Here is a 1138781-nt window from a genome sequence, read left to right as displayed (position 1 = left end):
TGGTCTTTCCAATCAATACCAACAACCCAGATCGCACCCTAAATGTATTATAGCATTCATAACTCTAATCGGAGTCTCTGTCTCCCCCGGGGCAGAGCTTGTGTAGAACAGAATTATTTATTTTAATCATATAAGAATTTCTGGCTGAGATGTTGATTCCATTGATAGCACAGAAACACATGCAATTTCTAGGGGGGTCACTGTGAGATCAAATAACTCAATCAAAGCAAAGGTTTCTAGGAACTATCAGATAGAAAAGAAGAACTGAATTAGGTAATACTAGCAGAATATGGTAAATTAAATGATTAGGTTCATACTAAGGGGTTCTTTAAGCAGCTCATGTGGAAAACATGGATATAGTCATTGGCGGTATCCATGTTTTCCAGACAACCTTAGAGCTTTATCCAACTTCAGCAGCCCCCGCTAATCAAATGCCGAAGGATCGGGTTCGGATGAACTCGAGCATGCTCGATATTCGCTCATCTCTAGTTGCTATGGATAGTCCAGACAGTTCAGGTATCGGTATAAAAAAATGTAATTGTAATTAAGTCTCGCATCTTGATTTACTTGCCCTTACGTAGTTTCAAGTTTACCATTAGAGCACTGTTTACACAATGTTTATTTATTTTTTCCTCGGGCAACCACATTTTAATCATTCAGCTATAAATAAAGAGCATGATCAATATTCACAGCTTTAATTATTAAGGAATGGCTGTAAAAATGGAGGGAAAAAAATCATTGTGTGAACATACCCTTAAAGTATAGTATGATTTGAAATAATACCTTTTCATTAATATGTAAAATATTAAAAGAGTTTTACAGGGACCTAATTACTTTTTACAAATGTGTCTTGGTGTCGCAGAATAAAAAAAATATATTCACCTGCTACAACCCCCTGCCATTGCCATGTCAACTGTGCCCGCTCCCTGGTGCTCACGGGCGTCTTCCTGCTTCCTATTTTGTCCCGTTTGTGCAGGAAATGCCAGCTCAGCCAATCACTGACAGAGGTCAATCTCCTAGGTTCGCTTCATAGAGCCCCTGTACATTATGACATGGCGGCTTCTGCGCATAATGACGTGCCCAGACTAACTGCTTTTCATTATGAGCCGGTAGATTGTATTGCAGCAGGGGGATTTAATGGGAACCAGGGTGGGGTGGGTGGGGGGGTGGGGGGGTGTTCTTACCACAAAAATTGTAAGGGCTACAACTTTTTTTTGGCCTCCTCTTGGCTGCTGGCTGGGACTTGCAGCTACCACCATCTTGGCTCTACACTGTGCAAAGCGACTGGTGCCAGAGAGGGGACAGCACGTGGTCCACATAGACCCCAAAGAAATTGCCCAAAGTCCTCTTAGTACTCATATTTGCTGCTGCTGTACCTTGGCTTGCTGGGACCTGTAGTGCAGCTACACCTATCCTGGCTGTGCAGTGTAACGTGTGCTCTAAAACATAGAGCACCTGGTACACACAGACTGCATAGACTACACCAAAAGTCCTTCCGGTTCTCATTTTTGCCACAGCATCTTGGCTTGCTGGGACTTGTAGTGCAGCTACACCTATTCTGGATGTGCAGTGTGCAGTGTAACGGGTGCTCTAAAACAAACAGCACCTGGTACACACAGACTCCATAGACTACACCAAAAGTCCTCCCAGTTGCACCTAGTTGGGTGCTTTCCTAACATGTGCCTTGCCCATCTTGGTCTGGGTCAGCAAAATTGTATTGAGGGCCACCACCAGGCTGTTGCCCATAATTTGACGTAACGTTGCGATTATCCAGCCCCAGAGGCATCAATGCATGCTACCCCTGCTGTTTTCTGAGGTTTCCAGGTTTTCAGACAACCTTCCCTGTGCAGAGCTTTGCTCCACTGCAAAAATGCTTGAGTTTCCCATTGACTTCAATGGGGTTCGTTACTCGAAATGAGCACCCGAGTATCGGGAAATATTTGTCTTGAGTAACGAGCACCTGAGTATTTTAGTACTCGCTCATTACTAAATGGTGACAGTAAGGTCACAGTTCAGAGCAGAAACCAGGAAGTGATCAGAAAACAGTACAGGGATGTGGGCCATTGTACCTAAAACAGCACACTACTTTACATAAATATATGGTACACACCTGATTTTAACAACTTCTCTGCAAACATGAATGGGAATTGACATAAAGAACCTCCTTCCAGACCCACCTATGAAATTTAAGATGCAGTAACCATATAGGGGGGCATTTATTAAGTCCAGCGCCTTATTTGCAATGGGATCCCGACCGGAGCGTACACACATCGTATGCGCTCCGGCCGGGATCCCGTGCGGCGCCGGAAAAAACTGACATGTCAGTTTTCTGCGGCCGGAATTCAGTGAATTCAGTGTGCTATGGGAAGCCCTGATGCGGGCGCGTGCTGATGCGCCCGCATCAGAGCTCCGCGGCCGGAAAGATCACCCAGCCGGTATTATCCGGGCTGAGACCGGCCGTTCCGTGACCCAGCCGGGGTCACGGAACGGCCGGATGTTCACAGCGTGTGAACATACTGTAGCCTTATATTAATATACTTACAAAATCTGGTTGCTAAAACTTAAAGTGTACCTGTCGTTATAACTTTCAAAATCAAGTCAACAGTAGATGTGATATAAAGCAAGTTTGCAATTTACATTCATTGGTTTTTTTTTTGTTTGTTTTGTTTTTTAGTTATCATGGAAAACACGGCACTTCATGTTTTCTGACTCTTTTTTTTCTCAAAGAGTCAGAAAACAGGAAGTCCTGTTTTTCCCAGGTCATCTGAGCGCTCGCAGAGACGGCAGTAATGTGATTGATGGACACATTGGGCCGTGACTCTCTCTACTGGCCGGAATTCCCATGTTTAGTCTGTTTGTTTTTTTTTTCCAACCAGCACAAGTCTAAAAATACTCCTTCAGGAGACTGGACCTGGATTTCTGGTAAGTACAGCTTTGTTTTACAGCACGATAACAACATAAAAAATTATGAATGTAAGTTGCAAACTTGCTTTATATCACATCTACTGCTGATTTATATTTTGAAAGTTATAACGACAGGTACACTTTAATTTACCACCAGTCATTTATCTGAGCACAATACTTTCGAGTAGCGGTCATGTCTTTCCATGTATCCCTTACATACAGGATACTAATTTATGACTTGCTGAAAGATGATTAAACTACAGTTTAAGCTGCCTTCTCCTAGTTCCTTATGGAGACAGTCCACATAAAATCCTACTGATTAATTTAGTGTTCCTATCATTTAGAGAGGCTACCATGCACTAGGGGAAAACATAATACTTTATGGCCTATAATACATTTTGGACCTTTTGACTAAAGCAAAGACTGCCAGTTGGACCCAGGATGAGTTATTTTTATTTTTATTTTATTTTTTTCATTCTGGGAACTTTATATCTCTGGGATTGAAGCCAAGACCACCAGATTCAAATCACTTAGAAATTTTTAACATCACCTCATCAGAATGATTTCCATTCCCACAGGTTGCGACTGGCTTAAAACCAAGGTGCTTCAGGTTAAAGGTTCCTGTATTTAGAAAGAATTTGACATTGCACCGCTTCCTTTACTTACTTAATGATAACCGATTCTGATTACTCTATTAAAAGATTGCTCATCTCCATACATGTATCTAGTTGTACAAGACAAAAAAAATATCACAGAGTCATAAGACAGACCAATTATAAAGTATATAGCAAACATAGCAATTCTATAAAGATGTATTTATATAGCAGTGTTAAAGTAGTTGTCCCAATCTAACTATCCCTTTCCATTTGCCATATTAAAGGGGTGTCTGGGCATAAGTTTTTTTTTTTTTTTTTTTTTTGAGAAATGCCTAGAGAGGGGGTACTTGAAAATAATAAGTACACTTACCTCCATGGCTCTTATGCCGCCACCGGTATCTCAATGGTCCATCCTCACTGTGTTGCCACTTCCAGGTTCTGTGGTTATGACGTTGCAGGCCTGCCCAGCCACTCAGCAACGCATATTAGTTGGGTGGGCCTGCAATTTCATGGCCCAACATTTCTCTTTCATCTCTCTATAAATGCACACTTATAGACAAATAATTATCAATCACTTATTTGGGCCGCCCACTTGACTACTTAGCATGGAATGAGTAGAGGTTTACATGAATATATGACAAATTATCCTGGAACTTTTCCCACAACACAATATATCAATTAGCTCAGCTCCTCCTGCTCTTTAATATGATGCCTGCTTTCAGTGGTGGTCTACCTTCTGGAGTTATCCAGGTTCAGAAAAACAGTTCTATGGAAGGGACTAGAGCTCATTTGTAATACCAAACGTAACCTGAGGGTGGGGTGGTGCTGTTTTTGCAAGTAAGTAGCTATGGGTTTTTTTTAACCTTGAGAACCCCTTTAAATAGGGAGACAAGTAGCTGAAACACCTGTGGCACTTGATGGCTAAGTAGTCGGGGGTGGGGTGGGGAGGGAGCTGGAAATTCACCTGCTGCCAGGTTCGGACTGAAGCACACAGAACAGGTGAGGCCCTGCACTGGTACCCGCCCTGCTATCCCTGCCTGCTTATCACTATCTGCCATAGATGGCAGCGGGTAACTGGGTGACGGTCCCTTACCTTGATGAGTGTACCACAGAGACAAATACAGAACAGACAAACACAATAAAGTCAAAGTGATCAATCCGGATCGGTAACAATCAGTCTGTGCTGTACAAAATCAATCGTCGGGAGAACAGTCAGAAGACAAGCCAAAAATCGGGAAAACCAGGGAATAGCAATCAGGAATAATCGCTAGCTTTGTCACACTCAGAATAAGGCTCTATCACAGGCAAGAAGGATGATGAGGGGAGTTATTTTATAGAGACTGGAGTCCCAGGAACAGTACGCCATTGGGGACTACGGGGGAGATTTATCAAACATGGTGTAAAGGGAAACTGGCTCAGTTGCCCCCGGCAACCAATCAGATTCCACCTTTCATTCCTCACAGACTCTTTGGAAAATGAAAGGTGGAATCTGATTGGTTGCTAGGGGCAACTGAGCCAGTTTCACTTTACACCATGTTTGATAAATCTCCTCCTAAGACTCCGGCCCCCAGCATACTATAGAGCTGACTGGCAGTGCAGGCAGATAGTCAGCACACAATAATCCCTAACAGCTGTGCCATCCCGCCGGGAAGCGGTAAAGCCCCGACCGCAGCAAACAGTATCTATAGACGGTGCAAGCACACCCCTAGCAACTGGCCGGAACGGTTACCCCTCAGGCTGCGTGCTCCGCTGGCACTAGTGTGAGGAGCCGAGCCAGCTTGTGGCACTCGCAAAACAGTCTGTAGCCTGTGTGCACAGTGTCCTATATGGCTCTCCCTGCCTCAATGAAAAATTCCTGATATGCTACAATAACGATTGCAAGAAAATAATATTTTTGGTGAGTGCCGCACCCTTTTTTTTCTCTTTTCTTTTCACAATGGTTTGTGCTATTACGGTATATGAGTCACTTGTAGCGCAACTTTAAAGCCCGCCCCCTATTCTGACACATTGATATATAGTTGATGAGATGACGTATGTACGCCATGAAGATATATTTACTCCAAGGAACCGGAGTATTAACATTGATAAATCTGCTAATTAATTTTACATTTCCAAACACCAGCTTGATATGGATCAGGATTAAAGTTCTGGCAGAAGAGTTCGGCCTTACAAGGAACGATTGTAAGGTGATCCGGGTTTTACTATACAAATACATTCGCAGATGTTATTTTATGAACAATGTCAGCCACCCGTTACTTTGTGGCATGTTTTTTTATGAGTGCGTTTCATTTACTCTGAAGCATGTCCTGAGAAGAAGAACATATGAGGTGTAAATCCCATAAATTCACCAGAATCAGGAGGTGAAAAGTGACTATACAACGCAGTGCACTGACAGGATAAATATATATCCACATAATATGACTGGAATAAATGCTAACAAACAGCAGCCAGATGATTTTCACATGCATCGCAGGTGAAAGTGTGACATTCAGTTCAGCCAGCAGACTATCTGCAGAATGTGATCTTGCTTTGAAATTTCCCATGCAAATTACAGTGGTGACACCACTACGTATCGAGGGAACGCGAGAGATTTACCAGATTACATTACCTTCTGCTTTGAGTTATTGCATTCATTGGAAGTAACCCTAAGACTAAAACACTAGGGTGTCTCAGTCTGCAACACCTGGGTGACTTGGAAGCTATTTTATAAATCACACTTCTCAGAATGAAGAGTGCTTGGGTTCTAAAGCGCACAATTAGTTATTTATTATGCAACGGTGAAGGTTTTTAACAAAATCGACTAAAACTGCTTCCAGAAAAGCACTGGTGTGTAAAACATGAACATGTTAAAGGAGAATTCCACTTAAAAGTAGAAAAGAAAGCCTGGGTGGAAGAAGGTCATAGGTCATGCATGGGAAGATGTCAATTACCATACTTACAGTCCTTATAGACATCACGTAGGACCTTCTAGCCATTTGGCCACAGACGGGAACTGCTAAGTAATTCTACAAGGCTCAGATGGCCGAATGTTATATTTTTCCCAATGTTGATTAGGACAAAACCTTCCAGCTGATTGCCGGGGTTTTAGGACCTGGACTTTTTGTGATCAACTGATCCATGGTAGTCAGTTGTGCTCCGTTGAAAAGATTTGATAGCTGGGAATGCTGGGGCCCAAGTGAAATGACCCAGTGTCAGAGTGGTGTATCTGGGCGCACCAGAGGAAATGATTGTGGGGTACCACCAATGAAGAACCAGTGAGAAACAACATATCAGTCAATGTTAGTGCAGGTTCTAAAACTGGAGGCCCACCGATGCATTCCCCGGTCCTCTGGTGGGCCAGTATGACACTAAAATGACCACTGAAACATATATATATATATATCTAGAGGTTGTAATTACTGCCAAAGGAACTTCACTTTGTCAATATAAAGAACTGAGTGCAGAATGTTGGGAGAAAAACCCATTAAAAATTTTTTTGTAACATCAAAAGAAAGTTGTAGCTCATTTTACTCCTTGGTTCACAGCAATCTCTGTCCAGGCAGCTCTATTACAAGTTTATGTGGCCACTGGATGGAGATTTCAAAAGTCCATTCTCAGCACTCACCATATCATGTTTCAAAGTTATTTTATTGTAGAAAAGTCATCAAAATAAATATGACGGGACGTTTCGGCATCAAGCCTTCCTTAAGTCAGTTGAGGAAGGCTTGATGCCGAAATGTCTCGTCGTATGTATTTTGATGACTTTATTACAATGAAATAACTTTGAAGCATGATATGTTGAGTGCCAAGAATGGACTTTTGAAATGCTGTGAGGATTTTTTCTTGCTACGAGCACCACCCTTGACACAGACATGCTGCCTAAAAAAACTGGATGGAGATGACTTACAGTGCACAGTACAGTGCAGTGCACGGCCGCACAAAGCTCCCTGCTTGTTCACTGTGGAAGAACCCATGTAATTAGGTGTCACCGTGTTGAATGAACTTGTACCATAACTAGTCTGCACCATGCCACTGCAACATCAGAAGAATTTCTGGAGAAACTAAGGCCTCTGCTTTTATTGTTGCAATGCTTTTTGCACATAGACAAATTTTTGCACGTAGAAAGGTTTTATTTTCATCTTCTAGATACACTTAGCACTACACTAGATACAGGTGTTCTCACATAAGCATTGTGAGAACACCAAGGAATAGGTGGCACCAAGAGATGCGCCAGTTGCGTAGACCATGCAACTGCTATGGGGCCCGTGGGGCAGGGGTACTATGGTATAGCCACATGTGGCCCTTCCAGCACCAACAGCTCATCAACAGCACAAACCCATACCCCCCCCCCCCAGACAAAGACTGTGTCTCAGCATGACCTCCAGCAGCACCTCTGCTTGTACGATCCCCCAACAGTGTTCCGATCTCCAATATCGCCAGCATGCCAGTGACATCACTGTTGTGCTGGGGATCTGGAAGAATGAAACACTGCAGAACTGAGTAGGGTCTTGTGAGTATGGAAGGGGTTTTCTGTACAGGATTCATGGCGCCCCATACAGTTTCTTGCTATTTGGCCCTGAAAATCCTAGCTACACCCCTGACCATGGCTATAGATGTTCCTGTATATTTTTCAGCATGGGAAGTTTGGAATCAAGCCCAAACCCCCAGACTATGTCCTGCTGGCAAATTCTGCTCTATTTCAATTTCTAATCATTACTGAACATGTTTCCATAGACTTCATGACAAATTTGCCTTAGTCTCACGGTAAGAAAGTGAGCTGGATGGTATTTTACAGATTTAGGAAATTGCCTCATCTCATGCCTCTCCGTCAACGTCCTAGTGCCAGGGAATTACCTAGATTATTCATCAACCATGTGGTGCATTTGCATGGTATCCCCAAGTAGGTTACATCTGACCAGGAAATTCAATTTGTCTCTAAGCTTTGTAAAGTGTTCTGTAACAAACTGGGTAATGACCAATAACCATACTAATTTTAATCAGCCTTTCACCCTGAGACCGATGGGCTACTGAATCTATTGAACAATATTTGAGATTTTTTATTTCAGTTTGGCTATGTCTCATATATCTAGCTCTGGCTTAATGTGTTTGACCATTATTGACCCCCTTAAAGAAGTTGGCCACTTTATAGTAAAATTTTTCAGTTTACATTATTAGTATAATTGTACTCACTGCTCAGATGGCTGAGCATGGAGGAGCATGTGACCATGCCCCCCCACCTCTGGGCCTGTATATGTCTATGGAGGACACTGGGGGCAGGGCACAGTCACATACTCCTCTATGTTATCTTATGGACAGAATATTTTTTAGAAGCAACTATTTTTTACCCAAAAATTTGCACAATCCGGGATTTGCATCTAATTTATCATTTGCAACTTTTTAAAAAAGTAGCAAAAACTGGTGCAGGCCTACGTTTGGTCAGTACCAGATGAATTTGTTTGTGAGTTTTTTTGCAACCTTTTTACCTAGACCCTAGACCCACTTTTCCATAAATCACACCCAATATATTGGAACAAAATAAGCACCAACCCACATTATAATAGTTGCACACATTATACTCCTTAGTAAATGTTTCCATGTTTGTTTTTGGCCATATTTTCCCCTCAAAATGACGTCCGTTCAAAAAATGCAGCTGAAAAAAAATATTGTGTTATTTTGTTTCTTAGGATGTTTATACAGTCAAACGTACATACCATCTTGATTCTTCAGGTAAGTACGATACACATTTAAAAAAAAAATTAGGGCAATGCTTTAAATTTCTCTATTCTGACTTCTATACTTTCCCCCTAGGAGTTCTTTTTTGAACCAAAATCTATTTTTATGGTACCATTTTACAGTGTTCTTAGTCAGTCTGCTAAAAAAGATTAAAATATTCAAAAGGAAGGAGCTGGGGCACCTTTATAAAATCTCTACCTGTCCTGTGACCTCACAGGGTAGTAGCTATTAGAAGTAACTAATACGATGAGCTGCTGATTGGAAACAGATTTACATAAAAATTTAAACTTTTTGTCATTTTAAATATAACCCCAAAAATTAACAAACTTGTGTTTTGTTTTTTTGAAGCACAACTTGTCCCTCAAAAAAGTAAGCCCTTAAATAGCTCTGTATGTTATTGCTCTTAGAATCTGAGGAGGAAAAAGCGTAAATGAAAACTGAAAAATTGGCAGCGTCTCCTAGGGGTTAAGCAGAGGTAAACTTTTTGCCTTTTACCATTCCAACAGTCGTAACTTTTTTTTATTATTATGCAGAAATCGCTGTACGTACAGTTGACATTTATGTTCATTTCTATTATGGGAGAAGTTCAGTAACATGTTTTACATTCTTTCATTTTATAATGGGATTTTCAATACAGTTTCTGTGTGGTTATACAACCTTGGAGCGCTTAATGGACACTGGATTACCCCTGACCTTGTTTTCACCTAACTACTTTGTAAAAAAGTATGAGTGGCCCCACGTTATTGGAAAAAGCATCCAACTTTTTTATGATAACTTAATTAAAATCCAAGCATAGGCAGACAACAAATCATACACAGTGTCCCTGATGCTTTATTACCTGTTAAGCAGCCCATAGAAACTCCTATGACTAGGGGCTACCGGAGAGTTATGGACATATAGGGGATGCTGTGTATGCTTCTGTGTCTAGTCCACTTGCAGCTTGGCTTTGGAGCTGAGGTGACCTCACTAGCTGTGTATTATCTACAGTGCCAAAAAACATAAATATAGTTGAATTTGGAATTTAAATTGCAAGCTCTAATGTGGACGGAAACCAATTTAGGTGATCAAAAGATATGTAAAATACTGTGGAATAAGATTGCGCTATATAAATAAAGGCGTTCCCCTCCCCTCCAAATGAGAGACATCCATAAAGCATATATATGATAAAAAAAACTGTTCTAAAGTTTATATATATATATATATATATATATATATATATATATATATATATATATATATAAATTAGGTTCTTAGCAAATCATTCGATAAAATAGAATTTACCACCTCACCATGTTAAGGTGACCCCAAAGAAAGTTGGACTCTATACTCAGCTACTGGCCACGGATTCTGCTGCCTGTCCCCGCATGCTCCCACTTGGTGGGACATGTCCATTCTTTAGGCAGACAGGGAATCTGCCCGAGCATCTAAAGGAGGCTAAGGGATGAGCAGTAAAGGAGGAGAGAGTAAAGCGGTGGCACGCAGGGACAAGCGACGGAATCAGGCAGCAAGTTATCCAAGAGAATTCCTTAATGTACACATAGCCTAAGTCTATAAAACTGGGCATAAAGGACCAACTAAACTCCATGTAAAATACCCACAGGAGCTGGGTGGAGTGCACAGCTGAAAGGAGGTATGTTAGCCACGGCAGTGCAAACTGCATAGTGTGAACAGGTGTGAGTGAAGTGATGGCTATTCATTTGCTTTTTGGACGTCCATAAAGACGACCGTCAAACAGCCAAAATAAGACAGCGTGTGAACCTAGCCATTGAAGGTTTCTTACTGATCTTTGCTATTAGCAGAATTTTTCATTAAAGTATTGTATTGCCTCCCAATAGTCATACAAATCCCCAATATACACTTATTACAGGAAATGCTTATGAAGTGCTTTTTTCCCTGCACTTACTAGTGCATCAAGGCTTCACTTCCTGGGTAACATGGTGATGTCACTTCCTGGATAACATGGTGATGTCACTTCCTGGATAAAATGGGGATGTCACTTCCTGGATAACATGGTGATGTCACTTCCTGGATAACATGGTGATGTCACTTCCTGGATAACATGGTGATGTCACGACCCGACTCCCAGAGCTGTGCGGGCTGTGGCTGCTGGAGAGAATGATGGCAGAGGGATGATCAGTGTCCCTCCAGTGCCCTGTGTCCCTCAGTATCCCCCTGCCATCATCCTCTCCAGCAGCCACAGCCCTCACAGCTCTGGGAGTCGGGTCGTGACATCACCATGTTATCCAGGAAGTGAAGCCTTGATGCAGTAGTAAGTGCAGGGAAAAAAGCACTTTATGTGCATTTCCCGTAATAAGTGTATAATGGTGATTTGTATAACCTTGGGGGGGCAATACAATACTTTAATTTAAAAAAATTGCCGAACTCCTTTAAATTAATTATAATGTTGTAGACTGTAGTGAACTGCAGGCCCCCTTCTCCCTTTTTTGTATTATTTACATATTTACATAATTTTGAATTAAATTATTTTGTATTCTTCAAATACTATGCAAATTACAGACGTATTTTGCACAATGACTGTCATTATTTCTATAATACACCCTTTTTTTGGTGCCAAAAATTATGGCCATCCAAAAAGGAGAATAAGGACCTTGTGGGAACATAGCCTAAATGTGCAGCTTTGTACTATATTGTTCATCTGGTTATGTTGTCCATAAATTACAAAAATAACTTTCGCTATTAATATGTATTTTAATCACCTTACGTTTTTTTTTTTTATTGTATTTACATATTTACAATGTCAGGAAAGTGTCAGTAAAATAACAGACAGATCTAACTAGATGCTTGCTTAGTTATTGGTAGTTACAATGTCATTAATGTTAATGGCTTCCTTCCTGGAACCTTCCCTTGTCCTTAAAGCACCTGCACTTTTATTGTGTGAAATTATTATATTTGCTGCAATTAGATCATGTTGAAGTGCAGGTGTGAGAAGTGAAAGAGCTTCATGTTTTGAGAACTCGAAGTAGAAGAGTTTGTCTCCTTCAGGCCATTGTCGCTCATTGTTTCTTTGTTTCCTGGGACAGCATAGGCAACATTATGTCTATTTCTATGGTAACAAAAACTTCTAAAGCATAATCTTGTATACATGACAACGTGTCAGTATTACAAGACAAAACACGGTGTTTAAAAGATATTACGTTACTGTTTGGCAGAAAGGAGTAGTTTTGAAAAGCCTCCGTGCTACTCTTCCAAGTAGAACTAAGTGGCCTCTCCAGGGTTTTTTCTGAGAACCAGTAGTAAAGGTTAATTAGCGTCATATTCTTCAAAATCCCATTGCCAACAAGTCGACAGATTAACGTTTCTGGTCTCATATACATTTTATAGTACAGATCCGTATGGAACCCAGTATAAAATGGAATTCTTTGATTAATATTTTAAACAGATAATTGACTCTACTTTTAGTGTATTTTTGGGAGCAACAAGTTGGCTTCTTTGCATTTACTTGAGAGTACTTAAAGGGATCCTTCACCCCTGGACATCCCCTAAACCCCACCCTACCCCTGCATAAAGTCCCCCATACTTACCCCATCCTACTGTTGGTCCCCCTATACTTACCCAATCCTGCTGCAGTCCTGCCGCAGAGATACGGCCTCCCACTCATCTGCGAGCTCAATATGCAACTGAGCGGAGAAGTGTTCATTGTCCATAGGAAATCACTGGTGGTGTATAGCGTTTCTCCCTACAAAGTCAAATTTCTAATACCCTCTATTCAAATTAATATGTTCCCATGCCGTCTTTTTTGGCCATCCAACGGCCATTTGGGATGGACACCATTTTGAGACCAAATAACGCCCATTATTTCATAACAATGGCAGTTATTTGTACAGTTACGGCCATCGTTGAAAAATAACAGCTGTTTTTGGCAAAAAAAAGACGCTGTGTTTACATAGCCTCAATGTGCGATTAAAGATTTGTATTTAGTTACATTTTATTCTAAGTGATCTGCTGGAGAAAAAAAAAATGATCTCATTGCATAGAGCTCCACCAAGATGTTGGATATGTATGGTTGGATATGGATGGTTTTTAACAACAGCCATGACTTAATATGACTAAAACTCTAGGTTTACAGCATACAAGTTTGAACCTAAAAATAACATAATTTTAAGAATTGCAATGTACTTACAAGATTACTTAACTGTGCATTATGTGCATTAAAGGTTTTATCCAGCACTACAAAAACATGGCCACTTTCCCCGCTCTCTTGTGTCCAGATTGGATGGGGTTTCAAACTCAATTCCATTGAAGCAAATGGAGCTCAATTGCAAGCCACACCGGAACTGGAGACAAGAGAGGGAAAAAATGTGGCCATGTTTTTTTTTAAGCACTGGATAACCCCTTTAAATCAGTAGTTATGCTGTACAATGGCATTCAAAGGTGCACATACAGTTAAAAAAAAAAAATAAGTTGTAAAAAATAAATTCAAATCTGGAAAAAGTGAAGAGAAAGAACACTAGAAAGTGAATAGAGAAACGAAAGAGTAAAAACAAAACTAATTGAAAAGAGAGGGAAGGAAACGGGTGGGAGAGAAAGAAAAAGGTAAAAAGAAATAAATAAGATAGAGAGAACTAGAAATGAAAAGAGCGAGGATATTGGAAATAGAGCAGAGCAAAGAGAATATGGATAAAAGAGAGAAGAAAAAAAGAGGTGATAGGAAAATAAACATAGCAGAGAGGGAGAGAACAAAAGGACAGAAAAAGGAAAAGAAACAGGAATAAAAAAGAAAAAGATAAAAGTAAAAACTAAAAGCAAGAGAAAAAAAAACAATTGAAGGAAGAGGGAAAAGAGAAAAAGCTCTGTCCACTTTGCCTCCTGCATAACACATGAGATAGGATTCTGCTGTTGTTTATACCCAGTCATCGCAAGCAGTGCCCAGGCATCCAATCTGCTGTCTGGCAGCCAATCAGTAGCTCTGAAGCGTCAGGCCAATCACAGGCAGCCTGTCGCTCCAGAGTGACATCTGGGAGGATTTATATGGGCAGTTATGTCTCATAGCTGCCTGTGATTGTTAAGTCTGCATCACCAGTGCGTCTCAGCTTGTTTTCCTGTAACCCTGACTTGTTTCTTTGTTCTTTTATGTCCCTGAATCCTGATTTTGTATTGCTCTACTGAATGAGTATGATCCTGACTTGTCTATTGGTTCTGTCTTTGGCTCTGATTTGGTTCCTGAAATTGCTCTCTTGACCTTCGACCCCTGGCTTGTTACTAGAATTGCTCTGATTTTGTGCTTTTGACTTATCCACTCTTGGCTGTTTTTTGACCAGGACATTGAACCATTCTACCCCTAAAGGGCACAACACTTAGTCAGCTTAGGGAACATCGCCCAGTTGGGGACTTAAACTGGTTGTCGAAAGAGGCAGGGATAGTGGGCTGGGGTCAATACAGGGCTCACTGTTCCCCTACAGATGTTACGAGGAGACATATGGAAGAGAGGAGAGAGAGAGACAGGACAGAGGAGAGAGATGGAACATTGGTATATTATTAAAGGGCAACTCCAGCAAAAAAAAAAAATCTTTCAAATTAACTGGTGCCAGAATGTGCCAGGGATTTGTAATTAACTTTTATTTAAAAATCTCAAGTCTTCCAGTACTTATCAGCTGTTGTATGTCATAGACATAGATATGTAGGACATACAGCAGCTGATAAGTATTGAAAGACTTGAGTTTTTTTAATAGAACTAAATTACAAACAAACCTCTGGCACTTTCTGACACCAGTTAATTTGAAAAAAAAAAATTCGATTCAGTTGCCCTTTAATGGTATGTTGTATATGATTGTCCAGTTTCCTTGATTATGGAGAAATCTGAATACATTAAACTGTCACTGATCAAACTATGAGGGATATTTATCAAGGACTATGGAGGAGATTTATCGAACTGGTATAACGTAGAATTGTCTTAGTTGCCCCTAGCAACCAATCAGATTCCACTTTTCATTCCTCACAGATTCTTTGGAAAATGAAAGGTGGAATCTGATTGGTTGCTAGGGGCAACTAAGACAATTCTACTTTACATCGGTTTGATAAATCTCCCCCTTTGCACCTATTTTTAGGGGACTAATTAGATTTTTCACCCATTTGTGGTCTAAATTTTAAGTATTCACCCAAAGATTCGCATATTCCAGGATTTGTACCCAATTTGTAGTTTGCGATTTAAAAAAAAAAAATGGTTGCAAAAACTGGTGCAGACTTACATCAGGTAAGTACCAGGTAAATTTGTTTGCGACTTTTTTTGCGACTATGGCAGTCATTTTCTGTATTTACTTATTTAACTACTATGATCTGCTGTAACCCATCTAGTATCTACAATATAGAGTATGTTTCCATTTGTAGTGCCGTTAGCTTTTATAATACCGTCTTTCTACATAAAACCTTAACGCAACCAGATCCAATGTTTGTTCTTTAAAAATCTTTTCTTTTTACATAAAACCTTAACACAACCAGCTCCAATGTTTGTTCTTTTAAATATTTTTCATGTTTCCTCATAATCTGAAGCTTCGGTAAATAAAGCCGTATGTGGAAGTGTGACATTGAGTGCATTTATATAGGAACGACTTCTCATAACTTCAGATTTTATTAGGCAGACATAACATTTGATCCAATAGCCTTATAATACATGAGAATATAGAACTAAACCTTGGACAATCTTTTAGTACAGAACTCCTGCCAAATAATTTAGTCCATTTACAAATGGAATATATTGCAGCCTATTTAACGCAAGACACCTTAGAAAATATTGAAGTCAACAGAGTACATGTACTTTTTATTGAAAGATCTCACGTAAAGTTATAAAGCCTAAAGAAAAATACTTGAACAGGCTACAATACTAGATGTGGACCACATTACTCTGTACGAATGTGAACCTATCAATTGAAGTCATAAGCTCATAGACATTCTATGTTATGAAGCACTGTCAGCAGAACTTGCAGTTGTCTTTTATAAAAGTACTGTCAAAGATTAAAGTTATTACAGGAGACACACAATGGAGGTGAAGGCATTATTCAAAGTGAATATGAAGCAGAACATGTGTGGCATCGATACAGCAAATGTACTGAACATTTTTGGAAACACAAAGCACAACTACATAACACTTAAATGTGCCCCATTTGTGAAAACCTAAAACAGTAACAAAAATTTTTAAACAGCATCTATTACTAAGCTGGGACATAGCGTTAGACCATAAAGCAGCCGATGCTAATCTCCCTCATATTATCCCAGTAACCATAATCGCAGGGATAGTGGGAAGAGCCAAGTACCAGCTGGCGAGGACAATCAAAATTGGCAGTCTTTGTTTGGGGTGGTAACATGCTGGCATTATTAGGCAGGGGAGGGCCAATATAAAAGGCTCTTTCAACCCTGGTAAGGTCAGGCTGTTACTGCTATGCTTGTAATTGTCTGTTATGGAAAATATTTGGAAGCTTACACTTTTGTTTTCATAAATAATAAATGAATAAATAATTTTAAAGAGCCTGAGGTGCCCCTTATTTTCCATAACCACCCAGACACAAACCAAGCAGTAACAGCCTGACATTACCAAGGTGGGAAGAGCTATCTATTTAGTTCCTTCCCAGCCTAAAAATGCCAACATGTTATTTACCAATGCACAGACCACCATTTTGAAATGTCCATGCCTTCTGGTACTTGGCGCTCTCCAGTACCCTCTGTACATAGCATTCTTTTAAAATGGTTCATGGTGTAAATCGGACTTGTCTCTTTATGCATCATAACTTTGGGATGCCTTGACTTACCCAAATAATTCTGAGAATGTTTTTAAAATTTTTCGTGAATGCCTATACTTTATGTAATTGGTAAATTTTGGTCAATAGATTTAGCATTCTTTGGAAAAACACCAACATTTTGTGAAAAATTTTAACCACAGTCATGCCACATAAATTAGCTAATAATATGTTTTCTTTTGGCATGATTTGGTATATATCTTTTCATGTTTGTAGAACGTTAGTTTATAAATTTGATAGCAATGTTTTCCAAATTTTCAGGTAAAAATCAGATTTTCTAAGGGATCAGTTCAGTTTTGAAGTGGATTAAAAAGTTGTGTGTTAAAAACCCCCAAGAATCACCCAATTGTAAAAACTGCACAAAATGGAGTAAAAATTTGTAAGTCAATCCTTTTTTTCTGCATAACAGTAAGTCTTAAAAGAGACGTGCAACTCTATAGTTATTCTCATATTTGGCTTACTACCAAACCAGAGGCAGCAAACATGAAGGAGCATCTAGTTTTGGGGCCTCTTTTTTTTCTTTTTGCAGGCCCAATTCCAGGTTCTCATAGCCTTAAGGTACCAAAACATAATCAACACCCCAAAAAGACCCTATTTTGGAAACTCAACCCCTTACTGCGTGGCTCAGTGCTCTTTTCGTACCACACTCCTATTGAAGAGCCCCTCAGAAAACAATGGGGTCACTTTCAAAAACTTCTGATAGTGATATGTAACTTTTTTTTTATTAGAGGGGTCTTGGTGCTGAGACCTCTGTCAATTGCTAAAATGAAAGAGGAAAAAGTGTTCATCTGAGCACTGTGCTTATTTGTTTCTGCTCATCACCATGTAGCTCAACTTAGTAAGTGATATAGGGATTTATAGATGTCTTTAAGACATCCGAATGCCACCTTCTGACACTTTCAGAGAAAGCTCTCATCACCAAAACCCCATTGATCAAATCTTCTCACATGTCAGTAAGACATGACATTAGGAAGGATAATCAACTTTTAAAAGAAAAATTTGGGCACCTATTTTGCAGATCAAACCGCTTTAATTTTTTGTTGATTTTTTGTGAGACTAGTCGTTTTGGCATTTGTGGGTAAGTGTGATGGTGATTGCTTTTATTTAGTTCTTGTTTTGGAGGTGGTATGATGAAAATTTTCTTCCTGATTTTTCTTTATTTTTTTTTTTTTTACGGTGTTCATCATCAAGTTTTACTGACATAATAAATAACCTTATTCTGTAGGTTGATATGATTATTGCGATACCCAATTTATGTACTTTTCTGATTTATAATTTTTTTAAATAAAAATTTATAGTAAAAAAAATCAGGGATAGGCTATGTTCATATAACATTTTTTCAGCTCCGTTTAAAATGACGGTCGTCATTTTTAGTCTAAAATAATGGACGTCATTTAGCTGTCTGGCCTCCCCTGACGGCTGTAGGTACATTATTCTAGTTTGGGGGTTACTAATTGGCCTTTGGGTGTGGCTTAATTGAAAAGTCCATTGAATTTAATTACTAAACACGGAGAAAGAATGGACAAAAAAGAAAAACTGTGTGTGAACAACTAATAAACATTTTTTTTTTTTATTTTTTTATTGTTTCATCCACATAGCTGTGTGAGGGCTAAGGAGACATTTTTAATGCTACCATTTTGGGGTATATGCAACATTTTAACTACTTTTTATGACACTTTAAGGGAGGCAAGTCCATTTTTGCAATGTTAATTTGCTCTGTTGTATATTTACACTATATATATATATATATATATATATATATAGAGAGAGAGAGAGAGAGAGAGAGAGAGAGAGAGAGAGAGAGAGAGAGAGAGAATTTGTATCAGTAAAAGAGTGCCAAAAACGTTTTAACTGACAAATTTCCTCCCTGTATAATTTCCGGCCCCATATGATTACAAATTATTTATTTTGTAATTATTACAGAAATAAAAAGTAAAAAGAGGTTATGTTAAACATATAATTAAGAATGTAGCAAAAGAAAAAAAAATCTGCGGCACTCACCTAAATATGTATTTTTATTGTAGCACTCACAAACAGTGCATCACAGCAGGACACAGAGACATGCTACCTCCTACAAGCTTTCAGCAAAAACCGGTCTTGCATAAAAAATGCACAATGTTGCCACTCTGCGCGGTGCAGGGAATGATAAATCCCTCGTATAGTGTGAGCCCTACAGCAACTGCAAAAACTGTTGAGGTTATAGAATAAATTACTAAACAGTCATCATTCTTACAGTAAAATCAATAATAACAGTGATAGGTAAATTATTCATTGGTGTTTCATAATACAATTTGGCACTTGTAAGTTCTTTAAAAAGTCTACGTTTACATTACGTTTTCTCATAGACATCAGGCAAGCTCCATACTTTGATTTCGGTACCACATTTTTGTGCGCTATGGTTCATCGGTTTTCAATAAAGTTTTATTGTCTGTCAGTATTGAATGATAAATCTTATTATCGGTTCTGCCAGCAGAAAAATGAAATGTGAGAAGCCCCTTCTAAAGTTAGGTAGGGTTTAATGGAAATATTTTTGCTGTTCTAGCACAATTTTTGGAAACAGATGCTTCACGTTTGGATACTATCTGATCTGCTTCACTTTGCCTCGGGGGTAAGTGAGAATGTAAAATATTCCGACTTCAACCTCTTTCTTGTTCCAATGCAATCAAATGGTACAAGCTGTTTCAGATTTATATGCAGCGGTAATCGGGCCAAAGGCAGAGATAATACGTAATAATACCTTCACTTGCGTTTTTTATTGCTATCGGAGATTAGCAATGTATTGGAAAATAATTCAACTAAAAAGAAAAAGCTGTTACTAAATGTCTTGTTATTATTTTCACATACAGTGTAGCAAGGTGGATGAATGAATAGTCCATTATGGGATAAAGGCAGCAAAGGTGAAATACAGTTTAGCTATATGTAAAAAACACACATGTTACATGGACTGGATGAGTTCTCAGGCTGCCGCACATGTTCCTTTTTTATGTTCACATTAAAGCTTGTCTAAAAAAATTTGCGGTCTTTGGCTAACACCATATTAATAAAACCTGATTAAATGATACGCGTAGGATGCAATACCATATGGAATATCTGGATGACTGTGTGATAAGAATGTAGCCTCCGATGACCAAGCACTCATTTTCAACAAAATCTACGAACACTTCCCTTGTATTATAGGCAATTTTTTATTGTCATGAGGTCTATACTATACCTTTACATCTGCAAGAGTATACAGTATGTCACATAAGACGATGAGTCAAGCAATAGGTCAAGTTTTGGATGACAAGTTCCCCTTTTGGTTATGACAACATGAGATAGAAGTGTTGCGGATCTGTCCCTACAGGATTATGCCCCTCTTTTCTTAAGTTTCGCGAGTGACAGATCATTCAGCCAATCACTGGCCATGGTGCTGGCCCATCTCAGTCAGTGATTGGCTGAGTGGGCTGTCACTTCCTAAATTATCTTATTTCAGAAGTAACGGTGGCTACAGACAGCAGGGGACACCAACCACCGCATTGGACAACGGGGGATCGCGCAGAGGTAAGCATGTTTGTTATGTTTTCTTATATGGACACAAGATTTAAAAAAAATGTGCAAGGATCAGATAACCCCTTTAAGTCTTAAAGGGGTTAACTTTTCCTTTCATCAGAAACATGCACATCCATGTTCTCACCTGCTTTGATATACAAATCTAGATCAGTCTAAAATTGAGAGAAATTAAAGAGACTGTCAGTAGGTTTAGGCTGTCCTATCTCAGGGTAGCATAAACTAGTGACAGAGGAGCTGAACAGAATGATGTATCACTTACATTGTTCTGTGCAGCTAATCCAGAGATCCCCTCCTGAATAACATGGACAAAATTATAATGTGCATGTCCATTATGTGCATGAGCCCAGTAGTCCTGGATATTCATGAGAAACAGAAAACACCACCCACCGGCTGCTGATCGACAGTTATCTAACCATGCTGTGTATTGGCAGTTAACTGTCAATTAGCAGCTGGAGGGCAGGGGGAGGGGTGTGGCAAGAATCTCATTCTCCTGCATATTAGGAGAACGGTTGAACAGTATGATGTAAAGAGTGCTGCTGACTTATATCCAGTTTATAAAGACAAGAGAAGACAAGGGAGGCAAAAAGAGACAGAAAATATTTTGGTCAAAATGGGCTGAGTCCTTCTATAGGTATACCTAAGTTAGGTAGAATATAATTTACAGTTGTAATAGAAAAAGCATAGATCATTGCCACAGTGAAGCAAATCCTTTTTTTATGTTTTAGAAACTTAAAGAATTTGAAGAAAATAATTTTTGGGACTCTCTTTGCACCTAGATTAGATATAATTTTTAACACCCTTGAAAAAAAAAACAAAAAAAAACAAACAATAATTAGAAACACATAAAACAAAAACAAGTTAAACATGGTGTCTACTCACCATAACAACAGAACTGCCTATAAAATGTAGAGAACTATTTCTCTTAAGTATAAGCAGTGCTCGCTCTATTCTATGAATACCTTTCCAAAAGGAAAATCGTGCAATGAAGATTAATTGGGAAATTTTATTTTCTGCCTATTCCATCTAAATATGATGGTTGGATGCATAGTGGGTGGACATGCTGATTTCAGTTTATACAAGGTGTGCAGTTCCTGTTCTCAATATTTGTTTTTTCTATAGCATTTTAACAATGCATTTTATGTTGTGAAAAGTGATACTTTCCTTAAAATGTTCTATTGTTGGACCCTGGAGACATCTGTTTATATATGTGTAGGATTCTGGATAAACAGATTTGCTGAAATCTGGAATGCATTTACCATTATGCGAGCATTTGTTTTTTCCATCCAAACATTGACAAGGGTATGTACAATGAGCAATCATTACTTTTGCACTGAGACTGTCTAATAGAATGATAAAAAAGCAATGGCGGAACATCAAAATCATAATCACTGAGGTTATAGGAAGACTGCTGAACGGTGAACATGTACACGTAGACATACAGACAGATGGATGTACATCTGTCGTGAGCAGGTCTCTAACTGTTTGTATCATATTCTATTTTATTTTACTTATTTATTGTATAATGTATTATAAATATTACCTGTTTTGTACTTTTATATTTTAAAAAGTGCTGCGGAATCTATTGGGGCTATACAAATAAATATTATTATTATTATTATTATCATCATCATTATAATTATGTACAGCACATTTGTAGACACACTGATGCTAATTTAAATTTCATTCTTAAATCTTTCAAAACTTTACGCATCTGTCTAGTTCTCTTCCCTTGTTGCTCTTGCATTTCCTTGAGCTTGAACTTGAGCTTGAAGAATGACTTAAAGGGAATCTGTCAGGTCAGTACCATGTACAGAACTGTAGACACCGGCACATAGGAGATAAAACAAATGATGCCTTTGTCTTTGCTGATGTCCATTTGCAGAATTATAAAATTAAAATTTTCCTTGGAAGCTGAAGTGCCACAGAAGTGATGCTGAGCCACAGCATGCATGCCTCTTCTATCCCACAACCTGTCTGTCTTGACTCATTAATCAAGGTGTCTCTAGCCCTGTACATTAATTAGTTAAAGGGTTATTCCAGAAAAAAAATAATTTTTCCCCTAAGGAAAAGTAAGAGATCTCGGGGGGTCTGACCTCTGTAACACCCGCCGATCTCTGTTTTGGGCTCCACCGGTTCTGCTATAAATAGAGCGGCTCTATTCAGAGCTGGCAGGGCCCGATACAAAGATTCGCAGGCGATACAGAGGTTGCCCCCCCCCCCCCCCCCGCCTCCTATCTTAGGGAAAAAGTGAATATTGCCTGGAATACATTTTTAAGGAAGGGAGAGGTGGGGGAGGAGACATGCATGCTGTGGCTCAGCATCACTTCTATGGCACTTCAGCTTCCAAGTAAAATTTTGATGTTTTAACTCTGCAAAGTGATCATTTGTTTTATCTCCCTATCACATATCTGCCTGTATCTACAGTTTTGTACCTGGTACAGACCGAACTAAGACACGACTATCATCACTATCCAGATAAAATACTCTTCCATTGTAGGTCCCTAAGGATTGTGAATAAAGCAATGGTAAAGAAACAGTACCGTAATTTCAGCGGAATATTCCAGAGTATCCCATTTGTCAGTGGAAATCTCCTGCTCTAAATAAAGACCGATTGTGGTTTATACACTAAAACATATCAGCGATAATAAACAGCATGTACAATGCATACAGTTCTAAACATTTACTTGGTTTCCTATCATCCAAATACTAGAAATTAAGCCATTAAGCCCTTATTTTCTGCAATGTAACCACATTCCTCCGTTGAATAGGAAGAGAAGCCAGGCATACTATTGCTTACTGAAAAACAGGTTTAATGACCTAAATAATTGGAAACATACACTGAATTTATGTTAATGTTAAGCCTGTCCAAATTGTGACTTAAGAGGTCAATCCATTGGTAATTGTTCACATTTTTGGTAATTAGAGATGAAGCAGTCAAGGAAATGCACATTTTATTATAAGGATTTCAGATTTTTTTTTGCTTTTTTTTTTTATCTAACAACAGAGACAAGGTAATTTTTTGGCATGGTGCAAAATTATCTTTTCATTTCCTCCCGCCTAAGATCCAAAGTGAAGCTTTGATGGAACAGATACAAGCTAGCCATTCTGGAAGAAATAAATACTAAATCAAGGAATTTCTCTACTAAAAGGCTATTCCTAGGTTACTATCTGTGACCAGATTGCTGATTTACTGGTCTTTGTGTCAATACACAATCTAAAGTATTTGTATTCTTACAAAAATCTATATTTACGGACATATCTACAACTTTTAAACGCGTGAAATGGTGACTTATACCGGATAAAACAATAAAAAGAAAGTAATAATAAAAATAAATATTTGCAAGGTGGTTAACAGTCACTAAAGAGATTTGGATGCAGTTTGGAGAAACCCCTGTAATATCCTTCAGTGACTTTAAAAAGAGTACTGGCGGTTTATAAGAGGGTTTTCCCGGGCAGAGGTTTTTTTTGTTTTTTTTTAGATATATGCCTGGGTAGGAGGTGCAAGGCTCTGGAAGTGCTCCTCCTGTTCCTCCTTGCACAAAGGCGGAGGTAGCGGTCCTGCTGCTGGGTTGTTCCTCCACATCTCCTGGTGTACTGGCCTGTCTCTTGGTAGCGCCTCCAGCCTCTGGAAACTTTGCTGACAGACACAGCAAACCTCCTTGCCACAGCTTGCATTGATGTGCCATCCTGGATGAGCTGCACTACCTGAGCCACTTGTATGGGTTGTAGAGTCCGTCTCATGCTACCACGAGTGTGAAAGCACAACAAACATTCAAAAGTGACCAAAATATCAGCCAAAAAGCATAGATACTGAGAAGTGGTCTGTGCTCCCCACCTTCAGAACCCTCCTTTATTGAGTGTGTCTTGATAATTGCCAATAATTTCCACCTGTTGTCTATTCCATTTGCACAACAGCATGTAAAATTGATTATCAATCAGTGTTGCTTCCTAATGGTTCTTCTACACGGAGCGATAATTCGCCCAACTGAACGATTAACGATTTCGAAGTAACAATGTGTTTTTTTAATAACGATCAGCGTTTAGACGGAACGATATATCGTTTGGAAAAATCGTTACTACGATCGTTTTAAGATCGCTTAAGCCCATCTCACACATAGGGTGAATCGGTGAAAGACTGTTTACACAAAGCGATCAGCAAATTTTCAGTGAACGACCAATGAGGACTTAAGAACAGGTTGAAAGATCCCGAGCCAATTATCGCTCAAATGCGATCATTAACGCGAAAATTTCAACGATAATCGTTCCGTGTAAAAGGACCATCAGTGGACAGTTTGATTTCACAGAAGTTTGATTCACTTGGAGTTAATTGTGTTTTTAAAGTTTTATAAAAAAAAATTTCAGCAGTGTCTGTTCTAAGAAAACATGAATTGTGAATTTGGAGTTTTTTCAGCTGCAATTGGCTGGACTGTTCCCCACCTGTTCATCGATTCTTGACAACCCCTTTTGTCAGTTAGTGTTTTACATCTCCAGGATCCCCTTTGCAGGATATTTTATACTGTTGCATAAGAAAATGTAACAAGGTTTCCAGTTTTTTCATTCTGGCCCTGGCTAGTACCAATGACTAGGTCTCATTTAAAGTCCCTGATATTACTGTATTGTTCCATTTTAATGTGGATTCACACTGAAAGTGATCAAAGAAAACTTTCTCACTTGATTTTATGCAGCACGCTGAAATCATGTGTCAAGTTAGCATACATAGAAACTCCAATCCTAAATCCTTTTAAGGCCCCATTCACACTACGGAATCAGGGCCGAGATTCCATTCGGAAACCCCCCACAATTATTTGAGCGGAGAGGCGCTTAGAGCAGGGGTGTCAAAATCAAATAAACAGTGGGCCAAAAAAAAATTGGACAAATCGTGGGCCAACCTTGATAATTATTGAAGCTCGAATGTGGCGGTCCTGGCACTGTCAGAGCAGCGTGCGTCTCCCAGCACTGTGTACTATGATAAATGACATGATAAATTGCTATGACATGATTAAACCCCAACCCATGTAATAGCCAGCCCCCCCCCCAATATTACCCCATGTAGTAGCCAACCCAACCAAAATTTCCCCACATATTAGCCAGCCCTCTCAATAGTGCCCATATAGTAGCCAGCCCTCCTTCATAGTCTCCTATAGTAGCAAGCCCTCCCAATAGTCTCATATAGTAGCCAGCCCTCCCCCATAGTCTATTATATAGTAGCCATGGCGGGCCAGATGTAATTCAAACTCTGAATTGCCTGGCGGGCCAAAAATGATGGCCCCACGGGCCAGATTGGGCCCGCAGGCCAGAGTTTGACATGTTTGGTTTAGAGTGAAGGTGCGCAAGCCCTCCCATTCCAACACATTGAAGGCAGGATTTGTCCGAGGCCGCACAGGGGGTTTCCGCACAGAATCTCGGCGCTGATTCCGTAGTATGAACGGGGCCTCATATGGCTATTTATTGGACTACAATAACAGGGGCAAATGTAAGCCACATTGGGCCCCTGTGCAATAAAACAACACAAAACTGTCATTCTAGCCTATCTATATTCCCCCCTTATATATTTTATTTGTATAGGTATGGATCCTTTTGACAGTATAAGGCTATGTTCCCACACAGAATTTTTGCTCAGTATTTTGCAACCAAAACCTGGAGTGGATTGAAAACACAGAAAGGATCTGTTCACACACTGTTGAAATTGAGTGGATGGCCGTCATTTAATGGAAAATAACTGCTGTTCTTTTAAAACAACGGCCATTTAAAAATAAATTTAATAACGTCCATTATTTGCCATTAAATGGCGGCCATCCACTCAATTTACTATAATTTACTATTTACTATAGGAAGATTTTCAAAAAACATGCATCCTGTGCTAAGAATATTATGGTCTCCTATTGTAGCCCTTTAAATTACGCATTAGTGGCTATATAGCATGTTGACCTCTTTAAGTGATTTTTTTTCAACCATGATTCCAACACTTTATTATGTGTTTGTGATCTGCAGAAGATTAAAGGATTGGCAACTGTGTATGATCCAAAGTTTTCAATTTTTTTTTAAAGAGCTGTAACACAGATAGACTGGCCAAAGATCCCACCTTTCAGGCCTGACCATTCTCTGTCCCATTGAACCACAACATATAGACTTAAGAAAAAGTCAGCTCAGTTATACTTTTGACCCAGAAGCTATATAAATTTAATTTAAGGTCCGTAGCCCATGAGAGGAAATGCAGCTGCACAGTCCCCGCAGTGGCTAGATTGTTATTTTATTTAGTAACTTTTATTTCAGCTTGATGTGTTTTGCCATATGTCTTCATGTCCCAAAGTGAGATCGCTATACTAACACATGCAAGAGGAAGACACCATTGAAAGTATGTAGACATAGAATAAAATGGCTCACTAAGGAGATCAAAAATCGGAAGAGTTCCTATGCTCTTTAAGGATGACGAAACAAATTGTAGCATTCTTGCCATCATATTAAAGGGGTTGTTTCAAAAAGATATAGAGATTTGTAATTTACTTCTATTTAAAAATCTCAAGTCTTCCAGTATTTATCAGCTGCTGTATGTCCTGCAGGAAATGGTGTTTTCTTTTCAGTCTGACACAGTGCTCTCTGCTGACATCTCTGGCTGAGTCAGGAACTGTCCAAAGCAGTAGCAAATCCCCATAGAAAACCTCTCCTGCTCCAGACAGTTCCTGTGCACTGTGTCAGACGAAAAAGAAAATACTTCCTGCCGGGCATACAGCAGCTGATAAGTATGGGAAGACTTGAGATTTTTTAATAAAAGTAATTTACAAATCTATATAACTTTCTGAAACCAGTTGATTTGAAAGAAGAATATTTTCACTGGATAACTCCTTTAACCATGCAAAATTGTTACCACAAAATCAGTGGCCTCCTTTAAATAGAAAGTCCAGTCAGCTAGAATAGGGATAGGGATGGGGGATTGGGCATGGAGACATGCCAGCTTGCATCATTTCAGAAGCTTGGGAAAGCCTCTCTGGTACTTTGCAAAGGAAAATAAAAGCATTTTTCTAGGACATGGAAGCACAGACACGAATGCAAAAAGGTACCAAGTGTCTCCTTGCTCTTAGAGGTTCAGCAGTTTGGAACAAGCAGATGACAGATTCACTTTAAAATATTTTAAAGCTGCAAAATTTAATGTCAAGGGATTTATGAGAATAAAAAACATGGTCACTGCCCTTAAAGGGGTTATCCAGTGCTACAAAAACATGGCCACTTTCTTCCAGAGACAGCCCCACTCTTGTCTCCAGCTTGGGCGGGGTTTTGCTGCTCATTTCCATTGAAGTGAATGGAGCTTAACTGCAAACCTCACCTGAACTGGAGACAAGAGTCGTGTTGTCTCTGAAAAAAAAGTGGCCATGTTTTTGTAGCACTGGATAACCCCTTTAAGAAACATTGCTCACTTAAAGGGCTTTTCCCATAAAAATAAATTGGTCTAAACTGAAGCATTATGGGAAATTAAACATATTTCGAATGTCCAAGTATTTCTGAAAAGGCACTGTTTGACAGATATACTTATTAATCCCCCCATGGGTCTGCTTTGTTTTGATAACCTATTGCTCTTGGTTAAGTCCACCTTACGGATTCCATTAAAGTGGTCAAACAAGTTCAGTTGTGGTCTTCTGGTCTTAGTCCTGGAAGTATTGGCAATTAGTCTCCACCGAACATGATTACAAGGGGTATTTTAAGGGTATATGTGCAATATTGCGGAGCACTAAGAACAGCCACACTGGGGGAGGAGAACAGTACAGTGATGTAAAGTAGTTTACCTAAAAACTACACTTTAGTTCTCTTATGCATTATAGATGTTGTATGCATAAGATTTTACCAACTTTGCTTTAAATAGCTACAATAAAAGCTTCCCCTTATTGGCAGCATGGTGAGTATACTCGTCATGCATCATTAGGCTATGTTCACACTACGTAAAAGTACGGCCTTTGTTGCCACTGGCAACAGCGACCGTACTTTGTACGGTGTGGAACACTGCCTTTACTGCTATGATATCCCGGCGGAAAATATACACATCGTATACGCTCCGGCGGGGATCCCATACGGCGCCTCATAGAATTGACATGTCAGTTTTCTGCGGCCGCAATTCAGTGAACGGCCGGTCTCTCACGTAGTGTGCACATAGCCTTAAGGGGATAAAGGGATACTCCAGAATTTTTTTTTCTTTCAATTAAACTGGTGTCAGAAAGTACAAATTTGTAAATGATTTCTACTTAAAAATCTCAAGCCTTCTAGTACTTATCGGCTGCTGCATGTCCTGCAAGAAGTGGTGTATTCTTTCCAGTCTGACACAGTGCTCTCTGCTGCCACCTCTGTCTTTTGCAGGATTTGTCCAGAGCAGCAGCAAATCCCCATAGATAACCCCTCCTGCTTTTGAAGTTCCCGTCATGAACAGAGGTGTCAGCAGAGAGCACTGTGTCAGACTGGAAAGAATACACCACTTCCTGCAGGACATACAGCAGTTGATAAGTACTGGAAGACTTGAGATTTTTAAATAGAAGTAATTTACAAATCTATATAACTTTCTGACACCAGTTGATCTCAAAACAATTTATTTTCACCATTTTCTAATCTACTGGTCCACATGTTCATTTGTTTACTGTTAGTTAGTAAGTGGATGCAGAAACTGACTTACTACTTCTGAGAGATTAGATTTGGATACAGTCGCATACACTTTGGACAGAACACAAGTGAAGGATATAGTGTATATAGTGGCCGATGTTACTCCAACCAGCAAATACTCCGATCAACAAATATATCACAGCAAATGAAATGTTGCACACGTTGTTCCGATACAGTATCTATAGCTTCTAAAAGAGGAAAAAAATTGCAATTCAATGCGTATATAGATCTCCAGGCTCAGTAATCTGAATCTTTGCAGATTCCCTGGAAATAAGTCTCTAGTGGACTGTTACATAGGCATTAAATAACTCTGAATATTAAAGAAATATTGTAGCCAAGCATTACTATATAGATTGATTAAAGATTTACTGTTAAAAAAGAAACGCTTACACAGTCTATTAGAATCTGTAACCGATGTACTACTGAAAGAAGAGAACAAAAATGATGCCTAAATTTTGCCCTTATCCTGATCAGGTCCCTGTAACAATTTAACTAGGATGCCTTGTGGTCAGGCCTGGACAACACATTAGTCAAAGCCATGTCACACACAAGTTCTTACTATTTTCTGGTTAGCATTTATTATGGTGGACAATAGTAACTATTATATCGGGAGTTCTGTGTTGGCAAAGACTTCAGAAGAGAAGGGTTTAGGGGTAATGATTTCTGAAACTGTTAAATGAGTCACTAGTGCAACAGGTCCAAAAACGGGCTACAAAAATGGTAGAGGGTCTGACGCAAAAAACCAGACTTAAAGGACAAGTGCCATGAAAAACTTTTTCCCAGTAATTGAAGCACATTACAAAGTTATATGACTCTGTAATATGCTTCAATCACCTATCTGCCTCCCTTCCCTGTCTTTTCCCGCTCCATCCCCCACCAGGAAGTGTCTTAACTCACACAGACCTAATTACTGTCGTCACCGTCACCAGGCAGCTCCTTCTTGTGAGGATGAGTCATCAGCAGGAGGGCTGGTCTAGGTCCTGTTACACCAGCCTCCCCCTCCTTGTCAGGTGACTCAGCTTGCTCAGCTCCAATTGTCACTTGCTTATCTTCTCTAGTGACATGACTCATTCACTCACTGCAGCAGGAGAGAGTATGAGGGGAGGGGGGAGCTGCCTATGTGCCAGCAAGTGACATGTGACAAGTGATGGCTTGCAGTTGTTCAGCCAATGGGAGCTGAGCAAGCTGAGTCACCTGACAAGGCAGGGGAGGGGGGAGGCTAGTGTAGCAGGAGAAGGAGCTGAGAGAAGAGCTTGGTGATGGTGACCACAGTCATTAGGTCTGTGTGAGTTAGGACACTTCCTGGTGGGGGGGGGTGGAGGGGGGAAAAGGCAGGGAAGGGATAGGTGATTGAAGCACATTACAGAGTTATATAACTTTGTAATGTGCTTCAATTACTGGGGAAAAGTTTTTCATGGCACTTGTCTTTAAGGACTTGAATCTGATTAGCCTGGAGAAAGTAAGGGAAAGGGGGGACATGATCGAAACCTTTAAATATGTAAAAGGACTAAATAAGGTTCAGGAGGGAAGTGTTTTTAAAGAAAAACTGAACTTAGGAACAAGAGGACACAGTGAGAGGTTAGTTGGGGGAAAGATCAGAACTTAAGGCCAGGTTCACACATTGTAAGACACTGGCCGTTCTGTGACCCGGCGGTGTCACAGAACAGCTGGTGTCAGTGAAGATCATCCCGGCCAGCAGGGGCGTAGCTAATGTCCCTTGGGCCCTGGTGCAAGAGTTCAACTTGGGCCCCCCCCCCTTCCTTGACCAAGCTATGCGATAGATAGATAGATAGATAGATAGATAGATAGATAGATAGATAGATAAAGACTGATATTACCAATAATACCAGTATATAGGATGGAAATATAATCACCATACATATTACCGCCATGCTGTTACTGACCAAATCCTGTATACTGAGACCAATATTACCAAGGCGCAAATATTACCGCCACACCACAACCACTACCATCACCACCATATTGTTACTGACCAAATCCAGTATACTGAGACCAATACTGACTAATACCACCACATACTACCACCACTGCTGCTACTGACTAACACCACCACATACTGACTAATACCACCGCTGGTACTGAATAACATCCACTGTACACAGATCACTTTCACCTCATCCAGAAGAGGCAGACCCAGCTCTACACAGGTTCTGTACACCATATACATTACAGTGCACTTACATCAGGTGACTCACAGGGGACGTCTTCTTTGATCGGAGTTCTTCCCTTTTCATCATCTTCTCCATCTGGGCCATTATGAGAACTTCTTCAAACCACGAATCCACAGAATCTGCCAGACAGAGATATTAGGCTTCTCACTCTGTCACCATCCTCATCTCTATACAAACTGCACATCTGTATTGGCCCCTTTACACCCTCAGTTAGTGGGTAGGCTGACTCTTTTACCCCCCCCCTTATAGTATATGCCCCCCTCTGTGTAGAGATGGCCCCTTGTTCAGTCTTCCATATATATGACCCCCATGTGCATCTCCTTGACAGCCCCTCCCAGTGTAGTCCCCCCTTTTAGATGGTCCCCTCTGTGTTGTCCCCCTTATCTTTTCCCCCATATAGATGCCTTCCTTATGTTCCCCCCCCTTGTAGATGCCCCCACTGTGTTGTCTTCCTATACTTTCCCCCTCATGTATATGCCCCCACTGTGTTGTCTTCTTATACATTCCCCCCTATGTTACCCCCATGTATATGCCCCCACTGTGTTGTCTTCTTATACATACCCCCCTATGTTGTCTTCTTATACACCCCCCCATGTATATGCCCCCACTGTGTTGTCTTCTTATACATCCCCCCATGTATATGCCCCCACTGTGTTGTCTTCTTATACATCCCCCATGTATATGCCCCCACTGTGTTGTCTTCTTATACATACCCCCCATGTATATGCCCCCACTGTGTTGTCTTCTTATACATCCCCCCATGTATATGCCCCCACTGTGTTGTCTTCTTATAAATACCCCCCCTATGTTACCCCCCATGTATATGCCACCACTGTGTTGTCTTCTTATACATACCCGCCCTATGTTACCCCCATTTATATGCCCCCACTGTGTTGTCTTCTTATACATTCCCCCCCATGTATATGCCCCCACTGTGTTGTCTTTTTATACATTCCCCCCATGTATATGCCCCCACTGTGTTGTCTTCTTATACATTCCCCCATGTATATGCCCCCACTGTGTTGTCTTCTTATACATTCCCCCCATGTATATGCCCCCACTGTGTTGTCTTCTTATAAATATCCCCCCTATGTTACCCCCATGTATATGCCCCCACTGTGTTGTCTACTTATACATCCCCCCCATGTTACCCCCCCATGTATATGCCCCCACTATGTTGCCCCCCATGCATATGCCCCCACTGTGTTGTCTTCGTATACATCCCCCCCATGTAGATGCTCCCACCATGTTGCCCCCATGTATATGCCCCCACTGTGTTGCCCCCACTGTATATGCCCCCTTGTCAAGTAGATAAAAACAAAAGGGGGGGGGAAACAACAACAACAACTCACCTTTAACCTCGTTCCCCCGTTGCAGCTCCCTTCTCATCTGCGGTGTTGGACGGCCCCCGGCTGACGCTGGCTCCCTCCTTTCATCCCCTGTGCCCACCGCTCCGCACTCCCGAACTCCCGGCCGATGCTCCACTACCTGGCGGTGTCCCCGGGATTCCCCTGCAGCACATGCACCAGGAAGGTCAGTGTGCGCGGGGGCTTTTACTTCCGGGTCAGGGAGCGCTCCCTGACCCGGAAGTAACAGCCCCGGCGTACACAGCTCCCTGATGCGTGTGCTGCAAGGGAATCCCGGGGACACCGCCAGGTAGTGGAGCATCGGCCGGGAGTTCGGGAGTGCGGAGCGGCAGGCACAGGGGATGAAAGGAGGGAGCCAGCGTCAGCCGGGGGCCGTCCTGGAGAGCGGAGCGGTGGGCGCAGAGGATACAGGGAGAGGGGCCGCGGGCCCCTCTCCGTGGCGGGCCGGGTCGCAGCAGCGACCGCTGCGACCACGGTCGCTACGCCACTGCCGGCCAGTACTGCAGTACCGGACGGATGACCTTTATTTGTGTTGAATTGGGATGCGGGCGCACCTGTGTGTCTTGTCGAGTCCATGTCTTTATGGATCACAGCTCCTTTGGCAGTATTAGGAATACCTACACAATATTAGGCAGGTGGTTTTAAATTACTAGATCTCTGAACTCAGCTTTTCCCTCCATTACCTCAATCAGACAGAGTAACATAGAAGATCTGGCAATACCTGACAGATCCAATTTAAATTTTCATATTTTAGGTACAATTCTGAGCTAGTTATTTTTTAATACATCTCCATAGCAGTTGGAGCTTAGTTTTTTGCATAAAATATTGTTATAACCATGCCTGTTCAGATCTCAGTGCAGTCCCCTGTCCATTAAGTATGGCAGAGACTGCACCTGTGGCCATGATTCTGTGCCTGAATTGTATGAACTGTCTTATCCTTGTACTTACTGTGTGGTGGTTGACAGGTACCCATCTGGTTTCTTTTGCTAGCCTAGTGCTTGGCTGTGGATAGTTTAGACTGAGTGGTCTACTTACCTCCCTGTGTTCTTTGTGGTCTGCATGTCAGAGGGCTGGTCCAATCACTCCCTGGACCAAAAAAATTCTTTCAAATGAACTGCTCCCAGCAACTGTCAGATATTTGTCATTTCTCTGTTGGGCCGCCCGGCAGTGCAATAACGGTATATTATTCTAGTTTATGGTGCGTTTACACAGATTTATCTGACAGATCTTTGAAGACAAAGCCAGGAATAGATTTGAAAAGAGGAGAAATCTCAATTTCATTTTCATTTATGACCTGTTCCCTATTTATAGTTTGTTTCTGGCTTTGGCTTCAAAGATCTGTCAGATAAATCTGTCTGTGTAAACCCACCATTAGGTGGACTGATTGGGTGTGTCTCTAATTGAAAAGTCCATTGAATTTAATAGTAAAAATGGTCAAAGGACGGTGAAAAAAGAAAAACTGTGGGAACAACTTAAAAATAACGTCCGCTGTTTGCAAATGGCATCTCATCTTGTAAAGCCTCATGTGATACAAAGAACGTCTAAATGAATCGCATTTCACATACGTACTACCACTTTCCACCAAGTAAGAAAGTCATATTGGAGCAATAATACATAGTTTCTGCCTTTTACATAAAACCCAACCTTGTACTCAGTGGCGTAGCCACCGTGGTCGCGGGGGTCTCTGCCGCGACCGGGCCAGCCACAAAGGGGGGCCCGCGGGGCCCTCAGGGCCCCGCAAGGCCCTCCCTTTCAATCACTCTTGTGACCGCAAGCATTGTTTTGCTTGCAGTCACAAGAGTCCGACTCTGTCTTCCCCCGGCTGCTGCGCAGCTGCCGGGGATGTCGCGTCTTATCCCCGGCAGCGCACGCATCCCAGAGCTCCCTGCGCGCCTTGGGCCCTGACTTACGGTTCCGGCGCGCAGGGAGCTCTGGGATGCGCGCGCTGCCGGGGATAAGACGCGACACCCCCGGCAGCCGCGCAGCAGCCGGGACAGACCGAAGGAGTGAGGATCAACGTGGGAGCGCGTTGTCAGGTGAGTTAAGTTTTGTTTTTTATCAGCCTGTACGGTTGGGGGGAAAGAGGGGGGCATCTATGAGGGTGGGGGGGGAAAGAGGGGGGCATCTATGAGGGTGGGGGGAAAGGGGACCATCTATAAGGGAGGAGGGGGGGGTGAAGGGGACCATCTATAAGGGGGGGGTGAAGGGGACCATCTATAAGGGAGGGGGGGTGAAGGGGGCCATCTATAAGGGAGGGGGGGTGAAGGGGGCCATCTATAAGGGAGGGGGGTGAAGGGGACCATCTATAAGGGGGGGTGAAGGGTGCCATCTATAAGGGAGGGGGGGGTGAAGGGGGCCATCTATAAGGGAGGGGGGGTGAAGGGGACCATCTATAAGGGAGGGGGGGGAGAGGGGACCATCTATAAGGGAGGGGGGGGAGAGGGGACCATCTATAAGGGAGGGGGGTGAAGGGGGCCATCTATAAGGGAGGGGGGAGAGGGGGCCATCTATAAGGGAGGGGGGGTGAAGGGGACCATCTATAAGGGAGGGGGGGTGAAGGGGACCATCTATAAGGGAGGGGGGGTGAAGGGGACCATCTATAAGGGAGGGGGGGTGAAGGGGACCATCTATAAGGGAGGGGGGGGGGTGAAGGGGGCCATCTATAAGGGAGGGGGGTGAATGGGACCATCTATAAGGGAGGGGGGGTGAAGGGGGCCATCTATAAGGGAGGGGGGGTGAAGGGGGCCATCTATAAGGGAGGGGGGGTGAAGGGGGCCATCTATAAGGGGGGGGTGAAGGGGGCCATCTATAAGGGAGGGGGGTGAAGGGGGCCATCTATAAGGGAGGGGGGGGTGAAGGGGACCATCTATAAGGGAGGGGGGGAGAGGGGGCCATCTATAAGGGAGGGGGGTGAAGGGGACCATCTATAAGGGAGGGGGGGAGAGGGGGCCATCTATAAGGGAGGGGGGGTGAAGGGGACCATCTATAAGGGAGGGGGGGTGAAGGGGACCATCTATAAGGGAGGGGGGGTGAAGGGGACCATCTATAAGGGAGGGGGGGTGAAGGGGACCATCTATAAGGGAGGGGGGAAGGGGACCATCTATAAGGGAGGGGGGGTGAAGGGGACCATCTATAAGGGAGGGGGGGAAGGGGACCATCTATAAGGGAGGGGGGGAAGGGGACCATCTATAAGGGAGGGGGGAGAGGGGGCCATCTATAAGGGAGGGTGGGGGGAGAGGGGGCCATCCATAAGGGAGGGTGAGGAGAGAGGGGGCCATCTATAAGGGAGGGGGTAAAGGGGGCCATCTATATGGAGGGGGGAGAGGAGGCCATCTATAAGGGAGGGTGGGGGGAGAGGGGGCCATCTATAAGGAGGGCAACATGGGGGGAGAGGGGCCATCTATTTGGGAGGGGCAACATAGGGGGAGAGGGAATACACAGAGGGGGGCATATATTATTAGGGGGTCACATAGAGTCAGGGCTACCCACTAAAGGAGTGTGTAAAGGGGACAATACAGATGTGCAGTGTGTATATAGATGAGGATGGTGCCAGAGTGAGGAGACTAATATGTCTGTCTGGCAGATTCTGTGGATTCGTGGCTCGGAGAAGTTCTCATAACGGCCCAGGGCAAATGGAGAAGAAGATGAAAAGGGAAGAACTCCGATCAGAGAAGACGTCCCCCTGTGAGTCACCTGATATATCTGCACTGTAATGTATATGGTGTATAGAGCCTGTGTAGAGCTGGGGCCACCTCTATATGACTGGATGAGGTGATTTAGTATACTGGATTTGGTCAGTAACAATATGGTGGTGATGGTAGTGGTTGTGGTGTGGCAGTAATGTTTCCTTCCTATATACTGGTATTACTGGTAATATAGGTCTCAGTATACAGGATTTGGTCGGTAACAGTATGGCAGTAATATGTACGGTGATAATACTTTCTCTTCCAATATGCTGGTGTTAGTGGTAATATCTGTCTTGGTGTGTGTGTATATATATATATATATATATATATATACACACACCAATAGCATCACTTGGTCGTGAAAGGAGGGGGGGGGGGGCCCAAGTTGGCCTCTCGCACCAGGGCCCAGGAGACATTAGCTACGCCCCTGCTTGTACTCCATAATGTTATACCAAATATAGTTGTGAGACAGAACGGAAATAAATCAATGAAAAGCAAGTGAACGGCGCACCATACATGGGAACATCTGACACTGAATGGATTCAGTGTGAACGTCTGACAAACTAAAAAAAAAAAAATTGCCTCTAGAAAAAAAAATTGGCACAATTCTATTGGAAACAAAAATAATTGATTGCAATTTTTGAAACTACCAAACATCCCATCTCTGTGTGAATGTCTAAACACAGGATATAAGACGTTCCTCTTCATCTCTTTGGGTGGCAAACTTCCTTTTAGTCACTGGAAAATATATCTGGAGTTGCAGACGCTAATAATGGAACACACGCTGTTCATAACTACTATGCGAACCAATGCTGCAGTACAGTTATGTACTTAACCCCTTCAGCTTCTATGCCATACATGTATGGTGCAACGTGCAGATAACACAAAAATTGCTGCAGTAAACTGTAAATACCAGGATTCACCTTATATTCCCTCCAGCATACAAACAATAAAAAGCTGTTCTAGCCATGTCACAGAACAGCCAGTGTCAGTGAAGTTTATCCCGGGCCTAAGTCTACAAAACTGGGCATACAGGATCAACTAAACTCTGGAAAATACCCACAGGGGTTGGGTGGAGTTCATGGCTAAAAGGAGGTACCCCCCCCCCCCATTTGTTTGCGGGAAGATGAGTAGTTTTTATTGATGCCAAGTTTTACATATATATTACTTTTTGATCTCTTTTATGACATTTTCTAAAGTGGATTTTTGTTTGTTTTTTTTATAGTGAGTGTCATGTGATATAATTTATGATATAGTTTATGATATAGTTTGGTTTCAACCTAAAACTTTCATTGTTAAGGATTATACAATCGAAAGCTTGTGTATCATTATATAAGATAATTGATTTACTTTCTAGATCACTCTGACCTTTTCCCCCCTAATCATTGGACAGGATTAAAGGGAGTCACACGTCAGTATATTTTTAGGATTAAATTCGTAATTCACAAATTTTTATCCACAATCCGCTAAAAAATAATCAGTAGTGCATCCGTAGTGATTTTGCAAATCCACATATTCCACATAATCTGAATATTCTGCAAATGCACAAAATTAAAGTGTCACTGACGTTAATTTTTTGCGGAAATCAATAGTACAGGCGGTTTTAAGAAACTTTGTAATTGGGTTTATTAGCCGAAAAATGCATTTTTATCATGAAAAAGCAGTTTGAAGCTCTCCCCACTGTTTTCATTGTTCTCAATGAAGAGGGGAGGGGTGGAGGGAGATGAGGCACCAAAACAGGACAACAAAGAGTTAATTTACAGCTGCATCACCAGGCTCTCTCCTCTGACATCAGCACTGACCTCACTGACCTTTGGATAGGGGCTTTTAGCGGCTCCCTGCAGTGTGATCCTTTGTTCTCTGCTCTCTGCTGCCGACTAATCTCACTGCTTCCTCCTCCCCTCTCCATAGAACAGACAGGATCCGACTGATGTAAAACAGTCGAGATTTCCTGATAATGAGCAGTGGATGACAGAAAGGAAAAGAGGGGGAACCTGGGAAAAGTGCAGATAATGGCATATTTGCCTAATAAACCCAATTACAAAGTTTTTTTAAAATCGCCTGGACTATTGATTTCTGCAAAAAAAAAAAAAAAATGAGAAAGCAAAATGGGAAGGCAAAAATGAGCCTGGTGATGTCACAAAAATCCGCGGATTGCAGTTGGTTTTGCGGATTGCAATGTGCTCTCCGCAAATTTTGCACTTTCCCATAGATTTCTATTGGGGTGTCCGTACAATAATTGCAGACCACATTACAACCTGTCCTATTTTTTTTTTTTGCTTTGCAGATTGCAGATCCACAAATTTACAGGATGTATGAATAGCACCATAGAAATTAATGGGTGCTAAGGATTCAATTTTTGCTGATCAGCAAACACTGATGAAAAATGCTGAAGTGTGAATGAGGCCTAAATATATCAGTCTGATTGTCTGAGAAAACCTATTTTGTTTTAATTTAATATTTTTATTAACATAAGAAAAAATAGTGCATACAAAACTCTGCCATAAGGAATTCATTTAGAAATCTTCCTCTATTAGGAGTCAACATCCAAGCAGTCAGTATTCCTTTGCCTAAAATGTAGAACTTGACTTTGTTATTAAAAGTGTTGAAGCCAATATTATATTGATGCACCTGTGTCTGGTGAAGAAGTAGTTAATCTGCATGAATCTCTGGGAACTGCATGAGCAAGCTGTCACTCTGATAATTTTGTAATTTTTGGCAACACTTTAATAGTATAATCAGTAGACAGGAACCACTTAGAGCCTCACCCATCTGGGGAAGACTTTGCATCTGTTCTGAGAGACCCTTTTTTTTTTCAGGAAAACAGAAGGAATTTGAATCCATTTAAATGAAAATTTAGATGAATGAGTGTTAAGCAACTAAAAAAACTCTTCAATTGACTAAAACAGAGTAGATATACATAAATTAAAGGAGAAGTCCAGTATTTTGAAAATGTGCCAGCCAGCAGGAAGGAATTTGATAATGGGTTGTGATGACGACACAACTTGGGGGGGGATGGCTGTCCCGGCCGATGGACTGGCCACTCAGCCAATTAGTGACTGGAGCGCCCCCCCCCCCCCCCCAGTTATTGACTGGCTTAGTGGCCTTTCCATCAGCCAGGCCCATGTAAAACCTGATGTTATCTGTTTCTATAGACAATGCTGTTCATTTAACTGTTAAGATGCCATGATCAATAGTGTTTTAGAGGGATCTAAACAATCTGTATGTGCATCATTGGTGGTCCAGTGCACCAATTGTCATGGCAGCGTGGGGCCTCTGCTAGGCCTTAAGATCTACCATGACTTCTCTGCTGATAGAGTCTGCCTGAAGCAAAAATATCCAGTTGGTTGGTTAAGAAGGTGATTCTGGAGGCCGGTGGGGGTCCTGGAGCGGCGATCCGACACTTAAAATTTCAGGTTTCTTGGCTTTCTCTTAATAACTATAACCTTACATCAACAGGTACAGTATTTTGTTTGTAACATAAAAAGTACAGTGAACAAAATAACGCTATGTGTGATGTGTAAAACATATTTTTTCATAGTTTTTCATATAAAAAGATTGCTCTAGACATTTCCTAAGAATTAGCTCAATTTGAAAAAACAACACCAACAATAACAACAACTTATTTTATTGAGAAAAAAAAGTTTAAAAGAATTAGCCTTATATACTTATTTACTTGGCCCCCACTGGGAGGTAACACTCTCCCCTCTGTGACACGGGTCCATTCATTGTAAAGGAGCCACATCGCAGAGGGGAGGGCAGAATGTCAACACCTGGGGGAGGAGGGCATAGAGCCTCCATTCACTGTAAACCAAAATCAAACAGCAAAAAACACCATCTATACTACATTCATATGATGGCTCCTGAAAGGGAATCTGTCACCAGGGTTATGATGCCTTAAATGAATACAGCATAAATGAGTGACGGAAATATGAACAGATCGGTGTATTACTTGTATAATTCTGTTCAGCCATTCTAATATGCAGGAGAATAGGATTCTTGCCACACCCCTCCCCCCACCCTCCAGCTGCTGATTGACAGTTGCTGACTATAAACAGCATGGATAGATAACTGCCAATCAGAAGTTGGTAGATGGAGTTTTCTGCTTCTTATGAATATCAAGGACTACTGGGCTCATGCACATAATGGAGAGGACTACTTATTGTCCATGTTATTCAGGAGGATATCTCTGGATCAGCTGCACAGAACAATGTAAGTGACACATCATTCTGTTCAGCTTCTCTGTCACTAGTGTACACTACCCCTAGATAGGACAGCCTAATCCTACTGACAGAGTCTCTTTAAAACAATGGACTGTTTTCTAGGTATAAACAAGAAACAATGTCCTTTTAAAATGCAGATGCAATACTGATGAAATAGAAATCCCATATGGATGCATCCATACGTTAACATACTTTATAGGCTTGAAGGTAATGCCTAGGATATTCCATGACTTTACCATTGGTAAAGGTTGGATCCCCAGTGATTCTGAAAATATACCAGCCACAGTAATGGTTCAGTGCCTCGGCACCTTCACTTTCTTGCCTAGCACAACAGTGCCCGAGCTATATACTGTAAATGGCAACTTCATTCAAGGCAGTGGGTCTGGCTTCAGTCTACCTGTACAACCAGGTGCAATGCAGAACTGCCGTGCATTAAAAAATGATAAAGGGTATGCAGTCTCTCATGAGAAGGAAATACTCCTTCATAGTTCAAAAATGAACTTAATCTATAAGGAGAGGGAAGAGGTAATGTTTCTCCTTGAAGAAAGTATCATAAAGATTTATGGTGAATTTCTGGACATTCATGCTCCACTGAGAAACCTGGGAAGAAGAATATGCAAAGCAGTTCTCTGGCACCACCTTTTGGAGAGAGCTTTCCCTTCAAGTCAGTGTGTACGGTCCTTTAAGAAGCCTCAGAATGTGACTGGCAATTACTTCTCCTTCTGAGGAAGTTTTCTTGCTAAGGGCAGGTTTACATTGATTAGTTGCATACTTTTCAGTTTTTGTGTCAGAAACTGGCCATCAGTTGTCATTCGAAGGCATCAGTTGTCAACCGGCTTTCTACCCTTCTTTTCCAACAGTGGGCAAGCCGTACGAAAGAACACTTTTTGACAAACAGCGCGCCCGATGCTCCGCCAGCACTATTAGCATGCTGGATGATTTAAGCTGTCCCAATCAAATAACTGGCATCAGTTCAAAGATATGTTTCCTTCCAGCGCTTTTCTACTGGTCTAGAGGGAAGCGCTGACAGATTGCCGGATGAGTGTAAACCCGGTGTCAGGACGATGAGGAAGACGAGACAGTGGGCCCTAAGTCTGAATCCACCCACTTTCCCTACCTACTTGCCTCAATCGGCCCTAAGCAGCTGCGGACAACCATGAAGATGTGCCCTATACTGTGTAAGTGTAACACAGAACAAGACAGATAGACAAACACAACAAAGGAGAGTCAACAAGCCAAGTCAGAACCAAACGGGCAACGCATTACAAAATCAGGGATCAAGCGGATAGTAAAAGGTAAGGCGGGAGGTCAGGTAACGAGTCGAGCAAGCAGAGGAATTAGGAATGGGGATCGCAGGAGTAGACAGAGGGAGCTGGGATCAGGGTATGAACCTTAATAGCCAGCAATAAGAAACTGTCCACTGCTTTCATTTATGAGGATTAAGAGCCCGGTCCGGATCCCCATTGGACCGGCACTCTGATTCTCAAGGTTCCGGACAGGCAAAGGCATGTGTCAATCAAACAACACTGCTCAGCTGCAGCGATCAAGGCTAGCAATGAGCAGTGTAACTTTAGCATTGCCAGGAGGCTGAAAGGCAAGTGGGTGTGTCAGACAAAAGGTAAAAACAGACCCAGTTCACACCAGGCTGGGGCCAGAAAGCTGTTTCACATATACATTTGAAACTATAAAAACTCTCACTCTTTCTGATATGAATATATTGGAATACCCCTCTTAGAAAATTAGAAAATTTGGCCCTTGAAAACTTAAAGTGAATAAAGTGAAACTAGCCACAGGTTCTGATTAAAGTCAGAAGTTATGTTCCCAAAGTGGACAGGATGAAGGTAATTTTCCTACAATAATCCTCAGTGACGTTTTAAATATACCTTGACTTTATTCATTAGGCAAATTAGGCACTTTGGTGCACTGGGGATGAGACTGCAAATCCACTCAATTGCACCCCCTCCCAATGATTAATAGGGTGTTCCCCTGCAGTGACGTCACTCTAGCGCCAATCATTGCAGAGAGCTGCACTCTAGAGTAAATATTCATTAGGAGGGGTAGGCTAAAGGGGAAGATTTATGCAATGAGACCAGTAGTCTGGCCCCCAGTATACCTAACTTGTATACTTAAAGGAGTACTCCGGTGATCAAGGAAAAAAACTAATTTATTTATACATCTGTAGGGTGTGTCATTACATTGTCTTGTTGTTGTTGTTTTTTTTTTAAACTACCCTTTGCAGCCCCCATGTACCTACATTGATTCAATCAAAAACTTACCTTCTTCCTGTTTCATCAACATCTCCAGGCATGCGCTCAGTCTGACTCTCTATATTCCCCTCTGGTTGTCAAGACGCTCTAGGAGTCCCCTGGCCTCTCTATGGTCCCATCTGTTTCTCCTCACTGCCCTACCACATGACCAACTGCCAATCCTGTTGCTAAGCAACATACTTTGTGTGTAAGGCTACAAACACACTTGCCGGATCCGCAGCAAGTTTCTTGCTGCAAATTCACAGCAAGACTTGCTGCCGATCCCGGCCCTATAATCTCAATGGCAGACAAACTCGAGTTTGTCCGCAGCCTGCCCCGTTAACCCCCCGGCCGGCGGAGACTATTTATCACCTGATCCCGGCCCTGACTTCCTCCTGCTTGCTTCGGGGCTCCCGACATCTTCACGGCCCCCTCAGCCAATCAGTACGCTGCGGTGGGGCAGCGCACTGATTGGCCGAACAGGACGTGCCGGAAATCAGCGGAGGAAGCCGAAGCGGGGATCAGGTGACATATAGTCTCCGGCGGCCGGGGGGTTAACTGGGCAGGCTGCGGACAAACTCGCAACGTGTTTGTCTGCCATTGAGAGCATAGGGCCGGGATCCGCAGCGAGGTACTCGCTGCGGATCCGGCAAGTGTGTTTGTAGCCTAAAGATTATCCTCACAGAAAAGCAGAAACAACCCTGCTATCATGGTCATGTTGTAAATACCATGTTATACCAGTACCAATACCAGTTATACCATGCAGGAATTGTTGTGCTCACCCCCACTACCGTTCTCCCTCAGCAACCTCCCCACCCCTGCGAATCCTCAGCCCCCCCTCCCCCGTTGCGTCTTGGCGACTCTGTAGTATGGGGAGGGGTATTTCACTACTGGCCTCGCTGTCACCCCTTCTGTGACTCTCCATTTGTTGTGGATCCTGTGTATGTTGCATAGCTACAAATCCCAGTGTGACCTGGTGACATTACAAGATGGGAGTAGTAGTTATGCGACCAGAAGAGCTTCAGGTGGCAGAACTACAACTTCCACCATATACCATCACCACAAGATGAGGATGGGGCTTGTAGGTATGAAACCAGGAGGGCTCCAAGTTGCTCAACTACAACTCCCATCTTCATGTTGTGATGATACTACACGATGGCAGTTGAAGTTCTGCCACTCGGAGTTCTCCTGGTTGCATAACTACAACTACCATCATGTACCATTACCACAAGATGAGGATGGAGATTGTTGTTATGCAACCAGGAGAGCTCCAAGTTGCTCAACTACAACTCCCATCTTGTACTGTCACCACAACATGATGATGAGTCTAGTAGTTATTCAACTTGGAGTGCTCACAGTTGAAGAACTACAACTCCCATCTTGTACCGTCACCACAATATGAGGATGGGGCTTTTAGTTATGCAACCAGGAGAAATCCAAGTTGCAAAACTTCAACTCCCATTATCCTGATGTAGGGACAATAATGTATGGGAATTGTAGTTTTCCAACTTTGATCTCTCCTGGTTGCATAACTAAAAGCCCCATCCTGATCTTGTGGTGACATTACAAGATGGGAGTTGCAGTTCAGCCACCTTTTAGATCTCCTGGTTTCATAACTACAACTCCCATCATGTAAAGTCATACTGGCATACTGGGAGTTGTAGCTGTGCAATCTGAGAAGCCACACTAGATAGTCACAGAGGGGCTGACGAGGAAGCATATAATGAAATTTCCCACCCCTACAGAGCCGCCGAGATGCTGGGATTCTATCTATCTAATCTAATCTATTTTATCTAATCTATCTATCTATCTATCTCCCTGCTAAGTCATGTGCATTTGGTATTGTGAAATTCCACATGAAATATTATTATGCTTGGATACATGCAGAACTTTTCTCCTTATGCTGGGTTTACACGTAGCAATAATTGGCCCGATCGTACGATTAACGATTTCGCAAGAACAATGTGTTTTCCATAACGATCAGCGTTTAGACGGAACGATATATCGTATGGAAAAATCGTTTTGCAATCGCTTAAAGCGGCATACCAGCAGGTTCTGCCAAGAGAACCTGCTGATATGCCGCAAGAGAAGTTGATAGCAGTTAGAACTCTGCTCCTCCGCAATCTTCCGAAAATCGCTAATTGCCCCAATGCAAATTAGGAGCTGAAGACTATTTGCGGTGTTGCCTGGGTCCAGGAGCATCACTGTGTCCCGCCCAGTCCATTTGAGCCTGCATAGCCTCCTCCCGTCCCGCCCAGTCCGCCCCCTCCCCTCCAGTGTAGCTCACATAGGCAGCATCTCCCCATGCTGCTCAGCCCACCCCCTCCTGTACCGTATGTCAGCCGGTCAGGAGCCCAGGACAGTAGGGTGCTATCTGCTACATTTTGCATACAGCAGCAGTGTGATCGGGGCTGGGAGCCTGGGTTGAGCTGGATGGTAAAGCTCAACCCAGGCTCCCAGCACCGATCACACTGCTGCTATATGCATGATAAAATGTAGCAGATAGCACCCTACTGTCCTGGGCTCCTGAACGGCTGACATACGGTACAGGAGGGGGCGGGCTGAGCAGCATGGGGAGATGCTGCCTATGTGAGCTACACTGGAGGGGAGGGAGCGGGGGCACGGGACAGATGGGGGCGGACTGGGCCGGACGGGAGGAGGCTATGCAGGCTCAAATGGACTGGAGGGGGCGGAACAGGAGGGGGCGGACTGGGCGGGACAGAGTGATGCTCCTGGACCCAGACGACACCGCAAATGGTCTTCAGCCCCTAATTTGCATAGGGGCAATTAGCGATTTTCGGAAGATTGCGGAGGCGCAGAGGAGCGGTTCTAACGGCTATCAACTTCTCAGGTAAAGGGCTCTTGCGGCATATCAGCAGGTTCTCTTGGCAGAACCTGCTGATATGCCGCTATTAAAGACTGTTTACACAGAACAATCTGCGAATTTTTAGCGAATGACCTACGACGATTTGAGAACATGTTCAAAGATCAAAATGAACGATTTCTCGCTCGTTGTTTGATCGTTCGCTGTGTTTACACGTACGATTATCGTTCAAATTCGATCGTTATCGTGCAAATTCGCACGATAATCGTTCAGTGTAAACGCACCATTACACTTTTATATACAATACTGTTAAAGTCCAGATTATTGAGCCCAGATGACAGAAAGTAATATAACATTTATTTCTCATTAAGAACCAAAATATTCAGCAGAGCTGTACTCTATCACAGTCTCTATTCCCTATGGGGTCCACAATTGTCCCCTACCGTCCACACACTGACGCTGCTCACATGGCCCCCTCCTCTCCCATCCAGTGTGTGCACCATAAACAGAATCACCTCACTGCCCCCTGTCAGGAAGAAGCCGCTCACATGGCCCCCTCCTCCCAGGGGTGTAGCTAAAGGCTCATGGACACTGGTGCAAAAGTTCAACCTGGGCCCCCCTAATGAAACTTTACCACAATATGAAAGATGCGCAAGACAAGGGAGGCACACTATGGGCTATGTACAGGACAGGGGGCACACTATGGGCTATGTACAGCACAGGGAGGCACACTATGGGCTATGTACAGGACAGAGGGCACACTATGGGCTATGTACAGCACAGGGAGGCACACTATGGGCTATGTACAGGACAGGGGGCACACTATGGGCTATGTACAGGACAGGGGGCACACTATGGGCTATGTACAGGACAGGGGGCACACTATGGGCTATGTACAGGACAGGGAGGCACACTATGGGCTATGTACAGCACAGGGAGGCACACTATGGGCTATGTACAGCACAGGGAGGCACACTATGGGCTATGTACAGGACAGGGGGCACACTATGGGCTATGTACAGCACAGGGGGCACACTATGGGCTATGTACAGGACAGGGGGCACACTATGGGCTATGTACAGCACAGGGAGGCACACTATGGGCTATGTACAGGACAGGGGGCACACTATGGGCTATGTACAGGACAGGGAGGCACACTATGGGCTATGTACAGCACAGGGAGGCACACTATGGGCTATGTACAGCACAGGGAGGCACACTATGGGCTATGTACAGCACAGGGAGGCACACTATGGGCTATGTACAGGACAGGGGGCACACTATGGGCTATGTACAGGACAGGGGGCACACTATGGGCTATGTACAGGACAGGGGGCACACTATGGGCTATGTACAGGACAGGGGGCACACTATGGGCTATGTACAGGACAGGGGGCACACTATGGGCTATGTACAGGACAGGGGGCACACTATGGGCTATGTACAGGACAGGGGGCACACTATGGGCTATGTACAGGACAGGGGGCACACTATGGGCTATGTACAGCACAGGGAGGCATGAGGAACCAGGTTCTGCACATAAACATAAAATCCAGCGGATAGTTTATGCAGTGTGCAGAGTCCTTACCAGCAGCTGCAGGCCCAGCATGGCAGGTCTCAGGCCGGCTCCGGAGCACACAGAGCTGAGGGGAGGAGGGGGAGGGGCGGCTGTTCTCTGCTGTAGCTCTGTCTTTCCTCCTCCTCCTCTCCGTCCACAGACACATTGGAAATTAGGGGCTGCTGGTTAATAAGTATGTGTGCTGCTGAGGCAGATCGTGGCTCCCCTGCCCCAACTCTCCTGTCCTCCTTCTCCCCCTTACAGATGAAAATTTCCCCTGCAGGCCCCCGTTGATGACGGGCTGGGTCACAAGTGCAACCTCTATAGCTACCACTGCCTCCTCCCCCGTCCGGTGTGTGCACTGTGCAGCAAAGATCTGAATCAACGCACTGGCCCCTGTCAGCAAGCAGAGGAGAGTGTTCTGCACACTGTCACCCTGCCTTATGCTGCACACGCCGGACCGATGAGGATCACAGCAAGCAGCCGGGCCATGTGAGAGGCTGCTTTACCGGGGGACAGTGCGAACACCTCTCACATGGCCCGGCTGCTTGCTGTGATCCTCATCGGTCCGGCGTGTGCAGCATAAGGCAGGGTGACAGTGTGCAGAACACTCTCCTCTGCTTGCTGACAGGGGCCAGTGCGTTGATTCAGATCTTTGCTGCACAGTGCACACACCGGACGGGGGAGGAGGGGGCCATGTGAGCGGCTTCTTCCTGACAGGGGGCAGTGATTCTGTCTATGGTGAACACACCGGACCGGGGAGGAGGGGGCCATGTGAGTGGTGTCTTCTATACTTACCGGGGGCAGTACGGTCATGTGCAGGAGACTCTCCTCGGATTGATTACCGGGGGGCAGTTCAGTCAATCAGGGGAGAGTCTCCTGGAGACCGGAGCAGCGAGACACTCTCTAGCAATACCGGCTCCCAGCTGACACCTTTGTATGAGCAGCCGCAGTTTCTCTGAACAGAGCAGGCAGGGCGCTGATTGGCTGCAACTGCGGACCAATCAGATCGAACCAGGAAGACACGGACTGATCCGGAATGATTGGCATATTCAGGGGAGACAGAGGTTCAGTTAGTGACGCATTGTCACAAAATGGCGGTGGAAAACGGGGGTCGACAGTCAAGTGGAGGACCTCAGCTTTTCAACTTCCTGTAAGGAGGAGCTGGGACCAAAAAGAAGACCAAGCTGCAGGAATCCATTAGTTAAGTATATTGCAATGTTATATAACTTTACATAACCCTTTCATTGCAGGTTAATTTTATTTCACCGGAGTACCCCTTTAATAAAGAAAAGATTTAGCAAAAATGGTACCCGAGGATGAAGGTAAGAAAATTTCCTTCATCCTGAGCGCCCTGTGCCCTATAGGAATATAACAGCAGTTTATATTCTTCTAATCCGCTGTTGGTTTCCCCTGGTATAACCTAGATTTGTTTTTAGAACCAAGTACTGAAACACGTTTTTTTCCCCTAACTTTTTTATATTCTCTAATTCCCATTTTGTTTATTCTAAAATTTTCTTTCAAGTGGCCTGAATAAAAATGCCAAAACTTCTGGATTATTTTAAAATATAGAAAGTAAAATGGAAAATTTTAAGAAACATCACCACAATTTCTTTAACCCCTTAAATACAGAGCCAATTTCGATTTTTGCGTTTTTGTTTTTTCCTCCTTGTGCTTAAAAGGCCATAGCACTTGCTTTTTTCCACCTAGAAACGCACATGAGCCCTTATTTTTTGCGTTACTAATTGTACTTTGCAATGACAGGCTGAATTTTTGCATAAAGTACACTGCCAAACCAGAAAAAAAATAAATGTGTGGTGTAATTGAAAAAAAAAAAACGCATTTTGTTTATTTGGGGGAAATGTGTTTTTACGCCATTCGCCCTGGGGTAAAACTGACTTGTTTATGTTCCTCAAGTCATTACGATTACAACGATATATAACATGTATAACTTTTATTGTATCTGATGGCCTGTTAAAAATTTAAACCATTGTCAACAAATATATGTCACTTCAAACCGCTCCATTCCCAGGCTTATAGCGCTTTTATCCTTTGGTCTATGGGGCTGTGTCAGGTGTCATTTTTTGCGCCATGATGTTTACTTTCTATCGGTACCTTGATTGCGCATATACGACTTTTTGATCGCTTTTTATTACTATTTTTCTGGATTTGATGCAACCAAAAATGCGCAATTTTGCACTTTGGGATTTTGTTGCGCTGACGCCGTTTACCGTGCGAGATCAGGAATGTGATAAATTAATAGTTCGGGCGATTACGCACGCGGCAATAGCAAACATGTTTATTTATTTACTTTTATTTATAACCTGGGAAAAGGGGGGTGATTCTGACTTTTATTAGGGGAGGGGGCTTTTTATTGACAACCAACACTTTTTTTTTTACTTTTACACTTATACTAGAAGCCCCCCTGGGGTTAGGGTTATTCCCCCTGGGGGACTTCTAGTATAAGTGCTCTGATCTCTCATTGAGATCTCTGCAGCATACATATGCTGCAGAGATCCATGAGATAGGCACTCGTTTACTTCCGGCTGCTGCAGCCGGAAGTAAATGAGTGCCAAGCCAGGGACGGCGCCATCTTGGAGCGGTCCCCGGCCGGCTTCAGACAAGGAGATCACTCCTCCGGGATAACGTCCCGGGGGAGCGATCTCCGCCACTAGACACCAGGGATAAGCTGAATCCGGTAATCGGATGCAGCTGTCATGTTTTACAGCTGCATCTGATTACTGTATTAGCGGGCATGGCGATCGGACCGTGCCCGCTAATACCTGCGGTCCCGGGCTACAAGCGGCACCCGGGACCACCGCGGTTCAGAGCGAGGTCGCCGCGCGGCCCCGCTCTTAACGCCCTTACCGGCAATAGGGCGTAAATATACGCCCTTTGTTGTTAAGGGGTTAAAGAAAATGTTTAACATAAAAACCCGATTTAACAAATAGATTATTGTTTTGATGACACTTTCCTTTTTTTTAAAAAAAAAAATCCTTATTTATTGTATTTTTGAATTTACAAAATCGATACATGCTGCAGATTTAAAGAAGTCCGGCTATTTTGCAAAATCTGGCAGCAGAGTAGGAACTTACCTTTCCCCATGCCCGTGGTGAATGGTGGGACAGGCCTTTGGACCCTTGCCAGACTCCAGAGTCTCGGTACTGCACACGTTACTACCAGTGACGTGTGACTGGGATGTCAGTGACTGGTCCGGGACACTGCTCCAGTCACTGATTGGCTGAGCAGCTGGGACAGACATTTTCCGCCAAGTCGTGATGTCATCACAACTCCAGCTGGGGCCCCCGAAGCCGACCCCTCCACTCACCGAGGACATGGGGAGAGGTAAGTTAGTACTTGTAATCTATTTTTCCCCTGCACCTGGCGGCTGCTGGATTTTAAAAATTCAAATTTCTCTTTTAAAATGTGAAAATATTGTATTAGTTTATGTAAAAAGCCCCACAGCTTAATGACACAAACCATATCATTGCGTAATACTGAAGAAACATGCGTATCAAATTAGTGATTTATTTTCTTACTTACTAATTTGTTAAAGGCCGAAAAAGAACACAGATATTTTTCTTTTACATTTTTTTGTCTAAATTCATTTTTTTTATTTTATGAAACGAAGTTAAACTGTTTATTTTTCTTTTCAAATAGGAAATTATTTTAAACTTTGTCTCGTACATGAAATCATCCTACACTTAGGACTATTGTAAAATTTTTGATCTACAGAAAAAAATACTGTATGATCTTCCAAGAAAAAAAATCCTTGGCTCATATTTTTAACTAAGTTTTCTCTATGAATAATACCAGATGCTGCTGGATTCTTGCACACTCCAGGGTATTTCTGTCTTTCAGCAAACTCCAATTCTTTACTATCCGAGTTGGAAGAAACTGGAACTTTGTCAAAATAGAACATTACCCTTTAAAGAGTACCCATATCAACAATGATATATAGGTTCTGCTGGACAGATCATTATAATTGAGATATCCATATTGAATTCCAAGTACACTGATCAGGATATTTTGCCCCAAAATAAGGGAAATTTCAAGCAGTATATCTTCATGCACTTTACCTCCTGTCTCTCTCCCCGTACCTTATAGATTGTAAGCCCTCGCGGGCAGGGTCCTCTTCCACCAAGTCTGCCACTTGCCTTCATGTAATGTGTTTTGATCTTTATTGTTCCTGTTTGTTACCCTATCTACTGTATATCAATCTGGAATTAAGGGTGTTTTATCAATAATAATAATAATAATAATAATAATAATTTATATGTGCACTTGTATGTACTGGTATGTGTAATCTTATGGTTGTCCACCATAACCAAAAATAGAAAAAAAAAATCAAAAACAGAAATATACTGTATACCAGAATAGCCTAGAAAGGAAGGTCTCCCAAAGGAATATATATATATATTTCATGAGCCTTTGTCAAGCGTAAAACAAAGTAATACAAATTCCCATTTTATATCACAAATACCCAATCATCAAAGGACATAAATTAAAAACATCCAATCAATATCCATGGAATAAGTACTCATTATAATGTATCCTATTTTCATAACCTAATGTATCCGATCCTCCCAGCAACAGGACTGCGCGTCTGTCAGGACCAGTCACACCAAACACACAGAGACAGTGAGCCCTGAGTTTAGCCCCTCCCACTGTCCCTACCTAATTGCCGCAATCTGCCCTAAAATGGCAGCAGACAACTTGGCGGCGATCCCTGGCCTGGATACGGGAAACAATGGACAAGACAAAACGAACAAACACAATAAGAATGGTCAGCAATCCGGGTCACAACGGTCTGGCAGCAAAGGTACAAAATCAGGATCCAAAAGAGTAGTCAAATAACAGGCAATGAGGTCGGGGGCAGGCAGCAAGCAATCAAGGTCTAAAGAAACTAAGCAGGAGTCAGGAGAAACCAGAAAACAGAACACACAAGCAGGCAGAGACTAAGTCAATAACCGACGAGGCACAGGCAGAAACAGCTAACTTAAATAGGAGACCAGGAACCAAATACAGAAGATGATAGGAGGGACCAGCTGTCAATCACTGAGGCAAGGCAGGTTAACTGTTACATGACCAGAAGAAACTTAGCAGCACAGACACGGGTGAGGCAGGGAAAACAATTAGCAGACCAGAAGAAATAAGACACAGTTCAGACAGGGCAAAAACAAGGCAAACAAAAAACAGAATAAATGGAAGATTATGGCCAAAATCGCAGTCTCGGTCGTACCTTACGCACCGTGGACTGCGCCAAAGTAGCATTCATGACAGCGTCATTGTGATCTCCTGTGCTGGCTCCGGCACTCGGCTTGTAAACAACTTCATAGAGGTTGTACACATAGAACACCATAGGGCAGTGTTTCTCAACTCCAGTCCTCAAGACCCACCAACAGGTCATGTTTTGCGGATATCCCATACAACAAACAGCTGTGGCAGTTACTGGTGCACTGATTATAATTATATCACCTGTGAAATCCTCAAAACATGACCTGTTGGTGGGTCTTGAGGACTGGAGTTGAGAAACACTGCCATAGTGGGAATCCCAACATCATATAGATCACAAGGGGCTACGCTTCTCTCACAATAAACGCCCCCTCGTTGTCTTTGTAACCGGATGCAGTTCAGTCTCTCCATCAGCTTACGGGTGCCATTTTGTTCACCATGGTAATGAACTCAGCTCATCCCGAGACCTGGATTCAGCCATGTCACAGGATGCAGTAGCGGACCACGTTTCCAATTGCATTTCACTCACTCCGGAGTTTGAATTCAGCCATGCAGCTAGATATACACACCAATGTCCATTGGCCTGTCACGCAAGTCTCTCCCAGCTGCTGCATCAATATCGCAGGTAAATATTCATATTAAGGGTACGTTCACACTTACCGGATCTGCAGCGTATTTTCTGCTACGGATCCGCAGCAGATCTGCAGCGGATTTCATTTAAATAACTGAACACAGCATCAAATCTGCACCATCAAATCTGCTGCGGATCTGCGGCAGATCTGCTGCGGATCCTGTAGGTGTGAACGCACCCTAAAGAGCTACTTCGCCCTGGGGTCATTTTCAGTGTATGGCCGGGGAGGGGGTGGATCTAGAAGCCGCCGGTCACTTACCCGCCAGAACTGGGGAGGTTAGTGACCGGCGGCCTCTATTTCTACCCCTTCCTTGGCCATACCCTAAAAATAACCCCCGCCCGGAGTACCCCTTTCATGGACTTGCAGTTCCCTGCTTCACATAAACATCAGTGTGAATAAGGATAAGGATCTTCTCAAACAACAGTAGATTAGTATTCACTCAGATAATCTTCAGCAACCCTGTTAGTGTCACACTCGAGTGCCCAGGAAAAGTACAGCACTCTCGTCACTTCAGAGTATGCAGCCTGGCAGGTCTGGAACTCGGATATTCTGTATATAAAATCTCTGCAAGAATATACAAAAAAATCAAACCATTTAAAGCGATTTAAAAACAATGGGGCATAAATACATAGAGCACAGAAGGATCAGATAAAAAGAAAAGAAAAAAAAAAAGGAAAAGAAAGAATTCAAGAAAAATGGTAAAAAAGAAGAAATAGGCTAAGTTCACACAAAGTCAAAAATAGAGAAAAGGCGCCCGATTTTGATAATTAAAAAAATGGCCATTTTTGCAGCGATTTAACTGACTGCAATGGTTATACATGATCAATGAAATGAAGGACATCCAATGCACACAATGTATTGAATACTGCGGGTGTCAAAATAATGAGCATGATCATTATTTTCGGACGTCTTTTGCAAACAGCAGACTTTTTTTATTAGTTGTTCACACACAGTTTTTCTTTTGTCACCGTTCTTTCTCTGTTTTTACTATTAAATTCAATGGACTTTTCAATTAAGCCACAACCGAGGGCCAATTAGTAACCCAAACTAAAGCAGTGGCGTAGCCACCGTAGTCGCGGGGGTTGCCACCGCGACCGGGCCCGCCACAAGGGGGGCCCGCGGGGCCCCCCGATCAATCACTCTTGTGACCGCAAGCATTGTTTTGCTTGCGGTCACAAGAGTCTGGCTCCGTCTTTCCCACGGCTGCTGCGCGGCTGCCGGGGGTGTCGCGTCTTACCCCGGACAGCGCGCGCATCCCAGAACTCCCTGCGCGCCTTGGGCCCTGACTTCCGGTTTCCGGCGCGCAGGGAGCTCTGGGATGCGCGCGCTGCCGGGGATAAGACGCGACACCCCCGGCAGCCGCGCAGCAGCCGGGGACAGATCGAAGGAGTGAGGATCAACGTGGGAGCGCGTTGTCAGGTGAGTTAAGTTTTGTTTTTTTATCAGCCTGTACAGGTGGGGGGAAAGGAGGGGGGCATTTATGAGGGTGGGGGGAAAGGAGGGGGGCATCTATGAAGGTGGGTGGAAAGAGGGGGCCATCTATGAAGGAGGGGGGCATCTATGAGGGTGGGGGGGAAGGAGGGGGGCATCTATGAGGGTGGGGGGGAAGGAGGGGGGCATCTATGAGGGTGGGGGGGAAGAGGGGGGCATTTATGAGGGTGGGGGGAAAGAGGGGGGCCATCTATGAGGGTGGGGGGAAGGAGGGGGCCATATATGAGGGTGGGGGGAAAGAGGAGCCATCTGTGAGGGAGGGGGGGAAAGGGGACCATCTATAAGGGAGGGGGGGAGGGGACCATCTATAAGGGAGGGGGGGGAAGGGGACCATCTATAAGGGAGGGGGGGGAAGGGGACCATCTATAAGGGAGGGGGGGGGGACCATCTATAAGGGAGGGGGGGGAAGGGGACCATCTATAAGGGAGGGGGGGAAGGGGACCATCTATAAGGGAGGGGGGGAAGGGGACCATCTATAAGGGAGGGTGGGGGGAGAGGGGACCATCTATAAGGGAGGGTGGGGGGAGAGGGGGCCATCTATAAGGGAGGGGGGGGAGGGGACCATCTATAAGGGAGGGGGGGAAAGGGGACCATCTATAAGGGAGGGGGGGAAAGGGGACCATCTATAAGGGAGGGGGGGGGAGGGGACCATCTATAAGGGAGGGGGGGGAGGGGACCATCTATAAGGGAGGGGGGGAGGGGACCATCTATAAGGGAGGGGGGGGGAGGGGACCATCTATAAGGGAGGGGGGGGAAGGGGACCATCTATAAGGGAGGGGGGGGGGAGGGGACCATCTATAAGGGAGGGGGGGGGGAAGGGGGCCATCTATAAGGGAGGGTGGGGGGAGAGGGGACCATTTATAAGGGAGGGTGAGGAGAGAGGGGGGCCATCTATAAGGGAGGGGGTAGAGGGGGCCATCCATAAGGGAGGGGGTAGAGGGGGCCATCTATAAGGGAGGGGGTAGAGGGGGCCATCTATTTTGGGGGGGGCAACATAGGGGGAGAGGGAATACACAGAGGGGGGCATATATTATTAGGAGGTCACATAGAGTCAGGGCTACCCACTAAATGAGGGTGTAAAGGGGACAGTACAGATGTGCAGTGTGTATAGAGATAAGGATGGTGTCAGAGTGTGGAGCCTAATATGTCTGTCTGGCAGATTCTGTGGATTCGTGGCTCGGAGAAGTTCTCATAACGGCCTAGGACGGATGGAGAAGAAGATGAAAAGGAAAGAACTCCGATCAGAAAAGACGTCTCCTGTGAGTCACCTGATATAACTGCACAGTAATGTATATGGTGTATAGAGCCTGCGTAGAGCTGGGGCCACCTCTATATGACTGGATGAGGTGATTTAGTATACTGGATTTGGTCAGTAACAATATGGTGGTGATGGTAGTGGTTGTGGTGTGGCGGTAATGTTTCCTCCCTATATACTGGTATTACTGGTAATATTGGTCTCAGTATACAGGATTTGGTCAGTAACAGTATGGCGGTAACAGGTAATATCTGTCTTGGTGTGTGTGTATATATATATATATATATATATATATATATATATATACAGTGGTACCTTGGTTTAAGAGTAACTTCGTTTAAGAGCGTTTTGGTTTAAGAGCTCACAGTTTTTCAAAATTGTGACTTGGTTTAAGAGCATTGCTTTGGTTTAAGAACTTCCTGTATTGGGTGGGAGCGCGAGTGGAGAAGGGGCATGGCCTGCAAAGCGGGGTCTACAGCACTGTACTCTAAACACCTTCCAAATCATAGCAGATCCCCTTCAGGCTGGGGCTTACATCAGGGGACAGGACTGTGTGTGGGGGGGGGTAATCTCTCCATAGCTGTAACCCCTCTCTCCTCGGACAGAGAGTGCTGCATGTATGTGCCCACATCTGCCCTGCTCATTCCTTCATGCTCCCTGCAGTCTCTGTCAGCCCTTGTGTTTCCCATCCTCTCCATTACTGTACAGTACAGAATAATAAATATATTTGGGGTGTGGAACCAATTGTCTGCATTTACATGATTTCTTATAGGAAAATTTGCTTTGGTCTAAGAGTGGATTTGGATTACAAGCACGGTCCTGGAACGAATTATGCTCATAATCCAAGGCACCACTGTGTGTATATATATATATATATATATATATACACACACACACACACACACACACCAATAGCATCACTTGGTCGTGAAAGGAGGGGGGGGGGGGGCCCAAGTTGGCCTCTCGCACCAGGGCCCAAGAGACATTAGCTACGCCCCTGAACTAAAGTAATGTGTAAACACCAGTTATTGCACTAAGGGGAGGCCAGGCAACTAAATGACGTCCGTTATTTTAGACTCAAAGTAACGAACGTCATTTTAACCCGTTAAGGACGGAGCCAATTTCGAATTTTGCGTTTTTGTTTTTTCCTCCTTGTGTTTAAAAGTCCATAGCACTTACATTTTTCCACCTAGAGACCCACATGAACCCTTATTTTTTGCATCACTAATTGTTATTTGCAATGACAGGCTGAATTTTTTCATAAAGTACACTGCGAAACCAGGAAAAAAAGAAATGTGTGGTGAAATTGAAAAAAAAAAGCATTTTGTTTATTTGGGGGGTATTTGTTTTTACGCCATTCACCCTGGGGTAAAACTGACTTGTTATATATGTTCCTCAAGTCGTTATGATTAAAACGATATGTAACATGTATAACTTTTCTTCTATCTGATGGCCTGTAAAAAATTCAAACCATTGTTCACAAATATATGTTCCTTAAAATCGCTCCATTCCCAGGCTTATAGCGCTTTTATCCTTTGGTCTATGGGGCTGTGTCAGGTGTCATTTTTTGCGCCATGATGTGTTCTTTCTATTGGTACCTTGATTGCACATATGTGACTTTTTGATCGCTTTTTGTTACAATTTTTCTGGATTTGATGCAACCAAAAATGCGCAATTTTGAACTTTGGGGTTTTTCTGCGCTTACGCCGTTTACCGTGCGAGATCAGGAATGTGATTAATTAATAGTTCGGGCAATTACTTATACAGCAAAGATTAATGAGATCGGCACTCGTTTGCTTTCGGCTGCTGCAGCCGAAAACATACGAGTGCCGAGCCGGGGTCAGCGCCATCTTAGAGCGGACCCTGGCAGGTTATAGATAAGGAGATCGCTCCTCTGGGACAACGTCCCAGGGGAGCGATTTCCACCACTAGACACAAGGGAAGCATTGGATCCGGTAATCAGATGCAGCTGTCAACTTTGAGAGCTGCATCTGATTACCTTATTAGCGGACACGGCGATCGGACCGTGCCCGCTAATAGCTGCGATCCCGGGCTACAAGCGCCACCCAGGATTGTGGCGGTTCAGACCGGGGTCGCCACGCGGCCCCGTTCTGAAGCCCCTTACCAACAATAGGGTGTAAATATACGCCCTTTGTCGTTAAGGGTTTAAATGGAGCTAACAAAACGTTGTGTGAACATAGCCAAACTGGGAGCTAGTCAAATACATTAAGATTTAATTCCAAATTTATACCCCTAGGCCATATACAATATAATACACTTATCTACCGTGCCTCTTTCTGTTTAACCATTTCAAGACAGAGCCCTTTGATGCACAAAAGTCCGGGTCAAATTAATACAATGTTCCTCCCCGCCTTCTAAGAGCCAAAGCGCTTTTATTTTTCTACCTACAGGGCTGGTTGGGGTGTCTTTGTTTGCGCCATGATCTCTAGTTTTCACTTATATAATATTGGTGTAACCTAAAAATTTTGACTGCTCTTTATTAATTTTTTTTGTGATATATAATTTAATAAAATCAGCAATCCTGGTGCGTTTTTTCCCCGTTTCCGTTTACGCTGTTCACCGTGTGGGAACAATAATGTTATATTTTAATAGATCGGATAATTCCGCAGGCTACGATGTGTAATATGTTTATTTATTTATTTATATTTTTATTTTTATAATGGGCAAGGGGGTATTTTAAACTTTTATTGGGAGGGGGTTTATAAGTGGTTTTTTAACCCCTTAACGACAAAGGGCATATATTTACGCCCTGTTGTCGTTAAGGGCGTTCAGAACGGGGCCGCGCGGCGATCCCGCTCTGAACCGCTGCGCTCCCGGGTGCCGCATGTAGCCTGGGACCGCAGCTATTAGCGGGCATGGTCCGATCAAAGTTGACAGCTGCCTCCGATTACCGGAGGCATCCGTTCCCTGGTGTCTAGTAGGGGAGATCGCTCCTCCTCCAAGATGGCGCCGACCCCGACTCGGCACTCGTTTTCGGCTGCAGCAGCCGAAAGCAATCGAGTGCCGATCTCATTGATCTTTGCTGTATAACTGTACAGCAAAGATCTCAATGAGAGATCAAAGTGTATATACTAGAAGTCCCCCAGGGGGAATAACCCTAACCCCAGGGGGAATAACCCTAACCCCAGGGGGGAATAACCCCAACCCCAGGGGGGCTTCTAGTATATGTGTAAAAAATAAAAATAAAGTGTTGTTATCAATAAAAAGTCCCCTCCCCTAATAAAAGTCTGAATCACCCCCCTTTTCCCAGGTTATAAATAAAAATAAATAAATAAATAAACATGTTTGCTATCGCCGTGTGCGTAATCGCCCAAACTATTAATTAATCACATTCCTGATCTCGCATGGTAAATGGTGTAAGCGCAAAAAATCCCAAAGAGCAAAATTGCGCATTTTTGGTCACATCAAATCCAGAAAAAATGTAATAAAAAGCGATCAAAAAGTCGTATATGCGAAATCAAGGTACCGATAGAAAGTAAACATCATGGCGCAAAAAATGACTCCTCAATCAGCCCCATAGACCAAAGCATAAAAGCGCTATAAGCCTTGGAATGGAGCGATTTTAAGGAACATATATTTGTTAACAATGGTTTGAATTTTTTACCGGCCATCAGATAAAAGAAAAGTTATACATGTTATATATCATTTTAATTGTAATGACTTGAGGAACATGCATAACAAGTCAGTTTTACCCCAGGGCGAATGGCATAAAAACACAATCCCCCCCAAATAAAAGAAATGCTGTTTTTTTTTTCAATTTCACCACACTTTAAATTTTTTTCTGGTTTCGCAGTGTACTTTATGCAAAAATTGAGCCTGTCATTGCAAAGTACAATTAGTGACACAAAAAATAAGGGCTCATGTGGGTTTTTTAGGTGGAAAAATGCAAGTGCTATGGCCTTTTAAACACAAGGAGGGAAAAATGAAAATGCAAAAATCAAAATTGGCTCTGTCCTTAAGGGGTTAATACTTTTCAAAACTTTTTATTACACTTTTTTTTTCTTTTACACTTTTATTTACTGTAAAATATGCAATCATTAGATTGCATATACTGACCTATGCTATGCCATAGCATAGTATAGATCAGTATTATCGGCGATCTATGTATAGAGCCTGCCTGAGAGCAGACTCTATACATGGATCGCTGAACCGACAGGACGAAGGTAAGGAGCTTACCCCCACCTGTCGGCAAATGCGATCGGGACTTAGCATCAGTGAGCATCTTAAGCGGCACGATCGCTGTAGATCGCGGCGTTTAAGGGGTTAATGAGACTCAGCTGCATGATCGCAGCTGACTCTCATTACCTCTGGCGCTGGACACAGATGTGAGCGGCATCGCTATCCCTGCAGTGCTCCCACACACATCACAAAGCCCCCGTCAGTGTAGGAACGTATATATACATTCCTACTGCACGGGGTATGTGCAGTAGCAATGTAAATATGTACAGATTACTGACGCGAAGGGGTTAAGTAACCTCTCCCTGTCTCCTCCCCTTCTAACTGGGGGAACGCTATTAATGACTCCGAATTTAAATTGACTCACCGAATGCCCCGTCTCAATAAAATGCTTTGTCACTGGGTGCTCTACTTTTTTTTAGCCGAATAGTACTCTTATGATTATTCATCCTTACTTTTATTTCATCATAGTTTCCCAGATGTAACACAGGCCACATGGGCATTGAATCATATAAATTACATATTTGGAGATGCAAGTATATCGCTCATTAATGGCAATTAAAGTTTTACCCGTATGTAGATGTTGGAAATGATCGCCCTTAACCAAATTAGCACAGTTGCTACAATGTAGACTGAGAAAGTTACACTTAAGGACTTTGACGAGTACCTGTTGTGTATTTCTCTTATTCGTACCAATATCTGAACGCACCAAGATATCTTTGATATTTTTACTTTTCTTATAGGCCATAATCAGTGGTTGAAAGAATTCTGGTACCCTATCACCCAGACCATCCTTCAAAATGGACCAATATGAACGCAATAGCGGCAATTATTCTCGCTGTCTTCCACCTCCGTGGAGAGGGTGGATACAGCGGGAGGACCGCCTGGAAAACTGGGATACAGCCTATGGCTATGGCTGTATCCCAGTTTTCCAGGCGGTCCTCCCACTGTATCCACCCTCTCCACGGAGGTGGAAGACAGCGGGAATCATTGCCGAGAGTTTGGGTTCGTACAAACCCGAACCTCAGCAGGTTCGGACCATCCCTACTATCCAGTATCCTCCTGGGATACCCCCGCTCCTCAAATCTCTGACACATCATATTTACAATATCCTCCAAACATTAGGTTTTACTCGTTATTCTCCACACCCTCAGCAGCTGATTCCATGGGAGTGATCTCACCATGGATTGTGGATGATTACTGGTATAATGCAGAAGATTATTCCTATTGGTTTCCTTCATAAACAAATCAGTATGTAATTTATTATCAGAAACTCTTGTATTCAAAAATTGCAACTCACTCTTTGACTTTACCATGGTGAATTTCAAACTGTCATGTAAACTGTTAATGTACATCAAAAATGCCGTTAAGGACGCATCCGAGCCCTCCCAAATTGCAAATATGTCATCAATATACCGCCACCAACACAAAAAATTGCAGTTTCTCAGGAACAGATTCGCTCTGCGTTATCTGATGAGGATTTTGCGTTCTTCCAGGATAAGATGAGGAATGCACCTCAGGAAGTCGCCATCGTAACGATATATAGACTATAAAAAAGCATAAGTGCTTTAGGGATTCTGAGGACTATAGACTTGGACAAATATACCTGGTTTAATGTGCAATCTGGTGGTAATGGTAGACGTATGCAACGTCCAAGACAGGAGAATTATCATTATACAACTGCTGACTTTGATTCTATGGAAGATGTTTCACAGCCTTTTTTAGATACGGACCAGAGAAATCCAAGTGGGCTCACAAGAGAAGGAGGGGGTGGCCGCAGGAACAGAATCCAGAGGTCGGGGCAGAACACAAGGGAAACCGCGGATGAACAGATACCCGACCAAGCAGAGAACAAGGAATTAGTGGTGAACATCTCCTTATGTGAACTGACACCCTTACAGTTAAAAGTATAACAAAAAGGACTTTCTTTTAGGCCTATGATGGAAATAGATTGGTTTGGTTTAGATGTTGATATGAATGCATTTTTCAGACGCATTAGACTTAAAGGGTTTTTTTGGGACATGTCTAAAAATATTAAATTGTGTGATTAGGGGCAGAGCAGCTTGTTCCAACTTAATAAGTTTAATCTATTTACAAAGAGTACATTTCTACCTCCTAGAACAAATAATGTGATTGAAGGGTACAGTATATAGAGGTGGTGTCCAAAAAGATAGAGGAATTGAAGAAACAGAAAATCATGGGACATGGGAGGTAGCCACTGCTACCATTTTTTTCCGTTGAATGGGGGGGGGGCTACCTCTTGTTGTCTTGCACTCCACCTATGTCCCAAGGGTGCTATAAAAAGAGATCATTTGGCTCCTATCTGCCCAGTTGTAGGCTTATTCAGCCCAGGAGAGGCCATTGCTAATGTGAGAATGCTAGAGTAGGACCATGTCTCTGAGGACACCTTAACGTTGGTGACATGGTACACTCTGATCAAATAGTTTGCTAAGACCCTTATTTTTTATTATCTACAGAGCAGGTTTTTTTCCTGTTTACACTGGGGGGAGTATATACGGTAAGCGCTTGCACCTGTAGGTTGCTGTTGCACTTTGTGTTTTTTTGTCTTTACGTAAGCCATATGCAGCGTGCAACCTGCAGTGTGAACAGAGGCATAGAGGTGCTGCCATTTTTTCCTTTTTTTCTGTCAATTGTTTTCAGACGTCTTTTGCAAACAGCAGACTTTTTTTTAGTTGTTTACACAGTTTTCTTTTTTCACTGTCCTTTCACCAATCTTACTATTAAATTCAGTGGAGTTTTCAATTAAAGACACACCCAAAAGGCAATTAGTCCACCTAAACTAGAGTAATGTACCAACAGCAGTCATTTAAAGTCAAAATGACAAATTTCTTGTTAAAAAACGGAGAGGAAAAAACGTTGCGTGAACATAGCCATAGGGTGGGTTCAGAATACGAAATCCACGCGGATAAATTCCGTAGCTTGTACCTGTTCATGGTGGCGCACATATCTGCCGGCTCCATAGACACCATTCTATGGGCGGTCCGATTCCACTATCCGCCGAAAGAATTGACATGTCAATTCTTTCGGCGGAATGTGGAATCCTCCCGTGCATAGAATGGTGTCTATGGCACGGGCAGAGAGGCGCGCTGCAGTGAGCACGTTCTAGCGATGAAATCCACTGGAATTTATCCACGCAGATTCCGTAGTCTGAACCCACCCTTAGGCTGTACTAATGTTTTCCACGCAGCTCCAGGGCTTCTCAAGTCACTGCAACTTCGCAAGTCAAATGCTGAGTGTTTGGATTTGGACAAAACCAAATGTTTGGTAACTTTGCCCAACACTACTTTTGATATATCTGACATCTGACATGTCAAAAAAATTTTTAAAGTTATCCGGACACTTTAAATAATACATTCTATATTCCTAAAGCAGTCTCTAAAGCACAAAACACATGGCACTAGATCAATACTGAGTCACAGTTGGGTGCTAAACTCTGCTGAAATGGGAAAGCTGCAGGTGTGGTTTGGAGACCTTTCAAACAAAAAGAGTTGATTTCCCATCAGTATTGAAAATGAAATTGAATGATATAACATATATTTCCGCTTCCTGGGATTGCAATTACATAGCCTTAAACTTCAAAAAACATGCCATGTTCTTTTCACATATTCGGCTAATATCTCAGAAGTGCAGTCCAATAAAAATTAACGATTACAAGCAGGAATGACATTTCTGCAAACCCATGGAAGAAAGAACACGCGAAACTTGCTGAATAGGAAGTCTCTTTATCCCTGGTGTGAAGCATGGGTGGCCTAAGATGGTTGAGTTTGCAATAGATGTTAAGGTGGTACATGATGTGACAGGAAAGTGTGTGAAAAAGTTTTGTCAGCATGTTAACACTTCCAAACATGGGGAAAAACTTGTGTGATGATTAATTTTTTTTCCTCTCTCTCTAGATTTCCTACCAAACACTCGGGAAGGAAAAAATAAACTCATTTTTTTTTTGGTTCATATACACTTGGTTTGAGCAGCTGTAGTTTTGTACTTGTATGGGGTTATTGCATGCTACTTTACATGGCATGTGTACTGTAGTAGATAGCACGAAACGAAACAAACAGTTATAGAATGAATGAGACTCGGTGAGGGTGAAAACTAAAGCACGCATACATTTACATACAGGTGTACAGCCTCTGTATCTGTTTAATGGAGAAGTCCGTCCATTATTAAAATCCGGCAGCCGGCAGGGGAAGGGGGCAATTTGATAACAAGTACAAATTTACCTCTCCCTGTGATGAGCGGCGGGACCAGCCGCAGGACCCCCACCAGGCTGGTCCCACGCTCCACATCTCCTTTACATATTTATCTTGCAGATCCTGCTTCTGGCCACCTGTCGTGCAGAGAACTACAACACAGCTTATTACATTTCACTACATTGCCAGTGGATAGAAGAACCAATGTGCAGGACAAATGCTGACCTATAACAGCAACTAATATGTGATTCTAACTGTGGTTTGCTGGAGTTATCAATACACTTTCCCTTATATCAGTGTTATGAGTACTTGCAGTACTATGCGGCAGAGTCAGGCGGCGGGCGGCCTTACTTTCCGGGGGTGACTTATTTTCAGTTGGGGGTGCCTTATTTTCGGGGGGATGCCTTACTTTAGGCTAGTTGGTAGGCTATTTTAGGAGTATGTCTTATTTTTGGGGAAACTTGGTAGTTAAAACATGCCCCCTCCCCCGCCCCGCAGCGGGGAGACTGAAAAGACGCTGCAATTTAGATTTAAATAACCTCTGACTCTCAGCACATCAAAATACGCTGCCAATCAGGAACCAGGAAACCCCATGGTACCAATAAACTAGAAGGGGGCTGTAGAACAACCATAAAGCTACTGGGGGTAGTTCTTGGGCCAATAGGTAATCACAACGTAAAAGCGTCATTATCTCCCGCCAGCTATTCTGCTACGCAAAGGGACATCAGGGGCAATGTGGGTCTCAGAGGATCCCGATGACGCATGCCCACAGCTGAGGGGGTATACCAAAGACATAGGGGCGCAGGAGGAGGTGCGCCAACTGATAGACCCATAACACAGTTGAAATTGCTGTTGACGACTATCACAGATACAAGGTATATGTAATGTGTCAGGACTGTATCTTTGCGGAGCATTATGCGCCCTTCGGCTCGTGCTGTGCGGCCGAGAAGGCGCTGATTTTCTTGCCATTCTGTTTCTGTGTTTTGTTTTGTAGTGTGTGAACACTGGTTATTTGCTCACCTTGAGAGACACACCCGACTTCACCTGCTGAGTTCTGTCTGGCCATGTCTGGGTTATCTGTGTTTTGGTTCTGCTGTGACTGACAGGTCTTCCTGCCAGTGGATCTGTTTTGTTCTCAGGTGTCTGTGCTTGGAGATCAGGGGGATGGTCCAATGATGTTCTGGATCAGAACCCTGGCCTCCTATATAACTTCCTCAGTCTGGGATATCATTGCTGGTTATTGACTTAGTCTCTGCCTGCTTGAGTTCTGCTATTATCTGTCGTTTCTCAGACCCTTCTGCCTTGTGTTCTGACCATCCTTGCTAGCCGCCTGCCCCTGACCATATTGCTTGTTTTTTGACTCTGCTTATTGGATTGTGATTTTGTACTTTTGCTGCCCGATTGTTGTGACCCGGACTGTCGACTATTCTTCATTGTGTTTTGTCTGTCTGTCTTGTCTTTGTGTCCCACAAGTAGAATTCGAGCGGAATGCAAACAGAATTCAAGCCCCATTGAAATCTATAGGATTCCTCTAGCAGAATCCACCCAAAGAATTGACATGTCAGATTGACAAATAACATCCCCCGGATTCTGCCGCTCACCCCCGCATGCTCCCACTTGACTCTCTGTCCGTGCCATAGACTCCTTTTTATACTCGGGCAGATTCCACTGTCCACCCAAAGAATTGACATGTCAATATTATGGCTCTGGCAGAGAGTCAAGCGGGAGCACGCGGGGGTGAGCGGCAGAATCCGGGGGATTTATCCACACGGATTCTGCTGTATGAACAACAGATCGGGACATTACTCTGTTCATATTTTACTGCCTGAATTTCAAGTGGAAATTAAGAGCGGAAGAACTGAATTAGAACAGAAAGTAGAGGGGGGGGGGGAATAATAATATATAAGAAAAGTATAATAAAATAAGAAAGAGCTCAGATAGTATGAGGTAGTATATCCAAAATCCAAACTGGGCTAATACATTCCTATTTATGATATAACAAGCGTGGGGACTGATAACAAAAGCATCCTGGACAAGAAATGTGTCTGGCTTCTTGATGGCAACAAAGATAGAGAAAGAAAAATATACAATATACATTTCCATACATGCTCCATACAAGCCACACACATTGGAACATCCTGCACAGAAGCTCCTAACACATTGCACATGTGGCACATGGGGAGATGGAGGGCACAGAAACTTTCACTGGAGAGAAAGGAATGGAAGCCGGACATACAAATGACATATAGCAAATATAAAACTTTACTTGGTGTTTCAACTCAGGCACCAACCTAACATAACTGCATAGTCCCCTGGGCATTGTGGTCACAGCTTATCAACTGGTATTTGACATTTAGTGGTTACAAGTCTCTAGCACAGGGACCTCATGCTTGGTGGTTTCACAGCTATATATACACAAACATAAATTCATAATTGTTCTTATAGGAAGACATTCACAATCCGTTGCTCTATGTCCAAAATGCTATCTTTCACTTGCTTAGAATTTGTTCTTTTAGAGCTGCTATACCTGTGGTCATAATCCAACTATAAAGTCTCCAGAGTGCCAAGTGGGACGCTGCTCTGCTTCAGCAGTTTGGAGTATTCTCATCTTTCCTTGGCCATTTGCTCAGGTACACTCTCCTGCCACATGCTGCCCACGCTGCAGTCATCTCCATTTTGCAGCAGCCCAGAGGACATTATAGAGCAGCCATGACCCTTCTGATTGGCTCTATTAATAATTAAGCACCCACCAGTTATTTGATGGTCTTCACAGAAGCCATGCGGCGCAGACAGGAATCGGAGGTAGGTACAGGTGTAATTATGTTGTCAGCCAGATCCGCCCCCACACGTCATTGCACTTTGCCCGTGGTGAACCGCACATGGATTGGCGATTATCTTGGTTAAGGCCAATGGCCTGGGTACCTAGTATATTGTGGCAGGTACTGTACACACATAAAAGTTATTGCAAAATGTGGTAATAGTACCCCATGAGGTCCAATCACTTACATCTCAAATCCATCTGATCTTTGGCAGCTCACGTATTCAACAAATCAAACCAAAATGTGGCACCTGGTAAAGTGGGAGGTGATGCCCTAACACATCCTTAGGCCATGTTCATACTGCGTAAGAGACTGGTCATTCAGTGATCCGGCCGGGTCACGGAGCGGCCAGTCTCCGAAAAGATTATCCCTACTGCAGTACCGGCTGGATGATCTTTAGGGCCGCAGAGTTCTGATGCGGGCGCATCCGTGCTCACCTGCATCAGAACTCCCCTATGCACACTATGAAGAGTGCGGCCGGAGTGTTCACCGACAGAGCTTTCTGCGGCCGCTAGGGGTCCCGGCAGGAGTGTATACTATGTGTATACACTCCGGCCGGAATTCCATAGGCAGCAATGTTGCGTATATTTTTGTAATAAACACGGCCGTAGTTGCAATCGGCAACAACGGCCATAGTTTTACAAAAATATACATAGTGGGAACGTAGCCTTAGTTATGGACAGTCACATATCCTCTTTTTAATGTTGTATTTTGTGATGGTATACAATAAAGATATTTTTTTTATCATTTCCAATTGGAAATTACTTTTTGATTTGGGGGGGGGGTTACTAGATATTCCTTACCCATGGGATAAGCGAGTGCTGATCTGTTAGATCTGCACTCGCTTGTAGAGCCTATTAGATGGCTTGATAATCATATGGACATGGCAGCAAATACATCATTAGCGATGTCCGTGCAGCCCTTGCTTTTTCAGCCGTCGTGATTTTTAAAACATTGATAGCCAACGATCAACCAACAAATGAATATTTGCTCAATCTTAGGCTGATCGTTTTCTCTATTACATGGTGCGATATCTGCCTGATTCTGATATTAGAAGCCAGCAGAATGGAGCCAGGACCGGATGATCATCCAGGTAGAGCAGCAGGTAAGTGAGGAGGTAAGTATGCACTTGTTTATTGTGTAAACACACGGGAGGGAAAGCAGTACATAAAACCTTACATTTGGCTGGAAAAACCCTTTAATGATAGTCATGGGCAGACCTCAAACTTTGAGGGGTACAAGATATCCAATTCTAATGGAGCCACGTCACAGAGGGGAGGGATTTCGTCAGACTGGGGGAGGGCAGACCCACCTGCAGTGCTTAAAACCGGGCCGGTGCCCAGGAATAGACCGGCAACGCTTGCGGGAACTGGGCCACGGTTCAAAAAAAAGGACTGCGCCACCGGCATACCCACGCTGGCATCGGTCTATTTATATAAAAATGTGATGTACCTATTGGTACATTCACTTTAACCCCTTGCCGCAAAATGACATTCCGGCAACGTCATGTATTGCAGGTAATTAATGCATTAAGTCATTCTTTCCCTGCCTCCCCCCGCTGTCCCTAACAATGATCGTGCTCCCCTCCGGGAGTTAACCCCATAGACACCGCGGTCTGGGCGGCCGCAGTGTCTATGGAGCAGCCGGAGTGAGATCCACTCCCTCCGACCCCCCCTCCCCCTGGAGCTGCACTAGTGTTCACACGGCTCCGAGGGTTACCATAGCTACCCAGACGCTGCTTCCTGCATCTGGGCTGCTATGATTGAGTATGATCAGGCCCCTCAGGCAGGGACCTGATTATATGAATGAGCTGTCGGGTTCTGACAGCTCATTCATACTATAATACATTACAGCACAGATCATGTGCTGTAATGTATTATAGATGTACCTGTAAAAGTGAAAGCACATACACAATTACATAAATACATAAATAAATACACAAATAAAATAAATAAATAAATTTAAATGAATAAATAAATATACACATTCCCCATCCCCCTTTATAAATGATCCCCTATAAATGATATTACATATATTTGGTATCACCGCGTCCATAATGACCCCGTCTATTAACCTGTTTATGATTAACATTAATCATACCGCCCGATTAATACCGCAAAAAAAATATTAAAAAACTAATCAAAATGACAATTTTTTGTTAATCCCACCCCATAAAAAATATAGATGAAAGCTATCAAAATGTCACGTGTACCCAAAAGGTGTACAACTGAAAACGTCAGCTTATGCCGCAAAAAAAAGCCCTCACATTACTCTATTGGTGAAAAAATAAAAATATTACTGCTCTTACAATATGCAAGACACAAACAGTATTTATCGTATAAATGCCATAAACTAAAACAAAAGCTATATAAAATGGATATCGCTGTAATCGTACCGACCTGACGAAAAAAGATAACATGTCATATTTGATGTATAGTAAATGACGTAAAAAAAAAAAATAGGGAAAACACCTGCTCAATTGTGTTTTTTATTCACATCACCTCATAAAAAAAATTATAAAAAATGATCAGGGTGTCACATGTCCCCAGAATGGTACAGATGGAAACGTCAACTCATCTAACACAAATATTTTGCCACCCCAAGGCATCTGTGACATGGTATATTGGCTAAAAAAAACTGAAATTATAAAAGGCCCCAAAATTCCCCAGGTCTGTGTCATGTCTGCGGCCTGTGGTTGAGTCAGGTAACGCACTGCGGCCACACATGGGAGATTTCTAGAAACACTGGAATAAGGGAAATAAATAGTGAGTGGTATTTTTCAGTTAGTATTTGCTGTGTAATAGGAAAAAATTAATTAAAATAAAATATCTGCCAAAAAAAAGGAAATTTTAAATTTCCCCTCCAACTTTTTTAAATTTCTGTGAAACACCTAAAGGGTTAATACACTTATGAAATGTTACTTTGAATACTTTAAGGGGTGCAGTTTTTACAGTGGAAGGATTTATGTGAGTAACTAACATACAGGCCCCACAAATCCACTTCAGATCTGAACTGGTCCCTTATAAAATCAGTGCTGAAATTTTCACTAAAATTTGAAAAATCGCTGCAAAATTTCAAAGCCCTCTAACATCCTAACAAGTAAAAGGACGTTAACCAAAAGACGTCAACATAAAGCAGACATGTTGCAGATGTTGCAGTAATAATTAGTTTATGTGGCATGGCTATCTTTCTTAGGAAAAGAGAGTTTTGAATATAAAGAAATGTAAATTTTTCTAATTTTTGCGCAAATGTTGAGTGTATCAACCAAAATATACCACAAACAAAGAGGAATATGTCACAAAAAAAAAATATCAAAATATTAGTTAAAAGCCTCACAGAGTTATAACTACATAAAGATAGACAGGTCAGATTTAAAAAATAGGCCCCGGGCATTAAGGCCAAAACAGGCTGCGGAGGCAAGGGGTTAAGAACATTTGACAATGGGTTGCCCAAAAGTAGATAAACTTCCTGAATGTCTAACTACTTCTGGCAAAAAAAAAAATGGGGGGGGGGGTTTATAATGTACAAAATAATAAGATTATTTTCTTTATTTACTAAAATAATTCTAGAAAACAAAAATTCCTCCAGGATTTGCAGTGGTATTGCATTGTTGTGCTGTCCAAGCACATCCTATCTTGTCCGTGTTTGGCATCGTTGAAAGTCCAGGCTGTCATGAACCTGACAACAGCTCGTAAATCTGTGACTACCATAGGACTGTTTATTCAGCGGATAAGAAAGATAATCACATACTCTGCTAAAATCATCAGACAGTGCTTCCCCTTTCTTGTGTTTAGTGGTTAGACTCCATGGGACCTATATATCCCATTTCAATGAAAAAACATTTCAGCATCGATGCAATGAACAATGTGATTCCTCCTGACATCTTGGTGGATTGAGCTGTTCTTGGCAGCAAACGTCTTTCCTCATTTTACAACACAGGTAAAAAATGTCTTCAATTATTTCTGTGTCAAATGACCAAACGATTTCTGTTAAATATAGTCTTATTGCAGGTGCCATTGGAATGTAGGTCTTGGCAGGTATATATAGAGTCATTCTCAGAGGTATAATAAGACAGCTGTTAATCAGTGATGGTTTGGAATCTGGTCTATCGTTATATATAGAGATGAGCGAATCACTCGGAAATTCGTTTCGCGAATATTCGGGGAATCGCATACAAACCAATTTTTATTAAAACTGGCAACTTATAGTAGCTACAATAGTGGAACTATTACAGAGTAGCGATTTTTTTTTAACAGCTGTTGCTGTGGCAGTGTCAAAATTGGAAAATGTCATTTTTTTAAAATGTCGATCAGCCTGTCAATCATTCAATTTCCACCACAGACAGTAGTGGAGGTTGGTGGATCAGCGGCGTAATATCAATGTTCTCCCAGGACAGCAGTGAACATTAGTGTTCACTGTGACTCCCTATAATGCACACCCAACACCCAGTGGTATACTGGACAATGGCTTCACTGCTCCCACAGAAAACCACCCACAATCCACCCTCATCTCCTCTCTGTCCCTATCTCTCTGTATTTCTCTCCCTGCCGTAACTGCCTGCTGCAACCTGCTCTTCACTATACACAGCCGACTGGCCGCCTCCAGGAAGCCAATCGCCTTAATCGTCCACGCAGGATTATCATGTTAGTGTGTGTTTTACTTGTGTAATATGGTAATATTAGCCTCTCATTTTCGAGTGGTTGCAATCTTCTTTATCACTTCCATTGTATCATTGTGATGCTTGGCGTAAACTACTGTCCACAACGGAGCTTTAACATAGAGAATTAATTAGAGGTGCATGTTTAGACATTTGTTATACATTTAATGGACAATCTGGAAATAGTCAGGGATAGTCATCAGAACTGTGTGTTGTATTTCACAGCTATCACAAGCGTACAGGCTTTCAGGGAAAGATTGATGAGAACCCTCTATAGAGCCTGGTTGTTCAGGACACATGAGGATGGGTCCATGATAATCGTATTCAAGAATGTTGTCAATGTGTATACAAACCGCAATCCCGACCTATTATTGGCAGATAGGATAATTGAGAACAGAAACATAGTTTATGATTCAATTAATGGTGCAAACATCACGCAAACATGCATTTCCACAACAAACAAAAAAAATAATAATGAACATAAATTTGTTGTTTGTAAATTTGTAAATTGTATTCACTGACACATATAAAGACTTTCCCAGGCTTTTACAAATTCAGTTTGTGTTAATTTCATCGTTGGTGGTAAAAGAGAGAGAGATTCTTACACGTAAAGATTATCGTGCAAATTTGCGCCAATAGCGATCGAATTCGAACGATAATCGCACGTGTAAACGCAGCGAACGATCAAACCATGAACGACAAATCGTTCATTTTGATCTTACAACGTTCTCAAATCGCAGATCGTTCTGTGTAAACAGTCGTTTGCCGATTTAACCAATGTGTGAGATAGGCTTAAGCGATCGCAAAATGAATTTTCCGTACGATGTATCGTTCTGTCTAAACGCTGATCGTTATGAGAAAAAAAGACGTTACTTCGACATCGTTAATCCTACGATCGGGCCAATTATCAGGTAAATAACTGTGTTTCCAAATGTGCAAAGTTTCACACAATAGATATAGCTTACTATGAAGCTCAGATGCTTTAAAAGCTGCATTTGATGCTAGAAAACGTATTTTTATTAGAGCTGCATTCCAAGAGCCACAGCCTTTTTATTTCTTTTATTGATATCACTATAGAAGACTTTGTTTTTAACAGGGTAAGTATTATTTTTCATAAACTAAAAGCAAAAGTAAAATAGGTATAAAGTACGGCGGTATTTTTATTCTAATAATGTGCTACATTTAAGTCTATGGAAAAGCAGTAGTCTGTGCACACAAAATGTAAGAAAAATGTTTTTACAATGTGTGCAGTGGTCTTGCTGAGATATATATATATATATATATATATATCGCTGTAGTATACATATTGGTAAATATTATACAGTATATATAGACTAAAGGGGAGATTTATTAAGTTGGTGTAAAGTAGAATTGTCTTAAATGCCCCTAGCAACCAATCAGATTCCACTTTTCATTCATAATTTTCACACATAATTTTTTCACACTTTTGTGTCCCCTTAGGGGACTTTAACTTTTTTGCATTACATTACATACACTGACATTACATACACTCCTGAGCTCACTTCAAAGCACTGCCGGACTCCATGATGTACGGGTACAGCATGGGTCATTAAGGGGTTAATTTGACGTGCCCTACAGGTTTAACTATATTAGTTGGAAAGGGAATATTTAAGACATCAATAGTGCTCTTTAGCCATTTTTTGTTTAGCTTTAATTTTTTTTTTTTTTAGCAATTGTGTATTTTTATTGCATTCACCATGCAAAAGAAATCATTGAAAATTTTACATAATTATAGATTGTTTAAAACCATATCTGCTTATTTTGTATTTTTTATATTTTTATGTATGGAGTGTGGAGTGGGTTTAGCTCCGGAGCCTGCTTTATATCCTCTTTGCACCACTTGCCTTAAATGTACCATTCCTAAGTACTTGTTGCTGTTCCCAACTCTGCTTCCACTGACCCATCAACATCTAACCAGTTTGCAGGGATTTGTTGTTTTCCAGACATCAGTAACCTAGATCTAATGTAGCCAAATTTCTGCAAACTAGTTTTAAAGAAAGGAAGTTGTATAGGTTGAACATCACCAGTCTCTGTTATCTATGAACATCTGGTTTCATCTAGAGGAGCGTTACATAATTACATGCTGAATTGGACTGATTATTTTATACTGAAGACCAATTAGATAGATGAGTGATTATGTTCAGCATACTGCTGGGCTGCAGAATAGAAGAGATCTTGCCAAATTACAAAAAAAAACAAAAAAAACATTGATTTGAAATGAAGTTTTGCCTGAAATTTATTCCAACTACTGATAATTACAGAATTAGTAAATTCAAGGCTGGGTTTACACTGGGCTTTTTGGGGGAAAAAAAGAAAACTGATGCATTTGTGTGCTTCTATCTTGATCCATTTTTCCGTTCATTTCCATTATAAAAAAAAAAGTATCAAAACGCATTCCTTTTTTAAATGTACACAAAAATGTGGTCAACCGTGTTTTTGTGTACGTTAAAAAAAAAACAGATGCATTTTGGTCCTTTTTTTTAATCATGGAAGTCAATGGAAAAACAGATTAAGACGGAAGCACACAAATGCATCTGTTTTTTGCAAAGATTGCTGATCCAACAGGACATAGGTCAAGTGATCTGCTGCAGGGGTCCTGATCAGTCAGTGACAGGTGCTTATCCTGTCACTGACATTCTTAAACGCCATGATCGCTAGCATTGCGGTATCTAAGGGATTAATAACAGGCAGCTGTGTGCCCGCGGCTGTGTGTCATTACCTCTGGGGCTCCTGACATTGATGTGTGCGGGATCACTCACAATGGAGTGGCCCCACACACATTTAAAGCCCCTTCACTTCAGGAACATATATATATACATTTCTACTGCATGGGGCATGTGCAATAGGATAATATATATATATATATATATATATATATATAAATAATATATATATAATGTGATAGGTAGAAACGTGAATGTATTTTGTTGTTATGTTTATCTTTTTATGATCTGTCTGGGTATACATGGTTAGATACTAGAAAATTACACTTATAACGTGAAGAATATTTTCATATTTCAAAACTATTCTTCATAATAAACACCAGACTCTCGATATTTTCCATAACATCTCAAAATAAACCGTATTATTCTATCGTTATACTCATTACAAAATCTAATTTTTAAATAAATTCACAAAATAAACTACTTCTCCAAGCGTGTATGTATTTCATTATAAACGTTGTCCAGACATATTTGGGTAATGTCAAGTAAAGACGTTTCTGAAGACTATTAAATAATTACTGACGGGACAGTGGTGGTTGAGTGGGCTGTCATTGCCAGAAGAGTGTGTCTCAGAAGTGGAGGCCTGATCATTCAGCCGGTAGAAATGACGGAACAGCGGAAAATGTTAGGTTCTATAGAACTCGAACCTTGTCAAACCTTCCCGGAATTCCAGGCGATACCCGGGCTATCTCCTCCTTCCCCACGGAACCGGAAGGCATCGGGAGTCAAATGCTGAAGGTTCGACAAGGTTCGAGTTCTATAGAACCTAAGATTTTTTGCTGTTCGATCATCTCTATCAGCTGGGGGCCGAGGATGAGTGCAGAAAGGTAAGAATTGGCTGTTTGTTATGTACTGTGCCTGACCAACGACATATCAAAAGTTAATTCTAAGCGGAATACCCCTTTAATAGCTTATTGTGAATCTCAACAAGTTTCTAATTTACATTTTAGATAGGGATGGGCCGAACCGAGTTTAGTTCGGGTTCGTACAAACCCGAACCCTCGGTAATGATTCCCGCTGTCTGCCCGCTCCGTGGAGCAGGCGGATCCAGCGGGAGGCCCGCCTGGAAAACTGAGATACAGCCATAGCCATAGGCTGTATCCCAGTTTTCAGGGCGTTACTCCACGGAGCGGGCAGACAGCGGGAATCTGCTGCTGAGCGTTTGGGTTAATTCGCTCATCTCTAACTATAATACTTTCAACATAAGGCTATGTTCACACAATGTCAAAAATAGAGAAAAGGCGGACGATTTGATATTTTTAAAAACGTCAGCTTTTGCCGAGATTTAACTGACTGCAATAGCAATGCATTGAAGTCAATGGGAAGACGGACGTCCAATGCAAACAATGTATTGAATAACGGATGTTTTAACTGCGAACGTCAAAATAATGAGCATGATCATTATTTTCGGACGTCTTTTGCAAACAGCGGACGTTTTTTATTAGTTGTTCACACACAGTTTTTCTTTTGGCACCGTTCTTTCTCCATTTTTACTATTAAATTCAATGGACTTTTCAACTAAGCCGCATCCAAAGGGCTATTAGTAACCCCAAACTAAAATAATGTACAAACACCCGTCATTGCACTGAGGGGAGGCCAGGCTGCTAAATGACGTCCGTTATTTTAGAGACAAAATGACAGACGTCATTTTAAATGGAGCTGAAAAAACGTTGCATGAACATAGCCTAAGACTTATTCTGAGACTGGTTCCAGACCTATTTTACCTGTAAAAAGCAATGTTTTTTTATTTTTAAAATACTGAGTGTACACATAGTCATACTTGGTTCAAAACATCACAAATGTGGTTTTCTGTTGTTCATTACATATAAAAGCCGTAGTTTTAAATCATCCACTGAATCGTGTTGTTTCATGGATTACTTTAGGTTACAAAACACTATTGTAAGAGGCTCTTGCACTTTCCTGCCCCTTTTTTTTTGTTTTGAGAAGTCATAAAGACATATAAAATATTAGGTATACAGGGTGGTCCAACAGTATGTGTAATAGGGCTATGAAGGGGGAGATTATCAAACATGGTGTAAAGTGGAACTGGCTCAGTTGCCCCTAGCAACCAATCAGATTCCACCTTTCATTCCTCACAGATTCTTTGGAAAATGAAAGGTGAAATCTGATTGGTTGCTAGGGGCAGCTGAGCCAGTTTCACTTTACACCATGTTTAAGTAATCGAAACACTGTAATTGTAGCATTTTCCCTAATGATGGAATAAAGTTTTTGAACTTTTGGCGCAGGTTTTGATTTTTTTTGGCCCCAGTCCTTATTAGCACCATAAATGTAATGGTTATCGCTAACAATCCTGAAGCCAGCTTCACATCTAAGAACGACAAGCAGTTTTAGAGTGGTTACAACCTATTGTAATGAGTTGCACATTTTGTAAAGTGTTAATAATCATCGTTTTGGGGTTATGTGAGAATTATTGTTAAGTATATGAGCTTCTTAAACACATGACGAAATCAAAGACATTCACAATCTAAATTCTGTGAGCTATTGCGGAATCTTACCATCAAAGTCCAGACTAATTTACAGGATCCATTACGGGTGGTATGGTTAAACACGAGCAGAGTTTTGTAAAAATTTTGTCTAATGACGAACACTTAAATCTACCAATGTACTTTTATGTTAAAAAATTTTTTTAGATAATAATACTTATAGGGAATATAAAAATATTGGAAACACTTTGCAGATGTCCTATCTACAGGGCTCACGCAAAACCTGAAAATGTCTTGTCCAGGTCAGGTGTCCAGGTCAAACTCAAGCAATGTCCATAACGCTTTTATTTTTCCACCTACAGGACTGGTTGGGGCATAATTTTTTGTGCCATGATCTATAGTTTTTATCGGTGTCATAATGGTGTAAAAGAAAAATTTTGATAGCTTTTTATTACTTTTTTTCTGATCTATAATTTTTTTAACAAATCAGCAATCCTGGTGTGTTTTTTTTCTCTTTTCCTTTAAGCTGTTCATTGTTTGGGAAAACTATTGTTATATTTTAATAAATCGGCACTTCTGCATGCTACGATATATAACATGATTATTTTTTATATTTTTTAAATATTTTTGTGTGTATAATGGGAAAGGGGGTAGTGTAAACATTTATTGTGGCTTTATTTGATAAGGTTTTCAAAAATGTATATACAGTATATATGTTTTAAAACGTATAACTATATAAAATATATATAAACTATACATATATATATATATATATTAAACTATATATACAATACATATACTGCATATATTGCATGTACTGATCAATGCTTTGCCATTGCATAGTACTGATCAGTACTATTGGCGATCTGTACATAGAGTCTGCCTGAGAGCAGACTCTATGCACAGATCCAGAACAAAGAAAGGGGCGTGGATCAGCGTTAAATCAGGAACCAAACTTGTACTTTATTCCAAAACAATCCATAAAAACATTAGTTAGGCATCAGCTTATCCCAGGAAAGAACGCATTTCAGGTGGGTGGCCACCCTTAATCATGAATACCAATGCACAGATCAACGGTCCGACATGATAGGGGTAAGTTTTTTACCCTTTATCCTTTCACTGACTTCCTTAAACGCTGCGATTGCCACGCATCACAACGTTTAAGGGGTTAATGACAGGCAGCTGCGTGACCGCGGTTGTCTGCCATTACCTCCAGCGTCACATTATTTTTTCTTTTCAAAAACAGAGGGGAAAAAACATTGTGTGAACGTAGCCATTCAGTCTCTAACAAATCCTATCACATTGAGGGTACAAACCCACTTGACGTATTTGCTGCGTGAATCAGTCTTAAAAATAAGCAGGCAAAACGCAGGTTGGCTTTATACAATTGTTCTGCGTTAAAATACGCAATTGCGTATTTTTGAAGCATGAAGCTTGTTGTTAGCAAAGCATCAGTTGTTAACAACCTGTGCGAAAAACGCATGTAGCTTCACGCTTCAAAAATACGCAATTGCGTATTTTAACACAGAACAATCGTATAAAGCCAACCTGCGTTTTGCCTGCTTATTTTTAAGACTGATTCACGCAGCAAATACGTCAAGTGGGTTTGTACCCTGAGAGTTCATGTCCTCTGCCAGTCTATCTATCTATTTCCCATATGAGATTTAATGATAAAATGCAATAAATGAAGATAACAACAGGTATTGTTCTAAATAAACACTGTGAATGTTTTCCATATATACAGTATATACACACATATATATATATATATATATATATATATATAGTATATATATATATATATATATTTACAGCCGGATCACCCTGCCGTCTCTAGAATACTTATACAAGCCACAAACATTTTAACAGAGTGTTTATTTAAGGAAAGAAAAGTCTAAGGGATTGTGACACCAGTAAAGCTGTTTTATTTAGATCAGCCAGTCTCCATCTATAAGTCCTATATTGGTTAGCACTATCCCAGGATGCTATGACATCTGCTTATAGTTTTCATAAAAAAATTGATGATGTATATTTTTGCCCGATACTTTGTCACATCAAATATAGAACTGAAGTTTTTTTTTTGTACAGTATTTGTATTATCGTGATTTTCTTTGTACATATTATGCATAATAAACACTACACAGCAAATTCTATACATAAAACACATAACCATATAAACATACTGTATAACCATAATGACTCAGTTCTCACATTGCTTTCTCCCACAGGCTTTCTCTATTGGTCAGGGTATTCATGCGCAGCTTTTTTCATGTCAAATTTTTGGTATGTTGAATATGTCCAAAACAAATTATCTACAAAAAAATGGAAACTGTTACAAATAATTTGAGGGGGGGGGAAGCTTTGAAGAAAAAAACAATAAAAAGCAATAAAAGTCCAGAGATGTCATGGTGTATTACAATTACTGGATTATAATGATGAGGAATCCAAAGACCATAGTCAGATGAAGCAATTATTATTTTATAGGTATGAAATGCTGTAATACCAATTTGAAAAACCATGGCACAGATTTACTAAAAACAGCACATTTTTGGACAGTCTAAACTTTGACTAGACAGTCTAAGGGGGCACTTGTCTTAAAGCAAATGTACCACAACATACATCACATTTTTGCTTTTTACAGACCGGTGCCGACACGGGCCGATCTCTTGGCAGGCCGGGCATGAAGCACCAGAGGCAGGCCGGCCAGCCCCCAGTGTGACAATCTGCCCTCCCCTCTGTGATGCGGCTCCATTGATTCTGATGGAGCCGCATCACAGAGGGGAGAACAGAACAGATCGTCACACCGGGGGTCGGGGGCTGCCCCCAGTGCTTCCTGCATGGCCAGTGCTTGGTAATAGACCATGTAAAAAATAAAAAAAAAATGTTGTGGTACATGTGGTACACCTGCACACCAGTGCTTTATGCACGGCCAGTGCTTGGTAAAAGACCATGTAAAAAAATTAAAAAACAGCTGCGGTACATCCACTTTAAGGCAAATGCCCTCCTTAGACTGTCTAGTCAAAGTTTACACTGTCTAAAAATTGGTATTATAGCATTTCCTACCTATAAAATAATAATTGCTTCATCTGACTATGGTCTTTGGATTCCTCATCATTATAATCCAGTAACTGTAATACACCATGACATTTTTGGACTTTTATTGCTTTTTATTGTTTTTTTTCTTCAAAGCTTTTTTTCTCCACTCAAATTATTTGTAACAATTTCCATTTTTTTTTGTAGATAATTTGTTTTGGACATATCTAACATACCAAAAATTTGACATAAAAAACTACGCATGAATAGCCTGACCAATAGGGAAAGCCTGTGGGATAAAGCAATGTGAAAACTGAGTCATTATGGTTATATGTTGATTTTCATGTAAAAAACAAAAAAGGGATGTACTGTTTGTACATTCACTTTAAATAAAGCCTCTTCCCCATTCACCCTGCTGGATTTAAATCCAGCAGGACCTGTGGCTGCTTCATGGAGGGCTCAGAAATCTAAACCTGCTTTGGAGCAGATGTAGATTTCTGCAACGATTTCTGCCTTTTTGCAGTCGTAAACGCCTCCTCCCCAACCAAGCGTTAATTGGCTTAAATTACACCAAAATCTTGCTCCAGAATTTTGGTCCATTTTAGGCCATTAAACTTTTAACATACATAGGTCTTAGTATCTGCCTTGACTACTTTTCTGATACAAAAACACAGAAAAATGCAACAGCTCACTGCAATGGCAAGATACAGACCCACCATAGACATGAAAATAGTTAAAAACAGACCCCCCCCCTCAACTGCTAAAAGAAACTTCGACAAAAATAATGAGGTTCTTGGTTACCATTTCTGATACAGACACAAACACGGAAAAGTGCAACAGCCCGCTGCAAATGCTGAAACACGTGGTTACCATGGTGCCCATGTGCAACAACAGCCGTGATTAATACACAACCTATGTGCAGTGCAGTTAGAGGGAATCCCGGCATAGTATACACTCCGAGATCGCTAGCAGTACCACAAAAAACTGACATGTCAGTTTTCTGTGGCTGCTATTCATTGAATAGCGGCCGCAGAGAACCCATCAGCTCACACAATGGAGCGTGCGGCTCTGACCGCACGTTCCATTCTGTGCAGTGGCGAATTGGGATGGGGGCATGCACGGATGCGCCTGCATCTGAATTCAGAAGAAATGAAGATTATCCGGCTGGTACTGCAGTACCAGTCGGGATGATCTTCAGTAACACCAGCTGTTCTGTGATCCGGCCGGGTCACAGAACGGCCGGTGTTATACTTAATATGAACATGGCCTTACATTTATACAACCACCAGTACTGAAGCAATTTTTTTGCTTTGCCTGGACAATCCTTCTAATATACTATAGATGGATTTTTATGTTTTCAGCCCAGATAACTATGCATGTTAATGAAGGAACTTTTTTTTAATTACTTTTTGTCTATCACACACAGCACAAGCAATACACTGCTGAACCAACCCGAAATACAAATTCTTGATGCAGACTGCAATGCTCTTACATCAGGTTACTAGACCTATGGTTGGCCTCGGAGTCATGGCCATAATATGGGCCTTTACAATGTTTGTCCAAAACTGGCCTCATAGTACTGTATAACAAGTAGCTTTTGTTGTTGAAAGCTACTTTCATCTCAAGTTTTGACAAGTTTAGAATATTTTTTATTTTTCGTCTTTATCACCATTGTTCCATCTCTTAGCACAAAGGATTTAACGTTTCCTCATGTACATGTAACAGAAAGCTTTAGCAACATTATTAAATGCAAAATCTAATGTCAAGCATGTGTAGCAGAATATCTGGACCACCAACCCATGTCAGACAGGTCTCCTCTGAAATGCCTAGGAACAACTGGTTTGAATTCTGCTGACCTGACATAACAATTCATTAGTTCCTTATTTAAATGTCCCCATTGGACTGGAGCATAGTTAAGTATGCATAGAGATAGGGAAGTTGTTAATTTCTATACCTCCAACCTTGATATGAAACAGAGCAGTTACCTAATCTCCGAGGACACTTAACGGGCCAATAAAGTGACTGCCTAATGTTAGTTTGCATTTTCTGGTACTCTAGATGGCCGTTGTAAAAGTGTAAGCCTTTGGATGAACACTTCACAAGATTTTATTACTTGAACACTTTACACAAAGGCAATAGTGACTCATACCCCTTTTATGAGAGCATGTGTCTGCTGAATAAAGTTGTAATAATGCTGTTTGGCTTGTCCATTGCCATCAAGCCAAGAAAGTGTCAGACCATGTTCCTGTCAGTGATAGAAAATATACATTGGATAGATTTTAATTCCATCCAAAACACCATTCCAGATATCCAGATACCAATATTCTGGACCAAAGTGTGCAACTTAACAATGCGTTGGGTTCTAAGTAAGGCTTATTTACTAACCTTTAAAAAAACAACATAAAAAACCTAATGCCTATATACAGATGTAGCCAGGGTTAACTTGATCACAATGACGCATTTAACTCGACACTCCAATTGACTTAGCATAGCTCCCTGACACAATTGTTGAGTCAGGGATCATGTTAACCCTGGCTACATCTGTATATATATATATATATATATATATTTCTTTTATTATACTTGCTGTTAGTGAATGAGAACAATCCGATAGAAACTTGTGCATACCTAGTCCTGCTCTGTCCTGATAGGCAGTTACTATTGTATCTAGTTTTGTAAAGGTTCCGTAAGATAAAGATGTCATTATGAACTGCACATATAGTAATAATATTGGTGTAATCTGGGGCCAGAGCACCGTTGGGAGCACTGCCCCGCCCCCACAGCATCATCCAGCCCGCCCACTCCCTTGATAATTATTGGTGCGGGGGCGGGGCAGCGCACTTAACAGTGCTCCAGCCCCAGATTACACCGACTAACCGACGGTAGGGGGCCATCAGCAGGTTAGATTTGTCTAACCTGATGATAGTTCCCCTATAATCTTTATTTGTTTAATGCCAACATATTCCACAAAACTTTACTATACAGTGGATTCATGTACAGACTGGGAATTCTGGGGAGAAACAATATTGAAAGTAGGTCTCTCATACCATCTTGTCGTGGTTTCTTTTCTTTCAAATCAGTGGTTTCAGAAAACTACTTTGCATATCCTTTCCTCCCCGAATACCAAGCGGAACATGAATGGCCTGTTATTGTCTAAACGTCTTTATGACGCTCTTCTCAAGAAGAACTTTGGTCCCGGGATGATAAAATTGAAGGGAAACCTATTAAAGAATGTGATAGAACATCTAAAGAGATGTGGTTTTGGATACACTTAAAATTATAAATGTTCTACATACTGTATAGTACTCTGATGGTGCCAAAGAACTTGGGAAGCCCAAGTAAAGTCCTCGAGATGGGAGTGAGAGGTTTGGACTATGGAAGATGTTAGTCTTAGATCACTAGCATAATCTATTGCATAGGTAGGGTAGTAGACAAAGATGAGGGAGGAGATGGAGGGAGGTGCAGCAGTATGGAGACTTTTGTGGGTGAGTACAAGGTGTTTAAATTTTCAGTCAGCATTGTCCTGTTATGTGTTTGCTGGTGCACATATCTAGGCCTTCTTGCAGACATGTAGTACTCCCTGCAGGACTACTACTTCCATCAGCCACTGACTTGGGTTTTACTTCTGACAGACGTTTGTACAATTTGCTTGTGCAATTGCTGGTGTGTCTTACTAAGCTGCTCTACCATAAGTCCTGGGGGTATTTGAATACCAGGAGTCATTGTTGGGAGCTGAGAACGCAACTGCTAAAGGTGAAGTCTGGTCCTGCTATCTCGCAATACAGTGGAAACACTCTGCCAGAATTTTATTTACAAATTTTTCTGTCAATCCCTTTGTGTGGCTCTCTGATCTTTGAGACAGCCCCATGCATTGTGGGTACCATTGCTTCTTTACTTTTTGTTTGTATTCATTCCACACGATCCCCAGGTTTGGGAGCATCCTGTTTATGGTACCTTTGGCTTTGCAGTCCCTAATCCTTGTTGTCACCATGTCCTCACCCACTAATGACGATTTGTTATTGATATCCCGCCGTGGTCAGGGTGGTGATATGCACAAAGCCCAAGGGGCCCAAAGGTGAGCATACCAACATCTTATCCTCATTACTGTGTTCTCCCACAGTGAGACACGAAGCACCAATGTCCTCGTTTTTTTCTTTTTACTACAGTTTCTCACATCGTTTTCCTACACCTCGGAGATTCTATCGGTGTCCCCGGGCGAACATCAGTGGAAAATTGGTTTGAAAACGCAAGATAGAGTTGTGCCTATTTCTTTGCACAACTCCTCCAGGTAAATGTATGGTAATTTATACCTTATTGGATTCTCCTGTGCTGCCACGATACTGCACCAGAAGGCACCCCTCTTCATCCGCCTGTGTCAGATGTTGGTGAGTAGCCGCTTCACCCGTTCCGCTTGCCAAATCACTTACAGACTTCAGACAATATATGCTTTTATTGAAACTCCAAACTCCACCATGTATTGTGACCAGTTTTACTTGGTATGAAGAGCCAGGATCAACAAATCACTGAGTGATGGCCAAAAAGAGTCGGTGTGTGAACATAGCCTCTATGTGATCTCTTTTGTGTCACTAATTGTACTTTGCAATGACAGGCTGAATTTTTGCATAAAATATGCATAACCAGAAAAAATTATTTGCGCGGTGAAATTGAAAAAAAAAAACAAAAAAAAACGCAATTCTTTTTTTTTTGGGGGGGGGGGCTTTATTTTCATGTTCATGTTCATAACTGACATGTTATATATGTTCATCAAGTCGGTACGATTAAAACGATATGCAACATGCATAACTTTCATTTTATTTGATGACTTGTAAAAAAATTCAAACCATTGTTAACAAATATATGTTCCTTAAAATCGCTCTATTCCCAGGCTTATAGCGCTTTTATCCTTTGGTCTATGGGGCTGTGTGAGGTTTCATTTTTTGCGCCATGATGTGTTCTTTCTATCGGTACCTTTATTGTGCATTTGCGACTTTCTGATCGCTTTTTATTACAATTTTTCTGGATTTGATGTGACCAAAAATGCGCATTTTTGCACTTTGGGATTTTTTTGCGCTTGCGACGTTTACCGTGTGAGATCAGGAATGTGATTAATTAATATTTTCGGCGATTACGCACGCGCCGATACCAAACATGTTTGTTTATTTATTTTTTATAACATGGGAAAAGGGGGGTGATTCAGACTTTTATTAGGGGAGAGGATTATGTAATAATAACCAGACTCTTTTTAACTTTAACACTTATACTAGAAGTCCCCCTGGGGTTAGGGTTATTCCCCCTGTTGTTAGGGTTATTCCCCCTGGGGGACTCCTAGTATATGCACATGAAGCCATTACGGCGCAGACCCCGGCCGGCACCAGATGCGGGATCAATCCTCCGTGACAACGTCACGGGGGGCGATCTCCCCACTAGACCACCAGGTATGGGCTGCAGTAAGTCTTCAGATGCAGATGTCAACTTTGACAGCTGCATCCGAAGACTTAATTAGCGGGCACGGCGATTGGACCGTGCCCGCTAATAGGCACGGTCCTGGGCTACATGCCGCACCCGGGACCGTGGCGGTTCAGAGCGGGGTTGCCACGTGGCCCCGCTCTGAACTCCCACACCTGTGCGAGGAAGTACAGTTACACCCTCATGCGGGAATGGGTTAAAGGAGAAAATTTTTTAAATCTGATAGCTGGCAGGGACAGGAGGGAATTTGCTAACAAGTACAAAATTACCCCTCCCCAACCTCGGGACACCCGCCGGGCTCTGGGATCTCTGGCACTGCACATGTCCTAATTGATTGGCAGCTCAGCCAGTAAGTGATTGGGGCGGGACACAGCTCCACTCACTAATTGGCTGAGCAGTCAGTCCATGACAGGCATTTTCCCCTAAGTCATGATGACAGCACAACTCGGGGATAATACCTTCCAATGGGGATCCTTAGGCTGGTCCCATTGCTCACCAGGGGCACAAGGAAAGGTAAGTTCGTACTCATTATCAAATTCTCCTTTAATGCTTTGCATATGAATTTTGCTGATCTTTAGCTGTTTTGTTATGTAATGTATAATTCTTACATCATCATATTGTGTCTGTTTTTGTTTTGCTTTTTATTACTATAGAGCTTCACTTATCATTTTCTGTTTTTATCATTTATAATTTATATTTTTAGGTTTTCAATTATTCCACACGTTTCACTTTCTGGAAAAGCTGTGTAAGATGTTCGAATATAGGAAGATTGATTCATGGAAATACAGATTTATTTTAATTACAAGACTAAATTTTAGCGCTAGTGTTGAAAAGGTTCTTGTGACATAGCCCAAGGCATTGAGTGTTGGGCACGTACTTCCTGGCACGGGCACAGTAATCTTTGGCAGATATTTACAAGGTCGGTCCTCATTTATTCTTCGTGTGCATAAATATTGTGGCTAAAATCAATAAAACGGGATGATTTAATGCGCTATTAAAGGAGCAAATGACAAAAAACTGCTCGAGCTGTCATCATGAGACTAATAATTACTACTGACATTTTCACTTACTGTTTCCTCTCTGCTGAGTTTTATAACTTGCTGGTCACAGCTCATTGCTGTTGGATATGTTTGCAATCATTTCCTTGCCAGCACCTATGTTATAAAAGAGAAAAAGTGGATATATAGGAAGAGAGACTGTAAAGGACAGGAATGTGACTTAGAGGGGTGAATGGAAGCCTGGAGTAAGAGGCATATATATTTCTATTATATTATACGTATTAGTTGCTTGCTATTATTCTTCATGACCTTTTCCTGAACCCCTATACATAAAAATTACCGAATACTTAGTTTGCATTGCTAGGGAACGGCAACCGCTTTCCTCTGTGAGAGCACATGGTGATATCTTCAATCTGCTTATGTTTAATGTGGCAGCGTGCGGCGGCCATTGTTGCTGCGGCATGGGGACTGTGGGATGGTCTTGCCTAGAGGGTTAGGTCTGGCAGAAGAGGGGCAGCTTGACCACTGGGTCGCTTCCTCCTCCGCGCTCTGTTGTTTTAGCCATGGTGGTCGCCAGGCTCGGACTGGCTCACAGGGGAGCAGGGAAATTCTTTGGTGGGCTCTACCCCTAAGTGGGCCCCTGAGCAGAGGCCTCCCTGTTAAGCAGCTCCAGTATGACATATAATCCCCCAGCATTTCTGCACAAGCCTGTGAGTTATATGCTCTCATTAGTAACTCCCCCTCTTATACATAAACCGGTTGCTAACAGTGAGCTAGCATCGCTAATCACATACACAGCTTTGTCGCTATAGTAATGTGAAAGATTTGGTGCTGGTTATAACTGGTAGGATGTAGAGTGGGGCCCTAGAATCGAATTCCTTGGTGGGCTCAAGGTAGCCCAGTCCAACACTGGTGGTCACCACCTGGTGCCACACCATTTACATTACGGACCGTCATGAATCAGGAACCGTAAAACGGTCTGTGGGCTTATGCTATTTCAACACATTGTAACTAAATCGTGATGTTAGTAGTAATACTGTTGAGAAGTGGATGATCACTGTTAGCCATTTTGGATGTGCTGCCATGTCTGTTTTTTTTTTTTTCTTTTTATGGAAATCCTCTCTGAGGCGTTTTGAGGTCCTGATAAAGCTATGGCCAGTGCTTAGCAGCAGGAAAAGTTAAATACTATGCATCTTACATCTGAAGGACACCATTTATATATTAAGGTTGGGTTAACAGATGGCAGAATCGCAGCGGATTTCACATCGCGAGTTCCCTGCAAAACCAACTGCAAACTCAGCCAATCAGTAGGTGCGGCGGGACAGAGCACTGATTGGCTGAGCGGGACGTCAGGGAGCCAAGAGCCACAGACGCAGGCCGGAGCGCAGATCGGTAAAGTATTAAGAGTTTTTTTTGGGGGGGGAGTATAGGTATGCAACTGTATTTACAATATTATGTATTTAAGTGATTGGGAACCGATGGACTTATGATTCTACTATTTTTGTATTATTTTGATTAGGTAGTTGTAAACCTATTCAAACTGACAGTATGGGAATCACAGTAGATTTCACTGTGAACTTGCAGCGTGAAATGCGCTGTGTTTCTACTATGTGTAAACCCACCCTAAAAAGAAATGTCTGTTATTTTATCCTCTCCCTGAACCCTTTTTTTTTTTTTTTAAATCTCTCTTTTTATTTTATATTTCATTCTTTCCAGTCGTGTATCATTATATATTTGTGTTGGTTTTTAACCAATAAAGAATATTACGTGATTTTGTGAAAATTTAGAGGTTTAGCATTCTTTCTTTTTAGTGATATTCTGTATTGGTATTATTATCCGACTAGTTTTAGTGGTGCATATAGCTGCTTTTTTTTTTTTTTTAACAGATGATTAAGTTTTGCTATTGCAATCATATCTTTATTTTATTGCTTTGTAAGACCCATGTGATCCAAATTAGCAGGAAGCACCTGTGTACATAAGGGGAGGATCTCCTAGTATTCTCCCATTCTACCTGCAGAGGAATGGAGAGAGAGGTAAGAGCTTGTTCACACTTGTGTTGCTTGGCGTCCACTTTTTCCGCCGGTGGCGCCTGTGGGGTCTGGGGGGGCCTTTTAGGGTCTGGTCCTGTGACAATGGGGTTGCGGGCCATTCCGTGGCCCCCCTTCTCTGCTTGCGGACGTTTTGCGCGGATTGTGGACGCTGACCGGCACAGTGATGTTTTTTGGTTAGGGACTCATGTGTATCAGAAGACCTGCAAGTGGTACATGAGGCAATATGGTTTGGCCAAATTATATACTAACTTCTGATGTTGGTTTTAAATGTAGCTGAATAAGCTTTCGTGTCAGCCATGGGTGCGATGTGCAGCCATTTCTGTCTTTTTGGCTTGTGCATATCTTTATTTTATCATAGTGCAGGGACCCTCTACATTCATCATTGGACATATCCTTTTAAATATTTTATCTTTCAAAATTTTACCTTTGTTGTTTGTTTATTATGGATCAAAAAGACGTGATATTTTATATTATTGTTGTGTGCTAATTATTGGTGGCTTTGTGACTATTAGTTCTCACAAAATTTTTTGTATTATTTTGTATAGATAGATAGATAGATAGATAGATAGGAGATAGATAGGAGATAGATAGATAGATAGATAGATAGATAGATAGATAGATAATAGATAGATAGATAGATAGATAGATAGATAGGAGTTAGATAGATAGATAGATAGATAGATAGATAGATAGATAGATAGATAGGAGATAGATAGAGAGAGAGATAGATAGGAGATAGATAGATAGATAGATAGATAGATAGATAGATAGATAGATAGGAGATAGATAGATAGGAGATAGATAGATAGATAGATAATAGATAGATAGATAGGAGATAGATAGATAGATAGATAGATAGGAGATAGATAGATAGGAGATAGATAGATAGATAGATAGATAGATAGATAGATAGGAGATAGATAGATAGGAGATAGATAGATAGATAGATAATAGATAGATAGATAATAGATAGATAGATAGATAGATAGATAGATAGATAGATAGGAGATAGATAGATAGATAGATAGATAGATAGATAGATAGATAGGAGATAGATAGATAGATAGATAGATAGATAGATAGATAGATAATAGATAGATAGATAGGAGATAGATAGATAGATAGATAGGAGTTAGATAGATAGATAGATAGATAGATAGATAGATAGATAGATAAATAGTAGATTGATAATAGATAGATAGATAGATAGATAGATAGATAGATAGATAGATAGATAGATAAAAATTGCAGTGTATACTGTACACAGTGTGACCAGAACCAAATAACAAATAATAGTGTCTGTTTGCACATGGTCTTACGATGCTCTAAATAGTTTATTTCTCTAAAAGGGGAAATAAGCCAGTCTGAAAAATATATATTTATTTTCCATAGTAAATATACTAACATTTCTTCTAAATTCTTGGGGCCAATCAAAAAAAAAAAAAAAAGTTGGAAAAAAGATCATCTATCTTCTACAATGTATTTTCGTAATAGACTTCAACCAACCAAACTAAATGTAAATATAAAAGCCATAACACGCTAGTCTGACATTCTACACATCATATAAACAGCTCTCTCTATTTATTTGTTCTTTTGTATCCCCCATAGACATGTTCAGTGTTGTGCCTATTATTAACTTGTGAAAAACATTTGTTAAGGGTGTATGAGAATCACACTAGGGAAGCTTATGAAATTTATTTATTTATAGATTACAGTGTATGGCTATGTTCCCACAAGATTTTTTTCTTGTCCATTTATCAATTTTCAAAATGATGTCCGTTATTTTGTGGTTTGGCCACACATCAGTACAATGACGGCTGCTGGTACATTATTCTAGTTAGGTGGACTGATTGGCCTTTGGATGTGCCTTTAGTTGAAAAATTGTCAGGACGGGGCAGATAGGGGCAAGACACGACAGTGAGCCCTGACGCTGAACCCACCAACTGTCCCTACCTACTTGCCTCAACCGTCTCTAGGCGGCCGTGGACAACCATGATGGCGTTCCCTGTGCACACAGAACAAAACAGACAAACACAAAATGTAAAATATAATATTTGTGTCATTCTCAAAACTTTTTTCCATGACTGTACAATCAGTGTACTAAAATATGGATCAGTAGGTGATTCAGGAGAGTCTGGAGCATGTATTTGAAACTTATCACCTGTATTTAATAAGTGGAGACAGTGGAGGAGATTTATCAAACATGGTGTAAAGTGAAACTGGCTCAGTTGCCCCTAGCAACCAATCAGATTCCCCCTTTAATTTTTCAAAGAGTATGTGAGGAATGAAAAGTGGAATCTGATTGGTTGCTAGGGGCAACTGAGCCAGTTTCACTGTACACCATGTTTGATAAATCTCCCCCATTTTATATCTCTGGTGTGTGTTGGATGGAGTGTAAATTACACTTATTGTGTCACTGTCATCAAAGAAAACTTTTGACATGTCATAGACACATATAAAACGTTTTGACGGGTCCAGGTCTAAATGTGTTAGGACCCATACTGACTCGTTGAAGAGGACCGTGCTGCAGCATGGTTTTCTCCCGACTCATTCTCCCAAACGGTACTGGTCTGAATGCCCAGACCAGAACCAATCAAAACTTTTGACATGTCAAAAGTTTTGTATGATGACATTGACACTTTAGATTGCAGCCTGCATGAAAGTTGAGTACAACACAGATGGATCAAAGGCTTGTAGTCACCCTCCTCCCCCCACGGCAGATAATGGAATACTGATTAAGAAGATTAAGACCACTGACAGTTGATATGAATTGTCAACGGCACTTATCAAGGGGATCAAAAGGCAGCAAAAGTGAACCAGCCCTTGATGCCACCACTCATGACTAACTTTATGCACTCACTTTTAGGTTACAAACCCACTTGGCGGGTCTGCAGCGAGTCTCCATGCTCCGTTTTTGCAGCGAGACTCGCTGCAGATCCCGGCCCTATGCTTTTAATGGCAGACAATGGCTTTGTCTGCAGCCCACCCCATTAACCCCCCGGCCGCCGATGTCTTCAGCAAGCCGGAGCGGGGACCAGGTGAAGTATATGCTCCAGCCAGCCGCCCGCAGCCCCGGCCGCCCGCTCGCCCCCCCGCAGCCCCGGCCGCCCCCCCGCAGCCCCGGCCGCCCGATCGCGCCCCCGCAGCCCCGGCCGCCCTATCGCCCCCCCCGCAGCACCGATCGCCCCCCCGCAGCACCGATCGCTTACACGCCCCCCTGCAGGGGCTGCGGGGGGGCGATCGGGCGGCCGTGGCTGCGGGGGGGTGGCCGGGGCTGCGGGGGGGTGATCGGGCGGCCGGGGCTGCGGGGGGGCGGCCGGGCGGCCGGGGCTGCGGGGGCGCGGCCGGGGCTGCGGGGGGGCGGCCGGGCGGCCGGGGCTGCGGGGGCGCGGCCGGGGCTGCGGGGGGGCGATCGGGCGGCCGGGGCTGCGGGGGGGCGGCCGGGGCTGCGGGGGGGGGCGATAGGCTGGCTGGAGCATATACTTCACCTGGTCCCCGCTCCGGCTTGCTGAAGACATCGGGAACCGCCGGAGCCGGGATCAGGTGAAGTATCAGCTCCGGCGGCCGGGGGGGTTAATGGGGTGGGCTGCAGACAAACTCGCAGCAGGGATGTACATCCCTGCTGCGTGTTTGTCTGCCATTAAAAGCATAGGGCCGGGATCTGCAGCGAGTCTCGCTGCAAAAACGCAGCATGGAGACTCGCTGCAGACCCGCCAAGTGGGTTTGTAACCTTAGGGTGTTTTCACACGTACCGGATCCGCAGCGGATTTCACTCTGTGGGTTTGCATTTTCATTCCGCTGTGGATATGTAACCTGGCCCCATTAATCCCCGCCGCCCGCAGCCCCACATATGTGCCGCTCCGCTGAGGTGGTGAAGCAACCCCTAGCAACCCCAGCCAACACTCCAGTCCTCAAATTTAACAAATCTAACCTGCTGATAGTTCCCTATTTTGCACAGGGGCTGAGAATGAAGGTATGTCTCTTACCTTCATCCTCTGCGCTGTTCCCATGCAGTTTGTAGTGTAATCCTGTCCAGTAAAACCGTTTGGCACACTGGGAGCGGGGCTACAGCCCCCAGAGCATCGATTCGGGCTGCCTCTAGCTAGCCCGCTCCACTGAAAATCATTAGTAGGGGCGATTCAGTTCCAGTGTTCGAAACAGGCTTACCGGATACAGGATTACACTACAAACAAAGGGTGCTGAGGATGAAGGTAAGAGACTTACCTTTATCCTCAGAGCTCTGTGCGCAATAGGGAGCTATCAGCAGATTAGTTGAGTAGTTTCTCTTTAAAAATAGATGATCACTTCGCCTTTAGGTCACATACCTGATCTTCATAATAGTGAAGAGCTCTATGTATTCTTGCATGACTTTCCCTCTGCCTTTGGGTGTTGAGTGTCAGGAAGCCACATCCAATCCACTAGGTACCCGTTGGATAATTGCAGTGAAATATGCAAATTAAAATCTGATAATTAAAAAAAGAAAAAGATTTAGTATACTTATAAGATAGAAAAAAGCAACTGGAGTGTATGGTAATGCTGTGTCTCATCATAAAATAGGTGAAGGAACATTTGCAATTAGAGAAGATTGAAAAGTGCATGAGGGATTTCTGAATCTTCTGCGGATACATTCCTTTATAAATGGAAACAGCCAGTAACGGTCCCTGCTTCCTAAGCAGATACCATAAGAAGTCATCAAATTGCATCCTAAGTAGTGTAGAGTGCCTCCCCATTGGATCTGCACATTAACCTTTGGTTTAAATATGACATATTCACAATATCCTTAAAAATCTGGAGAAAAATGTAGCTTCCAGGTAAAAAGAACAAAATGAGTTTTCCCACCCTAAAACACAAGCTTTTAAGTTTTTATGACTCCTAGTGAGTGAATGGGCTGTAAAATACATTATCTTAAAATTTAGAATAAAATGTGCATCCCTGTCTTTTGCCAGAAAGAATTACAATTGCACAAGATAAAATTCTGGGTTTTAATTCTTAGCAGGTCCAATTAAATTCATATTTAACACCCATCATTTGGAAATGTGTAGAATTCCTTGTTGTGGTTCCCCACCCTTTAAAATGTCATTTGAAATGTTAAATTGCAAAGTGTCTAGACTTATCCGTTCCCATGTTGTTTCTTTAGCTTCTATGCATACCTATGTTTCTTTTCAATAATGATGTCACTGGGCTTTCCCTAGTAGAGTTTGACTAGCGGCATGTAGAGAAAATGTGACCCGCATCCTCTCTTCATGCTGGATAATACAAATCACTGGTAACAGTGATTTAATGGGCTGTTACCAGTTATCAATGATCTCTTTAGAGGACAATAGGGAACACATATAAAACATGCTCCCTGATAACCTGTACCCTCATAGTAAAGAAAATAATGTAAAAAAATAAATAAATAAAGTAAAATGTGAATAAAATTACTAAATAGGACCAGGAGAATCAAAATACAGACCAAATTGTGGAGCCAAACAATGGTCAGAAACAAGCCGAGGTAAGGTATAACAGGAGTTCAGATGTAGTAGAAATAAGGAGCGTGAAATAGCCACAGCAAGTGAAATGCTAAAGCAGCCATCATGCTTCGGAAATGGCAGAGTTTTGTGAAATTCAGAATCCCAGTCCCAGAGGTAATTGGAGCACAAAAGAAACCAGAAAGGAGGAGCAGGCTGTCAATCATTGTGCAATGCAGGGTGTTAACCTTATACATGTGAAATCTTCACAAAGAATGAATGGGAGTAATGGTGCGTTTACACAGAACGATTATCATTCGAATTTTTACGATAACGATCGCATTTGAGCGCTAATCGGCTCATGTAAACACAGCGAACGATCAAGCGACGAGCGAGAAATCGTTCATTGTGATCTTTCAACATGTTCTCAAATCGTCATTGGTCGTTCCCTGAAAATTCGCAGATTGCTTCGTGTAAACAGTCTTTCACCGATTCACCCTGTGTGAGATGGGCTTAAGCGGCTCATGTAAACACAGCGAACGATGCGAGAAATCGATGATGTAAACACAGCGAACGATGCGAGAAATCGTTCATTGTGATCTTTCAACATGTTCTCAAATCGTCATTGGTCGTTCCCTGAAAATTCGCAGATTGCTTCGTGTAAACAGTCTTTCACCGATTCACCCTGTGTGAGATGGGCTTAAGCGATCTTAAAACGATCGCAATAACGATTTTTCCAAATGATATATTGTTCCGTCTGAGCGCTGATCGTTATGAAAAACATCGTTATTTCAAAATCATTAATCGTTCGATTGGGCAAATTATCGCTTCGTGTGAACGCAGCTTAATCTAAATCAATTAGCTAAGCCAGAACACAATCAAACCACATTCACACTAGTGAAATGCACTCATTAGAACAACTAGCAAGCACGTAAATTTTACCACATCGACCATAGCTCGAAACCAAAGATTTATTAGGTACAATCATGACACATTCACATTGCATTTTCATTGCCTTACTGCATATGTGAACACATCCTCAGAAGCACAAAATCAATCACCCTTGTATCACTCAGGCTTTCCAACGTCAACTTATTTTGTGCCCTCTTTTCTTTTCCTAGTTCAGCTATATTTCCTGTTGGAGAACTTTATGGGGGGGGATTTATAATTGTGTGCCCCTGACGTACCCCAGATTTGCTACTTTTCTGTGGCATACACCCGCATTAGATTTTTGTGCAATACCTGTGCCGGGAGCAGGGCCGGCCAACTGTACTAAGAGGCGCACACCTCGCAGTAAAACCGTCTGGGGGAAAGGGGGCAGAGCTTTATTTAAGACTGGCGTACTCGTACACCAGTCCTGATAAATGTCCCCCTATATGATTATCTTTTCTATGAAAAGGCTGTTTTCTGCTTGCTTCTTTATTTTTCCTCCTACTGTGCTACCATCTTTGACTATACTTAAAGGGGAGCTATCAGAAGATTCGACTAATCTAACCTGCCGATAGCCCCCTAATGCGCACAGGTTACTGAGGAGGAAGTTATGTCTCTTACCTTCCTCCTCGGTACCGTTCCCATGCAGTTAGTAGTTAAATCTACGGAAGAGCACTGCCACAACCCCACAACCCCAACATGCCGCCGAAATGGCCTGCTCCTTCTAATGATAATCAGTGAAGCAGGTAAGCCAGGTCAGCACAATGGGGGTGGGGCAGTTCTCCTAACGGTGTGCTCCCAGCCATGGATTCAACAACGAACTGCACAGGAACGGCACAGACGGGAAAGGTAAGAGACATACCTTCCTCCTCGGCACCCCGTACACATTAGGGGGCTATCAGCAGGTTAGATTAGTCTAACCTGCTGATAGTTCCCCTTTAAGAGGAAATGTACTATGGCAGGAAGATAACTTTTCCATTGTATGGTTTCATTCTCATGCCATAGCTCAATTCATTTGGCTGTAGCTCGAGCCATTGGTTAAATGATGCCTAAACTAAACACATATGTTTACTTTCAAAATCAATCTGAAATTAATACATTATTAAGGTTGTTCCAGGCACAGTTTTCCATGGGGCTAAGTAAGTTCAAGACACACAAAAAAATCTAACATGAAAACAAAATGTTAAAATGCCATTATAATGGGATGTATGGTTCATTGGAGACACAGGCTATAAATTTCTAGCTCTTTCCATTAGCTAGCTGTACATAAGAAATGATGGAGCACATTGTAATGACCATACGAGCATTGAAGTTAAGTAACCTCTATACAGGAAGATTCCTGGAATCTGTAGCTTTGTTTAATCCCCTTGTTGTTATGGGTGATAGTTATGATGGATTTTACATTTTTAGGAAAGTTATAGAAGTTTAACATTTTAGAGCTAGTTTTAAAATACAATGTTTTATATCTGTCTCTATAATTTATCACCAGTATAGTCTATACTTTGCATTTTTTTGATGACATATTATTTTATATATATTTTACATGATAACAACAAATCTATAAAGACAGTTGGGGAGAGTTATCAACTTTATCAACTTTATTCATGGATGTGTGGAGAGGCTGACCTTGTGATTATCAGTAAGGATGATCAAACAGCGGAAAATCTTATGTTTGATCGAACTCAAACCTTGGCGAACCGTCCCCATTTGATTCCCGATGCCTTCCCGTTCCGTGGGGAAGGAGGAGAGTGCCTGGGTACCGCCTGGAATTCCGGGATACAGCTGTTACCTAGGCAATAAATACTTTTAACATATTACCCTCCGGATTGCCCGCTGTCCATGCTTGACCCTAGGCATAGTGCTTTGTGGTCTGCTTGTGGAGCTTGTGGCGGCCGGTAACTAGATCTGTTCACCTGTACCATTGTGAAGAGGGAACCACGTCTCTTCAGGGTCCTTGCAGAAACATTTTCTGGAGTCTTGTTTCCTCGCAACAGTTTCTTCATGAGGTCCCTCTGATGGGCTGCGGTGGTTATTGACTGCCTTCAGTAGAGTTGTGCCTATTATTTGCACAACTCTAATAGGTGAGTGTGTTAAGAAGCCCTGTTGGTGATTATATTGCTATACCTGCTGGTCTCAGACGCTATTGCACTAGGAAGCGCCCTTCTTTCTTTTTCTTTTGTAGCACCTATTCATCACCTGTAAGAACACTGCACATGTGTTTGATCGTTAAGGCACCTGTGCAGTTTTCAGACAAGTGATGAATAGAAAAAAAAACTGCCCAGGGGCATTCCTAATGTTGAAGAGGTCAGGGAGGAGGGATGGAGAGGCGGTGCAAGCCTGGGCACAGACACTCTAGGCCACGCCAATTTGAAACAGGGCTGCAAGTTTAAAAGTATTTTCTTAGGACTGCACAGCTGCATCACCTGTCGAATGGACCCCAGGACAGATCAAAAGCAGCTTAGCTTAAAAGCAGCTACCTGGTGGTACAAGCGGTCAGGAGGGGGCAGATTGTGGGTACAGAATCGCTTTAAGGCTATGCTCACACTGCGTATGAGACCGGCAGTTCAGTGACCCCGACCGGGTCAAGGAACGGCCGGTCTCTGGCCGGATCATCTCGGCAGGTACTTAAGTACCGGCCAGGTGATCTTTCGGCCGCAGAGCTCTGATGCGGGCGCATCAGCGTGCCCCCGCATCAGAGCTTCCCATAGCCCACAGTGAAGCAAGCGGCCGGAGCCACTTGCTTCACTGTGTGAACTGACAGGTCTTTCTGAGGCCAGAATTCACTGAATTCCGGCCGCAGAAAACTGACATGTCAGTTGTTTGCGACGGCAGATGGGATCCCGGCCAGAGCGCACAAGATGTGTGTATGCTCCGGCCGGGATCCCATAGAACAACAGGCATTGTTCCACCGCTGTAAAAGTACGGCCATTGTTGCCATCTGCAACAACGTCCGTACTTTTACGTAGTGTGAACATAGCCTTAAATGAGTCACCAGTGCAACCAGGCGGTGGGAAAAGCTAATTTTAAGCTGGGCTGTATAGCTAGAGGTATAACCAGTAAGAAGAGGGAGATTGTGATCCTGCTGTATAGAGCTCTGGTGAGGCCACATCTGGAATACTGTGTCCAGTTCTAGAGACCTCACCTAAAAAAGATATTGCTAAAATAGAACAAGTCCAAAGATGGGCCACGAAAATGGTGGAGGGTGTGAGGCATAAACCATCTCAGGAAAGACTTAAGGATTTGAATCTGTATAGTCTGGAGGAAAGAAGGGAAAGTGGGGACATGACCAAAACTTTTAAGTATGTTACAGGACTAAACAAGGTTTAGGAGGGAAGTGTTTTTATTTAAAAAACTGAACTTAAGAAGAAAGTTGGGGGAAAGTTTAGAAACAAGAAGAGAAAATATTACTTTACTGAAATAGTAGTCGATGCTTGGAACAAACTTCCAGCAACTATGTTAGGTAAATCTACAGTAACAGAATGTAAACCTGCCTGGGATAAACATATATCTATCCTACGATAATAAGAAGGGAAATGCTAAAAGGGCAGACTAGATGGACCCAGTGGTCTTTTTCTGCTGACAATCTTTTATGTTTCCATGTTTCAATCATTTAGTTACATTGATATCTGCAGCAGATCTTGTACATGTGAACAGACTTAAAGCACACAAAACTAATCACTAGGTAAAGAAAGCATGTGGCTGGGCAAGGCCAGAACTAACTAGACTTTTTCCAGTAAAGTGTTTAAAGGGGTGCTATCTTATATATTTTTTGGATTGTTGATAAAATATTAAGTGATCCTGTCAGGACGGGAGATATGAGACAAGACTAGACAGTGGGCCCTGAAGCTGAATCCACCCACTGTCCCTACCTACTTGCCTTAGTCGGCCCTTGGCGGCCGCAGACAACCACGAAGACGTGCCCTACACTTAATAAGTGTAACACATGAAAAAGACAGACAGACAAACACAACAAAGGAGAGTCGCCAAGTCAGAACAAACGCAGTACAAAATCAGGGATCAAACGGATAGTCAAAAGGTCAAGCGGTAGGTCAGGTAGCAAGTAAAGCAAACAGAGGAATTAGGAACGGGGATCGCAGGAATAGACAGGGGGAGCTGGGATGAGGGTATGAAACCTAATTGCCAGCAGGGAATGAATGGCTCTGCTTTCATTTATGAGAATCAAGAGCCCGATCTGGATCCCCCTGATCCTCAAGGTTCTTGACAGGTAGAGGCATCTGTCAATCAAAAAACACTGCTCAGCTGCAGCGATCAAGGCTAGCAGTGACCAGTGTAACTCCTGCATTGCCAGGAGGCTGAAAGGAAAGCAGGTGTGTCAGACAAAAGGTAAAAACAGGCCCAGTTCACACCAGACTCACTGCACATTCCTGACAGATCCATACTCACCTTACACGCTACACCAGAGCTTCTCCTGTGGTGTCTTTGGGATGCCTGCTGAATACTCTAGCTGTTACTTCTGAGACAGATTCATCTTGGCACAATCACTGGCTGCAGCGCTGTCCCACTTCAGTCAGTGATGAACAGACTGTTACTGCTGAGAGAACCACTTTAAGGCTATGTTCACACTACGTTAAACTACGGCCGTAGTTCTCACCGCAGAACTACGGCCGTAGTTTTGAGGGTGGAACATAGCCGTACTTTCAATGGGATCCCGGCCGGAGCGTACACACATCGTATGCGCTCCGGCTGGGATCCCATGCGGAGCTGGAAAAAACTGACATGTCAGTTTTCTGCGGCCGGAATTCAGTGAATTCCGGCCGCAGAAAGCTCTGTCATTTCACACAGTGAGGCAAGTGGCTCTGGCCGCTTGATTCACTGTGTGCTATGGGAAGCTCTGATGCGGGCGCGCGCTGATGCGCCCGCATCAGATCTCCGTGGCCGGAAAGATCACCCGGCCGGTACTTAACTACCAGAGACCGGATGTTCCGTGACCCGGCCGGGGTCACGGAACGGCCGGTCTCATACAACCTGTGAACATAGCTTAAGTCTGGACAATTTCAGTACCTGACACTTAAAGACATAAGGAACCATTATTGTTGCTATTTTCAAAGTGTTTCTCCAGTAAATATATAATTGTCAAACACAGATAAAGACACATAGAAAGCTAGCCCTGGGCATTAGCTGATGTTCATATGTAACACCTCAAACTTCAGGTTGGCCACAGCAAATCTATTGTCAATTTGACTATCCTATAATCACCTTACAGATTTCCCTATATCCTTATTTCCCTTTCATAACCGTGAAAATATATCCTAAAAAATAGTGGTTAGAAATGATTATATGATATACCTTTTACATACATATCAATTGCATTTTCTATTTTATACTTTACCATGAAATCATAGTCATCATACTGTATAAATTTGGGTGACACCTGTTTATCTGGCAGCAATGGAATATGGAGGACATACTAATATATCACCATGTCTTTCATGTACAGTATGTCATTAATCTCCCTGTAGTCCCATAAAGTTTCATTTACTTTTGACAACTTTAGCTTTTAATATTAATGGTATAAGCTGAATTGTATTATTTAAAAAAAAAAGAGTGTATGCAAGCGCTGGCTGCTTAGACCTTTCTTACCTTTCTGTGTTTTCTACTTCTTTCCAGAGATGTGTTTCAGTGATGACGCATCATAGTACAAAATCATTGTGTTTATAAAAGCTGTATATTTGTTATCGCATTTATAGATAATCCTTGTAAAAAAAAAGATTTAAAAAATCATAAAGTTTTAAAAGACTTCTGGTTGTCTGGACAGCACTCAAAGGGTAACAGATTTTTTCCCCCAGATGCGAAGAGACACTATTTAGCGATTATTAACATGATTAATGCTGGGTTTACACGGAACGATTATCGTTCAAATTTGCATGATAATTCGAATGATAATCGTACGTGTAAACGCAGTGAACGATCGAACGACGAGCAAGAAATCGTTCATTTGATCTTTTATCTTGTTCTTAAATCGTCGTTCGCAAAAAATTCGCCGATCGTTCCGTGTAAACAGTCGTCGCGCGAAAGTCCGGCCGCCCGTCGCCCGGCCCCCCGCTCGCAGCCCGGCCCCCCGCTCATCCGCAGCCCCTGCGCCGGCTCGATCGCCACCCCGGGCTGCGGGCGCTCAATCGCAAAACGATCGCAATACGATTTTTTCGTACGATATATCTTACCGTCTAAACGCTGATCATTATGAAAAAAAAATCGTTACTCCGACATCGTTAATCGTACGATCGAGCCAATTATCATTTTGTGTAAACCCAGCATAAGGGTCCATTTACACAGAAAGATTATCTGACAGATTATCTGCCAAAGATTTGAAGCCAAAGCCAGAAACAGACTATAAACAGGGATCAGGTCATAAAGGAAAGCCTGAGATTTCTCATCTTTTCAAATCCATTCCTGGCTTTGGCTTCAAATCTTTGGCAGATAATATGTCAGATAATTTTTCTGTGTAAATGGACCCTAATCCAGCAGATTTAAGGCTATGTTCACACATTGGATTTTTCATTGCAGTAAGGCAATGAAATGATTAAAGTGCATGTGTCACCCCAAAAATGTTTGGACATGTCAGAGAGACGTCATTAGAAAAGAGAAACTAACAGCATCCAAGACTTGCAAAGCGGAATCCTTCATGGTTAATTACATAATCCAGTACAGCAGAGACGTGACACAGAGATGCCTCTGTCCCTGCTCTGTGTTTATATGAGCAAGACAGCCCCATAGACTGACATTATGCGGCCATCACTTGACACAGAACCAAGAGAGTGTACTGTGTGCTGACCTCTCCCAGCTCATTTTCTTGACCTGACCCACCCAAAATTCCTATTAGAAACAGTTTAAAAACTTAACAAAAAAAAGAAACAAATCTGACTTGCTGATAGCCCAGTATTTTGCATGGGTGTGTCCCTTACGTTCCTCCTCAGCACCATTCCCGTGCTGTTAGCAGTAATTTTTGGTTCAAAGCACCGTTGAGAGCACTGCCCCCATTGCGCAATCCAGCCCACCCGCTCCATTGATTATCATTAGAAGAAGCAGGCCGGATTGGCGCTCAAGGGGCGGGAGTAGTGCTCCAGACCGAGGATTACACTACTAACAGGTCGGGAACAGTGCCGAGGAGGAAGGTATGTCCCTTGCGCAATAGGGGACTATCAGCAGGTTAGATTCATCGGTGCTCCAGACCGAGGCTTACACTACTAACAGCACGGGAACAGTGCCGAGGAGGAAGGTATGTCCCTTGCGCAATAGGGGACTATCAGCAAGTTAGATTCATCTAACCTGCTGATAGTTCTTCTGTAAATTATTCATGTATACATTTCCTAACATCAAAACCAAGCAAAATGAGCTAACAGACTTTTTGGCCAAGACCGTTTTCTACCATAATTTAAACAGATGGTACCTACTTTTTATTGTTGCCCCGTTGTTTGTTAATGGCGCATGCATTCCAATTTTAATGACCGAATTCATTGCATAAAACAAGATGATGCAGATGAACAGATTTTCCTCGGCTTTCATTAAATATAACAATCCTCTCCTTGTACTTTTTTTTCAGGACAGCTGTTGATCTCCGAAACATTGTAATCATTAATCAAACACAGCAGAGAGTTAACCTGAGTTTCGGCTCATATTCTTGGTCCTAAGTGAAATAAGTCTGTAAGTCTTAGCTTTGCCTTTTGGGAGGTACAGCATTTAGTATCCGCAAGACCAGAACACCTGAGTCTACAGACTTTGACCCCTTTTAGCACCAAGTATGGCAAATACACCGAATGTAAACATAATTGAATGGAAATTTAATTATCTCTCACCTCCAGAGACAGCGCAATCCTGCCAGGGTTGCTTATAGGGCGCTATGAAATTCTCACATTACAGATGCTGAACTTGACAAACTAAGCCAAATCTATACACTTGTTAGACGCTAAACCCGAATGTTCATATATTCACTTTATGTCTTATAAAATCACAAGATGTACAAGTATCATGCACTTATATATGAACTGCTAGTACGCCTGCACCTCAATTCAATTAAGTTTTCGTGTTTTTGGTTTCTGCGAATGGTTTCCATCTTTACATTTGTAGACATTGCTGTTTTACATCCGACCTTTACCTTCTCTCTGGACCTATTTCTTGCACTTTTCCTTCGACAGCTAATTTAGTTTCATAGAATCCCTGCTTTATATCAATTACCTCTCGATGACTAAGGGTCAATGTCTCATCATGGTTAGAGAATCCTGCAATTTTTTTGGACCTATTTATTTAAAGGGGAAGTCCATCACCGGGCCAAAAAATTATTCCGGGCTGGGAGTGGGGAAACATAGAAAAGAAGTCATATTCACCTGTCCCACCCCTGGACGCCAGCCGGCTATCTTCTTGGCTCCCCTCCAGCCACGTCACGACCCGGTTGATGGATGCAGTCACTGATTGGCAAAGTGGGCTAAATCCTACCAGCTTGTGATGTTCAACTTGCGTCATAATGTATCCAGAAACCCGGAGATAAGGACACTTGGCCAGTACAGGAGCAGCACAGGCACGGGGACAGATGAGCATATTGGGGGACATGTAGGAAAAGGTGTAAATGCCTTTTTTAGGCGCAGATGGGGCAAATCAGCTTAAAAATAATCGCAAACAGTATTTTTGCGAATATTTTTTTCACATCTGCCCCATCTTTGCCACCTTCGCAAGTAGGGCGGAGAGGGAGCGTTACGGGGGGTGCGGCAGCACGCAGAGGGGGCAAGGCCTCTGCATGCGCCGCATTTATCATTTTTCCGGTGGAAAAATTATACTGAAATCTAAGGTTTCAAAATTTTCGCAAGGACGGGCTCCATGCGAACGGGATTTATGTAGAGGCAGTGCGCCTCTACATAAATCCCCTGAGCTCTAGAGCTGCGGGGACATTTGTGAGCCCAGCGTAAAAAATGCCGGACTTCATAAATGTCCCTTGTTGTCTTTTTTTTTTTTTCCCTACCTCCTGTCCATAATGATTTTTTGATCCCCTCAAGAGATGCCCTATCAAGCAGTATATGGACTTTGCATGTGCTGGTTGAATATATAATTTCAGGACATTTTCCACCGAAAATATTGGACCTTATTTTGTGATACAAAAGGACACCAATATTACCTTTCAATGGAACTGATGGTACCAGTACGAATGCTCAGACTGTTACCCTTTCACCAACCATTAGTGGAGGCATTAGATATTTGGGTAGAGCTGGAGCAAGGGGTAGGCAAGGTGGGCATCTGCCTATGGCTTCATCACACACCCCACCCCCAAGGGTGATGTCAATGATAATCTCTAGGACCAGGGTCGAGTGGACACTACCGTTTATTTACAGTACTTACGTTGCAGCAACTATCTATTAAAAGCACTTATCTACCTACTGGGGTCATCTACATATTAGGGCCACATATCTACCTCAGGGCATGCATCTATATTCTGTACTGTCCTATGTATCTTCTGTGGGACAACTACCTACTGGAGGTACATATCTCCCTACAGGGAAAAACTTGCTTACAGGGTGACACCTATTCATCTACTGGAGGCAAATGCATACTGGGGGGCATTACTATTTGTAGATGCTGTAATAACTGAAATTGCTGTAATCGTATAGAGTAAGATGTTTGTCCTACAGACTCTGTAGACACAAGTCACGGACAAGAAAAGTCATCATGGTGGTCAGAGCCAGATGGGAAAAAAATATCTCTCATCAAAGAAGATATCCTCTCTGAGTCGGTGGATGTAACATTAATAACTTAAAGGGGCTGCGGAACTTGTGTACCGTTCCTATATACCACTATATGTCACTGTATTGAGGTGATTTTTGGTCTTTGTATTGTATGTTCTCTATAGTAACAGTATAGCGGCATTATTTAGTCACTTTGCGGAGGTAATCCATAGAGATGAGCGAACCGGGTTCGGGCTCGAGTCGATCCGAACCCGAACGTTCGGCATTTGATTAGCTGGGGCTGCTGCACTTGGATAAAGCTCTAAGGTTGTCTGGAAAACATGGATACAGCCAATAACTATATCCATGTTTTCCACATAGCCTTAGGGCTTTATCCAACTTCAGCAGCCACCGCTAATCAAATGCTGAAAGTTTGGGTTCGGATCGACATTCATCATGGTGTGGAGGTATTATATATGGTAACCTGGTAGTATTGGTAATGTTGGTCTTGGTATACTGAAATTGGTCAGTAACAGTATGATGGTAAAACATCTGTAAACATCTGTCCCTCATATAATGGTATTATTGAGTACCTCTAGGACTATTATGAACAATATATATATATATATATATATATATATATATATATATATATATATATATATATAGTATTTTTGTGGGGCGGGGGGCAATATCTGCATCCTGATGTTAGATGGAAAATGAGAAAGATATACAGTACCAAATTTATACTAGGTTTGTGCCTCTTAGTAAAGCTACTGAATCTTGTTCAGGTGCAGCTTCAGTTAATACCGGTGTGTGAGATGCCAATTTTATAAAATCCCAATAAAGTGTTTTTGAATTCCACCCCAATCATTATTCCACCTAGTAAAGGTCTTTCTTATATGGTAAAGAGATGTTAGAAGGTAAATAAAAAGCAAATACTTTTAATCTTTTGTAAACTTGGCATAACAAGTGTTGTACGTTCCCACAAAAAAAAGGATTAAAGTTTGCATCAGGTAAGGGATTTGCACACAGCAGGCACCTAAGTGTTCTTCAGGCACAAAGATCTCATGATTTATTGACAGGAAACCTGACATTCAGGCTAACCATGAACTTATTGCTACATCTGCTTTTCCATGTGTCAGATTTCAGCACATCTCTCTTATGTATTAAAAATATGTGCATTGCTGAAAGATCTGAAACGTTACACGAATAAATAAGCCTCCCATCATCCATAGCAAATATCTAAACACACAAGATTAAGTAAGAAGCAGCCCTGGTGACCTTGCGCCAGAGGAGAAGGTTGTCCAGCACACTGTTAAAGGAGAGGTCCGGCCAATTGTAAAATCAGGGGCAGAGGGAATTTGATAATGAGTAGGAACTTACCTGTCTCCACGTCCGCGGTGAAAGGCGGGACCACCCTGGGACCTCAGCGTTGCATATGTTACGACCCGGTTGATGGACTGGCCGCTCAACCAGTAAATGATTGGCTGAGCTGCCAGTCCATCAGCCGGGACAGGCATTTTCCCCCCGAGTCATGATGTCATCAAAACTCGGGGAAAATGCCTTCTGGCGGGATCCCAAGGCAAGTCCCGGCACCCACCGTAGGCACAGGAAGAGGTGAGTTCCTCCTCGCTATCAAATTTCCCCCTCCCCATGCCAGCTCCCAGATTTTAAAAATGGCTGGACTTCCCCTTTAAGGGTGAATTCACACGGGCGTCTCGCACAAGAAATCCGCAGCTAATCCGCAGCTAATCCGCAATACACATATTATTCTTATTATTATTAATATGTGTATTGCGGATTAGCTGCGGATTAGCTGCAGATTAGCTGCGGTTTAGCTGCAGATTTCTTATGCGAGACACCCATGTAAATTTACCCTAAAAGCAATACTTTATAGATTCAAAAGTTTGAAAATTATAATGCGGTCATAGTGTCCTGAATGGGGCATATATTAGATGGAGTTTCTGCCCTTTGCCTGATATCACAGTGTGGTGAACCCCTGGGGTGCTCAACCGGTCACTTGCCAGATAGTGCTGTGTGACGCCACTACTGTGGTGGTTGGTCGGAGTATAGCTCAGTCTGTTATTGTACTGTAGTGATGCCAGTGCCGGTTGAGCACACAGGTATAAAGGCACACCTGCTTTGATTTTAGGATGACTGGCTATACCCTTTTCCCTGTGGTTGGTGACCTGCTAGGCTGTCAGGGGGTCCCTTGGGCACTTATCATGGTGGACCAGAGTGGAGCTGTTACCCACCCAGACTATAAGTACCGCCACCCACAGAAAGGGGAGATAACCCAAGGATGGAATAGTGAAGGTGTAGGTGCCGGAACAATAATTAGGGAGTCCTGTTACCATAAATAAAATCTTCTTTACTGTAGAAATACTTCATAAAGCAGCAGATAATAGACGTCTGACTAGACACAATCTGCGTTAAGAGCTTTTGGAGCAGGAGAGCTGAACTGACTTGGTTGTATGCTGAGAAGTAGAGTGAGCTTAGAGTAGTAGAGAGGAGTTTGTGTTGAGAGTTCCAAGTGGTAAAGAGGAGTTTGTGCCAAGAGTCCCAACGGATGGTAGAAGTGTGCTCTGCCAGAACTTTAGAAAGAGAAGAAGTAGAATACTGAAGACTTGAGAATAGAAGACTACTTGTACACGTGTTTCGACCTTTGTTGTCGCTGTACCACCTGTTGCCCTACATTGTCGGGTGACCTGTCCTCCTAGGGTGACACAAGCCCCAGACCTTGTTACCTGAGTTGAGCAAGGTGGTAAAAATACCTGGTTACACCTGTGCTGCAAGTACGTAGGCTTTTAGCAACTTTGCTCTATCCGGATAAGTCCCTCTTGTTTCAGGATACTGTCCTGCACTTGTAGAGAGGTTCACGGCGTGGGCTGGGATGATCTCTGACTTATCCTCTCCTGAACAGTTAAGCACTGCATGATAAGGGTAAGTGTTGCTTTGGAGAACAAGAGAGTCTCAGTGCTTTCCATACGTCTGTCCACTACCACACTCTAGACTAGACTACACTGGACTGGTTGGGGACCTGGCAGAGCCAGGGCCCAACTGGACTACAGCAGGGACCATCTTGTCTTGCGTCCTCCCTCCAACAGAACTTGGATAACACTCCTCAGTGTGGGTGTGTACTTCCCCTCCCCATGTGACAACTTGATACAGGGTGTGTAATACCACCTGTGAGTGGTGGAGAAGAAAGTGCAAAGAAAAAAAGGGGAATAGTGATAGGTGGAGGAAAGAAAAAGCTCTTATTGGTGCGCAGATCACCAACAATCAATAATCCCTTGTTCACTACAGTTGTACAATATACAAGTACAGATACATATAGTAGCGACATCTAGTGGCAAAACATAGGTACAACTTCATTACCACTTTTACTTGGAGTACAGGCTTTTGCGAGGGGTGTATAGACCAGTAACTCCCATGGTGGGACACCACAACAGCAGAGCAGTGGTTCCACTTTCTAGTTCACGCTGGAGATATACTCAGCTCACCACACCCACCAAGAATCCACCCGTCCAGTGCACGGCGGTGCAAGCTCCACCAGGTATATAAACGATAAAGCCAGCAATCCTGGATTCCATCCCAAAAAATTTATTTAGGTCTTCACATGTAAAAACAGATATAACAGCTTAACTGACGCATTTCGGCCACATGGCCTTACTCATACCTAGTTATATATGAGTGCATTACTATCTATGAGTAAGGCCATCTGGCCGAAACGCGTCAGCTAAGCTGTTATATCTGTTTTTACATGTGAAGACCTAAATAAAATTTTTTGGATAGAATCCAGGATTGCTGGCTTTATCGTTTATACTTTCTAGTTCAGGTGTGACAACTGGAGGAGAGAAAAGTGGTCCAGTGGGTATATATCTATCTTAAAGCGAATCTACCACTAGGTACATTGCTTTCAACTTTTTACAAGAACAGATCGGTGCCGCCGCAGGGACGCCGGTGCCACGGTTCTTTTATTTTAAACCGCCACCTGGTTCCCTTGCACGGTGCTGGTCTATTCCCAAGCACCTGCCCCGCATGAAGCACTGGGGACGGACCCGCCAGCCTCCTGTGTGACGAAACACCCCTACACTCTGTGATGCGGCTTCATTAGAATTAATAGAGCCACGTCACAGAGCGGAGGGGAAATCGCCACACTGGGGGCCAGTGGGCTTGCCCTCAGTGCTTCATACAGGGCCGGTGCTTGGGAATAGACCGGCTCTGTGCGCAGAAACCGGGCAGCGGTTCAAAAAAAGGACAGTGACACCAGCATCCCCACACCAGCACCGGTCTGTTCATGTTTTAAAGACAAAGCGATGTATCCAGGAAATTATATAAGGGCAGACTAGGTGTTCTCTTAATCTTAATCTTCTATGTTTAACCTTTTGTCCAATGTAACACTAAACAACATGGGCTCCATATTAGTATATATTGCATTTGTCCACTGGTTATCTGGGAATTTAGAGCTGACTTTTTTCCTATTTTATCCTATTCTGCATCAGAATTTGTGAACTGTTCTATAATAAAATGGATCCGGCTTGGCCACTGTATCATATAATTGTGTTCACTTTGTCATACTTAGGCTCTGTGTAGCCACCACTTGTTTTCTATAACTTTTTTCTTCAATAAAAACATTTAACAAAAAAAAAAACCTTGTCTATAATAAGCAGAAACATACAGAGACATACATTTTTTGTTTATCTAAATGGAACACATGGACACTATTTATATTACTGATGCTGGAGGTCCTATGGGAAGCAAAAATGAGTTTCATGGATTATTTTAGAAAATAATAACTGGTGCCGGATGGGGTGAAAGAAATCTCAGACCACACTTGCGTTCCACATGTTTCACACTGTATTCTCTAAAGTGGATAAGATGTTATCTCTCAGGCTATAACTTTTATAGAAAAAAGTGCTTATTATGTCCTGCAGGATTATTTAACATTAATAAACTTCAGTAAACTTATTTAAAACCAGAATTTAAAAAAGCCATATGTGCTGTTGATTTATTTAGATAAAACATACAAAGAGAACAATTTAACATTTTGTAGCAATAAAATGGCAATGGCAAATGGCAATAAAATTCTTTATTGAGAGCGCTATCCAAGTATGCAAGTATAGGTACAGTATATGTGTATTCATAAATCATGCTGAATTTAACTTTCACAATGTATCTACTGTAATGGCTCCATGTAGAATCAGATGTTTAGAAAAAGATGTTTTAGTTCTGACTTCTTAACCTTATACAGAAGGAACAGATTACACAGAATTAAAGATGAGCGAAATCTTCAAAAATACAGTTTGCAAAATTGGCAAATTTTGGGCGTACAATTTGCAAAGTTATTAAACCAAACCTTAATGACCTGCATTACTATTACAGCTAAACAATTGCTTAGCTGTTTTGGTGCAGTTTAGCTGTTCTGTTCACTCATCAATACTTACCTGTCTACACTCTCCGGTGTCCTCCTCTGTGTCTCTGGTATCTTTAGCCGCCTCCAGCCTTTTCAGCCAACTACTCATTGAGATGGGAAAGCCTGCTTAGTCTGGAAAATGACAGCCCCCTTAGCTAATCACTGGCCCCAGTGCTAGTTCCTCTTAGTCAGTAATTGGCTGAGTGGGTTAGAAGACACTAAAGACATCAGAGACACGGGAGGACACTGGGGGAGCACAGACAGGTGAGTATATCATTCGTAGAGATTAGCGAACCGGTTCGACCTTTTTCCTGCATAGACCCAGTAATGGTGAATTTCCTGCATAGACCCTGTAATGGTGAGTTTCCTGCATAGACCCTGTAATGGTGAGTTTCCTGCATAGACCCTGTAATGGTGAGTTTCCTGCATAGACCCTGTAATGGTGAGTTTCCTGCATAGACCCTGTAATGGTGAGTTTCCTGCATAGACCCTGTAATGGTGAATATTGAAGTCTGAAAAACAAAAAATTTACTTTGAGATATCGAAAAGATAATGATGTTTCCGACATGTAGAGCCCTAAATTCAACCAAATACACTACCCCTGTATCATATAGATGCTTTAAACTATGAAATCCGAAATTCAGTCTAACCGAACATTTCGCTAAAATCTGGAAGTCCGGTAGGAACGAACTTTTGAAAAGTTCGCTCATCTCTAATCATTTGGGTTATTTTGCATGAATTTTTAAAATGAAGTTTGCAAAAATTTGCAGCTTCGCTCATCCCTACACACAATACATTCACGTATACTGAAGCTTCTTTTAAATATGACTTTGCCCATATGACATCTATAAAATCTTGAGGATGAATGTCTTTTTTGAGAAATCCTGTGAAACCTCTGGTGAACATAGTACAAAAAGGTCAACAGAAGCAAATTGATTGATAGGACCACAGAGGATTGAGAGATTGGGAGATCATAGTCTGGAATTTTCTTTTCTTTAAAAGCTGAAACTTCTGACTTAGATTCCTATGAGGTAGATGTTGAACTAGATAAAAAGAAAAAGATTAGAAACTGTTATAAAGTTGTAACATACATGGTTCTTATTTCTACATGTGGTGGAATTTTAAATGCAAATTTCAAACAGATTATTTATCAGAACACACATATGGAAAAGTGCTGACTGAGGATGACTATGCTAAGCATCTGCTATAAGGTTTTTAACCCCTTCCCGCACGAGGACGTAACTGTACGTCCTCGTGCGGGTGGGGGCGTTCAGAGCGGGGCTGCATAGCAACCCTGCTCTGAACCGCCGCAGTCCCGGGTGCCGCATGTAGCCCGGGGCCGCGACTATTAGCGGGCACGGTCCAATCGCCATGCCCGCTAATTAGGTCCTCAAATGCAGCTGTCAAAGCTGACAGCTGCATCTGAAAACTTGATTGCAACTTTTCCCTGGTGTCCAGTGGCGGAGATCGCCCCCCCCCCCCCCCCCCCCCCCCCCCGGGATGTTGTCTCAGAGGAGCGATCTCCGTGTCTGGTGCCGTAATGGCAATGATCCCGACTCGGCATTCTATTATCTCACCAATCTATATTGTATATCTATACAGCATAGATCTTAATGAGAGATCAGTGTGCTTATACTAGAAGTCCCCCAGGGGGGCTCTTAGTATATGTGTAAAAGGAAAAAAAGTGTTGTTATTAATAAAAAGCCCCCTCCCCTAATAAAAGTTTGAATCATGTTATAAATACAAATATATAAACATGTTTGGATTTTTTACAAGCCATCATATAAAATAAAAGTTATACATGTTACATATCGCTGTATTCGTACCGACTTGAGGAACATATATAACATGTCAGTTTTTCCATAGGACAACGAAAAAAGTTTTCAAATTCACCGCGCATATAATTTTTTTCTGGTTTTACAGCATATTTTATGCAAAAATTCAGCCTGTCATTGCAAAAAATAAGGGCTCTTGTGCGTCTGTAGGTGTAAAAATGCAACTGCTATGGCCTTTTAAGCACAAGGAGGGAAAAAACGAAAACGCAAAAATTAAAATTAGCCTGGTCCTGAAGGGGTTAAAGCTCATACAACAGTGAAAACAAATATACCCACAAAAATTGAATAAATCACATTTCTGAACTGGAAAATATAAAACTAGAAGTAACTTCAAATGCACCACTCATTAAAAAAAAAAATTCTTGATATGACACAGAGACATGAAAAGTTTTAATTGTTTAGGGTCTAAGAGTTTACACAGAATAAGCCAGGAAAATTACATGTTTAGCGCATTAACTGTTGCTGCCGCACCTCATTACTTTTCATATGAGATGCAACAGCGATGGGAGGAGATATCGGTGAACTGGGCCCGTCTCCAGTGCACCAGCCCTGCTAATTAGCATATACCGGAAAACTTACTTTTGACATGTCATCAGAATCTGAGATACAGCCGAGGGGAGTGTCAGCCCACATATCTCCCCGACTTTCAATTACCCTCAATGCAGTGTGTCTTCTCTTGGCTCTATCTCTTGATCGATATGGATCTGAACACTCAGACCCAGACCGATCAAAACTTTTGACATGTCTCTATTTCAACTGTACTATGAGACTATAAAAGAAGGCATTTACATAACTGCATACTATCCAAAACAACCCATGGCAGAATTTCATATCGTAATTACCCAAATGTTATTGTACTTCTCATGTTTTCCTCCTGCTTCTTGAATCATCTGTATTTCATATGTGTGTTCTCCAAAGTTATGGCCTTAGAAAGGATGTTTAAGTTCATGTAAAAGGTCAAGTAACAGTCTGCTTAGATCTTAAAAATATTGCTTCCTTTATAACATTCATGTGATGGCAATAATAAAGCATCCACTGCTTCCTAGCAAGAAGGAACATTTTAATCTATGCTGCACCATGTTTATTCTACTGGTATACAGTACATGGTATATACTTAAAGGGGCATTCCATTTTTATTCAAGTTCTTGATTTGTTAATTGGGAACCATGTAACCCACAACCGGACAAAGTAGGAGATGCACAGCAAAATATATATAGAAGGGGTGGTATGACCCCTGCATACCAAAATATAACCAATAACCCTAGCAAGTAGAGGCATATGCAAATGAGCCCTGAGCACACCACTTGAGTAAATGTACAATAATCTTTATTCACAAATATCACCAAACAAAAAAAGATAGCAAATACTGTAAAGTTAAAAACATTTAAAAACTGCCCACCACAGGCCCACGGGCCATAGCCATGGTCCCAGGAGCTACACAAAGCAAATGAGCTTCAAAGGTGCCTCAATCACATCAGTTTATAAATCAATGAACCCTGTAATAATGTACCAAACAGTCATATATTGTAAACTAGACTGAGCAGGAAATGATCAAGAGAATGAACCATCACGTGTTTCTCAATGGCAGTGAATCTAGAAACATTGCCCCCCTGGAAAATCCAATATGTAAAAATACTCTGGAGACACCATCACGTGTTTCTCAACCGCAGTGAGATAGCCAGAAGGAATAACCAGGGGGGGGGGGAGGGGGTTCCAGTCGAGAAAGCCACCTTCCAACAAGCCACAATCAAATAAATGACAGGACTTGCAAAGAACCTTATCAGTGTGGAGTAGGATCATCAGTGTGGAGTAGGATTCTGGCAAGTCCTGTAATTTTTTGACTGTGGCTTGTTGGAAGGTGGTTTCCTTGACTGGAGATCCCCCCCCTTGGCTTGGTTGTTCCTTCCTGTAGGAGTAGGAAGATCAGGCCAGTTCACTGACTTTGAGAAATGTGATGGTGCCTCTGCGGTGTAAACACTATTACAGCAAATAAGTTAAAAAGATTGAGGATAAAATGCGGTCCACAAGTGTCCCACGTGTTCTGTCCTGCACTCAGGACTTCTTTAGAGTTAATGCATTGTAGAAAGCTGTCACTTTTTATAGCAATCACGATATTCAAACAATGATTTTAAACCTTTGTCAAAAAGCAAAAAGACGTAGGGCTGGCCGGGAGAAGGAACAGGTGCAGCCAGGTAACAGCAAGATAGTCACCGCGGCTTGCATAGATTGCATGCGCTAAGCGATCTATGCACGTCAGGCTGTGATAACATCTCAGTAAAGCACTCCTGCCCTTTACTCCTGGAAAAGACATTTATTTTTAATCAGGTAAGGGCTTGGTTTAAAAAATTTGTTGACACCACCCAACTCTAATCCCACCATTGGCACTGAACAGTCTCTAGAGGTAAATATGGCTTGATGGAGTGGAGAACAATCTAAATTCTTAGGGCCCTATTACACAGAACGATAATCAGCCGAATCGACCCTATCTGGACAATTATCACCACGTGTAATAAACACAACGATCAGCCGATGACAACAATCCTCGGCTGATCTTTGATATAGGTTTGGACCTATCGCTTGGATGGATCGCTACGTGTAATAGCGTGCAATGTATACATTACCTATCCATGCTGCAGGGCTCCTCTTCCGCTCTGCTTCTCCACAGGTCCCGCACGTTCCAGCTTAGGAACGGCCTGTCAGCTGAGACAGGCCGCTCTGAAGCTGCAGCGCGGGGGACCCGGTGAGAGGCAGAGTGGAAGAGGAGCCCTGCAGCATGGATAGGTAATGTATAGAGTTTAAGCAAGGGCTGCAAGGACATCGGTAAAATGTACTTTTCCGCTATCCACAGGATAGGGGGAAAAGTAGGAGATCGGTAGGGGGTCAGACCTCTGTATCCCCTGCCAATCTCCGTATCTATCCTAGTCGGCTCTGTCATGAACAGAGGTGCGGGTACAGCATGTGGTTCTATTCATTCCTATAGAGTGACGGAAAGAGACGAGTTCGCCAGATGAGCGCTGTACTTGGCTCTTTCAGTCGTTCCATAGCAATGAATAGGGGAAAATGGATAGGGGATAGGGGAGAAGTGATTTTTTTCCTGGAATACCTGTTTAAACTAAGGGGGAGATTTATCAAACATGGTGTAAAGTGAAACTGGCTCAGTTGCCCCTAGCAACCAATCAGATTCCATCTTTCATTTTCCAAAGAGTCTGTGAGGAATGAAAAGTGGAATCTGATTGGTTGCTAGGGGCGACTGAGCCAGTTTCATTTTACACCATGTCGATAAATCTCCCCCTAAATCTTTGCCGCAGGTACAGAAGCTATGTCACAATGTTGAGTTCTATTGTTCAGAGGCAAGAATAGTCAACATAACATAGGCCCCTACAAATCATATCAGGGATTGCAATAAGTTCTAATGTCATCATTTAAGGGAAAGGCTAAACATTTGCGTAGTCATTTTCTGTAGTATTGGTCATAATATACATATCTAGAGTTATGATATATTTCCCAGCTTTATATGAAATAGATATGGAATGGTAATCTCAATAGGTTGGATAGGTGGCTAAAATGGCCGTCCTTATAAAACATATAAAGGGGAAATTCATGAGACTCATGTGAATATTTTGTAGAATTTTTGTGGCCACAACCAGCCTTATGATTGCTAATTGTTTTGCTTCTTAAAATTATTTATAATGGAAAAAAAAAAAAAAAAAATCAAACATCAGACGGCCCGTAGCTTTTTATTCTAACTATATACCATGATCTTGAAAAATAAAAAATAAAAAAGAAGCCACAAAAACCACATAAATAACTTATGTTTATTGCCTCACGTACTTTGGTTAATATGTTTGTGCTGGGAATAAATGTACAGACATTCTAATCTGATAATATAATGATCATGAGAGTTTAGTTAACGCTATGAAATTAAAATTTACTCAGCCCTTTTATTTTTCCACAGTTTTGTTTGGAAATAAAAGTGGAAAAAATTAGGGAATGTAATGAATTACATGCTGGGTCAGAACACTGCTTGTACACATCCATGTCCAAAGGGTTAAAGGGATACTTCTTTTTTTTTTCTTTTAATCAACTGATGTCAAAAAGTGAAATAGATTTAAAAATCTTAAGTTTTCCAGTACTTATCGGCTGCTGTACGTCCTACAGGTAGTGGTGGTTTCTTTCTAGTCTGACACAGTGCTCTCCGCTGCCATCTCTGCCCGTGATAGGAACTGTCCATAGCCAGAAAGAATTTCTATTGTACTGATCTGAACAGTTCCTGACATGGACAGAGGTGGCAGCAGAGAGCACTGTGTCAGACTGGAGAGAATACACCACTTCCTGCAGGACATACAGCAGCTGATAAGTGCTGGAAGGCTTGAGATTTCAAAATAAAATTACAAATTGATATAACTTTCTGACTCAGTAGATTTAAAACCATTTTTTTTCTCCTGGGTACTAGGACAAATGGCATAATACAACATTGTGGTTTTTGTCTATGTCCCTAAAAAGATTTACCGACTTACCTACCCAGCTCCTTCACAGCTCCCGCTCCAGTCCCCTGTTGCTTACTACTCATGGCTACTTCCAAGATGAGATAAGATGTCTCATCAGCAGGACCTGCCCACGCAACCAATCACGGGATGCAGCAGCTTGTCTTAGGGTCTTATTACAAGGGCCGATGATGACCCGATCAATATTGTAAACGGCCTGATAATTGTTTAAAAGGGCTGCGTGGACATTGTAACGATGTCCGTGCAGCCCTTACCCAAATACTTCATACTTTACCTGTCCATGCTCCTTTGCAGTGATTGGCTGAGCGGCCTGTCAGCTCTGACAGGCTGCTCTGAATCTGCAGTGGGCAGAGCGTAGTAAAAGACTAGGAGCGTGAACAGGTAAAAAGTATTAACTGTCTGAGCAATCGTCAGTCGTGGATCGCTATTACACGTATCGATGTGCGGTTGGCGGCCTAAAGAAACGATCAGCCGATGATCATTTTATTGACTGATCATTGCCTCTATGGCCTGATTCGGCCAATTATCGCTCCGTGTAATAGGGCCCTTAGACCTTTTCTTTTTTTTTTTTCTTTTTTTTTTTACAAAGATAACTCTGCCTTGCATTTTTGTTTTTAGAAAAAAAAGAAAAAAAATTCTCCTAATCCCCTTCAACTTCTGTATATTTTTACTTGTTTTGTAAGTTCTTATTTGTAAGATACTTTACCTACTATATAAGTTTTTATTATTATTATTGCATCCTATGACATGCAGTATGGTTCCATTATTTTTTTTATGTTTGTTCCCTTTTTTTTTTTTTGCTGTAGTGTGTTTTTCATTATTCACAACAACATTGCCGACAGTGTAAATATACACTAAAACCTCCAACCAAGTGGCTTCTGAGGCCTATTAAATGGTTTGTGAAGCACAGGAGTCTACTGTAAGACTCACCGAAATAGCCGGACGTTTGAACACATAAAAGTTTAACTTTCACTGATACCAATAAAAAACCCAGTGTGACCCTGTTGGCCATAACCGTCAATGGTGCTAAACTAGACCCTTTAATGCAAAACAGATGCAAATAGACAATGTTGCTATTTTTGACAAGTACATTTTGTAACGCTGATGGATTAAAAAAGCTATAAATGGAACTCGGGGTTTTAAAAATGACAAGTAATGAAAATGGAAGAGAAATTGCTGAAATAATGTTTCTATTTGAAACATGTGTGTGCTGAACTTTTCAACTAGTGTATGGATATGACTGTAGGAGTGTTGGGGACTAAAGAACCTATGAGGGTCGTTGATTTAGCGACAGCAAATGGCTATGTTCACACAACGTTTTTTCCTCCACGTTTAGGCTATGTTCACACTAGGTAAAACTACGGCCGTAGTTCTCGCCGCAGAACTATGGCCGTAGTTTTGAGGGGTGGAACATAGCCTTATCTTCATTGGCATCCCGGCCGGAGCGTACACACATCGTATGCGCTCCGGCTGGGATCCCATGTGGCGCCAGAAAAAAACTGACATGTCCGTTTTCTGCGGCCAGAATTCTCTAAATTCCGGCCGCAGAAAGACCTGTCAGGTCACGGAACGGCCAGATGTTCACGTAATGTGAACATAGCCTTAAAATTATGTCCATCATTTTTAGTCTTAAAATATGTCCTTCATTTTGCTGTCTGGCCGCCCGTCAGTGCAGTGATGACTGTTAGTACATTATTCTAGGACCTATTGCCCTTTGGGTGTGTCTATAATTGAAAAGTCCATTGAATTTAATAGTAAAAATAGTGAAATGATGATAAAAAAGGAAAAACTGTGTGAACAACTAAAAAACAACGTCCACTGCTGGCAAAAGACGTCCGAAAAAATTTTACACGATCATTATTTTGATGCCCATGGAGATAACATCCATGATTTTATACACTGTGTGCGTTGGACGTCCGTCATTCCATTGACTTCAGATAAATCATGGCAATAACAGACGTTATAGATAAAAGTGGACGGCTTTTCTCTTTTTTTGACGTTGTGCGAACATAGCCTTACACCAGGACACACTGAAGCACAACCTAGCATGGATCCCAACTAGAGATGTTGGGAACCAAATTTTTTTGCAAAGTTTGAAACTAATCTCATTTCGGGATGTTCGGTTAACTCATCTCTAATGTTGGGGTATGTTCACACTAAGGAATAGGCAAGGAATTTCCCGCACTAAATTTTATGTGTATTCTGCTTGAAAGTCCACCCGTAAAATATGTACAGAGCAGTGTCCGCTTTCCACCCAAAGAATTGACAATAGCAAAATCCCATAGAAGTCAATGGGGCTTTAAACTTCGACTTTCCGCTAGAATTCCATTCAAATTCCGCGTCTCTTTCGCCAGCACTGAAGAAGAGAAAATTTAAAGCAGAAAACTTCCCTCTTCAATTCCTCGCCTATTCCTCTGTGTGAACATACCCTTTAACTTAAAGCTTTAATATAGTCTCTTGGTCCTCATGTGCTCCAAACAATACATATACAGCATTTTAACCCTTTGGCAAGAGAGAATTTTTTGGTGTTGAGACTTAATAGCTATCAGCATAAAGTTATGTGCCTGGGGTATGTGAATTTTGTTGAGCAGAGGCATGACTACTGTACCACCATAGCAGCCATAGCGACGGTGGGGAATGGGCAGGCCAGTCCATAGCCTTAATGCCTTCATCCTGCAGGAACTGCTGACACACTCCAACCTCATGAGGTCTAGCATTGTCCAGCATTAGGAGGAACCCAGGGCCAACCGAACCACCATATGGTCTCAGAGGGGGATGAGGATGTAATTTCTGTACCTAATGGCAGTCAGGTTACCTCTGGCAGCACATGGAAGGCTATGTGGCCCTCCAAAGAAATACCACCCCACACCATTACTTACCCACAGCCAAACCGGTCATGCTGAAGGATGTTGCAGGCAGCAGATCTCTCTCCACGCCATCACGTTTGTCACATGTGCTCAGTGTGAACCTGCTTTCAACTGTGAAGAGCACAGGGCGCCAGTGGTGAATTTGCCAATGCTGGTGTTCTCTGGTAAATGCCAGGCGCCCTGAACGGTGTTGGGCTGTGAGCACAACCCCAATCTGTGGACATCAGGCCCTAATACCATCCTCATGGAGTTGGTTTCTAACTGTTTGTGCAGACTCATGCACATTTGTGGCCTGCTGAAGGTCATTTTGCAGGGCTCTGGCAGTGCTCCTCCTGTTCCTCCTTGCACAAAGGAGGAGGCAGCGGTCCTGCTGCTGTCCACCATGTCTCCTGGTATACTGGCTTGTCTCCTGGCAGCGCCTCCAACCTCTGGAAACTACGCTAACAGACACAGCAAATCTTCTTACCACAGCTTGCATTGATGTGCCATCCTGGATTACCTGTACTACCTGAGCCACTTGTGTGGGTTGTATGTCTCATGCTACCACGAGTGTGAAAGCACCACCAACATTCAAAAGTGACCAAAACATCAGCCAGAAAGCATAGGTACTGAGAAGTGGTCTGTGGTCCCCACCTGCAGAACCACTCCTTTATTCAGTGTGTCTTGCTAATTGCACATGAAATTGAATGTCCAGTCAGTGTTGCTTCCTATATGGACAGTTTGATTTCACAGCAGTTTGATTTACTTGGAGTTATATTGTGTTGTTTTAGTGTTCCCTTTATTATTTTGAGCAGTGTATATTATTTTATTTTTTCTGGTACTTGCTTATTGGGGCACTTGTATATTTCTGTACATGTGGGGCCATTTTTTATTGAAGCAGGAAAACAAAATAGCAAGTGCAAAAAATTTTTAGCATCAAGAAACCTGACTCTTGCCAGGGCCCAAATCAATCTAACTTTTATGACTTGTCACTTATAAGTTGATATATAGGACAACCCCATCTCAATCAGCATTATATCGGAGTATTGCCATACGTTGCACTGATTGTTGCTGATGTCATTATTTTTGTAAAGCAATCATCGACGTAGCAATACTAACTTCAATGTAAACAACGAGCAGGATCTCCAGTCTAGTATATACATACACACATGTTTTCTCATTAGTTTTTAGTGTGTTTATTTTATAATGAATTGTGACAATTACAATTTTACTCAGTCGTTTGCTGCATTTCGCATCGTAGTTCTGTATAACAGATGTGGCGTACGGCTTTATAGAAAGAAAGTGCATTCTGCTCCGTTTACAGTATCATGTCATTCTTCGAGTTTCCAACAGTTTTTTTACTTATCAATTTAAATCCTTTTTTTTATTTTTATTAAAATGTTTGGTTTAGAATATGCAGTTGGTAATTTTAATGTTTGCTGGAAATACATGCAAGGTAAAATATCTATATGTTTGATTTAGTACCGTTTCTGACATCCTAATGTATTTGTGAATATACAAAACTTATTCATACACTTGTATATCTGTGTATCTTTTGATACATATACCCACTAATAAACTTGTGTAAAACAATTGGACAGTGAATCTGACAACAGGAAAAGTACAAATTCTTGACTGCTGTGACGGGAATCTTAAGCTTTCTGGTTCAGCGATGCTTCATCCTTAGGTGATACAGCAGCTGCAAACTGCAAGTGAATGTAGGAAATGAACCTGAGACCTATAGTTGTTACTATATAATATATATGTGTCCCATTGTGTGCAGTTGGTGCCTGTGTAAAGTTATTCATATACATTAATAACATGCCTATACCCCTATTCTTCATACCTAATATGATCATAGTTATTCATGGTCGTCTTAGCATCCTGATTAGCAACTGTTCCCCATTTACTTACATGGTTTCTTCCCTTCTGATGGTACTGAAACATGGATGCCTCTATAAATCAGGGCACTTATCTTGCCCTGAATGAAACACCATGGGGAGATTATTAAAGGGGTTAACCATTGTTAGAAAAACATGGCCGCTTTCTTCCAGAGACAGCACCACTCTTGTCTCCAGCTAGGGTGCAGTTCCATTGAAGTGAATGGAGCGTAATTGCAAACCACACCTGACCTGGAAACAAGAGTCATGTTGTCTCTGGAAGAAAGTGGCCATGTTTTTGTAGCACTGGACAACCCCTTTAAGACCAGCATTTTGCAAGTCGATCTTTAAGGAGAAGTCCGACAAAATTATTTATTAAAGTATTGTATTACCCCCCAAAAGTTATACAAATCACCAATATACACTTATTACAGGAAATCCACATAAAGTTATTTTTAACTGCACTTACCACTGCATCAAAACTTCACTTCCTGGATAAAATGGTGATGTCACTTCCTGGATAACATGGTGATGTCACTTCCTGGATAACATGGTGATGTCACTTCCTGGATAACATGGTGATGTCACTTCCTGGATAACATGGTGATGTCACGACCCGACTCCCAGAGCTGTGCGGGCTGTGGCTGCTGGAGAGGATGATGGCAGAGGGATGCTCAGTGTCCCTCCAGTGCCCTGTGTCCCTCAGTGTCCCCCTGCCATCATCCTTCCCAGCAGCCACAGCCCGCACAGCTCTGGGAGTCGGGTCGTGACATCACCATTTTATCCAGGAAGTGACATCACCATGGTATCCAGGAAGTGACATCACCATGTTATCCAGGAAGTGACATCACCATGTTATCCAGGAAGTGAAGCCTTGATGCAGTAGTAAGAGCAGGGAAAAAAGCACTTTATAAGCATTTCACGTAATAGGTGTATATTGGTGATTTATATAACTTTTGGGGGGCAATACAATAATTTAATACAAATTTTCGCCGGACTTCTCCTTTAAATAAAGTGCACAAAAATGGATAAGTTTATTATTTACTTTCAACACAAAAACCTGAACATTTTTTCAGCCTGGCGTCCTCCTCCATCCTCACCGTTACCAGTCTTAAACTAGAGGGAATAGTTAGAGTTGGAAATGTTATATTAGGTAATTACTATTTACGGACTGTACATCTGCAATAGACCTGGATCCAGGATCAATGTCCTTCCTAACACAGTACAAGGTTCACACAAGTTATACTGCAGAAGAAGTATAAAAAGTCGATGGAAAACATACTTTACAGAATAGAAATAATACCTTTGTGTAAAAATAAACTATAGAGTTGTCTCACATGACAGCTCGTGACAGCTTGGGGAAGTCAAACACTGGACGAACACTATGGGGAGCAATTTAGGGAAATAAGTCATATCTTGATTAACTGAGTGACTGAAATACCCAACGTTGCTTTCTCTTTGTATAAATTACAGGATGAAATATTAGGTACAATCTCATTGGTGCCTCATAGATTTACTTTATTGATGCTGATGGTATCTTCACAAATGACTGTCATATATTTTAGTTCTTTTAAGCCGGTCCTGGGGGATCTATATATCTCTCCGTAGAATACGTCTTTTTAGCAGGCCGTAACGTGTTACATTTGTTAAACAGATTGAAATGTCGTTAACAAACACTGGGCGTACAGTGATGGTGAGGAATGATTAAATTATTATCAAAGGGGCTGCATAGTACGAAGAGAAAGAAAGATGCAATTCTGTATATTATGGCAAGTAATAAGCTATAGTAAAAGATCAAGTATAATAAAAGATCCTTTTTCACATACAATAATAGCAGTAATAGGTTTTACTGCGGAAGATGAGCGCCCCCTGCCACTATGAGTGACAATCCTGCATGGCTTAGAAGCACTCTCTCTTTTCTCTCTCTCCTCATTCTTGGCGTAGAAGCACTCTCTCTTCTCTCTCTCTGGGTGTAGAAGCACTCTCTCTTCTCTCTCTCTCTTCTCTCTCTGGGTGTAGAAGCATTCTCTCTTTTCTCTCTCTGGGTGTAGAAGCACTCTCTCTTCTGTCTCTCTCTCTTTTGTCTCCTCTCTCTCTTCTTTCTCTCCTCTCTCTTGTTGTTGAAGCACTCTCTCTTCTCCCTCTCTACTCTCTCTCTCTCTCTCTCTCTCTCTCTTCTCCCTCTCTCTTCTTTTTCTCTTCTCTCTCTTGGTGTAAAAAACACTTTCTCTTCTCTCTCTTCATTCTCTGTTTTCTCTCTTGGTGTAGAAGCACTCTTTCTTCTCTCTCTTCTCTCTCTTGGTGTAGAAGCACTCTTTCTTCTCTCTCTTCTCTCTCTTGGTGTAGAAGCACTCTTTCTTCTCTCTCTTCTCTCTCTTGGTGTAGAAGCACTCTCTTTTCTTTCTCTTCTCTCTCCACTCTCCCTCTTTTCTCTCTCTTGGTGTAGAAGCACTCTCTCTTCTCTCTCTCCTCTCTCTGGGTGTAGAAGCATTCTCTCTTTTCTCTCTCTGGGTGTAGAAGCACTCTCTCTTGTCTCTCTCTCTCTCTCTTTTGTCTCCTCTCTCTCTTCTTTCTCTCCTCTCTCTTGGTGTTGAAGCACTCTCTCTTCTCCCTCTCTACTCTCTCTCTCTCTCTTCTCCCTCTCTCTTCTTTTTCTCTTCTCTCTCTTGGTGTAGAAGCACTCTCTCTTCTCTCTCTCTTCTCTTTCTCGATGTAGAAGCACTCTCTCTTTTCTCCCTCTCTACTCTGTTCTCTCTCTCTCCTTTCTTTCTTGGTGTAAAAGCACCCCTGTCTTCAGCAACAGCCTGAGAGGCTGAATCAACATGCGCTAACTGTGACAGTCCGAACCCTAGAGTGAGCTTGCGTGCGTGATGGGTCTCTGTGGCCATCGATGAAGATAGGGGAAATGCGCCTAGCAGGATTTCAACAGGGCTGGGGGAACCCAGCTTGGTACATTGGTAGGTGAGAGTGTGGACGTTGGGAAGGAGAGAAGGGTGGCATGCACTACGGGCATCATCAGTGTCACAGACACGCTTCTGTGGCACTATAGATGGACAAATGCTTTACTTTATAAATTATAAAAGAGCAAACAAACTAAATGCACCCTGCTAAGGAATCAGACATTTGCTGCTGGGAATTTCAGTGGTTTAAAAAGTGCATCTTAGGTGACAGTTTCTCTTTAACAGACAAAAACAGTGCAACAGCAACCTGCAAGTGCTAGGACTCACCGTGTATACTTTCCCCGTCACTGACTGGCTGGGTGGGCAATCACTCAGCCAGGGTCATGACATTGTAGCTAGCACAGCTGCAGGACCCCGGCAGCAGTGTACGGGACCTGTCGGCGGCGTTACAATGCTTGGGGGCCCCGTACTATCCCGACAGGACACTGTCCACGGGGGAAAAAGGTACAACTGGCCTCCTAAACTAAAAGCAGGCGTGCCATCACACCTGTGTGCCTACTTGGCACTGGCATCGCGAATTAACACCTCGAGGTCGAGGTTGTATCTCAGCCAACCACCACCGTCACACTTCACCATCTAGCGAGTGAATCTAAAATACGTTATGTATCAAAGATTGAAAAATTATTCCGAAACATTTTTTACTGATTTCTAATGAAATATGTATAAGAAAGGTTTTCTTTTAAATGATAAAAATAAATGCAAGATTTCAACATGCCGTTCAGCGTTGTTCTTTAGCACTCACATAATCCCGACTGGCTTTGACAGATTCAGCACCAACACCTCATAGCTCTGGCTAGAAAAAGAAAGTCATTTGAACCATAAGAGTCAGTTAAAAGAAAGATGATTCATCGTTTTGGAGAAGAGATCAGTGGTCTACGCTCTCAAAAATGAAATGGAAACAATACCAGGGATAGAAGCTGCCACAACCTTACATTCCCTTGTTAGAAATGCTTCATACATGAAAGGGTTTCTTCTTCTTGATGACAAGGATGTTAAGTTCATAATGGAAAGTGTCAAGAAAGTGTCATTATTTCGCAATAATTCCTAACGGGAACCATATTGTGCGAGGGCATGTGGTTTCTATTTAAAGAATTATATATTCAAATTATTATCAATTTCCATATGTGATAGACTCATTCATATTTCTGCTAGTGTAACAAGCGTAACTTGTTTTTACTTTTTTTGGGTACTGAAGTAGCAGGTCGCCCTACTAGAGGTCATTGGCCTGATTACTGTTCTTGTATAACATTACAAAGCATAAACCACTTGACAGATGACAGTTTGTTGTCTTTGCAAATCATATTGGGGTAACATAAATACGATTAAGACTAGGTTCCCGCTATGTAAAAATGACATCTTTCATAAAAACATCCATTATTTGGAGGGGAAAAATACAGATGTTATTTGCGCAATGACAGCCGTTATTATGAAACATTTTTACACATTGTGAACCTTGCCTAAGAGTATAAATATTATTACCTTATATTTCCAAATGTCTTTAGAATATTATTACCTTATATTTCCAAATGTCTATAGAAAATTATTTTTCTATAATTGCCTCACTAGCTATGTAACCCCTTCAAGACAGAGCCCTTTGATGCACAAAAGTCCGGGTCAAATTAATGCAATGTTCCTCCCTGCCTTCTAAGAGCCATAGCGCTTTTATTTTTCCACCTACAGGGCTGGTTGGGGTGTCATTTTTTGCGCCATAATCTTTAGTTTTTATTAATATCATATTGGTGTAAGCTAAACATTTTGATTGCTTTTTATTAATTTGTTTGTGATATATAATTTAATAAAATCAGGGGATTAAAATGGGTTTTTTAATACTTTTCAAAACTTTATTACACTTTTTTTTTTTACACTTTTATTTACTATAAAATATGTAATCATTAGATTGCATATACTGATCTATGCTATGCCATAGCATAGCATAGATCAGTGTTATCCGCGATCTATGTATAGAGCCTGCCTGAGAGCATACATTATACATGGATCGCAGAACCGTCAGGACGGAGGTAAGGAGCTTATCCCCACCTGCACATGCAATCGGACCCCCGCAGCGTGGCTGCGGGGGTCCTGATAACTCGGTGACAGATGCTTGATTTGTCACTGAGCACCTTAAACGTCGCGGTTGCTGTAGATCACGGCGTTTAAGGGGTTAATGAGATTCGGCTGCGGGTTTGCAGCTGACTCTCATTACCTACGGCGCTAGACACAGATGAGAGTGGGATCGCACTCCCTGCAACAATCTCGCTCACATCCCAAAGCCCCCCTCAGTGTAGGAGCATATATATACATTCCTACTACACTGGGTATGTGCAGTAGGAACGTATATATACAGATTACTGATGCGAAGGGGTTAATTATATAGTTTCTTTGCACTCTTTCATGTCTGGTTTCCCCCACTGATCGCAGGTGTCTCCACTTCCGAGACAAACTCATCTTGGGCATGACAGCCTGCTTAGCCAATCACTGACTTAAACGGGACAGCACAGTGGCCAGTGATTGGCTGAGTGGGCTGTTACTCCCGAGACAAGTTTGTCTCTAAAGTGGAGGCAGCTGCAATCAGTGGTGAACACCAAAGAAGACTCATAGGAGTACATGGGAGGAGCGGGGAGAGGTAAACATAGGCTCTTTTTTGTTTCCCATATAATAGCAGCAGTATATTAAAAGTTGTCTGATGCTGGAAACCCCTTTACTGTTCTTTACAGAAACTTTCTGTTATGCCGGACAGTAAAAACAACAGGTTGGAAACAGAGAGACACAGACAGTGAGCCCTGTGCTTATCCCCGCCCCCTGTCCCTGCCTACTTGCCACTGAGAGCACTGGGTGGCTTCGGACAACCATGGAGACGCCCCCTTCTACGATGATAGTGACACACGAAACACAGACAGACAAAACAAACACAATCGCTCAGAGTTCACAATCTGGGTCAACAATGTTAGGTGGCAAATGTACAGAGTCGAGATCCTAAAGAATAGTCAGAGTCAGGCGGTAAGGTCAAGGCAGGCTGCAAACAGGGAGAGTCAAGGAACAAAAGCCAAAGGTCAAAATCACATAGGTAATAGCGGAGGATAAGTGCTTAGCAGAGAGATTCTCAACAGCCTGCTTTTGCTGCTCAAACTGGGGATTTACTTATAGTAGGTCAAGAGCCCGGTCCAGCACCTTATTGGTATGGCCTCCTGAATCAAAATCACATATACATGGTAAGCTTGAGGCTGACTGGCAGGAATACCTGCCAGTCAACCCCACAGCAATACAGCTCAGCTGCCGAGTCCTGTGTCTCCCGCACAGTTACCAGGGATGTTGTGGGGTATTCCTGATGTCACTCCAGCACAACCAGGCTGCCATGGCCACTTCGGAGCTGCAAAAAATGGCCCCGGACCACAGAGAGGTAAATTCTTGACACTTCCCTCACCAAGGTTTCTAAGTATTTTCTGTTAGTTATGTTCAAGTGCCAACTGTCTCCACTCAGCCTTCTTATCTTTCTTCAGCTTTTGACACAGTGGATCAATAACGTCCTATAATTGTCTCTTAGACATAGGTTATTATCTCTCGGATATAATAGCCCTGTATTATGCTGGTTTCCCTCCTACCTGTCTAGCTCTCAATTTAGTATTTGCTTCAGAGGTAGTAACCCATACTTGTGCTCTACTAGTTTAGGACTTGCATTGGCTTTGTACTGGGAAAATTCTACATCAATTCTTTATCTTGTATTTTATCTTTCTGTTGTTTCCATCATGATGTCTTCCTTTTATCTCAATCTTAACCCCTTAGTGACCACCATGCTGCCTTTTCACGGCGGCCACTAATGGGCTTTATTCCGATGCATACGCCTTTTAACGGCGGGCGCATCGGAATAAATTACCGCCCGGCGGCGGCTGCAGGACGGGTGATCAGCGGTCAGTGTGACCACTGACACCCTCCTGTAACTGCCCGGAGCGGAGGATTCTAACGGGTCCCGGTGGATCCCGGACGGCGCCGTGGGTCACTTACGTGATCTCGATGTCCTGCGGTGCCGTCCGGTCCTCCGATGTCTCCATTGTGATCCCGGGGTCCTAATGAAGGTCCCCGGGGTCACCATGGAGATGCCTGATGCTGACAGGGGTGGCTGTGGCTATTGCCTGTCAGCATGAGGCATGATACAATATATTACAGTACATCAGGTACTGCAATGTATTGTATCAGTGATCAAAGTATTTTACACTAGTGTACAGTAATGTACACTAGTGTAAAAGTTAAAAAAAAAGTGAAAAAAGTGTGCACCAACACAACACAGCCCCCCCAGCCCCCCGCCCCCCAATAATAAAGATGCATTACATTCCCCATACACAATAAAACGTGACATAAAAGTGATCAAAAACACAAATCATATACATATTTATATCATATATATTTTTGCACGACACACGCTGTAAAAAAAAAAAAAAAACAGTACCAGAATAGCTGTATTTTATCAATCCACTTTAGAAAATACGTCATAAAAAAAATCAAAAAGTCATATACATATAAAACTTGGTATCAATAGAAACTACAGATCTTCCCGCAAAAAATAAGCCCAAAACCAGCTCTGTTGCGCAAAAGATGAGAACGCTATGGATCTTGCAATGCGGCAACAGTTTTTGTGGGTTTTTGCTAGGAAGATAGTTTCTATTGCGCCAAAGCGGTAATAGTTAAAAAACCTACACAAATGTGGTATCGCCGTAACCGTAGCGACCCAGAGAATACATGTATTATGTTATTAGAGACCGCCTATACGGATTTTTACGGCGATCACTAATGGGCTCTATTCTGCTGCCATCAGCTCTTTATGGCGATGGTGCAGAATAGTGCAGCGGCGCTGGTAATGCCCGCAGCCCCCTCCTCTCAGCTATCGGAGGTAGCTGAGGGGTTGGGGTAGAATGTGGGGTCAGTCCCGGCCAGTCCCCTCACCAGCGATCACCATTATTATCAGTATAACGGCGGCCACCGGTAACAGACATTGCCAGCAAAGCTGAACGCTTTCATCTCTTCTCACCGTGAATCCACAGTGAGAGGAGATGAGAACATGTCCCCCCCTGTCCCCAGAATTAACCCTAGTGACCTGGTCACTGACCCTTCCCTCCCAGGGCGGCCATCTGATCCAAGATGGCTGCCACCATCACTGTGAACAGACTGTTCACAGTAATGGATTCCTAAAATAGATCAAAGCTTTATTCTCCCCACCACCGGAGGTGGTGGAGAGCATGAAGCAATGATCGGTGACCACCTGGTGTGGCCCCAGTACAAGTGATCAGCGGTATATACTATATACCACTGATCGCTTGTTCCAAATGGTGCTGGCACTTTTTTACGCCTGTCACCAAAGTCAAGTGCCCTGAATTACCCGTAACCACCCTGGATTACTTGTAACCACCCCAGATTACCTGTAACCACCCCAGATTGCCCGTCACCACCCCAGATTGCCCATCAACACCGCAGATTGCCTGTAACCACCCCAGATTACCTGTAACCTCCCCAGATTGCCCGTATCCACCCCAGACAGCCCATAACCATCCCAGACAGCCCATAACCATCCCAGACAGCCCATAACCACCCCAGATTGCCCATAACCACCCCAGATTGCCAGTCACCTTCCCAGATTGCCTGTCACTACCCCAGATTGCCCGTAATCTCCCCAGATTGCCCGTATCCCCCCCAGATAGCCCATAACCATTCCAGACAGCCTGTAACCACCACAGATTGCCCGTAACCACCCCAGATTGCCACAGACTGCCTGTAACTACCCCAAATTGCCTGTAACCACCCCAGATTGCTCGCAACCACCCCAGATTGCCCGTCACCATCCCAGATTTCCCGTCACCACCCCAGATTGCCCGTTGCAACCCCAGATAGTCAGTGAACACCACCAGATTGCCTGTCACCACCCCAGATAGCCAGTGAACACCCCCAGATTACCCATCACCACCCCAGATAGCCAGTAACCACCCCTAGATAGCCAGTAAACACCCCAAGATTGCCCATAACCACCCCATATAGCCAGTTAACACCCAAGATTGCCCAAAACCCCCCCCATACAGCCAGTAAACACCCCCAGATTGCACGTAACCACCCCAGATTGCCCGTGACCAGCCCGGATTGACTGTTACCACCCCAGATTGACACAGACTGCTCGTAACCACCCCAGATTGCCCATAACCCCACCATATTGCCTGTTGCCACCTCAGATAGCCAGTAAACACCCCGAGATTGTCCATTACCACCCCAGATAACCGGTAAACACCCACATATTGCCTGTAACTAAAATGACACTCCTTCCCTTCTGAGCCCTGCTGTGTGCCCATACAGTGGTTTATGCCCACATATGGGGTACCATTGTACTCAGAAGAACCTCCGTTACAAATTTTGGGGTGCTTTTTCTCCCCTGTTCCTAGTGAAATTGAGAAATTTCAAACTAAACAAACATGTTATTGGAAAAATTCTATTTTTTTTTCATTTTTACGATCTAGTTTTGAATACTTTCCTCTAATACCTGTGGGGTCAAAAAGCTCAACACACCCCAACATGAATTGGTTGAGGGGGTGTAATTTCCAAAATGGGGTGACTTTTGGGGGGGTTCTATTCTGTAGACATTACAGGGGCTCTGCAAACGCACCTGGCGCTCAGAAACTTCTTCAGAAAAATCATGCACTGAAAATGCTAATTGGCGCTCCCTTCCTTCTGAGGCCCGCTGTGTGCCCATACAGTGGTTTATGCCCACATATGGGGTACCGTTCTACTCAAGAGAACCTGTGTTACATATATTGGGGTAAGTTTTCTCCCCTGTTCCTCGTGAAATTGAGAAATTTCAAACTAAACAAACATGTTATTGGAAAAATTCTATTTTTTTCATTTTTACTGTCTTCTTTTGAATACTTTCCTCTAATACCTGTGGGATCAAAATGGTCACCACACCCCAAGATGTATTCTTTGAGGGGTGCACTTTCCTAAATGGGGTGACTTTTGGAGAGGGGTTATTCTGCTGACACTACAGGGGCACTGCAAACGCACCTGGCGCTCAGAAACTTCTTCAGCAAAATCGGAACTGGAAATGCTAATTGGCGCTCCTTCCTTTCTGAGCCCCGCTGTGTGCCCATACAGTGGTTTACGCCCACATATGGGGTACCGTTGTACTCAGGAGAACCTGCGTTACATATATTGGGGTGAGTTTTCTCCCCTGTTCCTCGTGAAATTGAGAAATATCAAACTAAACCAACATATTATTGGAAAAATTCTATTTTTTCATTTTACGGGTGGGTTTACGCCCACATATGGGGTACCATTGTACTCAGGAGAACCTGCGTTACAAAATTTGGGGTGCTCTTTCTCTCATGTTTATTATGAAAATGAGATACTTTAATCTTAGCAAATATATTATTGGAAAATTTCTATTTTCCATTTTTTCCCGGCCTAATTGTGAATACTTTCCTCCAGCCCCTGTAGGGTTAAAATGCTCATTATACCCCTAGATTAATTCTTTAAGGTGTCTAGTTTCCAAAATGGGGTCACTTATGGGGGTTTCCAGTATACAAGCCTCCTAAATCAACTTAAAAAAAGAACTGGTCCCTAAAAAAATCAGTTTTGGAAATTTCATGAAAATTTGATAATTTGTTGATACATTTCTAAGCCCCGTAACACCCTAAAACAGTGAAATATGTTTACGAAATGAAGCAAGAATAAAGAGGACATATTGATATTGTGACTTACTAACTAATTTTTGTCATGTTCCTTTTTTTTTTTTAGAAGCAAAGAATTTCAAAGTTCATAAAGTGCAAAATTTTCAAGACAGTGACCAAATTTTGCCACTAACATAAAGTACCATATGTTAGGAAAAAACAGTCTCAGAATCGCTAGCATACGTTAAAGCATCACTGAGCTATAAGCGCATAAAGTTAGACAGGTCAGATTTAAAAGAAATGAGCCTGGTCATTAAGGCCCAAACAGGCTTGGTCCCTAAGGGGTTAATATACCTAAGAAGCCACTCCTGATTTCCCAAACTGAAACAATGGTGCTGTTGCTGTATAGATGGTACTTATGTGCTCAAGAGCTGCATTTACAATTCTGCTGATTATTATTGGAAAGAGTTAGGGTGCCTGCACACTACGGAATCCGCACGGACTCTGTTGCTCGCGGCGGCACGCATCTCCATCTGTGCCATAGACTCCATTCTAGGCAGAGACGGATTCCGCCGTCCGCTGAAAAGAACTGACGGTTTTCCATGCGGATTCCGTAGTGTGCATGCACCCTAATTAAACACCTAACAGCCATATTTATCAGGTTTAATGTCTACTTTTAGATCACTGTACAGTGAAAGGGAATACAACCATTCCCAAATTCCCAAGAGCAAGCTCTGCGCCATCATTGATCCTACAAGGTATTCTGGGAGTATTCGGCTCTGAAAAATGCAGATGTATGCATATAGATGATACTGCAGATGGCAACTCAGGGCGGTATGTAAAATATAATGAGATCTTTCTTTCTATAAAACATCTATAATACTAGAAATAAACACAACGATTCCTCATAGGGCATCATTTGAATCAGAATGGTTACTGTATGACCTCTAGACAGAAATGCTCGCCTGGATGAGTTGTACCAGGAGCCAACAACCTTCAAACATGTTTAAATGAAGAGCTGCTGCCATTGCTCCATTTGGAAGGAGCAAAGGGCCCCTGGTTCATGCAGAGGTCATTCGAAAAAGAAGAACAAAATCAGATGCTGAACTCTCTGAACAAATTCAGTCGCAAAGGTCTCCATAGTAAATTCCATTCATGATCAAGGAAGCACCAGCAGCATCTACGTTTGATCTTCTTTTTCACTAGCCCTATGTTATGAAATAGTGTCAGTTCTCACTAGCGGGGTATTTATTCACCTAGATGATTCGGAGAGCTCATTGAGACCATACATCTAAAAGAATCTCTATCCCGGGGCTTTGCTGGACTCTCTCTACATTGACACCACTTACTGCAGATATGGGTTTTCCCACCACTTGCACAATGCTATAGTGGTGCTCTTGGCTGCACAACACTAGCATAGAATGAGCCCTAAGGGAGATTAGAAGAAGGAGTCAAAGACAAAGAGAGATGAAGGAAGAAGAGACCAGTGGCGAGAGAGAGTTGAGCTACAAAGATATTTTGATATTCCTTGTCTGATCCTCTTTGGCAATTCTATCTCTCACATTGTTGACCACTGCCGTTGAACTGTATCTTGAATATTGTCTTGGCCATAGTTGACAATGACTATAGTACTGGTATTGCATTGGTCCTCTATTTTGGTTGGAGTCACTTTTGAAACCGATGTTGTCTAACAGTATCTGCTGTGCCCTCTAGTAACCTCTGCTTTACCCTAAATTGCCAGGTCTTTTTTCTGGGGTTGCCTCCAGTTTCTGCTATGCGTGGCATTTTCCATATTATTGACCAATGAGTGACACGTAGCTCATAGAAACATAGACGATTGTCAGCAGAAAAAGACCACTGGGTCCATCTAGTCTGCCCTTTTAGTATTTCCCTTCTTATTATCTTAGGATATATATGTATATCCCAGGCATTTTTACATTCAGTTTTTGTAAATTTACCAACCACATCTTCTGGAAGTTTGTTCCAAGCACCTACTACTCTTTCAGTAAAGTAATTTTTCCTCAAGTTGCTTTTACTCTTTCCCCAACAAACCTCTCAATGTGTCCTCTTGTTCAGGTTCAGGTTTTTCCTTAAAACACTTTCCTCCAGAACCTTATTTAGACCTTTAACATATTTAAAGGTTTTCATAATGCCCCCCTTTCCCTTCTTTCCTCCAGACTATACAGATTTAGATCTTTAAAGGAGAAGTCAGGCAAAAAATTGTTATTAAAGTATTGTATTGCCCCCCAAAAGTTATACAAATTACCAATATACACTTATTACGGGAAATGCTTATAAAGTGCTTTTTTCCCTTCACTTACTACTGCATCAAGGCTTCACTTCCTGGATAACATGGTGATGTCACTTCCTGGATAACATGGCAATGTCACTTCCTGGATAACATGGCGATGTCACTTCCTGGATAACATGGTGATGTCACGACCCAACTCCCAGAGCTGTGCGGACTGTGGCTGCTGGAGAGGATGATGGTAGGGGGACACTGAAGGACACAGGGCACTGGAGGGACACTAAGCATCCCTCTGCCATCATCCTCTCCAGCAGCCACAGCCCGCACAGCTCTGGGAGTCAGGTCGTGACATCACCATGTTATCCAGGAAGTGACATCACCATTTTATCCAGGAAGTGACATTACCATTTTATCCAGGAAGTGAAGCCTTGATGCAGTAGTAAGTGCAGGGAAAAAAGCACTTTATGTGCATTTCCCGTAATAAGTGTATATTGGTGATTTGTATAACTTGGGGGGGGGGGGGCATACATTACTTTAAAAACATTTTTTTGCCAGACTTTAAGTCTTTCCTGATATGTTTTATGCCTCACACCCTCCACCATTTTTGTAGCTCGTCTTTGGACTTTTTCTATTTTATCAATATCCTTTTTTAGATGAGGTCTTCAGAACTGGACACAATATTCCAGATGTGGTCTTACTAGAGGTCTATACAGTGGGATCACAATCCCCCTCTTCCTACTGGGTATACCTCTAGCTATACAGCCCAGCATAAAATTTGCTTTCCCCACTACCTGGATGCACTGGGGACTCATTTTACAGCTGTCAGACATGACTACCCCTACATCCCTCTCTTCTGAAGTCTTTGCCAACACAGAACTGACAATATGATACTTGGATAGAATATCAGGTTCAGGCTCTTTCTCCTATTACCCCAGGAAAAAACATTCATCTGTTCAGCATGCATTCCTGGAGGACTTGCTTCCTACAGAACCCATACTGAGTCCTTGTCATAATATTTGTCCTACAAGTTTCTTCTAAAAATATAGTCGCTCACCATTCAGTAAGTTTTATCGATCTTATTACCATGCATGGTTATTTTTTTTTATTCAGATGTTTGATCTCTCACCATGATCTATCACCATTGTATCATGCCCCATTTTAAGGTTCATATCACACTAGAACCTATGTGGTTCTACGTAGCTCACCATAATACCGCCTAAAAAGTGTGGTCTTATTCCAACCACATGAAACAGCCCTAGAATTAAGGGGTATAGCAATTATATAGATACATGGAGACATCATTTCACTTTGCACAAGGACAAGAAGTTGGTGCTGCAATATATTTTTCAATTTTTTTAAAGAGCAGTATCGAGTACAAATTTCTAACTTTAATGAATTTTTAAAAATAGAGACTTATTCTGTATTTTCTTTACAAGGAAATATATTCCCTTGGGGGGAAAAAAGCACACATCAAAGCATTTACTGTACAAATGGTGTTTGACACATACTTGGATTTGATTATTAAAACAGATGTCTTGAGTTAAGGCTTAGGAGTGGTTGAAGCAATGCTAATAGCATCTATGATTGAACTGCAATATGTGCTTCCTACACATCATAACACTGAATAACATGTCATTCCAAAGTAGAGGAATGCGAAACACAACTATAGTACCATTTGACTCCAATGGTAATCGATGACCCATGCAAACCCAAAGGAGCAAAGAACTTGGGGAAGTTTGGTCATCTTTTGCTTTGAATATCATACTCCATACTTTATGATATATAACATCATATATGTAAGATTAACATAAGAAAGGAATCAAAATGTGCATTTAAATATCACCCAGAAATTGACAAACATATACATCTATAGCACATCATCCATGTATATAACACTTATGCAAGAAGGCTTGGTAGCATACTTTTTCGTGGACCTTAAGAGGAATATTTTTTACTTATTTTTAACTTTATTTTTAGGGTCTTTGACCTCTATGTACAGTTTACATGTAATTATAGTTTACATTCTTGTTGGGTAAAATACAAACTTATACGTACAATTTTTTTGTTAGGATGGAAGAGCCATCCATAACCCAGAGTCTGACCATGATACTGGGGGTGAAGGCCATACCTCAACACCTCTGTGTTGCTCCGTTCTGCCTCTGGTCCTCTCTCCTGGTTTGGTAGAGATTTTGGGTGGCACTGGCTACTATGATATGCTGGTGTTCTGGAATAGGAACAAGGTGTTGTCAGAGTTCCTTTTGTGTGGGTGAATTTGGCTGGAAGAACCAGCCGACGCCGATCTCTCTCTGACCTATTTACACTTCACGCTCTGCTGCCAGGGAGCCAACACCCAACTTGATGCTTTCTCCTGATTCTTCATCTCTGGTGCTCCTGGGGTTAAACTTTCAGGTCTGTTCCTGAGGATTTCTCCGTTCGGACGGGGGTAGGGCTCCCTGGCTGTTCTTGGTCTCTATTACAACTGTCAGACTCCTTGCTCCTATCAGTCACTGGGGCGGGAATACTGGCAGCATTTAAGCAGGTGGTTTACACCCAGGAGTTGCCAGCGTATGTTTGGTCTCCAGTTACACCAGCGAATCCTATTGTACTGCTAGTTATTTGGCACTTGGACTTCGAATCTGCCACATCCTTCTGTACTGTGTTACCTCTTTTGCTCAACCTTGGACTGGACTCTGTTAACCCTTTGCTTTGCTTGATTTAGATTTTGATGTTACAGCCTGTTGCCGACTCGGACTGTCTGACCTGTTAGTTATTATACCTGTCCATGTGTTCTGTCTACCGCCCTCTCTCCCCAGTTAGGCTAAGGACTGTCGCCCAGTTGCTGCCCTAGGGTTGGACTAGAAGGGCAAGTAGGTAGGTACAGGGGTTGTGGGTCAAGAGAAGGGACTGCCATCTTCCCGGACCCCAGGAAAAAACCTTTTACACCGCACTACCCCTTTAACTATATTACTATGCATGATGCTACACCAGCTGAATGATTATATGTAGTGTTGAGTGAATCCATCAAAATGTTCAAGTTCAGCATCTTTATCCGAAGCCGAACACTCTGTGTTTGATTCCCCGTGGATGTAGTAGTTGAATGCCACCTTATTCCTGCCAGGATAACAGTCACTGATTGGTGGGGGGCAGTGTAGAGTGGGTGCTGAACAGCTTCTCAGCAGGAGTGCTGGGTGTCGGCCCTTTACCGGTCAGAGACCGATTACTTATCCTGTGCATTGGCGATGGAACTGCAGGGAATTTAACGGGTGAATAACCTTGTTTTATGTATTTTATATCACTTATGGCAGTGTTTTTCATTTCTCAGACAACATATACATATATACATGTGTTCAGAATTTACTTGGCCCATCATGTGAACATTTCTTACCCCAGTATAGGAAAAGCCTTTTCCCTGTGTACTAATAAAAGTAGAAACACAAGCCACAGGGACGTTTCTATGGGAGTAACATACACAAGTTGCAGGATGAGAGCAACGAGTGTTGATGTATACTTGTCCAGAGGTTGACAAATGACGGCTCTCTAGTGGCTCCAAAATGGCTGACTATGTTAACAATTACCTAAACTCCTTACAGAAGGAATAACCGAAAGATTTTTCCTAAGCAAAATATTTTGCAAAAAAAAAAAAAAAATAAGAGGAACTTTCATGTGCATGTGTCAGATTTGGATTTTTTTTTTTTGGACTAAGATCCCTTTAAATGTAAAAGCAAAAAAACAAAAAACACATTCCGCTAATACATTACATCATTGTATGAAGCAAAGCAAAGAAAAGACAAGTTAACATATGATCTATCTTTACTACCATTCAAGAAAATATCAACACTCATGTCGCTGCTATCAGATATTCCCAAAGTAAAACATTGCAGCGCGGTGATGAGATTATAATGATCTCTTTCCTGGACATCAACCGTAAACATGAAGCGCATAAACAAAACCCAGCAACACACATCAGATTATATGCAAGATTTCAATGTATATCCAAGAGGTAAAGAACATTAATTCACCCACTGACAGCACGTCATGCTTCAGATTTCACGAAGCTTGATTCAATAGAAAACAAGTCACTCTTGTGGATTGCTTAAACTTTATCCCGAGCTATGTTCTTCGGTGGGTTACGATCCCATTTGTTTTGTTACGCTTTTGGGTTTGCATCAAAATCGACACAATAATAGAATCAAGCTCTCTCTCCAGCATTATCGGCATACCTTGCTCTTATAATGATGAACATATGTAAACTGGAAAGCTGTACGTTCCCTATAAAGAAGCAAACTCGACTATTCGCTAACTTCTACGACAAGAGTTACAATTTATCATTTTTTAATGAACGTTCTTGATCTACTTCCCAGGTACTTAATAGCACTTGTTTTAGTTACAAGTTGGCAAATCCCTGTTTATATGGGTCTCCAAAAGAGTGAGTCATCTGCGGTTATTGCGTTGCGCAGTATGTCTCACTTCATATAAAAAACCAACGATGTATAATTCTATTTGATACATGTCTGCCCTCTGTACCGGACTTGAAAGGGAACCCCAATCAAAATGATCTGACATGTCATAAATGTATGTAAAGAAGTAGATCCCACTGTCGAAGAGGGATTTCCTGAGCAAAGGTCTCTACGCAATGCTCAAATACCTTGGCACTGCTAGGAGAGTACTGTTACCAAAAACATTCTTGACAATGGGCTATTCAAATTAAGGACAGAGCACTTAAAATGTGTTGGATTTTATATGCAAAAGAGGGGTCTGTGGAGCCTCAGTTACGAGTCTCAAAACACAGGAATAGCCAGATATCCCTCCAGGGGAGGAAAGCCTATTGTCAAGGGGGTGACTCCCAGTGGGGAGATCCCCAAACCACCCTGATAGGTAGCCCCTCGATTACAGGTATTGGAACATAAATAGGGAAATAACAGGGTGGCCCCTTTTGCATCAAAGTCTAACTTTGTGGCGAGTATTGCTACATGGCAAGGGTTTACCAAGGCAGGCATCCATCCACAGACGATCGTTTCGGGGTAGTTGCCCCTCATCAGTGTGGAGTAGAATTCTGGTCAATAGACAATGGCAATGAAAAATAGACCAACAAAACACAGCAATCACTGAGCTCAGGGAGACCAGTGACAAACAATCAAATGGAGTACTCACTGAAGAATTTCCATTGATACATTGCCCCCTATAAATTTAAATACGCAAAAGAGGGGTCTGTGGAGCCTTAGTTACGAGTCTCAAAACACAGGAATAGACAGATATCCCTCCAGGGGAGGAAAGCCCTGTGTTTTGAGACTCGTAACTGAGGCTCCACAGACCCCTCTTTTGAATATTTTAATTTATAGCAATGTATCAATAGAGACTCTTCAGTGAGTATCCCATTTGATTTTTTGTCGCTGGTCTCCCAGAGCTCAACGATTGCTGTGTTGTGTTGGATTTTAGTAGCAAAAATCTATGAGTGATGCTAAAGAAAGTTAAGGTGTATGTATACTTTTTTCACTTTATTGCATCTCGAGAGTCTCACCATCTCCATTTCAGGAGCTTGAAACATAAGTGAGTTACTTGCCGTCAGTACTCACACAGGCACATCCTTTACCTTATTGCCTTGTCAATCATAGGACAGCACTTACTCTGTTTAATGCCATGACCACTGTCGGACTGGGGTACTTTGGGCTCACCCGGGAATTTGATTCTAGGGACCCATTCTACATAGACCTGATATAATCACATCACAGTTTAACATTACTATAGTGACTTTGCACAGAGTTGTGTATGTTACCAGCGATGCTAGCTCACTGCTAAAAACTTGTCAGTCACTCTATGAAAACAGCAACGTGTGCCACTTAAGTTCCTTGAAAGGAGAAGTCCCATGAAACTAACAAATCTCAGGCAGGCAGGGGAAGCGAGGACATAATGAAGAAAGTATACTTACCAGGCCCTGTGCCCCCCGTAATACTTCCTCAATTATATCCGATAGCCGTCAGCATCCTGCTGCACCCCCAGCTGTCATGATGGATCACCCTGAGTGGGCAATCCATCAGTCGGTCCATGACATGGCAGCTGGCGGAGCCGGGCCGTGACGTACACACAACCTGGTAGAAAATTACTTCCAGGGGCTGTGGGAGAGACCCGAGAGTAGCGCTAATGGGTATGGTAAGTATACTTTATTATCTTCTCGCACCTGCCCTGCCGGTCATTTCTTTGTTTCACAAGAAACTCAATTCTGTCATTCTGTATTTTTTAGCTGTTCATTGTTCGTCATATGGCAGCAATTAAATTACATATTAACCCCTTCAGGACCATTCGGATTTTCGTTTTTGCGCTTTTTTTCCCCTCCTTGCGTATAAAAGGCCATAGCACTTCCTTTTTTTCACCTACAGACCCACACGAACCCTTATTTTTTGCACCACTAATTGTACTTTGCAATGACAGACTTAATTTTTTCATTAAACCGGAAAAAAAAAAATATTTGCACAGTGAAATTGAAAATAAAACACAATTTTATAGCTTTTACAGCGTTTGCCCTATGGTAAAACTGACATGTGATCTATGTTCCTCAAGTCAGTATGATTACAATGATATGTAACTTGTATAACTTTTATTTTATTTGACAGCTTTTAAAAAATTAAAACCTTTTTAAAAATCGAAATGCTCCTTAAAATTGCTCTATGACCATGTTTATAACACTTTAATTCTTTGGTATATGGGGCTGTGTGAGGTGTCATTTTTTTGCGCCATGATGTGTACTTTCGATCGGTACCTTGATTGCATATATGCGACTTTTTGATCATTTTTTATCACAATTTTTCTGGATTTGATTGAAAGCTGCATCTGAATGGCTCATTATTTGGCGCGGAGATCAGATGGCGCCCGCTAATGGCCGCGGTCCTGGGCTATTAATAGCACCCGGGATCGCGGCGGTTCAGATGGGGGTCGCCGCGCGGCCCCGCTCTGAACTCCCCTTCCTGACCAAGGACGTACAGTTACAGTTGTCAATAAAACGATTTAAAGTATATATATTTTAATAGTCCAGACAATGCCACTTGTGGTGATACCAAATATCTTTATGGCGTGGTAGCCCCACCCCTAGTGCACCAAACCTCCTGATTTAGGCTATGTTCACAGAAAGACCTGTCAGTTCACACAATGAAGCGAGCGGCTCCGGCCGCTTGCTTCATTGTGTGCTATGAGGAGTTCTGATGCAGGCGTGCGCTGATGTGCCCGCACACAGAACCGGGAAGATCATCTGGCCGGTACTTCAGTACCGTCCGGGATGATCTTTGCAGAGACCGGCCGTTCCGTGACCCGACCGGGTCACGGATCGACCGGTCTCTTACGCCATGTGAACATAGCCTTATACATATATAGTCATTAAAGTTAAGATTAAGCAAAAATGATGCTGAGGATGAAGGTAGCAAAATTACCTACATTCTCAACATATGCACTATGGGATCATAACAGCAGGTTAGAGTCTTCTAACCTGCTGTTAGTTTCCCTTTAAAGGCGTTAATCAGCATTAGAAAAACATGGCGACTTTCTTCCAGAAACAGCAGGACTCTTGTCCCCAGTTCAGGTGTGCCTTGGAATTAAAGGGGTACTCCAGCGGGTGGGCACTTTTGTGCTGGGATCGGGAAGGAGGTGGCCGAGGGAAAAGACGTCCACTCACCTCCCCGGTTCCAGCGGCGGGTCCCGCATCGCGGCGCTCCGGTGCCTGGTTCCCGGCCGCTTGCGGGTGTCTGACGCGGGCCTGAGACGTGACTTCTCAGGTCCGCTCAGCCACTCAGTAAAGGAGGTTAGATCCATTTCAAGTCTGCTTAGATCCCGCCTCCTTCACTGAGTGGCTGAGCGGACCTGAGACGTCACGTCTCGGGCCCGCGTCAGACAACCGCAAGCGGCGGGCACCGGAGCGCCGCTATGTGGGGCCACCTCCTCACCAGTCCCAGCACAAAAGTGCCCTGCCAATGGAGTACCGCTTTAAGCTCCATTCATTTCAATACAACTGAATTAAAAACCCCACCCAAAATAGAGACAAGAGTGGTGCTGTCCCTGGAAGAAAAGAAGCCATGTTTTTCCGAGACTGGAGAACCCTTTTAAGGATGATCTTACCATGATATGGGAAAAAGTAATAAATAACAATTTATCATATGATCGGACACATAATGGGACATTAAGGAAACTGCTTCCACATGTAGATGATCTATGAACTAACTGAAGGTTTCCTTTATTACACAGGAAGAAGACTGTTATAAAAAGAAATCTTCTATCTAGTGAAAATCTGCAGATGCATCGAATTCTGATTATATATATACAGGACCAGAACTAATATAATGACACAATATCTTCAAGATGAAAAACCTAATTAGGAAATAAGAAAACTGAAATTAGTTATTGTGATTACAAAGAAAAGGAAATGACCCCATTTTCAGATACTTCAGGTCCTCAGGTCCTGTGCCAAGAAGTGAAGCATGCCCTGCAATCAATTTTCTGGATACTTTGCTTTTCTACAGAATCAGCATTGTACAGCATTGGTATATTACTATACTGTGCACATAGGACACACCAGGGGCAATGCTGGGTTATGTAACTAAGAGTTGACTGTAGTATCCATTTATCACAATAAGAGATGAGCTACATGAATCCAGCAAATCAAAATTCACTGCAAATCACGCTTTTAATTCGCTTTGTTCTGCAAAGCAAATTCACTCGTAATTGTTAAGAAAATTTGCAGGCCCCTCTGTGATGTCAGCACCTCCCCCGCAATATAAGGCGGTTCAGTAACGGAGATGGCCAGTCGGCTGTGTGTGGAGGAGAGAGCAGGATGGCAGAAGGCAGTTAGAGCAGAGCAGGGAGAGACTAACAGAGTGATATAGGGACAGAGAAGAGAGGAATGCCGGAAACTGGGTGTGTGACTGGCTGATTGACTTTTATTTAAATTGTGATTTTCTGATTTTCGATACTATTACAACAACACGCTCTAACAAATTTCGCCCTTCTGTAATAGTTCCAGTATTGTGGCTACTATAGTTTTGGTTGTTTTAATGAAATTTGTTATCAAGATTATTGCAGGTACATGAGTAGTCACAAGATTTAGGGTCAGTTTACAAAAGATAATGCTCACACATGGGTCTGTATAAAAAACCGAGACAAGTGTACAGTAACAGGGACATTTCACAAGATTGGCATACCCCTACGCCAGTTTTAAATAAAGCCACGACCCCTTTTCCCCGGAAGGATTTTCTAATAAGCGCACGCCTTTCAGTACAGCTGGCCAGCCCTGCACCGGGTGCAGGCGTTGGGCAAGAATTTACACCTGCTCTGAAAGAGGTGTTGATTTTTACCTGATTTGTGCCTGTTTCCAGGCATATCACCCGCATCACCCAGATCGGCCGGGCAGCCCCTCCCGCTGCCCCCCACAGCCCACAACCCCCACCCCCATGCCCCACCCCCTTCCCCCGCTCCTCTTCTCTTGATATCTGTGCGTGTAATAGCATGGATAGTGAGTGAGGAATTAGGACCAAGCAAGCGCTCACCTGACAGCGCTCGATTGCTCCTAAATATCAGGCCGTCTATTGTTTTGACCACTTATCTAATAACGCTAAATCATTTTCCATATTACAAATTACAGACACTGAATTACTGTGAGTTACATTGGACAGTAATTCATTCTCTTCTTTGTGTGGTCAGCCATTAATTCTTATGCAGTGTACAGGAACAGATGGGCCACTGCTGGATATCCATGTATTGTCAGTGGGCACTGAGGTATTTTCTAGAAAGTTCTTTGTACTCCCTAGCACTGCCACCCTGATATCCTCTGTATTATATGCTTAAGGATGTCTTACTACTGTTTGGTCACAAGATGCCGCCACTGAGTATTGCCTTGTTCTTTTTCAGCACATTGAAGGTAATAGGGGTTAATGCATCCGTGATACTATCTGATGTTTTACATGCACAAGAGTGTGATTGCCTGACAAGTTGCCACTCACTGGCCTATCAGGGACTAGAAAGTTTCCACCAATGGAACGTCAAGTTGCCTCACAGTTTCTCCACCAATGGGAGACCAGGTTCAGTCTCTCATATTAAAAAAAACCCTCTCCACTAGTTCTTGGGGGAGTGTAGTTTAGTAGCTGTATACTACAAGTCCTTTTGAGTCCTTTTGCCTGCAGGACCATGGCCTGCTAAAACCCTAAAGAGGGGCAACTACCATTGTAACGCCTGGAGTAGTGGATCCACTGGACCGTCACCAGCGATGGCACTAACCTCACCAGGGAGCGGAGTCTAAGGGGCCGCTGGTTTTCACCAGAGCCCGCCGCAAGGCGGGATGGACTTGCTGCGGCAGGCGACCCCCAGGTCGCTACCCCTGGCTTGGTTGCTGGTGACGCAGGCGAGGCGTGGCAGGAGCAGTAGGCAGGAGATCGCGCAGGCAGAGGACAGAAGGCATGCTCGCAGGTGGCGGACAGGACTCAGGAACAATGGGAAGGCAGCGGGCAAGGATAGGGACAAGGACTAAGGACAGGAACCAGGGACAAGGACTAAGGTCAGGAACAACAGGGAGCTGGGCCAAACGCTATGGGAAGCATGTAGAGGCTCCAACACAAGGGACAGGGCATGCTGGGATTTATAGGGGAGTGATTGGTGCAACTAACCAATTAAGGGCGGACTGGCCCTTTAAATCTGAGACAGCGGGCGCGCCCTAGGAGGCGGGGACGCGCGCGCCGGCCGGCACAGACCGAGACAGGAACGGAGGTGAGGTGAGGCGCCCCTGGGGCCGAACTAGCAGCAGCGCCGGGTCCCTACACAAGGACCCCGGCGGCTGCATGGGACAGGAGGCGGTCGCGGCGGCGACCCGGAACGCGGGAAGCCGCCGCGGCCGTGACAGTACCCCCCCCCCCCTTTGGCCTCCCCCTCTTTCTTGCCTGCAAATGGCACAGGAAGCCACAAAGTCTTTGACATCTTGGAACAAACTGGGCCACCAGTAGTGGCGGGAGATCCGTTGCCCGGTCTTTCGGACTCCAGGGTGCCCGGCCTCCAATGAGGAATGTCCCCACTTCAAAATCCCTCTTCGAAGCACAGGGTGAACATGGGTCTTTCCGGGGGGTATTCTCTGAAGAGTAGAGGTGACGACTGGTACTAGGCGATCAGGAGGTATACTGTGGCGAGGGGATGTGGGTTTGTGGATGAGATGCTTCTCGGCAGAGAAGGCATCCGCCAAGTCTTGGTCTTCTGCCGGTAGGCCGGATAGAGGCTTGGCGGGGTCAGGTGACGACACCGAGTACTTGGTCTGAGGTGACTTGAGACACTAGTTGGAACAATCCTGACCCCAACTGATAATCTCCCTGGTTCTCCAGTCCAGCTTAGGAGCATGTAATTGCAGCCAAGGGAGTCCCAGGAGGATGGTGGGGGATGAATGGGGCAGGACGTAGAAGGATATCTTTTCCTGATGTAAAGGACCCACCTGGAGGACTAGAGGTGCGGTCTGGAAATATATCTGGTCGGTAAGAATCTCGCCCGTGACCGAGGAGATAGTCAAGGGCCTGGCTAGTTGGATCACGGGTAGCCGCCATCTTTGGACCAATGTTGCCGCAATAAAACTGCCTGCTGACCCAGAATCGAGAAAGGCAGTAGTCTGGTGATTTTGTCCTGAGGGTGTCTGGATGGAAACCGGCATAGACAAACTTGGAAAGGTAGCGTTCACGCCTAGGGACACCTGTCCCACCGGACCTAGGTGCGAGCATTTCCCGGACGTTTGGGGACGTAGGGGACATCTCAGCCGAAAGTGATCCGAACCACCGCAGTAGAGGCAGAGATTCAGCTCCAGACGACGAATTCTTTCATCAGGCGTCAGGTGAGCCCGTTCCACCTGCATGGGAATCTCAGGAGAGGGCTGGGGCACCGGAAAGTCAGGATTCTGGAAAACCGGCGCCAGCTGGTGATGGCGACGGGGCAAGCCTAGTAGATGTTCATGCCGAACCTCCTCCTCCCTCTCCGAAAAACGAGTATCAACTCTGGTGGCCAGTAGGATGAGTTCGTTCAGGGAGGTGGGTAGGTCTCGGGCGGAAAGCACGTCTCTCACCCGACTAGACAGGCCCTTCTTGAAGGTGGCTATTAGAGCGGCTTCATTCCAGTCCAATTCAGCCGCCAGGGTACGGAACTGGATGGCGTAATCGCCAACAGAGGAGCTCCCTTGAGAGAGGTTGAGGAGAGCAGTTTCAGCTGAAGAAGCACGGGCAGGTTCCTCAAAGACGGAGCGAAATTCGAATAAGAAGGTTCGGAGATTGGCAGCAGCAGGGTCATCTCGGTCCCACAGCGGCGTGGCCCAGGCCAGAGCTCTACCCTCTAATAGGCTGATGATGAAAGCCACTTTAGAGCGCTCAGTGGGAAACTGATTGCTTAGAAGTTCGATATACATAGTGCACTGAGTCAGGAATCCTCTGCACAACTTGGAGTCACCAGAGTATTTGCTTGGGAGAGCCAGTAGAAGTCTCGAGGTAGCTGCAGGTGGTGATAGGCGCTGGGCTGTAGTATGCTGCTGTTGGGCGGCAGTCAATTGCTGGATTTGCTGAGCCTGTTGAGCGACCACTCTGGCGACGTCACGGAGATCAGGCACCTCGCCGGGATCCATGGTTGGAGCCTACTGTAACGCCTGGAGTAGTGGATCCACTGGACCGTCACCAGCGATGGCACTAACCTCACCAGGGAGCGGAGTCTAAGGGGCCGCTGGTTTTCACCAGAGCCCGCCGCAAGGCGGGATGGACTTGCTGCGGCAGGCGACCCCCAGGTCGCTACCCCTGGCTTGGTTGCTGGTGACGGCAGGCGAGGCGTGGCAGGAGCAGTAGGCAGGAGATCGCGCAGGCAGAGGACAGAAGGCGTGCTCGCAGGTGGCGGACAGGAACAATGGGAAGGCAGCGGGCAAGGATAGGGACAAGGACTAAGGACAGGAACCAGGGACAAGGACTAAGGTCAGGAACAACAGGGAGCTGGGCCAAACGCTATGGGAAGCATGTAGAGGCTCCAACACAAGGGACAGGGCATGCTGGGATTTATAGGGGAGTGATTGGTGCAACTAACCAATTAAGGGCGGACTGGCCCTTTAAATCTGAGACAGCCAGCGCGCGCGCGCCCTAGGAGGCGGGGACGCGCGCGCCGGCCGGCACAGACCGAGACAGGAACGGAGGAGAGGTGAGGCGCCCCAGGGGCCGAACTAGCAGCAGCGCCGGGTCCCTACACAAGGACCCCGGCGGCTGCATGGGACAGGAGGCGGTCGCGGCGGCGGCGACCCGGAACGCGGGAAGCCGCCGCGGCCGTGACAACCATTAAGAGTTTCCACTGCCTTGTCTACATCTGGGGTGACTGAATGTCTTCTACAAGTATATACTCTCAGGAAGTCCATCAACTGTCCACGACTGTCCCCAACTTGTTGGTTAAGTTGCACTTAAAGCTGAAATTCCCCGCTGATACTGCATGATCGCCCTAGGTAATCTTGAGAGATTCGCTCCACCTGGTTGTTCAAACCCGGGACCCATATTCCTGGACCTGGCACTCCGTGATCTCCTCCAGCAACAGGTGCTATTCTCCAAACCATGAGTCCAGAGGCATCTTCTATCAAGTCTCAAGTCTTAATGTCATCAAGTTCTTAACTGCCTAGACAGGTCACACTGGTAGCCCCCTTTCACCTCTACAAGGTCTCCTATCTAAAAAACCTACAGAAGAGACTGCCCCTTCTCAAGTCCAACCTATCCAAAGCTATCACTGAAGAATCGTCCATCACACTCAAGCGCAAAACCGTTTACTCACAACTTGTAAAAAGTAACCTTGCATTGTCTATTTGAGAACTGTTCAGTAAAGCATTCAAGTGGTTGGGATAACCTGGACTCTGTGGTTTATTTGCGCTACACCTACAACCCTTTTTAACAGGGCAGGATTAAGGTTGGTGGAGCCCCCAGGCGACAATTTTGTTGGAGGCCCCCCAAGCTGGGGGGGGGCAGGGAGAGAAGCTGGGGGGCAGGGGGGTCGGTCGAGGGGCTGGAGGGGCAAGCTGGCCAGGTGAGCTTCCGTGGCTGTATGTTACAGGCTGTCTGACGGAAGCTCACCTGGCCAGCTTGCCCCTCCAGCCCCTCACAGCAGCAGCCCGCGGTGCCCGGACTTCTCCCCTGCTCAGCGCGATGTCGTCACTGTGCAGGAGTCCGGGCATCACGGGCTGCTGCTGTGAGCTTCCGTGCCTGTGTGTAACAGGCTGTCTGCCGGAAGCTCACCTCACCCGGCTGACACCGCAACCCCCCCCCCCGGGCGCGGACATTACCGATGGGGGGCGGCAGAGGGGGGTTGAAAATAAAAAAATAAAAATGCCCCTTTGTGCCCCTAGTACCTATTCCTTAATCCGGCCCTGCTTTTAAAGAATGTGTGTTTGGGATCCACGGAGAGCATATACCACTTACGCCCCATAACAAGTGCTTAGCAGTACCCAAACTCCTGCCCTTACAAGATCCACCTAGCAACCCCAGGTAACCACACTTAGAGTGGTCAGTGGTTTGGGCAGCAGTTTCCCAGAACAAGATCCAGCTGTGACAAAGGGCCTGAGAAAGTCTGCATCACTGTCCCCATCGATGATTTGGGATAGCATGGTAAAATATATATTTTGTATATTGGTAGTGTCTACCATTATTTATTTAAACTAGAAATCCGGCCATTTTTTAAATCTGGCAGCCGGCAGGAGCAGGGGGGAATTTGATCAGAAGCACAAACTTACTTCTTCCCGTCCCCGCGGTGGCGGCCTAGGGACCCTTGCCAGAAGGCATTTTCCCCTTGAATTGTGATGAAATCACAACTCGAGAGGAAATGCCTGTCCTGGCTGATGGACAAGCTGCTCAGCCAATCAGTGACTGGGGTGGGACTAGGGCAGTCCATCAGCTGGGACATGACATGACAGTGCCAGAAACCGGGAGAGGTAAGCTTGTACTCCTGATCAAATTCCCCACTGCTGGCTTCCAGATTTAAAAAAATGGCCAGACTTTTCCTTTAATTGTGTTCTTTATATATAAACCTCTTAGTTAACAAAAAAAAAGTTGAAAAAAGTGTAAAACTTTTGCCCAACTGGTAACCCAGACTGAAGTCAAATAACTCTGTAGTCTGCTAATGTTTTGTTTAAAATCCTTTAATTCATTATACAGATGGTTGATAGGATCATGAGTTACAGGCTGGATGTCTTTATATCCTGAACCATTCCATTTAAGGATTCCTTGTTTTCATTACACATTTTTGGTCAAGTCCCAATTTCCAAGTCTCAGGGTATTCTTTCTACCTAACTATCTGGATTCCAGTTTCTTGAAACTTCCATCTGTTTCTTCTTTCCATAGAAATAATTAATTAGTGTCAAAATTTGATTACATCTGTTTTGTGTACATAACATTTCCTCAAATACAAGATTCCACTGAAACTTTAATAAAAACATTTCGATATATTCAAGAAAAGGGAAATACACTTGGTTTTCAGGACAATAAACCTCATGGGTATAATTGATTAAGCTGTAGCGGCATTTTATATACTGCAATTGTGAAGGAAATAAATAACATACTGTTTAAAATATTATCCTTTGTTTCACATTATATACGAATTTATCAAGGCCTGTTATATTAAAGACAATGTGCAGACTTATTCCTTTCTCTGTATTGTCTAGCAATCGCAAGTGTTGTTTTCTGCCTACAGACGTTGGGGGCATGGGTAGTATAATGGAAGTAGTGGGAAATAAGGACTATGTAAAAATAGGGAAAAGGGTGAAAAATGTGTTTAGCCTAGGTTTTGATCCTTGATCAATATTAGTTGGGGTTTTGCATTGGATGTCAGATGCCAGTGTCCACAAAAGGAAGAAATATCAGCTATTTCGGCTTTTTCAGTAACTCTCATACTGTGTTTTCCCCGAAAATAAGGCGTCCTTCTAAAATAAGACCCCCCATCTAGCCTAAAGTAAGGCATCCCCCCAAAAATAAGGCACCACCCCTGAGCGAAGGCACTCCCTGAAAGTAATGCCGCATCTCCCCGCCACTCACCCAATCACCTTGAGGATGTTGGTGCTGCAGGCATACTGGTCCATACTGTCCCGCTGCAAGCTCCTGGTTCAGCTGCTGCTGCCTCAGTGTAGGAACACTGAGGACATTGGTGAGTATTACGGGGGTGGGGGGGGGCTCTGGGGGATGCCAGGGGAGAGCTGGGGGAAGGCCGAGGTTGAGAGCTGGGGAAAGCTGGGGAAGAGTCAGGTAGAGGGCCAGGGTTGAGAGCTGGAGGGAGGCCGGGCTGAGAGCCGGGGTTGAGAGTTGGAGGGAGAGAAATAAGACATCCCCCAAAAATAAGACATAGTGCCTCTTTGGGAGCAAAAATTAATCTAAGGCACTGTCTTATTTTCGGGGAAACATGGTAGATTATAATGGAGAGCTGAGCAGATGCGGAGAGGTTTGTCCCTTATTAGTTTTCTTTCTGTCATCACCCAGCATCTTATACAGAACTGGGATGACAGGACTCTTGATGATTAGTGTTGAGTGGAGAGGCCAAACTAATTGGGTTCTTGCAACATCCTCCGAACCCAAACTCTTACCATTTGACTCCCTGCAGCCAAAGTTGGACTTCTGCGGCCACAAGAGTTGAGTATGGAGAACCTTGGTAAACCCAAACAGTTCGGCCTCTCCACTCAACTCTATTGATGAGGACTGAAATACTTAGTAGACATTTTTAGATTCCCTAAATATGTTACTATGAAACAGCAAAAAGTAGCTGTATAGTACTTTTTCTGGATAGCATGGGTGGCTCAGTGGTTGGCATTACTGATTGCCGGGCTGGGGTCCTCGGTTCAAATCACAACCAAGCGGAACATCACCATTGATTGTATTTGTTCTTCCAGTATTTAAATGGGTTTTCTATGGGTAACCAAGTTTTCTCCCAAAACTTAAAACATACTGATGAGAATTTGGAATCTAGCTTGTGAGCCCCACTTGGGGAAATGTATGATATTATTGTTATTATTATTATTATTATTATTAGTAGTAGTAGTAGTAGTAGTAGTAGTAGTAGTACTAGTATTATTATTATTTATTATTATTATTATTATTATTATTATGCATTTTGACATTTTACAATTCTGCATATATCTGTTTTTGTTTTTTTTAAAATTATGGCAGTAGTTAAAAAGTAAATAAAAAAAAAGTAGTTAAAAAGAAAATTATAGTAAGTGTCTACAGACAAGTGTTGTCTATTTTCTTAGTATACTCGTAGTTATATTAATGGGAGCTGTAGCTAGTTCCAGAATCCAATAAATGACTATTTTTCTGTCATTGAATTACTTTTGGCTTTATCACTGGAAATTGTACTCTTCCTATCATATGATAGAATCCTTTGTTTTACACAGTCCACTTAGCTGGTGTCAGGAACTGAAAATATTGGAATTCCATTAGTCTGGTATCAAAGGAGCTTATTTCTAGGTCTTTGTACTAATCTTTCTGGTTTTCCTGGCTTCACTTAATGTTTTTTTTTTTTTTCAATCTTTTCCAACTTCGTTTCCTTAAAGTGACAAAATTCATCCACTTTCCAAATTCCAAATTTGGAGATAGAAAAGAAAAACCATAACTCAAAAAGGCATGCAATGACTTTAGTTACGGAATTATACAACTCAATAAAAAAAAATAAAAACTGAATGCCCAAAATATAGATTTGTTTTACCAGTTTATGTGCAAAAAAAAGAAAACAAACATACCGTACTTTCCGAAACCGATACATTGGTATCAGATACTGGCAAAACTTTTAGTTTTGAACTTGAACGGCTAAAAACTAAGATCTGATGCTGAACTTTTCCGAAGGCAGGTTGTAAAGCAATCGTTAAATCTTCAAATGGACAAACATCAAAATTCTAAAGAAAACATTTAAATGTCAACTTTACAATTCTGAAAAACTATAAAGTTCAGGGCATGGCATGCACTTAGCTGCTAAGACTTTGACGTGCTTAGGAAAATCACTTTATCTTCTATACCCAGAACACATCATAAAGTCTTTAACTGCAATGTGATCTGCTTTACGGATTAAAAGATCAAAATACAATGAAGGCAAGTAAATCAAATGGACTAAATAGTGATATTGGTATTTCCTCACATTTATTTTTTAACTACAGTATAAGGCCAACTATGAACAGCATTACCCTTTTAGGCTTGAAATGATGTGCTGATTGATTCCATAATAATAATCTTTTTATCACCTCCATATTTTCTTATACAGAGCTCCATATTAACTGTATTGCAGTAGCAATAAAAGTGATTTCCTGCAGCCCTCCACCACCACCCTACAAATTCAAGGGGAGCTTAGGGGGCTACCGGAAACTATGGAAACTCTATAGATCCATAGTCTGAAACTATGTTTAAATTTAAACCCCTTCACAATATCCGCCATATATGTACAGTGTAGTGGATAAGTAGTTTAGTTCCCACTTGAGAGATGAGCCTATGCCATTGGGAATGGGTTTTAGCTATAACATATAGTTGACAACCTGCTATAATGACTGGGATTGGAGATACCTTTGATCCTGTTCACCCACTATAACCCATTGCATATAATCCATATTTTATAATATGTTACAGCACATAGGGAGGGTAAAAGAAAAATGCATTTTTTTTTTATTTCTTTTTTCGGTGAGGGGGGGGGGGGAGAGGTACTTTTTTCTTTCCCCACAAGGGGGCTGTCAGGAATGTGCAGTAGCCTGGTGTGAACTGGGCCTGGTTTTTATTTCTGTGTGACACACCCGATTGTTTCTCAGCTTCCGGCAATGCAAGAGTTACACTGAACTCTCCCAGCCTTGATTGCTGCAGCTGAGCAAGTCTGTTTGATTGACGTTTTTCTCTGCCTGTCTAGAACCTGGAGGATCAGAGCGCCGATCCAAAGGGAATCCGGACCGGGCTCTTGATCCTCATAAAAGAAAGCTGAGCCAGTCTCTCAGCGCTGGCTATTAAGGATTATTCCTTGATCCCATCTCCCCCTGTAATTTCGACTTTCCCTTTGTGTTTTTTCGTCTGTTTTGTTCCATGTTTACACCTATACTACTGCAGGGACCGCCTTCGTGGCTCTCCGCAGCTACTTATTGCCGTTTGAGGCAAGTAGGTGGAGACAATGGGTGGGCTCAGCATCAGGGCTCACTGTCGTGTCTTGTCCCTGCCTCCCATGCCTGACAGGGGCTTTTACAGTAATCACTAGTTCAATACTATTATACACTGCAATACTCACCTAGTGCAGTGTATTGGGCCTGTAAGCATAATGCATGTATCATACATCCATCATGCCTGGACAAACAAGGCTTTGCTTTGGTTATCCAGGCATGATGGGAATTGTAGTTTTGAAACAGCTGGAGGACCGAAGGTTCCTCATCCCTGATCTAAAATAATACAAGCTTTTACCAAAAAAAAAAGTTTGTTGCCGCTCTTCTTTGAAATATATTTTTGGAATATTTCAAACAATATAATTTATCAAGGGACCTCTAAAAGTGGATAAGAGAATAGGCAGACCTATGGAACACCAGACGATAAAAGGGGCTTTACCAGATTTTAGACCCATAATTGCAGATAAAATGCTCATTGACATCAAAGCAGTCAAGGTCACAAGCCAAGGGTAAAGAATGCCAAAAATCTGTATTCAGGAGGTGCAAAGTAAGTCTAGTAAATCATATTCATTAACTTAAACCTTCCTATACAGTTGGACACTTGAAGATAAGCAAATGAACATCCAGATGGGCCCCTGTTTATGTTAGTTATCCAATTTAAGTGAAAAGCCATTGCTTATTTACATAGACAAATGTGGGGCCGAAAAAGGAGAAATTAAAGGGGTTATCCAATGCAACAAAAACATGGCCACCTTCTTTCAGAGACAACACGACTCTTGTCTCCAGTTCAGGTGCGGTTTGCAATTAAGCTCCATTGACTTCACTGGAACTGAGCAGCAAAACCCCGCCCAAGCTGGAGACAAGAGTGGGGCTGTCTCTGGAAGAAAGTGGCCATGTTTTTGTAGTGTTGGATAACCCCTTTACATAGAAACATGCCAGCAGTGGATCAGGATAGCTGTAAAGGTCCAGCCAGGAACTTAGTCCATTCTCCCTAGTGTAAATCTAGTAAGAAATTTTCCCCAATGGCTTTAGGTCCATTACTAAGTGGAGCTCAGTTGATATGAATTTCTTACATCTCCCAATGAGTGAAGTATCTACATATTGAAAGCTACCTTGTTGTGGCTGTAGGAAAATGGTATGACTCAATGCCAAAGAGGAAATCAGACAGGCCACATTCTCACTACATAGTAGTAGAAAGGATTGCCTGTATGGTGTATAATAGAGGTGAGTAAATCTTGAGCATGCTTGTGTCCGTCTGAACCCGTATGTTCGACATTTGATTACCAGTAGCTGAAGACGGATGCAGCCCCAGGATGTCCTGCAAACTATGGATATATCCTACGGCCTATGGCTATATCCATGTTTTCCCGGCAGCCTTGGGGCTGCATTCAACTTCTTCAAGTACCAGTAATCAAATGCCGAACACAAATGCCGAATTACAGACACATGAATTGCCCTAAAAAAAAAATTATCAAATGGCTGCAAGAGCCACAAATGGCTCACCATATAATACATAATCATGCAGAGTCCTCTACCCTAAAATCCAACACCAACTTTCCACCCAGGATAATAGAGGAGTTATTCTAAGGACACTCCTCTATGGCGTCCAGAAGACTTTGTATGCCAAATACATACGAATTTAAAGTCATTTTCTGCTCATCCAAATTGTCGAATGAAATATAATATTAACATTACGGTTCAACAGCAAAATAGAGATCATACAACCCTTCCGATTAGGGTTAAACTATCCTGATAGGGAAACTTCCTTTTTAATTTATAGTCGTCTTAGCATGCAAGACAAAATGAGATGAAGGGCAAGAAAGGAAATGTGCTCATGTCAGTCTCCAGATGTTCCCCTAATGTCGTATAATCATTACCGAGACATGTGCTTGCAAACTATACGACTTTTCTTGAGAGTCCATGTGCACTCAGGTGTCACCGAGTATCATTCAACTTAATTGTACAGATAATTTACTTTGTCAAAGTAGAATGAAAGCGCTGCCTCCTTCATATAGGAGCATAATAAGGGATGTTCTAGCAGAATCGGGGGGATGTCGTAAGGGAATCTCTGGTGGAATCAAATACAACCTCTTCTGCAAGTTCACTTCAGTAGGGATTTAAGTAACTGAAGTTTCCTTTCCTTTGATTGGTAAAATTATCTTTAAGTAAGAAGGATAAACTTCCTTTTAAATGGTTACAATTTCAATAGCCGATTGGGATTACGGAGATGTCCTAAAATACCCCGTTCATCCAGAAGAATTATATAACCATCTATTATTTTACTTATGTCAAAAACTAGCACAATAGCAGAGGAACTGGGGATGGAGTACAGACCATCTAATGTTTTTTTGGGATGCTTAGTCATATTGTTAGATTCCAAGAAGAGATGCAAAACAAGAAGTTTGCAATGGACACTTAAAAGAACACCCTAGATAAAACCAATACACTGTTATGCCTAGTGCAAACGCAGACCTACCCTCCTCAAAAACACAGGTATCTCAGGCGCTGCCACTCCCAGTCCGTGAGTAGAATACTTAAAATTTATAAAAAAAAATTAGTAATCAATATACAGCACAACGCATTTCGAGGCCAGTCCAATTTCTTCCTCAGGTGCCACTTGAGGAAGAGGCTGGAGCAGCCTGGAAATGCGTTGTGCTGTACATTGATTTAGTTTCTTGTTTTAATCTAGTTTAAGTTTTCCACTTACGGACTATGTTGGAGTGGCTGCACCTGAGACACCTGAGTGGGGGTAGGCATCTGTTCATAGCCCTGGCGTGGGTACACAGGAAAGGCTGCGCATTGGTGTTTTTCCCCCAACACGTTTGGAGAGTTGTGCCTCAGTCTTGCACAACTCCATCAGGTGAGGGAATCCACTGTTAGATTCCACTGAATTCATGGATTCTCTTGATGATCCTGCACCATGGAACGCTGTCTCTGTTCTCTCTTTTTTTCCTAGTGCAAGGCCTGAAGGGGTGGTACATAACACAGGAATTCAAAGAACACTAAAGAAGAAAACTTTGCATCATGTACCTTCCTCAGGACGCTAAAGAGTCGCTGTCATTTGGAAAAACTTTTGACATGTCATAGAGACATTCTAAAAAGTATTGATCGGTCTGGGACGGTTTAAGTGTTCAGACACGTACTGATCATGAGAACAAGCTGGGAGAAGACCGCTCTAAGAGTGATCCTCTCCCGGCTCTGTGTTACGTGATTTGGGCTTCTAATGAGTCAGGCTGCAGTGCGGTCTTCTACACAATCGTTTTCATGATCAGTATGGGTCTGAATATTCAGACCCAGACCAATCAAAACTTTTGACATATCTCCATGACACCATGCACGCGTCAGCTCAGCTATACCATGCACACATCAACTCTGCTACATCATCAGCTAGTATGGAATATTTACTGAGGTGATGCAAAATCAGTGAGAAAAAACAGTCATGTGTTTACTGTGCAGTAGTAATGACAGCAGTGGGCAGGAAAGAAAGCTAAGGGGGCGAGTACGCAAAGGGACCAATCAGGGAGATGCATGATGGGAAATGTAGTTGACCTCACCGGCGCCATCTTGAATAAAGATCGGCTTTTAGAGAAGCTTGTAAGTCAGGAATGGCAGCAGCTAGAAAAACAGGAGACTGCTCAAAATACTCAGGGGGGCCTTGGTGAGTAAGATTTTGTAGCTCTTAGGTGGATAATGCCTTAAAGGCTTGCTTGCCTGTTGGACATGAGGGGGGCACAGCAAGGTGGGGAGGAGGCGTGGCCTCCTCTCACACCTGACTTATCATGATTTACAAATCCTTCAAATAGGAGTGAATCATGGAAGAAATCTACACCTGCTCCAGAACATTTTTCTGTAGTATTCATTTATACCTTGGCACATAAAATCTAACATACATGCAGTGGCGTAGCTACCATAGAGGCAGGGTAGGCAGTTGTTATGGGGCCCGTGCAGAAGGGGGGCCCCGGGATGCACAGGGAAGATAAGAGTCTCCTGTGTCCTTCTGCTTAACCCCTTATGTACTGTAGTGTGTAAGTGACCCAGTGTTCACTTACATGCTGCAACATAAAAAAGGGTTAATGTGCAGAGGCCAAGGAGATCTCTGCTTCACTCCTCTGATAACCCCTGACCTCTGTTGTCCTGCTGCTGCAATCAAGTAGTAAAATATGCCAGAGGTCAGGGGTTATCAGTGCACGAACAATGAAGCAGAGATCTCTTTGTCTTCCTTTTTAACTCTTTTTTGTGTTGCAGCATGTGAATGAGGTTTGGGTCATTTATACACAGCAGTACATAAGGGGTTAGGCAGAAGGTAATCTGCTTCTGCATCTATGTATTTAAAGGGGTTGGCCACTTCTTATACATTATTACCCTACTGATTTATTTAGAAAGGGTCAATACTTAGACCTATGCTGCCTTCAGGGATTTACTGTTTTTTACTGTGTGCACGCCTCGCTGCGCTCCTCCTCCGTCCCCCGGAAGTTCGGCCCAGGAGAGGCTTATGATCATCACGGTAGGAGGAGCGCAGCGGGGATGCGCACACTATAATGAGTGGGCGGAGGACCTTGCCTAAAGAGGAAAATCCAGGGAATCCCTGAAGGCACCATAGGTCTAAGTATTGACCCTTTCTAAATAAATCAGTAGGGTAATAATGTATAAGAAGTGGCCAATGGCTTTAACAGTAAGGGCTCCAATGGGTCCTTATAGTTAAAGTGACACTGTCACCCCCTTTGTGCATTCTGACATCTCTACACAGGTGTAAAGGGTAAATTTATTATTTCATATCTTACGTCATGGTGTTTGTTCAAATAAAAAGTGTCCTTTTATCAACTGCAGATTGTATTAAGTGGGCGTGGCCTTGCGGCATTAGCGCCACTTATCCCCGCCCCCTTGACACCCATTGGTTGGCCGACGTAAAGGGGGTAAAGGGGGTGGGGTCTAAACCTGTTCCAATGGCCGGCGAGGAGGTGGAGTCAACGGTGTCATTGTGGGCGGGGCTAAGTGGCGCTAATGCCGCGAGGCCACACCCACTTAATACAATCTGCAGTTGATAAAAGGACACTTTTCACTTGAACAAGCACCATGACGTATGATATGAAATAAGGTATGAAAAACGCTAAATTTACCCTTTACACCTGTGTAGAGATGTCAGAATGCAAAAAGGAGGTAACAGTGTCACTTTAAATACAGTGGACTAACAGAGCAAGCAGTAGCTGCTTCTGCCTCTGGTCACAAGAGATTTTAGTTTTTGGCCACATCACCGAGTATATATATATATATCTATATATATGCAGTACTTTGTGTTGTGCATAGGGGAGGGGGGGCCCATACCGTTCTTTGCTATGGGGCCCCATGAATCCTAACTACGCCTCTGCATACATGTTTGGGGTTTTCACAAGCTCATTACCATCCAATGAAAGTTTAAAGATGGAAATAAAATGCACAGGAAAAAGGGTGGTATGCTACTTATTGTGCCCATGGATTCCACACAGAAAAAGTTAGGCTTAGCCCATTGAATAATAACAGTTCAAAAACTGTATGTTTCCACAGGATAAACATCTTTTAGAGCACAGAAAGAGACTTTTTTGCCTAATAAAACCTATTACAGAGTTTCTTATAATTGCTTCAAAATTGATTTCTGCAAAAAGGTGAGGAGTAAGCAGGTGATACAGCTTGCAGCAGATCAGGCGCTTGGGAAAACCTTCTTGCACTGTAAAATTAAAGCATTTGTCTACGCTCTTTTTATAAATTGTTCATTCACCCAATTTTTCACAAACAAAGTCATTTCAAAAATATATAACTGTACATAACACAGTAATAGACAATAAAAACACATATCGAGTCAGCAAACTTCTACAGCAAGGCAAATGTCAACCAAAAGAAAAAAAAAAGGGAAAAGAAAGCATAGTTTCCCATCACTATCAGAGGGTCAATCAAGGGTGCAAACTTATGCTGCGTTTACACAGAACGATTATCGGGCGAATTTGCACGATAACGATCGAATTTGATCAAAGTGGTCAAAGTTGACAGCTGCATCTAAATACCTTTTCTCCCCATCCATGGTGGTCTAGTGGCGGGACCGCCACCCTGCAACGTGCTTACAGAGGAGCAGTCCCTGCATCCTGTCTGGCCAGGGTCTGCGCCAAAATGGTGCAGATCCCGGCTCAGTAATCTATTGCTCTCGGCTGCTGCAGCCAAGAGCAATGGAACACTGATCTCATTAATATATGCAGTATATCTATACTGCATAGATCTCAATGAGAGATCAGTGTAGTGATACTAGAAGTCCCCCAGGGGGACTTCTAGTATGTGTGTAAAAAAAAATTTTTTAAATGTATTAATAAAAAATCCCCCCCCCCCACTAAAAGTTTGAATCACCCCCCTTTTCCCATTTTATAAGTAAAAATAAGTAAATAAATAAAAAATAAAAACATCTTTGGTATCACCCCATGCATATCTGTCCTAAACTATTAGATTACCATACTTCTGAAACGACATAAGTACAAAAAAACCTCCAAAGTGCAAAATTGCGCATTTTTGGTTGCATCAAATCCAAAAAAATTGTGATAAAAAGCGATCAAAAAGTCGCATATACGCAAACAAGGTACCGACAGAAAGTACAGATCATGGCACAAAAAGTGGCACCTCACAGAGCCAAATAGACCAAAGGATAAAAGTGCATAAGCATGGGAATAGAGCAATTTTTAAGAACACATATTTTGTTTTAAAAGGTTTTAATTTTTTAAAAGCCAACAAATAAAATAAAAGTTATGTAAGTTACATATCATCGTTATCGTACTGACTTGAGGAACATATATAACATGTTGATTTTACCCTAGGGCGAATGGCGTAAAAACAAAACCTGCCCAATTACGGCATATTTTAGACAAAAATGGCATCTGCCATTGCAAAGTACAATTAGTGGCGCAAATCTGGGTCTTTAGGTGGAAAAATGCACACGCCATTGCCTTATATACACAAGAAGGAAAAAGCGAAAGCGGAAAAATGAAAATTCTAATGCAGTGCTTCTCAAACTTTTTGTTTTTGGGCCTCACCAACAAACATATACAACTATAAAAATGTAGTGCACATAATATCCCAGAGCAGCGTCAAAACAACACCAAAATGCAGAAATAAATGTTGCTTCACCTTTAGTAAACCACCAGCAGTGCAGAAAATACATACTGCTCCACCTGCAGTAACCCATTACCACATAGTGCTCCACCTGTAAACCAGCCCCACAGTGCAGCATTTCTTTCTCCATAACCCACCTGGTAGCTTACACACACACACACACACTAGCATGATTCTACTCTTAACCTCCTCTTCCTATGGTAGCTCCCTCTCCCCTCCTTACCCCATTTCTGTACATTTGGCATTCCTGTCACTGTCAGAATGATGTGCAGTGTTCCTGGCACTGTCAAAGTAGTAGGTATTCCCATAATAGCTCCTATATAGTAGTTAATACCTTCAATAGTGGCTTACAAATAGTAAATTCCCCCACTAGTGCCCCACAAACAGTTAATAATCCCACTAGTGCCCCACAAACAGTTAATAACCCCACTAGTGACCTAAAAATAGTTAATTCCCCCAATAGTGACACATCAGTGTCCCACAAATAGTTAAATCCCCTGTAGTGCACCGCAAACAGTTAAATCACCCAGATTAGGTATGTGGGTTGCCCCCTGTGCGTAAGATATCCTGCTTTTCCCTATATAGTAATAATGCCCCGACTGGGACCCTCATACAATAATAATGCCTCCTGATGTGCCTCCATATAGTAATAATGTCTCCTGCTGTGTCCCCATATAGTAATAATGCTCCCTGCTGTGCCCCCATATAGTAATAATGTCTCTTGCTGTGCCCCCATATAGTAATAATGCCCTCTACTGTGCCCCTATATAGTAATAATGTCTCTCGCTGTGTCCCCATATAGTAATAATGTCCCCTGCTGTGCCCCCATATAGTAATAATGTCTCTTGCTGTGTCCCCATATAGTAATAATGTCCCCTGCTGTGCCCCCATATAGTAATAATGTCTCTTGCTGTGTCCCCATATAGTAATAATGTCCCCTGCTGTGCCCCCATATCATGGGTCTCCAAACTGCGGCCCTCCAGCTGTTGCGAAACTACAACTCCCATCATGCCTGGACAGCTAAAGCTTTGGATTTGGCTGTCCAGGCATGATGTGAAATGTAGTTTTGCAACAGCTGGAGGGCCACAGTTTGGGGACCCATGCCCCATATAGTAATAATGCCCCCTGCTGTGCCCCCATATAATAATAATTTCCAGTGCTGTGCCCCCCTACATAGTAATAATGCCCCTGCTGTATCCACCAGTTAAGTTCCCCTCTCTGCCTGCAATCAACCTGACCCCTCTACACACAAACTACCCCCCCTGACCCCCCCACACACACACACACTCCCCCCAAATGACCCCCGACACACACACACACCACCCCACCTGACCTCCATCCCCACACACACACACTACCCCACCTGACCCCCCTACACACACACACTCCCCCACCTGACCCTCTCACCCTGGTTTCCATATGTCCCCCTCCCCGTTTTCCACACACATGTCCCCTAACCTTAGGCTGCTCAGTTGACAGGGAGGCCCAGCACACTTCCTCCATCTGCCCGCTCAGCCCCCCTCATGGCGCAGCCATTTTTTTTTTTTTTTAATCTGGTGTACTGAGGCTCCGTACGGCCTCAGCGCACCACTGCCCGCCCACCTGTCCATCACCGCCGGCGCCGCGCTCTCCCCCTGGGTTCCGAGTGACGAACAGTCACAGTAACAGGAGGATAGGAGCCGGACAGGTGCCTGCGGCTGCAAGCAAGCAACTGATCTCCGCTCCCTCCAGGTTCTGTGCTGTCCTGTCCCAACAGGATCTGCCTCTGCTTGCAGCCGCAGGCGCCCGTCCGGCTCCTATCCTCCTGTCACTGTGAGGCCCCATTCACACGTCCGTGTCAGTTTTTACTGTCAGGAAATCCTGATCAGGAGACCTCAAATGTCATCAGGAAAGTATCAGGATTTCCTGACAGTAATCTGTTTTTACCCTCAGGAAACCATCAGGAAAAGCCTTCAGGATTTCCTGATCAGAAGAAAAAATATCACATGGTGGGAGATGTAGTTCTGCAAACTGGATGGTCATAGCTTGCAGAACTACAACTCCCATCATGTCCGGCTGACAGGTTATGATGGGAGTTGTACTTCTGCAGTCTGTGGCTGTCCAGGTTGCAGGTCATGATTGGAGTTGTAATTCTGCAACCTGGATGACCACATGCTGCAGAAGTACAACTCCCATCATAACCTGTCAGCAGGACATGGTGGGAGTTTTACTTCTAAGAGGGGGAGGAGTGATCCCACCTGTCCCGCCGGTTCCTGGTCTTCTCATCTGGAGGGTGAGGATAGAGTTGTGCCGCGGGCTGCTGCTGAGTGAGGGGTCCGGGCATTGTCTGCAAATCAGAGGTCCGGGGGAAGGGGGGGCGGTGCTGCCGGGTGAGGGGTCCGCTAATCAGGTCCGGATGGGGGGGGAAGATTGTGCTGCTGTGTGAGGGGTCTGGGCGGGTGCTGCTGGGTGAGGCGGGGACCACTAAACTGAGGTCCGGGGGGGGCGCGCCATGTGTGTGTGGGGGGGAGGGGGGATTTCGAGGGAGCAGACAGGGACGGCAGAAGCAGAAGCACACAGCCTGCGGCACCAGTAAGTAGGAGGCCGGGGATCAAACGGGGCCGGCAGCAAACTGCACTCGGAACCCAGGGGGAGAGCCCGGCAGTGATTGACAGGTGGGCGGGCCAATCACGAGCAGTGGTGCGCTGAGGCCGTACGGAGCATCAGTGCACCAGATATAAAAAAAAAAAGCAAAGCTGCTAGGGAGGCTGAGCGGGCGGCTGGAGGAAGAACGCGGGGCCTCCCTGTCAGCTGAGCGGCCGCACATTAGGAACGCTGGCCACAAATCCTGGAGTCCCTGCTGTGTGCCGATGTCGGGCACAGACCGGGACCCTGCGCCTCACCAGACTGCGAGCTGCGCCTCACCAGTGAGGCGCGCCTCACAGTTTGAGAAGCGCTGTTCTAATGGTTAAAGATTTGTCTTTGTTCACCTGCGCCTAGGTATTCAATTTGCCTCCCTTGTCTTATATATAATTACCCTGACTAATGCTACATTTACACGAAACGATAATTCGCCCGATGGTACGATTAACGATGTTGGATTAACAATTTTTTTTTCATAAAGATCAGCGTTTAGACGGTACTCTATATCGTACGGAAAATTCGTTTTGCGATCGTTTTGTGATCGCTTAAGCCTATCTCACACATTGGTTAAATCGGCGAACGACTGTTCACATGGAACGATCTGCGAATTTTTTGCGAACGATTAACAACGATTTGAGAAGTTGTTGAAAGATCAAAATGAACGATTTCTCGCTCGTCGTTTGATCGTTCGCTGCGTTTACACATACAATTATCGTTCAAATTTGATCGTTATCGTGCAATAATCGTTCCGTGTAAACGCAGCATAAGGGTCCATTTACACAGCAAGATTATCTGACAGATTATCTACCAAAGATTTGAAGCCAAAAGCCGTAAAGCCATAAAGGAAAGCCTGACATTTCTCCTCTTTTCAAATTCATTGCTGGCTTTGGCTTCAAATCCTTGGCAGATAATCTGTCAGATAATCTTTCTGTGTAAATGGACCCTAAGGCAGATTGGCCTGGTGCCCCTTCCTATGTCGCCCAGCACAAAATGCACATACAACGCCAGTCCCCTAACAATACTCCTGAAGTGCTGTATATAACCACCTGATCACCAGAAGAAATTGCGAAAAACAGGTAGACCACCGGTGATATAAAGATTGTCAGTACATTGCTATACATTGGTATTTAAGCCTCAATAAGAAGTGTTTTCCAAATTCTGCTTAAAGTGCTTTAGACAAGCATAGCAGTAGGGGCTGTATTTCTGTTTGTTTTTTATTTTTATTTTCATACCGACATGCATTTTTGTGGGTAGATCTGCATTTCCTTCAACTCCTAAAACGAGAATTCGATACCGGTAATATTATCTTACAGTCTCATTGTAAAGCCAAAATTTATAAAAATGTATAAAAATATCCAATTTTTCTTTGTGCTATCCTAAAACAAAGTAGATTAGCCTCAATTTGTCGTAAGATTACAAGTTTATGGGAGTTCCCAAGTTCACATGGGATTATATGGGATAGTGCAGGAAAGGGGGACTCGAAAGCTGGGTTGGAGATATGGATTGGGTTGTATGCCAGAGGCAGTTCCAAGGACATCCAATCACAGAGGGAAGATCAAGAACTGGAAACCCCCAGTTCCTCTAGTTGTTGATCCTTCTTGGCGTAACCAGACATAGAAAGGGGACAGATCAGCAGAAAATATGCCATACCACTGGATGGAGCTGACGTTCATTGTCATCTGTAACTATTGGTTCAGAAGAAAAAGCTGTCCGACATCCGGGGAGGAGTGGAAGGAAGCGGAGCAGCACTGCCAGAGCGCAGATCAAACAAAGTGCTTCACTTCGTTTAGATGAACAATTTGCTCATCTCTAGTGGTAATACAAATTACAACATGGCAATGATTTGGCTGGTATATATGCATACTGTAACTGAGCCTTTCTTAAGCAACTGGAGAGAGACTTCTAAGTGTATGAGAAGTTCCCACTTTGTTATTTGTATTACCACAATAAAATGTATTCACTAAACACTGATGTTGAGCAAGCATACTCGCTCATATATAATACATGCTCAAGCATCGGGCTACTCGAGAGTGCTTGATGTTCGAGCGAATACCTCGAGATGCTCGAAAGCTGGTTGAAAATGCATTTCCACAGCATTAAACTCAAGGGACTGGGAATTATACTTACCACTCAGGTCTTCATGCTTCTAGCTTCTAGATCATCGCTCAACCAATCAGCAGCTGAGGTGGGGCAGCTGATTGGCTAAGCAGCAATAATAAAGGAAGAAGCAAGCTAGAAGTCCAGAGGGGTAAGTATACTTTTAACCCCTTCCCCCCAACAGAACACAGTCTGGCCCCTGAGGGGCCAACTTAACCCCATGGAGCCAGACTGTCACTTTAACTGTCTACGTTAAATATTTGAGTCTTCCAATGATTTCAATGGGGCTCGTTACTCAAGACATGAGCACTTTGAGTGTTTTAGCGCTTAACTCTACTAAAGACCTGTGCTTTCAACCAATTTTTTTATCTGTATTTTAAATAAAAATGGAAAATTACTTGGATATTGGTACAGTTCTAAGTGTTCAGCCACTGCTTCACACCAGAAATATGAGAGTGCACGCTAAGATGTCACTAAGAAATATTCTGAATACATCAAAATAAGCACTATTCCTAGTACTTGGGTAGATCTCCAAAATAAGGCCAGACAGTAAAAAAATTACAACATATAATAAACATGTACGTGTAAAATCTGAGTATAAAAACTGAGAAACAGGTATACCTAGAATATAAGGGACCTAATCATGGTTTGAAGATCTTCTCATTGAGTCCTAGTGTCCTAGCATCAGTCACAAATACCACGTTCGAAAATCCGAATTTTCATGAAAGTAATGTAAGATGACTATAGAAGTCATCTGACAACCCTGCCACTGATTTATTTGAAGAAGCTCTTAGCCTTACAACATATGGTTGCAATTATGGGCAAGCTGATGTAACAGTTTCCTTAGGTATCTAAGGAGATGACTTCAAGTTGTCAAATATTAACATCATTTCCTATAAGGGATTGATGCTAATAGAAACTACTGAACAAAGCTCATTGAAAAAAATTTTTTACTACTCGTGTTTATTATTATAATACTTCTTGGATATCCTCCCAGTGGAGTTCATCCATGACAGATGAAAAGCAACATGATGAGCTCGTAGTCTCCTGCTGTCCCTTAATCAGTGAAGCCTTAAGAGACCTTCACCAGGTTAGGACCCTATTAGCTAATGATGAACAGCAGACGATCACAGTGCGGATGACATAGAGGTTAATAGAACTGTACAGGTGACACGTAGGACATGCCTAAAACAATCTCTGTACAGCACTACAGAATATGATGGTGCTATGATAGTAATGAAGAATAAGGCATAACGTTATGGACTTTGTCTAGCTTTATTGGCAATTGAAGGCTGACAGAATTTTATAATTTACAGGGAATGTGTTGAAATCAAGTTTTTATGTTAAAAAAATAATTATAATAAACTGAAACTCTCTGTTTCGTAGAGATCGCTTTTCATCAGTGTCCTCTTTGTAACAGCACAGTGAAAGATAACACATGTATATAGATAAGGTGAGACCAGGACAATTACAATAGATGATTGTTACAGCTAGGGATGAGCGAACTTTTGAAAAGTTCGGTTCGGTTCGATCCGGCGAACTTTCGTGAAGTTCGGATTCGTACGAACCAAACCTAAAACAAACCTTGCTATTACGGCTGAATAATTGCAGCTACGATAGTAGGAGTCTGATAGGGTATAGTTTCGTTTAGTTGCAGTTGCTGTTATAGTAATATAATGTTATATAAGTGCAAAAATAGTAAAAAAAAATTATTGAACCCAGTATGGTTGAGAAGAGACTATTGGAGGAGGCGGCACCACTTGATTGCACCCAGGCCAGTATGGTTGAAAACAGACTATTTGAGGAGGAGGAGGCAGCAGTACCTGATTGCACCAAGGCCAGTAAGGTTAAGAACAGACAATTGACGGAGGAAGAGGATGTTCAGCCTTGGAGTGGGAACACGGACGAGTGGGATGATGTCGTTGATGCCAGCTTACAGAGTCGCGTCCTCAAAAGGGATCAACAATTAGCAGGAAATGTTCGAAGAAACCTCTGCACTATGAGGTTTATCACATGTGCCATACAAGGTGTATGACTCAGCCCTCCCTGCTGCACTGCAGAGACGATGTTCCTCCCATTTTGGGCTTCAACACTTCCCACTGTTAGTTGACATGGGGTCAGCCATTCATATATCTCCTTCCTGATGGTCTAGAGGAGCTCCTGCCCACTGTGGCTCCATTCACCCAAGCTCACAAAATGGAGGACAGCCTGAGAGCGCGGGGTCTGACATCGTTGGTAAGACACCCGGGCAGGTTGGACTGCAGTCAAAGCGGTGGATGGTTGCAAGGAGGTGGAGGCAGAACTGGCCCCCTAAAGCATCGGGGAGGTGACAGTGGCAAGAATTGCCTAACTTTCTGATGGTCTTCTGGGAGGATTTTGACCCAATGGGCAGTAACAGACATGTACTGCCCTTGCCCATAATTAAAGGACCAGACTTTAGCACTGGGGTGCACGGTCTTGGACACCAAGAATCCCAATAAGTCACCAACATTTTTCTACACAACTGTGCAGTGATGGGACAGCCGATGGGACTTTTTTTTTTTCTGGGACAGTGATGGGACTTTTTTACACTGTTTTTTTTTTTTAACATTTTGGGTTGCGGCTAAACAGGGTTCTCCTATAATTTTTTTGAAGCTTTATTGTAAAGATATAAACTGAGATTTTCACCTAATAAAGTAGATCAGCTTGAACACTGAAGTTACTTTCATGTGTCTTGGTTAATACTCACAGACAGCTGTCACATTACATTTTTGATTAGGCAGCACCCAGGTATATCTGAGGAGACTAAATTAAGGTCTCACCCTAACAGGGGTGACGTCACACATCTTGATATTCACAGAAAACCAGGATACAAGGGATTATAGGAGTATAATCCCTTGTATCCTGGTATATTCTGTGATTTTATTTGTTATTGTTATTTTAACCAAATTCGTTACGAATAGAGATGAGCGAACCTGGAGCATGCTCGAGTCGATCCGAACCCAAACTTTCGGCATTGGATTAGCGGTGGCTGCTGAAGTTGGATAAGCCCTAAGGCTATGTGGAAAACATGGATATAGTCATTGGCTGTATCCATGTTTTCCAGACAACCTTAGAGTTTTATCCAAGTTCAGCAGCCCCAGCTAATCAAACACCGAATGTTCGGGTTCGGATCGACTCAAACCCGAACCCGGTTCGCTCATCTCTAGTTACGAACTTTTTTCAAAGTTCGTAACTAATCTGGTTCGTTACGGTTCAGTTAACTCATCCCTAGTTACAGCTCCTCTCCATGCAGAATGACTTCTGCACAGGTCACATAGCATTCCAAGTAAACTTTAACATAGTAGTCAATAGGGTCTCTTCCAATCTATTGTAGCCAATGCCCATAGGGCCGATGCAAAGCATATGTCTAAATGCTGAGGCACAGTGGCTACACTCATATTAATGTACAAACAAATTAGAACAAAAATTTTGAAGAAAATAGTTAATTCTTCAGTATTTGACTAACTGATACATTCTCTTCAGCAGAATATTTGTGTGAAGATAGAGGATTCCAAGCTTTGTCTTTAGTGTAAACCACTAAACCAACAATAAATAAGAGCCCATTGACATCTTAGACTATAACTGGTAATTAACAGTACTGTGCAAAAGAAAGACTCAGTCTGGTGAGGCGTGCACACTTCAGTTTGGAGTTTATTGTTATTATTTGTAAAATCAACAATTCTGTCTGGGATAACATAGAAAGACAGAAGGATCAGAGCAGCCAACATCCACCGAACATATGTGCTAAGATCTCCAAGATGTATAAAAAAAAAAACAACCCTCCCTTTCAATTTCCTTCAAAAACTGAGTGTATCTATAAAAATTGATGCTGTCAGTTCACACAATGGAGTGTGCGGCTCTGGCCGCACGCTCTATTTTGTGTAGTGGGGAGTTCTGAGGCAGGCACGCACAGATGCACCCGCATCAGAACTCAGCACCGCTAAAGATCATCCGGTCACTACTGCAATACCGGCCAGGATGATCTTTTCTGAGACCGGCCGTTCCTTGACCCGGCCACCAAATGTGAACATAGCCGAATACTGTAAATCAGTAATATTCCTTCATCACTATAGACTGCTAAAGTTATTAGGTATTAATCACTAAGTCATTCAAGACACATACAAATCCTAAATATGCATAAAGCATCCTATGTAAAAAAAAAATATATATATATATATATATATATATATATATATATATATATATATACATATATATATATATATATATATATATATATATATTATAGTATATATTAAGTTGTATAATCAGTGAAGAAGGGGGGAAAGGCTCCAGAACTCAGTATAATAAAAGATTCAAGATTAAGGCAGCTTGGTGGACTTCCACCCCAGTGCACTGATCTGCCCCCAGCCAGCCTGCCCCTTTAAATGAATATCAGCAGAGTGGGCCAGCCGGTGACCGACTATTGGTAGTTTGAGTAAAAGGCCGGTGTATCGAAGGTGTAATTTATTAGTAAGTTAACAATCTCATCTGTTTTTGGAGTCCGGGCTTGTTGCTGCATGCAGAAATGTCACACAATTGCGCAGCTATGTGGATGCGCTAAATTTTGCAACTTTTCTCTGCCAAACAACCAGTCTAAAAGGTGGTCAACCCCTTGAAGTTGAAAGTATATACCGGTAAAATGAGGTTAATAATGTCTCCTTTGTGAAGGTCACAGGTGGCTGCTGTTAATCAAGCTCCAATATATCAGCTGTATGATTCAATAGCAAAGTGCAAAGGTTACAATGAAGAGGAAATTGCAATATCCTTTCGAGCAGGTGGCATGTTTTCAACCATATGTTTTCTATGTTAAAGTCAACTCAGAAGCTCACTGATGCAATAAATTGAAGGTACATTATGTTACTTTATTGATGTTGTTTTATGTCTGTCACAAAGGATCAGGAATAGGAGAAGATCTTTCAAAATTTTTCATTTTGTTACACATCTCTGGGGTCTCTGTGTAATGTATATTGTCAACTGTTCATCACTAAAGGTTAGGGTCCCGTAATGGGGGCACCACAAGGCCCGCAGAGTGACTGCAGCAGCGGTGTGAGGGTGCCACAAGGTGAGTCCATTGGTGAATGAGTGAGTGGTCCTCCCTGTGACTGAGACAGACTAAGAAACTGAGACAGAGAGAGAAAAAAGTATTAGGAGGAATTGCATTGTAGGGAAACCAGTCTCCATCCTCTTTCTCAATTTTTTTGCACCCTGGTCTCACCAGACAATCCAGGTTATTGCTGGGGCCTCGCTAATAAACACCCATTACTGTGCAGCTCCAAATACCGCTATATAGTGCACATAATATCTGAAAGTAGCGCCAAACAAGCACCACAGTCTAGCAATACTTCTCTAGCAGCAATAAACCACAGTGGGGCAATCAAAACTGCTCCACCTGTAGTAAACATAGCTCCACCCACCTTTAGGAAACCAAAACCACAATGCAGAAATACATACTGATCCACCTTTAGTAAACTAACATAGTGCAGAAATATATACTGCTCCTCTTATAGAAAACTAACACCACAGTGGAACAGTCTTGTTCCCATCCCCACCCTTCTACCCACTTGGCAGTTTTCATCCCTACCTACCCTCATCCCCATTAATACCATCAGTGATCCTCCCTCACCTTTTCCTCTGGTGACAGCTCCCCTCTCCCTTTCCTACCTAATGCACCCTCCCCCCATAACTTTTCCTATTTTCAGGCCCAGAACAGGGTTGTCTCCCTGGTAATATATTACTATGAAGGAGGGAGTTTCTTCCATTCTTCAACATATTTCCACGTTTCCCATGTTCACCTACTCTGTCCACTGGTAAAGGACCTGGAAGATCATGGGCAGGTGACATCATTGCAGGTCCTGTACCTGCTATAAGGGCCCTATTACATGGGACGATTATCGTGCAAGAAATCGTTATATCAATCAAATTTAAACGATAATCTTTCTGTGTAATTGCAGGTAACGATCGGAAAATTGTTCATATGTATATTGATTGTTGATTTGGAACTGAACCTAAAATTATTGTTAATCGTTCGCTGTAATTCCATGTTCGTTCGCTCAAGTTCCGCATTTTTTTACTAATCATTCAGTGTAATTGCACATTGTCCATTGCTTTGCTGTGATCAGAAGGAATAAACGATCATAGTAACGATCGCAATAACGATCATATTAACGATCGTAACTAACGATTATCGTTCTGTGTAATATGGTGAACGATTTCAGGTTAACGGTAAACAATCTCGTTTGCGATCGTTTATCGTTAACCGCTAAAAATCGCTCCTTCTAATAGGACCCTAAGTACAGAGCCTACACTGATAATGCACGGCTGCTGGAAACTCTGTGTAGTCTACTGTGTAGTGGTGGTGCCAGTTACTGCAGCTCAGCTCCTATTCAATTCAATAGGAACTGAGCTGCAATAACCAGCACCACCACTGCACAGTACACAGCACAGGGCTTTCGGGGTCACTCGCTGTGTATAGGTGTCAGTGCAGCAAATCTCACCAACAGTTGATTGGTAGGGGTGGCTGTACCCCTACCCCAACTGATCTGATAATGATGACCTATCCTGTTTATTCTGTCTTGGATAGAAAAGACAAAATCAGAAAAAACACAAACTAAGACGCACACCACACCAGAGCCAGGAGAGCAATGACAAAATCAAAGACATGGAGCATTACCAGAGTCAGGCCGCTGTCAACACAGGAGATCACGTAGTACCAAGTCACAAATCCAAATAAAGAAGTCAGAGGGAACAAGCCAGAGTCCAGGGTCAGGAGGGTCAGGAGCCACAGGGGCGTAACTACCGCTGTAGCAGCCATAGTGGCTGCTATGGAGCCCTCTGCATGATTTTTGTTGAAAATGGAAAAACAGGTGCATCCGTTTTGACCCGTCTTTCTTTTGACTTCCATTTTAAAAAAAAGGTTCAAGACGCATCCTTTTTTTTAACATACACAAAAACATTCTCGACCTTATTTTTGTGCACGTTAAAAAAAACGATGCGTTTTGATCCCTTTTTTTATAGTGCAAGTCAATGGAAAACCGGATCAAAAGGAATGCACACAAATGCATCTGTTTTTCCATCTGTTTTTTTTTTGCAAAAACATACGAAAAAATGGATGAAAAAAAAAACGTAGCGTGTACCCGGTCTTACAGAACAACTTGATTTAACCAATTTACTGATGCTACATTCTCTTTAAGGAATATTGTCATGCTCTCCATTCTCCATATATATATATATATATATATATATATATATATATATGATTTCTGTTTATTAAATGGGGTTTTCAGCCACTTTGTTTGAGTGACTGTGTTTACTTGTGCTCGGGCTAGTTGTGTGCGATACTCTGTCTTCTGTATGATTGTGTATACAGAGTCAGGGACTGTCAGGGCTCAGGCATTCGGTAAACACAGCCCTATGTCTACATCTGAAACATGCTTTACATTATCATTTATTTAAAACATCCAATTCTCCCATTTCATGATTGTGAAGTAATTGTGCATCGAAGGCCATTTACTTCTTCCTATGCAAACTTGGCACTGGCTTGGCTTACATTCAAAGTGTTTCCTTTACATAAATTGAGCGATAACTAAACCAAACTTAAGAATTGATGTCATGTGTATTAGGGAGAGCACTTTGCGGAGATTGCTCCTAATGCTGTATTCATTATAAGCCAGGACGCATATACCCCCCCCCCCTCCGGACGCCCCCACCCCACCCCACCTTCTTCTATATGTCAGAGACTTGAACATTATTTCACAATGACTATTATAAGATTACGGGAATCTGTGACAAAGACTTGTGCAACATCTTTATCTCATAAGTTCTTTCGAAACGGAGCATTTTTTTAGCCAGAAATCATGAAAGGAACAGTATCATATGCACTTTATAAAGCAGAGCTATAAAACTAGGGATGCATACTAAGGAAGAGATGTAAGAATAATTGCACAACTGAGACTTGAATCGGCCTGAATTGCTATAGGGCACATACCGTTCTCACACTCTGGCCGCACTATTCTTTCTCTCCTTTCTCTGCTGTTAACAGTGCTATGTACATCGCTGTGCCGTTTCATAAGCCCTCAGACGATAAAGTTATGCATTTAAAGGCTGATTTTAGGCGTTCGGAGGAAGATGACCGCAAGCTTCTTCAAGTTTACTGAAATTTGTAAATGTACAAAAAATAACATAGAGAAACGATAAAATGATGACAAAATTTTTTGCATAGGATAATTTATTACCCATGTATCTTTTCCGATATGAACAAGATAATAAGCTGATTGCAAGGTGTCCGGCTGCTGGGAACAGCTGTAGTCTTTTGGGGAAAGCAGCAGCTGTTCAATAGTTATACAGCGCCACCACTGGAGGAATAAAACATTACGCAACGCCTTTAAGCATGCTGAGTCCTCCAGAGAGACGCTATTTGTAGCCGTTCTCCATCATGGCTAACCATTGATGGTTATAAATGAGACGCTCCTCTCTTCAGACTCAGAATTGGTTTTGATGTTTTATCCCTTTCCTTCCTTTCCTATCCAGAATTCTCACACAGTTTCCACCAAAACCTGGTAAACAAATGATGCACTACACCTATTATATGATGTGGTCCAAAAAATTGGTGCAAGGTAAAAACGTCTAACAGACCCCCTTATCTAATTTTATGTTAGGGTACAAACACATGTACTGGATCCGCTGCCTCTGGATCTCTTGCCTGTTAGTTTCTACGAGAATACATACTCGCAGCGGGATTGACATCCCGCTGCAAGTTTGTAATTGATAGCCCCGTTAACCGCCCCGCCAGCCGAAGCATACTGTACTTGCTTCACGATAAAGCTTGCTTCAGGGGTTCCGGGATGAAGGTCTCGCTCAGCCAATCAGTGTACTGCCCTGCTGCAGGGCAATGATTGGTTGAGCGGGTTATCCAGATGCCGGGAGCCCCCGAAGCAAGCCGGAACGTGGAGCAGTATGCTCCGGCCAGTGGGGGGTTAACGGGGCTGTCAATTACATACTCGCAGCGGGGTGAAAATTCACAAGAGATTTGCAGCGGATTTTTCTGCAAATTCGCAGCAAGAAATCCTCTGCTGAACCAGTACGTGTGTTTGTAGAACTTTAAGAACAAATTTAAAAATCCAGGGTGAGCAGGGGGTGAAGGGAACATAATAAAGAAGCTATGCTTACCCATCCCCGTGCCCACAGTCTCCTGTTTCTCTCGGCTTCCTGCACCTTCATGTCCTGGCGGGAAGTACAGGGACGTCACCAAACCGGGAGCTGCAGTAGGCCAGCAGGGGTCTGTGAGTGGTGATGCTGCTCTGTGGGGGCACAGGAATGGGTAAGTATCACTTCTTTATTATGTTATTATGTTCCTCCCACCTCCTGACCCCCAGGATTTTTTTTATTTGGCCAGAGATCTCCTATCTATTGGTCAAATAAAGAAACAATCATCTCTATCTGAGTCACAGAACGGCCGGTCTCTGAAAAGATCATCCCGACCGATACTGCAGTACCCGCCGGATGATCTTTCAGGCTGCAGAGTTCTGATGCGGGCGCATCCATGCACGCCTGCATGAAAGCTCCCCACAGCACACAACAGAGCGTGCAGCCAGAGCATTGTGTGAACTGACAGGGTTTTCTGCTACCGCTGAATTGCGGCCGCAGAAAACTGACATGTCAGTTTTCTACGGTGCCCCATGGGATCCCAGAGTGTATACCAAGTGTATACACTCCGGCCAGGATTCCCTCAGGCTGCAGCACTACAAAAGTGCTGCGGAAATCACGGCCATTGTAACAACGGCCATAATTTCCGCGGCACTTACGTAGTGTGAACATAGTCTTAAAACGGTACTTTGGCACTTTATATACAGTATACTGTTGCCCTTATATACACCATTCCCCTGATGTCCTCCTGTGGTGTCCTAGGGTCCCCTGTTGATTGCTGCCACTGCCACTTCCAAGATTAACCCATCTCGACAATGGCAGCCTGCTCAGCCAATCATTCACTGAGACGAGACAGCTCCGCAGTCAGTGATTGGTTGAACAAGCTGCCACTGCCGAAATGAGTTTGTCTCAGAAGTGGACCCAGAGACACTGCAGGAGGACACCAGCGGAGTGTGGCGAGGTAAGAATAAGATGTGTATTATGTTTTATATCATGCAGCATTTTATAAAAAGTTCTAGAGTGCCGGAGTCCCCCTTTAACTGAAGGTACCTGCACTATAAATTTGTCCATACCATAAAACCCTTTCCATCTCATCTATCCACTGAATTGTGCATTGTTTCAATTGACCTCTATGGCAAAACCCTACATTATCCACATGAACCTAACCAGTCAATGTATTCCGACACATTGGAAACCAATGACAACCAAACACAAAATGAAAGCAGGGATTACTCCTTGTAGTGTGCAGCGTCTGTGAGAGAGCCTTGCGAAAGACAAAATGATGCTCGCGCCTCAGAAAAAATAAACACATCCGAGAAGGAAACAAATAGCATTTTAGGCGATTGTATTTTTATTTCTTAACATAAATCCTAGTGATTGTTTATTGTCTAAGCTAAATGGCCGCCGTGACCTTCTAAAGAAAGACAGATGTGACAGAGAGGAAACTATTCACAACAACATGGAGTATTAAAGAAATCATTGATATACTTTTGTTGTGAATTGTGAATTTATTGAGTGATTGTAAAGTGTGTTGCCTATAGCAACCAATCACAGCCAAGCTTTAATAGATACATGAGCTCCAGTAAAATGAAAGCTGAGCTGTGATTGGTTGCTATGGGCAACAAAGAACATTCCTAATGTAATACAGCTTGGTAAGTCTCCCCTATGTCTTATGTTGCATTAAAGGGGTTATCCAGCGCTATAACAACATGGCTACTTTCTTCCATAGACAGCCCCACTCTTGTCTCCAGGTTTTGCTGCCCAGTTACATTGAAGTAAATGGAGCTTAATTGCAAACCGCACCTGAACTGGAGACAAGAGTCGTGTTGTCTCTGGAAGAAAGTTGCCATGTTTTTGTAGCACTGGATAACCCCTTTAAACCCCATTCAAGACCAGCCTAATTTTTGCCTTAAAGTGATATTGTCACCCCAGTTTTCCTGTACGCTGTTATCGGCACCAAAAATTACAGATAGTGTCACTAAGGCGGGGCTTAGTATCTGTTGAATCCCCTCTTCCTGCCTCTGTCCAGTGCTGTAGTCCACACTCCCCCTGTGATGAGGCAGAAAAAGGGGGTTCTACAGACACTAAGCCTTAGTGACACTGTCTCCAACTGATGGTCCAATGACAGCACATAGTAAAAATGAGGTGACAGTATCACTTTGAAAGTAATCTGTCACTAGGTTTATGTTTCCTTAAATGAGGGCAGCAACTAGTGATATAAATGCTGAACAGATCGGTGTATTACTTACATCATTCTGTTCAGCTGTTCTCCTAATATGCAGGAGAATAGGATTCTTGCCACACCCCTCCACCACCACTTGCTGATTGACAGTTGACTGCCCATACACAGCATGGATAGATAACTGTCAATCAGCGGCTGGTGGGTGGTTTTATGCTTCTCATGAATATCCAGGACTACTGAGCTCATGCACATAGTGGAGAGGACTACTTATTGTCCATGTTATTCAGGAGGATATCTCTGCATCAGCTGCACAGAACAATGTAAGTGATACATCATTTTGTTCAGCTTCTCTGTCACTAGTTTATGCTACCCTGAGATAGGATAGCAGAAACCTACTAACAGTCTCTTTAATGACAAGACATATTTTGCAAATCTGACCTGTCTCACTTTATTTTGTTAAAATGTGAAGATGCTTGAACTTATCCAAGTGATTCTGAGATTCAGTTTTTTCCTGACATATTGTACTTTATGACAGAAGGATATTTCGGTCGATGCATTTAACCTTTTCAAACATAGACTGGTGCTAGAAGCCTCTGGCTGGCTAGAGTCCTCTGTTCTGTGTCCCTCCCTCTGGTCCTGTTCTTCTCCCAGTCAAACATCCAGTACAGATTGAACAGCCTTGTTCTGGACAATGCCATTTATGTGGTCACCCACAAAATAAATACGCTACTGGCGTTCCACTGTATTATCTGCCAGGATAGATAGTGCAGTGATGTAATTGAGCACTATTGTACTGTACTTGGATTGTACAGTTGTATGTCACTGCCCAAACGGGTTTCAAGGTCGTCCTTGACCCCTTCCTCAGTGCCTAATTTGTGCATATGGTGACTGCCCTGTAACATGGTCCTTCTTATACAAAAGAGGAGTACTTGTTTTAGGTTCATGGGAAATAGTGGTATGTACTTTGAAATTCGATGGAGCTTTAGTGCAAACTGTCCAACATTTAACCTTTTATTGTGAAAAAAAAAATCGAAATATTCATGACAAACTGCTTGTAAAAAAAAAAAAAAGTTACGTCACACACATTTTTGAAAAATTTACACTTACAATTTGTCTACTTTACGTTGGCATTATACGATAAACATTTTTTTACTTTTGTAGGAGGTCAGAAGACGTTAAAGTTTAGGAGCACATATCAAATTTTCATTAACATTTTTAAAATCAATTTCTTTAAGGACCAATTCTGTTCTGAAATGAATATGGACGAGCTGTGTGTTAGAAACTTCCATAAATCACCCCATTTAGACATTTGTTAATTCTTTAGTTGAGTCACATAAATAAATGCAAGGTGGAGCTAAAATTTAAAAGTTGCAATTTTTCAATTATAATCCATTTTTTCTATAACCCAGCAGGTCATAACTGAAAGATTCAACTTAATATTTATTACCCCATTCATGTCATTTTTAGAAATATCCCGTTGTTGCCCTAGTGCATTATTGATGCTATCTGAGGTTTTAGTTTTTGCAAGAAGAGTCAATGTTTTCATTGGTGAAATTTTTGGGGTATCTGTCACATTCTGATGGTTTTTTTATTTCATTTTTCTGCAAGGTGGTATGAATAAAAAGCACCAATTCTTTTTTTTTTATTTTTTTTTTTTATAGTGTTCCCGATGCAGTCTACATGACATGATACTTTTATTCTGCAGGCCGGTAACGGCGACACGCAATTTATGTACTTTTATAAATGGTTTACTACTTTTATGTAATAAAAAACATTTCTTTAAAAATATTGTTAAAAAATCAAGTTTGCATACTGCCATTTTATTTTAAGGCTGAGTTCACACTACGTATATTTCAGTCAGTATTGTGGTCCTTATATTGCAACCAAAACCAGGAGTGGATTAAAAACACAGAAAGGCTCTGTTCACACAATGTTGAAATTGAGTGGATGGCCGCCATTTAATGGCAAATATTTGCTGTTATTTTAAAACAACGGCTGTTGTATTGAAATAATGGCCGTTATTTACTGTTATATGGCGGCCATCCACTCAATTTTACCATTGTGTGGACAGAGCCTTTCTGTGTTTTTAATCCACTCCTGGTTTTGGTTGCAATATGAGGACCACAATACTGACTGAAATATACGTAGTGTGAACCCAGTAGCTGTAATTTTTTTTATTTTATATTTTTTTTTACTGCCAGAGCTGTGTGAGGACTCATTTTTTGAATCATTAGGTGGAATTTTTATGCAACATTTTGGTCACGCTTTATGTCGGGAGGCATAATTAACAAGATACTTAAGTTTGTTTTTTTAATTGTTTTTGTTTAGGATCATTATGTACGTAGTGATACCAAATATGTGTACTTTGTTTTTATTTTGTTTTTATCCTAAATTGACCATTTATATTGTGGACTGGACATCTGTCTCTACAGTATTGATAACTTACCCTCCAGGGGTCAATATGCTACTAGAAAGACCTTGTGGTCTCAAAGGGGTAGAGTGGTGAAGAATAATATGACTTATACAAATATTAAAATACTGGGAAAGATTTATTAAACATGGTGTAAAGTGAAACTGGCTCAGTTGCCCCTAGCAACCAATCAGATTCCACCTTTCATTTTCCAAAGAGTCTGTGAGGAATGAAAGGTGGAATCTGATTGGTTGCTAGGGGCAACTGAGCCAGTTTCACTTTACATCATGTTTGATAAATCTCCCCCATAGTGTATATGTAAATTAAATAGAATATTATGTTTGATTCTTAGATACAAGTATCACTTATATTCTATCGCATTTCTTACGGCCTCATTTTCCATTACTAATTTTTGCCTGTTAATGTCATATTTTTTTTTTCCTTCTGTGGGTGGTTTTGCACTGGCCTTGTGTGTAACTCTTCATGGCATGGATAGGAGATTGATGCACTGACCCCAGGGAGGATGCTCAGAGATCTTTGTGTCCAATTTCAACCTCTAGAATACATGTCACATAAATCACTGATCTGTCATCGGACCACAGAAAAAAGTAACTACAGACCCCTTTAAGATGTTCCAGATGTTTCTTTGCCATAAGTAAACACGATGGTCGCTAATTCCAAAAAGGGAAACACAGAAGCGATGCTAGTATTAGTAAATGGTAAGCAAAGCCTCCCGGATGTACTAATGTACTAATTCCAGAGATTGGCAAATGAGACTTTTCTCCACTATGTTTACACACCGTAAAATAAAGGAAAAATACAGCCGTAATTTTAAGGTAAAAATATGGCTGTATTTTCAATGAAATAATGTGCTCCACTAAAGTCGATGAGACATTAGACAGCATTGCACACACATTATGAACCTAGCCAAGTATTTTAGACACTTTAGGGACATTTTTCTGCAGGGGTGTATTGCCGCAACAAAAGGGTGAGTGGCCTAAGTTGCGACACACTGTCTGGCTCAAAACAGTTGGTAAAAATTTAGAGCATATAATCTTTAGATGTAACAGATTTATAAACAGTCTGCAAAAAGCCTGCACCACATTGCTAAAGCCCCTATTACACGGGGTGACTGTGAGGAGCTGACAGTGCTCGCTGCCGATGTGTGTGATAGCGCCGACAGCGAGCAGGGAAGGAGGGAATGTGAGTACAGGGGGGGCCATGGGAAGGTGCAGGGGGGCTGCCCGGGTGATCACTAGATCGTCCGGGCAGCCCATATAGGATAGTGGTGCTCACTGTTATCATAGTTGCTGTCGTTGAAAAACAAACGACGATCGGCCGTCATCATTCATGTCAGCTGATCGTTGCCTTCCATTACACGGGACAATTATCTGCCGTAAGGGCCAATAATTGTTCTGTGTAATAGGGTCTTAAATCTTGTGCATTTGAAAAATCTGGGGCATTCACACGTTCTCCGCAATCTGACGGTGTCCTGCAGAGTGGACCTCGGAGCTCCCTGCATCATGATCAGTTATGATGTTGGGAGCGTCAATACTGTTTAAGGCCATATTCAGACATTGTATAACACCTGCCGTTCTGTTACTAAACATCATTCCTGCAGTACCGGCCGGATGATCCTTATTTCTGCTGAATTTGGACGTGCATCCTGCGTGCACACGCATCCGGATTCACAACTGGACACAATTGGGCGTGTGGCCAGAGCCGCACGCTCCATTGTGTGAACTGACAGGTTCACACGTGTATACACTCCGGCCGAGATTGCATTCATTCACATACAACATCTGGTTTGTATAAATCATGTCCAATCATGTCCATTGTTGCACATTGATTTATATAAAACATATGTTGTGTGAACATAGCCTAAATATTCATACTGGTGTACTGGCACAGCCGCAAAGCACACCCACCTGCTGGCTTTCCAGCAAAGTAAATAGGAGTCCAATTTATCCTGTACTGGCAGTGAATTTTGTAAGAAGGGTCACTTTGTAGTGGACTACTAGATGTTGGGTGCTTGGTAGCCTGGGGGTTTAACTAAATAAAGTGTGCATGACCTAGTTAACACCCATGCATTTTCTGAAACGATTTCTCCCAGCACCTAAATAGTTAACTCCTTTCCATGCTGGAGGACAACCCTCTCCTCCTGTCTAGTTCTTGTATGGTTTATTTTAAAACTCAGTCACTCACTATACTTGCTGTAGCGTATACTCAGTGTGCCTATACTTTCTTCCTACCCTGTGATTTGGTATACTGATCTATTGGTGTCCTGACCTTGTCTTGTGTCCCTGACTACATGTTTGTCTCCTGACTTGGTCTGTATTTTTGTCCCCTGTTTTTTGTTTTTTTTACTCTGGTTTGCCTTATTGACTTTATTGCCCCGTGACTTTGTACTTGTATCTGATTTGACCTTAGCTTGCTGACCAGCAGCCATCGTGTATATTTGTCCTTGTCTCGTAATTGTCTCAAGTTTGCCTCTGTGAAAGTACAGAGCCCGCTTACTGTCTGGTTTATGTTAAAGGGAAACAAACAAACTTACTCATATGTACCTGTAGCGGCAGAGCTGTACATTCCAGCGCAGGTCCTCTTCTTTCCCTCTGTGGCACAGTCAACATGTAAATGACTCTGTTTGGTGCACTGGAGCATAAGCAGCCATGTCTCTCTCCTATGCATAAGTAGGAGAAGGAAGTAGGATGCGGCAATAGCAGTTGTCAAGAGGTGATATATATTTGGTAACAAAAGAACAGTCAGTTCTTAAAGTGACTCTGTACCCACAATCTGACACCCCCCCCCCCAAACCACTTGTACCTTCGGATAGCTGCTTTTAATCCAAGATCTGTCCTGGGGTCCGTTTGGCAGGTGATGCAGTTATTGTCCTAAAAAAACAACTTTCAACCTGGCAGCCTGTGTCTAAAGGCCGGGGCTTAGATTGCTTATGCATTAGGCTGGCACAACCTCTCTGTTCCTCCTCCCCGGCCTCCTCATCATTAGGAATGCTCCAGGCAGATTGTCTCCTATTCATCAGCTGTGTGAATACTGAACATGGGCTGAATCGTTAAGGCACCTGTGCAATGTTCAGACAGGAAAAAATGTTTCAGTGGCATTCCTAATGATGAAGAGGGTGGGGAGGAGGGACAGATTGGTGGTGCAAAGTTAGGGCACAGATATTCTAAGCCCCGGCCATTGTTTTTTAGGACAATAACTGCATCACCTGCCGAACGGACCCCAGGATAGATCTTGGATTAAAAGCAGCTATCCGAAGGTACAAGTGGTTTGGGGGGGGGGGGTCAGATTGTTGGTACAGAGTCACTTTAAAGGTGATGAGATGGAAGCAGGGAACGCAGACAAGTATAAGGATCTGAGTGATTTGACAGTTGCCAAACTATGATACCTAGATGACTAGCCACCCAAAAAATGGGAAACAAAATGATAAATAAATTGTATGCACCCCAAAATTAGTACAACTAAAAAATAAATCTTATTAAAATGTACTAAAAGTAATAAAACCATTAAAAAATATATATTTGATAGTCATCATCAAACTGATCCAGAGAATAAATTCAACATGTCATTTTTCTCACATGGAGATGTAATACATAACATGGTTCTTTAGGCTATGTTCACACTGCGTATGAATCCGTCCGTAGATCGTACGCCGCCGTACATGTGCCGCTGAAACTACAGTTATGCTTCCCTAGCTTGTTTCAAAGTGATCTGAGGCAGGTCATTTACTTGGAAATCTTCGTCCAGCCCAATAAAACTCACAGAACCTTTTGGATGGAAAAATCAAGTTCAATTTGGCTGAAATAAGTACTTCGTACGGGAGCGCATGGAAATCCACGGCCGTGAGTTTCAACATTTCCGTCCTCAAACAATGGTCTTGTTCATTTTTCATGGCGCCGTATACGATCCGTCCGTAAGCTCATACGTAGTGTGCACTGTGCGGGCGTATATCGTATACTTTCAAGCGAACACATCAACCTCAAAACTACGTGCGTATATTCGTGGTTCGCACTATGGACGGATTCATACGCAGTGTGAACATAGCCTCAAACAGCGGCATTAAAAGACACAACTAGTCCTGTAACAAAAATATACTGTAGCTACATCAGCAAAAAAAAAAAAAAAAAAGTTAAAAAAAAAGGGATCTTTGAACGTGGAAATGAAAACGCTAAAAAGTCTGTGCCTAAACTTGCTGCAGTGCCGAGGGGTTAATGTTATGGCTGATCGGCGACAGACATACATGCTGAGCTTTATTTACATTGTGTTTAGTTAAAGGAATTTTTTGTAAACTGAAATCGAAACCTCATGAATTGCATCAAGCGTAATACCCATGTAGTTTGTGCAGTGATGCATCGCCACCTTGTGGTACATCATATAGGATAACACTACACTTGAAAGCTCATAAACGACAAACGATTATAAATTCATTCTGCATGTCCACAGTTATTTGCTTAAATTATTACTATAACTTATGGTCCTTTTACACGGAACGATTTATCGTTTGAATTTGCACGATAACGATCGCATTCGAACGATAATCATACGTGTAAACGCAGCGAACGATCAAGCAACGAGCGAGAAATCGTTCATTTTGATCTTTCAACATGTTCTCAAGTCATCATTGATCGTTCCCAAAAAATTTGCAGATCGTTCAGTGTAAACAGTCTTTCAGCGATTTCACCTATGTGTGAGATAGGCTTAAACGATCGCAAAACGATTTTTCCGTATGATGTATCGTTCCGTCTAAACGCTATAAAAATCGTAATTAAAAAAAACATTGTTCATTCAAAATTGTTAATCGTGCGATCGGGGGAATTATCGCTCTGTGTAAAACCACCATTATACATACACAACCAGCTTGTAGATTTGTGCAAAGCATTCACTGCAAAGAACATGTACCTATTGCTAATGTTTCTGGGCTGGTAAGCAATGGGCTTCTATCAGGCTCAGATGTCCTCGGCTGCGGACACCATGCACCATTATTATATCTGAGAATCCTGTTTTCTAATTGGCCAGTGTAATCCTAATGAATGTATCTGCCATATATTGAATGAAAACCTGTAAAAGCCTTGGCCTTTCTCTTGCTTCTTGAGGCTGCGTTCACACTACGTATATTTCAGTCAGTATATGTATATTTCAGTCAGTATTGCAACCAAAACCAGGAGTGGATTAAAAACAGTTATTTTAGAACAATGGCTGTTATATTGAAATAATGGCCGTTATTTACCGTTATATGACGGCCATCCACTCAATTTCAACATTGTGTGAACAGATCCTTTTTGTGTTTTTAATCCACTCCTGGTTTTGGTTGCAATACTGACTGAAATATACTGACTGAAATATGCGTAGTGTGAACGCAGCCTAAAGGTTTTATCCATCCTAATAAAAACGGATGGTCTATCCAGTAGCAGATTATAATAAGTCTGTTTCTGGCGGTAGCCCGGGGCCCTGAGCTCCTGGGGGGCCCACGGCTGCCCAAACAGACTTATACTTTCCGTGGTGTATTGTCTCCTGGTACAGTTCTCCCTTGATTTGCTTTTTTACCCCTTCATGGCATTATTTATCCTGTACTATGAACATTACGCTAGTGCTGCCAATGTTACAGTGGGGCGGGGGGCCCAGGCTTGATGAACAGTCTGGGGCCTGTGGTAAAGTTAAAGTCACTCTGTACCCACAATCTGCCCCCCACCCCCAAACCGCTTGTACCGCGGATAGCTGCTTTTAATCCAAGATTCTTAAAATAAACTTTTAAACTTGCAGCCTTGTGTCAAATTGCCATGAGCTAGAGTACCCATGCCCTAGTATTGCAACACCCCTCTGTCCCTCCTCCCCGCCCTCTTCATCATTAGGAATGCCCCTAGAACAATTTCTCCTATTCATTACGAACACTGCACCTGTGCTGGATTGTTAAGGCACCTGTGCAGTGTTCAGGTGAGGAATAGGAAAAATCCTGCCTAGGGGCGTTCCTAGTTATGAGGAGGGACGGAGGGGTGTTGCAATCCTAGGGCACAGACACTTTAGGCCACGCCAATTTGACACAGGACTGCAGGTTTAAAAGTTGTTTTTTAAGACAATCACTGCATCACCTACAGTACGGACCCCAGGACAGATCGTGGATTAAAAGTAGCTATCTGAAGGTACAAGCGGTTTCGGGAGGTACAGAGTCACTTTAATCGGCCACTGGGTCTATCCTCAGACTTCAGGCAAAGTAAGCGAACAATCAATTCATTTTCGTAATAGGGGGCTTATTTGCACATTTATCCGACAATAACAAAAAGAAGGGAACAAGTAAATAAGGGGGGGGGGGATAAAGGACCTCAGCGGAGATGGTACAATCTCATAATTAGACGGGGTCAACACCTTTCAAAGAAGAATAGGAAACACAAGTTCCACGTGAGAACGTGCCAAGGTCTTTCCACAATGACGCTCCATATATTTATTTTATATTGTATGAGGAATGGTACGAGAAGCCACAGGTCCTCTTTAAGCCGTGCTTTTATTACTAACCCCTTTTTTTTTACCTTAGATTATAATATTAATGAGTTTACGATGCAGGAGAAATTTATTGTCCATGATAAAACGAACCTGCGGCAATGTCACCTGTTGATACAAGGAACAGTACAGTAGATCCTGTTGGGAGTCTGTGACACAGTGCTCTACTATAAGATCCTATATACTCACATTATCTAAAATAAACTTTGCTCTTTCTGTAATACATTAACCAATTCAAAGATCCTGCATTCCCCTTAGAGTGGTACCAGGGACAGCATCATCTCAGAGTCAAAGTTCACTGGTATTAGCGGCTGTGACATATAGCGCGTTACTGAAGAGGCAGGTGGAGGGCTAAGGTAAGCGAGCACACATCATAGCTTTTATTAAGAGAAGATGGGATATTTATATATATTTATCGTGCAGTTACTTACATAATGAGGCTGGGTTCACACTATGTAAAAAACACGGCCATATTTCATAACAACAGCCGTTGTTATGAAATACGGCTGCATTTTTTACCTAGTGTGAACATGGCCTGATAGTGTTTTTGTGTATGTATTTGTGTAAAATTGTATGCTAATCTACCATTAGTAATCCCTTTATTAGAATATTGTGCCATTCAATGACACATTATTACGTTGAATTTTTTTTTTTTTCCCATGAATATAGTAGCTGTATCTACACTATGTGGTATTCTGCTATGTTCAGGCATATTTTTTTAATGCAGGCTTTTACTATTCTCAGTTGGTGGTGTAAATATATCAGTGTAAACGGAAACTAAAAGAAAAAAGAGGTGCGACACTGACTCCAGTGAAAACTTCCAAACTTTATTACATCTTTTTATGAAAAATAAAAATAAAAATTACATGCAGGTAAACACAACAGAGAATAGTCAATAACCATTTTGCAGATTGATTTCCCACTTTCTCAAGCTTTTCATATAAATATATTAGTGTATGAAACATATGAATGGGAAATGGACTGATTGTTCAGATAGTCTTTCTTCCAATAGACTGGAATGATGGGGAAATGAACCATTGACACTTCTGGTTGTCGATCACCACGTCTGGCTAAAACCTATATCTTCCAATTCACACCTCTACGTATTTATTTGGCTCGGCTATGCGTACATGTATTCCCAATAGGCACGAAGCATAGCAATGATCAGTATATGCAATCTAATAAACGCTTACATGGTATATTAAAAAATAATAATAATAAAATGGTTTTTAAAAGTTTAAAAAAAAACAATTAAAGTTTAAATCACCCCCTTTCCCCGTTATACAAATATGAATATGTAAAATAAATAAATAAATAAAACAATCATAGCTGATATCGTAGTGCGAGGAATTTTCTGATCTATTAAAAGAGAACAATATTGTTCCCGCACAGTGAACAGGTTTTTTTTTATTATCATAAACGAGGAGGAACATTGCTTTAGCCTGACCTGGACATCCATGCATTAACCCCTTCACATCAGCAATCTGCATATATACGTTCCTGCAGTGAAGGGGCTTATAATGTGTGTGGGGCCGCTCCAATGTGAGCTGACACGCACACGTCAGTGCCGCTGGCACCAGAGGTAATGACAGACAGCCCTGGTCACGCAGATGCCTGTCATTAACCCCTTAAAGGCTGTGATGCATAGCGCTTACAGGCAGGGGTAAGACACCTCCGCTCTGTCGGATCGGCGATCTGTGCATAGAGCCGATAGTACTGTTCAATGCTATGCTGTGTCAGTATATGCAATCTGAGCATTGCATATATAAGTCCCCTAAGGGAATGTGTATAAAAAAAAAATTGCAAAACATTTTTTTTTTTTTTTAAAACCCTTATTAAAAAAAAACAAAAAACAGTGAACATTTAAATTCCCTCCGTTCCCATGATACAAAGAAAAATATAAAAAATATATACATATGATATATCGTAGCATGTGACATTTTCAATCTATAACAATAAACAAAAAGAGAAAAGATTTAAAAAAATAAATAAATTATATATCGGAAGAAAAATTAATAAAAAGCGACCAAAATTTTTCTATACACCAATACGATACAAATAAAAACCCCGACCAGCCCTGTAGGAGGAAAAATAAAAGCGTTACGGAAAGCGGGGAGGAACATTGCTTCAATCTGACCCAGACATTTGTGCATCAATAATCTCGGTCATGAAGGGGTTAAAGATATCACAAAATGTCCATGATTTTTCTTGGAAAGTCACCACATTTGGTTGTTTTCACCGTTATACAATAATAAAATCCCATCCACATGTCCTTAGGCCGTTTCCTTGTATAATGTCACACAGCTACTTCTCCCGATACTTGGCCGGCGGCCTGATCACCGCTAGGTATTCATTAGATACGACACCTTCCCATAAGTCTGGAGGGAGCTCATATTAATGCCGTCCAATTATTACTAATTTTTTTTTGTAGTTTTTTGACAGAGAATAAATGGATGATAACAATGAGATCACCATTAATCTCCTTCTCCTGGGAAGGACACAATGCGGTAAAAGTTCTCTCGGAAACAGCCTGCTGGGAAGTTACGAATTTGAAAGTCGGATTTTCCCACAATCTGTGACTAAGGAGTGCCGACTCCGCAGAATACGAATACCCGAATTTGCTCGTCGGAGGGGGAAGGAGCTGGGCCTTAGCCTGCAGGTGCTGGACACACCTGGCATTCCTCATAGCAGCCTGAACCAGGATGAGGTGAAGAGGAGAGTGAGAAAAGCCCTCTCCGAGCACTTTCCAGAGGGGTTACATATGGCTCTACTTGTCCTAAGGGCTGACATACCGTATTGTGAAGAAGATAACCAGCACACTGTCAAATTAACAGAGGTAATTCCTGTAATAAGATGAGTAATTTCTAGCACTTGCTAAAGATGAGCCATCATCTCCCCATCTGTTTTATGTGCATGTCTTCCTCAATTTTGGTGATAAGAAGAAGAAAAAGATAAATGATGATGTTTCGAGGGGAGATTTCCAGGGCCTCCAGAGCTGGAGTTCTATCTGTAATCCCTTATCGGGAGATCAGCCTTGTCCGTTCTTCCAAAAAACATGAATGAAATTGTTAATTGCTGCCATATGAAAAGAGCCTAAACCAAGCTTACCTTCCTTATTCCTCGCAAGGCCAGGCCAGGTTACGCTATTCACACACATTCTGTCAAGAGGTATTAGGGTCCAACAAGAGAGAAAGTGTTGGATTTATGTTAGACCAATTTGGTGACCTTTACCGTTGTAATGGATTTATTGGCAAAGGATTTCCTGAAAAGAAGGTTTCCTTGTGCTTAGGAGCAAAACTTGCCAAAAGGCATTACAGAATAAAAATATAATTTTTTCTAAAGTAATATATATATATATATATATATATATATATATATATATTTATATTTATTATACATATAAAATATATATTAAATTTTTTTGTATAGATTTTGCATATATAATAGTGATCTGATAAAAAAACAATAATTATTATTAGAAAAATGTAGTGGTTAATAAGGTTGAAAGAAGACAAGAGTCCATCAGGTTCGGCCTTGATCCAGAAGAAGGCAAAAAAACCTCTTTGAGGCAGATGATAATTGCCCCATCACAGGAAGTAAGGAGGAGGAAGGAGAAAATTCCAATCCCCGGATCAAAAAATCAATTGCCGGATCAATGTAGACATATTGGGGGAGATTTATCAAACGTGGTGTAACGTGAAACTGGCTCAGTTGCCCCTAGCAACCAATCAGATTCCACCTTTTATTTTACAAAGAGTCTGTGAGGAATGAAAGGTGGAATCTGATTGGTTGCTAGGGGCAACTGAGCCAGTTTCACATTACACCACGTTTGATAAATCTCCCCCAATATGTTTGTAAGGAAGCCATCTTTGATATATACTAACTACATGATATATTATACTACAATACCGAAAAGACAAAAGGTAGAACTGTTACTCATTACAAACAAGTATGTTGCTGCTTTCATTTACTAAAGGCTCTTAGAATCTTAGAAAATCAAGAACTAAGATCCCCCTTACCTTGCATTAGTGTTAATAACCTGTCACCTTCATCTTTGTGCTTCCTCAAACTCTAATTTGCCCAATTTGCTATGTAAGCAAGTGGCGATCTGCTAGATTTGCGCTCGCTAAGGGTATGTTCACACTGAGCAAAAGCGGCGGAATTCCATGTCAATTTTTTGCGCGGACATCGTCTGGAGCGGAGACGCGCGAGCCCTTCAATAGAGACACTGTGAGACACTGAGGCAGGCGGAATTCCGGAAATCCGCAGCTTTTGCTCAGTGTAATCATACCCTTACAGAGCCTAATATACGGCTCAGTAATTGTAAAGTAAGGGCTACACGGACATCGCCAGTGATGTCTGTGCAGTCCTTGCTAGTATTCTGACATATAGAAAATATAAATAGTTATACTCCAGGCTCCCTCAGTTTTCTCTGATCACTGCAACGGACACTGCCGAACCCATATCAGCAGTGTCAGGCAGCTCAGCCAATCACTGGCCGAGACAGGAAAAAGGTGGCTGCGGAGTGTGCAACAGGCAGGAGGCTACCAGGGGAGTCTGGACAAGTAAGTTTAACTTCAATTTTTTTATACTCTTTCATCAGCCTCTGTGATACGCTGTCAGCATCCAATGATCTTTAAACTTGCAGAAAGTAAACAATCAGCCGATGACCGACTCCTCGGCTGATCATTGTTTTTTATTACACATGGAGATATCGGCACAATTCTGCCTAATTGGGCAAATAATTGTCCAATGTCATAGGCCCTAAGATCAGCTACCTTATAACATCATCACCCCGTATATTTTATCATTCTACTATAAGATTCTCTCCTACTACCATTGTCTCCCTTAATAAGTGCCCTCTCATTTTTTAGATGAATTAAAGCCTAACTGTCCTTTCAGGGTCATTTTGCTGAAAACAATAAATATCAACAGTACAAGCGATTTTAAGAAACTCTGTAATAGGTTTTATTTAGCAAAAGATTTTCCTTCTATACTGAAAAAGCTGTTATTCTAGCTCCCCCCTCAGGATTTCTGTGTCCATTATGCTCTATGGAGAGGGGAGGGGCTGTGAGTGAGCACGGAGGAGATGTGCACAGCACCCTACATTATTCTCTCAACAAGTTCCTAGATAAGCACTGACCTTTCTGACCCCTGAATCCAGCGTTTTAGGTGCCCAACCAGCTGACCTTCATGTCTCTTCTCCCTGCTCACTCATCTCCATCAGCCCCTCCCCCCTCCATAGGATATAATGGACACAGCAGACCCAGTCTTCCCTTGATTCTCTGTAATGAAGACGAATTTGCCTGATATAATTGCTTATACTACTGATGACAGTTACACTTTACAGGGGTTATCCAGCGCCACAAAAACATGTCCACTTTTCTCCACAGACAGCACCGCTCTTGTCTCCAGTTTGGGTGCAGGTTTTGCAATTCAGTTACATTGAAGTGAATAGAGCTTAATTGCAAACCACACCTGACCTGGAGACAAGAGTGGTGCTGTCTCTGGAAGAAAGTGGCCATGTTCTTGTGGTGCTGGATAACCCCTTTAAGTTAGACCGTCCATGCACGTAATCTAGGGGGCCAAGTATAAGTGAGCAGAACTGCCACCATAGCCATTACATTCTTGATCAACACAATAGGAATTACACAATTGGCTCTAAAACCTCTCCCCACTCCAGGAATGGAAATCCATGTAAGTGAAACCTTAGGAAAACTAAGATTTTATTTTTTGCATTACCATAATTCACCAACTTTTCAGATGTCAACTGCAGATTCCAGTAAAAAAAAAAAAAAAAATGCTGACAATTACCCTGTAGCCCGTATCATCTTGGTCTAGGGAACACAGACCCCTCTTAAAATATTCAGAAAGTTTCCACTCTAGAGCATTATCTAATCTTTTTCCATACATGTGAATGGTTTTGTATGTTATTTTTTTTTTCTTCAAAAATATGGGATCGATTTCTGCAGGAAATCTGCCAGGTATGACCATGCCCTGACATTCTCAGGTTACACCGTGCTGAACTCATAGTGTCAAACTCGCTCACAGCATATTGTGCAGTTATTGAAGAAGACTTGCCTTCGTGGAAGCATTAGCACAGTAAAAGGTGTAGTCAGCAGGACAGGAAAAAAAGTCATCAAAGATTTACACAGTAATCTGAAATATGGAATTTCCCTCTATAATTATGCTCTTTGCATGATGTAATAGTTGTTTTTCACACTATAGCTAGAACTATCGCTCCAGATGTAGACTCCCATAGAGGTCTATCAATAGAGAAGAAGATGATGTCATTTTGTAAAGGAACATAAATCATGCACTTTATGACATTGAGCCTTTGCTTTTTTTTTGTCTAAAATTATTTGGAATTATGTACACAAATTGTTTAGAAAAATCATTTGTAGCTTCCAAAATTGGTCTAAATGGAAAAAACCCGTGTATAACACAAAGGTTACACCTGGAGGCAACGTTTATTACAGGGACGTGGAATAGAGATGAGTGAATCGCTCATCTAAACCAAGCAAAGCTTTTAGTTTGATCGATCCGCTCATCAATAGGCCTGCCTTTTATTGATGCTCCGCTCCCTGCTGCTTTACCCCTACTGCTGGGGAAAAGCTGGATCTAATCCTGGGGAACTTCTCCCAGTTTCCCAGGATTGGATCCAACTTTTCCCAAGGAGTGGCAGGGAGCGGAGCATCGACGTAAGGCAGGCGGCTTGATGAGCGGATTGCTGATCAAACAAAGCACTTTGCTTCATTTGGATGAGCGATTGGCTCTTCTCTAGTGGGGAACCTTTGGCCCTTCAGCTGTTGCAAAACTATAATTCCCATAATGCCTGGGCAGCCAAAGCTAAAGCCAACACCTCCAAACCTCTGTGCAGAGCAGATGACAGTCTCCCAGTGTTGATAGTTAATCCATCATATTACTTCGGACTTCAGCCACAAAAACTAATCTTAGTTTCTACAAACCTGCATGAATACAAAGCGATGTGGTCTTGCAAGCGACAGCCTTTCAGTTCTGGATCCTTCTATGTTTATCTTACCTCCTTTTTCATGTCTGGCCCGGCCTGGCTCTGCACCTGTCTCTGTACCTGTCTCGTGCTCCATTGTCAGAGCTGGGACTCATACCCAGCTATGATGATGATGGAGAGCAAGACAGATGCACAGCCAGGCTGGGCATAAAACGGGAGTACCCAGCTCTGATGACAGAGTGCAAGACAGGCGAAGAGCCAGGTAGGGCTGGACAGGGAAGGATCGCGTCACCTGAGAGGGATAGATATCCATGCACTGGGGGCGCTTAGGTCTACCTCCAGCGCACCAAGTGACCTAATTTACATGTATTTATAAAACAGCAAAAGATATGAAAAAGGGACCAGAGCAGAGGTCATATCAAGGTTGTATGAAAAGCTTAACATATTAATTGAGCTAGTATATTCACTTTAAGCCTAGAGTCTGCCACAGGGCTTCCCAGCAAGCCCCTGCATCTACAACCCCAGCAGCACGGTGTACAAGAACAAGAATTCCCCAATGCCATCTTGCCATCCACATGGTTAGCCACCTTGCAGAAATCACAAATCTTTATAAATAAAACAGGCAAACAAACATGAAATACACACAATAACAAGGTTAAAGGGTTAAAGGCGAATTCGACTCAAGAACTAAAAAAGTTAAATGCTTGCAAACTTAGCTGGTTACAAGTTTTTCTAAAAGCCAGTCTATATCCAAGATGGCGCTGGCTGGGAAACTACATTTCCCAGTATGCATCGCACCTCAGAGCCATCTGGCAAGTATCCGCTTTATCTTGTAGTATCTGCCCATCACTAGCTCAATCTGCTTCTGCTTTACACTGTACACAAAATATCTATCATCTATCTATTTCTCCATCTACATAGATAGATTAGAAAGAGAGAAACAGATAACACAACTGTGTTTCCTTTCCCATATGCTGCTCAGGAGAGGCTGTCAATGTTCTTTTGAACAGGGTTTATATCTTTCTAAAGTGGAGTGTCCCTTTAAACTCTGCCCTCTCTTCACTCCAGGAAAGAAAACAGCATGACTATGTACAGTACATATCACAGTTCGCAAAGGGCACAATAGATCTACATTATTCACAGTTACCCCAGACAGACTTTACAAGCACAAGCTAAAATAACACTGACCATTTAAAGGAGGAAGCCACAGGTATAATAATAAAAGGTATTCAGTTAGTTTTGTTTTATTTCTTTCTACAGGAAAGAAATAACAGATTATACCTGGAATGATGTAATAACAGAAAAACTCAAAACTTTTCCTAGAATGCATTCCCTAACATATGTTGATGCTTCGAAACCTGTAACATTCAGTACCAGAAATGGTGGCGTATAAGGTTTCATCATTTCTACAATTTGTTTAAAAATGAAAACATTCTTGAAGATATTGAAACACGAGTCGTGTTTCGTCTTTCTGGATACAATCATTTAATTACGCGATAAAAGCGGTGACTGAGGGTCCACACAAACCTGTGGCCATTTCCTTTAATGGGAACATTTATGCATTACTTGATATGGAGACTTGCAAACTTCATAATATCTATACTTAAATACAATATGATTTTAAATACGTTTATAAAGCATTTGGAAGAAAAGCATGTTTGTCCTGTCTACTGTCTCCAATGGAAAAGACTGGGTTGGTTATAGTGCACAGCTAATTTCCATATGGGCTCAATGCAGCCAATGGAAGATAGCTAATACAATAAGCAGTTCTGTAGACATAACAATAGAAACCAAAGAGCAATTGCTACTTGAAATTTTGACTTATCCTCAGAAAAATATCTCTGCTAATATACTTGCAGGCTAGAACTGTAGAAGTTTTTACATTCTTAAAAGTTCTTTAAAGTGAATATGTGAAACTTCCTGACCACCTAACAACTTAGTGACACCGCTGGATAGATATTAAAGGGAATCTGTCACAAGGTTTATGACAACTTAAATGAGGGCAGCATAAGCTAGTGATGGAAATGCTGAACATATCGGTGTATTACTTACATCATTCTGTTTAGGCGTTCTTCTAATATGCAGGAGAATAGGATTCTTGCCACACCCCTACCTCCAGCTGCTGATTGATGGATAAATAACTGACAAATAGCAGCTGGTGGGTGGAGCTTTCTGCTTCTCATGAACATCCAGGACTACTGGGCTCATGTACATAATGGAGAGGACTACTTATTGTCCATGTTATTCAGTAGGGTATAGCCAAATCAGCTGCACAAGTGATACATCATTCTGTTCAGCTTCTCTGTCCCTAGATAATGCTACCCTGAGATAGGACGGCATAGTGACAGAGTCTCTTTAATAAAAGCATTCAGAGCATAAAGAATGCAGTTATTTGGGCAATGAATAGTGTCAAGGACTACTAGAAGCGAACAGCCAATAGAAACAAGACCGCCCACAAAAAAGAGGAGAGATCAGGCAAAGGGGACAGATTGTGTCCCAGCCAAATTGAAAGCTCGCCCAGTGCTGACGAAATGCACGGACATAGTAACAAAAAATGGCGCCGGCATCAAAATAATGGAGACAACAGTACAGACGACAGAACATTCAGCAGCTTGCGAGTGCAAAAGTGTCGGAATAGACCAGGAACAGTAAATCAAATATATTACACACATATTAGTTTGCATCAGGGTGTTAAAAAAATACATAAATTCTTTGCACCGGAGTACCCCTTTAAGATCACAATATACAGTACAACTGTGGGGGTGGCCTGTCAGGAGTCATCACAGAGGGAGGCAGTGCAACTGGTGACATTTCCCCCTGCTCTATTTTCTTGAATTACTGTAATAGGTTTTTTATTATGGCTGACAGTTATGTATTTGACCGTTTAGTAATATTATATGTAGTTTTGTGTTTGTATTTGGATATTTTACAAAAGGGAAAAATGAAGGAGCTAGAACAACTACTTTACTTTACCATCGAAACTGTTTCTCCATCTCCTTGTAATGTTTTTTTTTTCTTTTTTTTTGGCAATAGGGAGGAAATTTTAGGTCCTTTTGATATGCATTAGGTTTTAATTTTTTTTTATTTTCTCTTTTTTCAAGTTCTTCCTGTTCCTGACATTTGGCATTGGCCAATCTCATCCATCACAGTCAGTTCTCATAATGTGAAGAGCCGACTTAATACTAAGAAGAGGCAAAAAAAAAAAAAAAGCAAACAAAACAGTCATACAATTTTTCTTTTTTTCCCACTGACTGGAAACTCGCTACTGTTTATATAATCTTGGAAAGACGGGAGGGTCTGTGATCTTGCAGAAGAGGAGAAGGGCGCTTGACTATTGCTAAAGGCCATTTTGGTTCCCAAGTGATTATATTGAGTTCTGTTTCTAGCAGTAAAAATTGCAATGTAGCATCCCCTAGAGGGACTAAATAATAATAATGTTAAAGGAGAAGTCCGGCAAAAATTTTTATTAAAGTAATGTATTGCCCCCAAAAAGTTGTACAAATCACCAATATACACTTATTACGGGAATTGCACATAAAGGGCTTTTTTCCTGCACTTACTACTGCATCAATGCTTCACTTCCTGGATAAAATGGTGATGTCACGACCCGACTCCCAGAGCTGTGTGGGCTGTGACTGCTGGAGAGAATGATAGCAGAGGGATGCTCAGTGTCCCTTCAGTGCCCTGTGTCCCTCAGTGTCCCCCTGCCATCATCCTCTCCAGCAGCCACAGCCCAGACAGCTCTGGAAGTCGGGTTGTGACATCACCATTTTATCCAGGAAGTGACATCACCATGTTATCCAGGAAATGAAGCCTTGGTGCAGTAGTAAGTGCAGGGAAAAAAGTACTTTATAAGCATTTCCTGTAATAAGTGTATATCGGGGATTTGTTTAACTTTTTGGGGGCATTACTATACTTTAATAAAAAATTTCGCCGGACTTCTCCTTTAAGGGTAAAGTCTGGCACGGGCCAAAAAAATTATTCCGGGCTGGAGAAACAAAAAAAGTCATCCTCACCTGTCCCGATGCCCGCGCAGGGCCGCGTCCTGCTCCTGGACCCAAGGTGGCTGTCGTCTTAGCTCTCCTCCGGCTATGTTACAACCTGGTTGAGGGATTCCCCGCTCAGCCACTCAGTGAGCAGGGCAGGACACCGCTGCAGTCACTGATTGTGACGTTCAACCCGGGCTGTGATGTACCCGGAAACAGGGAAGAAAGGACACCCGGGGTACACGAGCGCAATGATGCCACGCAGTGCGGGCACAGGGACAGGTGAGCATATTGTCTTTTTCAATTACCCACCCCCAGCCCATAAGGATTTTTGCCCTCTACAGCTATGCTGATGGAAAAGATGACTCAGAATGCAGCAACACTAAAATCAATTTTCCACCTTAAAAAAAAAAAAACCTATACATATTTGGTATTATACAAATTAGGATGCATAAGTATTATTATAAAACAAGTTTTAAGTCACTCTAAGGGTCCTATTCCACGCGGGTCAGTAGGGCCCGATCAACTATGTAAACGAGCGCCGATCTAGTAGACGTTTACTGGGCCTATTCCATGGCCCCGATGATCGTTAAGCGAGGGCTGCAGGGACATCGTCACCAATGTCCTTGCAGCCCTTGTTTCATATATTACCTGTCCGGGCTGCAGGTCTCCTTCTTCCTCCCAGTCCCGCACCGCAGCAGCTTCGGAGCGGCCTGTCTGAACTGACAGACCGCTCAGCCAATCACTGGCTGCGGCGGTTCCGGCTAGTGATTGGTTAAATGGTCTATCAGTTCAGACAGCCCTGCTCCGAAGCTGCTGTGGTGCGGGACCAGGAGAAAGAAGAAGACCTGCAGCCCGGACAGGTAATGTATGATGCTGCTGAAATCGTCAGTCACCACTGCGCACCGCTATTCTACCGTAGCGATGCGCTGGTGGCGAACATGCGCTGGTGGTCTGAACCTAAATGAACAATCAGCCGATGACACGATCATCGGCTGATCGCTCTCTCTATTCCACGGAGCGATTCAGCCGATTATCGCTCCGTGGAATAGGCCCCTTTGTGTATGTTCAATTGGGGGAAAAAAACATGTTAAAATCAGCAAGGAATTTGTTTGGACAGTGTTGTTTTAGGTGCTGATTTTGACAAACTCACCCTTGGTTTCAATGTAAGTGGAACCGCTCTGAAAAGTGACATTTCTTTTTTTTTGTATTTTTTTTTTTTTTTTTTTTTTAACAGAAAAGTATAGTGCAGCAGTTTAACCATTTAAGTCTTCAGAGGGCAACACCAATCTGAGAAAATCTCAGCCACTGAGCGGACATTTCCAGTCGGCACAGCACATCAGTGCAAGACGTTACTAAGAGGGCAGCAGAAGAGTCTTGGCGCTTAGAAAACTGCCAGTAGCAGAGGAAAGGGCTGGGCAAGTACACAGCTTTGGTAGTTTCAATGAGGTACAGGCCACATAGTATGGGAAGTTGATAACTGTGGTCATTGGGCAAAAAAAGGTTGGTAAACCTTGACGGCTGCAGCATAGCGGACACTGTATATTGCAGATAAGTAATGTGACTGCTGAGGATTTTATGCTGCTAAATAAACTACTATCAAACAAAAAATTATATCATTACAATGTTTTCACCACTATTTCATGGTCCTTAGTAGAACAAAGGCAACCTAGGGCACAGCACACACTTCTGGTTTGTTCTCATTTTTGACTCGTCAAGTTTTTGTGACAGTGCCCTTTTAACACGTGTGTTGGGCTGCCTTGTGGACAAGCTTAAAGAGACTGTCAGTAGGTTTATTGTGTCCTATCTCAGGGTAGCATAAACTAGTGACAGAGAAGTTGAACAGAATGATGTATCACTTACATTTTTCTGTGCAGCTGATCCAGAGATATCCTACTGAATAACATGGACAGTAAGTAGTCCTCTCCATTATATGTGAGCTGAGTAGTCCAGGATATTCATGAGCATCAGCAAACTCCACCCACTACCTGCTAATTGGCAGTTATCTATCCATGCTGTGTATATGCAGTCAACTGTCAATCAGCAGCTGGAGGGCGGGGGGAGGAGTGTGGCAAAAATCCTATTCTCCTGCATATTAGGAGAACGGCTGAACAGAATGTTGTAAGTAATATATTGTGCTGTTCAGCATTTCTGTCACTAGTGCATGCTCCTCTCATTTAAAGCGTAACTGTCATATTTTTTTTATTGCAGAAATCAGTAGTATAAGCGATTTTAAGAAACTTTGTAATAGGTTTTATCAGCCAAAAAAGCCTCCTTCTGTACTCAAGAAGCAATCTCCCAGCCTCCCCCCCCCCTGACTTCTTATTTGTGCATTTTCAGGCAAACACGTCTTCATTACAGAGAAGCCAGTGAAGATGGGCTCTGCTCTCTCCATTCTATCCTTATGGAGAGGGGAGGGGCTGGGGGAGATAAGGGAGCAGGAAGAGGTGACATGAAGGTCAGCTGTTTGTAGACTCTCTGGGCACCTAAACCGCAGGATTCTGGGGTCAGAAAGGTCAGTGCTTATCTATGAACTTACTGAGAGAAGATTGCAGGGTGTTGTGCTTTGCAAGACTGCTCCGTGCTCAAGTCACTCCTAACAGCCCCTCCCCTCTCCATAGCCACATAATGGAGACAGAAATCCTGCTGCTTCTGAAGTGAGGGGGGAGGCTGGGAGATTGCTTTTTCAGCACAGAAGGAAACTCTTTTGGTTTATAAAACCTATTACAAAGTTTCTTAAAATCGCTTGAACTGTTGATATTTAATGTTTTCAAAAAAATGGCCCTGAAATGACAGTTACGCTTCAAGGCAGCATAAAGTAATACAACATCATGATATTGTTTACACGAATAGGTTATTTTGTGCAGATTATCTGTCCACCTTATTATAATATACATATCTTCTTTACAGGATCTTCTAGGCCCCAACTGGAAGTATTTCACCGCTGTCATATTCACACATGCAGAAAAAATAGAAGACATGAGGATGACAGAAGAGACATTCATAAGTTTGGCCCCAAAAGGTCTTTCTACTCTTCTGCAGAAAGTACATGATCGATGTATCTTTAAGGAGCAGCCACAAGGAACGCCACACGAGGAAAGAGGAGTACTGGCCAATCAAATCCTGCATTTCGTCAGGCAGAACAGTTACCAGACCTTAAAGCCTATGTAACACTCACCGGGAGCTGAAACAGCTTGTTATTGGCTTATAAAACAGGTTGATACCAGTTTACTGTAGGATATTTGTACAGATGAAATTAAGAGGTGTACATACTGATTTACATACTGAAACATTTAGCTGTATTCACCGTACTTTTTAACCCCGAAAAATCCGCTCAGAAGACTGGGGTCGTCTTATACGCCGGGTATGGTCACCGCATATTAGTGGGAGAGCTCAAAAACGTCCGCATCCCCGACGTATGCGGCGACCACTAACGAAAAAAACAACAAACCAACTTACCTGTCACCTGTACCCGGCAGCCGTGCGTCTCCTCTGTCAAGTTCCCAGTGTGGGCAGTGGCAGAATATGACATAGGAGTTGCGGCTGCTGGGAGAGAGGAGCTGCCGGGAAGGGTGACAGGTGAGTCAATGTTTTTTGTTTGTTTTTTTCATTGGAAGCACTGCAGCTGGACGGTGTGTGGGGGGGGGGGGGGGGGCGCAGGGGACTACAAAGCAGTCTCTCCTGAAACCCCCAGCACCGCCGCCTCCTGCTTGGATTAACCCCTGCCTGATTTCAGCAGGGCTCCCCAGCTGCAGTTAGTCAGCCACTTCTAAATTATAGTCAGGGGTTAACATTTTCCAGCGTATAAGATGACTTTTGAACCCCTGAAAATCTTATACGCCGATAAATACTGTAATAAATTTCATACGGTAATAAATTTAAATTTCAGGTTTTCAATTCATCTCCATTCACTTTAATAAAACTGAGCTGCAGAACCCACATCCAAACTAGAAGAAAGCAGCCATGTTTTCCATGTTTCATGGGTGCCAAAGGATGTATCTGGTAGAGTGGAGATTCTGTAGCCAAGCACATATTGGAGACTGTCTATCCTGGCTGAGATACAAGCCCTCTGAAGTGCACTTTTCGGTGACAGCTGCATCTACCTGATTATATGTGCAATTTATTACAAAATATTCTATACAGGATCTTTTATCCCCTAACTGGAAGTATTTTACCAATGTGACATACATGCAGTTGTCAATTCCCACCTTGACTCCAAGGGGCTCTATACCAGGGTACTACAGGGCTGAAAGGGGTACTACAGAGAGTAATTGTATTGTTTTTTTTATAGAACATTGCTACTAATAAAGTTATATTTACCCATATTTAACCATACTTAGGGTAGGTTCCCACGTACCGTATCGCAGCAGACTTGATCTAAAAACTGAACACAATCAAATCTGCTGTGGATCTGCTGCAGTTCCTGTATATGTGAACCCAGCCTTATACTGTATTTTTGTTCATTTATCAACTTTTGTTGAGTAGCAGCAGTAAGGTGCGACGTAGACCCCTCTGCTGCGTGTCGACTGATCATGGTCTTTCAACAAAAATCACAATCACGATAGTGGCGGTCTGCGGCACATCGCTCTCTGTAATAGGAGCGGTGGCGGCATCACACCGCTGCTGACTACAATGGGCCACCTGGACGATCTAAGGATCATTCGGACAGTCGGTCCCGCAGCTCCCTGTGATCTCTGTTTCGGCATTTTTGCTACAACAATCTCTTGTTCATCTGGATGACTTGCTAAGTCACGATCATCGTGTCCCTGGAATATCGGAGACATTTTGCAGCTATTTTCCATCGTGTGAGGACATAGATTCACCCGTGGGTGATGATCAGGACTTAGCCCCACCCCGATATATATGGAGAGCTATCTCAGGAAGTGAGTGCCGGGGAGCAGAAGGCTTAAGTGGTCTTCTGCTCTCCAGACAACCCCTTTAAAGTTTCCTGTATATCTATATTTAAATAAGGATGTAAACACCAGAAAGAAGACACATCAACAAATTATTGGCCTTTATTGTTCTAGGTCTGTGAAAGGTTCTCATCAACAGCCTTACTGTTATATGTTTTCTAATATATATATATATATATATATATATATATATATATATATATTACTTAATGCCGCTTCGGGACATGGTTTGGGCTTTGCATACACCTTTTCCATTGACTTCAAATGGTACTCCTTTATATGTAGCCACACAGTCATCATTGGTGAGAAGATCTGGCTGGATCTGCTCCCACGTCTTCTTCTTAGGATTCAGCTCTTTATCAGGTTCACCTGTAAGAATGAGGAAAGAGGCCACAGAATGACAATATTATCCGCAGAACAACATGTCTCATAAGCTGAGGCAAAAATATTACATATTATCGTCTTTAAGAGACACAAGTTGACCCTGCACTTGAGGATGAAACAAAACCTTTATTCTAGAGTCCAGTGGGGGGGGGCACAAAATCTGAGTGTGAAACCCCCATAATACAAGATCAGTTTCCAATTTTTGGATATCCAGCAGCACAGGGCAGAACTACAAAGCTGATTTCAATACTAACCCATTACTGAGCCACAAGAGATTGACCTTTGTTTCAGATAGGACTTCGTTACTACGCAATTTTTTTTGTTTTAAATAAACTGGTGTCAAAAAATTATACAGATTTGTAAATTACTTCTAGTTAAAAAATTCCAGTCTTCCAGTACTTATCAGCTGCCATATGCCCTGCAGGAAGTGGTGTATTCTTTTCAGTCTGACACAGTGCTCTCTGCTGCCATCTGTGTCCGTGTCAGGAACTGTCCAGAGCAGTAGTAAATCCCCACAGAAAAACTCTCCTGATCTGGACAGTTCCTGTCCCAGACAGAGGTGGCAGCAGAAAGCACTGTCACACAGGAAAGAAGACAACACTTCTGCAGAACATACAGCTGCTGATAAGTAAGGGAAAACTTGAGATTTTTAAATAGATGTAAATGACATATGTATATAACTTGATGAAACCAGATAATTTATATAAAAAAAAGATTTTCGACAGAGTACACCGTTAAAGGAGTTGGCCACTTTACAGCAAAATTTAGCAGCTTCCTGCATCAGTAACTTTATGCCTGTTAAGCACTTACACTAACCACTAACTGCATGAGAACGGCGCAGAGGTAAGACATACCTTCCTCCTCAGCGCATTAGGGTTTAGGATGGTCTAACCTGCTGATGGTTCCCTTTGAAATTCAAAAAGGGAATTGCAATTTTTTCGTCATTCCCCCTCCCTTCCCCTACCAGAAAAGCTTGATAAAAATTCACAAACCCTCATTAACCTCCTCCCGCCACTGCACAGTAAATTAACGTTGCTGCAACCTGTGCCTGATGCTGCAGCGACGCTAATTTACGATCGAGGATAACACAGGCACAGAAGCTGCGCCTGTGTCATCCGAGGCGGGTCCCGGCTATCAGTGATAGCCGGGGACAAGCCGCAACTCTCAGCACTGGAGACACGCTGAGAGTTAACTCTATAGATACTGTGGTCAGCCCGACCGTAGCATCTATAGGGCTCCAGACAGAGAATTCTCCCTCTACAGAGGGAGAATTCTCTGTTTGGTGTCCATCGGGGCTCTGCGAAGTGATCGCAGAGCCCCGTTGGTAGCCATGGAAACCGGAATCCTCAGGCTTCCGGTTTTACTGGCTACAGAGGCCGGCAGGGGGAGAGAGGGAAGGAGGGCGCGTGTCGGTCGTGTGGCCATGCGCTCTGCCCCCTTCCCTCTCTCCCCTGCCGCTGTCACAAGATTGTAACAGCGGCAGGGGACAGAGGAGAGGGGACAGACTTAAAGGCATCAGCTAGATGGGATCATTATGATCCCATAAGCGGATGTCCAAAAACGACCTGGGCATTGATGCATCAATGACCCCAGGTCGTGAAAGGGTTAAGCTAGTTCAATGGGAGACTGAATGCAGTGATGCACTAAGCTTTAGTCCTCAAGAGGTTAAACAAGCAGTGTATTGTGTTGTGTTTCTTTCTTCAATTGACAATCACCAGGTACTACTACACCTTCAGATGTTACATTACACTAGCAGACAGGGCCTGGACGGCGAGGATGAACTACGTGAACTCAAGAGGTTTTTTTTTCAGCCATATGAGGCAAAGCTCGCGCAGTCCATGACACAGGCTTATGTTTTTGAAGTGCCTGCAATCTGGATTATTAGCTAATAAGGTCTTGTTCAGCACCTCATTAATCGCACCATTCTGTATCCTGGATCACAAAGGGCGCTGGAAATGTTTTACGACTGAAGAACCCTCCATCCTCACATTGCAACAATATGAAAAACAGACAGACAGATCTTTAGTTGTTGCAACAAAAAAATGGAAATACAATATCTGTGCCAATTATTTTACATACAGATAAGAAGAAAAAGGCAGCTGTGGAGAACATATGGGAAGGCACTGCAACTCATGGAGCTTACTAAACACTCCACCAAACTACCAGCTGCAGAGAAACATAGAAGACTGTCTGCACAAAAAGACCACTCCATCCATCTACTCAGCCCTTATATTATTTCCCTTTCTTATTATCTTAGGATAGATATTTGTTCATCCCAGACAGGTTTAGATTCAGATAGTGTAGCTTTATCAACCACATCTGCTGGAAGATTGTTCCAGGTATCTACTACTCTTTCAGTAAAGTAATATTTTCTTACGTTTCTTCTGATCTTTCCCCCCAACAAACCTCTCACTGTGTCCTCTTGTTCTTGTGTTCAGTTTCTTATAAAAAAAAACTTTCCTCCTAAGCTGTGTTTAACCCTTTAACATATTCTCGCCGGCAGAGAACAAAGGATTACACAGTAAGACCTGTGTGAAAGCCGGTATTCAGAGGTCAGAGAGGTCAGTGCTGACTTCAGAGGAGATAGTCCAGTGATGTAACTGTAAAAATAAAACTTTGTTGTCCTGTTTTGGTGCCTCATCTCCCATCACCCCTATCCTCTCCCTAGAAAACCATGAAGACAGGGGGGAGAGGTTTAAACTGCTTTTTCATTATAAAAATGCATTTTTCAGCTAATAAACACAGTTACAAAGTTTCTTAAAATCTCCTGTACTATTGATTTCTGCAAAAAAAATAAAAATAAATAATAATAATAATAAATAAACGACAGTGACACTTTGAGTGTTATGCCTAAGCCCTTGATACCTGGGGGGCCGTAAAGGTTCGGAACGCGGGCCGCAAATGGCCCTCCGGACGGACTTTGGACATGCCTGAACTATAGGATCCACCTACTCTAACCAGTAATAAATGGGACAATCTACAATCTGATAATAATGCGTTAAACTAATGTCACAGCCACGTTAACCCCTTGGCTGACACCCACCCGCAGCTAATGCTGATCTCAGTTGTCCAACCCCTCAAACCTAACTCCACTAGAGGGGACGCATTAGAGTAGATTATTGGAATTTGCGCCTATTTTTTTTCGGCAAGCAGTTTTTGTTTTATTATCTATACCCAGTTATCTTGTCTAGTCTATGTTCACACATAGGGGGAGATTTATTAGTGTAAAGTGAAACTGGCTCAGTTGCACCTAGCAACCAATCAGATTCCACCTTTCATTTTCCAAAGAGTCTGTGAGGAATGAAAGGTGGAATCTGATTGGTTGCTAGGGGCAACTGAGCCAGTTTCACTTTACACCATGTTAGATGAATCTCCCCCATAGTGTTTTCATCAGTCTTTTTTCAGGAGTGGGTTAAAAAACACAGAAACTGGGCAAATCTTTACATTATAATTGTGCCCTGACCAAATGTCCGAAATACTATATGTGAACAAAGCCCTAAGCCGCTTTTAACAGCATTAAGATATTTGCTTTTAAGCAGTCACATAGAGCACAGGAACCTGTGAGCAGGAGATGATTCATTTGTCTCTGTGACCTGTGACCGTAGGGAGGGGAACTGTGATGGCCAACTACCATGAATGCCGTGTCCTGTGTTACCTATATAGAAGTATTGCCAGCCATTGTAACCCCATATGTGATGGAAATCTTCACAGAACAGTAAGGGCCATATTACACCAACAGATTATCTGACAGATTTATTTCAAGCTAAAGCCAGGAATGGATTTGAAAAGAGGAGAAATCTCAGTCTTTCCTTTATTACCTGTTCTCTGTTTATAGTTATATGTTGCCGGCTTCGGTTTAAAAAAAAAAAGGCAGATAATCTGTTGGTGTAATAGGGCCCTAAGTGTTAGTTTATTACTAGCTTAGCTTTAGTTGTTGAGAGTGAAAACTGAATGATTTCAGATTTTTTTTTTTTTTTTTTTTTAAAGATAACAGAACAAGAGAATAGGTAATAAGTAGAGATGAGCGAACCTGGAGCATGCTTGAGTCGATCTGAACCCGAACTTTTAGCATTTGATTAGCGGTGGCTGCTGAACTTGGATAAAGCCCTAAGGCTATGTGGAAAACATGGATATAGTCATTGGCTGTATCCATGTTTTCCCAACAACCTTAGAGCTTTATCCAAGTTCAGCAGCCTCAGCTAATCAAATGCCGAAAGTTCGGGTTCGGATCGACTCAAACCCGAACCCGGTTCGCTCATCTCTAGTAATAAGGTAATACGTATCTGATGACTGGTGGCACCTCCAAATCGATCATAAGAACATTGATCCTGTATCCTCCATTTTAATGGCGAATCAGTTGGGTAACTACTTTTTTATGTGGGGAAAAACCTCCCTTTAACACTCAACATAATTAACCAGATTAATGAAGAATAGTGTGAGACAAAAAAAGGTGTACAGGAAATTTTTTATTTTTTTTTACTTTTGTTTCAACTGCAGAAAGATCCCATCTAGCTCCACAGTCCCAGTCACGTGTATATAGGATGTGAGCCGTGTGACTCAATGTACTTAACTGGACGCAGTTAATCAATGAATCAATAAGCTCTGCCTTTTAATGACGATGGAAAAAAGGTTCAATTCTTCTATTGACTTTTTTTTTTACAGTGTGACATCCTTAAAGGGAAACCAACAGCAGGTTAAAAGACTATCGCTGGTTTTACACGGAACGATAATTCGCCCAATCCAACGATAAACGATTTTGAAGCAACGATATTTGGTTTTCATAACGATCAGCATTTAGACGGAGAAAAATTGTAAGAAGATTCGTAAGAAAAATCGTTATTGCGATTGTTTTTAAGATCGGTTAAGCCCATCTTTCACATAGGGTGAATCTTTGAAAGACTGTTTACACAAAGCGATCTGCGAATTTTTAGCGAACGACGAACAACGATTTGAGAACATGTTCAAAGATCAAAATGACCGATTATTCGCTCATCGCTTAATCGTTTGCTGTGTTTACACGGAACGATTATCGCTCAAATGCGATTGTTATAGCGAAAATTCGAACAATAATCGTTCCGTGCAAACCCAGCATATCTCGTTGCCATTGGGCAGTTTGGTGCATTGGAGACTACAGCGACCCACCCTGCTGCCTTGCCCTTTCTATTGAATATTCATCCAGCATTATCCTTTTTTTGGCGTATCAAGGGTCTAAGGCTGCCTTTACACAGAGAGATTTTTGAAGCCAAAGCCAGGAACAAAATATAAATAGGGAACAGGTCATAAAGAAAACATTGAGATTTCTCCTATTCTCAAATCCATTTCTGGCTTTGGCTTAAAAAATCTGTCAGATAAATCTCTCTGTGTTAAGGCAGCCTTAGGGCCCTATTCCACCGGACGATTATCGTTCGCATAATCGTTAACGATTAACTATCTCAAACGACCGCTAATGTGAAAGACCTTAAAACGTTCACTTATTTCCATGGAACGATAATCGTTACTTATGATCGTATTTGCGAGTCTTTTCTTCGCTATTGCGTTCGTATTTACTGCGAACGACGTCTTATTCAATGCGAATGATTTGCGAATGTTTTGTGAACGAGCAACGATAAAAATAGGTCCAGGTCTTTTAAGGCGATCAACGATTTCTCGTTCGGTCGTTAATTGTTAACTGCATTTCAACCGAACGATTATTGTTTAGATTCGAACGATTTAACGATAATCGTCCCTGGAATAGGGCCCTTAGTTTATCCCATATATATTTAAATTCAGTTACTGTAGATTTAGCTACCAGATCTGCTGGAAGTTTGGGCCAAGTGTCTACTACTCTTTCAGTAAAGAAATATTTTCTCATGTTGCCTGAAGCTTCTGCACTTAGCATGGACTCTCACTGGTACAATAGCGACAGGTCTTTACCAAACATGCTTTCCAACTTGATTGCCAACTGGAGAACAGAGGTCAGGGGTTATCAGAGCAGCGAAGCAGAGATCTCTGTCTTCTGCTTGTTAACCTTTTTTTTGTGTTGCAGAATGTAAGTAAACATTGGGTCACTTACACATTGCAGTACATAAGGGGTTAAGCAGAAGGGCACACTCTTACCTTCTCCCCCGGGCCCCCATCCTGCATAGCAACCGTCTACATGCCTCTATGGTAGCTACGCCACTGCTACAGGGTGAAACGTCACTGTTGTACCATGGATGTGCAATAAAATCTTTGGATTTTTGCTTCAAAACTAGGAGCTGTTGGATTTCATCACTTCTCAATGACATGTTAAGGGTGCGTTCACACCTACCGGATCCGCAGCAGATTTTTCATGCTGCGAGTTTGCAGCGAAATCAGCTGAGGATCCTGTACTGTGAAGCTCAATGGGTCCCATACACGCAGCGGATCCGCTGCCTGCATGGGACCCGGCCCCTTTAACCCCTGCGGCGCCGCCGGCCACCCGCAGCTTACAGCCCCGGCTCCCTTGAACCCCCGCACGCCAGATCGCCGCCCCGGCCCCGAGCATACATCACCTGCTCAGGCCGTGGCTGTGTGATGCTCCCGACTCCCCTGCACGGCAGCACTGATGCTGATAGGCAGTGAGGGGAGCATCACACAGCCACAGCCTGAGCAGGTGATGTATGCTCGGGGGCGGGGATCGGGCGGGCGTTGCGGGGGTTTAAGGGGGCCGGGGCTGAAACCTGCGAGCGGCCAGCTGCCGCGCAGGGGTTAAAGGGGCCGGGTCCCATGCAGGCAGCGGATCGCTGCATGTATGGAACCCATTGAGCTTCACAGTACAGGATCCGCAGTTGATTTCTCTGCAAACTCGCAGCATGAAAATCCGCTGGGGATCCGGTAGGTGTGAACACACCCTGAAGGTTATATTGAAATGTTAGAAACAGTGTAAGTGCAAGCCATAGCATTCCACAGTGAATTAGGGCTTTTCTATGTAAAGTTTTCTGATGTTTGTGTAAGAACGGTAAGTAGTCTATTTCCAGCACAAGGAATCAAAGTTTACCTGGGAATCCTTGAAAGGTAATTCTATCTCCAGGAACTGCTCCACTGGGGGGATCCAATATTTCCACCTTCTCTGGAGAGCTGGCACACATGACCATGGCTTGGGATACTATTCCTCTCATTTTGGCGGGTTTCAAGTTACACAGCAGCACTGCCATACGATTCTGCATCTATAAAATTAAGACAAGGCTGGTTGACATCTAGTATCTTTTTATACAAGCAGATGGTAGACAATGAAAAACAGAGACGCTGCCTTAAAATCCACAAATAGACTTCTTAGACAGTGCTTTTAAAAAGATGGTTCACAAGACTTTTAATGCCTAAAGGCGGCGCTGTAACATACTGTATATAATCCTATTAATGAATATTCATATATTAGGTAACAAGTAACTATTTAAAGGGGGACTCTGGTGATTTTTGTTTCCTTTAAAAAAAACGGTGTCAGAAGTTAATTACAAATATATAAAATTTTCTAATTAAAAATCTTTCAGTACTTATCATCTGTTGCATGTCCTGCAAAAAGTGGTGTATTATTTCCAGTCTGGCATAGTGCTCTCTGCTGCCACCTCTGGAACTGTCCAAAAGAGAAGAGGTTTTCTCCTGGGAATTTGCTACTGCTCTCTACAGTTCCTGACATGGACAGAGGTGGCAGCAGAGAGCACTGTGTCAGACTGGAAGTAATACACCCTTACATGCAGGATATACAGCAGCTGATAAGTATTGGAAGACTAGATTTTTAAATAGAATTAAATTACAAATCTATATAACTTTCTGATACCAGTTGATTTGAAAAAAAAAAAAAATCGCAGGAGTTGCCCTTTAAAGCTAATCCTATATTGAAATGATACTGCAGTAAAACACATTTATCATCTGCACACTGACTAGATGATAAATCGCCGTTCAATGGGGAGATTTATCTGACTAATGGTGCGTTTACACAGAGAGATTTATCTGACAGATTTTTGAAGCCAAAGCCAGGAACAGACTCTGAACAGAGAACAGCTCATAAAAGGAAAGACTGAGATTTCTCCTCTTCTCAAATCCATTCCTGGCTTTGGCTTACAAAATATGTCAGATAAATCTCTCAGTGTAAACGCACCATAACTGTGAGGACTAGAGATGATCGAACAGAGTCGAGGATCAGGTTCGTACGCACCCAAACCATCGCATTTGACTCCCGCAGTCTACCCGTTCCGTGGGGAAGGTGGAGACAGCCCGAGTACCACCTGGAAAACAGGAATACAACCTATTACCTAGGCTGTATCCCTGTTTTCCAGGCAGTACTCCGGCTGTCTCCACCTTCCCCACGGAACGGGAAGGCAGCGGGAGTCAAATGCCGATGGTTGGGGTTCGTACCTGAACCTCGGCCGTGTTCGATCATCTCTAGTGAGAACAAGGGCTACCAGTCCCAAAACCCACACCAATAAGGCAACAGACAAACACTCGCTCTCTTCAAACTCTATAGGAGTGACAAGAAGCCAAGCATAGGGGCCACAGCTCCAATGAACGTCCTACCCAAGCTGTTATAGTAACAGACACATACAGTTCACTTAAGGATACTCTAGAAGTACATAAAATACGGTAACATAACACGTCATGTATTTCTAAATTTATTATAAAGGCACAGAGGTTTTTATTATTCCTACATAGCTGAGGTTCATAAAAAGTTATTTGGGAAGGCCTAGTCTATGGGATAAAGCTTTACCATACTCAGGATGGGGGCTAAGCACATAATCCATCTTACATACATAAAAAAAAGTGTCAACAAATTGAAAACACAAAATCCTGGCTATGCCCAAATCCAATCACCGTAACAACGTTAAATTTTTCAGCACATGTTCAAAGACAACGGAAAAGGCCAAAATACACAAAAAAACAGGTTTGGGGTCGTATTGATCCAGCAAGTCGCTGTACTTTCAGGCTTTTCCTGCCAGAAATAAGATATAGCTGCGTTTTATTATACAGACGAAAGAAAACTTCCAAAACATCTGAACGAAAATGAGTCCTTCCCTTACGCGTAACCCAATCCAAAGTTTACGATGGCTCACAGCAAGAATATTTCCCTTGAAGTTATTTTCGGAAGGAAAACTAATTTGCAGCATTTACCTACTCCTCTCCCCCAAGACGTTAGAATATCCTAATAGAAGTGAAAATGAGCGGTAGCAGAGACCTAAAGGAGACCTACCAGAAGAGTGAAAAGGGCCATTAAAAAAACACAAAAATATGAAAATTTTTTTATTAGTTCCTTACATATGCACTGAAACGTGAAAGGCTTGAGGTTCCAGGCTCAAAGCCCAAGCTACAAACCAGCCAGGGACCGGTCACAACATTTCCTTCCCCGATGTTTATCCCATGTAATGTTGTCCTGGAGACCCTGTGTGGATCCACATCACCAAATACATAAATAATTGTCACCGTTCAAGACAGGTAGGTATTCATGAATCAAGTAACTTGGATCACTATGGGTCTCCATGCCAATACAAGGCACCTGATAGAAGGGTCACCTACTCATCCAAAACTTCCCACAACACATGTGCACTTACAACTTATACATGGCTGCAGATTTGCAGCGTATTACAGTACTAGTGATGTAAGATTTCAGACGTGTTCTTCTCTTTACAGCATGTTTAAACCAGCATCAGCACTGACTTTTAATAGTATATATAACTAGCGATACTTGGTATATGGAATTTAGATGGAAAAAAAAATCTCTAAAGGACAATATACACAAAACAGCAATGTAACATGCATCCCTATAGATGAGCGAACCTGGAGCATGCTCGAGTCCATCCGAACCCGAACTTTCGGCATTTGATTAGCGGTGGCTGCTGAAGTTGGATAAAGCCCTAAGGTTATGTGGAAATCATGGATATAGTCATTGGCTGTATCCATGTTTTCCAGACAACCTTAGAGCTTTATCCAAGTTCAGCAGCCTCAGCTAATCAAATACCGAGCGTTCGGGTTCGGATGGACTCGAACCTGAACCCGGTTCGCTCATCTCTATGCATCCCCCATTCCATTCTCAGAGTGCAGGGCTTAAAGGGAATCTTCCACTAGGTTTATGCTGCCTTAAATGAGGGCAGCATAAACTAGTGACAAAAATTCTGAACAGATCAGTGTATTACTTACATAATTCTGTTCAGCCATTCTCCTAATATGCAGGAGAATAGGATTCTTGCCACACCCCTTCCCCCAGATGCTTATTGAAAGTTAACTGCCTATACACATCATGGATAGATAACTGCCAATCAGTAGCTGGTGGGTGGAGTTTTCTGCTTCTCATGAATATCCAGGACTACTGGGCTCATGCACATAATGTAGAGGACTACTTATTGTCCATGTTATTCAGGAAAATATCTCTGGATCAGCTGCACAGAAGTGATACATCATTCTGTTCAGCTTCTCTGTCACTATTTTAAGCTACCCTGAGACAGGACACCATAAACCTACTGACAGAGTCTCTTTAAGCAGCAACTTGAGTACCAGACTAAAGTTCTTATCATGCGTTGCTGACATCTACTCCAGGCTGCTCTCCTTCCCAGTAAAGCCTCTCACATTACCTCCTATGTCCTGTGTCCAGATGTTTCATAGACAAACAATTTAATCTCCTATAATTTTCAGCGTTGTAACTGAGCGAGATCAACCAAAAAAAACGAAGCTGAAGTCATAACCCTAGGCAACAAGCTATCATGTCTTTTAGGGCCAGTGAGTAATGAGGGTTTTGTGGGAAACTAAAAAAAACTGAACTACTTTGGATTTATGAGTTTAATTTTGTATAGCAAAATACAGTCAGGTTTTGTATACCAGAATACCCCTTTCTGGTCAAGAGTGAACTGTTTGACTGAATCAACTAAGGGTACTATTACATGAAGCGATTATCAACCGTACTTAGCCGATTATCGGACGTTCTGACCAATAATCGTTTCGTAATAGGTCATGTCTTAAATCAACGATCAGCCGACATACATGACGTTGGCTGATCGTTGATTTAAGGTAAGACCTAAAATCCCGATAAAGATAGCAACGTTCCGCTGGCCAATGCTCTGTGTAATAGGAACAGTGGCGGCAGACTGCCGCTATCTCCTATGGACTACCCGGGGAGAGCCCCTCCAAACAATCCATGCAATAGCGCCCTAAGCAAGGGACCTAGAAATTATTGTAAGAGGCTCAGCAGTGGAGAAGGCTTGTATGCAATTTTTAAGTGCTTTTTTTTAAAAACAAAATTCTGAGCCAATAAGATCTTTCCATTTGCTGCTCCGGTCTTACAATCCAGGTGTTGGCTTTCCGCTTCAATGCAGTGTCCGTGAACGGCGTAGTGATAGTAGGCAAATAGAAGAGTTATGGCACTCAACAAAGACTTTATGCAAAAACGTGTAATTTCTGCACTATGTATATTTATCAAACATGGTGTAAAGTGAAACTGGCTCAGTTGCCCCTAGCAACCAATCAGATTCCACCTTTCAATCCTCACAGACTCTTTGGAAAATGAAAGGTGTAATCTGATTGGTTGCTAGGAGCAACTGAGCCAGTTTCACTTTACACCATGTTTGATAAATCTCCCCCATTATGTGAATAAGCTACTGTGTGCTGCAAGACTTTGGTGAGTGCCAGAACTATCCTATTTACCTACTGTCACCCACAGACTGCAGCTACACACCCCTATTATCCATTGCGTAGAATGATATTAATGGTGACTGAGGAGGTTTCTTAATGTTTCCTACAGACAGGGAGAGGGAAACTACAGGCTATATAGATTTGTAATAAATCTTCTCATATTTATCAGCTGCTGTATGTCCTGCATGAAATTATCTTTTAGTTCCAGTCTGACGTGGTGCTCTCTGCTGCCACCTCTGTCCAGGTAAGGAACTGTCCAGAGCAGGAGAGGTTTCCTATGGGGATTTTCTGTTGCTCTGAACAGTTCTTGTCTCGTACAGAGGTGGCAGCAGAGAGCACTGTGTCAGACTGAAAAGAAAACACAATTTCCTGCAAAACATACAGCGGCTGATAAGTATGGGAAGACTTGAGATTTTTTGAATAGAAGTAAATTACAAATCTATATAACTTTCCAAAACCAGTTGATTTAAAAGAAAAGGGGATGTTAGTGAGCTACATAAAAAATTAAAAAAAAAAGAAAGAAAAAACAAACAAAAGGTAAATAAAACAAAAAACAGCATCCCAAACATTTCAAGGAAACCTGACTATATTTTCATCTGCGGGAACTATACGGGTGGTCACTACCGTTTCCATACATTAATTTTCTTCATTCTGGAATTTCGCTTTGGAATTGAAATTCCATGGCAATCCTGCCATTATAACATTGGCCATCTGGAGATTGACTTTGGCGGCCATCTTGCTCTCTAAGAAATTGTTTTCCCTGGTGTCTCTCTCAGGTTTGCAAGCTGAGCAGTTCCCCTCCAGGAAGCTCGTGGTTAAAGGGAATGTTAAAAACCAGGGAGAAAATTGACTTCTTTAAGCCCTACCACTTCGGTCAGCATTTGGACTGTATATACCAGCAATAAAATGCTCCATTTTCTCCATGGCTGGAAAATTATTTTTCTCGATAGATACCTTACGTATATAGTATTTATAGCAACGATGAAGATATACGACTATAAAATGTAATTGACCAGATGTTTTATTTTTCTATTGTTGCTTTATATCTGTACTTAGGACCACATGACTCACATTGAGTGCCGTTTTTTCTTCTTATTTCCCAGGTGCTTATTTATGCATGTATTTATTGTACGGCTCAAGCAAGCATCAGAGACAATTATCTAATTACTTGAATGACTTGGCAGCACAGCGATCCTCCCCGCTACACTCGGAGGAATAGTGATCAGCAGTTTGTAAGCGTTCCCAAGGTTAGCATTAATCTTGGCACTAAGGATGTAGTCATAAAAGGGCTGCTCCCCACGGAAAAAAAATGAAAAAGAGAAAATAGCCTTCAAATTAGATCCTATTCTTTCCCCATTCAAAGGTTCATAAAACAGGGATAAAGAACATGCAAGCCTACAAAGGATACACTCTGATTTCATAGAGGAAAAATAAAGTGAACATATTACTTTTTGGAAAAATAAGGCTTTAAAATATTAGTAGAAGGGGGATAGATGGTTTTTATGGGGCACAAATAAGGGCTCATCTCCGCAGCTGGAAACGGGACAGAAAAAGGGACCATGAGAAGCTGCAATCACTAGACAGAAAGGAATATCAATCATTGTATATGGAAACAAGCATCACGGCATATATAAAGTCACTGGTTAATAACCAAGTACAATGTATGGCTATGTTCACACAACCTAAGTACCGTGGGAATCACGGCTGTTGTTACAACTGATCCCTAGATATAGCTGGAAGAGGCATAGATGTGCACCTCAATCCATGGCTTGCCTTAACATTCGACTTGTTGGGCTCCAAAGACTTAAGCCCCAAGGGTCGTCTAGAGGAGCAAACGAGCGCTCGTTTGCTCCTCGTTCCCCTCTCGCTGCCGCTGCTATTCAACGCCGCGGCAGCAGCGAGCGGGTAAGTGCGGGAGGGGCAGCTGATCGTCCGGGCAGCCCATAGGATAAAGCAGTGTTTGCTGCCGATGCTCCTATTCAACGGAACGACGGCAGCTATATCAGTCGCTTGTTTTTCAACATGTTGAAAAACAAGCGACTGCAACGATCAGCCGACATGAAGGATGTCGGCTGATCATTGCACTCTATTCCACGGGACGATTATCGTTCGTAGCGGCCGATAATGGCCGAATACGGACGATATTCGCTCCGTGGAATAGGGCCTTTACAGAGGAGCCGCTCTCCTGTAATAAGTCGGATTGAGCAGTGAGCTGGGGTGTGGGGCGAAGTGCACAGCATTGCGCTTTTCCTGGCTATATCTATCGATCTGTGGGGGATTTACAACCACTATTCTATATAAAGAAAGTAATATAATATCATATACCTGATCTATAGGAATATGCTTCACAAGGCCACTGACAACCGTCCTTGGAGATGCTTCTCCTACATCTACTTCTTCTACATACAGGGAATCAGCATCTGGATGTTTCTTGGCAGAGATGATGCAGCCAACGCGCAGGTCCAATCGAGATACATCGACAGGTCTTGTATCGTCTTCTGTGGCGGCTGACTTCTTTTCCTTCTTCTCTCCTTAACATAAGAGCAAAACAATACAGTGTGAGGCTGGGTTCACACTACGTATATTTGAGGCTGTATATTTGAGGCTGTATAGCAACCAAAACCAGGAGTGGATTAAAAACACAGAAAGGCTCTGTTCACATAATGTTGTAATTGAGTGCATGGCCGCCATTTAATGGCAAATATTTGCTGTTTTTTTAAAACAACGGCTGTTATATTGAAATAATGGCCGTTATTTACTGTTATATGTCGGCCATCCACTCAATTTCAACATTGTGTGGACAGAGCCTTTCTGTGTTTTTAATCCACTCCTGGTTTTGGTTGCTATGAGGACCTGACATGAGGACCAAATACTGACTGAAATATACATAGTGTGAACCCAGCCTTAGAATGTAATACACACCAAATGACACAGCCATCCCGCCAGCAGCCTACAACAGGCTTTAAATAATGTTCCTCTGGCCGATAATTCAGTATCGGCCAGAGGAACACATTAAACAGCGGCCGTTATTTGAAACAGCAAACAATGGCCACTGTTTTACAGTGTCTAAACATAGTCTAACATAGCCTCGAAGCAAGACGAAGCGGGGACCAGGTGACGTGTAGGCTCCGGCGGCCGGGGGGTTAACGGGGCGGGCTGCGGACAAACTCGCAGCAGGATGTGCATCCTGCTGCGAGTTTGTCTGCCCATAGGGGGTACAGGGCAGGGATCCGCAGCGAGGAACTCGCTGCGGGTCCACCCAGTGAGTTTGTACCCTCAGGCTACATTTACTGGTTCCATGCATAGTCCATAATTATGGATGATGTGAAATCCATTCTATAGTACACCATCTGTATATACAGACCGTGAGAATATGAAACATGAGAATAAGGCCTAATACTACATACATGCCAAACAGTAAGGGTTGCAAAAAGGTGGAATATGTCCATAAGGTTATCAATAGGAAAGGTCTGACGTAATTACTCCCTGATTTTCCAGAAATACAGTTGAAGACATGCCAGAACTACTAGTGCCTACCCTCTGCTTTTTCTACATGCTGTTCAATTGTAAATGATTCTAAAGCTATGACATGTCCATTCTCCAGCACAGAGAGAGGAGGCGCGTGAGCCTCCCATAGACTACCAGTATGTCACGTAGGCTGGAGGAGAATTCTGCCAGTTTTACTCCGTGTGAACGGAGCCTTAGAAGGAGGCAGAGTAATCACAGCAACATATTAGCATCAGCAGAACCCCAAGTGATAGGAAATACAAAAACTGATTATTCTTAGCAAAACTGGCCATACACACTAGATGGTGGTTGGCCTCCTGTTTCCCTTAAATATACTGTATGGGGGAGATTTATCAAACATGGTGTAAAGTGAAACTCTTAGTTGCCCCTAGCAACCAATCAGATTCCACCTTTTATTCCTCACAGACTCTTTGGAAAATGTAAGGTGGAATCTGATTGGTTGCTAGGGGCAACTGAGCCAGTTTCACTTTACACCATGTTTGATAAATCTCCCCCTATATCCTTCTTGAAATGCTGTCCTACAATCAGAAGCATCTGTATACTGTATAGATATACAGGCACCACAATACAAAGTACAGCACTTCCTATTAGCGCCAGAGTATGTGTCTGAAAGCCGTATCGGACCACAACACTAATACCATGAAGCAGCTTTGTATAGAAGTAACTCTTTGAGGTAAATGTATAGGAAATCCTATAAATTCTCTTTAACACGCATGCATGGAAAAGGTAAATTGCAGAACGTAGCCAACGACAAGCAACGGCTTCAGACTTTCCAGTTCCGCCTCCCCCTTGCTGTGTACTGTGCTTGCATCCAACGCGAGCGTCAAATATAATTACAGCGGAATAAAGAAAACTGATAAAAGAACAAAGCTTAGCTGGTTGGGATCCAGTATCTGAATACAAAACTTCATACCCTTGAGGTAAAACCTCTGCTTTTATGAGTCAGACACTAACTGCCTCCAGAACGTATTAAAACTAAAAAAATTGATGTGAATGTAATATGAAAAAAACAAAAAACAAAGAATAGATGGCAAAAAGAACTGGTCAGTCTATTCAGTCTCCCCATCTACTGTTTCTGTATGGTATTAATGGTATTAATGGCATACCCAAGTATTTAGCTCTGAAGAACACGAGTCCCACTCACACCACCTCTGCTTCTTTCTTTTCAATCAAATGTTTATTAAAGAAAAAAAACAACAAATAAAACCCCAAAAGTTTTCAGCATGGGAAATGCCCCCCCCCCCAGCCCATAACTATAAATGAGATATACAAGCAAAACAATAGAAAAGAATGCATAGCAATATAATGTAGAATAGAAAACTACACTAAGGGTCCTATTCCGAGAATAACTGTAAACGAGCGCCAATCTGCTAGATAGGCGCTCGTTTACTGGGCCTATTACACAGTTACCGATGTCCTTGCAGCCCTTGCTAAACTCTACACATTACCTATCCATGGTCCAGGGCTTTTCTTGCGCGCTACTTCTCCCCGGATCCAACACGCTGCAGCTTCAGAGCGGCCTGTCTCAGCGGCGGTCCCGGACAGTGATTGGCTGAGCGGCCTGTCTTAGCTGAAGCTGCAGCACGTGGGACCCAGGGAGGAGCAGAGCGCAGGAGGAGCACTGGACCATGAATAGATAATGTATTTACTTTGCAAATTGTCAGCCACCGGCCGCGCACCACTATTACACATAGCGGTGCGCGGTTGGTGCCTGACAATTATAGGTCCATACCTATATCAACGATCAGCCGATGATCGTTGTCATTGGCTGATCGTTGTGTTTATTACACTGAACATTAACTGTCCAGATAGGGGCAATTCAGCCGTTTATCGTTCCGTGTAATAGTACCCTTACAGTTGGGAGAAACAAAACAAAATTTTAGCATAGGAGATGTCTTTATTAAAACCTAATTGGAAGATCAGTAATTCCCTGGAGGCAAGGCCGGAGTGGTCAATCTACATCCCCCAAAGTTTTTCAAACTTCCATAGGGGGTTATGTTCTCGAATAAAAAAACCTTTCTTCATATTCACTAGCCAAATAATTTTAGCAATAGAAGGGGGGACTGCGGAAATCAAGCCAATGTAAATAAATCGACTTCCAAGCCATTCACAACTTTTACACAGCGAGTGTCAGATCATTAACATAAACCAACAGGGAGACAGCAGCCCCCCACACCATACACATCAGAGAAAATATGAGTAACATGGGACCATAAGTTTTTCAGATAAGTGCAGGACCACATGATATAGATAAGATCAGCGTTGAGGAGGTGACATTGGGGGCAATTAGGGCGAGTAGCCCTGTCTGGTCCCCCGATATACATGAAAGGATTCAGAGAGATAATTATTAACTTATAGCCTAGCAATCGGGCCAGGGTAACGCAGCTTTATACCAGAGAGGAACACAGTTCCAAAGCCAATGGGCTTCCACTTGACACCATTGGTCAAATTATCCGCGGGGAGCTGAAGATGAAGATACAATCTCCGAATATTAATAGTCATGGAACGGTGTGGCATAAACCCAGATTGGATGAGAATACTTCTGAGAGGCCTAGAGTCAAGAACATGGCTAGACTTTTTATATTCATGGGAAGAAGAGAGATCGCAAAGTAGAAAGCAATAGAAAGGTTTATAGAATAACTATGTAGGAACCAGATCTCGCTCCTGGGCATCCCTGAAGACCTTCAGCAACTGAGGCAGGAGGATATCCCCCATTCTCTTGCAGATTTCGATGGGCAGGCCATCTGGCACCACCTCTGTATGCTCTCCAGCCTGTGTTGGAATGCCTAAACCTTCTGTCCTTGGTCTCCCCATACTTTTCCAAGTCTACCTATGGTTTTGGTCGGTACATTTATTATTTGTAAACTGGCAATATTCAGCTCTACCTCTTTGGTCTACCTTACTATACCTTACAATACCTTTGATCTTCATCTGAGCTGCTCAGCTCATCCATTCCCCTTCTGCCGCCGCACCATCTCTACCTTCTGCTGGTAGGCCCAGTTGACACTGAGCAAATACGGCGGAATTCCGCCATGCTCAGTGTCCTGCAGTGAGTGAATGGGAGGGTGCACGCGCGCCCTCCTGTTATTTCTTTATACACTTTATACTTCCTTCTTTGTACCTACTATATTTATCTGCAATTGCTTGCAACAGGCGGGCACATTCACTAGAATCTTCCATCATTAAATGAAAACTCACTAACCCCGCATTATTCATCAAAGCCAGACTCAAGAACAAGTCTAAAACTAGCAGTAATGATACTTCGCTGGAACCACAGGGCACGCATGGCTCTCATCCATCACTACGGGAACATTGGTTATTTGATAACTTCCAAAATAGATGGTTACTGGACAATGTACCGATCAGCTCACCAACACAGGGTAAAGGCAAACTTCATTTTAGAAACAGCAATGCACTTTGTGACTAGGTTTTAGTTATCGCTCCAATAAGAAGAAAAAGGTAAAAGAGTGACTGGCTCACAATACTGAAACGCTATTGGTTATTATGGTACAATACTTGCTTATGCCCTGCGTGACAAATTTTTTTGTTCACCCTGATTGTCACTCAGGGAAAAATACTAATAAAAATAAAAAAAATGAAAAAAATAAATAAATGAATGAAAACAGCAATACACTGAATTTCTTGCCATTTTAAAGCTCTAACATCTTTTTTTTTTTTATGTAAAAAAAGAATAAAAAAAAAAAAAAAAATACAACTCCTCTTATTTGCAACCAGAGACTGTACAGACCAAATATGCAGAGCCTCCTACAAACACTAGTTATTCAAATTAGCCAATGTCAGCGGGACTGGTCTACAGTCCATTATGCATGAGGGCCCCTGATTCTGGCTCCTCTTACACGGGCCGATCAATACTGTAAGCGAGCGCCGATCTGCTAGAACGGTGTTCGTTTACTGGCCCTATTACACTTACTGGCCCATTATCGTTAGCGATGTCCGTGCAGCCTTTGCCTAAACATTATTTTAATTACCTATCCACATTTCCAGTCTCCTCCTGCGCTCTGAATGCTTCCTCTCAGTCTCGCATGCTGCAGCTTCAGAGCAGCCCGTCAGTCTATCACTGGCCGGGACCGCCGCAGCCAGTGATTGGCTGAGCAGCCTGTCAGCTGAGACAGGTCGCGCTAAAGCTGCAGCGCACTGGAATGAGGAGGAAGCATGCAGAGCGCAGGAGGAGACCGGAACATTAATAGGTAATGTAAAAACTGTCTGTTGAATTGTCAGCTGGCAGCCGTGCATAGCTATTACATGTAGAGATGTGCGGTTGGCACCCCATGATTTTTGGTTAGGGCCTAAAGAAACAATCAGCCGATGATTGTTTCATCGGCTCATTGTTGTCTCTATTACACTGAGCGATAATCGGAGGAATCGGGCCAATTAACGATCTGTGTAATAGGACCCTTTCCCCTGACAGATCATTTCCAGGAGGAGAAGGATTATGGGTGTTGAATTTAATTGTCTGCACCTCATTTTCCCTAGCGATGAGCAACTACCAGAGATGTCTGGCCGTGCCATGCAAGTGTATGGGGGAACTGTGAAGAACAGCTGTTGGCCAAATAAGCATTAAGCAGACTTCTATTGAAGGTTTATGGACACCCCTAGAGGACTGTAATGGAGAATAGTTTATGTATATCAGAACCTTGCTTCCCTTCACAGCACTGGGGGTATGTTTGCCAGAATTCCTGAACATTAGACGTTTGTGGAGTCTTGGATACGTCTGACTCCACAATGCTGGTAACATTTAAAGGGGTTGTCCAGAGAAATCTTTTTCTTTCAAATCAACTGGTATCAGAAAGTTATATAGGTTTGTAATTTAATTCAATTCAATTAAATAATCTCAAGTCTTTCCATACTTATTATCTCCTGTATGTCCTGCAGGAAATGTTGTTTTATTTCCAGTCTGACACAGTGCTCTCTGCTGACATCTCTGGCCAAGACAGGAACTATCCAGAGCAGGAGAGGTTTTTTTTATGGGGATTCATAGAAAACTGAGACAGAGTTTCTGTCTTGGCCAGAGGTGGCAGCAGAGAGCACTGTGAAAATAAAACACCACTTCCTACAGGACATACAGCAGCTAATAAGTATGGGATTTGAGATTTTTTAATAGAAGTAAATTACAAATCTATATAAAACTTTCTTACCCCAGTTGATTTGAAAAAAAAAAAAAAAAAAGATTTTCGCTGGACAACCCCTTAAAGCAGCTATGTTCCTTTGTTGCATTGGGCACTGCTGGGTGTCATCATTTCTTCCGCTGTAATACAAAAGCGAGCAGTGGGCATCCATTTATTTTTTTCCTTCCACTTAATTTTCAAACAAGAATTTAATCTTTGAAGAAAGGCCAGCCTGGCAAAGGAGGCGGATAAGAGACGGTAATGAGGATTTCCTCTTGGGAGGCTGTTGTGTTGCTCTCACAGCGCTTGTGTTTATCTCGCCCACAAATCAGATTCCTTCCTCTCATTTCTGCCATTTCTCGTGTCATTTCATTAAAAAGCGTGAAATGGAAAGTCCCCTGCCGCGAGCACAGAGGAGAAGCGCGGCACAGCTCGCCTTTTTTGGAGACAACAAATCAGTAAACCTTAAAAACAAGTTGAGTTTCATAATTGGCTTATTGGATTACAATCAATGAGAGAAACGTTATAATTAGGACATATGTATTCCAGATGGGAGTTGGTTTTTCTTTCCAGAAGAAATCAGCTCTTCCAAGTATGAATTAGCTTGATGAAATTGTAATGTGTATCACTCCGGCCGGAGGAATCAGCCCGTTCTTGGATCTCCTGGATAATATGCTGTATCTTACTGTGCTGCTGTGAATATAGGAACTTCCCTGAGGGAGTGGTAGGAAATGTACGTTGGGGTGAGATGGAGGCACAGTGGATGTGAGTCAGTCATATTAGGCTATTAGGGCCAGTTCACACTGAGGAAAATTTTTGCTCAGTATGAACTGGCCCTAAGGGTGTCTTCACACTGAGGAAAAGCGGAATCCCCACCACGGACTCTGCTGGGAATTCCGCCTGCCTCGTTGTCTAGTTATCCAGTAAAAATCTTTTTCTTTCAAATCAAGGGGTTTCAGAAACTTATGTAAATTTGTCATTTACTTCTACTTAAAAATCTCAAGTCTTCCCATACTTATCAACTACTGTATGTCCTGCCGGAAATGTTTTCTTTTCAGTCTGACACACTGCTCTCTGCTGCCACCTCTGTCCGAGACAGGAACTGTCCAGAGCAGGAGAGGTTTTCTATGGGGATTTGCTGCCGCTCTGGACTGCTCCTGACATGAAAAGAGGTGTTAGTAGAGAGCACTGTGTCAGACTGGAAAGAAAACACCACTTCCTGCAGGACATACAGCAGCTCATAAGTACTTGAAGACTGGAGATTTTTTTTAATAGGAAGGTAATTTAGAAATCTGTTTAACTTTCCGACACCAACTGATTTTTATTTTTTTTAGAAAGAGTTGGCAGGAGCCGCAGTTAGCTCTGCAATCCGCGGCTGGGGATGTGAACTGCAGTGTAGGGGCATCGGCGGCGGTGATGGGGATAGCCCTGGTACTACGCCCCCATTATCTGCTCATACTATGAGCAGATAATGGGAGGAGTAGTACAGAGCATATGTGGCAGCGAGGGTGGGGGGAGGGGGGGGGGTGGCGCTTTGGTGATGGGGATGGCCCTGGTACTACTCCCCCATCATCTGCTCATACTATAAGCAGATGATGGGAGGAGTTAGTACAGTGTATGTGTGCCCCACAGCACCGAGCAGGGAGGGAGGGGGGAGGTAGTTAGATGCACAGGCACCTCTTTCCCTCTCTCCTCGGTGCCCTCCAAATGTATTAATTGAATACATTTATGTAATACCTTGGGAAGCAAGGACACTTGCTCCCCAAAGTATTCCATAAATGTATTCAATCAATAAAGCAAAGGTTACATAATTACATACACTTCTATAGGCACAATACAGTGCCATAGACTTCTACATATAGTGCACCCCCTGCTGGGCACTCCATTGGAATTACAACTGATTTGTGATGTCACGTTTTTTGTTTTTTTTTTAGAGAATTTGAAGCCTTCCTGGTCTACTAAATTAGGGGGAAATAGCCCTATATGTGCATTTCCCATAATTAATGTACATTAGGGATTTGTAGGAGGAAGTAATAACATATTAAAAAATAATTTTGGTCCAACTTCTCCTTTAACTTCTCAAAATAATAGAAAATAAATTCACTTTTTATTTTGTGAACTGTTTTTTTTTTTAAATAAACCATTATCTGATTAATCTGGATTCTGAAAAACTGTAAAGGAAAAATTAATATTGTCTGCTGACAGAGCGACTGACCAGAAGTCAGGAAGAGAGGAAATGGGATTTATAGTATAGCTTCAAATGAACCTTCACAAACAGTGAGAGTTAGTATTACATAGGGACCCCTGCCCTCAGGTCACCTTGTCACATAGTATCAAAAATGTCATTTCCAAGTGAAAGGCAATACTTCCTGTGGAAGCAAATTCCAGAAACTGATCATTGTCTAGATAAAAAAAACAAAACAAGCGGAAACTGTCACTAATCAACATCTTATAGAGATTGGGTCTTAGATGAAGCAGATTGCAATTACATTCCGTATGGGCCTTCCTTTACACAGATTTGGCAGTAGCTACACCTCCTCAATGACCTCTTTCAGAAACAGTACAAGACTACGTAAAAAACTGGATGTATGGCTGTATACCCAAGTGAACGGCCAAGGTTTAATTGGTAAAATACTCCAATGGAAGAAAGGACCCTATAGATTAAGGCTATGTTTCCACACAGTATTTTTGCTTTGGTGTTTTGCTCAGTATTTTCCTACAAAACCCAGGAGTGGACTGAAAACACAGAAAGTCTATGATCACACACTGTTGAAACTGGCCGTCATTTAATAGCAAATAATTACCGTTATTTCAAAACAAAGGCTGTTGTTTCAAAATAATGGCAATTATTTGCTATTAAAGAGGTACTCCGGGCTGGGGTTATTTTCAGTGTACCGCTAGGGAGGGGGTGGATATAGAAGCTGACGGTCACTTACCTCCCCGATACCAGCGTCTGGTTCCGGACCCCCCCACCCCGTTCTACCGTCCGGCTGCTGCTTCCTGGTCTGAGCTGCGGTTTGAGATGTAGCGTTTCAAGGCAGCTCAGCCATTTATTGGCTGTGGTGGGACTCCGCTACGACGGCTGAATGGCTGAGCTGCCTTGAGACATCACATCTCAAGCCGCAGCTCAGACCAGGAAGCAGCAGCCGGATGGGAGAACGGGGCAGGGCGGTCCGGAACCAGACGCTGGTATCGGGGAGGTAAGTGACCTTCAGCTTCTGTATCCACCCCCTCCCCGGCGGTACACTGAAAATGACCCCAGCCCAGAGTACCCCTTTAAATGGCAGCCATTAACTCAATTATGAAGTGCTTTTTTCCCTGCACTTACTACTGCATCAAGGCTTCACTTCCTGGATAACATGGTGATGTCACTTCCTGTATAACATGGTGATGTCACTTCCTGGATAAAATGGTGATGTCATGACTTGACTCCCAGAGCTGTGCGGGCAGTGTCCCTCCAGTGCCCTGTGTCCCTCCAGGAAGTGACATCACCATGTTATCCAGGAAGTGAAGCCTTGATGCAGTAGTAAGTGCAGGGAAAAAAAGCACTTTATAAGCATCTCCCATAAGTGTATACTGGGGATTTTTATAACTTTTGGGGGGCAAAACAATACTTTTTTTCCAATTCTTTTTGAAAGACTTTAAACTAGGTATGCAAAATTGCATTTCCTCCATTCTTGTTTAAGTCAGTCACCATGTACCCGTGTTTACAGGCGATACCTTTTTTTTCTGGCTTCTCCTTCTTCTTCTTCTCTTCCGCTGCTTTCGGTGCTGGAGCAGAGGGTTTTTCAGGTGCAGGTTGAGCAGCAGGTAGTGAGGTAGCTGAGCTGGAGGCAGCCGGTGTCGTCACAGAAACACCAATCTGTTTCACTAAAGCATAAAACACAATGCAAACAGGGATTTTTCAAAACTGATATACTGACAACAGTGCACCCCATCACTCATAGAATACAGCATGTACATGGATTAGCAATATCATTAACACCACTGATAGAAGAGCTCTGACTCACTGAGGCATTAACTACACAGGAGCTCTTATGGTTTCTGCCACTGAAATGTTTGGAGGGTAGCAGGGTGCACGATCCTGCTGCAGAAAAGGAGTCATTAATGTGAAGGGGGGTGCTCAGTCTGCAACACTCTTTACATAGCTGGTACCTATAAAGGGAACATTCACACGATTACCAGAACCTGAGATTTCCCATCAGAATATTGTCCAGAGCATCACACCAGTATAGACTTGCCTACCCTCCATATTGCATGTGCACCCAGCCATCCACATAACGCAAAAGTCCAGACCTGACCTTTCTTCCCATTCTGCTGCTCACATGCCCATTGTATAAGCTTTCACATGAGTTTAGAAGTCAGCATGGGCACTCCGACACGTGTTTACGGTACAGCTTTGTTCTGTATATCTTTCTATCATGACAAGCGTTACTTTTGACTACAATGGCTCTTTTGTGGAATCGGACCTGGTAGTCTAACCTTTGCTCTTTTGGACTCCTGCGACCCTGTTTCTAGTTTACCAGTCACCTCTTCTTGAACCACTTTTAGTACGTACTACTCAATGTTGGAGATTCTATCCCATTCCTTTACAGGTGTCACTGTCAATAGATGTCCAACATTATTTACTTCACCTGTTAGTAATTTTAGGTTGGGTTCCCACTATACGTTTCTGTTGCGTGACATGGTTTGTGAATTTCCATGTATGTCAATGTGAGTTTCTCAACCCCCCAAAAAAAAAAAAAAATAAAAAAAATAAAATAAAATATATATATATATATATATATATATATATATATATATATATAAACAACAGAGATGCACAGTGCCACTGCCACCTATACTAACTCTTATAGCTGTCTTCTGAGAATACTAAACTGAACGAAGTAAAAAAAATAAAAATAAATACAGCAAGAGGTTTTTCACAAAGCAACACATCTCCAGAAAGCTCCTTAGCATTACAACTAAAGTTTGTACGCTGTTTCATAAAACTCTATGGGAATTAAAGGGGGTTTCTGGCGCTCACACTATAGTGATCAGGCTGGGAAGCAGTAAAGCTTTGTTCACTGTTTTGCAGCAGAGACATGTGACTGAAAGCGACTCTGTACCCACAATCTGACCCCCCCCCCCCCCCCCCAAACCACTTGTACCTTCAGATAGCTGCTTTTAATCCAAGATCTGTCCTGCGGTACGTTCGGCAGGTGATGCAGTTACTGTCCTAAAAAAATACTTTAAAACTTGCAGCCCGTGCCAAACGGGAGTATCTGTGCACTTTGCACAACCCCTCAGTCCCTCTTTCCCACCCTCTTCATCCTTAGGAATGCTCCAGGCAGATTGTCTCCTATTCCCCACATGTGGCAGCCCGACACATGGGCTGGATCGTTAAGGCACCTGTGCAATGTTCAGCATGGAGAAAATGTTTCAGTGGCATTCCTAATGATGAAGAGGGTGGTGAGGAGGGACGGAGAGGTTGTGCAAAGTTAGGGCACAGATACTCCCGTTTGGCAAAGGCTTCAAGTTTAAAAGTATTTTTTTAAGACAATAACTGCATCACCTGCCAAACGGACCGCAAGACAGATCTTGGATTAAAAGCAGCTATCCAAAGGTACAAGCGGTTTGGGGGGGTCTGATTGTGGGTACAGAGTCACTTGAAGCTCAGCTCCCTTTCAAGTAAATGGCAGCTGAACTGCAGTAACTAGGTCCGGCCACTGGACACTGAATAGAGCTAACCCATCCCACTTCACTGCATAGTGTAGGCGCTAAACAGTCAATCAGCATGGGTGCCGGCATGCCACCCCTTTAAGTAAATCTTTGAGTATTACTTAATGTGTCTCACTATGTGTGTTTCATGTCTGATGTCCATTCCATACAGTAGGTTAGCCAATGTCATACCAGTAATGTATAGAATTGAATAATTGGATAGTGAATTCTGACCAGATATATTAAAGGCCAAAAATGTGTCTGTAAAGTGTGGTTGCTTGTAGCATTTTGTCAAGTTGCTGTGGCACAACTTTGAGAAGTGGCCTACAGGTCCTGAAATATGCCCCATGTTCACTTATGGGCTGCCTCTGAATTGGACGCAGGATGAAACAAATCCTGTATTCCTATCTGCTGGGCCGGCGTCAGCACTGGGCTTTCCAGGCTGGTGCGCACAGCACCTATAGGGGCCCAGGGAGTGCAAGGGGCCCGGTGTTCTAATATTCAGCCTGCTCACTGTAATAGAGGGTGAGCACCGAACATCACAAGACCCAGGAGACGGAGCAGGACCTGCACAGAGAGAGAAAAAGGTGAAGGACCTGATCACGTCTCCAAGGTCCTCAACCTTACAGTGTGGAGAGCAGCCGGACAGAGAGGAAGAAGGAGAAGGCTGAGCTGTAAGTGCTGCGGGTCAGTGTCTGTGTGTGACAGTCAGTCAGTGAGCGTCAGTCAGTCAGTGTCTATGTCAATAATGTGTGTTTGTGTATGTTAGTAATGATTGTGGCGATTGTGCATAGTGTGTGGATGAAAAAGGCAGAGTGGATGAATGAGGGGCTCGGCCGATGACCAGCAAAAACCTGGAGCCAGCCCTGCCTATCTGGACCAGCTATGGACTGATGAACATAGATAAACCTTGCCTAAATTCCTGCTGGAGAAATAGAGTGCAGAGGTATATCATGAACCTTACCTCCATTATTTATCTCGGTTTTAATAAGCTGTTCTTTCAGGACATCGATCTCCTTCTTCAGTTTTGCATTTTCGACACGTAGCTTCTTCTCCTCCCGTAGAGACGCTTGTAAAACTAAAGTCAACAAATTGCAATGAACGTTTAGAGAGGAATTATAGCCAACCGAGGCCTATCTATCCTAGGAACTCAGATAGGGGTAATAAAACGATTCCATTGAAAACAATAGGTTGTTCCTTCTGGAAATGTATGGAGTTACTAACTGGGGCTTACTCTGCTTACAGGGGGGTCAGGAATAACAAAGGAATGGCACTAAGCTAAGATTTTATGTTATTTTATGGGAATATGAGAATGTACAAAACAGACACATCGGTAGGGGTCCGGCACTCACCAGATTATACTTGCTAATTTATTGAGGTGCAAAAAGCATCAGGTACAAAGAGGATATGTTTCGGCCAAGCATGGCCTTCATCAGCTAAGAGTGTACACTCCTAGCTGATGAAGGCCATGCTTGGCCGAAACGTGTCCTCTTTGTGCCTGATGCTTTTTGCACCTCAATAAATTAGCAAGTATAATCTGGTGAGTGCCGGGTCCTTTCTACTATTTTACTTGGATACCCACTGCCTCGAGCACCACCGCTACAGAAGTGCAGTCCTCAACACATCCTTCCACATCGGTAGGGGTGGCAGCTACTTTTAAAGTAGAAGTCTAAAGGATTGTAAAATCTGTCAGCCGATAGGGGGAAAATAGATTACATGTACTAACTTACCTCTCCCCGTACCCGCTGTGAACGGCAGGACCCCCACCAGGCTCTGGAATCTCCGGACCTGACACGTCACAACCCGCCTGATGGACTGGCCACTCAGCTAATCAATGACTGCAGCGGTGTCTTGTCCCAGTCACTGACTGACTGAGCGGCCAGTCCATTAGGCGGGTTGTGACGTGTCAGGTCCGGAGATTTCAGAGCCTGGTGGGGGTCCTGCTGCTCACTGCGGGCACGGGGAGAGGTAAGTTAGTACTTGTAATCAATTTCCCCCCTGCTGGTTTTTATAATCCGCTGACTTCTCCTTTAATGCTTCACACAATAATCCCGTTATATAAGATTATAGGTTCTTTATAAATGAGACAATATTTCATACTTGCTTTCTCTTTCAGAAGAGCGACTTGCTGTTTGAGGTATTCAATCACTTGATCGGCTTCAGAGGCCCTTTGCTCTAGCTTGTTCAAGACTGGGTTGCTAGCAGCCATCTTGGTAAGGGACCTGACAAAAAACCTACAATTGCAAAAAAAAAAAAAAATAAAATTATATATAAATATATTGTTGGGGAGATATGGAAAAAAAACACTGTAGACATTTCAGAATCTAACTTGACTTAGACCACAAACTACCAAATCTTTGAAACCTCTTACTGAGTGTTCAGACTCCCACTGGTCTGCAGAATGAGCCAAGAGAAGCACGCAGCTGTGTTCTTCACTCCCAGGCTCCCTACGATCTCTGTCTTGCTGCACAAGGTGAACTCCATTATAAGTCTATGGGTGCTTGTCCTGTGCAGCAAGACAGAGATTGCAGAGAGAAGAGCTTAGCTGTGTGTGAAATTTCTCAAAGTCAAGGGCATCTTCTACACCTAGATCAACTGTCCAGCTTCCATTTTTATAAAAATTTCTTTCCCATTGATCCCTATGGAAGATGTGTAACATCATTTTCCACTGAGAAAATTACTGGAGCAGAATAAACAGTATCATAAACCTTACCATCCCCATACACCTTTAGGCTATGTTCACACTGCGTATGAATCCGTCCGTAGAGCGAACCGTGAATATACGCACGTAGTTTTGAGGTTGATGCGTTCGCTTGAAAGTATACGATATACGCCCGCACAGTGCACACTACGTATGAGCTTACGGCCGGATCGTATACAGCGCCGTGAAAAATGAACAAGACCATTGTTTGAAGACGGAAATGTTGAAACTCACGGAGGTGGATTTCCATGCAGTCCTGTACAAAGTACTTATTTCAGCCAAATTGAACTTGATTTTTCGATCCAAAAGGTTCTGTGTGGTTTACGGGGCTGGGCGAAGATTTCCAAGTAAATGACTTGTTTCAGATCGCTACTAAAAAAGCTAGGGAAGCATAACTGTACTACGGGCGTATGTTCACGGGGCGTACGCATCCGGCGCATGTCGCTTTTTCCCACGCCCGTAGTTTCAGCCGCACATGTACGGCAGCGTAAGACCTGCGGACGGATTCATACGCAGTGTGAACATAGCCTTAATAACAGATGGCCGAATAATCATTCAGCTGTCAGTTCTCTCTCCTGCCAGCTGCCCATACACAAGAATGTTCAGCATGACCGAGCATCCCGATGTTCTCTATGGGGAGGGCAAGAAAGCTCTGACTGCGGCTTATCTCTCCTAAAACAAACGAGTTGAGCGATGATTTTGCATGGGTGTGGGTTTCGCAGCTCAGTTCCATTAAAAATCAACGGAGCTTAATAGAAAAACCGTACACAACCTGATGACAGGGGTGGCGCTGTTCTTTTTCTAATCCTGGATAACCGCTTTAACCTTACTCTGTGCTAAAGTAGCAGCCGAGCACATAGTCCACATTCCTAGGCGCTGGTAATAAAGCGTGTCGGAATGTTATCTGCCTGTTCTGAGGAGGATACAACATGTAAACTCCTGGATATAGAATAACTAGATGCACAAGGCTAACATAGAAAGCTAAATAGTAGTTTATATATAATAGAATATATATTCTGTACAGAAGCAATCCCAGTGGGTGTAAGGTATATACACACCAGAAAAGTGCACTAAAGTTACAATACTATTCCCCTTCCCCAAAGTAAATCTGAAAATATATATACACCAAGTGGAGAGTCCCATACATTGTGTACGTAGCTCAGGTTGTAGGAGAAATGCCATTACAAGTGGCACTAATAGTGAATAGGTGCAAGACTAGAAGTGGCACAAGCGTTACACTGGCAAGGCTCAACCACAGCAAACACATATAGCCAGAATAAGACGTCACAACATAGGTATCCACCCAGCCCACGGAATAAGCCCAAGTCATATTAAATTAGTTTACATTCACCATAAGCCAACATTAGCAAGCAGATAGCCGCTTACAAACAAGATCTGTACATTACCTTCCCTCTCGCTGTGCGGTTATACACAGACAAGAGGAGAAGCCGGACTGAGTCCACCCGGGGTGAGAAGCATCTGCCTCCTGTCACTCATGGAGGGACATTCCTTACTGAGCTCCCAGAAGCCCCGGAGCCATTACCACTTGTGCTACAGGCCTAGTGTGTGTGAAACACTTTAGTGTAATACTATGCCAACTAAAAAATAATAGCATTTATTAGCCTGTCTAGTTTCTTAATACGCCCTCCCGTTCCCGAGCTGTGTAGGTTTATAGTTTGCATGATAATTCAATTAATAGTCAAACGGGTGTGAACAAACGTTTATCAATGGGAGTGAATATCAGATGATCACCAAAAATTCTTTAACTTGAATGGCTGAGCAGTTGAATGGCTGAGCAGGCCTGCCACATCATGTCCTAAGTCTCATCTCAAGACCAGGAAGCAACCGGAGGGGCGGTATGCAGGTGGCAGCACTGGAGCCAGGGTGGTAAGTGAATGTCATTTTTTTTTTAATTTTTTACGTCTAGGAGAGAGGTTCCGCTAAACATTTAAAGGCAGTTATCGGTGTCGTGAGTGTGCCAGGTAAGGCAATGTGGATGAGACATGAAAATCACATAACATTGTTATTTCTATCTAAAAAACAAACAAACAAAAAAACACTAAAAATGGCTTGTAAAAAAAAAAACAAAAAAAAAAAAACTGGAAAATCTGCAGTAAGTCTTATTCAGGCAGGATTTCTGGAAGGACTTCAGAGTAAGAAAGGTTGGGTCGATTGGCATTTAGAAGTGCCAACACTTGTGTATCACAAAATAGCCCGGGCCCAGGAGGACAGCTGCAGATGAGGCCGAAGGGGGCAAAGTAATCCAATGTGTCTGGTCATTTTACTTGGACTCCGGCCAAATTTGACAAGTCATTGTCCCAAAATAGCCGAGTGGCTGAGCGCTAGGAACAGTTGTAAGACGACTTGGGAACCAAACCTTACAAACTAAATACTCTAATTTATACATTTTGTAGAAGGGTCACGTGTTCCACAGCAATATACAGAAAAATCCAGACATTGCATTCGCTAAACGCCCTGCGTGGTACTAATAATGAAAACAAGGGATCTGAAAACCGTATGAAACTTATGCTGCGTTTACACAAAACGATAATTGGCCCGACCGTACGATTAACGATGTCGGAGTAACGATTTTTTTTTTCATAACGATCAGTGTTTAGACGGTACAATATATCGTACGGAAATTCATTTTGCGATCGCTTAAGCCTATCTCACACATTGGTTAAATCAGTGAACGACTGTTTACACCAGGGGTGGTGAACCTTTTCCATGTTGAGGGCCGGTCGGGCATTAATAAAATCATTCGAGGGCCGCATACCGTGCGCGGCAGTTAGTAGCGGGGGTTTGCAGCACCCAGGGCAAGGCAAAGTATTGTTCCCCTAGTTCCCCTGCTATTGTAGTTAACCCCCAGTGATGCCCCTGCTATTGTAGTTAACCCCCCAGTGATGCCCCTTGTAGTCTAGTTAACCCCCAAGTCATGTCCCTGGTAGCCTAGTTAACCCCCCCAGTGATGCCTCTGGTAGGCCTAGTTAACCCCCATCAGTCATGTCCCAGGTGGCCTAGTTAACCCCCATCAGGCATGTCCCTGGTGGCCTAGTTAACCCCCATCAGTCATGTCCCAGGTGGCCTAGTTAACCCCCATCAGGCATGTCCCTGGTGGCCTAGTTAACCCCCATCAGGCATGTCCCAGGTGGCCTAGTTAACCCCCATCAGTCATGTCCCAGGTGGCCTAGTTAACCCCCATCAGGCATGTCCCTGGTGGCCTAGTTAACCCCCATCAGGCATGTCCCTGGTGGCCTAGTTAACCCCCATCAGGCATGTCCCTGGTGGCCTAGTTAACCCCCATCAGGCATGTCCCTGTTGGCCTAGTTAACCCCCATCAGGCATGTCCCTGGTGGCCTAGTTAACCCCCATCAGGCATGTCCCTGGTGGCCTAGTTAACCCCCAAATAAAAAAAATAAACATCCCACTCACCTTACCTCCGCTCCCACGCCGCCCATGTCCTCTTCTGTCCCAGGTCCTCTGTGACGGTCTTTCTCCTGCAGGTGGCGCGCGATGAAATGACGTCATCGCGCGCGGCCCGCAGGAGACTGAAGACACGCGCCGCTCTGCTGGGGAAGAAGCCGGCATAGACAGCATCCTCCTGTGTCCGGCAGCTGTCACAGACACCGGAGGATGCTGCGTATGCCGGCTCCTTCCTCCTCCAGAGCGGCGCGCATCACAGGGGAGCTGCAGGCTGCGGGCCCCATCGGGAGGTCTCAGGGGCCGGATGCGGCCCGCGGGCCGGAGGTTCCCCACCCCTGGTTTACACGGAACGATCTGCAAATTGTTTGCGAACGACGATTTTAGAACATGTTGTAAGATCAAAATGAACAATTTCTCGTTTGTCGTTCACAGCGTTTACACGTACGATTATCGCACGATAATCGTTCTGTGTAAACGCAGCATTATACTGCACAATATATTCATGGAGGTATTGTTGGGATGGGGTTTGCCTGACTTAAACTCACTGGACACTACAATAACTGTGTAAAAGAACCTTGAACACCATCTGCTAAGTACTTTCCAACACTGGTTGCTAGGGATAAACATTCGGACAACTTTAATCTTTTCAGATCTCAGGCAGTATGACCCTAGCAACTGGTCCTAGGTTCTAGTCTTCACTGTAAGGTAGAAGGACTTATGCTGCGTTTACACGGAGTGATAATTCGTCCAATCGATTGTTTAACGATTTTGAAGTAACGATTTGGTCTTTAGAACGATCAGCGTTTAGACTAAGTGAAAAATCGTTATTGTGATGGTTTTAAGATCGCTTAAGCCCATCTCACACATAGGATGAATCTTTGAAAGACTGATTACACGAAGCGATCTGCAAATTTTTAGTGAACGACCAACGACGATTTGAGAACGTGTTGAAAGATCAAAATGAACGATTTCTCGCTCGTCGCTTGATTGTTCGCTGTGTTTACACAAGCCGATTGTTGCTCAAATGCGATAGTTGTCGAGAAAATACGACCGATAATCGCTCCGTGTAAACACAGCATTATCCAGGCTTATGAAAACATGTCCACTTCCAGGAACAGCACCTCTCCCGTCATTCGCTTTGGGTGTGGGTTTTGCAGCTTAGTTCCATTAAAGTGAATGGGCTTGAATTGTAATTCCACACACAACCTGAGTACAGGGGTGGTGCTGGGGTTTTTTTGCGGAAAGTTGCTGTGTTTTTCTAATTCTGTAAACCCCTTTAAGTTGGCACCAAAAAGGAAAGGAAGTAGGTAGAGCAAAAACCACACATATTGCCAGTAGAACGCAGATAGAGAACCTCTTAAAAATACCAAAGCATTTCAGGCCTCATTCAGATGTATTTTAGTCTACATATTACAGACACCATATAGTCGCCATGATACAGGTCATGGTTCAGGTTATTAGATCCTTGTTCAGACCGGGACTTGTCGCCATGATAAGGACAATTTGAGCATATAGAAGAGGAGAGTGATGCAGCGAACTGGACCATAATAAAGAACAAGTTTGGGAAGTTCGTTTTGGAGTAAAACTTTGAGCTAAAGGAAACGCTTGTCAGCCAAAACATGGTTTATATCATATTAATAATCCCGAAGAGATGTTCTTCAGCAAAATCCTGAACGAACGTTTAATGATAAAAAAAATGACAGAATAAGCTGCAGAGATATACACTGTAAGATCCGAGCAGGACCACAAAGAAACAAATTTAAGTCGATTCACTGAACAATAAATTTTATTTGGTACACCTGATTTTCCAGAAATCCTTTCCAAGAAACGTTCCCACATCTGCACTTGTTATGGACCAAAGTCACCGAGCGTAATAAAAGCCATACATCAAGCGTTTGCCCTACACTGTATGAGTTTATGAGTTACGGCTCACGTGGACGGGTTCTGAAACCTGAAGAAGTTCTCTCATAGAAATAAGAGCACATGATGATGGTTGGATGGCGGATGACAGAACAGGAGGTTTCTCTATGTTCCATCTATGAACAGGGACCTGCAATGCAAAGGATGTAAAACTGGGAATTTATCCCATTCGTGTGCAATTCGGGGCAGAATGGTGCCAATTAAAGGGGTTGTCCAGCGAAAATCTTTTTCTGTCAAATCAACTGGTGTCAGAAAGGTATATACATTTGTAATTTACTTCTATTTAAAAATCTCAAGTCTTCTTATACTTATCAGCTGCTGGATGTCCTGAAGGAAGTGGTATATTCTTCCCAGTCTGACACAGTGCTCTCTGCTCCCCATAGAAAACCTCTCCTGCTTTGGACAGTTCCTGTCTAAGAGCCCTTGCACACTACGGAAATCGCGCAGATAAGCTCTGGTGGATTTTGTGCGCTAACCCCCCACACTCCTGCTTAAAGTTCTGTCCGTCCCATAGGCTCAATTCTATTGAAGCAGATTCCGCCGTCAATTCTTTGGACTGACGGAGGAACGAATCTGCCGGAACCTAAAATGGAGCCTGTGGGACAGCCAGAACTTCAAGCAGGAGCGCGCAAAGAATACGCCAGAGCTTATCCGCAGCAGCTGATAAGTGTGGGAAGACCTAAAGTGTCACTGTCGTAGATATATATATATATATATATATATATATATACAGTGGTACCTCGGTTTTCGAACATAATTGATTCTGGAAGGCTGTTCCATAACCGAGCAGTTCGAAAACCGAGCTGTAAGTTCCCATAGGGAACAATGTAAATGTGATTAATTGGTTTTTACACTCCGTGGGTCAGGTGCAGAGCACCCGGCCCACAGAGTGCAAAAACACTCCACATCCCCCGCAACAGTGAGAGGCAGGAGCGGGCGGCTATTTAAACTTGCCGCCGTGCTCCTGCTCCAATCAGCTGCGGGGGACACCCTGTAAAGAAGTGGGGAATCCCATCATAATGATGGGATTCCCCACTTCTTTACACGGTGTCCCCGGCAGCTGAGAGGAGCAGGAGCACGGCGGCAAGTTTAAATAGCCGCCCGCTCCTGCCTCTCACTGTGGGGACAGGCTGTAAAGAAGCCGTCTCCCAGCGCTGTCCTCCTGTCTCTCCCCACCAGCCCCCGCCGTCCCGGGGTGCTTCCGATAAACTTACCCAGCCTGTACACCCCTATAGACTGCGGCGCGCCCGCAGCCCCGCTCACCAGCTTCTTGCTTCGCTGCTCCCCGCCGCCTCTGCAGGGTAAGAGAGAGTCTGCAGAGGCGGCGGGGAGCAGCGGGAGCAAGAAGCTGGTGAGCGGGGCTGCGGGCGCGCCGCAGTCTATAGGGGTGTACAGCGCTCCGGGCCGGCGGGGGGGCGGAGGGGCTGGTGGGGAGAGACAGGAGGACAGCGCTGGGAGCCGGCTTCTTTACAGCCTGTCCCCGCAGTGAGAGGCAGGAGCGGGCGGCTATTTAAACTTGCCGCCGTGCTCCTGCTCCTCTCAGCTGCCGGGGACACCCTGTAAAGAAGTGGGGAATCCCATCATTATGATGGGATTCCCCACTTCTTTACAGGGTGTCCCCCGCAGCTGATTGGAGCAGGAGCACGGCGGCAAGTTTAAATAGCCGCCCGCTCCTGCCTCTCAGTGTTCCGAACACCTCTAACTGTCAGCTGAACATCAGTTCAGCTGACAGTTATCCCCCTGGTTTTGTTCGAATACCGAGTTATGTTCGGATACCGAGCAAAACTTCAGGGGGAAATTTAGTTCGAAAACCGAATTGTTCGAACTCCGAGGTGTTCGGAAACCAAGGTTTTACTGTGTATATATATATTTATTTATTTTTATTTTTTTGCAGAAATCAATAGTCCAGGCAATTTTAAGAAACTTTGTATTTGGGTTTATTAGGCAAATATGCCATTATCTGCATTCAAAAAGACTTTCCCCAGGTCCCCCCCTCCCTCCTCTCTTCAATCCGCTGCTCATTATCAGGAAATCATATCTTGTTGCATCAGACATGCCCCTGTCTGTTCTATGGAGGGGGTAGGAGGAAGGAGGGAGTTTAGTCAGCAGCAGAGAACAAAGGATTACACAGCGGGGCCTGGGTGAAAGCCTCTATTTAGAGGTCAGAGAGGTCAGTGCTGACTTAAGAGGAGATAGCCCGGTGATGTAGCTGTAAATTAACTCTCGTTTCCTGTTTTGGTGCCTCATCTCCCTCCACTACTCCCCTCTCCATAGAGAACAATTAAGACTGGGGGGAGAGCTTCAAACTTTTTTCTCATGATAAAAATGCATTTTTTGGCTAATAAACCCAATTACAAAGTTTCTTAAAATCGCCCGTATTATTGATTTCTAAAAATAAAAATAAAAATTAGATGTTACACTTTTTTAGAAGCAAGCTACAAAGCTACAGCATGAATAACCCACAGTCAGTGTCTGTGTAATGTGCACGCTCACCATGTCCCTACAGTAAGCAGCCACCATGTTATAGTAGGTGGTAAGAAGCACGAGGTTACATGCCGGCTCAGGCCATGCCTAGACATTTAATCTAGAAAGAATTAACGAAAAAATAAATCCTCGGCTAACATGTCCCCGAGATGCCAGCCTGGAAAGTCCATCAGTGTCTGTGATCCTGAAACAGCTGGAAAGACCCAGGAGAGAATTACATGGGAATGAGGCAAAACTGGAACAAAACTAATCTACAAAACAGAGCCTTTCCAAAGTGAAATAAAACCTCATTTAATCGCTTATTTCTTTTCCACAGTTACAGGAACGTCCACACCCAAAGTCACCGGCCATCTCTGACAGCTTGTCCAACAATAATAAGCCATGTGCCGGGGATCTGCCACTCTACACCTCACACCAAAGGCCGGATTTACAGGCCGCGTGTACACAGTCCCTGTCAAGTGTTACACTCTCATTGCATGAAAATATTGAGCATGCTCAAGACTAATCTATCGACATACAGCCCTAGGGAGTCCGGAAAAACACGGATACAGCCTATGGCAGCAGTGTCAAACTCACTGACAGATTTTTGAAGCCAAAGTGAGGAATCTGAAAAGAGGAGAAATCTCAGTCTTTCCTTCATAAGGGTATGTGCACACTGCGAAAAATAGATGGGAAATTAGTCGCGGAATCTGCCTCTGGCACGCACCTCCGCCCGTGTCATAGACTCCATTCTATGCACGGACGGATTCTGTCGTCCCTGTTTATTCTTTGGAAGAAAGACGGAATCCACCCGTGCATAGAATGTCCGTGACACTTTTCTGTCTATTTTCGGAAGTGTGCACATACCCTTACTTGTTCTCTGTTTATAGTCTGTTCCTGGCTTTGGCTTCAAACATCTGTCAGATATCTGTGTGTGTAAAAGGATAAATTTTTACAGACTGGGTAACTACTTCAAGGTCCTAAGACGAGGTCACTAAGTTGCCTATTTTCCTATATTACTATACTACACCACCACACATTTTTCATGTTACTCTCCTTAGGGCCCTATCACACCAAACGATTACCAGCCGTATTTGGCTGACTATTGGCCGTTACAGACGATAATTGCTTGGCATAATAGGTAATGTTAAAAGGCAACAATCAGCCAACATGCACAATGTCGGCTGATCATTGTCTTTCAACATGTCGAAAGACAATGATCCCGCTAGTAACGGTCTGCTGGCCATCATTCCGTGTAATAGGAGCAGTGGCAGCAGACCGCCACTATCTCCTATAGACTTCTCGTTGCTCCCTGGCTGTCTGCGCTATTACACGCAGACAATCAGTGGGTGAGTGCGAGGGGACCGCAGGATGCTGTGGGAGTGGCTGCCCGGGCGATCTTTAGATCGTCCGGGCAGCCACAACAGCAGCTCCCTGCGGTCCCCTCCCACTCACCCACTCAATGTCTGTGCGCGTAATAGCGCAGACATCGAGTTGGGAACAAGAAGCAAGCAATGACCTAACAGGTCAGCGCTTGCTGGCTCCTCATATCGGGGAGTGTAATAGGGGCTTTAGTATCTTATTGTTTATATCATAAAGGAATTGACCAGACACAGAAAGCATGTGTTAGCATGGACAGAAGAGGTTAATCCACTTTGTTCCTGTAGAAATCTCTTTTTTTCAGGAAATTTTTGTGGCTTTTTAATCAGCTCCTACCTGAACCTGATAAGAAAATACGGACCACAAAGCCAAGATTTCTTCTAATCAGAGTAAAGAAAGACGAGCGTTCCCAATATGACCATATCGCCGAATACACAGCGTGTCAGGAACACCGCCAAAGCACAAGGATCATCAGGCTGGCAACTACACAGAGAGCCCCGGGCCCAGGCTATAGACCATGTCACAACCTCACATTATACACACATTCATCAGGAGACGCTTATATACATAGCGGGAATAGAAATGGTCATATAACCGATGCACAACTAGGGAGACACATAACACGCAGACTCCTTCATGTCCAAGACACTGCAATGGGTAGAGCCAAGGACGTAGCTAGAAATGGCTGGGCCCCATAGAAAACTTTTGATTCCAACCCCCCCCCCCCCTTATCCACATAGATAAGCCAATTTCCCATGCATAATAACACCATATAATTAAATACATTAGTCATTCAGCTACCAAGTAACCAGTATATAAAGAGAAAATTTTGTAACCATACATGTTACTGGCCGCCATACTGTTAATGACCAAAACCTGTATAATGAGACCAATAACACCAGTATACAAGGAGCGGATATTATCACCACACAATGACCACTACTATTACCACCATACTGTCCTGACCAAATCCAGCATACTAAGACCAATAATACCAACAGAGAGACAAAAACATAAATATTACCACAAGATAAGTACTAATACTACCACATACTGACTAATGACCACTACTGCATAAAATCCACTGTATAAAGACCAATATCACCTTAAACAATGCAGTTACATCCAGTAACTTATAGGGGAGGTTTTCTCAGAATGACTCATGGGGGCGTCTTCTCTGATTCGAGTCGCTCACATTTCCTTTTCATCTCAATCAAGAGGTCTTCCCCCAGTCACAAGCATTTTAGGCTCCTCACTTATGCACCATCATCATCATCCTCCAAATTTGTATTCCCCCCTCTGCGCCTCCATATAGTGGTTAGGTCCCTTTGTCTCCATAGAGTAGTTAGGCCCTTTAGTGTTCCCTATATAGTAGTTAGGCCACTCTGTCTCTCCATAAACGTTAGTCCTCTCTCTGCCCCAATATAGTAGTTAACCCTTTCTGTGCATATATAGTAGTTATGTCTGATGTAAAGGTAGGCCCCCAAGTAGGTAGTATCCCCCATTCCATATGGAAGAGTATGTAGTTTAATGTAGTGTAATGTAAACTACCCTTTATTGATGGACTTTGTTTATGGAATGGCCGTAGCGGCATGTAACGGGTTCTGGTGGCCGTCGCGGGTATACTCACGTGATTGGCTGATCCCCTGCTCTGCTGCTGCATTCTGATACATACGCCGTTAAAAGGCGTATATGTATCGGTATAAGGCCCATTAGTTAAACCACATAGGCGGTCACTAAGGGGTTAAAGGGCACAAACCTGAACACTACATTACTCCATCTGTGGCTGAAATGGAATTATACACTGTGGGGGAGATTTATGAAAGCCTGTGCAGCAGGTGCCCATAGAAACCAATCAGATTGCTTCTTTCATTTCTAAAAAGGCCTCTAAAAATGGAATGTAGAAGGTGACTGGTTGCTATGTGCAAAAAAAAAAAAAAACATGTTTATTCCCACCGCAATGCACATTTATTGTTCGTATCCATTACAGGCCACGCCTCCTTCTGCTAAGCCCCTCCCACTCCCTATGTTCTGCCTTTCACTAAGATAATACACAGGGCGGCAGTTATGATGACATCACAGAGCACATGACATCACCACTGACACTGAATGTAAACTGCTCCAATACGGAGACTGGAGTCACTGGAGCCTGACAGCTTGTAGAGGACGAGTCCAGGTATGCAGCTCTTCCCTCCTGAGACCATATCACACATTGTGTAGCCACGAATCATCCCTCCTGTGGTTAAGGATTCTCTATCAGTCAGCTGTTATTGGAGTGGGGGCGCGGCTGCCTCTTCAGGACACATGTGGTATTACAGGGCTCCCTTGGGAATGACTGGCTATGTAATTCACAGGCTGATGCTCGCAGCTCCTCATATATAAGGATCACAGCTGCCCTCTCTCTATGACATCTATCAGGCTCCATTGTTGGGGAGTTTGTACCATTATGTATTGTTAGCATTGTGTAAATAAATCTAATAACAAAACGGCTATAATTCTCTGTTATCAGCCCTTTCTGGTCCTGTCGGATTAGGGGGGTGACTGGGGACTTAGGGGCCTATTCCACAGGAGCGATAATCATCCGAATCGGCCCCATTCAGCCAATTTTCGCTCCGTGGAATAGAGAGAACGATCAGCAGAACCATACATTACCTGTCCGAGCCGCAGGTGGTCTTCTCCTGATCCCGCGTGGCAGCATCGGCTTCGGAGCATGGCTGTCTGAACTGACAGACCGCTAAGCCAATCACTGGCTGGGACCGCCGCGGCCAGTGATTGGCTGAGCGGTCTGTCAGTTCAGACAGCCCCGCTCTGAAGCTGCTGCGACTCGCGGGACCAGGAGAAGAAGATCTGGCCCTGACAGGTAATGTATGAAGCAAGGGCTGCAAGGACATCAGTAGGGCTGGGCGGTATACCGTGAAAATACCGATACCGTCCCTGGCGTCGGTTAACCGACCTCAACTTCGCCAGGACGGTATCTGCGGTATTTTCACCCGCCCGCCCCAGGACACTGACAGGTCAGGCTCCCCTCCCGGCCGCTCTCACACGGAGCTTCTCAGTCTCTCAGCAACTTCTATATAACGGCATGCAGTGCTGGGGGTCCCGGGCCGCTCTCCCTTGCCTCCATCCTGTCACAGCGGGTCAGCTTTGTCGCCCCGCCCCGCCCGTATCTTTGCCGCTTTAGCCGTCCGGTCCCCACTTCTAATAGTCAGAACACTCCTAGTGGGGTGACGTCACGGAGCGGGGACCGCAAGCGGCCTATTAACGCAGATCATCTACCAATGTGACCTCACCATAGAAGCTGTAAGTGTCCTATAGAGCGTAGGTGCCGGGTCCTTCCGTAGGGTCTTAGGTGTCAGGCCCTCCTATAGGACATAGGTGCTGGGTCCTCCTGTAGGACATAGGTGCTGGGTACTACTGATGGGGTCAGGCTCCACAAGAGAGGAGAATGTGAGGTTAGGAAGGATATTACTAGTCATAGGCGCTGCTCTGGGGCTATCATAGTCATATATCATACAGTTGTATATATTGCACAGTTCTCTATATATGGTATTATATCATACAGTCTATATATTACAGTTGTATAGAGTGTATAATATGGTAGTTGTATATATTGTACAGTTTTTTACATATATATATATTTATATATATATATATATATATATATATATATATATATATATAGTATTATATCATACAGATACTGTGTATATAACAGTTGTATATAGTGTATAATATGGTACAGTTGTATATATTGTACAGTTTTTTACATATATATATATATTTATATATTATTAGTATTATATCATACAGATACTGTGTATATATATTACAGTTGTATATAGTGTATTATATGGTACATTTGGATATAGTGTATTATATGGTACAGTTGTGTATATATTGTACAGTTATCTAGTGTATTATGTCATAGTAATATGTATAGTACATTTGTATATAGTACAGTTGGATATAGTGTATTATATGGTAGTTAGTTATGGTATGTACACACTACAGGATGTGTATATAGAGTTATACAGCTATGTACACACTACAGGACATGTATATAGAGGTATACAGCTATGTACACACTACAGGATGTGTATGTAGTGTGTACATAGCTGTATACCTGTATATACACATCCTGTAGTGTGTACATAGCTGTATACCTCTATATACATGTCCTGTAGTGTGTACATAGCTGTATACCTGTGTATACACGTCCTGTAGTGTGTACATAGCTGTATACCTGGTTATACACGTCCAGGTCTCTTCTGAGACCCCCTAATAATGACAAATAATAATAACAACTATAGAGTAAATGGGCCAGCCTTGTGTTGCTGCTCAGTGATTTAAAAAAATATTATTGAAACAAAATCGCCAGTTTGACATGGCAAAGTGGGTGTGGCTTGCCAAAGGGGTGTGGCTTGAAAACAAGGCGTGTCATAATTATCGTTCAATTATCGTTACCGCATCTACATCAACGATAAACCGCGATATTGATTTAGGCCAATATCGCCCAGCCCTAGACATCAGTAACGATGTCCCTGCAGCCCTTGTTTCACGATCATCGGGGCCGTGGAATAGGCCCAGTAAACGTGCACCGATCTAGCAGATCGGCGCTCGTTTATGTTGTTGTTGTTTATGTTGTTTATGTCGTCCGGTGGAAAAGGACCCTTAGGGACCATTGCTGATGTTGTCTTATAGTAAGATCCTTCTTGTTGCCCATAGCAACCATTCCCAGCTCAGCAATAATAATGGCCTCTGGTTGCTATGAGCAACAAAGGAAGTTGCTATGATAACACTGCTAGACAGAGTATACCACATGACATCATAAGGCGTATGACACATAGACACTATATGACGTCACAATTGTTGCAGAAAGTAGAAACGTCTAAAACTGAACCTTCTTTTCTTACTTGACAGATTGAAGAGGATGAGTCCAGACATGGAGCTGTATGAGGAGCAGGACATCGGTTGGGTATTAGATTGTAAGCTCTTTGGAGCTTCTCATGGGAGATTTATCAAACATGGTGTAAAATAAAACTGGCTCAGTTGCCCCTAGCAACCAATCAGATTCCACTTCTCATTCCTCACAGACTCTTTGGAAAATGAAAGGTGGAATCTGATTGGTTGCTAGGGGAAACTGAGCCGGTTCTACTTTACACCATGTTTGATAAATCTCCACCATTGAGTGTACGGTGCGGCTAGTGCGTGTGGTGAGAATGTTGGCGGTGTGTCGGCCCTGGTGGGAATATGGCCGCAGGAGCCCCGCGTCTGGCTGTCCATAGAGTGTTCGCTGTCATTAGCAGTGCGCCTCCTGTTTAATGGCAGAGCGCCTGTGGTTGGTTAGACTGTACGTGTCCACGAGCGGTGCACCTGAGGTACATAGAGCACAAGCTCTATGTATATTGTATATTAGAGTGTAAGCTCTTAGGAGCAGGGCATGTATTGTATATCTTGTATATGTTTATTTCATGTATTTTTCTCCCTCTACACAGCAACATGCAGCAGGCCAGAAGGATCCAGGGACATATCCGATCGCCACTTGTGGGGTCAGGAAGGAATTTTCCCCCCCCTGAGGTATAACTGTCCGGGGGGGTTGTTTCGCCTTCCTTTGGATCTTTAGGTTCGGTGGCTCTTACTTCAGGACAATGGTGGACGGCTGTGAATGACCACCACAAGTTCTGTGGTCCCCACCAGGTCTGACCTGAGAGTCCCTGTGACCATGTTTAGTGCAATGAAGGCCGGTAATGTTTCATTACAATGTTGCAATAAAAAAATTCAAAAACTTATGTTGTGTTTGGTGTATTTTATCTGAATTTTATCTGAAATTCTCCTTATTGGTGATGGGTGCCGCTCAAAGCGGCATAGACTTCACTTTTATGTCTAACAAACAAATAATATGTCAAACAAGACACCATGGTATATGGTGGGATTTCTTTTTGATGATGTTCCGACGTATAGCAATGGTGTGCAGCCATAATGTGCCCTCTTATATATTGCACGACATCAGTATTATATGAATGTACTGTCAGGGGGATATGTTCTCATGGGTAACTTGGCAGGATGCAGAGCACCGCAGCCCAAGATGGCAGACACAACTGGTTAAAAAGGAAGAAGGAACAATTACTCAACCTATGTCATTACCTTCAGCGTTGGTTTGGTTGCTCACCCACTATGAGCCCAAGAAGATTCAGGAATCTGTCTGGTAGGTCAGATGCTTAGTCTAGGCCTAGACAGAAGCTACAGTATACATAGTCACATCCACACTGATCAAACACTGATGGCTCGCCTAGTCTGATATATTGTAGCAAACCTTCAAGTGTCACTGCCGTTTACATTTTTTTGCAGAAATCAATAGTACAGGTGATTTTAAGAAACTTTGTAATTGGGTTTATTAGCCGAAAAATGCTATTTTATCATAAAAAAGCAGTTTGAAGCTCTCCCCCCTGTCTTCATTGTTCTCTATGGAGAGGGGAGGGGTGGTGGGAGATGAGGCTCCAAAACAGGACAACAAAGAGTTAATTTACAACTACATCACCAGGCTATCTCCTCTGAGGTCAGCACTGACCTCTCTGACCTCTGAATACTGGCTATCACACAGGTCCCGCTTTGTAATCCTTTGTTCTCTGCTGGTGACTAATCTCCCTCCTCCCCCCTCCTTTCTCCATAGGTTACACAGGGCTCGACTGATGTAAAAGAGTCGAGATTTCCTGGTAATGAGCAGTGAATGAGAGAGGGGGGGGGGGACCTAGGGAAAGTCTTTTTGAATGCAGATAATGGCATACGTTTCAAAGATTTTTATTGAAAGGATTTTTTCACACAGAAAATTTTGTACACAAACAATAAAGATATAAGAGTACATAGGTATAGGTAGAAGTGGGAACCACCATATCATAAATTGGTAAGTAAGGTCCAGGGACCAGCAGAGTCCATGGGTCAACGCCCCCCCCTGATGGGGATAGAGTATCGCCTTTGCTTGTAATCCATACGGTATTGCAGATCAGGGCGATAATGGCTTCCTTGTAGGTGGTCCCGCTAGGTACCAACAGCAATCAAATAGAAGAGGTAACTATAACTTTGTAAACAAGGCGACCTGTCATCAGGTCAAACAAATCAACCAAACAGATAGTAAGGCAGGGCAGCGTCTCCAGGCATGTAGGGTAGGTATTGTACACAGTCAGGGGGGGTTAGGTCAGGTAGCTAGTACTTCGTAGATTAGTTGCACCCGTACATGAGGTTATCAACAAAGGGCGTTGGCGTAGGAGGGGGGGGGGATGGGTATGTCTCCATGTGAGGTCAGGGGTAGTGTGGTGTTTACTGTTAGTCCACACCTCCCATTGCGCAGAAAAGGAATTAACAGTCCCTTTGCCTTGAGCTATATACAATTCCATGGCGTATATCATTCTGGTTTCTGCTATGACATCCATAGCTAGGGGAGGGACTCTAGACTTCCATTTTCTGGTGATTAATAGACGTGCTATAGTCAGGATTTTGCAAAATATAGGTTTGTGTCGGGCCGGGATCTGGGGCAATCGTAAGGATAGTAGTACCTGTTCCGGAGAAAGGGCGAGTTGTGTCCCAAACAGTGAATTCAACAAGTCTGACACCTGGCTCCAGAACAAGCAGAGAACTGGGCACTCCCATAGTACATGTATCAATGAACCTGTTTGACCGCAGCGTCTCCAGCAAAGTGGATCCGACGATGGGTATATTAAATTGAGTCTTTGCGGTGTGTAGTACCAGCTCAGGCGGCACTTAACCACATTCTCCCTTTGTGGGATGCTTAACACAGACTTAAGGGACCAGCGGAACGCCTGTGTTCATTCTTGTGGTGAAAATGAGGACTTTAGCGCTGTTTCCCATTTAAGAATATATGGATCCTTGCTGAAGACACTGAGGTCCCCCACGTATTCATAGAGTGGCCGTAGGCCTTTCTGTTTACGATTTAGTAATAGGGGTAAATATGGATCCCATAGTATTTTTACCTTAGCCTTAGTACCCAAGAAGTGGCGTATTTGCAGATATATGTAAAAGTCATGGACTGGCAACTGGAGCAGATAATGGCATAGTTGCCTAATAAACCCAATAACAAAGTTTCGTCTGTACTATTGATTTCTGCAAAAAAATAAATAAATAAATTAACCGACAGTGACACCTTCAGGTCGCTTCAGGTCCCCAACCCATGCAGTAACATGTCTGGTGAGATTCATACATCAAAATTCAGCAAAAATAGAACGCAGCAAGACAAAAGGGTGCAGTAAAAGAGTATATTAGAGTGTTCTCATTTACTGGCTACAATATTGTTATATACCGCCAGAGTAATGGTGCGTTTACAGATTTATCTGACAGATTTTTTACGCCAAAGCCGGGAACAGACCATAAACAGGGAACAGGTCATAAAGGAAAGAAACTGAGATTTCTCCTCTTTTTAAATCCATTTCTGGCTTTGGCTTCAAAAATAATCTGTCTGTGTAAACACACCATAAGGGTCCCTACAAAAAGAAAGAAAGCTGCAAATGAGCGCCGATCAGCACTCGTTGGCAGTGCATTTACACGGCACAAATAACCGAGATTGGCTCCCGAACGGGCCCTGTATTGTTTGTGCGGCCATGGAAACTGCCAGCACAGATATGTATATGTAAAAGGCTCTTCTGCCTAATCAATGTGTACAGACACGCTACTGCGGACTGAGTGGTACCATCATCCAGATGACCACACAACGCCCTACAAGGATCCAAACAAAATCAGGAGTGGAACCGAGAAAAATGGTAATGGAAAGAATTGCAGGTTATGTGTTTTCAACCCACTTCTGGTTTTGGTTGAAAAAATACTGATGAAATACTATGTGTGAACATAGCCCTGTAGTACTTTTTAGCCTCCATTAGTGATAATACTGTTACATTTATAGGCTATGTTCCCACACAGTATTTTTGCAACCAAAAACCAGGAGTGGATTGAGAACACAGAAAGGATATGTTCCCACACTGTTGAAATTAAGTGGATGGTCGTCATTTAATGGCAAATACCGGCCGCTGTTTTGAAATAATAGACGTTATTTGCTATTGAATGACGGCCATCCACTAAATTTCAACAGTGTGGGAACATATCCTTTCTGTGTTTTCAATCCACTCCTGGTTTTGGTTGCAAAATACTGAGCAAAAATTCTGTGTGGGAACATAGCCATAAAGCTCAATTCACATTGGTGTTAGAAGCTCCTTTGCAAATGCTGTCAGATTATTTCTGACAAAAGACACGAAAGTCCTTACCAGCCTAACAGAAAGACCTGAAAATAATATAAGTGAGACCATCATAAAGACCTGGAAGTAAACAGGCACTTACATGTATGGACAGTAACCTGATGGCCAAGGGATTTCCCCCCACACAAGCTGGATATCTACAAGTAGACAGAAAGGTTTCACTTTTGGGTTTTGTTCCTTCTGTCTCCTTCCCCCAGTTCTAAGCTGCTGCTTCCTGCTAAAGAGACAGAAAACTGTGTATAAGCTGTTCTCTCCATCTCCTCTCTCTTTCTCTCTTCCAAGACGGCTCATGTTAACAGTTCTCCTGTCCCGCAGTTTCTGCACTGTGTAATGGGGGAAGAGTTTATCTAAGGTTATTGTGATTAACCTTCCCAGCCTCACAGAGTACAAAAACATCCAGCCAGGGACACAGTTTACATGAGCTGTCTCAGAAGGGATATGAAGAGAACAGCTCATACACAATTTTCTGTGTCTTCAGCAGAAAGCAGCAGCTCAGAACTGGGGGAAGGAGACAGAAAAGGTAATGACATGTATGGAATGGATTGTTAAAGGGGAACTATCAGCAGGTTAGACACTAGCTCCCTAGTGGGCATGGGGCACTGAGGATGAAGGCATGTCTCTTACCTTCATCCTTGCCGCTGTTCTCGTGCCCAGTAAGCCATAAGTGTCCTCCACTGATAATCATTAGAAGAGGTGGGCTGGCGGGGGCTATACCTCCGCCCCCCCCCCCCCCCAAATAAATATCAACTTAGTGGGCAGGATAAATCAGTGCTCGGGGGTGGTAGCCCCATCTCCAATGTGCATAACAGCACAGGAATGGTGCAAAGGATGAAGGTAAGAGGCATACCTTCATCCTCAGCGCCCCATGTGCACAATAGGGGGTTACCAGCAGGTTAGATTCATGTAACCTGCTGATAATTCCCCTTTAATCTCTGGGGGGGGGATTATTTAACATGTATTTTAATTGAGTGGAATACCCTTTTAAAGGGAACCTGTCACCAAGACAATGTTATCTAATCTGTCACCATCATGTTATAGAGCAGGAAGAGCTGAGTGGATTGATATATATCTTAGTGGGACAAGATTCAGTATAACATGTAGATTGAAATCCCTGCTCATTCTGTGGTAGTGGGCGGAGTCACTCAATGGACTGGACTCTTGGAATGGCATGGAAACGTCAGGGATTTTACATTTAATAAATGACAAATTAGAAAGTATCTTTTCCCATAGAGATATATATCAATCCTCTCAGCTCCTCCTGCTCTATACCATGATACCGATAGCTTAGGGAGCATTTTCATGGTGACGGATCCCTTTAAATGGTTATCCAGCAAAAATCTCTCTCTGAAATCAACCGGTTTCAGAAAGTTATATAGACTTGTAATTAACTTCTATTTAATAATCTTAAATTTTCACTACTTATTAGCTGCTGTATGTCCTGCAGGAAGTGGTGTATTTTTTCCAGTCTGACACAGTGCTCTCTGCTGCCACCTCTGTCCATGTCAGGAACTGTCCAGAGCAGGAGAGGTTTTCTATGGGGATTTGCTACTACTCAGGACAGTTCCTGACATGGACAGAGGTGGCAGCAGAGAGCAGTGTGTCAGACTGAAAAGAAAACACCACTTCCTGCAGGACGTACAGAAGCTGATAAGTATGGGAAGACTTGAGATTTTTAAATAGAAGTACATTAAAAATCTATATAACTTGCGAGTTTGATTTTCACTGAATAACCCTTTTAAGTGCACAGATTTTTTTTTTTTCTTTCATCTTTTCACATCTCAGAACATCTCGCAGATGACAATAGGCATTTTTTGGCTAAAGCCCTCTCTAAAAGCAGTAGAAAAAAACACTATACTGCTAGCAATATGGCTAGAACTTTTTTTTGGTAAAATATGGAGTGAGTGTGAGAACAAGGCCTAAGGGTACTATTACATGGGCCGATGGAGGACCGATAATAACTGTAAATGAGCGCTGATCTGCTGGATGGGCACTTGTTTACTGGGCTTATTACACGGCCCGATAATTGTTTAAAGGCAATGTACCGTGAGGCCCTGGGCTGAAACACTGGAGGCGGGCCGACCCACCCCCAGTGAGAGGAAACAGCCACCCCTCTATGACAGGGCTCCATTAGAATCAATGGAACCATATCATAGAGGGGCAGGGGTTTCCTCCTACTGGGGGTGGGTCGGCCCGCCTCCAGTGCTTCAGCCCGGGGCTCATGGTACATTGCCTTTGACAAGGGCTGCATGGACAGGCAGCCCTAGCTAAACTGGCATACATTACATATCCATGGTCCACGGTTCCTCTTTCGGTCCGCTTCTCCCCGAGTCCCACACGCTGCAGCTTCAGAGCCTGTCTTAACTGAAAGGCCGCTCAGCCAATCACTGGCCGCAGCGGTCCCGGCCTGCGATTGGCTGAACGGCCTGTCTTAGCTCAGCTCAGCTAAGACAGGCCGCTCTGAAGCTGCAGCGCGGGAAGAAGCGGACCGCAAGAGGAGCCCTGGACCATGGATAGGTAATGTATTTACTTTGCAAATTGTCAGTCGCACACTGCTATTTCACGTAGCGATGCGCGGTCGGTGCCCAACAATTATAGGTCCAAACCTATATCAACGTGTTTATTACAGGGAACGATAATCAGCCGGATAGAGCCGATTCCGACGATTATCGTTCCGTGTAACAGTACCCTAAAGATGCTTTCCACATTACTTGGAACTAGACCAAGGCGACCAATTCTATCAGAATCCATCAACTCTTCCTCAACAAGAAGGATCAGCAACATTGGCTGGTAACATGCCTGATCCTCCCACAAGGTGGGGCAGAGGCAGCTGTCAGCCAGCCCTTCACCTAACACATCTCTATGGCCGCCCTGTCAGCTGTTACAGCACTTTGTACCCTCTGGCACATACAGGACCATGCTGGCACTGCCTACCTGGGGGAATGGCTGAATGTATCCCATGTCCAGCACTGCTAGGGGTGTTATGTATGTATATATAATATCTATACCAGGAGTAGGGAACCTTGGCTCTCCAGCTGTTGCAAAACAACAACTCCCATCATGCCTGGACAGCCAAAGCTTTAGCTGTCCAGGCATGATGGGAGTTGTAGTTTTGCAGCAGCTGGAGGGTGAGCAGTGTGTAGGTGCGGCACTTCTCTATAGCGCTTACACGTGTTGTGAGCCGCCCCTCCCCCCCGGCCGGCATGCCGCACCGCCGCTCAGTCACAGCTGACCCCACACTCCGCCCACTGCCTCCTCAGCTGGGCCCCGGATAACACTGGTGACACCCCCAACACCCGCTCCCGGCTCACCCCACCGCCCGGGTACCGAGCTCCCCATATACAGCCCAGCTTACCTCTTCCTGAGGGCTTTTCCAGCGAGGCCGGCGCAAGGAGGTGACGTCAGAGATCACATGACATGGCCGGAGCCGCTGGTCCTGTGGGCGGAGCTGTCCATTTAGGGAATTGCCAAAAAGCATGGGGAACATTCGGCCCTCCAGCTGTTGCAAAACTACAATTCCCATCATGCCTGGACAGCCAAAGCGAAGCTTTGGCTGTCCAGGCATGATGGGAATTGTAGTTTTGCAACAGCTGAAGGTTCCTCATTCCTTCAATACACTGTACTACGACTACAACTCCCATCATACACTGTTATAGTAGAAGACAGATGCTGCTAACGCCGAAGGCACTGTGCCATAGCTGTCCCAGTGGTTACTTAGTACTGGGAGGAGGTATTGGGGTGGTAGTACTAGGCAGTAAGAGGGAATGGCAGTGCCACCTCACTTATTTCAGCATTGTACAGTGTATGGCAGTCTGTCCTGTGCAGCATCCACCCTCTCAGCACTATACAGTGTATGGCAGTCTGTACTGTGCAGCATCCACCCTCTCAGCACTATACAGTATATGGCAGTCTGTACTGTGCAGCATCCACCCTCTCAGCACTATACAGTATATGGCAGTCTGTACTGTGCAGCATCCACCCTCTCAGCACTATACAGTATATGGCAGTCTGTACTGTGCAGCATCCACCCTCTCAGCACTATACAGTGTATGGCAGTCTGTACTGTGCAGCATCCACCCTCTCAGCACTATACAGTATATGGCAGTCTGTCCTGTGCAGCATCCACCCTCTCAGCACTATACAGTATATGGCAGTCTGTACTGTGCAGCATCCACCCTCTCAGCACTATACAGAATATGGCAGTCTGTACTGTGCAGCATCCACCCTCTCAGCACTATACAGAATATGGCAGTCTGTACTGTGCAGCATCCACCCTCTCAGCACTATACAGTATATGGCAGTCTGTACTGTGCAGCATCCACCCTCTCAGCACTATACAGTATATGGCAGTCTGTACTGTGCAGCATCCACCCTCTCAGCACTATACAGAATATGGCAGTCTGTACTGTGCAGCATCCACCCTCTCAGCACTATACAGTATATGGCAGTCTGTACTGTGCAGCATCCACCCTCTCAGCACTATACAGTATATGGCAGTCTGTACTGTGCAGCATCCACCCTCTCAGCACTATACAGTATATGGCAGTCTGTACTGTGCAGCATCCACCCTCTCAGCACTATACAGTATATGGCAGTCTGTACTGTGCAGCATCCACCCTCTCAGCACTATACAGTATATGGCAGTCTGTACTGTGCAGCATCCACCCTCTCAGCACTATACAGTATATGGCAGTCTGTACTGTGCAGCATCCACCCTCTCAGCACTATACAGTATATGGCAGTCTGTACTGTGCAGCATCCACCCTCTCAGCACTATACAGTGTATGGCAGGGCCAGGGAACCTTGACTCTCAGGATGTTGCAAAACTACAACTCCCATCATGCCTGGACAGCCAAAGCTAAAGCTTTGGCTATCCATGCATGATGGGAGTTGTAGTTGTGCAACGGCCGGAGAGCCAAGGTTCCCTACCCCTAGTGTATGGCATTCTGTGGAGGGGCCACTAGTGGGTTTGCCCTGTAGGTTTCTCCGGTAAGACGACAACACAACAGGGGAGGGCTGAGAAATGTAAAAATATCTGAGCACTTTAATCACTGGTCAGTGTTCACACTCAGGATTGTGACCTGAGCGGCCGTGTACCAAGATCCTTCATATAAAAGTGGCCGTCCGGGCTTTATTCTCTTTACACTTTTGTTAATTCTGACGGTGGTCATAGGACTACAAAATGATCTAATATAGCAAAATTTGTGGCTGAAACATTATACAGTTGATAGGGATACCTCTCTACCATCACTACCTACCCTGCTCCCCACTGTGTCCCTGTATAGTGAGCTGATCCCCCAGGTTTGGGAATTTTCTGGAAGAATATAGAAAATCTCAACAGGGGCTAAAAAGAGGTTCTCCAGGTGAAAAAAAAAAATCACTTTTTCCCTATGCACAGGATAGAGGAAAAGTAGGAGATCGCAGGGGTCCGACCTCTGTACCCCCCCTCGCCTATCTCCATATTGGGCCCTGCCGGCTGTTATGAATAGAGGCGCGGTACGGCATGTGATCCGCGGCTCTATTCATCCCTATGCAGCTGACGGAAAGAGCCAAGTACATCGCTCTTCCAGCGTACTTGACTTTTTCTGTCGCTCCATAGGAATGAATAGAGCCATGGGTCACATGCCGCACCTCTTTTCATAACAGCCGGTAGGGCCCAATATGGAGATAGGCGGGGGTTAAGAGGTTGGACCCCCGCGATCTCCTACTTTTCCCCTATCCTGTGCATAGGGGAAAAGTGATTTTTCCTGGACAACCTCTTCAAAATGAATGTACCACTTTGCTCAATGTAATGGCGCGGTTAATTTAATTTGATTTTTTACAGTAAGTGAAATGGTACATTCAATTTAAAGGGGTTATCCAGCGCTACAAAAACATGGCCACTTTTTCCCCTACTGTTGTCTCCAGTTCAGGTGCGGTTTGCAATTAAAGAGTCACTGTCGTATTTTTTTTTTTTTTTTTGCAGAAATCAATAGTCCAGGCGATTTTAAGAAACTTTGTAATTGGGTTTATTAGCCAAATCTGCCATTATCTGCATGTAAAAAGCCTTTTCCCAGGTCCCCCCCTCCTTCCTCTTTTTCATCCACTCCAAAAAATCTGAAAATTGTGACTTGTTGCAGGAGACGTCCCCTGTCTGCTCTAGGGAGAGGGGAGGGGGGAGGAGGAAGGAGGGAGTTAGCCGGCAGCAGAAAGCAGATAACAGAGGATTACAGGCACGGAGCTGGGTGACAGCTGTAATCTGAGCTCAGACAGGTCACTGGTGATGGTCAGTAGAGATATCCCGTGAGGGATTTGTAGATTAACTCTTTGTTGGCCTGTTTTGGTCTTTTCTTTAGCTCTCTCCATAGGAGAACAATGAAGACAGGGGGGAGAGCTTCAGACTGCTTTTTCATGATAAAAATGCATTTTTCGGATAATAAACCCAACTACAAAGTTTCTTAAAATCGCCTGGACTATTGATTTCTGCAAAAAAAATTTCACGACAGTGACACTTTAAGCTCCATTTACTTCAATGGAACAGAGTTTCAAAACCCCACCCAATCTGGAGACAACAGTAGGGGGGAAAGTGGCCATGTTGACATTAAATGGCGAAACAAACATCACTCTGTAACATGACACCAGGGTGATGAGACCCCTAACACCTCCGGAAAGGCTTCTCTTACTAAAAGCATGGAAGGATACTTCTAGGATTGATGCCTGATGGTTGTGATATTATAAGGCAGGGATGGGAATTGTAGTTTTGCAACAGCTGGAGGGCTGAAGGTTCCCCATCCTGCCGTTATAGTATCACAACACAGAGAACTTATATAGTGCTCCTGTGTTTTGGCTCCTTTCTTAGGGTACGTGCACACTACGGAATGGTGACGGATAACCCGTTGCGCATTTAGCAGCTTGTACCCGCATTCATTCTTTGGACGGACGATGGAATCCGCCCGTGCATGGAATGGAGTCTATGACATGGGCGGACGTGGGCTGCGGGCAGGTACGAGCTGCGGAATGCGCAACGGGTTATCTGTCGTCATTCCGTAGTGTGCACGTATACTAAACTTGATAAAATTACTGAGCAGTATTCCCTAATTTGTGGAACTACAACTCCCATCATGCCAACACAGAGATCAAGCGCAGTCCTGTGGCTTGAAGGCTAACACAGCAGATATAAGAAGGCAGATGTCAGTCCAGTGCTGCCCAGCTAGGAGCGGCTGTCAGCTGTAGCATCTTGTCCAGGAGGCGATAGGGGGGCAGTACATGGGCCAAGGTGACAGCTGGCTCCATCACACGTCATCACTGTGCGCAGGTCAGCCATCTCCCCGCTGTCACCTGGAGCCAGATCACATGGAAAGGGCTAGTTAGTATACCGGCGCCTGCTGATGATGTCACGGTCACATGACAGCGCCTCTGTCAATGGAGTGTGTAGTGTATGTGTAGTATAGGGATGTGTGGACGCTGAGCTGCCGGGAGGGAGAAGCGGCGCCTGTCAGCAGGAGGACACCGGGTGAGACCTCACAACTATCCAGTAGACTTCTCCCGTATAACCTGCATGGAAATAGAGAAGCAGACAAGGGGCTGACATAACAATGGCTTACACAGTGCTATATGGGGAACAAGTACATGAAAGTGACTCAGTAACTTCTATCACATATGTGTTAGTCAGTGTGCACACCTCCTGTATATGGGGAAGCCTCTAAAGTATAAGAGAGTCCTGCTTATCTGGGTGCTGTCTGCCTGTATACAGTGAGCCGCCATAACAACATACATGATACACAGTCTAACCTTGTGACCACTGTATGGTGGATATGCCCGGTGTATGTCACTGTCGGTGGATATGCCCGGTGTATGTCACTGTCTGTGGATATGCCTGGTGTATGTCACTGTCTGTGGATATGCCCGGTGTATGTCACTGTCGGTGGATATGCCCGGTGTATGTCACTGTCTGTGGATATGCCCGGTGTATGTCACTGTCTGTGGATATGCCCGGTGTATGTCACTGTCTGTGGATATGCCCGGTGTATGTCACTGTCTGTGGATATGCCCGGTGTATGTCACTGTCGGTGGATATGCCCGGTGTATGTCACTGTCTGTGGATATGCCCGGTGTATGTCACTGTCTGTGGATATGCCCGGTGTATGTCACTGTCTGTGGATATGCCCGGTGTATGTCACTGTCGGTGGATATGCCTGGTGTATGTCACTGTCTGTGGATATGCCCGGTGTATGTCACTGTCGGTGGATATGCCCGGTGTATGTCACTGTCTGTGGATATGCCCGGTGTATGTCACTGTCTGTGGATATGCCCGGTGTATGTCACTGTCTGTGGATATGCCCGGTGTATGTCACTGTCTGTGGATATGCCCGGTGTATGTCACTGTCGGTGGATATGCCCGGTGTATGTCACTGTCGGTGGATATGCCCGGTGTATGTCACTGTCGGTGGATATGCCCGGTGTATGTCACTGTCTGTGGATATGCCCGGTGTATGTCACTGTCTGTGGATATGCCCGGTGTATGTCACTGTCTGTGGATATGCCCGGTGTATGTCACTGTCTGTGGATATGCCCGGTGTATGTCACTGTCTGTGGATATGCCCGGTGTATGTCACTGTCTGTGGATATGCCCGGTGTATGTCACTGTCTGTGGATATGCCCGGTGTATGTCACTGTCGGTGGATATGCCCGGTGTATGTCACTGTCGGTGGATATGCCCGGTGTATGTCACTGTCGGTGGATATGCCCGGTGTATGTCACTGTCGGTGGATATGCCCGGTGTATGTCACTGTCTGTGGATATGCCCGGTGTATGTCACTGTCTGTGGATATGCCCGGTGTATGTCACTGTCTGTGGATATGCCCGGTGTATGTCACTGTCTGTGGATATGCCCGGTGTATGTCACTGTCGGTGGATATGCCCGGTGTATGTCACTGTCGGTGGATATGCCCGGTGTATGTCACTGTCGGTGGATATGCCCGGTGTATGTCACTGTCGGTGGATATGCCCGGTGTATGTCACTGTCTGTGGATATGCCCGGTGTATGTCACTGTCGGTGGATATGCCCGGTGTATGTCACTGTCGGTGGATATGCCTGGTGTATGTCACTGTCGGTGGATATGCCCGGTGTATGTCACTTTTTATTTTGGTGAGGCTGGCTATACCCTTTCCCCTGTGGTCAGTAACCTGCCGGACTGTTTGGGGGGTCCCTTAGGTGCTTATCACGGTGATCCAGAGTGGAGTTGTGACCCACCCGGACTAGTTGTGCCGCCACCCACACAAAGGGGAGATGACCCGAGGAAGTTGTAATGGCTGTGTAGGTGCTTAGATAAGGATCACAGAGTCCAGTTAAAATAAATAAACTCTTCTTTACCACCAGAATACTTGATATAGTGATACACAGTAAGTTTCAGCTTGATAAGTTACTTTAGACCTTAGTGACAGGATCTGTGCTGAGAGCTGAGAAGGATTACAGCAGTGCTGACTGAGTTGCGCGCTGAGAGGTAGAAGAAGTTCAGATAAGTAGAGAGGAGGATGTCGAGAGAGTCCCAACCCAAAGTAGTACTGTGCTCTGCCGGAACTTGAGAAGTAGAATACTTGAGAGTATAGAGAGTTCTTGTGCCCATGCTTTGACTCTTTTGGTCTTTGCTCCATCTATTGCCCACCAGTGTCAGATGACCCGTCCTAGAGGGTGACACAAGCCCCAGACCGTGTTACCTGGGATGAGCAGAGTGGCCAAGGTTTCCTGGTTACACTCGCGGAGCAAGAAGCCTATGTACTCTATGTGGATCAGTTCCTATTTTTTCAGGATACTGTCCTGCACCTTTAAACTTGTTCACGGCGCGGGCTGGGATGATCCCTGACTTGCCCTCTCTAAACGTGCGTTCAGCACTGCATAGTGTGTAGAAGTGCTGCTTTCAAGGAACGGGTGTCTGTCCCCATGTGCGTCCGTCCACCTTAGACTAGACTACACTGGGCTAGTTGTGTGAGTCCCGTAACAGGGGACCTGGCATAGGCCAGGGCCCAGCTTGACCGCTGTAGGGAGCACTCTTGTGTGCGTCCGTCCTCTACAGAATCCAAAGTTAGACTCCCTAAGGTGTGGCTACACTTCCTCTCCCCATGTGACAATTTCCTACAGCATCTGTAATGCGTGCTGTGAGTGGGTGAGAAGAGAGTGCAAAAAAAAGAGAAGGATAGAGATAGGTAGAAAAGAGAAAATGCTCTCATTGGTGCACAGATCACAGAGACAATAACCCTTTAGACATTACAGCTGTGCAATACTAGCGACATCTAGTGGCAAACTTAAGTAATACCTCATCACTACTGATACTCTAAAGTACAGGGTTTTGCGAGAGGTGTAAGAACAAGCAACACATGTGGTGAGTAGAGATGTGCGAACTTGCTGGATTTCTGCTTCGTATGAACCAGAAATCTCGGCGTCTGACTCCCGCTGTCTGCCGACTCCGTGCAGTGGGTGGATACAGCGTAAGGAACGCCTAGAAAACTGGGATACAGCCATTGGCATAGGCTGTATCCCAGTTTTCTAGGCGTTCCTTACGCTGTATCCACCCACTGCATGGAGCCGGCAGACAGCGGGAGTCAGACGCCGAGATTTCTGGTTCCTACGAACCAGAAACCCAGCAAGTTCGCTCATCTCTAGTGGTGGGACACCACATATATGACTTGTATATGTCACTGTCGGTGGATATTCCTGGTGTATATCTCTGTCGGTGTATATTCAGAATATAGATGGTACACAAGTAATAACACGTCCTTTAGAGGTGAATTCACACACTGCAGATTAGTTCTGCGACTGTCCCATTTTTCAGAATACCATGTGCTTGTTGCAGGAAGTTTCCCATTCAGAACAATAGAACAAATTATTAAAAATTTCAGTATAAAATCTGCAGCCTGTTCTAATACTGATCATTAGCCAGGGTTCACACATAAAGGGAAACTAACCTAACCTGTCTCTATAGCGCATGGGGAGCTTTGCAGGATCTGCGCTTAATGGCAGTAAATGATGGCATTGTAAACCCATACAGACCTAGTTCTGAGTCTGCTCGGATTGTATCCAGCCTGGACAGTCCTCCTTGAGGGTGAATACATTGGGGGAGATTTATCAAACATGGTGTAAAGTAAAACTGGCTCAGTTGCCCCTAGCAACCAATCAGATTCCACCTTTCATTCCTCACAGACTCTTTGGAAAATGAAAGGTGGAATCTGATTGGTTGCTAGGGGCAACTGAGCCAGTTTCACTTTACACCATGTTTGATAAATCTCCCCCTATGTATCTATGTGCATGTAGCACTGAATGCTTTTACCAATATACCTCCTATCTTGTGTTTGCAATTCCTCTCTCCTACAGCCGCCCATCATGGCTCCCCTAAAGGACGCAGGACTCGGAGCGTTCACGTTCTTCGCCTCAGCTCTCCCTCACGATGTATGCGGAAGTAATGGTCTTCCTCTGACTCCAAACTCTATCAAAATCCTGGGACGATTCCAAATTCTCAAGACAATTGTCCACCCCCGACTCTGTCAATATGTGGATATCACCCGTGGCAAACATGGTAAGGAGAACCAGTCCTAGATTGTGCCAGTGTCTATAAGTGTATAGAAAATAGCAACTTTCAAGTAGTCCGTCTGCTTAGTAATGCACCCCCAAATAATCATTGATGTGATGCATGCCCTGTGGGCTCTGTACCTCCAATGTAAGGTGCTGGTGGGGAGCCGTAACAAGAAACATTGCCTTCTCCAGGCTAGGGAGTTGAACTAGATGTTTTTCCCACAAGAAGGACAATGGGGTTGTTCGCACCTCTCTTGAGCTAGTTCCTCTCTTGGGCTCCATATGCTGGAGTCTGCCAGTGCTTCCACATTTACAGGAATGATGTGGTATCACATGGATCATGTAACATATAGGGGCCTATTCCACGGAGCGATAATCGTCTGAATCGTCCCAATTCGACCAATTATCGCTCTGTGGAATAGAGACAATGATCAGCCGATGATCGTGTCATCGGCTGATCGTTTATTTAGGTTCAAACCTAAAATCATCGGGCACCGACCGTGCATCCGCTGCATGGAATAGAGATGCGCGGTGGGCGACCGACGATCTTACATGCACCATACGTTACCTACACGTTGCAGGGCTTCTCCTGTGCTCCTTTTTCCTCCTGTTCCTGCTCGCAGCAACAGCTTCGGTGCGGCCTGCCTTAGCTTACAGACCGCTCAGCCAATCACTGGCCATGACAGCTAAACGATTATCGGGCCATGGAATAGGCCCAGTAAACGAGCGCCGATCTAGCAGATCGGCACTCGTTTATATTATCGATCAGGCCCCCATCGGCCCGTGGAATAGGACCCATAGTCCAACAGAATGAGAGCCACACTTTAAATCCAGCACTACAAAAATGTGGCCACTTTTCTACTCTCTTGTCTTGGGTGGGGTGGGGTTTCAAACTTAGCTACATTGAAGTAAGTGGAGCTTAATTGCAAACCGCACCTGACCTGGAGACAAGAGGGGGGAAAGTGGCCATGTTCTTGTAGCGCTGGATAACCCCTATAACTGTTCTCTGCCTGACTTATACATGGGGTTCCTGAGCATAGACTGATATGGACAAGAGTGAACTCATGCAAGCCTGAACTTTTGGCAAGTTCTCTCATCTCTATAAATTAGGCCTTTTTCTTTGCCATATGTTGGTGCACAGGTCTCAATAAGTCTGGCACATCTGTGGAAACCTATGTGGTAGCCTTAGAAACGAGCTGGCATAGATTTCCACTATAATTATTTTTCAATATTCTAACATACAAAAAAATCATGCAACATTTACACATTTACACATCTCATACCAACTGCATAAAATATGGATTGACTCTTACTAGGAACATTACTAGCTTTCCCACTAACATACAAATTATCGTCAATGCAGAGTGGCAAAATGGCTCAAATACTGTGCATATGCCCTATATTTGTGCACAAAAATTGGGAACACACACCTACATGGACATCGCAAATGATAAATGGCTCCAATGTCTTTTTTGTTTTGTCCCCTGACTTCTCAGTACATTTTACTATCTCTTTATTTGTGAGAGTTAAATGAGTTGAGTGCCCCCCATGGGTGATTAAAGTGTCATGTTGGGATTATGACAACTATTGAGTCTAAAAGACCACTAAGCAAGAAACACAAAGACCAAGGAGCCTACGAACAGATCAGAGAAGGACATTGTGAAGAAGTATAGATCAGGGTTGGGTTATAAAATGTCCCATCCCACTAGAAATCCATTGTAATAAACTGGAAAGAATACGGTATAACTACAATGCTGAGAAGAGACGCCTCCCACTAAAACTCAATGCTAACAATAAGGGTGCTCCACAGATCTATGGTGGAGATGGAAGTATCTGCTCACAGGATCACTATAAGCTGTACGCTCCACAGAGTGGGACTGGAGTGCAGGAAAAAAGACAATGGGGACATTTATCAAGGGTTTTGCATATATTTTTTAGTTAATGAGTGTTGGTTGCTCACATCTTTGGTCTAAGTGGTACAGTGGTACCTCGGCTCTCAAACTTAATTGGTTCCGGAAGGCCGTTTGAGAACAGAGCAGCGTTTTCCCATGGGAAATAATTTAAATGGGTTTAATTGGTTCCAACACCCACCAATAATTTCCTACAATACTCATTTATTACATTGAAAAGTGCGCAGTATAATCACTACAGTACAGTACAGAACAGCGCTATATACTGTACAGGACATTATACACAAGCAACATTCAACAAAACCAGCAATTATAGTACAGTAGTCACCAACTCTCCACCCATCTCTTATTGTATAGTGCCCCCCCCCCCCCCCCCGGAACTGTAAAGGATGGGTGATGGTGGTGCACTCACTGTACTACTACTGTACTGTATATGCACTCCAGCAGTCTTATACAGTACAGGATGGGAGATGGTGGTGCACTGACTTTACTACTACTGTACTGTATATGCACTCCAGCAATCTTATACTGTACAGGATGGGAGATGGTGGTGCACTGAATGTACTACTACTTTGCTGTATATGCACTCCAGCAGTCTTATACAGTACAGGATGGGAGATGGTGGTGCACTCACTGTACTACTACTGTACTGTATATGCACTCCAGCAGTCTTATACAGTACAGGATGGGAGATGGTGGTGCACTGACTGTACTACTACTGTACTGTATATGCACTCCAGCAGTCTTATACAGTACATGATGGGAGATGGTGCACTGACTGTACTACTACTGTACTGTATATGCACTCCAGCAGTCTTATACAGTACAGGATGGGAGATGGTGGTGCACTGACTGTACTACTACTGTACTGTATATGCACTCCAGCAGTCTTATACAGTACAGGATGGGAGATGGTGGTGCACTAACTCTACTACTGTACTGTATATGCACTCCAGTACTGTACTGTATGTGTAGCCTCACCAGTGCTAAACTCACCAGGTGCAACCCACCATCCACATTCTGCAGGTGGTAACCACAGACCATTTCTCTACTCTCATCCCTTTTGGCTGTTTTTTTGGTCACATTTGCATTTTGTCATTGCTCTCACCCATAGAGGTAACATGAGGCGGTGTCTACAACCCACAGAAGGTGCTTAGGTAGTGCAGCTCATCCAGGATGGCACATCAATGCGAGCTGTGGCAAGAAGTTTTGCAGACACTCTGTGCTCTTCACGGATGAGAGCAGATTCACACTGAGCACATGTGACAGATGTAACAGTCTGGAGACGCTGTGTAGAATGTTTTGCTACCTGCGACATCCTTCAGCATGACCGGTTTGGCAGTGGGTCAGTAATGTTGTGGGGTGGTATTACTTTGGCAGGCCGCACAGCCTTCCATGTGCTCGCCAGGGGTAGCATGACTGCTATTAGGTACCGAGATGAGATCCTCAGATGCCTTGTGAGACCATATGCTGGTGCAGTTGTCCCTGGGTCCTCCTAATGCAGGACATTGCTAGACCTCATGTGGCTGGAGTGTGTCAGCAATTCCTGGAAGAGGAAGGCATTGAGGCAATGGACTGGCCGCCCTTTCCCCAGACCTGAATCCTATTGAGCACATCTCAACAACCACCACCACATCCACCAACGTCATGTTGCACCACAGATTGTCCAGGAGTTGGCGCCACCCTACATGTCCAGGTGTTGAAGGGAGGCCAACCAGGCACATGGAGGCCACACACAATACTCAGCCCCATTTTGACTTGTTTTAAGGACATTACAGCAAAGTTGGATCAGGCTGGCTCCTCAGATGCTCCTGGATTTATATACAGAAGTGCACCTCTACATAAATCCAACTTGTATGCACGTTGAAAGGGGATCAGTTTGGTTCATGTCATCTATTAGTCACGTTCCCAGTTGTGAGCCCTCTCTGTACCCTCTTCAGTCGGCATGACGGGTTACCCTGTGGGTACACTGAAATGATTTGGAGTGGTCTGGTCCACGCCCCGACTTCAATCCAAGAGTCTTTGGCATAATTGCCGTATACAGTACCAACCCAACTAAGAAGTCCCAGAGCCTAGAGGTACCAAGCGGAAAGAGACAGAAACTAAAAGATGGGCATCTGTAAATGCTGCAGAAGGTGGCTCCACAAAGTATTGACTTTCCTGGTGTGAATTGTGCGGCCTTAGTAAGAAGTATGTGGTGTAAATGACATAGTACAAATGCCTAGTACATCTATTCCCATGTTGTAGTGCAACAAAGCAGAAGAACCTTCCACAAGGCGTCTTGGCTCAATGTTGTCTCTCATCGTCAGTAATATTATTACTGCCCGTATTTGCCCGTACATTTGGGCCACTTTATTTCCACAAAGGTCCCTCTGACCCCATAGCAGCAAGTGCCGTCATTCTGCCATAGGTGCTGACTTGTTTTCCTCTGTTTTGCGTGTTGCGAGGGATACATTTACACCCTTCTCTTCATTACCTTGGAGAGCAGAACAGGCCTGTAACTGAGGACTAGGAATCTGCTAGAACACAACGACTTTCTAATTTCTTCTCCAGATGCGCGGCTTCTCATCACCTCCACAACACGGCTGACATGAAATGGTCACTGACAATTGTCTTTATTACCGGCTCAGTCTCTTCCATACTCATTGCGGCTTGGAAAGCTTACAGTGGATTACATGAGCTGAGGAAAGGGCCTGACAGGGATTGAGGTTGCTATATGGCCTTTTATTCTGTATAATACATTTGCCTTTAAATGCCTTAATGCGCCTATACAGTACCTTAAGTGTAAATGCAGGAATACATATACCTGAGCTATTGTGCATACTTTTATGGATTGAAGCATTTTTTACTATGATTATGGACATGCTGCATTCATTTCATTGTATAACATGGATTTTTATGTAGTTTTTAATTTAATGGGAAATATCCACAACTAACTAGCGACCTTTCTGCATTGTAAGTTGACATGCTACATACATACAATACTTACAATACATGTAGCTTTTCTAATGCATTATTTTTTTTTTTACTGTATTTGTGGTAATTTTCATGTGCTATTGACTCTTTATTGCATGTACATACATTAAAGGAGAAGTCCAGCCTCAGGTTTTTTTTTTTAAATTGCATGGGGGAAAACATCAAACAGCACTAACTTAGCTCTCCCCATGCCCCCTTTTAGCCATCTGACCCTCCTGAGACCCCTGTCGGGCTCCAGGATCTCCAGTGCTGCTGACGTCATGACCTGGCTGATGGACTGACTCCACTCCAGTCACTCCACTACTACAATCAGAAGTTATATAACTTCTTAATATACAGTTATTACAGATACAGCCTTCTTTTTGGGCCTTCTCTTGCTGATGGAAGTAGTGTAGTTCCATCAAAAAGCATTCTGTCACGTCCTGCAGTCTTTCACCATTTTGAGTCATGACAATGCTGAAATGCTTCACGACTATAGGTGTTTCTTAGGGCCCTATTACACGGGACGATTATCGTGTGAAAAATCGTTAAATCGTTTGAATTTAAACGATAATCATTCTGTGTAATTGCAGGCAACAATCGAAAAATCGTTCGTATGTCGTTGATCGTTGATATAGATCTGAACCTAAAATTATCGTTAATCGTTCGCTGTAATTCCACGTTCGTTCGCTCAAGTTCCACATTTTTTCACTAATCGTTCAGTGTAATTGCACATTGTTCATTGTTTTCTGGGATCAGAAGGAGTAAACGATCGCAATAACGATCATAGTAACGATCATAGTAACGATTGTAACTAACGATTATCGCTCTGTGTAATATGGTGAACGATTTCAGGTGAATGATAAACAATCTAATTTGCGATCGTTTATCGTTAAAAATCGCTCAGTGTAATAGGACCCTTAAGCGTGACTGCTACACTACCTTTACTGGTGTGGACCTTTTTTTGGGGGTCAGAAACTCCCTTGTCACTGCCCAGCTCTCGCTAACGCCTCATTCAGGGATGTCAGACCCGATTAAAAGGTGTTCCAGGCAGTCTGTATACATGCTATTATACGTCATGTAACAAAGAGAAGAAGGGCGGTAAAATTGAGTGAGCTGGGCGCTGTGAAGAAGCGAGAAGACACTAGATGTTACAGACGGTCTCTGAACAGAACAAGAGGATGCTGGGACATGTAGGCTTTGAGCTGCCTGCACATGCAGCCTAGACCAGAAGTCATTGGAGAATAGCATATGATGAAAACAGGTGATATGGGGGTCGAAGAGCGGCAATTCCGGCCTCAAACGTTTGCTACAGACAAGGTGTACAAGATCCCTTCTTGAGTTTGCTTTTTTTTCTGACCTGGTCTTATAGTTGTCCTTTAGGGTACTCCAGGCGGGAGGGCTTTTTTCACAATGGCCAAGGAGGGGGTAGATGAAAGCAACGGCATCCACTTACCTTCCTGATTCCATTGCTAGGGTCCTGCATCGGGCTGCTCCAGTCTCCAGTCCCGGAAGCTTCTTGGTCTATTACATGGCTTGAGACGTAATGTTTCAAGCCCGCTCAGCCATTCAGCGGCTGTAGTGAAGTCCTGTCTTTACCACTGAATGGCTGAGCGAGCTTTAAACATCACGCTTCAAGCAACATCATAGACCAGGAAGCGTCCGGGGACCAGAGACTGGACCAGCATGATGCAGGATCCAACGCTGGAAACTGAGAGGTAAGTGGACGTCAATGCTTTCATCCACCCCCTCCCTGGCCATAGTGAAAGAAGCCCTCCTGCCCGGAGTACCCCTTTAAGGTGCGGTATAGCATTCCTGTAAGGTTGACGGTAATAGACAAGGGTAAGGGACAGTAATACATTGGAGTCCCGGTGTTCAGCCCTGAAAAAATCACCGTCTTACCACACACCATTTACCTTTTTCCTTTCAAGAGCTTAAAGTTATGAACTGTTTAAAAGTAATAATAGGAAGAAGGGATTGTTCCAATATCCCAGCTATAAATACTGTTTAGTGCACATGGCCGGTACTTGCCGAGCTCCACAATTGCCCTGCTCTGATGTAAATCTGCACTTCACATACAATGAGTGTAAAAGGGGCGAGAGCAGAACAAGATGTACAGCGTGTTCCATAGCAGCCAAGACATTATTGCTGCATGTACTCATGTGCGCTGCACTCCGGCTATATCTGTCCTTTATAGATTACTATTGTAATAATAGCTATTCAGGTCCCATTTCTGGCTTCAGGCATTTCTTTCATCACTGTCTTGTAACATCCTACAAATATCTCTTTTTATTAGAAATTGCATTTGGAAGCATTTATAACTTCGTTCTGTCCAAATAATAAAACTTGCATGTGTTCCTGAGTGTTTCAGTTCTCTTGGATGTGCAGAATATCACTTGTTACAGCAGCAGTCTGTGCTCCAGAGCCCCTTCTACTGTAACCTGCAGGTTCATATTAGAATCAGCCATGTTATAGACCCTCCCTGTATGTTCTTCACTATCTTCTAAACGTATTGGGACTCGTCAATCAAAGTTTCATCCCTGGCAAATGCCACGGACACGGCAGAGATTGTTACTTTTTCCGTGGCGTATTCCATTCGTAACTCCTGCTCGCCTAATGGGGGTGGGGGTAAGTATGGCAAGACGGGAGTTGGTGTTGTCTCCTCCTGTGCCAAAATGATTATGGTTTACACCTTTAAGCAGGCGTAAACTGTGCAGAAATGTACACCTGCTCCGGAGTAGGTGTAGATTTGTATGCAAGTCCAATGACATGTCCGACGGGCTTTACTAAGAGGTAAATTTGTCGTGGCTGGTGTACGAGCACCATCATATTAAAGGGGTATACCAGGAAAATGAAACTTTTCCTCTTTCCACAGTATAGGGGAAAAGTAGGAGACCGAGGGGGGATTGACCTCTGTACCCCCCGCTGAACTCCGTAACAGGCTCTGGTTTCTGTATTCTTAATAGAGCTGCGGGTATTGCATGTGACCCGCGGCTCTGTTCATTCCTATAGAGCGACGGAAAGACATGAGTACTCCGAATGAGCGCTATACATGGCTCTTTCCATTGCTCCATAGGAATAAATAGAGTCGCGAGTAATGTGCAATACCCGCGGCTCTATTCATAATACAGAGGCCCAATACAGAGACAGATCTCCTACTTTTACCCTATCCTGTGGACAGGAGAAAAGTTCATTTTTTTTTTCCTCGAAAACCTCTTCAAGACTTACAGTCTTGGTAAATGTCCCGTTATCTTTCAATCATTATGTCATGTATTATTGTCAGCTATCACTGAGGCAACCAGCAGAATAGTAAGTGACTCTTAGAAAAAAAACAAAACAAAACTTGTATCACGTAATCCTATATTATTTTTTCATAGTGCCCGGGAAGCTGGGCATGAAGGTAATTTTTTTTTACCTTTTATCCTTGTTAAAACACCATCAGGCTGCGTTCACACTACGTATATATTTCAGTCAGTATTGTGGTCCTCATATTGCAACCAAAACCAGGAGTGGATTAAAAACACAGAATAGCTCTGTTCACATAATGGTGAAATTGAGTTGATGGCCGCCATATAACAGTAAATAACGGCCATTATTTCAATATAACAGCCGTTGTTTTAAAATAACAGCAACTATTTGCCATTAAATGGCGGCCATCCACTCAATTTCAACATTGTGTGAACAGAGCCTTTATGTGTTTTTAATCCACTCCTGGTTTTGGTTGCAATATGAGGACCACAATACTGACTGAAATATACGTAGTGTGAACCCAGCCTCAATATGTAAATAAGGTGGTTTGTTGCCCTCAGTGCAGCAAGCCACCCCTCTCGTGAATATTCAGTGACGTCACCTCAATATTCATGAGCAGGGGTGGGCCAGTGGGGTGGACTGACCCATCCTTTTCTATAGAGATCAATTCTTACTATATTATCATCACAGGCAGGATTGCATTGAATGTTAAAGTGTCACTGACATATCATTGAGACATATCAAAATTTTTGATCGGTTCGGGTCTGAGTGCTCAGACCTGTACCAATGAGGAAAACAAGTATGGAGAAGATGTGCTGCAGCGCATCCACTATACGCTCTGAGTTAGAAAAAGAGAAAGAGAAATTCAAACGCAGATTGCCACCGGTTGGATGGTAAGTAAATTTTCTGTGTATGTCTGTGCTTTGTTTTTTCGGTGGGGCGCCACACTACCCCTTTAATTATAAAAAGAAACTTGGGGAGATTTATCAAACATGGTGTAAAGTGAAACTGGCCCAGTTGCCCCTAGCAACCAATCAGATTCCACCTTTCATTCCTCACAGGCTCTTTGGAAAATGAAAGGTGGAATCTGATTGGTTGCTAGGGGCAACTGAGCCAGTTTCACTTTACACCATGTTTAATAAATCTCCCCCAATGTGTACTGAATTTGTTTTGAGAAGATGTATATGATATTTGTACGGCTATCCTTAGACCAGCTAGCGAGTTGTATCTGTGCTTTCATGACTCTTATTTGCTGCCAATAGGTATTATATATTTCCCGGCAGACCAGGATGTGTAATGGCTGTATATAGTGTGTTCCGAGCTCTCTGATGCTTATTTTACATGACATCATTAGTTTAGAAAATCCAAGAAAAAGACGTTCTTAATAGAAGCCCTGGAGATGATGTCATCCTCCTGTAATAGCTGTCACTATCTGTGCCCTGATGAAACTAACACATACGAGTTATAGACTCCGCACTGAATGTCCCCCCGGTGTTTTGTAAGGCTGGGGGGACCCGTTAAAGTGGGATGTGTCAGGGCTGTGACGGAGCCATGTACAGAGAGGGAAGAACACCGCGTCCAGTGCTGATGTGAGCTCCTTCTCTCTGGGAATGAAATCCAGTAAATCACCTGTAGTAAAAAGTTTCATTGGAACATAGATTTTCCAGATTTTGGTGCAGGCACAATGCCGGATGTTTGGATCGCCTGTGTCGCTTATAATACTTTTCTTACAAGTTCTTCTATGGTTTAGGGAATTTTCCTTTTCTGAGATAGCAGAGGATGTCTGGTTCTCCTATTGTTTATTTCCTGGGTAGTTAGAATATATTTATAGTGGACGCCGTATATACCTTTTAAAGGGTGAAGGCAGGAAGTACATGATATTAAAGTGGTAAAATCTTTTTCTTTTAAATAAACTGGTGTCAGAAAAGTTTATAGATGTTTAATTAATTCGATTAAAAATCTCAAGTCTTCCCATACTTATTAGCTGCTGTATGTCCTGCAGGAAATAGTGTTTTCTTTTCAGTCTGACACAGTGCTCTTTGCTGCCACCTCTGTCCGAGACAGGAACCGTCCAGAGCAGGAGAGGTTTTCCATAGAAAACCGAGACAGAGTTCCTGTCTGGGACAGAGATGTCAGCAGAGAGCACTGTGCCAGACTGAAAATAAAACATTTCCTGCAGGACAAACAGCAGCTGATAAGTATGGGAAGACTTGAGATTTTTTTTTCTGACTTTCTGACACCAGTTGATTTGAAAGAAAAAGATTTTCACTGAACAACCCCTTTAAAAGGGTTATCCAGCGCTCCAAAAACATGGCCACTTTTCCCCCTCTCTTGTCTCCAGATAGGGTGGGGTTTGGAACTCAGTTCCATTGAAGTAAATGGAGCTTAATTGTAAAGTACACCTGAACTGGAGACAAGAGTGGGGCTGTCTCTGGAAGCAAATGGCCATCTTTTTATAGCGCTGGATAACCCCTTTAAAGATTATGTGTATCACTGGGAGATGGTGATGTAGGCTGGAGGGACTGGTCAGAGGTGGCGACATCAGTCAGAGAGTCTGGCTTGATCTCAGTGTCGGTCCCCTGTCGACTGCAAAGCGTCTACTTCCGAGACAAATTCTTAGCCAATCACCGACTGAGACGAGACAGCCCCACAGCCAGTCATTGGCTGAGCGGGCTGTCACTCCCCAGACAAGTTCATATCAGAAGTGAAGGCACTGTAGTCCACGGTGGACACAGGTGACACCAGAGGAGGACACCGAGGGAGTGCGAACAGGTAAGGATAACGGAGGATTTATCAAACATGGTGTAAAGTGAGACTGGCTCAGTTGCCCCTAGCAACCAATCAGATTCCACCTTTCATTTTCCATAGAGTCTGTGAGGAATGAAAAGTGGAATCTGATTTGTTGCTAGGGGCAACTGAGCCAGTCTCACTTTACACCATGTTTGATAAATCTCAACCAACATGTTTATTGTTTTACATGGGGCAGCAGTATATTTAAAAAAGGCCGACCACTGCACAACCACTTTATCCTCAACAGGTAAGTCAAAATCTGCAGCATTTCAGTCCTTAGTGAATATCTCCTAACACATAACCATTATTTGGGGGTCAGTCATCGCTAACTGCAACATCATGTGAATACCTTGATACAACCGCTATATATGAGTACACCCTCTGGGCTTCATATTACATATTTGGAATCCTATCTCGGTTATTGGAGTTCCTGGAAATAATTTGGGAATACTTTGGATGGATTCCAGGCATACGTGACTTTTAGACATGACTTTTTTTTTTTTTTTTTTTTACCCCTCTTCTGTATATGACTTTTAGACAGACTAATTCCTTCTCTTGTTAGTAAGAACCACACCATATATTCCTATGATAATGTGATAATAACATAATTACTTGGAATTACATAGATACAGCCATAGGCTGCATCCACTTTTTCCTGGCAGCCCTAGGGCGCAATCAAACTTCTGCAGCCACAGGCAATCAAATGCCAAGCGTTCGAGTTTGGAGAACGTCGCCGAACCCGAACGAATGGAATTTCCACAACAATGTTTTTGTGCAATGGAAAGGGGGGGGACGGGAAGGAGAAGGGTAGAGGAAGGAAAGGAGGGGGAAGAGGAGAGGGAGGGGGAGGGGGGGGTCAGGTGTAACAAACAGGAGCATACACAAGGGGGGGGGAGCAGGAAGGAGAAGGAATGCATAAACAAGAGATAGCATAACTGTAGTGAAACAATCCAAAATGAGGATAGCAGGGGTAATGACATTATAACAGTAGCAATAAAATATCTGTACTTAGGCGCAAAACTAGTAGCTCTCACACAGCATTAGATGTAAACAGGAGCAACAAAATGTTATGAAACATACAAAACAAATACGACGGCGATCGCACAACGTCCTCTCGTATGCAGTAAAGTTTGACAAATGTCCACAGAGTGTAAGAGGGTGGAGATGCAAATGTAGATGGGTCTACTTAGAACAGAAATCACCACTATGGAGCGCCATAGACCACAGTGGACACAGGGACCGCAAATGAACATAAGTCAATAGAGATTGACCCATGGTTGCGCTCTGGGTGTGGGGCACACAGTCCAGTTCAGTCCAGCTGAGGAGGAAGGAAAATATGCAACCGGCAAGGTCCATTATACAGCATGTTAGTTGTTGCCTATAACACGGGAAACCGCATTGAGGTGATGCTCAAACAGGAGCAGGGCATGAAGGAGGTGGTGTAGATGTTGAGAGTGACCTAGTGGAGGACGGGGGAGATCCCAAGACTGTAGCTGCTGTAACACAGTCTGAGCCTTTAGTAGCAATGAGGCCAGAGGAGCCTCTCCAGCCGTATGGGATTCCGTGAGCTTGTAATGCGGCTGTTACCGGGGCAAATGTTCTTCCAAAGTGCAAAGTAGCCGCAGATAAGTCCGGAAAGACAGCCACTTTCGTGTAAGGAGCAGGCATCGATGTGCGCTGTCGGGTTGCAGCAAGGAACGCCGATTTGACATAGAGATGTCTGATGCGCACCAAAGCATCCCTCGGGGTGTCCGGAGGCAAGTGGGCCGGCCGCAGCAGGTGGCGCGCCCAATCCACAGCAAGATCGTTCAGGTAGAAGTCAGGCAGCATCGCTTTCATGAACTCACGGGTATAAGTGGCCAGATCAGCAGTAAAAATAGATTCAGGGACTCCCCTCAATTTCAGGTTATGGGCATGAGACCTATCATCTACCGCGGTCAAAGTCTCACGTAGCTGAGCCACCTCCTCGTTGAGTTGCCAGTGAGAGTCTATCAGGACATTATAATCGCGTACTGTTTCGGCAATCTTGTCCTCCGCATCTTGTACGTGCTGCTCAACCTTTAATACAGAGTCACGGAGAGCCTCAATTGCATGGTCCAGTCTGATTTGTATAGAGTCTCGGAAGGCCAGCAGCATCTCCCTAAGCAAGGTGGTAGTAAGTTGGGAATCAGGGATGCGGAGGTTATCAAAGGGGTCATTCAAAAGCAGTCTTGTAGCTGAAGCTGAAGATTGTGTAAACGTTGGGGTATGTAGACTCTCATGTGGTGTAGCTATAGAGGGAGCCGAGCCCCGCTGCACACATAAACCATCCGCTCTCTGAAGGTGAGGGGGAGTCCTGAGGGGGATTGACGCCGCGGCAGGGGTCCGTGGGAGCCGGCATGTACAGGCTGACCCCTCCGGTTGTTACCTCCTCGTGGTGAATGAGCAGTGCGGGCTGCGGCAGGCTCTCGTGGTGTCCCGAATGCGGCAGTATGTGACGGAGTTGTCTGCCACACCGCTCCGTCACCAGCACACAGGCACGAAGGAGGAAGGGCTGCCGGGACCCCGGCGCCATGTTGCTTTGCTGGCGCTGAGGGTAGAGAGCCTTCAAGCTTCCCCCGTGCTGCAGCCGCCGCTCTTCTAGATGTTTGTCTCATCTCTTTTAGAAGTAGACAGGCAGGGAAAGCTCCAGGTCTAAAATAAAGAGTGTCCGTGCTGTAGAACCGCTGTAAAGTCGTAGTTGTAGCGGCCTGGAAGTCATTAAACACGGTGACTTTTGATTTTCCGTTTTTCTATGAAGACTCAAGCGAATCTCAAACACGTTCTGGATCGTCTTAAATTGAACTCTCTGCATTTGATTACCAGTGGCTGAAGAAGAAAACATGGATACAGAGATTTATCAAACATGCTGTAAAGTGAAACTGGCTCTGTTGCCCCTAGCAACCAATCAGATTCCACCTTTCATTTTCCAAAGAGTCTGGGAGGAATGAAAGGTGGAATCTGATTGGTTGCTAGGGGCGACTGAGCCAGTTTCACTTTACACCATGTTTGATAAATCTCCCCCTGTGGCCGTATCCATATTTTCAGGCAGCCTTAGGGCAGCATCCATCTTCTTCAGCCACCGGTAATTAAATGCAGAGAGTTCGGGTTCGGACGATCTAGAACGTGCTCGAGATTCACCCATCTCTAATTAGTTTTCTGTGTAACCGTTTCATCAGGTTCACAGTATTGCATAGTTGTACATGATATTCCGCCTGTAGCAGTGCTTGTTTTCCTTCTGTCGGCTTTTAGGAACTCATTGTAGAAATTTCAGTTCATTTTAACGTTTGATTTATTCTCTGGTTTTCTTACCTCCTCAGAGAGACTGGTGGTTGTAGCTGAACACTATGAAAGAAGTCTTGAAGATTTGCTACGGGGCAGGAAGCCTGTGAGGTAACGTCTCCATCCAGGACATCCTTATTTGTAAAAATTGTCAAACAAAAACAGATGGGTAGATGGCAACATAACGTGGAATGGGAACAGATTCAGAGTACTTTACAATCTAGATGTGCAAAACTACATAAACTCTTAGAGGCGTTGTACACTTACCAGAATATTTATATATTGTTTACTATTTCTGAGATATGTTAGGTAGTATATAGAGAATACACTCTACAGTGCTACTAAATTGCCATAATCCTTAGTCAACACTAATAAAAATTACACGATCTAGACTCCGGGGCGCATCAACAGCTGCTGCTGCCCTAGGCACTAAACCTGAAGACGCCTCTATCTTGGGGAGCCTGGTTTCGGCCACATGTATTTCTCTACATGTAGAAACATTGTCTGAATTGCGTCTTTCATGGTTTTTAACGGCTTATAACATAAACAAATTTCCATGTTGAATCAATGGTTAGAGCAGTCTGCATATTGTCTGAGGGAATTCTCACCACAGGATTGGTAGATTGGTAGGTAATAGCTCCAAGCGTCATATTTACCACCGCCACACCAGACCTGACCAATACCGCCATACTGTGTCTGGATAACACCGCCATACCAGACCTGACCAATACTGTGACTAAATAACAACACCACCATACTGTGAATGAATAACACCACTACACCAGACCTGACCTATACCGCCGTACTGTGAATGGATAACACCACTATACCAGACCTGACCGATGCCGCCATACTGTGACTGGATAACACCACCACACCAGACCTGACCGATGCCGCCATACTGTGACTGGATAACACCGCCACACCAGACCTGACCGTTGCCGCCATACTGTGACTGGATAACACCACCACACCAGACCTGGCCAATACCTCCATACTGTGACTGGATAACACCACTACACCAGACCTTACCAATACCACCATATTGTGACTGGATAACACCACCACACCAGACCTGACTAATACCGCCATACTGTGACTGGATAACACCACCACACCAGACCTGACTAATACCACCATACTGTGACTGTATAACACCTCCATACCAGACCTGAACAATACTGCCATACTATGACTGGATAACACCTTCATACCAGACCTGACCAATACTGCCATACTGTGACTGGGTAACACTGCCACACCAGACCTAACCAATACTTTCATACTGTGACTGGATAACACCGCCACACCAGACCTGACCAATACCACCATACTGTGACTGGATAACACCACCATACCAGACCTGAGCAATACCGCCACACTGTGACTGGATAAGACCACCATACGAGACCTGAACAACACCGCCATACTGTGACTGGGAACAATATCACCATACTGTGACTGGATAACACCACCAGACCTGAGCAATACCGCCATACCAGACCTTAACAATACCGCCATACTGTGTCTGGATAACACCGCCATACTGTGTTCACACTATGACCGGGGTTTGTGGTCGTCTTTTTGGACGGCTGTCATTTTGACGGCAGAAGACATGCGTCTTGATAATTTTGCCATCAAAACAACAGAGTGTGAACATAGCCTTGGAAGAGTCGATTATTTGTGGTGTTACAGATACTAAACTCATCTATGTGTGGACATATACTCCTGTTTTTACCAGAGTCCACCACGTTTCCATCAAGGTGTCTGCTCTCCAGAATGTTTGGTAGAACCTGGTGATGGCAGCTCCTGAGAGAACCTTCATTACAGATGGGAACTAGGCTTTATTATGTAATTACCATGTAAAACTGTTTAGAGTCAAGTTGGGGAAGAACTCTTTATAATATTTTTATATGGCAGGAGTCTAGCAGAGTTTGTGTTCACACCTGGACATTAATCTTAGGAGGCACAAACATTCTCTCCAGTATTAGGGTAGCTTCTACGGCTCCAGTCATTCTCTATGGGCATCAGACTCATCTCTGGTAATTTGAATACAGCGCACTCACCTTCTGGCGCCGATATCTCCGCCCAGGTCCAGGAGCGGGACTTGCAGGAAAGGTTAAGTATCCGGGGCTCCACCAGGGGTTCGGACGGGCTCTGCGCCGCAATGCCAGGTGACAGGTTCCCTTTAATGGCAAATAACGGCCATTGTATGAAAATAACAGTAATTATATGCCATTAAATGGCGGCTATCCACTAAATGTCAACAGGGTGTGACATAGCCTATGTTCACACAATGTATGAGCAACGTCTGTTATTTGGCACTCAAAACAACGGCCATTGTTTAGAATAAAAATTGCGTTGAAGTCTATGGACGACAGCCGGAAATTGACATGATTATTATTTTAACGGCCATTGTTGAATACATTGTGTGAAACAACGGACATTGTTTGCATAAAAAGTACATTGTGTGAGTGTAGCCTTAGGGTAGATTTACATGTACTGGATCCGCAGCAGATTTCACGCTGTGATTTGCAGCGAAATCCGCTGCGGATCCTGGTATAGTAAAGTTCTATGGGGTCCCATACTAGAGATGAGCGAACTTTTCAAAAGTTCGGTCCGACCGGACTTTCGGATTTTTTCGTAAGGTTCGGTTCGACAGAATTTTGTATTTCTTCTGATTTGATAGTTTAAAGCATCAATATGATACGGGGGTAGTGTATTTGGTTGAATTTAGGGCTCTACATGTCAGTTACATAATTATCTTTTCGATATCTCAAAGTTATTTTTTTTTTTAGACTTCAATATTCACCATTACAGGGTCTATGCAGAAAAATCACCATTACAAGGTCTATGCAGGAAACTCACCATTACAGGGTCTATGCAGGAAAAAGGTCACAAATGCAGTGAAGGAGCAGCAGTAGTCATTAAAGGCCAGTGGAGGTCCAGCAATAGTCATTTGAGGCCAGTACAGGATCAGCAGTAGCCAACATGGAGGCCAGGCAGGATCAGCAGTAGCCAACATGGAGGCCAGGCAGGATCAGCAGTAGCCAACATGGAGGCCAGGCAGGATCAGCAGTAGCCAACATGGAGGCCAGGCAGGATCAGCAGTAGCCAACATGGAGGCCAGGCAGGAGCAACAGTAGTCAACATGGAGGGCAGGCAGGATCAGCAGTAGCCAACATGCAGGCCAGGCAGGAGCAGCAGTAGCCAACATGGAGGCCAGGCAGGAGCAACAGTAGTCAACATGGATGCCAGTTAAGTCCCAGCAGTAGTCAACATGGAGGCCAATTAAGGCCCAGCAGTAGCCAACAAGGAGGCAAGGGCAGGCACACCAGTAGTCAACCTAGATGCCAGTTAAGGCCCAGCAGTAGCCAACATGGAGGCAAGAGCAGGCACAGCAGTAGTCAGCATGGATGCCAGTTTAAGGCCCAGCAGTAGCCAACATGGAGCTAAGGGCAGGAGCAACAGTAGCCAACATGGAGGCCAGGCAGGAGCAGCAGTAGCCAACATGGAGGCCAGTACAGGAGCAGCAGTAGCCAACATGAAGGCAAGGGCAGGCACAGCAGTAGTCAACATGGATGCAAGTTAAGGCCCAGCAGTAGCCAACATGGAGCCAAGGGCAGGAGCAATAGTAGTCAACATGGAGACCAGGCAGGAGCAGCAGTAGCCAACATGGAGGCCAGTACAGGCACAGCAGTAGTCAACATGGAGGCCAGTGAAGGCCCAGCAGTAGCCAATATGGAGGCCAGTGAAGGCCCAGCAGTAGCCAATATGGAGGCCAGTGAAGGCCCAGCAGTAGCCAAGATGGAGACAAGTGAAGGCCCAGCAGTTGCCAAGATGGAGGCCAGGGCAGGAGTAGCAGTTGTAATGGGGTGGCATGAGCAGCAGAAGCAGAATAATGAGGTCCATGGACAGGCGAGAGGTAGCAGGGCGGCAGGAATGGTGGAATGACCAGTAAGGTCTAGTTCACATATAGGCCATAATAGATGCAGAAAAGGTCCTACATCTTGGTGACAACAGGACTAAATCCTACTCTGTGGTATCAGGAGCAGGTGTCACAAAGTCCTTATCTATCCATGTGGCGTTCATTTTGATGAAAGTCAGACGTTGCACACTATCACAGGACAATCTGGTTCTCTTGGGACTGACAATATGACCTGCTGCACTGAAAACTCGCTCGGATGACACACTGCTGGCCGGACAGGAGAGTATGTCCAAAGCAAATTCAGTGAGTTGTGGTCAGACATCTAATTTTCCCACCCAGAAGTTCAGGGGTTCAGGGATCTTGGGTGGCAACGTAGAGTCCAAAAACACCTGGACTTGCTGTTTGAGGTGTGCCGCCATGTCCTGCTGCTGTGCGGGTGCCCCTGTTACCCTGGCCTGTGGCTGCATGAAAGCGTGCATCATGGACCTCAGGCTCAGACTGGTGTCGCTGCTCATGCCACCCAAGCTGCTAGAGGAGGATGTGGGGGAGGCAGCGCTGCTGGTGTGGCCCTGGTGGGAATGGCGTGAATGAGAGCGCCGTGTTCCAAAGGCTGCCACTACCTGTGCACCCAGCTCCTCTCTATAATATTTAATTTTTATCCTCCCATTGGGAAGGGTGAATGAATTCACACAGCTTTTTGCGATACCGTGGGTCCAGTAGTGTGGCCAGCCAAAACTCATCCCGTTGACGAATCCTTTGCAAGTGTGGGTCAGCCCGAAAGCATATCAACATGCTCTTAGCCATTTGCACCAGGGAGTGGGAAGGAGTCCCCGCCTCCGTCTCCACAGCATACAGCCAATGGGTACTTTCTCCATCCTCCTCATCCCCCTCATAGCCCTGCATATCCTCCTTTGGCCCCCCTCTGGTATGGCAGGAAGGCTCATCTCCTTCTCCTCCACCCGTCTCCCCTAAGAGTTCCTGTGCGTTCTGGTCCTCCTCCTCCTCCTCAACTTCCTCTCCCTCCTCTTCCGCCAAGCCTTCCTCCAGCGACCCAGGCTGCAACAGTGGCAAGACCTCTTCCCCTTCGCCACTGAGTCGCATCAGCATCAGCTCCAGTACATGAAGCATGGGTATGATGGTGCTCAGTCCTGTGTCTTGCCCACTGACCAGAAAGGTGGTCTCCTCCAAGGGTCGTAGCAAGCGGCAGGTGTCACACATGAGCTGCCACTGGCCGAGCTCCAGGTAACACAGGGGAGTCGCCGTGTCCGCCTGCATCAAGAGGAAATCAGTCAAGGCCTTCCTCTTCTCATAGCGTGGCTACATCGCAAATGAGACGATGGTTGGGAAGACCATTCCTCTGCTGCAGGTCGAGGAGGATGTGGTGAGAGCGACTTGAATGGCTAAAATGGTTACATAGCTTTCGAGCCATTGACAGCACAGTCTGTAAATGGGATGAAGACTTTAGAAAGTGTGTAACTATTAGGTTTAAAACATGTGCCACACGTGCGTGCCTCATATCTCCTCGACGCAGCGCAGAGAGAATGTTGCTCCCATTGTCACTCACCACCGTCCCAACTTTAAGATGGCGTGGAGTCAGCCACGAGAGGATTTCTGTCTCGAGCAGGCGGCGCAGCTCTTCCCCGTGTGTCTCCTTTCACCCAGGCAGGCTAGATGCAGCACAACGTGATACCTCTGTGCTACACCCAAGTGGTAAAAGGGAGGAACACTGGCGGTTAAGGAGGTTTTGGACCTACTGGAGGAGGTGGAGGAGGACCGCGACACAGGAACAGGTGGTGTCATCACCCTTCCTTGGCAAAGTTGCTGGGGGTCCGCCCGCCATACTCCATTTACCCACTGAGCAGTAATGGACATATACTGCCCTTGCCCATAATTCGAGCTCCAGATGTCTGTGGTTAAATGTACATGTCTGCTCACTGAATGGCTCAGCGAGTCAGCAACCTTTTGGCAAACATAGCTATACATGGCCGGGATAGCTGTGTTGGAAAAGTAGTGTCGACTCAGCACCTTCCACCGTGGCTCCGCACACGACATCAGTTCACGGAAAGGTGCCAAGTCGACGACTTTAAACGGCAGAGCCTGGAGCACCAGCAACTTGGCAAGGGGGGGTTCAGCTTGACTGCTGCGGGATTGCTGGGTGCATATGTCTGCCTCTGGTATAGGGACTCCATGACAGGCTACCTACTGCTAGCAACACAGGGGCCACCAGCCGAAGAAGGGAGTGAAGCCACACTCCCTTCCACAGAAGAGGTCTGACTCTGTGAAAGGCCCCCCTGACTACTGCTGCTTCCTGCTGCTGTTGAGCGCGGCTCTGCCTGGGCCTGCTGTGACCCACTATCACCCCGTTTCTCCCAGGCGGAAAGGTGGTGGCGCTTCATATGGGCAGCCATGGCGCTGGTGCCAGGATGGCAACTCTTGCCTCTTTTAATGCGCCTGTCGCCCTTTAACCCCCGTACGCCCGCCGCCCCGGCCCGAAGCGTACATTAGCGTACATCAGCCAATCAGTGCTGCCATGCACTGATTGGCTGATGAGGAGTGAGGGGAGCCGAGAGCTTCACAAAGCCGCGGTGCCGAGCAGGTAATGTATGCTCCAGGCCGGGAAATCAGTGCACTGCGGCGGGGAAGCACACTGATTGGCTGACCGCCGGGAGATGCTGGGAGGCCCTGAAGCAAGCAGGAGCCTGGAGCAGGTGATGTATGCTTCAGGCCATACATTAAAATTCTGCTGCAGATATGTAACCCCATAGACCTTTACAGTACCAGGATCCGCAAACTCGCAGCGTGAAATCCGCTGTGGATCCAGTACATGTGAAGCTACCCTTAAAGTGTAACTGTCTTTTTAAACAAGTTTTGCAGAAATCAATGGTAAAAGCAAATATAAGAAACTCCATAATAGCTTCCTTCTGTACCCACAAGAGTTTTTATTACCCCCCTTCACTTCCTATCTGTTCATTATCAAGAAAAAGCAATCTATATCACACAGAAGCAGAATGAAGACTGGTTTATAGTCTATTGAGGGTCCGAGGGGGATGAGTGAGCAGGAAGAGGAAATAAACAGCCTGTGCAATGTGGGAGCTGGGAGCCGCACTTTACATTGTGTGCACAGGCTTTGTTGTGCGGCCACTATTCACTGAATAGCAGCCGCACAAAACAGACCTGTCATTTATTTTGTGCGGTCGAAGTGAACACCAGCCGTAGTGCATACACTATGGATGTTGTTCCATACAAACTAATAACAACGGCAACAACGGCCGTTGTTTATTGCAAAAATACAGTTTGTGAATGTGGCCTAAGTGCTAGGATACATTTGCATGCTTTAGCTGAATGTTCTATAAATACATGGGGGAAGAGTAACATTGTAGAAGTGCCTGACTAAAGGGATCCTTCCCTGGCCTATAGGCCATTGCTGATACTGATACGATTACATTGTCATGTTGCCATGATGTCTCCATTCCCCATTATGCTGGTATTCTATCACTCACTGTCGCTGCTTAGTGAACCATGTAAGAGGTTACACAGTCTCTCACAAAGATTTCCTTTCTGCTGAGTTGCCAAATCGATTCTCCACTCAGCAAATTGGCAAATACTTTTTGAGGGACATGTTATTTCAATTTTTAAATGTTTATTCAATTTAGGGGACCATAAAGTTGAGACTCATCTGCTTCTCAGATCAGTCCTGCCAGCAAGCGCCAGGAGCCTAAAGAGAACAAAAAGGCCTTATGCACCTGTAGTCGGCATCAGTTCAGACCCAGCAGGGAACGTCCTCTAAGCATCGGCTCCAAGTAGCATGTGCAGACAGAGAAATTACTGTGCTCGCAGCGAAAATACCATGTAAGCATATGTGCTCAGGGATGTTTAAGTCTTATATTCTAAGTCATTCATACATAATCCTAATACAGTCGTAAACACAGCTTGTCCCATTTTTAAATATAACATTGCTCTGTTACATCAGACAAGACATATTTTTCAATTGGAATAATAAAATAGCAAATGTGACTAGATATTGCTGTTATATACCGTATTTTCCGGCGTATAAGACGACCCCTGACTTTCAAGAAGATTGTCAGGGGTTCGCCTTATACACTGGAAGACGTTAACCCCTGCCTGACCACAGCCCTGCTGCGGTCAGGCAGGGGTTAACTGCAGCTAAATAGAAAAAAAAACAAAACTGTTAACTCACCTGAAGGGCCCGTTCCCGGCGCAAGCAGGGGTACGTATACAGACTACGGCAGGGATCCCTGAAGCTCAGCCGAGCGTCTCGTCAGAGAAGTTCAGAGACGCTCGGCTGCTGAGAGAGCTTCAGAAGACGGTACTTGTTATGGTGCCCAGGGCCGGCATCAGCACGTGGCTTACCTAGGCAAGTGCCGGGGCCCACAGTGCCTCTAGGGGCCAAGAGAGGGAGAGGGGCCCAATGCTGTAGTTTTCAGTCTGTTCACTGTAGTGCAGGGTGAGCGGACTGAACATCAGAAGGCAGAGAAGTCGCTGGATCTGTAAGCATCCTGGAGAGAGAGAGAGAGAGAGGGGGGGGGGGTGAAGGACCTGATCACATGACCCGCAGGTCCTCAACCTTACAGTGTGGAGATCAGCCTGACAGAGAGGAAGAGGGAAAAGACTGAGCTGTAAGTGCTGTGTGTCAGTAAGTGTCTGTCTGTGTGGTGATGTGTGTTAGTGTATGTTAGTGGTTCTCAAATGATTGTGCAAAGTGTGTGGCTGATGGGTCCCTGACGCTTCCCCCTGTTCTTTTAATTCTCTCTTAGAAAGTCCACCTATTGTGTGCAGTGAGGGTGAGATATCTGCTTCTACTGCCATAATTCCTTCATTCCAATTGGCTGGCCTGTACAATAGCTGAAATCACTCTGCTTCCTTTGTACTCAATAATTCAGACCATGTGGCTAGGCTACTGAGCATGTGCGACCACTGGCACTGGACAAAGTAGGGGAAAGTTCTGGGAGCAAGAGAGAAACACAAAATCTAGAGATACACAAACTGGGCCGAGGTTCGGGTTTGTAGGAATCTGTCTGTCTTACCGTTCCATAGCGAAGGTGGAGACAGCCCAAGTCCTGCCTGGAAAACAATAATACAGCTTAGGTCATAGGCTGTATCCCTGTTTTCCAGGCGGGACTTGGGCCGTCTCCACCTTCACCATGGAACGGGGAGGCAGCGGGAGTCAAATGCCGATAGTTCAGGTTCATACTACAAACTCCACCCTCGGCCCAATTTGCTCATCTCAAAAAAAATATATTTATATATTAGAAAGTCGTAGAACTTTTTTCTAATACAGTCGTTTAATCTCATTTACATAAAACGAGAAATCTTATATTTTTCTTCCTTTCCAGTACAAGAATAATAGTCGTGTATATTAAACTGATTGAAGGGCTAGCTATGTTCTATGGAATAGTCCTAGCCAAGCCAAGAACACATGTCTATGAGAACAATCTTTTTTTCAGCATGGCGGGGTCTTTCGAATGGAAACTAATTCCTCCTTGTTGAATGGTTGCTGATGTAGATCCAAGCTCTCTATTACTCAGTGTGTCCACTTCAAAGACCATGTTCATTCGATATTCCCGACGCTCCAAAAAATGCAGTATGAAAGACAGACACCTGGCATGGACCAGACATTAGAAAAGTGCCAGGCTTGACTGTTGACATGGAGCAAGTCTGATAAATTTTTTCATCAAGTTAGTCATTGGCGCTGAGCTCCACCCATGTGACCTCTGCTAACACTAATAAATACATCGTCCATATATTGCATATGCATATGTTCTGCGTGGGCTTCTGGCTAACGTCTCTGTTGTTATCATTAGGCCGCCTGATTTTCCGACATCATTTTATTTTCGAGCCAATGACTCACATGACATTTTATTAGGTACGAGACAAATTTTCCCACCCAGAAATTCAGTAAAAGTGCATTGCTCGCCGTTTATTATGTGTTGTGGTCTCGTCTCCCCTTGAGGATCACATTGAGCAGATGATCTGTATTGTCCACATTGTATTTTCATACTTCCTGATAAACCACATAAAGTTTTCTTCACTACTATTCTGGAATCTTTATTAAACTTCCTGGAAGCCTGAGATAATCTAGCAATGGCCTCCAGGACAATTGGAGCAATCATGGGTGGAATGTATGCGCAATATGGCTTTCACCTTTATGATTCCAGGGGAGAGCAGGTGTCATCTATTAAAACCTGATGTACTGGAACAACCCCAGCAAGCGGATTGCTATTTAGATTGAAATTAGAGGAAAATAAACCTTTACTGGGCCAGATAGAATGTCCAGTCTCAGTGCCACTGATGTTCTGGCCTGACAATCTGCTTTGAGCAATTTTTCCATCCATGATTTTTTCCCAAAGAACAGTATAGATATATTGTAAGGCTATGTTCACACAACGTATTAATTTCAATACTTTTCAGTGAAAAGAACGTCCGTTGGTTTTTAAACTAATAAGTTTGCATTGATTTCAATGCAAAAACAGTCGTAGTGCATACACAGTATACACCACGGCCGTTGTTAAACTGCGGCCGCAGAAAATAATGAACATATCTATTTTCTATGGGCGTAGTTCGGCAAAAAAAAACGGCCATAGAAAATAGTTGTGCAAACAATGTAAAGTACGGCTGCCGACCGTACTTTACTTTGCGTTCATTGCTTAATTGGATTGCGGGCACACCCACCCACAGGTGCTCGCAATCTAAATGGGAAAAAGATCATGTTCCTGCAGCCGATATGGCAGTGTCTGCCACATGAACTTGTAATACAGCGCCGTGGCCAGGGATTGGCTGAGCAAACTGTCACTCTTATCTCAGGAGTGACAGCCCACTCAGTTAATCACTGGCCACGGTGCTGTCCTTTCTCAGTCAGTCCGTGTTATATATAGTCATCTATGTATAGGATAGGTGTTTATTATCTAATCAGTAGGGGTCCCAAGGTGGTAACCACACAGATCCACTGGTGTCAGAAAGTTATACAGAATTGTATTTATTTTATACAGAATTTCTATTACTTATATTTAAAATACTCATTCCTTCTAGTAGTCATCAACTCAGCTGCTGTATGCCTTGCAGGAAGTTGTGTATTCTTTTCAGTCTGACACTGCGCTCTCTGCTGCCACCTCTGTCTATAACAGAAACTGTCCAGAGCAGCAGCAAATCCCCATAGAAAACCTCTCCCGTTTTGGGAAGTTCCTTTGATGGACAGAGGTGGCAACAGAGAGCACTGTGTGAAACTGGAAAAAATACACCACTTCCTGTAGGATATACAGCAGCTGATAAGTACTGAAAGACTTGAGAATAATGGAAGTCATTGGAAAAACGTATCCAAACGGATGACACACAATTGCATCCGTTTTTGCATCAGTTTTTCCATAAGACGTATACGTTAAATGGATTGCAAAAACGCAGTGTGAACTCAGCCTAACCATCATGGTCTGGAACTAAGTTTTCTTCCAACAGTTGGCTGAAAAATCCTTTGTTCAGTAAGGAATGATTCCAGATTTTTTTTAATTTTTTTGCCCATTGTCACTGATCATATATTGCCATTTAACTTATGGTTAATATGACTACAAGACGTATTCTTGCTTTGGCAAAACCATTGGTCATCAATTGGTCATCCTATATTAGTTACAACAGTCGGCACATGATTTATAAAGCCGCCATGAGAACCCTCCACCTTTTGGAGGAATTGCACTGTAAAGTAAGGCGGTAACATGTATCAATATAACTGAAAAGAATAATTTCTGGATAATGTGTAAAACTGGCAGTTCTGTTCCTATGTAAACAACACTAAAATAACAATGTTGCTCTCGAAATGATGTGAAATGCTGATAGTAGGTAATGGTATATGCTTGAAGTGTTCCCCTCTCCCTTCTGCACCATTTTAGAAATTTATTTTTTCCATCTTAAATTTCTGCATTTTGCTTCTTAATCTATTTTGTACAGCGCCGTCAGGTTTTTAAGGAGTTTGTTTGCAAAAAAAAAAAAAAAAGTATCAATCTCTCTTTTTTGAAGTCTTGAATTATGAGGACCACCCATTGTAAATGGCCCGATTTCTGTGCGGCACGAAAAGTCGTGTAATTGTTGTGGCTTTGTCTCTTCTCCAAAAGTCAGTATAAGTAAAGTGACCTTAGAGTGAAGAGTAACCAGTAACCATTTCCTTGGGAGGCAGTCAAGGTACTTAAGTAAGGACACCGACTTTTTACCAAAAAGAAAAAAAAAAAATCTCTGACTTTTGTGAGTCTTAGATTTCAGCAAGTTTCTATGTTGCTGTGGGCCTGGCATCAGTTTATAGTAAAATGCAACTAAATATTCTTGAAATAAATGTATGACATGTTTCTATGTCTCACTGCTATTCTACTATATATATTGTAACCAAAATACTGTCACCACGTGGTTGGATGACCACATGGATTGCTAAGGCATATACATATGTGTACCAATAGAGAGGGACTTAACACCTACTGACTATAAGAAAACATCTTGTGTGTCTGTTTTTAGGGCCAGTTCACACAGACCAAAATTGGCGGAATTCCGTCTGGTTCAGTGTGACACTGTTTCTCTATGGGAGGGCTTGCACGCCTCCGCTCAATGAATTGACATGTCAATTCTTTTAGCGGAAAAGCAACTGAAGCGGAGAAGCACGAGCCATCCCATAGAGAAACAGTGTCACACTGAACCAGGTGGAATTCTGCCGCTTTTGCTCTGTGTGAACTGACCCTTATAGTCCACAGCCAGGTCAGCCTGACAGTATCAGACTGCCCTGACTGCTTTCCAAGTAATGCAGACCTTTGCATCCCTAGGGTATGTTCACACTATGGAACACATGAGAAAATTTCAAGCGGAGGCTCCTCTCCTTCTCTTCCTTCTCCTCCTGGGAGAAACAGGAGAGGAAGCTGGATGCAATGTGCACATCATATCCAGCTTACTACAACTACAGAAGGACCCTCAGCAATAACACACCCAGTCAGGAGACTCGGGGAGAGAAGATGTGCTTAGCCAAGCATGCTGATGGCAACAGGTGAAAAAAAAGGGTCCTGTGCGTGTGTGTGTGTCTGTATGTGTAGTATAGCTATGTATGTTTGCTGGTATAGCAGAGTTGTATGTGTGTATTTGTTTATCAGAAGTGTGTATTTATTAGTCATAAGTGAACCCAAGCATATGGCATTTGATTACTGGTGACTGAATAAGTTGGTTGTAGCGCTAAGGCTGCCTGGAAAACATGGATACAGCCATAGGCCATAGGCTGTATCTATGTATACAAGGACTCCCTAGGGCTGCATCCAACTTCTTTAACAATTAGTAATCACATGCGGCAAGCTCAGGTTGTATGAAAGGATATATGAAAGGCCTCATGTGTCTCCTTGCTCTAACATTTTCAGCAGTTTAGAAGCTGAATAGCAGCTGACAGATTCCCTTTAAAGTGTCACTGTTGTTTCAATAGTCCAGGCGATTTTAAGAAACTTTGTAATTGGGTTTATTAGGCAAATATGCCATTATCTGCATTCAAAAAGACTTTCCCCAGGTCCCCCCTCCACTCCCTCCTCTCTCATTCACTGCTCATTATCAGGAAATCTCGACTCTTTTACATCAGTCGAGCCCTGTGTAATCTATGGAGAGGGGAGGAGGGAGATTAGTCGCCAGCAGAGAACAAAGGATTACACAGTGGGACCTGACCGGTATTCAGAGGTCAGAGAGGTCAGTGCTGACTTCAGAGGAGATAGCCCGATGATGTAGCTGTAAATTAACTCTTTGTTGTCCTGTTTTGGTGCCTCATCTCCCTCCACCCCTCCCCTCTCCATAAGAGAACAATGAAGACAGGGGGGGAGAGCTTCAATCTGCTTTTTCATGATAAAAATCTATTTATCGGCTAATAAACCCAATTACAAAGTTTCTTAAAATCTCCTGTACTATTGATTTCTGGAAAAAAGTAAAACGACAGTGACCCTTTAAAGAGGACCTGTCACCCCCCGTACCGGGGTGACAGGCTCCCAACCCCCAGTTAGATCCCCTTATACGTACTTCATCCCGCCGAGTCCCGCTGCCAGAGCTGGTCCCGGGACAGAGATATCCCAGTCAGAAGCCGGCGCGGCTCCATTCATTCTGTATGGGCGCCGGACCTCTCTCCAGAGCGCGCGCGCCGGCTTCTGACCGGGATATCTCCGTCCCGGGATCGGCTCAGGCAGCGGGACTCGGCGGGTTGAGGTACGTATAAGGGGATCTAGCTGGGGTCGGGAGCCTGTCACCCCGGCACGGGGGGCGACAGGTCTCCTTTAAGTTACACATGTTTAGTTTAATTAAAATTTCGTTGTTTTGTTTAATGATAGTTGATGATAATTTTTGAAGCATACATACCTATCTATAGGTGTTTGTTTATCTACTTATTTTTATTTACTGTATTTTTCTTTCACCTTTCCATGTTACCCCGGGGACTGGAGCCGTCTTAATGTCTCTTGTTCCAGGAAAAAAACAGTCCTGACAAGTGACATTATTGTGCCGATCTAGTCACACCAAGACACTGCGTCTTATGACAGCTGTTCTGGTGATTATTGGGAGCTGAGGAGGCAGCAGCAGCGCTGGTACTGAGTGCTGTATATACAATGGAAGACAAGGCGGAAGCATTCTATCTTCTCTAGTTAGTAAATTATCATGCAGCTATACCGGAATACAGCATAAAGCCCCTGTAAGGCCTTATCCCATGAAAAACATCTGGTTGATAGATGTATGATTGAGGAACCCCTGTTGGGACCACCACTGATGGCTATAACCTAAGCACCCCCTGCCACAGCATCCACCACAGTGTAATGCATGGTCTCTGCCACTCCATTCCTGAAACAGTCGTCTGTTTTCAGTCAGCCCGATAGAGATTGACTGGAGCAGCAGGAGCTTGGAACCCCTCTTATCATAATCAATGGTGGGGCCTCCAGCAATCCAACAACAATCCAATAACTTGGATAGGTGGTAAATGGTTTTTTTTTACATTTTACTGAGCTAATAAAATTAGAGGGGTAGTTCACAAAAAAAAATTCTTACAAATCAACTGGTCCCAACCAGTGTCAGACATTTGAAATTTACTTCTTTTAAGAAATGTCAAGTCTTTCAGTACTTATCACCTGCTGTATGTCCATTCTGACACAGTGCTCTCTGCTGCCACCTCTGTCCATGTCAGAAACTGTCCAGACCTGTAGCAAATCCCCTTAGAAAACCTCTCCTGCTGTCCAGACTGGAAGGAATACCACTTTCTGCAGGACATACGGCAGCTAAATGCAGGAAGATTTGAGATTTTTTTTAAATCAAAGTAAATTACAAATCTCTGGCACTTTCTGGCACCACTTGATTTAAAAGATTTTTTTGGTGAAGTAACCCTTTAAATATAATAATTAAAAAAAAAATCACTATCACCGTTGTCAATAACATATTGTTAATATTTGAGTACAAATATTTTAAGTAACCTTAAAAGTTTCAAGCTGTTTATCCAGCACATTCAGGAAATTGCCTAAAAGTCTCCGGTTATGAGGTTTAATAACATAATGTATTATTATTGTTTTTTAAGTAGAATCAAAGACAGACAGGGGTTTCTGATAGAACATACAGGCTGAAAGTGAGGACAGTGAGCTATAAACTATAGAGCTGGAAGAAGAAAGATGATGGAGAGGTTTTCGCATGAAGGCAAAATATTATCATTCAAGATAGAGAACACCTGGCGAGCACCAAGGAGTAGACATGAGAAAAGTCCAATGATAAATGTCCAAATAAAAGCTATAAACTCTATGCAGGTGAACCAGTATGGCTTCACAAACTAGTATGTTGTACTCTGTTACCTAATGGATCACATTTATTGTCACTTTTCAGGAATCAATAAATATGAATAGTACAAGCGATTTTAAGAAACTCTGTAATAGGTTTTATTAAGCAAAACAGTTTTCTTCTGTACTCCAAAAAGCTGTTTTCCTACCTCCCCTCCACTTCAGAAGAAGCAGGATTTCTTTGTGGAGGGGGAGGGAACAAGGGGGTGAGTGAGCACGGAGAGGAGAAAAGTCATTCCTGCACGAAACACTACATCCTGCAATCTTCTCTCACCAAGCTCCTAGATAACACTGACCTTTCTGACCTGTGAATACAGCATTTTTTTGTGCCCAGTCAGTCTCCAAACTGCAGGTGTGCTTCTCTGCTCTTCCTGCTCACACATCCCTTTCGGCCCCTCCCCCCTACATAGGTTATAATGGACTCAGCAATCCCATCTTCACTTTGCTCCTCTGTAATGAAGACGGCTTTGCCTGAAAATGCACAGATACGAAATGAGGGGGGGGGGGGGGGGGGAGGTAGGAAAACAGCTTTTTGAGTACAGAAAGTGGAGTTTCTTAAAATCGCTTGTACTATTGATTTCTGCAGAAAAATAAATTGACAGTTACACTTTAAAGAGGACGTACCATCAGGTAATCTGACCCAGGGATAGAACGGGGCCGGCCCGCCCCCAATGGGAGAAATCTCCCGCCCCTGTATGATGCAGCTCCATTGATTCTAATGAAGCCGCGTCATAGAGGGGAGGGAATTCCCTCCCACTGAAGGCGGGCCGTCCAGCCTCCTGTGCTACAGCTCCGGCCCGGGACCTGTTGATAGAACGTTCTATCCCTGGGTCAGATTAAAGAGGATGTACCTGATGGTACATCCACTTTAAGTTATATTTCTTTGTAATATAACTTCATTAAAAAAAAGTATATTATTTTTTTTGTTTCCAATACTTACCTTCCATTGAGTTGCAGCATTAAGGGGTCACACAGGCCCCAATGCTGGTGTCAGGAACTGCAGGGCTATTGGGGAAGTATTCGTTGACTTAAACCTGTTCTGTATGAGTGGTCCAGGAACTGACTGGCAGCAGTAAAGAGCAACATGGCCCGTTCTGCTGCCAGTCAATGGAAGTATATGCTGGATCTAAGTTAAAAAGTATATATTTATTTTAATGAAGTTATATTACAAAGTAATAGATAAATTCAGTATAATGTAATAAAAAAAAAAAATAAGTAAATAAATCTCTGGAGTACTCCTTTTCAGAGGCTGTACCCTGACAACCTCCTTCACCTCTTGTCTTCTGTTACCATTCTGCCCATGTAGCTCGGAGCTGAAAAGTTGTTATGTTGTTGAGTCAGTTAGTAGAAATGTAAGGGGAAAATTTAGCTTCAATAGGTTTGTAGTGTAGAGCTGTGAGTTCATGGTGAAAATGTGGCCTGAATTAGCTATGACCTTCTGTGCCCTTAACACTTTTTCTGCTACCACTTTACCTGCAGATGTAGCAGATTCTAACACCTAACTTACCGTGATGCTGGGGACTTTAAAATGACATTTTCAATAGCATTCAATGAGTTACATGTCAGTATAAAGCTATGTTACCACTAGGTAAAAATGACGGCTATTTGAGCGTCAAATGACGACCATGTATCAGTAATGATGGCTGCAAATAATGTTCATGTGTGCTATACACTTAGCAGGACATTTATCATCAGGCTAAAATGTCTTCTTATGGCGCAGATGGGCCCAATGTACATAAATGTATTCACAAAGACTGGTTTTGCGAATATTTTATCCGCATTGGGTCCCTCTGCGTCGCCTGAGCCAGAGGGTCGGAGAGGAGGCAGAACTGGGGAGCGGCCACATGCAGAGGGGGAGCGGCCTCTTAAAAAGGGTGCAAGATAAAACAACGCACCTTCATCCTCAGCGTCCTGTGTGCTTTAGGGACATGCTTCTAACCTCCCCCACAATTTTGTGCTAGAGGTCTGGCATGGTTTTTGGCAAACTGTCACATAATTCACACCCCTTTTACTGTATCACACCTCTCTATTCTGGTACATTTGCAATAGTAAATGTGCCCATCTGTCTTGGACAGGTTACAAACATCCATCGGTTTACCTGTTTAGGATTTAAATCATGTTTTCCTGTCCAGTCACATCAAAAATAAAAGTAAGATTTGATTACTCATTGGTATATATGAATGTACATATGTGCAGTTTGTTTAAGCACCTCCCCCTTCACATGTATGCAAGTCGTCTTCGAGTATTAGCCAAAATGACATCTTAAAGTGAATGCGAACAGTAACAGTTTGGCTACTCAAATCAATAGACTTGCGTCACAGAGGGGAGGGGATATTGCCAAACTGGGGGGCTGCAGGCACCCCTCCAATGCATAGAGTCATTTAAAGGGCATTTAAAGGACAACTCCCATGAAAAACTTTTTCCCAGTAATTGAAGCACATTACAAAGTTATATAACTTTGTAATGTGCTTCAATCACCTATCTGCCTCCCTTCCCTGTCTTTTGCCCCCTCCACCCCCCACCAGGAAGTGTAGGAAACTCACACAGAGCTAATTACTGTCGTCATTGTCACCGGGCTCTTCTCTCAGCTTCTTGTGATGATCAGCAGGAGGGCTGGGCTACCTCCTGTTACACCAGCCTCCCCCTCCCCTGCCTTGTCAGGTGACTCAGCTTGCTCAGCTCCCATTGGCTGAGCAACTGCAAGCCATCTGAGTACAGTATAGCCATCAGCAGTTCCATCCTGTATTTACAAACTGCTCCTGTTTCTCAGGTTTATGCACATAGTATACATTATACACCACATGCTGATGGCTATACTGTACAGTAATTTATATTATCACATATTCAGCTGTTTCTCATTGTTTGTTTCATCTGTTCTACATGTTATTCAGAATTTAAAAAAAATATTCTTTTGGGGTGTGGAACCAATTATCTGCATATCAGTGATTTCTTATGAGGAAAATTTGCTTTGGTTTAAGAGATTTGGATTACAAGCACGGTCCCGCAACGAATTATGCTCTTAATCTAAGGCACCACTATATATATATATATATATATATATATATATATATATATATATATATATATATATATACACATACACACCACTTAGGGTCACTGGTAAACCCTGCGTGTAATAGTTTTGACGTTAGGTAACGGCCAATAATCAAAGCCGCTATTAACCGATGTCGCCAAGCTTCAGCACTGTATCAGAACTGTAAGAATGACAGTAATCTAGGAAGACGTCCCACAAGATGGAAACCTCAGGATTCATGCGTTCAGGTATCTTTTATGTCCGCAGAAAGCTCATTTTGGACATTTGGGCCGTTTTTGTAAGTAATTTACTGTTGTCAGATTCATAACTCTTCTTCACCGTAGGAAGATAGGAGGATTTATTAGTTCGTGGACCGGCAATGATTCATGGTTGTATTAAACATTGTACTTGATTTGTTTAACACAATCTAACTACCCCCAGGGACGGCTGGAAAGGCAATCGTTGCCAGAAGGAGAGGGGGTAATAAAAATGACTTCTATAGAGGCTTTATAGATCTGTGCTGCTATTTGGTTTTAACCCACTATATTTTAAGGGGTTTTCCAAGTTGAAATCTGGATGACATATGAGGATGTAATAATTATGGCAAAAGGAGGTCATATGTCATCCATATCTCTCAGAGGAGATCCAGCCATGTGCAGGCAGTCTCAGGTGTGCTACACTCTCCACGGCCTAGTGACTGTGCTCGATTCCTATAAGAACGAGTATGTTATCATATATCTAGGAGAAGACATTGAGTCACAGTCTTATAATTCTGCTAACTTACATGGCTGAGTGGGCTGTGTCCCTCCAAGCTGTAAGTGTCCAGTTATTGCTGCTACCTCTGCATTTATAGTAATGGCGCTGAGTGGCATTCTGTTACAGGGTCAGGGCTGCTGGGTCCTTCTACACTCACATGAGTTCTGCTGATGGATATTGCTAAAGTCTCTGTTGTGTCCAAGTGATGACTGGGAAGCGGAGGCATGACTTTCCTACAGCTGTTTCAGTTCTCAATACAGTGGTACCTCGGTTCTCGAACATAATCGCTTCTGAAAGGCTGGTCCAGAACCGAGCAGTCCGAGAACCGAGCTGTCAGATCCCATTGGAAACAACATAAATCTGATTAATTGGATTTTGCACTCTATGGGTCAGGAGCAGAGCACCCGGCCCACAGAGCATCTTGCACCACTACTTACTGTAAAGAGCGGGGATTCCCATCATTACGTTCTCCGTAAGAGAGAGGAAGGCAGGAGCGGGCAGCTATTTAACCTTCCCGCCCTGCTCCTGCTTCTGTCAGCTGCAGGGGAAACCCTATAAAGATGCGGGGATTTCCCTCATTATGATGGGAATCCCCACTTCTTTACAAGGGTCCCCCAAATCTAAGAGAAGCAGGAGCAGGGTGGAAAGTTTAACTAGCTGCCGCTCCTGTCTTTCTCTCTCTGGGGAACCCCTTGTAAATAAGGGGGATTCCCATCACTGCCTACCTGCACTGCTCCCTTCCATCTTCCCCTGGCTCCCTGTCAGCACTGACCTTTTTCCCCACATCCCCCCCCCTCGACCCCACCCCCCAGGCCTGGAACACCTCCTGCACGCTTCCCCAGCCCGCCGGCACCTGTGGTGTTCCGTCGTCGGTCCCGCTCACCAACTCATTAACCGATTGCTCCTGCTGCTCCCCACCGCCTCTGCAGACTCTCCATTACCCCGCATAGGCGACTATTTAAACTTGCCGCCCTGCTCCTCTGCTTCTCTCAGCTGTTCCACGAAAAAGATAATAAAATTATTTGGTCCAAAATGAAACAAGGTTTGACCTCAATGTTGTTATATACATAAGTGGTCACTACAGCCGGTATAGGGTCCTATTTCACTGCCATAGAGGCTGATTGTTATAGTAAGCAAAATCTAGCAATCCGCTCTGCAGGAATTCTGGGTGTAGTAATACCATTATGGTTTGAACATTCCCATTAACGTTTCTCGGAATAGATTGTTGCAGATTTCTTTCTATTAGTATACAATCCTCCACAATAAAAGAGAGCTGTTTGGACATGTTTAACGTATTAGTATGCGCTTTTCTATTACTGGCACTCAAAATGAAATAAATGTTAATCTAAGCAAATATGGTGCACATGTGTTTAGAATTGACTCTATAGATTATCCCGACTGCATTTGTGATAGATCGCCCTTGGAGGCCACCTGTGAAAAATATGGTCCGGGAAATGAGTCCGGCTTTGATTGGCTCCCTACCAGCATCACCTGGATAGTTAACATTGTATTTCAGGTCTTTCATGGAATGTTTTTGGGCTTGGTGGTCCAGCGGCCACCATCAGACTTTACTATGAAATCCTGATTCTGGTTATTGAAGCGTGAAGCTTGGAACGATCATAGCATTACATGAAATGAATCCAGTATTTTCTAATATTTTATGAAGTTACCCAACTTTTGGAACACTGTGAAGTTCGTTTTATGATGCATTCGGTATGATGTATAATGTGCTTTATTTATAGTACATAGACCATGTTGTCTTTTCACTATGAGAGGCAGTAAAACAGGGTTCCTAAGACTGTAGTTCTGGGAGAATATCACAATGAACTAGTTATTACTGTACCATGCCTATAAATGGTAGAGCAAAAACTGGTGTATTATGGAGTACCTGGTATAGAGCTACGTCCTGGAATGCAAATCACCATTGCCAGCTTTATGCAGCCCCAGTGCCAGCAGGGATCCTTTTGCATGCACTTACCAGAATCTTACTCCACACTGATGAGGGGCAAATACCCCGAAACAGCTGTTGGTGGATGGATACTTTGCTTGGGTGGTTTCCTTGACTGGAGACATTCCTTGGCTTTGTTGTTCCTTCCCGGAGGAAGGTCTGGCTAGCTCCCTGACGTTGAGACATGTGATGGTGTCTCTGCAGTGTTTTTTTGCATATTTGATTTCCCAGGGGGCAATGTCCTAGAATACACTGACGTCGAGACACGTGATGGTGTCTCTGCAGTGTTTTGGTTGATCTCCCTGAGTTTAACCAGTGTCCTTTTGGCATAGAGCTACGTCCTAGAATGCAAATCACCATCACTTTATGCAGCCAGCAGGGATCGCTTGGAAACATCGGCACTGAGGCCCTCACACACACCTGTTTTTCCTGGTGTTATTTTTGCTTATAAAAACTATGGGGGAGATTTATCATAGGGATGTAAAGTAGAATTCGCTCAGTTGCCCCTAGCAGCCAATCAGATTCTACCTTTCATTTTTCATTGAATCTTTGAGCATTAAAAAGTGGAATCTGATTGGTTGCTAGGGGCAACTGAGCTAATTCTACTTTACATCCCTATGATAAATCATGAGTCTAATGGTGCATTTACACAGGCAGATTTATCTGACAGATTTTTGAAGCCAAAGCCAGGAGCAGGCCATAAACAGGGAATGGGTCATTAAAGAAAGACTGAGATTTCTCCTCTTTTCAAATCCATTCCTGGCTTTGGCTTCCAAAATCTGTCAGATAAATCTGCCTGTGTAAACGCACCATAAGGGTACTATTACACTGGCCAATGGCTGTAAAGGAGCGCCAATCTGCTAGATCGTCGTTCGTTTACTGGGCCTATTACACGCCCTGATAATCGTTTAGCAAGGGCTGCACAGGCATCGTTAGTGATTTCCGTGCAGCCTTTGTCTCTGCTCATGTGCAGCCCTTGCTAAACGATTATCGGGCCGTGTAATAGGCCCAGTATACGAGCGCCAATCTAGCAGATTAGTGCTCAATTACAGTATTGATCAGGCTGCCATCGGCCAGTGACCAAATCGAGCCGATTATCGCTCGGTGTAAACACTATACCTGGAGCATGGTGAGGCCAATAGCCGCCTCCACAATGTGAAAGAAAAACACAACACATTGGGGGAGATTTATCAAACATGGTGTAAAGTGATACTGACTCAGTTGCCCCTAGCAACCAATTAGATTCCACCTTATTTTCCAAAGAAACTGGCTCAGTTGCCCCTAGCAACCAATCAGATTCCACCTTTCATTTTCCAAAGAGTCTGCGAGGAATGAGAGGTGGAATCTGATTGGTTGCTAGGGGCAACTGGGCCAGTTTCACTTTACACCATGTTTGATAATTCTCCCCCGTTGTTTGTAGTGAGTTTCCTATATCAGGATAGACTGTCATGACTAAAATCCTACCTATACTCTGAAGCAGCTGCTCACAGCCCAGATGACTAGTTGGCGGCTCTCCCCCTGCCTCGTGTCTGGTACTAAAATGTATTTTTACAGCACATTAAGCCCACAGAGCCCAGATCCCCCGACACCACTGGAGAGACGGCTGCCAAGTGCGCACAACCGTTCTGGGGGACCAATCAGCACAAATGTGCTGATTGGATCCCTTTAAGGGAAGCAGCGGTAACACGGACAGACATCAGAGGAATCCCGGAAGCGTCTGATCACTGGCAGAGTTGATCAGGAAACAGTAGGGGAGATTTATCAAACTGGTGTAAATCTGAATTGTCTTAGTTGCACCTAGCAACCAATCAGATTCCACCTTTCATTCCTCACAGATTCTTTGGAAAATTAAAGGTGGAATCTGATTGGTTGCTAGGGGCAACCAAGACAATTCTACCTTACACCAGTTTGCAACAGATGCAAATACGGATGATTTTCCATTGATGACAGAGAAAAAAATAGCAGAAGGTTTTGCGGCCCAGAAAGATCGCTGAACCTGTGAATGAGGCCTGTTACCTGTAATCCAAGGTTTTGCGGTATATCCTTTGCCTGTCTTCTATTTTGGTTTATTGACTGTCTTCCTGGCTCCTGACTCTGACCCTTGCCTTGGTCATGTTCCTGGATGATGCTTCTGTCGTATCCTTTGGACTTGTGTCCTAGTTCCTGTGGATTTATATCTGGTATTGATTCTTGGCTTCTGTCCTGACTAGAGCTCCTTCTCACCCTCTAGGTTATTGCATATCGACTGTTCTACTGATAGCTCCTGGCTGTGTCCCTTACTTTTATACAGGCTTCTTATAACATCATGCCTAATTGGTGACTTCCCTGGGGACCATGATCTGGTATTCTACGTCGCTCTGTGTAGTAGTGTACACTATTTACTATATGTATATATAGTGTGTGTGTGTGTATGTGTGTGTATGTGTGTATATATATATATATATATATATATATATATATATATATATATATATATACCTACACCTCGATTCTACTGGAGATTAAAAAGAAAGATTGGATGAGCGTTCAGTGTAAAGAATATTTAGAATATTTGAACTTCTTTTCCTCCTTCCCTCCTACCCTCTTTTATTACTTCCTTTCTTTCCCTCCCTACCTTCCTTCCTTCCTTTTTCTCCTTCCTTCCTTCTTTATTACTTCCTTCCTTTCCTACCTTCCTTTATTCCTCCCTCCTTCCTCACCCTCCATTCCATACTTCCTTCTTTACTTCAATCCTTCCTTTCCCTTTCTACCTTACTATAGTACTTCCTCTCTCCCCCCCTTCCTACTTTTCTTTATTTCTCTCTCCTCCCTTCCCTTCCTTCCTCCCTTCCCCTTTCTTCCTTCCTTCCTCCCCCTTCCCCCCTTCCCTTTCTCTCTTCCCGCTCCCCTCTCCTCTCCTCTCTTTCCCCTCCCTTCCCTCCTTCCTTCCCCCTCCCTTCTTCTCTTTCCCCTTCCCCCTCCCTTCCTTCCCTTTCTCTCTTCCCCCTCCCCTCCTCTCTTCCCCCTCCCCTCCTCTCTTCCCCCTCCCCTCCTCTTCCCCCTCCCCTCCTCTCTTCCCCCTCCCCTCCTCTCTCCCCTCCTCTCTTTCCCCTCCCCTCCTCTCTTCCACCTCCCCTCCTCTCTCCCCTCCTCTCTTCCCCCTCCCCTCCTCTCTTCTCCCTCCCCTCCTCTCTCTCCTCCTCTCTTCCCACTCCCCTCCTCTCTCCCCTCCTCTCTTCCCCCTCCCCTCCCCCTCCCCTCCTCTCTCCCCTCCCCCTCCCCTCCTCTCTCCCCTCCTCTCTTCCCCCCCCCCTCCCCCTCCCCCCCCCTCTCCCCTCCCCTCTTCCCCCCCCCCTCCCCCCCCTCCCCACCCCCTCCCCTCCCCCTCCCCTCCTCTCTCCCCGCCCCCTCCCCTCCTCTCTCCCCTCCTCTCTTCCCCCTCCCCTCCCCTCCCCCTCCCCTCCTCTCTCCCCTCCTCTCTTCCCACTCCCCTCCTCTCTCCCTCCCTTGCTTCCTACTTCCCCTTCCTACCTACCTTTATAGTAGGAAGTGACTCCTTTTATTGCTGTACTTTGAGATTTCTCCAGGTACATTCAGAAGGATTCTGCTGGTAAATATATCTTAGGGAATTGGAGGTACATGTGGTTATTGGAGGTGATCTCTGATAAGCAGACACAGTTTGGACCTCTGACATCATGTAGAAAAGGGAACACAATAAGATTACTATCTCATCTATGACTGAATGAGATTTCGGTAATTTCTATATATTAATATCGGAGGTGTCTAATAGATTTGTATGTAAGTACATGGCAGTACTTTATGCAGTGCTTTATCTGCTGTCGCTGAATAGAAAACCAGAACATGTACTGTTTTCATGGCTATTTCTGTTCAGTAAATGGCTCTTATAACTCCTAGCAGGAAACATTAATTTTACAAATATTGTCTACAATGCGGTGCCAACACAAGTTACTTGAGACATAACAGAGAAAGTTCCGGAGGTTAAACAGCCAGGTCTTATATAGGATGTTCAGTCTCATATTCGGCATTAAACTAAGAAATTGTAGCTGGTGGTTCTGAAGTCGGGAAAATAGGTGCTCTGCTGCCACCAAGAGGCCACTTATATAAATGACACGTGTTAGACTAGGATTGGGCTACATTAAGACTTCTATAGAACTATTGTGTGACGGCTGCAGCTTGGTGTATTGCTTTGGATCACAAGTGTAGCCTGTGGTTCTTCATAAAACCTAGATAGATAGACATAGATAGATAATAGCAGACAGTTAAATAGATAGATAGATAAATATGGAGAGAGCGAGAGTAACCATCACCTGATGGAAATGGTGAAGCAACCCTGCATTAACTGTTTCAGGCTTGGGGGAGCCCCTCCTTTATGTCCCTAAGCCCTAATTTAGTGTGTACACAATGTTTGTCTATATGTGAGAACTTCTTTAAAGTGTCACTGTCACATTTGTTTTCTTTTTTTTTTTTTTTTTTGCAGAAATCAATAGTACAGGCGATTTTAAGAAACTTTGTAATTGGGTTTATTAGGCAAATATGCCATTATCTGCATTCAAAAAGCCTTTCCCCAGGTCCGCCTCCATCAGTCGGGCCCTGTCTAACCTATAGAGAGGGAAGGGGGGAGGGGGGAGATTAGTCGCCAGCAGAGAGCAGAGAACTAAGGATTACACAGCGGTACCTGTGTGAAAGCCGGTATTCAGAGGTCAGAGCGGTCAGTGCTGACTTCAGAAGAGATAGTCCAGTGATGTAGCTCTAAATTAACTCTTTGTTGTCCTGTTTTGGTGCCTCATCTCAATCAACCCCTCCCCTCTCCATAGAGAACCATGAAGACAGGGGGGAGAGCTTCAAACTGCTTTTCCATGATAAAAATAAATTTTTCGGCTTAGGCTGGGTTCACACTGCGTTTTCAGCATACGTTTAACGGATCCGTTTTTTTTTAACGGACAAAAAAAATAGTGTCAGCAACTTTTTGTGTCCGTCAAAAAAACTGATCCGTTTTTGATCTGTTTTTTTAATAATGGAAGTCGGTGGAAAAATGGATCACAACGGATGCACACAAATGCATCCGTTTTTTGCAATCCGTTTTTCATCCTTTTTTTTTTGCAAAAAAACAGATTGCAATGACGGATTGCAAAAACGCAGTGTGAACCCAGCCTAATAAACCCAATTACAAAGGTTCGTAAAATCGCCTGTACTATCGATTTCTGTAAAGAAAATTTAAATAACAGTGACACTTTAAAAATTTTAACACACAAATGTGAACCGTGGGACCTACCATCTTACCAGCACATTTTCAGGAACCTTTATTAAATGAAGTTTCTCAATGTCATATCATGACATGTAGGATTTTATTGAGACACCACTGCCAGGCCTTCTCTTATCACTACAGATACAGCAGGAAATCTCCGCTTAGTTTTAGCCCCAGTGGTGAGAATGGAAACTGCAAAATCTCAGGATTATTTTATAATATAGATAGGAAAATTAGAACAAATTCTTAAAAAATATGTTTTAAGGGGTAGTGCGGCACTAAACAATTACTCACAAAATAACACACATTACAAAGTTATACAACTTTGTAATGTATGTTATGTATGTGAAAGGCCCCCTTCCCGTGTTTCCCCCCCACCCACGCTAGACCCGGAAGTGTGGTTCATTATACTCACCGCATCTCGTGTTGACCCCCGTCCGCCATCTTGTGACAATGATGTAGTCTTCGGGAGGCCGTCCGAACTGCTCCATCTGTCCCTTATGCCGGCCCCCCTCTGCTGCGTCATAACTGTGCTCAGCCGCGATTGGCTGAGCACAGTTATGCTCAGCCAATCGTGGCTAAGCTGCTGATGACGCAGGCCAGGGGGGCCTGCATAAGGGACAGATGGAGCAGTTCGGACGGCCTCCCGAAGACTACGTCATTGTCACAAGATGGCGGACGGGGGTCGACGCGAGATGCGGTGAGTATAATGCACCACACTGCCGGGTCTGGTGTGGGTGGGGGGAAGGGGGTCATTCACATACATTACAAAGTTGCATAACTTTGTAATGTGTGTTATTTTGTGAATAATTGTTTAGCACCGCACTACCCCTTTAACACAAAAACAATAAGTCATTTTCTGGTGACTCATTCCCAGGCAATGTCGCAGCCCCTTTAAAAATGTACAGTATCCGACTGTAATCAGTAAAAGGAAATTTAGGGGACACATTCCCTTTAAAATCCTATCAACTTTTCGGCTATTATAAAAGCTGTGGACTGCTGCATATACACCATGTTGATTGTGATTATCGGCCATTGATCTCTGAAAGAAGAACAAAGGATCAGCTGATGAACAAGCAAATGTTTCTCAACAGATCTCTTCGTCTTGTTGGCCACTTAGGGCCCTGTTACACTGAGCGATTATCGGCTCAATTCGGGCCGATAATCGAAATAATAGAGACAACGATCAGCTGATGACAGGGATCATCCTCATTACCTGTTCACGTTCCCGGTCTTCTCCTGCGCTTTGCATGCGTCCCTGCACCACCACTGCAGCTTCAGAGCAGTCTGTCTGAGCCGACAACCCCCTTAGCCAATCACTGGCCGCACCAGGAAGCGTGCAGAGCGCAGGAGAAGACCCAGAGCGTGGACAGGTAATGTATTAACTGTTTGGGCACAGGCTGCATGGACATCACTAACGATGTTCGTGCAGCCCTTGCTTAACAATTATCGGGCCGTGTAATAGGCCCAGTAAACAGATCTAGCAGATCGGCGCAGGTTTACAATATTGATTGTGCCTTCATCAGCCTGTGTAATAGGACCCTTACTGTACCCCCCTGCGTGATAGAGGAGGTGGAGCCAATGAATGATGGAAGCAAAGGACCAGAGGAACAATCCAGGAATCTTTCATGTGGCCCTCCCAGCACAATGGAAGGCCTTATAATAGGCCTATCTATGAGATTGGTGCTGGCATCAGCGCATGTAATAGGACCAGACTCCACACTGTAAACCTAATAGTGACACACTAGGTCCATACTGCTGTACTCTACAGAGGCTGTCACTATTATCATGTCATGAGTCCATGTAATACATTGTGCTGCCATGTCCTGTAGAGCAGGAGCTGGCCTGGAATCCTGAGAATGGATGGGGCGACCAGTTCATATGACTATATGCTATATGAGTGTCAGATACATTACAGCACTAATATCATCCAGTGTCGGACTGGGGTATCTGGGGCCCTCCAGAGGAAATGATCCTGGGGGCCCACCAATGAACAACCAGTGAGAAACAACATGTCAGTCAATGTTAGTGCAGGTTCTAAAGCTGGAGGCCCACCGGTGGATTCTCCGGTCCTCCGGTGGGCACTGATCTCTTTCCTAAATTTGCTATGAAGCAAAATGAAAAAAGTCTATATTTCCTGATGGTAGTGCCAGAAAATACGCTGTTGCAATGGCCTCTTCTTTATGCGTATCGGATGTATATGTGGTGCGGAGAGCCTCCAGGGACAGTTTCATACATAGGAGTGAATGATAGCGTCGGCTCTTTCTACGAGATGTGCCGTTCCTGCTTTTTAGCCTTACTGTTCTTTTATAGCGCATTGAAAATTCAATTCATAAACATTTTTGTTAGTGTTTTTTTTCAAAGCCAACCCCCGCTCTCCCTTTCTTTCATCCATCAGCCCTTTGAAGATTTTGCACATTGCTTTTGAAGCCCTTCAGGGATTGGAATATTTGAACTGTCATCGTATTGTCCACCGGGCACTGTCTCCGCACAATATCCTGCAGGATGGAGAGGTAAGAATCATGGGATCTATCTTTTTGTTGTATTTCCTCTACCGCCTGGCAGAACGCTTTACCATGAATATTTGATTATTAAATTCCATATGGGATTAATCATTCAGTATTATATATGTGCTTTAGCCGTACAGTGTAAACCTACCGAGTAGGACGTGGGCTAATAAATCTCTTTCACAGGATTTCATCTCATAACCACATCAGTGTAAAGTGTACCTATCGCAAATTTTAGAATTTTTTTTTTTTTGCCATAAACCAACAGGGGTTGTGGTCATAGTCGCTTTAATTTTTTTTTTTTTTAGTTTTCTACATTTAAATTAGTGTTATACATATGGCCAAACTGTGGATCATGCTGCCATTTTTTTTTTTTAAGAAAAAAAAAAATGAACCGAACAAAGGAAATACCAGTCTTTTGCGCGCTCTTAGACCTGGCTTGGTATTGATTGACAGCCATTCCTGAGCGGGACAAGTCTTCACTGTGCATGTGTATGGCTGTGTGCATCCACATTTAGTAGCAGAGACTATTGGGAGTACTCGCATTGGATGGTCGGCTCTCCTGTCACCCAGCACCAAAACCTCTGTAGCCACACAGTGACGACATACTGCCTGAATTGTTGCATAACAAAGAGCATAGTCTCCTGTTAAGCTGCAGAGTTGATAATATAATGGGCAAAAGTAAAATCAATGTTGTACATATGGCCAAACTGTGGTCCATGCTTCCCCTGTGGCAATATTTGGTCTTTTTCACTGATCAAAAAAAAAGAGACCAAACACAGGAGGTCCCAGTCCTTTGTGCGCTCACACAAGGTAAGACACCTGTTCATCATGCAGGTTGTATATCAACTGAGGGCAATAACGTAGGCTAATTATATTATCAACTTTTGTTAATGATATTAGCTTTGCAGCTTACCAGGAGACAATGCTCTTTGTTATGCAACAATTCAGTCAGTATAATGTCACTGGGCGGTTACAGAGGTTTTAGTGCTGTGTGACAGGAGAGCTGACCATACAATGCAAGCACTGCCAGGATTCTCTGCTATTGAATGTGGACACACTGCAGCTGTACACTTGCACAGTGAAGACTTGTCCCACTCAGGAATGGCTGTCAATCAATACCAAGCCTTGTCTGTGAGCACGCAAAAGACTGGGACTTCCTGTGTTTGGTCACTTTTTTGAACAGAGAAAAGACTAAATAGCAGCACGGAGGGAACACAATTTGAGAGGAAGGGAGACACCTAGTGGCCATATGTGTAATGTTGATTTAAACATAGATAACTAAAATAAAGTATATTGCAAAACTGCTTGCGACCCCTGTTGATTTTTTTTTTTTTTTGCAACAGTGCCTCTGGAAGGGGTTTTCTTCTTTTTATATTATACTTAAAGGGGTTGGCCACTTTATAGTAAAATAGTTTATTGTACAGTATTAGTGAGTGGACTGATTGTATATACTGACAACAGCTCCCTGTGTACCTCATAGAGCTAAAATCAGACTCCCCTCCTCCAGGCTGTGCTGCCGAGCTCTGTTTTTGTTTCTGTCCATAAAATGGCCGACACGGAGGAGCATGTGACCATGCCCCCGCCCCCCAGTTTCCTCCATAGACATATAAAGGCTCAGTGATGGACACTGGGGGGGCGGGGCACAGTCACATGCTTTTCCATGTCGGCCATTTTATGGACAGAATCACCACAGAGCAGGGCAGCACAGCCTGGAGAAGGGGAGTCTGAATTCAGCTCTATGGGGTATACAGGAAGCTGCTGTCAGTATATACAGTGAGTACAGTTACTAATACTGTACGCTGAACTATTTTACTATAAAGTGGCCAACCCCTTTAAGGAGGTATACCTATCACCTAAACCTTTGTTAGATGATGGGAAATGCAAAAGAAAGCAACATTGCATATTTTTCGGTTTATTAATCTGTCGAGACAAATATTAGACAGATAGCAACCAGTCACAACTCATTCTGGGAAATGGCCTGGTATTAAAGTGGACCTGTCAGCAGTTTTGAGCTATCAGAACTGCTGATGTGGCCTATACAGGTTGAAGGAAAGGGTGTCCAACCATACTCGATGTCTCAGACATACAGCTTACATGATCCTGATAAACAGTGTTGAAGCCCCCGCCTGCTGCTGCACCACAAGTGCCCGGGAGGCCGGATCTTCTTGTTAGGTGCCCGGGAGGCCGGATCTTCTTGTTAGGCGCCCGGGAGGCCCGATCTTCTTGTTAGGCGCCCGGGAGGCCGGATCTTCTTGTTAGGTGCCCGGGAGGCCGGATCTTCTTGTTAGGCGCCCGGGAGGCCGGATCTTCTTGTTAGGCGCCCGGGAGGCCGGATCTTCTTGTTAGGCGCCCGGGAGGCCGGATCTTCTTGTTAGGCGCCCGGGAGGCCGGATCTTCTTGTTAGGCGCCCGGGAGGCCGGATCTTCTTGTTAGGCGCCCGGGAGGCCGGATCTTCTTGTTAGGCGCCCGGGAGGCCGGATCTTCTTGTTAGGCGCCCGGGAGGCCGGATCTTCTTGTTAGGCGCCCGGGAGGCCGGATCTTCTTGTTAGGCGCCCGGGAGGCCGGATCTTCTTGTTAGGCGCCCGGGAGGCCGGATCTTCTTGTTAGGCGCCCGGGAGGCCGGATCTTCTTGTTAGGCGCCCGGGAGGCCGGATCTTCTTGTTAGGCGACCGGGAGGCCGGATCTTCTTGTTAGGCGCCCGGGAGGCTCGATCTTCTTGTTAGGTGCCCAGATCAGAGAGGGGTCAGGAATGCTACAATACAGAGCGTTCTGGGCACCTAACAAGTAGTGGCAGCCGCAAAGTTTAACAGTGTTTCTTGTTTTTATTTTTATGCTGTACAAAGTTAGTATTACTCTTAGCCTAGTAACATAAGGCATCCCCTGGCTCTGTGTAGGTCTATCAGCTCAATATAATACTGAGAGACTTCACCTCGTGCCACTGTTTAGGGATGGAGTGACATACCCTACCCACTGACATAAACATACATAAGCATCTACTCTACATTCTTTCACTGTAGCCGCCTGAATGGGGGTAGAGGCCTTATAGATTCATGCCCAGAGCCTCTGTCTGCAGTGCAGCATGTCTATGATTCCATTTGCCATTTCACATCTGTATCATTCTGCATTGTCGATATATATATGTGTGTTTGTTTTTTTTCAAATTCTCCTTTTTTCCAGGGTCATGTTAAGATGGCTAAGTTTGGCCTTTATCACATAACAGATCATGGAGCGGATGTAGATTTTCCGATTGGGTAAGTCTATTAGTATGTGCTGTAATATAATGCAGCACTAGATGGCAGTATAGTCACAGGGCAGAGTAAATACTATACATTGGAAAGTCACTATAAGATTTCACATGCTGCATAGTATGTATGTTTCCCTACAGAATATCTCCACAGTATGTTGTAATATATAGTACCCAGGAGGAGCCTGGCTGACACAATGGCTGTGTTCGGCAGCCTCTGCACAGCGAGCTGTCACTGCTATTACCGCTCACTGAGCTAGAAGTAGAAAGCAGCCTCTGCCCGTTACTGTATATAAGAAGATACAGTACACGGGGGGAAGGGGGGTGGCAAATGGGACCCTGCTCTGTATAGCACTGTGCAACAGTGCTAGAGCAAAGCAGTGGATCGGGAACTGCAGGGCTTAGGTAGCTCTGCAGTTCCCGACACAAATGTAAGTGGTAGCAGATGGGGCTGTGTCACCCATTACTGCTGCTGCTCAATAGAAGTATATATGGAACTGTATTTATTGATTATTTTTATATAGTTATATAACAAAGTAATATAACTTTATTAAGGCTATGTATTAGAAGTACATTTTTAGTACCGGAGTACCCCTTTAAGGTGAACATGAGCTAAGAAGATAGAGGATAACTATTCCTTGCCCCAGTTACACACGTAAGCCTAAATACTTTATAGTGTTGGTGACAAACAGGTATTTCCTAAGCTAACCTGGAGATTTACTTTTGAAGTTGTCCGGGAAGGGATTTATCAGTATTATAAAGTATACTTCTAGGGCTGTGGATAGACACCCTAGCCTTCGATCTATTTCTCAGCTACAAAATCCATATTGGTGCCGATTGCTTGTAAATATTTGTCTTCCTTGATGGATCCAGTCTTATCCTTCATTTCCAGCTCCAAATGCTCCTATTCTTATACATTGCTCCATAATCACCTGCATAAACGTAGGTTAAAGGAGAAGTCAGGCGAAAATTTAAAGTATTGTTTTGCCCTCCAAAAGATATACAAATCCCCAATATACACTTATTACGGGAAATGCTTATAAAGTGCTTTCCTCCCGGCACTTACTACTGCATCAAGGCTTCACTTCCTGGATAACATGGTGATGTCACTTCCTGGATAACATGGTGATGTCACTTCCTGGATAACATGGTGATGTCACTTCCTGGATAACATGGTGATGTCAAGATCTGACTCCCAGAGCTGTGCGGGCTGTGGCTGCTGGAGAGGATGATGGCAGAGGGATGCTCAGTGTCCCTCCAGTGCCCTGTGTCCCTCAGTGTCCTCCTGCCACCATCCTCTCCAGCAGCCACAGCCCGCACAGCTCTGGGTGTCAGATCTTGACATCACCATGTTATCCAGGAAGTGACATCACCATGTTATCCAGGAAGTGACATCACAATGTTATCCATGTGTACAGTGAAGCCTTGATGCAGTAGTAAGTGCAAAAAAAAGCACTTTATAAGCATTTCCCATAATAAGTGTATATTGGTGATTTGTATAACGTTTGGGGGGAAATACAATACTTTAATAAAAATTTTCATCAGACTTCTCCTTTAAAAGACAATAGTAACAGCCTGCAACAGCTGCTAAAGGAGCTCAGGAGGTTACTGCATAATATTGCTTTTACTGGTTAGGCCCCCTTCATATATACCAGGTGGTCAGACACCGTTTCCTCTTTGCTACTGCCTCGGACGGAAGATCACATCTTGAAGAGTTTTTCCTCCATCCATTGTGTCCAACTACTGATGGTTAATGAAAATAAAAGAAATAGTACGTCTGACGACAACTGATACATTTTTGCCGTCATTTGTGGCATCAGTTGCCATTGGTTTCAATGAAAAGAGGTAGCCGGACTGTCTGATGTATGTGAACCTGGCCTAACACTATGCACTAAGCTGTCTCTGCTGGTTGCTGTGGGAAGACAGCTTTTTTAAAGGGATATTCCTATCTTAGCCATTTATAGCAAATGCGGTGGATATGCTGTTAAAGGAGAACTCTGGATTGGGGTGATTTTTGGCAGAGTGCTGGGGAGGATGAAAGAAGTAACATGCTCTCACCTACTCCGCTCCAGCACTGGTGGCAGTATCCCACAGCTCCGGTCCAAGCCGCTTCTAGGTCAGATTGAGGACCAAGGATGTGACACGCTCATCTAGTCAGCCGCTGAGGTAGGACCCCTCTACGGCCACTGACTATCTGAGAGGGCCTAACACGTCATGTCACAGGACCCCACTCAGACCCTAAAGCGGCCAGGATCGGAGCTGTGGGATGCCAGTGCTGGAGCCGGGGAGGTGAGAGCATATTACTTTTTTTTTGCAGAAATCAATAGTACAGGTGATTTTAAGAAACTTTGTAATTGGGTTTATTAGTTGAAAAATGCATTTTTATCATCAAGAAGCAGTTTGAAGCGCCCCCCCCTCCTCCACCACCACCACCGTCTTAATGGTTCTCTATGGAGAGTGGAGGGGTGGAGGGAGATGAGGCACCAAAACAGGACAACAAAGAGTTAATTTACAGCTACATCACGGGCTATCTCCTCTGAAGTCAGCACTGACCTCTCTGACCTCTGAATACCGGCTTTCATACAGCTCCCACTGTGTAATCCTTTGTTCTCTGCTCTCTGCTGGCGACTAATCTCCCTCCTCCCCCCTCCCCTCCCCATAGGTTACACAGGGCACGACTGATGTAAAAGAGTCAAGATTTCCTGATAATGAGCAGTGAATGAGAGAGAGGAGAGGAGGAGGTAGGGGGGACCTGGGGAAAGTCTTTTTGAATGCAGATAATGGCATATTTGCCTAATAAACCCAATTACAAAGTTTCTTAAAGTCGCCTGGACTATTGATTTCTGCAAATAAAAATAAAAAAACACGTCAGTGACACTTTAATGTCTTATGGCTTTTTCAGTTGTTTCCATGACTCCCATACAGTATGTAAATGCATAGCCCCCTCTCCAATAATTCATCCCCTAGATATGGCAGCCACCTCACCCGGATGAATGGATGTCTGCTGACCCATACCTCACACATCTATGGCATCTCCTGTGAATAGTGTATTGGGACCAGTATTATTGATGTGTCCTGAAGAGTCTGATCTGTGACATCTCCTTTTTCTCCCTCTTAGATATCCGTCATATTTGGCACCAGAAGTAATTGCCCTGGGAATTGTAAAAACGAAAGATCCTACCCAGTATGAGAGACCTCTGCCCTCGGGACCTAAATCAGATGTGTGGTCATTAGGGGTCATCTTGTTAGAACTTTGCATGGTATGTAAATGGTAAAAATACATATTTTCTCTATTATCTTTTATATAGTTTTTGTTATGTGTTACTATCAAACAATAAAAATCCTTTTTTGTGCTGTTTACATACAAAATTACATAATAATAAAGTTTCTATAGCGCTGACAAATTCTGAAGATACAATTAGACATTACAGAATTAGGGTCCTTTTACATGTAACAATTTGTCGGCCTATGGCGGCCGCAGCAGATGTCCAAAGGCTTAAAAACACTTAAAGCATATACAGTGGTACCTTGTTTTAAGAGTAACTTGGATCAAGAGCGTTTTGCAAGAAGAGCTCACAGATTTTCAAAATTGTAACTTGGTTTAAGAGCTCCCGGTACTGGGTGGGAGGGCGAGTGGGGGAGGGGCATGGCCTGAACAGGGTGGTCTACAGCGCTGTACTCTGACCCAAGAAGTCTCCCTCACCTTCCAAATCATGGCAGATCCACTTCAGGTTGGGGCTTACATCAGGGGACAGGACTGTGGGGGTAATCTCTCCATAGCTGTGACCTCTCTCTGCCTGAGTGCTGCTATACTGTGCTCACCTTATACCCTGCTTATTCCTTCATGCACCCTACAGTCTCTGGCAACCCTTGTGTTTCCCATCCTCTCCATTCCTGCTATAATGTGCCTGTACTCACACTCAGCCATACGCACTGCTGCTATAATGTGCCTGCAATTACACTCAGCTATACACACTGCTTCTATAATGTGCCTGCACTCACACTCAGCTATACACATTCCTGCTATAATGTGCCTGCACTTACACTCAGCCATTCACACTGCTGTATAGAGAATTTTCTGTCACTGTCCTCCTGCACAGCTCTGTGATTCTCACTTCCTGATTGGTCCGTGCTGAACACACCCCCTTCCCCATTGCTGTCATGTGACCTCACAGACCTCTGACAGCAGCCCTGCTTCTCTATTCTAGCCTCTGCAGCTCCATCCTGTATCTATAAACTGCTGCTGTTTTTCAGGTTTATGCACTTACTATACATTATACACCACATGCTGATTGCTATACTGTACAGTAACTTATAGTATCACATATTCAGCTGTTTATAAATGTTTGTTTCATTAGTTTTACATGTTTTTCAGAATAAAAAAAATCATTATTTTTGGGGTGTGCAACCAATTGTCTGCATATCAGTGATTTCTTATGAGAAAATTTGCTTTGGTTTAAGAGTGATTTGGATTACAAACGCCGTCCCAGAACAGATTATGCTCGTAATCCAAGGCACCACTGTACCAAAAACTCCACTCCTGGCAGGGAGCACAGTGTGTCACCACTCACCCCTACTGGTACAAAGGAGAACACATAGCACGTGCACGTTATCTGTCATTTGATGCACTTTAGGCTTGACTATGTAGTTTATTTTTTTTTTGTATATGGGTATGTATTTACAGATATATGTAATTTTTGGCAGACATGTGCAATAATGATACTGCTTTGTGTTCCCCTATGCACCAGTAGGGGTTGAGCGGTGACAAACTGTGCTGTATTTGAGCCAGGAGTGAAGTTTTTGGTATACTGTATGTTTTAAGTATTTTTTTGATTTTGGAGGTTTTTTTTCTAATTTTCTGATATTTTTACATTATTGTGGTTGTGCAGTTCATATATACCTGCTTCCCTTTTTCTTTTGGTTGTTTGCTATTGTTTGTAGCAGGTGGACTAAATCAGAAAGTACCCACATCAGCACCATAGGCCCGCCCCCTCTGTGACGTCATCTGTGTATAGGCCCTGCCCCCTCTGCAGACTTTGGAATGGGCCGACCTAGAGGCCTAGCGCCCGCCCCTCTAAGTCGGCCCATTCCAATCGCTACGAAGGGGGAGGGGCCTAGATGGCAATATGGACGGAGATATGGGGCAATCTGACTGTTAAGCTCCACCCTTATGGCACTTACGGCAATTTAGATTTACCATGTGATAATAACAGTTTGGCATTCTTTTCCCAGGGAAGAAAATTATTTCAAAGCCTGGACATATCAGAGAAACTGAAAGTAATACTTGAGTTGGGTACGTAGCAATTCTCAACGCTGACATAATAGATTGGCAATAACCCATAAAACGTCCAAAATTCTGTGCTGCTGAATTCTTTAACCCTTATCTTTGTAAGGGCTTGAAAGTCTTGTAGATCGCTTGCTTCTCTTCACCAAGGTTGGGTTCACACTACGTTTTTGCAATTCGTTTTTTTGCAAAAAAAAAAAAAATGCATTTGTGTGCATCCGTTTTGATCAGTTTTTCCATTGACTTCCATTGTAAAAAAAAAAAAAATGGATCGAAATGGATCCGTTTTTTTTTTTTTTTTTTTAACGGACACAGAAATAAGGTTGACTACGTTTTTGTGTACGTTAAAAAAAAAAAACGATCCGTTTTGTTACTTTTTTTTTTATAATGGAAGTTAATGGGAAAAACGGATTCACACATTTGCATCCGTTTAAAAAAAAAAAAAAAAAAAAAAAAAGAAATGGATTAAAAAAAGGATTGCAAAAAGGTAGTGTGAACCCAGCCTAAGCGAGAAGAGGGACCTATAAGCCCAGTTGTATACAGAATTATAAAGTAAAATGGGAGGCGCATCAATCCATTTCCAGTTAAGCTCAAAATCCTATTTGGAGGTCAAATAAAATAGTTCTGTCACTTTAATTTGCCTTCCTCTTAGCAGGTGTTTATTATAATGAATACAGTTAGGCTGGGTTCACACTGCGTTTTTAGCATACGTTTAACGTTTTTGTGTCCGTCAAAAAAAAACGGATCCGTTTTGATCCGTTTTTTTATAATGGAAGTCAATGGAAAAACGGATCAAAACGGATGCACACAAATGCATCCGTTTTTGCAATCCGTTTTACATCAAAAACGCAGTGTGAACCCAGCCTTATATGAGTGTACAGTATTCATGGGATGTGCCCACATGTATTTTTTTTTTTTTAAACTATTTTCTTATCAAATTTAAGTTACAATGCTACTTAAAGTGATTGTGACATAAAGCAGGCCTTTATGGGGCTAATGCAATGAAACATCCAAGTAGGTGTAAATCGGTACCTGTCCTTTAAGTGTCCCTGAGGCTGTCCCTTCTTGTTGGGTGCATGCAGCTTTCTGTATTAAGAGGCCCCGTCCCTCAGCTATGATAGTCACCTCTAGCGTCTCTCGGCACGCTGCATTACTAAGACCCTAGGTATAATTTCACTGCCCCCTTGACATCTTTCTGGAGCTGTCAGCAGTTTTCACGCTTCCTGCTACTACTAACAGACTCACCTTAAAGGGGTTGTTCAGCAAAAAAAAATTCTTTTAAATCAACTGGTATCAGAAAGTTATATAGATTTGTAATTTACTTCTATTTAAAAATCTTGTGTCTTCCCATACTTATCAGCTGCTGTATGTCCTGCAGTAAATGTTGTTTTCTTTCCAGTCTGACTCAGTGCTCTCTGCTGCCACCTCTGTCCATGTCAGGAACTGTCCAGAGCAGCAGCAAATCCCCATACAAAACCTCTCCTGCTCAGGACAGTTCCTGTCTCAGCCAGAGATGTCAGCAGAGAGCACTGTGTCTGAATGTCAATAAAACAACACTTCCTGCAGTACATACGGCAGCTGATAAGTATGGGAAAACTGGAGATTTTTAAATAGAAGTAAATAACAAATCTATATAATTTTCTGACCGCAGTTGATTTGAAAGATTTTTTTTCCTGCTGGATAACCCCTTTAATGAATGAACACAAAGCAGAACCATATAGTGGCTTCCTCCATCACCTTTTTTGAGAATCCATTATCTGCTGTATGTGCTTTAGATGTTATCAAAAGGTGCCAAGGTGGTCTAGTTCTGTCAGCCAAGTCGGATGCGCATCTTTCCGTCTGCCCTTGGCTAAAGCACGTTTTTTTGATAATTTTTTGACAGCTTGTCTTAAAGAGTCACTGTCATATTTTCTTTTTTTTTTTGCAGAAATCAATACTCCAGGTGATTTTAAGAAACTTTGTAATTGGGTTTATTAGGCAAATATGCCATTATCTGCATTCAAAAATACTTTCCCAGGTCCCCCGCCCCCCTCCTCTCTTTCATTCACTGCTCATTATCAGGAAATCGTGCCCTTTGTACATCAGTCAGGCCCTATGTAACCTATGGAGAGGGGAGATTAGTCGCCAGCCGAGAACAAAGGACTACACAGCGGGACCTGTGTGCAAGCATATTCAGAGGTCAGAGAGGTCAGTGCTGACTTCAGAGGAGATAGCCCGGTGATCTAGCTGTAAATTAACTCTTTGTTGTCCTGTTTTGGTGCCTCATCTCCCTCCACCCCTCCCCTCTCCATAGAGAACAATGAAGACAGGGGGGGAGAGCTTCAAACTGCTTTCTCATGATAAAAATGCATTTTTCGGCTAATAAACCCGAATACAAAGTTTCTTAAAATTGCCTGTACTATTGATTTCTGCAAAAAATAATAATAATAATAATAATAATAATAATAATAATTGAGGGTGACACTTTAAAGTTTTCAATAGAGTTTAGTGAGAGTCAGGTTAATACGCCATGATCCCTTCTTCTGCGTTCACTGTGAGAGTACCCGGCTACAGATGGTGCCATGTCTGCAGGATACATTGATATGCATTTAATCATATACTTGTTTTGCTTCTTGTAGATTCCTATTCCGGCAGTATTTAGCTTTCCAGCCCCCACCATGTAATTCCCAGCTTGCTATTTTAAGGCGGTTTCAAGTGGCTGTGTGTACGGCACAGGCCTCATTTTCTTGTTATTTTCCTCCCTCAGGCTGCGTTGATGACATTGTGACCGTGCTCGCTGAAGAACATGGATGTGTGGAAGTGATAAAGGTGTGTGAAGCGCTTTGCAATTCCCAGGAAATTGCTGCTAAAGCTAGTGACATGCATTTTTAAGAGGTGATTGTTAGCGATATTCCCTGTAGGTGGCGCTGTGGAGCAGGTGAGAGTCCCAGCTCATCAATTCTAGCAGGTAGCATTTCAAATCAGCTGTAACGAGAGCCGAATTGGATTTATCCCTTCTCCGTGGCTGTCATCACTGTGTGTAAATGGCTGTTACATTGCCTGGCGCTAGCGCATAGCCTTGTAATGATGCTGCCCAAATTAATACCCGGAAAATTCCAAGTAATGCCGGATTGTAGCGCGGCGTAAGCAGAATATGAGCTATAGTTTATAAAACTCAAATTATACGTGATGCTGCATGGATATCACACAGGACACGATTCTTCAGTGATAGGATTAAGTTTGCTATCTCCACAATATAAGTATCTGTGCAAATGTGTCTAGACAGGTGATGTAAGACCAGGTCCTTGTTTGATGCTGGACTGCCCACGTTAACCTCTTAGGGACGCATAATGTACCCGTACGTCATGGGCCCGTAAGAGGTGTTCAGAGCGGGGCCGCGCGGCGACCCCGCTCTGAACCGCCGCGGTCCCGGGTGCCGCTTGTAGCCCGGGACCGTGGGTATTAGCGGGCACGGTCCGATCGCCGTGCCCGCTAATACAGTAATCAGATGCAGCTGTCAAACATGACAGCTGCATCCGATTACCAGATACAGCACTTCCCTGGTGTCTAGTGGAGGAGATCGCTCCTCCGTTACTGCTGCCGGCCGGGGACTGCTCCAAGATGGCGCCGTCCCCGGCTCGGCACTCGTTTGTTTTTGGCTGCAGCAGCCGAAAGCAAACGAGTGCCGATCTCATTGATCTTTGCTGTATAACTATACAGCAAAGATCTCAATGAGAGATCAAAGTGTATATACTAGAAGTCCCCCAGGGGGAATAACCCTAACCCCAGGGGGAATAACCCTAACCCCAGGGGGGGAATACCCCAAACCCCAGGGGGCTTCTAGTATATGTGTAAAAAAAAATAAAGTGTTGTTATCAATAAAAAGCCCCCTCCCCTAATAAAAGTCTGAATCACCCCCCTTTTCCCAGGTTTTAAATAAAATTAAATAAATAAACATATTTGCTATCGCCACGTGCGTGATGGCCCGAACTATTAATCACATTCCTGATCTCGCACGGTAAACTGCGTCAGCGCCCAAAAAAAATCCCAAAGTGCAAAATTGCGCATTTTTTGTTGCATCAAATCCTGAAAAAATATAATAAAAAGCGATCAAAAAGTCACATATGCGCAATCAAGGTACCGATAGAAAGAACACATCATGGCGCAAAAACTGACACCTGACACAGCCCCATAGACCAAAGGATAAAAGCGCTATAAGCCTGGGAATGGAGCGGTTTTAAGGAACGTATATTTGTTAACAATGGTTTGAATTTTTTACAGGCCATCAGATACAATATAAGTTATACATGTTATGTATCGTTTTAATTGTAACGACTTGAGGAACATGCATAACAAGTCAGTTTTACCCCAGGGCGAAAGGCGTAAATACACCATCCCCCCAAATAAAAGAAATGCGTTTTGTTTTGTTTTTTTCCAATTTCACCACACTTTGAATTTTTTCTGGTTTCGCAGTGTACTTTATGCAAAAATTCAGCCTGTCATTGCAAAGTACAATTAGTGATGCAAAAAATAAGGGCTCATGTGGGTCGCTAGGTGGAAAAATGCAAGTGCCATGGCCTTTTAAACACAAGATGGAAAAAACGAAAACGCAAAAAGGAAAATTGGCCCGTCCTTAAGGGGTTAAAGGGGTACTCTGGCAAAAATATTTTTCTTTGAAATCAACTGGTTTCAGAAAGTTATATAGATTTGTAATTAACTTCTTTTTAAAAATCTTAAGTCTTCCCATACTTATCAGCTGCTGTATGTTCTGCAGGATGTGGTGTATTCTTCCTAGTCTGACACAGTGCTCTCTGCTGCCACCTCTGTCCATGTCAGGAACTGTCCTGAGCAGGAGTGGGTTTTCTATGGGGATTTGCTACTCTGGGCTGTTCCTGACATGGACAGAGGTGGCAGCAGAGAGTTAGACTGGAAAGAATACACCACTTTCTACAGGGCATACAGCAGCTGAAAACTACTGGAAGACTGGAGATTTTTAAATAGAAGTAAATTACAAATTTATATAACTTTCTTAAACCAGTTGAATTGAAAGAAAAATATTTTCACCAAAGTTATATAGATTTGTAATTTACTTCTATTTAAAAATATCATGTCTTCCCATACTTATCAGCTGCTGTATGTCCTGCAGGAAGTGATGTATCCTTTCCAGTGTGACACAGTGCTCTCTGCTGCCATTTTTGTCCATGTCAGGAACTGTCCAGAGCAGCAGCAAATCCCCATAGAAAACCTCTTCTGCTCTGGACAGTTCCTGACTTGGACAGGGGTGGCAGCAGAGAGCCTTGTGTCAGACAAGGAAGAATACACCACATCCTGCAGGACATACAGCAGCTGAGAAGTATGGGAAGACTTGAGATTTTTAAATAGAAGTAAATAACAAATCTATATAACTTTATGAAACCAGTTGATTTGAAAGAAAAGGAATTTCGCTGGATAACCCCTTTAACGGCATTATTTTATTTTGTATTGTTCTTAAAAGTTTTTATTTCTTTTTCTTCACTTTAAGAGTCTTCCAGGAAATGTCCTAACTTTATTGAGGAAATGCCTCACTTATCATCCCTCAAAAAGGTGAGTGCTAGCTAGCTAAACCTGCCCGTAGTAAAGTACAATAGCATGAAGTTTGTCTTTCACCAACCAGGGGCGCTAGTAGCACCAGAGATTTTACACCATTACTAGAACTTGGATTAGAGCCAAACGGTTTCATTGGCCATGTCTTTTGTCATATGTATATATATATATATATATATATATATATATATATATGGATATATAATTTTTTTTAAACTTTAGCCTTTTTCAGTAACTGCTATCTTTCATCTGTGATGTTCTCTGTCTCTCAAGCTACAAAACGTTGCTAAAAAAAGAGTCAATATTTGAATTGTTTCCCTAGTAGTATGTAAGAAGAAGGACCTTCTAGGCTTACAGGGGAACTACAGCAAAAACTACTGGAAAGTTGTATTGATTTGTAATTTATTTCTATTTAAAAATCTCAAGTCTTCTAGTACTTATCAACCGCTGTATGTCCTGCAGGAAGTGGGAGTATTCTTTCCAGTCTGACACAGTGCTCTCTGCTGACATCTCAGGAACTGTCCAGAGCAGCAGCAAATCCCCATAGAAAACCTCTCCTGCTCTGGACAGCTCCTGACACAGACAGAGGTGGCAGCAGAGAGTACTGTCAGACTGGAAAGAAAGAATACACCACTTTCTGCAGGACATACAGCAGCTGATAAGTACTGAAAGACCTGAGATATTTAAATAGAAGTAATTTATAAGGCTGGGTTCACACTATGTATATTTGAGGCTGTATTTGGTCCTCATGTCAGGTCCTCATAGCAACCAAAACCAGGAGTGGATTGAAAACACAGAAAGGATCTGTTCACACAATGTTGAAATTGAGTGGATGGCCGCCATATAACAGTAAATAACGGCCATTATTTCAATACCACAGCCGTTGTTTTAAAATAACAGCAAATATTTGCCATTAAATGACGGCCATCCACTCAATTACAACATTATGTGAACAGAGCCTTTCTGTGTTTTCAATCCACTCCTGGTTTTGGTTGCTATACAGCCTCACAAATACAGCCTCAAATATACATAGTGTGAACCCAGCCTAAATCTGTATTGCTCTCCTAACAAATATGTATTTATAAAGTTAATGGGAAAAAAATTGTTCAGTATGTGCTATAAACAGAGAAAAGGAAATATACTAAAAATGTAACAAAAAAATGCTGAGTGTCGCTATAGAAATACATATTATTACATTACAGCAGGCTTATGGCCACAAATAACAGAGGTCGACATTACCCCTAGACCACCAGGGTAGTCTATTATATTTATTAGTCTTATTTGTGACTTCTTATTGCTATACTTCTACCTTCCCTGGTTATCTTTATAGATGGGGTTAGTCTGAATCTTCATCTACAATACTACTTACACTGCTTACAGGACTGTACTTACAATGCTTGTCATCCTTATAGGCCCACAGCTGCAAAGTTACTTTCTGATGGGGTGTTCAGTGACATCTCACCTACATACACGCCCTTCCGCCAACCCGCCAGCCTCTTCTCCTCTGCTCTGCGATGTGCTGATCTTTCCCTGCCCGAGGACATCAGTCTCCTATGTAAAGGTACTAGGACTGCTTTAAAAAATTCAGGTTGGATCATAATGGACTGTTTTGCTGTAAAATACATACGTATTCAATATGTATCATTATTGTAGATGAAGGTGACTTTCTGTCGGAGAGATCCATTGAGGAAGTGTATCACCTCTGGTGCTTGGCCGGGGGAGACTTGGAGAAGGAATTGGTCAGTAAAGGAATTATAAGGTCCAAACCCCCGGTGTGCACATTACCAAAGTAAGTGGAAGTACTCGTTGTAATGACTTAATCTCCAGCAAAACCCACAGCAAATTATAAAGTTACATCTAAGGATTCAGATTATCGTTAAATTGTTCGAATCTAAACGATAATCGTTCGTTTGAATAGCGGTTAACGACTAACGACCGAACGAGAAATTGTTGATCGTTTAATAAGACCTGGACCTATTTTTATTGTTGCTCGTTCCAAAATCGTTTGCGTTGAATAAGATGTCGTTCGCAGTAGTGACGAACGCAATAGCGAGTACAAGACAACCGCACGAACGATCATCAGTAACGATTATCTTTCCATGTAAAGGGGCGAGTGATTTCAGGTCTTTTGTAATAGCAGTCGTTTGGATCGTTTATCGTTAACGATTATGCGAACGATAATCGTCCGGTGGAATAGGGCCCTAAGGTTCCTTTCACACGTCCATGGCCTTTTGTACTGTCAGGAAACACTGATCAGGAAGCCTAATGGTGGTATTACATGGGACGATTTTTCGGCGATAAACGATCTGATATGACAATCAGTCTTAAAAGTTTAACTTATTACACAGGACGATGATCGTTACTTACGGTTGTTCTTGCACGCGTCCTTTCCTGGCTGATAGACCAGGGAACAACCGAACGACGTGTCATGTTCAGACGATTTGTGAACGATCAACAATGAAAATAGGTCCAGATTTTATCAAACGATCAACGATTTCTCGTTGGTCGTGTAATCATCGCCTGCTATTACACAAGACGTTTAAATCCTAACGATTTTTTGAACAATAATCGCCCCCTGTAATACAGCCCTTACAGGAACCTTCAGGAAATCATCAGTTTTTTTCTGACTGTAAAAATGGAGGAGAAAAATAAAAAAACTCTCCTGCTTCAGCGTTGCTTCCCTCTGGCTTCTCACTCTGTCTTCTGGCTTTGCAAGAGTGACATCACTCATTCATCATGACGCCTCTAGCCAGAAGAGTGGTTTACAGGACCAGGAGCAAATTGCTCACAGCCCTGTCAAACAGATTTAACTATATGCGTGTACAGGGTGCTGGCCCTGGCAGTTTTCAGAGCTGCCTGGAATTCCAGATGGCCCCATGAGGTCCTATGGGGTATCCGTGCCGGTATTCCGGATGATAATAGGACATTTCCTATAATCTCTGGGCATATCTTCTGGCACGGACACCCTTCAGGAAAAATCCTAAAGGGTGTCTGTGCCCAGTAGAACCCCATGGGTGAGGAAATCTATCAGTTTTTTCTCTGGATTGATTTTCCTGGATTGAAGGAACCTAAGTAGTGATCAGAAAGTATTAGTGCGGCTAAAATTTTTGTTCTCACAGTAAAAAGGTTTTACGTTTTAGAAAACAAATGGGAAGGTGGGTGAACACTGAACACAGATTTTGAATTATAACTACAGTGATGTAAAAAAAATAAGGACTGTCGGCAATAACTGCATGAAGGTTCTTCCTATACTATCATCAAAGTATTATTCTGACAGATGTCATGTCAGAAGTTTTATTCCTAGGGGATCTGGCTGCTGAGACTCCTACTGATTAAAGGGGCAGAAGTACTCGGCTGAGCTGACCTGGGCTTCCCTCAAAGAATGGAGTGAGTGGTGAAAGAGTTCAGAGAGAGTCTAGGAGACTTTCCATAAATCTGTATACCACATGCTCGTCTTTCCCAGGACAGTCAAGCAGAACAGGTTCAGCATTCAGCTAAGGGCGTAAGCCTTGTCTATTTTAGTGTTTGTGGGTGTCAGACTCACAGTCACTGTAAATTTGTCAGAAGTTTGTTGAAGAATACTGTATGTACTCCTTAACTTACTGCATTAAGTAAAATCTCTATTCCTGTCAGCAGGTACGTTGCTGCCACCATTTGGTGAACGCTAAAAATATATCTGTGGCTAGAAAGAAAAACAGATATAAAAGTGTATTGCACCAGTTACTTAAACAGCACACAGCTCTTAAAGGAGAAGTCCGGCAAAAATTTTTATTATAGTATTGTATTGCCTCCCAAAAGTTATACAAATCACCAATATAGACTTATTACGGGAGATGCTTATAAAGTGCTTTTTTTCCCTGCACTTACTACTGCATCAAGGCTTCACTTCCTGGATAGAATGGTGATGTCACTTCCTGGATAACATGGTGATGTCACGACTCGACTCCCAGAGCTGTGTGGGCTGTGGCTGCTGAAGAGGATGATGGCAGAGGGATGCTCAGTGTCCCTCCAGTGCCCTGTGTCCCTCGTGATGTCGGGTCGTGACATCACCATTTAATCAAGGAAGTGACATCACCATGTTATCCAGGAAGTGACATCACCATGTTATCCAGGAAGTGACATCACCATGTTATCCAGGAAGTGAAGCCTTGATGCAGTAGTAAGTGCAGGGAAAAAAGCACTTTATAAGCATTTCCCGTATTAAGTGTATATTGGGGATTTGTATGACTTTTTGGGAGCAATACAATTATTTAATAAAAAATTTTGCTGGACTTCTCCTTTAATAAATCAGACACACACATAGACTTGTGCCAAATGTGCACCGTTTTGTGACCGTGGTTCACATAAATGTGCCTCAAAAGTTATAGAGTGAGATTTATCAAACTGGTGTAAAGTAGAATTGCTCCTAGTAACCAATCACATTTCATCTTTTATTATCCTAGGAATCTGTGAAGAATGAAAAGTGGAATCTGATTGGTTTCTAGGGACAACTGAGCCAATTCTATTTTACACCAGTTTGATAAATCTCCCCCATAGTCCCCAGACCCTCTGGGTAGATTACACCCACTCTTTTAGCTATCACTAGCAGGGTGCGAAGTGTGCAATGTGCCATTTCAGCGTGTGCAGTTATTTATGACTACATGATCTTCTACATTGATCAATTGCCTCCATTGCTTTTGGACAAGTTATTCCCCTGCTTTAGCCATGTCCACCTCCTCATTCATATAGGAGGTCATAGAAATCCAGAGAGTTCAGAAATCTGGCACAGTGTATCCAGACCAGTTTCCCAACATTTTTACTGTTTTTTTTTGTTTTTTTACACCATAGCCTCTTATCAGAAGATGGAGAAAGCTTTGACCGCGGAAGAGACCGTAGCTCCCTACTGGACGACACAACAGTGACTTTATCTCTGTGCCAACTTCAAAATGTGAGAATGTATTTTAATATTTGTGTTGCCTTTTATCTTTACACAACATGTATGTTACATTGTTTCACTGTAGAAAAAAAAAAAACAACAACAACATTTCTGCTGCATTTAAAGGAGAAGTCCGGACATTTTTAAAATCTGGCAGCCGGCAGGGGGGAAATTGATTACAAGTGCGGACTTACCTCTCCCTGTGCCCCCGGTAAGCTGCACAAACAGCCTCGGGACCCCCGCCAGAAGGCATTTTCCCCCCGGTTGTGATGACGTCACGACTCCCGGGGGCAGGGGAAGGCCTGTCCTGGCTGATGGACTGGCCACTCAGCCTATCAGTGACTGGAGCGGCATCCCGTGACTGGCTGAGCGGCCAATCCATCAGCCGGGTTGTGATGTGTCAGTGCTGGAGATCAGTTTAATCAGTGGTGGAAATCAGTTTCCGTCTGCCGGATTTTAAAAACGTCCGGACTTCTCCTTTAATAAAGTACAAGAACCCAGCATTCATTGTACATTTCCCTGTAATGTGCTGATGTGTCAGGCGGATCGAGCTCCTTATCTTCACCCGACATTACACTGCTATTATAGCTGTACATAACACATGGCCAAGGTTGAGAGTGGTAACACAGAGATTACGAGCTGGGTTCACAATGTGTTTTTGCTGTCCATTTAACATATCTGTTTTATGCGCTGATCACTGAAAAAAGCATCTCACTGTCACTGCATGTCATTTAGTCTGTCATCTACAAGTGCTATCAGATCGTATGCCAGCATGAAAATGTATGAGACATGCAAATTATTAGCCGTTTGAAGCCTAACCTTACTGCTTGTTATACTGATGTCGGCCAAACCTGCCACTCATAGCAGGTTGTCTCCCGAGACTTCACCAACAGATAATGTCAGTGGAGATAGGGGTCAGACGTGATGGAATTTCACTGCCCTTCTTTTTTACTTTGTTCTCTGAGAGATAAGCCACCACCAGAGCTGACTGGCAGTGGCTAACGCCTCCCCATAGAGAACCTTGATGTGTATGGAGAGGACGGGAGAGATAACCGTCGGCTGACAGTTATTGAGGTTTTATGCCCACCTTATCCTGGTAGATGACTGCAGTTTGATCTCAAAGACCGCCCTATTACACGGGAAGATTATTGTGCAAAAAAACGTTATATCGCTCGAATTTAAACAATATTCGTTCTGTGTAATTGCAGGCGACGATCGAAAAGTCATCCGTATGCCGTTGTTTGTTGATTTAGATCTAAAATTAACGTTAATTGTTTGCTGTAATACCACATTCGTTCACTCAAGTTCCGCATTTGTTCCCTTATGGTTCAGTGTAATTGCACATTGTTCATTGTTTTGCTGTGATCAGATGGAATAAACGATCATAGTAACGATCGTAACTACTAACCATCGTTCTGTGTAATATGGTGAACAATTTTAGGTTAACGATAAACAATCTCGTTTTTGGGTTGTCCGGGATAATTTCTTAATTGGTCGTGCTGCAGTGGATAGAGCATAGAGTCTATGCCAGGGATGAGGAACCTTCGGCACTCCAGCGGTTGTAAAACTACAATTCCCATCATGCTTGTAGTTTTGTAACAGCTAGAGAGCCAAGGTTTCCCATCCCTGGTTGGTGCTGACTGGCCATTTCCTGTGGGATAGCCAAGTCATCGGATGCGCCCGAAACACTGCCAGCGGCACAGAACATATGAACCCAGGAACCGGCAGCTGTGTCGGAGCGGGACAGATAAGTAGACATTACTGTCATGTCTCCTGCAGCCTTGGCAGCGTGGCTAACTAATAAATTATCCCAGACAACCCCATTAAGCACTGTGGCACCTTTAGTCAGGGGATGGGTGGGATGTAGGTCTTATTCTCACATCCCGTAAATTACCGATGCTACAGACAAGGAAGCCCTGTAATTGAATGTATATATCATGCCGGGAGCGGGGAAACTGTTTGAATCTCTGCGGCTCTGTAGTGACACAGCCACACAACTCTGTCATTACAGTGCCGCGGAGATTGAAAGAGTTTCCCCACTCCCGGCATGATATTGATACATCATGCCGCACGGGGAAACAATGCACTGGCTCCCCTGTCTGTCGGGCCCGTAATTCACAAGACATGGGAATAAGCCCATAGGGTATTGAAACCCCACCAATGGGGATATTGATGACCTATCCTAAGGATAACCCATCTATATAACTTTAATGGCAAAATGCAGCTTGAGGCTATGTTCACACAACATATTTTTTGATTTAATCATGGCCGTTTTTGCAAATTGCAACAACGAACGTGATTAATTCAAAAGATACGTTCTTTGGATGAATGAAATCCTGGCCGGAATGTATACACATACAATATGCTCCGGCCGGGATTGAATTGCGGCCGCACAGAATGGACAGCTCACACAATGGAGAGTGCGGCTCCGGCCGCACTCTCCATTGTGTGCTATGGTGAATTGGAATACGGACGCACACAGATCCCATTTCAGCACGAATTAAGTTCATCTGGCTGGTACTGCAGTACCAGCCGGGAGGATCTTCACTGACACTGGCCGTTCTGTGACACGGCTGGTGTTTTAGAGTGTGTGAACCCAGCCTGAAATTGTTGGTGGATCACCTCATTTCCTATATAAATATATTGGTTACTGTATAAGGCTGTGAATTTTTCTTGGTATGGGTTATATATATATATCTGTATGTATCTAATAATTATGCAGATTTTCCATCCTCTACTTATTTATTTATATTTTTTTACCATTAGAGACTGAAAGATGTGCCTGGGGAAGCCTATTATCCTCTCTTAGGGGAAGAGTGAGTATAATGTTCCTTCCTGTAACTGCAGCCGATAAATCCCATGTAAATGGAGTATTTATTCCATTCGCATCATTCAGCTTAAATTTATTTTTTTTACACTAGCGCCGATCCCTTGGGTGCCCTATAAGCGCACGGCTCATCACTTGAGCGCTATGTTTATCGCACCTGGCGTACGTGGCGATGCTTTGACTGTATGTAAATAACTGGCAGCGCAGAATGTTAACAGTGACATTGTAATATCACGCTGATCATCCTTATTTATTAATGATTCATGAACGACTCCCTGGAGAGTGAGACGGCACCGACACGGCCAGGGCATGGCAGAGACTGCTGTTCTGCGGCAGCGAGACACAAGCTGTCAGTGGCAGATGGGGCACGCGTGTATATAACAAGGCTGTAATTTGTTCTTGTCTCTCTAATCACTTTTCAGCCAGTCAAACGTCCCTCATTCGGGTAGTAACAGCGAGCTCTCTACATCCACCCTGCCTCTGATTATCAGAGAACGAGACACCGAATATCAGCTCAACCGGATTGTCTTATTTGATAGGCTACTTAAAGTAAGTCCTTTTTTATATTGTTGAATTAGTCTGAACAGACGTCTCTCACAGACCTTTAGATCTCAGCTTGATGTGTGAAAGCACGCTTAAATCCAAAGAGCGCCTTATCTACATTTACTGTTCTCTCTGAATGCAACCTATTGTTCCCGGTTATCAGCTAAAGAGCGGCCAACCGTAGGGATTTGCTTTCCGACAGGAAGTCCAAAACTATGTGCTCACCTTATGATCACTACCTTAGCTTACAAATCTGCAGTTCTAAAAAGCTAAAAATATTTATGCATGTGGATATGTAGTGTGAGAGAATATGAATGCAGCACTCCTATTGGTGGAGGGCACAGTTTGAAAATGGCTCCAATGAGGAGCTGAAACGTTGCTATTGCCTGGGAGAAATAAACCTCACTTTACTTTTGAATTATTCATATATATATATATATATATATATATATATATATATATATATATATATATATATATATATACATATATATTGTTCCCTGGAGCATTGTATAAAGTTCCTGCAGCAGAAACTTTATATGGCAGAAAAAGAAATGTTATTACCCAGGCGTGCGGCAGGCAGAGGTGGGGAGGTAGTCATCTGGGCAGCTCCCCGCCTGTGTGTAGTCATGGCTCTCTGCTGCCTGTTAGTGAACTCAGCGGGATGATTGACAGGGAGAGAGGCCACTGACAGAAATGGGCCACTCTGCCTGTCAATCATCCCCTCCGAGCACGCTGACATGCAGAGGGTGGTGACTACACACCCAGACAGGGAGCTGCCCAGATGACTACCTCCCCGCTCTGCCTGACGCGCACCCGGGTAATAAAATTTCTTCTGTACAGGCCGCAAGCTGCACAGCAGCTTTATACATTGTTCCTGGGAACCATATCACCCCAATTGGGCTGATTGGTTCCCTTTAAGCTGTGCTTCCATTTTCTACTTCAGTGTGTATATTTCAGATACATTTCCAACATACAGTAAGTGAATTACAGTACAACCTTGGATTACAAGTAACTTGGTTTGGGAACGTTTTGCAAGACAAGCTAATAATTTTAAAAAATTGTCGGTAAACGAGCAAGATTTCAAGCCCCCCTGTGTCCCATCCTAATACTGTACTGGGTAGAGAGCTCTCTCATTTTACCCCACCGCTACTCTGGCGGTGATTGGACACCATCTGGCTCTCCTCAGGTGCCCGTCCACATCACTGCTGCTTCCCTCTGACCCCTTAATTAACCCGTTCTCCGATTGCTGCTCCAGGCAGCCGGCTTTAGTACCAGCACCAGCAGGTTTGCAGCCACCTGGGGAGTTGTGTGTAGAGGAAGAGTTAAGTGAATAACCCCTTCTTTACTGACTGTGTACTTTATTGATACAGAACATGTTACCTATCGTATTTTCCGGCGTATAAGACTTTTTAACCCCGAAAAATCTTTATAGAAGTCGGGGGTCGTCTTATACGCCGGGTACGGTCGCCCCATATGGTGGTGGTGGGGGGGAGGTGGGCTCAAAAATGGCCCCATCCCCACCGTTTGCGGTGACCACTATAAAAAAACCTGGGGCCCGTTTCCGGCATTGGTGCGCCTCCCGTTGTGGTATACACTACCTGTGTCGAGGACGGAGATCGCCGAACCTCTCCCGGGCAGCAGCCGAGCGTCTCATCAGAGACGCTCTGCTGCCGGGAGAGCTTCGGGAGAATGAGAGAGGCGGCGGAAGTTCCCGAAGCCTCTCTCATTCTCCCGATGCTCTTCCGGCAACCAAGCTTCTCCGAGCCTCTCCGATGAGACGCTCGGCTGCCCGGGAGAGGTTCGGCGATCTCCGTCTCCAGCGCAGGTAGTTGTCTGCGCCGGGAACAGTACGGGAGGCGCACCAATGCCAGGAACGGGCCCCAGGCGAGTTAAAGGTTTTTTGATTTTCTTTTAATTTAGCTGCAGTTAGCAGGGCTGCGGTCAGGCAGGGGTTAACATTTTACGGCATATAAGGTGAACCCCTGACAATCTGCTTAAGGCTGGGTTCACACTACGTATATTTTAGTCAGTATTCTGGTCCTCATATTGCAACCAAAACCAGGAGTGGATTGAAAACACAGAAAGGCTCTGTTCACACAATGTTGAAATTGAGTGGATGGCCGCCATTTAATGGCAAATATTTGCTGTTATTTTAGAACAACGGCTGTTATATTGAAATAATGGCCGTTATTTACTGTTATATGGCGGACATCCACTCAATTTCAACATTGTGTGGACAGAGCCTTTCTGTGTTTTTAATCCACTGGTTTTGGTTGCAATATGAGGACCACAATACTGACTGAAATATACGTAGTGTGAACCCAGCCTCAAAGTCGCCTTATACGCCGTAAAATACGGTACCCTATTTTTTGTTTCTGAAACTAATCGTCTGCATTTTTAGTTATTTTTTATGGAAAAACTTGCTTTGAGTGCGAGTGATATGGATTATAAACATGATCCCCGGACAAATTATGCTCATAATCCAAGGTTTCTCTGTATAGGTTTGCTGGCTACCTACAATGTTTGTGTATCTGTCTGTATATATCTGTGATGGGCCACATAAGTGCCATGGTAGTAATGTGGACCACTCTTACTAGCATAGCCTACCAATGCACTGGCACAAATAAAGGTTAGGTTTGTCCTTTCTTTGTTTTGTCTGGAATATGATTTACTTAAACTCTTTAAGTATTTCTGCATTTCTTCATGTTTTCAAGGCTTATCCATACAAGAAGAATCTGATCTGGAAGGAGGCTAGAGTGGACATTCCTCCGCTATTGCGAGGATTAACCTGGGCAGCACTTCTGGGTGTAGAAGTGAGTATCATGCTCAATGAGTATCATATTTGATAAAAATCTAGACAGATTATATCTCCTCCATCATAGAGGAGGTGCTGATACGTCTGTAGACAACAAGAAGCCTTTTGTAACTTTTTATCCTCATTTCACACTTGCAGTCACGTCTGGTATTTGTGTCCGTTTAGAGAGTGGAGGTATCATTGACCTATTTATTTATACAGGGCCATCAACTTCTTTAAAGTGTAACTGTCTTTTTCTTTTTTTGCAGAAATCAGTATAAGCGATTTTAAGAAACTCTATAATAGGTTTTATTAGGCAAAAAATCCTCTTTCTGCACTCAAAAAGCTATTTCCCAGCCTCCCCCCCTGACTTCTTATCTGTGCATTATCAGGCAAACCCGTCTTCATTACAGAGAAGCCAGTGAAGGCGGGTTCTGCTGTGTCCATTATATCCTACGGAGGGGGGAGGGGCCGAGGAAGATGAGTGAGCAGGAAGAATAGACATGAAGGTCAGCTGTTTGTAGACTTTCTGGGCACCTAAATTGCTGGATTCAGGGGTCAGAAAGGTCAGTGGTTATCTAGGAACTTGCTGAGAGAAGATTGCAGGGTGTTGTGCTGTGCAGGACTGCTCCGTACTCACTCACTCCTCTCAGCCCCTCCCCTCTCCATAGAGCATAATGGACACAGAAATCCTGCTTCTTCAGAAGTCAGGGGGGGAGCTAGAAAAACAGCTTTTTCAGGAAACTCTTTTGATAAATAAAACCTATTACAGAGTTTCTTAAAATCGCTTGTACTATAGATATTGTTTTCAGAAAAATTACCCTGAAATGACTCTTTAAAGGGAGACTTTTTTCTCTTATTAAATGATAATTATTTAGTCGGTCTAAACTTTTTTTTTAAATATTGCCTTTTTAAAGGGTGCAATACAAGAAAAGTATGACTCTACAGACAAAGACACACCGATTCCGACTGACCGTCAGGTAAGCATTACAGGGAGCATGTTGCCTAGATTTTTTTTTTTTTTTTTATCGATGAGAGACAGATACACGTGTTCTTTTTTTAACATCTATTTCCTGATTAAAAAATTTTTTCCTGTTGATTCATTTTTCCTGCATTTTCATGAGGGCTGCCATCTTGCCAGAGCTGTTTAGTGATAAGCTTTATAGCAAGCCCCATGGACATAGGCAACAATAGACAGGAGCTGTCCCATGGACACGAATGGGACTGGTGTGTGGGTATGCTGTGTGGTCTTTGAAGAGGTCATCCCACAGGGACGGGGTAGCTGAGCTTTGAGCTTCATCTATTGTCTACTCTATTTCCTGGTGTCACCTTTCATTGTAATGCTGTCCAGGTTACTTTACAGCAGTCTCTCTATTATCACAGACAGCACATAGAGGGAGAATTATCAAACATGGTGTAAAGTGAAACTGGCTCAGTTGCCCTTAGCAACCAATCAGATTCCATCTTTCATTTTCCAAAGAGTCTGTGAGGAATGAAAGGTGGAATCTGATTGGTTGCTAGGGGCAACTGAGCCAGTCTCACTTTACACCATGTTTGATAAATCTCCCCCATAGAGTCTCATCTTAATAATGAGAATGGAAAATGCAAGGTTTTAGGATTATTTTATAAACTTCTGACATCTGTGCAGTTTTCTGAAACATTAGTTACCTGTTAGGTCGAAAATACTCCTGGAAAACCCAGTCCTTTGGTTAACCCTTTGGCTTTCATACCTAAAACTGGCCATACACTTTCAATAACCGCTACCTCTCCCGTCGCCCTCCTGTCCTCCCCACACACCGGACCGTTCTGCACGTCTGAGCATTCCTGGGTTCTCTTTGGGGAGGGGTAAGGGCTTATCTCTCCGAGAAGGCCTGAGCCCTATCTCCATTGACGACATCTGTGGGTGGCGTCTCTGGATGCCACCCACATATAAGTGTATGGGGACCCGAAGTGCTGTCTGGGTAGAAGAAGAATACACATTATTTGTTTTTTTTGTCACCCTCGCATGTGAATTTTCTGCTCACTTTTTTTCAGATTGAGGTAGATATCCCAAGATGTCATCAGTATGATGAGCTCCTGTCATCACCTGAAGGACATGCAAAATTTCGAAGGGTCTTGAAAGCTTGGGTGGTGTCGCATCCGAACCTCGTATATTGGCAAGGTAATGTGTGCTGACCAAAGTGTCATTACATGAATCCCCAAGTTTGTGTATGTAAACATAGCTGGAGCAAGTAAGTTTCCTTCCACAACCAAGAACACACTGAATTATTCCAACTCTATTAGTGTGTACATACAGTATGTATTCAGGACATAGAGACAATACACTATAAGCTCCTACTGAATTAAATGGGAACTGAGCTGCAGTAATCCGGCACAGCAACTACTCAATGTTTGGAGTCGAAGTTTCTAGTTACATACGCTGTGGTTATATATGGGCGCCGTTGTTTGCCCGATTTATTGTTTTTGATTCGCTGTTGATGGTGTATCTTTAGGATAAGTCATAAGTTTTGATGGGTAAATGGGAGAAGTTCGGTGTTGGACATTTATTTTTTTCGGAATATGTGGCTGAACATAACAACATACACCTACTGTACCTCCCTGACTCCAGCGCTGCGGTCCACTGTCACCCCCACTATGGTTCCCGATCAGGGGTGATTCTAGCCTCTCTGCTGCCCGAGGCGAACTATAGAATGACGCCCCCCCCCCCCCCCCCGTCAATCCGCCCACATTATAATCCACTACTGCCCCCCCCCCCCCACTGCTGTCCCCAATAAACATAATGTTTGGTCCCTTGCTGCACAGAGGATGTCAGGAGAGGAGGGGGCTGACTTTATAGGAGAGGTCCCAGCAGCACAGAGGATGTCACGAGAGGAGGGGGCTAATCCTATAGGAGAGGTCCCAGCAGCACAGAGGATGTCAGGAGATGAGGGTGCTAATCCTATAGGAGAGGTCCCAGCAGCACAGAGGATGTCAGGAGAGGAGGGTGCTAATCCTATAGGAGAAGTCCCAGCAGCACAGAGGATGTCAGGAGAGGAGGGTGCTGATCTTTTAGGAGATGGTCCCCCTCTTCCCCCCTTATAGATGGTCCCCCTCTTCCCCCCTTATAGATGGTCCCCCTCTTCCCCCCCTTATAGATGGTCCCCTCTCCCTTATAGATGGTCCCCCTCTCCCCCCCTTATAGATGGTCCCCCTCTCCCCCCTCCCTTATCGATGGTCCCCCTCTCCCCCCTCCCTTATAGATGGTCCCCCTCTTTTCCCTCCCTTATAGATGGTCCCCCTCTTCCCCCCTTATAGATGGTCCCCCTCTTCCCCCCCCCTTATAGTTGGTCCCCCTCTTCCCTCTCTCCCCCCCTTATAGATGGTCCCCCTCTCCCCCCCCCTTATAGATGGTCCCCCTCTTTCCCCCCCCTTATAGATGGTCCCCCTCTTCCCTCTCTCCCCCTCCCTTATAGATGGTCCCCTTTCCCTTATAGATGGCCCCCTCCCCCCCTTATACATGGTCCCCCTCTCCCCCCTCCCTTATAGATGCCCCCTTATAGATGGTCCCCCTCTTTCCCCCTCCCTTATAGATGGTCCCCCTCTCCCCCTTATACATGGTCCCCCTCTTCCCCCCCCTTATAGACGGTCCCCCTCCCGCCCCTCCCTTATAGATGGTCCCCCCCTTATAGATGGTCCCCCTCTTTCCCCCCTCCCTTATAGATGGTCCCCCTCTTCCCTCTCCCCCTCCCTTATAGATGGCCCCCCCCTATAGATGGTCCCCCTCTTCCCTCTCCCCCTCCCTTATAGATGGTCCCCCCCCCTTATAGATCGTCCCCCTCTTTCCCCCCTCCCTTATAGATCGTCCCCCTCTTTCCCCCCTCCCTTATAGATGGCCCCCTTCCCCCCCCTACCTTATAGATGGTCCCCCTCTCCCCCCCCCCCCTGCACAGCAGATAAAACAAAAACAAAAAACAGCACACAACTCACCTGCCATCCGTTCCCCCGTCGAGCCTCTCTGGTCTGGTCCCGGCTGATGTGCGGCTGCCCGGGGTGTCCCGTCCTGTCCCCGGCAGCGCGCGCATCACAGAGCTCACCGTGCGCCTGTGCCTGTGACTTCCGGCGCACGGGGAGCTCTCTGATGCGCGCGCTGCCGGGGACAGGACGGGACACCCCGGGCAGCCGCACATCAGCGGGGGACTAAGGCTGCATTCCCACGTTCCGTGATCCTGACGGATCACGGACGTGGAATGCATGTACTGGAGCCCCCCCGCCCCCGGGAAGTATCTGTAATGAGATGCTGTGAGCGGGGGGGACTGTATTCATAAGCGCCGCGCTGTAGTATCAGCACCGCGCGGCTGATTTAGTACAGCGCGGCGCTTATGAATACAGTCTCCCCCGCTCACAGCATCTCATTACAGATACTGCCCGGGGGCGGGGGGGCTCCAGTACATGGTACAGTCAGGGCCGTTTTAATACATTGGTGGGCCCAGTGCACAGCCCTCAAGAGTGGGCCCCCCCTTACCTTTCTGCACATTGTATAATGTACTGAATTTGCCCCCACACTGTATCAAGAGCCCCAGTACATACAGTAGTTACCTTATAACACTATTTCCACCATACAGTGATTACATATTACATAAAAACTGCACTAAACAAAACAGAAAGATATCACCATTGATACCATTACATAATACCGCCACACCATGACCCCTATCAGTACAAGCCTATAACAGAGTGAAGTTACATCCAGTGACTCACCGGAGGCGTCTTCTCCGATCAGAGTCTGTCACCTTTTCTTTTTCTCTCCATCCAGCCTGGGCCACCTTGAAGTCTTCTCCTGGCTGTGAATCTTCTCTCCAGAATCTGCCAGACAAATATTTTAGGCTCCAACACATACAGTAGTTAGGTCCCTTGTACCCCTATATAGTAGTTACACCCCTCTGTACCCCTACATAGTTACACCCCTCTGTGCCTCCATAGTTTTAAGGTGTCCCTGTAGTATATAGACCCTCATGTGCTCCTCCAGTTATATACAGCCCTCCTGTGCGCTCCCCCATTAGTATATAGCCCCCCTGTGCACTCTCCCCAGTAGTATATAGCCCCCCCTATGCTCTCCCACAATAGTATATAGCCCCCCTGTGCTCTCCCACAATAGTATATAGCCCCCCTGTGCTCACCCACAATAGTATATAGCCCCCCTGTGCTCTCCCCCAATAGTATATAGCCCCCCTATGCTCTCCCACAATAGTATATAGCCCCCCTGTGCTCTCCCACAATAGTATATAGCCCCCCTGTGCTCTCCCACAATAGTATATAGCCCCCTGTGCTCTCCCCCATAGTATATAGCTCCCCTGTGCTCCCCAATAGTATATAGCCCCCTGTGCTTCCCAATAGTATATAGCTCCCCTGTGCTCCCCAATAGTATATAGCTCCCCTGTGCTCCCCCATAGTGTATAGCCCCCTGTGCTCCCCCATAGTATATAGCTCCCCTGTGCTCCCCCATAGTATATAGCCCCCTGTGCTCCCCCATAGTATATAGCCCCCTGTGCTCCCCAATAGTATATAGCCCCCGTTCTCCCCCATAGTGTATAGCCCCCTGTGCTCCCCCATAGTATATAGCTCCCCTGTGCTCCCCCATAGTATATAGCCCCCTGTGCTCCCCCATAGTATATAGCCCCCTGTGCTCCCCCATAGTATATAGCTCCCCTGTGCTCCCCCATAGTATATAGCTCCCCTGTGCTCCCCCATAGTATATAGCCCCCTGTGCTCCCCCAAAGTATATAGCTCCCCTGTGCTCCCCCATAGTATATAGCCCCCTGTGCTCCCCCAAAGTATATAGCTCCCCTGTGCTCCCCCATAGTATATAGCTCCCCTGTGCTCCCCAATAGTATATAGCCCCCTGTGCTTCCCAATAGTATATAGCTCCCCTGTGCTCCCCAATAGTATATAGCTCCCCTGTGCTCCCCCATAGTGTATAGCCCCCTGTGCTCCCCCATAGTATATAGCCCCCTGTGCTCCCCCATAGTATATAGCCCCCTGTGCTCCCCCATAGTATATAGCCCCCTGTGCTCCCCCATAGTATATAGCCCCCGTTCTCCCCCATAGTATATAGCCCCCTGTGCTCCCCAATAGTATATAGCCCCCGTTCTCCCCCATAGTATATAGCCCCCCTGTGCTCCCTGATAGTATATAGCTCCCCCATAGTATATAGCTCCCCTGTGCTCCCCCATAGTATATAGCCCCCCTTTGCTCCCCAATAGTATATAGCCCCCGTTCTCCCCCATAGTATATAGCCCCCCTGTGCTCCCCAATAGTATATAACCCCCGTTCTCCCCCATAGTATATAGCCCCCTGTTCTCCCCCATAGTATATAGCCCCCTGTGCCCCCCCCCATAGTATATAGCTCCCCCTGCGCCCCCCCCCCCCCCCCCCCATAGTATATAGCTCCCCCTGCTATATAACATTGAAAAAAACAAACACTGTTACTCACCTAGGTCCACGCGTTCCTCTTCTCTTCCCTCCTGTGGCCGCACTTCCTCCGGTCACAAGAGGCTGCACTCCCCTTACCCTCGCGCCGACGCTCCAGTGACGTCGGCCGCTAGAGGGAGAGTGCGGCCTCTTGTGACCGCAGGAAGTGCGGCCACAAGAGTGAGTGACTGACAGGGAGGGAGCCAATGGCTCTCTCTCTGTCAGTGTCGCTGCTGCTGCAGCGCTGAAGCGCCGCAGCAGCAGCGGACGGGGGCAGCGGCGGACGGGGGGGCCCTGCAGGGGGCGCCATGGAGTGGTAAGTAGATTACCCATCCATGGCGCTCCCCCATGACAGGCTGGTGGCCGGAGCCCTGTGCGACCGCATTGGTCGCACATAGCAACGGCCGGCCTGCTCGGGGGGGGCCCCTTTAACCAGTGGGCCCGGTGCACGTGCACCATGTGCCCTCTGGTTAAAGCGGCCCTGGGTACAGTCAGTGGCGGATTATAATGTGGGCGGCCGCCCGAACCGCTCATATTATAATCTGCCACTGAATGCCGCCCCCATGGTGACAGCTGGTGGCGCCGCCTGAGGCAGACGATTCAGGTCGCCTCATCATTGCGGCGCCCCTGTTCCCGATCCCCTGGCCACTTCCTAGTCTGGGGGAAGCCACTTCCTCACCTGCTCTTTTTTAAAAAAAAATGTCTAACATCAAACTTTCCCATAAAGGGATGGCAGATAGAGAAGAGTAACAAATAAGTAAATAATCAGACTGCGCATAAGGTTTGTTTTCAGTTTATGGAGGCAGTTGGATTTGTCTTTGCTAAAGTGAATGGGGGAGATTTATCAAACATGGTGTAAAGTGAAACTGGCTCAGTTGCCCCTAGCAACCAATCAGATTCCACCTTTCATTCCTCGCAGACTCTTTGGAAAATGAAAGGTGGAATCTGATTGGTTGCTAGGGGCAACTGAGCCAGCTTCACTTTACATCATGTTTGATAAATCTCTCCCAATATGTCTTTTAAATATAAGTAAAGGAGGAGTTCCACAAACAGTAAAAATAGCACTTATAGCAAGTTAACTCGCCCGTTCATGGTGTCTCATAGCACCGCTGCAGGTCCTTTTAACATCAGCTTGGGTCCTGCAGCTTGGCTAGCTGCAACGTCACGACCCCAGCTGAGTGATTGCCTGCCCAGCCAATCAGTGACTGGGGTGGAACACCGCTGAACAGGCAATGACTCAGCCAGGCTGGGACGTTACTGCTGCAGGAGCCGGGTAGATGACGTCCTCGGTTTCCTGCAGTAGATGACAGCTGGTGGCTATGAACAGGACTCCAGAGTGGCGCAACAGAGGCACGGGGACGGGTGATTTTACTTTTTTTTTTCTCCTCACCCACCCCGCCTGTTTGCCGTTTTTACTGTTGGTGGGAATTCTTCTTCTTTAAATGTAATTTTTTGCCACATCTGGATTCAGAATCATACAACCGCTGCACTACTATCACTTCAGTCCAGATTTACCGAAAGTGCACAAGGCTTCCTGTCCCCAGGTTGTCAGAGGAGAATCGGAGGATTGTGTGCTGTCTTTTTTTACATTTGTTCTTTAGAGTTTGGGAACAGTTGGTCAAATCCCCAGGAAACATGCTTCCAACACAGCTTTTTTGTCTTTGTGTGCTGCTCTTTTTCGTTTAAAATGTTCTCTGTGGAGCCGATCTAAAAAGCTTCGGCTTTACTGTAATGTAGCGGTTTATATTTCCCTGCAATGATTTACAACAAGCTACCTCAGCATCAATAGAAGAGCTGTGCTTGCAGCAGTGACTGTGAAAGATCTATTCCTTATTAAACTTTTTTCTTCGGTTTTTGGACAATCAGTGTTCATACTACCATAAGAGTAGAGAGCAGAACAGAGATGAGCGAACCTCGAGAACGTTTGAATTTGTCCAAACCTGAACGTCCGGCATTCGATTACCAGTGTCTACAGAAGTTGGATGCAGACCTAGGGAGTCCTAGAAAACCTAGATACAGCCTAGGACTATGTTCACACAACGTTTATATTCGTATAACTACTGCCGTTGTTGCACATTGATTATTCCGAAAATATACGTTACCTTGCTGTCTATGGGAACCCTGGCCAGAGCGTATACGTGTGGTATATGCTCCGGCCGGGATCCCTAGCGGCATCGCAAACAACTGACATGTCAGTTTTCTGACCCTGTCAGTGCACATTGTGGAGCGAGTGGCTCAGGACGCTCGCTCCATAGTGTGCAGTGGAGAGTTCTGATGCGGGCGTGCACCGCAGTACCGGCCGGGATGATCTTTTCAGAGACCGGCCGTTCCATGACCTGGCCAGGTCACGGAACAGCTGGTCTCATACCTAGTATGAACATGGCCTATGGCTGTATCCGTGTTTTCCAGGCAGCCTAAGGGCTGCATTTAACTCTTTCAGCCACCAGTATTCAAATGTTTCACGCTCAGATTTAGATGAACCCAAACACACTCAAGGTTCATTCGTCTCTAGTAGAGAACCTTAAAGGGAATCTGTCACTAGGTTTATTCCACCTTAAATGAGAGCAGCATAAAAATGCTGACTAGGGCGGTGTATTACTTACATAATTTTGTTCAGCCGTTCTCCTAATATGCAGGAGAATAGGATTCTTGTCACACACCCCCCCCCCCCCCCCGCCCTCCAGCTGCTGACTGACAGGTGACTGCCTATACACAGCATGGATAGATAACTGCCAATCAGCAACTGGTGGGCGGAGTTTTCTGCTTCTCATGAATATCCAGGACTACTGGGCTCATGCACATAATGGAGAGGACTAATTATTGTCCATGTTATTCAGGAGGAGATCTCTGGATCAGCTGCACAGAACAATGTAAGTGATACATCATTCTGTTCAGCTTCTCTGTCACTAGTTAATACTACTCTGATATAGGACAGCCTAAACCTGCTGACAGAGTCTCTTTAAGGAAGACAGCCCAATAACAGGAGTCTTTTAATAGGTTATCACTAGTCAGTCTTTGATGTTGAGGTAGAGATTTATTTCTGTGTTTGAGATTGTTTCTTTCTTATATTGTCAGGTTTGGATTCCTTGTGTGCACCATTTCTCTATTTGAATTTTAACAATGAAGGTAAGTTCCTGGTTTTTGACATTAATCTGTGACACCCCCCCACCCCCCCATCTTAAACATCTTTTCAAGTGTTGACTCCATATTCTGCATCTACTATATTAAGAAAAGGTATAGTCCATATCACCAAAACAGGTAGATGCTTCGAGGTATGGATAACACTATGGGGGACATTTATCAAGACTGTGGTACTCGCACGCCAGTCTTAAAGTGACACTGCACCCCCCTTTTTGCATTCTGACTTCTCTACACAGGTGTAATAGGTAAATTTTGCAGTTTTCATACCTTATTTTATATCATACGTCATGGTGCTTGTTCAAGTAAAAAGTCATTTTTTATCAACTGCAGATTGTGCAATGTGGGTGAGGCTTCACACAGTAGCAGCACTTAGCCCCGCCCACAGCACCACAGTTGGCCCCGCCCTCTGTGACGTCATCTGCACATAGGCCCTTGCACATGGGACCTAGACCTTTAGGCCAGCCTGTTCGAATGGTTGGCAAGGGGGTGGGGCCTGTGTGCCGATGACATTACAAAGGGGTGGGGCCAAAGGTGGCACTGTGGGCGGGGCTAAGTGGCGCTACTGCCTACCCCGCCTACTTAGCACAATCTGCAGTTGATAAAAGATGACTTTTTACTTGAACAAGCACCATGACGTATGATATAAATTAAGGTATGAAAACTGCTAAATTTACCCATTACACCTGTGTAGAGAAGTCAGAATGCAAAAAGGGGGGTGCAGTGTCACTTTAAATAAAGCCCTGTCCCCATTTACCAGTCAGATTTACCTAGAGGGGCACAGCTCTTAGTAAAGCCGGCAGAACCCTACACAGAAATCTACACTTACTCCTGAGCAGGAGTAGATCTCTGCATGGTCAACGCCTGTTTGATAAATGTGCCCCCATGTGATAGAGCAGCAAGAGATTCCAGCATTCCAGCATAACCTGAAGATGACATCATTGTCTCAAGATGGCGGACGGGGGTCGACGCGGATCAGGTGAGTATAGAGCACTACACTTCCGGGGGTGGCGTGGGTGGGGGGAAACATGGGGAAGGGGGCGATTTACTAACATAACATACATTACAAAGTTGTATAACTTTGTAATGTGTGTTATTTAGTGAATAATTGCTTACTGCCGCACTACCCCTTTAATACAACTACAGCTACTAACCAGTACTGTCCTCAGGTTGTGTATGGAATTACAATTTAGTCCCATTCACTTTAATGGAACTCGGCTTCAAAACCACATCCAAACTGAGGAAATGAGAGGCATTGTCTCTGAAAGAAAGCAGACATGTTTTTCTAAGGGTCCTATTACACGGAGCGATTTTTAACGATAAACAATCTCAGACCAGGATGTTTAGCGTTATCCTGAAATCATTCACCATATTACACGGAACGATAATCGTTTGTTACGATCGTTATTGCGATCATTACTACGATAGTTTACTCCATCTGATCCCAGCAAAACAATGAACAATGTGCAATCACACTGAACGATTTGTGAAAAAATGTGGAACTTGAACGAACGAACGTGGAATTACTGCGAACGATTAGCGAACGCTTAACAATAATTTTAGGTTCAGATCTAAGGGCCCTATTCCTATTGAAGTGATAATTGTTCGGTTGAATAGCAGTTAACGATTAAACGACGAACGAGAAATTGTTGATCACGTAAGACCTGGACCTATTTTTATTGTTGCTCGTTGGCGTGGAATAAGACATCATTCGCAGTAGCAACGAACGCAATAGCGACGACAAGAGGACCGCAAGAACGATCATTGTTTCGTGTAAATGGGTGAACAATTTCAGGTCTTTCGCAATAGCGGTCGTTTGAGATCGTTTATCGTTAACGATTATGCGAACAATAATTGTCCCGTGGAATAGGGCCCTAAATCAACGACATACAAACTATTTTTCGATCGTTGCCTGCAATTACACAGAACGATTATCGTTTAAATTCAAACAATTTAACGATTTTTCACACGATAATCGTCTTGTGTAATAGGGCCCTAAGCCTGGACCACCCCTTTAGAGCTTTATGTCTGGTAACATCACTACACCCACAGCTAAATCCCTTCTCTCACATAATAGTTGTTATTGGAGAAAACAATAGTTAGCATTTTTTTAACTCTTTTTTTTTTTTTAACACTTTCTATGAGAACATGAGATCCCTCTATCTCCTATCTGAGTCTCCTCCTCCTCAATTACCTACAGTGATATATTAGCTTTATTATGAATGAGACAGCGCCAGGTCCCATAGCATTGTTATGTTATAACCTCAGATGGCAGAGATAAAGATGGAGTCTTGTTTTTACAGCACCATTACTCCTCAGCTGCAACTCCCCCCCCCCCCCCCCCCCCCTCACAGATTCCTATTACCGGACCACCCAAGCAGCCCCTTCACCTCTATCAATTACATTAATGGTGCAGCTCCAGTTATACCTGTAAAAAAAAAACAATAAAACTAATTACCATTACATAGACGTTTGATGGTTGAATTCACAGGTTTTATTTAGTATTGTACTTTGTTGATGGATCTCACTTTATGCGTCTGTCCCTTATAATAAGGTTTTCAGTAGTATCTAGTACTGTATAGAATAATGCAGTAATGACTCCAGGTTAAACTAGAATGATGAAAGACTTAATAGTATTCAGCCACCCACTGGTTTGTCTAATTCTGTCATTTACCTCTCACAACAATTTGTCATTCTGGGCTTATTATCCTTCCTATAGGCGGTTTCTTTAAGTTCTGAACTTGAATGCATGTGTCAGAGATTTGTAATTTACTTCTAATAAGTACGGGAACACTTGAGTTTTTTTTATCAGCTGCTGTATGTCCTGCAGGAAGTGGTGTATTCTTTCCAGTCTGGAGAACAGGTTTTCCATGGGGATTTGCTGCTGCTCTGGAAAGTTCCTGTTATGGACAGAGGTGGCAGCAGAGAGCGCAGTTTCAGACTGGAGAGAATACACCACTTCCTGCAGGACATACAGCAGCTGAAGACTTGATATTTTTTATTACAAATTTCTGGCACTTTATGAATGCAGTTGCTTTGAAAGATATATATATATATATATATATATATATATATATATATATATATATATATATATATATAAAAATAATAATTTTTTTTTATTTTTTTTTTAAAACAACCCCTTTAAATACATATTTAACCATTTTTGTAGACTGAGTTTATTTTAGGAGGCCAAAAATGTGAACGTTTAAAATGTTTCTATAAGAAATTTTTTAAAGCTGCGCAGTCTGCCTAATAAACCTGCTGATATGCTGCAGACGTTCTTTACCTGATGACTGCAGTAATGTTAATGAATCCTCTCTTCTCCTCCGCTTTCTTTAGGTATTAGATAATTGTCCCTATGCTAATGAGGGGCTTAAGAGCATTTGGGGCGTCACCCATCGGGCGGAGCACCAGCTAGGTCCGCCCCCTTATGTGCCGCTCGCTATGCTTATATGAATGTGCATAGTGGGTGGCCCTAAGCAGCCCCCTCCCATGCTGCCCAGCACTGGAGCGGGTTGCTCAGGACGGCCCAGTATGCATATTCATATATGCATAGTGAGCGGCACGGAAGGGGGAGGACCTAGCTGGTGCTCCGCCCGATGGGTGACGCCCCAAATGCTCTTCAGCCCCTTCAGGTAAATAACGTCTGTGGCACTATCAGCAGGTTCATTGGGCAGAACTGCTGATAGTACCGCTTTTTAGTCTATTCAGTTTTTTGAACAGATATATATATTAGGAAGATCTAAAGTGCATTTTATGTCTTCTGAAGAGCGTTTTAGTTTTTTATGCTGTAATAGTTCTAATGTAACCCCCATTGTTGAAAATTTATATTTTCTTTTTCTTTTCCTCTAGCACTGGCCTATGCATGTATGTCTGCATTCATACCCAAATACCTGTACAATTTCTTTTTAAAAGATAACTCTCATGTAATTCAAGGTAGGTTGATTAAAATGTTAATTGCACAATGCTTTTTTTTTTTTTTTTTATCTATGTGCTATGTTCACACTGTAAAAAAAAACAAACCCTCAGGGCACCTGGATTACCTTTCCCATTTAGAGACTTTGGGATATCTCTTCATATAATTATTATTATTATTTTTTTTTTTATGAGTTTTGATAAGCGATTGTTCAGATGAACGATTTGCTCATCTCGACTGGCAGCACTAGTGTGGTGTTCACAATATGGGATACATAATGTCATATTTACTGTGTACCTGGAATGTTTTTATGAAGAATGATTATCAGGCAGCTCTGGGCTTCATCAGCATTTTTTTTAAAGTACTTTCAATTTTCCCATTTAAAATTTGGTCCCTAAGTACTTTAACAGAGGCGCCGCTGTCTCCGCTCCCTGCTGTCTGTACCTGTGGAGGCGCCGTTGTCTCCGCTCCCTGCTGTCTGTACCTGTGGAGGCGCCGTTGTCTCCGCTCCCTGCTGTCTGTACCTGTGGAGGCGCCGTTGTCTCCGCTCCCTGCTGTCTGTACCTGTGGAGGCGCCGTTGTCTCGAAGCTTCCTGATCTATCTCCAGTGTGACACCCAGTGTAATCTGATTCTATGGTGCTGTCTCCTAATGCACAGGTACGCTCAGCAGTAGAGTTGATCGAACTTTGGGAAATCCAAGGTTCGATCGAACTCGAAAATTCACGAGCCTGACGCATTAGATTGCTGATGCCTGCCTGGTCCGTGAGGATGGAGGAGACTACCCGGGTACCTATTACCTAGGCTGACTCCCAGAATTCCAGTCAGTACCCAGGCACTCTCCTCCTTCCCCACGGACCAGTAAGGCATCAGCAATCTAATGCGGCAGGTTCGTAATTTTTCGAGTTTGTTCGAACCTAGGATTTCCCTAGGTTGGATCAACTCCACTCAGCAGTGGAGACAACAGCAGTAATACCTCCAGTATGGTATGCCATCACCTCCAGTAAGGTATTCCGCCACCTCCAGTACGGTATGGCTTCACTAAATTCAAAATAGAAATAATTTAGAAAAATGACTCTTGTATCATGGTCGCTCTATATAAAGATACATGTGCTTTATAGATTGGCGTAGGGAACCTTGGCTCCCCGGCTGTTGCAAAACTACAACTCCCATCATACATGGACAGTCAAAGCTAAAACTTTGGCTGTCCAGGCATGATGGGAGTTGTAGTTCTGCAACAGCTGGAGAGTCAAGGTTCCCTACCCCTGCAGCTAGTAGGTGAGGTTTATATAAATGTGATATATATTTGGAGAGGGCAGTTATTATAGGGGTTAGGTATAGAATAGTGTACAACCAGACCAGACCCCTAAATAGACACTGGACACTCTCTTGTGTGTCTCCCCCCATTCCAGACTGGTGTCACCCTGTATCCCCCTGTCCTTCTCCTCACTCCAGGCTGGGCACCCTTCACCCTCCTCCCCACCCTGGGCACCCTTCACCCTCCTCCCCACGCTGGGCACCCTTCACCCTCCTCCCCACGCTGGGCACCCTTCACCCCCCTCTCCAGACTGTGCATCCCTGATTGTCCTCCCCTTCCCCTCACTTCAGATGAAGCAGGATTTCTCTGTCCATTATGTGGCTATGGAGAGGGTAGGGGCTGAGAGGAGTGAGTAAGCATGGAGCAGTCCTGCACAGCACAACACCCTGCAATCTTCTCTCAGCAAGTTCCTAGATAAGCACTGACCTTTCTGACCCCTGAATCCAGAGTTTTAAGTGCCCAGACAGTCTACAAACAGCTGACCTTCATGTCTCTTCTCACTGCTCACTCATCTCCCTTAGCCCCTCCCCCCTCCATAGGATATAATGGACACAGCAGAATGTTGAAACACAAACAACTTAAATAGCAGTGATATGCTGCTGTCGCTCCGCGGAATAGGACTATGCAGCAGACTATGGGCTTCCCGGACGATCAAGTGACTGTGGCTCAGTATCACTTTTGTGGCACTACAGCTATTTTATAACTCTGTAAATGCCATCAGCAAAGACAAAGCCATCATTTGTTTTATCTCCCTATCACCTATCTGCTCTGAATCTGGTACAGACCTGACAGATTCCCTTTAAACTAAAGCTATGCCATTGGAATAATTCCATAAAATCCTGACAATAAGTTGTTTTCATCTAGGAAAGTTTGTTCTGTTTCTGGAGCCCCGGTCACATATATGAAGAAGATTTTCCGTATAGAAATCTGTAAACTGTTACATAGAGGTTCTAATTGCTTAATGTCGCTATGTGAGACGGTAGCAGAGTAGTTCTTCACATCTCTGATCACTCCAATCTGTGGTTCTGCTCTCATTTCAGAGTACCTGACTGTTTTTTCCCAGATGATTGCATTTCATGACCCAGAACTGAGTAACCACCTCAATGAAATTGGCTTCATTCCAGACGTAAGTACTAAAGGCATATGCACTGTGCTGTGAAAGCAGCGGGTCTGTCCTTCTATCTATCTGCCATATTTGTGCAAATGGTAATGTGATATTACTGTTGGATACAGTTATTGAAACTGTATTGAAAAATAAAGTATAAAATATTGCAATTGAAATTCAGCTTAAAGTACTTAAAGGGATTATCTGGCGTTATATAGATTTGTAATTTACTTCTATTTAAAAATCTCAAGTCTTCCAATACTTATCAGCTGCCTTATGTCCTGCAGGAAGTGGTGTATTCTTTCCAGTCTGGCACAGTGCTCTCTGCTGCCACCTCTGTCTGAGACAAGAACTGTCCAGAGTAGTAGCAAATCCCCATAGAAATAATCCGATAGGCCGATTAGTCAGATTATCGCTCCGTGTAAGAGTCCATTTACACAGAAAGATTATCTGACAGATTATCTGCCAAAGATTTGAAGCCAAAGCCAGGAATGGATTTGAAAAGAGGAGAAATCTCAGTCTGGCCACTGGCCACCTATCGAATTGGCACCACCATTTCATTAGATATTAATAAAATCATAATAGTGTTTCTTGTGTCTGTGTTTTTTGGGGCTGTGAATAGTGTCCAGGAGGCAGGGGCCTAGGATCTCATGGTCCCTAGCACCATTACGCCTCCCTGTGCTATATGCCCACCCCGTTGCATAAGCAGCAGCATTCAGCATAGTGAGTCGTGGTGGGGCTTGGGGCTCAGGGAACCCTAGGCTCCCACATCTTTGATGCTATTCAAGGCCCAAATAAAAGAATGTTTTTAATTAAATTAAATATATGAACAAGGTGGATCAGTGCACTGAGGTCGGTGGCTCCACCCCCAGTGCACCCAAACACCTCATTAGCATATTGAATAAACTGCTAATATCCCGAAAATGGGGACTAGGGTGAAGGTAAGAAAACCCACCTTCATCCTCAGCGCCCTGTGCTCTTTATTGACATTTCAGTAGGTTAGATGCTTTTAACCTGCTGATAATTTCCCTTTAATATTATGGTTGTTCAGGGTATATATATCCTAAAAGTGCTTATAAAAATATACTGCATTTACGTTATCTAGAGGATTAGTCTACCTTATCTAGAGGATTAGTCTACCTTTCTGATATCTATCTATCTCCTATCAAATCAAATCAGCTTTATTGGCAGGTCTAAATAACATATTAGCATTGCCAAAGCAAACAGGAGATTTTTGGGGGATGAGTAGAGAAGATGGGTAGAGATGGAAGGTAGGGACAGAAGTCTGTGGTATAATATAGGGGGTCGGGGTATTGGAGTCCATGGCATATCACGCTCCTCTCAGTCTATAGCAGGCAGTGACATATTGTGCCGCTATAGTTGCTGTGTTCTCTTCTTCCACCAGCAGGATGGGGAATCTCTCTTCCTCTTCCAAGGTGGAGAAACCTGGGAAGAGATTGGAGAGTCTCCTATAGTGTGTGTCCCTCACTGCTGAGTATTTGAAACAGTGTAGCAGAAAGTGGGCCTCATCCTCCACAGCCTCCTGGTCGCACTGCTGGCTCAGTCTGCTCTCCCTGGGCTTGTATGTCTGTTGGTGACGCCCAGTTTCAATGGCCAGGTTGTGGGCACTCAGCCTGAAGCGGCTCAGGGTTTTCCAGTCTCTTGGGTTGGATAGTTTCTTCAGATATGGGGCCAGTCTGTAATCCCTCTGTAGTCTCTGGTATATGGTCAGTTTCTGGGATTCTCTGATGTCGTTCCTCCAGACACTGATGTAATCCTCTTTGCCCTTGTCTATTGTTTTCTGGATTTGGCTTTTCGTAATGATGTGCTGGTTGGCGGCTTGGTCAGGTTGGGTTTGGGTGACTTGTTCCTGGGGGCTTTGTTTTCCTGTTTTTTTTTTGGTGCAGGAAGGCTTTGTGGTGGTAGGAGCTGGGACTGCTTCTTTGTAGGTGGGCCCTAAATGATAGCGCCTTCTTGTGGACAGAAAAGTATAGCGGGAACCTGCCCAGCTCTGTTCTGCTCGCTGTTTGAAATGCTCCGATGGACCCGAAGAAGATATTTACAGAATTCCAGGTGGAAGACTTCTGTGGGTCAAGAGTCCCACTTTGACCAGTCTGGGTATATATCGGGGGCCAAGACTTCACTGCTGTACAGAAGGATTGGGGCAATGATGGTGTCAAATATTCTCAGCCACACGGTCACTGGTGGTCTAAGATGGTAGAAGCGCCTTCTTATGGCATAGAAGGTTCGGCAGGCTTTGTCCTTCAGGATTTCTGTGGCTTGTTTGAAGCTCCCCAATTGGCTGATTTGCAGGCCCAGGTAAGTGTACCGGTCTGTTTCTGCGAGTGGGCGGTTGTGCAGCAGGAAGGTAAGAGGCCCGGTTGGTTTCTGGAACACCATGACGTTGGTTTTCTTTGGGTTGATTGGCAGAACCCACGCAGTGCTGAATTTCTCCAGGATGAGCAGCTGGTCCAGAGACCTTTCTCTGTTGGTGATAGTAGGAGAAGGTCATCTGCATACAAGAGAAATTTGACCTGGGTGTCATGGAGGGTGAGGCCTGGTGCCAAGGAGGACTCAAGGGCTGCTGCCAGCTCATTGATGTAGATGTTAAAGAGAGTAGGACTGAGGCTGCAGCCCTGTCTGACTCCTCGTCTCTGCCGGAAATACGCTGTTCTTTCTATTCACCCTCACGCTGCATCTGTTCTTGGTGTACGAGCTTCTGATGACATCGTATGTCTTCCCTCCTATTCCACTCTCCAGAAGTTTCAGGAATAGGCCCAGGTGCCACACTGAGTCAAAGGCCTTTTTGAAGTATACAAATCAGGCATAGATCTTTCCGTGCTTTGTATCATGGACGTGGCTCTTGATGAGTTGCTGCAGGGTGAAGATGTGGTCGGTGGTGCAGTGATTTGGCATGAACCCTGCTTGGCTCTTGCTGAGAACGTCGTGCTCGTTGAGGAAGCTGAGGATCCTCTTATTTAGGACACTATTAAAGAGTTTTCCCAGGATACTATTAAAGAATTTTATATGCTGCTGATGCATATACCTCTGTAGTTGGCCGGGTCGTACCTGTCTCCACTCTTGTGTATTGGAGTTATTAGGTCGTCGTTCCAGCTTTGGGGGAAGAAGCTGGCACTCATCACAATGTTAAAGAGCTTGGATATGGCTGTCTGGATTACTGGCGGTCTGTATTTTATCATATCTATCTATCTATCTATAGAAAGAAAGTGAGCAGCACAGCAATGTAGGTATGGGTGCCGGCGGTCAGGGTCCTGGCTTCAGACCGTTTTTCACATATAAGCAGAGAATCCGCAGCACACCGAGGTCGTAAAGCTTTGTGGTTTATTTAAATCATAGGTGCAGCAATCCAACAGACGCAACGTTTCGGTGATGACATATCACCATTTTCACCATATCTATCTATCTATCTATCTATCTATCTATCTATCTATCTGTCTCCTATCTATCTATATATCTCCGATTTATCTATCTATCTATGTACAGATATTCTGCAGCACGCCAGCATACGTGAAAAAAAAATGTGGTTTATTTACACAAGGGTACAAAAAATAGAGATGCGACGTTTCGACCCTCTCACAGGGTCATTATAAAGCATAGTGGGAGTGTCTCAGTGATGTCATTATATAGCTAACACATTAGCATAATAAGTGATGTCATACAGTCATTTACATATAAAAACAAGTGAGTAAAATATGATATAAAATAAAGTGCTAGAAACAAATAAGGCATATACATGCTCATATAGATCTGTAAAGTGTAGAGAGCATAGTGTCTAGTGGCGATGTGCTGTATAAAGTGCACAGTGCTCATAAGCTCGATAATGGAAGGAGCATATAATAGTCCATAGTAAGTAGTGTGGAGGTCAGGGGGCACTCACCACAGGTGAATCAGCATAAAGGGTAATTGTAATGGAGGCATATGAAGCACATTGACTAAACATCAGCGTCCTTGTTCGGCGTGGGGCAGATGACAATGCGCATGCGTCCGCATACTACCGCCCCCGGGGCCGGCAGATCGCTGATGACTTAGGAGGCTGTACTGTTTACCATCACCAAGGTAACAGTGATGGTCAAGAAGCTGTATGAAGCTAAATGAATGCCGGGTCTGGAAGCTGCAGGTAGGTAAGGGATTCCACACTGGTGCACGGACCTGGAGTGCCACCCGAAGCTGCAGAGCCCTGATGTCACTCACTATCTATCTATCTATCTATCCATCCATCCATCCATCCATCCATCCATCCATCCATCTATCCATCCATCCATCCATCCGTCCATCCATCCATCCAATCCCATACAGGACTAGTATCTTGAGCGTTCTTCTCATGTGAAATTGAATGAGGCGTTTTAAACCAGATTACAGTCACAGGACCCCGTTCAGCCAGAAAGGGTCTCGGTGTGTTGGAGCTGTACATTGCTCTCTGCTTTTACTGATTGCCGTAAAATGGCTGTAATTTTGTCAAGGCCATAATTTTTCTTAATCTTTTTTTCTAGATACTAAACAGCTATAATTTCTGCCATAATTCTCCCTTGAAGTGTTGCTGAGTGCAATCAGTTGTGCTGATGTAATCAGATGTCAGGGTTATGTTCTAGACCGATCCCTAATCATTAAGCAGAAGTATTATTGATTTTACCTTTTTTTTTCTGGAATGACGGAATCGGCCTGTTTCCTGTCATCATAGCTGCACTGAATTCTATTCAATTCAATTCTATTATCTTGTTCTAGCAAATTGTGCTTTGAAAGCAAATACTATTGTGGACAAGTGCCATGTAGGGGGTTCTAATTTTCACATAAACCCTTAACTTGTCAGGGTATTTTTGACTTTCTTTTCATTCTAGAGAGTTGGCCACTAGCTTTTGATTGTATTCTTCTTGGTAGCAAAATGGCAATGTATCTATGTAAAACAACATCAGAAAGGGAAACCTAACCTGCTGAGATCTCCCTTAGGCTGGGTTCACACTACGTTTTTGCAATCAGTTTTTTGCAAAAAATGTGTGCATCTGTTTTTCCATTGACTTCCATTATAAAAAAAGAAAAAAACCGCATCCGGTTTTTACGTGGCTACATGAAAAGGAAGCTCCGCTACGCCCCCAACAACCAGCTGGGCTGGTCGTCAGGGACCTCATCGGCACGCTCCCTGCCGGCCAGGCTGTTTGCCAAGGACGCTGCCAGAGTTGCCAGGGGAACGGCCACTGCTTGCTCCGGCAGTGCTGGGGGCCGGCCACTGACAGGCACATGGCAAGTGGTTCCCCTTATTTATTCTTTATTTAATGTTAGAGCAAATAACTCATAGGACATTGCATATATACTATAGTACAACATAGTATCAATCCACCCTCCTTTAGCTGTGGATGGGGTGGGGGAAGGGATGGGGGGGTCCTCAGAAATTGTAGCATTATCCTTCTTTTTTTATGTTGTACCCATATATGACAATAACATCTTAATTTAATACCTTTCTGAAATATTTAATGACCATTTATACAAGGATGGAATATTGCTATCACCCTCTATAACTATAACTCAAGGAGTCATAAAAATGAGGATTGTTAATTTTACTATATCAGCATCCATCTCACTTAGGTGGGGCCTTGTCTTTTCCATTAATAGATGGTTGTTACAATGCGCATCCAATAGTTACTATTAAGCCCCCATTCCTGCTCTAAATCAGCATTATCTTGAAAACATTAATCACACCTAGCAGATTTTCTCCCGCCCCCCCAGATTATACAGCCTAAGAATAAATAAAACAAAAAATATTTATACCAATTGTTTTTATGTATATAAATCACAGTATTTTTTACTCATTTTAAGCCTGAAGATTTGTTAAATATACAGCAATCTTTAAGTTATGCAATAGTATTTGATTCACAACCTATAAACCTAAAGCCTTCCCATTGCTTTTAATCTGTGGGGTATCCCTGGGGCATACCCATATTGACATCACAATATAAATTTTTATACTCACTAAAGAACTCCCCGACCCCTGCCTACTCCTCTCTCTGAGTTGGAAAAAAAGAGCTGGAGTTCTAAAGGTGAGCCTTCAATCAGTGTCGCCTTATTGCCTTACCGTGGTCCTGAGCATACTACCCGATCAGGCGCTCTGCCTGTTTTTTTGTTTTTGTCTGTGTTAGTACTTATAGTGGATCTCTGTGGAGCCTGACTCTTTTTTTTCTAAGGGACCTATTCCACGGAGCGACAATCATCCGAATCGGCCCGATTCGGACGTTTATCGCTCTATGGAATAAAGACAAAGATGATCGTGTCATCGGCTGATCGTTTATTTAGGTTCCACCCTAAAATCATTGGGCACCGACCGCGCGTCACTGCGTGGAATAGCGGTGTGGGACCGACGGTTTCAGAAGCCGCATACATTACCTAGCATGTTGCAGGGCTTTTCCTGCGCTCCTTCTTCCTCCCGGTCCCGCGCGCAGCAGCAGCTTTGGTGCAGCCTGTCTTAGCTGACAGACCGCTCAGCCAATCACTGGCCAGGACCGCCGCGGCCAGTGATTGGCTGAGTGGTCTGTCAGCTCAGACAGGCCGCACCGAAGCTGCTGCTGCGCGCAGGACCACGAGGAAGAAGGAGCGCCGGAGAAGACCTGCAACATGCTAGGTAATGTATGATGTCCCTGCAGCCCTCGCTAAACAATTATCGGGCCGTGTAATAGGCCCAGGAAACGAGCACCGATCTAGCAGATCGGTGCTCGTTTACATTATTGATCGGCCCCCAATCGGTCCGTGGAATAGGACCCTAACTCTAATGGTGCGTTTACACAGAGAGATTTATCTGACAGATCTTTGAAGCCAAAGCCAGGAATGGACTATAAACAGGGAACAGGTCAGCGAACGAACGTGGAATTACAGCGAACGATTAGCAATAATTTTAGGTTCAGATCTACGATCAACGGCATACGTACGATTTTTCGTTGCCTGCAATTACACAGAACAATTATCGTTTAAATTCGAACGATATAACAATTTTTCGCACGATAATCGTCCCGTGTAGTAGGGCCCTTAAAGTACTCACCAGACAGCCAGGCAGCGATGTGTTAAGGGGGCGGGGCTTTACATACTCTCAGCAGAAAGAAAAATTTGCTGCAAGTATGCAGGGCACAGGATCGCAGTGCATTTCGCTGCAGAACTAGCAGCATGAAATCTTCTGCAACCCTGTTTTCTCATGAAAATACAGGCAACAAAGTTATGTTCTGCATGCTTTAATTGATATCTATCCAATGGTGCCACCAGCATTGTAAGTGGTTAGGGGGTTACAGTTTTGCTTTAAAACCCTTAAAAATTGGGGCCTTGATTAGAGATGAGCCAATCGTTAATCTAAATGAATCAAAGCACTTCGTTTGGTCTGCGCTCCGCTCATCAAGCCGCTGACCTTGCCCTACCCCGCTCCCTGCCACTCCTCCCAGTTTCCCAGGATTGGATCCAGATTTTCCTTGGCACCCGGGGTGGAGCGCCAGGGATCGGAACAGCGATGTAAGGCCGGCGCCTTGATGAGCGGAGCGCATTTCAAACTAATCGATTCACTCATCTTCCAGTGGTCAGATCTCCAACATTTAGCTTTATAATAATATACAATATAAAATGCACTTATAAAGAACAATTTTTCTTTATAATCTATAATGTTGATAGCAATTAATGCATAAAATAATTGATTTTATTTAGAATTTCATCTAAAATGTGAAAACAAAACAAATTCATCTTTTTTTTTTTTTTTTTTTTGTGGTCTAAATATGACTCTAACATTCAAAACATTCTTTGGCGGATTTGCCGGTGACTGGGGTGCTGCTATGTAGGTGTGATGTGAAACCTTATTCCCTACTTTGCAGTGTATTTCTAGAATTAAGGCAAGGGGGGCATCATCCCCGCATCGTAGTAATGTGATCACACATACGTTATTGCAATTCAGCTTTTCAGGGTTCTTGTGCAACCTGCTGCTGCAGAAAATGCGCTAATATAAAGAAGATTGTTTTCTACTCAAACAAGATGGTCTGTGTCTGGTCATGGTAACCTATCAGCAAGCCGATAATAGGGCCTGAACTTGATTTTCGTGCTTGAGCTGTAATCCGGTATCAGTAAAACCTGATTAATCTTTCATCACCCTAACGCAGTGTCTCACTGCAGGAAGGATTGCGTTTCCTGGCAACCTTACACTTGCTCGGGGTCAGTAAGAAGCTCTCGGAATACAGAATGTGTCTACAGCTGCAAACCTCCTCCGTGCCGTATGCTGACCTGCCTGTGTGCTAGAAAACCAGTATCTTATTATACTTGTACAGTAGTGCCTTGGATTAAGAGCATAATTTGTTCTGGGACGGTGCTTGTAATCCAAATCGCTCTTAAATCAAAGCAAATTTTCCCATAAGAAATCATTGAAATGCAGAAAATTGGTTCCATACCCCAAACCAAAAATATATATTTTCTTATTCTGAATAACATCTAAAATAAATGAAACAAACATTCAGAAATGGCTGAATATGTGATATTATGTTACTGTACAGTATAGCAATCAGCATGTAAAGTATAATGTATAGTAAGGGCATAAACGTAAAAAATAGAAGCAAAGCAGCAGTTTGCAGATTCAGGATGGAACTGCAAATTCCCATAATGCAGAAGCATAGTACAACAGGCTAGAATAGAGAAGCAGGGCTGCTGTCAGAGATCTGTGTGGTCACATGACAGCAATGAAGAAGGGGAGGAGTCTGTGTTCAGCATGGACCAATCAGAAAGGGAGAATCACAAAGCTGTGCAGAAGGACTGTGACAGAATTTTTTCTAAACAGCAGTGTGAATGGCTGAGTGTAAGTGCAGGCAGATTATAGCCACAGTCCTGTCCCCTGATGCAAGCCCCAGCCTGAAGTGGATTTACTATGATTTGGAAGGTAAGAGAGACTTCCTGGGTCCGAGTACAGTGCTGTAGACCCCGCTGTGCAGACCATGCCCCTCCCCTGCCCCACCCAGTACAGGGGGCTCTTAAACCAAAGCTATGCTCTTAAACCAAGTTACAATTTTAAAAAACTGTGAGCTCTTCTTGAAAAACGCTTTCAATCCAAGTTACTCTTAAACCGAGGTACCACTGTATATAATTATGATATGTAATGCTAATTTATTTTTTTATATATTATTATTCATTTAATATTATATATGCTACAATGAGCGCACTCTCTTCCAGTATAAATTTACTGCACAATGTACCTTACTCACATGTGTGATGGAGTAGTGCTACTTTATAGATTTACCCAATAAGACATACTTCCGTGGTTCCAGACAACAAAATGTAATGTAAAAGACTAAATGGATCCAACACTACCAAACTAGGAGTTATAGAGTTGTGACCCCTTGGTGCTTCACTGTGTAGCAATGCAAGTAATCCAGTAAGTAAAGATCATCATCTGCACTCACCATGCGGTAAAACTTGAGTCTTTATTAATAAACAAATCCAATTACATGGCAGACAATAACAAAGCAGGAGTGTCCCAATGAAGGGACACTCCTGCCTTTACTAGGTTGGAGAAAGCATGCAGGTGCGAAACTGCCTTCTCAAACCTAATGACACTAGGCTTGAGAAAGCGCGAAACAGCCCATTGCCTTCAGTGGGACACTCTTGCTTTGTGTATTGTCTGCCATGTAGACCCAAGTTTTACCGCACGGTGAGTGCTGCTGATCATCTTTATCTACTTACTGGAATACCTCCATGGTAGTTGGTGTTATGCGTTCTTGACAGTGCCGCTTTCTTCATAGATTGGTCTTTAGATATTACCCTTGTTTAAATAATTATCAGATCTTTGTGAATAGGTTACAAATACCAATAATAATAATCTTTAAGAGGTCCCCCCACCAATGAACAATGTCTGCCATTTACATGCTGTTAACAAATGATCCAGTGACTCATCTTCACCCTTTGCTTAGATAGAATAGTGCCACCTGGTGTTCAAACTATATAATAATGTGCACATCCACCTACTGAGGTGAGTGCTGATAGACACAATTAGCTTCAGCATTGCCATTCTTCTTATTTTAGGTGTTTTGGTTGTTTATGTATGGGATATGGCCACTGTATGGGATATGTATAAGATTATATATCTGACACTCTAATGCATCCCGCTGTTAATGTACAGTAACTGTTCTGCCGTTTACTGCTAACAAGTTGAAGTCCTGATCCCAACTTTGTTATAATTTCTTCTTATAGCTCTCTATATACGAGGCTCTAGTGTCCCAGAGTACAAATTTTGTGGCTGGGCCTAGAATGGCACCTGTCCACTAACAATGTGTTACTGTAAGTCATTCTATGTACACCTACACTTAAAGGAGTTCTCCAGCAAAAATATTTTTCTTTCAAATCAACTGGTTTCAGAAATTCGTATAGATTTGTAATTTACTTCTATTTAAAAATCTAAAGTCTTCCAGTATTTATTAGCTGCTGTATATCCTGCAGGAAATGGTGTTTTCTTTTCAGGGTAACACAGTGCTCTCTGCCTCCACCTCTGTCCAAAACAGGAACTGTGCAGAGCAGCAGCAAATCCCCATAGAAAACCTCTCCTACTCTGGACAGAGGTGGCAGCAGAGAGCACTGTGTCAGACTGGGAAGAAAACACCACTTCCTGCAGGACAAACAGCAGCTGATACGTTTGGGAAGACTTGAGAAGTAAAATTTCAAATCTCTATAACTTTCTAAGACCAGTTAATCTGAAAGAAAAATCACCGGTGTACCCCTTTAATTTTTCTTTGTCCATTTCCACCACCTTGTCTTACCATTTGCAGGATTAAGGTTTCCATTCTCTGTTGTAGACATTCTCTATTATTATTTCCAGCCATTGTCTGCTGCTTTTTTCCTATCAATAAGAGCTGTAACGAACATCCGTAACATGTTTTTTTGTAACAGAATAGATTAAGCTTACAGTGGATGGGAAAAAAGCATCAAAACCTGGTTTGATGTAGGGTATTGGCTGCATGCTCCTCATTCCAGCTGCCGAGCCTTTAGATGCATCCAATTTACACCCTGTTATAGGTCAGCGAGCACAGATACAGAAAGAGCATAAGGAAGTACGTGTCCGACACCAGCTGAGACCAGTGCTGATCTGTATCACTGTCCGGCTGATGAGGACCACAATGCTTTTCAGTTTCCTTGACTGTTTGTTAGACTAAAATAATTTTGATAGATAGATAGATAGATGGATAGATAGATAGATAGATAGATAGATAGATAGATAGATAGATAGATAGATAGATAATAGGAGATAGATAGATAGATAGATAGATAGATAGATAGATAGATAGATAGATAGGAGATAGATAGATAGATTATAGGAGATAGATAGATAGATGATAATAATAGATAGATAGATAGATAGATAGATAGATAGATAGATAGATAGATAATAGGAGATAGATAGATAGATGATAGATAGATAGATAGATAGATAGATAGATAGATAGATAGATAATAGGAGATAGATAGATAGATAATAGGAGATAGATAGATAGATAGATAGATAGATAGATAGATGATATGGGAGAGATAGATGAGAGAGAAATAGAGCCATATCTATTTATTTATTTATTTATTTATTTATTTATTTATTTATGTATCTATCTATCTATCTATTTTCCTCCTAGATAGATAGATGATATGGGAGAGAGATAGATAGATAGATAGATAGATAGATAGATAGAAGATGATAATAATAGATAGATAGATAGATAGATAGAAGATGGATAGATAGATGATATGGGAGAGATAGATGAGAGAGAAATAGAGCCATATCTATTTATTTATGTATCTATCTATCTATCTATCTATCTTCCTCCTAGATAGATAGATATATGATATGGGAGAGAGAAATAGATAGATCATATGACATAGATAAAAGATAGACAGATAGATAGACGATATGGGAGAGATAGATAGATAGATAGGAAATAGATAGATACACTCACCGGCCACTTTATTAGGTACACCTGTCCAACTGCACGTTACCACTTAATTTCTAATCAGCCAATCACATGGCGGCAACTCAGTGCACTTTTTCTTGACCATGTCTACATGCCTATCTCCTGCAGTTCAAACCGAGCATCAGTATGGGGAAGAAAGGTGATTTGAGTGCCTTTGAACGTGGCATGGTTGTTGGTGCCAGAAGGGCTGGTCTGAGTATTTCAGAAACTGCTGATCTACTGGGATTTTCACGCACAACCATCTCTAGGGTTTACAGAGAATGGTCCGAAAAAGAAAAAACATCCAGTGAGCGGCAGTTCTGTGGGCGGAAATGCCTTGTTGATGCCAGAGGTCAGAGGAGAATGGGCAGACTGGTTCGAGCTGATAGAAAGGCAACAGTGACTCAAATAGCCAACCGTTACAACCAAGGTAGGCAGAAGAGCATCTCTGAACGCACAGTACGTCCAACTTTGAGGCAGATGGGCTACAGCAGCAGAAGACCACACCGGGTGCCACTCCTTTCAGCTAAGAACAGGAAACTGAGGCTACAATTTGCACAAGCTCATCGAAATTGGACAGTAGAAGATTGGAAAAACGTTGCCTGTTCTGATGAGTCTCTATTTCTGCTGCGACATTCGGATGGTAGGGTCAGAATTTGGCGCCAACAACATGAAAGCATGGATCCATCCTGCCTTGTATCAACGGTTCAGGCTGGTGGTGGTGGTGTCATGGTGTGGGGAATATTTTCTTGGCACTCTTTGGGCCCCTTGGTACCAATTGAGCATCGTTGCAACACCACAGCCTACCTGAGTATTGTTGCTGACCATGTCCATCCCTTTATGACCACAATGTACCCAACATCTGATGGCTACTTTCAGCAGGATAATGCGCCATGTCATAAAGCTAGAATCATCTCAGACTGGTTTCTTGAACATGACAATGAGTTCACTGTACTCAAATGGCCTCCACAGTCACCAGATCTCAATCCAATAGAGCATCTTTGGGATGTGGTGGAACGGGAGATTCGCATCATGGATGTGCAGCCGACAAATCTGCGGCAACTGTGTGATGCCATCATGTCAATATGGACCAAAATCTCTGAGGAAGCTTCCAGCACCTTGTTGTATCTATGCCACGAAGAATTGAGGCAGTTCTGAAGGCAAAAGGGGGTCCAACCCGTTACTAGCATGGTGTACCTAATAAAGTGGCCGGTGAGTGTAGATAGATAGATGATATGGGAGAGATAGATGAGAGAGAAATAGAGCCATATCTATTTATTTATTTATTTATGTATCTATGTATCTATCTATGTATCTATCTATCTATTTTCCTCATAGATAGATAGATAGATAGATAGATGGATGGATGATATGGGAGAGAGAAATAGATAGATCATATGACATAGATAAAAGATAGACAGATAGATAGACGATATGGGAGAGATAGATAGATAGATAGATAGATAGGAGATAGATAGATAGATAGATAGATAGGAAGGAGATGGATAGATAGATGTTATGAGATAGATTGGTAGATGAAAGAGAAATAGAGCCATGTATGTATATCTATCTATCTTCTATCTATCTATCTATCTATCTATCTATCTCCTATCTATCTATCTATCTATCTATCTATCTATCTCCTATCTATCTATCTATCTCCTATCTATCTATCTATCTATCTTCTATCTATCTATCTATCTATCTATCTATCTCCTATCTATCTATCTATCTATCTATCTATCTATCTATCTAGATGATATTAAATAAATAGATAGATAGATAGATAGAAGATAGATATATAGATGATAGGAGATAGATGATATTAAATAGATAGATAGATAGATAGATAGATACATACATAAATACATCCAACATACATACACAGGTGATATGGGATGGATAGATACATAGACATAGAATACAAAATAGGAAGGATATATATATATATATATATATATATCTCCTTTCTCATATATGACAGATATATACCCAAGACGTGCCAATGCCATGGACAAGACAGAAGTGAACGTTTCCCCTCCCCCATCCTCCAGACCTCAATGTTCTAACAAAAGAAGCCATAATAAAAATATTAGAGGACTGCACCATGATCTATTTTTATTTTTTTTAGTAACAACTGTTAGACACAGTAGAGGAGCCTCTTTGTATATAGTACAGCTAGGTGTAGTGCATTGTGTGAGGTCTCAGGATTGTATATGCCAGAGAGACATTAGGAAAATTGTTTCTGAAGTGGTGTTTTACCCTCCTTTGCTGCTAGGGGGCACTGTGTGACAATAAAACTAGCTGGCATTTTTGTGTTTCTTTTTTTTTTTTATTGTGGAAAATAAAAAGGAAATCTTTTTAAAGAGACCCATGCCACAGTCACGTTTTCAATCACTTTAGATTTTTCTTAACATTATAGTCGATCTTCAGTAGTAAGTCAGAAAAAAAAAAAAATTGGGGGGGAGGGGGGTTGTTGGACGACCAGTTCGCGTTTTGCAGTATATTCTATTTCAAATAAGTAAGCAATAATCGTTTCACTTTATTAAGCTGTATGTTCCGTATAGCCGCCGTATATGAGGCACAATTGTCAGGGTGTTACGATTCAATTGTTACATTGTGTTTATATATATTTTATTACGTTTGTTTTTGTTTTTAGTAGACATCAGCACCATATTGCCATTGTGATTGAGAGATGCCAGTTTGAAGGTGCCCAAGCCCATACATATCTGCTCAGCCTAGTGTTATATTAGTAGAAAGGAAACATGTGACTGTCCGATACCTTTTAGTACTGTCTACCAAGGGGGAGATAAAATAGGATGAAACAATTAAAATTAAATCTGTTCAATCTTTGTATGAAAGATGTGACATGGGATTAAGTTCCGCTTTCATGAAACTGAAAGCAAAAAACAAACAATTAAAGGAGAAGTCCAGCAAAAAATTTTTATTAAAGTATTGTATTGCCCCCCAAAAGTTATACAAATCCCCAATATACACTTATTACAGGAAATGTTTATAAAGTGCTTTTTTCCCGGCACTTACTACTACATCAAGGCTTCACTTCCTGGATAACATGGTGATGTCACTTCCTGGATAAACATGGTGATGTCACTTCCTGTATAACACAGTGATGTCACTTCCTGGATAAAATGGTGATGTCACGCCCCGACTCCCAGAGCTGTGCGGGCTGTGGTTGCTGGAGAGGATGATGGCAGGGGGACACAGGGCACTGGAGGGACACTGAGCATCCCCCTGCCATCATCCTCTCCAGCAGCCACAGCCCGTACAGCTCTGGGAGTCGGGTCGTGACATCACCATTTTATCCAGGAAGTGACATCACCATGTTATTCACGAAGTGACATCACCATGTTTTCCAGGAAGCGAAGCCTTGATGTAGTACTAAGTGCCGGGAAAAAAAGCACTTTATAAGCATTTCCCGTAATAAGTATATATTGGTGATTTGTATAACTTTTGGGGGGCAATACAATACTTTAATAAACATTTTCGCTGGACTTCTCCTTTATTATGACAATAACTATGTGTATCTAAAATTCCGATCATTTACAGTTACAAATGGCCTCATATAGCAGCAAAATGACAACTAAACCCCCTTACACACAGGTTGATTATCCGAAAGGATCATTGCTAGAAATGTTCCTTTGGACGATACTCAGCCCACCTTAGGCTATCTTCCCACACAGTATTTTTGCTCAGTATTTTGCAAATAAAACAAGGAGTGGATTGAAAACACAGAAAGGCTATGTTCCCACACTGTTGAAATTGAGTGGATGGCCGTCATTTAATGACAAATAATTACCGTTATTTTAAAGCAATGGCCGTTATTTGCCAATAAATGGTGGACATCCCCTAAATTTTAACAGTGTGGGAACAAAGCCTTTCTCTGTTTTCAATTCACTTCTGGTTTTGGTTTAAAAATACTGAGCAAATATACTGTGTGGGAACAGAGCCTAAAAGTGGAGTGGATCAGGCAAGGATCTGGCAACCTCATTGGCCGATCGCATTTTTCGTGTAGCTTCCAAATTTATCACTGTCAGCCACACATCTCCCTGTGTAACAATAGTAATATAGCAAACAAGCTGGTGAGGTTCAGGCCATGAGAAGTGAGAAGTACTTTTATTACCCCTTATATACTCTCTTGGCACTATCTTTAAAGCGACTCTGTACTCACAATCCGCCCCCCCCCCCCAAAACCACTTGTACCTTCAGATAGCTGCTTTTAATCCAAGATCTGTCCTGAGGTCCATTCGGCAGGTGGTGCAGTTATTGTCATAAAAAACAACTTTGGTCAAATTTGTAGAAAAGAAACTGTGGCACTCACTATGCGCTTTAAAAACTTTTTCTTTATTCCAGTATAGTGGTCGTAATATGGAGGAATGTGGGCTATGTCCGTTTCACACATGCACTCCCACGCCTGACAAAGTGTAGGAGTGTACGTGGGAAAAAGCCATAGCCCATATTCCTCCATATCACGATCACTATACTGGAATAAAGAAAGTTTTTTAAGCGCATGGTGAGTGCCACAGTTTTTTTTTCTACAAATTACACTCTTACCTTATTCTAGCCATTATAAATCCAGGTTTGCAGTGTTTAAAGCGACTCTGTACCCACAATCTGACTCCCCCAAACCACTTGTACCTTCGGATAGCTGCTTTTAATCCAAGATCTGTCCTGCGGTCCATTCGGCAGGTGATGCAGTTATTGTCCTAAAAAATTACTTTACAGCTGGGTTCACACTACGTATATTTCAGTCAGTATTGTGGTCCTCATATTGCAACCAAAACCAGGAGTGGATTGAAAGCACAGAAAGGCTCTGTTTACACAATGTTGTAATTGAGTGGATGGCTGCCATTTAATGGCAAATATTTGCTGTTATTTTAAAACAACGGCTGTTATATTGAAATTATGGCCGTTATTTACTGTTATATGGCGGCCATCCACTCAGTTTCATCATTCACAGAGCCTTTCTGTGTTTTTAATCCACTCCTGGTTTTGGTTGCAATATGAGGACCACAATACTGACTGAAATATACGTAGTGTGAACCCAGCCTTAAAATTGCAGCCCCGTGCCCAATGGCCGGGGCTTAGAATATCTGTGCCCTAACTTTGCATCACCCCTCCATCCCTCCTCCCCACCCTCTTCATCATTAGGAATGCTCCAGGCAGATTGCTTATTATTCACCACCTGTGTTACTACGGCACATGGGCTGGATCATTAAGACACCTGTACAATGTTCAAACAGAAGTAAATGTTCCAGTGGCATTCCTAATGCTGAAGAGGGTGGGGAGGAGGGGGTGGTGCAAAGTTAGGGCAGAGATATGCCCGTATTGCATGGGGCTGCAATTTTAAAATTAATTTTTTATGACAATAACTGCATCACCTGCCAAACGGACCACAGGACAGATCTTGGATTAAAAGCAGCTATCCGAAGGTTCAAGTGGTTTAGGGGGGTCAGATTGTGGGTACAGAGTCACTTTAAAAACAAGGACTAGGACTTTACTCATTTTTGCACTTTATTGTTCATGATAATTTAATGTCACAGCTGTTATGTAATATATAAAAAGCAGCCTGTGCTTTGCTTTAAAGGGAACCATTCACCCCGTGGCCCCCGGCAGAAACTGACATACATTGCTTACCACATCGCTCCCGGTCCCGTCCCGGATCCCGTTGTTGACACGGAGAAATCGCTGATTCTTCTTCTCCCGCCCATTATGGTAATGAGCTGAGATGAGTCCAACGTCCATAGAAAACGACGGACGAGTCCAACTCATTCATGAGGTCCTCTTCTCGTCGCCGCCCATCCACGCCTCCTGGAACTTGATTGACGTCTTCAGTCTTCTGACGAATTCCCGCGCAGGCGCCGTTGCGATGGTCTCGTCACCTCTTCTGCGCCTGCGCGGTAAACATGATACTTGTTCGAGACAATCGGCGCACGCGCAGTAAACAGTGAAGCTGCGGAGCGGCTTCAATTGTGAACTGCGCATGCGCCGAAAACAACTGTCACGGTGCCTGCGCGGGATCCGGCGAGACCATAATGGGCGCGAGAAGAAGAATCTGCGATTTCTCCGTGTCAACAACGGTATCCGGGACGGAAACGGGAGCGATGTGGTAAGTATATTGACCTTTATGTCACTGTATGTCAGTTTCTGCCGGGGCCACGGAGTGAATGGTTCCCTTTAAAGTGTTTTTTGCTTAGAATCATCATATCTTATTTGATGTAGTTTGCAATGGAGTGATAAACCATATTTGCATTTTCTTTATTGGAGTGCTGGAGTCCTTTTGGTCATATATTGTGAAGTGTGATCGAAGAATAAAGATCTCCAGCTGCTGGCACCCATGACACAGTGGTTCCTTGGTTTAAGAGTAACTTGGATTAAGAGCGTTTTGCAAGAAGAGCTCACAGTTTTTCAAAATTGTCACTTAGTTTAAGAGCATTGCTTCGGTGTAAGAGCTCCCTGTACTGGGTGGGAGGGGGTGGGGTAGGGGCATGGTCTGCATAGCGGGGTCTACAGCACCTTCCAAATCATGGCAGATCCACTTCAGGCTGGGGCTTGCATCAGGGGACAGGACTGTGGAGGTAATCTCTTTATAGCTGTAACCCCTCTTTTCCTGGACAGAGAGTGCTGCATGTATGTGCCCACATAAGCCCTGCTCATTCCTTCATGCTCCCTGTAGTCTCTGTCAGCCCTTGTGTTTCCCATCCTTTCCATCCCTGCTATAATACACTGCTGCTATAATGTGCCTGCACTCACACTCAGCTATACATACTGTTGCTATAATGTGTCTGCACTTACACTCAGCCATTAAAAGTGCTGTATATACAGTTTCTGTCTCTGTCCTTCTGCACAGCTGTGATTGTCCCCATTGCTGTCATGTGACCACACAGACCTCTGACAGCAGCCCTGCTTCTCTATTCTAGCCTGTTGTACTTCGCTACTGCATTATGGGGATCTGCAGTTCCATTATGTATCTACAAACTGTTTTTTCAGGTTTATGCACTTACTTTACATTATAAGCCACATGCTGATTGCTGTACTGTACAGTAACTTATAGTATCACATATTCAGCTGTTTCTCATTGTTTGTTTTATGTGTTCTACATGTAAGAATATAAAATCATTATTTTTGGGGTGTGGAACCAATTGTCTGCATATCAGTGATTTTTCATGGGAAAATTTGCTTTGGTTTAAGAGTGGATTTGGATTACAAGCACGGTCCCGGAACGAATTATGCTCCTAATCCAAGGCACCACTATGTGTGTGTATATGTATATGTATATATATATATATATATATATATATATATATAATATGAATTAGGATATAGAATTACTTATATTGGTGTATACTTTTGAAGAGAGGCTTGACTCTCCGGCTGTTGCAAAACTATATCTCCTATCATACCTGGTCAGCCAAAGCTCAAAACTACTTTGGCTGTCCAGGCATGAATGGAGTTGTAGTTTTTCAGCAGCTAGAGAGCCAAGGTTCCCTACCCCGGTCTAGTATATGGTGAGCGTGATATTGAGATTGGTTAAAATATTTAATACCACTTTAAGGCTATGTTCACACTACGTAAAAGTACGGCCGTTGTTGCCATTGGCAACAACGGCCGTACTTTGTACGGGTGAACAATGCCTATTGTTCTATGGGATCCCGGCCGGAGCGTATGCACATCATATGCTCCCCGGCTGGGATCCTGCATGGGGCCGCAAATAACTAACATGTCAGTTTTCTGCGGCCGCAATTCAGTGAATTGCGGCTGTAGGAAATCCTGTCAGTTCACACAGTGAAGCGGGCGGCTCTGGCCTCTGGCTTTACTGTGTGCATCAGAACCCTGTGGCCGAAAGATCATCCGGCCGGTACTTAAATATGATCCGGGATGATCCGGGCAGAGACTGGCCGTTCCGTGACCCGGTCGGTCTCTATACGTAACAGTACGACTATGTTCTATATTTAATACACCCGTTCATAACTATGCCTACATTCTTTAAGAGTAAGGGTACTTACATGGCCCCATGGGGCCCGGTGACAACTGTAAACAAGCGGCGCTTGTTTACTGGGCCTATTACACGGCCCGATAATCGTTTAACTAATCGTCTTAGCTGACAGGCTGCTCAGCCAATCACTGGCTGCGGTGGTCCCGGCCAGTGATTGTCTGAGTGGCCTGTCAGCTAAGACAGGCCGCTCCAAAGCTGCAGCGCACGGGACCCGTGGAGGAGCAAAGCGCAAGAGTAGCCCTGGACCATGGATAGGTAATGTATGCACTTTGTATATCGTCAGCCACCGGTCGCTCACCGCTAATACACGTAGCGATGCGCAGTCGGTGCCCGACAATTATCGGTTCAAACCTATATCAATGTTCAGCCGATGATCGTTGTGTTTACTACACGAAACGATAATCAGCTGGGTAGGGCCGATTATCGTTCTGTGTAATAATGCGGCAATTCCATATACCGCTCCCTTTAGCAACAGGTTATAAAGTTACCAGGAGTTCTCAGTTATATCCTTCAGCCTCTGAGCCTCAGCAGTACGATACTTGCTCAGCAGTTTTCTATTTAGTTAAAAAGATCAAAAGAAAAAGCTGAGCTAAACCGTATCCGCTACCTGTGTGTTAGTTTATGTAAGCAGATTATATTTTTTTCCTGTACATATGAATTGTTTTTTTGTTTCCTAAGTAGCTATATATGGTTCAAGGCTTCCATTCCTTTTCACTTTTCTTATCGATGCGCCCACAAGTAGTCTCCAAAACTCTTGTCCGCTGTTATCTCTTGTGGATAGTCACAGTCTGTGACCTAATTGCATGTTACATCCACTCTCTTAGGGTATCTGTGGTGGAGCCACCAAGTACTTCGCTCTCTTTCACTACACTGTTCACTGAGCTGTGTTTCCTCTTGACTGCATAGTTGGTGGGTGATTCGGTGACATAATTTTTTATTTAATTTTTTTACTTTTTTATTCTTTCAATGAATTGCCTGCAGTAAACTAATGCAGATGAATACAAGACTCTGTAATGTTATCGGAATTTTTTTTTTCCTCTACTTTCCAGGCGATATGCCTCCCTTTACCTTCTAAACTCATGATTCACACTTAAAAACTGTACACAAAATCTGTCTTGAGAGAACAGACAGCTGACTTGTGTTATGTGCTGCCCGCTGCAGCATGTGGGGGTAGGGGGATTAGCTGTAGAGTGAGACAAAGGCAGGTGGAGATCCACAAGGAAGCTGCTAAAAATCCCCCAGTGCTTAAAGGGGTAGTCCACCCAAAAAAAATTTCTTTCAAATCAACTGGTGCCATAAAGTGCCAGAGATTTGTAATTCACTTCTATTAAAAAATCTTAAGTCTTCCAGTACTTATCAGCTGCTGTATGCCCAACAGGAAGTTGTATTATTTCCAGTCTGGAGAGCAGGGGAGGTTTTCTATGGGGATTTGCTGCTGCTTTGGACAGTTCCTGACATGGACAGAGGAGGCAACAAAGAGCACTGGGTCAGACAGGAAAGAAAACACCACTTCCTGCTGGACACACAGCAGCTGATAAGTACTGGAAGACGTAAGATTTTTAATAGAAGTGAATTACAAATCTCTGGCACTTTATGGCACCAGTTGATTTGAAAGAAATTTTTTTTTGTGGACTACCCCTTTAATTCACAGCTTACGTTTAGTACTGCCCTATAATGTCCTCCATGCTGCTGCTGCTGCATTTGAAGGTATGATAGTCAGATAAAGGGAAACGGGATCTTCTTTTCTGTATGCACAGTATATAGGAGGCATCACAGCAGCTAGTCTCCACAATTTAGGATTACGTGGATCCTGCAGAGCAGATATCTGATATAAATGCCATACACAACTTATATGTTGAGCAGAAATTGAGCTATCCCTCATGTACACACACAGAAAGTTAAATTTCAAGGGCTAATCCAAGGGAAGAAATCTTTAAAATCAACTGGTGTGAAAAAGTTATACAGCTTTGTAATTTATTTCTATTTTAAAAACTCAAGACATTCAGTACTTATCAGCTTCTGTATGTCCTGAAAGAAATGGTATATTCTTTCCAGTCTGACACAGTGCTCTCTGTTGCTGCCACCTCTGTCCATATCAGGAACTGTCCAGAGCAGGAGAGGTTTTCTATGGGGATTTGCTACTGGTCTGGACAGTTCCTGACATGGACAGAGGTGGCAGCAGAAAGTACTGGAAAGAATATACCACTACATGCAGGGCATACAGCAGCGTATACCTTCAGAGAGACTTTAGATTTTAAAAAGATGTAATTTACAAATCTATATGTGTTTCTGACACCAGTTGAAAAGAAAATATTTTTCACTAAAGTACCCCTTTAAAGAGAGATCTGTGTTCCCTCACCCTATTGGGATTCTGTATACATTAATATGGAGAAAATGTATTTATCATTGGGCCAAAGGTAAGGTAGAGAATGGCTGCGCAATGGACCCTTCTCCATGTAAATTGGAAAAATCACTGGCAGTTTTGGTGATACCAACTTTTTGTTTCTTAAAGGGTAATTCCAGTGTGGGACATTTTCTTCAAAAGAGCTGGAGAGGAGGTGGCTGAACATAACAACATGCACCTGCTTCCCCAGCTCCATCGCTGGGGTCCGCTGTCCCCCACTCCGGTTCCCAGTGCCCCAGTCACTTCCTGGACTGAGCGGGGTCCTGTCTCAGCCACTGACTGGCTGAGCGGGCCTAACACGTCACAACCCGGTTCCCCCGCTCAGACCAGGAAGCGGGCGGGGGACCCCAGCACTGGAGACGGGGAGGTAGTTGCATGTTGAAATGTTCAAACACCTCCTCCCCGACTTCCCCTTTAAATGTATGTATGGCATGCCCAAGGTCTTAGGACACCATGATGTTACTTTGGCTTAAGGCATTTTCCTTGAGAAAAGGGTTACACTTATTTTTATTATCATATTATTTATGGACATATTATTGTTCTATGTGCGAGAATGTCACAACTCAATGCAGAAGACTTGTGTTTCTATCGAGAACAGATTGTTCCCACATTGATCGCATCTTCTTTGTCTTCCAGCTCTACGCCATTCCATGGTTCCTTACAATGTTCACACGTAAGTCCCAGCTTTTCTGTTCTCTTTTTATTGCTTTGCGTCACTTTTTTTTTTTTGTTCTCGTCGTCAGGCATTCTTGACATTTGTATTGCATTATGCTTCGATGTGTTGTGTTTGCCGATCACAGATATTAAATGTCAGCAGCCACCCAGTTGCTGCCAGTTCTGGCACACCTTGCGCGGATGCAAAGGGGTTAAAAGACTGCAGACAGATGGAAGCGGATATGTCATTGAAACTGAGAGGTAGATTGTTGTGGAAAATGAATACGCCGAGTCTCTGTGGAATGAGAAGACTCTGGAGTAATAGGAGTTCAATCAAGGTGGAAGATTAAAACCTCCAAGGCCAAATTCATGCCTGCTGATGTGGCTGTTTCTCCGAGAAGGTTTCTCGTCTTATAACTCTACTGGTTTCTCATGGCGAGAGCAGCTCGAGTGAAGAATTCTTGTCGGCTTTGATTAAACAATTAATGCTTCGATGCGAGAATGGCTTGCATCATCCAAGCAGGAGCGGAATCTGCAAGTAAATCATGCTGCTTTTGACAGCGCCAGAACAAGGAGAGGATCTTCTCATTTAACACTGGCCAAAACTCACTTTAGAAAGCAATTTGCACTTTTCTAAAATACACTCGAAATGAAAAGCCTTCTTTAATAGGTTAAATAAAAAAAAATCAAGACAAATGCTTCCCGGTTGTAATTACCAGTCTTTTGGAAGCGAATACTTTTCTTCCGCCTTGAAGAGGATACTGGTGCTGTACTAATCTATTTAAGATGTTGGCATATCTTGTTATGTAAAGTGGCCTGCTACAGCAAGAGGGGCTTAACACTTCCTTAAGTCCACTTAACAGGCCGCATGAATTAGCTGTACAAGTATCCACCGCCATTGATGGTTATACCGATCGCTGGAATGTAAAATAGATTTTTCATTATAGGTATGTCATGGGGGGGGGGGGGGGTTCCGGCTCGGACGTGAAGGAAAGGGTCATGGAGTTTATTTGCTTGACTAGGTGACTGCACATGACCGGTCAGTGTCATTTAAACGAATGGCTTTTCTGTCTTTAGGATATTCATCCGTAACAATATACATACACTAATGATGTGCTACACCCGGGTCAACTTTTCACTATCCATGATGGGAAAATTCAGAAAATTGCTGATAAATTATAGTAATAATAATCAGTATTATTGTTAGAGAAGTATTATTTTTGTATTTCACTATTGATTTGAACAGGCTGAAGCGATCAGTTGTCATAGTGTCTGAGACACCGATCAAATAGTGACAACCCATATGTCTGTACTTACTGCTGTCTCATTGGAAACAGTAGTTGCAAGAACCAAAAATTTATCATTAAAGGGGAACTATTATAGAGGGACAAATCTAACCTGTTGATATGTCCCTTTTGATGCCGAGGAGGAAGATGTGTCTCTTAACGTCCCCCTTAGCGACGTTCCGGTGCATTTAGTTGTTTGCGCCATGGTTCAATAAGAGCGCTAGGAGCCCTAAGGGAACCCGTTAGGAACACTGCTCACCCCAGCTCGCCCCCCTGCCGGCCAGCTCCATTCATTATCATTAAAAAGGGGCAGGCTGCACAACCCTATTATTTAGAGCACATATAACCTCAGTCTGTGGTCTTATCACAGGGGTTCCCACTGAAAAATTAGCTACATTGTGGTCATTGGTTGGATATTGGGGGTAAGGGGGGTGGCTTATAGAGGGACAGTTTCCATAGACTATAGGAGGAAAATTTGAAACGGAAAATAACAGTCTAGATGTGAGGGGATCTTCTTAAAGGGTTGGTCTTAGGAGGTTTCACTACATTTTGTTGTTAGAAACATGTCAAATGTTGAGGATCCTTGTCTCTTAGAGCCGTATTACATAGCCAGATGACTTGACGTAAGTGAGTGCCAATGTAGCAGAGCCCTTATACTCGATAATCGTGCAGCAAGGGCTGCATGGAGAATGTTAGCAATGTCCGTGCAGCAGTTGCCTGATAGTTGTAAATAATAAACTTATACATATCTCTACGCACTGCCTGATGTCCTGCTAGCTGCGGGGAGCGGGAAGAAGCTAGCAGGACATCAGGGAGCGTAGAGAGGTAAGTATAAGTTTTGTCATTGTTATTACACATAGTGATGCACAGCCGACAGCCGATGATTTTAGGTCAGGAGTCAGGACCAAAAGACACGACCAGCCAATGATCATTGTAATGTAAGTGAAGTCCAACAGCATCCACGGATATTCTTCCAAAACTTTTATTGGTGTCCAAGTCTACATAAATACGACATTTCGACCTCCATTGAGGTCTTTGTCGAGTACTTGATAAAGACCTCAGTGTGGGTCGAAACATCGTATTTATGTAGACTTGGACACCAATAAATGTTTTGGAAGAATATCCGTGGATGCTGCTGGACTTCACTTACGTTATCACGATGCGTCCACCTGGGGATTGTGGGTCTCCCAGCCGGCATCCAGAGAGGACTAAGGACAGAGATTAAAGGGAGGCCATAGAACTGTCCTGCAACCCCAATGTCACAGGACCAATCCCTAAGGCCCCCCCCCCTTCCTCCCCAAACCCAGCAGATGCCCCTGGCGGAGAAAGCGGCCACCTGCAACACAAGTGTGATCAAGAGACTCGTGGGCCAGGGGACCTGCACGTGGTACATGAGGCAATATGGTTTGATTAAATTATATACCAACATCCTTGCGTTGGTTTTTAAATGTAGCCGAGAGTCATTAGTGTCAGCCACAGGTGTGAGGTGCAGCAGCTCCTTTTTCTCTCCATGTCCGTACAGATTTTTGTGTTTCAGCAGCTCAGAACTGGGGGAAGGAGACAGAGATAATACCAAGTATGAAATTGTTAGTCTCACCATGGGCAGCAGCATATTAAAAGTTATGTTTGAATGGAATCCCCCTTTAATGGTATTGGGGGGGGGGAGAGATTTGTCCAGCATAAACCTGGCAAAAGGTGCATATATTGCATAAACATAGCAGTTGCACAATGTTTGATGCCTTTTTGCTTCTGACCTTGGCATGTGAGGAGAGCGGGTAGGGGAACGCAGCATGATGCCAAGGGGTGCGTACCCTCCCACTGCGCCAAATTCATTACAGTGTACATCTATATACAGCTCTGAGTTGGTTTAGGCCGCTGCAGCTTCTATGCTGAAGCCTCAGATACTCTGTATTTATTAAGCAGTACATGCCTCTCAATAAATCCGGTGGGGGTGAGAGAGGGGCCACTTTAGTTAAATTCTCCAATCTTGCTAAATTCCCTAAATTGTCTTTGTTTCCGTTGCTTCTTCATTTGGAGTTGTGCTTGTGTGTTAATTGTACATAACTATCGATACTAAATCACCTTCTGTTTGGTAACGTGAAGTGTCATCTGCTAATTTTGGCTGTCACTCAGATAATTGTAACTTGGCTGCGCACGTCTTTCTACGCAGCTGTCTCAAACTAGCTGGAAATTGTCAATTTTGTTACTGAATTGACAGAGCACCAGAATTGTAATTATCACCTCTATTGATTTAATAATAGATTGCGACATCGGCCTTGTTATTAAATAGGCCGTCAATCTATGTGCTTTACCTCATAGTCATTGAATTATCTTCATTAATCGGAGTTTGATTAATATAGACATTTCTATAGAACAGTGTTAATGAAGTAGGTAGATAGGCAGACGCGCACACACACACACACACACACACACACACCCCCCCCCCCCCCCCCGATCAGTCATAACATTAAAATAAGTGATGAAATTAATAATATTACTTATCTAATTGACAATAAGGCCTGTCAAGAGGAGAGAAATCTTAGGGTGTTTTCAGACTGCGGAATCCGCGCGAAGAACATCCAGCTGATTCCGTAACTCGTCCCCGTATGCTCCCGCTCGCATCTCCACCCATACCATAGACTCCACTCTATGCTAAGGCGGATCCCGCCATCCAATTGACATGTCAATTCTTTGGGCGGACAGCGGAATTTGCCTGGCCATAGAATCGAGTCTATGGCATAGGCGGATGGGCGAGCTGCGGAATCAGCTTGATGTTCTCCACGCGAGGGCGGAAATGAAAGCAGGTGGGGGGTTTGGGGGCTATGGTATCCGTGGAGTGTTTGGAGTGTGTGAACGCATCCTTAGGCAGCAAGTCAACACCAGCTCTTGGTTGGAGTTGATGTGTTATAAAAAATCTGAGCAAATTTCACAGGTCCAAATTTGGGTATTTCCAAATAACGGGTGGGGTGTTTGGTTAATACCAAATGTGGTCCAAAGATGGGCAGCTGCTGAACCAGTGGACAGGGTCATGGGCATCCAAGGCTAATTGATGCGTCACAACTAGAGATGAGTGAACCGGGTTCAGGTTCGAGTCCACCCGAACGATCGGCATTTGATTAGCTGGGGCTGCTGAACTTAGATTAAGCTTTAAGGTTGTCTGGAAAACATGGATACAGCCAATGACTATATCCATGTTTCCACATAGCCTTAGGGCTTTATCCAACTTCAGCAGCCACCGCTAATCAAATGCCGAAAGTTCGGGTTCGGCTGGACTCTAGCATCCTCCAGGTTCGCTCATCTCTAGTCACAACGTATTGCCTATGAGGCTGTATAGCCCGGTCCTATGTGCCCATGTTGACTCTGTCCAATTCTCAAGGGGGGACAGTGCACCTCTGATGGTCCTCATGACTATGAAGCCACTACTGCTTCCAACCACACTTGGCTACCCATTCTAACTTATAGTTTACTGTATAAAGGGGTTATTCCTTAATTAAAACAGATGGGGATAACTTGTAATCATGGGGGTCCCATTGGTAGGACTCCTACTGAGCAACAAGTATAAAGGTAAAATGCCCCCCAGTAAGCAAAGCACTTCAATCAAAGATCGACTGCTCTCTCTATATGTTATACACAAATAGCTGTCAATCACTGATAAGGACCGCCTTCTTGACCACTTTTCCCACAATCAGTGGACGTTTACACAGACAAACGACAAGTTACCCTGAAACTTTGACCTCCAAACAATCTTTATCCTGAAAAGTGGACTTGTTGAAGCAAGGCAGATTTACAATGCAGACCACACGAAGAGGAGAATTTCGTGTTCTATTTAATTTCCCAGAGCACATCCTTGTTTTTAAGATGTGGAAATGGTGAGGAAAGCTGAATTCCCTTCAAGGAATCTTCTACATTAATGATTGAACACAAACATAATGATTGAACTCTTGTCCTTCCTATTTTCTCGCACCGCAAGAAAAATTAATTTCTGTCGTTGTAAGGGCAGCTCCATTGTATACCGACAGTGAACTCTCACCCCTCTGTTCATTTGTGCGCGGCGTAGAAGCAGGGATGTGATGAGCAGCATTAATAAGAGGAGATAAAAGATGCTCTGGCCTTTGAGTCTGGTGAGATGCGGCAGCATGTGTAGCAGGAAGGCGCTGATTGCTCTTGAGGTTACAACAGGGCAGCAAGTGGAAGCTTCGGAATATCAATTGTGAAAATCACGTTATGCTCTTGAGCTTCGAATGAAATGCACTGCCTTGAATTTACACGCATTACATTTCTCTTTTGAAGATCTTAAAAGAGCAAACCTTCTGAATTGTTTTTTATTATTATTGAATTTTTGCCGGATAGGGATTATATTCATCTTTTTTACATGCATGAAAATTTAGAAGTTCTGTCATTCCTAACAAGGAAACTGCTTTGGAGCCCTTGAGAAGGAAGGGTCCGGCACAGGTTAGTCATGCCCTAAAATTTCTGTGGCCTATATGAACCTACTACTACTAGTACTAGTACGGCATTTCCTGGGTCAGTGGTGCTCGAGGGGGTAATATCCAGAAAAATAGTAGAGAAGACTCGGCACTCACCAAGTAGTTTTTCTCATTTATTGTAGTGCAATAAGCATAAGGTACAATAGGACGCGCTTCAGCCAAGCCTGGCCTTCATTGTCGTAAAGCGACTCTGTACCCACAATCTGCCCCCCCCCCCCCCAAACTACTTGTACCTTCGGATACCTGCTTTTAATCCAAGATCTGTCCTGGGGTCCGTTCGGCAGGTGATGCAGTTATTGTTCTAAAAAACAACTTTTAAACTGGCAGCCCTGTGTCAAACGGGAGTATCTGTGCCCTAACTTTGCACCACCTCTCCGTCCCTCCTCCCCTCCTTTCCATCATTAGGAATGCCACTGGAACATTTTCTCCATGCTGAACATTGCACAGATGCTTAACGATCCAGCCCATGTGGCAGGCTGCCACAGGTGGGGAATAGGAGGCAATCTGACTGGAGCATTCCTAATGATAAAGAGGGTGGGGAGGAGGGACGGAGGGGTGGTGCAAAGTTAGGGCACAGATACTCCCGTTTGACACGGGCTGCAAGTTTAAAAGTCGTTTATTAGGACAATGACTGAGTTACCTGTCAAACGGACCGCAGGACACATCTTGGATTAAAAGCAGCTATCCGAAGGTACAAGTGGTTTGGGGGGGGGGGTCAGATTTTGGGTAGAGAGTCGCTTTAAAGCTGATGAAGGCCATGCTAGGCCGAAATGCATCCTTATTGTACCTAATTCTTATTGCACTATAATAATTGAGCAAAACTACTTGGTGAGTGCCGGGTCTACTATTTTTCTGTTAGAACAATTTGTGTGTTTTTTTTTCTTTTGTTGTTTTTCTTTTTTTTTATTATCAAAGGGAACTTAGGGTGGTATTACACGGAACGATTATCGTTCAAAAAATTGTTAAACCGTTCAGATTTGAACGATAATCGTATAATAGTGTAATAGCAGACAACGATTAAACTACCAAAAAGAAATTGTGGGTCGCTTAGTAGAATTTGGACTTATTTTTATCATTGATCATTCGCAAATCGTTCGCGTGTAATAGAACGTCGTTTGGTCGTTCGCAGTAGCGACGAGAGGACAAACATAATAACGATCATAAGTAACGATCATCGTTCCGTGGAATTGGGTGAACAATTTCAACTCTTTTGAGTTTGTTTATTGTTGATCGTCAAAAAATCGCTTCGTGTAATAGTACCCTTACCCTCAGAAAAGAGGAATTTTTTGTCCAGTCTTTTATATAACCAAGTTTTTACAAGTAGTCACAATAAACAATTTTTTCTACCTTTCTGATTGTCATCTTTTCTGTATATATGAACACATGATGAGGCGGACAATCTCAAGGAAATTTTTATACGGCCCGTCATGGGGCACTGCAAGGATGCAAATAAGCACTGTTTAGCGAGATCTGTACTTATTTGCAGTGCCTTTACAGGGCACAACAAATCCAGCACCTGGGCTGCACGAACGATCCTTATATCATTTGTGCAGGCATGAAAATTGATAGCACAGATATGCATATACAGTAACTATGCTGTCAGTTTCCAGATCACAAAAGCAGCAGTGTATACTTACCATCTGCGCTGGATCCTGCTCTCTGTCCGCTGCCACCCCCACCCCCTCCGGCTGTCAATCATTCTGGAAGAGACGACAGCCTGAAAATACAGTAGTGGCTTTTGAGGCCTACAAAGCTTCCTACTTAGCTCATCCTAGTCTGCTATGTCAAAGTGCTCTCAGGCAGCCCGTGCCAGAACTTCCCAGAATGCCTTCTCTATCAAAGTGCAGAGACTCCTCAGTAGGCAGTGTTACCTCTGACTGAACCGCCCCTCATGAGTTATGAGTCTCTTGTACTATACAGATTTCACTAAGCAAACTAATGACCTGGGCTCAAGTGTCTCTGATAATATAGGACGAGTTAATTGATGTTGATGTTGCAACATCCTTATCTAAAGGAAGATAATTCCTGCCTCAACAAGCCTAAAAAATGATCTTAGCAACTTAAAGGGATACTCCAGAGTAAAACTTTTTTCTTCAAATCAGCTGCTGTCCGAAAGCTATATAGATTTGTAATTTACTTCTAAAAATCTTTGTATGTGACAGGAACTGTCCAGGGCAGGGGAGATTTCTATGGGGATTTGCTGCTGCTCTGGACAGTTCCTGTCACAGACAGCGGTGACAGCAGAGAGCACTGTGTCAGACTGGAAAGAATGCTCCACTTCATACAGCAGCTGCTAAGTACTGGAGGACTTGAGATTTTTAAATAGAAGTAATTTATAAATCTGTAAGTTTCAGAAACCAGTTTATTTAAAAACAATTTTTTTCAGTGGAGTACCTCTTTAAAGGGGAACTATCAGAAGGTTAGACGAATCTAACTCCCCCAATTGCGTACGGGGTGCTGAGGAGAAAGGTACGTCTCTTACGTCCCTTCTTGGCGCCTTCCCGTGCTGTTAGTGTTGTAATCCTTAGTACGGAGCACTGCCCTGTCCCTATCATGCAAGCCAGCTCTCAGGATGGGGGCGGAGCAGTGCTCCTAACGGTGCTCCGAACTGAGGACTACACTGCTAACAGCACGGGAACGACGCAGTGGAGGAAGGTAAGAGACATACCTTCCGCCTCTGCACCCCGTGCACGTTAGGGGGCTATCAGCTGGTTAGATTCGTCTAACCGACTGATAGTTCCCCTTTAAGTTACAACATTATGAGAACTACTTACACCATACAAATATTTACTTACTGGCCTGCCGTGGACAGCTGTGAAAGTGACTGAACAAAATCTCTTTCAAGCTATTGTACCTCAAGGTTACCCAAATCGACCAAATACATAGTGCCCTAGGCAGGATCAGGAGCCCTGATATCTACAAGATGTCATGTTATATTGGTTTGCGCTATCCAGAGAATCGGGCTCAGTGTTTAATGGCAGGCAGAGACTTATGCAACCTCCAGAAATTAATAATTCATTCCAACTCTTCATTGACCTTGTACCAGTTACCATTACCCACAACTGCACCTTAGGGGCCTATTCCACGGAGCGATAATCAGCTGAAACGGCCCGATTCGTCCGATTATCGCTCTGTGTAATAAATACAACGATCAGTCGATGACAGCGATCATCGGCTGATCGTTGATATAGGTTTGAACCTATAATTGTTGGGCGCCGGCCGCGCATTGCTACGTGTAATAGTGGTGCATGGCCGGGGGCTGACGATTTACATTACCTATCCAGGCTGCAGGGCTCCTCTTGCTGTCTTCTCCCCAGGTCCCGCGCTCCAGCTTCAGAGCGGCCTGTCTCAGCTGACAGGTCCCAGTGATTGGCTGAGCAGCCTGTCAGCTGAGACAGGCCGCTCTGAAGCTGGAGCGCGGGACCTGGGCAGAAGAAAACCGCAAAAGGAGCCCTTCAGCCTGGATAGGTAATGTATAAAGTTTAAGCAAGGGCTGCAAGGACATTGGTAATGATGTCCATGCAGCCCTTGTTAAACGATAATCGGGCCATGGAATAGGCCCAGTAAACTAGCGCCGATCTAGCAGGCCCATAATCATGGCACTTCAAAGAACACCAAAAGAACTCATCATTACCCTTTATTTTTGTATCCCTTCTTCTTTATCTTCTCCTACTCTCCTCCACACTTTTTCTACTACCTAAGAAGATGTAAATACTATTAAGGTCTGGGCTTTGGTGCTATTTCTGTTAAAAAAAAAAAACAATTCTGAGTTTGCACATTCTTTTATACCTTATTATTAGTTCTTTTTTTTCTGTACTTTTTTGGATTATATACAGTAATTTAAAGAGAAACAAAAAATGTAAAGTTAGAAGACTAAGGGGGAGATTTATCAAACATGGTGTAAAGTGAAACTGGCTCAGTTGCCCCTAGCAACCAATCAGATTCCACCTTTCATTCCTCTCAGACTCTTTGGAAAATGAAAGGTGGAATCTAATTGGTTGCTAGGGGCAACTGAGCCAGTATCACTTTACACCATGTTTGATAAATCTCCCCCTAAAACTCTAAACTCTGTTTTAATAATATGTCACTGGGATGGGACTACAGCCCTTGGTGCAGCTCTTGCCTCTCTTCATGAATATTCGTCAGGCACTCTATAGTGATGAGTGGGCAGAATGACGTTACTGCAGAGCGCTGCCTTCATATACATGAAGAGAGGCAGGTGGACCTGTGCACCAAGTACTGTCCTATTGCCCCCATGACTGCATGAAAACAGTGCTGAGGATGAGGCTAATAAAATACCTTCCTCCTCAGCGTCTACGTCCTTTGAGAACATAATAGCAGGGTACATTCTTCTTACCTGCTGTTAGTTTAAAAGGGGTAGTTCACAAAAAAATATTCTTTCACATCAACTGGTACCAGAAAGTGCCACAGATTTATAAATTACTTCTGTTAAAAAAACTCAAGTCTTCCAGTACTTATCAGCTGCCGAATGTCCTGCAGGAGGTGGTGTATTCTTTCCAGTCTGACACTGTGCTCTCTGCCGCCACCTCTGTCCATGTTAGGAACTCTCCAGAGCAGAGCAAACCCCATAGAAAACCTCTTCTGCTCTCAAGACTGGAAAGAATATGTCTTCCTGCAGGATATACAGCAGCTGATAAGTACTTGAAGTTTGAGATTTTTTTATAGAAGTAAATTACAAATGTCTAGAACTTTCTGGCACCAGTTGATTTGAAATTTTTTTTTTTTGGTGAACTGACTAGAGATGAGCGAACTTCATCCAAGTCCATCCGAACCCGAACGTTCGGCATTTGATTAGCGGTGGCTGCTGAAGTTGGATAAAGCCCTAAGGCTATGTGGAAATCATGGATATAGTCATTGGCTGTATCCATGTTTTCCAGACAACCTTAGAGCTTTATCCAAGTTCAGCAGCCCCCGCTAATCAAATGCCGATCGTTCGGGTTCGGATCGTCTCGAACCCGAACCCGGTTCGCTGATCTGTAGAACTGACCCTTTCTAGCCTCATGATCTTTATCCTGGGACATTGCTTATTTACCTATAGCTACATTTTGGGTCACTGCTGATGAAACTTGGCTTTTACTATAGTCACCATGTGCAAAGTATTATCCCATAATGTCAGGGTTTCAATTAGCCAGAAAAGAGAGAGAGAACTTTTTTTACAGTGACAAATTAAAGGCAGACATCATATGCATGCAATAATCACTTTATAAAGAAGTTCTTTAGTGAATATTTTCATAAATATCATTTGAATTACTACCATTCCACTTTCCGAAATAGGTGGGGTCTCATCTTCATCAGAAATTTGCTACCTCTTTGCAATTGCAAAGTCATACAGAACCGCTATGATATTTTTCTAAGTCATATACAAGACTTTCATATTTGTGTCATTAACCTCTTCCCACCGCTGCACAGTAAATCAACCTCGCTGCAGCCTATGCCTGAGGCTGTGACGACGTTAATTTACAATCGAGGATAACACAGACGCAGAAGGGTCTATCAGTGATAGCTGGGGACCCACCGCAACTCTTAGCACCGGAGCTGCGCCGTGCTGAGAGTTAATCCTATAGATACTGCGATCAGCAGGACTGCAGCATCTATAGGGCTCCAGACAGAGAATTCTCCCTCTATAGACTGAGAATTCTGTTTGGTGTCCACCAGGGCTCTTCGAAGTGATCGCAGAGCCCCAATGGTAGCCTGGCTACGGAGACCGGGGTGGGGAGAGGGAGGAAGGGAAGGCTGGGCGCGCGGCCAAGAGCTCTGCCCCCTCCCCTCTCACCCCTGCCGCTGTCACAAGATTGTGACAGCGGCAGGGGACAGCGGAGAGGGGGCAGACATAGGGACATCAGCTTATGGGATCATTGTGATCCCATAAGCTGATGTCCAAAAACGACCTGGGCATTGATGTATCAATGACCCCAGGTCGTAAAAGGGTTAACAACTATGCTCCTAATGACAACCTAGCCTTCTGCTTCCTACATTTATGGCTCCGTGCACACGGAGCAAAAGTGGCGGAATTCCGCGGTGGAGATGCCGCCAGCCTCTCTGTCATAATGATAGTCTATGGGAGGCTCGCCTACTCTCTCCGCGCTGAAGAATGGCCCGTTCACCCTACGGAATTGGTGCTGAGATTCTGCTCAGAACCCCCACCCCCACCTGCTGTCTCTTTCAATGGGAGGCCCCATGCGCCTCTGCTCTCTGCACCTCTCCGCTCAAAGAATCGACATGTCAATTGTTGGAGAGCGGAGGCGCGCAAGGCCTCCCACTGAAAAGTGATAGCAGGTGGGATGCAGCGCGTAGGTTCCGGGCTGAATCTCTGCGCCGATTCCATAGTTTGAACGGGCCCTTAATCTACCTACAAGGTGTAAAACCTCAGGAACCATCATTCCCACTCTATTACGTAGAGCAGTTCATCTTGATGGACCATACCACGTAAAAATATTCCCAACCTCCCTTGATCCCTTTTGCACATCCATTATGTGCCATCTACTGTTATTCATACTCTGTAATGTAACTATGTATATTGTCTTTTTTTTGCTTTTTTTACTCTGTGTATTTTTCATTTATCCTTGTGGCGTGTAGTATATCACATGCTGTTTGACATTTGTGCATTGCATTTTTACATTTCTTCTTTTATTCTCTTCCTATTCTTTTCTTGTCTTACAGATGTGTTTCCTCTGCACAAGATATTCCATTTGTGGGACACGCTGCTCTTAGGCAATGCTTCTTTTCCTTTCTGTATCGGGGTGGCTATTTTGCAGCAGTTGAGAGTCCGGCTTCTTGCTAATGGATTTAATGAGTGCATTCTCCTGTTTTCAGACTTACCAGGTAAGAGTCAGCTATGTCTCCAGATCGATGAGACTTGAAAAATGTATTGGTCTGTTGTATGTTGTCATTTAAATTCATGGGGTCTGACATAGCAGATATATTTATCACTGTATTTTTCCAAAGATGGGACCTACCTGTCTTCATTTTGAAGGTTTTTTTGGAGTAGGCTTGTAATATAAGCCCTACTCCAAAAATAAGTCCTAGTTATAGTCAGCTGATCAGATCCCTGACACTGGGTGGCTAAGCATCAGCCAATCAGTGCCAGACTTGTTATGCTCCGCCCCAACCTACACAACCCAAGCTGCTGGAAAGGCAGGAATGGTAAGAAGATGCATAGTAGGGACATTGAATTTTGGGGGGGACAGAGGGTTATGGTGGCCAACTACAGAGGTGGGAAGGAGGTATACAGTATAGGGGAAACTTACTGTACAGAGGGGGATGTATACAGTATGGGTGGGCTTACTGCAGAGAGGGGGATGTATTCAGTATGGGAGGGTTTACTGCAGAGAGCGGGGTGTATACAGTATGGGAGGGGCTTATTGCAGAGAGGGGGATTTATACAGTATAGGAGGGTTTACTTCAGCGAGGGGGGTGTATACAGTGTGGGAGGGGCTTACTGCAGAGAGTGGGATGTATAAAGTATGGGAGGGGGATGTATACAGTGTGGGAGGGGCTTACTGCAGAGAGTGGGATGTATAAAGTATGGGAGGGGCTTACTGCAGGGAGGGGGCTGTATACAGTATGGGAGGGGCTTATTGCAGAGAGGGGGATATATACAGTATTGGAGGGGCTTACTGCAGTGAGGGGATGTATACAGTGTGGGAGGGGCTTACTGCTGATAGGTTTACAGTATGGGAGGGGCTTACTGCAGAGAGGAAGATGTATACAGTATTGGAGGAGCTTACTGCAGAGAGAGGGATGTATACAGTATGGGAGGGGCTTACTGCAGAGAGGGGGATGTATACAGTATGGGAGGGGCTTACTGCAGAGAGGGGGGGTGTACAATATGGGAGGGGCTTACTGCAGAGGAGGATGTATACAGTATGGGAGGGGCTTACTGCAGAGGAGAGATGTATACAGTATGGGGGAGGTATACAGTATGGAGGCCTAACTACAGGGGATCTTACATTTTAGGAGCCTAACAACAGTGGACATACAGTATGGAAGCTAACTATTATATAGCTACAGTGTAGGGGCATTCTGTGTGTTTTTGTTTCCAAAAATAAGAACTTACCTGAAAATAAGCCCTGCCTTAATGTTGGAGGAACACAGAAGTGTGTAAAAAGAGAAATGTGTGTTCTTTTTTTTAGGCATATTTGCATATTTGTGTTTATTTTGGTTAAATTAGGGACAGGCAGAATGTTAGGCCCATGTACCACAAACGTACATGGGCCTAGTTAGAACATTGCAGGTTGCTTCATGTACTAGCTTTTTTTTTAAATATTGCTGTACTGTGGAAGATGGAACATATTTACCTGTACCATGTATTCTTATGATCCTGAAAATTAAAGTGTACCTGTCATTATACCTTTCAAAATCTAAATCAACAGTAGATGTGATATAAAGCAAGTTTTCCATATACATTCATTATTTTTGTTGTTATCATGCTGTAAAACAAAGCTAAACTTACCATTAACCCCTTCCCCCAATATGACGTCCAGGGACGTCATGAAAAGCAGTGGCAGAATGCATCATGACGTCCCTGGACGTCATGCTTTCCCTGCCTCCCCCCTCTGTCCCTGGGTGAGATCGGGCAGCGGGAGGAGGCTGTGTCACACAGCATCCTCCTGCTGCCACTGCCCGGAGGGGAGCCGCGCTCCCCCCCGGGCAGTTAACCCCATAAACGCCGCGGTCAATGCGACCGCAGCGTCTATGGGGAGATTCAGTGTCCCCCGCCGATCGGGCGGCGGGGGGAGGCTGCAGAACGCTGCCTCCCCCCACCGCCACTAACAGTGTGTCCCCCGGCCCCCTCCCCTCGTCCTCCGATACCGGCGGATCGCCGCTACTACCTCTTTAGCGGCGATCCGCCGGTACCGGGCATTACCGGTGCCGCCGATAGTTTTCATCTCCCCCCACCGTGAATCCACGGTGGGGGGAGATGAAAAATGTCCCCTCAGACCCCAGATCAGCCCCCCGATCACCCTCCCCCGGCGGCCATCAGATCCAAGATGGCCGCCCCCATCCCTGCTAACAAACGATGTTTGTTCGCAGGGATGGAAATGAATAAGTAATCAAAGCCCCATGCTCTCCGCCACCGGAGGTAGCGGAGAGCATGGGGCAGTGATCGGGGACCCCCCCGTGTGGTCCCGGAGCAGGCGATCGGCGGTATATACTATATACCGCCGATCGCCTGTTCCCAGTGCTGATCAGCACTTTTTATCCCCTGTCACCATAAATCATTGGTGACAGGGGATAAAAAGTGTCACCGTGCCCCCCCCCAAGTCGCCCCCCACCCCCCCAGTCACCCCCGTCCCCCAGTCACCCCCCCTTCCCCACATACGTTACCTGATCCACGGAGCTCCGTCCTCCTCGACGTTCAGGCTGATTCTGAAGTGCGCATGCGCTCCAGAATCAGTTAGCTCTGAAAATTTAAAGTGACAGAGACCAATTTGGTCTCTGTCACTGAACTATGATTACTGTGATAGAAAATATCACAGTAATCATAGTAATACAGTGAAAATTAATGTATAAAGTACAAAAAGTGACAAACATACAAAAAAATAAAACACACACTTTTTATTATAGTAATAATTGCAGTTTACTCCCAGATTACCCCTAGCCCCCCCAAATTACCCGTAACCACCGCAGGTTGCCCATATCCGCCCCAGATTGCCCGTATCCACCCCAAATTGCCCGTAATCACCGCACGTTGCCTATAACCACCGCACGTTGCCCATAACCACCGCACGCTGCCCATAACCACCGCACGTTGCCACTAACCACCGCACGTTGCCACTAACCACCGCACGTTGCCACTAACCACCGCACGTTGCCTATAACCACCGGACATTGCCTATAAACACCGCATGTTGCCTATAACCACCGCACGTTGCCCATAACCACCGCACGTTGCCACTAACCACCGCACGTTGCCACTAACCACCGCACGTTGCCCATAACCACCGCACGCTGCCCATAACCACCGCACGCTGCCCATAACCACCGCACGTTGCCACTAACCACCGCACGTTGCCCATAACCACTGCACGTTGCCACTAACCACCGCACGTTGCCACTAACCACTGCACGTTGCCTATAACCACCGCATGTTGCCTATAACCACCGGACATTGCCTATAACCACCGCATGTTGCCTATAACCACCGCATGTTGCCTATAACCACCGCATGTTGCCTATAACCACCGCATGTTGCCTATAACCACCGCATGTTGCCCATAACCACCGCACGTTGCCCATAACCACCGCACGTTGCCTGTAACCACCCCAAATTGCCAGTGAGCCCCTCCAGATGGTCCGTAATCAGCCCCGATTGCCCGTAACCCCGCATATTGCACGTAACCACCGCACGTTGCCTCTAACCACTGCACGTTGCCTCTAACTCACACACGTTGCCAGTGACCCCCTCCAGATTGCCGTAACCACCCAAAATTACATGTACCCACCCCTGATTACCTATAAGCACTTCCGTTTATCCGTAACCACCCCAGATTGTCTGTAACCCCCCCAGGTTGCCCCTAATCACATGTAATTCCCCCCAGATTGCCTCTGACCACCGCACGTTGCCTCTGACCACCGCACGTTGCCTCTGACCACCGCACGTTGCCTCTGACCACCGCACGTTGCCTCTGACCACCGCACGTTGCCTCTGACCACCGCACGTTGCCCCCGACCACCGCACGTTGCCCCCGACCACCGCACGTTGCCCCCGACCACCGCACGTTGCCCCCGACCACCGCACGTTGCCCCCGACCACCGCACGTTGCCCCCGACCACCGCACGTTGCCCCCGACCACCGCACGTTGCCCCCGACCACCGCACGTTGCCCCCGACCACCGCACGTTGCCCCAGACCACCGCACGTTGCCTCCGACCACCGCACGTTGCCTCCGACCACCGCACGTTGCCCCCGACCACCGCACGTTGCCCCCGACCACCGCACGTTGCCCCCGACCACCGCACGTTACAGGTTCCCATCCCAGATTACCTATAAGCACTTCAGTTTATCCGTAACCACCCCAGGTTGCCCGTTACCACCCCACGTTGCCCGTTACCACCCCTCGTTGCCCGTAACCACCGCAGGTTGCCCGTAACCACCACAGATTATCCGTTACCACCCCACATTACCTGTAATCTCATTTTTTTTTTGTATTTTAGTAACTGCGCTATTCTAATAACCATTACTAGCTGCGGTTTTGCTCCAGCAAATTGGCGCTCCCTTCCTTCTGAGCCCTGCTGTGTGCCCATACAGTGGTTTATGCCCACATATGGGGTACCGTTGTACTCAGGAGAACCTGCGTTACAGATTTTGGGGTACATTTTTTCTCCTGTTCCTTGTGAAATTGAGAAATTTTAAACTAAACCAACATATTATTGGAAAAATTCGAGTTTTTCATTTTTACTGTCTTATTTTGAATACTTTCCTCTAATACCTGTGGGGTCAAACCGCTCACTGCACCCCAAGATGAATTCTTTGAGGGGTGTACTTTCCTAAATGGGGTGACTTTTGGGGGGGGGTTCTCTTCTGCTGACACTACAGGGGCACTGCAAACGCACCTGGCACTCAGAAACTTCTTCGGAAAAATCTGCACTGAAAATGCTAATTGGCGCTCCTTCCCTTCTGAGCCCGGCTGGGTGCCCATACAGTGGTTTATGCCCACATATGGGGTACCGTTCTACTCAGGGGAACCTGCGTTACAGATTTGGGCATGCAGCTTCTCTCCTGTTCCTCGTGAAATTGAGAAATTTCAAACTAAACAAACATATTATTGGAAAAATTCAAGTTTTTCAATTTTACTGTCTTATTTTGAATACTTTCCTCTAATACCTGTGGGGTCAAATGGTCACCACACCCCAAGATGAATTCTTTGAGGGGTGCACTTTCCAAAATGGGGTGACTTATGGGGGGGTTCTCTTCTGCGGACACTACAGGGGCTCTGCAAACGCACCTGGGGCTCAGAAACTTCTTCAGCAAAATCTGAACTGAAAATGCTAATTGGCGCTCCCTTCCTTCTGAGCCCTCCTGTGTGCCCATACAGTGGTTTATGCCCCCATATGGGGTACCATTGTACTCAGGAGAACCTGCGTTACAAATTTTGGGGTGCGGATTCTCTCATGTTCCTTGTGAAATTGAGAAATTTTAAACTAAACGAACATATTATTGGAAAAATTCGAGTTTTTCATTTTTACTGTCTAATTTTAAATACTTTCCTCTAATACCTGTGGGGTCAAAATGGTCACCACACCCCAAGATGAATTCTTTGAGGGGTGTACTTTCCAAAATGGGGTGACTTTTGGGGGGGTTCTCTTCTACGGGCACTACAGGGGCGCTGCAAACGCACCTGGCGCTCAGAAACTTCTTCAGCAAAATCTGCACTGAAAATGCTAATTGGCGCTCCTTCCCTTCTGAGCCCCGCTGTGTGCCCATACAGTGGTTTACGCCCACATATGGGGTACCGTTGTACTCAAGAGAACCTGTGTTACAAATTGTGGGGTGCAGATTCTCTCTTGTTCCTTTTGGAAAGGAGAAACTTTAATCTAAACATATATATTATTGGAAAATTAAAATTTTCGATTTCTTTAAGGCCTAATTGTGAATACTTTCCTCCAGCCCCTGTAGGGTTAAAATGCTCATTATACCCCTAGATTAATTCTTTAAGGTGTCTAGTTTCCAAAATGGGGTCACTTATGGGGTTTTACAGCATACAAGCCTCCTAAATCAACTTAAAAAAAGAACTGGTCCCTAAAAAAAAATCAGTTTTGGAAACTTTCACAAAATGTGATAATTTGCTAATAAATTTCTAAGCCCCATAACAGCCTAAAAAAGTAAAATATGTTTCCCAAATTATGCCAGAATAAAGAGGACATATTGGTAATGTGATTTAGTAACTAATTTATGTGCTATGACTTCCTTTTTTAGAAGCAGAGAATTTCAGAAGTTCATAAAATGCAAAATTTTAAAATTTTTCATGATATTTTGATGTTTTTCACAAAAAACACACAAAGTAGTGACCAAATTTTGCCACTAATATAAAGTGCCATATGTGACAAAAAAACAATCTCAGAATCGATAGCATACGTTAAAGCATCACTGAGCTATAAGCGCATAAAGTGAGACAGGTCAGATTTTGAAAAATGAGCCTGGTCATTAAGGCCAAAACAGGCTGCGGAGGCAAGGGGTTAATCCAGGTCCAGTCTCCTGAAGGCAGATTTTTAGACTTGTGCTGGTTGAAAAAAAACAGACTTAACACAGGAATTCCCATTTAATGAGTGTCCCGGCTCAATATGTCCATCCGTCACCTGACTGCCTTCTCTGTGAGCGCTCAGATGGCCTGGGAAATACACATGACTTCCTGTTTTCTGACTCTGAGAAAAAAAAGAGTAAAAAAACAGGAAGTGCCGTGTTTTCTATGATAACGAAAAACAAAATAATGAATGTAAATTGCAAACTTGCTTTATATCACATCAACTGTTGATTTTAGATTTTGTAAGTTGAAACAACAGTGACACTTTAAGTGTTGCAAGGGACTTTTATGAAAAATAAGGACTGTGCCCAATTTTATGAAAAATAAGGACTGTGCCCAATTTTATGAAAAATAAGGTCATTTTGAATTTAGATGTAAAACATTACAGTGGGTCCAGCTAGGAGGGGGAAGCATGTTAGGGTCTAATCTGAGTTATATCTAATTAAACTGAATTTTCTTTTATATTGAACATGTCAATCATTGATGCCCCTGACAGTACCATCAATTTCCATTGACACATCTGTTTAGCAGTGATACTGCTGCTGCTCTGGTTAAGGTGTGTTGCCTGCAGCGTGTCAGGAAGGATAGCAGTCAGCTGTGGACTAGCTCTGCTATTCTACCCCCAGGACACATTCCTCAAGAACTACAATGTCCCAACTTGATTCCTTTGTCCTGCTCAGAAAGGAAATGAAAACATATTGTTCAGGTACAACAGGTATATTGTGTTATGATTTGGTCGGGGGGGAAGAAAGAGATGAATATTTCTCGAAGCATATCTTGTTTATACAATTATACGACTTATCCTGCTAATTTCCGACATTCCCGCTCCAGAATGTGAACCTTACCAACAGCTAGGTATTGACATTTGTCCAGAATGCCGCGATTGACTCCTGTGAAATACTGTTTACTGTGCACATATCTTGAAGTTTATTTAAAGTGTCACTGTCTTTTAAACATTTTTTGCAGAAATCAATAGTACAGGCGATTTCAACAACCTTTGTAATTGGGTTTATTAGCCGAAAAATGCATTTTTATCATGAAAAAGCAGTTTGAAGCTCTCCCCCATCTTCATGGTTCTCTTATGGAGAGGGAAGGGGTGGAGGGAGATGAGGCACCAAAACAGGACAAAAAGAGTTAATTTACAGCTACATCAACGGGCTATCTACTCTGAAGTCAGCACTGATCTCTCTGACCTCTGAATACTGGCTTTCACACATGTCCCGTTGTGTAATCCTTTGTTCTCTGCTGCCGACTAATCTCCCTCCTCCCCCCTTCCCCTCTCCTCTCCATAGCAGAGACAGGGCCCAACTGATGTAAAAGAGTTGAGATTTCCTGATAATGAGCAGTGAATGAGAGAGAGCAGGGAGTGGGGGGGGATCTGGGAAAAGTCTTTTTGAATGCAGATAATGGCATATTTGCCTAATAAACCCAATTACAAAGTTGCTTAAAATCGCCTGGGCTATTGATTTCTGCAAGAAAAAAAAGAAATATGACAGTGACACTTCAAGGAGTTATCCAGCACTTAAAAACTTTTATATACTGATGCCCTTATATGAAACATAATAAACATCTTACACTGCTATTTTGCAGTCTGTTTAGCATATTAGTTTTATGGCAGGGGGGGTGGCGTTACCTGTCTGCTCCAGTTCTGAAACCACCAAAAATCCAATAGTTTTTCTGCTCTGTGGTTTCTTTTGGCCCCGCTTCACACTACCGTGTCAGTTTTTACTTTCTGGAAGTCTTGATCTGGAGGCCTCAAAAAGCTTTAGAAAGCCATCAGGATTTCCTGACAGTAACCAGTATTTACCTTCAGGAAACCATCACAAATTTCCTCCAGGATTTTATAATACAAACCAACATTACCAACCCACACACATACCCCTGGCATGTAGGGATGCCCTTCCTTCCTCTTCTTCAGTAACCTGTTGTATGGCTGTACATGGCTGGGACTGGTTTGCGTGCTGGCACCTCCAGTCATCAGTGGCAGCTTTGTCCCATGTGCCCCCATAGTGTCAGTACTTGCATAGAAGCGGATGAGGCAGACTATTTCGGGCTCCATGCCCTCCTCTTGCACTCAGCACAGGTTACTAATGCCCAGCCCAAAATACGTTCTGTACTAGCAGCGGGTCTAGTCAACGGCTGCTCTGTGGGGTTCCACGTACAGGTCACCACGGGGCTGTACCATGATCAGCGGCAGGGCAGGGACCGTGACAATGTTTGCAGGTGGCAGCTCAGTTCTTAGTTCTACCATGGAGCATGTGATCTTGCAGTGGAAGAGCTCCAGTCCCAGAGCAGAGCTCAGGAGGTCCCCTGGGGGCATGCCGTTCAGCTCCTCCATGTCCCTGCAGTTGTCGGTGCCCAGGCAGTTCAGTTTATATGGAGTGCCCATCCAGGTGCTGAAGACTGAAAACTCTCTGCTGCTGTTGCCCTGTGGAGCACTTTCAGAGCCACCTTGCAACTAATCTGGAATTCTGCACCCTTTCCTGATGTGTATCAGGAAAGCGTCTGTAATTCCGGCGCTTCCATAGATTTGGGCCGGAAATGTTAACGAAAATCGGACAGAATCTAAAAAAATCCTGATATTTTCCGGAATGGACACCCGGAGTGTCCGGGACTTATAAAAGCCTATGGGTCTGGAAATTTTCCGGCCATACTATGTCAGGGGTGGAGAGAGAGAGACAAGAGTACAGTAGAATTGAAAAGATCAAATGAGAAAATCTGAGATAAAGCAGGAGACATCCCAAGAAACAGATTAGATAAAGGGAGATGTGGACCAGAGGGAAATTATAAGGAATTAAGAAAGACCTGGCAGTGGTCACCCGGGACACCCTCTCAAATAAGGGAAGAAGTGGTTGTAATTACTTAATATGATGTTTGTCGAACGTTGGGCAAACCAAGAGATTTGTGCTGTGTTTTGAGATGTGCATGGCATATGGATGTTTTTTATTAGGTAAATGAATAAATAAAGTAAGTATAAAAAAAAGAGGGACAAAGCAATAAGGGAGCTGCTCTGGTTGGGCCACACAAAGACATTCACAGAGTTGTCCCTAAACTACTTGGATATTGTCTGGGCTGTGTGCTTCAGGTCATTGTCTTGTTGAAGGTGACCCTTCAGTCCACTCTTTTGTCCAGAGCCTGCCTGAGCAACTAAAAAACACCCCAACAGCATGATTCCTCTGCCACCACCATGCTCCACTGTAGGGTATTATGTAGGTGATGAACAGTGCTTGGTTTCTTCTAGACATGGCACTAAGGCGTCATCCGCACGTCCGTAGAGCTGTTTGTAGCCTCCGACTCGTAGTCCATGCATCCGGAGTCATCCACCATGCACAGATTTATGTATTGTTGAATGGTGATCAATGCTGCAATTGCGGTCCTTACTTGACCCTGTCAAGTTTTTTCTGCGACACAGATTATGGCCCTGTTACACGTACAGACCTTATGCAGACAGGGTTGTGTCTTTCCAAATACTATCCAATCAACTGAATTAATCACCGGTGACTCCAGTCAAGGTGTAGACAAAGATGATCGAGAGAAATGGGAGGCCTCCAATGCTAAATTCTTGAAGCCAGTACTATTGGTTATAACACTATATTAGAAAGTTACATATCTTAGGCTGATTAAATTGTTATATACTTCGGGGTGATTTAATTTAAATACAATTTTCTGATACCCAAGTTCCCCTTTAATGCTTCTATCCATGCAAAATGTTAGATTTTTCCTTTGTGGGTAAGAGTCGGAGGGGGGTGCTGGGGGCTTCCCAGGCAATCATCAGATAGGAGACAGCGGCGGTCTACTGCCGCCGCTCCTATTACATAATGCGACGGCTGCAGATCATTGCCAGGCTGAGCGTTGTCTTCTATTACACAAAGCGATTATCGGATGCAACGGCCGATAATACCTTCGTGTAATAGGCCCTTAAAGTGTCACTGTCGTTTCATTTTTTTTTATTTTGCAGAAATCAACAGTACAGGTGATTTTAAGAAACTTTGTAATTGGGTTTATTAGCAGAAAAATGAATTTTTATCATGAAAAAGCAGTTTGAAGCCCCCCCCCTATTTTCATGGTTGTCTATGGAGAGGAGAGGGGTGGAGGGAGATGAGGCACCAAAACAGGCCAACCAAGAGTTAATTTACAGCTACATCACTGGGCTGTCTCCTCTGAAGTCAGCACTGACCTCTCTGACCTCTGAATACCGGCTTTCACACGGGTCTCACTGTGTAAACCTTTGTTCTCTACTTTCTGCTGCCGATTAATCTCCCTCCTCCCCCCTCCCCTCTCCATAGGTTACACAGGCCTCTACTGCTATAAAAGAGTCAAGATTTCCTGACAATGAGCAGTGGATGAGAGAGGAGGGGGGGACCTGGGGAAAGTCTTTTTGAATGCAGATAATGGCATATTTGCCTAATAAACCCAAAATTTCTTAAAATCGCCTGCACTATTGATTTCTGTAAAAAAAAAAAAAATGAAACGTCAGTGACACTTTAACAATGTGCATGCTTTGAGCATAATAGGATTAACTGATCCAGTTTGGGTTCCTCCAGAAAATTATTTTCTAAATGTTTGGAATCTCAGATGGACAAGAAGGTTATAAGTTGTTCTGATGAAATATAAAGTAATACAAATTTACTATACAAACTCTCATCTGTAATTTTGGGCGTTTAGTTCTTGTTTAATCACTTCTTTAATGGTAATCTTTAATTATAGCTGTATGGCAGCAGCAGCAGACATGCCGAAGCCCTTGGTGAATATTGCATTCTGTGCATGGTTTTTCCGTCTGACATTAATTTTAATGAGCTGGTTACTCTGTAAAATGCTGTTTTCTCTCTGCATTGTGGATCTACAGCAGTGGTGGTTTCCCTTTGTGCTAGGAAAGCCTTGAGGCACTGACCTGGTGGAATTACAAATTACCATCATTATTATTTTTCAAAAGAGGAGATAATGCTTATTCTGCGCTGAACTCCCACAGAGCCGTGCCGAGTTTTGCCGTATTAATTAATTCCTTGGAAGACGTTCGTAGACTGTTTGCAGTACTTCAGCTGGCTCTCCCTGATATATATTTTTTATTTCACTACATAATGTTATATACGGTGTATATGGCAGGCCTGTTTGCAGGACAATGTGCTGTAGCATATGGGGCTATTATCTCTGAATTAAAGCAAAACTCAAGTTAAGGTTGTATTCAGATATATACTGTGTGTGTGTGTTCATATATATATTTTCATGGGTAATACCTACCTGCTACCTAGTGTTCCTTAGGGCCGATTATCGTTTAATCGTTAGATCATTCCGAATTAAACGATAATCTTTTCGCGTAATAGCAGGCAACAATTAAACGACCAACAAGAAACCTATTTTCATCGTTCGTTCACAAATCGTTCGAACACCGTTCGGTGTAATAACGCGTCGTTCGGTCGTTCCCTGGTCTATCAGCCAGGAAAGGACGAGCGCAAGAACGACCATAAGTAACGATCATCATCCTGTGTAATAGGGAACGTTGTAAGATCGTTTGAGATCGTTTATCGTTAATTGACGAAAAATCATCCGGTGTAATACCACCCTTAGTGTGGGCTGTTCCATAAATGTGCTGACAGGGGGGGTCTCCAGTTTGGTACCAGTCATCACTTTCTGCCTTCCATCTCCTCTCAACTTACTAGTTGGGGGGCTGAGAAAGGGAGGCACAGGTTTAGAGTACCCAAGTAAGGGTCCTATTATACGGCCTGGTCAATAATGTAAACGAGCATCGATCTGCTAGATCGGTGCTCGTTTACTGAGCCTATTACACTGCTCGATGATCGCTTAGCAAAGGCTGCACGGACATCATTAGCGACGTCTCAGCTTACAGGCTGCTCAGCCAATCACTGGCCTGCGCCGGAAGTGAAAGCAGAGGGCGGGAGAAGACCAGGAGCGTGGAAAGGTAATGTATAACAGTTTATTCAGTCATTAGCTGTCGACCACGCATCGCTATTACACGTAGCAACGCACGGTCAGCAAACAATGATTTTAGGTCCAGACCTCACATCTCATGGAAGATGGAAGATTCGACCCTCAGTTACTGGCCAGCTTTATCTGTAACAGAGAATCGCCTTTATGTTCGGGATATGTTTACAGCAAAAAACTACTGTATGTGAACCAACTACACTGGACCTGTAAAAATTTTTAATCAGTCATTTATCACTTATCCAATGAGTAGTAAATATTAGACTGGATTATGGTGACCAGGGGTCCTCCACTATACCTATACACTATACCTACCTGAGGTAGAGAAAAATATTCACATTACATTAGACCACTGCATACACAGTACAACATACATACAGTACCACCCAAAATTGTACTGAAAAGTAGCCTAAAAATGGCAATTAGAGGGAATATGGTCTGGATAAAGGATGGTGTTAAAGAAGCAGTTCACAAAAAAATTATTATTGCGTAAGTAAATACATAATAGTATAAGTTACTATTCAAGTTTAAAGTAGTCTGAAACGCACCACCTTTCTTATGGGCCTTTTACACGGGCTGATTATCCTCCAGGAGCGTTGCTAGAAACGGTCCTGTGGCCGATAATCAGCCTATCTAAAAATGACAGCGATCAGCTAAGGAATGGGCAGACACCCGATCCTTGGCTGATCTTGTTTTTTGAGCAATCTTTAAAAATTATTTTTTATCAGCCACATATCTTCCTGTGTAAAACAGGGTAATGTGCGACCGATAACGATAAATTGAAACTGACAGCATGGATATGTGCTGTCACTTTCCAGATCACAAGCAATGTATACTTACCATCCGCATTGTTTGTGATCCGGCATGTCTCTCCATTCCTCAGGCCGCCGGCTGTATCTACAGGCTCCGCCTCCTCCAGAATGATTGAAAATCTGAGTAGACGGGCCTGAAGATACGGCTGGATAGCAGGACTGGAAAGCCGGATAGTATGTATACACTGCTGGTGATCTGGAAACTGACAGTAGGGATGGTCCGAACCTGCCAAGGTTCGGGTTCGTACAAACCTGAACTCTCGGCAATGATTCCCGCTGTCTGCCCGCTCTGTGCAGCAGGTGGATACAGCCGGAGGACCGCCTGGAAAACTGGGATACAGCCATAGCCATAGGCTGTATCCCAGTTTTCCAGGCGGTCCTCCGGCTGTATCCACCCTCTCTACGGAGCGGGCAGACAGCGGAAATCATTGCCGAGAGTTCAAGTTTGTACGAACCCGAACCTCGGCAGGTTCGGACCATCCCTAACTGACAGCATGGATGTATACAAAACTGTGCTGTCCGTTTTCAGGGCTGCACGAACGATACGAGGATTGTTTGTGCACCCCCGGCAGCTTACTTTGTCTTGCCCTGTGAAGACATTGCAGACGAGTGCAGATCGCTATGATTGGTGCTCCTTTGCACCCCTTGCATCCAAGAAATCTTTTAGTCAAAAAAGACAATTAGGCCTTTGATTGGCTTAGGCTGGCGCCCAGTATCTTCCTTATTTGCCAATAATTTATTTGTGAACCATCTCTAAACAATCCTGTTCACATTTTCTTAAATCCTTTATTTTTGTGAAGGAGTATTTGCACTATGCCAAGTCTAGTAGATGCTAGTGTACATTTTAACTGAGCGCTCTCTTCTCAGATAGACTGATAAGTATAATAAGCACAAACCCAACAGGACGTCCGTTCTTGGAGAGCTGATTTTCAGGGCCAAAAATTAATATACACTGCAAGCAACAAAAAATATTATCAGGATACTGCCACACATATACCGAGCCCCATGAGACTTTCTTAGATGGATCCTAGAATTCTGCCTGAAGCATGGCTGATAATAAATATGCCAGTCTGACTGAGGTTATTATGGAAGTCATATACTCCTGTGTAATGAAGGTCTGGCTCCTCGTCTGTTTGGGCCCTTATGCAAAAACATCCCGTGGGCCTTTTGCTTACTTCCTGCTCTTTCATCCGGTTTACTGTTTATAATTGATTTTTCCACCTTGCATAGAGCAATGGAGAAAGCTCATAGAAAGTTCATAGCTCATATACATGTCAAGCAAACTTAGACAAGTCAACCAAACTTATACTTCAGAACCCTATTAAATCACTTTTATGCTGCCCAGGCCATCAGGGCAGTCATCGGGGCAGTCCCCAGGGGCTCCTTTTCACCGCACTGGCTTAGATTGATAGATTTCTACCTTTTTGGTATAAAGAGAGGTAAAATCTGCAGCGATCCTGTATGTGTTTGTATGAATTGTAAAATACTAATACAGAGAGCGATTATCTGACCAAATAAGACAGATATTTCAACGATCAGCCGATGAACAAGAAAACGCTTACTCGTTGACCAATTGCTTATTTTAAGGCTATTTTAACTCTACATATTGGGGGAGATTTATCAAACTTGGTGTAAAGTGAAACTGACTGAGTTGCCCCTAGCAACCAATCAGATTCCACCAGATTTTCCAAAGAGTCTGTGAGGAATGAAAGGTGGAATCTGATTGGTTGCTAGGGGCAACTCAGTCAGTTTCACTTTACACCAAGTTTGATCTCCCCTATTGCTTTTATGATAAGAAAAACCATTGTTGCCGATTGAAATCAACTGAAACAACGGCCGTTGCTTACACAGTGTTTTGAACCCTGAGGGACACAGGGCACTGGAGGGACACTGATCATCCCTCTGCCATCATCCTCTCCAGCAGCCACAGCCCACACAGCTCTGGGAGTCGGGTCGTGACATCACCATGTTATCCAGGAAGTGACATCACCAAGTTATCCAGCAAGTGACATCACCATGTTATCCAGGAAGTGACATCACCATGTTATCCAGGAAGTGACATCACCATGTTATCCAGGAAGTGACATCACCGTGTTATCCAGGAAGTGACATCACCATGTTATCCAGGAAGTGACATCACCATGTTATCCAGGAAGTGAAGCCTTGATGCAGTATTAAGTGCAGGGAAAAAAGCACTTTATGTGTATTTCCCGTAATAAGTGTATATTGGTAATTTGTATAATTTTGGGGGGCAATACAATACTTTAATAAATCTTTTCCCTGGACTTAAAAATAAAATAAAAATTTAAATCACCCAACTTTCCCATTTTATAAATAAAACTTATATAAATAAACATATTATATACCGTAACATGCAGAATTGTCCGATCTATTAAAATAAAACTATATTGTTTCCACACTGTGAACGGCGCAGATAAAAAGCAGTAAAAAAAACGCTAGGATTGATGATTTTCTAAATTTAATTTCATCGGCTGATCGTTGTCTCTATTACACAGCACGATAATCTGCCATATTGGCCTGATTTGGCTGATTTTCGATCCATGTAATAGGGCCCTAAGTCTTCTGTCGAGTTTTGCTACACGGCACCCAGACTTCTAAGGGCTCATTCACACGATCCGTGCCACAATCCAGAGGAGAATCGTGTCACAGATCCCCTAGCCAGAGCCCCCCGGCACGGATCCCCCCCCGGCTGCAGAGATTACAGGAGAGCATGATGTGATTTCCTGTCATCGCATCTACTACTCACCTATTCCCATGTGAAGACCAGCTACAAGCGCTCCCCGGAAGTGGCCTGGACTACGCTGCTGGGAGAAGGCAGCGTAGTCACAACCACTTCTGGTGAACATGTACGCCGGTCAGCATGGGTGAATAGGTGAGTAGTAGATGCGATGACAGGAGCGCACGTCATGCTCTCCTGTAATCTCTGCGGGGGGATGATCCGTGCCGTGATCCACACTAGGACTTTTTTTCGCAGTGCGGCTCACGGCATGGATCATATGAATGGCTGCATTCACTTTAACGGTCCCTAAAATTGTCCGCGACCACTGACAATTTGTCGGGACGTGTGAATGTCCCATGGAATAGAAGGCAACGATGAGCCAACATCGTTCATGTCGGCTGATCGTTGCAGTCGTTTTTCTTTTAAGCATGTTGAAAAACAAATGACTGTGATAGCAGTGATCTCCTATTCCACAGGGCGACGGCAGCGGACAGCCACTATCCTCTATAGGCTGCCCGGACGATCTAGCGCACTCACCGCAGCCCCTCCCGCACTCATCCGCTCGCTGCTGTCGTGTGTAATAGCTTTGGCAGCAAGCTTGGAAAGAGGAGCAAATGAGCGCTGATAGTTCCCTTTTGCTCCTCACTGTCGGTCCATGGAATAGGGGCTTTACTTACAAACGGACTCCAAACGTCCACCTTTTCAGTCCCTATTTGCTGTTTGTAGTCACATTCTTTAACTTTGACTTCACATTCTTCTTTTGCAGCCTGGTTGTTTTGTGTTCTTTGTTGCCCAGATACACTCTTCCTGACGGCCTTTTGGTTAATTTTAGTATAATGGGGTTGAATTAGGTTTATTTGATTAGCCTGCGTCTTGAATACCTTTTATTGTATCGTGTGTTTGCAGACATTTCTGCCATGAATAGACGTGATGATCACTAAAGTCTATATTAACCTCTTGCTGTGTACATGAATTTATTTAACTAGTAAAAACATTTAACTAGTGGAAAAAAAACGACAAAAAAAACCTATTTAATACACTGGCGTAAAGACGGGAAAGGGTGTTAATCCTTGTCGGAGACTGTTCGGAGCGGTTACCACGGAGATCTTTGTCATGCAGCCCTGATGAAATGACGCAGATTATTAGATGATTGTGACTGCAGCTTGGGAAATGCGCCGAGGCAGGCCATTTATTCATGCTGTCAGCTTTTTCCTACCTTGACCATGGACAATAACTGATTTATTGATGGCAAAAGGTGACTCAGGGACAGATTAAAGGAACAGACTTCAGCTGAAATAATAAATCTCTGCCGGGTGTGGACGCCAGCACATCCTTTTCAACCTTCATTTAACCGAACGGAGATTAAACATTTACTTTTCTGCATTGTTATCATTGAAGTGAAATATACTGGGAATTGTGTGCAATGTGCATTTGTGGTATATTGTATGTTCTGTATTGTTTTTTGATTGGTTAATTGACATTATACTTTTCATATTACCGTATTTCCCGGCGTATAAGACGATTTTAACCCCGAAAAATCTTCTTCGAAGTCGGGTCATCTTATACGCTGGATATGGCTGCCCCATATGGTGGGGGAGCTAAAACATGGCCCCATCCCCACCGTTTGGTAGGACCACTATATAAAAAAAAGAAAAACCTTTAACTCACCTGGGCCCGTTCCCGCCATTGGCGTGCCTCCCATACCGTTCCCGGCGCAGGCAGTGTGACGGGCACTGCCTGCGCTGGAGATCGCTGAACCTCTCCTGGGCAGCCGAGCATCTGCCCCACCCCCACAGTGTCACCTGCTTGGCCCGCTCCATTGATAGTGAGTAGAACGGGTGGGCCTGATGACGCTGTGTCGGTGGTGCTCCCGGACAAGGATTGTGCCGACTCACAGCACTCGATTGGCGCGGAGGAAGAAGGTAAGAGACATACCATCCTCCTCAGCGTCTCAAGTGGTGTCAGCAGGTTAGATTGGTCTAACTTGCTGATAGTTCCCCTTTAAGGCTGCGTTCACACTACGTATATTTCAGTCAGTATATGTATATTTCAGTCAGTATATTTCAGTCAGTATTGCAACCAAAACCAGGAGTGGATTGAAAACACAGAAAGGATCTGTTCACACAATGTTGAAATTGAGTGGATGGCCGCCATTTAATGGCAAATATTTGCTGTTATTTTAAAACAACAGCTGTTATATTGAAATAATGGCCGTTATTTACTGTTATATGGCGGCCATCCACTCAGTTTCAACATTGTGTGAACAGATCCTTTCTGTGTTTTTAATCCACTCCTGGTTTTGGTTGCAATACTGACTGAAATATACTGACTGAAATATATGTAGTGTGAACGCAGCCTAAGGTTGGGGGGACATACTGATAGGGTTAACCTGGATGATTCTAATTTCTTGGATATTTCTTCATCCTTGAATACATGGACACAACAAGAAGTGTTTCCTTCATGAACTGTTTCTCAGAGACTATTTATCAGTTGGTACACAGGGTTCTGGGAAGGGAGGAAGGAGGAAGAGACATTGTTATATAAACAATATATGGTAAACAACACGTTGTACCAGCCTGACTGCACAGGACAGGAAACTGCTGACCATTTATAGATTGACCTATCAGAGTGTGATATGTATGTCTTGTGACTTGAAACCCCACCTGTATTGAAAGTTTATATATTTCATGTAAATACACTGCACATGAGTAATACCACCCCATATTCTGTCTATAAAAGTTAACTCAAAACAATAAAGGGGACACTTCCCCAACTTATGTTACTGATATGTACATTAGCTGTCTGTGATTTTAAGTTGTAAGCAGAACTGCAGCTGCTAACACTCAGGGTGCTAACACACACGACCGATGTGCAGCATATCTGCAGCAGATTTGATGCTGTGTTCAGTTATTTACATCAAATCTGCTGCCTTTCTGCTACGTATCCGCAGTAGAAAATTCACTGCGATACGGTGTGTGTGAAGCTACCCTCAATCAGGAACCATCCTATCCTGGGGATTGTCTGGCTTCATAAAATCAGGCAAAACAAAAGATAAACTTATCAATACCAAAACATACTAACATGCAGTATTTTGCCGATACTGCAGATGGGTATATACAGTACTAGAAGTGGTTACACTTAGTATCAAAGCCAATCTAAGATACAGAAATTTCCATGCTTGCCACCTCTTTCACTTTAGTAGAGAATCTGAGTATATGTGCAGCCAGTTATCCAGCAGGTTAGCTGCCGGACAGGGACTACATGTGTATTAATGGATTCACAGCCACTTCTTATCCAGAGTATGGACAGGTATCAGAAACTTTACTCTGGATCAGTGCAACCCCCAATTATTATTAGATTCTCACTGATATACTGTAGTCAGATAATGAAATTCTTTAATGGGAAACCTTCTTGAGCAACAGTCGGCTGAAAATGCGTCATGCCAAACAATGGCGATAATCATGATGCGACATTCTCCCGCTCCCATCCCCTGTGTGTTCTTAGTTGCCATGGTGTGCTCAGGCTGTCAGCTTTAATGAATGAATCGGCCAGTTTTTGTTTAATTAGTAAAGTACGTGATTCATTGTATTGTGTAGAGTATTTGCAGAACCTTAAAGACACTGCTGGGAGTGCGTTGAAAATTCAATGGAATTTTCTGGGGTAATTTAATATAAACGAGCACAGAGTTATTATCGGTACCAGAAAATTAGTTGTCATTGACCATGGTTCTTTCTTGGGGTACAAAACACCGACAAGTATGCTATAATGAAAAGATGTCGATAATGAGATTATACTTAAAGGGGTACTCCAGCAATAAATCTTTTTTTTTTTTTTTTTTTTTTTTCAAACCAACTGGTTTCAGAAAGTTATATGGATTTGTAATTTACTTCTATTTAAAAATTTCAAGTCTTCCCATACTTATCAGCTGCTGTATGTCCTGCAGGAAGTGGTGTATTCTTTTTAGTCTGATACAGAGCTCTCTGCTGCCACCTCTGTCCGACACAGGAACTGTCCAAAGCAGGAGAGGTTTCTATGGTGATTTGCTCCTGTTCTGGACAGTTCCTGTCTCTGACAGAGGTGGCAGCAGAGAGCACAGTATCAGACTAAAAAGAAAACAATTTCATGCAGGACATACAGCAGCTGATAAGTAGGGGAAGACAAATCTATATAAAATATTTTTTTTTCCCTCTGGATAACTCCTTTTAATAGACTGTAGGATACTTCAACAAAAACTGCTGGATAATATGCAGAACTAATTTGATGCATATGTGCAATAAAAAAGTTAAATCAAATGTTTTTGTTTAGAGGCCGATTTGAACTACTAACTGACCAGAGGGCAAACGTTGGAGCACGTCCCACACTTTCTCTACTCAAATATTTCCAGTAACAACATACTTTTCCTTTTGATGGTGCTGTCCAATCTGTTAATGCAAGTGGCACAGTATTGGAACATATGTATTTTCCTATTGAAAACCGTAACGCTACTAGAGGTTGATTTGCCAGATAATAACCAAACATTTGATAGACTTCCATGATGGCTTTTCCAAAGAAAAGGTTAATGGGGAGTAAAACCAACATCTGTTTGGAATTCCTAGGAAAGTCTTTAAACAGACTATGAAAATAGCCACCGAGGCCTAGTAGGGGCATTGGGCCGCTGTAACAACTTTTTAAATGCAATGGCCGCTATTGATCACAGTATTTAAACAGTTAAATGACCGGCATCAGAGTGATCTCAGATGTCAGAGGAGATATGCTGCGGAGATATGGAGGATCAGTATTTCCTTTTCTGTGTTCCTTATTAATTCTGGGGGTGAGGTTGAAGTTGCAAACACGCAAAAACACAGAAAAATGCAACAGCTCATGGCAAGATACAGACCCATTATAGACATGAAAATAGTTAAAAGCAGCCCCCCCCCCCCCCCCAACTGCAAAAAAAACTTTCACAAAAATAATGAGGCTCTTGGTTACCACTTGAAAATGGTGTAAACTGCCCCACCACGTTACGGTGGCCTCATACCGGGGCAGTCCTACACTGTACTATGGCCTCTCAATGGCATGAAATACGCCTATGCTCTGGGCATGCAAGATCCTTCTAATACCGGCAAAAGTAATTACACCACCTGGGTGGCATAGGTGGAGCGCACGACCAAGTAGAGGCTGAACAGCAGATGTACCCTTTAAAGGGGTACAAAAACATGGCCAATTTCTCCCAGAGACAGTACCATTATTGTCTCCAGTTTAGGTATGGTTTGCAATTAAGCTCTATTCACTTCAATGGAGTTACAAAACCTGCACCCTAACTGGAGACAAGAGCCGTGCTGTCTCTAGAAGAAGGTGGCTATGTTTTTGTAGCGCTGGATAACCCCTTTAAATAACAAACATGTCATTTTCAAGGGGGTTCTGTAATATATTTTAGTTCCCTTGATGCAGATATAATATTACAGGGTAACTATCAGCAGGTTAGAAGAACCTAAGCTGCTGATATCTTGCTGTAGCACACTTGGCGCCGAGGAGGAAGGTAAGTTTCTTAGCTACATCCTCTGTGCTGTTTCCGTGCTATTAGATGTTTAATGCATCTGCTAATTAGGCATTTTCTGCACTGGGGGTGGGGCTACAGGTTGAAGAGCACCAATCTGCCCACCCTTTCTAGTGAATATCAGCAGACTGGCCTGACAAAGGGGCGTGTCAGTTCACTGAGGGTGCTAACCCCGCCCCCAGTGCACCTAAATGTCTAATTATCGTATGAATTAAACTTCTAGTAGTGTGGAAACTTAACTTAGGTGCTTCTAACTTGCTGACTTTCTCTTTAAACATAGAATGTTACAAGATTGAAACTGAATGTATGAATTTCTTTGCAGCAGAAGGTTTATACATTTTGAACTTTTTGGCTATAAATTTTAATTTCAGCATTTTTAGTAATGTTTTTAGAAAAAAAATTGAGGTTAAAAAAAAATAATTCTAACAAAGATCTGGTTTATATACTCCTTATATATTGTCAGAAGTTATGTACTGTTTTTCTTTGGTAGATTAATGGGATCACATTGTAATTTCTTAGAAAAAGTATGCTGATTTAGTATTTCATTAAAAAGGTCAATCGGCTGGAACTATGTTTAAAACAGCTCCAAATTGTAATTGAAATGTCTCTACATAATTTGTCTTATTAGGTGCCACAATTTCTACGAGTTAATTAAGGTTAATCCGGCCGACAAATCAGTGAAGAATTTTATGAAGTTTTTTTTCCCCTTTAAACAAAAGAGAATTATTAATTATGATCTTAACCCTCTCAAACACCTAATAGAGCAGTAATACAATATGAAAAACAATATTCTACTACATACTGTACATTGATCAACTATAAACTTTCAGAAGGTTAAAGACATAAAATTCTATGTATGTTGAATTATATCCCAGCTCCTCTGAATCATGGGCTGTGTGAAACACTATAAGGGTATGTCCGCACTACAGAATCCTGACGGATCACCCGCCGTGGATTCCGCAGCTCGCCCCCGCTCGTGGGGGCGAGCACATCTCCGCTGATGAACATGCTCATTCTTTGGGCGGACGGCAGAATCTGGCAAACCATAGAGTTAAGCCAATGGGACCAGCAGAGATGCGCGCGGCTGCTATCTGCGGAATCAGCGGCAGGGGATCCGCTGGGATGCCATAGTGTGGACATACCCTAAATGAAAAAACAAGGCTACAAGCTCACCGGACTGTAGGTAACAGAGGGCTCCGATAACCGGGCTTAATACCAGGTAGGCGATCCAATAATGTCAATCTGTGAGTCATCTGGCTCTTTACATGATTCTCACAGGAATCCAATATTCATTAATCCAAGAAATCAACATTTGTCTAGGGAATTTTACCCATATATTTCGGTCACCACAACCTTCATCAGCTTGGTATGTGACTGTTAACCCCAATATCAATCGGGAAAGAGGGTTAAGTGGCTGAACATTGAACATTATGGGGGACGTTTATGAAGACCGACATATAAGTACACCGTTCTTAAATAAAGCCCGTCCACTTTTCCCAGACAGATTTACTAAGAGGCGCATGCCTTTTCTTCAAGCACATGTAGATTTGCATCAGGGTTTACGATAGACATAATTTATGATAAATGAAAGGGCACACCTAGCCGCACCCTTAAAGCCCTGATATAGCAGGCATACGCCAGGAAGAGAAGGCGAATCTGGGCCTTCTCTCTGACCAAGGAGCTTGGTGTGCTATTAAATTCTAAAATATTGATTGGGCGTAACCAGCCAACATTAAAGCACCCAACATAAACACCACCTGGTCCTTCTGGAATCAACTTTGAAGCATATTTTAGGGAAAAAAAAACCCTGTCATCTGTACTCCAATGATGCATGCATGTTCGGTGTACCTTTGGGCAGGAACAGGGTCCAAGGTATTGTTCACGAGTCTTAATTTACAGATCTTTACTGGTATGCAAATAGGGAGACATCTTTCAATCGAGGCCAACCCAATGACTCACAACCCGGTTACCCGCCATGGTTATCCTGGAACATCCCAGCCATTTGGAGTATTATGCACATTGTAGTGATATGGGAGTCTGCCTGTGATTCATGCTGCCCAGAGTTCAGACTAGTATAAGTTTACATTTAAAAGTGGACAGAAGATCAGATTTTGAATTTCCATGTTTTCCAAAGTTTTCCATAAAAAACTTTCAGTGGCAACATAATTTCCTTTCAGCCATAGGGGCAGTGTGGCACCTTATTCTATATGTGTTTGTGCTTGTCTTGCAAAGTAAACAAACATGGACGCCATGGGCACACCATTTCAAAAAGGAGGGCTAGTTTCCCCCCATAAGGAATAGTTGTCTTAGATATGAAACCTAAAGCTGCAGAATAGAATGTGTACTGTATGCCAGGACCATCCAGAATATGAGACTATATGCCTAAAATTAAGAAAAGCCAAAGTAATGACATGTATTACTATTTATTATTAGTAAGGTGGAATCAGAGTTTCACATGGAAAAAACGCAGATATAGGCAATATGTGAACAGAACTAGGCAACGGGCAATCGGAGAATCAAAGAATTCCGGGATCAGTCATGCAGGAATGTACAACCACAACTGGTAGCGGGTCAGAACAAGGCCATGGTTAGTTACTAGGATCACATCCCAGAAATTGCAGGGAACATATGTTGATGGTTTGAACATGGCAAACAGTGTTGCCTTTTACATAAAGGGTTTGACGGAAACAAACGAATGTTTCCTAAGCTGCCAATGATCTGAGCCTACAAAGTATTGTTCACGTAAGAATCATCAGACGTTCTTTTATGCATCACCTTTGGTCTAGCAGTAGCTATTGTTTAAGGTGATTTCCTTTTGCTATTCTAATACCGTATTTTTCGGACTATAAGGCGCTCTTACAATTTCTTAGAAAATCATAGTATTTTAAGTGCGCCTTATATGTGGACCGGGACAGCTCCGGCCTCCATGGCGCAGATAGGCTGCTAAGCTCACATCTTCCTGCCACACAGCGCAGCGCTCCCTCACCTGGACTCCATGGCCATGGCTCCACAGGCCTGTCCTGCTGTCCCGCTCTCCCGCTGTAGCTCTGTACCGCTCTCCCTGCTCTCCGCAGCCCGGATACAGGCTCAGGCATAGGCTTCAGGCATAGACTTTCATTCAATAGCGCCATCTAGTGGCCGGAGGTTATAGAGCAACACTGTACTGTACTGAGGCTCCTAACTATGGTGGCCACAATGCTCCATGCAGAATTCTACCAACGGGACTCGCTGGCAGAATTTTGCCTATCCTGCATGGTGCATTACGGCCACCATAGTTAGGAGCCTCAGTACTGTAACATAGTAAGGAGCTTCAGTAAATACAGTACTGTGATGAGCAGGTGACATAGTAAAGAGCCTCAGTAAGTACTGTGATCAGCAGGTGACATAGTAAGGAGCCTCAGTAAGTACTGTGATCAGCAGGTGACTTACGTTTTTCGTTCGGTCAAACTTATACACTGTAATGCAGTGCGCCTTATAGTCTGGTGCGCCTTATATATGAACCAAGATGGCTTAGCAGGCTAAAATTGAAGGTGCGCCTTATAGTCCGAAAAATATGGTAAGTTGAACAGACTACATAACGTTCCGTTCCATGCATTTAATGCATGGTTGAACCAATAGATAGAGTAGCATTAAAAGTAATGTATAGGAAATAGACTAGCTTTCTATATAACATACCTTATGTTGTCTTGTTATTTGTTATCTGCAGAAATTGACATAGAGCGATGTGTGCGGGAGTCAATCAACCTCTTCTGCTGGACGCCAAAAAGTGCTACCTACAGGCAGCATGCCCAGTCAGCCAAGCAAGCTAGTGACAGCAATGGCATCAGCAGATCTCCAGCAAGCTTCACCACTGAATACCAGGACTCTTCAAAGACTGATTTGGTAGGTCAAAGTTAAACCTATCTTAAAAAAAAACATTTTTTTTGTTTTATCATATATTCTCATTGTAATAAAAAGGAGAACACCCCACCCGCCGAAAATCCGCAGCTCCTGTTACAGGGACTTCCAGCTGCTCGTTTCTCCGCTCTGCTTCTGAGACAAGGCGTCAGAGCAGGTCCTGTTCAACCAATCACTGGCTGTAGTGGTGTTTCGTCTCAGCCAGTGTGAAAAGACTAGAACCTGATGTCCCCGTAACAGAAGCTGTGCAGAACTAGGGTAGGGTAAGTATGACTATTTTTTGGTAAAATGACCACTAAAATATAAACAAATTTATTTTACCAAAATAATTATTTTCTTATAGGAAGTCCAGTACAATATTGACCACACTATCTTCATTATTTTACAAATGTAAAGTTGCTTTAAAGAGCAGTGTGATCTACCTGGTGTTTATGTTATGTTCTAAAACCAGTTTAAGGCCACAACCAGACAATGCCTTTTTTTTTGGCCTTTTAAAGGCCATTTGTTTGTTGTTGTTTTTTTGGACTGCCGACATTTTGCGCTCAAATAACGACTTATTTCAAAACAGTGTCTGTTATTCCACAAATAACACCCATTTTTTGGGGTGTGATATTATCTTCATCCAAAAAAAAGCCTTCAAACGGCCAAAAAAAGATGTGTGGTCGTGACCTATCAAAGTACTTACTATAAGCCGCTCTTAACTTTGGATAGACTTCCACCTAGCGGAGAGTCTTGCACCTTGCGTCTACTCTGCATATAGTATGTCAGACATACAGTCATAACCTATGTAAGTGTTTAAAAGTAGCTTTCACTTTTCAGGAACTCAGAAGATTTGTGGTTAAAGGGGTTGCCCAGCAAAAATCTCTTTCTTTTATTTTCAGTCTGACACAGTGCTCTCTGCTGACATCTCTGGCCGAGACAGGAACTCTGTCTAGGTTTTATATGAATCCCCATAGACAACCTCTCCTGCTCAGGACAGTTCCTGTCTCAGCCAGAGATGTCAGCAGAGAGGACTGTGTCAGACTGAAAATAAAACACTTTCTTCAGGACGTACAGCAGTTAATAAGTATGGGAAGACTTGAGATTTTTTAATTGAAGTAAATTACAAATCTATATAACTTTCTGTCACCAGTTGATTTGAAAGAAAAAGATTTTCGCTGGACAATCCCTTTAATAAAATGAGTGGTCTCTTTAATTCTTCTATGATCTGTGACTACTTTTAATATAGGTTCTGCACCATTAAATTACAATTCCAAGTGTCATTGACAATAGTTTTTAAAATATTAGACCCACTGTGATGTCATTAAAAAAAATTGTACATACCTATTAAGGTTATCATAGAACTTGAGTGCTGGTATGGAATGTGTTCAGTTGAGTTACCCGAGTTACCTTGTATTAGACGGATCGGACATCATCTTGCACCACACAACTGGCGGTAGATGAAATAACTAGCACCTTTTATAATGACCTGGAATGCATTCACAAAGCCGCACAATTATATTGTATTATGCAAACACTGAAGAGGAATTGGAAACGGTTCTAAGGCCGAGTGTGCTAAACACCTGTGGAATGTTAGACATTTGCACTTGTGCCGATAAGATGGAATTCTAGGATATTTATGGCCGTGCTTATCAATCTGCCTCTTCTTATAGGCTGTGTGTCTTAGGATATCTTACTTCAAGACCAGATTAAACACAGTGTTCCTTTTAAATCATAAAATATATAGCGATCCCACATGTTATCTGAGTTTTCGATAACATTAGGTGTTTACCAGTGATGAACTATATTGGCCTGTGGGTTGGGTCAATGTATATTAGAGTAAGGACACATAAAGTAATCAAATAACGATATATTTAGATCAATAGTAAAAAATTAAAAACATACACTACATAGTGTTATATATAAATCATGATAGATACAATATAGAAAATAGCGGTATTAAAAAAGAAAAATGTAAAAAAAAAAAATATATAAAAGACGAAAAAATACCAATAAAAAATCTCCTGTGGATAAAAAGAAAGTCTTAGTTCATATATGTAGTTAATCACATCCAAATGATCCCTCTTAATAGTAACGATCCTTAATTGGTTGAAATGATAGACTAATTAGTATAGTGCCAGTTAGTACATGTTTATAGATATAGTAAACAACGTAGAATAATGTCGTGATTGAGCCGTAATTGCTGTATTGCTGGAATGCCTTAACAGTCTTATTTTAAAGCTCAGTTTAGGGTGCTGTTTTGCCGGATCGATTCAGTACCGTTTATACACAATTCACGGTGGTTAGTTGAACTGTTTTACTGATTGGACTCATTGGTATACGTTAATTAGATGCATAGTTATAATATATTGCATACTTTAGTTGGTATCCATAAAGTATGCAATATATTATAACTATGCATCTAATTAACGTATACCAATGAGTCCAATCAGTAAAACAGTTCAACTAACCACCGTGAATTGTGTATAAACGGTACTGAATCGATCCGGCAAAACAGCACCCTAAACTGAGCTTTAAAATAAGACTGTTAAGGCATTCCAGCAATACAGCAATTACGGCTCAATCACGACATTATTCTACGTTGTTTACTATATCTATAAACATGTACTAACTGGCACTATACTAATTAGTCTATCATTTCAACCAATTAAGGATCGTTACTATTAAGAGGGATCATTTGGATGTGATTAACTACATATATGAACTAAGACTTTCTTTTTATCCACAGGAGATTTTTTATTGGTATTTTTTCGTCTTTTATATATTTTTTTTTTACATTTTTCTTTTTTAATACCGCTATTTTCTATATTGTATCTATCATGATTTATATATAACACTATGTAGTGTATGTTTTTAATTTTTTACTATTGATCTAAATATATCGTTATTTGATTACTTTATGTGTCCTTACTCTAATATACATTGACCCAACCCACAGGCCAATATAGTTCATCACTGGTAAACACCTGAGGACCCCATCACCAATTTCAATTCTTTGCATACTTCTTTTCCCTCTGGTATAAGGGTAGGGGGTTAACCTCGGCAAAAACCAGTTGCAGTCGATCTCGTACTATTGCCTCATTCACTCTTTCGATAACATTAGTTTATTGGTTTCCATAGCATTAGGCAAGGGTTTCCTAAGGCCGGGTTTACACTTATCTGACGATCCGGCGACATTTCCCTCTGGTGCGGTAGAAAAGCATCGGAAGAAAATGGCTCTTTGAACTGATCCCATTTATTTTAATGAGACAGTTTAAAGCATCCGGCGTGTTAATTGTGCCGCTGGATCTCCGGACGCGTCATACGTCAGAACGCTGCTCGCTGCATTCTGCCCTCCGGCCTTCATGTTTAATGTAAAAAAAGATAGGACAACTGATGCATTTCTGCCATCAGTTGTCACAAAAGAAGGATGCCGGATATATGTAAACCCAGCCTAAAAGTCATAAAACTGCATGGTATATTATCTTTCTATCTATGCACAAGCCTAAAGATCAAGAAAATGGAGATCAAGAAACCTTTCACACATGTTTGATACTAAAGCTTGTTCAGCTGCATTAAAAACCAACATCAGAAGTTAGTATATCATTTGATCAAACCATATTGCCTCATGTACCACATGCAGGTCTTATGATATACATGAGTTCCTACTCTAACAGTGGTGCAGTGTCAGTCAGCAACCACCACCACCAGCCAGCACCCATGGGGGGGGGGGGTTGCAGCCCAGTGCCCCTGCAACCCCAATGCCATGGGACCAAGTCCCCAGGCCAGGGTCGCACTGCCCCACAGACACAGCAAGCAGAGGCAACAGCTGCCAACCAACACCATTAACAGGTCTAGAAGCTCATGCCATGTGCTCCCAGCTAGACTAAGAGAAAGAGGGGTAACTACCATGTAGACCACCTCCTGCTAATTGGTAACTTACTGGCTGGTACATGAGGCAATATGGTTTCATCAAATCATATACCAACTTCTGATGTTGGTTTTTAATGTAGCTGAGAAGCTTTAGTATGTGAGAGGTGCAGCCATTTTCTTGTTCTCCAGACTTGTGCATTTATGTACTCTGTCCCCTCTTTTTGTGGTTTTGCACTCCGCCCAGTAAGACCCATATGTTACCAATTAGCGTGAGGCGTCTACATGGTAAGTACCTCCTCTTTCTCTCAGTCTATCTGGAAGCACATGGCGTGAGTTTCTAGACCTGTTCACACTAGTGTTGATTGGAGGCTGTCGCCTCTGCTTGCTGTGTCTGCAGGGTGGTGCGACCCTGGCCCTAGTCCCCCGGAGCTCTGAAATGTTTATGCTACTGTACTGTACTTCATTCCATAGCACACCGTCCATATTTACGGACCGTCAAATTGCCCTATTATTGTGTTTTGTTCTTTCTTGCAGCATTTGTTTTCTATACATTTTTGGAACTTTTTATCCAAAAACCAAAAATTATTGTCTGTTCAGAGGAGTGTGCTCAGACTTGTGACCGATTGAGGAGTTGGGAATAGGGAGTAGGGAATGCCTGTGCTTGGAATCTTATTATTTTCGTTTTTTTTTAAGTTAAATGAATGCTCCACGTCAAATGTTTTCATTAATCTTCTGCCAAGCTCCCCTAGCCTCCTCCTACAGTTCTGGGCTACTAGTTTTAGTTAATTTATTTATTTTTCTTTAGAACATCAAAGATTGACTGTGCTTCCACAAGCAATTATATCTGCCAGGAAACAAAGCGGAGTGATGATTACATTTCTAAGGGGGAGTCCCAGCTCAACCTTGGCAATCTATACGCTATTAATATGAGATTCCATAACCATGATTTTTTTTTTTTTTATATCTAATATACAATTTAATAATTGTTTTAGACAAGCTACTCGCTGCCTTGACTTTTATGGTATATTCAAACATAAGCAGTAGTTATGTAGCAGTAAATAATTGTGGTTTTGCTAAAGTTTTATGAAACCTATCGGTCTGGTTAGACTTGGAGGTTTTCCATTTTTTTCCCATTGAAGTCAATTAGTCTGCCTTTAAATTTTCTTTGGTCATAATTAAATTTCATGGCTCCTTTTCTAAATAGAGAGAGATAAGCAATGGATCTTCATAGAGAGAGTGTGATATACTTTATGAGCAGAGTATGTGGAGTCCACTTTGGTGTATTTAGATATTCTGCAAAGGTTTTCTACAGGATTTTGTATTGTGTCTATAGAAGTGCACCCTCGAAAGGGTTTTCTGGCCACAAACTGTTGCTGACCTATTAATCGGATAGAAAAACACAACGGAGGGCCGCTTCCTAGTGCAATATAGTAGTATTCCAGAGAATGTCTAATAGAATGCACTCACCTGGACGAGTTGTGCTAATGATAGGCACAACTCTATAGCAGACATGTAGAGGTGTACGTCGCAGCTGTTCCTAGGGGTTGCACTACAGGAGGTGGGAGGAAATCATGTAGTAGTGTGATGCAACAAGATCACTGACCCGAGAAGAGCTTTTCTCAAGCAACTGATGCTTGAGAAAGGCTTGTGTTATACGTGTCAGGCCGAAACGCACTGCCAATAAAAAAAACTCCCATTTTCTACTATTGATGATCCTTGGCTATCAATATATCCTGTTACCATGGTACATCTGCGCTGATCCACTTTTATGGGTCTCTTCTCGGTCCAGTGATCTTGCTGGATCACACTGCTACATATTCATAGGATAGGCCATCAGTAGTTTACACCCAGCACCCCTACTGATCAACTGAAACAATATGTGAGAGCTGGAAGCCTTGGCTCTGTACATTGTAGTCGATCACTATAGCACAACTCCCGTAGGCTTCAATTGAAGCTTTTCTGCAGTAATCTAGTGCCACCAATGCAAACAATTTCTAGAGCCAAGGCTTCCGGCTCCTGTACATAGCTTCTTTTTCCCTGGTGCCACAGCTGTGCCGGTCAGCTGATTGGTTGGGTTACCAGACTAATCTGTATCCACCCCGGCACCCTACCCAAACCGCCAGTACCATTCCGTAGCCTTCCCCAATACTTGTCTGGTCCTGGGCCCCTTTGTCTCCTGGTCCCGTTATTTCAGGAAAAAATCATCTCTTTTTCCAACAATGTAGGGTCAAGAAAGCAGAGCCCTAAGCATCTGTGCCTTTGGCCTGTTGAGGATGAAAATCCAGCCAAGTGATGTACCTACAAAGATGAAAGGTCTACATTAAAGATGCGGGCCTACATTAACTAGGCCCCTTCTCTTTGACCCTGCAACCACTGGAATAAAATATGTTTTTTTTTACCAGAATAACTGCATCAGGAGAAAAACAGACCCTGGGACATGGCATACATTGGGTAAAGCTATGGAACAGTACCAGTGGTTTGGAGGGGGTGAGGGTACAGATTCACTTTAACCATTCGAGACCATCGAGCACTTCTGTAGATACAGTAAATAGTCCAGGAGAGCAACAGTCAGAAAAAGAAACAATGGAAGAGGGTGTAGCCAGGTCTCAGATCCTTGGTCCACAAAAATACAATGAAAAATACAGCAACACTCTGTATTTTTTTTTTTTTTGGCCTGTGATAGAACTGAAATGTTGCTACTTTCACATGGATAAGTGCCTCTGTTTTATGGAGTGCTTCTATATTTTGTATGAGATATATACCTAGATAAAAGGCATTGTTTACATCAGTATAAATCTAAGAGACAGACAAGGGTTAAATATTTTTACCTTCTAAAATTAATAAAGGTAACGAGAGAGGCAACGGAAGTGTGAAATCACTTGTAGAATGTATAATTTATATGCTATTACAGGGGTAACAATTAGATGCTGAAGGTCACGGAGGGTCAATGGAACTGTGATCTGTTCGTAACCTCCAAATGCAAGTTCAAAGGATCAAGATATATCACAGAGCCTGCTCATCAATTTAGTTGTTCAGGACCATGAAGGCCATTTCCATTACTGAAGCATAAATTTTCAGCTTAGTGCAGCTCAGTGCTGTCCGCCGTGTAGGATGTATAACCTGTGGATTTTATAGCATGGGTTGTTATAGCTGTAGTGATACCACTAGTATGTATTTTTTTCCGTAGTAATAAATACTTGCCTTAGGGAAGGGTTGAATTTTTCTTATTAGGTTTTAATATGTTTGGTGTTTTTTTTCTACATTTCCATTTGTCTGTTCTTGATTATATTATACCCTGATGTCTATTACTGTTTACCGGGTTACCGGTACGGGACCATTTGAGGTCATGCACCCGGAGTTACTCCTGCTATGTGATCTAATAACATTTAAAAGGTGCATTAGACAACAGTGGTTTATGCTTGATAAAGGCCAATTTGCACTATATGACTGAAAAGCGTTGCAAATAAATACACTGTTTGGATGCTACTTTGTATCTGGCTCTCCGATCATCGTGAACTATAACAGTTACCAGTCAATTGGGTTATGTACCTTTACTTACCTTGACACTTGCGCTGATCCATTTGTGGGATTCTTCTGGTCCATCAGTCCTCTGTCAATCGTCTCTGCTGTATACCCATCAGTGATGACCAACATCAGAGATCAGTCTAATGCCAGTCATTTAACTGTCCTCATACAGCTCTATCAGTGAAAAAGTAAAAAATGTTATAATGTTATGGGTCTTAAAAGATGAGGCAGAAGAAAATGTATGCCAAAAATCAGAATTTTAGGGATCAGAAAGACTTGCACATGGCATACCTGGGGTCTTTGTTAGCCCCCGATTGCTATGACAACTTTTTGGAACCAGGGGCTTAACTAGAAATGGCTAGGCCCCTTAGCAAACTTTTTATTGGGCCCCCTCCCAATTGACTACGAATGTGTCAAGTGTAGTCATAACATTAAACTGCAAGTTTTCGTCAGTCATTCAAGGATGCTTGAGAAAGGCTTTATCATACGCAAGAGCCAAAACGAGTTGTGACAAATAAATAGTTTACATTGCATTACATTAATAGTTTTTATTTAGCACCTTGACTGCATTTGGTTACGTATTTGTGAACCGTGGTCTGGCAAATATATACCTACCTGCGCTTGACATTCGTGGATATTGTTCGATGGTTCGACCAGTCTGGGCCGAGCACGCTTCATTGTATCGTCATGGCAGAACACTCAACTGTTCATAACCTCATTGATAGCATGCCAAGGAGTGTAAGTGCATGTATTTTTGCATGTGGCACTTATACGCAATACTAAATAAATTGCAGTGTTTTGACAGCAATTGTTGTTCATTTGTGCAGCCCTTTAGTTAAAGCAAATGTACCATTAGTACATTTGCTTTAAGCATTTTACCCATGTGTAGAGCGGCGCCAGTGCTGTTGTCCTTTTTTGAACCGTGGCCCAGTTCCAGTGTACAGCGCCGTTCTATTTCGGCACCGGCCAGGGGTAAAGCACTGGAGGTTGGCCAGCCCGGCCCCAGTGGGAGGAAGCCACCGCCTCTCTATGACGCTGCTCCATTGATTACACGGCATGACCAAACTAGCGGCCAACAATCAGTGCATCCTTCGTGCGGCCAATAACATTCATTGTTTTTGGACGCACATCTGGTAACACAAAAAGATGTGTGGCCAATAAAGATCAATTTTACTGCCGTACAGAATATCCAATCAGCCGACAGCAGGTGTTTTCCCACTCGTTTGCTGATACTGGTACCTTTACACAGGCCGGTGATCAGCTGAATGAGCATTCCTAGGACGAGCTCTGCGCAAATATCAAAACCACTTGACTATGTAGTAGTCAAGAGTTAATAGTGATGTGTTAAGAATGGGCTAGTGACAAGTAAGAAAATATAGAGGAGAAGCAGTTACTGGATTAGTGTGTGTCACAGTGTGTCAGTACACTATCACAAACATTTAGACTATGTTCCCACACAGTATTTTTGGTCAGTATTTTTCAACCAAAACAAGGAGTGGATAGAAAACACAGAAAGGCTATGTTTACACACTATTGAAATTGAGTGGATATCCACCATTCAATAGCAAATAATTGCCGTTATTTTTAAACAACGGCCATTGTTTTGAACTAACAGCCATTATTTGCCACTAAATTAAATGACAGCCAGGCACTCAATTGCTACAGTGTGTGAACATAGCCTTTCTGTGTTTTCAAACCTGGTTTTGGTTGCAAAATACTGAGATTCACACGTTACGGATCCCAGCGGATTTTACGCTGCAAAATTCGCTGCGGATCCCTTGCCTGTAGTTTCTATGGGAAGACATAGGGGCTTCCGGCATCTGGACGTCCCACTTAACCAATCAGTGTGCTGCGGCGGGGCAATGCACTGATTGAGTGAGCGGGACATCCAGCTGGAAACTCCCGAAGCAAACTGGAGAGCGGAGCAGTACAGTATGCTCCGGCCAGCTGGGGGTTAACGGGGCTGTCAGTTACATACTCACAGCAGGAAGCTAATCCCGCACAACTATTTATTCTCATAAAAACCAACAGGAAGGCATCCGCAGCGGATTTTGCTGCGAATTTGCTGGGAGAAATCCGCTGCGGATCTGGCCTGTGTGAAGCTACCCTTAAAGTGTCATTGTTCGTTTTTGTTTTTTTGGGTTTTTGTTTTCAGAAATCAATAGTACAGGCCATTTTAAGAAACTTTGTAATTGGGTTTATTAGCCGAAAAATGCATTTTTATAATGAAAAAGCAGTTTGAAGCTCTCCCCTCTGTCTTCATGGTTTTCTATGGAGAGGGGAGGGGTGGAGGGAGATGAGGCAGCAAAACAGGACAACAAAGAGTTAATTTACAGCTACATCACCGGGCTCCTCATCTCCTCTGACAGTCAGCTCTGACCTCTGAATACAGGCTTTCACACAGCTCCCACTGTGTACTCCTTTGTTCTCTGCTCTCTGCTGGTGACTAATCTCCCCCCTCCCCTCTCCATAAGTTACACAGGGCTCGACTGATGTAAACTAGTCAAGATTTTCTGATAATGAGCAGTGAATGAGAGAGGGGGGGGGGTGCTGGGGAAAGGCTTTTTGAATGCAGATAATGGCATATTTGCCTAATAAACCCAATTACAAAGTTTCTTAAAATTGCCTTTACTATTGATTTCTGCAAAAAAAAAGAAAGAAAGAAACGAGAGTGACACTCTTAAACTGTTTTGAAGCTCCCAGCTAGAGATGAGCGAACCTTTCAGACTTTTGGTCCGAAAGCAGTTTGCTCGATCGTGATGCCTGAGATCCCGGGTGCATACTTGCGATCCTGGGAATATGCGGCCAGGATATTCCAGTGAATGGATATATTCCCGGGATTGCAACTATGCACCCGGGATCGCAGGCATCACGAAAGGCAGTCCGAAAGGTTCGCTCATTTCTACTCCCAGCATCATAATGAATCATGATGCCGGAAGTTCTGTGATTCTGGCCCATAGCACATCTTCTATACACGGACCATAATCACAGGACATCTGAATACCCCCTTACTCTGAAATGCGAAAAAAAGACATTGAAGACTAGAATGCCCAAGAGAGCGGACAGCAGCCACGAGTAGGTGCCCTTTCAGAACGTGGTTTTATTCATTCTAGCATATTGTTGCTTGTGTCAGTATTTATGTAAGACGTCATGTAAGCTATAGATAGAAGAACACAGGAGAAAGTGCTGTATTCCTCCTCCCGCCGTTCCAGCCTGGTGTTTACGCAGTGTGAAACGAGAGCTCTTAAATCCTAATATGGCAATGATGTTGCTGTGTTAAGCACGCAGCAATTTATTGAAGTCCTAGGCTATGTCATCACTTTAATTGTTCTATAATTAGGCCCTGCTAGCCGTAATTACACGCCCTTCATCTTCTAAACCTAATTGAATACGGAACGATTTAATGCGCTGTCCCCATTGAACTTCTCTCCTCGCGTATTTTCCCAGGTTAATTATTCTGACTCAGTCTGGTCTCGGTGCCTCGGTTTGTCTTATTTTGCTGTTCATCATTAGAAAAATATAGGGTTTGTGCAGAGCCTACATGGCACAAACACCGAGTTTCTTTCCCAGCTCTTTCTTCTACGAGCTAATTGCCAGTTCTGAACAAATGAACTGAAGGAAAGCACATCTGCCTCGCGGGGAGGAACTTTCTCCATCGCTATAAGTCTACCAGGACGTGTGGAAGTAATAGACGCTCTACACGTGGGATATCTGGAAGCGTCGTACGGATTCTAGAATTATTGTCACGCGTTGATTTTCTTTCTGAAACATCATATTATCTTCTTAAGTAGAAATCAACTAAATGTACTGTAAGGGTATTGACGTAGAATTAACCAGCTGTACAAGCCCTAAGGGGGGATGCAGAATGAAACAATTACCCAGTGAAATCCATGCATTTTGTGTTGAGCCACTTCCTTGAAGTTTTTTTTTTTTTTTTATAGTCACGCTTCTTTGGGAACGCAGGGTATTGTCTTAATACTTATCATTTAAAAAGTTATTATGTTTTCTGCAAATAAATGTTATTTTTAGTATAATGGAAATTTAAACGTTTCCAGTACAGGATCTGTATTCTTCACACGGTTCAGTATCTCGGATTCTGGAGAAATCTTAATTGTTTGCTGGTCTGTTCCGGTCATATGATGGACACACAGATGCATGGCCCGTTAAGGCGCTCTTATGGGCCTATTCCACGGGAGCGATAATCGGCCCGATTCGGTGGAATATAGAAAACGATCAGCAGATGATTGTGTCATCGGCTGATCGTTTATTTAGGGCCAGACCTAAAATCATCGGTCCCCCATTGCGCATCGCTACGGTGGAATAGCGGTGCGCGGCAGGCGACCGACAATTTGAGAAGCACCATACATTACCTGGCAGGACTTTTCCTCTGCTCCGTCTTCCTCCCCAGGTCCCGCGGCACAGCATCAGCAGCTCCGGAGCGGCCTGACTGATCTGTCAGACCACTCAGCCAATCACAGGCCAGGAGTTAGTGCTGCGCCGCGGGACTCGAGGAGGAAGACGGAGCGGAGAAGTCCTGCCAGGTAATGTATTGTGCAAGGGTTGCAGCCCTCGCTCAACGTTCATCGGGCCGTGGAATAGGCCCAGTAAACGAGCGCCGATCTAGCAGATCGGCGCTCGTTTACATCGTTGATCGGGCCCTGCTCGGCCCGTGGAATAGGACCCTTAGACGCAGCGGTAATAACATTGATCATTGCAAAATGAAGTCCAGGCACCACCGTTTCTTAGGCTATAGTCACATATAGTCCATAACTGCCTGCAATTGCACATCCCCATTCATAGGTGATCCGCGTCTCTAATATGGGCCATATAATGGTTTGCCAGTAACTGTTTTTCCCAGGAGGGATCACAGCCCTTTTATGAATCTGCAGCAACTATGAGGGTATGTGCACACTATGGAACCCAGGCGGATCCCCCGCCGCGGATTCCGGAGCTTGCCCCCTTTCTCATCTCCGCCAGTGTCATAGACTCCATTCTATGGTCAAGCTGATTCCGCCGTCTGCCTGAAAAATGAACGAGTTCATTCTTCAGGTGGACGGCGGAATCTGTCTGTGCATAGAATGGAGTCTATGGCACAGGCGGAGATGCGAGCGGGGGCAAGCTCCGGAATCCGCGGCGGGGGATCCGCCTGGGTTCCATAGTGTGCACATACCCTCGATGTATAAAAAAGATGTACTATACTTTTCGCACTTATATTAAAAAAAAGAAACTGCCAGGAATCAATAAAGTATACTTGAAACTTTAATAGCTTTTTATTGTACAGTGATATTTATTGCTTATTTATGATGATAGTTTACACTTATTATATAGTAGAAGGTTTACCTGAAGTCCTATGCTAAACCCAGGTAGAGTACATGGTAATTTCATCTTGAATTGAGCCTCATGACCATCTTATAGCTCCCCGCATTACCAGACTTCTTACTGATTGGTAAACTTCCTTGTTATGCAATTCAAGGAGATTATACTATATAAAATCATAGGGCTCAGACACATGCGTTTTCCTGCATACAATAGTATACCAATGTGGTCACTCATCATGGTGCAGTACTGCACTGCAAAACCATGACGAAGGACGATAAAACATGTGTTCACAGGGTAATAGGCCACACAACACTTTAGCTATGTGAGTACCCAGAACTGGCTTGACGTAACACTTGGCCTATTCCCATTACAGACCTTTCCATCTAGACATTGTGTAAAAAATCCCACTAATACAGTAGTGTCAAGCAGTGTGGTCCGTAATGAGGTTTATCCCCTTGTAGCCGATGGAATGTGGACGGTTAATTCCTTCTAATGAGCACTCACTGATAATTGTCTTCTGTGTGACTAACCGGTGATGACAGTAATGACTGGTCGTTACCATGTCTTAGCCTGGGCCACTACTGATTGGCAGTTTCTATATACAGTGAAACCTATCCAAAAGACCATCTCTTTAGAAGACCACTATATTTTTGTGTTATGGGTTTTCTCTTCCGCCATATAGTGTGCATACTGGAGAGATGGGAGGGGGTGTGATTGAAGAGAACCAGAAGTTAAAGGGGAACTCCAAATTATTGTCTAATCTAATGGACCTTCAAACTTATAGACATGCCTTTATATAATGAGTGCCGACCAGGAAGGGGTGAAAACTGGCGCCAATGGAATCCACTTTACTCCTGCCCCTTCCACTTTAAAGAGGTTATCCAGTGACTCTGGTTCTTTTTTTGTCTACTTTTTCTTCCAAGTTTCACTTTAAGATCTTTTGATATGTGAAACCCATCCGGGATGAAATGGTGACCATTTCTACTTGCCAAAAACTGCCAGAAAACGAGAATACTAAATTCAGATTTCTATATATATTACCAGGGCATCACAAGTAGAGATGACCGAAAAGCGCTAATGTTCAGGTTCGGATGAACTCGAACCATTGGTATCTGACTCCCGCGGTCTTCCCATTCAGTAGGAAAGGTGGAGACAGCCCGAGTCCCACCTGGAAAACAATTCAACCTATGGGCTCTTTCACACGTCCCGTAAAATTGTCTGTGGTTGCGGATCTGCAACCACGGACAATTTTAGGGCCCATTAAAGTGAAGGTGGGCATTCACATGGTCCGTGCCGCGACCCACATTGGACATGGGACATGTAAAAATAGGACATGTCGTAGTGCGGATCGCGGCACGGATACCCCCCGCCACCCAGCCGCTGAGATGACAGGAGAGCATGATGTGCTCTCCTGTCATCTTATCTACTACTCACCTACTCTCCGCGCTGAACGGCTTCAACTTCACAAGAAGTGGCCGGGACTACGGTACCTTCTCCCGGCAGCGAAGTCCCGGCCACTTCAAGGGAGCGCGTGTAGCCGGTCAGCGCGGGGAGTAGGTGAGTAGTAGATGAGATGACAGGAGAGCACATCCTGCTCTCCTGTCATCTCTGTGGATGGGTGGCAGGGGGGATCCGTGCACGGATAGTGTGAAAGAGACCTAAGGGTCAGGCTGTATTCTTGTTTTCCAGGCGGGACTCGGGCTGTCTCCACCTTCCCCACAGAACGGGAAGACTGCCGGAGTCAAATACCAATGGTTCGAGTTTGTACGAACCTGAACATCAGCGCTGTTCGATCATCTCTAATCACAAGGACTCATAAAATCTTTTCGTTACTGAGATTGATTTCCAGCTGCGACCATCCCATGTAAGATTAGTCATCTATACCTTGTAAGTTGGTTGCGACTTGGAACAACCACACCAAGTCAATGGTTATACATATGTGAGTCTCACTCATTGTACAGAATGCGTCACCCTATGAGGTGCTCTGCCTCTTTGTTTTTTGTTTTGTTTTTTTGTCCACTTTTTTTCTTTTTCTTCCAAGGTTCACTTTAACACCATATGATATGTTAAACCCATTTGGAATAAAAAAAAAAAATGGTGACCATATATATATATATATATATATATATATATATATATATATAATTTTTTTCCTGCTCTTCATATTTTGTTCTGCATATTAGTTGTCAGTCAACTTTCTCAGTAACGGAAAGATTTTCTGAGTACTTGTGATGCCCTAGTAATATATATAGATCTGAATTTAGTATTCTCGTTTTCCGCCAGTTCTCGGCAACTTGAATGAATCAGACTACAGAGAGTCTTATTCTTATTCAGATGCTTTGCTGACTTCTCCGAGCTTCTGCATCGACTTAACTCCGGGCTGACCTGTCATTGAGACATGTTATGTCACTAATGGTAATCACTTTTTGCCCCATCATATATAATTTGTGCTCATTTTTTTTTCTCAGCCGTCAAGTCACAATGGCCCTTTGTATCAGTCACCATGACAAATGTCTTAAGAGCATTCTCACTCCCAAAGACTTCGCGTCCCGGAGAAAATAAGGATTATAACGTAAAATTGAGCGGAATTAGTAAAAAGGAATGTTGCAGAGGGGGATTGGGAGCCGCCATTTACAGCTATGTTCTTTCGCGTTCAGAAAATTGAAATTGCCTGCGTGTCATGTCCTGTTAGGAATATGATTGCTTACGAATGACAAACCTTTATTTGGCTCCGTTTGGGTGCAAAGTTTAGGTAAATGTTTTTATTACAAATGTATTGAAGCAAAACTGAACATTGTGTTTATGCCAGGAGGCAGGAGAGTTCATATTAAGGCGGCATTCTTCAATGTTACTCTCCCAGTGAGACAAAACCGGCTCCCAATCTTTGCTATCTGAAGTGAAAAGAGATGACATTTCTGAATTCATTTCACCCTGCATATTACATTGTATGAGAGACCGCAAAAATGACTGTGCTTTGCCTAATGGGACCAACTATAGATGATCTTTCCTCCCCTACCTCCAATATCAGCCCTGATCTCCAGGTGTTTGATGCTAATGAAATATGCCTGTAAGATTATACCATTCAAGTAGGTCTCCATGTCCCAGTACTTGCTTGCCGCTGAAATTTAGTACTTACCAAAATTTCTTCAATACTATATGTATTCTATAAGGATGTGTGCACACTACGGAATCTGGGCGGATTCCGCCGCTCACCCTCGACAGTGCCTGCGCGCATCTCTGCCTGTGCCATAGACTCCATTCTATGCAAAGGCGGATTCCGCCATCCGCCTAAAGAATTGACAAGTCGGAATTTACAAGACGGCAGAATCCGCCTGTGCATAGAATGGAGTCTGTGGCAATGGTGGAGATGCGAGCGGCGGGTTATCCCTAAGGGTATGTGCACACTGAGGAATTGAAGAGGAAAGTTTTCTGCTTGAAATTCCTCGCCTATTCTGCTCTGGAATTGAAGAAGAATTTAAGCCCCATTGACTTCTATAGGATTCCTTTAGCGGAATCCACCCAAAGAATTGACATGTCAATTCTTCTGGCGGAATGCGTATCCGTGACGGGATTTCCGGACGGAAAATTCTACCGTGTGCACTAATGCATGAAAAGCCAAACCTATGGGAGCCAAGGCTGCTCATTTTTTACGGGCAGAATTTTGATCGGATTCCGCATGCATTTTGACGAGGTTCCGCGAGAATTGCTCACACATAGTAGTTCTGTCAGTCTTTTTTTTTAACCAAAACCAGGAGTGGGTTGAAAACACAGAAACCATGCAAATCTTTCCAGCATATTTTGTCCTGTCAATTCCACTCCTGATTTTGGCTGAAAAAAAAGACAGAAATACTAAGTGTGAACATAGCCTTATAATGCTGGTTACAGCGTTTCAGTTTTTCTTAGATTAGGTTCACAACAGCGTTTTGCCCTCTGCCTCAATTCAGTTTCTCTTTTCTGTTTTGCTAACAGAGAAATGTAAGCGAGCAGATCCGTTAAGCTCAGGTTTTATCAAATGCATCAGTGTTAAAGCGAATGTACCATCAGGTACATTCACTTTAAGTGTTGCACATGAATAGAGCAGCGCAGGTGCCGCGGTCCCTTTTTCTAACCATGGCCCGGTTCCCACGCACAGCGCCAGTCTATTCTATGCTCAGGTAGATTCCGCCATCCGCCCAAAGAATGGACATGTCCATTCTTTGGGCGGACGGCTAAATCTGCCTAACCATAGAATGGAGACTATAGGACAGGCGGAGATGCGACCGATGGAATCCACAGGGACTAATCCGCACGGATTCCTCAGTGTGAACGCACCCTTACCTTCTGCCCCTACTGGCTGGGAAATTTTTTAAATAGCTGGACTTCTCCATAAAACCATAAAAAGTGATAACTTTGCAATCAGTTTTCTCATCTGTTTGTGCTCATCCATTCATTTAATATGGACGGATACATTCGTAAACGGAGACAGAGGTGTGAACCCACTTTTTTATTTTTCCATAAACATATTCAACTATTTTTTTTTGTCTAATTACAAATGCTGGAGAGTGTGAACATTAAGTAACATATGGATTTTTGCTCAACGAACCAGATATTACAGCTGTGTTCACATAGGTCGGATCCAATAACAACCTATCTACATAGTCAGTGACTGGGGTTTCCTTAATGTACAGTAGAAATCGTCACCTATATAGAGAGAACAAAGGGTAAAGCCACGCACAGCACGGTTCCAGCCAATGAACATCTCCAGTGGTCGTGGCTGTTGTAAATCATATATCTGAATACAGCTAGAGCTAATAACTCAATTGATCCACATTAAGGCCCTGTTTACACTGAGCAAAAATGGCAGCTTTCTGTGGCGGAGCCTCGCCCTGCTTAGTGTCCTGCAGTGAGTGAATGGGAGGGTACACTGGCGTCCGCTCCCGTCCCACTCTGCGCTCAAAGAAATGACAGATATGAGAGCTCCGCCGCGGAATTCCGTCGTTTTTGTTCAGTGTGAACTGGGCCTATAAGCTTACTGAAAGCAAGTTTGTAAGTATGGTCATGTGACGTGAGTTTTTGGGACCGTTTTGAATGGCAGCTACCATTGCAGTTTTAATAAGCTGCAAATTGCCATTTGTGTAAAAATTTGCAAAAAAACATAAAAAGCCATATAAATGCAATGATAAATCCTCCCCTCCCCCCATTTATACATAATGCCATTCTCTGGTTTCTTCTCATAACAATCATCAGTCATACAATAAATCTGTGAAGAACATAAGACGTATGGAAAGTGTGAACAATTTGTTATGGCCGTTATTAGTGGCTGTAATGTAAAGCATATACCCTATGTTAAGGTCAGAGGTCAGCATATTTGGGTAAAGTTGTTATTTTGGCGGTAACCAGAAACCATGAGAATTCCTATCACCTGTCCTAGCATGGAGGATTCTCTTTGTATAGTCGGCGTATTGTCTGTAGACAGGTGGCCCAAGAACAAGATCCCTATACAGATGTATATAATCAATACCAATGGGGTATTTTTAGAGTGTTTGTTCAGACTGTATTTAAAGTACTAAAGCACATACTGTATGTCTCCTTATATGTTATGACAACGTTTAATGCCAAGATACGGCTACAGAAAGTTTGTATTTAATTATAGATTATTTGTTTTTACTTATTAGAGGCCGATACGGAAATATGTCTTGTTCTATTCTCGGTATTCATGTATTTTAACCCCTTTAGGACCAGGCCAATTTTTGCTTTTTTGCTTTAGGTTTTTTTTTTCCTCCTCGTGTCCTTATCGCTTTCTTTTTGTCACCTACAGACCCACACGAACCCTAGTATGCACAATAGGGCCAATTTAGTAATCTCCCTCATTCTGTATTAGGCAATAAGGATAAAACCTTTTTCCTTTTAGCAAGAACATAGTACAAATACAACATAAAAAAAATTCCATATAGATAAAATTCACCCAAGTGTGCTAAGTCTGTAATCCCACATCTCGCATGTCATGTGGTCTCCTGGTATTCCTACATCTTTTTTGGGGATTCTGTATATTAGAGGTCTGTCCTCCTGGGCACCATCATGGAGGTGGATAATAAGTGACTTTTCACACTCGGATGAATTTTGTCTCTATGGGATTTTCTTTATGTGAAATACATTTTAATAAGAAAATTGCAAAGGAACTAAGATTTGTTATGCATTTACTTTGATTGTGAAACAAGAGATAGCAGGCCTGGATACTTACACCTTTAAAAAATGTAATATTTGATAGAATTTATGGGCATCGGTGTATTTTTAGGGCATATGGATGTAGTAAAAGAGGTTCCACCGCTATGATTAATAGTAGAGAGCTTATTCCCAGCACCCAGCCCATACGTTCATGTGAAATTTAAATTGTTAGGTATATATTGGTAGGAACTAGGTAGACGTAACATATATAAATTTATTTGGGCAAATGTATTTACTGTATAAGCTTAGAAGGGACATTTAAAACGACTCTGTACCCACAATCTGCCCCCCCCCCCCCCCCAAAACCACTTGTACCTTCAGATAGCTGCTTAATTCAAGATCTGTCCTGGGGTCCGTTCGGCAGGTGATGCAGTTATTGTCCTATAAAAACAACTTTTAAACTTGCAGCCCTGTGTCAAATTGGCGTGGCCTACAGTGTCTGTGCCCTAGGCCTACAACGCCTCCCCATCCTCTTCACCATTAGGAATGCCCCTGGGCAAGATTTCTCCTAATCATCCCTTATCTAAACAATGCACATGGGCCTTAACGATCCAGCACCTGTGCAGTGTTCAGGCAAGTGATGAATAGGAGAAATCCTGCCCAGGAGCATTCCTAATGGTAAAGAGGGTGGGGAGGAGGGACAGAGAGGCAGTGCAGGCCTAGGGCACAGACACTCCAGGCCACACCAATTTGACACAGGGCTGCAAGTTTAAAAGTTGTTTTTTAGGACGATAACTGCATCACCTGCCGAACAGACCCCAGGATAGATCTTGAATTAAAAGCAGCTATCTGCTGGTACAAGCGGTTTGGGGGGGGGGGGGGGGAGTTTAGGGGTACAGATTTGCTTTAAGAAACAAAGCGGGATAGAGGGATTTAGGTCAAAAGTAGGGAATGTGACCCCAAAAGAGGCTTACTTGTAAAGTGTCATATTAACCTGCTGTCATCAACCATTGGCTAGTCATACAGGGACCCCATTAGCAAAGAGACTAAATTAGCATTAATAGCAACCACTAATGTCAAACCTTTAACACATTGTTACAATATCTTCCTCAAAAACACACAGAGGGACTCCTGCTGAGTCAGTTAAAGCCAAGAACCCTCTGATCCGGCCGATGCTTTTCACACTCTACTGTTCATAATGTTCATAAACCTTGACTTTCTACAAAATAATGTCAAAGGCCACAGGATATAAAAGACAGGTTGAGAAAGGTTTGACTGTACATGAAAGACCTAATGAAATGCCAGCAAGAGATTATGAAATGATGGAAAATGAAATGGCCGTCTCTAATTGTGCGTGCCTGCCGCCAAATGATGCTGAGAACTCTTTAATCTTGCAGGAGCTTAGCTTTTAATTTCAGAATGCCTTGGTGGCTTTGATTACTAATATTAAAATAAGAGGCTTATGTGGGTTTGTGAGTCCGTGCCGGTACTGGGGGAGAAATACTGATCTTATGCTTGACCACAGATCCTCCTTACAGTTTAGATGTCATGTAAAATATCACATCAAGGAAGATATATATAATAATTGGATTCATTTTTTAGGTAACCTTTGATTCATTAATAAAAAGTGGTTTATTTAGCCCAAAAAACACAACTTTTCAATCCCAACATGGGATCTTTTTTTAAAAAGAGGATGGGTGTTGGGAGGGTACAGAAAAAGAAGCATACTTACCTAGCTCTGGTATCCTATTAGTCTCCCACAGCTCCGTTCTTCTCCTTCTGGTCCCCCATTTTTCTCTCGTCTTCCTACTTCAAAGGCAAGGGTACAGGGTAGGAACTGTAGCCTTAAAGGGGTAGTGCGGCGCTAAACAATTATCCTCCCTGGACGATCCTTGGATCATCTCTCAGCTCTTCATGCCGCCCCCCACCCGCTTTCGGTCGGCACTGGTAATAGCGCCACTGGGGAACGAGGAGCAAGCGAGCGCTGATCTGACAGGTCGACACTAGATTGTTTCTCCTGATCGGCCCGTGTAATAAAGCCTTTAGTCTATCACAAGCCACAGTGGTGTCCCATCTTGGTCAGTGATTGGCTGAGGTGGTAATTTCTGCAACGAGCAGTCATCTTGGAAAGAAGGAGAAGAGACAAGTTCGAAGAACCAGCAGGAGAAAAACTTGGGTTGCGGGAGACCAGTAGGGGAGCGGGCTAGGTATGTTTTTTTTTTGTAAGCATGGATGTATGTAGATAAGGATCAGCTCACCCGATAGAGATGGTTGTGCAGCTCCAAGTGAATAAACAAGATGGGTGGGGTGCACGAGTCCTGGCGTGTGCTAGACGCTGGATTCAAGGAATAGTAGATAGGCTGTGAGTAGGTCAGCACTCCCCGAACATGAAGATAAGATTAAAACATAACTTTTAATTTATAAAAATTCATTAAAACCAACGCGTTTCGCGCTGCCGCGCTTAATCATGGTTTTTTTTAACCTATTAGATCCTTTACAAATTGAACTCACATTTATTTATTTATGAAGATATTGGTCCAGATTTATGAAAGTCAGAAAAACTGGTGTAAAACTGCCGATAACAACCAATCACAGCTCATTCAGCTCTGGTAAAATGAAAGCTGAGCTGTGATTGGCTGCTTTGGGCAGTATACAGCAGTTTCTATTTTACACCCTTTGATAAATCTAGGCCATAAGCTTTATTATACTAAACAATTAGGGTGTCTTTATACAGAGAGGTTTATCTGACAGATTTCTGAAGCCAAAGCCAGGAACAGACTATAAACAACAGGTCATAAAGGAAAGACTGAGATTTCTCCTCTTATCAAATCCCTTCCTGGCTTTGGCTTAAAGGAGAAGTCCAGTGAAAATTTTTATTAAAGTATGGTATTGCCCCCCCAAAAGTTATACAAATTACCAATATACACTTATTACGGGAAATGCACAAAATGTGCTTTTTCCCCTGCACTTACTACTGCATCAAGGCTTCACTTCCTGGATAACATGGTGATGTCACTTCCTGGATAACATGGTGATGTCACTTCCTGGATAAAATGGTGATGTCACTTCCTGGATAACATGGTGATGTCACGACCCGACTCCCAGAGCTGTGCGGGCTGTGGCTGCTGGAGAGGATGATGGCAGATGGATGCTCAGTGTCCCTCCAGTGCCCTGTGTCCCTCAGTGTCCCCCTGCCATCATCCTCTCCAGCAGCCACAGCCCGCACAGCTCTGGGAGTCGGGTCGTGACATCACCATGTTATCAAGGAAGTGACATCACCATGTTATCCAGAAAGTGACATCACCATGTTATCCAGGAAGTGACATCACCATGTTATCCAGGAAGTGAAGCCTTGATGCAGTAGTAAGTGCAGGCCAAAAAGCACTTTATGTGTATTTCCCGTAATAAGTGTATATTGGCGATTTGTATAACTTTTGGGGGGCAATACAATACTTTAATAAAATTTTTCGCTGAACTTCTCCTTTAAAAAATCTGTCAGAAAAATCTGTGTAAAGGCGCCCTTAAACCAATTATGTTCCTTGCTATATGTCTCATTGTTATATTTAGAAAATTTATATAATGCATATTGTTTAAGGGTGAACCAAAAAGGAGAGCACTGTTGTGTTCTGAAATGTTGTTTGCACAGAACATGTGCCCAGGCTATAAATATGAACATGATCTGTGGGTAATTGTGAGGAATGTAATGCATCTTGAGGAAGTATTCATCTTTGGAGAAAAGGGAAATCTGGGATCATGCGGCTATTTCAGCCTAAGTACAAGAAACTTTCGGTATTTTTGGTAAACAAGGTCGACCTTCATAGTATTCTGCCATTCCATTTTAGTGTATGTCTATCATTTTCATGGCTCCTTGGTAGGTGAAGAGATTTCTAAAGTGCCTGTCATTGCAGCTGTTCTGCGCTATATACACCGGGTAATGATGACTGGGGGGGCTCACTGTGTGCTTTTTCTTTACGTGTTACACATACATAGAGTATGTTTGTATGTCATTTTTTTTTAAAACATTCTTTATTTAAAGTTTTATATTTCATAGGTGTCCATAAACAAATAAACAATGAGTACAAAGCACAAAATGGCATTATGTTTGTATGTCATTTCATATATATATATATATATATATATATATATATATAGTCTGTCCCAAGTGAAAACAGCGGTGCTCCCGTGTAGACGCACAGTCCTCCACTAGGTTGGCTCGTACCCAGTACTTCATCCACAAAGAAAATAGCAATTGAAGACAGTGTCTCTTAAGGTATCAAAAAGGTTTCTTCTTTTTTTTTGCTATATGCGTACAAAAAATTAGACAACGTTTCGGCCCTTTAAAACATACTGAGCCTTTCTCAAGTATACCACAACAATGTGCAAACAGGATTTTTATATACAGAGTGACCAATCACCATCGATATACAATTAAAAGACGTGCCAATCATGAGATCTTAGGGGCGGGGACATCCATCAGTAAAACAATCTTCATAATTATATCCATAACAATAAACATTAGATATACAGTGTCCCCTCCGGGAACTAACCCGTTACATCCTCCGTACTCAGGCTCACGCGATCACAAATCCTCTCCGGGAGAACGGTCATCCGGCAAGCGGCTCCACTCCTCCCGGCCTGGCTTGTAAACAAAGGGAAGGCGGCTGCGCACAATCAGGACGGCAATAGGTGTAGATGTTGTCATGGTTACGATGCTTGTATTTCCATTAGTCCAGAGTTGGCAGCTTGGCGTATTCGCCGCCCACAGTCTCGGGCCGCATCTTCATAGAATCTTGGAGATTTCACGTAGTTTAGTATAACCAGCTGGGATTATCACACACATAGGCTTAACCCTTTCTCTGCCCAATGTCCACTTAGGGATGGCACTCATGGTTGTCATAGATAGCACTCCAGAAAGTCCCTTACAGACCGGTCATGTACGGATCTCGCCTAGCAGAGTCCTACGTAGCAGGCCGACTCCACAGCAAACTTTTATACTCCTCCTGGCAGGATCCTGTATCACGGTCCTCAAAGACAACATGAACATCCCACTCTTCTCCTAAAAAGGAACCGCATCCCCCAGTCTGAACAGTGCGCAACTCACGTCCCCTAATGTCACAAGACCATGCACAGGATTCTGCGGAGTCTCATCCGAACGGCCGGTCTTTCCTTCCATAGGATTCCAACCCTGCCGCCCAAATTACCGGTAGGTCCCTAAAATATAGACAAACAAATATAAAAATGGTGACACTTATTAAAAACAAACATGAGCACTAAAATAAGATAGTGAGTAGAATCCATATTTCACTATGTAAACACACCCAAATTATATAAAAAAATGCTGAAACAGAAGGAGATGCGATGGATACACACCCTTGATTGTGTCTGGCCAAGGGGTATGAACCTGGAATATAAGGTTAAATTTAAGGTTAAAAGGTCGTCTTATACACCGGAAAATACGGTAAGTATTGGGACACCAATACTTTACACCTACAAGAGCCTTTAGGGCATCCTACTCTAAGTACAAAGGAATTAATATAGTGTCGGCACTAGTGATGAGCAAACATGTTACTCGCATTTATATCCCAGCGGCTGGAGAAGATGAATGCAGCCCATGTTTTTCTGAACTCTCTAGAGCTGCATCCAATTTCTCCAACCGCCAGGGGTTCATGTTCGGAAGAACCCAAATGTTCAACAAGTTTGCTCATCACTAGTTGATACTGATGTGATGTAGCAGGAGCTGCGGGAGATCAGTGGCTGTCTGAAAATGGATGCTGCGCTGCAAGGGCACGGGGACAGGTGAGTATAGGTTCTTTATTTTGTTCCCCCCACCCTCCGTCTGCACTGGTTTTTAGATTTGTCAGGTTTTGTCCTTTAATGACTGTTGGGTTTTATGCTTCCAAGTCTGAAGCATTGAGATATTGATATTTTTTTCTTTGTATGCCCTATGGTAGCCCTCAAAGAGGTATTTCCATGCAGAAGGCTTGGTTCACACTATGCAAAAAAAATTACTTCCGTTCTACATGACATCGGCCGCTATTTCACAATTAACCTCTGTTATTTGCACAGTGTAGGCCGTTATTATGAAAGACGGCCGTCGTTTTCACCTAGTGGGAACCTAGCCATAAAGTTATGCCATATCACTAGAATATTCAAATGTAAGGAATGAAAACGGAAAGCACTCACCCAAAAATTACTGCAAAATCTGCATTTATTTTCAACACATCCCAAGGTAGGAGGGAAGGATCAGTGTACGTGCTCACCTGATATTACAAGAGGTGCACGCCTGCAGTGATGCCTCCCTCCTTCCCTTCAGTCCCTGCGATGTGTTGAAAATAAATGTCAATTTTGCAGTAATTTATGTGTGAGTGCTTCCGTTTTTATTTCTTACACTTGGAATGCTGCATTCTCTTTGGATTCAGCACCCCTTAGCTGCTAGGCAATAATCCGTTTCCTTGCATATTGCCCCAATGAATGTACAGAGTATGGCCAGTTACCATTGTCATGTTGTTTTCTCTTTATTTACAGGGAAGAGAACCCATTAAGCTGAGTGAACTAAAATCAGAGGTTTCCCCTCGAATATCGGCGGAGGATCTGATTGACCTGTGTGAATTGACTGTGCCGAGTCATGCAAAGGGTCCTACCAAAAAGAACAAATCCAGTAAGCCAAAGTTACTCGTGGTTGACATTCGCAACAGTGAAGAGTATCCTTTTTGCTGAAAACTGTATAAGTATAAGGCTGGGTTCACACTGTGTTTTTGCATTTATGTGCATCCGTTTTGATCCGTTTTTCCATTTTAAAAAAAGGAATCAAAAAACTTTCAAAAATGTTTTTTTTAATATACACAAAAATGTGTCCGTTCCTGTTTTTGTAAACGCTAAAAAAAAGGATGCATTTTAATCTTTTTTTTAATATGTTCTTTCAAAGACAGCACCACCTTTGTATTCTTTCCAGTCTGACACAGTTCTCTCTGCTGCCACCTCTGTCCATGTCAGGAACTGTCCAGAGCAGCAGCAAATCCCCATAGAAAACCTCTCCAGCTCTCCAGACTGGAAATAATACACCACATCCTGCAGGACATACAGCAGTTGATAAGTACTGTAAGACTTGAGATTTTTTTAATAGAAGTAAATTACAAATGTCTGGCCCTTTCTGGCACCAGTAGATTTGAAAGAAAGAAAAAATTGGTGAACTCCCCCTTTAAATATCTGTACAGTGTAATCGTCTGCTTCATAGTGTCTTTCTAGAGGAGATTTGGTGTAAGCGCGCAGTCTCCTTGCTTGGCATTGCAATGACTTAGCTTTTTTTAATTATATCCTTACAAACCAGTAAAATATATTGTTTTTTTTATTGTTTGCGTATTCCCCTTTAAGTAATTCCAGATAGCTAATCTGAACATGATTTTACATGGGCTCGGTATTAAGTTATTGGAATACATACATTGGAGAAATGAGACAAAGACTTTTCTGTTTAGACCAGGCGTATTTGCCTGCAATTAAGGAAGCAATTATTTCATTGTAATATCTGGAATAAGGTCAAATATTCACTATAAATTAAAAGAGTATGTAGCGGCGACAAATTTGTTTCTTATGTTCTGTGGAAGTGGCTAGAATAGGCTGGACTGTACATACGAAGTGCATCATTTTGAGAGCCACAAATGGGGTAGTTGCTGGGGCAATTGTGCTCTAAAAAGCCGTGACTAGTCTCTTTCCCTCGACTAGTCACGGCTCCCAGGCTGTAATAATTCCCCTCTGTGTTGTAACCCCACCTCTTTGGGTGTGATTTACAGGCCAGGACCTGCTACATCATTCTAAGGCAGGGTTATAGCATGGAGGGGAGTTATTAAAGCCCGGGAGCCGTGACTAGTCGAGGGAGAGACACCGCCTACGTGACTAGTTAGTGCTGATTTGCATACATTGCAAGGAGGAATAAAACTAAATTTTCGGGAAGAAGGAGGCAACAGCAAGCAAGCAGTTTATATGGTAGGAAAGGCTGCAGCATGCTTCATCACATCGTTGTTGGAGCTTGGAACCCTAAACCCCCTTGATTGGTTTCCTTTAAAAGCCATCACACTGAAAATGACATTCAATTGTCAGGCATTATGTCATAAAGCAGGAGGAGCTATGCAGATCGATCTATGGGAACTGATCAGAGTTTAACTCTTAATTTATTCATGTGAATCTCTTTCTGAGCTAAGTAGTCATGTGGGCAGTCCTACTGGGAAACTGACAGCTATCACTGAGTCTAGCTGTCCACTTGTCACATTCTGGGCTAAACAGTCAAGTGGGTGGTCCTGCTCAGTGATTGATACTTTCATAACTGTCAGTCTCTGTGTGGGACCGCCCACATGACTACTTAGCCCAGAATGAGTAGAGAAATGATGAGTTCTCCTCAGATCTGTTCCCGTAATTTGCGCAGTGTCTCCTGCTCTATGATGTCTGCACATTGAACAGAATTGAACTCACTTAAAGGAGACAGCCGGTGAAAATTTTTAATAAAGTATTGTATTGCCCCCCAAAAGTTATACAAATCAGCAATATACACTTATTACGGGATATGCTTATAAAGTGTTTTTTTCCCTGCACTTACTACTGCATCAAGGCTTCACTTCCTGGATAACATGGTGATGTCACTTCCTGGATAACATGGTGATGTCACTTCCTGGATAACATGGTGATGTCACGACCCGACTCCCAGAGCTGTGCGGCTGTGGCTGCTGGAGAGGATGATGACAGGGGGACACTGAGGGACACAGGGCACTGGAGGGACACTAAGCATCTCCCTGACATCATCCTCTCCAGCAGCCGCACAGCTCTGGGAGTCGGGTCGTGACATCACTATTTTATCCAGGAAGTGAAGCCTTGATGCAGTAGTAAGTGCAGGGAAAAAAGCACTTTATAAGCATTTCCCTTAATAATTGTATATTGCTGATTTGTATAACTTTTGGGGGGCAATACAATACTTAAATAAAAAATTTTTGCCGGACTTCTCCTTTAAATAAGGTAAACAGACGCTAAACGCTGGCACAATTTGGCTGATATACTAATGTGTTGAAGCATTTTTGTACACTTTGGCACATCTTATTTTAGGCCCCGTTCCCACTGAGCAAAGCTAGCGGAATTCCGCGACGGAATTGTCCGCCGCGGAATGCCGTTAGCCTCCCGCTCATAATGGGACTCTATGGGAGGCGCGCGCTGCTGCTCTATACGCGCTGAAGAATGAACATGTTCATTCTTCAGCGCGGACAGGGCAGGAGCGCGCGCCTCCCATAGAGTCCCATTATGAGCGGGAGGCTAACGGCATTCCGCGGCGGACAATTCCGTCGCGGAATTCCGCTAGCTTTGCTCAGTGGGAACGGGGCCTTAGACATATTTATAATGGGTTACAATTATGTGTAATGTACCAGGTAATTCTGCTTTACCAGCCTCCCAATACAAGCAACGTTACAGCATATGATCTCTAGTGCCACAAACACCAACAACTTTAAACATGTGAACAAAGTTATAATTAAAAACAATAAAAAAAAATTGTTTTATTTATTGAAAATATTCCCTAGCCTTATACTTAAGAAAACCCATTATACAGTATATTGTATATTCCATATTAAATAATAGGAAGCCTGTTTTTCCCTTTAAGGGTGGTGACAGCTCTCGGCCTGTCAGTGTGTCAGGTGAAGTATCATATTAAAAGTACCTGCAATCTGTATTTCTATCACACCTAAGGAGAAGAGGCACTAGACATGGATTGCAGTTGCAAGATTTATCTATACCTCTTCCCAGAAATTCAGGCCCCAGCTTGCGAGCTGCATTAGAGACATTTTATAGGACACCTATGTAATTTTGTGTAAAGCTGAAGACGCACACTCACTCACTCACAGTACATCTTGCAAATTGCTCTCACCAGCCCAGACTTGTCAAAGGCAAAAACCCATTTATCGGTTTCCTGAAGAGACTATAAAACACAGTTAGTAAGCCGGCCCAAGGGTTACATGTGTGTACGTCACTAGCATCGTGCTCAGCTGTAGGCAACAGCAGCATTTGGCAGATACTAGAAACAAGCATTTCTCCAGGCAACATTGTGCAATCTTCAGCAGAGATGAAAAGATGCATAAGAACGATAAATTAAAATGACATCACTTACTCTGCACTTTATTACTGGTATTCAAGTATTAGAACTGCTAAGATATATAGAGAAAAATCTGAAAGTCCATTTATGTTTTGTAGGTAAAATGGATGTGGCACTCACCAAAATGGATTTTGCATAATGATTCAGGGCAGCATGCATTAATATTACAGTAAGGACGCGTTTCGGCCCTGCATCGCCTTCATCAGCTTCTGACAAGGTGATAAAGGCTATGCTGGGCCGAAGCGCGTCCTTACTGTGATATTGGTGCATGCTGCACCTGAAAAAATAAGCAAAATCCGTTTTGGTGAGTGCCGAATCCTTTTATCTACCTGCTACTGGATTACTCCACCTTGTGCACCACCCTGTCCACCTACTAGTACTAGTTCATATTTTATGTCTACGTTTTACCATACATTTCTATATGAATTAGGCTATTACACATTCTCACCATTATAAATACTGGACAGAAAAGTTTCCTAGAAACATCCCAGGACCTATCAGCTGCTGTATGTCCTGCAGGAAGTGGTGTATTCTCTCCAGTCTGACACAGTGCTCTCTGCTGCCACCTCTGTCCATGTCAGGAACTGTCCAGAATAGTGGCAAATCCCCATAGTAAAACCTCTCCTGCTCTCTAGACTGGAAAGAATACAAAAGTTCCTGCAGGACATAAAGCAGTACTGGAAGACTTGAGATTTTTTTTAATATAAATTAATTACAAATCTCTGACACCAACTGATTTGAAAGATTTGTTGCTGAACTACCCCTTTAATGTTGGGAAATCCTAACATTTAACTTCAATGGAAAACTAAAATGTAATGGCAGGCGTAACCGTCATTAGGAGAGTGGGATCTGACTGGGTAGAAAGCGTACACTGCGTACATTCACAATGCTCATAAAAGTCATAGCATGTGCAAAATAAGCTTTAGTTATATGCTACTATCTAAAAAAGGAAGAGAAAGCATCAGGTAACTAAAAGTCAATGGGACTATTCTTTAATAGTACCGCGCAATTATAACAAGTTGGCTTCTGCAGATAAATCCACACTCATCCGGAAACTTTGATGGGGTGACAAGTGAGATAAGGCACTTCCTTTTCAATGTAACAGCAGATGTATTGGCTTTCACCCAGCTGTGGTCCCATTTAAGGTCAATCCACACCTCCAGTACTAGCGAAAAGATAGGTAAGGGACAATGGAACAGTCAGTGTTAGAGAGGCAGTGATCTCATATGATAGAATCCGCTTTTATTTCCTGCTTCTCCATACTACACAATTAAGATAGCGAGACCTTGTTATATGCCGAAGTATGAGTCACTCTCTTCACTCTGCAGAATATATTCGGGAAGTTAGCGTTGTGCCGTTAAGTTCCATGGTCTTTGATGGCAGATTTCTGTAGTTATAAGGGTTAATGCTTCTTTATATATTGTTTGCATTTTAAGTGAAGTTCTACTTTCGGAACCACTTCATTACTGATATAGAGGACTGCATAACTGGTATTTAAATATCCTTCCTGTAACAAGCAGTTGAGCTGCCGTAGCTATAAGGGTATGTGCACACTACGGATTCCGATGTGCGTCCTCGCTTGAAGTTCCGCCCGTCCCCTAGGCTCCATTTTATGCTCAGGTAGATTTCCCCATCTGCCCAAAGAAATGTATTCTGATAAAAAAAAAAAACTGCCTCAAAATAATGTCAGGGAATTTGGTGATGGAAGAAGGAGCTATAATTTATACCTCGGATGTAATTTGAAGGGTTGCATAGGTAACGGCAACACCCAGAGTGCAGGGTGTGGGGCCCAGGAGTTTCCAGTTATGACACTATGCTTAAAGGGGTACTCCGGGCTGAGGTTATTTTTAGGGTATGGCCAGGGAAGGGGTGGAAATAGAAGCCACCGGTCACTAACCTCCCCGGTTCCAGCACCGGGTCCCGGATTGCGCTGCCCCGTTCTCCCGTCCGGCCGCCGCTTCCGAGCTGTGGCATGAGATGAGATGTCTCAAGGCAGCTCATCCATTCAGCGACTGAGTCGGGACCCTTCTACGACCGCTGAATGGCTGCACTGCCTTGAGACGTCACGTCACATGCCGCAGCTTAGACCAGGAAGCTGCAAATATTCCATTATCTGCATTCAAAAAGACTTTCCCCGGGTCCCCCCTCCTCTCTCTCATTTACTGCTCATTATCAGGAAATCTCGACTCTTGTACATCAGGGGGGAGGAGGGAGATTAGTCGCCAACAGAGAGCAAAGGATTACACAGGGGGACCTGTATGAAAGCCGCTATTCAGAGGTCAGAGAGGTCAGTGCTGACTTCAGAGAAGATAGCCCGGTGATGTAGCTGTAAATTAACTCTTTGTTGTCCTGTTTTGCTGCCTTTTCTCCCCCCCCCCCCCACCACCACCCCTCTCCATAGAAAACCATGAAGACGGGAGAGAGCTTCAAACTGCTTTTTCATGATAAAAATGCATTTTTCGGCTAATAAACCCAATTACACGTTTCTTAAAATCGCCTGGACTATTGATTTCTGCAAAAATAATTTAAATGACATTGACACTTTAAAGTTTACCTGTCGTTATAAAAATGTTTTCATGTGTCAAAAGTTTTATTCGTTCCAGGTCTGAGTGCTCAGATCTGTAGCAATCAGGAGATAAAGCAGGGAGAAGACCGCAGCTGCAAAACGTCCACTCCCTGCTCTGAGTTTTTAAAAAAAGGCTCCATAGAAGTCTATTATAAGTCTGACCTTTTTTTTTTTTTAAATTATCTCCCGATCGATGCAGATCTGAACACTCAGACCTGGACCGATCAAATCTTTTGACATGTCAAAAGTTTTTTTATAACAACGGGTACACTTTAACCTTAACCATGTGAGACAAAGAAAATTAATCATACAGTGAAAACACTTTAACCTTAACCATGTGAGACAAAGAAAATTAATCATACAGTGAAAAATGTTTGTTATACGTTAAAGGGAACCTGCCACCATGAAAATGCTACCTAAGCTATCAACATTATTTTATAGAGCAGAAGGAGCTGAACGGATTCATATATATCTTTATGGGAAAAGATTTAGTATAACTTTTAAATTATTAATTGAAATCTCTGATGTTTCCATCATAAAGAGTCCAGTCCATTGAGTGACACCGCCCACTGGACTCCTTAACTTAGAATGATCAGGAATTTTAATCAACAAGTTACAAGTTCTATTAAATCTTTTCCCAGAAACATCTATATCAATTTGCTCAGTTCTTTCTGCTCTATAACATGATGTCGATAGATTAGATAGCATTGTCTTGTTGACAGTTTCCCTTTAAATACTATGACCCCTGTCCAGCTTTACTTTCAAACCACCTCTAATTTTACTTGTTCTATAAACATTTTCAAGACCCATCTTTTCCTATGTACCTTAATAACCTTGTCTCAGCTTTAATCGTGGACATATACCTGGTAGCATCAATATGCCGTATGGCTCGTCATTCACTGCGGATGGAGAGCTGCTGCCGGGTAGTGCCAGTGCCACCCTTCAGAGTTTCAAAGGCAAAGTCATTGTGACTGTTGGACATGTGTCAACGAATGCAGCATCGGTAAGTCTGACTGTATCATCAACTGCTTGTACTATGGTTAAAATTATATTTTGTATTAAATTGACATGTATAGGTGTATATGTTTCTCCATCACATTTAATTTGAATAACAGATATAGGCAGCCCTGGTGTTCATATTATTACAGTTGTTAGCATATTAGGGCATAGACCCTAACTAAAAACCCATTGCACCATGGGACACACCATGCTAGTGCAAAAACCTGGGCTCCAGTTAGAACCCTCTTTCATGAGGCAATTATTGCCAAATGGGCTACTATATAGCCCTGTGTAATAGTGCCAGCTGATGAGTATTAGTATGTCTCTACAGATCGTTCACTTCCAGTGCGTACTGGCACTAGACATAAAGAATAGTGGTCCAGGGTAGCAGAAACTAAGACACGTGTGAAATGGTATTAAAGGAGAAGTCCGTCCATCTTTAAAAGTCGGCAACCGATAGGAGTAGAGATGAGCGAACCTGGAGCATGCTCGAGTCGATCCGAACCCAAACTTTCGGCATTTCATTAGCGGTGGCTGCTGAACTTGGATAAAGCCCTAAGGCTATGTGGAAAACATGGATATAATCATTGGCTGTATCCATGTTTTCTAGACAACCTTAGAGCTTTATCCAAGTTCAGCAGCCCCAGCTAATCAAATACCGAACGTTCGGGTTTGGATCGACTCAAACCCGAACCCGGTTCGCTCATCTCTAGATAGGAGCAATAGGGATTTGATTGCAAGTATAAGCGGCGGGACCGGACTCGGGAACCACCACCGATCCCCCCAACCCCCCTGGAAGGCAATTTCTCCTGAGTTGTGATGACGTCACGACTCAGGGGGGTGGAGGCCTGTCCCGGCTGATGGACTGGCCGCTGAGCCAATCAGTGAATAGAGTGGCGTCCCGCCCCAGTGACTGACCGGCTAAACGGCAAGTCCATCAGCCGGGTCATGAGGTGCCAGCGCCAGAGATCCCAGAGTACGCCGGGAGTCCCGAGGCCACTAACTGCGGGCATGGGTAGAGGTAAGTTAATACCTGTAATCAAATTCGCCCCTGCCCCTGCTGGCTGCCAATTTTTTTTTTTAAATGGCCAGACTACTCCTCTAAGCATATACATTTTGACACTGTTAAAATCTTAATGTATGAAAATTCTTAATAAACTAGAAGTCAGAAAAAAAAATCTTAATGTATTCGCTATATTTAAAAAAAAAATAAAAAATGCCTGCTCGTTGTAAAATGCACAATGCTCTTAACCACCTGCACTTTCCAAATCAATGTGTATGAAGTGGTTGTGGTTTTTTTTTAGCCCTGAGTGTTTCTACAGAGCTGTCATTCATTCCCAGCCTTGCACATCCATTACCAGACATCAGTATACACAATACACTGTAACCCCCCACCTTCCTGTGTTATGACAGGATAATTACATATAACATAGGATGTGTTATGGGAAGCCCGGCTGTACCAAACCAAGGACAGCATCCGGTCTGCACGGTACAGCCCCGCATCACCCTAAATGCCTTATTCTCAGTCAATGGCTGACAGAGACTAATGTGATTTAATTTCGGGTGATGTCAGCGTGAAGGAATTCTACACAGACCCTTCAGGTATTCAGCATGTATTCATAACATATAGTTAGGTATTAGGGTTCTAATCCTTTACTTTGCCATGATTCTGGAATATTTTACTGTCATACCTCAATGGCCAATAGACAGCTGTGCAAATTGTGTTAGCAAGCTACCCAGAGTATCCGTTCCATAGGTATTTAAGTACCCCATACTTAGTATGCATTTATTTATGGCACCTACTCTGTTATGGATTTGAGAAGAAATAATATATTATTTAAATTGCATATGTAAGAAATAAATGATTTTTACCAACCTTAAAGAGGTTTTCCAGGAAAAAAAAAAAAAAACTTTTCCCGTATCCACAAGATAGGGGAAAAGTAGAAGATCACAAGGGGGATGGGGTCCGACCTATCTTCTCCCTGCCGATCTCCATATCCGGCCCCGACTTCTGTATTATGAATGGAGCCACGGGTACAGCACATGAGTACACAGGAAAAGCGCTGTACTCGGCTCTCTCTGTCGGCTCCATAGGAATGAATAGACCCGATATGGCGTATGGCGTGGGGTACAGATGTCGGACCCTTCGCGATCTCCTACTTTTTTTTTGCTCCTGGAATACCTCTTTAAAGTCAGGCCACATTTTAAAATCCCTTTAAATAAGGAGTCCGGCAAATCAGTGCAGCAGGGGTGTGCGGGATCACAAGAAAAGAAGTTCTGCTTACCTCTGTCCTTGCCTCTGCATTGCTGCTGTACCTATTACCGAACCCCTTCGGGCACCTGGATCTCCTGCTCCTGGGACGTCACAACCCCACATACAAATCCCCCCTTTGCCAGTCAGTGATTGAAGCAAGACAGCTGCAGTCACTGAGTGGCTGAACATTTCCTTCCCGCCAGGTTGTGACGACACCGGAACGAGGGAGAAACTGGAGCTGGGACGGCAGTGGAGCCTCTTTATTATGTTCCCGCACCCTCCTGCTGCTCCAATTTTTTATTTTGCCTACAGTTGCCTTTTAAGTACTAGAGCACCACATTATATGCCAAGCCCTATTATATCATCATTCATGCTATATACCGGTCCTCTGAATAAGTTGTTTTACCGTGAAACATGTTGTAAAGATATTGATTTAAATGTATTAATTTGATGTTAAAAGGGTTATCCAGTGCTACAAAAACATGGCCACTTTCCCCCTCTTGTCTCCAGATCGAGTGGGGTTTGAAACTCAGTTCCATTAAAGTAAATGGAGCTTAAAGGGGTTATCCAGCGCTACAAAAACATGGCCACTTTTCCCCCTCTCTTGTCTCCAGATTGGGTGACGTTTGGAACTCAGTTCCATTAAATTAAATAGAGCTTAATTGCAAACCGCACCTGAACTGGAGACAAGAGAGGGGGAAAAGTGGCCATGTTTTTGTAGCGCTGGATAACCCTTTTAATTGCAAACCACACCTGAACTAGAGACAAGAGTGGGGCAAAGTGTATGTAGCGCTGGATAACCATTTTAACAATAATATAGTAGTGCATGTACAGTATAGCACATAATAGCTATATGTGAATCAACTACAGCTCAGCCATTTTCCTTTAAATCACCTCTTTTTTGTGTTACCTTATCCGTGATTCATTTTCAGAATAACTAATAAAGCATCCATTTTATTAGAGCACCCTTCTTAGGAAAAGTTGGGTTATTATAGGGGTCCAATGACCTTTTTGGTGCATTACTATTGTTTGTATTCAGATTCATAATATGCTTGCTTAGTGGAACCATTTGGGGCACACTTAGGGTACTATTACACGGAACGATTATCGTTCTGTGTAATAAAGACAACGATCAGCCAATGATCGTTGTCATCGGCTGATCGTTGATATAGGTGCTTACCTATAATTGTGGGGCACCGACCGCGCACCGCTACGTTTAATAGCAGTGCGCGGCCGGCGTCTGACGATATGTTATACATTACCTATCCAGGCTGCAGGGCTCCTCTTCCTTTGTGCTTCTCCTCGGGTCCTGCGCGCTCCAGCTTCAGAGTGGCCTGTCTCAGCTGACAGGCCGCTCAGCCAATCACTGGCCGGAACCGCCGCGGCCAGTGATTGGCTGAGCGGCCTGCCAACTGAGACAGGCCACTCTAAAGCTGGAGCGAGCGGTTCCGGGGAGAAGCACAGAGGAAGAGGAGCCCTGCAACCTGGACAGGTAATGTATAACATTTAAGCAAGGGCTGCAGGGACATCGGTAACAATATCCCTGCAGCCCTTGTTAAACGATAATCGGGCCATGTAATAGGCCCAGTAAACGAGCTCTGATCTAGAAGATCGGCGCTCGTTTACATTTATTATCGGGCCCTCATCTAATACCACCCTTACATTGTATGACTTGCCCAGGCAATGAAAAATCAGAATGTGGAACGTCACCACACTCTTTAAAGGGGTTATCCAGGTAGCAAAAACAATATTCTAAACAATTTCCCTTCCCAATACGACCCTATGTCAAACCTATGTATAGCCTATCTTGCACCCTTTCCTTGTTTTTTAGCTCTGGATATCTAAAATAATCTTCTCTGTGTCCTTTCTGACAACGCTCTCCTTCTTCCTCCCTCCCTTTGTAGACACAGGACATGTGATCTCCTCTCTGGGGGCCGGGTTAGCTGTCTAGTATAGAATACATATTGGGATGATGTGATGCAAAATCAATGAAAAAAAACAGTCCTGTGTTTACTGTGCAATAGTAATGACAGCCGTGGGCAGGGAAGAAAGCTAAGGGGGCGAGTACTCAAACGGACCAATCAAGGAGATGCATGATGGGAAATGTAGTTTATCAGGCATGGCAGCAGCTAGAAAGACAGGAGATGGCTCAAAATACTAAGGGAGACTTGGTGAGTAAGACCAGCTAGGTTTGGGAGCATTTAATTTTTTTAGCTCTTAGGTGGATAATCCCTTTAATGTAATCTCCCCAAGTATACTTGAATGAGAGATACATCAAGGCTGTCTCTCACCAATTTGTCATTCATCGGTAGTGGAACATTACATTTTTAGTCATGGAAAAACTTACAGAAATCCAATTTTTTTTTCCCCTTTAATGCATAACACTTCAACTTTCCAGCCTATCCCCACATACAGTATAGTTACACTGATTTTTATGGGTTGTTAACATTGTTTGCTGTATTTTACCCTTGTCGTGGCACCATATCCCCAATGATTGGATGATTGAGGGATAGGGGATGATGAATTTAAATCCTTATTGGCATCAACATGTTCTTAGCTTTGTTGAACATTGTTTTGTTAAATAACTTTGGCAGGTTTCCTTCTGTTTGTCTTATTTTACACCTCCCTTGTAGAACAATGTATTGTGTCATTAGATCATCCCAAGCATTTAAGTAGCTTGTGGTTAGAGCCAGCAAACCCTGACTGTGCAGCCCGTAGCATGTGAGCCAGGGGATGTGTATCTAACAGATTCTATTCTATATGATCAGCTGTAACAGTGTTATAGAGAATTGCCTGGAATACAGGGCCCTGATATAGTAACCAAAGCGAATTTGTGGTATGCGGAGATCTGCTAAATGTGGTAAGAGATGGCTTACAGTATGTAGAGGGTGGTTTGCTCATATACTACTTTGTCATTCTGTATTATATTGTACAATTGGACATATGATACATATCTTGCTATATATATATATATATATATATAGTTGTGCCTTGGATTACGAGCATGAATTGTTCCGGGACTGTGCTTTTAATCCAAATTACTCTTAAACCAAAACAAATTTTCCCAAAGGAAATCACTTAAATGCAGACAATTGGTTCCACACCCCAAAAATAATGATTTTTTTTTAAATTCTAAATAACATGTAAAACAAATGAAACAAACATTCAGAATCAGCTGAATATGTTATAATATAAATTACTGTACAGTATAGTAATCAGCATGTGGAGTATAATGTATAGTAAGTGCACAAACCTGGAAAAACAGCAGCAGTTTGTAGATACAGGATGGAACTGCAGATCCCCATAATGCAGTAGTGTAAAACAACAGGCTAGAATAGAGAAGCAGGACCAATAGGGAAGAGATAATCACAGAGTTGTGCAGGAGGACAGTGACAGAAACTTTTCTATACAGCAACTTGTATAGCTGAGTGTAAGTGCAGGCACATTATAGCAACAGTGTGAATGGCTTAGTGTAAGTGCACGCACATTATAGCAGGAATAAAGAGGATGGGAAACACAAGGGCTGACAGAGACTGCAGGGAGCATGAAGGAATGAGCAGGGCAGGTGTGGGCACAGTATAGCAGCAGTCTGTCCAGGGAGAGAGGGGTTACAGCTATGGAGAAATTACCTCCACAGTCCTGTCCTCTGATACAAGCTCCAGCCTGAAGTGGATCTGCCATGATTTGGAAGGTGAGGGAGACTTCCTTAGGTCAGAGTACAGTGCTGCAGACCCCGCTATGCCGACCATGCCCCCCCCCCCCCCCTCCACCCAGTACCATGAGCTCTTAAACCAAGTTACAATTTTGAAAAACTACAAGCTCTTCTTGCAAAATGCTCTCAATCCATATAAAGTGGTACAAAAGTTGGTGGACAGTATGTGTAATAGGGTTATAAATTTGGAGGAGATTTATCAAGCATGGTGTAAAGTGAAACTGGCTCAGTTGCCCCTAGCAACCAATCAGATTCCACCTTTCATTCCTCACAGACTCTTTGGAAAATGAAAGGTGGAATCTGATTGGTTGCTAGGGGCAACTGAGCCAGTTTCACTTTACACCATGCTTGATAAATCTCCTCCGAATTCATAACCCTATTACACATACTGTCCACCTACTTTTGGATATCTTATCTTCAGCTGGAAACCGGGTACGTACCCAGCTTCTCCAGCTGAAATGTCACGACCCAGCTGAACGATTGTCCACTAAGCCAATCAGTGATTGGGGTGGTATCCCGCCTCAGTCACTGATTGGCTGATTGGAGCCATCACTCAGCTGAGGCTGTGACGATGCATCTAGCAGGGCTGCAAGTCACCTGCTGATGTGAACGGGACCCGGGAGCGGCACATCGGAGGCACGGGGACAGGTTAGTTCTGTTGCTTATTGTTTTCCGGCCCTTATCAGTCTGCCTGCAGCTTTTGTACTTCCGTAGGACTTTTTAGAAAATTGTGTTTTGTTTTGGCATGGACATGAAGAACAATACAAATGTTCGTTGTTTTTTTTTTAATCAAATTCAGTAAAAGTTCAAAACTCCACAATTGATCTGATTCTAGGAGAGTTAACCTACTATGGTGGTGGTCATCCTCTAACTTCACTCTGGCAAATTGTAATCAGTTTTTCATGAATGTCAACATCTCCGATTATGTTGGACGGCTCCCAGCCCCCATAGGCCCCACACAAACATTCAAAGTTTCAAGATTACAGTTTGGAGGTAGTGCATGTCCAATCGAAAACATGAAATGTTCCTGTAAACACAACGGAACTGATAAGCAGCTGACTGTGTTATCAGATGCCAAGCCCAAGCTCTTCCCAAAAACAGCAATCAGTCAGCGAACAAATGACATTTAACAAAACGAAATCCAAATCTGTATCCCATTAGCGGTATGAAGAATCACCAGCACGTGCTGCCTAGTTCCAGGCTTAGGAATGTACTCCCATCTACAGACATCTACAGGTTAAAGAATAGAAGTAGTATACAGTGCTACCTCGGTTTAAGAGTAACTTGGATTAAGAGCTTTTTGCAAGAAAAGCTCAGTTTTTCATAATTGTGGCTTGGTTTAAGAGCTCCCTGTACTGGTTGGGAGCAGGAGTAGGGGAGGGGGGTGGTCTGCATAGCGGGGTCTACAGCACTGTACTCTTCCCAGGAAGTCTCTCTCACCTTCTAAATCATGGCAGATCCACTTCAGGCTGGGGCTTGTATCAAGGGACAGGACTGTGGAGGTAATCTCTCCATAGCTGTAACCCCTCTTTCCCGGACAGAGAGTGCTGCATGTATGTGCCCACATCTGTCCTGCTCATTCCTTCATGCTCCCTGTAGTCTCTGTCAGCCCTTGTGTTTCTCATACACTCCATTCCTGCCATAATCTGCCTGCACTTACACCCAGCTATACAAACTGCTGCTATAATGTGCCTGCACTTACACTCAGCCAATTACAATGCTGTGTAGATAAGTTTCTGTCACTGTCCTCCTGCACAGCTCTGTGATTCTCCCTTCTCTCCAGGCTGAACACACCTCCCTTCCCCTATGCAGTCATGTGACCACACAGACCTCTGACAGCAGCCCTGCTTCTTTATTCTAGCCTGTTGTACTACGCTCCTGCATTATGGGGATCTGCAGTTCCATCCTGTATCTACAAACTGCTGCTGTGTAATCAGGGTTATGCACTTACTATACATTATACTCCACATGCTGATTGCTATACTGTACAGTAACTTATAATATCACATATTCAGCTGTTTCTAAATGTTTGTTTCATTTGTTTTACACGTTTTTTAGAATAAAACATGATTATTTTTGAGGTGTGGAACCAATTGTCTGCATTTACATAATTTCCTATGGGAAAATTTGCTTTGGTTTAAGAGTGGATTTGGATTACAAGCACGGTCCTGGAACGAATTATGCTCGTAATCCAAGGCATCACTGTGTGTGTGTGTGTGTATATATATATATATATAATCTTATTCTGCCAAAATTCAAAGTTTTTTTTAAATTTCACAATTAATTTCTAGGACCTAGCGCTGGTGATTCCACTCTGTGTGACATGCTTGTCTGTGTTCTAACGGTTCTATGATATATTATTACAAGGTTGCCATCTTGTCTGAGCTGTTTCAAACACCATTTAGTGATATGCTTTTCAGCAAGCCCCATGGACATAGAGGACAATAGACAGGAATGTGATACATTACTGAATGTGATACATTACTGAGCGTAATCTGTGACCTTTGCAGAAGTCCTTTCACAGGTTACTGCCACTGGCTTGGGCCATGTTCTACTAAGTACTAACAACGACCTTTCTTTAGTGAACGGCCATTGTTAAGCGCTAAACCACGGCCTTTGTTGTAAAACTACTTCCGGAATAAGTGATCATGAAGGACATGGCAGGATTTGGCGCCGATTCTGTAGTGTGAACGTGCCCATACTCCATGGTCTTTAAATGTTGTTGTTGTCCCCGTGAAAAGTACATTAAAGAAGACCTTTCAGCAGGAATGGTAGACGTTAGATTTCTTACCTTCATCCTCAGTGCTGTGTTCTATTGCTATGTAAATTAGGTGATTTGGTGCACTGGAGGCGGGACTACAGCCCGTACTTCTTCATGGATTGTTAGGTGGCGCTATGCAATGATGTCACTCCGGCCGCTCATCATGTATATATGATGTGTGTATATGTAATGTATGTTCTGTTCTGCACATTATAGAAACTTGATGTATGTCTTTTCTCTTTGCTACTTGTGGAAGCAAAAAGGGATTATTTGTTTTTTGCTTTATATTCTTTTATCAAATGCGTCTTGGAAGTAAACTTTATTTACATACCCTTTTCACAGGAGACATTGAGGGAAATTTATCAAGGGCTTTGCGCTTATTTCTAGGTGAATAATTGGATTTTTCACCCATGTCAGGTGGGTGCCAGGTGAATTTGTTTGCAACTTTTTACTTAGATGCATTTACTATGACTTTTACATAAATCACACACAATATATTAGAACAAAATAATCACCAACGCACATTAGCATAGTCACACGCATTAGACTCCCTAGTAAATGTCCCCCATTGTCTGTGCTCTTTGCATCAACTGGAACTCTCCCTGAGTGCAAACCTTCCCCCTCAAACCCCTATCAAGAGGGTTAAAAGCCTTATGTATGGAAATAAGCAGTGTGTTTCCTTATGTGAGGCTAGCCAAGAGGAATCTGGCTCTTGTTTTCTTCACACGGCTTGGTTTCGCGGTCACTGACTCCGTGACCTATCTGCTGTTGACAATCTCCAGTGCTTTCTGTTCCTTCATGAAAACTAACTGGCGAAAGTCATTACAATGTTCCCTTCCAGGTTATGTTTTACAGGACCACTACCCAGTTACACAAAATTTAGATTGGTTCTTTTGGCTTTCTGCTGATTATATAATACACTTATGAGAAAATTTAGTTAGAATGTGATTAGATCTGCGCAGAATAACAGTTTGGATATGTAGCGTTGTCTACTGGTTAGCTTTATACGCAGCTAATTCAACTGTAAGTTAATTTACCATACTAATGACATGTAAACCAGGGCTTGAGACTCGACTTCACCGAGATTTTATATTGCATAGAGCGGTCATTAGCAAAAATGGGTCTATAGTAATTACTATAAAATCTTGATTAACCGACCAGCCCTCCAGTCTCTCAAGCAAAACGTTCCTTGGCAGCGTATGTGACAAAGCTGGGTAGCTTAAATTTAAGAAGCAGAAAACTTCTTAAGTCCAGTCTGAATTCAGAAAATAGTCAACATGTTGTAGACGTTGTTTAGTCAATGTTAACGCAATGGTTATTGCTCCAAACTAGAGGTGCCTATTCCAGCCCCGTAGTTTGGTAGGCTGTTCCTGTAGCCTCCCTTTACGTCCTGACCCTTGGCAATTGTCCTGACCTGGTCAGGTGTAGAACTTACAGTGAGTACGGCCCTATACAATTGTTGATTTCCATATAAATTTCCTTATTGTCAAGGGCCACGTAAATAGGAGTTTTACATCTGCAGTCAATTCCCTTTCACCAAGCATTCAGGTGAATGCCGATAGAATTTATGACACAGAGAATTGCCGGCACCAAATTTGCAGCAGTAAAGAAATTTTATTGTATGTCCAAAGGCACAGCATGATAACCGGACGAGTTTTGGTATTTTTCTCAACCGTCCTGATAATGATTCTCACAATGATATAATGTCCATGATTATTCCATTACCAGATCAGTATTCAGTAGTACCAATATTTTTATATATCATAAATGAAGAAAAGTAGAAAAATTCTCTCCAGCTCCCAGGTATAATTTCAATGCTTTATTTTAATTCATACAAACACCGGACCCCACCTGGTCCTTAGTCATGTTTTTCTGTATATAAGTTGATGCACTGGCATGGAGCGGCAGTATAGTATCTATATTAGCATCCTGTTCGGGGAATCCATCCGACGCCGGGCATAGCCACATGCATCCAGGCATCTCTTACCTGCTCCATTTCAAGGCAATCCAGCCAAGAGACATGAATGGTCTATCACAGGGCTGAGTGCTTACCTACCAAATCACAGTGTTGCTTTTTCCTATATAATACATGCATGGTTTTTGGCTTTGTCATAGGCATGTGTTCATTCTCTGGGTGTACATGATCCCACCTTGACCTCTAGCATTGCATTCCCCCCAGGGATGAGGATACACACCAGGTACGGAGGTTATACAGTATGTGCTCTCGTACATCCTTGCAGCTGGGTTCATACAACTGTTGCCGTATAGAGATGTGGTAATGTACTGTTGTTCATCATTGAAAAGTCAATTTTCTATATTTTTGGAACCAGTGCACTAGAAGATATGCTCTAATGGATTTGTCCTTTCCAGGACCTGGCATTTATCCATTAGCAAAGATCTAAGCCTTGATAAGAGTTCTCATGGGATCTGCATGCTTGCTCGTCTCCTTGTGAACCTTTAAGAGGCCTGACCAACACAGTATGCAAGTGTCCTTTAACATTAGAGAATGGAAACTTCCTGTACACTATGCAGCAAGATTTCTAATACACTTATAGTCCATCTTTCTTATTCCCCTGTCACAGCAGCAGCAGCAGCCCCTCCAATTTCCCAAGTAGTCACAACAGCCCCCCCCCCCCCATCTCCCCCATTAGGGTCCTATTACACAAGCCGACTACGGCCCGATCAATTTAGTGCACAATCGCTGATCTGCTAGATTGGCGCTCATCTACTGGACCTATTTGATGGCCCAATAATGGGGCAGTAAGGGATGTATGGACATTGTTAGAGATGTCCTTGCAGCCCTTTCCCCAAACACCTGATTCCTTACCTCTTCCCGCTCCCGTTTTTCTCTCAGCCAATCTCAGCCAATCACGGGGACAGTGCCGTGGACAGTGATTGGCTTTAGGCACTACCAGGAGCGCGCCGAAGCTGGCAGGACTTCAGGCAGCACGGAGAGGTATGTATAGTTTTTTTGTTTGTTTTTTTACACATTCATCAGCCATCGGCAGTGCATCGCTATTATACGTGAGCAATACGCGCCCGGTGGGCTATGATTTTAGGTCAGGACCAAAAGACAAGTTTAGTCGATAATTGTCGTCACCAGCTGATTGTTGTCTTTATTACATGTAGTGATAATCTGCCAAATCTACCTGATTCAGCAGATTATCGCTCCACGTAATAGGGTCCTTATGTTAATAATACATTTTACCTTTTAAAAAACTTTTTAAGTATTTCTAAAATTCAGATTGATGAAGACAATTTTTTTTTTTTTTTAACACAAAGCCGCACACTAAAAAAAATGAAAACGTGAAAGACAATAAAATGTAAAAATGTAAAAAAAAGGTCTACATAGGACACCATACTTGTGTTACCTTGCTATATGGGCTGTGATCGAGCACAATCTCATTGTCATGTATGGGATTTATCACACAGTATCTCTCTTTTTCTGTTTTCCTTTAAATTTGTCAAAAACAAAAAATCTTATCAGATATACTGTACGACTATAATATGTCCAAAAAAACTGGCCTTAAGTCCGGTCTTTTGTGAAGGAATAGTCTTATTCTCGTTTCCTGTTTATTTTCGTTGAGGTTTATAGTTTTTCCAAAAGTCTTTGCCAGCAGTAGAATTCAAAGACATCAAATCCTAGCTTGTGTTATTGCAGTGTTGATCCTCTGACATTTCTAGCCAAGGTGCAATGCCTAGAAATTACATAGAAAGGTGGGCCACATCACATCTATTAGGACATAGAACCTCTCTTTTTTGCTGAGCTAATGTTAATCTACAGTACAGGGCTATTCACATTTGCATGTTTTAAAATCCACTTGTGCTGCTTTCTTCTGGTTTGTGCCTGGAACTGATCCTTACACTGACAGATGGTGGTATAATACTTACCTCCCTACTGTCGGATTAGCAATCTTCTCATAGAGTCTGCCTCAGACAGCTGGTGTTTTATTTTTGCCCACGTAGCAGTATGAGGACTTGTTTTTTTGCGGGACAACTTTTACTTTCTATTGATGCCATTTTTGAATGAACGAAACCTGTTGATTCATTTTATTAACCCCTTTTTTCTAAGAATTTATATGATTTATATTAAGCTAATGCTATAATTATATAGTTTTATAGCTTGGGTCATTACGGGTTGATAACAAATGTATGTATTTTTTATTAATAATATTTACTTGTATAGCGTCAACAGATTAAGCAGCACACTTTTAAATTTATATGTACAATACCGGTTATATTTTATATTACATTATACAATAAATAAATTAAAATAAAAACGATACAAACAGAGTTCGAGACCTGCTCACGAGAGCTTACAGACTAGGATGACACAAGAGGCAGTAAGTGCTTTATTTGCCAATGTTCCAGTCATTGTACATAGTTGTAAAGTGATTGGGCAAGCTAGTCAAACACCATTGTCTGGGTTCAGGTAGAAAGTACATGGCACCAAGGAGGTTATAGAGTGGGTGGAGAAGGGGTAGCAGAGAGGAAGACGAGATAAGGGAATGTTATAAGCGAGCCTGAAGAGATGAGTCTTCAGGACACGCTTGAAACTGTGAGTGTTGAAGATAAGTCGGAGGTCTTTTGGTAAAGCATTCCAGAGAACTGATGCAGCACGAGAGAAGTCCTGGAGGCGGGAGTGTGAGGTTCTGATTATGGAAGATGTCAGTGTAGAGCACAGGAAGGATGGTTGTTGTGGAGAGCTTTATGGGTGAGGGTGAGGAGTTTAAACTGCACAGTGACTGGCACGGGGGGAGGCAGTATAACGGCTGGAGAGGAAGATGAGTCTGGGGCTGCTGCGTTCAGGATAGACTGTAGAGGGGAGAGCTTAGAGAAAGGAAGACCGGTTAGTAGGGAGTTACAGTAGTCAAGACTGGAATGGATCAGGGCGACAGTCAGAGTCTGAGCTGTGTCAGTGGTGAGAAATGGGCGGATTCTGGAGATGTTTTTGAGATGATGACAGGAGTGTGTAAGAGCTTTAATATAGGGAGTGAAGGATAGATCAGAGTCTAGCATAACCCCCAGACATCGAGCTTGATGCACAGGAATGATGCTAGTACCATCAACTGAGAGTGAGATGTCGGGTTTAGGTTTGTTAGAGGGAGGAAATACAAGAAGTTCAGTTTTAGAGACATTAACTTTAAGAAATAGAGAGGTTATAGTGTTAGAGAAAGCAGATTGACAGTTACTGGTATTTTGTAGGAATGCAGGGGTGATGTCACGGGAAGAGGTATATAGCTGGGTTTCATCGGCGTAGAGATGGTATTGAAGGCCAAACCTGCTGATGGTCTGTCCGATGGGGGCTGTATGGAGGGAGAAGAGGAGGAGACCCAGAAGAGAAAGCGAGAAGAAGAAGAGCCAGAGAAGGATACACTGAAGGAGCAGTCAGAGAGGTAGGAAGAAAACCAGGAAAGAACAGAGTCCTTAAAGCGACTCTGTACCCACTGATGTACAAACAGAGGGGACAAACATACCAGGAGACAGCACTTCAGATAAGCTACAAGCAGGTATAAGTAGTTGGGGGGGGGGGGGATCAGTGGGCACAGAGTCGCTTTAAGACCAAGAGAGCTGAGCATTTTTATGTAACAATTTATTTTGTATGGAGAATAAACAACATTTTATTATTTGGAGGTAGGATAGGGGGACTTTTTACAATTATGTTTTATTGCTTTTTTGTGTGTGTTTTTTTTTTACTTTTACAATAGTATACATACAATACACTGCACTAGCAATGTAGTGCAGGATATTGTATATTCCAGCACTATGCTGACAGGCATTCTACACAGCCATACCTCTTTAGGGGCTTATCCATGGCAGGCCCAGGGGCCTTCAGAAGAACCCCAGGACTTCCATGGAAACGTATCAGAAACCAGAGCATGCCACTGGACTTACAATAGGTAAGTATAACACCACCGGAACCCCTTACATGCAGCTGTCATGATTCAACAGCGGCATGTAACAGGTTAAACTAACTGGTGTGCTTAATTCTCTGAGTTCTTACAGCATGAGATCAGCTGTAATACTGACAACTGACCACCTGCGATTCCAGTGCAGGAGTGCGGCATACACTTATTTTAATAGATTGGACAATTCCAGACACTACATACCAAATATGCTTTTTAAAAAAAAAAAATTTTTTCAAACCGTGACGTGAAAAAATGTATTGTTTGGAATTAGGCCCATTAGTGACCACCATAAAAAAGTGTACAGGTAGTTTATTGGGTTAAAAAAAAACAAAAAAAAAACCCTCTCCAAATAAAACTTTAAATTACCCCCTTTCCCATTATTCAAAAAAAATTTTTTAAGTATATTTGTTATCATATTGTCCGGAATTGTCCAATCTATTAAAATATTACAATTTATTTTGTGCACAGTAAACGGCGTAAAGGAAAAGAGGAAAAAAACACCAATATGGTATGGTATGAACCCCTAACCAGCTAATTCATCACTATAGAGCCTGTCATTATTTACTGTACGGAAATACTGATGAATTTCCATCAGTAATTAGAGATGAGCGAACTGGATTCGGGTTCGAGTCCATCTGAACCCGAACGTTCGGCATTTGATTAGCTGGGGCTGCTGAACTTGGATAAAGCTCTAAGGTTGTCTGGAAAACATGGATACAGCCAATGACTATATCCATGATTTCCACATAGCCTTAGGGCTTTATCCAACTTCAGCAGCCACCGCCAATCAAATGCCGAACGTTCGGGTTCGAATGGACTTGAGCATGCTCCAGGTTCGCTCATCTCTATCAGTAATACATCTTTACTTTGGGTCATTATTATTATAGCCATATGCTACTAAGAAGCACACATATGTACTTATCACGCAGCCTTTTCTTGGATGCAAAATCACTTATGAGACCAATGAAACCACTTGACCTTTAATTTGTCTTTGACCTTTTTAATAATGCATCGGAGTACATTTCAAGAAAGCAAAGAGAAAAGAAGCAAAAAAAAAAAAAAAAGTTTGAAAAGTTTTCTATTCCCAGAATTTTCTATTCCCATGGCTTAAATAACTGGTCAGCCTATTCAGGGTCGGTGTACAAGGAGCACAGACGTTCTCAAAGCTCAGTCAGTGGTAATAGTGGAACCCCGGGGTTTATTTGAAGTTCCATGATGTGGGAATTAGTAAGATGTAGGGAATGCATAGATCAAAAAACCCTGACCGACTCCTGGTCTATTTCTGTGCTGCCATGATAAAAGAAAAAGCTTTTGTTATGGCTTTGCCACTTCTGTGCCAAGCAGGCATTCTCCAACTGGTATAGGGAAAATTTCAAGCCGTTCAGGGAATGTAAATAATGTGAGATGGAAACCACAACTCCATTCCATGTTAGCTTGACTTTTCCATTTCAAAGGCTTCGCTTAAGCAATGGTAATACAAGTTACAGCCCCATTTGTTCTTTTCCCTAATTATACTGGCTGGACTTCTCTGCTTGCCTGCATACAAATCCCACTAATGTTCCCGTCGTGTCTTTTATCTATTGTAATATTAACCTTTTTATTATTTGTTAAGTACTATTTGTAGGAGGTTTTCTCATTGCCTATGACATATTGGTCAAGATAGACAAATATTGCTTTAAATAGATGTGTCTTTGTGACATCTGTAGCCCGTAATCATTTAGATGCTGAAAGAGTAGTAGATGCTTGGAACAAACTTCCAGCAGATGTGCTTGGTAAATTTACAATAACTGAATTTAAACCTTCCTGGGATATACCTATATCTATCCTAAGATAATAATGAAGGAAATACTACGAGGGCAGGCTAGATGGACCAAGTGGTTTCTGCTGACAGTCTTCTGTGTTTCTATGTGTAAATTGAATATGCAAAGAAGAGCCCTTGGAGCCTCATTTAAGAGTCTTAGAACACAGGACTAGACAGATGTCCCTCCGGCCAAGGGGTGGAAACCACCCCAACCACCATATTAAGTGGCCCTGTAAGTCAATGTAATCACAAGGGAAAAACCAAGGCCAGGTATCCATCCACATACAGCTGTTTCGGGGTGTTGCCCCTCATCAGTGTAGAACAGGGTTCTGGCTAGGTGGGAGCAATGCCTAGTAGAGCCATACAGGAAACAGATCACTGATCTCACGGAGACCAGCCAAACGATAACACTGTTGGCCGTCTATGTGTAAATTGTGCCCAGTGTATGAAAATGGAGTACATGGTATGTTAAACTTATAATAACTTAGAAGGGATAAAGGTATAAAATAATTCTCTTCTCTATACCCCACATATGCAAAAGAGTCAGCGGAGCCGCAGCAAAGAGTCTCAAAACATGGCACTAGCCAGATATCCCTTCAAGTAAGGACATAGCTAAGGGATGGTACCAGTAAGGAGACCAACAGAAACACTATATTAAGTGGCCCTTTTAGTCAATTTCAAACTCTATTATGACTCTAAGTATATGACAAGGGAAATACCAAAGCCGGGTATACATCCACAGACAGCTGTTTGGGGCTGTTGCCCCCTCATCAGTGTGTAGTAGGAGTGCCTAGTAGACCACTACGGTAAAATGATCACTGATCTCAGGGAGACCAGCTAAAGAAGACACTGAAGTCTGTTATTTAAAGGGATCAACACATTGAAAACCTAGGTGTGATTAGGAAACAGAAGAGGCAACAGCTGTTTCACACGGTACAGCGTGCTTCTTCACTTTTGAGAAGATTTTCCTGGGTTAAAAAGTAGTTTTATACGCAGGAAAATGCAGTACCAAAAATATGTACCTGATTAAGAAATTACGCAAAAGAAGAACCTGTGGAGCCTCATTTTAAGAGTCTCAAAACACAGGACTAGCCAGATATCCCTCCGGATTCATGTTTTCCAGGGAGCAATGCACCTAGGTTTTCACTACATTGAGCGCTTTCACAAGCAGCCGGCAGTGTTATCGTTTGGCTGGTCTCCCTGAGATCAGTGATCTGTTTCTCTTATGATTCAGAAATTGATCATTTTCTATAATATAGGAGTGATTTAAGGAAAGGATAAACTCTAGTGTGAGAGATAAACTCGCCCGAGGCTACTCCTCCTACCCTTATGTAATGTCTACAAAATCACATTACCTGATTACACTTGCTGTCCCGTATGAGCAACCCACTCACAAACATGAACCATCACTGTAAGCAAAAATAAGGATTATTACACATATCCAGTAAAAGCCAAGGTTTTATTAAAGACTTATGTTAAATCAATACAGATCCATAAAAGCAGGTCCTATAAACACACTGACGCATTTCAACCGTAAAGGTCCTTAATATTTATAAGGACAATTTAGGGCTTGGGATGAGTGTGACTGTTTATGGGACCTGCTTTTATGGATCTGTATTGACTTTTATTGCTTGAGTTTTCAATGAACCTTGGATTTTACTGGATAATCCATAATAATCAGATTTTTCCTACATTTTGTGCTCAAGTCAATCATCCCTTCCATGCAGTATATGAATTAACACACAGACAGGACTTTTCAGTTCACACAGTGAACATCTTCTTATTGGCTTACCAAGAATGATGATTTCCCATATGGATTATATGCTAAAGTTGTGTGTTATAAGATGCCGCCTTGTATAGTCAGGGCTGCTTGGATCACCCAGTTTTCCTGTCTGAAGTAAGTTTGGCCATTCAACAAAGTATCAACTAGTTACTCCTTTCTACTAATGATATGACTCCTGGTTTCCCATGGGATCCATTCACCTAATACACAATGGATAGCTCCCATCCCTCCTACTTGTTAGAGCTCCAGAAATCTTCTGGATTCATTTATATTAAAGTAGCCATATTTGTTTGTTCATGTCCGTGTAGATTGTGTAACCTGGGCTGCTGTATCCACAAAATAAGAACACACTAAGGTGTTGAGGGTTGGAAGACAAGTCTTTGAGTCATACCCTTCTATTACACTATTACACGGAACGATTATCGTTTAAAAATTTGCTAAAACGATCAAAATGAACGTTTATCTTTCCGCGTAATAACACCCAACAATGAAACGGCGAATGAAAAATTGTTCATTTTGGTCTTTCAACATGTTGAAAAATTATCGTTGGTAGTTCGCTGATCGTTCGCATTTTTGTTCGTATAATAAGTCGTTCGCCGATAAAACATGTTGTGTGGGTCGTCCTGAGTAACGATTAGCGACCATATAACGACGTAAAAGTGATCGTTCATAACAGTAATCTGTGAATGTAATAACCTCAGAATCGTTCGCTAAAAATCGCTAGTTATCGCTAGCAAACAATCGTTATAGCGAATCTTTGACCGATAATCGCTACGTGTAATACGGCCTTTAGGTTTTAAAAGGGGAACTAACAAATCTAACCTGCTGATATGTCCCTAGTGCACAGGAGACGCAGAGGAGGAAGGTATGTCTCTAAGGGCCCTATTACACTGACAGATTATCTGACAGATTTTTTCAAGCCAAAGCCAGGAATGGTTTTGAAAAGAGGAGAAATCTCAGTCTTCTTTTATTACTTGTTCTCTGTTTATAGTGCGTTTCTGGCTTTGGCTCAAAAAAATCTGTCAGAATATCTGTAAAAAAAAACTGTACGTTTTTGTAATCTCATCCGTTTTTCCATTGACTTTCGTTATAAAAAAAAAACAATCAAAACGCATCTGTTTTGGAAGTCAATAGAAAAACTGATCAAAACTTATGCACCCAATTGCATCCGTTTTTTGCAAAAAGGAATGGAAAAAAAAAAAAAACAGATTGAAAAAACATAGTGTGAACCCAGTCTCACCCTCATCCTTAACACCATTCCGGTGCAGTTAGTTGTTTGTACCACGATCCAGTAAAACTGAAAGGAGCACTGTCTGCCCCCATAGTGCTGATCTGCCCCCGGCTGGCCCGCACCTTCTAATGATAATTAATGGAGCCAGCTGGGGGTGGGCCGGATCATTGATAGGAGCACTGTCCCACCCCCCATAACGGTCTTACGGGACTGTGGAGCGAATGACTAAATGCATCATAACTGGGCCGAGGATGAAGATAAAAGACATACCTTCATCCTCAGTGTCTCCTGCACTATAGGGGGCATATCAGCAGATTAAAGATTCCTCTTTAAAAGTTCTCCTAATCCAGTAGCCATAAAAGGCCCAACAGGGTGGTCATATAGCTATAATAAAGGGACTATTACTTTTAGACAATCCCTACTTATTAGAATGGTCCCTTGGTATCAGCTGTAATCCAAGAGGAAACCTGGCATTAGGGGTTCAGTTTTGCTGCTGGACAAGAGAGTTCCTGTAGAAGTGAAGGATGCTCATTGTAAGTGTTCTCCACCATGACTAAGAAGAGTGAATGGCTCCCCTCTATTAAAGGGGTTATCCAGCGCTATGAAAACACGGCCACTTTCTTCAAGAGGCGGACCCTCACTTGTCTCCAGTTTGCGTGCAGGTTTTGTAACTCGGTTCCATTGAAGTGAATGGAGCATAATTGCAAACCACACCTGACCTGGAGACAAGAGTGGTGGTGTCTCTGGAAGTGGCCATGTTTTTGTAGGGCTGGATAACCCCTTTACCTTAGAATTCTGTAATGGAGGATATGAATATGGGTTTTCTGAACTAGACAACGTCCTGAAGTTCTAAAAGATTTCCAGCTGCACATAGCTATACATGAATACATCCCCATACATATGTATTGTCTATAGAAACGCTATGTATCCTACTGTATCTGTTGAATACTGGCGGCCCCCATAAATCCATTGTGGTTGTGGAATGTATATACAGTATATCTAGTGCTGAAGTATACAGTGTTTACAGTGCTGATCGTAAATACCTATAGAAAGTGCAGACAGCAGTAAAAGTAATGGGAATATTTTGGCCAGTAAAAAGTGACACAGGATCCAGGCTTGGCCAGCTGTCAGGCCCTTCACACTAAATCTCATATTAAGCCCACCCGGGGAGTATACGCCACAGTCCTAGAATGATCGTAGCTTTACAGCTCCAATATAACATTGCATCACTACATGTAGGAGTCGGGGAGGCAAAGGTTAAGTAAGTGACTGGAAAAAATTGTCTGAAGACATATGGAGAAGGCAGAAAAGCCAAGCATCGACATAATGTTACATATGTTGTTGTTATTATTAACACTGCCACTTTCCTGGGTGTTTACAATGGGCAGAAATATTAAAGAAATAAGTAAATATTCAAGAAGAAAAAAATAACTAAGTGTCACTGTTGTTTCATTTTTTTATTTTTATTTTTTGCAGAAATCAATAGTCCAGGCGATTTTAAGAAAATTTTGTAATTGGGTTTATTAGCGAAAAATGCATTTTTATCATGAAAAAGTAGTTTGAAGCTCTTCCCCCCCCCCCCCCCCCGTCTTCATTGTTTTCTATTGAGAGGGGAGGGGTGGAGGGAGATGAGGCACTAAAACAGGACAACAAAGAGTTAATTTACAGCTACATCACTGGGTTATCTCCTCTGACAGTCAGCACTGATCTGTCTGATTTCTGAATACCAGTTTTCACACAGGTCCCGCTGTGTAGTCCTTTGTTCTCTGCTCTCTGCTGGCGACTAATCTCCCTGGGGAAATTATTAGCAAAATAAAGGCAGAAAGAATAACAAAGAAAAAGCCTAAGGGCCCTATTAAATGGAGCGATAATCGGCCGAATCGGGCCAATTATTGATCCGTGTTATAGAGACAACGATCAGCCAGTGACAATGATCATCAGTTTTAGGTTTGGACCTAAAATCGTCGGATGCAGATCATGCATCGCTACGTTTAATAGCAATGCGCGGCTGACACCTAGCGACTCCCCAAACACCTGACATCTTACCTCTTCCCGTTTCCAGTCTTCTCTCGTGTTCCGCAGCTTTCCGGTTCCAGCAGCTGCAGCATCTGAGCGGCCTGTCTGCTGTTTGGGCAAGGGATGCATGGACATCGCTAACGATGTCCATGCAGCCCTTACTACCCAATTATCGGTCCGTCTAAAAAGTCCAGATCTAGCAGATCGGCGCTCGTTTACTAAAATTATTGGGCCGTAGTCAGCCCCTGTAATAGCACCCTTAGTGATATAGAAATGGGAAAAAAAACTTGTGTTAGAAAAAGTAATTATAATATATACAAGTGGTTACTGTAAGCAGCTGGCAGGCACGGAAAATACCTTCAAGGGAAGATTTACCTGGAACATCTTCTAATATGCCACCCAGAAGATGCCAATAGTTTGTGCACTGGTAACGCTGTTAAATCAGGGAGACACCTGGTACCTTTCTTATATCCATCTGTGCTTCCAGAAAATGCTTTTATTGTATAAGAGGAAGAGTCAAAGAGGCCTTACCAAGCTCCTGAATTGCAGCAGTCTGTAACACCTCCTTACTCTCCCCCCCCCCCCCCCCCCCCCCTATGAGCCCAGTAGTCTTCGTTATTTAAGAGAAGCAGAAAGCTCCGCCCACCAGCTGCTGATTGGCAGTTATCTATCCATGCAGTGTTTAGGCAGTCAGCTGTCAATCAGCAGCAGGAGAGTGGGGGCGGGGGGAGGTGCTGGAAGCATCTTATTCGCCTGCATATTAGGAGAACGGCTGAACAGAATAATGTAAGTAATACACCGATCTGTTTAGCATTTCTGTCACTAGTTTATGCTGCCCTCATTTAAGGCACCATATACTGTACCTAATGTCAGATTCCCTTTAAGAGGATCACCACGGCCATTCTTTCAATGTAACCTTGGGTAGTCATCTCTAAGAGATTTCACTGTTGATGATGTGCGTTCATGTAAACATATGTGTTATTATATATTTATTATTATCTATATAATGATATCTCACATGGAGTGTTGGCTCTGGATATTTCTACTAATGTTTTCTCTTCTAGTTTGCAGCACATCTGGTGAAGTTGGAGTACCCACGAGTTTGTATTCTGGATGGTGGAATGAACAAGATGAAGCCGACAGGTTTACTGACTGTACCATCTCCACAAATATGAGCCGGAAACTTCCGACCATTGCACTGGCGGAACTGAACTGGACCAATCTATATATTAAGGTGTCATCCTCGGAATCATGAGCCTTGGCAGATGGCAACAGCATGAAAAAGGATTTTATTCTCATTTATTTAATTTCCTTTTCTGAATCATGGTTCCAGAAAAACGTGTAACGATTACAGATTACACTCCCTTATATGGAGGCTTAAGGCTCACGGAGGCGGTAAATTAAAAAATAAAAAAAACATGTTTACTTTCGTGGCGCACACACACACGGTTGCCTGATAGGCAGCACTTACGATTATGATGTCATAGGCCACTTTAGCCAATCAGTGGCTGAGGTGGGACACTGCTGCAACCACTGATTGGATAGACAGACCTATGACATCATAACCCCTTTAAGGGTTGGAGTCCAAGTAAAAGGATGATCATGTCAAGAATGTACAGGTCACAGCACTGCCCACTATCTGAAACAGTAGCTTAGAAGGAGTGGTGAAGTGCTGGCTGAGCATATGGGGTCATCTTGCCATTAAACTTGGATCAGGTATGTTGATCAGTTGTCCACATCACATCATTGTTTCTGCTTTTGGACTTGTCCGAGAAGCCACGACAACCGGTATTAAGAATACCACGAAATATAAACCAACACAATCCGATGAAATAATCTACTTATTCTGGATGGACAATAATAATAATAATGCATTGTGCAGGCACTGTGGATATGGCATATACATTATGGAATGGAAGAACGGGACAAGCAGTGATTAATATTGTAAGTCATAATGTGTGATAATGTTACATGTAAGAATAGAATGCGGAAATGAATAAAGCCGCATAGTATCACATGGAACTGTGATTTTCTCAATAAATAAAAATCATACGGTAGTATTTTAATTGAAATGTTAAATATTGGAAGCATCGTCATTCTGGTGGCATCTTCTAAATTTTCAGGCTATGTTCACGAGTTGCAACAATGGGCATGATTACTACAGTACTTACGCAGTGCTGCATCTGAGGGAATCCTGGACGGAGTGTATACACAGTGGGATCCCTAGCGGCGCCGCAAAAAAATGACGTCAGTTTTTGCGGCCGCTATTGACTGAATAGCGGCCGCAGAAAATCCTGTCCGTTCAGACAGTGGAGCGTGCGGCTCCGGGCGCACACTCCATTGTGTGCAGCGGGGAATTCGGATGTGGACGCACACCGATGCGCCTGCATCTGAATTCATCGTCCGTGAAGATCATCTGGCCGGTACTGCAGTACCGGCCGGGATGATTTTCTCTAACACCGGCCGTTCTGTGACCCGGCCAGGTCACTGAACGGCCGGTGTCTTACTATGTGTGAACATACCCTCACAGTGTAACTATGGAGAACCCCAGCCGCAAGTGCGTTTTTTATACGGGCTGAACAAGTGACTCTTAAAGAGTTATTCAGGAAAAATGAACTTTTCCCCTAACCTGTGGAGATCACAGGTGGTCCGACCTCTGTACCCCCCTGCTGATCTCTGCATTCTGTATTATGAATATGCAAAGGAAAATAAAGAAGCTCAACGATTTTTCTATGGATCCTAAGGACAGTACACAGGACTGCTGTGTGGCAATGCAGCCATTCAGGATACAGGAAAAGATGGATGTCCAGTGCCAGTCCAAGTTTCCAATCCAAATCTCTTTATTAATGTAAAACGAACACTCCATAGTCCAACAAACCAACATGTTTAGGGCTGTAAGCCCTCAGATGTGGCCTGTCATGCAATGTCTAAGGGCTTGCAGCCAGAAACATGTCGTGCATTGGAACCTTGGACTGGCACTGGACATCCATCTTTTCTGAAGTATTATCAATATAGCCGGGGGTACAGCACGTTACCTGCTGCTCTATTCATTTCTAAGGAGCGACTGAAAGAGCCGAGTACGCCGGAAGAGAGTTTGTACTCTGCCCCTTCCGTCAACTCCATAGGAATGAATAGAGCCGCGGGTCACGTGCCACCCCCGCCACTCTATTCATAATACAGAAGCCGGGGTCTGATACGTACATGACAATTCTTGAAGTGGAATTCAAATCCTCTATGGCAAGTTCTGCTTAAACAGTACTATCTGCCCATATGGTTGCAGATTTATCAGTGATATCACTGCAGCTTGGATTCCATGCTGATTTCATACAGATTTTTAGGCAGAATTTCTTACAGGTTTCTTAGACAAAAACAATAGATTTTTTTTCTCCCTGCACAACCCCTGTAATGTTATACCCTAACCCAGACAATGGCGGCCTAAAGCAAGTGTACCCTCAGTCTATTTGCTTTAAGTTTTGCATGTGGATAGAACGCCACTGCCGTGGTTCTTTTTTTTTAACCCGTGGCCTGGTTCCCGTGTATGGAGCCGTTCTATTCCCGGCACTGGTTGGGGGTTAAGCATTGATTCTAATGGAGCTGCGTCATAGAGGGACAGGGGTTTCCTCCTACTGGGGACAGGCCAACCCACCTCTAGTGCTTTACCCCTGGCCAGTGCCCGGGAATAGAATAGCACCGTTTACGGGAATCGGGTAACGGTTCAAAAAAAGGACTGTGGCACCGGCTTCCCCGTGCCGACGTTATTCTATCCATGTGAAAACCTAAAGCGAATGTACTGCACAGTAAATTAACGTTGCTGCAGCCTATGCCTGATGCTTCAGCAGCTGCGCCTGTGTCATCTGCAGCAGGTCCCGGCTATCAGTGATAGCCGGGGACCCGCCGCAACTTTAGCGCGACCGCAGCATCTATAGGGCTCCTGACAGAGAATTCTCTCTCTACAGAGGGAGAATTCTCTGTCCGATGTCTATTGGGGCTCTGCAAAGGGATCTCAGAGCCTCGATGGTAGCCATGGAAATCGGAAGCCTCAGACTTCCGGTTTCCTGGCTACGGAGGCCGGCTGGGGGAGGGAGGGAAGCAGGGCGCGCGCCCGTGAGCTCTGCCCCTCCCCTCTTTCCCCTGCCGTGGTCACAAGATTGTGACAGCGCCAGGGGACAGAGGAAAGAGGGAAGACATAGGGACATCAGCTTATGGGATCAAGCTGATGTCCAAACACAACCTGGGCATTGATGCATCAATGACCCCAGGTCGTGAAAAGGTTAATGGTGATCCTCCTTCGGAATTCTAAGCTAAGTTGCTTTCTGTCCCAGGTAAATCTCTGCTCTCCTTAAATGTATCGTATTACACGTCTTTAATGCTCCGTATAAATGTATTTCCTAACTGTGATGTTCCATGTGTAGCAGCGGCTCTCCCGGTTCACTTTACCATTATTATGAGCAACTTTTTAAAATGTAATGGGAATTTTTACAGCCATCACTTGCACATCTTCTTCTTCAATAAAGATCTCCTTAATTTTTTTTTTTTTAATTGTGTGACAGTGTTCCTTCTATGTCTAACAATAATGAAATGTAATGGTCATGAGTGTGGGCTGTACTGTATGACTTCATAACGCCCTGGGAATTATAAAGGGTAGATGGAAACATTCAGTAGAATACTGTGCAATACATACAGATGTCAGGGGTCACAGATGTCAGGGAGTTTACATGTGCTGCCCCATGTTTAGTTTACACGTCCAGATAGAGAAAGGAGAATGGCCTCTGTCTGGTGCCAGTTATAGAGATGTTAAAGGGGTTATCCAGCGCTACAAAAACATGGCCACTTTCTTCCAGAGACAGCCCCACCGTTGTCTCCAGCTTGGGCGGGGTTTTGCTGCTCCGCTCCATTGAAGTGAATGAAGCTTAATTGCAAACCGCACCTGAACTGGAGACAAGACTGGGGCTGTCTCTGAAAGAAAGTGGCCATGTTTCTGTAACACTGGATAACCCCTTTAATACATTGCTGGTATCATAATTTCAATTTATTTATGTGTTTGTTTTTTTTCTTTCTTAGTACAATTTGACTCTTTATAGTCAGTTCCTCCTTGTATTGCATTGTTGCTGTATCTCTTCAGTGCAGTCCAGGCTAGTTTTTGCCGTATCCTTTGGTGCTGTATTCGACTTTCTAATCCTTACAGGGCTAAATGACTACCAGACTTTAGACTGTATTACACGGAGTGATAATCGGCTGAATTGACCTGATTTGGCCGATTATCACTCCATGTTATAGAGACAATGATCAGCCGTTGAAACCAGCATCAGCTGAACATTTCTTTAGGTCCAGACTTAAAAACATTGGCCGCCGACTTCACATTACTACTTGTAATAGCAATGCGCGGCTGACGATTGAAAAAAAAAAAAACAGCTAATACATTACCTCTCCATGCTCTCAGTCTTCTCCTGCACTCTGTATGTGTCCCAGCACCACTGCTGCCGCTTCAGATTGGCTGGTCTGTGCTGATAGGCTGCTCAACCAATCACTGCCACGCCGGAAGCATGGAAAGGTTTTAACTGATTGGGCAAGGACTGCACGGACATCACTAATGATGTCCGTGCAGCTCTTGCAAAATGATTATCGGGCTGTGTAATACAGTAGGCCCAGTATACGAGCGCCGATCTAGCAGATTGGTGCTCATTTACAATATTGATCGGGCCTGTGTTATAAGACCCTTACATTGTTATCAGCAGTCCTTTACTCACCCATGCTTTTCTACCATGGTTCCCCCAACTTGCTAAGATAATCAGTTACCATAATATAATATATCCTATGAGAATGCTGGAGGCCTTATCCTTTGATATCAGTTATAGATACATGGATATACAATATACGAAGAAATTTAACCCTTTCAAGCAAAAGTCAGTACATTTACTGACCTGCTTCAGATGCTCGCTGTTTAGAAAAACAGTGACCGGAAGCTGCAACTAAACTTTCAGCTGATAGCTGACAGTTTAGTGTAACTGCCACTGGACCCCCAAAGGGGATCCAGCATCGGCAATTGCTGGCTTTGGTGGATCAGTAACGGTAATTGGTTTTGTAAAAAACACATAGGATTACATTGGAATCTCTGGAAAGAAAATGCAAATTTTAACTTTTCACTCTTACTTTGCAGTTATTCCTGTGAAATGCAGAAAGGGTTAAATAACTGAATGAATGTAAATTTAAATACTTGAAAGAGTGAAGATTTCAAAATGGGTTGAATTGTGGGGGGTTTTAGTATACAGGCCTCTAAAATATACTCCAAAACTGAACTGGTGCCTAAAGAATTTCTGAGTTTGAAATTTTCACAAACATTTTGAAAATTGCTACTAAACATTTACGGCCTCTAACATCCTAAATAAGTAAAAGCATGTTCACCAAATGCTTTTAAAATAAAGTAGACATGTTCTAGATATGAATTAATAAATAATGAATGTAGTATTACTATTTTCCTTATTGGCAGAGACTTTCAAATGTAGAGAATGCGCTTTTTTTTTTACATTTTTAACAACATTTTGGAGTTATTCACAAAAAAATTCTAAAACTATCAACTCAAATTTACCACTAACATAAAGTAGAATATGTAACAAAAAAACAATCTTGGAATCAGAAGGATTGGTAAAAGCATTCCCAAGTTATTGATGAATAAAGTGACACAGGTCATATTCATAAAATTTGCCTTGGTCCTGAAAGGGTTAAGGGAGAAGTCCAAAAGTTATACAAATGGCCAATATACACTTATTACAGGAGATGCTTATAAAGTGTTTTTTTCCCTTCACTTACTACTGCATCACTGCCTTCACTTCCTGGATAACATGGTGATGTCACTTCCTGTATAACATGGTGATGTCACGACCCGACTCCCAGAGCTGTGCGGGCTGTGGCTGCTGGAGAGGATGATGGCAGGGGGACACTGAGGGACACAGGGCACTGGAGGGACACTGAGCATCCCTCTCCAGCAGCCACAGCCCGCACAGCTCTGGGAGTCGGGTCGTGACATCACCATATTATCCAGGAAGTGACATCACCATTTTATCCAGGAAGTGACATCACTATGTTATCCAGGAAGTGACATCACCATGTTATCCTGGAAGTGACATCACCATGTTATCCAGGAAGTGACATCACCATGTTATCCAGGAAGTGAAGCCTTGATGCAGTAGTAAGTGCAGGGAAAAAAGCACTTTATGTGCATCTCCCATAATAAGTGTATATTGGTGATTTGTATAACTTTTGGGGGGCAACACAATACTTTAATAAACATTTGCGCCGGACTTCTCCTTTAACATTTAGAAAAATATCTAGATATCCTGGCGCATCATGCTGCAGAGTGAAAGTTTCTCTCATATATCCTCTATGATATAAAATTCAGAAAAGTGCAGTAGTATTTCTTTGTGTGTGGTTTATCAAAGAAACCCTCTAAGTCCCAGGAGCTAAGGAGGAAAACATCCGAGTGAGTGTTTTATCATACTGGTTACTATTGGGGATTGGTCAGATTTCAGGCGCCACAGAACAAAGCCTGTATTATTCCTATAGTCTTCCTCTGCTACTTTCTATCAATCTTACATCTTATGCTTTGTTTTTTTTCTTATGTTTTTTTTTTCTAATGTTTCCAGAACCCAATAATTATATTTAGTGTTTAATTGTTGCACTGGATTTAAGCCCTACTGTATCCTTTTAGGAAGCTTAGAACAGCAGTAGTCAGGATTAAGCCCTGTTATTGTAGTATCTATGGAGTGTTATTCAGATATACAGTACAATGTTCTGATTCATTTGCAATGTTCCTGCATTATCATCATGGCAAAACTGGAATAGCAAAGCCGTCATTTTCATATCCGTACAGAACGCCTTTTGTCTGCTTCTCATGGCGACACTAAATGCACACGTCGTCTTCTTCTTCTTCTTCTCCTCACAACATAAGATTAGAACAGGAAAATATTGTTTTCAGATTGGAATGTGCCGAGCTCTTTCATTTAGAATAAATGACTCCAGATTTAGAGTATAGTCTGGATACACTGTGGGGTATAGAGCAGACACATAGTAGGGTGTTACAATTGGACTGGCACCATGTTACATCATATTGGGGTGAGTGCAAGCCCTAACAATCCAAAATACGAACATCCAAAGCAAAAAAAGGGATTGAAAAAGGAATAGACTGCACCTCACAAATAACCCGGAATCAAATACAATTTATTTCACATAAATGCAGGGGACAAAAAGACAATTAAAAACACTTAAAATACAAACACTCCACTGGCCACAATACGGCTCAGTGGAACCAAACCCACCAATACTAAATCTTAAGTGGCGACCATATTCAATATCCTGGAGAATGCATAATAAATAAATAAATTTCATATACACAAAAGGATATATAAATATAGTACTCAAAAAGGTATGTGTATATGTATACAAGTACAAAGTGCTAATAAATATACCTCCAAAAATATAATACCAATGCAAAAGTTAATGTGCAAGTGTAAGAAAAAAAGTGCATTCAGAATAAATCAACACAATACAACCAGTATGGCCGTCACATGGTGGGTTGGGATAGAATATAGTAGGGTGGGCAGATCATTCACAATGAAATACAATGTAACGCAATGAGGTGATGTTCATCCAGCCAGTCCTGCAGTAGCAGCCGGGCTGAACTACAAGAACAGCGGCCATTATATGACACGGCCGTGTTACAGAGCGGCCGCTGTCTTACACTGTGAACATGACCTTAGTCATAAAACTAAACTGGACATTTTCACTATGGATGTGCTGTCTCCTGCATCTTCTTCCTGGACTGAATTACCAACCTTGGGCCTGTTGGTGAGACGAGCACCCACCTACATATTTACTCCAAACTGTGCTGTTGTGTTTTTTCTTTTTTGCATGATCTTAGTTTGTTTTAGTATGTTTTATGCTTAAAGGGGTAGTGCGGCGCTAAGAAATTATTCACAGAATAACACACATTACAAAGTTATACAACTTTGTAATGTATGTTATGTCTGTGAATCGCCCCCTTCCCGTGTCCCACCCCCCCCCCCCACCCGTGTACCCGGAAGTGTTGGTGCATTATACATTACCTGATCCGTGTCGCGCATGTCCGCCATCTTGTGCCAGGACGTCATCTTCGGACGGACGGCCGAACTGCTCCGACCGTCCCTAGTGCCGGCCGCCTTCTGCAGCGTCATCAGATGCTCAGCCAATCGCGTAATCAGGAAATGTATAATGCACCACACTTCCGGGTACACGTGCGGGGGTGGTGGGACACGGGAAGGGGGCCATTCACAGACATAACATACATTACAAAGTTGTATAACTTTGTAATGTGTGTTATTCTGTGAATAATTGTTTACCGCCGCACTACCCCTTTAAGACCTTACTTTATGCTACTATAAATTGTCATGAAGGATAATTGACAGTGGTTGAGGCTTATATGAGCTCTGGCATGGGGGAATGGTAGTCGTAGTCAAATGGGCGTGAACCTAATTTTAATAATGGGATTAAATATCAGGTGATGGGTCTGATTACACAGTCAGGGTATTGAGGGGCATGTATGTGTAATATACACCCCCTGATTGTCTAATCACACCCATCACCTGATATTCTAAATGGAGTTCAAACCCTTCTGACTAAACTAAATTATAACAGAAAATATAATCCCCTTACATCTCAGAAACAGAAGGACCAAGTACACAAAAGGTGTGTGATCAGGGCACTATATGCTATGTAATGATAGTCCCCGTAAATGGAAGAGTGAGTTTCTAAACGGCCAAAGCTGATGAATGGGTTTGGGGAATTCGTGCAACACGGACTAAGCACAGTCATGTGAGTTCCTAATGAAAAATAAAAGGTAAATTAATATATACATTATGTATATATATGCACGTGAGCCCTACAACAAAGATGTGGTTTCATGTCTAAAACTCTAACATATACAGTATAGTAAGAACAACACAAAACCAGAAACATGGGAAATCCACATATAAAGGGAGAGGGGTTTTATTTATATGCTACAATGTGTTTCTGTGTCTCCACATTTTTTGGGTAATAAATAAATGAGAAGAATAATCATAGAGGAGCAAAACTAAGGGAATACATGTGGTTTTTATTGACAACATGTGACAGAAAATCTATTTGTGTGGTTAGGCAGTGAGTCAAGATGGCATGGGTCAGCCTGCCATTGTTATATAACAGACCATTATGAACATAATAACATCTTTCCACAAAACAATTATTTTTTTCTTATACTATGTATACAGTTAGTGGCAGTATATATAATTACTCCTGCACCAGGAGCAAATAGTATTCGATTGCTTTCTAATATTCGAACGATAATGCAGTAAACATTTGATACTGTGAGTGCGGGATAATAGCTGATAGCTTGCTACCACTGATTTGCGCATTCTGCGTCCTGTAAAGGCGTTGACCAGCTCTTTAATTTTATTATTTTAAAAAACAATTATGTATACTGTACATAATACCTGTTATCTTGCTACTACTGATTTGTAGTTTTCGTTATTACGTATTTTACCCTGCACCTGACCTGATACGTATGCAAGTGCGTACTGCTAGACTGAAACGTACGCTTCTACTTTACGTTAATAATTTGTTCGTGAATCTTCGGCTTACACTTGGGAAAATACGGATGTTCGCTCATCACTAGTGTTAGATGCGGCCATGCATGCTTCCCCTGTTGTCCCATATGCATCCAGAGGTGTTGACATCATTTCCTGAGGTGTCATTGTGCACTTGGTGACCTCCTAGTGGTCAAATATTGATTGCCAGGTCCCAAGTATTTTTCTTCCATAGACTATAATGGGATTCGATATTCGTTCAAATATACGAATATCGGAAGCTATTCTAATCGAATTTCGAATTATCGAATATTTCACTATTCGCTCATCTCTATTCTTTAGTTGATTGTAATGGAAACTTTGTAATAGTCGTAGAAGGCGCAATGAAGTAAATCACCGCAATCTAACAGAATTACTTAGTGCGCCTGTATCTCTCTACTGCGGAATGGGAGCAGAACAATAGCCTAACAAGTCCATAACGGCTTCTGACAGTGATGATGTCTACGGCTAATCCTTTCTTCTACTACCGCATCTCATTCAGCTTCCAGGTCACGGGGAACTTAAATGATTAAAATAAAAATAAAAAACCTATGTATTGGCGCCAGTGTATTTTTCATTCTGCTCCTTTTATCCGAAAATTCCGTATTGAGAAGTGACGCCTCGTACTTGGAGGTTTCCAATGCCCTTTAACAATAGTCTCCTGGCTCCAAAAGTGCCTTTTAACCGGCAAATAAATACCATCTAGTTTTACAAGGAACATTTAATCATTCCACAATTGGTCCCTTTTTGGGAAACAAAATGCCCCCATTTGTAATGTCCTTTCCTTAGTTTTCCCTCTCACTGCCGTAATGTGTAGCATGTGAATAATCAGGCCCATTCGGAGGAAGAGTAATGCCGCATCCATCCATCCAATCAGATTAGCCGATTCTCATTACCGCAATCCTTAACTCCTTTAATAATGATGATGAATCTCTCGGCGCGGTGCGAGCCCGGCTCCATTTTTCATGCACACCATGTGCGATTAGAACATTACATTTTTTAATTTTCCAAATGGTCATCTGTTTTGGTGCTAAGCCACATCCAATTTCCTATAATTCAGCGCTGATGAACGTGTGTGAATGAATCCCTGGCTGTTTAATGAGGCTTTTAATTAGACAATAACGATGTCTGGGAATAGAGAAATTTGCATTTAAACAAGAGCTGTGGCTTTGCATGTAATTGAGCTATTTAGCTGTGTCATTTTGCTGCGTGCAGAAGACGGCGTCTCAGGCTTCCTGCGCCTCCAAACACTCAGGGAGCGCACGCCAGATCGACTCTGCCGCTCCAAATTAAGAGGAAGGAAATGAGGCGGGAGCGTCGCTTTGAAGACCCCAGAAGTTTAAATGTGGCATTGCTTAAGGGGCATGAAGAGGACGGTGCCATGTATTCAGTATCTGGATTCACAAGGGTTAAATGAGAGAGAGTTCTGCGGGATTCATTATACAATCTCCTCAGAGGGCAGAGTTCTTATTAATTAATCTCCAGTATGGAGAGAAGCACTTCTGCTATGGGGACCTATCATGTGCGAGCTCATGAACCTCAGGGCAGCTTTAGATGAGATTAAAGTCTATGCTACCTGAGACGGGTACGAGTAATGAGTACATGGTGCGCGACAGAGCGCAGGGAGATGAAGGTGTGCGCCAGGATGATGGCTGATCCTGCATTTATACTGACTGATGACTGATCCTGCAGTTATACTAACTGATGGCTGATCCTGCAGATAAACTGACTGATGATGGATCCTACAGTTATACTGATGACGGATTCTGTAGTTATATCAACTGATGACTGACCCTGCAGGTATACTTACTGATGACTGATCCTGCAGTTACTGTATACTGACTGATGACTGACCTGCCTTTATACTGACTGATCCTGCAGTTACTGTATACTGACTGATGACTGATTCTGCATTTATAGTCCCTGATGACTGATCCTGCAGTTACTGTATACTGACTGATGACTGATCCTGCCTTTATACTGACTGATCCTGCAGTTACTGTATACTGACTGATGACTGATTCTGCATTTATAGTCCCTGATGACTGATCCTGCAGTTATACTTACTGATGACTGATCCTGCAGATATACTGACTGATGACTAATCCTTACATTAAACTGACTGATCCTGCAGTTAAACTCACTAATGACTGATCCTCGGTAATCCCTCCCCTCACTAGACAGAATCCCCATGTAAGTAACCCCCCAGTAATGAGCAGCTTCTCCCCGTCGCAGTTAGTAGGATATGTCCCTCTGTAATTTTAATTGACTGTATAGAGTTCCATGACAAAACTTAATTCACTCTAACTCCGCCAGAAATAAAGACAGACAACAAAGTTTCTTTGCTGGGTGATGGTCGGCCACAGCTTTTATTTAACCATATTAAACCGTTAGGTAACCACGGCACAGGAGTGCCAATACCCAATGGGGTAGCCTCGGGGTGCCACCGGCGGACTCCCACCGTACACGTACGACCGCTATTCCCCAGCACTGCAAATCAGGTTTTTTCCCCGCAGCTGTGACTTGTCCAACCAATAACTGAGTATTACTTGTATATATAATTTTTTTTTTTTAAACTTGCACACTCAAAACAACTATAACCAGGGAGGGCGGGTGGGAAACCGCTCCAGAGAGGCAGGTCAGTGACAAAGCGCTGGCAGGCTGCATGTTTTATAGGGGGAGAGATGACATGCCTACGTCCCCTCTCTGATAGGCCCAGAAACCCGGGAACCACAGATATTGGCCCTATGCTAATCTAAATGAAAAAGGGGGGAGGAGGTCAGAGAGCTCACTTGGCAAATGTTAACCCCTTCCTGGAGACCCATGCAAACCTAGCTAAGGAGCACATGGAGGAAGCCCTCCTACAGTCAGGCATCACCCATTCTTATGCAGACGGGTGCTGTTAAAAAAAAACAACAACAACACAATACTAACCAATTCCCGTGCAGCCCTCCACTGTCTGTTCTTGCTCTCTGCTATTGACTTATGCATCGGAGCTCAGGGGATGAGAGTAGCCTCTTCTGACCACAGGCATAATGCTGCCTCCAGCCACAAGAGTGACTGACAGGGTGGTGAGCTAATGGCTCCTTGCTCTGTCAGTGTGCCACATTCAACTGTGTGCTTATAGTTAAAGGGGTAGCCGCACCCAGCAGCTAAGGGAGCTCCCCAGGAGCAGAAGGCCCTGCTGCTTCTTTCATTAGACCCAGCCCTTTGGACTTGCAAGGGGGGCCCACACTAGCTCAGGGCCCATGACTGGGCCAGTCCAAGCGGCAGCATACAGTTTTATATTTTAACTATTAAACGGGGTGACTGAGAGGCGCCAACGAACGCTGTTGCTCCTCATTCCCACACGTAATAGTGGTGGCAGTGAGCGGGTGAGAGCCAGGGGGGCCGCGGGGGGCTGCAGGGGAGCTGCCCAGGTGATCGCTAAATTGTCCGGCCAGATCATAGCAGATAGCAGCGGTCTGCTGGCACCGATCCTATTCCACGAAGCAACATCAGCGGATCGCTGCTATATTAGTCGCTTGTCTTTCAACATGTTGAAAGACAAACGCCTGCAATGATCAGCTGACATCGCTCATGTCGGCTGATCGTTGCCTTCTATTACACAAGACAATTATCGGCCGATAATCATTTCGTGTAATAGGGCCTTAACAAAGTTATATGTGTAGGACTTAGTCAAGAGAAATATCTTTGCACGTACAATCATTTAACAAACTTGTCTCTTTCTCCTGATATACCGCTCTTTTCCTATGATAATTAACAGCTTGTTATCTAGGTTACCAACTACCACTGTACAGTATACACTCACCGGCCACTTCATTAGGTACACCTGTCCAACTGCACGTTACCACTTAATTTCTAATCAGCCAATCACATGGCGGCAACTCAGTCCATTTAGGCATGTAGACATGGTCAAGACAATCTCCTGCAGTTCAAACCGAGCATCAGTATGGGGAAGAAAGGTGATTTGAGTGTCTTTGAACGTGGCATGGTTGTTGGTGCCAGAAGGGCTGGTCTGAGTATTTCAGAAACTGCTGATCTACTGGGATTTCCACCACAACCATCTCTAGGGTTTACAGAGAATGGTCCGAAAAAGAAAAAACATCCAGTGAGCGGCAGTTCTGTGGGCGGAAATGCCTTGTTGATGCCAGAGGTCAGAGGAGAATGGGCAGACTGGTTCGAGCTGATAGAAAGGCAACAGTGACTCAAATAGCCAACCGTTACAACCAAGGTAGGTAGAAGAGCATCTCTGAACGCACAGTACGACCAACTTTGAGGCAGATGGGCTACAGCAGCAGAAGACCACACCGGGTGCCACTCCTTTCAGCTAAGAACAGGAAACTGAGGCTACAATTTGCACAAGCTCATCAAAATTGGACAGTAGAAGATTGGAAAAACGTTGCCTGGTCTGATGAGTCTCGATTTCTGCTGCGACATTCGGATGGTAGGGTCAGAATTTGGCGTCAACAACATGAAAGCATGGATCCATCCTGCCTTGTATCAACGGTTCAGGCTGGTGGTGGTGGTGTCATGGTGTGGGGAATATTTTCTTGGCACTCTTTGGGCCCCTTGGTAGCAATTGAGCATCGTTGCAATGCCACAGCCTACCTGAGTATTGTTGCTGACCATGTCCATCCCTTTATGACCACATTGTACCCAACATCTGATGGCTACTTTCAGCAGGATAATGCGCCATGTCATAAAGCTAGAATCATCTCAGACTGGTTTCTTGAACATGACAATGAGTTCACTGTACTCCAATGGCCTCCACAGTCACCAGATCTCAATCCAATAGAGCATCTTTGGGATGTGGTGGAACGGGAGATTCGCATCATGGATGTGCAGCCGACAAATCTGCGGCAACTGTGTGATGCCATCATGTCAATATGGACCAAAATCTCTGAGGAAGCTTCCAGCACCTTGTTGTATCTATGCCACCAAGAATTGAGGCAGTTCTGAAGGCAAAAGGGGGTCCAACCCGTTACTAGCATGGTGTACCTAATAAAGTGGCCGGTGAGTGTATATACTGTTGTATTTCTACATTATAGTTATATACACATCAGCCAGACCACAGCTTTTAGAGCAGAGTGGTGGTCTGTAACCTAGACAAGGAACTGTCAACAATGGGAGGGAAAAGCAGCATATCAGGAGAAGGCGACAGGTTTGCTATATGACTGTATTTGCAAAATTATTTCTCTTGACTAATGGTGGTTTTAGACGGAATGATTTATCGTTCGAATTTGCACGATAACGATCTTATTAGGCTACTATTAGGCTATGTTCACACAACGTATTTTTTCGTATTTATATGGTCGTTGTTGCAATTTGCAACAACGACCGTATAAATACGAAAAAATAAGTTGGCCGGCTGTCTATGGGATCCCGGCCGGAGCATATACAGATAGTATACGGCTCTAGCGGCGCCACAAACAACTGACGTCAGTTTTCTGCAGCCGCTATTCAGTGAATAGCGGCCATAGAAAACCATGTCAATGCACACGGCTAATGCTGCGGCCGCTTGCTTCATAGTGTGCTATGGGTAGTTCCGATGCGAACGCAAGCTGATGCGCCCGCATCAGAACTCTGCGGCAGGAACGATCATCCGGCCTGTACTGCAGTCACAGAATGGCCGGTCTCTTTCGCCATGTGAACATGACCTAACAGTGTATGCATTTACTGTTCTAACATCTGATAAACACGGCCGGAAAAAGAAAGCAAACATGTTAGTGTATTTTAGTGTAAAGGCAATCTAAACAGAGCATAGTCCATTAGTAGAGATGGAATAGAGATATGTAGACATGAATAATTTTATAAAGAACTTACTGCCTCACTACTTACTACAGTGACCAAATATGTGCAAGTTCCTCATCTGGCCATAAAGACGACAGAAGTGTAAAGTGTATGGAGACCTATAGATGGAAATGCACAGTCTAAACATAGATCTGCTGCCTTCAGTTTCTCTATCTATCTTATATTTGTCTGTTTCATAGCTAATATTAAAGGGGTACTCTGGCAAAAATCTTTTCTTTTCACATCAACTGGTGTCAGAAAGTTATATAGATTTGTAATTTACTCCTATTTAAAATTCTCAAGTCTTCCCATACTTATCAGCTGCTGTATGTCCATCAGAAAGTGGTGTATTTTTTCAGTATGACAAAATGCTCTCTACTGCCATCTCTGTCTGAGACAGGAACTGTCCAGAGGAGCAGCAAATCCTCATAGAAAACCTTTCCTGCTCTGGACAGTTCCTGTCTCAGACAGAGGTGGCAGCAGACAGCACTGTGTCAGACTGAAAAGAACCTGTAGGACATACAGCAGCTGATAAGTATGGGAAGACATGCGATTTTTAACTAGAAGTAAATTACAAATCTATACAACTTTCTAAAACCAGTTCGTGGTGACCCCTGGGATGTTATGTTGGAGGTGTGGCCGGTCACTTGCTAGATGTTGAAGTGTGACGCCAGATCTATGGTGGTTGGCCGAGATACAGCCGGGCCCAGTGACGTTGTGTTTTGATGCCAGAGCCGGTTCGGCACACAGGTATGGTGGCACACCTGCTCTTAGTTTAAAGGGCCGGTTGTACCTTGTTCCCCTGTTGACAGTGTCCTGCCGGGCTGCTACGGGGTCCCTTGGGATGATATCACGGTGGGCCAGAGCGGTGTAGTGACCCACCCATACTACTAGAACTGCCATTCACAGAAAAGGGAAATGTCCCAAGGATGTAGTGTACACTGTGTCGGTGTGGGGTGAAGAATCACAGAGTCTCTTTATCATAAATAATCTCGTTTTACTGTGAAAGTCCTTGTGTGCAGCAGGTAATACAGCTTTTCCTTAATAGGGTATGTTTCTCTTGAGAAAGCACTTACTAATACACTCGGTAGTACACTTGATAATACAGCAACCAGATCTGTGATAGGGATACAGTGAAGAGTACGGTCGTGCTGACTGAGTAGCGTGCTGAGAGATACAAAGAATCAGAGTAGCAGAGAGGAGGATGTTGTGAGCGTCCCAACCCAAGTAGTACTGTGCTCTGCCGGGATGTTGGAGAATGAGGTAAAAGAATACTTAGAAGACGAAGAGAATACTTGTGCCTGTGTTTTGACCTTTGGGTCTTCGCACCACCTAATGCCCTACCAGTGTCGGGGGACCTGTCCTAGAGGGTGACACAAGGCCCAGACCCTGTTACCTGGGATGAGCGGAATGCTGAGGATTTCCTGCTGGCAACCTCACTGCGAGATAGAGTTCCTAGGCTCATAGCAACTCTTGGCTCTATCGGATCAGTTCCTAGCCTCTGTCTGTGGATGCTGTCCTGCACTGTGACTCTTCTAGTCCACGGCGTGAGTTGAGGTTATCTCTGACTTGTCCTCTTCTGTAGGAGTTTAGCACTGCATAGTGTTGTGTAGAGTAAACGGAGGAGAAACTGTTAGCTGTGTCTTGTCTTGCTTCCTACCCATACAGGGACCTGACTAAGACTGGCAGAGGACCAGGGCCCAAGAGGACCACTGTGGGGAGCTGTCTAGCCTGCGTCCTTCCCCTTCAAGGTCCAACACAAAAAAAAAGGTACACTTCCTCTACCCATGTGATTTCCTCCCTCACAGCGCACCTTAGAAACGGTGGGGAAGGAAGAGTGCATTAGAAGAAGTAAAGAAAGAGATAATAGGATAGAAGAAAACATTCCCATAGGCTCACAGATCCATGTCACACACAAATAAACAATAACCCTTTCTATACCTACATATCTATAACAGCGACATCTAGTGGCGAAACTTTATCACTACTTTCATCACCACTGACTCACAATAAGTACAGGCTTTTGCGAAGGGTGCAACCAATAGAAACACCCGTGGTGGGACACCTAAAGTTGATTTGAAAGAAAAAGATTTTCTCTGGATAATCCCGTTAATCTCAGAACAAGGAGGCTCCTTACAGCTAGAAGCCAGTGGCCTCCAGAGCTGACATCTACTCCTCTGAGCCAGACTCCTCTATACATCCTGTGGAATGTGCCACAGTTTCAATTTTACCCTCTTGGTTGATGCAGGAGTTTTAGTCCTACAATGCTTTGCATTACATGGTGGGCTCTATTACAAGCATATCAGACCACTGTGTTGCAGCAGGACTAGTTTATAGACAGACGGTGCAGTCAAATCCTTCTTTACTGCTAATCCATGAGGTTGCCTAGACCATACGAGTATATCTGCTCACAGCCAGACAATGAGCCACTGTGCTGGTGACATCACATACTACTACAACCGGCGCAGTCGTATGACAGAATGTCACTTTTTCTGACAGACCTTCATCTCATGTCACTCAGAGTGAAGCCTTGAGGCGCTGTGCATAGACTATATAATGATGCTGCAGCTGAGTGATCCTGGTGTCACAGATATCACAGACAACACTACTACTGCAGGTCCACAATAAGGACCTGCTGAGCCTACTGCATGCCGCCTCTCATCTCAGCTGCTGTGTTAAACACAAATGTGAATATATATATATATATATATATATATATATATATATATATATATATATATATATATATATAATCAAGGTCCAGTCCTGCCAACAACCTTATTGTACGTGTCTAGTAGCACTTTGCACATAATATAACAGTTTGGCATTGACAAGTTTAACATATTCTAATACAAAGATGGAATAGTATGAAGTATGAAACAAAAAAATGTCTAGTATGAGAAGTGCTTTGGGTTCCAAACAAAAACATTTCAGAGAACATTCACGTCTCTGGTCATAAAATGTGTATGTGCAAAAGATGAAATGTTCACAGACAAAGAATGTTCCGGACAATCCCCGTCTTGGAGCGTTTTCTAGTCCAGTATTTGCTAAGGCTGTACATGTCCCCTTACATTGTGCTCTATGTGGTGGAAGCCGTCTCACACGTCACTCCTTGTAATCCGCTCACACTTCACACAGGAACTGTTTGGAAATCCAAATAATTTCAATGAGGAATAGTAATGCTGCTGTATGAAGTCATGACTAGAGATGATCGAACATCGGAAAATCTTAGGTTTTATAGAACTCGAACCTTGTCGAACCTTACGTATTTGATTCCCTATGTCTTCCCGGTCTGTGGGGAAGGAGAAGACAGTACCGCCTGGAGTGTAACATATTAGTATAAGGTCAGATTAAAACAATGACAAATGCTGTGGTCAAAACCGCTTTAATTGTCTTGAAAATATATATTTTTAAGGTTGATGTCTACACCGATCTGCCATAACATTAAAACCAGTAATGGGCGAAGTGGTTCTCTCTTGACAATGGGCCAGCATAACGATCTGAAAGACTAAAGACTGGGCCAGACCGTCTCCAAACAGCAGGTTTTATAGGGTGTCAGTACATACCAACTTCAAGGGTCAGCAACCAGCAACTTCAAGGGTCAGCAACCAGTAGCAGGGTCATGAACATTCAAGCCTCACTCAAGACTTTCCTATAAGGTCATATTGCACAGAAGGGCTACTGTAGCTTACATAACTGGAAACATTATTGCTGGCTATAACAGAAAGGTGTAAGTACATACAGTACAGTGCATTACTACTGTGGAGCCACAGACCGGTCCAAACTTCCATGGTGATTCCCAGCCACTACTGAACGTGCCTCGAACTGCATCAGAACTGGACCATGGAAGAGTGCCACGAACTATGTGTCGGTTAAGCATTGGTTACATGGAGAATAGATGGTTTCAGGATGCCTTGTGAAGAAATCAAGCAAGTGGGGCACTGGGCAACATTCTAGTTTGAAAGGTGAGTCCTGGCTTTTATGTGGTCATTTTGTTTTGTGGCTTACCATCTAAATAGTAATGCACAAGTACCACCCCTAATGCCATAATGGCAGTGACTAGAGATGAGCGAACCGGGTTCGGGTTCGAGTCGATCTGAACCCGAACGCTCGGTATTTGATTAGCGGGGGAAGCTGAACTTGGATAAAGCTCTAAGGTTGTCTGGAAAACATGGATACAGCCAATGACTATATCCATGTTTTCCACATAGCCTTAGGGCTTTATCCAAGTTCAGCAGCCACCGCTAATCAAATTCCGAAGGTTCGGGTTCGGATGGACTCGAGCATGCTCCAGGTTCGCTCATCTCTAGCAGTGACCTCTTTAGTAGGGCAATTATGTGACACTGCTACAATTCTCTCAAGGTGTTGATTTGGTCTTTCCCAAAGGCCCCAGATATCCTATTAAGCATCTGTGGGAGGTGCTGGACAAATACATCCAATCCATAAATGCCTCACCTTACAGTTTATAGAACTTAAAGGAAAAGTCCCACCATTTTTAAAATCTGGCAGCCAGCAGGGGCAAAATTGATTACAAGTACAAACTCCGGGATCTCTGGCCGTGGCATGTCATGACCCAGCCCGACTTAACCAGTCAGTCACTGGGGTGGGACGCCGCTCCAGTCACTGATTGGCTTAGTGGCCAGTCCATAAGCCGGGACCTTTTCCCTCAAGTCACGACGTCATCACAACTCGGGGAAAAATGCCTCCAGCAGGGGTCCAGAGGCCGCTCCAGCCGCTCACCGCGGGCATGGGGGAGGCAAGTTCATAATTGTAATCAATTTCCCCCCCTGCTGGCTGCCGAATTTTAAAAATGACTTATCCTTTAAAGGATCTGTTAACGGATCTGGCGCCAAATACCAAAGAACCAAAGAAGTATTCCAGTGTTTCTTAAAAATAATGTGCTGCAGAGTCTGGGGGGAAATACCTACCTAGCTCCAGTGGCCTGCTGGTCCCCTCTGCAGCTTCCCTTCTTCTCCTTCTGGTCCCCGCAATCTTTTCTCTTCGTCCTGCTTCAGAATTTAGTGATAGGTGCAGGACCTTCCTTCTCAGCCAATCACTGGTCGCTGCGGGGGAAACCAGCAGGAAGTGGACTAGATTTTTTTTAATACCTGCAGTATATTATCTTAAAAAAACCCACTAATGTCTCTAATGTCGTGACTGATCAGTGTACGTTGCGACCACAAACTCTTAATAACATAAGCAGATATTTTCCATATACAATGGGGTTCAACATCGTCTTTCTTGCATGGAAAAATCTGTCTCTGAAGTGACGGTAGTAGAAAAAATGACAACACTGATTATTATACATGATACAAAAATATCATTTCAACACTTTTTGTAGGTAAGAATGTACATATATCATGCCAAAAAAAACATTAATATATTTACTCATTTAAACTTCCAACTGTTTTATGTGGCCAAGAAAGCCGCCTAACAAGCACCATGTAAGTGTTCTTTACAAAGACTCGGGACGTGACGAGGTGTCTGACCTTAAGAGCTATTCAACATAATTAAATAAGATGCTATATCCATTATAAAAAAAAAAGTTGTGGAGTTCAAATCTTCTGATAAATACATAGGTACACAATAGGCATTTACAAAGCTTTCAGCTCCACTAGTTCTAGAGTCTGACTTGGCAACAGTTATTGAACGTCAGAGTTTTCTCAACTCCCTGAAGCTCGAGCACATGTATTTCAAGAAGTAACGCTGCACCAGACCAGACATGTTTCTCTTGAGTTTCATCAAGTCATTTCCTCAGGTAAAGTTCTTTGGTAGTGAGTAAAAAGCAAAGAAATAGTGTCTGGAGACATATATCTGGGAGAAAGTTCTTGTGCTCGTTGTCATCGTATGAGGAGACAATGCAGGAGTCCTCGACTCTTCTTTTTTTTTTGTGAATTTGTTGACTTGAAGTCCCGTAAGTTTTCCTGCCCATCTGGCACGATGGGTCGTCACACAAAGCTACAACTATGATGATTGTTAAGCCTTGGCACAGTGTCCTCTCTTCAAGCTGACGTCATCAAGACCAACATTTCCTGATCGAACTTTCCCTCGTTCTGCTTTAAAGACAATCTGCAAAAGAATTAAAAGCAGACAGTTGGTTAGTACTGGCCTCTCTGCCTGTCAGTCATCCCCGCCGAGCGCGCTGACAGGCAGAGAATGGTGACTACACACGGGCAGGGAGCCACCCACATGACTACCTCCCCGCCTCTGCCTGCCTGCTGCACAGGAACTTTATACAGTGATGCAGGGAACCACATCAGCCCATTTGGGTTGATCGGTTCCCTTTACAACATGAACAGTTGGTGGGCCATGAGGACTGGAATTGAGAAGCATATAAGTGATTCTGTAAATTTTTCACTTTTTCAGACTTCTAAGTAGTGATGAGCGAACAACCTAATGTTCGGTTCAGATCCCGAACATAAATAAAAACATCGTGATCGGTTCATGTTTATCAAACAATCACGAACAAATAACGAACATACAGTAGAAGCATACTATTCGTTCTACGCACATGCGTACAGATTATCAGGTACAAAGCATAAATCACACAGCATATGTTCGTAAGTTCGAATATTTTTGAAAATGATCGGTATAACCATTCAGAACATTGAACAAATTATCATCATTGAACAATTAGCATCATGTTCGTATGAACATAGGAACATTTACGAACATGTTCTCTCCCCACTACTTCTAAGTCCATTATATAGGTAAATTACCAACTTTTTGTATCCTTCTAAGGATATGTGCACACTACAAAATATGCAAGGAATTTTTAAGCGGATTCCGCTTGAAGTTCCACATGTCCCATTGATTCAAAGGCAATTCTTTGTCAATTCTTTGGGCGGATTGCGCTTGAGGAATCCAATTGAATCAATGGGACATGCGGAACGTCAAGCGGAATCCGCTTAAAAATTCCTTGCCCATTCCATAGTGTGCACAAACCCTTAAATAGGGTTTATGCAGGCAGCAAAAGATGGCTCAAGTCTTCTCTCCGGCACCCACTTTTTGCATTTTCACCTCTCATAAGTATACATTCTGACGTATAGAGTTACATATTACAAATGTCATGGCGACATAGTGCAGCTATTGGTCATCGCGTGTGCTCGTGGTTTTGCCCGCACATGATGATCAGGATCTACACCCGCCTTCTTTCATCTCGAAGAATATAGTGTACTTCTAAGATGTGGAAATACAAGAAGTGTGTGTCGAGGAGCAGACTGCTTCATCCATCTTCTGCTCCCTGCACAACCCCGTTTTTTAAATGAACCTTTATCATGTTTCATTATGTTTATGGAGACGGATAAATATTTAACTGCGCTAGTAACAAATTGCTTTTACATGTCTATTATAAAATGTAAACTGTAAGGAATATAAAACACAGACAAAAGCAGCAATAATGAGGCTGGTCTACTTACACTTCTGACCCCTTTGCCCGGCAGAGTGATGTGTGTTTCGCCCCATTCTTGGCTGCTTCCATTTCTTGCCCACACAGCGGGGCCATGAATGCCGGATCTTCTTACAAAGACTTGGAGTTTACCAGCTTTCTCTCCAGAGACTAAGTGTCTGAATGACAAGCAGAGGTCTCCAGAGTAGGAAAGGTGACCGAGAGGAAGGACCAGCCGTGCTACCTTTCCAGAGGTTGCTTTGGGTTCCATGAGGGTCAAATATTTTCCCCCTAAATAGAGCAATGATTTGTGAGTGACATACAGTGACTTTAACCCACCAAGGAGAACAGTAAATTAGAGTTGTTTATTGAAGTCACTTTAAGCTATACATTTTATTTCATTATCACTTTTCTGTCTTTTACTGGGATTGTATGTTTCACCACCTCTGATGCATCACAGCGACACCTGCTCCTCCAATCACTGGCTAAGGCAGAGCAACATTACAAGCAGTGATTGGCTGAACAGGCAGCCATTCCAGTTGAGACAAAGCAGCATCATCAGGGGGATTATTGCCTGGGCCCATACACAGAAAATCTGCAGCACTGGACTATCCCATCACTCTGCTCCTCTCGCAACTTTCTTCCCATTACTATCACAGATCTATGTGCTGTAGGCCTGGCTACTTATTTTAAACCAAAAACTGGCAACATCCAGACTGAGATTATCTCCCGGCCCTCAAGTATCATATTCCTCCTTCATTCCTCATGTTCTCGCTCAGAATTTAATACATCCTGAATGGAGAGTAGGGATGGTCCGAACCCGCCGAGGTTCGGGTTCGTAGGAACCCGAACGCTCGGCATCGGATTACCGCTGTCTGCCCACTCCGTGCAGCGGGCGGATACAGTGGGAGGACCGCCTGGAAAGCTGGGATACAGCCATAGCCATAGGCTGTATCCCAGTTTTCCAGGCGTTCCTCCCGCTGGATCCGCCCGCTGCACGGAGCGGGCAGACAGCGGTGATCATTGCGGATTGGTTCGGGTTCGTACGAACTCGGTTCGGACCATCCCTAATGGAGACCATCAATACCACCTTATTAAAGGGAACCTGTCACCCCCGTGCCGGGGTGACAGGCTCCCGACCCCCCGTTAGAGCCCCCTATACTTACCTAATCCCGCCGGGTCCCGCTTCTGGAGATGGTCGGGTGATGAAGATCTCAGCCGCTGCAGCCCGGCGCGCGCGCTGAGAGATGAGTCCAACACTCATAGAGAATGACGGAGCGCTGGACTCTCCTGTCATTCTCTATGGGCGTTGGACTCATCTCTCAGCGCGCGCGCCGGGCTGCAGCGGCTGAGATCTTCATCACCCGACCACCTCCAGAAGCGGGACCCGGCGGGATTAGGTAAGTATAGGGGGCTTTAACGGGGGGTCGGGAGCCTGTCACCCCGGCACGGGGGGTGACAGGTTCCCTTTAAGTGGCCCCTTCAGTCAATATCCAACTTATTTACTCAGTCTGAAAATTCATCCGGCCAGTACTGCAGTACCGGCCGGGATGATCTTTGCAGAGACCGGGCGTTCCGTGACCCGGCCAGGTCACGGAACGGCCGGTCTTTCACGTAGTGTGAACATAGCCTATATCTGTACTTGCTGATGAAGCTTCGGTACAGTATATACTGTATATTTATAAATCTTTAGGCAAGTTGACTAGATAATTGTACAGAGCAAGCCCTCCCTGCTCTTCTTTGCATACTGTGTTATATATATATATATATATATATATATATATATATATATATATATATATATACATACATATACCCTCTTCATTGTAAAGAGCTGCAGAATATGTTAGCGTTACATGCAGAAAATATTGTTAGTAGTATGTACTATATGCCACATTTCAGAAAAGCATCCTGATGATAAACAAAGACTACTGGGAATTAACAAATGAATCCGTCAGCAACAAAAGATTTTTTTTTAAAAGAACACACAATACCCACAGGTCACTCATTTTCATGCAGAAGCCAAATGAGTCGGTGACTTCTGCTAGCTTTTCCATTAACAATGCACAAGTCTTTATTAAGTTTATTAACTCCAGTGTTATCTGGAATGAAGTGTGCTGCTTCAAATATAATAAAATGAAAATTGGGAACTTGTCATAAATAATTTCAGCATAATATGATTAGTATATAATTTATGGGGCGGCAGGACACAATACCTTTGCGGAGAGGGAATGGCAGAGGACAACACTAAATGTCTTTACAATGTATAACGGGATTCTCGAACGTTAGGCTAAATACTGCTGTTGTAGAACTGTCACATATGAGACACAACATATCTACACTGGACCATCACCACAAAGCCTTCATAGCTGCTTCTTAAAGTGATATTGTCACCCCAGTTTTGTGCGCTGTGCGCTGTTATTGGCACCATCAGTTACAGACAGTGTCACTAAGGCGGGGCTTAGCGTCCTCTCCTTGCCAAGGTCCAGTGCTGTTATCTACGCTCCACCTGTGATGAGGCAGCAGGAAGATCAACAGATGCTAAGCCCCGCCTTAGTGACACTATATCTGATGGTGCCAATAACAGCACACAGGAAAAGTGGGGTGACAGTATCACTTTAACTCTTACAAGATAATTTTCTTAAGATTTTTTTTCTTTTTACTTCTTATTTACATATAGAGAAAACAGCCATAACCTAATATTGTGCAGGTTACCCATTAAAATAGCTCTTACTCACTAAGGCACTGACTACAAGATTTATGTAGGTGTCCTGCTTTTTTTCACATCAGGATAGACTTAAAGGGGGCATTAATCATGACCAACTTACAAGTACGTTGGCTAACATAAAGTTCCACCCTTATGCCCCATGCAGGGTTTACTGAGAGGTCCATGCATGCGGTTGCTATGGGTTAAGCCACATTCTGCAATCTAGCGTTACTAGATATGTGGTCAAAACAATGGAAACTGCAGTTTATTGTTTCCAAAAGCAAAATAATGCACTTGGGGAAGAGGAATCCTCTATCTGAGTATCATATTGGCAGTTTTGTGCTGGCAAAGACTTCAGAAGAGAAGGGTTTAGGGGTAGTAAATTCTGACAGCCTTAAAATGAGTCACCAGTGCAACCAGGCGTTTTCCTTTCTGCATAATGAACAGGCTGTCTGACTGACGGATATTAACTCTGTTCACCTGATAAAGTAAATGCATGACAGTACATCCAGGGACATAATGTTACCTGAATCATCTCTGACCAGTTCCCAGTGCAAATCGTTGTCTCTGTCTCTTATCCAGCCGCACAGTCCATAGTCAAAATTACAGCTATGGACCAAAACTCCTGTTAAAAAGCAAGATTACATTGTTAATATTGTGTTCAATGGCTTGGAGCTTGGTAAGGTTATCTGGGGAGTAGAAGACAGCTAAAGCCCTCTGTTTCCTGGCGCTCCATTCCTGTGAGTCAGCGTCACATATCCCGACCACTGTGTGTGGACGATACCATGGCCGCAAGCAATGTCCAAAAGATGCACAGCGTTGCGAAAAAATGCTGCTTTGAGCTGACATACATATCAAAATGGGCGTTCAGATGTGCCAGGATTTATGTAGAGGTGTGCGCATTTACTTAAAGTGATATTGTATTCACCAACCCCAAACCGCTAGTACTGTCAGTTTAATATGACTAATGCTGCGTTTACACGGAACGATTATCGTTCGAATTTGCACGATAACAATCGAATTCGAACGATAATCGTACGTGTAAACGCAGCGAACAATCAAACGACGAGCAAGAAATCGTTCATTTTGATCTTACAACATGTTCTTAATTCGTCGTTCGCAAAAATTTCACAGATCGTTCCGTGTAAACAGTCGTTCACCAATTTAACCTATGTGCAAGATAGGCTTAAGCAATCGCAAAACGATTTTTCAGTATGATATATCGTTCCGTCTAAACGCTGATCGCTATGAAAAAAATTTGTTACTTCGAAATTGTTGAATTGAATTATCGCTACGTGTAAACCCAGCATAAGTCTTTCCTGGCCATGTCTTTTAAAATGCTCCCGATGTCTTGGTTAGGGTAAAAAATGATCTTTTAATTTGCAGCAGCTGAGTCAATGTGGTGTAGCCTCTCCTTTCTTCCTCCCTGCTCTCCTCATCATTAGGAACGCACCTGGCCAGGATCTCTCCTATTCATCACATGTCTAAACACTGGGCATGCGCCCCAATGATCCGAAGCGGCACACTTTAGACAAGTGATAGGAGAATAGGAGAAATCTTGACAGGACTGTTCCTAATGATGAGGAGGGAGGGGAGGAAAAAAGGAGAGGCATCGCAGGACTAGGGCACAGACGCTCTAGGCCCCGCCACATTGACTCGGCTGCTGATTAAAAGATCATTTTTTAACCTAACCAAGGCACCGGACACATTTTATTAGTCACGACCGGAAAGAACTTAAATCTCATCAAATGGACGTTACCAGCAGTGGTGTATACAGTATCACTTTAAAATGATCGAGTCCTATTACATGGGCTGATGGGCGCTCGATGAATACTGTAAACGAGCGCCAATCTGGTAGATCGACACTCGTTTACTGGGCCTATTACAAAGCCTGGTAATCGTTTTGCAAGGGCTGCATGGACATCGTTACCGTTAGTATAAATAACCTATTCACACTCCATGGCTTCTCCAGCGGTCTGCTCCTTTCCGGGCCCCGCACACTGCAGCTTCACAGCGGCCTATCTGAGCTCAGATGCCACTACCAGTGATTGGCTGAGCGGCCTAAAAGCTCAGACAGACCCCTTTGAAGATGCAGCGCATGGGACCCGGGAAGAAGCAGACTGCAGGAGGAGCCCTGGAGCGTGGATAGGTAATGTCTACTGTTTGCAGAATCGTCACATTACACATAGCGATGAGTGGTCGGCGGACAATGATTTTAGGTTCGGGCCTAAAGCAATGATCAGCCAATGATCGTTTCATCAGCTGATCGTTGTCTCTATTACACTGAGCGTGCCTATTAGACCAATTATCGCTCAGTGTAATAGGGCCATAAGACGCTGTAGCTCTGGCAGCATAATAGATAATCAGATCACCCACATTTATGAATATTGCGCCGCCACAGTGTATATGCAATTTCTATTTTAAGTTCAGGAATCTCCTCATACTATAGGTTTTGCATGATTTTGCACAAACAACAAATAATTCTGTACTAGTGATGTCCAATCTTTCTGTAAAGAGTCTTCTGGTTATAGGCTTATGAGCTGGACATAAAAAAAAGCAAGTCTCTCAGCTAAACATCTGACACTATTAGATAGCACAGCAAGGAGACACATGGTACATGGTAATATATCTGTCTGTGCTTCTATGACATAGAAAAATGCTTTTATTCTCTGATACAAAAATACATTTCCAAGCCAACATCTCTTTAGAGCCAGTTCACATGGAGTAAAAGTGGTGGAATTTTACGGTGGAGAATCCCGCCAGCCTCTGTGTCATACAGGCAGTCTATGGGAGGGCTTGCGCCTCCTCTCTCTGCACGGAAAAATTGACATGTCAATTCTTCCGAGCGCAGGAGCGCGGAGTGAGGAGGCGCGTGAGCCCTCCCATAGACTGCCTGTATGACATGGAGGCTGGCGGAATTCCGCTAGTTTTACTCTGTGTGAACTCGCCCTTACTCTCCTCTTATTCTTGTTTGACTAACAGCTAAAAGCTGAGCCCCGTCTGCAAATCTCACACCTGCACACTATTCAGAAGCAAGAACAAGCCCTGACTTTCAAGCAGGGACAGGGATGGGAGGAGGGATTCCAGTCCTTAGCACTTAAAGTGTCACTGTCGTTTGTTTTTTTTCAGAAATCAATAGCCCAGGCGATTTTAGGAAACTTTGTAATTGTGTTTATTAGACAAATATGCCATTATCTGCATTCAAAAAGTATTTCCCTAGGCCCCCCCCTCCTCTCTCTTATGCTGTGTTTACACAGCCAGATTTATCTAACAGATATCTGAAGCCAAAAGCAGGAACAGACCATAAACGGAGAATGGGTTGTAAAGGAAAGATTGAAATTTGTCCTCTTTTCAAATCCATTCCTGGCTTTGGCTTCCAAAATCTGTCAGAGAAATCTGCCTGTGTAAACGCACCATTATTCACTGCTCATTATCAGAAAATCTCAACTAGTTTACATCACTCGAGCCCCGTGTAATCTATGGAGAGGGGAGGGGGGAGATTAGTCCGCAGCAGAGAACAGAGAACAAAGGATTACACAGCAGGACCTGTGTGAAAGCTGGTATTCGGAGTTCAGAGAGGTCAGTACTTACTTTAGAGGAGATAGCCTGGTGATGTAGCTGTAAATTAACTCTTTAAACTCTTTAAATTAACTCTTAAACTGCTTTTTCATGATAAAAATGCATTTTTCAGCTAATAAACCCAATTACAAAGTTTCTTAAAATCACCTGCACTATTGATTTCTGCAAAATAAATTTAAACGACAGTGACACTTTAAGCAACTTAGGAAAGGCTCTTTGACTCTTTGCCCCAGAGAATAAAAGCCATTTTCTATATTTTGTAAGCACAGATAGCTATATGAAAGGTACCATGTGCCTCCTTCTCCAGCTATTTGACAATGTCAGCAGTTTGAAAACAGAATTGCAGCTGACATGTTAACTTTAAAGGGGTTATCCAGCACTACAAAAACATGGCCACTTTCCCCCTACTGTTGTCTCCAGTTTGGGTGGGGTTTTGAAACTCTGTTTCATTGAAGTAAATGGAGCTTAATTGCAAACCGTACCTGAACTGGAGACAACAGTAGGGGGGAAAGTGGCCATGTTTTTGTAGCGCTGGATAACCCCTCTAAGAAGATTTGTAGAGTTTGAGACCACAAGGAAGATACAAAGGCCTTCATCCTTCTGATACAGGACAAGTAACCAACAACTACCAGTAGATACATACATTACATGACTAACACATACATATATTTTAACATTCTTACCTGGATCATCATTTTCTTCAAAATCATCAGCACTCAGCCCCCTCTCAACATCAAAGTTGAAAAATAAAATATTTTCATGTTTTGGAACTGTAATATAAAGAGAGAGTTTAGAGTTTAGAGTTCAGAAGATACAGTACTCCACCATCTAGCTCTAAAGAGGCAATAAAACTTTTTTTTTTTTTAATCAACAGGGGTGACTGCGAGCAGTTTTGTACTATACTTTTTTTTTTTTTTAAATAAACGTTATAAATATGGCCACTAGGTGTCTCCCTTCACAGTGCATATGTACAGCTACTGCTCGTTCACATCCTGGGAGTGCTCGCATTGTATGGTCAGCTCTCCTGTCACACAGCACCAGTGATATTATACTGACTGAATTATTGCATAACAAAGAACAAAGCTGCATATATGATGATATAATTATTAAAAGTTAATATAATAATTAGCCTAAGCTTAATGTGCTCAGTTGATATAAAACCTGCATGATAAACAGGTGTCTTTCCATGTGTGAGCGCACAAAGGACCGGGACTTCCTGTTTTTGGTCTATTTTTGAACAGAGAAAAGACTAAATATCGAAATGAAGGGAGCATGGGTCACAGATTGGCCATATTTATAATGTTGATTTAAAAGTATATCGCAGAACTGCTTGCCATCACAACTTCTGTTGATTTCTTTAATACAGACCTTTCCGTGACAGGTACACTTTAAAAAAAAACAAAAAAAAAACACATTTTCACAGGTCAAAGCGTTTCTGTTTAATGTACTATGTGGCCACAATAAAGAAACCCCAGCTTTACAATGGCTGCTGGTGTTCAGCCCATCCGAAATAACAAATATGAGAAGAGAAATGAACAAGTGACAGCAGCTGTATGAGAGGGCCGGATGGGAATTTTCTCACTAAAGAGAACATTAGACCCGAAAAAGTAATAAATAAGGAAATAATGTTCTCATTATTCCTCTAACAATAGAAAGTGAGAACGCTTGCAAGGTTGTTACCAGAGTCCAATAAGAAGCTAAACTATGCAAATAATTTCCATTGTGTTGTGTTCGCGGTTACTTAATCTTGGACCTCTTATTTCACTATACATAGCACGTAATCCTATGAGAAGACTCCTCATTCCACGGACACTGTATTCTAAAGAAAAAAATTCTAAAAATCAGACATTCTAGATGTGTTCTGTTTAATCTGGGAGGTCTTCATGTCAGCGCCATGCTATACTCCCTACCTGCAGGTGCATGGACGGACAGGCTTCCAGGGCCAGAACACCAAGGATTGCCACAATATGCAATCACACTAATCCCCACTACATAGCTTACACATACAGGTGGAGAGGTGACAAGTCTTTTTGTTGATTTTAGGGTGCGTTCACACCTACAGGATCCGCCCAGGCAGCATGGGAGTTGTAGTTTTGCAACAGCCTGAGAGCCAAGGTTCCCTACCCCTGATCTACAGGATTCTGCGCTGCGGAATCTGTTGGCGCTATACAAACAAATATTATTAGCCATGTAAAATGTAACAGGCCCCATATGGCCAAGTGTTTTACAGTAATGGGGGGAATTATCCAGCCGTGATTCATGCCAGACAACTGAAATCCACACTAGTTTGTAGCTGACACAGAATGTGGCATACGGACAGTCAAAGGTAGGCAAAATGTGTTAGCAGCACTTTACTGCACAGTCATCAACAAGCAAACTGCTTGCAGCTCAAGGTGATCTGAAGTTAAGTTTAACTTAACTAAAATGACAGCAGCCAGGGCCCCTCTCAGTCCGAGGGTAGCTGCTTACCTATCCCGACATCCTGCCGCCCACGCTCACCGCCATCTGCACGTACCGCCTGGCTCTGTCTCTGACGTCACCCGGCAACCTTCAAGCAATCAGCTGGCACCAGGACGTCGGGATAGGTGAGCAGCTACCCTCGGACTGAGAGGGGCCCTGGCTGCTGTCATTTTAGTTAAGTTAAACTTAACTAAAATGACAGCGTTGGGGAAGATTATGCCAAAGTGCAGGAGGAGGTGGGTGATGAGAGTGCAGCTCTGCAGCGGATGGCCATGGTGCACGCTGCTCAGCAGCTCAGCTTTACCGACAGCAGAAAGCCTGGAAACGTCCCTGCCCATGGTCATATATATATAGAGAGGATCAGTGAAAGAAGCACATTAAAGGGGTACTCCAGAAAATAAATATTATATATATATATATAGTTTTCAAATGAACTGGTACCAGTAAGTTATACAGATTTGTAAATCACTTCTATTTAAAACTCTAAGGCCTTCTATTATTCATCAACTGCTGTATGTCCTGCAGGAAGTGGTGTATTCTTCACAATCTGACAAGTTGTTCTCTGCTGCCACCTCTGTCCATGTCAGGAACTGTCCAGAGTAGCAGCAAATCCCAATAGAAAACCTCTCCTGCTCTGGACAGTTCCTGACATGGACAGAGGTGGCAGCAGAGAGCACTGTGTCACACTGGAAAGAATACACCACTTCCTGCAGGACATACAGCAGCTGATAATGTGGTGCTGTCACCAGTCCTCTGTATATATGACAGTGGGAGCAGTCCGAAAGGAAATGGGCAGTTCCTGACACACTTAGATGGCAGCACAGAACAACTTGTACTGGAAGGCTTGAGATTTTTAAATCGTAATTTACAGCTCTGTACAACTTTCTGACACCAGTAGATTTGAACACTTTTTTTTTTTTAACTGGAGCAGCCCTTTAAGCAAAAGTTTAAGTCCAGGTGGTTTATTTCAAAGCAAATGTGCAACATTTCAGTTGTATTCCTGAGCTTTTATTAAGCATACATATACCTAAAGGGGTATTCTGCTGAAACATAACTTTTCATATGTTGCTGCCCATGGTGAGACTAACAATTCCTTCAATACTTGTTATTATCTATTCAGTCTCCTTCCCCAGGTTCTCAGCTGCTGCTTTCTGCTGAAGACACAAAAAAAACTGTGTGTGAGCCTTTCTCTCCATCTCCCCCTCCACCCCCTTCCTTCTGAGACAGCTGATGTAAACAAGTCCCTATGTGCAACTTTGTAACAACCTTAGAGGAGGGGTATTGATCATGTAACCTCAGAATAACCCTCCCAGCAAAACAAAGAAGCTACAAAGTTGTAGATAAAGCCTGCCAGGGAACTTATTTGCATCAGCTGCCTCGGAACAGAGGGGTGAGGAGACAGAGAGAAAGGCTTATACACAGATTTTTGTATCTTCAACAAAAAGCAGCAGTTTAAAACTGGGGGAAGGAAAATGAATAGATAATAACAAGTATGGAAGGAATTGTTAGTCTTATCAGCAACATATGAAACCTAGTACAAGCAATTTTAATAAACACTAACAGATTTTATTAGGAAAAAGAGTTTCATTCTGTACTGAAAAAGCAGTTTTACAGCCCCCTTCCCTATTATCTGTTGCATTCTCTGTGTCCATTATGGTCTATGTAGGGAAGGGGGGCAGGGAGAGGAGAGAAACAGCCTGTGTGTAGGAGCCAGAACAGCACAACATCCTGTAATCTTCACCAAGTTCCCAGACCAGCACTGAGCAGTCTGACCTGTGAATCCAGAGGTTTTTTATGCCTAAAAACTACAAGCTACAATGTTGCAGATACAGCCTGCCAGGGATTTGTTTACATCAGCCGTCTCAGAAGGGAGGAAGGAGGAGAGGAAGACAGAGTCAGAGGCTTACACACAGGTTTTGTGTCTTCAGCAGAAACCAGCAGCTGAAAACTGGGGGAAGGAGACTGACTAGATAACAACAAGTGTGAAAGGAATTGTTAGTCTCACCATGGGCAAGTTATGTCTAAGTGGAATACCCCTTTAAATGATGTCCCAGATTCAGTTACAGAAGTATGAGATTTATTTCTAGAGCTAAATGCTAGAAAAACCTGTTGTACGATGTGATCTGGAACACGGTGTGCACGGAGACTAGCTCTGCTGATCTCCAGATTTTGCCAATGTCAAGAATCCAGATTGCACAATTGTTGCCGAGTACACAAACACATAACACGTTCCTTGGAATCACTGAGCAATCAACATTTTTCAGCCTCTTATGATCTTATTTCTGAGAATATCTTCTGTGTGAAAAGCTGCACACACAAAGCTGTGTAATGATACCACTGCACACATGATCACCTAGACCGCATTACATCTAAGGCTTCTAAACAGCAGCGTAGCTACCATAGAGGCAGGGTAAGCAGTTGCTATGGGGCCCGTGCAGGAGGGGCCCAGGGGAGAAGGTAAGAGCATGTGTCCTTCTGCTTATCCCCTTATGTACTGCAGTGTGTAGGTGACCCAATGTTTTCTTACATGCTGCAACACAAAAAAGGGTTAACAAGCAGAAGACAGAGATCTCTGCTTCACTGCACTGATAACCTCTGACCTCTGTTCTCCAGCTGGCAATCAAGTAGGAAAGGAATTTGAGCAGAGACCCATGCAGAGGTCAGGGGTTATCAGTGCCTGAACAGTAAAGTATATATATATATATATATATATATATATATATATATGCAGTGCTTTGTGTTGTGCGTAGGGGAGGGGGGGCCCCTTACAAATTTTTGCTATGGGGCCCCGTTAATCCGAGCTACGCCCATGTATTAATTCCTTTTCTCAATGGAAACAACACCTAAGAAATAAGGATGCCGATTCAGAACTGCTCTGAAATCCCTGAAGCCATCCTTCACGTCGCTGGCAAATCTGGTGACGCGACATTAAGAACAAATGTGGGAACAGAGAATTACTCATTCTACCAGCATGAAATATTACACTCGCAGACAAGGAATCAATGTTCCCCTGTGCTGTCCAAATACCAAACACATTGATTTAGATCAGCCTTGAACCTATAACAGGAAAACATGAAGCTGCTGATAACTATGCCCTTTACTACAGCACATTGAGGTTTACCACACAACAGGTCTTTAAAAAAAATAATAATTAAAGGGGAACGCCGGTTAAAAAAAAAAATACAACTCAATTGGTGTCAGAAAGTTATATAGATTTGTAATTTTAATTTAATTTAAAAATATCACGTCTTCCAGTACTTATCAGCTGCTGTATGTCCTGCAGGAAGTGGTGTATTCTTTTCACTCTGACACAGTGCTCTCTGCTGCCACCTCTGTCCATGTCAGGAACCACTGTCCAGAGCAGTAGCAAATCCCCATAGAAAACCTGTCCTGTCTCGGACAGAGATGGCAGCAGAGAGCACCGTGTCAGACTGAAAAGAAAACATTTCCTGTAGGACATACAGCAGCTGATAAGTACTGGAAGACTGGAGATTTATGAATAGAAATAAAGTACCAATCTATATAACTTACTGAAAACAGTTGATTTGAAAGAAAAAGATTTTCGCTGGAGTACCCATTGATTTATGCATGTTGGGAGCGTTTCATCAGAAAATGACCTAAAATGGAAAATTTGGAGTCTGGGGGGGGGGGACAAATTCTTAAAAAATATGCTTAAACAGTACCTGTCATCACAAAAACTTTTGATATGTCAGAGAGAGATGTCAAAAGTTTTGATTGGCCTGGTGCTGAGTGAGAAGTGACGCTCTGCATGATCCTCTCCCAGCTCTGTGTCACATGATAAGACAGCCTCATAAGACTCAGCTTATCAGCTGCTGTATGTCCTGCAGGAAATGTTGTTTTATTTTCAGTCTGACACTGTGCTCTCTGCTGCCATCTCTGGCCGAGACAGGAACTGTCCACAGCAGCAGAGGTTTTCTATGGGGATTCAGAGAAAACCTGTCACAGTTCCTGTCTTGGTCAGAGATGTCAGCAGAGAGCACTGTGTCAGATTGAAAATAAAACATTTCCTGCAGGACATACAGCAGCTGATAAGTATGGGAAGATATTATTTTAATAGAAGTAAATTACAAATCTAAATAACTTTCTGACACTAGTTGATTTAAAAGAAAAAGATTTTTGCTGGAAAACCTCTTTAACAAAGTGTGTAAAAAGAAACTGGTATAACCTGCATGTAACAACCAATCACAGCTCAGCTTTCAATCTGGGCCCTGATGTTTTTATATTAAACATATTTTTTTTAAGTTGTTTTTTTTTCTTTCTATATATATTTTAAAACGATTCTGACCACTAAGCCTAAAACTAAGCTGAGACTTCCTCTTATATAGAAATCACTTTCCAGCGTCTCCTCCTTATCATCACAGACAGGAGGACAGTGAACTGTGACACCAGTATATAGATAAGACAATAGGTCACAGTTCAGCCTCCCCTTCCCTGTAGGAATGAACTCTACACAGGACACCAAGCACGCCTAGAAAGTCTTTGTTCTGGCAAGATGGTTGTTCTCATAATAATCTACAAAAATTAAATATTTTTTTTTTTTATAAATTATAAAAATAAAAACAACGTGATTCAGTGTCTGACTCTAATCAGAAATAAAATCTAGGTGACACAATCCCTTCAAATCAGGTAAGTTATAAGGACGAGCATGTAATCATTACATTTCCAGCTAGTCTTTCATGAGCGTGTATTGCTTTTATTCTTTTATGTCCTGACAATAGAGAGAACATTGTAACTGCTGATAATTGCCTTTCTTTATCACTGCTGACAATGTAACGTCTGACACATCAATAGCGGAGCGCTCTCTGTACAGTGCTGTATACTATAATACTCAGCAGATAAAGGACGGCCTCAAATCTATAGACAATTATAAAATGGCAAAAAATGCAAACCATTGCGCAGCTGAATACTTTTACCCCTGCCAACTGGCCGTCTTACTAGAATACAACCACAATGGACAGAGTAAGGGGCCTATTAGACCAGCAGATGGCGGCCCGATCAATAGTGCCAATCTGCTTGCTTACATGGTCTATTATCCTTGTTTACTGGGTCTATTATCCCAGTAATCGTTTAGCAAGGGCTGCACGGACATCTTTAGCGATGTCTGTGCCGACTTTGCCCAAACAGTTTACATTATCTATCCACGTTTCTGTTGTCCTCCTGCGCTCTTCTTCCTCCCCGGTCCCATACGCTGCAGCTTCAGAACGGCCTGCCTGAGCTGACAGGCCAGTCAGCGAATCATTGGCCGCGGGGGTCCAGGACAGTGACTCAGACAGGCTGCTCTGAAGCTGCAGCGCGCAGGATCGGGGAGGGTGGGGAGCGCAGGAGGAGAACGGGAACCTGGATAGGTAACATAAACTGTTTGTTGAATCATCAGGCCGGTCGCTATTACACGTAGCGATGCATGGTTGGCACCCCATGATTTTAGGTCAGGGCCTAAAAGTGTCACTGTCATTAAAAAATTTTTTTGCAGAAACCAATAGTACAGGTGATTTTAAGAAACTTTGTAATTGGGTTTATTAGCCAAAAAATGCATTTTTATCATGAAAAAGCAGTTTGAAGCTCTCCCCCCCTGTCTTCATTGTTCTCTATAGAGAGGGGAGGGGTGGAGGGAGATGAGGCACCAAAACAGGACAACAAAGAGTTAATTTACAGCTACATCACCGGGCTATCTCCTCTGAAGTCAGCACTGACCTCTCTGACCTCTGAATACCGGCTTTCACACAGTTCCTTCTGTGTAATCCTTTGTTCTCTGCTCTCTGCTGGCAACTAATCTCCCTCCTCCCTCTCCATAGTTTACACAGGGCCTGACTGATGTAAAAGAGTCGTGATTTCCTGATAATGAGCAGTGAATGGGAGAGAGGAGGGGGGGGGAGTCTTTTTGAATGCAGATAATGGCATATTTGCCTAATAAACCCAATCACAAAGTTTCTTAAAATCGCCTGGACTATTGATTTCTGCCAAAAAAATTAAACGACAGTGACACTTTAAGAATCGATTAGCCGATGATTGTTTCATTGGCTGATCATTGTCTCTATTACAAGGATCCATTATTGGCCGGATTGGCCGATTATCACTCTATGTAATAGGGCCCTACAGTACACCATAGACCTTACTGAACAAGCCAATTTAATTAGAGGGCTAGCTAGAATGACTTGAAGAGGGGCGCATGACCTCCCATTTATTTTAGAAGAGAGGAAAACGCTATGTGCAGATGAGGAGCTGTATACGGTTAGGTGTCATGGTGCAAAGTGCAACCAAAGGCAGAACTACAGTGATAAATTCTTATAAATGGAAGAAGCGTTCTCTTTAACTGTATGGACTTTCATCCTCAGGCCACGTTCACACAACCTATCTTCTGTATACGTTGATTAATACAAAAGATACTTTGCATAGTCAGAGGGAATCACGGCCTATACACATAGTATACACTCCGGCCGCACTTTCCATTGTGTGTAATGGTGAATTGGTATGCAGGCACACACGTGTGCGGCCAATCAATAGAAATGAAGTTTATCCGGCTGTACTGCAGTACCGGCTAGAGTAAACTTCACTGACACTGGCCGTTCTGTGATACGGCTGGGTCAAAGAACGACCAGTGTCTCACATTGTGTGAACCTGGCCTCAAGGTGCAAGAATAATGTTCTCCCAAAAATCCATGTATATACACCACGCTGATCAGTTATAAATCCATGTATATACACCACGCTGATCACTGTTATAAATCCATGCATACTGTATACACCGCGCTGATCATTGTTATAAATCCATGCATATACACCGCACTGATCATTGTTATAAATCCATGTATATACACCACGCTGATCAGTAATAAATCCCTGCATATACACCACGCTGATCACTGTTATAAATCCATGTATATATACCGCGCTGATCATTGTTATAAATCCATGCATATACACCGCGCTGATTGTTGTTATAAATCCATGAATATACACCGCGCTGATCATTGTTATAAATCCATGTATATACACCACGCTGATCACTGTTATAAATCCATGTATATACACCACGCTGATCACTGTTATAAATCCATGTATATACACCACGCTGATCACTGTTATAAATCCATGTATATACACCACGCTGATCACTGTTATAAATCCATGTATATATACCGCGCTGATCATTGTTATAAATCCATGCATATACACCGCGCTGATTGTTGTTATAAATCCATGAATATACACCGCGCTGATCAGTTATAAATCCATGTATATACACCACGCTGATCACTGTTATAAATCCATGTATATACACCACGCTGATCACTGTTATAAATCCATGAATATACACCACGCTGATCAGTTATAAATCCATGTATATACACCACGCTGATCACTGTTATAAATCCATGTATATACACCACGCTGATCAGTTATAAATCCATGTATATACACCACGCTGATCACTGTTATAAATCCATGAATATACACCGCGCTGATCAGTTATAAATCCATGTATATACACCACGCTGATCACTGTTATAAATCCATGTATATACACCACGCTGATCATTGTTATAAATCCATGTATATACACCACGCTGATCATTGTTATAAATCCATGTATATACACCGCGCTGATCATTGTTATAAATCCATGCATACTGTATACACCGCGCTGATCATTGTTATAAATCCATGTATATACACCGCACTGATCATTGTTATAAATCCATGCATACTGTATACACCGCGCTGATCATTGTTATAAATCCATGTATATACACCGCACTGATCAGTTATAAATCCATGCATATACACTGCACTGATCATTGTTATAAATCCATGTATATACACCACGCTGATCAGTTATAAATCCCTGCATATACACCGCGCTGATCGTTGTTATAAATCCATGTATATACACCACGCTGATCAGTTATAAATCCATGCATATACACCGTGCTGATCGTTGTTATAAATCCATGCATATACACCGCGCTGATCATTGTTATAAATCCATGCATATACACAGCGCTGATCGTTGTTATAAATCCATGTATATACACCGCGCTGATCGTTGTTATAAATCCATGTATATACACCACGCTGATCAGTTATAAATCCATGCATATACACCGTGCTGATCGTTGTTATAAATCCATGCATACTGTATACACGGCGCTGATCATTGTTATAAATCCATGCATACTGTATACACCGCGCTGATCGTTGTTATAAATCCATGTATATACACTGCACTGATCATTGTTATAAATCCATGTATATACACCACGCTGATCAGTTATAAATCCATGTATATACACCGTGCTGATCGTTGTTATAAATCCATGCATATTGTATACACCGCGCTGATCATTGTTATAAATCCATGTATATACACTGCACTGATCATTGTTATAAATCCATGTATATACACCACGCTGATCAGTTATAAATCCATGTATATACACCGTGCTGATCGTTGTTATAAATCCATGTATATACACCGCGCTGATCAGTTATAAATCCCTGCATATACACCGCGCTGATCGTTGTTATAAATCCATGTATATACACCGCGCTGATCATTGTTATTCGGGCTATACATTTTCCTTAGAGCGCTTCTGGTCACGGTCTACTGAAGTTTACTCTGCAATGTTATCCAATCGAAAGAGATTCTTGCTACTGTATCCAGCAATAATAATTAATAAAAGGAGATTGAATGACCTGTGAAGCAATCTAGCTCAAGGCTGAATGAGTATGGCATCCCTGGTATGTACCAATTGAAACTGGCAACCTACCAGAGAAACCTCTATTAATGACCTATTTAAAATTGGCTTTTCCTGATGCTCTAAATATCTTTCCTATCAGATTGCATTCAACTCGGTTTAAATTAAAGGATTGTATTTCTTCCACATATACGGGAGCCTTGCATCACAGCAGTGTTTCATATCATGTCATATAACAATATCATTTACACTATTTTCTGTTTGTATATATATATATCTTTTTTTTTCCTTTTATGCATACAATAGCAAAAAAAAAAAAATACATGAAATGTCACAGCCGCACGCTCCATTGTGTGCACTGACAGGGTTTTGTGCACCGCAACAGTTTCTCGCGGCGCCACTAGGGATCCTGGCCGGAGTGTATACACTCCAGACGGGATTCCTCAGAAGGCAGCACTACGTAAGTGTCATAGAAATCACGGCTGTTGTTACAACGGCCGTGATTACTACGGAACTTACGTAGTGTGAACATAGCCTTAGGCTGTTTGCTCAGATGCTCAACGTGTTTCTTGTTATCTACAGTCATTAGGAGCCCTAGGGTGCTAGTAAGAATACGTCTCTGCAGTGCCTCCGCTAATGGTCACCCAATCGTCTCCTGTATCTTGGATCCCCACAATGTTATACTGGTCCCCTATCCTGTGGATAGGGGACAAGTAAAAATATCTCTGACAACCCCTTTAATAAAGTCATATTATATTACATTTTGTGTGATTATGTCAATTTGATTCATGGGCTACATGTAGGTGTTATACTTTTTGTACTCTTTATCATTATCCTTAATATTTTTTTTATTATATACTGACATATGAGTGATGGGTACAGTTCTATATGGGAAGCTTATTAGGAACTTTACCTCAAAATATTTCTATTCATTTTTTGTGGTTTTAAAACATTTTTTAGCATGTTTACTTGCTGTTTTGTATGTAGTTTGTTTCCCCATACTTTTGTATTTGAAGTCTGGGCACACTGACTTTGCAGGCCTCCCTTTTCTTTTTTTAGATTATCGAACACTTCCAGGCATGTGGTCTGTGTGGCACTAGTGTTATTCTGCTTATGATTTATTGGCAGTGCCTAATTCTTATTGTAGATTAGATTTTTCTGGCCCTTAAACAATAAAAAACCGACAGGAAAGAAATAAAGAGTGAGCCAACATCTGACTTTTTTTTTTTAATAAGTAAGACTATCCATATATGTTTTAGCTTTAAATCCTTTAAAATAATGTATGCCTTTATACATACAAAATATATATTTTGAATTAATCGATTAATTGAAAATATACATGGCATTGAAGTTTATGAAATCCCGGCTGGAGTGTATGCACTCTGTATGTCCTCAGGCTGGGATTCCTTGCGGCTGCACGAAAAACTGACTTGTCAGTTTTGTGCGGCCACTATTCATTGAATAGCAGCCGCACAAGACTGACAGAGAAGACAAGGTAAAGTGTGGCTTCTGTGTCACAGAACAGCCAATGTCTTACGTTGTGTGAACCCAGCATAAATGCAACAATAATCACAAGAAAAGAGTGTGGAGTGCCGTGCCCTGAAATCTCAGAGGTAAGCTGAATGTGTTCCCATTAAAAGCAAAATGGGAGACTTTGTTCTCACTACGGGAACATTACTGTTCATGAACATTATTTGTCCGCTAAAATATATCAGTATAATTCAAAGGGACATGGTACTCGCAAAGTGCCCATTCTTTCTAATAATTTGTGGGCATCCCAGCTTATAGATCCCCACTAATGCAATGGTTTGTCTCAATGTTTCCTCAGAAGATGCCATGAGATGCACATAATAGGCTTTTAATGGATTTATACTTTAAAATACTATTTAAAAAAAACCCACTTACTGAACACATCTCCTCGTTGCTTTCCTTGGTCCTCAATCCTATTATTGTCTGGTACCCTTGTAGATGGCCGAGGGGGTGCTGTTGTGGGTGGTTTGAGTGTTGGTGGCTTTGTTGGTGGTTGAGGTGGTCTTGTGACTGGTGGAGGAGGTCTTGTGACTGGTGGAGGCGGTCTTGTGACTGGTGGAGGTGGTCTTGTGACTGGTGGAGGCGGTCTTGTAGCTGGCTGCGGCGGTCTTGTTGCTGGCTGTGGTGGTCTAGTTGCTGGCTGCGGCGGTCTGGTTGCTGGCTGTGGTGGCCTGGTCGCTGGCTGTGGTGGCCTGGTCGCTGGCTGTGGTGGCCTGGTCGCTGGCTGTGGCGGCCTAGTTACTGGTTTTGGTGCTGGCCGTGTTACAGGAGGAGCTGGCCTGGTTGTAGGCTTGGGTGTCTTTGGATGTGGTTTTGCTGTAATAGAGGGTGAGGGAGGCCACTTAGGATGTCTGGAGCCAAAGTCTGGGATCCTGTTGCTGCTTCCTTCACTACCACTTAATGTGCTGCCATTTCCTTTAATTACGTTTCTTATATTATCTTTACCTGGTAGAAAATTATGTGGGCCTAGTGGATCAATCATCACCCGGGGGATTGCTGAAAGAAAAAAACATAGCGTTTTCAACCATCACTATATTTGCGGGAAAAAGGTTATGATACCCACAATAGACAATGGTAAAAATAGATAATTGAAATGATCACTGAAGCGGCAATTAATGAAAAGTGAGCCCGATTCCTGGCTACTTAGATGTCTAGTGTTCCATATGAACATTGTACTGAAATCTATGGTCCTTTTTCGGGGGGCGATTATCGGCAGGAAGAAACTCTCATTACTTATAATTGGCCCATGAAAATAAAAATGTGCAGGTAACTATAATTAAGTTAATTGGCTGCATGAACAATACAGCAATCATTAGTGCACTGGGGGCGTTCTTTAGCCCCCTAGAGCACTGTTTGGCCTGTCTGCTGGCTCAGATGCTCATGCTTAATTATGTATCTGCATCAGGCTGCAATATGCATCAGGAGGTATACGCATCGGAACAAGTGGGCAGGCTGAACGGTGCTCTGGGGGGCAAGGACACCTCCAGTGCTCCTTACAAGTTCATTTGCATATTTTTGTAGGATCAAATTTCACCAAAACTGGGAGACTTTCAAGCTTCAGAAGACCACCGCTTGTAAGAGGAAATAAACGGCTATCAGTAGGTTCGTATACAGTTTTCCTTTAGGCTATGTTCCCACAATGTACTACAGATCACACATCAGTACATCGTGAAAAGTCGGACATTATTTTCAAAACAGCCGCGGAGGAGGTGCCTGAACATGCACATGTACCTACCTCCCTGGCTTCTGTGCTGGAGTCCGCTGTCCCCCGCTGCTGTACCAGTCCCCTGGCAACTTCATGTTCTAAGCTGGGACTCTGGCCTTGATGTGTCAGCCCCGCGCCGAGGCAGGACCCTGCTTTGGACGCTGACTGGCTGACCGGGGCTGATACATTACGACCCGGGTCCCCGCTCAGACCAGGAACTGGAGTGGAGGACAGCAGACCCCATTGCTGGAGCCGGAGAGGTAAGTGCAAGTTGTTATGTTCAGCCACCTCCTCTCCGGCTCTTTTGAAAAAATTGTTCAACACCGGACTTGACCTTTTTTTATTTTATCCTATTTGGTCACATTAAAAGAGAAGTTAAAATAGTAGGGAAGGTCGGATTCCCCATCCCCTGAGATATCTCAAAGGAAGGATTCATGTTTTCATGCTGCAGGCAATGACAACAAGGCACAGTAAATGAAAAATTAGCTGCAGAATGACATACATAATGTAACAATATCCCACCACACAATTCCTATGCTCCTTTTCATTCACTTCTGTAAAATTCAATAAACACTGATCTAACCAAAAAACTTTTGTGGTGAGGAAGAAGTGCAGCTTGCTGCAGTATCACCATTACTGGCACATTCAGTAAAACAAAAGCAGTATTAGGTGTAAGTACTCTGAATTACTATAATGAGTGACTGTATGCTCTTTGTATGCCGGTGGTTGTTTGTATGCCGGTGGTTGTTTGTATGCCGGTGGCTATCATTATGGTAGCAATGAGGCTGTCAACATGAGGCTTTGATTTGGAAATTGCTCCCTGAAGTAATTCCTGAAAAGCAGACAAAGTGATGACATATCAGAGGTCCCCAACCTTTTGTAGGTAGTAACCCACTTTCAGATAGACCAGATGGTATCGAGCTTCGCTGAATATAAAAAAGGCACAAGCCTTGTATACAGTAGCGTAGATACCATAGAGGCAGGGTAGGCAGTTGCTAAAGGGCCCGTGCAGGAGGGGGGCCTGGGGGAGAAGGTAAGAGCGTGTATCCTTCTGCCTAACCCCTTATGAACTGCAGTGTGTAAGTGTCCCAATGTTTACTTACATGCTGCAACACAAAAAAGGGTTAACAAGCAGAAGAAAATGATCCCCCCCTTCACTGCACTGATAACCTCTAACCTCTTTTCTCCAGCTGCACAATCAAGTAGAAAGGGAAAATGTGCAGAGCTCCGTGCAGAGGTCAGAGGTTATCAGTGCACCAGCAGTAAAGCATATATATAGCAGTGATTTGTGCTGTGCTTAGGGGGGGCTTCTTAAAATTTTTTGCTATGGGGCCCCATGAATCCTAGCTGTGCCCCTGCTTGTATACATTTATCTATGTGATAGGACTATTACCCTATTTACTTCTAGTGATATGGCTTTGAGCCTTGCACCAAGTAATGCTATAACCTCCCTGGTACCATTAGTGCACAAGTGTAATTGCAGCTGTCACTAGGATAGGACCTGAATGGTCGTGGACAGTGCCATATATGATAGTGTGTTTACTTGAATATTCTCTGCAATAGTGCACTGTCCACATCGGCCTATACTGCTAATCTGCCTGTAATCATTAAAGGGGTACTCTGGTGAAAATCTTTTTCTTTCAAAGTTATATAAAATTGTAATTTACTTCTATTTAAAAAGCTCAAGTCTTCCAATACTTATCAGCAGCTGTATGTCCTGCAGGAAGTGGTGTATTCTTTCCAGTCTGACACGATGCTCTCTGCTGCCACCTCTGTCCGAGACAGGAACTGTCCAGAGCAGTAGCAAATCCCCATAGAAAACCTCTCCTGCTATGGACAGAGGTGGCAGCAGAGGGCACTGTGTCAGACTGGAAAGAATGCACCACTTCCTGCAGTGCATGCAGCAGCTGATAAGTACTGAAAAACTTGAGATTTATAAATAGAAGTAAATTACAAATCTATAGAACTTTCTGAAACCAGTTGATCTGAAAGAAAAGGATCTTCGCCGGAGTACCCCTTTAAACAATACATCTAAATAAACTGCTTACAGCGAAATGCATATCTACATAAAAGCGTTATTATATTGAATAAAACATACGTGCGCAGTCAGCTCCATTGCCCCGGTAGCCTTCATTGCACTTGCACTTGTAGGATCCTTGTGTATTGTAACATCTTGCATTGTTACTGCATTGATAATCCCCGGTGTAACACTCATCTATATCTATCCATGGAGAGAGAAGACAAGTATAAGGATCACACATACTGTAAGTGTAACACAATAGCTATTTCATATATCACATCTACACCCAACTTTCAAGATCCTGTATTCCTCAATAACCAAATACGACTGACCATACTTACCGAAGCACTGGTATTTCCCATGAGCATGGATTAGGTCATATCCAGGATAGCACTTGCAGATGTAGCTTCCAAACGTGTTCACACACTTCCGAAATCTCGGACATACGGCCTTCCCTGTTGCACACTCATCGACATCTAACAAGGAGACATCATTGGAAAGTGGGCTTCAGTGAGTTATTCTTACATACAGGAATGAAATATCAGGTAGTTAATGCGCCAAAACTACAACTGTTCTGCATGCATACCTGCAAACACTGCTTAAAGTGCTTAAAGGCGATTTTAAGAAACTTTTTAATTGGGTTTATTAGCCAAAAAAATCTATTTTTATCACGAGAAAGCAGTTTGAAGCTCTCCCCCCTGTCTTCATTGTTTTCTATGGAGAGGGGAGGGGTGGAGGGAGATGAGGCACCAAAACAGGACAACAAAGAGTTAATTTACAGCTACATCACCGGCCTCTCTACTCTGAAGTCAGCACTAACCTTTCTGACCTCTGAATACTGGCTTTCACACAGCTCCCACTGTCCCTCCTCCCCCCTCCCCTCTCCATAGAACAGACAGGGGCGCGTCTGATGTAACAAGAGGAGATTTCTTGATAATGAGCAGTGGATGACAGAAAGGAGAGGAGGGGCGGACCTGGGGAAAGTCTTTTTGAATGCAGATAATGGCATATTTGTCTAATAAACCCAATAACAAAGTTTCTTAAAATCGCCTGGACTATTGATTTCTGTAAAAAAAAAAAAAATACAACAGTGAGGCCACATTCACACACCCGTAGTGCAGTGCATGGCAGCATACCGCACTACCGAATGTGCATCCGTAGTGTTCCGTAGTACCCCAGCGATCCATGCCGCAAGAAAACGGCTGCATTACAACATGTCCGTTTTTTTGCGGCATGGATCGCGGCCCCGTATACACGTATGGACGTGTGAATGGGGCCATAGCTTAACACTGGTTTCATGTTCTGTCCGCAATTGCGGACAGAACAACGGATGTGTTAATTAGGCCTGACACTTTAAGGAAAGCACAGTGGTGGCAGCATCATGCTGCGGGGGTGTTTATCAGGAAATGATGAATGGAGCAAAGCAGAGAGATATTCTTAATGAAAACCTGACCCAGAGCGCTCTGGACCATAGCCTAGGCAAAGACAATGATGCTAGGCACACAGCCAACACAACACAGGAGTGGCTTAGGGACAGCTATGTGACTGTCCTTGAGTGGCCCCAGCCTGTGCCCTGACTTGAACCCAATTGTACACCTCTGGAGAGACCTGTCTAATGGCTGTCCTCTATCCTCGGTAGGACTTATTCAGATTTATTTTTTTTTCACATACACATGGTGAAAACAATGTCAAAAAAGTCAGTCAACCAATCTGTATATTTTTGTAGGTGGAAACAATAGTATATAAAGGAAACCCACACAAAATGGGAAGAACACTACAGTGCTGCAAGCTTATAGCGGGAGATTTATCAAACATGGTGTAAAGTGAAACTGGCTCAGTTGCCCCTAGCAACCAATCAGATTCCACCTTTCATTTTCCAAAGAATCTGTGAGGAATGAAAGGTGGAATCTGATTGGTTGCTAGGGGCAACTGAGCCAGTTTCATTTTACACCATGTTTGATAAATTTCCCCCAATTTGTTATGGCCGGAAGGATGGCGGAAGCTCTGAAACTGCGTTACTGTACTGACATGCAGTGAATAAATGATGATGCCAGGAACTCCGAATTCTGTTCTGTAGCACATCATCCGTATTTACACACAGTGCACGTGGGAGTGCCCCGTTATCTTTTGCACCTCACAAAAAAACCATAGGGCTGCTCTTGCACAATGCAGCTTAGTTGCAGTTTTTTTACTTTATGACTTATATGATATAACTGCCCTCTGTAAGATTATGATGCAATTTTACTGCTTTAGTGTATGTTCACACTGAGTAAATCAAGCGGAATTCCGCGTCGGAACACGATCTGTCCGCTCAAAAAACTTACATGTCACTTCCACGAGTGGAAAGCGGCAGCAGCGGAGGAATGTGCACTCTCCCATAGACTGGCTATGACACGTCGAGACAGGCGGGATTCCGCGGCAGAGAGTTCCAACGCAGAATTCCGCCTGATTTACTCAGTGTGGACATACCCTTATCTATTCTTTTCGGAAATCTCATTACAAAACTTGCAAACTGTATCTTGAATAGAGTCAGATAAAATGGTATGAGAGTTATTGGTATTGTCTCAAAAACACTATGGGGGAGATTCATCAAACATGGGGGGAGATTCATCAAACATGGTGTAAAATGAAACTGGCTCAGTTGCCCCCAGCAGCCAATCAGATTCCACCTGTCCAGAGAGTCTGTGAGGAATGAAAGGTGGAATCTGATCGGTTGCTAGGGACAACTTGCCCCTAGCAACCAATCAGATTCCACCTGTCCAGAGAGTCTGTGAGGAATGAAAGGTAGAATCTGATTGGTTGCTAGGGGCAACTGAGCCAGTTTCACTTTACACCATGTTTGATAAATCTCCCCCATTGTCTGTCATTAGGGAACGTGTAAATGCCACCTCAATGTACATTTAAAGGAGAAGTCCAGGAAAAGTGAATTTTTTAACAAGTGCTGGAGGGGAAGCATAAAAGAAATACGATGTTCTTACTTCCCCCCGCTCCACCACTGGTGGCTGCATACTACCGCTCTGGGCCCCGGCCGCTCCCTGGTCTAAGCGGGGACCTGAGTGTTGACATGTGCAGTCTGCTCAGCCAGTCAGCGGCCATATCGGGGTCCCACCTTGGCCGCTGACTGGCTGAGGGGGCCTCACATGTCACGACGGGTCCGGCTTAGATCTCAAAGCATTCGGGGACCAGAGCGGGGAGGTAAGAACACTTTATATACCTTTTATCTTGTCCCTCCCCGGCACTTGTTAAAAAAATTGATTTGCCCGGAGTTCTTCTTTAAAGATAATATTGTCAATTTAGTCTAATCACTATAATGATTTATATAGCGCTATTATTTATTTTACAGCTATGACAGTACATGAATTAACCAATCATAACCAGTTCACTTGCTAATATATTGGTTTTTCTTTTTCACATATCATGAGATCAGAGAAATAAATCTCAATGTAAAGAGCCTTGCACTAACTAAAGAATTGAATGCAGGTGTCACTTACCCACGCATGTTCTACCATCTGTTCCCAACTGCAAACCAGGAGAAGGACAGCGACATCGGACCTCTCCTTTTACAACATCACATCCATATTGGCAATTTGCCATGGAACAGGTATGTGCATCTGTAGAAGAATTCAGATAATCTATATAATTTGTTGTATTTATCATAAGGTCAAGGCACAGAAACCTCATAAACTATTGAATGCGTGCACATAGCCCAAATATAACATTCTAATGCTACGTTTATACGGAACGATAATTCGCCCGATCGTATGATTAACGGTCAGAGTAACAAATTTTTTTTTATAACGATCAGCGTTTAGACGGTATGCTATATTGTACGGAAAATTTGTTTTGCGATCGTTTTGCGATCGCTTAAGCCTATCTCACACATTGGTTAAATCGGCAAATGACTGTTCACACGGATTGATCTGCGAATTTTTTGTGAACGATCAACAACGATTTGAGAAGTTGTTGAAAGATCAAAATGAACGATTTCTCGCTCGTCGTTTGATCGTTCGCAGCGTTTACACGTACAATTATTGTTCTAATTTGATCGTTATCGTGCGAATTTGCACGATAATCATTCCGTGTAAACGCAGCATTAGATTGTTACTTAGTTCACGCTACGTCTTTGCAATCCGTTTTCTTTTATCCGTTTTTGCAAAAACGGGTGCATTTCTGTGCATCTGCTTTGATCTGTTTTTCCATTGACTTCCATTATATAAAAGGATCAAAAAGCATCATTTTTTTAACGTACACAAGAGTAAGGTCAATTACGTTTTTGTGTACCTTAAAAAAATGGGTGCGTTTTTCTTTGTTTTTATAATGGAAGTCAATGGAAAAATGGATTGCTAAAACGTATGAAAAAACGGATTGCAAAAATGTAGTGTGAACCCAGCCTTAGCCTACGGCCATTACTAGACCTGTCCGTGTAAGCAGGCAATAGGGTTTATGATCATTTTATCTCCAAACTGGTAGAATTGGGGTTGTCAGTGGTTCCCATACTGGGTGATCTCATAGAAATTAGCTATTCTGCCCATAAAGTGTTCTCACCAATTGTAGGGACATTATTGCTAACATTTTCTTGGATACAGGCATAGACTAAAGTGACATAACGTGAGCAGTAGACAAAACAAACCCACTTGCAGAGTTTAAAAAAAATGGAAACAAGAAGAACGGAGATCAGTGCCAACAGTCCTGGATCTCAAAAGATCAGCGGCCACTAATGAGGGAAGGAGAAGCAGGCGGTGGAGTTGCAGTAAATGACATACTTGAACAAGTTCCATCCGGCATCATCATGTATCCATTCAGACAGTAGCACTTGTAGCTCCCATACGTATTCATGCAGCGGTACTTGCATGGTCGAGGCTTTAGTCCACATTCATTTAGATCTATATGAAGTTAAGGAAATTATTAATTTCTGGAATAGTTCAGCATGTTTTACCGAAGCAGCTATGTGTGATTCTAGCAAAAGAACATTTCACATTTCATTACATATTGCTGTTGGTAAACATAAACATGTTATACTTACCTCTCCGTGTTCCCCAGGTGTCCTGATGTGGCCTCTCCAGTGTCCTCCGCTGACTGCAGCTCCGCTACTTCTAAGAGGAACTTGTCTTGGGCGTGACGACCTGCTCAGCCAATCACTGGCCACAGGGATTGGCTGAGCGGGCAGTCACTTCCGAACAATTTGTCTCTGAAGTAGCCAGGCTGCAGTCAGCGGGGCACATTAATGAGGCCGCACTGAAACACTGAGGGAGCACACAGAGGTAAGCATAACATTTATAATGTTTTCCAACAGGACAGCAATAGAGGGCAAAACAAATTTAAACGCTGGATAACCCCTTTGACTAACAGTATGAATCATTACAGTTTCACAAAATCATGGTTACTAGGGGTTCTTTTACATGGGCCGATAGCTGTCCGACTACGTGCAGCCAAAAGGGTCAGAAAGAGGTATAATACAGCAGAATCAGACTGCACAAGGTTTGGTTGTAGTCTGTAACCATGGAAACCCACAGGTCTGCATAGGAGTTGCAGACAAAAATAAATAAATCAATTTTTAAGTTCAAAACTGTTTGCTTATTTTTTGAAATATTAATACAATAAATATAAGGATGAAGCCAGTAATATACAATAACTGAAGACAAAATAAAATATTACTGATTTAACAGTCATCCAAGTGTCACACCCAAAGAAATGCATTAATGCCCACCCATTGCATCAAGCAAATCTTGTCAATATCCACCATTTTTATGTGATGTAAAAAAAAAAAATGTTAAAAAAAAGACATTTGTCACCCGAGATGGGCATCAGATGTTTTATTTTTTCCCACCTTATAAATATCAAGACTGTTTAACAAAGCCCGACATTCAGGGGGCAAATGGGGAAAACTGACATTGGCAGACTGATAGTTTGGTGGACAATCATCCTGCACATACGCCAGCGTTAGATATAGAACTTACTAGGATAACCGGCTTGTCATAAATATCTCATTTTAGACAAAACCAGGAAGCCTAACCAGAGACAAATGCAAAGTGGAGCTTTGACGGAACAGTTGTAGGATTGCACAGGCTTATTATTTCATTTCCCCGGAGCATCTGTTTACAAGTAAGACAGAAGGAATCGTGACATTTGACAAAATGCGGAACTGAGATTTACCCAAAACTAATTGATAATTAGGAAATGTCAGGTATGTCAACATACTGTAGATTTCTCACTGGAACAGATTATCATGCTGCACATGGGAAATGCAGAGAAAACAGCTTGGAGAGACAAGTTTCTTCAACAAGGCTTGGTGCTCAGCCAGAAGTGTAAAAGAGGTGCTTTAGGTGAAGACAGATGGAAAGCACAGGCACATACAAGAACGAGGAGAGGCTAAGGGCAGACATATAACTATATTAAGGCTACCGATTTTACTATTGTGATACATTAAAATACATCTAAATAAGGGTGGGCCAGATCCCACCCTACAGGCAAGTGGACAGCCCTTAAAAACTAAAATAAATAAATTAAAAGTTTAAAAAATCAACAAGACAGTTGGGCAATATAACATGAAGGTCATGGTTTCCCATTAGTAATAGGGTCCTCTTTATGGAAAGACTGAAAGATTGCCCAAAAGGATTCTGCAAACTGCAGCTGAATATCATTGGCTGATTGTTTATTTTGGTCCAAATAATCGCCCACCTACCATGCATAGCTATGTGTAATAGCGATTAGCGGCCCACGGCCGGCTGACAAGTGAACAGTTAATACATTACCTGTCCATGCTCTTGGTCTTCTCCTGCAGCTGCAGCTTCACAGCGGCCTGTCAGCCAATCACTGGCCGCAGCAGTCCTGGACAGTGATTGGCCGAGCGGCCTCTCAGCTCAGAGAAGCTGCAGTGTGCGGTACCAGGAAGCACGCAGACGATGCATTGCAAACGATGTGCGTGCAAGCCCTTGTTAAACGATTATGATGCCGTGTACTAGGCCCAGTAAACAAGCACTGATCTAGCAGATGGTTGCTTGTTTACAATATTGATCGGGCCAAAAATCGGCCCAAGTAATAGGACCCTATGGCTGGGTTCACATGTCTAGTAAATAACTCTATTTCCCACAATACAACATCAAGAATGTTGACAAGCGGTATTAAGTGGTTTGTCTGTTGTATTACACGTAGCATAATCCCCTAGAAGCAATACTGCGGGGCACCATATGGTAGGATATAACAGTAGACTGCTTGTGCATACAGCTTTGTTGTTTGCATGAGTTTGAGTATTTTATACTGCATACCTGAAAGATACAATATTAAAGGGGTTATCCGGTGCCACAAAAACATGGCCACTTACTTTCAGAGAAAACACGACTCTTGTCTCTAGTTCAGGTGCGGTTTGCAAAATAAGCTCCATTCACTTCAATGGAACTGAACAGCAAAATCCCGCCCAAGCTGGAGACAAGAGTGGGGCTGTCTCTGGAGGAAAGTGGCCATGTTTTTGTAGCGCTGGATAACCCTTTTAATAAACCCACTTGGCTACCAGAAAGCTGTTCCCTATTTGTGCGGCTGTAAAGAAGACACAATGCCATAGATATAGATAGAATAGATATAAAGAATAGGTATCATTCTCAGAAGAGGGAAGTTCTTGCATTCCATATTTTATCGGCATGCCTTTAAAAGCCTGGTCTTCAGGTCAAAGCCATCAGTCCAACAATACAAGGGCCAGCCTTCCGCTCAAGAGTCGGCTCATTCTCCTACAGCCAAGCTCTAACAAGGAGTGCACGGGCGCAGCAGACAATAGATATTCTCACCCCCGGGAGGGAACTCTGTAGTTGGATAATCCACGGGATAATAAACAGGCACGTCATGGTACCAGTCAGGCTGGATGGTCAACAGACGCTCATCTTCATACGAAGGAGGAAGATAGGGTCAACAATTCTTTTGTATGGATTGTGGTGTACATAAGAAAACCAACAGAATATGGCAGAGTATGGCTGGTTTACATGTACTGTATATTAAATCATTTCTGTATATACAATTCTCTGAATGACAGTTCCTTGTAAACCCAGCATCTTAAAGAGAATCTGTCACTAGGTTTATTCCGATTTAAATGAGGGCAGTATAAACTAGTGACAGAAATGCGGAACAGATCGGTGTATTACTTACATCGTTCAGTTCAGCCGTTCTCCAAATATGCAGGAGAATAGGATTCTTGCCACACCCCTCCCCCCGCTCTCCAGCTGCTGATTGACAGGTGACTGCCTATACACAGCATGGATAAATAACTGCCAATCAGCAGCTGGTGGGCGGAGTTTTCTGCTTCTCATGAATATCCAGGACTACTGGGCTCATGCACATAATGGAGAGGATTACTTATTGTCCATGTTATCCAGGAGGATATCTCTAAATCAGCTGCAGAAAACAATGTAAGTGATACATCATTCTTTTCAGCTTCTCTTCTAGTTTATTCTACTGTGAGATATGGCACCTAAACCTACTGACAGAGTCTCTTTAAAGTAACATTAGCACACGACATGCTCCCAAATCTTTATCCATATCTCAGGGATTTCTCATAAGCGAGCATCCTGTAGTGTTTCGGGCTGTAGATTACTTGTTTTCTCTGCTTGTGTAACACCAGATTTATCAGTGTATAAACTGCATAACAAAATGATGACCCTGTTAGGCTAGGTTATAAACATCTGTGTAAACAAGACCTTTACGTCAGGCGATGGCTGAGGGACAAGCTGATGAAATAACATTCCGAAAGGTCCTAGTTTGTGGGTGGAAAAAGCAAAAGTCAAGTTTGTGATGTTACCATTAACAGTAGCTCTTGCTTACATAGCTGCTGCTACCGAAAGGCAGGAATGGGGCTGTTTACTGAGTTTATTATATCATTATGATGCCGTATGTTCCCTGATTCCAACAGTGTTTTTATTTTATTGCTTTACTTTTCACCGAGATTGACTGTCTACCTGCCCCCCCCCCGTACCACTGGATATCCGAATTTAATCCACGATCTGTCCTGGGGTCCTTTCGGCAGGTGATGCAGTTATTGTCCAAAAAAACAACTTTTAAACTTGCAGCCCTGTTTCAAATTGGTGTGGCCTACAGTGTGTGTGCCCTAGGCCTGCACCGACTCTCCTCCCTGCCCTCTTCATCATTAGGAATGCCCCTGGGCAGGATTTCTCCTATTCATCACTTGTCTGAACACTGCACATTTGATGGATTGTTAAGATACATGTGCAGTGTTCAGGCCAGTGATGATTAGGGGAAGAAATTCTGCCTGGGGCATTCCTAATGGTGAAAAGGCGGGGGAGGAGGGATAGAGGGGTGTTGCAGGCCTAGGGAACAGACACTCTAGGCCACGCCAATTTGACACAGAGCTGCAAAAGTTGTTTTTTAGGACAATAACTGCATCACCTGCCGAACAAACCCCAGGACAGATCATGGATTAAAAGCAGCTATCCGACAGTACAAGCGGTTGGGGGGGGGGGGGGCAGATTGTGGATACAGAGTCGCTTGAATAGATGGGTAGGAACATCATTGCAAAATGGGGTGTGAATGTTCAGCTAAGGTCAAGGGGGTGTGATTAGAAGCTTCATAAGTCACATTCCCCAGTCTTATCCCCCCTGCCTCCTAATCGCAACCCCTTAACCTGCCCCTAAAACCCCAAGTCCCTGCCCATCTGAAAATCCAGTGACATATACAGATAGAGGCATTGTCACAGAATGGAGGCAGAAGGGGTATTATTACAAACTAGAGGCACGAGGGGGAGTATCAATGAATGGAGGCACAGGGGGGTATTATTACTGAATGAGAACACAGGGGGTCATTAATGCTATATGTAGGAACAGAGGTACATTATAACTGAATCGAGGCACATGGGGATATGAAGGCACATTATTACTATATGGGGCACAGGGGGATACTACTATATGGAGGGGGTGCATATTTGGAAGGGGGTGCAAAACACATTTTGGGTTCAGTTGGATCAGGGATGGGGAACCTTTAGCCCTCCAGCTGTTGCAAAACTACAACTCCCATCATGCCTGGACAGCCAAATGGGAGTTGTAGTTTTGCAACAGCTAGAGGGCCAAAAGGTCCCCATCCCTGATTTAGATCCTAGCAATGCCCCTAACAAAGCACAAGAAATACAACTCAGATGTGGGAAGACAGGCATTCTGACTAGTTATTGCAATCCAAACCGCAGAGGAGGTTGTCACCACCACCCATAATTACAGTTATTGGACACGGATTATGAATAATAATAATAATCTATTATTTTACCAATATGTAAACTTAAAATGTCTGATTACAAATAAAAAGATCAAAAGCAAAGTATACATTCACATACTACAAACATGTCCTCATAGGGCACAGACTTCACTGTGTTTAGCACTGTAGCTTGCAGTTCTCTAATGTGTCAATAGTAGGGATGGTCCGAAACTGCCAAGGTTTGGGTTCGTATGAACCCGAAGGCTTGGCAATGATTCCCGCTGTCTGCCCGCTCCGTGCAGTGGGTGGAAACAGCGGGAGGACTGCCTGGAAACTGGGATACAGCCTATGGCTATGGCTGTATCCCAGTTTTCCAAGCGGTCCTAACACTGTATCCACCCTCTCCACGGAGAGGGCAGACAGTGGGAATCATTGCCGTACGAACCCGAACCAAACTCGGTTCGGACCATCCCTAGTCAATAGACAAAACTATTATATGCAATGTGAACGTAATAATAAAAGTGCCCACGTACCTTGATTGCAGGTTTTTCCAGTGTATCCAGGGTGACATTTACACTTATTGGGGCCTATACACTCCCCATGTTTACATCCTGGTTGGCAAATGGCTACAGAAATAAAGAGAGAAAAGATTAAAACTGACCAGTCACCGACTCAAACATACTATATGTCTTTTATGGGTCAGAAGATATAGTAACGTCATGCAGTGCAAAGTCCTGGATAACAGGCAGGACCCCTTACATTATCACTTAGAATTGTAGACACTTTAAAGTGTCACTGTCGTGATTTTTTTTTTTTTGCAGAAATCAATAGTGCAGGCGATTTTAACAAACTTTATAATTTGGTTTATTAGGCAAAAAATGCATTTTTATCATGAAAAAGCAGTTTGAAGCTCTCCCCTCTTGTCTTCATTGTTCTTCTATGGAGAGACAACAAAGCAGGACAACAAAGAGTTAATCTACAAATACCTCACCCTTTATCTCCTCTGACAGTCAGCACTGACCTCTCTGAGCTCTGATTACAGCTGTCACCCAGCTCAGTGCCTGTAATCCTCTGTTATCTGTTTTCTGCTGTCGCTAACTCCCTCCTTCCTCCTCCCCCCTCCCTAGAACAGACTGGGTACGTCTAATGCAACAAGTCACAATTTCCTGATTTTTTGCAGTGGATGGGAAAGAGGAGGGAGGGGGAAACCTAGGAAAAGGCTTTTTAAATGTAAATAATTTGGCATATTTGGCTAATGAACCCAATTACAAAGTTTCTTAAAATCACCTGTACTATTGATTTCTGCAAAAAAAAGAAAAAAAAAACAAAAAACCGACAGTGACTCTTTAAGGGGGAGATTTATCAAACATGGTGTAAAGTGAAACTGGCTCAGTTGCCCCTAGCAACCAATCAGATTCCACCTTTCATTCCTCACAGACTCTTTGGAAAATGAAAGGTGGAATCTGATTGGTTGCTAGGGGCAACTGAGCCAGTTTCACTTTACACCATGTTTGATTAATCTCCCCTTATGTGTATTGGGCGACCGTCATTCTATTGACTTCACTGCATTTCATTGACTTCACTTATAATTCGGTAATTACAGACAGTATTTAATAAAATAAATTTAAAAAAGCGGATGGCTTTTCTCCTTGTCTTCTGTAGGCTTAGGGACTTGTAAAGAGCTGTAATAACGGCCTATGTATGAGGCTTATAGTTTAGTTCATGTTTCACAATTATGGGATTTTATTTTAATTTTTTTTGCATTGCAACAAAATGTTCATATTTTTAAGCGCAATAGATTTTGCCGATTATTAATGTCACATAAAATTATATTTTTTTGGTGCAGATATTGCATGCAATTATTTATTTTACATTTTTAATCCAAAACATTGTATTCTTGCCTCAGTTTCGAATTCCAACGATAATCGTACGTGTAAACGCAGCGAACGATCAAACGACGAGCGAGAAATCGTTCATTTTGATCTTACAACATGTTCTTAAATCGTCGTTCGCAAAAAATTTGCAGATCGTTCCGTGTAAACAGTCGTTCACCTATTTAATCTATGTGCGAGATCGGGTGAATTATCGCTCCATGTAGATTATTAATCTATGTGCGCGATCGGGTGAATTATCGCTCCATGTAAACGCAGCATTTAGCTTCTATATCATGGCCTCAAGTCCCAGCCCGTTCACAGTTTTTTATAAATTGTAAATAATTGTAGGCATTGATCATAATGAAGATTCTAAAGTGCAGCGGAATTATGGCCCAATTCAGATAAGCACACTGCAATATATATCCCCTGTATACTGCATATACCCATTTTTAGCGTTATATTTGGTTTAGTATTAATAGATCTATATTTTCATGTTCTTTAAAGGGGTTGGCCACTTTTACAGTAAAATTGTTTTGTTTGTAGCATAAGTAATTGTATTCACAGCCCTTACTGACAGCAGCTCTTTGGGTACCCTATAGAGCTAAAATTAGACTCCCCTTCTCCAGGCTGTGCTGTCCTGCTCTGTGGTGAGTCTGTCCATAAGATGGCTGACATGGAGGAGCATGTGACCATGCACCCCCCCCCAGTATCCACCATAGACATATACAGGCTCAGTGGTGGACACTTGGAGGCGGGGCATGGTCACATGCTCCTCCATGTCAGACATCTTAAGGACAGACTCACCACAGAGCAGGACAGCACAGCCTGGAGGAGGGGAGTCTGATGTTAGCTCTATGAGGTACACAGGGAGCTGCTGTCACTATATACAGTGAGTACACTTACTAATACTATACACTGAACAATTTTACTATAAAATGGCCAACCCCTTTAACAATTATGATGCCTAATGGAAAAATCTTTCACACGCTGAGAGGAGCAAGTGTTTATCTGTAAAGAACACCCAAAAATCCTGGTCTAAGCCCGTTCCCTTCTGTCCTTGTATAAGTTATTGTTACAGCTAAAAGCAAACATTATCTTTTCTGTTAATGGAAACATTTCCCAACACTCATAGATCTTATGACTCAGAAGGGCTTACTGGCACTTGTTCAGATCTGATTTAGCTGCTCACTAGCTGCAAGTGTTGTATCCTGAGTGTTAGTGCCGCCTCACCAGAGTGTGCAGAGCTCCCCAGACTACCAGTAGACGACATCTAGCGCATAACGTCAGCTCTTTAGATAAGCTGTCACACTCTCTTGTGTGTAATGGTGCCAAGGACAGGGAAGACAGTGTAGCGAATCAGCAGACATGAAGTCTACGGAGTTTTGTATTTCTTTACTACAAGGTGACACAAGACTACGAAATGCAAAAGCCAAGATCAAGTAGGTATCACAATCCACAGAAGTGTGTATAAAAGATTCTAAAATCACAAGATAAGGCGGGGTTCACACTACGTATTTCCTATCCATTTTTTTTGTGTGCATCCGTTTTGATTTGTTTTTTCCATAGACTTCTATTATTTAAAAATATAAAAAATGGATCCTTTTTTTTTTTTATGGACACAAAAATGAGATCAACTGTGTTTTTGTGTATGTTAAAAAATTATCCATTTTTTTAAAATGGAAGTCAGTAGAAAAACAGATGCACACAAATGCATGCTTTTTTTCATCAGTTTTTTGGGGGAAAAAAAGGATGAAAAAAACAGATAGGAAAAACATAGTGTAAACCCAGCCTAAGTCGTGAATGTTAAGGTGGCCACATACATTCAATAACTGACGGCCGCCAATTACAGTATATCTCCTGCCCGCTCCTGTCCTCCCCATGTACAGGAATGTTTGGCGATGTTGAGTGCTCCGGTGTTGTCCGCAGTGAGTGCTCTTGCTGCAGCTTATCTCTCTCTGAAAGGGATCGGCTGTGATTTTCCTTCATAGACGACCCCTGTCACTTAGATTAGATACCAGAATGAAGTACTCCAGACCCCTTTTCTTGTTCATTGGGACGGGCATGGTGAAATGAAATTGTATGGAGCAGCAGCTGAGCATGCAGATTGGAAGACTGGCAAGTGTTTTCCATTTTTTTAAAATTAATTTATTTATGTGTAGTGTTTCTATAGAGCAGATGGTAGGCATCCTTCTTAAAGCCTCTATTACACAGGGCGACGTTCCCCACTCGCAGAGGGTAATTGCAAGGGAGGCCGCGGCGAGCTGCGGGGGGGGCTGCCCGGGTGATTGCTAGATCGTCCGGGCAGCCCAAAGAGGATAGCGGCAGTCTGCATATCGCTGCTATCACAGTCGTTTGTCTTTCAACATCTTGAAAGTCAAATGTCTATAACGATAAGCCGACATCGTTTATGTTGGCTGATTGTTGCCTTCTATTACACGGGACGATTATCGGCCAATAATTGTTCCGTGTAATAGGGCCTTAAGTAAGGGTCTTAAAAGGAACGTGTCATTAGAAAATGGCCTATAGTTTAAAGGACAACTCAGGTGCCAAAAAACAAATTAATAAAAAATCCCCACCAAATACAATTTTCATACTTACCCTCACTGAAATCTGTCACAGCCCGAAATCATACCGTCCCTAGGCCCCGCCATGCGCCAATCACAATCTTCTGCACTTCCCGGTTTGACCATTCAAAACTCGTGCCCCTCCATTCATTTGATCAAATGGCTTACATCTTGCTCAGCCAATTGGAGCTGAGCAAGCTGTGAGTCTATATGGGAAGTGTGAGAACTAAGGGACGTTAGTTAGGCAAGCCTTCTCCTGTGAAAGACGGCGACAGGTAAGTAAGTATGCATTTTAATACTTCCGGGAGGATAGGGTGCCAGTCTGTCAAATAAAACACAAGCTTACAGGTTGCTCAGCCAATTGGAGCTGAGCAAGCTGTGAGTCTCTATGGGAAGTGTGAGAACTAAGGGACGTTAGTTAGGCAAGCCTTCTCCTGTGAAAGACGGCGACAGGTAAGTATGCATTTTAATACTTCCGGGAAGATAGGGTGCCAGACACATAATGCTACGTTTACAGGGAGTGATAATTCGGCCAATTGATCGTTTAACGATTTTGAAGCAATGATTTGGTTTTTATAACGATCAGCTAAATAAATAAATCGTTAGAAAAATTGTTATTGCAATCATTTTTAAGATCGCTTAAGCCCATCTCACACATAGGGTAAATCGGTGAAAGACTGTTTACACGTAGCAATCTACAATATTTTTGCGAAGGACCAATGACGATTTAAGAACATGTTGAAAGATCACAATGAATGATTTCTCGCTCGACGCTTAATCGTTCGCTGTGTTTACATGAGCCGATTATCGCTCAAATGTGATTGTTATTGCGAAAATTCTAACAATAATCGTTCCATGTAAATGCACCATTACAAAGTTATATAACATTATAATGTGTTTTAATTGCTAAAAAAACATATTTTTGTCAGAGTTGTCCCCAAAATCAAGTTTTTATGTTAAACATATTTTTAAGCAGGGCACCCAATACTATTTCATGTGATTTTTTTTTTTTTTTTTTTTTTGGGGGGGGGGGGGGGTACAGATCATCTTTAAACAATATTAACATTTTACACCTACAATACCTACTACGTGTACCAAGACTGTACTGTCAGAGTACCTATACAATGAATCATACTGTGAGCTAAGAAGCTACTTAGTTACTCAGGACCTAAACTATATATTTTTTTAATAATGTTTACTTTCCATGGTGAGCGGGCCATAAAACCGAAGCTATAAAATGTACTGCATTTATTTGCATTTTTAAGGAAAGTTTACGAGGCATGACGCATGAGGCGTGCTAAGTGTCACAATGGAAATGAGCTAATAGTGATCCCCCATAAGACGTTAAAACATAAGGTACAGTATATGAAATATATTTGGATAGATCTCTATTCACACTACGGTTTCCTTGTTCAATGCAGAATTTTTAGTAACTAGATATAATCCATTATCCTTGGGGTTTAATGTAAACAAAAAGGAGAAATAATGTAGAGGCCAGTCCAGAAAAATTATTGTTTCTGGGATAGTAAATTTTCAATGGTTCTTTACTGAACAGAGGTCATTCCCATGTATACTCATTCATGTCATAGAATTTTCAAGGTAAAAGCCGTTTCACTGGGAAACTGAGAAGGTGAAGGTCTTTTCATTGTTGACCAGTGAGTAAGACCTCAAAATCTGAGGGTTAAGTATTGCTAGGCAAATAGGTTAATAAAAAAGTATCATCTAAATTTATAACTAATTAACCCAGATACATAATCTTTTAGCAGTTTTTTTTTCCTGATTGTAGATTTTATACTTTTTTGTGGTAGCCATCTTAGGCTACATTCACACGTACAGTGTTTTCAGCTGAATTTTTTGGGACTTTTACCGCTTGTTTTTAGGCTTCAACAGGCAAAACATAAAGCCAGGGAGAAGGTGGCTGAACATAACAGGTACTTACCTCCCTGGCTCCAGCACTGAGGTCCGCTGTCATCTGCTCCAGTCACAGTTTGAGTGGGGACCCAGGACATGCTTTCGTTCTTGGCGCCACATGCGTAATAGGGGCCTATCAGCATGTTAGATCAGTCTAACTTGCTGATAATTCTCCTTTAAGGCTTAGTGGCCATATTGAAAACTGTAAAATTAATGGAGTGGAAAAAATTCTGAAAACACTGCTTCACATAAAAACATTTAAACAATGGGCAATTTTCTGATGACACATCCCCTTTAAAAAGGACATGTAGTAAAAAAAATTAGATGCTACGATCATCAAATCGCTGAAGTAAATCAGTAAATAGATGGCCGTAAACGTAATTTTTATAAACAGGTGAATACTCTCGGTAGCAAACTGGCGCCACCTGCCCTTATCTTATGTGGGCAGGGCACACCTCCTTAAAATGATAGAGTTCCCACGTCTTCTCTATATCCTACATTCCCTCCCAGTATTCCTTCGCCCCGGGGACGAAAAGAAAATCAACTACTTGTATCGCTCTTTCATTTGGAAGGGGGGACGCCCCAGAATACCTTTTCACCTTCTGAAACAACCCAAACTTAATGGGGGCTTGAATTTCCCGGATATCCGGGCATACAACATTGCGCATCGCCATGGACTGGCTCTTTCATACCAATCACTTCACTGACACGAAGAGAGATCAACAATTCCTCCCTCGCCTTTCCTTGACCAACTTCTTACACCAGCCCTTCCACTCTATCCCGGAGCCTTGTAGGCTTAACCCCTTACTAATGGCCACTTGGAGGGCATGGCGTAAGATGAGACTACTTAAGGGACTGCACCCTCGCTACTCACCATTTCTCTCTCTTATTCACAACCCTGACTTTCAGAACGGTTCCCCTCACAGAGATTTTTTTCACTGGCAGAGAGAAGGGCTTAATTCTGTATCGCAGTTTCTGAAGCCAGATTCCCAGGCCATCCTCTCCTTCCCTGAGCTTAGAGAGAAGTTCCCACATTTAGATATTCACGTCTTTCCATATTTACAGGCCCACAGCTACATATCCAAGGTTACTGCAGAAATACACACACTAGACTGGTCCCCGTATGTTAGAAAAGCCTTGCTACACTCCCCCACCATGTGAGGCCACACCTCCTTCTACTACAAATTCATTCACTCTCCACTGGACTTGGGAAATTCCTCGGCCCCACTGAATAAATGGTCACAGGATATACCAGGTTTGGCCACTCCCACTCTCCTTCGTGCCCACGCGAGAGCCCTTAAATATTTACCCCCCAGCCGTTATCTGGAGATGCAACTGCAGCTGCTCCATAGATCATATATAACCCCGCTTAGAGGATGCAAGATGGGTATCTACCAATCGAGTGCTTGTTTCAGATGCCGGGAGGAGGGAGCGGATATCTATCATTGCCTGTGGGGATGTCCGGTGATTCGCTCGTTCTGGGAGAAAATCAGGTCGTTCTCTACCACCCACCTGGTCAACTATATTCCCTTGAACCCACTCTGGGCCATATTCGGTTATATAGACGCAGACGACTTTCCCTGCTCGGTGGGTGGCAGAAAACTTTTATACATGCTTTTCCTTGTTACTTCCTTGCTCGTATATTTTTTCCTTTTACAATGGCAAGCTATGTCCTTGTTGCCCTTCTCGGTTTGTGTTAAGGAGTCCAGTGGGTGGTGTCACTCAAGGGACTGGACTCTTTAGCATGGAAACAACAGAGATTTCAATGACTAAATTAAAAGTTATACTGAATCTTTTCCCATAACGATATATATATATATCAATTTGCTCAGCTCCTTCTGCTCTATAACATAATGTTGATAGCTTCAGTAGCATTTTGATGGTGATAGGTTCCCTTTATGTTCACGCCCATCTGACTATTAACTAAAATGTCAACAAACTATAAACCCACAATGGAAGAGCATATCAAGAAACTCTAAAGGCCCTATTACATGGGTCGATCTGGTGAAACAAGTCAGATCAGCGCTCGCTTGCTCCTTGCCCCTCCCCCCCATTACATACACCAAGATCGGGGGGCGGGGGTAATGTGCTCCCATAGGAGATAGCGGCAGTCTGCTGCTGTCACTTCTATTAAGAGAGCGATGGCCAGCAGACCGTCGCTATCAGGCATGGTAACTCCATAAGTGTAGATTGGGCACTAAATGCTCATGTAACTGTTTGCACAGTGTGCTTTGGTAGTCTGAGACACTTCCCCCAGCTCTTGGATGGACAGCGCCAACAGCAGGAGGTAATATCGTAGACTACACTGTACATAAAGTTGTCTTCGAACCTCGCGTCTATATTACATACATGGCTTTAACTATGCCATGTCATAAAACAACCTCAACGCCGTAACTGTTTTTATGAAACAGTTCGGAGAGAATACATAAAAGCTAATTTCCCTCAAAATGCACAATATTCTAACTATAGCTCAACATGGCCCGAATCCAGTCTTCAAAACAACAGGCATAAACCGAATCTTCTGGCACCCTGCTCTCTGTAACATCAAAGAACATGCCAGTCATAGACTTAATACTAGAGTGGCTGGGTAAGGTTTATCGTAGCCGTCACTAGGAATGAAACTTTAAAGTGAGTGATCACTCTTGAACACCTTTTAATCTTGTTTTGTTTTTTAGCTTTTATATAAAAATTCCCAAAATCTAAATTAATTTGATGCTATAGGTTGCAGTTCTGTTTTATGGATACAGTTTCCTAAATCCCCTGCAAAGCTATAGCGCTCAATAAAATTGCAGAAACAATTCAGGAGTTAACGGCACAATCGATAAAGCGGCGTGCAATAGGCTCCCCCTAGTTTTGACTCCAGGCAGACATCATTTTATCATCTAACTTTATGTTAGTGGGAAGTGAAACGGGGGATTTAGAGCTTGATACCAGCAAAACAGGGCTCTATGCCTTATAAAAGGTACCTGACAATGGAATGGTGATATAAAGCAGAGATTCACTTTAAGGAAGGGGAAGAATAATGAAAGAAAAGTGGATTTGTTTTGTGTTTTTATTTAAGTAGCCCGATGTTACTTTGAAATCCTACAGAACAATATGAAATGCACCAAATACAATGATTTTTTGTTTGTAATGTTTTTTAGATCTAGGATTTTTTTCCATAATACTCAAAATACTATATGAACATTATTTATCTATAGGCTCTCTTGAAAAACATAGGTGCATAATGGCAACCACCATCAAAATACCAAAAAAACATGTCAGGCTACATTGCGTATTTTTGTCTGTAATTGCGTATCTACATTTCCGGACAAAACTACAGAATGTGTGACTGTGGCCTAACATGTTTTGGTAGCATTTTGGTGGTGGTTGGTATTTAGGGCCCATTGATTTAAAGCGACTGTATACCTACAATCTGACAACCCCCCCCCCCCCTCCCCCCCGAAACCGCTTGTACCGTCGGATAGCCACTTTTAATCCAAGATCTGACCTGGGGTCCGTTCAGCAGGTGATGCAGTTATTGTCCTAAAAAACAACTTTTAAGCTTGTAGCCCTGTGTGAAATTGGCGTGGCCTAGAGTGTCTGTGCCTATATACTTTTTCATATTTTACCTTTTTTTTTTTTTTTTTTTTTTATGGGCGTTTTTCCCAAAATAGAGGGTTTCAGCTTTTGAGTTTTGGTTTTTTTAAGTGATGTTTTTTTCATTACAAATCATGGGATTCTTTGATCATACGATTAAAGGATGTCTTTTGAAGAATGTAAAAAAAAAGCCACAAATATTTACTGTAAAGATGCAACACACATTTATTCTTTAAAGGGTAACTATCTCTTTCAAGCCCTTCTGATCAGTAAGTATTCATTCAGCACACAGACCTGCACAAATCAAAATGTCTGATATGTTGTTAGGATCAGTCAGAACCCCCCTCCCCTCAACAAAACTTAAGAGACTGATACCCTTTAACCCCTTCAGCCATATATACGTTCCTGCTGCCAATGCCCGTGCAGTAAGAATGTGAGTGTGTGTGTATGTATATATATATATATATTCCTGGTGTGAAGGGGTTTTAATGTGTGCAGGGCTGCTTCAGTTTGAGCAGCCCTGCACACATAAATGTGCCAGGAGACGAGGATAATGACAGGCAGTGGTGATCACGGAGCCAACTGCCAACTCCTTTAACGCCATGACTGCTACAGATTGCTACGTTTAGCTTGGATGCCACCCTAGGAAGTGCTAGAAAACATGGATACACCCATAGACTAGATACATGTTTTTCTGCCAATCCTACTTTATCGAGCGGCATCCAACTTCTCCACCCACCGGGAGTCAAATGCTGTTCGTTTGAGTTCGGAGAACGTGGCTGAACCCAAACAGTGCGGCAAGTCCGCTCAGCACTAGTCAGGTATCATCCACCCCCTGCTATATACATTTGCATAAAATAAATAACTATAGTTCTACCCAAAGCCGTATTAACAGCTGCTGCTGCCCTGGGCACTAGACCTGAAGATGCCCCATCTAGGGCAGCATGGGGCAGAGTGGTTTCGGAATAGCTTTTTTCATTGTTGCTTGATGTGCCATCCTAGGATATCTGGGACAGATAGTACAGGGTCACTTGTTTCCATTTGTGGCGTAAAAATACAGAGTCGTAGTCAGCTGTCATCAGTCCGGTTCCGCTGGCAGCAATACAAAGAAACGAAGACAAAGAGGAATCTAAAGAACTATTTTTGTGCTGGAACAGATGTTTTCTCTGTGATGTAGAATGAGATTTGATAAGGTGGATTATACAGATCATAAACAGACTGATGGACGAGGATTAGCACTTTTGCACTTTTTTTTTTATCTGTAGGGGTTATGTCTTTCATCATGGATTCTGCATGACTGGCCGCAGAACATGAGCGCAGCGGTCTGCAAAGTCGTTCTATGCTTTCTAGTGTATTTATGGGCACTGTACATGTTACAAGTAATGTTGTTGGCCCGACCTGACTTTCTTCCTTCACTCCAAGCACAGTATGATCTGGTCGCAAACACATGCATTACACAATAGCATAGTGAAAACTAGACCGTAATAATTGCATGGATAATTACATGGGCATTAGATGTCCAATTGTAGGATGCATTATTTTCCTATAAGGCTATGTTCACATAGTATTTTCGGAAGTATTTTTTTACCAAAACCAGAAGTGGGTTAAAAACACAAAAAATGTGCAAAAGTTTTACTTATATTTTTTCTCTGTTGGTTCGACTCCTGATTTTGGCAACAAATACTGACCAAAATACCGTGTGTGAGCATAGTCAAATAATTATAGGGCTTGTCTTAGGGTATGTTCACATTAAGTAAAAGCGTCAGAATTCCACTCGCCCACCTTAGTGTCCCACAATGTCCCTATGGGAGGGCGCGCGCTCCTTCGCTTTCGTCTCTCTCCGCTTGAAGAATTGACACATCAGTTCTTTGAGCGGAGAGCGACGGAAGCGAAGGCACGCAAGCCCTCCCAAAGAGACACTGTGTGACACTGAGACAGGTGGGATTCCATTGAGGAGAGTTCCGCCACGGAATTCCACCGCTTTTCCTTAGTGTGAACATACCCCAAAGTAGGAAACTATGGCCTAGGTTTACTATTAAAAATGGGCCAGAATTCTGCTGTGCATCACATTTGGTATGCTGCATCTAACAAAATTTCTGCCACAGTTTAGGCCAGCTAATAGTTGGTCTAAACTAAAGGTCCCCATACAGTGTCCCCTTACCCACCGCTTGCAGCAGGTTCCCCCATCAATATGAGGCATATGGAACTCTCCCCAATGACCAAAGACAGATGATGTTGGTGGAGATGGAGAGCTTTGGTTGTGGCTTATCTCTCCCCTGACTGTGGCCTATGCCTAACTCCCCATAGAGAACACAAGAACACTCGGCCGGTGCTTGGGGTTCACAACAAAGACCGCAGCACCTGCATCGTTCTATTCATGTAAAACAAACATGTAAAAAAACACAAAGTTATGTACCTAGTGGTACATTCACTTTAAGGCCACATTCACACAACATATAATTTCATTAAACAGCAGTCGTTGTTGCAGGTTTGCAAGAATGGCCTTTGTTTAATGAAGTGGCCGATTGCTTTAATTACTATGGAATCTCAGACGCAGTGTATACACACTGCATACACAAAAAACAGACATGTCAATTTTGTGCGGCCGCTATTCATTGAATAGCAACCGCACAAAATTTACTGAACAGACAATGTAAAGCGTGGCCCCGGCCTTACTTTGAATTGTCTGCTATGGTTATTGGAATATGGGCACACGCTAATGTGCCCGCATTCTAATTTAAAAAAAAAAGTCATGTTCATCTGCAGTACCGGCTGGGATGAACTTTACAGACAGCGGCCATTCTGTGACATGGCCGTGTCACAGAACGGCCGCTGTTATACAGCATGTGAACCCAGCGTTGATCTGTTTCTGTTTCACTTGAAACACTGACATGATTCTTTTACACTGTGTTATATAAAAGAGTAGCAATAAAATGATGGCAGTGTGCATGAAGAGTTAATCTGTTTGTAGATAACAGTAATAAACTTAGTTGAAGACCTTAAGAACTGTACTCTCACTTTTAGTGCTTAGGCCAGCTCTGTGACTCGGGAACACAATTGACATGCTGGAATTCCAGCTATTCTGTGTGCTGGGTGTATTATACAGTACCCTTAGGGCACAATAAACACAGTTTACCTCCTCGGAGACACAGGCAATATGATCAGACACTTGCATGCACATATAGAATAAAACATGCTAAATTTCTAAAATAATAAACACTAAAAAAAAGACAATGCAAGGCTTAGGTCATACAAACACGCAGCATGCAATGACCCATTTTCAGCCACCATTTGGTCTGCAGGTGAATTTTCGGACTAATCTGAGTGCTTTTTACCTGATGATCTTTGTGCATGGAACATAAACCATGTTGGTGATCTTCACAGTGTAAAGAAATTATACTGGTCAGTGAAAAGCAATAAAAATAAAAGTTGATAAAGTCTTATATCTCGAGTCTGTGCTCCACAGACACACACTGTATTCTGCCAAAATGATTTGTAAGAAATATGTTTAGCTAACCTTGTGTACGGCACCTTACGCTGGCTATTCTCTGCCTTAAGACGTAGTAGAAAGCTGCAAAACAAATGTCCAAAAAAGGAATTGTAGATCTTTATTTTTATTTTTTTATTTTTTTTTTGTTCCTTTTGGGTAGGCTGGACTTGGGTCCTAATCAACATGCTACATTCCGGCAGCCTCAAACACATTCAACTTTCAGAGAAAGTCTGCAAGAAGAAAAAAAAATCTGGGACAGGTTTAAAATTAAAAGTAATAGCACAAAATAAGAAGGTTATTGTAAATGCACAATGCATGCTGAAAGGAAAACCAAGTTAGTAGTATGGTACTGTACATGGCATAGCACTGCTGCTACATGGCAGGAGCGTCTCTCAGTGTCTCATGGCTGCAAACAACGTGAACTTGATTTTCATACTCACCCAGTAGATGTATAGTGATATATTAAACAATTGGACAATTTTTTTTTCATGACTTCTTTTATGCTTGTAGTATTATTAGGCCAACAGAAGCTGATACAGGTCTTCCCATGCTTGAAACCGCCTATTACCTAGCTGGTGGCCCTAGGCTGGACAACTAGAGAAGAGCATGTTTGGGTCTATTCAAACCCAATCGTGTCACATTTGACAACCGGTGGCTTAAGAAGTTGGATGCAGCCCTAGGGAGTCCTGCAAAACATGGATATGGTCCATGGCTGTATCCATGTTTTCCAGGCTGCCTTAAAACAAATGTACCAGAAGGAACATCGCTTTAAGATTTTTACATCAATAGACCAGCGCCAGCGTAGAGATGCCACTGCCATGGTGCTTTTTTTTAAACCGTGCATGGCGTTGGGCTATTTCCGATCACCGGCCCAGGCTGGAGCACTGGTTCTGCCCTCCCCTCTGTGACGCAGCTCCATGAGAATCAATACAACAACATCACAGAGGGAAGGGGTTTTGTCACACTGGGGGTGGGCAGCCTCCCTTAAGTGTTTTAGGACTGGCCGGCGAACTGGGCTGTGTTTCAAAAAACGGACCGTAGCACGGCATCCCCGCACCAGTGGCGGTCTATTCATGTAAAAATCTTAAAGCGATGTACCAGCTGGTACATTCACTTTAAGGCCCTACTACTCAGGCCGATCAGGAGGAGCCAGCAAGCCGCAACCTGTCAGATCATTGCTCGCTTGCTCCTTGTTTCCCGCTCGCTGCTGGCGCTATTAAACGCGCTGACAAGAAGTGGGTGGGCCGTAGGGAGCTGCAGGACCATCATTATCATTGACAATTTTTTCAACTCGTTGAAAGACAAGGATGCACGACGTCGGCTGATCGTGCCATTTAAAATTAGTTAATACACCAAGTGATTATCAGCCATAATGGCCGATAATTGGCCAAATGCGACTGATAATCACATGGTGTCATAGGGCCTTTAGGGCTGCATCGTACTTCTGCAGCCACCGCTAATCAAATGTCACACGCTGGGGTTCGGACAGACCCGGGCATGCTTAAGTCGCGCTCCTCTCATCAGACAACAGTTGTCTACTAAATCATTGGGTACCCACAATGCTTACTGATTCACAATGCTTACTGGTTACACAGTACTTTCCCTTGGTTATGTCCACTGGATTACCTGTGTAATTTCACTTTTTCACCACCATTGAACCCACTTTTACCAATGTGCGCAATTCCTGCATAAAGAGCTGGCATAAGTGCACTGAAAGTTATCTTCCAAGCTTGTTCCTTTGCGTGACTGGAGAAAGGATATCTCCGAGCTTCGACTGAGGAGACAGACTTTCAATGGGTAAAGCAGAGGCCAAGTATTGTTCACACTAACATAGTTCCATGATGTCAAGTTTATGAAGACTTGCTTAGTTTGTTATGCTATTCTAGACAATAATAATAATAAAAACATATATATATATATATATATATATTATATACACACATACATATAGGGGGAGATTTATCAAACATGGTGTAAAGTGAAACTGGAATCAGATTCCACTTTTCATTCCTCACAGACTCTTTGGAAAATGAAAGGTGGAATCTGATTGGTTGCTAGGGGCAACTGAGCCAGTTTCACTTTACACCGTGTTTCATAAATCTCCACCATATAGTATATATATTGTTATAAAATTGTTATATTCAGCGTAATAGAACCCATTTGAGTGTGAACAGAGTTATGATGATTACAATTACAGTCAACACTGAACCTGCTCCATAACATTAGCAGTGTGTGGGAGATGGCCCATAGCAATGGCCCATAGCAACCGTAGCAACCAATCACAGCTCAGCTTTCAAGTATTCATAAGCCCTGATAAAATAAAAGCTGAGCTCTGATTGGTTGCTTTGGCCCATCGCTACAGTAACAAGGCCTGGTAAATCTCCCTGTAGATTGCTCCCTTCATTGCCAATCCATTAACATAAAAACATGCAATTACTTTTTATAAGTTCATAAAAGCCATTAAAGCCAATTTGTCATTAAAACAAAACATCTACCATGTAGAAGCTTTACAAGTCTCTGAGTATATAAAGTATATAAAAAATAAAACCACGAATGCACATTACACAGCAAAAGTTAACACCAATTTAAAGTGAATTTAACCACGATACATGGGAAATCTCAGAAGAAAACGTCTTATAATGTAAGGCTATGTTCACACACTTTTTACAACCAAACCAGGAGCGGGTTGAAAACACAGAATCTGGGCAAATCTTCCCATTATAATTTTTCCCTGTCACTTCCACTTCCGATTTAAACTTGAAAAAAGACTGACAGAAATACTATGTGTGAACATAGCCTATAAGTCAGACTGACACCAATTCTACTTGTTGGTACCTTGTATATTATTGTGCGAGGGCCATGGAAGTCAATGGATCTTTCTATGCATCATACTATAATGCTTCTTACATTGCCGGGGTTTGTAGACATCCATATAACCCCAGTGAGAGGGTTGAAGCAGATTTATACTATATTCTTATGGGACGTTACATGAGGTATCATTTATTTTTGTACTTTACAATGTTCCCATGTACAGTGACAACATAAGCAGCCATGGCAATATACATCATCATTCAGACAGTGAATAATTCAGCAGACAATGATGGAAGCTAATGCAGACATCTTTTTGGAGTAGATTATAATAGTTCCATTTAGCATAGTAGACATACACTGGCTCTTATTGACACCTAGATATCGGGAATTCGGATGTTCAGACTGGTTTACCGATCAAAGATCCAAGACAGAAGGAAAATGGATCTCTTGAATAGTAGCTTGAACACAAAATCTCAGCACTGACCTTGGAGCCAAGAGTTGGAGGTCACTACTGCTCCAGTTCTCATCATGCAGAACACATGAATGCTTAGGCAAGCCAAACCTTTACATGTGTGGGGAGATCAGGAGAAATAACGAATGTCCATTGGCTGGCAGCTATTGTACGTACGTGGATACCTCTAGCGTGCATTAATTCATTTGTATGTTGATCACTTTGTAAGAATGTCGTCAATATATCGGCCCATATGGTTGCATGTATGAGCACAAACAGTGGTGTCCTCCTTCTATAGTCCCGGATCAGTGCTGAACACAGTTTAACAAAAATTTATGCACAGATTATTCATATATATATATATACACAAATATTTTATGTGTTTATTACATGTATCAATATGCTAATAAATGCAGTATACAACATGATTCTGGTATATGTAAAATCTGGTCCATGAAAACAAGTGAACTCACATTCTCCGGCCTGGGCAGAACATTCATGGGAAACCATCCATTTTGCAGAATGAAACAGAATGCCCCACACTGACCTGGGAATGTACTATACACTTCATATATTCTTTATTCTCACATAGTCATCTTTGGTAAACCCTCCGAACCCTCTGATTTACAAATCTACAATCATCTCTAAAATAAAGCACAGGGTGTCCAAACACGAGACACAGGCCTTTCACTGTGAGCCCATCAATTACAGCTCGCCGGTAGACAAGTCATGGGATAAGAGCAGAGCAGCAATTCTAAGCACAGTACTGAGTCCATTGTACTGACAGAACGAGCAGAGCTGCAAGCAGTGCTATGCCATTGGATTTAGTAAAGTACCACTGAGAGTGAAGGTGTGAGACTGCCTGTGAATAAATAGGTGCATGGTATGTAGAATGCATTTCAATACAGCAGCACAAGCATTGTAATAAGATTACATGGAGAAGCAGTTGTGAGAAGCCAGGAGCGACATGCAGCAATCCGGGCCCCCCGTAAGAGGCCCACACACCTTCTTTATTACCAGGATGCCTTGGCCTATACTGTACAACATATACCTGAGCTTTCAGCAGGCTTACACGGGTGGTGCCCCTAAATAACCTACAGCATGCCCATACCAATCATATGTGTTGCATCATTCTTTGCATGCACTTGTGTCTAAAAGTAAAAATACTAATTGCTAGAAAGAGAAGAGGATGCTTAAAGGGAACCCGTCACGTCCCTTACGCTATGTAAACCTACCCCTGTACCCTACAAGATGGGAGTCTCAAAATAATCATGGTTAAAGGAGAAGTCCGTGGTCGGCCTTTTTTTTTTTTTTTTCCAGAAGAGCCAGGGAGGAGGTGGTTGAACATAACAACATGCACATACCTCTCCAGCTTCAGCGCAGGGTTCGCCGTCCTCAGCTCTGATTCCTGGTCCTCCAGCCGCTTCTTGGTCTGAGCGGGGACCTGGGTAGTGACATGTCAGGTTGGCGGGACCCCGCTACGGCCGCTGATTGGCTGAGCGGGCCTGACAGATCAAAACCGGTCCTTACTCCAACCAGGAAGCGGCTGGCGAACTGGGAACACGAGCGGAAGACGGTGGACCCTGTGCTGAAGCGGGGGGGGGGGGGGGGGGGGAACCCCATACTTCTTCTTTAATGTTAGCTGCTATCAACAGAATGAAAGAAAAAACACACATTTAAGGTGGTAGTTTAGACTTAATGGGGTTATCCAGTGCTTTAAAAACATGGGCAACTTTCTTTCAGAGACAACACGACTCTTGTCCCCAGTTCAGGTGTGGTTTGCAATTAAGCTCCACTCTTGTCTCTGGAAGAAAGTAGCCATGTTTTTGTAGCGTTGGATAACCCATTTAAGTTGGCTAGACCCATCAACTTCGGCAGATTTTAACAACTATCCAAGGTGTAGGATTGCCTTCTAATGGTGTGTTTACACAGAGATTTATCTGACAGATCTTTGAAGCCAAAGCCAGGAACAGACTATAAACAGAGAACAGGTCATAAAGGAAAGACTGGGATCTATCCTCTTTTCAAATCAATTCCTGGCTTTAGCTTAAAAAAATCTGTCAGATAAATCTCTCTGTGTAATGCTACATTTACACGGAGAGATTATCGGGCAAATTTTCGTGATAACGATCGAATTCGAACGATAATCGTACGTGTAAATGCGGCGAACGATCGATAAATCGTTCATTTTGATCTTTTAACATGTTCTTAAATCGTCGTTCGTAAAAAAATTTGCCGATCGTTCCGTGTAAACAGTCGTTCACTGATTTTACCTATGTGTGTGAGATAAGCTTAATCAGTCGCAAAACGAATTTTCTGTACGATATATCGTTATATCGATATATCGATATATCTAAACGCTGATCGTTATAAAAAAAACCATTGCTTCAAAATCGTTAATCGTTCGATTGGGCGAATTATCGCTTCGTGTTAACGTAGCATTAAGGCACCGGATGATGGTGGAGAAAAGGGTCAGGTGTGTTGGACTTTTGCAGTCTGATCCTATTGTTCTGGCTGGAATAAGCCCACGTCAGAGGTGCATGGTGCAAGGTCTATAAGGGTAGTGCCTAATTATTACATATTGATATATGATACAGTGATTCTACGACATCTACAATAAAGTAATGTGCTATAAGTAACAGATATGCAAATTACTTCTCCAAAAGGAAGAAAACTAGTCTGTCAGGTGTCACCAATTCATGTGAATCCAATCCAAAAGGAAGAGGAGCATTTCTGTTGCTGTGGTATTGGCCGCTCTTTAGTAGCCAGCCAACAGGCACTCTTATAGTGACAGATGTAAGAACAGCTGTCTATATGTAGATCCTGGTCCCTGATTTGTCCAATAATCTCTAATCCTGTTTCAAGACTCTTTTATGGGTTGAACATTTTTTTCACTTTTTTTATCAACACAGAAAGTGGCTTTGTGTTCAGCACCACGGACAACACACTGAACACGCCAAATAGCTGTGCATCACAGGAGCGTGTTGTTGATATTGCAAATATAATTGGGGCAGTCAATTTTTGAGACAATTATGGTCTTCTTTGATATGCTACATGACCACATTCCCATTGGAAAAAAAAGGGCCAATATGACAGCTTTCAAGATGGCGGCCATAATCAGGACACAGCCTAAAACATAGGCCTCCTCACCTATTACAACTACACTGAAAAGACTGCCATCTAGGCAGGGTAACCATAACTACGAGACTGTTAGGGTCCTATTACACAGGCCGATGAAGGTACAATTAATTCTGTAAATGAGCGCTGATCTGCTAGATCGTGCTCATTTACTGGGCCTATTACACAACCCGATAATCGTTTAGCAAGGGCTGCACGGACATTGATAGTGATGTTCCATGCAGCCCTTGCCCAAACAGTTAATACCTCACCTGTCCACGCTCCCAGTCTCCTCCTATGCTCTGCTTCCTCCCCAACACCACATGCTGTAGCTTCAGAGCGGCCTATCTGCCAACCACTGGTCCCGGTCAGTGATTGGCCGAGCAGCGTGTCAGCTCACACAGACCACTCTGAGGCTATGTTCACACTACGTATATGTCTGGCCGCATATTTTCGCGGCCGGACATATATGTTTTAAACTCCGTCCGGGAATTGCGGCCGGCTACGTACGGACCGCAAACTTACGCCCATGGTCTACTTACGCTTCCCGAGCGCCCTACGTAGCGATATGACAGCAGTCTTTTACTTGGAAACCTTCGCCTAGCCCCGGACACCCCACAGAACCTTTTGGATCAGCACAAAAAGCTTGCAAAATGAAGAAATCACCACTACGTACGGGACCGCATGTTACGCTACGGGCGTAAGTTACGGCATTTTCGTCCTCAAACAATGGTCTGGTTCATTTTTTACGGCGTCGCGTACGATCCTGGCATAAGTTTGTACGTAGTGTGAACTGTGCAGCCGTACATCATATACTTTCTATTGTACGCAAACTACGTAAATCTCCGCCCGCTTATTCACGGAACGCGCTACGTCCAGAGACTTATGTAGTGTGAACATAGCCTGAAGGTGCAGTGCACGTTGCTGGGACACAAACAGAAAGCAGGAGGAGACCAGGAGCATGGACAGGCATTAACTATTTGTTGAGTCGTCAGCCTTTGGCCATGCATTGCTATTACACATAGCGATGCATGGTCGGCAGCTGTTGGTTGTAGGTCTGGGCCTAAAGAAACAATCAGCCAATGATTGTTGTCATCGGCTGATCCTTGTTTCTATTATCCAGAGCGATAATCAGCCGAATCAGGCCAATTCTCGATCTGTGTAATAAGGCCCTTAGATTTAAAACTGGTCATATACATTAGATTACCTGTGGGACTGGCCAGTTATCTAGTCTGTATGGGATCTTCTCATAGCAGACGTAAGGAAAGAAAAGGGTCAGACATGTTGGATTTGGAAGGGATAGCTATATCAAATGTGTGTGCAGCTTAAAATACTGACAGTAGAGAATGTAATATACAGTAGAAGAAGGTCCAAGGGCCCAATAAGTACAAGGCTACAACAGTGCACAGCAACACTCCGATAAGATGTGTATACAGTGTAAACCTGATCGAAGAGCCGTGCATCATAAAACTTCCTAACAAATACAAATGGACTCTCTCAGGCACGCAGGGGGTGTGAATGGATAAAGTGATAATGTACTACTGTTTATTGCACGGCCATTGCTCAATGTACAAGCGATATCACAGTGAGTGCCATATGATATACAGTGTGCTGGACTATGTACAGTCATATAACAGAGCTCCTGCATTTCCCCTTTGGATAGACTAGTCTGAAACTGCATTTGGCAAAGTAAGATCTGAGGAGTTTGGCAGAAGAAAGTGTTTTCCTTTATCTGTTATTCTTGATTATTATACAGAGTCTAGATATATGCTAGCGGCACAGCCAGGAGCGGTCTATAGCCACACTCTCCGCTCTGTCCTGCATTGTGTCTGCTGGATTCATGTTCTCCAAGCTATTTTTGGCCAAGAATGTTTGAATTTATGTTTCGGAGGCTGAATTTAGAATAAGTTAGGTAAATATTTAATTGTGACTGTGCTGATGTTTGATGGGGACTGAAGCTATAATGTAGACTTATGGCTTTGCCTTATATGTAGAAGTATTAAACCACAATTCTTTTTTTTTTTTTTAATTGCCACTGCAGTTTTTTAACCAAAGACAGAGGTGGGTCCAGCAGGAAGAAGAAGTAAGTCCTTTCTTTATATGTCCTATTCCTTTTAAATCCACTTCTAGTTTTGGCTTTAAAAACAAAACTGCAATGTGTGACTCCAGCCTAAGGCTATGTTCACACACCATATGAGACCGGCCGTTCCGTGACCCCGGCCGGGTCACGGAAAGGCCGATCTCTGCCCGGATCATCGTAGCCGGTACTTAAGTACTGGCCGGATAATCTGTCCGGCCGCAGAGCTCTGATGCGGGCGCATCAGCACGCGCCCGCATCAGAGCTTCCCCCTGCACACTAAAAAGCAAGCGGCCGGAGCCACTTGCTTCATAGTGTGAACTGACAGGGTTTCCTACGGCCGCAATTCATTGAATTGCTGGCGCAGAAAACTGACATGTCGAACTGACTGACAATGTGTATACACTCCAGCCGGGATCCCTTTGAAACTACGGCATTGTTCCACCCCGCAAAAACTACGGCTGTTGTTGCCATCGGCAACAACGGTCGTAGTTTTACGTAGTGTGAACATAGCCTAAGGATGTATTTAGTGCATTGCATTTTAAAAAAAAATTCTATAATCACTAAGTACCACTTAGATCATTAAAAAAAAAGTTTCGCCACCAGGCTCTGATATGCAGGTTCTCTATGCACTGGAGGTGAGCCTGGCATCCCCAGTGTACTGACATATCCTCCCTTTATAGAAATCAACTATAACCAATAAAGCAACAGCTGGGCACCACATAGGTACACAAATGGAGTGCTAAGCAACCTGTCTGAGAAATCATGCTGCACCTTAAAAGAGAAAAGTTACACAGGTATGTATAGACTGCACATCCTAATGTAAGGACCCTTTAACACTGAGTAAAACAAGCAGAAATTCTGAGTGGAAGCCCCGCCGCAGACTCTGCTTGGAATCCCACCTGCCTCAGAGTCTCAATGTAATGTGTTGCGCGCATCAGCTCTCCACTCGAAGAATTGACATGTCAGTTCTTTGAGCGGAGAGCAGCAAAGGCACGCAACAGATTACATTGAGACACTGAGGCAGGCGGGATTCCGAGCAGAGTCCACGGCCAGGGATTCCGCTTGGAATTTCCACCTGTTTTACTCTAAGTGAAAAATGCCAATATCTTGATTAAAAACACAATAGGCTAAAAACACTTAAAACATGATCTTTTCACAACACTGGGAAGGATATCCTCATCACCCCCATACAAGTAACAAGAGAGCAGTACAGTGTATAAGTATCACAAAATAACCAAAAGCAACAGCAGCTGACAAATCTTAGGTAAACATATCAATCAAAGTGCAACTAAGTCCTACAGAAAGCGACCATTGTCACTATCACATAGTCAGCCATAATTACTGCTCTCCGGGGTAGATGAGGGAGAAAAACTATAAAAATCAAGTCTGGCCGCGTCACAGAGGGGAAGGGGATGTCGTACACTGGGGGCACCAGGCCCGCCTCCAGCGAATAGAGCGTCACAATCTGCATATCAGAAAGCGGCACAAACAGCGACAACCTGGTTGCGGTTTAAAAAATGGACGGCGCCATCGGGATGTATGCGTCAGCTTTAGATTTGGCATGATGGGAGTTGTAGTTTTGCAACAGCTGGAGAGCCAAGGTTCCCTACCCCTGGTCTACTGTTTACCTTGGCATTGGGACTTCTAAATGGTCAATATGAAAGCAACAAGTCATATACATTGCTTCTCAAAGGACTCTCCCTTATAGGTCTGGCCAGGATTTCACACCGCCGATTAAATAAAGAGTTGATCTCATCATGAAGTGGGAATAAATAGGTCACCCACAGCGGATTTATAGTGGAGGAACAGTCCTCAGATGACTGCAATGTGTGTGTCATATTACCCATTAGGTTTTATTTTTTTTTTTTATCAGGATACAGTTATTCTGGGCAGGTATATATATATATATATATATATTTTTTTTTTTTTTTTTTTCCCTTACTAGTGGACAGACATAGTAATACAATGGCCGCCTTCTTCTCTCGATATGTACATTTTACAGGGTGGCTCTCTACTTGTAGCAGACATAATCCGGCCTATTATAAAGGCTGGCTTTGACAGCTGTTTTAGCCTTACATCTAGAGCTCTCGCTTATTTTGTTAACATCTTTGAAAGCTCAGTGGTATGTTACTCTGTGTAATGACAAATACAGCCGAAAGGGGAACGGTCCAGGGAACTAACAGGACAACAACTGCTGCTCTGGATATATAATAGATCTCAATGTCGTTGGCAAAAAGAGTGTACTAAGACCCGGCAGAGAATGCTATCATTATCCGGGATAGAAGACTAAACTTGGCCAATACAAGTACAAAAACAAAAAAACTCAATGTTTTGGTTTTCTGTAAACCATGAATTTTGGGGTATTTTTTTTAAAGTTGTACATTTAGAAATGGAAGTCCATTAGAACGCTTGAAAGTAAAAGCTGACTACATCTTGGCTGACTACATAAAGAACAATGTAGAAAGTAGTCCCCATATAGAAACTATAACTATTAGTTATTAAGAATAAAAGGATGTGGTACTCATATGTGCCATACAAATACAGTGGTCAGTTAGGAGGGTGTGATAATACACAAGGTGCTCTGTAGCTGGCATCCACCATAGAGACACATAGGCAAATAATGTACCGGTGAAGAAAAAGCAGGTTAGACGAATCTATATATAAATCTAATATCTATATAACTTTCTGAAACCAGAATGACCAGAACAACCTAGTTCCCCTCACAAGTACTTGAAGTTCTGCCTCCTAAGTACTAGGCCATGCTATTGTCTTGTTATTAGTGTATGGTTCCACAGATGCCCTTCTGTTATTATGGCTAGATATATAATTGCTCTATAGAGTCACCATAATAAGTCTGCACGTGCAGAAGCCCCCGGTATTAAGCCCTGCATGATGTATGAAAGCTATGATTAGATCGGTAGAAGCCCCTCCTAAATAGCAAAAGCCCCAGCCATGGTAATACTCACGCTGACATTGCCCCCATGACTGTCGTGCCCATCCCCAGCAGCAATCAATCCTGTTGGCATACCGGCAGAGTCCTGTAGAAGAGGCAACCTGTGTGGGCCACCTGTGTAAAGAGAAAGGCCATCATTATTATTCTGACACCTGAATGTACTCTCATCGATTCATAGCAAGTTTATGTGAATAGCGTTTATATATACTATACATCCAGCCCAGTGACAGACTGGCCCACCAGATGATCGGAGAATCCTCCGGTGGGCCCCCAGCTTTAGAATCTGCACTAACATTAACTGACATGTCACATGACATTCTCACTGGTTCTTCATTGGTCGGCCCCCAGGATAATTTCCTTTGGTGGGCTCCATATACCACAGTCTGACACTGACCAGCCTATACATACAATAAACTCTAGAGAGTCTGCAGCGTCTCCCACCATGCTGACAGTAATGTGGACTGTAATACTAGACACAGCAGCATAACTACTAATACTGGAGCAGTAAACAGAAGACGAGTAGTAGTGTCGTATAGCAGATTCCCCCGTACAAAGGAGAACCCACACACTACAGTTAGATAGATAGGCAGAAAGATTCTGCTGCACTCCACAGTTCTTCATGTAGATCAGGGGTAGGGAACCTTGGCTCTCCAGCTGCTGCAAAACGACAACTCCCATCATGCCTGGACAGCCAAAGCTTTAGCATTGGCTGTCCAGGTATGATGGGAGTTGTTGTTCTGCAACACCTGGAGAACCAAGGTTCCCTACCCCTGATGTAGAGCAGTGCCGGACTGGCCCACCAGAGGACCGGAGAATCCTCCGGTGGGCCCCCAGCTATAGAACCTGCACAAACACTGACTGACATGTCATTTCTCACTGGTTCTTCATTGGTAGTACCCCAGATTCCACAGTCCGACACGGATGTAGAGTCTACCTTCTTAGGGGGAAAAGTGAACGGGATGTGTGATCGGAAGGATTTTTTGCAACAGTAGCAAAGAAGAGAAGAGTCACATTTCTCTAGAAATCCATTAAAAGGTTTCAGGCTAGACATTAAAGCTCTCGGCAATGTGGAACTCGACTTTTCTTTTCCAAGAAATGCAATCAGTTGACTGGAATGTGTTTAACCCTTTGTCATCAAGGGGCAAAAAAAAAAAAAAAAAAAGAAAGAAAGAATTCCAAGTAGGCAGATGCTATACTGTGCGCCTTATCTTATAAACTCGTCTGGAAACTGATAATTACCCAATAGACGGGTGATTAACCTCTGGCTACAGGACTGGCACATAGAACATTCAGTTACCTCCAGCAAATAGAGATCTAATGCTTAATAACTGGTTTCTCCAGCATGGCCTGAGGATGTAACGTGTGCCGAGAGGAGAGACGGAAAACCTGCGTACACTAAAGACACCTTCATATAGAGACAAGAGGCACAAGTGTACTATCCTGTTATATGTAGAACAAGATAATGGGGAAACAAATGCAAAGCGAATGTACCGGCAAAGCGAATGTACAGTCAGGTGTTCTTGCAGTGGCCCCTGTCCCACACATGGTCGCCTGTCTGTATTGTCGGCAGTTTTGCTGTACATACACTTATCGCTGTCACGCAGACTCATTTATCATACATACATTTATCTTTGGAGCACTGAGTAGTATATGTATACAGAACAGCATAGCTTAAAGAAGAAGTCGGGCAAAAATTGAAGTATTGTATTGCCCCCCAAAAGTTATACAAATTACCAATATACACTTATTATGGGAAATGCTTATAAAGTGCTTTTTTCCCTGCACTTACTACTGCATCAAGGCTTCACTTCCTGGATAACATGGTGATGTCACTTCCTGGATAACATGGTGATGTCACTTCCTGGATAACATGGTGATGTCACTTCCTGGATAAAACGGTGATGTCACAACCCGACTCCCAGAGCTGTGCGGGCTGTGGCTGCTGGAGAGGATGATGGTAGGGGGATGCTCAGTGTCCCTCCAGTGCCCTGTGTCCCTCAGTGTCCCCCTGCCATCATTCTCGCCGGACTTCTCCTTTAACATGGTACACATCAGAATGCAGCGGAGGGGACTGTTCTACCTGTTTTCCGTAACCCCACAGCAGATACAACAACCCTTGTTTAGAAGTCTAGTAACATATTACTTTTACACTCACATCCAAATGAATCCATATCCTATTTCATCTCTTAGGGTACTATTACTCGAAGCGATTATCGCCGACAATCAGCCATTATGCACGATCCGATAGCGACAGTCTGCTGGCCATTGCTTCTCGCAATAGGAGCAGCGGCAGCAGACTGCTCCTATCTCCTATGTTCAACCCGGATGATCTAAAGGTCGTCCAGACATTCATCTCCGCCACTCCCCGTTGCCCCCTCCCCCACTCACTGTCTACGCATGTAATAGCGCCAACAGCGAGCGGGGAATGAGAAGAGAGCGGGAGCTGATCTGACAGGCCAGCACTAGCCCGCTCCTCCCGATCGGGCCGTTTAATAGGGCCCTTATACTGAGTTCACCATGATAACTTCCTCTGGCAGACAGCACCAAAGCCTCACTACTCTTACAGTAAAGAATCCTCTGCTATGTTGGTGGAAAAATACAGGATGGTGATTGTGACAGTCTGCTGGCCTCACACCCTGTAATAGGAGCGGCGGCAGCAGACTGCTGCTACCTCCTATCGGCCACCCGTACAATTTAAAGATGGTCCAGAGAGCCCCTCCCGCAGCTCCCCAGCCAGTGCCCCCCTCCACTGCTCCTCCCCGCTTGCTGTCGGCGCATGTAAAAGCGGTCGGTGGTTGTTTGCCCCTCCAGATCTGGCGGTTCAATACAGCCCTTATACTGAGTTAACCATGATAACATCCTCTGACAGTACCATAGCCTCACTGCTCTTATAGTAAAGAATCATCTGCTATATTGGTAGAAAAAAAAAGTTCTTCCTTCTACACATACAGGTTGCCTTCTTAATAAATATGACGGGGGGGGGGGGGGGGGCTTCTTTCTATGGATCTATGTTATCTTTATACATAGTTACCCCTTTCTTTCTGCGTTCTGCAGTTCATCCATTCCATTTTTTTACTCTTGTTACCAAATTCTAGAAATCTCCACCAAATTTACAAAAACTGTCCACAATATTCCCCGTGTGGTCTGACTAGTGACCTGCACAGTACGTTTGTCGTGTGCATCTCTGCCTTTTTGATCCTTGCCCCGTGATCCTATTAGCCTTGGCAGCAGCTGCCTGGCACTGGTTTCTACAGTTAATTTTATGTCAACAAAAATTCCTAAGTCCTGTTCTATATCGGCTTCATCCAGTGCTTTCCCCGTTTAGGAAGTAGTCTTGGCATTGATTTCTCCTTGGCACAAGCCTGACCTTACATGTGTTTATATAGAGATGTCAGAATGTATGCATTTCACCTCTACAGCATCGCAATATGTATGTGATCTCATAGGGCTGTAAAACATCAGTATATATTTATACATGTATTTATGGTTTGTATCCAGTAGTAACGTCCGGATGATGTATGTAAACAATAACGGAGATGGTTTGTGGCTTTTTTACTCCTAAAATACTGCACGGATCATGTGGAGGCAGCTGCTGTAACCCAATTTATAGTGGGAAAACATCTATATAGATGGAAGTACTGGCAGGACCTGCTTGTGCTTTATCAGCGAGATACAAGTATAAATGGGAGAGATTTATTAAGCAGTCCTATATAAAGATCGTACAGAGGGAGATTTATCAAACATGGTGTAAAGTGAAACTGGCCCAGTTGCCCCTAGAAACCAATCAGATTCCACCTTTCATTCCTCATAGACTCTTTGGAAAATGAAAGGTGGAATCTGATTGGTTGCTAGGGGCAACTGAGCCAATTTTACTTTACACCATGTTGATAAATCTCCCCCTGTGTGTTGTCTATAACAACTAGAGATGAGCGAATTTACAGCGGAGTTCTTCGTTCCTATCTGTATTCTGCTCATCAGGCTGTTGGACTTTGAAGTCTGCTCCGCTCCCTGCCGCTCATCCTCAGGTGCTGGGAAAAGCTGGATCCAGTCCTGCACAACTGGGAGAAGTTTCCCAGGACTGGATCCATCTTTTCCCAGCACCTGGGGAGGATCGGCAGGGAGCAAAGCAGACTTTAACGCTCAAAGCCTTTCGTTGCTACTGTAAAATTCGTTCATTTCTAATAACAACCAATCAGAGCTCAGCTTTCATTTCTCATATTTCTCTGGTAAGAAGCAACGGGTAAGAATCTTACTATAAAGAGAACATGTCACCAAAACAATACTGTTTAATCTATCACCATTATGTTATAGGGCAGGAGCTGAGCAGATTGATATATATATCTTTATGGGGAAAGATTCTGTGTAACATGTTGATTGAAATCCCTGCTCATTCTTTGTTTAGGAGTCCAGTGGGCGGTGTCACTCAAGGGACTGGACTCTTTGGCCTGGAAACATCAGAGATTTCAATCAATAAATGACAAGTTATACTGAATCTTTTCCGATATACATGATACAGTCAGTGAGCTTCGCATTTACAGGAAACCAGAAACCACATATGTAAAACTCTGGAATCTGAAGACTATTTTATTGATTCTGCTCTGTCTATGTTCTGAGTCTTGGCACAAGATTTACTCTCACATACACAACCAAACTGTGTAAGAAGTGAGGAATGCTAGGCCTTTAAATTATGCATCGATTACTTAACACACTTAAAACAATTGTCAAAATGTGATGCCGTCCAATACGAATAAGGACAGGAACAGGCACCATTAAAGGGGTACTCCAATGAAAATATTTTTTCTTTCAAATCAACTGGTTTCAGGAAGTTATATAAATTAGTAATTTACTTCTATTTAAAAATCTCAAGTCTTCCAGTACTTATCAGCTGCTGTATGTGCTTCAGGAAATGGTGTTTTCTTTCCAGTCTGACACAGTGCTCCCTGCTGCCACCTCTGTCCATGTCAGGAACTGTCCAAAGCAGGAGAAGTTTTCTAAGGAGATTTGCTGCTGCTCTGGACAGTTCCTGTCTCAGACAGAGGTGGCAACAGAGAGCACAGTGTCAGCCTGAAAAAAAATACACTGCTTCATGCAGGACATACAGCAGCTGATAAGTACTGGAAGACTTGAGATTTTTAAATAGAAGTAAATTACAAATCTATATACCTTTCTGAAACCAGTTGATTTGAAAGAAGAATATTTTTGCCGGACTACCCCTTTAATTGCAATGTCCCGAATGTTCTCATCTAGTGACTATGTTCAGGTGATTTCCTGACAGAATACATGTTTTGACACAGACTCAAAAGAGTGGTGTAGCATTCCCATTTTTGACTGTTACTATGTCAAAGCTGAATTTATTTAAAAAAAAGAAAAACATAACCATAGTCAGAGGCAGAAGGGAAAGTCTGGACCAGAACTAGAAGCAAACAAGCAACCCATGGAAGACGTCATAACGGCACAGACCTAAATAAGGCCTAATAAAGACAATTTGTGTGAACCACAGTAGTAACCATCACAGGCAACTGTGGCCTGCATAGCTATGGTGGTGTCAGACAACGTGGGATGCCAATGTCAAGCCTGCGGGGCGCTGAGGATGATGGTGTGTCTTGTCCTCCTTGGCACCGTTCCTCTGTTGATAGCAGTCTAATCCTCGGCCGGAGCAATGCCCACCCCCTATTGTGCGAGCCAACCTGCTCCTTCCAATCAATGGAGGGGAAGGAGGTTTGCGGCTCTGGGGGTGGTGCTCCTATCAGTGCTCTGGACAGCGCGTGAGCGGTGCTGATGAGGAAGGTAAGAGATATACTGTCCCAGAAATATAAAATTAAGCCACCTTCGCCTGGTGCCCAAAGGAGAAACTCATCCTGGCACAGGTAAAGAGCAGTACAGGACATGTAGTACCACACTGTACTGAAGAGAGGGGATACCAGAAACACAGCAGTACAGGACATGTAGTATCACACTGTACTGTAGAGAGGAGATACCATACACACACAGCAGTACAGGACATGTAGTATCACACTGTACTGTAGAGAGGAGATACTAGACACACAGCAGTACAGGACATGTAGTATCACATTGCACTGTAGGGAGGAGATACTATACACACACAGCAGTACAGGACATGTAGTATAACACTATAATGTACAGAGGAGATACTAGACACACACAGCAGTACAGGACACGTACTGTAGTATCACACTATACTGTAGATAAGAGATTCCAGACACACAGCAGTACAGGACATGTAGTATCACACTGTACTGTAGATAGGAGATACCAGACACACAGCAGTCCAGGACATGTAGTATCACACTATACAGTAGAGTAGATACTAGACACACACAGCAGTACAGGACATGTAGTATCACACTATACTTTAGAGAGGAAATACTAGACACACACAGCAGTACAGGACATATAGTATCACACTATACTGTAGAGAGGAGATACTAGACACACAGCAGTACAGGACATGTAGTATAACACTGTACTATAGAGAGGAGATACTAGACACACAGCAGTGCAGAAGGTGTAGTATCACACTGTACTATAGAGAGGAGATACTAGACACACAGCAGTACAGGACATGTAGTATCACACTGTACTATAGAGAGGAGATACTAGACACACACAGCAATACAGGACATGTAGTATCACACTGTACTCTAGAAAGGAGATACCAGACAGACTCAGCAGTACAGGACATGTAACATCACACTATACTGTAGGAAGGCGCCACTAGATAGCCAACCAGTGCAAGCACTTTACTGGGGTTCTGTAGCATTGCATATGAAGTCTGGTCTCAAGGTACAATGGTCCAGAAAGGACCATTGTAATTTAAAAATATTATAACCAGAGGCCATTGTAAGTTGAGGGACCACTGTACATGGAAACAATATTCCGAACAATTGTGCAATAAATCTTTCAAACTATGAAATACATTTCTAAAGATATCTCCAGCTAGTAGCAGCCTGACCCACTACATGGCCTTTGAGAATGTAAATCAATGAAGGGAGCATATGCCTCAAGTCAGGCAGGCCACCTCTGACACCTCTCAAGACTCCAATGTCATAAGAAGCCTTAGGAGGGAATCGCATGGCTCCACGTATGTCGATATGCGACCTTACAGCACCCTCACACGTGTCATTCTCCGTATCATAAAATGATCTTACGTTACCTACACTAACAGCCAATGGCCAGATGAGATCGACGTCCCTGGCTGCCACACAATCTTTACGTAAAGGCTGGAGAGCCGACAATTCCAGTGAAGAGGCGTGAATAGGGATATATCACAGCAGGACGTGCATTCCAGGCCTCCGCCATCTCTAGTCATCTCTGTTATACCTGTCCCAACACGACGGTGGTTCTTATCTTACATAGTCACTTACTTTTCAGTGGCTCTCAGCTTCACATGCATTTGTAATGTGTGGGGTATTCCATGTTATCACCTAGAATGCTCAGATGACAAGTATGTGCAGGTTCATGACCTCCAAAGGTTTCCTCTACATTTTGAAGTCTTCAAGGAAAAAAAATGAAACAGGAAGGATCCCCAAATGTTATCACTACCCTCTACCATATCTGAGTAGTACTGAATATACAAACATTTGCTTCATAGGACTAAACCATTGGCGGACCTCCCAACTGGATCTCTTGCTGGTGTAAAATACTGTTCCTGGCTTTGGTTTCAAAGATCTGTCAGATAAATCTCTCTGTGTAAACGCACCATTACACCAATCAATTATTGGGCGTCTTTGGCTGATTATCAGCCGCTACGGCCGATAATCGTTTGGTGTAATGGTGTGTTTACACGGAACGATTATTGTTAGAATTTTTTATATAATTGTTAAACGATCGATTGGGCGAATTATCGCTCAGTGTAAACGTAGCATAATAGCTACTGTTAAAAAGCAACGATCAGCTGACTTGCTTGCTTGATGTCAGCTGATCCTTGTCTTTCAACAGGTTTAAAAAAAAAAATTGAACAATAGCAACGGTTTCCCGGACGTTGCTCTGTGTACTTGAAGTGGTGGCAGAAAACTGTCGCTATCCCTTATGGGCACCCCAAATATGCCATTATCTGCATGTAAAAAGCCTTTTCCCAGGTCCCCCCCCCCTCATCCACTGCTCAGAATCAGGAAATCTCCACAGTTTTTTCATCAGTCCGATCTGTCTGGTTTATGAAGAGGGGAGGGGGAGGGGGAAGGAGTGAGATTAGTGGGCAGCTGAGAGCCGAGAACAAAGGATTGCTCAGCGGGGGAGCTATTCAGAGCCCTAATTAGAGGTCAGAGAGGTCAGTGGTGACTCTCACAGGAGAGAGCCCGGGATGTGAATGTAAATTAACTCTTTGTTTTCCTGTTTTGCTGCTTTTACTTTCTCTCTCCATAGGAAAATCATGAAGACAGGGGGGAGAGCTTCAAACTGCTTTTTCATGATAAAAATTCATTTTTCGGCTAATAAACCCAATTACAAAGTTTCTTAAAATCGCCTGATTAAATGCTTCTATATCTGCTAATATAGAGTCAGCAAGTTGACCATAATCCGAATGGTCACTGTAGTGGGAAGTATTAAAGGTTTTGTTCACACTATGAAATTCTCACAGATAACATCCCGTGGATTCCGCCCCTCGCCCCTGCTTCACTCTCTCGGGCATATTCCACTGTCTGCCCAAAGAAGAAGAACAATTCTTTGGGTGGACAGCGAGCATGAATGGAGTCTACAGCACGGGTGGTAAGTCAAGCGGGAGCAAGTGGCGGAATCCGCGGGATGTTATCCGTGAGAATTCCATAGTGTGCACATACCCTAACAGTGCAGTATTGATAAAAGAGCTGCCGAGAAGTTGTTGGCACAATTGGTGGATGGGGCACTACTGTGTAAGGAAAGACTGAAGGGGCCACAACACTCAGTCAGGACCCCTTTATTATCAGGATTGGTGCAGGCTGAATCCATTAAAGGGAACCTGTCACCCCGGCTGCCGGGGTGAAGCCCACCTGATCCCCCGGTGGAGCCCCTTATACTTACACCTTCCTCGAAGTCCCGGTCCCGGAACCCGTCACGTTGCCGAGAAATCCCTGTCGGATTTTTCGGCAAGGGGACGGGGTCCGGGACTGGGACTTCGAGGAAGGTGTAAGTATAAGGGGCTCCACCGGGGGATCGGGCGGGCTTCGCCCCGGCAGCCAGGGTGACAGGACTCCTTTAAACACACGGACAATGGAGACCACCAGATTATCCCAAATCAACCCCTATATAGATATAGCTATGCAGGAAGAGGTTCTGCCATACCGTCCACCAAATGTGTTCCTATGATCTATTTTTTGCCTTTTCAGTCATTACCTATTATTTTGCTGTCACATTTCATCCACTGGATATCCTTTCTTTTTTATTGGCCTAGTTCAAAAAAACTTAAAGCCAACTTAAACATCCAGCAAAGAGAAATGCTTTAAAACACATGTAAAAATAACTTGTAATCTAAAGTGAAGCCCAACAGAAGCCAATGGTTCCACCTTGGCTGGAAACTAGATGGTGTAGAAGCCAGGTGCAGGAAGGAAACTGGATGGGTGTGCAGAATGGTGGAGCGTAGGCCACGGCACTGGGGCTCCTTGGCTCGTTGTCAGGCTCGGTGTCCCCTGAATGAACTTGTTTCAGATGAATAACTATTACGGATGAGTCACATTATTATCATATAAAGGTGTCGGCAATACGTCATTATAAATGGTGTAAGGTTTCAGGCAATTGTTCCTCACGTTATATCTGACTCCGTCTAGAGGAGTACAGCACGGCTCCTCCATTCTGGAATATTGCAATCAGATTCTTGTTTATGGTCCTATCTTTCTTATTCCGCTCATCCAGCACAGACATACTACCGTGTTTCCACAGTGTCTTATATTATGTACAGCACAGCAGGGACAGAGTATGGTATGGCTGCTTCCGGCCACCAGGGGGAGCTTCCCATGGCACACTTGTACAGCACAGCAGGAACAGCGTACGGTATGGCGGCAGGAGACGGAATATTGGCAGGTTGTGTACAGCTTTACGTGTTGCAGAAGGGGATGATTGGGATGGCGATGGGCGTTTTAAAGTCTTTCCTGCACATTTACAAGACAGATGGTAAAGGCAGGGGATAATGGTGGCGGGCTAAAAAGAATCACAGCTGCATGCCCTGGTGTTCTGTTTGTCGGGTATGCTTCCAAACAAAAACTTACTTTTGGGGGAGGCCTTATATTTAGCAATTCAGCAAAACCTCTACTAGGTCCTATTTTCAGGTAAACAGGGTAAATGCAAGCACTAATGCCACGCTGTAACTAAAGACAGAACGGACGTGCTATCTGGTGAACATCAGTGTTCCATCATATTTAGCTAATTTCCGCTTTTCTGGCTTTACACTTGACTGACAGCAAACAATATACTGTCCTTATTACGGATGAGGTAACAATATCCTAAGCCAGGGCTAACTGAGAAGCTTATTGCTCAGACAGTGCTCCGCACCCAGAATTAAGACTTGCTAACAAATGTATCCTTTATATCTGGTGACTCCTTCGCAGGATATAGAAGTGCCACCTGCAATAACTAGCACATTATAATAGGTTCGTTGAATCGAAAAAAGACATGGGAAAAAATACACCAATGGCCAGGGCAGGGAACACGTTAAAGGGATTGTTCACCCAAAAAAAATAAAATAAAATTTTAAATCAACTGGTGTCAGAAAGTGACAAAGATTTGTAATTTACTTCTATTAAAGAAAACTCTAGTCTTCCAGTACTTATCAGCTGCTGTATGCTCTCCAGTCTGACACAGCGCTCTCTGCTGACACCTCTGTCCATGTCAGGAACTGTCCAGAGCACTAACAAATGGCCATAGAAAACCTCTCCTGCTCTCCAGACTGGGAAGAATACACGACTTCGCGCAGGACATACAGCAGCTGATAAGTACTGGAAGACTTCAGATTTTTAAATAGAAATAAATTACAAATCTCTAGCCCTTTCTGGCTTCAGTTGATTTGAAAGAAAAGTAATTGGAGAATAACCCCTTTAAGAAGGTTATTATTATACGGCACAGAAGCTCATACATCTTTAGGCTATGTTCACACAACGTAAGTACCGTAGTAATCACAGCCGTTGTTGCAATGGCTGTGACTAGTACGGAACTTACATTGTGCTGAAGGCTGAGGGAATCCCGGACGGAGTGTATACACATTGGGGGAGATTTATCAAACATGGCGTAAAGTGAAATTGGCTCAGTTGCCCCTAGCAACCAATCAGATTCCACCTTTCATTCCTCATGGACTCTTTGGAAAATGAAAGGTGGAATCTGATTGGTTGCTAGGGGCAACTGACCCAGTTTCCCTTTACACCCTGTTTGATAAATCTCCCCCATAGTATATACTCTGGCAGGTATTCCTAGCGGCTCCGCGAGAAACTGACATGTCAGTTTTCTGCGGCCGCTATTCATTGAATAGCGGCCGCAGAAAACCCTGTCAGTTCACACAATGGAGCGTGAGGCTCCAGCCGCACGCTCCATTATGTGCAGCAGGGAATTCGGATGCGGGCACACACGGATGCGCCCGCATCAAAATTCAGCGGTGGCAAAGATCATCTGGGTCACGGAACGGCCACTCTCATACAACGTGTGAACATAGCCATATATATTATCTGGCTACCAGAAAGCTACAGGTTTGGTTGGAGCTAACTACACACTTGCTTTTCTTTCTCTCTAGGTCAATTGACGGGGGATCTTCGAGAAGTTCCTTTAAGCTGCTGTACTAGCTCCTGGCTAGACAAGAAACAGCAAGTAGCCCAAATTATCTACAAGACGTTGTCCCTTCACAGTTAGAGGAGACACTACAGAGACGCCAGGAAGTCTCCATGTCATGCACTGAGATGGTTACAGTATATAAGGACTCTACAAACTCCAGTACAGATTTTAGTTTAGTGTCTCTCACGTGGAAGAATATGTTATAGTTGTTATCCCAAAATTATAAACCACAATGAAGGATGTCTGCTTGAACCCACACTGATTGCTAGAATGGTGGGGACATAAAGTATGGTGGTCCCTTCACCTTTCTGCCAATGCAATTACACCCCAAACACCTCCAGGGGCCCGGTGTTCTGATGTGCAGCCAGCTCACTGTAGTGCAGGGTGATCGCTGAACATCAGAAGACACAGGAGATGGACCTGTGAGCGTCCTGGAGAGAGAGAGGTGAAGGACCTGATCACATGACCCGTAGGTCCTCAATACTACATTGTGGAGATCAGCCTGACAGAGAGGAAGAGGGAGAAAACTGAGCTGTAATTGATGTGTGTGTGTATGTATGTGCGTGTCAGTCAGTTCTGTGCATGTGTGTGTGTGTGTGTGTCAGTCAGTAGTGTGTGTTTGTGTGTGTTAGTGGTGTCTCAAGTGATTGTGCATAGTGGACGGATGAGGGGCCCGCTAAGCTCTGTCGTCCAAGGGCAAGCAAAAACCTGTGGCTGGCCCTGTATTCAGTACACAACAACAGTGGCATACAGTACATGGTGACACTGGCATACAGTACACAGTGGCATACAGTACACAGCGGCATACAGTACATGGTGACACTGGCATACAGTACACAGCGGCATACAGTACACAGCGGCATACAGTACATGGTGACACTGGCATACAGTACACAGCGGCATACAGTACACAGCGGCATACAGTACATGGTGACACTGGCATACAGTACACAGCGGCATACAGTACACAGCGGCATACAGTACACAGTATCAGCAGCATACAGTACACAGCGGCATACAGTACACAGTGTCAGTGGCATACAGTACACAGTGTCAGCGGCATACAGTACACAGCGGCATACAGTACACAGCGGCATACAATACACAGTATCAGCGGCATACAGTACACAGTATCAGCGGCATACAGTACACAGCGGCATACAGTACACAGTGTCAGCGGCATACAGTACACAGTGTCAATGGCATACAGTACACAGCGGCATACAGTACATGGTGACAGCAGCATACAGTACACAGCGGCATACAGTACACACTGGCATACAGTACATGGTGACAGCAGCATACAGTACACACTGGCATACAATACATGGTGACACTGGCATACAGTACACAGTGGCATACAGTACACAGCGGCATACAGTACATAGTGTCAGCGGCATACAGTACACACTGGCATACAGTACACACTGGCATACAATACATGGTGACACTGGCATACAGTACATGGTGACACTGGCATACAGTACACACTGGCATACAATACATGTTGACACTGGCATACAGTACATGGTGACACTGGCATACAGTACACACTGGCATACAGTACATGGTGACAGCAGCATACAGTGCACACTGGCATACAGTACATGGTGACACTGGCATACAGTACACAGTGGCATACAGTACATGGTGACACTGGCATACAGTACACAGTGACACTGGCATACAGTACATGGTGACACTGGCATACAGTACAAAGTGCTATACAGTACATGGTGACACTGGCATACAGTACACAGTGGCATACAGTACATGGTGACACTGGCATACAGTACACACTGGCATACAGTACAGAGTGACACTGGCATACAGTACACGGCGACACTGGCATACAGTACACAGCGACACTGGCATACAGTACATGGTGACACTGGCATACAGTACACACTGGCATACAGTACATGGTGACACTGGCATACAGTACACAGTGGCATACAGTACATGGTGACACTGGCATACAGTACACAGTGGCATACAGTACATGGTGACACTGGCATACAGTACATGGTGACACTGGCATACAGTACATGGTGACACTGGCATACAGTACACACTGGCATACAGTACATGGTGACACTGGCATACAGTACACAGTGGCATACAGTACATGGTGACACTGGCATACAGTACATGGTGACACTGGCATACAGTACATGGTGACACTGGCATACAGTACACACTGGCATACAGTACATGGTGACACTGGCATACAGTACATGGTGACACTGGCATACAGTACACACTGGCATACAGTACATGGTGACACTGGCATACAGTACATGGTGACACTGGCACACAGTACATGGTGACACTGGCATACAGTACATGGTGACACTGGCATACAGTACACACTGGCATACAGTACATGGTGACACTGGCATACAGTACATGGTGACACTGGCACACAGTACACAGTGACATACAGTACACAGCGGCATACAGTACATGGTGACACTGGCATACAGTACACAGCGGCACACAGTACACAGTGACATACAGTACACAGTGACATACAGTACATGGTGACACTGGCACACAGTACACAGTGACATACAGTACATGGTGACACTGGCATACAGTACACACTGGCATACAGTACACAGTGACACTGGCATACAGTACACAGTGGCATACAGTACATGGTGACACTGGCATACAGTACATGGTGACACTGGCATACAGTACACACTGGCATACAGTACATGGTGACACTGGCACACAGTACACAGTGGCATACAGTACATGGTGACGCTGGCATACAGTACATGGTGACACTGGCATACAGTACATGGTGACACTGGCATACAGTACACAGTGGCATACAGTACACAGCGACACTGGCATACAGTACACAGCGACACTGGCATACAGTACATGGTGACACTGGCATACAGTACACACTGGCATACAGTACACAGCGACACTGGCATACACATAGACACACTCTTGTGACAATTTGCTCAGAGTATGAGAGATTATTGCAGGTGAAAGGATGGAATCGTACACGTCTGAACCCTCTGTAGTTGTGGACACTGGGTCAGGGGGTCTGAGCTCCATGGTCTCCTCTGCGGAACGTCAGGGGATCAGCGGCATAGCGAGAATTTCTCCAGTTAACCCTCACTATTCCAGCTGGGATGGAACTGTGGGGTAATGATAAGGTGCAGCTATAATCTCGGGTACACATACATAGTAACCACCACAACAACCATACATTCTCTACTTTCTAGCTGCTGCCAAACATTAGCTGGCAGCCGCTGTTACGCTTCATTGCCAGCAGTAATAGTCATCGCTGCTATGAATAGGAGGCTATAATGCTGTCAGCTAAAACCACAAGAAAAGTGGACTGGGAAGTGAAATCTGCTGGGAATCTATGGTGGAGGAGTGATGGCTGCAGCCCCCGTGCAGGTGTCCTATCTGTCATCTCATCTGCACGCCTCATTCCTCCCGCACATCTGCCAGGCTGACCCCCTTCGACACACCTATCACCCCCCCCCCCCCCGACACATCTACCACCAATGAACACCCCCCCCCCGACACACCTATCACCTATCAACCCCCCCCCCCCCCCGACACACCTATCACCCCCCCCCCGACACACCTACCACCTATCAACACCCCCCCCGACACACCTATCACCTTTCACCCCCCCCGACACACCTATCAACTATCAAACCCCCCCGACACACCTATCACCCCCTCCGACTCACCTATCAACCCCCCCCCCCCGACACTTCTATCACCTATCACCCCTCCCTACACACCTATCACCCCCACCCCCGACACGCCTATCACCTATCAACTAAGTACACAAGGGAGCCTTCGGCTGTCCAGGCATGATGGGAATTGTAGTTTTGCAACAGCTGTAGGTCTGAAGGTTCCCCATCCGATAGTATAGAGTCCAAGTATCCTGGACACCACCATATTGTCCCCATAGAGGCGTTCTCCTGCTCACCGTTACACTATGTCGGAAACAGAACAGCCGTGATCTCCAGGATAGAAGGGATTTTAGAAAACTTGCAAAGTGCACTGATATATATGATGGACTTCCCTGTACATACATTGGAGGATCACGTATCTCTGCTGGAAAGACATATTCCGATAGTAGCGGACACTGCAGGGAAGGCACTGTGATATCAACCTGCAGAGAAAGTGCTGAGGGGGGGGGGGGGGGGACTTTAGTTGCTATAGTATGTGACTGTGAAGGGTTTTATCCTAGTACAGACACGGAAAAAGAGTCAGAACAATTCAAAGTCACTGATACTTTCATAGTCCTTGCTACCATCTAGCTACTTACTATCTATTATCTATCTATATATTTATCTATCTACTATATCTCATATCTTATCTATTATGATGTGAAATCTATCTATTAACCTATGATCTATCTACCTATAATCTCTCTATTTTAGATTTATCTATCTATACATACATATGTATAGATGGATAGATAGATAGACAGATAGATAGATAGATAGATAGATAGATAGATAGATAGATAGATAGATAGAGATAGATAGATAGGAGATAGATAGATAGATAGATAGATAGATAGATAGATAGATAGATAATAGATAGATAGGAGATAGATAGATAGATAGATAGATAGATAGATAGATAGATAGATAGATAGGAGATAGATAGATAGATAGATAGATAGATAGGAGATAGATAGATAGATAGATAGATAGGAGATAGATGATAGATAGATAGATAGATAGATAGATAGATAGATAGATAGATAGATAATAGATAGATGATAGATAGATAGATAGATAGATAGATAGATGATAGATAGATAGATAGATAGATAGATGATAGATAGATAGATAATAGATAGATAGATAGATAATAGATAGATAGATAATAGATAGATAGATAATAGATAGATAGATAGATAGATAGATAATAGATAGATAGATAATAGATAGATAGATAGATGATAGATAGATAGATAGATAGATAGATAGGAGATAGATAATAGATAGATAGATAATAGATAGATAGATAGATGATAGATAGATAGATAGATAGATAGATAGATAGATAGATAGATAATAGATAGATAGATAATAGATAGATAGATAGATAGATGATAGATAGATAGATAGATAGATAGATAGATAGATAGATAGATAATAGATAGATGTGCTGCTGATTAGACACCTGAGTCCTGTAAACTTTGTCCCCGCGTTGGAGTCGCTTCCCCCGGGCACCCAGGGTCCTGTCATGTATAGCTATGGTGTGGTGTAGTATGGTGTGGTGTAGTATGGTGTGGTGTAGTATGGTGTGGTGTAGTATATTACGGCTGTGGCAGGGAGCACAGTTCTGTAGTTCTGTGCCGGTGATGGCAGCTCTTACCTCCCGTCATAGTCCCCGGCAGCCGTCACGTACAGGGAGAAGGCGACCAAGAACTTTACAGCTAGTTCCATGTCCGGTGAGGAGGCGCCCGGGCTCGGCCAGGTGTGCGGGCAGCAGGTGGAGGAGCCCGGCGTCCTGGGTGTCCTGTGGTCCCTGCAGGGAGCAGCACTCTGACACTTGGCCGCTCCGCTCCCTCCCCGGGCTGTGTGTGAGGAGGAGCCGCCTCAGCAGCGCTCCACACCCTCAGTGCCAGAGCACGTCACCTGCATCTCCCCGGCCGCCTCCTCCTCAGCCCCCGGTGCCCCCCGCACACATGTCCCCCCGCACACCGGGCTCCTGTACAGGGACTATGTCCCCCCCCCCCCCCCCCGCACACCGGGCTCCTGTACAGGGACTATGTCCCCCCCCCCACACACCGGGCTCCTGTACAGGGACTATGTCCCCCCCCCACACACCGGGCTCCTGTACAGGGACTATGTCCCCCCCCCCCCCCCCCCACACACACACCGGGCTCCTGTACAGGGAATATGTCCCCCCGCACACCGGCTCCTGTACAGGGACTATGTCCCCCCCGCACACCGGGCTCCTGTACAGGGACTATGTCCCCGCCGCACACCGGGCTCCTGTACAGGGACTATGTCCCCCCGCACACCGGGCTCCTGTACAGGGACCGTGCCCCCCCCCCCCACCGCACACCGGCTCCTGTACAGGGACTATGTCCCCCCGCACACCGGGCTCCTGTACAGGGACCGTGCCCCCCCCCCCACCGCACACCGGCTCCTGTACAGGGACTATGTCCCCCCCGCACACCGGGCTCCTGTACAGGGACTATGTCCCCCCGCACACCGGGCTCCTGTACAGGGACTATGTCCCCCCGCACACCGGGCTCCTGTACAGGGACTATGTCCCCCCCGCACACATGTCCCCCCGCACACCGGGCTCCTGTATAGGGACTATGTCCCCCCGCACACCGGCTCCTGTACAGGGACTATGTCCCCCCGCACACCGGGCTCCTGTACAGGGACTATGTCCCCCCCGCACACCGGCTCCTGTACAGGGACTATGTCCCCCCCCCCCACACCGGGCTCCTGTATAGGGACTATGTCCCCCCCCCCCCCCCCCCGCAGACCGGGCTCCTGTACAGGGACTATGTCCCCCCCCCCCCCCCGCAGACCGGGCTCCTGTATAGGGACTATGTCCCCCCGCACACCGGCTCCTGTATAGGGACTATGTCCCCCCCGCACACCGGGCTCCTGTACAGGGACTATGTCCCCCCCGCACACCGGGCTCCTATACAGGGACTATGTCCCCCCCGCACACCGGGCTCCTATACAGGGACTATGTCCCCCCCCGCACACCGGGCTCCTATACAGGGACTATGTCCCCCCCGCACACCGGGCTCCTATACAGGGACTATGTCCCCCCCGCACACCGGGCTCCTGTACAGGGACTATGTCCCCCCGCACACCGGGCTCCTGTACAGGGACTATGTCCCCCCCGCACACCGGGCTCCTGTACAGGGACCGTGCCCCCCCCCACCGCACACCGGCTCCTGTACAGGGACTATGTCCCCCCCCGCACACCGGGCTCCTATACAGGGACTATGTCCCCCCCGCACACCGGGCTCCTGTACAGGGACTATGTCCCCCCCGCACACCGGGCTCCTATACAGGGACTATGTCCCCCCCCGCACACCGGGCTCCTGTACAGGGACTATGTCCCCCCCCCGCACACCGGGCTCCTATACAGGGACTATGTCCCCCCGCACACCGGGCTCCTGTACAGGGACTATGTCCCCCCCCCCGCACACCGGGCTCCTGTACAGGGACTATGTCCCCCCCGCACACCGGCTCCTGTACAGGGACTATGTCCCCCCCCGCACACCGGGCTCCTGTACAGGGACTATGTCCCCCCCGCACACCGGGCTCCTGTACAGGGACCGTGCCCCCCCCCACCGCACACCTGGGCTCCTGTACAGGGACCGTGCCCACCATTACAGCTTATGGGACATCAGTTGGCAGAGAAGCGATTTGTTGCATGCAGCGTTCCCATCTGAGATGGCTCGGGGGTCTCCATACGTGTGCAGAAAGGGGGTTTCTGGCCTAGGCTATGTTCCCAGGACGTTTTTACCTCTCTGTTTTTGAAAAGAAAAACTGACGTCCATCATTTAGCTGTCTGGCCGTCCGTCAGTGCTGTTGGTACATTATTCCAGGTCAGGTCGACTGATTGGCCTTTGGATGGGTCTGTAATTGAATTTAATGGTAAAAATGGTGAAAAATGAAAAACTGTGGGTGAACAGCTAAAAAATAACGTCCGCTGTTTGCAAAAGACGTCCGAAAATAATTGACATGATCATTATTTTGACGCCCGCACAGACAATGTCCATTATTTTATACAATGTGTGCATTGGACGTCCGTCATTCCATTGACTTCAAGGCATTGCGTTGGCCGTCTTTTCTGTTTTTTTAAACGTTGTGTGAACATAGCCCTAATACGACTGATGGTCCAGCCTCTGGATAGACCGGCAGGTAATAGCACCTGCATACACAGTGAATGGGACCAGAAGCAGTCGGCTCACTTCACTGTGTAATAAATGGGAGCTGAGCTGCAGTATCCAGGACCGGTCACTACATAGTGAGCTGAGCCAACTATTCCCGCTCCCGGTCACTATGCAGCGCGGCACCAAACAACCAATCAGCAGAGATGGCGGATGACAGCAACTCACCGATCAGTGATTGATGGTCTATCCAGACGAAACCTCAATCATACTGGTCCCAGGGTCATAGCTATGGAGGCTGCAGAGGACACGGTCACACCTGAGCGCCTTGGTACCTGAGAAGACCTAAGGGCACCTTTACTCACAGAGATTATCTGATTCAGAAAGTTATAAATTTGTAACATATTTCAATTTAGATAATCTCAAATCTTCCAGTACTTATCAGCTGCCGTATGCTCTGCAAAAATGGTTATTTACTCCAGTCCAACACAGTGCTCTCTGCTACCACCTGTGTCCGTGTCAGGAATCATCTAAATAATTTAAAATCCCTATGATTCCTGCTCTGGACAGTTCCTGACATGGACAGAGGTGGCAGAAGAGAGCACTGTGTCAGACTGAAAATAATACACCACTTCCTGCTGGACATACAGCAGCTGATAAGTATGAGAAGACTTGAGATTTTTAAATAGAAGTAAATTACAAATCGATAGAACTTTCTGAAACCAGTTGAGTTGACAACCCCTTTAAATGGCTGATATGTATTTCTACATTTCTGTGCACAGCTTCCTCCAGTGATGGCTGGGGGAGTCATGGGTCAGGCAGCTTACCTGGATAGCTTCCTTTTTATAAGGGGGTTGTCTTGTTGATCAACTTTTTACCTTTACTTTGACCTAAATTACATATTTACATATCATAAAGAACGTAAGGAGAAATAATATATATCAGCTGAAACAAATAGATAATCACAGGCATCACAGGTTATTTTCCGTGAATATGAAAACAGAAAAAAAACATAAAATAATTGCAAGTCTGTGGTCACAGTCCAGGAAGGATCCAGCTGACTGTAAACACTGCACCCAGATGCATCAATACATCAATCCACCACATTATGTTTATTATTATTATCATTATTTATACAGATTACTATACCTTCCATAATACAATGTGGCACAAAACAAAAATATTATGATCAAAGTCCAGAGCAGGTTATTATCTGATGAGACTTGTGGAGGTGGGGGTCCTGTGTATTTAGGTTGCTGTTCTATCCATCCAGTTACCACCCATTCACATCATGTTTTAGGTTTCTGTTACCGGTGTATATCAGAATACCTCACATGTACCGGATGGCGGCAGATTTCATGCTTCCAGTTCCGGGAATCGCAGTGGATTTCGCTGCAGAACTCACAGTGTGAAATCTGCTGCGATACGGTAAGTGTGAAGCTATGCCAAGGCTTTATTTACATGTTCTGTAAAATTGTCCCTGGTCGCAGGTCCCATTAAATCCTATGTGTGCATTCATAACATCCATGCCGTGATCCTTGCAATGAAAAAATAGGACAGGTCATAGTGTGAATCGTGGCATGGATGCCTCTCCCTGCTCCTGCCTCTCCCTGCTCCTATCTCCCCTGCTCCTGCCTCTCCCTGCTCCCATCTTCCCTTCTCCTGACTCTCCCCCGCTCCTGCCTCTCCCTGCTCCTGACTCTCCCTGCTCCCATCTCACCTGCTCCTGACTCTCCCTGCTCCCATCTCCCCTGCTCTGGTCTATCCCCACTCCTGTCACCCGATCCTGTCTCCCCCTCCTCCCACCACTCCTGTCTCTCTCTGATCCATTCATCACTCCTGTCTCCACCCGCTTCTGTAACCGCTCCTGTCTCTCCCCACTCCTGTCTCTCCCCGATCCTGTCATCACTCCTCCGCAATTGCGGACAGAACAACTGACCTGTGATTATAGCTTTACTCTTAGTGTGTGCACACTGGATGGACCAGGAACTCACACAGACCTCAACTCTTCCCTCCTTGGCCTCTTAAGGGGGTCAGAACCTTGCTTTGCTGGGGTTGCATCGGAGCCAGGTATGAACCTTAGGCCTCATTCACATGTTCATTAATTTTTCTGGACCACAAAACCTCCCGCTATTTTTACTCCGTGGTCCGTATAAATTTATCCGTAATTGCATCTGTTTCTAGTTACTAGTTACTGTTACTAGTTTGCATAGATTTGATCCGTGTTTTTTGCGGACATCACAGATGTAACATCCGTCATGTCCGTAAAAAAAACACGGATCCTGTAAACTTCTATCCGTACCGCAATCACAACCTTTTTTTTTGTTGTTACAGAACAAAATTAAAATGGACTGTGTGAATAGCCCAATATAAATCAATGTGCTCTAAATTGAACCGTGATTATGGATCAGCAATTACGGACAACTTTACTGAACATATGAACAAGGCCTAAGTCCTCAATATAATTTACTGACTAGAGAAATTATGCCCCTGCTAACAGGTATAATCTTTAATTGTGTAAAATAACCAGTGATCAACCAATGAAAGAGAAAATACTCATGCAGGTATTAAAATATATATATAACAGACAATGGATCATTCATGTGTCCTGACCTGCAATTAGTTGACATGTCTGGAGACGTATCAAGGCTGCGTTCACACTACGTATATTTCAGTCAGTATTGCAACCAAAACCAGGAGTGGATTAAAAACACAGAAAGGATCTGTTCACACAATGGTGAAATTGAGTGGATGGCCGCCATATAACAGTAAATAACGGCCATTATTTCTATATAACAGCCGTTGTTTTACAATAACAGCAAATATTTGCCATTAAATAGCAGCCATCCACTCAATTTCAACATTGTGTGAGCAGATCCTTTCTGTGTTTTTAATCCACTCCTGGTTTTGGTTGCAATATGAGGACCACAATACTGACTGAAATATACTGACTGAAATATACATATACTGACTGAAATATACGTAGTGTGAACGCAGCTTAAACAAGCGCTGATCTACAAGAGACTTACAGTACTAAGCCCAAGTATGAGTTCTGACACCTTTGATACAGCTGAGGAAAATAAAGGACTGAATGATATCTCCACTTTGTTTGAAACAAACTATTTAGTTGTATTTTTCAGGTCTTTCTATTTGGGCTCCATTGTATATTCTTTGGTTATTTGGTATTTGGTCCATGATGGGCTTGGCAGACGCCAAACTGGGGCATGGAGTTTTAGGAATCCTAATTCTGATAATTCCAGAATAGCCTCTGGTGGGTGGATATGTTAATAGTAGGACAGACGGTATAACTATTTTGAAAATATGATCATAGGTGGTACTATATGCAAAGTTGTAAGGAAGAAGTGGAGCAGCAGAGATATGACAGAAAAGAAAAGACCTAAAAGAACCAGAGGAACAACTGGACCAGAAAAACCATACATTGGGAACCAAGACAAAAAAAGTCTAATATACTGCATAAAGCAATAAAAAGATAAAAATCATATAATAAGTGTATGAGTGGAATAAGTTTACATAACCAGGGTTGGTCAGAACCAGATTCTGTAAGTAATGTAAAACACCCCCATGTGGGCCAATGCTGCAGTAAGGAAAGGAGGCTACATGGCCCAAATTCATCAGGGGTCCTAAAGCTGAAAAAATTCACCAATTATAAACTTCTTGGCTAAAAACATTTCCTAGAGACCCATTAAAACTGCTCATGGTTTGGGTAATATGAAACATATATTAACCTACAGCCAACCCCCTGCTGGTGCCGTTGCGGCAGTGCCATTATGACAGATTGCTCTTCTTCTTCATTCTGGAACCCACTTTTTGAATTATCCTATAAGAAAATGTCACATGTTCTGTTCTTAAAGGTAACTGGTCAGCAGTTTTGAGGTCTCAGCACTATACAGTATGGAATAAGAGTGTTCTCATTCCTTGGATCTTGGTCATGCAGTCAGTATAACTGAGAAAACTTTTTGAATGTACTGTGTGCTTTGACAAGTGAGCAGGAGGTGGCCCTTTCATATTAAAGGAGAAGTCTGGCCACAACCATTATTTCCCAAACAGCAGGGGCCTTGGGGGAACATAATAAACTATGCTAACTCACCTCTACCCGTACCCCTCCAGCAATGGATCATGCTCTGGAACCCCCGCCGGGCTTTGGGATCTTCTCAGCCGACGTCACAACCCGGCTGATTGAAAGACCGCTCAGCCAGTCAGTGACTGGGGCGGGACGACACTGCAGTCACTGATTTGCTGAGCGGGCTGTCCATCAACCGGGAACGGCATTTTCCCGTCGTCACAACTCAGCGGAAAATGCCTTCCGGTGGGAGTCCGGTGGTCAGTCAGGCAGTGCATCGTAAGCACGGGGAGAGGTAAGCAATCCATGATTGTCATTTTCTCCCCTGCTGCCTGACAAAAGTTTGTTATGGCAAGACTTTTCCTTCAAGTATCAAGAACACTCAGCATTGAATGTTGCCCTCGTACTTGTTCTCCTCTCTGAATGACGATTCTAGCCAACCTCAACCTAGGGAAGTTCTCGGTATAGAGTGCTCTGGGCATTGCTCATGTTTCCTTAAGAAAATGGGAATTTATGGCATATTGATGGAAGTTTATGTCAGTATCTTTTTAAAGATGTTATGCAGCAGAAAGTAAATGGCAAAGTATGATATGTATGAAAAAAATCTAAATGTCATCAAAATGAATAAATTGATAAATAATGGAAATAAATGAAGGAATCAGGGGAGTTTATTATTATAAGAACTCTTGAAGCGTTTTAGTATTTTTGCATCCTACCATTATAGAGAAGAAAGAGATGCCAAAAATGGTGCTTTGATGTATTATTTATTGGATCTGCAGGACGGTTCTAACTAGCAGCACATCCAGGACATAATGTGGCGCTTCTACACTATGAAGAAACACCAGCTATTCATTTATTAAGACTAAACATGTGTAACACGTCCTCTTGGGAGGACGCAGGAAGACGACTGGTTTGCAGATGGCGGTAAAACTGAAACAGCTTTGCAGGAAAAGCTAATAATTGTCTTTTTTTGTGTTTGGAGATCAACTTTTGATATGACAGACACAAAACGTGGTATATGGGGCTTTCTGAAAACTGGCCTCAACAATAGGTTAAGAAGTGCCAAGTGACGGACTTGATTCTCCTTTAGCTAGTTCTCCATGGGGGCCCCTGTTGAATGCAGAACAGAAGAAGTTATAATGGAATGGACTGTGATCAAAAGACCAGAAAACGCATCTTGTAATAAGTATATGCACATATGTGCACCACTCTCCACAACTGTATAACAGACCGAAAATATGAGGTAGGCAAATTACTATAACTACTGTAACTACTATATGGAAGCACAGAGGGGGTCTAACTACTATATGGGAGAACAGAGGAGTTCTAACTACTCTATTGGAGCACAGAAGAGATCTTGCTACTACATGGTAGCACAGAGGAGGTCCAATTTCTCTATGAGAGCACAGAGGGGGTTTGACTACTATATGGGAGCACAGAGGGATTCTAACTACTATATTGGAGCACAGAGGTGGTCTTGCTACTATATGGGAGCACAGAGGGGGTCTAACTACTCTATGGGAGCACAGAGGGTGTGTGACTACTATATGGGGGCAAAGAGGGGGGCTGACTACTATATGGGAGCTCAGAGGGGGTCTAACTACTATATGCGAGCACAGAGGGATTCTAACTACTAAATGGGAGCACAGATGGGGTCTTTCTACTATATGGGAGCACAGAAGGGGCTGACAACTATATGGGAGCATAGAGGGGGTCTGACTACTCTATGGGAGCACAGAGAGGGTCTGACTACTACATGGGAGCACAGAGGAGGTCTAACTACTAAATGGAAGCACAGAGGAGGTCTAATTACTATATTGGAGCACAGAGGGGTCTAACTACAATATGGGAGCACAGAGGATGTCTAGCTACTATATGGGAGCACAGAGGAGGTAGAACTACTACATGGGAGCACAGAGGATGTCATAGTACTTTATGGGAGCACAGAGGAGGTCTAACTATTATATGGGTACACAGAGGAGGACTAACTACTATATGGAAGCACAGAGGAGGTTTAACTACTCTATGGGAGTACAGAAGAGGTCTAACTGCTACATGGGAGCACAGAGGAGGTCTAACTGCTACATGGGAACATAGAGGAGGTCTAACTACTACATGGGAGCACAGAAGAGGTCTAACTACTATATTTGAGCACAGAGGAGGTCTAGCTAATATATGGGAGTATAGAGGAGGTCTAACTACAGTATGGGAGCACAGAAGAGGTCTAACTACTATATGGGAGCACAGTGGAGGTCTCACAACTATATGGAAGCACATAGTAGGTCTAAATACTATATGGGAGCACAGAAGAGATCTAACTACATTATGGGAGCACAGAGGAGGTCTAATTACAATATGGGAGCACAGAAGAGGTCTAACTACTATATGGGAGCACAGAGGATGTCTAGCTACTATATGGGAGCACAGAGGAGGTCAAACTACAATATGGGAGCACAGGCGATGTTAAAGTACTATATGGGAGCACAGAGGGGGACTGACTACTATATGGGAGGACAAAGGGAGAATAACTACTTTATGGGAGCACAGAGGAGGTCTAACTACTATATGGGAGCACAGTGGACATCTAACTACTATATGGGAGCACAGAGTAGGTCTAAATACTATATGGGAGCACAGAGGATGTCTAGCTACTATATGGGAGCACAGAGGAGGTCTAGCTACTATATGGGAGCACAGAGGATGTCTAGCAACTACATGGGAGCACTGAGGAGGTGAAACTACTATATGGGAGCACAGAGGATGTCAAAGTACAATATGGGAGCACAGAGGGTGCTGACTACTATATGGGAGCACTGGGGAGGTCAAACTACTATATGGGAGCACAGAGGAGGGGCTGACTGCTATATGGGAGCACAGAGGAGGTCTAACTACTATATGGGAGCACAGAGGAGGTCTAACTACTATATGGGAGCACAGAGGAGGTCTAACTACTATATGGGAGCACAGAGGAGGTTGAACTACTATATGGGAGCACAGAGGGGGGGCTGACTACTATATGGGAGCACAGAGGAGGTCTAACTAATATATGGGAGCACAGAGGAGGTCTAACTACTGAATGGGAGCACAGAGGGAGTCTTACTACTATATGGGAGCACAGAGGAGGTCTAACTACTATATTGGAGCACAGAGGGGTCTAAATACTATATGGGAGCACAGAGGAGGTCTAACTACTATATGGGAGCACAGAGGAGGTCTAACTACTGAATGGGAGCATAGAGGAGGTCTAACTACTATATGGGAGCACAGAGGGAGTCTTACTACTATATGGGAGCACAGAGGGGGTCTAACTACTATATGGAAGCACAGAGGTGGTCTAACCACTGTATGAGGGCACGGGAAGCCTAGTAACCTATCAGTAGTTTTTTTAAGTAGTTTTTTTCTAAGACTGGAAAAGCAAGTGGTAACTATAACAAACCAAAGGAAAATTCCAGGAAAACACCTGTATGAATGTGGCATGTACATTGTTTGCAATATACATTTATGTTTTCTTTTTAATGTCCTAATATAACGGTAATGATGTGAAAAGCGTACAATCAATATATATATATATATATATATATATATATATATATAAGTAATGCAAAGAATGTGGAATAATTCTGCACAGCTGAATGTGTATTTTGTATATATCATTGAGCACACAGAAGTAAACCTATGGCTAATAGACTGAACTTAGAACTGACTGGTGGTGGCACGGTAAGTAAACAGTCACAGTCGTGCACTGTTAGTAAAAGAGCAGAAATACTGACACTTTAAATTACAAATCTAAACTGTGAACGGAATGTGATAATAATTTTTAACAAATTGGGGGGGGGGGGGGGGGGGGGGTCTATGGCTGCTCCAACAACAGGGAAGGAAATGAAAGAAATAAAGCGAGTGATCAGCTTAGTATATTCCAGACTTGCCATTAGTTAACATTAAAGACTTTTAGTTGGAACTTAATTACAAATGTTAATTCTTTTATCTCTTGAATCAAAACATCAGAGGCAACTGGATGGTGTATGTGCAATAAGAAGCAATTTTTGTGCTAGTGGAAAACTAGTTTTAATGGAGGATCAAAAATTATTTGCTTTTCTTCCTTATTAAACCCATGAAAAGATACAAAGCATAACTGAGGTTACTGCATCTCATGAATACAGTGCCTCCCAAATATATGGAGATTTCCACGGACATGCTACGGCTGTAATCGTACATCTATGAAAGCTGTATGTTCTAGGTATTTTGTGGAGGAAGCTCAAGTGTTATAATGTCTTTCATGTTCTTTTTATTACACGTGTATATACATAATACATATGCATTACATATAGTGTAGTGTATATGCATTACAATAGTGTAGTACAAGCTGAAATCGGCCGAGGATCCGCAGCATCCTATTACACCATTCTGATCAGCAGCAGAACCATGGCTATAATGCACACAAGTGAATGGCCGCCATTTAATGGAAAATAAATGCCGGTACTTCAAAACAATAGCGGTTGTATGAAAATAGTGCTAAGTATTTGCCATTAAATGACGGCCATCCACTCAATTTTAACAGTGTGTGAACATAGACTTTCTGTGTTTTCAATCCAGGTATTGGTTGCAAAATACTGAGCATATATACTGTGTGGGAACATAGCCTAAATGTGTGAAGACATGCACATATTTACATTGCTCCAAACAAGGATACCCCCAAACTGGTACCAATACATATTACAATTCATCCCAACAATCCCAGCAAAAGACATTGAAGGGCTTTATCCCACAATCCACAGTTATCCCCTAACCATAGGAAAGGATTGGTGTGGTCTGACCACACAGACGGGGGTGAGACAATGAGCTTGGCAATGTCCAGGAGCCCTGTAGAGAATAAACAGAACACTGGCCATACATGCACTGTGCACTGTTCCATCCAGGGGATATGTCACCTCCAAACTCGTAATCAGTGGGGGTCCCAGCAATCAAATCCCTAGTTAGCCGCTAACCTGTGAAATAGCCCATTTAATAAAAACTGATTAATAAATTATATGTACCCAAAAGTGTGCTAGTTAAAATACAACTGCAGAAAAAAGTTGATGGAATAATAAAAATGTAAATAACCCAGGGGTCTCCGTGGGTCACAGATGCTTTGGTGACAACACATATTGGGCATATATAACAACAGACTAAGGGGGACTTAAAATAGGCCCTGGCAGATTTACTAAGAGACGCCCAGCTGCAGCTGCACAGCGGGCGTAGAAATCTATACCTTTTCCATAGCGTACACTCGGAGGAGCGTTTGATAATTGTGCCCCTTTAAGTAAATTTTACAATTTTTAAATCTTAAATACAACATGAAGATTGGGAGGCACTCCGACAGTCGGAAATGAGCAACATGTACATAGGTGGATTATAATGAGGGCAATATGGGCTACCGTCTGGGGCCCCTAGCTCCAGGGGGGCCCAGGGAGATTACCCTCATTATAATCCTGCGGTCACCCACCGCTGCGCTGTGCTCTGGTTCTTTAACGGTGAGCGTTCCCAATGTACGCTCACAGTTAAAAGATGCGGCCGCGGGCCTTGACTAGCAGAGACTTTTGTGACCGGAGGCTGCATTATACCTCTGGCCACAAGGGGCCGCTCCCTTCCTTAGCTCCCCAGCACACGTGTGACATGCTGGCAGAGCAGGGAGAGGAAGGGGAAGAAGACGAGGTGGTCAGCTGGCTCAGGAGTCAGGTTAGTATGTATGTTTATTTTTTTCTATCTGTTTTACAAGGTGATTGGGCCTGAGGTGGGGGAGGCTTACTGCATGGGGGAAATTACTTATAGGGTGATATCTACATGACAGGGATTGCCTGTCATAGGAGGGGAAGGGAGATTTCCTATAGGGGGCATCACAAAGTATTTGCTACAGGGGGGGTCATTGGCTATGCGGGGGGATTGCCTACAGGGGGTTTATTGCGTACAGTGAGCATCGCCTATTTGGGGGGGGGGATTGCTTACAGGGAAGGGGGCTTGCTACAGAGTATTGCCCACAGTGTAAAGGGTAAATTTTGTATTTTTCATACCTTATTTTATATCATACGTCATGGTGCTTTTTCCAGTAAAAAGTGATCGTTTATCATTTGTGAACTGTGCTATCTGGGTTGGCCCCGCCCCATGACGTCATCGACACATAGGCCCTGCCCCCTCAGCGGCCATTGGTATGGGTCGAATTAGAGGGGGTGGGGCCTAGACCACCCCCTAGACCACTAGTCTGGCCTTTTCCAACGGTCGTCAAGGGGCAGGGCCTATGCGCCGATGGTGTCACAGGGTGGGCCCAACGGTGGTGTTGTGAACGGGGCTAAGTGGTGCTTTGATCGTGAAGCCCCGCCTAGATAGCACAATCTGCAGATGATAAAAGATCACTTTTTACTGGAACCAGCAACATGACGTGTGATAGAAAATAAGGTATGAAAACTGCTAAATTTACCAGAATGCACAAAGAGGGTGACAGTGTCACTTTAAGTACTATAACGCCAGAATGTCACACATGTAAGCAGACAAGAAGTAAGCCAATATGTACAATGTGGCACGTTATGTCCCGATTGTTTCTCCATTGTTATTCCCTTCGGGTTTGTTGAGGATTATACATTTATACTTAGGTGGAGATTTATCAAACTGGTGTAAAGTAGAACTGGCACAGTTGCCCCTAGCAACCAATCAGATTCCACCTTTAATTTTCCAAGGAATCTGTAAAGAATGTAAAGTGGAATCTGATTGGTTGCTAGGGGCAACTGCGCCAATTCTACTTTACACCAGTTTGATAACTCTCCCCCATTGTTTTTTATATTACTTATAATATACAGGTCATTCTATTCTATTCAGAGCTGCCAAACCTGATCCTGATACGAAACTACTGTAATCTTTCCCTTCCCGCCACTTGCTTCCTCCAATGAGGTTACACAGGAATCTCCTATCAAAAGAACAACATCCCTATCGGGCTTCTGCAGTCAGTATTAGAGATCAGCAAATCCACTCCACAATTCACTAGTCCCAGTTGTTTCTTTGCATAAAAAAAAAAAAAAAGAATTACGGTCGGCTTCACATAAGATGCACAGAAGTGATTTAAGTGATGGAACTTTGAAAGGTTCAAGCAACGTGATCCTCTTCACCCGCACTCCTCGGTGAATCATTCTTAACCTCGAGTAAAAGTCTTATGTTTTACTTTCTTAACAAGCTCTAGAGAAAGAAGCGGCGTCTGATGAACGCCATCGCGCTGAGTGCCGGTTAATGATCATTATCACTTGGAGGATCATTCACACATTGAAGAACTCTACAAGTGTCATTACTGGAGTACCATCAAAATCATTAATTCATAATTAAATTACCCTATAGCTTCCTTTCCATGGGAGTTTAGGAACAAGATCGGTATAAGTTGCACACAAATATTAACATCATACGGTGTTGAGTGGAAAAGAAGTACATAGCCATTAATGGAGGGTAAGATGCTGAGCTAGGGTAGAAATAACCTATTCAACCTTTGCTAGAATGCATAGAGAGAGCATGAGATGGTAGTGCCATACGCTGATCCAGGGATTAGACTGATCGCCATTGGAGTGGGGAAGGAATTTTCTCCCTGTGATGGGGCAATTGTCATCTGACTCATAGAGGTTTTTCCTAGGGTTTCTCTAGGTTGAATCTGATCGACTCTTGTCTTCTTTCAACCTCATTAACTATGTTACTGTCAGGACAGGGAGGTGAGGACAAGACGAGACAGTGGGCCCTGATACTGAACCCACCCACTGTCCCTACCTACTTGCCTCAGTCGGCCCTAGGCAGCCGCAGACAACAACAAAGACATTTCCTGTACTGGATACGTGCGACACAGAACTAGACAGACAAACAAACACAATTAAGGGGAGTCAGGAAGCCAAGTCAGAACCAAACGGGCAACGCAGTACAAAGTCGGTAGGCAAACGAATAGTCAAAGGTCAGGCAGAAGGTCAGATAACAAGTTGAGCAAGGCAGAGGGATTAGGATCGGGGATCGCAGGAATAGACAGGGGGAGCTGGGATCTGGGAATAAACCTTAATAGCCAGCGATCAGGAAATGACAGCTGGCTCTTTAAATACAGGACCAGGAGCCCGGACCAGAACACAATTGATCTGGACTCCTGAGTCCTGACCACAATCAGCTGCAGCGCTGCAGAGTGAGTGGCAGAGACGTCTGCCACTCACCCTGAGCGCTGACACCGCTCAGCTGAGCACAACACCACTCAGCTGGGCAGCTGTGTGTCACTGGAGCCGGTGGCGCCCCTGGTAACCAGGAACGCCGTCGGGTCTCCGTGACAACCCGGCTGGAGTGCGGTCAGGTAAGTTCCTGACAGTTACTATGTTACTATGGACTGGCACATCAAAATACCAATAAATCTTTTGGTGGGCCCAGGCTCCGGGCATAGTAGCTAGTCCCTAAATGTCCGGCAGAAAACATTGGGGGAAAATTTATTATTGCCTTTGCATACTTTTTCCACTATAATCTCTAGTTTTTTTGTGTTTCCACTGTATTTATGAAGTCAAATTTGCATACTTAAAGTAGCATGTGATTTTTTATTTTTCTTTATTATACGCCTAACTGAACTTGAAGCTATTTTTTAGACTGTGCTATTTATTCTGTTAGACCAATTCAATCTTGTTCAAGAATTTAAAATTGCACATTTTTTTTTACATAATTGTTTACCACCTCCTGACCCGTGTACAATGTACTCATGCTTTAGTTTTTGTGCAAGTGAAAAAAATTGTGCAAAATTCAAAAAGGCTTTTGCACATAATAGATACATTTCAAACACAAAAAAGAACTGCAATTAAAAACGGCAGGCAGAAAATAAAAATCAAGTTTTTTTTTTACCTGAATGATAAATGATAAAGGTCACAAGAATCTGGGTAATCTCCCAGATTCAGCAAATTATTGATTCGTATAATAGGGCTCTTAGACTTGTGGAACAATAAAATATCACTGCTTTATAAAGAACTGTGGCTGCCTTATCTGGAATATTTTGTTCTGGGCACTGGATCATAGAAGGGATGCTCTAAATCAGGGGTCCTCAACTGGCGGACCGCGGTCCGAACCCGGACCGCGGAGGCCAGCTGTCCGGACCCCTGGTCAGACCTCCTAACCGCCTGGGACGGACCGGATCCGGGGCGGTTAGGAGGTCCCGCTCCCCACCGCACTGCCTCCCGCACCATAGGCGTACTGTCCTTAGATGTGAGTACGCCTGTGGGGCTGGGGGCAGTGTCGGTCCGGCCCCCGGCTGATACGCGCTCTGTAGGGATGTCCCGGGGATTCCCCAGCAGAGCGCGCACCACAGACCTCAGTGTACGCTGCCGGCCTGTCCTTCCCTGAAGTGCAGGCCGGCGGCGTACGCTGAGGTCACTGATGCGCGCTCTGCTGGGGAATCCCCGGGACATCCCTACAGAGCGCGTATCGGGAAGAGAAGAAGACAGCCGCAGCGGGGAACGAGGTGCTAGGTGAGTTGTTTTTGTTATTTTTTTTTTCTGTCTGGGGGGCATCTACAAGGGGAGAGCGCACAGGTGGACTATATACTACAGGGGGGACCTCACAGGGGGCTATATACTACTGAGGGGGCTATATACTACTGGGGGGAGCGCACAGGGGGCTATATACTACAGGGGGGACCTCACAGGGGGCTATATACTACTGAGGGGGCTATATACTACTGGGGGAAGCGCACAGGGGGCTATATACTACAGGGGGGACCTCACAGGGGGCTATATACTACTGAGGGGGCTATATACTACTGGGGGGAGCGCACAGGGGGGTTATATACTACAGGGGGGACCTCACGGGCTATATACTACAGGGGGAAAGCACAAGGGGGCTATATACTACTGGGGGGGACCTCACAGGGGGCTATATACTACTGGGGGGAAAGCACAGGGGCGCTATATACTACTGGGGGGAGCTCACAGGGGGCTATATACTACAGGGGGACAGCGCACGGGGGGCTATATACTACAGGGGGAGCTCACAGGGGGCTATATACTACAGGGGGGAGCTCACAGGGGGGCTATATACTACTTGGGGGGAGCTCACGGGGGCTATATACTACTGGGGGGAGCTCACAGGGGGCTATATACTACAGGGGGAGCTCACAGGGGGCTATATACTACAGGGGGGAGCTCACAGGGGGCTATATACTACTGGGGGACAGCTCACAGGGGGCTATATACTACTGGGGGGAGCTCACAGGGGGCTATATACTACAGGGGGAGTGCACAGGGGGGCTATATACTACTGGGGGGAGCTCACAGGGGGCTATATACTACTGGGGGACAGCGCACAGGGGGCTATATACTACAGAGGGAGAGCGCACAGGGGGGCTATATACTACTGGGGGGAGCTCACAGGGGGCTATATTCTACAGGGGGAGAGCGCGGGGAGGCTATATACTACTGGGGGGAGCTCACAGGGGGCTATATACTACAGGGGGAGAGCGCACAGGGGGGCTATATACTACTGGGGGAGCAACAGGGGGCTATATACTACTGAGGGAGAGCGCACAGGGGGGGCTATACACTACTGGGGGAGCAACAGGGGGGCTATATACTACCAGGGCAGTCACCCCCTTTGTACCTAATATCAAAGGGCTGGTGAGAGAGAAAAAAATGCCAGTTTTCCCGCTAATAAGCAGCAATTCTGTATATAAATAGTTGAACGTTTGTGACAAAGTAACAAAACACGTTTCCTACTGATGTTCAGCTCGGACCTTCACCTGACAATAGACCCCGGTAAGTGGACCTTCACTAAAAGTTGTTGAGTACCCCTGCTCTAAATGATCTTATGCAGTATCCCAGTACAGACCCTGCCTGGCTATAGACAATGTTGTGGATGGGAGGATGAACTGAGGAGATCGAAAAATAATCAAGTACCTCAAAAATAGATGTGAATTCTCTCTTGTGAAGTCTTGACCTAAAAGTGTCTTGGATAAAATATACTCTGTCAAGTCACAGGCCTCCTAAGCCAGTTCAACTGTGGTTAACGCAGGTTGAATAACAATGATAAGAGACATTATTTATTTATAGGTAACATATATTCTGCAGAGTAGGGAAACATATACTGCCAGGAAAATATTTAACTGTTCCCATCTATCTTAGATTTATTATACTTTGTTATATTTAAAGGTGTTGCTTAAATTATTTGCTTCCGTAAAAGTGCTCATGGTGGGGGATAGAGTTGAATGAACAGGATCTTATGGAAAAGATTCTTTCCCAACTTTTTGCAAAGTTTGGAATGAGTTCATAAAGATGGCGGCCGCACAATTTAATACACACACAAAAAAAAAAGTATGCTCACCTGTCCACACTCCCCTCGTGTCCTAATCCAGGTCTCCAGTGTCCCCCGCTGATCATAGCCATCTCCAGCTCACTCAGCCAATCACTGACTGAGATAGGACAGCACTGCGGCCAGTGATTGGTTGAGTGGGCTGTCACTCTTGTTTTGAGAGTGACAGCCTGCTCAGGCAATCACTGACTGTCACGAGACAGTGCCACGGCCAGTGATTAGCTGAACGGGCTGTCACTCTCAAAACAAGAGTGACAGGCCGCTCAACGAATCACTGGCTGCAGCACTGGTCCATCTCAGTCAGTGATTGGCTGAGCGGGCTATTGGTGGCTGGGGGGACACTGGAGACCAGAGAAGTATTGATGGGTGAACTTTGTGAACCTCACTAAAACAGCTAAATGCCTGCAATCAATTTGTTTAAGGTTCGGTTCCCATGAATCCGAAGTTTGCTTTAAAGTTCCTTGTACCTAGTGGTGGACAATAAAACAACTGGTACTCTTATACTGCCACCAATCCACCATCAGCGTGTCCTACCTATGTCTTGACATAGCCCGCACTGCCAGTTATTGGCTAAGGTAGATTACTAGCAGCTTAATACTAGTGCTCTTATTACTTACCCAAAACATGAACGCTTTCATAAAATAAGAATATTTTAACACACAAACCCTTTAAAAAAGGTTATCCGAGGTTTTGTTCACATGTGTAGGTTGTCATCAAATTGGCAAAATAATATGGCAACATATACAGCCGCCACATCCATTGATTTTAATGGATCAAGGTAATAAAATAATAAAATAGTGACCATGTTCAGTATATTTCCAAAAGTATACAGATTTGGTGCGGGACTCAAAAGTGCATCAAATCAATGTGATATAGCTTAATGATCAGTATTTACCAAGTTATGACTATTCACATTGACATCATGGACCTATTTTTATAGGAGCTATAAGGGATCCTAACAGATCATGAATGATGAATCTCAATAAATTATACTGTATAGAAAATTCCTATATACTTTGCTATTCTGGTCAATTTGTCAAAACATTGTGAAATAAGTGTGAACAGAGCTCTTACCATGACTACCGGTTACTTCAGCAGTTGTACAAGGCGCTGCTATTACTGGCTAAGGATGAAAAGATACTAGGATGAACTAACTTATTTTTGTACAATGTATTTTAAGTTCACTTGGCAACAAGATTCTCCAGTTCTATATATGTCTATCTGCGTATGTGCATGCCTCGATTTAAAATGAGCCCATGCGTACGTCTGGTAACCCATACCAGAGACATCTGACATGTGTGGCAAAAAATACTGGCAATAACTTTCACAGATTTATCCAGGTAACAGAAATACACTATACCATATGGAGGATTTACAGAGTGAATGAAGCATTGCAAGGACCTGTGAGAGTCCAAAAGAAATATCCAAAGTCTTAATGGATAATATTTGATCATATTGCTTACTGTACTGTCATTTATAAGTTAATCTATAAATAATGTCTTAGATAGTGTAAAGGTCCCGGCTACTTTGTCATGTGGTTCACTGTCTCCTATTGAAATCAATAGAACGTGTTTTTTTTGTTGTTGTTGTTTATTAAAAAGGAACCATGTGGTTTTGGAGGGAGAAATGGACAAAAAGTCTGTGTCCAAAACCATGTAGTCCTAAGGTTGCTGTCACACATGGCAGTTTTTTTTGGGACAACCGCCCTGCAGTTTTTGAGCCAAAACCAGAAGTGGATCCAGCAGGAAGACCTTCCTTTATACTTTCCATTCCTTTTGAATCCATTCATAGGGGGCATTCACATGATCCGTGCACTCTCCGTAAATATGAACGATGTGTTACGGACAAGAATGCGGAACACCCTGCACCATGTATTTGTCAGGAGCCGGCCGTCGCAATCTGTTCCCAGCACCGCTGGAGTGTACCGCCAGCCTCCCGCAAGCATACGCCGGAGCATATGTGAGAGATTAAGGCCGGTTGTGAGGAGTGTGCTGATGGCATCCATGGCGATCAGCTCAGCCGGTTGCTAGGGATACGGCGGCATCGCATTTGTTATTGCCGCGGCTGGCAATGTGTTTTCATTCATTGACTGGCATCCGGCTCCACCATAAAGGTCTAGGGCTGGGACTCCATATATTTTGATTGGTTTTCTAGTTCCTTGATTCTGGTTTTTGGCTTCCCCGACTCTCTTTCTGTCTTCTGATTAGACGCTAAAACTACCGACCAATACCGACCTACTGACTTCGATTATCTTCAATTTGTTTGTTTTGTCCGTGTTTCCACTTGTGCAGGTTAGAGACTGTCGCCCAGTTATCTGCTGCCACTTAGGGCAGCTTAGGTAAGTACTTAAATGGAAGACCTGTTGGCGACTATTCTGTTGGTGCAAAGATGGACTGGGTTACAGCACCCAGGGTTGCCGATCGATTATGGTGGAATTTATATGTTCACTTTTTCTTTTTTTATATACAGATTTTGTTTTTGTTTTTATGATCATGCCAGTGCTCTATGAACAATGTGGGGGTCATGGCAACGGACAGCTGACCGTTGTGACGTCACTACCCACTCTGTGATTGGTAGGACCCTGGGCATGCGCGGTTGCACCGGCAGGACGCCGATGCACGTGTGGCCTGGTTATACCATGGAGGCAGATGGATTCAAGTCCCGGGATGTGATTGTAGTACGTGAGTTTTTATTATGCACAATAGCACTTTTGTGGTGTTGAGGGTTAATAAAATTAGTTAAGTGGGAGAACCTGCAGGTTCGATATGTGATTGGTCATAAGATGTATATATACTTTGATTCATCTGTACATTGTATCAGCTTGAAAAAGACCACATAGGTCGAAACGTTGCTGTCATGTCTGCCATGATGGAATAAAGCACTTTATTTTGTTGCACCTTACCAGGGCGGGACAAAGGGTAGGCAGGCATAGGCGATGGCCTAGGGCGCCATCTAGTGGTAAATTACAGGGGGCGCAATTTGAATGTCTTTAAAAATTTTTTTTACTAGGCTACTGTACTTCTGATGGCCGCCCCTCCACCTCACATTCCTCCAGCACCTGTCCTCACTCTCTCTCCCTCCCCCCGGGCAGACAGTGATCGCTCCTCCGCTCTGCCCTAAAGCAGCTGCAGGCTCCAGCCCTGCGCTGCCGAGCGCCGCCCCTCCACCTCACATTGCATCAGCTCCTGACGTCACTCTCTCTCCCTCCCCCTCCCCCGGCAGACAGTAAATCCCCCCACCCGACCTCACCCGTGGCACTGCATCCCTTCTCTGCTACTGAGGACTCTAGTCCCGCAGCGGCAGACATCTACACACACTCCTCCTCCCTCTGCCTGGCTCTGGACCTTCTGACCAATGAGCTTCTTACTAATATGTCACATGGTGTCTGGAGCCAAGGAGGAGAGAAGTGGAGTGTGGCAGGAGGAAGGGTAGAGTCTAAATCCCATACCGCAAAGGGACCTCACTGGGTGCGCGCACACAGCTCCCAGGCAAGCCCCGCCCCGGCCGGATTTCATTGGCTGCTCCACTCCGGGCTTCCTATCAGTTAAAATCAGACCCTGCCGGAACCCCGACCCTAATCCGAGCGTTTAGTATTAGGGTTAGGGTTGGGGGTCGGATTAGGGTTACGTCCCACTGATTCTCATGTCTAACCCTCCCCACAACCCCAACCCTAACTCTCCTGATTAGCACCATCCCCGAGGGTTAGGGTTAGGGTGGTTGTGTGGGAAGGGGATAGTTAGATGATTTTAGTAACCCTAATCCGACCCCCAACCCTAACCCTAATACTAAACGCTCAGATTAGGGTCGGGGGTCCGGCAGGGTCTGATTTTAACTGATAGGAGGCCCGGAGTGGAGCAGCCAATGAAATCCGTCCGTCGCGGGGCTTGCCTGGGAGCTGTGTGCGCGCACCCAGTGAGGTCCCCAGATCAGGCAGTGGGGGCTACACTAAGGGGGTGTATGAAGACTATATACACTGGCTATACACTGTGGGGCTATACTATGTGAGAGGGTGTATGGAGATGTATATACACTGGGGGCTATACTATGTGAGGGGGTGTATGGAGATGTATATACACTGGGGGCTATACTGAGGGGGTGTATGGAGATGTATATACACTGTGGGGCTATAATATGTGAGGGGGTATATGGAGATGTATATACACTGGGGGCTATACTATGTGAGGGGGTGTATGGAGATATATACACTGGGGGCTATACTATGTGAGGGGGTGTATGGAGATGTATATACACTGGGAGCTATATGTGAGGGGGTGTATGGAGATGTATATACACTGGGAGCTATATGTGAGGGGGTGTATAGAGATGTATATACAGTACACTGGCTATACACTGGGGGCTATACTATGTGAGGGGGTGTATGGAGACTGTATATACACTGGCTATTCACTGTGGGGGCTATACTATGTGAGGTGGTGTATGTAGTTTGAGAATTTCCCCCCTAGGTGTGTGTATATATATATATATATATATATATATATATAATTATTTTTATCTTGTTTAGGGGGGGGGGGGCGCCATTTGCCTTCTCTGCCTAGGGCACCAAAACTCCTTGTCCCGGCCCTGCACCTTACAACGCCTGGATGCTGTTACCTTTTGTATATTTTGTATGGACTTACCTGCTGAGCTACAGGACTGGTAACTTTGCTTCATCCCTTACATATCAGCTTTTTTTAGCTTATTAAGTCCCATTGGGACTGAAGGAGTGCTGTGGTTTTTTGATTTTTTTCAGCTTAGGTAAGTAGGCAGGGACATAGGGCGGGTGCCAGCACAGGGCCTCACCTGTCTTGTGTCTTCCTGTATCATTATTAGAGATGACCGAAGCAGCTTTGTAAAGATCAGCATTTGAATCCCACAGGCTGGCGACTCCATCTTTTCCAGCCATTTTCCAGGGGGTCCTCGGGTTGTATCCACCCCCTTCACTGAGCCACCATCCTGTGGAATACAAACGCAAAGCAAAACAAAGCTGCTTTGGTCATCTCTAATCACTATGATGCCGGTAGCTCTGAAACACTTCAAATCTTTGGCACTACTGTTCTGATACAGCTGTGTGGCTGTATCAGTACTGTAGAGAGAAGATTTAAATTGTTTCAGAGCTCCCGGCATCATAATGATACATGGTGCAAGGAGTTCCACATTCTGGTCGGTAGCACAGAATGGAATCACAGATTTCCAAAAGAAAAAAAAAATGCAATGTGTCACGGCAGCCTTAGGTTGGGTTCACACTGCATTTTATTTATTTTTATGCATAAAACGGATGAAAAAATGGATGTATTTGTGTGCATCTGTTTCCATTAACTTCCATTATAAAAAAAGGATTTAAAAAAAACGGATCAAAACACATTGGTTTATTTAGCGTACACAAAAAATGTGTTTGTGTGCAATAAAAAAACTTCTTAAAATCTAGCCACCACAGCGATCAGCTGATCACTACTCTGACTAGTGAAAGGAGGTCATGAGCAACAAAATTCCCCGGATCATTGGTATTTGCCCAGCCCAGATACAACACATGTATAGTACATGCCTCTGGAGTCATATTACATTGCACATAATCTTCCTGCCTATATTGTACTGTATGATGTGTAGACAGGTACACGTTACCCTAGGCTATTGTGTGTATTGATGAGTGACAGCCGGTAGCATGTCAGCCTGACAGTGGGGGAATATAATGCCTGAGAAATGTGATGTAAACTGATCTCCTTGCTTATGTAACAGAAGGTAAGATGACCTCATTTACTGCGCTTTACAACATAGAAAAATATTTTTTCAGGCCTTCTTTCATTGTAACTTTTAAAGTTTGGATGTAAAGTGGACGTAGCAGCTGTTATGTTATTATTTTTCCTGACACTAAGGCCTCATTCACACATCCGCAAAAGGTTTCCACATTTGCGAATCTGCAATTTTTTTGCAAAGATATAGATCACATTGCTTTCAATAGGGCTGTTCAAACGTCCGCATTTTTCCTTTCCGCAAAAAAACAAACAAAAAACGGACAAACTTGCAGCCCTGTGTCAAAGTGGCGTGGCCTAGAGTGTCTCCGTCCTTCCTCCCCATCATATCCCTAAAAAGATTTCTCCTATTCATCACTTGTCTAAGCGGTGCACATGTGCTGGATCATTAAGGCCCATGTACATGGTGATGAATAGGAGAAATCCTGCTTGGGGCATTCCTAATAGTGAAGAGAGCAGAGAGGAGGGACGGAGAGGCAGTGCAGGCCTAGGGCACAGACACTCTAGGCCACGCCAATTTGACAAAGGGCTGCAAGTTTCAAAGTTGTTTTTTAGGACAATAACTGCATCCCCTGCCGAACGGATCCCAGGACAGATCTTGGATTAAAAGCAGCTATCTGAAGGTACAATCGGTTTTGGGGGGTCAGATTGTGGGTACAGAGTCGCTTTAAGCATTTATAACTTTTAAAAATGATCCGGATAAATTGATAATATATCTTGTATAGTGTAGTATACGTAGTTTAGTTTACGTGGCCCCCGACTGCTGATTTGCTGTAGAAGGTACACTGCTTGCTTAGTTGAAACGTTGTTTTAGGATTAGTTTGAAAGCAGTTTCCGGCACATATATAGCTGTACGTGGGATAGGAAATGTACGTACAGGTCAGGTGGAAGAAGTCGGTGCTTGACTTAATGTGTAATGTGTTTAATGAATGAACCTCAGGGTTTATAAGTGAACGCACAATGCAGATCTTTAAACAACAGAGCCATATCACAGGGGGAAATAAGTCACTTATGAATGAACACTGAGCTGAGAAAATGCATCATAGTTTATATGTTTTATTGTTAGTGTATTATTATGAGGGCAGCCATCTGGTTTGAGCTGTTTAAAACAGCATTTAGTGATATGCTTTCCAGCAAGGCCCATGGACATAGGCACAATAAACACTTCCAGATCCTATTCTTTGTAAGGGACAAGTTAGTAAGCATGCTCTGTGACCTTTCACTCTACAGGATTATTTTATAATGTAGATAGTAAAATAGAAAAAAGATCACCAAGAATTCTTTAAACATATCCTTGACATAAAAACTTATAGGTCATTTTTACTTTTTCATTTTTATTTTAACCCCTTCATGATCAAGCCAATTGATGCACAGATGTCCGGGTCAAATTAGTTCAATGTTCCTCCCCGCCTTCTAAGAGCCATAGCACTTTTATTTCTCCACCTACAGAGCTGGTTGCGGTGTCATTTTTTGTGCCACGATCTCTAGTTTTTATTAGTATCATTTTGGTGTAAGAGAAAGTTTTTGATTGCTTTTTATAAAAAAAAAATTCTAATATATAATTTAAAAAAATCAGCAATCCCCCCCCCCCCCTATTTACGCCGTTTACTGTGCAGGAACAATAATGTTATATTTTATGCCATAGCATAGTATAGATCAGTGTTATCGGCGATCTATGCATAAAGCCTGCATGAGAGCAGACTCTATACATAGAACGTCGATCCAACAGGACGGAGGTCCTGATCAGTCAGTGACAGGGGCTTGTCCTGTCACTGATTACCTTAAACAATGCGATCCCTGTGCATTGCAGCGTTTAAGGGGTTAATGACAGGCAGCTGAGTGTGAACATAGTCGTACACTGTAACCGTCTCTACTGTGGTTTATTATAGCCAAACCTGCCGGTAGACGACTCCTTTTATTAGGAAATACACTAACAACTGGGTGTTACCATTCCATATGAGAAGAGGATATGTCCTTATACACATGCAGGGCAGAATAGTCAGTGACCACGTGTTATATCTCTGGAACTACACCGTTCTAAGAAAACATGACCCAGCATTGTTTTATTTTGAAAAATAAAATTAATGGATTTACCAAAATAGACATGGCAGAAAAGCTGAGAGATGATAAATGGATCACGCTTAGAGATGAGCGAACCTGGAGCATGCTCGAGTCGATCGAACCCGAACGTTCGGCATTTGATTAGCGGTGGCTGCTGAAGTTGGATAAAGCCCTAAGGCTATGTGGAAAACATGGATATAGTCATTGGCTGTATCCATGTTTTCCAGACAACCTTAGAGCTTTATTCAAGTTCAGCAGCCCCAGCTAATCAAATGCCGAACGTTCAGGTTCAGATCAACTCGAACCTGAACCTGGTGCGCTCATCTCCAATCACGCTGTTTTTCCGCCACTTACAATTATATACTGAAATACTGTGTTTTATATTATTAATAAACACAACTATTGGTGCTTATATTTTTCTATATGGTTATGTGGGCATTCATCTTGCCTGAGCTGCATACAGCAGGTGAGACATTTACTTTACAGCAGCCACATGAACATAGACACCTCAGAGAGAAGATAACTCATTGACTTCTACCAAAGAATGTTTCGGGCAGGCAGGGGTCACTGTGCAGAGAGGAGACGAGCTGCCCCATCACACACTGGTAATTGTATAATCATGTGTCATCCAGCTCCAGCTTTATAACAGAACTGTTACCTTTCATTGTATTCCTGTCAGCGCATTGTGAGCCTGCGCTATGAAAACGCCAATGTTTCAATGTTTTGGAGCACATTAACCCCTTAAGGACCCGGCCAATTTCGTTTTTTGTGTTTTCGTTTTTTCCTCCTTGTGCTTAAAAGGCCATAGCACTTGCAATTTTTCACCTAGAGACCCACATGAGCCCTTATTTTTTGCGCCACTAATTGTATTTGCAATGGCAGGCTGAATTTTTTTCATAAAGTACACTGCAAAAGCAGGAAAAAATAAATGTATGGTGAAATTGAAAAAAAAAACAACGCATTTTGTTTATTTGTGGGGTCTTTGTATTTACGCCCCTTCGCCCTGTGGTAAAACTGACTTGTTATACATGTTCCACAAGTTGTTACGATTACAACGATATGTAACATGTATAACTTTTTTTGGATCTGATGACCGGTAAAAAATTCAAACCATGGTAACAAATATATGTTCCTTAAAATCGCTCTATTCCCAGGCTTATAGCGCTTTTATCCTTTGGTCTATGGGGATATGTGAGGTGTAATTTTTTGCGCCATGATCTTTACTTTCTATCGGTACCTTGATTGCGCATATACGACTTTTTGATCGCTTTTTATTACAATTTTTCTGGATTTGATGTGACCAAAAATGCGCAATTTTGCACTCTGGGATTTTTTGCGCTGACGCCATTTACCGTGCGAGATCAGGAATGTGATTAATTAATAGTTTCGGCGATTACGCACGCGGCGATAGCAAACATGCTTATTTATTTATAACATGGGGAAAGGGGGATGATTTACACTTTTATTAGGGAAGGGGGCTTTTTATTATTAATGACACTTTTTTTTTTCTTTTTTTACACTTATACTAGAAGCCCCCCTGGGGTTAGGGTTATTTTCCCCTGGGGGACTTCTAGTATATGCACACTGAACTCTCATTACGACCTATGCTGTATAGACATGCAGCATAGATCGATGAGGTAGGCACATCGATTGCTTCCGCCTGCTGCAGCCGGAAACAACCGAATACCGAGCCGGGATCAGCGCCATTACGGCGCAGACACCGGACGGTAAACACGGCCCCACTCTGAACTCCCTTACCGACCGCAGGGCGTAAATATACGCCCGCTGTCGTTAAGGGGTTAAAATTTACCTTTTTGTTACCATGCCACAGCCCCACCTTCTCCAGACCCCGCCCCTTCCTGCTCTAGCTAATTGATGTACAAGGCAGTTGTTGCTATGACACTTCAGCTACTAATAAAAAGGATGAAGTTTGCAAATGGTGACCACTAGCACTGAAGGTCCTGTCACGTATATATTCCTAACACCTAGAACTGGAGCTGTGTACCTGGCATGGAGCTGACAGATTCCCTTTAAAGGGGTTATCCATGATTCAGAAAACATGGCTGCTTTTTTCCAGCTTAGTTCCATCAAAGTGAATAGGGCTAATTTGTTATACCACACACAACCTGAGGACAAGTATGGGGCTGTTTTTGGAAGAAAGCAGCTATATTTTTTCAAATCCTGAATTTTCCCTTTAACCTATCTCTGTCTACCTTACTCTTACCATATAAAGGTGGCAGCTGGTTGAGTTCGAATGTGGAGATTGCACATGTATGTGAAATCCAAGATACACAATGAGCTGGTAAATATCTATGTCTATGGATCTATCTATATACTTCATATCTCCTCTCTCATCTCTATTGTTATCTATCTATCTATCTATCCAAAAATAACTGCACGACTCAGAAACATTATGTACCATGATTCCCGCTCTGTGCAGAAACCCCCATATAGTATAGCCCCCCTCTGTGTAGCAGTCCCCATATAGTATAGGCCCCTGCTGTTCAGTAGCCCACATGAAGAATTAATCACTTCTGTGCAGCTCCCATATAGTATAGTCCCCCTCTGTACAGCAGCCGCTATATATAGTATAAAGCCCTTCTGTGCAGCAGTTTCTATGTAGTATTTGGCACCTCTGAGCAGGAGTCCCCATAAAGTATAGGCCCCCTATTAAGTGGGAAAAAACCCTACTCATCAAAATCCTCTTTCTCCTCAGAGCTTCTGTCCGCAGCAGCTACCTGCATCATAAATTTACAGCTCTCTACCCTGGCACAGCTTTCCCTCTAGCTGTGTGTATGTCACACTACGTATATTTCAGTCATTATTGTGGTCCTCATATTGCAACCAAAACCAGGAGTGGATTAAAAACACAGAAAGGCTCTGTTCACACAATGTTGAAATTGAGTGGATGGCCGCCATATAACAGTAAATAACGGCCATTATTTCAATATAACAGCCGTTGTTCTAAAATAACAGCAAATATTTGCCATTAAATGGCGGCCATCCACACATTGTGTGAACAGAGCCTTTCTGTGTTTTTAATCCACTCCTGGTTTTGGTTGCAATATGAGGACCACAATACTGACTGAAATATACGTAGTGTGAACCCAGCCTTAAAGTGGTGTCCACTGGGGAACCTAGACAACCGATGGTGTACGGGCCCTAGAATTGTATGAATAAATACCCACCTGAGTGTTACCAGGTGGGGGCATATCCCTACACTGTCTGAGCCCATTTATTCAACGCTGACCATGTAGGTGTACGCCCTCAACTGGTAACACCCAATTGGCTATTTATTCATGAATTTCTATTTCTGTGACAGCTTCAAACAAGGTCAAGACGATTTGTTATTTATTATTTATTTGTTGTTTTTTCTTATTCAGGGTAGATTGGTCGGGTTTTTTAATACTTACTATTACTATTTTTATATTATGCTTATAAAAAAGTGCATAATGTTATCCAAAAGCGTTGGATGGAATCTGGATTCCAACAGGTCTCGGTCTATAACAGGATTCCAACAGGTTTTTGCTGTCTAGAATATGAATGGCCTTTAAGAAGACAGCTTTATGTTCTTCATGTGGAGCCAAATTAATCTTCAAAGGGATAGTAAATTGTTTGATTGCTCTGGGACAGCAGAGTAAAAAAAAATCTGAGAGGAAAACAAATCACTCCCCCGCTCCTAAAAAGCATCGGCATAGTGGACCCTCTGCGGAGATCGAAAGCAGAGTAATTTCTGAGCAAAGAGTTTACAATCTAAGGTCTACAACCTACGGCAAAAATGATGGAGTTATCACACCAGGATGTAGACCATGGGTCTCCAAACTCCGGTCCTCCAGCTGTTGCAAAACTACATTTCCCATCATGCCTGGACAGCCAAATCCAAAGCTTTAGCTGCCTAGTTTGAAGAGATGAGTTTTAAGGTTAGTTTTAAAGGTCTTGATGGTGGATGAAAGCCGGGTATGTTGGGGTAGAGAGTTCCAGAGTATGGGGGAGGCTCGGGCAAAGTCTTGGAGGCGGTTGTGTCAGCTACGAACAAGGGGGGAGATCGAAGGATGTGTGAAGGAAGGTCAGATATATACGGAGGGGACAGGTCGTGGATGGCCTTGTGTGTCATAGTCAACAACTTAAAATGAATATGTTGGGCAATGATGGGGAGCCAGTGAAGGGATTGGCAGAGGGGTGAGGCAGATGCAGAGCTAGGGGAGAGGTGGATTAGCCAGAGAGCATAGACTGAAGGGGAGCAAGGGTGTTTAGATGGGCAGGCCCTATTACATAAAACGATTATCGGCCGATAATCGTCTCCAATAATAGAAGACAACAATCAGATTGTTGTCTTTCAATATGTTGAAAGACAAACGTCTAAGATAGCAGCGATCTGCTGCTATTGCTCCATGGAATAGGAGCAGCGGCAGCAGGGCCGTCTTAACAGCATTATGGGCCCCTGGGCAGAGGTGCGAATTGGGCCCCACCCCCCGCGGCCGCCGCCATCAAAACCCCCCCCATCTTTGCAACCCCGCCCCTAGCCAGTACAATTACGTACAATAAAAAATACTAATTATTGTTAACATAAACTTTAATTCACAATACAGTCTTTCAGCAGCGCAAAAACAAAAAATAACCGTGCGTGCGTGCCGCACCAAACCAGACCAGGTTGGCTTCAAAGTATCTAAAAAACGCAATGGAGACAGCACTTCCAACAGCAATCTGCAGGGTTTATTGTCACACCAGTGCAACATGTCTCATCTATACAGAGGGGCAACAACATGACTATTATATATGAGAACCATGTTGTTTCCCTGTATGTATACTGTATAATACAATATACAGGGAAACAACATGGTTCATATATAATATAATAGTCATGTTGTTGCCCCTCTGTCTATATGAGACATGTTACATAGTTACATAGTTAATACGGTTGAAAAAAGACACATGTCCATCAAGTTCAACCAAGGAGGGGATGGATACAGGGAAGGGGGAGGGGTGATAGGTTCTATACATATGCACTTATATTATTTTGCTCTAAGAACTTGTCTAGCCCTGTTTTGAAGCCCTCTACTGTTTTTGCTGTGACCAGATCCTGTGGTAGACTGTTCCACAGATTCACAGTTCTCATGGTAAAGAAGGCTTGTCGCCTCCGGAGATTGAACCTTTTTTTCTCCAGGCGGAGGCAGTGCCCCCTTGTCCTTTGAGGGGGTTTTACCTGGAACATCTTTTCCCCATATCTCTTGTAGGGGCCATTTATATATTTAAATAAGTTAATCATATCTCCCCTTAAACGTCTCTTCTCCAGACTAAACAAATTCAACTGTCTTAATCTCTCCTCATAACTAAGATGCTCCATTCCCCTTATTAGTTTAGTTGCCCGTCTTTGTACCCTCTCCAGCTCTAGAACATCCTTTTTATGAATCGGGTTCCAAAACTGGACGGCATACTCCAGATGAGGCCGCACCAAAGTTTTATAAAGCGGTAATATTATATCCCTGTCCCGTGAGTCCAGGCCTGTTTTAATGCATGACAATATCCTGCTGGCCTTAGAAGCAGCTGCCTGACATTGTGTACTGTTCTGTAGTCTATTATCTACAAGTACACCCAGATCCTTCTCCATCAGTGACTCTCCCAGTGTAACTCCCCCCAGGACATATGATGCATGCGGGTTATTAGTACCCAGGTGCATAACTTTACATTTATCCACATTGAACCTCATTTGCCAAGTGGACGCCCAAACACTCAGTGTGTCTAAGTCATCCTGTAACATCTGCACATCCTCCATAGACTGTACTGTACTACAAAGCTTGGTGTCATCTGCAAAGATAGAAACATTGCTGTTAATTCCATTCTCAATATCATTAATAAACAAGTTAAACAGAAGAGGGCCCAGTACTGACCCTTGGGGTACACCACTTATTACCGGGGACCATTCGGAGTAGGAATCATTGACCACCACTCTCTGGGTACGATTATTAAGCCAGTTTTCAATCCAGTTACACATTAAATTTTCCAAACCGATAGACTTTAACTTACCCATCAGATGTCCATGAGGAACTGTGTCAAACGCTTTTGCAAAATCCAGGTACACTATATCCACAGCCGCGCCGCCATCCAGGCTTCTACTTACCTCTTCATAGAAACATATTAGGTTGGTTTGACAGCTTCTGTCCTTAGTAAAACCATGCTGGTTATCACTTATAATACTATTAGCCACTACATATTCCTGGATGTAGTCCCTTATAAGCCCCTCAAATAGTTTCCCCACAATGGACGTTAAGCTTACAGGTCTATAGTTACCTGGGGAAGTTCGAGAGCCCTTTTTGAAGATCGGCATTACATTTGCCTTACGCCAGTCCCTCGGCACAATACCAGTAAGCAAAGAATCACAGAATATTTCATACAAGGGTAGAGAAATTACAGAACTGAGTTCCCTAAGAACTCTGGGGTGCAATCCATCAGGCCCTGGAGCTTTGGTTACATTGAGTTTGTTTAATTTATCTTGGACCATATCTATAGTAAACCAGTTCAGTACATTACATGTGTTAGCAGCACTGGCCCCACCCACCTCAGTACTGGCCCCACCCACCACAGCTCCATCCTCTTTTGTATATACAGAACTGAAGAACCCATTAAGTAACTCAGCTTTCTCCTGATCCCCAGTTATTAATTCCCCGTCGCCATTATTTAGGGGTCCTACATGCTCTGACCTTGGTTTTTTTGCATTAATATATTTGAAGAATTTTTTGGGGTTTCTTTTGCTTTCTATGGCTACCTGCCTTTCATTGTGAATTTTTGCTGCTTTTATTACATTTTTACAGGTTTTGTTGACTTCTTTGTAATGTTTAAATGCTACAGCTGACCCCTCTGATTTTATATTTTTTGAATGCCCCTTTTTTCTCATTTATAGCCCTTCTAACCTCGGTTGTAAGCCATGTGGGATTGGATTTTAACCGTTTATATTTGTTACCCATAGGAATATATTTGGCAGTACAGTTATTTAATGTGGATTTGAAGATTTCCCATTTATTAGCTGCATCAGTATGTGATAGCAGCAGCTCCCAGTCTATGCCCTGAAGTTCTGCCCTTAACCCAGGAAAATTGGCCCTTTTAAAATTAAGAGTTTTTGCCCTCCCAACATGCTTTTCTTTTCTACACTTTAAGCTAAAAGTCACTATATTGTGGTCACTATTACCCAGGTGTTCATGGACAGTGACATCCCCAACCAGCTCAGCGTTGTTAGAAATAACCAGATCCAACAAGGCATCACTTCTAGTTGGCTCCTCCACAAACTGGCCCAGAAAATTATCCTGCAGGAGGTTAAGAAATTCCCCCCCTTTGTGGTTTTAGCTGAACCGTGACCCCAATCTATATCTGGGTAGTTGAGGTCCCCCATTATCACTACTGTTCCCTCCCGGGCAGCCCGCTCTATTTGTCTATTCAACTGGCCATCTACCTCCTCAGTAATGTTGGGGGGTCTATAGATTACACCAAGAATAATTTTTTCACTCTTTACCTCCTTCTGTAGTTCTACCCACAATGCTTCCACATCATCACAGTCATCGCCCACTATTGCATCTTTTACACTCACTTTAATATCATTTCTGACATACAGACATACTCCTCCTCCCCTTCTGCCCACCCGGTCCCTTCTGAACAACGTAAATCCCTGAATATTGACAGCCCAGTCATGTGAGGAGTCCAGCCATGTCTCAGTCACACCAACCACATCAATGGACTCCTCCAGAACCAAGGCCTCTAGCTCCCCCATCTTGCTGGCTAGACTTCTGGCATTAGTAACCATACACTTTATATTACCATCGAGTTTAACCGCTTCATTATAAGAAATGGGATTTATTACTGTGCTGTGGCTACAATCATCCCCACTGTTCATCCGCAACATATGGATCTCCCTATGCACTGCTCTTATCCTCCCCCCACAGGACCCTTCTCCTCCCTCCTCATTGTTCTGTCCCCTCTCTAACCTATCTGCCACTACATTACATACTACATTGTCCTCCCTCCACATCCCTAGTTTAAAAACCTCTTCACCCCTTCTAGGATTCTCTCCCCCAGCACAGCGGACCCCCTTCCATTAAGGTGCAAATTATCTGCGGAAAACAGATTGTACCCCAATGAAAAGTCAGCCCAGTGCTCTAAAAACCCAAACCCTTCTCCTCTACACCATGACTTGAGCCATGCATTTAACTCCCTAAGCTCCCGCTGTCTTTCCTGCGATGTTGTTTTGCCCTTCTCTATATATATGCCAGATAACAAGCAACAAATATTACCACCGCATACTGACTAACACCACTGTACACAGATCACTATCACCTCATCCAGTCATATAGAGGTACCCAGCTCTACACAGGTTCTGTACACCATATAGATTACAGTGCAGATACATCAAGTGACTCACATGAGACGTCTTCTCTGATCGGAGTTCTTCCCTTTTCATCTTCTTTTCCATTTGCCCTGTGCCGTTATGAGAACTTCTCCGAGCCACGAATCCACAGAATCTGCCAGACAGACATATTAGGCTCCACACTCTGTCACCATCCTCATCTCTCTACACACTGCACATCTGTATTGGCCCCTTATAGATAGCTCCCCCTGTATTACCCCCTTATAGATGGCTCCCTCGTATTCCCCCCTTAGAGATGGCTCCCCCCTGTTACCCCCCCCCCTTGTATAGATGGCTCCCCCCTTTATCCCCCCCTATAGATGGCTCCCCCCTGTATCCCCCCGTATCCCCCCCCCTAATATAGATGGCTCCCACCTGTATCCCCCCTTATAGATGGCTCCCCCCTGTATCCCCCCCTTGTATAGATGGCTCCCCCCCTGTATCCCCCCCTATAGATGGCACCCCCGTATTCCCCCCTTATAGATGGCTCCCCCTGTATCCCCCCCTATAGATGGCTCCCCCGTATTCCCCCCTTATAGATGGCTCCCCCTGTATTCCCCCCTTATAGATGGCTCCCCCTGTATCCCCCCCTATAGATGGCTCCCCCGTATTCCCCCCTTATAGATAGCTCCCCCCGTATTCCCCCCTTATAGATGGCTCCCCCTGTATCCCCCCCTATAGATGGCTCCCCCGTATTCCCCCCTTATAGATGGCTCCCCCTGTATCCCCCCCTATAGATGGCTCCCCCCTGTATCCCCCCCTATAGATGGCTCCCCCTGTATCCCCCCTATAGATGGCTCCCCCTTATCCCCCCCCTATAGATGGCTCCCCCCTGTATCCCCCCTATAGATGGCTCCCCCCCTGTATCCCCCCTATGGATGGCTCCCCCGTATTCCCCCCTTATAGATGGCTCCCCCTGTATCCCCCCCTATAGATGGCTCCCCCTGTATCCCCCCCTATAGATGGCTCCCCCCTGTATCACCCCCTTATAGATGGCTCCCCCCCTGTATCCCCCCTATAGATGGCTCCCCCGTATTCCCCCCTTATAGATGGCTCCCCCTGTATCCCCCCCTATAGATGGCTCCCCCGTATTCCCCCCCTATAGATGGCTCCCCCGTATTCCCCCCTTATAGATGGCCCCCTGCACAGCAGATAAAAAAAACAAACACCCAACTCACCTACCAGCGCTCCCCCGTCGCTGCTTCCTCTCCTCTTCTGTCCCCGGCTGATGCGTCGCTCCCCGGGGGATTCTCAGGGAGCGCACACATCCGGAAGCTCAGTGTGCGCCCAGGCCGGGACTTCCGGTACAGGAAACCCCAGCGACGCGCACTGAGGTTCCTGATGCGTGCGCTCCCGGAGAATCCCCCGGGGAGCGACGCATCAGCCGGGGCCGGATTTCCTCTTGCGATCGCAAGCAAGAAAGTGCTTGCGGTCGCAAGAGAAGGGGAAGGGGGCGCGCGCAGGGCCGTCTTACCCATTGGGCATGGGAGGTGGCAGCCTGGGGACCCTTGCGTCCTAGGGGGCCCCTGCCCGCTGTCACAGCGGGCAGGGGCCCCCTAGGACGCAAGGGCCCCCGGGCAGCCGTCTACCATGCCCAATGGGTAAGACGGCCCTGAGCGGCAGCAAACCATCTCCTATGGGCTGCCCGGATGATCTAGTGATCATCCAGGCAGCCCCACCCCACAGCTCCCCCATGGCCCCCCTGCTCGCTGTTGGCACGTGTAATAGCGCTGGCAGCAAGCGGGGAACGAGGAGCAAACGAGCACTGACAGCATCACCCCATGTAATAGGGGCTGAAGTCCAGAGAGGGGGATGTTACAGTAGTCCAGGCGAGAGATGATAAAACCAGCAGTTTTGTTGAGTCAGGGTTGAGAAAAGAGCAGATTCGGGAAAGGTTTTTGAGGTGCAAAACAAATGAACGGAAATTATTTTACCTAATGAACAATTTTTCCAGATCAAGTAGACTAAAAAAATATGAAATCATTAACAAAGAAATTTCTAAGTTAGTACTTTCTCCTCTTTTATGGCAGCCTGAATTATGACCCGGCCTGCTTCAATTACAAACCATATACCACAACAAACTGGTTACAACTTTCTTGAAGAACCACTGACAGAACAGCTTTGCAATATGGAGACTTGTCATGGGCCAATTAGAAGAATATTGATCATAAAATTTCTATCTGTAATGTTGGAGGACATCGAAATCTGTGGTTCCTGTTAGTTCGGTCATTTACTATACATATTATACATGACTCACATCATTTCCTAGATTGGCATGTCCGAGTATCCAGAATTTCATTAGGCTGGGTTCACTCTGCGTTTTAGCAATCCGTTTTTTTTTTTCATCCATTTGTTTTGCAAAAAACGGATGAAAAAAAACGGATGCATTTGCGTGCATCCGTATTTCCATTGATTTCCATTGTAAAAAAAAAAGGATAAAAACGTTTTTGTTTTTTTTTACGGACACAAAAGTTGCGTCAGCTACGTTTTTGTGTCCGTCAAAACAAACGGATCCGTTTTGAACCGTTATTTTTTTATAATGGATAAAAAAGAGCCGCGGCTAGTCATGCCTTGCTTGTGGTATTAAAATGCATTTTACCGCACATGAAGCCCATGGAACCTGGATCCCCCGACACCACCTTCAAGTAACGATCTGATTTCCCCTTTAAGTGTGGCTAAGTGACAGGATTGTAAGCTCTATACTATTTTTTTTCTATTCTCTCCTTTTTCCTATAACTTCACCTATTTAATGGGAGCTGGACAAGCATGTATGGAAATACCAAACCCCATGACCCCAACCAATGGGATGTGGGACCTACCAGACTCACGTGCATGAAGATCCTATTGTAATGCTTATGGTAACTTTAATGTTAATGTTAAATGAACACAGATTAAAAATATTTTTATTCATTCAGACAAAGAGGACGGCTGTTTAATCTGAATCTGACCCTGCGGCTCTCCCTGGAGATTAGGGACAATTACCCTATAGAATATCGCTGCAGTTAGCAGCAGTCACGCAGTGTTACTATACCCACAATTACATATGATTATAGGAGTTATGGGATATGCCCGTCGTGAAAATAAAGGCTGCATAATATAGCGCTCTATTAATGCTGACAATTACTGCAGTAATAACAGGTGCAATAAAGGTTCCTTAGTTTCTCATTATTAAGCTGCATTTCTTTCCACATTACCAAGTAACTCATACAGCAGTTTAAGGATTAGATATTTCATAATGACACAATAGTCATATACAGTATTTTCATAGTAAACAAGACAACAAAGAGTTAATTTACAGCTACATCACCGGGCTATCTCCTCTGAAGTCAGCACTGACCTCTAAATACCGGCTTTCGCACAGCTCCCACTGTGTAATCCTTTGTTCTGTGTTCCCTGCTGCCGACTAATCTCCCTCCTCCCCCCTCCATAGAACAGACAGGGGCATGTCTGATGCAACAAGATGCGATTTCCTGATAATGAGCAGTGAATGAGAGAGGGGGGGGGGACCTGGGGAAAGTCTTTTTATGGAGTGTCCTGCAGGGACGGAGTATATGTAGAAGTCTATGGCACTGTATTGTATATGCAATTGTATGTAATGTATCAGAGGGACACAGGGTAGAGAGGGACCAGTCTCACACAAGCAGAGAGAGAGATAGATGGCACCGAGCAGGGAGGGAGAGGTGTGCCCGTACATCTAGCTACCTCCCCCTCCCTCTCTGCTCGGTGTGTGGGACACATACACACAGTACTATCGCTCCCTTAATAACACATTGACGTCAGCTAAATGTTCCAATTGGCCCACTTCCTGGTCTCCAATCCTGTGTCCTCCCCCTCCCTTCTGAGACCAAAGTCATATGATCTGTCTCTTTTGTTGCCAGGCAAGCTGTAACACCTCATCACCAACATCCTGTCACGGCCGCGGCGGCTTCCCGCGTTCCGGGTCGCCGCCGCGACCGCCTCCTGTCCCATGCAGCCGCCGGGGTCCTTGTGTAGGGACCCAGCGCTGCTGCTAGTTCGGCCCCTGGGGCGCCTCACCTCTCCTCCGTTCCTGTCTCGGTCTGTGCCGGCCGGCGCGCGCGTCCCCGCCTCCTAGGGCGCGCGCGCGCCGGCTGTCTCAGATTTAAAGGGCCAGTCCACCCTTAATTGGTTAGTTGCACCAATCACTCCCCTATAAATCCCAGCATGCCCTGTCCCTGGGGTTGGAGCCTCTACATGCTTTCCATAGCGTTTGGCCCAGCTCCCTGTTGTTCCTGATCCCTGTCCGCTACCTGGTCCCTAGTCCTTGTTCCTGATCCCTGTCCGCTACCTAGTCCCCACTCCTTGTTCCTGGTTCCTGCTTCCCCGTTATACTTCAGTTCCTGTGTTCTGCCTGTCACGTGCGGTCTCACCTACAGACCATTGCCAGTATCATCTCCTGCCTACGGCTCCTGCTACGCCTCGCCTGCCGTCACCAGCAACCAAGCCAGGGGTAGCGACCTGGGGGTCGCCTGCCGCAGCAAGTCCATCCCGCCTTGCGGCGGGCTCTGGTGAAAACCAGCGGCCCCTTAGACTCCGCTCCCTGGTGAGGTTAGTGCCGTCGCTGGTGACGGTCCAGTGGATCCACTACTCCAGGCGTGACAGTAGGCTCCAACCATGGATCCCGGCGAGGTGCCTGATCTCCGTGACGTCGCCAGAGTGGTCGCTCAACAGGCTCAGCAAATCCAGCAATTGACTGCCGCCCTACAGCAGCATACTACAGCCCAGCGTCTATCACCACCTGCAGCTACCTCGAGACTTCTACTGGCTCTCCCAAGCAAATACTCTGGTGACTCCAAGTTGTGCAGAGGATTCCTGACTCAATGCACTATGTATATCGAACTTCTAAGCAATCAGTTTCCCACTGAGCGCTCTAAAGTGGCTTTCATCATCAGCCTATTAGAGGGTAGAGCTCTGGCCTGGGCCACGCCGCTGTGGGACCGAGATGACCCTGCTGCTGCCAATCTCCGAACCTTCTTATTCGAGTTTCGCTCCGTCTTTGAGGAACCTGCCCGTGCTTCTTCAGCTGAAACTGCTCTCCTCAACCTCTCTCAAGGGAGCTCCTCTGTTGGCGATTACGCCATCCAGTTCCGTACCCTGGCGGCTGAATTGGACTGGAATGAAGCCGCTCTAATAGCCACCTTCAAGAAGGGCCTATCCAGTCAAGTGAAAGACGTGCTTTCCGCCCGAGACCTACCTACCTCCCTGAACGAACTCATCCTACTGGCCACCAGAGTTGATACTCGTTTTTCGGAGAGGGAGGAGGAGGTTCGGCATGAACATCTACTAGGCTTGCCCCGTCGCCATCACCAGCTGGCGCCGGTTTTCCAGAATCCTGACTTTCTGGTGCCCCAGCCCTCTCCTGAGATTCCCATGCAGGTGGAACGGGCTCACCTGACGCCTGATGAAAGAATTCGTCGTCTGGAGCTGAATCTCTGCCTCTACTGCGGTGGTTCGGATCACTTTCGGCTGAGATGTCCCCTACGTCCCCAAACGTCCGGGAAATGCTCGCACCTAGGTCCGGTGGGACAGGTGTCCCTAGGCGTGAACGCTACCTTTCCAAGTTTGTCTATGTCGGTTTCCATCCAGACATCCTCAGGACAAAATCACCAGACTACTGCCTTTCTCGATTCTGGGTCAGCAGGCAGTTTTATTGCGGCAACATTGGTCCAAAGATGGCGGCTACCCGTGATCCAACTAGCCAGGCCCTTGACTATCTCCTCGGTCACGGGCGAGATTCTTACCGACCAGATATATTTCCAGACCGCACCTCTAGTCCTCCAGGTGGGTCCTTTACATCAGGAAAAGATATCCTTCTACGTCCTGCCCCGTTCATCCCCCGCCATCCTCCTGGGACTCCCTTGGCTGCAATTACATGCTCCTAAGCTGGACTGGAGAACCGGGGAGATTATCAGTTGGGGTCAGGACTGTTCCAACCAGTGTCTCAAGTCACCTCAGACCAAGTACTCTGTGTCGTCACCTGACCCCGCCAAGCCTCTATCCGGCCTACCGGCAGAAGACCAAGACTTGGCGGATGCCTTCTCTGCCGAGAAGGATCTCATCCACAAACCCACATCCCCTCGCCACACTATACCTCCTGATCGCCTAGTACCAGTCGTCACCTCTACTCTTCAGAGAATACCCCCCGGAAAGACCCATGTTCACCCTGCGCTTCGAAAAGGGATTTTGAAGTGGGGACATTCCTCATTGGAGGCCGGGCACCCTGGAGTCCGTAAGACCGGGCAACGGATCTCCCGCCACTACTGGTGGCCCAGTTTGTTCCAAGATGTCAAAGACTTTGTGGCTTCCTGTGCCATTTGCAGGCAAGAAAGAGGGGGAGGCCAAAGGGGGGGGGTACTGTCACGGCCGCGGCGGCTTCCCAGACCATTGCCAGTATCATCTCCTGCCTACGGCTCCTGCTACGCCTCGCCTGCCGTCACCAGCAACCAAGCCAGGGGTAGCGACCTGGGGGTCGCCTGCCGCAGCAAGTCCATCCCGCCTTGCGGCGGGCTCTGGTGAAAACCAGCGGCCCCTTAGACTCCGCTCCCTGGTGAGGTTAGTGCCGTCGCTGGTGACGGTCCAGTGGATCCACTACTCCAGGCGTGACACATCCCCGTCCACCAATGACATCCCACCAATCAGTGAGCACCTGGCCAAGGAAAGGGGAAAACAACAAAACAGTGACATCCTCCTGAGCAGTATAGGGAAAAGGAAACACATTTGTTTTATCTATTTCTCTCTTTCTAATCTAAACAGGAGAAAGACGCACTTCCAAATCCAATGTAGTGGGTGCTGTACAGAGTAATTCCCTTGGCCTGGGATTCCAGAATATATGAAGCATTGGTCCGCAGCACACCAGCATAAGTGGCTCCGAAGTGCAATACATGCTGGGAGATGTAGTTTCCCAGCTGGCGTCACCTTGGATATAGATCGGCTTTTAGAAAAACTTGCAACTCAGGAACAGCGGCAGCTAGAAAGACAGGAGACTGCTCGAAATACTCAGGGAGACTTGTTGAGAGAGACCAGCTAGGTTTGGGAGCATTTAAATTTTTTTCTCAGGGGTGTAATACCCCTTTAACTGCAATATTTAACCGCAGCGTTATTGTGACCACTGAAGTTGTGCTGTGGCATGGATTAAAGTTGCAAACTGAAACCAAGAACTGTATTGCATATATTTAGCTAGCCAAGAGTCTCAAGATAGAATAGATTTAGGATCAGGGATGATGGTGGGCTCCGAAGATATAAAACCACCAAAACACTAGAGATGAGCGTACCTCCAGCATGCTCGAGTTGATTCGAACCCAAACTTTTGGCATTTGATTAGCGGTGGCTGCTGAACTTGGATAAAGCCCTAAGGCTATGTGGAAATCATGGATATAGTCATTGGCTGTATCCATGTTTTCCAGTCAACCTTAGAGCTTTATCCAAGTTCAGCAGCCACCGCTAATCAAATACCGAACGTTCGGGTTCGGATCGACTCGAACCCGAACTCGGTTCGCTCATCTCTCCAAAACACCTTATAAAAGACTCAAGGTACAGGCCCCGGGCACCACTCTGGATACTTATTTAGATTTGGAAGCTACTATTTATATATTTACACATAGATAACACATACGTATACTAATAATGTAACATTTAACTCCCTTTGTGCTATTTTCTCAGTAGTGATCCTACTGACTTGTATTAGTGCATATGAGGTATTCCAGATGTTTTGCCTATTAATTTAGTCTTGCATTCCTTCTACATAAAAAGTTTACATTATCATAAGGATATATAGTTTGTACTTAGAACAGGATTAACACACATACCTGGGAAAGTGGTTAGCTGACTTCAAAACTGCTTTTTGCCCTTTTTTTTACAGGCCATTAAAACCCAGGCCAATGCTGGATCTTGTGTTTAATATAATACAACTAGAGGTTGTTATGTTATTTACATCTATTAGGAGGATTTAGATCAATGCTGTCCCTTACATATTCACACTTAAATTATATTTAACTGCCCTTTTAGTATTAAGCTTTGAATGTAGAAGTGCCTATACAACTTAGACTAAAGTCAGTTGTAGTACCCCCTACTTTAGGGTATGTTCACACTGAGCAAAAGTGGGGAATTCCAAGCGGAACCCCTGCCGTGGACTCCGCTCAGAATCCCACCTTACTTGGGGCTCTATTACACCAACAGATTATCTGGAAACAGACTATAAACAGAGAACAATTCACAAAGCAAAGACTGAGATTTCTCCTCTTTTTAAATCCATTCCTGGCTTTGGCTGCAGAACTCAGGTAAATCTGTCGGTGTAATAGGACCCTTAGGGTGGGTTCACACCACGGAACCTGAGCGGAGAATTTCTGACGGATTCCGTAGCTAGTACCAGTTCACAACCACCCGCCTTTCAGCCGGCTCCATAGACACCATTCTATGGGCAGGCGGATTCCGCCAAAAGAATTTAAACGTCAATTTTTTCGGTGAAATGCGGAATTCGCCTGCCCATGGAATAATGTCTGTGGCACGGGCAGAGAGGCGCACGGCCGTAACAGGCACGAGCTACGGAATCCATCGGGTTCCATAGTGTGAACCCACCCTATGGGCCCAATTTCACCGGACGATTATTGTTCACATAATCGTTAACGATCTCAAACGACCGCTATTGCGAAAGACCTGAAAACGTTCACTCATTTCCATGGAACGATAATCGTTACTTATGATCGTATTTTAGATTTTTTAGGTTTTTTCTTCGCTATTCCTTCGCTATTGCGTTCGTATCTACTGCGAACGACCAAACAACGTCTTATTCAATGTGAACGATTTGTGAACGTTTTGTGAACGAGCAACGATAAAAATAGGTCCAGGTCTTATAAAGCGATCAACGATTTCTCGTTCGGTCGTTAATCGTTAATTGCATTTCAACCGAACGATTATCGTTTAGATTCGAACGATTTAACTATAATCTGAACAATAATCGTCCGGTGGAATAGGGCTCTTAGTGTGTTAATGTGATGCCTCGTGTGCCTCCACTCTAAGAACCGAATGGTGTATAGGTAGGTCAGGAGAGAGAACTGAAAATGTATGCGCACCTTTAGACCGGCAATTTTTTCGAATGCATTCCTGATTTTTAGAAATGAATCTTATTAATTGTAAGACAGAGAAGCAAATGAATTTAACATATTTTGTTCTTCTCCCTCACCTAAAAAATGTCCGCCTTCTGTAAGCAAGTCCAAACATCCTTGTTTATTGCCAGAAGCTGAACACCATGTCCGGCTGACACAAGTACACAACTTGTAAAACGTATCAAAGCCCTCTCTAGTAATAGACAGTCTACCTGTGTCAGCTGGACATGATGAGGTCAGGGTTTTAACCTTTGGGTGTAAACGTTTCCATTCACTGCAGCAGGTATCAATGAAAAAGTTGATCAGAAGGTTATTATATCATCGTTTTCTTTCAAATCAACTGATTTCAGAAAGTTATATAGATTTGTAATTTACTTCTATTCAAAAATCTCAAGTCTTCCAGTACTTATTACTTCTGTATGTCCTGCAGGAAATGGTGTTTTCTTTTCAGTCTGACACAGTGCTCTCTGCTGCCACCTCTGTCCGTGACAGGAACTGTCCTGATCAGTAGCAAACCCCTATAGAAAACATCTCCTGCTCTGGACAGTTCTTGTCTCAGGCAGATGTGGCAGCAGAGAGCACTGTGTCAGACTGAAAAGAAAACACCATTTCCTACAGGACATACAGCAGCTGGTAAGTATGGGAAGACCTGAGATTTTTTTTAATAGAAGTAAATTACAAATCTATATAACTTTCTGAAACCAGTTGATTTGAAAGAAAAAGATTTCCGCTGGACAACCCCTTTAACCCCCCTTAGGGTGCGTACAGGATCTGCAGCAGATTTGATGGTGCAGATTTGAGGCTGTAGATTCAAAGCAAATCTGCGCCATCAAATCTGCTGCAGATCCTGTACGTGTGAACGCACCCTTAAAGAGGTTTCCTTTTTGGGAGAATAAAAAGAGCTCGAAAATGAGTTACATGACTTGCTGTCTATACATTTACCCAGGGCAAGTGCCTGTATTCCCTGGTCAAATGGTCAAGCTTGCTTAAATGCAGGGAGATGTATTATGGCTACTTATCTACTGAATCTTAAATCTTGTAAGGACAGGAGCAAGAGAAATGTGTTAAGGGGTTGATAAGAACGAGGCCACCCGCGACCTTCCCCGTACATCATTTGTCAGATGAATCAGCTGTCTGCAGAAATGACTCCTGGCAGCCATCGTCTTGGATTATTAAAGCAAGAATCTTGAACTCTTGTAGGACAGGTGAATGGATAGAGAAAGACTACGATGCTGAACAATATCCATAGAGACGCGTATTCTTGTAAAATTCCTGTCAAGTGGAGCAATAAATACTTCAGAAAGAAATATAGTCCGGCCCTATCAGAGGAATGCAAAGTATGACAAGGCCCGAGGAAAGGCCGAAATTGTCTGCGAAAACTAAGCTATAAAAAGTATCATCTGCAGAAAACCATTTGGTGTTTCCTTTAATAAAACATATTTTCACTATGATACATTAAGGCGTCCTCACACACTTCTTTATTTTTTTATTTTAAATAATTCTATATAGGACATATAGGACTTGAAAGAAATAGATGAGATATTTGGTAAAAGGTGAGCCAGACATCAAGGCACCAACATGTTCCTTATCACTTCTTTGTGGATAAATTTTTTTTTATTTGTAGAAGGAACGTTGGATTTCCGTCTTTAAAACATGTTGGCGGAGATTTATCAAACATGGTGTAAAGTGAGACTGGCTCAGTTGCCCCTAGCAACCAATCAGATTCCACCTTTCATTCCTCACAGACACTTTGGAAAATGAAAGGTGGAATCTGATTGGTTGCTAGAGGCAACTGAGCCAGTTCCACTTTACACCATGTTTGATAATTCTCCCCCGTTATCTATCTATTTAACATTGGTGTTTCAATTTGTTCTTTAGAATAAGAAACTGCTTTGCATGACTTCTATTAAAGCCCTATTACACGAAATTATTATTGGTCGTATTCGGCTGTTACGTCCAATAATCGTCTCATGTAATGGTGCGTTTACACAGGCAGATTTATCTGACAGATTTTGGAAGCCGAAGCCAGGAATGGATTTGAAAAGAGGCGAAATATCAGTATTTATTTTATGACATGTTCTCTGTTTACAGTCTGTTCCTGGCTTTGGCTTAAAAAATCTGTCAGATAAATCTCTCTGTGTAAAGGCACCATAATAGAAGACAATGATCAGCCGTCATGAACGATTTCAGCTGATCGATGTCTTTCTACATATTAAAAGACAGACGACTAATGGAGCGTTTTACACAGACAGATTTATCTGACAGATCTTTGAAGCCAAAGCCAGGAACAGACTATAAACAGGGAACAGGTCATAAAGAGATTGAGATTTCTCCTCTTTTCAAATCCATTCCTAGCTTTGGCTTAAAAAATCTGTCTGTGCAAACGCACCATAAGATAGCAACTATCTGCTGCCGTCGCCCTGTGGAATAGATCATGATTAGAGATGAGCGAACCTCCAGCATGCTCAAGTCGATCCGAACCCGAACTTTCGGCATTTGATTAGCGGTGGCTGCTGAACTTGGATAAAGCCCTAAGGCTATGTGGAAATCATGGATATAGTCATTGGCTGTATCCATGTTTTCCAGACAACCTTAGAGCTTTATCCAAGTTCAGCAGCTGCCGCTAATCAAATGCCGAACGTTCGGGTTCATATGGACTCGAACCCGAACCAGGTTGGCTCATCTCTAATCATGATACATCATATTGTATCTATATAGCTAGTTTAGTCAATGCTCCGCCATTTATTTGAGTTAGGGGCTAAGATGCCACAATGTAAAAATAGTGGCAAATAACGGGCGTTTTAAAATCTGGCAGCCGACAGGTGGGAATTTGATAAAGAGTATGCACTTACAGTACCTCTCCCCATGTCTGCAGTGAATGGTGGGACCGGCCTTGGGACCTCCACCGGAAATCATTCTGGCTGTCTCGGGTGATCGGGAGAGGTAAGTTCCTACTCCTGATCAAACTCCCTGCCCCCAAATGTGACATCATCACAACTCAGGGGAAAACGACCTTTGGTGGGGGTCCTGCGCCGCCTCCCAACACTCACTGCAGGCACGAGAAGAGGTAAGTACCTACTTATAATCAATTCCCCCCCCCCCCAATTCAGGATTTTAGCAATCATAGGACTTCTCCTTTAACAGCGGCATTGGAACTACTTTCAGATTTCTGGACCTACTGCTTTTTGTTTGCTGCCCAGCCCAGAAATAGTCAACATCAATAGAAACTGAATCTTTATTATTTGTGCAGATTAAACCCAATTCTGTGTAAACCACCAACACATTGGGGGAGATTTATCAAACATGGTGTAAAGTGAAACTGGCTCAGTTGCCCCTAGCAACCAATCAGATTCCGCCTTTCATTTTTTAAAGAGTCTGTGAGGAATGAAAGGTGGAATCTGATTGGTTGCTTGGGGCAACTGAGCCAGTCTCACTTTACACCATGTTTGATAAATCTCCCACATTCTGTATAAATCCTTTCTATGTCCTTGTGCTATACAAGGCGGACAACACTTTTTTTTCCAGAACGTGGAAAGGGAAGCACTGAAATCAGTAGGTTAAAACTGAAGTCCACATTAGGATTCTGCCTTATTTCTTCCAATCATGTGCTCATGCCGACTAATTCTTATTTATGAAGATATAGAACCTAATTATTAACTTCAGGTATTAATAATAAACCCAGAGTGCCTGGGGCAATTGATTTGTACAATATTCTCATATGCACAGCATAATAACTCATGATTTATATGCAGGAGATCTGGCAAGCTGACAGACTGCATAATATCTGGCTCTAGGCTGTGTCATGAAATACAGATTGCGGGTGTGGATACCGTCCTAAGGCGAGGGCGAGTGGAGGCCAAATGATCTTACTTCATTATATCACTAATAGTCAGATATTATTAACAGTGTTCTAGTGATAAAGCTTAATAAGAAAGCTACCGGGCTGTGGAAAATTGAATATTTCTAAGGTTCATATAAGGTAAAATATACAAGATCATACTTTTGTAAGTGCTGCCATGAGCCATGAGCAATGTTTTGCCAAACTCTATAACTATGTTACTTATTAATAGCTTCAGAGGACACAACAGATAGGTGTATTGTATAGCCACGGACAGACATTCGACTTCCTCCCTAAAGCAGGACTTCACTTGATGGTTGTGCAGGCTGATATAGTAAGGGCCCTCTTCCACGGGACGATTATTGTTTGGATAATCGTTAACGATAAACAATCTCAAACTACCGCTATTGCGAACGACCTGAAATCGTTCACCCAATTACACGGAACGATGATTCTTACTTATGATCATTCTTGTGGTCGTCTTGTCTTTGCTATTGCGAACGACGTCTTATTCCATGCGAACGAGCACAGTTAAAAATAGGTCCAGGTCTCATTAAGCGATCAACGGTTTCTCGTTCCTCATTTAATCGTTAACTACTATTCAACCGAATTACCGCTTCGTTGTGAACAGTTTCTTAACGATAATCTTTCGGAAACCATTTGCCTAAAGCCCCATGTACAAGTGGGCAAAATTTATCAGGATTTCTTATCCATAGGGTTCTATTAGGCATGGACACCCTTCAGGATTTTTCCTGAAGGGTGTCCGTGGCAAAAAATAAAAATTAGGATCAGACATTATAGAACATGCACATCCGGAATCTGCTCAGAATTCCGGATGCACTCCTAGCTAGACCAGGCAGGCGTCAGCACCCGGGCAACCATCAGGTGCTGTACCTGGCCCTTCAACTGTATGCGCTCCTAATCAGGAGTGCATAGAGTTAAATGCGGCATGTGTCTTACAGGACGGTGAGCCATTGGCCCCCTCGCCCTGCCAATCACTCTTATGGCTGGTGGCAGTATTAGGCTGGGTTCACACTGCGTTTTTTCTATCGGTTCACTGTATCCGTTTTTAATTGGTTACTTTTAACGGACAGAAAAACGTAGTCAACACTATTTTTGTATGCATTAAAAAAAAACGGATCCGTTTTTTTTTTTTATAATGGAAAACAGATCCAAACGGACAGCCCACAATTGCATCAATTTTTTCCATAAAACTTATATGTTAAACGGAGAGGAAAACACAGTGTGAACCTAGCCTTATACCTCTGGCCACAAGAGGCTGCTCTCTCCCCAGCACTCCGACACATGTGTAGGGCTAGAATGGAGGAGCTGAAGAACACCACTGCTATCGTGCAGCAGCAGGTAAGTATGTCTTTTCATTTATTCATCTTTTCAGTTTTTACGGTCATGAAATACTGACGGTTTCATGAAGCCTCTGGAAAGACTCCCTGATCAGCATTTCCTGACCGTAAAAACGGCCACGGAAGTCTCCTAATTGTTTTCACAGCTCTAGAGTAATATACTCAACACCTGGGGTGCCATAAAATCACTATCATTTTTATAGTACTGAAGTACTGAGGCTCAATATCCCTCCTACTTCCTGATATAGGAAGATGACAGAAGGATCCTCCAGGATTTCCAATTTCTATTAAAAAAAATTATAAAGAATTACACGGTAATGTATAAGGTGATTTTATTATAGCATTTAATTAAAAACCTATTGTATGTATTTACAATAAAAAATATAATAAAAACCTAAAAATAAGTATGTAAAAATAGACAACAACAAAAAGCCTAATTCGGGCAGCCAACTATCATATTGTTTTTTGGGGAGCAGCTTTCTGGTTCCATTGAAATAACCTTGGCTTTGTAGCCATGTTGTTCTGCAGCCCATGCTCGATCCAAGTCAACCAATCCCATGCAGTTCTTTCCTGCAAAACAACATATGTAGCTTTTTATAACACGTACCATTTCTTTTACAAGCCAATAGTTCCAAAAATGCAAAAATTTAAGACTGGCAAATAACTGAGCCTATACTGTCAAATATGTTATAATATGGATAAAGTTGCATTATGGTTAGAGATAAGCAAACCGGGTTCGGGTTCGAGTCCATCCGAACCCGGACGTTCGGTATTTGATTAGCTGGGGCTGCTGAACTTGGATAAAGCTCTAAGGTTGTTGGGAAAACATGGATACAGCCAATGATTATATCCATGATTTCCACATAGCCTTAGGGCTTTATCCAACTTCAGCAGCCACCACTAATCAAATGCCGAACAATCGGGTTCGGATGAACTCGAGCATGCTCCAGGTTCGCTCATCTCTAATTATGGTTCATAGATGCTCTTGTGTCACAGAACAGTACTTTTCACTAGAACCCCTTTAGGGCCCTATTACACGAAAGATCGTTATATAGTTCCAATTTGGATGATAATCGTTCCATGTAATTGCAGGCAACTATCGAAAAATCGTCCGTATGTCGTTGATCGTTGATTTAGATCTGACCCTAAAATCATTGTTAATCGTTTGCTGTAATTCTACATTTGTTCACTATTCGTTCAGTGTAAGGGGGTCCTATCAGACAAAGCATTTTTTAACGATAATGATTAACGATAAACAATGGCAAACGAGATTGTTTATCATTAACCTGAAATCGTTCACCATATTGCACAGAACGATGGCCGTTAGTTACGAACCTTACACTGAACGATTAGTGAATAAATGCGGAACTACAGCAAATGAATGTGGAATTACAGCGATCGATTAACAATGATTTTAGGGTCAGATCTAAATCAACGATAAATGACACACAAACGATTTTTTCGATCGTTGGCTGCAATTACACAGAACGATTATTGTTTAAATTTGAAAAATATATTGATTTTCCGCACAATAATCGTCCTGTATAATAGGGCCCTAATTCCAAATCGATCTTACTTTTGCTGGGATCAGATAGAGTAAACTATCGTAGTAACAATCGTTATAACGATGTAACTAACGACTATCATTCTGTGTAATATGGTGAACGAGGTTAACAATAAACAATTGCGTTTTTGACTGTTTATCGGTAATCGCTAATCGTTAAAAATCGCTTCATCTAATAGGACCCTTACTTTACAATTTAAAAACCACAGCAATAAGGTCATAGTCAGATATCATACAGTGCAAAGGTCGAGGGGGTTATAATTGGTTCTTGAGGCACCACTGAGTGCTTACTAAGGTCCCATAAGCCATGTCTTCCCTTATGTACATGTGAGCTATACTTGGTAGATTCAAACCCAAGTAATTCATACCCATGACTGTAATGTAAGACTTCTGGGAGCACAAACTCATTTGCTGACTCTTTATTTAGTATGCATATAATGATATTTAAATAGCCACAATATTATTGTAAGTGTTCTTCACATTCTGGAAACAGAGAGCATGCATACTACAAGTAGACGGCATAGCAGAAGCATACCTATCTGCCTCCGCTCCGCAGGAAGCTGGACAGCTGTCTGATCTGCAAATCTACACAGCACCATGTGCTCCTAGAAGAAGGAAATGGACATATATGTAATCAAAGAGGTATATATATATATATATATATATATATATATATATATATATATATCTTTTTATAATTTCATAATATATTAGATATATATGAAATTACTAAGAAAACGTGAAAGGAGGAAATGGACATATGTAATCAAATATATATATATATATATTCTAGGAGATATTAAAAAATGTAGTATTTCTTTTTAAAGCTTTCTAACTTAATTTATTAAATAAATAAATAAATATTATATATATATATATATATATATATATATATATATATATATATACAGTTCAAAAGTTTGGGGTCACATTGAAATGTCCTTATTTTTGAAGGAAAAGCACTGTACTTTTCAATGAAGATAACTTTAAACTAGTCCTAACTTTAAACAAATACACTCTATACATTGCTAATGTGGTAAATGACTATTCTATCTGCAAATGTCTGCTTTTTGGTGCAATATCTACATAGGTGTATAGAGGCCCATTTCCAGCAACTATTCCTCCAGTGTTCTAATGGTACAATGTGTTTGCTCATTGGCTCAGAAGGCTAATTGATGATTAGAAAACCCTTGTGCAATCATGTTCACACATCTGAAAACAGTCTAGCTCGTTACAGAAGCTACAAAACTGACCTTCCTTTGAGCAGATTGAGTTTCTGGAGCATCACATTTGTGGGGTCAATTAAACGCTCAAAATGGCCAGAAAAAGAGAACTTTCATCTGAAACTCGACAGTCTATTCTTGTTCTTAGAAATGAAGGCTATTCCATCGCTAAGAAATTGAAGATTTCCTACAACGGTGTGTACTAATTCCTTCAGAGGACAGCACCAACAGGCTCTAACCAGATTAGAAAAAGAAGTGGGAGGCCGCGTTGCACAACTAAGCAAGAAGATAAGCACATTAGAGTCTCTAGTTTGAGAAACAGACGCCTCACAGGTCCCCAACTGGCATCTTCATTAAATAGTACCCGCAAAACACCAGGGTCAACATCTACAGTGAAGAGGCGGCTGCGAGATTTTGGGCTTCAGGGCAGAGTGGCAAAGAAAAACCCATATCTGAGACTGGCCAATAAAAGAAAAAGATTAAGATGGGCAAAAGAACACAGACATTGGACAGAGGAAGACTGGAAAAAAGTGTTGTGGACGGATGAATCCAAGTTTGAGGTGTTTGGATCACAAAGAAGAACGTTTGTGAGACGCAGAACAAATGAAAAGATGCTGGAAGAATGCCTGACGCCATCTGTTAAGCATGGTGGAGGTAATGTGATGGTCTGGGGTTGGTGCTGGTAAGGTGGGAGATTTGTACAGGGTAAAAGGGATTATGAATAAGGAAGGCTATCACTCTGCACCGCCATGCCATACCCAGTGGACAGCGCTTGATTGGAGCCAATTTCATCCTACAACAGGACAATGACCCTAAACACACCTCCAAATTGTGCAAGAACTATTTACAGCAGAAGCGGCAGCTGGTAATCTATCGGTAATGGAGTGGCCAGCGCAGTCACCAGATCACCACCCCATTGAGCTGTTGTGGGAGCAGCTGGACCGTATGGTACGCCAGAAGTGCCCATCTAAACAATTCAACTTGTGGGAGCTGCTTCTAGAAGCGTGGGGTGCAATTTCTCCAGCTTACCCCAACAGATTAATAGCTAGAATGCCAAAGGTGTGCAATGCTGGAATTGCTGCAAAAGGAGGATTCTTTGACGAAAGCAAAGTGTGATGTAAAAACAATGTTATTTCACATACAAATCATTATCTCTAACCTTGTCAATGTCTTGACCCTATTTTCTATTCATTTCACAACGTATGGTGGTGAAGAAGTGTGACTTTTCATGGAAAACACAAAATTGTTTGGGTGACCCCCAGACTTTTGAACGTTAGTGTATATATATTTATATTAAGTGAGAAAACGTTAAGAAATACTACAGTCTTTAGTATCTTCTAGAATACACACATTGTAAATGCTGCAAAGAAAAGATGTGCATCGTATCCGTTATGGTTATAGTACATTTTGTGCATTTTACCTATTTATTTTTCAAATCCACCAAATTAAGCAGATAAAGGGAAATCCATAGTAAATCCCTTCCCGTACTTCACTTTTGAAGTATTGGCTTTCAGAGTGGGAATAAAGAGAAATCTTTAACCTGTGTAACTCCATCAAAGTCGGATTTAGCTCAGATAATTAATGGACTAGAGGACTAAGTTTGCTTGTGCGGCCAGAGAGACAATGTCTGGCTATTGCCCTGAATGGTGGGCCTTCCGCCAATTATCAAGGCTAAGTCCATAAATAGAGCTATTAAACATAGCAGCACATCCCTACAGCACTAGCGTCTGGAGAGTACGGCGTTCTTACTGCAGCTTGTGCAAACACATATCCCCCTCACTTTCTTACAAATGGCTGCTGGGGGCTGCGCCATGCACAAAGTAACAGGAATCTCACTAGTCTAAACTCTGGATATAAAACGTCTTTCCCTGCAAAGACCAGAAAGTAAAAGGAAGAAAACTTGGACCAGACATATTGTGGGAAATTTATCAAACATGGAGTAAAGTGAGACTGGCTCAGTTGCCCCTAGCAACCAATCAGATTCCACCTTTCATTTTTCAAAGAGTCTGTGAGGAATGAGAGATGGAATTTTTTTGTTGTTGTTCATGTTATTATCCATATTATAAAATAATCTTGTGGTGATAAGTAGGGGTCTGTGATCAGTATGGCATTAAAGGTGACACCGGTAGATAGCAGAGACAACATATGAAGCTCACCGCTCAGCCTCCCCCTCCCAGTGAAATGACCTTTGCATAGGTCACATGCATGTGAGCATGCTTACAAGTGTGTCCTATACAAACAATAGGGTCTGGTAATGTTTACAAGTCAATGAAATCTGCCCTGAAGGAGGTCACTAAATGCTTTTAAAGGGGTACTTTGAAGAAAAAAAAAAGTTTTCAAAACTACTGGTGCCAGAAGGTTATAGAGATTTGTAAATTACCTTTATTTAAAAATCTCAAGTCTTCCAGTACTTATCAGCTCCTATAGTGTCTGTTTCTTATCAGTAAAATGTTCACTGGAAATGAGTGAATTTTTCAAAAATTTGCAAATAGTTTGGTTCGATACTGAAAGTCAGAATGAATCTTAGCTCAGGAAGTTTGGTTTGCTCATCTTTAATGTTCCCCTTAAAATACATTTTGGTATGTTATTGTATCACATCAGACGTTACTTGTAGGACCTACTGTAAAAAATAATAGCATGTGCACATACAGTTCATTTCAAAGGCAGCGTCTATATAGATCTGGGAGTTACAAGTTGAAGGAGAACAGAACTTGTGATGCTAGCCCAATACATTTCAGAAAAAATGTAAACTTGATCAAGTCCATAGATATATTTATTTGTTCTATTGGTATTCTATACTAGCCCCTTAACGACCGCAGGCGTATATTTACGCCCTGCGGCCACCTCAGGGGGTTCAGAGTGGGGCCGCGTGGTGATCCTGCTCTGAACCGCCGCGCTCCCGGGTGCCGCATGTAGCCCGGGGCCGCGGCAATTAGTGGGCACGGTCCGATCGCTGTGCCCACTAATTAAGAATTTAGATGCATCTGTCAAAGTTGACAGCTGCATCTGAATCCTTTATGCAGCCCGATCCCTGGTGTCCGTATTGGCGCTGATCCCGATTCGGCACTCGGTTGTTTTCGGCTGCAGCAGCCGGAGGCAATCCAGTGGCTATCTCATTGATCTATGCTGTATAACTATACAACTTTGTAATCTATGTTATGTTAGTGAAAGGCCCCCTTCCCCATGTTTCCCCCCCACCTACGCCAACCCCGGAAGTGTAGTGCTCTATACTCACGTGATCCACGTCGACCCCCGTCCGCCATCTTGCGTCATCTGAGTTATGCTCAGCCAATCGCGGCTGAGGGCGGTCGGCACGAGGGACGGTCGAAGCGGTTCGGCCGGCTGCCCGAAGATTACATCATTGTCGCAAGATGGCGGACAGGGGTCGACGCGGATCAGGTGAGTATAGAGCACTACACTTCCGGGGGTGGCGTGGGTGGGGGGAAACACGGGGAAGGGGGCCATTCACTAACATAACATACATTACAAAGTTGTATAACTTTGTAATGTGTGTTATTTAATTGAATAATTGTTTAGCGCCACACTACCCCTTTAAGGTCTTCTCTGGGTAGGTTTGCCTTACAAATGATGATGTGGAATACCGACCGCAAGGCTGCTATGTGACCCAAGAATATACTGCATAATCTACATTTCTGCTACATCTCCCACAATGCCATTGAGATCCTGCCTCTAGAAGCTGTAGTGGAGCCTTCAGATCTTTATAAAGCATCTCTTCACCAGCAATTGTAGGTCTAGAAGTGCTCTGCACTATGTACAGCTACACTGTTGCCTTAGGATTAAGCTGGAAATACTTGGCAACCAGTCAGTTTCAGACACAAATCATATGAGAGCATTAGCTGTGAGAATATGACCTGGCTGACTTACTAAGACAACAACAAAATAGCTTAAGCTGACTAAAGAGTTCCTCGCCTGAGAATTCATTAGCCAGGAGGTCGGCGACCCCCCAGGAAAATGAAACCTCCCACACTACTTAAAGGGATTAACAAGAAGTTTTTATTGTTCTATTAATGATATGTCCAGGGAGGACTTCTGTTCATTAAGCTGCAATGGCGTAATGAAGACCTGGCTGTAGAGATTCAATATTAACTAAGTCGAATCTCTTACGCTGAAAATGGATGAGAATACGGGGAAAACGTTTCATCGGTACTGATGTATTTGGTCAGTATTTCACCTGTTGGTAGAAGCCCCTCACGAGGGTCAATTTCTTTGTACCGATGCCTATGTCTCATTGGCTAATGCATTTGTGTAAATGCAAACTTTTTTTTACTTAAAGGGAACCCTTCACCATGAAAATGCTCCCTAAGCTATCGGCATCATGTTATAGAGCAGAAGGAGCTGAGCAGATTGATATATATCTCTATGGGAAAATATTCTGTATAACTTTTTAACTGATTTATTGATAGAAATATCTGATGTTTCCATGCTAAAGAGTCTAGTCCGTTAAGTGACACCGCCCACTGGACTCCTTATCACAGAATGATCCAAAATTTGAATCAACAAGTTATGCTGAATCTTTGCCCACAAAGTTATATATCAATCTGCTCAGCTCTTTCTGCTCTATAACATAATGGTGATAGATTAGATAGCATTGTCTTGGTGACAGGTTCCCTTTAATTCTCCAAAGGGCCTGTTTTTCACAATCTCTTCACCTACAAAACTCGATTACTATCGAAAGATTTGGCGAAACGCGTTGGACTGTGAGGTGGAGGGGTTTGTGTGCAACATGTGGGCGCTTATGTGCTGTTTGTTAGTGGTCCATTGACCATGTGGTATAGGCAATACAGCCTTTGATTGATAGTTCAAGACCAAATGTGTATGGATTTATTTATAGGCACTTGCACTTTAGGTTTGGTATATACAGCATTTTGTTATTTATTTCTTACATCAGTTTAGCCTTGCCTGTTACATGCAGTGATATTTATGAAATCTTGATGCTATGACGCCCCTCCACCGTGTTGATTTTATGGGATACTATGGGAATCATGGATGAAATAAAGTTTTTGCATTATTAATTTAATGAATTTTGTTTGGTTGCGTCATGATTTACGCATATGAGCAAGTGTAAAAAATGACAAATGAGGCGCAGGAGGAGGTATCGCCTCCTCCCCGCCAAGCACTGTATCATATGTAGGGCTGATGGAAACAGCCAAGCACTGTATCAGTTGTAGGGCTGATGGAAACAGCCAAGCACTGTCCTAGCTGTTTCCATTCGGCTTATAGGCTTTGATTAGAGTTGCACCACACATAAATGACCATCACCCCATTCTTCTCAATGTCATGCAAGGAGAAGGATAAAGGGGCCCAGAAGCCCTGTTCTCGTGATTGAATCATCCAGTAATCATCTAGTAATCATCTTTCCTGTGGATTGGTCAAAAGGAAATCCCTGTAATTGTTTGATACATATAAGTAAACAATACACACACATATATATATATATATATATATATATATATATATATATATATATATATATGAGAAAATTACCTTGTAAGATAGTACATTCTGAAAGCGGCAACTGCAATTAAAAGGAAAAAAAAAGTATTTAATAGATTTAGCGACAATATTCCCCCATCTATTACAATATCTTAGTATAAAAAGTCATGAATCAGCGCTGGCAGCGCTATTACTTTGTCACCTGGCCAGCATGATAGGATTTTACTAGGTTAGTGTAACTAATATTTTACCATTCTGCAGGCAATAATTCACATGGAGATTTTCCCTGTCATCTGTCAGGGGTATACCTAAAAAAAAAACCTATGCAACTCTTTGCACACGCCTATATATTTTTTTTATGTATACTTTAAATGTATAGCAATACATTTCTGTATTGGTATACAGATGTATTTTTTTTTAAATTTTTATTCCTGTTCCTTGTAATCAAAGTTGTAGTAATCAAATCGTATACATAGGGTTTTTTAAAAAATATTTTTTTTAAAGAAATCCGGCAAATTTTTTTATTAAACTATTGTATTGCCCCCCAAAAGTTATACAAATTACCAATATACACTTATTACGGGAAATGTCCCTCCAGTGCCCAGTGTCCCTCAGTGTCCCTCTGCCATCATCCTCTCCAGCAGCCACAGCCCGCACAGCTCTGGGAGTCGGGTCATGACATCACCATGTTATCCAGGAAGTGACATCACCATGTTATCCAGGAAGTGACATCACCATGTTATCCAGGAAGTGACATCACCATGTTATCCAGGAAGTTTGTATAACTTTTTGGGGGGCAATACAATAGTTTAATACAATATTTTGCTGGACTTCTTTACTGACAGAAAAGTGTTATGTTATGTTATGTTATTTTAAGTGTTATATTATGTTATGCTATTCCACTCCACAAAAAAAAACAAAAAACCATAGACCTAAACAAGGCAAAACTGAAATCAAACGTTATGTACTTTTATACCATGCCTTACCCATTAAAGTCTGAGTTACATCAAGCAATAGGCTTTAATGCATTTAAACATACAAGTGTGACGGACGGCAAAATGGTGACGTGAACAAGCATTTACCAAGGGTCGAACAGAAAATTAATAACAGTGAGTATAAACTATTACCAGACATAAATCTGTTTCCCATACACCCCACACTAGCAGCATGCTATCACTATATAGAATTTATCCCTTTATATGTGAAATAAGGACAATTCGTTTCATTTACCTTCGTGGAAACGTGGTCTTGACTGTATTCTGGATAAAGCCATAGCAGCATGGGCAGATGACGAATGCCGCTCTGGCAGCGATGCAGTGCTCTATCACCATATCTGTCGCCACTCCGCATGCATGCAGCGCAACCTACAAAGGACACAACCAGGGATATTATTATTGCACAAAGCAGGAAATATACAATCTGGACCAACATGATATAAATCCTTGGGGCAAACCCCATAAAACAATTCCATTAGTAAGGACCCTGACATAACCAATAAGCCAGACATGATGTATGGGGTTTACGAGCTCTTTGCAGGTAATGGACTGTTTGTCACCTTCCTTAATCTGGGGTTGCTCCGAATAAACCGGTCTGCCAATAACGGCTTAGCATACTCCAGCCGTCCCCTCCTCCTCTTTTCTCTAGGGTACATACAGATACAATATGAAGTGATTAATACTTATGAATAAGACTGACAGGAGGGCTTTCGTAGGAGCTTACATGATCTTGGAGCAGGGAAAGTAACAATAGCTTTCTCATATAGACTAATCCCTGCAAGCAGACGGAGCGCTATAAATGCCAGGAGATCCTAATATACAAGACTAGACCCAAATACTTCTGGATTACCCATAAAGATGTCACTTAGCTCTAAGAATAGACCAAGAACCTCTAAGTCTTCAGCAATTTTGTCTTGAAATATTAATAATTAGTTTATAACTATGAGAAAGCCATTTTTAGGGCAGGTTCTGTGACCATATATATTAGAGATGAGCACGACTCAAGTCCGTGGCAGCCAACTTAATCAGGCATCTGTATTCAATTGCCGAGCGTCTCTTGTGCTGCGTTTACACAAAACGATAATTGGCCCGATCGTACGATTAACGATGTCGGAGTAACGATTTTTTTTTTCATAACGATCAGCGTTTAGACGGTACAATATATCGTCCGGAAAAATCGTTTTGCGATCGTTTGAAGATCGCGGCCTCGCAGCCTGGCCCCCCCGCTCATCCGCAGCCTGGCCCCACGGTCAACCGCAGCCCCCTGCGCCGATCCGATCGCCCCCCCCCCGCTGCTCCGATCGCCCCCCCCCCCCCCTTTCCGATCGCCACCGCTCCGATCGCAGTCGTCGCGAAATCCCCGGCTCCCCTCTTCAGTGCATTGATTGGCTGAAGAGGAGAGCCGGGAATTTCAAACGGCTCCTCTTCAGCCAATCAGTGCTGCCGTGCATTGATTGGCTGAAGAGGGAAGTCGGGAATTTCAAACGATGCCGATCGGAGCGGCGGGGGTGGCGATCGGGGCGGCGATCGAGCCGGCACAGGGGGCTGCGGATGAGCGGGGGGCCAGGCTGCGAGCGGACGGATTTTCGCGCAACAACTGTTTACACGGAACGATCAGCGAATTTTTGCGAACGACGATTTAAGAACATGTTGTAAGATCAAAATGAACGATTTCTCGTTCGTCGTATGATCATTCGCTGCGTTTACACGGAATGATTATCGTTCGAATTCGATCAGCATCGCACGATAATCAGTCCGTGTAAACGCAGCATAATACATGTGCATCTATTCAAGATAATAGTTCACTGTTGTTAAAGTGAACCAGTCATCTGGAAATGCAGTACCAAAGGGCTGACAGTACATAGGGTATAAGGAAAGGCTACCTAGGTTACCTATCATTTATCATTGTGTGACTGTATTATGCTAAAAATATAGTTTAATGCTGCAGTTAAAGGGGTTGGCCACTTTATAGTAAAATAGATCAGTATACAGTATTAGTAACTGTACTCATTATACTTACTGACAGCAGCTCCCTATGTACCTCATAGAGCTAAAATCAGACTCCCCTCCTCCAGGCTGTGCTGTCCTGCTCGCGAAGAAATAGCGAAGAAAAAACGATCGCAAATACGATCATAAGTTACGATTATCGTTCCATGGAAATGAGTGAACGCTTTCAGGTATTTCGCAATAGCGGTCGTTTGAGATCGTTAATCGTTAACGATTGTGCCAACGATAATTGTCCGGTGGAAAAGGGTCCTTAGTCTCCTATTGAAGGGGGTTTTCTGGACAAAACTGACTTATGAGCTATTCATAGAATATATAATCAGTCACTGAACGGCTGGGGGCCAATGCCTGGCCACCCTGTCCTGTGGATCAGCTGTTAAGCCCCCACGCTATACAGTGAACAGGGCCAGAAGCAGTTGGCTCCATTCACAGTGTAGTGGCCGGACCTGGTTACTGCAGTGCAGCTGCCGTTCACTTGAATAGGGGCTAAGCTGCAGTTGCACATGGCCACTGCTACACAAGGACGGGAGCAAGCTGCTTCCGGCCCTGTTCACTGTATAGTGCAGGCCTCCAATAGATGATCGGGAGAGGTGTCTAGTAGACACAAAAAAGAAACAAAAAAACTCAAAACACTCCATTTGCACCCAGGTAGCTAGAATTTCCATTTATTTCCGTAAATCAACTGTGGGGAAAAAAATAACTATAACATATTGTAAGATATGTACATAAATGCCATAAATGCATCTCTAGAAGACATTCTACATAAAGCAATGTAGCTCCAGGAATGTAGAAATAAGCAAAGCCTCGTCTGATAATATGATGAACGGCCGTGATCTGGGGGGACCGATTCCTTGCAAACAATCGCGTTTTAAAGGAGGAGGAGGTGTAGTTTTCAAAGGTCATAAGTGACTGGATGATGATAGAATTCACTTGCACATTACTCTTATATGTCTATGGCATTGTGGGAGAACAGGCCGTGGCAGATTGCTTTCATCACAGGGTAAAACCACAATATAGGTCAGCATCACTCCAACGTCTTTACGAGACGCGTTCATCTGATATGCTATTTACCTAAGCTCGACCTCAAAAAATGAAAAATTCCACACTGACATTTTGTTGTAAACGCTTCGGCTCAATAAGGCTGGGATCCCACTGCGTTTTTAGCATACATTTAACGGATCCGTTTTTATGTCCGTCAAAAAAAAAACAGATCCTTTTTTTTTATATAATGGAAATCAATGGAAAAACGGATCAAAACGGATGCACACAAATGCATCCGTTTTTGCAATCTGTTTTTCATCCGTTTTTTTTCAAAAACCGGATTGCAAAAACGCAGTGTGAACCTAGCTTAACGGAAACAATATATATATATATTTGTTCTGTTTAATGCATATTCAAAAGTGTCAGATTTAAAGGGATTATCCAGCGCTACAAAAACATGGCCACTTTCCCCCTACTGTTGTCTCCAGTTTGGGTGGAGTTTTGAAACTCAGTTCCATTGAAGTAAATGGAGCTTAATTGCAAACCGCACCTGAACTGGAGACAACAGTAGGGGGAAAAGTGGCCATCTTTTTGTAGCGCGACCCCTTTAATTCAACACAAACTTACTAGAGGATCCGCCTGGTTTGCAGAAATCCGAGACTGGTGCTCCTATTCCTGTGCAGGGTTCATCCAGACCCCATGGGATGTGGATTGTCATTGGAGTAGACGCCAATGCAAGAAAGTTACCTAGCCATGGCCCAGTGTTGGCCCTGATCTCTGCTGTTGGTGCCAAACGTGTTGCTCCGTTGCTATGGCTGATGGCAGGGCTAGTCAACTTGCCACACAGCATGAATGCTGGACCATTCAGTTCAGCATCGGCATTCCATGCTGTCTGACAGCACCAGATTTAAGCAGACAGCTGCTGGCCACAGTTACCAGTGACTGGTCTTGTTAGCCATACCCTGTAGTGCTTTAGACTTTTTGCCTTGTTAGGGAGGGTTCACACTGAGGAATTCTCGCAGATAAATTCCGCCGAATTCCGTTGCCTGTACGCGCTCATGGCCACGCGCCTTACCGCCGGCTCCATAGGCACCATTCTATGGGCCGGCCGATTCCGCTATCCGCCGAAAGAATCACATCAATTGCGGAATCCGCTCCGTGCATAGAATGGTGTGGCACGGGCGGAGAGGTGCGCAGCCGCGAGCGCATACAGGCAACGGAATCTGCCGGATTTTATTTCCGTGAATTCCGTAGTCTGAACAAGCCCCTACCCGGATTATCCCTTCTGCCTTTGTGATTTTTGACTAGTCGTAGTCTCCTGGACATTGACCCACAGCAATGAAATCAACGCGAGCATCCACCTACTGATCTGAGTGCAGGTCGCTCCACAGTGATCTCTGGTTTCCTGCAGAGCAATCCATTAAAATAGGGCAGCATGGCTGACAAGTCTCCTACTCTTAAGATTGTTGGAAATCTGCATGAACTCTGCCTATCCTGCACAAGAGACCAGAGAAGTTATTTTTTTCTGTAGCTGGCCGGGTGAACTTAAAGCTAATGCACAACTTAGGGCCCTATTCCACGGGACGATTATCGTTCAAATTAACGTTACATCATTTGGATCTAAATGATAATCGTTCCGTTGAATAGCAGTTAACGATTAAATGACAAACGAAAAATCGTTGATCGCTTAATAAGACCTGGACCTATTTTTATCGTTGCTCGTTCGCAAAACGTTCGGTCGTTCGCAGTAGCAATGAACGCAATAGCGCCGACAAGACGACCGCAAGAGCGATCATAAGTAACGATTATCGTTCCATGTAAATAGGTGAACGATTTCAGGCCATTCGCAATAGCGGTTGTTTGAAATCGTTTATCGTTAACGATTATGCGAACAATAATCGTCCCGTGGAATAGGGCCCTAAGATTAGTGAAGATTTTTTTTTTAATACTGGGCAAAGTCGTGTACATCGCCTGGCCGCTCTATGCACTGGCCGCTCTATGCCCAATGTACTGATATCCGCTCCCCTCTGTGACGCAGCCAGACTTAATCCTGATAGAGGCACGTCACAGAGGGGAGGTATTGGTATACCTGGGCCCGCCTCTAGTGCATAGAGTGCCCCGATTTGCATATCAGGAACCGGGACGGTTTAAAAAATGAACCAGGATGTAGGTGCTGGTGCTGACAAGGTAGTATGGAAATTTTTTTCACTAATCTAGGTTGTACATTTGCTTTGAAAGAGACAACCTGTTATCACTGGGTGAGTACCATTTTAACGCTACCCATGTCCCTAGTGCCCCTGCCTGTCACACCATCTCATTTACAGATTAGCAACAGCATTCTTATAATAGAGCCAGCTTCACTGTCCTTCTGAGTTATGGCGTGACCATAACATTGCCTGTCACAGTACCCCATTAGGGTATATGCATACTAAGGAAATCATATGGATAGCTTACAGCAGATTTGTCCCCGCCCCCTCCCGCTTCACTCTCCATCCGTCCCATAGACTCCATTCTATGGTCAGCCAGACTCCAACATGACAATACTTTGGGCGGATGGAAGACTCTGCCTGCGCATAGAATGAACCCTATGTGACCGCTGGAACTTTAGGCAGGAGCCATTACCTTTATGGCACTACTGGCACTTTACATCGGTAGGAGTCGGGGCTCAACTGAGCATGTCACTCCACCACTCATTGTGGTTTTGCAACAGCTGAGGGGCCACCCATTGTGCATCCCTGTTCTAGGTCTTTAGAGAACAGTTACACTATCTAATTTCTCAGGATATTAAAATAATGCAATCTTATTCTATCCAGGAAAAAAAACCCATATACCTACAATACATATTTTTCTAAACATGGTAATCTATGGGTGACAGATGGCTGATAGACGGCCATCTGGTAACAAACTAAATATGTTCAATGCAATGACATAAATTAAGTTTTATTAACTAGGATGATGGATGATTATTGGATGATATCCCGCAGACATACATTATATGCATGCTGGATTTGGATACAAATTAAGCATAGGCCCTTCTGAATATACAGATTTCAGTTTTTAGTACTTGGTTTGTTTGCAATGACTTTTCCTAGAAATTTATGCTACTGGTATACAAGAAATAAAGTAACGGCTTGTTTGATTCCTAAAGGCATAAATGATAATTCTTATGGCTCCTTCTCTGTCATTCTAAAACCTGTTTGTTCCATTGTTTACACACTGAAATCCATGAATACAATGTTTTTATAGCCATGGTATGTGCACCAGTTTCAAGTGGTTTTCCAGGACTATTCATCAGGTGGGTGACTATTCATCAGGCATGTGCACCCGTTTCATCAGGTGGGTGACTATTCATCAGGCATGTGCACCAGTTTCATCAGGTGGGTGGCTATTCATCAGGCATGTGCACCAGTTTCATCAGGTGGGTGACTATTCATCAGGCATGTGCACCATTTTCATCAGGTGGGTGACTATTCATCAGGCATGTGCACCAGTTTCATCAGGTGGGTGACTATTCATCAGGCATGTGCACCATTTTCATCAGGTGGGTTACTATTCATCAGGCATTTGCACCAGTTTCATCAGGTGGATGCCACATGGTTTTTAGCTCCAGTCCCAAAGCAGAGCTAACATCTAAGAGCACTATGATTTTTTTTGTCTTGGGTCGCAAAAAAGCCATCATCTGGCCCTCTTTACATTCACATGGTTTCCTGACTTTGCACACCAAAAAACCCCAAAAAACCAAACAGATAGAACACACAGACTCCATGCAAATGGGACTTTAACAACATCTAAGGGATTGTGAGTGTCTTCTAAGGGATTGTGAGTGTCTTCTACTTGGAAGAGTTCCTTTGCTTTCAAGAGATCCCATATGAAGCTGTAGACAAGTAGCGAACCAAGACAGGAAGCTGACCTGTACATACAGCATACCCATAGTCGGAGAAGTTTATGCATAATCTACAATTGCTGCAGTGTGAACTACTTTCAAGCTGTGAAAAAGGTTTTATTAGAGAGAGCCAAGTCTGTCCAAACCCGGAAATCTCGGCATTTGATTACCGGTGGCTGAAGAAGTTGGATGCAGCTCTAGGGCTGCCTGGAAAACATGGATATGGTCTATAGCTGTATCCACCTAGGACTGCATCCAACTTCTTCAGCAACTGGTAGTCAAATGGCAAGACTTACGGGTTTGGATGTTGCGCTCATCTCTAGTTTTTATATCATATGCCTGCTTCAATCTGGTGCAATTTAAAGAGACTCTGATAGGAGGTTTATGTTTTCATGATATCTCAGGGTAATATAAACTAGTGACAGAGAAGCTGAACAGAATGATTTATCACTTAAATTGTTCTGTGCAGCTGATCCAGAGATCTCCTCCTGAATAACATGGACAATAAGTAGTCCTCTCCATTTTGTGTGTGAGCTCAGTAGTCCTGGATTTTCGTGAGAAGCAGAAAACTCTGCCCACCAGCTGCTGATTGGCAGTCATCTATCCATGCTGTGTATAGTCAGTCAACTGTCAATTAGCAGCTAGAGGGCGGGAGGAGGGGTGTGGCAAGAATCCTATTCTCCTGCATATTAGAAGAACAGCTAAACAAAATTATGTGATACGTCGATCTGTTCAGCATTTCTGTTGCTAGTTTGTGATGCCCTCATTTAAGGCAGAATAAACCTAGCGACAGATTCCATTTAAGTAGTCTGTCCAACACTAGGATGACGTTAAGCAGAATTTTAGATTTTTGGTATTACAATCTGCACTTGGTTGTAAGTGCCTGATGATGTTCCAAATCAGGTCAAGGGGAAGGGTAGTTGGTAAAGGCCCACTGTTATGCACACCAATGTTTTTCTGTTAAAAAAAAAAATCATTAACAGTTTTTCCATTAGAATAACTGAACTTGAACCCAATATGGCAGCATTCAGCGGGTTTCACCTTTCCCTGCCATTTTGATTTTACCATCCTCCAAACAGTTTTATTTTATGTGATTTATATATTTCCTTAGAGATTTTTATCATTTAGAAGTCTTTTTCACATAACATACCCTAATATAATATAAGTAACCAATATAAAATTGACAAATTTTGCTTATCATAAAATAGTATATAAAACCACATAACATATAAAAACCAAGAGAATATATAACTAGAAACAACAAGAAACCAAGAGACTATATAACTAGAAATAACACGAGACTTACCCCAATATTAAAGCTCCCTGTAAAGTAATCCAGGTTGGCTTGAACAAACCAGATATTTGTTAATCCCAAACCATTACTTCTGTCCCTGGCACGCATCAAAGACTCCTCTTTACTCTCTATCAGAATTATCTGAAGTCAGGAAACAAAACGTCTTATGTTATTGTATTACATACAAACTTCCATTTCCTTGCTAAGTAATAGAGAAAACTGTGCACAGTAAGTATACGGTTAATCACTTTAGCGGTAAAGGGCTGGGAAACACCCCATGATTCCTTCCATCACATCGGTGGTCTTTTATACAGAATATAAAGCTTATAACATGAGATTAAGTAACAGGTGGTAATACATTGATGAGGATCATTTGCATCTAATGTATGTAAAGGCATTGATCTGCAATCACATATAGTTGAATATCCTTAACTGTGTTGGAGCTGTGGTCTAGGGGTTAATCATCTATCTAGAAAACACCAGCAGGTTTCTTTGGTTCGAATCCCCTGATGGAAATAAAATATAGGTCTTTATTTTTTCCTCCTCAATATTGTATCATTTTTAACAGTGCAAAAAAAATCCCAATCAGGTCCAAATTAGTTTAATTTTTTTATACAATGATAAGAAAAATAAAAAAATAAATATATTTATTTTTTCATCATTGTATTAAAAAAATGTAAAACTAATTTGGATCTGATTGGGAATTATTTGCACTTTTAAAAATGATACAATAATGGAAAAAGAAGAAAAAAAAATTAAGACCTATATTTCATTTCCATCGGGGGATTCAAACCAAAGAAATACCTGCTGGTGTTCTCTAGATAGGTAAAGTTACCCCAAGACCACAGCTCCAACACACTTGGGATCATAGATTCTACTATATCTCAGTGTAAACTGCCTACAGAGGACTGATCTGCAATCAGACACACTGGCTCACAGCTGAGTGAGCAGGAGGCCGGGCAGCATTGATTATTCATGAAGAAGAGGGAGGAGGAAGCAGTGGTGAGGTGTGACAGAGTGTGGCACTAACTGTGTGCTACAACTCCTCTTTGACTTTTCATTACAGTAGGAGACCTAAGATTGTGCATAATTCACTCCACGGACAAATAACCAAAAGGTGCCATGCTCACTAGGGCACTCTCAGCACCTCGGGTAGGGCCTGGGTGCTGACAGATTCCCTTTAAGGGGGCATTTGTACATTACATAATTAGACTGGATATCGGAACTCCTGGCATTATCATTCATTGATACCGGTAGTGCTGAAACAGTTTAAATCTGTGCGTTACTGTACTAACACGCTGTGACAGTATAGTAGTGTGAAGATGTAAACAATTTAATTGCTTCTGGCATCATAATGAATGATGATGCCGGGTGCGCCAATCTCCATTCCATGGAACAATCGGACAATGCAGGGAGCGTGTAAATGCCCCCCCCCAATTGTTTTCCTAATAGTAATGTTAATAGAAATATAAATATCTAATAGCAATATGAACGATAATATTACTGACAATGAATAAATGACAGCCCTTTATTATACCTACAAAAGACTTATAAATAGAAGGAATCACAATGCCTTTAACTGGCATAGCAGAAACGGAATGGTGCGTGTTTTATTAGAATTCCTAGAAACACGTACTACATCTTCAGGTAAAATTCTAATAACAGAATATGACGTCTTTCCTATACACCATAAGAATCACCCCTGCAATGAAGCAAATGTTCACTATGGGCTACCATAGCACACCAATGATTTATTAGCAATTTTTGTAAAAAAAAAACTAATAATAATATATATATTTTTTTTTCTTTTAGAAGGAATAGATTAACCTCTAAAATAAAACTAGATCTAGAGTTCTAGAACTCTGGATCTTCTCCAGATTCTTTTGTTTTTAGCCATTTGTCTACAATACTATGTAATTTTATTTTCCGTTCTGGCTGACACACAAAGAAACAGCTGTCAAAAAAAGTTCATAAAATAGCAAATTAAACATGCTATAAAATGTACTTTAAGAATGCTTTCATGTAAACCTACTCATTGTGTGGTCCGAAGCTGTCCTATATGATGCAGATGCTTACCTGGCAGGATGGCAGCGTATATGCCAAAACAATCCCAACGTGACCCTGCAAGACAAGAAAAAACAGTGTGTATTTGGCAGTCGTGCACAAGCTGTATGAAAAATGATGACTACATCAATTGGTGATATCTACAGTATTATTATTATAGAGGTACTTAACATCCCTATGTATATGCGGATATACTAACTCTGGGTTTCCACGTACAACCTGGAGTAAAAGAAGCCATTGCATTTATGACAATCATATCCAATATACACTTATTACGGGAAATGCTTATAAAGTGCTTTTTTTCCCCTGTACTTACTACTGCATCAAGGCTTCACTTCCTGGATAACATGGTGATGTCACGACTTGACTCCCAGAGCTGGCAGGGGGATGCTCAGCGCCCTGTGTCCCTCAAGTGTCTCCCTGCCATCATCTTCTCAAGCAGCCACAGTCCGCACAGCTCTGAGAGTCGGGGCGTGACATCACCATGTTATCCAGGAAGTGACATCACCATGTTATCCAGGAAGTGACATCACCATGTTATCCAGGAAGTGACAGCACCATGGTATCCAGGAAGTGACATCACCATGTTATCCAGGAAGTGAAGCCTATATGCAGTAGTAAAAGTAGGGAAAAAGCACTTTATAACCATTTCCCGTAATAAGTGTATATTGGTAATTTGTATAACTTTTGGGGGTCAATACAATACTTAAATAAAATTTTTTGCCGGACTTCTCCTGTAAGATTAGAATGAAAAAGAGTGGGTCACAAAAATGTAAGTCACCAGCTTTTGCACTGCAGGCAATGGAGAGGATAGTTCCCACATGTTACAATAGGTCTGTGTATGACACAAGGTCTTATGATGGTAGTAAGTATTTCTACACCCGTCCCATGAACACTCCACTATTTGTAACATTGTTTAGCAACATGCAAGTCGCCTGTAACAAAAAAAAAAATACACAAAACTACTAACTGCAGTGCTTTATGAGGCCATCAAGTTCTCCACAGATTACAGATATAAGAGTTCCAGCAGATCTGCTTCTCATCTTCTAACACCCCTTAAAAAAAACTTATGTGAAAAGTAGATAACTCCTTAATTGTTCAAGATAAGAAAAGGAAAAAAAAAGCGACCTATCAGCAGCTTTGATTTATCTGAAAAAAAGGGGTGGAAGTGATCAGTGGTCAGTGCTGGATTGACCTCGGGAGGCTGGGTTACCAGTGCTTGTACACAGAGAGGGAAAGTTATCAACACTTACACCACAAAAATGCCATAGTAACCTTTTGCACAACACGGTAAGGTCATAAAGGTTAGGTTTGAGCAAAATGGGGATTGTGCAAATATTTGCAATTTTTTTTTAATGCAAGAAAACTGGCATGCAAGCCTTAAATAAAAAATCTGGACCCCTGCCACCCCCCAAACCACCAGTACTGTTTTGTCTCCATTCAGGCATGTCCGATCAAAGGATCTGCCCGCCTTCTGGGGCCAGTATTTGGGCTAAAAACTTCTTTTATTTTGGCGCCTATTCTAGGCGGGGCCTAGAGCATCTATTTTTTTTTTTAATTTTACATTTTTCTATCAATATTATGAAATATTCCTAAGATCTCATAGTTTTTATTCTCACCACTGGGGCTAAAAGTAAGCTGAAAATTCCTGTTGTGTTTGTTGTGATACGAGGAGACTGCTGTAAAGTGATCTGTACAGCATTGCAGCGTCATGTGACACCAGTAGATAGATGGCATCAGTACAAGCCAATAGGAGCTCCCTGTGGAATGACCTTTTCAAAGATCACAGAGCGTTCTCAGTAATGTTTCACATTCATCTGAAGGTGACAGGGTCTGTCTATTGTTGTCTATATCCATATGCCTTCCTGTAAAGCATGTCACTAAATGCCGTTAAATACAGCCCAGGCAATATGGCAGCCCTCATAATAATATACAGAGTTAAATAAAAAAAAATAAAGTCATAAAATTGAAACAGATTTGAATAAAATAAAAATAAAAAAACTGATTGTAGTATCTGGCTCTAATTTTAAATTTAGGTGACACATTCCCTTTAAGTGAGGACCATAGTCCTCAATCAGCTGTTCCACACAGAAAACAAGTGCTCCAAAATTTGTAAATCAAATATTCATTTTAGAGTGATAAAATGTGAATACCTTCACATGCATATATAAACAGTGTAACATGTTATTAAAAGATTAAAAGGTTTTTATGGACAAAACATACTGATGAGCAATCTACAGGACAGCTCATCAGTCACTGATCGGTGGGGGGGGCCCGCACTACACATTGCTAATTGTCACCGTTCACTGTGTAGTGGAGGTGAAGTGTAACTGCAGCTCAGCTGATATTCAAGAAAACGGGCTGAGCTGCAGTAACCAAGTCCAACCACTACACCACTACACAGCGAATGTAGACAACAGCTTCGGGGCCCACTGACTGTTTATTGGGGGGAACGATCAGCTACTGATGAATTATCCTTTGAGTCTGTTTTGCCTGAAAAAAAAAAAACCTTTTAGGCTGGGTTCACACTACGTTTTTGCAATCTGTTTTTTGCAAAAAAAAGTATGTAAAAACGGATCGACTTTCATTATAAAAAAAGGATCAAAACTAGAGATGAGCGAACCGGGTTCGGGTTCTGTCGATCCAAACCCGAACGTTCGGTATTTGATTAGCGGTGGCTGCTGAACTTGGATAAAGCTCTAAGGTTGTCTGCAAAACATGGACACAGCCAATGACTATATCCATGATTTCCACATAGCCTTAGGGCTTTATCCAACTATAGCAGCCACTGCTAATCAAATGCCGAACGTTCGGGATGCTCGAGGTTCGCTCATCTCTAGTTTTGATCCGTTTTTTTAAATAATGGAAGTCAATTGCAAAACGGATGCACACAAATGCATCCATTTTTTTGCAAGAACGGATGGAAAAAAAATTGCAAAAACATAGTGTGAACCCAGCCTTAGTATAGGAAAAAAAAAAAATCCATGGAAGTTGATACAATACCCCTCCACTGCAAAAGTCCACAATGGTGTCTCCTGGTCTTGCCATATTAGTGACAACTGATAAGAGGTTGTTCAGTTGCTGCTGTTTCCTTAGTGCCCGGTCACTGGACATTTTACCTATGAGAAATTTTAGAAACTTATAAACATTGTGTGGAAGAACTTTTGTCTGGTAAGCATTATTACGCTATTCCTATCTTTATAGGAATAGAAGAATAAGTTTTATACAATGACATGGAGTCCACTGGGAACACCAATAATAGATCATCTTCACCTTAGTACCATATCATCATCATCATCATCATCATCATCATCAAAAACAACATTGTCTTGGTTACAAAAGATAAGCTAAATCTTATCAGGCACCTGCTTACCTTACAAATTGTGTTCTATGTGCCAGCTCTCATGTTCCTGGAGAAAACACAGCTGGTAGAGAGCTGAGAGGAATATTCACGTGTATCCATTTGCCGGCTAAAAGGTAATCCGGCTGGTTTTGTACAGATATAGAAGGTGGAACTAAACAATGATCATGGGATTTTACAATTTAAAGGGGTACTCCGCCTAAACTATTTTTCTTTCAAACTAACTGGTTTCAGAAAGAGATTTAAAAATTTCCAGTCTTCAAGTACTTATCAGCTGCTATATGTCCTGCAGGAAGTGGTATACTCTTCTCCAGTCTGACACAGCACTCTCTGCTGCCACCTCTGTCCATGTCAGGAACTGCCCAGAGCGGGAAAGGTTTTCTAAGGGGATTTGCTGCTGCTCTGGACAGCAGAGAGCGCTGTGTCACATTGGAGAGAATACACCACTTCCTGCAGGACATACAGCAGCTGATAAGTACTTGAAGACTGAAGTTTTTTTTAAATAGAAGTAAATTATAAATCTATATAACTTTCTAAAAACTGTTTTAAAGAAAAAGAATTTTGCCGGAGTACCCCTTTAAGTCTATTTGATCAAGGAGTTAAAACTGATTAGCACTAGAGATGATCAAATCCCAAGTTAGTATTTAGCTGTGCCGAGCAATGTGCAACTAATCCAACAGGGTGGAATCATTAGGTAGAAAACTATGGACATATATAACTTCTACAGTATAATAAACTAATTCCTCCCCATGAACATGTTTTTCGCGTAACCAAGAATATATTAGGAAGCATAACGGGGGGGTGGGGGGGGGGGGTATTTTACAGGCATTGTCCACACTCCAGGACCTTCAACTATCGGCAAAAAATGTAAAGAGGCTTTCCAGGCAAAACGGTAGATAAGCTTAGCTGCAGTACCTCAGCTTGGCCACTACACATGTAAGGAGCCGTCTGCTTTTTACACATCAGTAGATTTTTGAGAACCATATTTTGAGTCCACGATCCTCAAAAAATTAATCCGTATTATCATCCCCATTCTTTGCAAATCCGTAAAAGTAGAAAGTATGGTACTTGGTCAATGATCAAAATTATGACACTAGCTAGAACTGCAGATGTGTGAACTCCCTCTCCCCCTGTATATACTACCCTTGGAACACGCAATAGAAACCTGCTCTATAGACATTAAAAAATGAGGTTCCTGTAGGTTGCTGTTGCACTTACAGTTTTTTTTGTCTGTACTTCAGCCCCATGCAGCGTACAACCTGCAGTGTGAACAGAGGCAGAGAGGTGCAGCCAACTTTTTCTGTTGTACGTGGGGGGTGTGACTACCTCCTTTGACTTGCACTCCACCCATGTCTTGCAAGTGTTATAAATAGAGATTTGGCTCCTTATTCAGCCCAGGAGAAACATCTAGTTTGAAAATGCTAGAGTAGGGACCATGTATCTGAGGACACCTTAAGGTGGTTACATGGTACACTCTGTTTGATCAAATAGTTTGCTAAGATCCTCATTTTAATATCTACAGAGCAGGTTTTTATCGGGTGTACACCGGGGAAGTATGTATGGCAAGCACTTGCACCTGTAGGTTGCTGTTGCACTTTCTGTTTTTTTTATAGGAAGTGGCTGTCGCCTATGGTACTCCAGGTACTATAAAATACAATAGAGGTGCACCACAGAAACTGTGAGGTAGCTGCCAGGAGGTGTTGCAGAAGTATAATGCCAGGAGGTGTTTGAAGGTATATAATACTACATTTTATAATGATTTCACAAACTCCTATTGTCAGGGATTGGTCGGTTCTGTCAGGGCTGCTCTCTTTCAGTTGCACAGTAATGACAGCAGTGGGTAGGAAAGAAAGCTGATGGGGCGGGTACGTGAACAGACCAATCGAGGAGAAGCACTGCATGATGGGAAATGCAGTTTCCTGTTCGGTGGCATCTTAAGGCTTTTAGAAAAACTTATAACTTAGGAACGTCGTCCACTAGAATGACGGAAGACAGCTCAAAATACTCAGGGGGACTTGGTGAGCAAGACCTGCTAGGATTGGGAACATTTAATTTTTTAGCTCATGAGCTGAATACCCCTTTAAGCAAGCTATAGTCATTAGTCATATATATATTTTATATATATATATATATATATATATATATATATATATATATATATATATATATATATATATTGCATGCTACACTAACTTGCAGGTATCTATGCACTGGCAGGAAGCAATGAAGTCATCAATGCTTTATAAAAAAGCAAACAGCTACTACAGCGAGCGCAGTAAGGGTTAACATTATTATAACATCACCAGGAAAATCTTTTTTTAGCCAGGAGAGAACAGTAATATCAGCTAAGCCTTAAATAGAATTCTGCACGCAGGCAACTGAGTTTTATATAGTCGCTTCGCCCTGAACCAGAAAGCTTTCCTGCTAAGCATTTGTTCTTCAGAACATTCATTATTCTGTCCGACATTCCATGGGGGTTTCACCTGCAGATTACTAATGATCTCAATGATCAGTCTCCCTGTCAGCAAGTGGAAAAGTGAAGCGCTCCAGGCACATCGGAGTACACATGGCTGATAGATGGGGCCCCAATGTAAACATAAACAGGCGCAGTCAGGAGCCGACATGTAGTGGTAACCTCCATCTCCCATCGCTCTTTCTCCTCCTCTCCCTCAGTAAGCCCAGGATGTTACCGCTGCTGAATGAGACGTTCACACGTGACCTGCAGCAATTAGTATCCTGTAGGTCTGAGGGCCACAACAAGGCTTACCTGCAATCCAGTACAGTACTCATTGCTGTCATCACCTACATCGCCTTCCTCCCTATCAGTCATTCATATCTCCAACAAATCAGCTGTTCATGTACATTACCTTCAATGTTTTAGTTAAATTTTTTGTTGTAAATTAGGGTCCATAACTGGAGAAACTAGAATCTACACAAAACTTAAAGTGAAACTGACATTTAAATTTTTTGGCACAAATGAATACAAGCAATTTTATTAGGCAAAAAAGCCTCTTTCTGTACTCAAAAAGCTGTTACCCAGACCCTCCCCCCCCCCCCCACACACACTTGTTATCTGTGAATTATCAAGCAAAGCCGTCTTCATTACAGAGGAGCAAAGCTAAGACAGGTTTGATGAGTCCCATTATAGCCTATGGAGGGGGGAGGGGCCGAGGGGGATGAGCGAGCAGGGAGAGCAGAGAAGCAGCCGAACAGTTTGGAGACTGTCTGGGCACATAAAATGCTGGATTCAGAGGTCAGAAAGGTCATTGCTTACCTGGGAGCTTGCTGAGGGTGCGTTCACACGTACAGGAACTGCAGCAGATTTGATGGCACAGATTTGAAGCTGCAGATTTGCTTTGAATCAAAAACTTCAAATCTGTGCCATCAAATCTGCTGCAGATCCTGTACGTGTGAATGCACCCTGAACGATGATATGTTTTGAAGGGCTGCTTTTTCTCCCCTCCAAGCTTACTCATACCCCCCACCCCTCCCCTCTCAATAAAGAATAATGGACACAGAAATTCTGCTTCTTCTGAAGTGAGGGGGGGGGGGGGGGAGGTAGGAAAACAGCTTTTTGAGTATGAAAGAAACTCTTTTCCTTGATAAAACCTATTACAGAGTTTCTTAAAATCGCTTGTTCTATTGATACTTATTGATTTCTGAAAAATTAACCTTTAAAAAAGGGGTTGTCCAGCAGTAGGCCTTTTTTCTTTTTTAGTATATTGCTGCTAATGCACGTAAAACATTGGACGTAAATGGGTAAAGTCTGCCTAGCGGACTTTTATAAGCAATCATTAGATTTATTATACTGGTCAATGCTACGCTATTGCATAGCATTGATCAGTGAGAGCTGCGCTCCTGAGGCTGACTCTAGACGCAGATCGCCAATCCAACAGGACGGAGCTAAGAGACCTTCAGCTGTTAGGAAAAGTGATTGGAACCCCTGCAGTCACACTGCGAGGTTCCAATCAGTCAGTGACAGGTGCCGCTCCTCTCAGTAACACCCTGAAACACTACAATTGCTTTAGATGGCAGCATTTAAGGGGGCAAGGGCGGACAGCAGCGGGACCACTGCTGTCTGTCATTGGCTGCCGGCACTTTAAAGGGAATGTACCACTAGGTACATTGCTATGGGCTTTTACATCAACATACGGGGGCTGGATTAGGTCTAGTCCCGAGCACCGGCCAGGCATGGGCCCACTGACCCCCAAGTGTGATGATCTCCCTTCTGTGAAGCGGCTCCTTCAAGGGGAGGGGTTTTTGTCACACTGGGGCTGGCGGGCCTGTACCCAGTACTTCATGCTCAGCCGGTGCTCGGGAACAGACCAGCACTGTGTGCGGGAACTACGTGGTTCAAAAAAAGGACAACGCCACCGGCGCCAATCTGTTTATGTTAAAAGCCCATAGCGATGTACCTAGTGGTGCATTCGCTTTAATGTGTGCGGCCCTACTTACACTAAAAGGGATGATTATTGGAAAAGTCTTTTTCCACTGGTGAACCTACCACTGCATTTACATTTCATTGCGAATGAATGTACCCTTTTAAAAGCTTTTTCAACTCTAGGGCCATCCATTCACCAAAACACTGACAATACATATACAAAGTTAAAAAAAAAAAAAAAAAAAAAAAAGAATAGCCGGATCATAACAGAAAACTAGTGGTCACAACTGCTAACCATTGTGGCTCACCTTAGAGGTCTCCAGTCGAATTGATTCCACCTCTTCCTGAGTAATTTAAGTATTTTAAATGATGGCGTGTCTAGCCATGCTGACCCCCCTCAGAGATGAGAAATGCTACATGAACTATTTATCGATCAGAAACCATCCGAATGGGAAATGGTATTATTCTATCCAGACAATGGCACTAAACAAGAATCTCCAATACTGATGGCTAAGATTAGTTACAAAGCACATTTCACCTTGAATGCTGCAATGTTTAGGAAGTCATCAGGTAGCGTGATGAATACACATTCCTGCCGTGTTTCAAAAAGAATACCACAATCCCTTTCAAAGCGGATTCCATTCCTTTTCTAGGAAAATTATTCTACCACCCACTGGGGGCTTTGGGGGGAACAAAACAATGTCTAAAAATGCGTGTACACAGTGGTTATGTGGGTACGTGAGATGTCTGAATTAGGCACGGACTAAAAAAAATGTTGTGAAAGAGTGATTGGATTTCTCACGTGAGAAACAGAAAGCTTCAAGGAATTTAGTGTGAGTCAACTATTGTCTCCGAGATAACCCAATAGTCGTCAAATCAGCTTCGTAGAGTAATGCGATATGTTGCTATATCCTCTGCTAGGCCATGTTCAGACCTCGTAAGAGACTGGCCGTTCTGTGATCCGGCCGGGTCATGGAACGGCTGGTCTCAATAAAGATCATCCTGGCCGGTACTGCCAATCACAGTCCGGGACCGGCGCGGCCTTTGATTGGCTGAGTGGTCTGTCAGTTAACCGGCCGCTCTGAAGCTACAGCGCGCGGACACGGGGAGAAGCAGACCGCAGGAGCAGCCCTGGAGCGTGGATAGGTAAAGTATACCGTTTAAGCAAGGGCTGCAAGGACATCGGTAACTACAGTATATTCTTGCAGCCCTTGTTAAACAATTATCGGGCCGTGTAATAGGCCCAGTAAATGAGTGCCGATCTAGCAGGTGCTCGGACACCTATAGAGGATAAATAAGCAAACAGATGTTAACTTATATTATAGTTCTACATACTAAATTGAAAAAAAAAAAAAAAAAACTCTTTAAAAACATATTTAACCCCTTCAAGACAGAGCCCTTTGACAAAAGTCCAGATCAAATTAATGCCATGTTCCTCCCCGCCTTCTAAGAGTCATAGCACTTTTACTTTTCCACCTACAGGGCTGGTTGAGGTGTCATTTTTTTGGCACCAAGATCTCTAGTTTTTATTAATATTATATTGGTGTAACAGAAATTTTTTTATTGCTTTTTGTAAATTTTTTGTAAAATATAATTTAATAAAATCAGCAATTTACACCGTTCACCATGCAGGAACAATAATGTTATATTTTAATAGATCGGACAATTCTGCACGCTACGATATGTAATATGTTTATTTATTTTTATTTTTATTTTTATAATGGGCAAGGGGGTCTTTTAAACTTTTATAGGGGGGGGGTTATAAGGGTTTTTTCAAATACTTTTTTTTTACATTTTTAATTACTGTAAAAGTTGCAATCATGCAATAATGTTATCAGCGATCTATGTATAGAGCCTGCCTGAGAGCAGACTCTATACATGGATCGCCGAACCGACAGGATGGAGGTAAGGAGCTTACCCCCGCCTGTCGGCAGCTGCGAGGGTCCCGATCACTCAGTGACAGATGCTTGATCTGCCACCGAGTACCTTAAACGCCGCGATCGCTGTAGATCACTGCGTTTAAGGGGTTAATGAGACGCAGCTGCGGGATTGCAACTGACTCTCATTAACTCCGGCCCCGGACACTGATGTGAGCGGGATCGCTCTCACTGCAGCGCTCCCGCTCACATCAGCAAGCCCTGTCAGTGCAGGAATGTATATATACATTCCTACTGCACAGGGTATGTGCAGTATGAACATATATATACATGTCACTGACGGGAAGGGGTTCATATGAAAACTTAATTTAAACAAAAGATCATTTTCTGATGACACTTTCCCTTTAAGAAAGGAGACAGGAGTCTTAGGATAAATGTGACCCCATTAATGTGGAAGTCTACATTTATGGTTTAGAATCATTACCTATACCTCTTTCAACACGTCTTTGATTGACATTTCTTTTCCTAATCACTTCTGTTTTGACAGAAATAAAATACCTTATAGCCGAGGACGTTCACTTGACAAGATAATGTGGAAAACACTGAGACGTGCACTTCTGTGTAGTAGAGTATAAGAAAAACATAGATTTTGCAAATCTGCAGTGAGGGCAAAGAAAAAACCCTATGGAAGTCATTGCTTTATCTGGTGTTAGGTATGTTACATGAAGCCATAGTGTTAAGCTATAAAAACTATATTGTTTTTGTATCATATCTGTGATTTATGTATCAAAAGCTTGATGAACATCCTCTAAGTGAGGACAGAAATATGGACATCAAATACCATGAAAGTCTCCACTAATGTGGGTGACAGTATCACTTTAAAATCTGGGGACTGTGAAGGCCAGGATAGCAGGGAGAGCTCGGTCATGTATATAGATCCAATCGATGACTATATGGCCCATGTGCATTCCTTTCCGTTCCCCATAGACCGTAATGACACTGGGACCAGTTGGCTGCTTAGCCTATCTGTGCGACGCTTTGTGCATTTAGACTTGTTAGCTGGGGCGCTGTATCTGTCTGTGCCTGACTGTGCTCTCCCTTTTAGTCAGATGGATTCTTGACATTCTCCTCTCAACTCTTTCATCCAGGAGTTGTTTACATCCGCAGGATCCCCTTTCACTAGATGTTCTTCCTTGATCGCAGCATTCTCAATCATCTCTTGACATGACTGCATGAGAAACCCCAATAGGATTGGCAGTTTTTAAAATACTGCCCCTGGTTAGTGTAGCACTGATGACCAGGCCTCGGTTATAACCCTTCAAGTGTCAATTAGAAAACTTTTGACATGCCAGAGATATGTCAAAAGTTTTGATCGGTCCGGGTCTGAGTGTTCAAACCTGTAACGATCGTCGGAACAGATGGGGAGAAGACCGTGCTAAGCGCATCCGCTCCCCGCTCTATGTCAGCATAATCAGTCGGGTTCCATAGACTTATTTTATAAGCCCCGACTGATCACCAGACACAGAGCTGGTAGACGAACATGCTTAGCGCGGTCTTCTCCCGGCTCAATCGGTACGGGTCTGAACATGCAGACCTGGACCAATCAAAACATTTGACACGTAAATTTTTTTAATGGTAATAGTGACACTTTAATTACTTTATAATTTGGCTTCAAAAGGAAACGATTACAATGAAAATGTGTTCACATGACTATTTTTATGCTGCATTTCAGGGTCACATGTTTAATTTCTCCAATCGTGAGAGGGCAGGTGTCTCTAATAAAGTGGCCATTTAGTGCAGGTTCACAACTTACACTGCTCCTTACGGCTTCATAATGTCATCCATACTACTACTGCTTCTGAGAATGAACTATAGAGATATAAGGGATGGGGTCTTGTTTTGTGTGGTTAGTGCTGGGACATCATAGAGGGTGGTCTCTTTTCAAATTATACTGTAGTGAGAAATAGTGCTACTTATTAGAATTACAATTGCTGCTTTCTGTTATCTACAGTTGTCTTTGCATCCAGTGCAGTATGATGACATAGCAACAGGAAGCCTACGTGAGCTTTCCAGGACTTCCAGGCATTGCCTGAATTGCCTTAGGTCAGTTTGCTGTTTTTAATCACCACCTTCTTTCCTGTGGCCAAAGAGGGTAAAGACCACCATTAGGCCATGTTGATTGCAACAACGGCCGTGATTATTACAAAAATATACGTTACCTTGCCTTTTATGGAATCCCGGCCGGAGTGTATACACATAGTATACGCTCCAGCTGGGATCTCTAGCGGCACCGCAAACAACTGACATGTCAGTTTTCTGTGGCCACTAATTCATTGAATAGCGGCCGCAGAAAACCCTGTCAGTGCACACTATGGATAGAGCAGGTTCCGGCCGCATGCTCCATAGTGCGCAGTGGAAAGTTCTGATGCAGGCGCACATGGATGTGCCCACATCAGAACTTTGCGGCGATGATCTTTAATGAGACCGGCCGGGTCACGGAACAGCTGGTCTCTTACGGGGTCTGAACATAGCCTTAAGGTGTGTGGAGACTGACATGCCATATAGGCTGCACTGAGAGTCCTATCATTTTTCTTCCTCCCAGAATTCTCAGTGAAGCATGACTGGCCTGAAACATGAAACACTTCAATTTTGTTCTGCTCAAGGCTAAATATTACCTCCTTGGTCCTAACCACTGGCCTCTCTGTAGCCAGCACCCTGCTTTGTACTGAAAGCAAGCAAGGACCCGGAAACAGCAGACTACAGATCTACAAATGGGAAACTTCTGGAACATAAAGAAACATTTTCATAGTTTCAAGATAAACTTTGCAACGTACTTAACTTAGCAGTTTTTCTTTGTCACTGTCTACGTAATTTTCAAAAGTGATAGTTCGAGCCTTAAATTAGCATCTGAGCTCCCTATTTATGACACCTACGTATTTGGTACAGTTCATCTCAATCGTAAGTCCTTGACGGGGTATTCTCGGTTGCCAAAATTGCCTTTCTTCATTATGTTTCTGGTCTACTTTTACTTTCTGCTGTGGGCACCTCCACAGTCAATGGCTGTTCTGACCAGCAGCACTGTTCTCCCCTGCTCTGCATTCTGCTATTCTGTGTCTGGCTCTGCTATTTTTTGTACAGCTCTGCTATGCCAAAGTCCTGTCCTGACGGTTTCACAGGGCTGGAAGCTTTCAAGGTGAAGATGGATTACTGCAGATAAGGTGTGCATGGGAGCCCTGCTCCCTCAGAACATTGAGGGAGTGAGTCATCAGCCAAGGTGGGATCTTAGACAACAGCTGTAAACATTACAGACAACTCAGAGGGCCTAGAAGGGAGACAGAGCTAAAAAGGTAAATAGAACCAACAGCAAAGTTTCTTAAAGGGTAACTATCAACAGGTTAGGCAAATCTAACCTGCTGATAGCTCACTATTGCGCACGCGGTGCTGAGGATGGAAGGTATGTCTGTTACCTTCATCCTCGGTGGAATTCTTGTGCAGTTTTAATGTGGTGCTCTGTCCGGTAAGGCCACTTGGAGCACCTCCCTGCCCCCAGAGCATCGATCCAGCAGCTCCCCGGCCAGCCTGCTCCCCTGAAAATCATTAGGAGGGGTGGATTGGAGCTCTGGGGGTGGGGCAGTGCTCCAAACGGCCTTACCGTATATGGCACTACATTAAAATTGCACAGGAACAGTGCCGAGGATGAAGGTAAGAGACATACTTTCATCCTCAGCGCCCCATGCACGCTGTTTCAACTTGATACAGGGAATGTAAGTTATCAGGCCACAATACTGCCTCTGTTTTAGTATTGTGTGTGGCCAACAGAAAATATACAGCATTGATGTGAATGCTGAAACAAGTAAATACACATGACATGCTGCGACTTACACACAAGCAGGAAAAACGGACTAAAATGCACCTGTCATTAAAGTGGCTTCCAGTATGCTTTGTCCCTATGCAAAGTAATGAGACAAACCCCCCTCATGCTCCAAGACTGAAGGGGCTTAAACAGGCAAACAAGAAAAGCAATTCTTCAGCAACTTATAAAGAGTCTCCTAATGGAAAAACTAACAAAGGTTTCTCACAAAAACAACGCTGATTGATAAATATTAGGAAAGAAAAAAAAAAAACAATTGCTACGCTAGGGGAGGATTAATTTTATCAGGCTGTCCCTCCCTACCTGGAACATTCCTAAGGCAATGGCATGACAGATTTACAGTAAGCCCTTTGTTTTTATCTGTCAAGTAATGTGCCGTGAAGATCTGCTTCTTATCATAATACTGTCAGCTGCTGCTGCCACACCAGACTCCTTCCCCTACACCTCTACATTCATTTATACCTTCAGCTAGATAAACACTGGCACCCAGCCAGAGCTAGACAACTCATAGCCCTTGGCTTGTCTTTTTTTAAAAAAATTTTTTAGAAAACCAACTGAATCATTACAGAAGGACAGTGTCCGACTTAACTAATATATTTCATTAGGTGATTTGTCCAAGAAAGCAAATACCAACAAGAACCACAATGGCCTGCTTTATGGAACTGCACTGTCCAATAAGAAACCTAAACTTGTGAGCGTACTCCTTTAATTTAACTGTATCCGCTTCCATTTTCTACTAACATCAGCAAATAGGGTAGGTGGCACTTGTTTGAGATGTTGGTTGCAGGTGGTATTATTAAGGGTGAAAGAGATTAAATCTGTGATAAAAAAAAGTCAGCAGAAGTTTATGGAAACATCAGAAGTCAGCGATGTTTGCAGAACAATATTAAGGAAGGCAGCTATGTAGCCCATTTTAGACAGCTGTTGGCTCAACATCTGCGCTCTTGATCCCCATGCATGAATGTATGGCTCGCCCAAGAGTGCATGTACTCTGAACTGGAAGAAATCCACTGCTGGCAAACTCTGGCAGGGGTTTATCCAGCTGAGAACAAGGGGTCAGACATGAAGAAATTCAACATTTCCAACAGTGACAGCCTGCTCAGCCAATCAGTGACTGAGACAGCGCTGTGGCCTGGAGACCTGGAGAAGCTGCAGGAAGACACCGGGGGAGTGCAAACAGGTAGGAATAAGATGTTTGTTATATTTTATAATAAGGCAGCAACATATAAAAAGTTTTTTTTTTTTTTTTTTATTACCGGAGTACCCCTTTAACCCCATTTCGTATTAGCAAGGACCATTACTAGGAAGTGCTGAGCAGCAGGACTGGGTACTGGCAGAAGACACAAGAAGGCAATTAAATACCAACATGGGTATTACCTCATAACTAAAAAAAAGTAGTCCACTGAATATCCCTTTAAGGGCCCAGATGAAAGAAAAAGGCTGAATATATTATTTCAGTCAGTAACCCAGAGCTCTGATCTTGATCTATGATCACCCCCCCCCCTTATCTTATTCTCCTGCATATTAGGAGAACGGCTAAACAAAATGATGTAAGTAATACACCGATCTGTTCAGTGTTTATATCACTAATTTATGCTGCCCTCATTTAAGCCAGCATAAACTTAGTCACAGATTCCCTTTAAGTGCTACACACTGTGACCAGCTTCGGGGCGGTGGATTTATACGTGTCTCTAAAACATCTGGGTAATTTTGAAACAAGTAAAAAAAACATACAGTATTTTCCTCTACAAATGGAATTCACCTGACTCTGATCCATATCTCTGACAGCTGTTACATATGACCCCCCGAGGACTACAAATATATCTCAGGCTCAAGGTAGACGGCTGAACATTGAGGGTAATCCAGAACACCTGGCTCAAACAACTGGAGACAAACAACTGAGATACAGACACAGCACCTGCCTCTGCAGCCTAGTACTTGGGTTAAAGGGGTGAAGATCCTTACCGCAATGACATGAAGTTTAGATGTCACAAATCTGAACCCAAATACAAACAGTATACAGAAATCATATAAAAAAACATTAGGAGCCAGTCGCACAGTATCTGTGTACAGGCAACATAATTCTGTATATTGGAATAGAACACAAAAGCAAAATTGTTAGCAAAGACCACAATGACATAAAAACCTCTAAGCACACATGATGTAATATAGAAGATGAGCATATTCATCCAGTTTGCCAAGAACATTAAGTAAAACCTGTGAAAAGAAATGCACTTGACAGCTTGAAGAACGGGGATAATGAGTTACGATGATGGACTGTAATGATGGATGTGCAGTTGGGATGAACGCACTGAATTCTATAGTCTGTTCCAAACCTGATCGGCTAACAAAATTTAATCTGAAGAGTACACATGACTAACGAATGGCACAGCAGAAACATCCCATCAAGAAGTTTCCCGAGATATCTTGTGTGTGCACACCGACTGGATATCATTCCTTCTTCATATGCCGACCATTAATGTAGAGAGGAATGTAAGTGCTCTCAGCTCTTTGAATGTACTTGAATTTGTTAAAGGGGTAGTTTACCGAAAAAAATCAACTGGTGCCAGAGATTTGTAATTGACTTCTATTAAAAAAAAAATCTCAAGTCTTCCAGTACTTCTTACCTGCTGTATGTCCTGCAGGAAGTGGTGTATTCTTTTCAGTCTGGAGAGCAGTGGAGATTTTCTATTAGGATTTGCTACTGCTCTGGACAGTTCCTGACATGGACAGAGGTAGAAGCAGAGAGCACTGTGTCAGACTGGAAAAAATACACCACTTCCTTCAGGACATACTGCAGCTGATAAGTATTGGAAGACTTGAGATTTTTATTTTTTTTAATAGAGGTAAATTACAAATCTCTGGCACTTGCTGGGAACAACTGATTAGAATTTTTTTTTTTGGGTGAACTATCCCTTTAAGAGATCCTGCACATTTTGTTGGGGCCTATAAACAAAGTTGGGGTGTGGATGATGCTCAGCAATCGCTACCATTAAGAAAGTGTATGGATTAAAAACATGGTTAAGACAAGTTGTCTATCTTTCCCTTGGATGTATAACAAGTAGAGTTGAACGAACTTCGAGCACACTCAGGTTAGTCTGTACCCGAGTGTGCAGCATTCGATTAGTAGTGACTGCTGAAGGTGGATCCAGGAATTCCTAGGGCTGCATACAACACTTATCAAATGCTGCACGCTCGGGTATGGATGAACCCAAGCATGCTCCAAATGGCTACAATCTAATAAACAGCAGCTTATGGCCTCCATTCTACCACAATAACATATACTCATAGAGTCATTGGCAGCTATTTAAATCGAAGGACAATTCTATAGAATTTGTCAGATTCTCAGTAAAAAAAAAAAAAAAAAAAAAAGACTATACAGTAGAAATTGTGTCTCTGCACTCTATAAAATATTTATATTTAAAAATTTGGTGGTAGTCCAATAAATCAAACGTCAAATTAATTTAAATGGTGAATGATAAAACGTACATGACTAGTTACTGGGAACGGGAATCTGATTTACTTGTTTGCAGTATAGAATTCCCATTGAAACAAGTGATGGGAAATCTAGTTCATTTTGGGGAATTAGTTCACTATGAACTAGTTCAAAGATCAGTTCATTTAGTTCATTATTTCTCCGGCTCTGGGAAACTGATAAGAAGTGACTAGAAGCAGCCTTTAGCGCTAGCTACTTGGATGAGATATTATTTTGCTAAAAATATTACATTTCACGTATCACATTAGTTATTATTTTTGTGAATGCAATGACTTATACAACAAGCTCAGTGTCATACTGAACTCTGCAAAAGTATCATTATATGTGTTATTTAATATATAAATGAGACCTAAAATCTGAGGATTTTGTTTGCTTTTATAAATTAATTGCATTTTCTTTTGTCCAAATTGCAGCCGTAAATGAGCCAATGGAGTAAGTGTTAGTAAGTATTTTTATTTTTGCATTTTTTAGCTCAGTGATGTAAATGATAATCATTCTGGTAATAGCAGACAACAATTAAACAGCCAATGAGAAATCGTTGGTCGTTTGATAGAATTCCGACCTATTTTTATTGTTTGATCTTTCGCAAATCGTTTGGTGTAATAAGAAGTCATAGCTGAAACGTACTCAATAGCGACAACAAAACGAGAGCAAGAACGATCATAAGTAACAATCATCGTTCCTTGTAATTGGGCCAACGATTTCGGGTCGTTTGCCGTAGCGGTTGTTTGAGATTGTTTATCGTTAATCGTCAAAAAAATTGCTTGGTGTAATAGTACCCTTAGCTACCTGGTGGAGTAAAAAGAAAAAGTACAGTACAGGCCCCATCATGGCTGCAGCTTACAGCTCTGTGTCCTGAGGAGCCTAATGAGCATAGAATGTTCATTATGTGCAGCAATACATACAAAATTTTAAAGGGCCGGAGTACCCCTTTCACCACACAGAACTTTGGGCCTGGTCAAAATCAAGCATATATTTAAGATTGATCACAGGATAACAATTATTTAAAGGGGTTATGCAGCCCTCCAGAGACAGACCCACTCTTGTTGGATGATGCTTTGTAACTCTGCTCCATTGAAGTGAATGGAGCTTAAAGGGGTAGTGCGGCGGTAAACAATTATTCACAGAATAACACACATTACAAAGTTATACAACTTTGGAATGTATGTTATGTCTGTGAATGGCCCCCTTCCCCGTGTCCCACCACCCCCACCCGTGTACCCGGAAGTGTGGTGCGCTATACATACCTGTGACTTGCCGACTCGTCTCCGATCTTCAGTCTGCGATGTCTTCGGACGGCCCGGCCGAACCCCTCCGAGCGTCCTGAGTGCCGGCCGCCCTCTTCAGCGTCATCAGATGCTCAGCTGCGATTGGCGGAGCCTAACTGTGCTCAGCCAATCGCGGCTGAGCAGCCGATGACGCAGCAGAGGGCGGCTGGCACTCAGGACGGACGGAGGGATTCGGCCGGGCCGTCCGAAGACATCGCAGACTGAAGATCGGAGACGAGTCGGCACGTGACAGGTATGTATAGCGCACCACACTTCCGGGTACATGGGTGGGGGTGGTGGGACACGGGGAAGGGGGCCATTCACAGACATAACATACATTACAAAGTTGTATAACTTTGTAATGTGTGTTATTCTGTGAATAATTGTTTACCGCCGCACTACCCCTTTAATTGCCGCACTACCCCTTTAACTTTTATTCACTAAATAACACACATTTCAAAAGTTATACAACTTTGTAATGTGTGTTATTTAAGTGAATGGCCCCCTTCCCCATGTTCCCCCCACCCCGGAAGTGTTGGTGCATTATACCCTTAAGCTAATTGCTCTCTGTCTCGCTCTACAAAATGGCACTGTTTTTTCTTTTTTTTTGCCTTGTATCCAGTGCCTAATCCATGATATACACAGCAGAAGAAATAAAGCTAGAGCAGCGATGACAGGATTGCATGCCACACCAGCAGCCATATCAATGAGAGCTTCCGATATGTCTCTATGCCATGTCAGAAGTTCTTAGAGCTTGGAATCACACTAACAATAAAAAAAGTTACCGAGTGGTTGCTGAAGGTTTTATACAAACAACTCTCTTTCAAAAGGAAGGAAATCCCTCCAAGTGCCTTCTGCGCGGCTAATTCAGAAGACAGTGTCTAGAAACCTACAAAACCGCCCAATTATTTATTCAGTGATAAATGATATTCAAAGGCGAATACATGCAGTGTAAGGGAGACCATTCACTAGGCAAACAAATGATCTAAATAATATAATACTTTATCCGGGGATTTCTGTGGTATATTTTTTTTTTCAATTCATTTTTTTAAACCATATATTAGTTAAAAATCAAACAAACAGTTTATCTCATTTTAGCTTTGGCTAAAATAAAAAAAAACAAAACAGCCGTTTAAGGCTACGTTCACACGTAACGGATCCTCAGTGAGTTTCTTGCTGCGGATCCCTGTCCTGTACACTCAATGGCAGACAAACTCGCAACTCGCGAACTCGAGTATGTCCGCAGCCCGCCCCGTTAGCCCCCCCGCTTGCCGGAGAGTATACTTCACCAGGTCCAGCTTTGGCTTGCTTTGGTGCTCCCGGTGTCTTCACCTCCCGCTCAGCCAATCAGTGCGCTGAGGCGGGGCAGAGCAGAGCACTGATTGGCTGTGCGGGAAGTGCCGAACCCACAAAGCAAGCTGGAGCAGGGACCAGGTGAAGTATACTCTCCGGCAACCGGGGGGTTAACGGGGTGGGCTGCGAGTCTGTCTGCCATTAAGTGTACAGGACAGGGATCCGCAGTGAGAAACCGGCTGCGGATCAGTTACGTGTGAACACAGCCTAAAGGAGAAATCCGGGCAGACCTCTTTTTTTCCACAAGTGCCAGAAAGAAACAACATGCAGTCACCTCCCTGGCTCCAGCACTGGTGGCCCCTTCTGAGTGGGCACCCAGGTCGTGACGGGCAGGGACGGATTAACTTTACCATAGGCCCGGGCTGTTCACCAAGCCTGGGCCCCCCAACCCCACTGTAATTACGGCAGCACTAGCGTGGTGTTTATAGTACAGGATAGATAATGTTGAGAGATGTGCAAAATTGTGGTAAAAAAGCTGTGATATTTGCTAATCATGGCAGAACTGTAGCCAGGAGACAATACACCACTGAAAGTAGAAGTCTTTTTGGGTGTCCATGGGCCCCCAGGAGCTCAGGGCCCCGGGCTACCGACCTGAAATGGACCTATTATAATCCACTACTGGTGACGTGTCATGTCCACACAGGCAGTCAGCGGCCCTAAGAGGGTCCAACCTTGGCCGCTGAGTGGACCTGACACGTCACGACCAGAGTGCCCTTTCAGAACAGGAAGGGTAAGGGGCCACCAGCGCTGGAGCCACGGAGGTGACAGCATGGTATTTCTTTTACCCTCCCCAACACTTACTCCTTTACAGTATGGTTATTACTTATCTAGCAACGAAAACTTCAGGAAGTAAAGGCCACTAGAGAGGCATGAAGAACTTTACTGTTTTGGGGGAAAATGTTGAGGATAGAGTAAGTATGAAAAAATCTAAAGAGCTACATAATGAATAAATATAATGAGATCTATTATCATTCTTTGTCATTTTAACGTGTCCAGCACCAACTCCTAAAACTAAAAGTGAGAATTTCCTGCATCGCCTGCCTCCAGGGAAGATGTATGTGATGCACATCCTTCTCATAGATCTTACTGCCCCTAGTGTTTACATAAAGAAAAATCTTTCTTTTAAAGTCTTTTATTATGTTTCTAACTTTAATTGGAACAAAATACAAAGACGGAGCTAAATATTGTAAAATCCGCCGTGTATTCTTGCCATTAATGATGTCTGAAGCTACCGCACAGAGGAATCGATTTTTGTGCGGTCCTCAAAATGAAATATAATGGTAAAAGAAAGGTTTTCTAAAGTAATATAATTTCAAGGGTAGGTATTATAAGTTATTCATAAAGGAGCGGCTTGTCTGTGCTGTTCTATCTGATGGCTGTGACATAAAGTGCTGCTCTTATCTGATGTGACCGCTACGCACTGTGACTGACTGGCCTCAAAATTAGTAATAAAATGTCCCATGGGCGCTGTACATTCCGATTATTATCCTCGCTTATATCTACTGTGTTATACTCTGGTACCTGATCAAACATACAAAATAGTGCTACACTGCAAGTTCTTATTGGGCTACTGATTCCCTATTGAGTGACAGCTGTAGACCACAAGACTGCATACAACTCAATATTGCTTTTAAATGCAACTGTGGCGCAATAGTTAAAGGACAACTCCGGCGCTGATTTAAAAAACATAGTTTTCCCACTTACTAGCCCTCCTGAGTCTGTCTCTGTTTTAATTTCCCTCTGTTTTAAGGTCCCTGAAGCTCCAGTTTGTGTCTTCATTTTTTATTCACTTCCTGGTTTGGGGTTTCCCATGATGCACTTTGTCTCCTGTGATGTCTAACTGACTCTATAAAACTGTTAGATGGTATACAGCTAGCTCAGCCAATGAGAGCTGAGCAGCCTGTGTCATCTGACAAAGAGAGGCTGGCCTAACAGGGTTTAGACCCGCCTCCCTCTTGATGATGTCCTTGTTACAAAATGGCTGCCACAGAACAGCCTGGGGTCAACAGTCATTAGGTAAGAATGTGTTTACTTCACTTCCTGGTGGGGGGTTGAGGGGGGAAAAGATAGGGAAGGGGGGCAGATAGGTGATTGAAGCATATTAGAAAGTTATATAACTTTGTAGTGTGTTTCAATTACTGGGAAAAAGCTTTTCACTGGAGTACCCCTTTAAAATCAATTTTTAGTGTGAGGGTCGTATTACACGGAATGATTATCTAAAGAAAACAATAAGAAGAAGAGCCGATCGGTTAATCATTGTCTGTTAACAATTTCAATTTAAAAATCAATGGTTGCCAGTCACACATCAGTATGTGTATTAGTGATGCGCGGCCGATGGCTGATGACAGTGTAAAGAAGATAATAAAAGAATATACTTACCTGTCCAGGCTCTCCCAGTTTCCTGCTGCCTTTTCCCTGCTCACCCCAGCTGCCGCTGAAGCTTCCGAAGCACTGTCCTGTTTCAGGCAGTGATTGCCTGAGCGGCCTGTCACTTCAGAGATGGTTGAGAAGCTTCAGCAGAAACTGCTGGCAAAAGGCAGCAGAACACCGAGGAGCCTGGACAGGTAAGTATAACTTTATTATTTTCTATATGAAGCAAGGACTACATGGACATTGCTAATGATGTCTGTGCAGCCTTTCTACTCTGACACACTTCCTGCAGGACATACAGCAGCTCATAATTACTTGAAGACTCATAAGTATGACTCCCTGGAGGGTCCCCATCATGGTGCACAGCTACTTCTCATTATACCCATTCTTGGGGAAAGAACCAGAACAGAGTTGTTTGCCAGCAGTACACAGGCAGGCACTCTCTCTTAGTTCTCTGGCCAATCACGCAGCAAGTTAAGGAGCACCTACTCCCTTAGGCTGCACCGGCGAGAGGAGGAGCTGGAGGGGGGTAACTTATGCACTGGCATTGCAAGGTGCTACAGCAAAAAAGGGATTCCATTACGCACTGAACTGCTGCTAATAATGGTAAACGGGGAGATTTACATACAGAAGGCAGAACTGTGTACATACAGTAGAAGGACAGCTGATGAGATTAAAGTCTTCATTTATCTTTCAGGCACAGAGTGTATTTTCTGGCAAGGCCAGATAGCTAGCCGGCATGTAACCACCACTAGCTAACCAACGCATCCACTTCCTGTGATCTGTCTTGGTGTTTCTGTTAGTAGAAATGGAAAGAGCCTAAGGGTCGTTTTACATGACCCGACAAAGGACTGTGCAAGGACGCAAACAAGCACTGATCAGTGAGATGGTTGCTCGTTCGCAGTGCCTTTACATGCCACAATCAATTGAGAGGCCGGGCCCTGGATAGTTTGTGTGGCCATGGAAACTAACAGCAGAGATATGCATATATCCGCGCTGTCTTTTTCTAGATCACACAAGCAGCAGAACATACTTACCCGAGTCGCTGCTGTGCGATTTGGCATCCCGCTTCTTCTAGCTGTCAAACATTCTGTCAGAAGAGCTGGATCACACAGCAGCTCAGAAAGTAAGTATGCACTGCTGTTTACATAGGAAGATATGCAGCCAATAGCGATAAATTTAAAGCACAAAAGATGTGTTAAGCCAAGGATCAGACTTTTCCAGCTCCTTTTCTGATCTCTGCCATTTTTAAACGGACAATTATCAGCCGAAGGAGCATTTTTAGCATAACTTTTGGCCAATTATCGTCCTGTGTAGAAGGCCCTTAACAAAAAGAAGCTGACAGCGGATTGAAGAGAAGGGAGACACCTATTGGCTAAGACTTTAGAGCTTTTTCCCTGGAATAAGGAATCAGTATTGAAAAATGTTAGGAATCCCCCAGGCTATGGTATGGAGGCAAGCCGGAGGGGACCCACAGCGAACGTTTAACAACCTTCACATCTGATATTGTAGGACAGATTTAGGTCTGACCCCATTCTGTATAAAAATGCTCCTAAATAGTAGGAAATAAGTTTAGTGGCCCAGTTCAGATAGAAGCAGCAGGTAATTAGGCATGGTATACCACTAGTTTAACCCTTTATGTGCATTCTATAAATGCCATTGTTTGCAGACACATGACACAGAAGTTTATGTACCACTAGATACATTGCTTTGAGGGTTTTTTTACATAAACTGATCTGTGCCGGTGCAGGGATGCCGGTGGCGCAGTACTCTTTTTGAACCACTGCCTGGTTCCCGCGCACGGCACCTGTCTGTTATCGAGCACCGGCCCGCCCCACCCTGGGAGGGGGGCAGATCGTCACACTGGGGGACCAGCGGGCCCCCAATGCACCCAGGTTGGCTGGTGCTTGGCAACAGACCGGCACAGTGCACAGAAATGGGGCAGCGATTCAAAAAAAGGACTGCACCACCGGCATACCTGTGCCGGCGTTGGTCTGTTCAAGTAAAAATCCCAAAGTGATGTACCTAGATATACCTAGTGGTACATTTACTTTTAATAATCCAGCATCCATATGTACAGATAGAAACTACGTAACGACTTAGCTATGAGATGGCAGAAACTAGAAATAGCCGCGACGGAGTATAAAAAGCCCAAATGACTTAAACAGTTGGTTGGGCTGAACCGTGTCATAAGGTAACAAAGGTTTTTAGGACAGCTGCCTCATGTATGCCTCAGATCACAGTTCTATAACCTTCATCACATTACACACTTGCCTGCCACCTGCCCAGTGTCTTTTGCTGCGTCACAAGATTAAACGCATTTCCCAGAAGACAATCCATCCGTATGTCAATAGCCAGGTCTACTTATAGTCATTTATTCCCTTAAAGGGAGAAAACACACCACGCAGAGGCCCAGGAAATAAATCACACACCGTCTGCGATGAGGGATTTGGGTACTTTTTACGAGATGCTTATTCTGTGTTCAGCCATGTGATTTGTGTAAAATCCCCTCCAAAAATTCCTCTAAGAGCAATGATGGAACGTCTGAGCTTTAGAAGGAAAATCCCGTGCCAGTAGTAAGGAGATGCATCTGCCAAGAAGGGTTCATTAGGATTCAGCCTACCCCAATAATCACTCAGCATCCCAGTCAATAACCTGGGAGTTCACAGCTTTACAAGGGATTAACACATACAGAAGTGGTTTGCTTAGGTCAAAGACATAAGAACGTCCCCGTAGATCAGGCTGGAACGGAAGCTTTTAACTCCATCAGCTGTCTTTGTCAGGAAACACACATGCAGGAACATTCGGAGACGCAGACGGCAGATGCTGAGGATTGTGCTGTGATTTCTTAGCATATAGGGGGAGATTTATCAAACATGGTGTAAAGTGAGACTGGCTCAGTTGCCCCTAGCAACCAATCAGATTCCACCTTTCATTTTCCAAAGAATCTGTGAGGAATGAAAGGTGCAATCTGATTGGTTGCTAGGGGCAACTGAGCCAGTCTCACTTTACACCATGTTGATAAATCTCCCCCATAGACTGTAAAACATTTAGGTAAAAGTCAGCATTTCCATCATTTAATCTAAGCTAGAATGACAGATGTGTGTTGTGTGTTGACTACAATGACCGCTTCTAATTGACAGGGGGAAATCACATTATCTGTTTTCACTAAAGCTGGCCATACACCTTCAATAACTGGCGGCCGAATGATCAATTGGCTGTTGGTTATCTTTCCCGACTGACTACTGTCCTCCCCATACATGAGAACAACAGGCAAGACGGAGTGTTCCTGTGTTCGCTATTGGGAGGAGAATACAGGGGTCAGGCGAAGATTTTCCATGGTGCCCGATGCCTATAACCACCTATATCATCTGTGGGTGGACAAGCGGGAGAGACCCATGAAATTAAAGAGCTGCATTTACGATCCAGCGATGGTTTGTGTAACCGATCGAGCAGTGTAAAAAAGTGCGGCGGATTATAAAATCCTGTAGCCCGCAGGGACAGGGGGGAAATTGTGTCCAGCCCCAGTCATTGAGTGGCTGAGTGGCCAGTCCATTACTTGGGTCATGACGTGCCAGCCCTGGACATCCCATCCCGTGGCTGGCCCAGTCACTCACCGCGAGCATGGGGATATGTAAGTTAGTAGTTCTAATCAATTTCCCCCCTGCCCCTGCAGGATTTTATAATCTTCCGGACTTCTCCTTTAAAAGGGCACGATCAATGTAATCAGCACTCGTCACAGCGTACTCCTCGGCCTGTGTAAAAGAACCTTAAAACTTCCCCTCGAGGTTACCTTATTCAATGTTAACTGAACTTATCTTGCATCTTATGGAATCTATAATCTTTCACATTGATGGAACAAAATGTGCGGCTCATGTTTGTTAAAGCGACACACCCACAATCTGACTCCCCCAAACCGCTTGTACCTTTAGTTAGCTGCTTTTAATCCAAGATCTGTCCTGGGGTCCGTTCGGCAGGTGATGCAGCTTTTGTCCTAAAAACTTTTAAAAACTTGCAGCCCTGTGTAAAATTGGCGTGGCCTAGAGTATCTGTGCCCTAGGATTGCTCCGCCCCTCCGTCCCTCCTCCCTGCCCTCGTCATCATTAGGAATGCCCCTGGGCAGGATTTTTCCTGTTCATCACCTGTCTGAACACTGCACAGGTGCCTTAACAATCCAGCTCATGTGCCGTGCTCACACAGGTATTGAATAGGAGAAATTGTTCTAGGGGCATTCCTAATGGCGAAGAGGGCAGGAAGGAGGGATGGAGGGGTGTTGCAATCCTAGGGGATGGGTACTTTAAGCCACACAAATTTGACACAGGGCTGAAAGTTTAAAAGTTGTTTTTTAGGACAATAACTGCATAATCTCATGGACCCGAGGATAGACATTGGATTTAAAGCAGCTATCCGAAGGTACAAGCGGTTTAGGGGGGGGTCAGATTGTGGGTACAGAGCTGCTTTAAATGTAATGTGCATAGATGGAATTAAAAAATAATTATATATATATTTCTCCTAAAACCTTTATAATAAAACCTACACACAATAGAAATATAGAAAGTGTCTCCTAGAATTGACTGCCCTGTATATATAAACCATAGGAATAGATGACTGTAGATAACAGTGAATATGCAAGGAATGTAAATGGCTAGGTAGAATTTATCAAAGGTTTTACAAGTAAAAACTGCAAAAAGTGGATTCCTTCTTTAATGTGGCAGAGATAAGATTTAGATAACACAGGAGAATTGATGTTCCTGCGTCTCAGCACTAAAAACAGCCCGTCCATTCCTCATAACAGACACTCGCTGTGTTTAGAGAATATTACGGCCTAATGTTCATGGATTGGCTCACTGTCTGGACTTCCATAGGGATAATATATACCATAGAGACAATTGTATACACAATACTGTTAGGAAGGGTATTATAACAAAAGCTTCAGCTACTGATTGAACTTCTTACTGCACAACAAAGTCGGATTCTTTTTACATCCGGAATGAATACACAATATGGAATACACGTTTCCTTTTTATTGATGGCATCATTGTAATGCAGCTTTACGGCAGCCACCTGTGATTTTTACAAATGGTAGAAGAACCTGGTAGCAAATGTACCATCAGGTACATTCGCTTTAAGTGTTGCACATGCATAGAACACAGTGCTGGTGCGGGGGTGCTGGTGCTGCGGTCCTTTATTACCTACTACTGAGCATCGACCCGGGCTGAAGCACTGGATACGGGCCTACCAACCCCCCCGTGGGAGGGAACCCCATCCCCTCTGTTACGTGGCTCCATTAGAATTAATGGATGCGCTGCATTGCTTTATGTTATCAGCAATCTGCTGGAAGAGCTTGTCATAGGTGATAGGCTCTACCAGCAGATATTGTCACGGCAGCCAATGAGGCCTAGCACCCTGCAATCAGCTTCATACAGTCAGGGGGCACAGTGTGGGGGGCACAGGTGAGCTCAGGGGTGGGGGGGCACACAGGTGAGCAGGGGGGAGGGAGACACTGATCAGTAGCAGCTGTCAGTGTCCTCCCTCACTTCAGTGGAGTGGGTAAAGGGGCGTTTACACGTAACGATTATCGTGCGAATTTGCTCGATAACGATCGAATTTGAACGATAATCGTACGTATAAACGCAGCGAACGATCAAACGACGAACGAGAAATCGTTCATTTTGATCTTTCAACATGTTATCAAATCATCATTCGCTAAAAATTTGCAGATCGTTCCGTGTAAACAGTCGTTCGACGATTTAATTAATGTGTGAGATAGGCTTAAGCGATCGCAAAACGATTTTCCGTACGATATATCGTACCGTCTAAATGCTGATCGTTATGAAAAAAAATCATTACTCCGACATCGTTAATCGTACGATCGGGCCAATTATCGTTTCCTGTAAACGCACCTTTAAAAGAGTTAACCCAGCCCATTGAAGAGACAGAGGACATGTGATCCCGACATGGAGGGTGGGGGCCAGGATCAGGGAGCGGTGTCGGAGTGGACTGAGATTTGATGATTGTATGCATTAGGTGGGGATGAATGCATCTAGATAACAGCAAGACTGTGCAGGATCCATAATAAATTGATATTGGAAAGATGGAAAGCTATGGGTGGGCATAGTATTAATGCAAAAAATTTGGGGGGGGGGGGGGGGGGCGGGAATACCCCTTTAAGCATGGCATGTAAACCGGTAAACGATGATATCGGAATTCAGACGTCGGTCATTACCAACAAATGTCGGGTGCACATAACACTGGGCCAAGGTAAACAATAAAGTCCATATACGTCATGGACGGGAAAGAGTTAAAAAAACGAACACAAAAAGATGGGCGAGTCTGTTTTCAGAGATTTTTCTGGGAAAAACAAGAAACTGACAAAACAATGGATGAAAAACGCAAAGGGGGCCACTAAAACTGGATAAAAATATTGGCAAATCGCATAACACAGCGTATAAAGGAATAAAGTGTATAGCCACAGTGCAAACAATCACATGCTGTTAAAGTGTCATAATCTGATACCAAGGTTTGACCTGAGGTCTTGGTGGAGTAATAATCATCAAAGTGCAAATGGCAAAATAGTGGTAAAGTTGATACTTACAGCAATAATATAGTAAGTCCAGACAGGGTCGAGATACGTATATACTACTAAACTTCAATACATAAAATGTAGATAGTAATATTCCCACTAACCTTCTGCTGGGCTAACAGCTGCAGGTAGACTTCCCCAGTCAATAGTTTGGGATGGGCATGGATGAGGAGAAAAGACGGCCTCAACCCCATGATCCTGTACGATAAAGATGAAATATTATAGAAGATAACACAAAGATTCTTCATTGTCTAGGAATCTATAATAACTGGATGAAAAATAATAAAATACATATTATTAATCACAGTAATGCAACCTAATCATCTACATTCATCAAGTCTTCTGGTAAATGCATTAAGGGGTAATTAAAGGGTGCTCAGGGCAAAATGAACTGATAATGGATGACTCATTGATATAAGATCAGTGGGGTGCTGACCTCATGATCAGCTGTTTGCCAGAGTGTGAAGCACACAGCTCCATACATCAGTCAGCTTTTCCCAATCGGGGCGCCGTGCCACATTGGGTTCCTTGAGAACCTGCCAGGGGTGCTGCAGCATTCTGGTGGGAATGTTCCCTTTAAGCATCTCTAAAAGCTGCTGACATGTAGCTTCTAGGGATGTACTGCTTGTTGTAATGTTCAACCTGCTCACCGTAGTGCAGGGCATGCGGGCTGAACATCAAAGGTAACATATTAAAGGAGCAGGAGCTGTCAGCGCTTTGCTTCTCTATTGTCATAGTTTGACATGTTTTTTTTTAAGTGAAAGGGAATTCTGTCACTGCCAAACAGATCAGTGTATTACATTCATCATTCTGTTCAGCTGTTCTCCTAATATGTGGGAGAATAGGATTCTTGCCACACCCCTCCCCCACCCTCCAGCTGCTGATTGCCTGTTGACCTTATATACACAACATGGATAGATAACTGCCAATCAGCAGCTGGTGGGTGGAGTTTTCTGCTTCTCATGAATATCCAGGACTACTGCGCTCATGGACATAATGGAGAGGACTACTTATTGTCCATGTTATTCAGGAGGATATCTCTCAATCAGCTGCACAGAACAATGTAAGTGATACATCATTCTGTTCAGCTTCTCTGTCACTAGTTTATGTTAACCTTAGATAAGACAGCATAAACCTACTGACAGAGTCTCTTTAAGGAAAGCATAGAATTCTGCACTCTGCAACACAAGAAAGGAGAACCAACTGCTAAGTGTATATATATATATATATATATATATATATATATATATATATGACTAAATTTTATTATTTATTTTTTTCATTAAAAAAAATAAATACTAAACTACAAATTGTGAAAGTTGTCGGTGAAATTCAGCCTTCCTAGTGTAACTATAACTGCATTTTCACAATCCTTACCTTCAGGTCACGGCAGTTCCACCGGGCACTTGATCATGAAATCACCATTACACAGCCAATTTCACTAATAATAATAATAACATTTACCTCTTCTAATATAATATTTATTTTACTGTGTTTTAAGTTGCAGCCAAAAAGTACATAGAGTGGAGAGCATGGAATGCAGGCGGCACATTGCTTCCATTAGCAGTTACTTGGGATCTGTTATCTAACAAAACAAAGAAATATAACTTCTAAATATACGTGGCTCAGAGATCACTGCGGATTCCAAAAACAAAATAAAGTGACACTGTCACCCCCTTTTTGCATTATGACATCTCTACACAGGTGGTATGGGTAAATTTAGCAGTTTTAATACCTTATTTTATATCATATGTCATGGTGCTTATTCCAGTAAAATGTGATCTTTTATCAACTACAGATAAAGTGGGCGGGGCTTCACCTCACCAGCGCCACTTGGCCCTGGCCCTCCATGACATCGCATGCACATAGGCCCGCCCCGTCGTTGACCATTGGAACAGGCTGGCCTAAAAGGTCTAGGCCCTACCCCCTCTAGGTTGGCCCATACCAATGGGCGTCGAGGGGGTGGGCCTATGTGGTGATTACGCCACTGAGGGGAGGGGTCAACAGTGGGGCTGTAAGCGGGGCTAAGTGGCGCTGTTGCCGTGAAGCACTGCCCACTTAACACAAACTGCAGTTGATAAACTGCTAAATTTACACCTGCGTAGAGAAGTCATAATGCAAAAAGGAGGTGACAGTGTCACTTTTAAGGGGGAACTATCAGCAGGTTAAACGAATCTAACTTGGTGATAGGCCCCTATAGAGCCGGGGATGCTGAGGAGGAAGGTATGTGTCCTACCTTCCTCCTCCGCGTTGGCTCCACCATGTTAGTCAGGGGTAACGTCAGGTTCGGAGCAATGCCGTCACGCCAGCTCTAATGATAATCAATGGAGGGGCAGGCCAGATGCTCCTAAGGGTGCTCCGGGGCAGGTGTTACCCCGACTAACAGCATAGGACCGGGACACATACCTTCCTCCTCAGCGGCCCTGGTGCTATAGGGGGCTATCAGCAGATTTGTCTAACCTGCTGATAGTTCCCCTTTAAACGAATATTCCATCTCTAAAATACAAGTGACAGCAATCCAATACAACTGCTTTACTGATATTGCTTTGATTATGAGTTTACTTCCATAACTGAACTCTGAATTCTGCCAGCGTCCTGTTACTAGACAGCAGGGCATATTGGAAACTTAGATGACACATAGGGATGTTCACATCTATGTTGGAGGCTTCATCGTGGACTCGATGGGTAGAATAGTGAAGCAAGCAGTGTTATTTTCCCCATCAAGCACTATGACAAGACCCAATGGACCCCATCTAAGTTAGTGGAGTCTACTGGGCGATGGTAGTTTTGCGTTGTGGTTTCTGTAATGAATGAAAACCGCAATGCAGATGTGGACAGAGCACATCATCGGTTTTCTACAAACAATAGCAGGATATTGAAAGCAGCTATAGAACTAGTATAAAAAGACGAAATCATTTGAAACTAAAAGCAGAAGAAAAAAAAAAAAAAAAAGAGAAATTCATTTTGCATACTAAAACTTTTCAGACTGAAATGTAAGATATTATTGTCCAATAAATGAGTACAATGGTGACACTCACAGCAGCGGCTGCAACAGCGCCTGCTGCTCACTGGTGGTTAGACAGAGAAATTATATATATATATATATATATATATATATATATATATATATATATATATATATAATAGATTATAAAATAGTAGGTGATGGTAAAGATTTACCCTGCACAATAATCTGCACAGTAACCTCTAGGTCACAAAGCATGCCTAAAAATTCCCCCATAGAAGTCTAAAGGGTCCCCTCTGTCTATTGATCCAGGTAATACATTAATTTGCATCAAGATTTTAGCACAAATTGGTTTCCCTCTTAGGGTATGTTCACACTGAGTAAAACGGGCGGAATTCCGCGGCAGAATCCCGCCTTTCTCAGTGTGTCATTGCCCGTCTATGGGAGAGCGCGCGCTCCTCTGCTGCTGCGGCTCTCCGCTCAAAGAAATGGCATGTCATTCACTCACTACAGGACACTGAGCACGGCGGGATTCCGCAGCGGAGAGCTCCGCCACAGAATTCTGCCATATTTGCTCACTGTGAACATACCCTTAAAGGGAAACTGGCAGGTTAGACGTATCAAGTAGCAAATATGTAGTTTTGGTGCAGTTTCCCTTTAAGCCTTACCCCCTATGAATAAACACCAGTTTGCAGTAAATGTTCAACCTATTGTTTTTGAAAAAATCCAACCCCCTGGATTATCTTACTTTTAGCTTGGTCATAGTTGGCCTGGGACCTCCTAGGAAATGGACTTCTGGGATTTCTTTCTCTTCTGTTTCTATACTGGAGGATGGTAAGAGTTCTTGGTGCTGGGAATCCATATGAAGGAACTGGAGAAATGTGATATTAGAAGCAGCAGCTGCCTTCTTCACACCCTGGACCTGGAGGATCCGTTCATACCAGCCTAATATTAGAGGAAGTCCATAGATCTTCTCTGGTGATACTTTATGGAGAGCAACCTAAAAAACAAAGCATTTATAAAGTTTTTTTCCCCCTATAAGCCGGAGAATACAAATAGCCTGTAAGATATTGCATGTGCTTTTTCCATTAAACCCATTGAAGGTATAAACCCACACACCGTACACGCAGCAGATATGCAACAAATACGCAGATTGTACAGATTTGATGCTGTGTTCAGTTATTTAGATCTAATCTGCTGCGAGTTTGCTGCGTATCGCAGCAGTAAATACGCTGTGTATACGGTGTGTGGGTTTATACCCTGAAGCTGGTCTCACACAGCGGTTTCTTTGGCACAACCACTGCAGCGGCATTTTGTCAGAAAATTGCCGTATTTGAAACCAGCCTCATATAGATAAAGGAAAAATCCAAATGGGGAATAGTATTTACCCATCAGAATAAAATATAATTATAGTGTCAAGTAGAAAAAGTAGCTCATGTATTGACTTGGTCACCGTACTCCATATCGATACTGGTAGAGTAGGGTTTAATCATTTGGAAATTTCTCGTCTATCCTCTGCATGAACCTCTGCAGAAGAAAAGCGGAAAACAGACATATGAGGAAAAAACATTGCTACACCATCATAAAGTGCAGAGTAATAATAATAAAAAAAATTCATTCTAAGGTGTCTATTGACTTAAAGGGAATCGGTCACTCGGTTTATGCTGTCTTTAATAAGGGCAGCATAAACTAGTGACAGAAATGCTGAACAGATCGGTGTACTTCCATTATTCTGTTCAGCCATTCTCCTAATATGCAGGAGAAAAGGATTCTTGCCACACCCCTGCCTCCGCCCTCCAGCTACTGATTGACAGTTGACTGAATCTACAGAGCATGGATAGATAACTGCCAATCAGCAGCTGGTGGGTGGAGTTTTATGCTTTTATGAATATCTAGGACTACTGGGCTCATGCACATAATGGAGAGGACTACTTATTGTCCATGTTATTCAGGAGGAGATCTCTGGATCAGCTGCACAGAACAATGTAAGTGATACATCATTCTGTCCAGCTTCTATGTCACTAGTTTATGCCACCCTGAGATAGGACGGCTGAAACCTGCTGACAGAGTCTCTTTAAAAGACACAGCAAAAGATGCTATATGACACTGTGACGTCATACCCAGCTTTGAGGCTGCTTTTCTGTTAACAGAGCCATACACTGACTGGAATATTCGAACACTAAGGGGGACATTTATCAAGACTGGCGTACTTGTATACCAGTCTTAAATAAAGCCCCGTCCCCTTTTCCCGGTTGAATTTACTAAGAGGCGTAAACTTTGTAGCAAAGCCGAACAGCCCTGTGCCTGGCCCAGACATTGCAGAACAAATCTGCACATTTACGCCTGCAAGTGGGCGTAAATTATGACAAATCTGGCGTGAGAGGAGGCCTCCTTTCTGCCTTACCACACCCCGCTCTTCACCCATCAGGTGAGTGGGGCTTAAGCTTGGTGTATTCCAAGGAAAGGGGTGCAACATTGAATCTCCCCCTAAATGTATTCAGTGTGCAGATCTGGATATTTTACACTAAAGAACTGGCTGGTCTTGAGGGTGTTCCTGATATGTAGTGGTTATACAAAGAAGAACGGATTGTGAAATAGTACCAGAGCCATAGACAATCAATGGTCACTGAAGCTCACATGGAGCAAGGCTGGGTTCACAATACGTTTTTGCAAGCAGTTTTTTGCAAAAAAAAGGGATGAAAAACTCATGGAAAAAAAGGATGCAACTGTGTGCATCCGTTTTTCCATTGACTTCCAATTATAAAAAAAAACAGATCAAAACTAGAGATGAGCGAACCGGGTTCGGGTTCGAGTCGATCCGAACCCGAACGTTCGGTATTTGATTAGCGGGGGCTGCTGAACTTGGATAAAGCTCTAAGGTTGTCTGGAAAACATGGATGCAGCCAATGACTATATCCATGTTTTCCACATAGCCTTAGGGCTTTATCCAACTATAGCAGCCACTGCTAATCAAATGCCGAAAGTTCGGGTTCGGATCGACTCGAGCATGCTCCAGGTTCGCTCATCTCTAATCAAAACAGATCCGTTTTTTTAGCGTACACAAAAAAAGGAATCCTTTTTTTTTTTTTTATAATGGAAGTCAATGGAAAAATGGATCAAAACAGATGCACACACAGGCATCCGTTTTTTCTCTCTGTTTTTTGCAAAAAACGCATTGCAAAAACGCAGTGTGAACCCAGCCTAAAGGCTAGCCTGCTGCACAATACGTACAATATTAGGCAGGTGTTTTAATATAAAAAAGACAAATAAAATTAAATACCAGTAAGGGTACAAACACACACGGCTTATACGCTGCGTATTTACTGCTGCGATACGCAGCAGATACGCAGCAGATTAGATCTAAATAACTGAACACAGTATCAAATCTGCTGCGTATCTGCTGTGTGTGTTTGTACCCTAACAGTGATCGCTATATCAACCATTTTGTTCTACATAGAAATAGCAAAAATTGTCCAACCATCATAAGCAAATGCAAATACAGAGTGAAAAGCCGCTACCGTATTATAGACGAGATCTCTAATAGGCTTTCACAGTCTATTAATCGCAGTGGAGTAAGCAATGCGACTTCTGCATGTTCTATACATGTCATAAATACCTGACAGGAACTGAGGCAGGTGACAGACTTCGGGGACAATGGAGGAGGATTTCCTCGCATGGCTCTTATGACTGGCAGACAATTCTGTGGTTTACTAAACATAAACTGTACACAGCTTCACTGCTCCCAATGAGTGTTAACATATACCAATCCTGTTCTGTACGCCACTCTCCAATATCTCACTCCATCATACATATATATAGAATTCATATTCCATCATTTATTCATATTATTGTAAATATTATTTTTATTGTTTTGTTCTTAACAGCAAAATTGTAAGGAAAGGATCCACCGCTGACACCAGGTGGTGGCCACAGCTCGCCTCCTCCCCGTGCCTGCACAGGTCACAGGGCATGTCCAGAAAATTCTACTATAGGTTGTATTCTAAGGGTGCGTTTACACAGAGAGATTTATCTGACAGATTTTCGAAGCCAAGGCCAGGAATGGATTTGAAAAGAGGGAAATCTCTGTCTTTCCTTTATGACCTGTTCTCTGTTTATAGTCTGTTGCTAGACTAGGCAAGAAGGCTGTCTTCATACCCATTTAAAGGGGCATTCCACTCACATATAACTTTTGATATGTTGCTGCCCATGGTGAGACTAACGACTTTTTTTACATACTTGCTATTATCTAGTCAGTCTCCTTCCCCCAGTTCTCAGCTGCTGTTTTCTGTTGAAGACACAAAAATCTGTGTGTGAGGTTTTCACTCTGTCTCCCCCTCCTCCACCCTCCCTTCTGAGACAGCTCATATAAATAAGTCCCTGGCTGGCTGTATCTGCAACACTGTCGCTTCTTTGTAATGCTGACAGGATTAATCACAGTTCATTAGCAACTTGACCTCAGAATAACCCTCCAACGATTACAAAGAAGCCTCAATGTTGCAGATAGGGCCTGCCAGGGACTTGTGTACATCAGCCATTTCAGAAAGGGGGGGGGGGGGAGAAAGAGAAAATTTCACACATACATTTTTGTGTCTTCAGCCGAAAGCAGCAGCTCAGAACTGGGGGAAGGAGAATGAATAGATAATAACAAGTATGGAAGGAAATGTTAGTCTCACCATGGGCAGCTATATATGAAAAGTTATGTTTGACTGGAATACCCCTTTAAGGGAAATAATATCAACACAGAAAATGTATATACAGTGCTGTTCACCCTTATTAGAATCCCTTTATTTTTTCATAGACTACAATATCTTCACAAATAAATGGAAATGTACTAACATTATAGCCTCAGGACTTTTTAATCAGTGATCCAAAGTAATAAAACAATAAAATATTATTTTTCAACTTACATGGTGTAATATCAATGAAGAAACAGAATAAACGGTATGTGCAGAAATAATGGTACCCCTAGGTAATACTTGTCTGCACACCCTTTGGCACTGAGGAAAGCCTCCAAATGTTTCTTTAGGCCATCTATAAGCTTCTCTATAACTTCTCTTCTGGTATTTTCTCCCACTCTACGGCCGCATGCACGAAAGCGCTGAATGTTACCCCAGAATGTTACCCCAGGGATCCATCAATATCATGCTGGCAGCGGGAGAAACTCTTTGAATCCCTGCGGCACTGTAACGACAGAGCCAAGCAGCTCGATAATCTGCTTATAAGCCTGCCGCTCCACTCTGGCTGCCTGGAAAAGCTGGATCCAGTCCTGGGAGAAGTTTTCCAGGACTGGATCCAGCTTTTCCAACACCCTGGTCAGAGCAGCACAGAATTAAAAGGTAGTCAGCTGAGCTAACAAAGCGATTTGCTTCATTGGTGCTGCAAATTCGCTCATCTCTAAGGGCCCTATTACACGGAACGATAATCGGCAGAATTGGCCCTATCCGGCTGGTTATCGCTCTGTGTAATAAACACAACGATCAGCCGATGACAATGATCATCGGCTGATTGTTGATATAGGTTTGGACCTGCAACTGTCAGGCACCGACCGCGCATCGCTACGCGGTGAGCGGCTGACGATTTCCAAACTCTATACATTCATTACCTTTCCATGCTGCAGGGCTCCTCTTGCGGTCTGGTTCTCACCGGGTCCCACGCGCTGCAGCTTCAGAGCGGCCTGTCTGAGCTGACAGGCCGCTTAGCCAATGACTGGGCGGGACTGCCGCAGCCAGTGATTGGCTGAGCAGCCTGTCAGCTCAGACAGGCCTCTCTGGAGCGGCAGCGCGAGGAACCTGGTGAGAAGCAGACCGCAAGAGGAGCCCTGCAGCCTGTATAGGTAATGTATAGAGGCTGAAGGACATTAACGGTAACAATGTCCATGCAACCCTTGTTAAACGATTATCGGGCTGTGTAATAGGCCCAGTAAACGAGAGCTGATCTAGCAGATCGGTGCTCGTTTATGGTTATTATCGGGCCCCCCTTGGCCCATGTAATAGTACCCTAACTTCCTATGAGTCTTCCATTGTGTATGTGTGTACATGGGATGGGATACTGGGGCAGACACTCATGTGAGACACTACTATGTTTGCACAGGTGGGCATTATATGTTGGGAGTATAAAAACAAACAGGGAAAAAGTATATAAATAATAACTAACGCACAGCGAATGTTACATGATTCGGCAGACTTTGATATTTTCTAACATTCCTAGAGCAGACAGCACATTGGACACGCCGGTGGATACATGTGATGGCCATGACAGCAGTCTGAGCATGTGATATCAGAAACCAGCCATTACTGAAGAGGGTATCGGCTGTAATTATGGAGCCTCCATGTCTGCGCAGCTTTGTTTTTAAGTATAAGACGTGTCTTTCCATGTCTTGGTGAGATAACCAAAGGAGTTCATACCTGTTGTTGTAGAATATCATATTACAGACAGATGTGAAGTCATTACCTGCAAAAAAAGGCCATACGTCTGCCTATGTGTTTGTTTACGGAGCACCACTACAGGGAATGGCAAGACTGGCTACACGGTCATCAGAGCGGTATTGGCAATACACGGGTTACGGAGATATCGTCTCATCACTACATGTATAGGCAGATGTGCACCCCCCAATGGAACGTTTCATGTTTGCAAAACGTTCGGAAACATACACCATAAAATACATGGCAGCCTCAGATTAGGGCTGGGTGGTACGGGCAAAAAATAAAATCTCAATTTTTCTTTTTTTTTCTCGATTTAAATCTTGATTTTTTTATTTATTTATTGCTAATTATGATAAATAAAGTAGTAGAGGCATAGTGAATAAGGGGTGTAGTAACAGTAGAAGCATAGAAGATGAGGGGTGTAGTAGTAGATAAGGGGAGTAGCAGTTTTGGGAGTAGTAGTAGTATCAGGAGAGGGGGTAATAGCAGCAATGGTAGTAGAGCAGTATTGGGGTATTGGGGTAGTAGTAGATCAGTATTGGGTAGTAGCAGAGCAGTATTGGGGGTGGTAGTAGAGCAGTATTGGTGGTAGTAGCAGAGCAGTATTGGGGGTGGTAGTAGAGCAGTATTGGGGGTGGTAGTAGAGCAGTATTGGGGGTGGTAGTAGAGCAGTATTGGGGTAGTAGTAGAGCAGTATTGGGGGTAGTAGTAGATCCGTATTGGGGTAGTAGCAGAGCAGTATTGGGGGTGGTAGTAGAACAGTATTGGTGTTAGTAGTAGAGCAGTATTGGGGTAGTAGTAGATCAGTATTGGGGGTAGTAGTAGATCAGTATTGGGGGAAGTGGTAGAGCAGTATTGGGGTAGTAGCAGAGCAGTATTGGGGTATTAGTAGAGCAGTATTTGGGGTAGTAGTAGATCAGTATTTGGGGTAGTAGTAGATCAGTATTTGGGGGTAGTAGTAGATCAGTATTGGGTGTAGTAGTAGAGCAGTATTGGGGATAGTAGTAGAGCAGTATTGGGGGTAGTAGTAGAGCAGTATTGGGGGTAGTAGAGCAGTATTGGGGATAGTAGTAGAGCAGTATTGGGGGTAGTAGTAGAGCAGTATTGGGGTAGTAGTAGAGGACACACACAGTAACAGGCACACACTCACACCAAAGCGGGCACCAGCTCCATGTCTCCAGTGTTCGGAGGAGTCGCTCCCCGTTTTGTGGGTGCGTTCGGGCATCTTGGTGGGTGGGGGTGGGCGTTGGACCTCCGTGTGCGGTTGAGCATGTAGGTAGGCGGGGGACGGGCAGCTTCATGCGGTCCCGCTCTGACCTGCAGGAGGAGCAGCTTGCCCGGAGCGCCACTGCTCCCCCTGCAGGTCGAATTTACGATTTTCAAAGAAGTTAAAATCGATTCTCAAAATCTATGCGAATTAATCAAATTAATTTGATCGCCCAGCCCTACCTCAGATGTTTTTTAAATCTATTTTACCACATATTTAATCACAGTTTAGGACTCGGATTAGCTCCATTCATTGAGACTAATCCGGTCCCTGGCTTTCTAAAGCCCTGACAAAGCCGGCATTAGTGACATGCTGCTTCCACCTGAAAAAACATTCGGACAAAAATAAAATATATCCCAAAGTTCAGTGCGATGTATGTTGCACATTCCTATTGAAGACAACGGGAAGTGCATTGCACACATTGTCGCCATGTATTTTGATGCCTAATACTTGCAACAATATTGGCATAAAAGAACAAAACAAAAAACCTACTTAGTATATCGGGCCTTATCCTTATCCAACAGAGGATGTGGTTGGTGCAGCACATTTTATTTCCAATAGAACGTAAAGCAATTCAAGTAAGAGAATTCATATAGAAAAAAACGGTTCCTGAAATTCACTCATAGGGAACCTGTCACCCCTCACTGAGAGCAGCATAACATAAGGGACAGAAAGGCTGTTTTAGGCTATGTTCCCACACAGTATTTTTGCTCAGTATTTTTCAACCAAAACCAGGAGTGGATTGATAACACAGAAAGGCTATGTTCCCACACTGTTGAAATTTAGTGGATGGCCGTCATTTAATGGCAAATAGCGTCCGTTGTTTTAAAATAACAGCCATTATTTGCCATTAAATGGCGGCCATCCACTCAATTTCAGCATTGTGTGAACAGATCCTTTCTGTGTTATCAATCTACTCCTGGTTTTGGTTGAAAAATACTGAGTAAAAATACTGTGTGGGAACATAGCCTAAGGCCACACTGGCTGCTTTTAGGTGTATGTTCACTGAGCCTACAGTACATCCCCACGTAACGGACAGGCCACTGAAAACAGCCCATCTGCCCCTAAAGGGAATATAACATAAGTGGCAAGTTCACTTTTTTAAAGTCCATTTTGGCTATTTTATATATTATACACTTAAAAGGTATATGCACACAATGGGTGATACTGCAGATTTGGCTGCATTTTTTGCTAAATGTTGGAACACATTTTTTAACAGGTGGTTAGCAGGTCATTTTTTATTTTTCATTTTTTTTTTACTTTACTGCCTTGAGATTCTGACATCTCAGAAGTTCTTGTGTTTCCTTAGGCTAATGACACCATCATGAGTCAGGATTCCATGTAAAGACGCAGAACTACTAAATATTGACCCTTACATCTCTACCTTACAGGACTCTCTCATTACAGGAAACTCACAGGTAACACAAGAACTTGTTGGCTGAAGATTTGGTGCTTTCGTTTTCTCCTCAATGACTTTTAAAATCCATACTTGGGGGCTTGTTTTTTGCAGGACCCTTTTTACTTTGCAATTACACTTTTTTTTTATAGTCTCAAAATTATTTTACTGCAACACCTTTAAATTTTTCACTCTGCGGGGCTGTGTGAGGACTCTTTTTTTGCACTGTGATGTGTAGCTTTCATCAGTACCAATTTTTCTTTTTTTTTCTGGGAAGTATTAGGGCTCGTTCCCACTGAGCAAAAGCAGCTGAATTTCTGCGCTGAATCAGCGCTGAAATTTCAGCCGTTAAAATAGGTGCAGAGCTAATTTCCATTGTGTTGAATGGAAATTCTGCTCTGCAGTTCACACAGTGGAATTTCCGCACTGAACTAATCCGCTTTCCGCCAGAAGAATGAACATGTTCATTCTTCCGCTAGCGGAAGCCTATACAAACCAATGGGGCTCTGATTTTCTGTTTCAGCGCGGATTCAGCGTGGATTCAGCGCGGAATACAAGCGTAATACAAGCGGAAATTACTCGCTGAATCAGCGCGGAAATGGGGAAAAGGGGGGGAGGAGGATTCTAGTATATGTTCTGGTATAGTCTAGTTTACTCACCAAATACTCGCTGAATTTCAGCGCTGAATGCATGCGGATTCAGCGCGGATTCCTCGAGTATTCCGCGCTGAATTTGTCAAGAGCTGATTACGAGCTGAACACTTTCCTAGCAGAATACGCAGGGATTCTGCTTGCATTCTGCTTATATTCTGCTCGGAATTCAGCGTCAGTTGATTTCAGGCGGAAATATTTCCTTGCGTAATCCGCTCCTTTTGCTCTGTGTGAACGTAGCCTTAGGCTCAAAATTCAGCATTTTTTGCACTTCTGCAGTTTCCTGTGCAGGACCAGCAATATGTGCATTTAATAGTTCAGACAATTCCACACATGGTAATAATACCAAATATGTTTATTTATTTTGTTTACTTTAAAAAAAAATGGAAAAGGGGTGATTTTTTTTTTTATTAGGGAAGGAATTTATTTATTTTAAAATTTTGTTTAGACACTTTTCTACTCTCCCTGTGTGACTTGTATGAGCAATCATTCAATAAGAAACCTCTTCTTCCCCACATGCCACCTGTAGTACATTACTGTGTAAATCATCCTCCACTATAGTGCAGCCAGTCCTGTGCATTCTCACCAGCACTGTTATGGCAGAGCAGAGTCAGTATGGTGTTTTAATTAGCCAAAAAAAAATTAACGAGTCACTGTCATTTCATTTTTTTTTTTTGCACAAACCAATAGTCCAGGCGATTTTAAGAAGCTTTGCAATTGGGGTTATTAGCCAAAAAAAACGCATTTTTATCATGAAAAAGCAGTTTCCCCCATCTGGTCATGGTTGTCTATGGAGAGGAGATAGTTGGAGGGAGATGAGGCACCAAAACAGGACAACAAAGAGTTCATTTACAGCTACATCACCGGGCTATCTACTCTAACAGTCAGCACTGACCTCTCTGACCTCTGAACATCTGCTTTCACACAGCTCCCACTGTGTAATCCTTTGTTCTCTGCTGGTGATTAATCTCCCCCCTCCCTCCTCCCCTCTCCATAGGTTACACAGGGCTCGTCTGATGTAAAAGAATCAAGCTTTCCTGATAATGAGCAGTGGATGAGAGAGAGGAGGGACTTTTTGAATGCAGATAATGGCAGATTTGCCTAATAAACCCATTTAAAAAGTTTCTTAAAATCGTCTGTACTATTGATTTCTCCAAAGAACTCATGAAAGACAGAATGAGGAGATTCTTACCAGAAACTGGTGGATGCAAGGCAATAGAACAACATCGGTCAGGGTAAAGTAAAGGCCCTCAGCGAACACATGCTCGAGAGATGGCAGCTCCGCGGCCTTTGCTTTCCTGATGTGCGCAGGTTCTCTCGCACTTTTTGATGGTAGATCTTGGATGCTCAGTTTAGACAGAGCTGCAGCTAGTTCCAGACTAGGCGGCTTTTGAGGGTTTCTTTGAGCGGTTTCTTTCCGCCATTCCTTTCCTTCACCAGTCTCGGCAGATTTCATTTGCTGCATTTTTTGTCGCCGTATTTTATCGTCATTGTGGACTCGTACCGACTCTCCCAGTTTTCTTTCGAGCTGGAGAACTTCTGAAGGAATGGCGGCAGATGGGTCTTTCAGAAAGGTTTCCACAGCCAATGGGATGCTGATCTCACAAAGCCTGGTCCACTGGCTCACCTACAAAAACAGATTCAAAAAGACATAAATATAGGCAACATTCTTGTAGAAGAAGATAGATAATAGCAAGAAGATAGAAACAATCCTCCCTTCTTCTACATTATGTCACAGATAATCTATTGGCAGTGTCAAGGACTATGGGGGAGATTTATCAAACATGGTGTAAAATTAAACTGGCTCAGTTGCCCCTAGCAACCAATCAGATTCCACCTTTCATTCCTCACAGACTCTTTGGAAAATGAAAGGTGGAATCTGATTGGTTGCTAGGGGCAACTGAGCCAGTTTCACTTTACACCATGTTTGATAAATCTTCCCTTATGTTGCTATTTGCCCAATCTACGTTATGGGTAGCTTAACACGTACTGAACGACCACTGCGTGTATGTAATTCTGCCGGCTGCTTAACCCCTTCAGCTGCCGCCCGGCCAATCAGTGTGTTGCCCTGCCGCAGCCACTGATTGGCAGGGCGGGAGAGCAGTACGCCGGGACCCCATGCAGCGAGGAGAGGTAATGTATACAGAGCGGGAGCCGGGCGGCGGCTGAAGGGGTTAAGCGGCCGGCAGAATGACATACACGCAGAGGTCGTTTGTCAGGACTCAGGACAACATTTTACCCTTCAATATCACATAATGTAAATAATACCCCAATGGATTAGTGTTTCGTAGAAGGGGCAAAGGTGCGAATACACATAGTACAGTTTGTTTTAAATGGATAAGGAGGCTGACAAAGAATATTTTGTGACCATGGTGGTGTATTATGTGCTTGTGTGTAGAACAGTATTATACAGTAAAAATCAACTAATGTCAGAATATCTAATGTATAACTAATGTCAGAAAGTTACATAGATTTGTAAATTACTTCTATTAAAAAATGTCAAGTCTTCCAGTACTTCCAGCAGGAAATGGTGTATCGTTTCGAGTCTGACACAGTGCTCTCTGCTGCCACCTCTGTCCGTGACAGGAACTGTGCACAGCAGGAAAGGTTTTCTATAGGGATTTGCTACTGCTCTGCACAGTTCCTGACACAGACAGAGGTGGCAGCAGAGAGCACTGTGTCAGACTGGAACAAACACACCACTTCTTGCAGAACATACAGCAGCTGATACGTACTGGAAGACTGGTGATTTTTATATAGAAGTAAACTACATATGTATATAACTTTCTGAAACCAATTTATATCCTCCGAGTACCCCTTTAAGACTATTCATGTCTAAAGTGACACTAGTTTAGTGGTATTCAAGGGTAAAGTGGAAGAATAGTATGTTGACATCTATCACAGGCACGGGTTAAAGTTTAGATGTGAACAGAGCCAGACCACCCACGTATGCTGTGCCAATGATCAATGTATAGCTTTCTTATTCCTGGTAGTATGTATGAATCAGATGGAGATTATACTCATTCGTAGCTTCTCACCTGCATTACATTACCCCTGTACACTAGTGATGCAATATATATATATATATGTCATCCAGACAGATATAAAAGACATAAAAATTACTATGAAACATTTCCAAGGAAAGCCGGCACCTGACATCTTACAAGAACAAACACCTGACAAGTCCATCGTAATGGAAGATGATACATTTTTGGAAATCCAATGCTGGGAGGTGAGACAAAACATTTCTCTATGAATGATGGTGAACACTGAGAGAAGATTAGCGGCTGACACGGCAGACAGATGCCAGGGGAGCACCCGAGACGTACTTAGAGGTTAATTCAGGTGGATCTCCAGCAGGGCCGGCCGGGTGTGCTCCAACACGTCTGCCTGCAGTGTAACCATGTAGATGCACGCCTGCCAGTTACTGGCATCAGCTATGTAAACAGGCTCTAAGCCACAATGTATCCAATACACCTCATCCGCATCGCACACCTCACGGCACACTTGTTGGCACGCTCAGCTTTTATGCAGGGTGAAGCTTATTTAAAGGGAATTAATTGAATAATTGTCTTAATAGATGCAAGGTTTCCAAAAATGTGACTTTAAGGGTGCGTTTACACAGGGAGATTTAGCTGATGGATTTTTGAAGCCAAAGCCAGGAATGGATTTGAAAAGAGGATAAATCCCAGTCTTTCCTTTATGACCTGTTGTCTGTTCCTGGCTTTGGCTTCAAAAATCTGTCAGATAAATCCCTCTGTGTAAACACAACATTACCCATTGCCATTAATGTAACAAGATTCTGTTCCAGAGAAGAGCATAATTTTTGATATGTTGCTTCCCATGATGAGACTACCAATTCCTTCCATACTTGTTATTATATATTCAGTCTTCTTCCCCCAGTTCTGAGCTGCTATTTTCTGTTGACGACACCAAAAGCTGTGTGTGAGCTTTCCTCTCTGTCTCCCCCTCCCTTCTGAGGCAGCTGATGTAAACAAATCCCTGTCAGGCTTTACCTGCAACATTGTAGCTTCTTTGTAATGGAGAGAGCAACGTGACCTTAAAATAACCCTCACAGCATTACCAAGAAGCTACAAAGTTACAGATAAAACCATCCAGGAACTTGTTTATGCAGGAACTCGTGCAGAGGGATTAGTGTTACAAATGGAGGAACACTTCCAAGGAGGAGATTCCGTGGCGCACGGAGGTTCTCAGGACAAGTTGTAGAATAAAGTTGTTTATTTCAGCATAAAGGCAACGCGTTTTTAGGCTACAAAGCCTCTTTCTCAAGCCAAGATTATATGCATAGATACAATAGCAACATGGGGGTATTTAAAAGACAAAAAAATCGCGCCAACCCTGTAATTAGGGTGCGGAGCTATCTGTCAATCAAAGGTCCGTTCTAATACAAAAACATTATGTGTCATAAAAACATGGAATAAACAATAAATAGCTTCAAAAAAACCTTTAATCTTGAGCCTACAAGAAAGGTGTAATGGTATTGGTACTTTATGAATGGAGAAAATACAGTTTATCGGCCTAAGGGGAATCACATGATCCGGTCATGTGGTTTCCTCTGGGTTCGGCACTAGGGAATAGGCTACTCCAAAATGGCGGAGAGAGCCGTGTAGACAAGGCAATAAATCCATTGAACTAAGTTTAGTCCTGATAGAATGCTCGCGCATGCGGGATGGCCATCAGGCACCCGCGCGTGCGCACTCAGAGATGAATATGTACGAGGTTATAATGAAGGGGGCGCGTGCGCACAAGATGGTATAGTTGGCGCACGCGCACAGGAGGGTAAGGTTAGCGCATGTGCAGTCCGGAACGGTAAAAATAAACGCATGCGTACTAGGTGAATGGAATATCTAGAGAAAAAATGGAGTAAATTAGACATAATAGAGATTCTTAGTCTGAAAAATGAATATATTGGGGGTCCAGGGATGAATGGGGATGTGTAATGTGCAGTCTGAACTGGCTATTCGCGCATGTGCAATAGCTATGATTGCGAACTGAGACGGTTGGTGGAGAAGGATATATGAAATCTCAGGTTAATGCATAGGGTAGGTCAATTGGTAAATAATTTATATGCCAGTGATGTCTAATCCTGGTATCAAGGCAAAGAGAGGTGGAGGGGTGGATATTGTGTGGAATGAGTGACATTATGACTTATTCTAGATGTTAATTTCGTATGCCTCGTTCAGACCTCTGGGTGTTAGGGTATTCAATTTGAAAATCCAGTACATCTCTTTCCTTTTAAGTGTTTGAAATCGCTGTTTGGCATCTACCGGGACATGATCAATGGGGCAGACCAAAAAGTTGTCAAAGGAGCATCCATGGGAGGTAAGTGCATGTTTGGAGACTATATGATTTTCAAAGCCATTAACTACATTCCAACGGTGTTTGTTTATTCTCATCCGTAGTGGCATGGTGGTCCTGCCAACGTACTGCAGGCCGCAAGGACAAGTGAGGAGATAGACTACATAACTGGAGGCACAGGTAAGTGGATATTTGATCTCATAGGTGTCTTTTGTAGTGTGGCTCATGAAGGTACTTGTGGAATTCATATTCTGACAGCATTTACATCTGGGGATAAGGCATTTTTGACTGCCAAAGGGTTCACTTTTGGATGTTCCAGCTTCATTGGTATTGCGGAGTTTACTTGGAGCAATGATACTTTTGAGAGTCCTTGCACGACGGAAGAGTAATTTGGGTCTTTGTGGAATGTGTTGTTGGATATAAGGGTCATTTAGCAAGATGTTCCAATGCTTTGATAGGATGTTTTCGAGTTTCTTACGATTATTATTGTATGTTGTGATGAAGCAGGTACTGAATTTATCGTTAAAAGAGGAGTTTTTTTGTCTATCTTTTGGGTTTAGACATTCTGTTTGGGTAAGTTTGCTAGCTTTATTACATGTTGTTTTGACCACATTTTTCGGGTAGCCCTTTACCAAAAACTTCGAGCTTATGATCTTGCTTTGTGTTTTATAATCCGAGTCATTCGTGCAGTTCCGTCTTATTCTTTTGAACTGACTGAAAGGGATGTTATTCTTCCAGGTCCTGGCATGTGCACTTTGGTAGTTTAAATAACTGTTACTGTCAACTTTTTTGAAGAAAGTTTTGGTGATGATCCTGTTTTCTTCGGTACTGATGTCCAGGTCAAGGTATTCGATACGCGACTGGGAATATGTAGCTGTAAATGATAGGCCCCATTGGTTCTCGTTCAGGCCTGATATGAAGGAATTCGCCTCTATTTCAGTGCCATCCCAGATGATGATCAAGTCATCTATGTATCTTTTGAAGAATACAATTTGTGACTTCCAAGAGGTTTTTATGACACATAATGTTTTTGTATTAGAACGGACCTTTGATTGACAGATAGCTCCGCACCCTAATTACAGGGTTGGCGCGATTTTTTTGTCTTTTAAATACTCCCATGTTGCTATTGTATCTATGCATATAATCTTGGCTTGAGAAAGAGGCTTTGTAGCCTAGAAACGCGTTGCCTTTATGCTGAAATAAACAACTTTATTCTACAACTGAGAGGTCCTGAGAACCTCCGTGCGCCACGAAATCTCCTCCTTGGAAGTGTTCCTCCATTTGTAACACTAATCCCTCTGCACGAGTTCCTGCATCCTGTAACCCACGACTCGAGGCATCCTGTCCTGGGCATTGGAGCGGCAGCACCGAGGTCTTCTTATTCCCATGCGCAAAAAGGTGTTGTGCTCTTAGTACAACCCGACCAGGTGAGCACATTCCTCACCACTGTCCTTTTGTAATTGTTGTGAAACTGGTTCACCCAGGGAGCGCCTTTTGTCTTGTGTTTCCAGCACTCGTTTCATTAGGAACTTGTTTATGTCAGTGGTCTCAGAAGGGAGGGGGGAGACAGAGAGAAAAGCTCACAAACAGATTTTTGTGGTTTAGCAGAAAGCAGCAGCTCAGAACTGGGAGAAGGAGACTGAATAGATAATACCATGTATGGATTGAATTGTTATTCTCATCATGGGCAGCAACTTATCAAAAGTTATGTTTGTATGGAATACCCCTTTAAGACCAGCGTACTCATACGCCGGTCTTAAAGGGGTACTCCGGGCTGGGGGTGCTTTTTTGTCTATGGCCGGGGAGGAGGTGGATGAGGGCAATGACGTCTCCTTACCTCCCTGGTTCCAGTGCTGTGTCCCGGATCGCGCCGCTCCGGTCCATGCTGCATGGCCGCTTCCTGGTCTCTGCAGGGACTTGAGACGTGACGTTTCCAGCCCCCTCAGCCACGCAGTGGCAGAGGCGGGTTCCCGCCTCTGCCACTGACTGGCTGAGCTGACTTGAAACGTCACGTCTCAAGCCCGTGTCAGTAACCAGGAAGCGGCTGGAGTGGCGTGATCTGGGACACAGTGCTGGAACCGGAGATGAAAGGGGTTGTCACTGCCCTCATCCACCTTCTCCCCGGCCATAGACAAAAAGCCCCCCAGCCCGGAGTACCCCTTTAAATAAATACAAATGTAAGAAACAAACCCCATTTCCAGGTAAAGGGAACATGTCACATCGAGGCTATGCTCACACAACGTATTACCTTTTAAAAGAACGGCCAATGTTTTTCAATAAAAGCAGTAGCGGTTCTTTTCAGCCTGGGCGGCGTTACATTAAAATCAATGCAATGCCGCCCGTTCCATACACACGCCACACCAACAATTGCCGTTCTTCAGCGAAGCTTTGGCTGTCCAGGCATGATGGGAATTGTAGTTTTGCAACAGCTGGAAGGCTAAAGGTTCCCCATCCCTGAACTATAATCACACAAGGATGTCAGTTACTGATAAAGACTGCCCACTGGACTCCTAAGCCCAATATATCACGAGTTATACTGAATCTTAGGCCCCGAACTAAGCTTTTAGCACTCACTTCAGCACAAGCCTTTAAGCAGGTCTTCTTAAAACCTAAAAGTTCCAGCACATCCTTTCTGGAAGGATCCGCGACGTGCGTCTTCTGTATAATGTGTCTAAGAACCACGGCCAGACCGGCTCTACAGAACGCCCCCGATGCCTCAATGACGGCAGGGAGACGGCATTTCCGAACTATTCCTGGAAGATCTTTCCTGGAGATAGTGGAGACCTCCAGGTTACTCGGGAAAAAAACTTTCTTGGAAATCCTGTGGTCGTCTTCTGGGGTCACGAGAAAGGTTTTAAATGACTTGCAATCGCAATATGACATCAGAAACAGCACAATGGAGGTATGAAGGGGCGGTGCGGGGTCCTCATGGTGAAGGGCAATGTCAAGGAAATATTCTTCGGTATTCTTGGCGTTCTCGGTATCTTTCATATTGACGGCGACCGGAACTCTGTAAGAGAAAGAACAATAGGATAAGGTCTGTGCTGCACCATATACTAGATAACGGAGGGACGTCACTAGGATTACAGAAACTCTAAACCACGGAGTGTTAACGTGTTCATTGTCAAGGACGTCCTATAAATACTAAGTCAGGATATTGCTTAAATTCTAAGGCTGAGATATCGGGGGTGGGGGGATGATCTCTTATAAGATTATTTTAAAGTGACTCTGTACCCACAATCTGACCCCCCCCAAACCGCTTGTACCTTCGGATAGCTGCTTTTAAACCAAGATCTGTCCTGGGTTCCATTCGACAATGGATGCAGTTCTTGTCCTAAAAAACAACTTTTAAACTTGCATCCCTGTGTCATATTGGCGGGGCCTAGAGTGTCTGTGCCCTAGGCCTGCACTGCCTCTCCGTCCCTCCTCTCCATCCTCCTCCTCATTAGGAATGCTCCAGGCAGGATTTCTCCTATTCATTAATTGTCTGAACACTGCACATGGGCCTTAAAAAGACAACTCCGGTGTCAGCAAAAAAAAACCCAAAAAACTAACAGACACAGACCCTATACTCACCATCCCTCCTAAGTCGATTGCCAGTCGAAAATCCCGCCGGCCTTGGTCTTGGTCAACCCTTTCCGCGTCTTCATCTTCTTCCTCACTTCCAGGGTCCCACGGCATGAATGAGAGCAAAAAGGCTGCCCATGCGCGTGCGCACCGGCAGCCTTTTCATTGGCTGGATCACATTACATGGCTTCCAGCTTGCTCAGCCAATCAGAGCTGAGTAAGCTGGAAGCCATGTGATGCATTCCAGCCAATGAAAAGGCTGCTGGTGCTAACTCGCATCGGCAGCCTTTTTGCTTCCATTCACTATAACGGAAGACGCTGAAGAACAGGACGACCAGGCCTGCGCCCCGCTTGTGATGACATCTCACAAAATGGCAGCGGGGGAAGAGGACAGAGTCGACAGTAAATGCGTAAGCCTGAACGGCTCCAGGCAGGTGACTATCACACATTACAAAGTTATATAACTTTGTAATGTGTGTTAGTTAAGGGGGAAAAAACGCGGGAGTTGTCCTTTAATCATCCAGCACATGTTTAAACAAGTGGTGATTAGGAGAAATCCTGGCCAACGGTGTTAATAATGATGAGGAGGAAGGACGGAGAGGCGGTGCAGGCCTAGGGCACAGACACTGTAGGCCACGCCAATTTGACACAGGACTGCAAGTGTAAAAGTTGTTTTTTAGGACAATAACTGCATCACCTGCTGAACAGACCCCAGGACAGATCTTGGATTAAAACCAGCTATCCAAAGGTACAAGCAGTTTGGGAGGAGGGGCTTTGATTGTGGGTACAGAATCACTTTAAAATGTTGTTGTTTTCTTTTTAGTCTGACACAGTGCTCTCTGCTGCCACATCTGTCCAGAGCAGGAGGGGTTTTCTATGGGGATTTTCTGCTGCTATGGACAGTTCCCAACATGCACAGAGGTGACAGAAGAGAGCACTGTGTAAGGGCACTTGCACACTATGGAAATCACACGGATAAGCTCTGGTGGATTCCGTGTGCTTGCCCCCCCCCAGCGCTCCTGTATGAAGATCTGTTTGTCCCATAGGCTCTATTTCCAGAGCAGGAAAGGTTTTCTATGGGGATTTACTCCTGCTCTGGACAGTTTCTGCCTCGGACAGAGATGTCAGCAGAGAGCACTGTGTCAGACTGGAAAGAAAACTCCACTTCCTGCAGGACAAAAAGCAGCTCATAAGTATGGGAAGACTTGAGATTTTTAAATAGAAGTAAATTACAAATTTATATAACTTTCAGAAACCAGTTTACTTGAAAGAAAAAGATTTTCGCTGAATATCCCCTTTAAGGAAATTTTATTAGGAGATTTGATAAGATTAATACCGTCAGAGGTTACAGGAGCCTGGACGCAGCACTGCCTGCCCCAGGAGACAAATATACAGACATTTTATAACCTTTTATAGCCATTTGCCATAAAACTAGAATAACCCTTTAAGAACCTCAGCAGCCTATAGCTCCTCAACAACATCCTATAGCTTAGCTTCCTGGAGACCACTAACAATAAAACTGGCAGAGAGAAGGTGGCTTAATGGCACTCATACCTGAATTTTTAGATTTTGAGGTTAGGAGGAATGTAGATAAGGTAGCGCCTTTCCCTTTAAATCTGTTGTTGACGTTCGTGCTGCTGCCAGCCATGCCGCCCTGAAATAATGTATTCTAGGCATGCTTATCAATACAAAGCCTGACGCACATGGTGCAGCTGCTTTGTCCTATGGATTATCTAAAATTGGATTCCGTTTCTGGGAATATAAAACCATGTCTTTCATACATTCTTAAAATTAAGCCTCACCAATGCTGTACACAGGAAGAAAAAAAATCAATCTGCTCTGCCAGTGTTTATTTCTCCTCCTCGGAAGAACACAATCCTGGCGATTATTAAATTCCAGCAGTGCCACCCAGCGCAGTATTTACAGGGGCTTTATGGGTGAGGACACCACTAATGGAAAGTTCTAAGAGGCAGCCGCCCCTCCGCCATGGTGGGCGCTATACATGTGGTGAACCAGAATTACAGGTAAGGGTCACGGTCAGCCTAGTAACTAACAATCCAGGATTATTCCCTGCTCTGGGTATGAATTTTTAAATTCCACATGCACTGTAAAAAAAAAATTACACCTGCCTTTACTGCACACTGCTTTGGGTTCACATTACGGAATCCGCGTGGATAAATTCCGTCGGATTCCATCGCTAGTACGTGCGCCTTTCCGCCGGCTCTATAGACACCATTCTATGGGCAGGCCGATTCCATTATACACCGAAAGAATTGACATGTCAATTCTTTCGGCGGGATGCGGAATCCGCCTGTACATAGAATGGTGTCTATGGCACGGGCGGAGAGGCACGCAGCTGTGAACGGGTACAAGCTACGGAATCCACCGGAATTTATCCATAGTCTGAACCCACCTTCACTTTGAAAAATATTGCTGCCCAGTCGCAAAACATAACAGACAGTCTATTCTTACCTCTCTGTACTCCCCCGGTGTCCTCCTGTGTCATCCGTTCGGGCCCCTGGTGAACACTACTGTCTCCACTCGTCTGGAAGTGACAGGCAGCTCAGCCAATCACTGTCTGAGACAGGACAGCGCGAAGGCCAGTGATTGGCTGAGCAGGCTGCCTGTCGAATTCGTATGCCAACTTACGGACACCTGCACGTAGCGACATGGGCGCCATTGAGTTCAATGGCTCATATAAAATAATCTAATAACTATATTCAAGTCACTTCCGGCATGTATATATATATTTTTTTCTTAGCACACCAGTTTGAGGAAATACATGAACCTTTGTGGAAAATGACCCAAACATTGTCACTAGCTGGTGTCAGAAATATAGACAGATTTGTAATTTACTTCTATTTAAAAATCTCGTATCTTCCAGTACTTATCAGCTGCTGCATGTCCTCCAGGAAGAGGTGTATTCTTTCCAGTCTGACATAGGGCATGCACGGAATGCACCGGAGCTTATCCGAGCAATTTCCGTAGTGTGCAAGGAAAGAAAATACCACTTCCTGCAGTACATACAGCAGCTGATAAGTACTGGAACACTTTTTTTAATAGCTGGAACAAGGTTACAAATCTGTATAATTTTCTGACACCAGCTGATTTTTTCCCCTCTGGAGTACCTGGGGCCCGTTGCCGTTCATGCATGTATACCTTGGCATACCATTTCAACAGTGCGCTGACTTATATGTGACCCAACTTGAGATGTAAGAAGCAGCTGAATGACATAACTGGGCCCCTTTTATTGTTACTAATGTAACACTGAACAATGCTGAGCCCCAGGGTCTTAAATGGGTGCTCCAGAAAAAAATAAAAAAAATCCTTGCAAATCTGGTGTTAGAAAGTAATGTCATTTATTTCTATTTTAAAATCTTCAGTCTTTTAATACTTATCAGCTGCTGTATGACCTGCAGGAAGTGGTGTATTATTTCCAGTCTGACAAAAATAGAAGTAAATTAGAAATCTCTGGCACCAGTTGATTTAAAAGATTTTTTTATTCCACTGGAGTACCCCTTTAATTCCTTCTGTGGTTTGCTGCTAGCTGGCAGGGTTAAAGGGGCTATCCAGTGCTACAAAAAACATGGCCACTTTTCCCCCTCTCTTGTCTCCAGCTCAGGGGTGGTTTGCAATTAAGCTCCATTTACTTCAATGGAACTGAGTTCCAATCCGGAGGGGGAAAAGTGTCCATGTTTTTGTAGCGCTGGATAACCCCTTTAAGTGGAGAATGTTATCACAATCTGCCTTTGCTCCATTTTATTTCAGTGACTGTATCACCAATATGGTAAGATGCCATGGGCACCAGATGGGTACAGGTTACCACATACAGTACATACATATACCAGAGGGGAGAACAAAAACTAGGCAAAAAGTTATATGCTTTCAAATAACCTATAAAGTTTGTGTTGTTCCCAATATTTTACTCCTTTTAATAAAAACAGCTGCTGCAGAACCTCATTCAGAAAGGGACTCCTGCTGACAAATTACAGCACCATGGATGGTCTCACGGGGCGGCCATGATCACATAGGGGGAGATTTATCAAACATGGGGTAAAGTAGAACTGTCTCAGTTGCCCCTAGCAACCAATCAGATTCCACCTTTCATTCCTCACAGGCTCTTTGGAAAATGAAAGGTGGAATCTGATTGGTTGCTACGGGCAACAGGGCCTGTTTCACTTTACACCTTGTTTGATCAATCTCCCCCAAAAAGTCTTCACAATGTCACCCACCATGTGCCACTAATAGTCAGTCAGAAGGATACAAAGCCCGACTTTGTATAAGACATAAGAGAGTCCTCCTGTCACCCGTATCACAGTGCTTATTGCTGTATAATGTGGACGTCCTGATGTCAGAAAGAGATTATTATAAATCTAACACCCTCTTGTATGAAAGAAGGCGAATCTCTGTAACTTTCCCCATGTTGTAATGCTCCATGACTTCTTTATAGGACGCATTCAGTCTATTCATCTCACACTGTGGCCACAATAGTAAAAGGCTCACACTTGTATCTTTCTACTGGACACTAGGTGGCGCTGTGTACCAGCATTACACAGCCTGCTATGTGACACAGAAACACAATGACCCATAGAGTGCAGGGAAAACCTTACAATACACACACACACCACTTCCTAGGCTGAAATAGCTGAAACCGATACCTGCATAGAAGTACACATGGTATGGTAGGACAGGGGATAATATAGGGACGGTAGTTCTCCCATTCATTTTATTCTAGAATAGAACATACAAACCATACAAGAATGTGTATGTCGCCCCCCGACCACCTACTTAGCTGCCTGGACTGCTGGATAGATATCAATAAAAGCAGGGCCGGGGTCAGTGCGGGGCTTACCCAGGCAAGGGCCGGGGCCCACAGCGCCTCTAGGGGTCTGATGTGCAGTGTTCTGATGTTCTGATGTGCAGCCCCCTCACTGTAGTGTAGTGTGAGTGGCTGAACACCAGAAGATAGGAGCAGGACCTGCACAGAGAGAGAAAAGGGTGAAGGACCTGATCACATGACCCGATGGTCCTCAACCTTACAGTGTGGAGAGCAGCCTGACAGAGAGGAAGAGGGAGAATACTGCGCTGTAAGTGATGGGTGTCAGTCAGTTAGCCAGCCAGCGTCAGTCATTCAGCGTCAGTCATTCAGCGTCAGTCATTTAGCGTCAGTCATTCAGCGTCAGTCATTCAGCGTCAGTCATTCAGCGTCAGTCATTCAGCGTCTGTGTCAGTAAAGTGTGTTTGTGTATGTTAGTGATATCACAAGTGATTGTGCATAGTGTGTGGATGAGGAGCCCGCTCAGACTCTGTCGCCCAACAGTCTACAAAAACCTGGAGCCGACCTTGAATAAAAGCATTCAGAACCTACCTCTGTCTATGTTTTTGTTATCATAAAAATGTCTTTATTCGGGTTGTGAATAGTGTCAAAGAGGCGGGGTCTAGGGTTCACTGTACCCGACTGTCCTGTATGCACAGTGTGTGCCACTAATTAGACAAAGGAAACAGCATATAGCACAGTGAGGCACAGTGAGGCACAGCAGTGCTAAGGCATAGGGAACCATAAGCCCCACCTCCTTGACACTTTTCACGGTCCAAATAAAGGTATGTTGTGGATGCTTTCAATTAAATCTATCCATCTGGGCCATTAGCTTGGTAGGTGATCAGGGGGCAACAGATTCATTTAAGGTTCATCAATTTGTGCAGCATTTTGCACAATTTCCATTTATTTCCAGTGAAACTGGCTCAGTTGCCCCTAGCAACCAATCAGATTCCACTTTTCATTTTCCAAAGAGTCTGTGAGGAATGAAAGGTGGAATCTGATTGGTTGCTAGGGGCAACTGAGCCAGTTTCACTTTACACCATGTTTGATAAATCTCCCCCATAGTCTGATTCCAGCCTTCAGGTACGTTCACACTGAGGAAAAGAGGCCGAAATTTCAAGCGGAATCCCCACCGTGGACTCCACTCGGAATAATAACAGCCTCAGTGTCTCAATGATACGTACAGGGCACCCCTGCTCAAAGAATTGACATGTCACTACGGCCATTGTCCTATTCACCACCATTAAACTCCGCAGTGTTAGTAAACAACACACGTTGTTGCAACCTCCAACAACGTCCGTTGTTTTACCTAAAAATACAGTGTGTGAACTTGGCCTTATATTAAAAATACAGCCGTATTTTACCTTTATTTTACGGTGTGTGAGCATAGCCTCAGGATGTATTCATATATGGCACTCTTACCAGTCTGGTGAAAACTGTCCAAAATATCATAATGCAACATGTGACCCTAAAAAGGAAATAAAACTAAAGGAACCCTCTGCTAGAAAAAAAGCAACCTAACAAGAATCTCCTATCCTGACCCATAGGCTATGTTCACACAACGTCCTAAAAAGGCGTCCGCTTTTTTGGTTTAAAAGATGTCCGTTATTGCATCATTTTAATATGCATTGAAGTCTACGGAATAACGGACGTCTTTTTCACACACTGTATTGAATGACGGACGTCTTTTGAGGCGGACGCATCCAATACAATCTGTGAAAAAGACGTCCGTTATTCCATAGGCTTCAATGCATTTTAGTCAATCCAATTAAAATGGACCTCTTTTTAAACACAAAAAACGGACGCTTTTTTTCCTTTTTTTGGACGTTGTGTGAACATAGCCATAAGGTTATCCAGTGAAAATCTTCAACTGGTTTCAATAAGTTATATAGATTTGTAATATACTTCTATTTAAAAAATCTAACGTTTTCCCGTACATATCAGCTGCTGTATGTCCTGCAGGAAATGGTGTTTTCTTTCCAGTCTGACACAGTGCTCACTGCTGCCACCTCTGGCCGAGGTCCAAAACAGTAGCAAATCCTCATAGAAAACCTCTCCTGCTCTGGGCAGTTCCTGGGCAGCAGAGAGCACTGCGCAGACTGGAAAGAAAACAATATTTCGTGCAGGACATACAGCAGCTGATAAGTATGGGAAGACTTGAGATTTTTAAATAGAAGTAAATTACAAATCTATATAATTTTCTTAAACCAGATGATTTTTAAAGAAAAAGTTTTTCGCTGGAGTACCCCTTTAAAGGGGCCAATAATAAGTGACATCAGGTGCGACATAAAAAAAAAGGACAAGAATGAAATATTTCCCGGTAATACGCCGTGCTTTCTCAGCTTGCCGACATTGATCCCTTTCTAATCAGGGACCCAAGCAGCAGAACATAGACTCTGTCAGGCACAGGGGTATTATTAGCACATTAAGAATATTCAGCAGCCAGTGAGCCAAATCCACGCTAATCTGTGATTCTTAATTTTACCTGCTGCTTAATGAGCCACCTCGGCGCATGTTGTTCAGAGCCCACAATGCAGGGAGAGAAGAAAAAAAAAAAAAAAGCGGAAAACTGAAAACCCTCAAGAGGAAAATATAAATTACATTTTAGCAATAAGACTTTAATCCATCAAGACACGACAAAAATATATTCCGCGCATAAACAATATGTCAGCGGGTTTAGCCGCGTCCCCGTGGCTAATTGGAAGCCGCGGTGTCACCTTGGAATTAGGCGATTGATCTAGAGGACTTCAATATTCTCAAGAACCAAATAATAATCCGTGGATCAGCGAGTTGTCAAGGAATCTCGAGTTTATAGAAAAGGGCGAAGACGAACGGGGTTAAATAACATCGTACATCATTACCATACTTCCCGAAGCACATGATTCCGGATGGCGGCATATTTACATAGCAGGCCGTTCTGTACTGGAAGATATACACGGAATGGGCCCAGTTATTAGTGACCTCTGTACACGGGACCCGGGCCACAGTTCGAAAAACGGACCGCGACACCGGCTTCCCCATGACGGCGCCGTTCAATCGGTGTGTGAAATTCAAGAGGATCTACCTGGTGGTACATCCTCTTTAAAAGTGTCTTCACAAGTTTGCAGCAGATTTCACTCTATAAGGGCCTGTTCACAGTACGGAATTGGCGCCGGAATTTCGTGCAGAATCCCCCTGCGCGGACTTGGTGCCGAATCCTGCCTTCTATCTGTTTAAATGGGAGGGTTTGCGCGCCTCAGTTCAAAGAATTGACAAGTCAATTCTTTGAGTGAAGAGGCGCTGAAAGTGGAGGCGCACGAGTTCTCCCATTCAAACAGATAGAAGGCAGGATTCAGCACCAAGTCCGCGCAGGGGGATTCCGTAGCGTGAAAGAGCCCTAAGCTTCGCAGTTAAATCCAATGGCCCTACCCTCTCACAGCTGATTTTTATTCCACTGCAAGAATGTAGAGGCGGCCTTTTTTAACTTCTTATGCAAAGAAGTTTTCCGGCGCTCACCCGATCTTTTGCACACGGATTTATTTATGTACAAATATACACGGTGAATACAGCACACTCTACTGTATAGTGTGCTGTATTCACCGTGTATATTTGTACATAAATAAATCCGTGTGCAGAAGATCGGGTGAGCGCCGGAAAACTTCTTTGTATAGACTGTATCCTGTCCGGGCACCCCCAGCTCTGAGTGCCGTCCAACCTTACTCTACTTTTTAACTACTTGACTGCTGTGGAGCTAAATATAATAAACAACCCATGTTTACCTGCCCATGCTCCCTCATTGCGCTCCTGCTTGAGTCTCCGGGTCCCTGCTCACTGACGGCCAGTTCGGCCAATCGCTAAGCTGTCCTGCTGCAGCCAGTGAGCAGGGACTGGGGGACTCAAGCAGGAGGGAGTGCAGGCAGGTAAGTATGGGCTGTTTATTATTTTTACTGATGCGGCAGCTAAACAGTTAAACAGGACTGCCACTACATCATGAATGCAGGACCAGAGGCTATAATAGTACCGAGTATCGGAGAGGAGGGAATGTGTGGAAGGGGCGGAATTATGGGGGTGGGATAAAAAGGACGTTTTAAGTGTGTGCACCGCAAAGACTACTGGGAAATTAAAGGGGTTATCCAGCGCTACAAAAACATGGCCATTTTCCCCCACTCTTGTCTCCAGTTCAGGTGCAGTTTGCAATTAAGCTCCATTTACTTCAATGGAACTGCGTTTCAAAACCCACTCAAACTGGAGACAACAGTAGGGGGAAAGTGGCCATGTTTTTGTAGCGCTGGATAACCCCTTTAAGTCTACTAGAAGTGCATGGGAAAAAGGGAAAAGCAAGATGTACAGAGCACGCAGAAAACTGCATCAGAGGAAAACATTTTGCTGGGAAATTTTGTTTTTAACAGGACTGTCCAGAGTTCCCCTTTAGGGTCAGTTCACACGTACAGACTTGCAGCGTAAATCTTGCTGCGAGTCTGTCAGGTCCTGGCAGTTCCCTGTCACTACATACTCGCTGTCTGAACGACCGCTGCGTGTATGTAATTCTGCCGGCCCCTTGACCCCTTTCCGCTGCAAGTCTGTACGCGTGGACAGACCCTTAAAGAGGATGTACCACCTGGTACATCCTCTTTAACCTGAACCCACCTATCGAACGGCGTCGGCACGGGGAAGCCGGTGCCGCGGTCCGTTTTTCGGACCGAGGCCCCGTTCCAGTGCACGGCGCCGTTCTATGCACGGAACCAGCCAGTGCTCAAGCACTGGAGGCCGGCCCGGCCCGCCTGTATGACGCGGCTCCGTTCATTCTAAGAGAGCCGCGTCATACAGGGGAGGGAATTCCCTCCCACTGGGTGCGGCCCGGCCCGCCTCCAGTGCTTGAGCACCGGCTGGTTCCCGTGCATAGAACGGCGCCGTGCACGGGAACCGGGCCTCGGTCCGAAAAACAGACCGCGGCACCGGCTTCCCCGTGCCGACGCCGTTCGATAGGCGGGTTCAGGTTAAAGAGGATGTAACAGGTGGTACATCCTCTTTAAAGTCTATGGGAGCTATGCAAATTGTGTAACCTGCCAAATTTAGCTGTCGTGAACAGGTCTGAGGGGCCCTCGATCTAATGATAGGTGTGGAGCCCTCTTTTAGGACACACTTACGGCACATCCTGCAGCTACAATATAAGTGTTATATGGGTATTGAGGCAAACCTGCTGATGTGCACTGACAAGGATCACAGAAAGAGAAGATTCTGGTTTGGAATCAGGATGTAGGATTAGTGTTATAGTGCTGCTCTGCGGGTAATAACCCTACAGCCTTCTTTCAGGTTTATCGTATAAACACCCTAATGGTGCGTTTACACATAACGATTATCGTGCGAATTTGCGCGATAACGATCTAATTTGAACGATAATCGTATGTGTAAACGCAGCGAACGATCAAACGACGAGCGAGAAATCGTTCATTTTGATCTTTGAACATGTTCTCAAATCGTCGTTGATCGTTCGCAAAAAATTTGCAGATCGTTCCGTGTGAACAGTCGTTTGCCGATTTAACCAATGTGTGAGATAGGCTTAAGCGATTGCAAAACTAATTTTCCCTACGATATATCGTACCGTCTAAACGCTGATCGTTATGAAAAAAAAAATCGTTACTCCCACATTGTTAATCGTACGATCGGGCCAATTATCGTTTCGTGTAAACGCAGCATTTTACACCTTTATTAAAAAGTCTAGGGCAGAACACCTGCTGGGGAAGAAGATCTTCGGCACACACTGGCCCTTATGGTGCGTTTACACAGGCAGATTTAGCTGACAGATTCTGGATGCCAAAGCCAGGAATGGATTTGAAAAGAGGAGAAATCTCAGTCTTTCCATGTTTATAGTCTGTTTCTTGGTTTGGCTACAAAAATCTGTCAGATAAATCTGTCTGTGTAAACGCACCATTAGAGAGCCTAGTTATTAGAGAACATATGCTCTATACGGCACTAGGGCTCCTAGCAGGAGTAGAGAGGCGGAAGGCAGAATACTGAGCAGGACCCCTCACATGTACACAGCAGACGCCATGAACAACCATGCATAAAGGTGTCATACAGATCCCACTGATTCCAATAATAAATCTTCAACAATCTCCCTCTAGTGATGGCTGCAGGTAGACATTTTTAGGCTAGGTTCACAGTAAAAAAAAACGGCCGTATTTAAAAACAATACCCATTATTTTTCAAATAACGGCCATTGATTGCACGACAACAGGCGTTGTTGTGAAATACAGCCATTGGAGGAGATTTATGAAACATGCTGTAAAGTGAAACTGGCTCAGTTGCCCCTAGCAACCAATCAGATTTCACCTTTCATTTTCCAAAGAGTCTGTGAGGAATGAAAGGTGGAATCTGATTGGTTGCTAGGGGCAACTGAGCCAGTTTCACTTTACAGCATGTTTCATAAATCTCCCCCATTATTTTTACATAACCTAGTGTAACTATCACTTTCCGTTGGTGGCAAGATGTGCTGTCAAAAACCCTGCTGCTGTGCTCCCTATTAGGTAGACGGAACTCTTCCGGCAGGAATGTTGTTTACAATGCAGTTAATGGCGCTGCCGGAAGAATTCCATCTCCAGGCATGTCTGAACATGGAGTGCCACATAGCGTATCCTGCTGCCAGCAAAGAATGAGTAGAAGATGAGAGAGCTTCATAATATGTGCATCTCTCTTCTAACTGAGGCCGAGTCCACACCAAAATATATTACACGCCATGCATATATGTCCGAAGACCAGGAAGAGGTTGTTCTGATGTATACTGCCATGTAGGGCTGGGCGATTAATCAAATTAATTTGATTAATTCGCCCAGAGTGTTTGAATCGATTAGATTTTTTGTGAAAATCGTAAATTTGATTTTTACAAAAAATCATTGTGGGCGGGCGGACAGTCCGGAGAGGGGCAGTATGGGGCTGGCGAGCGCTGGAGTGAGTCCCCCCCAGCCCCCCCTCAGTCACCTCCAGCCCCCCCTCGGTCCCCTTCCAGTCACCCCCAGCTGCACCAGTCCCCCCAGTCATCCACAGCTTCCCCAGTCCCCCCCAGTCATCTCCAGTCCCCCCCAGCTGCCCCAGTGATCTCCAGTCCCCCCCCAGCTGCCCCAGTCCACCCTCTGTCACCCCCAGCTCTCCCTCAGTCATTTCCAGTACCCCACAGTCACCCCCAGCTGCCCCTGTCCCCCCAGTCATCTCCAGTCGCCGTCAGTCATCTCCAGTCGCCGTCAGTCATCTCCAGTCGCCGTCAGTCATCTCCAGTCGCCGTCAGTCATCTACAGTCGCCGTCAGTCATCTGCAGTACCCGTCAGTCATCTCCAGTCGCCGTCAGTCATCTCCAGTCGCCGTCAGTCATCTGCAGTACCCGTCAGTCAGCCCCAGCTGCCCCAGTCCCTGTCAGTCCCCCTCAGTCACAGGGGAGCACTGTTACACTGGGAAGCAATACAGTTGTTGTCTCAAACATCATTAAAATAGTATCTGACGCTGTGCGAAAAAATTTGTTTATCTAGCAAAATAAAAAAAAAAAATATTGTAATTTAAATCGAGAATCGTCCAGATTTCTAAAAAAAAAAAATAAAAAAAAAATCGAGATTTTATTTTTTGGCCATATCGCCCAGCCCTACTGCCATGTACCCAAAAAGATGAGAAACATTAGAGATGTGTACCCGAGCATGCAGCATTTGATTATCAGGAACACAGCCTTAGTTCACACTACGTATATTTCAGTCAGTATATTTCAGTCAGTATTGCAACCAAAACCAGGAGTGGATTAAAAACACAGAAAGGATCTGTTCACACAATGTTGTAATTGAGTGGATGGCCGCCATATAACAGTAAATAACGGCCATTATTTCAATAAAACAGCCGTTGTTTTAAAATAACAGCAAATATTTGCCATTAAATGGCGGCCATCCACTCAATTACAACATTATGTGAACAGATCCTTTCTGTGTTTTCAATCCACTCCTTGTTTTGGTTGCTATACAGCCTCAAATATACGTAGTGTGAACCCAGCCTCACATTGTAAGACTAAAACATTGTAAGACCAGTAAAAAGGTATATCGATATATACCCATGCAGGCCCATAGAGACTAGTTAAAGGGGTACTCCAGAGATATAACTTTCTTTTTTTTTTCTCTATAACACATTACTTTTATAAAGCTATATTACTAAGGCCCCTATTACACGGGACCGTTATCGTGCAGAAAACTTAAATCGTTCAAATTTAAACGATAATTGTTCTGTGCAATTGCAGGCAATGATAGAAATATCGTTTGTGTGTTGTTGATCGTTGATTTAGATCTGAACCTAAAATCATTGTTAATCGTTCGCTGTAATTCCGCATTCGTTCACGCAGATCGCTTCGTGTAAACAGTCTTTCACCAATTCACCCTGTGTGTGAGATGGGCTTAAGAGATCTTAAAACGATCGCAATAACGATTTTTCTATCGATTTATTTGTCTAAACGCTGATCGTTATATAAACCAAACCATTGCTTCAAAAATCGTTAAACGATCGACTGGGCGAATTATCGCTCCGTGTTAATGTAGCATAATTGCACGTCGTTCGTTCTTTTGCTGGGATCAGGTGGAGTAAACGATCATAGTAACAATCGTAATTAACGACAATCGTTCTGTGTAATATGGTGACCAATTATCATTAATGGTTAAAAATTGCTTCGTCTTATAGGGAACCTTAGTACACAGAGAAATTTATCTGACTTATTTTTGAAGCCAAAGCCAGGAATTGATTTGAAAAAAGGAGAAATCTCAGTCTTTCCTTTATGACCTGTTCTCTCTTTATAATCCGTTCCTGACTTTGGCTTCAAAAATCTGTCAGATAAATCTCTCTGTATAAACGCACCCTAATCTAACATTATAAAAAATGTTTCGTTTTTTCTTTTTATTGCCACTTCTGTAGAGTTGCGGCACTGGGTGACAGGGGCCCCTCGCTGCGAGTCCGTTCGTGTGAATATACCCTAAGATCGCTTAAGCCCATCTCACATATAGGATGAATCGGTGAAAGACTGTTTACACAAAGCAATCTGAGAATTTTTAGCGAACGACCAACAACGATTTGAGAACTTGTTGAATGATCAAAATGAACGATTTTTCGCTCGTCGTTTGATCATTCCCTGTTTACACGAGCTGATTATCGCTCACATGCGATTGTTATTGTCAAAAATTCAAACGATAATCGTTCCGTGTAAACGCTACATAATTTACTTCTATTTAAGTTTTCCTAAACTTATCAGCTGCTGTATGTCCTGCAGGAAATGTTTTCTTTTCAGTCTGACACAGTGCTCTCTGCTTTCACCTCTGTCCCAGTCAGGAACTGTCCAGAGCAGGAGAGGTTTTCTATGGGGATTTGCTGCTGCTCTGGACAGTTCCTGACATGGACACAGGTGGCAGCAGAGAGAACTGTGTCAGACTGAAAAGAATACACCACTTCCTGCAGGACATACAGCAGCTGATAAGTACTGGAAGACTGGAGATTTTTAAATAGAAGTAAATTACAAATCTATATAACTTTCTGAATCCAGTTGATTGTAAAGAAAAAAAAAATCGCTGGACAATCCCTTTCAGTTTGCTTCCCCATGGTATACAGTGTATTTGTGGCCCCATAGTCCACCCCTCCTGGGGCACATGGTAGGTGGGCACTGTGGGTGGAGCAGCCCTGGCAGTGACACAGTATACAGGGCTGGATGGGCACATCTCTCTATGTAAGAAGCAGTAACACTGACAATACACATCATACATAGAGCTGGGCACTACCTGTGCTGGGTGATGCTCCAACCACACACACATGTGCAAGGACACTTCCGGCTCAGCGGTGCAACCTCCAAACGATTCCCCCGTCCCCGGGCGGATCACAGCCTGAGCCCCTGGTAGCGGTCACAGAACACAGGCCGCTCGTCCGGCAAATAACACGGCGGAACTGTGGGGAGAGCGCGAGGCAGGCGGAACGTTTAATTCAGGTTCAGGGGAGAAGGGGGAGAACGGACCGCGGCCCGTACACCCGGAAGTGGCCGCTGATCTCTGCAGTTACGGGCAGTCAGGTAGTAAACTGTGTATAATCTGTGGATATGAATGGATACAAAGGGGGGAGAAGACACCGTCTACACTTACTGAGAACCCTTATTCTGGAGGCTTAGTGTGTTATAATGTAGACCAGGGGTAGGGAACCATGGCTCTCTAGGTGTTGCAAAAACTACAATTCCCATCATGCCTGGACAGCCAAAGCTTTAGCTTTAGCTGTCCAGGCATGATGGGAGTTGTAGTTTTGCAACACCTAGAGAGCCAGGGTTCCCTACTCCTGGTTTAGTGGGTAGTCACAGGTATGTCCACGTTATTTATATTGTGGATTCTGCATTTTAAAGGGGCTGTCTTTTTAACTTCTAGTAGTGTAAGGGCCCTATTACACGGAGCGATTTTAAACGATAAACAACTAACGGTATCTCAAATGATAGTAACGATCGTTATGCTGCGTTTACACGGAACGATTATCGTTCGAATTTTCGCTATAACGATCGCATTTGAGCGATAATCGTTCCGTGTAAACACAGCAAACGATCAGGCAATGAGTGAAAAATCGTTCATTGTGATCTTTCGGCATGTTCTCAAATCATCGTTGGTCATTCGCTAAAAATTCGCAGATCGCTTCGTGTAAACAGTCTTTCAAAGATTCACCCTATGTGAAAGATGGGCTTAAACGATCTTAAAAACTATCGCAATAACGATTTTTCTTACGAATCTTCTAACGATTTTTCTCCATCTAAATGCTGATCGTTCTAAAAATAAAATCGTTGCTTCAAAATCGTTAATCGTTCGATTGGGCGAATGATCGTTCCGTGTAAACCCAGCATTATGCTACATTTACACGGAACAATTATCGTGCAAATTTGCACAATAGCGGTCGAATTCGAGCGATAATTGTACTTGTTAACGCAGCGAACATTTGCAAAAAATTTGCAGATTGTTCCATGTGAACAGTCGTTCGCCAATTTAACCAATGTGTGAGGTAGGCTTTAAGCGATCGCAAAACGAATTTCCGTACGCTATATTGTACCGTCTAAACGCTGATCGTTATAAAAAAAAAAACCCTGTTACTCCGACATCATTAATTGTAAGATTAGGCCAATTATCATTCCGTGTAAATGTAGCATACTTGTGCGTTTACACAGAGAGATTTATCTGACAGATCTTTGAAGCCAAAACCAGGAACAGACTATAAACAGGGATCAGGTCATAAAGGAAAGACTGGGATCTATCCTCTTTTTAAATCCATTCCTGGCTTTGGCTTCCAAAATCTGTCAGATAAATCTTTCTGTGTAAATGCACCCTTACGCTATGTTCACACTACGTATATTTGAGGCTGTATAGCAACCAAAACCAGGAGTGGATTGAAAACACAGAAAGGATCTGTTCACACAATGTTGTAATTGAGTGGATGGCCACCATTTAATGGCAAATATTTGCTGTTATTTTAGAACAACGGCTGTTATATTGAAATAATGGAAGTTATTTACTGTTATATGGCGGCCATCCACTCAATTTCACCATTGTGTGAACAGATCCTTTCTGTGTTTTCAATCCACTCCTGGTTTTGGTTGCTATGAGGACCTGACAAGAGGACCAAATACAGCCTCAAATATACATAGTGTGAACCCAGCCTTATGCTGGGTTTACACGATAACGATCAAATTTGAATAATAATCGTACATGTAAACGCAGCGAAGGATCGAACAACAAGCGAGAAATCGTTTATTTTGATCTTTTATCTTGTTCTTAAATCGTCGTTCGTAAAAAATTCACTGATCGCTCCGTGTAAACAGTCGTCGCGCGAAAAGGTCCGGCCCCCCGCTCATCCACAGCCCGGCCCCCCGCTCATCCGCAGCCCCTGCGCTGGCTCGATCGCCACCCCGAACGGCACCCCCGCCGCCGCTCCGATCGCCACCCCCGGCGGGGGGCGATCAGAGCGGCGGTGGCAATCGGGGCAGCACAGGGGGGCTGCGGATGAGCGGGGGGCCGGGCTGCGGGCGGGCCAGGCTGCGGGTGCGCGATCGCAAAACGATCGCGAAACAATTTTTCCGTGTCATATATCGTACCGTCTAAACGCTGATCGTTATGAAAAAAAAATTGTTACTCCGACATTGTTAATCGTACGTATCGTTTCGTGTAAACCCAGCATTAGTTAAGATCATTACTGTGATCGTTACTGTGATCGTTACTGTGATCGTTACTGTGATCGTTACTGTGATCGTTATTGTGATCGTTACTGTGATCGTTACTGTGATCGTTACTGTGATCGTTACTGTGATCGTTACTGTGATCGTTATTGTGATCGTTACTGTGATCGTTACTGTGATCGTTACTGTGATCGTTACTGTGATCGTTACTGTGATCGTTACTGTGATCGTTACTGTGATCGTTACTGTGATCGTTACTGTGATCGTTACTGTGATCGTTACTGTGATCGTTATTTACTGTGATCGTTACTGTGATCGTTATTGTGATCGTTATTTACTGTGATCGTTATTGTGATCGTTATTGTGATTGTTACCGTGATCGTTACCGTGATCGTTACCGTGATCGTTACCGTGATCGTTACCGTGATCGTTATTGTGATCGTTATTGTGATCGTTACTGTGATCGTTAGGTTTGTTTCAGTTCGAACGATATAACGATTTTTCGCACGATAATCATCCCATGTATTAGAGCCCTGAGGCTGAAAAGGTTAAAAAAAATTGTGCTGAGCAGCAGGACTGGGCACCATCTGAACAGCAGTGTATTGCAGCAGGTAACCTTCTTAGCCCAGTCTCTTAAACAAAAAAAAAAATTGATAGACTACCCCTCCAAACCCCTTAGACAGTCACTGGCTGAGCAGACATAGAAGCATTGCTCAGTGGCCACTGGGCACCATCAGAACGGATGTGGCAGGGGATTGGAGCAGGTCAGTATAACTTGTTTTTTTTTTTATTTTTATGCCACTATAAGCACAGATAGAAACATTTTGTGGAGATGGACAACACTTTTATAGGGGCTGTGCCCTAATAACAAACTGATCACTGAGGACCCAGCTTTTCCCTGAGGATGAAGCGGCACTCACGCATTTACTAAGGTGACAGTGCTCTACCAACAAGTGAAACTCCTTTGTCTGACTGTAAACTGTTCTGTTTTCTTGTTGTGTTTGGTGAATACTGAATAACACTTTTGCATCCTTTTTGTACCATTAGCGTTCTAAACATGGCAGCTGTGATGAACACCGAGTTGGATCCAGTTTTTTTAAAAGCACTTGGTTACCTTCACTCTAAGAGCAAAGATTCTGCTGAGAGACTGAAAGCCTTGCTGGACGAATCTCTGTGCAAGGGCCTTGACTCCGGATATCGACCCCCACTAAAGGTTTGACTGAAACATTTTATAGACCGCTTTGGGCAAAAGATCTGTTGTGACTACTGGGGAGTTCTGTGTGTGTGTGTAGGATACTCCTGTCACTACTGGAGAAGTATGTGTGGAATACTCCTTTAAAGGAGAAGTCCAGCGAAAATTTTTATTAAAGTATAGTAATGCCCCCCAAAAGTTACACAAATCACCAATATACACTTATTACAGGAAATGCTTATAAAGTACTTTTTTCCCTGCACTTACTACTGCATCAAGGCTTCACTTCCTGGATAACATAGTGATGTCACTTCCTGGATAACATGGTGATGTCACTTCCTGGATAAAATGGTGATGTCACGACCCGACTCCCAGAGCTGTGCAGGCTGTAGCTGCTGGAGAGGATGATGGCAGAGGGACACAGGGCACTGGAGGGACACTGAACATCCCTCTGCCATCATCCTCTCCAGCAGCCACAGCCTGCACAGCTCTGGGAGTTGGGTCGTGACATCACCATGTTATCCAGGAAGTGACATCACCATGTTATCCAGGAAGTGACATCACCATGTTATCTAGGAAGTGACATCTCCATGCTATCCAGGAAGTGACATCACCATGTTATCCAGGAAATGACATCACCATGCTATCCAGGAAGTGACATCACCATGCTATCCAGGAAGTGACATCACCATGTTATCCAGGAAGTGACATCACCATGCTATCCAGGAAGTGACATCACCATGTTACCCAGGAAGTGAAGCCTAAGTGCAGGGAAAAAAGCACTTTATAAGCATTTCCCGTAATAAGTGTATATTGGGGATTTGTATAACTTTTGGGGGGCAATACAATAATTTAATAAAATTTTTTACCAAACTTCTCCTTTAACTACAGGAGAAGTGCGTGTTTGTGGTATATTTCTGTGGTTACTAGATGCGTTTGTGTGTGGAATACTCCAGTGACTACACACAGAGGACAGTGCTTTCTGAGAAGTCACCTGAAGAGACAGTTACACTTAAAAACCCATGAAAGTGGTGGTGCGAGACCCCTTTTTCCTGGCGCAGAATTAGGTTGCATTCCTTTGAGTTATACTAGGACAAAGTAAAGTCATCCATTAACACAAGAAAAGTATACAAGTCAGCTCCAAAGCATCCTGTAGAGCTACTGCTCAAGTCTTTGGAGGTGTGGAGAAACAAAGAAAAGCGTAAAACACGATTGACATTTGTCTCTTTTGTTCTAGGACTCTGAGCCGTCTAAAGTAACCCTGCCTAAACCTAAGTCAGATGTTAAGACCAGCAGCAGTTCTTCTGCAAGCAGCATCCTGAAACCGCTGCCAACAGAGAAGGTGAAGAAAGAGGCAGAGAAGAGGTCAGCGGATAAGGTAGGTCTAGGGGCTGACAAGGCTTTACTACTCAGATTTGTTTTTATCTCAGGTCCTATAGTTTTGGTTATATTAGTTTATAATATAGTATGACTGCACTGTTTGGTATCATGGCCACTTTCTGTTTATTGTGATAGATTAAAGTGGATATTAGTGACCCTGTGGATTTGCCAAAGAAACCTCGCCTGGAGAAGCCAGAGGCGCGCTCCTCTCCAGTCACTGTGCCAAGTAGTAAGGATATACCTATACCGGATCTCTCCAGTTTTGATGAAACAAGTGCAGATGACTTTGCCATGGAGATGGGTCTAGCCTGCGTCGTCTGTCGGTGAGTCACTGAAACCTAATGTTATACTCCATGTAAATTAGGCTGTCTGACGAATAGCAGAGTTAACTTTCTATTCTATTTTATTTAACGCTCTATTACACGGGACGATTATCGTGCGAAAAATCGTTATATCATTCGAATTTAAACGATAATTGTAATTGTGTAATTGCAGGCAACGATCGTAAAATCGTTCGCATGTCGATCGTTGATTTAGATCTGAAACTAAAATTATCGTTAATCGTTCGCTGTAATTAAACATGCGTTCGCTCAATTTCCGCATTTTTTCACTAATTGTTCAGTTTAATTGCACATTGTTCATTTTTTTTGCAGGGATCAGAAGGAATAAACGATTGTAACTAAGGGTCCTATTACACCGAGCGATTTTTAATGACCAACGATAAACGATTGCAAACTATATTGTTTATCGTTCACCGTATTACACAGAACGATGGTCGTTAGTTACGACTGTTATTGCGATCGTTACTATGATGGTTTATTCCTTCTGATCCCAGCAAAACAATGAACAATGTGCAATTACACTGAACGATTAGTGAACAAATGCAGAACTTGAGTGAACGAACGTGGAATTACAGCGAACGATTAAGGATAATTTTAGGTTCAGATCGAAATCAGATCGTTTATCGTTCATCGTTAAAAATCGCTCCGTGTAATAGGACCTTAATATTTGCTAATTATTTGACACTTTTTCTATAATTGCAGGCAGATGACCGTTTTCTCTGGCAACCAGCTTGTAGAATGCCAGGAATGCCATAATCTCTACCATCAAGACTGTCACAAACCTCAAGTCACAGATAAGGATGTGAATGATCCCCGTCTGGTTTGGTACTGTGCACGCTGTACCAGGCAGATGAAAAGAATGGTAAGCAGTTTAAATGTAGATATGTGATACTAAAATTGTGAAGGTAAACTGTGGAACTGTCAGGATCCCTTCAGACTCCCAGTGTAAGCTATACAGGAGCTTCTCAGGTAAGAGGTCTGGTGGTCAGCCCTTGCTTTCCCAGCAGCATCTCCGAATGTGGGTGCTAACCGTTGGCTGCAGTACTGGGGGCCTACACTAATGGTGTGTTTACACAGACAGATTTATCCCATAGATATCTAATAAATTATTGAAGCCAAAGCTAGGAATCGATTTGAAAAGAGGAGAAATCTTAGTCTTTTCTTTATGACTTGTAGTCTGTTTATAGTCTGTTCCTGGCTTTGGCTTCAATAATCTGTCAGATGAATCTGCCTGTGTAAACACACTCTAACTACTTGTTTCTCAGGATAGATACTCCTCAGTGCTGCATCAGATGCATGTGTTTGACATACTAGTTAAAGCATTACTGTCAAATACATAAACTTTTCACATGTCATTAGACATGACGAAAGTTAAAGATTGCACCAGATCTCACTCCTGAAAGCCGCATGAAATAGCTGAGTGAAGTATATTGCAGCATGCTTCAATTCTCAATAGTCTGGAGCAAGTTATCAAGATCTCACAGCCAGTTGTGGAGTGAGGCAATCTTTAGCTGTGACCGCAGCGGATCTCAGGAGTGAGACCCAGTGTGATCTTTAGCTTTTGACAGTAAAACTGTATGCTAGTAATTTTTCTACTCATTTATTATTTATTTGTTCTTGTAGGCACAGAAAAATCAAAAGCCCTCACAGAAACCTTCCCCCTCCACTGCTTCTGCTACAATGCTGGTTGTAAAGGACCCATCCATCATCAAACCTGAGATGAAGCCCAAAGCAGATTCTGCAAACACATTCTTAGCTTTCAAAAGAACTGAAGTTAAGGTATAACAATATTTTACTGTAGTGCACTATAATGTATCTGCTCAGGAATGGAGAGGCCACAGCACCTTGCACTTTCAGGGTTTGTTTTTGAACATCATTGCTTTTAGCCCCATTAACCCCTTAAGGACGGGGCCCATTTTCGTTTTTGCGTTTTCGGTTTTTCCTCCTTGTGTTTAAAAGGCCACAGCACTTGCATTTTTCCACCTAGAAACCCAAATGAGCCCTTATTTTTTGCGCCACTAATTGTACTTTGCAATGGCAGACTGAATTTTTGCATTAAGTACACTACGAAACCAGAAAAAAATTCAAAGTGTGGTGAAATTGAAAAAAAAACAAAACGCATTTCTTTTATTTGGGGGAACTGTGTTTTTACGCCATTCGCCCTGGGGTAAAACTGACTTGTTATGCATGTTCCTCAAGTCGTTACGATTAAAACGATATATAACATGTATAACTTATATTGTATCTGATGGCCTGTAAAAAATTCAAACCATTGTTAACAAATATACGTTCCTTAAAATCGCTCCATTCCCAGGCTTATAGCGCTTTTATCCTTTGGTCTATGGGGCTGTATCAGGTGTCATTTTTTGCGCCATGAAGTGTTCTTTCTATCGGTACCTTGATTGCGCATATACAACTTTTTGATCGCTTTTTATTACATTTTTTCTGGATTTGATGCGACCAAAAATGCGCAATTTTGCACTTTGGGATTTTTTTGCGCTGACGCCGTTTAACGTGCGAGATCAGGAATGTGATTAATTAATAGTTCGGGCGATTACGCACGCGGCGATACCAAACGCAATGTTTATTTATTTATTTATTTGTTTACTTTTATTTAAAACCTGGGAAAAGGGGGGTGATTCTGACTTTTATTAGGGGAGGGGGCTTTTTACTATAAACAACACTTCTTTTTTTTTTTTTTTACACTTATACTAGAAGCCCCCATGGGGGGAAGGGGGCCATTCACAGACATAACATACATTACAAAGTTGTATAACTTTGTAATGTGTGTTATTCTGTGAATAATTTTTTACCGCCGCACTACCCCTTTAACTTTAATCATTTGCGGACACAATTTAGATCATATGTTTAGTGGCAGGTTCTCTTTTAGGCTGTGTTCACACACAGTATAACAACGGCCATTGTTATATTGTCTGAACAACAGTCTGTGTTTTCATGTTCCTGCATCCGTCAGAGCCCTGACAGCTAAAAGAAATTTATTTCCATATGGCCTATTCGGGGTGTGTATAGAAATCAATTAAACATTGATTTCCATACACAACACGGATGAAGAGACTGCATCCGTATGTGCATGGATGTTTAATAACGGCCGCTGTTCCACGGACAGCGACCGTTATTGGCATGATCTTTTTTTTTTTGGCACGGCAGCACCGAACAATGGCCATTGTCAGTGCGGGGTGTGTGCATGGAACGGGCGGCATTGCATTGATTTCAATGCAATGCTGCCCAGGCTGAAAAGAACGTCCGCTGTTTTCATTGAAAACGGTGGCCGTTCTTTGAAGAAAAAAAATTACATTGTGTGAACATAGCCTTAAACCTATTTACCCTTTATCTTTGTTTTTAAAGGAGTTATCCAGAAATAGAAAAACATGGCTGCTTTCTTCCAGACACAGCACCATTCTTGTCCTCAGTTTCAATAGAGCAGAATTGTAATACCACACATAACCTGGGGACAGATGTGGTGCTGGTTTTTCAAGAAAGTACTTTTGTTTCTCTAATGATATCCTTCTCTACTTCAAATATAAAATACAGCCTTCTCCCGAGATCATCAATACTTTTATGCCACATTAGTTCTCATGCTGGCTCCACTTAAGAATAAAGATCATGCAGACTACCATCTTAAAGCGACTCTGTACCCACAATCTGACCCCCCAAACCACTTGTACCTTTGGATAGCTGCTGTTAATCCAAGATCTGTCCTGGGGTCCGTTCAGCAGGTGATGCAGTTATTGTCCTAAAAAACAACTTAAACTTAAACTTGCAGCCCTGTGTCAAATTGGCATGGCCTAGAATATCTGCGCATTATGCTGCGTCTACACCGATCGATTATCGTGCGAATTCGCACGATAACGATCGAATTCGAACGATAATTGTACGTGTAAACGCTGCGAACGATCAAACAACGAACGAGAAGTCGTTGATTTTGATCTAACAACATGTTCTAAAATCGCAGTTCGTCGTTCGCAAAAAATTTGCAGATCGTTCCGTGTAAACAGTCGTTCGCCGATTTATCCAATGTGTGAGATAGGCTTAAGCGATCGCAAAACAAATTTCCGTACGATATATCGTACCGTCTAAACGCTGATCGTTATGAAAAAAAAATCATTACAACGGCATCGTTAATCGTACGATCGGGCCAATTATCGTTTCGTGTAAACGCAGCATAAGGCTTGCATCGCCTCTCTGTCCCTCCTCTCCGCCCTTCTCCTCATTAGGTATGCTCCAGGCAGATTTTCTACTATTCCTCACCTGTGTGACCTCGGTACATGGGCTGGATCTTTAAGGCACCTGAGCAGTGTTCACACAAGTGAGGAATAGAAGAAATTCTGCCAGGGCCATTCCTAATGAAAAGAGGGCGGGGAGGAGGGACGGAGAGGCGGTTCAGGCCTAGACACTCAATTGGACACAGGGCTGCAAGTTTAAAAGTTGATTTTTAGGACAATAACTGCATCACCTTCCGAACAGACCCCAGGACAGATCTTGGATTAGAAGCAGCTATCTGACGGTACAAGCGGTTTGGGGGGGGGGGGGGCAGATTGTGGGTACAGAGTCACTTTAAACCCACACACCATATACGCAGCAGATATGCAACAAATACGCAGCAGATTTGTTGGTACAGATTTGATGCTGTGTTCAGTTATTTAGATCTAATCTGCTGCGAGTTTGCTGCGTATCGCAGCAGTAAATACGCTGCATATACGGTGTGTGGGTTTATACCCTAAGCGTCACGTGTTTCCATGATGCAGCTCAAGGTGCGGTCAGTGCACAGACCATGTTTTTTTTTTCCTTTCCAGCTATTAATAATCCTCTTTCAAACACAAGTTATGAAAGGATCGGTGTGCCATCTGGCAGGCCATATTTTGTGTAGACAAGATAACAATGGGGAAAGGTTGACTCTGTGTACTGAGTAAACCCGTTTTTTATTTTCTTTGTTGCCCAGAGTGCTGCCTTATCTAAATCATAGTTGGACACATATGTTCATTGCTAAGGGGATATATGTGTGTACATGTGGTTGTATCTAAAAATACAGGAATTACCTGGAAATTGCAGGCCACTCTTGAGTATAACATATTTAAGATAGATAACATTTTGTTAAATTATACATAAATATTGTATGTCTATGGGGGGATTTATCAAGCATGGTGTAAAGTGAAACTGGCTCAGTTGCCCCTAGCAACCAATCAGATTCCACCTTTCATTTTCCAAAGAGTCTGTGAGGAATATAAAGTGGAATCTTATTGGTTGCCAGGGACAACTAAGCCAGTTTTGCTTTACGCCAGTTTGATAAATCTCCCCCTGTATGTTTTAAATCCTACTACTCCATTGAAGAAACACAGGAAATCTAAATAATGTTTATTGTATCATTGGAATCTCAATATTTAATTTCTTCTTTACATCTAAAGGCATCAGCATCTGGGAATTCCTCCAATTCTGGAACATCATCGTCTGCTGCGAGTGGTCTTACAGGGTGGGCAGCGTTTGTAACAAAAACTGCCTCTGCACCAATGGCATCCTCTAAGCTAGGTAACACAACACAGTCGGCTGGAGCAAAGCCACCCACACTGTCTGCAGGCCAAAAGCCTTTAGGTTCAAGTAGCCTGACACCCATAAAAACAGGATCAGCATCTAAGCCCGGATCTGGGAGCAGCAGTACAAGTTCCGTTCCATTAAAACCCTTGCCACCTCTGATATTGGGGAAGACAGGCCTTAGCCGTACCATGAGCAGTGAGAATGTCAGCAAAACAGGCCTTCCAAGCCCAAGCGTAAGTTCTTCTGGGAGCAGCATCGGCAGTCAGATGAGCGGCGGGAATGGAGGAGGCAACTCTGCAGGAAGCAGCGGAAGCTCCAGTAGTAAATCTCCTGTAGATCCAAGCTCTCAGCAGTCTGGTGCCAAAGGTCCCACGTCTCAAGAATCTCAGTTAAATGCAATGAAGCGACTCCAAATGGTGAAAAAGAAAGCTGCTCAGAAAAAACTGAAGAAATGACCCTTTTAGAAAAAAAAGACTAATGTCAGTGACTGTGTTGGTGGCATGAGATGTTACTGTACTGGTCTAACTTAATATGCCATTGTCATTTCCCTGCACAACTTGAATATAGTAAAATTACCGTCTTAGAAATGATTTATAGTGTTGCCTTTCACTTTATGGTCACAGTAAATAACTATTTAAAAAATAAGTAATGGAGAGATTATCAGTGGTATTGCACATAGAACCAACTTTATTATGCTGTATAAATTCCAGTGTGTGCACAATTCCTTTTTATCTTCACCCTTTTGTAATGTTTACAACATTGCCTTAGAAACTACTCAACTTTTAGACTTGTTATTCACACTGCCTTGCCAGACCTGGATAGCGCTTATCTACCTGCGTCAGCCTCATAGAGTTAAAGTAGAGATGAGCGAATTGCTTTGTTTGACCTGTGCTTTGCTCATCAAGCCGCGGGGCTGTCAGCGCTGCTCCACTCCCTACAGCTCCACCCTGGGTGCAGGGGAAAAGCTGGATCCAATGCTGGGAAACTGAGAGAAGTTGCCCAGAATTGGATCCAGCTTTTCCCAGCATCCTGGGAGGAGTGGCAGGGAGTGGAGCAGCGCTAGAAGGCAGGAGACTTGATGAGCGGAGCACAGATGTTGAAAGACAAACCACTATGATAGCAGCAATTTGCTACCATTGAACTCGGGAATTGGAGCGGCGGCAGCAGACCGCTGCTATCTTCTATGGCTTGCCCGGATGATCTTGTGATCACCCGGGCAACTTCCTGTGGCCCCCCATGTACATACCTGCTCTCGTTTGCTTCTCTCTGTCGCCCCGTGTAATAGGAACTTTACTTAAATAAAGCAGCAGGACACATGCCTAACCACTTTTCCATTCATATGGGGGCACGGATCCCCATTCTTGTGATCGGGGTCTCACTGGTTAGACACCCAATGATAAGACATATATCCTGTGCATAATCACTTTAATGCTTTGTCCCATCAATTTCATTTAGGGGCAGGGGATAAGTGTCAGATCACTGAGGGTCCAATCGCTGGGACCCCCGTGATCTCAAGAATGTGGGTCTGAGTCTTTGTTTTATATGGAGCAGAAAGACACTTCTGCGCTTGGATACCTCATTCTATAGAGCTGGTGGGGACTCGGGCCCCTTTCTCAAGATTGTGGAATAAGTGTTAGAATCTAAAGGGTGAAAGCCTGAGGCTGTGATGGATTTGATTGATGGAAAATGGTGTTCAGGAGATGCTTGTCCTTCTGATCCAGGATAAGGTCAGATGTCTTATCCTATGAAAATGGCATAAATGTCTTTGAAATACTACATTGACAAGGGAAAAGACCCACCTGTGTGGAGCGTCATATTGGGGCTGTCTCTGAGCCACAGGGTAGTTGGGAGATCGGGAGCTTCAGCACTGAACTATGCAAAAAGGAGGTAGCGTCACTTTTTTTGAAGGTTTGCGCAGTTCCCATAGAAGTCTTTAAGAGCTGCGATTTCCAAATATGACATATTGATGTTTTTCAATCAAAAATCTGTTGGAATCTGTTGTCACTTTCATTCTCTCTGAAGCACGAGTCATTGGAGCAGACCCCAGTGGCGCTCCCTGCCGCACCGGCCTTGATATTTTTTGTTTGTTTGGGCATAGGGAGAAATCGATCAGTCAAGGTCAGCGAGGTCTGCCCTGATGACTTGTACTTCAGGCACCAGAAAAGTGATGACAGGTTCCCTGAGGATTGCTCTTTTTTGGAAAGCTGCCACTGTAGTTTTTGAGCCACTTCTGGCTTTGGCTTTAAAACTGAAGTGGCGGTTTTCCAAAAAACATCTTGTTCAGTCGACAATGTATGTGTACATGGTTTCATCTGTGCGCAATGCTCGGCACTGTCCACCAACAATAACATGCATTTTTGAGGGGAGAGACCACCAAGAAATCCTTTAAGATATGAAAGGTATAGAATATAAGCTTAGATATAAGGATGGTGCTGAGAACTCCTTATATATAGAAAGGCCTTTTAGCGCTGCTTCACTTCCTGCCATTCCTCCCAGGATGCTGGGGAAAGCTGGATCCAAACCTAAAAAACTTCTCCCAGTTTCCCAGGATTGGATCCAGCTTTTTTCCTGAGCTGTAGGCCCCATCCCTCTTTGATGCCATCGGCACTTAGGATCCACCCCCTTTGTGGTTTCCAGATCAGAGGGGGCGGGGTCTAGCCCTCTAAGTAGGCCCATTCCGATGACACTGCACTGCCGCAGTTTGGAGGCCCATGGGAAAGCACAACAGGTAGGATCTTTTCTGCTCTCCAGATAACACCCTTTAAATCCTGTTTCAGGTCTGACCGGGAGCAATGTGTTTCAGAAGCTAGACGTCTTTTTACGAGACATTGGAATAGTTATAAATTGTATATAATATGCACAAACACGCACAGATCAGAATATAAACATTTATTATATATTAGCATCTATATATAAATCATTTCTTCAGTAAATTTCTATCTTTACATTTACAGCTGCATGTGTGACAAAATATACAAATCTTTTGCTGTCATACAGTTTGTTCAACCATCTAGCAGGGGCTTATTTATAGACAAGGGGGGGGAGATTTATCAAACATGGTGTAAAGTAAAACTGTCTTAGTTGCCCCTAGCAACCAATCAGATTCCACCTTTCATTTATATAGAGCCTGTGAGGAATGAAAAGTGGAATCTGATTGGTTGCTAGGGGCGACTGAGCGAGTTTCACTTTACACCATGTTTAATAAATCTGAATGTGAACTTTCACCTATAATATCTCTAAATAAATCTTTATTATAATTTCTCATAAGAATTTGTTCACAGTTCAGACAATAGTCCAAAACATGCTAAAAAGCCAAGGGTGACCCTCAGCTTTCTGCCACAGATACCACTGGGGCATGTACTAAGCTGCATGCAGTGGCCAATGGCTGCAGAATGTTGCTGGGCTCGCTGCATTGTACGGCCATTATATGTATGAATTTGTAAGCCCAGTCACAGAAGTACAATCTTATTACCGTAAACACACACACATAATGGTAAGGCTGGTTTCGTCCATCAGAGGACTCCCACTTTGTGCCATCCATCTCATGTTAAAAAAAAATGTATACAGTGTTGTATTTTTTTTTGACTGGATCCAGCTCAAGGGAATAATGTGGACGTCTGCACCATTCTATCTAGCAAACCCTAACGGATACCACCTGGACAGAGGCCAAAATTATACAGTTTGGGCTTTCATCGGGTTATGGGGGGGGGGGAGGATGGTGGTCTATTGAATCTGTTAAATGCATCCCTGATGCTCCAGTCCGAAATCAGCCTACGGCCTTATTCACATTTTCCATAAATTTATGGACAAATTTACGGCATTTTGATTTCTTTTGGGCTATTCATGCCCTCCATTGTTCTACAATTCCGCAAAAAAAATTAGATATGTCCTAGTACGGGCCGTAACTGTGGCAGAGATTTACCAATAGAAGTCTATGGGAACCTCGGTAATTGTTACAGAAGGAATGTCCCCCAAAAATAGGGATCACTTTAATGCAAATCTGTAGCCACAAAATGACCCCCCCAAACTGCTTGTACCTTCTGATAGCTGCTTTTCATCCAAGATCTGTCCTGGGGTCTGTTCAGCAGGTGATGCAGTTATTGTCCTAAAAAACAACTGGCAGCCCCACACCCAAGGGCCGTGGCCTAGAGCATGGGTCTCAAACTCGCGGCCCTCCAGCTGTTGCAAAACTACAATTCCCATCATGCCTGGGACAGCCAAAGCAAGCTTTGGCTGTCCCAGGCATGATGGGAATTGTAGTTTTGCAACAGCTGGAGGGCCGCGAGTTTGAGACCTCTGGCCTAGAGTGTATGCATTAGGCTGGCACACCCTCTCTGTCCCTCCTCCCTGCCCTCCTCATCATTAGGAATGCTCCAGGTAGATTGTCTCCTATTCATCACCTGTGGCAGCCCGGCACATGGGCTGGATCGTTAATCACCTTTGGGCTGGGTTCACACTACGTATATTTCAGTCAGTATTGTGGTCCTCATATTGCAACCAAAACCAGGAGTGGATTAAAAACACAGAAAGGCTCTGTCCGCACAATGTTGAAATTGAGTGAATGGCCGCCATATAAGAGTAAATAACGGCCATTATTTCAATATAACAGCCGTTGTTTTAAAATAACAGCAAATATTTGCCATTAAATGGCGGCCATCCACTCAATTTCACCATTATGTGAAAAGAGCCTTTCTGTGTTTTCAATCCACTCCTGGTTTGGTTGCAATATGAGGACCACAATACTGACTGAAATATACGTAGTGTGAACCCAGCCTTGCAGTGTTCAGACAGGAGAAAATGTTTTAGAGGCATTCCTAATGATGAAGAGGGTGGGGAGGAGGGACGGAGGGGTGGTGCAAAGTTAGGACACAGACACTGTAGGCCACGGCCGTTTGGCACGGGCTGCAAGTTTAAAAGCTGTTTTTTAGGACAATAACTGCATCACCTGCCGGTTGGACTCCAGGACACATCATGGATTAAAAGCAGCTATCCGAAGGTACAAGTGGTTTGGGGGGGGGGGGGGGGACAGATTGTGTGTACAGAACCGCTTTAATTCAATCTAAGGCTGGGTTCACAGTACGTTTATTTTATGTGTTTTAAAAAAAACAAACAAAAAAAAACACATTTGTGTGCATCTGTTTTCCATTGACTTCCTTAAAAAATAAACGGATCAAAACGCATCATTTTTTTTTTTAACATACACAAAAATGTAGCTGACCTTATTTCTGTGTACATTGAAAAAAAAAGGGTGCGTTTTGATCCGTTCTTTTAATAATGGAAGTCAATGGAAAATGGATGCACACAAATGTGCATCCGTTTTTTGCAAAAATGGGTAAAAAAAAAAGGAGTGTGAACCCAGCCTTACCCCCCCCCTCCCCTTTTTTTTTTTGTGGATCCTCCAAAAATATAGATTACCGATGCACTATGGTCAATTTTTTGGGCGGATTGTGGACAGAATATGAGGTCCTCAAAGAATGTGTGAATGAGTCCTTACAGGGGGAAAAAAAAAGGTCCGTCAGCAGCAACTTGCTGGCAATTTCCACGTAGGCACAGAAAATTTCTTCACATCAGAGTAAAAGCGAGAATACTTGCAAATGGAAACAGTAATAAAGATGGCAGATGACGCATGTGCTGACCATAGTAGTGAATGCCTGACATTTATAGATTCTCAATATTCTCAGCATATGGGCTGCACCTCCGCACACTGCACATATGCATTACAGCCTTCACAGTGTGCTTCATTCTGGCAGCTAAAGTGTTAACACTTGCATCTGCTCCTGTCTCACACATGAATAAGCTAAAAACATTGCATATTAATTATTAATCCCCCTACCACGACCGCGAGTCAGAAGTGCGTTCGGAGGCCTATTAGAAGGCCAAGAGTCTTGTAACAAAGCCGCCTCAGCTTCATGACTTTGCCTGAAGAGTTATTTTATAACCACACGGGCAAAACTCAGCGACACAGCGCAGCTTTACAAGTCATTAATGCCGAGCTCAATAGGTTGTTTGGCCTTTGCCTCTGCTGAAACCATGGCAACAGTGATAAATGGTGACCGGTCGCTTCTCAGACTGCGCTCTTAATCATGGGCCATACGTCTGAACAAGAAATTGTCAGAATGAACAAGAGTGACTACAAAATAAAGCGGGTCAAGCCGTGAATAAATAGGAAGCGGGCAGGAGGGGAAAACCGATCATGTAGGGACTCATCATCAAAGACTGCGTAAGCACGCCCGGGTGACCCACTCACGGATGACACTTTATGATTATAGCTGCCGTCTATTGTCACCACATAGGTGGTGGCATCATCAAGACAATGGTCATGAAGGGTTAACCACTATAGAGAAACGATAAGAGCCTTCATTATCTGGCGTCTCGTTCTCTGACATTTTATATAGTGCCTCATCCTGCTTGGCCTCGGTTTTTACATTCATGTTCAGGGAACGCAGCAAACCGCTCATAGCGCGTAGGGATCCATAGTCCTGCTATATGACATAGAGTGTCCCTTTTACCATATGTCAGAAATGGGGCTACTCTATTGTCGGGGAGCACGTTACAGTGATATAATTAAAGGGGTTGTCCAGGTCGATGCTGCAGTTTTTTGCGGCACCACTAGTAAAAGTATTGCGACTGCAAGGATTAGCGCGAACACCGATGAGGCTGCAGCGTTCACACGAGTAATGGCAACCCCTTCAAACATCAATAGGGGTGGAAGGGGTCGGACAGTCGGACCCTCACAAGTCTAATTTTGATGGCCTTAGAATTGGACATTAATTTTTACAGGTTCTATAACACCTTTACCTGAACTGCTGGGCTTTGTCTTAGAGATGAGCGCAACTCCGCTAGAGTCCGATCATTCGGCATTTAAATACCGGTGGCTGAAGAAGGTTGACGCAGCCCTAGGGAGTCTGAGAAAACATGAATAAGGCTATAGGCTGTTTCCTGGGCTCCCTAGGGCTGCATCCAACTTCTTCAGCCACCGGTATTTAAATGCTGAACAATTGGACTCTAGCATGCTCGAGTTGCGCTGATCTCTATTCTGATAACATTTTATTCCCTTCCATTTAGCATATACACTGAGAAAAGTGATAGATATGCTAAACTGAAGCTGTGACAGAGGCATGTGTCATCCATAGACTTACATAGGGTCTAACAGATACCTTGTGAGATTTTTTTTATGACCTATCCATTTAACAGTTGTTATTTGAGCTCAGAGATGCCACCGTTCAACACATATGTCCCCCACTGGCTATAGTGGCATCTATTTAAAGGGAACCTGTCACCAAGACAATACTATCTAATCTATTGCCATTATGTTATAGAGCAGGAAGAGCTGAGCAGATTGATATATATCTTTGTGGGATATAACTTGTAACATGTTGATTGAAATCCCTGCTCATTCTGTGGTAAGGAGTCCAGTGGGCGGTGTCACTAAATAGACTGGACTCTTTAGCATGGAAAGATCAGAGATTTCAATCAATAAATTACACATTATACTGAATCTTTTCCCATAAAGATATATATCAATCCGCTCAGCTCCTCCTGCTCTATAACATGGTGCTGATAGCTTAGGTAGCATTTTCATGGTGACAGGTTCCCTTTAACAGATACATTGTGAAACTTATGACATCGGCAGCGGCATCCATCACCCATAGCCTGATAGGTATCCGCTTATTGGATATGTTTCTTTTTTTAATAGGATTGGACGTAGTAGTATACTATACCACTCCATCCTCTCTATGCTCTTTTAACCTCTAACAATGGACCCCCATGGAAATGTTTAGCAGAGGGGGATAACTTGATGGGATCCAATTCTAAACTGTAAAACTATAGTAGTTTTTAATTCTTCCTCATGTCCATGCATAAAATACCCATAATATACATAATTTTGGATCAGTAGAGCACCATTTCATGAAATGTTATTATTACTGCCTATGAGCGCATTGTATTATATAGTGGATGATATGTTATAATATTATAATCCATAAAGGACATATTCATGGCAGGGATTGTATACTCCAGGATATGTGTGTAACGTTTATGTCTGAGGTTGGGAAATACTGTACTACTGTGCTCTCATTATCATATCTGTATATAACACTGCTCTAATATGTAACAGAGCACAACAGTATAAAACATAAAATGGAGGCTTCCAGGGTCACTTTGTGCACCCATGGGATTCCTGTTTTACACTATTTTTTTATAACTTTTATGCCTATGTATATTGCATTCTATTCTACCTTCGCCTAGGAAATATTTCCCTAAGTTTACTAGGTTAAGATCCACTAAGAAATATAGGAGGAGGAATTAAAGTGCCCATACACTTTATACTAAAGTCATCTAAACCTGCAGTATGGGGGCTTAACTCTCTACCCACAGATGATGTCAATGGAGAGAAGTGATGAATTTTACTGCCCGACCCATTTGTCTGGCTGCGGCTTACATCTTCCCTTGCCATAGAGAAGACATGAACATTCATTTATATTGTATATATTATTTATATGGGGAGGCTAGGAAAGATATCTGACAATCATTGAAGGTGTATAGGATGTTTAAAGGGAATCTGTCACTAGGTTTATGCTGCCTTAAATGAGGTCAGCATGAACTAGTTATATAAATGCTGAATAGAATGGTATATTACTTACATCACTTTGTTCAGCCGTTCTCCTAATATGCAGGAGAATAGGATTCTTGCCCCACCCCTCCCCCCGCCCTCCAGCTGCTGATTGACAGTTGACTGCCTATATACAGCAAGGATAGATAGCTGCCAATTCATGAGTGATCCAGGATCATTAAATCCTTCAATCTGGTCTCTGAATGCAATATTTTAAGGGTGCTCCTACACAGTGCATTACTGCATCATAAACGTGCAGTTTTTAGTTTATTTACGGACCCTGCCCACTGCAACACAATGGGTGGGACCAACACCCAATCTCAGCTTCATCACATCATCTAATTCAGTAAAACTAAACCTGCCTCATTCCAAACTCAGTCTTACGTAAGGCACGGACAACATTGTCAGATTGGTTTGCTAAGAGCCCAGCAGTACTACAGGAGAAATATAGGGTGACATGGGGAGAATTGAATTGAATGGGTTGTCCTTGTATTGCACGGAAATGCCAGATCCTCCATGTAGCGCTCTAGTCTGGCTGATAGTTGGCCGTCTTGACTCGAGACCCTCTGCACCTCCACCCTCCCAGCATTTTAAGCAGATGACCCGTTTAACTCTATATTACCTCTATAAACATTATGATCTGTAACTTTTTGGGGATTGGTTTCACCTTACTGAAGTGTGGCAGTGCTTATGTCTGGGTTGTGTAAAGTTCAGTACATTGCTCATACTTCATACACTTTGCACTACTGTACCATCACAGCCCATAATATACCATATTATACTGTCAATATAGACAACCAACATATAAGTGCTTTACATAAAACATATCATTGCTCTATAGAGCTTACAATCAGTTTAGCCTGTCAGCAGGTGCAATGACTTCAGTTACCGTCTCATATCACATTATTTTTTTCATATTTAGCAAACCTAAAATAAGTTCCTTCACATTGGATAAGAGGGGAGACTGAGGAGAGAGCAGATTTCTATGCATAGGTCATCTTCCCAAGATAATTTGCTGGCACGTAACCTCTTTGGCCATGTGCTTCTCCAAGCCACCACTCCTTATTTCCACTGAGGTCACAAAACTGAAGGATTCTGACTCTCTGGTGCTCTTCGAGGGTGAGTTCCTGTTGACTCCGAGCTTCAAAGGCATAGACAGCATAGAAAATCTGGAATACCCAAAAACAAAGAATCACATAAACTGTGAAGGTAAATTCACACAGTTACATGGTTAATAAGGTTGAAAAAAGACAAGAGTCCATCAAGTTCAACCTACAGAAACCCTAATGTGTTGATCCAGAGGAAGACAAAACCCCTCATGAAGCAAACATCATTTGCCCCATTACATGGAAGAAAAATTCCTTTCTGACTCCAATATGGCAATTAGAGATGAGCGAACCAGGACGAGGTTCGGGTTCGTATGAACAAGAACCATCGGCATTTGAATCCCGCTGTCTTCCTGATACATGGGGAAGGTGGAGACAGCCTACGACCTAGGCTGTATTCCTATTTTCCAGGGGGGACTTGGGCTGTCTCCACCTTCCCCATGGAACAAGAAGACTGCAGGATTCAAATGCCGATGGTTCTTGTTCGTACAAACCCGAACCTCGTCCCAGTTCGCTCATCTCTAATGGCAATCAGAATAATCCCTGGATCAACGTCCTATTACATCTAATGTAGTGGCTGAATTGCTGCAGATTCTACTAGGACTATACATTTTCATCTGTAGTGCCACAGCTAAATTATATCTAAGTTGCGAAATCAAAATATTTGAATGACATGTCTTTAACTTGCTGTTTGAAGATTTTATTGCCAAGCTCCGATTTAGCTTTGAAAAAATAGCCAAAAGGCAGAGAAGTTCTAAGAAGGTCGCTGTCACACACTACTTGCATTAAAGTCAAGCCAAAATTTTTATTAAAGTATTGTATTGCCCCCAAAATCCCCAATATACACTTATTATGGGAAATGCACATAAAGTACTTTTTCCCCTGCACTTACTACTGCATCAAGGCTTCACTTCCTGGATAACATGGTGATGTCACTTCCTGGATAACATGGTGATGTCACTTCCTTGATAACATGGTGATGTAATTTCCTGGATAACATGGTGATGTAACTTCCTGGATAACATGGTGGTGTCACTTCCTGGATAAAATGGTGATGTCACGACCCAACTCCCAGAGCTGTGCGGGCTGTGGCTGCTGGAGAGGATGATGGCAGGGGGACACTAAGGGACACAGGGCACTGGAGGAACACTGAGCATCCCTCTGCCATGATCCTCTCCAGCAGCCACAGCCCGCACAGCTCCGGGAGTCGGGTGGTGACATCGCCATTTTATCCAGGAAGTGACATCACCATTTTATCCAGGAAGTGACATCACCATGTTATCTAGGAAGTGACATCTCCATGTTATCCAGGAAGTGACATCACCATTTTATCCAGGAAGTGAAGCCTTGATGCAGTAGTAAGTGCAGGGAAAAAACTAATAATACAATACTTTAATAACAATTTTCGTCCCATGTTACTTACGACCCTCAAGAAAATGTTTTTTAATTTTGTGCTAGTTATTGTGCTAATTATTAAATGCAATTGTATTCTTCATGCTGCATGACCAAATTGCCTGGTGCTATTTAGAGTGAACACCTCAGTGGGTTTGGGGGAGAAAACTTTCCACTGCTTTGACCTGATCACTTGTGAAACAATATAATCTGTTGTTTTAGTTGTAATAGTCTTCTAAAACAAATGTCAATGCTACAGTCCTAGCTAAGATAATAAGATAAGATAATAAGAGATAATTACATGACAATTCTCGCTGTTTTGGCAGCTTTCTGTATCGGATTCGTTCATCTCATGTTTTTCATCATCTCCATTGGAGGACGGACTGCTGTCTCCCGCACTTCCCTGGGATGCACGACTGTTTCTGTCACGAGACGGCCGGGATGAGACAAACAGACTCAGGTCATCAAAATCTTCTTCACAGAAAGCGCTGTCTGCAGAATCAATCTGTTGCCTTCCTGGGTTGTAGGGTTTTAGGAAGGACGAGTAGACGTAGCCTTGTAGAACTGTAAAAAATAAATTAAAAAAAATAAGAGTACAATACAGTACAAGGTACCATCTTCACTCCACCAATAGTGTAATTCATGAGAACATTGTACAGGAAACATATTGAACACAGCATAAGCCCTACCATGCACATATCGCTCTGAGATTGGTAGGGCTCCTATACCACCTTGCCCAGTCACTGGTCAATTGGACCCATAACAAACTAAGACTAAAGATTTATCTAAAGATGAACAAATCGAATCTTAAAAACCAACATTTATTACTAACTTTGCAAATATTTTGGTTCAGTACCGAGCCCAACTTGCAGCTGAGTTCATAAAGAGTTGGTAAAGATGGCGGCCGCACAATTCTATACACATAAATGCTCACCTTTCCATGCTCCCTCGGTGTCCTGCTACAGGTTTCAGGTGTCTGCAGCCTGCTCAGCCCATCACTGACTGACTGAGATGGGAGAGTGCCACGGACAGTGACTGGCTGAGCAGGCTGTCACTCCCAAGAAGAGAGTGACAGCCTGCACAGCCAATCATTGTCTGCAGCACTGTCTCAATCAACGATTGGCTGAGCGGGCTGTCAATCCTGAGACAAGAGTGTCAGCTTACTTAGTCAATCCCTGATTGTCTGAGATGGGACAGCGCATCGACCAGTGTTAGGCTGAGCGGGCTGTCACGCTTGTTTCAGGAGTGACAGGCCGCTCAGTCGATCACTGGCTGTGGCGCTGACCCATCTTAGTCAGTGATTGGCTGAGCAGGCTGGAGGTAGCTGCGGGGAACACCAAATACCGGAGAAGGCGGACACTGGAGAAGCGTGGACAGGTAAGTATTGATGAGAAAACTCGCTGACCCCTTCAAGGTTCTGACAAACCTGTCACTTCAAAGTTCAGCAACCCTGCCGACCCGAACATTTGAAAAGTTCGCTCATCTCTAGATTTAACCAATAGACTACTATGACATTAGGAAGAGGGGGCCAATAAACTCAATATAAGTGCCAAGTCTTAGTAACATCATGACCTCTCTGTTTATGTGAAGGCACAGTGGTACTCCGAACTTAGAGATGAGGCTGAGGTGCCATATGCGGGGGGGATACTGCACCACTGGATAGTTGATAAAGGATTATTGTTTTTTCACATTTGCTTAGAACATCACACAGATAGATAAATGACACTGACGTTTTATATATTGTATAGATTATTTTATAGATTATTTTGGTATTATAGGTTGGTGGCACAACTGCAATTCTATAAAAACCATGACCAGCTATGAGCAGGATCCTTGGTACATATAAGGCGGTAACGTTACATATAGGCGACATGGCTTCGTGATTGAGGCCGAGCTGTTTGCCTTTGAAGTCATAAAAATAAATATTCAGAGAATGTGTAATGTTCTACATTCAGTAGGAACCAATTTTCTAGTTGCTTAGTAAGAAGGTAACCACTGCGCTCAGAGAAATGATTGCACAAAAGAAAGTCAATATTTGATTGAGTGTTCTTCTACTTACTTCCTGTATCCACAAACCACCTGCTAGTACTTCCTAAAGGGTCCTTGTGCTCCATAATAGCCACCAGCTCCCCCTCATACAGATCTATATCAAGGTCCTGGGAGGCGTTGCACTTGCGCTTTGCTTGGTAAATTTTATCCGCACCATAGGTAGACAATAGCTTGCACCTGTGGCTCTCGGTCTGTCGAGGTAGTTCAGGCTTAATGGAAAACAAACAGTGAGTTATTGACCGAGGGGTTTGCAAAAAAAAAAAAAAAAAATGCTAATGTAAAATAGAATATTTAATGGTCAGTTTATAAAGTGCTTTATTCTGGCTGGAGTGAGAGCTTAAAATAGTGTTAACTGTTCCATTACCAGAGAATGGAGCCATTGTGCGACACACACAAAAGTACATACCTAAAAAAATTAGAGTATTTGATTTGGTCTAGGCTCACGCAACATGTTTTTTTTATGACAAACGAATGAAGAACGGCCGTTCTTGTCATAAAAAAAATGTGTTGCATTGAAGACAAGGCAACCAACGACCATTGTTCACACAATGTACTGAACAATGGCCGTTGTTTACTATGGCTGTGGACATAATTGACAAGCAAATTATTTTCGGCCGTTCGACTTTGATTTTAAAGCTATTTTTAATGCAACAATGGCCGTTGTTTGACACTCGCTACAGCGGCTATTGTTTTTGAGCGCCAAGCAACGGCCGTTGTACATACCATGTGTAAACATAGCCTTAGCCTTTCATTACAATGACGGCTGTTGGTACATTATTCTAGTTTTTGGGTGTAGTTCTTTTTTTGAAGGTCCATTGAATTTAATAGTAAAGACAGTGAAAATAATGTCCATTGTTTTATAGTGTTTGCAAAAGACGTTCAGGAATAATTGTCATGAACATTAATTTGACGTCCGCCAAAACAACGTCCGTTATTTAATACACTATGTGCATTGATCATTCCATTCACGACAAAATGCACTAATAATGGACGTAATTATAAAAATGTATTTATTTAGGTTAAAAACGCCTTGTTATATTTGTATTTCTTATTAGGTCCCAATGTAAAAACATTTTCAAAGCTTAAAGGAGAAGTCCGGCCATTTTAAAAATCTGACAGCTGGCAGTGGCAGGGAGGAATTTGATCAGGAGTACGATCTTACCTCTCCCTGTGACTGCGGTGATCAGCGGGATTGGCCTCGGGACCCCGGTCGGGCTCCAGGATCTCCGGGTGTACACGTCATGACCTGGCTGATGGACCAGGACACCTCTCCAGTCAATGATTGGCTGAGCGGCCAGCCCATCAGCCAGGACGTCATCACAACTTGGGGAAAAATGACTACAAACGGGGTCCCAAGGCCGGTCCCGCCGCTCAATGCGGGCAAGGGGAGAGGTAAGTGCCTACTCCTGATCAAATACCCCCCTGCCCGTCCTGGCTGCCTGATTTCAAAATTCCCGGACTTCTCCTTTAAAGCCACTCTGTACCCACAATCTGACCCCCCCCCCAAACCGCTTGTACCTTCGGATAGCTGTTTTTAATCCAAGATCTGTCCTGGGGTCGATTCGGCAGGTGATGCAGTTATTGTGCTAAAAAACATCTTTTAAACTTGAAGCCCCATGCCCTACGGGAGTATCTGTGCCCTTACTTTGCACCACCCCTCCGTCCCTCGTCCCCACCCTCTTCATCATTAGGAATGCTCCAGGCAGATTGCCTCCTATTCCCCACCTGTGTCAGCCCGGCAATGGGATGGATCGTTAGGACCTGTGCAGTGTTCAGCATGGAGAAAATGTTTCAGTGGCATTCCTAATGCTGAAGAGGGTGGGGAGGAGGGACAGAGGGGTGGTGCAAAGTTAGGGCACAGATACTCCCGTAGGGCACAGGGCTTCAAGTTTAAAAGTATTTTTTAGGACAAGAACTGCATCACCTGCCGAACGGACCGCAAGATGGAACCTGGCCTTGGTTTTTCCCTTGACATTACATTGACTTATAGGGCCACTTAATATGGTGGTTTTGGTGGTTTCCCTACAGGAGCTGCCCCTTGGCTGGGTCCTTCCCGGAGGGATATCTGGCTAGTCCTGTGTTTCAAGACTCTTTGATGAGGCTCCACGGGCTCTTCTTTTGCATATTCATGTTTCCCAGGGGGCAATGCACCTAGGACTTCACTGCGCTGAGCGCTTTCATTAGCAGCCGGCAGTGTTGACGTTTTTGGCTGGTCTCCCTGAGATCAGCGATCTGTTTCTCAAACGGACCCCAGGACAGATCTTGGATTAAAAGCAGCTATCCGAAGGTACAAGTGGTTTGGGGGGGTCAGATTGTGGGTACAGAGTCGCTTTAATGCTGAAGACCTGAGTAATTTGAGATAGCTCGTATGGGGTGTCTGATAATCTTTGATAGTGTATACCAGACAACCATTCAAGAGGCTCATGGGCTTATGTATTGATCATACTATTTATGTATTGATTATTGATGTATTAGTATTGATTGTAGTATTTATACGTTGGTTATTGATGTATTAGTCCTGATGTACTGATCACAGTATTTATATGTTGATTATTGATGTATTAGTATTGATCATAGTATTTATGTATTGGTTAATGTATTAGTATTGATCATAATATTTATGTATTGATTAAGGCTATGTTCACACTACGTAAAATAACGGCCGTTGTTTCACCGGCCGGACTTTTGCGACTGAAACTACGACCGTAGAAATACGAGTGTACGGGCTTCCTATGATGTTTTTAAGTGGGCTAAAACAGGTCATTCACTTTGAATACAGCGCCCAGCCCGAGAAACCACTATGAAATTTTTTTACATTAAAATCAAGTTTAATTTGGCAGATATAAGTTTTACGTTCGCGGCCGCATTGAAATCCACGGCCGTTGTTGCAGCATTACCGGACGGAAATAATTGACATGTTCATTTTTCACGGGGCCGTATATACAACGGCCGTTATCTGATACGTAGTGTGCATTCGACGGCCGTAGTTACATTGCACTGCAGTCATAATAGGGAACCTCAAAACAACGGACGTAGTTTTACGGCGAGGACTACGGCCGTTGTTTTACGTAGTGTGAACATAGCCTAATAATGTATTAGTATTGATGTATTGATCATAAAAATCTAACAACAAACTTAAGAATCAGAATCTTTAAAGGGGTTATCCAGGGCAACAAAAACATGGCCACTTTCTTTCAGAGACAACACGACTCTTGTCTCCAGTTCAGGTGCGGTTTGCAATTAAGCTCCATTTACTTCAATGGAACTGAGCTTCAAAACCCCACCCAAGCTGGAGACAACAGTAGGGGGAAAGTGGCCATGTTTTTGTAGCGCTGGATAACCCCTTTAACTATAAAAGTAACCTTGCGATGTTCTCTATGGCTAATAGAAAACATATTAGAGGTTACTGTGATGTCAGTGCTCTTAGTAGTGGTACCTATGTATGACCCTTAGGTGTCACTGCTGCTTTAGTCCTTTGTGAACAAATAGAGCAGGTATACGGCCATGTACCCTCTGGGACTGAAGCAGACTAAAGTACTGTCATTTTATACATCCATATATCACTTACTAGTGGGGATAATGCCTTCTTCCTCTCAAAGCTCAGCTTTCTCTCGATAAATGTGGCATTGTTATTTTCCTTCATGAAGTTGAGATTCTGAAGCTCGTCCATGATTCGCTGCTGAACTTCATTCACATTGGCAGCGAGAACCTGTGAGTAAGAACACATTACGTGAGGCTGTGTGTGTAAGCCCTATTAGGCCAATGTAATACAGCAAAACTCCTTTAATCCAGAAATTCTAATAATCCAGGTATTTCTTTTAATATGGAACTTCCAAAAAAATGCAAAATGCTAAATTTCCTTCCATTATAACCGCTGCTAGTGACATACTTTATGTTACCTTTCTGGGATGATCTTACTTGATCTTCTCTATGGATTTATCAAACATGATGTAAAGTGAAACTGACTCTTTGATGTTTGATAAATCACTCCCATGTGTTTATACTCTGTTATATGGCTGTACGACAATCCAGAGCCATTCATTTCTCCAATCATTTATTTAGATAAGGTGAAGGGGTATTCCGCTCAAAAGTAACTTTTGATATGTTGCTGCCTATGGGGATACCGAAACAAACAGTGTATTCTTACCTCTCCACGCTCCCCTGGTGTTCTCCTCAGAGACAATCCCGCCTCCTCTTACAAGACCCTGAGGCTGTATTCTTTCCAGTCTGGCACAATGCGTACTGTTACCTCCTCTGTCTGTGTCAGGTACTGTCCAGTGCTGGAGAGGTTTGCTATAGTGATTAAATACAGTTCTTGACACAGACAGAGGTGGCAGCAGAGAGCACCATGTCAGACTGGAAAGAATGCACCACTTCCTGCAGGACATACAGCAGCTGATCAAGACTGGAAGGTTTGCGTCTTTTAAATAGAAGTAATTTACAAACCTGTATAACTTTCTGCCAACAGTTGATTTGAATACCATTTTTTCCCCCAGTGTACCCCTTTAAGTAAGGCCTCTATACACATTAGTCAAATTTCATCCAAACCGGCCATTTTCGGTTGGAGTGGCCGACCATCTAATGTATATTGAGGCCTCTTGGTTCTCTCCCAGCAGATGACGTCAGTGGCAGAAAGGGTCATTTCATCTGCCAACCCTTTTGTTTTCAGGGGAAAAAATCTCCTGCCAGAACTGTCTGCCATACTCTTACCGTTCAGAACACATTTGGCTGAGCTGAATATTCTGTATGTGGGGATTAGGTGAAATATCCGTCATTCGGCTGGCAGGTATGGAAGGCGTATCACCAACTTTATTTGCACCATTTTGTATCACTGCCACTTTAAAGCGTATGTACGTCGCTATAATTTTTTCTTATATGAACAGACCAACAACGGTGTGGGGATTCCGGTGACGTTGTCCTTTTTTTGAACCACCGGCCTGTTCCTGCACATGGCGCCGGTCTGCACTTTATTTAAAGCAAATGTACCACTAGGTACATTGCTATCGTTTTTCTACATGAACGGACCGGTGCCGGTACAAGGATGCCGGTGGCGCGGTCCTTTTTTTGAACTAGTGCCCGTTTCCCGCACACGGCACGGGTCTATTCCTCAGCACCAGCCTGGCATGAAGCACTAGGGGTGGACCTGCTGGCCCTAATGTGACGATCTCCCCTCTGTGACACGGCTCAATTAGAATCAACAGACGTTACAGAGGGGGTTTTGTTACATTGGTGGCCCACAGGCCCGCACCTAGTGCTTCATGCCCGATCGGTGCTCAGTAATAGACCAGGGCTGTGTGCAGGAACCGGACAGTGGTTCAAAAAAAGGACAGTGGCACTGGCATCCCCGAGCCGGCGCCGGTCTTTTCATGTAAAAACTACATAGCGATGTACCTAGTGGTGCATTCACTTTAAAGAGGACCTGTCACCCCCCATGCCGGGGTGACAGACTCCCGACCCCCCGTTACAGCCCCCTATACTCACCTGATCCCGCCGGGTCCCGCTTCCTGATCCGGTCGGGTCACGGAGATATGAGTGCCCGAAGCCCGGCGTGTGCGCTCACAGGAGAGTCCGATGCCCATAGAGAATGACGGAGCATCGGACTCCCCATTCATTCTCTATGAGCGTCAGACTCTCCTGTGAGCGCGCGCCGGGCTTCGGGCACTCATATCTCCGTGACCCGACCGGATCAGGAAGCGGGACCTGGCAGGATCAGGTGACTATAGGGGGCTGTAACAGGGGGTCGGGAGCCTGTCACTCCTTTAAAGGAAAAGTCCAGCAAAAATTTTTTATTAAAGTATTGTATTGCACCCCAAAAGTTATACAAATCCCCAATATACACTTATTACGGGAAATGCTTATAAAGTGCTTTTTTCCCTGCACTTACTACTGCATCAAGGCTTCACTGGATAACATGGGGATGTCACTTCCTGGATAACATGGTGATGTCACTTCCTGGATAAAATGGTGATGTCACGACCCGACTCCCAGAGCTGTGCGGGCTGTGGCTGCTGGAGAGGATGATGGCAGGGGGACACTGAGGGACACAGGGCACTGGAGGGACACTGAGCATCCCTCTGCCATCATCCTCTCCAGCAGCCACAGCCCGCACAGCTCTGGGAGTCGGGTCGTGACATCACCATTTTATCCAGGAAGTGACATCACCATGTTATCCAGGAAGTGACATCACCATTTTATCCAGGAAGTGACATCACCATGTTATCCAGGAAGTGACATCACCATGTTATCCAGGAAGTGAAGCCTTGATGCAGTAGTAAGTGCAGGGAAAAAAAGCACTTTCTAAGCATCTCCCGTAATAAGTGTATATTGGTGATTTGTATAACTTTTTTTTTTTTTTTGGGGGGGGGGGGGGGGTTGGGGGCAATACAATACTTCAATAAAAATTTTCGACGGACTTCTCCTTTAAATATAGTGCAGTAAAAAGTAAAAAAATAAAATAAAATTATTTATATACAGAGCCATGGGTGAGGGTAAGGGAACTGCTTGTCTTGTCTTAGGATCATCTGTTCTACTTTTTACTATCGCCATGTATAGTGCCTTGCATGCAGTTCAGGCTGTATACACATTATACACACACACACATATATATAGTTTCAGAAAGATATTCTGCAAGTGGCTCCAAGTCTGTCTCCTGAAACTGATTTTCGTTTCTGGGATGATGATCTGCTATGAATAAATGTCAAGTAAAATAAAAGGATTCACGCTGCACGGCCAGAAGATATATGAGCGAGGTGATTGGCTGTGGCTGTGTGGATACAGAGGTGTTTGGAATTCAGCTCAGCTCTGTGGGGATTGAGCAGGATATAAACTGGAAGCTGATAAGCTTGAGGCAACACAGATAAGCTCCTTCTTTTTGTGGCTTATCAGTATACTAAGACCCATGTGACTGCTGATACCCCTTGCATCCTATTGTTTATCTCCCTTGCTAATACAAAGCCACAGAAGGCATTGTTGTGCTAATTATCATTCGCTGCCCAGGTTCTCTGGGATGCAGGGAGTTAATCCAAGCCTGGAACCCAACAGATGTGAACATACTGAAATGTGTTTGAGATGGCCAACATACTGGAGATGAGAAACACATGCTGGCTTGCTATATTGGTTTATTTCCATTATCACTGGAAACCTCACTCGCCAGGCTTAAAAGTGAGACTCACCAATGCCAGCGTGTATAAAATCCATTCCTATATTACATTTTGGGACCCCACAGTGATGGCGTATAAACATATTTTTAGAACTTGATCCTTTAAGGTGATACTCTTACTCATTTAGACGGGGGACGTAATATACAATCGCTAGAACTGGTTTCACAAAAAAAATGTAAAAAAATATTATATATATATATATATATATATATATATATATATATATATATATATACAGTGGTACCTTGGTTTAAGAGTAACTTGGTTTAAGAGCGTTTTGATATAAGAGCTCACAGTTTTTCAAAATTATGACTTGGTTTAAGAGCATTGCTTTGGTTTAAGAGCTCCCAGTACTGTGGGAGCGCGCATGGAGGAGGGGCATGGTCTGCAAAGCGGGGTCTACAGCACTGTACTCTGACCCAGGAAGTCTCCCTCACCTTCCAAATCATAGCAGATTCACTTCAGGCTGGGGCTTACATCAGGGGACAGGACTGTGGGGGTAATCTCTCCATAACTGTAACCCCTCTCTCCCCGGACAGAGAGTGCTGCATGTATGTGCCCACATCTGTCCTGCTCATTCCTTCCTGCTCCCTGCAGTCTCTGTCCGCCCTTGTGTTTCCCATCATCTCTATTACTGTACAGTAACCTATAATATCACATATTCTGCTGTTCCTGAATTTTTGTTTCATTAATTTTACATGTTATTCAGAATAATAAATCATTATTTTTGGAGTGTGGAACCAATCGTCTGCATTTCTGTGATTTCTTATGGGAAAATTTGCTTTGGTTTAAGAGTGGATTTGGATTACAAGCACGGTCCTGGAACCAATTATGCTCGTAATCCAAGGCACCACTGTGTGTATATATATATATATATATATATATATATATATATATATATACACATATATATCTCCTTTCTTTTCTATCACTAAACATTGTGTACAAATACATTTTTATCCTGGAGTGACTTGTGTAAGACTAGAGAATGCAGGGTTGCAACCAATCATTGAGCAATATAATGCTGCGATTACACGGAACGATAATTCGCCCAATCGTATGATTAACGATTTAGAAGTAACGATTTTTTTTTTTATAACGATCAGCGTTTAGACGGAACGATATATCGTACGGAAAAATCGTTTTGCGATCGCTTAAGTCTATCTCGTACATAGGTAAAATCGATGAACGACTGTTTACACGGAACGATTTGCGAATTTTTTGTGACTGACGATTTTAGAACATGTTGTAAGATCAAAAAGAATGATTTCTCGCTCGTCGTTTGATTGTTCGCTGCGTTAACACGTACGATTATCGTTCGAATTCCATGGTTATCGTGCAAATGCAAACGATAATTGTTCCGTGTTAACGCAGCATTAGGCTAACACATTGGCTGGTGATCCAGAAAACAAAACATTTGGCATTGCTATAATCATACTGATCTGCAGAGTAGATTGTTATTTTTTATTATGCCGTGAAAATGAAACCTCCCCAAAAATTGTTACATTTTTATATTTTTTTCCATCCCACCAATGATTAGTTCCGATTACTTAGTACATTACACGGTGCAATTAAAAATAACAACTTGTTAAAGTTACAGCTTCAGGAAGGTGAGGATGAAAAAACTAGAGCACTGTCACCAAAATGTGCGGGAAATGATTAAAGATAGACATTTAGGCCCAGATTTATCAAAGGGTGTAAAATATAGACTGGTGCTAACTGCCCACAGCAACCAATCACAGCTCGGCTTTTATTCTACCAGAGCTGAGCTGTGATTGGTTGCTGTGGGCAGGTTACACCAGTCTATATTTTACACCCTTTGATAAATCTCCCCCTTAAAGCGTAACTGTTATTTAAATGTCATTTTTAAGGTATCAAGTAGAAGAGTTTCCTTCTGTACTCAAAAGCTGTTTTGTAGCCTCATCCCTCACTTCAGAAGAAGCAGGATTTATGTGTCCATTATGGTCTATGGAGGGGCCAAGGGGGATGAGGGAGCACGTAGAGGAGAAAAGGCAGCCCTTCACAGAATATCATCCTGCAATCTACTCTCACCAAGTTCCCAGACCTGTACTCACACTTATGACCTGTGAAACCAGCGTTTTATGTGCCCAGACAGCCTCCAAACTGTACAGCTGCTTGTCTCCTCTTCCTGCTCACTCATCCCCCTCGGCCCCTCCCCCTCCATAGATTATAATGGACTCAGCAAACCCATCTTCAGTTTGCTCCCTTGTAATGAAGACGACTTTGACTGCTAATGAGCAGATAAGAAGTGTGTGTGTGGGGGTGGGTGGGGGTGGGGGGGGAGTACAGAAAGAGGCTTTTTTTGCCTAATAAACCCTATTACAAAGTTTCTTAAAATTGCTTGTACTATTGATTTCTGTAATAATATTTTAAATTGCTGATTATTTAAGGCATGATGAATATCTATGGACAGAGTTACAATAGCAAAAAAAAAAAAAAAAGCAGTATTCTTTGTAACTTACGCTAAAGCTGTCGGAAGCATGTGAGCATGAGTCCATTGCGGCAGCCATGATGTCTCTCACCAGAGTGATGAAGAAATACATGCAGTTGAACAAGATGCTTCTGGCTGCCTTGTTAAACACTTGTAGTTCTTCCACCAGCTGTGCATTAAGAGCTTCATAATCCTTCTTTGCCTGGTCTAGCTGAGAATCGGCTGATTTCTGGAGGTAGCTGTGGTAATCTAGGAGTTTGTCATAGCGTTTCTGTATCAGCTTCTGAGGCATCGGGAACATGGACTGCAAAGCACTAAGTGGTGCACAGACCAATCGCTCTAGTTTACTGGCCTGCAATACAAACATATTGTAAAGTTCAATTAGAAACCAGTTTTAAAGTTTTTTTTTTTCTTCAAATCAACTGGTGTCAGAAAGTTATATAAATTTGTAATTTACTTTTATTTAAAAATATTAAGTCTTCCCATACTTATCAGCTGCTGTATGTCCTGCAGGAAGTGGTGTAAGCTTTCCAGTCTGACACAGTGCTCTTTGCTGCCATCTCTGACCATGTCAGGAACTGTCCAGCAGTATCAAATCCCCATAGAAAACCTCTACTGCTCTGGACAGTTCTTGTCTCTGACAGAGGTGGCAGCAGAGAGCACTGTGTCAGACTGGAAAGCTTACACCACTTCCTGCAGGACATACAGCAGCAGATAAGTACTGGAAAGCATTTTTTTTTTAAACAGAAGTAATTTACAGCTCTGTATAACTTTCTGGTACTAGTTGTATTAAAAACAACAATAAATCTCTGGCGTACCCCTTTTACGTTCAGAATTAAAACCAATCAATGTTCTACAAACGCCTATGTTAAGTGTTTTTGTTCACATGTCCTAGAGACGTGCGTAGAAAAGAACTGGCCAGCACATGTAATAGAATTATTATAACTAGGTGGGCACGATAAAGTGACCTCAAGGGCATGGACCCTACACTAGCTGGGTGGGCTCCCAGCTTTAGAACCAGCACTAACACTGACTGACATGTTGTTTCTCACTGGTTCTTCATTGGTGGGCCCCCAGGATCATTTCCTCTGGTGGGTTGTAAAAACCCCAGGCCGACACTACCAAGATCACAGCCTATAAAGTATCTGCCATGATGGTTTGTGGGGTGCCTTTGATTGTTTTTACTTGAAGACTTTTCTTCTAAAATATAGGAAGCACAGGATGCCTCATACAGGATGGCTTTCATGTAGAACACATGCATTTGGTGCAGGAATTATACATCACAGGAAGCAGGGAAGAGCAGTGACCACTAGGGACCAGAAGCAGTTGGGATGCAAGCTGCAGGAGATTACAGCAGGTGAATATGATTTTTTTTAATTATTTATTTTACTTTTTTTTTTTAAACCAACCAAAATCCACTCTAATATCCTCTGTATGCTCAGAAAAACCCTTGAATAGAACCTTAAAGAGTCACTGTCGTATTTTTTTTTTTTTTGCAGAAATCAATAGTCCAGGCGATTTTAAGAAACTTTGTAATTGGGTTTATTAGCCAAATCTGCCATTATCTGCATGTAAAAAGCCTTTTCCCAGGTCCCCCCCTCCTTCCTCTTTTTCATCCACTCCAAAAAATCTGAAAATTGTGACTTGTTGCAGGAGACGTACCCTGTCTGCTCTAGGGAGAGGGGAGGGGGGAGGAGGAAGGAGGGAGTTAGCCGGCAGCAGAAAGCAGATAACAGAGGATTACAGGCACGGAGCTGGGTGACAGCTGTAATCTGAGCTCAGACAGGTCACTGGTGACTGTCATAGGAGATATCCCGTGAGGGATTTGTAGATTAACTTTTTGTTGTCCTGTTTTGGTCTTTTCTTTAGCTCTCTCCATAGGAGAACAATGAAGACAGGGGGGAGAGCTTCAAACTGCTTTTTCATGATAAAAATGCATTTTTCGGATAATAAACCCAATTACAAAGTTTCTTAAAATCGCCTGGACTATTGATTTCTGCAAAAAAAAAAATTCACGACAGTGACACTTTAAAATGATTTTACCAGGTCTTATCCGCACCTGTCTGAGCATGGGATGACTCCTTCAGCTACATTACTAGCCATTTAGGAGATATTTATGGCTATCTATGAGATAATAAAAGTCTCAGGGTCTTCTATCTGTCCATGAGTAAAAGCCCCCACATACCTTAGACTTACCACCGGCGGCAGATTTGGCCATAAATCTAAGGTGTATCGGGCCATCCTAAACAACCACTGACACATAGGGGGAGATTTATCAAAGGGTGTAAAATTTAAACTGGTGCAAACTGCCCACAGCAACCAATCACAGCTCAGCTTCCAGCTCTGGTGAAAGGAAAGCTGAGCTGTGATTGGTTGCAGTGGGCAGTTTGCACCAGTTTAAATTTTACGCCCTTTGATAAATCTCCCCCATAATGTCGGCGGTGATAGGGGTGGGTCATGATGAAAAACCACCACCCAACCCCTTTGTGCAAAGAGAGATAAGCCACAGCGAGAGCACTCTCCTCTCCTCCCCATAGACGATACAGGAACGTTCGGCCATCAGTTACTGAAGGTGTATGGCCACCTTAACTGAGCAAACAAGTAGGTCAAAACTTTATGGAAAATGTGACACTGTTAGAGATGAGTAAACCTCGAGCATGCTCGAGTCCATCTGAACCCGATCGTTCGGTATTTGATTAGCGGAGGCTGCTGAACTTGGATAAAGCTCTAAGGTTGTCGGGAAAACATGGATACAGCCAATGACTATATCCATGATTTCCACATAGCCTTAGGGCTTTATCCAAGTTCAGCAGCCACCGCTAATCAAATGCCGAAAGTTTGGGGTTCGGATGGACTGGAGCATGCTCCAGGTTCGCTCATCTCTAGACACTATTTACAGCTATTGCGACTGTAAGAAACACTTAGAATTACGGGATACAAGACACACTATGCTACTATTCCAAGTAAAGCACAGGTAAAGAAAATAGGACATTGAAATGCATTGTGAAATAAGGGAACCATAAAATATTGTAAATGCATTTATTTTACAGCGAATGAATAACTGAATTGGAGATGTCTGAAGCGCATTGAAAGTTCAATTGAGAACAAAAGGAAACTATCTAAGATATAGATGTCGCGGCTTGTGTCTTGCGAATGTTTTGTTGTGTGCTCAGCAATTTTGTGTCGATGTAATACTGACCACACGCCGAAGACAATAGCATTTATTTTCTATTGCAACATGCTGCATCTGATATAAACCGGCCGAAATTCAGTAATTCAGAGTGACTTTTCACATAAACGTAGGATAAACGGTCTCAGTATACTGGTTGGCCAATAACAGTATGATGGTAGTATGTATGTTATATGTATAATATAGTGATATCTCCTCCTTGGATACCAGTATTATTGGTAATATTGATCTCGGTATACTGGATTTGGTCAGTAAGGCTAGGTTAACACTGCGTTTTTTTCATCCGTTTTTTGCAAAAAAACGGATGTAAAAAAACGGATGCATTTGTGTGCATCCGTTTCGATCCGTTTTTCCATTGACTTCCATTGTAAAAAAAAAACGGATCCGTTTTTTTAACGGACGCAAAAGTAGTGTCAGCTACGTTTTTGTGTCCGTCAAGAAAAACAGATCTGTTTTTTTTTTACAATGGAAGTCAATGGAAAAACGGATCAAAACGGATGCACACAAATGCATCCGTTTTTTTCATCCTTTTTTTTGCAAAAAACGGATGAAAAAAACGGATTGCAAAAACGCAGTGTGAACCCAGCCTAAGACTATGATGATAATATGTATGCTATATGTATACTATAGTGATATCTCCTCCTTTTATGCCAGTATTATTGGTAGTATCGGTCTCAGTATACTGGATTGGGCCAGTAAGAGTATGGTGGTAATATGTATACTATATGTGTAATATAGCGAAATCTCCATCTTGTATACCGGTATTATTGGTAATATTGGTCTCGGTAGGCTGGTTGGCCAGTAACAGTATGATGGTAGTATGTATGTTATATGTATACTATAGTGATATCTCCTCCTTGTATACCGGTATTATTGGTAATATTGGTCCTGGTATACTGGATTTGGTCAGTAACAGTATGATGGTAGTATGTATGTTCTATGTATACTATAGTGATATCTCCTCCTTGTATACCGGTATTATTGGTAATATTGGTCCTGGTATACTGGATTTGGTCAGTAACAGTATGATGGTAATAGGTGTGGTGATAATATTTCCTTCTTGTATACTGGTATTATTGGTCTTGTTATACTGAATTTGGTCAGTAAGGGCCTTCTTATGCTGCGTTTACACAGAACGATTATTGTTCGAATTTTCACAATAACGATCGCATTTGAGCGATAATTGTTCCGTGTAAACACAGCAAACGATCAAGCGACGAGCGAAAAATCGTTCATTTTGATCTTTCAACATCTTCTCAAATCGTCGTTCATCGTTCGCAAAAAATTCGCAGATCGCTTTGTGTAAACAGTCTTTCAAAGATTCACCCTATGTGTGAGATGGGCTTAACCGATCTTAAAAACGATCGCAGTAACGATTTTTCTTACCAATTTTCTTACGATTTTTCTTACGATTTATTCGTCTAAACGCTGATCGTTATAAAAACCAAATCGTTGCTTCAAAATCGTTAAACGATCGATTGGGCGAATTATCGCTCTGTGTAAACGCAGCATTGCACGGAGTGATTGACTGCCGAATCAACTTCTGTTTTGCCTATTTTGTCTTTCAAAATTCAGATCCAAAACTATAATACTTATTTAAAGATCCTTCTCTGAGTAGTTAGATGATTTCCTTTACCTTACCCCTAATCTTATATTAGCATGTTCATTAAAATGTAGATCTCCGTGTAAATGTGATGGTGTGTATAGGTCACTAGTAATCACATTCATTTGGATAGGTCATTCTTAATCACATTCATCTGGAATTTGAGTTTGTCTGTGTTCTTCTGACTTGTCTGTATAATTATCTTCATTAATTCAGACGCCGATCTAGAAATCAGATCTGCCTTTTAATTAATCCGGCTATAATATTGTGGATAATAAGTGACCAATAAGATCAGGCAGAAGATTATGCATGTCTGTGGGTGATAAATAGTCAAATATCCAAACTCGGTGGCCTTCAAGTAACCAGACTGCCCAGTGGAAATAATCACTTTAAGGTAATATATAATATAATAATAATAATATAGAACATACAGTAAATTAATTAATTTAATAATTCCACAGTTGTAAGTAACAGTTACCATATATATATATATATATATATATATATACATATAAGATGGACCCTTACTATAACATTTAGGTTATGTTCACACAGTGTATTTTTTTAAAGACAAGAGCATCCGTTGTTAACGATTAAAACAACGGCCGTTCTAACCTGTATTGAACTCTATGGGGAACAACGGCCATTGTTTACAGCCTGTATTGAACAATGGCCATTTTTCCCCCTACGGCCACACAAATAATTAGTCACAGCCGCTAATGCAGGAACAGCGTCCGTCGTTCCCGCTCTGTCCACACATGGTATGACCATTCTGATGGCTGTACATTGCATGCCTGAACATAGCCTTATACTATAGGAGTATGTTCACATATCATGCAAATTTTGAGCATGTTTTTTGTACGCTAAAAAACATATGCGTTTTGATCCACTTTTTGATCATTTTTTTCTTATATGATGGAAGTCAATAAAAAAAAATGGATCAAAACATATGCACATACTTGCATCTGTTTTTTTCATCCGTGTTTTGCACGGACTGCGAAAATGCAGTGTGGCCCTAGCCTTACCTATTAAAGTTAATCTGAACAGAGTGCAGAAATCCTGCAGAAATTCCCCAACATGTAAACATACACTACAGCTAGATCACTAAATGAAATGTAGTGATTTTTTTTGGAAAGTTAACATACACAGTGACCAGCTAGCGATTTCTTATGAGCCACATATAAAGTCTATAATGGTAGAGGTGTAAGTGACCCACTTCTTAAAGGGAAACTATCAGCAGGTTAGTCGAATGGTACTTGCTGATATTTCTCTATTGCAAAGGAGACGCAGAGGAGGAAGGTATGTGTCTTACCTTCATCCTCGGCGCCGTTCCGGAGCAGTAAGAGCCCTATTCCACCGGACGATTATCGTTCAGATTATTGTTATATCGTTCGAATCTAAGCGATAATCGTTCGGTTGAAATGCACTTAACGATTAACGACCGAACGAGAAATCGCTGATCGCTTTATAAGACCTGGATCTATTTTTATCGTTGCTCGTTCGCAAATCGTTCGCATTGAATAAGACGTCGTTCGGTCGTTCGCAGTAGATACGAACGCAATAGCGAAGACAAAACGATCGCAAATACGATCATAAGTAACGATTATCGTTCCATGGAAATGAGTGAACGTTTTCAGGTCTTTCGCAATAGCGGTCGTTTGAGATCGTTAATCGTTAACGATTATGCGAACGATAATCGCCCGGTGGAATAAGGCCCTAAGTCGTGTGCTTTACAGTCCTGGGAGACCATTAGGAGCTATCATAGGGTCAATCTACCCCTGCCCGGCCCACCCCTTTCTAATGATAATGAATGGAGTGGGCCTGATCAGCGCTATAAGGCAGGCAGTGCTCCTAACGGCCCCTCCAGTGTACCTAACAGTCTTACTGGACCATGGAGCACACGACTAACTGACAAGGAGGAAGATAAGACACATACCCTCCTCCTTGGTGTCTCCTGTGCAATAGGGACATATCAGCAGGTTAGATTTGTCTAAACTGCTGATAGTTCCCCTTTAATGCTGAGAATTTTTCAAGGCACAAATGCCTTAGGCCCCGCCTCATTGACACTGTGCCAACGGAATAAAATGTTTTTAGCTCAAATACTGGCACCAGGAGATAAACAGACCCCGGGACCAGACATGCATTGAGAAAGACAACAGAACAGTATTATGGGTTAAGAGGGGCATTTTTGGTGGTACAGATTCGCTTTAAACGCTGCATTCAATATATTGTTAGTATAGTGCTGTCCTTTATCTAAGATCCTAAATGTTGTTGTTATATTATAAATAGGATCGGGAGACTCACCAGTTCCTCATACTGTATTCCCACAGTGCTTTGCAGGTTTAAATCTTGATTACTTTCTTGAGTATCATCACGCAATAGATCTTGTAGCCCAATAACGTTTTGGCCAGCCAAGGGCAAAGCATCCTGGGAAAATGCAATAGATGGTTCAGTTAGAATATACACTGAAATAGTCAGATGCCTGTAATAGCGACAGTACTTACCCATAATAAGGCTGGGTTCACACTACAGTTTTACACTCTCTTTTTTTGCAAAAAAAACGGATGAAAAACGGATAGAAAAAAACATCCGTTTTTCCATTGACTTCCATTATAAAAAAAACGGATCAAAACGGATCCGTTATTTTTGACGGACAAAAAAACGTGGTCGACCACGTTTTTTGTCCGTAAAAAAAAAAAGATGGATGTGTTTTTTTTATAATGGAAGTCAATGGAAAAACGGATGCACACACTTGCATCCGTTTTTTCTATCTGTTTTTCATCCGTTTTCTTGCAAAAACGCAGTGTGAACCCAGCCTTACATTAAAATGAATGTAGTGCTTCGCTGCAGAGTTTACCTGCATAAGCTGGAGTGTACAGGATATGTTCTTCAGGCAGGATCTGACAATCTTTTCCAAAGCTCGAAATGTTTTTTCTTCTTTGTCAAATATCTGATCTTTCACCTAAAAGTTGTTACAAGTTAAACTTGTTAAAAGACACATGAAAGAAAAAAAATCTGTGGCACAGTCTGAAATCTCAGCTGTCTAATAGAGCAAAATCTTAGGCCCCAATCATAAGACATTTAAAGGAGTACTCCGATGGGAAACATTTTCTTTCAAATCAACAGATGTCATAAAGTTATAGAGATTTGTAATTTACTTCTATTAATAAATCTCCAGTCTTCCCATACTTATCAGCTGATGTATGTGCTACAGGAAGTGGTGTATCCTTTCCAGTCTGACACAGTGCTCTCTGCTGCCACCTCTGTCCATGTCAGGAACTGTCCAGAGCAGGAGAGGTTTTCTATGGGGATTTGCTACTGCTCTGGACAGTTCCTGTCTCAGACAGAGGTGGCAGCAGAGAGCACTGTGTCACACTGAAAAGAATACACCACTTCCTGCAGGTCATCCAGCAGCTGATAAGTACTGGAAGACTTTAGATTTTTAAATAGAAGTAAATTGCAAATCTATACAACCTCCTGACACCAGTTAATTTGAAAGAAAAAAAGTGTATACCTTAAAGTGACTGTCCTGCCAGGTCCAGGCTGAAGCACTGGAGGCGGGCCAACCCACCCTTAGTGGGAGGAAACCCCAGCCCCTCTATGATAGGGTTCTATTGATTCTAATGGAATCATGTCATGGAGGGGCTGGGGTTTCTCCCCACTGGGGGTGGGTCGGCCCGCCTCCAGTGCTTCAGCCTGGACCTAGTGGTACAGTCACTTTAAGGTATACACTACCAGTACTTGTCAGGATTACGGCAAACCCACAAGCTTTAAAGGCGTATTCCACTCAAACATAACTTTTGATTAGGGATGGTCCCAACCTGCCGAGGTTCGGGTTCGTATGAACCCGAACGCTCGGCAGCAGATTCCCGCTGTCTGCCCGCTCCATGGAGCGGGCAGATACAGCGGGGGGGAACGCCTGGAAAACTGGGATACAGCCTATGGCTATGGCTGTATCCCAGTTTTTCAGGCGGTCCTCCCGCTGGATCCCCCCGCTGCACAGAGCGGGCAGACAGCGGGAATCATTACCAAGGGTTCGGGTTCGTACGACCCCGAACCGAACCGAACCGGACCATCCCTAGTTTTGATATGTTGCTGCCCATGGTAAGGCTAACAATTTATTCCATGCTTGTTATTATATATTCAGTCTCCTTCCCCCAGTTACTCTCCGTCCCCCCCCCTCCTCCCCCATCCCCAGACAGCTGATGTTAACATGTTCCTATCTGCAACTTTGTAATGCTGGAAGGTTTAATCACATTGGGGGAAATTTATCAAACATGGTGTAAAGTGAAACTGGCTCAGTTGCCCCTAGCAACCAATCAGATTCCACCTTTCATTTCTCACAGACGCTTTGGAAAATGAAAGGTGGAATCTGATTGGTTGCTAGGGGCAACTGAGACAGTTTCACTTTACACCATGTGTAATACATCTCCCCTACTGTGATTAAACCTCCTAGCATTTCAAAGAAGCTACAAAGTTGCAGATAAAGCCTGGCAGTTTTAGCTTTGGCTGTCCAGGCATGATGGGAGTTGTAGTTTTGCAACAACTGGAGATCCGAGGTTCCCTACCCCCCTGCTATAAGCGGTACGTGCCTGTTCTCTTCCAGTCAGTATCTTCAGGTGGCTGGTCACTCTCTTTGACTTCTTTGTAATCGAGTGAATACTGAGCTTGGAAAGTTTGTCTTTCAGAGATTCTTCTTCATCTACCCTCCTGTACTTCAGCACTGAAAGGAAAAAAAAAACAGATATCAAAAGGCATCAAATATTACTACCCGGACGTTAAAGGGCAAGCTGCTTCTGTAACGTTATATTGACAGAGACGTCCAAAAGCACCGAGCCAGGACTCAGAGGATGATTAATCAATTCCTAATGAAAGCTTCAGAGCAGAGGGAGCAGTGCCTGGCTGCAGACCTTAAAGGGGTTATCCAGCGCTACAAAAACATGGCCACTTTCCCCCTACTGTTGTCTCCAGTTTGGGTGGGGTTTTAAAACTCAGTTCCATTGAAATAAATGGAGCTTAATTGCAAACCGCACCTGAACTGGAGACAACAGTAGGGGGAAAAGTGGCCATGTTTTTGTAGCGCTGGATAACCCCTTTAAGCAGGAAGCTGCAGTACAATGGAGCTGGTGGTTTGGTTCTGCTGTGCTCAACAGACCTGAAGTCAAGGATACCAAGCTAGAATGCACTCATAATTCATAATTATTATGCACATAAAGCTAGAAACATAGAAAGTTATATATTATATATAGTCCTGGTTATTCAAGGTTAGCAGTCACCTGATTACATATAAAGACATGATATTTTAAGTATATATTACAGTTGAACAATGGGCGTAATAGGGGGTTAGGATAAATAATATATAAATATAAATAATACATGGTAGGTGGGGGACTCTTTATCTGTTCGTCTATTTGCAGCTTCTGCTGTCGAAACCTGCAACAGGTCCCTTTTCTCATCAATTCAGTCTGCCTGGCTTTCTGTCCTGTGCTGCCTTTAAAAGGGTATTCCACTTTTTAACTTTTGAAATGTTGCTGCCCATGGTGAGATTAACAATTCCTTCCATACTTGTTATTATCTATTCAGTCTCCTTCCCCCAGTTCTGAGCTGCTGCTTTCTGCTGAAGACACAAAAATCTGTGTGTGAGCTTTCACTCCTCCTCCCCCCTCACTTCTCGGACAGGTGATGTAAATAATCCCTGCCTGGCTTTATCTGCAACACTGTAGCTTCTTTGTAATGCTGGGAGGGTTAATCTGAGTTAAAGTTGCTAAGGAAACAAATGCTACAAAAAGCTACAATGTTGCAGATAAAGCCAGTCAGGGATTATTTACATCAGCTGTCTCAGAAGGGAGTGGGGAGGAGGGGGAGACAGAGAGAAAAGCTCACACACAGATTTTTGTGTCTTCAGCAGAATGAGTCTGTGTCTTCAGCAGCTCAGCTCTGGGGGAAGGAGACTGAATAGATAATAACAAGCATGGAATGAATTGTTAGTCTCACCATGGGCAGCAACATTTCAAAAGTTATGTTTGAGTGGAATACCCCTAAATATAAATATAAGAAAAATGCAGATAGGCCCTATTGCACAGACAGATTTATCTGACAGAGTACTGAAGCCAAAGCCAGGAACAGACTATAAACAGAGAACAGATCAGGAAAGGAAAGACTGAGATTTCTCTTTTCTTCCAATCCTTTCCTGGCTTTGGTTTCAATAATCTGTCAGATAAATCTGTGTGTAATCACACAGCACAAACGTAACTGGCATGTTTAGATCTTCTATATTGGCACAGGCAGAGGTTTTTTTACTATGGAAAAGATATACCAGCTGCTGCAGAACATCTTTGCAAATAAAATTAATGAATCAAATATTTGCAGTTTTTGGTTGTGCAAGAGGAGAGAGAGGAAAAAACAGAATGGGGTAAGGGAGTAATGACAGCAGGAATTAGGACATCCAGAGTGGGACCTGTCAGTGGAGTGGGCAGCAACCTACTGCACTGCCAAGTAAGCCTGGGTTCACACTACGTTTTTGCAATCCGTTTTTACCATCTGCTTTTTGCAAAAAACGGATGCAAGTGTGTGCATCCGTTTTGATCCGTTTTTCCATTGAATTCCATTATAAAAAAGAAGCGGCTCAAAACGGATCCGTTTTTTTTTTTTTAACGTACACAAAAATGTAGTCGACCTCATTTTTGTGTCTGTTTAAAAAAAAAAAAAAGATCCGTTTTTTTTTTTAAATAATGGAATTCAATGGAAAAACGGATCAAAAAGGATGCACGCGCATGCATCCAGTTTTCCATCCATGCAAAAAACGGATGGAAAAAAACAGATTGCAAAAACGTAGTGTGAACCCAGACTAACACAGTACAACTGGAGTACCTGTATATTTTTTTCTGTATGTAAAAAAACATAATATATTCTGTATTACTGTACCTAAATCCTTCCTTCTCTTGAGCTCATTGATGTTGCCGTTCATATCTTTGATGGCTGTAAAAGCTTCCTGCAATCTCCTGTAGTCTGGGTGACAGGAGGGAGTGGAGTTCAGCAGTTCACAAAGTAACAGGGGGTATTTCATTACCCTCTGGATAGGCTTAATCATCAGGGATCCCATGTCCAGCAGGTTCGGTTTACCTCTATGGGATGAAAATAGGGATATGTGTTACGCTGGGTTCACACTGCGTTTTTGCAATCCGTTTTTTCCATCCGTTTTTTAAAAAACAGATGAAAAACGGATTGCAAAAACGGATGCATTTGTGTGCATCCGTTTTGATCCGTCTTTCCATTAACTTCCATTATAAAAAAATAACGGATCAAAACGGATCCATTTTTTTTTTTACAGACACAAAAACGTTGCTGACACTATTTTTTTTTTTGTCCGTTAAAAAAAAACGGATCTGTTAAATGTATGCTAAAAACGCAGTGTGAACCGAGCCTTACAATGATCAGCACTAAACCTCAAAACAAGGAGAAAAAACAGAGAGCGGAGAGCTCCGCAGAGAAGGTACTCGTAACCGACTGCATTTATAGGGGGGATTTATCAAACATGGTGTAAAGTGAAACTGGCTCAGTTGCCCCTAGCAACCAATCAGATTCCACCTTTCATTTTCCAAAGAGTCTGTGAGGAATGAGAGATGGAATCTGATTGGTTGCTAGGGGCAACTAAGACAATTCTACTTTACACCAGTTTGCTAAATCTCCCCTATAGTGTATTGAATGACGGTCATTGTTTGCTTGGACTTCAAATAAATATTCATGACAATGAATTGACATGACAATATGTCACAGGCGTTATTTGGCAAACAACGGACATTATTTTTTAGTTGATCACTCACATTTTTTTCCCACCGTCCTTTTACCGTCTTTATTACTAAATCAGATAGATCTTCAAAAAAGAACCACACCCAAAAGGGCTTGAACTAGAATAATGTACCAATGGTCGTCATTCTAATGATGGGCACTAAAAACGCAAAATGACTAATGTCATTTAAAAAAAAAAAAACGAACAGAAAAAAACTTGTGTGAACAAAGCCTCACAACCCATTATGCAACCCTGAGCAAAATCTTTAAAAAAAATGAATGCCTGGAGTACCCCTTTAAGCGTGCTTTCACATAATGGTTTTAATGTACTGTCAACTCTGATAAAACCATAACGTTGTCTGTGACTACAGCTGAATACTGTCCTATGTAAAACATATTCTTAAAAGGTTGTAAAAAAAAAAGTACTTACTGTTCTTCATATATTTTTCTGAGAATAAAAAGAAAAAAAAAGATAGCATTAGCTAAAATAAGTGCAGTTTTCTATCAGCAAAAAAGTAGAATACATAATATCAGGATGTTGTGTGTACATATATATATACTGTATATATATATATATATATATATATATATATATACATATATATATATTTTTTTTTATTATTTTTTTTTTACTTTTAATGAAGGACCATACTGAACTGCTGGGCCACATTAGCACATAATATGCACACTAATAAATGCAAAAGACGTATAAACTGGTATAAACAAGAACTGGTATAAACAGGAACATGCAGTGGTCTATACACATTGTAAAAAAAATATATGAAAAATATAAATTAAAATAAAAACATAATTTTACATAATTAAAAATATATAAGAAATATAATTTTTTTTACAATGCTTGTACAGACTGACATTTTTCCATAGACTTTAATGTAGGACTCCAGTCATTAGGATTAGTCAGTAGGATTCCATTCAAAATACGGACATGTTTTAGTCCTATTTTACTGTTGTATTTTGCTTTTGCGTCGTCTCAGATATACATTTCAGTAATCTTACAGACATATCTAATAACGTAACCAAGTATATGATGGTCAGACTATTATATTGTTATTTATACTTGGCAAAATATTCACCAAAAATTAGTTAAAACATAAACTGTAGATTTAACCCATAGCTGTGGGGGCTGTGGCAGGGGGGTAAGATGATGGCAGGGGCACACTGAGGCACTGAAGGGACACTGAGCATCCCTCTGCCATCATCCTCTCCAGCAGCCACAGCCCGTACAGCTCTGGGAGTCAGGTCGTGACATCACCATTTTATCCAGGAAGTGACATCACCATGTTATCCAGGAAAAGACATCACCATTTTATCCCGGAAGTGACACCACCATTTTATCCAGGAAAAGACATCCCCATTTTATCCAGGAAGTGACATCACCATGTTATCCAGGAAGTGACATCACCATGTTATCCAGGAAAATACATCACCATTTTATCCAGGAAGTGACATCACCATGTTATCCAGGAAGTGAAGCCTTGATGCAGTAATAAGTGCAGGGAAAAAAGCACATTATGTGCATTTCCCGTAATAAGATTATATTGGTGATTTGTATAACTTTTGGGGGGGCAATACAATACTTTAATAGGTTCTCCTTTAATGGTTAATTCACAAATGCCCTATCAGGCCTTCCTGATGATATGTCCCATATGTACAATGATAACAACCAAGTTTACCACGTAAGTAAAAGCAGATGTGCTCATGTTCTGTGTAGATGGAAGGTAGGCCTAATAGTATAGGAATCCCAGTCCACTGCTGCTTGGAACTAGTCAACACTATGAACCATCCTTAAAGGTGTTGGCCACTTTATAGTAAAATAGTTCAGTGTGCAGTATTGGTAACTGTATTTATTGTATAAACTGACAGCAGCTTCCTGTATACCTCATAGAGCTAAAATCAGACTCCCCTCTTCCAGGTTTTGCTGCCCTGCTCTGTGGTGATTCTGTCCATAAGATGGTCCACATGGAGGAGCATGTGATCATGCCTCGCTTCCAGTGTCCTCAATAGGCATATACAGGCTCAGTGGTGGACACTGAGGGGTGGGGCATGGTCACATGCTCTTCCAAGTCAGCCATCTTATGGACAGAATCACCACAGAGCAGGACAGCACAGCCTGGAGGAGGGGAGTCTGATTTTAGCTCTATGAGGCACACAGAGAGCTGCTGTCAGTATATACAGTGTATACTTACTATTATTGAACACTGAACAATTTTACTATAAATTGGCCAACCCCTTTAACAGCCTAGCTGGACAAAGCACAATGCCCCCTGCTGCTCTGTATTCTGCAGCTATTCATCAGATTCCTGGATAATGGCTGAGGCAGACAATACACCACCACAGTATTGTCTGCTCATGTGAGCTTACTATTGAGAAGCCAGCAGAACACTTCATGCAGAATGACTATAAGACCTGATGTAACCCAAGATCAATAACTGATAGTAAAGCAGAGTAGCGGCAGATTTTCTGAGATTACTGTATAGAAGGATATAAACAGTGAAATATGTCTTTTACATAAGAACTGTATTTAGCATCATGCTTGAGAAGAGTGTATAAATCCTTATGGTTTATTTAAGAGAACAATAATAATCACAGGATAATAAATCTATAGCAGGGGTAGGGAACCATGGCTTTCTAGCTGTTGCAAAACTACAACTCCCATCATGCCTGGACAGCCAAAGCTTTAGCTTTGGCTGTCCAGGCATGATGGGAGTTGTAGTTTTGCAACAGCTGGAGGGCCAAGGTTCCCTATCACTGATCTTTAATTATAATTAATTGTGCATGGTGTGTACTGAACTACAGAGGTTTCAACTTTGCAAGACTGAACGTAGCCTTGTAGCCTGCACGTCATCCAGAAGAGGTCACTGTAAGCTGACCACAGAGAGAACACTGCAGCACGGCCTACAGTATGTAGGATTTACCTATAACAGTAAGGTTAAAAAATATTTCCCATAATGATTAACGCCTCTCGATCAATATCTTGCATTTCAATAACCACAATGGGTGAGTCACGTTGCTTTTCTGAAATCAAAACTTTTAGGGGAATTTTGCTGTATGACGGAGAACTTACTGGTAAACAGAGCTGATATTACCGCTGATAGTCTTTGACACTTACCACTAAAAGGCTATGGGGGAGGTTTATCAAACATGGTGTAAAGTGAAACTGGCTCAGTTGCCCCTAGCAACCAATCAGATTCCACATTTCATTTTCTAAAAAGTCTGTGAGGAATGAAAGGTGGAATCTGATTGGTTGCTAGGGGCAACTGAGCCAGTTTCACTTTACACCATGTTTGATAAATCCCCCACTATGTTCCTACTATAGGAACGTACCATAACGTACCATGCATTTATTGATAAGGACAATGTCATTATCAATAGATGGCCGCCTTTTTTCGCTAAATGAAGCCTGTGAAAGTAGCCTGAGGCTGTGTTCATACACTGTCAAAATGACGGACGTTTTTTAAAGGGGAACTAGCCCCCTATAACGCCTGGGATGCTGAAGAGGAAGGTATGCGTTCTACGTTCCTCCTCGGCACTGGTCTTGGGCTGTTAGTCGGGAGCCGGGAGCAGGACTGCCTCGCCCCCACAGCGTCATCCGGCCCACTCACTCCATTGATATCAATGATATTAAGATTCGTCTAACCTTATGATGTTTCCCCTTTAACAATAAATAACGGCCTTTATTTTATAACAATGACCGTTATTATATGAGTAACAAGCATTGTTATAAAATAACAGCCGTTATTTGTTGTTAAATGAAGGCTGTCCAATAAAGACATCAAAATGGAAAGCAAAAATGGGGGAGGGCACCACCTGAATAGATGATAGAAAGACTGGGGTGCTACTGATGTTAAAAATAATTTTGGAACAAAACATTAGAAAAAGCAAGCATCAAAGATAAGTGCGCACCTAGAAAATTATAATAAATTGGCTTTATTGAGGGCTAAGGGCTAAAGCATAAAAACATTTAAAATCAAGCAACTACCGGCCCAAACAATACTTAGGGAGGTAAAAACACACAAATAAGCTACATAGTAGGCAGGGACGAGGGGAAAAAAACAAGTATGGAAATAAAAAATAAACAGCCCATAGGAGCCTGCACAAAAAATAATAAACAATACCACCTGATTGGTGCCCAGTGCGCGTATCGTCAGGGCTCCTCAAAATTATTACCAATCCAAACCATGCAAATAACTGCAATATAGACAACTTATCAATGTCAACCAGAAAAAATACAGAAGTTGGTCTAATAGGGGCAGATGTAGTGATTTATAAAGGTTCTATATGAGAATTGTGTAAAGAGGCTGTCAGCGGTACCCCAATTGTATTCTAGAGGGGTAACTACTAATCTAGAGGCTGTGTAGATGCAAATTACCATCCAATCAATGTTCAAGGAATAGTTGTTAGGAAAGAGGTTTAGATATTGGGAATTGGACCTATACAATGCCCCATATAGTAAGGCTGGAGAAGCCGAGATGACAGGCACTAATAGCAGTCACAGGGACACAGGAGTGCAGGCCCTGCTTGAACCTCAATTAGTAATTTAAAAAAAAGTATTTTGTATAGTTATGAAGAAAGTTATCTATAATCATCAGTCATTTGTATTTTATCTGTATTCGTAACAGGACATTATTAGAAAAAAATATAATAAATATATTGGCTAGACCTCATGATGTAGTAACACTAGGTGCCTACAGGTGGTGCCCTGTTCCTTAGTAAGACCCTTCTATATATATGTGTATAACAACATATACACCAGCCACTATGCAGTTTCCAGACAACGATCACGTTGCAAAAACAACGATCACGATAACAGCGATATGCTGCCGTTGTCCTGTGGAACAAAAGCGGCAGTAGCAGACCACCGCTATCTTCTATGGGCTGCCTGGACAATCTAGCGATCACCCGGGCAGCCCCCTGCAGCTCCTCGGGGCCCTACTGGCTCTTACCCGCTCGCTGCTGGCGACTCTAATAGCACCGGTAGCGAGTAGGGAATGAGGAGCAAGTGAGCACTGACCTGACAGTGGTGGCTCCACAATGGTGGAGAGACCAGTGTAACTAGCGCTAACTGCACTGTAATGATGATGAAGCAACACACGAAATACGCGTCGGGGAGTTCTGCGGTGGCCATTGTACTAAGGACACGGTATATGGGTAATATGTATTGATGTATTCTTTTGTTTGTGTGATCTTTACCTACTCTTAAGCATGGTTATATATGTATAATATGCCCAGTGTCCAGTACTTTTGTGTGTAAATTGCTCGTGCTAATTTACTCCCATCTATACCTTGGGGATCTGTATAATGTGTCAGCTCCTTATTATGTGATCTTTTTTATCATCTTTGTGATGTTTTTATACATTTGGTATATTTCAATAAAGGATAATATATTTATGTCTAGTCCTGCATTGGTTTAGTGTATAGGTTTATGTGCATATGGACTCGATACTATTGAGTCATAAATACTGTAGGTGTACTGTCAGTCACCCCCGCACAGTGCGCTGACATGATGGGAGTTGTAGTTTTGCAACAGCTAGAGGGCCAAGGTTCCCTACCCCTGATCTATAATAATAATAACAAATTGTGCATGGTGTGTACTGAATCGATAATTCACCCAATTGAACGATTAACGATTTTGAAATAACAATGTGTTTTTTATAACGAACAGCATTTAGATGGAACGATATATCGTTTGGAAAAATCGTTATTGCGATCGTTTTAAGATCGCTTAAGCCCATCTCACACATAGGGTGAATCGGTGAAAGACTGTTTACCAGAATCGATCTGCGAATTTTTAGCGAATGACCCACGACGATTTGAGAACATCTTGAAAGATCTAAATGAACGATTTCTCGCTCATCGCTTGATCGTTCGCTGTGTTTACACAAGCCGATTATCGCTCAAATGTGATCGTTATATCAAAAATTCTAACGATAATCATGCAGTGTAAACGCAGCATGAGAGCTGTGACTAGTCGCACACCGCCTAGATAACTAGTTCACGGCTCTCCCCCTGCCTCGCACACGGGACATAAAGCTACAGAGCCAGCAACCCGCGACATGATAGGAAACCCGTCTGCGAGGTCTGTGCAACGTCCCTGGGAGCCTAATCTGCCCAAATAGGGCTTAATATTTCTCTTTAATTTTGCCATCTGTTCAATAGACTTAAATGCGTTCGTAACACCCCCCCCCACCCCCCATGCACCTGTGCATATAAAGTGCAAAAGCGAAAAGGAAAATGTCGTCTCATTATGTCATCAATCTCTAACAAAAGTACCAACATATTTTTATGACACTGTGCCTTTAAGTGTAAACAATTAAAAAAAAAAAGCTCTCAATAGGAACAGCAATCCCATATTCCTTGCAGTAAACCCCCTTTTTTCTGTGTCATTCAGTATGGGATAAAAGCGACATTCTGTGGTGAATAGCCATTTTGAGCTTCTATTTAACATTTTGCTCAATGCCTGCAATTCAACATAATTAGCTTTTTTTTTTTTCATATTCTTTGATTTCAATACCAGCCGGGGCTGTGGTGTCAGACGGAGGCGCATTTTACATTCTCAAAAGAGAAAGACATTATAAAACTATGTGAGGAAGTCCGGGCTGTTCCTGTGATGTGGTTGGAGCCAGCAGATTGTTTGCTTTAGGAAGACCCTCTGCAGGCCGCTGATCAATGTGCTCTGCGCAAAACTACAGCCGGGATGAGCATCAAACCAGACCAAGGTGTCTATAAGTTGTCTTTGTTGAAATATAAATACTCTATTGGCTTTGAAGAGCGGGTCATTGCCTAACCCCCCTCGGGCGCGCAGAGGAATCAATGGTTTCACAATTTAATTGAAATGGTAATTACGCTTCATTAGGAAGTATACACTTATGACTAATATCGACTATCACTAAAAAGAACAAAAAAATTAGATTGTGTGGTCAGGGAAATGGAGGCTAGTATCCCTGTCTGTACAAGGTATACTGTTATCCAAATCTGCATAGAAATAACTGAGCTTTGGGCTGGTATGGTGGGGTTATTTCCTGAGAATTTTTACCAGAAGATACCTCTTTCTACGGTTATGTGTTTCCCTATACTTCAGAGGCATATGTCATAGAAAATTATAACCCAAAAAAATTATATATATATATATATATATATATATATATATATATATTATAGACTATGTTCACCCGATGCCTTTTTTAGGCTAAATAACGGCCGTTATTTTATAATGACGGGCGTTAATAATAATCATGATCATTATAAAATAACAGCCGGTATTTAGCCTAAAAAGACGTTGGGTCAACATAGCCCATGTCTTAATTTTCCAGTATAATGAGCAGCAAGAAACCTGTGAAGCAGGTATAACACATGTGAATAGCCAAGTAAAAGCAGAAGCAGAAGAGCAGTGTATTAGGGGCCAGCCAAAGGAAATGATCTTGGGGGCCCACATATGAATAACCAGTGAAAACCGACATGTCAGTCAGCGTTTGTGCAGGTTCTAAAGCTGGGGGTCCACCGGAGGATTCTCCAGACCTCTGGTGGGCCAGTCCAACACTGCAGAAGAGGGCCCTAAAAGATGTTCTTGAAGAATCCCAAAGACAACTTCATTGATGTGTATTAGATGATCAGGTGACTGAAATTATTCATGATAATAGTAAGAAACTAATAATAAAAAACTAATAATAAAAATAATAAGTACAATAAAAGGGCAGACTAGATAGACCCAGTGGTCTTTTTCTGCCGACAATCTTCTATGTTTCTATGTTTCTTTCTCTTTAAAAATCTCAAGTCTTCCAGTACTCATCAGCTGCTGTATGTTTTCTTTTCAGTCTGACTGATGTGAGTGCTACTGTATAGCTTACATATTACTTAGTGGCTGAGGCCATCTCCTTAGAATTATTATACCTTTCAGTTTTGGTCATTGTCCTTTGCTAGCAGGCAGCCATACAAAACCATATCCTGTAATGTTCAGAAGAAAGGCCCCATTCCCACTGAGCAAATACGGCGAAATTCCGTGTCACTTGCTACTTCTATGAGTAGAGAGCGGCGGCAGCGGAGGAGCGCGCGCCCTCTCATTCACTCACAGCGGGACACTGAGCCGAGTTTGCTCAGTGTGAACGGGGCCAAGCTGCAGAAATATATTTGACCATGGTCTTACTTTAATGACTGTATACAGTGTCTTAAATACTCCTTCATTTCTTGGTTTTTCTCATAGGACTCCAGTAGAGTGTGAGCTTCATCGTGGTGATAACAGTAGATCTTGTACACCTCTTCTAGGGGACATTTAATCTCCAAAAACAATTCACCTACAAACGAGAACCAACAGGGTCATTATGTGCACATAATAAGCTATTGTCTGCTAGCTGGGTCAACAGAGAACTAGCCGGATTAAAGCAAACTACATGCAATAAATACATAAAAAGCAACATCCCCAGTACTTCCCCATTTTATGGCTTCCTTCTACTCACTGCAAACATCAATGGGAAAGGCTGGATACAGTATGTACAGATAACCCTCACTGCCAGCCTATTCTTTCTATCTATCTATCTATCTATCTATCTATCTATCTATCTATCTATCTATTTATCTATTCATATCTATCTATCTCTCCCATATCATCTATCTATCTATTCATATCTATCTATCTATCTATCTATCTATCTATCTATCTATCTATCTATCTATCTATCTCCTATCTATCTATCTATCTATCTATCTATCTATCTATCTATCTATCTATCTATCTCCTATCTATCTATCTATCTATCTATCTATCTATCTATCTATCACATACAGTACATGTCTCCCTTCCGTGCAGTCACGTACAGTACATGTATCCCACCTGTGCAGTCACATACAGTACATGTATCTCACCTGTGCAGTCACATACAGTACATGTATCTCACCTGTGCAGCCACATACAGTACATGTCTCCCACCTGTGCAGCCACATACAGTACATGTCTCCCACCTGTGCAGCCACATACAGTACATTTATCCTACCTGTGCAGCCACATACAGTACATGTAACCCACCTGTGCAGCCACATACAGTACATTTATCCTACCTGTGCAGCCACATACAGTACATGTAACCCACCTGTGCTTCAACAGTGATTAAGGGCCCATTTGTTCTATCCCCTATTAGTGCTGTTCTGGGGTCACCTTCACACTCTGAACTATGTCTTCTTATCCCCCGCACAGCATCCAGCGTACAATGAAGCAGAAAACTCAAGGGGTTGTCCCCTCGGAAACTACAACTCCCAGCATTCTCTGAGAGCTTCATAAGTGTAAGGCATTCTGAGAGTTGTAGGTATTTGTAGTTCCGGGAGTTGTGATCACAGATACATCAGTCCGGGACCGGGCAAGGTCAGCATGTCACTTCTGACGGGTTCTTTATTTGGGTGCCCCCCATTAACGGTTCTACTGGTTGGCCACAGGTACCCCAGTCCCACACTGGGGACTGCACAGACTACAGTACAATCCTTTAGTGGGCCCTGGGATCTGTACTGCACTGTAGGGCCCTCCCGAGAAAGAACGATTTGGTTGTGGGGGCCCAAACACATTTTTTGCACAGGGGCCCTTTGCAGTCTGTGTCTGCCCCTGATCAGCCAAAGACAAATCTTCAGAGGCATTCACATGTTTCGTCCACGGACCGAAATTCAGGACTCCCGCCTTCATTCATTATGATGTTGGGAGCTTAAAAAAATGTATATAGCCATGTTCACACATGGCAAAAAAATCAGCCGTTGTTTGACCCAGCCGGGTCAAACAACGTTAGATGACTGATGTGTTCAACTGGCCGTTACTGCAGTATCGGCCAGATGAACATCACTTTATTTAAATTGGAATGCGGGCACATTTGGGTGTGCCCGCACTCCAATTAGCCATAGATCACAATGGAAAGTACGTCCGGGAGCCATACCTTACACTGTGAGCACAGGCTATCTTGTACGGCCGCTGTTCACTGAATAGTGGCCGCACAAAATAGACCTTTCAGTAATTTTGTGTTGCTGCAGGGAACACCAGCCTTAATGTATACAGGGTGTATACACTATGGTCATTGTTCAATACACTAATGTAATTTCACATAAACAGCGGCCATTGTTGCAACCTGCAATAACGGCCAATGTCTATTGTAAATATACAGGGGGAGATTTATCAAACATGAAACTGGCTCAGTTGCCCCTAGCAACCAATCAGATTCCACCTTTCATTTCTCACAGACTCTTTGGAAAATGAAAGGTGGAATCTGATTGGTTGCTAGGGGCAACTGAGCAAGTTTCACTTTACATCATGTTTGATAAATCTCCCCCACAGCGTGTGAACATGGCCTTAATCTTGACGCTACTGTTCTGACATGCTGTATTAGTACAGTTTCTGAGCTCCTGGCATCATCATAATGATACCAGGAGCTCAGAAACTTTACTAATACAGCATGTCAGAACAGTAGCGCCAAGATTTAGGCCATGTTCACACGCTGTGGGGGAGATTTATCAAACATGGTGTAAAGTGAAACTGGCTCAGTTCAGAATTCCGGCCCGTAGCCCATCGTCCACGCATTGACCACAATTATGGAATGTTTGAATGCCCCTGTTGGGGGAGGTGAAGGGGCACAGTGATTTGCTATCACCACTAATGATCAGCAGGGTGACAAAGGTCAGACCCTGTAGCCATATCCTAACACTATACATACTATCAATGTGTATGCTAAGGGTCCATTTACACAGAATGATTATATGACAGATTATCTGCCAAAGATTTGAAGCCGAAGCCAGGAATGGATTTGAAAAGAGGAGAAATCTCAGGCTTTCCTTTATGACCTGATCCCTGTTTATAGTCTGTTTCTGGCTTTGGCTTCAAATCTTTGGCAGATAGTCTGTCAGACAATCTTTCTGTGTACATGGACCCTAATGGTGCGTTTACACAGAGAGAGTTATCTGACAGATCATTGAAGCCAAAGCCAGGAATGGATTTGAAAAGAGGAGAAATCTCAGGCTTTCCTTTATGACCTGCTCTCTGTTTATAGTCTGTTCCTGGCTTTGGCTTTAAAGATTTGTCAGATAAATCTCTCTGTGTAAACGCACCATTAGACAACCCGGTTAATGCAAATTATTGCTACCACCTGACACAATGAGCCAATATTGCATAAAGAGCGAGTGTCATACATATGTATGTTTCTTCCGTCCTCATACTTTCTGGGTAATAGCTGGAAGTTACCAGTAGTATCAATTATTGATGTAAATAAATGTGCATTTTTGACAATGTCTTATAAAGCTTTCATTAAACTGTATATTTCCACATCGTAAAAGGAGAACCTGCAGATCATCCATTATTATACATGAAGTCGTGAATTTAATGGCATTGAGTACTAGGGTTACAATGATCTCCCATAGCATAATAGGGTGTTTCACCATGCAGAGTTCCTTTGTCTAGTGAAAACTAGGAGCTGACATAGGATCAGTGCCGCATGGAAACAGATACCTACAGCATAGGAAAGAAAAGGAAAAGTGTCAATACCTATCACTTGCAGCTCGGGCTCCACATCTGTTGTGGCTTCTTCCAACAGGGACACCATTTTGGCCGAGATCTGGCAGACGGACTCGATGTTACTGAATAGTGCATCCACATCAAAGAGTTCTGACTGCGGAAGAAAAGGTTCATAAAGGAGGCTTATTAGGAGTATAATACACATTGTACTATGCCTGAATGTAGCCTGTGCTGAAGGTGCTGTAACACCTGGGTGGCATATGGTTAATGAAGGATAATATAATACTAGTGAGAATACAGATTAGATACAAGTTAAAGCGACTCTGTACCCACAATCTGACCCTCCCCCCCCCCCCAAACCACTTGTACCTTCAGATAGCTGCTTTTAATCCAAGATCTGTCCTGGGGTCCGTTTGGCAGGGGATGCAGTTATTGTCATAAAAACAACTTTTAATCCGGCAACGCTGTGTCTAACGTCCGGGGCTTAGATTAGTATATGCATTAGGCTGGCACCACCTCTCTGTGCTTCCTCCACCCCCTCCTCATCATTAGGAATGATCCAGGAACATTTCCTGCTGTTTGAGCTTTGCACAGGTGTATTAACGATCCAGCCCATGTTCATTATGTACACAGGTGGGGAATAGGAAGCAATCTGCTTGGAGCATTCCTAATGATGAGAAGGGTGGGGAGGAAGGACGGAGGGGTGGTGCCAGCCTAATGCATATACAAATGTAAGCCACGGCCGTTAGACACAGCGCTGCAGGATTAAAAGTTGTTTTTATGACAATAACTGCATCCCCTGCGAACGGACCCCAGGACAGATCTTGGATTAAAAGCAGCTATCCGAAGGTACAAGTGGTTTGGGGGGGGGGGGGAGGAGGTCAGCTTGTGGGTACAGAGTCGCTTTAAAGGGGTTATCCAGCGGTGCAAAACCATGGCCACTTTCTTCCAGAGACAACACGTCTCCAGTTCAGGTGTGGTTTGCAATTAAAGGAGAAGGCCGGCGAAAATTTATAAAAGTATTGTATTGCCCCCCAAAAGTTAAACAAATTCCCAATATACACTTATTACGGGAAATGCTTATAAAGTGCTTTTTCCCCTGCATTTACTACTGCATCAAGGCTTCACTTCCTGGATAACATGGTGATGTCACTTCCTGGATAACATAGTGATGTCACTTCCTGGATAAAATGGTGATGTCACGACCCGACTCCCAGAACTGTGCGGGTTGTGGCTGCTGGAGAGGATGATGGCAGAGGAATGCTCAGTGTCCCACCAGTGCCCTGTTTCCCTCAGTGTCCCCCTGCCATCATCCTCTCCAGCAGCCACAGCTCGCACAGTTCTGGGAGTCGGGTCATGACATCACGATTTTATCCAGGAAATGACATCATCATGTTATCCAGGAAGTGACATCACCATGTTATCCAGGAAGTGACGCCTTGATGCAGTAGTAAGTGCCGGGAAAAAAGCCCTTTATAAGCATTTCCTGTAATAAGTGTATAATGGTGATTTGTATAACTTTTGGGGGCAATACAATAAATGATAAAAATTTTCACTGTACTTTTCCTTTAATGTACCATCAGGTACAATCTCTTTAGGTGTTGCACATGAATAGAACGGTGCGGGCATGGGGAAGCCGGTGCCACTATCCTTTTTTGAACAAAGGTGCCAGTCTATTACCGAGCATCGGTCCAGGCTAAAGCACTGGAGGCAGGCCATCCCTCCCCCGGTGACATGGCTATTAGAATCCATTCTTTCAAATCAATTTGTTTCAGAACGTTATATAGATTTCTAATTTACTTCTATTTCAAAAATTTTAAAATTTCCCCATACTTATCAGCAGAGGTGGTGTATTCTTTCTTTTCAGTCTGACACAGTGCTCTCTGCTGACATCTCTGTCCAAGACAGGAACTGTCCAGAGCAGGAGAGGCTCTCTATGGGGATTTGCTGCTGCTCTGAACAGTTCCTGTCTGGAACAGAGATGACAGCAGAGAGCACTGTGTCAGACTAAAAAGAAAACACCACTTCCTGCAGGACATACAGCAGCTAATAAATACTGGAGGACTCAAGATTTTTAAAAAGAAGTAATTTAAAAATAAACATAACTTTTTAAAACCTGTTGATTTAAAAGATTTTTTTTTTTGCTGGAGTACCACTTTGGGTTCACACTATGTATATTTGAGGCTGTATTTGTGAGGCTGTATAGCAACCAAAACCAGGAGTGGATTGAAAATACAGAAAGGCTCTGTTCACATAATGTTGTAATTGAGTGGATGGCCGTCATTAAATGGCAAATTTTTGCTGTTATTTTAAAACAACGGCTGTTATATTGAAATAATGGCAGTTATTTACCGTTATATGACGGCCATCCACTCAATTTCAACATTGTAAGAACAGAGCCTTTCTGTGTTTTTAATCCACTCCTGGTTTTGGTTGCTATAAGGACCTGACTTGAGGACCAAATACTGCCTGAAATATACGTAGTGTGAACCCAGCCTTATAAGGCTGTAACTGAAGCTGACTATTTTAGATATCTGTAAGTGTCTTTCTAATTTTGTAAATATTATATATAAAAACAGCTATCTAGGCGGACTGGTATGGCGTCCACCTCTGGGACCCCTGCCAGTCCTCAGAATGAAGAGAACACGGATACTTGTGCTTTTGCCCCACTGACCAGGGAACTGCAAAACAGATTCATTAAAGGGAATGTTGCTGTATTTGATTCCCAGCAGCACTGTACAGGAAAAACTGTGGAGGAACGGCATCTCTGGGAATAAGTCCTGATCCCGGTAATGGAACCCTACATTGATTTCTTGCAGTTTAAAAACTCCTTGTAATTTGGCTTGTCATTGAAGGCCTTACAGTGGAACCCCAGCGATTTTCCATATAGAATTCACTGGACAACCATGTAATACAAGAGCACAATGGGCCCCAAGGGGTCAGAGATATTTTTCTAGCTGCTTTCTACACTGGATATAGGGTTCCTATATAGAGAGAGTTGTCCAGCATGTGGCAGCAACTTTGCTTGGTGAGAGAAGACTGCAGGATGTTGTGCTGTACAGGGCTGCCTTTTCTCCTCTCTGTGCTCACTCATCCCCTCGACCCCCCCCCCCTCTCCATACAGCATAAATCCTGCTTTTTCTGAAGTGAGTGGGGGAGGTAGGAAAACAGCTTTTCGTGTACAGAAGGAAACTCTTTTGCTTAATAAAACCTATTCCAGAGTTTCTTAAAGCGACTCTGTACCCACAATCTGACCCCCTCAAACCACTTGTACATTCGGATAGCTGCTTTTCATCCAAGATATGCCCTGGGGTCAGTTCGGCAGGTGATGCAGTTATTGTCCTAAAAAACAACTTTTAAACTGGCAGCCCTGTGTCAAACGGCCGCGGCCTAGATTGTGAATGCATTAGGCTGGCACAACCTCTCTGTCCCTCCTCCCCGCCCTCTTCATCATTTGGAATGCTCCAGACAGATTTTCTCCTATTCCTCAGCTGTGTCAGCACGGCACTGGGCTAGATTGTTAAAGCACCTGTGCCATGTTCAGAAAGGAGAAAATGTTCTAGGGGCATTCCTAATGATGAAGAGGGTGGGGAAGAGGGATGGAGCAAAGTTAGGGCACAGATATTCTAAGCCACGGCCGTTTGTAAAAGTTGTTTTTTAGGACAATTACTGCATCACCTGCCGAACGGACCCCAGGACAGATCTTGGATTAAAAGCAGCTATCTGAAGGTACAAGTGGTTTGGGGGGGTCAGATTGTGGGTACAGAGTCGCTTTAAAATCGCTTGATATTTATTGATTTCTAAAAAAAAAAAAATGCTTTAAGTGTACATTTAACTCAACAACTGATGATAGCAAAGTCTAATGTGAACATGTAAATAAAGGACGAAGAGAAACATTGATTACTCACATGGTGTTGTCTGAGCGGTTTGACAACTTCTCTGATACAGAGTTCCAGGTCAGTCAGATAATCTTTTTCTGTCTGTATAAGCTCAGCAATAATTTTGGCCCTCTTCTCCATCTTCCTTCTTTGAAGATCCTCTGGGTCTTGCATTGGTGAGGTGGGAGCCGATACTGGTATATTAGGTGCCATCTTTTCTGTACACAGTATAGAAAACACAGTCAGCAAATACAACGCTATTAACATATACATTAATCATTGGTATCAATTTATTTGGACCACAGTACTGTCAACTTTCATGGTTCCCAAATAATGACATGTATGATATAGCAATTTCATATCTAATAAGTTTCAATGAAGGGGACTTGAGTGTTAAGAACCCCACGATCCTAACAAAGTTTTTACCGGCCAAATTGGCCAAATTTCCTTTACCATTTCCATCAGTGTCTATGGGGAATATGGAAACTCAGCCAGGGTGACTGTGGCCATTCAGTCTGCTCTTCACCATGAATTTGGAACCACCATCCCTAGGGCCCAATTACACCAACAGATTATCTGACAGATTTTTGCACCCAACGCCAGGAACAGACTGTAAACAGGGAACAGGTCATAAAGGAAAGACTGAGATTTCCCCTCCTCTCAAATCCATTCCTGGCTTTGGCTGTAAAAAATCTGTCAGATAATATGTTGGTGTAATAGGGCCCTTAGAACTGGAGGTTTACCTATTGGAGACAGACATTTTGCTGTAATTCCTGTTAGACATCCTAGTGCATATAGTGACAATCCGACTTTCCTCAGACTGTGAAAGCCGCCTATAGAAAATAATAGAGTGCACATTAGACGGTAAACAGGTTTTTCGGATCCTTCGACTTTCTAATTATACACATGAAAACCCCCATTAAAGAAAATCTGTATCTGAAATAACTGAGGGTGTCCTAATCACACATCTTTTTACAAATTCTTGATAGGCCCTTCGGTTTCCGAGATATGTGAATTTATAGTCTGTCTGACAAGTTAGTTATTAGTAAGATGGGCACGAACTAAATTTTAATAATGGGAGTCTTAAATTAGGCCCTGTCCCCTTTTCCATGGCCGTATTATTCACGGTCATGAGGCGCAGGTTCGGACACCCAGCTTACCAAATATACACTTGCTTCATCGTAAATCATGAAAAATGGGGTGCGGGAGGAGGCCACATCTACCCCCTTGACGCCTCCCCCCCCCCAGCCGCGATGCGCGACTTATAACAATAACTTTACCGCCCGCACAAAAGATCCAATCAGCTACTGAGTATGCGTTTTTTTGCAGTCCGGCAGTAAGCAATGTATCTAACGGACTCTGGTCGATACTTAAATCCATAGACGGTGGTGCTCACTAAATGGTATAGCAGGTCAAACCAAGTAAATGAAGATAAAAGAAAGTACAAGGTCACTCGCCGTTGTAGGAATAGTCTTTATTTCTTTATTAAAATGACACTATCAGTAGAGAGTGTTGGCGTCTATGATGTCCCCTTAGACCCGCAAAGATGTTCATGTTAATGAAAAAATAAAGACTATTCCTACTATGGCGAGCGATCTTGGACTTTCTGTTATCTTCATTTACTTTATTAAAGGGAAGGTATCACCTACATTTTCTTTTACCAATTAGAGTTGGATACTAAAAATTGTTGTTTTATTCTAATCTGTTTCTATTTTCTGACTGTAATTTTATTTTAATTTTACTTTTTGTACATTGGTACGGGAGTTGCCATCCTGCTTGGGCTGTTCCTAACAGCATTTAGCGACATGCTTTACAGCAAGACTCATGGACATAGACGGCAATAGACTGAGTCTGTTCCCTTGAGATAACTGTGAAACATTACTAAGCGCGCTCTGTGACCTGTGAAGAGCTCATTCCACAGGGAGCTGCTATTGTCTCCTCTAACTACCGGTGTCACATGTCGCTGTAATGCTGTTCAGATCACTTTACAGCAGCCTCCTCTTATCACCGCAGACACAACAGGAAGTCTCAGTATAATTTTAACCCCAGTGGTGAGAATGGAAACTGCAAGATCTCAAGATTATTTTCTAATATAGATTGGAAAATTAGAAAAAAAATCATGAAAAATATGTTTAACATAAAAACAATAAGTTATTTTCAGATGACACCTTCCCTTTAACGATAATCAGCCCACGTGAAAGGGCCTAAATAATGTATACCTACCGATAAAGATATTATAATATTGGTATCAAAGTTTGCATTAAGTTTTGTGCAGAGATATGAGATATCAGATTCCACCTTTCATTTTCCAAAGAGTCTGTGAGGAATGAAAAGTGGAATCTGATTGGTTGCTAGGGGCAATGAGACAATGTTAATGCTTCCCATAATTATATATAATAAAGCAAGAAATCTACGCTTCAGCTTAGAAAAGTCTCATGCGGAAATAGCGAGAGGTGTAATGCAGAAAGCTATGTCCTGAGGTGATATGAGCTCATGGTTTCCTACGCTGCATAGGTTTTAAACCCTCCTTTATTTAGTCATCCATCTGCCTAGTCACATCAATATATGTATCTTATGTTACATCTTAAATAAACAGCCCATAGAAATACAAAGGGGAGTGAAAACACATTAAATTATTGGGTCCTGATTTGCCCTTCTGATAAAAAACAAACAAGTGCTTATAGTTTACAGGTTAATGTAGTTGGTGCTATTCAACTTACTGAATGTACCATCAGAACATTCGCTTTAGGTTTTGCACATGGATAGAACTGCCCCGGGGCGGGGAAGCCGTTGCTGTGGTCCTTTTTTTGAACCGCGGCCTGGTTCCCATGTATGGCGCCGTTCTATTCCCAGGCACCTGCTGGGGATAAGCCCTGGAGGCCCGCCGGCCCCAGTGGGAGGAACCCCCCACCCCTCTATGACGCGCCTCTATTACAATCAATGGATCATAGAGGGGCGGGGGTTTTCTTCCACTGGAGGCGGGCCAGCCGGCCTCCAGTGCTTATCCCCCAGCCGGTGCCCGGGAATAGAACAGCACCATACGCTGGAATCGGGCCGCAGTTAAAAAAAAAAAAAAAAATTTTAATAGGGGACAATAATCTTTAGGTCCGGTAAATGACTTATTGGTGAATTATGGTTGTATTACACGGCCCAACATCAGCGGTAAGCAAGCTCCAATCTACTAGATCGGCACTTGGTTACCGAGTCTATTACAGGGCTGTATATAAATTGTTAGAAATATTTGTGCAACTCTTGCTGTGTATATAAGAAATAATAAAGTTATTCTTACCTGCCCACACACCTCTCTGTCCTCCTCCTGCTCACTGCAGCCGCTGACATATCTCTGCATTGACAGGCCACTCAACCAATCAATGACCGAGACAGGACAGAACCACAGCCAGTGATTGGCTGAGCAGCCTGTCACTTCAGAGATGGCCTCATATGCTTCTAGGAGAACACCAGGGAGCATGGACAGGTAAGTATTACTCGGAGAGTATGGAAAGGTAACTATTAATAATTTTTTATATACTGTTACATCGTCCGTTGGTCGCGCACCTCCTATGACATGGACCTGCTGAAAGATGACGATCAACCAATGATCAGATTACTCTGCTGATCGTTGTCTATATTACACAGGGCAATATGTGCCTGGTTGGGCAGATAATTGCCCCGTGTAATAGGGCACTTGCCTCCACAATATGCTATGTTGTTTACTCATAGAAGTGATTTGAAAAAAAATCTCTATACATTTCATTACTTTGTCTTATTGAGTTTGTATGGAAGAATAAAGCCAAGCACTGGACAACCTTATCTTATTTACTTACTAAAATAAAATGTCAGGATCTCATGCATGTTTGTCATTATCAGAGCAACCTAGATAACTGGATTCTGGGGGCCAATAGAAAAATACAAGAAGACTATTATAGGCTAAACAGTCATAGCATTAAAACCACTTACAGATGAAGCAGAGAACAATGATGAACTCATGACAATGGCACCTGTTAAGACTTAGCATATAATAGGCAGCAAATAAACAGCCACTTCTTGAAGCTGGTGTGTCTCGGAAGCAGGAAAATAAGCAAGAGTAATGCTACGTTTACACGGAGCGATAATTCGCCCAATCCATCGTTTAACGATTTTGAAGCAACGATTTGGTTTTTATAACGATCAGCGTTTAGACTAATAAATCGTTAGAAAAATCGTTATTGCGATCGTTAAGATCACTTAAGCCCATCTTTTACATAGGGTAAATCGGTGAAAGACTGTTTACACGAAGCGAACATGTTGAAAGATCAAAAGGAACCATTTCTCGCTCGTCGTTTGATCGTTTGCTGTGTTTACACGAAACAATTTTTGCTCAAATGCGATCGTTTATGCGAATATTAGAACGATAATCGTTCCGTGTAAACGCAGCATAAGGGCCCTATTCCACGTGCCGATTATCATTCAGATTATCGTTAAGTTGTTTGATTATCTAAGCGATAATCGTTCGGTTGAATAGCAGTTAACGATTAACGACCGAACGAGAAATCGCTGATCTCTTAATAAGACCTGGACCTATTTTCTATCTTTGTTTGTTCGTAAATTGTTCGCATTGAATAAGACGTCGTTCTGTCGTTTGCAGTAGTGACGAACGCAATAGCGACAACAAGACGACCGCAAGAACGATCATAAGTAACGATTATCGTTCCATGTAAATGGGTGAACGATTTCAGGTCTTTTGCAACAGCGGTCGTTTGAGATCGTTTATAGTTAACGATTATGCGAACGATAATCGTCCCGTGGAATAGGGCCCTAATGCTGCGTTTACACAGAACGGGGCATGAGGAGCTCCCGAAGATAGGCCATCAATAAATTTTGTCTGGACAACCCCTTTAAGAGAATAGGACTATACCACAAACAACTGTAAGAAATATGTGATGCAAATGTAGTATTAAGAAGCCTCCTAATTAGGTTACATTATTTCTATTGCTGTGGAAGAGAATACATGACTCATGCCGAAAACTAATGACATACATCTTATCAGGACAGAATATATTTCTTACATGCTGAAACAAATGCTCGATGCTTATGTCATTTCCTCTTATTCGAGATTTGTACAAGAAAAAAATTATAATTCACCATGATAAATTCATATGCATCATAATCCTTAAAATAAACGGAATAAACATTCTTTACCTAATAGAGCCAAGTAATAATTACAGAATGATGAGCAATTCACTTATCTGGTTCCATCAGACAACTTTCAACATTTACTGTTGTCCATGTCTCTTATGATTCTTGTTACATTGGGATCTTTGTTAGAATTATTTTATTCTTCTTATTAAATAAATATTATTTATATTATAAATATATCTATAATAAACTATATTCTTTCAGTCATGTATGCTTTGGTTAGAAAAACTTTTTGTTAAGCGGCTTATTTAAAGCGACTCTGTACCCACAATCTGACCCCCCCCCCCCCCCAAACCACTTGTACCTTCGGATAGCTGCTTTTATTCCAAGATCTGTCCTGGGATCCGTTCGGGAGGTGATGCAGTTATTGTCCTAAAAAACAACTTTTAAACTGGCTACCCTGTGCCCAACGCCCGTGGCCTAGACTGTGTATGCATTAGGCTAGCACAACCTCTCTGTCCCTTCTCCCCGCCCTCCTCATCATTAGGAATGCCACTGAACCATTTTCTCCTGTCTGAACATTGCACAGGTGCCTTAACAATCCAGCCCATGTGCCGGACTGACACAGGTGAGGAATAGGAGACAATCTGCCTGGAGCATTCCTAATGATGAGGAGGGCGGGGAGGAGGGACAGAGAGGGTGTGCCAGCCTAATGCATACACAATCTAGGCCACGCCCGTTGGGCACGGCTTGCCATTTTTAAAGTTGTTTTTTAAGACAATAACTGCATCACCTGCCGAACGGACCCCAGGACAGATCTTGGATTAAAAGCAGCTATCCGAAGGTACAAGTGGTTTGGGGGGTGGGGGGTGTCAGATTGTGGGTACAGAGTCACTTTAATCTAATTTACCTTTTTGGCTATGTTCCCACACAGTATTTTTCAACCAAAACCAGGAAAGGATTGGAAACACAGAAAGGCTATGTTTCCACACTGCTAAAATTGAGTGGATGGCCACCTTTAAAAGGCAAAACACGGGCGCAATTTGCAGTTAACTGTCGTCCATCTACTAAATTTTAGCAGTGTGTGAACATAGCCTTCTTGTGTCTTCAATCCACTCCTGGTTTTGGTTGGAAAATAATGAGCAAAATGCTGACCAAAATACTGAGCAAAAATACTGTGTGGGAACATACCCTTAAAACCAGTCAGTTTTTGTCAGTATTTTTTCAACCAAAATCAAGAGTAGAACTGAGAGGGCAAAATTACAATGGAAAGATTTGCACAGCTTCTGTGCTTTCAACCCACTCCTGGTTTTGGTTGAAAAAAGACTTACCAAAATACAGATGGAAATACTATGGGGGGGGCATTTATTTTTTGCGCTCGGCTTAAAAATTACCCCACAGTGCCAATGCTCACGGATTTATGCCAGCAGAGCGCTATTATCACTGCTACTTTTTCAAAATGTTGAAAAACAAGGATCAGCCATCGTGCATGTAGGCTGATCATTGCCTTTTAACTCTAGCTATTACACCAAGCAATTATTGTCCATAAACACGGCCATCGATTGGTATAATAGGGCCTTAAGGCTCTGTTCCCACAATGTAGAAATAAGAGCAAATAACGGCCGTGGTTTGCCCTTTTTTTTTACATTGTGGGAACATAGCCTAAACTATTGTTTACGTAAGGTCTAAACTCTATGGAAGAATCCCCATAAAAATGAAGTTGCTATAGCAATGTATCATATGAAAGCAGCTGAATGGAATACGGCGTCTAGAAATTATTGCCGACAATCTGCAATCACAGAAACACATCTTCCACGTAAGGAAATTGTCAGTTATTGTAGATAGATGGGATATGTAATACATATTTTAACATAATGTCTAGATAGATATCTTCATATATTGTTATGCAAAATCAGGCTCACAGTTGTGTCTCCTAAGCTCTGGTGAATGCTGGGAGGATTATTTTGGCAGACCAGGACCATTCCATTTGCTGGCAGTTTAGCCGACTTCTTTATGCAGCCAAAGTCGAAACAGCAAATTATTAATTTTTTTTTTTCCATGCTTGTTTTGCCTTGTCGGTTTACGTAGTTAAACCAGGAGGAAGGTAAAGTCTATGGACACCTTTAAAATGTTTTTTTTTTCTTCTTCTCTCTGCCCTTCCCCTTCCTTCTCTCTCTGTGTTAGGCCTCATTCACACGTCAGTATTTTTCATCAGTATTTGCTGATCAGCAAATACTGAATATCTTTGCAACCCATTAATTTCTATGGTGCTATTCATACATCCGGTAAATTTGCGGATCCGCAATATGCAACGCAAAAAATAGCACAGGTTGTAATGCGGTCCGCAACTCTGGAAGTTATTTTTAGCGACAGGCACGCTTTAAACGGGTACTCCGGTGAAAATATTTTTCTTTCTGGTTTCAGAAAGTTATATAGATTTTTAATTTAATTTAAAAGGAACCTGTCACCCAGGACACGGGCGCAGAGCCCGCCCGACCCCCCACTGCAGCCCCGGATACTTAACCTTTTCTGTAAGTCCCGCTCCTGGACCCGGTCCCGGGACTGAGATCTCGGCGCCGGAAGCTGAGCGCGCGCTGTATGCTAATCAGCAGAGATGAGTCCGATGCCCGTAGAGAATGAATGGAGCCGTCATTCTCTATGGGCATCGGACTCATCTCTGCAGCGCGCTCCGACGGGGATATCTTCGACCCGGGACCGGGTCCAGCTGCGGGACTTACAGGAAAGGGTAAGTATGCAGGGATGCACCGGGGGGTCGGGCGGGCTCTGTCCCGGATGAAAGGTTCCCTTTAAAAATCTCTAATTTTTCCTTACTTATCTAGTCTTCCAGTACTTATCAGCTGCTGTATGTCTTGCAGAAGTGGTGTATATTTTCCAGTCTGGCACAGTGCTCTCTGCTGACATCTCTGTCTGAGACAAGAAGTTTTCTGTAGGGATTTAATTTCCAAATCTATATGACTTTCTAAAACCAGTTGATTTTAAAGAGTTCCCCTTTAAGCACTCTTCTGCAGCATTGAACAGCATAGTAGGCTAAACTACTCAACACCTCAAATGTACCCAGACATACACCTGTGCTTAAACTGGTTCACGGACATGGCTTGTGTGTAAAATGTTATCTTGTGTTTGATCAGACAAATACATCAAACGTCTAAACAAATGTAGTAACATGAGATTAGCTCCAGCAAAGGACATCTAGATTAGATGGAGGTAAACAGCCCCTGCCTGGCTCGGATGGGTTATTGTCTGGGTCACGCATCTGTTTGCCCTGCGCAGAGCCTGTACTAGATTACTATGTCCTCCCCCTCGCCTAGCCAGTTTGAACACATTTGGATATATAGGTGGGCGGACGGACGGACGGCTTCCCACCAAACTCTGTTTACTGTGTGTTACTGACAGGACGGCTCATATAGCACGATGCAAATATACTCCCTAGGTACACACATTATAAACACAACAGGAACTACTCTGTTATTCCTACGCACTAAGCTCTGCAATAAATAACTATGGGTCCTATTACACCGAGCGATTTTTAACAATTAACGACTAACGATAGACGATCGCAAACAATATTGTTTATCGTAATGGTGCGTTTACACAGAGAGATTTATCTGACAGGTTTTATTTTTAAAGCTAAAGTCAGGAATGGATTTGAAAAGAGGAGAAATCTCAGTCTTTCCTTTATAACCTGTTTGTTTATAGTCCGTTCCTGGCTTTGGCTTCAAAGATCTGTCAGATAAATCTCTCTGTGTAAACACACCATTAGGCTATGTTCAGACGCAATATTAGACCGGCCGGATGATCTTTTTGGCCGCAGGGTTCTGATGTGGGCGCATCCGTGCGCGCCTGCATCTGAACTCCCCACTGCACACTATGGAGTGAGCGGGCGGAGCCACTTGCTCCATAGTGTGCACTGATAGGGTTTTCTACGCCCGCTATTCACTGAATAGCGGCAGCAGAAAACTGACATGTCAGTTGTTTGCAGCGCCACAAGGGATCCCGGCCGGAGCGTCTACTATGTACGCTCATAGACTAAGGGGTAACATATATTTCCCCCTTAAAATATATGTTGTGTGAACATAGCCTTAAACTGAAATCGTTCACCATATTACACAGAACGATGGTCGTTAGTTACGATCGTTATTGCGATCGTTACTATGATCGTTTACTCCTTCTGATCCCAGCAAAACAATGAATAATGTGCAATTACACTGAACGATTAGCGGAACTTGAGCGAACGAATGTGGAATTAAAGCGAACGATTAGCGATAATTTTAGGTTCAGATCTAAATCAACGATCAACGACAGAACGATTATCATTTAAATTTGCACAATATAACGATTTTTCGTACGATAACAGTCGTCCCGTGTAATAGGGCCCTATGTAATAGGAAATGACATCCGTACCGCACAAGCACATAAAAAATCATGATAACATTTGCCATAGCGGTGTCGTCCGGAAGGAACAGTAGTCTGAGATTGTGAAACGATAGATCTCTTCTTCCTCGCCATCATCTATATGTTTACATCCCCCCATCATTGTTCCATCATGAGGACACGGATAAGATACTATTGTCTCTCTTAAGATAAGCAGTGTCAGAGGTATAGGACAACTGAGACTCTTCCCAAGCTCCCCCAAAGCCGCCGGGTAATAAGATACTATAGACAGGTACCTGTGGCCTAGAGGCCCTCTTACATGTTAGGCATGTGTGGTTGTACCCACTAATTTCAGCAAGACTGGTCTGAATGGAGGCCTTCTGACTAAGGGCCCTATTGCAAGAAACGGTTATCGGACGTATTTGGACGATATCTGACGTTATGGATAATTGTCTTGTGTAATAGAAGCCGACATGAATGACCGCCGCTATCTTCTATGGGCTGCCTGGATGATCAAGCGATCACCCGGGCAGCCCCCCCAGCTTTTACCCGCTCGCTGCCGACGCTTGTAATAGCACCAGCTATAGGGGCTTAAGGGACACAGAGCAATAATCGGCTGAATCATCCCGATTCGGACGTTTATCGGTACATGTAAGAGACAAAATTCAGCCGATGAATTAATCAGAGCAAGCAGAGAACAGAAGATTGGGAGCGTGGAGAGGTAATGTATTAACCACTGTTGGGGAAAGGGCTGCACGGACATTGCTAACTATGTCCGTGCAGCCCTTGCTAAATGATTTCCGGGCTGTGTAATAGGCCCAGTAAGGCGCTCATTAACAATACTGATCAGGCCTTCATCCGCTCGTGTAATACTACCCTAACAGCTGATTTTACGGTTCCCATACACTTTGGGGGAGATTTATCAAATGTTGCGTAAAGTAAAACTGGCTCAGTTGCCCTTAGCAACCAATCAGATTCCACTTTTTATTCCTCACAGACTCTTTGGAAAATGAAAGGTGGAATCTGATTGGTTGCTAGGGGCAACTGAGCCAGTTTCACTTTACACCATGTTTGATAAGTCTCCTCCAAGGTGTATGGAAGCCTAAGTTTCCAACAACAGATGATGTTGTTGGAGATAAAAGTCGCGCATGATGGATTTTTACTGCCGACCTCTTCGTTCTCAGGTGGAAAAGCCGGCACCAGAGCTGTGTGGCAATGGCTTTCCCCACCGAATACTGAATCCATAAATGTTTTTATGTTCTGATGGATAAATATAATAAAGCTAACTCCCAATATGTTTCTGGCCAAAGTGGTTTCAGTACCAGGAAGGCAAGTATGTTAGTTCTGCCATAAAAGCCTAAAGGTGCGTTTACACGTAACGCAGCGAACGATCAAACGACGAAAGAGAAATCGTTCATTTTGATCTTTCAACATGTTATCAAATCGTCGTTCGCAAAAAATTCGCAGATCGTTCCGTGTAAACAGTCGTTCGCCGATTTAACCAATATGTGAGATAGGCTTAAGCGATCGCAAAACGAATTTTCCGTACGATATATCGTACCGTATAAACGCTGATCGTTATGAAAAAAAAAATCGTTACTCCGACATCGTTAATCGTACGATCGGGCCAATTATCGTTTCGTGTAAACACACCATAAGAGGGTCCTCAATAATAGCATAGAGCCAGGTAAGGATTTTCTCATGGTTACACCCATATAACAAATAATGCACACTCACTTCTTTCTTTTTAACTGTGCGATACTGTAAACCCATAAATCCTTGTGTAACTAAATACAGATAGAAAAGAAAGGGAAGAAACTTTACCCAACCTGGTTCCCTTTCAGGATCTTTTAGGAATAATAACTAGGATAGGGCAGAGCTATTTTTACATTTTTATTTGAAATAGGATAAGACCCTACAACATTCTATTAAACAGACAAAAACACATTTGACTTCAAGTTTCTTTACTAGATTTTTGCCTATAACTAAATGTACACAGGGATTCAGGGTCATAAGCAACCCGGATTGTACAGATCAGAAAACAATTGTGTTGAGAAAACATTCCCGCTGCAAACGTGAGGCCAAACATGTTAAAGTGGATCTGTCACAGGGTTGAAGGTGGTTAAACTAAGTTGTATAGGGCTTCTCAGACTGATTTCATGCATACCTTGCTTTTTTACAGATAGAGACCTTAAAGGGGTACTCCGGCGCTGATAAAAAAAAACCAATCATTGATAAACATAGTTTTCCCACTTACTATCCCTCCTGAGTCTGTCTCTGTTTGAATTTCCCGCTGTTTGTAGGTCCCTGAAGCTCCAGTTGGTGTCTTCATTTTTTCTTCACTTCCTGGTTTGGGCTTTCCCATGATGCACTTTGTCTCCTGTGATGTCTGACTGTAAAACTGGTAGATGGCTTACAGCTTGCTCATACAATCAGAGCTGAGCAACCTGAGTCATCTGCAAAGGGAGGCTGGCTTAACAGGGCTTAGACCCGCCTCCCTCTTGATGATGTCATTGTCACAAAATGGCTGCCACAGAGCAGCTTGGGGTCAACAGTCATTAGAATGAGTTTACTTCACTTCCTGGTGGGGGGTTGAGGGGGAAAATATAGGGAAGGGGGGCAGATAGGTGATTGATAGCATTAAAGCTATGTTCACACAACGTCACAGAATGGCCGGTGTCTTACGTTGTGTGAACATAGCCTATGGGCTTATGCCCACGTCCTATATTTTTCAGATGACTACAGTGCCGTGGAGATTCAAACAGTTTCCCTGCTTCCAGCATAATATTGGTACATGATGCCGGGTGGGGGAAAGGCTCCACTACAGGGCTTCCCCGTCCATAGCCTCCGTATAATACGGGACGTGGGAATAAGCCCTGAATCTTCAAGTATAGTAGCACAGATCATGTGTATCAGCTGGGAAGAGTGTAGAGTTTGTTTTTGAAACCACATGGAAACCAAATCCCCAATTCCCAAGCTAATTTGTAGGAAGCTTCGCAAAATCAATTAATTTCTAAGCGCCTTGGCCACACAAGACCTAAGCAAGGAGCATTATCATAGAACGCAGAGCTCATAAACTCTGGTATAGAAACAGAATTCATGGACAATGATATAGGCAGGAAGAGGAAACAAGGTGATGATTCGAAATAATGTACAGAGTATACATCAACAAGGGCACATATAACCCTTATCCTTGCTGGATCTGCTATATTTGTATGCTATACACAGTTTAGAGTTAAAGGGCAACTCCAGCAAAAATGTTTTTCCATCAGATCAACTGGTGTCAGAAAGTGCCAGAGATTTTAAGTCTTCCAGTACTTATCTGCTGCTGTGTGTCCTGCGTATCTATATGTATATCTATGTCTGTGACATACAACAGCTGACAAGTACTGGAATACTTGAGATTTTTTAATAAAAGTAAACTAAAAACCTATGGTGCCTTCTGACACCAGTTGATTTTAAAGAAAATTTTTTTGCTGGAGTTGCCCTTTAAAGCAGGGTAGAGTAGCCTATGGCCCTCCAGCTGTTGCAAAACTACCATTCCCATCATGCCTAGGCCACCAAACCTTCACTTAGTTTTGCAACTTTTTTCTGTCTTAAATGGATATTCTGGTATTAGAAAAGAGTACCTAAATAAAACTATCACCCCAAGCAACTGCTCAAAGGGGTACTTTGTATTAGCCGCTGTATGACCTGCAGGAAGTGGTGTATTCATTCCAGTCTGATACAGTGCTCTCTGCTGCCACCTCTGTCCATGTCAGGAACTGTGCAGAACAGCAGCAAATCCCATAGCAAACCTCTACAGCTCTCCCATATAGAAAGAATACATTCCTGCAGGACATACAGCAGCTGATAAGTACTTGAAGACTGGAGATTTTTTAATAGAAGTAAATTACAAACCTCTGGCACTTTCTGGCACCAGTTGATTTGAAAGAAAAAAAAATTGGGTGGATAACCCCTTCAAATGCTAATGTGCAATTAGAAGCCCCCTTCTGAAAGTGTTTAAAAAAAAAGTGAAAATGGTAAACTGTAGCACTGCTCCTGCCACCATTACCTAAGGTACAGGCAGCAGCACTGCCGAAAGAGCATCCCTCAAGTCCCTGAGGGCAAAACTCCATTGTGCAGCTGAATCTACAAATAAACATTGCAAAACATTAACTTTCAAGGTGACTTAACATAACGTAACTGAACTGTAGGTACAAATACATATAACCAATGGGGAAATTTCAGTAAATTCCATCATAAATACAAATAACCGATTGGACAACATGTAATTATTTTTTTTATTTTCAGAGAGACACGGAGATGTTGTCCAGTTACAGTACAGCTGCAGGGGCTATAAGGGCTGGTTGCGGGAGCTGATATTTAAAGTCAATGACAGACACCTGCAATAACGCTGATTTCCGCCATTAATTTCTTAAACGCCAAGATCTACAGCAAATATGGTGTTTTTTTGATAGAAATCAATAGTACAGGCGATTTTAAGAAACTTTGTAATTGGGCTTATTAGCCGAAAAATGCATTTTTATCATGAAAAAGCAGTTTGAAGCTCTCCCCCCTGTCTTCATGGTTTTCTATGGAGAGGGGAGGGGTGGGAGGGAGATGAGGCACCAACACAGGAAAACAAAGAGTTAATTTACAGCTACATCACCAGGCTATCTCCTCTGAGGTCAGCACTGACCTCTCTGACTTCTGAATAGTAGCTTTCCCACAGTTCCCGCTGTGTAATCCTTTGTTCTCTGCTCTCTGCTGGCGACTAATCTCCCTCCTCCCCCCTCCCCTCTCCATAGATTACACAGGGCTCTGATGTAAACCAGTCGAGATTTCCTGATAATGAGCAGTGAATGAGAGAGGGGGGGGGGGGATGGGGGGCTGGGGAAAGTCTTTTTGAGTGCAGATAATGGCATATTTACCTAATAAACCCAATTACAAATTCTCTTAAAATCGCCTGGACTATTGATTTCTGCAACAAAAATGAAATGACAGTGACACTTTAAAAAGCAATTAACTGTACAAGTAACCACAATTTAACCCGGAGCTATATGTGCAGGATGCATCCAACTAAGAGGAGGTTGTTTAATCTACCTGCAAGGGGAGAAGCAAGTAAAAATACAGAATACATAATAACCGTCACTAATTACCATCTGTTTGCACATGCCGTCATACGCATTACATACACCTTAATAATTGCAAAATACAGTACTTGTAACTATGTTAAAGGTGACTAATCAAATTACAGAATGCTTGAAATCATACATTGATGACCGAAATCTGATCCATCGAAAACCTTAGCTAAGTGTTTGGAGGAGGTTTTATACAGTACTTCCATTGTTGGCTTGTTGAACTAGTTCCCTGAGTCAAAAGCACTCTCTTGTCACCATGTGTTATGTCATCTCCTTGGATCTGTTACTAAGGAAGACAGAGTCTTGACTCGAGCTATGCACACAGCGGCGGTGGCGGCACACACCGGGAACTGATGTCTTACTGAGCAACAGGTTTATTGCACTCCTGGAGCCTGGAGCAATGAATCTCAAACACTGTGTGAATGGTTCCCAGACACTCATCACAATCAAAAACCAACCTATGTAATAATCATCCCCTATGACATCAGCATATCTCTCCTACAGTTGTATTCATGATTTAGTACTTTTCATTAAATTATGCCTTACCAGAAAGATCCACCTTAAATGTTTGCCCAAATTTTTTTTTCATATAAAGTAATTTCATTTTTGTATATTTTTTTTTTTAAAAAGGGGACGTTTTAATGTTTTTGCACTCACAGAAATGTCAAAATTTATCTCTCGGGGTCTCAGCCCCAATTTTTAGATTTGTCAGGGAGAAGCATGCTGCAGTGCACTTGGGACTTCCCTTTAAATCAGAGCAACGGTTTAAAGGAGTAGTGAGCTACCAATTATCAATTATAGGGAACTACAGTGTAAGGCTATGTTCACACTACGTATATTTTTGTAAAACTGCCGAGTGCAACAACAGCCGTGATTATTAGGAAAATATACGTTACATTGCCGTCTATGGAATCCCGGCCGCAGTGTATACACATAGTATACACTCCGGCTGGGATCCCTAGCGGTGCTGCGAGAAACTGACATGTCAGTTTTCTGCAAGAAAACCCTGTCAGTGCACACTATCAGCGCACACTATGGAGCGAGCGGCTCCGGCCGCACGCTCCATTGTGTGCAGAGGGGAGTTTTGATGCGGTGCTAAAGATCATCTGCCGGCGCTATTACACGTGCCGACAGTGAGCAACGAGGAGCGGGTCTGCTGCCGCCACTCCTATTACAGGGAGCAACGGCAGCAGATCGTTTCCAGGCTGATCGTTGGCGTCTTAGTCTGTTGAAAGACAAAGATTAGTCGACAAAAAACGAATATCGGGCGTAATGGCGATACTGCTGGCGTATAGATTTGCCCCTTTTCTGTGGCGTACATAGTTACATAGTTAACACGGTTGAAAAAAGACACATGTCCATCAAGTCCATGTCCGTTTTAATAAATGCTTCCCATTGGCTATGGGAGTGCTAAGCATAGCCAATTATAGTGCCTGACACTTATCCCCTGTCCTGTGGATAGAGGATAAAAGGGAGATTTCTCAAACATGGTGTAAAGTGAAACTGGCTCAGTTGCCCCTAGCAACCAATCAGATTCCACCTTTCATTTTCCAAGGAGTCTGTGAGGAATGAAAGGTGGAATCTGATTGGTTGCTAGGGGCAACTGAGCCAGTTTCACTTTACACCATGTTTGATAAATCTCTCCCTAAGTGTCTATAGTGGTAAAAACTCTAACTGTTAAGATTTTCACTGCCAATTGTGCAGAGACAATGGGGGAGATTTATCAAACATGGTGTAAAGTGAAACTGGCTCAGTTGCCCCTAGCAACCAATCAGATTCCACCTTTCGTTTTCCAAAGAGTCTGTGAGGAATGAAAGGTGGAATCGGATTGGTTGCTAGGGGCAACTGAACACCATGTTTGATAAATCTCCCCCAATGTTAGCAGTGTGTGCACCTGTATATTTGCACTAACTTATGTATTGTTGATGAATACAGTAAACACCTATTGTAAGGATACTGAATCCCATGCCGAGTAATCTAATGGCCGGGCCCCACAATGATCACCATATTGTTCATAAGGCCATTGAAATATACTGCTATCGGCCACACATCCCTTGTTTAGACAGGGAGATGTGCGGCCAATAGCAAGAAACTTTGCCACCGCACAGAAGATGCAATCAACTAATGATCAGGCTTTTTCCCACTCCTCGGCTGATCGCTGCCACTTTTACATGGGTCGATCATTGGCCAAAGGAGCATTTCTAGTAACGCTTTTTGCCGATAATCGACCTGTGTAAAAAGGGACTAAGGGTGAAGAATGTATATGGTTGCCAACTGATCTCAGTGGGCGCTGTGTAATCCTACCAAACATAGTTGCTGCAGGGGACGTGTATAACCGCCGGCTACCTAAGTTTTTTAATAACAAGTAAACAGCAGGGGTTCTGCAGACAGACCCCCGGAGATCAGCTCATGAGACAACCCCTTTAACCAGCACTTTTCCCATAAAGTAAGTCATTATACCTATGGAATGCTTTACTGTACATTAAAACTGATCACATTCACAACTAATGTGGTATATAAGGACATCCTAATGCAATGGGTAAGTATTTCATTGCACAAAGAAGACACTGCTGCAAACATGTAAGGGTGAACGTGAATGGGAACAGTCTAAAGCAGGGATGGGGAACCTTGGGCCCTCCAGCTGTTGCAAAACTACAACTCCCAACATGCCTGGACAGCCTTCGGCTGTCCAGGCATGATGGGAATTGTAGTTTTGCAACAGCTGAAGAGCCCAAGGTTCCCCATCCCTGGTCTAAACCCGTAAACATAACTGGAAGAAACCTGTAACTAATAGGACTTGTTTACGCCATCAATACTGCATTACGTGGCTGTAAGCAGTAATTATATCAAACAATATAAAGGTAGGCAAACAGCAAAGTGGGAAAAAAAAACAAGAAACCGAGAAAGGACATGCCAGAAAGCCAACACAATGGAGCAAGAGACAAAAGTTTAGATACCCCTGCTGTGTGCATACCAAGAAGTGACAGACACATCCATCCCCTCTGCAGTCATGAACATTGCAGATAAGGCAGTGCAGCAAGTTCATTAAATCTGTAGGGGCCCTATTACATGGGAAAATTATTGTGCGGAATCTCGTTATATCGTTCAAATTCAAATGATAATCGTTCTGTGTAATTGCGGGCAACGATCAAAAAATCGTTTGTGAGTCGTTGATCGTCCATTTAGATTTGACCCTAAAATAATTGTTAATTGTTTGCTAATCATTCAGTGTAAGGCTAGGTTCACACTACGTATATGTCCGGCCGCATATTTTTCGCGGCCGGACATATACGTATGAAACTCCGGCCGGGACTTTACGCAAGTTAATACGTACGGACCGCGAACTTACGCCCGTAGCGTACTTACGCTTCCCGAGCGCTCCTCGTAGCGATTTAACAGCGGTCTTTTACTTGGAAATCTTCGCCTAGCCCCGGACACCCCACAGAACCTTTTGGATCGAAACAAAAAACTGGCAAAATGAAGAAATCACCACTCCGTACGGGACCACATGTTACGCTACGGGCGTAAGTTACGGCATTTCCGTCCGGAAACAATGGTCTGGTTCATTTTTTACGGCGCGGCGTACGATACGGGCGTAAGTTCGTACGTAGTGTGAACTGTGCGGCCGTAGATCGTATACTTTACATTGTACGCAAACTACGTAAGTTTCCGGCCGCTTATTCACGGAACGCGCTACGGCCGGAAACTTAAGTAGTGTGAAGGTAGCCTAATGCTGCATTTACACGGAGCGATAATTCGCCCAATCGATCGTTTAACGATTTTGAAGCAAAGATTTGGTTTTTCTTAAGATCAGCGTTTAGACAAAAAAATCGTTAGAAAAATCGTAAGAAACTTCGTAAGAAAAATCGTTAATGCGATCGTTTTTAAGATCGCTTAAGCCCATCTTTTACATAGGGTAAATTGGTGAAAGACTGTTTACACGAAGCGATCTGCGAATTTTTAACGAACGACGATTTAAGAACATGTTGAAAGATCAAAATGAACGATTTCTCGCTCGTCGTTTGATCGTTTGCTGTGTTTACACAGTGCGATTATCGCTCAAATGCGATCGTTTATGCGAAAATTCGAACAACAATCGTTCCGTGTAAACGCAGCATAATTCAACCTCATTCATTCTTTTGCTGGGATCAGATGGAGTAAACTATTGTAGAAACGTCTATCGTTCTGTGTAACGGTGAACGATTTCAGGTTAACGATAAACAATCTCGTTTGCGATCTTTTATCGTTAAAAATTGCTTTGTCTAATAGGACCCTAACGCTGCCTATATATTTCATAGGGCTTTAGGATCTGTAATGCCAACGTTAGATACATGTTACGTCATTCAAATGATAAAATGTAATAGCAATAATCTATTTGATAGTTACGGATGGAGCAGAGCTGAACTGGTGGTTCATTATTTATGGGTTAAGATAAGGCTTCTAGTTTCGATAATACAGCAGGTGCACTAGGTAAACCAATGATGTCATACTTAGGCTACATTCACACGTCCGTAGTGCAGCCTGCGAAGATGGACCCACGACCGCGGACCACACTACGATTGTGCACCAGTAATTCTCCATGCTTCAAAGAGCACTACATTGAGATAGCCATCCGTGCTGCAAATCCCTGTCCGCACTACATGTCCTTTTTTTTTGCGTCCCCGTACATGCGTTTGAATGTGGCCAATAAAAAACATTGGACCTTTGTTCTGTCCGGAATTGCGTTTCCGCAACAGAACTACGGACGTGTGAATGATAAACTTAGTTCTGCTATAAATACTTTTGGTACAAACGAATGAAGTACATTGTGCGCCACTTACCTTTAAGTTTTTGGTTATACTCCGTCCTGTCGGACTGACTCCTGCGCAATGTGCCAGTATTTCCATGGTCCCCATTTACAGCCTGTTCCACAATCGTGTCGGTTTTCCTCCTCTCTAACATGTACAGTCTGCTCTTGAGAAATGTCAAGTTCTTCTTCTTGAACCCCCCGCCATCTTTCCCATTGGAGTCCTTGGTGTCCATGGCCGTTCATGTAAAGTGGATTTCCCGTTGCAATGGTTTTATTTCAGCAGCCCCTACTACTACTAGGCAGCGATGGAATGAGTCAGCGCAGCCAGAGATCAGCTGTACCAGTGCTAGTAACCTGTCTGAAGCAGACACCTGTACATCTCGTAGCTCCACCCCGATGAAGTCATGTTACAGTCTACCTGAGGGCTTGTCACCTGAGAGCCTTGCACTGCTAGCAGGCAAAGCAGCCCTGCCTGCTTCCTACCCTGGCAAAACTTAACCTCCCAAGGCAGAGGTGTGTGCCGTCTTCCCTTAACTCCTTGGCTGATCATGTGGCCTGGAATGATCACACATTGCTCGACCCTTTTAGCACTGAGGGGAGTCCAACCTCTGCATTCATTGCTTTTATTGTCCTTCCTCCATTGTGCCAGCCTTTCAGGACAAACACACAAGCTGCTTTAGAATGCATGTGACTATAGGGACACTTATTACACACCAGGAGAGGGATTCATGGATCATATTTGGGTCTCTTGTCCACTTTGTATGGTAATACAGGTCTCCGCACCTTGATATCTTTTAAGACTGCGTTATCTCTCTTAACTTACTCCAATTTCCTTCAATGATGAAAGAATTGCTAAGAAGTAAAGCTAACAAACCAAGCCCTCTCACATCCCCCACTCATCATTCTCCTTCCGGGTAAGAAAGTGTGTGTGCTATTGCCAACTCCCTTAGCATAGTCTCTAGTGTCCTGAATATGAAGCTCTGGAACACAGGGATAATAGAGCATAACATAACACTATGGTTTGATTTACATTGTGAGCTAAACGATTGTGAAAAAAACCTAAGGGCCCTATTAGACGAAGTGATTTATAACAATTAACGACTAACGATAAACGATCGCATACGAGATTGTTTATTGTTAACCTGAAATCGGTAACCATATTACACAGAATGATAGTCGTCAGTTACGATAGTTACTACGATCGTTCACTCCATCTGATTCCTGCAAAAGAAGGAACGATGTGCAATTACACTGAACGATTAGTGACCGGTTAACAATGATTTTAGGGTAGGATCTAAATCAACGATCAATGACACACGAACGATTTTTCGATCGTTGCTTGCAATTACACAGGATGATTATCGTTTAAATTCAAACGGTATAACTATTTTCCGCACGATAATCGTCCCGTGTAATCGGGCCCCTAATGTACAGTACTGTTTAGGTTTATGGCACGTGTGGAAGAAAATATTGCAAAGTAAAGGGAGGCGTCCAATTTCTTTACAAACATCCAGCCAGAGTCATTAAGAACTATCTTTAGTGATAATAGCCCTATTTCACGGAAAGATATTGTTCATAGACTCGCTCCAACGACCGCTCGTTAACGAGCACTTAACGATTTTTTTAAGCGAACAATAACACATAATACGTGTGGGAACGTGAATGATATCTGTAGTGTAACGATTTTTTTGCGGTCGTTACATCGTTACATGGTCGTTTAAAACGTGGGGAAATGTAGGTAGACATTTCAAGAACGACTGAAAGATTTTTTTATTCAACGAAAAGATTAGCGAATTATTGTTGAAAGACCAACGTTTTTTTTTCGACATGTTGAAAAAAAATAGTGAACGACTCAACGATGATTTCGCTGTTGTCGTTAGCTCGTTTACAGCTATTCCACAGAACGAATATCTTTAACGAGTGGTCGTTTGAACGATTTTATGAACGATAATTGTTCGAAAAAGTTCCGTGGGATAGGGCCTTAAGAGAAACAAGGGGTCCTGGAAGTGAAGTTATGGCCCCCGTAGAGCCCGGATCTATGTCAACATCATAAAGTCTGGCTGGGTTTACATTATGAGGCAGAAGGATTTGCGTAGTCGACATCCATCCAGACAGTTCCTTCAAAAACTTTATGCAAGTACCTAGAAGAATTGCTGCTGTGCAGAAGGCAAATATTGATGCAATTTAGATTACTCTTCGTTCATTCACTTTAAAATAAATGACAAAAACCCCTTTATGAGCGCTGCTAATAAACTCGTCGGCTGTTTGCATTTTATGTTTAGCTTCAAAATTTATATACTGAAATGGTCACATGAGCTATACAGTGATTGTTCGTGCAGCCCAGCCGCACCGCTCCGGCCGCACGCTCCATTGTGTGCAGTGATGAATTTGAATGCGGCCACACACAAAGTCACCAGAAATGAAGATCATCTGTCTGGTACTGCAGTACCTTCCGGTATGATCTTCAATAACACCAGCCGTTCTGTGACCAGCATTCACACATCGCGAAAATTACGGACCCTGCGGACAGGGAAGGCCAGTTCTGGACTGTTTCCCTGGCGGCATGATGTATCAATATATTAATATATTTCATACCCATTTCTTCACTAAAGATAAAAAAAAAAGTAGTAGTCAAGTGGGCAGTCCTAGTGACAGCTGTCTATGTATAAGTGTGCAGGTAGAGAGAGCTCAGTCACTAAGTAGCCCACATTGTCACATTCTTGTACATTACACATATTTGTGTATGTATAATCTTAGTTCATTATAAATTATTTATTTATATTTTTCTAACAAAAATATATGAAAGATTAGTTAAATAAATGTGGCAAGTAGTTCTTTTTTAAGTCTCCATAGCTGCAAAACAGAATGAGTTAGGGTTGTAAGTAAAGCTAAGCCAGCTGTCACATCTCACATAACTCTAGTACAATAGGGTCACCATGGTCCTCAGACTCCGTCTGTACACATGTCACCACTGGGTGGGGCAGATCGAGCCAAAGCTCAGGAAAAGAATTTAGCTGCTGGGATTGTGTGTGTGCAATGACACATTCTCTACCATTCAGCCTTCTCTTAGACTGGGGACATCCCTATCCCATTTCTAGACTCTACTCTAAAAATAAAGACAATGTAAAGTAAACTGAAGGCTGCAACTAAACGGGCAAGATAATTGGATAGTACCAACTATATGAGGCTGGGTTCCCTGTCAAAAAGTGTACCATGCCGTTTTTTCACAAATCAACTTTTTTTTAAGTTGATACTTAATGGGCATACGATTTTTAGTGATTTACCTGCAAAAACCCACAATGACCGCAATAAATCTATAATGAACCTTTAAATCTACTAGAATAACATCTAACTGCAGCACTAACATGGTTAAAGGGGAACTCAGGGATCCATAATTTTTATATATGTTGCTGGAAGGCTGGTGAAAAAAATTGATACTTACCTACCATAGACCCCTGCAGCTCCCATTCCAGTGACTGCTCCCCATTCATTGCCACTTCCAAAATGAGATATCTCAGCAGGACCTGCCTGCTCATGGCGGAAATCTACACCTGGTCAGAAGCAGGTGTAAATTTCTGAGCCACAGGCACAGGTCCTGCTGGATTTCTCTAAGAGGCGTGCGCCACTTAGTGAATTGGGTAATTGGGGACAGGGCTTAATTTACAAGCTCTTAATTTACAGGCTGTATTCACCTAGCCCACCCCTACTTCCTCCCAAACTGGGAGGTCATGTTTTCTATAATGTGGCTGGTGACTTGGTTTGCCAAAAAAAATCGCTCAATGAGTTAATGAGACACGGCCTAAGGCATCCATGCCCTAGGCTAGCTACACCTTTCCTTCCTTCTCTGCCCTTGCCATCTGGCACACAGCCACCAAGTAGTTATCATCATCATCCTCTTTGCGCATGCGCTGTGGCATCCAAAGCAGTGCAGGCACAGTGCCACACTTAGGCCTCTTGTTCTAGGCCACCCTGTCGGTGCGCCTGCGCCATCTTCACCCTGTTTTAGGGACTTCTCATTCATGCGGTGCAAGCACTGGGAGAGTGGTTGTATAGTGTAGCCCAAAACACTCACTGCGCTTGCGCCGCATGAATGAGAGGTCGAGAATGTTGGGTGAAGGCGGTGCGGGCACAATAACAAGGTAGCCTGGAACAACAAGAGGCTTGAGCACAGCACTGCATCTGTGTCGCTTCGGATGCCATGGCGCATGCACGATGAGGATAACGCTGATAACCACTTGATGGGAGCGTGTCAGATGACAAGGGTGGAAAAGGAAGGAAGGAGGGAAAGGCGTAGCTAGCCTAGGCACACCAAGTCACTGGCATTATAGAAGATATCACTGGGACGGACTTCAGCTGAGCAGATGAACGGTACCTCTGGTTTGGGGGGAAGGGGGGATGAATACAGTAGGTGAATACAGTAAGGGTCCTATTCCACGGGCCCAATCAATAATGTAAACTGCTAGATCAGCGATCGTTTACTGGGCCCGATAATTGTTAAGCAAGGGCTGCAGGGACACTGTTAAAGATGTCCTAGCAGCCCTTGTTGTTAAACACCATACATTACCTTACCAGGCTGCAGGGCTTCTCCTGCATTTCTTCTCCCGATCCCGCACACAGCAGCAGCTTTGGAGCGGTCTGTCTGAGCCGACAGACCGCTCAGCCAATCACTGCTCCCGGCCAGTCATTGGCTGAGCGGTCTGTCAGCTCAGACAGGCCGCTCCGAATCTGCTGCTGCGCGCGGGACCCGGGGAGAAGAAGCGCAGGAGAAGCTCTGCAGCCTGGTGAGGTAATATATGGTTTGTTATATCGTTGGTCATCCGCCACGCACCGCTATTCCACGTAGCGATGACCGATGATTTTAGGTTTGCATCTAAATAAACGATCAGCTGATGACCCGATCGGCTGATCGTTGTCTTTATTACACGGAGCGATAATCGGCCGAATCGGGCAATTATCGCTCTGTGCAATAGGCCCTTTAAACACTTTAATAGTTTTACACCAGCAAGAAAGAACTTTTATAGCTCGCTAAACACCTGAAGAAATTTTAGCACTGCAGTTAAAAATGCAAAAATGCTGATTATTCTATTTAATACGATTTCTACCATTTTCTATGCAATTTATTCCGTTCTTTTCATTTTTATTCTCTGATCCAAAATCAGTGGGAAGCGCTACTTCATTTAACTAACTACTTGATATCATCCAAAGATCAAAACAAACTCTCAGCGGCGCACTACCTTGTTACAAGACAATCCTGCGGAGAGGCTTAAAGACCTCAGACTTCTGTTTCCTTATAAACAGCATTAATAAGAAAGGATTAAATACTTTACATTTACAAGGATGCGTTTAACTCATTGGAGCAGAATAAACCTGTATATGTTCCCAAGTAATAAATACAGGAAAATTCTAATTATCCAGCACCTGGACAACAATCGGACACTAAAATTATCCCATGGGCAGCGATAGATTAATGCAAAGTGTGCTGGATTAAGATGCACCAAACTTTCTAAAGGGGTACTCCACTTAATTATTTTCTTTCAAATCAACTAGTGCCAGAAATTTGTAATCTCCAGTCTTCCAGTACTTATCAGCTGCTGTATGTTCTGTGCGAAGTGATGTATTGGCGCCAGATAGGTTATTTAGACATATTACAAAGTTATATAACTTTGTAATGTGTGTTAAATAAGCTAAAAAAAAAAAAAAAAACGCCGGAGTTGCCCTTTAACAAGGGCTGCAGGGACATAGTTACCGATGTCCTTGCAGCCCTTGCTTAACTTTATACATTACCTATTCAGGCTGCAGGGCTCCTCTTGTGGTCTTCTTCTCCCCGGGTCCCGCGCGCTCCAGCTTCAGAGCGGCCTGTCTGAGCTGACAAGCCGCTCAGCCAATCACTGACCGCAGCAGTCCCGGCCAGTGATTGGCTGAGCAGCCTGTCAGCTCAGACAGGCCGCTCTGAAGCTGGAGCGCGCGGGACCCGGGAAGAAGGAGACCGCAAGAGGAGCCCTGCAGCCTGGATAGGTAATGTAAATCATTAGCCGCAGACCGCGCACCGCTATTACACGTAGTGATGCGCGGTTGGCACCCGACAATTCTAGGTTCACACCTATATTAATGATCAGCCGATAATCGTTGTCATCAGCTGATCGTTGTATTTGTTACATGGAGCGATAATCGGCCATATCGTTCTGTGTAATAGTACCCTAAGTGTCACCCATCGAAATCAAGCTTTTCTCAATTTCTGGTGTAATTTATAGTTAATCTGTCAGGCTTAAGCTAACTATTGTCTAATTTTAGAAAGTTCTATGAGTTCTATGCTGTCCTAGAGCGTATCAAGCACTGTGACACACCCTTGATATGCGCCAGGAGCACTCTCCAGCACACCAATGCAATGTTGAAAAAGACCCTGGCTAGGGTCGAAACGTCATCAGTCGCCTTACAAAACTTCCATTATATAGTCACCAGTGTGGTGCTAAATGTTGTGTATATACCTGGCCTTGCCCTTTGCACGCTGTCAATAAACTTTTGCATGAAATAGAGTGCTATGCAGTCTTCTTTCAAATCCAGGAAGTACAAAACTAAGAACTCATCTCTAGTAAATACAGCTTCTTGGTTAAAGCGGGTTATCCAGCGCTACAGAAACATGGCCACTTTCTTTCAGAGACAGCACCGCTCTTGTCTCCAGTTTGGGTGCAGGTTTTGCAACTTAGTTCCATTGAAGTGAATGGAGCTTAATTGCAATCCACACCTAAACTGGAGACAAGAGCGGTGCTGTCTCTGGAAGAAAGTGGCCATGTTTTTGTAGCACTGGATCACCCCTTTAAGGCCCTATAACACAGAGCGATTATCTGCCATATTGGGCAGATACCAGCCCATGCAATAGAGACGGCAATCATTCAACAAGTCAGCAAGCTAACAATGTCCATGTAGCCCTGGCCGCACAATCGTTAAGTCGTGTAATAGGCTTGGTAAGCGATCGCTGATCCAACAACGCACAACGGGCTGTCTAATACGGCCTTTACAATCTGTTATAGTCACTAAAAAAAGGCAATATGCCTAATAATGCACCTCATGCCTAGGGAGAGGTCCTAATGCAGTTGCAATTTCCTTTCCCAAAGTTGCATTACTGTGTAAATGGCAGGGGCGTAACTAGAAATGGCTGGGCCCCATAGCAAACTTTTGATTGGGGCCCCCCTTCCTTCCTGACTGACCACTAAGCCATCAAGTCTAGTCATAACTGCTAGTGCTCATCAGGAGTGCTTGAAGTTAAAGGGACATTTGCAAAACCCGGGAGGCCCACTTGGCCACCTGGTGCTGCAAATGATCACTCAGGGGGCCCAGTGTATTGCAGGAGTGGGCCACGGGGCCCCTGATGCAGTGGGCCCCATAGCAGCCGCTATTGCAGCTACAGTGGTAGTTCCGACCCCGTTAAAAGGTACAGTTTCCAGAATGCAAGAACAAGCATCCTACAGACTTTAAAACAGCTAAGAATGGTGGGAGATTCCAGCTCTGAAGGTTTTGAAATTGTGACATTTGTAAATATTTTGAGTAATAATGTATAATATATTTAACAACCTAATCTACTTTCTACATAGACTGATTATCTGCGTAAACTTTGTCCATTTAGCCACATGCAATTTGCATGCAGTTATTTATACACAGTACTTCATACACAGATTTCCATACGTGCCCTTGAAAACAATAAAGGGAAAGATATTCATATTCCTAACATATAGAAAATGGGATTTTATAGTGCAATTTTTTAAAGTGGAAATGGAAAAATTAGTTTTCATCAGAAGCTCTTTCAGCTCTTCTATTTGTATGCAACAACTATGAACGGACTGTCAATATTTTCCTCTGCCTGGTATATTTAACTTGTTTTAGGAGACGTTATTTTCCCACACTTTTATCAGCATCCTTGGCGCTCAGAGGAATAAATCATTACTGAGCAGGGCCGCCGTATGGGCTGTAATATCACCTTATTGATTCTTACTGAGTGTTCATCATGATACTAGTACACACAATTACTGACCAGAATAATAAAACAATCACTGGCTCACTTTGTATTCTTAGTCTTAAAGAAAATGTACCGCTTAGATTTTCTTTTCCGGACTAAAGTTAGACACTGAAATGTTCTTTTTTCCCATTTGTTTCTATTTTCTGGTTGCATTTTTTGTACTTCGTTATGGGGACTGCCATCTTGCCTGAGTTGTTTTTAACCGCATTTAGTGACATGCGTTACAGCAAGCCTCATGGACATAGACGTCAACAGATAGGACTTGTCCCCTTGAGATAAATGTGAAGCATTACTGAGCATGCTCTGTGACCTTGGATGAGGTCATTCCTCAGGGACCTATTATCAGGGCTATTGTCTTATACTAACACTGTCATAGAAACATAAAAGATTACTATAAGAAAAAGACCACTTGGTTCATCTTGGCTGTCCTTTCAGTATTTCCTTTCTTATGGTGGTTTCACACTGCAGAATTCTCGCGGATTTTCAGCCGGATTCCGCGTCAAAATGTGCGCAGAATCCGCGCGGAATTCCGCCCGTAAAGAATGAACATTGTGAATGCACATTGGCTTTAATGGGCTTTCCGCTTATTTGTTCACACAACAGAATTTCCGCGCTGAAAATTCCGCCGCGGATCCGCTTTCCGCCTGAAGAATTGACATGTCAATTCTTTGGGTGGATTCCACTAGAGGAATCCTATAGGAGTCAATGGGGCTTCAATTCTGCTTGAATTCCGCTCAAATTCTGCTCCTATTGTGCCCGAGTTGAATAGGTGAGGAATTTCAAGCAGAAAACTTTCCTCTACAATTCCTTGAGAATTCCTCAGTGTGAACCCACCCTAATTGCATGGTTAAACTCAGTTACTGTAGGTTTACCACATTTAAATTTACACTATTTAGCATGTGATCAAATAACATAATAAATATATTCCCTGGGACACTACAATTAAAGTGATACCAAATTTATTTTTTAAATAAAAATTCATTTTGTATGAGAAATAAATGTAATTTTATTATTTGGTGGGTAGGCTGCAGGGATTTTTTTTTTAAATTATCACTCATCCAGCCCCAAACACACACGCACAAAAACACTAGAAAGAACAAAAAAAACAAGAAGCCCTGAACACACTGATTTCTTTATACGATTTTTTTAAACTTTAATCAAATTATCCAATCAAAAATGCTAGATTTGAATTTTTTGTCAAAAGTAAAAGAAATGTTTATTTTCGTTCAGACAATACATAAAAATAAATTACAAAATGTAAACATATAAAGTGGTATATACATACAGCAAAATAAACAAACATGGTAAATATTTTTGCAAATACATTTATTTAGCAAAATTGTCTCCTTCTCCTGATATGCTGCTCTTTCCCTCCTATTATCTATTATTGACAGCTCATTGTCCAGGTAACTGACCACTGCTCCTCTCTAAAAGCAGTGGCCTGCCTGGTGTATATATAGTTTTAGTATATATCAGTATATATACATGTACAATATATATATATATATATATATATATATATATATATATATATATATATATATACACCAGCCGGACCACTCACTCTAACAGACTGCATATAGACTTATATCCCTTGTAAAGTGCATTGGTACATATCTGGCCGACCATCTTGTACCAGAAAGTTGTTTAGTAACTGGTAGGCCTAAATCTTAATGCTTCTTTGCAAGCAGTCTCTATCTGGTAGATGATGATGAGAAAAAAAACAAATATGCTAGAACTAGGTTAATAGAGTGTGCGCCACATGGAATTAAAGTTGCATAAGGGCACTGCTCTCTGATGACAGTGTTGAAACCATTGTGCTTGCCACTCATGTTGGCTCCATTATCATAAGATTGATATTGACCATCTCTAACCTCTTAAAGTGACTGTACCACCAGGGCCAGGCTGAAGCACTGGAGGCGGGCCAACCCACCCTTAGTAGGAGGAAACCCCCGCCCCTCTATGATAGGGTTCCATTGATTCTAATAGAGTCATGTCATGGAGGGGCTGGGGTTTCTTCCCACTGGGGATGGGTCGGCCCGCCTCCAGTGCTTCAGCCTGGGTCTCATGGTACAGTCACTTTAAGGCACCTTGACATACCTTGAACATCATGGTGATGGTAAGGAAGTATAGAGAGGGCTCACGACGTGAGATGTCTCTATACACAGCTGATAATAGCCGAGAGCTGCTCCATTTAAATGCTGCTGTTGAAAGTGATGGTGGCATTTATTTGGCCCAGCCATTCATCATTGGTGGTGCAGTGATGCGGATCAACTCCCCACTTCGAGGTCGCGGGAGCCAATCTGTTCTATGGGCAGCCCAGGGCCTCTGCTAAGTCTCCTGGGCTGCCTGTACTTGGTGATTTCCAACGAGTGCCTAGATAATGGATCAATGTACTACATATGTACTGAATTGATCCCTATGAGCAATCAATGTATTGCTCATAGAAGTCCCCTAGAGGGACTATAGAACTGTAAAAATGTGTAAAAAAAAAAAAAAAAAAAAAAAAAAAGATATTAAGGTAATAAGATATTAAAAAAATCTAGCCCATAATGAAAGTTTAACTCACCCCCTATTTAAAAAAAAAAATAATAATAATATTAGACATATTTGGTATCACCTCAAGCAGAATCACCCAGCCTATTAAGTTATCACATCTTGCATGGTAAACAAGGTGAGCGCAAATGACCTCATAAATGTAAATTTGATGATTTTTGATCACATAACATCCCTGAAAAAAATCTTATAAAAAGTGATCAAAAAGTTGCATGTACACAAGTGTGGTACCTGATAAAAACTACAGAGCAAATGAAATCACATAAATTTAAGATTTAAGATAAAGTTAAGATTTTTTAAAGTAAACTTAAAAAAAAAAGTAAAATAAAATGTAAATAAATTTGGTATACTGACTTGAGGAATATAGATAGCATCTCAGTTTAACCATGTGGCAAATGGTGTAAAGAAAATGTGAAATTTTTTTTTTTTTAATTTATTTACTTAATTTTTTCTTGTTTTTGCAGCATATTTTATGAAAAAATTAAGCATGTTGTTACAAAGTACAAAAAGTAAGACATCATATTGGTTTGTAGGTGAAAAAATTAAAGAACTATGGCCTTTTAAACATACAGAGGAAAAAAATTGAAAAAATTGAAATGTGCCTGGTCAATATGGGGTTAATGTTAATTATGTGTATATCCAAATCATATACCACTTTAAAAAAAAGTATGGAATAGGCTTAGAAGCTAAGCTTGCAACATACATGGTGGGTGCCAGCTGCCATCTACAGCTAATGGTGTGTTTACACAAATAGATTAATCTGGCAAATTTTTGAAGCCAAAGCCAGGAATGTACTTAAAGCGACTCTGTACCCACAATCTGACCCCTCCAAACCACTTGTACCTTCAGATAGCTGATTTTAATCCAAGATCTGTCCTGGGGTCCGTTCAGCAGGGAATGCAGTTATTGTCATAAAAATAACTTTTAATCCAGCAGCGCTGTGTCTAATGGCCGGGGCTTACATTTGTATATGCATTAGGCTGGCACCACCTCTCTGTCCCTCCTCCCCACCCTCCTCAGCATTAGGAATGCTCCAGGCAGATTGCTCCCTATTCCCCACCTGTTTGTATAATGAACATGGGCTGGATCGTTAAGACACCTGTGCAAAGATCAAACAGCAGTAAATGTTCCTGGATCATTTCTAATGTTGAGGAGGGTGGAAAGGAAGGACAGAGAGGGTGTGCCAGCCTAATGCATATACAAATGTAAGCCCCGGCCGTTAGACACAGCGCTGCTGGATTAAAAGTTATTTTTATGACAATAACTGCATCCCCTGCCGAACGGACCCCAGGACAGATCTTGGATTAAAAGCAGCTATCCGAAGGTACAAGAGGTTTGGAGGGGTCAGATTGTGGGTAGGAGTCACTTTAAGAAGAGGTGAAATCTCAGTCTTTCCTTTATGACCTGTTCTCTGTTTATAGTCTGTTCCTGGCTTTGGCTTCAGAACTCTGACAGAAAAAATGTGTAAACGCACCCTTACACCCCCCCCCCCTTTACGTTAGCAGCTGGGATCATAAATAACTCCAACCCCAGGTGTTTAGATGTCAAGTATCCATGGTCAGTAGTAAATGTGGCATCTATGCGGTATTATTCTAACTACATTTCACTATGAAGTTTCAGAAATTTGTCATGGTTACCCCACCATAGAAAAAAATGTTATTTAACTCCCTAGAAGGAATACTCACCAGTTCTTTTTTATCAGGCAGCTTTAGTTTCCCCATTGCATGCTGATCCAGTCTGGTGTGACAGCCTTTTTCTCAGAGCAACTGCTGTGTAGACCAGAAGTCACTTTCTCTAGTCATCTTTATGCCTAGAGAAAGTGACACTGTGTGAATCGGACAGTAACGCGGGCAATCTGTGGCACCAAAAAGGAACAGTATTGTGCAACTATAGCCACATAGTAAGAGAAGAAACAGGGCAAATTTGAATGTTACTGACAGTGAAAAAAGAAAAATCTTTTTTTTTTTTTTTTTTTTTTTCTGGAGTGACCATGTAAAGGTACATTAAAGGGGAACTCCAGGTAGAGGTTAAAAAATGAAACTTCTGCAGAGGCATAAACCATTACTTACCTATCTATTCTATTTTTGAAACTACAAAAAATCCATTTGTTTTGGGGGGTTTTGTTCTGTTTAGTGTTTCTGCACTTTCTGGTTTATCAGTTGTACACAGTACTACAGGTTCCAGAATGCAATGCTTTCCCTCAGCTGTTCATCACAGTCCTCCACCCTGCCTATTCCCCGCCCAAAGTTGTTGCAGAAAATCTAGGCTGTGTTCACACATTGCAGTTTCATTGTGTTACTGAATTATTTGAAGTAATTTATGATTTCATTGTGGTCCCACCCACACAGCACGCTGTATTCTCTACCTGTAACACCACACAGCACGCTGTATTCTCTACCTGTAACACCACACAGCACGCTGTATTCTCTACCTGTAACAATACACAGCACGCTGTATTCTCTACCTGTAACACCACACAGCACGCTGTATTCTCTACCTGTAACACCACACAGCACGCTGTATTCTCTACCTGTAACACCACACAGCACGCTGTATTCTCTACCTGTAACACCACACAGCACGCTGTATTCTCTACCTGTAACACCACACAACACGCTGTATTCTCTACCTGTAACACCACACAACACGCTGTATTCTTTACCTGTAACACCACACAACACGCTGTATTCTCTACCTGTAACACCACACAGCATGCTGTATTCTCTACCTGTAACACCACACAGCACGCTGTATTCTCTACCTGTAACACCACACAGCACGCTGTATTCTCTACCTGTAACACCACACAGCACGCTGTATTCTCTACCTGTAACACCACACAACACGCTGTATTCTCTACCTGTAACACCACACAACACGCTGTATTCTCTACCTGTAACACCACACAGCACGCTGTATTCTCTACCTGTAACACCACACAGCACACTGTATTTTCTCCCTGTAACACCACACAGCACACTGTATTCTCTACCTGTAACACCACACAGCATGCTGTATTCTCTACCTGTAACACCACACAGCACACTGTATTCTCTACCTGTAACACCACACAGCACACTGTATTCTCTCCCTGTAACACCACACAGCACGCTGTATTCTATACCTGTAACGCTGATATTGGAATAAAGTAAAGTACTTTTTGAATTTTTTTTTTTCATTTCCATGCACATATTATGTTCAAGCATCTTTTATCTTTGAAGTTGATCCCCACAATAAGACTCTGATCCTCTCTGCCATTTAGCATCATTTACTTGTGTTACTGCATCATTTTTGTGAATACGCTGCAGTACTGCAATGACACTCCAACATGTGTGAACACAGCCCTTATTTCACTGCACACTTCTGCACAATTAGAGAAATCAGTGCAACACCTGCTTATGGCCGGTCAAAGATGGTGAATCACTCAGGGGATTGAGGGATCCAGCCAAGTCTCCTGTTACATCACGCCCTGTCCCCTGTCTGCATCATCAGCCTGATCTCAGCAAACACACACAATGTGAGACAGAAGCATGGAAGATTTGTCTCCTAAGATGGGAGAGCAGTGGGAGCAGGAGACAATGTGGATTTGCACAGAGGCCATTTTTTTTCACTTCCTGGATTTCTATTAGCTACCAGTGTGGCAGAGCCGCACAGATACAGTAATACATTGTTTAGACACATATATTTAACTTTTAATGTACTTTTAATAGAAAACAAGTTTTTCTTATCCAGAGTTCCCCTTTAAAGAGGACCTGTCACCTCCCGTGTCGGGGTGACAGGCTCCCAACCCCCCACTCCTGAGATGAGTCTGACGCTCATAGAGAATGAATGGAGCGTCAGACTCACCATTCATTCTCTATGGGCATCGGACTCATCTCAGGAGCGCCAGGGGGCTCTAGCGAGGGGTTGGGAGCCTGTCACCACGGCACAGGGGGGGGTGACAGGTTCCCTTTAAGATGGTGGAAAAATGTTGTGGAATCTATGTCAGGAACCTAAAACATGCGCTCAGATGTCTGCTGTGGATTTGAGGCCTTCCTTGTCATATTATTGATGGCTCCAATTACCATAAAAACAATAGAATGCGGAATCCTTCTAAGAGTGAACAATCTACATTTCAATAGGGCCATACATATCTGTATATCGTTGTAAGCTCACTCCCTAATGCTGCATTTACACGGCGCGATAATTCACCCAATCAAATGATTAACGATTTCGAAGTAACAATGTTTTTTATAACGATTAACGTTTAGACGGAACGATAGATCGTTTGAAAAATTTGTTATTGCGATTGTTTTAAGAACGCTTAAGCCCATCTCACATATAGGGTGAATCGCTGAAAAACTGTTTACACAAAGTGATCTGCAAACTTTTAGTGAACGACCAGCAATGATTTGAAAACATGTTGAAAGATCAAAAAACGATTTCTCGCTGGTCACTTCATCGTTCACTGTGTTTACACGAGCCGATTATCGCTGAAATACGATCGTTATTGTGAAAATTCGAATGATGATCATCCATGTAAACGCACCATAATACTAAATAATCGACCAGGGAAGGATTCCCTCATAGTATAAAAAGGTACACTTAGCATCCATTCATTTAACTTATGATGTTCATTTTATTTAAAAAAAAAATTAAAAAAATCTACATATTGTTTTATTATCTGTGCAGACTAACAGGTCCAAACTATTCGTCCACATCACATGAAAGGTTACACAAGCTTTATGACTACATGGATGTACACCAGTTGCAACTATTACCTATAAACATCACCTAGAATAAAAGACCTTTAACTTACTTAGCAACTATTGCGATTGCACTAGTTGTTTAGCAACCCAGTCGTCTGACTGCAATAAAAGTCTTGCCGGCTTCTTCCGTGTAGAGAGTTCCGGGTGAAGTTTCCAGAGTAACCAATTAGAATTCTTTACAAGCTCCTCTGTGCACTCCTGAGGCCGGCACATCACAGTCAGTGGGCACCTGGGATCTATTCAAATTATGTGTGCATGGCATGGGAGACAAAAACGAGTCAATCGGGGGAATCTACCTCACCGCATTACAAGTTTTGGAAGCTAGTTCTATTTCTACTGTTTCTAGGCTTAATTGAAGCTATTTTTCCTCTCAGTCATTACAGTAAATATGTTGGTTATGCTGTTTTTAAATTAGTTTACATTTTTCTAGTTTAACAATAGAAATTATTCTGTTTTGTTCATTATTATTAAATGAAAAAAAAAAGGTTGATAAAAACAACATACTAAAACTTTATTCAAACTTGCATTAAAAGTATTAAAGAGAACCTGTCACCCCCCATACCGGGGCATTGCCTGGCCCCTCCGGTGCAGACCCATATACTTACGACTTCCATGAAGTCCTGTTCCCGGAGCATGTCCCAACGCTGAGAAATTACTGTCCGAAGCCGCGCACGCGCTCCCCAGAGATCCAACGTCCATAGAGAATGACTGGAGCTGCTTTTCTATATGGGCGTCGGACTCATCTCTGAGGAACGCGCGCTCGGCTTTGGACAGGGTCGGCCGGGCTCTTTCCCGGTACGGGGGGTGACGGGTTCCCTTTAAATTACCAGTGAACTACTTCTGTTGCTATAGGCAAGATTAGAACATCGCTAGATCATTATATAGGTAGCTTAAAATTAACATGTACCTACTTAGGCCATGTTCACACAACGTATGTTTTGCATAGATTTATGCAAAACATACGTTATATTTGAATGAATGGAATCCCAGCTGATTCCATCCGGCCGTACGAAAAACTGACATGTCAGTTTTGTACGGCCACTATTCATTAAATTGAGGCCGCACAGCTATGTCAGTTCACACAGCTGAAAGTCCGGCCCACTCTCCCTTGTGTGCAATGGTGAAATAGGATGCAGGCACATACGAATTTAACAGAAATGAAGATAATCAGGCTGGTACTGCAGTACTGGCCAGCATGATCTTCACTAACACCGCTATTCTGTGACCCGGCCGGGGTTTCACGTAGTATGCGCCCGGCCTTAAAGTGTACCTGTCAACATTATGTCTGCTGGTAGTTTGGGTCTCCATGAATATAAAAGTGTAATGAGATTGAAATGTGTGCAACCTCCATTCTGATCCAATGGGGTTGTGTGCATTACGTTTCATTGCATGTTTGTGTCCATGGAGACCCAAACTCTTGAAGAGAGGAATTTGCCACTGATCCGGCTAGGAGATCCATGTCGCAAGTCTCATGGACCAGAAAGCCTGTGGTCTGTTGGCTGCGAAGGTCAACGAGGGGATTAGGTGAGTCCCAGGGGCCGGTGGGCGACCTTAGTTTAGCCTTAGTTGATGGTAGGGGTGCCTTACTTTAGGCTAGTTGGTAGACTAGTTGGGGTGTCTTATTTTAGGGGAAACATGGTAATGATGAGCTTAAATGGCTTAAAGGGAACCAATCACACTAAAATTGGCCATAAAGCTAAGGAAACGTGCTGGTACATCAGCCAGCACGCTTCCTAAACATCCCCCTGTACCCTCTGTCCCATGTACATACAGCCTGCAAAGTTAGTTTAATAGTCTCCCGCGCTCTATGTAAATTACCAATGCTAGTAGTCACGGTGGGCAGGTGGCTGGTCAAATAGTCACGGTGGACGGGGGCTTCTTGAAGTAGTCACTGGGTCCTGGGCCGGCTCCGGCGCGGTAATCACGCCCCTCTACTACTACTACTTTACTATACTGCGCATGCGCAGTACAGTGGTTGAAGCCACTGCTGTACTACGCCGCGCAGGCACAGTACAGCAGCGTCTTATCCAGCTGCACTGCGCATGCAATGCCAGCCCCCCCGAGTGACGTCACCAGGCGCCGCTTTCCAACACGCCCAGAGGGGCGTGATTACAGCGCCGGAGCCGGCCCAGGACCCAGTGACTACTTGAAGAAGCCCCCGTCCACCGTGACTACTTGCATGGTAATTTGCATAGAGCGCGGGAGACTATTAAACTAAACTTTGCGGGCTGTATGTACATGGGACAGAGAGTACAGGGGGGTGTTTAGGAAGCGTGCTGGCTGATGTACCAGCACGTTTCCTTAGCTTTATGGCCAATTTTAGTGTAATTGGTTCCCTTTAAACCTCTAACTTGTAATAACAAGGAGATGACTGTTCATCCTGTCCAGTTTATACAGCAAACCTGAAATGTGAGCTGTAGAAAATGCTACTCTATTACTGAGTGCTCCAGTGACTAGGATATTTCCTTTTGGTAATGTAGTAGTAGTAGTAGTATATTGCAAAGTTTCACACAATAAAGTAAAAAAAAATAATAAGGAGACGACTCTGTTCATCCTGTCCCAGTTTATGCAGCACACATGAAATGTGAGCTGTAGAAAATGTCAGTCTATTACTGGGTGCCCCAGTGACTAGGATATTTCATATGCATAATGTAGTAGTAGTAGTAGTAGTATAGTGCAAAGTTTAACACAGTAAGTAAAAAAAATTCCTTTAAGACGGGTCTCCTTTAAGGGATGTAATTTTTTGAATTATGTATGGCATTCAATATATCAGACCACGTCTATCAATAGCACTGTACGACACAGGAAGTGTTGACACAACAGAGCATCTGATAGAAAAACCTGCAAGAACGTGCACAGACTAAGCAAGGAGCGTCAACCTTCTGTGCCATAAATATTTCTGTATAAACACTTAATGAACCCAGAGTTCTCCTGGTTGCTGTTATTCATTATAAAAAATGTGGTAAAAGACTGATGGATCATTAGAGGGGCCATCTATGCAGATTGCTTGCAACGCTGAGTAATAAACTAAGTATTATGATGCTGTGTAGTAACTATCTTGGTGATTTGCCACGCTTCTCTAAGCAAGACAAATAATACAGGTAAGCCATTTGGATGACTTCATGGAAAAACCCATTACACGATGCAAAACATGAATGAATACTGGGGCATGCGATATGACAGCGACAAGAAAGACGTTATAGTCTGGTTGGTATAGCGGCATTGTATGCAAACATGTGCAACTACATTAACATTTTGTATATCCTAGTTCTTGTATATTTCTTCTATTTTCTTGATCATATCCATAGTCATAGAAACCTAGGACTGTGGCAACTCCCTGACCCTTCATATCTGCATGTCATTGATCTTGGTAGAGGCACAATTAGAATTTTCCCTAATGGATTCTATGATGTTAAGCCAATGGATTAAAGGGGTCCTGTCCCCCATATTATACTGGCACAGTGATGGCAGTGTGACATGAGCCCCCAGTGATGATGTTGTTATGTTGGAGGATTGGCCGGTCACTTACTAGGTGGTTAGGTGTGACTCCACCCCGGAGGTGGTTGGCCGAGATACAGACGGACCTTGGAGTGTTATTTCGTGACGCCAGTGCCGGGTAGGCAAGGCGTCACGGCTGGTTGTACCTTTTTCCCCTGTGAACAGTGTCCTGCCGGGTTGCTACGGGGTCCCTTGGATTAGAGTGATCACGGATGGCCAGAGTGGTGTATTAACCCTCCCGGACTATAGGAACCGCCACCCACAGAGATAAGAATTTCCAAGACATCCCAGCATTGGTTAGGTTCTGTCAAAATGCCATATCAACAGGTACACTTCCCAAAAAAACCTACAGGCCAAAACAGGTCACCCTCCCCAAGCCCAGAAAAACCATTGATCTTTGGCTTCAAATCTTTGGCAGATAATCTTTCTGTGTAAATGGACCCTAACACTGATGTAAAGATATAGGCCAGGCTGTTGGCCCAAAGGCAGACCCCGCTACTGACATCCTTGATTGAGGACCAGACGGGTTTCATTCCTGGCTGCCAAACCTCCATTAACACGCGAAGCCTGTTCAATTACTACATCTTGGCAATTACTACAACACCGGCTTTGACCTCAGCACTGGACACCAAGAAGGTGTTTGATCGGTAGAACTGTTTGGTAGAAACACGCTGTGTTTGGAGGAGAAAGAATACCGAGTTGCATCTAAAGAACACCATGCCTACTGTGAAGCATAAGGGTGGAAACATCATGCTTTGGGGCTCTTTCTCTGCAAAGGGACCAGGACGACTGATCAGTGTACATGAATGAATGAAGGGGCCATGTACCGTGAGCTTCTATTAGCAAGAGCATTGAAAATGAAATGTGGCTGGGCATTTCAGCCTGACAATGATCGCAAGCTTACCACCAGGGCAATAAAGGAGTGGCTTCGTAAGAAGCATTTCAAGGTCCTGAAGTGGCCTAGCCAGTCTCCACAGTTACCACAGGAGTCAGCATTGGCTCCACTTGGAGGCCTGGATGCTGTTCTTAAAAATTACATTACAAAATTATTACAAGTTACGGGCAGTAGATTTATGTGATAGGACGCTGCTCTAGGGATTTATTCTGGGAAGGAATTTTTCTCCCTGTGATGGGGCAATTGACATCTCATGAGGGTTTTTGGGTTTTTTTCAACCTTAAAGGGATAGTTCAGCAAAATATTATTTCTTTCAAATTAACTGGTGTCAGAGATTTGTAATTTACTTCTTTAAAATCAAGTCTTTCAGTACTTATAAGGTGCTGTATGTCCTGCAGGAAGTGGTGTATTCTTTCAGTCTGGAGAGCAGGAGGTTTTCTATGGGGATTTTCTACTGCTCTGGACAGTCCCTGTCACAAACTGATGTGGCAGCAGAGAGCACTGTGTCAGAGTGGAAAGAATACACTCACATGTAAAGCACACCTATGGCATTTCCCGTGTACATGTCAGGTGTTTTAGATGGGTTTATCTCTTTAACCCCTTAATGCAGTGCTTTAAATGTCCACCTTTGTACAAGCACAACATTCTGTGTAACTGACACTGGCTGCTGCGCCAGTGTCATCTACGGCAGATCTGGGCTGTCGCTTATCGCTGGGCACCGGCTGCAACTGTCATGACCAAGAGTTGTGATCCAATCCTGACAGTTAACCTCTTAGATGCTGCTGTCATTGCTACCGCAGCATCTAACAGGATGACACTCTACCAGAAAAAAAACAGGCAAATCTGCTGGCAGCTTTTGGGCTTTTTAAAAGTCATGTTTGAAGGAATCCTTTCTGGCATTTTTACCCTCCTATAGAAGTCTATGGGGAAAACAATAAGATTTCAGTGGAAAAGCGCTCTACACATAGCCTGATGCTTTAAAGGAGAAGTCTGTCCAAAATACATTTTTGATATGTTGTTACTTATGAAAAGTTATACAAATTTCTAATGTACAATAATTATGGGAAATGCACATATAGGGCTATTTCCCCTTAATTTAGTAGATCAGGAAGTGTTAGAATTCTCTCAGATCCAGTGACGTCACGACGAAAGGTGTAATTCCTATGGAGTGTCCAGCAGGGGGCGCTCTCTATATAGAAGTCTATGGGACTTTATTGTTTCTATGGATTTCTATGTAATGTAATGTAGTGTAGTGTACAGTGCTTTATTGAATGAATACATCTATGGAATACTTTGGGGAGCAAGTGTCCCTGCTCCCCAAAGTATTGCATAAATGTATTCATTCAATATATTAGGATATCACAGTAAGCCCGCCGATCCGCAATTTATGCAATACTTTGGGGGAGCAGGGACACTTGCTCCCCAAAGTATTCCATAGATTTATTCATTCAATAAAGCACTGTACACTACACTACATTACATAGAAATCCATAGAAACAATAAAGTCCCATAGACTTCTATATAGAGAGCACCCCCTGCTGGACACGCCATAGGAATTACACCTTTCGTCGTGACGTCACTGGATCTGAGAGAACTCTAACACTTCCTGATCTACTAAATTAAGGGAAATAGCCCTATATGTGCATTTCCCATAATTAATGTACATTAGAAATTTGTATAACTTTTCATAAGTAACAACATATCAAAAATTAATTTTGGCCGGACTTCTCCTTTAATAAAACTAATAAACTAATAAAATTAAATTGTAAAACTACTCAGAAGAAATGTCATGAGTAGAGATGCGCAAATTTTTCCGAAGTATGGTTCGGCAGGAATTAGTAATTAGTGGTAACAGCGATCTCCGTGAACGCACAGGGCCAAAAACAGACAGGCGTAACATGTATTTACATATTACTTTCCCCGTAACAGGTTTGGCCACATTAGCCCTGGTGCAATAGACCCCACAGGGCCAAAGACAGACAGGCGTAACATGTACTTAGACCTTACTTTCCCCGTAATAAGTTGGGCCACATTAGCCATGGTGCAATAGACCTCACAGGGCCTTGGACAGAAAGTTGAAGGTGGCAAAACTAGCAGCATTTTCTTGGTCCCAGTAGAGCCTAGAACAACCAGTTGACAGTGGAAGTGTTAGCAGCACTCTCTTTGACCCAGTAATGCCTAGAACAACCAGTTGATAGTTGCCACAGATTTATGACTAATGGCTAGTATAGAGCTCAAACTCTATGTAGGCTGGCTGATCAAAACATTACTACTGGATCTCATAGGTAGCTGCAGCGTGTTGCCACACCTGCTAACGCCACTTGTGCCTCCACTACTAGCTCTGCCGTTGTCATTGGTCATACCTTGAGAAGCACCAGACGTTGTATGTTTGGCCATTTTGAATTTTTTAATAGCAAAATGAACAGTTGCTTCACAGGGTTAAATTAAACTGGGATAGTTGGATGTCTGCCATATAATCATAGTTTTTATCCTGCTAGACACAGTTTTAAAGGGGAACTCCAGGTAGAGGTAAAAAAAATGAACCTTCTGCAGAAGCAAATAGCATTACTTACCTGTCTATCCCAGCAAAAATCCATTTGTTTTGGGGGTCTTTGTTCTGTATTGTGTGGTTGTACTTCCTAGTTGAGCAGTTCTACACAGTACTACAGGTTCCAGAATGCAATGCTTTCTGTCAGCTGTTCATCACAGCCCCCACCCTACCCTTTCCCCGCCCAAATCTGTTGCAGAACATCTAGGCTGTGTTCACACATTGCAGTGTCATTGTGTTACTGAATTATTTGCAGTACTTTATCATTTCATTGTAGTCCCACCCACGCAGCACACTGTATTCTCTACCTGTAACGCCGATATTGGAATAAAGAACTTTTTGAAATTCTTTTTTTTTTTCCATCTCCACGCACATATTATGATCAAGCATCTTTTATGTTTGAAGTTGAGCCCCACAAATAATAACTTTCTCCAATATTATCTTACATGGGATATACTGTTTATTAATTGTTTTTTCTCAAGGTGGGATTGTCAGTGACGTCTCTGATTCTCTCTGCTGTTTAGCAAAATTTACTTGTGTTACTGCATTATTTTTATGAAGATGCTGCAGTACAACATGTGTAAACACAGCCCTAATTTCACTGCAGACTTTTGCACACTTAGTGAAGTTGCAGCAGCTGCTTCTGGCCGGTCAGAGATGGTGAATCACTCAGGGGATTGGGGGATCCAGCCAAGCCTCCTGTGACATCACACCCTGCCCCATCTGCATCATCAATCTGCGCTCAGCAAACACACACAATGTGAGACATAGGCATAGAAGATTTGTCTCCTGAGGTGGGATAGCAGAAGGAGCAGGAGACAATGTGGATTGGCACAGAGGCCATTTTTCTTCACTTCCTGGATTTCAATCAGCTACCAGTGTGGCAGAACCGTACAGATACGGTCATACATTATATAGACACATTTTTATAACTTTTAATAGAAAACTAATTTTCCTTATGTGGAGTTCCTCTTTAAGGAAACACTGAAGATGTCATCTGACAGGTGATTCAAAGGGCTAACATCACCCAGGAGAGCTGTGGACAGTGTAGTGGCACACAAAGTGACAGGAACAATTCCACAGCTACAAGGGTCCTATTACACTGAGCGATTTTTAACGATTAACGATCACAAACGAGATTGTTTATCGTTAACCTGAAATCGTTCACCGTATCACACAGAACGATGGTCGTTAGTTGCGATCGTTACTACGTATTCCTTCTGATCCCAGCAAAACAATGATCGATGTGCAATTACAATGATTAGTGACCAAATGCGGAACTTGAGCGAACGAATGTGGAATTACAGCGAACAATTAGCAAATGATTAACGATAATTTTAGGTCCAGATCTAAATCAACGATTAACGACATACGAACGATTTTCCGATTGTTGCCTGCAATTACACATTACGATTATCGTTAACCCTTAGAGGATCGGGCCAATTAGCATTTTTGCACTTCCGTTTTTTTCCTCCTTGTGCCTAAAAGGCCATAGCATCTGCATTTTTTCACCTAGAAACCCCCGAGCCCTTATTTTTTGTGCCACTAATTGTACTTTACAATGACAGGCTGAATTTTTGCATAAAGTACACTGCATAACCAGGAAAAAATTAAATGTGTGAAATTAAAAAAAAAAAACATTTTTTTTTTTATTTGGGGGGTAATTGTTTTTACGCTATTGGCCCTGGAGTAAAACTGACTGGTTATATATGTTCCTCACGTCGTTACGATTACAACGATATGTAACATGTATAACTTTTATTTTATCTGATGGCTTGTAAACAATTTAAACCATTGTTAACAAATATATATTCCTTAATGGTGCGTTCACACCTACAGGATCTGCAGCTGATTTTCTGCAGCAGATTTCAGTTAAATAACTGAACACAGCATCAGATTTGATGCTGTGTTCAGTTATTTAACTGAAATCTGCTGCAGAAAATCAGCTGCAGATCCTGTAGGTGTGAACGCACCCTCAGGGTACAAACACACACACTGTATAAGCAGCAGATACGCAGCAAATACGCAGCAGATTTGATGCTGTGTTGTTATTTCGATCTAATCTGCTGCGTATTTGCTGCGTATCGCAGCAGTAAATAGGCTGCGTATACGGTGTGTGTGTTTGTACCCTAAAATGGCTATATTACCATGCTTATAGCGCTTTTATCTTTGGTCTATGGGGCTGTGTGAGGTGTCATTTTTTGCGCCATGATGTGTTCTTTCAATCGGTACCTTGATTGCACATGCGACTTTTTGATCGCTTTTTATTACAATTTTTCTGGATTTGATGCGACGAAAAATGTGCAATTTAGCATTTTGGGATTTTTTGCGCTTACGCCATTTACCGTGCGAAATCAGGAATGTGATAAATTAATAGTTCGGGCGATTACGCGCGCGGCGATAACAAACATTTTTATTATTTTTTTTTTATTTATAACATGGGAAAAGGGGGGTGATTCAAACTTTTATTAGGGGAGGATTTTTTATTAATAACTTTTTTTGTTTATTTACACTTAGGGTACAAACACACACACACACACCGTATATGCAGCGTATTTACTGCTGTGATACGCAGCAGATTAGATCTAAATAACTGAACACAGCATCAAATCTGCTGCGTATCTGCTGCATATACGGTGTGTGTGTTTGTACCCTTATACTAGAAGTCCACCTGGGGTTAGGGTTATTCCCCCTGGGGGACTTCTAGTATAAGTACACTGATCTCTCATTCAGATCTATGCAGTATAGTTAGACTGCATAGATCAATAAGACAGGCGCTGGATTGCTTTCGGCTTCTGCAGCCAAAAGCAATCGAGTCCCCGCGCCATTGACCCCGGCCGGCGCCAGAAGGATCCCCTCTCCGTGACTATGTCGTGGGGGGGCGATCCACCCTAGACATCAGGGATGCAGCTGTCAACTTTGGCAGCTGCATCTGAAAACTTGATTAGCGGGCACGGCGATCAGACCGTGCCCGCTAAAAGCCGGGAGTGCGGCCCTGCTCTGAAGACCCCTAGGCGACCGCTGGACATACAGGTACGCCCAGTGTCGTCTAGGGGTTAAAATTTGAACGCTATAATGCACAATAATCGTCCCGTGTAATAGGGCCCTAAGTGTTTTGGTTCTCTTTTATCCCTCTAAAAAACACTATGTGGTAAACTTATACATAGCAGTTTTTGGGAAAATGGCCACCGCATGAGTTTTTTTTTTTTTTTCTCATAAAACCGTCTACTCTGTCTCCCCTCATAACGGGAGTGTGTGGCCCGTTTCCTCCCCTCCTCATCACCTCGGATCCGTGTGGCCCGTTCCTCCTCCTCATCCTCTCCCCTCACGTCCCCCCCGCCCCGCGCGCTGACAGATAACGGCTCGCACGCGCGCTCCCCAGGGCCGCCTCACGCGGCTCATTAGCGCTCAGCGGCCGGTCAGCCATTTTCTATGAAGCGCTTTGTTTTCCCAGCGGCCATGTTCTGGATAGGAGGTCTCCCTGCCCTGCCCTTGTCAGGCGTGTAGATGGCAGTGTCGGCCCGCCCGTGTGTGTGTGTGAGGGCCGGGGCCGCGCCTCGCTCTCAGAGGAGGGGATAAAACATGAGCGTTGTATGGCGCGGCGGCTTGCTCGGGCTTCATCGAGCCGCGTTTGCTTGTAGTCCCGGAAGGCCTCTGGTGTACCGCCGCTGGTTCAGCATGCAGCGTTACAGCACCGAGGAGCGGGGGCGGCCCAATACTGCCGAATACCGGCTTTACTTCAGTAAGTAGGCGCGGGACGTGCAGAGGGGTGTTCTGACCTAGAAGCCGGGCGCGCTGCTGTCACTGAGCTCTGGAACCCCCCTCTTCTGTATTAGCACGTGGACCTGGCGGCTGCTATAAGTAAGCTCTACCACAGCGCTGAGTGTCAGTGTGTCACCGGTCTGCTGCTGTTTAGTCAGTCGCTGCGTTTATTATAAAAGGGGGGAAAAGTGGCTATATGCCAAATATTCGTTATTTAAAGGTTTTACTGAGTTTCTTATGCTGTTTTCTATCATATTCGCTAACATTTACTCATCAGTTGGTGCAAAGCTACACCTCCTATCATTGCTGTGACTTTACAACAGCTGTAAGGCTACTGAATAGGGTAAACAGCATTTATATTCTGCTTCGGTACAAGGTCACGGCACCTGAGTGACCTCCAGTTCTGTTCATTGGAAAGAAAAGTCATCCATACACAGCTGCAGGGAATGGGAGCCCTGTGATGGCTGGAGGTCATGACCCATGTGGCATCACCTAGAGAAAAGCCTGCACTTCCTGTTTCTGACCAAGATATGCAGTGGTGCATTTACACGGAACGTTTATCGTTCGCATTTTCGCAATAACTATTGCATTTGAGTGATAATCGGCTAGTGTAAACACAGCGAACGATCAAGCGAAGAGCGAAAAATCGTTCATTGTTGTGATCTTTCAACATGTTCTCAAATCGTCGGTCGTCCGCTAAAAATTTGCAGATCGGTTCATGTAAACAGTCTTTCAAAGATTCACCCTATGGGCCCTATTCCACAGTAACGATAATCGGCCGGATAGGCCCCATTTGGCCTGATTCGGCCGATTATCGTTTGGTGAAAGAGAGAGAACGATCAGCCGATTGTGTCATCGGCTGATCGTTCATTTAGGGCTAGACCTAAAATTATCGTTCCCCCGCTGCGCATCGTTGCGGTTGAATAGCGGTGCGCGGCGGGCGACCGACGATTTGACAAGCAGCAGCATACATTACCTGTCCAGGCTTTTTTTTTCCACGCTGTCTTCATCCCCGGGTCCCGCGCTCTCTATCTTTAGAATGGCCGGTCAGCTGACGGAGCGCTCAGCCAATCACAGGCCGGGACCGCCGTGGCCTGTCAGCTGACAGGCCATTCTGAAGATAGAGAGCGCGGGACTCGGGGATGAAGACAGCGCAGAGAAGAAGCCTGGACAGGTAATGTATGATGCTGCAAGGATATCGGTAACAATGTCCTTGCAGCCCTCGCTCAACGATCATCGGGCCGTGAAAATCTTTCAAATCCACTGGTGTGAGAAAGTTTGTAATTTACTTCTATTAAAAAATCTCAAGTCTTCCCATACTTATGAGCTGCTGCATGTCATGCAGGAAAAGTTTTGTTTTTGGTCTGACACAGTGCTCCCTGCTGACATCTTCGGCCAAGACAGGAACTGTCCAGAGTAGGAGAGGTTTTTTTATGGGGATTTATAGAAACCCGAGACAGAGTTCCTGTCTCGGCCAGAGGTGGCAGCAGAGAGCACTGTCAGACTGAAAATAAAACACTTCCTGCATAAAATATAGAAGCTAATAAGTTTGGGAAGACTAGATTTTTTAATAGACGTAAATTACAAATCTATATAACTTTCTGATATCAGTTGATTTGAAAGAAAAAGATTTTTGCTGGAATTATCCAGCGCTAGCACATTATTTACATCTTGCTGCTATAAAGGAAAACAAACATTATGGCCCAGATTTATCAAAGGGTGTAAAATATAGACTGGTGTAAATTACCCACCACAACCAATCACAGCTCAGCTTTAATTTTACCAGAGCTGAAAGCTGAGCTGTGATTGGTTGCTGTGGGCAGCTTACACCAGTGTATATTTTACACCCTTAGATAAATCTGCCCCTATATACTTACCTCTCTGTGATCCCCTGGTGTCGCCAGTGTCCCCCGCTATCTGTAGCTGCCATTACTTCCGAGCAGGGTAACGCTGATTTTAAACATGTAACAGACAGCTATGTGCTTTCCTCCTATCTCTACAAATAAACTTTGTATCTCGCACTGTAAATGAACTTTAGCTAGGAATGTGGGCAGTCCTCAGCGCCAAACTACTGATGGCGTGTGCCAGTCGCCTGTGATCACACGTCTTTGGGAGTGTCTGCGTTCATGGACGGCCTCTGTGACGCACAGTCTCTGACATATCAAAAAAAATTTCTACTTTTAGGGCCAGTTCACACAGAGTAAAACTGGCCAGCCTCTGTGTCATACAGGCAGTCTATGGGAGGGATTGTGCCTCCTCTCTCCGCTCGAAAGAATTGACATGTCAATTCTTCCGCGGAGAGAGGAGGCACAATCCCTCTCATAGACTGCCTGTATGACACGGAGGCTGGTGGCATTCCGCCAGTTTTACTCCGTGTGAACTGGCCCTTAGTGTAAAAGTTTCTTCCCAGTACTGGAGTTTCCTTTCACACACTGCAAAACACAAACTGTTAGGTTTATTGGCTTCCTGTGGGTTTGGCCGTATGGTGTACGTATGCCCAATACAGGGAAATGAAATATAAGCTCTATTGGGGACATGGGTTGGTGTGAGAGGTGACAATCTCTGGACGGAATGTGTTAATGCTATATAAGCAACACAAATGGATCATAGGGACTGGCGTAGGGAATATATAACCATTCTGTGACATTGGAACCTCCACCCTCATACTGTATAGCTATTCTTGGCTTGGAACGTTGGCCTTGTCAGAGTCTGGAGATCAGTAGCTTCAGAAAGCTGCAGAAATGTACTTGGATCTGTATATTTTTGGCTTTGTCTCGGTATAATACAGTAGGCAGCACTATGTTTGACACTCAATGAGATCATTTGACCGGGTTGAACATGATGCTGCACACAAGTGTCAGTGCTCCAGTCTAGACCTGACTGAATTCTTTCTCAGCCATGTATTGTACGGCAGAGAAGACTATTCCTCATCAGTGTGGGTGTCCCACAGATTATAGCAAAAAAAGTTTCCTGGGCCCGTCAAGACAACCTAGAACCTGTTCGTAAAGGCTGGAGTATAGACGACTGTGGGTCCCCTGCATCAGTAGGGACCACACATGAGTTTGGAACCGGGTGCCTCAACTGCGGAGAACATCTGTATATGTTCCATTTCCTAGAAATATTAATGTAAAGGTGTAGTTCACAAAAAAATTCTTTCTAATCAAATGGTGCCAGAGAATTGTTATTCATGTCTATTAAAAAATCTCCGATCTTACAGTACTTATCAGCTGATGTATGTCCTGCAGGAAGTGGAGTATTCTTTCTAGTCTGAAGAGCAGGAGTGGTTTCCTATGGGGATTTGCTACTGCTCTGGACAGTTCCTGACATGGACAGAGGTGGCAGCAGCGAGCACGGTGTCAGATTGGAAAGAATACACTGCTTCCTGCAGGACATACAGCAGCTAAGTACTGAAAGACTTTAGATTTTTTTTTTTTTATAGAAGTCAATTACAAATCCGACACTTTCTGACACCAGTTGATTTAAAAGAAAACATTTTTAGTTAACTACCTCTTTAATGTGTACATTTGAAGCTGAACTCCCAGTCTTTAGGCGTGGAAGATAGCACTCCACTCTGGTTGTCAGGTTGCTGAGGCAAGCATTTAGTGCCCAGAAAGCTCCATGTGTGAGTCCTATTAATTAGAAATAGGCCGTTGTTTTTGTATGAAATCCTGTACTGGTGGCAGTGTACCGCCGCTCTGGTCCGCTCAGCCAGTCAGCGACCGAGGCGAGACCCCACTATGGTCGCTGACTGGCTGAGCAGATTGCACACGTCACGACCCGATTCTCTGCTCAGACCAGGAAGTGGCTGGGGACCGGAGCGGCAGTACACGGCCACCAGTGCTGGAGCAGGGGAGGTAAGAATACATTGGGGGAGATTTATCAAACATGGTGATTGGTTGCTAGGGGCAATTGAGCCAGTTTCACTTTACACCGTATTTCATAAATCTCCCCCATTATTTATTTTATCCGGTTCAGGGAAGAAAGAGTGCTGCACCTCACACCTATGGCTGATACCAGTGCCCCTAGGCTAAATAAAAAACACATCAGAATTTTGTGTATGAATTGATCAAGCCATACTGCCCCATGTACCATCGTGCACCATGTACCATCGAACCGCATTTTTTTTTATCCTCCTCCCCAGCACAAAAAAAAAAATCTATTCCCCCCCCCCCCCCCCCCCCGACTTCTCTTTTAAAGTAAAATCATCTTTTTATAAAACTATACGCAGTAAAGTACTCACAAATTTAAAACTGAAACCAAGAAAACACAATCCAGTCCTGATGTCTGAAGATACTCGAACAGAACCGCTTACATTGCAAAATAGGCTCTGTTCACACAGGTTTCCCTTCTTAGTAAATCTATGGTGAGATCCCAGGGGGTGTTTTCCCCAAGGGTCTGGGAACACTGGTAATTCTGGTATCTCTCATTTGTACAAGTTGTCACCGGTTTGGAATAGCGCTGCAGCAAGATGGTGCTGATCAGATGATGAAAATTCTTGATTCAGCAGGAAACCCGTCGGACATGTGACAATGTTGTGGAAAAGAAACGCCAAGCATCTGTAGTATAACCTTGGGGAGGTCAGGTAGGCTAGTCCTCAGCTAGTGTATTCCTGTCTTGATAACATGCTGGTATTATTACAGTGAATAGCATTAAGCATGCTGTTAGCATATGTAATTTTTTTTATTGTTATCTGAGATTGTAATGTTTTGTTCTCTTTATGGTTCACAGAGAATGAAGATGGTAAATTCATCTCGCCTTTTCATGACATCCCTCTGCATCCAGGGATTGAAGAGGTACACTCTAACACTTGTGTGATGCCGTGCCTATGCAAATCTAAATGCATACAAATAAAGGGAAGCCATATATTGATTGTAAATTAGATATCTGCCATCTTCATATCCGATTGGCAGTAAGTTAGGGTACTATTACACCAAGCAATTTTCCGACGACTAACGATAAACTATCTTAAACGACCGCTAAGGCAAACGACCCGAAATCGTTCGCCCAAGTACACGAAACGATGATCGTTATTTATGATCGTTCTTGCAGTCGTTTAGTCGTCGCTATTGCGTACGTTTCAACTGTGAATTCTTATTACACCGAACAATGAGCGAACGATCAAACGATAAAAATAGGTCCGGATCCTATTAAACGATCAACGATTTCTCGTTGGTCGTTTAATCTTTGCCTGCTATTACACGAATTTAATATCGTTCAAATCCGAACGATTAAACGATTTTTCGAACGATAATCGTTCCGTGTAATACCACCCTTACTCAGATATTCAGAGCAGACGTGATGTTGATTTGAAGCTTTAACCATGTTCTTGCTGCCACATCTGATGGCCGTGTAAATTGGGATTTCATGAGGCACTAAGGTGCTGCGTCTGACTTACTGGGATTTCCTGAAAATTACTGCGTAATGGCAGCTAAGTGACAAAGTGCTGTAGTCAGGGTATCTGAACATACCTGCCAATAGATTCCCTTTAACAACGTTTCCCAGTGTGAAGCTACTTAAAAGCGGTGCAAAAGCCTTGTTTTTCTGTTTTTCTACTGATCTTAGAGGTAATTTCGGGTGAAAACCAGGCTTTTCCCTGTGAAATCTCACCAGGTTTCAACTAATGATGCCGCTTTCTGCAGTGAAAGAACGGTGTGATTTTTTTTTTTTTAAATACAAGCAATATAGTAGCCGTACGTTGAGTTAAAAGCATAAAAGATTCTGGGAAAAAGTACACCCTTTTTTTCTTTCTTCTAGAACTCTTTAAGAATTTTTTTTTTTAAATTTCTCTATCCAGACTTGACTTTCAGAATTCTGCTGGTTATCAGTAAAACAGCGACTTGTTGGTGATACAACTTAGCTCTGTGTAAAAGTCCTATTACACGGAGTGATAATCTGCAGTATCGGGCCTATTATTGCTCCATGTAAAAAAAAAGAGACAACGAAGAGCCGATCATCGGCTGATCGTTATATTTCAACATTTTGGAAAAAAATTTGGCTGCCAACCGAACATCGCTACATGTAATAGGGACGCATGGCTGGCTGCTGATGACACCATAAAGGAAAATAATAAAGTTTATACTTGCGTGTCCATGGTTCTCCGGTGTCCTGCAGCCTTTACCCAGAGTTTTCGGGACCCCTCAGCTACTTCTGACACTTCTAGACCTATATCTGTACTGACAGGCCGTTCAGCCAATTACTATCTTGTCTCGGCCAGTGATTGGCTGAGCGGCCTGTCACTGAAGAGACGGGGCCAGAAGTGTCGTCGTCGGGATGCAGGAAAAAGGCACCAGGACACAGGGGAACATGGGTAAGTGTATAGCTTTATTATTTTCTATGAGAAAGCTAGGGCTGCACGGACATCACTATGTCTGTGCAGCCCTTGCTGCTCAATTGCCGAGCCGTGTAATAGGCTCAGTAAGCAAGTGCCGATCTAGCAGATCGGTGCTCGCTTGTGGTGCGTTTACACAGAGATTTATCTGATAGATTATGAAGGCAAAGGCACAGACTATAAACAGAGAACAGGTCATAAAGGATTTCTCCTCTTTTCAAATCAATTCCTGGCTTTGGCTTCCAAAACCTGTCAGAGAAACCTGTGAAAAATGCACCATTACACGTGTGTGTATTTATATGTGTGTATACATAAATATAATGTTGTGTGTGTGTGTGTATATGTATGTATGTGTATATATATATATATATATATATATATATATATATATATATATATGTGTGTGTGTGTGTGTGTGTGTGTTTTTTGTTTTTTAATTTATGATTTTTTTATTTTTATTTTTTTGCTTTAAGGACCATGATGTGCCAGCAAAAAAATCCAAGTCTAACTGGGCTAAGGTAATGATAACTTATGCTACAGGTTAGGAACACGAAGGCCGTTTCAACTAGTTTGCCTTATTCTGTGGTAAATGGGGACTGTGAAACTGTGAACAGTATTAACAGAATCTGCAGTTTTGTGCAGTCTCACATCAGTCCCTGAAAGTCAAATGCACTGTTTTACTGTAGTAGATGACTCTGGTCCTACAGATGGGCAGCCTTGTAATACGAAAGTCTTCTACAGGACGTGGTACCTTTCTTTGCTGTAGAGAACTGTCCTGAATGGGCCCTTACCGCGAGGAACAGAAGTTCCAACTATTATAAGGATATTAGTCGGTACACAGATTTCTGCGGTCCATTTAGGTGGGACAAATAAATGCAGTTCCTGTAGTTTTGTGGTGTGCAGTACTTTTGTAGACATCTTATAGTTTAGGCTGGGTTCACACTACGTATATTTCAGTCAGTATTGTGGTCCTCATATTGCAACCAAAACCAGGAGTGGATTAAAAACACAGAAAGGCTCTGTTCACACAATGTTGAAATTGAGTGGATGGCCGTCATATAACAGTAAATAACTGCCATTATTTCAATACAACAGCCGTTGTTTTAAAATAACAGCAAATATTTGCCATTAAATGGCGGCCATCCACTCAATTTCAACATTGTGTGAACAGAGCCTTTCTGTGTTTTTAATCCACTCCTGGTTTTGGTTGCAATATGAGGACCACAATACTGACTGAAATATATGTAGTGTGAACCCAGCCCTTAAGTGTATTCCTACATAAAGTTTTCAGCAGTAAGGGATGCAAATAAATGCTATGCAAATAAATATACGGACACGTAGATGCGTTTTTAGATACTTCTTGAATTGTATTAAATTTCTTGTCCTACACATCACAATTTACATTTCATCAAACCTTACATCCAAACCAAACCATCCAATAGATCGACACCCATGAGTGAAAACACTTTACAGGGGCTCCGTCTTCACGCCCAACATGGGTGTTGCTGAAGTCCAAGTATCCTTTAAAGGGAACCTGTCACCCGGCTTTACGGTGCAGAGCCCGCCCTACCCCCCGATGAAGCCCCGGATACTTACCCTTTTCCTGCAAGTCCCACTCCTGCACCCGGTCCCGGGATGGAGATCTCGCCTTCGGAAGCCGTGCGCGCGCTCTACAAAGATGAGTCTGACGGCCATAGAGAATGACGGCTCCAGTCATTCTCTATGGGCATCGGACTCATCTCTGGTAATTAGCATACAGCGCGCGCTTACCTTCCGGCGCCGATATCTCCGTCCGGGGACCAGGTCCAGGAGTGGGACTTGCAGAAAAGGGTAATTATCCAGGGCTGCACTGTGGGGGTTGGGGGGGCTCTGCGCTGTAATGCCGGGTAACAGGTTCCCTTTAAGCTGCAGAGACCTCCACTGCAGATGGGAGGCCAGCTGGTAGCGTCATTGCACATTGCTATCAGCTGGCACCCAGAATAAATCTAGTGTACTTTCTGATTTTTATTGACTGTCCCTCTGCTGACACAAGTAGCTGTGTGGGGAACTGCAGGGTGGCTTAAAGTGTACCTGTTATAACTTTCAAAATCTAAATCGACAGTAGATGTGATATACATTCATTATTTGTTTGCTGTTATCATGCTGTAAAACAAAGCTGTACTTACCAGAAATCCCAGTCCAGTCTCCTGAAGGCAGATTTTCTGACTTGTGCTGGGTGTAAAAAGCAGACTAAACACAGAAATTCCAGCCAGTACAGAGAGTCACGGCTCAATGTGTCCATCAGTCACATGACTGACTTCTCTCTGTGAGCGCTAAGATGGCCTGGGATACACAGGACTTCCTGTTTTCAGTTTCCTGTTTCTTCAGGGGAAAAAAAGTCAGAAAGCAGGAAGTGCTGTTTTCCATGATAACTAAAAAAAAAAAAAAAAAAAAAAAATAATGAATGTATATGGTAAACTTGCTTTATATCACTTTATATCTACTGTTAATTTAGATTTTGAAAGTTATAACCACACGTACACTTTAAGTCCTGTCTTAGCAGTTACTTAGCATGTCTCCAGCATGTTAGCATTAGACTTGAGGAAACCACTTATGCTGCTGTCCTGCCAGCCTGTAGCAGAGTGAGTGGTGATTGACTGTTCTCTCCGCTCGCTCTGCTACACCATGCTGCTGCCTCCCCAAGTTTAATGTCTATTCTAATGCTAACCTGTCATAGAATAGACATCCAGGCAGGATTCCTGAGATCAGTTTCGCAACAGTGTTAGTGACATGTAGCTGTCAGGATCAGGGCATGTGCAGCCCTGCAGTTCCCAACACAGCCATTCAGCTTCAGATGGGCTGTGTTCCTTCACTGCTGTCTTTCAGTGAAAAAAATAAAATAAAAAATTTGCTGGAATACCTCTTTTAAGTGTCAGACTGCTGCTAACAAGCTATGTCACCTCTGCAACAAGCTTTGCAATAGTCACATTTTAACTATCTGAACTATCATGTATTAACGATCTTAAAATTATTTTTCAGAATCTGTTTAACATGGTGGTTGAAGTTCCACGGTGGACAAATGCTAAAATGGAGGTAACTAGGTGTTTTTGAGATTTAAGAAATTAAAAGGGAGCCTGTTATACTGAGTGTGGTAAGTTCTGCATGCAGCATGTTTTCCCCATCGACATGACAGCACCACCAGAGAGAGGGACTCCGCCCCCCAGGGACAGGAAACCTAGAGAATAAAAGGAAAGGCCCTCCTCTCCACCCTCAGTGGTTTCCTGTCCCTGCAGGGAGCCTGGAGATGTAGCATGCTGGAGCTCCCTCTAATCCCTGGTGGCTCGGTGCGGCCGAGGGGGAGTCTCAAACGGGCCCTAGTTGGGTTCATAAGCCCACACTCACAGTCCTGGAGGCCGGCCGGACGCTCGTGCGCCTCATCGCAGGGCTGTGGAGCTTGATCCGGCCGGCGGGAGAATACCCGGAAGTGACGCGCGGTGACGCGTCACGGGATTCTCGGAGCGCGCGGCGGATGTGACGTCAGACGCCGGGCACCAGGAAGCGAGGCGGGGAATTCAAAAGCTGCACATCGTGCCGGAGTGAGTGGTGGCCAGCATCTCAGTGTTTGTTGTGTGCCAGCCAGCATGAGCGAGAGGAAGAAGGATGCTGCTGGGCCAGCAGAGAAATCCAGGGTAACAGACGGAGGCACAGAGTGGTGAGCAGTATCTGTCTGTATTTTTTGTTACATTACTGAATGAAATGTGTTTTGATAGGAGTCTAGGCCTGCAAAGAAGGAGTGTAGAATTTGCAAGGGGAGACTGCCTACAGATTATGACAGACCAACATGCGAATCCTGCATTGATAAGATGGTGGCTGCAGAAACACCTAATATATCCTCTATTCTATCATCCATGAAGTGAGACGGTTTCTTTTTTCCTGGTTTTCTCCTCTCTGTTTCTCTATTATGTTAAATAATATAATAAGGGCAGCTCTCTCAGGAATTATTTTTTTCTATTTTTAGGGATTTAATTAAAGAGGAAATCCAAAAATCCCTTGTGCAGGTATCTCCTGCGGTTGCACCTGTTTCTGCTCCTAACCCCGCTACTCCAAGTACCTCTCAGGAAGCAGTAGCCCTTGCAGACAATGAGTTTGAAGAGGGGGTTATTGATGAGATAGAGGCGGAGTATTCAGATGATGAACTTTCCGGGAAGCCTTTATTCTCAGTGGAAGATGTGGATACTCTAGTTAAGGAGGTACGCTCCACTATGGAGATTGAGGAGCAGAAGGAACAGAGATCCGTGCAGGATATCATGTTCAGTGGCTTAGAATCCAAGAAAAGAAGGGTGTTCCCGGTGCACAGAACCATATCAGCACTGATTAATAGAGAATGGGCAAAACCTGACCGTAAAGGCTTTATTCCTCGTGCCGTAAAACGGAAGTATCCGTTTGACGAAAAGGAGGTCCCATCTTGGGAAGGGCCCCCCAAGATAGACGCAGCTATTGCAAAGGTTTCAAAAAGGTCTCAGCTGCCTTTTGAAGACCTAGGCACGTTAAAAGACCCCATGGACAAAAAAGCGGATGGTTACCTTAAAAAAGCCTGGGAGTCTTCTACGGCTACGTTTAAACCTAATGTAGCTGGTACCTGTGTTGCCCGGTCAATGTTAGTCTGGTTAACACAACTGGAGGATGCAATTAAGGCCAAGGAGTCAGAAGAGACTATTCTATCCTCCTTGGCTCAACTTAAGAAGTCTACCTCTTTTTTGGCAGATGCCTCAGCCGATGCGCTCAGATTCTCAGCCAGGTCAGCAGCATCATCAAACTCAGCCAGAAGAGCTATTTGGCTTAAGAACTGGTCTGGCGATGCAGTTGCAAAAGCAAAAATTTGCAGTTTTCCGTGTGAAGGAGAATTTTTGTTTGGGTCAGAACTGGACAAATTATTGGAGAAGGCAGGAGATAAAAAGAAGGGGTTTCCCTCCTCCTTTCAACCAAACGCCTATAGATTTTTTCGTCCCCAAAGTAGGGGTGGATTCAGTAGAAGAGGATCGGACAGAGGAGGAAGAGGTAGAGGATACGGTAAATCTAGGGGCTACCTCTTCAACCAAAAATCCGATACCTATAAGAAGCCATCTACCCAGTAATACTGGGATCAGGGTGGGGGGTAGATTAAAATTTTTTGCCCAGGAGTGGAAGAAGATCTGTGGCAGCTCCTGGGTCCTGAGATACATTCAGGAAGGTGTGGACTTTGACTTTATCTCCCGACCCCCCACACGATTCGTAATAACGAAGAGCCAAATGGGAGAAGTAGGGGCTAAGACTCTAGAGAAAGAAGTTATTTCTCTTATTGATAAGGACGTGCTTGTCCCGGTGCCACACGGTGAAATAGAACAGGGGTTTTACTCTACACTCTTTTTAGTTCAAAAACCCGATTTATCCTTTAGGGTCATTATTAATTTAAAACCCCTTAACAGATTCCTAAAATATCAGAGATTTAAAATGGAATCCATTAAGTCCACAATAAATTTATTACAGAAAAATTGCTTTATGGCCTCCATTGATTTAAAAGATGCCTACCTGCATGTACCCATACACAAACAATATCAAAAATACTTGAGGATTGCTATACGGATTAATAATAACCTGTGTCACCTTCAATTCCAGGCCCTTCCCTTTGGAATTGCAATAGCCCCGAGAGTTTTCACCAAAATAATCGCAGAGATGGCAGCGCACATTCGGGAAGGTCCAGGTTTGTTCATTCCATACCTGGATGATTTTTTGCTGGTAGCTGAGTCAGAGCAGAAACTAAATACTCAAATAGTGAGAACCCTAGATATTCTAGATAAGCTAGGATGGATTGTAAATAATGAAAAATCCTTTCTATCCCCAGCCCAGCAGAAAAGATTCCTAGGAATAGACTTAGACTCATCTTCTCAAAAATCCTACCTACCAGAAGACAAAATTCGCAAACTAAGGGATACAGTAACCGCAGTACTACAAAACCCCAGAATAACCATAAGGAAGGGTATGTCTCTATTAGGTCTATTCACTGCAGCCATCCCAGCAGTACCTTGGGCCTTAATCCACAGTAGACCCTTACAAAGGCGCCTCTTGGAGGTGTGGGATGGGTCTCCCAAAGGGTTAGACAAAAAGACAGTCATTCCCCATGAAGTCACGGATAGTCTTTCCTGGTGGTTAGTAGAGAAAAATCTCACAATGGGTTTAGGTTGGAATATGTATTCTCCAATTTTGGTCACAACTGATGCTAGCCCTAGGGGGTGGGGAGCACACTTAGGGGAGTTGGACTTCCAGGGTAGTTGGGATGGATCTTTCAGGGATAGATCCTCAAACTATCGTGAGTTAGCAGCAATATTAGAAGCCCTAAAATCGGCAGAACATTATGTTAAAAACTCTAACGTGAAAATATTATCAGACAATTCCACCTCAGTGGCACTTGTAAACAAGCAAGGAACCACAAAAAGTACGGCTTTGCTGGACCTCTGTTACAAAATATTCTCCTTTGCAGAAAAAAATCTACTATCCTTATCAGCGGTTCACCTAAAAGGAACACAAAACATCAGGGCAGATTACCTCAGCCGGAATTCACTGCACCAGGGAGAATGGCAACTAAACCCGGAAGTTTTTCACATGATCACGGACTTATGGGGAATACCGGAGGTGGATCTATTCGCTACAAGAGCCAACCGGCAGGTGACAAAGTTCTGTTCGCTGTCTCCCCGGGATCAGCCTCTAGCAATAGACGCATTGTCACAGACTTGGAGGTGGAGGCTAATGTATGCCTTTCCGCCGTTACCTCTTCTTCCAAGGGTACTGAGGAAGATAAGGCAGGACAGGGCCAGGGTGATTCTAGTGGCTCCCTTTTGGCCCAGAAGAGCGTGGTTTTCCTGCCTAACTCAGATGTCCATATCAGACCCATGGGTTCTCCCGGACCGTCCGGATCTTCTTCTTCAGGGGCCAGTGCAGCATCCACAAGTGGACAAGCTCCACTTGACGGCCTGGCTCTTGAAAGGTTAATCCTGAAAGGTAAAGGGTTGTCGGATGCAGTCATCACGACATTGCAAAAAAGTAGAAAGCCTATAACATGTAAAATTTATTTTAGGATTTGGCAGGCATATTTTACTTTTATAGGCACCACGACAATAGACCTTGACAAACCGAACCTGGCTGCGATTCTGGACTTCCTGCAAAAAGGACTTGAGAAAGGACTAAAAGCAGCTACTCTTAAGGTACAGGTCTCGGCTCTAGGAGCATTATACAATCACCCGTTAGCAAAACACCCTTGGATTGTTAGATTCTTTAGGGCCTTAACTAGACTCTGTCCTAAGATTACTAATAGAGTGGCCCCTTGGGATCTTAATATAGTTCTCTCAGCCCTAATAAAAGCCCCTTTTGAGCCGCTAGCAGAGACGTCTCTAAAATTGCTAACTCTAAAAACTGTCCTGTTGGTAGCAATTACGTCGGCCAGGAGGGTAAGTGAGATGATTCACTTCTCGGCCTCGGAACCCTATACAAAGGTTCTAGAGGATAGAATTATACTTACCCCAGATCCAGCTTTCCTGCCGAAGGTTGCTTCAAGTTTTCACAGGTCCCAAGTAGTGGTTTTGCCTTCCTTTTTTGATAAGCCCACAAATGAGGAAGAGAGAGAGTATCATTGTCTAGATGTTAGGAGGGCAGTCCTTGCCTATTTAGACATCACTAGACCATTTAGGAAGTCAAAAAATTTATTTGTACAATTTTCTGGTCCCAATAAAGGGAACAAGGTGGCTAGAGGTACGCTAGCAAACTGGATCAGACAGGCCATAAGTTTATGTTATGTTTCCACTGGTCTTTCGCCTCCTCTCTCTCTTAAGGCTCACTCCACGCGTGCAGTGTCAACATCTTGGGCAGAGAAGGGAGATGTCTCTCTAGAGCAGATCTGTAAGGCTGCCACTTGGTCTTCTCCTCACACTTTTTTTCGTCACTACCGTTTGGATCTGTCTTCTACTTCTGATATTTCCTTTGGTAGAAGGGTCTTGCAAGCTGTAGTCCCACCCTGAATTCCTCTCTGGTATTCTCTCTGGTGGTGCTGTCATGTCGATGGGGAAAGCCGGAGTTACTCACCGGTAATGTAGTTTCCCCGAGTACATGACAGCACCATTACATTCCCACCCCTTAATACTCTATTTCTCACTGGGTGAACACCTAGGGGGTTCTGTTGACAGTTCATAGGTAAGGAGGTGTTTTCCTATTCTAAAAGCAAGATGGATAAATTTATGTTATGATTATATGTTTGTACACCGTGTATATGCATGATTAAAAATTATAAGGCTCTCTTCAGTCTCGGATATTCACTGAGGGTGGAGAGGAGGGCCTTTCCTTTTATTCTCTAGGTTTCCTGTCCCTGGGGGGCGGAGTCCCTCTCTCTGGTGGTGCTGTCATGTACTCGGGGAAACTACATTACCGGTGAGTAACTCCGGCTATCGGGCAGGAGGAGCTCAGCAGATTAATGTGAATGTACCACTACAAGCAATAAACAAATATCTTCATATGACCTAGACGGCGCCTCAGTGTATACTCTGATGGTACCATCCATTTTTCAAACCACCATCCATTTCCTGAGATCTGGCCGTCCTATTTTCTATATATATACTAATTAGTTTGGTACACTGAAGGTGGGCCGGGCACCCCTCCACAGTTCACGGACATCTCCCCTGGGTGATGTGCGCCTTCTGAATCAAGTCTGCCCTGCCTGACTCTGCCTCACACATCACCCAGAGGAGAAGATATCAGGGCACTGGGCCTGCCTCTAGTGCATCAGACTACTTCATTAACATGTATAGAAAACAGACCAGATCTTGGGAATCTGGCGTCAGCTTGAAAGATGAATGGCACCATCAGAATCTGGCGCCAACCAGGGCATAGAAAGATTTGTTTATTGCTTGTAGGGGTACCTTCACTTTAATTTATACTTTTACTGTTAATGTTCCAGTATTACTAGTTTATCTCTATGGGTATTACACAAAGCGATTTTTCAACGATTAATGATAAACAATCTCAAATGGCCGCTATTGCGAACAACCTGAAATCGTTCGCCCAATTACACGGAACGATGATCGTTACTTATGATCGTTCTTGTGGTCGTCTTTTCGTCACTATTATGTTCAGCTCTACTGCGAACTATGTCTTATTCCATGTGAACAATTTGTGAACGATCAACGATAAAAATCGGTCCAAACTCTATCAAATGACTAGCGATTTCTCGTTGGTCGTTTAATCGTTGTCTGCTATTAATCTGCTATTAACTAAACGATTATCGTTCAAATCTGAACGATCTAACAATTTTTCGAACAATAATCGTTCCGTGTAATACCACCCTAACTCTGCTCCTTGTGTAGTTAGGAATCATGTGGGTGTTCCTGCACAATGACAAGTCTGTCCTGTATACTTATGCATACAGAGATTAGGACCAACCCTCTGTACTCCTGGGCATAAAAACAGCAGAGATTTACATGACTAAATAACAAGAAAGGGTCTTATTAGATAAGCGGTCACAAACTATAGAGCTTCTGGGAATGACCTGAAATTGTTCACCATAACACACAGAACGATAGTCGTTAGTTACAAAGATCATTGCTACGATCGTTTACTCCTTCTGATCCCAGCAAAAGTACAAACTGTGTACATTTAACGAACGATTAAGGCCCCTATTACGCGGGACGATTATCGTACAGAAAATTGTTATATTGTTTGAATTTAAACGATAATTGTCCTGTGTAACAGCAGGCAACGATCGAAAAATCGTTCCTGTGTCGTTGATCGTTGATTTAGATCTGACCCTAAAATCATCGTTAATCACTCGCAAATTGTTCGCTGTAATTCCCTCATTCATTCACGAATTGCTCAGTGTTCCTCCTTTTGGCGGGATTAGATAGAGTAAACGCTCGGAACAATTGGAACTAGCAATTATCGTTCTGTGTAATGCTATGTTTACACGGTGCGATATGTCCAATCGATCGTTTAACGATTTTGAAGCAACGATTTGGTTCTTATAACGATCAGCGTTTAGACTGAACGATATATTGTTTGAAAAAAATCGTTATTGTGATCGCTTAAGCCTATCTCACCCATAGGGTGAATCATTGAAAGACTTTACACTAAGCGATCTGCGAATTTTCAGTAACTCACTAAAGATGATTTGAGAACTTGCTGAAAGATCACAATGAACGATTTATCGTTCGGCGCTTGATCGTTCGCTGTGTTTACATGAGCAGATTATCGCTCAAATGAGATCGTTATCGCGAAAATTCGAACAATCGTTCCTTTTAAACGCACCATTAGATAGTGAGCAACTTCAGGTTAACAATAAAAAAAATCTCATTTCCAATCGTTAATTGTTAAAAATTACTTTGCCTAATAGGGCCCTAACAATGATTTTATGGTCAGCTTAAAAGATGTGATCGCACAAACGATTTTTCGATCGTTGTCTGCGTACACCTGAAACGATTATCGTTTAAATTCAAATGATGTGTTTTTCACACAATAATCGTTCTATGTAATGGGGCCCTAACAGTGGAACTTTAATCGTAAAACTATGTCTGTTCAGCTTTGTGCTCTAGAACAAAATTGGACTGCGTTTTGGACATGACGAGATCACTTTAATCTATTTTACCGCCGCTATTTTCACGACCACTTGCTGTGCTGTTTTTATTCCATTCTCCTTTTTCGATGCATTACTTTTCCTTCACTAGATTGCAACAAAGGAGTCTTTAAATCCAATTAAACAAGATATAAAAAAAGGAAAACTTCGATATGTGTCAAATATCTTCCCTCACAAGGGATACATATGGAACTATGGCGCTTTACCTCAGGTAAAAAAAAAAATTGCTTTCTAAAGAAGTTCAGTTTTGACAAAGTTTTGACAAAGATGTTGTAAGATAATGTGTTCCATGAAAAATAGTTAAAAAAATTTATATTCTGCTGCTTTGATTTTTAGTATCACTAGTTTAATTTTATTATTTTTTTTTTTTTACTTGTTTAACAGACCTGGGAAGATCCTAGTCATAAAGACAAAGATACAAAATGCTGTGGAGATAATGATCCTATTGATGTCTGTGAAATTGGCTCAAAGGTAATCTTTGCTATGTAAACAGTTACCGCTTATTGTTTTAAGGCTTAAGGCCCTATTACCACGAGCAATAATTTATCTGATTAGGCCGATTCGGTAGATTATCGACAACTATTATCTAAAACTTTGAAACTGCTAATAGAAAACACACATATGCTAAGGGTGGGTTCACACGTAACGAAATTGCAGCGGACTGCAAGATGCGAGTTTGCAGCGAAATACGCTGTGAATCCCCTCCTGTTAGTTTCAATAGGATTACATATTCTCAGCAGAATTGTCATCCTGCTGCAAGTATGTAAGCGGTAGCCCCCTACACCCCCGACCATATGCCATTATCTGCATTCAAATAGACCTTCCCCAAGTCCCCCCCCCCCTCCTCTCTCTTTCACTGCTTATTATCAGGAAATCTTGACTCTTACATCAGTCGAGCTCTATGTAACCTATGGAGAGGGGAGGAGGGAGAAGGAGGATTAGTTGGCAGCAGAGAACTAAGAAATACATAGCGGGACCTGTGTGAAGCTGGTTTATTCAGAGGTCAGAGAGGTCAGTGCTGACTGTCAGAGGAGATAGCCAGGTTATGTAGCTATAAATTAACTCTTTGTTGTCCTGTTTTGGTGCCTCCTCTCCCCCCACACCTCCCCTCTCCATAGACAACCATGAAGACAGGGGGGAGAGCTTCAAACTGCTTTTTCATTATAAAAATGCATTTTTCGGCTATTAAACCTAACTACAAAGTTCGCCTGTACTATTGATTTCTATCAAAAAAATGTAAACGACAGTGACAAAGCCAAAAATGCAGGAAAAACTTCTAGCCTATCACAAATATTCTGGTCTATCAGACACCTTGAGCCACATGTGGGGGACCCCTGCTTTATGGCTTCTTACATTGGTACACACTTCATTCTAGTTCATAACTGAGAAAATGAACACATGCAAGATGCACACGGCCTCCCTCTGCCGCTCTGTGTAATCAATCAGGTGTATCTTTAAACCGTGATAGAAATAGGGAGGGGGAGGGAGGGACGTCTCCGTGACTGCATGCTGGGGAAAGATTAGATGATCAAATTAAAACCGTTCCGTAATAAAATCTTAATAGGGTGCATCGTGTGTTGCAGGTTTGCTCTAGGGGAGAAGTAATTCAAGTAAAACCGCTTGGAGTTCTAGCCTTGATAGATGAAGGAGAAATGGACTGGAAGATTATTGCAATCAATATCGAAGATCCTGAAGCCGACAAATTCAATGGTTGGTTAAATTCAGTAGAAGCGATTACTGCGCCATATGCTAGGTTGCATATAGTTTTTTTTTTTTTTTTCTTCTAAGTGTCCATAAACCAGATATTGGGAGAAAAATGGGGGTGTTGGTTCCACTGTGTTTGAAACATATGTAAACACAGGCTAATTATTTGTTTATAATAGGTCAGAAATAATGCAGTTTATTTTTTTTTATTTTTTTTTATTTTGCTGCAGCAACTATGTTAAAGGGGTACAGCGGGGGGGGGGGGGGGGGGGGGTTACTTTTTCTTGCTGGGACCTCCAGCGGCGGGTCCCGCATCGCGGCGCTCCTGTGCCTGGCTCCCGGCCGCTTCCGGGTGTCCGGCTGAAGAGGAGCACTGATTGGCTGAAGAGGAGCGGTTTGAAATTCCCGGCTCATCTCTTCAGCCAATCAGTGCGCTGAAGAGGGGAGCCGGGGATGTCCGAAGACCTGCTGCGCGGAGGAGGTAACGTATGCGGCTATCGTAGCGGCAGCGGGGGGGGGAGTGTGGGGGTAAAGCGATCGGAGCGGCGGGGGTGGCGATCGAGCTGGCGCAGGGGGCCGGGCTGTGAGCGGGGGGCAGGGGGGCGGGCGGCCGGACTATCGCACGACGACTGTTTACACGGAGCGAACGGCGATCAATGATTTATGAACATGTTAAAAGATCAAAATGAACGATTTTTCGATCGTTCGCCGTGTTTACACGTACGATTATCGTTCGAATTCGGTCGTTATCGCGAAAATTCGCCCGATAATAGTTTCGTGTAAACGTAGCATTAGGGTCAATTTAAACAGAAAGATTATCTGCCAAAGATTTGAAGCTGCTGGCTTTGGCTTTAAATCTTTGGCAGATAATCTGTCAGATAATCCTTCTGTGTAAATGGATCCATAGGGGGAGATTTATCAAACTGGTGTAAATTAGAAGTGGCTCAGTTGCCCCTAGCAACCAATCAGATTTCACCTTTCATTTTCCAAAGAGTCTGTGAGTAATGAAAGGTGGAATCTGATTGGTTGCTAGGGGCAACTGAGACAGTTTTACTTTACACCATGTTTGATAAATCTCCCCTATAGACTGCAAATATGAGAACACAGCCTTAGGGCCCTATTACACCAAACGATTATCGGCCAACCATTCTGGCCGATAATTGTTTGGTGCAATAGGTCATGTTCAAAGGCACTGATCAGCTGATACACACTGTCGGCTGATCGTTTTCTTAAAATATGACCTTTCAAAACGACAGTGACAGAGATATAGGAGCAGCAGGCCACCTCTTTCTTCAATGGGCCAACTGGATAAGCCCTTCTTGCTTCTCCCCAAGGCCCCAGGTTGGCACTTTCTTGTTCCTTAATACGGCCCTTAGGCTACATTTACAAACTCTGTAGTTTTATCCGTAAATACTGACAGAGTCAAGGTCCCATTAGTTTGTTGGACTGTTCACTGTCCATAGTTCTACAAATCCTTGAAAAATACTGACAAGTTCTAGTGTGGACCGTAAGGGCCCGTTCACACTACGGAAAAAAGGCTGAAATTCCGAGCAGAACCGCTGCCTGCGGACATGTCCATTCTTTCAGCGGAGAGGCGCACGAGGCATCCTATTGAAACACATAGCAGGCGGAATTCCGAGGCGGGGGTTCCGCTTAGAATTTCCGCCTGTTTTCACAGTGTCAATGGGCTCTAATTGCGACACAGCTTGTCTCATAGAGATCTATAGGAACATCTGTAATTTTTGCAGATCCTTCGTTTTTACAGAAAAAACTTCCCTAACATCGGACAATCCACAAAAATTAGAGTAATTATTTTAACCATTCCAACATATTTAACTATGACCTTCACCTTCTTTGCTATTGTTTAGAAAATATGGATTACCGATGCAATACAGATGAACCCGCAGAAATCATATATGGTCCTTAGGTTACAAACACAGATGTCTGACAGATTATTGAAACCAAAGCCAGGAATGGATTTGATAAGGAGAAATCCCACTCTTTCCTTTATGACCTGTTCTCTGTTTATAGTCTTTCTGGCTTTGGCTTAAAAATCTGTCCGACATCTGTGTGTGTAAAATGACCCTCATGGTTTACAAAGGCAGATTTATCTGACAGATTATTGAAGCCAAAGCCAGGAATAGATTTGAAAAGAGGAGAAATCTCAGTCTTTCCTTTATGACCAGTTCTCTGTTTATAGTGCGTTCCTAGCTTTGGCTTCAATAATCTGTCAGATAAACGTACCCAAAATCTTTTTATTGAAATGTCAAAGTAATCCTGTATTAGCAGCTGATGTTTAGCACTTGATTTTTTTTAAATGTGTTTATGTATTTTCTAATTAAAACATATCCAAATCCCTATCCAAAGAGGGAGTTTCTTACTTGTCCCCTATTCTATGAATAGGATACAAGTAAGTTTTAATTGGAAAACCCCTTTTAAGTTTGTGGTGGAACATTAAATGCCGTTGTCCTCAACAGAGTGCCCCTGTGTCAATATCCTTGTAATTCTGTATGTGAATAACGTTAAAACAATTACAATGCAGTTAATTTTATCATATTATAGAGAATTCTAGCATCCCTGGAAATTGCTTTGTCGTGCTGAGAGAAATCCCAAACCAAAAATCGTATATATTTTTTTTTCATTTTGCTGTAGACTATTGTTCAGGTTTCAGTGACTCGACCTTGCTTGACCTCCTATGTTCACTCAGTACAGCATCCTGCTTAAAAAAAAAAAAGCATTGAATGGAAGGACTGGAGAGGGGGAGGGCTTTGCTTTCAAATAGACAATGTGAAAAATAAGGCTTTTTATAAAACCAGATGTAGCAGTATTTTTGCTGAGATCCCTATCTTCCCGCAGTTCTGTGTGGAGCTCAGAGAAGGGATTTTTTCCATTTATTTTCATTGTGCATCACCCCCAAAAATAGTTTATTTAGAGTGTTTTCTAATTTTTTTTTCCCTTTAACTGATTTATTAATAAATTGATAAGCTGATAGTGTGGACTGAATGCAGCCGCCGTGTTCTGTCTCCATCTCTTATTTTTGTGTTTCAGACATTGAAGACGTCAGAAAGTACAAACCTGGCTATCTTGAGGCTACTGTTGAATGGCTGAAAACCTACAAAGTGCCCGACGGAAAACCGGAAAACCAGTTTGGCTTTAATGGGCATTTCAAAGATCAAGTAAGTCCGTAGACTGCTGGTTGCAAGAAATTATGATTTTTTTTTTTTACCCCTTTTTGTAAAATTATGGCACCGGTGGGTGGTAGTTTCTGCAGAATGTCGTAAATATGCGTCACTGCCGATCCTGTGATCCATAAGCGCCAGGACCAGGAAGTAAAAAAAATAAATAAAAAATCTAAACAAAAAAAAATCCTCCTTGGTAAAATGCAAAATATTATATATATCGCATATCTTTATTGAAAGCCACAAAGCAATTTTATTTCTATATTCTTATTGAAATATTATGGCACTGCCCAACTGTGCGACAGAACAATAATGTATATGGTGGCAACAGATGTTCTGCAGCACATGATTTGTCCAGTAATAACTATACCTCAATAGCCATGTAAACTTAAAATTTTAAAGTGTTTCAGATTTAGCAAACCATAGGGGAGATTTATCAAACATGGTGTAAAGTAAAACTGGCTCAGTTGCCCCTAGCAACCAATCAGATTCCACCTTTCATTTTCCAAAGAGTCTGTGAGAAATGAAAGGTGGAATCTGATTGGTTGCTAGGGGCAACTGAGCCAGTGTCACTTTACACCATGTTTAATAAATCTCCACCCATGTACCTATGGATCCTAATGCCTTGTAAAGTATCCACTATAAATGCCTGTTCTGAAGGATCCTTCTATCAGCATAGCTGCTACCCTGACAGCAGTGGTAAATGTTGCATCTTCCATTTTAATCAGGAATCTAATATACTATTGTGTATTTTTTAAGTACTTTTTAATTTGCCTTAAACCTAACTTTGTATTTGCATGTTCTTAGGCATTTGCGATTCAAATTATCAAAGAAACTCATGAACATTGGGTAAACATGGTCCATAAGAAATCTGACTGTGGTGAGATAGTATGGTAAGAGTTCTGTGTATTTCTTTGGTCTTGAACCTTTGTTTTCTGTACATGGAGGTCAATTTTTTGCAGAAACACATTTTAGCTGAGGAACATCTCTAATGACACATTCTCCTTAGATTTGTGGGATTTTCTTCTAAATGTCAGGGTGAGGTTATAGATATATATATATATATATAAAGTATATCAAAAACAGATGATCTAGGCACATTTGTGAAACGCACTATATGAGATTCTGAAATACGTTTGGTTCTCTCCTCCCATAGTAAAAACGTTCTGGTCAGTGATAGCCCATTCTGCTGTGGTGAGGAAGAAGCAGCCGCTGTAGTCCAGTCTGTGAGTAGCTCTTCTTATTATAGTATTGTGTTTATTTGTAAGGATACCATTTCCTCTTCATCATTCTTACAACCTGAACAGAACCCCTTGTGTGTATTTTTTTTCTCATCTGAAAACTGGTTGATCAAGTTTGCCGTTGCTTCCCCATCCAGCAGATGTCAAATCCCACACAGTATAGAAAGACTCCAACATCAAATCACTCTAAGCTGAGTCTTTCACACTCGTAATATTAAAGTGGACCTGTCGGCAGCTTTTTGCCGACAAAAGTAAAGGCAGTGTTCAATAAAGCTTCTTACTTAGAATCAGTAGGTATAACTCTTATCTCAGTCAGTTGCTCCAAGGCTGAGATATAAGCTTTAGGATACATTCACACGGATCGTATCACAGCTTATTTCAAACTACAAGTTTCGCGGCAAAATCCGCTGTGATACTCTGTACTGTTATGGTCTATGGCTTTGCATTCTCACAGCAGATTTTCTTTCCTTATGCCCAGTAAAAGCCAACTCTATCTAGACTGATGGGCTGAACTTTGCTGGCTTTATCTCTTAATTTCTGAGCGTAGGAGCGATGGATTGAAATAAGAGTTATGTCTAGCAGCTTTTAAATAATTTAATCTTACATTTTACAATAGTTTTTTTTTACCAATAACCTCTGAGCTATACAGTATGTCAAACATAATTATTTACTGCCATGACTTCATCTTTCTTCTTGCAGGCACCATTGCTGGGGGAATCAAGTCCATTGCCCCCTGAAGGTCAGTGTTGTACATTATTTTTACATCTCTTGACTTGAAGCTAAGCCCACATTATGTATATGTATATGTAGGTATGAAACGGCACTCAAGTGTAAAGTGAGTGAAAAACTGTTTTTATTCACCCATCAATGTGCAACGTTTCGATCTCAAGGAGAGATTGAAAAGTCGCACATTGATGGGTGAATAAAAACAGTTTTTCATTCACTTAACACCGGAGTGCCGCCTCATACCTACCTTTGCTGTGGATTTGGAAGCCTGGGTCTGGCTACCTGAGTTCGTGCACCCACCCGAGCCTTTGAGCCTACACAGTGCCATCCGGCAACTTTCTTTCTTCTGATATATATATATTTATAATTTTTTTTTTTTTGTAAAGTTTCTGCATGTTTTTAAACTTTGTTGGTTTATATAGGGGTCAATTTCCAATAGTGCCTATTGTGTTATCATTTTACCTTTTTACTGCCAGCTTAGCCGTGGTACTACTGCCATATAGGTGGCATGTCAGAAGAGCTTATTAAAAAGATCATTTAATATTTTTAGTTGTCATTGAATTGAATACAGTTTTTTTTTTACCTTTGCATGAGAAGCCAATACAAGTGTATTGTATAAGGGACTATTAACATCTGTGAGATTTTTTGAAGCCAAAGCCAGGAATGGATTTGAAAAGAGAAAAAATCGGTCTTTCCTTTAGTACATGTTCTCTGTTGTTAGTCTATTCCTGGCTTTGGCTTCAAAAATCTTAGATAATCTGTCAGATATCTGTATAAGGACCCTAAGGCGCAACAGACTTGTCAATATAAGTGGTCAGAGTAAAATAAAATACCTTCTAACGGTAAAGGAAAGTATAATGTAAACTATGTATATTTTACTTAAACAGCAGGTATGTGCAGCGGACACTAACAAGGCAGCTGATTGTAATGGCCTAAAGGCAGGAGAGGTTTAGAGGGAATTGCACCAGGCTCTCCAAACCTTCTGGAATATATTTTCAGTTTTCAAACACAATAGACTTAAAGGGAACATGTCACCTGTTTCACGCTGCCCAAACAACGGGCTGCATAATATTTGTAATGTACGCCAACAAAATCCGTAGACCATTCTCAGAGTACATAAATGTTCAGAAATTACTGAAATATGAAAATTAAGGGTCTACCCACAAAAGCTTACAATCTGAGGAATGGGGTTGAGACAAAAGGCAGAAGCTGCATGAAATAGATACAGGCAACGGGATTCCGAACAGCTGCCAGGACCCATGTAACTAGTAGTGGGTGTTCCAGGGGTCCATGTCCCTCAAGGCTGAAAGGGTGTCTGACAGGTTCTGGTTAGGTCAGGCAAACATATTTAGGAACTTTCAGGTGTGGGGTAAGATCACATGACTCAAGACCCAAAGCCTGGATCTACAGTACTGAGATTGATAAAGAATAGTGGCAGATGGTATAGCATAAATATATATGTCATAAACACCCTTTAAGGGCTCAAACTCCAAAAGGGGACTTGTCATTTCCTTACTAATGCAACATATGGCTTGAGGCTTCATATCTCTGTGTATGAAGTAGAGAAACATCAGTGAACATCCAGTATGTCTAGAAGATTAAGACTTATGTTTATTTTATAGTTTATTATACTATTTGTCATTCAATTTGAGAAACACCCTCGGCAAAGCATTGGTTCCGATGCAATCTGTATCCTATCACATTGTGTTTTATTTGGACTCACATGTGTTTAATGACACTACTTACACATTATGCTTGAAAAACACGAGGTTGCCAAAATGTTAGTGCAACTAGTGCATGTGTGTGTATATATATATATATATGTGTGTGTATATATATATATATATATATATATATATATATATATATATATATATATAATATGCGCGCACACACAGAGACACACACACACACAGAGACACACACACACACACACACCAGGGGTCGTCAGCTGGCGGACCGTGAAGGCCAGCTGTCAGGACCCCTGCTGCAGCGCAGTATACCTGTATACTGAGCTGCGCTGCTCCCCTCTGCACAGTTACTATGAGCGCTCATAACAAGTACTCATAGTTACCGTGCAGGAGCAGTACTGACAGAGAGGGAGCCATCGGCCCCCTCCCTGTCAGTCATTCTTGTGGCCGCAGCGGTCAAAAGACGCCCCTCTGTCCTGTCTCTGGTTTCGGCGCTCGAGTGACGTCACTGGAGCACCAACGCTCGCTGACCGCTGCAGTGTGGCCACAAGATGGGAAGAGAAGAGGAAACGCCCGGACCCAGGTGACTAAGTGTTTGTTGTTTTATGTTATATGCTATATGGAAGGGGGAGCACAAAGTGGGGGTCTATTTACAACTGGGGGAGCGGGAGCACACAGGGGGGCTATATACTACTGGGGAGCACAAAGCGGGAGTCTGTATACTACTGGGGGAGCACAGAGCTGGGGGGGGGCTATATACTACTGCGGAGAACAAAGCGGGGGTCTATATACTACTGGGGAGCACAAAGCGGGAGTCTATATACTACTGGGGGAGCACACAGCTGGGGGGGCTATATACTACTGCGGAGAACAAAGCGGGGGTCTATATACTACTGGGGGAGTGCACAGGGGGCCTATTAACTACTTGGGGAGTGCACAGGGGGCCTATTAACTACTTGGGGAGTGCACAGGGGGCCTATTAACTACTGGGGGAGTGCACAGGGGGGCTATATACTACTGGGGGAGCGCACAGGGGGGCTATATACTACTGTGGGAGCACACAGGGGTGTAAATATACTACTGGGGGAGCAACAGGGGGCTATATACTACTGGGAGAGCGCAACATGTTTACTAATGATGATCAGCTCGGACCTTCACCTGACAATTGACCCCGGTAAGTGGACTTTCACTAAAAGATGTTGAGTACCCCTGATCTATATATATATTAGGACATTTTTAGAGATATTTGAGATTTATCAAACATGGTGGCAACCAATCAGATTCCACCAATCCATCATTTTCCAAAGAGTCTGTGGAATGAAAAGTGAATTCTGATTGGTTGCTAGGGGCAACTAAGCCAGTTCTATTTTACACCAGTTTGATAAATCTCTCCCTATGTATAGCAGCAAGTAGCTGCCACCATGATTATTGCAGTAGTAGAGGAACAGCAGTGACCCTTTAGTTCTCTCAAGTTGTCTGAGAATTGCTAGTTTTACAATCTCAATTTTACAATCGTTGACTAAAGGCCCTCTAACACAGGTCGATTTCGAGTGTTCCTAGAAATGGATCATGGTGACCCAATGGCTTCTATATCATTCTTATACGATTATTCATGGCTTTTAGGGTTATTAAAAGCAAACTAATTTATGATTTTTTTTTCTTTAAAAAAAAAAAAAAAAAAATTACTAGTGATGACTCTCTTACTAATATGTAACTTTTTCTGTTGCAGTTGACATATGGCATTTCATTAAAAAGTGATCGGTAACTCCTAGCTATGTTTGAGCACATTGTCAAGAACCTTGGACGATGTATCTGTATATATTATTTTATTACATCATTGATTCTGATGACTGTGTAAATAAACACATTTTCTTTTGTTAGAGTTGGCTGGTTTTTCTTTCATCTTTGAATTCTTCAAATTCTCTTTATGCTCTTGTACTTAGTTTATACTTTCAACACAGACGCGTACCTGTTGACGAACGAATAGAGCCGCAGGTCATGTGCCGCACCTGCTGCTCTAATCATAACATAAAAGCCGGGGGCCGATACGGAGATCGCCGGGGGATTCGGAGGTCGGACATTACCCCCCCCCCCCCCCATGATCTTAGTTATTCCCTATCCTGTGGACATCCTATAGGATCATTTAATTTTTTTTTTTAATACCCCTTTAACTATAAATTTCCAATGCCCCTCAATCACAGCCACCTTGCTTTGCAGCCGATTAGGGTACTGAAATGTCGTCATAAAAGTTTTTACTGCAATAACACCAGAAAGCTGTCAGAATCAAACCTCCCCCTCAATGTTGCAACAAATCTATGTATGGATGACCACTAGGGTGAGTGCAGGTGTCTTCGTTCTGCTTTTGTATGCATACATGAAGAGCAATAGGGCTTTTGTTTATTAGGTGTTAGCCACACGGGGAGATTTATCAAACATGGTGTAAAGTGAAACTGGCTCAGTTGCCCCTAGCAACCAATCAGATTCCAACTTTCATTTTCCAAAGAGTCTGTGAGCAATGAAAGGTGGAATCTGATTGGTTGCTAGGGGCAACTGAGCCAGTTTCACTTTACACCATGTTTGATAAATCTCCCTCAAAGTGTTTACGGCAATTTACACAATCTTCCATATTCCAACGTACTTGATGCAGCTTTATATTGTGAAGAGTGATAATTGTCCCGTGTGACTAACCATTGGATACTCCGATTATTTTTGGTGTCCCTTTTTTATATGTGCACATGCTGAGAAAGTTGGGAATAAGGCCTCATTCACAAGTCCGCAAAGAGTCTCCGGATTGGCAGATTCGCAATTGTTGGCAAAGATAGATTACGTTTCCTTCAATAGGGCTACTCACACGTCCGCATTATTTGTCCCCGCACTTGGGTTCCGTAAAAATAGGACGTGTTGTAGTGCGGTCCACAATTGCAACTTGTTTCCCCATAGAAATCTATTAAAGCCTCCGCAAAACGTCAGCAAAGAATGCTGATTATAACATAACATAACTGATTAAAAACGCTGTACAATTTCTGGGTATGACCCAAAAAAAACAAAACATAAAAACATGAATGCTACAGATGTGCCCTATGGATGGTTTTTAGCAGATTGCGGATGCCAAAATGCAGACGCTAAATTCAGTCAGCAAAAATATACTGACGTGTGAATGAGGTCTAATAGTCCCAAGGATCTTTGGTAGGGGTTCCCCTTTACATTTTACAATTTTTTCACACTTACTTTACTGGATCCATATCACCAAGTAGTTTTTACTATGATCGTCCAAGAACTTTGGACAGTATCCAAAGTTCTTGGACGATCATAGTAAAAACTACTTGGTGATATGGATCCAGTAAAGTAGTGTGAAAAAATTGTAAAATGTAAAGGGGAACCCCTACCAAAGATCCTTGGGACTAGTGTTGGAAGAATAGCTCCCTGTGATAAAGTATACCTGTCATGACATTTAAGAAAAAAACCAATAGCAAATATATAAATTTGCATTGTGCATGTTGTCCTTTTTGGACCTGCAGTCCATTTAGTGCCCCATTGTGCTGCTCATGCATCTGCATTTCACTGGTGGGTGGGACTTTTTTTTTATCAGTTAGTTTACTTACCTGCAGCAGTGCACGTTTTTTTTTTCCTTGTTTGTTTTTTGCAGTTACTAAATACTTCTGTCGTCCATACCCCACCCCTTTTGTTCTGGGAGAGATAAGCAACAGCCACAGCTCTCTGGCTGCAGCTTAACCCTCCCCCTTGTGTCCAGTTCTGGAGAAAAAAAAAGGCTTATTGATAAAATAAAATGGGTCCAAGGACTGGCTACAAAATTGCTGAAGGGTGTGGGGCAAAAAACATATCAAGGACTTGAATCTGTATAGTCTGGATCGACACCTTTTAGTGTGTTAAAAAAAAAAAAAATTAACTAGAGGACACAGTGAGAGGTTAGTTGGGGAAAAAGATCAGAAGCAATGTGAGAAAATATTACTTTACTGAAAGAGTAAGATGCTTGGAACAAACTTCCAGCAGATGTGGTTGGTAAATCTACAATAACAGAATGTAAACCTGCCTGGGATATACATATATGTATCCTAAGTAGAGATGAGCAAACAGGGTTCGGGTTCGAGTCGATCCGAACCCGATCTTTCGGCATTTGATTAGCTGGGGCTGCTGAACTTTGATAAAGCTCTAAGGTTGTCTGGAAAACATGGATACAGCCAATGACTATATCCATCTTTTCCACATAGCCTTAGGGCTTTATCCAACTTCAGCAGCCACCGCTAATCAAATGCCGAATGCTCGGGTTCGGATGGACTCCAGCATGCTCCAGGTTCGCTCATCTCTAATCCTAAGATAATAATAAGAGAAATACTAAAAGGGCAGACTAGAGGGACCCAGTGGCCTTTTTCTGCCGAAAATCTTCTGTTTCTTTGTTTCCCCTCTCCATTGAGAACACAGGTGGGCGTGTGGGAAACATAACTGTCGAATAAACGATCTTTCGGCCATTAGTCATTGAAGGTGTGTGGCCACCTTCAGGACTACAGTGATGAATGTGCAGGATGAATTCACGTGAGGCAGAAATTTCATGCACGTGGCCCAGAAAAGGCGCCATTCCAGTGTAATGGCACAGATTTCCAGTCACAATTTCTGCAACAGAATCTGCTATGTGAGAACTTACCCTTAGGGTGCTTTTGCACAGAGATTTATCTGACAGATTTTTTAAGCCAAAGCCAGGAATCGATTTGAAAAGAGAAGTCTCAGGGGCCTATTCCACGGAGCGATAATCTGCTGAATTGGGCCGATTATCGCTCCATGGAATAGAGACAACGATCAGCCGATCGTGTTAACGGCTGATTGTTTATTTAGGTTCAAACCTAAAATTATCGGGCACCGACCGCACATTGCTGCGTGGAATAGCGATGCGCAGTGGGCGACCGACGATCTCATAAACACCATACATTACCTACACATGTTGCGGGGCTTCTCTTGTGCTCCTTCTTCCTCCCAGTCCCGCGCGCAGCAGCAGCTTCGGTGCGGCCTGTCTTAGCTGACAGCCCACTCGGCCAATCACTGGCCAGGACCGCCGCGCCCAGTGATTGACTAAGGGTCTGTCAGATCAGGCCGCACCGAGAAGCCCCGCAACATGTATGGGTAATGTATGGTGTTAAAACAAGGGCTGCAAGGACATCGGTAACAATGTCCCTGCAGCCCTTGCTAAACTATTATTGGGCTGTGTAATAGGCCCAGTAAACGAGAGCCGATCTAGCTAATCGGCGCTAGTTTACGTTATTGATCGGGCCCCCATCGGCTCGTGGAGTAGGACCCTCAGTCTTTCCTTTATGACCTGTTCTGTCTATAGTCTGTTCCTGGATTTGGCTTCAATGATCTGTCAGATAAATCTGTGTGTGTAAAGGCACCCTTATGCTGCGTTTACACAAAACGATAATTGGCCCGATCGTACGATTAACAATTTTTTTTTTCATAACGATCAGCGTTTAGACGGTACGATATATCATACGGAAAATTCGTTGTGCGATCTCACACATTGGTTAAATCGGAGAACTTTTCACACGGAACGATCTGCGATTTTTTTGCGAACGATCAACAACGATTTGAGAACATGTTCAAAGATCTAAATGAACGATCTCTCGCTCGTCGTTTGATCGTTCGCTGCGCTTACACGTACGATTAACGTTCGAATTCGATCGTTATCGCGAAAATGTGCACGATAATCTTTACGTGTAAAGACACCCTTAGAGTCCATGGTAGAATTCACTGTGATTTTTATTTGTCTCCGGTCCTGTTGTGGGGACAGAAGGACGAGAACGGTTAAAACCTAACGCAAACACAAGATGCGTATTTTCTTTGGCTTTGAATGTTTCCTGTGAGTATTCTTAAAGAGCTCATTGATTCTTTGCAGATGTTCTTTGAATGCTAGTAGTTTGAAATTCCATTCCCTAGAACCTTTCAGAATATTGGCATGGAGTCAAGTGCTTGGCTTTCTCTCTTTCCACTGACAGCATGCAATATATTGGCAAACTGTTTAAAGCATTTCTTGATTCATGCAATGTGTGAAGTAAAGATATTAAGACCCCCCCCCCCCCCCCATTACATTGACTGGTGATTTATTTAAGAGATTTCTGCATAGTCACATTGAGCTCAGACGCCACCGGTAAATCTATAGCAAATCTTCCCTCTAGCAGGTTCTACTGTCATTTCCATTGCTGTAAAGAAACAATGGGGTGAAATAAGCACAGCGACTGAGGTCATTTTTAGTGTGGTAAATGATCTGCTGGAGGGGTTCCAGTATAAACTTCATCCCAGACCGTAAAGGGCTGTTACAATGAGCAATGCATCTCTTACCATGATGTGCAAAACCAAATAAAGACACAAGATGTGATGACCTAATTGTGAGGTTGCCACGTTCCTCCATAGTATACTTATGGCATCCTATAGTCATTCATTAGTTATCCAAGGAGAACGGTGTTCCTTTTGAAGGGGTTGTCCAGCAAAAATCTTTTTCTTTCAATTCAACCGGTTTCAGAAAGTTATATAGATTTGTAATTTACTTCTATTTAAAAAAAACTCAAGTCTTCCCATACTTATCAGCTGCTGTATGTCCTGCAGGATTTTTTTTTATTTTCAGTCTGACACAGTGCTCTCTGCTGACATCATTGTCCGAGACAGGAACTGTCCAGAGCAGTAGCAAATCCCCATAGAAAACCTCTCCTGCTCTGGACAGTTCCTTTCTCGGACAGAGGTGGCAGCAGAGAGCACTGTGTCAGACTGAAAAGAAAACAACACATCCTGCAGGACATACAGCAGCTAAGTATGGGAAGACTGGAGATTTTTAAATAGAAGTAATACAAATTACAGATCTATATAACTTTCTGAAACCAGTTGATTTGAAAGAAAAAGCTTTTTGCTGGACAACCCCTTTAAGTCTGATATAAATTGCTTCCTTTTTCTACTGCTGTATTTTTCTTAGCTTATATAGCCTCAATGCAGTCCTATCAATTCTTGTACTCAGTGGGACTAACCTTGATTTCCATATCTCAGGTAGACACAATAAGGCTAGAAGCTATGAAATTTAGCCACCGGGGTGTTTCATAGGTTATATATAGGTCGGATTGGCTTTGAGTCAGCACCCAAATCCGATGACATTCAGTTCATGTAAATGTGGTGTCTCTAACCAATTCTCCTGTATCAGAAATTGTTTGTGTAGATTGTCATCATTGGGGTCGATCCATAGATTGCAATTGGATGGATACAAGGATGGTTGCACATTTAGGGACAGTTTACACTGAGTAAAACTGGCGGAATACCGCCAGCCCCCATGTCATACTGACAGGCTCACGTGCCTCCTCTCTCCACGCAGAAGAATTGACATGTCAATTCTTCCAAGTAAACTTCAGAATTCCTCAACAGAAAAACTTATCAGATTGTTATCCAGCATCTATGTAAGGATAGGTTCACACTAGCGTTATTCTTTCCGCCACAGTTTCACTTAGCTGTAATGTTTTTAAACAACATAAGTGGAATCTGACGTATCCATCTAACACCCCATTCATTTCCATGTAATTTTATTGCGCTGTTTGTTATAGTGGTGCTCAGTTTGCATGTATTCCGTCAGTGTCAGTGCATGCACCTTTTTTTTCCTATCCTCGAAAAAATGGAACACAAATGGAAAGTGCTATTCCGTGTTTTTTGTTTGTTTTTTTACATTATAGTCCGTGAGGACGGATCTAAACAGAAGGTCTTTCCGTTCACATCCAATTGCAAGTTATCGGTTTTCATCAATTTTTTTTCATTGAGCATGTGCAGAAGTGAGAAACCAAACCAGAAAAATAAACTGATATGCAAACAGATGCCGACGGATGCAAACAGATGTACAAAAGTCAGTTTTTTTTTAACCCTTAGGGGACACAGCCAGTTTTCATTTTTGCAATTTCATTTTTCCTCCTCGTGTATATAAGGCCATGGCACTTGTTTTTTTTCCATCTAGAGACCCAGATGAGCTTATTTTTTGCGCCACTATTTGTACTTTGCTATGGCGGTTGTAATTTTTGCCTAAAATATGGAAAAAGTTATATGTGTGGTGAAATAAAAAAAAAACTTTTTTTTTTTAAATTGTTGGGGGGGATGCCGTTCGCCCTAGGGTAAAACTGACTTGTTAAACATGTTCCTCAAGTTTTTACAATTACAACGATTAGCGCTTTTATCCTTTGTTCTATGGGGCTAAGTAAGGTGTAATTTTTTTTGCACCATGATGCACTCACCCGCCACTCTCTCCTGGCGGGGTGAGTGCTCCTGAACCGCCCCATCTAGCCGCCCTGTGTCTTGTAATAGCACTCACCCACCGCTATCTCCCTGCGGATACGGAGAAGGTGCAGGAACTCCTGCAAGGCACCGGCCGGCTGGATAGGGCGGTTCAGTAGCGCTCACCCCCCGAGAGAGCAGCAGGTGAACGCTATTACAAGGTAATGGGTGGCTAGCTGGGGCGGTTCAGGACAGCTCACCCAGCCGGGAGAGAGTGGCGGGTGAGCGCTCCTGCATAGGACAGGGCGGCTGGGTGGGCTCAGAGGTAGTTGGGGGAGCGCTGACCCTGCTGGTATCGGGCAGTGGGGTAAGTATCAGCCAGCACATGGAGGTAGAAGGCACTGATACATCTACATAGATGCATACATGCGCCCCCTGCTGGTGCATACACTTGAGACGTGACGTCACATTTTTTTAGAGGAAGTGAACCTTGCCTGATCTACTAATTGTGGGAAAATTGCACCATATGTGCATTTTCCATAATTTAGTGTATATTAGGGATTTGCATAACTTTCCTTATGTAATAACATATTAAAACTAAATTTTGGCCGGAGTACCCCTTTAATTAGCAGGTCCGATAGCCGTGGTCGCTAATAGCCGCGGTCCCGGGCTGCATATAGCACCCGGGATCGCGGCAGTTCAGAGCAGGGTTGCCGCGCAACCCCCCTCTGAACTCCCCTAGTGGCACCAGGACCTTCAGTAACGTCCTAGTGTAGCGAGGGGTTAAAGCCAAAATGCAAACGGACCATTAAAAAAATCAGTTTGCATCAGTCGGCTCATCAGTTTATACCTAATTGCTCAGTTAATATGGGCGAATCTATTAGCAAATAAGAAAAACACTAGTGCAAACCTAGCCGAACCCCTTAGAGCTGGGGAGGAAGTACGTAGAAGAAATACATGGAGAACAAACCTGAGCTGGCCATACACTCCAGAAATAGGAAATGCCACTGCCCAGTCTTTCTCTCACAAAATTCATTTAAGGGCTATGACATTGCAGCTCTTAGGTTAGGCCGCAAGCTGCAGTGTGCCGGAATGGAGTTATTAGAAAACCATTATAGTGACCACAGGTTTAGCAGAACAAATGGGATAGCACTTTCTGTTCCCAATTTTCTCTGTAGGGGGAATAAGTCCTACTAAGTTTGAATTTGCACATTTGCAAATGGTCTAAAAGCAAGTTGGATGGATGTTAGAAATTATTTTCTGTGCGCAAAATGCAGCACATACAATGAGTGTGACAGGTGTGTACCTGGAATTGCCTGCTCTGAGCTCGGTGTTGTTACAACAGAGCTGTGATTACAGCTCCGATACAGTGGAGTCTTAGGTAGTCGGAGACACGCCCCCTGTCTGATCATTGGTACAGACAGCAGTTTAGCCCCTTCAGATTTGCTGCTGTGTATAAACACAACCGGCTTATGTTCTCTAGGAAATCTGTATGTATAAAGCCATTGCCACCCATGAGAGAGTGATTGAATATCATGGGAATTCCTACATATATACTGCACTAAATGAGCTTTTATACATGGGATCCTGTCATTGAAAAGGAAACGTTCCATCAGAAAATTACCCATTGTTTAACCCCCTCAGTGCAGATTCACGTACATGTATGCCTGGGCTTGCTGCACTTTAGCACAACCCCATGTGTATATATGAGATATATTAACAGATTGTAAGGAGCCTTCTCATACATTCAGCTGTTTGCTGATATTTAGCACCGAAACTTTCTTATTTGCTTTCTGAAAAATAGCTTGATTCTATTAATGAGTAATGGAAAACTTCTTACATTAGATATGGTAAATTCCATGAAGGTATGGAAAGTATGACCTAGAGTAAGGATCAACAGCATGCTGTCTGTTGTAACGTTCCGAGTGACAAATGATTCTGTGTTCCTTTTTATCCTTCCCAATCTATGTCATTTAGGATATTTATATAGTAAGTCTTGCAATATGCCTTTGTGGTATACATCTGGCGACTTTTTTGGGGGGGAGGGGGGGTGTAATCCATTGGATAAAAAACTAATGGCACATAATTCATCGATACATATCTAATATTTATGCATAATTATGCCACACTGTGTGACGTCGCCAGTCACATGATCCATCATTTGCTTTTTTTATGGTGACAGTAACACTTTAAAGACTGAAGAATTATTATTTATTATTATTAATAATATTAATAATAATAATAATCCAACAAATTCCACCACACACACTTTTGGGGGTACATACATAGACAAAAATCAGACATTACACATGTAACCAACAAGTCAAACATGAGAAGAGCTTACAATCTATGAGGAAAGGGTTAAAGACAAAAGGCAGAGGGGCTACAGTCCTTTATTTCTACAATGGTCCGGCCACCTTCTGTAAATAGGACAGAGCAGGTAAAGGTGGGTGAACCAGTCTCTGTGAGTACAGGTCTAAGTGCTTGGAGTGCAGGGGGTGAACAATTATAGAGGATGGTAGTCGCAAGTCACTAGCAGAGCATAAAACACGAGTAGGGTGATAGACAGAAAGAGGGAGGAGATGAGACAGGGAGATGAGCCTGGCTATTGCATTTAGAATGGACAGTTCATGACACAGACAGGGGTGGCAGCAGAGAGCACTGTTAGGCTGGAAAGAACACTACTTCCTGTAGGGCATACAGCAGCTAATAAGTATGGGAAGATGAGTTTTTTTTTTTTTTTAAATAGAAGCAAATAACAAATCTGTATAACCTTTTGTATAACTGTAATAAAACAGATGGCACTGTAGAACTAGAGATGGTCATTGTGCATGATATAGGCAACACAAAAAAAACAAAACCAACTGCTGCTTCAGCTTTAGTCCAGTTGAAATGAATAGGACTAAAATAGAAAACTGTCACCTTTTTCTGTACACAGTTTTGACCTGTTTCTAGACGAAGCTGCCATCCTGTAATCCGGCAATCTGACTATTGTTTATTGCAGAAATTTCTCAATGAAAAGTGATGGAACCTTATGGCACAAGCACCATATGCAAATCGCCAAATATTAGTTGAGGCTCTGCTGAATTTTTTATTTCCCCTGACAAATGCAACGAGCTTAGTACAATTTCTGTAATTAGCCACGGGCTGTTTTTAATTTGAGGTTAATTGGAGCGCACTTTAGAGATCAGGTGAGGATGTAGAATGCAGAAGTGAACTGTGTAAAATGTTACCATGCCAAGAGAGCAATGTCGTAAATCGCTAAGGCTGGGTTCACATGATAAGTTTTTCTTGTCAGAAAAAAACAATAGGACATTCACTGGTCATGTTTTGGTGCACAATATGCATTAAAATACACGCCCTAAAGCGCTGTGGGGGGAAAAAAATTAAAAAAATGGGGTCAAAATATGAGAATAGCCAGATATCTCTCCTGGGAACGAAAACCATTACTAAGGAGTGCCCCCTAGTGAGGAGATCACCTTGATATGTAGCCCCTTAAAGGGGTTATTCAGCGCTACAAAAACATGGCCACTTTCTTCCAGAGACAACTCAACTCTTGTCTCCAGTTCAGGTGCGGTTTGCATTAAAGCTCCACTTACTTCAATAGAACTGAGTTACAGAATGATTCAGTGCGAAACGGCACCAAAGAGCAGCATTTCTTTTTCTGCATGGATAAAAGCTGATTTAAAAAAAACTGATAAAAAAATGTCTTTTTTTTCGCTATTCAACTGCCGTCTTTTTAGACGCCCATGATTTTGAAGCCAAATAACGGACATTATTTTGAACTAACGGACGTTATTAAAAAAAATAACAGACATTTGGCCTAAAAATGACGGACTCCCAAAAAGACGGTCGTCAAACGGCCAAAAAAAGACATTGTGTGAACCTAGCCAATAGGTGTATCTTCCGAAGCCATGTGATTTTTGCCAGAGTGAATAAACCATTACAGCTCTATACAACTTTGGAATGGAAACCTAAAAAAAAAAAATTTGTATACTCTATGGGGGACATTTATTAAGTCCGGCGTTTTTTACGCCGGACTTATAAATGTCCTCGCATCTCCGGCGCTACGGGGGTTTATGTAGAGGCGGATTGTCTCTACATAAATCCCGTGAGCTCTGGTGCGCACCGCCGAAAACCTACGCCAGCTGAGGACTGGAGTAGGTTTTTGGCGTATCTTTTTGCGGAACTGATGGTGAATCGCGCAGACTCTGAGTCCGCGCCCTCCGTTCCGCCCCCTTCACACACCCTCCCCGCCCCCGGCGTACCCGTCGGAAAGTGCCGATTTGCGAATATTTTATTCGCAAATCGGCCATTTGGGAATAAAATATTGCGCAAATTGGCAATTTCCGCCGAAAACCCCCGGACCGCTCGATGACACTTGTCCCCCTATAATTCTCTGTATATTTCTTACACTTTTGAGTAAAATATGACACAGTAGAAGAGCAAAGATATTGACATTGAGATGATTTTTTAATTTTTTTATGTGTATTTGTATTCCTTTAACCATTCACGGTCCACTCACCAGTCGTAGATCATAAACAGCACAATGCTGAACAAGCCCAATATGTTTAGAGAACAGAGTATAAAAATAACTTTTGCTACAGGTTAATATCACCCATAAGATTTTCCTAGCAGGCGATGTGTGTCACGCTTACTAATTGGCGCCTTGAACAGCAGAGGTTCGCAACCAGCAGCGAAAGTTTAATTACAAGGGGACCAACCCAGGGCAAAGTTTGCCAAGGTTTTCACGCAAGAGCAGATTGCAGATCTCAGCCTCTTTAACAAAGAACCAAATGAATTGGACATTAGGGAAATAAAAGGAGAAATCTGATTAAGCATCCATTGATTCTGAAAAAGAGCCACAGGGCCAACAAGCCATCGTTAGCATCGCCACATCTGCCACTTTGAGCTGCATTAATAGAGATTCACGAAGGAACCCAGAAGCGACTGCGCTGCCTATGTGCGCTGTCTCAGGATATTATCATGTCTCGGCAAAAACATCTGACTGATCCATCAAAGTTTGGTTAAAGGCTGTAAAAACTCGCATAGTTCAATTAACTCGGAGAGAAGTGATTCCTTCCAGACCTCGCTAACAATGAGTAGGCTAAAACCTATAACAGCTACTGTCATATGGCCGTATCATTGTTCATGTCAATGAAATGCAAACTGAGCGAGCCTGAATGGGTCCTAATACTAAGATCAGCAAAAATTCTTCATAGGAGTGCTATGAGTTAAGGCTCATACCCGAAGCGATTATCGGACGTATTTGGCCGAATTATGGACCATTATGGACGATAATCGCTTTGTGTAATAAAATGCAACGGTCAGCTGACATGCGCGATGTTGGCTGATCGTTGTCTTTTAACATGTTGAAAGGCAAACGACTTGAATAGCAACGATATGCTGCCGTCGCTTCGTGTAATAGGAGTGGCAGCAGCAGACTATCTCCTATGGGCTTTGCTGACGATCCACAGATCATCTGGGGAGCCCCCCCCACACACACACAGCTCCCCGAACCCCCCCCCACACACACACACACTTACCTGCTTGCTGCCGGCATTATTACATGCGCCAGCAGCAGGGAACGATAAGCAAGCGAGCACCGACCTGAAAGGTCGGCGCTCGCTTTTTCCCGGTGATCGCCTGTTTAATAGGGGCTCAAGGTTTAATTATGGAAACACGCCAGATGCTTGTATGTGTGTCACATATATCAAGAGTGTTAACCTTGGCACTCCCAACAGTCTAAACTAGACCTTAGAATCGGTGTGTACTACTCCGTCTCTTGCGACCACTTACCACCGGAGGTGCTCTCCCTAACAGACAGTCAATATCGATAGAAACTTCACTCAGAGGAGAAATAGCAGAGGCACTCACCGGTATTGGAAAAGTATAAATATCTCTTTTATTCCTTCATATGGCAACAAACACGAGTAGCGGATGAGCAATAGGCCTATTGCTCATCCACTACTCATGTTTGTTGCCATATGAAGGAATAAAAGAGATATTTATACTTTGCCAATACTGGTGAGTGCCTCTGCTATTTCTCCTCTGACTAAAGTTTTTGCTTGTATGCATGTGTATGCAGTTTCAGGGAACCTTTCTGCAGGTTAGACAAATTTAACCTGCTGATAGCCGCCTAATCCACACAGGGCACCAAGGAGGAAGGTATGTCTCTTACATTCTTCCTCAGCGCTGTTCCTGTGCAGTTAGTAGTTGAATCCTCGGTCTGGCGCACCATTTAGACAAAACTGTCCGAATCGCGACAAGTGGGCGGGCTGGATTGTTGCAATGGGAGCGAGGCAGTGCTCCTAACGTGTGCTCTAAGCCATGGATTCAACTACTAACGTCACGGGAACAGCGCAGAGGAGGAAGGTAAGACACAGGTAAGGTAAGGTACCTTCCTCCTCGGCACCCCGTGCGCATTAGGGGGTATCAGCAGGTTAGATTAGTCCAACCTACTGATAGTTCCCCTTTAACATGGATTAAATAAAGATCATTTTTGGACTTGAGCAAGAATCCGTGGTGATGGACTTATTTTTTTATTTTATTTTATAGCAAAGTAAAAGAAGCATATAAGAGGTATAAAAAAACCAAAAGTGTAGATGACAGTCATATAAAATTAGAATGAGGCAAAACATATGATTGCTGCTAAGGCACAAAAAGAGGAAGAGCAGGGCAAAAGGAAATACACCTTCTTTGGATCTGTTAGTGATGGAGACAACAAAAACTGCAGCATAAAAAAAAAATTGTAATGGGGAAAATAAATTGATGGGAATAGATCTGCAGCTGACCATTTATACAGATACTTTTGTTCAGCGTTTTCATAATATAGCCCTTAAAAACATAAAATGGGGTGGGGTGATATATAACTTCTTCCTGTAAGAGGACAGCACCAGTGTTCTAAGGGGCAGATGTTTCAGAAAAACCTTCTCCAACAGCTGACATACACATACATTAAGGGTACTATTACATGGGCCGATAGATAGTATTCCCCAGTTCAGGCTTCCCCCATAGATAAAACCCCACCAGACCCCATTAACCTAGTTAGGCCCAGCATGCCCCAGCATTCAGATTAAAATACTAGCAATGAGACATCCACTTTAAATTGCATTAAGGGGTGATATGCAAAGTGGATGGTATATACAATACATGGTGGAATCAAAAACCTGGTCTGGACAGTGAGGTGGTCATTTTTAAGTAGGGATCTTCTGGAGAGGTTTCAATGTGTGTAATACAGAGCCTGTGTTTTCTTGCATTTCTTGTTTTCACACACTGGCCAAGGTTTATCAATGCGTCAAATAGTGACCAATCAGAGCTCAGCTTCTATTTCTCAAAATTGGCTGTGATCTGTCCAGGACAAAAAATGTGTCCAATTTTTTTATTTATTTTTTTTGCAATAGACTGATAAATCTGGGCCATTGACTTGAATGCAAATCACTGGGCATTTGCTTAGGCTATGTTCACACAACGTCCAAATTACAGAAAAGGTAGCCGCTTTTGCTATTTAAAATAACGTCCATTTTTGCCGCGATTTAACAGACTGCAACGGCAGTGCATTGAAGTCATCGGAAAGACCGACGTCCAATGCACACAATGTATTGAAAAATTTGACGTTATTGCCACAGACGTCAAAATAATGTTCATGTTCATTATTTTGGGACGTCTTTTGCAAACGTTTTTCTTAAGTTGTGAAAAAATAGAAAAAGTTCACTTGGCACTACTCCACATCATATATACATATCTCCGCATACAATAAACTGCCTCCGTGACTCACCCTTAAGGTCGGTCTGTTCCAGCGTTTATCTTAGCGTGGTGCTCTGCAATCCAATGCGTAGAGTCCAATATATAGTAGATAGAAAATGATGATATTGCGGCACTCACTTGAATAACATCAAAAGTTTATTGATCGCTGGACAGGATACAGTGTAACCAAAAGTGCTCAAAGAAGGTTACATAGCAGGTACAGGTGCATTCCACTTAAAGCGACGGCCGTTTCGCGGTCAAACGCATCAACGGGCTTAGTGGTACGTCATAACGTTCTTACGTACTCTTTTTATAGTGTGAGACGTAAGGCGTTACTGCCAGAGAGTTGTAACCATTTAAAGTGACAAAACACCATTAAAATATTATAACAATATAAAAACATTATTTAAATGGAAGGAATTACTTATAAAAACACACTGAGATCGTTGCGGTCATTAAGACCCAGCGGTCCAAGTGCATCGGTCTGGATAATCCAGCGGGCTTCTCTTTGTAGCAGTATTCGCTGCCGATTCCCCCCTCTTCTGGGTGGTTCTACCTGTTCCAGACCTGCAAAGCGCAAGACATCCGCATTACCATTGTGGGCGCTGTTTATGTGATCTATTAACCTCGGAGATCCTATTCCTGTACGGATGGATCTACGATGTTCTCTGAATCTCACAAATAAGTTTCTAATAGTTTTACCTATATAGAACATGCCACACGGGCACATAATCACATAAACTATATATGAGCTCCTACATGTCATAAATTGTTTTATTATATGTTCATACCCTCCTATGCGGATAAATTTAGAGCACATATTATAACAACAAAAATTACAGTGTCCACATTTATGGTTGCCATTGGGAGCAGCTCCCTTTAACCAATTAGAGGATGCGGATTGGACCGCACTACTTGTCAAGTTATCTGCTAATGTTTTTCCCCTACGGTAGGAAAGGAGGGGCTTCCGAATGGCAATATCTCTCAGATCATGGTCTGACTCAATTAAATACCAATGCCTATTTATGGCAGTTTTTATTTTATTATCCATATTTGAATGTTTAAAAGAAAAATTAAATCTTTTTTCACTAATTTTTGCGGGCTTATTCACACTGGAATCATTTGCTTTTTTTCTAGTGTCTTTTAAAACATTCCAAGGATATCCTCTTTGTCTGAGCCTTCTATCTAAATCATCAACTTGTTTTATGTATGTATCATGGTGTTTATTTATTCTTTTTAAACGCATGTATTGGCCAAATGGAACCGCTCTTTTCACATGGTCAGGATGGAAACTCTGATAATGAAGTAAGGCATTGGTGGCCGTAGGTTTACGGTATCCCTCAGTAGTAAGTACGTCATTCTCCACCAGTACCTTAACATCAAGAAATTCCAGAGTTTGACCTCCCACCTTGTAGGTAAAATACATATTCATAGAATTAAATCCATTTAGGTACTGTATGAATTCACCAAATTCTTTTTCTGATCCCCCCCATATAACAAACACATCATCCACAAATCTGTGGTATGATCTGATGTATTTAGTATATGGGTTGGTTGTGGAATATATGTACGTTTTTTCAAAATAGGCAAGAAAAATGTTAGCGTAAGTACAGGATACAGGAGTGCCCATCGCCGTTTTTCTTAAGTTGTTCACACACAGTTTTTCTTTTATCACCGTTCTTTCTCCATTTTTACTATTAAATTCAATGAACTTTTTAATTAAGCCGCATCCAAAGGGCAATTAGTAACCAAACGAGAATAATGTGCAAACACCCGTCAGTGCACTAAGGGGAGGCCAGGCTGCTAAACAACGTCCGTTATTTTAGACTCAAAACATTTTAAACAGAGCTGAAAAGACGTTGTGTGAACATAGCCTTACAATGTTTTCATTTCAGAACAACACGTGGAATTGTTTCAGACATTGTAGGATACAAAGGAATAATGTATAGGATATCCTTCTATTCTTCCTGGAGTTTCTCTGGTCTTATTGCTTGACATGCACCACTATACTTTTTTTGCTATTATACACAGTACTTTTTACGTGGTGCCCTCATTGTCACAATACACGTAGTCATGTTATGACTTTGACTCATCATCATTCTGTATTGTAACATGCTGTCGTGTTGCAATGTACAACCATATTGCATTTTTTCCAGAAATATATGGTATCCCACTCATCTGCAATATGAGAATTTGCTCCACCATTTTGTGTTTTGGTTATTGCTATAGGAGAGATGCAGTTTTTTTTTTACTACCCCTCAATGTAGTGTCTGGATGAAGCTTTATTACTCACGGCATTGATTTTCATCCGTTTCATCTACTGATCCTACTACTACTACTACTAACCCAATAGACATCAATGTGCACTAACTTGGATACAGAAATACGGAAATTACGGGACGTGTGAAAAAGGCCTAAGACTACCCCTCTTCCAACACACACCAATTTTATAAAAAAACAGCAGCGAGATCTGAGAGGCAGAGAAGGAGGTACAGTAATACCGGTAGGATACAAGGGCGGGCCAGATGGGTAAAAGAGGTGTGTTTTTCTGGGCATAGCGCCCCTCTACCGTATATCTCTTTTTTCCATACCCCGGACAACTGAAGCTTGCTCTGCCCTTGACATGGTTGCAGCATACGGCGGGGATGCAGCTGTTTTCGAACTCCCCCCATCACATGCGGCGACCGCAGATTCTCCAGTCCAGTTCCAAAGTTTTTCAGCACCCCCCTATTAGACAACACCCAACGTATAAGACAACACCCGACTTTTGAATAGTCTTATACCCAGGAAAATACTGTATGTTGCTAATGGTTTGTGTATAAAATATCTTATTACGGTCTGTAAATAAGTAACAACTCAACGTGATCCATTTATTACCGAACCAGGAATAATGAAATAAGAAAGTCCTTTTTTTTTTTTTTTTTTTTTTAAATCATACATCCACAGTTAAACCAAATGCATTAAATAAATATAAATTTTATTAAAAACACCCACATCTCAGCATTATCAGGAATGATATAATAAACAGTTTTCAAATAGCCTGCGTTCATTACATTACAATACTTACAGTATTTATAGCCATCATTAGATTTTATACACGTAACAACATTTTATGGGAAAAAAAAAAAAACAACAAAAAAGAAAAAAAAAACTTATAGGATAAAAGTAGCCTCTATAAAGTACGCAGAGAAAATGCACACATGAAATCATTACTTTAGTGTCAAACTGCATGGTTTCCTATACACATTAACTATTAGCTTTAGAAGTGACCACACTACTGTGCACCTATTAAGATGAAAGGGTTCGTTCAAGTAAAGTTGACAACACTCAAAGCATTTTCAAGTATGGCTATAGTCAGCCTTGCAAATCCTATACTAGCGTTTCCATCGTGGTCGGGTCTGTACACCAAATTACAGATTTCATTTACACAATTTGCTGATCTTTTAAGCCAACCTTATTTTTTTCCTATATATAACTTTTTTTTTCTTTTTGTTACTTTTATAAGCAGTTTGGCAATTGGCGTGTGTGTGTGTCGCTGCTTTTCATTCATTCTTTTTTTTTTTTATACAAATAAAATAACAGTAATAAAAAAGTCACATGAATGATAACATAAGCATGTTCATCTCTTCCTGGGGCACAGCACTCTTTCTAGACTAGGTACAGGTAAAGAGTTTTTATACCTCATTTGGAAACACCGTAATTTTTTTTAAAATTTTTTTTTTACATGACAACAAAATCGACTTATCTAAATTAAACAGAACACAATATTACAAAAAAAAAAAAGTATTAAAGGTATTATAGTGTGCGCAGGCACAATGTTCATAAAAAATAATAATAATGTACATATATACAGTACGTGACTGGTTAAAAACAAGGATTCCCACTCTATCGTGATGGGAACTAGACATAAGCTAATTGAAGATGTATATTGCACAGTATGACAACTTGTGAAAAGGGATTTGGACTTTGAAGAATGATGGAGGAAGCCCGGTGATGCATGTATGCACGGTAACCGATCTGAAGTGATATACAGAAAACTGAGAATCAACACTAAAAGGGTGCCATGCACTGAATTACATTCTAGCAAGTTGCACCTCCAGTCTTAATTCTATGCTTGTTATCTAGATGAGGGGTAGAGAACCTGTTACTCCGCTGTACCTGCCATCTAAGCCCATCTGTGCGGCCTGCCAGGCGTCATATGCTGCCCCATATTTGATGGATATATCTATATGCCTAGCCATTATTGGCTGTGCAATATAATTTTTTTTAAACCCCTGCCTTATTTCCTGGTTCGATAAAGTTTCCTTTCCCAAACTAGATATTGACTATCCGTTCTTTAACAATTGTGTACATGCGTTTTGGTCTGTTTTTCCATTGACTTCCATGATAAAAAAGGATCAAAACACATCCGTATTTTTACATAAAAAACATACTTGACCTTATTTTTGTTTAGTTAAAAAAAGGATGCGTTTTGATCAGTTTTTATTATTTATTTTTTTTTAAATGGAAGTCAATGGAAAAAACATAAAAATGTATGCACACAAATGCATCCGTTTTCCTTCTGTTTTTTTTTGGATGAAAAAAAACGTAGTGTAAACCCAGCCTTTCTGCAACCTTAAAGTGTTAATCAACAGTATATGTTATATAAAGCAAGTTTGCAATTTACATTATGTTTCATTTTTTTTTTTTTTTTTGTTATCATGCTGTAAAACAAGGCTATACTTACTTGTATCCAGGTCCAGTTTCCTGAAGGCAGATTTTTTGTCTTGTGGTGGTTGAAAAAAAGAGACTAAACACATGTGTCCATCACTCACATGACTGCCTTCTCTCTGTGAGCGCTCAGATGACCTGGGAAACACAGGACTTCCTGTTTTCTGACTCTTTGGGGAAAAAAAGGCAGAACACAGGAAGTGCCGTGTTTTCCATGATAACTGAAAAAAAAATAATAAATGTAAATTGCAAACGTGCTTTATATGTCATCTACTGTTGATTTAGGTTTTAAAAGTTATAACGACAGGTACGATTTAAAGGGGAAGTGATCTTTTTTTTTTTACGCCAAGTAGCCAGGCTATGGCTAAGAAGCAGGGACCAGGAATCAGGATTTATTTAAGTTTTCATATGTTTATATAATAAATATAATACAATTACATATTAATCTTCCTACCTGCAATGTATTGATGGCATACTTTCTCCAATTAGGTCAGCGTGTGAGTCCTGACAGGTGCACTTTAAGGCCTAACAGATACAGGGTCACAGTGTATGTAACTCTTTTCTAGGTTAACATATTACAAGAACTCAGCACATCTTATTTCTCATTCATAAACAATGAGTTCCCAAGTGCTACAACGTGGCACACTCGCTAAAACCATGGCAACGGCAGTTATCAATGGAATTAACCAGTAATGCAACTTGGTGCATGAGCCCATAAGACTGTCACTTGCCAAACCCCTGCCTTACAATTTGTCCCTTTAATTTATCTCAGTGCATTCAACTTTCACTTAAAACATTCTAAACTTTACATATTTTACAGTCTGAAAAAAAAAAAGATAAAAAAAAAAAAAAATTATCCTGCACAATTTTACAAAATTAGGTTCAGTTATATGTGTCCGTACATAACACACATACAATGATAACTGGGATCAGAAGAGCCTTGCACCTGAAAACAGAAAATGATAGGATACAGCCTACTAGAGCCTTAAAGAAACGTGAGAGATTGGCGTGAAAAAAAAAAAGTTGAAATATCCCTGAATTTTTAGAAGAAAAAAAAAGACTGAAGTTCAAGTTATACTTGTTAAGTTATCAAGTACTTAGAAGAGTTTTCATGTAAGTTTCTTTGATTTAGTTTCACTCTAGGTGTTTAGGACACAATGATGATGATGGTATGCCATGCAACACTCTTCTACGCTCCGCTCAGTGCCCTAATGCCAAACTAGTGCTGAGGTAAATGACAAGTAGGACAAGCTCTCAGACCTATTATGTATCTTTAACTCACATTGTGAAAATTGGTAGCAGGTTGAATAGCACCATCATAAATAGCCTCAATTTTTACAACGTTCTTGATGTATCTTTAGTCTAAAAGAAAAAAAAAAAAAAAACAGTACTAAAAGCAAAAAAAATAAAAAATATTTATATATATATATACACGTTTATAATCCTTTTTTTTAATATAGGTCTTCTTTGTAAGTTTATTAGAACTTTCTTCTGCAAATTCTTTATTATACTAAGCCAGCTCCCTATGTGGTGTAGCTACAAATTAGAGGAGTGGCTACACAATGTGTGTTATCTCAGCTGCTCCCCAGAAACGGAGAGAGTGGACTGCAAGGCTAATAATTGTAAAATTGATAAAAAATGGTAGTGCCAGTCAAGTAAAACATGGCATCCAATAACTTCCAAGAAAATATTTCTCCACTTCTGCACGTAGAATTGTCAATGAGATAAGCACCAAGATTGATTTTCCTCCACTAATACAGATTATATCTCTCGGGTGTTCCATCTGTCACTTTAATTCCAGGTTATTATCATGTTTAGTGGGAGTATAAGTACCTGTTACCTGTTACCATATTGGAAGAGACAGGTTAAAATAAAAATAAATCATTCAGTATATGAGGACTGAATTGCCTGAGCAACACAAGGTGCAAAATGAGAATAAAAAGTTTTAGTTTTTTTTGTTTTATACAATTTATGATTTTGCTAAGGTGAAGTTTGCCGGAAAATCCATAGGCGTTTTTTTTTTTCTGCAAATTTTTCTACAGTGGGGTTTTCACCATTTCTATTTTAAGGCCATGTTCACACAACGTAAAAATAAGGGTTAAAAAACGGACGCTTTTGGATAAATACGACCTGAAATAATGAACATGACTTTGTTGCTATATTCGCTGCCGTTTTTGGGGTAGGTAAAATCTGCAGCATAGTCACAAATATGGGGCCCAACCTTATCCTGTTCTACCTCAACCCACGTAAGGTTATGTTCACACACAGTAAAATAAAACAGAAATACAGCCTTATTTTTACTATAATTCTAGGAAATATTGGCCGGTGGTGTGCACACTGTAAAGAATAATGGATGTATAGAGTATGACCATCCATATAATGAACATGCTTATTTTTTACCCCCTTCTTTTGCAAAATACAACCGTTTTTTTTTTTTTAATTTGTTTACATATTGTTTTACTTTTACTTTATGTGCATATTTAACTTTAATTTTATTGTGTGTGGAAATACCCTAAGGCTATGTTCACAAACAGTATTTTTGCTCAGTATTTTGCAACCAAAACCAGGAGAGGATTAAAAACACAGAAAGGCTATGTTCACACACTGTTGAAATTGAGTCGAAATTTGCCAAAACGACGGTCATCTACTCAATTTCAACTGTGTGTGAACATAGCCTTTCAGTTTTTTTTAATCAATCCTGTTTTTGGTTACAAAATACTGATCAAAAATACTGTGTGTGAATATAGCCTGATACAGCTCTTTGGCAACACTCACAGATATGTTTATTTTCAAACATAAGCGTAGACATTTTTTCAAGATTTTCTCCAAAAATCAGCACTTACATACACAGCTAGATAATCCCATTTTTAGATGTATATTGCCAATTTTAGCCTTTTTACGCACCTTTTCCTCCACAGCTGTGTAGTTCGGGAAGTCTAGATTAAAGTGTGTATAAATTACTTTTTTTTTTTTTTCCCGGAACTAGAATGTCCTAAGGGCACAGTAGGCCCATGATAATAGGAGGCCCTGGGGTTAGGGCATCTGCTGCAGAGGAAATTTACATATTTATGAGTGTTTATTCACATGTAAATGATGTGTATATGTATATCAATAAGGTACTCACAGAGGGAAATAGATGGAGGGAGATGAGCGCAGCAATGTTCGGCTTTATTGGGTATTACAGCTAAGCATTTGTGAGACATTTGAGAAAACAAATCTATATCTGTGAATGTTACTGTCTTCACTTTATTCTCCACAGCCCAGCTCAGGGAAGAAGGGAAACATTTAAATAAGTTTTGGGAATATTTCCCCCCCCAGCACCGGATTCCATCCTCATTTTTGTTAATGAAGGACAGACTAGAAAATAGAAGACGTTATCCATTCCGAAACATGAAGCTCTTATATTCTTATTTCTCATTTAAGGTAATTTACAAAGATGCAAAAAAAAATGTGGCAGACGCAACAAGTACTTTGTAAGGAAAAAGGCAAATTTAAAGGATTTTCCAGTAACTCCTAGAATAAGATCATAGATCTGCGGCTTTCAGAGTGGGGCTTTGAAAATTTTGAGATGAGATTCCAATTCCAATTCATATGTATATTGATAAATGTATAATAATAATAATGATCGTAGCAATAATAATAAAAATAGGAGGTGACTAAAGCAATGGCTGACAGTTAATAAAACCACCTGCCGGCGGTTCCATCAGGGAAGTGAACAGTAACCTCTCCACTACTGTATACCACCAGGAAAACAAGCATATTCGGAACCAGTACCATAGACCAACAAGGAAACAGACATTTTACCCACCCCCCAAAACCCCTTTCCACTGCCCGAGGTACGCAAAGACTAACACCCCCTCCACTACTATAGGCTATGAGGGAATCTTATATTTAAATGGGTTTCTGGGCAAAAATAATTAGTGGCTCATCCACAAGATAGGTCAAGAATAGTTCATTGACGGCACAGCTGCGGCACTAGAAATATACAATTTACAGAAGCCTCGGCTCTGTACATTGTTTGTAGTTGTAGTGCAGAGTGACTGCAACACAGCTTTAATTGACGCGAATGTGTATAAGCTATCAAAAATTTCTAGACAAAAATACCCTTTAATTATTTAAATACTTTCAGATTACCGGGGAATTTTTCAAATTTGATTTTGATTTTTCCCTCTAATTTTCTGGTCCATCTTACAGTTACATCTTTCATAGTGTTGCGTGGACTCGATAAACTGTTTGGGTCCAGCAGCGTTCTCACATCCTGTACGCGCAATATTTGACTCCCAACATCTGGGGAAGTTGGATGCTGCCCTAGGAAGTCCAAGAAAACATGGATACAGCCATAGGCCATGTTCACACAACGTATCTTTTGCATAAATCATGCATATTTATGCAGAAGATTTTTATGTGCATGAATGGAATCCTGGCGGGAGCATATACACATAGGATTCTAACCGCCTGCACGAAAAACTGACATGTCAGTTTTGTGCGGCCGCTATTCATTGAATACCGGACACACAAAGACATGTCAGTTTACACAATGGAGCGTGTGGCTCTGGCCGCACTCTCCATTGTGTGCAGCAGTGAATTAAGATGCCAATTCAACAGAAATGAAAATCATCCGTCTGGTACTCCAGTACCGGCTGGGATGATCTTCTCTGACACTGGCCGTTCTGGGACCCAGCCGGGTCACAGAACGGCCGGCCTCTTACTTTGCGTGAACATGGCCCTAGGCTGTATACATGTTGTTCTGACAAACCCTAGGGCAGCATCCAACTTCTTCAAATGGTGGAAGTCAAATGCCGAGCATTCAGATTTGAAGAATGTTGCTAAACCCAAACAGTTCGGCAACTCAGCTCAACACTAAGTTTGAAGTGACTATGAGCTATGGCGTTAATTATAACCTAAGAGAGTTGCATGGTGGTACAGGGGTTAGCAAACTCATTAAGAGTTTGTATGCTCTGTGTTTGCGTGGGAGATGACAAGAATATATTGGTGATATATTAATATTATAAGGGCCCATGTGTGCTCCTGGCTAAGACTTGAGATTTTTTTAATAGAAGTAAATTACAAATCTCTGGCGCTTTCTGGCATCGGTTGACTTGGCAAAAAAAAAATAATTTAGCTGGAGTTGCCCTTTAAAAAGCCACATATTTTGCAGTTGGTAAACCACCATAACGTCTAGGTATCTGTGTGTTAAAACTTGCAGCTATGATTTCTGTGCCAGTACTATCTGTGATAGCTTATTGTATCCATATGTAAACTGCGACATAAAACATCATTGCATAAATCAAACGTTATTCTCAGTAAAAAAACTTTGGTAGAAAAAATAGAAACTACCTATTAATATCTGAAAACATAAAAAGCTTACTATATCCTAAAATGCACCATTAGTTAGAGGAACACGTATTCTTCCGAGCAAGTCCAAGCTGCAGAATGCATCATATGATAAGAATATTGATACATCCATCCATTGTGTTTGATATCTAAATTTCCAGATCAGTTCCAGCAGGATTAATGAGCTATAATAGACATTAACCTTCATCGTTCAGATCCCGGATGGATTATGTACTGTCACAAACCACATTAATTATACATAGCTAGCGGTTACTCTACCATTGTATAAAATCTAAGCTCGCTTCACGCCATCCAAGATGGATCTGGATTTAAATTACAAATTATAAATGAAGCACTAATTGATTTTTTTTTGCGATTTCTTTGAAAAGTGATGTCGGCGCTGATTTGGCTCCTGTTTTCTACACGTGTCTCACAAGATTTATACAGTTAATATTTTATACATAGGCCTAAGAATGACAGCCAATTATTCCCACTGGAACACAATAAATAGAGATATTTACAAGCAGAAAGGAAAGTTATCTTTTGCGTAACACTTGAAGAATGATTAAATGTCTTGACGCACATGTGTCTTTTTTTCCCCAACCGTAGTATGGTTTAGTTGAACTGAAGTTAAAGGGGTTGTCTGGAAGCGTAAACGTAGAATTAAACAAATTCTCACCTCTGTGTTGTATCCAGAGTTAGGCCTAGTTCACACAACGTAAAAATAAGAACAAAATACGGCGTAATTTCAGGCCGTATTTTTACCCTTATTTTTACATTGTGTGAACTAGGCCTTAAAGGGGTTGGCTGCCATCACCAAAATATCTGCCCATTTGTCTATCAAACTCCTGTGTACCTAGGATTTGTGTGGACAGGATTACAGAAAACCAGAGAAGAAGTTTCCCAGCATGCTTCTTTGTGAGTTGTGTTCCTATGTGCAGTCAGCGCCCCCTGCAGTTTGCCACCTAAAGTGCTTCAGCAGCCCACGTTCCTCATATAAGTGCTGTAGCCCTGGTCTGTGATTGTCCCTGTGTTGGTATTGCACATGCCCATTTTTGTTCCATGGGTAAAAGTCATGAAACAAACTAAATAATGTTTTTTCTTACCTCCAAACAAATTGCGCTCTTTGCTATGCTATTACAGGAACGAGAAATGGAGCACCCGGGGAGCACAAACGATAACTGTATTGATTGTGCAGCTCTGGAAACTAACAGCACAGATATGTAAACATTTCTGTGCTGTCTGTTTCCAGATCACAAGCAGTCACTTAGCAGCCACACTGCTTGTGATCCGGCATCTGGATCTCTAGTCCTCGGGCCGCCCGCTGCATCTTCAGGCCCCGCCCTTTGGCTGTCTATCATTCCAACGTAGGTGTAGGCTTGAAGTTACAGTAGTGGCCAGAGTGGTTCGCAAGCAGCATGGCTGGTAAGTACAGACTGCTTGCGATCTGGAAACTGACAGCATGGATATATACATATCTGTGCTGTCAGTTTCCCTTTATCGCTATCAGCCGCACAAACCCCTGTTAACACAGGAAGATGTGTGTGCGACAAAGATAATTTTTAAAGCAGGTTCTAATGCCAGTAGCTTATCTGCCCAAATTCAAAAGAGCCACCATACACATTATAAAGTCAACCAGTCTCCCTAAAAACAGCAGGTTCAGCCGGCTGCACACAGTCTTAACACCCAGGGCTGACCTATCCTAGCCTCCTTATCAGGTACTTTGTGCATGCTTTTACATCCAGAAAGAAGCCAAAAAGAGTCTCCAGTGAGGGGTAACTTTATCTAGGCTTGTGCAGCTCTTGGGCACCCAGGAAACTAGCACATGTGCAGATTACCCAGGAACATGTCCTATCACCTGACTCTCCATTTCTGTAATTTTTTTGGGAGAAGATCAGTGGCTTTTCTATAAGCTGGGGATGGGGCTTTCAAGAATAAGAAAACAGCACAGGACATCCAATGAATGGAAAGGAATAGATATTCTATATTTTTGCCTCACATAAATATAAAAAGAGTACACATAAAGCGGCCAACCCCTTTAAAAAACAGCAAATGAGTGTGAACGGGAATACAGTGTAAGTGACAGCTAACCCTGTCCCCCATCCACAGTGGCATAATCCTGTGTTGGAGGATCATTGCAGACATCAATTTATATTGAATTTTAAATATTCTTAATACAAATTTCTGTACATTTTGCATGTGTGGAAGATAATGTTTTCCATTGCTGTGTGTAGAGATCTAGTACTTTGTACGGTATATTATTGTAAATGGGCATTTTTTTTTCTGTTACGCTGGGTTCACACGTTTTTGCAATCCGCTTTTTTTCATCCGCTTTTGCAAAAAAAAAAAAAAACATGGAAAAACGGATGCATTTGTGTGCATCCGTTTTCATGTTTTTTCATTTACTTCCTTTATTTAAAAAAAAAACTGATCAAAAAGCATCTTTTATTTTAAACATACATAAAAACATGGTCGACCACATTTTTGTGTACATTAAAAAGAAACGGATGCATTTTGATCCGTTTTTATGATTGAAGTCAATGGAAAAATGGATCAATATGGATGCACACAAATGCATCAGTTTTTTCATTTGTTTTTTTTTTTTTAAAGGATGAAAAAAATGTAGTGTAAACCCAGCGATACACTTTAGCTACTAGAATTCAGACAACCCCTTTAAACATGACTTTTTTGTAGACATTAGCACTATAGAGAAAGAAACAAACTTGGAAAAATCTAATGTGCATCGTAGGATAATGTTTTTGTTTGTTTTTTAAAGTAGTATATGGTTCAGTAATTTGAATTGATAGACAAAGCTACACCATGAATGTTGAATTGTTAAAGTGAACTCATATGAAGTGGATTTGTTTCAGAAATTTCCATACAAAACGCATGATTTTAGCCCCATGATTTTTTTCTGCAACAAATCTGCCATATTGGAATCTACCCTTATTAAAGGGAATGTGTCACCGATATTTCTTTCTACTGAATATTGCCAGAAACCAGAAACTAAAGAGTCTCTGTTTTCTGATTGCAAATTTTATTCAAATCTTAGTTCATTATTATAAAGGAGCCTGAGCTGTTTTGGACAACATTTAGAGACATTGGCAAGGGCACAATAGACTGGAGGAGACCATATCCCCTTCTATGGTGTTCTAGGCATGCTATGTAGGAGATACTATGGATAATACAGCGGAAAATAAAAAATTGCCTAAAATTCCAGAATTTAATGATGGTTCATTTTCTGGGGACACATTCCCTTTAAATTAGTACTTGATGTCCTGTGCTCAATATATCAGGTAAATTCTACCTATCTATCCTATATTATGCTTCATAGTAATTATGCAGTATAACCCAGGGAGAAATGGCATGACAGCATTGTTGAGCATCACTCTTCCTTATCAGCGGTTGCTGTAGGAAGTAAAGTTGGAGAATCTCAAGTCACAGAGCCAGTAGAGTTGGACTAAACTCATGGCAACAGGCAATTTACATTTAAAACTTAATTTGGGAAGATTTTTTTTTTCTGATAAACAGGTTTTAACAAATAAAAAATAAAACAAAACAATAGAACATGCCGAAAAAAGATAAAGTTTCTTTAATGCAAACTTAGAACCATGAAATTCAAAAGGAGCACTGAGTTCTTCTTGCAGCCATAATGGTTTTTAAGATTATTTGAATGGATCAGATTGATCAAAGTATGTGAAATAGAAACGGTTGTTAAAGAAAGATTCAACCCTGTTCAATCCCCACCTATAATCTAAGCTTGTTTGTAATAGGTTTCTATTATTTGAATTGATTTGTTTGTCTGCAGTACATCCTGACTGACACCTTGAAGCTGCTGAAAATCCTCACTTCCTGGTCCTTTTTGTCTCAACTCCTCTGTCTTCCCCTCCCTTCTGAGACAGAGGTCACATGATCTGTCTATTCTGTTGCCAGGCAAGCTGAAGCAGCTCATTTGTAACAACACCCACCAATTACATCACACAGTGATCACCTGGCCAATGACTGGAAACAACAACCTCTCCTGAGTAGTATAGGGGAAAGGAGACACTGTTGTTTCATCTCTCTCTCCATCTCTTATCTATGTAGATGACTAGATAGAGTGTTTACTGTGTTTACTGTACAAAGCAGAAGCAGATTGAGCCAGTGGGGGGAAGATACCATTAGACAGGGGCAGGTACCCATCAGTTAGTTATAAAGTGCATTGCATGCTGGGAGATGTAGTTTCCTAGGTGGGTACCATGATGTAAAACTGGGATCATTTGTAAAAGTTTGAATCTGGGGCTATTAGCAGCATAGACAAGTGGAAACGGTGTCCCAATTGGTGGGGGATCGGTAAGTGCACCTATATGCTTTGTGTGCATTTTTTTTTTATGGGATTGCTGGAGTTCCCCTTTAACTTCCCAAAGCAACCAATCACGTCTCAGCTTTCAGCTGTGGTAAAATAAAATTGTGATTGCTTACCATGGTTAGTCTACACCCGTTTCTATTTTACAGTTAGATAAATCTGGGCCTATATCTTTCACATTTTACTAATAACAAAAAATGCCTAAAAATAACAACTACTCTTAAATACGACATTTGTCCCGTTAAATAGATTCAAAATATTAAAATTATTCCGATTTTTTTTTAAACTGATGTTCATGTAAAATGTCATGCGTAATGGTCATCAATGGTTAAAATTCATTGGACAATCGTCTCCTATTATTAAATTACATTGAACCTATATGGACACAAGAAGAATCTTTTTTGATTTTTTTTTTTTCTACTGTGGCCAAGTTAACACCAAAGAATACTTTTTCAAGCAGTTTTGCTGTTGCAAAATGACAACTCCCATCATGTCCTGACACAAAATAGATATGCAATGCAGGGTATACAGTAGGCTCTTTGTGATCACTAAATGCTATGAGTTGTAAATGAGTCTGTAACAGAATGTATATAAAACAAACACTTAAAATTTACTTAAAAGTGTACTTTTTTTCTCTCTCGTGTTTAAAACTTTTTTAACTTATGTATAATCATTAAATGGTATTTATCGTTCAAGGCATTAAGTATTCATAAAGACGAAACATGATAGCACCAATTTGTCTAAATGTCCAAATATTTTCAGTGTTTCTTTTTAAAACTATGATCTGTGTATCTACATTACTTCAGTACACTGGAGGTCATTATTAAGCTATTATAGCGTAGGTTAAAAAAAAAAGTTGCAATTCCAGTATCATTTAGCACATTAAGAAGTCAGCACCGCAAGGTCTTTGTAAGATTCCTGATGTTGTAATACTACAGCAAGTTTATCTCTGGCTCCTACCTAGACATTTTCTTTTAATATAAAAGTGGTCACAGATGTACAATGTCGTATGGTCCTAGGTAAAAAATACTATTTTTTTTTCTTCATCCGATAAACCTGTTTTCTTATCTCTTGAACACCATTGCATAGGGTGAGTGTATTCTTTGATATATTCTGTGACCTGTTAGTCAAAGAAGAGCTATAGGATGGTGAAGATACCTTTTTCTTGGTTTTGCTGGTATTCTTTCCCCATAGATCACATTTTATGTGTCGTCAAATACTGTCCCCTCTCAGTCACGGCATTCCGCACACCCACATGAACAAGCCTATCGGAAAATGGTGCACCAATCTGAACGATGTGAGGTAACCCAACAGACTAGATGTATCTGTTGTAAGGACCTGTAACCCGTGTTAAGGCGTATGGAGATGTGGTGACTTGGGTGTCTGTGGTCATTGACATTGTCCTCTGGGTGAGCGATTTAATGAAACGTAGATAAGTCGGTTCAGCAGGCTCGTGGGTCGGTTCGACAGGTTCCCGTTTAGCCTTTTTATTGTAAGATTTTGGAGCAACGTAATCTGGACCATACCTTTCACAGTCCTCTTCTTTTTCCCTGGCTTTGCCTGCCATCTTTGCTTCCCACAATGCCAAGCCATGCTTTGGCTCATTCATGCTTTTATGTTGATAAAACACTAGGGATATCCTAGTAGGGTGATTCCTGTTGGGATTTTTTAAAGGGGTTGTAGCATGGAGCTCACGCTTTGCACATTCAATAAGGATCGAACCATGGGTTGGGGCGACCGCCACTCCTCCTATATCGGGATCTAGAAAGCTTTGCTCACTGTCTGACCACACTTCTTGTGGGTCTTCTTGGACAGTTGCTGAGGCCTGTGGTAGCTTTTCCTGAACATTAGCACCATTAGCTCTACTGAGACCTCCCATAGTAGTTCTGTCATGATTAAGACTTGGAAGCATTTCAGGTATCCCATTCATCACGTTTGAGTGCATGTCATTGTTTTTCCCATGAAGGTGCAGAGGGCCAGCTCTGCCTCCCATGGATGCATTGCTTTCATGAGCCCGGAAGGAGTGTGGAAGTGGGTAATCGCCATTCTTGCTCAAAGAACTGTAGTCCGTATTACGAAGGTTGGGGTTTGCCTTTAAGGCGGCTTCCATCAAGTGATTATCTCCTTGATGCACAGGGTAAGGGTTAAAAGATCCCATGGAGTTAGAGTTTGGTTTGAGATTGCAGCCATTAAAATCCTCAACTTGTGCACTTTGGTTTCCATAATTCATGTATTTAGGACCATAGGTCTTACTATTAGCAAACCTCTGCTGGTACAATGACTGAACTGGAGGCATGGTAAGATTACCTACTGGATCTTGGTTTTTATACCTGTAAAACATATGTTGTTGAGCTGAAGGATAATGACTGAGATATGGAGGGCAGTTGTCCATTGGAACATTGCCATTGCATGGATACGGGGGGCATGGATTATTTTGATTTAAGGATCCTTGGTAAGGGTTCATTGGAGCGGAGGCACAGGAAGCTGCTGAATTTGGAGGTGCGTGAAAAAGATCCATGTGGTTAGAGCTAGTAAAGTTGGAGGAGGCGTTCTGATAAGGATCGGCAGCCAGGTTAGGAATCCTTGGATAATGGTTATTTGGATCTGTTGGATTTAATGAATTCATGGGGTTGGTGTGGCCAATGTTAGGAAGGGAGCCCGGTTGCATGGCTTGTCCTGATAGTCGTAAAAGGTCTGCAATAAGAAGAAAATTAAAAGATGCATTTCTTGAGTAAAATAAGTAGATTTTCACATTACATTATTATACAGTAGGAACGGTGTTGAAGTGCAACTATCACTAGAGGTAAAGCCTCTATTACATGGGGCGATGGGGACAGGGCTGTCAGCGCTCGCTTGCTACTCATTCCCCTATAATAAGTGCAGGGGGGGCTGCCCAGGTGATTGTTAGATCGTCCTGGCAACCCATAGGAGATAGCAGCGGTCTGCTGCCGCCACTCCTTCTTGTCGGCTGATCGTTGTCTTCTATTACACCAGACGATTATCAACTGTAATGGCCGATATCGGCTGAATGTGCCCTATAATCGTTTAGTGTAATAGGGCCTTAACTTTCCAGGATGTGTGGTCCTAGAAAGTTACTATTTCTGGACATTCTATCTATAAAGCCCCCCACTCCATTTCTTTGTCTGTTTTTCTGCACTGGGCTAGCTTGTCCCCCTTGGCCCCTTCTCCCTTCCCACAGTTTGTATGGGCAGTGTAAGGCTATGTTCACACAATGTTTTTTCAGTTCCGTTTTAAATAACGTCCATGAGTCTAAAATAACGGACGTTATTTATCTGCCTCGCCTTCCCAGTGCAATGACTGGTGTTTGTACATTATTCTAGTTTGGTTACTAATTGGCCTTTGGATGTGGCTTAATTGAAAAGTCCATTGAATTTAATAGTAAAAACGGAGAAAGAACAATGACAAAAGAAAAACTGTGTGTGAACAACTAATAAAAAATGTCCGCTGTTTGCAAAAGACGTCCGAAAATAATAATCATGTTCATTATTTTGACGTCCGCGGTAAAAATGGCTGTTATTCAATGCATTGTGTGCATTCGAAGTCCGTCTTTCCATTGACTTCAGTGCATTGCCATTGCAGTCAGTTAAATCGCGGCAAAAACTGACTTTTTTTTTTTTATGTATATATATATATATATATATATATATATATATATATATCAAAATTGTCCGCCTTTTTGTTTATTTTTGACTTTGTGTGAACATAGCCTAAGCCTGTCTTTACTCTGCTGTTGACGGCTTTTCCTTTGTGATGAACACAGAAGGAAGCTCTTTTGCTTAATAAGATCTATTACATAGTATCTTATATCCGCTTGCACTATTGACAAAGTTGTTTTAAATGAGGGTTACACTTCAAGAACTGTACAGAAAGCATGCATAAGTGTGTCCACCAAAGAACCAATCACCAGTGTTGTCTGACAGTAGTGATTCCAATCTGCTGGACAAAGTGCTCAGTCTTGACATTGATAATTCTGAACTTACCAGAACTGCAGGATACAACAAACTAAAATGAAATAGATGTTTAAAATCATATACGGAAGAAAATTTTTGTGTTTTTTTATTTCTTGTTCATATGCGGAATGGCATTGGAGGTCAATCCCAGTATAAGCTAAATTCGGAAATGGCTTTCTTACCTGCAAGCTGTTTTTCATGGTTAGCCACTTCAGAATGTGCATTCTTGTAACGAGAAGATTTCTCTTTTTCACCTTTGCTTGGGCCATTTTCTGAGTTTGCCGAGTGTTTTTCTGCTGCTGCTTTCTTGGCTTCCATTTTCTTTTGCCGACAGGTTTTCACGGGTTCTGCCAGCATTCTCACTTGCCTGCGAAAAGAAGTCAGAACCTGGATAGCACCTGTTCTTTTCTTTTCTTCCTGTGCCTCTGAGCTGCCAAATTCATCCACATTGGAGACTTTATAAAGAGGTAAAACGTGCAGCTGCTCATCCTGGGGCCTTTTTCCAATGTCACGATTGTCTTCTCTGGTTAAAGTGCAAACCTGAAGGACAGTGGGAACACAACATTACTGAACCTGCTGGATTGATATTATATGAATTTTTTTGTAGAGTCATTTTTAGAACTATGTGGAAGGATGCTACTCATCATAAGATTAAATACAAGTTTGTAAAACGCCCAGACAAAATCCTATATAAATCTAGGTTTCCTATGTAAATTGGGATCCCATCACAAAGCCCAAAATTGTCCACTATTAGGCTATGTTCACACTACGTATATGTTCACAAAGCCCAAAATTGTCCACTATTAGGCTATGTTCACACTACGTATATGTCCGGCCGCATATTTTCGTGTACGTACGCCTGTAGTCTACTTACGCTTCCCGAGCGCCCTACGTAGCGATCTGACAGCGGTCTTTTACTTAGATATCTTCGCCTAGCCCCGGACACCCCACAGAACCTTTTGGATCGGCAAACAAAAATGCAAAAATTAAGAAATCACCACTACGTACGGGACCGCATGTTACGCTACGGGCGTAAGTTACGGCATTTTCGTCCTCAAACAATAATCTGGTAAATTTTTTACGGCGCCGCGTACGATCCTGACATAAGTTCTTACATAGTGTGAACTGTGCAGCCGTAGATCGTATACTTTTCATTGTACGCAAAGTACGTAAATCTCCGGCCGCTTATTCACGGAACGCGCTACGTCCGGAGACTTACGTAGTGTGAACATAGCCTTATTGTGCCAAATTTTGGATTCCTTGGGCCAAAGTCCCCAGGCCAATTTATTTGCTAACAATGCAGAGATTTTCGCACAGGCTACCACCACCCAGTAGCAAAGGGGATGGTACTAACAGAGCTGGACAGAAAAATTTCCACCCCATATGAGATTCTATGAAAAATTTCTGAGCATCGTTTGATTATATATACATTTATTGTTTGTTTTTTTTAAGTACAATTTTTTGTATTCTAAGTATATGTTAGACTGAAAATGACTATCATTCATGAAATTATCCAACATACAACCTTCAATTTATAATTTACTTATTTCCTATTAAATTTGTCCAGACATTAAACTCTCACTTACCAGTGTACTGCCATTTTGCATATTGTGCAGATCTCTGTGGGAATGAGCGCAAAAGTCCAAACAAGCAGTAACTCCTGAGAAAGGGCGACCTTCCTTCTTGCCAAGTCGGCAGTCTGGGGCTCTGTGCTCATGCTCAACCTGCAAGGCAATGAGAGAAAAGGTTCAGGTTAATAGATAACATCTTACTGAACCAGGTAACTATTAGTACTGTCAATGAGTTTTCTGTTCCCAACGAGTATTTAAAGTGTACACTGTAAGAATCTTAAAAACCTCCATGGTTTTATTACATTAAAAAGTGATAAAAATGTGATTTTTTTTTAAGCAGTTTTTAAGCCCCTGAGTGTGCCCTCCATGGTGAACATGGTGAATTTCTCGTTCTATCAATTTCAGGGGTAGATCCACTAATAATTTTTTTACCAGCAGTAGTGGCACTTATTTCTCTTGTCGATCATTGAACATCACCAGCTTACAAGCCCTCCTACAATGACATAGAGCTGGAAAAACAGCACTAGATTGAACAGGCTTGCGCTGTGCCGGAAGATGATTTATAGTGAAGTACTATTGATTGCACAGTCTGCTAGAGAATGGCTTTATGGGAAATAGTAAATTACTGGATTCAGTGCTCCAAGGGTCGGATTTGCAAGGTGCTACATGAGCTGAAAACTACAGCATTACAGCAGCTATGGGGTTACATGACAAATGTAGCCCTGGTCTAAGCAGTGAACTGCTGATAATGACTAAAAGAAGGATGGCGGATTACATTCAGGATGCAGCACTGTGCACAGTAGGAACACACATATTTACACTAGGGACAGCTGCCCAAAACTTTATGGGTTAATAAGTGGCAGAACTACTCTTTCTCTAGCATAACACTATCTAAGCCCTAAGGCTTAGATCTTAGATCACTATCTAAGGTCTGTCTTGGTGTCATTGCTGCTAGTGACAGAATTCCCCTAACAACAGGTTGTTGGAAAGTGAGATACCTAGTGGCTGAGACTTTAGGGACGTTTTTTTTTTTACTGGGGTAAGAAGTCATTTTTGATAAATGAAACAATTTACAAAAACAGCATGTAAAAAAAGACCATAGAGGGAAACAACAGTAAATGTGTAGTTCTAATATAATAATAATAATTAAATATCAACTCATCTGTAATCATATAATAAATACCTGGTTATTATAGGCATCAGGTGCAAGTTTCTTGTAGATTGGTGCCATCATTGTTGACAAGTACTGAAGACTGTCTTCCAATTTCTCTTCCTATATTAGAGGACATACAATAATAGCTGTTTATCTTTCCAAAGCAATTTTTCCAAGATTCACGATCTCCCCTCCTTGACGCAGCGCCATTAGAATCAATGGCGCCGCATTACAGAGGTGAGGGGGTTTCGTCACACCAGGGGCCGGCAGGCCTGCCCCCCAGTGCTTCGGGGCAGGCTGGTGAACACTGCTTTCTTTTTTATTTATTTATTTATTTTTTTAATAATTTTTATTATCACAAAATACATAAAAAACAATACAATATATCAATAGGCAAATATCCAATTTCGTATAGCGTAGAATCCAACCAATTGAACAATGCTTATTCAGTGGGTGCAGTAACTTTTAGGGCAGTTTATGGATGATGTATGCCTCCTAAGCATTACTGCCTATTTCGAGGATTTTTCTTATTTCTTTTTTTTTTTTACCATTTGTTGATATAGTAGAAATAGTGTGAATCAGGAAAAGAAGTTATAATAGTAGGGTTCTTATAGGAAACAAACAAGGATTAAACTAATTAGTAGTGTGGAAGTGTTAAGCCATCCCTGCCGGAGCCTGTCACTGTGATAGTGTCTGACTATAGCATGTAGACATAACAAGACAATACACCAACACTATAATTCTACAAGCTCCCAGATTACAAGCTGCAGGGAGCTAGCAACTTTAATTGTCATCAAAACCCTGAATATGCTGAACGGGCCCATAAATAGAGTGAAATGGCACCTGCTGTTTAGGTAGCACAGTTTAACACTAACAGTCAACCTGACACGTCGTCGAAGTAGGTTGCTCATTCCAAGTCACACAACCTATAATTGCAAATAGATAGGTACACCATATCTGGCAAATGCCTAATGCACTGTGAGTGTGAATATGTCATTTATAATAGACGGTCCACACAGTTTCTGTTTAACAGCACAGAAGCATATTTCAATGGAGGGCGCCAATCTCCTGACTCAAACTAGTGCCCTAGCTTGCTAATGGACATGGTCAAATATTCTATGCCCTAGTAAATATAGTAAATTATATAAAGATGCCTATGTAAGTTGAAGCCCCTCTGGCCCAATGCAAAAGCAAATTATAATACTGGTATCATCTTTTGTAGCACTGGGTCTTCTGTGACTGGTAGCTTTACACCAGTAGGGCAGTGGTGTCAAACCTGTGGCCCTCCAGCTCTTGCTAAACTACATTTCCAGCCAAAGATTTGATTTTAGTAGTATGTATAGAAGGAACTCGTCACTCACCAGATAAATATGAGCTTATTTATTCGGTGTAATATGCATCACGTTACATCAAGTACGCGTTTCAGCCAGCAAGCTGATGATCGCCATGCCTGGCCAAAATGGTTACTTCATGTAATGTGATGCAAATTGCACTGAATAAATAAGCTTATATTCATCTGGTGAGTGCCGGGTTTCTTCTACATATATTACTGGATCTCTCCACCTAGTGCACCACCGGCCAATGGAGTGCCGTCTTCCTACTCTGTACGAAGCTGATGAAGGCCATGCCTGGCCGAAACGTGTACTTGATGTAACGTGATGCATTTTGCACTGAATAAATAAGCTCATATTCATCTGGTGAGTGCCGGGTTCTTTTTATATACGCTACAGGATTTCTCAACCTCATTCACCACCAGCCAGCAGAGTGCCGTCTTCCTACTCTCTACAAAGCTTTCACTTTATCAGTATGTATAGAAGGAACCCAGCACTCACCAGATAAATATGAGCTTATTTATTCTGTGAAACATGCATCAAGTTACATCAAGTACGTGTTTCGGCTAGGCATGGCCTTCAACAGCAAGCTGATGAAGAGCATGCCTCCCCAAATGTGTATTTGATGTCACATGATACACATTGCACTGAATAAATAAGCTCATATTTATCTGGTGAGTGTCGAGTTCCTTCTATACATACTACTAGATCTCTCCACCTTGTGCACCACCGACCGTCTTAGTTCCGTCTTCCTACTCTCTACATAGCTTTGACTTTGGCTGTCCAGGCATGGTAGGAATTGTAGTTTTGCAACAGGAATGACACCTTAGGTATTAAGCAATGCCTTTGCCTGTGCCTAGTAAATCACTGACTATGAAGCCAGAAATAACGGTAGGAGACCACAGCAGAAGTAAAATTCTGTGAATGTAGTTATTTCCGTTACATTGAGGTTGCATTACAAGTGTAAACTGCTTGGCGGTGTAAAAGTTGGCTTTGTCCTGTCTGAATACTGTGAGCTCTTGTTATGCAGTACACAGGTTTCGAGGGTTATTTTTTTATAGGGTTGTGTGTAAACTATAAATATACTGTTGTGTAATGTGACAACTGTTTAAGGAAGACGTGATACAGATCAGCATCTACTATATGAGCTCCTAGGGTGACCACAAGGTTTGTCTAATATGTTCCATTTGAAGGGGCTATCCAGCAATAGAAAAACATGACCACTTTCTTCTAGAGACAGCACCGCTCTTGTCTCCAGTTTGGATGCAGGTTTTCCAACTCAGTTCTATTGAAGTGAATGGAGCTTAATTGCAAACCACACCTGGACTGGAGACAAGAGTTGTGCTGTCTCTGGCAGAAAGTGTTTGTTTTTTTTAACTCCTTTAATATACACCTATTAACTTACCTCTCTTGGATCATCACAAAGAAGTTTGAATTTCCTGGGGATTTTACTTCTAGCAAACTTGCACCCATTGTAGTACATACTCCAAGAGCACCCAAAAGAAAAAGAGGCACCGCAGGTATCGGGGTCCAGCCCCTGGCATGCACAGGTACGCCTGAATAAGATAGAATGTTTCTATTAGTGATCGTAAGAGATTACCACATCCATTAACGGCCTAACGGCTGAATACGGCCGATAATCGTTCCGTGGAATAGGGCCTTAAGTTGGTTTCTTTCTATTTAACATCTATCATTCCATCTAACTTACTCTTCATTGAGAGCGCAACGTCTGTTTGTCAAGGTTCCGTACTTCCGTAGCGTTTCAGTGAGCTCGGAGTACATCTTGTCTGCCAAGGTTGTTGATATTCCTTCCCAAACCAGGATCAAAATCACTATCACGGCAGTTTCGCAGGAGTGACCTGCTCTTTCTCGCACCAAACACAGCATTTTCTCCTCAGTTCCGCTTCGTCGAATGACCTGTTAACAAATTGCCAAGATTTATATGACCCGAAGGCGAACATGATGCAAATAACTGCAGATTTAATGGTACTGTGTTCTATATTTTATCAAAGCTGTACATGTAAATGTTAACAAGTAGCATTAATAGTACTATTACATATGAGTATAAATATAGCTGTACAACTAAATGGTATGAGTCATTAGACCAAATTTACTATACTAGTCATGGGTATCATATGAAGCATGGCCAGCTGAGTGACTACTATCTGATGAAAGTACACACTGTACACAATCTACCTATCCCTTTTGTTATATATCAGGGGTGGGGAACCTCCGGCCCGCGGGCCGCATCCGGCCCCTGAGACCTCCCGATGCGGCCCGCGGCCCGCGGCTCCCCTGTGACACGCGCTGCTCTGGAGGAAGGAAGGAGCCGGCGCACACAGCATCCTCTGTGACAGCTGCCGTGCTGTCTGTGTCGGCTCCTTCCTCCTCCAAAGCGGCGCGTGTCTTCAGTCTCCTGCGGGCCGCGCGCGATGACGTCATTTCATCGCGCGCCGCCTGCAGGAGAAGACCGGCACAGAGGACCTGGGAGAGAAGAGGACCTGGGCGGAGGTAAGGTGAGTGGGATGTTTATTTTTTTTTATTTGGGGGTTAAATAGGCTACCAGGGACATGACTGATGGGGGGGGGGATAACTAGGCTACTAGGGACAAGACTGTTGGGGGTTAACTGGTCCACCAGGGACATGACTGTTGGGGGGGGGGGGGATAACTAGGCCACCAGGGACAAGACTGTTGGGGGTTAACTGGTCCACCAGGGACATGACTGTTGGGGGTTAACTGGTCCACCAGGGACATGACTGTTGGGGGTTAACTAGGCTACCAGGGACATGAGTGTTGGGGGTTAACTAGGCTACCAGGGACATGACTGTTGGGGGTTAACTAGTCCACCAGGGACATGCCTGATGGGGGGGATAACTAGGCCACCAGGGACATGCCTGCTGGGGGTTAACTAGGCTACCCGGGACATGACTGTTGGGGGTTAACTGGTCCACCAGGGACATGCCTGATGGGGGTTAACTAGGCTACCCGGGACATGACTGTTGGGGGTTAACTGGTCCACCAGGGACATGCCTGATGGGGGTTAACTAGGCTACCAGGGACAGGCCTGATGGGTTAACTAGGCCACCAGGGACAGGCCTGATGGGGGTTAACTAGGCCACCAGGGACATGACTGTTGGGGGTTAACTAGGCCACCAGGGACATGACTGTTGGGGGTTAACTAGGCCACCAGGGACATGACTAATGGGGGTTAACTAGGCCACCAGGGACAGGCCTGATGGGGGGTTAACTAGGCTACCAGGGACATGCCTGATGGGGGGTTAACTAGGCTACCAGGGACATGACTGAGGGATTAACTAGGCTACCAGGGACATGCCTGATGGGGGTTAACTGGTCCACCAGGGACATGCCTGATGGGGGTTAACTAGGCTACCAGGGGCATGACTGGGGGGGTTAACTAGGCCACCAGGGACAGGCCTGATGGGGGTTAACTAGGCCACCAGGGACATGACTGTTGGGGGTTAACTAGGCCACCAGGGACATGACTAATGGGGGTTAACTAGGCTACCAGGGACAGGCCTGATGGGGGGTTAACTAGGCTACCAGGGACAGGCCTGATGGGGGTTAACTAGGCTACCAGGGACAGGCCTGATGGGGGTTAACTAGGCCACCAGGGACAGGCCTGATGGGGGGTTAACTAGGCCACCAGGGACATGCCTGATGGGGGTTAACTAGGCTACCAGGGACATGCCTGATGGGGGTTAACTAGGCTACCAGGGACATGCCTGATGGGGGTTAACTAGGCTACCAGGGACATGGCTGGGGGCGTTAACTAGGCTACCAGGGACATGGCTGGGGGTTAACTACAATAGCAGGGGCACTAGGCGAACAATACCTTGCCTTGCCCTGGGTGCTGCAAACCCACGCTACTAACTGCCGCGCACGGTATGCGGCCCTCGAATGATTTTGTTAATGCCCGACCGGCCCTCGACATGGAAAAGGTTCCCCACCCCTGTTATATATCATGGGGCATGAAGGTGTAAGACCCGTTATATGGTGTCCATGGCTGACCATCTAATGTGTATGAAGGTGTCCTGACTCTCCCATTCAGCATGCCCAGTGTTTTGTTCTCATGGGATGACATAAGTCACTACCAGAAGAATGGGACAATGTCTTATTCGTATGTCCTCTTTGAGAACAAGTCTGAACAATCAGAGAAACAGCTGTTTAAGGTATGGACACCTTTAGGCTATGTTCACACTACGTATATTTGAGGCTGTATTTGGTCCTCAAGTCAGATCCTCATAGCAACCAAAACCAGGAGTGGATTGAAAACACAGAAAGGCTCTGTTCACATAATGTTGTAATTAAGTGGATGGCCGTCATGTAATGGCAAATATTTGCTGTTATTTTAAAACAACGGCTGTTATATTGAAATAATGGCCGTTATTTACTGTTATATGATGGCCATCCACTCAGTTTCAACATTGTGTGAACAGATCCTTTCTGTGTTTTTAATCCACTCCTGGTTTTGGTTGCTATGAGGCCTGAAATATACAGCCTCAAATATACGTAGTGTGAACCCAGCCTTAGGGTGCGTGCACACTATGGAATCCGTGCGTATGACCCGCGGCGGATTCCGTCGCTCATACCCGCACGCGGTGGCGCGCATCTCCGCCCATGCCATAGACACTATTCTATGCACGGGCGGATTCCGCATTCCACTGAAAGAATTGACATGTCACTTCTTTCGGCTTATGGCGGAATCAAACGGGCCTTAGAATGGAGTCTATGGCACAGACGGAGATGGTCTCCGCCACGAGCAGGGATGAGTGACGGAGTCCGCAATGGGTTTTCCATGCGGATTCCGTAGTGTGCACGCACCCTTAGGGACCTATTACACTGGCCGATTGCAGCCCGATCAACACTGTAAACTAGCGCCGATCGTTTACTGGGCCTATTACATGTCCCGATAATTGTTTAGCAAGGACTGCACAGACATTGTTAGAGATGTCTGTGCAGCCTTTGCCTAAACAGTTTTTTCATTAATGTCAACTTTCCCAATCTCCACCTGCGCTCTGCGTGCTTCCTCCCCAGTGCCGTGCTCAACCAATCACTGGTCGGGACCACTGCGGCCAGTGATTTGCTTAGCGGCCTGTCAGCTGAGACAGGTTGCTCTAAAGTTGCAGTGAGCCGGACTGGTAAGAAACCATGCAGAGGAGGAGGAGACCGGGAACGTTGACAGGTAATGTAAAAACTTTTTGTTGAATGATCAGCCGCGCATCGCTACGTGTTATAGTAATGCGTGGTCGGCACCAGATGATTTTAGGTCAGGGCCTAAAGAAAAGATCAGCCGATGATCGTTTCATCTGCTGATCGTTGTCTCAATTACACCGAGCGAATGTTGGCAGAATTGGGCCGATTTGACCGACTCGCTTCATGTAATAGGACCCTTACTTTTGCAGAACAAAGTTTGGGAGTATCCCGTCAAATCGATGCCCAAGGACTGGTAAATTACACTTCTATTTCAGAATGTCATGTATACAGCTTGCGATTTTATTGGTCTGGTGCTTGGGGCAACAATGCCTGTAGTGGACCATAAGAGTTGGCGTAAAGGTAATGTTAACATTTTTTTCAATAGCATTATACTTGGAGTAATATAAATTAGACCAGTCAGTCAGTTTAAAGTTAGCTGTAGGGGAGATTTATCAAACATAATGTAAAGTAGAATTGTCTTGACTATCAACAGTTCTCTTGTAGAAGGCACATATATATGTTTACTAATGGGGATTTACATTCTTGCATGTAGTTGAGTCTCCCAGTATATCATGTGCTCCATTACGCACATCACTTACCCATTTTGCAATTGGACATCCCTGAGAGCTCTTCCCTTCTTTTCCTGTATAGACAACTCTTTCAATCCTGATGGCCTTGCCTTTCTCGCCAAACCTGGGAATGAAACCTCCAGTCAGGACAAGTACTCGCACATTTGGTATAGAAGATTTGTTAGAATACAGTATATAGCATAGTATGCTAAAGTTTAAATAAAATAACATATATTGAAAGAAAATGATAATCGGTGCACCTACAAAGAAAATATCAGTCTAGATGGATCCAGTATAGCTGCCATAGCTTCATGACAGTACAAAGAGAACTTTAGTGTCTCTTTATTCATATATGTTGGCCTATTTTTTACACTAAAAACTACTCACATCTCAGTTCTTCATCTTTATATGACATACAATACAGTACATGGTAGCAAAGGTGTTGATGCTTAAAGGGGTATTAAATTTTTTTTGCAATTGCTTCATTTACAAACTTGGATTCTCCTAATATGCTGCTCTTTCTCTCCCATTGTTGACAATGCCTGGAATGCCTTGAAGTCATGGAATGATGGCCGCTCAATATACTAGGGGGGACATTTATGAAGACTGGTGTAGTCATACACCGGTCTTAAATTTGGCCCCGCTCCCAATTGCCCTGCCAGAGTCACTAAGAGGTGCACTTCAATAGTGTACCAACAGCCGTCATAGCAATGACGGGCGCCGAAAATGCAAAATAACGGACGTCATTTTTACCCAAAATGAGATCATTTTGAGAGAAAACAAAATGGACAGAAAAAATGTCGTGAATATATCCTTGCACTGATACACTTATTGAATTGATCCCCATAAGCAATCAGTGTTTTGCTCATAGGAGTCTTTTAATAAACAAAATAAAATCCTTCACATATTAAGGCTATGTTCACACTGCGTATGAGTCCAGCCGCATTTCATACGCCGCCGTACATGTGCGGCTGAAACTACGGGCCTGGGAAAAATCGACATGCGGCCGGATGCGTACAAACCGCGAACATACGCCCATAGTATAGTTATGCTTCCCTAGCTTGTTTCGAAGTGATCTGAAACAGGTCATTTACTTGGAAATCTTCGCCCAGCCCAATAAAACTCACAGGACCTTTTGGATCGAAAAATCAAGTTCAATTTGGCTGAAATAAGTACTTCGTACGGGACCGCATGGAAATCCACGGCCGTGAGTTGGAACATTTCCGTCCTCAAACAATGGTCTTGTTCATTTTTCACGGCGCCGCATACGATCCGGCCGTAAGCTCATACGTAGTGTGCACTGTGCGGGCGTATATATCGTATACTTTCAAGCGAACGCATGAACCTCAAAACTACGTGCGTATATTCTCGGGTCGCACTACGGCCGGACTCATACGCAGTGTGAACATAGCCTAAAAGTTTAAGTCACCCCTCTTTTCCTATTTTACAAATAAATAAATAAACAAATACAAATAAACATATTTGCTATCACTGCGTGCAGAATTGCCTGAACTATTACATTATCAGGTTCCTGATTTTGCACGTAAACGTTAAGCGCTAGAAAAAACACCAAAGTGCAAAATTGTTGATTTTTGGTCAAATCACATCCAGAAAAATTAGAATTAAAAGTGATTAATAAGTCACATTTACGCAAGCAAGCTATTGGCGTAAAAATGACACCTAACATAGTCCCATGAACCAAAAAGCAAAAGCGTCATAAGGATGGTAATAGAGAAATCTTAAGCTATGTTCCCACTACGTATAAACAACACTCGTTATTTGGCACTCAAAACAATGTGTGTTGTTTTAAATTGAAACATTGCATTGATGTCTATGGACAACGGCCGGAAATAAATGACATGGACATTATTTTGATGACCATAGGCAACCGACGGCCATTGTTCAATACATTGTGTGAAACAACAGACATTGTTTGCCTTGACTTCAATAGAAATCATTGCATTATGAAAAGATGGACCGTTATTTTAATTGAAAACAATGGCCGTTCTATTCATAAAAAGTACAGTGAGTGAACGTAGCCTTAAACCCATTAATTTTTTTTTAAAAGGCTATCATTTTTTAAAAGCAGTCAAATAAAATAAAAGCTGTATAAGTTGCCAATAATTGTAATCGTACCGACTTGAGGAACATAGATAACATATCAGTTTTACCACAGGGCAAACAGAGTAAACCCACAACCCCCCAGAAGATTCCCCCCCCCCCCCCCGGTTTTGCAGCATATTTTATGGATAAATGAAATATGTTATTACAAGGTATAACTGGTGTCTCACAAAATAAGTGCTTGTGGGCAAGCGATGTGGCCTTTTAAACACAAGGAGCATGAAACTAAAGTGCAAAAATGAAAATTGGCTCTAAGGACTTAAAGGGGTTATCCAGCGCTACAAAACCATGGCCACTTTTCCCCCTACTGTTGTCTCCAGTTCAGGTGCAGTTTGCAATTTAGCTCCATTTACTTCAATGGAACGGAGTTTCAAAACCCCACCCAAACTGGAGACAACAGTAGGGGGAAAGTGGCCATGTTTATATAGCGCTGGATAACCCCTTTAAGGGCTTAGACATTTACATGTGCTATAACAATATATTTTGCTGCCTGGCTTTGGTGCAGGAAGTATTTCTATGCATCCTATAAAGAATGTTTTTTTGGCAGCCTACAATCAGGTCACAAGCGGCTCATAGAACAACATTGGAAGAACCTTCCCTCAATAACACAGATGCTTTGGCCGCTGTTGACTGTGGCATCTAAGATGTTAAATGGAAGGGAACAGAGTTACCGTCAATCCCGGCAGTAACCTGAAATATACAGTAAAAAAAATGCTGCAGGTGCATCTATAGCACCCAGTGCTATACTATACGTCAAATTTTTTTGGGTGCATAATTTATTGATTGTAAACAATCAGTCTTACATATAATAAATATGCTTTCTGTATTAGGTATAGATAAGACGGCACAATAAAATGTATGGGCCAGTAAAACGGAATAAATACAACAGAATATGAATGAAACATTAAAACCTAATATAAAAAAACATTCCAGTGAAAACTCTCAAGAACTTTAGGGGGAGATTTATCAAACATGGTGTAAAGTGAAACTAGCCCAGTTGCCCCTAGCAACCAATCAGATTCCACCTTTCATTTCTCACAGACTCTTTGGAAAATGAAAGATGGAATCTGATTGGTTGCTAGGGGCAACTGAGCCAGTTTCACTTTACACCATGTTTGATAAATCTTCCCCTTAGTGTTTTAAAATGAAGCGATTACCTCTCTTCCATGATCTCTCTAATAGCTGCCACATTCGGTCCAGCACCAAGGTGTGTATAATAAGGTCCTTCATCTTTCTCTATGATTTGATCTGTTTGGAGAAAAAAAAAATACAACAGTAAATTTTCTTCAATTTTGAGTTGGGGCGTATGTAAATTATGGAAACTATGCAAATCAAGATCTGAGAAAACGACTAAATTCCCTGGTCTACATATGCATCATGGCTTCCATTCATAATTAATACAGTGGATACTAATAACACCTGAAAGATCTCATTGACACATAACAGGGTTCCATCATGCTTTCTGCCATTTTGGTGGCCAGAATAGTGGTGCTATTGCCAACTGGTTTTGCCAAATGCAAAGCAGAGTAGTCCATAGTAAATTGGAAAATCAAGGCACGTTTATCAGGTGCACAATAACTTTTGTGATTACGCACTTTTTATGTGCTACGCAAAAATCTCCGGTTCATGTACAAAAATTATAATTCTTAGGAGCATGGCCTTGATAGATTTTGTGCAATGTTTGCGCTTTTTTTGTGTGTGTGTGTGGGGGGGGGCTAACAGCTTGGCCAAAAAAAACTACGCCAGAGTACTGCTGCACACTTTTTTACATGAAAAAAAAAAATTGCACATGATAAATGAAAAAAGTAGCTACCTTAAACCACGCCTTCTCCATGTAAAAATATTCAAAAATGCTGCAGCTGGCATAAACGGTTTAAAACAGTGCAAACACCTTGCTAAACGTTGCTTTCAAAATTAGGTTGTGCGCAAAAACACCAAATAGTCAAAACAATAGCCTAAATTATGGGTCAAAGACAATGATGCCCCAAAGTTCCTATGCCTCTTCTACCCCAGTGTTTTTGCATTCATGGGCTATCTTTGTTAGGCTATGTTCACACAACATATATTTTCGTAAAATCACGGCCGTTGTACAACGGCTGTAATTATTACGAGAATATACGTTGCATTGCTGTTTATGGGATCCTGGCCGGAGCGTATACACATATCAGCGTATATACACTCCACAGTGGAGTGAGCGGCTCCGGACGCCCCGGATTGCCCCATCCCCACTGTTTGGGGCGACCACTAAAAAAAAAAACAACATTTAACTCACCTAGGGCCCGTTCCCGGCCTCTGCGCGCCTCTGGTACCGTTCCCGGCACAGGCAGTGTGACGTACACTACCGGAGACGGAGATCTCTAAACCTCTCCCCAGCAGCCGAGCGTCTCATCGGAGAGGCTCGGAGACGCTCGGCTGCCGGGAGAATGAGGGAGACACCAGAAGTTCCCGAAGCCTCTCTCATTCTCCCGAAGCTCTCCCAGCAGCCGAGTGTCTCCAATCCTCTCCGATGAGACGCTCTGCTGCCGGGGAGAAGTTCGGCGATCTCCAGCGCAGGTAGTGTACATCCCGGTACCGAAGGCGCGCGGAAGCCGTGAATGGGCCCTAGGTGAGTTAAATGTTTTTTTTTTTTTTTATTTAGTTGCGGTCAGGCAGGGGTTTTCCGGCGTATAAGGCGAACCGCTGACAATCTGCCTAAAAGTCAGGGGTCGTCTTATACGTCCAGTCGCCGGAAAATACGGTACTATGCAGTTGAATGGATTACTGGTTGAAGGGGATGTCGCCATTCAGTATTTTATTTTATATATATACTGCTGCTGGTACATATAAAACAATAAACATCCTATGCCTAACTGTCCGTGCTTCCCCAGTGTCTTCTGGTGTCATCGGTGTCCCCTGCTGACTGTAGAGCCTCCACTTCTAAAAACAAACTCGTCTTGAGAGTGACAGCCCGCTCAGCCAATCATTGACTTAGTAGTCACAGCCCCGTGTGATTGGCTGAGCGTGCTGTTACTCCCGAGACAAGTTTGTTTATTGTTTTATATACACCAGCAGCAGTATATTAAAAAATACCAAATGTCGGACAACCCCTTTAACGCAAACTCTAATTATATACATAAAAATAGCATTAGGTTTCACTTTAGTAGAGTAATACGACACTTACCCACACAGCTACATGACGGAAAATCATACTGAGTTTTCACAGGAGTATCCAACAGGTTTTTGATAGGGGTACTTAGAAGTTTCGAAGGAGATTCTAAAAAATTACTAAGAGCAGATCCTGCCGTTCTTTTTGTCGGGGTCTTTTCGTGTGGATGGACAATCTGTTGGTCTAGTGTTGAAGAGTTAGTGTGCGTAGATAAAATTGTAACAGGACCCGAAGACTCCACCTTCATGTGCCTGGGAGATTTAATGGTAGACACGTGTTGGTGAAACAATGATTTATTAGGAAACTGTTTCATTTGTTGCTCCATTGTTTCGAGAATACTCCTTTGTTTTAGGTGTTCTGGGCTAAAATGCTGAATTTCTGCTTTGATTGTTTTTTTCACCGTTCTGCTTTCATTGGGCGTCCGCATGCAGACAGACTGCGAGCTGTTCTCCACTTTGACAGCTCTGCGTGCAGAGGAACTTTCATGTTTGGTTTGCTCCCTGCGCTGAAGTAAATGATGTCTTAGAGCAGCATGCTTTGGAATACAGTTCATTTGATTTGCAAACGAAGGATGGTATCCTGTTTGATCCTGCAAATGCTGAGTGCCAGAATTGCCGTGCGGTAAGTATCTATTTTGGTTTACTGTACCTTGTGGGGTCGACCTATCCTGGTTCTGTGTCGTGTGGTTGGGGTTCAACATGGGAAGATTGCTGCCGATTTTCTGCTCTTGGTAACTATGCTGGTCATGCTGCTGGGGTCTACTAGTTTGATAGTACTTATCAATAGACTCTGTTTTAATTTGTACACGCTCTTTACTGGCCTCCATATTGTCCGCCATATACTGGTCCTTTCTATGTGAGCTAGTCTGGCCTTGATTGAAATTGTTTGAACTATGTCTCAGTTGGCCCTCCACATTTGGAGCAGAGAGATGGTACTGATGCATATTCTGGTACTGGCTTACTGCTTGAGAGTTTTCCTCCAGTTTTAAGTGATTTTGCGGACTTGCCCTATGTGGTGCCGTACCATAGAGCGACTGAGGATGAAAGTGGGGTAGCTGCTCTTTGACCATGTTAAAATCTTGATTTTGCCTTTGCTGGAAATGAGAGTTTGGATGAAACTGTGAATTCTCGGCCTGTTTTGAATGCATAACCTGTTGGTGTAACGACTGATGCATGTTACGCGGAAACCGTTCGCCCTCCGATGTCGGTAGGTTTAAGTGCCGTTTTAACGTTTGGTCAAATGCTTGCTCCGTTTCTGAATGAGGCTGCTGGAAAATGTTAGAACTGGGTTTTAGTTCATAGGACTGCAGTTGAGTATCTGGGCCCACTCCTTGGGATAAGTGCTTTTGGAAATTTAGCTCCTGCCCATGAGTTTGAGGTGATAAAGTTCCCCCTAACTCCTGGCCAGCATGTCCCCGATTCATGTTACCCTGTTTTCTTGTATATTGCTTAAGCTTCTTTTGACTTTCTGACTGAGAATGCACAAGTAACCTTAGCAAGTCCTCCGATGACTTTGAATTGTCCTCCTTCAGACAGTGATTTCGGGGGAAATCTCTGTAGTTTGACTTAAGAAAGGGTCTTCGTTGCTCCACCATAACCATAGGTTCTCTTTCCATCCCATTGCAATGATCTTTGACTTTTTGCTCTTTTAGCTTTTCCGAGTAGTTGTCAACTCCACAGTTAGGCTGCCCATTGTGTTCTTGGGGTGGAGCTGTTCCTGCTGAACAGTGTAAAGAAGGTAGACCTGCATTGGGTAATGTCTTGCTGTTCTGCGACTCCAAGAAAGCTGACTGTGAAATGGATCTTGGATCAAACGACTGACACGATTCATTATTTTGTGAGTTTAAGTAATTATCACCGCACATGTTTTGGGTGGCTCTGTAGGTGTCAGTTTCTTGGGCGTACAGTAACTTATTCAACTGCATCAACGTAAAGTGATCTTTGTTGAAAGCTTCGGAGAAGCTGTCATTGGGTCTGTTATTGAGACCGTGGTACGACGGGCTTGGGGGAACATTAACTTGTTCTGAGCACATTGGTCGCTCAGTCTCACGTACGTCACAGTTTCTTTCATTTATATCCTGGGAATTATAATTGGGCTCCTCTTGTGGAAGTGGTTTCTGTTCCGGTACGTGAAGTGAATAGCTTCCTGGTTTCACAGCTGGCTCGCTGCAGTTGTCATCATTGCGGGCCTCAATGGCCATAGCACCTGGCCCTTGAGACAGCACCAAGTTCAAGGATTGTTGGGAAGTAATCTGCCCTGAGGTATGTGGTGAATGATTTGCCTGGGGAGGCACATCATTGCTAGCATCATTTAGAGTGTTAATGGCAACTGTGTGAGGTGTGGTATTCTGCACTGAAAGGGAAACCTTTTCCGGATAATATTGAGAACACGTTTTCTCCAATAATTCACTGTGCGTCAAGGAAGAGGCAAAAACAGTAGCACCAGTAGCACCATTAGACAATGGAAACGCCTCGTCTTTCTGACATAAGACATTGTCATTGTGAGGATTAAGGTCTTTGTTCTGCTTATTGGGAACCTGAACGTCTTCATCTTCCGTTCTCACAGCTTTGTCTTTGCTACACAACTCAGGGACGTCAGTTTGGACATGTTGTCCATTAATTTCGTTTTCGTTTTCTCCATTCAGCTCTCCGACCGTTCTGACTTTTTTCTGCTGAAGACTCTCTGACAGTAAAGGTTCGCTAAGTGTGCGCTTTATTGCACCGTTATGTAAATTTGGGAATACTCTGTTTTCATGTATGAGGTCAGAGCAGTCCTGGTTTCCCTTCATGTGTGTGCCATAGCTGTCTCCGTTGATTTGGGGTTGGGCTGTTTCACTTGGCAGGCTCCCATTTTGTAGCTTTGCTGGATTGTTTTGGCAAGCAGGTGATGGATGTGTTAGGAACTGACTCAATCTACTGCCCTCATCATGGTGGCTTCTTTCCTCTTCCATCGGGCCTGCTCCGGGGCCATCCACAAGGCTGCCCTGCAAACACGTCTAGAAGAGAATTAAAATAAAAATGTAAATTTTCATCCTATAATAAATATACAACATAATTAGGTATATATGTTTATTTATTTTTTTATTTTTTTAGTCCATAACTACAACTACTATATGTCAAAATAATTCGATTCACATACATTATACAATGATATTTTACATTGGTATTCATTCATTGGCGTATATGCATATTTCCTTTGACTGTTAAAGGAGAAGTTTGGCGGATTATAAAAGCCAGCAGGGGCAGGGGGTAAATTTATTAAGTACTAACTTACCTCTCCCCGTGCCCATGGTGAGCGGCCGCAAGACCCACGCCAGAAGGCATTTTTCCCCCGAGTAGTGACATCATCACAGCCCTGTCTCGACTGATGGACTGGCCGCTCAGCCAATCAGTGACTGGAGCAGCCTCCCACCCCAGTCACTGACTGGCTGAGTGGCCAGTCCATTAGCTGGGTCGTGACGTGTCAGTGCTGGAGATCCTGAAGCCCAGTGGGGTCCCGTGGCCGGTCCCGCCACTTATCATGGGGCACGGGGACAGGTAAGTTAGTACCTGTAATCAATTTCCCCCCTGTCTGCTGCTGACTTTTATAAGCCGCCAGACTTTTCCTTTAACAACTTTGAAATGTATTTGTAAATTGTACATAATGAAAGAATATTTTATATAAGTGAAGATTTGTCTGTCTTTGCAACATTACTACTTTGTAATGTATTACTAAATTGGTAGTAAAATAAAATGGTTGTGATCACCACATTCAGCTGATTGCGGATTCGTAATCATGGTTCAACTTATATTTATATTGGGCCATTCACGAATTTTGTTTAAATTTTGATTTGTAATCCGTTCCATAAAAAAAGGACATGCTCTAGCGAGGATTGTGATTGCGTTACGGTTTACCAATAGAGGTCTTTGGGATCCGTATTTCTTACGGACGTCACGTCCGTGACGTCTATTAAAAACACGGATCAAATTTATGCAAACAAGTACTATGCACATTTTACAGAAACAGATGCAAATACAAATGATTTTCCACGGATCACAGAGAAAAAAAAGCAGGAGGTTTTTCGGCCCAGAGAAATCACTGAACATGTGACTGAGGCCTAAGACTATTTTCATATAGTATATTAAAAAAGACTAACAGACATACTGTACTAGATGTTCGAATAACGTCAAAAAAAGAGAAAAGACGTCCGCTTTTTCTATTTAAAAAGATGTCAGTTATTGCCGCGATTTAATTGACTTCAATGCAATGTTTAGAAGTCAATGGGATGACGGACGTTCAATGCTCATATTGTATAAAATGACGGACATTGTCTGCGCGGATGTCAAAATAGGGATCATGACAATTATTTTCGGACGTCTTTTGCAAACAGACGATGTTATTTTTTAGTTGTTCACACATAATTTTTCTTTTTTCACCGTCCTTTCACTCTTTTTACTATTAAATTCAATGGACTTTACTATTACAGACACATGTAAAGGCCGATTAGTCCACATAAACTAGAATAATGTACCAACAGCTGTTATTGTGGCAAAAGAGCTAAATGATGGACGTCATTTTTTATTTTCACAGAGAGAAAAAAACATAGTGGGAACATAGCCCAAGACTGACGGAAATACTATGTGTGAACAAAGAGCCTCCCAGAGTCAAGGGTGTCCTGATCTTATGTTGGTTTAGCAATCTGCCATCTATAAACAGACATTTACTCTGACTTCTTGACCTTTATATTTACTTCCCACACTTCTACCCAAATACATTTAAAATTTAAAAAGTGAGAACAATTTCAAAAGAAGGAACAGATTTCAGAGCGCATGAACACCTATAAAACAACCCCCACCCAAAATTATACTCTACACAACATAATAGCTATAAAACTTTATTATAGACATGTTGTCCAACATAAAACATTAAAATGAATGAAAAAAATGGAGTGCGTTGTCTAAAACCCTGCCAGTGGACACTATGGAGCGAGTGGATCTGGCCGCACGCTCCATAATGTGCAGTGGAAAGTTCTGATGCGGGCGCGCAGAGATGCACCCGCATCAGAACACTGCGGCCCGAAAGATCATACGACCGGTACTGCAGGATCTTTTCAGAGACCGGAGGTTCCTTGACCCGTCCGGGTCACGGAACGGCCGGTCTCTTACGCTATGTGAACATAGCTGTAAACTGTAAAAATTGCCCAGGTATGTGCTGTAAGAAAAACAGGACAACGGTGCCAATAAAGCCTCCCGAAATGCAGAGGGTCTATTACATGGGCTCTTTGAGGGTCTATTACATGGGGTTATTGTTGGCTAAATAGGCTGATATAGCCCTATGTAATTGGCTCAGCAAGTGAACAGTCCAACCTTCTAGACTAGAATGTCTCTGCAATATGAATATTTATAAATATTTTGGGAAGCCCTTTCCTGTTATATCTTCATGGACATCTTCTGAACCCTTGTTTCAGCCATGTGATCTACTCCAAGTGAATTATTTATTGGAACCTCTGCCGGTCTCTTGGTGGTGCTTACACTACAAGGGTTATAGAGAAAAGCCATGGCAACACTTCTAACTGGATTCCAAAAGACTTTTCAAATGAGCATTCTATCCTCCACAGACGTTATTAAAGAAAATATTATCGTATGATAGATGAACTCTGACAATATTATATTTATGTACAGTATACAACCAGGGAAATGGGATATAATGTACTATGGAAGCGTAAGAAAACATTGGATGAAGATTTAACCCCTTTTCTGACCCCCAAATTGCGATTTTTGGCTTATGTTTTCTTTTTTACTACTTTATAGATTACCTTAGAGGGTTCATGTTGGCTGATCATTGCCTATTACACAGGACGATTATCGGCCGTAACGGCCAAATACATCCGATAATCGTTCCATGTAATAGGGCCTTTAGTTTTTCACTGACATAGTCATATGGGGGCTTATTGTTTGTATGTATAACTATAATAGTATCAAGCTACCAATGTGGATTTACTAACTTTAATGGGGTTATCCAGCGCTAAAACATGGCCACTTTTCCCCCTCTCTTGTCTCCAGTTCAGGTGTGGTTTGCAGTTAAACTCCATTTACTTCAATGGAACTGAGTTTCAAACCCCACCAAATCTGGAGACAAGAGCGGTGCAAAAGTGATAATGTATTTGTAGTGCTGGATAACCCCTTTAAAATCAGAATGGACATTTCCCAATCTGGTATGGGGAAAAATACCAATTCCTAGCCAAGCTCCTATCCCCTAATTTTCTAGATTTTCTAGATCATCAACACTACAATGAAGGTGACAATAGAAGTAGTGGTATATCTGGGGCTATCTTTTCCCCCAAGCAGTTAGCACATCCGAAAGGGCAGCAGAACCCATTACCCATACTGGGCATGGCAGTGATAGCTTTGGAGATGTCCACAGCCTTAAAGCTTGTTGATTGGCTACTCAGCAACCTTTCAAAAAGCTTTATTTAGTAGCCGAAAGCCGTACCTGAACACAGACTTCCACAATGAAGCCTGTGTTCACTTCCGGGTACCACAGCACTCAGTTTCGGGCCTGGATCCACTCTTTGTTGTCCATGTTCACTCATCACTAATTACAAAGCCATAAAAAAGGTCACCATATGGTAAAACTAAATTTATTATACATATCAGTATGAATGAAACATCACCAAATTTGGCTAGTTTTTAAAAAAAAATTACTATAGAAGAAAATAAAAAGCCCCCCAGAAAAAAATCTGTTTATTACCATGTTCTGAACCCTATAACTTTTTATTTTTTATTTTTTTCACCTATGGAGGTGGGTGGGAGCTAATTTTTTGTGGCAGTTTATGTTGGTACTCTTTTTTTTTTTATAAGTTTCTACTACATTTTTTCTGTACTGTGACCAGAAAAAAAACATAATATATATTTCTAGGATTGAATGTACGTGATCAGTAATGGTATAAGTAGAGATGAGCAAATTGCTCATCCAAATCAATGATCCCATGGATGATATTGTTACTCTGGGGGCTTGCGGGTGCATTGTGCTGGGACGTTTCTCGGGAACAGACTGACGCTGAGTGGCGGTTCAAAAAAAGGACAACACAACCAGCATCCCTGTGCTTGCGCTGGTCTGTTAATGTAAAAAGCCCAAAACAATGTACCTGGTTGTACATTCACTTTAAGTAAAGCATTTTCTTCTGTGGCATTATACTGTAGGTTACAATGTTTTCAATTGACTTTAAATGTGACTTGTTCACTTTAGGATCACCGGCCCTAAATATACGCCGGATGGTGCTATTTCTTAACTCACACTGTGGAGCCCTGTGTACACATGACGGACTGCTGTAATACAAAGAAGCCGCTAATAACCCCCCCTTAAGCCCTTACAATGACTATAACATGAGCCCGAGTTGCATGTAAAAATCTTTTCCAGTCTCTAAGGATCAGACTGTAAAAAATAAAAAATAAGTTTAAAAATGTTCTATAAAAATGTAAAAAGGTCACAAATAAAGTTCTATCAACAAATAAAAAATGTATATATAAACTAACTAAAAATAACTAAGTCTGGTCCTCAAGGCCCAAAAGTCCTCTGGCAATGAATCAGTTAACTTTGTAATCCAAAACTCTACTTGGCTCTAAAATTCTTCCCAAGTGAGGTAAAAAAATGTTGAAGTAATGGCTCTCAAGATTAGCTCTAATCCTATTATTTGATTTTAAGGTGCCAGATTTTTCTTTTCTTATATTAGTAAGATTATTGACACAGTATCCATAAGGCGTAATTTTGTTATTTTTCTATATTCAGAAGCAAACGAAGGTCACGGAAGACACAAATTGACCAATCTTTCAATTTCTTTTTGCACAATTAGCTCAATATTTTATACTTCTATATTTGATAGACTATGATAAACTAGTGGCAAATAAAGGTCAAGGAGTTTAGTTACCTTTTGCAACCAGTTACGTGTCAGGTCTAATTTTTCATAGGATCTTTAAAAAAACAAATGACAAAAGAGATTAGTTGCTGTGTATGATTCTTGTACCTTTTACTTGTTCTCCTTGCCTAACACAACCTAACAGACCTCAGGGTAAGCTTCGAGGGAGTCAAGAGATGAGTAAGTTTTTATGGTGTTTTATTACATTTAAAGGGAACCTGTCACCAAGACATAACTATCTAATCTATGATCAGCATGTTATAAAGCAGAAGGAGCTGAGCAGATTGATATATATCTTTGTGGGAAAAGATTCTGCATAACACGTAAAATGATTATTGAAATCCCTGCTCATTCTGTGTTAAGGAGTCCTGTGGACAGTGTCACTCAATGGACTGGACTCTTAGGCATGGAAACATCAGAGATTTTAAGTAGTAAATTACAAGTTATCCTGAATCTTTTTCCATAAAGATATATATCAATCTGCTCAGCTCTTTCTGCTCTATAGCATGATACCGATAGCTTAGGAGGTATTTTCATGGTGACAAGTTCCCTTTAAGGGTTTAAAGGGTTACGCCAGCGCAAATCTTTTTCTTACAAATCAACTGGTTTCAGAAAGTTTAAAAGATTTGTAATTTACTTCTATTTTAAATCTCAAGTCTTCCCATACTTATCAGCTACTGTATGTCCTGCAGGAAATGGTGTTTTGTTTCCAGTCTGACACAGTGCTCTCTGCTGCCATCTCTGTCCATGCCAGGAACTGTCCAGAACAGTAGCAAATCCCTATAGAAAACCTGTTCTGCTCTGGACAGTTCCTGACATGGATAGAGGTGGCAGCAGAGAGCACTGTGTCAGAGTGGAAAGAATACACCACTTCCTGCAGGACATACAGCAGCTGATGAGTATAGGAAGACTTGAGATTTTTAAAGAGAAGAAAATTACAAATCTATATAACAAATCTTATGTAACAGTAAGAATTGCTATTAAGGCTAATAGACACTAAAATAATAACCTATTTGTTGTGTTGCATTCCACAGAGAATGGATTATATAAATGGTTCTCTGTGTGATACTGAATTGGAGGGAGAACACATTTCATGGTTTGCCTGGTAACTCACAATTCTACAAGAAACTATAGTTACTTGTTCAAGACAGTTTAGTCACAAGCTCGGCATGTGATGAGAACACTCGAACCCAAGCTTCCTAAAACAGTAGGAAGATGTAAAAGATAGAAAGAGTAAAAGAGCAAATTTGGGTTATCAGGGATAGGTTTATTTTCTTGGTATGGTATACAAATAATCCAGAAAGCATATAGTGGGTACAGTTTGGGGCATTTATGTTAAAGAGGATGTTCCACCAGGTACATCCTCTTTAAGCTGAACCCACAGATTGAACGGCGCCGTCACTGTGCTGCGGTCCATTCCCGTGCACGACGCCGTACTATGCACCGGAACCGGCTGGTGCTCAAGCACTGGAGGCGGACCGGGCCGCCCCCAGTAGGAGGGAATTCCCTCCCCTGTATGACGCGGCTCCATTCATTCTAAGGGAGCAGCGTCATACAGGGGAGGAAATTCCCTCCCACTGGGGGCGGCCCAGTCCGCCTCCAGTGCTTGAGCACTGTCCGGTGTCTCTGCATAGTACGGCGCTGTGCACGGGAACCGGGCTGCGGTCGGAAAAACTCGGCACCGGCTTCCCTGTGAAGGCGCCGTTCGATCCGTGGGTTCAGAATAAAGAGGATGTACCTGGTGGTACATCCTCTTTAAAGAAACACGGAGCTCATTGAAGCGGGTGCAGAGGAGGGCAATGGGGGGTATTAAGGGAATCAACGACTAATGAACTACAGTACAAAAACAGGTCACCAAACTTAGGCCTTATTCACACATTGGCTATGTTCACACAACGTTTTTTCAGCTCAATTTAAAATGACGTCCGTTATTTTAAGTCTAAAAAAAATGAACGTCATTTAGCAGTCTGGCCTCCCCTTAGTGCAATGACGGCTGTTGGAACATTATTCTGGTTTGGTTACTAATTGGCCTTTGGGTGCGGCTTAATTGAAAAGTCCATTGAATTTAATAGTAAAAATGGAGAAAGAACGGTGACAAAAGAAAAACTATGTGAGTAATAATAAAAAACGTCCGCTGTTTGCAAAAGAAGTCCGAAAATAATGACATATTCATTATTTTGACGTCCGTGGTAAAAAGACGGAGCAGACTTCAAAGCCCGCAGCCTGACGAGCAGAATGCAGATAGGAACAAAGGGCTACACTTTGTTCCCACTGCAAATTCGCTCATCTCTACCTGTAACCAAGGGGGCATCCTCTACGTCAGGGATGTCGTAGGAACTATTGTTGCCTATCCAGCGTGTGATCCTTTGGCCATCCCCCCTCTGGTATAAGTAGTGCTGCGGGGTTGCTGGGCGATCTATTTGCAGGGAAGGAAAGGAATCTTCTCTCCTGTCTCGCACCTGTCACCTCAGTACAGCAGGTGGAACAGAAAAGATTCCCCGCACATAGAATGCCGCAGCACCACTTACACCAGAGAGGGGATGGCCAGAGGATTACAAGCTGGATAGGCAACAGGAGTTATCGATTATAGAGGAGGAGCGGGGGGGGGGGGGGGTATTGTCAGGCAGTGGTGGTCATTACAGTGGGTTGCGGGGGGGGGGGGGGTGCACCAGAGGGTGTATTGCCTCCCTGAACCACTGGACCACCAATGACCAGCGACAGGGCACACTCATGCCTACCACCCGCAGCACATACATACACTATATCTGCTGCGGACGGTTGCTCTACATGTGCCGCAGGTGGGCCAGCTATGTGATAAATAAAATAGCCAAATAAAATGGCTCCAGCCCAAGGGTCGGAGTTTGACATGTCTACTCTACATCTAGAGGAAAGAAAGTTTCACCACCAGAACAAACAGCAATTCTTTACTGTAAAATTCGTAGCCTCTCTGGCCCAGTTATGACCTTTTTGAACTACTAGTTTTCATATTTTGCATTATGTAGTCAATCAGATATTGTATAATGTGACATTTCAATTATTATACACCATCCAAAAAATCTGAAAACTCTAAAGATCTTGCTTTACACAACCCACAAGTAAAGTTTTTAAGCTCATAATAACACCTATCTATACATTGCAGAGTGTGAAAGGTCAGGGGGATGGAAATTCAGGTTAATAAGGTATAAAGAAAAGTTGACATTACAAAAAAGGAGAAAATAATGTAAAGGAATCATCTAATCTATGAGTATGACACTGCCCTTGAAGCAAACACATAGGGGGAGATATATCAAACATGGTGTAAAGTGAAACTGGCTCAGTTGCCCCTAGCAACCAATCAGATTCCACCTTTCATTTTCCAAAGAGTCTGTGAGGAATGAAAGGTGGAATCTGATTGGTTGCTAGGGGCAACTGAGCCAGTTTCACTTTACACCAGTTTGATAAATCTCCCCGATAGGGCTTCCCCTGAAATCAATGGTTCGGGCCATGGTCTGTTTTTAGTATATGGTAATATGGTTTCCAGCAAAAGCATCGTCTGAACTAATCCCTTGTTTTAGTATTGGGGAAATGAGCGTTCCTGGGATAGCTTGCTCCCGATAATCGGTTTGTGTAAAAGAGCCAGCTCGTAATTGAGCAATCATTAACATATCTTTTTGCTGGTACCCCAACATTATACTGGGAAGGTACAGCCCAAATATTGTGTGAATCCAGAATAAATGTTATTTCTAAATTTTTATTTTTGTCATAGAAAGCAATCAAAAATTATTGACTCTCTTTAGGTAAAGTATAGTTGTGAATGGCTCTAGGAATATAAAAAACAACAACATATCATATACAGTGCCTACAGTCGCACAGTAGACAAGGGATATAGGTGCTCAGTAACACAATGGCAGGCATTAGCTCAATAGCTTTAGCAGGCCCTCTCATTGACAGATGATGGTGGTGAGGTAGGCAGCTGTAGGGAATTAAGTCTTGAAATTCCTGATTCCTAGTAGTTTTTTCCCCCCACCCAGTTAATTGAAAGGTTGGTGTACAATGGTACAACTAGTTATTAGGCTATTGTTGCATAAAACACTATTATTCCATACAGATGCTATATACAGAGCATCGGTGTGGCCACTCTGTATTTTTCAAGGGGAGTTTTAGGCTATGTTCACATGATGTTTTTTTCTGTCCTTTTTTTATTTTTTAAAATGATGTCCATCATTGTGAGTTCCAAATGACGTCAGTCATTTCCCGCCATTACAATGATGGTCCATTGAAGGTCCATTGAATTTAGTAGTAAAGATGTCGGAAGGACAGTGCAAAAAAAAGTTGTGAACAACTAAAATTAACATCTGTTGTTTGCAAAAAAATGTCCTTGAATAATTGTCAGGAATATTAATTTGACTTCCAGGCAAACAACGTCCGTTATTTAGTACACTGTGCACTGGGCTGCCGTCATTCCATTGATTTCAGTGCATTCAATTGACGTCAATTAAAGTACAGTAATAATGGACATTATTTTAAAAAGAAAAAGCAGACACCTTTTTATTTTATTTTTTACTTATTGTGAACATAGCCCTAGTCTGTTATGCAACTAGAAAAAATGATACACCCCCACATTCACTTCAATCTATTACAAAAAAATTCCTTTTGCTTCTGCATTGTATGTCTAGTGCTTGATTTATAGACATGAGCCTTATAGGGAACTTATATATTAGTGTAACTCTCATTTAATTTTTTCTTTTGCAGAAATCCAAAGTACAAGCGATTTTAAGAAAAAAGAGGCAAAAAAAGCCTCTTTCTGTACTCAAAAAGCTCTTTTCCAGCCTCCCCCCTCGCTTCTTATTTGCTCATTATCAGGCAAGGCTTCATAACACAGGAGCAAAGCGAAGACGGGTTTGCTGAGTCCATTATAACCTATGAAGGGGAAGAATTGAGGGGGATGAGTGAGCAGGAAGAGAAGACAAGCAGTTGTACAGTTTGGAGACTGTCTGGGCACATAAAACGATGGATTCAGATGTCAGAAAGATCAGTGCTTATCTGGGAGCTTGATGAGATAAGATTGCAGAATGTAGTGCTTTGCAGGGCTGACTTTTCTCCTCTCCGTGCTCACTCACCCTTTTGGTCCCTCCCATCGCCATAAATTATAATGGGCACATAAATCCGGCTTCTTCTGAAGTGGGGTGAGGCTGTAAAACAGCTTTTTATATGCAGAAGGAAACACTTTTGCTTAATAAAACCTATTACAGAGTTTCTTAAAATCGCTTGTACTATTGATATTTATTGATTTCTGAAAAGTGACATTTAAATGACAGTTACACGTTAACATCTTAACACCATGGATGAAGAACAGTTGTTTAAAGATGAGTCTCTAGAAGGGATATTCCTGCCATCAAAGGTTACCCCCTATCCTGAGGCGTAGCTGATTGGTGATGGTCCTGAGAATGGAGGTCAAATGTCATCCAAATAAATAAAGCAGGAGTGCACAGTAATAACTTGTCTATGGGGCTTCCAAACACCTGCAATTTCAGCAATGTTCGGAAGCCTCATAGAGAATACCATACACATGTGCACTGCCATTTCATCCATTAAGAGAACATTTGATTTCTGTTTTTGGCATCAGTGGGGTCCCAGTGGTCTGACCCCCTACTATTAGGGCATAATGTTTAATGATGGAATAACCTCTTTAACCCCTTAAGGACACAGGGCGTAAATGTACGCCCTGCCATCCCTAGGGGCGTTTAGAGGGGGACCGCTCGGAAACTCCGCTCTGAACCACCGCAATCCCGGGTGCTATCTGAAGCCCAGGATCGCGGTAATAGAGGGCATGGTCCGATCGCCCTCTAAATAGCTATTTAAATGCAGCTGTCATAGTTGACAGCTGCATTTAAAATGCTATTTACCCCCATACCTGGTGGTCTAGTGGGGGGATCACCCCCCCCCCCCCATGATGCGATCCGGAAGAGCGATCCCCATATCTGTACCGTCCGAGTGCCTGCGCCGTAATGGCGCTGATCCTGGCTCAGCAATCTGTTGCTCTCGGCTGCAGCAGCCAAGAGCAATAGAACACAGATCTCATTGATCTATGCAGTATATCTATAGTACGTAGCTCTCAATGAGAGATCAGAGTAGTGATACTAGAAGTCTCCCAGGGGGATTAACCCTAACCCCAGGGGGACTTCTAGTTAGTGTGTAAAAAAATGATTTTTTTTGTTAATAAAAAAATCCCCTCCCCTAATTAAAGTCTGGATCACCCTCCTTTCCTCATTTTATAAATAAAAATAAATAAACAAACAAATTTGGTATCGCCGCATGCGTAATCACCCAAACTATTAATTTATTTCATTCCTGATCTCGCACGGTAAATGGCGTAAGCGCCAAAAAATTCCAAAGAGCAACATTGTGCATTTTTGGTCCATCAAATCCAGAAAAATTGTAATAAAAAGTCGTATATAAGCAAACAAGGTAAAGTACAGATCATGGCGCAAAAATTACACCTCACACAGCCCCATACACCAAAGGATAAAAGCGCAGAAAAATTCAACAGCTAACCGCAATGGCAAGATACAGACCCACTACAAACATGAAAATAGTTAAAAGAAGCCCCCCAACTGCTAAAAAAAATCCCACAAAAATAATGAGGCTCATGGTTACCATTTGCAAACAGTCTAAACCACCCCACCCAAAGGATAAAAGCGCTATAAACATGGCAATAGAGCAATTTTAAGGAATATATATATATTGTTTTTTAAAAAGGTGTTTATTTTTTAAAAGCCATCAAATAAAATAAAAGTCATGCAAGTTACATATTGTTGTAATCGTACTAACTTGAGGAACATGTATAAAAAGTCACCACACATTTTTTTCTGATTTCGCAGCGTATTTTATGCAAAAATTAAGCCCGCCATTGCAAAGTACAATTAGTACGCAAAAAATAAGGGCTCATGTGGGTCTCTAGGTGAAAAAATGCAACTGCTATGGCCTTTTAAGCACAAGGAGGAAAAAACGAAAGCGCAAAAGTTGAAATTGGTTCTGTCCTTACGGGGTTAAGCAGGTGTCCCATCTTCTAATGACAGATGTCAGGGGAAAGAAGAATCAGCCAAATGGATTTTAAAATATCCAACTCTTTTGTTCTCAAGGAAGATAAGCCGAGGTGTTCCCTTTTCTTTTTGTATTGAAAGCTCATGCATGCCGAGCCACTACACAATGGATAGTGCAAGCTGTTGATGTGAATCAGGTCTTCTTCAGACATAGGACCCCTATACAAAGAATGACTCTTCAACAACTGGCTAATGATCAGTTTGAAAAGTCATAACCCCATGGTGTGATATATTTTCCATATGGGAAAACCCTTACGGCTAATGGGTGCAAACACATTCCTTAAGCCTCAGTGTTGTCTATTGACAATTATCACTGTAAATTTACAATTGTGCTGCCGATAGTGACGATTACAATGGCAGCAAGTTCAATCAATATCAATGGAAATCATTAGAGATGAGCGAATCGGGTTCGAGTCAATCCGAACCCGAACGTTCGGTATTTGATTAGCAGTGGCTGCTGAACTTGGATAAAGCTCTAAGGTTGTCTGGAAAACATGGATACAGCCAATGACTATATCCATGTTTTCCACATAGCCTTAGGGCTTTATCCAACTTCAGCAGCCACCGCTAATCAAATGCCGAAAGTTCAGGTTCGCTCATCTCTAGTAATCATTAAAGCCCTCTAACATGGGCCGTTTATCTGTCAGGCGCATTACCGGAAACGCTCCATCATCACATAATCGGCCCGTGTAAAAGCGACAGCGATCAACCGAGAAGCAGGATATTGTCTGTTCGTTGGCTGTTTGCAACTTTTTTGCAGGTTTTAAAATCTATCGCTATTGTTTGCACCCTTGCCTGTGTAAAGGCCCTACTACATGGGCTGATCTGGAGGAGCAAGCAAGTGCCAACCCGTCAGATCAGCACTTGCTTGCTCCTTGTTTCCCGTTTGCTGCCAGCGCTATTACATGGGGGGGGGGGGGCAGTGAGCACATAGGGGCAGCGGTTCCTTTTTTTTTTTTTTAGTGTTTTAACTTCTCTTTTCTAAATTCTTTGTTTCTTAGAAATAGTTAAGTCCAGAACAAACATATACAGAGCTGAGAGACATAATGTCTATATAAGGCAACAATAATGGGAGCAACAGAAAAGATTGCTTAGTATTATGCAGAACGTAAACAGTGTAATATATATGGCAAAATCAATGGGGTACACAAAAAAAAATTATCTTCATGAGTGGGAGGGAGAGAAGGAATTGTGTGGATATGTGATGAATTCAGGGCAGTTAATATTTGACGACCTGCTGACATGAGATGTAGGAAGGGACATACCAGATAGGGGCTTGACGCACTCAATGTGGATGAGAATTTCAGGTCTGTGCATAAATAGATACCATTCATAAAGGCCTTTATTAGAGAAGTCCAGCGGATTATAAAAGCCGGCAGGGGCAGAGGGTAAATTGATTACGAGTACTAACTTACCTCTCCACGTGGCCGCAGTGAGCAGCAGGACCCGTGCCGGAAGGCATTTTCCCCCGAACTGCGATAACCTCATGGCTGGGGGTAAAAGACCTGTTTCAACTGATGGACTTGCTGAGTCCATCAGCCGGGTCGTGATGTGTCAGCTCTGGAGATAGTAAGATAGTACTTGTAAGATAGTACTTGTAATCAATTTACCCCCTACTCCTGCCTGTTGCTGGCTTTTATAATCCGCTGGACTACTCCTTTAAGGCCCTTTTACATGAGTCACTAATCTGATAGTCGGCTCATTCGATTTTTTTATGCGGCCAGGAAAATCATTGTTATCGGCCTCACATCTCTATGTGTAAATAGGCGATGTGCGGCCGATAACAATGAATTTATAAGGCAATGTGGCATTTTTATATGAAATTTATATGTTTATATTTATATGTTAATTGTGTAAAGGCCCTGCAAGCGAGCACTGATCTCACTAAACGGCGCTTGTTTGCAGCCTTGCTTGGCCACATATTGGCTTGTGTAAAAGGACCATTACATAGGCTGATTGTTGCCGTGTAAAAGTCACAACTACCAGCCAACAAACAAACAAATGTAAACTCCAGAAGATAGAGGCAATGGGGCACTTGCTTGTCTTTCCACGTATTCACAGACGACAATACAAAAGGTACAAAGTAGGCAACGAAGTTTCACGCTTAATCGCGCTTCATCAAAGCTTTGATGAAGTGCGATTAAGCATGAAACGTTCGTTGCCTACTTTGTACCTTTTGTATTGTCGTCTGTGAATATGGCTTAATAAAGAGTATGTGGAAAGACAAGCCAGTGCCGCATTTCCTCTATCTTCTGGAGTTTATATGGACAATATTTCGCTGAGGGGTGCAGAGCACTGCTTACACCACGATAGTGTCCAGAGAGACTTGTATCAGCTGAGATCTCCTACATATTGGTGAGTGGAGAGTGCCGATACCCACTTCTTTGAACTGCATTGTTTAAACAAACAAATGTTCCTTCACCGACTAATCGCCTAGATAGAAATTTCAACCTATGGTTTCTGCATTGATCATGAATGTAAATGTATGTTAACCAAGCACTGGTGTTCTGCAAAAAAACAATAAGGGGGTAATTTAAATGTAATGTAAATGTAAATGGATTTGCGTGTATAAGGTCTTTACAAGAACATGCGTACCATGTCAAATTTATCAAGGAGGTGCACGGACCTTTATAAATTTGGGTCCTCTGAGAAGTTTATGAATGTTAGTGTTCCACCGAGCCAACAGATATAACCATTAATAAACGTGCCGTGAGGTTGAAAGACAACTGTACCTAGACAAATAAGTCACACCTCAAAAAACCCTCAAAAAGTCACACATTTTCACGCAATAAAGCAATTTTACATCAGTCCACAGACGTACGGTAATGGTGAATTCCTCTCTATATGCTAACACAGTCACTTTTTGAATATGTCAAATAAAACACTGTCATCCTATCGATTGAAAAAACCCTGAATAATTTCATCTTCAAATTATCTGCTAATCCTTAAAGTGTACCTGCTATTAGAAAAAATATTTGAGATCGATCGGGGTTTGAGTGTTCAGACCATGACCGGTCAGGAGAACTAGTTTGTGTGCAGCGCATTCTCTCCTGTCTGCGCGTTATGAGACTCGGATGGCGGCACAATGTAAGTCTATAGAGCCATCCAGATTGGAGGGACACAGAGCAGGATGATGAGCGTATGGCAGCGTAGTCTTCTCCCCGCTCGTTCTAAGGATTGGTCAGGGTCTGTTTTTTTTTTTGTAAACAGATACTGTTTAAGGCTATGTTCACACAACGTATTTTTTCGTATTTCTACAGCAGTTGTTGCCGATAGCAACAATAGCCGTAGTTAATACAAAAAAATACGTTAGACGGGTGTTTATGGGATCCCAGCCGGAGCGTATACTCATAGTATACGCTCTGGCCGGGATCCCTAGGGGCGCCGCAAACAACTGACATGTCAGTTTTCTGCGGCCGCTTTTCAGTAAATAGCGGCCGCAGAAAGCCCTGTCAGTGCACACTATGGAACTAAAAAAGAAATGAAACTGCAACATGTGTGAACGCAGCCTAAAGGCCCTATTAATCGAAGCCATTATTGCCCGTATTTGGCCGATTATCGGCCATTACAGCCGACAATCGTTTTGTGTAATGAAAGGAAACATTTGTTGTTTTTCAACACGTTGAAAGACAAACGATTGAAAGACAACAATCTGCTGCCGTCGTTCTGTGTAATAGGAGTGGTAGCAGCACACCGCCGCTATCTCTTATGGGCTCCCCGGACCTCAAGACGATCTAAATATCATCCATAGAGTATCCTACCGCAGCTCCCCCTCCTCACTGTCCCCCCCGGCAGCGAGTAGGGAACAAGGAGCAAGCGAGCGCCGACCTGTCAGGTCAGCTGATCACCCTGTGTAATAGGGGCTTAAGATTCACATACTTTTGCCACTTAGGGCCCTATTCCACTGGACGATTATCGTTCAGATTATCGTTAAATCGTTCGAATCTAAACGATAATCGTTCGGTTGAAATGCAGTTAACGATTAACGACCGAACGAGAAATCGTTGATCGCTTAATAAGACCTGGACCTATTTTTATCGTTGCTCGTTCGCAAAACGTTCGCAAATCGTTCGCATTGAATAAGACGTTGTTCGGTCGTTGGCAATAGATACGAACGCAATAGCGAAGAAAAACGATCGCAATTACGATCATAAGTAACGATTATCGTTCCATGGAAGTGAGTGAACGTTTTCAGGTCTTTCGCAATAGCGGTCGTTTGAGATCGTTAATCGTTAACGATTATGCAAGCGATAATCGTCTGGTGGAATAGGGCCCTTACACCTCTATGATATTAGATACTGGAACTGGAACTTTTTCCTTAATAAATAAAAGATCCTGTCTGATATTTTTATTTCATTTGTGTTGTTTCTGTTCTTTTCATCTACTTTTAGCAAAATCTAAAGCAGAAATATGCAAATTCCGAATACAAACCTTACTTTTAAATATAGTCGTTTTGATGTGATGCAAAAAGCTCACCCTTGTTCTTAGGACATAGGTGTGTGTATGTTTTATGGTCACGTCTGTAATCGGACTCCTCGGTTTGTTTACAGTAAGGCATGGCAAAGGAAGCAGGAATAGTATACAAACATGCCTTACTGTTAACCCGATGGCTGCTGGATCCTCGTCTAGCACACAGCCCAGAACATTAAAAAATATTATTTACAATGAAAACACTATAAGAGATTTTTATGAAATACATCAACGAGCCAGATGAACAGTAAGTGGATGGACAGCGGGGCTTGAAAGTTTGTAAACCCTTCAGAATTTCTATTTTTATTTCATACTGGCGGACTGCTGGCTCATCTCACATTCATACTTTTTTATCCATGTCATGTTGCAATGTCAAATATTCATAGAATTTAAAACAGTTACTATATGTATGCTGGAAGTCGTAGAGAGAAGGATGGAAAATGCTTGCATACCATATGTGGCACTGTTATGGTGCAGCTGGGGAGCTCTTAGCATTCTCAAGACTAAGCATCTTATTTAGAAGTAGATGTTTCCAGTGTCGGACTGGCCCACCAGAGGAACGGAGAATCCTCCGGTGGGCCCCCAGCTTTAGAACCTGCTTTAACACTGACTGACGTGGTTTCTCACTGGTTCTTCATTGGTGGGCACCCAGGATCATTTCCTCTGGTGGGCTCCAGATACCCCAGTCCGACACTGGATGTTTCTTTATTTCTTATAATAGAAAATGTCAGTCTCCTCAACTGTGCCTCCATAGATGAGTGACATGGTGATTGGCAGTGGTTTGCACTTTATGGAGTCCTGCATTCAAATCCTACGAAGGGCAACATCTGTTATCCTGTTATGCAGCAGCCATGTTGTGATTGGCCGGCTGCATCAGGTGACCTGGGTGTATATAGACCCAGGTCACCTGATGCTGGATTCACTTGCATTCTGTTACCTGAGAGGGAGAGCTGCTGGAGCAGGGACAGAGGTATTGTAGGGCTTAGATTTAGTAGTTAGTTAGGCAACTAGCTAATAAGCAACCAAAATCCTTTCCAGGACTAGTAATCTCACAGTGTGACACCAAAAATAAATCTATATTACATAAAATATACCAGTACTATACGGTATACTGATAGTGATAGTGGCACAATATACTGGTACTGGTATATAGCTATTATACGCAGTTGTATACTGTACTACAGATTGTCTTATTGGGGTACATAGTAGGAGTACTAGCATTAATCTGCAACTACCCAGAAGTGCCTTTTAGGACTAATGATATCCTATGTGACACAGAAAAAAATACATCTGACATACAGTATACACAAACAGAGATATAGCAGATCTCCCCTACACTACAGCCTATACGTGTGTTTATAGGTGTGACATACAATATAGTATACCAGTATTAGATGTCTACTCAGTGTGATAGTGGTCCAGTATACAGCTAGTACAGCGACCTGTCAGTCTAAGATGCATCCATGCATGCTCTGTCGACTGTTTCCGTTCCATTTCTGAATTATTTCCATCACTTTCTGAGGTTTTTAGGTGCCCCAACACTCTCCCCTCTGCCAAGTAGGGGCTCCTGGAAAAAATGCCCTAATCTCCTATTGACTTTAATAAGGGTTTGTTACACAATTGAGCATTCGAGTAAAATACTCTAAACGAATTTAGAGCAATGGATTATTTTAGTGCTCGCTCATCTCTAATGACAATCTCTGTACTGTACTACACTACAGAACATGCTGGCAATATATAAATTAAGCAATTATTATTATTATATAATCATAACTTAACGTATATTACAATATACTAAAAAAAAACTTTCCATGCCTTCTTATGACGTTTAGAGGGGTACTGCTGAGTACGCAATGGTTCCATGGACGCCATATTACAGCTCTATATAACTGCTAGGTGGCTATGCTGCTCATGTCTATGAGGTCTTATCTTGACCTCTTAGAAATTTGACTTAAAATCAATGTTATGAAAAGTCATAAACTCTTCTTTTTTCGCGATTACATATGATCCTCATAAACGCCACATCTGTGTAGAACTGTAACTAGTAGTACACCTAGCCATAGTAATGCCCCCTACAGGCGGCGTATATATTTGAAATAAAGACAATGACACCTCTGGTCCTGCTTATTTATCACTGAGTAATATAAATGACTTGCTGGTCATGTTAGCTGGAAATACAACTGATGGCCTTCAACCTTGGAGGCAGGGTCCCTTTCAGTATATACACTTTACATTCCAGGCTATCTGGCCCCGGTGCTTTGTTTATACTCAGTGTGACCTAGTAGTCTTAAACAAACACAGAGGTTGACAGAAGATGAGAAGCGTTCAGCCCTCCTCCTCCTCCTCCTCGCCTCCTCTTTCTTCACACCCTGTTTGATAAGCCAGCAAGCCATAACTCATTCCCTGTCTACCATCCTTCATTAGTGATTTAATCGGAACGGCTACCATTCTGCAAGTGACGCTCATCTATGTGTTCTTCATCGAAATCCCCAGATTGGGCCCATATGGCACAGAGGCAACCTCTGGAGTCATCCATATATGCGATGACATCAATATGTCGCGTGAAAACCGAGCAGCTTCATGGTTTAGTGAGAATCAACTGCTTGAAAGGCGACTGTTCATCTGTACAGCCTGAGAACTGCAGCTCCGGCTCCAGCATTCAGCAATGAGCCAGTCCGGAGATTACAGCACTCCTGGCTGCTGCTGATGTCACTTGTGCAACACCCATGTTTCTTTTAGGCTCCCCTCCTCCCTCCTCAGCATTGCAGAAACAAGACAACTGATGGGATCTTTTCTTACTAGCCTTTCACTGGCAGAAACAGCACTACAGCACAAGCCTTGTAAAAGACCGGGCGTTACGTTGAAAGAAAAGAAGTTATACGTTCTTCTCAATCGTTTGAAAAATATTTTAAAAAAAAATTCCAATGATAAAAAATTGAACAATTATACATTACATTTTACAATACATGTGCTACATGGAATCTAATTTAGGCTATGTTCACACTACGTAAAACTACGGCCGTAGTCCGAACCGCAAAACTACGGCCGTAGTTTTGAGGTTTATGCCTTGGCTGCAATATATACGAACTACGGTCGTACAATGCACACTACGTATCAGACAACGGCCGTTAATTTACGTAGTGTGAACATAGCCTTAGGATGTAAAGTGGTCATACTCTGTGGAAATGTCATTTTAGGGGTCTCAATGCAGCATGATCATTTTGCATTGTGTTTAGCTCCATTTAGTAATATGTGTGTACTATCTACAGCGCTGCTGTTTTGGACATGTTAAAGGGATTGTAACAGGTTTTGACTACGTTGTGTTGGAACTGGATTTGAAAAAATTGCAGAACTGTTTGGGTTTGGTCCAAACCTAACCCAGCTGTATCTATGTTTTCCCTAGGGTGGCTACTAATCCAGCGTTCCATGCCAATATGCAACAATGACATGAAATACATAATACGATTGACCCTTCAGCCAGTCATGGTCTTAGGCTATGTTCACACTTAGTAAGAGACCGGCCATTCTATGACCTGGCTGAGTCATGGAACGGCTGGTCTCTGAAAAGATCATCCCGGCCGGTACTTCTTTAGTGCCGCTTAGTTCTTATGCGGGCCCATCCGTGTGCGCCTGCATCAGAACTCTCCACTGCCCACTATGGAGCGTGCAGCCAGAGCCGCTCACTCTATTGTGTGAACTGACAGGGTTTTCTGCGGCTGCTATTCACTGAATAGCGTCCACAGAAAACTGACAGCAGCACTACGTAAGTGTCGCAGGAATCATTCCGCGGCACTTATGTAGTGTGAACATAGCCTTAGGCTACATTCACACATCCCATAAAATTGTCCTAATGCGGATCGTGGCACGGATCCCCCCCCTTGCCCCTGACTGCCTTCACGCAGAAAGGAGCGCAAAAGACAACGACTCGCCTACTCCCCCGGTGTTGGTGAATATGCGGCCGTCCCATAGACAAAGAATTGACATGTCAATTGGTGGAATCTGCTTGAAGTCTCTGTGTGTATTCATAGTGGGAACAAACCCTTACCTAGAAATGGCATTCATCTGTGGCATTCATTTAAAGAGGTATTTACCTGTAGGACCCCTTATTTACCTGTAGGACCCCTTATTTACCTGTAGGACCCCCTCTAGCTGGCTTGCAGCCTCCCGAGGTGGTTAAAAAGACGAAAAACAGCTGAGCGCTCTGTGTTATGCAGTTTACATACCTGTCATTGAGGTTAATGGGAGTTGTGTGTAAATAATGTAGCATCCCAAACTATGCTGTTTCCATAACTCAGGACTTACAGAGACAACATAACTTGGGCTGCTACGCTGTTTACTCAACTATAATCAATGACAATAAGGGTCCTATTACACGGAGCGATTTTTAACGATTAACGACTAACGATAAACGATCGCAAACGAGATTGTTTATCGTTAACCTGAAATCGTTCACCATATTACACAGAACGATGGTCGTTAGTTACAATCGTTACTATGATCGTTTATTCCTTCTGATCTCAGGCAAACAATGGGCAATGAGCAATTACACTGAACGATTAGTGAACAAATGTGGAACTTGAGCGAACGAACGGAGAATTACAGCGAATGATTAACGATAATTTTAGGTTTAGATCTAAATCAACGGTCAACGACATACGAACGATTTTTCGATCGTTGCCTGCAATTACGCAGAACGATTATCGTTTAAATTCGAACGATATAACGATTTTTCACATGATAATCGTCTCGTGTAATAGGGCCCTAAGAGTCCTTGTACATTAAACAATCTTCAGCTATCCGCGGCCACAAACAAAGGCCGATCAGCAAGACTAGCGCTTGTTTGCGGTGCCTTTACATTGTACAACTAATCGAGTGGCTGGGCGGCACAAACAATCCCTGTATTATCCATGCGGCACATTGGCCGCACATCCCCTGGTAAAGATCCTTTTAGACCTAACAATCTTCGGCCACAATGATTGCTGGCCACTTGTTTGCAGTGCCTTTAAAAGGCACAATGAATTGAGCGGCCAGGCCATAAGAACGATATCTCTATTGTTTGTGTGACCGACCATCTTCTTATCATTCAGCTGAGGATTGGGTGCTTTCCCAGTCTTCGGGTATCATTGTCACATTACTGATCAACAGCTGAAGGAGTGTTTTTAGCAATGCTAGACCAGCCCTGGAGAGAGTCACGGGGCCCTCACTGCAAGATGGCTCCCCCCAGAAGTGAGACCCACATCTGTCAGGGATTTATGACATAATATCCCAGAGGAAAATGGCCCCTTTAAATGAACAGATAAACATAATTTCGGTTTCATAGTGCTGGGGGAGATTGAGGATTTATAAAGTTGATCCCCCATGACTACAGTCTATGGCTCAGACTCCCAGCAATGGGACTTCCTGTGATCCTCTGATCTCTAAGGGATTTGTAGGCCCTGTTCACATCATGTTCTGATCTAAATTTAGCGTTTACTTTTAATGCAGACACTGCAAATGTGGACAAACGTAAACCAATTGTATGCTTTGTTCTGTTTGTCTGTTTATGTATGTTTCTAGTTAGCAGATATATACTTCAAACTGTTCTAACTTGTTCTTTTTTTCTTTTCTTTAACCAGAAAAGATCAATATAAGCATAAAACCTTATATTTGCATAACTCACCATTTGACTATAATATAAAAAATGATGCTGCATATACATATACATATGTTCTTTAAAGGACATCATAGCACGGTAGATCGTGCTGTTCTGTCATCCAAAAAAGCCAGTATATGCCAGTGCAAAAGAGGTCAAAATTAGTTCAAAGTATACTCTTTTAGAAAAAATCTTGGCCCGTTAAAGTCAATGGTTACTCATGAATACAAGCTGTGGAGAGCACAAATCCTGGCCTCAACACATGTCTGTAACACGTCCGAATGTGTGTATAGGGCCATAGTAATGAACTGGAACAGCCAAGCATTACGCTACCGCTCTAGCCTTTCGGGAGATCCTTATATCATAATAAACTATGATGCAGGGAATCCAGTTAAAGGGGTACTCCAGCGGGGGGGGGGGGGGGGTTCCGATCTGGCCGGGGAGGAGGTGGCTGAGGGCAACGACGTCCACTCACCTCCCCGGTTCCAGCGGCGGGTCCCGTATTGCGGCGCTCCGGTCCCCGCTGCCCGGCCGCTTCCTCAAGTCCGCTCAGCCAGTTAGTGGCGGAGCTGTGATCCCGCATCTGCCACTGACTGGCTGAGTGGACTTGAAACGTCACGTCTCGAGCCCGCATCAGAGACCAGGAAGCGGCCGGGCAGCGGGGACCGGAGCGCCGCGATACGGGACCCGCCGGTACCGGGGAGGAGAGTGGACGTTGTTGCCCTCCACCACCTCCTCCCCGGCCAGATCAGAAAAAAAGCCCCCCTGCTGGAGTACCCCTTTAAAGATAAAGTGATATATAACCAGCATACGGACCGTATATCACGGACTGCATATGGATGTGCAAATCCAGTCTTAATTGCAAATTCAGTCAAGTTTGTAAGAAAAGAGAATTACACTTTGCTATTTTGTCCATACAATAATACACCCTAGTGGAATACACCCTAGTAGATACGTATTCCCAAAACTATCCATGCCTTTCCATTCATAGGGGCTCGAGAAGATACAGTACCTGATATTCTGGATAAATGAGCATATTACAGCGAACTGCTAGATTGGCGCTGCTTACTGAACCTATTACACAACCCGATAATCGCACAGCAAGAGTTGCATGGACATCATTGGCGATTTCTGTGCAGCCCTTGCATTAAGTGTAAAACTATAAACTTTATACATACCTCTCCACACTTGCTTCTGCCCGCTCCCCGAAGCCGCCGCTGGAACGTCTGAGACGGTTTCTGAAATGACAGGCCGCTGAGCCAATCACTGACCTTGGCAATGTGGAGTCTCGGCCAGTGATTGGCTGAGCAGCCCGTCACTTCAGAGGTGGGGCCAGAAGTGTCAGAGACGGCTGCGGGGAACAGGCAGAAGGAAGAAGAACACTGGGGAGTGGGGACAGGTATATATAATTGTTATTGGAATACATTACTTTAGTCCACAACTTGGAGACTAACCAGCGGATTCTAGTTGTTTTGTACAAACGCAGAACCGTGCTAATACAAGTTGTGCTTTACAACATTTTTTTCTTCAGAAAGCAGAACAAAGCAGCAGTGCAGCTATACGGGCAGAAATGTAGAATTTTATGACACTAATACAATATCTAAAAACTGGAAAGTGTTATATATGCTTAATGGATAAAATCCACAATGCTCTTCAGCTTTCATAAAATCCTAAACTTTAATTCATATTCATCATAAAATAGCCTTATTATATATTATATATGGTTCTAGGTTGCATAGTATGATTATATACAGTAGAGAGGGAAGTATGTGGCTACTAAACAGAGGGCCATGTATAGCTTTTGTACTAGGACCAAAAAATCCAAGTTACTCATATGCTGAATGTTTCATCATTACAACAGTACATGATCCAGTGGGGAAATCTTACTAATAGAGATGAGCGAACCTTGAGCATGCTCGAGTTGATCCGAACCCGAACTTTCGGCATTTGATTAGCGGTGGCTGCTGAAGTTGGATAAAGCCCTAAGGCTATGTGGAAATCATGGATATAGTCATTGGCTGTATCCATGTTTTCCAGACAACCTTAGAGCTTTATCCAAGTTCAGCAACCCCCGCTAATCAAATGCCGAACGTTCGGGTTCGGATGGACTCGAACCTGAACCCGGTTCACTCATCTCTACTTACTAACATACAAAAAACTATATTAGACACCCTACACAGGGCGTAACTAAAAAGAGCTGGGCCCCATGGCACACTTTTCATTGCCCCACCCCCTCTTCTCCCCATCCCACCTGTAATCACCGGTAATCCCCCTGTTTGTTAGTCCTCTGCCCAGTAGATAGAATATGTTAGGAATCTCCCCTAGTATCTCCCTCAGTAGACAGTGCCCCACCCCCATAGTAAACATCTCCCCTTGTGTTTCCAATGGTAGGCATCTCCCCTAGAGTACTCTGTGGTAGGCATCTTACCTTGTATCCCCTCCCATACATAGTGTCCCCCAAAATAGACATCTCCCTTATTACCCCCCCCCCCCTCCAGTATATAGTGTTTCCCATGGTAGGCAGGAGGCCCAGTGTATTGCAGGGATGGGCCCCCTCAAGTGGTGGGCCCCATAGCGGCCGCTATGGCTGTTATGATGGTAGTTACGTCCCTGACCCTACATTTATCCTGCAGAGGGCCAAGTATGACGAAACATTCACACACATTGCTGGTATAAAGTGTGAATGTATTCCATCAGAACAGGGTTGTGTGTCAATACTAGTGACGTCCCCGCCGATAACTATGGTTATGTCATTTATACATTACCATGAATTCTTACTGTATTTAGAAACAACAACAAAAAATCTGCACTGTGAGCTTTAAGTTAGAACAGTATGTGACCAGTCAGAATGGGGCATGTCTACTATGAAAATACTTGTGCATCCCCGGAATAGTTGTGGTTGAGCACTTTATCTATAAACATCTGTTAAGCTGATCAACTTGTTAGTTGTGCGAGCGGCTTCATGTAATACCACTGTAAAACGATATTATCTAGCATAAAAAGTCACGATAACAAACATGAGGACATGGCGGACTCCACTTGCCCATGGTCTTATGACTACATTAGGGCTGTGTTCATGGAGCCTGTATGGCCGTACAACGGTCTATGTCATAGGAACTGTAGGCCGCTGTATGGTGCCTCCCTGTAACCCCATATTCACCCCTAGAAGGGATGGTTCCGTGGGAAAAAGAGGTAGGGAACTTTTAACTAAGATCGCGTGTAGCATCTGTTCTCATGTGTTACCTAGGGCTGTTTTACATGGTCCGAGACGCTGAGAAAACAGGTTTGTTTACAAAGTCTATTACGTGGCTCTGTAATCATGAGGCCAGAGCTGCAGAAACGATTGTTAGATAATTTGTAGGGCCGTTTGCTGCAATGATCAGTTGGTTGGGAATCTCCTATTATACAGGGAGATGTATGGCAGACGGCCAATGACTTTTTTTAAGGGGTTAAAACGGCCCGATCAACCGAAAAACAAGCATTTGTAATTGACACGTGTAACAGGGTCCTTACTTTGGAAATGAACAGGTACCATATGGACTTGCGTGTAGGCAGGTTGATCCAATGACTATGTGGAGGTTATCTGGGGCCTCTTTATCAAAGTCATTAGGTTAGGTATTATATAAGGCTGAGTTGAAAAACACCTTAGGGCCCGTTCACACTACGGAATCAGCGCCGAAATTCTGTGGGGAACTCGGTGACGAATCCTGCCTGCTATCTGTTTGAATGGGAGGGCTTGCGTGCCTCCGCTATCCGTGCCTATTCGATCAAAGCATTGACATGTCAATTCTTTGAGCGGAAAGGCTCAAAGAGCGCAGGCATGTGAACCCTCCCATTCAAACAGATAGCAGGCAGGATTCGGCGCCGGTTCTGCATGGAATTTCGGCGCCAATTCCATAGTGTGAACGACCCTTAGGATGGAAAGCTACTTGACAATGGACTTGAACAAGCCCTTAATTTCTTTTACAGTATTTTAGGTTGTACAAAAAAGAGATGGGGCCTAGCTGTCAGCAGGGGCATAGCTAAGATTCATGGGGCCCCATAGCAAACTTATGTGAGCTTAGCAACTGATCCAGAATATAAAGCAGAGAATCCAAAGCCACATTTCATTCTGAAATAGATCTTTTTTTTTTTTTTTAGGCTATGTTCACACTGTGTATGACTCCGGCTGCATTTTGTACGCCGCCGTACATGTGCGGCTGAAACTACGGGCGTGGGAAAAATTGACATGCGGCCGGATGCGTACGAAATGAAAACATACGCCCGTAGTACAGTTATGCTTCCCTAGCTTGTTTTGAAGCGATCTGAAGCAGGTCATTTACTTGGAAATCTTCGCCCAGCCCAATAAAACTCACAGAACCTTTTGGATTGAAAAATCAAGTTCAATTTGGCTGAAATAAGTACTTTGCACGGGACCTCATGGAAATCCACGGCCATGAGTTGGAACATTTCCGTCCTCAAACAATGGTCTTGTTCATTTTTCACGGCGCCGCATACGATCCGGCCGTAAGCTCATACGTAGTGTGCACTGTGCGGGCGTATATCGTATACTTTCAAGCGAACGCATCAACCTCAAAACTACGTGCGTATATTCGCGGTTCGCACTACGGCCGGACTCATACGCAGTGTGAACATAGCCTAATAGCACCACATCTTCTTCCATGCCAAGGGTTTATTCAGGAAGGTAGGTTTAAGAACCTGTTTTAATGATCTTCATGACATAACGGGATAAGCAGAAGGACACAGGATGGCTCTTACCTTCTCCCCAGGCCCCCCCTCCGACACAGGCCCCATAGCAGTTGCCTACCCTGCCTCTATGGTAGCTACGCCTCTGGCTATCAGGATCCTCACCAGCCTGTAACCATCGCTCCTTCTCAGGGAGAACCTTTGACTTTTGGTTCCTGGTCCCACATAATGAAATGTATACTGTTATACAAAAGTAGATGCAGTCACAGCTAGGCCCCAAAGACACAGATTTGTCTGTGGTCCACTTTTTCTATAACACTACTTAACACAATATCAAAGGATGTACCCAAGACCAAAGACCTCCAGAATCTCTGCGTATTCCAGACTAGTGTAGTGATCCAGAAATGATTTCACGCTAGATTGCAATTTTTATACAGCTTTAAGGAAAGTGTACAAAGCAAGCAGATTATAAATATTCCGTTCTCCTCTATATTTAATCTATAAATGTGCATGCCAAGGAGTAATTTGTAAATTAACTTATTATGCCATATTCCTATTATAGGCTTTCCAGCTGAAATCATTTTTCATTTCAGACAAATCTCAAATTTGTAAAAGCCATGCTCAATCTGTTCCGCGACCTAGTGGTCCCTACAACATACCACTTTCTAACCTTTAAAACACCTTGCCGCCTCCTTAATGGCCTGTCTCCCGATCCTGGTATTTAGTTGAAAAAATGACTTTCATTCATGTGGCCCAGTGGGGAGGGCAGTTAAAGGGGTTATCCAGTGCTACAAAAACATGGCCACTTTTCCCCCTCTCTTGTCTCCAGATTGGGTGGGGGTTTCAAACTCAGTTCCATTGAAGTAAATGGAGCTTAATTGCAAACCACACCTGAACTGGAGACAAGAGAGGGGAAAAGTGGCCATGATTTTGTAGCGCTGGATAACCCCTTTAAAACTGGCATAGCCTAGAGAATGTCTCCCCGCCTCTATCCAGCCCAGGGGTGTTCTGAAAGTGAAGGGAGGTAAGGTGAGAGGCGCCACATGCCTAAGGCACTGATGCTGTAGGCCACACCAGTTTGACTGCCCGCCCTGCCGCATTGATAAAATGTTTTTTTTTCTTCTAAACACCGTCAACGGGAGACAGGCTGACCCCCGTGCACGGCTTGAGGAGCTCTACAATGCAGTGCCGGTACTTTGGGGGCGGCAAGGTGCTAGTACAGAGTCACTTTAAGCCAGGAATGGACATACACATAGGGTATGTTCACACACGGTACGGACAAAGGCCGTTGTTTGGCACTCAAAGACAACAGCTGTTGTAGTGAGTGTCAAACAACTGTTGTTGCATTGAAATTTGCACTGAAATCAATGCACAACGTGTCAATTATTTCCACGGCCGTTGCAAACAACAACCATTGATCAATACTTTGTGTGAGCAATGGCTGTTGTTTGCATTGACTCTATCGATTCTATGACAAGAACGGTCGTTGTTTTAATTAAAAACAACGTCCGTTCTTTTCATTAAAAATACATTGTGTAAACATTTTATTACTGCCAAAATAATGAGGGGGGGGGGGGGGATTGACTTATGTGGGCTCAGCAACTGATCCAAAATATAAAGCAGAGAATCCAAAGCAACATTTCATTCTGAAATAGATCATATTTTTTTTACACTATAATAGCACCACATCTTCTGCCATGCCGAGGGTTTATTTAGGAAGGTAGGTTTGAGAACCTGTTTTAATGATCTCCATGCCAAATGGGCACCGTATCACGTCTGGCAAAACATTCTTGCTCAAAACTGAATCATTATTACAGCACTTGGGCATGAAGCCAAGAGAGGCAAAGCGTGTCTGAGTCACTCATTAAAGGGAATAGGGCCAGATAGTCAATGTCATGCATAACTGGGATTATCAAGGTCTAGGGATCGGCTAATTTAGCTTGACTAACCCAAAAAAGGAAAAAGTCATGCCAAGAGGGTGGGCTCCATAATCCTGTATCAGTGCCCTCTCCTGTGCAAATAGAACATTGAAGACTGTGCAATGCATCCCAGTACATTCAAGGCGTCTTGTGACCATTCTCACTATAACATTATTACTAAAGGGAGCAAACATTTTGGGGGAGATTTATCAAACATGGTGTAAAGTGAAACTGGCTCAGTTGCCTCTAGCAACCAATCAGATTCCACCTTTCATTTTCCAAATAGTCTGTGAGGGATAAAAGGTGGAATCTGATTGGTTGCTAGGGGCAACTGAGCTAGTTTCACTGTACACCATGTTTGATAAATCTCCCCCTTCATCTTTAGGCCGGGTTTACACTACGTAAGACACCGGCCGTTCTGTGACTTGGCCGTGTCACAGAACAGCCAGTGTCAGTAGATGAACCTCATTTTCTGTTAAGATGGGATGCGGGTGTATTCGGGTCCGCCCGCATCCCAATTCACCATAGCACACAATGGAAAGTGCGACCGGTGCCGCACTTTCCATTGTGTGAACTGTCAGCTCTGTGCGGCCGCTATTCAATGAATAGCAATCGCAAAAAAATGACGTCAGTTTTTTCTGTGGCCGCTTGCAATCCCGGCCGCTGCGTATACTAAGTGTATACACTTTTGCTGGGATACCATTAATTCAATGGAACTTATCTTTTGAATTAATCATGGCCGTTGTTGCAAAGTGCACGGCCATTGTGTGAACATAGCCTAAAACTACATATGAGAACTAATAAAATGAGAACTTTATATATAGGAAAATTATATATGTATGTTGACTACCAGATGATTGGTGGAGAAACACCATCTACAATTATTATGGTGCACAATACAACACGTTCCTCACCGGCAATGCGATTCTAGAGAAGTGATGTGTAAGAAAAAAAAAAACAGGCTGACATTATGCTAGGTGCGGAATGTATTTCCATGCAGCGGGATGAGGCCGTAGCTTTGCCGAGTTCAAATAGGGACAGACTTTACAGTAGCGGTACTGTGATAAATGAATGAACTAATGACTTATTAGAATGTGGGTCAAAGGGTAGACGTACAGCGCTATCCATTCAAAGTCATTAATGTCACAAGGCCTTCTCAGGAAGCATGTTTACCACAAGATAATGGGAAATATATCACTTAACACCTTCCTTTCCAGTCACCTGTGTAAAAGTAATTTTCGTATCAATGTATTATGTTATACTATGTTAAATTAGCAGTACGTCTTAGATAGCTGTCAGATGAATGCATCTCTAATGTGCATGCTTAGCTAGGTAGGCACATGTTCTTAATATGCAGGAGGAAATAAGCTGCTGCCACACATCTCTGCTTGTGGCTTAAAGGAGAAGTCCGGCAATTTTTAAAATCCGGCAGCTGGCAGGGGCAGGGGGGAAATTGATTACAAGTAGGAACCTACCTCTCCTTGTGCCCGCCATGAGTTGTGGGACCGGCCTCGGGACCCCCACCAGAAGGCATTTTCCCCCAAGTTGTCATGACATCACGACTCTGGGGAAAAAGGCTGATGATGGACTGGTGGCTCAGCCAATCAGCAACTGGAGCGGCATCCCACCCCAGTCACTGACTGGCTGAGCGGCCAGTCCATCAGCCGGGTCGTGACGTGCCAGTGCCGGAGATCCCCGAGCTTGGCCAGGGTCCTGAGGCAGGTCTTACCGGGTACCGCGGGCACGGGGAGAGGTAAGTTAGCACTTGTTATCAAACTCTTTCCTGCCCCTGCCGGCTGCTGAATTTTATACATCGCTAGACTTCCCCTTTAACTCCTGTGAAAGCAAAGGGTTGGGGCAAAGAATTAGAGCAAAGTCGAGACACCTTCCTACACATTAGGTGGTTGGCTGGTCCTGCTGAAATTAGTGGGTTTAAGTGAATGGTCAACTAAATGGCCATCATTCTACTGAAATTACATATATAGACCCATGTTGCCCGTAAACTAAAATTCCAAATAAGCATTCTGTAGGTTTGGGCTTAATATTATCTATGCATTTTAGTCGTCATGGAAAAAAAAAGATCATTTTATAACTAGGTCTGTAACCATAACAAGGGGCATCTGCTACGTCTAGAGCGAAGAAGGTTTCACCAACATCACAGATCGGGATTCTTTACTGTAAAAGCTGTAAGATTCTGAAACTATCTGCTACATGATGTTGTAATGGGCGACTTACTAAATAAGTTCAAGCGGGGCCTGGATGCCTTTCTTAAATAATATATTTTTAATTATGGGTACTAGATTTCTGGCGGTGGGACATTGATCCTGAGAATTATTCTGTCATATATGGAGTGGAATATTTCTCTAATATTAGGTGATCGCCATCTCCCTAGAATCTTATGTTGTTCTCTTTGAGCACTTGATAGCTCTGTGTTTTATTAACTATAAGGCTGGGTTCACACTACGTATATTTCAGTCAGTATTGTGGTCCTCATATTGCAACCAAAACTAGGAGTGGATTAAAAACACAGAAAGGACCTGTTCACATAATGTTGTAATTGAGTGGATGGTCGCCATTTAATGGCAAATATTTGCTGTTATTTTAAAACAACGGCTGCTATATTGAAATAATGGCCGTTATTTACTGTTATATGGCGGCCATCCACTCAATTTCAACATTGTGTGAACAGATCCTTTCTGTGTTTTTAATCCACTCCTGGTTTTGGTTGTAATATGAGGACCACAATACTGATTGAAATATATGTAGTGTGAACCCAGACTAAAAGTGTGTACATCCACGCATATTGACTTAAGACCACAACAAAAGAAGAAAACCCTGTATACTATAACTATATATATAATTATTGGCCGATATTGATTACTTTAATGTCTGATCAAAAGTTCTGATTAGCTGAAAAAGCAAGCATTTGCCTGTTCGACGGCTAATCCCTCGCCCGGTAGTCCTGTGCATTTCACCTTCAGAGAAGCAAGAACTTAGAGTTTTTATGTATAGTATTTTTGTCATCTATACACCTGGTATCTCAACACAGATACACTTTTCCCAACTACAATATAGAAGCAGATGGCAATTATTGTCATAGGGTTCCTGTTCAATAAGCTGCTATACGTAACCCTAACGCCATAAGGCTTTGTTCACACTACGTATATTTTTGTAAAACTACGGCTGTTGTTGCCGATTGCAACAACGGCCATGATTAATCCGAAAATAGTATACACACATAGTATACACTGGGATCCCCAGCGGCGCCACGAGAAACTGACACGTCAGTTTTCTGCGGCCCCTGTTCATTGAATAGCAGCCGCAGAAAACCGTCAGTGCACACCGTGGAGCGAGCGGCTCCGGCTGCACGCTCCATAGTGTGCAGTGGAGAGTTCTCATGCGGGCGCACACGGACTGCAGTACCGGCCAGGATGATCTTTTCAGAGACCGGCCGTTCTGGGACCTGGCCGAGTCACGGAACGTCCGGTCTCTTACAAGGTCTGAACATGGCCTAATACTCAATATCCTTCATCAATTAAAAGCTAACCACTATGATGCCATTCCACATGCTGTGCACAGTTTCTGGGGATATGGTTGCAGAGACAGCCACCCTGCGCCCTGAAGAGTTTCATGCAAAAATAGTTCTTGTGTTCATGACTTCCCTGGCGTGAGCTGCATTTTTCCAACTCCCATTGAATCTTGACTGTGACCCTATAATGCTTCATTCCACTCCTATCCTAAACTAAAGAATTTACACATCCTATTCCCCAGTTCCAATAAAACTAACATTTGGCTTACTTTTTTATGGGCTTTGGACCCTGTAGAGCAACGTTAGTGTCATTAGTCACCAGTAATTTTCTTTTACGTGATATAATAGCGGCTCTGTATAAGAGTCCCATACATGAAATCTTTTGGACAATACCGAAATAAGAACAATGGACGCAGCGCAATGTTTTTGTCTTTGATGTGATGGAGGAAAACATTTTTATATTTGTTTTTGTTTGGTTTTGGATGTCACCTCTTTCAATAATCGGCACAATGAAAACATCCTAAATGTTTACACAAAGCCACTTGTATGATTACAAAATATGCTATCCTTCTTTCAGTTTTATTTTTGAAATTCTTGGTTACGTTATGGTCAGCCAATGTATTTTTCACATGTACTTTCCTTCAAAAATACACAAAAATTGCCTATAATATGCGTTTAATTGTTTTCATTGGGAATATGCACTATAGTTCACAACAAAGATATTTATCTTGGCAATTTGAAATCAGATAATTCAGGTTACCGGGACACAGATCAGCCCAATTCAACGGAGCTAGTCAGCGCCCAACACTGGGTCAAAATCCAAGGCAAGAGTGAAATAGTAGATATGCAAGGGTATGCATCAATCTTCTGCTCACCTCAGATTCCTGGTGGATTTTTATTGTTTGAAAAATCTGCCACATGAACTTTTCACGTAACACAAGTGGCCAAGTGAAAAATAATGTGATTTTTAGGGAGTGAATCCAAACGTGAGCATGAGCTCGCATTTAGGGCAATTATTGGCCGATTATCATTCTGTGTAATAGAGATAATGATCAGCCGATAAAACGATCATCGGCTGATCATTTTTTTTAGGTCCAGAACTAAAATCATCGGGCTTTGGGCCTGCATCGCTACATGTAATAGCAATGTGCGGCCGATGGCTTACGATGCAGTAAACTGTTCATACATTACCACTTCGCGTTCCCGGTCTTCTCCTGAACTCTGCTTGCTTCCCTGCACAGTACGCTGAAGCTTCTCTCAACTGACAGCCGCTCAGCCAATCACTGTCCGGGACTGCTTCGGCCAGTGATTAGCTGAGCAGCCTGTCAGCTCAGAGAAGCAGCATTGCAGTGGGGAGACTGGAACCATGGAGAGGTAAAGTATGAACAATTCAGACCAAAGGCTGCATGGACATCGCTAACGATGTCCGTAAAGCCCTTGCTTAAAGGGGTTGTCCGGCGAAAAAAATTATTCACAGAATAACACACATTAAAAAGTTATACAACTTTGTAATGTATGTTATGTCTGTGAATGGCCCCCTTCCCCGTGTTTCCCCCCACCCACGCTAGACCCGGAAGTGTGGTGCATTATACTCACCGCATGTCGTGTCGTCCACGGTCTCCGATCGTCAGCAGTGACGTCTTCTTCGTAAGTTCGGCGGATCTTCCCGAGTGCCGGCCGCCCTCTGCAGCGTCATCCGAAGCTCAGCCGCGATTGGCTGAGCATAACTGTGCTCAGCCAATCGCGGCTGAGCAGCTGATGACGTGGCCGCGTCATCAGCCGCTCAGCCGCGATTGGCTGAGCACAGTTATGCTCAGCCAATCGCGGCTGAGCGGCTGATGACGCGGCCACGTCATCAGCTGCTCAGCCGCGATTGGCTGAGCACAGTTATGCTCAGCCAATCGCGGCTGAGCTTCGGATGACGCTGCAGAGGGCGGCCGGCACTCGGGAAGATCCGCTGGCCTCCCGAAGAAGACGTCACTGCTGAGGATCGGAGACCGTGGTCGGCACGTGACAGGTAATGTATAGCGCACCACACTTCCGGGTACACGGGTGGGGGTGGTGGGACACGGGGAAGGGGGCCATTCACAGACATAACATACATTACAAAGTTGTATAACTTTGTAATGTGTGTTATTCTGTGAATAATTTTTTTCGCCGGACAACCCCTTTAAATGATAATAGAGGTTCATAATATATAAGATAATACATAAGATAATAGGTTCAATAAGCATGGGTTGACACTACGGAATCCGTTGGAATCCGCCTGACCATAGAATGGAGCCTATAGGACTAGTGCAACTTCAAGCGGGAGTGCGGAGGGGGCAGGTAGAAGCGTCTGGATCCGTGGCAAGTTATCCATGTAATTTCCGTATTGTTCGAGGATCCTTACAAGCACCGATCTAGCAGATCGTTGCTCATTTACATTATTGATTAGGCCGTCAATAGGACCCTAAGCTATGCTTTGGATGACCATGTTTCTAATATTGCACATGAACTTTGGCATAAGGTAAAACAAGCATTCATACTCCAGAAGAACAACACTCATAATATCAAAACTTTAAAAAGGGCAAGGCAAGCTAGGTGTGTCTTTGGTTTAACTTGCTAAGCAGGATTTTCAGTGTTGAGGTGACCAATCCTTGACAGCACTTGTACATAATTGTTCTTTGGAGTTAGTATTTGCATGTGCTGACAGCACTGCAGGCAACAGGCAGGTCACCTTGTCCTCAGGAGACTGAACACAACCTCTGTATGTCTCTTTAAATTACTCCTTTATGACTAGTGTAAAGATTACGAAAATTCAACGACTATCAGAGAAACCACTAATCAAGTCCGTGACCTTTTACCTTCCATGCCAGTGCTTATAGATAGATAGATAGAAAATGTAAACAGAATGTAAAACAGATATTCTCATGGCTCCTATATGTAATGACACATGGTGCTTAGAGGCTTACACAGATTGGGAAACAGGGGCGGGGTCGTGACAAACAAGTCTTATTCTTTAAATATGGGGGGGGGGTTGATTTTTTTACATCTACAGAAATATTTATGAACAAATCATGAGAACCCAACTTTTAGGTTTAATGTGATTATTGTGATTGATGTAGCTGATTTAGTATTGGGAAAGAGAATCAAAATGCATCTAATGTATTCTTAGCTACTAAGGGCCTGTTTACACTGAGAAAAAATGGCAGAATTTCGAATGGAGCCAGAGCCGTGGACGCCACTTGAGATTCCACCTGTCTGATTCATTCAGTGGGATTTCTCGCGCGCCTCCGCTCTCCGACCAAAGAAATGTCAATTCTTGACATCCCACTGAAAAAATGGAACAGGCGGAATTTCAAGTGACGTCCTCAGCTTGGGTTCCACTTGAAATTCCGCCACTTTTGCTCAGTGTGAACAGCCCCTAACAGTAAGGACCTTTTTACACGGCCGTATACTCAGGCGTGTATGGATGCAAACGAGCTTGCACGCAATTAGGCTGGGTTCACACTATGTTTTTGCAATCCGTTTAACGCATACGTTTTATGGAAAAAACGGATGCAATTGTCTGTCATCCGTTTGGATCTGTTTTTCCATTGACTTTCTTTATAAAAAAACAAACAAACTGGATCGAAACGGATGCGTTTTCCTTAACGGACACAAAAGTAGTGTTGACTACATTTTTTTTGTCCGTTAAAAGTAATCAATTAAAAACGGATATGTTGAACGGATTGTTAAAGGTGTTGGGTTCTATAGATTTATAAGCCTGGCAGCGAGATGCAATCAGATGGATGGAGTGCTGCTGCCCTGTCTTTCTCACTGCAATGTCTGGGGGTAAATTTAGCAAATTCCCAAAGACAAACATTGCATCTTTATTCGTCAGCATTCAGTTATTCCCGTAATATCTTGTATAAATGTCCAGGCTAATGCAGTAGCCAGAGCTTAAAACTGACATGTTAAGGTAAAGCATTAGAAATAGAGATGAGTGAATATCGAGCATTAGAGATGAGCGAACCTGGAGCATGCTCGAGTTCATCCAAACCCGATCGTTCGGCATTTGATTAGCGGTGGCTGCTGAAGTTAGATAAAGCCCTAAGGCTATCTGAAGAACATGGATATAGTCATTGGCTGTATCCATGCTTTCCAGACAACCTTAGGGCTTTATCCAACTTCAGCAGCCCCAGCTAATCAAATGCCGAACAATCGGGTTCGGACGAACTCGAGCATGCTCAATATTGGCTCATCTCTAATTAAAAACTACTAATATGGGCTTTAACCCTTAAAGAAGTAAAGATAATCAGGAACCCCCCACCAATGGAGAGTGGGAGTAAATTGTCCCCTTAGAGAATGAATCAGCAGCGCTCATTCGCCGCTAGGACTTTGTGAGCACTAAACTATGTTACAAAGTCCTTACACAGTAAATGAAGCGGTGGCTGAGCGTATGTGCTGTGGACAAGTGACCTTAGTTCCCATAAGCAATAGGAGTCCCAATGGCTGTAGGCCCACTGATCAGCTAGTTATCCCATAAATTGTGGACAGGGGATAACTTTAAATCTTGGGATAACCCAGTTTCACGCGGTTCTATTCATTCCTATGGAGCCGACGGAAAGAGCCAAGCACAGCACTTTTCCAGCGTACTCGGCTCTTTCCGTCGCTACATAGAAATAAATAGAGCCGTGGGTCGCAGATTAATAATACAGAAGCCGTAGCCCAATACGAAGATCGGCAAGGTGTACAGAGGTCGGACCCCCCCTCCCCCACAATCTCCTCTTTTTTCCTGGAATACCCCTTTAAAGGGGTTATGCAGCGCTACAAAAACATGGCCACTTTCTTCCAGAGACAGCCCCACTCTTGTCTCCAACTTGGGTGGGGGTTTTCTGCTCAGTTCCATTGAAGTGAATGGAGCTTAATTGCAAACTGCACCTGAACTGGAGACAAGAGTCGTGTTGTCTCTGAAAGAAAGTGGCCATGTTTTTGTAGCACTGGAAACCCCCTTTAACTCCAATAAGGTACAAAAGGCCATTAAAAAGTTATGCAAAAATATTTTTTTGTAATAGTAACCTTAAAAAAAAAAATTCTGAAAAAAACAATGACTAAATCCAAGCTGTAATGTTGCTCGGTAGTTTTGCATGTCTGAAAAGACTCCCAGATGTTTTCAACTCTAAGGTTTAGATGCATGCAGACCTTTTTGGCAGAAAGCTCCCAAGATGAAAGCCTGTATTATTTTCCTAAGTAAGGCAGGCTGATACCTTTCCATAATCACAAGTTACTCTAACCACAGAGACAGGGGCATGTAAGGATATCAAAGGAATAGGGATACTTGCTGTTTAGGCTTTAGTTCAAGAGGATTTTTTTGAAACTGTAAAAATATTCTTTTTAACATTTTTGAGCTAGTCATTGAGGTAATACAATACGCCATGGATAAAGTCAAAGCACCGGGTACTAACAATGCCAAACTGCTAAACTCTAGTATAATGTTCTAAACCAAGCCAATGGAACCAGGTTATTGCTGTAGCCTCCACTACCTATGTTTGAATTTCCATGTTGACTATGGCTGTAGACTACTTTCTAGATCAGTCGATCAGTCTTTTTGTCTCCTCCAAAAACATGCCCTAATTTTTTTGGGGGGAGGCAAGCATAATCGAAATTTGATCAAAATTTTCCCTTGAAAGGAGACTTTGGGGGACAACAGACCTGTACCCATAGACATTAGATTGGTGGGCTATTTCCTTGAAAATCAATAGAATTTGGCAAGGTTTTTAAGGGACAATAACCAATATTTCTGACAGTTATGTAGCCATTTTACGCAATTTTAGAGTATGTATTGTATTCTGGGTGTTCCAATAATGAAGCCTCTATTAAACTGTTTAATAAATGAGCACAGATTGATAGTTATTTTATTATCTTGCCGTGGTTTCAACTGCCTGACTTTCTGTCAAGTGTACCTACTGTTACAGACTTCCTGTTCCTGCTGTACACCTTAGCTGCAGTTTCAGCCAGCACTGTTTACCTATCACTATACCATCTTGACTTAATTTTTTTCCCACTACACTCTCAAGAGCCCACCACATAGTGGGAGGGAAATAGAGTTGGCCTGGTTCTTAGATAGGGTAGGTATTCATTACAGGATTTACAGTAGACAGGCAGTGGGGTAATGGAGACAACAGAGCAGGCAGTTTGTATTAGAAGCATACGGAAAGCATAATGACCACAAAGGGAGGTAAAATAGTAATAGGTAAAAAAAAAAAAAACCTTTACAGTACACAACCGAAGAAGTCATTTGTAAGTCACTAGCCTTTGATTGTGTTTAGTGGTGCAGTCGTTTTCCAATTTAGGAAAGTTCCCAGTGAAAAATCATTCATCCTTTGCCCAAGGTCATTGATCATGTATAGAGAGTTTGAACGACTGTAAAAGCTATTATGGGCTACAACGTGTATGATAGTTTTAAGATGTTTTACCAAATAAGGGCCCGTTCACACTATGGATTCGGCGCAGAGATTCCGCTTGGAGCCTCAGTCTGCGGACTCCGCGCTTAATCACTCCTGCTATGTCTTTGAGCAAGAAGGCTTGCGCGACTCTGCTCTCCGCACCTCTCCGCTCAAAAAATTGACATGAGCCCTCCCATTCAAAGACATAGGAGGAATTTGGAGTGTGAACGGGCCCTAATAGTTTGTTTAAAAGTTGTATAACCTTTACACTTGGTCACCATATGCAATGTGATATGTTTTATGTATATTATCTCCTCTATTTTAACAAATTAAAAATCTCCTAACTGAACCAACAAGTGCAATATGAAGGGGCCCACAAAAATAAATACAATAATACTAATACTATTACTACTAATAATAAAAGCTATTTATGAACCCTAAAAGTATAATGTGGCTGGGGGCTGGAGGTAGAGCTACCTCACTACAAAATCATGCAACTGGAACTGGTTTTCAAGCAGGTAATTTAAGCAATCTGTCTCTAGGCACACAGAAAAGACTCATTGTATGATGTTACTCCTTATACTTTATTTCCTAGTGTCCCAGAGTGACCTTCTCAAGGCATGCGTAATGTTTTTTTTTTTTCTTTTACATCCTGCAAATCCTATGACCAGAGATTCTAAACAGAACAGTTAATTTACTTCCTTGTATCCTCAGGACAAAAAAAGAAAAAAAAATAATTAAAAAACACTCCTGCTCATCGGAGCCGTGAATGGTTCTTACTGTACGTTTCTAGATCCAAAAATACAACACAGCAAAATTTATGTAGTTACCATTTACCGACTAGTTGGTAACGCACTGATTAATCTCTCTTCCGTGATTGTTCTCGGCAGGTCGGCTTCGTTTGTTAATAATATTGGCTACTATTTATAAGTGTTTAAACTAGGTTTACTCTTGCCTTCAGTTGCTTTTCGGCAGTAGGAACTGCACATTGCAGATATTGTCATCAAACTATTTTTGCCAGAATATAATACGATAAGTTGCCCATTTCCGATGACAAGGGATTGAGAAGGATGTCCGATTCTGTTTTCTATCTCGGTCTGGTCTAGACTTTTTCGGCACCTGTGACACTTAATAGGAATGACACGCCCTTCAATTTCCCCCTAGTATTTCTGGAATCGTGTTTGTAAACATTGTAGCCATGTGCGCATCACCACGTGAGAAGGCGTCACAGTGACCTGGAATCTCCTATTCGTGGAGTCACCTCTGGCACCAATCTTGATGTAACATCGCCAGAAATCTTTAACTCACTCCGTCCTTGTCTATTCCTACACTGGAGTCTAAAGGGTGGCAGAAGGTCTGTTAACGTTAAGGAGGAACCTCGGCCACTTTGTCAGCTGAGCGCTGGCCTCTATTGTTTTAGAGATCCTGTTGAAAACTCAGCTGTATCAATCTTATGACTCAGCAAAATGGTAAGATCATCTGAACGGCATCTAGACTCAGTTACTACTTCACAATCTGAAATACCCTTGACGGCATCGTGCACGTCTTACGTATATTCCTACTTCTGTGATGACCCCATTGACAGATTTTTTTTTTATTGTGCCATAACTCATCACTAATTTGTACCTAACAGTGACTGGCTTAGTATACGTGTAAGTTGCCTTTTTATGCTTGATGATCTTTTAGGAGCAAAGAGCGAAGGCTATGTCAGTTGACGGTAGCTCGTGTCAGCAGCGTATAAGAGGGCATATCAGGACACAGCAGTAAAGCTCCTTTATGGACACAAAAACCAAGGTTAAAAAGTTACCAATAATCTCTGCACTTCTATTCTAACAAACTAATGGCAGCATAAAAAATGGTACAACGCAGTTCAAGGCGAGAAATGTTTAACTCTTCCAATGCTGCAAGTATACCTAACGTAACGAGTGGAAATGCTTGAAACGTCAGCCTATGGTGATTATATACCAGTACTCACTCTCCTTTTTGATCTCCGAACCCTGCCTCTATTATATTTATATATAGAAAAACACTCCCGGGAAAGTAATTATTTGCATGGAAAGAGCACCAGAAACATTTTGCTATAACATTGGCTTCAGACGAGGCAAACAAACCCCTCGCAACAATTGTGTTTCATGGTGAGTATTTTGTTTACAGACTCGAAAATGTTTCTATGCCTTCCAATTCCCTTACAGCGCAGCCAAAAATTATTTATAGGCTCCAGGCAGAAAGGTTTTGTATCGCCAATGCGTAGCGCAACAGCCACCAGACCTGTGTTTGTGAGACTTGTTCAAATCTATTTTTGGCTCACCGCAGATGACCTCTCTCTCTAAGTCACGGTGCTTGATATCGCTCACATGATTGTATAAAAAGAGAATAAAGCTAAATTTGCGTCGGCTAAACCTAACCAGAAGAGCATGTTGGTCACAGAGACCAGGTATTCTACGAGCTCCTACAAGCAGTATAATGTTTTTGAATTCTTCTACCTAGAAACAGCTACGTAAATGTCCCTGGGAATTCTGGGTCGTCTTTTTGTAAACAGTGCAGACATGTGCGCGGATCGCCCACGTGTCTCCCGGTAACACATCACATTAACTCTTCCTTCCTCCATAGAACGGTGTTAAGAAATGGAGTCAGTGACAAAAAACTTTTTCAGGCACCGATGGGCAACTTTTTGCGGGTAGTCTAATTTAGATTTGACATGTATGGCCTGTAGTTATTTGTTTGCTTTTCAGTATAGGAAATCACCAACGGGATGCATCAGGCTTTGTGGCTCATGTTTACAGAAATGATGCATACAACGTTTTTATAGCATTGGCAAGTCACAACACCCAAAAATCCATGTTCAAGGCCAAGTCTCAGCTCACAGTAGCCCTGCACAATCTGGCCTATTTGGTGAAACATTATTAATTTAAAGCTACAGTCCCACATCTTCCTAATGAAAACATCCCAAGATCCTATACTTTAAAGACTTGGGGGAGATTTCTCAAACTGGTGTACAGTAGAATTGTCTTAGTTGCTCCTAGCAACCAATCAGATTCCACCTCTCAAAGAGTCTGTGAGGAATGAAAAGTGGAATCTGATTGGTTGCTGGGGCAATTGTGACAATTCAGCTTGAGAAATCTGATTGGTTGCTGGGGCAACTGTGACAATTCAGCTTGAGAAATCTCCCCCTTGGTGTTCTTTGGGCCCACCTGAGCAAAATATTCTAAGGGATCACCCTATATTTTGTGAGTCTACTTTAAAATAATAATTGCACCCAGGACTGGGGGGGGGGGGGGGGGGGGTAATAGGATATCTGATTACTTATTCGCTCAAAATAATGTTCTCATCTGTTAGGCCTTATATTAGGGGTACATTATAGAGCCAAAGCTTTGGCCCATCTGAGGATCCTGTGCTACTCTGGTGGATCAGCCCTTCACCTGCACCAGTTTGTATGACTGCTAAGTTCGACGCAAATTCCTGATTATGCAAATTTGTGGGTAAATGCTCATAACAGTCGGATAAAAACTTAGACCAAAAATGGTCGAAAATTGCAATTATTTACCTAAAAATATAGAAATAGGCGCAAAGCCCATAATAAATTTCCCCCATAGTGTTTAAACATTGAAATTATATTATCTGATATATTTTGAAGGGGTGACCCTTTCCAAAAAGTCCACCAAATAGAATTGTGTTTGTTTTGCGGGATTATGCCATAGAAAAATATAAATATTTGTCTAATTACTTCATTAAATATTGTAATTAAAGTCACGCCCTGAGTAAAACTAATATTACATAAGTCATTTTAGGAATTACAGTATTACGTAATACCAGTCAAGCAGCATTTAAAGAGCCACACATGGAATTCCAACTCTTGCTACTAACACAATACACTGGCAGAAAGACGCCCATTTACAATAACCATTACAATTAGTCCAGCTGTGCCAATGTACGTTTTGCATTGACTATATGTGCATACAGTATATAGTATGTTTAGAGTCACATCTGAAAGGGGCCTTCACTACTAGATGGCAATAAATTTGGGATGACTTGTTTTTTAAACTTGATGACTAATCCTTACTTGATCTAAGGATTCTACTCCTGGACAACCCCTTCAACACTCATTTGGGTAATTCCCTTCAACGTCTTTGTAAATGTGCACTTTTAGTCCCTTGTGAGAAACGCACATTACAAATGTTTGTTGTTGATGATGTCAGTTAACCATGCATGGTAGTGGAAAGGACCCAGAACTCACCAAGTAGTTCTGCTAATTTATTATAGTACAGTAGACATCAGGTCCAGTACGGATGTGTTTTGGCCAAGCATGGTCTTCATCAGTTTAAGGAGTACTCATTAAGCTGATGAAGGCCATGCTTGGCCGAAATGCCAACTATATCATTACAAGATGAACACAACCATAAACACTGCACAAGTACAGTTCCAATCCCAGTACCTTGACCACAGAAGAGGAAAAAAAATCAAATTTCACAGCTTTACATTATGACATTTACATTATTATTGCTAAGTTTAATGTTTTTTTCTAAACCATGTAGACTATAGAGCTCATGCTTATGTTTGCTCTCATTGGCTTCTGGGAACAGACAGGGTATCTTTAAAGTAAATGTACAATCAGGTACATCACTTTGGTTTTCTTACCTTAACAGACCGGCGCCGGAGCGGGGATGTTGATGGCGTGGTCCTTTTTTTGAACCGGCACAGTGTGTGGGAACCTGGTGCCGGTTCAAAAAAGGACCACACCACCAACATCTCCACTCCGCGGGAATCAGGCAGAGGTTAAAAAAAAAAGGACTGCTCCACCGGCATCCCGGCACCAGCACCGATCTATTAATGTAAAAAACCCAAAGGTACATTCGTCAACCCTGATGGTACATTGGCTTTAAGTTTGGAAGCGCATGTAGACCAGACAAGTAAACAAGCCTCAAAAAAAGTCTAATGGAATAATGACAATCACAGAAAGGTACTGTTTGCTGTAGATGGACAACAATCTGTTTAAATATCATTCAGCAATATTTTTACCCAAAAAAAAGCATATAGGTACAAAAAAACATGGCAAACACATTTACATGTTTCTGGCTGCTGTGGCCCTAATCATTGCCAAGAGAACGAAGCAAATCAAATTATACTCTTCCATAGAAAGTATATAACATACTATAATGTTCATACAATTTATAAACATACTAATGATCAAGGTCTACGGGCACCATATCAAGTGACTGTGTGTAGTAGCGCCACCCTACTCATGGAATAGTCCCTAGATAACACTATCACATGGGGGTCAAATAACACTGTTATACAGTACTCTCTAATTATATCATCATAAAGGCCCCAATTATTGGATCAAGAGAAACTTTAAGGCAGAATTTGAGAATCCTGACGATAGGTTATCATTGTCACATCTGTCTACTACACCTCAAGAACGGTTATACGTTTTTTTCACACCCAACTACAATGTTGTCAATCATTGGCCAATTCTTACGCTTATAGAATAGATTCTTTATACTAGCACACGCCTGTCCAAGTTAACTTTGTCCCATTTTATGCCTTTTTATGGCCTACAAGGTACATTTCTGGCGAGCTGTGGTTTGTGGATGGTAGAAAAACTCCTCTGGATGTATGCCCTTCATGTGATTATACACCACAATGAGACGTAGGGATACTGTGAATCTAACTAAACAATTTGTGGTAATGTTTTGCAGAATTATTTCCAAAGATAACCACTGACATTCCTGTTGACTTGGCAGCTCTCTCCCGTGAACATAAGGCTCTCTACACTTTTGAGTGACTTTTCCGAAATCAACTGAGGATACAGTTAACCGTAAAATAATCACAAAAACAGCAAAAATAAGAATTTACATTTCATTTTAGGGAATCTTTAAGGGTTGGTGCTGTCTATCCAATGGAGAACATAAAGGAGTATCATGAGTCAGCCTCATGTGGTTAAAGAGGTTCAAGTCAAAAAGATTTAATAAAGTTATATGTTCACATTTTGGTACGCATTAAAGTAGATTAATAAAACAATGCACTTGCCATATCAATGTTACCTAGGGCAGTGTTTCTCAAACCCAGTCCTCAAGGACCCCCAAGAGGTCGTGTTTTCAATTATAGTAGTATCTCAGGCATCACCACAAATATTCTCTATCTTCAAATCGGGACCTGTTGGGGGTCTCAGAAAACTGGGTTTTAGACACACTAACATAATACAACCTAAAATCTTACAAACAACAATCCAAGCTACCTCCTTGGTGACAAGCTTTGAACCGGCGCATGTTGCCTGCTCTTTAAACAATGTTGACATGCCAGAGTCCAAGACCATTTCATTACCCTGGCAAAGTGCCAAGAGTCATAGAAACAATGCCAATACTACATCTCGTGAACAAAAAAAAGAAAAACAATGAAAACTTTCCAACCAGATATCAAGAGCGGATTTAAATGCTAAGACCATGGTTACGTCCAATACAAATGTCACTGTTCACTATAACTCCAAAAACTCTGGTCACAACCCACAACTTTGCATCATACATCAATTGAAAAAAAAAAAAAAAGTAGAACGAGAAGTATTCTGAGTCATCTACATTCAGTTTTTCCAATGCAAGCTAAACTGATAAGATATATTATAGTTCACCAAATACATTACATATAATGGCTAAGATATACTGCACATTATCATTTCAAAAGCCGACGCAAACAAGCTGCTAACTACCCATCTGCAGGCACATTAGCTATACCTGATTGTAAACACTGATACCGCTTACACACCTTTCCATGGCTATTGTCCTGCCATTAAGGATTAACTTTCCCAACATGTTACCAGATCCCACATGGTTGCCTCAGTCCATTCAGATGATAAGCAATGGTTTATTATTGTCCCCCTTTTATCCCAGTCCTTGCAGTACCAAATGAAAGTCCTATGTTGCAATACACATGTAAATATACAATTGAATCTACATAGTTCCTCCCCACTATGCAGCACTGCAGACAGCCATTAAGATGCAAATGGACCAGCCTCCATTAGCTGGCAACAGGAAACAGATCTTTTAATCCCAGGGAATGGAGAAAACCCAGTGTTGGGAGATGAACTGGGGATGTAGTTTTTCTGAATGAATCTCGGCTGTGCCTTACCTCACATTTTATATGGTTCAGCCAAAGTGTGACGAAACCAACTGCATTGAAGAATTTCCTTTGGTGTCACAATGAACATTTTCATGGTTCTGGAGGTTCCCTTATCCTTCTTTTATTCACTTAAAATGGCACAGGCCAACTTCATCTCTAAATAGCCTGATTTAATTTCGGTACGATTGTATGACCATTAAGCATCCCAATAGCATGCAATAGGTAGAATTATCTATAATGGACTCTAAGGGAGCATGTACAGTTATCTGACCCGTACTGTCCTTAAAGGTGCCAAATACTGCTCTATAATAAAATCTTACAAAACACAACAACAAATCCCATTGGTATTCTTAATGAACGTTATATCTATCTATAGACATTAGAAATTCTATGACAAAAAAAGAAACATAAAAACACAAACTCCAATTTCCTTAAAGGGATAAATACGTTTTTTCTTTATCCTGACAATTAAGAAAATTGACAAAATGATGTATGTTTATGGCTCTTATGTCTATGTCCTTTTGACTGCGCCTGCCTTTGTGTCTGCTTGTCATTCACCAGCTATGTAAAGGAAAGCTGATTCACCAGCAGCACAAAGGCAGAATGCAGCCTTAAAAAAAATGTCCAAGGTATGCTGAAAGACACAGACACATGCCGGGCGACAGAAAGAAAAATAGAGCTCTAAAAGTCTGCTCCTATCTAGTCACATGGCATGTAGGCTGACCATATAAAATGTATGGGTTTAGTCTCATAGTACAAAAAAAAGAAAAAATAACTTACAAGATAAAAGCAAAACAATAAAACAAAATTCTTCCTAAAGAATGAAACAAAAGACAAAGCCGTAACAATTCACACGAAAACCTGGAACCGTAAATGAGAAGTGGATTACAGCAGAGTTTAATACTGTTTTAGCCCTTTACTTTTTCAGACACAGAACAGGAAACGTTAAGAAAAACCATACGAACACACCGAAAAAAACTTACAGGATATAAATAGCAAGCTAAAGGCAAAAAGCACACAAAGCAGATTGCAGAAAGCATTCTGGAAAGACAGGAAAAAGCAGGGAAAGAAAAGGCTCTTTATTATTTAAAAAAAAAAAAAAAAAACTACACTTGTCAGCCATGTTGGAGAAGGATCAGTATTTTCTCCTCTTTATTCTTGCACACACTGAACAAATAAAGGTGTCTCTAAGACTGTGAGAAAGAAACAGGGAAGAGAGAGATAGGGAAGGACGTATGGGCATAAATATAGCACTCTGACCTCTTAAATGTCCCTCTGCCTTGCAGAAATCCAGCAAACACAGTCTGGTCTCCTTTCTAACAAATCCTAAAGGGCAGCCATCTTGCTTCCTTCTGCTCCTCTACGAAAGCAGACTAGCCTCCACATCAATATTCATGGGGCAGTTTGACGTCTGCTCTCATCACTTGATGAAGCCCCGGTGTTGCTGTTCACTGTTCCAAAGGGTGGACGTGACTGGCATGTGAACCAACCCCAAAGTAGTGTCTGCTGACAAGGAGCTCTGCCTGACTGCTAGCTTGGGTAATGTAAATCAGTTCCCTACTCAGGGCTTCCCACATAAAGCCTCACATTTTTTTGGCTGTACAATAGTAAGCAGAAGCCTGGGTTGGATGGAAGCTGCGGAGTGGATCAGGCTGCTATTCCGGCTCATTCTTTGCTTCATAGACACTGCCTCCAGCTACAACACAGCAAACTGCCTTCTGTCATGCAGAGTAAGGGGGGGGGGGGGGGGGGGGGGGGGGGGGGAGGAATTTGCAGGCAAGATTAGATAGCTGCTTTTCGGAATATCACATTACAGTACAGTGCTCTTGCTCTAGTTCCTCCTTTGCATCTCCCCCTTTCGGCTCCTCTTACACACACATTTCGACATTTCCTTCCAGCCGCTGTACTGCAAATATTACCAAAGTCCACCTCTTAGTATTTGCATTCATTTTCTTTTCGGTTTCCTACAACACAGTGCTCGTCAAAGTCAATTCAAACTGGTCAACCTCTTGTTGACACTGACCATGTGAACTGCAAAGTGCTTGACACATGCTCCGTAAGTCTTCCCATGCAGCCATCTCGATGACACAACAGCTGACGCACCACTGTGACAACGTTTGTTTTCCGATATTGTGCGATGACACACTTTCTATTATGGTGCCGTGAATGGGCTAAATAGCTTTTTTCCATGGCAATCTTTTAGTCATTCTCCACCATCTCATATGCATATTCTCATGATGAGAGAAAGAACAAATACTACTCCATACAAAGCACCGTTAAGAGACTCTTCAATAACATCCATAAAGCAATCGCTTCTCCGCATTGGACGATGTGGTTGTGCCATAGTATCGTTCCACCACTACAGCCTCCGAACTCCAAACTTGTGTTTCTATACTCAACGGATTCCCACGGAGGATGGTGGGTGCTGGAGTGTACTATTTACTACTCCGAAACTTGATCCTGCCCATTTATCTTACAAATGGACTAACACCCCTGAACTTTGACCAAACCAGAAGAGGAAGCAAGGAAATGGAGGCACTGAAAGTGTTAATTCACATATTGCCGCTGTTTTAGATAGTACCTTGCTAAGTTAAGGGCATAACAGAAGATTGTCTGTAAAGCAGGTAGGGGGCAGTGGACTAACAACCATCCTATACATAGCCTATATTAGGAATTAACATTACAGTATATTCATGTTTGAAGCATCAAAGGCCTTTGTCAGTTAATCAATAGGAACACATGTGGTTATCATGCTTCTTCCTGGTAGCAGAACTTTCCAGATGACTTTACTCAGATAGTAAAGGGTAAGACCGAATGCTCATATTTCCTCTATGGGGAGGGGTAAGGGTCCTATTCCACGGGCCGAGCAGGGCCCGATCAACGATATAAACGAGCGCTGATCTGCTAGATCGGCGCTCGTTTACTGGGCCTATTCCATGGCCTGACAATTGTTAGCAAGGGCTGCAGGGACATCGCTACCGATGTCCTTGCAGCCCTTGTTTCATACATTACCTGTCAGCTCAGACAGGCCGCTCCGAAGCTGATGCTACCGCGCGGGACAAAGAGAAGGAGAAGACCTGCAGCCTGGACAGGTAAAGTATGATGTTTGTGAAATCGTTGGTCACCCACCGCGCCCGCTATTCCACGTTACGATGCGCCGATGATCGTTTTCTCTATTCCACGGAGTGATAATCGTCCGAATCGGGTCGATTCGGCTGATTATCACTCCGTGGAATAGGCCCCTAAGTCTCAGTTAGACAGATCGACCAATGCTCTTAACCCTTCTCTCTGGCGACAGCCGGGAACCCCTGAAGCAAGCCGGAGCATGAAGCATGTAATGTATACTCTGGCGGGAAATAAGGGGGCTGTCACTTACGTACTTGCAGCGGGATGTCAATTCTACCAATGTATGTCTTGTAAAAACATTTTAGTGCAAACATTTAGTAAAAGTATTTTTATATGTTTAAAAAAGGAATGACAACACCACTTCTGCAATATACAATAAAATGATTTCTAAGAGCGCATAAGGTAAATTGGACCTCTTAACAGCTAAACTAGAGCAAAAATATACCCTTGGCTACATAGGGCTTCTCATCAGAACTCTAAGCATAACTTTTTATCTCAATAGTCTTTTCCAGCAATGAGATATAAGACATTTTGTTAAATTGTGAATAAGGCACAAATGCCCAGAGGGTGTTTCCTAGCAAGAGCCAAGGTTTAGCCAGACTTTTACTTCTTATCCTTCACCTCCATGCCTGCTTGGTTATGCCCACCCATACAGATATTTAGTTGTATGGGGAGTACATTTTAGAATATGTAAGATATTGCTATAGTCTGCTTGTCTCCAGTTTACACATAGAGATATGCGGCCAATACTGATACATTTTCTGTCGCTTTAACACAGGCCGGTTATCGCCGAATGAGCATTTCTAGGGACGCTCATTGCTGATAACTGCCCTGACTAAAAGGGCCTATACTTTCTGGTAAATTCCCTGAAATTCTGCATATTACACTTCAGCTTGAAATATCTGGGTTGTTGCTTTTCATCCAACATGAGAAATAAAGTTTGGTTTGCAAAAAAACATGAAAAAAAAACAAGACTTAAAATCCTGGCTGTTAAGCCAGTGTCCATTCAATCCAGTCTCTAGGTGTTGTGAAGCCAGGTTTCATTCAAATCAGTCTGTGAATGTTGTGAAGCCAGTGTCCATTCAAACCAGTCTGTGGGTGCTGTTAAGCCAGTGTCCATTCAAACCAGTCTGTGGGTGCTGTTAAGCCAGTGTCCATTCAAACCAGTCTGTGGGTGCTGTGGAACCCAGTGTTCCTGCTAAGTGGATTTCCTGTTTAGTCAGATTAATGGATAGCCAGCTCATGTAAATCTTCACTGTACTGTAAAACAAGCATGACAAAAATATTACAATACACATTCAAATCCCCATCAAACCCCTTACAACCCCTTCCATTCCATATTACCCCCCCCCATTAGATTAAATCCATGGCCTGTCCTATCTATTGAGGCACCAGTGGTAGCACTACCCCCCATATAAATAATTTATTTAGCTCCCTCATTATTTCATGTGTGAATTCACACTAAATAAGGCAGGGTAACCTGCCTTCTAGCAACAGATTGCTGCTGGTAGTAGCTTTAGAAGATTGTTATATCACTTTTACTGTAGCCCATCACGAAATCTTCCTATAGCCTTATACCACTCAAGAAACCATGAGAGCTGTTAACACCTAACACAATAAGTTCCTTTTCCTGAACCATTGCGCAACATCTAACTACCATGGTGAAATTATTAAAACCCTAAAAACACTTATCAGCCAGTCACCATGCATGTCTGTAAAAACAGGTGATGGAGGCAGACAATGAGGTCCTTGAATGATGTCTATCCAGAAATCTAAGAGATAGCGGTGTGACTTCCATTTCCTGCTGCTGCTGCAGCAGCTTTACCAGTTGGACTGTTATTCAGTGGGTAGTCGCAGACATGTACTGCCCTGGCCATAGCTGGAACTCTAGACATCTACACTTAGGTGCACCCAATGCTAGATAGAGAACCGCAAGGAGTTGCAAGCCTGTTGTAAATTATAATTTTTTTTTCGGGTGGACCAACGAGCTGTGGGTGGGACCTTACGCTGGCTCGGTGGGACAAATACATCTTCATCCCCTGAAGATGTTGATGACGTCTGAGGACTGAGATTCCACATGTGGTCTTTGACATCATCTTCAAAGTCTGGGACAAAGTTTTCCTCTCCTAAGCTCTCTTCTTCCAGTGGCTTGTGATACGACCACAAACTTTTGTCATAGGCTGCTTCTCCCTTGTTCTCCTGACTGCTTTGTGGCCTAGAAACCCCTGGAGTCTCAATGCTGCCTTCCAATTGCTGACTTTCCTGATATTCCCCCAAAGGATCTTCAGACTACAGTGGCTGAGACTTTGGGGGGAGTGCTAGGCTTCACAGAAGCTCTCTTGCCAATGGTCATCCAAAGCTGACTTGCGGCCCAAAACACGATAGGAGATGGGACAGAGGAAACGTCCTGCCCTTGGCATGGACTGGTATTGGCACTGCTTCGTGAGGAGCAGCTGAACCACCAACATCCACTGCTGTCCAGAGCAAAAATGGACATTTTTAAAAATTTTACATTTTCCAATTTTTGACACTGTAATAATAGCTGTTGAACCAAATATATTACTCTACAATAGTCCCATTACTGTAGCTACAATGGTTTGGCTGTTTGATTGAGATTCATTTGCATGCGATTCGCGAATACTCAACCGAATCCGACCAAATATTCGTCAACCTGGTGAAACAGATTTTTTACTGATTCGCTATTGGTTACCAAATACCAAAATTATTAAATTCACAACCTTTCAAAGTTGCTATATATGAACGTAATATAAAATAGTTAAAGAGAACAGAAAGTGGGAGGAAAGAGGCAAACTTTCATTTCAGTAACCATCTGAGAATTGCTGAATATGTCATCAGCTTTATTTGTTGTAAGCTATTGTAACTAGTGTGCGGGCACTTTGATATGAAATCATATCACAAACTATGAAAACTTACAGAACAGTGGTACATGAAACAGAGGCAGATAGACATAAGAGAAAAAACATGCCAAGTGTTTTCTGGTTCAACCTTCTACCTTACTACAATGGTTTAGTGTAGTTAATTAGAATCAAAGATGATGATTGTTATTGTGCTTTATAGTAGTGGACACATATTTCCCTCCATTTGACAATTAATTACCATAATTCCTGAAAGATTCTGATTCTCCTTGTGGAGATTTTCTGGTAGAGATGCTCTCTGAGAAGTCACCTACAAGCAGCTACCATGTCAGCCAATGTCTAACCCCTTATAAAGACAACGAAAAGTTAGGTTCTATCGAACTCGAACCTTGTCGAACCTTCTGCATTTGATTCCCGATGCCTTCCCGGTCCGTGGGGAAGGAGGAGACAGCCCGGGTACTGCCTAGGTAATAGGCTGTATCCCGGAATACTAGGCGGTACCCGGGTTGTCTCCTCCTTCCCCGTGGAACAGGAAAACATCATGAATCAAATGCGGAAGGTTCGACAAGGTTCGAGTTCGATAGAACCTAACTTTTTGTCCGGTGTTCGATCATCTCTAGTTATTAAAGGGATACTCCAGCGTGGGGGCTATTTTTGGATCTGGCCAGGGAGGATGTGGCTGAAAGAAAAGACGTCCACTCATCTCCCCGGTTCCAGAACCGGTTCCCTGCCGCTTCCGGGTGTCTGACGCGGGCCCGAGACGTGACGTCTCAGGTCCGCTCAGCCACTCAGTGAAGGAGGCGGGATCTGAGCGGACTTGAAACGGATCCCAAGACGTCACGTCTTGGGCCCGCGTCAGACACCTGGAAGCGGCCGGGCAGCGGAGCGCCGCGATGCAGGACCCACCGCTGGAACCGGGGAGGTGAGTGGACGTCTTTTCTTTCAACCACCTCCTCCCCGGCCAGATCCAAAAATAGCCCCCACGCTGGAGTACCCCTTTAATCAAAACAAGGTTGGCCCCTCTGTGAACGGCACTGTTTCAGAGTTTATGTTTCTCACCAGTACAGGGTAGGGTTCTTGCATCATACAATAGCAAAGACAATGCTATTAATCAGATTCATCCATTGCAAAATTTTATCATGCAAAAGTTTATAATTGCAGCAGTTTTTTGAAATATCTATTTTATTTTATTTTTTTATTTCTATTTTTTTATATCTATTTTATTTTTTTAATTATATTTATTCTTTATTTTATCAGATAAAAAATAGTCATATACATAAATTACATATATTATATACATATATCTATTTTATTTTAGTTTTCTTTTAAATATATTTTCTTTTTTTGTGAAAAAAATGTTCGACTCCTCGTCATTTTTCTAGCTGTTGAGTAACCAGATTTTCGACAATAGCTGATGCTGTGTAACCTGTGGGAACTATAAGCTGTCACATCGTATTTGACGTAAACTTGCAGCATCAGTCAGTATGAAATATACTGGTTTCATTCGTGATAAAAGGTTAGAGCACTGGCACAACGTGTAAAAAGACAATAAACAAACTAGTCAACATATTTTATCATATGCATTTCAATTCAAATAGACAAGTTAACATCATTAGGTGTGGGTTGTCATTCTCATAGATGCAAAGTGACTTAGATTACACATTGTAAATTGACTTTTCATTGACTTACAATATAAAAAAAAAGGATCCAAAAGGATCCTTTTTTTTTTAGCGTACACAAAAACGTGGTCGGCATTTCTGTACGTTAAAAACACATATGTTAAATGGAAAGGAAAAACACAGCGTGAACCTAGCCTAAAAGACACTGCAAGAGACTGCAACTAAATTTTTTTCTCTTAAATAGGCTGGCCCAATTTCATCCATCTAATATACCAGAACCCTCGGCTGAAAAACTTCAGGTGCCAATACACATAAGAGCAAAGTTAGCCAAACCTGTTGATTTAATTGGTACTCTTAATTTGATAATTTTATGTGTATAGGGATTTATCTCCTATGACAGCAGATGTTGGCGGCAAGATCTGACATGCTTAATTTTAAAAAATAATGCTTGCTGACAGCTATGAATGGTGTTTGGAAAGCTTTATTTGGTTATAGGCTTATGATATTTATCTAAATATTTTGGTGCAATAATAATTATTAATAATATTATTGTTATTATTATTATTATTATTATCAACAAGGAGCACCAAATGTTCCAAATTTTGAACCATCTCAGCCGGGGGGGGGGGGGGGGGATGGCAAAAGCTCAAAACACATAAGCACTTGCCTTGAGCAATATGTTCACCCATGGAGGGGCTATTTAACAATAGAAAAAAGTTTTTGGGTGGCATACACCTTAAATGATCTGCAGAATACTAGGATACCACCCTGCACTGTTTAGAGAGGTTAACGGCGTGGGCTGGGGTGATCTCTGACTTGCTCTCCTGTAGGGGTTTAACACTGCATAGTGTTTGTAGTTATACTTTTTTAGAAGTAAAAGTCTCTGGGTTCTCCATACACGTCTGTCTCTGACCAACTCTGACTAACACACTGGACTGTCCCAAACAGGGAACCTGGCGAAGCCAGGCCCTGACTAAGTTCAGCAGGGATGTCTGTTCTGTGTTTGTCCTACTCTTCAGAGAATCAAAGGGAAACTACACAGACGTTACACTTCCTCTCCCCGAGTGACTACTTCTTACAGGGTATGTAAGAGTCCCTATGAGTGGTGGAGAACAGAGTGTGTATAGAAAGAAGCATAGGCATAGTTAAGAGAAGAAAGCAGTATCTCCACTGGTCCACAGGATCACATAATACAAAGAAACAGTAACCTGTAGTGACTACAGCTGTACAACATATATACAAGTTTAGATATAGAACACTGACATCTGGTGGCGAAACTTACAAACACCTTCATCACCACCTTACATTGAGGCTTGTGCCACAGGTGCCAGACAAGAAACACCCGTGGTGGGACACCACATTATTGTCACATTTTCATTTTTCCACTTTTTTTTTTCCTCCTAGTGTTTAAAGGGAAACTATCAGCAGGTTAGCCCCATATAGTGCCTTGGGCACTGAAGAGGAAGGTATGTGTCTTACCTTCCTCCTCTGCACCAGTCTCGCCGGGTCACAGAATGGCCGGTCTCTGCCCGGATCATCGCGGCCGGTACTTAAGCATGGGCTCCCGGACGGAGCGTATACGATGTGTGTATGCTCCGGCCGGGATCCCATTTATCAATAGGCATTGTTCCACCCCGCAAAACTACGGCCGTAGTTCTGCGGCGAGAACTATGGCCGTAGTTGTACGTTGTGTGAACATAGCCTTAGTCTGCATAATCTTTAGCTGGGAGCACTTTTAGGAGCACTGTCCTGCCCCCACAGCATCATCTGGCCCGCCCGCTCCATTGATTATCACAAATGATTGGCTCCCTTTAAATGTCTGTCAGTTTTGACAATGGCATTAAAATACAACAAACACAAGCTTAAAATATTTTATTTCTCTGTATGGAATGATCTCCGCTTAGGTCGGTGTTGGTTGTATAGCCTAACCGTAGCAGGGTGAAAAGACTTCCGATAGCGCTCCTTCTTGCACTTTGGGTGAAGCAGTCGGTCACTGACAGTACTGCCCAGTGCTATCACGGTCTTGTGCATGGGATGGGATTCATTCTCCAGCATGGACCTGACCACTGACAAAATCCTCCTGTCCCCCACCACCTGCATTGGGTCCAGGTAGCTTTCAAGGACAGAGCTGGCCCTTCTAGTCAGCTTGTCCAGTTTGTTCCTATTCCTGGTTGATATGCCGCTCCCCTAGCAGGCCACTCCGAAAAAGATGGCTAATGTCATTACTGAGTTAAAAAAGGTCCTAAGAAGTGTCCCCTGGACTCCAAAGGCTCTCAAACTGCTGAGCAGGTAGAGCCTGCTGTGGCCCTTTCTGTTCAGTGCATCCTCATGATCAGCTCATATTTATAGGTGTTCACTGTCTTAATGTCCGTCCCCTGGATGTCCACTGGTTTTGGAGGAAATTTGCGTTTGCGGAAATCTACCACCATCTCCTTGGTCTTCCCAGCATTGATCCTAAGGTGGTTCCGCTGGCACCAATCAACAAAATCCTTGTTCGTTTCTCTGTTCCAATATCCAACAAGTGCTCATTGTCCCATTTTTTGTACACTTTTTAAGTACTCCTAGGAAATTTTTATAAGCAATTATAACATTGCTGATACTGTTCCAAACGCATTGAACTGATCAGTTAGATTGGTGTTCTGCTAGCTGGCTGAGCCAGACTATTAGCAGAGACACTTCGGTAAAGACCTCTGCAGAAGAGACTGCAGCCAGAAATGACATATTGTACTTTATGTTAGCGATACATTTTAGTTATTACATTCTGCAATTATTTATGAAAAACTCCCAAATTTTGTGACAATTTGGAAAAGTTTGAATTTTTTGACATTTGAAATTCTTTGCATAAAGGAAGGTAAGCAAACTGCTTAAAATAGTTAATAATTCACATTTATAATATGTCAACTATTTTGGCATTTGCCAAGTGTTTGTTAACCTTTTTAGAATGTTAGAGGGCCTAGTATTTTACCAACAAATTATTCCATTTAAAACGGTGGATTTGAGAAACTCACATAAAGCATGCCATTTTAAAAACTGTACCCTTCAAACAATTCACAACATCATTAAGGAACTCTATTAATCCTTTAGGTGGTTCACACAAATTAAAGCAAAGGTGAAATTTAAAACATTTTTGCAACATATTTTTGTAATGTTTACACTGCATTTTTGCTATCTGTTTAACATTATTGTCCGCTAATTATCCATTAACATTATTGCCCGCTAATTATCCATTAACACTATTGCCCGCTAATTATCCATTTAAATGCAGCTGTCAAAACTGACAGCTGCAGTTAAATAGCATTGCACATCAGAGCACAGTACTAAATTAGGTTGGGAATCTCAAGACTAACTCCTCTCCACTACTCCTAACTCTCACAACCTACTCTTCTCCACTATTCTGAACTTATTCTACTTCTCCAAGCACGCAACCAAGTCAGCACTACTATTCGACCTTTAAAGCTCTCAGCACAGATTCTGTCCAGTCAAGTGAAAAGTCTATTAGCAGCTGGTGTAAGTGTTTCTTCAGTAAAGAAGAGTTTAGTTGTGGTTATTGCTCAAGTACCTACACATAGTTACATAGTCCTTGGGTCGTTTCTCCGTTCTGTGGGTGGCAGTACCGACGGTCCGGGTGGGTCACAAGTCCACTCCGGACCACCGTGATAAGCGCCCAAGGGACCCCCTCACAGCCCAGTAGGTCACCGACCACAGGGGAAAGGGTATAGCCAGCCATCCTGAACTAAAAGCAGGTGTGCCTCATACCTGTGTGCCCAACCGGCACTGGCGTCACAACAGTACAACCAGAGGCTAAGCTATACTCTGACTAACCACCACAATAGTGGCGTCACATAGTACCATCTAGCAAGTGACCGGTTGACAACACACCACATGTGCAGTCCCGAGATCCTGGAGCTCGGTGGGGGTCCCAAGGCTGGTCCTGCCGCTCACCGCAGGCACAGGGGAAGCTAAGTTTCTATGTGTCATCAAATTCCCGTCTGAGGGATTTTAAAAATGGCCAGACTTCCCCTTCAAATAAAACTTTTGACCTGTCACACAAACATGTTAACGTTTCAAAGGGTTTTATTGAGAGTTTTTCAATAATTTTTTTAAACATACAGAGAATAAGATGCATACAAGACACAAATGCAATACTATAAACAAAGTCACAAATGCAGGTGGTGCAAAGAATATTACAAACTTAAGTCTCTGTGACTAATGAACAGGCTAACCTAGGAAAACATTAGATGCATGCACAAAAACAAGAACCTAAGAAAGAAAGGAACAGAACTAAGAAGACAGTGTCATGAGTGTGACCCTAAACATACAGGAGCTAAAATAGAGACTGCACGGGCATCCAAATGGCACAGTGTAATAGTAGGTTGAGCATAGCTGATAGAACTACAGCGCTAATTAGTATGTAACGGAGATGAGCAAGATGCACATGGCTATGCTATCAGTGTAAACGCTGCACAGGTGGTAGCTTAGTGGGAGCACTCGAGTGTATGTAGGGCAGGGAGAAGCACTAAGACTATGAAGTAGCAAGGCTCCACCAATATGTATCAAAGAGAAGGAGCTAGCAGGCTACAGTGAGGATGCCAACAAACAATGGTATCACACTCACAAAAGAAAACAACACACAAGACAGACAGGCAACACAACAAAACAAACACACAAGCGCCACATCGGCGCAGAACAGGACAGCTAACCCGTTGTTTAATGAGTTAGCGGTATGGGGCACATAATCCAATTAGGAACCAAGGAGCAGAGGATAATAATTGCTGCAACTAAAGTCCGCTGAGCCTACGAGGTGGAGAACATGGCGTTAGGTGTGTAAAAGTCTCAGTCAGCAGGTCCTCTACTACTAGAGGGTATTGTAGAAGCTTGTTGCGGGCCAGGGGAAATGTTCCAGTCGCGCAAGAGATCCATTCCCATCTGCAAATCGTGAACCACAATCAGTTCCCTTAGACACCGTCAAGCGCGCTGGGGAACTCCACTTGTACGCGATGGCATTGCCCCTTAAGGCGGTGGTAAATGGGGCCATCGATCGGCGCCAGGCAAGGGTGGTAGCTGACAGGTCCGGGTACATAGATATGGCTTCCTTCTCTCTGAGAAAACTGTTGCGCTGCCGAGCAGCTGCGAGCAAAGCCTGCTTTGTGTGGATATCACGGAAATGAACGATGGTGTCCCTGGGTACTGCAGCGGGTAGATGTTGAAGCCTGGGCACGCGACGCAGCCACTCAAAAGCAAGCTCACTAGGTGAGCGGTCTGGTAATAGGTCAGTAATAAGACTCCGAGTATAGGCTGGAAGCTCCGGGGCTGATTCAGATTCCGGGATGCCCCGGATTTTAATGTTATAGGATCTGGAGCGGTCATCTATCTGCGCCAATTTGGTGTGCAAGTGGCATATCTCAGCATCCAGAGCCCAATGTGAATCCACAAGATCATTATATTCACCAATAAATTCCGATACTGTATCCTGCAGTCTCTGAACTCGTGATTCTGTTGCCTGAATAGAATCTCTGATAGCAGCAATGGTGTGCTCGAAGCCGGCATTTATAGCGCTAACCAGAGCCAGGAGTATGTCCTTTAGTGATGAAGGTGTTAATGGAGCAGTAGAATCAGACAGTCCATTCAAATGTGCACTCACAGACTTATCAAGAGCTGCTGCAAAGTGATAAGAGGCTGGGGAACGCTGTCTGCTATCAGGCACGGGAGAAGGACGACCAGGGCTGCTAGCTGACAAGGACCCGGGATTTGAAGGGACACTGGAGCTTGCCTGTGTTGCAGAGCAGGGAGACTTTCGTTTCCTTCTGCGGCGTCTAGAGGAAGCCAAAGTGTTAGGAGTTAACCTCTGCTTGCGGTGCTCAGGTTTGGGATCGCAGCGACTCTTACCCATGTCGTGGGAACTCTGTGGCGAGAGAGCCCCAGGGGGGGCCGACTGTGCCTCCCCCGGATTCCTAACAGTATGAATTTGTGAGGCTGGAGAAGCCTGCCACGCCGCTCCAGTCACTGCAGTATAGAAGTCCATAAACGGAGCCGGGGAACCGACGCCATTTTGTAGAGACGATGGCGCAGACAGGGAGGATTGAATTCTTCTCCGAGCTGCCGCTGTAGCCCTCCGAGAAGTCACAGCCATAGTTCATAAGATGCAGAAAAGCTGGCTCAGTCAGGTTGCAAAAGGAACGTGGGCTCCGTGGGCTAAATTAGTCGCTGGTGTAGGTTAAAGCCGGAGCGCTGCAGAGACACGTCCTCTCTCCTCGGCTGCCAAGCCATGCCCCCCCCCCACACACATGTTAAATGTTCTGATCAGTAAGGGTTTCAGAGCTGAGACCCCATCAATCTCTAGATATAGCTGGGAGATGCGCATGTCCAGGGGCATAACTAGAAATGGCTGGGCCCCATATTTTAGATTAGCCTCCCGACTGACACTAAGCTGTCAAGTCTAGTTATAACTGCATGCGCTCGTCAGGAGTTCTTGCCATTAAAGGGACATTTGCAGGACCTTGGAGGCCCGCTTGGCCACCTGGTGCTCCAAATGATGAAAACTCAGGGGGCTCAGCATATTGGAGATAGCTCAGGGGGTTCAGCATATTGCAAGAGTAGGCAATGGGGGCCTCTGATGTGGTAGGCCCCATAGCAGCCGCTATGGCTGCTACAGTGGTAGTTACGCCTCTGCGAATGTCTATGTGGTTCTCTTCTCTGCTCATCATTCAATACAACCTATTGCAGGAGCCATGATCTCTTGTATTTCTATGAAACCTGTCTCTTGCAATAAGTTGCATTGAATGGTAAGCCAGGGAAGGAAGTACACAGCCATGTGCTTCTCCTATCTATATATATATCTAGTGATCTGTAGGACTGATCAAAACTTTTCACATGTGTAAAGTGACAGTCACACTTTAATATAGAAAACACATATGATAGAATACCATCAATATAAAGCAATACTATTATTGGACAACTGACATTTACCTAAAGAGGCAGCAATCCGTCTTGTACAATATGTTACAGAGAGCATTGTATGATGAGCAGAACTTGTCTGTTCCGTCTGCAGACACTGGCATCTATGGTGTATAAAGCCTATGTAATCTACCCTCTTCACATGACAACCTGAAGAATTCCATATGTCGAAATAAGTCTGTCTATAACCATTGCTGCCTATTAGTTCACACAAAAGCTATGATTGTGCAATAAACCGAAGACTATGTAAATAGCTATACAAGGTGTGTCACTCTATACGGAAAAAAAACAAACAAAACCAACCAGGAGAATGGGTTAGGACAGTCATAACATGTAGTAATGACATTACCATTCAGAGGTGTTTTCTGGCTTCGGAGATACGTGTAGAGGTAGAGAGCTTCTTCTTCTTCCATGATGCTCTTCACTTGTACATACATGGTCCGGTTTAGCATGTCCTTACTGCAATCTAAGCGTTCTCTTGTATATTTGCCTGTGAATGTCATCAAGTTATTAGTAGCAAACGAGTCGACGGATCTTTAACTCGGGCTGCAGTCACATTCGGAGCTGCTCGGTGAAGTGCTCCGCTGTAATTAGGCTCTTCGAGGAAATGAAAATCTTTAGCTGATGCAGAGAAAATCAGTTTTCATCTTAGTCCTTCAGTGGTTGAGGTGCCACAAATCCTGTTGGCAGTCTTACTGTGTCTGTGTGTTAAATATTCAATTATTTTTTTATTGTAAAGAAACTATGGCTTTATTATCAGGGTCAGACTAGGAAAAAATGTACACAGGTAAGGAATAGTGATGAGCGAGCATGCTCGTCTGAGCTTGGTACTCGGTCGAGTATTAGGGTACTTGATGGTACTCGTTACTCGGACGAGCATCTTGCGATACTCAAGGAAATCTCATCATCCGTTTCCTGTCAGTTTGGGCGCTATTTCTCAGCCAATAAACATGCAGGAGACTCTTTGGTACATCCTACGATCACGTGGGACCCATACATGTCGATAGCAGCGATTGGTTGGCCAGATCAGATGACCCTGCCATATAAAACACACAGCCGGCAGTGCTCGCTTCAGACGCATGCTGTGAGAGATCAGGGACAGAGCTGCTGCTTCTCAGGGAGAGTTTCAGTGTAGGATTTAGCCTTCCAGTAGGCAGGGAATGCTAGCAATACAAACAAACAGTATTACTACAGACTGCTGGCTGGGACTTGCAGTGCTGCTACCACGATTTAACCAACACACTGTGGTGATCAGCTGCTGGCAGAAAGGGGGCATTAGGTGTTGCATACACACCCCTAAGAAGTGCTCAGTGTACTCTTTTTTGATTTTGGGGCTGCTGGTCCTGGTGTACTACATTGGATTGCTGGGATTTGTAGTACACCTGCATAGAATCTCACTGCTCATTGGATGGGGGTATCACAGCGTGTATCTAGGTCCAGTTCAATCACATCACAACTGCTTTCAGTTGAAATGGTGTGTCAGAGAGTGTGTCTAGGTCCAGCCACCACCAGATTGTACCGTACAGCCCCCCCTAAACTTATGGGAGCACAAGTATTTTTCTTGATTTTTGTATTTCATACGCAAGACCTATCTAATTTCAATCATATCACAACTGCTTTCACAGAGTAAATGGTGTGTCAGAGAGTGTGTCTAGGTCCAGCCACTACCAGATTGTACCATACAGCCCCCCCTAAACTAGTGGGTACTACACTGTATTGCTGGGATTTGTAGGACACCTGAATAAAACTTCACTGCTCATTGTAAGGGGGTATCCCAGCGTGTGTCTAGGTCCAGCCACTACTGCTGTGCCTGCCCTTGCCTCCATGTTGGCTACTGCTGGGCCTTAACTGGCATCCATGTTGACTACTGCTGGGCCTTTACTGGCATCCATGTTGACTACTGCTGGGCATTTACTGGCATCCATGTTGACTACTGCTGGGCCTTTACTGGCATCCATGTTGACTACTGCTGGGCCTTCACTGGCATCCATGTTGACTACTGCTGTGCCTGCCCTTACCTTCCTTGACTTGTCCATTTCAAACTATATTATCTGTGGATGTCATCTTATTGTCAGGAATGTGACTTTGCGCTCCTCGGTCCGTACTGGGCGACCGAGGAAGCGCTGAGCCTCTGGTTGTTTTTTGTTTGCAGTCCTGTCTGAATGCTGTCTTAGTTTCCCAGCCACACCCGCATTGCCTGTTACACTCTGGCAGTGCAGGGGTTACTCCTTATAGACCTGTCCAGCTGAGCTGGGTGCTGGGTTCAGGGCTGATCCAATCAAGTGCTGGACCCAGTCCCTGATTCCAGATAAAATAGCAGCAGGCTCTTCATTTCCCTGCTGGCTATTGAGTGTTACTCAGCTAAGCGCTTCAGCTCTCCTGGTTCTGTTACTTCTGTTGCCTGACCTATTGCTTGATCTTCCAACCTGCTTTGTCTGCTGCCTGCCCTGACCTCCTTGTCTGTCTCTGACTCTTCTTCTGCCTTACGTTTTTGTACCTCGCTGACCACCGTTGCTGACCCGGACCGTAGACTTTGCATTATTGTGTTTGTTTCGTCTGTCTTGTTTTGTGTATCACCTGGTGTAGGACAGGGACTGACACCGTGGTTGTCCACGGCCATTTAGGGCCGTTGAGGCAAGTAGGTAGGGTCAGAAGGTGGGTTCTAGTGGTTAGGGCTCACTGTCTTGTTCTGTTCCCCACCTACGTCCGGCGAGTTTGTGACAGAATAGCCAGCCAGAAAGAAGATTTTTGGGTCACCTGCATCATGGACCCTATGAACACCCTGGTGACCCAGATGCAGGGTCTGAATACGTTGGTTCAGACCCTTGCTGAGCGTGTGCAGGAACAAGAGTCCTTGCCCAGGCAGATGTGTCTGACCCCCCCGCAGGCTCCTGAACCCCCAGTGCAGCTCCCTGAGAAATTTAAGGGGGACAGGAAAAATTTCCGGACCTTTCGGGAGGGGTGCAGATTATTTTTTCGGCTACGTCCCCGCTCCTCCGGAGATGAGACCCAGAGGGTGGGCATTATTATGTCCCTCCTGCAGGGCCCACCCCAAGAATGGGCATTCTCACTACCTTCTGACTCCCCTGATTTAATGACCGTTGACAGATTTTTTTCAGCCTTGGGCCTTCTGTATGATGACCCAGACCGAGCAGCAGAGGCAGAGCGCCAATTGACGACACTCAGACAGGGTAAGAGACCAGTGGAAGAATACTGTGCTGACTTTAGGCAGTGGTGTGTACCCTCTACTTGGAATGACCCAGCTCTGCGTTTCCAGTTTCGTGCGGGCTTGTCTGACCAACTGAAGGACTTGTTAGTAGCCTATCCTAATCCTGAGACTCTGGAGGAAACTATGACCTTAGCCATACGGGTAGATAGGCGTATGCGGGACAGACGCAAAGAGAGAGAAACGTCTAAATTCCCTTCTGGTTCATGTCCTTTGACCTTACCTCCTAAACCTTCTTCTTCCTCTCCTGTGTCCCCTCCGCAAGACGAACCTATGCAGATCGGGTCAACTGACGCCAAGGCCAGACGTGCATATCGCCTCCAGAACCATCTGTGTCTCTACTGTGGCAAAGCGGGGCATCAAGTACGACAATGTACCGCTAGACCTGGTTCACCGCCGGAAAACTTCAGCGCCTGAATGATTATCGAGGGGGTCATTCAGGTGCACAGGTAACCTTCGACAAGAAAAAGAAGTTGTTGTTGCCTATTTCTTTGACTTTGGGAGATAAATTTATCTCGGGATATGCCCAGGTTGACTCTGGGGCTTCTGCTAACTTTATTAATACTGTTTTCTGGTCTGGTCTGGGGGCATGTCCACTTCAGCTTAAATGTCCGTTGAATGTGACTGGAGCGGACTCTGCCCCTTTTGCTCAGGGTAATATACGCTACATTACCCCCCATCTTGAGGTAAAGGTGGGATCAGTTCATTTTGAAAAGCTTGACTTTTTGCTTATGGAAAATTTGTCTGCTGATATCATTCTGGGGTTACCCTGGTTGGACCAGCATAACCCCGTGTTTGACTGGCCCAACAGGGAACTGGTTCGATGGGGACCAGAGTGTGCTCCTCATTGTATTTCTTTGTCGCTTGCTGAATGTTCTTCTGATGATGGGGAGATTCCGGAGTTTCTGCTTGATTATGCTGATGTGTTTGATGAGAGATCGGTGGATGGATTACCTCCCCATCGTCCCTATGATTGCACTATTGACTTGATACCAGGGTCTAAGTACCCTAAGGGTAGAATATTTAATTTGTCCTGTCCAGAAAGAGAGGCTATGCGAGATTATATCAAGGATAGCTTGCGTAAAGGTCACATCCGTCCCTCCTCTTCTCCCATGGGGGCGGGATTCTTTTTTGTGGGTAAAAAAGATGGTGGTCTACGCCCCTGTATTGATTATCGAGAATTGAATAAGATCACTGTGAAAAATCAACACCCTCTGCCTCTCATTCCAGACTTGTTTAACCAAATTGTGGGAGCCAAATGGTTCTCTAAGATTGATTTGCGGGGAGCATACAACCTAATAAGAGTAAAGGAGGGAGAGGAGTGGAAGACTGCCTTTAATACTCCTGAGGGACATTTCGAATACCTCGTTATGCCCTTTGGATTATGTAATGCTCCGGCAGTCTTCCAACATTTTGTTAATGACGTGTTCCGTGAACATCTGGGTCGTTTTTTGGTGGTATATCTAGATGATATTTTGATATTTTCTCCTGATTGGTGCTCTCATGTTCAGCATGTTCGTACTGTGTTAGAATTGCTAAGGCAAAATCACCTCTGCGCCAAGCTGTCAAAATGCCAGTTTGGGATACAGGAGGTCTCATTCTTAGGGTATAAGATCACCTCCAACTCATTTTGTATGGACCCCCTTAAAGTGACAGCCATTGAAAATTGGGAGCGACCCAGTAGCCTTAAGGCCCTGCTCCTCTGGTCATCCAGGGGGAGCTGGAGTTTGAAGTGGACAGGATATTGGACTCTCGTCAAATTCAAAATTCCATCCAATATCTTGTCCAGTGGAAGGGATATGGTCCTGAAGAAAATACGTGGGTTGCCAGTAAGGATATACATGCCCCACGTCTCATCCGGAAGTTTCATGACCATAACCCCTCTAAACCGGGTCCTTTAAATAAGGGTCCTGAGGCCCCTCATAAGAGGAGGGGTACTGTCAGGAATGTGACTTTGCGCTCCTCGGTCCGTACTGGGCGACCGAGGAAGCGCTGAGCCTCTGGTTGTTTTTTGTTTGCAGTCCTGTCTGAATGCTGTCTTAGTTTCCCAGCCACACCCGCATTGCCTGTTACACTCTGGCAGTGCAGGGGTTACTCCTTATAGACCTGTCCAGCTGAGCTGGGTGCTGGGTTCAGGGCTGATCCAATCAAGTGCTGGACCCAGTCCCTGATTCCAGATAAAATAGCAGCAGGCTCTTCATTTCCCTGCTGGCTATTGAGTGTTACTCAGCTAAGCGCTTCAGCTCTCCTGGTTCTGTTACTTCTGTTGCCTGACCTATTGCTTGATCTTCCAACCTGCTTTGTCTGCTGCCTGCCCTGACCTCCTTGTCTGTCTCTGACTCTTCTTCTGCCTTACGTTTTTGTACCTCGCTGACCACCGTTGCTGACCCGGACCGTAGACTTTGCATTATTGTGTTTGTTTCGTCTGTCTTGTTTTGTGTATCACCTGGTGTAGGACAGGGACTGACACCGTGGTTGTCCACGGCCATTTAGGGCCGTTGAGGCAAGTAGGTAGGGTCAGAAGGTGGGTTCTAGTGGTTAGGGCTCACTGTCTTGTTCTGTTCCCCACCTACGTCCGGCGAGTTTGTGACACTTATCTTACGGGTGTCCTGTGCCATTCTTTCACCAGTACCTTCTACCTTTTTTCAATGTTGTAGCCGTTTTTAAGGCAGGATTGACCAAAGCAGTAATGGACATCCATGTTGACTACTGCTGTGCCTGCCATTGCCTCCATGTTGGCTACTGCTGGGCCTTAACTTGCATCCATGTTGACTACTGCTGGGCCTTTACTGGCATCCATGTTGACTACTGGTGTGCCTGCCCTTGCCTGCTTGTTGCTGGGCCTTAACTGGCATCCATGTTGACTACTGGTGTGCCTGCCCTTGCCTCCTTGTTGCTGGGCCTTAACTGGCATCCATGTTGACTACTGGTGTGCCTGCCCTTGCCTCCTTGTTGCTGGGCCTTAACTGGCATCCATGTTGACTACTGGTGTGCCTGCCCTTGCCTCCTTGTTGCTGGGCCTTAACTGGCATCCATGTTGACTACTGGGGTGCCTGCCCTTGCCTCCTTGTTGCTGGGCCTTAACTGGCATCCATGTTGACTACTGGTGTGCCTGCCCCTGCATACTTGTTGCTGGGCCTTAACTGGCACCCTTGTTGACTACTGGTGTGTCTGCCCTTGCCTCCATGTTGGCTACTGCTGGGCCTTCACTGGCATCTATGTTGACTACTGCTGTGCCTGCCCTTACCTTCCTTGTCTTGTCCATTTCAAACCATATTATCTGTGGATGTCATCTTATCTTATAGGTGTCCTATGCTATTCTTTTACCAGTACCTTCAACCTTTTTTCAATGTTGTAGCCGTTTTTAAGGCAGGATTGACCACAGCAGTAATGGACATCTATGTTGACTACTGCTGTGCCTGCCCTTGCCTCCATGTTGGCTATTGCTGGGCCTTCACTGGCATCCATGTTGACTACTGCTGGGCCTTTACTGGCATCCATGTTGACTACTGGTGTGCCTGCCCTTGCCTCCATGTTGGCTACTGCTGGGCCTTAACTGGCATCCATGTTGACTACTGGTGTTCCTGCCCTTGCCTCCATGTTGTCTACTGCTGGGCCTTAACTAGCATCCCGGGTTTGTGTGTAATTAGCAGTGAGCTTGGTTGCGTGTGACAATGGGCGGAACCTGGTGGCGGCTCTGCTACTCGGCAGCCTCACACATGTATCATGCCTGGCCAACATCTTCAACCTAGTGTTGCTGCGGTTCCTTAAAACTTACCCCAATGTGGCTGACTTGCTCACCAAGGTGCACCGCATCTGTGCGCATTTCCGCAAGTCAACCAGTTAAACTAACCCCAACTGCTACAGTCAAATTCAAAGTCAAATTCAAACTCAAAACAACGGTGGGGGGAGAAGTGGGGAGTCACATGATGCAGGGAATGTTACCCCAACTGCTAGAGTCAAATTCATAGTCAAATTCTATTTACCTTCCTTGTCTTGTCCATTTCAAACCATATTATCTGTGGATGTCATCTTATCTTAGGGGTGTCCTCTGCCATCCTTTCACCAGTACCTTCTACCTTTTTTCGATGTTGTAGCCGTTTTGAAGGCAGGATTGACCAGGTCTTTTTCATAGACACTTGCCCTCTCTTAGAGACTCTTTAAAGGATTAAAAGTGTATTCATTGGTTCAAATCAAATTCAGGGGCCTCTTAAGAAGACTGTATTGTTATTCTTCGTCCCTACCTCCAAAGATATGCCTCTCATGCACAACTGCATGTGGGTGTGAGGCTAAATCTAGCCATAACTGTATTGTCCATCTTGGTCTGGGTCTGTAGTGTCAGGCTAAGTTTTTGGGTGGTCCATATGCTACCGGTGTTTGAATGGTTCCATGTGTTCTCACCAGCCAGCTGTTTTATTTTTTTATTATTTGTCTAGCCGTGGACTCACCACCCCTGGTCGAGAGGCATCAGGTGTACCCTTGATGGCCCCTGGACTCACTCCAATTTTTGGGTGGGCTCACTTGCTTTCTCACTCACTTTTAATGGTTCTCTGTGTGCTCAATACCATGCTGTGTCTGGCCTGTATGCTCCGGGCCGGGCCTGCGGGCGTTAAAGGGGCTTGGTTACATATCCGCTACGGAATGAAAATTTTGCTGGAAAACCGCAGTGTGAAATCCGCTGCAGAGCCGATACGTGTAAATGCACCCATAAAGTAGAATTTTCTTAGTTGCCCCTAGCAACCTGTCAGATTCCACTTTCCATTCCTCACAGATTCTTTGAAAATGAAAGGAGTAATCTGGTTGGTTGCTAGGGGCAACTAAGACAAATTCTACTTTACACCCCTTTAATAAATCTCCCCCTAGGTCTCTAGCATAGCTCCCAACCGTCCCGGATTTCGCGGGACAGTCCCGTTTCCGGGGTGCGGTCCCGGAACGGCACCCAGTGTCCCGCATTATACGTGGCCCCACCAAAAAAACAATAAACCAGTAACTCACCTGTCCGCCGGTCCCAGCAGCTCCTCTCCCGTCATCCTCCGGGGCGGGCAGCAGGGTAAACAGACACTGACTGTACCGGAAGTGACCTGCAGCCTCTGTCATGAATCACTTCCGGCACAGTCAGTGTCTCTGTACCCCACTGCCCGCCCCGGAGGATGACGGGAGGGCGCGCTCTGCCGGGAGAGGAGCTGCTGGGACCGGCGGACAGGTGAGTTACTGGTTTATTGTTTTTCTGGTCGGGCCACACTAATGGGGGGATTGGCTACTATGTGGGGCGCTATATGGGGGATTGGCTACTATATGGGGGGATTGGCTACTATGTGGGCACTATATGGGGGATTGGATACTATGTGTGGCGCTATATGGGGCATTGGCTACTATGTGGGGCGCTATATGGGGGATTGGCTACTATGTGGGGCATATATGGGGGCATTGGCTACTATGTGGGCATTATATGGGGCATTGGCTACTATGTGGGCACTATATGGGGCATTGGCTAATATGTGGGGCACTCTATGGGGCATTGGCTACTATGTGGGGCACTATATGGGGATTGGCTACTATGTGGGGCACTATATGGGGGGATTGGCTACTATGTGGGGCACTATATGGGGATTGGCTACTATGTGGGGCACTATATGGGGGCATTGGCTACTATGTGGGGCACTATATGGGGGCATTGGCTACTATGTGGGGCACTATATGGCGGCATTGGCTACTATGTGGGGCACTATATGGGGGCATTGGCTACTATGTGGGGCACTATATGGGGGGATTGGCTACTATGTGGGCGCTATATGGGGATTGGCTACTATGTGGGGCACTATATGAGGCATTGGCTACTATGTGGGGCACTATATGGGGGCATTGGATACTATGTGGGGCACTATATGGAGGCATTGGATACTATGTGGGGCACTATACGGGGGGATTGGCTATTATGTGGGGCACTATATGGGGGATTGGATACTATGTGGGGCACTATATGGGGGATTGGATACTATGTGTGGCACTATATAGGGGGATTGGATACTATGTGGGCACTATATGGGGCATTGGCTACTATGTGGGGCACTCTATGGGGGATTGGCTACTATGTGGGGCACTATATAGGGGGATTGGATACTATGTGTGGCACTATGTGGGGGATTGGATACTATGTGGGGCACTATATAGGGGGATTGGATACTATGTGGGGCACTATATAGGGGGATTGGATACTATGTGGGCACTATTGGGGGGATTGGATACTATGTGGGGCACTAGAATGGGGGATTGGATACTATATAGGGCATATTTGGGGGGATTGGATACTATATCGGGCACTATTCAGTCAGCAGCATGTGGTGACTGTAGGGGAGTTGCTATGGGGGCGTGGCTATGGAGGGTCGTTATGGGGGCGTGGCTATGGAGGGTTGCTATGGGGGCGTGGCTATGGGGACCGCGGCGCACATGTCCCTCTTTGCAAAAGTTGGGAGGTATGCTCTAGTGATGCATTATGTTAAATGAATCATATTCGAAATCTACAAGTTTTTTTTTTAAATGAGATATACAGTAGGGGGAGATTTATCAAACATGGTGTAAAGTGAAACTGGCTCGGTTGCCCCTAGCAACCAACCAGATTCCACCTTTCATTTTCCAAAGGGTCTGTAAGAAAAGGTGAAATCTGATTGGTTGCTAGGGGCAACTGCGCCAGCTTCACTTTACACAATGTTTGATAAATCTCCCCCCTTGACTCAATAATTCCCCCATTTTTATAACCCGTGGGTAATGGCCCACCAGGCATCCACGTTCACATGATCTGTCTAATTAGTTCTGGCAGTTGTTTTTTTACTTTGCATACAACAAAGGGGATTGTGGGAAAGTGTCTGCACTGTTGCATGGCAACTGCAGGGTTACAGGTCAGAGAGGAAACCAGGAAGTAATCAGATACATAGGAATGAAAAATAATACAGTGATTTACTTGACTAAAAACAGTAGCATCTGATTATACCTTCACATAGTAGAAAATTTTGAAAAACAGATGGCACACTATAAAACCTGTAGCTTTATTGAGGAAAAAACATTAAAACGCCATGCAAGGTAAAGCTGGTGGCGAGGACGCCAGTAACTCAAAGCCGCATTACTGGCGTCTTCGCTGTATGCTTTACCCTGCATGGCGTTTTTGGCAATAAGGCTGGGTTCACACTATGTTTCTGCATTTGTTTAACATATCCGTTTTATGGAGAAAAATGGATGCAAAAATAGATGAAACTGTGCGCACCCGTTTGGATCTGTTTTTGTATTGAGTTCCATTATAGGAAAAAAAAAAAGGAATTGAAATGGATTTGTTTTTTTTTTTTTTACTGTATACAAAAACGAGCTTGATCACATTTTTCCTGTACATTATAGGTAACTATTTAGAAATAGATCCTTTAAACGGACAGCAAAACATGTGAACCGAAGGGCCCTATTCCACCGGACGATTATCGTTCAGATTATCGTTAAATCGTTCGAATCTAAACGATAATCGTTCGGTTGAAATGCAGTTAACGATTAACGACCGAACGAGAAATCGTTGATCGCTTTATAAGACCTGGACCTATTTTTATCGTTGCTCGTTCGCAAAACGTTCGCATTGAATAAGACATCGTTCGGTCGTTCGCAATAGATACGAACGCAATAGCGAATAAATAGCGAAGAAAAACGATCGCAATTACGATCATAAGTAACGATTATCGTTCCATGGAAATGAGTGACGTTTTCAGGTCTTTCGCAATAGCGGTCGTTTGAGATCGTTGATCGTTAACGATTATGCAAACGATAATCGTCCGGTGGAATAGGGCCCTAAGGCATAGAACCAATACTGCTGTCTCAGTCAGAGATGGCAGCAGAGAGCACCGTGTCAGATTGATAAGAATACACCATTTCCTGCAGGACATACAGCAGCTGATAAGTACTCGAAGACTTGATATTTTTAAACAGAATTAAATTACAAATCTATATAACTTTCTGCACCCAGTTGATATGAAAGAAAAAGATTTTTTCCGGAGAAACCCTTTAAACAATCTTTGTATGCTGCCCAGTGTTTTAGATCTGGCATATAAATTTATAACTAATGTGGTAACTTTTCCTAGTGATAGTGAGATTGTGTTTTTGGTGGAACCTCATACTTTATTTTCCCGTTAAATGTTGGTTATCATTTTTTGTGTTCATAAAAACATATTAATTTACAGATTTTTTTTTTTTTTGTACGATATGACTATTTTAAGATTATCTATCACAAAATAGTTATTACACTCAAACCTCTGTTCTCGAACTCAATGAGGGAGATTGATCAAACATGGTGTAAAGTGAAGCTGGCTCAGTTGCCCGTAGCAACCAATCAGATTCCACCTTTCATTCCTCACAGACTCTTTGGAAAATGAAAGGTGGAATCTGATTGGTTGCTAGGAACAACTGAGCCAGTTTCACTTTACACCATGTTTGATAAATCTCCCCCTCTGTGTTCCGGAAGGCAGTTTGGGAACCGAGCCGTGTTCTCCCATAGAAAATAATGTAAACGTGTTTAATTGTTTCCAGTACTCTCCAATTGTTAACTAACTAGGTAGATTGGTCATAGTTGTAGGGACACTGTCACAGCCGATCCGTGCCACCAGGAATACTGTATTGTGCATTGTATGTAATCTTAAAGTAAAAAAAACAAACAATATTACACATACAGCACTGTACACTACTGCACCAACTCCTCACTCATCCTTTGGCTGTCAGCACCTGCCCTTGTTCAAACACAGAGCAACAGTCTGAGTGCCGAATGTAAAGGCCCTATTCCACGGAACGATTATCGTTCGTATTTGGCCGATATCGGCCGCTATGGACGATAATCGTCCCGTGGAATAGAGTGCAACGATCAGCCGACATTGTTCATATCGGCTGATCGTTGCAGTCGCTTGTTTTTCAACATGTTGAAAAACAAGCGATTGATATAGCAGCGATCTGCTGCCGTCGCTCCGTTGAATAGGAGCGTCGGCAGCAGATGGTGCTATATCCTATGGGCTGCCCGGACAATCTAGCGATCCCCCGGGCAGCCCCCCCGCAGCTCCCCGCCGCCCCCTCCCGCACTCGCCTGCTCGCTGAAGCCGCATTGAATAGCGGCGGCAGCGAGCGGGGAACGAGGAGCAAACGAGCGCTGAGAGCGCTCGTTTGTTCCTCTGACGATCAGTGGAATAGGGGCATAAGGCTGCATTCACACGTTCCGGGAAGTTGTCCGTGCTCACAGACAATTTTACAGCCCATTGCTTTCTATTGGGCTATTCAGATGTTCCATGATTTCACGGATCCGTGATCCGTTCCGTTAAAGGATAGGACATGTCATTACTCTGAACGGATGTACGGAAAGGATTCCCCATAGAAATCAATGAGATCTGTGTTTTTCACGGATGTACACGGATGTGACATCCGTGAAAAACACGGATGTGATGTAATCAATGTAATTTGAAATGCTTTAACACAGATCCATGAAAAAAACGGACACGGATACAAAACGGATGAAAAACGGATGAAAAACGGACTGTTTCGCACGGATCACGGAGGTAGCTGCCGGACCACAATCACGGACCGGGAAAAACACTGAACGTGTGAATGCAGCCTAAATTCTGGTAAAATTTGATGATGAACAGCACAGACACGTATTTCTTGACAAAAAGTTTTGATACATGAGGCTCGAATTGTCAAAGTCTAAAAAACACTGTTCTCATCTATTGTAAATATTTAGTATTTCTGCCTTTTTTGTAAATTTAAATGATCAATTTATAGCTTAAAAAAATGTAATTAAACCAGTAGCTGAAGATCGCCCCCTGCTGGTATAAGGTATCAAACTGAATTTTTTTTCTTTATTATAAAGTAATAGTGACCGAAAGATATGAATGGTGCTCTTTAAGCTTGTGGCAGCAGTAAATGGGGTGTTATCACCTAAAACTATATGCTAATATTATTCCTTTCTAAACTATTTTTACGTTCAAATTTTTTTATTGTATTTTTTTGTACATGACAATTTCATTAGCATGTCTCTTTTTTAGATGACCCAGTGCCCTTCCAATAGTGAAACAGTTACTATAGTTATAGCACTTGTTTCACAACAATGACTTTTTCATACATAAATGTGCCCTGCCTTCTCTCTGACCAATTACGGATCTGTATCGTATCTATTGATTTTTGTGGCCGCATGTATACACCAGTATTTGTTACTAAACCGAACTGGGGCTGTGATATGTGCCATAAAAAATATTGACATGCTTACAGATTGACATGCATAAGCATGTGCAATTGTTTGTGAATCCACAAATACAAAGGTAATAATAATAACAATAATAATAATAATAATAATATTTATTTGTATAGCACCAAAAGATTCCACAGCGCTTTTTTTTTTTACATTTACATATAATAAAATTAAATTAGAATAAATAAAAATACATCATAAATACGAGACCTGCTCGCAAGAGTGTACATACTACGAGCTGGGGGTGACACGAGGCACAAGTGCTTTATTTGCCCCTGGCCCAGCCATTGTACATAGAAGGAACTGGACAAGTCAGTTACACCCCAATGTCTTCAAAGAGGTAAAACATATAAAGTGTATGGAACTGTCGAAGATTAGTTGAAAGTGAGGAGACAACAGAAGGGGGAACAAGATTAGGGAATGTTATAAGCAAGCCTGAAGAGATGAGTCTTCAGGGCATGCTTGAAACTGTGGATGTTAGTTATGAGTCTGAGGTCTTTGGGTAAGGCATTCCAGAGAACTGGTGCAGCACGAGAGAAGTCTTGGAGGCGGGAATGTGATTATGGAAGTTAGTTTAAGGTCACTAGCAGAGCATCTAGCATGGGAAGGATGGTAGGTGGAGATGAGGGAGGAGATGTATGGAGGGGCAGAGTTGTGGAGAGCTTTATGGGTGATGGTGAGGAGTTTGAACTGAATTCTGGATTTAATGGGTAACCAGTGCAGTGACTGGCACAGGGGGGAGACATAAATATAACGGCTGGAGAGGAAGATGAGTCTGGCTGCTGCGTTCAGAATAGACTGTAGAGGGGAGAGCTTAGAGAAAGGAAGACCGATTAGTAGGGAGTTACAGTAGTAAAGACGGGAATGGATCAGGGCGACAGTCAGAGTCTGAGCAGTGTCAGTGGTGAGAAATGGGCGGATTCTGGAGATGTTTTTGAGATGTAGGTGACAGGAGCGTGTAAGAGCTTGGATATAGGGAGTGAAGGATAGATCCGAGTCTAGCATAACCCCCAGACATCGAGCTTAATGCACAGGAGTTATGCTGGTACCACAGACTGAGAGTGAGATGTCGGGTTTGGGACTGATCCCTGGGAAACCCCAACAGTAAGAGTCAAGGGAGAAGATGTAGAGCCCAAGAAGGATACACTGAAGAAGGGGTCAGTGAGGTAGGAAGAAAACCAGGAGAGAACAGAGTCCATGAGGCCAAGGGAGTGCAGCATGGAGAGGAGGAGCTGGTGGTCTACATTGTCCAACGCTGCTGAGAGATCCAGGAGAATCAGCAAGGAGTAGCTTCCTTGTGATTTGGCGATATGGATGCATTGTGGATAACTTTTTTGTGGATTTGTTTGTTCTAATATTTGAACACCAATCTGCATGTAGTCTACACTCTAAATATAACTCAATTATTATAATGACCATTTATTTTAAGAAGACCACTCCTCTAGATTACCCATTTTCTAGACACAAGGACATTTTACAGCTGATGAAGGACCCTGGATAAAAACTTTTTTGTGGGTGCCTCATACTTTTCAAACTCCCCCATGTTGAGGCCTCTATGCAGTTGTATCTTCCCTGGACCTGGGGATAATAACACCCCCCTCCCCCTATTGAGTAAACATTTACAGTGCAGGGAGGAAAAAGTAAGTGAACTAAAAGGAGAAGTCCGGCCAAAATTATTTTTTTTATATGTTATTACTTATGAAAAGTTATACAATTTTCTAATGTACATTAATTATGGGAAATGCTGATATACTGCCATTTCCCTTAATTTAGTGTATCAGGAAGTGTTAGAATTATCTCAGAAGCAGTGACGTCACAACGAAAGGTGTAATTCCTATGGAGTGTCCAGCAGGGGGCGCTCTTTATATAGAAGTCAATTAGTACCATTGACTTCTATATATAGTGCGCCCCTGCTGGACACTCCATAGGAATTACAGTGTATGTAATGTTATGTTATGCACTGTACTTTTGGGGACTTCATGAATACATTTATAGAATACTTTGGGGAGCAAGTGTCCTTGCTCCCCAAAGTATCCCATAAATGTATTCAATGAATAGATTTGCAGGGCACCGGGCAGGGAGGGAGAGAAGTGCCATCTACCTCCCCCCTCCCTGCTCGGTGCTGGGAACATATACAAAGTACTACTCCCCCATGATCTGCAGATAATGGGGAAGTAGTACCTGTGCTATGCTGGTGTCCCCGGCCGGGGTGGGGGCGGGCTTACGCGTCCGGCATGCATGAGCAGAGAGTGGCGGCCAGATAGTGTGAGGAGCGGTGAGGAACGGGGCGTGCGGGCGGGAGTCAGGGATAGTGAGGAGCGGTGCGGCCGGCCGGATAGTGAGTAGCGGCGCGGGCAGGAGTCAGGGATAGAGAGGAGCGGCGCGGCCGGCCGGATAGTGAGTAGCGGCGCGAGCGGGTGGGAGTGAGCGGCACTCAGAGGCAGCCCCTGTGTGAGTGGCGGCGGCGGTGATAGGCATAGCACAGGTACTACTCCCCCATTATCTGCAGATAATGGGGGAGTAGTACTTTGTATATGTTCCCAGCACCGAGCAGGGAGGGAGGGGGGAGGTAGATGGCACTTCTCTCCCTCCCTGCTCGGTGCCCTGCAAATCTATTCATTGAATACATTTATAGGATACTTTGGGGAGCAAGGACACTTGCTCCCCAAAGTATTCTATAAATGTATTCATGAAGTCCCCAAAAGTACAGTGCATAACATTACATTACATACACTGTAATTCCTATAGAGTGTCCAGCAGGGGCGCACTATATATAGAAATCAATGGTACTCATTGACTTCTATATAAAGAGCACCCCCTGCTGGACACTCCATAGGAATTACACCTTTTGTCGTGACGTCACTGCTTCTGAGATAATTCTAACACCTCCTGATACACTAAATTAAGGGAAATAGCAGTATATCAGCATTTCCCATAATTAATGTACATTAGAAAATTGTATAACTTTTCATAAGTAATAACATATAAAAAAATAATTTTGGCAGGACTTCTCCTTTAATAACTTCTTCAAAAGCCAATTGTGAAAAGATGTTTCAGTGGCAGAGACGGAATTTCTGTATTTCATAGGTGCTTTGCTCATTAAATAAACACACACAAAGGCTTTGTTTACACAATGTTTTTTCAGCTCCCTTTAAAATAACGTCCGTCATTTTGGGGCTAAAATAACGGACGTTATTTAGCTGCCTAGTCTTAGTGCAATGACTGGTGTTTGTACATTATTCTAGTTTGAGGTTACTAATTGCCCTTTGGCTGCGGCTTAATTGAAAAGTCCATTGAATTTAATAGTAAAAACGGACAAAGAGCGGTGAAAGTGAAAAACTGTGTGCGAACAATTTATAAAAAATGTCCGCTGTTTGCAAAAGACGTCCGAAAATAATGATTATGTTCATTATTTTGACGTCCGCTGTAAAAACGTCCATTATCCAATACACTGTGTGCATTGGACGTCCGTCTTCCCATTGATTTCAATGCATTGCCATTGCAGTCAGTTAAATTGCAGCAAAAACTGACATTTTTTAAATAGCGAAAGCGGCCGCCTTTTCTCTATTTTTGATGTTGTGTGAACATAGCCAAAGACTGGTTACTGACATATGTGATCTTACCAAAAAAGATGGAGAATGGATATGATATTTAGAAGCAAGTGAGCGCTCGTCTGCTCCTCATTCCCTGCTCACTGTTGGTGCTGCTACATGCCCCAACAGCGAGTGGAGAGGAGCGGGGGAGGGGGGGATGTTGGGTAAGCGGGGAGCTTCGGGAGGGGATGCCTGGACGATCTTTATATGGTCCAGGTAGCCCATAGGAAGTCAGTGGTGGTCTGCTGCCGCCGCTACTGTTGCTCGGTGCGGCAATCAGCAGACCGTCCCTATGGTTATCTAGATTTTGGTTCATGCAGAAAGACAATGATCAGCTAACATTGTGCATGTGTTATTACATGAAACAATTGTCGTCCAGAAATGCTGGTAATCGGCCAGCTGTGTAATAGTACCCTAGGGTCATATATATCATATGGACAAAAGATGTGCATAGAAATGTGTGATGTGTTGTCCTACAATAAAGTATCCATCATTTAAAGATAGAAACATTGCAGGGAGGAACGGTCTAAAACCCCTCCTTAGGGGACATTCACATGTACAGGATCTGCTCCAGATTTAAAGCTGCTGATTAGATGTATATCATGTTTATCAGTAACTAACATATCATACTGATGAAAAAGGCTGTGCACGGAAATACATAATGTTTTGCCCTACAATAAAGTACCTAGAGCATTTTAACCATATATGTGATCTAGGATTGATCTCATTTGGAGCAGTAGCACTGATTCCGGGTTTTTTCTTCTATGTTTCCTTAGATTTCTGGATGACAGTGGAGGGTAGGTGGCTGTATTCCTATATATTCCTGTATTAGTGATGTGCCTCATACAGCAGCTGCCTTGATCTCCATCTAATGCATTATGCTTATTAGTTGTGTCTATTACAGAACAGCACAAGGAGATCATGCATATTTTGGCCTTTAGAACATTTGGTTCAATCACAAATGGACTAACCTATGTGAAGCGCTGTTTGTTATTAACCCGTTCTCGTCAGCAATAGGTATATATACGTTCCTGCTGCACATATGCCGTGCAGTAGGAATGTGTATATACGTTCCTGACTTTTAGAGGGGTTTGATGTGTGCAGGACCGCTGCAGTTAGAGCGGTCCCGCACACATCAGTGTCCTAGGAGCTCAGCATAATGACAGGCAGCTGCGATCCCGCAGCTGCCTGTCATTAACCCCTTAAACGATGCGGTGCACAGCGATCTTGGCGTTTAAGGAAGTCAGTAACAGGTTAAACACCTGTCACTGTCTGATCGGGACCCCCGCAACCATGCTGTGGGGGTCCCAATTGCTTGTACTGACAGGCAGTGTCGGACTGGAGTGCTTGGGCCCACCAGGGGAAATCATTCATGGGGCCCACCCTTCAGCCACTATACTTATCTATGGTAACATTAATAAGGGTCCATTAACACGGTGTGATATGGGGCAGCGTAGGGCTGCAAACGATTGCTAATCAGCAGGGCAGTAATACACAGAGATGTGCGGCCAACAACAATGATTTATACAGCTGCACAAAAGATCAAATCAGCCGACTAGCGGGCATTTGCGCGTCAGCTGATCTCTGACACTTTTACATGGGGCTTCCTAGGAGCTTTTGTTACCTATAATTGCCCTGTGCAATTGGCTATAAGACAGGTTTCTTTGCATGATAACACTTTATACAGATACAAAAGTCATACAGCTACCAATAACACCAGTATATAAAGAGCAAATATCCCCACACATATTACCGCCATACTGTTACTGACCAGATCCTGTATACCAAGACTGATATTACCAATAATACCAGTATATAGGAGGGAAATAGTATCACCATACATATTACTGCTATACTGGTGCTGACCAAATCCTGTATACTATGACCAATATTACCAGTATACAAGGGGGAAATATTACCGCCACTACTACTGACTAGTACCACCACATACTGACTTACACCGTCACCGCTGCTACTGAATAAAATCCTCTGTACACAGACCACTATCACCTCATACAGTCATATAGAGGCAGACCCAGCTCTACACAGGCTCTATACACCATATACATTACACTGCAGTTACATCAGGTGACTCACAGGAGATGTCTTCTCTGATCGGAGTTCTTCGCTTTTCATTTTCTTCTCCATCTGCCCTGGGCCATTAGAACTTCTCCAAGCCACGAATCCACAGAATCTGCCAGACAGACATATTAGGCTCCACACTCTGACACCATCTCCATCTCTCTACACACTGCACATCTGTATTGGCCCCTTTACTGGTCCCTTGTTCAGTCTTCCATATAGATGGCCCCATGTGCATCTACTATAGTAGAAATCCCCCTATGCGCAGTCCCCCTATAGTAGATGACAACCTCTGTGCATCCCCTATACAAGGGGTAGGGAACCTTGGCCCTCCAGCTGTTGCAAAACTACAACTCCCATCATGCCTGGACAGCCACAGCTAAAGCTTTAGTTTTGCATTAGCTGGAGAGCCAAGGTTCCCTATCACTGCCCAATAGTATATGACCCCCTCTGTGCATGCCCTATTATATACATCCCCCCTGTGTTGTCTCACCTATAAATGGCTCCCCTATGTTGTCCCCCTTATAAATGGCTCCCGTGTTATCCATCCCGCATATACTGTAGACAGCCCCCTTATGTTGTCCATCCCCCTATATAGCCCCTTATGTTGTCAATCCCCCTATACAGCCCCTTATGTTGTCCATCCTCCTATATGGCCCCCTTATGTTGTCCATCGCCCCAAAACAGCCCCCTTTTGTTGTCCATCCCCCTATACAGCCCCCTTTTGTTGTTCACCCCCCCCTATATAGCCCCCTTCTGTTGTCCATCCCCCTATATAGCCCCTTCTGTTGTTTACCCCCCTATATAGCCCCCTTCTGTTGTCCATCCCCCTATATAGCCCCCTTCTGTTGTCCATCCCCCTATATAGCCCCCTTCTGTTGTCCATCCCCCTATATAGCCCCCTTCTGTTGTCCATCCCCCTATATAGCCCCCTTCTGTTGTCCATCCCCCTATATAGCCCCCTTCTGTTGTCCATCCCCCTATATAGCCCCCTTCTGTTGTTCACCCCCCTATTTAGCCCCCTTCTGTTGCCCCCCCATTTAGCCCCCTTCTGTTGTTCACCCCCTATATAGCCCCCTTCTGTTGTTCACCCCCTATATAGCCCCCTTCTGTTGTTCACCCCCCTATATAGCCCCCTTCTGTTGTTCACCCCCCTAAATAGCCCCCTTCTGTTTTTAATCCCTCTATATAGCCCCCCTTCTGTTGTTAATCCCCCATATAGCCCCCTTCTGTTGTTAATCCCTCTATATAGCCCCCTTCTGTTGTTAATCCCCCATATAGCCCCCTTCTGTTGTTCACCTCCTATATAGCCCCCTTCTGTTTTTCACCCCCCTATATAGCCCCCGTCTGTTGTCCATCCCCCTATACAGCCCCCTTTCGTTGTCTATCCCTCATATAGCCCCCTTCTGTTGTCCACCCCCTATATAGCCCCCTTCTGTTGTCCACCCCCTATATAGCGCCCCTTCTGTTGTCCATCCCCCATATAGCCCCCCTTCTGTTGTCCATCCCCCATATAGCCCCCCTTCTGTTGTTAATCCCCCATATAGCCCCCTTCTGTTTTTCACCCCCCTATATAGCCCCCTTCTGTTGTTCACCCCCCTATATAGCCCCCTTCTGTTGTTCACCCCCCTAAATAGCCCCCTTCTGTTTTTAATCCCTCTATATAGCCCCCCTTCTGTTGTTAATCCCCCATATAGCCCCCTTCTGTTGTTAATCCCTCTATATAGCCCCCTTCTGTTGTTCACCCCCTATATAGCCCCCTTCTGTTGTTCACCCCCCTATATAGCCCCCTTCTGTTGTTCACCCCCTATATAGCCCCCTTCTGTTGTTCACCCCCCTATATAGCCCCCTTCTGTTGTTCACCCCCCTAAATAGCCCCCTTCTGTTTTTAATCCCTCTATATAGCCCCCCTTCTGTTGTTAATCCCCCATATAGCCCCCTTCTGTTGTTAATCCCTCTATATAGCCCCCTTCTGTTGTTAATCCCCCATATAGCCCCCTTCTGTTGTTCACCTCCTATATAGCCCCCTTCTGTTGTTCACCCCCCTATATAGCCCCCGTCTGTTGTCCATCCCCCTATACAGCCCCCTTTCGTTGTCTATCCCTCATATAGCCCCCTTCTGTTGTCCACCCCCTATATAGCCCCCTTCTGTTGTCCACCCCCTATATAGCCCCCCTTCTGTTGTCCATCCCCCATATAGCCCCCCTTCTGTTGTCCATCCCCCATATAGCCCCCCTTCTGTTGTTAATCCCCCATATAGCCCCCTTCTGTTTTTCACCCCCCTATATAGCCCCCTTCTGTTTTTCACCCCCCTATATAGCCCCCGTCTGTTGTCCATCCCCCTATACAGCCCCCTTTCGTTGTCTATCCCCCATATAGCCCCCTTCTGTTGTCCACCCCCTATATAGCCCCCTTCTGTTGTCCATCCCCCATATAGCCCCCCTTCTGTTGTCCATCCCCCATATAGCCCCCCTTCTGTTGTCCATCCCCCATATAGCCCCCCTTCTGTTGTCCATCCCCCATATAGCCCCCCTTCTGTTGTCCATCCCCCTATATAGCCCCCTTCTGTTGTCCATCCCCCATATAGCCCCCCTTCTGTTGTCCATCCCCCATATAGCCCCCTTCTGTTGTCCATCCCCCATATAGCCCCCCTTCTGTTGTCCATCCCCCATATAGCCCCCCTTCTGTTGTCCATCCCCCATATAGCCCCCCTTCTGTTGTCCATCCCCCATATAGCCCCCCTTCTGTTGTCCATCCCCCTATATAGCCCCCTTCTGTTGTCCATCCCCCATATAGCCCCCCTTCTGTTGTCCATCCCCCATATAGCCCCCCTTCTGTTGTCCATCCCCCATATAGCCCCCTTCTGTTGTCCATCCCCCATATAGCCCCCCTTCTGTTGTCCATCCCCCATATAGCCCCCCTTCTGTTGTCCACCCCAATATAGCCCCCCCTTCTGTTGTCCATCCCCCTATATAGCCCCCTTATGTTGTCCATCCCCCATATAGCCCCCCTTCTGTTGTCCACCCCAATATAGCCCCCTTCTGTTGTCCATCCCCCATATAGCCCCCCTTCTGTTGTTCACCCCAATATAGCCCCCTTCTGTTGTCCATCCCCCATATAGCCCTCTCCTAATGTCCCCCTAAAAATAAACAAAAACAACTCACCTTACAACACGCTCCCCCGTCGGTCGCGGGTGTCTTCTTCTCTCTTCACGACAGATCAGCCGCATCCTGTTGAAGTCCCGGGCAGCACGTCGCCTCTGAGCTCTGTGTGCGCCGCGGCGGCTGAGACTTCCGGTACACGCTCCCAGCCGGAAGTCCCAGCCGCCGCAGCGCACACTGAGCTCAGAAGCGACGTGCTGCCCGGGACTTCCCCAGGATGCTGCGGATCTGTCGGGGGCGGAGGTAACACTGACACTCTTGTGATCGCAAGCAAACGCTGCTTGCGGTCACAAGAGTGATTGACAGGGCGGGAAGCCTATGGCTTCTCGCGCTGTCAATCAGCACACTACATTTAACTGGAAGCGATTGTTGCGATCGCTTCCAGTTAAAAAGATAGGTGCCGCACCCGAGTGGGCCCCCCGGGAGCACGGGGCCCCGGCTGGGCTTGCTGGCTGGAGACCACATGGCTGCAGTCTCCAGCCCTGTGTCCCCTGACAGGGGGCGGGGCCCACTCCAGCTCGGGGCCCACCGGGGGTTTCCCCGGCCCCCCGGTGGCCCAGTCCGAGCCTGCTGACAGGTGGGGGTAAATTATTTACCTGCATCCTGTCGGATTGTCCATCTGTGCATAGAGTCTGCTCTCAGGCAGGCTCTATGTACAAATTGCCGATAACACTGATCTATGCTATACTATGGCAGTACAGTATATTCAATCTAAAGATTGCATGTTTTACACTAAAATAAGTGGGGTTTTTTTAAGTTTTAAAAGTATTATAAAAAAAACCTTATAAACCCCCTCCCAATAAAAGTTTAAAATACCCCCATAATAAAAAAAACATAATAAAAATCAAAATATGTAAAATAGATAAACATATTATATATTGTAGCGTGCGGAATTGTCTGATCTATTAAAATATAACATTATTGTTCCCACACGGTGAACGACATTAATAAAAAAAAACGGAATTGCTGATTTTTTAAAATTATATATTAAAAAAAAAATAATAAAAAGCGATCAAAATTTTTCTCTTACACCAATATGATACCAATAAAAACTAGAGATCATGGGGCAAAAAATGACTCTGCAACCAGCCCTGTAGTTGGAGAAATAAAAGCGATATGGCTCTTAGAAGACGGGGAGAAACATTGCACTAATTTGACCCGGACATCTGGGCGTGTTGGGTAAGACCTGGATGCTTCAAATCCTTTGCAGATCCTGTACATGTGAATATACCCTGAATGTGTGTAAACTGTAGCTGCAGTTATAGAGAGCGAGAGATGGAAGATATTGCTGCTATAGAGAGATTTAGCACTCAGTGTGCTCAATGAAAGACATTAACAGTACAAGACTATGTTCACAGACTTTCACAGTCCGACTAATGTCTGTTTTTTTATAATGACGACCGTGATTGTACAAATAACGGCCATCATTAAAAAATAACGTCCGTCCTAAAACGTCTGTCAAATGGCCACATTTTATTAGTAATCAATGCAGTTATTAATGCTTTATTCCGTTAATTTTACATTGTACGGTGCCTAGAGTAAATATGTCCAGCAACACTCTATTGGTGAGGGAACGTTAATTTTTTAGTAAAAGACAGTTTTACGTCAGTCATAGATTCATTCTTTAAAGGGGTTTTCTAGTGAAAATCTTTTTCTTTCACAAACACTGGTATTACAAAGTTATGTAGATTTATTATTTACTTCTATTTAAAAATCTCAAGTCTTCCCATACTTATCAGCTTTTGTATGTCCTGCAGGAAATGTTGTTTACTTTTGTGTCTGACACAGGGCTCTCTGCTGCCACCTCTGTCTGGGACAGGAACTGTCTAGAGCAGAAGAGGTTTCTTATGAGAATTTGCTACTGCTCAGACGATGATGTCATCAGGGATCACTGTGTCAGACTGAAAAGAAAACACCACTTCCTACAGGACATACAGCAGCTGATAAGTACTGGAAGACTGGTGATTTTTTGAAGTAAAATACAAATCTATATAACTTTCTGAATTGCGCATATGCGACTTTTTGATCGCTTTTTATTACAATTTTTCTGGATGCGCAATTTTGCACTTTGGGATTTTTGTGCACTAACACCGTTTACCGTGCGAGATCAGGAATGTGATAAATTAATAGTTCAGGCCATTACACACGCTGTGATAATAAACATGTTTATTTATTTATTTTTATTTATAACATGGGATAAGGGGGCGATTCGAACTTTTATTAGGGGAGGGAGCTTTTTATTAATAATTTTTTTTTTACACTTATACTAGAAGCCCCCCTTGGGGTTAGGGTTATTCCCTCTGGGGTTAGGGTTATTTCCCCTGAGGTTAGGGTTTTTCTAGACTTCTAGTATAAGCACACTGATCTCTCATTGAGAGCTATGCTGCATAGTTATACAGCATAGATCAATGAGATAGGCACTCAGCACAGTTGTCCCTAGCAACCAATCAGATTCCACCTTTCATTTTCCAAAGAGTCTGTGAGGAATGAGAAGTGGAATCTGATTGGTTGCTAGGGGCAACTGAGCCAGTTTCACTTTACACCATGTTTGATAAATCTCCCCCATTATATAGTTTATCTTGTGGACCCAGTTATGTAAGTCCCATCTAATGTGGTCCCTGAGATCTGGGTTCAAATCGGTACATTACAAAATGTCATGCCTTTTGGTGCTAAAGCTAGCAGGGGAAATGTTTATATCCTAAGCAATCTATTTAATATTCTTACACACAGTGCATTAAGCAATGTCACTCAGCCTGATAATCTTAAACTTGGCAAAAATACATGTTTTTTTTGTCCACACCTTAAATGTTCTGCAATGCTGACATACCATCAAGTCATATTATATTTCTCTGATACATTGGGCAAGAACAAAAGAGAGACTGGTTCCAACTAAAATGTATGTTTTATATTTTACCTGTTTATATTATGTATAAAGAGCCATAGCTCTTTGACCGTAGACTTTGTAAACATCACTGGAAATGGGAACATGTATAAGTGTATTCTCTTTAAAGGCTGTACAGGACACTATATGTAAAGTGTCACTGTCGTTTAATTTTTTTTTTTTTTTTGCATAAATCAATAGTACAGGAGATTTTAAGAAACTTTGTAATTGGGTTATTAGCTGAAAAAGGCATTTTTATCATGAAAAAGCAGTTTGAAGCTCTCCCCCCTGTCTTCATGGTTTTATATGGAGAGGGGAGGGGTGGAGGGAGATGAGGCACCAAAACAGGACAACAAAGAGTTAATTTACAGCTACATCACCGGGGTATCTCCTCTGAAGTCAGCACTGACCTCTCTGACCTCTGAATACTGACTTTCACACAGCTTCCACTGTTTAATTATTTGTTCTCTGCTCTCTGCTGTTGACTAATCTCCCTCCTCCCCCCTCCCCTCTCCATAGGTTACACAGGGCACGACTGATGTAAACTAGTCGAGATTTCCTGATAGCAGTGAATGAGATAGAGCAGGGGGAGGGGACCTGGGGAAAGTCTTTTTGAATGCAGATAATACCATATTTGCCTAATAAACCCAATTACAAAATCTTAAAATCGCCTATACTATTGATTTCTGCAAAAAATTAAAAAACGACAGTGACACTTTAAAGCGAAAGTGACATCAGGTAACTGGTGCCGCGGTCCTTTTTTTTTTTAACCATGGCCCCGTTCTATTCCTACTCCAGCCAGGGGTGAAGCACTGGAGGTGGGCCGGCCTACCCACAATGGGAGGAAACCCCTGCCCCTCTATGACGCAGCTCCATTAAAGCCTCCAGTGCTTCACCCCCAGCCTGGTACCCGTGAATAGAATGGCGCCCTATGGCCTTTAAGGCCTCATTCACACGTTCAGTAGTTTTTTCAGGACTGTATGCTATGTCCACAATCTTTGCACACAGTCCGTAAAAAAAAAAATAGTGTGGACTGTATCCACAGGGGGAGATTTATCAAACATGGTGTAAAGTAAAACTGGCTCAGTTGCCCTTAGCAACCAATCAGATTCCATCTTTCATTTTCCAAAGACTCTGTGAGGAATTAAAGATGGAATCTGATTGGTTGCTAGGGGCAACTGAGCCAGTTCCACTTTACACCATGTTTGATAAATCTCCCCCATTATTCGTATATGTTCAGATCCGCAAAAAAATGTGAACGTGATTGTTAACCCTTTAACCCATTTTGACATCCAGGGAATGGCTATCAGCAGCCGGGGACCGCATCTATTAGCTATGCTCAGCTAATTAACCATTTGACAGCGGCATTTAAATGGCTTGAAAAAACTATCACCTAGGGTCTAGTGGTGGGATTGCCCCCCTCGCCCTCCGTGATGCAATTGCTGCTTCTGCCCAGGGTCATCGCAGCAATGACACTTTTATTAGGAGAGGGGGCTTTTTATTAATAACAACATTTTTTTTACACTTATACTAGAAGCCTCCTTGGGGTTGGGGTTATTCCTTCTGGGGTTTGGGTTATTTTCCCTGAGGTTAGGGTTTTTCCCCAGGGGGACTTCTAGTATAAGCACGCTGATCTCTCATTGAGATCTATGCTGTATAGTGATCCCGACTCAGCAGTCATTTACTATGGGCTCCAGCAGATCTCTATGAGTGCAGTAATCATAGAGGTCCCCCAGGGGGACTTCAAGTTAACCCCTTAAGGACAGAGCCCAAAATGGCCTTAAGGACGGCGACAATTTACATTTTTGCATTTTAAATTTTTCCTTCTCACCTTCTAAAAGCTATATCTCTTTTATTTCTTCATCTTTAGGGCCATGTGAATTTTTTTGTAATGCAGCCTTTAAATCTACCATAAAATAAATGACGAAACCCCCAAAATATCATTTATGGGGTGAATTTGGGACAAATAATGCAATTAGGCAAAGTTGGGGGGGGGGGGGTCCATGTTTACGTAATGCACTATATGGTAAAACTGACATTTTATCTTTGTACTATAGGTCAGTATGAATACAGCGATATGCATGTTTACTTAGCTTTTTTAATATTTCATTCTTATTATTATTAACAGTAAAACTTTTTTTTTCAAATAGGTATATTTGAAATGGCCCTATTGTGACTCCTATAGCGCATTTATTTTTTCACCTGTGAGGCTGTATGCGGCGTCCTTTTTTGCACCATTAGTAACATATTTATTTAGATTGAATGCATTGATCAGTTTGTTTGTTTTTTATATAGAAAATGTAATAAAAAATCAGCAATCCTGGCATTTTTTTTTACAGCTTTTGGTTCACACCGTTAACCGTGAGGGAATAATAATATTGTTTTATTTCAATAGAGCGGACAGTTACGCATGTTACGACATATAATGTTTATTTATTTTATTACTTTTATGTGTTTTATTTATAAAATGAGAAAGTGCGGTGATTTAGACTTTTATTGGGGGAGGGGCTTCGGGGCATTTTGTCATGTGTTGCTATGGTCACATGATCAAAATCACAGGTCTTGCAAAGGTCATGCATTCCAAATCACAAGTCTCGTGACAATAATCAGAGCTTGCACATTACTTATCCAATACATATTAAGCATTACTTATCCAATACATATGATATTGCTACATAAATAGCGATTTAAAATAGGCACATCAAAAATATCCAACTGCTGCGTATATATTGTATTATGTGGAGACATGTTGCAAGTCTTCAGTCTTGCCATACCGTTCAATATATACTGTACACATGTGCACTACCAGACAACTGCATACATATTGCCAGATACATAGTGAAGTAAAATAAGCACACAATAAATGTCCATCCTCATTATAAATATTAATAACACAATGTATTCACAGAATCACATGTCACGACCCAGGTCCCTGCTCAGACCAGTAAGCGGCTGGGGACTCGGGGACCGGAGTATCAAGGCTGGTGCGGGGGAAGTTAGAGCATGTTATCTCATTTATCCTCCCCCTCTCCAGCACTTGTTAAAAATGGGTCTGGCAGGACTTCTCCTTTAAAGGGGTTTTCCAGCGAAATTTTTTTTCTTTCAAATCAACTGGTGTCACAAAGTTATATAGATTTGTAATTTACTTTTATTAAAAAATCTCAAGTCTTCCCCTACTTACAAACTGTTGTATGTCCTGCAGGAAATGTTGTTTTATTTACAATCAGAAACAGTGCTCTCTGCTGACATCTCTGGCAGAGTCAGGAACTGTCCTGAGCAGTAGCAAATCCCCATAGAAAACCTCTCCTGCTCAGGACAGTTCCTGACTCGGCCAGAGATGTCAGCAGAGAGCACTGTGTCTGTGAATGTAAATAAAACACACTTCCTGCAGGATATACAGCAGCTTATAAGTATGGGAAGACTTGAGATTTATAAATAGAAGTAAATTACAAATCGATATAACTTTCTGACACCAGTTGATTTGAAAGAAAAAAAATTTCACTGGAAAACCCCTTTAAGAATAAATGATACTCGGATTGTAAAATGCATAACAAGCTGGTGATATACTGCGCATGTGCAAAGCTAAAGTAAGATATTATCTGAATTACAACCTATGCGAGTAAAGCATGTGAGTCAAGTATAATAAACATTTCTTATATTGTGTATTATTTGACTTTAAAAGAAATATAATCATGCATGAACCCTGGGATATACATATAAAACCATAATATTATGACTGACAGTTATAATGGATTCAACATGAGCAAATAAATTGAACATACTGTATATAGATCTCTTATAGCAAAAAATCCTATAATGAATTAATACTAAAAGTGAACCGATGATTCAGTACAATTTGTAAGAATATTCATTGTTAGGCTGGGTTCACACTGCGTTTTTGCAATCCGTTTTTTTTTTTATCCGTTTTTTAAAAAAATGGATGAAAATGGATGAAAAAACGGATGCATTTTTGTGCATCCGTTGTGATCAGTTTTTCCATTGACTTCCATTTTTAAAAAAAACGGATCCGTTTTTTTTTAACGGACACAAAAGTAGTGTCAGCTACGTTTTTGTGTCCGTAAAAAAAAAAACGGATCCGTTTTGATCCGTTTTTTTTTACAATGGAAGTCAATGGAAAAACGGATCAAAACGGATGCACACAAATGCATCCGTTTTTTTTTTTTTTTGCAAAAAACGGATTGCAAAAACGCAATGTGAACCCAGCCTTACACAGTATCATATACCTACAGTATGCCAAGTTAAAATAACAATGGGAATTAACAATGAATAAGAGATCACGAAAAGTATATGCTCATGTAATGTCTGATGCTGGCCTACATATGCTGGCCTAAGATAAAGAGTCCGGAATACAGGCAAACTAATAGTAAATTTAACATTGTCACAAGACATTTGACTATGATAGATGGCTACTGATCATGTAGTCCATAATTGTAATGATATGATGGCTACTAAGTCAAAAAGTCCGCAGTAATAAGTGTCCAAGATTAATATTGAGGGATGGTTACTATGGTTCCTTAGTAGGCCAAGTTCCAACTGACATATATTTGTCCCAAGCGACATGAACAGTTTAACTATTGCTGATGGAAAGATGTTTAAAGGAGTTGGCCTTTTTATAGTAAAATTATTCAGTGTACAGTATTAGTAAGTGTACTTAATACATATACTCCCTGTGTACTTTATAAAGCTAAAATCAGATTCCCATCCTCCATGCTGTGCTGTCCTGCTCTGTGGTGAGTCTGTCCATAAGATGGCCAACATGGAGGAGCATGTGACCATGCCCTGCCCTAAGTGTTCAACAATGAGCCTGTTTATGCCTATGGTGGACACTGGCGGGCGGAACATGGTCACATGAACCTCCACGTCGGCCATCTTATAAACAGACTCACCATAGAGCAGGACAGCCCAGCCTGGAGGAGGGGAGTCTGATTTTAGCTCCATGGAGTACACAGAGAACTGCTGTCAGTATATACTATGAGTACAGTTACTACTACTGTATCCTGAACAATTTTACTATAAAGTGGCCAAACCCTTTAAGAAAAGACAAACAATGAGGCTATAAAAAGATGTAGTCCCATCATGTATTTAGTGTTAATCCACACAATACATTCGACTGTACATGGAAACCACTGCCATATCATGTTGTGTAATAAGCAGGAAGATCTATGTTTAGCAAAATGTTTGTTTATATGGGCATAGTCAGTTTAGTTCTTACAAATATCGGTGCAAGGTAAGTAAGGGCCAGTTCACATGGAGCAAAGCGGTGGAATTCCACAGCAGAACTCTCCGCCACGGAATCCCGCCTGCATCAGTGTTCCACAGTGTCTGTATGGGAGGGCTCGCACAACCCCGCTTCCGTCGCTCTCCGCTCAAAGAACTGACGTGTCCATTGCGGAATTCTGCCGCTTTTGCTCCGTGTGAACTGGCCCTAAGATGGAATACAATAAATTTCAAAAACAGTTCTTGCTCACTTCAGCCAGGGTAAGCAACTGCAGTACCTATCACAGATGGAGTGTAGCCTCCTTGCTGAAGAGCCAAAATAAGTAGAACAGGGATAATATTGGACCAATGTATTATATTCCCAGGGTATGTAGAGATGATAGATGAGAAATACTAATCTGTATCTAGGATGAAGTAATAAATAAAAATAGATAAATAAATAAATAAATAAATAAATATATATATATATAGATAGATATATAGATATAGATATATATATATATATATATATATATATATATATATATATATATATATATATTTGCATGTCTGCTTTTTGTATTATGGTTTATAGTTTAAATGTAAGCTGTTGCCTATAGGAGTTACCTATGTAATGGATATTGCGAGGTGAGCACAAAGTAACTAGAGCTATATAATAAATATGACATAAAAAGTGTGGTTTCTATCCATTGGTGTATTTGCCAGGTGTATAGATCAGGACTAGTGTTAAATATGTAATGGAGTCAAGAGAAAAGTATCTCATAGGGGGAGATTTATCAAACATGGTGTAAAGTGAAACTGGCTCAGTTGCCCCTAGCAACCAATCAGATTCCACCTTTCATTTTCCAAAGAGTCTGTGAGGAATGAAAAGTGGAATCAGATTTTTCCGACCACTGTCTTAATTTTTTTTAATCCCCTGGACATATCCTGTCGTGTATATCCTCTTAAGGGCCTAGTACACAGACGATAATCTGCCCAATCAGGCCGATTACCTCTTTATGTAATAAAGACAAAGATCAACCGATGAAACGATCATCGACTGATCGCTGTCTTTCAACATTTAAAAAAAAAAATCATCGCCTGCTGACCAGCCATTGATTTTCAGTCTAGAGAAGTGACCAACAGGTATATCAGATGCGGATAAAGGCTTTTGAAATAGGGCAAACTGTTAGTCGAAGTGGCTTTGTGAAACAGGCTGGTGGTGGTTTTTCTTTGTTTTTGCCTGATGCATAAGTCTAAAAAGCCAACCTCCACTGAGGTAAGTTGTTCACGAGGTAAGTGTTAACGACGAATGTGTCCAAGAATTGTTGACACTGCTCCTTTAACCCTTTGAGGACCAGGCCCAAAATGACCCAGTGGACCGCGCAAATTTTCATTTTTGTGTTCTAATTTTTTCCTCCTCCCCTTCTAAGAGCTCTAGCACTTTCAGTTTTCTATCTACAGGGCCATGTAAGGGCTTGATTTTTACAGGAGTAGTTGTATTTTGTAATGGCGTCTTTCATTCTATAATAACAAGTATGATGGAACCTCCAAATTATTATTTATGAAGATATAAATTGGTGAAATCGTAAAAAAAAAAAAAAAGCAATATGGTTCCTGTGTCTATGTAATGCACTATATGGTAAAAATGACATAATACTATTATTCTATAGGTCAGCCCGAATACAACCATATGGAGGTTTACACATATTTTCTAATGTTATATTTTTTTTATTAATGAAATCCTTTTTTTTTTGCAATTAATTATTAATAAAATGGGCCTATTGTGACGCTTATAATGGTTTTATTTTTTCACCTACGGGGCTTTATGGTGTGTCATTTTTTCCCCAATGATCTCTAGTTTGTATAATACCATATTTGTGAAGATCAGACGTTTTGATCACTTATTAATTTATTTTTATATATAATGTAACAACAAAATCGGTAATCCTGGCGCTTTTTTCCCTCTTTTTATTTACGCCGTTAGTAATGACACTTGTTATATTTTAATAAATTGGAAAATTATGCAAAGCTACGGTATATTATATGTTTATTTATTTATTTTTATATGTTTTATTTGTACAATGGGAAAGGGGGTGATTTAAACTTTTATTGGGGGAGGGGCTTTGGGGTACTTATAAATACATTTTTAGTTTATTTCTTTACACATTTTAAGCCCCCTTGTGGGACTTTTACATTCAACACTTAGAATATTCACACTAATCATTGCTATGCCATAGGCATAGCATTGATCAGTGTGATAGGTGCTCTGCTGAGCAGACTGGCAGATTTAATCAACAGAGTGCCACCATTAAACCGCACGGAGGAAGGTGAGAGATCTCTGGCTCTCCGTTAAAACGATTGGGACCCCCACAGTCACACTGCGGGGGTCCCGATCGGTAAGTGACTGGGGACTGCCCCTGTCACTTACACTTAAACAATCGTGGTGTTTAAGGGGTTAATGACACGCTGCAGCACGATCACTGCAGTCTGTCATTAACGGTGAGGGCCGGGCTGCTCACTGCTGCTGGCCCCCACCTCCTATGAAGCGCGCTCCGCTACATGAGACATGAATGACGGGTGAACACTGGTGCCCTCCCACCAACCCAAAAAGAGGTTTGCGTAGGAGGGCGCACCCATCGCGGTACCCAATACCGGCCAGTAAAAAACTCTGTCAGAAACTAAATAATTGTGAATTACTAAAAAACTCGAAAGATCCTTTAGAATTTAATTAAGGATCAAGTTCGTATAGTCCTAAAGTTAAAGAAATTATTTGTTTTTAAAAGCCAAATTGGGATCCGAGGGCGGTGAAACATAACAGTTGGAGTTGGCCAGTTGTCGTTTGACTTTCCACAGGTACCTAGATAGGCTATAAAAAATCTGGTGTATTGGTGTAACAGATTAAAGGAAACTGTCAGCAGAAACTTACCTTCATCCTCAGCGTCCCGTGGGCTACAGGGAGATATATCAGCAGGTTAGATTCTTCTAATATGCTGATAGTTCAAGATTAAACAAGATTTGTAGGATGCATGAATATAAATAGTACCCTGCCATAATATTTGATGCGCCATCAGCCGCTCAGCCGCGATTAGCTGAGCATAACTGTGCTCAGCCAATCGCGGCTGAGCACAGTTGTGACGCGGCGGAGGGGGGACGGGCGGCAACGACTCGGCCATCCGTCCGAAGATGACGTTTGGCATAAAATGGTGGACGGCCCTCGACATGGATCAGGTAATGTATAATGCACCAACACTTCCGGGTACACGGGTGGGGGTGATGGGACACGGGGAAGGGGGCTATTCACAGACATAACATACATTACAAAGTTGTATAACTTTGTAATGTGTGTTATTCTGTGAATAATTTTTTAGCGCCGCACTACCCCTTTAATATGCTTAAAATTGTTCTGTTCTGACTCCTATAACTTTTTTATTTTTCCATATTCCTCATTTTTCCTGTATGATAACTTATTTTCCATACTATCATCTGTTGTTTTTATAGGTACCATGTTAAAATAGGATGTGACCAAAAATCTGTAATTTTGGCTTTTGGCTTTTTTTTTTTCTATGCGGTTTACAGGATTGATAACATTATATTTTAGTAGTTCATACAATTTCACACACTGTGATACTATATACAGTGTTGCCTTGGATTACGAGCATAATTCGTTCCGGGACCGTGCTTGTAATTCAAATCACTCTTAAACCAAAGCATAAGAAATCATTGAAATACAGACAATTGGTTCCACACCCCAAAAATAACGATTTTTTTTAAAATTCTTAATGACAAGTAAAACAAATAAAACAAACATTTAGAAACAGCTGAATATATCATATTATAAGTTACTGTACAGTATAGCAATCAGCATGTGGAATATAATGTATAGTAAGGGCATAAACCTTAAAAAAATAGCAGCAGTTTGTAGATACAGAATGGAGCTGCAGATCCCCATAATGCAGTAGGCTAGAATAGAGAAGCAGGGCTGCTGTCAGAGGTCTGTGTGGTCACATGACAGCAATGGGGAAGAGGTGTGTGTTCAGCATGGACCAATTAGGAAGTGAGAATCATAGAGCTGTGCAGGACAGTGACATAAACATTTCTATACAGCAGTCTGAGTGTAAGTGCAGGCACATTATAGCAGCAGTGTGTATAGCTGAGTGTGAGTACAGGCACATTATAGCAGGAATGAAGAGGATGGGAAACACAAAGGCTGAGAGAGACTGCAGGGAGCATGAAGGAATGAGCAGGGCATATGTGGGCACATACATGCAGCACTCTCTTTCCGGGGAGAGAGGGGTTACAGCTAGGGATGGTCCGAACCTGTCGAGGTTCGGGTTCGTACGAACCCGGACTCTCGGCAATGATTCCCGCTGTCTTCCACCTCCGTGGAGAGGGTGGATAAAGTGGGAGGACCGCCTGGAAAATTGAGAGAAAGCCTATGGCTGTGGCTGTATCCCGGTTTTCCAGGCAGTCCTCCCGCTGTATCCACCCTCTCCACGGAGGTTTAAGACAGCGGGAATCATTGCCGAGGGTCCGGGTTCGTATGAACCCGAACCTCGGCAGGTTCGGACCATCCCTAGTTACAACTATGGAGAGATTACCTCCATAGTCCTGTCTCCTGATGCAAGCCCCAGCCTGAAGTGGATCTGATATGATTTTGAAGGTGAGGGAGACTTCCTGGGTAACTGTACAGGGCTGTAGACCACACTATGCAGACCATGCCCCTAACCATCTCCCCCTACCACCCAGTACAGGAAGCTCTTAAACCAAAGCAATGCTCTTAAACCAAGTTACAATTTTGAAAAACTGTGAGCTCTTCAAGATGCTCTCAATCCAAGTTACTTTCAAACCAAGGCACCAATGTATGTGCATTTTTATTTTTCCTTTTTTCATTTAAACTTTTTTTTATTTTTATTTAAAGAATGGATATATATATATATATATATATATATATATTTATGTGTATGCATGTGTGTGTGTGTATATATATATATATATATATATATATATATATATATATATATATATATATATATATATATATATATATTATTTTCTTTTTCAAATGTTTTAAAAAAACTTTGAAGTACCCCTAGATAACTTTCCTACATAATCACTAGATTGCTACTTCTGTTGCTATGGTATTGCATGGATCAATTAGATCAGTATTCTTCTAGCAGAGTCTGGCTCAGCAAACTCACTCGTGTTGATTGGAACCGATTAGACAGGCGCAGCACCCATCATTTGGACACTTAGATGCCTGGATCGCTTCTGATCATGGCATTTTTAGGGTTAAATGACTGACATCAGCGGGATCTCTTGAGCCCGCTCCATACATCTCCCCATGACCCCTGATATATATATACAGAGAACAGCCGTGCATAGATCAACCATATATATAATATCAAATATTACGGACATGTAGTCTATAATAATATAATATTATTATATTATATAATATTATATATATATAATATAAAATAATATAATTAATGGTTCCAATATTTTTTTTTAGAATTTGGAGAGTCCAATTGCAGGTCCAGTATGACTGTGTGTGGAATTACCTTAGCTTTATAGATAGTGTATGTACTAATCTGATTCTATCTGCTGATATTGATACTGGCCTTGAATTGTGTGGAGCTTTAAGATACACAATCCTATTCCCCGGTAGGCACACCGCACCTGCTGCTGGCAACATGAGACCTCTACAGTGAATTGCAACAATGGTAGGGAGTGCTGAAAGATTTTTTTTTTATACACTAATCAGCACTACACTCTCCAGTGATGCTGATTCCTTTCTCTCCTGTCACTATGTTCTTTCTATCCAGCAGTGGGCAATGTATGCAAGTCAGCTTCCTCCCGGGTCTCTAAGTTCTCAAGCTGTGCCATTGTGTCAGGAAAGACATGAGATGTTGCTGTGGAGACAGAATTGAACTGTTCTAATGAGATGTTCAGGACCTCTAATACATGAGCACAAGAGCAGCCGTCATTACCAGACAGCTGAAAAACCTCAGCAACTGCCGCTGCTCATAATGTGTGCCTAATTCAGCTTTCACCTGCTTTTTTTTTCGCCGCATCACAAAGGCACTCTCTAAAAACAAATGCACCGCTGTAATTATCAAGGTTAATGACCAGCAGTGAATGGATAATTTGAGGCTGGCATAGTGAACCACAACACGAGGATGTAATTGCATAGTGGTCACAGACTATTAGTCATCTCTGCGCAGCTTTCAACCTGAGGCACGAATTAACACCTTTGGTACCAAAACAATGTGTCACAAGTGAATTTGCATCAAAGAGGTAAAAAAAAAAAAAAAAAAAAAAAAAGATGGTGACATTTGGCAAAAAAAGAAAAAAAACCTAACATTCACTAGTGTGGTGCATGCCACATTGTGTCATCTGGTGCCTATTGTGGGATTAGTAGGATAAAAAAAAAATTCTCTTATTTTGGACAGGGTCATCCATGACTACAAGCATTTCTCCAAAATTCTTACCCCAAATGACTTACCCCAAAAATAAAAAAAGGAAAAAACTGGCAGCTGCTTGTGGCTTAGGTACAGACAAAAATACAAAAAGTGCAACAGCAACCCACAGGTGCAAGCGCTTACCATATATACTCCTCCCAGTGTACACACAATAAAAACCTGCCCCGTAGATATTGAAAAATTGATATTTTTCAATATCTATGGGGCAGGTTTTTATCGTATCTACACTGGGAGGAGTATATATGGTGAGATCTTGCACCTGTGAGTTGCTGTTGCACTTTTTGTATTTTTGTCTTTACTTTACCCCCCCAAAAAACCTAGCTTGATTTTGCAGGCGGCTTGAAATATAAGCCCTACTCCAAAGATAACCCTTAGTAAAGTCAGCTGACCAGATCCCTGACACTGGGTGGAAGGACATCAGCCAATCAATGCAAGACTTGTTATGCTCCGCCCCTACTTGCTTATCACTAGCTGCAGGCGAGGCAGGAGTGTTAAAAAGTAGGGAATATTGAATAAGCTGGGACAGAGGGTACATGGGCCAACTACAGAGAGGGGGGAGAAGGTATAAAATATGGGGACTACATTAAAAGGGGGTATGTATATAGTATGGGGGAGAAAACTACAGGCAGGAGGTACACAGTCTGGGGGGACTACCTGCAGACAAGGGATATATATTGTATAGGGGAAGAACTAGAGAGGGGGAGGCAGGTATACAGTATAAAGGCCTAACTACATGCGATCTTACAGTATAGGAGCCTAACAACAGCTGGACATACAATATGGCAGCTAACTATTATATAAAGTAAGGCTACGGCATAGGGGTGTACTGTAATTTTCACCAGAAAATAAGACCTAGCTCTTTTTTGAGGGGAAAAAAAAAAGATGGTCTTATTTTCAGATACAATCATCTGTATAAGGGTATGTGGGAATACGTGAGGAAAATAAGAGGAAAGTTTTCTGCTTGAAATTCCTCGCCTAGTCATCTCTGGCAGAATAGGAGCAGAATTTAAGCAGAAGTCAAACAGAATTCAAGCGGAATTTAAGCCCCATTGACTTCTATAGGATTCCTCTAGTGGAATCTGCAGATCTGCAGAAAGCAGATCCACAGCAGAAAATTCTGCTGTGTGAACAACAGACCGGAAATTAAGAGAGGATTCCGCTTCAATTTTCTCACCTCAATAGACTTTGAAATGAACAAAGAAAGACTGATACTCTGTATCTTTGGTGCAGGGACTGAGGAGGTGGTGCATAACAGATATGAAGCTTAAAGCGTAACTGTCATTTCAGGGTCATTTTTCTGAAAACATTAAATATCAACAGTACAAGCGATTTTAAGAAACTCTGTAATAGGTTTTATGTACTAAAAAAGTTTCCTTCTGTACTGAAAAAGCAATCTCCCAGCCTCCCCCCTCACATCAAATGAAGCAGGATTTCTGTGTCCATTATGTGGCTATGGAGAGGGGAGGGGCTGTTAGGAGTGACTGAGCACGGAGCAGTCCTGCACAGCACAACACCCTGCAATCTTCTCTCAGTAAGTTCATAGATAAGCACTGACCTTTCTGACCCCAGAATCCAGCGTTTTAGGTGCCCAGAGAGTCTACAAACAGCTGACCTTCATGTCACCTCTTCCTGCTCCCTCATCTCCCTCGGCCCCTCCCCCCTTCATAGGCTTACAATGGAGAGAGCAGAGCCCGTCTTCACTGGCTTCTCTGTAATGAAGACGTGTTTGCCTGATAATGCACAGATAAGAAGTCAGGGGGGGAGGCTGGGAGATTGCTTCTTGAGTACAGAAAGAGGCTTTTTTGGCTGATAAAACCTATAACAGAGTTTTTTAAAATCGCTTATACTACTGATTTCTGCAATAAAAAAAAAAACATGACAGTTACGCTTTCAAGAGATGCTGTCAAGCTGAAAACCTCCATAATCTTCCATAGTCAGTAAGTAGCCCCAACTTGATGCTTGAGAGCCACATATGGCCCACAAGCCCTTGCTGTATGGCCCATGGCAGTCTGCTAGAGGGGAGCTGCGACCTAGCAGAAAGCCAAAAACCTATTTGTTGGTAGAAAGTTTGAGGCAGCATTACAGGACACATCCCTTTTGATGCCTCCTCTTCCTGTGTGTGATGTAGGCTACAAGCACACTCCAGTCTTATGCTATTTTTACACGGAACGATAATCGTTCGAATTTTCACGATAACGATCGCATTAGAGCGAATATCAGCTGGTGTAAACACAGCAAACGATCAAGCGACAAGCGAGAAATCGTTCATTTTGATCTTTTAACATGTTCTCAAATCATCATTGGTCGTTCGCTGAAAACTCGCAGATCGCTTCGTGTAAACAGTCTTTCACCAATTGACTCTATGTGTGAGATGGGCTTAAGCGATCTTAAAACGATCGCAATAACGATTTTTTCAAACTGATTCCAACAAAATAAGGAACGATTTGGAATTACACTAAACGATTAGTGAACGAACGTGGAATTAGAGCGAACGAGTAACGATGATTTTAAGGTCAGATCTAAATTAACAATCATAGACACACAAACGATTTTCCGATCGTTGCCTTCTGTTACACAGGGCGATTATCGTTTAAATTCTAACGATTTAACTATTTTCTGTGCAATAATCATCACGTGTATTAGGACCCTTAGGGCATTTGCACACGACAGAATCCGGGCGGATAAGCACCTCGGATTCCGCCGCTTGCCCCTGCTCCTGCCCATGTGCATCTTCATCCATGGCATGGACTCCATTCTATGCACAGACGGATTCCGCCGTCCGCCCAAAGAATGAACCGGTGCTGCTGACGTTATGAAGGCATCCTCCTCCTTCCCATTGATGACAGAAATACTTGGCGCACTGGGAAGATGGCAGCATGTTAACTGCTCTCACACTCGTCTGCTTCTGCTCACTCCCATTATCAGACTGCCACCTCGAAGGAAAGCAAGTCCCCCATAACCTGGGGCTGAAAAAGATGGTGGGCGTAATCCATTAATGACCCGTTACTATGTTCCAGGTGCTGGCTCTGGGTAACCTCTAATCAAGAGCTTACAAGTATTTCCTATACAGCGGTACCTTGGTTTAAGAGTAACTTGGATAAAAGCGTTTTGCAAAAAGAGCTCACAATTTCAAAAAATTGTAATTTGGTTTAAGCATTGCTTTGGGTTAGGATCTTCCTGTCCTGGGTGGGAGGGGGAGTGGGGGAGGGGCATGGTCTGCATAGCGTGCTCTACAGCCCTGTGTTCTGACCCAGGAAGTCTCCCTTACCTTTCAAATCATAGCAGATCCACTTCAGGCTGGGGCTTGCATCAGGGGACAGGACTGTGGACATAATCTCATCATAGCTGTAACCCCTCTCTCCCTTGACAGAGAGCACTGCATGTATGTGCCTACATCTGCCCTGCTCATTCCTTCATGCTCCCTGCAGTCCCTGTCAGCCCTTGTGTTTCCCATCCTCTCAATTCCTGCTATAATTTGCCTGCACTCACACTCAGCTATACACACTGCTGCTATAATGTGCCTGTGCTTACACTCAGCTATACACACTGCTGCTATAATCTGCCTGCACCTACACTCAGCCATTCACACTGCTGTATAGAAAAGTTTCTGTCACTGTCCTCCTGCACAGTGATTCTCCCTTCCTGATTGCTGCTGTTTTTCAGGGTTATGCACTTACTATACATTATACACCAGTATGGCTGATTGCTATACTGCACAGTAACTTATAATATCACATATTCAGCTGTTTCTAAATGTTAATTTAATTTGTTTTACATGTTATTCCGAATAAAAAAAAATCATTATTTTGGGGTGTGGAACCAATTGTCTGCATTTTAATGATTTTTTTATGGGAAAATTTGCTTTGGTTTAAGAGTGATTTGGATTACAAGCACAGTCCCGGAACGAATTATGCTCAAAATTCAAGGCACCACTGTATACAGTTTATCACACATCTGTCGGCACTTCAATGAATAGTGAAAAAGTGAAAAATTTATTACCAACAGTCATAGTGCATCAATTGCAATATGTTTGTTGGTAAATAAATCACTTTTTCATCCATTTATCCATTTTATGTGAAAAACATATTAACCAGAGGCATCTTCTGTGGTCCAGCCAGTAGTGAATTATAATAGGGGCGTTTTGGGCGGCAGCCCGGGGCCCTGAGCTCCTGGGGGGCCCATGACCACCCAAAAAGACTAAAATACTTTCACTGTTGTACTGTCTCCTGGCTACACTTCCGCCATGATTTGCAAAAAAAATCACTGTTTTTTATGGCAATTTTGCACAAATCAGGACAACATGACATTATCTATCCTGTACTATGAATGCCAGGCTAGTGCTGCCATAGTTACAGTGGGGTGGGGGGGGCCCAGGCTTGGTGAACAGCCCGGGGCCTATGGTAAAGTTAATCCGCCCCTGGGTCCAGCCATGGATAAGGCCCATCAGTGCTGCAATTCCTCTTTGACATATCTATCCACACATATAGCCAGTGCCAACTTTATAATACATCTGTTTCAGATCGCAATATGCTATCAGCAGTGGCATAGCTACCACGGTCGCAGCGGTCGCCGCCACGATCGGGCCGCTACCAAGGGGGGGCCCGCGAGGCCCCCCTTGCCACTGTACTGCTCCCCTCCCACTCCCTCTTGTGACCGCAAGCGATGTTTTGCCTGCGATCACAAGAGGCAGGCTGGGACGGGCCCCCGGCTGACTTGCGGGGCTGGGAGCATCTTGTGGGCAAAAAAACAGGTTCCACGAAGCTCCGCCCCCCACCGCGGGAAGCCCGCCAGCGCGCGTGACAAGAAGAGGAACCATTTAGGTGAGTAAAGATTTTTTTTGTTAAAGGGCATGATGGGGGGTGTAGTGGTATGATGAAGAAACAAGAGGATGATGAGGGGTGTAGTGGTATGATGGAACAAGAGGATGATGGGGGTGTAGTGGTATGATGATGGAACAAGAGGATGATGGGGGTGTAGTGGTATGATGATTAAGGAACAAGAGGATGATGAAGGGTGTAGTGGTATGATGATGAAAGGGCAGGAGGATGAAGGAGTAGTAGTATGATGATGGAGGGCAGGAGGCCATCTATAAGGGGGAAACATTGGGGGCCATCTATAAAGGTGGACTACATGGGGGGTGTATACAATAGGGCTTACTCAGGGTATGTGCACACTATGGAATACGTACAGAGACTTCAAGCAGATTCCGCTTGAAGTTCCACCCATCCCATAGACTTAATATTCCGCCGTCCACCCAAAAAATTGATTCGTCAATTGAAGTCTCTGCGCATATTCTGTAGTGGGCACATACCCTAATCTGGTGAGAAATTGGTTTCCTCTTCAAGGAAAGAGGTGCACCAGATTGCATAGGTATTGTATTGTATAAACTGGCGCATCTTCCGCTCCTGAACAAGTTTCCTGCATTGTTATTTGGCTTTTCTATTTTTTCCTGTTTTACATCAGTTATATGGTATTGCCCATGAACATCCCACAGTGCTGAAAGTGGCTCTCAAAGTAAGAAAGGTTAGGGATCACTGTCTTAAAGGGGTACACCGGGCTGCGGGGTATTTTTGAGGATTGCCGGGGAGGGGGTGGAAATTAAAGCCAGAGGTCACTTACCTCTCCCGTTCCAGCGCTGGTGCCCGGATCGCACTGCCCGGTACTCCCGTTCCACGGCCGCTTCCTGATCAGACCTGCCGCATGAGACATGATGTCTCAAAGCAACTCTGCCATTCAGCGGCCGAGGTGGTACTCCGCTACGGCCGCTGCTTGGCAGAGCTGCCTTGTGACAGGAACTCTCCAGAGCAGTAGAGGTTTTCTATAGGGATTTGCTGCTGTTTTGGACAGTTTCTGTCTCGGATAGAGATGGCAGCGGCGTGAGCTGGTAAGTATAAGAAGACTTGAGATTAATAAATAGAAGTACATTGCAAACCTGTATAACTTTCTGAAACCAGTAGATTTGAAAGAAAAAGATTTTCGCTACATTTATTATTCTTGGGATCCTTTTTCTTTAGTTGGGTTTCATGACCCTTTGGAAAATACATGTGTTTCTGTGCTCTCAAGAACCTCTTGTATGATTAAACTACATAGTTTTCCACAATTTTATAATGAAGAAGATGACATTTCATCCTTCCTACCTAAGGCTATGTTCACACTACGTATATTTTCGTAAAACTACGGCCAATGTTGCACATTGCAACAAGGGCTGTGATTATTACGAAAATATACGTTACGTTGCAGTCTATGGGATCCCGGCCGGAGCGTATACACATGGTATATGCTCCGGCCGGAATACCTAGCTGCGCCGTAGAAAACTGACATGTCAGTGCACACTATGGAGCGAGCGGCTCCGGCTGCACGCTCTATAGTGTGCAGTGGAGAGTTCTGATGCGGGTGCGCACGGATGCGCCCGCATCAGAATTCAGCGGCGCTAAAGATCATTCGCCACCAACAGCCATGAACTACGAGTAATGGCATTGTGACACTGGAATTGTGTTGGATGAATTAACTGGGAATAAGCAACGTGCCACCTTTTTTTTTAAAGCAGAGGTTTATGTGGTTTTACTTAGCACGCCGGATCAATATAAGTTTTTGAAAGATGCTGTTCTGATGCATGATGGGATTGATAGTAATGCACATAGGGAGAGAAAGCAGGATAAAATCTGAAAGTCAAGATGATCGCTGATCAGGAACGAAAAGAAGGTTGGAATACACCGAAGAGTCTCATATACATAGAGGAAGCCTGGAATGTGGTCGACAGTGATAGAAAATGTGTTTTCTATAAACTGAGGGGGACATTTAAATGTCCCCGCAGCTCCGACACTACTGAGATTTGTGTAGAGGTGCACTGCCTCTACATAAATCCCGTGTGCACCAGTGTGTGCGCCAGGAAACCTACGCCAGCTCGGACCTGGCGTCGGTTTCCTGATCATTTTTCTGCAAGAAAAATTATGAATTAAGCGGACCCAGAGTCCGCGCCCCCCGTTCCGCCCCCTCCACACCCCCTCCCTGCCCCACCTGGCGTACCAGGCGGAAAATGGCCAGATGCGAATATTTATTCACAAAATGGCAAATAAATTTGGCCCTTTTCCGCTGAAAAAAATGCCTTTTTAGCTTGATAAATGTACCCCTGAGTCTTTGATATGATGATTCTGCACATTTGTGTTTGCTGTATAGCTACAGACAGCCATGTGCTGCATTGTATATTACAGGTGTCAAATTCAGGCCCTTCAGCTGTTTCAAAACTACTATTCCCATCATGCCTGGACAGAATGGGAATGGGAGTTTTGCTACAGCTGAAGGGCCTGAGTTTGACACCCCTGTTCTATATAATAGAGATATACAGTAGATATAACAGGGCGGAATCCTTGTTCATTAACATGCAATTTTAGACCTCAGAGATTCAAGCATTGTACAAGCACCCTGGTGGATGTGGCAGCAATCAGCAGTTTTCTTCTACTGACAGTTGCGCTGTGTTTCAAGTGGATCTGTGTATAAGGATGTTTAAGAAGAACACAATGGTGGCAGCACTTCCAGTAAAGTTTTCTATTCTAGAACTGGTGTGTATTAAAGGGGAAGTCCCACAAGAGGGAAAAAATCTGGACAGGCAGAGGGGTGGGGGAAAATAATAAACATTGTTAACTTACCCCTTCTTGTGCCCCATAGCGCTGCTCCGGGGACCTGTTCATAGCTGCGGAGTGATTGCCTGCTCAGCCAATCAGTGACTGGCACAATAACAACTACCAGTTCCTATGTAATCTGTCCTGATCAAAGATGGCTCACCCGCACCCCCCAGTGTGCTGCGGCGCCGGCCCCCGTATCGGCACTTATTGTAAGCAGCTGTTCTCAGCTGACAGGCGCTGTGTGTGTGTGTGTGAGGCAGGAGAGAGTTCATGCTTGCGCTGTGTACGGAGAAAGCATGAACTCTCTCCTGCCTCACACACACACACACAGCGCCTGTCAGCTGAGAACAGCTGCTTACAATAAGTGCCGATACGGGGGCCGGCGCCGCAGCACACTGGGGGGGGTGCGGGTGAGCTATCTTTGATCAGGACAGATTACATAGGAAGGAGAAGGCCAGGAGGATCGGGCTTATAGCACAGGGAGGGGGCCGGGGGGATCGCTGTAATGATAGAGAAGGAGGGGGCCGGGGGGATCAGAACGCGGCTAACTTCGTACAGCAGGAGCACTAAACCCTGATTGGCTACACAGTACAAGTCAGTCAGGGTTCAGTGCTCTGCTGCTAATAAGAAAGAGTCAGTCGCCGGCCGGGTGGTGACGTCACCGAACCGGAAGAAGAGGATCTGCGAGTCACAGCTTGGACCATCACGTGACCGGACGGGAGATCTCCTTGGGGGGCCAAAAACGGACAGGTAAGTATATTAGGAAAGGGTTAACCTTGGTTAACCCTTTCCATTGCTAAATTATTGATTTTTCCTGGAATACCCCTTTAAGGTCAAAGGCAATTTTCGTTTTTTGCGATTTTGCTTTTTCCACTTTATGGAAGGCTGCAGGCCAGTGCAATGTATTGCCGAGCCGGGATCAGCGTCATTGCGACGCTGAGTTCCGGCCCTGCCAGAAGAACGGATCTCCCCCACGCGATGCAATAGACACCAGGGACACCAGGAGCCCAGCACCTAAATGCAGCTGTCAGGTTTGACAGCTGCATTTAGATGCTTAATTAGCCGACGCGGCAACAAGACAGTCGGGGGCAGCGCCATCCAGAGCGGGGTCCCGGTGTGACCCCTCTCTGAACTCCCTCCGCGTCACCATGATGTATCAGATACATCATGGGACGCTAAGGGGTTAATCTTCACAGGGCCCTAAGATCATTTCTCTGCATGAAAGAATTTCAGCCCCTTATTATGCCTACAATATTTCTGCCATATTTCGTGAAGCAGAAGTAGATCGGAACAGCGATGAGCACATACTACAAGACAAGGCGATACTTGGCAGTTGGCTCTCAGCAATGCATGCTGGGGGATGTAGTTTCCTGGTCGGCGCCATCTTGAATATAGACTGGCTTTTAGAAAAACTTGCAACTCAGGAATGGCGGCAGCTAGAAACATGGGAGATGGCTCAAAATACTCAGGGGGACTCGTGAGTAAGACCAGCTAGGTTTGGAAGCATCTTTTAGCTCCTGGGTGGAATACCCCTTTAACCCTCTCCCTGATGTCATCCAGCGATGCTGGCCACTTCAACTTTGTTTTATAAGACGCACTAACTTTTTTCTACCACTTTGGGAGGGAAAAAGTATGTCTTATAAAGCAAAAAATATGGTACATGTATAGTGCAAAAAAAAAAAAAAATCAATCAATTAAAGCTTATTAGTGTAAAAGGAATTAACTCCAAAAAATACAGGTTATTCTAAAGTTGCAAACCAAGGCAAGGAATTGGAAATGCTGAATAGCTCTGAATTTTTGGCTGTTTTCAGGTAGTACACCAGGCAGTAAACATCTGCCACAGTGATTAAGTGCTGTAGTGCAGTAGATCTGAGCTGTTTAATCAGCCATGAAAGCCGTTTATATTCCTTAGAAACAGGTTTTATGGCTATTATACATCAGGATTTATTTTGAAATATGTATATAAATTATAACCAGGAATGCTTTACTCGCCAGAAAGGTGAGCTTCTCACTATGGGGCCTGAAAATGGCTGAGCTGCTCTAAAAAAGTAAGGTAGTTTCCAATTAATAGTCAAAAATTTGCTTGAAGGACGGTGGTTAACTTATATAAATAAAAAGTTATAACTGTATAATGATTAGCTAGGAACTTTATCATATAAATATTTAGATTTTTTTTCAGTTTTGCAAAATCACTGCCTCTTGTTAAATGGCATGTGTCATCAGTGTATGATATATTATTTAAATCAAGATTTTATAACCAAGATGCCTTTTACTCTTTTCTATAAAAAAAATACTTTTTGTTGTTCCAATATACTTTTACAAGTTGTGCTCAAAAATCTACATACCCCCCCCCCCCTCCCCCGCAGAATTTTTGCTTTCTTGTCCTTTTTTCGGAAAATATAAATGATAACACAGAACATTTTTTCCACTCATGGTTAGTGGTTGGGTGAAGCCATTTATTGTAAACTACTGTGTTTTCTCTATAATGTATAATGACAACTAAAAACATCCAAATGACCCTAAATGAAAGTTCACATAGCCCAGTTCTTAATATCATGTACTGATCCCTCTAACATAAATGACAGCTTGAAGTCTTTGCATGAACTGCGTGCTTGATATTTTCCCAGAGTGGCTCAATGATAGTAAGGTAAGGATGGCCACTCCAGAACCTTCACTTTGTTCTGCTGTAGACAGTGACAGGTAGACTTGGCCTTGTGTTTTGGATCCTTGTTTTGTCGGAACGTCCAAGTAGGTCCCATGTGCAGCTTCCGGGCTGGTGAGTGAAAATTTCCCTCCAGTATTTGCTAACGTGCTGCATTCATCTTTCCTTCAACTTTAACCAAATTTCCTGTGCCTCTGTAGCTCACACATCCCCAAAACATCAGCGATCCACCTCTGTGCTTTACAGTAGGAATGGTGTTCCTTTCATCATAGGCCTTGTTGACTCCTCTCCAAATGTAACGTTTAGGGTTATGGCCTCACTCCAAATTACCTTATTCTAGAAATTTTGAGGCTTGTCTATTTGCTGTTTGGTGTATTGTAGGCGAGATACTTTGAGGCTTCTTCTGGTGACTCAACCATGCAGCCCATTTTTCTTCAAGTGCCTTCTTATTGTGCAATGTACATCTTGAAACAACCAGACCGCTAATTTTCAGAGAGTCCTGGATTTTAGCTCATGTTATTTATAGGTTTTCTTTGAATCCCAAACAATTTTCCTGGCAGTTGTGCCGAAATTTTTGTTGGTCTACCTGACGCTGGTTTGGTTTGTACAGAGACCCTGATTTTCCATTTGTTAATCACAGTTTGAACACTGCTTACTAGAGATAAACGAGTAGTGAAATATTCGACTTTCGAGAATTCGAATCGAATAGGCACCGATATTCGACTATTCGAACGAGTATTCAATCCCATTATAGTCTATTGGGAAATAATTTGCGGCACTTGGAAATCAAAATTCAACCACTTGGAGGTCACCAAGTCCCCCATGAAACCTTCCTAAACGATGCAAACACCCCGGAATGACACTGGGACATTAGGGGGAACATGCCTAGGTGCACCCAACACCCCAAAATCGCACTATAATGCCACTCTCTGCAGTTGCGAAGGAAATGCTTTACGAACATTTATGGCAATGTTCCCACATTTCGTTCGTATTTCTTGTGCAGTGTTACATACATGATTCCAATGTGCGTCCGCAGAGCATCATGTTATTCGCGCGTATCACTCGTAATGCTGTACGAACGTTACTGGAACAGTATGTATGACGTGCCTTTTTCTGGGCTATTGCAACAATATGTATCACGTGCCTTTTACTGGGCTACTGGAAAAATATGTATAACATGCCCTTAGTGGTGTGAAACAGGGACACTATAAGTCACTTGTACACACAGGGTACTGGAATGAATACACCTGCTGATGCTGCTGCTGATGTTATATCATCTATTTCTTAGCACTGAGAAGCGCTTTGGATTCAGAGATGACTTTTTCGCTTGATCTTAGCCCTGAAAAGGACTTTTGGGTTCTGTAGTACGCCTGCCTAACCAAAACGCTGCTAAAACCTCTCTCTCCCTGCTGTAAGATCTTTCCCTGACTAGGTTGAAAGCTCATCTGCGGTCGAGAAGCGGGAGCCAAGTATTTAAGATTCGAGGTCATGTGGTTCAGCTATCCAATGAGGGTAGACCCCGGTTTCGCGCTGCGTGCATACTCCCAGGGTCCCTCTCGGCCTCCCTGCATGGGCTGGGTGAAGATTTCCAAGTAACTGACCTGTTTCAGATCGTTTCGAAACAAGCTAGGAAGCATAACTGTACTACGGGCGTATGTTCGCAGTTCGCCCGCATGTTCGCAATCCGGCCGCATGTCTATTTTTCCCACCGCCGTAGTTTCAGCCGCACATGTCCGGCCGCGTACGAACTACGGCCGGACATATGCATAGTGTGAAAATAGTCTAAGGGTATGTGCACACTACGGAATATGCATGGAGACTTCAAGCGGATTCTGCTGTGCAGCCTCCACTTGAAGTTCCACCTGTCCCATAGACTCGTCCCATAGATATTCGCCAGCGAATTCCGCTGGCTGCCCAAAGAATTGATATGTTGGAATCTGCATGGAATCCACTTGAAGTCTCCTCCCGTATTCCGTAGTGTGCACATACCCTTAGTAGCCATTCAAACCCACCTGTGGATGTTATCAAGCCAAAATCACCATGGTATGTGAAACTTTGATCAGGGTCATTTGGATGTTTTTGGTTGTCATTATGAATTAAAAAGAGACAACACAGAAGTGTAACAATAAAATGGCTTCAGCCAACCACTTACCATGATTGGAAAAATTTTTGTATCATCTTTCATATTCTCATATGAAAAAAAGGAAAAGAAAGCAAAAATTCGATCGGGGTATGTGAACTTTTGAGCATTACTGTAGCTGTATAAAATAAAAGTATCTTGTACTATATCCGCTATATGCTCGGACAGAATGAAAAAAAAGTGATTTCATTATCATACAGGTCAAGTTACAGGTCAGGGGAGTGAAGAGCTCCTACAGCAGTTGCTAAGTGACCTTATTAGAAGATCTTGTAGAAAGAGCTTGAGCTTTTGTTACTTGACTATAAGAGTCAGAGAGGCTTTTCGGCCTGCTTCACACCATGAAGAAAAATCTGTCTGGATTTCTTATCAGGAATTTCTCTTGGGATTTCCTGACCCATAAGGTTGTATTGGGCATTGACACCCTTCAGGATTTTTCTTGAAGGGTGTAATGTCAGGAAAATAGGTCAGTATTTTCATTAGCGTTTCGTCAGCATTTCCTAAACGGATGCCCCCATAGAAGTCTATGGGAGCATCACAAATGACTGACACTTTGAACATGTTCATAAATGTTCACATAAATGTTGATAAATTCATAAATAAAGTTCATAAATGTTCGGTAACGGAATGGTTATAACGATAATTTTAGAACATTTTTGAACATGTGAATGTATGCAACTTCGTAAGTTTCCTCCCACCAATTTGAAAGAGCCAATGAACATGTGGGAAAGAAAGGGCACATCAGGTAATGTAGTAGCCATGTTCACTACTGGCATTTGCATTGGTATAAGAGTGATTTGGATAACAAGTGCGGTCCTGGAACAAATTATACTCATAATCCTCCAAGGCACCACTGTATACATACATATAGATAGATAGATCTATATATAAATCTCTGGATATTTAAAGGGGTAACCTACTTAAGAAAGATTTAACCCTGTTCAGTACCCACCCATAATCTAAGCTTGTTTGTAATTAGTTTCTATTACATGAATTGGACCGTTTGTCTGCAGCACATCCTAACTTACACCCTGAGGCTATGTTCACACTACGTAAAAAACACGGCCGAATTTCATAACAACGGATGTTACTTCACAAATAACGGCAGTTGTTTGCGCAATTACGGCCGTTGTTATGAAACACGGACGTGTTTTTTTACATAGTGTGAACCTGGCCTGATGCTGACTCTGCCTCAGTTCCTCTGTTCTCTCCCTCCCTTCCAAACCCACATGATCTCTGTCTCTTCTGTTGCTAGGCAAGTTGCAAAACCTTATCTGTAACACCGCCCACCACTGACATCACACCAATCAGTGAGCATCTGTCTAAGGGGCGGAGAAACAACAAAACAGTGACAGCCTCCTGAGCAGTATAGGGGAAAGGAAATATAGTTGCTTCATTTCTCTTTCTGATCTATATATGTTGATGAATAGATATAAATGAAAGATATGCTAATGCTATGTAATTGCTTCGCTTTTACGCATTTTATGCTTTGCACCCTATAATCTTACTCATTTGCGTTATGTTCATGAATATTCGGCAAACATGAACCCATCACGATAATTTTTTTTATGTTCGAGATCTGAACCGAACATCGGGATGATCGCTCATCACTACTCCCTAGTCTGCTGCACAAATAATTTTTTGTGCTTAGGTTCCCTTAGTCTGTTATAAGCAGAATGCCTTTTGTATGTTTTTTAGAGATGAGCAAACCTCGAGCATGCTCGAGTCGATCCGAACCCGAACTTTCGGCATTTGATTAGCGGTGGCTGCTGAAGTTGGATAAAGCCCTAAGGCTATGTGGAAAACATGGATACAGTCATTGGCTGTATCCATGTTTTCCAGACAACCTTAGAGCTTTATCCAAGTTCAGCAGCCCCCGCTAATCAAATGCTGATCGTTCGGGTTTGGATCGACTCGAACCCGAACCCGGTTCGCTCATCTCTAATGTTTTTGTAGCCATTGGTTATACCAAACAGGGTAGGTTAAACTTGGACTAATTATGGGAATATTGGCCTGAGCTCTTCATTCACGTGCCCCCATACCTGGATAAGGAACACTTTCTTATAAGGCCTTCCCATTTTTTTCATGTATTTAGCTGATTATGCCCATGTGCATTTCTGTTGAAAGAGAAACCTCAGATGTTTTGTCCAGGACATTAGTGTAGAAAAGCTTACAGGAAAAGAGCTGAGCGCATGATGCTGACTAATATGGGAGTAATAGAATGAGATATCAAACCATTTCACTTTACTGGTAAAAAGTTTCCATAGCTGGAATGAGCTCATTTGCAGAAGCCGATGTCTAATTATACTGTTTTGTCCAATACCATACTATATCTCCCAGACTACCTGGCTCCTATAGTATTTCAAATACTAGATCATTTATCCCCAAACATATCATGTTGATGTGATTGCTGGATTCTTTATGCTCTCTTGGGTTTAGATTTATCGGAAAAAAGTTACATACATTAGGATAATTTTGGAGATGATCTATAGTAATATATTGTCATGTGATAATTTAATCTAGGACTTTTGGTTGGGGCGTACCCACATCTTGTAACTAAAACAAATCCAAGAACATAAGTGGATTCAGAGAAGAACCTCTATAAAATGTAATATTAAAGAAAAAATGTCTGCTAAGAACCGTTACATAGCTACGATAGCAGTGAGGGGCTACTCCAGTGAAAATCAACTGGTTGCAGAAAATTATATAGATTTGTAATTTAATTCTATTTAAAAATCTCAAGTCTTCCAGTACTTGTCAGCTGCTGTATGTCCTGCAGGAAATGTTTTTTATTTTTAGCTGACAGAGTGCTCTCTGCTGACATCTCTGGCCAAGACAGGAACTGTCCAGAGCAGCAGCAAATCCTTATAGAAAACCTTTCCTGCTCTGGACAGTTCCTTTCACGGACAGAGGTGGTAGCAGGGAGCACTCTGTCAGGCTGAAAATAAAACATTTCCTGCAGGACATACAGCAGCTGATAAGTACTGGAAAACTAGAAGTAAATTAGAAATCTATATCATTTTAAATGGAGTACCCCTTAAGGCTGGGTTCACACACAGTATATTTCAGGCAGTATTTGGTCCTCTTGTCAGGTCCTCATAGCAACCAAAACCAGGAGTGGATTGAAATCACAGAAGGGCTATGTTCACACAATGTTGTAATTGAGTGGATGGCCGCCATATAACAGTAAATAACTGCCATTATTTCAATACAACAGCCGTTGTTTTAAGATAACAGCAAATATTTGCCATTAAATGACGGCCATCCACTCAATTACAACATAATGTGGACATAGCCTTTCTGTGCTTTCAATCCACTCCTGGTTTTGGTTGCTATGAGGACCTGACATGAGGACCAAATACTGCCTGAAATATACTGTGTGTGAACCCAGCCTAAGGGTGCGTTCACACATACAGGATCCGCAGCAGAAAATCTGCTGCGGATCCGGTACGTGTGGACGTACCCTTAACCCACGGATCCTAAATGCACCTCTGAGTTCACTCGTCTCATCAAAATTATGACAACATCTGTGTAGTAAGAGTGTATCACATTAACTCTTCATGCTTGAAAATGATTTTTAAATCATTTGAAAAAATTTTTGATAGAATAAACTTTTTTTGCATTGGAAACTTTGAATTGGACACTTTTTATTTCTACTCTGAAATGTCATAGAGGCGTGGTCTGGGAATGTCAGTGCACTGGCCATGCCTCTATGACACTTTAGAGGGGCAATATTGTAGCCCTTAAGAACTACAATAAATCTATGGGTTATCTAATACTCTGTTTTTCTAGCTGACAGTTTGCCTTAAGGGTGGGTTCATACATAGCGGAATCGCAGCGGATTTCACGATGCGTGTTCACAGTGTTCGCAGCAAAATCCGTTGCGATTCCTAGCACTATCAGTTTGAATAGGTTTACATACTCGCAGCAGAAATTTCATCCTGCTGGGAGTATGTAAATGCAATCCCCCTTAACCCATTACAGCCCGGAGGATACTTTACCAGTTCGTGTTCCAGCCTCCTTCTTCTAACGGCTGCCTGATGTCCTGCTCAATCAGTGGCTGCAACAGAACAGTGCGCTGATTGGCTGAGCAGGATGTCAGGGAGCCGGGAGCCACAGAAGCAGGCCGGAGTGTGGATCAGTAAAGTATTCACCGAGCCACGATGGGTTAAAAGGGGCGGCGTTTACAGACTCGCAGCAGGATGAAATTTCTGCTGCAAGTATGTGAACCTATTCGAACTGAGAGTGCTGCGATTCCACTATGTGTGAACGCACCCTAAACAAATAAAACCTCAGAAAGCATTATTCTCTAACACTATTCTTGTTTGACTAAATTTGACTGAAAGTAAGATTTAACTGAACTGAACTTCTCATATAGGAAAACATTCATGTAGAGCTCTAGGCACTGCCATTTAAAACAACTTCTCTTTGTCTTATAGCTAATGTCATTTCTAACATTTTTATATCTAGGGATTGTAGATTGTATATATGTGATTGGTGACACAGACAATTAATATGTAGAATATTTGGGTGTGTTACCTCATAGATACGATATTAACTGGTTCTGGGAGGACCCTATGTCAAAACCATTGTTGAGACCATGACTCTATGGAAAACTGGTAATCGGTTCTGAAGCCCCGATGAACGGAGTAAGATGGGTGATAGCTCAATAGATAGATAGGTAATAGATGTGACATATATTATACATACATACATACAAATCATACGTAATCCACATACAGATAAGGCCTACAAAAAGTCAGATATCTACAATTGCATGCAATCCTTAGACTGACTTACATTAGGGTTTAAAGGGATTATCAAACGCTTGCACATCTTTTACATCTTGCTGTGTTAGAAGAGAACATAACAAACATTATCTGCTTACTAATTTGGTGTCGCTGGTGTCCCCTGCTGTCTGTAGCTTCTATTACTTCTGAGATGAGCTCTTCTCGGAAGTAACATCCTGCTCAACCAATCACTGACTGAGTCGGGACAGTACCGTTGCCAGTGATTGGCTGAGCGGGCTGAAGCTCTTGAGACAAGCTCATCTCGGAAGTAATGGAGGCTACAGACAATGGGGGCACCAAGGAGTTTAGAGCTTGTATTACTGCATATTATACCTTTAATACTGTTTCACCACTAAGGGTCTCCCTTATGCTGAGTTGCAATATGTTCATCGTCCGTGTACTACTTTATCCATACAATATCTTCCTGTGGTTACCCCTTTCCCTAATAAATCTGTTAATCTGTTTCTCAGTTTCTGGAGTAAGTGTACTTGAGGTAGGCAGGGGTTTCCTAAGTCGACCCTTGGCAGTAAAGGAAAACCCTGCTGCATTCCTGAAAAGCTGCAATCAAGATTTGGGTGGAGACACTGCGCCACATTGAGGTGAGAATTGCATTACCACATATCATACCTACAGAGGAGCGCACAAAGGGGTATTAGACTAGTCAGAGTTAAACAAAAAAGTAATATAGTCTAATTTTTTTTATCCTAATTAACAATTGCACATCCTGACCCAACCAGAATACTATTGGTTTGGATTAGTAGACCTTTTAGTCAAAGGTTTGTTATGGCTATATGAGCACACAAAAAAAAAACTTACATCACACATATAGCTTCTCATGCTAGTTTTTGCTGCAGTTTTTTAGTCAAAGTCAGGATTGGGTCTAAGAAGAAGAGAAATGATAAAGAAACAAATGTTTAAAAAAGAATGTGAATGACTGAGATGCTGCTGTATCAAATTAGTGTTTATTACAGTTTACAGCTATGAAGTTTAAGGTGTTGAGGTACTTGTTTACCTGGATGAATTGTAACTCATCTATCATACGTGTATACTCCATAAGTTGAGATGATCTTGGAAGGATTAAGCGGAGAGATTTGCTTTAATGAGACACCATTATTCCTAGGTAATTTATGTTGTTGTCAAACATGTATGCCATTGCTAATTGCCTATTACATTTAGGTACTTTGGAACAGTTGGTGTAATCAAGGTACGTATTAAAGATCTTTACCTCAACCTTATTATGGCTGGTATAATTGCAACTTTTGCACGTACTATGAGATAGCATTCCATTTCTAAGAACATGAAAGAAGAGCAAATGAATTAAAAATAGTCTGTAGGTCAGGGTCGAGCAGAAGAGGAGGGGAATGCTGAACAATTACCCTGCCATTAATAGTAGATGAAAGAAAATGATGAAGTCTAGAAAAAAAGAGAGGAACAGAACGTATTACAGTCATTAAGTATGAAAATACCAATCAGAGGTGCCATAGTTGTCATGAACAGCTTTAAGGAACTCCCATTCTTAGGCTATGTTCACACAACGTAAGAGACCTGCCAGTCTCTGTAACAATGGCACAGATCAAGGTACACTATTGTGAATTTGGTGAAATACTCCATGGTGTGTTTTAGAGAGTTTAAGTTCACTGCAGGTCTTTGCACTCTAACATGAGGAAGTCAGACTAATGAAGCATTCAACAAAGTGCAAACCAAAATGTTTCACCACCAGCATCTAAAGCAGTTCTTCTCAAACTTTTTCTACTGGAGCCTCACCAAATAAGTACAAAATGAGTCAATAATGTTCCTAAAGCAGAGATTGTTGCAGTCAGGTAAAGGACTGTGCAACTTATGGTAAATTTTATGAGAACTGCCTCCCATGCCGCGCCTCACTAGGGGGCGCCTCACTGGTGAGGCCCGCCTCACAGTTTGAGAAGCACTGATCTAAAGGAGTAGGTAAGTAATCATTTCTCATGTCTGAAATCGGGTCTGACAATAAACGTCAATATAATAGATACTATTATAGTAAGCATTAAAGGACAACTCCAATCCCCACTCGATGATGATACCGACACAAAATGGTGGTGGGAGAAGAGGCCATGGTTGACAGTTATCAGGTAAGTATGGACTTCTTTCACTTTTTTTTTTTTTGGGGGGGGGGGGGGGGGGTAAGATGTTGAGCAGGGCCAGAAGCTTAATTAACACAATCTACAAAGTTATATAACTTAATATACAGTTTTACACATACATGTATATGGTTGCATATTTCATATATTATTGACACTATGTACTGTAGGTAGGAAATAGCCTGAGAAGAGGTGGAGAGGACACAGACAATGAGCCCTAATCTGTTCCCACCACCTGACCTTGCCTACTTGCTTCAACAGTCCTAGGCGACTGTGGACAACAAAGAAGACGGTCCCTTCCTGCAATAAAGGTAATAAGACTCAACAAGGACAAGAAAAACCTGCTACTTGCCTCAACAGTCCTAGGCGACTTCGGACAACCTTGAAGATGGTCCCTTCCTGCAATAAAGGTTATAACACTCAACAAGGACAAAAAAACTTACAAGGGGTAGTCAACAGACCGGGGTCAAAACAAAGTACAGCAAAGTACAAAAAACAGACTTCAAGAGAATAGTCGGGTAACAGAGCCGAGGTCAGGATTAGAGATGATCGAACATCGGAAAATCGTAGGTTCGATCGAACTCGAACATTCTCGAACCTACCTATTACCTAGGCTGAATTCTGGAATTCCAGGCGGTCCCTGGGCACGCTTCTTCTTCCGCACGGATCGGTAAGGCATCAACAATCAAATGCGGCAGGTTCGAGAATGTTCGAGTTCGATCAAACCTACGATTTTTCGATGTTCGATCATCTCTAGTCAAGATGAGCCAGGTAACAATACAAGGAAGATATATATATATATATATATATATACATAGATGCTTGGCACGCTTGAAACAAAAGCTAATAGACAGCGAGGACTATGGGAACTAGAGAAAGTTATATAGGAGGTCAGGGGTCTGGTCCAGAACGTGATTGGACCAGTCCTCTGATCCTCATCACAAACATATGCAAGGAAACTGATTTGATTGGCGGGAGACCTGTCAGTCACACAAAACTATGAAGCACAGCTGCTGAGATTTGGGTTCTCCCACCAATGGCGCGGACCCACGGCGTCCCAATTTGCTAGGGACACGGTCAGGTATCTGTGACATCCTCCAGCTGAGAGCAAGATACAGAAGGTTCGGAGCATGTTTCTGGATGGTTCTTCAGCCATGCACAATGCTGGAGCATGGCCAAGGAAGTACCTTACAGTTATATGTTATATTATACATGACACGTGAATCTTACATAGCAAATGTATGCCCCAACCCCAGTGTGAACAATGCTTTTTCTATATAAGCTTAATATTGCTTATCAACCAGGTCCATTTGTATTAAAGCTTCTAATACAAACATTCAGTTCAATGTACAAATCTTCTAATGACAGTTTCATATAAAACTAACACAACTCTAAGAATTGTGCTGTTAATGTTCCAAATTATTCCGCTGTGTCCAATTCTGACTGGTGAGAAATAAAAGAAATCTTTATGAGCACACTGTTTTAATAAACCCCATTTGTTGCTCGGCTGTATAGGGGAGAGCAAATGCACTTAACATCTGCCTAAGCCTAGGAGACTAACAAATTCACTGTTCGTTGTGTCTGTGCTGGCACAAACACTCTACTGTACAGCTATCTTTAGTGCTCTTAAGCTTTTTGCCAAGACAAATGGCTCGCCTAATAGTATCCCAGCTGTCAAAAGGAGCATGTGAGGATTGTTACATGCTGCATGCACTTCTACTTCAGGATTTACATAACAGTAGCCTGCATGCTTCATCTTATCACAAAGATTCCAACAGAATATAAAGGGACTTGTGTGATTGAGAGGAATTCATGCTTTCTTGCAATTCTGGATGTTAATTTTTCCAGTGATTTTCCTATTCACTAATAAAAATCCCCAACCGTTTGGAAGTTGAAAAAAAAATATAAAAAAATCTATATAATATTTGGGAATGTGAGTTCGGCTAGAAGGAACTACTGTACATAGTTTGCAAAAGGGAAGTGTCTTTGCATTCATGTCAATAATATCTATGCTAGTGGTATAGCTACGATAAAGGCAGACCATGCCACTGCTATGGGGCCTGTGCACTAAAGGGACCTCACAGGTACAGGATTCATTGGTGGTGAACCATTGTTTGTGGGTTACATAATAAAAGCACGCTTGGTCTGCTCTTTCTGCTGCTAATGTTGATGATAAGGACAAGCTACAAAGGGACAGTTGCTTAGAGCCCTATAGGTTGCTAGCGATAAGAGGAAATCCTTGATTTACCTTTCAGGCATAGAATGGACCCTTTAGAACACAGCATGGAGTTGGAGTCTGACTCAGCTTGTGTTCATACAGTCCATGATCTCTCCTGACTACAGCATAAGCTAAGCCCCACCCCCACTTCCTGCTTTCTATTTTGTTGTCTCTGCTGCTACAGATGGACAGCAGTTGCTGCATTATTTAAAAGAGAAGTCCAGTGACATTTTTTATTAAATTATTGTATTGCCACCCAAAAGTTATACAAATTACCAATATACACTTATTACAGGAAATGCTTATAAAGTGCTTTTTTCCTGCACTTACTACTGCATCAAGGCTTCACTTCCTTAATAAAATGGTGATGTCACGGCCCGACTCCCAGAGCTGTGCGGGCTGTGGCTGCTGGAGAGGATGATGGCCGGGGAACACTGAGGGACACAGGGCACTGGAAAAACACTGAGCATCCTTCTGCCATCATCCTCTCCAGCAGCCACAGCCCGTACAGCTCTAGGAGTCGGGTCGTGACATCGCCATTTTATCCAGGAAGTGACATCACCATTTTATCCAGGAAGTGACATCACCATGTTATCCAGGAAGTGACATCACCATGTTATCCAGGAAGTGAAGCCTTGATGCAGTAGTAAGTGCAGGGAAAAAAGCACTTTATAAGCATTTCCCGTAATAAGTGTATATTGATGATTTGTATACATTTTGGGGGGCAATACAATACTTTAATAAATATTTTCACCAGACTTCTCCTTTAACTGTAAGCACTTGTTATCAGTGCTTACAGTTAAAGGGCTAGGCGCAGCACTTGATGGCGCCAGTCCTGCCACCCTCTTCTTTAAGGCTCCGCTTGAGGCAGTCACTACAAGTGGCCTTATGACAGAAGCACCCCAGCATGGTTGACCTGCCTGTAACTCAAGACTGAAGAGGGCTTTGTAACAGAGTGAAGCATTACAGCTCGGGGCACTCTTGTACCCCAGCTTTGTCTCTTGTAATCTAAAGATGGACAATCAAAGCTATTTTGTCTTGCCTTAGCCATGGACATAAACTATAAAGGTACCATTACTCGCTATGTCATTATAGATATGCATTTCAGTCTGCAGTTGCATCGCTGTTTCTGAATTTGAAAACTTTTTTTTTCGAACAATTTATTGCTTTGTCTAAACGCTGATCGGCATAAAAACCAAATCGTTGCTGCAAACTCATTAAACGATCGATTGGGCGATTTATTGCTCCGGGTGAAAGGACCATAAGTCTTCCGTTCCAAGGTCTGATCAGTTTATTTTGGCTTTTGGAGCTCATTTTATAGCATCATTTGCAAAGCATTTAGCAGGTGCCCAAATGTTTACACTGACTCAAAAATAGGCAACATACAGGCCTATTTTTAAGCAGACTTATTAAGCCCACACATCTTCACTTTTTTCAGCATTTAGATGAATGAACACAAAAAAAGAGCATTTTCCACCAACCGGTATGAAACATTTTATGATATTCTGGTAAAACTGACATTCTGCTGCCTCATTCTGCTGTATAAGGGGATAACCAGTATGTGAGCTAATGTGTTTTCTGGATACACTGCAGGGCCTAAAATAGAAAAAGATACATTTGGGAGCCAAGTATTTCAAATACAAACTTCCGGGAACAATGTTATCTTGGCAGGGACCTGCATGAGAATATAATATTAGAACAACCTCTGAAAATTATTTTAGTAGCTGGAAAAAAAGTGTAATAAAAAAAAATGGTGCTGCAGCTACCACACTTACAATTCCCAAAACTGCACTACTGTTATATATTGTTTTTCTCATTTTTTATTTTATTTTACTGTGAACAATAAATAGTCATAATATTGTACATATTAATTATCTGTGCTTTTTTTGCACTTATAATTTGTCAGAAAAGTGGTAAACTTTGTTATTTAATAGGAAAGTTTACAAAACCCCCTCCCCTCTGTGACGCAGCTCCGTTAAAATCATTGGAGCGCATCACAGAGGGGAGGGGAGATCATCACTATGGGGGCCGGCAGGCCTGCCCCCAGTGCTTCAGGGCAGGCCGGGGCTTGGGAATAGACCAGTGCCGTGCGCAGAAACCAGGCAGCGGTTCAAAAAAAGGACTGTGCCACTGTTATCCCCACACCGACGCAAGTCTGTTAATGTAAAAAAACCAAAGTGATGTACCTGGTGGTACATTCGTTTTAAGGATTTGGGTGATTTATAACAGTCGCTCAGGATGTTTGATAAATTTGGCAAATACTTAGACTGTTTGGTCTCAGTTTTAGGATCTGGGAGCCTTCAAGTAAGTCACTGGTGTTAGGCTAGCCGGGATCACTATTTCAACAACAGACAACTTATTACAGTTATTTAAAGAATATACCAAGGATGGTGCGGCCAAGGAAAAACATCCAACAAAATCCTAGAAGCCTGGCATGTTTGGCCGACAGTATAAGGTACATGAGAACCTCCCAAGTTTCCACCAACAGATGCTTTCAGTGGAGATAAGGTTTGGAGTGATATATATTCACTGATCAGCCTGTTTGTTTATGAACATTTGGCCATGCTGAACACTCGTGTGTATAGGAAGGATGGGACGGATAACAGTCGATTGAAGCCTGGAAGTCACGCTCTCCCATGGAGAATGCATTGGAGAGCATGACTTCTAGCCTTCAATTGACAGTAGACAGAAGAGGGGTCACAGAAGCGGTGACGTGAACGCGCGTGGGATCTGAATGGTGTCGCAAGACTGGAACAAAGCTGCTCCGCGGGACACCGATCATGGTTGGTGAGTATATGTGCCAGGGCGCAGCACGCAGGGGGAGGGGGGAGCGAATAAAAAAAAATTGTGAACTGCTACTTTAACGTTATATCTTAATTGCAATAATGTCTTCCCATATATTAATAAGATTAAGCTGTAAATCCTATAGTCTCATGCACACACATTACAGCTCAATGCATAACTCTTATATTTAGAGCCAAGTACTGGATTTATTCAATCTTATAAACGCAGGAAATCCTAAACCCATCATTGGCTAGCTCTGCATCATAGCCATTATCATAGCCATTGCACTACTTATTCTGGAAGGTGTATCAGTGACCAGATTAGAGATGAGCGAATCTTTTAAAAATTCTAATTTTTTACCACATCTTTACCCGTCTGCGCTTCCCTGGTATCCTCTTGAGTGTCTTTGGCCGCCTTCAGCTCACTCAGGCAATTACTGATTGAAGGACAGCACCACAGCCAGTGATTGACTGAGCGGGCTGTCACTCTCGAGACACAATAGTGATAGCCCGCTCAGCTCACTGGCAGCAGCGCTGTCCCTTTTCATTACCTTCTGACTCCTGACGGAGCTGCGAGGCGGCAGCGCAACGTGTGCATAAAACATAGAACTAATGCAGTTAGTGCATCAACATAATCAAAATACCCAGTCAATTAATTAGTACAAAAAAAGGTGGGAAAAGACTTAAAACTTAACATTTATTGGTTACCTCTAAAATTTACCAACTATAGTGAACCCTTCATCTATATAGGTAAGCCTATATTGTAGATAGCACGCCTAGCCTATACATTAAAAAAGAGTCTATAATACCATAGGTAGTATTATTGCCACCTTAGGTGGCAAGAGACACAAAAGTACTAGTGTTACTGCAATACACCAATATTACAGGCATGCCAGTTGCATAGCAAAATCCTACAACAGGCCTCCCAACGCGTTTTTCCCACAGTAGCGTGACGTCATCAGGGGAGAGCTTAACACTGCGGCAAATTATTAAGCAACCAGATGATGACAAAAAGATGATTTATGTGTCATCTCTCAAAGTAGCCTTAAAGGGAACCAATCACAAAAAAAAAACGTCCATAAAGCTAAGGAAACGTGCTGGTACATCAGCCAGCACGCTTCCTAAACATCCCCCTGTACCCCCCGTGATCCCCTCTATTAGTCAGTATTCGTACTTTGCTTAAGTCCCGCGCTGTATGTAAATCTCCGCCAAGTAGTCACGGTGGGCGGATTTAGTCATTGTCCTGGGCGGCAGGAGGCACTGTAATCACGCCCACAGGGGCGTGATTGAAAGTCGTGCGTTCCACTTACGTCAGCCGGGGCCTGCGTTCCATGTCGGCGGCGTGCTGACGTCTTCAGGAAGCCGCGCATGCGCAGTACGTCGGTCCCGTCTCCCTCCGTACTGCGCATGCGCAGCGTCCTGCCGTACTTCTTCTTTAAGAGACTTATTAAAGGGAACCAATCACGAAAAAAAGGTCCATAAAGCTAAGGAAACGTGCTGGTACAGTTTCCTTGGCTTTATAGACGTTTTTTCCGTGATTGGTTCCCTTTAAGTCTCTTAAAGAAGAAAAATTATTTATTAAAGTATTGTATTGGCCCCCAAAAGTTATGCAAATCACCAATATACACTTATTATGGGAAATGCTTATAAAGTGCTTTTTTTCTCTGCACTTACTACTGCATCAAGACTTCACTTCCTGGATAACATGGTGATGTCACTTCCTGGATAACATGGTGATGTCACTTCCTGGATAACATGGTGATGTCAAGGCCTGACTCCCAGAGCTGTGCGGGCTGTGGCTGCTGGAGAGGATGATGGCAGGGGGACACAGGGTACTGGAGGGACACTGAGCATCCCTCTGCCATCATCCTCTCCAGCAGCCACAGCCCGCACAGCTCTGGGAGTCGGGTGGTGACATCAGTATTTTATCTAGGAAGTGACATCACCATGTTATCCAGGAAGTGACATCACCATGTTATCCAGGAAGTGAAGCCTTGATGCTGTAGTAAGTGCAGGTAACAAAGCACTTTATAAGCTTTTCCCGTAATAAGTGTATATTGGGGGTTTATATAACTTTTGGGGGGCAATACAATACTTTAATAAATAATTTTTACCGGCTTTAATAAGTAACACCATATAAAAGTGAACATTGCTAGGGTGTAATATTGGTGTATTGCAGTAACACTAGTACTTTTGTGTCTTTTGCCACCTACTGTTTTATAGATGCTTTTATAGACGTATGGGCTAGGTGTGCTATTTACAATATAGCCTTACCTATATGGGTGAAGGGTTCACTATAGTTGGTGAATTTTAGAGGTAACCAATAAATGTTACGTTTTAAAGGACAACTCCCGCGGGACCCCCCCCCCCCAAAAAAAAAAACACAGACACCATACTCACCATCCCTCCGGTGACGATCGCCACTCCATTCGCCAGCCGTCCGCCTCACCGTCACCGCCGTCCAGCGATGTCTCTGATTTCCGGGTCCTGGGGATGGAAAAGGCTGCCACTGCGCTTGCGCACCGGCAGCCTTTTCATTGGCTGGAGCGCATCACATGGCTTCCAGCAACCTCAGCCAATCAGGGCTGACGAAGCTGGAAGCCATGTGATGCGCTCCAGCCAATGAAAAGGCTGCTGGTGCGCATGTGCACCAGCAGCCTTTTCCGTCCCATTCACTCTCTATGAAGACGCCGAGGAGGAAGAAGACCCAGACTGCCCCCCGGCTCTGACGTCGTCATCACCAGATGCCGCCCGGGAGAAGAGGACCGTGACGATCGTAATAGGTAATGTATATATTCTTTAACTTCCGGGCGGGGGGTCGGGGATCCGAAAGTGGGGGAAGGGGGCCAGACCGGGTATTTAACCACATTACAAAGTTATATAACTTTGTAATGTGTGTTAAATAAGCTAAAAAAAATTTTGTGGGAGTTGTCCTTTAAGTCTTTTCCCACCCTTTTTTGTTAACAAATTTTGTTAACAAACTTAGCAAAAATTACGCAGTCCTCTAAGTGCATTCAAATACTGACGACTCTTCTACAGACACCCAATGCAATCTGCTCTGATTTCCTCAAATTGTCTACATCCTTTCTGTATAATCATCAAATATTTCTGCCACATGCTGATAGAAATGGACTACTTACCAAAATATGTGACCCAACAAACCTGGCTTCCATTCAGGGTACAATAGATAGTTTTAAAAGGCTTTGATTCTTTTAGGTGTAAGCAGCAAAGATAAGGTATTGCCATAATGCAAAGGTCAGTGATCTGTAAGAACAAAATACTCGATCTCTAGGAATAATGACAACATAGAAATGAGAACTAAAAATTGTTCAGCTAGTTATCTCATACTTCTTTCCAATATTTCAAGGGTTTTCGGTTACATGCTGGGGGGGCCTCTGGAGCTGACCATAGACTTTAGATAATCCCATACTAAACAGATGAATGTCACTATAGGTACCATCTACCTATGGGCTGCTGACAATTAGAGATGATCAAACAGCGGAAAGTCTTAGGTTCTATAGAGCTTGGACCCTGCCGAACTTTCCACATTTGATTCTCAATGCCTTCCCGGTCCGTGGGGAAGGAGGAGACAGCCCAGGTACCGCCTGGAATTCCGGGATTCAGCCTAGGTAATAGGCTGAATCCCGGAATTCCAGGCGGTACCCGGGCTGTCTCCTCCTTCCCCACGGACCGGGAAGGCATTGAGAATCAAATGCAGAAGGTTCGGCAAGGTTCGAGTTCTATAGAACCTAAGATTTTCCGCTGTTCGATCATCTCTATGACTATATGGCTATGTTGGACATTTTTGGCTGACACTTTGTTGTCTTGTGAAGTTTCTGGTTGTGAGCCTGTGGCCATTAGACCATTACATGCTTTTCTGACTTGACCTGCCTCCATGCTTAGTATGCATATTTCTTTACCTGCCACAGACAATACAACTTTCAATGAAGAAACATCAATGGAGAAACAATTCAACAGCATCCATGGATAGTGCAAATCTTCAGAAAGGTTTATTTACATAGTCAAGTACACAATGCAACGTTTCAACCCAGCAGGGTCTTTATCAGTCATGCTTGATAACCACCCTGCTGGGTCGAAACGTCACATTTATGTCTATGAGGATTTGCCCTATCCATAGATGCTGTCAGATCATTTTGCCATTGATGTTACAAGGCCTCTATTTGGGATTGGCGGCCTTCTGGCATGCATCCACATTCAACATATGGCAGAATACACTATATTTTTGGTGCTGTTGGACCCTCACACTGTCAGTTATTCCACAGATACATTTCAAAATCTTTTATTGGTTAGTGTTCAGACCATGAGAGATCGAGAGATCGGAGAGCGAGTGAGGAAAGACGGGAAAGAATGCCCTTCTTATTGTTCTGTGTCTACGTGAGCAAGATGGCTGATAGACTTTTTTTTTTGTGGTGACGCATTTACCTCTCTTTCTGCCAGGGTTTGCCTGTGCATAATATAAAATGTGTGTAGTAGTATTAGAGTACGTTCACAGGTAGCAGATTTGTTACAAATATTTCTGGATAAAAATCAGTTTCTTTCATCTAAACTTTTTTTTCCCCCAGCAATTAAAACTAAAGTCATGTTATGTTAAGCAGCCGGTGTGTTACTGCACTATAATCTGGGATAAGCATTGATCACAATTTAAACTGGAGGCATTAGGGCCTACTTGATATGCTTATCGGACAGTAAATGAGCTTAGCACAAAGCTTTAGGTGAGATTATTGTAATACTATATGTGTCATTTGGACAGTTTAAAAACACAATGATCTGACAGGTTCAGGATTTTTTGCAACACAAAAAGTCACAAAAATGCATTTTCTTTCGCCCACATGATGCAGTTTATGTGGTGTTTTTCCACAAAAAGGCCCCGTTCCCACTGAGCAAAACTAGCGGAATTTCGCGGCGGAATGCCGTTAGCCTCCTGCTCATAATGGGAGTCTATGGTATAGCATTGATATATATATATATATATATATATATATATATATATAAATTTAATGACAAACCATTTCAACACATCTGTCATAACTAGAGATGAGCGAACCTGGAGCTTGCTCGAGTCCATCCGAACCCGAACTTTCGGCATTTGATTAGCGGTGGCTGCTGAAGTTGGATAAAGCCCTAAGGCTATGTGGAAAACATGGATATAGTCATTGGCTGTATCCATGTTTTCCAGACAACCTTAGAGCTTTATCCAACTTCAGCAGCCCCCGCTAATCAAATACCGAAAGTTCGGGTTCGGATGGAGGTGAAAGAAGGACGACAGCCAGGAAATAGCCTAAATTACCAAATAACTTGACTCAGGTATAAAGTTGGTAAGTAATAGTTAGCCATATCACCTATTTTTGCCTTAAAGTCATACTTACCTTCCTCACTGCACTGCCTCATGTTTGTAACTGAGCCCTGCTCCCTGGTGTACCTCCCTTCCTACTGGTTAGCATGAGACATTCTGTGTCCTGGCTTAGTCACTGACAAACTGGTGAGCGTGTCTCGTCCCGACCACTAACCAGAAAGTACAGCTCTTACAGCTGTATGGCATGGCAGCAAGGATAGTAAGTATGATCTCCCTACTTCCCTCCTGACCTGCCTGAGCACAATTTGGAAAACTAGCTTACAGGTTGAAAAACCTCTTTGAAGAATAACCCTAGCATCTCTTTACATCTCTTTTTTTATTTACAGTGTTAACTATTTCAAATATTTTAATGTTGATGATTATGGAGAAAATCCTAGATTTAATATACCAGACGTGCAAGAACATATTTGTGCAGACCAATGTAGAAAATAATGCCCCACATCCAAACATTCAGATCCCATAAGCTTGCTAAGATGAAACTGAATGATTTGGACAAGTATAATGATGACAGTAGATTCCAAGTCTTTATAATTGCTCAATTGGCAGGCCTATGGCATCAGCCAATGTTCCCAAAAATTCACTTCAATTGAACTGAGTTGCAAAAACTGCACCCAAACTAGAGACAAGAGCGGTGCTGTAAAGTGGTTATGTTTTTCTAACACTGGACAACCCCTTTAATGCTAAAATTAACCAAGCTTTTTTAAAAAATTGCTGTACACTAAAGTTTTTTCAGCATAAGACTAGTGGCCTGGTAAAGTTAACTGATGCAATGTGGGTGGTTGACATGTCTTTAGGACTTCTAGTATCACGCCTCATTGCCACTTTTTTCAGCTTTTAACTACCTGCCTGGGTGCAAACCAAGGTACCGGGAGGTTGTTATCTTTACTTTAGCTTTTTGATGTCGCTATTTGCTTTGTCTTTCTCTCTGGAGCGGATAATAGATTTTTGGCTCACAGATTTTTATGTCTCTACACTACATGAAATAAGTATTTGATCACCTTCCCACCAGCAAGAATTCTGGCTTTCACAGACCTGTTGTTTTTTCTTTAAGAAGCCCTCCTAATCCAACCTCTTTTCCATGGCCAAATACAAAGGACACAATATAGACAAAACTGTAGACCTGCACAAGGCTGGGATGGGCTACAGGACAATAAGCAAGCAGCTTAGTGAGAAGGTAACAACTGTTTGACAGTTATTAGTCAATCTACATTAGTCTGGTTCTCCATCCAAGATCTTACCTGCTGGGGTAAGGATCATTCTGAAAAAGGTCAGGAAGAAGCCCAAAACTTCACAGGAGGACCTGATCAATGACCTCAAGAGATTTGTGACCACAGTCTTAAAGATTTTTTTTTGTGGTATTAGCTCCACTTAGCGTGTCTGGAGGAAGAAGGATGAGTACAGCCGCAAGAACACAGTCGTAAATGTGAAGCATAGTGGGGAAAACAGCATTTTTTGTTGGACTTTTCTGCAAAGGGTACAGGACAACTGCATTGTATTGAATGGGGGATGGATGGGGCCATGTATTGCGAGATTTTGGCCAACAACCTCTTTTTCTCAGTAAGAGCATTGAAGATGAGTTATGGCTTGGTCTTCCAGCATGACAATGACCCAAAACACACAGCCAGGTCAACTAAGGAGTAAAAAAGCACTTCAAGGTCGTGGAGTGGTCTAGTCAGTCTCCAGAACTGAACTCGATAAAAAAATCTTTGGAGGAAGGTGAAACTCAGTGATGCCCAGTGACAGCTCTGAACCCTGAAAGATCTAGAGAAGACCTGTACGGAGGAGCGGGACACAATGCCTGCTGCAGTGTCTGCAAACCTGCAAATAGGTATTGTTTTTCTATTGTATCAAATACTTATTTCATGCAGTAAAATGCAACATGATTACTTAAAAATCAATGGAATTTTCTGGAATTTTCTTTATGGATTCTATCTTACGTGAGAAATTACAGACCTATCCATTCTTTGTAGGTGGGAAAACTTGCAAAATTGTCAGTGTATCAAATAATTATTTTCCCTAATATATATATATATATATATATGTATATATTAGTGCTTAATGTTACTGTTACTGTTTAACATTGTTATTTTTGAATGTTTACTGATGTTTGAAATATATGATTATGATGATACATAAAATGAAAAGATTTTTGTCTACAAATGTGTCCAACTCGGAATAAAAGCAGTGAAAACCAGAGTCTGATAGAGCGTAGATCTATATCTGGGATATAGATTTCCACTTTTTTTGCTATAGGAACACTGCCTCATGGTTGGGCTGGCCCAACTGAGTACCAAAGCATCCTAAGGTGGACCAAGGCTCTAATCAGAGGCCCAGCTAGGAATTAAGCCTAGCAGGGGAGAGTAGGGGGGCTAGTAAGGGTAAAGCGCTAAAGAAGTTTTTAACATGTGAAGCTACAGCCTAGAGACGAGCATGCTCTGGTGTGTCCAAATAGAACCCTGCTTACTCCTACAATGCAATACACAATGTGCCTTCTGAAAACTATTATAATACATGTGCCCTGCAAATAGATTAATTATCCATATATAAATTAATAATATACTGTGCCTTAATATATGAATTACACACCTTCTCTATATATGAATCATTAATATTCTGTGCTCCAATATGTGAATTAATATCCTGTTCCATATCTGAACTATGCACTGTGTCACTATGATCCGATTAATATCACACTGTACTGTGCATCTCTATATAACATACTCGTCTCATGCTCGCTCCTGTGCCTTCCTTACTAGGCGTTAGCCAGGCCTGGCACCTTGATATGGATAAAGGCACTGGTATTAGGCTTGCTATGACTTATTGATTCACTTATAAATACATTGATATGGGGATCCTGCTCCTTCCTAGTTCACTAAACCATCTGGTTTGCTGAACGCAGCTGTTATCTTTAGGACCTGTAAACTAGGAGCAACTAGCTGAATGCCACCACCAGCAGGTGCCCCCTTAGGCCCCTAAGCTATGCTTCTGGCTCTAATACACATAAGCCATAACAATAGTATGGTCCTCAACCGGTCACCTGTTGAGTTGTTATGGTTGACACCACTTCTATGGTGGTTGGTCGGTGGAATATAGATCAGCCGGTGATAGTTCTGTTGTGACGCCAGTGCTAACTCAGCACACAGGTGTAATGGTATTCCTGCTTTTAGTGACTGTGTGGCTGGCAATACTGTTCACCTGTAATGGTCGGTGACCTGCTGGGCTGTGATGGGTCCCTTGGGCGCTTATCACAGTGGTGATATGGAGTGGAGATATGACCCACCCGGACTGTCGGTACCGCCACCCACAGAAAGGGGAAAATTACCCAAGGATGGTGTAGCTTTTGTATATGGGTGCTGGTGCAATTATTACATAGTCCCAGTTGAATAAATAAACTGATCTTTACTGACAAGTCTCTGGTAATACAGGATAATCGAACGATACGTGACTGATACAGACTTGCTTTCACTGGATCTGTACTGAGAGTTGCTGGAGTGCTAGTTTGGTTAAGTAAAGTAGAGAGTTCAGAAGAGTAGAGAGGAGTTTGTCGGTAGAGTTTCAACCCAATGTAGTAGTGTGCTCTGCTGGAACTTTAGTAGAAGAGATACTTGGACTAAATACTTGAAAGAAGAATACTTGTGCCCATGTTTCGACCTATGTCACTATAAACACCTTCTGCTCTGCAGTGTTGGGGTACCCGTCCTACATAGGTGACACAAGCCCCAGTCTTGGTTACCTGAGTTGACCAAAGTGTCCATGCGTGTCCTGGTGTCACTTGCACTGTGAGATAGAGTATGTAGGCCTTCACTATGGCTGCTTTGCTCTATCCAGATCAGTTCCTCAATCTAAGATATTGTCCTGTACTGTGTAGATATGTTCACGGCATGGGTTGAAGTGTTCTCTGACTTTTCCTCCCTTTAGTGTTTACTGCATCTTGAATATGTGTCATTTTAGGAAACAAAGTCTCTGCGTTCTCCATACGTGTGTCCTAACATCACAGCTGGTCTGTCCCGGACAGGGAACCTGGCAGAGCCAGGCTCCTGGCTAAGTTCAGCAGGGATGCCTGATCTGTGTGTCTTGCTTTACTGAGAATCAGAGAGGAACTAACCAACAAGGACCTACACTTCCTCTCCCCATTTAACTACTTCCTACAGGGTGTAGATAACAGCTCCTTTAAGTGGTGGAGAAGAGAGTGCATAAAAGAGAAGAGAATAGAGATAGGTAGGAAGAGAAGAGAATCTCTCATTGGTGTACAGAATCACAAAATACAACAATAACCCTTGGCTTACTACAGCTGTGCAACATACATAAATATATATATATATATATATATACAGTGACATCTATACAGTGGTAAAACTTGAGATTGCACCTTCATTACCACTTTACTATGAAGTACAGGGCTTTTACGACAGGTGTCCAAACTAGAAACACCCATGGTGGGGCATCACAATAGCATGGTGCTTGCACCCTCAATTCTTTACTAGATATCTGAACCTATAGAAAGCCAGAAACCTATAGTATGCTGCTACATGTTTCAGTTTATTGACTGAGTAGGGTTGTTTAGGACACTTTCTGGCAATGTTATAGGGGCTCTTTTCAGTAGTGTACAGTGTTAAGGGGGTATTTCAATACCAAATTACTTATCCCCTAACTGTACAATATGGTGTGGCAACCTGGAGAGAAGGGATCTCAGGGAGGATAGAGGTTATGATGAATAAATGAAGATATATCCTGTCACAGGTAATAACTCTCTCCCTTTTTCTGAGGTAAATGCTGCCACAGAGGTTAAAGAGAGGGACTGCACCTAGGTTTTTGGTGATGATGGTACTTGTAGTTCCCCCAGGGGCTTCTCTGTTACTGCTGCCTGAGGTGAAAATGGAAAAGCCCTTGATGGTGATGAGGTGCAGAGAAAATCAGACAACAGGGAGTCGAGGCAGTGAGGTACAACAGTGACTTTTAGGCTGGGTTCACACTGCGTTTTTGCAATGTTTTTCTCATCCGTTTTTTGAAAAAAAACGGATGAAAAACGTATTGCAAAAACGGATGCATTTGTATGCATCCGTTTTGATCCGTTTTTGCATTGACTTCCATTATTAAAAAAACGGATCAAAACGGATCTGTTTTTTTTTGACGGACACAAAAACGTTGTTGACACTATTTTTTTTGTCTGTAAAAACCCCCGGATCCGTTAAACGTATGCTAAAAACACAGTGTGAACCCAGCCTTACTTGCATAAGAAGTATATAACTTGAACAGTTTCCTTATAATATGTGTCAACATGCCAGACTGCCAGAGATGGGTCACTGTTGTTACAAGGGAGATTGTTGGTGCATACGGATTTACCCCTTTTTGTGGCAGTGAACCACTATCCAGTGGGATGAGAGTCCTTAAGGGTAGCTTCACACGCTGCGTATTTATCGCTGCGTTTTTGGTGCGATTTTTACATGCAAGTTTTTATTTTCACATGAAAATCATGTGAAAATCAAAACTCGCATGTAAAAATCGCACCAAAAATGCAGCGATAAAAACGCAGCGATACGGTACTTGTGGTCCCCTCTGTTCATGATGTTACTCCTACCTTAGCTGTACTCGTTTGACCAACTTCCTGTACCAACTTCCTCTTGAGGGGAGCTCATAAGAATAGCTCCGCCCTCTTTCTGGACCTTTCCCCTAGCTCGTGCAGTACACTAAGGAGGCAGCTGTTGTTGCTATGGTAACTCCCTGAGTGTGGTGTGTAGATGAATAGCTATAATAACCCATCTCTAGCATGGCTCCTCTCTATAATACAATAAAGAACAACCAATATATTAATAAATGTATATAAATGAAATATAGGGTCCATTCTGTGCCCAACCTTAGGCTGGGTTCACACTATGTTTTTGCAATCCGGTTTTTCCAAAAATGGATGAAAAACAGATGCAACTGTGTGCATCTGTTTTTCCATTGACTTCCATTCGTAAAAAATAAACGGATCAAAAAGTATCCGTTTTTTTTTTTACGGACACAAAAACGTGGTGTGAACCCAGCAAAACCCCAACTCCTGTACACTACAATGGGACCTGGGTCTCCTGGCTAAATAGAGTGGTAATATTCTTTCCATTCAGCTGGGAGAGTCGGATTCCCATTCGGGAGAATGGATGTGGTGGTGGTCCTAGCAGTCAGACCTCCCCCTCTTCCCCATCATTACCTATCCTGCTCACCTGCTCATAAGGTATGAATTATCGGATGCTGGAATACCCCTTTAGGGTGCCTTCACACACACCGGATCAGCAGCGGATTTCATGCTGCGCATTCGCAGCGAAATCTGATGCTGATCCATTGTCAGTTCTTTCCTATGAGAATACATACTCGCAGCAGGATTGACATCCCACTGCAAGTATGTATGTTAACCCCCCGGCAGCCGGAGCATACATCACCTCCTCCCTGCTCTGACTTGCTTTGGAGGTTCCCAGCGTCTGCTCGTCCCGCTCAACCAATCAGTGCGCTGCCCCGCCGCAGCCACTGATTGGCTGAGCGGGACGTCCAGCTGAGAACCCCCGAAGCAAGCCGGAGCTTACATCGGGTGTGTGTGAAGGCACTATAAGGGTACAAACACACACACCAGATCCGCAGCGGATTTCACACTGCGACCTCGCAGCGAAATCCGCTGCGGATCCATTGCCAGTTCTTTCCTATGAGAATACATACTCGCAGCAGGATTGACATCCCGCTGCAAGTATGTAAATTAACCCCCCGCCGACCAGAGCAGGCATCACCTGCTCCACACTCCGGTTTTCTTTGGGGGTTCCCGACTGGACGCCCCGATCAGCCGATCAGTGGCTGCAGCGGGGCAGCGCACTGATTGGCTGAGGAGGATGTGCAGATGCCAGGAGCACCCAAAGCAAACCAGAGCGTGGAACAGGTGATGTATGCTCCGGTCGGCGGGGGGTTAACTTACATACTCGCAGCGGGATGTCAATACTGCTGCGAGTATGTATTCTCATAGGAAACTGACAATGTATCCTTAGCGGATTTCGCTGCAAATTCGCAGTGTTAAATCCGCTGCAGATCCACTGTGTGTTCATTTAACCCTTAAACTTTGTGTATTACGGCACACTATAGGGAGAAGGTGTCTAAAACAAAAGGGCAAAATCAATCTATAGGTCCGAATTATCCCAAACTTTTTAATTCACTGGTAGAATTATCTTTAATTTCCCTGTAATCTATCTTCAGATTTTTCCCTAGAGACCCAGATTTCAACTATACGAATAGTTTCCTGGGAGAAAAAAGAGTTGCAAGAGTTAAAATCCTGCAGTTTTAATCCAGCCGAGGTTACTACAGCAATAAGTCACACATAGTAATTGGATGATAAAATGCCACATGAGCTAACATGAGATTTATAAGCGCTTGCTTTATATTGCAGCTCCTGATAAACTGTGCTCATATTTTTGTGCAGAGAAGCAGAGGAAACATTTACAGCTGGTTATCATGTGGGGATCAGATTACATTATCATAGCCATTTTGCCAGCCAGCAGTCAAATGAACTTTTTGCAAAAACAGCATGTTTAACTTTCGAGCCATCAACGTTTTAAATACTAATTTCTCGATATAACAAAAAAAAAAACCCTACCTGGTGTTATAATATAATTACAACAATAAAAATATAATAAAATATAAAATGATTCTTTATAATAAAATTAATCCGAAAGAAAATTGTTTCTTCGACGCTGTGATGTCTCTTTTGTTAAAAAATTTGCAAATAAAACCCATGTGCCTGCACGGTAAATCTTTCTTCTGGCCAGCAGGGGGCAGCGTTTTTTCAGCTATTTAAGACCTAAAAGCTCAGTGAACAAGAAGAGAAAATGTTGATCCTAATTGGAGCAGACAGAGGGATCCTCTATAATCCATCAACATCCTTTTCAAATTATGATTCTTAGGTGGGTGGTGTCTGAAATGCCAGTGCAGGCTTCTCTGTAATAGAGCCAAACAATTGTCAATTCTCTCTGCTGAATACACACTTGCTCTAAGACAGGCATCTGAACATGCTAGGCTTTCATTTCTTTTCTAATTTGTTAATGGACAATAGTAGATGGGGACAATGTTCGGTATCAATACGGTTTCCTATCAGCAGCTTTTTAATTTTTTTGGGTGATTTTATATAATGCATTTGCATGATGCAGTAAAAATAGTGAAAAAAAACACAAAAAACACAAACATGCAATATAGATATTAAATTGCACAGATTGTGTATGTCTCATTGCTTATATAGAATCACCTGGCTTTGTAGCATGTAATTCCTATCTGAGGTATAAGAAGATGAACTGGAAACAAGGCAGGATGTGAAGGCATAGGTATAGAATACATATAGATGGCTGTAGTACAAATGATGGGTAACTCTGCAAAGCCTTTCCGGGTGATGGACTGTGTTCCATACACTGTGTGAACAGCGGCCAATGCTTTATATGGCCGTTGCATAAAAAATACATTGTGTGAACATAGCCTTAGACCAAATGTGAAGTCATCATTGTATCATAAAATAGGTTGTCTTATGACATATCTCTAGGTTTGCCAACAATATTTGACCAGAGGGTCCTAATGATGTGACCTCTGTCCATCACTAGAACAAAGTGGCACCAGATAGACGTTTGCTCTTTTGAACAGCTCCATGGCTGGCCATTGACTATAATGGACCGACTATGCTGCCTCCAACAAGTGATAAAGTTGCACTTTGTTTAGTGGATGGTAGAGGTCCCAGTGGTTAGACCTACCCAATTTGTACTGATTGTTAAGAAAATGACAATCACTCTTTATTTAGGTTGCACTGGTATATTAGATGTAACGCAGCCAAAAAATATCATGTATAACCTGTATATCTGGGTATGTTTTATTTGTTTTCCTGTGTCCTGTATTTTTTTCTCGGTTGTTTTGGTTCTTGTGCAGTCATCTTTGGGCAATCCTTTGCATCTCCTTTGCAGGGCCGTATTACCAGCTGCTGCTGCCCTAGGCACTAAACCAGCAGACGCCGCATCTTCTCTCACCAATTAGCATCATGATTTTCTGGTTTCTGAACATCGTCTTGATATCTGATCAGTTTTAGGCCGTGTTCCCACATTTACTGTACGTCAACACATGCAGCCGAAACCACACCCTCATGTGGTAACCAATAGGCGTATGGCCAATAATCCTGGTAACAGCACATGACTACTGGGGAAGAAATAGGAGCTTGGTTTGAATCACATTTTTCATGGTTTTTAACAGCTTAGAACATAAAGAAATTTCCACACTGAATCAGTGATTACAGCGGTCTGCATATTGTCTGAAGGAATTCTCACCACAGGATTGGTAGGTAATAGCTCCAAGCATCACATTTACCACTGCCACACCAGACCTGACCAACACCACCATACTGTGACTGGATAACACCGCCATACCAGACCTGACCAATACCCCCATACTGTGATTGGATAACACCGCCATACCAGACCTGACCAATACCACCATACTGTGACTGAATAACACCACCATACCAGACCTGACCAATACCACCATACTGTGACTGGATAACACCGCCATACCAGACCTGACCAATACCGCCATACTGTGACTGGATAACACCACCACACCAGACCTGACCAATACCACCATACTGTGACTGGATAACACCACCACACCAGACCTGACCAATACCACCATACTGTGAATGGATAACACCGCCACACCAGACCTGACCAATACCACCATACTGTGACTGGATAACACTGACACACCAGACCTGACCAATACCACCATACTGTGACTGGATAACACCGCCGTACCAGACCTGACCAATACCACCTTACTGTTACTGGATAACACCGCCACACCAGACCTGACCAATACCACCATACCCCACCCGCCCTTCTGGCAAGTCTAAACGGGAGGTGGGAGACTAAAAAATAAAAACAAAGTTGTTTCCTTCCCCCTGCTCCCTGGTGCTGCCCCCCTGCAAGGTGCTGCCCTAGGCACCAGGCCACGGGGGCCTAGTGGTAAATACAGCCCTGTTCCTTTGACCTACCCACAATATAATAATTAGAAATCTATACGGCACCAAAATATTCTATAAAATATTCTGTAGAACTTTCCAAAGCTTGTTATTATGGCTTACAATCTCATCTTTTGTGGAGTGTGGGAAGAAACACACACAAACATGGGAAGAACATACAAACTCCATGCATATGTTGTCCTTAATTTGAAGCCCAGACCAGTGGCGTAGCTACTAGGGACGAGCGAAGCGCTTCATTTGATCCACGCTCTGCTCATCAAGTTGGCTGCCTGTCAGCGCTGCTCCGCTCCCTGCCACTCCTCCCAGGATGGTGGAAAAAGCTGGATCCAATCCTGGGAAACTTCTCCCAGTTCCGTGCAACTGAGAGCTGCTCCAAAGACCTGCGCCAGGGGGTAGCTGTTGCTGTGAGAATTACTTTGAGAAGCCATGCCCCAGGTGTCTGGGGGGAAGGGGGGCATACACCACCCCCTAGACAGTAGGATCCATAGGGCCCATTCTGCATTTTACTATTGGGCCCCATGAATCCTAGTTTCGCCCCTGGCCAAGAACCCTGTTAAATTTTAACCCTGGACCCCAGCACTGGAAGGCAAGAATGCTAACCACTGAGCCACCCAGTGCAGTCTCCTACTGAAGGGGAAGTACTGCAGTGGTATCCAGTACTAGCATAGGTTGCCAGCATGTTTTGTGCCCCCAATCCAATGTAGCTATTGTAAAGTGAGAGGCAATGCATACAATGTATACTATTTTGTGAACTGAGCAGCCATACGTGTCCTGATGCCGTCAACATTGTATAGAGCGGGCTCAAGACTACTAATAGCAGCTGGGGGCTGCCACTAATAGCCAGCAGCAAGGGATCGTCTGTGGCGGCTATTTAAAATTTTATATGATGCTGTCAAAAACAACAGCTACATTTAAATGTTCTTAAAGGGGTTGTTCACCAACAATTGTTTTCTATATAACTTAACCTTCACCTTTCTATATACCATCATCTGTTCAAGTATATAGAACTTATAATATTTATATATTTTTTTCTCCTGCCTTGTATACCATCTGATGTATGTGTTGTATGGATTTCTGCTCCCCTTTTTTAATATGGTTTTAAAATATATTTTCTGTATGTAACAATAAAGTATTTTTTGACAAATTTAGTATCTTGTCCAGCATCTTTTAGTTGTAGGTTATATGTATTGTTCTGATGCGTAGGGATATTGGTTAGAAGAGGTCCTTTTTTGGCTAACAATTGTTTTCTTTCAAATCAAGTGGTGCCTAAAGGTGTCAGAGATTTGTAATTTACTTCTTAAAAATCTTAAATCTTCTAGTTCTTATCAGCTGCTGTATGTCCTGCAGGAAGTAGTGTATTCTTTCCATTCGGGAGAGCAGGAGAGGTTTTCTATTGGGATTTGCTGCTGCTCTGAACATTTCCTGACATGGACAGAGGTGGCAGCAGAGAGCACTGTGTCAGACTAGAGAGAATACACCACTTCCTGCAAGACTGATATGTACTGGAAGACTTGAGATTTTTTAATATTACAAATCTCTGCCACTTTCTGGCACCAGTTTATTTAAAGAAAAGATTTTTTGGTGAACAATTCCTTCAGTGGGGTTCAGAGGTGCTAATGGTGGTGGTACAGCAAAAACGCGGGGAGCCACTCCATTGTCAGCTCAGCCTGAGGCCTATGTGTGGCCTACCGGCTGAAGCAATCATGTGAAGAAATGAGTATGAGCACCACATGCAGAAATGAACAGGCATACAGTACATGGTTTGGCATTTTATTAATGAGGTTTTTGATGGTTGTTTTGCTACCATGTTTTGCCATGCTGAATGCACTTGGGCACGCAAATGATCAAGATCCGCTGCTGGCAGCTCTCTTTGCAACCGCCGACCAATGACATCCTAGATGTGCTCGATGGTAGACGAACTTGGAGGTGCTGCAGGTCATTTCTATCTGATATACCTAACGATCAGGTCCCAGCATCAGTACCAGCATTGAGATCTGTACTGAGCAAAACTTTTGACATGTATATTTGTAATATACCAAAATATATATATCTTTTTTGAAGGGACAGTAACACCACACCACAGCATCATGCTGAGCGGACTGAATACAAATGTACCCAATACTTTCCAGATTTTTATTTTTAAAACATTTTACTGTCGGACACACATCAGTCTCCCCAAATTTTTACTCATCTTTGCTTTTTCTCCCCCATAGTGCCCCAAACAGTAATAATTGCTCCTCTTTGCAGATACTAGTAGTCAATTACCCCCAGTTGCCCCTAGTTGCCTTCCAGTAGGTATATAGTTGCCCCCACTGTACAGAAGATAGGTGCCCCCCAGTTAAGATGACCCCTAAGGTATATAGACCCGAGGTATATGAATGTCTCCAGTAGGTAGTTTCCCCCAATATATAGATAAGTGCCCCTAGTTGGTAGTTACCCCTAAGTACTGAGAAGAATGTATATAGTTGTCCTGCAGTATAGGTAGGTGTCCCCTAGGAGGTTGATACTTGCCATCCCCCCAGGTTTAGATAGATGCCCCCCAGAGGCAGCTGGGTAACTCCCTCATCAAATATAAAAAAAATGCTTCATACTTACCAGCCCTATGCTCCTTCACCTGCAGGGTCTGTGCTTTTCTCATCATTATGCATGGGCCTGGGCACAGAGGTCCTACATTGCTCCTGACACTCTGTAGACTGCAGGCCCTGTGTCCTGTGTTTGCAGATAAAAGTTGTAGCCTAGCAACCACCAGATATTGCTTCCCCTCTGGGTAGAGGTTGGCATCCTCGGCAGGTACCTTGTCCAGGCCCATAGTAGTAAAACAAAAAGATTTGGTATTTCCATAATAATTCTGTGTCACAGAAAAGAAAAGAAGAAAGCTGGCGGAAAAATTATTTATGTTACAAAGTGAACTATGAAAAAAATAAAATTTTTATTTTCGTATCTTCTGTATACAGTATATTTGAAAAAAACAAACATACATACTAGTTTTTCCAGGGTTTTGCATATATTCTTCTTATGGACGTCATTTAATCATCTGGGAAAGCATTAGGAAATGAGGTGATAAAATGATTGATATCGGGAGCTTCCCAAGGTTGTAACCCACACGATTATACACTGAGAGGACAGGGAGCAGAGTCACGGCAGACAACTAATTACCAGGATGGGGAGGGCCACAGACCTTTCCCGAGATGCTTGGAATCTTCATACAATTTAAAGAGACAGTGCTTTTTCCTTCTACATATCTCTTGATACTGAATGGTAAAATTATACCTATTGTTATAAAACTGTTGGTCATTCTACTTAAAGAGGTTGGCCACTTTGTAGTATAATTGTTCAGAGAACAGTATTAGGCTATGTTCACACGCTGTATGAGACCGGGTCACGGAACGGCCGGTCTCAAAAAAGATCATCCCGGATGATCTTTAGCACATCTCCACTGCACACAATGGAGCGTGTGGCCAGAGCCGCTTGCTCCACTCTGTACACTGACAGGGTTTTCTGTGGCTGCTATTCAATGAATAGCGGCCGCAGAAAACTGACATGTCTTTGTGTATACACTCCGGCGGGGATTCCCTCAGCCTGCAGCACAACGTAAGTCCTGTACTAATCACGGCCGTTGCAACAACGGCCGTGATTACTGCAGAACGTACGTTGTGTGAACATGGCCTTAGTAGGTGTAGTCACTGCACTTACTGACAGCAGCTCCCTGTGGACCTCATAGAGCTAAAATCAGACTTCTCTCCTCCAGGCTGTGGTGCCCGGCTCTGTGGTGTTTCTGTCCATAAGATGGCTGACATGGAGGAGCATGTTCTATTCTATTCTGATCCCTATAACAATTTTATATTTTGGGCTATAGGGCTGTGTAAGTCGTAATTTTTTGCACCATGATCTGTAGTTTTTATCATTACCATACTTGAGTAGGTTCAACTTTTTGATCACTTTTATTCAAATTATTCTGGGATGTGACCAAAAATCAGCAATTCGCAGAGGGGCGATCCCCGCATCCCCCCTGCCGAGGTCTGCGCCGTAATGGCGCTGATCCTGGCTCGGCATTCTATTGCTTTCAGCTGCAGCAGCCGAAAGTGATAGAACATAAATCTTATTGATCTATGCAGTATATCTATACTGCATAGATCTCAGTGAGAGATCAGAGCAGTCATACTAGAAGTCCCCCAGGGGGAATAAACCCAACTCCAGAGGACTTCTAGTATGTGTTTAAAAAAATAAATATTTTTTTTTTATTAATTAAAAAAAAAACCTCCCCTAATAAAAGTCAGAATCACCCCCCTTTCCCCATTTTAGAAATAAAAATAAATAAATAAACATGTTTGGTATTGCCGCGTGCGTAATCGACTGAATTATTAAATTATCACATTCCCGATCTCGCACGGTAAACGGTGTAAGCGCAAAAAAATTCCAAAGTGCAAAATTGTGCATTTTTGGTCACATCAAATCTAGAAAATTGTAATAAAAAGCATTCAAAACGTCGCATATGCGCAATCAAGGTACCGAAAGAAAGTACAGATGGTGCATGGTGCAAAAAAATGACACCTCACACAGTCCCATAGACCAAAGGATAAAAGCAAAAATTTTTAAAAGCCATCAAATAAAATAAAAGTTTCACAAGTTATGATTGTAATCGTACTAACTTGACATTTATAACAAGTCAGTTTTACCCCTGGGTGAACGGCGTAAAAACAATCCCCCCTCCCCCCCAATAAAAAAAATTTAGTTTCTTTTCAATTTCACCACTTATATAATTTTTTTCTGGTTTCACGGCATATTTAAGGCAAAAATTACATCTGCCATTGCAAAGTACAATTATTGGCGCAAAAAATAAGGGCTCATCTGGGTCTCTAGGTGGAAAAATGGCCTTACATACACAATGAGGAAAAATTAAAGGGTTAACTTTTATTATGGGATGATTTTTTTTTATATTTAAAAAACTTTTTTTTTTTTTTTTTACACACTTTTGTGCCCCACCCCCTTAGGGAAATAATATGAGCAATACCACGATTGCTCATAGGGATGAATGCAGAATTGATCTGCATAGAATCTGCACCAGATTGTCAGATGCTGCTGAAGACAACCTTTAACAATCGCTGAATACAGGCAGCTGCTTTGAAGGCATAGTAGAGGACCCGGGCTGCCTGTAGAACAGATAAGCCCCCCACAATCTGACTGTGGGGAGCCGATCTGGCCACTTCCTATCTTCTACTGTGGCTCATATTTTAACATTTGTGCTGTATGCCGAGAATCCTCGGGCTGCCTACTAATCCTCTCCTTTTGGGTGCTATTTTAAATGATTGTCATTTTTATGGATCTGTATAGCAATTCCATGCAAAGTTGATAACACTGTTGATAACATCATAGCACGTCCTAGAGATATATCATAACACATTCATGTGAATATCCCTTTAAGACCAGCAATTATGACATTCCAGGGTGAGCATAAATCTTGCACAAACCTACATCAATTTGACAGAGCAGGAGGGACGACAATATAGTATCTACATTTCTGAAGCATCTGTGCATTACAAGGAAAGGCCATATACAACATTGGGAACTGTGTAATACATTATTTATCCTTTGATGGTGTTAGGAAGGAGTTAAACACTTTCAATAGGATTTTCTTGCGAATTACAGCCTGATTTTTTTGGGCACTGTTAGGGATGTTCCGAACCTGCCGAGGTTTGGGTTTGTACGAACCCGAACTCTCTGCAATGATTCCCACTGTCTTAAACGTCCGTGGAGAGGGTGGATAAAACGGGAGGACCGCCTGGAAAACTGGGATACAGCCTATGGCTGTGGCTCTATCCCGGTTTTCCAGGCGGTCCTCCGGCTGTATCCACCCTCTCCACGGAGGTTTAAGACAGCAGGAATCATTGCCGAGAGTCCGGGTTCGTACGAACCCGAACCTCGGCAGGTTCGGACCATCCCTACTAATTGTAATCAGTTTTTTAAGTGATCTTTTTAACAAAAAATGATTGTAAAAAGCAGGTAGCCCCTTTAAGTTAGTTTCCTGTGGACTCTCACAGGATTACATTCCTACCTCATTAGAATGAAGTATAATTTTTACCCTAGAGTGTCTCTGGTCTGAAAAACTTTTATATAATATTTTAAATGAATTAGAACGAGAATTCAAAAACATATTTTAATCGTACATGTAGATCATTATACTCTAGTGATTAAATATACAGGTTAATGCCACTCATGGTGCTTTGTTGCACTAACCTTCTATGATATCTATGCAAATTAGTGCAATAGAGTAACAGTAGTATTACCCACAGCGGCCAAACAGCATCCCGCTATCACCTCTCCAGCGCAGTTTAAAAATTAACAGGAAACTCCTAATTGGATTCTATGGGAATAGGTTTATATGGGTGAAAAGTAAGAATATTTAATAGATAAGATAATATAGCTAAAGTTACAAAACCTAAACCACATCAGCAATGATATTGTATAGGGATAAAATTATATTTAAATTATATTTATTTTAAAGTATAGAAATAAAGCTACAAAATATAATACACATAGTAAACTAATATTATCCTATACGTCACTCAATGATGTAGTTTATTAAGAGAACAATAATCATCTGGGCTTCTTTGGAATTGTAGCTTTAAAACACATCTTCAGCTTCTTGGTGTCCATAAGGGTTGAGGGAACACTTAAATGGTCGAGTGCTTGTAATGGTGCTTTTAGACGACGCGATTATCGGTGAACGATTTGCGATGACAATCGCATTTGAGCGATAATCGTCTCGTGTAAACACAGCGAACGATCAAGCGACGAGTGAGAAATCGTTCATTGTGATCTTTCAACATGTTCTCAAACCGTCGTTGGTCGTTCGCTGAAAATTCGCAGATCGCTTGGTCTAAACAGTCTTTCAAAGATTCACCCTATGTGTGAGATGGGTTTATGAGATCTTAAAACGATCGCGATAACGATTTTTCAAACAATTTAAACTGATTGTTATAAAAACCAAATCGGTGCCTCAAAATCGTTAAACAACCGATTGGGCGAATTATCGCTCCGAGTAAAAGGACCATTACTGAAATGTTTTACAATGCTCCAGTAACGAACCCCAATTAAAATCAATGGGAGACTCGAGCATTTAACCGGCTGCCCCCTGATCGGCAGAGTGGAGGGTGCCTGGTTCACCTTCAAGAGAAGTGTAAACAAAATGTACAAAAATTCGAACGCCAAAATGCAATATGTTACTGCAAGACATATTAGAACTCCGGCGGTATGCCGTCAATTGTGTCTTGCAGTAACCCGAGCACCATGAGAGTCGCTTTGGGCCAGTTTCACGCGTAAAGGATCCGCAGCGGATTTTATGCAGCAAATTAGCAGTGAAATCCGCTGCGGATCCCTTGCACTGATTGGTTGAGTGGGACGTCCAGCTGGGACCCCTCAAAGCAAGCCGGAGCATGGAGTGTGTAAGCATATACCGGCCGGCGGGGGGTTACAGGGGCTGTCACTTACATACTCGCAGCCGGATGTCAATCCCGCTGCGAGTATGTATTCTGATCAAAAATAACAGGCAGCGGATTTTGCTCCAAATTCGTAGCATGAAATCTTCTGCGGATCCGGTGTGTGTGAATCTAGCCTTAAAGAGAATAATCTTGACACACTTTACTAGTAGAGTTAAGCATGTCAGATGTCATATGCAGCGAGCACACTGATATGGCTTTGCCATGATAAATCTGACCTTTAGAATAGAACACAAGAGATACATTTTCGTATGAATTGCATGTCACTTTCAGAACACATATGCATATTCTCACTGGAGCATGAAGCATAACTAAGCTAAGAGTAGAAATATGATCAGGCCGTAGAACGTACAGATCCTAATTTTAGCACGCTTTAATTCAAGGGGAAGGAATATGTTAATTGGCGATCACTAATGAAATCCAACGTTGCAATAAAATGGAAAGCTGAGCATTGGCAAAGAGGAGCCCCTTTGTGTTTTTTTTTTTCTTTCCAAAGGGTTGAAATGGTTACAGAGTCATGAAGCTAAGTAATAACCATAATTACTGCAACACAATAGCGCATGTGTTACAGGAAAAGCAGCATTCCACTGACTTGCAGCTAATGTGTCTGACATTGGATAAAAAAATTATTTCGACTATCCTACCACCACAAAAAATCAGACCTACATATGCCGTATTTGCTGTTATTTAGATTTTGTCACAGTAATAGGAAGATGCACTGTGTTAGAGGAATTCCACCTTAATTTATCTTCTGATATCTTATTAATATCAGTAAGGATTTGAGTGAAGCTCTGAGATTTCACACAAGCCTGAGATTGTGGATCCCATCAATGTTATCTACTAAAGCTTCTATTACCTGTTTACATTATACACTAAGGGGGATGTTTATCAATACCGACTATTGGTACGCCGATCTTAATTTAGGCCCCGCCCCCTTACAAATTCACTAAGTCATAATATTTTACTTGTCTTGACTTTTTTTGGACAATGCCAATTATGTTTTTTTTTTTAATTGTTTAAATTTTTTTTTAAATGGGAAATGTATGTTGAATATTCTTCAATAGATTTTTTTAAAATTTCACTTATATGTATAATTCTGTATTGCAATATATTGTGGTTTAACCAATCCCCTATCACACCTTGCCTTTGGAGCACTATCATGGCAGGCCTGAAGGCATCCACTAGGCCCCCAGCTTTTATGAAAACCCAATGGAAATCTAAAATTGCTTCCTGGGGGGGCTGATCAAGTGACATTGGGGGCCCCAGCCCTCTGTGTAACTCCTTAGATGCATGATCGAAACAGACCACAGCATCCGATTAAAGGGGTTGTCCAGCAAAAATCTATTTCTTTCAAATCAACTGGTTTCAGAAAGTGATATAGATTTGTAATTTACTTCTATTTAAAATTCTCAAGTGTTCCCATACTTATCAGCTGCTATATGTCCTGCAGGAAAGGTTGTTTTCTTTCTGTATGACACAGTGCTCTCTGTTTGAGACAGGAACTGCCCAGAGCAGCAGCAAATCTCCATAGAAAACCTCTACTTCTCTGGACAGCTCCTGTCTCAGACAGAGGTGGCAGCAGAGAGCGCTGTTTCAGACTGAAAAGAAAACAACATTTCCTGCAGGACATACAGCAGCTGATAAGTATGGGAAGACTTGAAATTTTTAAATAAAAGTACATTACAAATCTATATAACTTTCTGAAACCAGTTGATTTGAAAGAAAAACATTTTCGCTGGATAACCCCTTTAATTTGGTAGGATCATGGTTAGCCCCATTCACTGCCGGCACGTGTCATCTATATTAAACAGACAGCTCATATACCATATTTCCCAAGTGCCCATTCACCGTATCACTTAGATGTAGCTAAGAGGTTACATTCTGGTTGACTTAGAATAAAAAACAACATACACTTAAACATACATCAATTGTTAGATACAACTAAATAAATTTATTTATTCTTTTAAATTAATTAATTGTTATTTTTATATCGCCAAATTGTCCTAACTAAAATAATGGTTATGTTAAAATACACTGTTTTCCATATACAGAATTTACCTAGTCGCATTACTTGCTATCAAGATTTTTTATACACGTCAAATTTGATAGAATTTTATTTAAATGTTAAAATAAATTGTGCCACCCAAAGGCAGAAGTACAAAGTATCGTATGTAAAGAGCATTCATTAGCTAAAGTAACTAAATAATTAACAGATTTAGACTGGGGCTTCAATAAATTGGTACTAATTGGACAATGTAACACTTAATATAATTTGGAAATGACTAGTTAAGTGTTCTAAATAATTAAACAATTGTGGCTCTTTGGGTAATTTGCCCGACTTCCAGCATCACCATCCATGTAATTAATGGTGGGCTCTAAATAATGGGGTAACCACGCAAAGTAAAAAATCCCTTTGATTTCTCCTTCGATGCCGCATCTGAATGATTACAACAAAACTCCATCTATTTCATACGCCATATTTCTATTTTTACAATTATTTATCTGGAGAGGATTACAGACGGGTGGATTTCTAGGGGTGTCGGATACTCAAGGCTCAATACTAAATTCTATAAAATGACAAATGCAGCGCCGCCAATTGTGGTAAAATCATAAAGATTTCTCTAAACAGAGTAGGTTGAGAGGTCCAAATGGTAAAGAGTCTGTCTAATAGGAGAAGATATTGTTGGACAATACTGTTGGATTCTGGAGATATGGGTGGGCTCTATCAGACATTCGTGGCATAGGGTATGTTCACACTAAGATAAAATATGAACATTTCTATTTTCTATAATGGCCTTTCTGTTCATTTGTGCACAGGGGAATTTTCGTCAGAAAACTTTTGTCCAGATTTGAGTTCCACCTAACATGTCAATTCTTTGGGCGGATTCCGCTAGAGGAATCCTATAGAAGTCAATGGGGCATGAATTGTGCTTGAATTTCACTTGCATTCCACTCTAAGGGCTGGTTCAGACTACGGAATTCTGGTGGATAAATTCCGCCGAATTCCATTGCCTGTACGTGCTCATGGCTGCACGCGTCAATTCTTTGGGCGGATAGCGGAATCAGCCGGCCCATATAATTGTGTCTATGGAGCCGGTGGAAAGGCGCGCGTTCTAGCGACGGAATTCGGCGGAATCTATCCGCGAGAATTCCGTAGTCTGAACCCGCCCTAATTCATCTTGCATTCTGCTCCTATTCTGCCAAAGCTGAATAGGCGAGGAATTTCAAGCAGAATGCTTTCGTCTTTCTGGACGCGTTCAGACTACGGAATCCACACAGAGAACATCCCATGGATTCCGCTGCTCGCCCCTGCATGCTTCCGCTTGACTCTCCGCCAGTCCCATAGACTCCATTCTAGGCTCAGGCAGATTCCGCCGTCCACCCAAAGAATTAACATGTCAATTCTTTGGGCGGACGGCGGAATCTGCCCAGGCATAGAATGGAGTCTATGGCACAGGTGGAGAGTCGAGCGAGATCACACGGGGGCGAGCACCAGAATCCGCGGGATTTCGTAGTCTGATCGTGCCCTAATTCCTCGCCTTTCTTGCGGATTTCTATGGGTATGTTTACACTGAGAACATACCCATAGTCTGTGAATATGTCCTAAATGTCAAAGATGGAAATAACCCTATAAGAGTACTCTGAACATGAGAAAGCGCTTCGGCGTGAAACTGTTGTTAGCGGATACGCTCTCGCACCTGTTCCATCTCTACCCCTCCCTGTGTTTGATGTGTTAAATAAACCGCTGAAGACTGCAATATCGGTGAGTGCTTCAGATTTCTTTTGCTTACCGCTTGTGCCAGATACAGTCTATATTTTCACCGTAGCACCCCGATTCATAGTCCAGCGCAATCACAACATATTGGTCCTAGCGGTAACCGACAATACAGCCTAGTCCAGTTTAGGCTCTATCTTCTACTGTACACAATCCCTATAAGATTACCAGTGTCTTCAATAAACTATCCAGATATTGGAAAAACTACAGCATTTTAGAAAGTTCCGTTTTGAATCTCTAAAAGTAGTTATCCAGTCAGTCTATGCAAACATGAGGGGGGGGGGTGTACTTGATATGTATTGTTGAGTCTAATAGCTGCGATTTTTCTTATTATTTTTAGCCATTTGTGTTTCTCCTTGTGCTTGGTGAATTTATAAAGAATTGTGAACGGCTTGATAAAATTGTGCACAGTATTTTTTGTATAACAAACAAATAGCCATGCATTGACATGGTCTGGACCAAATGTAGACCTGTGCCAGTAGATGCAAATTTTAATTTTTTGTGCACATGATAAATCTTAAATTATGCAAAAATTTAGGCAAATACACAAAACAGATTATAAAAAATTCCACCTAATTATTATTTTCACTTCGGAAACTGGTTCATAAATACCACTTAGACCAGAAAATGGGATCAACCAACACTCATTCACAGAAAAATAGGTGCCAAACCCTTGATAAATGTCCCCCTGTGTGTGATTGGAAAATTTTTTCCTGTGAATGGACTGGTTGATATAGCATTAAAACTCTTCCACCCACAGCAGCACTACATCATACAAAACAGCTGGTTTTCTTTAGAAATTAGTTTTTTTGTATTGTGAATGTGATTAATGCAGATTTAATCAGTTATTTTTTGCATATCTTGTGACCAAATGACATCCGCAGCATAATATTTTTCTGCGGAAACATTCTTACATTTCCGTTTTTAATTGTTACAAGGCATTATATATAACCCAGCACTTCTTCATTTCAATGCATATTCACAGCAGTAAAGAAATGTATGTAATTAATATTATTTTAATGTAACTGTGGGTAGGAATTCATAAATATCCTACATTTGTATTTTACACTAATGTGATTGCACAGAGGGGGGTTAAGACACAAGGCCAAGTAATAGAGGTTCCGGATGAAGGAATGCCTGGGGAGGTGACTGTGAAATTGATGACTGAGGAGGAGTTCATGGATAAACACAAGCTTCGATTTTACAATATAATCTCCAGAGGTATATTGCATTCCAAGACAAGAAGTTTTTTCTTGTCTTTTTTTTAGCGGAATTTCTCAGCATAAAGGTGAGCATCACATCCTGTTGCCTGAGGCAAAATGCAGAAGAGTTATATACCTAAAAAACCCAATAGCCTTTCACTGACATGTCACTGAATAGCGGCTAGATAAGCCTGAGAGGTCACACAATGGAGAGTGCGGCTCCGGCCACACTCTTTATTGTGTTCAATGGTGAATTGGGATGCGGGTGCAAACAGATGCTCAAGCATCCCAATTCAATCAATGTGAAGTATATCCGGGATAAACTTCACTGATGCCGGCCATTCTGTGACACGCCCGGGTCACAGAACGGCCTGTGTCGTACGTAGTGTGAACTCGGCCTGAAGGTGAATAATTATTACCTAGGATTGAAGGTGGCATAAAGTTCATCGGACATGTACAGTAGGGATGAACGAACCGAATTGTAATGAACCAGATTCATCACGAACTTTGCAAAAAGTTCCGTTCGGCACCGAACCGAACTTTGGGAAAGTTTGTTACGAATTTGGTAAAAATAACAACAGCGACGCAAAATTGTACTTTTTTCACAGAATAGACCAGGATACAAGGGATTATTACTCATATAATCCCTTGTATCCTGGTTTACTGTGAATATTAAGATGTGTGACGTCACCCCTGTTAGGGTGAGACCTTAAATTAGTCTCCTCAGTGATACCTGGGTGCTGTCTAACCAAAAATGTAATGTGACAGCTGTCTGTGAGTATTAACCAAGACACATGAAAGCAACTTCAGTGTTCAAGCTTATCGAATTTATTAAGGGAAAATCAATTCATATCTTTACAATAAGGTTAAAAAAATAAAAGAACCCTGTTTAGCCGCAACAACAAAAAGTTTTTTTTTTAAAAAAAAGAAGTTCAAAAAAAAGTACCATCACTGTCCAAGAAACAAAAAAAGTCCAACTGGCTGTCCCATCACTGCACAGTTGTGTTGAAAAATGTTGGCGACTCATTGGGATTCTTGGTGTCCAGAAAGTTAGCCCATTCCTGCCATTTTCACCTCCCCGGTGCTTTAGGGGGCCAGTTCTTCACAAGTTCTGCCTCCACCAGCTTGCAACCATCCACCGCTTTGACTGCAGTCCAACCTGCTCCGTTGTCTTACCAACAATGTCAGGCCCGGCACTCTCAGGCTGTCCTCCATTTTGTGAGCCTGGGTGAACGGAGCCACAGTGGGCAGGAGCTCCTCCGGACCATCAGGGAGGAGATATATGAATGGCTGACCCAAGGTTAACTAACAGTAGGAAGTGTAGTAGCCCACAAAGGGAGGAACCTTTTCTCTGCAGTGCAGCAGGGAGAGCTACGTCATACACCTTGTATGGCACATGTGATAAACCTCATAATGCAAAGGTTTCTTCGAACATGTCCTGCCAATTGTTTATCCCTTTTGAGGACGCGACTCTGTGAGCAGGCATCAACGACATCATGCCACTTGTCCGTGTTCTTGAAAGTGCGGTGAACAACATAATCAGCGAGGATTCCCAGGCCACCACTCCAATGCTGAACATCCTCCTCCTCCATAAAAAGTCTGTTCTCAATCATACTGGCCTGGGTGCAATCAGGTACTGCCTCCTCCTCCTCCTCAAGTAGTCTGTTCTTTATCATACTGGGCTGGGTGCAATCAAGTGGTGCCGCCTCCTCCAATAGTCTCTTTTCAACCATACTGGGCTGGGTGCAATCAAGTGCTGCTGCTGCTGCCTCCTCCTCCTCTGTCAATTGTCTGTTCTCCACCACACTGGGTCCAATACAGTACTATTACTGCTGCTGGTTCCACTGTCAAATGTCTGTTTTCCACCCTACTGGGTCCAAGGAACTTTGTGTCCTATGTCCCGTGTAATCACTTACACCTTGGCTAATTTTTTTTCATAATTTTTGCACTTAGATTTTTTTTACTTTTTTCAATGTAATAGCAACTGCAACTAAACGAAACTATACCCTATCAGACTCCCACTATTGGAGCTGCAATTATTCAGCAGTTATAGCAAAGTTCGTTTTAGTTTCGGTTCGTACAAATCCGAACTTCACGAAAGTTAGCCGGATCGAATCGAACCGAATTTTTCAAAAGTTCGCTCATCCTTAATGTACAGTAATGCTTCTTTAAAGGGGTTATCCCATGAAATGGAAAAATAAATTAAGCCACTTATTTTTTCCCTTTCCCGCCTAATAATACTAGCCTGCTACCACGCCAGACCAGGACTGCTATTTTTGTCCCCCTGATACTGCTGGTACCTAGCTCTTTTCAATATCCCAGTGGTGGTGTGTACTGGGGTAATAATGTTGGGGTTAGTTCTAGCCATTTCACAGGGTAACACAAACTCCTGGCTTCATAATGGCCACCGTCTATCAGACAGCTTCCACTAATAAGCCTGTAAACAAACTAAAAAATCCTAGTCGATTATTGTAGTCACAAAATATAAAAATCTGCCAGTCTTTCGCACAGTCCACCGAATCATGTAGCCCTTTGGATATGGGTATCTGTGCTAGGGGCTGTAGGTAATGCATGTGGCTAGGAACTGCAGACAGGACTTGGACTTGCAAGTCTGGGACCTGCCTGTAATTCACAATTACCTATGCTAGCTAAGCTGGCTAGCATAGTGGGAAAAAGTACCTACAAGTGCTGAAAGGCTATGTTCCCACATTGTGTTTTTAACATAAATGCTATATAGCAAACAACCTAACATTTACCTCTCCCTGATGCCGAACTTATCCTATCTTCCTCTCCACTGCAGCCTCTAGTGGTCACCTGACCATCACTCAGGGCCGTCTTACCCATTGGGCAGGGTAGGCAGCTGCCCGGGGGCCCTTGCTTCCTAGGGGGCCCCCTGCCCTCTGTGACCTGTATTTTTTGCTTTATAAGACGCACTTATAAAACTAAGTGCGTCTTATAAAGCGAAGACGGCTTCCAAGCAGTGCTGAGCACCGCAAGGAAGCCGTCCTGCCCGCCCCCTGTATTGCCGCTCACTATGCATATGCATAGTGAGCGGCCCTGAGCCACCCCCTCCGCCCGCCCCTTCTATCGCTTCTCAGCTGACAGCCGATCAGAAGCCCAGGAAAGTGCAATGAGCAGCACTTTCCTGGGCTTCTGATCGGCTCAGCTAAGTGGCGATAGAAGGGGCGGGCAGTCCAGGAACTCACCCGTCCGCCGGCCCCAGCAGCTGATGTCTCCTGTCAGCGCGCTCCCGACATCCTCCGGCACAGGCAGCGGGGTACAGAGACGCTGCCTGTGTCCTGGATGTGTCATGCAGCAGGTCACTTCCGGCACAGGCAGTCTCTCTGTACCCCGCTGCCTGTGCCCGGAGGATGTCGGGAGTGCGCGCTCTGCCGGGAGAGGAGCTGCTGGGGCCGCCGGACAGATGAGTAACTGGTTTGTTGTTTTGGGGGTCACTGGCTACTATGGGGGGCACTGGCTACTATGGGGGGCACTGGCTACTATGGGGGCACTGGCTACTATGGGGGGCACTGGCTACTATGGGGGGCACTGGCTACTATAGGGGTGCTGGCTACTATGGGGGGCACTGGATACTATGGGGGCACTGGCTACTATGGGGGGCACTGGCTACTATGGGGGCACTGGCTACTATGGGGGGCACTGGCTACTATGGGGGGCACTGGCTACTATAGGGGTACTGGCTACTATGGGGGGCACTGGCTACTATGGGGGCACTGGCTACTATGGGGGACACTGGCTACTATGGGGGGCACTGGCTACTATAGGGGTGCTGGCTACTATGGGGGCACTGGCTACTACAGGGGTACTGGCTACTATGGGGGGCACTGGCTACTATGGGGGGCACTGGCTACTATAGGGGTACTGGCTACTATGGGGGGCACTGGCTACTATGGGGGGCACTGGCTACTATAGGGGTACTGGCTACTATGGGGGGCACTGGCTACTATGGGGGGCACTGGCTACTATGGGGGGTACTGGCTACTATGGGGGTACTGGCTACTATGGGGGGTACTGGCTACTATGGGGGGCACTGGCTACTATGGGGGGCACTATATGGGGGAATTGGCTACTATGGGGGGCACTATATGCAAAGATGGGGGGGATTTGATGGCGGCGGTTGGGGGGGGGGCCCAATTCGCACCTCTGCCCAGGGGCCCATAATGCTGTTAAGACGGCCCTGCCATCACTAAAGGCTGCAGTGCAGCTTAAGACACATCCAAGAGCAGGGATAAGTGCTTCTCTACTGAGGGGGAGAACACTAGTCATTTTGACAAATAGCTTGATGGAATACAGTGTGAACCCAGCTTGAGAAAAATTTGATGGTCAACCAATAAGTAAACGAGTGCAAGTACCTGTCACTAAAAACAACTTTTGACATGTCATCAGACATTTATTCTATATATATATATATATATATATATATATATATATATATATAATATATATATATATATATATATATATATATATATATATATATATTTATTTATTTTTTTCCCCCTATATTAATGATGAGATAGCTGATGATACTTTAAATGCTGTAAGACACAGAGGTTTGTATTTAAGTGTGATTTTGGCACTCTGTTACTATGCTTGAGAAAGGCTAAGTGATATAGTGACTGCTGCCGCAACCACTTTTGAGGCAAACTCATCTGAGCAGTAGAAACCACTGATTGAGATGGGACAACACCACAGCCAGTGATTGGCTGAATGGGTTGTCACTGCTGAAGGCCCTATTCCACGGAACGATTATCGTCCGTATTCGGCCGATATCAGCCGCTACGGACGATAATCGTCCCGTGGAATAGAGTGCAACGATCAGCCGACATCGTTCATGTCGGCTGATCGTTGCAGTCGCTTGTTTTTCAACATGTTGAAAAACAAGCGACTGATATAGCAGCGATCTGCTGCCGTCGCTCTGTTGAATAGGAGCGTCGGCAGCAGACGCTGCTATATCCTATGGGCTGCCCGGACGATCAGCGATCACCTGGGCAGCCCCCCCGCAGGTCCCAGCCGCTCCCTCCCGCACTCACCCGCTCGCTGCAGCCGCGTTGAATAGCGGCGGCAGCGAGCGGGGAACGAGGAGCAAACGAGCGCTGAGAGCGCTCGTTTGCTCCTCTGACGACCCGTGTAATAGGCCCTTGAGATTAGGTCGTTTTAGGGTCCATTTACACAGAAAGATTATTTGCCAAAGATTTGAAGCCAAAACCAGAAATGGATTTGAAAAGAGGAGAAATCTCAGGCTTTCCTTTTTGACCTGATCTTTGTTTATAGTCTGTTTCTGGCTTTGGCTTCAAATCTTTGGCAGATAATCTGTCAGATAATCTTTCTGTGTAAATGAAAGATTAGAAGTAGCAGTGGCAGAGGGGGACCCAGAGAAGCTGCAGAAGGACACGAGGAGGTAAGAATAAAATATTTATTATGTTTTATATAAGGGCAGCATTATACAAAATGTTTTTGGGTGCCTGAGTACCCCTTTAAGGTATTTAGATGCCACATTTAGAAAAATACACAGAAATTGTGCACAGCGCTGCATGATTCAAGAAACTTTACAGGTACACTTTCCATAGTTTGGACAAGCAGCAATACCAAGTATGTTTAATTAATTAGTTAATTATTTTTTTATTTTTTTTTAAAGACATTTGTTGTTTTTTAATATTTCTAAAAACTTTTTTTTAAAAATTACTATTATATTTTGATTCTAGGAGTCATCAAGGGTCTAAGTATAAAATAGTCCACCCCCCCCCCTCTAAAAAAACAAAAAACATGATTTAGGCCCCCAATCAAATCCCTAAATTGAGACGTTAACCTCAAAATTTTCTTAGACCAAGAGCCCCTCCCCTTCCTCGCATACTACTCCCATGGTTCTCCTCTTTCTCATTGGTTGCTCATTTGGGTCCCTTCCCTTACCTCAGACTGGTCACCCTGCCACCTCCACCCCAGAATGGTCACCTGATCACCCTGCTACTTCCCTCACTCTAAACTGGTAACCCTGCCCCCCCCCCCCCTTACTCCAGCCTGGTCTATGTGGGTATTGTCTTCCCAACCTAAGACTTTTCACTCTGAATCCACCCCTCCCAACCCAGACTGTCCCCTTTCCTCCTCACCTACATGTACAGCTCTTCCATAATTTTCTGCAGACTTTGCAGGACCTGCAGTGACATCATAGTCACATGTCTAAGGTTCTTTATAGTCTGCATGAACATTGCTGAATGGCTTTCTTGCTGCAGTTCTGCTGTCACTTGTGCAAAATTCTGCCGTTTTGCCACAATTTGGTACAAATCACAATTGCCTGAAGGCCATACAGAACATAAAGTTTATGTCCATTTTGGGTTGTCATAGACCCCCAAGAGCTGAGGGCCCAGAGCGGCTGCCTAAAATGGACATATTAAATTATGCCATTGCTTAATGCCCTAAATTCCCCTAAGTTTTATCATTGTATTCTGGTGGCATGACAATGTTGAAATCATTGCAGGCTTTTCTCCTGTATAGCTTCTGAAATTCTCAGTTCAATTTTTAGTTTTGACTCCAATAATTCACCCATCATCCAGCCATTCATTCATCATTCAACCACCACCCACCCATCCATTCATCTTGTATTAAAGAGTAGGGATATATATATATATATATATATATATATATATATATATATATATATATATATATATATATTAAAATCCCTTCTCTATGCTCAGTAAAGTATTTTTGATGGCAATGTTATCTAATAACAATTTATTTTTACAAGCTCTTTCTGACCTTGGGAAACCTCAGGCAAACATGGCATATTACACAGCCCTAAGCGGTTTATCCAGGGTCACTGAAGATAAGTGATAATAAATCATTTATAGAGTATATCACATAAATTTCATTTATTGGACTATCATGCTGCAGTTCAGTTATTTTTTTTTTTTTTTTTAGGAATACATAAATATAAAACAAGAACACCTCTGCATTGTCCTAACATTGTTATACAAGGTAAGACAATGTAATATTTGGTAGTCATCTGGCATATACTGCCCATTGTGTGGGCCAAAAATAAATAAATAATGAAATACACCATACTGTTACCACATAGGTCAATAGGGTTGTTTTATGGCATGGCAAAGCAAGCAACTGCATATGATCTTAAAGGTCAACTCCGGCCAAAATGTATTTTTTTAATATGTTATTACATAAGCAAAGTTAGACAAATTCCTAATGTACACTAATTATGGGAAATGCACATATAGTGCTATTTCCCTCAATTTAGTAGATCAGATAGGCTTAACCCCTTAGCGACCCATGACGTATCTGATACGTCATGGCGTTGCGGGGGGTGTTCAGAGCGGGGTTCCGCCGGGACCCCGCTCTGAACGGCGCTGATCCCGGCTGACACGTGCAGCCGGGCAGTGCCTCTATTAGCCGGCGCGGGTCCCGTTGCCGCGCCAGCTAATTAAGCACTTCAATGCAGCTGTCAAACCTGACAGCTGCATTGAAGTGCTTTATGCACAACATCCCTGGTGTCTAGTGGGTCGGATCTCCCCCCCGCGATGCGATCGCGGGGGGGAGATCCGTTCTTCTGGCCGTGCCGGGCCTCAGCGTCGGAATGACACTGATCCCGGCTCGGCAGTAGATTGCTATGGCCTGCAGCAGGCCATAGCAATCTATGACCGATCTCATGGATCTTTGCTGTGTATATACACAGCATTGATCTCTATGAGAGATCATTGCTATGTATATACAAGCCCCCCAGGGGGGCTTCTAGTCCATGTGAAAATAAAAGTAAAAAAGTGTTTTTATTAATAAAAAATCCCCTCCCCTAATAAAAGTCCAAATCACCCCCCTTTTCCCATTTTATAAATATAAATTAATAAATAAATAAATAAACATATTTAGTATCGCCGCGCGCGTAATCGCCCGAACTATTAATTAATCACATTACTCATCTCGCACGGTAAACGGCGTCAGCGCAAAAAAATCCCAAAGTGCAAAATTGCGCATTTTTGGTCGCATCAAATCCAGAAAAAATTTAATAAAAAGCGATCAAAAAGTCGTATATGCGCAATCAAGGCACCGGTAGAAAGAACGCATCATGGCGCAAAAACTGACACCTCACACAGCCCCATAGACCAAAGGAGAAAAAGCGCTATAAGCCTGGGAATGGAGCGGTTTTAAGTGACATATATTTGTTAACAATGGTTTGAATTTTTTACAGGCCATCCGATACAATATAAGTTATACATGTTATATATCATAGTAATCGTAACGACTTGAGGAACATGCATAACAAGTCAGTTTTACCCAAGGGCGAACGGCGTAAATGCAAATCTCCCCGAAATCAAAACAAATTCGTTTTTTTTTTCAATTTGACAGCGCAAATGATTTTTTTCCGGTTTCACAACATATTTTATGGAAAAATTATGCCTGTAATTGCAAAGTACAATTGGTTTCGCAAAAAATAAGCACTCATATAAGTCTCTAGGTGAAAAAATGCAAGCGCTATGGACTTTTAAACATAAAATGGAAAAAGCAAAAGCGCAAAAACGAAAATTGGCTTGGACCTTAAGGGGTTAAAGAGTCACTGTCCTGAAATTTTTTTTGGCAGAAATCAATAGTCCAGGCGATTTTCAGAAACTTTGTAATTGGGTTTATTAGCCGAAAATGAATTTTAATCATGGAAAAAGCAGTTTGAAGCTCTTCCCCTGTCTTTATTGTTCTCCTATGGAGAGAGGGAAAAGAGAAACCAAAACAGGATAACAAAGTTTTAATTAAAAGCTACATTACCCTCTGTCCTCTCTCCTCTGATGTCACCATGGACCTCTCTGACCTCTGAATAGCCTCTGAATAGCTCCCCCTCAGTAATCCTTTGTTCTCTGTTTTCTGCTGCCGACATTTCTGCTCCCTCTCTTTTCCCCCCTCCCCTCTTCATAGAACAGACAAGACGCGTCTGATTGAGATTTCCTGATTCTGAGCAGTGGATGACAGAAAGGAGAGGAGGGGGGACCTGGGAAAAGGCTTTTTAAATACTTGCCTAATATTTGCCTAATAAACCCAATTACAAAGTTTCTTAAAATCGCCTGGACTATTGATTTTTTTTTTTTTTTAAAAGTGATGTCACGACCCGGTCTATACCTGAAGGGTCCAGCAGGGGGCGCAGTATATGTAGTAATTACATGTTAAAAATTATAATTTATCATTTTTTACATGTAATTTCTACAAATACTGTGCCCCCTGCTGGACCTTTCAGATATAGACTGGATCGTGACATCACATTTTTTTTAAAAAATTGAAGCCTGCCTTACTTAATTAAGGGAAATAGCACTATATGTGCATTTCCCATAATAAGTGTACATTAGGAATTTGTCTAACTTAGCTTGTGTAATAACATATTAAAAAATAAATTTTGGCCGGGGTGGTCCTTTAATTAATATCCGCTTTACCTTCTAACCACACTTTTAGGCTTGAAAATATGCTGGAGATACCCTAGCTGTTTGGTCTTAAGTTGAATTTAAACTCATTTAGGCGTTCACGATTGACCGAGCTACAGGATTAGCCTATGTTGTGACCTCTACTGATGTAAACATCAAAACCTGCTAACCATCAAATGTGGATCTAGCTCTATTTGCAGCAGGCATGTTTCCGTGCTGATGCATGGATCAAGTCAGTCTGATTATTTTAGATTTACAAGCAGATTTTCAGTGTGACTTGAGTGAAATGCAAATAGTATTAAACATCAGCACCGAACAAATGTTTGTAGATCTCTGTTTAGTATTTGAATTTACAGTGTTAACACAATTTCTTAGTAAAAAGTTAGTGAGTCGAGAAAAAAGAAACAACTGTAAAGAAATCCTTATAAATGTACTCTAGTCAACCTCTTAATTAGAGATGAGCAAATCTACAGTAGGAAGGAAGCAAATCTCTCCGTTCCTATCTGCATTCGGCTAATCGGGCTGCAGGCTGTGAAGTCTGCTCCGCTCTGTGCCGCTCCTCTTCCGCTGCTGTAAAAATCTGGATCCAGTCCTGGGAACCTGGGAGAAGTTTCCCAGGACTGGATCCATCTTTTCCCAGCACCTGGGAAGGATCGGCATGGAGCGGAGCAGACTTTAAAGCTCGCAGCCTGATTAGCCGAATGCAGATAGGAACGGAGAGATTTGCTTTCTTCCTACTGTAGATTCGTTTATCTGTACCCTTAATGATGAAGCCTATTTTGGCCTTTTCCGTCGGCAATAATGCAATATTTGGGGGGTAATTTTTGCACAATGAACTTTACAGTAAAACTGTAAAGTTCGATTGTGTTAAATTGTCGTGGTCTGACCCCATAATTTTTTTTATTTTTTAATTAACGGGGCTGTTTGAGCGGTCTTTATAACCTTAATTTTTAACCCGTTAACTCCAATGGACGTAAATGTATGCCACTAAGGTAGTGGCCCAAAACACACATGGCATATTGTCTAGGGGCACTTTGAAGCGAGCTCGGGAGCTGAGCCCACTTCAAAGAGAGTGAGGACTAGTTCTACGAGCAGCTGGGACCTCACTGTTAATGACGGGCCACCGCAATCCCATGGCCACAAGTCATAAACCCTTTCAATGCCGCGATCGCTGCATTTAAATGTCAGTGACAGGAGCTGTGCTCCTGTCACTGTCCGGTCAGTATCCCCTTAGTGTAATGCGGGGGTCCCAGGTCTCTTACCTCTTCCCCGGCAGTCAGATCGGCTATCCCTGCATTGAGCCTGTCGCAGGCATTCTCAGCGCAGTGATCGCAGATAACACTGATCATTGCTATGCCTATACATAGTAATGTAATATATGTAAGTTATAGTCCCCTAGGGGGACTTAAAAAGTGTAAAAAGATAAAAAAAAGTTTTTAAAAATGTACCCAAGTCCCTCCCCCAATGACAGTTGAAATTCCCCCCTTTCCTATTTTATAAATAAAACACATAAAAATAATAAAATAAACATATAATATACCGTAGCGTGCATAATTGTCTGATCTATTAAAATAAAGCAATATTGTTCCTGCACGGTGAACGGCGTTTACAAAACACGGTAAAAAAACATCAGGATTGCTGATTTTTTTACTACATTTTATATTTAAAAATAATCATAAAAGGCGATCAATACTTCCGATCTACACAAATATGGTACAAATATAAACTAGAGATCATGGCGCAAAAAATGATGCCCCATACAGCCCCGTAGGTAAAACAATAAAAGCGCTATAAGAGTCACAATAGGGCCATTTTAAATATATCTATTTGCAAAGAAGAATTTTTTACTGTTAATAAAATAGTAAAATATTAGAAAAGCTATATAAACTGCATATCGCTGTATTCAGACTGTGTGGGTTTTACTGTAAAATTACGTAAAATGAAAACCCCACCAAAATTTGCAGAATTACATTTTTCCCCAATTTCACCCCTTAAAGGGATAGTGTCGCTTTTTTTTTTCTTTACAAAAAAAATTTAACTATAAAAGATAAGTGGTTTAGTATTATTATTTTTTTTTTTGCATGTGTCAACAGTGTTTTAAAACACTGTGATACTTGCACAGGGGGCTGCCATGTTGAGGAGCATCTGTGTATGACGTCATTTTACGACACCTACACAGATGCTGTACGGCATACACACAGCATTGAAGTGAACGGGACGGCCTCTTATCTGTCCCGCTCTGCTGGGGGGGCTAGCAGAGGAGCTCCGGAAGCTGTCTGGAGGATGGAGAGGTCACATGTGCAGGGGGATGGGGAGACTGATGGACAGGCTAACTATGTAAGAAGTTCTGTACAGGAGCCGGCCTCTTATCTGTCCCGCTGCCTTGCTCTGCTGTATCAGGGGGGGAGGGGCGGCTGTTAGCAGGGGAGCTCTGGGAGCTGACAGGAGAGGTGGTATAATCACTGTGGAGGATAGTGCATGTACTTTCAGCTTATCTGGCTGGGACCCCACAATAACTAACAGTACATACATCAGATACATGCATTATCCGCCACAGTGATTATAGCTATAGAGGAATACACCAAACTATCGGCTCCCAGGACAGGAGCAACTCATACAGCTGTAGGGGCTCCTAATGTAACCAGTCACTGACCCAGCATAGGAGCCCCAGTCACTTATCACCATCAGCTCCTGCTGTCTCACTGAGGTGGCTGCACATAGCAGAGCACAGGCCTTTTTCCAAATCTCTGAATTGGTACAATTAGCCCCTATATACACTCACCATAGCCTGTATTCTCCTGTATTATATACCACTCTCCATGTGTGACACTAGTGACACCAGAGAGCAATAGCCTGTACTCTCATATATATATATATATATATATATATATATATATATATATATATATACAGTGGTGCCTTGGATTACGAGCATAATTCGTTCCGGGACCGCGCTTGTAATCCAAATCCACTCTTAAACCAAAGCAAATTTTCCCATAAGAAATCATAGAAATGCAGACAATTGGTTCCACGCCCCAAAAATAATGATTTATTATTCTGAATAACAAGTAAAACAAATGAAACAAACATTCAGAAACAGCAGAATATGTGATATTATAAGTTACTGTACAGTAATGGAGAGGATGGGAAACACCAGGGCGGACAGAGACTGCAGGGAGCAGGAAGGAATGAGCAGGGCAGATGTGGGCACAGTATAGTAGCACTATCTGTCCGGGGAGAGAGGGGTTACAGCTATGGAGAGATTACCCCCACAGTCCTGTCCCCTGATGTAAGTCCCAGCCTGAAGTGGATCTGCTATGATTTGGAAGGTGAGGGAGACTTCCTGGGTCAGAGTACAGTGCTGTAGACCCCGCTTTGCAGACCATGCCCCTACCCCACTCACGCTCCCACCCAGTACAAGGAGCTCTTAAACCAAAGCAATGCTCTTAAACCAAGTCACAATTTTGAAAAACTGTGAGCTCTTAAACCAAAACGCTCTTAAACCAAGTTACTCTTAAACCAAGGTACCACTGTATATATATACCTCCTACCTGCGTAACATGTGACACTGCTGATACCAGAGAACAATAGCCTGTACTCTCCTTTATATATACCTCCTACCTGTGTAACGTGACACTGCGGACACCAGAGAACAATAGCCTGTACTCTCCTGTATTATATATATACCTCCTACCTGTGTAACATGTGACACTGCGGACACCAGAGAACAATAGCCTGTACTCTCCTGTATTATATATATATATATATACCTCCTACCTGTGTAACGTGACACTGCGGACACCAGAGAACAATAGCCTGTACTCTCCTGTATATATATATATATATATATATATATATATACCTCCTACCTGTGTATCTTATACCTGTGTAATGTGTAACACTGCTGATACCAGAGAACAAAAGCCTGTACTCTCCTGTATTATATACCTCCTCTACCTGTGTAACATGTGACACTGCGGTGTACTATGAAAGGCTAGGGACACGCTTGTTGTAGGTGTACTTCTGTGCAGACAACAACAAAATGGCGCTGCCCAGCAGTACACATATTATCACCTTTCCCCTCTTTGTTCTCCTGTGAAAAGAGGGGAAGGTGATGATGTCACAGCAGTTGAGCAGAGACTGCCTCTTTTTCCAGGTAAGTACTGGAAGACTTGAGATTTAAATTACACATCTATATAACTTTCTGACACCAGTTGATTTGAAAATAAAAATAAATAAATAAATAAAACATTTTGCCGGGTATCCTTTCAGGCCCCCTTCACACGTCCGGAAAATCTGTCCGGATTTCCTATCAGGAAATCCGGACGGATTTCCGGACTCATAGGCTAACATTAGACACGGACACCCTTCCGGATTTTTTCAGAAGGGTGTCTGTTCCGGAAAATAGGACCGGATTTTTTAGATCCTGTCCTATTTTCGTCCGGAAATCCGGCACGGACGCCTCCATAGAAGTCTATGGGAGCGCTGGAATCACGGGCATTTTCCTGATGTATATCAGGAAAGTGCCCGTGATTCCGGAATGGTAGAGAGCCAGGACCTCACCACGGGGCCGATTACCGGGGCCGACCACCCGCACCGCACACTGTGCCCGGTACTGCAGGGCTGGCCAGCCCGCCCGCTCCGCTCGCTCCGCTTGCCCACCCGCTTCGCTCGCCCGCCAGGACAGGTGAGATTACCCCTTTAGGACTACTACTCCCACCATGCTCTGCTGGCAGGCCATGATGGGAGTTGTAGTTCTGCAGCCTGTGGCCATCCAGGTTGCAGAAGTACAACTCCCATCATGGCTCTGTTGACAGGCCATGATGGGAGTTGTAGTTCTGCAGCCTGTGGCCATCCAGGTACACTAGGGGCTGTGTGGGTACCTGTGATTTATTTTGGCATACTAGACCATATTATCTCATCAGGAAATCCTGAAGGTTTTTCCTGATGGTAAAAACGGATTACTGTCAGGAAATCCTGATACTTTCCTGATGACATTTGAGGTCTCCTGATCAGGATTTCCTGACAGTAAAAACTGACACGGACGTGTGAATGGGGCCTCAAAGGCACAATAATAATTAAATACAAAACAAAACGTACTCACCGGTTTACAGCAATGCACCTCCTCTCTCTGCTCTGCAAGTGATGTCAGAGAGAGAGAGAGAGACCAGAAGCATAATGCTGCCTGTAGCCACAAGGGTGGTTGGCAGGACAGCAAGCCAATAGTTTCTTGTTATGTCAGTCACACGTGCTTCTGCCTAGTGTGAATGGTGTTCCAGGAGAGCTGACCAAATTTGTCTTTTTTTCTGTGTTCCACATGGGGGAGTGGCTGCCTCTACTTGGTCGTGCACTCCACCTATCCCACCCAGGTGGTGTAATTACTTTTGCTGGTATAAGATGGATCCTGCATGCCCAGAGCATAGGCGTATTACATGCCATGGAGAGGCCATAATACAGTGTAGGGTCTGCCCTGAGCATGAGGCCACCTTATCGTGGTGGGGTGGTTTACACTGTTTGCAAATGGTAACCAAGAGCCCCATTATTTTTGTGGGAATTTTTTTTTGGGCAGTTGGGGGGGGCTGCTTTTAACTATTTTCTTATCTGTAGTGGGTCTGTATCTTGCCATTGCGGTGAGCTGTTGCATTTTTTTGTGTTTGCAATTTCAGCCATAGCAGCGTGCTCCTGCCCAGTGTGAATGGTGTTCTAGGAGAGCTGACCAAATTTGTCTTTTTTACAGTGCCACTTTTACCTGCACGCTCTCATCGTAAGAGCATAAAATTAAAGGTCCAATTACAGCATCCAGCTCCTGGGAAGGCCCATTTGGCTGCTGGATGCTGTTAGTGACGACATGGCTGGGTGCCTACCTAGGGATTCCCCAGAAGGGTCAGTCCGAACCTGGTGGAACCCTCCACCACTATGGGCCCTTGTAGAACCTAACTAGCTGTACAGGTTATATAATCGCCTCTAGAGTAATGGACTGTTTGAGTAACATTTCCTTTATGTACTTTCATAAGCAATTTGTTGGCCTTGGTTGCGTTCATATTATGGTGTCCACGTGTTCAGTTCAACCGCAGCCTCCTTATCTCTGTCCTCGAAGTCTTGTCAGTCAGTGTCCATTGCAGGGTTAGGCGTGTGTATGTTGCATGGCTGCAGTTCACAGAGGAACCCCGGAAGTAATCAGAACAAATATTATTTTACCTAAAAAATTGCATATTTGTACTCCTTTACATTATGTGTGAGAAAACCCATTTATTGCTACGTAATGGTAACACATACGTGCAATAAGGTAAGAATTTTTTTCTTTATGATATTGAGCAGCTGGCAACTGCCTCCTTGGGGCTTTTTATCCTTGCTCTGAATCAAAACTTGTTTTTGTTGCATTTGAGAATTATAGCATTGTGATAATACAGATTGTGTTAGAGAAAGGAAAGCAAAACATATATTATTAAGAAACTATTTCTCCCAGAATCCTGCTTTTAATTAAGAGAAATGAAGGGAATTATAGGATAGTATGCACTGAAATGATTTGTTTGACAGAAAGATTTAGATTGTCTACCCAGTCCAGCAGAACTTATAATTACATGCAACAAATTCTGATAATTGTACAAAGTGTTCAGCTCTAATGGTTCCTAATTAAATAGTAATGTGTTTATGACATTGCATTGGTACCTCGGCCACATTAAGCAAAAACACATTGGGGGACATGTATTATCCGGCGAAATGTGGTTTTTCGGCGGAAAGTGCCGATTCGCGAATGATTTTAAGTGCAAATGGGCGATTTGCGAATAAAATATTCGCAAATCGGCACTTTCCGACGGGTACGCTGGGGGGGGGGGGCAGGGAGGGGGTGTGGAGGGGCTGAACGGGGGCGCGGACTCATAGTCCGCACGATTCATCATTTTTGTATCTTAAAGATACGCCGAAAACCTACTCCAGTCCTCAGCTGGCGTAGGTTTTCGGCCGTGCGCACCGTAGCGCACGGGATTTATGTAGAGGCAGTCCGCCTCTACATAAATCCCCGTAGTGCCGGAGATGCGGGGACATTTTTAAGTCCGGCGTAAAAAATGTAATGTCCCCCATTGAATACATTGAAATAAGGCATCTTGTAATTCCTCAAGCTAGCTGTCAATCAAATAACATGTGATCTATATAGCATATATGGCCATAAAAAAACAAACAAAAAAAACAAATATTTGGGTAAATTATGCAATTGTAATTGCAATTTTTCGTGAACATATTGCTAAATCCTAGGAAGGCGGCAACTATGTCAAATGAGACATGTCAATAGTTTTGATTGGTTGGGAGTTAAGACTGCGACCACTTGGGAGAACTAATTCCACATATTAGAAGTCTAAGGGTCCTATTACACGGGGTGAGTATCGTGCCGAAAATCGTTATATTGTTTGAATTTAAATGATAATCGTTGAGAAATCGTTCGTGTGCCATTGATTTAGATCTGACTCTAAAATCATTGTTAATCATTCTTGAATCGTTCACTATAATTCCGCATTTGTTCACTAATAGTTCAGTAGAATTCCAAATCGTTCACTAACGATTAACGTTTTAACGATCGTAGCTAACGACTATCGTTCTGTGTAATATAGTGAACAATTTCAGGTAAAGAATAAACAATCTCATTTGCAATTGTTATTTGTTAAAAATTGCTTTGTCTAATAGAACCCTAAGGGGCATGTATCTTTACACTGACAGAGCGCGGAGAGGACCTGGCAGCAGCACGGTCGTCTCCCCGCTCATTCCTCTGACTAAACAGGGTCAGAACACTCGATGCCTAACTGATGAAAACTATATAAGAGCTTTTTTGGCTGTAATAATTGTACTTTGTAGAAACACATTTCATTATACCATAAAATATAGAACAAAGCAAAATAAATTATTTGAGGGGTAAAATTGAAAAAAATTTAGGTCTCAGCTTTGTTTAGCTTCACTGCTTCGAAAAAAGTTAACCTTTTTTTTATTATTGCAAAATAAAAATCCTTAAAGCTGCCCTATTCTGACATTCTCATCTGTAATGATCTATCATGTTTGTTTTTTTTTTTTGTCTATTTGCCTAGTCATCTCTGGTTTTGGTACAATTTTGGCATAAATTGGCTTTTGATCCTTTTTTATGATTTTTTTGTATGGAATTCTGTGACAAAAATCAGCAATTCAGATATTTTTATGTTATCTTTATGTCACTGATCATGCAGGATCAGTAAAATTGTATTTTTTTTTTTATTAATTTTCAAAGCTTTACAACAACGGCCACAAAGTAGACTAAATAAAGGTAAAAAAGTAACAAAAACTTGTGTATACATGCCTTCAATGCCAGAGCTTAAACATGAACATGTTTACTTAAAGTAAGCTGAAGTAGTTCATGCCAATGTTGGGGTATCTTCTTGTCGGATAATAAAGCACTGGTCTGATAATGTCAGTTAAAGTCTGGCGAAATATTTTTTATTAAAGTATTGTATTGCCCCCCAAAAGTTATACAAATCACCAATATACACTTATTACGGGAAATGCTTATAAAGCTTTTTTCCCTGCACTTACTACTGCATCAAGGCTTCACTTCCTGGATAACATGGGGATGTCACTTCCTGGATAACATGGTGATGTCACTTCTTGGATAAAATGGTGATGTCACTTCCTGGATAAAATGGTGATGTCACGACCCGACTCCCAGAGCTGTGCGGGCTGTGGCTGCTGGAGAGGATGATGGCAGGGGGATGATCAGTGTCCCTCCAGTGCCCTGTGTCCCTCAGTGTCCCCCTGCCATCATCCTCTCCAGCAGCCACAGCCGCACAGCTCTGGGAGTCGGGTTGTAACACCATGTTATCCAGGAAGTGACATCACCATGTTTTCCAGGAAGTGACATCACCATGTTATCAAGGAAGTGAAGTAGTAAGTGCAGGGAAAATAACACTTTATGTGCATAATAAGTGTATATGAGTGATTTGTATAACTTTTGGGGCGCAATACAATACTTTAATAAAATTTTTCGCCTGACTTCTTCTTTAACAGAGGAGGAGTGGGCAACTTCCAGGCCTGTGCCAAGGACAGTCTGACAGCAATCAGAATATGATGAGCAGTTCTGAATGAAACGGAAAATGTATCCAAGTGGATATCCAGGATTGCAAGCAAGGGATCTTTTGTGCATGGAGTTAAGTTTACTTCTGAGATATGATCAAAAACCTTATGCATATATTGTTTTATTGCCGAGTGGTTGGGTTCAGATGAACATTGCAGAACCTAAACTTTTGTTAGGTTTGCTCATCACCACTAGAGAGGAGCGAACCACATACAAACGGAATTTTATCAAAACAGGCAGACTATAGTAGCTACAATAATGGGACTATTACAGAGTAGCATTTTTTTCAACAGCTGTTACTTTGACAGTGTCAAAATTGGAATATGTAAAAATTTTTTTAGAAATGTCAATCAGCTTGTCAATCATTCAATTTCCACCATGGATAGTAGTGGACGTTTGTGGATCAGCAGCATAATATCAATTTTCTCCCAGGACAGCAGTGGATATTGCTAAAAAAGAACCCAGTGAGTTAGTAAGATGTGTTCACTGTGACTTCCAGCGCCCAGTAATTTGGTATAATGAACAACAGTCACCCAGTTACTTGGTATACTGAACAATGGCTTCACTGCTCCCACAAAAAAACACCCACAATCACCCCTCCTCTACTCTCTGTCCCTATCTCTCTGTATTTCTCTCCCTGCTCTAACTGCCCGCTGCAACCTGCTCTCCACTATATACAGCCGACTGGCCGCCTCCAGGAAGCCAATCACCTTATATATAGAGGGTGAGGTTCTGATATCACAGCAGGGATTGCAGTTCATTGGACAGGCGCTAAGTATTATGCATAATGGTTCCCGCCAAAACACAGTTCTGCAAGCTAACATGTGCGGCTGCCATGTTCAGCGAATTTGCAAAGCGAATCTGGCGAATTTGCGAATCACTACAAAGTGAATTTAATGCCCAATTGGCTGCAAATCTGAATTCGTTAGATTTGCTTTGCTCATCTCTAATCACCACCCATAAAGTGATCACTGTGGAGAAATCCTCCACCTGAAATCCTTGTTGTTAGAATCTTAGTGTCATGTAGATCCTGATAATTATATACTGACCTGACATTTCATGTAAATGTCCACTGCGCTATTTATTTAGATGGAAATCATTTGCACTGTTTATTTCGGAATGTTGTCTCTGGGGACACGAGCTGTGAATTATTAGCATCAATGGTTTAATTGCTGAAGTCCAAGTCGCTCAGAACGCTTGACATTAGTGTTAAAGGAAATTAACAGTGTTACTCTAACATGATATTAATAGAATGATACTATCCTTGATACTTCCTTCCAGTACACGTTTGCTTAGGTTGTTTTATACCCAGTGCTTCACTATTAGGAAAAAAAAGTCTAGCATGATTTTGCATAGTTGTTGCATGGGAGGTCAAGAGCTGCTCAGTACTCTGCAGATATTGAAATAATGAATAGCATCCATTATAGCTCGTACCCTTTCTCTTCTTCACTATTCACAAGAGTTTTTTTGTTTTCTTGAGGAAGCCTAATAGCAGAACATTAAAAATAGCAGCCAGTGCCAGAAACTTCCCATTTAGATGTGTTTTTAGTCTCCTGGTTTCTATGTATTACTTTAGGAAACAAAAAAAAAACAAAAAAATAAGATGCTGTAACATAGCAAGTAAACTGTATCTAGACGGTAGCACAGACTTATGTTCCTTAACCATTTATTTTTTTAAGTGAATGTACCAGCAGGTACATCGCTTTAAGATTTTTACATCAATAGATGCCGGTGGTGCAGTCCTTTTTTTGAAAGCGGCCTGGTTCCTGCGCACGGCATTGGTCTATTCTATATAGTGTGACTTTCTGCTCTTCCCTCTGTGACACGGCTCCAGTGCCTCAGTCGGGGCCGGTGATCGGGAACCAGGCCTCGGTTCAAAAAAAGGACCACGGCAGCAGCATCCCCACGCCAGCCTCGGTCTATTGATATAAAAATCTTAAAGCGATGTACCTGCTGGTACATTCGCTTTAAATACTGCCAGGCGCAGAAAAAAAAAATAAAAAAAAGAAGTCATACTCATCTTCCCTGATCTCCCACCTCTGAGATTTAGACTTTTAGTCCCCACCCTTCTCTATTCTTCCTGCTTTCCTTTACATTATATTCCTGAAGGGAATGCCCGCTAAAGCAATCAATGGCCACATTGGTGACCAGTGATTGGCTGAGCTGGCACTTTCTGAACAAGTGATATGCAGGACAGCTTTTCACATTGGGCAGGATAGGCGGCAGGGTAGGGCCCATCTCTGAGCATTTTCACAACTGATCCTCCCTCCCTGTAGAGGCAGCACCCATGTCTCCCCCAGCCCGCTCCTCTCTCCCTGTATCAGCAGTCTGTACATATAAGCCATGTTGTTACCCCTCTATAGCTATGTATGAGCCAAGTTGTTGCCCCTGGTTAAGGGGGGGGGGGGGATTGTTCACAGTTTGGTTAAGGAAGGGGGGCAGTTCACGGTTTGGTTAAGGGGAGAGACCAGTTCAAATCTCTGCCAAGGGGCCCATAATGCAGTTAAGATGGCCCTGGTGATACGTCATGATTAGAGATGAGCGAACCTGGAGCATGCTCGAGTCCATCTGAACCCGATCTTTCGGCATTTGATTAGCGGTGGCTGCTGAAGTTGGATAAAGTCCTAAGGCTATGTGGAAATCATGGATATAGTCATTGGCTGTGTCCATGTTTTCCAGACAACCTTAGGGCTTTATCCAAGTTCAGCAGCCCCCGCTAATCAAATGCCGATCGTTCGGGTTCGGATGGACTCGAACCCGAACTTGGTTCGCTCATCTCTAGTCATGATCATTACTTGCACCCGCCAATATTATGAGCTGGCTGCCTTTCCCAGCTCTGATCCTGTAGTGGGAACACAGCCTAAGAAACAAATTAAAATAGCTTCCGTGTAAAAGTAATCAATTGCAAGCATGGTATATTTATCCGTTCAGCTTTTCTGGAGAACATTTTTTTTTGCTTCAAACTCTTTGCTGCTCTTCAGAATCAGAATGCACTTGAATGAACCTAAATGTCCTCAGCTAAAGGCTGTATTAGAATGTTACCCTTAACTGCATGTGATCCTTAAAGCGACTCTGTACCCACAATCTGACCCCCCCAAACCACTTGTACCTTTGGATAGCTGCTTTTAATCCAAGATCTGTCCTGTGGTCCGTTCGGCAGGTGATGCAGTTATTGTCCTAAAAAACAACTTTTAAACTTGCAGCCCGTGCCAAACGGGAGTATCTGTGCCCTAACTTTGCACCACCCCTCCGTCCCTCCTCCCCACCCTTCTAATCATTAGCAATGCTCCAGACAGATTGCCTCCTATTCCTCACCTGTGTCAGCCCGGCACATGGGCTGGATCGTTAAGCACCTGTGCAATGTTCAGCATGCAGAAAATGTTCCAGTGGCATTCCTAATTATGAAGAGGGTGGGGAGGAGGGGCGGAGGGGTGGTGCAAAGTTAAGGCACAGATACTCCCGTTCGGCACGGGCTGCAAGTTTAAAAGTTGTTTTTATAGGACAATACCTGCATCACCTGCCGAACGGACCCCAGGACAGATCTTGGATTTAAAGCAGCTATCCAAAGGTACAAGTGGTTTTGGGGGTCGGATTGCGGTTACAGACCCTTTTTTTGAACCACCGACCTGTTCCCTTGCACCAGCCTGGCATGAAGCACTGGGGGCTTACCTAATGTGCTATATTGAAGGTTAAGAGTAATTAAAGTGACACAGTCACCCCTTTTTTGCATTCTGACTCCTCTACACAGGTGTAAAGGGTCAAATTTAAAGGGCAGTTTTTATACCTATGTCATGGTGCTTGTTCCGGTAAAAAGTGATCTTTTATCATCTGCGGATTATGCTTCATCACCACCGTAGACTTACCCCTCCGATATGTCATGTGCACATAGGCCTCATCCCCTCTATGGCTATTGGTATGGGCCGACCTAGAGTGGGTGGGGCCTAGACTTTAAGGCCAGCCTGTTCCAATGGCCGTCAAGGAGGCAGGGCCTAGACTGCTATGACATCACAGAGGGTGGGTGGGGCTAATTGGTGCTTTGGTCGAGAAGCCCCGCCCAGGTGGCACAATCCACAGATGATAAAAAAAAAATCACTTTTACCTGGAACAACCACCATGACGTATGATAAAATAAGGTATGAAAACTGCACAATTACCCCTTTACACCTGTGTAGAGAAGTCATAATGCAAAAAGGGGGACAGTGTCACTTTAACTGTCACACACAGTAGAAAAAACGGCCATAACTGAGTACAAGCAAAATATAAACATGCTAATTATTTATGATCTGTTTCGCAAGAAACACCTGTTCACACATTGCTTTATTTTCACTCAGAATTAAGTCCATATTTTGGTATTATTTTTCTGTGTATTTGCATTTTGTTCAGCATTTTCTGAATCAAAACCAGGAGCGGGTTGAAAACACAGAAACTGTGCACATCTTTCAGTTATAGTTTTTCTTTGTGGGTTTTACTCCTGATTTTGGTTACAAATACTGACCAAAATACTGACAAAAACACTGGCCAAAATACTATGTGTGAACATAGGCTAAAGGTATGATGCAATGGAAAAAAACAGCGTCACTCGCCTCTTTTTTTGGCAGTTTGACAGCCTTTTTTTGTGTACCCTATTATTACCTTGATTTTAAAACAGTGGCTATTTGTGAAATAACAGCCTTTATTGTAAAATCACATAAGTTATTTGGGCATTAAATTATAAACTATAAATGTACACCTGCTGGAAGCATTGGCGTACGCCTCTTGGTGAAGCCAGCAGGGGAAAAGGGGGCGGGGCCTAAGTTAAGACCGGTATACGAGTATGCCAGCCTTCATAAATTCCCCCTCCCCCCAATGTTTATTTTAGAGGCCTAGTCAAGACCATTTAGTCTACGGTCCCATCTAAAGAGGTTGCATTATTTGGGCAGATAGCTCACACAAGCTGATCAATGTGTTCACTAAGAACCTCAATGCATAATAATCCATATATTCACTGTTTTATATATCATAGTGCCTACTGTATCTACTTTGACTGGCAGCTACCTGTCATATCTCCCAGAAGAAGTTAATGTGGAACACATCAGCATTCTGGCAGAGGTATTTCCCCACAGAAGTCACATTTGTCTGACAGTGAATGACACTACGTTTGATATACTGCACGTTGCGATACTAAATGTTCACTGTCAGCTTTGTTGTATAGTGCATGGTTATGTTTTTATTGTGTTTGGATGTATATTATTACTTTACTCTGATGATGCCACAATATTGTCCTGGTGCAGAACTAAAATTAAATTCTTAAAGTGCTTTTAGTCTGTATATGCATATTTTCCTTACAGACCATACAGCAATTATTTGTATCTTATTTCTTGGATATAATGGGGAGATTTATCAAACATGGTGTAAAGTAAAACTGGCTCAGTTGCTCCTAGCAACCAATCAGATTCCACCTTTCATTTTCCAAAGAGTCTGTAAGGGGCGGGGAACCTCCGACCCGCGGGCCACATCCGGCCCCTGAGACCTCCCGATGCGGCCCGCGGCTCTGGTGGGAAAGGAGCCAGCATACACGGCATCCTCCTGTCTCTGTGACAGCTGCCAGACACAGGAGGATGCTGTCTGTGCTGGGCTCCTTCCCCAATAGAGCGGCGCACATCTTCCTTCTCCAGGGACAAGACTGGGGGGTTAACTAGGCTACCAGGGCTATGACTGGGGGGTTAACAAGGCTACCAGGGACATGACTGGGGGGTTAACTAGGCCTACCAGAGGCATCACTGGGGGTTAATTAGACTACCAGAGGCATCACTGGGGGTTAACTAGACTACCAGAGGCATCACTGGGGGTTAACTAGACTACCAGAGGCATCACTGGGGGTTAACTAGACTACAAGGGGCATCACTGGGGGTTAACTAGACTACCAGGGACATCAGTATCGGGTTAACTACAGCTACCAGGGGTATCACTGGTGGTTAACTCTGGCTACAGGGCATCACTAAGGATTCACATCAGGTACAAGGGGCATCACAGAGGGTTAACTACGATAGCAGGGGCACTAGGGGAACAATACTTTGCCTTGCCCCGGGTGCTGCAAACAAACGCTTGGGTCAAATTACACAGCAGGCACTTCTGCAGCCTTTGCACTTCCCTATAGTCACAGTGCACGGGCCCCGTAGCAGTTGCATGGTCTGCCTTTATGGAAAGCTACACCACTGCTCCAGGACATGACTGATCCTGGAGAAAAACTGATGGGTGGATGAGACCTACATGTAGATGGTTTTACTCAGTAATTGAAATTCCTCTCAACATACACAGTTATACAGTTGTGTAGTAACACTGCCTTCTTGACTACTTGAGAGATTACCATGCATAAATCATGCAAATTATACTAAAACATTTGCAAAACTATATATTAATCTGCTCAGCTCTGTCTGCTCTATAACATGATGCCATAGGATTGAATTGCATTTTCATGTGATGGGTTCCCCTTAAAATGGCAATCAAGCTCAATAATGAAATCATGTTTTACTGTCAACTCAGCTAACACATATATACAGTATTTGTCAACTGACTACCCTTGTTGAGGAGAGAAGAATCGGGGGCAATACAATACTTTAATAAAAATTTTTTTACCGGACTTCTCCTTTAAGTGTTTAACCCTTTTGTTTCTTGAAACCTAAGATGTTACCAGAAGAGTCAGGCAGCAGTCTTCATTAGGACCGAATAAATGTTTGCTCAAGTCACATGTATAGGGAGAATGAGACAGATAGCTGTCAGTTGAATGAATGTAAATGTATATCAGGAGTGTTCTTTATTGAGGGGCATTGACATATCGCCTATATAAAGTTTACTGTAGGACACACACACTGCTGATAGATCCAGATGTCCTCAAACTATGCCACTGCTGCCTAATTTATCTCCTTATTTTGGAGTTGTGCAGCCAGGGGCGGATTAACTTTACCATAGGCCCCGGGCTGTTCACCAAACCTGCCCCCCCCCCCCCCACCCCACTGTTACTATGGCAGCACTAGCCTGGCGTTCATAGTACAGGATAGATAATGTCATGATGTCCTGATTTGTGCAAAATTGCCATTAAAAAACAATGATTTTCTGCAAATCATGGCGGATGTGTAGCCAGGAGACAGTACACCAGTGAAAGTATAAGTCTTTTTGGGTGGTCATGGGCCCCCGGGCTGCCGCCCAAAACGCCCCTATTATAATCCACTACTGTGTGCAGCGTCTGCTAAAACCAATTTGTTAAAGGACAACTCCAGCAGTAAAAAAAAAACCACAGACACACCCACACTTTATACTCACCATCCCTCCGATCACGATTGCTGATTGATCCTCCCGCCGGCCAAGTTTCCATCAGCTACGGACGGCGGCTTCAGATCTCCCTCACTTCCTGGTTCCGTTGAAGTGAATGGGATAGAAAAGGCTGCTGGCACATCGCACAGGCAGCCTTTTTGCATCTCATGGCTTCCAGCTTGCTCAGCCAAACGGAGGGGGGAGGGGGAGAATTGGGCCAGATAGCTGATAAACATACATTACTCCGCTGGGCTCCGGGATCTCCGGGATCTGACACGTCACAACCAAGCTGATGGACTGGCCGCTCAGCCACTCAGTGACTGGTGCGGGACACTGCTCCAGTCACTGATTGGCTGAGCGGCCAGTCCACCATGACGTCATCACAACTCGAGGGAAAATGCCTTCCGGCGGGGGTTCCGGGGCTGGTCCCACAGCTCATCACGGGCACGGGGAGAGGTACGTTCGTACTCCTGATAAAATCCCCTGGATTTTAAAAATTTCTGGACTTCTCCTTTAAATTGCAAAGGGGAGAAATCAATTTAGTTTCTCAGTTTTGTAGGGTGAAGAAAAGTGCTGTTGTAAAAGTCTTATCCAGTTCACTTTTATTTATTTATTTTTGTTAATTATTTGCGGTGTTCATGGAGTTTTAAATAAAACGAAGCAGAATGTGTTGATCTGCAGAACTCGCTGATAACATTAATCAGCCATTTATCGCTAAAACCCCCAAATTATAACCTGCACATTTTCATTAAGTGTAAATTAAATGTTAAATGCAGATTGTATTGATTCTTGACACTTTGCGCATTGGCAATTATCTCTCTTGACCTTTTTTTTTTTTTTTTTTTTTTTTGGTAGCAAGAGAAAAAATGAGAATATAACAGAATCTGGAATCATAGAATGAATGAGAAGAGACAACACAGTAAATATATATTATCATATGCCCTGAGCGCTGAGCCCTGAGCTAAGGCATGACCTGTTTTTACCCAAGAGCATTCTAAAAGTAATTAAAGGTCATTTTAAACCATTAAAACATTCTATGATTCTTTTAAAGTACCTTCTCATCTTCTCTCTTGCCTTCCGTTTCCCCCTCATCTCTGCCGTGAATGAGCAGTGCTGTGGATGGACAGAAGAGGCAGGATATGTGACTGCAGTTTAGTAGCTTCATACTACAATTATCATGATGCATTGCCAGTTTCTCCGCTCCTCCCCCCCCCTTCTCCTCCTTCTGCCTCGTCACAGCATTACTGTCTCCTTTCGGTCTCACATATTACCCCTAGAGATTTGCCTTAGCTTCTAGTAACGGTTCAATGGTACATACATGCTAGGCTGTCACCCAGAACAATACTGTAAAATGGTATTCAGTGCATTTTCATCAGTAGCGTATTATAATAGGTCAGTTTCGGGCGGTAGCCCGGGGCCCTTAGCTCCTGGGGGCCCATGGCCACCCACAAAGGCTTTTACTTTCAGTAGAGTATTGTCTCCTGGATACAGTTCTGCCATGATTTGCAAAAAATTGCTGCTTTTTTTATAGCAATTTTGCACAAATCAGGGCATCATGACATTATCTATCCTGTACTATAAACACCAGGCTAGTGCTGCCATAGTTACAGTAAGATGGAGGGGCCCAGGCTTAATGAACAGCCTGGGGCCTATGGTAAAGTTTGATTTGATTTTCATCACTTCAAAGTTATGTTGTAATTTCTTACAAAATTGACAGTTAGGGTTCTATTAGACAAAGAGATTCTTACAGATTAACGATAAACGATTGCAAATTAGATTGTTTATCATTAGCCAAATTACACAGAACGATAGTCGTTAGTTACGATCATTATAACGATTGGTACTATGATTGTTTACTCCATCTTATCCCAGCAAAAGAAGGAACAATGTGCAATTACACTGAACGATTAGCGAACAAATGCGGAATCACAGCAAACGATTAGCGATGATTTTAGGGTCAGATCTAAATTAACGATCAATGACACAAAAAATTATTTTCGAGTTGTTGCCTGCAATTACACAGAACGATTATGGTTTAAATTTGAACGATATGATGATTTTTCCTCAAGATAATTGTCCCGTGTAATAGGACCCTTATGTTCCTTTTACACGGAACGATTATTGTTCGAATTTTTCAGATAACCATCGCATTTGAGCGATAATCGGCTCGTGTAAACACAGCCAGCGATCAAGCGACGAGCGAGAAATCGTTCATTTTGATCTTTCTACATGTTCTCAAATCATCATTGGTCGTTTGATGAAAATTCGCAGATCGCTTCATGTAAACAGTCTTTCACAGATTGACCCTATGTGTGAGATGGGCTTAAGCGATCCTAAAACGATCGCAATAACAATTGTTTCAAATGATTTATCTCATCTAAATGCTGATCGTTATAAAAAGAAAATCGTTGCCTCAAAATCTGAAAACAATTGATTGGGCGAATTATCGCTCCGTGTAACATGACCATTAGGGTTCTATTAGAGATTTTTAGTTTTCTCCGTCTGTGAGGAATGAAAGGTGGAACCTGATTGGTTGCTAGGGACAACTGAGCCAGTTTCACTTTACACCATGTTTGATAAATCTCCCCCTGAGTGTACATACACCGAAAGATTTGCTAATGATTAACGATTTTATGGTTAGCTCAAAGGATGCGATCAACGATATTCAAACCAATTTTCCATAGTCATTTGATGGTTGCCTGCATACACACTGAAAGATTATCAGTCACTTAAAAAAAAAACGGATGTTTGCATCCGTTTTTCCATTGACTTCCTTTATTTATATATATATATATATATATATATATATATATATATAAACGGATCAGGTTTTTTTTACCGTAAACAAAAATATGGTTGACCACGTTTTTGTGTATTTAAAAAACAAACAAATGAGTTTTGATTTTTTATATTTTTTTATTATGGAAGTCAATGGAAAAAGCGGATCAAAACGCATGCACACAAATGCATCTGTTTTTCCATCCTTTTTTTTGTAAAAATGTAAGAAAAAAATGGATTGCAAAAATGTAATGTGAATTTGAAGAATATAACGATTTTTCACACGATGAACATTCTGTGTAATAGGGCCCAAAATCAATGCACAGCTTTGTCATCAAAGTACCTAAGGATTTAGCTTAAAATATTTACTAAGATTCACATATGTCTCCACTGGCTCATTGCTGTTACATATATCAAAGTGTAAATGCCACATAAAGAAAAAAAATGCTTCTGACTAGGGATGGTCCGAACCTGGTTCGGACGGGGTTCGTATGAACCCGAACCCTCCGCAATGATTTCCGCTGTCTGCCCGCTCCATGCAGCGGGCAAATCCAGCGGGAGGAACGCCTGGAAAACTGGGATACGGCCATAGCCATAGGCTGTATCCCAGTTTTCCAGGCGTTCCTCCCGCTGTATCCACCCGCTGCACGGAGCGGGCAGACAGTGGGAATCCGATGACGAGCGTTCGGGTTCAGCCGAACCCGAACCTCAGCGGGTTCGGACCATCCCTACTTCTGACATGTCACAGAAATATGTCAAAGGTTTCTATCCGTCATGGTTTGAGGGTTCATCCCAGACCAAGCAGGAGAACAAATGGGGAAACGGGGTGCCACGTGCCTCTCTCCCTCACTTCCTGTCTATGGGTAAGTTCACACTGAGTAAAAGCGGCAGAATCCTGCCTGCCTCATTGTCCCACAGTATGTCTATGGGAGGGCTTGCGTGCCTCTTCTCCTGCCACTCTCTGTGCAAAGAATTGACATGGAACTCCACCGCTTTTACTCAGTGTGAACATACCCTTAGTGAGCGAGCCCACCCAATAAAGTTGGTCATGTGACACACAGTCAGGAGATAACAGGCTAAGCATGGACTTCTCCCAGCTCATCATTCTGATCAGTCAGGGTCTGAGTGTTCTGATATATCAGATTTATTTATGACAGTACTCATTTAACCTAGCTATACTTCAGGAACACCAAGAGACACTATTTAAGACAAATAAGGGCTCTAATTGCTTTATATAGGATTATTATTATTGACATTATTAATTAGCATTTTAGGCTATGTTCACACTACGTAAGTTTCGGAATAATCACGGCCGTTGTTGCCGATTTGCAAAAAACTGGCATGTCAGTTTTCTGACAGAAAACCTGTCAGTGCACACAATGGAGTGTGCGGCTCAGGCCGCACATTCCATTGTATGCAGCGGTGAATTGGGATGTGGACGCACACGGATGCGCCCGCATCCCAATTCATCAGGAGTGAAGACCTGGCCGGGTCACAGAACGGCTGGTGTCTTATGCACCGGGAACATGGCCTTAATGTGGTAAAACCCATTTAAGCATGAAGAAAACCACTGCAAAGCATTCAAAGAGTTACTCAGAAGCTTTAGATAAATGCAGAATTCTAGTTCTGACACTATTCAGCCTAGAAAACTTTCAAGCTTAAGAAAGATTTCAGTCAAGGTAAGCATTTCCCAAAAATTTTTTACCGACTGCCTAAAGGCTACAAAAATAGAGAAAAGACGTGGCGTGAGACAGAGTAATGTATGACAAGAATGGGTTATTTTATTATTGGATCTTTACATATGATCTATATAATGTATGTTATGTATCTGTAGCGGCAGTAGATCCTCTGTATTACTAAGTTCAATAGCTAGACCAGATGTATAAAATGTATAGATGCATCAAAGATTAAAGTGATGGCGTAGCAGAAATAGTGGTGGTAAGCGTACATTATATACACAAAAAAAATTGCAGGAATGTTTCTTTAAAGCGACTCTGTTCCCCTTCCAACCCCTTTTACTGTCAGATAGCTGCTTTTAATCCAAGATCTGTCCTGGTGTCCGTTTGGCAGATGATTCAGTTATTGTCCTAAAAAAGTACTTTTAAACTTGAAGCCCTGTGTCAAATTGGCGTGGCCTAAAGTACCCATGCCCTAATAGCCCTATTTCACGGAACGATTATCGTTCATAGACTCGCTCCAACGACCGCTCGTTAACGAACACCTAACGATTTTTTTAAGCGAACGATAACACAAAATATGAGTGGAAATGTGAACGATAACTGTAGTGTAACAATTTTTTTTGCGGTCGTTACATCGTTACATGGTCGTTTAGACATTTCAAGAACAACTGAAAGATTTTTATTCATCGAAAAGATTAGCGAATTATTGTTGAAAGACCAACGATTTTTTTTTCGACATGTTGAAAAAAAATAGTGAACGACTCAACGACGATTTCGCTGTTGTCGTTCGCTCGTTTACAGCTATTCCACAGAACGAATATCGTTAACGAGCGGTTGTTTGAACGATTTTATGAACGATAATCGTTCGAAAAAGTTCTGTGGAATAGGGCCTTAAGCCTCCTTTGACTCCCTACTCCCTGCCCTCTTCATCATTAGGAATGTCCCTGGCAGGATTTCTCCTAATCATCACTTGTCTGAACACTGCACCTGGGCCTAAATTATCCTGTACATGTGCAGTCTTCAGAGAGTCACAGAGTCACTTTAAGCAGTAGAATAGTCAAGACAATCCAAAGGTCAGGCCAACCTCATGGATAGTCTGCAGTGAGAGGGGAGTAAGCAGAGTGGGAGGACTATGATGGAGAGCTGGAAGAAAGCAACGCAGTCTTCTCAACCAGGACGTACCATCTTGAAATACAAAAATAAGACCCACACAACAAATAGATTTGGTTTCAGAACTGGGGTAAGCAGGTAAGTAATGCTATATGCTTGTGCAACAAGTTTTTGCACCTGACGTTGAAGTACCCCTTCAAAGGCTGCTATTACTATCAGGTGTCTCTAGAGATGAGCAAACCTGGAGCATGCTCGAGTCGATCCGAACCCGAACTTTCGGCATTTGATTAGCGGTGGCTGCTGAACCTGGATAAAGCCCTAAGGCTATGTGGAAAACATGGATATAGTCATTGGCTGTATCCATGTTTTCCAGACAACCTTAGAGCTTTATCCAAGTTCAGCAGCCCCAGCTAATCAAATACCGAACGTTCGGGTTCGGATCGACTCGAACCCGAACCCGGTTTGCTCATCTCTAGGTGTCTCTGATCCTAGATTTAGGTTATTTCACACATAGTATTTTTGTCAGTCTTTTGGTGAGTCTTTTCTTTAACCAAAACCAGGAGTGGAACTTACAGGGCACAATTATAATGATTAGATTTGCAGTTTATTGTGTTTTTAATCCACTCCTGGTTTTGGTTGAAAAAAGACTGACCAAAAGGCTGATGGAAATATTATGTGTGAACATAGCCATTAGGTCAAAGAGTTTTTATGTGTTTTTTTAGCATTTGTTTCATAAAGTTATATAATTTTGTAAAATAAATTTATGTAAAAACACACACACACACATACACACACACAAAAACATTACATTGAGTGGGAGCAGCCTCTTTTTTGCTACCAATAACAGTGTTTTTGAACTGTAGAGCTTTGGAGGGGCCCTGGTCCCAGCAAAGCAACATAACGCCACTTTATTCAAACAGCTGCATCGAGACCCCCGATCTTGTGATCAATGGGGTCCCACTGCTGGAAACCACCTCCTGTGGATAGATGATAAGTTGTAATCATTGGTATAAGTGTTTTATTGTGCAAAAATTGTAAAATTATTAAAAAAGCTGTTAATATATAAAGAAAAAACTATAGGGAAATTTATCATTGAATCTAATATTTTTTTGTTTTCTGTGAGCACTTGCTTTTTACAGTGTTTTTTCTTTAGTGAAATTCATCTATTATGCTCAAAAACCTTTGTGTATTTTGCACAATAAATCTTCAAACACGAGTCCTGGTCAGGAGGTGGCAATTTTTTAAATCTTTGCATTAAACAACTTCATCTAGTAGAGTACATGCAAAAAAAATTCTTCTAGTTCAGTTACACACATAAAAAAAATCACACAACCCATTTTAGCATGCACATTTTTCTTTATAAATACTGAGTAACAGGAAAAAGATGTGAAAACAAAGATTATTAGTGGGAAAAAAGTGCAAAAAACTTCAAAAACATTTATATATCTTCCCCTATATGTTTTGTACTGCCATATTTGTATTTGCAGAGAGAACCCAAAAACCTGTTGAATTGCTGTTTAATTTTTCTCTCTGCAAAAAAATAACAAAAGTTTTAAAAAAATACAACTTATTCAACAAAAATAAGCCTTCATAGTTCTACATCAATGCAAAAAATAAAAAGTTATGGCCCTTAGAATGCACTTTACACTATACAGTATAATCCACTTTACACCCTCTGATGAGCATTAAACCCCTGGTTATGGTGTCAAATGCTCACTAGACCCCTAGATAATTTCCTTGAGGGATAAAAGTTCCATAATGGGGCCACTTTTCAGGGGTTCACACTGTACTAGTAACTCAGGAGTTGTGCATATGTGACATGACACCCTATAAAAATGGTGCTCCTTCTCTTCAAAGCCCGGCAGTGTGCCCAAACATCAGTATATGGTCACATATGAAGTTCTGCATTCTCAGAGTTTTTCAGGCACATCGTATGTGCTCCGGCCGGGATCCCATGCGTCGCCGGAAAAAACTGACTTCAGTGAATTCCAACCGCAGAAAGCCCTGTCAGTTCACACAGTGAAGCGAGCGGCTCCGGCCGCTCACTTCACTGTGCGCTATGGGAAACTTTTATGCGGGCGCGCGCTGATGCGCCCGCATCAGAGCTCTGCGGCCAGACGGATCATCCAGCCGGTACGTAAGTACCGGCTGTGAAGATCCGGGCAAAGACCGGCCGTTCCGTGACCCGGCCCGGGTCACGGAACGGCCGGTCTGTTACATAGTGTGAACATAGCCTAACTGCGCGTGGAATGGCATCAGTAAATAGTGTATGGAGAAAATTAGAATTTTTCATGATGTTTTAAGTTTTTTCATGACTTAATGAGCTTGGTCATTAAGGCCCAAACTAGCTATAGCACAAAGGGGTTAAATAAACGTAGTATTGTTAAAAATACTGCGTTTAGTCTCATATGGCCACTGTCTCTCACTGCCAGCTGGATGAATACTTTGATGGCTTTCAGTGGAGGGTATGTAACATACACATTACTCTGGTTCCTCCATAGAGGTAGATTGCGTCCAGGAAAAAGACACAAACGCAGTGGAGGAGGTAAGATGACGTGTATATTAGATGCCCCCCCCCATTGAAAGCCATCTTATGAATGGAACAGCCATCCAGCTGCCAGCGAGGAGATAGACCTTCAGTATACAACATAGCGGTGCTGAAATAACAGTAGGACATGTCCTTTTTTTTTCAGAATTGGTTTCCGTCCTTGTAATCTACTGATCGAATGAATAGCCCAATACACATCAATGTACACATCGAGTACGGAAATACGGATCCATAGATTATGGGACGTGTGAATAAGGCCTGTGTCTTACGTGATTAAATGACAGCAAGCAGATATTGTGCAAACTGCGAACTAATAAAAAAAAAAAACTTACTTGATAATTACATAAATTATTTGAGGAATCATTTCTTTTTGCTAGAACCGTAATACTGCTTTAACCTCTATGGGGGGGATTTTTAAAACATGGTGTAAAGTGAAACTGTCTCAGTTGCCCCTAGCAACCAATCAGATTCCACCTTTCATTTTCCAAAGAGTCTGTGAGGAATGAAAGGTGGAATCTGATTGGTTGCTAGGGGCAACTGAGCCAGTTTCACTTTACACCATGTTTGATAAATCTCCCCCTTAGTCTTCTAACTTTACACCATGTTTGATAAATCTCCCCCTATGTTTACTAAGATGTTCAAAATTGAACAGTATTCGAAGGGGTGCAAAAACAAAAACTACAGATTATTTTTAACAAAACAAAAAATAATACCAGACCATTGTTATATACTTCGATTACTTTATACTTTTAACTGTATTTTTTTTTTTTATTGAAGATGAAGGTAAATCTTGAGTGTTATGAGACAGCCATTATGATCACACATCTTTCCGGCTCCTTTGAGTTGATTATCGAGTGGCAGCGCTGTGCAACCAATTCTGCACATGCACATGTTGGAGCCGCGGTTTTATGCCTTCAGAGATTGATGCCATAGGCTGATTAACGCGGCCTGAGGGAGCAGAATAGGAAAGAAACTGTCCTATCTGTCCTATTGCTCACTGCCAGTCAGAGAGATGGGCCGGAGAAATAGATGTGGATTTCTGGCAATAAGAAGTAATGTGGAGAGGAGATTAATTGCCATGGTTTCCAATCAAACCCCTATCAAGATAAAATATTTGTGGGAGCAGAGTTCAGTGTTTAGATAGGAAATAGTCTTGTTTCTTCAGTGCTTAACAGTTTGATAAAAAGCAAATATCAGTGTTGAGCAATTTAAGCTAAATTGTACTGTTTAAGGCATAACCAGGAGCTGTCATCCTGTGTGTTTAACAAATTCAGAGACATCAGGCGCCACAGCGGAAGGGCTTTGGGAATTAGAACTGTCATTGGTAAAAAAAAGGAATTAAAAAAAAAAAAGGTTTATGCCTCGGACTATAGGCAGATTATTTGCCCATTGCACATGCATATTCCTCTGTATAAAAAATAGGCAACCCTTTGATTTCGGGGTGTTTATGGCTTCTATATGTTGTAAAACCCAAGATACCGTACAACTGTAACATCAGAACTTTTTCATATAAATAATTTAAAGGTTATGGTCACACCATACTGGGTATATTCAATGTGTTTGGTGAAACATGGGGGACATTTATCAAGCCAAAAAGGCGTATTTTTTGGCGGAAAATTGCCAGAAGTTAATAAATTTATTCACAAATGACCGTTTTGCAAATAAATATTCGCATATGCCCATTTTCTGCCCGGTACGCAAGGGGGGCGGGAAGGGGGTGTGGAGGGGGCGGAACGGGGGCTTGGACTCAGGGTCCGCTTAATTTATCATTTTTCTTGCAGAAAAATGATCGGGAAACCGACGCCAGCTCTGAGCAGTGCAGTGCGCCTCGACATAAATCTCTGTACTAGGGATGGTCCGAACCTGCCGAGGTTCGGGTTCGTATGGACCTGAACTCTCGGCAATGATTCCCGCTGTCTGCCCACTCCATGCAGCGGGTGAATACAGCCGGAGGACCGCCTGGAAAACTGGGATAAAGCCATAACCATAGGCTGTATCCCAGTTTTCCAGGCGGTCCTCCGGCTGTATCCACCCTCTCCACGGAGCGGGCAGACAGCAGGAATCATTGCCAAGAGTTCAGGTTCGTACGAACCCAAACCTTGGCAGGTTCGGACCATCCCTACTCTGTACTGTCGGAGCAGCGGGAACATTTTTAAGCCAGGCGCAGAAAACGCCAGACTTAATAAATGTCCCCCTATGTTTTTGCAATCCGTTTTTCCAAAAAAACTGATGAAAACGGATGGAAAAACGGATGCATTTGTGTGTATCCATTTTGATCCGTTTTTCCATTGACTTCCATTATATAAAAAAAGGATCAAAATGGATCTGTTTTTTTTTTAACAGACACAAAAACATAGTCAACTGATTTTGGAAAAATGGACCAAAACAGATGCGCACAAATGCATCCGTTTTTTTTTTTTTTTGGGGGGGGGGGGGGGGGGGGGGGCTCGGGGAATGGACAGGAATAATGTAGTGTGAACCCAGCCTTACTGCTGTCGATTTAATGTTTTTTGTTTTTTTTTTGCCACTTTTGTCAGAATAACTTCTACTTGCTAATATACTCAAAGGAGAGGTAAAAAAAATGCAAACACTGTGGCCTTTTAAACACAGGGAAGAAAAAACAAAAGTGCAAAAAAACGAAAATTTAGGCTGGTCCTAAAGGGGATAAAAATGTAGTGTATTTACTGAGTGCACAAAATCTAAAAAATTGAAAGTCAGAGTAATATAGGGAGCATCATAGTCGGTTAGAAGTGGAGAAACAGAGCACATGGTCTGGATTCACAGATAAACAGAAGTATGATCATGGTTTGACTGGGAGTCACCCCATGGCAACAGGTTTTCCTTCCTTGGAGGGATATCTGGCTATTCCCGTGAGATTCGCAACTAAGGTTCCACAGACCCTTTTTTTGCATATTCAAATTTTATAGGGGGCAATGTATCAATGGAGACTCTTTATGAGTACGCATTTGAATTTTTATCTGAACTCTGTGATTGCTGTGATTTGGTTATTTTTCATTGCCCCCGTTAGCCAGAATCCTGCTCCACAGTGATGAGGGGCAAATACCCCAAAACAGTGTGGCTGTGGATGGACTATAAGAGGCACCCCTTGAAAAGTACCTTTCATTTGGAACGGATGGCAGGATATGCAAAAAATCTTGTCAACGGGCTCTCTGTTCGAGAGCACGCAGGAGATGGATTTCTTCAGGCTTGGAATTTGCCTGTATTATAAGTGCATGCAGCCAAAGGCGGAGCTGAAAGAACTCCATCTCCTGCACGCGCCCATCAACAGGATTTTTGCGGCAATTCAAATTATAGGTACCCTTTAAGGTAAGAAAAATAATATTTTATTATTTGCGTGCGTTCACACCTACAGGATCCGCAGCAGATTTAATGGTGCAGATTTGATGCTGTGTTCAGTTAAATGAAATTTGCTGCGGATCTGCTGCGGATCCGCAGCAGAAAATCAGCTGCGGATCCGGTAAGTGTGAACGTACCCTTAGAGTATTTTTTTTACCATGGTATGGTATATTCACAGCTCTGCAGCACACACACACAGCTACACATACACACACAGCCCTGCCACATCAGCATACACACAGCTCTGCTACATTCATCCATATTTGAGAAATAAGGCTATCAGCCCGTGAGTCATAGGCTCTCCTCCTGATGATGTCCATGACGGGGGAACCTAGTTAGCATAGCAGCATTTGTTTTAATATCCCCCCCATCATTAGATCATTAGTCTTCAGAAATATCTATCCATCTATCTATTGAGTAGGCTGCATTTATTTATTATTAGACTATACCCAATATGGGTTATCTACAATGTTTCTGACCACTGACTATGGTGGAGTGTAATTATAGTGCTTGAAAAAGCATTATATTGTAATCCGTATTCTTTTTTTCTTCTTCTTCCAGCCATTGTTCTTCAATTAATACAGCCCGAACCACTTTGCGCACAGACTTTGTTCAAACTGCGTTTCGTAGCCCTCGGCAGTGACAGGTGTGCTATCTATTTTTGGTTTTAATCGGATTTGTCGTTTTTAACAAATTTACGTTTAAAGACCCCTAATTTACCACAGAAAATAATGGCCCTCTGGAAATAATGGCCACACTCCTAACGCTAACAGCCAATCACAGCACATATGCAAATAGCTGAAAAATAGCAGCCAATAGAAATTCTAAGGTCTTGTCAGTCAATGCCTCACAACAACCACACAGTCACATGTACACTATTGGCCAATAGAAGATGTAGAAGATGGAAGGTCCTTAGCAATTTTGTCTCCCTGACATGAGCAAGATTGTCATGGTAACCAAGCAATGATTTTTACCATTATAAGTAGCAGAGGTCAGTCAGTGATGTAGTAGAGCTGATACCCGCATGGCGTAGCAGAAGTCAGTCAGTAAAGTAGCAAAGCAGAGGGGACAGTACCCAAGTCACTCTTAAAGGGACTGTACCAAAGTTGCTCTGAAATAGGCTGTACCAGTTACTCTTTGATGATCATCAGTGATGTCAACGATGATGTTGTCTATAAAGTTATCATTGTTGTCAATGATTGTTATCAGTAATCATTGATGATGTCATTGATGATGTTATTGATGATGTCATCAGTAATGTCATTGTTGATTTCATCGATGTCATCGGTGTTGTCATCGGTGTTGTCATCGATGTTGTCATTGATGATGTCATCAGTGATGTCATTGATGACGTCATCGATGTTGTCATCAATGTTGTCATCGATGATGTCATCCGTGATGTCCTCAGTGATGTAATTGATGTTGTCAAAGATGTCATCAATGATGTCATCACTATTTGATTGTCATTGATGATGTCATCAGTGATGTCAACAATAATGTTGTCGATAAAGTTATCATTTTTGTCAATCATTGTCATCAGTAATGTCATTGATGATGTCATGAGTGATATAATTGATGTTGTCATCAGTGATGTCATTGATGATGTCATCAGTGATGTCATAGATGATGTCATCAGTGATGTCATCGATGATGTCATCAGTGATGTAATTGATGATGTAATTGATGATGTCATGGATGATGTCTTCATAGATGTCATCACTATTCAATTATGTCAACGATGATGTTGTCGATAAAGTTATTGTTGTCAATCATTGTCCTCAGTAATGTCATTGATGATGTCATCAGTGATGTCATTGATGATGTCATTGATTATGTCATCGAAGATATCATCGATGATGTCATCAGTTGTTGTCGCTAAAGTTATTGTTTTCAATCATTGTCATCAGTGATGTCATCGATGATGTCGTCGATGTTGTCATTGATGATGTCATCCGTGATGTCATCAGTGATGTAATTGATGATGTCATAGATGTCATCGATGATATCATCGAAGATGTCATCGATGACGTCATCACTATTTGATGATGTCATCAGTGATTTTAACAATGATGTTGTCGATAAAGTTGTCATTGTTGTCGATCATTGTCATCAGTAATGTCATTGATGATGTCATCAGTGATGTAATTGATGATGTCATCAGTGATGTAATTGAGGATGCCATCAGTGATGTCATTGATGATGTCATCAGTGATGTCATTGATGATGTCATCAGTGATGTCATTGATGATGTAATCGATGATGTCATGGATGTCGTCTTCCTAGATGTCATCACTATTCAATGATGTCAACGATGATGTTGTCAATAAGTTATCATTGTTGTCAATCATTGTCATCAGTAATGTCATTGATGATGCCATTGATGATGTCATCGATTATGTCATTGATGATGTCATCAGTTTTCGATGATGTCATTGATTATGTCAATGATAATGTTGTCGATAAAGTTATCATTGTTTTTAATCATTGTCATCAGTGATGTCATCGATAATGTAATTGATGATGTCAATGATGATGTAATCGATGATGTCATCATTACTTAATGATGTCATCAATTATGTCAACGGTGATGTTTTCGATAAAGTTTTTGTTGTCAATGATTGTTATCAGTGATGTCGTCAAGGATGTCAACGATTATACAATTAATGATGTAATTATAGTGCTTGAAAAAGCACTATATTGTAATCCGTATTCTTCTTCTTCCAGCCATTGCTCTGCAATTATTCAGCCAGAAGAGCTGTGCGCACAAACTCCGTTCAAACTGCGCTTTGAAGCCCTCGGTCCTGACAGGTGTGCTATCTATTTTTGGTTTTAATTTGATTTGACATTTTTACCAAATTTACATGTCATTACTATTTGATGATGTCATTGATGATGTCATCAGTGATGTCAACAATGATGTCGTCGGTAAAGTTATCATTGTTGTCAATCATTGTCATTAGTGATTAGGTCATTGATGATGTAATCGATGATGTCATTGATGATGTCATTGATGATGTAATCGATGATGTCATTAGTGATGTCATCCATGATGTCATTAGTGATGCAATTTATGACGTCATCGATGATGTCATCACTATTCGATGATGTTTGTCAATCATTGTCATCAGTGACTGATGATGTCATTGGTGATGTCATCGATGATGTCTTCAGTTATGTCATTGATGATGTCATCAGTGATGTCATTGATGATGTTATCAATGATGTAATTGAAGATGTCATTGATGATGTCATCACCATTCGATGATGTCACTGATGTCAACAATGATGTTGTCAATAAAGTTATCATTGTTGTCAATCATTGTCATCAGTGGTGTCATCAGTGATGTCATCGATGATGTCATCGATGATGTGATCGTTAATATCATCGTTGATGTCATCAATGATGTCATCACTATTCGATGATGTTGTTGATAAAGTTATCATTGTTGCCAATCATTGTCACCAGTGATGTCATCGATGATGTCATCAGTGATATAATTGATGTTGTCATCAGTGATGTCATTGATGATGTCATCAGTGATGTCATAGATGATGTCATCAGTGATGTCATCGATGATGTCATCAGTGATGTAATTGATGATGTAATTGATGATGTCATGGATGATGTCTTCATAGATGTCATCACTATTCAATTATGTCAACGATGATGTTGTCGATAAAGTTATTGTTGTCAATCATTGTCCTCAGTAATGTCATTGATGATGTCATCAGTGATGTCATTGATGATGTCATTGATTATGTCATCGAAGATATCATCGATGATGTCATCAGTTGTTGTCGCTAAAGTTATTGTTTTCAATCATTGTCATCAGTGATGTCATCGATGATGTCGTCGATGTTGTCATTGATGATGTCATCCGTGATGTCATCAGTGATGTAATTGATGATGTCATAGATGTCATCGATCATCGAAGATGTCATCGATGACGTCATCACTATTTGATGATGTCATCAGTGATTTTAACAATGATGTTGTCGATAAAGTTGTCATTGTTGTCGATCATTGTCATCAGTAATGTCATTGATGATGTCATCAGTAATGTCATTGATGATGTCATCAGTGATGTAATTGATGATGCCATCAGTGATGTAATTGAGGATGCCATCAGTGATGTCATTGATGATGTCATCAGTGATGTCATTGATGATGTCATCAGTGATGTCATGGATGTCGTCTTCCTAGATGTCATCACTATTCAATGATGTCAACGATGATGTTGTCAATAAGTTATCATTGTTGTCAATCATTGTCATCAGTAATGTCATTGATGATGCCATTGATGATGTCATCGATTATGTCATTGATGATGTCATCAGTTTTCGATGATGTCATTGATTATGTCAATGATAATGTTGTCGATAAAGTTATCATTGTTTTTAATCATTGTCATCAGTGATGTCATCGATAATGTAATTGATGATGTCAATGATGATGTAATCGATGATGTCATCATTACTTAATGATGTCATCAATTATGTCAACGGTGATGTTTTCGATAAAGTTTTTGTTGTCAATGATTGTTATCAGTGATGTCGTCAATGATGTCAACGATTATACAATTAATGATGTAATTATAGTGCTTGAAAAAGCACTATATTGTAATCCATATTCTTCTTCTTCCAGCCATTGCTCTGCAATTATTCAGCCAGAACAGCTGTGCGCACAAACTCCGTTCAAACTGCGCTTTGAAGCCCTCGGTCCTGACAGGTGTGCTATCTATTTTTGGTTTTAATTTGATTTGACATTTTTACCAAATTTACATGTCATTACTATTTGATGATGTCATTGATGATGTCATCAGTGATGTCAACAATGATGTCGTCGGTAAAGTTATCATTGTTGTCAATCATTGTCATTAGTGATTAGGTCATTGATGATGTAATCGATGATGTCATTGATGATGTAATCGATGATGTCATTAGTGATGTCATCCATGATGTCATTAGTGATGCAATTTATGACGTCATCGATGATGTCATTGATGATTTTATCAATGATGTCATCGAAGATGTCACCGATGATGTCATCACTATTCGATGATGTTTGTCAATCATTGTCATCAGTGACTGATGATGTCATTGGTGATGTCATCGATGATGTCTTCAGTTATGTCATTGATGATGTCATCAGTGATGTCATTGATGATGTTATCAATGATGTAATTGAAGATGTCATTGATGATGTCATCACCATTCGATGATGTCACTGATGATGTCAACAATGATGTTGTCAATAAAGTTATCATTGTTGTCAATCATTGTCATCAGTGGTGTCATCAGTGATGTCATCGATGATGTCATCGATGATCTGATCGTTAATATCATCGTTGATGTCATCAATGATGTCATCACTATTCGATGATGTTGTTGATAAAGTTATCATTGTTGCCAATCATTGTCACCAGTGATGTAATCGATGATGACATCAGTGATGTCATTCAATGATGTCAACGATGATGTTGTAGATAAAGTTAGCATTGTTGCCCCATAGACCAAAAAATAAAAGTGGTATAAGCATAGGAACAGAGCAATTTTAAGGAACATATATTTGTTAACAATGGTTTGAATTTTTTACAAGCCATCACATAATATAAAAGTTATACATGTTACATATCGTTGTAACATATCGTATGTAACATATCGTTGTAATCGTAACGACTTGAGGAACATATATAACAAGTCAGTTTTACCCCAGGGCAAACGGCGTAAAAACTAAAATTCTCCAAATAAAAGAAATGCGTTTTTTTTTTCAATTTCACCACACATTGAATTTTTTTTAACAGTGTTTTTTTTGAAAATCAGCCTGTCATTGCAAAGTACAATTAGTGGCGCAACAAAATAGGGCTCATGTGGATCTCTAGGTGAAAAAATGCAACTGCTATGGCCTTTTAAGCACAAGAAGGAAAAAACGAAAAAGCAAAAATTGAAATTGACTTATTCCTTTAAGGGTTAATGATGTCCTTATAGTGCTTGAAAAAGCACTATATTGTAATCCGTATTCTTCTTTTTCTTCCAGCCATTGTTCTGTGATTAATTCAGCCTGAACTGCTTTACACACAGACTCCGTTAAAACTGCGCTTCAAAGCCCTCGGTGGTGACAGGTGTGCTATCTATTTTTGGTTTTGATTGGATTTGTCGTTTTTAACAAATTTACGTGTCATCACTATTTGATGATGTCATCAGTGATGTCAACGATGATCTCGTCGATAAAGTTACCATTGTTGTCAATCATTGTCATCAGTGATTTCATTGATTATGCCATTGATGATGTCATCGATGATGCCATCAGTGATGTCATTGATGATGTCATCGAAGATGTCATCACTATTCGATGATGTCAATGATGATGTTGTCGAAAAAATTATCATTGTTGTCAATCATTGTCATCTGTGATATTATCAATGATGTCTACGATTATACTATTAATGATGTCATTATAGTGCTTGAAAAAGCACTATATTGTAATCTGTATTCTTCTTCTTTCAGACATTGTTCTGCGATTAATTCAGCCCGTTCAAACTGCGCTTCGAAGCCCTCAGCGGTGACAGGTGTTCTATCTATTTTTGGTTTCGAGCGCATTTGTCTTTTTTAACAAATTTACGTTTAAAGACCCCTAATTTACCATAGAAAATAATGGCAGTTGTCAGTCAATGCCTCACAACAACCACACAGTCACATGTCCACTATTGGCCAATAGAAGATGTAGAAGATGGAAGGTCCTTAACAATTTTGTCTCACTGACATGAATAAGATTGTCATGGTAACCGAGGAATGATCTTTACTATTATAAGTAGCAGAGGTCAGTCAGTGATGTAGTAGAGCCGATACACATGAAGTAGCAGAAGTCAGTCAGTAAAGTAGCAAAGCAGAGGGTACAGTCACCCGAGTCACTTTTAAAGGGACTGTAATAAAGTTGCTCTCAAAGGGACTGTACCAAAGTTACTCTTTGATGATCATCAGTGATGTCAACAATGATGTTGTCGCTAAAGTTATCATTGTTGTCAAAAATTGTCATCAGTGGTGTCATCAGTGATATCATTAATGATGTAATCAGTGATGTCATCAATGATGTGATCGATAATGTCATTGTTGATGTCATCACTATTCGATGATGTCATAGATGTCATCAGTGATGTCAACAATGAGGTTGTTGATAAAGTTATCATTGTTGTCAATCATTGTCACCAGTGATGTCATTGATGATGTCATCGATGATGTCATCAGTGATGTCATCGATAATGTCATCAGTGATGTCATTGATGATGTCATCTATGATGTCATTGATAATTTCATCGGTCAACGATGATGTCATTGATGATGTCATCGGCCATCAAAGTTTTCATCGAAGATGTCATCAATGATGTCATCACTACTCAATGTCATCAATGATGTCAACGATGATGTCATCGATAAAGTTATCATTGTTGTCAATCATTGTCATCAGTAATGTCATCGATGATGTTATCAAAGATGTCATCACTACTCGATGATGTCATCAGTGATGTCAACGGTGATGTTGCCGATAAAGTTATTGTTGTCAATGATTGTTATCAGTGATGTTGTCAATGATGTCTACGATTATACTATTAATGATGTTATTATAGTGCTTGAAAAAGCACTATATTGTAATCCGTATTCTTCTTCTTCCAGCCATTGTTCTGCGATTAAATCAGCCAGAACCGCTTTGCGCACAGACTTCGTTCAAACTGCGCTTAGAAGCCCTTAGCGGTGACAGGTGTGCTATCTATTTTTGGTTTTGATTGGATTTGTCGTTTTTAACAAGTTTACGTGTCAACACTATTCGATGATGTCATCAGTGATGTCATCTATAATTTCAGTGATGTCATTGATGATGTAATCGATGATGTCATCGATGATGTCTTCAAAGATGTCATCATTTTTCGATGATGTCATCAGTGATGTCATCAATGATGTTGTCGATAAAGTTATCATTGTTGTCAATCATTGTCATCAGTGATGTTATCATTGTTGTCCCATAGACCAAAAAATAAAAGTGGTATAAGCATGGGGACAGAGCAATTTTAAGGAACATATATTTGTTAACAATGGTTTGAATTTTTTACAAGCCATCACATAATATAAAAGTTATACATGTTACATATCGTTGTAATCGTAACGACTTGAGGATTTTACCCCAGGGCAAATGGCGTAAAAGCAAAAACCCTCCAAATAAAAGAAATGCATTTTTTTTTTCAATTTCACCACATATTGAATTTTTTTCTAGTTTTTGCAGTGTACTTTATGAAAAAAATCAGCCTGTCATTGCAAAGTACAATTAGTGGCGCAAAAAAAGGCCTCATGTGGATCTCTAGGTGAAAAAATGCAACTGCTATGGCCTTTTAAGCATAAGGAGGAAAAAACGAAAACGCTAAAATTTTAATTGGCCAGGTCCTTTAAGGGTTAATGATGTCATTATAGTGCTTGAAAAAGCACTATATTGTAATCCGTATTCTTCTTCTTCCAGCCATTGTTCTGCGATTAATTCAGCCTGAGCTGCTTTGCGGACAGACTCTGTTCAAACTGTCATCGATGATGTTATCACTATTCGATGATGTCAACGAAGATGTCATTATCATTGTCAGTTATCATTGTTGTCAATCATTGTCATCAGTGATGTCATTGATGATGTCATCAGTGATGTAATTGATGATGTAATCAATGATGTCATCGAAGATGGTATTGATGATGTCATCACTATTCGATTATGTCATCGATGATGCCAAGGATGATGTTGTCGATAAAGTTATCATTGTCAATCATTGTTATCAGTGATGTCATCAATGTTGTCTACGATTATACTATTAATGATGTCATTATAGTGCTTGAAAAAGCACTATATTGTAATCCGTATTCTTTTTCTTATTCTTCTTCCAGCCACTGTTCTTCGATTGATACAGCCCGAACGGCTTTGCGCACAGACTCCGTTCAAACTGCAGTTCGAAGCCCTCGACGGTGACAGGTGTACTATCTATTTTTTGTTCCGATTTGATTTGTCGTTTTTAACAAATTTACGTTTAAAGATCCCTAATTTACCATAGAAAATAATGGCCTATTGGAAATAATGGCAACACTGTATACACTAAGAGCTAATCACAGCACATATGCAAACAGCTGAAATATGGAAGCCAATAGAAATTCTAAGGTCTTGTCAGTCAATGCCTCATAACATCCACACAGTCACATGTCCACTATTGGTCAATAGAAGATGTAGAAGATGGAAGGTCCTTAACAATTTTGTCTCACTGACATGAGTAAGATTGTCATGATAACCGAGTAATGATCTTTACCATTATAAGTAGCAGAGGTCAGTCAGTGATGTAGTAGAGCCGATACCCAAATGACGTTGCAGAGGTCAGTCAGTAAAGTAGCAAAGCAGAGGGGACAGTACCCAAGTCTCTTTTAAAGGGACTGTACCAAAGTTATGTTTTAAAGCCCTTGACGGTGACAGGTGTGCTATCTATTTTTGGTTCCGATCGGATGTGTAGTTTTTAAGAAATTTACCTTGGAGGGCGTTTCGGCGACAAGCCTTCTGCAACTGACAGTTGAGGAAGACTTGATGCTGAAACGTCCTGTTGCCGTGGTATATTTCTGATGGATTTTTTTCTACAATAAAAATTTATGAAGCATGACGGTGAGTGCCGAGAATGAACTTTTATAAAAATTGTCAGATGTCTTGCAGAGGGAAGCGTGATCACCGAACAATCATGCATTTCATGGCAAATAGCCAACAGGGTCGCAAGCAGCGTGTTAAAAAAAAAGGTGCCAAATAACTGCCAAGATGCCATTAGCCACCAGTTTTGCCACATATCAGAGCTGCAGTGTTACTGGAGTATCAAAAAGCACAAGGTGTGCGATACTCAGGGACATGGCCGAGGTAAGGAAGGCTGAAAAACGAGAAACATAAGATAAAACATCAAGGCTGGGCCAAGAAATATCTTAAGACTTTTGATTTTTCTAAGGTTTTATTGACTGATGAAATGAGAGTGACTCTTAATAGGCCAGATGGCTGGACCCGAGGCTGGATCAGTAAAGGGCAGAGAGCTCCACTCCTACTTAGACGCCAGCAAGGTGGAAGTGGGTTACTGGTATGGGCTGGTATCATTAAAGATGAACTTGTGGGACCTTTTCAAGTTGAGGATGAAGTGAAGCTCAACTCCCAGGCCTACTTCCAGATTCTGGAACACACCTTCTTCAAGCAGTAGTACAGGAAGAAGTCAAGAAAAACATGATTTTCATGCAGCACAATGCTCCATCACATGCATCCAAATACTCCACAGCTTGGCTGGCCAGTAAAGGCCTAAAAGAAGAAAAAATAATGTCATGGCCCCCTTGCTCACATGATCTGAACCCCATAGAGAACCTGTGGTCCTTCATAAAATGTGAAATCTACATGCAGGAAAAACATTCCACCTCTCTGAACAGTATCTGGGAGGCTGTGGTGGCTGCTGCACGCAACGCTGATTCTAAACAGATCAAGCAACTGACAGAATCTATGGATGGAAGGCTTCTGAGTGTCAGCGTAAAGAAAGGGGGCTAGATTGGTCACTGATTTGTTTTTGGTTTTCTTTTTGAATGTCAGAAATGCTTATTTCAAAATTTTCTGTTGCTATATTGGTTTACCTGGTGAAAAGAAACAAGTGAGATGGGCATATGTTTGGTTTTTATTAAGTTGCCTAATAATTCTACACAGTTATAGTTACCTGCACAACAGATATCCTCCTAAGATAGCCCAATAAAAAAAAAAAATCAATCCAACTTCCAAAAATATTAAGCTTTGATATTTATGAGTCTGTTGGGATGATTGAGAACATAGGGGGAAATTTATCAAACATGGTGTAAAGTAGAATTGTCTCAATTGCCCCTAGCAACCAATCAGATTACACCTTTCATTTTTCAAAGAGTCTGTGAGGAATAAAAGGTGGAATCTGATTGGTTGCTAGGGGCAACTGAGACAGTTTTACTTTACACCATGTTTGATAAATCTTCCCCATAGGTTCTTGTTCAATAATAAAAAAAAGAATCCTCTAAAATACAACTTGCCTAATAATTCTGCACACACTGTACATTTTATTGCAGTCAAGTCCCTAGTACAGCAAGTAGATGTCTTCTGTTTAAACTTACTCAGAAAGGGACATGAAGGTCAGTGTCATGTGATTAATGCAAGACTACTGAGTAAGTTTGAACATAGGACCTTTACTTATTTTGGGAAGCTGGATGCGATTTGCCCATTACATCAAGCTTCCTGTCTGGCACCCATTACACAGATTACAACCAGACAGCAGGAAGAAGAAAGAGGGTACAGAAGAGTTCAGCAGTGAATGGTTGCACGGTTGGTTCTGTGGTCGGGCATAGCGCTGAATGGGGACATGGAGATAAAGGAGCTGCTGCACCTCACACCTATGGCTGACACTAATGCCTCTCAGCTGCATTTAAAAACTAACGCCAGGATGTTGGTCTATAATTTGATCAAACCATTTGCCTCATGTACCACGTGCAGGTCCCCTGGCCCACATGAGTCCCTACAATAAAACAACACTGTGTCAGTCAGCGACCACCAACCCCGCAAAATGAGTGCAAGCAGGGAAGGGAGGCCATAGAATGGCCCTACAACCCCACTGTCACAGGACCAAACCCCAAGGGCCCCCCAAAAACCCAGCAGGCGTCACCTGTGGAGAAAGTGGCCACCAAGCAACACAAGTGTGAACAATGTCTTACTACTCACCACTGCACCAAAGGTAGAATGGGAGAACTAGGAAGTACTTACCATGTGTGCACAGGTGCTTCCTGCTAATTGGGGTCACATGGGTCTTACCAGGAGGAGTGCTAGCCACTCAGGAAAGGGAGAAAAGTAAAAAATGGACATGGAGAGAAAGGAGCTGCTGCACCTCACACCTATGGCTGACACTAATGCCTCTCGGCTACATTTAAAAACCAATGCCAGGATGTTGGTATATAATTTGATCGAACCATATTGCCCCATGTACCATTTGCAGGTCCCCTGACCCACATGAGTCCCTAGTGCTGAATGGGTGCCTTCCCCAATCACTAGGGTAGTGGTCAGGGTGGTCTGAAACTGTTGGGCTGACCTAACATCAGATGAGTCCAAATAATACAATATATTTTAGCCAGGAAAAAACAGGATTAAAATGGTAAAATGTAGAGTAATAGTGCAATCTGATGCTCATGTCTACAAGAAACATAGAGTAAAAGGTTGGAATTAGTAAGCTTTATTAGGAAATAGATCCAAGCTGTTAAGTGGAATGCACAGAAATTCAATCGGTGGAATTTATTATTGCATTTAAGCACTTTTATAGAGCTGAAAAGGCGCAAACTACGGCACATTATATATTTTCACAATAATTTGCAACTAGCAGGATTTAGCGCTAAGGTGAAACTTCAGTGGCAGTCCAACAAATGTAGGTTCTAAATGAGAAAATGCCTTATAGCGGGTATAGATTCAATTTTCTGTCTTAGGGGTTATCCAGTGAAAGGGGTTATCCAGTGAAAATCTTTTTCTTTCAAATCAACTGGTTTCAGAAAGTTATATAGATTTGTAATTTATTTAAAAATCTCATGTCTTCCCATACTCTTCAGCTGCTGTCTGTCCAGCAGGAAGTGGTGTTTTCTTTTCTGTGTAACACAGTGCTCTCTGCTTAGCTGTCTAGGTGGTTTTGTACTAAATAGTGAGAACAGGGTTTATAAAAATCTTAACTGGGTGTTCACACTGTATTGTATTAAACGTGTGCAGGCTGTAACTGTGTACATCAATCCGTGACTGTGAAATTCGCCTGACCGCTCCATAAGAATGACCTTTTAACTGGCAATTTTAACTACTAAAAATCATGTGACTATCGTGCACTGCAAAGAACATAGATTTTGGGACTACACATGAACTTCTCCAGTGAGGGCTGGGAGCTCGGCAACATAACCATACCTGACAGGTGTCCTGATTCTGTCAGGGCAGTGACCCACAGGAGGATTCGGCAAAATTGTGTGCAATTATAGTGTGTCTGGGTGGATTGTTTGGTATAAAAAATAGTTCCTGGTTTGGAGTTTCTAGTAATAAAATTATTTATTTTATGATTTTTTTTCATTGTATATGTCCAATATTCAGATTGTAAAGTAAGGTCATTACATTATCATAAATTTTCGTTCTATCACAAGACGGAAGATGACTACAGTTATAAAGCAGCCAAAGCAGATATTCTGTATTTCAGTGCATGCTTGCATCCTTCTCACGACTGATACTAAAAGGTGCGCTGATTAAACTTGGTGCCAGGATTACATCTCTTCTCACGCTGTGATTTACACAGACTACAGCGGCTTTCTCCACTAATCACCTAGCAACCTCTGCTCTGGATAGGTGCGTCTAGGCCTTCTTCTTTTATGCATGAGCCATATAAAAAATTCCTCTCCTGGCCACAGGATCTGAAATCTGTTTTCAGCGTCGCTACTATATATAAGTTTTGAAATCTTTTTAGATTTTGATGGAATTTGGGCTACAATTGTGCACATAGAAGGAGGAGGTGAAGGGCTTGAAAGCTCACATGTGAACAGTCATCATTCGGATTGGCAACATTTTATTGAGATAAAATTGTAAAGTTACAAATCATTGATTTATTTTTTAAAAGGCAATGATAAATATTAATGTTAGCAAATGTATGTAGTAAAATACAGAATTTATATAAAAAACAAAACAAAACACACAGTTGAGTCACATTATTATGACTAGAGATGAGCGAAGCGAATCTGGTGAATCAAGATTTGTCTGGTGAATCAATTTGTCAATTCCTGCCAATTTGTTATGGAAATTCGCAAAAAAAAAAAATATGGCGGCCGCACATGCTGTCTGGAGCATCACTGGGTGGGAGAAAAGGATTAACCATAATCCCTAGCTCCCGTCCAATCAGCTGCAGGCCCCTCTGTGATGTCAGCAACTCCCCCTCTCCACATTTACAACAACATGCTTTAACAAATTTGCCCTTCTGTAATAGTCCCAGTATTGTAGCTACTATAGTTTTGGCTGTTTTAATGAAATTTTGACCTAAAATTTGCGAAGCTTGCAAAAGGAATTTCCGTCTGCTTCACTCATCTCTAATAATGACCACTAACCAATACCAGTAGTAACCACCATGTGCAGCATGGACAGCAGCTAAACGGAAATTAGCGGTGATCAGTACATAGAGTCTGCCTGAGAGCAGATTCTATGCACAGATCACCAATCCGACAGGATGGAGGTAAGTGGCTTACCCCTGCCTGCTGGCAGCAAGCCATGCTGCAGGGGTCTTGATCAGTCAGTGACAGGTGCTTGTCCTGTCACTGTCTACCTTAAATTCAGCTATCACTGTGCATTGAGAGGTTTACGGGGGTTAAAGACAGGCAGCTGCGGGACTGCGGCTGCCTGTCATTATGCCCAGGTCTAGGGACAGTAATGGGTTCAGGGCCGATTGCATGGAAACAGCCCTGCACACATTAAAACCCCTTCACTGTCAGGAATGGTTATTTAAGTTCCTGCTGCACGGTGCATGTGCAGCAGGAACATATATAGCCGTATGGCTGACGTGAAGGGGTTAAAGTAGGATGTCATCATAATAATGTGACTTGACTGCATTTCTACATATAACAAAAGTAAAAGAACAATCATAAGGGGAATTTCTTTGTAAATGCTGAATAATAAATATAATAAGATAACAATATATATAAAACTGATATTTTGGCCTAAATATAGATTTGGACTATCATACCAAGAATCGATTACCTGACGTTATTTATAGTCAATGTCCAAGTAAACTAAAGCCTCAAAGAATAAAATAAATGGGAAAGAGTTTGAAGAAGGTTCTCCATCATCTACAGAATACTTAAAAGCCATCAAAAGTTTATCAGCGGACTGGATCGGTGAGTCTTGCATTAAAAGGTTTTGTATGGCTAAATTGTGATTGCAGTTTGCCATTTGATTGCAGCCTTTTGATTCACTTATTTTTTCCTCTGATGAAGCAATCTCTTCACTATGTCTGAAAAACTGAAAATGTTACAATCCACACTGACTAGTTTGTCTAGCAAATACTGTACTGCATGGCTGGTTTCATTTTTGAGGTGATGTGCGGGCATGACATCAAACACCAAGAAGAGGAAAATGTCATTTGTTAGCCATAGGAATACTTTGACCATAGCAGCCAATCAGATATGAAATTAGGTTTAGCTTTATAGCTATAGTATACATACTGTATATATCCATATAATACAGTATGTATACACTGTGGGCGACATTTATTATCAGGCTAATACAGTGGTGCCTTGGATTACGAGCATAATTCTTTCTGGGACCGTGCTTGTAATCCAAATCCAATCTTAAATCAAAGCAAATCATTAAAATGCAGAAAATTGGTTCCACACCCCAAAGTAATTTTTTATTCTGAATAACAGAACCCTGTGGCCAAAAGATCATCCAGCCGGTACAAGCACTTCTAGAATTACAATTTCTTTAACCCCTAGATGACCAAGGACGTACCGGTATGCCCTGTAAGCCTGTCCCCAGACGACCCTGGGCGTACTGGTACATCCTGAGCTATGAAGCGCGCTCCGGAGCGGAGTGCGCTTCATAGGAGGTGGGGGCCGGCTGCAGCTGGGCCCTCACCGTTAATGACTGGCTGCAGCGATCGCACTGCAGTGTGTCATTAACACCTTAAAGGCTGCGATCACTGCGAAGGCTGTTTAAGTGTAAGTGACGGGGCAGTCCCCTGTCACTTACTGATCGGGACCCCAGCAGTGTGATGGACCGCCTGAGGTCTCTCACCTCCCTCCATGCAGTCCGATCGACTCTCTGAGGATTAAAGGGGTAGTGCACCAACAAAAATTTTTCTTTCAAATCAACTGCTGCCATGAAGTGCCAGAGATTTGTAATTTACTTCTATTAAAAAATCTCAATCCTTCCAGTAATTATCAGCTGCTGTGTGTCCAGCAGGAAGTGGTGTTTTCTTTCCTGTTTGACACAGTGCTCTCTGTTGCCTCCTCTGTCCATGTCAGGAACTGTGCAGAGAAGGAGCAAATCCCCATAGAAAACCTCTCCTGCTCTCCAGACAGGAAATAATACCACTTCCTGCTGGGCATACAGCAGCTGATAAGTACTGGAAGGCTTGAGATTTTTTAATAGAAGTAAATTACACATCTCTGGCACTTCAAGGCAGCAGTTGATTTGAAAGAAATTTTTTTTTTGGTGCACTACCCCTTTAAGTCTGCCACAAGCAGGCTTAATCAGCAGAGCGCCTATCACACTGATCAATGCTAAGCCTATGGCCTAGCAATTATCAGTGTGTGTAATATAAAAATTGTATATAAAAGTCCCCCAAGGGGACTTAAAATGTGTGTAAATAAAAAAATGTTTTTACAAACAGCCCAAAGCCCCTCCCCCAATAAGTTTAAATCACCCACCTTTCCCATTATATAAATAAAACATATAAAAATAAACATATAATATACCTTAGCGTGCGTAATTGTCCGATCTATTAAAATATAACAATCTTCAGTGCGAGCGGCGTAAAGGAAAAGAGGGAAAAAAGTGCGCAGATTGCCGATTTTTTTTTTACATTATATATATATATATATATATATATATATATATATATATATATATATATATATATAAAAGTGATCAAAACTTCCGATCTTCACAAATATGGTATAAATAAAAACTAGAGATCATAGCGGAAAAAATGACACCCCATACAACCCCATAGGTGAAAAAATAAAACCGTTATAAGTGTCAAAATAGGGCTGTTTTATTAATAATTAATAGCAAAAAAAAGGATTTCATAAATAAAAAAATATATAACATTAGAGAATCTGTGTAAGGCTGGGTTCACACTACGTATATTTCAGTCAGTATTGTGGTCCTCATATTGCAACCAAAACCAGGAGTGGATTAAAAACACAGAAAGGCTCTGTTCACACAATGTTGAAATTGAGTCGATGGCCACCATATAACAGTAAATAACGGCCATTATTTCAATATAACAGCCGTTGTTTTAAAATAACAGCAAATATTTGCCATTAACCCCTTAAGGACAGAGCCTGAAATGGCCTTAAGGACCGGAGCAAATTTTATGAATATGACCTGTGTCACTTTATTCATTAATAACTTCGGGATGCTTTTACCTATCCGGACGATTCTGAGATTGTTTTCTCGTGACATATTGTACTTCACATTTCTAGTAAATTGGAGTCGATACTAATAACGAATCTTTATGAAAAAAAACAAAATAGCGTGAAAAATTGTGAAAACATGCATTTTTCCAACTTTAAAACTTTTCTGCTTATACAGAAAGTGGTTATACCACATTAATTATATATTAAATAGCATTAGCAACATGTCTACTTTATGTTGGCGGCATTTATTAAACTATCTTTTTAATTTTTTTTTAGACAATAGAAAGCGTACAACATTAGCAGCAAATTTCCAAATTTTCAGTAAAATTTCAAAATCAGATATTTTTAGGGACCTGTTCAGGTTTAAAGTGTATTTGAGGGGACTGTATGTTAGAAAGCCCCACAAAGCACCCCATTTCAGAGATTGCACCCCCCAAACTCTGCAAAAGAACATCCAGAAAGTTTTTTAACCCTTTAGGGGAGTCACAGAAATAAAAGCTAAGTGTGTAAGACATTTGAAAATTTTAATTTTCTGTGCAGAGATTTTATTGTAATCCAATATTTTTCATAATTATGAACCTATTACCAGAGAAATGCACCCCAATAATTATTGCCCCGTTTCTGCAGTTTATAGAAATACCCCATATGTGGCCCTATTGCGCTATTTGACGCAACCACAAGCCTCAGATATATGTTTCGTGTCAGAGGCAATAATAGCGTATGCATCTGATACCGAAAACACGCCGAGGACCACTTTTATATAGGGATTATACCCCACGGAAATACTCCACATGTGGACATAAAGTGCCAAGCGGGCGCAGGACGAGCCTCCAAAGGGAAGGAGCGCCAATTGGATTTTGGAAGCTGGATTTCACTTGAATGGATTTCAAGGGAAATGCATTTACAGAGCCCTCGTGCTGCCAAAACACTGGAACCCCCCCACAAGGGACCCCATTCTGGAAACTACACACCTCAAGGAATCTAACAAGGGGTGCAATGAGGATATGGACCCCACTGGTGACGTGCACAAATGTGGAACAATGTGACGTGAAAGTGAAAAATTTTATTTTTTAACTTTCACGGCACAAATGTGCCCATCATCAAGGGGTCCATATCCTCACTGCACCCCTTGTTAGATTCCCTGAGGGGTGCAGTTTCCAGAATGGGGTCACTTGTGGGGGGTTTCCAGTGTTTTGGCAGCACGAGGGCTCTGTAAATGCGACATGGCGTTCATCATCCATTCTAGCCAAATCCAACCTCCAAAATCCAAATGGCGCTCCTTCCCTTTGGAGGCTTGCCCTGCGCCCACATGGCGCTTTATGGCCACATGTGGGGTATTTACGGACTCGGGGGAAATTGCTCTACACATTTTGTGTTTTTTTTTCTCTTTTAACCCCTTGTGAAAATGATAAATTCAAGGCTAAACCAACATTATATTGTAAAAAATGTAATATTTCATTTTCACGCCACATTGTTCCACATTTGTGCCCGTCACCAGTGGGGTCCATATGCTCACTACACCCCTTGTTACATTCCTTGAGGGGTGTAGTTTCCATAATGGGGTCACTTGTGGGGGGTTTCAACTGTCTTGGCAACACAGGGGCCTTTTAAATGCAACATGGCCCCTCAAAATCCATTCCAGCCAAATCCAGCCTCAAAAAACCAAATGGCGCTCCTTCTCTTTGGAGGCTTACCCTGCACCCGCATGGCGCTTTATGTCCACATGTGGGGTATTTCCGTACTCAGGGGAAATTGCTCTACACATTTTGTGTTTTTTTTATCTTTTAGCCCCTTGTGAAAATGAAAAAATCATGACAAGATCAATGATTTAGAGTAAAAAAAATTACACTAAATGTTGGTCTAGCCTTCATTTTTTTCCATTTCCACAAGGGGTTAAAAAAGAAAATAAATGCAAAACGTGTAGGGTAATTTCCCCTGAGTACGAAAATACCCCACATGTGGACATAATGTGCCATATGGGCACATGGCAAGCCACCAAAGGGACAGAGCGCCATTTAGAGGCTGGAATGGAGGATGGAGGCCATGTCGCAATTACAAAGCTCCTGTGCTGCCGGGACAGTAGAAACCCCCCACAAGTGACCCCATTCTGGAAATTACACCCCATAAGGAATCTAACGAGGGGTACAGTGAGCATATGGACCCCACTGGTGACGGGCACATGTGTAGAACATGTGCTGTTAAAATAAAAAATAAAATTTTTTTCATTTTCATGTCCCAAATGTGGCCGTCACCAGGGGGCCATATACCCGCTGCCCCCCTTGTTAGATTCCTTATGGGGTGTAGTTTCCAGAATGGGGTCACTTGTGGGGGGTTTCTACTGTCCTGGCCGCACAGAGGCTTTGTAATTGCATCATGGCGTCCTCTAATGGGAATGGCGGCCATACCTATTTAGCTGGGGAAAAGGGACAATTCTAATTTATTTGGGGGTATTGGGCCAATTATTAGTTTATAAGGTTGAAAGTGACAGAAGTCCATCAAACTCAACCTGTGTTGATCCAGAGGAAGGCAAAAAACCCTCGTGAGGCAGACGACAGTAGCCGCATCACAGGGGAAAAATTCCTTCCTGACTCCATAATGGCAATCAGAATAATCCCTGGATCAACGTGACCCCTGAAATAGGAATAAGGGAAGGAATTTAGATAATGTAGAACTCCAGTGACGTGTGGTGCGCCTTGAAGCGATCCAGTATGCAGAGGCCGGGGTGATCAGGACAGGTGTCACACTGGAAAATGGTGTCCCTCCTGATCCCCCTGTTACGCCACACTCTGCACTTCTTCTGGGGTCTCCTGTTTTCCAGTGTGGGGGACGTCACCTGGAAAATGTTGTCCTGGTGCGATCCGGGGTCTTTCATATCCAGAAGTGCTGGGTCCGCTCCATGGCTGCTAAATATTAGGGCTCTATTACTGCTTCTGATATTTTCTGATCGTGCCGCAAGCTACAGTAGCTCGGGCAGTGAGGGACTGGAAGAGGGGGCGCTGGTATAAAAGTTATCCCCGTACAGGTGGTAACCTTTATCCAGCAGTGGGAAGATCAGTTCCCCAATGATCTCCCCACTAACTCCGAGGATGGGGGAAGGGAGGCATCTGGGGGCTGGATTCGGGTGTCCCTTCCTTCATACACTCTAAGGGTACGTGCACACTGCGGAATGGCGAAGGATAACCCTTTGTGCACTCCGCAGCTGGCACCCACCGGCGGACTGATGCGGGCGCGCGTCTCCGTCCGTGTCATAGACTCCATTCTATGCACGGGCGGATTCCGCTCTCCGTCCAACGTATTCATTCTTTGGACGGACGATGGAATCCGCCCGTGCATAGAATGGAGTCTATGACACGGGTGGAGACACTCGCCTGCATCAGTCCGCCGGCGGGTGCCAGCTGCGGAATGCACAAAGGGTTATCCTTCGCCATTCCGCAGTGTGCACGTACCCTATATCTGTAAGTGTACCCTGAGGTACTCTCACAGAGTTAGTAGAATTTCACGCCATACCGTCATCTCTTATTGGGATGGTACTGGCGGAAAAGATGTGTCTGGGAGGCAGCGTACGCTACGCTACCCCCAGATACGTCATTGGAGGATGAGCATGAGGATGAATGGAGGAAAGAAGGATCCCCCCATTCATCCTCACTGGCTGTTTCGGTGTCGGAGGCAATAATAGCATATGCATCTGATACCGAAAACACGCCGAGGACCACTTTTATATAGGGATTGGTATATGGGGTATGTAGTGGAGTAGTCGGGTCACCGATGGCCCGGAAAGGTTCCGATCGCCGCTATTGGCTGATCTGAACTGATAAGCCAATAGCGGCGATCGTCGGCATGGGGGGGGGGTTAACAACCCCCCATGCCGACAGGGAGAGATGGTCTGCAGTGTATTTATGCAGGCCATCTCTCCCGATCGCATGCGGCCGGTCCGCAGCGCCCTCTTAAAGGACCCGCGTACCGGTACGTCATGGGTCCTTAAGTGACAGTGATCCATGACGTACCGGTACGTCATGGGTCCTTAAGAGGTTAAATGGCGGCCATCCACTCAATTTCAACATTGTGTGAACAGAGCCTTTCTGTGTTTTTAATCCACTCCTCGTTTTGGTTGCAATATGAGGACCACAATACTGACTGAAATATACGTAGTGTGAACCCAGCCTTAACCAGCATGTGGTTGTGTTCGTACTGACCTATAGAATAATGGTATCATGTCGCTTTTACCATATAGTGCATTAAGTAGACACAGGAACCCCCCAAAAGTTACCATATTGCATTCTTTTTTACGATTTCACCAATTTATATTTTTATAAATGATAATTATGGGGTTCCATCATACATATTATGGTAGAATGAAAGACGCCAATACAAAGTACAGTCATATAACAATAGATACAAAAGATGATTGGAGGGCACTCACCATAAAACTTGACTTTTATTTTCAATTCATTAAAAGCATTCCACTCCAAACAAGCGACTCGGACGCCAGCACCATGTGGTAAACGTATGTGACAGCTGTTTCGCGTCCATCAGAACGCTTCTTCAGACGTCATCTGAACCAGCTGTCATGTACATTTACCACATGGTGCTGGCGTCTGAGTCGCTTGTTTGGACTGGAATGCTTTTAATGAATTGAAAATAAAAGTCAAGTTTTATGGTGAGTTCCCTCCAATAATCTTTTGTATCCATTGTTATATGACTGGAACCTTACATCGTGGAGAGGAGCACCCCAGCTATTAATTAATGGCAAAATTCAACGGGGCACATTAGTAGGACTGTATTGCGATAGTGCCGATCGCTTTTTCTAATACAAAGTACAACTATTCCTGCAAAAAACAACAAACCCTCACATGGCCCTGTAGATAGAAAACTGAAAGTGCTAGAGCTCTTAGAAGGGGAGGAGGAAAAAAACAAAAACACAAAAATGAAAATTTGCACGGTCCACTGGGTCATTTTGGCCTTGGTCCTAAAAGGGTTAACTATTCTTTTGTTTATATTTTATTTAAAAAACACAACTCAACTGCAGCGTAAAAACACAGCCTGGATGAAATAGCGATGGCACCTGATGGTGTTCCGATACTGATATTTCCTGTTTCAGGACTTTCTTTTTTTCCCGCATACCCCTGGGCTGGATTATTATCATCGGCATGCTATGGATTCAGCCCAGGGGTGTGCCAAACAAGAGGAAACTCGGGGAGACAGGCACTGTAGGCTCAGGGCATGGATGCCGTAGGCCCCACCTTATTGACACTGCACTGGGCTGCCAGAATTAAAGTTGTTTTTAGCCTAAATACGGGCCCCAGAAGACAGGAAGACGACGTCAAAAAAAGATAAAGGGCTTCATGCTTTTCTATTTAAAAAGGTGTCCGTTGTTGCCGTGCAGACGTCAGTTAATGCATTGAAGTCAATGGAATGATGGACGTTCAATGAACACAATGTATAGAATCACGGACGTTGTCTGCGCGGACGTCAAAATAATGATCATGATAATTATTTTCGGACGTCTTTTGCAAACAGCAAACTATATTTTTTTGTTTGTTGTTAACACAGTTTTTCTCTTTTCACTGTTCTTTCACCGGGCGGCCAAACAGCAAAATGACAGGGGTCATTTTAAAGTCAAAATGATAGACATTATTTTTTCGTTTCAAAAATGGAGAGGGAAAAACGTTGTGTGAACATAGCCATACTCTGAAAAACAAATGATAAAATAAATGAAGATATCAATGAAATGTGGATTAATTACAGATACAGCAATATTTTAATACTTCTCCATAGACTTCAATAGTCGTTTTTCATCTGCAAAACAGATCAAAGTAGTATTTGTACATGCTGTATTTTATACTGCCATTCAAATAGTCTTGTAGATTAAAGGGGTAGTGCGGCGCTAAGAAATTATTCACAGAATAACACACATTACAAAGTTATACAACTTTGTAATGTCTGTGAATCGCCCCCTTCCGGAAGTGTTGGTGCATTATACATTACCTGATTCATGTCGCGCATGTCCGCCATCTTCTGCCAAACGTCATCTTCGGACGGACGGCTGAATCGCTGCCGCTGTCCCTGATGCCGTCCCCCCTCTGCCGCGTCATAACTGTGCTCAGCCGCGATTGGCTGAGCACAGTTATGCTCAGCCAATCGCGGCTGAGCATCTGATGACGCTGCAGAAGGCGGCCGGCACTAGGGACGGTCGGAGCGGTTTGTCCGTCCGAAGATGACGTCCTGGCACAAGATGGCGGACATGCGCGACACGGATCTGGTAATGTATAATGCTCCAACACTTCCGGGTACCCGTGCGGGGGTGGTGGGACACGGGAAGGGGGCGATTCACAGACATAACATACATTACAAAGTTGTATAACTTTGTAATGTGTGTTATTCTGTGAATAATTTCTTAGCGCCGCACTACCCCTTTAACATTAGCTCCATATTACCGATTGCAAAATACAAATATTATAGGTATAATAAATACATCTTTGTGAAGCCAGCCTTAATGACTTATTTTCTATTGACTAAAATTGAACACATTACAATGAAATTGGCCAATTTTTAACCATTAAATTGGCGTTATGTTCAAACAGTTAAATAATACCAAAATATCGCCGTAATTTTAAGTGAAAATAAAACAATAAATAAACAAGTGAGAAAATAGTCATTTTTTGTAAAATTGGGTAAGCAAAAAGTACTCCTAAAATTTCTGCTGTTAACTTGCATTTAAAAAAAAAATATTTGCCACTTTTACACTATGTTCCCACAATGTCTTTTTAGGCAAAATAACAGACGTTGTTTTCAAAATAATGGCCATTATTTTATGGTCGAATCTTTATTGTGGTGAAGTATAGAAGAGAGCAGAAAAAATGAACATACAATAGCTCAAATAAGTAGCAGTTTAAAACATGGATGCTACACAGCATATGAGAACATACATGTCAAGTGATCTCAGACAATCAGGGTTGACGAGGGAATAAGTCTCTTGACGCAACAACACCACGTCCATTACACATCCATAAGTAGCCCCATGTGGAAAAGTAGACATATACGAGACATATGTGAGTAATCCATTTTTCTGCCTTGACATAACGTAGACAAATAGTAACAATTTAGAAAACATCAAGCTGAGCAATCCGGCGATACATATTCAGAAAGTAAGATGAATAGAAAAAAGAGAGAAGAGGAGACCAGGAAAATAAGCGTGAAGGAAAGAGACTCAAAAGAGCAGAAGGAAGAGGAGTAAATGAAAAGGAAATGGGAGAGGGAAAAACGGGGGGGTTGTTGAGTTGGTAGGGTAAAGGGTAAATCATTGTCATGCTGGATAGTGAGAAAGTCAGCCCACCCAATTTTTGAAGGTATCAGAGTCCCTAAACGTGTAGGGCAGGCTGAACATTTTCTGGACATAGGTACCACCTACTCAACACTTTGAAGTTTCTTTCCTGAGAGATGCCTTATGTCTCTCTCCCAATGTAGAATATAAGAAGTTATATATATGAAGAAACTGAACGGCACTAACCCTTTCCAATGTGTCAGGCCCCGTGCAGAGGATACTGTGATGGGGTGCCAACCACGTAAAAGGGCAGTCTTTGAATGGGCACAATCACAAAGATGCAGTGAAGAAGGTGGCACTCACCATCCGATGCCATGAAATTCATCGGATGGTGAGTGCCACCTTCTTCATTGCATCTTTGTGATTGTGCCAGCTGTAGAATATAAGAATGTTTATGGTCAGCCTACATGTTACCCCTGAGCGCTTCATAGATAGAAATGCATATTACCTAGGCTGAATCACGGATTTCCAGGCTGTCCCGGGCTGTCTTCTCCTTCCCCCCGGAATGGGAAGGCATCAGGAATCAAATATGGAAAGTGTGGCTAGGTTCGAGTTCGAACCTAGCATTTTCGGCTGTTTGATAGTCTCTATTCATAGACCGAGGAAACGGTATGTGTCGGGGGGTAGGATTGTGCACAGATTGTGTTCAAAGGATGTGAGATCTCTGTGCTGCTGAGACTTTGGAAGGAGAGAATTGTAATAGTTTTGGAGCTGGCCATGGAGAAATCAGGAACCTGGAGGAGGCGGAGGATTGGTTGTGAGAGGACACAACTGCGACCCTGATAATATGTGGCGTGAGGCTTATCCTGTAGGGGGATACCTAGTGTGGAAAGGGCTTCAGGAGCAAAAGGAGGGTATGGATTACTAAATAACGGGGTCAAGGGTCCATGTCTAGAAGACAGACTTGCCTTTTGGAAAAAAAAATCCCATAGTATCATAGGGAAGCGAAAAGCCTGAGGGGCAGTCGGACAGGTTAATGCACGGGAGTGCTGAATGATGGGCGGGTGAAGCAGCAGTCTCAAAGGCAACCCACATCTTGGAAGTGATTTTTCATGTCCTCTTGCATAGATATTTTAGCAGAATGATCCTGCAACACTTTAGTATGGAGATCAAGTCTGTCACAGATTATCTCTTGTTGCTTATCTAGCCCCAGAACCTGGTGACCTATCTGCCGAATCTCCCCCTTATGGCGAAAAATAATGATCATTATTAATGGCCATCATCATAAAAAAGGTAGCTTTTTTTTTTATCTAAAAAAGACTTTTCGGGAACAGTGCATTAGCATTTACACCCTACCCTAATTGCTAATAGTTAAAGGGGTTATCCAGTGCTACAAAAACCATGGCCACTTTTCCCCCTACTGTTGTATCCAGTTCAGGTGCGGTTTGCAATTAAGCTCCATTTACTTCAATGCAACTGAGTTTCAAAACCCCACCCAATCTGGAGACAACAGTAGGGGGAAAGTGGCCATGTTTTTGTAGCGCTGGATAACCCCTTTAAACCTTGAAGGTCATTTTTACACTTCAATAGAGCACCTAATTACATAAAAAATATTTTTAACTGGAAATGACGTTTTTTGCTTTCATTTTACTGTTCCTGAACATAGCCTTACAGTCAACAGTAACTTTGTTGATTTACCACCAATTTGTATTAGTTTTCATGATCTTTGATGTCACTTTCCAGGGGCATAACTTAAATGGAACCTGTCAGGTCCATGACCGATACAGAGCTGCAAACACAGGCAGAAGAGAGGTAACTGGGAGCTAAAACAAATGAAGCCTTTGTCTTTAAGGTGGCCATTTGTAGAGTTATAAAATTCTAATTTTCCTTCTAAGGCTGGGTTCACACTACGTTTTTGCAATTCGTTTTTTGCAATCCGTTTTTTGATCCATTTTTCCATTGAATACCATTATAAAGTCGACCTAATTTTTGTGTCCGTTAAAAAAAAACGGATCGTTTTTTTTGCAAAAAAATGGATTGCAAAAACGTAGTGTGATGCTGAGCCACAGCATGCACACCTCCTCCCCCATCTCTCCCTTCCTTGATGTATAGGCCTTGAGGATCAGCTCTGTATGTCAATCAGTCAAGACAGACAGGGTGTGGGAGGGAAGAGGTGTGCATGCTGTGGCTCAGCATCACTTCTGTGGCACTTCAGCTTCCAAGGAAAAATGGAATTTTATAATTCTGCAAATGGCCATCAGCAAAGCCATCATTTGTTTTATCTCCCTATGACCTATCTGCCTGTTTCTACAGCTCTGAACCTGACAGACCTAAGACCTATTCTGCATCTAGTATTTCAGCCTCTGTCCAAAAATCAACAGTCAAAAACATTAACTAGTCTGACTTAACATGCGCGTAGAAGCAAAGCAGCCACATTCGCTATAAAACATTGTGAAAAGCCATAATATGCTTTAATTCACACCTCAAGCTTAATGGGAGTCAAGAGTAAATTTGTTTCCTATCAGTTTGCATATGCTTTAAAGAGAACATGATATTACACTTTTACTACCTAGGGCCTCTTTAGCAATTTTACAACAAATTAGTAGCTGCTAATTAATGCTAATTGGGAAGAGTGGCTAATATCAGGTGCTCGGCTGTTAGCGATGGCATTTCACATTTATCTTCCTGTTCGCACTCTGGATAGTCTAGCGTTGCTGATAACATCCACACTATTTAGAAAAAAAATATTCTAAATTCCTAAGGGGAAACGGAGTAATCAGTTAACTCATGCACATTTTCTCCTTGAATTTATGCGATATTACATTGTACATGCACGATGCATGAAACGTTGAACCACCCTTTGTGTTCTACAGTAACACAATCTAACACATCCTTCTTTTAACCTACATACATTTTTGTGTACGTTAAAAAAACTGATGCGTTTTGATATTTTTATTTATAATGGAAACGGTTGCACACAAACGCATTACGAAAAACATAGTGTGAACCCAGACTAAGGCTGAGTTCACACTGTGTTTTTGCAGTCCATTACGCATGCATGTAAAACAGAAAAAAATCTGATGCAATAATGGATATTAAAAACAGATGATGTTTTATGACATACTGCAGAATCCGTTGTCCACTGACATATTATTTTTTAAAAAAACGTATCAAAACAGATCTATTTTTCTTGATATACGCAAAAATCATCATGTTTTTCTGTACGTTAAAATTAAACGTACTGAAACTGATGGGAAAACACAGTGTATATGTCATGGCCGCGGCGGCGTCCCGTGCTCCAGGCCGCCGCCGCGACCGCCCTCTATCTCACGCAGCTGCGGGGGTCCCGGTGCAGGGACCCGGCGCTGCGGTCTGTTCGGCCCCGGGGGGCGCCTCACCTCGTCCCGGTCCGCTCTCAGTCTGTGCCGGCCGGCGTGCGCGTCCCCGCCTCCTAGGGCGCGCGCGCCGGCTGTCTCAGATTTAAAGGGCCAGTCCGTCCCTAATTGGTAGTTGCACCCAATCACTCCCTATAAATCCCAGCATGCCCTGTCCCTTGTGTTGGAGCCTCTACATGCTTCCCATAGCGTTTGGCCCAGCTCCCTGTTGTTCCTGACCATAGTCCTTGTCCCTTGTTCCTGTCCTTAGTCCTTGTCCCTATCCTTGCCCGCTGCCTTCCCATTGTTCCTGAGTCCTGTCCGCCACCTGCGTGCTCGTCTGCTGTCCTCTGCCTGCTCGATCTCCTGCCTCCTTCTGCCACGCCTCGCCTGCCGTCACCAGCAACCAAGCCAGGGGTAGCGACCTGGGGGTCGCCTGCCGCAGCAAGTCCATCCCGCCTTGCGGCGGGCTCTGGTGAAAACCAGCGGCCCCTTAGACTCCGCTCCCTGGTGAGGTTAGTGCCATCGCTGGTGACGGTCCAGTGGATTCACTGCTCCAGGCGTTACAGTAGGCTCCAACCATGGATCCCGGCGAGGTGCCTGATCTCCGTGACGTCGCCAGAGTGGTCGCTCAACAGGCTCAACAGATCCAGCAGCAGTTGCAGCAAATCCAGCAATTGACTGCCGCCCTACAGCAGCATACTACAGGTCAGCGCCCACCACCACCTGCAGCCACCTCGGGACTTCGATTGGCCCTCCCGAGTAAATATGGAGGCGATCCCAAGTTGTGCAGGGGATTCCTGACTCAATGCACAATGCATATTGAACTGTTAAGTAGTCAGTTTCCCACCGAGCGCTCTAAAGTGGCCTTTATCATCAGCCTATTGGAGGGTAGAGCTCTGGCCTGGGCCACGCCACTGTGGGACCGTGATGATCCTGTTGCTGCCAATCTCCGGGCCTTCCTGGCCGAGTTCCGCTCCGTCTTTGAGGAACCTGCCCGTGCTACCTCAGCTGAGACTGCTCTTCTCAACCTCTCTCAAGGGAGCTCCTCTGTCGGTGACTACGCCGTCCAGTTCCGCACCCTGGCAGCTGAATTGGACTGGAACGAGGCCGCCCTATTAGCCACCTTCAAGAAGGGCCTATCCAGCCGAGTGAAAGACGTACTCTCCGCCCGCGACCTCCCTACATCTCTAAACGATCTTATCTTACTGGCTACCAGAGTCGACAACCGGTTTTCCGAGAGAGAGGAGGAGGTCCGGCAGGAACGACGACTGAGCCTGCCCCGTCGCCATCCTCGGCTGGCACCGGTGTTCCAGAGTCCCGTTGCTCCTATACCCCAGTCGTCTTCAGAAGTCCCTATGCAGGTGGAACGAGCTCGCCTGTCGACTGATGAGAGAGCCCGTCGGATGGAGCTGAATCTCTGTCTCTATTGCGGTGGCGCAGATCACTACCGGCAGAGATGTCCCCAACGTCCTCAGCGTCCGGGAAACGCTCGCACCTAGGTCCGGTAGGAGAGGCCTCCCTAGGTGTGAATGCCACCTCTCCAAGGTTGACTATACCCGTCTCCATTCAGACACCCTCAGGGCAAGTTTTCCAGACTACTGCCCTCATCGACTCTGGCTCTGCTGGCAGTTTCATCTCTGCTTCATTGGCCCAAAGATGGCGGCTACCCGTGATCCAGCTAGCCCAACCCCGGTCTATCTCTTCGGTTACGGGGGAGATTCTTACCGAAACTGTGCACTGCCAGACGGCACCCCTAACCCTCCAGGTGGGCGCCTTACATCAGGAGAGGGTCTCCTTCTATGTCTTGAGCCATTCCTCTTCTAACATCCTGCTGGGTCTTCCTTGGCTGCAATTTCATACCCCTAAGCTGGACTGGAGAACTGGGGAGGTTCTCAGCTGGGGCCAGGACTGTCATAACCGGTGTCTGAGATCTCCTCAACCCAAGTGCTCTACGAGGTCACCTGCTTATGTCAAGTCTCTAGCCGGACTACCGGAGGACTACCAAGATTTTGTTGATGTTTTCTCGGCCAAGGAGGCGGACTCTCTACCACCTCATCGGGCCTATGATTGCCCTATAGACCTTCTTCCCAGGGCATCTCCTCCACGTGGTCGGGTATACCCTCTCTCTGTGCCCGAGACTGAAGCCATGTCCTCCTACATCCGGGAGAACTTACAAAAGGGCTTCATCCGTAAATCCACGTCTCCCGCTGGCGCTGGATTTTTCTTTGTCCAGAAGAAGGACGGTTCCCTTCGCCCATGCATAGACTACCGGGGCTTGAATAAAGTGACTGTTAAGAACCGCTATCCTCTTCCGCTTATTCCTGAACTATTCGACCGTCTTCGTGGAGCTAGGATCTTCTCCAAGCTGGATCTCAGGGGAGCGTATAACTTGATCCGTATTCGTAAAGGAGACGAATGGAAGACCGCTTTCAACACCAGAGATGGGCACTACGAATATCTGGTCATGCCATTCGGCCTATGCAATGCCCCAGCGGTCTTCCAGGAATTCGTGAACGATATCTTCCGAGACCTCCTCTATGTCTGCGTCATTGTCTATTTGGACGACATTTTGGTCTTCTCCCCGGATCAGCAGACTCATGTGGCACAAGTGCGTCAGGTCCTCCGAAGACTACGGGCCAATCATCTATACGCCAAGCTTGAGAAGTGTGTTTTCCATCAGCGCAGTCTTCCATTTCTTGGCTATATCGTCTCCGATCAAGGTCTACAAATGGATCCGGCCAAGCTCTCAGCTGTCCTCCAATGGCCACGCCCTGTGGGACTTAGAGCTATCCAACGTTTCCTTGGATTCGCCAACTATTATCGGCAATTCATCCCTCACTTCTCTACCCTGGTCGCACCCATCGTGGCTCTCACTAAAAAGAAGGCGGACCCCAGACGTTGGCCTCCAGAGGCCGAACAAGCCTTCAATAGCCTCAAGTCTGCCTTTGCCTCTGCTCCTGCACTAGTCCGCCCGGATGTCTCCAGGCCGTTTTCTCTCGAGGTCGATGCTTCTTCTGTGGGCGCAGGAGCCGTTCTCTCGCAAAGGGACACATCAGGCAAGACCAGAACCTGCGGGTTCTTTTCTAAGACTTTCTCCCCTGCCGAGAGGAACTATACTATTGGGGACCGTGAACTCCTGGCCATTAAGTTGGCACTGGAGGAGTGGCGTCATCTACTAGAGGGGGCTAAACACCCCGTTAACATCTACACGGACCACAAGAACCTCCTCTACCTTCAATCGGCTCAACGCCTCAATCCCCGGCAGGCCAGGTGGTCCCTCTTCTTCTCCCGGTTCAACTTTACCATCCATTTCCGTCCAGCCGAGAAGAATTTAAAGGCCGATGCATTATCCCGAGCATCCGATGTCATGGGGCAAGAGGAATCTCCTCGTCACATAATACCTCCCGACCGCCTAGTACCAGTTGCCACTTTTGCTCTGACTTATGTGCGCCCCGCGCTCCGTAAACGCATCTTGAAGTGGGGGCATTCCTCTTTGGTGGCCGGGCATCCAGGAGCTCAAAAGACTGGGCAATTGATCTCCCGTCACTACTGGTGGCCCAATCTCCTCCAGGATGTCAAGGATTTTGTGGCTTCCTGTGCAGTCTGTGCCAGGAATAAGTCTCCCCGTCAAAGACCTGCCGGCCTGCTTTTGCCCTTGCCAGTCCCGGACCATCCCTGGCACCACATTGGGATGGATTTCATCACAGACCTACCTCCATCTGCGGGCAATACAGTTATTTGGGTGGTGGCGGACCGCTTCTCTAAAATGGCTCACTTCGTGGCTCTTCCTGGCCTACCCTCTGCTCCTCGTCTGGCTCAGTTGTTCTTCCGACACATCTTCCGCCTGCATGGACTTCCTCTTCACATTGTGTCCGACCGAGGCTCTCAATTTGTCTCTAAGTTTTGGCATGCCCTCTGCTCGCAGCTCCAAGTAAAGCTGGACTTCTCATCGGCCTACCATCCCCAGACCAACGGGCAAGTGGAGAGAGTCAATCAGATCCTGGGTAACTACCTACGGCATTTTGTGTCCAGCCGCCAAGACAACTGGTCCGATCTCCTTCCATGGGCGGAATTCTCCTATAACCATCTGGACTCGAGTTCCACAGGCAAGTCTCCTTTCTATGTGGTCTACGGGCATCATCCTCGTCCTCCTCTGCCTCTCTCTCCTTCCTCTGGGGTGCCAGCCGTGGAGGAGTTGTTATCTGACCTGCAGTCGATCTGGGAGCAAACTCGACAGTCCTTACTCAAAGCCTCTGAACGCATGAAGGACCAGGCTGATAAGAAGAGGAGACCTGCCACGAATTTTCTTCCAGGTGACAAAGTCTGGCTCTCGGCCAAATATGTTCGACTCAAGATTCCCAGCTACAAGTTGGGTCCTCGATTCCTTGGTCCTTTCTCTTGGTCCTGTCACCTACAAACTCCGCCTGCCCCCTACTATGCGGATTCCGAACGCCTTCCATGTCTCCCTCTTGAAGCCAGTGGTCCTCAACCGGTTCTCCGATAAGTCTCCGTTCTCTGTTCCACAAGCCGTCTCAGACGACGTCTACGTTGTTAAAGATATTCTGGCCATGAAAACTGTCAGAGGGAGACGATTCTTCCTGGTGGACTGGAGAGGATTTGGTCCTGAGGAGAGGTCCTGGGAACCCGAGGCTAACATCCTGGATAAAGATCTCATCAAGGGGTTCCTGCAGGCAAGAAAGAGGGGGAGGCCAAAGGGGGGGGGGGTACTGTCATGGCCGCGGCGGCGTCCCGTGCTCCGGGCCGCCGCCGCGACCGCCCTCTATCTCACGCAGCTGCCGGGGTCCCGGTGCAGGGACCCGGCGCTGCGGTCTGTTCGGCCCCGGGGGGTGCCTCACCTCGTCCCGCTCCGCTCTCAGTCTGTGCCGGCCGGCGCGCGCGTCCCCGCCTCCTAGGGCGCGCGCGCGCGCCGGCTGTCTCAGATTTAAAGGGCCAGTCCGTCCCTAATTGGTAGTTGCACCCAATCACTCCCTATAAATCCCAGCATGCCCTGTCCCTTGTGTTGGAGCCTCTACATGCTTCCCATAGCGTTTGGCCCAGCTCCCTGTTGTTCCTGACCATAGTCCTTGTCCCTTGTTCCTGTCCTTAGTCCTTGTCCCTATCCTTGCCCGCTGCCTTCCCATTGTTCCTGAGTCCTGTCCGCCACCTGCGTGCTTGTCTGCTGTCCTCTGCCTGCTCGATCTCCTGCCTCCTTCTGCCACGCCTCGCCTGCCGTCACCAGCAACCAAGCCAGGGGTAGCGACCTGGGGGTCGCCTGCCGCAGCAAGTCCATCCCGCCTTGCGGCGGGCTCTGGTGAAAACCAGCGGCCCCTTAGACTCCGCTCCCTGGTGAGGTTAGTGCCATCGCTGGTGACGGTCCAGTGGATTCACTACTCCAGGCGTTACAGTATACTCATGTTCACACAACGTCAAAAATGGAGAGAAAACATCTGATTTCTCTATTTATAAAAACGTCAGTTTTTGCAGCAATTTAACTGACTTCAATGCAATTGCATTGAAGTCAATGGGAGGACGGACGTCCCATGCACACAATGCATTGAAAAACGGACGTTTTTGCCGCCGACGTCATAATAATAAACATGAACATTATTTTCGGACTTTTTTTGCAAATAGCGGACGTTTTTTATTAGTTGTTCACACACAGTTCTTCTATTGTCACCGTTCTTTCTCCGTTTTTACTATTAAATTCAATGGATTTTTCAATTAAGCCACAACCAAAGGGCAATTAGTAACCCCAAACTAAGATAATGTGCAAACACCCGTCATTGCACTAATGGGATGCCAGGCTTCGAAATGTTCACACAACGCAAAAATAAGGGAAAAATACGTCCATATTTGGATAAATATAGTCAGAAATAATGATCATTATTCAAATACAGCCGTATTTTGCCCTTATTTTTAGGTTGTGTTAACATAGCCTAAACTAGAATAAAAGTTACAAAATGTTTGTGCTAAACAGGGCTTGCACATAAATGTGGTGGCTTAGCTTTCGGGTGATTATGGTAACTAAATTAAATAATTCCACAAAAATGACACCAGAGACACATGCTAAAGCACACAAAACCAGAACATACCTGGCACCATGTTGCCTACCAACCACAGCCAAATATATAAACCGTATAATAACAAAGCAATGTAAAGTATACAATCTGTACTAGAACCACAACTAGGCTCAATATATCTTTAGGGTAACTCTACACGTACAGTATTGTAGCCCATTTCACGCTGCAAGTCTCGCAGCGAGATCCACTGTGTCCACTCTGTACTGTCATGACCTATGGCTCTGCATTCTAGTAGCGGATATTCTGAGATGAGCTCGTCAGTGACCCGGGAGCCAGAAAAGCAGGGGGGAGTAGAAGAGAATGCAGAGCCATAGGTAATGTGTCAGACTGGGAACCTAAGACACAGGACAGGTGAGGCCCTATACAGGCACCTGCCCTGCTGTCCCTGCCTACTTACCACTATCTGCCCTAGGCGGCAGGTAACTGGGCGACAGTCCCTGACCTGGATTGGTGATACAAAGAGACAAAGACAAAACAAACAAAATATACTCAAGGTCAGCTAGCCGGTAGTAGCTGTATAGAATTGGAAGTCAGAGGGAAGGTCAAGCCAAAATCTAGAAACCAAGAAAAACCAATCAGGATACAATGCTAGCTTAGTCACACTCAAAGAGGCTCTATCGCTGGCAAGTGAGCATGATGGGGGCAGTAGTCTTGTGGAGGCTGGAGTCCCAGCCTCCGGGAGTGATTGGGGCAGAAAATCCGGCCCCCAATCCCCAGACCCTAACAGAGCTGACTGGCGGTGCCGGCCGCCAGTCAGCCTAATTAAAGTCATAAACACCTCAGCTGTTTGGCCGGGGAGTGGTAAGGCCCCAGCCGTGGCAAGGACCAAGGGCGCAGTCGGCATGCTCTTGTCCATGCGCTCCTGTACTGCAGGGAGCAACGCGCGCCGGCCGGATCCTAATATAGTGACTATACAAAGAATTGCAGCAAAACTCACAGCATGAAATCCGCTGCGATACTGTCCGTGTGAAGCTGCCGTATACATATTTTTCTTACAGCGATCATCAAACAAGGCAAAATACCTGTTTGGGAGGAGAAACATATTATTTAGAATAACTCCCTAATTTTCAAGATGGAGGAGCCACATGCAGGGGCCCCCAAGATCCACATGTGGCTCTCAAGCAACTGACTTACAAACAATGACCTATGCATATCTATCTATGCACTATAGAAAGGGCAAACAGTTAGATAAAATATCCATTGTCTTGAAGGACCACCCATCTTGTAATACATAAGACATAAGGCACATCTAGCTAGAGAGGTCTATAGGCTGGATTCTGGATGTGTATGGTCTTTTACCATACATATAAAGATAATGCACTAAAAAAGTTAGAGACTGAGTTATTCTTAAAGTGGTTATCCAGCGCTACAAAAACATGGCCACTTTTCCCCCTCTCTTGTCTGCAGTTCAGGTGTGGTTTGCAATTAAGCTCCATTTACTTCAATGGAACTGAGTTTGAAACCCCACCCAAGCTGGAGACAAGAGAGGGGGAAAAGTGGCCATGTTTTTGTAGCGCTAGATAACCCCTTTAAGTAAGTATCTACATCATCTTTACCTGGCTAACATTATAGAATTGGAATGTTTTAATTAAAGAATTAATTATAAGGCCATCATGTACTGTACAAATCCAATACAATGCTTGGATTACGTTGAACTTGGAAATCACCTGCATGCAGTGAATCTCGGGTAATGGAATGAGCAGGATGCACTACAGCTGTCTCCTAGCAACAGAGTAGCTCTATTTTCAAAGCTTTTTCCCAAGCATGTGCCAAGCAAAAAAAAAAAAAAAAAAAAATTGGAGCACTGATACATAGTGTATGAATGTAGACGATACCTATTCATGCACGTATTTAGCAAGAAATATTATACAGCACCTGTTACACAGGGTAATTAAAAATATAAATATTAGGTTTTTTTTGCTGGGAAATTAACTAATTATTAATAAACAGCATTCAATAAAAACTTTTACAAAACACTAACAGCATAGCTAAAACTCTGATATTCTGATATTCAGAAAGAAACATAGGATTGGCTTTTTTGGGCAAACGTATTACTCAGTCTGTTATGAAAAATCTGATTAACCCGCAGGGGACACAGCCAGTTTTCGTTTTTGAGCTTTCGTTTTTTCCTCCTTGCGTATATAAGGCCATAGTGCTTGCATTTTTCCACCCAGAGACCCAAATGAGCCCTAATTTTTTTGTGCCACTAATTGTACTTTGCAATGGCAGAGGTAATTTTTGCCTAAAATATGCAGTGAAACCGGAAAACTATATGTGTGGTAAAATTGTTAAAAAAGCTATTTGTTTTTTATTTAGGGGTGGGGGATGGTTTTATGCCGTTCGCCCTAGGGTAAAACTGACTTAAAACCCCAAAAAAAATAATAATGTTCCTTAAAATTGCTCTATTACCATGCTTATAGCGCTTTTATCCTTTAGTCTATGGGGCTGTGTGAGGTGTCATGTTTTGCCCCATGATGTGTTACTTTCTATCTATTCCTTGATTGCGCATATGCGACTTTTTGATCGATTTTTATTACAATTTTTCGAGATTTGATGCGACCAAAAATGCGCAATTTTGCAACTTTGGAATTTTTGGGCTCTTACGCCATTTACTGTGCGAGATCAGGAATGTGATTAATTAATAATTCAGGCGATTACGCATGCGGTGATACCAAACATGTTTATTTATTTATCATTATTTATAAAATGGGGAAAGGGGGGTGATTCTGACTTTTTTTAGGGGAGGGGATTTTGTATAAACAAATTTTATACTTCTAGTATCACTACACTGATCTCTCATAGAGATGTATGCACTATAGGTATACTGCATAGATCCATGAGATGGAGCAACAGAGTGCCAAGCTGGGATCAGCGCCATTATGGCGCAGACCCCGGCCGGGTGAGGATGCAGTGATCACCCCTCCGCGATCGCATCGCGGGTGGGGGATCCGCCCACTAAAACAACAGGGAAGGCGGACATCAAGTACTTAAATGCAGCTGTCAACTTTGACAGCTGCATCTAAATACTTAATTAGTGTGCACAGCTATCGGACCGTGCCCCCTAATCCCGCGGTCCCGGGCTGCATATAGCACCCGGGATCGCGGCAGTTCAGGGCAGGGTTGCCGCACGACCCCCCCTCTAAACTCGCCTAGTGGCACCAGGACGTTCAGTAACGTCCTGGTGCAGCTAGGGGTTAATAATTTCAAAATCAAACCTGCAAAGAGGCTAAAAACCTAGTTTTTGAAGGAAAAGACCTGAGCAATTTTGTTACTAATAAAACAAAGACATTTTATGTATTGTTTGCAATCCACGCCGTGACAGAATACTGCAGGGATTCTCTGAGAAGCCATATAATCGCTGTTCAGTTGGTCAATGATACTGCAGAAAGAGGAATTGCTCTGATAAAAAAAAAAAATTCAAAAATCGGTTAGGAGCGAACAACAAAAACTATTTTTATTGAGGGTCGTCCAGCATTACAAAAAAGTTATCACCAAGGAACAAAAGAGGGGATTCCATTGTTCAAAAATGATTATTATAACACGTTTTCTCTATCATACTACCTATTAATCTTAGTGCCTAGTTCTAATATTTTAAGTTTGTGATCTCTAGTTTTCCCCCCAAAAAGTAATGAATTTTGAAAAATAAAATTTTTCGCCCTTAAAAAACTTATCAAAGTGTGCAACCTCTAAATATTATCCAGTCTTGTTGAAATTTGGCATATGTATTTTTTTCATCACTGAGATTAAGGGCCTAAGCAAAGTCATGAAATTTACATCCTAGGAAAAATGAAACACCCTATAGTTTATGTTGCAATTACTACATTTTGGGTCTTTGGTAGTGATGAGTGAATACTGTTCGATTGAATAGATATTCGGTCAAATAGTAAGGTATTGGATCGTATCGAATATTATCGAATAGTTCGCCGAATATTCGATAAATATTCGATGAGCGTTCAAATCCCCCTTCTTCCCTGTTTTTTCCCTGTTTTTTCTAGCCAATCAACATGCAGGGAGGCTGCCACAGCCTCTTGGTGTACGTAGCATCGCGAGAAACGAGAATAACAATGATTGGATAGCGTAGTCATCACATGACCCAATAACATATATACGTGTGTTCATCCAGTGCTACGTGCTGCTACGTCATACAAAGTACATAAATACAAAGGGTAGTGCAAGCCATCTGCTCACCAAGTGCTTTGTGCTGCTGATACGTGATAGACTGCTAGATCTAAAAAAAGAGTAGTACTTGTGTTCATCCAGTGCTACGTGCTGCTACGTCATACATAAATACAAAGGGTGGTACAAGCAGGCTGTTGTGCTACTATAAGGCACTCTGTACACCAAGTGCTACATGCTACATAATACAGCTGTCCAGCTTTATCTATAAAATATTCATACACCCTTTTATAACCAGGTAATTCACTTGTATAACATCGACTTGTGACTTTATTACCAACGATTTTGGGGTGTTAGATGCTTCCCCTGCTGTCCCAGTTGCATTCCAGTGGTGTTGGCATCATTACCTGAGGTGTCATTGTTGACTTGGTGACCTCCTAGTGGTCAAATAGATGTTTTTCAATAAACGAATACTTGTTCCCATAGACTTTAATGGGATTGAATATTCGATCGAATAGTCGAATATCGAATATTCGAATACTTCACTATTCGCTCATCACTAGTCTTTGGGTCTTATGAAGTCACTTTCACAAGTGAACTCAGCAGAAATGTGTAATTAGGGAAGCTTCTTGTAAAAGCAGCTGCAAGCCAGTGGCAATCTTACATACAACTGATTGTGCATGTGTAAGGAGCGATGGGGAATCAGAGTTCCATATGGAAGAAATAGAGTTTTTCACCAATGGTATCCATATGATTAACTTACCAAGTTTAATTTATTATTAAAATAAAAAGTAAAATTCAGGGTACCATCTTTATTTAGCCATTTTATAATGGACCATATTTTATAATCTCAAATCTTTTGGGTCACTTGGAGATAGTTACGGTATGTAGATATGCAATTAGATATTATAGTATTCATCATCATTTTCATGTAATTTAAGTTTCCTTGCACGGCTTCTTCTAACACATATGACCTATAAAAGAAGATAGAAATACTTCTTCGCTGGGGCACTGGGAATAAAGAAAAATTCCCCCGTGTGTTTGTCTGTATCCATATACAAGGTAGGTGCTCCATCATTTTCTCAGGAGGTCAGAGGATCTCAAGGCACCTGTCCTGCCATGCTCCTTATAATTACCATTGCTGGATCAGAATAAACAAAGATACAATCACAAATGAAGGAAAATTGTATTAGGATTATTTCAATTCATTTTATTGCAAATATTACAATTCATAATATTTTTAGAAAAAAACTTTTTATGTTTTTTTATTTTAATATACAAAATCTTTTTATTAAGTAAGTTGGATATACAGTAAATGTATCTTTATCACTTAGTATTTCACTCCTCTGCTAGGCTAGGTTCACACTATATAAAAATGATGTCCGTCTTTCATGAAAATGGCCACCATCGCACAAATAACGTTATTTTTGAAATAACGGACGTTATTGGCACAATAGTAGAAGGACGGCACTCCGTGGGTTGCTGGTGTTCGTGGTGGGGAAACCACAATTTTTCCTTTGTGGGTCATTCCTCTGACCACGCAGGTTGATATGTATGCACGGCGACACTTGTGTATAGTTGTATTGCCTTTATTTCATCTTTAATGCATCTTACTATGATTTGTGTCAGATCATTTGTCAAGTACTTGACAAAGACCCTGGATGGGGTTAAAATGTCCTATGTATGTAAGCTGTTCTGCACAATAAAGCATTTAAGAATTCCTGTGGATGCTGTTGGACCTCTTCTATACAATGTCTTAATGACATGTCAAAAGTTTTGTCTTTTTTTGTTTTATGACGGGTATACTTTAAGGCTAAAATTGCAGACTTTACACATACACATCTCATAAAAAAACTTTAATAACAAAAATAAAAAATGGCTATTACACAAAGAGGTTTAATACTATGTTGGGTTCATACATAAGGGCAATTTACTATTCCATCGCTACATTTTTGTCCTCAGGCACCAAAGTTTGGGTGACACTTTTTGAACCGTTCATGTTTGGAGGTTTTTTACCTGAAAGAAGACAAGCTAGAAGGATGTTTGTTTTCCTGACCAAAGTGATTTTCAAATACAAATATTGTGTGAATCCATTCTTAGGCTATGTTCACACTACGTGAACAACCGGCCATTCCGTGACCTCGGCCGGGTCACAGAACAGCCGGTCATAGCCCGGATCATCCCGGCCGGTACTTAAGTACCGGCCGGGTGATCTTTCCGTCCGCGGAGCTCTGAAGTGGGCGCATCAGCGCGCGCCCGCATCAGAGCTTCCCATAGCCCACAGTGAAGCAAGCGGCCATTGCCGCTTGCTTCACTGTGTGAACTGACAGGTCTTTCTGCGGCTGGAATTCACTAAATGTCAGTTTTTTCCGGCACCACACGGGATCCCGGCCGGAGCGCATACGATGTGTGTACACTCTGGGCGGGAGCCCATTAAAAATAAAGCTATGTCTGTATCGAGAACTACGGCCGTAGTTTTACGTAGTGTGAACATAGCCTTAATTTTTAACCCCTTAGCGCAGATTCATGTACATATATGTCTGAGGTTGCTGCATGTTAGCAAAATTGTGCTGTGACCGTTTGGGTCAGTGAGTAGTGACGGTGCTGCCAGGAACCTATTACTATTCGCCTTGGTTAAGAATTACTGCGAATGGTCTGTAATCTTCAACCAAGGCGAAGGTTAAAAGAAAGGAAATTAACCCCTTCATACTCTTATCATCCCATCAGTTGATGTACCTTATTATCACCCTTGTCCCCTGTTGCTGTACCTAATAGTCTCCACTGTCTCAAGTTGCTGTACTAAAAAGTCTCCCCTGTTGCTGTTCTTAATAGTCTATCCTGTCCCCTGTTGCTGTGCCTAATAGTCTTCCCTATCTCCCATTACTTTATCTATAGTCGCTCCTGTTACTGTACCTGATAGTTGTCACTGTTGCTTTACCCGATCTTCGCTTCTGTTGGTATACCTTATTGTCGCTGCTGTTACTGTACATGAAACGTGAAACATTTGCTGCTAAACTGCTTTATAACATCTTAAAAAGTAAAAGGACCTTTACCAAATAATGCCGACATAGAGTAGACATATTTTAAATGTATATTATTATGTCACTTGTGTTGTGTGACTTTGTTACCTGCAGAGAATTTCAAACTTAGAAAAATGCAATGTTAATTTTTTTTTTACTACTAACATGAAGTAGATTTTGTCATGAGAAAATAATCTCAGAATCACTTGGACAAGTTTAAATTTACAAAATTATTAGCACATAAAAGTAGACTAGCCAGATCTAAAAAAATCGGCCTTGGTTCTACCCTATCCACCTAATCCACATAATAGAGAAGAAGAAATGGGGGGGGGGGGATCGATCCAACCTCCGTACCCCCCCCCCCCCGGCAATCTCCAGATAGCTAAATGTCCGGCCAATAAAAGGCACAGTATAACCCCAGTATTTCTGTGCACGTCCTGATTGTCTGTGTAGTAGCACCTCTCTACAGTATTATGTGATACTACATGCCCTGTACTGCTGTGTGTGTCCAGTATCTCCTTTCTACAGTACAGTGTGATACTACATGTCCTGTACTGATGTGTGTGTCTAGTATCTCCTCTCTACAGTAAAGTGTGATACTACATGTCCTGTACTGCTGTGTGTCTAGTATTTCCTCTCTACAGTATAGTGTGATACTACATGTCCTGAACTGTTTTGTGTGTCTAGTATCTCCTCTCTACAGTACAGTGTGATACTGCGCGTCCTGTACTGCTGTGTGTGTCTAATATCTCCTCTCTACAGTGTGATACTACATGTCCTGTACTGCTGTGTTTGTCTAGTATCTCCTCTCTACAGTACAGTGTGATACTACATGTCCTGTACTGCTGTGTGTGTCTAGTATCTCCTCTCTACAGTGTGATACTACATGTCCTGTACTGCTGTGTTTGTCTAGTATCTCCTCTCTACAGTACAGTGTGATACTACATGTCCTGTACTGCTGTGGGTGTCTAGTATCTTCTCTCTACAGTATAGTGTGATACTACATGTCCTGTACTTCTGTGTGTGTCTAGTATCTCCTCTCTACAGTACAGTGTGATACTACATGTCCTGTACTGTTCTGTGTCTAGTATCTCCTCTCTACAGTATAGTGTCATACTGTACTACATGCCCTGTACTGCTGTGTGTCTAGTATCTCCTCTACAGTACAGTGTGATACTAAATGTCCTGTACTGCTGTGTGTGTGTGTGTGTCTAGTATCTCCTCTACAGTATAGTGTGATTCTACATGTCCTGTACTGCTGTGTGTCTAGTATCTCCTCTCTACAGTACAGTGTGATACTACATGTCCTGTACTGCTGTGTGTGTCTAGTATCTACTCTTTACAGTAAAGTGTGATACCACATGTCCTGTACTGTTCTTTACCTGTGTTAGGATGAGCTTCTCCTTTGGGCACCGTCTTTTAGTAGCTCTTTCCTACTGTTATGTGTAAGGACCTGCTTTAACCATATGTTATCTGCTTATTTTACTTTGAGGCTATGTTCACTCTACGTAAAACTACAGCCGTAGTTCTCGCCGCAGAACTACGGCCGTAGTTTTGCGGTGTGGACAATGCCTTGTGTGCAATGGGATCCCGGCCGGAGCGTACACACATCGTATGCGCTCCGACCGGGATCTGTGCGGCGCCGGAAAAAAAATGACAGATCAGTTTTCTGAAATGAAAAATTATTTGGCATCCTCTGTGGGCATTTGGATAGCAGTTATTGTATGGCAACTGTTTTTACTTGACTTTTACCAAAATGGAATCTGCTTGAAATCTTAAATAAAATCATTCTATATAACCATACAGTTTTGATATCCTCATTAGAGAGAACAGAATGTGCAGTATATACACCAAAATTAATGGCTTGCGTTAGTATACACCTTTTCTTAAAAGATTACATTTTCACAATGCTTATTCCAAAATAACAAACAGTGCAAGACTAAATTTACAAAAAAAAAAACAAACAAACCACAAAGTGTAAAGCAAGATTGTAAAACAGAAAAGTAATATCATAGTCTAAAAATATAAAAGGGAATAAAACAGAAACCTATACTTCACCAAGTGAAGCCTTGTGACTAGATACCTCAGATGCTTTCAGAATGGGATCCCCGAGGGGATCGTGGGCAGAAAATATGAGATTCACACACACATTCTAGTGCATCCACAGAAAAATCTAAAATGTGAGTTTCTGTCCTGACTTTTTTTTTATACTCAATTCTCTTTTAATCTTCTGAAAAGTTCCAGACCTCTTGCAAGCCTATTGTGGTGTGTCCTGAGTTTTGACAGTCAATTTTCACTTTGCCTTAGCTATTGAGTGGTTTTATAACCTGGGGTGCGCAGGCAGGAATTATTTTACTATAAGTTTAATCACACAGGCAGCAGTATTTAGATTTTTTTTTTTTTTACTTTAATTTGCATATTGGTTGCTATTGCTTTTTTTTTTTTCTTTAGGAAAAACCGGAATAATAAAGGTTTATAACATTTCTTCCATCTACACTTTTCTGTTGTCTATAATTTACGCAGATAATAAAATACAAATATAATACATTTAAAGCAACTTGAGTATCCAGATATTAGCGGAATCTCAGTGTAAACACTTATCTACAACTTTTAGGTATACAACCTGCTTGATCTTTATTGCTTTTTCATAATTATAATCATGATGTTTATGTTTTTTTACATTTTTACTAAAATAATATAAATTTTATATACCGTATTTTCCAGCGTATAAGGCAACTGGGCGTATAAAACGACACCTGACTTTAAAGCAGATTGTCAGGGGTTCCCCTTATACGCCGGAAAATGTTAACCCCTGCCTGACCACAGCCCTGCTGCGGTTAGGCACGGGTTAGCTGCAGCTAAATTTAAAAAGTTTTTTTTAACTCCCCTGGGGCCCGTTCCCGGCCTCTGCATGCCTCCAGTACCGTTCCCGGCGCAGGCAGTGTGACGTACACTACCTGCGCTGGGGACGGAGATTGCCAAACCTCTCCCCGGCAGCCGAGTGTCTTAACAGAGAGGCTCAGAGACGCTCGGCTGCCGGGAGAGCTTCGGGAGAATGAGAGGGCTTCGGGAACTTCTGGCGCCTCTCTCATTCTGCCTAAGCTCTCCTAGCAGCCAAGCGTCTTCAAGCCTCTCCGATGAGACACTCGGCTGCCGGGGAGAGGTTCAGCGATCTCTGTCCCCGTCGCAGGTAGTGTACGTCACACTGTCTGCACCAGGAACGCGCCCTAGGCCCTGCGAGGAGGCCAGGAACGGGCCCTAGGTGAGTTAAATGTTTGTTTTTTTATAGTGGTCGCCCCATACAGTGGGGATGGGGCAATTTTTGAGCCCCCACCACCGTATGGGGCGACCATACCCAGCATATAAGACAACCCCCGACTTTAATCCCAAAAAGTTGTCTTATACGCCGGAAAATACGGTATATATATATATATATATATATATAATAAAGCAGGTAGACGGCACTCCAATAAAGTAAATAGGTGCAGGTTTATTCACCCGTATACGTACAGCTGTACGTATACGGGTGAATAAACCTGCACCTATTTACTTTATTGGAGTGCCGTCTACCTGCTTTATTCTACATTCTGTGGAGTCGGGGGTCGACTGCCAAGGACGTGCACCCATCGGCTGGAAGCCATTGACTTTAAGTCGGCACAGTGCCAATCAACCCAATCACTTTTCATATATATATATATATATATATATTCAAAAAAGGGGTCCGTGGAGCCTCAGTTACGAGTCTCAAAACACGGGAATAGCCAGATATCCCTCTCTCCAGAGAAGGAAGCCCAAGGAATTTTTCACTGTTCTCCCTGAGTTCAGTGATTGTTGTGTTTTGTTGGTATATATATGTTCACACTACGTATATTTTGTATTAATCAGGGCCGTTGTTGCCGATTTGCAACAATAGTGATTAATACGAAACTTACGTAGTGGTGCCTTCTATGGAATCACGTCTGGAGTGTAAACACATAGCATTTACTCCAGCTGTGGTAGCTAGCGACGTCAGTTTTCTGCGGCTGCTATTCATTGAATAGCAGATACAACAATCAAAACCCCTGCAGTCACACTGCGGGGGGTCCCGATTGGACAGTGACAGGAGCCCAGCTGGGGTTAATGGCGATCACACAGCTGCTCATCATTAACAGTAAGGACCTGCTGCTGAAAGCAGCCTGTCCCCACACACTATGAAATAAGCTCACTTCATAGCGCTGCCGGACCCACTGGCGTATCGGTATGTCATGGATCCTTAAGGTGTTAAACCCTCACAACCACCGATATAGTACTGCCTGGAGAACAAAAATTATTTTGCTGCCCTATGTGCTGAGTATCACAAACAGACTTTATATGCTGTGGTAATGTCCAAATATTCAGAAGTATTGGCGGAAAGTGTGTAATAGGACTTCGCAAAAATTGGATCTAGAATTGCCCTATACCAATGTCTTTGCAATATTAGGGGATCCTTTGAATATTAAAACCCAAAGTAAGATAATAAAAAAGTGTTGAGAAGTGTTTATTTTTTTATACATGTCTTTTGATAATTCGTAATTGGTTTAGACATGTGCCACCCAAATATAATAGAAGCATGGGAACATTGTATTAGAGATTGTGAGAATGTTAATGTAAATACAGCATTAATGTATGTTCCCACAGAGGATGGACCTTCCGAATAACATACCAGAAGTTACCACATTTTCTCAAATGGTATCAATTTGTTATTTATAGGGGTTGTCCAGGTTTATAACATTAATGGCCTAGTCGTAGGATAGGTCTTCAATGTCTTAATGGAGGAGTGCCAACACACAGCGTCCCTGCCAATCAGCTGGTCAGTGGAGCTTCAACACCGGCACCTATGCACAGTGAATAAAGCCAGAAGTTTTTCTCCATATATTGTGCTATTTGGCTAATAGGATAAGCAATATAGGAAACTTTTTTATGGTGTTTTACTTTTAGCAGCCAGGAAACATAGGATAATAATTAGAGATGAGCGAATAGCTATTCGATCGAATACTGCAGTATTTGAAAGATTCCAGTTCGATCGAATATGTGATCGAATATTCGAATCTAAATTAACTTTACTTAAACAGCTAAACAATTATTTAGCTGTTTTAATAAAGTTTACTGCTCCCTGGGAAAGCAGGGAATCAGTATTACAGGACAAGGTATTACCGGGGTTAGCGATCCCCAGCAATAATGCCGATTCCTCTTATAGTTAATATTTAATTAATAAAAAAAGATTCGTTCTAAAAAAGTTATTTACGTTGTTCAATAGCTTAATTAAAACGAATACATACTTTTGCAATTAAATATACTGTGAATAAATAAATAAATATACATATTTATTCTTTTTTTTAATTATTAACAGTATATTTAATTGCAAAAGCATGGATTCGTTTTAATTAAGCTATTGAACAACGAAAATAACTTTTTTAGAACGAAACTTTTTTTTATTAATTAAATATAAACTATTACAGGGATCGGCATTATTGTCGGGGATCGCTAAGCCCGGTAATACCGTGCCCTGTAATACTGATTCCCTGCTTTCCCAGATGTATTCCTGAGGTGTTTGCATCACTTTCTAAAGATGTCTTGGACTTGGTGACCTTCAATTCGTCGAATCTTGATTTCCAGGTCCCAAGGATTTTTCTCCCATAGACTATAATGGGATTCAATATTCGATCGAATAGTCGAATATCGGGAGCTATTCAAATAGAATCCAATCGAATATTTCACTATTTTCTCATCTCTAATTATAGCATCCAAACCTTTTAAAAGCCATAACTTTTATATTTTCCTGTTCATAACGCCATATGATGGCTTTTTGTGAGCCAATTTGTATACTGTTCCCCCTGTATTTTACTACTTTTATACTACAAACATTCTTCTAAAGAAATCTTTTTTTTTTTTGTGAAATTAGTTTTTGTGATGCCGTATTTTAAGAACCCATAACCTTTATATTTTACCATCAACATGAGGACTTCATTTTTGCAGGATGAGTTGACACTTTCATTGGTATTTTTTGGGGTACAACAATGGTACAACAATGGTTGTTGTTTTGAAATAACGGCCGTTATTTGCCATTCAATGGCGGCCATCCACTCAATCTCAACAGTGTTTTAAACATAGCCTTTCTGTGTTTTCAATCCACTTCTGGTTTTGGTTACAAAATACTGACCTAAATATTGAGCAAAAATACTGTGTGGGAACATAGCCTAAGAGGGGGATTTCCCTATTTTATGTCCATATGCCTTAATAGCATACAGTATATGTAGTGAGATAGTCATTATGAGACAATGTGGGAGATTTAACCAACATGTTGTAAAGTGAAACTGGCTCAGTTGCCCCTAGCAACCAGATTTCACCTTTAATTTTCCAAAGAGTCTGTGAGGAATGAAAGATGGAATCTGATTGGTTGCTAAGGGCAACTGAGCCAGTTTCACTTTACACCATGTTTGATAAATCTCCCCCAAACCTTTAAGATTTTTAAGTGGAGAGTAGGTTTTCATATTGATATTATGGATGTTGGATGATGTTTCTTAGTTCACTGTATTTAAAAGGTACCTATATTTTCGCTTGCGTGGCAGGATACTCCATTTCAAATCAGTTCTTATTCTGCTCCTAAAGCAAGCAGTGTACAGAATTGCCAGAAGCTGAGTAGATTTGCTTACAGCTACAAATTGCCAGAGTTCTGAAAGGATATCCTGCCACACAAGCGAAAATATACGTATTCTTTAATTTACTAATGTGTGAAAAAACACACCAATTAGTCTTTACTTATTACTTTTACAACTATTGTGTAGTGCAACCAAAGGTAAGGGGCTTATACACACCGAGCTGTCCGCATGATGTAAAGGAAACATGCCTTATCAGACCATCTTTCTCTGCTGCACACTAGTTCAGATCTCATGTTCACGTGTCCAGTATAAGGGTAGGTTCACACTACGGAATCCGTGCGGATAAGTTCCAGCAGATATGCGAGCTGCCGTGAACGGGTACGAGCGACGGAATCCACCGAACTTATCCGAGAACTTATGGAGAAGTTACGGCGGATTTCATACCCGTACCCGTTTCGTACCCGTTTGCGGCGGCGCTCCTATCTGCTCGTTCCATAGACACCATTCTATGGCCGGCTCGATTACGCATTCCGTAAGGGGGAATCTGCCCGGCCATAGAATGGTCGCAAACGGGTACAAGCTACGGAATCCGCCGGAACTTCCCCATGCGGATTCCGTAGTGTAACCCTACCCTGAGTGGTTTCAGTGGTGGACAAGAGCATGAATACTTTTACCAGTCTGCAGTTATCCAGCTCCATACACAGCAATCTGCAGTGCACTGTGGGGGAAATTTATTGTTGAGTCTAATAGCCACAATCTTTCTGTCCAGTTTTAGCCATTTGTATTTCTCCTTGTGCTTGGTGAATTTATCAAAAATTGTGCACATCCCTTAAAAAAAATTGTGCACAGCATTTTTGGTCTAAGAAACAAGTGAAATGCATTGACCTGGCCCAGACCAGACGTAGGCCTGTGCCAGTAGGTGGGAATTAAAATTTTTTTGCACACATAATAAATAAGGCGCTTATCCTGGATTATATGAATATTTAGGTGAATACACAAAACAGATTATGTTCCCACAACCTTTTATCTTTTTATATTTTTTTTAAAATGAGGTCTGTCCTTTTGAGGCCAAAATAGCGTCTGTTATTTAGCAGTTTGGCCGCTCGTCAGTGCAATGACGACTGTTGGTACAGTATTCTAGGTCAGGTGGACTGATTGGCCTTTGGGTGGGTGTTTTGTTGTAAAGTCCATTAAATCTAATAGTAAAAACAGTGAAAGGACGGTGAAAAAACAAAACTGTGTGTGAACAACTAAAAAATAGCGTCCACTGTTTGCAAAAGACATCCAAAAATAATTGTCATGATCATTTTGATATTTTGACTTCCTCACAGACAACGTCCATTTATTAATACATTGTGTGCATAGGACGTCCATCATTCCATTGACTTCAATGCATTGCAATCGCAGCAATAAGGAACATCTTTTTAAAAAGAAAAGATGGACGCAGTTCCTGTTTTTTTGATGTTGTATGAACATAGCCTAATATATATTTCTTGTGCCATTGCCACAAGATAATCCATGTTATTCACTTAACCTGATGGTTGTATAGGTTAGCATGATTGTAAAGTCTGTTGCTACCCAAACTCTCAAATAAGCTCAGTGGAAGTTTTTGGATGTAAGGCTGTGTTCACAATATGGTTTTTCCATCCATTTTTGCAAAAAAAAAAAAAAAACAGATGAAAAATGCATGTAAAAACAGATGCATTTGTGTACATCCGTTTTGATCCGTTTTTTGGATAAAACTGGAAAAACAGTTCAAAACGGATGCGCACAAATGCAGCTGTTTTTCCATCCACTTATCATTATTTTGTTTTTTTTCCAAAAACAGATGGAAAAAAAACATAAGTGTGAACCCAGCCTAACAAGTGCTTTTTTTAAAACATCTTTTCTTGGAGAAAGTACGTAAACATTTATGAATTTTCATGTAAGGGATAATATGTTTGCAATAAAATTCGGCAGCACTTTACAATTCTAGGAGTACATACATAGACAAACTCGGACCTAACAAATACTTAAACGTCCACAATTCAAGGCACTGCTTATGTATTACTGTTCTTAAATGAGAAAATTTAGCAGATTTACTCTAATAAGTTTTGTAAAAAAAAAAAAAAAAAAAAGCATGACATTGAGGCTGTATTCAAAAAAATCAAGTAAACCCTTTGCCAAGTGTCACAAGTATTGTGTTGGCTTGAGCCATAAAAGCGTTGTTACAGTGATAGGATGGCACTTTTTTCCTTTTTAATTCATGTTTAAAAAAGTTCCTTTCCCTTACTGAGTAGTGCCAAACAGATCAAATGGTTTGAAGGCACTCTGTTTTTATATAACAAGGACCCTGGAGGAAGGCTGACATAGAGAGGGGCCAAATGGAGAAATGGAAATCTGACATAAGAGGGAACAGAGAAAGATGAAGGAGAGCTAAGAAAATTCCCAGGAACATATAAAGGTAAAAACTGATGAATAACAGCAGGAGATAGAACTTTAGTGATTGTCATGACAGAGCTGAGAGATAAAAAAAGTAATCAAAGTGAGAACAATTGACAAGAAAAGGGAAATGGTTGTAAAAAATAGAATAGCAGGTTCCAGGGACGATAGCACTTTTTTTTTATTTATTTTTTTAGGATTCTGTTTTTACATGAAAGCTCATAATTTACTATCTTAAGAATGGTTAAATATTTGTAAAAGTGAAAGTAATTGTACCTAGACAGAATAGCTCGAGGACGTTTTTTTTTTTTTTTTTTTTTTGTGACCTCAGCAGATTTTTCTGTGATATTGTGAGTCCATTGTGTGAGTTCTCATAAAGCATTGACACAATGCAAGGTGAATATACAGAATTACAGCATAGCCTATGGAGGTATGTGGTAGCTAGGATAACATTGACTGACATGACTATGAAGCACTGAGGTCTGAGGCCTGTGCTTCTGTACACAGATAGGGGCTCCAAGGTTATGTTCATATAACATGTTACCGATTCAGGTTTATACAACTGTGTGACTATACAAATACATACAGTCAGGAGAAAAAGAACCCTCTTTGGTTTCTTTGGTTTTATATATCATTGAATAATAGTAATAAAAAAACAAACAAACAAACAAAAATCTGGTCCTTAGAAGGTCCTAGAAGTTTACACTTCACCATAAAAATTCTGAGGGGGAGATTTATCAAACTGGTGTAAAGTAGAATTGGCTTGGTTGCACCTAGTAACCAATCAGATTCCACCTTTCATTTTCCAAAGAGTCTGTCAAGAATAAAAAGTGGAATCTGATTGGTTGCTAGGGGCAACTGAGCCAGTTCTACTTTGCTCCCCCTGAGTGTTAGGATCTTGACCGATCAGTAGAATGAGTACCTTTCGACTCTAAATAATGACCGATTGGTAAAATTTTGGGTGATATGTGTCTATAGATCCCCCTCACATCCCTAATGTGTTTCCCTTCTTATATGTTTGTTGGTGTCTTGTCTGTTGTTCCCCGAGTTTCTACCTATGTGCTGTTTGAATGTAGTTTTATGGTTGGCTGGCCATTGAGAGGTGGAGTTTTTTAAGCGGACAACCTATTTCTTGAAACAAGCTTTTCTACAACTTCTTTATTATTACTTATATGTTAATTGCGTAAGGCTAGTGCCTGGATATAGTTTTATATGTGTTCTATATACTATTGTTAACTCTCAGCGCACCATTCACTTTCAGTTTGTTATTGACTTAATAGTTGAGCTGTAACGGTACTTATGTGATACTCACTATACTGCTGCTGGCTTGCTTTACCTTTTGATTTTACTTGTATTGTTTTATGAAATATGTTCTAAACTTTAAAGAGGAGAACTATTACTGTGTGAAGCCTAGAAGGGAAGCTATTACTGACTGTCAGAATTAATAAGAACACTCTTGTAGTCAGGGCTGTAGAGTTGGAGTCGGAGCTAGTTTTGGTAGGAATTTGAAAAAATGTACCGACTCCGACTGCAGTTTAAAAAAAAAAATGTTTCAAAATGTTATAATTGAATTGTAATATTAATTTTATAAATGTTCCTCATCAATATTAAAGTACACATCCGGCGACTTGCTCTTTTTTTTTTTTTGGCTTATTTAACACACATTACAAAGTTATACAACTTTGTAATGTGTGTTAATAAGCTATCTGGCCCTATTCCCCCCTCTCCCACCCCTGCCCCCCCCCTCCGGAAGTGAAACAAACCATACATACCCATTAATTGTCGACCATGCCCTCTTCTCCAGGACGCCATCTTGTGTCAATGTTGTCAGAGCTGGGGGTGGGCCTGGTCTTCCTCCTTGGCGTCTTGTCGTAAAGGGAATAGGAGAGATTGGCTGGAGCGCATCACATAGCTTCCAGCCTGCTCAGCACTGATTGGCTGAGCTTGCTGGAATCCATGTGATGCGCTACAGCCAATGTAAAGGCTGCCAGTGCGCATGTGCATCTGCAGCCTTTTCTCTTCCATTCACTTTACTTGAATCCAGAAGTGAAGGAGTTCAGTAAACGCCAGCCGGAGATGATGGGGACGCGGCTGGTGGGAGATTCTAGCGGTGATCGTCACCAGAGAAATGGTGAGTATAAAGTGTGCGTGTGTCTTTGTTTTTTTTTTATCCCGCCGGAGTTGTCTTTTAACGGAAAATGATCAATCATTTACTCAAAATGGTGCCCTTTCAAAATAAGGGCAGATCATCTCACAAAACAAGGCCTTGTGGTGTCCCAACACGGGTGTTGCTATTGGTTGCACCCTTCGTAAAAGCCTGTACTTATTGTTAGTCAGTGGTGATAGAGTTTTGCCACTAGATGTCGATGTCCCTCTTTACTTCTTCTATTGCACTCTTCACCCACTCACAGTGCACTTTTTATACGCTGGGGAAAAAAGTCACATGGATAGAGGAAGTGCATAGGTCTTTCGAGCTGGACATTGTAGAGGAAGGAAGCAAGCTAGACAGCCCTCTGCCCGGTCCCCCTACTCTCAAAGTTCAGTCTTAGTCAGAACCCCGTATGGGTAGGAAGCAAGACAGGACACAGCTAACAGTTTTCTACTCAGTAACGCTACACAACACTATGCAGTGTTAAAACCCTCACAGGAGAGGACAAGTCAGAGACAACCTCAACCCACGCCGTTGACTAGGAGAGTCCCAGAGCAGGACAGTATCCACAGACAGCAGTAAGTTAGGAACTGATCCAGATAGAGCAAAGTTGCTAAGGCCTATGAACTCTATCTCGCAGCACAGTTGTCAGCAGGGAACCCTCAGCATTCCGCTCATCCAAGGTAACATCCCGGCAAAGCACAGTACTACTTGGGTTGAGACTCTCACAACATCCTCCTCTCTGCTACTAAGATTCTTTGTATCTCTCAACACACTATTCAGTAAGCACGACTGTACCGTCTACTACATTCCTATTAAAGATCTGGTTGTTGTATTGTCAAGTATTCGTCTACAAGTATTGTCAAGTGCATTATTAAGTGCTTTCTCAAGAGAAACCTATACTGTCAAAGCAAAGCTGTATAACTTGCTGCACACAAGTACCTTTCAAGTAAAAATTAGGTTATTTATGCTAAAGAGACTCTGTGATTCTTTGTCTCACACTGACACAGTGTACACCGCAACCTTGGGACATTTCCCCTTTCAGTGGGTGGCAGTTCCGATAGTCCGGGAGGGTCACTGCACCACTCTGGCCAACCGTGATCACAACCCAAGGGACCCTGTAGCAGCCTGACCACAGGGGAACAGGGTACAACCGGTCTTATCAACTAAAAGCAGGAGTGCCATCACAACTGTGTGCTCAACCGTCAATGGCATCACAAAATAACATCTTAAGGTCCGGCTGTATCTCAGTCAACCACCACCGGAGTGGCGTCACACCTCACCACCTAGCAAGTGACCGGACAATCCTCCGACACAACATCCCAGGGGGGTCACCACAACCTCATACAGTTATATGTATAGAGAAAAAGAATCATGGAATGCAACAATGAAAAAAAAAGCTGGGTCCACAAGGCTAAACATATGCCGTTTTTTTACCGTTCACATACAGTATGTAAAGGTTTCTGTTGTGTCCCCGCTTTTACTTCTTTCTTCTAGCCTATACAAATTCAGTTCTTTAGGTCCTTTCCTGAAAAGGTTGAGTATGACTTCAGTAATGAACAATCAATGACTTCTTACGTCGGTCATTATTTTAGTATAAAAGCAGGCAAAGAATTGGGTGTTAAATAAAGAAATGTATACAGTGGCTGAAAGGAAACATTTTCCCGAACCAAGTGAAATTGATTTTAGAACACTGAATGAATACGCACATTTATTAACTAGAAATACTCTTCTTTGCATATAAAAAGTGAATGTACCATCAATACATTAGTCGTGCACATGGATAGAATGACGCCGACGTGGAAAAGACAGTGCCATGGTCCTTTTTTGAACCGGGGCCTGGTTAATACATATGGCACCGTTCTACGCCCAGGCCGGGGGTGAAGCACTGGAGGCGGGCCGGACCACCTCCAATGGGAGGAAACCCAATCCCCTCCTCAATGGAGCCAAATCATACAGGGACGGGGTTTCCTCCCACTAGGGGCGTACCAGCTCGCCTTTATTGCTTCACCTCCGGCTGGTGCCTGGGAATAGAACGGCACCATAAGCGGGAATCGGTGGAACGCACCGGTGCCGTTCTATCCACGTGCAAAACTTAAAGAGGACCTGTAACCCCCCATGCCGGGGCAGAACCCGGCCGACACCCCAGTAGAGACCCTTATACTTACCCCGTACATGAAGTCCCACTCCTGGAGCCACTCCCGCCGCCAAGATATCACCGTCGGAAGCCCGGCGCTGCGCATCAGAGATTAGTCCGACGCTCATAGAGAATGAATGGAGCCACTGGGCTTCTGACGGTGATATCTCGGCGGCGGCAGCGTGTTCAGGAGCGGGACTTCATGTACGGGGTAAGTATAGGGGTCTCTAGCGGGGGGTCGGCCGGGCTCTGCCCCGGCACGGAGGGTGACAGGTTCCCTTTAAAGCAAATGTACTGATGGTGCATTAGCTTTAAGTAATCCAAACCATATACAATATATGTTAAATTCATACACACATGTCCCAAAAAACTTCTTTACTGTAACATCAATAGAGACTACATTTTAAAGTGACTATTAGTAGAGTATGTTATAATATACAGGAAGAAAGAACTAATCCAGAGTGCCTTAGAACACTGTAAAGTATATAAATTTCTGAATAAAGTATATAAAAAATAAACTGTCTGTAAAACAAGAAATGAATAAAAATTAACCTATTGGATTATCGACTTTCATTGTTCTCGATGTATGTAACAATTTTAAGTATAAATATCTACCACTCTGTCTCTCATTCCCGTCAGTATCTTCACCCAATTATTATATTTTGTGGAATCACATGTCTTAGATGGCAAAATGAAATCCAGGTCCCTTTCTTTGCTGAATCCCCCTTATCTGTAAGAAACAGTCACGGATAGTAGGAGTATTGGAAATGGTTGAAAGACTGCATGTATACCCCTAGTCTAAAAATAATGTTTAAAATATTCTTAAGTCTGGCAAATTTGGATATGCTTTTGCAATTGTAAATCATTAGACATTATTATATTGTATATGCTATCTGTAACACCCTGTTATTTTCCGGACTATTCCAACATACTTGTAACACCTTTACACATTCTAGCATGTATTAATACTTGCCTGCAGGGGGCAGGATATTACAGTATACACACAGAACAACAAATGTCATACTAATTATCCTTTATCTTCAAAGTAATTCTATAAAGAACAACAACAACAACAAAAATTCATCAGCACCCAGTTCATCCCATGTATCCTATAACAATTAGGAACTTTTTAAGGTCAGTGTGAAATTTGCCATTTTTTGGCTATTGAAATGTTTTAGAAAAGTTGTGAAATTTGACAAACTTAAGTTTCTTTTCAGCTATAGGCTATGTTCACACAATATTTTTTCAGCCCCTTTTAAAATGACGTCCGTTATTTTGAGTCTAAAATAACGGACGTCATTTAGCTGTCTGGCCTCCCTTTGGTGCAATGACTGGTGTTGGCACATTATTCTAGTTTGGGATTACTAATTGGCCTTTGGGTGTGGCTTAATTGAAAAGTCCATTGAATTTAATAGTAAAAAATGGAGAAAGAACTGTGACAAAAGAAAAACTGTGTGTGAATAACCAATAAAAAAGACCGCTGTTTGCAAAAGACGTCCGAAAATAATGATCATGTTCATTATTTTGACGTCCGCGGTAAAAACGTCTGTTATTCAATGCATTGTGTGCATTGGACATCTGTCTTCCCATTGACTTCAATGCATTGCCATTGCAGTCAGTTAAATATCAAATTTGGATGCCTTTTCTCTATTTTTGACGTTGTGTGAACATAGCCTCTGAGTGTTCACATTGTGGCCGATAAAGAGACCAAGCCAAGAGTTTTAACTTGACTTGAGTTTTAACCAATTTTTTCTATTTGACAGTCAGCAATCGGTCTCTTTTAGCCGCCAAACTTTGTCATCTTCAGTGCTGCACGGCACCTATGACATCCACCTGTTTTCCCCATAGATTACCGACATTATTCAGTATTCTCTGTTTCCTGTTTTCTTGCCAGATACCCAGATCGGTGGAAGGAAGCTGATGAGCTATTTCTACAATCTTCAAGTGGTACTGTGCCCGCAGCACAACCATCCAAGGTGAGCGATGACTTACTATTGTACGAACCCACTGTATCCCCGGATAACTGCACTATGGGGGGCATTTATTAAGTCCGGCGTTTTTTACGCCGGACTTAAAAATGCCCCCGCAGCTCCGGCACTACGAGGATTTATGTAAAGGCGGACTGCCTCTACATAAATCCCGTGCGCGCCGGTGCGCACCGCCGAAAACCTACGCCACCTGAGGACTGGAGTAGGTTTTCGGCGTATATTTGGGCGGAACGGATGGTAAATCGCACGGACTCTGAGTCCGCACCCTCCGTTCCGCCCACTACACGCCCCCCTGGCGTACTCGGCGGAAAGTGCCGATTTGCGAATATTTTATTAACACATTATTAGGCTATGTTCACACAACGTAAGTTTAGTATTAATCGCAGCCGTTATTGCCGATTTGCAACAATGGCCATGGTGAATACTAAGCTTACATTGTGCTGCAAGTAGAGGGAGCAAATACAAATAGTATACGCTCCAGCCGTGATTCCATCATTCATTAAATAACGGCCACAGAGAACCTGTCAATTCTTGTTTGTGCAGTGGTGAATTTGGATGTAGGCGCACACGGTTGCGCTCCATTGTGTGCAGCAGTGAATTCGATTTTGGTTGCGCCCCGCATACGGATTTTAAAGAAGATCATCTGGCTGGTACTGCAGTACCGGCCGGATGATCTTCAGTATTACCAGCTGTTCTAAATGGCCGGTGTTATACATAGTGTGAACCTGGCCTCAAAATAGAAGATTGCAGGAAAACAGCACTGAGGATGAAGGTAAGAAAACTACCTTCTTCCTCATACTCTTCTGCTGCATGGGAATGGAACAGCAAGTTTGTTTTTATCTAACCTGTTAGTTTCCCTTTAACGTACTCATGCAGATTAAGGCTATGTTTACACAACATATTTTTTGTGAAAAGTATGGCCGTTCTTTTCATAATGCAATGATTTGCATTGAAGTCAAAGCACAATGTATGGGTACAGCATTGGGTGCCTATGCCTGAATGACCCATGCCATATCCGTACGCCATTACTTGCTACCGAACTATGAAGCGAATTGCGGGTGAGGACTGGCTGTTATCAGTAGCAGTGATTGTGCTGCTGCCCATCATCAACCCCTTAATAACTGCGATCACAGCATTTATGTGTCAGTGACTGTTCCTATTTAATCTGTTTCCCTGACTGCTGGTGGTCTAATACTTACCTCTGTGCGGTCTGATCGTCAATATTCTCATAGAGTCTGCCTCAGGCAGTCTCTTTGAGGAGAGCACCGGCGCCATGGCATGCCATTGCATAGCATTAAACGGTATAAACAATATGATGATTGTTTGTAATAGTCCCCTAGGGGAACTTAAAAAGTGTAAAGAAATAAAAAATGTTTTTAAAATATGCCAAAGCCCCTCCCCTAATCACCTCCCTTTCCCAGTTTACAAATAAAACACATACATATAAATAAACATATTTGATATTGTAGTGTGCGCAATTTTCCGATCTATTAAAATATAACAATATTGTTCCCACATGGTGAACAGCGTAAATGAAAAGAAGAAAGAAAGCCAGGATTGATGATTTTTTTCTTACATTATATTAAAAAAACTAAAAAGTGATTAAAACGTCCAATCTAGACAAATTTGATAACCATAGAAACTAGAGATCATGGCGCAAAAAATGACGCCCCAATCAGCCCTGTAGGTGAAAAAATAAAACCATTTTAAGAGTCAGAATATGGACATTTTAATCCTAATTATTTGCAAAAAAAAATACAAATTTACTGTTAAAAATAGGAAAACAGTAGAAAAGCTATGAAAACATTTATATCACTGTTCAGGGAAGAAAAAGAGTGCTGCACCTCACACCTATGGCTGACACCAGTACCTCTCGGCTGCATAAAAAAACATCTGAATTTTGTGTATGAATTGATCAAGCCACAGTGCCCCATGTACCGCGTGCAGGTATTTGATACACATGGGTCCCTACACTAAGTCCACACTGTGCCAGTCGGTGGCTACCACCCCCGCAGGCGTGCATGAGCAGGGAAGGAGGGCCATGGAACGGCCCTGCAACCCCCATGCCACAGGACCAGACCCAAAAATGCCCCCCCCCCCAAAAAAACTCCCAGCCAGCACCGCCGGCGGCAGGGCCGGCGTTAGGGGGGGGCAAAGTAGGCACTTGCCCAGGGCCCCCATCCCCCAGGGGCCCCCTAGCTCCTTCCTTCATTAGTGGAGCAGGAAGCAGAGCAGCACAAGCAGCTCCCCTGCTCCACTAATGAACGAAGGAGCTGAGCTGTGAGGACGGAGCGCCCCTCCTGCAGAGCTGCCTGTGCCCTACAGAGGAGGAGGAACGGCAAGCCCAGGTAAAGAAATAGAGGGGGGGGTTAGAGGGTCACGGAGACTGGGGGCGGGACTTGCGGCCAGGGGGCGGTGCTTACGGGCGCGGGTGGGCGGAGCCTCGGGTGTCTTTATAAAACAGTAACCCCCTCCCCATATACTAGCCTAGCGAACAGTATACAGGAAGGGGGCAGGGGATCTTGTATGATGCAGTCCCCCCTTCCACCATATACTGTTCAGGGCCCTCCTCCCTCTGTATCTATGGGCACCAGGCCCTGAGCAGTACATGATGGAGGTGGGTGCTGAATCACACAGTATCCTGTATGATAAAGTACCCCTATATCTCTCCTCTGCTCTACTACTACCCCCAATACTGCTCTACTACTACCCCCAATACTACTCCTAATACTGCTCTACTACTACCCCCAATACTACTCCTAATACTGCCCTACTATTACCCCCAATACTACTCCTAATACTGCTCTACTATTACCCCCAATACTACTCCTAATACTGCCCTACTATTACCCCCAATACTACTCCTAATACTGCCCTACTACTACCCCCAATACTACTCCTAATACTGCCCTACTATTACCCCCAATAATGTTCTACTACTACCCCCAATACTACCCCCAATACTGCTCTACTACTACCCCCAATACTACTCCTAATACTGCCCTACTACTACCCCCAATACTACTCCTAATACTGCTCTACTACTACCCCCAATACTACTCCTAATACTGCCCTACTATTACCCCCAATAGTGCTCTACTACTACCCCCAATACTACCCCCAATACTGCTCTACTACTACCCCCAATACTACTCCTAATACTGCCCTACTACTACCCCCAATACTACTCCTAATACTGCTCTACTATTACCCCCAATACTATTCCTAATACTGCCCTACTATTACCCCCAATAGTGCCCTACTACTACCACCATCAATACTACTCCTAATACTGCCCTACTACTACCCCCAATAGTGCCCTACTACTACCCCAATACTACTCCTAATACTGCCCTACTACTACCCCAATACTACTCCTAATACTGCCCTACTACTACCCCCAATACTACTCCTAATATTGCTCTACTACTACCCCCAATAGTGCCCTACTACTACCACCATCAATACTACTCCTAATACTGCTCTACTACTACCCCCAATAGTGCCTTACTACTACCCCAATACTACTCCTAATACTGCCCTACTACTACCCCCAATACTACTCCTAATACTGCCCTACTATTACCCCCAATACTACTCCTAATACTGCCCTACTATTACCCCCAATAGTGCCCTACTACTACCACCATCAATACTACTCCTAATACTGCTCTACTACTACCCCCAATAGTGCCCTACTATTACCCCCAATAGTGCCCTACTACTACCCCAATACTACTCCTAATACTGCCCTACTACTACCCCCAATACTACTCCTAATACTGCTCTACTACTACCCCCAATACTGCTCTACTACTACCCCCAATACTGCTCTACTACTACCCCCAATACTGCTCTACTACTACCCCCAATACTGCTCTACTACTACCCCCAATACTGCTCTACTACCATTGCTATTATTACCTCCACTCCTGATACTACTACTACTCCCAAAACTGCTACTCCCCTTATCTACTACTACACCCCTCATCTTATATGCTTCTACTATTGCTACACCCCTTATCCACTATGCCTATACTACTACACCCATCAAAAAATAAATAAAAAAAATCGAGAAAAGAAAAAACGAGATTTTATTTTTTGCCCACATCACCCCAGCCCTAGGAGATGCTATCTGCTGGGGGCGGGGGGGCATTTAACTATCAGTGGAGATGCTATCTGCTGAGGGGGCAACTATCAGTGGAGATGCTATGTGCTGGGGGGGGGGGGGGAACAGGGGAGATGCTATGTGCTGGGGGGGGGGTAACTATCAGGGGAGCTGCTATCTGCTGAGGGGGCAACTATCAGGGGGCTAGCTAACAGGTGTAAAACCTACAGTGAGATGCCTCCTATATTGGTGGATACTACATACTGGGTGGTGGAGGTAACTACCAGAAGAATTACCTACAGAGGGATACCGACTATATGTACTATGGAGGCACAGAGGGACCTATCTACTATATAGGGCACAGAGGGGTCTTATTTAAGGTCACAGAAGATCACCCCACCTCGAGCAGCGCGCCAACCGCTGACAAAAAAGTATCGGGACCTTAAATTGCTGCTACAATGTTTTAGCATTTGGGGCCCCACCTTCAACTTTGCCCAGGGCCACATTTTGTCTAAAACCGGCCCTGGCCGGCGGAAGAAGCTGCCCCCAAACAGCACAAGTCTGGAAAAGGTATTGCGCTCACCATTGCTACTGCAGATAGAATGGGACAAAAAGGAGGGATAAAAGCACATGCACTGAGGTGTCTCCTGCTAATTGCGGTCATGTGGGTCTTCCAGGAGGAGTGCAGAGCATATACCTGTGCTCACACGACAGTACCTCCATGTTTTTCCCATTCTGCAGCAGTTTTGGTGAGTGTAATACCATATCCATACTTGTGTTGTTTGGGGGCAGCCTTCCTCGCTGGTGGTGCTGGCTGGGACTTTTGGGGGGGGCACTTTGGGTCTGGTCCTGTGACATGGGGGTTGCGGGGCCGTTCCATGGCCTCCCTTCCCTGCATGTGCACGCTTTGCGGGGGTGGCGGTCACTGACCGACACGGTGTGGTTAGCGTAGGGACCCGTGTGAACCAGGAGACCTGCACGCTGGTACACGGGGCGATATGGCTTGAACAATTCATATTCCAACATCCTGAAGTTGTTTTTTTTAAAATAGGCTTAGCAGCATTAGTATCAGCCATAGGTGTGATGTGCAGCCGCTCCTCTCTCCATGTCGGAATTGATATCACTGTATTCGTACTGCCATATAACATAAAGATAACAGGTCAGACTTATCATAAAATGCATTATGAAAACATAGACCCCCCCCCCCCCCAAGCTGGACAATTGCATTTCTTTTATAATTTCACCCCATAAATAATAATAATATTTGGGGTTTCGTCATATATTGATTTCATGGTAGACTGAAAGGTGCAATTAGAGTTCACTTGTTCCTAAAAAAAAAAAAAAAAAACGAGCCCTGACATGATCCTGTAAACAGAAAAATAAAAGTGCTATAGCTCTTAGAAGGCGAGGAGAAAAAAAAATGAAAAGTGGCCTGGTCATCTGTCACTAGGTTTATTCCACCTTAAATGAGGGCAGCATGAACTAGTGACAGAAATGCTGAACAGATCGGTGTATTACTCACATCATTTTATTCAGCTGTTCTCCTAATATGCAGGAGAATAGGATTCTTGCCACACCCCTCCCCCCGCCCTCCAGCTGCTGATTGACAGTTGACTGCCTATATACAGCATGGATAGATAACTGCCAATCAGCAGCTGGTGGGTGGAGTTTCTGCCTTATTTGAATATTCAGGACTACTGGGCTCATGCACATAATGGAGAGGACTACTTATTGTCCATGTTATTCAGGAGGATATCTCTGGATCAGCTGCACAGAACAGTGTAAGTGATACATCATTCTGTCCAGCTTCTCTGTCACTATTTTATGCTACTCTTCGATAGGACAACATAAACCTGTTGACAGAGTCTCTTTAAGAGGTTAATCACACTGCTGACTATAATCATATGAAATCCCTGACTTTGTGGCTTTTGCAGGTCACGCCAAATATTGATTTGATTTAGTGTTGTGTTCTGTTTATTCCTGTTGCCTTTTGTTAATTACAGTACTTTCCAGTAGAGATGAGCAAATTTACTGTAAAAACAAAGCAAACCGCTTTGTTAGCTCAGCACTCGGCTTACCAGCCGGTTGCCTTTGAACTCTGTGTCGCTCCGCCCCAGGTACCTGGAAAAGCTGGGTCCAGTCCTGGGAAACTCCTCCCCGTTTCCTAGGACTGGATCCAACTCTTCCCAGTACCTGGAGTGGCACGGACTGCAAAGGCAGCCAACGGATACGCTGCTGAGCTAACAAAGCGGTTCGCTCATCTCCTCTTTGCATTTTTCTACACCTGCCTTTTTGCATAGTACCGTTTACTGAATTGTTTTGTTTGCATAGTATACCATAAGCCAAAATAACATCTAGCGATAAATCTGTATAATAGTAATAATTGTCTTGGGATACATTAACTCAAGAGAAAAATTTACTGAGAAATTTAGATTTCTATCAAATTTTCCACAATTCAGGGAAATTAGGTGTTAAGAAAACTCATAAGAAAAGAGCCATTTTTTTTTCCCTTCTTTTGAATTATACAAATTAGAGTCACAGGTTAAATTGTTAATGCAACTTCCTTCCTAATCACTTCCAGACCAAGTCCCAAGAGCTGTCTATTATCCTAGAACACAGCATTTCGGAATTTTCGAGCAGTTGTAAATGGAACGGCCCTTTGTTTGCGTCGGCTTGTTTTATTCTCAGCAGGTGCTGCATGTGGCTGGATTTATACCTTGTCAAAACTCATACACCATGGCTGTACAGTGCAGTGACTGCTCAGCCAGCACGCTCTGTCACCACAGCCTCATCCTCATTAAATAAAATAGACTTTCCGGTTTATTTTTATCAGCTGTCTGACTTGATTTTCACCCTTTGTGAGCCAAAGGAAGCTATTGGTAGCCACATATATACAGGTACAATTAGAAGAGCGTTCTAAAAACACACTGGTTTTCTTGTTAAAGGCGATGCATATAGGTTCGTGCAGATTGTGACCCAGCTTTTCCAGATTCCTGATCAAATGTACCTGTTTTATGCAGCAGTACCATAGCAAGAAGTTGAATAACCCACTAGTTACGTTATGGTGCGTTTACACAGAAAGATTTTGGAAGCCAAAGCCAGGAATGGATTTGAAAAGAGGATAGATCCCCGTCTTTCCTTTATGACCTGTTCTCTGTTTATAGTCTGTTCCTTGTTTTGGCTTCAAAGATCTGTCAGATAAATCTGTCTGTGTAAATGCACCATTACTCAGGAGTCCAAAAAAACAGGTGACCATCTGTGCTGGCAGCCATATTGCCCGTCTCCTAAGACCAGATACAGTTTGGCTTCATAGAACACAGCACAACTCAAGGGCATGTATTTACAGATCATTTTAGTGGGATATGCTTTTTGACAGTCAGGTCCCCAGGGATTAAATTAACCGCCTGTGGGCCAGACTGTGCCATGTTCGGGGAAGGGTGGAGAGTTAACTTACTCTTCGGTCTTCTCTACTTCAGCCAATCAGCGGCTGAAAAAGGACCTTGCTAGAGCCACTGATTGGCTTTGCAGAGACTTGTGCAGTGTCTAAGCCTCTAAAGTAAATAAAAAAACACAAGACACAAATGAAAAATATTTTTTATTCAAAAAATAACACCCCCACACCCCTCGTTGACTATTTTATTTAAAAAGGAAAGGGAAAAAAAACGCTGGTCATCAATGTAGTCCAACGAATTCGACATAATCTGGAAACCATTATCTTAAAAACAAAAGGAGAGACACAAAAAATACCAGGAGCAGAACACCCATCATTTTGACAGGTGCTTGACGTACTGCTTAGAGTCTGGCACACAGGGGGTTAAGTGAGGATGCATTTCATCCACAGTTAACCCCCTGGGAGCCAGACTGATCTTACATTGCACACATACCAGCAAGGAAGGGGGTTAAGTGCCCCCCCTTTCTTGCTGAGATGGGTGCAATGCGGAGGGGAACCACTCAGCCAATCAGTGGCAAGGGCAGGGTCCTGCCTCAGCCTCTGTTTGGCTAAAGCAAAGAAAACTGAGAGAATACTGGAGGGTTAACTCTGCGTGCCGGGTCTAATGCCTGCTTTGTGTCTTTTTTTTATATTTTATGGGAAAATGAAAGTCATGCTACAGTACAATTAGTACTGCACAAAACAAGATGGAGAAATAAAAAGGTTATGGCTCTTAGAAAGCAAGGAGGGAAAATGAAAATTAGTTCTGTCCACAAGGGCAAAATAAGTTGTGTCCTTCAAGTGGTATACTCACCTGCAGAACTTCAGCGCTGCTGCATCCTGCACTCACTTCCTGCTTTGGTGGGGAAGAGAGGAGGGGACACAGTGACACCAAGCTGAATTGGCTCTGAGCCTGCGATTTTAAAGGGAGTCATAGCAGGGTTAAAGTGTGCACATACCAGCTACTGAGGGTCCTGGCCACCGAGGGATGTCACAGCCTAGCCACTGCTCATAGGCAGCCTGGACAATGAGCTGTCAACAGTAAAAAAAAGATTCATAGCTAGCAACTTTTATCAACACATAATAAGATAATAAATAATAAATTATTGATTAACTTGGATCTATTTTTACCTGGACCCCCATCAAGAGAACAGTGGCCCCTGAGTCCCCTGTGTTAATGGAGTAGCAGTGCGCCTGCATAACCACCACATTATTCACTCTCCATGGACTTGGCTAACAATGTTTTACCTTATGTTTTAGGAAACCCATTTTCCATATTTAGGCTATGTTCACACAAAGTAAGAGACTGGCTGTTCTGTTACCCGGCCGGCTGATCTTTGCAGCTGCAGAGTTCTGATGCGGGTGCATCCGTGCGCGCCCGCATCAGAACTCCCTACAGCACACCAGAGCCACTTGCTCCATAGTGTGCACTGACCGGGTTTTTTGCGGCCGCAGAAAACTGACATGTAAGATTTCTACAGAGCCGCAAGTGATCCCGGCCGGAGCATATAATATGTGTATACACTCCGGCCGGGATTCCATAGAAGGCAACAACGGCCATACGTTTACAAAAAAACATATATGTTGTGTGAACACAGCCATACATGTTATCAGATGTACACTATGGAATGAAGGCCAGTGAAATATTGTAACAAATAATCCAGTGTTTGTCTTCTGAACGTCAACCATTCATTTTTGGATTTATACACAGGGAGAAAAAGAATTTAGAATTCCCCTTGATGATCACATTATGACAAAACCCGGCAAAATAAGTACCCTCTTAGCTGCCAAACAAAGAGCAAAACATAACTGGGCATTCATTGTTTAGGGGAAAAGAGAAGATGTTTTAGAGGAAAAGTCTGCCATGTGTCCTCAAATTGGAATGTGCATTAGCTGACCCATCCCTGCCACGGTCAGATTATTGCTATTATGTTTCCTGGGTGACTAATTTTCTGCTCCAGGTCAGTGCACAGAGTGTATGTCTATCACTGGAAAGACAGATCCAGTTCTGTCTAGAGAGCACAGCAAATGAACGCAGGTTATTCACATGTACTGTCATCATGCCCACTTGCTTTACAACTTGAGGGCGTAGGTATGATAAGGTACCTGAATATCTATCAAATAAATTATGAAAATAATCTGAAAAGAAAGTAAAATCTAATACTTCACACTCTATAGGAAGCTAGACATGTAATCATCATTCAGGCTATGTTCACACTGCGTATGAGTCCGGCCGTAGTTCGTACGCCGCCGTACATGTGCGGCTGAAACTACGGGCGTGGGAAAAATCGACAGGCGGCCGGATGCGTATGAACCGCGACCACACGCCCGTAGTACAGTTATGCTTCCCTAGCTTGTTTCGAAGCGATCTGGAACAGGTCATTTACTTGGAAATCTTCACCCAGCCCAATAAAACTCACAGAACCTTTTGGATCGAAAAATCAAGTTCAATTTGGCTGAAATAAGTACTCCGTACAGGACCGCATGGGAATCCACGGCCGTGAGTTTCAACATTTCCGTCCTCAAACAATGGTCTTGTTCACTTTTCACGGCGCCGTATACGATCCGTCCGTAAGCTCATACGTAGTGTGCATTGTGCGGCCGTATATCGTATACTTTCAAGCGAACGCATCAACCTCAAAACTACGTGCTTATATTCGCGGTTCGCACTACGGTCGGAAAGATACGTAGTGTGAACATAGCCTCAAAGTGTCTATAGGGCCAAACCTTTGAAAATGTATAACATCTTTACAATCACTTCTGATTGCTAGCATTTAAAGGGGCATTGCACTATTATCAAATATTTCTCTGCAACCAAGTAAGAAGGTGCAACCTCCTAACATACAAGCTAGGGTAATTACATGCAAGTATATAATGCTTTCAGAGGGAGCTCTATAACAGGCTCTGGTGTATGTTTTTTTCTTTTCTCTATTAAAGGGGTGATCCAGTGTTAGAAAAACACGGCCACTTTCTTCCAGAGACAGCACCACTCTTGTCTCCAGTTTGGGTGTGGATTTGCAACTCCATTCCATTGAAGTGAATGGAGCCTAATTTGAAACCACACCTGAGCTGGAGATAGGAGTTGTGTTTTCTCTGGAAGAAAGTATCCATGTTTTTCTAAAGCTGGATAACCCCTTTAGGGTACAAACACACACCCCATATACGCAGCAGATCTGCAGCAGATTTGATGGTGCAGATTTGATGCTGTGTTCAGTTATTTAGATATAATCTGCTGCGTATTTGTTGCGTATCGCAGCAGTAAATACGCTGCGCATGCGGTGTGTGTGTTTATACCCTTAGGGTGTGTTCACACCAACAGGATCCGCAGCAGATCTGCAGCAGATCCGCAGTAGATTTGATGGTCCAGATTTGATGCTGTGTTCAGTTATTTAAATGAAATCTGCTGCGGATCTACAGCAGAAAATCAGCTGCGGATCTGGTAAGTGTGAACGTACCCTAAAGGGAGAGGTTTTTTAAAAAATCTCATAAAGACAACCCCTCTCCGTATTCCATATAGCATATGAATTTTAAAAAAAGCTCAATCCATCTATGTAATTTCATGTGAATGCCCCCCATACAGTGTTTACATATTCCATGAAAAACCAGTATGAAAAGGGTTAAAGCGACTCTGTACCCACAATCTGTCCCCCAAAAACCACTTGGACCGTCAGATAGCTGCTTTTCATCAAAGATCTGTCCTGGGGTCCGTTCGGCAGGTGATGCAGTTATTGTTCTAAAAAACAACTTTTAAACTTGCAGCCCTGTGTCAAACGGCCACCCCTCCTCCCCACCCCCTAGAACATTTTCTTCTGTCTGAACATTGCACATGTGCCTTAACGATCCAGCCTATGTGCCGTGCTGACACAGGTGAGGAATAGGAGACAATCTGCCTGGAGCATTCCTAATGATGATGCCTAATGCATACACAATCTAGGCCACGCCAGTGGGCACAGGGCTGCAAGTTTAAAAGTTGTTTTTTAAGACAATATCTGCATCACCTGCCGAACGGACCCCAGGACAGATCTCGGATTAAAAGCAGCTATCCAAAGGTACAATTAGTTTTGGGGGGTCAGATTGTGGGTACAGAGTCGCTTTAAATGTCATAAGGCATCAATGGGATTCCCACTTTTTGAACCCTCAGAAATCACCTGTAAAATATGAGAAAACCTAGAAGATTGCTGGCAGAAAAAGACTGCCTTTTCCATCTAGTCTACTCTTATACTACTTCCTTTTCTTAGGCTAGCTATGTGTTTATCCCAGGCACGTTTAAAGGGGTTTTCTAGGAATCACTCCGATCAGTGATTGATGGCTTATCCCGTGGATAAGCCATCTATCTGTTCTTCCAGAAAAAAAACCCTTTTAAAGGAGAAGTCCGGCGAAAATTTTTATTAAAGTGTTGTATTGCCCCCCAAAAGTTATACAAAGTTATACAAATCACTTATACAACACTTATTATGGGAAATGCTTATAAAGTGCTTTTTCCCCTGCACTTACTACTGCATCAAGGCTTCACTTCCTGGATAAAATGGTGATGTCACTTCCTTGATAACATGGTGATGTCACATCCCGACTCCCAGAGCTGTGAGGGCTGTGGCTGCTGGAGAGGATGATGGCAGAGGGATGCTCAGTGTCCCTCCAGTGTCCTGTGTCCCTCAGTGTCCTTCTGCCATCATCCTCTCCAGCAGCCACAGCCCGCACAGCTCTGGGAGTCGGGCCGTGACATCACCATGTTATCCAGGAAGTGACATCACCATGTTATCCAGGAAGTGAAGCCTTGATGCAGTAGTAAGTGCAGGGAAAAAAGCACTTTATAAGCATTTCCCATAATAAGTGTATATTGGTGATTTGTATAACTTTTGGGGGGCAATACAATACTTTAATAAAAATTTTCTCTGGCTCTTCCTTTAAGACCGTATTACACAGCCCTATAACCCGGGGGAAGTGAATGCCAACTTGTCAGCTCAGTGCTCACTTCCTCCTCGTTCCTCGCTCACTGCCTGTGCTATTATCCAACGATCAGTGATCTGCTATTGCATGGAGGGACTCGCTCACATCATAAAAGACCACAATCAGTAGACAATGTGCATGTCAACGTCCTATTACACTACACTATTATCAGCCTTAACGATCGGTAATCGGCCAACTAGCATGGCGGCTCAGTGGGGGCAGCACCATGGCTCAATGGTTAGCACTGTAGCCTTGCAGCGCTGGGTTCAAATCCCACCAAGGGCAACATCTGCAAAGAGTTTGCATGTTCTCTCTGTGTTTGTGTGGGTTTCCTCTGGGTACTCCGGTTTCCTCCCACACCCAAAACATACAGATAGGTGGATTTAGATTGTGAGCCCTATTGAGGACAGGGAGCATGTCCCCAATAATTGGCGAAACTATGTAAAGTGCTGCAAAATCTGTGTGCGCTATACAAATAAAAGCATTATTATAACTAAGGACTATAATCGTTTAGTGTAATAGGGCCTTTATAATCAGTTACTGTGAATTTAACAACCATATCTACTGGAAGTTTGTTCCGAGCATCTACTACTCTTTCACCTGGAGCACCTGGCAGCATGTGTTCAGTTTGCCTTCAGTGCCACCCCAGGGCAAATGATGCAATATATAGTGATTATTGAAAGTAATGGGTGGGTCATATGATGCGTGATTGTGCAGGGTACTTCAGCAGTGCTTGTAGCTACTCCTTTCTTTGGCTAACAGAAGAGAATCACAGACTGTTATATAATATAACCTACAAAAAAGCCTCCAAATATATCTAAACCAAGAAAGTTATGTAACTGTCTTGTTTTGGATATTTTTGGAGTTTTTTTTTTTGTAGGTTCATGGCAAACGAGTTTAGGTTGTTTGCCATAGCGGTTTTTTCAGAACGTTTATCATCGAAAAATTGCTTTGTGGAATAGGAACCTAAGTGCCATAGCTGTCTAAAGGACACAGAAAGGCAAGGCTCCAGTGAGCAAAAGTGTGCAAATGAGAAGTGAAAAAACATTGGTCAGATGAATACAGATTCTGATGAGACGGTCAGAATTGGGCACAAGTGGCATGTTTTTTTTTTTTTTTTGCCATAGCCGGATTATATTATAGCAGCTTCATAGGACACTTCCAGCAGGACAAGGCACCATACCAGGAGGGTTGTACGGACATGGTCCAGAAACATGAGTTTCCCCCTTAGGGCCCTATTACACGGGACGATTATCGTGCGAAAAATCGTTATATCGTTTGAATTTAAACAATAATCGTTTTGTGTAATTGCAGGCAACGATCGAAAAATCGTTCGTATGTCATTGATCGTTGATTTAGATCTGAACCTAAAATTATCGGTAATCGTTCGCTGTAATTCCACATTCGTTCGCTCAAGTTCCGCATTTTTTCACTAATCGTTCAGTGTAATTGCACATTGCACATTGTTTTGCTGGGATCAGAAGAAATAACGCTGCGTTAACACGAAACGATAATTGGCCCGATCGTACGATTAACGATGTTGGAGTAACTTTTTTTTTTCATAACAATAAGCCTTTTGACAGTACATTATATCGTATGGAAAATTGTTTTGCAATTGTTTTGCGATCGTTTAAGCCTATCTCACACATTGATTAAATCGGTGAACGACTGTTTACAAGGAACGTTCTGCGAATTTTTTGCGAACGACGATTTGAGAACATGTAAGATCAAAATTAATGATTTCTCGTTCGTCGTTTGATTGTTCGCTGTGTTTACACATAAGTTTATTGTTCGAATTCGATCGTTATTGCGCAAATTCGCACGATAATCGTTACGTGTAAACGCACCATAAACGATCATAGTGAAGATCGCAGTAACGATCAATGTAACGATCATATCTAACAAACATCGTTCTGTGTAATATGGTGACCGATTTTAAGTTAACGATAAACAATCTCGTTTGTGATCGTTAAAAATCGCTCCGTGTAATAGGATTATCGTTTAAATTTAAACTATATAACAATTTTTCACACAATAATGGTCCCATGTAATAGAGCCCTATGGGACATTGCTGAGGATGGAATAATTTTCTGTGTTATTAAATGACATAACATTTCTGATAATGGGAGCGGAGAATTTGGTGGTGATGCTGCTCAGCCGTCATGGTTATTGGGTGACAATGACATCTATGTAGGGTCAGTCATATAGCCCCATCATCCTAAAGAAATACATTCCAGGAGACTCCAGTCCCTGTATAGACAGTATATAGATGTATGTGCTGTACACACTGTATATAGATGATGTGGTGCATATGCTTTATATATATAGATGAAAATGGTGTATACACTGTATATAGATTCGAGGTGCTGTATACACTGTACATAGATGGATGTGGTGGGACTGTATATGCAGTGTCCCAGAACAGCCCTTCTTATGTTCCCACTTTCATTACAACCAGTTCTGTTCTGGAAAGCTATGGTCCACTGCAAACTGCGTGTATTGTGTTACCCTTCTCAGTATTCAGGTCTGCTATTCCATTCATTTATTGTATATCTATTCAGTCATCAGTGCCTAATGGTATTATGTCGCCCCCCCAGTGTTCAAGTTTGGTACTTCTCATGTATATTTCTCTGTATATGCCTAATGGTGTGATGATGCAATGGCTGGGGGACTGTCACCAAATTTAACAAGCAGCGGGGCTATGGTCTGGTGATGGACTCATACACCGGACTGCTGGTGCTGGTCAACAGACGAGCAGTGATGCGGGATTATCAGCCAGCCTACCTCAACAACCTTACTCCGAGAGAGGTCATTGAGTACACCCTGATAGGGTCCCCAAAAGGTCCATGGGCTGCAGCAGTTACCAGGCCTAAAAATCCAATACAACGGCCTTTCCTACCAACTCCGTCAGAGAACTGGGAAGAAGATTGGCAGGATTTCAAACCTCTGGGCACTATCACTGCTGCTTCCAAGGCCCCCAGGTTCAGCCACTACCACTGCTCACTCCACTGCTCCTGCTGCTGTGGCTAAAGCCGCCTGCTCGACCACCTCAGTGACATACCACGTGGCTCCCATAATTTCCCCCATCACCACAGTGACCCCTAGCGTTGTGGTCACCACTGTATCCCGCGATGCTTCTGCTCCGGGCCCTCCACGCTTTTATTATCCGTGGGAGAAGAAAAAGCAGAAGAAGGAGAAGGGGCCTAATGAGGCTCCTACCGCCTCTTTACAATAATTCGCTATAGAGACCAAAGTCCTTAAACTGTTCCTGTTTTGTTGTTGTTCCTGTGTGATTAAGAAGTTCTCTGCAACGTTCAAGGTTCGTGCCTGGTCCTCCTGACCAAGTTTCCTTATTATCATCCAGCTATGTGCTGATGGACACTCATTGACTCAAACTGTTCTCTAGTGCCTGTCCCAGAGCCTTTATATGGACAATGTTTTATATTGCCAAAAGAGACTCTACCAAACAGAGACACTTACCCAATTCTTCCTAAAGCACTTTTCATGATTGTGTGATTTTCAGAAGTTTATTATTGCACTTCAGTAGTCAAAAGTCTATTTTCTTGTCAGAGTCTTAAATATATATTTTCTTCCTCTGAGTAAGCAGAAAAGTAATTTAGACTCAGAGTAAAGTGTGTCTTTTGAAAAAGTACTTCTTCTCACAGTGTATATTTTTATGTCAGAGTTAGACAGTTTCCTCCTCCTCTGAGTAAGAAGTCAGTATGTATCTATAGCCTCAGAGAAAGTCTATTTTCTAGAGAGTATATTTCCTAAAGAGTGTATTTTCTCACAAGGGTATTCTATTTTTTTTCCTTATATATTGTATTATTGTGTCATCCACTGGAAAGATTATTTGAGCCAGTGTTCTTCAGGACCTCAGTGTTTGTTGTCCTCTATGTTTCCCTTCCTGGTGTCTCCATTGTTTGTTTATCCCTGTCTTGTTCCAACACAGTAGTTGCTGCACATAGTCCCACTCCACACTTAAACTTGACCATACATATTGCACCTTGGATACCTTTTCGTGTGGTTGGCCTATGGAGTACTTGTGTCATATGATTGAGTGGTGTGTATTGAGGCCTCGACTGTATGTTTGCTTTTGTTATTTTATTCTTTTCTCTTCCAGGTGTCCAAGTCACTTCACACAGACACCCAAAGCAGTACACAGGTCTTCACGTTCTTTTTCCAGTAGGGTAACGTATTTTATTGGAAACCTACTGTCCAAACTGGCTGGAATATTGAGAGTCCCCCGCCAGCAGTTAAGTAGTCCTGACTTCCATGTCAGATGGTCCACGCACTAACTACCTGTAACCAGAGTACGTTAGGCACCCCTAGGTGAAGTCCTGTCACTAGGGTTTTTCTTTCTCTTCATATTTTCTCTTGTCACCTGTGCCTTGAGCGTGGGAAACACACATCGACATACTCACTCACACTAACATTCCTTCCTCTTGTCTTGTTGTCCTGGTCCTCTATGTTCATTCAGCCACATCTACCTCAGCTTGTGGTTCGCCGAGGTCGGCTCATTTCTAGTAGGGAGGTATGCAGTGTCCCAGAACAGCCCTTCTTATGTTCCCACTTTCATTACAACCAGTTCTGTTCTGGAAAGCTATGGTCCACTGCAAACTGAGTGTATTGTGTTACCCTACTCAATATTCAGGTCTGCTATTCCATTCATTTATTGTATATCTATTCAGTCATCAGTGCCTAATGGTATTATGTTGCCCCCAGTGTTCAAGTTTGGTACTTCTCATGTATATTTCTTTGTATATGCCTAATGGTGTGATGATGCAATGGCTGGATGTCACGTGACTGTGCCCTGCTTCCATGGTAACTCCAATGGTCATCGAGCTTTGGCTGGGGGTTACCATGTGACTTCCTGTTCTACCTCGATCTATCTCCTCCCCCAGAGGGGATAGAGTGTGTGGCTCTGCTGTTCCTGTGCAGTCTAGTCTTGTCCTCCACCTTCAGGAGACAAGTTGTGTGTCTGTTCTCTCTCCCTGCTAAAAGAGAGAGGCCTGCATGTGCTCTGCTGCTCCAGTCCACTGGCTGTGTTCCTGTCTCAAGTCTCAAGATTCTCATCTGGGTGTCGATTCTTCAGTCATTCCTCTCATCATCATCAACAGCAAGTATTTCATTCAAGTCTCATTCCACCCACATCTCAACTTCAGTTTCACTACTACTCCCATCATTCAGCACGCTACTCTCACAGCCGATTGCAGCATCACCCATTACTCTGCTTTAGTCAAGACTGCCTTATTCCCGGTTGCATCCGGATAGACTGTTGCTACTAGTTACCACCGTTACAATAAATATACAACTACCGTTGTTTCTGAACCTTGGCATTGGTGTGATAATTGGTGCCCTGACTAAGGACAACGAGGAATCGCATGCCCCGGTTCCTGCCTGTTAGCACCATCTGCGGAGTGGCCGCTAGGGGCCAGGGCATCGCATATACAATGTATATAGATGGATGCAGTGGGGCTGTATACACTGTATATAGAGGGATGTGGTGTATACACTGTATATAGATGGATTAGGTGCACTGTATATGTGTGGGGCGGTATACACTGTATAGAGGGATGTGGTGCGCACTGTATATTGATGGAGGTGCTGTATACACTGTATATAGATGGATGTAGTGATGCTGTAAATACTGTATATAGATGAATGTGGTTTATACACTGTATACAGATGGATGTGCTGTATACACTGTATATAGATGGATGTGGTGGGGCTGTATACACTGTATATAGAGGGATGTAGTGTATACACTGTATATAGATGGATGTGGTGGGGCTCTATACACTGTATATAGATAGATGTGGTGGGGCTGTATGCACGGTATATAGATGGATGTGGTGTATACACTGTATATAGAGGGATATGATGTATACACTGTATATAGATGGATGTGGTGGGGCTGTATACACTGTATATAGATGGATGTGGTGTATACACTGTATATAGAGAGATATGATGTATACACTGTATATAGATGGATGTGGTGTATACACGGTATATAGATGGATGTAGTGAGGCTGTATACACTGTATATAGATGGATGTGGTGTATACACTGTATATAGATGGATGTGGCGTAAACACTGTATATAGATGGATGTGGTGTATACATTGTATATAGATATATGTGGTGTATACACACTGTTCATAGATGGATGTGGTGGGGCTGTATACACGGTATATAGATAGATATGGTGTACACACTGTATACAGATGGATGTGGTGTATACATGGTATATAGATGGATATGGTGGGGCTGTATACACTGTATATAGATGGATGTGGTGTATACATTGTATATAGATAGATGTGGTGTATACACCGTATATAGATGGATGTGCTGTATACACTGTATATAAATGGATATAGTGGGGCTGTATACACTGCATATAGATGAAAGTGGTGTATACACTGTATATAGATAGATGTGGTGGGGCTGTATACACTGTATATAGATGGATGTGGTGTATACACTGTATATAGATGGATATGGTATATACACTGTATATAGATGGATGTAGTAGGGCTGTATACACTGTATATAGATGGATGTGGTGTATACACTGTATATAGATGGATGTGGTGTGTACACTGTATATAGATGGATGTAGTGAGGCTGTATACACTGTATATACAGTAGATGGATGTGCTGCATACACGGTATATAGATGGATATGGTGGGGGCTGTATACACTGTATATAGATGGATGTGGTGTATACACTGTGTATAGATGGATATGGTGGGGCTGTATACACTGTATATAGATGGATGTGGTGGGGCTGTATACACTGTATATTGATGGATGTGCTGTATACACTGTATATAGATGGATGTGGTGTATACACTGTATATAGATGGATGTGGTGTATACACGGTATATAGCTGGATGTGGTGGGGCTGTATACACTGTATATAGATGGATATAGTGGGGCTGTATACACGGTATATAGATGGATGTGTTGTATACACTGTATATAGATGGATGTGGTGGGGCTGTATACACGGTATATAGATCGATATGGTGTATACACTGTATATAGATGGATATGGTGTATACACGGTATATAGATGGATGTAGTAGGGCTGTATACACTGTATATAGATGGATGTGGTATATACACTGTATATAGATGGATGTGGTGTGTACACTGTATATAGATGGATGTAGTGAGGCTGTATACACTGTATATACAGTAGATGGATGTGCTGTATACATGGTATATAGATGGATATGGTGGGGGCTGTATACACTGTATATAGATGGATGTGGTGTATACACTGTGTATAGATGGATATGGTGGGGCTGTATACACTGTATATAGATGGATGTGGTGGGGCTGTATACACTGTATATTGATGGATGTGCTGTATACACTGTATATAGATGGATGTGGTGTATACACTGTATATAGATGGATGTGGTGTATACACTGTATATAGCTGGATGTGGTGGGGCTGTATACACTGTATATAGATGGATATAGTGGGGCTGTATACACGG

At 42.9% G+C, this 1138781-nt stretch overlaps 10 protein-coding genes and 2 long non-coding RNA genes across 27 annotated transcripts; 6 read left to right on the top strand and 6 right to left on the bottom strand.

Annotated features, from left to right (window-relative positions):
• Positions 1-185326: 185326 nt before the first annotated feature.
• GIMD1 (GIMAP family P-loop NTPase domain containing 1) lies at positions 185327-202533 on the top strand. The gene is made up of 3 exons (XM_069978431.1): positions 185327-185434; positions 187510-187914; positions 198945-202533. Exons 2-3 carry the CDS (start codon positions 187528-187530, stop codon positions 199203-199205), a joined length of 648 nt encoding a protein of 215 aa, XP_069834532.1. The 5' UTR covers positions 185327-185434; positions 187510-187527; the 3' UTR covers positions 199206-202533.
• Positions 201034-634123, bottom strand: AIMP1 (aminoacyl tRNA synthetase complex interacting multifunctional protein 1). Of its 5 annotated transcripts, XM_069978426.1 has the most exons (8): positions 251792-251810; positions 248522-248576; positions 229396-229529; positions 228260-228373; positions 225316-225465; positions 215267-215472; positions 208329-208497; positions 201034-201316 (listed from the first exon to the last, which is right to left on the bottom strand). In XM_069978426.1, coding segments are annotated over exons 2-8 (942 nt in total). In that variant the 5' UTR covers positions 248524-248576; positions 251792-251810; the 3' UTR covers positions 201034-201149. The 5 variants fall into 5 exon arrangements, with proteins under 5 accessions (XP_069834527.1, XP_069834531.1, XP_069834528.1 ...); XM_069978430.1 differs by lacking the exons at positions 248522-248576; positions 251792-251810 and adding an exon at positions 634118-634123; XM_069978427.1 differs by lacking the exon at positions 248522-248576 and having other exon boundaries at positions 251792-251870.
• Positions 255820-461562, top strand: TBCK (TBC1 domain containing kinase). The gene is made up of 26 exons (XM_069978417.1): positions 255820-255928; positions 259784-259985; positions 274224-274296; positions 303308-303422; positions 306597-306670; positions 309782-309923; positions 311896-311956; positions 314694-314755; positions 317448-317509; positions 318922-319070; positions 319163-319298; positions 322337-322436; positions 325191-325240; positions 325674-325800; positions 328512-328610; positions 329509-329571; positions 330626-330752; positions 338114-338164; positions 342032-342115; positions 344452-344537; positions 367522-367558; positions 379994-380155; positions 405311-405486; positions 430867-431042; positions 437874-438033; positions 460561-461562. Exons 2-26 carry the CDS (start codon positions 259793-259795, stop codon positions 460669-460671), a joined length of 2676 nt encoding a protein of 891 aa, XP_069834518.1. The 5' UTR covers positions 255820-255928; positions 259784-259792; the 3' UTR covers positions 460672-461562.
• Positions 480142-558379, bottom strand: NPNT (nephronectin). 5 transcript variants are annotated; one of them, XM_069978414.1, is made up of 15 exons: positions 558161-558379; positions 541050-541150; positions 529652-529705; positions 516740-516832; positions 513803-513895; positions 510788-510907; positions 509516-509635; positions 506366-506500; positions 506103-506225; positions 503245-503295; positions 502675-503115; positions 490277-490363; positions 486541-486639; positions 483339-483598; positions 480142-481989 (listed from the first exon to the last, which is right to left on the bottom strand). In XM_069978414.1, the coding sequence occupies exons 1-15, from the start codon at positions 558229-558231 to the stop codon at positions 481897-481899; spliced, it is 1941 nt and encodes a 646-aa protein (XP_069834515.1). In that variant the 5' UTR covers positions 558232-558379; the 3' UTR covers positions 480142-481896. The 5 variants fall into 5 exon arrangements, with proteins under 5 accessions (XP_069834515.1, XP_069834512.1, XP_069834514.1 ...); XM_069978411.1 differs by having other exon boundaries at positions 502675-503295; XM_069978413.1 differs by lacking the exon at positions 513803-513895 and having other exon boundaries at positions 502675-503295.
• On the bottom strand, positions 606891-691006 carry GSTCD (glutathione S-transferase C-terminal domain containing). Of its 2 annotated transcripts, none has more exons than XM_069978419.1 (12): positions 690767-691006; positions 675191-675626; positions 668490-668924; positions 658311-658562; positions 654702-654795; positions 629041-629156; positions 626050-626094; positions 623986-624114; positions 616047-616180; positions 614868-614898; positions 608675-608744; positions 606891-607145 (listed from the first exon to the last, which is right to left on the bottom strand). In XM_069978419.1, the coding sequence occupies exons 2-12, from the start codon at positions 675605-675607 to the stop codon at positions 607009-607011; spliced, it is 1860 nt and encodes a 619-aa protein (XP_069834520.1). In that variant the 5' UTR covers positions 675608-675626; positions 690767-691006; the 3' UTR covers positions 606891-607008. The 2 variants fall into 2 exon arrangements, with proteins under 2 accessions (XP_069834520.1, XP_069834519.1); XM_069978418.1 differs by lacking the exon at positions 690767-691006 and adding an exon at positions 680140-680205.
• INTS12 (integrator complex subunit 12) lies at positions 690792-702233 on the top strand. 4 transcript variants are annotated; one of them, XM_069978421.1, is made up of 8 exons: positions 690792-691050; positions 693994-694112; positions 694228-694393; positions 695610-695750; positions 695888-696075; positions 696796-696955; positions 697717-697872; positions 701517-702233. In XM_069978421.1, the coding sequence occupies exons 3-8, from the start codon at positions 694238-694240 to the stop codon at positions 702096-702098; spliced, it is 1383 nt and encodes a 460-aa protein (XP_069834522.1). In that variant the 5' UTR covers positions 690792-691050; positions 693994-694112; positions 694228-694237; the 3' UTR covers positions 702099-702233. The 4 variants fall into 4 exon arrangements, with proteins under 4 accessions (XP_069834522.1, XP_069834521.1, XP_069834523.1 ...); XM_069978420.1 differs by lacking the exon at positions 693994-694112 and having other exon boundaries at positions 690793-691050; XM_069978422.1 differs by lacking the exons at positions 690792-691050; positions 693994-694112 and adding an exon at positions 691309-691329.
• Positions 702234-704517: 2284 nt separating this feature from the next.
• LOC138797027 (uncharacterized) lies at positions 704518-706246 on the bottom strand. Its single transcript, XR_011363877.1, has 2 exons — positions 705945-706246; positions 704518-705788 (listed from the first exon to the last, which is right to left on the bottom strand). It is a non-coding gene; the product is annotated as an uncharacterized lncRNA (long non-coding RNA).
• Positions 706247-710323: 4077 nt separating this feature from the next.
• On the bottom strand, positions 710324-797344 carry ARHGEF38 (Rho guanine nucleotide exchange factor 38). Of its 2 annotated transcripts, XM_069978410.1 has the most exons (15): positions 797322-797344; positions 756188-756251; positions 752394-752581; positions 748516-748639; positions 745156-745303; positions 737425-737442; positions 736131-736330; positions 733799-733929; positions 732064-732168; positions 731511-731633; positions 724445-724765; positions 718370-718510; positions 714812-715010; positions 713054-713316; positions 710324-711423 (listed from the first exon to the last, which is right to left on the bottom strand). In XM_069978410.1, the coding sequence occupies exons 2-15, from the start codon at positions 756222-756224 to the stop codon at positions 711238-711240; spliced, it is 2184 nt and encodes a 727-aa protein (XP_069834511.1). In that variant the 5' UTR covers positions 756225-756251; positions 797322-797344; the 3' UTR covers positions 710324-711237. The 2 variants fall into 2 exon arrangements, with proteins under 2 accessions (XP_069834511.1, XP_069834510.1); XM_069978409.1 differs by lacking the exons at positions 756188-756251; positions 797322-797344 and adding an exon at positions 771814-772112.
• Positions 797345-797430: 86 nt separating this feature from the next.
• On the top strand, positions 797431-825178 carry PPA2 (inorganic pyrophosphatase 2). Of its 2 annotated transcripts, XM_069978407.1 has the most exons (12): positions 797431-797780; positions 802529-802593; positions 804602-804646; positions 807147-807200; positions 814847-814966; positions 815140-815226; positions 816339-816465; positions 819508-819635; positions 820446-820531; positions 820795-820864; positions 821579-821618; positions 825026-825178. In XM_069978407.1, the coding sequence occupies exons 1-12, from the start codon at positions 797621-797623 to the stop codon at positions 825052-825054; spliced, it is 1011 nt and encodes a 336-aa protein (XP_069834508.1). In that variant the 5' UTR covers positions 797431-797620; the 3' UTR covers positions 825055-825178. The 2 variants fall into 2 exon arrangements, with proteins under 2 accessions (XP_069834508.1, XP_069834509.1); XM_069978408.1 differs by lacking the exon at positions 814847-814966.
• Positions 807320-810142, top strand: LOC138797026 (lamina-associated polypeptide 2, isoforms alpha/zeta-like). The gene is made up of 2 exons (XM_069976804.1): positions 807320-808020; positions 808126-810142. The coding sequence occupies exons 1-2, from the start codon at positions 807971-807973 to the stop codon at positions 809240-809242; spliced, it is 1167 nt and encodes a 388-aa protein (XP_069832905.1). The 5' UTR covers positions 807320-807970; the 3' UTR covers positions 809243-810142.
• A 27779-nt stretch (positions 825179-852957) lies between the features above and the next one.
• On the bottom strand, positions 852958-922993 carry TET2 (tet methylcytosine dioxygenase 2). Of its 2 annotated transcripts, none has more exons than XM_069978405.1 (10): positions 922741-922993; positions 872764-875743; positions 870761-870851; positions 867513-867606; positions 863407-863615; positions 863104-863254; positions 860398-860487; positions 859230-859367; positions 857826-858183; positions 852958-856366 (listed from the first exon to the last, which is right to left on the bottom strand). In XM_069978405.1, the coding sequence occupies exons 2-10, from the start codon at positions 875696-875698 to the stop codon at positions 854988-854990; spliced, it is 5445 nt and encodes a 1814-aa protein (XP_069834506.1). In that variant the 5' UTR covers positions 875699-875743; positions 922741-922993; the 3' UTR covers positions 852958-854987. The 2 variants fall into 2 exon arrangements, with proteins under 2 accessions (XP_069834506.1, XP_069834507.1); XM_069978406.1 differs by lacking the exon at positions 922741-922993 and adding an exon at positions 880655-880699.
• Positions 922994-1117840: 194847 nt separating this feature from the next.
• On the top strand, positions 1117841-1125612 carry LOC138797025 (uncharacterized). The gene is made up of 3 exons (XR_011363876.1): positions 1117841-1117923; positions 1118684-1118765; positions 1125467-1125612. It is a non-coding gene; the product is annotated as an uncharacterized lncRNA (long non-coding RNA).
• Positions 1125613-1138781: the final 13169 nt, after the last annotated feature.

Source organism: Dendropsophus ebraccatus, chromosome 7, assembly GCF_027789765.1.
Source record: "Dendropsophus ebraccatus isolate aDenEbr1 chromosome 7, aDenEbr1.pat, whole genome shotgun sequence".
Lineage (NCBI taxonomy): Eukaryota > Metazoa > Chordata > Amphibia > Anura > Hylidae > Dendropsophus > Dendropsophus ebraccatus.
This window is presented reverse-complemented; position numbering and strand designations above follow the sequence as displayed.

Coding starts and splice junctions, on each gene's coding strand:
- GIMD1 (XM_069978431.1), top strand. CDS start 187,528: ATGGATGATAACAATGAGATCACCATTAATCTCCTTCTCCTGGGAAGG. Junction 187,915..198,944: donor ACACTGTCAAATTAACAGAG/GTAATTCCTGTA, acceptor TCTTCTTTACAG/GATCTTCTAGGCCCCAACTG.
- AIMP1 (XM_069978426.1), bottom strand. Junction 215,473..225,315: donor GGAGAAGCCAGAAAAAAAAG/GTATCGCCTGTA, acceptor TCTTATGTTAAG/GAGAGAAGAAGGAAAAGAAG. Junction 208,498..215,266: donor AGCATATTCCTATAGATCAG/GTATATGATATT, acceptor TTAATTTTATAG/ATGCAGAATCGTATGGCAGT.
- TBCK (XM_069978417.1), top strand. CDS start 259,793: ATGGCTCCCCTAAAGGACGCAGGACTCGGAGCGTTCACGTTCTTCGCC. Junction 319,299..322,336: donor CCGGTGTGCACATTACCAAA/GTAAGTGGAAGT, acceptor TTTACACCATAG/CCTCTTATCAGAAGATGGAG. Junction 367,559..379,993: donor GTTCCTTACAATGTTCACAC/GTAAGTCCCAGC, acceptor CTTGTCTTACAG/ATGTGTTTCCTCTGCACAAG.
- NPNT (XM_069978411.1), bottom strand. CDS start 558,231: ATGGAACTAGCTGTAAAGTTCTTGGTCGCCTTCTCCCTGTACGTGACG. Junction 509,636..510,787: donor GCCGGATGGAACTTGTTCAA/GTATGTCATTTA, acceptor ATTCTTCTACAG/ATGCACATACCTGTTCCATG. Junction 483,599..486,540: donor ACTGGTCAGAGATGATTCAG/GTAACATTATGT, acceptor TGCTCTATTTAG/GGGGAAAATATTTGACCCTC.
- GSTCD (XM_069978418.1), bottom strand. Junction 658,563..668,489: donor CTTGCATCCACCAGTTTCTG/GTAAGAATCTCC, acceptor TTTGTTTTTTAG/GTTGCTCTCCATAAAGTATC. Junction 624,115..626,049: donor ATACGCTGCCATCCTGCCAG/GTAAGCATCTGC, acceptor TCCTGACTTCAG/ATAATTCTGATAGAGAGTAA.
- INTS12 (XM_069978421.1), top strand. CDS start 694,238: ATGGCAGCTGTGATGAACACCGAGTTGGATCCAGTTTTTTTAAAAGCA. Junction 696,076..696,795: donor CTAGCCTGCGTCGTCTGTCG/GTGAGTCACTGA, acceptor CTATAATTGCAG/GCAGATGACCGTTTTCTCTG. Junction 697,873..701,516: donor TCAAAAGAACTGAAGTTAAG/GTATAACAATAT, acceptor TTACATCTAAAG/GCATCAGCATCTGGGAATTC.
- ARHGEF38 (XM_069978409.1), bottom strand. CDS start 772,015: ATGGACACCAAGGACTCCAATGGGAAAGATGGCGGGGGGTTCAAGAAG. Junction 732,169..733,798: donor TACTGACTGGAAGAGAACAG/GCACGTACCGCT, acceptor AACAACTTTTAG/GTGAAAGATCAGATATTTGA. Junction 713,317..714,811: donor GTGGTTTGTGGATACAGGAA/GTAAGTAGAAGA, acceptor TATTTTTTACAG/TTCTACAAGGCTACGTCTAC.
- PPA2 (XM_069978407.1), top strand. CDS start 797,621: ATGAGCGTTGTATGGCGCGGCGGCTTGCTCGGGCTTCATCGAGCCGCG. Junction 816,466..819,507: donor TGAAGCCGACAAATTCAATG/GTTGGTTAAATT, acceptor TTTGTGTTTCAG/ACATTGAAGACGTCAGAAAG. Junction 821,619..825,025: donor AAGTCCATTGCCCCCTGAAG/GTCAGTGTTGTA, acceptor TTTCTGTTGCAG/TTGACATATGGCATTTCATT.
- LOC138797026 (XM_069976804.1), top strand. CDS start 807,971: ATGGTGGCTGCAGAAACACCTAATATATCCTCTATTCTATCATCCATG. Junction 808,021..808,125: donor TCTATTCTATCATCCATGAA/GTGAGACGGTTT, acceptor TTCTATTTTTAG/GGATTTAATTAAAGAGGAAA.
- TET2 (XM_069978405.1), bottom strand. CDS start 875,698: ATGGAAGAGGAAAGAAGCCACCATGATGAGGGCAGTAGATTGAGTCAG. Junction 867,607..870,760: donor AGAGAGATCATGGAAGAGAG/GTAATCGCTTCA, acceptor TTTCATTCCCAG/GTTTGGCGAGAAAGGCAAGG. Junction 856,367..857,825: donor CCATGAAAAACAGCTTGCAG/GTAAGAAAGCCA, acceptor TTCTTATTGCAG/ACCTTTTACGACTATCAGGA.